At 39.7% G+C, this 1,153,433-nt stretch overlaps 6 protein-coding genes, 1 long non-coding RNA gene, 1 other non-coding gene and 5 pseudogenes across 9 annotated transcripts; 4 read left to right on the top strand and 9 right to left on the bottom strand.

The window, feature by feature from the left end:
- Positions 1–191,137: 191,137 nt before the first annotated feature.
- LOC119506818 lies at positions 191,138–216,118 on the bottom strand (annotated as a pseudogene).
- Positions 192,680–192,786, bottom strand: LOC119507503. Its single transcript, XR_005211261.1, has one exon. It is a non-coding gene; the product is annotated as a U6 spliceosomal RNA (small nuclear RNA).
- Positions 216,119–255,325: 39,207 nt separating the features above from the next.
- Positions 255,326–255,833, top strand: LOC119506817 (annotated as a pseudogene).
- Positions 255,834–297,784: 41,951 nt separating this feature from the next.
- On the bottom strand, positions 297,785–324,641 carry LOC119506816 (annotated as a pseudogene).
- A 752-nt stretch (positions 324,642–325,393) lies between these two features.
- On the top strand, positions 325,394–377,740 carry IPO5 (importin 5). Its single transcript, XM_037800250.1, has 26 exons — positions 325,394–325,519; positions 331,018–331,098; positions 334,564–334,756; positions 336,537–336,639; positions 337,688–337,784; positions 338,000–338,104; positions 339,601–339,723; positions 339,812–339,932; positions 342,452–342,539; positions 344,541–344,647; positions 347,817–347,941; positions 348,033–348,122; positions 348,205–348,378; positions 351,950–352,168; positions 353,182–353,265; positions 364,353–364,485; positions 364,572–364,693; positions 368,678–368,774; positions 369,629–369,801; positions 371,121–371,232; positions 371,323–371,378; positions 372,581–372,703; positions 373,520–373,739; positions 374,744–374,972; positions 376,283–376,424; positions 376,992–377,740. The coding sequence occupies exons 1-26, from the start codon at positions 325,430–325,432 to the stop codon at positions 377,076–377,078; spliced, it is 3,294 nt and encodes a 1,097-aa protein (XP_037656178.1). The 5' UTR covers positions 325,394–325,429; the 3' UTR covers positions 377,079–377,740.
- Positions 377,741–399,012: 21,272 nt separating this feature from the next.
- LOC119507159 lies at positions 399,013–401,919 on the top strand (annotated as a pseudogene).
- A 27,620-nt stretch (positions 401,920–429,539) lies between these two features.
- LOC119506658 (small integral membrane protein 15-like) lies at positions 429,540–429,764 on the bottom strand. Its single transcript, XM_037799653.1, has one exon. It carries the CDS (start codon positions 429,762–429,764, stop codon positions 429,540–429,542), a length of 225 nt encoding a protein of 74 aa, XP_037655581.1.
- A 1,796-nt stretch (positions 429,765–431,560) lies between these two features.
- On the bottom strand, positions 431,561–433,771 carry LOC119507094 (DNA (cytosine-5)-methyltransferase 3A-like). Its single transcript, XM_037800182.1, is given in 3 exon segments — positions 431,561–432,647; positions 432,650–433,471; positions 433,474–433,771. Coding segments are annotated over 3 exon segments (2,064 nt in total). The 5' UTR covers positions 433,748–433,771; the 3' UTR covers positions 431,561–431,679.
- Positions 433,772–487,842: 54,071 nt separating this feature from the next.
- FARP1 (FERM, ARH/RhoGEF and pleckstrin domain protein 1) lies at positions 487,843–843,334 on the top strand. Of its 2 annotated transcripts, XM_037800491.1 has the most exons (28): positions 487,843–487,949; positions 491,995–492,131; positions 582,865–583,058; positions 728,918–729,022; positions 752,162–752,204; positions 754,632–754,710; positions 760,999–761,096; positions 765,504–765,618; positions 766,482–766,629; positions 769,343–769,438; positions 770,722–770,885; positions 771,636–771,704; positions 774,296–774,371; positions 775,494–775,743; positions 789,031–789,218; positions 789,899–789,988; positions 791,075–791,208; positions 811,518–811,599; positions 816,388–816,625; positions 819,977–820,107; positions 824,462–824,530; positions 824,780–824,869; positions 825,706–825,788; positions 825,870–825,982; positions 826,506–826,672; positions 838,950–839,057; positions 839,608–839,759; positions 841,733–843,334. In XM_037800491.1, exons 3-28 carry the CDS (start codon positions 582,888–582,890, stop codon positions 841,812–841,814), a joined length of 3,141 nt encoding a protein of 1,046 aa, XP_037656419.1. In that variant the 5' UTR covers positions 487,843–487,949; positions 491,995–492,131; positions 582,865–582,887; the 3' UTR covers positions 841,815–843,334. The 2 variants fall into 2 exon arrangements, with proteins under 2 accessions (XP_037656419.1, XP_037656418.1); XM_037800490.1 differs by lacking the exons at positions 487,843–487,949; positions 491,995–492,131 and adding an exon at positions 507,019–507,434.
- LOC119507327 lies at positions 621,712–635,371 on the bottom strand. Its single transcript, XR_005211203.1, has 3 exons — positions 635,195–635,371; positions 626,123–626,172; positions 621,712–621,786 (listed from the first exon to the last, which is right to left on the bottom strand). It is a non-coding gene; the product is annotated as an uncharacterized LOC119507327 (long non-coding RNA).
- Positions 843,335–844,296: 962 nt separating the features above from the next.
- Positions 844,297–992,093, bottom strand: STK24 (serine/threonine kinase 24). Its single transcript, XM_037800492.1, is given in 12 exon segments — positions 844,297–847,383; positions 851,186–851,322; positions 854,476–854,544; positions 869,199–869,322; positions 872,161–872,306; positions 875,092–875,277; positions 883,566–883,723; positions 884,005–884,113; positions 891,677–891,733; positions 924,734–924,802; positions 924,804–924,965; positions 991,616–992,093. Coding segments are annotated over 12 exon segments (1,296 nt in total). The 5' UTR covers positions 991,658–992,093; the 3' UTR covers positions 844,297–847,346.
- Positions 992,094–1,027,454: 35,361 nt separating this feature from the next.
- LOC119506815 lies at positions 1,027,455–1,075,862 on the bottom strand (annotated as a pseudogene).
- Positions 1,075,863–1,091,960: 16,098 nt separating this feature from the next.
- Positions 1,091,961–1,138,855, bottom strand: SLC15A1 (solute carrier family 15 member 1). Its single transcript, XM_037800092.1, has 22 exons — positions 1,138,841–1,138,855; positions 1,138,343–1,138,424; positions 1,138,099–1,138,240; positions 1,137,051–1,137,170; positions 1,134,932–1,135,031; positions 1,134,623–1,134,713; positions 1,132,113–1,132,196; positions 1,129,947–1,130,029; positions 1,126,306–1,126,392; positions 1,125,658–1,125,747; positions 1,123,997–1,124,041; positions 1,123,790–1,123,822; positions 1,123,617–1,123,705; positions 1,122,990–1,123,071; positions 1,121,691–1,121,810; positions 1,120,441–1,120,587; positions 1,119,225–1,119,274; positions 1,097,718–1,097,825; positions 1,097,496–1,097,601; positions 1,096,792–1,096,944; positions 1,093,259–1,093,366; positions 1,091,961–1,092,296 (listed from the first exon to the last, which is right to left on the bottom strand). The coding sequence occupies exons 1-22, from the start codon at positions 1,138,853–1,138,855 to the stop codon at positions 1,092,105–1,092,107; spliced, it is 2,127 nt and encodes a 708-aa protein (XP_037656020.1). The 3' UTR covers positions 1,091,961–1,092,104.
- Between the last annotated feature and the right edge of the window lie 14,578 nt (positions 1,138,856–1,153,433).

Here is a 1,153,433-nt window from a genome sequence, read left to right as displayed (position 1 = left end):
GAATGTACAACTATAAAATGCTGCTGTGAACAGTTGATTGTACACCATGGATGACTGTATGGTATGTGAATATATCTTAGTGAAACTGAATTTAAAAAAAATAAAATAAAAATAAATCCAAACACTTATTTTAGAAGAGAGGATTAAAACACTTTACAAAGATAACATGGGAGATGAAGATGGGTGACAAAAGTCAATAAGTTGTAATGTTACTGTATTCCTCATGAAGGTTAAACTGATTAATTTTAGACTTAAGTTATTACTGTTAAAATTTTAAATATAATCACACAAACACAGAAAAGAGAATATTGAACTTCCACACCAGCAAAAAAAGAGAAAAAATAAAATTCAAGAATTAAAGAGAAACAAAAACAAACTTAGAAAATAATAAAAATTAATTTAAACATATCAGTAGCCACTATCATTCTAAACAGGTTAAAGTCAACATTACAAGACGGATTTTCAAACTTAAGATACAAAGCAAAATCCCATACATTTTGAATTAAAGCATGGGTAAATATATTCCAGGGAAATACTAACTAAAAAATAAGGTATAGCAATATTAATAACAGACAAAAAAGAAATTAAGAAAAAATAGCATTAATAAGAAGAAAGAGAATCACTAATGACAAAAGGAAATAGTCACCAAGGCAATTTAACAGTTATGATAATCTTTGGCTCTAATAACAAAAGCAAAATTACTGAAAAATAGAGTGAAAACTGACACACAAGGGAAAATGGGAAAATCCACAGTCGTAGATGAAGAATTTATGATGTCTCTCTTAGAACCCTACAGTTTAAGCAGAACAAAAATTAGAAAGGATATAGAAAAGAGAATTGCACAATTAATAAGCCAGAGGTAATTAACACATACATAAAGCCCTATAGACAATGAAAAGAAAGTATACATTAATTTTCAAGCCCACAAAGGGCATTCACAAAAAATCGCCAGATACTAAGGGAAAAAAAAAAAAAAAGACTTCCAAAATCTATAGTAAATTCGAAAAATCAATAATACAGATCATACTCAGTCAGTGATCAAAATTATAAATTCCAAAACAAATTCCAAAGAAAGACTACAGAATATGTTTTCTGACCCTAGTCAATCAAGTTAGAAAAGATAAATTAAAAAGAAAAATGGTTTGGAAACTAAAACTTAGCTCATTAAATAACCTATGAGTTAAGAGGAAATGACAAGGTGAATTTGGAAACATTTCTGACTAAATGGCAATAAATATGTTAAAATATGCAATGCAAATTAAGTGTTATTTAGGGAACATCGTATACCATATTTGATAAAGCTTTTTTCTGCATAGCCTCACCATCACAGTGTGTTTTTATAATATTTTTATTTTTGCCAGTCTGATAGGTTGTAAATTATATCTCAGTACAATTTTAATTTGCATTTTTTCTTAATATGAATGAAATGGAGACATTTTTTCAGACATGTAAGGGCCATTTTTATATCTCTTTTGCAAATTGTTTATGTCTTTTTCTATTGGGTTTTTTTGGTCTTTTTCTCCTCTACTTTTAAGAGTTCTTTATGTATCAGCAATATTAGCCCCTTATCTCTAATACATGTTTTAAATAATTTCAGTTGAATTTTGACAGTTGAATTTTAACTTTATGGTGCTTTATGCAATACAAACTTTTAAAAAAACATATTTAAATACTCAAATTTAGCAATCATTTCTTTTATTGCATATGGATTTTAAATCATATTTTAAAAGACTTTCCCTACAGCCCTATTGAGAGGAAGTCATTCATGTTTCTTGCATGGTTTTCTTTTTTACCTTTAGATCCCTAATCCATTTAGAGTTTATTCTTGTATGAAGTATGAGGTAGAAGCTATGAAGTCTGGGTCTAATATTATCTTTTCCAACTAGCCAACCTTATGTCCTAGGAGCCAGATTATTTATTATAAACTGTATCTTTGACCCTGAGATTTAAAGACAACCTTTATCATACATATATTACATTTTCCTATGTAGTTGGGTCATTTTCTGTACTTTTTGCTCTTTTTCTAACCTCTAGTCTGTGTGTCCGTTCATGTGCCAGTACCAGCATAAAGAATTAAAGAGGCTTTAGAAGATATTTTTGCTCTGCTAGTGTCCTAGTTTGCTAATTCTGCTGGAATGCAAAACACCAGAGATGGATTGGCTTTTATAAAAGGGGGTTTATCTGGTTACACAGTTACAGTCTTAAGGCCATAAAGTGTCCAAGGTAACACATCAACAATCGGGTACCTTCACTGGAGGATGGCCAATGGTGTCTGGAAAACCTCTGTTAGCTGGGAAGGCACATGGCTGGTGTCTGCTCCAAAGTTCTGCTTTCAAAATGGCTTTCTCCCAGAATGCTCCTCTCTAGGCTGCAGTTCCTCAAAAATGTCACTCTTAGTTGCACTTGGGGTATTTGTCCTCTCTTAGCTTCTCCGGAGCAAGAGTCTGCTTCAACGGCCGTCTTCAAAATGTCTCTCATCTGCAGCTCCTGTGCTTTCTTCAAAGTGTTGCTCTTGGCTGTGGCAGCTTGCTCCTTCCCTCTGATCTTATATAGTGCTCCAGTAATTTAATCCAGACCCACCCTGAATGCGCGGGCCAACACCTCCATGGAAATTATCCAATCAGAGTCATCAACCTACAGTTGGGTGGGGCGCATCTCCACAGAAACACTCAAAGAATTACAATCTAATTAACACTGATAGGTCTGTCCACACAAGATTACATCAAAGATAATGGCATTTGGAGGGACATAATACATTCAAACTGGCACAGCTAGGGTTACTCACACACACCCTCTAATCTCATAGCTTAACTGTTGTAACATTTTTCCGATCAGTCTTGCTTGCTTATTATTTTTCCATATAAACTTGTCCAGCTCAAGAAAAAGCCTTTTTTAAAATTAGCATTGTATTAAATTTATAAAACAGGAAAAAAAAACAACCCCTTTACAGCACTGAATTTTCTACTCAAGAACAGGGATATCTTTCCATTTGTTCAAATATATTTTGTATCTTTCGGGTGCATTTAAACATTTTCTTCGTATGTTTGTCAAATTTATTGTTAAGTAATATTCTTAAGTATTTTATTGCATATTTTATTTTCAGAGAATGCCACTTTACCATGTGAAGAAAAAAGGTGGACATCCATGAAGAAGAATTCACTTATGACATATCTAGTTCCTGGGCTATAAAGTACTACGAAATCAGGAATGTGAAATACATGATGTAAAAAATGAATATTCCAAATGTAAATGTATATTTTCTTCCAGAAAGGGCTTACAAATATATGAGTTCTATTTTTCTGTGAGTTGAATTTTTTAAGATTTAAGTTTTTTTCTTAACAAATAGAATTTTTTTCTTTTCAAGATTGACAGATAAGACACTGAAACCAAAGTCTTAAAGAAGCCCTCAATTTTATAATGCCCTGACTCCTACAGTAATTAAAGGTCTGAGGTCCCAGTGAATGACTGAATCAGGCATGTCACAAATGTTTTAAGTAAAGCTATCTTACCAAGTGACAAAATTATCCTATACTGCAACATAATCTTTCACAAATTTCTACTCATGCAATAATATTTTGCTCCCTGCTGGACTTTAGTGATTATTAGCATTCCTTCTATGGATCCTTAATGATTTTAGAAGATGATATCATATTTTCCAGGGTTTCAAAAAAATCATATATGTTTTCAAGGCAGAAGCAAACTTTTCAGAAATAATGAGCATACAAGAGTAATTTGGATAATTTTTGAATGGTGTCAGTATTGAAGGTAGACAATATTTAATATTATGCGATGTTATGCACCTTTTAAGAGGCATAGTCTATGGAACTGTGTGATTTTTCTTCTAAGTTGTAATGATAGGTGATCTAACTGCAATATTAATATTTGAAGTCAGTCAGGATACATGTAAGAAGAAATAAAGAGCAATAATGTTAATGTCTATCAATAAGTCTCAAACTATGTCTACATTTAAAAGCATATTTTCTATTAGTTAAGTGAAATGTCCGAAGCCTGATAATCATAAGTCATAATGAATATCATAAATTAATATCTAACTATTATTGAAAAGGTAGACACTGGTAGGGTAAATATGATGACATCAATCAAATATCTTTGCATAATTCATTCATAGTACAAACTTGCATGTACAAAAAACATAAGGTATAGCAATGAGAAAATAAAAATAAAAACCCATATCCAGATCTCCATAAATATGATCATCACACCTGCATGGTGCTCAAGTCTAATGGGCAGCAGCTTGTCAAAGACTCTGGATATTTCTCTTGTTAATCATGATCTTAGAGACATTGATTTTTATCTGGGAAGTATTTGGCTAGTAGGAAAGTTAATTTATCCCTATGATATTCTGTAAAAAATAAACTTTCAGGAACTTGAGTGCATTAGAAAATATTTCTAGGGCATTAAGAAGAGAGTGAGCTGTTTCAAAAACTTTTGTTTTTCATATTTAGGTCTTTAATTCAACTGAAATTTATTTTTCATGCAGGGTATGAGATAGGCAACTAACTTGATTTTATTTTCTGTATGGTTAGCCAGTTATCTCAATAGTCAATCCATTCCTCACTTATTGGAAATGCTACTTTGTCATATACGAAGGCATTTTAATGGGATACCTATTCTGGCCCATTGTCCTATCATTTTATCCCTAAACCATTATCTCTCTAATCATTCTGCAGTACATCTTGCTATCTGCTAGGGCAAGTTCCCATACCATCTCTGCTTCAGAATCATCTTGGCTATTCTTAGACTTTTATTTTTCCATATAATGTTAAAAGCAGTTTATCAGGTTTCATGCAAAATTCTGTTGGATATTTGGTTGTAATTGCCTTGAAATTGGGGGAGATCTCATATCTTTATAATAATGAATTCTACCATCCATAAATATAGTATATCTCTTTCTTCAAGTAGTACTTTTATGCTCTTCAATGAAATTTTGTAATGTGCTCCATAAAATTTTGGCCATGATTATTAGAATTCATTACTAGGTTGCTCACACAATTTGTTCGTATTAAGAATGGATTCTTTTTTAATTACATTTCAAAGTGGTTATTATTGATTTTTGCTTGATAGTTTTTAGGCCCACAACTCTGCTGGATCCTTACATTAAGTCTATTATTTTGATGCCAGAATCTATTGGATTTACCATGAAGATGTTAATATTATCCCTCCTCCCCCCAAAAAATCATCTTTTCAATTATTATACCTTGTTTTATTGCTTTGGCTAGAATCTCTAGTAAATGCTGAATAGAAAGTATAATGGTAGGCATCTTTGTCTAGATCCTGATTTTGAGAAATGCTTCTAAATTTTCCAAGTTAAGTGTGATGTCTGCTGTAGGTTTTTGGTGCATACCCATTATTAGGTTAAGAAAAATCCATTTTAGTCCAAGTTTCCAGCTCTCCTGTCTCTAGTATTTGAAACACTATGCATAAGAGAAATTGAAGATTTGGTATAAACTCACCTGCAAAGTCAAAGAGCCAGTGCTTTGAGGGAAGTTGGAATTGTTTTCACTACCAATTAAATTAATGGATTTCCTCTCTTGAAATTTCTACATCTTGTTAGGTCTCTTATTGAAAGGATTTTAGCAGTGGTACAAGGTATAGCATATAGTTTACAGAACAACATTGTGAACATAGTTAATAGCACTGATGTCATAGTTTGGAGCTGTGTAACCCCAAAAAAACATGCTCTTTAACTTAATCCAGTATTGTGGGTGAGGACCCATTGTACAACAAATCTCTTCAAGATGTTACTGCGTTCAAGTGTGGCCCAACTGAATCAGGTTGGGCTTTAATCTGGATCCCTAGAGTCTTTTATAAGCAGAGTGAAAAGGGGACAGAGAGAAGCCAGGGAAAACAGGTGAAAACTGAAAGTCAATGGAACCAGGAAGAGAAAGGAGGAGACTCAGCCATGTGCATTGCCACATGACAGAAAAGTCAAAGACCAAAGATCACCCTGGGAGAAAGCATTACCTTCCCATGGCTTGATTTGGAACTGCTCCTAGCCTCAAAACCATGAGCCAATAAATTCTTGTTAAGCCAACCCATTGTATGGTATTTTAGCAGCTAATAAACTAAAACAGTAGTTTCATATTTTTTTTCCTTAAAGTAGGTTTCCCAAGTTGTATAAGTATTAAGCCCCACAAATCCTGCCTAGATCCTCCCCTGTTATTTCAAGTCACAAAGTACTTAAAGCAGCTCCAGATGTATATAAAAAATAGACCATACACTGGGGCTATTTTATCATCTACAATATTCACTGTGTAATTAGGATATGGAGTGGGGGCTTTTCTGTTATCCTAAAGTTGTAATTAAGGAGGCTCAAAGCTGAGAACATAATGGACTAAGTACCCTCTTTGAAGATACTGGCAGCACGTCTCACTGCAGGAGCCAGCTCCCATGCCAGAGAAGAGCCACTTCAGACCTGGCCTCTTTTCCCACCACCTCACCCCAGGCAGCTGAGGGAGAGAACTGAGGGGAAGAAGTGGGTGACCTTCCAAAATACATCCTTCCCTGGGAGAAGAGGTGTATTTCCCCTTTTTGGAACCAAGGGTCATACATTTTGTTTTCCAGTCAGGCATCTCTTCAGCCAACACAACTGCTGGTCTGCCACTGGGTTACCTGAGCAGGAGAAAAGAGAATTAGAGAAAGATGGAGGGACTGTTATGACGAGCAGTTATGGCGTTGTGGCCTGTATTCCCACCGTGAGGTGCCAGGAATAAGCAATTTCCCTTGGGTCAAGCAAGCATTCTGGAAGACACTTGGGCTTCCACCATCTTGCCAAGCCTCACAGGCCATCCTAAGGACCCAAAGCTGTACCTCAGGAGAGAGCCAGAGAGGAAGGGCCTGGCAAAATTTGCTGGGGAGATAGCAGTAACCAACCAAGAAAACTGCCACTACAGTTAAATAGAGGACAATTGTTCCTTTCCTTCTGCTTCCTGCAGCTTCCCTGGAGGAGCTAAAGAGAAGTTGTGCAGATAAGCACAATACTGTATGCCTCCTCCAGCCCACCCCAGCCACACACCCACCACACCCCAGACAGGCCCCTCAGCCCCTTCTCAAACTTGGTGGACATTAGAATCACCTGGGAAGGCAGAAAATAAAAATTCTTCTGTTCAAGCCCCACTCCATGATAATTAAATCAGAATCTCTCAGGGAGAGACATATTTAAAAGCCCCCAAATTATAGCAGGGCCGAGAACTATCTTGCTGGAGCCACAAACAGACTATCCCCTGCTGACATAAAGGGAATGAAGCAACTTTGAGCTTGGACATTTTAGAATGAACAAGACGGTATCTTAAATCTCAGAAATATACTGTCCCAGTAATCTAAAGTGGATAGAAAGTTGTGGGGAATCTGGTTAAGATGGCATTACAGGATTCATTACCAAATGAAATAGCTTTGGGTTGAAATTAAGGGTAAAAGTTCAACTGAAAAGGGAGGTTTTGCATGTATCCCCTAATGAGTTCAGACTCCTTACTACTCGGGTTCCAGATGCATCATTTAATATACAAGCCCAGGCCTCGGCTGTGCTACTCATTCTACAAATGATCTAAAAATCAAATCCTGTGACAGTTGGTCCTTAAGGGAACAGAACTACAAATGCAAAGTTGTATAAATGTTCCTCAAGCCAGATGTTTACATTTGCTCCAAAGTCAGTACCTGCAGCTGCCCCCTGCTCATCTCTAGACATCTGATGGCTGGTTGCCCAAGAAACAAAGCAACATTTTGGCTCATCCCCATTCTTTCCTTGTCTCTTTCTGTCTTTGTCTCCCCCTCACATCTCCCTACCCTGCAATGAGAGGATTTCACCATACACCTCTTTTTATCTTCTATTACTTACTCACTTGGGGATTTGAAGCAGGGGATGGAGGTCCTATGTTTTGCCATCTTTTCCAGTGAATATCACACCTTCAGATATAGGAATAGGAAAAGTATGAAGGATGGAAAAAGGAATAGTATGGCTTTGCATTGCCTTTTCTAGTTTCACCCTCCTGTTTTATTTATTTTCTAAACATTTTTATCCTTCCCCAGTTCCTTTGTGGTTTTTCCTAACCTTGCTCTACCAACACAGAGTGTTGTGGTGGATGGAGGGGAAGTCAGTAAGCCCCTCCTTAACTGCCAACAGAAACTGGCAATCAAATGGAATGCCACAAAAAAGGCCTTCATGCAGAAGTCTGACAAGGATATGACTCTGTGTGTGTCCCTATGTGTGTCTTCGTGATTGTTTTGTACCACTCCAGCTTTATGAAACAGAAGAGCCCTTCAGGGCTGAGCTGTGTTTATGGGTCTGTATTTGAAATAGAGTAGTAGTTAACATAACATAAATTATAGTGTGACCACTTATAAGCAGATGGAGCACTGTTACTTTGAAAATAATATTTTCTAGTTATAATTATGTAAAGCAAACATTAATATTCAGTAACATTTTATTACTCACAATGTGCTGGTAACTATGAAATGTTTCACACACATTATTAGATTTCTTTTTCATTAAAAATAAATCCCTCAGGGACAAGATGGCAGCATAGGGAGGTGTAGAATTTAGTTAGTCCTCTGGAACAACCAGCATATAGCCAGGAACAATTAGTAAATAATCTGGAACAAGTGTTGGGACACATCTGTGACTGGACAAACATCAAACACCAGTCTGGAATGGGTGGAATGGCTAAGATTGCAGCACAAAAACTGTAAGCAAAGCCCCTCAAACTGCAGAACTGCCTCCTCTCACCCACTGACACAGCAGGCTGAGTTGGAACACTTCCCTGTGGGAAAAAGAAGCAGTCTACTAGGAGGAAGGGAAGGTAGCTAAAACAACTGTGGTTTTAGTTAACAAATTTGGACTACTGAATACAAGCTATGAGAACAGATAAATCGGGAGCAAACAGGAAAGGAACCCGGAGGTTCCTCCCAGCAGAGAGGAGGAGGGGCTGACGGAAAAAAAAAAAAAAAAAAAAAAAACATAAAAAATAAAAACAGAAGCTTTTGGAATTGGCTGAACTCGGAATACTGGAAAAGGGCTGTGTCCAAGAAAAGGGGCACATGGAACTGGGCACCAACTCCGGTTCTTGAATGGTAACTGCGGGGCTGGGGACTGGCTCTGAAAAGGGGTTTTCTTTCTTTTTTCCTTTTTTTTTTTTTCTCTGTCTGAGTACTTCATTAGAGAAAGTCTCAGGCATTTTCAATTGTCAGTGCCGACGCAAGCAAGAGTGGAGTTGAGATAGTCGGAGAATCAAAGGAAGAAATCAAGTGTAGGAAATAAATCCCTAAAGGGGGGAGGTGGGGCCAGTTCAAGTGGCTGCCCTCCCTCAGAGAATTCAGACTCTAGCACCTGGGGAAAAAAAGAAAAAGAAAAAGCTTAAGCTTGGCTTCTGACACTCTCAGGCCCTCGCAGGGACAGGGTCTACTGAGAATTAAAGGCAAATCACCTCTTTACACCAGTGGGGAGCTGCGGGCTGACAAGAACCACCTGCTAGACAGGATAGGAAAAGCACAGAGTCTAGAGGCCTCACAGGAAAGTCTGACAACTTGCCGGGTCTCATCCTCAGGGAAACCTGATACTGATTACACCCTCTTCCTGAGACCTGGGCCCATCTGGTCTGGGAAAATCTGATTGGGGTAATAAAGGAAACCAGATCCCTAGACAACAAAAAATTACAAATCACACTAGAAAAAATGAAGAGATGGCCTAGTCAAAGGAACAGACTTATACCTCAAATGAGATACAGAAGTTGAAGAAACTAATTAAAGATCTTCAAACAAATATGTTAAATCAATTCAAAAATCAAGTTAATGAGTTGAGGGAAGACACAGCAAAATGGATGAAGGATATAAAGAAGACATTGGGCAAACATAAGGAAGAACTTTAAAGTTTGAAAAAACAATTGGCAGAACTTATGGGAATGAAAGGCACAGTAGAAGAGATGAAAAGCACCATGGAGACCTACAACAGCAGATTCAAAGAGGCAGAAGAAATGATTCAGGAACTAAAGGACAGAACATCTGAAATCCTCCCAAAAAAATGAACAGATAGGGAAAACAATGGAAAAATATGAGCAGGGTCTCAGGGAACTGAATGACAACATGAAGTGCATGAATATACATGTCATGGGTGTCCCAGAAGGAGAAGAGAAGGGAAAAGGGACAGAAAGAATAATGGAGGAAATAATGACTTAAAATTTTCCCATCTCTTTTGAAAGACATTAAATTACAGATCCATGAAGCAGAGCATACCCCAAACAGAACAGATCTGAACAGACCTACTTCAAGACACATAATAATCAGATTATCAAATGTCAAAAGACAAAGGAGAATTCTGAAAGTGGCAAGAGAAAAGTGATCTGTCACATACAATGGAAGCTTGATAAGACTATGTGCAAATTTCTCAGTAGAAACCACGGAGGCAAGAAGGCAGTGGCATGATATATTTAAGATACTGAAAGAGAAAAACAACCAGCCAAGAATTCTATATCCAGAAAAGCTGTCCTTCAAAAATGAGGGAGAGTTTAAAATATTTTCAGACAGACACTGAGAGAGTTTGGGAACAAGATACCTATTCTACAAGAAATACTAAAGGGAGCACTACAGGTAGGTAGGAAAAGTCAGGACAGACAGGTTTGGAGAATAGAGTAGAAATGAAGACTATCAGTAAGATTAAAAAGAGGGGGAACCTAAGATGGTGGCTAGGAGAGATAGGGCAAAAAAAACACCTCTGTGAAAAATACTAGATAAAAGCCAGAAAGTGACCCAGAACACCAGTTCCAGCAATGCAACAGCTGGACAAGGTCTGCTAAATCCACAGGGACCATGCACTTGGTGAAACCGGGAGTCTGCATTGTGAAACGAGTGAGTAAGCTTGCTGAATATCTGGCAGCCATGCTGCAGTGTGCAGAAACCATGGGTTGGTGTTTGGAGGTGTACTAGTTCTTTTTTAAAAAACCCCAAAGTGGTTGCAGATATGGCAGTGAGAACCGCACAGTGAAGCACAGCAGGAATGGGCTGTGCAAACACCTCAATATCTGGCGTGGAAGACAGCCTTTCGCACACCCGCTGCTAATTGTCTGGACGCAAGGAAGGCAGAGGTGAGCCAAAAGGGGAAAAAAACCACGCCCTTTGCAGCCATCTTCCTGGTGGGCTGGGAACACTCCTGCCCGGCATCGGCGCCACAGCCCAGAGCCGAGCCAAAAAATCCAGTGTGACAGGAACTGTTTCCAGCAACATGCGCACATGCCACAATATTGGGCATGGACAATAGCCTTTCATGCACCCACAGCTAATTGTCCCGGAGCTGGGAAGCTGGAGCTGTGCGAAAAGGGGGAAATTAACATGCCTCATACAGGCATCCTTACAACAGGCTGGGAACGCACCTACACGGCCCAGTGGCCCAGAACTTCCCTTGAGGGATGGTGCACACTTGTGACATAGCACAACATTCCCTCAGCAGGGCACGGCTTGGAAGAGGGACCCACTCGGAAATCCCAGGGACCAAACACCAATACCAAGGACTTGTGGGTCAGTGACAGAGACGATCTGTGGTGAGACTGAAATGAAGGTTTAGACTCTTGCAACAGCCTTAAATCTCCAGGAACACCTGAGAGGTTTGATTATTAAAGCTGTCCTCCCTCCCTAACAACTCAGATACACGCCCCACATTCAGGGTGGACAGCACCAACAACACACCCAAACTTGGTGCACCAATTGGACTCCACAAGAATCAGACCCCCACACACCACAAAGACAAAGTTGGGGGGAACTAACTTGAGGGGACTAGGTGACTCGCGGATGCTATCTGTGAATTAGTTAGAGAAAGTGTATGCCACCAAGCTGTAGATCTAACAAATCAGAGATTAGTCATTGAATAATCCTGCTACCCTAAAAGAACCCTATCAAGTAAAAGAAATGCCAAGAGGCCAAAAACAACAGAAAATTTTAAAGCACATGAAAAAACAGACCCAAACACCCAAATCAAAAGATCAGAGGAGACACAGTACTTGGAGCAATTAATCAAAGAACTAAAGACAAGCAATAAGAGCATGATGCAGGATATAATGGACATGAAGAAGAGCATGGCACAAGACATAAAGGACAAGAAGAAGACCCTAGAAGAGCATAAAGAAGAAATTGCTAGAGAAAATAAAAAAATAGATGATCTTATGAAAATAAAAGACTAAAAAGAGAGAGACAGAGAAATAAAAATAATATATGACATATAAAACCCAAAAGACAAAATGGTAGACAGTAGACATTTCATTGATTGAAATTAGCCAGAAACAAAAGGACAGATGCTCTATGGACTCACTAATATGACATAACATTGATGAGCAAATTTTGAAAGTTAAACTTGAGAACACAGGTTGTCAGGAAATAGAAAGAAGTTAGAAAAAGGGCATTTGATGCTGAAGGAGTATGTAAGGTTCAACAGAATTGATTATATCGATCCAGAAATGGATAGCATAATATTGAGCAATGGTAGCACAATACTGTAAATTCTGTGAACAAAGATGAGTGTTAAGTATGGTTGAAAGTGGAAGGCTAAGTGTATGCATGACACCAGAAAGAAAGATAGAAGATAAAGACTGGGATTGTATAACTTAGCAAAACCTAGAGTGGTCGATGATGGTGATTAAATGTACAAATATAGGAATGTTTTTAAAAGAGGGAGAACAAATGAATGTCAGCATTGCAAGGTGTTGAAAATTGGATGGTACAGGGGAAGAAAATACAATCAATGCAAACTAGAATCTATAGTTAATGGTAACATTGTAAGATGCACCCACTAATTGTAACAAAGGCAATATACCAAAGTTAAATGTCTACAAGAGGGAGATATAAGGGAATGATACAGGATTCTTGGTGGTGGTGTTCTTGTCTGACTTTTTCATGGGATTTTATTTTAGTTTTATTTTTATTCTATTTTTCATATTTTTATTCATTTTTTTGGTCCTTTTCCTCTTTCTTTGTAGAAGAAATGGAAATGACCTGATATAGATTGTGGTGGTAAATGCATAATTATGTGATTATACCAGGAATCATTCATTGTTTACTTAGAATGGATTGTATGGTGTGTGAATAAAACTTTAAAAAATAAACAAAGGGATACAAGTACTGGAGAAAATGTGGAGAGAAAATATGGAGGGCAGTGTGGTGGTTCCACAGGAAGGTAACTATGGTGTTGCCCTATGGTCCTGCAACCCCATTATTGGGTATATACTTGGAAGAACTGAGAGCAGGGACATGAATGGACACTTTCACACTGGTGTTTATGGTAGCAGTATTTATGATTCACAATGGATGGAGGTGACCTAAGTACATATTGACTCATATACTGAATGGTGAACTGTGGTGTATACATACAATGGAATATTGAGTGGCGGCAAGAAGAAATAAAGTTATGAGGTATGCAACTAGGTGAATGGACCTTGAGGACAGTATGTTGAGTGAAATCAGCCAGAATCAAAAAGAAACACATTATAACGGCTCCCTAAAATTGACTGACTATAATGTGCAAACTCTGAGAATTAAATCTGAGAGCATAGGTTATCAGGGGAAGGCTTATGGTAAAGGTTCCTAGATTGTAAGCTCTTACAGCAGTCACATTTATTCATGAGTTGTAACAGTTACTGCTCAATCCTGAGATGATGAACTATTTGTGTATAACCTGGTTGGTCCCTGGAACTTCGGGTATCTGTGTGACCCCTGAGACTCACAGCCAGAGTTCAGTAGCTATGAATGTCAGCATTACCCCATACAGCAAATGTTAAAGAAGCTGAAAAAGAGATCAGAATTTAGTTGGAGATACAAACAAAATGGACTTGGTTAGTACTAAGGTAAACCAGACTAAAGGGAAAAGGATGATATTGACTGTGTTGTAAAACTTCGACTTCTGTGTGAGACCAAAGGAAGAGATGTTTATTTGGTGGAAAATCTATATTTTCTGTAGCATGCTATATAATGTAACTTGTATGGTCAGTTTACTCAAACACCATAATTACATGGAACCTTGAATAGGGGGTGAGATCTGGTTGTTTTGTACAGGTTAGCATGAAACCTGGATACACCACAGAGTAATTTGGGCAGAGAATAAAAAGTATTTGCAAAGCCCCCTTGAGGGACTGGAGAAAAATTGGAAATATTATATTTCCCCACCTGGGGAATTCCTGATATTCTCTCAAGCATTGGGGACTACCATTGTAGTAGGCCAATCCTGCGATCTTGGGGCTTGCCCTTATGAGCCTGTTACTGCAAAGGAGAGGCTAAGCCTACTTATAATGGTGTCTAAGAGTCACCCCCAGAGAACCTCTTTGTTGCTCAGAAGTGGCCTCTCTCTCTAAGCCAACAATGCAGGTAAACCCACTGCCCTCCTCCCCACTACGTGGGACATGACTCCCAGGGATAAAAATCTCCCTGGCAATGCGGAACATGACTCCTGGGGATGAACCTAGACCAGGCATCATGGGATTGAGAAAGCTTTATTGACCAAAAAGGGGAAGAAAAATGAAACAAATTTTCAGTTGCTGAGAGAATTCAAATGGAGTTGAGAGGTCATTCTGGAGGTTATTCTTATGTATTATATAGATGTCCCTTTTTAGTTTTTAGTGTATTAGAATAGCTAGGAGGAAATATCTGAAACGGTTGAACTGCAACCCAAGAGCCTTGATTCTTGGAGATGATCATATAACTATATAGCTTATATAGAATGACTGTGTGATTTTGAAAACCTTGTGGCTCATACTCCCTTTATCCGATGTATGGACAGGTGAGTTAAAAAAAAGGGGGTATAAAAAATAAATGAATAATGGGGGGGGAGTATGAGATGTTTTGGGTGTTCTTTTATAATTTTATTTTTATTTTTATTTCTTGGAGTAATGAAAATGTTCAAAAAATTGATTGTGGTGATGAATACACAACTATATGATGATACTGTGAACAACTGATTGTACACTTTGGATGATTTTATGGTATGTGACTATATCTCAATAAAATTGCACTAAAAAATAAATACCTCAAGCTAAGAAGTAAACTCTCCATTTTAAAGATAAGAAACCGAGACCTAGGAGGGATGAGTAAGTTACCCTAAGTGACATAGTTAAAAATGGCAAAAGAGGACACAAATGAAAACCTCTCTGGTCCTATGAACTTGGGCTCTAACCAATGCCTTCTAGAAACTAAATACTAAGCAAATGCTACCGATATATCTTCAGATGGATTGTGGAAAAGACAGTTGCAGGGAAATCGAAGAGAGTCTTGCTTAGTGTCAGGTATGCATCTGCCTGGAGCAAACTGTAATCTCAAGTAAACAGTCTCTACCTAGAAATTTAGGAAAATATTTCATAAACCCTTACCTCTAGGCACAGTCACATCCTTGTGCAGTGTAGCAATGCAATCTGCTTTTCTAAAGACCATCAGAAAAGATTCCCTAACTACTTTCACCGATTAATTGCAATATTTAATAGCACTAACTATTGAGCAGTTTTTACATCTAAATCTATTTCATCACATACTCAATGCGCACTAAAGAAAGTTGGTCACCATCCTTCATTATAATTACATTTCATAGATTGAAGGCAGCCAAAATTTTTAGTTTTGCTTTCAAGCTTTAACATTTCCAAGTTCTTATTAACGTTTGTGGCTCTCTTCCCTGAATGCCCTCCAAGCTTTCACATCACTGCAAAAGCTGTTGAAGTCAGAGAATAATGCAGGAAGGGTCTAGGCACCACATATGGGAGTGGGGATGGAGCTCACTGCTCAGGTAGATCATCTCAGATTTCCTGGTTTACCCAGAGCTTTCCACTGCTGACTCATGATGCTCTTGAACACTCTCAAAATGTCACCTCGTGCCACATCAAGGTCCTTTCTTCCCATTATCAGTATCAAATTACAGTCTCAAAATTCCTGCTGTCATAAAATAAAAGGAATACTGATGGCTGGGACTATCATTAAAACCATAGTGTTTTAATAATAATAGTTGAAATAAATATAGCATTTACTGTCTAACGAGAGTGGTCACAGCAAATTGTTCAAAATATGGTTGATGAGCAAATTGACACATTCATTTAACTTTGTGAGAATGACTTCCTTACAGCCTCATTTTCTGCTACCCCCACCAAATAATCCTATTCTGCTGGTTGGGGAGGACCCTGGAAGAATCCTTTAGGAGCCATAGGTTAGTGTGTGGAGAGTCTACACTTTGAGGTTGATACATTAAACAAATTCTGTACAGGGACAGCCTTCCTCCAGAGAAAGCATAAAAGCAAAACCATTTGCCTGGTATTCCTGAAATAATTAAAGAATATGCATTAGAGTTGGTAAGTATACAAGGTTTTCTTGAAAAATTAGCTTAAACTTGACCCATAAAGCTGGAATAAGCAAGCATCCTTCCCTTCAGATCTATAGATGGTCTTCCTAGCAAAATACTTCAGATACAAAATATTCAAGTTCTATCACTTACTGGTTGTGTGACTTTAGAGAAGTTTTGTTGTTGTTGTTGTTTTTTACCACTCTGTGCCTAGTTTCCTCCTCTTAAAATGAAGAGGATACTACTGCCTCCTTCATAGGATTGTTGTGAAGATTAAATAAGTAAAGTACTCAGAGTAGTGCTTGGCACGCAGTGTTACCTATATTGCTATTACTTTTATTACTATTATTATTACCCCCTATCTTAATAAATGGTTATCTATAGTTAAAGGGACCCGAAGTATTGAAGAAAGCCACTGGGAGGGCATGAGTTGCCCTGTTGGTCACTGGGACATCATCACTTTCTCCATTTTGGAGACATTTGGAGGCCCTCCTCAGACAAAATATATTGTAGTAAAAATGTATGAAAGACTTTGAAATGGACCAAACAGGTTTCTCAGTGTCTTTAATGAAAAACTAGGTGTTGTCTAACTACACCCCTCTGGGTTAACTGATTTCTGCAGGGTCTCTGAACTTATTTTGCAAGTTGTAAACTATTTCAGAACTCTTTCTTGTGCATAGACAGACATACAATTGATCTCTTCCCCCTTTCCCCTCCATTACTTTCTGTCTATGTATCTGTGGTTTTCGGAATTCTCCTTTGAACCCAGGTGTAACATCTTACCAGTTTCCTCATTAATTAATGAGTTAAATGAAATCTTTGATGTGTTCATTTACATTTGTATGAAAGTCATGATTTACCCTATTTTCTCTCTCCATTGGTGGCTTTTGAACACCTGCAAAACTATGTGCTTTACGATTCACGTTTCTTCCACTCCAACCCTTCAGCCACTACTGTCCATCATCCTTGTCCAAAGGGCACTATCTCTCACTCCCTGTGCTCCCTGCAAGTCCTGACGTGCAGCAGCTTCTCTGTAAATGCTTTTAAATGACATTGAACTCCCTGCTAAGGTGCATCAGGCAAGTGTTCCTAGTAAATCTATGGAGACGCCACATTCCAGGTCAGCAGAATGCTCTCCTGTGCTGTTAATGCATGACTAACTACTTTAATCAAGAAAATAAGCTCCCTGTCAGTGGCATTTTACAGGTACAGGTGCAGAGATTTCAGCAATGGCACAGTGCACTCAGGCACCATGGCAACCAGTGCGTCAGCCTGGGTACATTCAGTAATGCCGGGGTAGCCGGCTCTCCATTTGTTGTAGCTGATGACGAAAACTAGAGATATTTTGTTCTGCCTTTTCCTCTCAGTTACAGCTTTCCATTACAGAAGAAAATGTACGGCCGACTCCAGGGCAGTAAGAATGCTGATCTTCAGGCTAGGGGAAGAGGGATGCAGGTTGCAGCCCAAATTGGCTCAAATGCTTTTAGTTATCAGCAGAGATTATCTTCAACCAAAGGCCCCAGCAAGGACAGGCTGTGTGTGTGTGTGTGTGTGTGTGTGTGTGTGTGTGTGTGGCCTGTTGTTGTTTTGCATATGCTACTTTAACTTGATTTGAAATCACTTGCTAGAGACCTTCCCACAGGTCTGCCACCCCACCTTTTAATGGGCTTATGACATAATGTGTATTTTGTGGTTATGATCACAGTCCAAGTGTAAGAAATGCCTAAGGTACCAAGATTTTATTTCTTCCAGGGGGAGTCTGCAAGAGACAAAAATGTAACTAAAACTATCTTGAGCAAAATAGCACATGTAAAGGCTTGTATAACTGACAAGTCCAAGGTTAGAGCTGACCTCAGGGACTCAACAATATGGTTCTGTTCTCTCTCTCTCTCTCTTTCTCCAGTATTTGGCTTGGCCTAATTTCCTTTCACTCCTTATGGTCTATACAAATGTGGGCTTGGCTATAGGAAGTTCCAGGCTTACAGCCCCAAATTTGCAATGCAAAAGGAGAGCATCTGTCTGCCAGTGTAGGCACAGAAGATCCCAGGGAAGGACTCTTACTCTCCTGGCTGCAGTTGCATGTCCATCACCAATGGGAACCACGAGAGCCCAAGGTCAGGTGCCTACCACTCTGACCAGAGGAGTGTATACATCTATACTTCCTCTGGTAGTGACCAGACAGAAATCCAAGGTTGCACAACCCCAGGGGCTGAAATCCCATTGTGTTCTTTGTGGAAGGTGGCCCTGGATGTCCTTTACATGGAATACAGTGTGAATGGGGCACTCTGGAGGTGGGCAACCTTGCAATATTACAGCTTGTGTACTTGGAAAATTCTGTGAAGCCTTTAGTGCTATCAAACTGATAGGTTAAAAAAGAACATTTTTTACTCTTTCCACGATATTTGTTGTTGTTTTTACTCTTGCCTTTCTGTGGTAGCTTGGAGCAATGTACCACAGGAAAACATGTTCTTAATCTTAATTCATTCTTGTGGGTATGAACCCATTATAAATAAGACCTTTTCACGAGGTTACTTTAGTTAAGGTGTGACCCAATTAGATCAGGATGAGTCTTAATCCTATTATTAGAGTTCTTCATAGGCAAAAGGAAATTCAGACAGAAAGGGAAGGTGATAGGGAGCATTTAGAAGCTGAACGTCAGTGGAACCTGGAAGAGAAGGAAGAAGCCAGGAGAGGCCGCCATGTGCATGGCCATGAGACAGAAAAGCCAAGGACCCAGGATCGCCAGCAGCCAGCCCCGGAATGCCACAGTCTTATGGAAGAAAGCATTGACTTTATGATGCCTTGATTTGGGATGTCTCCTAGCCTCAAAACCATGAGCCAATAAATTCCTATTGTTTAAGCCAAGCCATTGCATGGTATTTATTTTCACAGGCAGAAAACTAAAACACTGTGCATCTTCTCTTTTGTTGCAGATCTGCTTCTCTGTTCATCTGTTCTGTCTACAGGGTGGTAGTAGAGTATAGAGAGTAAGAGCCCAGAATCCAGAGCCTGACAGCCTATGTTTGAATCCTTCCTCCCATGCTTACTAGCTGTATAACTTTTGGCATGTTTCTTAATATCTCTGTTTCTGCTCGTTCTTCACTTTCTCATCTGAGGAATGACTACAAGAATTAAATGAGTTAAATGTATATAAACCTCCTAGAATAGTTTCTGGCACATAGTAAATTCTACACAGATTATCCACCATTATTGTTACTCTTATTAGTACTACATGATAGAAAAAAAGGCTGCTCAGGTTTTCATCTTCTAATTTTTATGACACAAAAAGACATAGATTGGAATGACACATTCCCAGTTCCAAATCCCTGGGAACCCTTAGCTCAAGTCAGGTATCAACTCCATAACTCTGTAGAGGGGATAGAGTCACATAGTACAAAATAGCATCAGGTGACACACCATTATTGCTATGTGGACCATGGGTAATAGGTATTTATAAGGAAAACAGTGTCTGGGGATATTTCCGATTGGTGTTCACTATAGCAAACTCTGGAGAATGTTTGTGATTATCAGTCAAAGCTTTTTAGTTCTTCCAAAGCTTAAAGAAGAATTTTCTTTAAAGGCTTTAGGTAGAGGTGAGCCATTCCTGGAACTCTGGAGTTACATGCCAGCATTAAGTTTCTGAAAAGTGGACTTTTTATTTGGGGAAAAGTTACACCAATAAAATCCACAAAGGGAAGAGAAAGGTATTAACACTTAAGCAATTATTATTTTCTAAGTGCTTTGCAAATATTAAATCTTTGAACCATTTAAAAATACTTTATTATGCAATAAATAATACCTAAAAGGATTATAAGTAACATAAGTATAAGCTATGAAGCACAATAATAAAATAGACATCCACACACCTGCCACCCACCATAAGAACTGGATTATTACCAATAAATGAAATCTGCCTGTCTGCTCCTCCCTTGTCTCACCCTTCTGCTTTCCTCAGTCCTCAGATAACCACTACCCTGAATTGTGTTTACCTTTTCTTTACTTTTTGTTCCTAGCATTATCACTTATTATACTATCCAGAATATATAAAGAACTCCCAAAGGTCAATAAGGAAGAGCAAATAATCCTAGAAAAGTGAGCAGAAGATATCAATATATATTTCAAAAATGAGGAAACTGAAGTGGTGAATAAACACACCAAAAATCCTCAACTCCATTGGTAATTAGGAAAACACAACACAAAGCCATAATGGAATGCTATTCTATATCCACTATATTGGTAGACATTTAGAAGTCTGACAATGGCAAGTGCGAGTGAATGTATGGAGCAATAGAAATGCATACATTTGCAAAACAATCTGGCATTATCTAGAATGACTTCACACCAATCCATTTTATAAATGAGGAAACAGATTCAAGGAGGTTAAATAATTTTCCCAAGATAACACTGCATTAGCGGTCAGGACACAGTGACAGATCTCGACCCGTTTAAAGCCAGGACTCAGGCTCTTTCCTGCACACACCCTGCCCCTGGAGGCCCACTGCAAGCAATCCAGCTTGAAGTATATCATGACTTTTTTTTCAAATTTTATTTTATTTTTTATTTTTGCCCTCTATCTCTTTAGAAAGTACATGTCTTAGTTTGCTAATGCTGCAGAATGCAAAACACCAGAGATGGATAGGCTTTTATAAAACAGGGGTTTATTTCACTACACAGTTACAGTCTTAAGGCCACAAAGAGTCCAAGGTAACACCTCAGCAATCGAGTACTTTCACCGGAGGATGGCCAATGGCGTCCGGAAAACCTCTGCTAGCTAGGAAGGCAGCTGGCGTCTGCTCCAAACCTCCGGCCTCAAAACGGCTTTCTCCCAGAACATTCCTCTATAGCAAGCTTGCTCCTCTTCAAAACATCACTCCCAGCTGCACTCCATTTCCTCCCCCCCCCCCCCCTCCCCGAGTCAGCTCATTTATATAGCTCCACGGATCATGGCCCACCCTGAATGGGCGGGGCCATGCCTCCATGGGAACATCTCATCAGAATCATTACGCACAGCTGGTGGAGCACATGCCAAGCAAATCCAACCATCACCAAAATGTCTGCCCCACAAAACTACAAAGATAATGGCATTTGTGGGACACAATACATTCAAACCGGCACAGTACATATCTCCACAGACCAATGCCTTGGGGCCTATAGTTAGTTTCAGCAATATATATAACTACTTATTCTCAACTTCATCCTCATTGTCTAGAATATGGTCAGAAACATAAGAGGGACTCAAAAATTATTTGTTGAGTGACTTGCTCATAGCTCTCTACCATTCTGGAGTCATCTGCCACCACCTATCCCAGTCACCCATTCAGAACAGTCTCCTTAGCTCCCTGCTCAACCACTTTGCAGTACAGGAAGTTTTTTCGCCCAGTACTACAGAGTCAAAGGCAAGAGTCTGGCTGGCATGTTGCAAAAATCCTGACAAGGGGGTGGTGGGGATTACCCCTCTCTTTTTTACCCTTCTCTGTAACAACATGAAGCCTCTGGCCTGGGGTGGATGGATTTGGCAGCCAGGAGAGATGGGCTCTATTTGGACATAGATAGGATACAAATCTATCTAAATTTCCTTTTTTTAATATGGCCACACAGATCAATGTTCCATAAACTGTCTAAATCTGGGTATCTTCCTCCATCTCATACTAGCATGGAAGTTCATCTCATTTCCTCAAAACAAAGCAAAACAAACAAAAATCCTACTTCAAAGCAAGGAATCTCAGGGCAATTTTCAAACAGCCCTGTCCTTCGTTTACCTCCAGTCCAGACCGAATGGAGTCGTCTTGCATTTCTACCAACACCCAAATCAAACTGTCTCTCCATTGGCACTCTGGTGTCCATTTGGCTCTGATCTTGCCTGCACTACAGCACTAGGTCCTTGTTGAACACCTTCTCCCCTATAAATAGCTGACACAATCCTTAAAGCTCTCAGGGGGTGAGGGAAGTTGTGATGGTTCAAGCAGGATGCTAACGTATTCTCACATCAGTTCCCAGACACCAGCAAGCATGTGCCTGAGATGATACAAATTGGTTGCCCAACAGGTCTAGATTACCTGAGGCTTTATTTCTAAGAGTCTCTGTTTTCAAGGCCTCTGCCACACCCCCAAAGAATAAATATTTCAGAACAATCAACATCTCACTGGCAAATCTTCAGTTCGAAATGTGAATCAATGTTTATTTTCCCAAAATAAATAATAAATGTTTTAATTTAACTTCTTTGTTAACAAGAGCCAGAAGCAGGAAAAGTGCATTATTATTCCACCACCTACTAGGAAGCAACAACCATGACGAATGTGACAGATTCGATTTCATCCTATGCATTTTACCTACTTGAGATCATTCTGTATGTACAGTTTTATAATTGCCTTAATTTTCTTGGGCTTAATGTTATTTCATTACTATTTTCTAGGTCATTACAAAATGTTTAGTAATACCATTTTAAAGACTATGTAGTACTATAATTTCCTTAAAGTTTCCTAAGATTTAATATTTCCAAATTTTTGACCTTATAATAATTTTTTTAATCCTCTATGAGGCAACTACTTCTTAAGCCTCATTGCTCAATAACATTTGTAAAGACTTTGAAGTGCCAATATCGTCCTTTCAACAGAGCTGAGGAATCTGATTACAGCTTTCCCACGGAGTGATAGTCTCACACATTTTTTTTTTTTTTTTTTTTTTTGCCTTATAGCACATTTTCCTACTTTACATATTTTCCCTTCTTGCAATTTTTCAAAATCAACAGCTTTGAATGATTTTAAATATGTAGCCAGGTATTCTCATGCCATATTCTAATCATCTTATGGACATTTTGGAATTATATCAGATTTTAAACAAGAGCTATTTCTGAGAGTTATGAAGGGTCAGTACTGCTGCATGGACAACTTTGTTTGGTAATGAGAAGAAGAAACTGCAATATTTAAAAATGAAATAAATGTTCCTCCCCACCCAACAGGTAGCTCTGCCTGACAGCTTCACTTCAAAGCTCAATGAAAATATTCTTTCTGGTACAGGATCAATTTGAGTGTGCTGGAGACCATAAATCTGGCATCTGTCAGGTGAAAGGTACAGGCTGAGAATCTGCTTTCTCTCGCACTCTGCGGTGCAGCTCTTATGCTGAATACAGCATATAGAAATTTGCTGAGAGGCACTTTCTGGGCATAGGAAGTCTGCTATAGGCATCTGCAGTGTCTTTCTGAGGCCAGACACTCAGGGACCACTTCACCTGGCTGTGTGCCTGAAATTCAGCTGACCCACAAGGTAGAAACATGGGACCCCAGCACTCACTCTTGTACCCCGGTGACAGGCTGGGAAGGTATTAAGCAGCCATGGAGCTCTAATCCTAACCCAATTGAGAAACACCAAATAAGGATCTGCTGTGTCCCAAGATCTGTGCTAAAGGAGAACTACAGAGATGCATGAGACATGGTCCCTGCCCTCACAGAGCTTCCCATCTCATGACAAAGACAAACACATATGCAAATAACTAAAGGAGTGTCACTGATGACACGAGTGGTGGGTGCTAAGTGGGAGGGGATAAGTGAAGCAATGATCCCTTCTTAGCAGAGTCAAGTAAACACTGAAGAGAGGAGATACTTGATCTGCATCTTAAAGGGTAAGTAGGAATCGGACAGATCACAGAGGAAGGTAAAGAAGTCCAGGAAGAGGGAATAACAATAATACAATTTGTTGGGCATTTTACTATGTGCCAGGCTTTACCCTAAGCAATTTTTGCATATCATCTTATTTAATCTAACAATACTATAAGGCAATGTTATTCTAGTCCCCATGCCTAAATGAGCCAAAACATTGAGATGCCAAGTAACTTGCCCCAAGTCATTCTTGTAGAACCTTAAACAACATGAGATATTCAGATCACTGTCATCATTTCCATATGGCCTGAGCATGGAGTCTGGAAGGCATGGGTGCAGAGAAGAGGATGAAAGCAAGAAAGGCCAGAACTCAAAGAGTCGTGAACATCACGCTGATTGGATTCTAATCCTGCAGGCTGCAAGAGACTAGCAATGCGATGTTCTCAAAAGGCTGATCTGATAGCTATGGTCAAATCTAGAGTCAGGAAGCCCATTAGGAGACAAATGGTCCCAGGCAGAAGGGAGGGGCCCTTGAGCTAAGGCCAAATGGTGAGGAAGAGATGGCAGAACTGAACGAAGTTAAAGAGACGCTGTCCAGTCTCTCCAGCTCCTCCTGTTCTTCAGAGTATGTGGTGTCGGCCCCTCAGTAGGGTCAATAAGCAGCTGGTAAAAAACACGTCTGACCCACCTCCCAAGGAATTGAGGGAGGAAATGGGGAAGAACGAAGTGTGGGGCCTGCGGTGACCTTACTTCCCGACCAGAGTCCTGCGAAAGTGCTACAACCTCTGGAAAGGGTTTCCACTGCTGAGGACGGTGGTCCCATTCTCTAGATACCTACGGACAAAGCAGGCAGAAGATGGAGCTCTCGGGCCCAGGGTCCCCATGCCCACGGTCACTCCAACCCAGCCACACAGACGCTGACCCAGGAAGGACAGGGGTTTGACAACACTCTTCCTCCTTTTTGCTAACCTGCCCTTTTCGACCTGCCAAGAGACAGAAGCATAAAATTGAATAGGACAAGAAAAACAACAAATCAAACTTTTGTGAAGAATTTTATCAATAAGAAGCAATGACGTATGATAAAGCATTATTTGGGTTGGTTTTCTTTCATTTTATTTCAACCACTGCATGTGAACTGTGACCTACATTCCATTGTTCCTTCAATAATAACTAAGATTCAGCTGTGTTAGAAAATTCTAGTCTGTGTATCATTTGTCTTTCTTTTGCTGAAGTGTACATATGGGACCGCTTTATGACTCACTGATTAAAAAGAGGGGAAAGTTTCATAATTAGATTTTATAAAGCTATGGATTTTGCATTAAGTGGTTTACTACAAAAGGTTGGAAACATTGATCTGAGGCATAAGACCACTTTGATTAAATTTATGGCACATTGGGAATATTTGGGCCAATTATAGGATTAAGAGTTCATTGTGGTGATATAATTTTACCTAGAATATGGCCATTCTGGTGATTACTTTAAAACTTTTAACCCAGTCCATGCTTTATTCTCATTTCTTAATTTTTTTTTTTTTTTTTTTTTTTTTTTTTTTTTTTTTTTTTTTGCCTGCTAGTGGGGGCTTTCTGAAACTTAATGAAATTCATCAACATTTAAGCTTCAAATCCATTTGGACAAGTCCGTGGCACAATTTATAGTTTTTAATCTTGTTATTTATAAGATTTAACTGTAAATCTATTCTATTTCTCTAGGGAAATAGAATCAATGAAAGGTGTCTCTGACTATCAAATTGTACAAGTGACTCACGCAACTGTGGGTATGCATGAGTACAAATTCTGTGGAGCAGTCAGCAAACTGTCAACTCCAAGGAAGATGTCCGATGAACTCCTCAGGAAACGAACCGGCAACTTCGACAAACTCCTCAGGAAATGCTTCACTGGGCAGCCGAAGAAGAAGTAAAAGTCCTCTATCTGTCTTGCTTATAAGTCTTCAACTGATTAATTGGATTAAATCCAGCCAATTGCATTCTCTCATTGTGGAAGGCACGCCCTTTGGTGAGTCATCAGTCACAGCTGCAGCCAATTGACTGATGATTTAATAAACCAGCCTGTTGGTTTATTAACCAGCCACAAACATCCTCGCAGCAACAGTTAGGCCAGTGTTTGCTTGACCAGACAGCTGGGTACTATCACCTGGCCAAGGTGACACATGAACCTAACCATCACAATGTCCTATAATAGATAACTTTAAAAAATGACTGACATATTCATGTGATGAGATATTATAAAAACATTTTTAGTCCTGTTTTTGAAGTCTAATTACCTATGAAAAATATATGTATTATAATGTCAACTAGAAATAAGCCAGGATATAAAACACCATATTCAATGTGATCCCAAATAAATGTGCTTGTATTTGTGTATGTGTAAGTATTTAGAGGCTGTGGTTTCTGGAATGGAATATACAATACAAACTTTTAATGGTAGTTATCTCTGGGGATGGTATGAGAGCAAATTTCAATTTTTTATTTAATTTATGTTTTCCTGAAATTTTGGAATTTTTACAATAAATATTAATATCTCTGTTCTTTTATAATTGAGGAAAAATTAATTTTTAAAATAACTATTGTCCTTCAAAGTAATTCTCTGGGAGCTGCACAATTATTGCAATGATACTGCCTTTGTTCACTTTTGTAAATACCTACAAATCCAGTCTATGGCCACAAATCAAAATTAATGTTTTCACTGTATAACTACATTTCATTTTTTCTTTCTTATTTTAGAAAATGGCCTTGTTCTATTCATTCATCCATTTTTTTCAGTAGCCTTGGCTTCCAGTGATACCAAAAATCAAATGTGCCTTTTTAAAGCAAAGATTTGCCATCCTTAGGATTTTTAAAAGAATATATTAAGGGCTTTGAAAGTACTTCTGAAAAAAGAATTTCCAAAAATTTATGCATTGGTTGCTATAAAGTATATTATCTGCCAGTTTAATGCTGTGAAGACAATAACACTTATTTGGATGAACAAGTTTCCAATGCATTTGTTTTATAAACTCATTTATAACCTATTCTGCTACAATGCCTACTTCTTTAATACAAATTAGCTCATATCTGATATTGAGAAATAGGAAAGTGATATTTGTATAAGTCATAAGTTGTGTTGGTTCTTACGTGATTTTTCTGAGTACATTTATTTTTTGAAGCAATCAATGGAAAGCTTTCTCCATATCAAAGAGAAAGCCATTGCAATATGTGAAGGCTTTCAGACAAAAGCTTGAAATCCTATGGAAGTGAAGATATACAAATAGGCAACGATATGAAAAGATGGTCAATATCATTAATCATTAGGGAAATGCAAATCAAATCCACAAGTTACTACTTCATACTCATTATGATGGACATAATAAAAAAAATGAAAGATTAAAAAAAGTGTTTTCAAGAATGTGGAGAAATTGGAATCTTCATACACTGCTTGTGGAAATATAAAATGGTGCAGTGCTATGGAAAACAGTTTGGCAGTTCCTCAACAAGCCAAACATAGAATTACCATATTAGCCAGCAATTCCACTCCTAGGTATACACCCTAAAGAATTGAAAACATATGTTCAAACGAAAACCTGTACATACATATTCATAGCAGCATTATTCACAATAGCCAAAAGGCAGAAACATCCCAAATGTCCATCAACTGAAGAATGGATAAACAAAGTGTGCTATATCCATACAATGGACTATTACTCAACCATAAAAAGGAATATTCATGTATTGATACATCCTAAAGCATAACGAACCTTGAAAACATTGTGCTAAGTGAAAGAAGCCAGGCAAAAAGGCCACATATTGTATGATTATATTTTTATGAAATATCAAGAATAGGGAAATCCACTGAGACAGAAAACAGATCAGTGGTTGCTAGGGGCTGGGTGGGGGTGAGGAGGACTGGGAGCAATTGCTAAAAGGGTATGGGTTTCTACTTGGAGTGATGACAAAAGTTTGACTAAATAGTGGTGATGGTTGTACAACATTATGAATGTTCTTAATACTATTGAAGTGTGCATTTTTAAATGGTTAAAATGGTAACTGCTTTGTATATTTTACTGCAATAAAAAAGAAATCCTATAAAAGTGCCTTTAGTGCAAATAGCGGCTGGTTTGGTGACTTCATAAACCACTATGCTATTTTAAGACTATTTGGGTAAGCTACAATTACAGATGAAGAAGCTGAGAAGACATTTTCCCCATGTTAAGAAATAAATGATGAAGAAAATCACTCTGGATTATATTTTTAGTGTTGATGAAACTGGTCACTACTAGAATTGGATGTCTTCAAGGAGGAACCATGCACCCCAGGGTTTTAGGCTGCAAGGACCAACACTGGGTGCACAATCTGGTGAAGGTTTCATCAGGCCAGTGTTTTATTAGGATTATTGTTTCTTTTGTTAGGTCTCTGGTCACAAAGTTGCATTTATCTTGAGGGTTCTGCCCCAACTCTGTGTTCCCCATAAGCCCTCTTACTTTCAGTCCATAATTTTGCAGAAGACAAGGTTTTCAGAAACACATATATGGAGTTACTGCAAAAATGCCTGTATATAAAATTCTCAATACTAATAAAAAACATTAATTACATCATTTCATAATCACTCTCCCACTCCTTTCAAAACTCAGCTATTCTGAAAAGTCATTCCTAATTACCAGTCCCTTTACTCATATTTCATGGAATTTTCTACAGTTTACTAAAATTTCTTTCCCCTTGAGCTGTGAGTTCCTTGAAATAAGAAAATCTGTTTCATCTTTTCAGCCCCAGCACTTGATGTAGCAGCACAGATTGTACAGAGCTACTGACCTCACATTAAGTGAGAATGACCAGATGGGAGGAGCTCTCTGGGTGCAGGGACCATGGCTGCCTTACTAACCACGTGTCCCTAGTGCTTGGCACATAGTAATGCTGAATAGGCAGGTGCTCAATGAAATGGGTTACATGAGTGAATGAATGAATGAATGAATAGATTTTTCCCTGTTTATACCATCTTCCTACAGACCTGTTCCCCATGTGTTAACTTGCTATTTTTACCACACCCAAGAGCTGGCAAGAGCAGGAAATGTTGTTCCCATTTTAGATACAAGAAAACCAACCTGTAGACAGCAAATGGACTGGCAAAGCCTACAGTCAGAGATGAGGACTGGTCTAAGGTCTGCCAACTTTCAGGCCACTGTTAGATCCCAGAAAGAAAGAAACTAACATGTAGAAGGAGTTTCTAACCCAGAGGCCCCGCAGGTTATCTCACAGAAAACAGGCGCCCCATAAACTAAAGAATGAAGGCTGTTTAAGGCTGTCCCTGCCACAGTGGTGCCCCAACCCCAAAAGGTGGGTAAAAGTAAGATCAGATATTTCTGTAGGACAAACAACTGAAAAGGCCTGCTCTCCCTTGATAGATAATGTAGCTGCTTTTCTGAGAAGAATAATGGGCTAGAATCCTAACAACCTATCAGCCTAGAAGTTGACAGACACCCACCCAATCGAGGCCCAGAACACACTCAGCAGGACCCTTCTCCCCCAACACCCTTCCCTCCCCACTTGGGTTTTTCCTTTAAAAATGCTGCTCTCAGATAGAGGGCCGGAGCCATTTTTCTTTCTTTCTCTCTCGCCGGCTCCCACCCGCTTTCCTCCTCTAAATAAACTCTATGCTTTGACTCGCTGCGTTTGTGTGGATTCCTGAGTGGCTCCGAACCTAACAGCCACGGCTCCTTCCCCTACAGCTGAACTGCCACCTTATCTTTTTTAAACCTTTGTATCAACATCTTGTACATATTGCAGATTTGGTTTCCTGCCACACTGTACAAATAATGTTTGCAATTGGTACACCATGTACATACCATTATCCTACTTTGTTCTTGTACTATCTTTAGACTGGATATCATTTGTATGTGATACCTAAATTTTTGTAAAGTTGCCTAGGGGTTTAAAGAAAATACTTGCGCTACATCCACTACCTAGTTTGTAAGCATCAGCCAGCAGGTCTTCCAACATCCCAGTGAAGTCCATCCTGACTCTTTTGATAGTCACTCGCATACACCCAAGATTCCTGGGCTCCTGGGCTTTTTGCCTCTGCTCAAACTCACCATGTTGCTCCCATACTAGCATCTTTGCACAGACTGTCCTCTCTGCCTAGAAAGCATCCTCACTTGGTTAACATTAACTCAACTTTTCGATCTTATTCAAGCATCTGCTCCCTGGGAAAGCCTTCTGTGAGTTTCACCATGGCACAACGTAACTCTCCCTTCTACCCCTCGTCATAGACACAATTTTACATTGATTTGTGTGATCATTTGATGAATGTCTCCATGATGGCAGAAAACTTTCTAGTGCTTACTCAGCCAGAAACCTGGCTCCTTACTGCTGTGCCCATTCTGGACTGATCTTCTTGTTACCTCCTCTTTTGTGCCACAACAAAATGCCACCCAACAAGGGAAATGGCTTTCTGCGCAGTGCCAGCTGACTTTCCTTGCCCTGCACCTTTACTGAGGGCCAACAATGCTTCATGTTCAGTCCCACATGAGCTCTCTGGAGGATGAATTCCACACTACTCAAAAGAAAAGATTTTTAGTTAATGTATTTCAAAATCTGATTTTTTATATACGCAATCACTCAAAGTTCGTATCTTAATAGGCCTAAATTTCTTATGTGGATTTTTTGCCAGATGCCATTCAAGTAATTTCAGATAATGAAATTATTTATATGGAAATAGTTTCACGTGATAACAAGATGTTAGTAACATTTATAAGAGGGATTTTTGTTAATGAGAAGAAATTTAAGACAGATGGCAAGCGTGCACATGTCAGCATTTCTGTGAGTCAGTCAATGACATTTTTTGGAATATTCACTGCCTGAGAACACAAATAGGCTCTGTAGGTAATTGCTAATGAGTTTTCCATCATATTGAAGAGGCAAAACATACAGGAACAATTGCATACAAGACATTAAGCATACAAAGTATCAGAATATCCACAGAACTAACAAAGCCTAAAGAGTAAGAACACAAGAAAGATGAAGGACCAGTCTGGGTCCTACTTGGATCACTACAGAATAAAACCAAGTGGAGCCCTAGTGAGACCATGCTTCTCAAACATTAGCTCATGTTTCCATTCTCCCTATTGATCTCCTCTTTTCCCTCCCACTCACATCCTAATTAATCTATTTTGTGCTCATTGCCTCAGAGGAAAGGTGTGGAAAGGAGAGAATAAAAAAGAATCCCTTCTTATCTTTTACATTCCAAAAGGAGATACCCTTAGAAAATGGAAAAGCTTGGACACAATGCCTTCCTGGAGTAAAAGAGGACATTTCTCCCTCCCAGGCTAGAAAAAGATTCCCTAGACTTATGGAAAGAAAGAGACAGATGGCAGGTGTATGTGTCAGCATCTCTGTGTTAAATGAGTAAGTCAACAACAAGAACAGAACACTGATGAGTTCCAGATGAAAGGGTCATGTGCCTTGCTTCCTGGTTGTGTCTCAGGGAGGCAGCAAAACTCACGGATGGTGAGCCACAACAGTGGAAGGAACCTGCACTCTTGGCCTTGTTAGAGCCCCCAAAAAGGAGGGAAAGTATTTGTACATGGATCAATAACCAAAAGCCCAGTTGGAATGGTGTCTGTGGAGACATGACATAAAGGACCAGGTAATTCCCTATTCCCATCTTGCCTTGGATGGGAAGCCCACACATACACACACACACACCTGAAAAAGGAATGAGAGACTCAAACTGAGCATTTCCACCCATCCCAGCAGAATGAGGACCAACATGAATTAAGTTGACTTATAAAAAAGTAGGAAATGTGTGTGTGGACTTAGGTCTAGAGTCACAACTTCTCTTGACTAACTGGGAAAGCTTGGTTCATCTAAAATTTATTGAATGTCTATTCTGTGTCAGGCACTAAGCTAAGTGTCTTTTCTTTACTTAATGCTTACCACAAGATATAACATAAACAGACTGAGGTGGAGGGAGTTAGGTACTTGTCACAATTAGTGAGTGGTAGATCAAGAACTCCCACCTTTGCCAGATTATAAAGTCTGCACTCTTGACCTTTGTCCTATCCTGACTCCTGCTGGTGAACAAAATATAATGGCAAAAAAACCCAACCCTGCCCTCACCAATCTTATAATCGAGAATGAATTTAAGCAAGCTGGGCTCTTCCAAGGATGTCAACTTAGTCTCGTAGGGGAAGAAAGTGTAGGAGTAAACAGTCTGGATCATTTTTTTATCTTCATGAGAAGAGAATCTTGGCTAGAGACTGGGAAATGGCCAGGTGTAGATTCTCAACTTTAAAGGAAGTAGTATTGGTTTTAGAGTCAGAAGAGCTTGGTGCAAACCTGGACTGTGTCATGTATCAATTTTGTGGCCTCAGGTAGATAACTCACCTAGCTGAGTTTCATTTTCTCTATCTTTAAACAGGAATAACAATACACATCTCACAGGGCTACTGTGAGAGTGAAATCATATGGATAAAACATCCAGCCTAAGAGCTGGTTGATGTTCAACATATATTAGCTCCTTTCCCTCCCCTCCTGCTTAAACATCCCCAAGAAGGACCAGCCCATCCTGAGTCATTCCCAGTTAAAGAATTTCTGGTTTGAGATGCCAGGTGAACCTTCCATGGTGAAGGCAAATCCAAACACTTCATGTTCTCAATGCCAAACAGGTATAGCATTATTTTGAACCAGAGTTGACTTGGATTGTCAACTTGGATTGGAATCTTTTGAAGCTACTTTTGACCCGATGAGTTATTCCAAGTTAGGCCCACCAAGTCTGGCATAACTGAATAGGCCTTTGGATCCAAGCACTGGGCCATCATCTACCTTTGTCTGACACTGTTTTCAACATACCCCTAGGGGGAAGTGTTTACAATTTCAGTGAGTATAGGTTGATCCCTAATTAAAGAACCACCACTTCATGGCAGGAGGGATAGAAAGATAAATAAGACTCAGTCTTTGCCGTCTAGCAGTTCACAGTCTGGAGTAGGAATGGACATATATAAAAATAACTGAAGCAAAGAAGGCTGATAAATTACACAACAGAAAGTGAAAGTGCAACAAAATATAGATTTATATTGACCGTTGAGAGAATAAGGGCAGGTTTCTTAGAAGAACTGAAATTTAAAATAGGCTTTGAAGGATGGCTATGGCTGCCCCTGAACAATATCAGGAGTCTGATAGAAGAGAGGAAGGTAGAAAGAGACATCAAAGCAGAGACATTAGCTTAAGCAAAGGCAAATGGATTAGAAAGGCCTTAGTGTTCCCAAGGACAAATGTAGCTAAAATTAACATGTAGTTGGAAGTGACCATGGAAGGCCAAGCTATGGAGGGTTTCCAACGTCAGGCCAAGGAGTTTCGAGTGTATGTTATGTGGAATGGAGAATCATCCAGATTGTTTTTTAAAACAGCTAAGACAAGATGGATAAGTAGTGAAAATATAATTATCATTGCATGCTATAAGTAGAAAAATATAAGTACATCTTTAAGAGTAATTGCATGCTAAGGAAGTAGAGTATGCTAGGATAAAACATAGGCTCCTACCTCTAAATTTAATACTTTTCCCTACTAATACAAATCCAGTGGTTGTCAAACTCTGAGTACAAAATAAAACCACTTGAATGTCAAAAATAAATAACCAACCAACCATTTCTGGGTCCCACTCCAAAAATTCTGAGTTATCTGATCTGGGTTGGATCCTGCGCATTGGTAATTTTTTTTTTTTTAATTCCCCTGTTGATGCTAATCAAAATTAAAACTAGGCAAAATTAAAATCCATACTCTAGACACTTGCTAATAAAGTGGTCCCTGGACCAGCAGCACTAGCAGCACTTTGGAGCTTTTATTAGAACTGCAGAATCTCAGACCCTACGACAGACTTAATCAGAATCTGCATTTATAACAAATCCCCAGGTGATTTGTAAGCCTTACAAAGTTTGAGAAGCTCTGTTATACACAATACTGCCTAAAACCCCCACCTCTCCCATGCCATTTCAGCCTGAGAAGGGAAGAAATAAAAGCCCCAGAGATCTGGGTAAGAGATTATTACTGAATCACATAACAGGAATATAAATAAACGTATCTCAGATTTGCTAGTTCAGGGATCTAACACATTGCACCAGATGACTGAAGAGGGAGGGAGAAAAAGGAATTTGTTTAAGTGGAAGGAATTCCTGACAGAAGCACTAAGTCCTAAAATAGTCTGAGGCTGGCAGATGGGGTCAGCAGAGGTCTTTGGTGACTGAGAGCAGCTTCGTGGGAAGCCACCATGCCTTAGCAGCAGCCCTGACAGCAGCCCAGGCTCACAGGACAGAGCCAACTTTGGCCTGGGCCTGCTCCTGCTTCAGCCACATGCTCATCTGAGAAGAGCATCAGGATTTCCTCCTCTACCTCCTTCCACCAAGGAGCTCATCTCTATTGTCATTTTTCACCTGCAATCATGAAGCTGCAAGCAAATGGCTAAAAAATCCCCCCCTCCCTCCCCAACTGTGCTTAAGTTAAAAAAGAATACCCAGAGCCTCTCACAGTTAATGTGGTAGCCTGACGTATAGGCCACTTTGCAGATGCAGAACCAAGCCTTGAACTGTTGGAAGCCATTAATAAGCACCATCTTGGCTTCAGAAAATGATTATGAAATTGCAAAATTGTTCTTTGTTTTTAATGGATAAGCCTGGTAAGAAGCCGAGAATGTTCAAGGGCACCCACAGCCAGTGAAAACTGGAAGAGGAATTTGCAGCAAGAAAAACTCATCTCAGAACAAAATCAAATTGGACTGGCAGAAACATCAACTACTCATTCCCTCAGCAGCTTCCAAGCTCTTTCCCAGCCACTAACTTGAGGAAATTTCAGGTCTCATATGTGGAAAAAAATGTCACTTAGGTCTTCTAAGTTAGCCTACAACCCAGTTTCAGTGACTAAGTAACAATCTAGAAATCTGAAGCTACAACTTTGCAACGAATGTCCTTCTGTATTTTATTGAAAACAGCTAATTCCCAGATTTTGGCAAATACTTCAGCACTATTGCCTGAATCAAAAAGGACAAAATACTAAATCATTATCTCTCTTACTTGGATAGAATGATTCTAAAATGAATGGCTTTCCAACTTCTTTAAAAAAAAGTTACTTTGGAGGCCTAACTCTAAATAATAGCCAAATTTACAAAGGCACTAGAACTGAAGATTGCTTAGAACCAAATGAATTCCCTGTGGAGCTAACTCAAGAAAGTGAAGTACAGCCTCTTTCTACCACTAACTGGGACACACAGCCTCTCACCCATACCCAGCAGGAGATTAAAGGCTCAGTTAATGTTTGCTGGTATTTTAATCTTTATTGTCAATGTTGAACTATCTGAAATTGCTATTTTTGTGTGTCAAAATGGTTAGTTATTGGTAAATTCATATGGTTCAATGTATCAAATTGACCAAAAGATGTTATAATTTTAATAATGGAAAAGATTGCATTGAGGTAAGACTGCTCATATTCTCTTGGAAGTCACATAAATTGGTATAATATTTCTAGAAATAAATTTGGTAATATATGCAAAGAGCCTTAAAATTTTCATTGTCTAACACAAAAATCCCATATGTAGGGATCTCTCACAAAAAAGTATAAACTGCAATTTGAAGTATCATTTAAAATAATTATTTAAACATCCAAATATTGTGAGTGGTTGAAAAGTACCATGTGACATTCAGAGAACAGAATATTATATATCCATTAACATTGTGTTTTAAAGAGTATTTAATGACATAAGAAAATGCTCATCATATAATGCTGGAGAATATAAAAGTGGATAAAGATTTCTGAAATACAAACTCTGGGAGATATAATTCCAAGGATTTTATTTTTCCTTTCCTAAAAATTTTACATTTTTATAATCATAAAAAATATTTTAAATATAGCGTAACTATATACATTTCTAAAAGAGAACCAAAATCATCTATCATACACAAAGCTTGGATACTGAAGTTGGAAACTTTACCTCTCCCCCCACCACCACACAAACATACACACAACTTACTGTATATATTAACAGGACATTACTATTCTAGGACACTTTTGCTCTGGCAAATGCCTTGATTTTTCATGGCAAAAATTTCCCAAAAGGCTCATTAACTGTTCTGTGGAAAGCACTAACAAGTTGCAGATTCGTTGAATCCCTTGCCTCAAAAATCCTCACCTTGATGTTTTCCACTAATTGTGGACTTTCCTATTGTGAACCTTACCCAATCCTAAACAGCAATCCTCCCTTCCTGCGTTGTAAAACCTGCCTTAACCCAAACATCTCATTGTCAGTAAGTTCCCATCTTGTCTTCCCTGCTCTGAAATTCCGCTAAGGCTCTGTTGGGGTGAGGTTCTCACTTACAAGCAGTAAGCAATAAACTCAGATTGAATCTTTCTTATCAACAGGTTATATTTGGGGAGACAGCATTTGACAGAATGATGCTGAGAAAATCATATCTGCCGTCTTTCGTGTGCCAGGCACTGAACAATCCAAGTAGTAAAAGATCCACCAGCATAATAATTAAATAAGATAGTCAATAATGCAAAGAATGCTAAAGAGAAAAGTAGGTTAGGTGGCATCACTCTTCCATTCTCACTACCATTCATGCAGTGAGACAAGACAGATGGGCTTGTGTTTCCCAAATGTGGTAGGCAGAATCCTAGGATGAACCCAGTGACCCTCACCCTTGTATAATCCCTTCCCCATTGAGTGTGGGTGGGACCTGTGATATGATGAGCCATCACCCCTGAGATTACATTAATAATGTTAAATGGCAAAGTGATTTTTCATTTGATTGTGAGTTAATCAGAAGGAAAACTGTTTAAGTGGGCCTAATCATGATCAGTTAAAAGCAGAGACTTTTCTCAGGTTAATGGCAGAAGGGGAAGGCAGAGAGATCCCAAGAATGAAAAGTGTTCAGTGTACTGTAGGTGGCTTTGAAGATGGAGGAGGTAACATGGCAAAGAACGTGGGTGGCCTTAGGAGGAAGGGCAGCCCCCAGCTGGCAGCCAGCAAGGAAGTGGGACCTCCATCCTACAGTCATAAGAAGCTGAATTCTGCCAACAATCTGAATGAACTTGGAAGCACATTCTTCCCCAGAACCTCCATATAAGAACCCAGCCAACTTATCCTGATCAAGATGGTAGAGGAGATGCTTCAGGTTGCCATCTGTGGACAGAGTTTTAAACAACCAGAAAATACTAACAGAAATAACTTTCAAAAGGTTCAAAAAGACAGTTAAAGGACTGCAACAACAGGGTGAGCACCAAATCAAGAAAAAAGTTTATTAAAATTGGTAGGCTCTTGTGGCATTGTGGCTGGCCCCTTCCTACCCCTCATGGGCTCAGCACAGAGCCAGCCCACACTCCCGGTGTGGATCCCTGGTCCTGGTTGCAGAGGGAGCAGGGTGGCCCTCGTGCACATGCTGGTAGCACATATGTCTGGCCCCATCTGTATGGTGGTGATGGCCTGAGGGACTCACCATCCCAGAATTTGCCCTGAATGTAGAAGGCAGCTCAGAGAGCTCTCCTACAGAACGCTATGGGAGAGCAATCAAGTTGTGCTGCCTGGGGCAAGGGATAGCCGGCTGTGGGGCATACAGTGCAGTGCCCAGGACCACAAGGAAATTCTTTCCTAGGAAAGAGGACATTTGTAACCGTGTGAATGAGGAAATGCCTAGGGCCCTCATGCACATGCCCCTGACAAGAGGCATGCACAGAAAGGATCAGGGAGGTCCTAGCAATGGCCTGGAGCTATTCTCCTATGACCCATTGCATGAATAAGCACTGGCTTTAAAGAAAAACTCAGTCCTAACACTACTTGGATACAAGCTTAAGGAACAGACACCACAGAGTCTAAATTTCAGCAATAATACATTAGAATATAAAAATGTCCAGGTTTCAACAAACGATTACAAAATGTATCAAGAAAGAGGAAGCTATAGCCCAGGCAAAGGAGAAGATTAAAGTGTTAGAAACTATCAGGGAGGAGGACCAGACCTGGGAAACACCAGACAAAAACATTTTAAAAAGTGGTCCCAAATATGCTCAAAGAACTAAAGGAAAATATGGACAAAGAACTAAAGGAAATCAGGACAACAACAAATGAACACAAAGAGCAATCAATAGAGAAATTATGAGAAGGAAGCAAGAGAGAAGAAGTCCACAGTAACAGAAATTAATAATTCTCTGGAGGGTTGCAAAATCAGACTGGTACTGGCAGAAGAAAGAATCAAGGAAATTTCAGATAAGGCAGTTGAAATTATTCATTCTGAGAAGAAGGAAAAAGAAAGAAAGAAAGAACAGTGAACAGAGCCTGAGGAACCTGTGGGACACCATCAAGAGTACCAATATACATATCTCAGGAGTCCCAGAAGGAGAAGAAAGAGAGAAAGGGACAGAGAGAATATTCAAGGAAATAATGGACCAAAAACTTCCCACACTTAACAAAAGATATAAATACATCCATCCAAGAGGCTCAACAAACTCCACACAGGGTAAAATCAGATAGACCCACACTGTGGAATATTATAATCAGACTGCAGAATGCTAAAGATAAAGAGAATTCTGAAAGCCACAAGAGAGAGGCAATGTGTCACATAGAAGGAAGCATCAATAAGATTAACTGCCAATTTCTCATCAGAAACCATGAGATCAAGAAGGCAGTGGGATGACATTTTAAAGTGCTGAGAGCAAAAAATTGCCAATGAATAATTCTATATCAAGCAAAACTGTCTTTCAAAAATGAAGGAGAGATTAAGACATTCCCAGATAAATAAAAGCTGGGGTAGTTCTTCACCACTAGACTGTCCCTGCAAGAGATGCTGAAGAGAGCTCTGCAGGTGAAAAGAAAGGACAACAGAAATAAATCAAAGCCACGTAAAAAAATAAAGAGCTCCAGTGGGGTAATCACATGGATAAATGTAAATGCCAGTACTATTGTATTTTTGGTTTGTGGTGCCACTTCTTTACTTCCTATAGGATCTAAAAGGCAAACACATAAAATGAAATGATGGTTCAGTGGTTTTGGACTCATAATGTATAAACATGTAATTTGTGATGAGAACTGCATAAAGGTGGGGGAATGGAGGTGCATAGGAACATAGTTTGTGTATACTGTTGAGGTTAAATTGATATCAAAGCAAACAATATGGATTTAGGATATTACATTTAAGCCCAGTGGAAACTACAAAGAAAATATCAGAGAATATGCAAGCTCATACAGCATAGATTGCCAGGGTCAGGGCCTGGAGGAATGTGGAATTAAGGCATAATGGGAGTAGGGTTTCTGGGGAGATGAGAAAGTTTTAGTAATAGATGGTGGTGAGGGTACTGCAATACTGTGAACGTGATTATGCCCACTGAACGATATGCTTGGGAGTGGTTGAGATGGGTAAGTTTATAGTGTATATGTTTCCACAATTAAAAAAGAAAGAAAAAGCAACTAAAGAGACAATGACAATTAAATACAATACATGATTGTTCTAGTTGGCTAATGCTGCTGGCATGCAAAACACCAGAGATGGATTGGCTTTTATAAAGGGGGTTTATTTGGTTACACAGTTACAGTCTTAAGGCCATAAAGTGTCCAAGGTAACACATCAGCAATCGGTACCTTCACTGGAGGATGGCCAATGGTGTCCGGAAAACCTCTGTTAGCTGGGAGGGCACATGGCTGGTGCCTGCTCCAAAGTTCTGGTTTCAAAATGGCTTTCTTCCAGGACGTTCTTCTCTAGGCTGCAGTTCCTCAAAACTGTCACTCTTAGTTGCACTTGAGGTATCTGTCCTCTCTTAGCTTCTCTGGAGCAAGAGTCTGCTTCAACAGCCATCTTCAAAATGTCTCTCATCTGCAGCTCCTGTGCTGTCTTCAAAGTGTCCCTCTTGGTTGTAGCAGCTTGCTCCTTCTGTCTGCTCTTATATAGTGCTCCAGTAATTTAATTCAGACCCACCCAATGGGCAGGCCAACACCTCCATGGAAATTATCCAATCAGAGTCATCACCCACAGTTGGGTGGGGCACATCTCCATGGAAACACTCAAAGAATTACAGTCTAATTAACACTGATAGGTCTGCCCACACAAGATTACATAAAAGATAATGGTGTTTGGGGGGACATAATACATTCAAACTGGCACAATGATCCTGGATGAGATCTAGCAAGGTAGGAGAAAAGACAAAAGGGCTATTATTAGGACATATGAAAAAATTGGAATAAAGAACATAAGCTTTATAGCAATGTTAATTTTTGAACTTGATAACTGCACTTAAGGTAGTTACATAAGTGAACATATCTTTATTCTTAGGCAATATACATGGCAGTATTAAGAGTTCAGAAAAATGGATAGATAGGTAGGTAGATAGATTGATAGGTAGGTAGAGTGATATAGCAAAGGTGGCAAAACATTAAAGTTAGTAGATCTGGGTATCTGGGAGGGGAAGGATGTGTTGGTGTTCTCTGTATGAGATTTGTATTATTTTTGTAATTGTCCTGTAAGTTTGGATATATTGAAAAATAAAAATTTTAAAAAGAAAGAAAGACAGAAAATAGCACAGCCAAGCTCAGCCAGCACCTTGACTTTGGCTTTTTGAGTTCTTAAGCAGAGAATCCAGCTGAGTCCACTTGCAATTCTGACTTACAGAATTGTAAGCTAATAACTGGGTATTGTTTCAAGTCTCTTAGTTTATGACACTTTGTTATATAACAATAGAAAATTAATACACCAAGGGACAGATACAAATACTTGATAAATCAAACCATCACCACAAAGCTCTCAAGGCTCAAACTGGACCCCAGCTTATGATTCCCAAAGAGACTTATCAAAAAGGGTCTTACAAATCAGAAGTGCAATTACTGAAACTGAGCAGATTCTTTCAGTGAAAGAAGTAATGGGTAAGTGGCAGGGGGGGAGGGGCGATGGACTGAAAATGGATGAGAGGTAATATTAGAATTTTTAGTAGGTATCTAAATTTTATCTATGCATGGCATGGCTGGGAGCAAAAGAAAACTGCCCAAAAGATGAGATGTAGAATTGTCATTGGCATATATAATTCTCCAGCCTGGTGCTGAGTTAGACAGAGGGGATACAGGTGGGCTACTGCAGTCAAGGGCATAGTCTGAAGTCGAGACAAGACAAAGAAGGGGTTAGTAGCAGAATAAATGACCCAGACATGTCTCCTTATTCTCCCTCAGGTTCGATACATGTTGCAGAGACCTGAGTTTTGTCTCTTTCAGGTTCCCTTCTTCAAAGGTCCTTCCCTGCTCTTCATGGCCTTCCTACTCTTCTTTCAAGGACCAGTATAAATCCCTTCTCTGCCAGGAAGTCTTCTCCAAGAACACCTGCATGAAGTTACCTCCCTGCTTCTGAACTTCAATTTTCAGTGAAAAATCCCTGATCAACAGGAGGCAGTTCCTACTTGATTGGTTCCAAAAGCAATGACCTCATTTCTTCAACTAATAGCTACCCCATTTTTAGGTAGTTTGGTTAGAAAGTTCCTCCTCACACTGAGCAAAAATCTACCACTTAATAACTGTGTGACACCAGGTAAGGGACTACCTCTGAGACCCACTTTGCTCATTTGCAAACAGGAATCAAACGAGTACCTTCCTCAAAAGACTGTTAGGAGTATTAAATAAGATAATCCAAGTAAAGTGCTTTGCACTGTGTCTGACACATACTCAGTGCTTAATATGCGGTATTACCGTATTGTTGAAAGAAATAAGGTTGTAAAGTATCTATTACAGTGCCTGGTGCCCAGTAGGCACTTGATGACTGGCAGCTATTATCAGCTGTGGCAAATGTCTGACGTCACAAAGCATCCACTCCCTCTCTTCATCTTTCTTCCAAATATATAAAGACAATTGCATAAGCTGTCTGAGATGGAATATATATCATCTTTATTTCCCTATTTTACTCTTCCCCAAGTAAAAGTCTCACATTCCATGTCATCTTCCTATAGATGCCCTCTACCAGTCTCATAAATGCCTCTCTCCAAATGTGACCCCCTAAAGAGAATAAGGTGCTGCAAATATGACTAAATACACAGAGACATAGCAAGTACAGAAGAGCTATCACCTACCTTGATCTTAAAATGGTAGTTCTATTAATTTGGTGAGATTTTTTTCAAAAATAATAACAGGACTTCACATTGATCACTTAAATTTCTATTCACAGTTCTATAACTTAATCCTTCAAGATTATTTGAAATTTTTGTTCTATCACCTATCATATTTGATATTTTCAGCTTTGTCATCTGCTAATCTGAGAACCTGCTTTCTAAGTCTCCATCATAATTTCACATTAATTGTGCTCATGTATCTCATCTCCTAAAATAGATTTCAAGATGTTTGAGGGTTAAAAAAATCCATGCTTTATAATATTCTCTACAATAGTAGCTTTTAAAATTTTGTGACTGCAACCCATAGTAACAAATACATTTAGCATTGCAATCCAGTTCATTCACACACACATACACACAACCTGATACAAATATTTAATAAAAACAATATTTATCTTCATGATGCCCTCTGATATTGTCTATTCTATTCTTTTTTATGATTATCAAATGTTGGTTAAGATCTACCTGATTAATTTCACATCAGATTGTGACCCATAATTTACAAAATGCTATTCTAGAAAAGGGCTTTATAAATTTTTTGGCTACAGTGGTAGGAAAAAGTTCATCTATACTTTGGGGCAGAGGAGAGGAAGCAATGCTGCCCAAGGAAACTTTGCTTTATCTTTAAAATCTTTAAGAATGCTAGACTTTGCTGCATAATGTATCTCTTTTTGTTTGAACAGAAAGTTAATTGGCCATTTCCCACTCAGGAAAGTGTTCTATTTGTATACCATGGCTCTGTTTGCCCTTTGGCACTCCACCAAGAACCCAGAGACAGAAAAGCACCCAAGATTGTGAAGAAAAGCTCCACAGCATTGGAAATAGGACAACGTGCATAGCCATTCCATATTAAGAATGGATTGAGGAGAACCTAAGATGGCAGCTAGGAGAGACAGGGCAAAAAAACACCTCTGTGAAAAATACTAGATAGAGGCCAGAAAGTGACCCAGAACACCAACTCCAGCAATGCACCAGCTGGACAAGGTCTGCTAAATCCACAGGGACTGTGCACTTGGTGAAACTGGGAGTCTTCATTCTGAAACGAGTGAGTGAACCTGCTGAATGTCTGGCAGCCACACTGTGGTGTGGGGAAACTGTGGGATGGCGTTTGGAGGTGGACTAATTCTTTTTTTAAAAAAACCCAAAAGCGGCTGTAGATACGGCAGCGAGAACCACACAGTGAAGGGCGGCAGGAAAGGGCTGTGCAAACGCCTCAACATCTGGCATGGAAGATAGCTTTCATGCACCTGCTGCTAGTTGTCTCGGAGCAAGAAGGACAGAGGTGAGCCAAAAGGGGGCAAAAACCATGCCCCTTGCAGCCATCTTCCCGGGGGGCTGGGAACGCTCCTGCCCAGCTGGAGCCACAGCCCAGAGCTGCGCCAAGGGACCCAGTGTGACGGAAAGTGTTTCCAGCATCACTGCGCACATGCCACAATATCAGGTATGGACGATAGCTTTTTGCGCACCCACAGCTAATTGTCCCAGAGCTGGGAAGGCAGAGCTGTGCGAAGGGGGAAATTAACATGCCCCATTCAGCCACCTTTACAGCAGGCTGGGAATGCCCCTGCACGGCCCAGCAGCCCAAGGCTTCCCTTAAGGGATGGTGCACACTTGTGACGTAGCACAGCCTTCCCTCAACAGAGGCCCTAGAAGGGCACAGCTGGGAAGAGGAACCCACCTGGAAATCCAGGGACCCCACACCAATACCAAGGACTTGTGGGTCAGCAGCAGAGACAATCTGTGGTGAGACTGAAATGAAGGTTTAGACTCTTGCAACAGCCTAAAATCTCCAGGAACACCTGGGAGGTTTGATTATTAAAGCCGCCCTACCTCCCTAACCACTCAGACACAGGCTCCTCATTCATGGGGGCGGACAGCACCAACAACACACCCAAACTTGGTGCACCAATTGGACCCCACAAGAACCAGACCCCCACGCACCACAAAGACAAAGTTAGGGAGAATGGACTTGAGGGGAATAGGTGATTCACGGATGCCATCTGCTGGTTAGTTAGAGAAAGTGTACGCCACCAAGCTGTAGATCTGACAAATTCGAGACTGGTGTATGAATAATCCTTCATATCCTAAAAGAACCCTATCAAGTAAAGCAAATGTCAAGAGGCCAAAAACAACAGAAAATTTTAAAGCATATGAAAAAAACAGACAATATGGATAACCCAAACACCCAAATCAAAAGATCAGAGGAGACACAGTACTTGGAGCAATTAATCAAAGAACTAAAGACAAACAACAAGAGCATGGCACAGGATATAAAGGACATGAAGAAGAGCATGGCACAGGATACAAAAGACATGAAGAAGACCCTAGAAGAGCATAAAGAAGAAACTGCAAGAGTAAACAAAAAAAAATTGATTGTATGGAAATAAAAGAAACTGTTGACCAAATTAAAAAGATTCTAGATACTCATAGTACAAGACTAGAGGAAGCTGAACAATGACTCAGAGACCTCAAGAACCACAGAACAGGAAATGAAAGAACAAAAGAAAGAATGGGGGAAAAAACGAAAAAATTGAAATGGATCTCAGGGATATGATAGATAAAATAAAATGTCCAAATTTAAGACTCACTGGTGTCCCAGAAGGGGAAGAGAAGGGTAAAGGTCTAGAAAGAGTATACAAAGAAATTGTTGGGGAAAACTACCCAAACCTTCTACACAATATAAATACACAAAGCATAAATGCCCAGTGAACTCCAAATAGAATAAATCCAAATAAACTACTCCAACACATATTCTGATCAGACTGTCAAATACTGAAGAGAAGGAGCAAGTTCTGAAAGCAGCAAGAGAAAAGCAATTCACCACATACAAAGGAAACAACATAAAACTAAGTAGTGACTACTCAGTGGCCACCATGGAGGCGAGAAGGCAGTGGCATGACATATTTAAAACTCTGAGAGAGAAAAATTTCCAACCAAGAATACTTTATCCAGCAAAACTCTCCTTCAGACCTGCCCTACTTCAGATACTAAAGGGAGCCCTACCAACAGAGAAACAAAGAAAGGAGAGAGAGATATAGAGAAATTTAACAGACATATATAAAACATTACATCCCAAATCACCAGGATACACATTTGTCTCTAGTGATCATGGAACTTTCTCCAGAATAGACCATAGGCTGGGACATAAAACAAGCCTCAACAAATTTAAAAAAAAAAATTGAAATTATTCAAAGCACATTCTCTGACCACAATGGAATACAAATAGAAGTCAATAACCATCAGAGACAGAAAATTCACAAACACTTGGAGGTTAAAAATGAGGGGGAGATGAAAACATTCCCGGATAATCAAAAGCTGAGGGACTTCATCACCAGTAGATCAGTCCTATAAGAAATGCTAAAGGGATTTGTGCAGGCTGAAAGGAAGGGACACTAAACAATTGACTAAAACCACATGAAGAAATAAAGATTTCCAGTAAAGATCACATGGTAAATATAAATACCAATACTACTGTATTTTTGATTTGTAACTCCCTTCCTACAGGATCTAAAATACATGAAGTGTAATGACAAATCAGTGGTTTTGGACTCAATGTAAAATATGTAATTGTTGACAAGAACTACATAAAGGTGGGGGAATGGAGGAATATAGGAACATAGTTTATGTATCCTATTGAAGTTAAGTTGGTATCAAAGAAAACGAGATTGTTATAGACTTAAAATGTTAAATTTAAGCCCCATGGTAAACACAAAGAAAGTATCAGAGAATACGACCATAGAGATGAAAAGTAAGAGTATGTGTTACGAGAAGTGGGGGAAGGGGCAATGGGGAGTTAATAAGAAATGAGTGTAGGGTTTCTGTTTGCGTTGAAGGGAAATTTCTAGTAATGGATGGTGGGAAGGTGATGGCATTGCAACATTGTGAATGCAATTAATCCCACTAAATGGAATGCTTGGGGGGGGGTTGCTGTATATATGTTTCCACAATTGAAAAACAAGACAGTCTAAATAGATAATGACAATTAAATGCCATAGATGATCCTGGATGAGATCTAAGAATAGAGGAGAAAAGGCTCAAAAGGACACAATTGGGACATAAGAAAAAAAATGAAATACAGAATGTAGGCTTTATATCAATGTTAAATTTCTTGAAATTCTTAACTATACTTAATGTGATTACATAAATGAATATTCTTGTTAATAGGAAATGTATATGTGAATTATATTATTTGTTCAAGGATGTGTGCAACTTGCTCTAATATGTACAGAAGATAGAGCAACAGATGATGGATGATAGACAGGGAGGGAGGGAAAGAAATGGTAAAGTGACAAAATATTAAAGTTGGTAGATCGGGCTATCAATGGAGGGGGGTTGGGGTATGCTTAGGGGGTTTGTATTATTTTTGCAACTGTTACTGTAAGTTTGAATTTATTTCAAAATAAAAATTAAAAAAAAAAAGAATGGATTGATTTATTGATAGGCTATTTCCCTAAAAATGGAGTGTGTGTGAGGTAGGATGAAGTAAGGGCTCCATTAAACAGACATTACCTGAACTTTTCATAGGATGGCAAGGAAAGATGGGATAAAGGGATTGGTGAACCCTTTGTTAGGATACAGTTTTCGATGGGCTTTCACATTTCTGCACATCTTGTCAGCAGAGGCACTGAATGCCTTTGTTCCAGACTATCTTTTCAAAGATATTTGTATGCAATTAAACATCCTTGAAAAAAAAATCCTTGCTATAGAGATAACATTTCCCTCTGGAACAAAGAGCAGGTTTGTTTATTCACCAGTAAAATAAAGATAACATATCCATCCAGGGCAAAGACCTGGCAGGCTTACTGTCCATTATAAAATATTTATGTTCCTTACACTCAGAGTCCCTCTTCTATAAGGCATGCCACTGTATGTGCCCTTTTTATATTGCCCTATGGAAACTGAGGCTTGGAAAACCACAGCAAATGCTGATAATCTGGGTACTGCTATGGCTGTGAGTAATAAACTGCCCTTCATCTCAAACCTGGGATTCTTATGACTTCTGCCAGTGTGCATAAAACTGCAGGAGGCTGACTTCTTAGCCTGCAAGGAGGGTAAAGTCTCACATCTTTACAAATCATGACAATCTCATGTGACTGATTTCAACAGGGCAACCCATGTGTTGAAATTATTTGATTCCTTTTTCATTTATTCATTCAATAAATAAATACTTATTGAGCACCTAGTCAATGCTGGGCCATTTCCCAGAGGCTGAGGATAAGAGGACCCGGCATTAGTCAATACAGTCTCATACAGCTTGTATTCTAGTGGGGGAAGACAGAAAATAAACAAGTAACCAAATGAGTAAAACAAGATAATTTCAGAGAGTATCAGAAAGAAAATAATCCAGGATGATATAACAGTGATTCGAGTAGACATGAAGGGAGGGGCGACTCCTAGGTTGGGTAATCAAGGAAGGCCTCTCAGAGGCAGTGAAATTGGAGTGAGTCATTAATAAGGCAAGTCAGCTATGAGGATCTCTTGGGGAAGCATATTCCAGGAATAGCTACTGTGGAGGCCGCGAGGCAGGAAAACATCTGTGTTCTGGAAAAGAAAGGCTAAAAAGTCAAAATGAGAAGATGGGAGATGAGGATGGGGAGGTGGGCAGAACCAGACCGTGGAGAGCTTCAGAGGCCACGGCAAGGAGGTTGGCCATCAGTATCTCCTCTCCTAGCGCTCGGCCCTCACTCCCATACCCTCAAGCACCCCTCCCTCAGAAACCACCTGCCTTGGCACATCCTTGCTGGAGCTCCTCGATGCCTTTCTAGACTGGAAGTATGCGGTTACTGCCCTAAGCCTTGACTTATGGGTGTGTTAGCCCTGGGAAAGGTTTTTGTGATATGAATGGATTTTTAAGGACTGAGAGTCTGTCAGAGCCATCTCAAAAGGCAGACTTTCCGATGCCTGGCATCATGGGGAGGGGGGAGTGAGACCTCAAGGCAGATGCCTCCTGGCTCCATCCAGTCACGTCAGCAGGTGGCACGGACTCCTCGAGCCCAGGTTTAATACCCGGATGTAGGCGGCCATCACTGACAGCAAAGAAATGAAGAGTGGCTTCCAGTGGCTTATTTAAAGAGTGTCTGATGTTTCCTAGCGAGTCGTACTTGGCAGTCACCAATTAGTGTTCCTGAGAGGGAAAAAGAGGAAATCAACCCCACATCTTGTGATGAGGAAAGCTATTAGATAATTATATCAATTCCTGACTTATACATGAAGCTCAAAAATAGAGCAAAACTAATTTAGTAAAACTAACCAAATTAGTTAGATCTCCAAATAGAGTAAAATGAATTTAGTTAATTCACTACTTTAAAGAAATCGGGATATTGCAAGTTAAAAGTCTATAATATGTTGTAAACTTCTAAAGAAAGTCTGCCTTATTCTTTCAAGTAAGTAGAGGAGCTCAAGATTACCACTAAACTTGGAATTTCCAGCAAGAGGTCCCACAGAAAGGGATTCAGTGAAGAGAAGTTTCTACGATACTACTGGATCTAGATAATGGTACAATTTATGCAGCTCAAGATCATATATATGATTTTTGGTTCTCTTTAATTCAGGACTTCCATAATTTTGTCTTTAGGAGATGTTTTCTTAGCAAGGAAAGTTTTCATAGAGAATTCACAGGTAAACATAGCCATCCTTATCACAAATTCCAAATTATTGGCTTCTCAATTAATGAGGTCATATTGGAGTCTTATCGTTTAATCACAACTGATGATATCTTAGGGAGAATGAAAACTACTGGAGCCAAACATAGCAGAATCCTGTTACAAGAAAGAAGTAGATGGCTGCTATTCAGGTCAGAAGGAGAGGCCTGAGTTTGGGGATTCAGGGACCTGGTGCAGGCAGGTTGCAGCTGAGATCTGAGAAGGTGTGCAGCAGGCGTGGTATCCATGGACGAGGTAGAACTGACTGCAGCACACCAAGGTTACAGATCTGAATCCCAATAGGATTCTTCCCAATGTTAAATTAAGACAAACCAGGAGTTTCTCGAAATGGCTCAGTCACAATGTTTATGTTTTCAGGTTTGGACAATGCATTGTTTTTAGGTCCAGAAAGATCTGATAAGACTGGTGATGAGAATTTCCATAATATGCAGATTCCTGAATCCCACCTGGTGCCAGGCATACAGCGTGTGCAAAGCCGGACTGCCACCTACCGACATGCAAGCAGGGGTGGCCTGGCTTTGTTCTATTCTTTGGTGTGATAAATTTGCTGTGATAAAATAGAGTCAGCCTACCGGACCCTGCGTGCCACTTTCTTTTAAAAACACAATAGAAATGAAGTAGTCATAGATCTGAGACATGGATTACACATTATTTAACGGTTAGAAAAAAAACAACCTGCCTGAAAATATATCAGATTACTTCTAGCAGAGCAAAAATAGAAGAGGAAGTTTGGCATGTTGAAAAAGATTGAGTGGAACAAATATGGTGTCATTTCAAACAACTCATATTTCTTCTGCATAAAAACAGAAGAACAGGCTTTTGCAATTTGAAAACTCCTTGAAGACAGGAAACATATCTTTTTTTCTCCCAGGACTGACACCTTTCCTAATGCATACTAAAGGCTTAATAAGGATTTGTTAAATGGGTATTTATTTACAAGATATCCCTGGTTTCAAAGCCTGGCTCTAATAGCTGTGTGCCTTGGGCAATTTACTTAACCTCTCTGAGTTTCCATTCATTGTCTGTAAAATGGAGATGACACGACCCTCACCGGGTTGATTTATGAGGATTAAATGATGCGATGTATATGAAGTGCTTAGCACAGTGTCAGGTACACAGTAAGTCCTCAATAAACAGTTTTTTAAAAAAGCAAAGCAGGCCTAATCTTCTGTCAGCTACATGTTGTAACCCTGGGGAGTGATCTTACTGCCCTAGAGCCTGCCTCCTTGGCTTTTCTTGGCAGTTTAAAGTGGTTCTTCAACCAGCCAGCAGCTTTCCCAAGCTTAACACGTGAAACATCCAGAGTCATTGCAAAGCAGGTTGAAGAGGTGGGAGATTAACTAAAGACTTTTACTAATGTTATTTTTAGTCACAAGACTGCAGGAAAATGGTTCCTGTCAGATAGTGCATCTCTCGTGGAAACACAGGTGGAAGAAAGACTGACCACTAATCATAAGGAAACACGAAAGGAAATTAAGACAGGAAATGTCAGCACAAACTGTCCTTACTCTGGGTCAATCTTAAGGTACACCCACAGACCAGGCTTCTAAAACCAGGGGTCCATGTTTGCAAAGAAAGCCAGTAAAAAGGAAATGACAAGCAAAAGAATTTCAAATCAAAATAAATTGAGGACAGTTCCCTTCTAAGGCAGAGACACCAGGCTCCTCTAATACTTGGCTCTTGAATTCTTACAAATGTTCCAAGAATCTGTCTTGAAAGAAAATGCTTTCATACGGATAAAACTTAAAGTAGATACCAAATTAGCAGAGAACAGCCACACAGCTTCACATACATTTTCTGAGCCTCCATTTTCTAATCTGTGGAATGGAGCTAAAATCCCCGCCTGACCCACTTTACAGAGCTGCTATGGAGACCAAAAGTATAAACGTGGTCAGGTAGAATTACTGTGATTGCTGCAGCTATTTTGGCCACTCACTATATCTGATCGAAAAGGAAAACCCAAACCTCAGTACTCACCTCATGCTCCAGTCACCTGCAGCAGAGGAAAGCCAGGCTGGAGAACACCTTCCAGATAATGTTGACAGGGGGAGTCTCCAGTTCCTGGGGCTCCCAGATAGCACATTTGACTAAAGCTTCCAAAGAAAATTGATTTTCCTTTCCATTTGATTTTGTTAATAATTGGCTTTTTCAAACAAATCTTTCTTGAAAGGAATAAAATTTGTTACTATTGCAAATTAAGCCCTCAGGAATAAATTAATAAAATAAATACTCAAATTGTAATTGTTTCTATCTCTAAGAAATTTTTTATTCCCAATGTCCTTTTTAACTTCAGATATTTCACATCATAGCCAGTGTGTGGTGGAGTTATTAATAGCTCAGGCTTTGAAGTCAAACAGATTTGAGTTCAACATTCAGATGATAAGCATTAATTTTGTATTTTGGGGCCAGTTATTTAATTGAGCTGTGCCTTAGTTTGCCCATCTGTAAAACGGGGAAGCTAGTGGTCTTAGGGTTGTTGTGAGGATATGCAGAATAGTGATTTTAGACCACAAAGTTTAACAGACTATTTTTTAATGAATTAGCAGATTCATATTCATGAATTAAGCATGTATTCTAGACTTATAGGCCCTGGACATCATATGAAACAATTAGTTTAACAAAGAGAATAAAGCTAGGCTACTCAATCTAATTGTTGAGAGAAATGTGCAACCAAGTCATTTGAATCTAATGTCCTTCTATCTGAGAAGAAAGTTCTAAATTCATTTGTTCTCCAAAGCAGGAAGTTATCAACTCTGCTTGGGTGGATACGAGGTTTCATGGAAAAGGAAACTCATGCTGGATCTCAAAGGATGAGAAGGAGTTTGCCAGGAGGAGGAAGAGAAGAGCTTTCCAGGAAGTCTATTTTGAAGTAGTCAGCACATAGTATAGTCAATTGATGCAATTTACTAACTCAGCTTCCTGGAGCATAAAATTCATATAAGCAAATTGTAGGAGATGGGACCGAGGGAAGCTGGGGCCAGTCGTTGAAAGTATTGTATTCCATTCTAAGGAGTCTGGATATTATCCTGTAGGGAATGAGTAGATCTTGAAAGGTTTTATGCAAGAGGAAAATATGATCAGATTGTATTTTAGAAAGTACAGCAGCCTGATTGGATTGGAAGGAGTTCTGGTGGCAGAACTATCTGTTAAGAGCCCATTCTGAGAGTTCAGGCAGAGACAAGGAGAGTGCAACCTAAGGAAGATTGCAGGAAGGAGAGGAGGGCACAGGTGAGAAAAATATTAAGAAGGTATAATCAATAAAAATAGTGGCTCTTTGAAATTGTTTGAAGAGAGTGAGAGAGGTGTCATGGAAGAGAAGGAAAGAGGGATAAAAAAGGAAACTTCTAGATAAATAAACCCTTATAAAACAAAGCTTTTCTTTGTTTACCCGGGTCACTCACTGGGTGCTAGGAATGCAGAAGTATAGCTCATAGCCCTGCTTGCAAGGAACACGTACAGTCTAACAGAGAACACGAAATTAAACCTGGGCTTTACAGTGCATGCCAGACATTCACATCAATTATCACATTTATATTCACACTACAGTTACTCTGTAAAGTTTACCCTCCACATTACTCCATGGCAAGAATTTTTATCTCTCTTTTAGAGATGAGAAAATGGACTTGAAGAAATTAAGAAAAGGAAATAAGTAGAAAGGGTTCAGGAAGCTCAGAGAAGGGGCATTTAACTCATTCTGTAGCGGCCGGAACACCTCCGGAAAAGGTGACTCTGGCACTGAGTCTTGCCGGTTGAGTAGGAGTTGATCCAGCAATAAAGGTGGGAAAGGGGGGTTCTGTGAGTGTGCGCTGGCATGGAGGTGGAAGTGTGTGCAGTGTGGAGGGGCTGATACACAATGCAAGCTGGGGAGTGGTGGGGGGGGGGGCTAAAAGTCAGATTGGGGACCTGGACAGACAAAGCCAGGAAAGTAGACTTGACTACACCTCTGTGCTTTGAGAGTGTTTATTTTCCTGAGTATTTATACTGCAGCCAAGTCTTCCCTTCCTCAGTGTACAAGAAGAAATCCTTTTGAGGAATGAAAGCTAACATTTATTGCATACTTGATATGTGCCACCTCCAAGGATGATCTTGTTTAAACTCCCAAACAGCCCTATACAGTAGATATTAGTAACCTGATTTTATTACTGTAGAGTTTAATATAGCCAAGGTTACATAATTAATAACTAACAGAGTCAAGATTCGAACTCACGTCAGTCTGGTTCCAATGTCTGTGTCCTCCTCTTAAACCAGGTTTTCTCAACCTTGGCACTGTTGACATTTTGGCCAAGATCATTCATTGCCATGGAGGATGTTCCGGTTTGCTAATGCTGCCATTTGCAAAACACCAGGGATTGATTTGCTTTTATAAAGGGGGCTTATTTGGTTACACAGTTACAGTCTTAAGGCCATAAAGTGTCCAAGGTAAGGCATCCGCAATAGAGTACCTTCACTGGAGAAAGGCCATTGGCGTCTGGAAAACCTCTGTTAGCTGGGAAGGCACATGGCTGGCATCTGCTTACTCTCAGGTTGCATTTCAAAATGGCGTTCTCCAAAAGGTCTCTGTATCATCCTCTTGGGGCAAACTCTGGGCTAATACCTCCAAAGTGTCAGCAAAACTCTGCTTTCAACTGCTGTCTTCAAAATGTCTCTGTAAGTTGCAGCAGCAAGCTTCTTCTGTCTGAGCTCTTACATAGGACTCTAGTAAACTAATCAAGGCCCACACTGAATGGGTGGGGCCACACCTCCATGGATATCTAATCAGAGTTATCACCTATAGTTGGATGGGTCACAGCTCCATGGAAACAGCCTAATCCAAAGGTTCCAAGTTAATCAAAACTAATACGACTACCCCCACAAGTCTGCATCAAAGAGCATGGATTTTTCTGGGGGACATAATCTACACAAACCAGTACAAAGGCTATCTTGTGCCTTGTGTTTAGCAGCATGCCTGGGCTCTATGCGCTAGAAGACAGGACACGCACACCACCACCACCCTTCCCCCGAGCTGTGACAACCAAAAATGTCTCCAGACATTGCCAAATATCCCCTAGAGGAGGGGGCAAAGTCACTCTCAGTGGAGAAACAGAGCTTTAAACAATGTTCCCATTTAAAATGGAAGGAGGGAGACAAAACAAGTATATACATAGTTGCATTTAAGAGAGCACTACCAAACATCCTTGGTGAAATATGCCAGATACACAATGCATTATGCTATATCGTTTAGGTTTAGGTTTAGCAGAAAGCGAGAAGGACCCAAAATAAACAAGGCTTAATCAAGGAGCAAGGTTATTTCTCTTTCATGTCGAAGCACAGAGCAGGCATGCCAGGTGGTACACCAACACTGTCCCACAAACTCCTCAGGGACCCACGTTCCTTCCAACTTTCTGCTCTGCCATTCCCAGGGTATGGACTTCATCCTCATCATGCAAGATGGGGTGCCAGCCATCACAGCCACATTCTGAGCAACGGGATGGAGGTCAGGTGGGAAGGAAGCAAACCATGTTTTCCAGTTGTCTCTTATGGAAGGTTCCAGAAGCTGTCATGTGACACTTCACTCTCCCCATTGGTCAGAACCTAGTCACATGACCAGACTTAGCTGCAAAGGAGGCTGGGAAATGGAGACTTTATTCTGCTGGCCATGGGCCCAGCTAAAATTGTGACTGTTTTAGAAAAAGGAAGAGTAGAATTTAGGTGATAATCAGCACCATCTGCTCCATAAATCATCTTTAGCTATAAAAGCATTTATAATTTCATCAAACTATACCTTGTGTCTCCAGGCATCAGTTTCCTGTAACATGGGATTCAGCCCAATCTTCACTGGGCATTGGGCACACTTATAAGAAATGAAAGAATATGAAATTCTCAAAGGATTTTCACAATCATTCAGGAAGAAATCTATTGGAAAGAAGGTGTTCCTAATGCCACTTTGTTGTCCCATTCCAAAAAAAAAAAAAAAAGGCTGTCACAGATTACACAGCCTAGCAGCAGGCAACAGGAAGTTCTAGTGCACTCCTGAAAAGGGAGGACTGGAGAACCAGGACGAGAAGAGGCTCTTTCTGTGATCCCAGTGACAATCTCCTTCCTTCCATCCAATCAGAGGAAACCACCTTTATTAACAGCCCCTCTTCTGCTAGCACCCTCAATGAAGTTTTGGCTTATACTCAGTGATGTGACAGTAAATCTTTAACAACTGGAAGTCAGAAAAAAAGTGTGTATATATGTTTATTATAAATTTTAACATGCGTAACACAGAATTTGTAAATAATGTCCTTTGTTGTAAATTCCACATAGCCAATTTACTCTCACAGAATGCTTTCATTGATTTTTGCCGAACCCTTGTATCTGTAGCCAACCTATAATTGCAATTCAATCATGACTTGACAAATGGAGTTGCATTGCAATCCACTAACTCTTTTCCCAGTAATTGTATTGTCATTAACTCTAATATGTGATTTTCTGTTATTCTATTTCTCAACCTTGTTTTAATTATATTCATTAAACTGAAACTTTTTCAGCTTTGGCAGTAAATCAAGCCCTAATTTGTAGCATTTTCTGATTTTCATGGTGTAAATACTTGTACAATGGCCAATTTCAAGCTACCAATGTGTTATCACTGAATGCAAAGTTGGAAAGAAATGTGCAATAGCCACCATCATATAGTATTTTCACCATATAAATGCAATGGTTGTAAATAACTTCAAGAACATAGATAATAGTAAAAGGTAGTAAAATATTTAGGAAGTGACACATTTTGAGTATTATTGTCTTTGTTTTTAATATAATTTATTTAATTGTACATTTATATAATTTAATTTTTATAATGGCTGTGCTTAACAACTGGCTTGCAAAATTCCTGAAAATTTAATTATTGGCCCAGCACACCACTGCCTATGGCTATCATTAACATTTAGATTTTTCTAGTTATCATAATGCAGACATGGTTTTCCAGCTACCACCTAAAAAGAAAATAGTTATACCTAAGGCAATATTGCTATCCTTTTTCTTCTACCACCCTGTTTTAGTTTCCTAGGCTGCTTAAAGCAGATATCACAAAATTGTTAGCCTGAACAATGGGAATTTATTAGCTTACAGTTTGAGACCAAGAAAATGTACAGATCAAGGTATCACCAAGATGTTGCTTTCTTCCCAAAGACTGGCTGCAAGCGATCCTTGGCTCTTCTGCCACATGGCAAGGCACGTGGCAGCATCTGCTGGTCTCTCCCTTCTCATCTGAGTTTTGTTGCTTTCAGCTTCTTGCTTCTGTTGCTTTTTCTCTCTGTGTTTGTGTTTCATTCTTAAAGAACTCTAATAATAACTGGATTAAGACCCACCTTGGGCCACACCTTAACTGAAGCAACCTCATCAAGAGGTCCTACTTAATGGGTTTACACCTACAGAAATGGATTAACTTTAAGAACATGCTTTTCTGAGGTTACAGACAGTACCAAACCACCACACCCCCTTATCCCCAGATTCAATCCATTGAATTCAGCATCATCAGTCATTAATATTTATCATATTGCTATGTGGTACACTGGACTGTGAGCCCATTAAGGTTAAGGACTAAGTTTTCTCAGCACCTAGCAGAGTGTCTGATGCCTAGTAGTTGCTCATTAAATGCCTGCAGAAACAGTGACTTAAAACTAATACATGGTGTTCCAGTTGACCACAAGTCTTCTTAGGGTGCATGATGATTTTTCTTACCTTTATTATAACTTTTCTTCCCATTTTTTGGACAAAATTACATAAAATAAAACAGATAAATTTAAGTAAGCCTACTGTAATCCTTGTCTTCTTGTCCTACTCCTAGTTTTTAAACCATGGTTGTTGGGCACTTTGGTGCAACGAGCAGAATTATCAAAGTGTAATCCTAGGAACTCACTCTGGATGATCTGGACAACAAGTTAACTGGAATCAACAGATGGGGCTGTACCCAAGCTTAGCTTTCTATGAGCCCAGTAACTTCAGCCTCTAGAAAGAGGGTACATAACATCCTGTAGCCCCAAGGTCTCTAGGTGCTGGGCAGCTGACTTTCCCAGACAATTCCTGTCTAAAGTTGATACCTAATTCCAGACTCCGTGGTACCAAGCAATCTGTGTATTCTCCCACTCACGTGGGTATTTTATCTTAATTGCCCTGTAAAAACTAAGTACCATAGAGTGGTGGGGTCCACACTTAGGATCCAGCAGTTTCTTGGCCCAGCACACCAGGATAATGAGAGAACGAGGGGGACTCGGTCTTCTCTTCTTTCACTGTCCCTTGGACTATGTGAGTTTTCCCTTTCCCTAATAAGGTCTATATTACAAACCAAACCATGTGACAGTATAGAATTTGCATCAAATCTAGAGAAGACACACTTGGTAGAAAGAATCCACTTTCAGGACAAGTACACACTATGTCCCACATTAACTGAAACTATAGACACGTGGTTCTGGGGGAAGAGCCTGAGACTAGGAATCAGGCAACCAGGAACAAGGAGATCCTGAAACAGAGTGTGATCTGGGGACAAGTTTTCTAGATACTTATTCCACAAATAGCTTATCTCTGAATTCCAATGAACACGCAAACTGCAAAACAAAAGACTGTCATACAAAACCAAACCCTAAGTTCCCTTGGGCACCATGAAGCCCACTGAACTACTTACTGCCTTTTATGTCATTTGTCTATAGTGGCTATTTCTTGTTGATGCCCAAGAGAGAACTGAGGGCACTCCTGGGAATACATATTTTTCACACATCCAGAAACTAAGAATGGAACTTTGTTTTGAGATTCCCCTTGATTACATCAAAGGAAGACTTAATCCACCAGATATTGTGGCAGGGTTCAGTTGATGGATGGTGAATCTTTATTCACTGAAGACTCTACAGATAATCCAACAAAAAGAAGGGACACCCCTAAAAGATGCTAAATATATACACCAGCATATTTTGCCTAAGACTTCTCTGAGCTGCATTGTGCAGTGAACACTCAGGGTCATCAGAAAGAAGCAGCTGATGGCTACCTTAACAACACAAGCCACGACACGACACAAGGCAAAACTGACAAAACACCTCTTCCTGACATCTAGAAGCATATTTGAAGATAACTCCTGGAGCAACATGTGACCAGAGCACACTAAAAGAATAACAGGTTCTTCATTTGTCTGTTTCAAGAGTTCAAGGGCTACTTGGAAGCAAATTGACCCAATGAAAATCAGAGTCTATTTTATATTATTCTCTGGATGCCTGATAATACTGAAGAAATAATTCCTTCAAAGGAGCAGGAGAAAAAAAAAAAAAGAGCTTTGCTTCTCCTGTAGTACAACTCAATTGATAAGCACAATGGCTCACTAGCCTCCATCCCACAACTACCCCTGTGAGGTCAGGCTGCTAATAGGCACATCAAACATCAATAGTCACTGCTTAGCCAGATTTGACAGCAGGGACACAGCCATTCGAAATGCTGAGGTCAAGGTGTTTCTCCTCTCAAAGGTCATAATGATGCCAACAAGCAAAGAGAACAAAAATCCTTGTTGGTCAGGATACTGTCAAGAGCTGCATGGACTGTGAAAACTCTTTTGCAAACAAACAAACAAACAAAATCCCAAATTGCTCAAGTTATCCCCCAAGTCCCTTAGGAAACACTTAATTTGGAGCAGTGAAGCTGTATCGTGAAACTCTTACAGGGATCATGTATATGTATGTGTGAAGAATTTTAGAGTCATGCATGGGAGACTCATAATTCATACTCAGCATCATTATTTTCATAACCAGTGAAGTGATCCTGTTTGAAATTGCTGAGGGATCTTTAGAGTTGAAAAGTTAGGAATCTGAGATATCAATATCATGATCACTTCTTTCTACAAATGGTGTTTTTCTCTATATTGGAAATTATATTGCTGGTTGAGACAATCCAGTGATTGCCTACAGCATAGATGACAGCACACACACACAACAGCATGTAACTATAGGCTGCTGACACCTACATCTACTAATTCTAGACCTGTTCAGATGATTTATTTTGAATGCGTCCAGGGGGCAGGGAGAGGCAGGGAGAATAGCTGACAGAGCCACAGAAGCTGGCTCCAGTAAATGCTGCCAAGAAAATGAATGCAATATTGATATAACTGTGATTGAAGAGTTTGCCTACAGCTTCTGTCCGCAGACTCCTAGGTATTTTCTGCGTACCACCTGAACTCCAAAGCCCAGTGTGAAAGACTGAAGGTCCCAGCAAACCTCAAATGTTAATAGATTGGTTTTGATAGAAACATCTGACATCAATATATTTGCAATGAACTATTTTTATTCATTACACATCTACTTCATCCTTAGCACTGCCATTTCCATACACAACATTGTAATATAAAGGAATTCTTATGATACAATACTAAGTGAGCAAAGAAAGCAACCTGCACACATACAAAGTTCACCTTTGCAAACTCACCTCTATTCCACAATTCTATCTGTATGCGGCAGCAATTCCTATCGTTATTTGGAGCACTGAAAGTAGGTCATTTTTTTCTTTTAAAAAAATTCCAGTCTATTTTTTCAAGGATGGTGTAATTCTCTATGTCTCTTTCATCTAGCACATAACTGAAAGCTATGCTTAACTTTAGGGATATAAGAGAATTTTTAGAGGGATCTGAAACCCATCAAGTATGAAGTATCCAAGATTTTTAAATGTATTCATGTTGTGGGTTTTTAGTACTCAAACCTAACACAAAAGTAAATAGTTTCAAGCTGGACAATATTACACTGATTACCAAACTCCAAATTAGTTTTCATGTTTCACTTTTAGATGACACACCTGCTTTTACTTCCCAGCAATTTTAATTTCTTTAATAACTACAAATTGGCAGATTATGTCTTGCATAGTCATTGAACTTCAGTGATTTGAAGCCAGCCTACCTGTGTTTCAACAACCTTGTCAGTGTTTCTAGATCTAATCATCGAACCATAGTGGCAAATGCAAAAAAGCGCAAAGCACAGTGATTTAGGAATTTATTATCTAGTTGATGCAATAAAACAGATGTACATAAAAAGTTAAATTACAAGAAATTATTTTTAATTTTATTTAACATTTTCAGAAAATACTAGAAGTACCAATAATTTGTGCATGATGAATTATAATGATTCAAACTCAGGTCTGCTGGCTCCAAACTCTGTTCTCTCTATTACATATAGATATCCAGAAACATCTGCCAAAAGAGCTCTACCCACTAAACTTCTCAGAATTTGTCTTTCAGTAAAATATCTCCAAAAGGCCCAGCTGCCTTTCAAGTAGAAGAGATAAAAGGCAGTTATGAGGCATGGAGACCTTGAAGCAAGTCTTAGGGTTGTTCTGTCTAGAGAATGTTCCTCCCCAGCAGAGTGGCATCTCCCATCATCTGCCCTTGAACATTAAAGGAACTCACTAAGTTAATTGATAATGAAAACGAAAGCAACAGTCAGTTTTCCTAAACGGCCATGAGAAATGGCTCCTTAAAATGTAATCTGTGAAGGAGCCAGAAATAAAAAGACAAACATTATAATATCTCACTAATATGGGCTAACAATAATGTACAAACTCTGGGAATTAAATCTTAGAGCACAGGTTATCAGGGGAAGGCTTATTGTAAAGGTCCCTAGATTGTAAGCGCTTACAACAGTCACATATATTCCTGAGTTGTTTTGGTTATCTCTAAATTCTGAGATGCTGACCTCTTTGTGTATAACCTGGCCAGTCCCTGGAACTTCAGCTATCTGTGTGAAACCTGAGACTCAGAGCTAGAGTTCAGCAACTATGAATGTCAGTATTACCCATACTGCAACTACTAAAAAAGCTGAAAAAGAGTTCAGACTTCGATTAGAGATATGAATGAAGCTGCTCTGGTTAGGACTAAGGCAAATCAGACTAAAGGGTAAAGGACAATATTTATGGTGTTTCAAAACTTCAACTTCTTGTGAAGCCAAAAGAAGAGATGTTTATTTGGTGCAAAATCTACATTTTCTGTAGCATGTTATATAATTTAACTTGTATGGTCAGTTTATTCAAACACCATAATTACATGGAACTTTTAATAGGGGGTGAGATCTGGTTGGTTTGTACAGGTTAGTGTGAAGCCTCAATACATCCCAAAGTAATTTGGGCAGAGGATAAAAATGTATTTGCAAAGCCCCCTTGAGGGACTGGAGGAAAATGTGGAAATATTAAATTTCCTCACCTGGGGAATTCTGGATATTCTCACGAGCATTGGAGATACCAATTTAGAAGGCCGAGCCCTTGATCTTGGGGCTTTCCCTTATGAAGCTTGTTATTGCAAAGGAGAGGCTAAGCCTTTTTACAATTGTGAGTAAGAGTCATCACAGAGAACTTCCTTTGTTGCTCAGATGTGGCCTCTCTCTAAGCCAACTCTTCAGGTAAACTCACTGCCCTCCCCACTATGTGGGACATGACTCCCAAGGGTATAGATCTCCTTGGCAATGTGGGACATAACTAACTCCTAGGGATGAGCCTGGACCTGGCATCAGGGGATTGAGAAAGCCTTCTTGACCAAAGAGGGGAAGAGAAATGAAACAAAATAAAGTTCCAGTTGCTGAGAGATTTCAAATGGAGTCAAGAGGTCATTCTTATGCGTTATATAGATATCCCTTTTTAGTTTATTAGAAGGAAACGTGTGAAACTGTTGAACTGCAACCCAGTAGCCTTGATTCTTGAAGATGATTGTATAACTATATAGCTTACATGGTGTGACTGTGTGATTGTGAAAACCTTGTGGCTCACACTCCCTTTATCCAGTGTATGGATAGATGAGTAGAAAAATGGGACAAAAATTAAATGAATAATAGGGGGGTATGAGGGGGTATGGGATGTTTGGGGATTCTTTTTCATTTTTATTTTTATTCTCATTTTTATTTGTTTTGGAGTAATGAGAATGTTCAAAAATTGATTGTGGTAATGAATGCAAAACTATATGATAGTACTGTGAACAACTGATTGTACACTATGGATGATTGTATGTTATGTGAATATAGCTCAATAAAACTGAATTTTTGAAAAATGTGCAGGGGAAGTAATCTGTCCTGGTTTTGATAGTGTAGCACTGTTATGTAAGATGTTCCCAACTGGGGGAAACTGGGGGAAGGATATATGGGACCTCTCTGTCCTATGTCTACAACTTCCTGTGTATCTATAACCATTTCAAAATAAAAACGTATAAGAAAAAAAAGAAAAGATAGCATGTAGTTCAGCAGGAGGTTGGAAATAGAAGGGGAGTTCCCTCCAGCTCCTAAACACAGAGCTTCTCTCTGTTCAGCGCCAGCAATCAGCACCAGGGCTGGCCCATGCAGGGCTGGAGGCAGCCCGGTGTGGGAGTTGGAATTTGGAGTTAGGGAGCTCAGTTGTAGCCCTAGCTCTGCCACTGACTGACTCTGTGCCTTTGGTCATGTCACTTAACCTCTGATCTGTTTCTTTACCCGTAAAACATTTCTTTATCAGAAAAGGCCATTTACAGATTAAATGAAATAATGATGATTAAATGAGATGATACATATGAAGGTCCAGGGAACCTATAAAGTGACATACAGATATTAGTTGTTCTGACAATCTCCCAGGTAAGGTCCAAGAGAGAGACCAAGACCTCAGCTTGCCAGGGTAGCAGCTCTTGAGACAGCCTGTTGGTTTGCGACAGCCCCATGGCCTCACCACAAGCCCAAAGCCTTTGCTCAAAAAAAGCAACGTCATCCACCTTAATTATACACAGCTGGTTGCAGGTACCCTCCTCACACTCCAACAGCCACTTCAGTATCTTGCTATCTCTCCTAGTCATACTTGTCCCCACCATCAGGGCACACGCATGATCAGCTGTGACTCAGGGCAACTCCCCAGGCTGCCCTTTGCTGGTGGTTGGAGGTTTTGTCCTGCCCTGGCATGGCGTGCAGGGCTAGGCAGGGGCACTGAGCAGAAAGTCAAGAGCACGTGGGTGCAAGAGGCCTAGGTGTCCCCAGTCCATTGGAAGTCGAAGCATGAGCCTTGCCTCTGACCTGGAGCCTGAACCCTCTGGGGTGCTAGCAGCACACTCTGTCCTGCTTGATTCCCTTCGTCAACTGCAGCACTCTGGAAAGCTGACCTTCCGTCCATGCCCGTGTACCAGTCACATTAACTGGGGAAAACAGATGCCATGCTATGAATTCCACATATGATGTGGCTTAATTTGGGAGAACAAAAGCATTGAAGTGGTTGGTTCTCTAAAGCTGTGATTCTCTAAGGGTGGTCTGGGGACCAGCAGCAATGACATCACCTAGGAAACTGCCAGAAATACAAATTTTAGATACTCTGGGCATAGGGTCCAGCTATCTATGCTTTAAAAAGCCCTCCAAGAGCTTCTAAAGCTGGAGTTTGAGAAATACTGCTCCAGAGCTTGTTGGAAAGTTGCTATGGCTCTTCAACCTGCCTACAACTGCCGCCCCAATTTCACACTCTTGTCTCTCTTTGGCAAACTCTAACCCAGAACCACACAAAGGAAGGAGATCCTGAGAAATATATTTCCCAGCTTCTCTGCAGAGGAGATCTCAGACAGGGGTCTAGTGATGCCAGTGAAACAAACCAGCATGCCTGGAAAATGCAAAGGTACAGAAACTCCTCAGGCAACTTTTCACGTTTGCCTAAGTGGTCACCCACCTGGCTGGGGCCTCACCACCACACCACTGCAGACCTCTTTTTGGGGGAATTTGATTACCCTGATTTGCTTTCATAACATATTTATAGCCCAAGCCTTTTAAGGGTTGGAGTATGAGCCCAGGAAACTTATTTCTATACCCCAAAAGGCTACAGCACTTCTTTATGTGAGAGCTTTGTGTCAAGAAGTCCTTGAGGTGTAAGTGGGAAAGACCCAAGTAATACCCAGAGTGGACAGAACTTGGACCAAAATATTTAACAGGGAACTCAAGGGAGTGAAGTGGGGGTTAATAAATTATAGACTGCTGACACTCCAGCTCATGTTTGCCTTTTCTTAATCTTGAAAAAAAAAAAGTTAAATGCAAATGCCCCAGGATTTAGCAGTCACTAACATCTTATGTTAGTGCCTCTTATATAAGCATTAGTGTATTAGGTCAATTTCTTCACTGACACAAAGGCATTTTGACAGCACCAGGCAATTTCAGGGAGGGTGGGGAGGGAGAAGGAATATGGAAGAGAGGCCAGTGAGAGTTGAATGGTGTCAAAAGCACACATCATTGGCTCAGACCATTAAAGAGACTGCATTTATTTAAAATGTTGAGCATTTTGGGGCACCCACCCTGATACTGGCACTCTGTTAAACTCCAAAGACTTAAAGAAGAATAAGACACTATCATTCTTTTCAAGGAGGTTGCATTCTAGTAGAGGAGAGAGACATAGAAATAAAAAATGCAATGGGTAACGTTATCGGAAGAGAGAGGGAGCATTGCTACTTGGAGGATGTGCTGGACACCTTCTGTTTGGCTCTGTGTAACTTCTTTCACCCTTTATCCACCTCCCAGGTAAACTGGCTATGGCAATCAGCCCCCAAGATTCCCACCTCCTGGAATTCATGCTCCTGGCTAAGCCCTTCCCACACTGTATTAGGGTTGGTCTGTGTCAGAACTTCCAACTTCATGGGAGACCTTGACCCAGAACCACCTCATCTAAGTTCCACCTGAATTTCTGCCCCATAGAAACTACAAGATAATGTTTATTTTAAACTACTAAGTTCTGGAGTAACTTGTTATGCAGAAACAGATAACTAATACACCAGCCTATGAGGACTGAATCCACAGGCTCCCTCGTCCTCTGGCTTCCAGTTGGATTCAGTTTATAGGTGTTATGAAGGGAGAGTGGAGGTAGGAAGCAGAGTGAGGTTAGGGTACTTATTCCCCTGGCTTCTTCCCTGTTGAGTCACTGTATGTTGACTTGAAGGTCTCAGTTCCTGCTTTGTGGTTCTCCCCATATAGCGACTCCTACCAGGTCCTGGTGACCTCACCATGCCCTTGCCCTGTCAGGCCCTGACGTTACTAGATCCAGGATCCTGCAGCCTAGCATTTGTACTTTCCATATACCCTGCCCATACCTTTGCAAATAGCCCTTTTATAAACCCTCCTCAAATTATCCAATTTGAGTGTACAATGAAACTACGCTAAAACTATGACTGACCCAGTAAGGATCAGGAAAGGCTCTAGAGAAGTGATATTTGATCTCAGTCTTGAAGGATGAGTAGAATCTTACCCAGTAAAGAAGAAAGGGCAACGCATTATCTCTCAACAGCCACAGACAAATAAAATATCTGCTTCAGAAGAGTAGAGTCTTGCCCCATAAAGAAAGAAAGGCAACACATTTTCTCTTAACAGCCACAGGCCAAGTATAATACCTACTTCCAATAGCTTTACAGTTATTGCTCAATTACAGTGGGGCACCATTCACTCTATGTTCTAAGCAAATGGCACCTATAATTGAGCTTGCAGGATTGGCTTTCAGTTCACATCCAAAGGTGCATATGAAATATTTTCTACAATTAATTTCTATTTTGAACAACTCATTCTACGGGTGACAAACTTCTTATTCTATTTGAGATTTCTGCTTTTCCTCCTTTCCCTAGGATGGAATGGGGCATTGGAAAGTCTTTAAAAGTCAATTAACATATCAAAAATACCCAGCTATGCTCAATAATATTTTATTTATCTGAAGTCCACTAATCTAGCCTTTGTTACAATTCAGTGTAGGTTAGACTGGGTTTCAGTTTGGTCCATGAAAATAGGTTCTGCCAAGCAGCTGATTAGACTGAACAGAATTGCTGGGGCACATTTAATCTCTGTTAAGAGAGCAAATGATTTTTAAGGACTTTAGCACATCAACAGTTTGTATGCAGATAGGACTACTGATTATAAATGAGTTTTATCTACTCACTACAGTAGCTCAGCAGGACTTCCACTGCAACTCCTCTGTCAGAACTTTGTGAGAATTTAGTTTAAGTTGCTATTTGCATTTAAAATACATTTCTCTCAAAAATGACTCTAATATGGCCTGGTAACTAATTTACATTGACCTTCTACCCAATTAGTGCCCATCAGTGAGGCTTAACCACAGCTATGACAGGGGTGATGGCAAAAAACAGAACAAAACAAAAAACAAACCAAAAAAATGGGCCCAAGACATTAGAATATAATCTCTAGGATCTGAGAGGCACAGTGAAAATCTTTTCAAATCCAGGTTATAAAAAACCCCTGAAATAACTAATTAAAATAAGAAACGACCACCCATTCTACCAGCTGAGCTAAAGAATTTGCCTAATAAGGTTATTGGCTATAACATCACAGAAAAGGAAACAGAATGGAAAAGAACCCCATATCACAAAGGCCCAATTGAAGCCAAAATTAAATATGCTGATCCTTGCTTCAGACCTGAGATAAGATGTAGAAACGCTGGCACTTACCATTGATTAAGCATCTGCTTGGAATTTCTTTATTTCTTTTTCTGCTTTCACAGAACACCTGCTAGGGAAGTGCACAAAACTGCAAGATCATTCAAAACCAGCACATGAACTAATTTTACATCCTGATATAGTAAACCCAAGTGTCTATCATAAAGGCCCAACTGAGAGTTGAGCCACAGGAGCAAGGCCATGATTTGCATCCTAGCCACCTATACTCAGAAAACCACATGTGGGATTTTGCATCCAAGGTACAAGGACCTTTGTGATTTAAAATATTTGTTTCTATTATCCTGTCATGGATGGGCTGGGAACTCTGCAGCTCCACTGAGTGGACGGGAAAGGAGGAAGCCATCTCCATTCTCCTTCACCACTCCACAGCACTCAGTTTCTTGACAGACAACAAAAATAACACACTCCAGGTGAACAGACACCCACATGTTTTGCAAACCATATGTCCCATTCTTTTGTTCTGAAAATGGAGTCTTTATACTATGTATCAGTCAGATTAAGCTAGATTATGCTGTGATAATGAGCATCCTCCAAATTTCAGTGCTGCAAACAACAAATATTTATTTTCTCTTGTGTGACATGTTCACTGATTGGGCGTCATCGTCACCCTGGCACCCAAGCTGATGGAGCAGCAAACCATCTGGAATGTTGCCAGACTCTCTGTCAAATAACACATTAAATATTTAAACCTCTAATCATATTTCATTGGCAAAGCATGTGCATGGAACACACCTGGGTTCAATCATGCCATGTGCCTAAAGGAATAAGAATCTGAGAATTTGTAAACAGTCCTATAGCCATCACATTCCTGCAAAAGATTCTACGTATTCCTGCTAGGGGGAAGTAGTCAGAAAGGTAGAAAATTAAAAGGATGCAAAAGCAGAGAAGTGAAGAGTAGATTAGAGGAGCAGATATGAGAAAATGTGCTGGGGAAGGAGGGGATTTGTAGAGATGATTTTTAGTCCCTCATATGACCTATATTTAGATTTTTAACAGTAGCATATGCACCAGCCATCTCTTTTCTCACCTTCTCCCTATTTTGGCTCTTTAACTGATAAAAGAGTGACAGGCAGAGGGAGTGATAAGCCGACAAGATAGCGCCATGCTTGTGTGTGTGTGTGTGTGTGTGTGTACAAGTGTACATGTGTGCATGTGAATGTGTATGTTGGTATGAAAGAGTTGTCACTTGAAGCATGAGACTGGCCAGGGTCGACGTGTATGAGAATTAGTGGCTGCAGCAAACAGCTCCCATTATGGCAGTTGTAGATGTTAACACCCTGTTCCCACCAGGAGCTCCTTGGCTAAGGAAGAGGAAAATGTTGGAGATTCTATAGCACGCCTCTCTTTGAAACGTGTGAGTTAAAAAATATCAGTCCTGAGAATGGACACTCAGATCTAAGAAACAAAGGGATGCTCCAGGCTTAGATCCTCCTGCTAAATATGAACTTAATATATAATAAATTTCTTAAAAATCCAGTGGGTAAGAAATGAAGTATTCAATTAAATGTGCTGGAAAATCAGTAAGTTCTCTGGGAAAAAAATCCATTTAGATACTTCCCGCAGCCCTCCATTCACTGATAAAAGCTTCAGTTGTGACAAGAATTTCCATTAAACTATTGAAAGAAAAATTTAGAAGAAAATTTAGGTACCTATTTATGTAATGACTAGATGGGAGAACATTTTAAACATAAAAGCTACAGGAAAAGAATTACCAAAAAAAAAAAGAGAGAGAGAGAGAGAAAGAGATCAATGGAATGACTGCGTACAAATTTTAACTTTTTGGACAAAAAGGTAAACAAAATTAAAAGGTGTCAATCTGGGGGAAAATTTTGCACCAAATGTGCTAGGCAAGGGGTTAATATCTTTACTATATTAAAAACTCATACAACTTAATAACAAAGAATACAGATAAACATAAAAATTCAGCCTCAAATAGGGAATAAATAAGTGAAAGTTTAAAATAAACTATAGATGCTATTTTTTATCTACCAAATTCAGAAAGTATTTTTATGTTATAATATTCAGGGCTGGTGATGATTCACTGAGAGTGACATCCTCAATTAATGGAAATAAATATATTAGAATATTAATAATGATTACTTCTGTATGATTATGTATCCATTTTTATACTTTTTGGAATTTTCTAGGTTTTCTATAGTTTAATTGTATTACTTTTAAGTCAGAAATGGACTTCCACTTTTAGTCAAAATGGAGTAACAGTGACCAGAACAACCAAAAAACTGAACAAAACAGATAAAAATAATAGTTTTAATATACTAGATATACTAGAGGGGACCCAGAGGGAGCATACTTCCTGCCTTGAGAAAAAAAGTTGGGAGTCTAGGAAGACCAAGCGACTGGAATCTGCAGCACAGAGTAAAGGAGAGAGCTGCACAGAAAGAAAACTCAGGAGATGTGTGGAGGGTGTCCCTGATGTATTTAGCAGAGTATTAAATCAGCACATGCCTGTGAGGAAACTATCTGAGGTTGGGAAAAGACTCAACCTAAAGGATTAGAAGGCACAGTACCCAACTCCCACACAGGGCAGGCATAATGTCTCTTTCTACCAGCTAACCTGAAAAACCTCACAGGCACTGGATAGAGTATTCAGAAGGGTCTTACTTCAGTGACAGGGCAAAATTAACCCCACACCAATGGTTCTCAATTAGGAGCAATTTTCCTATGTCTGGAGATATTTTTGTTTGTCATGACTTAAAGCAGAGTGGCCTCTAGTGAGTACAGGCCAGGGATGCTGCCAAACATCCTACATCCAGCCCAAACTAGCAACAGTTCTGAGGTTGAGAAATCTTGCCATGGTCTAAGTGCTGCTCAGATGCTACCTAAAAGTAAGACCTGAAAGCTCCAAATAATTTGCATGTAACTTAACTATATCCCAGAACAAAGCTCAAGAATATTTATAGGAATACAAAAAGGTAAAATACACAATGTCTGGAATCCTATAAAAATTACCAAGCTTGCAAAAGAGCAGGAAAATGTAACCCATAATGAAGATATACTCAATCTGTCACAACTGACCCAGATTTGACACAGATTTTATATTTAGCAGACAAAGACATTAAACAGTTGTAATAACTATGTTTGGTATATTCAAAAAGTTAAGTAGAAACATGGAAGATATAAAAAAGAAACCCAAATTCAACTTCTAGAGGTGAAAAATACAGTGTCTGAGATGAGGAATACACTGGATGGTATTATCAGCCAATTAGACATTGTAGAAGGAAAGATTAATAGACCTGAAATATAGCAATAGAGATTATCTAAAATGAAATAGAGAGAAAACAAATTTTTTTAACGAGCACAGGATCACTGAGTTGTGGCCCAACTTCAGGTAGCCTAGTTGATACTAATACATGTGTAAATGGAGTCTCCAGTCAGGGTAGGGACAGAATATTTATCCGAAGAAATAATTACCATAAATTTTCCAAATTTGATTTAAAAAACACAACTATAAATCCACAGATCCAAGAAGATCAATCAATCCCCAGCAAAATAGAGATGCAGGAAACTACACCAAAGCTCATGAAATTCAAATTGTTCAAAACCAGTGATAAAGGGAAAAGCTTAAAAGTAACCAATGGGAAAAAGACACATTAAGTACAAAGGAACAAAGGTACAGATGACAGAAGATTTCTTGTCAGAAACAATACAAGCTGGAAGACAATAGAGCAACATCTATAATGTACCAAAAGAAAAAAAAAAAACTGTGAACCTAGAATTCTATACTGTGCTGGTTACTTTTCATGTGTCAACTCTGCTAGGTTATGGTGTCCAGTTGTTTGGTCAAGCAAGCACTGGCCTGCTTGATACTGTGAGGGTATTCCGTGGACTTAAATCATTGGTAAGTTGATTGCATCTATGGCTGATCATGTCCACAATCAACCAAAGAGATTGCCTTCAGCAATTGGAGGAATCTCCTCATCCAATTGGTTGAGACCTTAAAGGGAGAACAGAGGATTTCAGTAGTCACAAAGAAGAATTTCTATCTCTACTTCAGCCAGCCAGCTTCTCCTGGGGAATTCATCATCACTTTCATTGCAACTTGCAGCTTCTTCTGGGGAATTCGACATCACCATTGAGTTTCCAAGTTGAGGCCTGACTATGGAATTTGGACTTGCCAATACCCACAGTCATGTCATGTGAGCCAATTTCTATAACTAACACTCTCTCTCTCTCTCTCTGTTAGTTCTGTTTTTCTGGAAAACCCTAATATACATACCCTGCAAAAATATCTTTCAAAAATGAAGGTTAAGCATAGACATTTTCAAACACAAAAGCTGAAAGAATTTCTCACTGGCAGACCCATCCAAGAAATGTCAAAGGAATTTCTTCAGGCAAAAGGAAGATGATACAGATGGAAATATGGATTTACACAAAGGAACAAAGGGCAATACACCCCCTACATTTCCACAGTAATCGCCAAGTCCTATGCATGGTTAGTACTATTGTATCAGACATTTACTTACCTTTCTCTACGTTTTTGGCTATCCCAAAAAATTGCAAGCCCTTGAGAGTGTGAGCTCTGTTTTCCTTTGTCTTTACGGGAGGCAGCTCTGTGATACGAAAAGAGCAACAACTCAGAGCTCTCCCCCCATTTAAGTGTGTAATTTCCATCCCTATCCGTAAAATGGAAGTAATGATAGTACCTTTCTTACCAGGTTGTTAGGGGAATCCAATGACACGATAAATTTAAAGTGTTTGTAAATCAAAAATCTCCATATAAATTCCTAAGAAGCTTACCATCACATTTTACACAATATAACAATATAATAATATAATATACAATAATTATAACGATAATTAACACTTTTTATATGTGTGTGTGTGTCAGGTACTCTGCCAAATGATGTACACAACAATCCTATAAGGTAGATACTATTATTATCCTTATGTTCAGATGAGACAACTGAGTCTTAGAGAGGTTGAATACCTAGCCCAAGAAAGGTTATACAACTGGTAAATGGTAGAGGAGGGACTCCATTTATTTTTCTTTGTATTTTGTATTGTGCCTAACACAATAATGCATGTAGTAAACATTTATAACATTATTTATAACATTCATTAAGGGAAACAGGACTACTTTACTCCTTATGGGCTCCCCCGTTGCAATGAGATTTGACTGCATGTTTAAACCTAGAGAACAGAACTCGTCCTCAGGCTTGTCAGAAGCCCTGCAATTCTGTGCTCTGTGTAATGAATGGAGTGTGGCCCTACGAAGGCCAGGTGACATTAACTTCCTTCAAGCCTTTCATTCTTTGTCATGAGTAGTAAATAAGCCTTCTCCCTGGTGGGTGGTATGTAAAGCCTCTAATCTGTTTGTCTCTCTCTAACCCTAGAAACCTTTGGGAGCAAGTGGAGTGGGTCCTGGATTTAGAGTGATGCCTGCAGTGACCTCCCACGGCTCACGGACAGTGCTGGCCAGTTCAGGAGAGCCGGGAGTGCTTGCCACTGTGATGCCATCAGCTTGCCTTCTTGAACGTTGCTCCTTTTGGGTTTTGTCTCCCCTTTGTCCTGGAAGTACAGATTTGTGGTTTCTGCAGCCACAGTGTTGACCACAATCCCAGAGATATTTATCATATTTATCTGCAGATGAATGCTGTGGTTCAAAGAAGCCAAATATAAAATGTTCTCCTTTGGAGGCTTTATTGTAAAATGAATACAAACCCAGTTTGTGTCTGTCTCTTTGTCTTCCTGTGACATCCCACAAGGGTTTAAAAAGCAACCTTGCTGAAACTCCTAAAACAGTCTAAAGAAAACAGAATTTCAGAGTTTGCAGTCTATAGATAAGGAAACAGAGGTCTAGAGAGATGACAAGGCTATCCTGGGATCAGACAAATTGTTTGTGACAGAGGTTGGTAAGATTTCAGATCTCCTGAGTTCCCATTGCACCATGCTTTGTTACTGCTTAAAATCTGATTTGGTCCTACTAGTGTAACCAAGATTTGCACGTGTCTGGTGGGCCTATGGTCTTTAGGGATAAGTCTTAAAAGGCTGATAAAATGGAGCTTTACTTTTCCCTAACCCAATGTACCATGGATTGCAGGTGATCCTGAGGGGACAAAAAGGGACTTCTCAAAATTTTGGTTCCATTTCCCATAATATTTTCAATTACCTCTCACAAGGAAAACTTGAAAATTATTCAGATTTCAAAAACTTGAAATCTATTTACAGGTTAATGACACCATTCAAAGTAATGAGAATACTGGAAAAGCAAGTACACAGAATTTTCCATTCATTTCAAACTGGTAATGTTTATCACTCATTATCTGCCAGGAAGGTTTGATCCCATATTGCCTTTCTGATTCTCATTTTGAAAATATCATATGAGATTAAATTAAAGGCAGCTCTTGGTCTTGTGCTTCACCTGGTACTTGGAGCTGTCTGGAAGGGCCCCATCACACTGGACATTTGGGCAATGAGCTCTGCCTGGCATGAATCCCTTAGCTCTGGACTATTGAGGGAAATCGTTTGTTTGTATCAAGCCCCTGAAGAGCCAGCAAGGAGAATTTTAAAGCAGCCACACAGCCAACCCTGTATCTCACCAGCTCTTGTATGTGTGGCAGGAAGTTCGCAGTTACGCCTGAAATTCCCAAGAAGCTCCCCTGTTCTTGGAGCATCTGAAGAGGAGTAAGCAAGCAGAAAACAGAAAACACCAGCAGCCAGTGAGCCAAGAGAAGTGTATGGTTGAGGATGCTGATAAATCTATCTCACTCTGACACCCTCAGCTATCACCTTCATCTATTCCTGCAGACACTGCATCCTGCTGGTGTGTTTGAATTTTTGGAGCAGACAGACTGCACTGGCTCCATTGCAAAGGGTCTGCAGTATCATCATGAGAAGTGGCATGTTTTACTTGGGAAAAGATGATGGATTTAGAAGAGCAAATCCCTTGCAATTATTAAAGCAAATGCTAGGAAACCTAGGCATGAGCAGGGGGAAGGGAGATGAGTAGTTACGGGAAGGAGGAGAAGGACATTATCTGCTTTTCTGGGCTTTTAACTCCTGGCTTTATAGCCATGCCCTCTGTTTTATGCCACAGGTTTCTGTTTTAAATTAGCCACTCAAAGAAACAGAATTAAAATACAATAAAGTAGCCTTGGGATGATTCTGCTTTGCATTTAAATCCTTGAAAAAACATTTCATGTGCAAACTCTGAACACTTTCTGGTTCAATGTATAATTTGAGTTTGAGGGTAAGAGTGATTTTTATAGCTCCTTTTCAGGAAAGAAGAAAGGACTGCTAAATTTAGCAAGAAAGAATGTGAGGGGATGAACAAGAAAGTCTACTACAGTGAAGAGATTAGCCACTGGCCCTTTGCCTCTGGGTCCATATATGAAAAGGGAGGGATTTGGAAGATAGGTATAAATTTTCTTCAGGATCAAAGAAGTTTAGCAAGATAGTTGAAAGGCATGAAAGAAACATTCCCCAGAAACTCCAGAAGGAACCACCTCTGACAACACCTTGATTTTGGATTCTGGCCTCCAGAACTGTGAGGCAATAAATTTCTATTGTTTTAAGTCACCCAGTTTGTGATACTCAGTTATGTATCCCTAGGAAGCTAATAGATCAGTACAATGTTCAAGACGCCAAATTAAAATATCAAAGCCATTAAGAGAAAACCATGAAAACCAAGGAATGGACACTATCTGATCCAACTCAGAAAATGAACGCTTTTAACTCAGCCTGAGAAAGACTCTTTCGATATATTGGTTATAAACTCAGATTTAGGAGCCTTTCTTGTGATAATGAATCTTTTGAGTACACAAATTCCTTTATAAAGGTTGACAGAAGAAACTTCATCCACACACACAGACACATTATTGGTTACAAGCCACATAAAATGGTACTCCTGAAATGTTCTGAGATCATATTCTAGAAGGATGATGCCATGGAAAAATCTTCAAATATTGAAAGCACTTTGAAAGGAAACATAAAGACCACTGCCGTAAGTACTTGATAATTTTAGTTACTGAGTAATTAAAGCCTGCATTTGTCAACAAATAGAGGAGAGTATCTTGTGCTGTGCACCAAGAGAACGGTCAGGGAGAGAAGGGAAATCATTCTTCATTGTTTGCATTCAGAAAACAGGAACTCTTGGAACATTCCATAAAGCAAGAATGTTCAGTGTTACTAATGACAGGGAAAAAGAAGTTAATGATTTGCTACACATTTCTAGTTTAACTAGTGATAGCATAAAAAAAAAAACAAAGCTTACATTCAAAAGAAAATAAATAGGTGAGAATGTAAAACGGTGCAGCCACGGTGGTAAAGCAGTATGGCGGTTCTTCAAAAAGTTAAATATAGAATTACCATATGACCTGGAAATTCTACTCCTAGATATAAACCCAAAGAAACCGAAAACAGGGACTCAGATACTTGTACACCAATGTTCATGGCAGCATTGTTTACAAGAACCAAAAGGTATAAAATCCAAGTATCCATCAATAGACGAATGGATAAAATGTGGGATATACACACAATGAAACAGTTGACCATAAGGGATGAAGTCCTGAGACATGCTACAACATGGGTGAACACTGAAAACATTAAGTTGAGTGAAATAAGCAAAGCACATAATGACAAATACTATACGATTTCACTAATATGAAATATCTGGAAATAGCAAATTCATAGAGACAGAAAGTGGATTCGAGGTTACCAGGTGATGGAGGAAGGAGTGAAAGGGGAGTTGTTACTTGGTGGCTATAGTGTCTGTAAATTTTGGAAATAAAAAAAGAAGAAAACAAAAACAGATGTGGGACATAGTGTAATAAAACAATGAAGAAATATAAACGGTGAAAAATAAAAAATGGTCAAAAAATGCTCAACTTCACATAAAATAATAAAAGATGTATTTTTTGATATGTCAAATAGAAAAAAAAAACAATTTTAAATCATAATTCTGCCTTTCCAAGCTTCAGCCTTCTCATTTCACTCTGGTGGTACTGCATTTTCCAGAGGATAATTTGAAATATCATCTGCCTTAAAATGTTTGTACTCTTTGAAACAGTGATTTGACCATGTATAGGATTTTCACCTAGTAAAATAATGAGTGTGCACAAAGATTAATATATAAGAAAGTTATTGACTCTGGTATTTATACAAGTTCAATGATAGGCAATTTTTAAAGAAATGACAATTGGCTAAATATTTAACAATAGGTCACTGTCTAAGTAAATAATGGCCCATTATACCATGAATATTAGGCAATCATTTAAAAACATTCTAATAAGAGTTACCTTTCACAGTGACCTTACTCTGTGATAGGAACTTGTTCTGCTTATGTGTTGCTGAACAAAGACTGCCCCCAAACAGTGGCTTAAAACAACTACTGTATTATATCTCCCATCATTTTGTGAAATAGATTCAGCCAGGGAAAAGCAGGGAAGACTCATCTCTACTCCAGGATGCCTGGGGTCTCAACTGGGATGACACAAAAGGCCGGGACTGGCATATCTTGGGGTGAAAGGGCATCTGTTTCTCTTCAAGTAGTTGTAGAGTCTCTCCAGATTGTCTTCCCAGCCTGGAAGCCTCAAGGTCATCTGACATTATATATGATAGCTCAAGACTCCAGAAACAAGTGTTCAAGAGACCTAAATGTAAGCTGCAAAGCTTCTTACGCCAGAGCCTTGGGAGTCTCAAAATGTCAATTTTATAGCATTCTTTCAGAAAAACAGGTTGCTGAGGCCACCCAGATTCAAGGAGAAGGGAATTAGACCTTTTCCTGGAGAAAAGGTGAGGGTACATTGATGAAGAGCATATAGGCAGGAGACAATGTTATAGTCATCTTTGGAAATTACCATCTCCCACAGCACAGTTCTAATAATTTTAAATATGTTACCTCATTTTATCCTCTCAACTACCCTGAGAATTAAGTATTACTGTCACTATCTTACAGATAATTGAGCATCAGAGAAGTCAAAAGTCCTACAAATGACCTACAGTTGGATAATTTGGAAAGAGTCACGCTGGAATTAAGTTACAGATAATTATTTTAAGACATAGGAGGAAAAGTCATGATATGTTAGGGGGGAAGAGCAGAAAATAAAAGTCTAGGTACAATATGATCTTTAGTAAATTAAGCATTTATGTAAATTAAGCCTGGAAGGACTAGATCAAAGTACTATCCCTGTCACAGTGATTGATTTTTTTTTTATTTTCTCCATTATATTTTTTATTTTTCACAATGAGTGTACATTAGGTTTACAGTTAAGAAAAACTTGTAAGCAGTTTGCAGAACTGAGAAGAACAAGAATTTAGTAAAGACTGAATTAAACTCAATGAAATTGTATTACCCGTCTTTTAAACTATTCATCAGGAATGTTTCATCAAAAGCTAATCATAGAACTTCCAGTTTTAGCTCAGACATATACAGAACTTAGAAGTCATCACTCCCATCCTTAAAATAAGAAAAAGATGAACAAACTGAAAATCAACACCTTTTATTGGACCCCTCAGAGAACTGAGGTCACAGGGCAAACTGCCACCCTGAAATATTGAGAGACAGGCAAATCCAGAGTCACAGAGGAGATCTACTTATCTAGGCCCAAAGTGGCCAGGGCTACAAACTAGTAGGAATACTTACATGGTAATTGTGATGAATTGTTGAAGGCTGAGTGTGGACTAGCTTGAAAGACACGAACTCCTGGGAGTTGCAGTCTTAAGTGGGTCCCAATACTTTCATGAGTTTTACCTCTAGAAACCCCACCAGGTCACACAATGGAGAGCCAAGATCCCCTCTTGGCTGTGGCAGGGGAAGGGGAAGAGTAACCAACATGAAATACTCCCAGAGCGTCTCCATTACAAAGTCCAGCTCTTCAGGGAAAGCCCATCTACCAGAGCATTACTCCATCTGGAGTTGGGCATTTCTCCAACTCTAGCCCCCTCTAGCCTTCCTGTCTTACCTAAAGGAGTAAGAAAGCTAAGAAACACTTGTGAAGGTCACCACCCAGGGATATAGGGCCAATAAAAGACCCTATGAATAAAAGAGATTAATTCATAATATTATAGAATGTTTTCCCCTCCCACACCTTACTACCATACCAACAGAGCTCCAGTACAATTTCAGTGCATTATAGTTGAAAGAGCTCCGAGGTGCAGACTCTATCCAATAAGAAGTTCTTAGAAGAGCCCAAAGAAAACAGGGAAGACACAAAAAAAAAGACACTAGAGAAGTCTCTACATCTACAGCTGCAGCAAACTTTAAACACATCCCAACTCTTACTCAGATTAACATAAATCCTCAGGTTAAAGGCCTATTTACCTCAGTTCCTGTTATCCAACACATCATGCCTGTCTTTCAAAAAAATTGTAAGGCATCTTAAAATGCAAGAAAAAACAGCCTCAAGAGACAAAACAAGCATCAGACCCAGATTCAAATATGACAGACTTTGGTATTATCAGACTGGGGATTTTAAAAACTTTGTGTTAAGGGCTCTAATGGAAAAAGTAGGCAATATGCAAGAACAGATGGGCAATGTAAGAGAGATGGAAATTCTATGAAAGGATCAAAAGGAAATGCTAGATATCAAAAGACTATAATGACCTACTCTCAAATATTTAAAAAATAGAATGGCTAAAAAACATGGACAGACAGACAGATAGAGAGATAGGTAGATAAAATGATATGGCAAATGTGGCAAAATGTTCAAAGTTGATGGATCTGGGTATCTGGGTCGAGGGTATTTTGGAGTTTTCTATTTGGGTTTTCTATTATTTTTACAACTATCTTGTAAGTTTGAAATCAGTTTAAAATAAAAAATTTTTTAAATGACAGTAAAATAACAGAAAACAAGAATGACTTTTATGGGCCCATCTGCAGACTTTTGTTACAGACATGGAAAGAATCAGTGAGCTTGAAGATAGGTCAAAAAGAACCATCCAAATGGAAATGAAGAGAGAAAAAGGAATTAAACAAACAGAACGTAACATCAAAGAACTATGGAACAATTTCAAAAGGTGTTAACAGGCATGTAATAGGAATACCAAAAGAAGAAGACAGACAGATTGGAGAAGCAGAAATATTTGAAGTAATAATGGCCATGAACTTTCCAAAATTAATGACAGGCACAAAATCATAGATACAGGAATCTCAGAAAACACCAAGCAGGATAAATACCAAAAAATTTACATCTAAGCACATCATATTCATACTGCAGAAAATCAAAGACAAAGAGAAAATTTTTAAAGAAGTAAGAGGAACAAAACCACCTTATCAAGAGAGAAAGGATAAGAATTATAGCAGATTTCTTGTCAGAAACCATGCAAATAAGAAGAGTAGAGTAAAACATTTTAAGTATTAAAAGAAAAAAATTACCTAACTTGAATTCTATATCCAGTAAAATAAAAGTGAAAAAAATTTATACAGACAAAAAAAATATTGAGGTAATTCATCCCTAGCAGAACATCCCTGCAAGAAATATTAAAAGTTCTTGGAAGAGAAGGAAAACAATGTAGGTCAGAAACTCAGATCTATGTAAAGAAAAGAAAAGCACCAGAGAAGGAACAAATGAATGCAAAATAAAATCTTAGTTTGCAAAAATTCTTAACTGATCTAAAAAGAACTGCTTAAGGTAATACTAGTAGCAACGTTTTGGAAGATCATAACATGGGTAAGTGAAGTGAATGACAGCAATGTCATAAGGGATGGGAGGGAGGAAGTGGAAGTTCTCTTATGAGGAACCTGCACTGCACATGAAGTGATACAGTGTTGTTTGAAGGTGGACTTTGAGTAGTTAAAAATATATATTGCAAAGTTTTTGTAATGGATGGCGGTGATGGTAGCACAACATTGTGAATATAATTATATATATTCCTGTGTCCCTTCAACATAACCCTATCAAAGTGGAGAGTTTACTTTTGTTTTATTTTGAGCACTTTTTTTCCTGACACTATGAGATGATCCAGATTCATCTTGTATATTTCTTTCCCCAGTCAGTCCTATAATTAGCAACAGAATTTATCTAAGTGTGGTTAAAAGGGAAAATTTTAGGTGGTATATATATTGCTAGAATAAAAATTAAAAAAAAAAAGAAAAAAAACCATAGGACTAAACAACACAGTGAGCCCTAACGTAAACTATAGACTATAGTTAATTGTACAGTTATAATAACATTCTCTCATCAATTGTAACAATGGTACCCCACTAAGGATATTTTCACAGTGGATTCACCTGACAAACTACTTCAGTCAGGCAAGCACGAACACTCATAAATCAAGTTAGTATGTCCCCTCGATATGATGTGATGAAAATGACACTTTACCTCTATGGTTTTCCACCTCCCAAAAAACGATAATCCCTGTATAAAATAAGAAAAACAGCACGTAAATCCCAATTGAGGGACATTCTACAAATAAACTGACCAGTAATCCTCAAAACTCTCAAGGTCATCAAAAACAAAGAAAGTCTAAGACACTGTCACAATCAAGAGGAGCCTAAAGAGACATGATTACTAATTGCAACATAGTATCCTGGATGGGATCTGGAAGAGAAAAAGGACATTAGGGGAAAAGTGAGGAAATCTGAATAAAGTAAGGATGTTAGTTAATAATAATGTATTAATATAGACTTGTTCATTGAATGTAAGATGTCAATAATATGGGAAACTAGGTGTGAGGTGCAAAGGAACTCTGTTCTGTTTTCACAATAATTCTGTAAGTCTAAAATTGTTCTAAAATTAAAAGTGTATTAACAACAACAACAAAAATCTAACTACCAGTACTAAGTAGTGTCCAGGAAGGAGGTTAATAAGCATTTAGTCAGCTGTCCAGTTTTTATATTTGGTTGAAATTCTTACAGGAGTCACATGTCACAGCTTCACTAGGATTCCTGGAGAGTGGGAAAGTTCATTCTGACCCCTATTCTTCTTTATATCTATATTATAATCATAGCATCTGGCTTGAAAATAAAGCAGCCACTTCAATGGGTCATTTCGTGGTTCCCCCACCCCACACCTCTAGAGTTTGATTTAGTAATATACCTGAACCACCTCATTTCCCTCATCATTTCAGCTTAGCCAAGAGGATATTAATACTGAAACTGCATTAAATTTTAATTGAGTATCTTTTATTAAACAGAAAATGGGAATTACCAGGTACTTACTCCACCTTAATAGAGAATAACTGCAAAACAGCCTTCATGAATTGCAAAACTGACCCTCTCACTCTGCCTTTTCCATGACTGTTTTTTCATCACAGGGTCTGAGCATGAAAGAAATTAATTATAGGACTAACAATATTGAAGATGACAACAATAACACGTAACATTAATTGATTACTTACTATGTGCTAAGTACTAAGTGTTTTATTCGTTGTTTCTTAATAAGAATAAGCTGGACTCAGTAGAATGCGAACAGGTAAAACAACTTTATTTTCCTTCTACCCAGGATTTTCAGTTGTGCTATCCCACCACACTCCTAGACAATCTAACAGTATGATATTTTTCAAGTCACTTTCAGGTATTAACAAATATCCTTATTTTGATATATTAAAAAAGCCCAATATGGTTTTATATCAAAGTTTCAATTTCTCAACCAATTTGAAGCTTCTCTCTCTATGGAAATTCAGGCCAGACTCAGATGAAGAAATCGTCAGTGGGCGGAAAGGGGGTATATGATCCTCTTTTATTCTATTTCACCATCTCTGTCTTCTTCACTCACCAGCCTGCTGCCTCTAACTGTCCATGGTTAGAAGAGGGTGAAGGAGAGAACAGAGAAGAAGCAGACATGGTGTTATCTGACTGCTGATGTTATCCAGAGTTGGAGTCCTCTGAGTGTGACATGTGCCCATATGACTCTCTTCTGCAGCACTTTTGTGAATTTGGGGGACACACCCCTTCATTGGAGACTTCAGCCATCAGGAGCTGTTCCCAGCTCTGTCCTTTTTGTCTAATCCTCCCTCCTCTGTGTTCAACCCTGGGAAACCCAGAAAAAGCAGCTAGAAAGTGGGGGGTAGGGGTGGGCAGGGGAAGTGGAGGGAAGTAGAGAGACGAACGCAAAGAAACCAACGATGTCCTCATAAAAGGTTTCCAGGCATGTTTCAAAACTGAGTGAGGCAGGAAAGAGAGAAGCTGTGCACTTGGTGAGTCCTTGAAGTTTTGACATTGGACTTAATAGATACAATTTTTTAATATATTTTTAAAAACTGCAATTTTAATATGTGAAATTAAACCCTTAAAGTGACCAGGAAAGCAATGGGATAAGCTCAAAGTGTGGCTAAAAGACAAGAGAGGAAGATTCAACACAGCACTGTTGAAAGATGGAAGTATGAGAAAAAAAATTAAGCTTCTTCATGATTTACTTCAGCTAAAGACAGCTTGTTCCATAAACCAATTACATGTACTAATTTATCTTCACAACGGTTTTATGAGGTGATGTGGTATAAGATAAAGTCTCTGAAAAAATCAGCTGTTCTTAATGATCCATTTTGATCTTTCATCAACATAAACCAATTTTCACTCTATTATTTGTATAGCTCTTTTTTGGAACAGGCTTCCCTTCTGTGACATTTGTTGAGGTAAAATTAAAAATGGCATAATTCCAGTACAGAAGATATTTTGGGGGAAGGAAAACTTCTCTAGCTCCTAATAAGTTATCATAAAAGTAATCAATTGGTCTCTAGGTAGGGACTGGGTGAAAGGAATTGGAATTGTGTGATCACCGAACATTAATCACAACCTACTCCCTTCTGGAAGAAAATGGGTTTAAATTTTAGTTGGTCTATAAATCCAGCAAAGCTTCAGGTGTATTTACTTGCCTTAGCTCCTGACAAGGGACAGAACAACCACTAATCTACTGTGCCCGTATGTTGCTATTCAGTTTTCATTTTTCATGTCCATTGCTCCAAGCCTTCAGATTCCCCTTGGCCCTCTTTAACAAGGTATGACTTTTATCTAACAATCAGCCTCAGGTTTTATGATCTACATAGAAAATTGTATATGAGAGATATATGAGCTAGATTGGTTGTTGTTCTTGTTGTTCTCTATTTGCTAGCAGCATTTTGAGGATGTGAAGAACAGAAGTTTCTATTCTAATAACCCATTTTTTTGGAAATCCTTCCAATGCCACTTAGGCTTCTAACATTTCTTATTTAAAGAAGAGATCCACTTAGTTGGCAAAGATATTTAAGCTTTTTCTTCCATTGAATCCGGAAAATTTTGAAGCTCTCACATTTTTCTTTATTATTGGTCATGATTGTTAAGGAGTTGAAGTGGTATTAAGCTCTCTGAAAATACAAGCAAGAAATTGAAGAGAAAGAAAACAAGTGATGAGTATTAAGCTGGTTGCTTTGAACTCTACAGAAGATAGGGACAAGGTTGGTGTTGTTATGTCTTCATAGAGAAAATAAAATCGGTCACTTTAAGTGTTTTAGTTATCTATTGTCATGCAATAAATTAATCCAAAACTTAGCAGCTTGCCATAATAAGCATTTATTCTCTGCAGTCTCTGTGAGCCAGAATACAGGTATGGCTTAGCGAAAAGATTCAGGGTGTTTAATGGGGTTGCAGTCAGGACATTGGCTGGGGCTTTGGTCATCTCAAAGCTCAATTGGGCCTGGAGAATCTTTTCCAAGACGACTGACTCTCAGGGCTGTTAGGAAAACACCTCAGTTCCTCGCCCTTGTCAGGAGGTGTCAGGACCTTGCCACATATACTCTCTTTGGACTGCTTGAGTTTCTTCATATGTCAGTTGGCTTCTCTTCATAGTGAGTGATGCAAAAGAGAGATCAAGGAGAGAGCAACAATGATATTTTACCTAGTTTTGAAATCCACACACCATTGCTTCTACCATAGTCTATTCAATAGAAGCAAGTAACCAGGTCTGGGTCAAATTCAAGAAGAGGGCATTAAGCACCACCCATTGAAGAAAGCAGTTACAAAGAATTTTGGGTACCTATATTTAAACCATCACATTAAAGTTTGGAGAGGGAGGATTTTTTTTTTTTTTTTTTTTTTTGCATTTGATTAACTACTGTCCTTTGCATTAATACAATAGTATCCTCAAGTGAAAGCAAATATGGATGTCAAACAATTAGAGAGTTCTTTTAATGAAACACCAAGATACCCTTTATTTTTAGCCATAAGAAGCAAAGGATTTTTTCCTTTGAAGAGTGAGAAACAGAGGAATTCCTAAAAACCTGTACTCCAAAATTCTAGGTGAGAATCAAGACACTTTATAATACAAATTCTTGAAATATTTTTCTTTTTCTAGTCCAAATGTGGCATTTAAAATAAAATAGCATCAATTTTAGGAACGGCTAATATTTATATAGATTCAAAATGATTCAGGTTGTATCTATTTTCTCCCTAAAAACAATGGTTTAATTAAGGAGGTAGTATCTGATGAAAATCTAATACCCAGGCCTTTATTTTAAAAAACTACCACAACTTCTCGCTTAATCAACTAGCATTCATGGTACAAATTAACATTCATGGTATAAAATTTTTGAGGTTTGTATAGGTTGATTAAACAAGGCAAACCATTAAATTGGCTTCAATGTACTTCAATAGCATGGAAATTCTTCCACATATTATTTATATTATCTTCCTTTCATACAGCGCATTATAAATAACTAGCTAGATGAACATTTGAATCATATGAACATGAAGGACATTAGAAAAACTTCTCAAGATATTCCACGCACAACTTTGAAATTACCTGATATGTTTTTGGAAAACTCACCCAGAAATTTAAGTTTTAATACTCCATTTTTCTAAGTAAGATAGAAATATCGGTTATTGAAAATATGCTGCCCTTGAAATTATCTTTATCAGAACCAGTGTAAATATCTTGCAAAATGGTGTCATAAGAGGTACACTTTACTTTATAATTTATAAGTTGAACTTCCAGTTTAAGGATGGTGGTATAATGACAGAGCATCTTCCTTGATTTCTTGGAAATCATCTGAAAGATACAGGAGAATAAGAAATAAAATATGCAAACTCCATTTGTGATGAAACTAGGCAATACAAAACCACCCACCACAAAAGTAATGGAGATGCTGTCAAAAGCAGAGGAGATTCAGTAAGGGTGTGCATGGTGGAAAGTCAAGAGGAAAATGCTGTGGCCTTGGATCTTGAAAGAGCCAGAAAGTATACTTCTTGAAGGTGGGGAACACCCTGATGTGCAAAATAAAAATTGTTGGTTTGCAGCAGTGCATACACAAACATCAGGGGATTCCCTGGACTTAAAAAGCAGAGAATTTAGACTACATAAGAAATCACACAGACAAGCACATTTATATGAAGAAGTTAATCTCTATAGCAACAGGAGAAAACAGAGATTTTACTTTGTGAAAACTCAATGGCAGTTATTTTCATGGACTGGGGAGAAGTAAAGGCTAAATGAACTGCCACAAAAATCCAGGTCATGGGAAAGATTCAAGTTAGCTTGGAACTTAGCCCTAGTTGCCTCTAACATAAAACTTCTGAAAATTGTTAGTCCATGAAAACTCACCCCCATCAAATATGAGTAATCAGAAAGAATGTGGTCAGTGACTATTCAAAATATATAGGGGGGTGGGGAGAGAATAAAAGAAAAGAAAATTGATGGCTGATAATAAACACTGTCATATAGCAGATGAAAACTGTGATCAAATACTTCGCAGTAAATTTTAAATTTTTATTGGCTAAATTGCCTTTTTGAAGCAAAAGCATATGAAAACCCAGAGAGAAGATGGTGAAAATAGAGAAATAAAGCATGAACTAGCAAAGCTCAGAAAAGTAGAATAAAAATTTAAATTATCACAGAAATAAAAGTAAAAATGAAGGTGCAAGTTAGAATAGATAATGTATAGGATATAGAATATAGAAATGGGGAAGGACAGCAACAAGAAAGGGAAATCAACCCAGAAAGTATTTAAAATATTATGAAGAAAATCATAGGCATCTGAAAGAGATTAAGAGGAAGAGTATGAAAAGAAATGGAACAAAAAAAAAATCACCTCCAAAAATAAAAGATGTGTTGGATTTACATACAGAACAGAGACTATAACCCCGGGGAAAACTGACCCAATGGGGTCAACATCAACCCATATCCTAGTAAACCTACTGTATTCCAAAGATAATGAAATGCATTTTTAGGAAATGAGTTAAATAGTTAAGTCACTTAGGAGAGGAAAGTATTACAGCTATCCTTGGACTTCTGTACAGAAATATTCAATTCTAGGAAACACTGGAAGACTCCCTTCAAAATCCTCAAAGAGAGAAAATATGAACTATAAATTTTAAAGACAAATGGTCAAATGTAAAAATAACAGTCAAAAAGCTATTAGCATGTGCAGAATGTTTAACTAGGTAGAACTTATATGTTTGGAAATGGATAGAGGTGGTGGTAGCATGTTATTGTGAGTATAATTAACAGTGCTGAATTGTAGGTGAAGGTGGTGGAAAGGAGTAGTTTAGAGTCATGAATGCCACCGGAAGGAAAGCTAGAGGTGAAAACATGGGAGTGTATAACACAGTGAATCTTGTGGTGGACAATGACTGTGATTAACAGTACAAATATAAAGAAGTTCTTTCATGACTTAGAACAAATGTATGACACTACTACACAGTATATGGGAGAAAATTTACCTTTTGCAAACTATGGACTATGATTAACAGTAATTTCTTAATATTCTTTTATCAACAGTAACTAATGTATCACACCAATACTAGGGGTAAATTATAGGGGGAGATAAGTGGTATGGGATGTTTTGGGTTTTCTTTTTTATTTTTATTTTTTTTCTGGAGTAATGAAAATGTTCTAAAATTGATTGTGGTGATGAATGAATATCTATATGTGAGCCATTAATTGTACACTTTGGATGGATTGAATGGTGTGTGAATATATCTCAATAAAATTGCATTTAAAAAAAAACAAGACAAAAAACAAAACACAAAAAAAAGCTGTTAGCATCCAATGAACTCAGGGAATATTGTTTCCCTCTTAAGAAGCATATTTGAGGAAAAAACTTACAAGAGATGAATGTGAAAGATGTGAGACAAACTAGTGATATGACTATAATTAAAAAGACAAAAGGCAAAACAAAAAGTAAATGTTATAAATCCTGACAATGTAGGAAATTATACATTTTAAAGAAATTGAAAGTAGAAAGGAAAAAGAGGAGAGGCAGTGAATATTTACAGATATTTTTGAAAACACTGTAACCCAGATGAAGATTGCCTTGGATGGGTTTTTAAGTAAATGTGACACAGCCAAGGAAACAATCAGTGAGTTTGAAGATAAAGCAATAGAAATTAGTCAAACTGAAACACAAGTTAAAAAATAAAGAGAAAAGAGCATACAGGAGCATCTAAGTGGTCTAAACTACATGAAATTGAAATTGTGAAAGAAAAAAAAGAGAAGAAACAAGAAATAAAAATATTTGAAAAAGAAATGGCCAAGAAGTTAACAAAACAATGAAAGGCATCAAAGCACAGATCCAAGAACCTCATAGAAGCCCAATCAGGATAAATACAAGCATGCACACATAGACACATTTTATTCAAATTTCTGAAAGCCAAACATAAAGAGAAAATCTTAAAGACAGACAAAGAAAAAAGACATATTACCTACAGAGGAACAAAGATAAGAACAACAACAGATGTCTTGTCAGAAAATATGCAAGATAGAAGATGAGTAACATCTTTAGAATACTAAGAGAAAATAATGGTCAGCACAGAATTTTATGCCCAGGTTAAATATCTTTCAAACATGACGGCAGGAAGACTTCCAGGAAGATGGTGGAATAAGGACAGGTAGAATTCACTCCTCCACCAAAAATGCCAAGAGAACCGGCAGGAACTATCCAAAGCAGTGGTTCGGTGGCTGAGGAGACCAGGAAAGGGCCATTGCACATACTCAGAAGAACTGGACAAAAAAATGGAGAAACTACAACTGAGAAATTGTGGTGAAAGAACTCAACTGTGGCACCTGGTGCCCCTCCTCCATCCCTGAAGCCAGCAGTTGAGGGACAGCTTGGTTCTCATGGGCTGGTGAGACATAGCACTGTCCTGGTCCAACTGTGGGCCTGGGAAGTTGGCCCTCTTGGTCCTGCAGCCTAGAGCCTTTCTATGTAGGAGCTTAGAAGCTCATGGCTCTATTAATCTCACAAACTGAAAGACTGTGACAAGAGACTAATCTATACCATGGTTCCCATCACCCATTCCCCACCCCTGAGGCTGGCAGATCAGGGTGCACCTGTTTCTCGTCTGACTGGCTGCAGTGGGCTGTGGGAGATAGAGGGGCCTTCCTTTCAGAAAAAGTGGGGTTTGTGGCACAATTCTGTTCCAACTATCAGCCAGAGAGGGTGAACCTCTGGGTCCTGCAGCCTTGAACCCTTCCATGCAGGAGCCCAGCGCAACTTCAGCTCCACTATTTCCACAATGGTTGAAGTAAGTATGCTTTTATAGTAATAACAGTGAATGTTAATGGATTAAACTCCCCAATCAAAAGACACAGATTGGCTGAATAGATAAAAAAAAAAAATCTGATCCAGCTATATGCTTTTTACATGAGACTCATTTTAGACCCAAAGATACAAATTGGTTAAAAGTGAAAAGATGGAAAATGATTTCCATGCAAGCAGTAACCAAAAACAAACAAACAAAGTAACAAACAAACCAAAAATCCCAAAAACCCAAACCAACAAAAACTGGGGTAGCTATACTAATATCAGCCAAAATAGACTTTAAATGCAAAATGTTATGAGACAAAGGACACTATATATTAATAAAATGGGCAATTCACCAAGAAGAAATAACAATCATAATTGTTTATTCACCTAATCAAGATGCCCCAAAATACACGAGGCAAACACTGGCAAAACTGACATCTCCACAAGGGACACTTTAACACACCACTCTCTCCAATAGAAAGAACATCTAAACAGAGGACCAATAATGACACAGAGAGCCTAAATAATACAATAAATGAACTAGATTTATTTTTATTTATTTTGTACCTCAGAACAGCAGGATATAAATTCTTCTCAAGTGCTCATATAACATTCTCTAGGATGGATCACATGCTGGGGCACAAAACATGTCTGAATGAATTTTAAAAGACTGTAATTATACAAAGCACTTTCTCTGATCATAACGGAATGAAGCTGGAAATCAATAACCCCTGGGGAACCAGAAATTTCACAAATATATAGAGATTAAACAACATGCTCTTTAACAATCAGTGGGTCAAAGAAGAAATTGCAAGAGAAATCAGTAAATATTTCAAGACAAATGAAAACAGGAACATAACATATCAAAACGTATGGGATGTAGTAAAGGCAGTGCTGAGAGGAAAACTCATAGCCGTAAATGCCTACATTAAAAAGGAAGAAAGAGCAAAAACCAAAGACCAAACGGAATCTTCCAGTCTGCTAGAGCTGCCATTTGCAAAATACTGGAAATGGACTGGCTTTTATAAAGGGGATTTATTCGGTTACAAATTTACAGTTCTGAGGCCATAAAAGTGTCCAAACTAAGGTATCAACAAGAGGATACTTCACTGAAGGCAGCCTGATGGCATCCGGAACACCTCTGTCAACTGGGAAGGCATGCGATTGTTGTCTCCTGGGTTGTGTTTCAAAAATGGCTTTCTCCAAAATGTCTCTAGGCTTCCGTCTTTGCTCCTCTCTCTCAGCTCCTGTGCGTCCTTGCTTTTTTCTCCCACAGCGTTTCTCTCTAAGCATCTGAGAGTCCTCTATTAGCTTCTCCAGGGCAAATGCTGGGCTTCATCTCTTAGCTTAGCATCTCCAAACATCCTTCTGCCTGCATCTCCAAGCATCAGCATCTGTGTCAGCTCTTGAGTTCTCTTAAGTAGTCCAGTGAACTAATTAAGACCCACCCTGAATGGGCGGGGTCCACACCTCCATGGAAATAGTTCAATCAGAATTATCACCCACAGTTGGGTGAGCCACATCTCCATGGAAACACTCAATCAAAAGGTTCTACCTTAAGATTGGGTTAAAAGATCATGGCACTTCTGGGGTCCATTACAGTTTCAAACTGGCACACTGAACAACTGGAGAAACTAGAGAAAGAACAGCAAACTAATCCCAAAGCAAGCAGAAGAAAATAAATAACAAAGATTAGAGCAGAAATAAAGGAAATGGAGAATAACAACAACAACAACCAAAAAAAAGAAAAAACAATAGAAAGAATCAATAAAACAAAAAAGCTGGCTCTTTGTGAAGATCAATAAAATCAACAAACCCATAACCAGACTGACAAAGACAAAAGGAGAGAAGAGGCAAATAAACAAAATCATAAACGGGGGAGGGGGGGTGTCATTTAATTTTGTGATCGTTTTATTTCACCCTGAAGAAATAAAAAAGATCATAAGGGGATATTATGAACATCTGTATGCCAACAAACTAGACAATTTAGATGAAATGGATAATTTCCTAGAAATACACACACTTCAATGACTGGAGAAGAAATAGATCTCAACAAACCAATCACAAGTAAAGAGATTGAATCTATCACAGATATCTTCTAACAAAGAAAAGCCCAGGAGCAGACGGCTTCACAGGAGACTTTTACCAAGCATTCCAAGAAGAATTAACACCATTCAGGCTCAAACTCTTCCAAAAAATTGAAGAATAGGGAACATGTCCTAACTCATTCTAATACCAAAGCCTGCTAAAGATACTACAGGAAAAGAAAACTACAGACCAATCTCTCTGATGAATATAGATGCAAAAATCCTCAAGAAAATACTCAAAATCAAATTCAAATGCACATTAAAAGAATTATACACCATGACAAAATGGGTTTTATCCCAGGTATGCAAGGGTGAGTCAACACAAGAAAATCAATTAAGTTATATACTGTATTAACAAATCAAAAGGGAAGAAATCAAATCATGATCTTTATTGATGCAGAAAAGACATTTGACAAAATCCAGCTACCTTTCATGATAAAAAACACTTCGAGAGGCAGAAATCAAAGGAAACTTCCTCAACATGATAAAGGGCATATATGAAAAACCCACAGCTAACATCATACTCCACAGTGAGAGACTGAAAGCTTCCCCATTTAGATTAGGAACAAGACAAAGATGTCCACTGTTACCCCTGTTATTCAATACTGTGCTGGAAGTTCTAGCTAGAGCATTAGGCAAGGAAAAGAAATAAAAGGCATCCAAATCAGAAACAAAGAAGTAAAACTTTGACTATTTGTAGGTGATGATTCTATATTTAGAAAATCCTGAGAAAACTATAACAAAGCTACTTGAGCTAATAAATGAGTTCAGCAAAGCAGCGGGATATAAGATTGACATGCAAAAATCAGTAAGGTTTCTACGTAATAGTAATGAGCTATCTGAGAAGGTAATCAAGAAAAAAATTCCATTTACAATAGCAACTAAAAGAATTAAATTTCTAGGAATAAACTAAACAAGGATGTAAAGGACCTGTACACAGAAAACTGCAAAACATTGCTAAAAGAAATCAAAGAAGACCTAAAAAAAAATGGAAAGACATCCCAAGTCCATGGATTAGAACGCTAAATGTCATTAAGATGTCATTTCCACCCAAATTGAAACTGATCTACAGATTCAATGCAATACCAATCAAAATTCCAACAGCCTACTTTGGAGAAATGGAAAAGTTAATTATCAAATTTATTTGGAAGGGAAAGGGGCCTTGAATAGCCAAAAGCATCTTGAAATAGAAGAATGAAGTGGGAGGACTCATGCTTCCTGACTTTTTAAAGCATCTTATAAAGTCACAATGGTCAAAACAGGATGGTACTGGCATAATGATAGACATACTGATCAATGGAATGAAATTGAGAGCTCAGAAGTAGACCCTCAGATCTATGGCCAACTTATTTTCTTTTAAAAGGCTCCCAAATCCATTCAACTGGGACAGAACAGTCTCTTCAATAAATGTTGTTGGGAGAACTGGATATCCATATCCAGAAGAATGAAAGAGAACCCCTATCTCACACCACTGTGGAAGATTGCTTGGCAGTTCCTCAGAAGCTAGGGATAGAGTTGCCCTCTAAACCAGCAATCCTGCTACTCATATTTGCCCAGAAGATCTGAAAGCAGGGATGCAAACAGACACTTGCACACTGAAGTTCACAGTGGCATTTTTCAAATTGTCAAAATATGGAAATAACCCAAGTGTTCATCAATGGATGAATGGATAAACAAAATGTGATACATACATACAATGGAATATGATTTAACAGTAAGAAGGAATGAAGTCCTGAAGCACGCAACAACATGGATGAACCTTGAGGACATTATGTTGAGTGAAATAAGTCAGACACAAAAGGAAAAATACTGTACGATCTCACTAATATGAACTAATTATGATATGTAAACTCATAGTCATAAAATCTACAATAAAGGTTACCAGGGGATAGAATGAGCCTAGAGGATGGGGAGCAGTTGCTTAATATGTACAGAATGTTTATCTAGGTTGAACTTAAATGTTTGGAAACAGATAGAGGTCATGGTAACATGTTATTGTGAGTATAATTACATTGCTGAATCGTGAGTGAATCTGGTTGAAAGGGGAAGTTTAGTGTTATGTATGTCACAGAAGAGGAGCTAGAGGTGAAAACATGGGAATGTATAACAAGTGAATCTTGTGGTGAACGATGACTGTGATTAACAGTACAAATACGAAAAAGTTCTTTCATGAACTAGAACAAATACATAACACTATTACAAGGAGGTAATAATAGAGAGGTATGTAGGAGAAAATGTACCTATTGCAAACTATCAGCTACAATTAATAGTAATATTTAATATTCTTTCGTCAACAGTAACAGATGTACCACACTAATATTAGTGGTCAACAATGTGGGGGGGGGGAATAAGGTGTATGGGATGTTTGGGGTTTTCTTTTATATTTTTATGTTATTTTATTTTGGAGTAATGAAAATGTTGTAAAATTGTGGTGATGAATGCACAACTATGTGATGATACTGTGAGCCATTGATTGTATACTTTGAATGGATTGTATGGTGCGTGAATATATCTCAATAAAATTGCATTTTTTTAAAAAAATGAAGGTGAGATAAGGCCTTTTTCAGATAAACAAAAGTGGAGGAAATTTATTACTAGCAGCCATAGAGATGTTAAAGGAAGATTTTTTTTTTTTTACAACTGAAGAAATATGATACTAGACAGAAACTTGGATCTACACAAAGCTCTTTGTCTTAAATCATGGCATGTTTCTTAGTCTTAATCACTCTAAAAGTAATAGACTGTCTAAAGCAAAAACTGTAGCAATATATTGTTAGCTTATAAGCATATGTAAAAGTAAAATGCATGACATATAGCACAAATGATGTGAAGGAGTTACTGGATTACACTGTTATGAATTTTTTACACTATTCCTCAAGATTTAAAATACTATTTGAAGGTAGATACCAATAAACTAAAGATGAATACTGTAAACCTTAAGGGAACCACTAAATGTTTTTAAAAAGACATAAATAATAATCCAATAGTGGAGAAAAATGGAATTATAAAAATATGCAGTACAAAAACAGAAATGAAAATAAAAAACAAAAAGAGGTAGCAAGAGGATAAATTTAAGTCCAACCACAACAGTAAACACTCAAATTACAAGACAGAAATTTTTAGATTGGATAACAATCTAAGCAGTATTCAGCTCCATGCTGTTTACAAGAAACTCACTTTAAATATGACATAGACAGGATAAAAGTAAAAGATGGGAAAGGGACAATAAAAAAGTTATATTAATATCAGAAAAAAAGTAAACTTCAAAACAAGGAATAGTACTAGATATAGAGAGAGTCATTATCTAAAGTTAAAGAGGTCAGTTCTCCAAAAAGACATAACAATTTTAATATGCATGCACCTAAAAACAGAGTTACAAAGTACATAAAGCAAAAACATGATAGACTGAAAGAATAAACAAATTCACAATTTATTTGGAGACATCAGCACATCTCTCATTAATTGGTGGGACAAGTAGACCGAAAACTAGTAAGGATATAGTAGACCTAAACAAAATTATCAACCAATTTGACCTCACTGGCATTTATAGAACATTCCACCCAAAAAGAACAAATTATACATTCTATTGAAGTAACACTGAACCTTCACTAAGATAGATCATATTTGAGCCATAAACCAAAGTTTTAAAAATTTAACAGAATTGAAATCATACAAAGTATGTTCTCTGACCACAGTGTAACTAGACTAAATATCAAGAACAGAAAAATAGCTGGAAAATCCCCAAATATTTGGAAATTAAACAACATAATTTTAAATAACTCATGGGTCAAAGAGGAAGTCACAAGGGAAAAGAGAAAATATTTTGATTTTAATGAAAATGAAACCACTTCATATCAAGATTGTCAGACGGATGTAGCTAAAATAATAGAACTAAATATATCTGCCATATTGATAAATATAAACAGAAAAAACTCATGTTTTAAAAGAAAAAGAAACCTTCAGGTTGAATTCCAAAGCAAACCTCCTTTATCCTATATACAAATGCACCTAAAACAAAGTGATTCAGAGAGACTGAAAATTAAAGGATAGACAAAGGACTGAGGAAATGCACAAATAGAATAAAAAGGGAGGGGAGAGGCCACAAATTTAGTTTTGTACAAGATTGAAAACAAGATTCAATTTAAGCAAAAAGCATTGGCTGAGATAACATAAGCAATCAGAAATTTGCAATCTGAAAAGAAAATAATTTTATAAATTAATTTTATAAAATAATTTTAATATTCATGCACCCAAAGAACATAGAACAAATATTCATAAAACATAAAACAAATTCAGTTCTTTCAAAAACTTCATGGATTTTCTAAATATTTGATCCCTATCAAATCTATGTGCAAATACTACAGCAATACTTCCTTTAGAGACATGATTCCCTTTCTAGAATTACTTAGAGGTCATGTAGGCAAATCAAGGCACCACGTGCATCAACTTTTTAGGAGCCATTTCATCCATGTGAATGGCTCTATTAGGAACCACCTTAAATTGTTTTAGATGGACTCCATGAGTTCTGATATATATTATTTTTATTATCATCTCCTCTACATATTGTAAAATTTGGGTTTTAACTCAAATCTTTGATCCAAGAGTTCTCTGAGTATTCTGAAATTTCCAATTGATAGAGGCTTTTCATTTTCAGTTTTTATTTGAATTATGTTCTAGTTTTATTGCATTGTGATAAGTGAATGTTTCTGTACTATTGCTACTTTTTAGAATTTATTGAGCTGAATTGTCAAACGTGCTACCAGCCAGGGTATTAAGAGACTATAATTGTCTAATACATAAAAGACCTTTGGTGTCTCCCTATCCCCTCCCAACTTTCTCCAGGCAGGCTGAGAGAATATATTCTTTAATGATTGCTTCAGTAGTGCTAAGGAATACGATGAAAAAGGAAGGAACTCTCAGACAGCAGAATCAAAAGTCATGAGAAAAATAAACTAAGAAGCTTTTCCAAGAAGCAAAGTTTAGATCTAAAAACGAATAATACTCTACTCCCAGAATGAGGGACAAGGCAGTATTTACCCACAGGATTTCAGAATTGTCGTAGACCAGTGACTGCCATGTGCCTCCCCTAAGTCCTCTCATGAATGGGCACACTTGTAGACGTAATCCTGTCCCTGCTCCATCATTGTATATTGGGGGAGGAAGGGAAAAAAATTGTCTTGGAGTTCATAGTTCTCCCACTCAAGAGAAAGCAAATCCAAAACTAATATAAATGAGACCCCAGATATCATTACTGGATGAGACTTTGCCATGTATTATATAAGAATAAGTATATTTTGAATGTGGGAAGGATGTAAGAAAAAGAAAAGAAAAGATGGACTTTGGTAGAATAAATTATTGCCCTCAATTCTTCAAGCCCTCTCTGTATTAGAATTATAGATAGCTTCTTCCTTTGCCATGTGACTTTACAGTAACACCAACTATAGTGGGCATAGTATGTTTCCCCAAATCACTGTGTTGAGTTTAGCCATGTGACTTGCATTGGCCAATGAAATGTAGTCATAAATGGACAGCATGCAAGTTCCAGGCTGAATGACTCAAGAGGCATTGTGTATTTCCATCTGGCTTCTCTGCTCATGCCGTTCATCTTGTCCAACATATACCCAGGTTGCCCCTGGACTAGGGAAGATGAAAGACACAAGAAGCTGACCTGAACCAGAATTGCCATCTGAACCTGGAGTTGTGAGTCCACAGAGCAGGCTAGCCTAGCCAAGTTGCAGTCAACCTGCAGAACCACAGCAAAAAATAAAGACTTGTTTTAAACTACTGAGATTTGTTGTTATATAGCAACAAACCACAGGAAAAAGAGGGAGAAATCAAAATACACAATTTTTTTAAAGAAAGACAAGGAGAAAATAACTATAACTATTTAAAATACAATAATTGTATAGACTTCTTTACACAACTCTGTGCAAATTTGAAAATCTAGATAAATTGCATAATTTTCTAGAAAAATAGTTTACCCATACCCAGCCCCAGACAATGTAGTAATTCTTAACAGACCAAGTACCATAGAAGAAATGAAGAAAACTGTCAAAGAGCTCTCCCTCACCAACTTACCTTTAATAAAGGACTCAGATAGTTTCACAGGGGAATCCTAACAAATATTTAAAGAGCATATACTTCCAACATTATCTGAACAGTTCGAAGTATGAAAAACGAAGGAAAACTTCTAAATCATTTAGTGGAGTAATATTTACAACAAAACCCAACAAATTTTTAACAGGTAAATTCAAATACAGACCATACATTTTTTACTATAAATAGAAAAATATTTAAGAAAATATTAGCAAATAATATCCAACTACATTAGGATAACACATCAGACATAGTGAAGCTTATTGCAGAAATTCAAGGATGTATTAATACTCAGAAAAATTTATTAATGTTTCACCAAACCAATATTTCCAAGGATAAAAATTATATTATGATTTTCCATGACTGATGCCGAACATGCATCGGATAAATGCATCAACAAATCTTAGTCACAATTCTTATTAAATAGAAATAGGTGGAAACTCCCTTAACATGATAAAATAAATCTGTTCAATCCAGATCTAGTATTACGCTTAATGAAGAAACACTCAAAGTCAGGAGTGAGAGTAGGATTTCCACTATCTTTGCCAGTTTATTTTTTTGCTCTTACAGATAGAACATCTATGGACATCCTTACGCATGATGAACCTGAGCATTAGTTGCCCTTGGATACATACTTAGGAGTGGAATTTACGTATCATAGGACATGTGAAGGTTCAATCTTATAATACAATAACAAACAGTTTTCCAAAGGAATTATACTAAACTACTGTCCACCAGTAGTGTATGGGAGTTCTTAGTGACTCACATTCTCTCAAACATTTGATATTGTCAAACTTTTTAATTCCTACTGTAAGCAACAGTTATTTTAGTTCAAAAGAAAGTAACATTAATTAGACATTATGTTCCAGGCAGTGTCACACATACTAGCTCATTTTAACACTGTAAGGTTGTCATCTTCATTTTACAGACAAATTTTGTCCAAAACGGCAAAGTTCCTTCAACAGACAGCCCCTCTTCCCAATTTGGTAGTGAAGTTGAAAGTGTATCAATTTCTACAGAGCCACTCACCAAGCAGTACAAAGGGTAATAAACAGATCCTCCCAGACAGCACATAAAATTTGTTCTTAGCCGTCTACGGAGCACATAGTGCTGAGACAGTCTTTAGGTATCAAGTGAAAAAATCAGACTTAGGAGACCAAAATACCTGAGATGGAATCTATACCCTACTGCTTACTAGTTTAAAGAAAACAAACAGGATAATCACAAAAGATTTATATAAAACACATAAATCACTATTCTAGACAATTTAACACGGCTATTTTCTACCTACAAAGGCCACAATGTTTTTCTCCAAATATCTTCTAAAGTGTAAAGACACAAAGGCATAAAATTCACTGAAAGGTTAAAATATAAGCAAATATTTTAAAACTTTTTTCACTAAAAGGGTCTTCCCACAACTTCCCCTGGAAAATTGTCTGTTTTTCTCAATATCTTTATTTCAACCAATGTGGCAATATCATTCCCAAAATTACGTGAGGTCTCTGCTCTGAGTGACCTTGGGCTCTGCCGCCTTCAGTCCTTCTAGTTGCCATTAGCCTATATATCCTGTAGCTTTTCCTTATGTAACACCTGTCTCATCCATATATTCATTTCTCTCTCTGCTCCTCCTGCTATATTTCAGACACTCTCTTGGGTTTTTCCTATGAATTTTCTTCTAACTCTCACATGTTTAATCCATCCAATGCACATTAACAAGATACTAAAATACTGTTTTATTCATATCATCTTCTCTGTTCAATATTTTAAATAGAAACCCATTGCCTAGGGAAAAAAGCCAAATTATTTAGGCTGGCATTCTAGGCTCTCCACAATCTTACTCTAATTCCCAGTTTATGAGCAAACCTTCTTTCTTCCCTTCCTTTTTCCTTTTTCCCTTTAACACATACATATGGAGTACCTAGTATATACCAAAGAGATTCTAATAAAAATAATGATGCAAATATACAAATACAAATTGTAATAAGTACTATATAGAAAAAGTATTGTGTTCCATATAAGCGTATAACAAGGTTATTGAGCTGGGTAAGAGGATCACCATGACTCGGCACCGCTCCAGGGACACCATTCATACAGGATCCAGTTGACATTACAGGCCTGGTCTGGGCACTTAGACAAGGCCTGGTTAAGGGGCCTTTGAGTTGAAAGCCATAGCACACATTGGAGTTAACTATGGTAAATAGAAAGGCAGACTATTCCAGGCCCAAAGAAAGGTATGGGCAAGGCCTTGAGGCAAAAAGGAGCTTGACAAAAGGAGCTGAGAGAAAGCCATGTGACTGCAGTATAGAGAGCACACAGTCTTTGAGTTCAGCTCACTGTCCCCCTTCCCACACCTTGAAACTTCTAGCCTTGATGTCTTTGCTCTCACATATTTTATTGCCCTTTTCCTTTCTCATTAAGATTTAGCTCATAACTCAAAATGGATCATAGTCCATAACATAAAACCTAAAACTATAAAACTTCTAAAAGAAAACATAGGAGAAAGACTTTGTGACCTTGGGTTAGGCAAAGATTTTTTTAGATATGACAACAAAAGCATGACCTATAAATAAAACTTTATAAATTGGACCTCATCGAAATTAAAAACTTTTCTTCTTCAAAAGACACTGTTGGTAGTAGTGTAAAATGATACAACCACTTTGGAAAACAATTTGGCAGTTTCTTAAAATATAATGACACTTATCATATGACCCAGCCATTCCACTGCTACATATTTACACAGAAATAAAAGCATATACCCATCAAGGATTTGTACATCGCATCTTTATTTGTAAAAGCCAAAAATTGGAAACAACATGAATGCCCATTAACAAGTGTATGGATAAACAAATTTTGGTATATCCATTCAATGGGTTACTCCTTGTGCTGTTTGAAGCTGTTATGTACCCCAGAAAATGCCACATTCTTTTAATCCATCCCTGTGGGGCAGACCTATCGTGGGTGAGACCTTTTAATTAGGTTGTTTCAATTGAGATGTGACTCAGCCCATTTAAAGTGGGTCTTAATCCTTTACCAGAATCCTCTATGAGAAGATAAAAGGCAGAGGCATTTAGAGAGAGCAGAGAGAGAAATGCCCAGAGACATTTTGAGAGAGAGCCATTGAAACAAGAACCCAGGAGAGAAGGACCAGTAGACACCACCATGTGCCTTCCCAGGTGATAAAGGAACCCTAGATGCCAGCAGCCTTTCTTCAGAGAAGGTATCCTCTTGGTTTTTTTGTTTTGTTTTGTCATTTTTTTATTGTATACTGTAACATATATACATAAAAGTGATAATTTTTCAAGTGCAATTTAACAAGTAGTTAGAGAGCAGATTTCAAAGAATATTATAGGTTACAATTTCACAGTTTCAGTTATTCCCTTATTTTGAAATATAACATATTTACAAAAAAGTAATATCTTTCAAAGCGTCATTTAACAAGTAGATACATGTGAAATTTCCAAAGTTATTATGAGTTATAGTACCATAGTTTCAGTTATTTCCTTATTGTGAAATCTAACATACATACAAAAAGGTATAGCTTTCAAATCACAAGTAGCTATAGAACAAATTTCAAAGGAAGCTATGGGTTATAGTGCCACTATTTAAATTCTTTCCTTCCAACTATTCTAATACCCTAGCAACTAAGAAAAAGAAAATTATATAAAGATTCAGTACTCATAATCATTTGTTAAATTCCATCTTGCCTGTTGCTACCCCTTGGTGTCCTCTTGTTGATGCCTTAATTTGGACATTTTCATGGACTTAGAAATGTAACTTGTAACTTTATAAATCCCCACTGTTAAAAGCCAACCCATTTTCTGGTATATTACATTTCAGCAGCTTTAGCAAACTTCACACTGCTCAACAATTAAAAAAGAATAAACTATTGATACACGCAACAATTTGGAGGAATTGCAAAATAATCGTACTGAGAGAAACCTGTCAAAAAAAAGTCTAGAAAATGTAAACAATAGTGACAGAAAACAGACCAGTGGCTCCTGAGCAGTAGAAAGATGCTAGAGAGGCATGAGGAAACATTTGGGGGTGATGGATATGTTCATTATCTTGATTTTGGTGATGGTTTCACACATATATACATATGCCAAAATTTATCATACATAACACTCTAAATATGTGTAGTATATTGTATGCTAATTCTAACTCAATAAAGCCACTAAAAACTAAAAAAAATTTAAATGTTAAATGCAGTTTATAATGCAAATCCCCTAAGAGCTATCTCTGACCACCCCAGCCAACATTTTTCTCATCTCCCCTGAGATCCATGAGTATTTGGTTCTTCTACAATCCAATTCACCCTTAACATTTACTGCCTTGTGTTGTTGATCATCATTTTTTGAGGAGGGCTCTTAATTACACTTCATTAATGGAGTCTCTACCTCTATTCCTTCCTCAGCCCTTAGGACAATCCATTGCACATAGTAGGCCCTCAATAAACATTTTGTTGAGATTCTCTGCAGAGAAAATAATTTTTGTTGTTTTTTTAAAAGGCAAACTATGGGACTTCCTCCAACACTTGATTGAGTTGATAGAAACAAATCCTAATTTATGGTTAAGCAGTCCCTTGCCAAATACAGCAATTTCCAATGTGAAAGATATTTACTAATCTAAAAGCTGTGATAAATCATGTGTGGCAAAATCAGCATTCTTGGCCAAGGACCAAAGGAATTCATATCATAACCCACACAATTAACCAACACTGCCAAAGGAAATTTCTCAAAAGAAGCTAATTTGTAAATGTTCTTATTTGTTTGTTCATTCATTTATACCTCTCCTCATTCCAAAATGTGTATGAGGAGAATAAAGCTGAAAATGGTACCAAAAATTCATGTTTCAGAATAATTTGGTATTTCACCTTCAGAAAATCTAACTTTCATAACAAGACTTCGATTTTATCCTATACCATATCACTAAGTAACTATTATTATACAGGGCACCAGCTTAGAAGAAGTGGTACAATGTGGCAAATTCTATATTTCTAACCAAAACCTCGATATCAGTTGTGGTAACCACCACTCCCATCAATTTCTAGATAAAATTGCTTTGAACCTTTATGCCTGGTTATAGTTTAAAGCTCCTGTCAAGGTTCTGGAAAATTCTAGGGGAACTCATATTCTTAAAACCACTTCTGGTCTGAAGATTCTTCACTTGTCAATTAGTTCAGTTTTGGAATCCCTTGACCTTTTACTAATGCTCTGTCTTCTGTACCAGCCACAATCCAGCTAGCCATGAATTCAGCTCATATGTAGTTTTCAACAAAATTACCACCCATGTAAAGCACTTTTGTGCAAGTGTTGGGTTTACTGAAGCTTTAGGAAGACCTATGTTACACCTAAACAATGCAGGCAACTTCAAATAGAACACTTCACAAACATGTCTTTACACCATTAGGCTGCTCAACTACTAGGGATTCTTTTCTACTGTTCACTCTAATGTGCAGAAAAATTAAATCTCTCCACCTCTACTCCTGAACACTGCTTCAGACCCACCTTAGCATACCAAACTTAGGAAAGTACTCATTCCTTTCACAGTAAAAAGATCAACCTCCTTAAAATGTAGTCATATTAGTACATAGCAATTTCTTTTCCCCCTCCTACTTTCCTGACTTTGAGTTTTAATCCAAAAATCCATTAATTAAATTGGAGGACATTCTAATGAACCATAAAATATTTCAAACTTTCAGAGGTCATGCCTCAAATACGTCTTTCCCTGTGAAAGTTTCCCTTACTAATCAAGTAGTGAGTCTCTCCTTCTATCTTTGCACATGATTTATCTGATCATGGTGCTTATGGGTTTCTTTCTTCCATCCTTCTGAGGATGAGAAGCATCTCTGCAGTTGCACCAGCATCTCTCATATAGTAGATACTCGGTAAATATTTGTTGAATCAATCATTTGATGCCAATTATATGTGGTTAAGAATGGGTGATGTTTAGTTTCTTGGCTGCCAAAGCAAATACCATGCAATGGGTTAGCTTAAACAACAGGAATTTATTGACTCACTGTTTTGAGGTGAGGAGAAGAGCAAAATCAAGTCATCAAGGTGATGCTTTCTCACAGGTGATGCATTCTGGGATTGGCTGCTGGTGATCCTTGGTCCTTGGCTTTTCTATCACATGGCAATGCACATGGCAGCCTCTCCTGGCTTCTCTGGGTTCCACTGACTTCTGACTTGTCCTCACGGCCTTTTTCTCTGACTTTCACCCTGCTTATACAGGACTGTAGTAACTGGATTTAAGCCCAACCTGATTCATTTGGGCTATACCTTAACTGCATTAACATCTTGAAGATATCTTATTTCAATGGGTCCACACTTATAAGAATTAAGTTTAAAAGAACATATTTTTCTAGAGTACACAGCTCCAAACCACCACAGGTGGCAAATCAGACATTTAGTCCTGACAGTGAATGCACAAATTGCTGCAAAAATGAAGCTGTAATGCCAGAAGTTAGAAATGGCCTTTTAAATCCACATATACAACAAAACCAGAGAGCTTTTCAGTATAGAGAAGTACACCATGTACCTTTGATTGTTCAGTTCTTCAGGAGGCAGGCTTCCTCCCAACCTTGACTTTCTACTTTCATAAATTTTGTTCTAGCTGTGCTGCCTCTGGAATTCACAGTGCCCACTCCACTAGACAATGACTCACACCCACCATGTAACAAATTATTTCCATTCTGATATCATTTGGAGGCACTAGACAGAAAGACTATAAACCAATCCTACAGCAAAAGATGGTTTCTCATTAAAGAGTTTTCACCCACCTCCTCTCTCAGCTAATTTTCCAAAGAATAATTATAGAGCAAAATGGTAAGCTCACTGAAAATAATAGCTGCATCTAACTTTCCTTTGTACAACACCTTGTGCCAATTTGAGATGAGTAGGTATTCAATATATACCAACCTACATGGAAACAACTATGAAGTATACCGAACACAGTGACTTTCAATATAGAATATTATATCTTACATAATAGGCAATAGTGGCATTTGATAATTTATTGTCCTATACATACCACACTATGCCGTCTGTTTATGCATTCAATCAATCAACATTATCAAGTTACAACATGCCAGGGAGAACTCCTAAGGCTGGGAAGAAAAGAGGATTCTTCATCCCTTTACAGCTGTCCCCAGCTTTCTCTCTGTTGGAGCAGCAATAGTAGGAGGAGGTAGGGAAGGTTGTAGAACATAGATGATGTTATCAAAGGACAGAAGGAGTAAACCCCATGCATTCCCCAGCATGAAGGAAATGCCAAGTGAGTGCTGAATGACTGAATGAACATCAAATCCATGTCTTTTAGAATGAGCCATAATCTCAGTCTGAGACAAAGTAAGACTGCATCTATAGAATCTGGTTTATAGAAAAATGTGAGCACAGTCTATGCATGGTGTGGGCTAACAGCCACATTCAGTGGACAATGATCAATATATATCTGATATGGAGGCATTTATAAGTCAATACATCTAAACTTATGATATTTTAGAGCTAAACAGATTTTAAAGTCCTCTGACTCACCAATTCCCAGCCTTTTTCTGAGTCATGGTCCACACAGAAAATGACAATATTGGGAAAGCACTCTGGGTAAGTGAAGAGGGTTGCCTATGGCAGGGGTTTCTGGCTCAAGCCAAGTACCTGAGGGCTGAGGGGAATCAGGATCTTGGGCACTACTAGTTGGGAAGTTTGCCTTAAGCCAGTCTCCTCATTTTACAGGTGAAGAAACTGGATCCTTGCTTGAGGCCACCCGAGTCTGAGTAGAGTCAGAGTAGAACTTTAAGTTTCTCTCTTAATTGATGTTTCTACTACTCCTGTATTTCTCCAAGTCTGGTCCTCAGACCAGCAGAGTCAGAATTGCCTGGGAACTTGTTCAAATGTGTATGCTTTGTGGGCCATCCCATCTCTGTCACAACTACTTAACTCAATCATTGCACTGAAAAAGCACTTCTAGACAATTACATAAATGAATGGGTATGGCTGTGTTCCAATAAAACTTTTCTTCCAACCAGGATTTGGCCAATAGGCTATAAGTTTTCAACCTCTGATAATGAATGATTAGAATGGATTATATAACCTCATAATTGAAATTCTTAGCAATTCTGGTTTGTAGCAAAATAACTTGGCCACTTAGTGTTGGTATCGATCTCTGCGTACTTCACTCAATCAACATGTTTAATGTCTTCTTGGTGCTGGACTCAGCATACAGAGATGAAAAGGTTCAATCCATCCCTTCAAGTATTAGAATTTTTGCAGTAGAAAAGCAAGTAACAAACAAAATTTTATTGTTTTTTAATGTGACCCTGTTGAAGAAAATGGCCACTTAAATATATGGATCTTGCTGCTAAATATGTTAAAATATAAATTTTGTATTTATAAATGGACTAAAAAGCATGATCATACATAATCCAATTCTAAGGCAGCAGGAATGGTGACTATTCTGGTTTTCTATTGAGGAAAAACATACTGCCCCAAAATTTAGTGGCATAAAGCAACCACCATTTTATTATTATTATGCTCACAGATTCTTTGAGTCAAGAATTCAGACAGAGCAAAGTGGGAATGGTTTGCATCTGCTCCCCAATGTCCGAAATCTTTACTGCAAAGACTCAAATGGCTGGGGTAACGCAAAATCTAGGGAGAGAATCATTTGGAGGCTGCTTCATTTGCATATCTTGGACCTGGGCTGATGTAATTCAAAGACTGGACTAAACCGGGCCTTTGGCCAGAGTGCCTACATTTGACCTCTCCATGGGCCTTAGGTTCCTTATAGCATGGCAGCCTCTGAGCGTCAGACTTCCTACATGGTAGCTCAGGGCTCCAAAAACACGTGTTCCAACAAGCAAAGCAGAAGCAACATAGTCTTTTGTGATCCAACTTTAGAAGTCATATAACATCATTTTTGCCTACTCTCTTGATTAAGACAAGATAAGCCTATTCACAGTCAAGATGGAGGGCATAGGCCATACCTCTTGATGGTAGGAGACTCCAATAACTTGCAACCAGGTATGAAAACCACCAACCAGAATATTCAACAATGATAAATGGTCTATCTCAGAGTGAGAGAGACTTACGGGATTTTAAAAAATACAGGTAACACACAAAATCAAAATCAACTCTGCTAGAACCCAAAATGGAAGAGTATGTCTGGAATTCATTTGGTTTGGATGTATTCATTAAATAGTGATCCTCCAAAAGAGGAATTTAGGAATTGTTTTCCATCTGTCCATAGAACAAAAAGGACTATAGACGGTGCAAAGAACTAAACTGCATGTAGAGTGTGGGCTTATCCCACCATCAATGCGAGATAACTGACTCTCACAAAAGGACGAGCGTTCACAGCTGCCTTGGTTTCCCAGCTGCTATGACAAACACCAAACAACTGGGTTGGCTTAACAACAGGAATTCATTAGCTCAGTTTCAGAGGCTAGAAGGCTTGCTTCCTCTAGCAGTCAGCAGCACTGGGCTGGCCATCAGTTCATTGGTTCCATGGCTTTTCTGTCACATGGTGATGTCCTCTCCTTTCTCTTCCAGGTTCCCTTGACTTCTAGCTTCTGGATCCCATAGGAATTCTCTCCACAAAGCCCCCATCTTCAAAAGGTCTTTCTTACAATGCGTTCACACCCATAGGAATGGATTAAGATTAAGAACATGCCCACCCCCACCCCGGGTACATAATTCAACCTACCACAATAGCTGTTTACCAAGCTGCCAGAAATCCCACATATCAAAGAATAAGGATGAAACAAAAAATATTTATTTATATATTTTCATGGGTATGTCTTTAATAAAAAGAACTTGAAATTTACCTCTCTAATGTCTGTTGTTCATTTAAAGTTTCTTATTTCTCCAATAAATTAAACATCAGTTTAGAGATGACTTTATAATCATTTAATATAGAAAGTCAAATATTTGTTTCCTACAATGGGAAGTGAGTTGTTTCTACATAATGTACAGTTTTGTACCAACTGTTTAAGAAGTAGTTAGGACAATAATGATTAGAATTTTCTTAAATTCTTCCACCTGAAGCGTTTGTGTTGAATGAAGTTTTATCTATAGAAATATTCTTTTCTAATTTGTCTGATTTTTCTAAAACTAAGAAATCGTTTTTATGGTAAGTAACTTTTCAAACTTAGGACAATAAAATGAGTAAAAATAATGCTAATTTCTTCCTTTGAAAAATAGAACTATGATTAGAGAAGAAGTTTGTATACTTAATCTGGAATCAAAATGGTGTGCTTAGTCATAGTCTCCTAGATGTTTACAACTATAAAGGAGCCCTTAGGAATTATTGAGTTCAACTTGGTCATTTTACAGATGACTAGACTGAAGTTCAAAGATGCCAAGATTGGCAGGGACAGCTGCTGCTCACAAAATATTCCAGATGGTTTTCTACATTTTCCAGCCCCTCCTGCAGTTAGATTGCAGTTCTGACTAGTTCTGACCCATTCATTATGAACAGAGGTGACATGTCACTTCCTGGCTGAAACAGTGAGGAGCTGATGTGCCTTCTCTATCTTTATTTCCTTTTAGTGGTCCCCATGTTAAGATGCTGAAACCTCAGTTATCAAAACTGCCTCAATCACTGAATCCCAGGAAAGTTCCTGGAGAATTTTCCAACCTTCATCAGACAGTATAAGCAAGAAGTTAACCTTTGAGTTTCAAAGCCAGAGCAATTTCCAGATTTATTTATTCCTGCATCATAGTTTAGCCTATCCTAATTAATATATGAAGCAACTTGCTCAAATTCAATCATCAAGTTAATGCCAAAAATCTCCTGACTTAGCATTCCAGGACAGAAGAGTCAGGGCAGGTGCCACCAAATCAAATGATTAAGTAAAACAGACCAATCTGATGAAAATAAAAGCAGAGATCAAATTGTGGACTGGTCTGTTAAAGAGTCAGCATCCATGGACTGAGGTCCATAACCAGAGAGGGCACATTTGAGAAGGAAAAGAAGCCTCATTGTTCAACTTTCGGTATAGGATCAGAGAAGCTGATCACCAGCCAGGTGGACAGAGGCATGGGACTAGGTCTGACAATTCCTTTCTGCCCAAATGGTACATTTTCCTTAAATTGAAGGCAGTTGCTCCCAGGCTCTGCAGCCCACTTAGGAAGTTATATGCCCCAAAGGAAGTGTTTCCATCCTCTTGTTTGTGTACAGCAGCCATTAACCATAAACAGGAACTTTGTGCCTCAGACCCAGATAAATTTAACATGATGTCAAATTTTTTAAAACAACAAATAGAACAAATGAGTATTAGGTAGCTAGGCAACATCAATGCAAAGCACTTTCCTTTCCTTCAAGAGCATTTCTCCATCTTCATGGACAAAAGTCAAATAGTACCTAAGCACAGGCATATATATGTTTGTGACATCAAAAGACACCAAATGAATTTACATAGAAAACAACAATATGGCAATGTGTCAAGCACTTCAGGTTCAGAATTGCTACCTTCTGTGCACAGGATGATGTTTCCTGCTCTGAAACACTCATTTTTTCTCTGTACAAACAGATTAGATGGCTATCTTTTGGCATGATGGAAATAGAAGTGGAGATTTTTGCAAACTCATGCAACTCTGTGCTCCCAAGGACAGGAGAGGGTTAGCTGTGACCCGCCAGTATGAGCCCCTTCTCTGTCTGGATGCAAGGCAGTTTCCCTCTGTCCCTGCACCCCGCTGAGAAACAGATGCTTTACCCGTGCACTGGCCTCTTTAGATGTGCCCATCTTATCATTCAATGTGAAGCAGAACTAAGTAAAAACTGAGCAGTAAGCACGTGGACCACATCCCTGGAATGATGCAGACTGCTGACCCTTCACCCCTTCCTCTTTATTTGGCTTCTTCCTCTGGCACTCATACTCAGATCTGCATCCCTTCCCAACATCTACTTTAGTCCCAATTCCCTGGATCAAATTTAGCAATATCCTTAGGACATTTTTATTTTTTTTGCTACTGCTCCAAATAAAAATGCAATTTTCCCAGTAGGGGAGGAAACGCAAACACACCCTAGGAGTTATCATCTGAAGTGCAGCTGCCCTACAAATGCCACTTTGCCTGAAAGGAATCAGAAAGTAGGATGGGGATAGAATCTGTCAACTTTGAGTTTCTGAGGCACCTACTGTGTGTAAGATACTGTTAGGAACTGTAAAGAACGTGGTTCTTGAGGAAACATAATGGCTTCTGAGGAAACGAAACTAGCACAAAATAATGCACTCCTGGCTATACTTTTAACCCAATTTGCCTTTATGGAAACATTACAAGAGAAAAAGAGGCCAAAGAAAGGAGAGTAGAAAATGATTTTAGAGATGACCATGAACCACTTGTTATGAAACACCAGAATCCAAGTGACACTCCTGTTGGCCAATAAAAGTGAGCCTCAGGACAGGATGCAGAGGCCCTTCCTAAAGGGCCCATCAGAACATTGTCCAAACTAGTTGGCAGAGACTGGGTGTTTTAGGCTGCTTTAACAAATACCATAAAATGGGTTGGCTTAAACAGTGCATATGTATTTGCTTACATTTTTGAAGCTGGGAAAATGTGCAAACGAAGGCATCCTCAAGGCAATGCTTTCTCCCCAAGACTGTGGTGTTCTGGAATTGGCTGCTGGTGATTAGCTTGTCACATGGCAAGGTACATGACAGTGTCTCCTGGTCTCTTTCATCTCTTCTGGGTTCCATTTCAGTTCCTTGCTTCCTGAAGATTTTTTTTTCTTTGTCTGATTTTCATTCTCTTATAAAGGACACCAGGTACAGGATTAAAACTCATCCTGATTGAGGTGGGTCCCACCTAAACTGAAGTAACCTCATCAAAGGTCCTACTTACAAAGGGTTCACACCCACAGGGATGGATTAACTTTTTAATAACATGTTTTCTCAGGTCATATCATTCCAGACCATCACAGTGGGGTATGCTTTACTCTTTGACAGCTCCTTTGTCAATTCCTCCCCATCCTGATCTCAGATTCTATTTGTGGGATTGGATTCTCATTTGCACTCTGGCTGGAACTTGCCTGCTTTATTGCCAACACCTGATTTCCACCGTCTCCGATTTCCTTTCCCTCCACCATCCCTAGCTTTGAGGACTGGTTGGCCTGCATTTGGTTTCTGATCTCAGCACATTCCCTCTCTCCCAAACTTCTGTCCTCCCTCCTAAAACATTTACCGTGTGTGTACTGCTTTTTAGACACCATGCTGCTATGCACTAGGAATGCAAAGACAAAAAAAAAAAAATTGCCCTATCCTAAGGGGCTTACCATCCAGAACAAGGAACAGACATGTAATGTTATGAGTCTAACTGAGGCTAATAGGTCACAGTTAAGCCCCTGGGTAACTTGGGTTCTGTAGAATGGGCATTGACATGGATAGCAATAAGCAACTTTCTTTACTCCATCTTAGCTGAATCTGGTACAAACACAGTGCACTAAAAGGAGTTAAACAAGTTTATTTACTATAAGATCGTTTGGACAGGACAATGTCTTGAACTTCTTTGCTTATTTCAGTGTTCTTAGCCTAGGGTATTGATGGGCACAGAAGCCTTGCTCAGTCAAGATAGAATAATTTAAAAGCAACTCATTCAAGACCTGTGCTGCTTCTGCTCTCCCCACCTCCTCCTAACTACACACACACACACACACACACACATGCACACACACACACACACACACACACGCACATAGCCTTCTACTGCCAGTTTTCATACAATGTGCTTTGTAAACTTCAAGAGCAATGCACAGGCATTATCTGTCACCTTCCCAAACTCTCATGGAAGTGAGGTCAAATCCAAGTCAGAAGTGAAGCCAGAGCCCTGTGAGAGAGCTTTGCCTTCACCTCAGCACTATCCAAATTATGTGCATCCTGAAGCAGCTTATCCTCCATATCTGAATGAGTTCTTGTATTCACCAACCCTAAATTTTTGTAAAGTCAAGGAGGATTACATCGTTGGTTTCCTCTCTGTGATCAGGCTTGCCATCATGTCCCTGAAAAAATTAAATTGGCCTACCAGGACTTATACTCTATGAGGTCTCATATTACTTTGTGGAATCTGTTCTTCACAAGGGGCTTTTAGGTGTGTACAATTTTATTCAACATTCCTCCAGGTACAAAAGTGAGACTTTGAGGATATTTGCATCCAGACGACATCAATTTCATCCGTGTGAAATCTTGCAGAAGTGGGGATTCACATGCTAGAATAAGTTCCTAGCGTGAAGGAACTGCCTACATTGTACAGAATGGTAACTGAGCGAACGGAAGCTGTGAAAAATGCTTCTATTCTGGATATATTGTAAAATGATTTCATTGCCAGATCTGGGGTTTTGATTGTGAAGTATAAAACTAATAAGTAAAAAGTTTATTTCATTAAAACAAGTCCAACTCCAGCAGCAGAAATCTCCTGAGGCAAACAAGCAGATGGCTTGGGCGGTTGTAAGCATCACCCAGTCAAACAATAAAGACTTCTGAAGTAAGTGCCATTAAAGGAACAATGAACAATGTGTCCTTCTGTTTTTGGAATCCTAGAACCAAGCTGCAGTTTCTAATATGATCTAGCTCTAATGAAGTTTTTCCTTAGAATTTCTCAGTTCTAAATATTTTCATGTGAGTACTTTCAGCAGGAGAAAATGACTTTTTAAATGACTTTTTTTGCAATTTCTATCAAATATGAATTAATTCCTTTTTGAAGACTCTCATTTTGTTTTGTGATTGGTCTTTAGACTCACTCTCTCTCTCACACACATACACCAGTTAACTAGCTGCAAATCAAAGTAGAATTAAATAATTTTAACAGTACAAGCAAAGTGCTACTTAGGTGTTTGACAAAAGTGTGTATACACACACATACACACACACACACACACAGTCATGTTCAAAATGTTTTTGAAACAATTGGTAATACCAGAGTCCTAATATTTTCCTTATGTATTGCCTTCCTACTATATTTCAAGTTTTCCTACATTAACATTATTGTCTAAGTAGCAAAAAGTTCTTATATTAATCAATAAGTACTTACTGAGAACCCACCATGTACCAACACTGTGATATTAGTTTGGGGAAAATACAAAAGAATTGTATGACATGGTGCCTATCCATACTAGAAAACAAAATTAACCAATGAACTAATTTAAATGGTGTGATCCCTGTCATATGTATAGGAAAAAGAGCCCAGAGAAGAGAGAATAGTAAGAAGTAAGGATGGGCAGCACATTGAAAGCCAGACAGGACCTGATTGGACAATGCATTTCCCCATTTCAAGGCTTTGCTCATATAGTTCCTTTGACCAGTGTGATAGACTCTGTCCCATACCACAAAAATCCTCCTTTTCCTATAAAAAGTAAGTTCAAATGCCCCCATGTTACCCAGTTACCTCAGCTGGCACTAATCATTCAGTTCTGCCAAACTCCTAAGAAACATTTTACTTGTACTTCTGTTACAGTCATTATTTATTTCTGCTTTGATTTAAGTTGACTGGTAAACACCTAGCTCCTGGAAGGCACACACTGAGATTCTAACTTTGGATTCTTAGGGAGGGAGCATCTTCATTTTTAAATATATTATCAATGTTAATAAACATTTGATGAATTTATTGAATTTTGCCATGATAGAGAGATTATACTTTCATAAAATAATTCATGTGTCATTTTCACATTAATATTATGTTCTCTATAGGAGTCTTCCTGTGAACTAAGATAGGTCAAGTTCTAATATTCTATTTATTATTAAATTATACAATATCCAGCTTCTTGATTATGCATTCCATTTCCCTACACAATATACAACAGACTTTCCTCTATAGACTAAAAGTAATTCAGTCCAAAATATTAAAGTACCACGCCAATAACATGATCATTTTTTTTCTTCTTAAACATTCACATTTGGAAGCAAGAACTTGGTTAAATACAAGAAAGCTCTTAAATCACATCCAGCATATTCAGAATATTTTTGAAAAAAGTTCTTTCTGTTGTTTAAGATAGGTATTATGTTACAGTAATAACATGCTTATTATGCACTTACTGAATACCAGGCACTGTGTTAAACACCTTTTACATTAATTATCTCATTAATTTCTCACAAAAAAACCATATTACCCACCTTTTATAGACAGGGAAATTGAGGTTAAGTAACTTGTCCAAGGTCTCACAGCTAATAATTTTTAAAACAGGAGTTCAAACAGGCTGCTTGACTTCAGAATGTGCTGTATTGACCACTGTACTAAAATGTCTTCAAAAAAATAAATGTCGGATTCTGGCCAGGCTAAAAAGCAGAGTAAACACAAATAACAAATTTCTTCCTTTCAGAAGCCCCACTAAAACTAGGTAAAAAGTTTGAAGAAGAAAAAAAAAGACAAACTCACAAGGATAGGGAGAACAAATAGGTGATAAGAGGAAATATATATATATATATAGCTGGAAAGAAGATGGAAAAGAAGTAACTAACTTCCCTGGCCAAAGAAATCACAGTCTCAAGCTGGCAGTGGGGAGAGCCATTTACACCAACCTATTTACACCACACAATCCTCAAAAGTTACAGAAATTCCCAGAATCAGGTACTTCTGGATGAGGGGTTGGAAGGAGGGCTCTAAAATATGGATGTCTGGGTATAAAGAGTTTAGCAAGTAATAAGATCTCTGGATTTCTTCCCCCACTCACCCAACTAGAAGACGACTCCTCGCCCACTGCAGCAGAAAACCAGAGGATTTTCTCTTGAGATAGTAAAATAAAGAGTCTCTGGACTGAGAAACTGAAGGTACAATTGAATTATTGGAACTGTGGGAAACAGGGCATTAATTAAATTTATTTGTGCTGAATACAATGACACTTCCTCTATCCTCACACCTGTCACTCATCCCCCTTGGCTACTATAATGATCACTGATAGATCTTTCTCCTCCTAACATAAAATCAACATGCTTCTCTGGAGATCCTGATCAACTCAAGAAGAAAGACACAAAGTTACTGTCATGGGAATGGGGGTGAGGGTGGGTATTCTCCAACAAAAGGCCCATGCAGGTATTCATACAGTGAAGTTCAGCATTGGCAAGTGTTATGGATTGAATTATGTCCTCCAAAGAGATATGTTCAAGTGCTAACCCCCAGTCCTGGGAATGCAACCCTGTTTGGAAACAGGATCTTCGAAGATGTGCTTAGTTATGAAAGCCAAAGTGGACTAGAATGGGCCTCTAACCCAATAGGACTATGAAATTTAGATAGAGAGAGAGAGCCATGTGATGGAGACAGAGGCTGAGTTATGCTAGAGAAGGCCATGGATTTCCAGCAAGCCACCTCCAGAACCCTACAGACTTCAGAGGAAGCATGACCCTGCCAACACCTTGATACAAGACTTCTAGCCTCCAGGACTGTGACAGAATAAATGCCTGTTGTTTTAAGCCACCCAGTGTATGGTGCTAGACAATGGCAGCCCCAGCAAACTAGGAAGGACAAGGTCTACCCACACTCAGAGTTTCCAATCACCTTTGTGGTTCCCTGTACTCTTATTATGAGCAGACAACAAGGATATCTAGACATCTGAGGAACATACATGAAGAAACTAACTTGGAAAATGAAGATGAAAACAAAGAAACAAATCAACTTGGAGGAAACTGAAACTGTTTAGAGAGAAAAAATAATAATTTTAAGACAGGTTTACTCTCCTCAGAGTGATAAGAGAAGTTTTGCACCCAAGAAACAAAGACAAGATGACAATTTTATAAAGAAAAAGAATATTCAGGGAACACATAAAAATGTGTCTTAAAAATTGTTCCAGTTTGCTAGAGCTGCCATTAGGCAAAGTAGCAGAAATGGATATTAGCTTTTATAAAGGGGATTTATTAAGTTACAAATTTACAGTTCTAAGGCCATAAAAGTGTCCAAATTAGGGCATCAACAGGAGGATACCTTCACTGAAGGAAGGCCTATGGTGTCCAGAACACCTCTGTCAGCTGGGAAGGCATGTGGCTGGCATCTGCTGGGCCTCTGCTCCTGAGTTCTGGTTTCAAAATGGCTTTCTCCAAAATGTTTCTGGCCTTCTGTTTCTCCTAGCTTCTCTCAGCTCTCTTCTTGGTTCTCCTGTGGTGTTTCTCTCTAAGAATCTGGGAGTCCTCTCTTAGCTTCTCTGGGGCAAATCTGGGCTTCATCTCTTAGCTTAGCATCTCCCTATCTGCCTGCATCTCCAAGCATCAGTGTCTGTGTCAGCTCTTGAGCTCTCTTAAGTAGTCCAGTGAAACAATCAAGACCCACCCTGAATGAGCAGGGTCCATACCTCCATGGAAATAATTTAATCAAAAGTCTCACCCATAGTTGGGTGGTTCACATCTCCATGGAAACAATCAAAAGTCTCCACCCTAATCAAAAGAGTAATAAGTATGCCCCTACAAGACTGCATTAAAGAACATGGCTTTTGTGGGGGGCATAATAGATTCAAACTAGCACGTTTCATTGTCTCACACAACTGTGGGGATGCACGAGTCCAAATTCCGTAGGGCAGGCAGCAAGCTGGCAACTCCAATGAAGGTCTTGATGAACTCCCCAGGAAAAGCTGGATAGCTGAAGAAGAAATGAAAGTTCTCTCTCTTCTCCCTTAAAAGTTTTCAACTGATTGGATTAAATCCAACTGACTGAATTCTTTCATTGTGGAAGACACTCCCATTATTGATGTAAACCACAGGTGCAGCCAAATGACTGATGATTTAATAAACCAGCCTTCTGGTTTACTTATCAGCCACAAATGTCCTTGCAGTAACTGTTAGGCCAGTGCTTACTTGACCAGACACCTGGGCACCAACACCTGGCCATGATGACACATGAACCTAACCATCACAGAAATTAAAACGTGATGACACAATTTAAAACTCAAAGTGTCAGAAGATAAAGTTGAGGAAGTCTCCTGAAAGACAAAGATGTAGAAAACATGAAAGAAAAGCCAGGAAAATTAGAATGTCAGTTTAGAAGAAAAAAAGAAAGACAGGGAGAAGGGAGGGGAGGCAGGGGAGGGGAAGGAGGAGGCAGGAATAAAAAGAAATTTCCAAAAAGAGATAATGGAGAAAATGGATTGGTAGGAAATCACCAATGAAATAATGCAAGAAAAGAACCCAGAACTGAAGGGCATGAATTTCTAGATTGCATGGGCCCACCCACCAAGTACCCAGCAAAAAAGATAAAAATGATTTACCATAAGACACAACTCTGAAAATTTTCAGAACATAAGAGACAAAGAGAAGATTCAAAAAACGTACAGGGAAATAAAAATAGATCACATGCCAAGGATTGGGACCACAATGGTTTCAGAATTCTTGTTAGCAATACTGGAAGCAAAAAAACAATCAAACCATGCCTTCAAAGTTCTAAAGGAAAATTAATTACTATGACTTCCAAGTTAGACATTTTTACCCAGCCAAATTATCAATTAAATATGAGCATGAAACACATTTTCAGAAACGCCAAGCCTCAAAATAGTTACTTCCTATGTATTATTTCTAGGAAGCTACTGGAAGATGTGTTTCAATACAATGATTAAATAAACCAAGAAGGAGGAAAATATGTAGGTGAAGAGAATCCCAAAAAGGTGATAAACAGGAACTCTATTGACAATTGAACACAGTTATAGGGCAATCTAGATTGGAGCAGTGTGACACAAAAACCAAACTCATTGGGCATTGTCATCACCAAGATACCACTGCTTTTTATCCTGAACCCATAATAGCAAAGTGAGCCCAGCACAGATTGATAAAGCATGCACACACACAATGCACACATACAAAAATATGTATGCACACTCATGCACAAATACATGAACACATACAAACATGCATATGCACACTCATGCATATGTTTATGTAGTAGTTCTATGTGCTAGGCGCAGTTCTAAGTTCTTCACAAATATTTTCATTTATTCCTTAAATAGCCATACGAAGTATTATAAGTATCCCCATTTTACAGATAAGGAAAATGAGGCACTGAGAGATTAAGTATCCTCATGGTAAGTAGGGAGGCCAAATGTCAAACCCAGGCAGACTGGCTCCAGAGTCCCAGCTCTTAACCACAGATTCTTACCTGTACTTGGCTAATGAAGTTCCTGAGTCCCCTCCAGGCCCTGCTGCCTGAATCACCTGGGGATACCCCTCTGAGAAGTCCTGCTTTGACATTCCCCTGGTTGGCAGAGATATTCCACTATGAGCTTAGAAGCAAAAACTACAGAGCAGCAAATGGATCTGAACATTTTTCTGCCAGAGATCCAATACCTGCTCCCCACAACAGCCCTGCAGTTTCCCTGACTGTCCAGAGTCCCAAGTTTTCCAGGACTCAGTGCCTTCCACTAACTTCCCCAGACAGAGTCTTATGAACTCTCAGGAGAGCTGGAGCCCAGTGATGATCCAGACACCCTGGTCTCTGCTCCTGGGAACCTTCATATGACAGTGGCAATATCGCCCTTGTCTTACGCAGTTAGGTGTGCGCTTGCTACTCCATTTTTCAAAATCAAACCATATATCACTAGGGTTACATATGCGCATGATTAAACTATAAAGAAACACAAGAGAACAATGAATGCGTAAGTCAGGGTGGCAGTTCCCCTGGGGAACTGTGATTAGACATTGTAATTAAAGAGAGACACAAAGGGATTGGGAATGTTTTAGTTCTTAACCCTTGTGGTAGGTACATGGTTCTTATTTTATCATTATTCTTTAACCTGATATATTTTACACAGCCTTCAATGTGAATAATGTATTTCCCAGTTTTAAAAAATTAAAAATAAAACATGGAAGTCTCCACCCCTAAGTGTCGATATAACTTGAAACAATTCACGTCTCCTTGTGAGACCCTGTTTCCTCATCTGCCGATAAAGATAGTTTCTCTTCCGTCCACCTCACAGCAGCGCTGAGAGAGTAAATGGGACCATATATTGGAAATTGCTTTGTAAACTGCAAAGTGATTTATAGGCAGAGGTAATGATTATTATGACAAGAGACTCTGCTAAGGATATTTCTAAATAGACTAATCCCCAAATAAGGATCAATGTGTCACTTTTCTCATGTGCTTCCCAGATGTGTTATTGGGTGCGTTGCTATTCTTGGATTCCCTTTGATTGGATCACAAATATTTGTTCTCTCTTGAGAATAACTGGAAGAAATGAAATTACTGCCATTGACTGCTCTTTCTAGAAAGGAGGCCCAAAATATACATCCTCGGGTACAACAAATCTTAACAATAACCTTAGTTGCTGCACTTTTCAACATTATGGAAAGAATCTTTCTTGACTGTTTTGTGCCAAGCACCTGAGAACAGGTACAGCCTTGTCCTTAAAGCAATGTACCCGAGTATCCGTTATTTTTAGAACTTAGAGTGTCACAAAGAATAGGTGATACCTATTGAAACTAACATATGAGTCTGATGCCTACTCTGACTCAGAAAAAACTCATTTTTAAACTGCATTACAAGTTCAAAGTAAAAATCCATTTTACTTTGAGAAGGAACTTCAATGTGCACCTAAACTGCAGTTACTTCTGGTGACAGTCCTTACTGAAGCCTCTATTAACGTAGCTTGGACAGAGCAATTTTAATACTTTTTTTCCCCAGACCAATTCACCTGTGCAAATCACTGGTATGTCCCAGACTAAAGCTGTTTGCCATTAAACCATGGAATTTAGCTAGACTCCATCTGTTTTGTGGAAGAACAGCACATAGCACATTTTATCTTTATGGCATTCATTCTCTGAGTCCTTTATGGGCTTCTTAGAATACAAGAGCACAGCAATAACTCCACAAACCCATAAATAAACCAAGATAGCATCAATTCTTTGGACAAAGTGAAAAGGTCAATGTTCAGTAACCCAATCCATCAAATCCACAGTTTGGGTTATTTTGCCCTTACCAGGCTGTTGTTCTCTTCTGATGTACACTGAAAAGAAAGCAAGAAGCAGAACTATTTCTTTATTAAGAGGTAAAGAAAAGATGAAAAGAATTATATCTTTCTTGTCCCTGTGGAGCTGAATCTTCTCCTTGTGTAACTTTTTTTGTGTTTTCCCTTCTGTTTGGCTTTCAATGCTTTTTGAATTTCCGGAGCCCAAAATTTAAATCCAAGCCCTATCAACAGGTAGAGGAAAATGGACAAGTCAAACATCCTAAGTTCCTTTCATCCCTATGATTATGTAATGATAAAACTTGGGACAGGCTGCCAAAATAGTCCTCTCTTGCACCAAGGACTTAGGACATGGAATAAAAATGCAAGCTCCTGGTGCCCATCTCATCATCATTTTAACAGGTTTTGCCTTCTCACCAGCAGCAGGCCTCCAGTGCTCGGCACCCAACCCAGAAAACCAACCTGCTTCTCCAGATCAGCCCTAGTCCCACTCCTTCAAGTCTGCTCTCCTCTTCTGAAGTTCCCAGCCCTGGACAAGCCTCCTCAAAACAGTTCTTACTTCTTTTCTTTCCTTCTTTTCCTTCACCAAAAACAAAACCAAACTAAACAACAACAACATTTAAAGAATGGCTTCTAGTGGTTCTCAGTTCCGCTGCTGAGCGAAGAGTTGTCTGATGGCCCAGCTGCTGCCCCTTTGTATCCCATCCAAAATTTGTACTGAGGCCATGCAGAGTAACCAACTTATCCCAGTTTGCCCAGGACTTTCCCAGTTTTAGGAGTCAAAGTCCCACCTCCTGGTAGCCCTTTGTCCCAGCCAAACTGGGACAGCTGGTCACCCTACAGCTCTCACATGCACACGCACACATGTGCTCCCAGTCAATGACTGAGCCCTGTGGGGTACTAGTTCTGGCCCATTTCTACTGGACATAGGAATCTTCTAATATGCAGCTTTTGCTCAGGGACTTCCCATCAGCCTAGCATAAGCTGTCCCAGAACTGTGCTGCAGACTGAGGCTCTTCCTACACAATTCTTGTCTTCTTCCCACTCTCCTTTAACAGGTACCGTGGTCAGAAGTTTCTCCTGCCTGCTTCTGCTCTTTCCCCCTTCATCTTTCAGAGATATTTTTCCCCAATAAACCTCTTACCTGTCTAACTTTGTTTGGGCATCTGTTTCTCAGGTGATCAGAATCATCATAGGGGCCCATTTATCAGAATGTTTTTAATCTCCCCAAGTGACTGTAATGTGTAGCCAGGTTTGAGAGCCATTGTCCAGGCGCGCTACTACCAATGTCTAATAGGCAGACCAACATGCAAACTCATAATTACAGTACCACATGGAGTGTGAAGCTACAAAGATATGTGCTGAATATGCTGGAAGCACTCAGGAAGGATACACTAAATTAGCATGGTTAAGTAGGGGACGATTTCAGCTTCCAGTGCTGATACACAACAGATGTGTCTCTTGGGCTCTCAGTAGAGAATTCTTACTTTTTCCCATAAAGCACTACTTTTATAAAATAGCTATGTACTGTGGACACAACTTCACAAGACCAAGATTTGCTTTCCATGAGTTCTATTGAAATCAATAGAAAGAAAGCTGACTTCCTCATACACTCTGGAAAGAGAAACGTGATGTGTGTGTGCATGTGAGCACGTATGCAGTAACTGTATCTATAGGGCAAAACCTGTCACACTAGCAACACGCATACTTTAGAAATACAGAGATTTTTACTTCAACCGTCTCCAATAATTTCTGGTTTTCCTTTTTAAAAATGCATCACTAATTATAGGATAGTTATCCCAGCTGGAAGTCTTTTATCTTTGCTGGATATAGCCATTTCCCAGCAAGGCTAAAACCCAGATAAGAGCTATATATGGCATTTAAAAAGTCAAATATTACACACGATCACATATGCATCACTTTTTTTCCTAAATTAATGCATTATTTTGATGTTCCAAGAAAAATGTTCTAATACATATTTTCTTTTAGTGTCAACCATTAAGCAATTCAAAACAGAGGCCTACATCGTATGCCATCACACTGCCAATCTCCAAAACAGACGGATTCATACATGCTTGCCTCAGTAGGTCTCCATAAAGGTGGTGCGTATATAGAAAAAAAAGAAAGCACAAATATTTGCTTTCGCATTTTTCTTCTAACTGTAATCTGAAGTTGGAAGAAAGGTGGCCACAATAATTGTTTTTGTGGAATTTTTTAGCATCAACATCCAATCCTCTTCATATTCTGTAAGCCTCTGGATCCATATTGTATATCCATATCCTGCCCCTAAAACACACACACACACACACACACACTCACAGTCCCTTACACACAGTCACACACACTCATACAGAATCATTCACAAGGACTCATGTGTACACACAGTTACACACACCCATAGTCATCCACACACACTTACATTCATGCACAGTCACTCACACACACCCCTAAGCTCACTTTGGGAATCATGACACCTAATTAATGATGATTGCCAGCTTAGCAGAAATGAACCAATAGATGAAGAGCCTATAGGGAAATTTGCTGCTGTTGGGGCAGAAAACAGACATTTGAAAATCCAAAACAATAGAAGTTAATTTGGATAAAAGAACAGTAAATTTTCTTTAGCTGTCCCTGGTACCTTAGCATTAAAACTGGAATTAAGATGGCATTTCAGAAATGTGGAAGGAGATAAATTTCTCACATTTGCTTCCCCTCAAGCTTCCTCCACATCTCTCTTAGGCTTTTCATCAGGAAGTATCTTAAAATCAGAGTCTGTCCTCATTTTTTCTCAACTCTCAAGTATTTTCATCCCATTGCATCCTGGTTTTACTCCGTATCTCCTAATTACCAAAGCCGGGTTTTATTTTCTAGCCTTTAGCCTACTTGTGCCCTCTACAGCTTGTGACACTATTAACAAATGGCTGTGAAACTTCCTCCCCTCTTAGCTTCTAGAACACCAGCCTCTCCTATGACTCCTTCTCTGGCTGCTTCTGCTGCTTGCCCTTAAATGTCTGGATTCCCCAGCTTCTGTCCTGGACATTCTTCTTTCACTTATTCTACATGCTTTCCTTGAATGATCTTCTCATTCCCCTGGATTCTGCTTCATCTGTATGCTAAGAACGTCCCAAACTATATCCTGACTTGATTTCCCCCCACTGTCCCTACATAGCTGCCTACTGACCATTTCTTCCTGTCTGCCTTATGAGGATCTCACATTTGATATGCCAAAACCAAACTTTAAAAAAGTAAAGGAAGAAACTACAAAAATCCCTCTCCCATGTATTCTTTCTTTATATGAATTAATGTCACCACCACCACCGCAGCCACATCCTGAGTCCCAACCTAGACACCTAGGACTCATCTATGACTCTTTCTTTCCCTTAATCCAACTGGACACCACAGGCAGTGCCTAGCTGCTCCTGAATTACTCTCTAGTTCATTCCTTTCTCTCCACCCCTCCTGCTACACTTCCAGGGCAAGCCTACCTCATTTCTTGCCAGGGCCACTTCCTTTGCTTTTCCTGCCATGCTTCCTCAGCCTTCTTTCCACTATGGTGCTTCAGGTGAGCATCCAAAATAACTGATCTGATCAGGACTCCCATGCTGATGAGATACACCGTTCAGCACGGCACACAAGTTTACCCCCGTCCAACCCTCACCTTCAGCTCCAGTCTCATTTCCAGGCACTGTCCCCATGCATCATACTCTAGTCACTCTGATCTTCTAGCTGTCCCGGCATATGCTGCCCACCTTTACATCTCCTTCCTCCCTTTATCCAGGATTTTCCTCTACTTGGTATGTGTCTCCCTTTCTTCTTCACTTACTGAATTCACACCCATCCTTCAGGTCCCAGGTTAAATAAGACCTCTGACTATTTCTCAACTCCTCTGCTTAGCTTTCCCAGCACCCTATTCATACCTTCTGTGCTAGTTTGGATATATTATGTCCCATCAAAAGCCATATTCTTTAATGTAATCTTGTGGGGACAGACATATTAGTGTTGATTAGATTGGAATCCATTGGTTAGGTTTGGAATCCTTTGGAATCCTTTGACTGAACAATCCTTTTGATTGTTTCCATGGAGATGTCACTCAATCAACTGCAAGTGAAAAGTCTGACTGGATTATTTCCGTGGAGATATGGACCCTGCCCATTCAGGATGAGTCTTGATTTAATCACTGGAGCCCTATAAAGAGCTCACAAACAGAAGGAACTCAGAGCAGCTGAGAGGGACATTTTGAAGAGAAGCTGAGAGTGACATTTTGGAGAGCAGCTGCAGCTGAGACACTTTGGGGATGGCCATTGAAAGCAGACTTTTGCTGATGCTTTGGAGATGGTAGCCCAGAGTTTGCTCTGGAGAAGCTAAGAGAGGACAAAATGCCCCAAGAGCACATTTTGAAGAATGCACAGGAGCTGAGAGGAGCTGGAACACAACCTGGGATCAGCAGATGCCAGCCACGTGCCTTCCCAACTGACAGGTTTTCCGGACACCATTGGCCTTCTTTTGGTGAAGGTATACTTGTGTGTTAATGCCTCAGTTTGGACATTTTCATGGCCTTCAGACTGTAAATTTGTAACCAAATAAACCCCCTTTATAAAAGCCAATCCATTTCTGTTATATTGCATGACAGCAGCATTAGCAAACTGGAATACCTTCCTTACAGCACTTACCATGTATACACATTAATCACCCCATTAGGCTTCCCTACAGCACTTGCCATGTGTACACATCAGTCCCCTCATTAGGCTCATGACTAATGACCAACTTTCCTTTGGTCCTGATGACCCAAGCTGCACAAATAGCTAGTAGCTGATAAATGTAAATGGAAGTGTAGTGTGTTGCAGGAAGGTCAGGTGCAAGTATGCAGTACAATCTTTGTCAATAACTTCACAGTTGCAAATACAAATTTTAAATACACTCAATTATGTATTTATATGGACCATTTAAATGCTCATGAACACAGAGCACTGGAATTTAAATATAGATGCCCTCCCTCATATGTATACAATAAAAATTTTCAGAACAAAAAAATTAGGGAGAAGGACATCCAAAGCATAAGACGATCCTTCCGTTGTTGAAGGAAATGCCTGGTACTCTTGACAACAATACTCAATGCATTATTCAAATATGATTTTTAGATTATACATAGGCAAGGACCATTATATTTTAGTGTCACCCAGTTATAATATTTTATTTTAAGTTTAATTTTAATTTTAAATAAGTAAAAGAGATTACAAATAGTTCCTCAATCCAAAGACCCTCCTGGGGCAAATGGCTTGACCTCTGCTCCAGAAGCAGAATTTTTAAAATTATATAAAAGGTGGGTTGACATTAAAACAAAGATCTTCTTAATTAGCCAGAATAAATCTTTGTTCATTCCTGGCCATATGCTTCCAGAACAGCATCTATTTTCACAAGTCCTTTGAAAGGTCGACCAGAGGAGGAAAATACAGACAAAAGCACAATGAATCTTGTGAGGTGGAAGAGCACAGAACATCAGGCGGCTTGACAGGAGCTGCTTCATACCTCTTAAGCCAGACTTTATAAAACAGAGTGGCTGAGTGAAAGGCCTTTCATTAACAACATTACTACTGTGAAGAAACTCAAAGACACAAAAATGTCCAGGAATCAGGACAGTTCTACAACCTTAGACAATGCTCAAATATTCACTATAATTAGCATCATTGGGAGCTAATGGTTAATGATGAAGGGGAGGAAATCACTTCCCCTTGAAGGAGTGAAATCTCAGAGTAGAGTCAGAATGCTGAGTACCCAGGTAGGGGACCTGAGCCATCCAGAAATGTGCTTATTTCATGGCTGAACAAATGATTTGTCCCATCAAGACACTAATTTTGTAAACTAAGTAACTGGTCTAACCACCTGGGCTTAAGTGTGACTGGGAGCAGGACGGTGTCCCTGATCTAGTCAGCTCCATATGGGTTTTCTAACTTGGGACTTAAGTGTTTGCTTCCTCCACTGAGCAGGAAATAGGTGTTTGTCTTTGCATGCTAGTGTGCATGCCCAAACCCTGGGCATCTCTTCCTACTTCCTGCTTCATGCTTTGCTCTCAAGCCTCACCAAACACCTATGTATCCCCCAGTCACTATTTGTTTTCCATCTCAATACCTTGCCCGTGCTGCCTCCATTGCCTGGAAAGCCACTGCACCCCACCCCTCCACTGGCAACTCTCTACTCAATTTTTAAAATTCAGGTCTGGCATCTCCAGGAAGCCTTCCTCAATCCTCCACCCTGAAGGGAGTTAAGACTCCATAAAGTCCTACATATATCCCTATCTTTGCTTTATAATTGTCTGTTCAAATGACTATTTCCTCAACCTTGTTGCAGAAGGTTCTATGTCATGTAATCTTTATATATCCAATGCCTCGCAGAATGGCTGGAATGTTATAGGAACTGAATGGATGAATGAACTGATTAATGAATGAATAGGGCAGATGAGAAGAGCCAAAACATGATGAATGAACTATGTAATCATTCACTTCAGAGTCGATTTATCATGCCTTTTTGTGTTTGTTTACCTATATGAGTATAAATATACACAAAACATTACACACATGACATCAGGTATGATCAGAATGGTTGTGACTACTATTTACTTCATTATTTGTTAAATTTTTTTGCCAGCTCTAAACCAGATCCTTTTCTCCTCTTTCCTGGTTTTGTCACTCAGAGGGGTCCTCTTCTGAAGGCCTGCTTTGTCCTGCCCCACCAACTTGTTTCCCTCTGAGTCAGGTCCCATTTGGTAACTGCAGAGAACCTCTTGGTGCTCATGGTGTCTAATCCCATTTCCATCGTTATTTTTGTTCTTGCTGCATTTTGCACAATCTGATGCACAGAACTTCTCTTTCAACTGGCACTGGCCTCTGGCACTTCCTGCTTTGATTCTGCCCCTCCTGGTGGAGGTTTCAGCAGCAAGAGAAGGGCTCTCAGGCAGAAGGCTGCCTAGAAGCCCATTCCATCCCCACATCACTTACTAGTTGTTCATTCCTTAATTATTCCCCAAATCTCACTACAAATATTCCCACAGAAAATACAGAGACTTCAGACCAAACCACTCTGGGGAATGGCAGCTTTAATTGGCTCTCAGATGCAGATAATACTCTCGAACTATTTCATTCCCATGACATTTGGGTTACAGATGCTTAGAATATTTTCAAAGCCCTGGGTAATACCCAAATTAGACTTTGCTCTGGCCTGCTCGTAGTTATTTGGAAGGTCCTTACTGTGTTATTTGCCTCTCTAGGAGCTTGTCTTATCTGTTCCTGGGAAGAACCTGCATACTGGCACCTCAACAAGTCAGATGTAAAAAAGGAGATTCCCAACTGTTTGTTTAATAAATACACACACTTACATCAAAATTAAAGGACAAGAATCATGTAATGAGTGCCAATGTTGCTCTGAATTTCCTAGGAGTGTAGGCACTAAAGGAAACATTAGTCCATTTGAAACTTGCTTACATAAAAGTGCTGGCTGAGCTAACCCCTACAGACACTTAGCCCTGAGACTGACTGGAGTTCATGCTTAAAAGATTTCAGTTTCAGTTCTTTCTCGGCCACTTCCTAGCAGTGGGATTTGGGCAAGATACTACGGCTCAATTTCTCTTCTGAAAAATGGCCATATTAATAGTAGCTAACTCATAGATTTGGATGATTAAACAAGATAACCAATCACATTTAGAACATAACTCAGTATCTGACCCATGAAAAGCCTGGAATAAATATTATTTAATATTGTTAATGTGTATAGATCCATCCAGCACAGAACTTGTAGTCTTAAAGATGATGCCCAGAAAATTTAATTTTCCTGTCCTATAGGTTTTTATTTTTTGCATTTTCTGTTTTCCATGATTATAGATGCTCTAAATGATCTAAAATATCTGATATGTAAAATTTATGGCAAAGTACAAAATTTTAAAATATAAGAAAATCCTTTCTCTTTTCTAAATATATCCTATATTCAATACTTTATACTGCCCCCTAATTTAGTCCATCATCTCTCATATGGACTATTAAAATAGCATTCTAAATGGTATCTCTGCTTCTACATTTTATTGCTTTTGGTCTTTACCCCACAAGGCAGACAAGCCAAACAATCTTAAGAGGAAAATCTGAGAAATGAGCTATCCATAGAGGCTTTAGAAAGATCTGATTTATTTCTGGGAATCAACTGGGCAAAGTGCATGGGTAGGATTGTGTGCTGCTCAGGAAAGTCCTGAGCAGGCCTAAGCTCTTACCTCTTATGACTTGAGGCACTGCACAAGCAAAATGAATGCTAATGAGGAGTTGTCAATAGCCTGCTGGAGAATTGAAGACATGCCCCAATGTGCACACAGAGCCCCTGGCAAAGACTGGGAGATTATTTTCTTCCAGAAATTTAAAGACATCTCTGTCCAATCATTAGCTGCCCACTATGCTAACCAAGCAAAGATTTCAGAGCTATTAGAGCTAATAAAAGACTTCAGCAAAGTTGCAGGATACAAGATCAATATACAAAAATCAACTGTATTTCTATACACTAGCAGTGAGCAATCAAAACATAAAATTAAGAAAACAATGCCATTTATAATAGGATCAAAAAGAATAAAATACTTAGGAATAAATTTTTAAAAGAAAGGGTTAGACTTATACACTGAAAACTAAAAAAACTTTTCTGAAAGAAATTAAAGAAGGCCTAAATAATTGGAAAAAAAATCTTGTATTCATGAACTTGTATTCACGAATTGTTACAATGACAATACTCACCAAATTGTTCTACATATTCAATGCAGTTCCCATAAAAATTCCAACTGCCTTTTCTGCAGAAATGGACAAAGTAATCCTAGATTTTATATAGAAATGCAAAGCACCCAGAATGGCCAAAACAAAGTTGAAAAAGAAGAATGAATTCGGAGCCTCGGGCTTTCTAATTTCAAAGCTTACTAAAAAGTTGCAATAATCCAAATGGTGTGGTACTGGCGTAAGGATAGACATATAAATCAAGAATAGAACTGAAGGTCTAAAATAAACCCATACCTGTGGCCAACTGATTTTTTACAGGAGTATGAGGTCATTCAATGGAGAAAGAATAGTCTTTTTGACAAATGGTGCTGGGACAACTAGATATACACATGCAAATGAATACATTTACACCCCTATCTCATATCATACACAAAAATTAACTCAAAATGAATAAAAAATGTAAATGCAAGAGTTAAAATGATAAAATTCTTAGAAGGAAACACGTATATAATTCTTCATGACTGGATTAGACAATAATTTCTTACATAAGCCACCAAAAGCACAAGTGACCAAAGAAAAATACATAAATTGAACTTCATCAAAATGAAAAATATTTGTGCAACAAAGGACACTATGAAGAAAGTTAAAAGACAACACACAATAGAAGAGAAAATATTTGCAATTTATATATCTGATGAGGGCCTAGTACCCAGAATATATAAAGAATGCTTACATCTCAACCATTTAAAAAAAGACAAATAGCCCAATTAAAAAGTATGCAAAGATTTCAATAGATAATTCTCCAAAGAAGATGTACACATGACTAACAAATACAAGGAAAAATGCTCAACACCATTAGTCATTAGAGGAATGCAAGTCAGAACCACAATAAGATACAATTTCATACCGATTAGAATGGCTATAATCAAAAAGAAAAAAAAAAAGGGTTGGCAATGATTTGGAGAACTTGGAATCCTGATAGGAATGCTGATAGGAATGTAAAATGGTGCAGCCACTTTTGAATAGTTTGGCAGTTCCTCAAAAAGTTAAATATTGAGTTACCACATGACTCAGCAGATCCACTCATAGGTATATAACCCAAGAGAATTGAAAGCATGTGTTTATACAAAAACTTGTACCTGAATGTTCATAGCAGCATTATTAATAATAGCCTAAAAGCAGAAACAACTCAAATATCTATCAACTGATGAACGAATAGATACAATGTGGTACAGCCATACAATGCAGTATTTTTGGCAGTGACAAGAAATGAAGTACTGATTCATGGTACAACATGGATGAACCTTGAAAACATTATATTAGATGAAAGAAGCCAGTCACAAAACACCATGAATGTCTGACTCCATTTATGTGAAATGCCCAGAATAGGCAAAGCCATGGAGATTGGAAGTAGATTAGTGCCAGCACCTGGGAGGATGGGGGGATTGACTGTTATTGCTAACCAGCATGGAATTTCTTTTTGAGGAAATGAAAATGTTACAGAATTAGACAGTGATGATTGTTGTACAGCATTGTCAATATACTAAAACCATTGAATTGTATGCTCTAAAATGGTGTGTTTTATGTTATGTAAAATTTTCTATTACCTCAATATTTTTAAAAGTAGCATGAGCTATATAAGAGTGTAAGAAAGGAACACTAATCTGCTGGGGAAATGGTGATGTGAAACATGGTTTTCCTAAGTGTGTCAGTCAGGGTTCTCTAGAGAATATTAGATATATAAGGTAAATATTGAGATTATATATAGAAATTGGCTCATGTGATTGTGTGGATGGACAAGTGCAAATCCACAGGGCAGGCCACAAGCTCAGAACTCTGATGAAGGTTTTCAATGAATTTCCCAGGAGAAGCTAGCTGGCTGAAGTAGAGATGGAAATTCTCCCTTCTATTCTGGGTTCCACTGATGTTCAGCTTCTGGCTGCTCCATCTGTGGCTTTTTCTCTCTTTATCTGAAGTTCATTCTCTCTTGAAGGACTCCAGTAACAGGATTAAGACCCTTCTTGAATGAAGGGGGTCACACCTTAACTGAAGTAACCTCATCAAAAGGCCCTACTTACAACGGGTTTACACCCACAGGAATGGATTAACTTTAAGAACATGTTTTTCTGGGGTACATACAATTCCAAACCACCATACTGAGGTAACGTTTCAGCAGAGACCTGAAAGTTGAGTAGCAGTTAACCTAGTGAAGTGGAGGAAAGAATTCCCAAAATACATGCAAAGGCAATATCCTTGGAACATTCAAGCAATGCTACTGTGACTACAGCACGGGGTGTAAGGAGGGCAGTGGTGAACGAGATGAGTCTGGAGAGATAGGGTCCCTATCAATCAGGACCACCTAGACCAGGGCTTCCCAGCTGTGCACACAGACAACACTTGTGTGCCACAAATTTGAGATAGGTGAACCATCATATGGATTCCATCATCCTTTGAGGCAGTCAGAGCTTTCAGGTTCATTCATTTTCTTCCAAACCTCATACGAATACTTTCATTTTCTATGTGTGCTAAGATGTGAAGAATCTTGGGAAGTCCCACTCTAGACCACCCAAGGGATTCTGATGGATAACCACTGAATGTGACTTCATTTAAGCAGATACGATACTTCCCATGAGCAGACTTGATTTTTTAAAAAGATTATTTCTATTAATGATTGGAAGTTGTGATTGGATAGTGGGCAAATGTGTCTTTCGGGAGGCCAATTAGGCAAAGTATTATGATAGCCTGAAAAATGGAGGTGGAGAGATAGAGGAGTACTTGAGAAACAATTAGGAGAAAAGTCACCTTGACAATGGACTGGTGGCATAGATCACAGTAAGGAAGCTGCATGGATGTCTCACAGGCTCTTAGCAGGAGCACTGAAAATCCAGTGGGTTTTCTAGGACAGTGAAAACAAGGAGGGATAAATTTTAGGGGAAGATTATGAGTTTAGTTTTAGACATTTTGAATTTGAGCTGCATATTAAGATATAAAAGAGGTGATATCTGTAAGCAATTAGATGTATGGGTCTTGATATGAAGATACATATTTGAACTTCATAGGTATGTTAAATCTTTGATCATAGATAATATAACTTAGGAAGGGATTATAGACAAAGAAGACAAGGGCCTTAAGAAACTCTAATATTTACAGTACAGCTAGGAGAGAATAAGCGAGCAAAAGTCACAAAGAAGGAGCAGCTTAGATAAAAACCTGGAGAGTGATGTGATGTGGAAGTTAAGGGAAGAAAGTTTCTAAGAAGGAGGATGTAATCAGCAATGTCAAATGTTGCTGAGAGTGGGATGATGACTGAAAAATCCCCTTCGGATTTCACATGCTGAAGGCCACATTAGTAGAATGAAGTGGGTGAAAGCCAGATCAGAGTGAAAAGAGAAGACAGTGGAAAATGAGTAAAGCATTGCCCCTTTTAAGACGCTTTGCTATGAAGGGGAGGCTAGGAATACCTCGCAGCTGGAGGAAAGGGGAGTAGAGACCTGAGCATGTTTAAGCATGAATGGATAGGATTCAGTAGAGAGGATATGGTTCTCCAAGGGACAGAGCTAGCCTAGAAGTACCAGAGAAATGAACCCAGTTAAGCAGAACTAATCAATCTAGAATGTACTGAGTGTCTGAGGGAATAAGATCCAGGGTCTGGAAGACAAGACAATTAGAACGACACTAACTATCAGAGTTAATGGGCTCTGGTCCAAGGGCAGAAGCCATCCTGTGTTACACTTTACTGTAGGTTCAATCAACAGATGTTAGAGCATCTATTACACACCAGGCCCTACCCAGAGAGAGAGAGTCCTGGTCTCAAAGGTGAATGCAATTCCTAATTTCACAGAGATAGAAATGCTAAGATAACCTCACATCATGGAAGTGCCAACCTCTGCAAAAGAAATGAGACCAAGGATGAAAGGAAGAAGTGATGAAAATTAGTAAGGGAACAATAACCTAATATTTAAATTATTATGTCCAAAGATGAGAGTAAAGAATTTCAAGACAATCAAATTCTGGAAATATTATATTATTGTAAGTAGTTTCCTAATTTTCAATCATGTTGAACAGGTCCTTATCCCACTATGGTAACTAATTTTTTCATTCAAAAAGTTATTGACTCTCAATTCTGTATCAGGCACCAGACTAGGAGCTGGGTATACAGTGATAAACAGACAAACATGATCCCTTCCTTAGTGAAATCTATATTGTAGTAGTAGAAAATAACAAATAAACACAAATAAATATATAATTTTAAATAGACTGAGTGCTCTAAAGAATAAAAGAAAGTATTATGAGACAATATAACATGAGAGATCCTTTAAAATAGGTAGTCAGGGAAGGCTCTTCTGAGGCAGTGACATTTAAACTGAGCCTGAAGGATGAAAATTAGTTAACTTGATAAGAAGAAATAGCATCCTGGAATTAAAGTACAGAGCAATCAAACTGAAAATAAATATTTTGACCCACAGCTCTGGGAACCCACCCACAGACTGTCCCTTTAAATGGCTCACCATGTTAAGTGAGAAAGAAATTTCATTTATTTTTCCTTCTCCATCTTCAATCTCAAATTTTCATCAAATACTCCTTAGCATCCTGTCATTCACTTCTAATGAAAAAAGAAGAACCAAGATGTATCTGACTGCAGAATGCTCGGTCATAATTGCCATCCATAGTCAAAATGATACAGTTCCAATAGAATTTTTTCTTTCTTTTGATCCTAGTTCACCATATTTCAAACTCAAATGGCCTTAGATTTTGAGAACAAAATCTCCCACATTTACTATGTTTGAGCCAAAGAGTTGAACTTTTGGTGTCCCAAATGCTGACAGTGTATAAAAGCAAACCACACACTCTACCTAGGGTGGGAACGAGCTCAGGTGGGGCTGCCCACCACCCACTCTTCTGCAACTCTGACCATGCCCCAGCTCACTCCATATTCTGGCCTTTGAGAGGAGAGGCAATAAAAGTTAGAACTGAAAGTTAGGGAGGAGGTATATAGGAAAAGAGAAGGAAGAAAGTCAAGACAGAGAAGGGAAAGGAAAAGAACAGGAGAGGTAATTGCACCTACTCACAAAGGGAGGAAAGAAAAATTCAAATAACCAAAAAATGAGTTTTTCCTCTTCCTTTGCCCCCTCTCCAAATTACACATTTATTCTGACTCAAAATAACAATTTGCTATTTTGGAATAGACCATAGGAAGAAAGATTCTATACCTTCTGCTGAAGTCCAAAAACACCGAGTCCATGATCCAGGCTAGCCCATGCATCCATGCATATTAATATTTTTATTTAGCTTTTTTCAATAACACAATCTCCTTGACACAATACATGTATACTTCTTCAGAAGTGCACTGGCATATTCTACCTTTGTGATTTGTCTTAGACACTGCCGGAAACTAGATGGACTTGATTTATTTGAGCACCCAATTGCGTAAGCTTCTAAGGGTCTCTGATTGAAACCATCTGACTCTGGGTTTACAGAGACCCTGACAGGTTCAAATCACTCCATTGGCTTGTAAGCCCTAGAAGAGTATTCCCGAACATTTTCCTGATGAGGATCTTCCTTGCAGGGAGAAGGGAAAAGAAACAGAGGGAGAATGGGAGGGGAGAAGGGAGGCCAGTCTTTGACAAGGAGGCTGATCGCACACGTTGGAGATGAGGATGATGCACGGCCTGCTATGGTTTTGTCATCAGTCACTATAATACCACTGGCCTGTTGTTGACAGCTGCTCTATTCTCACGGCACCTGCCCCCCGATCCCACACAGGGCCCAGTGTTCTGAATGGTGGTTCATTAATTGAGCATCCTCCAGGCACTGTGCTCAGTGAGACACGGTTCCAGCTCTCAGAGTTCAACCTCCAAGGGCAAGAGAGACGGACATTGATAACAGCCTTTTAGAAGCCCCCACAGTTCTATTAAACACTCAAATATAAATTCATACATACGCAGGCACTCTCACTTTTCTGCACCAATTTTCACTTCTCATTACCAGACCAGCACTAAGGAATTGAAAAAGGCTACCCCTTCCTCTGGGTGGACAGGCCCCACAGTCCCAGCAGGCTACACAGCTAGCTGTTCATGGTGGCCCTGCCCATTATACACATTCTATCTAGTATCTGAGGGAAGAGAAGGATTTGAGGTTTATTCTGGATTCTGAAGAGCACTGTATCTATAAATTATCATCTCTGGAGGTACTGTCTGTTATTTTACAGGAAAAAAAAATGGGGACAGAAGCTGAATGTCCTCTGTATTTTATTTCATACCACCCCACTGACAGTTCCAAATGTTAAAAGAATTTTTTGTTAATGCTTTAGGTGTCTATGTAGGCAACTGTGCACACTAATGAATATTTCTACATAGTCCAAGTGGTCGAGTTCCACATGCCTCATAAACAAATGTTTGTTTATTGTGGTGCTTCAATTTATGAACTCAGAAACCTGGCGTTTCTGGAGAAATAGAGAAAAGCAATTTCATAATGATAAATTTTATAAGACAAAATACTCAGCTCTATGGCACCCAGGAGTAATTTAAAAGGAAGATAAATAGTGCCAACACTTAATGGATAAACAAATGTGGCAGGATAATTTATTGAGATATTTATTTGTGACTTTTCTTCTTCCGGGCAAGAAGGTGGGGATGTTCTGAAACTGGACTCTTTATTCCTCTATTATTAACAGTGCCTCGTTTTGAGTCCTAAAATCAAAGCTTACAGGCACCCTCAATAAAAAAGCTGCAGCTACAGACAGCTGAAGAACCAGAGTGACCCAGCTGGGTGGGGATGGAGGAGAAGTTCCCAAGACGTGTGAAAAGACGGAGTTGGGAGGGATTCTATAAGTGGCAGAGTCAGTATGCCAAATGCTCACTGCATCCCAAGAGGTAACAGCACTGGTTCAGGCTTCATTCCCCAGGAGTATATTCTACTAAACAACAAATTGTAAATATTGGTCACAAGTTTTTTACATCTCTTCCCATAAAGAGGTGGTGGCTGGGCTTGGTCATGTGACTTGGTTTGGCCAACGGGACACAAGCAGAAACTTGAAAAGGGTTTGCACATTTGGGCTTCTTGTCTCTGGCTGCTTTTAGAACACAGTCTCCAAGAAGTCAAGAACTGCTCACTTGATGCTGGATAAATATGACTCAGTCACCTGCATTACCAGAGCCAGCTGCTAGACATGTGAGTGAGGCCTTCCGGGACCAGCCAGCCCCCAGGTGACCCAGCTGTGCAGCCACAAAGATGAGATCAGGCAAGACCAGTAGAAGAACCACCCAGCTGAGTCCAGGCCAATCTGGCAACCCTCAGAACCATAAGATAACAAACAATTGACATTTTAAGACACTACGTTTTTGAGTGGTTGCTATACAGCAATAGATAACTGATACAGAGTTTTAACGAGAGGACACTCTAGGTACCCTTCTACTCCAAGAGCATCAAGAAACTAATGCTAATTCTCTTCTATGTTAACTGCTACTGCAGGAGCTATGTAAATGCCTATGTGCCACGTTGGCCAGGTTTCTCCTAGAAGGTGACAACTTTTTTAGGTGGCAATATACTATCAGGTACAGGTTTGCCTTCTGCAAATTTGGGTCAGAACATGTGTCAGTGTTTACACCTCCAGACTCAGGACCATTGTCCTCCCTTCTCTCTTCCTCACCCTTGGTGGTCTTCACTCCACTGGCCCTGTCTACTTCCTCACTTGTAATAATTTTATTTCCATGGCCTGTCCCCAAACTGGGCCTTGAACCTCTCTACCCAATAGCTTCCTCTTAACTCTGAGTTTCAAGGAGAAGGTATAGGGGGTCCCATTTCCTTATTACCCATAAGAATCTTGATTTTTTTGTGTGCAAATTGCTATAGACCCCCTCCAATTCCCTGGTTTGCTAAGCATTGTAAAATAAAAGGGCCTGTTAAACACATTCCCCAGGTCAATGGCTGTGGACTAACCACCCAACTTTACTTTCCCTTTAATAAAGTAATTCTGCTCCAAAGTAACTAAAGTCTCAAATGCAGAGAAATAATGTATATTATTTATATTATATATATTACTTTAATCGCTTTTCTTAATTTTGCAGCAATAAATATCTCTTTGCATATATTATCAATGTAGATTATTTGCATGAGAAGTTTAATTACACAGAGTCATTGATCCCGGAAATCCTAGAGAAATGTATCTTACATATACATTTAATTATGCCAAATTTGAACACCACTTTTGACAATTCAGAATTTCTCTGAGAAAATTATTTCTTGTGTCAGCACTTGCCTAAACCATGTGTTTACTGATATCTAAAATAACTCCCTACTAAGAGAAAGAATGAACATGAATTAATTAAGCATTTGACTCAGAAGTTAGGGGAAAAAAAAAAAAAAACAAAGCAAGCCAAGGAAAAGCAGAAAGGAAGAAATAATAAAACTAAAATCATAAGTTAATAAATCATAAAAGAGATTGTAGTCACCCATTAGGATGGCTATATTAAAAAATAGAAAACAACAAATGCAAGCAAGGATGTGAAGAAACTGGAACCTTCATACATTGCTGATAGGAATGTAAAATGGGGCAGAAGCTGTGGAAAAGGGTTTAGTAATTCCTCAAAAAGTTGAATATAGAATTACCATATGGCCCCACACTCCACTGCTAGACATAGATCAAAAAAAATGAAAACAGGTACTCAGACAAGTACATGTGCACACACATTCACAGCAGCACTCTTCACACAAAAGGTGGAAAGAGTCCAAGTGTCCATCAGGGGATAAATGAATAAACACATCGTGGTATATACACAATGAAATAATACTCACCTGTGAAAAGAAACACTGCAACGTGGATGAAACTCCAAAACATTAACCCGAGTGAAAGAAGCCAGACCCAAAAGGTTACATATTCTATAATTCCTTATCTACGAAATGTCTAGAATAGTTAAATCCATGGAGACAGAACTCAGGTTAGTGGGCTGGGGGTAGGGGATCATGTGGAGAAACTACTTAAAGAGTAAAGGGGCTTTACCTTCAAGGGACAGGAATGTTTTGGAACCAAACAGACATGGTGGTTACACAACATTGTAAATGCACTAAATGCCACAAAATTGTTCACTTTAAAATGGTCAATTTATGTTATGTGAATTTCACCTCAATAAATTATGTTTTTTTCGTTAAGAAAAAAAATAAAGCACTAATTAGCACGCGCGCACACACACACACACATGCCAGAAAGGGGGGAAGAGAGAAAGAAAAAAATAGAAATGGAAATGTGTAAAGCATCAAAGATGCAAAAGAAATTGACTTAAGAGTCAATCTCTGTCAATAGCTCTGTAAGGAAATTTGAAAACCTGGGTGAATGGTGCTCTTCTAAGAAAACTAAACTGCCAAAATGTATGTCATAATAGAAAACTTATCCTCACAGATCTGCTTTCTCACTATAGATTGGTTTGCATTTTCTAGGAGTCTATATGAATGAAATCAGAGTATGAACTCTTTTCACTGACCTCTTTCATTCCATATACATATTTTGAGATTTATCAATATTGTTCTCTGTATCACCCACCAGTTCATTCCTTTGTATTGCTGAGTAATATTCCATTGCATGGATCAACAACATCTTGTTAATCCATCAATCTGTTAATGCACATTTGCGTGGTTTCTGGTTTTTGCCTTTTACAAGTAAAGTAGCTATGAACACTTGTGTACATGTTTGTATGCCTTCTTATTTCTTTTTAGAAAATATCTAGTAGTAGAATGACTATCATATAGTAGCTGTACATTTAACTTTTTAAGACACTGCCAAACTATTTTCCAATGTGTACCATTTTACATTTGCATCAGCAGCACATTCCAACTCCAAAGTTCCAATTCCTCCATATCCTCACCAACACTTGTTATAGTCAGCCTTTTTAATTTTAGTCATTCTAATATTTGCATGGTGGTATCTGGTTTTAATTTGTATTTCTCTAATGCCTGATATAGTCAGCATCTTTTTATGTGTTTATTTACCATCTATATATGTGCCTTGTTGAAGTGTTTGCTGAAATCTTTTGCTCACTTTTTAACTGGGTTCTTTTCTTGTTTTGAATGTTCTTTGTATTCTAGGGATGAAAGTCTCTAATCACACATATAACTTGCAAATATTTTTCCCTGTCTGTGGCTTGTCTTTTCATTCTCTTAACATTATCTTTCAAAAATCTTTAATTTTTATGAGGTCAAAGTGATTGTTTTTTTTCTTTTATGAATAATGTTTTCAGTATTGAATCAAAGAAATGTTTGTTTGCTCCAAGGCAACAAAGACTTTCTTGTATGTTTTCTTTTATACACTTTATAGTTTTATAGTTGACATTTAGGCTTATGATCCATTTTGAGTTAATTTTTATATATTGGTTGATGTTTAGAAAGAAATTTATTTTTTTCATGTAGATATCCAATAGTTACAACACCATCGGTTGAAAAGTTGAGACGTGTGCGGGGCATGGGTGGTGGCTGCAGAGGCAGGTTTGGGCTCCAGGAGAGTTTACGCCCCGAATGATAAGCTAATCATTCCCACCGCCTTCGGACTCGCAGTCCTTTCACATTTTCTCCTGTGTTTGCTTTAAACTAACCATTCCTTGACTCCCGCGGGAAACCTACTAACCTCCACCCCTGGACCACGATCCCTCTAGCTCCCGTCGACCCCTCATGGCACCCCTCTCTCCCAGGAACCTGTGAGCAACAAACTATCTTTCCTTATGCATCATGGCCCCCGTTTCCCATTGTGTAGCAACTGACCTCCACCTGGTCCCAAATTTAAAATCCAACCTAACTAAAATGAAACTCTGCTAGTGCTAAGATGGATGAGCCTATATTTGGGGACTTTTTTCTTCTCTCTCCTATACCCTGTCCCTAACCCAACCCAAGAAAATCACTTACCAAATCATCACTTCTCATAACTCTTGGAAGGAAATGGGCATCCTTTCTCACAGGTGTGAGAGAAAATGAATAATACTAGTGAACATTGCAGAGGCAAGTGCCACGCATTCAGTCACTAACCTTGGCCTGCCCAGCATCTGCTGGTAAGGAGTTCTCTAGCCATGAATGGTTATTAAATCTTAATCACAGCCTTCTCCTGCAATCAAGAGGCTTGATTAACTCCATTCACAGCCCTGTAAGGTCAGAAATGAGGAGGCAGGAACCGTAGAGAAATCAGAGGGTAATGATCTTTTAGAGCCCCAGAACTTGTCCAGAGCAACCATTTCTTTTCTTGTTAGCTCCTCAGTGATTACATGCCAGGCTTCTCACTCTCCTGTGATATGCCCTCCCTCTCAGAGATTTTCTGCTGTGAGCCACACTGTCAAACACTGTTCCCAGGGAAGAAGCTGTCACCAATAGAGGAGCCAACACAAAAAAAGCAGAATGAGCTAAGAGTGTACCTGGTAAGGAAGGGAGAATTCCTTCTCTGTAAAACATCTTAGCAATGTGAGAGAGACAAATCAGCAGTTCCAGTGCCCACCGCAAGTGACTTGAAGTTCCTTTGCCACGTTGCACTTTCCCCCTAAAAATAAAAATAAAATAGTTTTCACCTTCCTTAGCAGAATCTTGGTGTCCTCTCAACTGTTCTGGGAAGCAGCTTTCCAATTGCGTCTCGAAGAGACCAAAGCTGGAGTTATCCATTCCCCCTTTTGCCTCTTCTACAAGTCCAACACCCTCTAGGATGATATGTCATTTTTGAACCACACTTAAAACACTAAGGTAGCTCTGGTTAAAGTCATTGCATTGTAAAGTTTTGGTTGTCATTCAGAGTTTTACTTGATCTAACCAGTGCTCATCAAATTCATTTATCCACAAAGCACTCTGAGGTTAGTGTGCCTTGCAAGAAATGTAAAAACCCTAGGGGAAGATGATAAGTAAACCAGTAATTATAACACAAGGTAAAGCAATACTTAAAGCAAGTTCCCAAAAAAGGGGTCAAAGGGCTTAGGGGTGGCTGAAACCTTATATGGTGGGAATCTGGAAAGTCCTCAGGGGAAAAGGTGGATTTGGAGATGAGCCTCAAAGAAGGGAAAACATTTCAACAGGTGGAGATCTAAAATGTTCATCTAAACTTCTCATTCACACCTTTAAATTTTCCACTGAAATGTGTTGGGCTTAATTAATTCAGTTTCAACCCCTCATTCGCCGCTTTTTCTCTCAAGTCACAGTGAGATGGGAACAATGTGTTCCTCCTTCCTCCCACTGGTGTGCAGAAGTGTAATGCCTGTGAGCAGAAGGGGCAGCACTGAGGGGGCAGTCGCCAGCTCCACTCTTGACATATGGCCCTGGTTGTGGAATGCTGCTCTTCAGCTGCAGAAAATAGCACCGCAAGGGTCTGATGTTTCTACACCAAAAATTTGCTAAAGCCAAGTAATTGTCCAGGAGATTGTTCAGGCAGGACACCTGTACATTTAAATCAGTCTGAAAGGCATCATTTGTCAACTGCAGCTCATTGTGCCCAAAAGCACAAGTCACACACAGCTTCTGGTTTTTAGTCAAGTCTCACTGCATATACAGTTTCACAGCTGGGCTGAGTCACCATACCCTCAAAGCCAGTGCCCTGTATCAAACAATAAACCCTGCAACTGAGCTGTCCAGGAGTCCAGACTTCTGCCCTAACCTTGGCAGTTTTGCAATGTGTACCTTTAACCTGGGTGCCCCACGGAAAGGCAAAATAATGACTGTGTTCTTTAAGCATTCATTACTTAGGCTCTTCCGTAAAGACGTTGCCAACGACAATGGAACAGATGTTAATGGCCCTTCTTGTTTCTTTTGAAGTCAAGATACCTCCTATTCAGACAACAGGCATTTGCCTAAGCTGCAACATGCTAGATCAAAAAGCCATGAGCCCCAGCTATTTTTCAAGTCATTCTAACTAAAAGTGAAGAGCTTTAGCATAACGAAAGGAAAAGTGTCAAGGAGCTAGGAGTTCACATCCCAACTATGCCACTTGCAGGCTAAGATGACAAACTGCTTTCACCTCTCTGGGCCTCAATTATCTGTGTAATAAGAAGGTCTTAATAAATGATTTGTTCAGGTCTCTTCCAACTCTGAAATTCTATGATCCTATTAGTCCTTTACTTTAAAGATATTATCTGGCAATCTTTGGCTCGTGGAAGCCTGGCCTCTCCTGGCTATAACCCAGTTCTGCATTCCTGACTTGTGCCAGCTATAAATAAGAAGCCACCAAGACTGACAAGGTGTCTAAGAAAAGTCATGTAGGCCTAGTTTTCTTCTCTTTTACATCCTCTTTTCTTATTTTCTCCCTTTTCACATTTTTCTGTCAGAGTCAATTGAATACTGACGCTGTCCTTAATGGTCGGCGCGTGTTCTTAGAAAACTGTCCTGCTCATGCATCATGGCCTACACAAATTAGGTCTCTACCAGGGGGTCCCACCCCTTGCCCCCGACTTTGCCACAGCTGATGGGTAAATCATGGGCAGCTAATTCTTCGACTATTCAGCAGCCTATGGCACAACCAGGAGTAAACAGAACTGATGGCTTAGAATCCTGCATCTAAATTGATCAAGCCTTAAGCTAAACGTATGGAATCCCACTTCCAAGAAGCCCTCCAGTGACCCCCATGTCCCGGTATTCATGCCTTTGTGTCATCCCCTCCCACACTCAATAGGGCTGTGTAACCAATAGGAAATCGTGGAAGTGACAATGTGTGGCTTCAGCGGCCCAGTCATGGGGAAGAGCAGCTTCTGCCTTGCTTACTCTTAGATCACTCCCCCTGGGGGAAGCCAGCTGCCAAGTTGTGAAGACATTCAGGCAGCCCTGTGGAGAGGTCCACATGGCAAGGAACTGAGGTCTCCTGCCAACAGCCATATAAGTCCGCCACCTTGGAAGCAGATCCTCTAACCCCAGTCACATCCTAAGATGACTGCAGCTCCAGTGATGTCTTGGCTGTAGCCTCACGGGAGACCCTGAGCCAGAAACACCCAGCCAAGCTGCTCTGAATTCCTGAGCAACAGAAAACTATTTGAGATAACAAATGTTTATTGCTTGAAGCCACCAAGTTATAGGGTAGTTACTTACACACCAATAGATACCAAATACAAGAGATGATGCTCTAAAGGCATCTTTCAGGGAAATTGGGGAAGATTTGGGGCCTTCAAGGACTCCTGATATTATGCTGATCTTGAGGTTAGTCCCATGTGTATGTACTAAGAAAGAAGGTCAAGAAATCCTCACAGGATATCACAGATCGGTGTGTATGGAGACAAACATGATTATGAAGTTTATTTTGGTAATGCTCTTACCAATTGGATAGATTAAAATAATGTAGTATCATTACATAAGAAATCACAAAATTTAGATTCATATGTAAAATAACTTGGCAGACTTGGCCCTGAAGCATACTGAGATCAAAATAACATGGGTAGAATTGTGTTTGTGTTCCTGCATACATTCAGAGGGTGTGGGGATGCACATATATATTAGGAGATAAGAGAGGGATGAAGATAGAAACCAGGACTGAGAAAGATGGGACTGAGGAAATTGCCATAACTGGTGGGTCAATCACTGCATAGAATGGCCAAAAAGTCCAATGTACTGAGAATGACAAACTCTGCTTTCTCTGGGCAGACATCAATCTCAGGCGAGGTTATATCTGAATGATGAGATATCACAACAGCCAACAGCTGGTCAGGTAGTAAGCACAGTCTTGGGCAATCAGTCCATGAATAGTCCATCCAGATGGTGCTTGGAGCAACAGAGAACAGGGTAGAGCATACAGAAAATGTTAAATCTCGTTTCCTACAAAGAAGAGGGGTTTAGTTCAAGGCTCCTGACTCAGAAGATAAATTGAGGCAGCGTATGGATTGGATCATCTCAACAGGACTGAAAGGAAGGCTGGAACTGAGTAGGTACAAGCGTGCCCATGGCTTAGCCAAACACAATGGGTATCAAGATTTAACAGTGTATCTAATTCTGGATCTCTGGAAGTCCCTGGCTGTTTCCGGATCTGGGTGGGGCTGGGAGATTAAGAGCTGACAGACAACCTGAATGTTGCTGATGACTATGGTCCCACCCAAGTTCTTGTAAATAAACCAATCAATAAAATATTTATGGATGTTTATAACCTGGTAAACAATAGGGAGGAAGGTTTCATCTGAGAATTTATGGGAACCTTTTTCTTATTTTGGCCACTCTGTACAGCCAGGATAGATCCCCACCGAAAATTTGCTTTGGATGTCTAGACTAATGGCACCACCACACATACACCAAGAGAGTGTGAAAAGGATTATTATTCATATAATGAGATTTTCCGGGGAGAGCAGGGCAGGCCTTTGAAATTGGTCCAAAAATGGATAAGAGAGCAGAGAGGTGACTGGCTTGAGGTTTTCATGTGGTCAGGGAATGAGCTGGGGTGAGGGTTCCATGAGCAATGGTTTAAACCTCCCACTGGCACCAAAGCAGGGAGAATCTAGGCTTGCTTATCAGCCTGCTCAGGTGTGGGGCACAAGGGAAGGGATGGGAGGAGGCTTAAAATCTGTTGGCAGTGAAACATCAAGAAATGGAGTCAGACTCTTTATTTTAATTCTTAACTGACAATACTTTGTGTATTATAAATTACATTTTTTCAAAGAATTTTCATGCTTTTTGCAGTAAGTCAGATTTAAATGAATTCAACTTAAATGACTAACCAGGATAACTCAACTAACATTTCCTATAAAATGCATTTTTTATATTATCCTGCTACAGATTTTTCAGAAACCCAAGTATATGCCATAGAATTCATAGAATTACAGAGGTACACACTATATCATGAATCTGATACTATATGATCAATATTCTAGTCATATTAGAAAACCAAGTGGTAATATGACTATTTTTACCAAAGTCAACTACAACATAGGCTGGTTTAGCCACAGCATGACAAAGCACTGCTCACCTAAGAGTGTAATTAGAAATGTGTGTCGGGGGGGTGAGGTATTGTTTTTGTGCTCTACCAAGGAGACAACAGCCTCCATCAAAGCCATATATCACACATAAAAATTCACATTCAAATGGTGCTTTATGGTTTAAAATCTGAATTGTATTTTGTTCACTGTCTGCCCTCCCTGCATTGGAATGTAAGCTCTATGAGAGCAGAGATGTTTTTCTGCCTTGCTCCACTACTGTATCATCAGGGCAGCAAACAGTGTCTGGCACACAGCAAGCACTCATGAATAAATGAATGAACAAATGGATATATGATAGCCAGAGAGGTTAACAAGAGCTGGAACTTGAACCCAAATCATTTTTGGATGTTAAAATCCAAACTCTTCACCATTACACTCATTAAAACGAGCAGAGCCCTCAGCCAGGAGGGAACCTATTCAAATCATTTCACAACCTAAAAAGATGCCTGGGAACAACATCATGAGGACCATTCTGCTTGAGTGCTCTAGATTATCAAGGGCAAGCAGCCACGATTCGTTACTTCTCACAAGCAGGAGTGATCCCTGTACAAAGTTTCAGCCTTCATATAAAGGCAAATACTAACATCAATAATATCTGCAACATTAATGTCTAGTTGGATATAACACAGATAGCCTCTTTTTTCTTAGCCACTGTTTTTTATTGTGGTAAAATATACATAACATGAAATTTGCCATTTTGACCATTTTTAAGTGTACACTTCAGTAATATTAATACATTCACAATGTTGTGCTACCATCAACCATCCATTACAAAGACTTTTTTATGAACCCAAACAGAAACTCTGTACCTATTAAGCAAAAACTTCCCATTCTTCCCTCCCCTGAGCCCCTGTTGCAGAATCATTCTTTTTACCCCCTTTATTAGAGAAGTTGTGGGTTTACAGAACAATAAAGGCATAAAATATAGGATTCCCATATACCACCCTACCACCAACACCTTGCATTGGTGTGCAACATTTGTTACAATTGATGATAGCACATTTTTATAATTGTACTATTAATTAAAGTCCATGGTTTAACTTAGGGTTCATTGTTTGTGTAGTATAGTTCCATGGATTTCAAAAAAATTTTATTGTTACCATATATACAATCTAACATTTCCCCGTTTTAATCATATTCAGATATATATTTCAGTGCTGTTAATTGCATTCACAATGTTATGCTACCATCACCAAAACATTCCCATCATTCCAAATAGGAATCCTTACAGTTTAAGCTTTAACTTCCCATTCCCTGTCTCCACCCCATTCCTTGTTAGCCTTTATTTTAGATTCTGGCTCTTTGAGTTTCTTCCTTCTAATTGTTTCATATCACTGAGATCATACAATATTTGTCCTTTTGTGTCTGGCTTATTTCACTCAACATGATATCTTCAAGGTTCATTCATGTTGTTGCATGTACCAGAATTCCATTACTTTTTATAGCTGAATAATATTCCATTGTATGTTTATATCATATTTTATTTATCCATTCATCAATTGATGGACACTTGGGTTGCTTCCATCTTTTGGTAATTATGAATATTGCTGCTGTGAACATTGGTGTACAATTATCTGCTTGAGCCCCTGCTTTAACTCTTTGGGGTATATAGTTAGTAGTGGGATTGCTGAGTCATATGGTAATTCTACAGGTAGCTTTCTGAGGAACAGCCAAAGTGTCTTCCACAGTAGCTGCACCATTTTACATTTTCCCCAGTGATGAATGAGTGTTCCTATTTCTCTGCATCCTCTCCAACACTTGTTATTTTCTGTTTTTTTGGTTTTTTTTTAATAGTAGCCATTCTACTGGATACGAAGTGGTATCTCATTGTGGTTTTGATTTTCACTTCCCTGATGACTAATTATGTTGAGCATCTTTTCATGTGCTTTCCGGCCATTTGTACATCTTCTTTGGAGAGATGTCTATTCAAGTCTTTTGCCCATTTTTCGATTGGGTCGTTTGTCTGTTGTTAAGTTGAAGGATTTTTTTTATATATACTGGATTTTAATACGTGGTTTCCAAATGCTTTCTCCTATTGTGTAGGTTTTCTTTTTACTTTCATGATAAAACCCTTTGAGGCACAAGAGTTTTTTATTTTGATGAGGTCCGATTTATCTAATTTTTCTTTGGTTGCTTGTTAAGTTTGGGGTGTAAAGTCTAAGAAACCATTGCCTAACTGAAAGACTTGAACATGCTTCTCTATGTTTTCTCCTAGGAATTTGGTAGCTCTGGCTCTTATATTTAGGTCTTTGATCCATTTTGCATTGATTGTTATACATGGTGTGAGGTAGGGGTCTTCCTTTCTTTTGCAAATGGAGATCCAGTTTTCCCAGCACATTTGTTGAAGAGACTATTCTTTCCCAGTTGAGTGGTCATTGCCCCTTATCAAAAATCATTTGATTGTGAATGTGAGGGTTGATTTCTGGGCTCTCAATTTTATTCCATTGGACTATATGTCTGTCCTTGTGCCAGTACTATGTTATTTTGATTACTGGCCTTTGTGATAAGTTTTAAGATCAGGAAGTGTGAGTCCTCCAACTTCATTCTTCTTTTTCATGATGGCTTTGACTCTTTGGGGTCCCTTACCCTTCCATATAAATTTGATCATTGGCTTTTCCATTCCTGTAAAGCAGGCTGTTGAAATTTTGATTGGGATTGTGTTGTATCTGTAATTCACTTTGGGTAGAATTGACATCTTAACAATATTTCATTTTCCAATCCATGAACACAAATGTTAGTCCATTTATCTAGGTCTTCTTTGATTTATTTTAGCAATGTTTTATAAAAGTTCTTCACATCCTTGGTTTGATTTATTCCTAGATATTTGATTCTTTCAGTTGCTAAAAGAATGGAGTCTTTTTTTTTTTTTTTTATTTCTTGTTCCAATTGCTCATTGCTTATGTAGAAAAACACTACTGATTTTTTGGGTGTTGATCTTGTACCCCACTACTTTGCTGAATTCATTTATTAGCTCCAGGAGCTTTGCAGGATTAGATCCAGGATTTTTCAGGATCTTCTGTATATGGGATCATAATATCTGAAAATAGGGCAAGTTTTACTTCTTTCTTTCCAGTTTGGATGTCCTTTCTTTATTTTTCTTGCCTAATTGCTCTGGCAAGAACTTCCAGTACAATGCTGAACATCAATGGTGACAGTGGGCATCCCTGTCTTGTCCCTGATCTTAGAGGAAAAGCTTTCAATCTTTCACCAGTAAGATGTTAACTGTGTGCTTTTCATATGTGCCCTTTATCATGTTGATGAAGTTTCCTTCTATTCCTAGTATTCTAAGTGTTTTTGTCAAGAAACGGTGCTGCATTTTGTCAAATGCCTTTTCTGCAATGATTGAGATGATCATGTGATTTTTTTTTCCCCTTCATTCTATTAATGTAGTATATTTCATTAATTTATTTGCTTATGCTGAACCACATTTGCTTTTCTTGGATAAATCTCACTTGATCATGGTGTACAATTCTTTAAATATGCTGTTGGATTTGGTTTGCTAGTATTTTGTTGAGGATTTTTGCATCTATATTCATGACAGATACTGGCCTGTAATTTTTTTTTCTTATGGTGTCTTTATCTGCCTTTGCTATGAGGGTGATATTGGCCTCACAGAATGAGTTAAGGAGTGTTGCCTCCTCTTCGTTATTTGGAAGACTTTGAGCAGAACTAGAGTTGTCTTCTTTTTGATTACTGATTAAATATCTTTACTAGGAATTGGTTTGTTGAGATCTTCTATTTCTTCTTGAATCAATGTAGGTAGTTTGTGTGCTTCTGATAATTTGCCCATTTCATCTAAGTTATCTATTTTATTGGCACATTGTTGTTCATCATAATATCCACTTATACTCCTTTCCATTTTGGTGGAGTAGTAATGTCCCCCTTTTCATTTCTGATTTCTGTTATTTGAATCTTATCTTTTTTTCTTTGTCAGTCTAGCTAAAGTCTTGTTGATTTTGTTGATCTTTTCAAAGAACCAACTTTTGGTTTTCTTTATTCTCTCTATTGTTTTTTGTTTTGTTTTGTTTTCTATTTCATATATCTCCACTCTAATATTTGCTATTTCCTTCCTATCTGCTTTGAGTTTAGTTTGCTCCTTTTTCTAGTTCTCTGATTTGAAATCTTTCTTCTTTTTTAAATTAATGTAAGCATTTAGAGCTATAAATTTCCACCTCTCAGAACTGCCTTAGCTGCATCCCATAAATTTTAGTATGTTGTATTTTCATTTCACTTGCCTGGAGATATTTCCTAATTTCACTTCTGATTTCCTCTGTAACCCACTGGTTAAGAGTATACTGTTTAATTTCCATGTATTTGTGAATTTTCCCTTTCACCCTCTGTTATTGATTTCTAGCTTTATTCTATTGCGGTCAGAGAATATTCATTGCATGATTTCAATATTTTTTAATTTATTGACACTTGTTTTGTGACATAACACATGGTCTGTCCTGGAGATTATCCATGTGCACTCGAGAAGAATGTGTATTCTGTTTTAATTGGGTGCAGTGTGTCTGTTAGGTCTAGTTAGTATATAATTCAAGTCCTGTCCTTCCTTGTTGATCTCCTGACTAGATGTTCTATCCATTATTGACAGTGGTATAGCCTCTTCTTACCAAAAAGTCATTTCAATTAGATACATATCCACATTTTGAAATTCTTCATGAGTAAGATGCTTGACTATAATTTAATTAGAAAAAAAGGAATATAATATAGATATGTGAATAGAAGATATCTGAAAAGATACCACAAAGTTTTTTTTTTTTTTAATGGCTACTGGTAGAGCATGAAGAGACAGAGATAAGTGGAGACTCTTACTTTTTATTCTTTGTGATTCTGAATTGGTTTAATTCTTTATACATAAACATGGATTTTTTATCTTTTAAATTTTTTATGACTCCAATATAACATAAGGCTTCACCTGTAACTAGTACTCAATATTTATTAGTTGATGATGTTGAAAATATGCTTCCTAGACCACCCATTACAGATTCAACTTCATCCCATCCTATTATTTATCCACATGTTTATATTTATCTAAATATACTTTTATATTTTATTTGTATAAAGTTGTATATATATGCACTCATTTTAGAATCCTATATCTCACACTAACCCTTATCAGCATGACCTCTAAAACTGATACACAGTGAAAAGGATCTAAATTTACTGAGCAGCTATGTAAGCATTACTTTAATTTGTCTTTCTAACAATCCTTTGAGTTGATTATTAAGGCCATTTCACAGGCCAAAGAAAGGCTCAAAGACAAGGGAATATTTCAACTAAGATGGATCAATCAGGTAGCGTCACAGAAGCCATCTACAAGGGATAACAAAACAACTCTGGAATAAAGCAGAAATGGTGCCAATTAACTTGGGTTTCCCGGTTATATATTAACTGGTAAAATGCAAATTGATTCCACTCCCAATAAATTAAACAGCATTCTAAATGAATAGTAAAACAAACACTTCTTACTAGCACCAACCTATCCCTGTGCAGTGTTTTTGATATATGCATGTGATTGCAACCAACTGAAAATCTAAAACAAAATAATGCATGCCATCATTTGATTTACTTGGGATGAGTCACTTATTTTCTTATCTAAAGTTTAAATGCTTTTTTATATGTTTTTGAAAAAAAACATTGTCTTGTTTAGAAGATTGCAAAAGAAACAGAAGTAAGATCAAGAACTACAGAAGAGTTTTGAAACATTTTACTTCCACTTCAGCCAGTGGAAATGAACTACTTGTATTAGTCTGTTTCTGTATTCAATTCCATTAAGGCAACATCTCTTGTCTCCGGGCCTCTTCTAGATGACTGTTGAACACCTATTTAAAGGATACGTGTGTCGAAGAAAGCCAGCCTCCAGGCCTGCTCGGAGCACTAACCTGCTGCCCTGCCTGGGGCACCCCCTGTGTGGGTGGGCCTTGGTCCAGGGCACCCACTGTTCTTGTGCATGTGCTGTCACTGCACTTACCTTTACCGATTTTTAAAATAACGATCTATTTTTCTATTTCCTCCACTAGACCACGAGCCCTGCAGCGTCTGGGGCAGTGTTTTGGGTCTTTGTATTCCTAGGACTCCGTTCCCAGCACGGTGCCCGGAGCACAGTAGTCACAATAAATATGTGTTGACTGAATGGATAAACGAAACCGTGCAGGTCATTTTTTGAAACCTGGGGATAACCCTGATTCTCACGGAGGGAGTAAGAAGCTCTAGTTCGATACTCTGTATACAACTCAACAGAAATTCAACATTGCCTGTGGCTGAATCTGGCCTTGTGCTCCAGTTGAAATAACTGACCTTTTATATTGTTCCTATACCTTTGGACTGTTCTCATCAGTGGCTGTGTCAGCTCCACTCCAAAGGTGGGTGAGATTGTAGTTTTCTTACCCCTCATAGTCTATTCAGAATCCCTTTCCATTCCCAGCCATGGCACCAGATGTGACAAATACATCTAAGTATTTTAAAATAAGTATGTATATTCTAATACTTTTAATGTTTTATTTACAAATATTAAATATGGGTGACTGGCTCTGCTGGGGCCAACTTAGGTCTGTTTATGTACTTAAAGTTTTCCTGGAATTCGTATCCTGAAAAGACTAGGTGCTAATTTTGCAATTCTAAAGCACTTTCTCTGTTTAGGAATATTGGTATAAATAGGGCATTGCACAACTCCAGGAGGCATCCTTCACATGTCAGTGCCTGTGGAACTAGGTAACTGGGAGGCCCTGAGTACAGTGAAAGAAAGGCTGGGCCCGTCTTCCTGTGCTGGAGGGTTGGCTGCTACACACTTGGCTGCCATCTTTTCTGCAGAATTGTCCTCAAGCAAAGGGAGCCTCAGCCAGGCCAGGAGGTTAAAGTGGGGACTAAATGAGTTAAGGTACAGCAACATTTGGTGAATGTTAACAAGTATCATCATTGTTGTTTCACAACTGGCTAAACCATGGTTCCTGGTGCTAACTCAGTATTCTTCCACTGGAAGACATTATCCATCTATCTAACCCAGCTCCATCTCCAATCTATGATTTAGATCCACCCACGCTCTAAATCGAAATTCAGATCTCTCTTCCGAAGCTAGCATTCTTTCCAGTTTGAACCTCATAAACAGTTATGAGTCATGGAGAAAGGAGTCCAAGAGAGGCTCAGGTTTCCAAATCTAAACCTCAGAAAAATAGAAGCAAAATATTTTCTTTGGAGAATCCACACTCCTGCCCTAAAAAAAAAAAAAAAAAAAAAAAAATCTTAATTTTCAACTCTCAAAGCATACCCTAACAAAATTAGCTAGATTGGGTTGAGCATATTGCAGTAGAAATAAATTTCACAATGATTTAGTATAATTTTACACAATCCATATTTTAAACTGTCAGCAAATCCAAACACATAATAGCACTGCAGCAATATGCACACATTTATGTATAAATTTGTCTTTGTTTCCTTAAAAGAAAGCTTGCCAAAGAATTTAAGTCAGAACTATTTGAACTGATTTAATTCAACTATTTGGATGCCTCAATTTTCAGCAAATTGGCCAATTTGTATATAAATCACCTCATGGTATTAAAGATATTAAACAATGATAATGCTTATTAGAGGTATAATCCTATCTCAGGCAAATTCTCTTGGAGGTTAATATAGGGGAAATATTTTCTTTCTCTAAAGATAACAGTAAATGCTTGGCTTTTCAGTCACTGAACCAAAAGAATATTAGAGCCCCATCTGGTGGATTTGATGCTTATTCAGTAGACAAAATGAAATTTTTTACCAAGCCATTTACTGAGCAGCATATGATTATTGCTTCCAGAATATGGCAGTTAATCTGTCTCTTCATTTTACATCTTGGTGTATATTTCCTTTTGCCTGAGTGGCTGGACTTCTCCCTCCAGCATCTGCCCAGCTCACTCTCTCTTCCTCTAGAGAAATACCTTCCACTAGAGAGGGATTAAGACAGTTATGTTTATTATTTACAGAATAACATTTTCAAATGAACATATATTTTAACAAAGTAGACACCTTGGATAACAATCATAAAATTACATCACAAACAAAATTATAAATTTTAGTATATATAATATTACATATTATAAACTATTATAGTCTATTTTTATACATTATACATTTTATACTTATATATTCTAATATAGTTATATTATATAAAATATTTTTAATATTATATTTACATATTATATATTTATGATTTGTATAATCCTTAAAGTATACATAGGACCGTAAGTCCTAAAAAAGACAAGTTCCCATTAATCTGGAGATAAGTCAGGAAAACTAACTCCAGAGCTTGAAATGTATAAGAATCAACCTAAAATATATGAGATTAGCCATCTACAGACATCTTCCCAGAAAGTAGCTTTCTTCAGAGACCTATTCTAGATGTGTTCCTGATGAAGCCAGGACACATTCTAAAATATTTTTGGGAAAAAATTCTAAAATGGAAGTGATCATTTGTAACTTGTTCTTCATGAAGTAATGTAGAAGTAACAAGTTGGGGGTCCCTACAAAGAAATAATGAAAAAAGGAAAGGTGCTGATTCCTTCCCATCCCCCACACTCCTTCCTAGCAGAACCCCAGGGTCGTTCAGTGTAGCAATCTGCCCTGCCAAAATATTTGAATTCCCACCTTCCTTGAGCTAAAAGTGGCCAAATAAACCAGTTTAGGCCAATGAGGTACAGGCAGAAATCCCTGAGGAGGGTAGAAAGGCAAAACCTCACAATGAGGACGGTTACTTTGCTGACCACTTACTTGTAACTTCCTCTTGCCTGGGAAGAAGACATAACACCTGAAAGCAGGGCAGCCAACGTACCACCAGGAGGATGAAAGCCACATGCTAAGTACGGGTCCTTGCCAAGGTCTTGGAAACTGGTCCTGGCTTTTTGTTAGGAGAGAAAAGTAAATCCCTTCATGTCTGACACTGTTTGTCTTTACTTATAGCTGAAGGTAATCCGAACTGATAATGTGTTTATCTAGCACTGCAACAAGGGTTAATTCAACAGGGCAACTCTGCCAAAAAAAAACAAACAAAATATGAAGATATTGAAAGAAAAAAATTTTACAACACGTATTGGGAATATAAGACGAAAGGACAATTGTTATTGGCAGCCTTGGTGAATATGCCAAGTGGTAAGGTAAAGGGCAGAAGTCATATTGTAATAAGTTTGGGGAGAAGAAGGGAAGTAAATATATGCTCTATAAGTTAGCTGATAGCTAGAGTAGGAAATTTAGGGTCTCCTTGTCATGTTTACAGATCGAGGAGAAAGTTACAGTAAAGAAATAGAAGTTCAAGATATAAGAAAGAGGAGAACCTAGGATGGCAGCTAGGAGAGACAGGGCAAAAAAACACCTCCGTGAAAAATACTAGAAAGTGACCCAGAACACCAGTTCCAGCAATGCACCAGCTGGACAAGGTCTGCTAAATCCACAGGGACCGTGCACTTGGTGAAACCGGGAGTCTGCGTTTTGAAACAAGTGAGTAAGCCACTGAATATCCGGCAGCCATGCTGTGGTATGGGGAAACTGTGGGTTGGCGTTTGGAGGCGGACTAGTTCTTTTCTAAAAAAACCAAAAACAGCTGCAGATACAGCGAGAACTGCACAGCGAAGCATGGCAGGAACAGGCTGTGCAAATGCCTCAATATCTGGCATGGAAGATAGCCTTTTGCGCACCTACTGCTAATTGTCTCGGAGCAAAGCAGGCAGAGGTGAGCCAAAAGGGGAAAATAACCATGCCCAATGCAGCCATCTTCCCGACAGGCTGGGAATGCTCCTGCCTAGTGCCGGAGCCAAAGCCCAGAGCTGCACCAAAAAAACCAGTGCTACGGGAAGTGTTTCCAGCAACACACACACACCACAATAGCAGGCGTGGACAGTAGCCTTTCACGCACCCACAGCTAATTGTCCCAGATCTGGGAAGGCAGAGCTGTGCAAAAAGGGAGAAATTAACACACCCCATACAGCCATCCTTACAGCAGGCTGGGAAAGCATCGACACGGCCCAGTGGCCCAGAACTTCCCTTGAGGGATGGAGCGCACTTGTGATGTAGCACAACCTTCCCCCAGCAGAGGCTCTAGAAGGGCATGGCCTGGAAGAGGGACCCACTAGGAAATCTCAGGGACCATACACCATACCAACGACTTGTGGGTCAGCAGCAGAGACAATCTGTGGCAAGACTGAAATGAAGGTTTAGACTCTTGGAACAGCCTAAATCTCAAGGAACACCTGAGAGGTTTGAATATTAAAGCTGCCCTGACTCCCCAACCACTCAGACACATGCCCCACATTCAGGGAGGACAGCACCAATAACACACACAAGCTTGGTGCACCAGTTGGACACCACAAGAATAAGACCCCTACACACCACAAAGACAAAGTTGGGGAGAACTGACTTGAGGGGCAGAGGTGACTCATGGACGCTATCTGCTGGTTAGTTAGAGAAAGTGTACTCTACCAAGCTGTAGATCTGACAAATCAGAGACTAGGCTTTGAATAGTCCTGTATATCCTAAAAGAACCCTATCAATTAAAGCAAATGCCAAGAAGCCAAAAACAACAGAAAATTTTAAAGCATATGAAAAAACCAGACGATATGGAGAACCCAAACCCAAAAACCCAAATTAAAAGATCAGAGGAGAGACAGTACTTGGAGCAATTAATAAAAGAACTAAAGATGAACAATGAGAGCATGCCACAGGGTATAAAGGACATGAAGAAGAACCCAGGAGAGCATAAAGAAGAAATTGCAAGATTAAATTAAAAAAATAGATGATCTTATGGAAATAAAAGAAACTGCTGACCAAATTGAAAAGATTCTGGATACTCATACCACAAGACTAGAGGAAGCTGAAGAATGAATCAGCGACCTCAAGGGCCACAGAATGGAAAGTGAAAGAACAAAAGAAAGAATGGGGGAAAAATTGAAAAAATCACAATGGACCTCAAGGATATGATAGATAACATAAAAAGTCCAAATATAAGACTCATTTGGTGTCCCAGAAGGGGAAGAGAAGGGTAAAGGTCTAGGAAGAGTATTCAAAGAAATTGTTGGGGAAAACTTCCCAAACCTTCTACACAATATAAATACACAAAGCATAAATGCCCAGCGAACTCCAAATAGAATAAATCCAAATAAAGTCATTCCAAGACATATTCTGATCAGACTTGTCAAATACTGAGGAGAAGGAGCAAGTTCTGAAAGCAGCAAGAGAAAAGCAATTCACCACATACAAAGGAAACAACATAAGACTAAGTAGTGACTACTCAGCAGCCACCATGGAGGAGAGAAGGCAGTGACATGACATATTTAAAATTCTGAGAGAGAAAAATTGCCAACCAAGAATACTTTATCCAGCAGAGCTCTCCTTCAAATTTGAGGGAGAGCTTAAATTTTTCACAGACAAACAAATGTTGAGAGATTTTGCCAATAAAAGACCTGCCCTACTTCAGATACTAAAGAGAGCCCTACCAACAGAGAAACAAAGAAAGGAGAGAGAGACATGAAGAAAGGTTCAGTACTAAAGAGATTCAATATTGGTTCACTAAGGGACAATAAGAGAGAGGGGGAAATATATATCTGACAAACATAAACCAAAGGATGGCTGATTCAAGAAATGCCTTCACAGTAATAACGCTGAATGTAAATGGATTAAACTCCCCAATTAAAAAATATAGATTGGCAAAATGAATCAAAAAATATGAACCATCAATATGTTGCATACAAGAGACTCATCTTAGACACAGGGACACAGAGAAATTGAAAGTGAAAGGATGGAAAAAATATTTCATGCAACCTACAGCCAAAAGAAAGCAGGAGTAGCAATATTAATCTCAGATAAAATACACTCTAAATGCAAGGATGTTATGAGAGACAAACAAGGCCACTACATACTAATAAAAGGGGCAATTAAACAATCATAAATGTATAAACAATCATAAATGTTTATGCACCCAATCAAGGTGCCACAAAATACATGAAACAAACACTGACAAAACTAAAGGAAGCAATGGATGTTTCCACAATAATTGTGGGAGACTTCAACACATCACTCTCTCCTATAGACAGATCAACCAGACAAGAGACCAATAAGGAAATTGAAAACCTAAACAATCAGATAAATGAATTTGAATTAACAGACATATATAGAACATTACATCCCAAATCACCAGAATACACTTTCTTCTCTAGTGATACGGAACTTTCTCCAGAATAGACCACATGCTGGGACATAAAACAAGCCTCAATAAATTTTTAAAAAATTGAAATTATTCAAAGCACATTCTCTGACCACAATGGAATACAATTAGAAGTCAATAACCATCATAGACTTAGAAAATTCACAAACACCTGGAGGTTAAACAACACACTCCTAAAATAAATGGTTTATAATGTAGAATGTAGAGAAACTAGCAATAGAGAACAATTAATGAAGGGGGAACAATAACCCAATAAGAACAGATAAGCTATCGTGGGTAAATTTAACATTCTGGGAATGCCCAGGAATGACTATGATTTGTTAATTTCTGATGGGTATAGTAGGAACAAGTTCACAGAAATGTTCCTATATTAGGTTATTTTCTTGGGGTAGAGAAAGAACATGTTGGACTCCCTTGTTATGGTTTGTTTGAAATGTTTGTTTTTAATTGTATGTTTTTTAATTTTTTTTTTTTGATATAGTTGATTTTAAAAAAAAGAGTTAATTAAAAAAATGAAAAAAATATGCAGAGCCCCCTTGAGGAGCTGGTGGAGAATGCAGGGGTGTTGGGCTTCCCCACCTCGATGGTTGCTGATGTGGTCACAGGCATAGGGGACTGGTGGTTTGATGGGCTGAGCCCTCTACCACAGGACTTGCCCTTGGGAAGACTGTGGCTGCAAAAGAGAGGCTAGGCCTCCCCATAATTGTGCCTAAGAGCCTCTCCCGAATGCCTCTTTGTTGCTCAAATGCGGCCCTCTCTCTCTAGCTAAGCCAACTTGGCAGGTGAAATCACTGCCCTCCCCCCTACGTGGGATCAGACACCCAGGGAAGTGAATCTCCCTGGCAACGTGGAATATGACTCCTGGGGAGGAATGTAGACCCGGCATCGTGGGATGGAGAACATCTTCTTGTCCAAAAGGGGGGTGTGAATGGAAATGAAATAAACTTCAGTAGCAGTGAGATTCCAAAAGGAGCCGAGAGGTCACTCTGGTGGGCACTCTTATGCACAATTTAGACAACCCTTTTTAGGTTCTAATGAACTGGGATAGCTGGTGGTAGATACCTGAAACTATCAAACTACAACCCAGAACCCATGAATCTTGAAGACAATTGCATAAAAATGTAGCTTATGAAGGGTGACAATGTGATTGGGAAAGCCATAAGGACCACACTCTCCTTCTTCTAGTTTATGGATGGATGAGTAGAAAAATAGGGGAAGGAAACAAACAAACAAACAGACAAAGGTACCCAGTGTTCTTTTTTACTTTAATTACTCTTTTTGACTTTAATTATTATTCTTGTTATTTTTGTGTGTGTGGTAATGAAGGTGTCAGGGATTGATTTTGGTGATGAATGTACAACTATGTAATGGTACTGTGAACAATCGAATGTACAATTTGTTTTGTATGACTGCGTGGTATGTGAATATATCTCAATAAAATGAATAGTTAAAAAAAAAATGTAGCTTATGACAGGTGACAATGTGATAGGGAAAGCCATATGGACCACACTCCCTTTGTCTCGTTTATGGATGGATGAGTAGAAAAATGGGGAAGGAAAAAAAAAAAGAAGGCACCCAGTGTTCTTTTTTAATTTAATTGTTCTTTTTTACTTTAATTGTTCTATTTCACTTTAATTTTTATTCTTATTATTTGTGTGTGTGATAATGCAAATGTCAAAAATTAATTTTGGTGATTAATGCACAACTATATAATGGTACTGTAAACAACTGAATGTACGCTTTGTTTTGTATGACTGCATGGTATGTGAATATATCTCAATAAATACAAATTTAAAAAAAAGATATAAGAAATAAAATGACATGTGGAGAAAGGCAGAGAATACCAAAAAAGTATAGGTCCTAAAGCACAAGTGGACGGGTCAGCCTTAAACAGGAAGAGAATATGGCATCTCAGAGACAAAAAGGAAGGAGGTAAGGAGAGAGGCACAGGTGGGGACACACATCAGGAATAGGAGTCCTGATGGCCTTCACTTTCTTAACAAAGAAGATGAGGCTATCTGCTGAGGTAAAAGAGGGACAATTGGTCAAGGAGACTGAAATCATTTCTGAGTACACGATCGAGAGAGCACTACTCCAGGAAAAGTAAAAATAAAAATAATAATAAATTTCTAAAAGTAAGGAGGCCTTAAGTGACCAGCTAGGATTGAAGGGAGAGAGAGGGAGAAGAGAGACACCAAGTTTATCTGGTTACGATAGGTATTCACAATTTACAATGATTTGTGACTAGAGTTGTGCCAGGTACATGTTATTATGGTACTGAGAGCAGATAATGCACAGCTACTTGGTTCCTAATGGCTCTCTACAAATGTACCTCTTTTCCTTCTGCCCACTGGCAGATTCCTTCTATCTGCTCTGTATATCCTTTCTCTACCACACACCTTCCATGGGCTTATTATTCCTACCCCCTCTTAACTTTAGCTTGAACACGTCCCATCATGGTTTCTCCCACCTCTCTTTTCATAATCATTGAGCTTCAGCACATTTTCTTCAAGTTTTTTATTCAAATTTTCAAAAGATAGGAACTGATTAGTCAAGCTGGAGGGTGGAGGAGTGGGGAGAAAAGATTTGGGCCAGTCTACAGAATGGCTGTCCTTAGGTCAGATTCCTATTCTTGGTCCATTAACAGTGAGCAGAGTGGGAAGTGGGGATAGGCTCGTGTCATGCACAGTGGCCTTGCTTTCATCAGACCAAGTCCCTAAGAAGGGTGATGAATACATGGTAGACATTCTGATTCTTGGCCTGTCCAATACTGTCCCCTCTTACAAATTAATATTCTATATTATTCATAAGTTTCTTATGATGCTTGTTAGTGTGAATTAAACCCTACTCCCTATAGAGTATGGTGTAAAATATAAGTTTTGAATCTGAAAAGTAACAGCTATGATCCAGAGTTCACTAAAAAAAAAACTTCCACCAAGTTCCAAAAGTTATGAGGCTCAGGCCAAACACCATCTAACTTTTCTAGACTAACTAGTCTTTAAAAAAACGAACCTATCAAAAATGGAGAACATATGTAATCTATACACTTCAATACACTGGTTGAAGTGTATAGATGGCCATAACATTTAGCTGGGTGACTTTCCAAATGGGAAGATGAAAATTATCTAGGCTCTGCCCTCAAAAATTTACACTTTAGATAGAAATTGAATGGTGCTGCATCTGATTCTGCATTATATCATTTGTTCTTCCTTTCTGTGTATATTATGGACAAAATAGGCTACACTGAATGCAATATGATCAAAAAAGTATGCTGTTTTCCAAAAAGTTAATAGGAACAGACCTTACCAGGGGAGTTTCCATGACTTTTTCTGTCCTTGTAGTACCAAATTCATTCCAGACATCACACTATGAGATATGTATATGTATGAAAAACCCATTCATGAGGGAGAATTTGGGATCGAGAAAGGACTAAAAAAATTATATTAAAAATTTTTTTTCAATGACAAGGGAATCTTAGAAATCTCTAGCTCAAACCCCTCATTTTACAAATGTGGAACTTGTAACTGTGGAACTATTTTGACTGAATCCACACAATCAGTAAATAGCAGAGATAGGGTCCCTGTCTTCTGGATGCACCACTAGCAATAAAGAAAGTTGGGAGATTTGGAGATCTTCACCTAGTTGAAAGGAAGTCAAGGGTAAGAGGAGATGATTTGTTTCCAGTAGCCCCCAACATATAGAATAGAAGCTAGTACTCCAGTTTTTTTCTTCTTTAGTCACATATTGAATCTACTCCCATTTGTTCTCTCTTCCCATTACACAAATAACATAAAGTAGGAAATATGAAAGATGTTTTATATGAGTTGTTTATACAATGAGATGTTTCTAGTTTTCCCAGTGATGCATAAAGTGCCTTGATTCCAATCATCTTGCATTTTTCAGGCTCCAATTCTCCTTTAGTAAAGTTAGCATACTTTTATTTTATTTTCAAAGTCCCCAAAGGTATGTTATATTAAGAATTTCATCTTGGTGTGATATTATCACTTCCTTTCAGTGAAAAGTAGAACATATGAACAAGGAAATATTATTCCTATTCTCTAGTGGATATTTTCCTCGCAAGATTTTATATAATGTAAGTTGTGCCCGTTATAATTTTATTGCTTCTCAGCTCCAAATCCAACTTTCTTTGCCGTGCTTTGTAATACTGGAACTGGGCCCTGTAGACCTTTCTCCTTTGCCAGTTAGTTGGATATGTGCCTTTTGTCAATAGTGGCCACAAGAAGGGCAATGCAAGGCCAGAGCAGGAAGAAAGGACACTTCTTCCTTCTTCTGTAGTGCTATAATCCATGTAGCACTTGCCTCAGCAACCTCCACAGACCAGCTCCCACTTTCTCTGCCATAGACTAATAGGCATCTCCTTCTGGCAAGCTTCTCTTCTACTCAAGCCATTCCTGGGGACCAGCTTCATCTGCACCCTCCTGCAAGTTTCTTTGCAACTGGCAGTATGCATGTCTGTGACTACCATGCCCTCTCCAAAGAGGACTGAATCTAAACTTTGTGGAGGGCAGAGATCTCTTCTAAATTCTAAGTTCTTTTCTTGTTCACATTTCCTCAGTCACAGATGTAGTAGCTTCTTTATGCAGTCACTATTTGGGTACTATCTAGAGTCCTATTTTACCCCTATTTATAGTTAACTACATTTTTACTAAGTAAAAATATTATATTAAAATATTATATTAAAATTTTCTAGAGGAAGCAGGGCAAGATGGCAGCATAGGGAGGTGTGGAATTTAGTTAGTCCTCTGGAACAACTAGCATGTAGCCAGGCACAACTAGTAAATAGTTTAGAACAACTGTTGGGGGACACCTGAGACTGAACAGAAATTGTACATCAGTCTGGGATGGATGGAACAGCTGAGATCACAGCATAAGAACTGTAAGTAAAGCCCTCCAAACTGCAAAGTTGGTGCCCCTTCCCCATGGGCATGACAGGCTGAGTTGCAAAACTTCGTTGTGGGAAAAAGAAGCAGTCTACTAGGAGGAAGGTAAGGTAGCTCAACCAAGCTCCAACTATGGTTTTAGTTAATGAATTTGGACTATTGAATACAAGATATGAGCACAGATAAACCAGGAGCAAGCAGGAAAGGAACCTGAGGTTTCTCCCGGCAAGAGGAGGCAGAGCTGATGGGAAAATACATAAATAAATAAAAACAGAGGCTTTTGGAGTCAGCTGAGCTCAGAATACTGGAAAAGGGCTTTGTCCCAAGAAAAGGGGCATAAAGAACCAGGCAACAACTCCGGTTCTTGACTGGTAACTGGGCGGCTGGGGACTGGCTCTGAAAAGGGGATTTCTTTCTTTTTTCCTTTTCTTCTTTTATTTTAAGTAGCTCATTAGAGAAAGCCTTAGGTATTTTCAATTGTCAGTGCTGACCCAGGCAAGGGTGGAGTTCAAATAGTTAGAGAGACAAAGGAAGAAGTCAAATGCAGGCAATAAATCCCTAAAGGGCTTCTCTTCCATAAGAAAAGAGGGAGGTGTGGCCCATCTCAAGTGGCTGCCCTCCCTCAGAGAACTCAGACCCCAGGGCGTACAGGGAAAAAAATCCTGAAACAGCTTAAGCTTGGCTTCTGACACCCTCAGCCGCTGGCCAGAACAGGGTCTACTGAGAATTAAATGTACTACATCTCTTTACGCTGGTGAGGAGCTGCAGGCTGACAAGCACCACCTGCTGGACAGGATAGGAAAAGTACAGAGTGTACAGGCCTCAAAGGAAAGTCTGACAATCTTCTGGGTCTCATCCTCAGAGAAACTTATACTGATTACATCCTTTCCCTGAGACATGAGCCCAAATGGTCTGGGAAAATCTGATTAGGTAATCAAGGAAGCCAGATGCCTAGACAACAAAAAATTGCAAATCACACTAGAAAAAAACAAAGATATGGCCTATTCAAAGGAACAAATTTACACTTCAAATGACTTACAGGAGTTGAAACAACTAATTAAAGATCTTCAAATAAATATGTTAAATCAATTCAAAAATCAAATAATGAGCTGAGGAAAGACATGGCAAAAGAGATTAAGGACATAAAGAAGACATTGGGTGAACATAAGGAAGAATGTGAAAGTTTGAAAAAACAATTGGCAGAATTTAAGGGAATGAAAGGCACAATAGAAGAGATGAAAAACACTGGAGACATACAATAGCAGATTTGAAGAGGCAGAAGAAAGGATTCAGGAACTAGAGGACAGGACATCCAAAATCCTACACAAAAAAAGAACAGATATAGAAAAGAATGGAAAAATATGAGCAGGGTCTCAGAGAATTGAATGGAAACATGAAGCACATGAATATACATGTTATGGGTGTCCAGAAGAAGAAAAGAAGGGAAAGGGGGCAGGAGCAGTAATGGAGGAAATAATCACTGAAAATTTCCCATCTCTTATGAAAGAAATAAAATTGCAGATCCAAGAAGTGCTGCACACCCCAAACAGAATAGATCTGAATAGACCTACTCCAAGACACTTAATAATCAGATTATCAAATGTCAAAGACAAAGAGAGAATTCTGGAAGCAGCAAGAGAAAAGCAATCCATCACATACAAAGGAAGCTTGATAAGACTATGTGCAGATTTCTCAGTAGAACCATGGAGGCGAGAAGGAAGTGGCATGAAATATTTAAGATATTGAAAGAGAAAAACTGCCAACCAAGAATTCCATAGCCAGAAAAACTGTCCTTCAAAAATGAGGGAGAGACTTCCAGGAAAATGGTGGAGTAGGTGATGCAGAAGGGGCTTCTCCTCCATGAAAGTAACTAGAAAGGGACTGGAGGACACCAAGGACCATGGTTTCAGGGTGTGACCAGCCATGGAGGGTTCCCCACAGTATGTGGAGAGGACACCGACAAAAATGGAGGAGAGACGGTGGCTGGAGGAATGCGGAGAGTGAGTTCCTTTTGGACAGCCTCCTGACCAGCAGAAGCAAAACCACCACCAGGCAAAGGAGTGAGCAGCAGCTCTCCACTCCCATGCACCTACCTTAACAGCTTGCTGGGGGGTGATCCTCCACAGTCAGACAGTAGGCAGCTTTTGCTCTCTCCCGACAGAAGTCAGGGCGGGGGGGTGCAATGGTGAGAAGCAGGGAAGGGAGAGGCACCATACTGGTGATCAGAAGATGCTTCTACACCCCAAAGACTCATGGGGGCAAGGCAGGCAGAGACCCAGCAGGCAGGGCCCATGTTCCATCTGTGGGGTGCCCTTGATTGGACTCCCTGCCTACCTGCTCAGGACCCACATCGCAGCCCCAGGACAGATATTTCCCAGTGCACACGGAGATCCTGTGCACTGATTGGTTCCCCACCCCATCTGGACTCTGTCCACTGTACAGAAGAAGTTCAGGGAAGACCTACTTGAGAGCGCCATCTGCTAGTAGGTTAGGGAAACTGCATCCCAGCAAGCTGTGCCTCAGGAATGCCACCTGCTGGTAAGATTGGGAAACTGCACCCCAGTAAACCAAATTATATATAAATTCTCAAATAATTCTGCTCTTCCCAAAATAACCCTATCGAGACAAGCAAGTGCCCCAAAGCCAACAGAAAATTACAAAGCACTTGAAGGCTCTAGAAGATATGGACAAACCAAATGAACAAATTAAAAAGCCAAAAGAGACACAAAATTTGGAGCAATTAATTGAAGAAGTACAAACAAATCTCCAAAACAACTTCAACAAGATGGCTAAAGACATAAAGGAAATCAAGAAGACTCTACAAGAGCATAAAGAAGAATTTGAAAGAGTAAATGAAAAAATAGCAGACCTTATGAAAATAAAAGACACTGCAGCTCAAATTAAAAATATACTGTATACACAATAGCAGACTTTAAGAGGCAGAAGAAAGGATAAGTGAATTTGAGGACAGATGATTGAATGCAAGCACACAAAAGAACAAATGGGAAAAAATAAAAAAATTTGAAATGGATCTCAGAGAAATGATGTACAACATGAAGTGAATAAATATGAGAACCATTGGTGTCTCAGAAGAAGAGAAGGGTAAAGAGCTAGGAAGAGTCTTTCAAGACATAGTTGAGGAAAACTTCCCAAACCTTCTAAATGACATAAATACACAAATCAAAGATGTCCAATGAACTCCAAATAGAATAAATCCAAATAAACCTACTCTGAGACAAATACTGATTAGATTGTCAAATGCCGAAGAGGAAAAACTTCTGAAAGCAGCAAGAGAGAAGGGATTCACCACATACCAGGAAAATAACACAAGACTAAGTAATGACTACTCAGTGGGCATCATGGAAGTGAGAAGGCAGTGATATGACATATTTCAGATTCTGAAAGAGAAAAATTTCCAGCCAAGAATTCTTTATGCAGCAAAGCTCTCCTTCAAAATTGAGGGAGAGTTTTAAATTTTCACAAACACTGAGGGAATTTGTTAACAAGAGAACTTCCCTACAAGAAATACTAAGGGGCACTCTACCAGCTGAGAAAAAAAGAAAGGAGAAAGAGGTCTACCGAAGAGCACAGAACAGAAAAGTTATTAGTAAGCATAACTTTAAAAAAAGAGAGAGGGAAAAAAATAGATCTAACAACTAAAAACCAAAGGATAAGATGGCTGGTTCAAGAACTCCCTTCACAGTAATAACTTTGAATGTGAACGGACTAAACTGTCCTATTACAAGATACAGACTGATAGAATGGATTAAAAATATGACCCATTGATATGCTGTTTACAAGACTCATCTTAGACCATTCAACACAAAGAGACTGAAAGTGAAAGAATGGAAAAAAATACTCTATTCAAACTGAAATCAAAAGAAAGCTGGGGTAGCTATACTAATATTGGACAAAACAGACTTTAAATGCAAAGATGTCGTAAGAGACAAAGAAAGACACTATATATTAATAAAAGGGACAAATCACCAAGAAGAAATCAAAATTATAAATGTTTATGCACCCAATCAAGGAGCTCCAAAATACATGAAAGAAACATTGGCTAAACTTAAGGGAGCAATAGACCCATCTAGAATAATAGTGGGAGACTTCAACACACTGCTGTTTTCTACAGATAGAACAACTAGACAGAGACCAATAAGGAAACTGATAATGTAAACAGTGTGATAAATGAATTAAACTTAACAGACATATACAGACCATTACATCCCAAAGTACCAGGATATACATTCTTCTCTAGTGCCCATGGAACGTTTCCCATGATAGATCATATGCTGGGGCACAAAACAAGTCTCAATAACTTTAAAAAGATTGAAATTATTCAGATCATATTCTCCAATCACAATGGAATGCAACTTTAAAAAGATTGAAATTATTCAGATCATATTCTCTGACCACAATGGAATGCAACTAGAAATCAATAACCACCAAAGAAGCAGATCTTACACAAATATATGGAGATTAAACAACGTATTCCTGAACAACCAGTGGGTCAAAGAAGAAACTGCAAGAGAAATTGGTAAATATGTAGAGAAAATTAAAATGAGAACACAACACAGCAAAACCTGTGGGATGCAGTGAAGGCAATGCTGAGAGGGAAATTTATAGCTCTAAATACATACATTAAAAAGGAAGGAAGGAGATTTATTGGGAGGCGGGGCAAGATGGCAGACTGGTGAGCTGTATGTTTTAGTTACTCCTCCAGGAAAGTAGGTAAAAAGCCAGGAACTGCGTGGACTGGACACCACAGAGCAATCTGTCTTTGGGCATACTTCATACAACACTCATGAAAACGTGGAACTGCTGAGATCAGCGAAATCTGTAAGTTTTTGCGGCCAGGGGACCCGCGCCCCTCCCTGCCAGGCTCAGTCCCGGGGGAGGAGGGGCTGTCAGCTCCAGGAAGGAGAAGGGAGAATTGCAGTGGCTGCTCTTACCGGAAACTCATTCTACTGATTCAAACTCCAACCATAGATAGACTGAGGCCAGACACCAGAGACTCTGAGAGCAGCCAGCCCAGCAGAGAGGAGACAGGCATAGAAAAAAAAACAACACGAAAAACTCCAAAATAAAAGCAGAGGATTTTTCGAGTTCTGGTGAACACAGAAAGGGGAAGGGCGGAGATCAGGCCTTGAGGCGCATATGCAAATCCCGAAGCAAGGCTGATCTCTCTGCCCTGGGCACTTTTCCTTAATGGCCCTGGTTGCTTTGTCTATTAGCATTTCAATAACCCATTAGATCTCTGAGGAGGGCCGTTTTTTTTTTTTTTTTTTTTTTTTTTTTTTTTAAATCCTTTTTGCTTTTTCTAAAACAATTACTCTAAGAAGTTCAATACAGAAAGCTTCAAAGAATTGAAATTTGGGCACGTCAAGTCAAGAGCAGAACTAAGAGAGCTCTGAGACAAAAGGCAATAATCCAGTGGCTGAGAAAATTCACTAAACAACACAACTTCCCAAGAAAAGGGGGGTGTCCGCTCACAGCCACCATCCTGGTGGACAGGAAACACTCCTGCCCATCGCCAGCCCCATAGCCCAGAGCTGCCCCAGACAACCCAGTGTGACGGAAGTGCTTCAAATAACAGGCACACACCACAAAACTGGGCGTGGACATTAGCCTTCCCTGCAACCTCAGCTGAATGTCCCAGAGCTGGGAAGGGGGAGCAGTGTGAATTAACAGAGCCCCATTCAGCCATCATTTGAGCAGACTGGGAGCCTCCCAACACAGCCCAGCAGCCCAGAACTGCCCTGGGGGGACGGCACTCACCTGCGACATAGCACAGTCATCCCTCAACAGAGGACCCGGGGTGCACAGCCTGGAAGAGGGGCCCACTTGCAAGTCTCAGGAGCCATACGCCAATACCAAAGACTTGTGGGTCAGTGGCAGAGACAAACTGTGGCAGGACTGAACTGAAGGATTAGACTATTGCAGTAGCTTTAAAACTCTAGGATCATCAGGGAGATTTGATTGTTAGGGCCACCCCCCCTCCCCGACTGCCCAGAAACACGCCCCACATACAGGGCAGGCAACACCAACTACACACGCAAGCTTGGGACACCAATTGGGCCCCACAAGACTCACTCCCCCACTCACCAAAAAGGCTAAGCAGGGGAGATCTGGCTTGTGGAGAACAGGTGGCTCGTGGACGCCACCTGCTGGTTAGTTAGAGAAAGTGTACTCCACGAAGCTGTAGATCTGATAAATTAGAGATAAGGACTTCAACTGGTCTACAAACCCTAAAAGAACCCTATCAAGGTCAGCAAATGCCACGAGGCCAAAAACAACAGAAAATTATAAAACATATGAAAAAACCAGACGATATGGATAACCCAAGCCCAAGCACCCAAATCAAAAGACCAGAAGAGACACACCTAGAGCAGCTACTCAAAGAACTAAAGATGAACAATGAGACCCTAGTACGGGATATGAAGGAAATCAAGAAGACCCTAGAAGAGCATAAAGAAGACATTGCAAGACTAAATAAAAAAATGGATGATCTTATGGAAATTAAAGAAACTGTTGACCAAATTAAAAAGATTCTGGACACTCATAGTACAAGACTAGAGGAAGTTGAACAACGAATCAGTGACCTGGAAGATGACAGAATGGAAAATGAAAACATAAAAGAAAGAATGGGGAAAAAAATTGAAAAACTCGAAATGGACCTCAGGGATATGATAGATAATATGAAACGTCCGAATATAAGACTCATTGGTGTCCCAGAAGGGGAAGAAAAGGGTAAAGGTCTAGGAAGAGTATTCAAAGAAATTGTTGGGGAAAACTTCCCAAATCTTCTAAACAACATAAATACACAAATCATAAATGCTCAGCGAACTCCAAATAGAATAAATCCAAAAAAACCCACTCCGAGACATATACTGATCACACTGTCAAACATAGAAGAGAAGGAGCAAGTTCTGAAAGCAGCAAGAGAAAAGCAATTCACCACATACAAAGGAAACAGCATAAGACTAAGTAGTGACTACTCAGCAGCCACCATGGAGGCGAGAAGGCAGTGGCACGATATATTTAAAATTCTGAGTGAGAGGAATTTCCAGCCAAGAATACTTTATCCAGCAAAGCTCTCCTTCAAACTTGAGGGAGAGCTTAAATTTTTCACAGACAAAGAAATGCTGAGAGAATTTGCTAACAAGAGACCTGCCCTACTGGAGATACTAAAGGGAGCCCTACAGACAGAGAAACAAAGACAGGACAGAGAGACTTGGAGAAAGGTTCAGTACTAAAGAGATTCGGTATGGGTACAATAAAGGATATTAATAGAGAGAGGGAAAAATATGGCAAACATAATCCAAAGGATAAGATGGCCGATTCAAGAAATGCCTTCACGGTTTTAACGTTGAATGTAAATGGATTAAACTCCCCAATTAAAAGATATAGATTCGCAGAATGGATCAAAAAAAATGAACCATCAATATGTTGCATACAAGAGACTCATCTTAGACACAGGGACACAAAGAAACTGAAAGTGAAAGGATGGGAAAAAATATTTCATGCAAGCTACAGCCAAAAGAAAGCAGGTGTAGCAATATTAATCTCAGATAAAATAGACTTCAAATGCAGGGATGTTTTGAGAGACAAAGAAGGCCACTACATACTAATAAAAGGGGCAATTCAGCAAGAAGAAATAACAATCGTAAATGTCTATGCACCCAATCAAGGTGCCACAAAATACATGAGAGAAACATTGGCAAAACTAAAGGAAGCAATTGATGTTTCCACAATAATTGTGGGAGACTTCAACACAACACTCTCTCCTATAGATAGATCAACCAGACAGAAGACCAATAAGGAAATTGAAAACCTAAACAATCTGATAAATGAATTAGATTTAACAGACATCTACAGGACATTACATCCCAAATCAACAGGATACACATACTTTTCTAGTGCTCACGGAACTTTCTCCAGAATAGATCATATGCTGGGACATAAAACAAGCCTCAATAAATTTAAAAAGATTGAAATTATTCAAAGCACATTCTCTGACCACAATGGAATACAATTAGAAGTCAATAACCATCAGAGACTTAGAAAATTCACAAATACCTGGAGGTTAAACAACACACTCCTAAACAATCAGTGGGTTAAAGAAGAAATAGCAAGAGAAATTGCTAAATATATAGAGACGAATGAAAATGAGAACACAACATACCAAAACCTATGGGATGCAGCAAAAGCAGTGCTAAGGGGGAAATTTATAGCACTAAACGCATATATTAAAAAGGAAGAAAGAGCCAAAATCAAAGAACTAATGGATCAACTGAAGAAGCTAGAAAATGAACAGCAAACCAATCCTAAACCAAGTAGAAGAAAAGAAATAACAAGGATTAAAGCAGAAATAAATGACATAGAGAACAAAAAAACAATAGAGAGGATAAATATCACCAAAAGTTGGTTCTTTGAGAAGATCAACAAGATTGACAAGCCCCTAGCTAGACTGACAAAATCAAAAAGAGAGAAGACCCATATAAACAAAATAATGAATGAAAAAGGTGACATAACTGCAGATCCTGAAGAAATTAAAAAAATTATAAGAGGATATTATGAACAACTGTATGGCAACAAACTGGATAATGTAGAAGAAATGGACAATTTCCTGGAAACATATGAACAACCTAGACTGACCAGAGAAGAAATAGAAGACCTCAACCAACCCATCACAAGCAAAGAGATCCAATCAGTCATCAAAAATCTTCCCACAAATAAATGCCCAGGGCCAGATGGCTTCACAGGGGAATTCTACCAAACTTTCCAGAAAGAACTGACACCAATCTTACTCAAACTCTTTCAAAACATTGAAAAAAATGGAACACTACCTAATTCATTTTATGAAGCTAACATCAATCTAATACCAAAACCAGGCAAAGATGCTACAAAAAAGGAAAACTACCGGCCAATCTCCCTAATGAATATAGATGCAAAAATCCTCAACAAAATACTTGCAAATCGAATCCAAAGACACATTAAAAAAATCATACACCATGACCAAGTGGGGTTCATTCCAGGCATGCAAGGATGGTTCAACATAAGAAAAACAATCAATGTATTACAACACATTAAAAACTCGAAAGGGAAAAATCAATTGATCATCTCAATAGATGCTGAAAAAGCATTTGACAAAATCCAACATCCGTTTTTGATAAAAACACTTCAAAAGGTAGGAATTGAAGGAAACTTCCTCAACATGATAAAGAGCATATATGAAAAACCCACAGCCAGCATAGTACTCAATGGTGAGAGACTGAAAGCCTTCCCTCTAAGATCAGGAACAAGACAAGGATGCCCGCTGTCACCACTGTTATTCAACATTGTGCTGGAAGTGCTAGCCAGGGCAATCCGGCAAGACAAAGAAATAAAAGGCATCCAAATTGGAAAAGAAGAAGTAAAACTGTCATTGTTTGCAGATGATATGATCTTATATCTAGAAAACCCTGAGAAATCGACGATACACCTACTAGAGCTAATAAACAAATTTAGCAAAGTAGCGGGATACAAGATTAATGCACATAAGTCAGTAATGTTTCTATATGCTAGAAATGAACAAACTGAAGAGACACTCAAGAAAAAGATACCATTTTCAATAGCAACTAAAAAAATCAAGTACCTAGGAATAAACTTAACCAAAGATGTAAAAGACCTATACAAAGAAAACTACATAACTCTACTAAAAGAAATAGAAGGGGACCTTAAAAGATGGAAAAATATTCCATGTTCATGGATAGGAAGGCTAAATGTCATTAAGATGTCAATTCTACCCAAACTCATCTACAGATTCAATGCAATCCCAATCAAAATTCCAACAACCTACTTTGCAGACTTGGAAAAGCTAGTTATCAAATTTATTTGGAAAGGGAAGATGCCTCGAATTGCTAAAGACACTTTAAAAAAGAAAAACGAAGTGGGAGGACTTACACTCCCTGACTTTGAAGCTTATTATAAAGCCACAGTTGCCAAAACAGCATGGTACTGGCACAAAGATAGACATATAGATCAATGGAATCGAATTGAGAATTCGGAGATAGACCCTCAGATCTATGGCCGACTGATCTTTGATAAGGCCCCCAAAGTCACCGAACTGAGCCATAATGGTCTTTTCAACAAATGGGGCTGGGAGAGTTGGATATCCATATCCAAAAGAATGAAAGAGGACCCCTACCTCACCCCCTACACAAAAATTAACTCAAAATGGACCAAAGATCTCAATATAAAAGAAAGTACCATTAAACTCCTAGAAGATAATGTAGGAAAACATCTTCAAGACCTTGTATTAGGAGGCCACTTCCTAGACTTTACACCCAAAGCACAAGCAACAAAAGAGAAAATAGATAAATGGGAACTCCTCAAGCTTAGAAGTTTCTGCACCTCAAAGGAATTTCTCAAAAAGGTAAAGAGGCAGCCAACTCAATGGGAAAAAATTTTTGGAAACCATGTATCTGACAAAGGACTGATATCTTGCATATACAAAGAAATCCTACAACTCAATGACAATAGTACAGACAGCCCAATTATAAAATGGGCAAAAGATATGAAAAGACAGTTCTCTGAAGAGGAGATACAAATGGCCAAGAAACACATGAAAAAATGTTCAGCTTCACTAGCTATTAGAGAGATGCAAATTAAGACCACAATGAGATACCATCTAACACCGGTTAGAATGGCTGCCATTAAACAAACAGGAAACTACAAATGCTGGAGGGGATGTGGAGAAATTGGAACTCTTATTCATTGTTGGTGGGACTGTATAATGGTTCAGCCACTCTGGAAGTCAGTCTGGCAGTTCCTTAGAAAACTAGAGATAGAGCTACCATTCGATCCAGCGATTGCACTTCTCGGGATATACCCGGAAGATCGGAAAGCAGTGACACGAACAGATATCTGCACGCCAATGTTCATAGCAGCATTATTCACAATTGCCAAGAGATGGAAACAACCCAAATGTCCATCAACAGATGAGTGGATAAATAAAATGTGGTATATACACACGATGGAATACTACGCAGCAGTAAGAAGGAATGATCTGGTGAAACATATGACAACATGGATGAACCTTGAAGACATAATGCTGAGCGAAATAAGCCAGGCACAAAAAGAGAAATATTATATGCTACCACTAATGTGAACTTTGAAAAATGTAAAACAAATGGTTTATAATGTAGAATGTAGGGGAACTAGCAGTAGAGAGCAATTAAGGAAGGGGGAACAATAATCCAAGAAGAACAGATAAGCTATTTAACGTTCTGGGGATGCCCAGAAATGACTATGGTCTGTTAATTTCTGATGGATGTAGTAGGAACAAGTTCACTGAAATGTTGCTATAGTATGTAACTTTCTTGGGGTAAAGTAGGAACATGTTGGAAGTTAAGCAGTTATCTTATGTTAGTTGTCTTTTTCTTACTCCCTTGCTATGGTCTCTTTGAAATGTTCTTTTATTGTATGTTTGTTTTCTTTTTAACTTTTTTTTTCATACAGTTGATTTGAAAAAAGAAGGGAAAGTTAAAAAAAAAAAAAAAAAGAAAAAAGACAAACAAGGAAAAAAAAAAAAAAAAAAAACGATGTAGTGCCCCCTTGAGGAGCCTGTGGAGAATGCAGGGGTATTCGCCTACCCCACCTCCATGGTTGCTAACATGACCACAGACATAGGGGACTGGTGGTTTGATGGGTTGAGCCCTCTACCATAAGTTTTACCCTTGGGAAGACGGTTGCTGCAAAGGAGAGGCTAGGCCTCCCTGTATTTGTGCCTAAGAGTCTCCTCCTGAATGCCTCTTTGTTGCTCAGATGTGGCCCTCTCTCTCTGGCTAAGCCAACTTGAAAGGTGAAATCACTGCCCTCCCCCCTACGTGGGATCAGACACCCAGGGAAGTGAATCTCCCTGGCAACGTGGAATATGACTCCCGGGGAGGAATGTAGACCCGGCATCGTGGGATGGAGAACATCTTCTTGACCAAAAGGGGGATGTGAAAGGAAATGAAATAAGCTTCAGTGGCAGAGAGATTCCAAAACGAGCCGAGTGATCACTCTGGTGGGCACTCTTACGCACACTTTAGGCAACCTTTTTTAGGTTCTAAAGAATTGGGGTAGCTGGTGGTGGATACCTGAAACTATTAAACTACAACCCAGAACCCATGAATCTCGAAGACAGTTGTATAAAAATGTAGCTTATGAGGGGTGACAGTGGGATTGGGAATGCCATAAGGACCAAACTCCACTTTGTCTAGTTTATGGATCGATGTGTAGAAAAGTAGGGGAAGCAAACAAACAGACAAAGGTACCTAGTGTTCTTTTTTACTTCAATTGCTCTTTTTCACTCTAATTATTATTCTTGTTATTTTTGTGTGTGTGCTAATGAAGGTGTCAGGGATTGATTTAGGTGATGAATGTACAACTATGTAATGGTACTGTAAACAATCGAAAGTACAATTTGTTTTGTATGACTGCGTGGTATGTGAATATATCTCAATAAAATGATGATAAAAAAAAAAAAAAAAAAAAAAAAAAAAAAAAAAGGAAGGAAGAGCTAAAACTAAAGACCTAACTGAACAACTGAAGAGGCCAGAGAATGATCAACAAACTAAACCTAAAGCAAGTATAAGAAAAGAAATAATAAACGCTAAAGGAGAAATAAATGAGCTGGGGAAAAAAAAAAAAAAATAGAGACAATAAATAAAAAAATGGTTCTTTGAGACGATCAAAGAGATTGACAGACTCTTAGCCCAACTGACAAAGTCAAAAAGAGAGAAGGCACAAATAAACAGAATCAGAAATGAGAAGGGGATAATTACTACAGAACCCCAAGAAATAAAAAAAATGAACAACTCTATGCCAACAAGCTAGACAATTTAGAGGAAAAGGACAATTTCCTGGAAACACATGAACTACCTGGACTGACCCAAGAAGAAATAGAAGACCTCAACAAACCAATCACAAGCAAAGAGATCCAATTAGTCATCAAAAATCTACCCACAAATAAAAGCCCAGGGCCAGATGGCTTCACAGATTATTTTACCAAACTTTCCAAAAAGAATTGACACCATTCCTGCTCAAACTGTTTCAAAAAAGTTGAAGAAAAAGGAACACTATCCAACTCATTTTATGACGCTAATATCACTCTGATACCAAAACCAGATAAAGACACTACAGAAAAGGAAAACTATAAGCCAATTTCCCTAATGAATATAGATGCAGAAATCCTAAACTAAATACTTGTAAATTGAATTCAAAGGCACATTAAAAGAATTATATGCCATGACCAAGAAGGGTTCATTCCTGCCATGCAAGTGTGGTTCAACATAAGAAAATCATTTAATGTAATTCAACACATTAAAAAATCAAAAGGAAAAATCAAATGAACATCTTGATAGATGCTGAAAAAGCATTTGACAAAATTCAACATCCCTTTTTTGATAAAAACATTTCAAAAGGTAGGAATTGAAGTAACTTTCCTCAATATGACAAGGGGCATTTATGAAAAAAATGCCAGCATAGTTCTCAACTGTGAGAGGCTGAAAGCCTTCCCCCTAAGATCAGGAATGAGATAAGGATGCCCACTGTCACCTCTATTATTCAACATTCTGCTACAAATTCTAGTCAGAACAATCACCAAGACATAGATATAAAAGATATCCAAAGTGGAAAGGAAGAAGGAAAGCTGTTATTATTTGCAGATGATATGATCTTACATTTGAAAAATCCTGAGCATTTGACCACAAAGCTATGTGAGCTAATAAATTCAGCAAGTGAAGTGATATAAGATTAATAAACATAAGTTGGTAATGTTCCTATATACCAGCAATGACCTAACTTAAGAGGCAATCAAAAAAGAAAATTCCATTCACAATAACAACTAAAAAACTCAACTACCTAGGAATAAACTTAACCCAGGACATGAAAGACCTCTACACAGAAAATTACAAAATTTTATTAAAGAAATAAAAAAGAATATAAATAGGTGGGAAAATATTCCATGCTCATGGATAGGGAGACTAAACATTGTTAAGATGTCAATTCTACCCAAATTTATCTACAGATTCAATGCAATTCCAATCAAAATTCCAACAATCTACTTTGCATTCTTGGAAAAGCTAGTTATCAAACTTATCTGGAAGGGAATAGGGCCTCGAATTGCCAAAAACATCCTAAAAAAGAAGAATGAAATGGGAGGACTTACACTTTCAGACTTTGAAGCCTACTATAAAGCTACAGTGGTCAAAACAGCACAGTATTGGCATAAAGATAGACATTTATCAATGGAATTGAATTGAGAGTTTGGAAATAGACCCCCAGATATATGGTCGACTGATTTTTTATAAGGCTCCCAAACCCACTGAACTGGGACAGAATAGTCTCTTCAACAAATGGGGCTGGGAGAACTGGATAGCCGTAACAAAAAGAATGAAAGAGGACTCCTACCTCACACCCTTTACAAAAATTAATGCAAAGTGGATCAAAGACCTCAATATAAGAGACAGTACCATAACACTCCTAGAAGATAATGTAGGAAAACATCTTCAAGACCTAGTATAGGAGGTCGCTTGTCGCTTCTTAGACCTCACACCCAAAGCACAAGCAATGAAAAACAAAACAAAAAAATAGATGGGAACTCTTCGAAATCAAAAGCTTCCATACTTCAAAGGAATTTGTCAAAAAGGTCAAGAGGCAGCCAATGCAATGGGAGAAAATATTTGGAAACCAGGTATCTGATAAGAGACTGATGTTCATAGCAGCATTGTTCACAACTGCCAAGAGATGGAAAAAATCCAAGTGTCCTTCAACAGATGAGTAGATAAACAAAATGTGGCATATACATACAATGCAGGAGTACAAAACAAGGTCCTGAAACATATGGCAACATGGATGAACCTTGAAGACATAATGCTGAGTGAAATAAGTCAGACACAAAATAAGAGATATTGTATGTTACCACTTCTATGAACTATCTGAACAATGTAAAATCAATGTCTTATAATACGGTGCGGTTGCAGTTGATTTATCTGGGGGCAGGGCGGCCGGTTGCTGAACCCTCGGCTCTTGGCGTTGCTCGGAGGGTACCGGCGGCGGGGGCTCTTTCCCGGAGGCGAGGGCGAGGCGGGGGACTGGGCCCGGTCCCCGGCGGAGGCGTGCAAGGTGTGGAGGGCGGCGAGAAGGAACAGGCAGGACACGGTTCTTTGAGGGTGAAGAAGCCAAGAGAGTTTATTAGGGGTGAGCACAGGTTATATAGGCTGGCATAGAGGGCGGGGGTTGTTACAAGCCAATGCTGAGGGGATAAAGGCTAGGATTGGTTCTGAGAGGGTGCGGAGGTTAGGATTGGTTCTGAGAGGGCGCGGAGGTTGTTTGAAAAGGGGCGGGAGTTGCTCTGGCAACGGTGTCTGGCAACAATGTATGCACACTGGTGGTGATGGGAGTTGCACTGGCAACGGGGAGTGTCCGGGCAAGATAAGGGGGTGGGGAAAAGGCGGTTCCCTCCGGCAAGCCTCCCCTAACGGTGGTATTTTGGGAGAGGAAATGGGGCCTGCCTCCGGCCTCACTTTCTCAGGCCTGGGGGGCAGTGGAGGGCGCTGTCGCCCGTGCCCACCACCCTCCCCAGGGGCTGATCAGGTCCCCCAGCCCAGGCCCGCCAAGTCGAAGCACGTAATCAGTATCCCGCATTTCCCCCTTTTTTTCTAATTAAAGGAAGAAGCTTACCGGAGAGGTCCGCTAAGAGATGAGGGAAGGGGGAGGCCGGGGAGGGGAAAAGGGTTGACGGTTGCTCAGAGAGGCTGGAGCTCGACGTTGGTGTGGCGCCCGGGCGCTCGACAGGGGCCTTGCTGCTTGCGGGATGGACGAGGGTGGCGACGCTGAGGAGGGTTAGCTTCTTCAGTGGAGGCAAGTTGTTGATACTGGACTTGCACAAATGATGAGAGGACAGCATTGGTATTGGCCTGGCTTGTAGCAAGTTGGCGAAGTCTGCGGATAACCCAGGGTCCTAGGGTGAGAGCTAGAATAATTATTAGTAGGGGGCCTATGAGGGGGAGGAGGTAAGGGAGGAGGGAGGTAAAGATGTGGGACCAATAGTTGGCAGCTTCACGGTCCCTTTTGCGCTGTTCTAGTCCCTCTCGGACTTTCTTTAGGCTGTCTTCGGTGAGACCTGTGGAATTGGCATAGACACAGCATTCTTCTCCTAGAGCGGCGCAAAGGCCTCCTTCTTTGAGGAGAAGAAGATCGAGACCTCGACGGTTTTGGAGCACGACCTCAGAGAGGGAGTTAACAGAATTTTTAAGATGGGAAATAGCGTTTTGTAGGTGAGTAATATCTTCGTCCACGGCTGCCCTGAGGTGAGTTAGGGCAGAGTTTTGTCGGGCTAGCACGGCAATTCCAGTGCCAGTGCCTACAAGACCTAGGAGGGTGGCGATCGTGAGGACGGTGATGGGCTCTCGCTTTTGCAGAGGGGCAGGAGCTGCAGTTTTTTCCAGGCGGAGGAAGAAGTCTTCCTCGCTGTGGTACAGGACCCTAGGGATAAGGACAATTAGGAGGCAAGTTTCTTTAGTTATATTGATGGTTTGCACGTTAAGGCAGGGGGTAAGTCCTGTAGAGGAGCAGAGCCATTGGGAGGAGTTGTGAGGAATAAGAAATTTGGCAGGGCTGCTGGGAGATGAGTAGTTGGCACAAGCTGTGAGGTTGGGAGAGTTACTTGAGCGAGGGCGGATGCACTTTCCTGTAAAGGAGACTGAATGAAAGGTTAGGGGGACGGCAGAGGTATTCCAATTGCATTTCGAGGGGCTGTCCTCTGTGTTTTCTGAAAAGGAGAGGTTGGAGGCAACTGGCTCATACAGGGGGGAGGAAGTGGAGAGGCAAAGCCAACAAGAGGAGGTAAGATTGGGGTTGGAGGAATTCACTGAGGTGAAGGCCGCTTGGATAAGGCCGAGGAGGGGAGAGGAGTAGCGAGAGGAGTAGCGAGAGGGGGGTAGAGGAGGTCGGGGTGGTGGGGTTGGCGATGCATTGTTTGCAGCTGAGGTGCGGCTGGTTGGAGCTGAGGTGCGGCTGGAGGGCTGTGGAAAAAGGGGGTTCACTCGGACTGGGGTCCAGGCCCAGGTGTACTGTTGTCATCTGGTGCACCAGGTTGTGGAGACGACGGCGTTCTCGTCTCGTTAGACGCGTGGTTGCTGGTGGCGGGCCGGATTGCCCTTCCTGGGATCCAGATTGGTTGTGCTGCATCATCTGGGAAAACACAAGCAAACCCGCGCCCCTGGGCGAGGAGTTGGGAGGGACCCTTCCAGGCATTATTCTCTGGGTCCTTCCAGTAAACCATCGGGGCCTGGGTGGGCCTATACGAGGGCCCCCAATGTTTATGTAGGGGCGAAAGCCCTTCTTTATTGAATGTGAGTAGATTAAGGTGAATAAGGGCTGCTATGATAAGGTCCCCTGGAGTTGCCTGGGGGAGCATTGCCCTTTCTTTTTCAATTTGTGTTTTTAAGCGGCGATGGACTGCTTCCACAATGGCTTGCCCCTGTGGATTATAGGGGATGCCAAAATGATGGGTGATGTTATATAACTGAAGAAAGGCCGCAAAGGAGGCACTGCGATAGGCAGGCCCATTGTCCGTTTTTAGGTCCCAGGGGACTCCCATGAAGAGAATTCCTTGTCTTAGGGCCTTGATACAGTGTTTGGCCGTTTCCCCGGCAAGGGGGACTGCATAACACATGGCCGAGAAGGTGTTAATTATTACATGCACATATTTGAGGCGTCTAAAGGACGGAACGTGAGTTACATCCATTTGCCATCTAGAATTGGGTTTTAGGCCTCGTGGGTTGACTCCCTGAGGTTGCAGGGGGCCAAGCGGCGCAAAGGGCGCACAAGTTGCACAATTGCGGACAAGATGTTTACAGGTGTCTAGGGGGAGGCCACATAAATGATGTAACGACGTAGCCGAAAAGTGAAACCTGGAATGCAATAACTTGGCCTGGTTAACAGCATCCCCCGGAGGGGCTGCCGTGTGGGTTAGCATAGCTTGGGTATTCTGAGCTGAGACCGCTTGGTCTACTATACTATTGCCATTAGCCAGGGGCCCCGGAAGGCCTGAGTGACTACGAATGTGGCTAATGAACCAAGGATCCTGTCGATGCTCCAGGATGCTTCTGAGGTCAGAAAGTGCTTTATCAATGGCCGAGTCTCCCGGGAAAAAGGTGGAAAACGCGAGGACTCGGCAGACCTGATACGTGTAGAGGCTGTCTGTGAAAATGTTTACTGGGTGGTTGCAGTGGGTGTTTAGCGCGTATGACACCGCCAGAATTTCCCCCACTTGGACTGAATGAAGGTTGACATAGCTGAATAGGCGGGGTTTTGGGTGGTCCTGAGAATAAGAGAGGAAGGCGAAACGGGTTTTGGAGGCGTCAGTGAAGACGGTAGTGGCACCCGGGATGGGTGCAGAGGAGGGGAAAGGATGGAAGGGGCTGCGGAAGGGAAGCTTGGAGAGCCCCTGTAACAGTCGATGGCTAGGATAGTGGCAGCTGAATTCCCTCTGAAATCCTTCTAAGAGGATTTGCATGTCCGGGTTATCACGTATAAGCAGGCGGGTTTGGCCTGCGTCCAGGGGCCAAACAATTTTTTCCGGCAGCGCTCCAAATACATGAACAGCCAGGGTGACTAGATCTGAAGCTAGGCTGATTCAGAGCCACACTGCGGGGCAAATTTTCCTAAGCCGGCTTTTAGCAGGGTGCACTCAAAGTAGAGGGCCTGGCACGGGAGTGGGGGTAGGGGCAGCGCTGTCCTAAGGGTTGCCTTGAGGTGTAGAAGGCAGCCAGGGGTTGTTAGTCGGCAGGGTGGGAGGAGTAGCGGCAACTGCCGGTAGCGGCTCCGAGGGGGAGCTTGTCGAAGGGGGAGGCGGAAGTGGGAGGCCCCAAGCGTCGCAAGATGGCGGCGCGGTGGGCGTGGCTAAGACACAAGATGGCGGACTAGCTCCGCCCTGTGAAAGGGCGGGGCCGAAGGCATAAGATGGCGGACTAGCTCCGCCCTGTGAAAGGGCGGGGCCGAAGGCATAAGATGGCGGACTAGCTCCGCCCTGTGAAGGGGTGGGGCTTAAAGCATAAGATGGTGGACTAGCTCCGCCCTGTGAAAGGGCGGGGCCTAAGGCATAAGATGGCGGACTAGCTCCGCCCTGTGAAAGGGCGGGGCCTAAGGCATAAGATGGCGGACTAGCTCCGCCCTGTGAAAGGGCGGGGCCTAAGGCATAAGATGGCGGACTAGCTCCGCCCTGTGAAAGGGCGGGGCCTAAGGCATAAGATGGCGGACTAGCTCCGCCCTGTGAAAGGGCGGGGCCTAAGGCATAAGATGGCGGACTAGCTCCGCCCCATGAAAGGGCGGGGTAAAGCGCATGCGGTTTCTGGCCCGGCTTAAGGCTGACGTCATCACTAGAGCACTTCCTCCCCTCAGTAGAAGAAGAAGGAGGAAGTTCGCCATTTTGGAGCAGTCTGGGGGGGGCGGTTGCAAAGAGGCACATGGCGCCAAACAAAGAAACAAAGACACAAAGGACTACAGCAAAGTAATGGAGGGGAAGAGGGAGAGCTACTGGAGGAAGAGTGTCAGGAGGAATGGGGGACATAGGAAGAGAGGACGAAAGGTAGTTGGGGGCAATAGCCGGGTTAATATGGGAAAGGAGGAGCGGCCCGGGCGCGGAGCGGCGAGGGAGAGGCGGCTCCGCGGGGCGGCGAGGGAGAGGCGGCCCTTACCTTGCAGGCGAGGAGAAGGGGAGTTGGAGAGGCGTCCGGGCGAGCGGGTGGTTTACTGGACCGCTGTGTGGAGAGGACCATCCTCACACGGGGCACCAGTTGCGGTCACGTCTACTGCTTCGGGGGGGGGGGCGGCCGGTTGCTGAACCCTCGGCTCTCGGCGTTGCTCGGAGGGTACCGGCGGCTGGGGCTCTTTCCCGGAGGCGAGGGCGAGGCGGGGGACTTGGCCAGGTCCCCGGCGGTGGCGTGCAAGGTGTGGAGGGCGGCGAGAAGGGAAAGACAAGACACTCTTCCTCCAGTAGGGGTAGAACAAAAGGACCTTTATTCAGGGGTGAGCACAGGTTATATAGGCTGGCATAGAGGGCGGGGGTTGTTACAAGCCAATGCTGAGGGGATAAAGGCTAGGATTGGTTCTGAGAGGGGTGCGGAGGTTAGGATTGGTTCTGAGAGGGCGCGGAGGTTGTTTGAAAAGGGGCGGGAGTTGCTCTGGCAACGGTGTCTGGCAACAATGTATGCGCACTGGTGGTGATGGGAGTTGCACTGGCAACGGGGAGTGTCCGGGCAAGATAAGGGGGTGGGGAAAAGGCGGTTCCCTCCGGCAAGCCTCCCCTAACGGTGGTATTTTGGGAGAGGAAATGGGGCCTGCCTCCGGCCTCACTTTCTCAGGCCTGGGGGGCAGTGGAGGGCGCTGTCGCCCGTGCCCACCACCCTCCCCAGGGGCTGATCAGGTCCCCCAGCCCAGGCCCGCCAAGTCGAAGCACGTAATCAGTATCCCGCAATACGGAATATTGGAGACCTAGTGATAGACAGTAGCTAGTTAGGGGGAATGATAATCTAATAGGTTCAGAGATGTTAATGATGGTGAATACAAAGGTACGGTAATAGATAGGGGTGATGACTGTTAATGGGATTATAAGAGCTGTATTGAAGGCAAACAGGATTGAAAGGGGTTGTTAAAGGCATGTTTTCCACAGATCAGAACCACAAATATAGATAGGTAGGTGCTTGCATAATATACTTCTAAGGTATGACACTAGCACAGAGAGTTGACAACAGAAGGGTATATGGGAAAAATCTATATATTGCATACTAGGGACTATAATTGATAGGAATACCATACTAGTATTACACAAATACTAGGGACAAATAATTAAGGGCTGACAAGAGCTACAAGATGTTTTGGGTCATAAGAAATTGTTCAACATGGAGAGTGAGGAGGATTGTACAACTAAGTGATGATAATGTGAGATACAGATGGACTATCATGGACATAACATATGCTGTGTGAACTTAGGAAACCCCTACTTTATAAGTCAAGCCCTCAATACTGGGGCTTGCTCAGGTGAAACTTATGGTTGTAAAGGGGAGGCTAAACCCACCCATAATTATGCCTAGAAATCACCTCCAGAGAACCTCTTTTGTTGCCCAAATGTGGACTCCATCTCTAAGCCTAACTCTGAAAATAAATTCATCATCCTCCCACCAACATGGGACAGGACCCCCCAGATGAATGACCCATCCTAGATGCCAGGAATGAGCCTGACCCTGACATTGAGAGACTGAGAATACCTTTCTGTCCAAAAGGGGTAAAGAAAGGCAACAAAATAAGGTTTTAGTAGCTAAGAGATTTCAAATAGTCAAGAGGCTGTCCCGGAGGTTAATCCTAGGCAAGCTTCACCTAGATATGCCAAATGACCACAATAAGATAAATGTAAGTCCACAATAGTCCCCAAAACTTTATCTGGGTAAAGAATACCCAGGTCCCTCTCTGAGACTCTATAAAGTTTCACTCACTAAGTTTATTCTTCAGAATCTTAAATCCTTCAGAGAATGCCTATGCCAGCTAAGTCTCAAAACCCAGAGGCAATAACCTCTTAAACATCAACCACATATGTCCCCTTTGCTCACAAAGTTGACACCCCTTTTCAACATGAACAGGTTAGGGTAGTAGTCACTGCCTAGACATCCCTGAAGATCGGGAAAATTATTAAATTAGAGGAAGACGTAGAAACAGAAAAGATGGAATTTAACAAAGGATTATGAATACTGAATCTTTATATAATTTTCTTTTTCTTAGTTGCTAGTTATTAGAATAGCTAGAAGGAAAGAATTGAAATGGTGGAACTGTAACCCAAAGCAGCGTTTGGAATCTGTTCTATTCGCTACTTGTTAAATTGTAATTTGAACACTATACCTTTTTGTATATATGTTATATTTCACAATAAGAAAATAACTGAAACTATGGTACTAAAACTCATAACAACTTTGGAAATCTCCTATATAACTACTTGTCAAATCATACTTTGAAAGATATTACCTTTTGGTATATATGTTATATTTCATAATAAGGAAATAACTGAAACTGTGGTACTGTAACCTATAATATTCTTTGAAATTTGCTCTCTACTTGTTAAATTGCACTTGGAAAGTTTTCACTTCTATGTATATATGTTATATTCTACAATAAAATATATGATTAAAAAAACTGAGGGAGAGCTTAAAATTTGCAACAAACAAACACGGAGTTTGTGAAAAAGAGACCTGCACGACAAAAAATAGTAAAGGGAGCACTAAAGGCAGATAGGAAAAGACAGGAGAGAGAGATTTGGAGAAGAGAGTAGAAATGAAGACTTTCAGTGAGAGTTAAAAGAGAGAGAGAGAATAAAATATGATATATAAATTCCAAAAGTCAAAATGGCAGACAGTAGACATTACGTTGAGAGAAATTAGCTAGAAACAAAAAGACAGATTCCCTATGGACTCACTAATATGAACTAACATTGATGAGAATTTAAGAGTTAAAGTTGAGAACATAGGTTATCAGGGGATAGAAAGAGGTTAGAAATTGAGCATTTGATGCTGAAGGAGTACATAAGGGTAAACAAGATTGATTGTATAGATCCAGAAATGGATAGCATACTACTGTGTGATGACAGGATAATATTGTAAGTACTCTAAAGAAAGATGAGTGTGAGTACAGTTGAAAGAGGAAGGCTAGGGGCATGTATAACACCAGAAGGAAAGATAGAAGATAAAGACTGGGATTGTATAACTTAGTGAAACTTAGAGTGGTCAATGATGGTGGTTATTTATACAAATCTAAGAATATTTTTAAAAGAGGGAAAACGAATGTCAACACTGCAAAGTGTTGAAAATTGGATGGTACAAGGGAAAAAAATACAATCAATACAAACTAGAATCTATAGTTAATGGTAACATTGTAAGATGCTTCCATTAATTGTAACAAAGGCAATATACCAAAGCTAAATGTCTATGAGAGGGGGGTTATAGGGGAGTGATAGGGGATTCTTGGTGGTGGTGGTATTCTCTGACCTTTTCATCATATTTTAATTTATTTTTATTTTTCTTCTATCCTTTATATTTTTATTCTTCACTTTTTTCCTCCTTTTCTTCTTTCTTTGCAGAGGAAAGGGAAATGTCCTCATATAGCTTGTGGAGGTGAATGCATAACTACGTGACTACACCAGGAATCACTGATTGTTTACTTAGAGCGGATTGTATGAGTGCAAATAAAACTGTTTAAACAGAGGGATACAAGTGCTGAAGAAAATGTGGAGAGAGGGATGTACCTATTCACTGTTGGTAGGTAAAATGGTACAGCCCATCTGGAGAACAGTTGTGGTAGTTCCACAGGAAGATATGAGGTTGCCACATGGTCCTGCAACCCCATTATTTGGTATATACTTGGAAGAACTGAGAGCAGGGACATGAATGGACACTTTCACACTGGTGTTTATGGTGGCAGTAGTCATGACTTGCAACAGATGGAGGTGACCTAAGGGTATGAACCAATAAGTGGAATGGTGAACTGTGATGTATACATTCAATGGAATATTGAGCAGAGGCAAGAAGAAATGAAGTTGTGAGGTATGCAACTGGGTGAATGGACATTGAGGACATGTGTTGAATGAAATAAGCCAGAATTGAAAAGATAAACAGTATAATGCCTCACTAATATGGACTAACTATAATTTGCAAACTCTGAGAATTGAATCCGAGAGCACAGGTTATCAGGGAAAGGCTTATGGTAAAGGTTCCTGGATTGTAAGCTCCTACAGTAGTCACATATATTCATGAGTTGTAATGGTTATTTCTAAATTCTGAGATGCTGAGCTGTTTGTGTATAACCTAGCCAAGTCCCTAGAACTTCAGGTATCTGTGTGATACCTGAGACTCAGAGCCATAGTTCAGCAGCTATGAATGTCAGCATTACCCCATACAGCAAATGTTAAAGAAGCTGAAAAAGAGGTAAGACTTTTATTAGAGATGTGAACAAAATGAACTTGGCTAGGACTAAGGTAAACCAGACGAAAGGGAAAAGGATGAATTGACTGTGTTGTAAAACCTCAATTTCTGTGTGAGACCAAAGGGAGAAATGTTTATTTGGTGGAAAATCTATATTTTCTGTAGCATACCATATAATCTAACTTGTGTGATCAGTTTATTCAAACACCATAATTGCATGGAGCCTTGAACAGGAGGTGAGATCTGGCTGGTTTGTACAGGTTAGCATGAAGTCCCGATACATCCCAGAGAAATTTTGGCAGAGAATAAAAATGTATCTGCAATGCCTGCTTGAGGGACTGGGGAAAAAAATGGAAATATTAAATTCCCATTTGGGGAATTTCTGATATTCTCTCAAGCACTGGGGACTATCACTTAGGAGGCCAAGCCCTCAGTCTTGGGGTTTGCCCTTATGAAGCTTGTTACTGCAAAGGAGAAGCTAAGCCTATTTATAATTGTGCCTAAGAGTCACCCCCAGAGGACCTCTTTTGTTGCTCAGATATGGCCTCTCTCTCTAAGCCAATTCTGAAGTTAAGCTCACTTACACTCCCCCCTACATGCAACATGACTCCCAGTGGTGTAAATCTCCCTGGCAGTGTGGGATATGACTCCCAGGAGTGAACCTGGATCCGGCACTGTGGGATTAAGAAAGACTTCTGGACCAAAAGGGGGAAGAGAAATGAAACAAAGTTTCAGTGGCTGAGAGATTTCAAATGGAGTCGAGAGGTCATTCTGGAGGTTATTCTTATGCATTTTATAGATATCTCTTTTTAGTTTTTAGTGTTTTAGAATAGCTAGAAGGAAATACCTGAAACTGTTGAACTGTAATCCAGTATCCTTGATTCTTAAAGACGATCGTATAACTATATAGCTTATATGGTATGACTGCATGATTGTGAAAACATTGTGGTTCACGCTCCCTTTATCCAGTGTATGGACAGATGAATAGAAAAAAAGGAGGACAAAAAGTAAATGAATAATGGGGGCAGGGAGTATGAGATGTTTTGGGTGTTCTTTCATACTTTTATTTTTATTCTTATTTTCATTTTTATTTCTTAGAGTAATGAAAATGTCCAAAAAATTGATTCTGGTAATCAGTGCACAACCATATGATGATACTGTGAACAACTGTACACTTTGGATGATTGTATGGTATGTGATTATATCGCAATAAAATTATATTTAAAAAAATTTTCCTAGAGTTTAAATTACTAACGTGATTTCTGTCTCCTGAATGAATACTAACTGATTCTGATTTGGTATTAGACAACCTCTTGAAGATGGGGTTTGGGGATTGCTTTGGTCATTCCTTGGGCTAGAACACAGTGCTGAGCTCCTTGCTAATGCAAATTTGTGATAGTAATCCATGGAATAGTGTGGCATCACATGTAATCAAGTTAAAATCTGTGGTTGATTGTGATGAAGTAACTGAAACAAGTCCTTTGGGAAACCAAGGGTCTGGTGCATTTAACCAAGATGGCAGTAATGATGACTACAAGGAGTGATATGGGCTAGAGTCTTCTGAATGCACAGGAGTTCCTAGAAGATGAAAATTATAAACTCAGGTCCTTACATTCTCAAGACACAGTCTGAAAAATAAGAGAGTATCTATGTCAAAAGAATCTCTTATTTCTTGTAGTCACAGGGCAGATATTGCTAAAACACAAGCACAAAATTTAACTGTTCAGGTTGCAGAATTACAATATTAGTTCAATTTATGGCCTCACCACGCTTCTAATCTGAAAACGAGGGCATTTGTTGGGAAAGAATGGAACTCCGAAATTTTTTTTTTTTTATTAAATTCAGTTTTATTGAAATACATTCACACACCATACAATCATCCATGATATACAATCCACTGTCCACAGTATGATAACATAGCTATGCGTTCATCACCACAATCTATCTCTGAACATTTTCCTTACATCAGAAAGAACCAGAACAAGAATAAAAAATAAAAGTGAAAAAAGAACACCCAAATCATCCCCCCATCCCACCCCATTTGTCCTTTAGTTTTTATCCCCATTCCTCCACTCATTCATATACTAGCTAAAGGGGGTGTGATCCACAAGGTCTTCACAATCACACTGTCACCCCTTGTAATCTACATTATTATATAATTGTCTTCAGGAGTCCAGACTGCTGGGTTGGAGTTTGGTAGCTTCAGGTATTTACTTCTAGCTATTCCAATACATTAAAGCCTAAAAGGTGTTGTCTATATAGTGCATAAGAATGTCCACCAGAGTGACCTCTCGACTCCATTTGGAATCTCTCAGCCACTGAAACTATTTCGTCTCATTTTGCATCCCCCTTTTGGTCAAGAAGATACTCTCAGTCCCACGATGTCGGGTCCACATTCATCCCCAGGGGAACTCCGAAATTTAGAAAAGGGATATCTGTTTGGATTCAGATGAAACTGACGATCTTGAACCCCAGAGTCACATGAGCTTGCCTTGCCAGTGAAAGTAGCTTGCCCTCCTGTTTTTGAGAAACATAGGCTTGCTCTGCTTGAAATACCAGTGATAATCTCCCCTGGGGCAGTTGCCTTGCAAGGGGATACTCATTCTCCTCAAGACCTACCATAATCACCCTATGTTGCTTCCTGAACCACAACCAAGGTCAAATTTCAGCATGTTCAAAGGGTCAAGTAGTATTCAACAAAAGTATTGCAAAATGTTGCAGTTATATTTGGCAGAAATATGGGGAATATGTGTTAGGAGTTTTAGAAGATTACAGGTAGAATATATACTAGGTCAAGTTAAATTCATATGTGTGTACTTCCTAGAGATTATGGAAATAACTTATTAGTTGATTCAACTGGAAGTGGGTTTAACAGGTTAGTTGGTTGATTGACTAAATTGCGTACTCATTGGCGGTCTACATTTAATGAGGTTGAAATGCCAGAGCTTTCTTGGCATGATTTGAAGAAAGGAATCCAAAGGCATATAAACATAGAAATGTTAGATTGAATTTATCCTGGGTGATCTCCCCAACTGTATCTCTTGTATAAGAAGATGCAGAAAACATATACTTCACTAAGATACGGAAAAATGTATTCATGAGGGGAGCACCTATATTTTTGAAAAGCTCTGTATTTTCTCTCTTTGCAGGTCAGATATGACCATGGAAGTTCCTCCCATTAATGTGGGGTCCTTGATTTCAATGGGGATGATGATGTTGAGTTGCAGTACACAACTGCTAAAGACAAAGTGGGTGTATTTGCCATAAAGAGAAGCCATGATACTTGCAATTAGAATGCTTTGCCTTCATGGATCTGTAGTGGTAACTAAATGATCACAGTATCATTAGGAATTAAATACATAGGCAGACTATTAGAATATTTTTTACCTATAAACATAAAAAATCTAGCTCCAAGGCCCAAAAACTTGACTTGAGTTGCCATAATGGCAAGTCATAGTCTCTTACCCAGTTTTCACATCTAAGCCAGTTTGCAGACCCAGTGGCCCTTGATTAAGAGGAAGATGGGGAGGAACCTAAGATGGTGTCTAGGTGAGACAGGGCAAAAAAAACACCTCCATGAAAAATACTAGATAAAAGCCAGAAAGTGACTCAGAACACCAGTTCCAGCGATGCACCAGCCGAACAACGTCTGCTAAATCCACAGGGAGCATGCATTTGGTGAAACCGGGAGTCTGCATTCTGAAATGAGTGAGTAAGCTGGCTGAAAGTCCTGTGGCCATGCTGTCATGTGGAGAAACCGCGGGCTGGCACTTGGAGATGGACTAGTTCTTTTTTTAAAAAAAAACCCGGGAGTGGCTGCAGATATGGCAGTGAGAACCGTGTAGTGAAGCACTGCAGGAGCGGGCTGTACCCAATGCCTTGGTGTCTGGCATAGAGGATAGCCCTCCCCACACCCGCTGCTGATTGTCTCAAGGACAGTGGGACAGAGGGGAGCCAAAAGCAGAAAGAAACTGCGCCCCTTGCAAACATCTCCCCAGCGGCCTGGGGACACTCCCGTCCGGGGCCAGACCCACAGCCCAGAGCCACGTCAAGAAACCCAGTGTGATGGGGATTCTTTCCCACAGCACCGTGCACATGCCACAATATTGGCTGTGGACACCTTTAGTGCACCCACAGCTAATTGTCCCGCAGCTGGGAAGGTGGAGCTGTGCGAAAAGGGGGAAATTAACACGCCACATTCAACCATCTTTAAAGCAGGTTGGGAACACCCCTGCACAGCCCAGTGGCCCAGGGCTTCCCTGGAGGCTGGTGCACACTTGTGACGTGGCACAGCCTTCCCTCAGCAGAGGTCCTGGAAGAGCACAGCAGGGATAGGGGACCTGCTCAGAAAACCCATGGTCCCTACACCAATACCAAGGACTTGTGGGTCAGCGGCAGAGACAATCTGTGGCAAGACTGAAATGAAGGCTTAGACTCTTGTAACAGCCTCAAATCTCTGGGAACACCTGGGAGGTTTGATTATTAAAGCTGCCCTGCCTCCCTAACCACCCAAACACACGCCCCACATTCAGGGCAGACAGCACCAACAACACACCCAAACTTAGTGCACCAATTCAATCCCACAAGAATCAGATCCCCACACATCACAAAGACAAAGTCAGGGAGAACTCACTTGAGGGGAATAGGTGATGCAGATGCTATCTCCTGGCTAGTTAGAGAAAGTTGAGAGATCGGGAATTTTTTTATATCCTAAAAGAACCCTATCAAGTAAAGCAAATGCCTAGAGGCCAAAACAACAGAAAATCTTAAACCATATGATAAAACCAGACGATATGGAGAACCCAAACCCAAACACCCAAACCAAAAGATCAGAGGAGACACAGTACTTGGTGCAATTAATCAAAGACATAAAATCACACAAGAGCATGGCACAGGACATAAAGGACATGAAGAAGAGCATGGCACAGGATATAAAGGACATAAAGAAGACCCTAGAAGAGCATAAAGAAAAAAATTGCAAGAGTAAATAAAAAAATAGAAGATCTTATGGAAATTAAAGAAACTGTAGGCCAAATTAAAAAGACTCTGGATACTCATAATACAAGATTAGAGGAAGTTGAACAATGACTCAGCATACTCGATGACCACAGAAAGGAAAATGAAAGAACAAAAGAAAGAATGGGGAAAAAAAAATCAAAAAAATAGAAATGGATCTCAGGGATACAATAGATAAAATAAAACGTCCAAACTTAAGACTCCTTGGTGTCCCAGAAGGAGAAGAGAATGGTAAAGGTCTAGAAAGAGTATTCAAAGAAATTGTTGGGGAAAACTTCCCAAACCTTCTACACAATATAAATACACAAAGCATAAATGCCCAGCGAACTCCAAATAAAATAAATCCAAATAAACCCACTCCAAGACATATTCTGATCAGACTCTCAAATACTGAAGAGAGGGAGCAAGTTCTGAAAGCAGCAAGAGAAAAGCAATTCACCACCTACAAAGGAAACAACATAAGACTAAGTAGTGACTACTCAGCGGCCAACATGGAGGTGAGAAGGCAGTGGCATGACATATTTAAAATTCTGAGAGAGAAAAATTTCCAACCAAGAATACTTTATCCAGCAAAACTCTCCTTCAAATTTGAGGGAGAGTTTAAATTTTTCACAGACAAACAAATGCTGAGAGATTTTCCTAATAAAAGACCTGCCCTACTTCAGATACTAAAGGGAGCACTACTGACAGAGAAACAAAGAAAGGAGAGAGAGATATAGAGAAATTTAACAAACATGTATAGAACATTACATCCCAAATCACCAGGACACACATTTTTCTCTAGCGATCATGGATCTTTCTCCAGAACAGACCGTATGCTGGGACATAAAACAAGCCTCAATAAATTTAAGAAAAAAAAAAAAAAAAAAAAACTGAATATATTCAAAGCACATTCTCTGACCACAATGGAATACAAATAGAAGTCAATAATTTTTTATTTGTAACTCCACTATTTACTTCCTACAGGATATAAAATACATAAACTCTAATGACAAATCAGTGGTTTTGGACTCAATGTAAAATAAGTAATTTTTGACAAGAACTATATAAAGGTGGGGGAATGGAGGAGTAGAGGAACATAGTTTACATGTCCTATTGAAGTTAAGTTGGTATCGAAGAAAAACAAGATTGTTATGGATTTAAGAGGTTAAATTTAAGCTCCACAGTAAACACAAAGAAATTATCAGAGAATACGACCATAGAGATGAAAAGCAGAGTATGGGTTACGAGAAGTGGGGGAAGGGGCAATGGGAAGTTAAGAAATGAGTGTAGGGCAACTATATGCTAATAAACTAGACAACTTAGAGGAAATGGACAACTTCCTAGAAAAGAAATGAGTGTAGGGTTGCCATTTGGGGTGAAGGGAAATTTCTAGTAATGGATGGTGGGAAGGTGATAGCATTACAACATTCTAAATGTGATTAATCCCACTAATGGAATGCTAGGGAGGAGTTGGAATCAGAAGAATTAGGCCATATATATGTTTCCACAACTGAAAAAGAAAAAAAAAGAAAAAGAAAAAGACAGTCTAAATAGGCAATGACAATTAAATGCCAAGGATGAGCCTGGATGGGATCTGAGGATGAAGGAGGTGAGACTCAAAGGGACACAGTGGGGACATAAGGAAGAAAAAGGAAATATAGAATATAAACTTTGTATCAATGTTGAATTTCTTGAACTTCTTAGCTGCGCTTAATGGGATTCCATAAAAGAATGTTCTTGTTCATGGGAATTGTATATGCGAATTATAGTGTTTGTTCAAGGATGTGTGCAACTTGCTCTCGTATGTTCAGAAGACAGAGCAATAGATAATGGATGATAGATAGGGAGGGAGGGAGGGAGAGAGGGAAAGAAAGAAATGGTGGTGTGACAGCATGTTAAAGTTGGTGGATCAGGGTTTTGGGGGAGGGGGATCGGGGTATGCTGGAGTTCTGTGTATGGGTTTTGTATTGTTTTTGCAACTGTTCCTGTAAGTTTGAATTTATTTCAAAATAAAATTAAAAAAAAAAAAAAAGAGGATGCTGGCTCTCCTTGATGGAGAACTCTGCAACAATGCCATAAACATATACCGTGAATGTTCCTCCAAGCCTTCCATAAAGGGTCCTGTAGAAATTTACTAAAAGAACTGTGTACTGGGGAAAGGAAATATCCAGACCTTTAGGGGATTACTAGACACTGCCTCTGAATTGATGCTAATTCTTGAGGACCCAAAATGTAATTCTTGCACACCATTCAAAGAGGGGGCTTTACAGTACTAATGTGATAGATGGGGCATTAACTTCATGTTCAACTAATGGTGGGCCAAGTCCACATATCTACCCTGTGTGTATCTGCCCAGTTCTTGAATATATAATTGGAAGAGACATATTGTGGAACTGACAGGATCCCCAACTTCACTCTAACCCATAGGGAAGGGCCATTATGGTAGGATGAACTAAGTGGAATCCCTGGAATTTCCCCTCCATGCCAAGACAGTATCAGAAGTCACACCACTTCCTGGGGGAACTGCACAGATTAGTATCACCATCAAAGACTTGAAAGGTGCAGAGGTCATGATGCCTATAAGGTCCCCATTTAGTTTACTTACTGCTTTGTGCAGAAGTTGAATAGATCTTGGGTAATAACTTAATTATTGTACGTTGAACCAGGAAATGACTCTAATTGCTGGTGCTGTCCCAAATGCATTATCTTTTTTTTTCTCAGATGAATCTTTTATTATTTCTAACAGAGACAAATATATTTTTTCAAAGACAGTAGCACAGTCGTGGTCACAAGCACATTAATATGTCTATTTTGCGAGAAAGTATATCATATAACAATAGCATTCTGGCAAAAAAATAAAGACATTTCCAATTGCGTCAAATATTTGATGAATAGTAAATTCTACTTTTTGCCTCTGGATAAATAAGTGGTGTCTTTCAGTGAAGTGAAGGGAAACTGCCCTTTGCTCCAATGACCATCAGCCCCTTTGTTTACAACTGAACTTCTCAGCTATTTTCTGTAGTTCCAAATCCATCGCAGCCAAGTTTTCAAGTTCTTTTTCCTCTTCCTCTGTCAGAACCCTCTGGCCGACCCTGTCCTTTTCATTTTCTGCCCTGCGGCGCATGTTGATCTGCTCCTCGGAGTCACAGAAGTCTGGGAATCAGCTGACTTCTTCCTGTAGTGAAGGAGCTGGTCCAGTTCGCCCACTCTGTCATACTGCCTTTTCAGATCCAGTTTGGGGGCCCTGGCAAGACTTCTCTTCTCATATCCCCAATTCACATCATCTGTGAAGGGTTTTTTATCCCACCAGTCATAATTGTATTCTGGGAAGAAATTCTTCTCATTCAAGGTCAGCCCGTTTTCCTCTTCCCCCTCAAGAAAATTGTCATTCATGTTGTCCTTTCTCTCAAAATGGCTGCTGCCCTTCCACTGGGGCGGGTCATAGTATGGGTTGAACAGCTCCCCTAACCTCCTTCTCTTCTCAGTGGTGTGATGGGGAGCATACTGTCTGTCTTGAAGCTTAGCTTCCTCCCTGTTCTCTTTAGAGTCTTGTAGATCCTCTTGCTGCTGCCATTTTGAGGTGCCTTCCTCAACATTTCTTTGACCATAGTTGAGGTAATTTTTGTCCTGCTCTTTCCACTCATGCTGTGGATGTCTCCTTGCCTTGTCCATCTGGCTTTCTAGAACATGGTGGTGTACTTCACCTAAGAACCTTTTTTATTCTCTAGTGTCAAGACTGGAGTGGGCCCCTGGCTCCCCTCCCTGGCCTCTGTGATAGTGGCCCTTTCCCCCCTCATGGGCCCTCCCTCCCTCGCTTTCTTCACTCTGTCTGTGCACCATGCTGTCAAGCTCAGAGCTGGGGGGATTTCTCTTCTCCTCCTCCTGGCTCTCCTCACTGTGAGGCCTTGGCAACTTGTCCTCCTCACTCCTTCTGCCCCCATATCTTCCCCCCTTGAGGTCTGCAGGAGCCTGGACACCTGGATTATTCCTCACTTCTTCCCCATATTCAGGCTCTTCCTCGGAAGCCCTGTAGTGAGTTGAATGTTGGGATCTCTTTTCCCCTGGATTGGCCTTGCCCATCAACTCCAGATTCCTCAAAGGAGTGTCTTCTCTCCTCAGAAGGAGGCTTCCCTCCTTGGGACGACCTGTCAGGCCTGCTCCTCCCATTGTGGTGTCTTGGCCGCAAGCGCTGTTTGGCCACCTCTGAGGTAGTGTCTTCCTCACTTTCTTCAGACTCTTCCTGGCTCCTGGATTGACTCTTAGACTCCTGGGGCTGTTTCTCCTGGCTCCTTTCCACCTCCTCTCCGCTCTCCTGACTGCTCATCTCCCAGCTGTGTGTCTTCTCCTCAGAGTGCCCCCTGAAGTGTTTATCATATTGGTCTACCAACTCCTCTTTATTCTTCACTGTAGCCTGGTTTCTTTTGTCCAGAAAGGTGTTTTGTGTCTTTCCTGACTCTTCAAGAAAAATATGGAACACTTCACGAATTTGAGTGTCATCCTTGCACAGGGGCCATGCTAATCTTCTCTGTATCGTTTCAATTTTAGTATATGTGCTGCTGAAACAAGCACCCAAATGTAATATCTTTCCTGGAGAAAATAAACACAGTCCTAGTACTTGGTACGGAGCTATTGAATTGGCTCTGCTTTTTTCACCATATTGATTTGCAAGGACCCCCAGAAGCTGTTTGCTTTTATTTGGAAGGACTAAGAGTGCACATTCACAGTAGTGCCCCACAGCTCCCTCTGCTCTCCTGATCTCTGCCACAATTTAGTCCACAGGGACCTTGATCAGTGTAACATTCCAAAAAAAAAAAAAAATTACATAGCTCCACTATATTGGTTGCATTATGTTCGTTGGATTTGATGACCAGGAAGCACTTGAGATTCTTAAGTAAGACATATCCAAACCAGAGGGCAGAAACTAAACCCCACAAAAATTCAGAGGTCTGATACCTCAGTGAAGTTTCTAGGGGTCCAATGTTCTGGAAAATGTCAAGGTATCCACTTGAAGATGAAAGGTATGTTGTTGTGCCTCACACTATCATTAAAAAGAGGCACAACATTTCACACTCCTTCTTGAAGCAAGGAGGCAACATATATCACGTTTAAGTGCTATTTTGACCCATATCTTGAGTCTCCCAAGTTTCAAGTGAAGACCAGAGCAATAGAAACAAGTCCAAACTGAATGTGAGCTGTCTTCCACTTGAGTCTTATGCTCCTGCAAAACCAATAATTTTCAGACAGTCTGAAGCAAATAGGAATACTGTATGAAGCCTCTGACAAATACCAGTAGGGGGATCACAGAGAAGATCTCTAGGACTTAGGGGCAAATTTATATCCTTTTCCACAGATAGCTATTCTGTTTTTAAGAAAAAGTTTCTGCCTTGTTATTGGGTTAGACTGAACGCCAAATTATGGGACATCAAAGAACCATGTGACCATGAGCTTCCCATCATAAATTAGGTGTTATCTGACCCATAAGCCATAAAGTTAGGTGGGATGAGCAGCAGTCTATCATCAAGAGGAAATGGTATCTAAGAAATCAGGCTCAGGCAGGTCTAGAAGGTGCAAGTAAGTTGCATGAGCAGATGACATAGTCTTCTTATTTATTTTCAACTTCTATTGCATTCTCTCTTCCCTCAACCCATATATCTGGCCTCAAAAAGAGTTCCTTTTGACCAGTTGACTAAGTAAGGAATCTTGTTTATAGATGAGTCTGTACAAAATAGGCTGGACCATCCAAATTATGTGGCTACAACATTACAACCTCACTCAAGAGTGACCCTGGAGGACCCTGAAGAAGAAAAATCCTCCTACTAGGTAAAAGTTCAAGTATTACATTTGGGTGCCCATCTTGTCTGGACTGAGAAGTAGCCAGAAGTATGGATCTATATTAGTTTATGAGAAATTTCTAATGGTTGGTTTGACTGCATGCTTAGGGACTTGGAAGGAATAGGATTTAAAGACTGGTACCAAGGAAGTCTATAGAAAAGGTATGCAGATGGACTTTTAAGAAAGGGCACCGTTTTTGAAGATATTTATGTCCCATGTGAGTGCTCACAAGGGAATCCACTGCAGAGGCAGCCCTTAATAATTAGGACAAAATACCACGCTCTGTAGAGGTCAGTCATCCTCTTTCCACAGATACTCCCAAGCTCAATCAATGGGTCCTTGCATAAAGAAGGCATGGTGGCAGATGTGGAGTCTCAAAAACAGGGACTTCCCCTTAGCAAAGTTGACCTGATACTGCTACAGCTGAGTGCCTAATCTGCCAACAGTAGCCACAATATGGAACCATTCTGCAAGGAAACCAGCAGCCACTTCGTGGTAGGTTGATTACATTGTACCTCTTCCATTGTGGAAGGAGGAGAGATTTATCCTAAATGTAACAGATTTGTATCCATAATGCTTCTTGCAGTACCATCATACATGGATTCATGGAATGCCTATCCCCTGCATAATATTCTGCAAAGCATTGCTTCTGATTAAAGGACTCATTTCATAGCAACAGAAGTACAACAATAGGCTCATGCCCATGGAGTTAACCGGTCTTTCACCACACAATCCATCAGCCAGAATCAGCTGACCTAACAGGAATATTAAATAACTTATTGAAGACTCAGTTACAGTATCAGTTGAGATACAACACCCAGAAGGAAGGGGCCATTATTAAAGGATACGACATATGGTTTGAACCAGGGATCATTTTATGGTTCCATGTCCTCCATAGCCAGAATTCCTGGGTCCAGGAATCAAGATGTGGAATTTGGAGTGATTCTTCTCACTGTTTATCTAAAAATAACCTAACAACCTATTAGTACCTAATGTACCTAATATATCTAATAACCTATTTGCAGAATTCTTGTTTCTCAACCTAGCAGCTTTGAAATCTATTGTCTTGGAGATCTTACTTCTCAATGGGGAATGCTTCCACAAAAGGACCTAGTGATGGTTCTATCAAATTGGTAGATGACACTGTCATCTGAACATTTGGAGCTCCTTATGGCAAAGAAAAAGAGTCATAAAAGGGGTTTACTCTGCCATGTGGAGTGATTAATCCCAAATACAAAGGGAAAATTTGGTTGCTCCTACACAATGGGGGCAAACAGGACTATATCTGAAATCTTGAGAATTCTGTCGTCCCTCTTGCTATATCCATACCCATAGCACTTATTTGTATGTTGACAAGTAATCATTGCCTCAGTACATCTTTCCTATTTTTGTCTTGTTTTGTTATTTAACTCGCATAGTTATTTACTTTTTCTAGCAATATATCTTTTCTGCTCAGGAATGTGAAGATTTATATTTTTTTTTTTCAATTTTTATTTTCCAGTAATGGTGAGTTAAGTTATTCAAACTCTCCCACAGAAAACAACTAAATATGCTGGATAAAAAAAATGTTTACGTATATTCTTAAATGCATCTAAAGAACAGCTATAGAAAGGAATTGCTAAGCTATAGAAAGTTGGGAGCCAGGGAGATAAACTAGCATGGAAGCTACTTTTGTTCCAGAAGCATTTGCCAAACACTTTTGTTTGGGGGAGAGTAGGAGAGAAGAAATATTTAAAGAGATAAAAGTGGAGAAATTTATTCAGATTTATTAGTACAAATTTATCAGAACTGACTTAAGACACCTACACATAGATTTTAGAAAACTAAGGCATTCCAAGTTAAATAAATAAAAAGAAAAACCTAAGCATATCATTGTGAAACTGCAGAAAGTCAAACAAAGAGAAAACCTTAAAAACGGCTGTATAAAAAGCAAAGATTCTTTGCAAAGAAATGATTGTGAGACTGCAACTCAGTTCTTTTTTAGCAACAATGCAAGCCAAAAGATGGCTTCAAGGTATTTAACAGATTTCTGCCTCCAGCCTTTATTTTCTGTTCTAGCCCTTATCCATACCCCCCAAAGGGAAGGTGAAAACTTCAGCTCTTCTGTATTTTGGATACACCTTGCCAGAAAGCTACCTTGGGGCACCCTTTTATTTGAATTTACAGCAATTTAGAAAAAAACCCTTTTGGTGACTGTAATGCTGAAAACACATTGTCCTGATTTAACATGAGTCCATTTCCTAGCAAATGTATTTGCCATTTTCCCCTCAGGAATGTGAATGTCATTTATGAAAATAGTTACTATTTATTGATGGCCACTTTAAGTTAGGTATTGTGTTAGGTGCCTGATGTACACACTATTTAATTCAATACTCACAAGAACTGGATGAGAAAAGTGTCTCCATTTGATAGGCAAAAAATTGATTGATTATATACATAAATATACATAAATATATTATATATAAATAAATTTAAAAGATTTTATTTTATATAAATATAAAAATATATGTATATGCTTGTATAAATATAGTAACAGATTTAAAGTGAGATATAGATGGTTCTACACTAAAAGTAGGAGATTTCAATACACCATTTTCATCAATGGACAAAACATCTAGACAGAAGATCAGTAAGGAACTAGAAAACTTGAACAATGCTCTAAACCAACTAGACCTAACAGACATATAGAATACTTCACCCAACAGCAGCATAATGCACATTCTTCTCTAGTATACATGGTTCATTCTCCAGGATAAACCATATGTTAGGTCACAAAACAAGTCTTAATAAGTTAGAAAATATTGAAATCATATAATGTAACTCCTATGACCACAAAAGAATGAAGCTAGAACTCAATAACAGAGGAAGAAGTAGAAAATTCACATATATGTGGAAATTAAACAACAAACTCTTAAACAACCAATGGGCCAAAGAATAAATCATAAAAGAAATTATGAAATATCTTGAGACAAATGAAAATGAAAAACAACATACTAAAACACATGGGATGTAGCAAAGGCAGTACTTAGCAGGAAATTTACAGTTCCAAATGTCTACATTTAAAAAGAAGGAAGATCTCAAATCAGAGACCTAATCTCTAAACTGGAGGATCTAGAAGAAGAAGAAAAAACTAAACCAAACGTGAGCATAAGGAAGGAAATAACAAAGATTAGAGTGGAGACAAATTAAATAGAGAACAAAAAAAAAACAATAAAGAGAATCAACAAAGCCAAAATTTGTTTGTTTAAATAGATCAATAAAATTGACACATCTTAGCAAGACTGACAAAAAAGGAGAGAGGACACAAACAAGTAAAATCGGAAACAAAAAGAGCAACATTACTACCGACCCCACTGAAATAAAAATGACCATAAGAGGATACTATCCAGGGGTGTTGGGCTTCCCCACCTCAATGGTTGCTGATGTGCTCACAGACATTGGGGGCTGGTGGTTTCATGGGCTGAGCCCTCAGTCATGGGACTTGCCCTTGGGAAGACTGTTGCTGCAAAGGAGAGGCTAGACCTGCCTATAATTGTGCAAGAGTCTCCTCCCAAATGCCTCTTTGTTGCTCAGATGTGGCCCTCTCTCTAGCTAAGCCAACTTGGCAGATGAAATAACTGCCCTCCCACCTACATGGGATCTGACACACAGGGGAGCAAATCTCCCTGGCAATGTGGAATATGACTCCTGGAGAGGAATCTAGACCTGGCATTGTGGGATGGAGAACATCTTCTTGACCAAAAGGGGGATGTGAAAGGAAATGAAATAAGTTTCAGTGGCTGAGAGATTCCAAAAGGAGCTAAGAGGTCACTCTGGTGGGCACTCTTACGCACAATTTAGACAACCCTTTTTAGGTTCTAATGAATTGGAATAGCTAGCAGTAAATACCTGAGCCTATCAAACTACAACCCAGAACCCTAAATCTTGAAGACGATTGTATAACAATGTAGCTTATGAGGGGTGACAATGTGATTGGAAAAGCCATACGGACCACGCTCTCCTTTGTCCAGTGTATGGATAGATGAGTAGAAAAACGGGGGGGGGGGGTGTGAAGCACCCAGTGTTCTTTTTTACTTTAATTGTTCTTTTACACTTTAATTTTTATTCTTACTTCTTTTGTGTGTGTGAAAATGTTCAGAAATTAATTTTAGTGACAGATGCACATCTATATGGTTGTACTGTGAACAACTGATTGTATGCTTTGTATGACTGCATGGCATGTGAGTATATCTCAATAAAATTGAATTATTAAAAAAAAAGAGGATACTATCAACAAATGTATGCCAATAAATTAGGTAACCTAGATGAAATGGACAAATTCATAGAAACACAAAACCTGCATACCCTGACTCAAGAGAAAAGAGTTCTCAACAAACCAATAAATAGCTAAAAGAATGAACCGGTCATCAAAAATCTCCCAACAAAGAAAAGCCCAGAACCAGATGGCTTCACAGGGGAATTCTACCAAACATTCCAAGAAGAATTAAATCAATCCTGCTCAAACTCTTCCAAAAAATTGAAAAGGAGGGAACACTCTCTAACTCATTCTATGAGGCCAACATCACCCTTATACGAAAGCCAGTATACCCGAGATAAATCCCACTTGATCATGGTACATAATTCTTTTAATGTGGTGTTCAATTCTGTTTGCTAGTATTTTGTTGAGGATTTTGCATCCATATTTATAAAGGATATTGGTCTGTAATTTTCTTTTCTTGTGGTATCTTTACCTGGAGTTGGTATGAGGGTGATGTTGGCTTCATAGATACACAGAGCAAACCTGAATGTGACCCACAGAGGACCTCCAAACCTATAAGAAAGACATAACTGATTATTTTTGTATGCCACAGAAATGTGGTTGTTTGTTATGAAGCAAAAGCTGACTAATACAGCAAGCACCTCACATAGTAATATGTAAACTTACAGAAACTTACAGAAAGTTAAACACAGAAAGTTACAAATAAACTTCTACAAAGTTTAAAAGTATCTAATGGGGATGCATTTCATCAACTGTTTGCATTTCATATCTGGCACCTGACCTTGTACATTGATGTTCGGTATTTGTTGTTCCTAGCTCTTGACTGCCCACCTGATTTCTACCCCTTTTTGTGCCTAGGAAACTGAAATACCTGGCTTCACAATCCCACCTCACCTTAATTACTGCCTTCCTGGCTCACTACATTGTTCCTAAAGTTTGACCTTGACTAACTCAAGCCTGCCTTCTTCCCATGTCTGAGCTCTACCAGAGCCCACTGCTCAGTCATAGGAGACATCAGAATCATTTAGAGAGGTGAAGAGAAGACAGATTTCAGTAAAAAGGAATGGGGAAAAAACTAAGATGGTGGCTAGATGAGACAGGGCGAGAAAACACCTCCGTGAAAAACACTAGATAAAAACCAGCGGGTGATCCAGAATACTGGTTACAGCGATGAGCCAGCTGGACAAGATCTTCTAGTCCCAAAGGGGCCGTATACTTGGTGAAACTGGGAGTCTGCATTCTGAAACGAGTGAGTGAGCTGGCTGGAAGACCCGCAGCTGCGCGGTGGTCTGGGGAAGCCGGAGTTTGGCATTTGGAGACCGACGGGCTCTTTAAAAAAAAAAAAAAAAAAAAAAGAGGGGGGAAACCCTGGAGCGGCTATAGTAGTGATAGTGGCAACCACACAGTAAAATACAGCAAGAGGGGGCTGGGCTGGCCTCTCGGTGTCTGGCCTGGAGGATAGCCCGCTGCAGATACCCTCAGGGCCGGGGGAATGGAGGCGAGAGCCGGAAGCAGAAAGAAACCCTGCGGCTAGCAGCTCGCTCTGGAAGGGCTGGATAAACTCCTGCCCGGGGCCGTACCCACAGCCCACAGCCCCACCAGTTGTCCCGGAGCTGGGAAGGAGGAACTGTGTGAGGAGGGGGGTGTGGAGACGCCCCGTTCGGCCATCTTTGCATCAGGCTGAAAGCGAGCTGGCTCGGCCTGGCGGCCCGGGGCTTCCCTTGAGGGATGGCATGCACTGGTGACATAGCACGGCATTCAATTAGGCAGAGGTCCTGGAGGATCGCGGCTGGGCGGGGGGACCTGCTCGGAGAATCCAGGGACACTATGCCAAGTCCGGTGGTTTGTGCAACAGTGAGAGAGTGGGGCTGGGACTGAAATGAAATGAAGGCTTAGACTCTTGCAGCAGCCTTGAATCTCTGGGAACCTGGGAGATTTGAATATTAAAACTGTCCTTCCTCCCTGGCCACCCGTACACATGCCCCACATTCAGGGCAGACGGCTCCAGCAGCACACCCAAGCTGAGTTTTCCAACTAAACCCCACACGAATCATTTCTCCACACACTGTGGGGACAAGGTGGAGAACTGACTTGAGGGGTATAGGTGACTCACAGACGCCATCTGCTGGTTAGTTAGAGAAAGTATACGCCACCAAACTGTGTTTCTGAAAAATTAGATAGGTATTTTTTTTTCCAACTTGAAAGAACCCTATCAAGCAAAGCAAATGCCGAGAGGCCAAAAACAACAGAAAATCTTAAAGCATATGATAAAACCAGATGATATGGAGAATCCAACTCCAAACACACAAATCAAGATATCAGAAGAAACACTGTACCTAGCACAATTAATCAAAGAACTACAATTGAGGAATGAAAACATGGCAAAGGATTTAAAGGACATCAAGAAGACCATGGCCCAGGATATAAGCGACATAAAGAAGACCCTAGAAGAGCATAAAGAAGACATTGCAAGAGTAAATAAAAAAAATAGATCTTATGGAAATAAAAGAAACTGTTGGCCAAATTAAAAAGACTCTGGATATTCACAATACAAGACTAGAGGAAGCTGAACAACATCTCAGTGTCCTAGAAGTCCACAGAACAGAAAATGAAAGAACAAAAGAAAGAATGGAGAAAAAAATCAAAAAAATCGAAATGGATCTCAGGGATATGATAGATGATATAAAATGTCCAAACTTAAGACTCATTGGTGTCCCAGAAGGGGAAGAGAAGGGTAAAGGTCTAGAAAGAATATTCAAAGAAATTGTTGGGGAAAACTTCCCAAACCTTCTACACAATATAAATACACAAAGCATAAATGCCCAGCGAACTCCAAATAGAATAAATCCAAATAAACCCACTCCGAGACATATTCTGATCAGACTGTCAAATACTGAAGAGAAGGAGCAAGTTCTGAAAGCAGCAAGAGAAAAGCAATTCACCACATACAAAGGAAACAACATAAGACTAAGTTGTGACTACTCAGCAGCCACCATGGAGGCGAGAAGGTAGTGGCATGACATATTTAAAATTCTGAGAAAGAAAAATTGCCAACCAAGAATACTTTATCCAGCAAAACTCTCTTTCAAATTTGAGGGAGGGTTCAAATTTTTCAAAGACAAACAAATGCTGAGAGAGTGTGCCAATAAAAGAACTGCCCCACTTCAGATACTAGAGGGACCCCTACCAACAGAAAAACAAAGAAAGGAGAAAGAGATATAGAGAATTTTAACTGACATATATAGTACCTTACATCCCAAATCACCAGGAGACTCATTTTTCTCCAGTGATCACGGATCTTTCTCCAGAAGGGAACATAAGCTGGGACATAAAACAAGCCTCAAGAAATTTAAAAAATATTGAGTATACTCAAAGCACATTCTCCAACCACAATGGAATACAAATAGAACTCAATAATTTTTGAACTGTAACTCCACTATTTACTTCCTACATGATATAAAATACACAAACTCTAATGAGAAATCAGAGGTTTTGAACTCAATGTAAAATATGTAATTTTAGACAACTATATAAAGGTGGGGGAATGGAGGAGTATAGGAACATAGTTTATGTGTCCTATTGAAGTGAAGGTGGTATCAAAGAAAAACAAAATTGATATGGATTTAAGAGGTTAATTTTAAGCCCCACAGTAAACACAAAGAAGTTATCAGAGAATATAACCATAGAGATGAAAAGTAGAGTTTGGGTTAAGAGAAATGGGGGAAGGAGCAATGGGGAGTTAAGAAATGAGTGTAGGGTTGCTGTTTGAGGTGAAGGGAAATTTCTAGTAATGGATGGTGGGAAAGAGCATTACAACATTCTAAATGTGATTAATCCCACTAATGGAAGGCTAGGGAGGGGGTGGAATGGGAAGATTTAGGCTGTATATATGTTTCCACAATGGGGAAAAAAAAATGACAGTATAAATAGATGACAATTGAATGCCAAGGATGATCTTGGATGGGATTGGAGGATAGAGGACAGATGGCTCAAAGAGACACAGCTGAGACATAAGGAAAAGGAAATATAGAATGTAAGCTTCGTATCATTGTTGAATCTCTTGTACTTCTTAGCCACGCTTAATGGGATTGCATAAAAAGAATATTCTTGTTCATGGGAAGTGTATATGTGAATTATAGGGTATGTTCAAGGATGTGTGCAGCTAACTCTCATATGTTCAGAAGACAGAGCAATAGATGATGGATGATAGATAGGCAGGGAGGGAGGGAGGGTGGGAGGGAGGGAAAGAAATAGCGATGTGACAGCAGGTTAAAGTTGATGGATTGAGCTATCAGGGGAGGGGGTCAGGGTATGATGGAGTTCTGTGTATGGGGTTAGTATTGTTTTTGCAACTGTTCCTATAACTTTGAATTTATTTCAAAATAAAAAAAAAAAGGGAATAGGATACTGTGCATCAGGATGAAGAGGATATAGAAATAGTTTAGAGACTCTAATAGTTTGGGACTCCAATGAGAGTCCCAAAAGTCCAAGCAGATATGTATAATTATTTATCCAAAAAACCCAGCTACAAATGAATACAAAATTTTAACCCAGTAGGAGATAGAAGTCTTTCCCATGCATTGTTCCCTCAATGTTTCCTTCCCTGAAGCACCCCAAGCAACCCTTGTAAGTTCACCAAACTGCTCCAATGCCCGTCAGACGGAGGAGCTGAGAAACAAATGAGGTTATCCCATGAAATGGAAACTTTGCACACAAAGAAGGTGCCCAACACCCTGCCATTCCCACAGGACTCTCTTTTTTTAAAAAGCCTCACTTTATCTGCAATGTCACTGCCATGTAAAAGATTAGATATTGCTTTGGCATATATAGCTGAAATCTCCATGAGTATGAAGTTTTTATAACTGTCTCTTTTAAATCCATTTTATAAATACCGATCACTTGGCTCAAAAAAGTGCAATGTTTTTAGAGACCATCATCAAGCCATCAGCATCTTCTCCCTTCTCTGGTTGTTCACTCATACCTATCACAGAAGTAAATGCCCTTTATTGGTTTATTGAATTGATTCATGTCAAGGTAAAAGGTCCATCTTCTTGATATGGCAAAACAAATCCAAATTATTGGATATGTTTTATCTTGAGTTCTTTCTTTCTTTTTATAATATTAATATATGGGTATTTTCTTCATGTGCTTGTTGTAACATGAAAAAGGATCATTTTTAAACTTGTTACTGAAGTATAAAATACGTCCAGAAAAACTGCACATCTCAAAAACATACAGCTTGAAGCCTTTTCACAAAGTGAACACACCAACGCATCCAGCACTTAGATCACAAAATTAAAAATTACCAGCATCCTAGAAGCCTCCTGGTGCCTCTTCCCCCTCATACACAAAGGTAAACCACTATCCTGCCTTCTAACATCATAGATGAGTTTTACTGTTTATAATTTTGCCTAAATGAAGTCATACGGAATGTACACTTTTGTATCTGATGTTTTCACTCAAGATTATATCATCTTTATTCATTTTGTTTTATTAAGTTATAGTTCAGTCATTCTCACTGCTATACAATATTCCATTGTATGATGAGCTCACAATTGATTTATCCATTCTACTGTTGATGGACATTAGTCTTACTGTCAATTTTTGGCTATTTCAAAGAGTGCTCTGAGATTACTCTTCTATGTCTTTCGGTGAACATATGTATATATTTTGATTGGGATTGTATTAGCAAGGATCATTTTAATTTAGAAATTCTTCCTATTAAAAACAATTCTGAATATTCTTGAAGAGGCTGGTATTTTGAATTCTGAGTTCCAGACCTAAACCTTTAGGATAGACTCTTTACCACCTTCCCCTAGCTGAAAAATAAACAGATTTCTGGGGAAAAAAGAGTTCCAAATATTGCCCTGTATCTAAGTGCTGACAGCATAGGAAATATAGTAGAAAAAGTTATTAGCACTTAAGTGATTTATACCTTAGCTTCAGCATTGTGAGTTTTACCTTGCATGGGGAGGATGTAGATTTTTTTTTTTTTTTTTTAAATAAACTCTCTTCTCAATAGAAAATGACTTCTGGCAGCCAGGACCCAAAGCCAAGCAGTTTTTGCCTCAGTTCATTCCAACTTCACTCTCCAGAAGCTTAGTTGATTGAAAGTCATAGTATCAGAGCTATTTCGGGTCATGAAAAAGTCCTGGTAATGGATAGTGGTGATGGTAGCACAGCATGTGAATGTAATTAATACCACTGAAGTGTACACTTAAAAATGGTTAAAATGGGAGATTTTGTGTTATAGATGTTAGTGTGATTTTTTTTTTTAAAAAAAAAAAGGCTTTAAAAATTAAAATATGCCAATTGTCAGTAATCTATCTGTAGCTTTTCCTCCCTAGAGCACAACAACCAGAACGCGGACAGTGAAAGGAAACAGGTAACAACAGTAACAGACACAAAAGTAGTTTTTGACTCTGCAGCCTCCCCAGTGGAGCCCTGGAAAGGGGTTCTCCAAAGGTTCTCCCCTCTCTGGGCAGAGTCAGGACAAATGTTCCTTTGTCTTCACCAAAGCCCTTGCTGCCCCTCTGGTACCCTGCTGCTCTGCCCTTGCGACCTTCCTTGCCTCTGACCTCCTATTTCCCCAGCATGGGCTGACAGTGCCTTGGTTTTGTTTGGAGTAGGTCACTGTTAGAGCAGCGACCTCCTCCCATCCCTGCAGATGCTGACGTGGCCAAGGGCAATATGCTCACTATGAGGAGGACACATTATCTTCCCACCAATACTAGGATTATAAAGTGACTGAATGAAGTGGTGCTGATCTCCTGGTTTCCTATAGCAGTTATTCAATGCTCTTTATTAGGTTTTGAGCTCTCCTATAGACCTGGTCCTCGTTGCCACGACCAAGGAATCTAACACAGGCTGCCCTTAGGAGTCACGATTGACCCTAAACAGAATCACACGCAAAATATTCCTTTGTGCGGACAGTAAGTCAATGATCTGGAGTGAGATTATGCCTTCTACCTCTCTGCTCTCCCTGATATCTCCCCAGCAACCACAAACACAACCAAAAACATGGAAGGCTCTAATGTCTTAATTACAGGGTCCTGAGCATCTCATAATGAGCCTCTGCAATGACCTGAAACTGTTTCTCCTGAAGAGATCATTGATTCTTCATGAAGGAGATGCCTAAGGGTTCTGTCCTACTGTTCCAGGACTCCCTAGAGCTCGGGCTCCTAAACTCTAGCCCATCTCAAGGCTCATGCAATTCCACAGGAAAATGAGAAAAAATAAAGACAATGTAGTGAGTTTTTCATAAAGCCAAACAATAAATTTGAAGTATTTTCCTTTCATTGGGGATTATATCTTTCTTTCATTTTGAGGGAATAGGGTGTTTAAAGGTCATTTTTTTAATGAATTGATGGCAATAGAAGGCAAAAGTAATTTTTAAAAAGACTTTAATTTGGAAAAATGGGGAACTGGCAACACTGTTGATCCTCCAAATTTTTTTTAATTTTCCTAATCCATAAAAATCCAATGTCTGGGATTTAATTTTCTAGATGAATATAGAGATAATGTCTCCTCCTCCAAAGATCTGAAATATATATAGGAAAAACTTTGATACTTAAAATTGTCACCTAGCCTAGAGATCATATACAACAAAAGGGTTCCACCACCTCCTTCTTGCATCAAATCTGCTAGAGCTGCCAACCCAGATGGAGGCTCCTGTGCTGCCTCTCCTCTTCCTCTACGTGATGGCTAAAATCAGGCAACAGAAGGGAGGAGGTGGAGACCCAAATGACTGAATCATCCATCTACTAGATAATCAGATCTCTGCACAAAACAGCCCTTCCCACAGTTGGATTCTGTGCCCAAAGACTAACAAGCAAGCCCTAAAACTCTACATTGAACCCTCTAGTTAATAGGGAGCTAATGTTAGAAGTCAAAGCACCAAAGGTTCACAATGTGAATGACCTACCTATCCTAGCACAGCAACCTGCAGGCTTGGTATGGCTTTAAAGATCATGAGCTAGTACAGGATTCATTCATCTCCATGGACCTTAAAGGAGAAGCTCTAGCCCTGACCATTTTCTGGAAAGATAGTCCCACAGGGCTTGAAGGGTTGTCTTCATCATCCCAACCTGGAGGATAAGGGTTCATTTGCTTTAGAAGAATATCCTGTGCATCACAACACTAGCAATTTCTATTTTCCAATCCAAAAAGTGAAATGACTCCACTATTAGTCAATAAGCCAAGATGTCTTGTAAAAATTGGCATCAAGGAAAATATTGGCTTGTCCAAGATGAAAAGAAATTTCTTTACCCACACCTATTTTCAAATTGGGTTCATTATTTCTCTCTGACTTTGCATAATGATTCATCCAGTGAACTGATGTTTCCTGGTATCCTTGAAAACAGAAGGGGGGCTGCTACTAATTAATGTAAGTATTTTAGAGACAGGGTAATGGAAAAAGAGAAGTTGATGACTCAGTGAACCAAAAGACCAGCTGGAAAAAATATCCCTTTTGCCCATCATTATAGCACCTTGCAATCAAACTAGATTGTCTCTCAGAATAAAGCTACTAAATAAGTAAATCTATAATCTTAGCATAAATGCAATCCTTAGACCTCTAAGATTCTGTATCAAATAAATGGGCCATCAAGGTCCTGTAGTTGATCAGATGACATAATGTATATCAGAGGTTTTCAAACTGTTTTCCATAGGGAAAGGAGTGGGTACCAGTGGGGCATTACAAGGGTTGAAGCTCCACCCACCTATTCAATCAGAAAAAAAATCCACTTTCATATTTCATTACATACTGTGTTTCCATGTAATATTTCATTTCAGGAAGAGGTGCATTGCTTTTCAAGCCCCCTTGAGGGACTGGGGGAAAATGTGGTAATATTAAACTTCCCCACCTGGGGAATTCCTGATATTCTCACAAGCATTGGGGACTACCAGTTTATTAGGCTGAACCCTTGATCTTGGGGCTTACCCTTATGAAGCTTGTTAGTGCAAAGAAGTAGCTAAGCCTATTTATAATTATGTCTAAGAGTCTCCCTCAGAGAACCTCTTTTGTTGCTCAGATGTGGCCTCTCTCTCTAAGCCAGCTCTGCAGGTAAACTCACAGCCCACCCCTCTACGTGGGACATGACTCCTAGGGGTATAAATCTCCCTGGTAACATGGGACATGACCCCTGGGAATGAGCCTGGATCTGACAACATAGGATTGAGAAAGCCTTCTGGACCCAAAGGGGGAAGAGAAATGAAACTAAACAAAGTTTCAGTGGCCGAGAGATTTCAATTGGAATTGAGAGGTCATTCTGGAGGCTATTCTTTTGCATTATATAGCTATCCCTTTTTAGTTCTTAGTGTATTAGAATAACTAGAAGGAAATACCTGAAACTGTTAAACTGCAACCCAGTAACCTTGAATCTTGAAGACAATTGTATAACTGTACAGCTTACATGGTGTGACCATGTGATTGTGAAAACCTTGTAGCTCACACTCCCTTTAACCAGTGTATGGATAGATGAGTAGAAAACTGGGGACAAAAAATAAATGAATAATAGGGGGAAGGAGGAGTATGAGATGCTTTGGGTGCTCTTTTTTACTTGTATTTTTTATCCTTATTTTTATTTTGGGGGGTAATGAAAATGTTCAAAAATTGATTGTGGTGATGAATGTACAACTGTATGATGATACTGTGATCAATTGATTGTATAGTTTGGATGACTGTATGGTATGTGAATATATCTCAATAAAATTGCATCTTTAAAAATGCTTTTTAAAAATTGTTTTTTAAAAACTGTTTGCAAATCACTCATATATGTGAAAATGTTTTGTAAACTGTAAGGTATCATGCAAATACAAATGTACACTTTTCTATTAAATACACACAGCACAGTGAAGTTTGCCCATTAGTGGGGATAAAGGAACTCAGATTTTTTGAAAGTCCATTTTACAGATGAGAAAAAAATGAGGTAAATTCAAACATCTAGAGATACTTAAGAAAGACTAACTCCAAACCTGGGCACTTTCTTCTCCATCGGTTTCTCTAACCTGTTAAGCCATGCATATATCTGACCCTCTCAGAAAATTAAGATCTACAATCCTGGGTTTAAAACACCCTCAGGGTCTCAACAGGAGATAAGCTAGGTAATATCAGCTTTCACTGTTATGCATATATTATCACACCAACTGTCAAATAAAAAAAATTTTTTTAAAGCATTTACTGTTTATTTTCTGAAATAATACATGTCCATTTTTTAAAAACATATCCCTGATTCCTTCAGTGGCAACCAACTTTTTAAGCTCCACACAGAGTATATTAGCCTTAATGGAAAGAACAATAGAAAATTCCAACACTCCCTTAGAATGTTTTATTCTGCCAGTACTCAATTTTGCTTTCCTTCATCAGCAAAAGCCCATATGGATAAACATGTTGCTTGAAAAATGATTGTCATCTTTCTCAATAATTCTGATGAGGAGCCCTATTTTTAACTTCAATCTAAAATACATTAGGGGAGCCATCTAGTGTTTTGAAGTTGGCATTTAGGAGTTATATAGAGCATCCCTCCTCCCTAAATTTGATTTACCATCTGTGTTCATTCTTAGTGCTCTGGAGCATCAACACGGGTTATGTACTTCATTTGGAGGAGAAATAAGAACAAAAATAAGCTCTTTGGGCTTCCTCACACCTGGTTCACTGGTACTTGGAGCAATGAGCTTAACTCCACGGTTATTGCCAGTTCCAACTTGGGAAGTGGGTACAGCAAGGTAACAGGGAAACAGTTGGTACATTTGAAATAAATACATCCTATATTCAGAAGCCTGCCAAACAGGAAACCTGGATTAAAATTAGCTATTTTCTCTGACAACAAAATAAAGCAAACCGTGGATACAGACAGTGCACATAACAGTCTACCTGATTAAACTTCAGGAGCATCAGGAAAGGCTCCAAACATCTTCCTCCACCTTCTACTTTATATTTGCTAATTTTATAAAAGTTTTATTGAGGTATAATTGTCATAATAAACTGAATATATTTAATATACTGCAATTTCATAAGTTTTGGCATATGTACATAGGCATGAAATCATCACCACAATCAAGATAATTAACATTTGATCACCCCCTAAAGTTTCAACATTCCCCTTAGTAATCCATCCCTCAGTTTCTCCTCCCCCATCTCCAGGAAACCATTGGTCTGCTTTCTCTCAGAAATCATGCAGTATGAATTCTTGGTTGTCTGGCTTCTTTTACTTAACATAATTATTTTGAAATTCTTCCATGTTGTTACATTTGTTAAACTTTTGTTACTTTTTATTAGTAAGTAATATTCCATTACAAGACTATGTCACAATTTGCTTATCCATTTGATGGGCATTTGGGTCATTTCTAGAATTTGGCTATTACAAATAAAGCTGCCATAAATATACATGTATAAGTCTTTGTATGGCGATTTAGTTTCATATCTTTCAGGTAAATTCCTAGAATTACTGGGTTGTATGGTAGGTATATGCATACCATTTTAAGAAACTGCCTAACTATTTTCAAAAGTGATTGTATCATTTTGTATTCTGTCAACAGTGTATGAGAGTTCTAGTTGCTACAAAACCTCATCAACACTTACATACAGATACCCAGTTTTCTCAGCAACATTTGTCAAAAATCAACTGGTCATAGATGTGAGAGTCTATTTCTCAACTTTCAGTTCAATTCCATTGGTCTATATATCTGTCCTTCTGCAAGTGCCATGCTGCTTTGACAACTGTAGCTTTGTAATAGGTTTTAAAATTGGGACGTGTGAGTCCTCTGACCTTGTACTTTTTCAAGATGGTTTTGTATGTTCAGGGTCCCCTATCCTTCCAAATAAATTTGATGATTGGTTTTTTTCATTTATGCAAATAAGCCTGTTGGAGTTTTGATAGGCGTTTCATCAAAACTCTAAATACCTTTGGGCAGAATTGATATTTTGACAATATTTCATCTTTCAATCCATAAGCATAGAATGTCCTTCCATTAATTTAGATTTTCTTTGATTTCTATTCACAATGCTTTGTAGTTTTCCATGTATAAGTCCTTTAAAACCTTGCTTAAGCTCATTCCTAGATATTTGATTCTTTTAGTTAGTATTGTAAATAGTTTTTCTTAATGTCTTCTTCAGATCGTTCATTACTAGTGTATAGAAACACAACTGATTTTTGTGTATTGATCTTGTACCCACTATTTTGCTGAATTTGTTTATTAGTTCTGGAAGCTTTGCTGTAGATTTTTCAGGACTTTCTATATATCAGATCATGTTGCCTGCAAGTGGTGAAAATCTTAATTTTTCCTTTCCAATTTGGATGTCTTTTATTTCTTTTACTTGCTTTATTGATCTGGATAGAACTTCCAGTACAATGTTGAATAACTGTGGTGACAGTAGACATCCTTGTCATGTTCCTGAACTTGGAAAGTTTTAATTCTTTCACCACTGAGATTAATGCTAACAGTGATTCTTCATAAATAGCTTTTATCCTGTTGAGGAAGTTTCCCTTTATTCCTAGTTTTCTAGGTATGTTTTTTTTAGCAAAAAAAAAAAAGGAGGGTGGTATGTTGGATTTAGTCAAATGCCTTTTTTGCAACAATTGAGATGATCGTTTTCCCCTTTGTTCTGTTAACATGGTGTATTACATTAATCAATTTTCTTATGTTGAACCACCCTTCCATACATGGAATTAATCCCACTCAATCATGCTGTATAATTCTTTCAGTATGTTGTTGGATTCAGTTTGCCAATATTTTATTGAAGATTTTTGCATCTATAGTCATAAGGGATATTAGTCTGTAATTTTCTTTTCTTGTGGTATCTTTACCTGGCTCTGGTATGAGGGTGATGTTGGACTCATAGATTGAGTTAGGAAGTGTCCCCTCCTCTTCATTTTTTTGGAAGAGTTTGAGCAGGTCTGGTGTTAATTCTTCTTGGAATGTCTGGTAAATTCACCAGTGACGTCATCTGGTCACTGGCTCTTCTTTGTTGGGAGGTACTTTTATTTCTGATTCAATCTCTTTATTTGTAATTTGCCTGGAGAGATATTTTATTTATTCTAGAGTCAGTGTCAGTTGTTTGTGTTTCTAGGAACTTCTCCATTTCATCTAGGTTTTCTAATTTGTTGGCATTCGGTTGTGTACAGTATCCTCTCTGATCCTTTTTATTTTTGTCGGGCCACTAGTAATGTTCTCCCTTTCATTTCTGATTTTAATTATTTGCATATTCTTTTTTTATCTTTGTCTAGATAAAGGTTTGTTGATTTTATTGGTCTTTTCAATGAACCAACTTTTGGTTTGGTTAACTCTATCTTTTTAATTCTCTATTTCACTTATTTCTAATCTGTTATTTCCTTCCTTCTGTTCTCTTTGGGTTTAGTTTGAAGTTCTTTTTCTAGTTCCTCTAGGTGTACAGTTAGGTCTCTTCTTCTTCTTTAATATACGCTAAAAGGCCATAAATTCCCCTTTGCCTTCACTGTGTCCCATTAGTTTTGATATGTTGTGTTCTCATTTTCATTAATCTTAATATAATTCCTGTGATTTCTTCTCTATGATTTTCCTTGTGATTTCTTCTTTGACCCATTGATTGTTTAAGACTGTGTTGTTTAGCTTCCATATATTTGCATATTTTCCAGGTCTCTGCCTGTTATTGATTTCTATCTCTATCCATTGTGGCCAGAGAAGATGCTTTGTATAATTTCAATTTTTTTAAATTTATTGAGACTTATTTTTTGACCTAATATGTGCTCTGTCATGGGGAATGGTCCATGTGCCCTTGAGAAGAATGTGTATCCTGCTATTGTGGGGTACAATGTCTGCATATGTGTGTTAGGTCTAGTTCATTTATCATATTGTTCAAGACTTTTTTTCCTTATTGATCTTCCATCTAAATGTTCTATCCATTGATGAAAGTGGTGTATTGAAGTCTCCAGCTATTACTGTAGAGGTGTGTGCCAGTTTGAATGTATTATGTCCCCCAAAACACCATTATCTTTGATGTAATCTTGCGTGGGCAGATGTGTCAGTGTTGATTAAATTGTAATTCTTTGAGTGTTTCAATGGAGATGTGCCCCCCCCCCAACTGTGGGTGATGACTCTGATTAGATAGTTTCCATGGAGTTGTGGCTCTGCCCATTCAGCATGGGCCTTGATGACTTTACTGGAGCAGTATTTAAGCTCATACAGAAGGAGCAAACTTGCTACAGCCAAGAGGGACACTTTGAAGAACGCACAGGAACTGAGAGAGGAGTTGCAGATGAGAGACAGTTCGAAGATGGCTGTTGAAAGCACACTTTTGCTCCAGAGAAGCTAAGAGAGGAAAAATGCCCCAAGTGCAACTAAGAGTGACATTTTTGAGGAACTGCAGCCTAGAGAGGAACATCCTGGGGGAAAGCCATTTTGAAGCCAGAACTTTGGAGCAGACACCAGCCACATGCCTTCCCAGCTAACAGAGGTTTTCTGGACACCATTGGCCACCAGTGAAGGTACTTGATTGTTGATGCACTACCTTGGACACTTTATGGCCTTAAGACTGTAACTGTGTAACCAAATAAACCCCCTTTTATAAAAGTTGATCCATTTCTGGTGTTTTGCATCCCAGAAGCATTAGCAAACTAGAACAAGGTGTTTATTTCTCTCTTCAGTTTTGCAGTGTTTGCCTCATGTACTTTGAGGCACTGTGGTTAGTGCATAAATCTTTATGACTGTTTTTTCTTCTTGATGGATTGCCCCTTTTATTAATATATAGTGTCCTTCTTTGTGTCTTGTAACAGCTTTTGATTTAAAATCTATTTTATCCAATATACAGCTACCCCAGTTCTCTTTTGGTTACTATTTGTGTGGAATACCTTTATCCATCCTTTCATTTTCAACCTACTGTGTCTTTGGGTCTAAGGTGAGTCTCCTGTTAATAACATATAGCTGGATCATGCTTTTTTATCCATTCTACCAATCTGTGTCTTTTGAATGGGGGGCTTAATCCATTAACATTCAGTTTTATTACTGATAAGGCAGGACTTACTGCAGTCATTTTGTTCTTTCTTTTTTATATATCATATCTTTTTGTCTCTCTTTTCCTTTGCTGCAACATCCTTTTGTGCATTATTGATCTTTTGTGATGTAACTGATTTGTCACTTTCTCATTTCTGTTTCTGTAAATTTTAAAAATATTTTCTTTGTTGTTACCCTGGGTTTTGTACTAAACAGCTTATGCCTATTACAAAATAGTTTGAAAAGATATCGATTAACTTCAACAGCATACACATTCTCTGCTCGCATATCTCTCCACCTTCCCTCTTTATGCTGCTTTTATTGCACAGTACCTCTTTATATTTTTCATGTCTTTTATAAGGAAATATGATTGTTTCTTATTCAACTGTGTCCTAACTCTTATAGGAAATAAAGAGAAGAGTCATAGACTCAGGATACAATACTACTGGTTTTTGCATTTACCCATTTAGTTACTTTTACTGAAGATCTTCACTTCTTCATACTGCACCAAACCGCTCTCTAGTATCTTTTCCTTTCAACCTGAAGAACTTCCTTTAGCAATTCTTGAAGGGAAGATCTTTTAGTGATGAACACTCTCCATTTTGTTTTTGTTTTTTAACTCATGAATGTCTTAAACCCTCCCTCATTTTTTTCATTTTTATTCAATTTTATTGAGATATATTCACATACCATACAATCATCAAAAGTGTACAATCAATTGTTCATAGTATCATCATACAGTTGTGCATTAATCACCACAAATTCTGAACATTTTCATTACTCCAAAAAATAAGAATAAAAATGCAAGTAAAAAAGAACACCCAAAACATCCCACCCCCCTGTAACCCCTATTATTCATTTAATTTTTGTCCCCATTTTTCTACTCATCTGTCCATACACTGAATAAAGGGAGCGTGAGCCACAAGGTTTTCACAATCACACAGTCATAATATGTAAGCTACATAGTTATACAATCATCTTCAAAGAATCAAGGATACTGGGTTTCAATTCATTTTAGGCATTTCCATCTAGCTATTCTAATACACTAAAAACTAAAAAGGGATATCTATATAACACATAAGGATAACCTCCAGAATGACCTCTCAACTCCATTTGAAATCTCTCAGCCACTGAAGCTTTATTTTGTTTCATTCCTCTTTCCCTTTTTGGTCCAGTAGGCTTTCTCAATCCCACGCTCTGGGTCCAGACTCATCCCTGGAAGTCATGTCTCTTGTTGCCAGGGAGATTTACACCCCTGGGAGTCATGCCCCATGTAGGGGGAGGGCAGTTAGTTTAACTGCAGAGTTGGCTTAGATAGAGAGGCCACATCTGACCAACAAAAGAGGTTCTCTGGGAGTGACTCTTAGACACAACTGTAATTCGGACTAGCCTCTTCTTTGCAGTAACATGCTTCATTAAGGACAAGCCCCATGATCACGGGCTTGTCCTTCTAAATTGGTAGTCCCCAGTGCTTGTGGGAATATCAGTAATTCCCCAGGTGGGGAAGTTTAATATTTCCACATTTTCCCCAGTCTCTCAAGGGGGCTTTGCAAATACATTTTTATTCTCTGCCTAAATTACTCTCCTCCCTCATTTTTGAGGGACATTTTGCTGGGTAAAGAATTTGGGGCTGGCGGTTTTTCTCTTTCAGTATCTATAACGTAACATACCACTGCCTTTTTGCCTCCATACCTTCTGATAAGAAATGAGCACTTGGGCTTATTGAGGATCCTTTGTATGTAACAAATTGCGTTTCTATTGCTGCTTTCAGAATTCTCTATTTTTAGCATTTGATGTTTTGATTAGTATGTGTCTTGAAGAAGGTCCATTAGGGCTTACCCTGTTAGGAGTACATTCTATTTCTTGGATGTGTATGTCTTTCATAAGAGCTTGGAAATCTTCAGCATTATTTTCTCAGATATTCTTTCTTCCCCTTTTCCCTTCTCTTCCTCTTCCGAGACTCCCATGATTTATATGTTAGCATGCTTCATGCTGTCACACAGGTCCCTTAGACTCTGCTCAGTTTTTTCTATTCTTTTCTCCATCTGTTCTTCTGACTGTATGATTTCAATTGCCCTGTCTTGTAGTTCACTGAATCTTTATTCTGAATATTCAAATTTGCTGTTGTATCCCTCTAGTATATTTTTAATCTCCATTATTATGTTTTTCATCCCCATAAGTACTGTTATGTTTCTTTTAAAACTTTCTATCTCCTTTTTCCTCCCACATTGTCTTCTTAATATCCTTTTAGCTCTATATCCATAGTTAGTTTATTTCTATCCATATTTTCCTTCAACTCCTTAAATTGATTTAGGAGATTTGTTTGAAATTTCTTTGATTAGTTGTTCCAAAGTCTGTGTTTCCTCTGAAGTTTTAATTTGTTCCCTTGAACGGGCCTTATCTTCCTGTTTCTTAGTATGAATTATAATTTTTGCCCATGTCTGGGCATATGATTATTTTGATGTGCAAACTGTGAAATTCAGTTTCTCCTTCTTGCCTAGAGTTTTATTGTAGATAGGCTGTGTGTTAAGGCTCTTCTCCAATGCTTGGTCCAGTCCAGCTTATACTGAACCTTTAGACAGCCCATGTTTAACTGTTCAGATTTTCTCAGGTCTTCTGCACCTGTTTCTTGCCCGGGACATATGGTACAACTTCTAAGATTTCTCTTTTGTGTGCAATTGTTTCACTGCCTGAGGATTTCCTTTTCTCTGTTCTTTCTCTGGGAGTCCTGGGCTTTTCTGTTCATTTAAGTGCTCCAGTAATTAGATACTGGGTGTACATACCACTTGCCAACAGTTCCACCACAGGTCTCTTCTGTTTCCTGGGGGCCTTTTGTGTGCACATGCTCCCCAACCACTTGGGCTCTGCCCAGGGTCTATATGGCCTTGGGTCCCTGTGTTTAAATGTGTGGGGGATTCTAAGTGACTGCTGTGAGTGGCTCTGTGGCCCGCTTCCATTGCAGGAAGTGCCCGGGCCTGGGTGCTGCTGCTGTGTGACTCTTAAGCTGCATGAGACTGAGTGAAGGAGAGGGGTTCAGACTGGCAGATCTCAGTCACAGATCTCCTACCTTCTTTTTTGGTGGGATTTTTTTCTTTGATTCAACATTTGTGGAGTCTTTCCCCAGTCTCCATCAACCTTCAGGGTCCCAAACAAGTGGTATTTGCCCCCTTATTAGTTGTTTCTGAGGGGAAGTGTTCCCTGAGATATCTTACACCCCCATCTTGATGATGTCACTGGCCTATCCTTTTGCTTTTAACCCATCTGCTTTGTAGACAGCATGTATGGATCTTGTTTTGTTTCTTTAACCAACTGACTACCTCTGCCTTTTAATTGGGGCATTTAAATCATTTACATTTAATGTAATTATTGATACTGTTGAGTTTAAGTCTTCATCTTGATACCTGTTTCCTATTTATGACATCTCTTCCTTGCTCCACTTTTCTTTTTCTCTTCTTTTCTGTCTTCTTTTGGATTGAGTTTATTATTTTATTTTATCTTTTCATAGGCTTATTAGTGATGTATCTTAGTTTTGTTTTCTTTGTGATTGTCTTAGGATTGACAGTATGCATCTTTAGTTTATCACAGTCTACCTTCAAGTAATATCAAACCACTTCACCTGAAGTAGGAGGACATTACAACAATATGTTTCCATTTCCCACCTCGTGGCCTTTGTGCTATTTTTGTCACACATTTACTTCTAAATGTGTTCCATCCCTTGAACTTAAGACTATGGTTCTTGTCACTATTCAGATAATCCCATATGTTCATATTCTCCGGAGTAATCATGAAGTATCTGAAGCAGATTTTGAGGAAGCATGGGGACAGGGAGAAAGCTTGACAGTACTATGTGAATAAACAAAAGTACAATGGGAGAAACTGAAGCAAGAGACATTGCCTACTCTAAACTTTCAGGAAGGCAAATCAGCCAAGTGCTAGTGATTTGAGTATTCCCGTCAGTTTTACCACAGACTGTCCAGACTTAAAATGCTGGATAGTAAAATTAGAGCATAAGCTATGGACTTCAAAGCCATGAAGATTAGGCAAGTTGAAGAGAATATCAGATCATAGCTTTATTATGGATATAACTAGTTAATTCAGAAATTGGCTGATTCTAAAAATTATTCAAACCATTGTTACTATGCTGGCAAAATAAATCATTAATTGAATGTTCATCCTTTTTTTTCACTTCTTCAGCTCTTATTTTCATTGTCATACAGGCCTATTATTTTCTCAGAGACCAGACCAAATTTATAAAAGAAATATAATAAAGTTAAAAATAAGTCTTATGATCAGGATTGTTTATTCATCGGGAAATTTTAAAATAAACTTCTTTGGCCATGAAACACAGAAATTTGCAAGGAGCCTCAATAAATACAAAGACTCCCTCTCCCTCTCCATCCGTATATGCTCCCACTCTTCCATCTGCTTGGACTCCAAAACACAGAGCAGAAGATTGGAAGTCTACCAATTCCACAGTCTTGGCAAGATATCCAGTAGCCATAGGTTCTGGGTCCAAGGATTAATGTTTCTAAATCTTTATAATATCATAATACTTTGCTTTTTTTTTTAATTCAGGCATGATTGTTAAGTATAAAGACTTGGAGGTATTTTTTCTATAAAATTTTGTTTCCCAAAATTTTCTCTAAATCACCTCATTTCTGTGAGGAGACGTACATTTCCTGTGTACAGCTCTTTAATAAGCCTCAATCTCCCTTTTCCTCCTTCCCTTTTGCTCCCCTCCCCTTTCCTTTCTCCCTGTTGTCTTTCTCCCTCTCTGTCTTTATCTCCCCCTCTCTGGCTCTCTCAATGTCTCTTTCTTTTCTTATCTCCATCTCTTAAATAAAATAGTGGATTAGGAGAATGGACTTTGGAACCAAAACTTTCTGAGTTCTGACTTTGTCACTTATTAATAGAGTAACTTCACCACTTAATCACCTCTCTGTGCCTCAGTTTCCTCAACTGCAAAAGTTAGGGTAATAATTGTTACTATCTCATAAGAATGTTGAAAGGATTAAATAATTTAATATATGAAAGTTTTTAAAAATAGGTCCTGGCACTTAGTAATAGTTATTGCCTCCAACATCATCATCATCACCATCACCACCACCATCATCATCATCTACTCCCCTGGAAGCACACAAAAAAAAGAAGTCCCTAACCTTCTCTCGATTATTCGTTCATTCAGTTTACACTCTGGAATTCGTGGGTATTAAGTATAAAGTCCAGGTCACCCAGTGGAGATAGTCCCCTAATCCCTTAAGAATCCAGCCAGCAGATCTCCAAGAACAGAGCAGAAGAACAAATTTGACATGACTGTGCAAGGAGAATTGGCCTAGATTTCCTGCTAACATTCTATGTTGCTAATGCAATCATTTTACTTCTCCAATTCTCAAACATTCTCATCCATAAACTGAGGGACTCCTGATTAAAATTATTCCTAAATTCTCTCAGGCTATCTGAAATTCCATAACCTATTCCATGTGCCCTTTGTATTTGCAGAAACCAGAATGCACAGGACATTAAAACTTGATAAATTCTGTTTCTATTGGGGGTTGGCAGGAAAGGGGAGACTATCACTTTCTCGTGGCTACGGTCCCATGGGTAATGGCCAGTTGGGATCTTGACAGCTCATCTTCACCTACAAGAGGGAAATGCAGCTGATAATGTTCTGGACATGTGCTGTGGCTGTGTAACCCTTCCCATGCAAACATCCTCTATCTATGCTAAAAGAAGAAGGCATGCATGTCAGAAATTCTTCAGCACAGTCAAAAAGCAAGGGTGCCCCTTTGTCCCACCACCCTTACTTCTCCTCTTCCACTCTCATTTCCTTTTCCCTTTTTAATCCCTTTCTTCCGCATTACTTCCCTCTGCTGCTGAGATTTGGGACAAAAAATATTGCTGACACCATAGTAAGTGAAACCTTCTACACAGTCTCTCATTTGATGGGGATGTTTCTCATTACCTGTACAATTGCGTGCAGATAAGTTGGGCAATTACGAAGAAAAAAGAGAGAGAGAAGGAAGAGTCAAGGAAGAAAGGGGGGAATCATCTAAGTCCTACCACCAACATTTTGGTGTATCTTTTAAACTGTTTCTATGCATAGATTTTGATTTTCCAAGGAATATTATATATTACCATCATATGATAATACAACATAATTAAAAGTCTGCTTTTTACACCTAAAACTATTTTAAGTATTTTCTGTGATATTATGTATTCATCAGAAATAATTTAGCATGTGCATTTTATATCCTATCAAGTACATGTGACAAAGTTTACTTAACCAGTCCCCATATTGAGCATATAGGTTATTTCCAATTTTCACCATTATCATTGATAGTTCAGTAAACATCTTTGTGCATTAAGCTTCTCACATATTTAGAGGTAATTATTTAGGATCCCATAAATTAGTCACTGGGTCAGAGAGTATGAACATTTCTAAGCTATCCAAAATGCTCTCTAAAGACTGTACTGATTTCAACCACTTATTTGTTTTTCAAGGAAAGAAATAAAATAAAAAACTTTTTATTGAACTTCTACACTGAACAGCTACACTGTTAGCTGTAAATAACAGTGAAAAGGGCAGACTTGAGGCTAACTTTCTTCCAGCGATACACAATAGTGCCATTCCACTGCTATTTAATAAGCATTGATGGCTTCTGTATGTAAATTGTTTATAAAGTTTGTTATATGCAATAAAAGCATTTTACTGCATAATAACCACGAGTAGGCATTTTCCTAGCCCTTATCTACAGATGAGAAAACTGAGGTTTAGAGGGGTGAAGAGGTATGTCCAACATCACATTTATAACACAAAGCAGGGCTTGAGCCAGGTCTGTGTGTCTTCTGAGCTCATTACTTTAACCAACATCCTGTACTGCTTCCCATTTTGCAGCTTTATGACTTCAGAGACTGCCCTTAACTTCTCGCTTTTCAATAAGCTTTATTACTGGTCATTTCTTGAGTTCCTCAGCTCTTGGGATCTTCTCTTCCTTTCCACTTCAACTTCCATTTCATGGTTCCTCACTTTCATCACTTCCTTAGCAACTCCTAAATCCCTTCCTTATTGTCCTGCAGCTACCACTTAGCAAAATCTTAACCATGGGAACTTCTAGCTAACTTTAAACCCTACTCTCCTAACATTCCGAATTTCCTTCAATTCCCTGAACTCGCCATCTTCTTGCTCACCTCTGAATCTTAGAACATGGTATTCGCTCAGCCTGAATCATTCTTTACCTCACACTTTGTCTGGCTAACTCCTGCTTATTCTTCAGCTCTGTGCTCATCCATCACTTCCTCCAGGAAACCTCAGACCAGGTGAAGAATCTCTCCTGTGTGTTCCCTCACCCACCATAACACTTATTAAGCTGACTGGTAATTTCTTCTCAGATGTTCTCCATTGCCATGGTATCAGCTCAGTGGGGACCACACACCTAGCAGGTACCTGGCACGTAGTATGCCTCTATCTCTATCTCTATTTGCAAAATGAATGAATATTATCTCTATTTGTAAAATGAATGAATATTCTAAAATATGTCCCTAGGTGGAGATGTTCTACAAATGATAATGAATAAGTTCTCACACTCTATACTTTAAATGTCTACAGGTGGTTTTCTTCTTAATGGTTTTAATACTGTGGACCTATTCCCATTTTTTCAGTCTGCAGACAGAAATTTAAAATATAGCCAGTAACTATACATGGAACCACATTTTCTTTGGACAAAAGGCATTTGGCTATGAAATGAGAAACATTATCAAATTTGAAAATGTTTCAGTGAGTCTATCTAGTGTCTGTGTTTTCTCATTTTTGTAGTAAGCTTAGTGTACTAAAAATATTTGTATAAGTGTCACTTCCCTAGAACAGGCATTTCCAGACTATTTGAGTATGAAAGCAAGGAGAATCAAAAAAATTCATGGAACCCTACTTGATAATGGCCATTCTGCTAATATCGGTGAAAAAAATAGAATGTGGAAATAAATTACTAATTCAATAAAACTTTTTAATTCGCATTTTATTAATCACAACAAAGTCTTCCTGTAGATAGAGTAGACAGGGTTTATATTTTCTTTCTATTTCACAATGACCTCTTTAATCCCCACAATTCATAGGGGCGGGCTTCTGGCAGCCGTATTATGCACAAATAGCCACAGATCACTAAACCAGGAGTGGTAACCAGTCCCAAACTGAGCTACTGAAATTCCTTCACCAAGAATTTGAAATTGGCAGAAAGACAGTGATAGATTTTGACTGACTGATTTATTGATTGACTAAGTGTTTCTATGTAACTAAAACTAAGATAAATTCAGAAACTGTGAAAGTTCCTATTCCACAGGTTCACTGCACCACCATTCTGTAAGGGAGTTAGTATTCCCGTTTTACAAATGGGAAAACTGAGGCTTGGAGAGGCTGCTGAGACATGAACCCAGACATGATTTCTCCATATGGTCTCCCAATGCAATGCAACACTCTTAAAACTGAACTGCCACTGGAAGTTTACTTGTCAGTCTCTCCTTTAAACTGTGAGCTCCTGGAGACTCCAGACAGTATCCTGTTCAGTGGGTGACTGTACTAGTTTCCTGTGGCTGCTGTAACAACTTACCAAAAACTTTGGCCTAAGACAACAAAAATGCATTCTCTCAGTTCTGAAATCTAAGCGTAGGTAGGGTTGCCTTCCTTCCAGGGACCCTGGGAGAGATACCTTCCTTACCTCTTCCAGCTTCTGGTAACTGACACTCCTTGGCTCATGAACTCATCACTCTAATCTCTGCCTCTACACCACCTTCTCTGGGTATGTCAACTCCCTCTGCCTCTCTACTACAGGGACACTTGTGATTGGATTCAGAGCCCACCCAGATAATGCAGGATGATCGCCCCATGTCAAGATCTTTAACTTAATCTCACCTGCAAAGACACATTTTTCTTTTAAAATAACATTTACAAGTTCCAGGGATCAGGGACTTTGGGTAGCCTTTACTCAGCCTACCACAGTGCCCAACAAGTGTTTATTAAATTAATGAATGAAATTTAAACCTGGTGCTGGATGAGGTTACGGTGAGAAATAGAAACAAGGATGCAGGATATCTACCCAACTTACACAGGAGTTCAAGAAATACTGAAATACATAGAAACTGCCTTGTTGACTTCACATCCCACCCCATTATGTTCTCTGTAAGCCTAAGTCAAGCATGATTAATGTGAGAAAGCTCTCACAAGTCGTCTTTTAAGGCACTCCAAAACAAAGTTTAATTGTCTGGATGTTTTGATACTAACATGGGCATTAACACTACTTAAGATGCTATTTCCCGTTTCATAAACCTTCTGTAGACCTGTCATCATCAAAGTCCTTGAGGGGCTACTAGTGTAACAATATTCCACTCCACAATAATTACATGATATGTTAAAAGTAATGGGTTACTTTTCAGTGGCTGGAAAATATAAAAGGCTGGTGAGGTGATACTTGAGAGACGTCTGTGCCATGATTCAGTGATGCTCTGGTCTTTGAAAAATTTTATACGTAAATTTAATCTCCCTCAAACACATGTTAAAATGATGACACATTCTATTTTTAACACTGTCATAATCCTAAGAGTTCTCAAAAGTTTGCAAATATAGTCATTTCAGGGCCTCAATTCAAACCCTATATGAAATATTGATTTTTAAAAATCTATTCCTCACAGCCTGGAGAAATATATTAGAAAATTTCATTTGATATTGAGGCCAGGGAGAAACTTTTCCCTAGTGTTATTGATAGCTGTCCCAATCTGTCTTCAGATCAAGCAGACAAGTTTAAAATTTATTCATAGAACACATTTCACACCTCCTCTGTGTCATAAGTTTAATATTCTTCTGACACCATATTGTACCAAAATGCATAACTAAAATTGATTTTGATATAATTGTTTTAAAATAACACATTTCTGAAATCAGATTAGTATCTACTTAGACACTGTTCATACTGAAAGACTGATGAAAGCTTTTCATTTATTATTGCAATTCGTTTGCAAGAAATAAATTATCAACCTACTATTTTTCAGTGTTAAAGTTACTGTCTTTCAAAAGATCACCACCCCAGCCCTGTGGTTTGGAGCTGTATGTACCCCAGAAAAACATGTTCTTAAATGTAATCCATTCCTGTGGGTGTGAACCCATTGTAAGTAGGACTTTTTGATGAGATTACTTCAGTTAAGATGTGGCCCACCTCAATCAGGATGAGTCTTAATCATATTACTGGAGTCCTTTATAAGCAAAATGAAATTCAGATACAGAGAGAGAAACGCACAGATGGAGCAGCCAAAAGCTGAACATCAACGCAATCCAGAAGAGAAGGGAGAGCCTAGGAAATGTGGCCATGTGCCTTCCCATGTGACAAGCTAAGGACCAAGGATTACATACAGCCTGCCCAGAATGCCAGTCTTTGGAAAGAAAGCATCACCTTGATGAGCCCTTGATTTGGACTTTCTTTTAGCCTCAAAACCATGAGCAAATAAATTCCCATTGCTTAAGCCGACCCATTGCATGGTATTTGCTTGAGCAGCCAAGGAAACTAAAATTAAATCTAATACTAATACAACTCCCCTTTAAAGCCCGCATGATTTTGCAAAATGTATTTGGTCCATAATCCATTTGGTTTTTTTAAATTGGATCATCCTTACAGTAATCCTAGCAGTTTTATTACACTAAATATTTCAATACAAATCAGGATTCAAGTAGCCTAAAGTGTCACAATATTTTTGATAACTTATTATTTATCTAGAAACTAATAAATTATTATTTTAAATATACCACTTATATTTTCTCCAAAATATTCAATTCTATAGACACAGAAATGGCAGTGCTGATCCATCGTCAATAGGATATTCACTGAATTGTTCTGCAAGCAATGAAGAGGGTCTGCAGTTAGCCATTCTTGCTCTCAATATATTTACTTTTGTTAGAGATGCTCAAGGGTAGCTGCTTTCTCTCAGCAATGTTAAGTGGACCATGTGGTGACCATATTAGTAACTGCAGTCACATTTAAGTACAATACCTTTCACCTGGGTCATCAATCCAAGACACAGATTTCTATCTTTGGCAAGACTCTCTTGGGTGTGAGCCACAGATACTCAATTAAACTGGCTTAGTCAAAAAGAATTGATGGGCTCTTGGAACAGCTACAAAGTCCGGGACCACGACTGGCTTCAGACACAACTGAATTCAGTAGCTCAGCACAAAACATGAGGGTGCAGCCTCACACTCTGGGCTAACTTCATTCACAGACAGGCTTTGTCTACCATACAACCCTAGCAGCTTCAGCAGCCCCAAAAAAGACTGTCCCTTTCCAAAGTCCTGAGCAGGACATTCACACGCTCATCTTTCAATCAACTATATTGGTTCTTACTAGCCAGGGATAGGTGACATGCTCACCCCTTGCTGCAGGGGAAGAGGGCAGTCCCACTGGAACCATATGAATTGAGATTGGAAGAAGGTTATTACCCCAAAGGAAACTCTAATTGCTCACCCAGAAGAAAGAGATATGGTATCAGGCAGACAAAAACCAACAGATATGCAACCCATTTTCCATGAACAGGGAGCCTAGCAAGACTAAGAGGGAGCTGTCCCTACCTCCTCAGAAACCTTCAGTGACCCCCAAGTTGGTACAAAATGCAACATCACAAAGCTCCCCCCGCAATAGAAGGAGATTTTGGCTCTAAGTGTGACAACAAGGATTCTCATTCCAGTTCTGTCATGACTCAAATGAGTGACTTCGGGAAAGATGTTGACTATTCTGATCCCATTTCCTTTCTATTTAATACAACTAACCAGACTAAGCCTTAGTCATGAGACTTCAACAGTGAACCTCTGACTGAAATGCCCCAGCCTAAAGTCTTCCAGACTTAACAGACAGAGTCCACTGATCTGCCTACAAACCCATCTGGATGGTCTTCACACCCCTCAAGTTCAATATATGTTCCCACTCCCCACCACACACAAAAGCACACCTAAATAACAAGAAATCCAAGCCTCCTTCTGTGTTGTAGTGGGTGACACCACACTCTAGCCAAAGCCAGGAATCACAAATTCTCTAAAATAACCATTACATGTCAGGCTTCACGTATGTCCCCTTCTCTCAGAAAGGCTCTCAAGTCTACTTGGATCCAGACATTCTCACCCAAGAGCCAACGGATGAGGTCCAGATGCACCTCCTGAAATTATATGTAAAATTGTATGTATGAGTTTGACACTTTTCTGAGAATAGAGTTCTTAGTTTTCATCAGAATTTAAATGGATGTCCATCCCCATCTTCCTAAAACAAGGTTAAGAATCACTGGGATGTCCCAACTCTCCCAGTGTCCCTAATGACTCCCAAACATGCAGATGTCCTTGTGGTGGTTTTTAAACATGGCCTCAAATCCTTTGACATTCCTCCCATTGAGAGGTGGGGTCTATGACCCTTCTTCTAGAATATGGGTGGGCTTGTGACTGCTAGACCATCCGAGTACAGAAAAAGTGATGCTGTATAAATTAGACAGCCATGCATCTCAAAAGGCCATGCAGCTTCCACCTTGTCTGGGAGCTCTGAGCTACCTGTATGAACACTAACTATCTGAAACTACCATGCTGGAGAGGCAATGAGTAGCTGCTTTTGTCAACAATGCCAACTGAGCCCAGCCTTCCAGTCACCCCTGTCAAGGCACCAGACATGTGAGCAAAGCCTCCTTGAATCCTCAAAACCAACCCATCTGCCTGCTGATTATTACACAGCAACCTCTGTCAATGCCATGTGGAATAGAAGGATTACTCAGATGAACCGTGCCCAAATTCCTGATCCAAAAAATTGTGAGATACAATGAATGGTTGTTGATAAAGCCATTAAGTGAGGCATAGCTTATAATACAGCAAAAGATGACCAGGACATTCCCCAAACACCTTTCTCAATGCAAATACTACTGTGTCTCTGCCTGGAAAAGATAAATGTATCAGAGGAACCTTGTTAAACTAAAGGTTTCAGGGTGAATCATGGCAGCAAGTACAAGACCTAGGGTAGCCTCACCCCTGAGGAACTAGACCCAAACATCCAAGGTTCTGCACAGCACCTAAGGACAGTGGGAGGCTCCTTGGAAGTTAGCTCTCTTCAGGGAATAACCATGCCCAGAGAGAAAAGGGGAAATGGAGGTCCCAATGGCCTAGATTCCTCAGGGTGGATCTGAATCAGCAGAATGTGGAAATGAATGAGGTGTGGCTTAATTTCTGAAAATTTAAAAAGTACTAATAATGATTTCCTCAGTTGAGCACTGCGGTAGGCTGAATGATGGTTCTCCAAACATGTCCACTTCGTAATCCACAGACCTGTCAATATGTTAGATTATATGGCAAAGGGAATTAAGGTTAGAGATGCAATTAAGTTTGCTAATCAGCTGACTTTAAGATAACATGATGGTTAGGTTCGTGTGTCAGCTTGGCCAGGTGGTGGTGCCCAGGTGTCTGGTCAAACAAGCACTGGCCTAACCGTTACTGCAAAGACATTTGTTGCTGGTTAATAAACCAGAAGGCTGGATTATTAAATCATAGGTCAATTGATTGTATCTGTGGTTGATTACATCAAGAAGGGAGTGTTTTCTACAATGAGATAGTTCAATCAGCTAGATTTAACCCAATCAGTTCAAGACTTTTAAGGGAGGAGAGAGAGAACTTTCACTTCTTCTTCAGCCAGCCAGCCTCCCCTGGTGAGTTCATCAAAGATCTTCATCAGAGTTGTCCGTTCACTGCCTGCCCCATGGAATTTGGACTCGTGCATCCCCACAGTTGCGTGAGACACTTTTATAAAATCTCATTTACAGATATCTCCTTTTGGTTCTGTTTCCCTAGAAAACCCCAACTAATACAGCTAGGAAGATTATCCTGGATTATCTGAATCGGTCTCATGTAATTCATTTAGAAGTTGAAGAGGTGGCAGAAAAAGAGAGTCAGAGGGAGATATGACTGGGGAAGAATGGTCAGAGAGAGGCAATGTTGCTTGCTTTGAAGATGGAGGAAGGGGTCTGTGCTGGTTTGGATATATTATGTCCCCCCAAAAAGCAATATTCTTTAATGTAATCTTGTGGGGGCAGAATTATTAAGCTTTTTGATTAGGGTGTGACCTCTTGATTGAATGTTTCCATGGAGATTTGACCCCATCCACTCAGAATAGGTCTTGATTAGTTGTCTGGAGTCCTTTAAAGGGAGCTCACACAAAGAGCAGCTGAGAGGGAAACATTTTGGAAAGAAGCTAATAGCTGACACTGACGCTTTCAGATGCTAGCCCAGAGTTTGCTCTGGAGAAGCTAAGAGAGGACAAAACGCCCCAAGAGCATCTGAGAGAGACTTTTGGAGAGACACTTGGGAGCTGACAGAGATGCTCAGAGATGCTTAGAGTTGTGGACAGAAGGATGTTTGGAGATGCTAAGTTAAGGATGCACAGGAGCTGAGAGAGGAGCTGAAACACAACCCGGGACCATCAGTTGCCAGCCACGTGCCTTCCCAGCTGACAGAGGACGCCATCAGCCATTTTTCAATGAAGGTATCATCTTGTTGATGCCTAAGTTTGGGCACTCTTATGGCCTTAGAACTGTAAACTTGTAACCTAATAAATCTCCTGTATAAAAAAGCAAATCCAATTCTGGTACTTCGCATAACGGCAGCATTAGCAAACCGGAACAGGGACCATGTGCCAAGGAATGTGAGAAATCTCGACAAGCTTTAAAAGGCAAGGATGCAGATCCACCACTAAAGCCCCCAGAAAGAAATGCAGCCCTTCCAACACCTTGATTTGAGCCCTAAGAGACCCACATTGGACTTCTAACTTAACGGAACTGTAAGAAAATAAATGCATGTTATCTTAAGCCACTAAACTTGGGATAATTTGTTACAGCAGCAGTAGAAAATTAATAGAAGCACCTACTGTATTCCGGGTATTATTCTATGTGCAAGAAATTCATTACCTCACTCGATCCTTGCAAAGAAGTATTACCGTCACCATTTTTTAGACACCAGAACTAAGGTTCATAGCAGATAAGCAATGTATCAAAGGGTATAGAGCTGGCATTAAATGGCAGAGACAGGATTTGAACACAGGTCTGTCTGATTACAAATGCAGGAGGCTCACAGAATCTTTTTTTCAAATTAATGCTATAGATTTATATAACATTAGATCTGAATCATTAAGTACACCCCCATATAAAAGACTGCTTCATGCCTGTCTGATTTATTTATATTATTTTTTCCCATCATTAAAACAAAAGATCCTACAATATGCTTTGTTGTCCAAGCAATTTCTCCAAGACAGGGACTCCCACCCTAGAACTAGGTTGACAACCCTTTCCGAGCTGCTCCTGGGCAATCTCCCTTCTGTTTCTCCAGTCTTTTCTCTTCTTTTCCTCACTTCCTGCCATTTCACATGCAATTAATTTCCAAATTCCCAAATAAATCACAAGTTTCCTGGATCTTCTCTCTATTTCTTTTCCCTCATCAGCACAATCCAGGCATTGAAATCAGAAGCCAGAGAAACTATTGAAATAATTTTGTTCACCATCTATCATGTGTGATTTGTTGTAACTAGGCTTCATCAAACAAGGTGCATTAACAGCAGGAGAATGTCATGATGATCCTGGAATCCATTTGCGCAATGTCGATGCTGTACACTTATTTTTCACTAGGTGGCGATAGAGCATAGATTTCAGCCTTTAACTACAGCACTCCGAAAATCAATGAACTCACTAAGCGAAATCATTACCAACTTTTTTTTTCCACATCAGAAGTCACTGACTCTCTATCACATGGCAAAGCAAGCCATGCAACAAGCCCCAAAGGCCATTTTTGAAGTTTTTATTGATTTTGTTTGCTGGTGTTTTCACTTAATCCTTGGTTTGATTTAACCAAGCTTCAATGGCTTAAAAAAACTGACAGTCTTGTTAGAATTTCAAACAAAGAGAAATGAACCTTTGATGTTTACAATAATCTGCCATGGATTGGGTGGTTCTGTAGTTTTTAACATGGGGTATCTGTTTACTTCAGATGGGAAGAAAATGGGCTAATGAGGAAAGCCCAGCAGACCCCAGGCTAGGCCCCTAACTCTCAGCATCTGTTTGCACAAATCTTCTGTCACAAAGGGGCCGGCTGAGCAGCAGCCCATTCCTGCTACCAGAGAAATAAAAGCCAGAGTCAGCACCTGCACTCTCATACGCCAATGACAGCCTGACAGCCAGAGCCCATCCACCACAAAATAAAAAAGACGTATTGAGTTTCCTGAGAAGTCCAGATCCTTGGAAGTTCCTGCTGAAGATTATGAAGCCACTAGTTTATTTCACAATTTGTCTGATTTATAGCATAACTGCAAATGTTTTGTTTTGCTTTGTTTTAAAAAAAAAAAAAAAAAAAAAGAACAGGTTATGGATTGAACTGTGTCCCTCAAAAAGATATGCTCAAATGCTAACTCCTGGTCCCGCGAATGTCAACTTATTGGAAATAGGGTCTTTTACGATGTGAGTATTCAAGATGAGGTCAAAACAGAGTAAGGTGGGCCCTAATCCAACATGACTGGGAGAGGAGACACAGACTCACACAGAGAAGAGGGCCATGTGATGCCCGAGGCAGATTGGAATGACGCATCTACACGCCAAGGAGCCCCAAGGATGGATGGACAACATCAGAGGCTAGAAGAGGCAAGGAAAGATTCTTCCCTGCAGATTTCAGAGGGCGCATGGGCCTGCTGACACTTTGATTTCAGGCTTCTAGACTCCAGAACTGTGACATTAAATTTCTGTTGTTTTAAGCCACCCAGATTGAAATATTTTGTTACAGCAACCACAGATCATAATAAAATAGTATGCTTATATGTATCAGGTGAGGGAAATACAATTTGCCTTGGTTTTTTGGTTTTCCTCAGTCACAGCGTATTATAGAAGTCACTTTTGTCAAGTGTAAGAGGATAAGTCACCACCAAGGGGAGGGCTCTAAAATAAGTGGAAGTGAAAGCCAATCGCTGTAGCCATTCAGGAGACTACCCTTAGGAGGAAGGAGGTTTGCTCTGGAGTTCACAAAAGGGGCAACAATCAGACCCTCTGTATTCTGGGGGTAGATGGCTGTGGCTCTCCGGAGAGGAGGAGGAAGATGTGCTTGCTGCCTCCTGCAATCGCTGCCAGATGAGGTGAAATAGCTGAGCTGGAAGAGCTATGACCCTGAGAGCCCAGGGGTGACAGCGAGATGGTCCTTGCTCAAAGACCTAGAGTGACCGAGACAGGCCTCGATCAGCATCAGACCAGCATCCTCCTGTCAGCCGGTGTGGGACCAGCTGTCCTCACTGACCAGAGCCACCACTTGTGGTGGTGAAGGACCTGAGTGCCAAGGAAGAAGGTGGGGCTGAAATCTAGACCATGTTTCACTTGCCAAACCAAGGGTCCACAGGGCTGTGTCTACCCAGAAGGGGCGTCCTTTTCTAACTGTAGAAAATATTGGAATGGCATAGAGGTGGCTCAGACAGCAGTGGTAGCAAGCAGCAGTGGCAATTGTGAACTGATCAAACTCTGGCTTTGGCGCCCAATCACCAATCCCCACCTCAGGATTGCATAACCCCTGGGTCCTTGAACAATTCTCCAAGGAGATACTGGACTTTCTGCTAATCAGAACATTGTTCTTGGGTCAGTTTTAATTTTTTAAAGAAATGAGACCATGTTTGTACACTGATTTTACAAAGTAACACCCAGAATAATACACAGAGAGGCAAAGCAGGTATTACTAAGCCTTTTTCCTCATGCCATATTGAGGTTTAGAGAGATTACCTGACTATTACACAGACAGTAAATGAAAGAGCTGGGAGTACCCAGGTACTTTTCCCAATACTCTAATCTGATAGATTTTGGAGCAATAGACCTACTCTGATAATCAATTCATATTGCTACATAGATAAGCTATGGGGTGTTACAGCCAATTCAGCCATGATGTGTTCTGGTTTGCTAAAGATGCTGTCATGTAAAATACCAGAAATGGATTGGCTTTTATAAAGGGGATTTATTAGGTTACAAATTTACAGTTCTAAGGCCATAAAAGTGTACAAACTAAGGCATCAGCAAGAGGATACTTCACTGAAGAATGGCCGATGGCATCTGGAACACCTCTGTCAGCCAGGAAGGCACATGGCTGGCATCTACTGGTACTTTGCTCCTGGGTTCTGGTTTCAAAATGGCTTTCTCCAAAATATCTCTGGGTTTCTGTCTCTCTAAGCTTCTCTCTCTCAGCCTCTGTGAATCCTTGCTTGTTTTCCCAGGATGTTTCTCTCTAAGCATCCAGGGGTCCTCTCTTAGCTTCTCTGGAGCAAACTATAGGCTTAGCATCTCCAAATGTCTTTCTGTCTGCATCTCTAAGTGTCTGTGCTTGTGTCAGCTCCTGAGCTCTCTTAAGGACTCTAGTAAACCAATCAAGACCCACCTAGAATGGGCAGGGCCACACCTCCATGGTCACCTTTTACTCAGACAGGGAAGCCCTAGAGTCTACAACACATATTTACATGGGGTCCTTACTTTGAGGTTTTGGATATCTGTGCTGATTGAGTGAAAGTATGTGTCCCCCAGTCTCTCTCTGCTGGCAATATTAGCAAGACAAAAGGCTAAAGAAGTAAGCAGAGGCCACATCGTATTCTAAGGCAACAGTTCTCACACTTAGCATGCACCAGAATCACCTGGAGGGCTTGTTAAACTTCAGCATGCTGGGACCCACCCCCAGAGTTTTTGATTCAGTGGGGCATGAGAATTGTGATTCTAACGAATTCCCAGGTGATGAGGATGATGTTGGTCCAGGGAATTATACTTTGAAAATCACTGCTCTAAGTTGTTTTTATATTATCCTGAATACCTTAAGAATAGAAAGAAGAGGAAGGCTTCAGGAGATAAGAGAGATGCCTTGATCAGGGCTAGGTGTCTTTAGAGGGCAGTGATGACTGAGAGTCAGGAAGGTAAGGAGGAGCTGAGAAGAGTGAAGACATTTTGAAATAACTGCAAGGAAGAAGTGGAAAACCTGATGAGGGATTCATAGAAGGATGGCTGGGTAATTTTGGTAGTCTGGATGAGATTGGAGATAATAAATTTAATCAGCTGTATGACTTACTCCAGCAGGACTAGGAAGTATATGTGTAAATAGGAAAACAGAGAATAGTAGTTTAGATCCAGGATTAGTGTTTTCCTGACGGTTGAACTGAAAGGAAAGGAGACTATGCTGGTTTGGATGTATTATGTCCCCCAAAACGCCATTATCTTTGATGCAATTTTGTGGGGACAGACATATTAGATTTGATTAGGTTGGAGTCTTTGTTTCCATGGAGATGTGACTCAATCAACTGGGTGAAATGTTTGATTGGATAATTTCCATGGAGGTGTTAACCTGTCCATTCAGGGTGGGTGTTAATTGGATCACTGGAGTCATATAAAGGAGTTAACAGACAGAAGAGCTCAGAGCAACAGAGAGTGACATTTTGAAGAGGAGCTGCAGCTAAGAGAGGACAAAATGCCCCAAGAGCAACATTTTGGGGAACACCATTTTGAATGCAACCTGGGAGCAAGCAGATGCCAGCCAGGTGCCTTCTGAGTTAACAGAGGTTTTCTGGATGCCATTGGCCATCCTGCAGTGAAGGTACCCAATTGTTGATGCGTTACCTTGGACATTTTATGGCCTTAAGACTGTAACTTTGTAACCAAATAAACCCCCTTTATAAAAGCCAATCCATTTCTGGTGTTTTGCAAAATGGCAGCATTAGCAAACTGGAATAGAGAAAAAAGAGTTGAAATATTGGACTGTGGTATCTAACATATTTAGGGGAGGAAAGTAAGACAGGAGAGTTCTTATATATTGATTAATAAAGCCAGGAGCAAGAGGCTAGAAATCTTGATGAGATCAAAGCAAAGATGTAGTGGCACTAATAACATGGAAAAGTTGGAAGGATTAGAAGTTGTGACTCAAGAAGTGATAGGTTAGTGAGATTTTAGAGGTAGAAAAGTTCCAGGCTATGGCAAGGGGGAACAGATAGGCTCCAAGGGGGCCTGTGAACCTCTTGCAACCGTATGAAAAATAATGTGCTGTCCATAAGATTATTCTTTTTTCCCTGATAGATGAGGCATAGCTTTCATCTGTGTCTCAAAAGGGTCTCTAACCCACAAATGGTTAAGATACAATGGCGGATATGACCTCAGAAGGGGGTGACAGAGCTGGAGTGAAGATGAGTTCCTGGGGATTTGAGAAGGTTGAAGAACTACAGAACAGGACTCGAGATAGAGAGAAGACTCTAAGCCAGGGAACAACATCTATGAATGTGAGGTGACCTGAAAGTCAACAGAGAGCAGAATGGTTGTTGTCACAATCAGCAGAGATAGAAGTTATAAAAGCATTTTGCAAACAAGTGTTTCAAAATCTGTAAAGATTGTCATTTTAATAATTTACTGTGCCGGTTTGCATATATTATGTCCCCCAAAAAGCCATGTACTTTAATGCAATCTTCTTGGGGCAGAGTTACTAATCTTTTTGATAAGGATGTGACCCCTTGACTGAAGGTTTCCATGGAGATTTGACCCTGCCCATTCAGGGTAACTCTTGATTAGTTTACTGGAGTCCTTTAAAGGGAGCTCACAAAGAGAGCAGAGAGACAAAAACACCCCAAGATATGCTAAGCCAGGAGACCCAGACGCTTGCTGATGCTTTGAGATGCTGGTCCAGAGTTTGCTCTGGAGAAGCTAAGAGAAGACAAAATGTCCCGAGAGCAGCTAAGAGAGACTTTTAGAGAGACCCTTGGGAGCTGACACTTAGAGATGCTCAGAGATGCTTGGAGTTGCAGGCAGAAGGGTGTTTGGAGATGCCAAGCTAAGGACACCCAGGACCAGCAAACGCCAGCCACATGCCTTCCCAGATGACAGAGATGTTCCGGACGCCATCAGCCATTCTTCATTGAGGGTATCTTCTTGTTGATGCCTTAGTTTGGACATTTTTATGGCCTCAGGACTATAAATTTGTAACCAAATAAACCCACTTTATAAAAGCCAATCCACTTCTGGTGTTTTACATAATAGCAGCATTAGCAAACTGTAACAGATTTTGGTACCAGAAAAGTGGGGTGCTGCTGAGTTTTCAAATACCAAACATGTTGGAATGGCTTTTTAAATGGATAAGAGAAGATTCTGGAAAAATTGTGAGGAGCTTGATAGAAAAGGCCTAGATTGCTTTGAAGAGACTCCTTGTGGAAATATGGACCCTAAAGATACTTCTGATGAGGCCTTGAGCAGAAATGATGAATTTGTCATTGCAAACTGGAAGGAAGGTGAGCCTTGTTTTAAAGTGGCAGAGAATTTGGCAAAATTATGTTCTGGTATCAGATGGAAGGCAGAATTTGAAAGCAACGAGCAGTAATACTTAGCTGAGGAGATCTCCAGACTACATGTTTAGGATGTAGCCTGGCTTCTTCTTGCATCTCATAGTAAAATGAGACAGGACAGAGATAAGCTGAGAAATGAACTCTTGGGTATGAAGAAACCAGAAACTGATAGTTTGGAAAATTCTGGGCTTCCAAAAATGAGACCCCAGAAGCTACAGCCCCATGTAAGGATTTAACCAAACATGGAACCCAACTGCCATTTCAGTACAAGCCAAGATTGGAGATGGAGTTATCCAGAAAGGATTTGTGGAAAGTCCTATTGTTCTGGTGGTTTTGACCCCTGTATGCTGCATGCCAAGCCTACAGAATTTTTGCAAGACCTGTATAGACAGAGCCACTGCCGGTCTGGACTGGAGGGACATTGAAGGAACAAACTGAAGGGAAAATTTCTTCAAAGACAGAGCCATGGAGGTTGAGGTCTGGAGTCAAGAGGTCTCAGGCTGGGAGAATAGAGCAGCCCAGGCAAGGGGAAAGGGTGAGTTTGCCCCGGAAGTCGAGGGCGGGCCTTCCGCCTCGATGCTCAGGAAGAGTGCTGCCACCCAAGGCCCCAGAGAGGGTGGAACACATTCCACAGGGACCAGAGAGCCTGGCTGCCACCCCACTGTTCAGAGAGAGAGGCAGAGTCTGGGTGGCCTTTGCCCCGGAGAGGCAGAGTCTGGGTGGCAACCCGATGCTTGAGGAGGGTGGTGCCAAAAAGGTGGTCTCCCCAGTGTGTGGATATGTTGGAGCACTCACCCAGTGTTTGGAGAGAAAAGGACTGCAGCATTGGCTCTTGGAAAGTGTGGAACTCCTGCTCTCTCAAGCCCTGAGGATACCATGTCATTCTGTGAATGACTCTCAGTCTGAAAATCTAATGGAGTTTGCCCTGCGGGCCTTAGGAACTGTTTTGGTCCTGTTAACCTTGTTTTCCTTTCAGTTTCTCCCTATGGCAATGGAAATATTTATCCTACGACTGTCTCTCCTTTGTATATTGGAAGCAGATAACTTGCTGTAAGTTTCACAGGTCCACAGCCAGAGAGGAATTTTGCTTTAGGAAGACCACACCTATAACTGATTTTGATGGGATCTTGTACTTACCTATTATTACTGAAATGATTTAAGTTTTTGTGATATTGTGATGGGATGAATGTATTTTGTATATGGAAAAATCATGTTTTTCTGGGATCCAGAGGGTGGAATGTACCAGTTTGGGTATATTATGTCCCCCAGAAAAAGTCATGATCTTTTGGTCCAATGTTGTGGGGGCAGACGTATTAGTGTTGATCAGGTTGGAACCTTTGGATTAGGTTGTTTCCATGGAGATGTGACCCACCCAACTATAGGTGATAACTCAGATTAGATAATTTCCATGGGAGTATGGCCCCACCCATTCAACATGAGCCTTGATTAGTTTACTAGAGCCCTATATAAGAGCTGAGACAGAAGGAGCTTGCTGCTGCAGCTGAGACAGACATTTTGAAGACAGCCATTGAAAGATGACACTGACATTTTGTAGAATGCCATTTTGAAACACAACCTAAGAGCAAGCAGACACCAGCCACATGCCTTCCCAGCTAACAGAGGTTTTCGGGATGCCAATGGCCTTTCTCCAGTGAAGGTACCCAACTGTTGATGCCTTCCTTACCTTGGACACCTAATGGCCTTAAGAATGTAACTTTGTAACCAAATAAACCCCCTTTATAAAAACCAATCCATTTCTAGTGTTTTGCATAACAGCAGCATTAACAAACCGGAACACCAACATTTTAAATTTTACATTATATTTTTGTTTCCAACCCATTCCCCACTAGGGATAAAAACAAAAAATTCATTTACTATAAAAGTCCCTTTTCCAACACAATGGGGACTGATAGTTGCTTGGTTAGTTGTTAAAATTTAAACAGTAGAAAATAATTTTTAAAGTATACATTCATACTTTAAATTTTAATTAAGTTATCATTTTTGAGAAGGAGGTTGTTAGACAATTTCTCCACACAAATAATGCACAAAACTTTGCTGCCATCTCATTTTTCTCCACTATCTGAGCCATTGATCACTTACGATAAAACTCTTGACATCACAAATCGTGCAGTGCAGGCCAAATCCTTTTCTTTTATTCATTTAAGACCCCTGATTTGATTTTCCATCATCCCTCTTGCTTGTAAATCACACCTCTGGTCATCTACATTTGCTAGTTTGGGTTACTTGAAGAACCACAGGAAGAAATCCGAGTAGAGAATATTACTGGATGTAGATGTCTACAATTTTCTCCCAGTGATTTATAGTTGCCTCACCCACATCTAGTTCAATGGGATTCTTTCAGTCACTTACATGTGTTGTCTTTCCAAAGCATTCAATTTAGTTTTCATTAAAAAACAACTCTTTCATTTTATGCTCATATTTAATTAGTTTATGAAATATTACAATAAATTACATAATTACAATAATAAATACATCTGGCATAAACATATAGAAATAAACAAAACTGACTCCTGGTAGGTATATAACCTCTACAGGTGGGGTCTACCTGCACAGGTGAAACGGAGAGTAGCCAGCAGCATCTCATGAGGGAAGAGCACCAGCTGCGATTTAAAGAAGTGGAGAGCACTGGTTAACCAATGACTCTCTTAAGTGGAAGTCAAGACCATTAAGTGGAAACCAGTTAAGAGAGTATCCATTATACATACATGCACGTGCACATGCACACAAAGACCTAGACATTGTACAATGCACACTTACTAGAACAGCTAAGATACAAAAAACTGATAATACTGAATTCTGGCAACAATGTGTAACAACAGATACTCTCATTCATTGTTGGTGGGAACACAGAATGGTACAGCCCCTTTGGAAAACAGTTTGGCAGTTTCTTATAAGGCTAAATATAGTCTTACCAAACAATACAGCTCATGTTCCTCGGTATTTACCCAAATGAGTTGAAAATGTATGTCCACATAAAAACCACTTGTGAACTGAATGTTTACAACAGTCTTATTCAAAATCTCCAAAAACTCAAGGCAACCAAGATGTCCGTCAAAAAGTGAATGGATAAACAAACTGATAGCTCCATGCAATGGAATACTATTCAGAGATAGAAATGGAATGAGCTGTCAAGTCACGCAAAGATGTGCATGAATCTTAAATGCGTATTACTAAGTGAAAGAAGTCAGCCTGAAAAGGCTATATACTGTCTGATTACACTTACATGAAATTCTGGAACAGCAAAACTATAGAGACAGTAAAAAGAACTACAGTTGCCAGGAGTGTAGGGAAAGAGGAGCACTGACTAGGCGAAGCATGGGAGATTTATTTTTTAGGGCAGTAAACTCTTCTATATGATATTGTAATGGTGGATACAAAACACTATGCATTTGCCAAAACCCATAGAATTTAAGAAGTGGAAATGTGTGCAAATTTTTTAAAAAATCATTTAGGGAATCTCCAGATGGAACGTAAAATGTGACAAGACAAACTTAGATAACAACAGCATGAAACAACTTCACAGAGGAGGTGAAATGGAAAAGGTACTGCCTTCAAGTAACTTCGGATTTGAGTATAGTCTACAAGTCTAAAGATCAAAGAAACTGATTGTATCTGAGAGAATTACTTATAGAAAACCAAACTGTTCTCTATAGAAAATTGTGTAGTGCTCACATTGTGTCATTTAAATTTAAATGATTTTTCCAGTATTACATTTTAATCCTAGATAATTAGGGGAGGTAGTGTTCTAGGCTAAAACAAGATCCCTGAACGACACAGACCTATTAGAATTGTGCACAGCTGAAGATGAATGGTGTCGATCTTACTGACTTTAGAACTGCACAGACCAGAACCTCCTTAAATGAGTCACAGATTAGTGCTGTTTCACTTGAAAAAAAGAAAAAAAAAAAGCAAAAGGAACCTGAGCTACCCTTCGAGAAGAAAAGAGAGGGAATGAAGTTAGTACAGTCCCTTAATTGCCTGGGATACTGAAGTTTCTCAACAGTCCATGAAAGAAAAATGCACAGAGTTTATGTCTACATAACCCAGTCAACCATAACTGAATAAATACCTTTTTTAAAGAGAGGCAGGACATCAATAAACTGAAGGAGGCAACCAACAATACAGGAGGGGTGGCAACCATGGAGAAGGTACGTGTGATTGGCAGACGACAAGAACGCATCCTAAGTAAATCAAGCTGGGAGTTGCCATGTGATGTTTAGCTGTGGTGAGGGGGGCTAGTTTGTGAGTTGATTGTTCTGCCCTAAACCGTCTGTAAGGAAATAGCCTTCACCACACCATAAAGCTTGCTTGTCTGCAGGTTCCAACAAAATCAAAGGAATCATAAGGCCTTCACACCAATCACACATAACATGCGTCAAACTGCAAATGACTTTGAGTTAATGAGTAAAGAGGTCCTCAGCTCTAATTCCCCAAAACCGAAGTGAGAGTATAAGGTAATGGTTGTAATCCTCCACCTTGATGGGAACGTTCTTTAGAAGAGATCCTTTTAGGCCAAACATTCTTAAGTAGTCAGCTAAGGGTCGAATCTTTGGGAAGCATGCTGAATATAGCACAAATGCCACCAGGGATCCAAGAACTCTCTGCAACTGTTGGGCTTTTACAGACATGGATCTTCCTGGATATTTCTGAGCTAGAATTAGTACCCAAGTTCCATGTACTCTTGTGCATGGTTTGGCTGACATTCTTCCTGCCCTTTCTGAGAAAGTGGCTGACCTGACGATGTGGGACAGAAGGCCAAAGATATCCCTGCTGTGCTATGTCCCTAAATAGCTGTGCTTTGTCTTTAGACTTGCAAAGTCATAGTTAGCTAGGAAGCAACAGTGGATCAAAGATGACCCTAATAAAGGAAATTACTGGACTAAGCTAAACCTGTCCCCTTAGCTCCAGATCCAAAATCCAATGGATGACATTAGCATTTCTATATAAAGAGTTGTCTCCAGACTACAGAAATGAAAAAGCATGGTGGAAAGACAACTAAACTGGTATTAGAGCACTTGGCTTCCTATTATGGCTCCTAACTTGTGACCTTGGGCAAGTCATCTTAAACTCTCTGAGCCCTCATTCCTGCTTCTGGTAACTACCCCCTGTCCTTGCCCCTCAGGACAAGTGGTGATAATGGCCCCACTGACACTAGCCCTGGGATACCACACCATCCCTTGTGGTTCCCCTAGAACAGCCTCTACCCCTGTAAATGGTCCACTTTTTAGACCCTCCTTGAATTTACCCTAAGTGGAGAGTGCAAACTGTTTCCTTCTGGGACCATGATTCATTTGATGAGCTAGATTAGAGATATGCTGAGTATCATCAGGGTATTTCTGGGATTTTGCATTTTGATTTGAATTTTGCAGATGCAAAGTCTGATGGAAGATTGAAATCAGCTCCTAAAGCCCCAAAGACTGGTTTTTTGGAATTTTCAAAATAGCTTCACTGTTCTCACTGATTGATGCAAACACAAGTAAAAAGAATACATTTCAACTTAAAAATATGTTATTAGCAAAATACCACTTGTATTTTATTTTCTAAATCAAGATGTCATATAAAATCTTATTCAACACAAAGGGGCTTTACTGCTTTAAAATGTTTGATAACCACTGGTGGATGATTTCTAGGTTCCCTCCAAGACTCGAAGACTCTAAATATTACACTTTGTGGTTGGGGTTGGATGCAGGGGAAGAGGGAGCTGGGCAATGTCTAACCTCTTTCAATTAAGCGTCTCAGCAATGATACAGGGTAACAGCCACTAGAGGCAAAAGTATATGAAAAACCCTGGCCTTATACCTGCAGACCATTTCCACCCCAGCCCATGGGGACAACAACTAGAGGCCCAACACTTAGCAAAGGTAATGGGGTAGAGCAGACTATACTCCCTTCTTCCCTCAGCCTAAATAGTCATGAATTCCTTTCTTCTGCAAGATAATATATTTAATACATAATTATAATAATATAATAATATAATATAATATAATATAATGTAATGTAATATAATTATACTCATAGCTATAGTAGCTATAGCTACTTACCACCCTTGAGAACCTACTATGTGCCAGGCACTGTGCTTAGAACTTTATACATGTAATGAGTAATGACATTACCCAGTATGTGATGCTCTCAGCCCAATTACCCCAACTTGCAGGAAGTCCAGTTCCACACCCCACCCAGCAAAGTGCTACCACTTCACCACCCCTGACCCAACCCTATGTCCAGGAATCTCTGTGTGCTCCCGAGTCAGGGATGGGATTTCCAGTCAGTTACACTTATTTCAGTCTCTTCACACTAAAACTCAGTCAAAAGAACATTACCCCAAACCATATGAGGCACCTTTTTTTAATTTCATTTTTTAGGTTATTCCTCTGACCACTTCCTCCAAGGCCCAAGACTGCCTTTGGTAGGGACAAGTGGAAAGCAAGACTGCCTCCTCAGGGACCAGGAGCCACCTGCACACTCCTCCCTGCACTGACTCAAGGCAGAGGGCAGTGCCCACCTCCACCCCAGGCCCCACTTCTTTCTACCCTGTTGGTAATTTTGCTTTAGGGTCTTTATCACTCTGATCCTGCTTAGGGTCCTCATGGATCTCTCTGAAGAGTATTCTGAACTTTGACTCTTAGGAGCAAGAGGTTGGGTCTTAAGCCCTTCTCTCTTAGAAGGTCCAGAGCTCTTCATGCAAATTGTTGAAATTTTATCCCAGTACTCTGCTTTCTAAAGGATACTGGATGTGGAGTTGAGGACATGATCCCTGCTCCCCAATCGCCCAATAATCCAAGACTTCTCCAAAGTGACATTTGGAGAATGGACTTGAATCATCAAGCTTTATATACATACCCATTTACTCATCTCTATTATCTATTACCCCACATTACAGTTGAGGAAATTGAGGCCCACAAAAGTTCAGTAACTTGCCCAAATTAACCCAGCCTACTTTTTGTAAGCAAATCTACTGGATTCCAAACCCTGAGCCTGTCAGGCTCTGTTCTCAAGGCATGTCTCCATTTTTCCTTTTCACATGGTCACAACAATGAATAATAATGATAAAAGAGCTTCCGAGGCTATAGTGCACAGGCTGACCCTGGGCCTAGACCTACCCATCCTTCTCCCAGGAAAAGGCTTAGCTGCATCTTTTTTTTATTAGGAGAAAATAAAATCCAAACAATTCCTCCTTTTTCTAATTTCTGAGATGAGCAGTAATCTCTCGAATAAATCCCTGCTGCTCTGACTTTAAATTAATCTTGTATTGTCAGGATACCATGATTCTAAAATAGAGCACTTGAGGACCCAGAGGTAATTTTTAGAATCATAATAAATTACAAAGCAAACAGAAGCTCATCATAGTGAGGTAAATGTCTCTGATGAATGAGCTAGCAAAAAATTTTGTTCTGCTACAGTTTAAACCCCCTGAAGTAAGACTATGCAGTTTTTAGAATATGTAAAGGTTTTGCTAAGTTCAGTTCAAGTTCAGCTACAAAAGCGAAGAGGTACTCAGTTGTCACTGCAATACAGGAGGAACAGCTCAGGCTTTGTGGGCAGGAAAGTGGGCTTCAATCCCAGGTTTGCTTGGTGGCAATTGTGTGTCCTTGAGACATTATTTAACTTCTCTGAGGCTCAGAGTTCTCATCCATAAAATGTAGACAATAGTCACCTTGGTTTTCCAGGGCTGCTATGACAAATACTGCACAGTGGGTTGGCTTAAACAGCAGGAATCTATTTTCTCACACTTTTGGAGGCAAGAAGTCCAACATCAAATCTGTAGCATTCTGGTAGTGCCTCCATCATATGACAATCTGTCTCTCTGTCTTCCCCTCTGATTTCTACTAACTGACTGTATCCAAATGTCCTCTGTTTAGAAGGACTTCAGTTCTATTGGATCAAGGCCACCCTGACTTAGTTTACCCTTAACATCTTCACAGATCCTATCTACAAATAAGTTCACAACACTCACAGGTCTGGAAATTGGGACTTGAACATGTCTTTGTAGGGGACGTGTTTAAATCTACCACACAGTACTTGCCTTGATGTGAAGAGTCAAAGAGATAATAAATCCTCAGCCCCAGAACAGTCCTGGCACGTGGTAGACACTAAATAAAAATTTGATATTCAAATGAATAATGGAATAAAGCACCTGTGGTAGTTTGGAGTCATGTATCCCCCCAAAATATGTTCTAAATCTTCATTCCTGTGGTGGTGAACCCACTGTAAATAGGACCTTTCGATGAGGTTACTTCAGTTAAGGAATGGCCCAGCTGAATCAAGAGGGTCTTAATCCTATTACTAGAGCCTTATAGGGAAGGCCACAGAGAGAAGCCACAGGGAGCAGCCAGAAGCTGGAAGTCAGTGAAACCTGGAGGAAAAAGGAGAAGATGCTGCCATGTGCATTGCCATGTGACAAAAAAGCCAAGGACCAAGGGTCACTGGCAGCCAGCCCCAGAACACTATAGACTTCTGGGAGAAAGCATCACCTTGCTGATGCCTCAATTTGGACTTCTCCTAGCCTCAAAACTGTGACCCAATAAATTCCCATTGATTAAACCATCCCCTTACATGGTATTTGTTTTAGCAGCTGGGAAACAAATACAGCACCTGACATTCACTAATAGCAATACTCAATAAGTCTTAATTCCCTTCTTTAAATTAAAGCCATGGGTGTGGCTAAGATCATCCAGGGGTAGAATAAAGAGTGAAAAAAGAAGGGCCAAGAACTGAACAGCATGTATAGAGATGAGCAGGCAGAGCAACGCCCTGAAAAAGACTGAGGAGGAACAGGAAGGAGTGGGCAGCACCAAGGGAGAGCTGGAGCAATGGAAACGAGGGGAGGAAGGAGTTTATCAAAGCAGAGTTGTCCACAGTCACAGGCTGAAGATAAGAGCTGGAATGTGTCCAGGCAGTTAGGGCATTAGGAGGTCACTGGTTACCATGGTCAGAGTTCCCGCAGGAAGCATATGGCAGATCCAAAGAGAGTTTAATAAAGAGACTCTTTACAAGGCTGTGGGCAGAGTTAAGAGAAACTAGCCAAGGTGAAGCACACTGAGGCTAAAAACAGCAGGGAAGCCTTTATCATCCCTCGACCTGAAGGAGTCAGGTGAGAGGTTTCCAGGGCACAGTAGGACCTGGGACTGGAGGTGCCATGGCCTTCAGTAGAGAAGGCAGCCACTGTCGAGGCTCAGCCCTGCAGAGTGGGGTCAGGGAATCAGCACCATCATCTCCCTCCTCCCACCCTCCCATCTCTGCCCCCTCACATCCACTCCCTACCCTCCCATCTCACTTCCTACCGTCCCTCTCACTACTCCCATCTCTCCACTAGAAGCCAGATGTCAAGGCCGGCCAGACCGGGCAGTGTGCAGAGGCTGGCCTCCTGGGGAGCAGGCATGGGGGAGAAGGTGGAGGGTGAGTCTAGCTGCAAATGGCACCATCCAGTGTACTAGATGAGAGAGAGCAGTTTCAGTAACAGGGAGGGTGGTGATGGATATGGAGGAGACACAAAAGGCCTCTACTCACCACAACTCTGTAAACAGCTTGAATCTGTATATATACCTGAAACATAAAATAACTTAATATAAAATACAATGCCACTTCTTAAATAGCCTGTTGTTCAGGATTTCCACAAAGTCTAACTGACTTTTACAGTGTGCCTGAATTAAATTTTACTGCATGTTTTTTTACATAGCAAGCTACGAAACAAGCAAATTTCAGGACAATATAAAACACCTTGATGGCACTATCAGATGGTGACTAGCCACTGCCTTATTATTTTTAGAAATTTTAATTTCCAGTTCTGAAAACAATTTAAGAAAGAACTAAAAAATGGCTATGTCTGTTCTGCTTCTCTCTCTGCACTGTCCTTGTGCAGGGAAGAGAACAATTTGAGCTCCTTTTATGAGGACAAATGGGCCCTGACCTACCTTTCCTCTCTGCCTGCCCAGAGCTATCTTTGAAATTGGGTCTGCACTGGGGCCTGTGTGTCCTCAAAAGCCTGGAGCAAACCAACCTGGCATGTAAGGACTAAGGCTTTTGCTTTTCCAACCCTTCCGCTTAGCCTACCTACCACCTCTGTCCACTCCACACACCCACACAAATACACATACACATGCAGACACTCACATTCTGACATATTTCACTATGCTGTCTGTAACAGCCTCCCGAAGTGGAAAGCATGAGTGCATCACTCCACCTGAGAGCCACAGCCAGACTTCTCAGGGTGAAACTGAAGCTGCAGTTCCTCCTTCCCTCCTGCAAGCCCACGGACCAGGGAGCGCAGACTCACAGAGTCAAAAATTCCAGTGAAGGAAGAGACTTGACAGTGCATGGATCCAAGTCAGAGCATAAACCTTTCTACACCCACTGCCTTTACTTGGTCCACATTTGGAACTTACAGTTTTTGCTGGATGGCTTAAGACTTTTGGGGATGTTGGAATGGGGTGAATACATTTTGCACATGGAAAGGACATGAATGGGGGAGGGGGCAGAGAGCAGGGTGTAATGGATGGAATTGTGTCCCCTTAAAATGATATATTTAAGTCCTAACCCCAGGTCCCATGAATGTGATCCTATCTGGAAATAAGATCTTTGAAGATGTTATTAGTTAAGATGAGGCCAAACTGGATTAGGGTGGGTCCTAATCTAATATTACCCATGTCCTTATAAGAAGAAGTTTGGTCACAGTCAGTAGGAGACAGACAGAGAGAAGACAGCCAAGTGACAGAGACAGAGCTTGAGTTATGCCATGGGTGGTGGTTTGAAGGGGTGCATACTCTAGAAAAACATGTTCTTAAATCTAATCCATTCCTGTGGGTGTTAACCCATTGTAAAGAGGACCTTTTGATGAGGTTACTTCAGCTAAGGTATGGCCCACCTCCATCAGGAGGGATCTTAATCCTCTTACCGGAGTCCTTTATAAGTGGAGTGAAATTCAGACAGAGAAAGAGAAAGCTACAGGAAGCAGGAGACTGGACATCGATGGAACCCAGAAGAGAAGAGAAAAACCAGGAGATGCTGCCGTGTGCCTTCCCATGCCACATGCTAAGAACCAAGGACAGCCAGCAGCCAGCCCCAGAAAGCCACAATCTTTGGGGAGAAAGCATTGCCTTGATGATGCCTTGATGTGGTCTTTCTTTTAGCCTCAAAACCATAAGTTATTGTTTAACCCAACCCATTTCATGGTATTTGCTTGAGCAGCATAGGAAACTGAAATACCATAGATTGCCAGCAAGTCACCATCAGAATATTACAGTCATCAGAGGAAGCACAGCCCTGCCAATATATTGGTTTTGGACTTCTATCCTCCAAAGCTGTGAGCCATTACTAAATTGCTGTTGTTTTAAGCCATATAGTTTGTGGGACTTTGTTCAGTAGCCCTAGCAGACTAAGACAAAGCTACACAGAGAAAGAATACATTGCTGGAACTTGTCATAAACCAGTGTGGACTTTGGTATTTTTAAGAGTTAATATCCTATCTAAAAGGTATTTAGTTTAAGGTACTGGACTGTAATAGACTAAATTATTGGTCTCAATTTTTCACCATTCTCTGTTTCCATGCTGTTTGTCATGTAACTTAGCAGTTACTTCTGTAAAAAAAAAAAAGGTGGTATGGACTTCCCTTCTCCTTGACTCTCTACTTGACCATGCCACTCAATCTGCACAAAGAGACATGAATTGTAGAGAGACATGACATGTGCTGGCACACTGGGGCTTGTTCTCTGGTTCTTCCATCTCGAGGAAATGATCTGACCCTTAGCTGATGCCAGGGGGAGGATGAGAGCTATGAAGCAGAGCCACCCCCGACAAACTGCAACGTGAAGCAAGACTACTTCAGCTGAATCACAAACGCGCGAGGAATGAATGTTTACTGTTGCATGCCACTGAAATGTTCAGTCGTTATGCAGCAAATACACAAAAAAGACAAAACTTACTGTGACATGACGAAATCTGTGGCCTATCAACATGGACCACATACACAATATTAGAAACTAGAGAATATTCGTTATACCACTGACTAGCACAATTGGCACCATTAACAAAGGGAAAATGTACAACTGGATAATGGAAATAGACCATAGATAAAACCTCTCTTCCCCAACCACTATCACAATAAAAATAAATATTAGTGACAATGATCCTTCATTTCACTAGAAAACAAGTTAACAAAGGAAGAACAGAAATCTGAATGTCATATTCTTGTTTCAATTAAAGATGATGCTTGGGGAAAAGCAGTTAGTTCAAAAAAACCTCATTATATAAGTTCAATATGCACACTCTTCCTAAGTAGGCAATTTTAGTCATGATATGTGGTTCTGGTCAAGAAATGAAGGCAAAGAAACAAGTTTTTTGTTGTTTGTTTTTTTACATTTAAAACCCATTTTTTAAAAAAGGCTGAAAAACTGAAATCTCCACAGTTCCAATGTCTGTCTCCATTTAATGGAACTTGAGACGGGAACAACATTTTTATAAGATTAGAGAGACCATATCTATTAAATTTACTCTTATTTTTTAATGATTATGATAGCACCTTGCTTCATCAGGTTCTGGAATATCTCCTACAAATCTTAATAATATATATGATTGTTATACATTCAAATACATGCATGCAAACAAACAACTAGTAGGCTTATATAATAGCCCAATGAGATCAGATGTGAGATTACTTTTCATTTAAACCTGTATCAGAAACAAAAGCAGGGACTATTTTAAATTCCAAAATAACTAGAAATTCAAGTTCAAAAGCACCTTACTTAAACTTGTTTAAAAGCAACTGAATCTCAGCAAGTCACTTATTAAAGGTCACACTTACATTTCTAATTAACAGAAGTAAAATCAGGACTAGCCACCACTATCTAATAACGTTTCTATAATATTTTCCCTCCCCAGTCAGGAAGAATTCTTTCATTCTTTATTCATTCAGCAAATACTTATGGATTGTTTATCTTATGCCATCAGTTCTTCTAAGTCCTAGAAATACAGTGCATGTCCTCAAGGATCTCACAGTTAGTGAGGAAACCATATTAAGTAAATAAGTGAACCAGTAGCCACAACTGAACACGAGTGGATTATAATCTAACAGCGCACAGATGGGGGGAAATAGCAAACCCATCAGACTTGGGAGAGGCCTTCCAGGGGAACTGAAGCCATTTGGCAATATATACTAAGCTAAACAGAGTTTTGCCCTATCATCTGGCATTTTCATTCCTGAGTATAAACCCTAGAGAAATGAATGATTATCTCCACTAAAAGACAAGTACATGAACGTTTGTAGAGCTATTATTCAAAATAGTCCCCAAACCAAAAACAACCCAGATGTCTACAAAAAAAAGATAAATAAGTGTAGTGTATTCATATAATGGAATACTACACAGTATTATAATAGGACAGATTACTGCTTCATGGAAGGAAGAATCTCACAGACATAACTTTGAGCAAAAGAAGCCAGACACAAAAGAGTATATGATGTACAATTCCACATATGTAAAGTTCAAAACAGGCAATACTAATTTATGGGGATAGAAGTCAGAGAGGCAGTTATTTGGGGAGGGATATTTTTATTGGGAGGGGCACAAGAAAGCCTTCTGGTGTCCTGGTAATACGCTAAAGCTTAATCTAGATGGTGGTTTCACAGGTATATAAAATTCATCAAGCTAGTCATTTAAGATTTATGTGCTTTGTTGTAAATTATACCTTGAAAACAAGAAACAGAAAAATATTAATATTAGTATAATTAAGATTTTTAAAAATTAAAATCAAGCAAATATTTAAATAGAATCCTCTTGACTTTCTTTCATATCTGTTTTCCATGGAAGTTTTTAGTTAGGAGAATTGCCCAATATATTCAATGAGAAAACATTTCTGAAACAAAAACAGTTGGATATTTTTAACGTGTTATGCAAAATATAATGCAGTTAAAACTATTTTTAATATATCTTGGGGTGCTTTTTTTTTTTCATTTTATTTTGTAACTTTGGACAATCTTTTCTTCTCCAGATCTTTCTGAGCTGTAGTTTGTCTACTTATAAAATGGCTGAGAATTTTCTGTGCCTCTTTTGGACCGTAAGAGTTTGTAAATGAAATCGTGCTGGCACTCAGAAACGTGAATGTGCATGAACCTTGAAAACAGTATGCCAAGTGAACAAACGCCAGATACAAAAGGTCACATATTGTATGACTCCCTTTATAAGAAATATCCAGAATAGGTAAATCCATACAGTCAGAAAGCAGATTGATAGTTGCCAGGAGCTGGGGGAGTGGGAAATGGGGAGCAACTGCTTAATGAGTATAGAGTTTTTCCTTTGGGGGTGATAAAAATGTTTTAGAACTAAACAGAGGTGGTGGCTATACATTATAGAACATTGTGACTCAATGGTGAGAGACTGAAAGCCTTCCCTCTAAGATCAGGAACAAGACAAGGATGCCTGCTGTCACCACTGTTATTCAACATTGTGCTGGAAGTGCTAGCCAGGGCAATCCGGCAAGACAAAGAAATAAAAGGCATCCAAATTGGAAAAGAAGAAGTAAAACTGTCATTGTTTGCAGATGATATGATCTTATATCTAGAAAACCCTGAGAAATCGACGATACAGCTACTAGAGCTAATAAACAAATTTAGCAAAGTAGCGGGATACAAGGTTAATGCACATCAGTCAGTAATGTTTCTATATGCTAGAAATGAACAAACTGAAGAGACACTCAAGAAAAAGATACCATTTTCAATAGCAACTAAAAAAATCAAGTACCTAGGAATAAACTTAACCAAAGATGTAAAAGACCTATACAAAGAAAACTACATAACTCTACTAAAAGAAATAGAAGGGGACCTTAAAAGATGGAAAAATATTCCATGTTCATGGATAGGAAGGCTAAATGTCATTAAGATGTCAATTCTACCCAAACTCATCTACAGATTCAATGCAATCCCAATCAAAATTCCAACAACCTACTTTGCAGACTTGGAAAAGCTAGTTATCAAATTTATTTGGAAAGGGAAGATGCCTCGAATTGCTAAAGACACTCTAAAAAAGAAAAACGAAGTGGGAGGACTTACACTCCCTGACTTTGAAGCTTATTATAAAGCCACAGTTGCCAAAACAGCATGGTACTGGCACAAAGATAGACATATAGATCAATGGAATCGAATTGAGAATTTGGAGATAGACCCTCAGATCTATGGCCGACTGATCTTTGATAAGGCCCCCCAAAGTCACTGAACTGAGTCATAATGGTCTTTTCAACAAATGGGGCTGGGAGAGTTGGATATCCATATCCAAAAGAATGAAAGAGGACCCCTACCTCACCCCCTACACAAAAATTAACTCAAAATGGACCAAAGATCTCAATATAAAAGAAAGTACCATAAAACTCCTAGAAGATAATGTAGGAAAACATCTTCAAGACCTTGTATTAGGCGGCCACTTCCTAGACTTTACACCCAAAGCACAAGCAACAAAAGAGAAAATAGATAAATGGGAACTCCTCAAGCTTAAAAGTTTCTGCACCTCAAAGGAATTTCTCAAAAAGGTAAAGAGGCAGCCAACTCAATGGGAAAAAATTTTTGGAAACCATGTATCTGACAAAAGACTCATATCTTGCATATATAAAGAAATCCTACAACTCAATGACAATAGTACAGACAGCTCAATTATAAAATGGGCAAAAGATATGAAAAGACAGTTCTCTGAAGAGGAAATACAAATGGCCAAGAAACACATGAAAAAATGTTCAGCTTCACTAGCTATTAGAGAGATGCAAATTAAGACCACAATGAGATACCATCTAACACCGGTTAGAATGGCTGCCATTAAACAAACAGGAAACTACAAATGCTGGAGGGGATGTGGAGAAATTGGAACTCTTATTCATTGTTCGTGGGACTGTATAATGGTTCAGCCACTCTGGAAGTCAGTCTGGCAATTCCTTAGAAAACTAGATATAGAGTTACCATTCGATCCAGCGATTGCACTTCTCGGTATATACCCGGAAGATCGGAAAGCAGTGACACGAACAGATATCTGCACGCCAATGTTCATAGCAGCATTATTCACAATTGCCAAGAGATGGAAACAACCCAAATGTCCTTCAACAGATGAGTGGATAAATAAAATGTGGTATATACACACGATGGAATACTACACGGCAGTAAGAAGGAACGATCTCGTGAAACATATGACAACATGGATGAACCTTGAAGACATAATGCTGAGCGAAATAAGCCAGGCACAAAAAGAGAAATATTATATGCTACCACTAATGTGAACTTTGAAAAATGTAAAACAAATGGTTTATAATGTAGAATGTAGGGGAACTAGCAATAGAGAGCAATTAAGGAAGGGGGAACAATAATCCAGGAAGAACAGATAAGCTATTTAACGTTCTGGGGATGCCCAGGAGTGACTGTGGTCTGTTGATTTCTGATGGATGTAGTAGGAACAAGTTCACAGAAATGTTGCTATATTATGTAACTTTCTTGGGGTAAAGTAGGAACATGTTGGAAGTTAAGCAGTTATCTTAGGTTAGTTGTCTTTTTCTTACTCCCTTGTTATGGTCTCTTTGAAATGTTCTTTTATTGTATGTTTGTTTTCTTTTTAACTTTTTTTTCATACAGTTGATTTAAAAAAGAAGGGAAAGTTAAAAAAAAAAAAAAAAGAAAAGAAAAACAAGGAAAAAAAAAAAAGATGTAGTGCCCCCTTGAGGTACCTGTGGAGAATGCAGGGGTATTCGCCTACCCCACCTCCATGGTTGCTAACATGACCACAGACATAGGGGACCGGTGGTTTGATGGGTTGAGCCCTCTACCACAGGTTTTACCCTTGGGAAGACGGTTGCTGCAAAGGAGAGGCTAGGCCTCCCTATGGTTGTGCCTAAGAGCCTCCTCCCGAATGCCTCTTTGTTGCTCAGATGTGGCCCTGTCTCTCTAGCTAAGCCAACTTGAAAGGTGAAACCACTGCCCTCCCCCCTACGTGGGATCAGACACCCAGGGGAGTGAATCTCCCTGGCAACGTGGAATATGACTCCCAGGGAGGAATGTAGACCTGGCATCGTGGGACGGAGAACATCTTCTTGACCGAAAGGGGGATGTGAAGGGAAATGAAATAAGCTTCAGTGGCAGAGAGATTCCAAAAGGAGCCGAGAGGTCACTCTGGTGGGCACTCTTATGCACACTTTAGACAACCCTTTTTAGGTTCTAAAAAATTGGGGTAGCTGGTGGTGGATACCTGAAACTATCAAACTACAACCCAGAACCCATGAATCTCGAAGACAGTTGTATAAAAATGTAGCTTATGAGGGGTGACAATGGGATTGGGAAAGCCATAAGGACCACACTCCACTTTGTCTAGTTTATGGATGGATGAGTAGAAAAATAGGGGAAGGAAACAAACAGACAAAGGTACCCAGTGTTCTTTTTTACTTCAATTGCTCTTTTTCACTCTAATTATTATTCTTGTTATTTTTGTGTGTGTGCTAATGAAAGTGTCAGGGATTGATTTGGGTGATGAATGTACCACTATGTAATGGTACTGTAAACAATCGAAAGTACGATTTGTTTTGTATGACTGCGTGGTATGTGAATATATCTCAATAAAATGAAGATTAAAAAAAAAAAGAAGAACATTGTGAATGTACTAAGTGCCACTGAATTGTATACTTAAAAATGGTTAATTGTATGTTATGTGAACATCTCTGTTCTTTAAAAAACACATTTGGATGCTCGAGTTGTGTTTAAAATGTTTAATGCAGTATTCCAGCCTAGGCTAAGCTATGCACTAGATATGTCTGTGGCATCCTTTATAGTTAATGAGGTGCCTTTTCTTGCAAACATTTCCATTTATTTAATCTCTAACTTCTGGGTATATACTATATTCTGAAATATAAATTCTTAATATAAAAGTTTCTGACAATTAAGTTCATTTTACTTACACACCTTTACTGATCTCTTGGGCTTTGTCTCTCCTGAAAGGAATTCCATACTGCATGCAGTTCGAAGGAGACACGTCAAACTCCACATTGTAGCTTATCCATGCAGGTTACAGGGCTTCATGGATATGGTAAGAGGTTTGTCTGAGGAAACCCCTTCCCCATTGCCTCTTCAGGATCAATCCTGAATGATCTTGGATCCCGGAATTCCCTTTATTATCCACCACCACAGCCTCCCTAATCCCCTCCATTCCAGGGAGGAGGAAAGTAAGGGGAAGCCTCCCTCCTGCAGATGTCCTGAGCTGATATTCTGGAGGGTGGGGCACCTGCTGACTGCATGACCTCACCCATGGTTGGATTAGCGAAGAGATTACTATTTTTCACTAACTGGAATGGTTCCACAAGCACTTTCATTCACAATGTCTTTAGCAAATACAATTTATATCACCATGGCTACAAGATAAAGACTACAGCTATAACAGATAAATGCATGAGCAAAAGGTACTATATCCACATAATGGAATATTATTCAGCCATAACCCATGTGATAGTTTGAAGCTGTATGAACCCAGAAAAACATGCTCTAAAACGTAATCCATTCCCATGAGTGTGAACCCATTGTTAGGAGGACCTTCTAATGAGGTGGCCCAGGCCAGTCAGGATGGGTCTTAATCCTATTACTGGAGTCTTTAAAAGCAGAATGAAATTCAGGCAGAGTGAGAGAAAGTCTCCGGAAGCAGGAAGCTGAACATCAAAGGAACTCAGAAGAGAAGGGACAGACCAGGAGACACCGCCATGTGCCTTGCCATGTGACAACTGAGGATCTAGGACTGCTGGCCATCAGCTTCAGAACACCAGTCTTCGGGAAGAAAGCATTGCCTTGGTAACACCTTGATTTGGACTTCCTTTGAGCCTCAAAACCATGAGCAAATAAATATTGCTTAACCCGACCCATTTCATGGTATTTGTTTGAGCAGCCCAGGAAACTAAAACAACACAAAGGGAAGTTCTGATACATGCTACAATGTGGATGAATCTTGAAGACATCATGTTGGGTGAAATCAGCCAGACACAAAAAGACAAATAGGTTATGATCTGACTTACACGAAATACCTAGGATAAGCAAATTCATAAAGGAGAGGGGGGGAGGTGGGGGGAAAAGAGAGTTATTGCTTAATGGGTGCAGAGTTTTTGTTTGCGGCGATGACAAAATTTGGGTAAAGAATGTCGGTGATGGTAGCACAATATTATGAATGTTAATTAATATCACTGAATTGTATCTTTGAAAGAGGTTAAAATGGGATATTTTGAACTGCATATATGTTACTACAATTAAAAGTTTAAAAAATTAAATAAATTTTAAAAAGAATATAACTGTACTCAATTCTCTTAATGAAATACGCTTACCACATTGGGGAAAAGAATGTATAGGGAGCTTTTCCTCTACCTCCAAGGGCTCATGCTCCCGGGTCTTCCTCTAGCACTTTCCTCCCTGGCATGAGTCAGGCCTGGAAACCTTCCTGTCCCTCCCTCCAGGCTCACTGCTGCTGCTTCACATATGCAGTGCACTCAGTTCACCACATAAACCAGAGTCAGAATAACGACGTTTACAATTCCAGACTGATTTGCTATAAATAAGGATCCAAGCCAGTGTCCTTTGGGAACAGAATTTGTTGTTATAGGTTAGAGTGAATATATCAACACAGGGCTTAGAATTTCCAAAGTTATAAAACAAAATCTCTGAGTTTTCAATAACTGTGATCACAATTACAAAAAAATCAGAACACCACACTAAGACCTGTAATCAAAGAATAGTATTGATGATTTCCAACCCTGCAGAACCTCTTACAAAGGCTAAAGGTCTGGGCTGAAAAACAGACTTATTTATTACCTATTTCTGTGGGTTTTCCTTTAGATACCACCTGGGCAGCTGACCTATTTCATTGACAAAAGCAGTGACACAGGCACATGTGTGATATTTTCCAGCATCTTTGGGCTTGAAAATAAACAATTTTGATAACATGTGGCTCAGCGCTTGGCATTTCACCAGAACTTTCCCAACTCCCAAAAGCCAAATCTGCTTTTTATTCCACTATGGAATGCCTTGTTTATGTTGCCCAGGAGAAAATGTAACAAAAGCTAGAAAAGTTTGCTCAGAGGATATATAATAGTTAAAAAGATCCTAGAATAACAATTTCTTTTGAAAATTATATCAGACCTAGCTTTTTCTAGAATATTACTTATAATCAAGTGATAACATAGTCTCTAATTTTTATTCTCTTTTATTTTTTATTAGATTATTAAAATGTCATCCAAGAGAGTAATAGCTAAAACAGAGACAAAAGACCACAATGTCTTTGATATAGTTATTTATAGAAGACGAATTTCATAATACTGCTAATATCATACCTGTAATCAAGACAGGAAAAAAGATCTGTTACTCTCTTTATAGTAAATGTTAAATACATTTGTGATTACCAAAAAGAAAAGTGACAAAACTGATTTGATACATTCCTTTTTATAGGTTGAATTCTAGAAGTACAGATTTAGACTGGCCTTCAGTGATCAGGTTTATTTCTGTGAGAATAATCTGAAAAATTCCTGTACAAAGTAAAACATCATGGGATACAGCAACCACCTCTTTCATCTGCTGTATCAAATGGCCCCTCTGTCACAGACAGAGGCAAAAGGCTCTCTTCTTTACGCATCTGAAAGTGCCTCCCTGTAATTGGCCAGTCCACCCAAGGTTTGGGCCTGACAAACAGCTACTTAACCACTTAAGCTGGCCGACTAGTATAACCCAAAGACAAGGCAAGGGAAAACACAGAGGCTATTGGTCCAGGCTGAGAGAAAAGCTGCAGACAAAGAGGAAGTCCCTACTAAAAGTTAACACTGTCACTTGGTGGCAAGCTAGAAGGTTCAGCTGGTGGTGACTGGACATGACATGCATCCCATTGAGCTGGTGATCTTCCTGCCTGCCTGGTTCTGTAAAATGGGAGTGCCCTACTTCAGCATCAAGGGAAAGGCCTGACTGGGATGTCTAGTCTGGAGAAAGACCTGCACCACCGTCACGTTCACACAGTTTAACGCAAAACACAAAAGTGCTCTAAGATGACGGAATATATCAGGACCAATTACGATGACAGATCTGATGCGATCTGCTGTAACTGGAGGGTAACATTCTAGTCCCAAAATCTGTGACTTACATGGACAAGCTGGAAAAGCAAAAGATAAGCAAAAACTCAACTGGCTTAAATGTACAATTTTAACTTTTCTATACATAAAAATTATCCTTCAAAAAAATCCAATCTCATAAAATCTCTTCACTCTCCAAATTCATATAGTACTATATTCTAGGACACATAACTCAAGCATGAATACTATGACTCTGTGTTGTTTTTTAATTGGGCTAATGTGGATGACCTGTCTTCTCCAGCTAGGTTACAACCAGCAACTTGCAATCTCTACAAGCCGATGAAATGTTCTCTGTTCCTCTATCCTATATTTTAGCTACTTGGGGCCTAGCCTATCCCTCCCACTACACTTTACATTTATTGAGGGGAGGATGTCTATGTTACTCATCCTTGAGCTGAAATGATTAGGGGTAAAATGGATTCTGGTTTGTTTTTACCATCACAGTTCTTATCATAGTCCTGTTCACACAGTAACAGCATGGAGGGAAAGGAGCAGGGCCAAAACAGGGTTTCCAGGAACTTCTTGAACCCACATCTACAGCAAATGTCAGTCTTCCTGCTTCTGGGGATTGTCTCAACACCAGCAAGGTAAATTGGTTAGCAGTTCCCAATTCAGCTATGGCTGTTGAGATATAACCACTTGTAAGAGTCAGTATAACACTAGCCTATGCTACAGTAACAAAAAAATCCAAATCTCAATGGCTTATTAAAGCAAAAGTTTCTTTCCCGTTCATAAAATGTCCAATTGAGGTTAAGAGCTCTCCAGAGATGTTCTTCTTGATGTGGTGATCAAAGACAAAGGCTGGTTCCACCTTGTGGCTCCTCCATGTCAAAATGGTCACCATCAAAGGGGAAGAAAGATTATAAAAAAACTTGTATTTGTTTTTAACTGCCTTAGACCCAGTAACAAAAGCCCCTTTATCCTCAAGGACCATTGGCTTGAAATAGACCCAAGCCCCAATTCAATTATGAGAGGCTGAGAACTAGGGAAGGACATGGAATGTTTGGTGAGCTTACAGTCTCCACCATACAAGCAAATAAAAACATGGAACCAGGGGACCAGTTAAAGAATGCCACTTGTATAGGGACACAGCTATACCAAAAAGGCACACGACAATGATCTGATGTTTATTTGTGTAATTGAATCATGAACTCCACCACTTTTATATCAAAACAAGATCCATATTTATGCAACTGACCTTCATCATTTTCAAGGAAATTAAGTCTTATAAAGAAAATATGCTTTCTACTACATGCAAAGCAATGAGGTGTTATGACTTGGCTTTGGAAGAAAGTTCTTAAAATAATATTTCAGGCTCATCTGTTGAGGCCGTTCCTTCTGCTGTAGCTTGCCATTGCCCAGTTTTCTATCTCTTATAATAGTAACCAGCTTTGAAGCCAAAATAAACTCTCTGGTTGTTCTCTAGAACACCCATCTGCCTCATCCTTCAACACTAGGCAGTACTTCCAGAACTCTTAAAGGCTGTGGCAGTGAATACTGTTAATCAATTGTCATGCGGCTTTATTCCATCAAGGCCAAAAAGATATGCCCATTTAATCATCACTGTTTCAAGAATACTCAAGCATTTTAATTTCATACAACAAATTTTCCAGACCACTAGACTTAAAGAATATCTTAGGGATGGTAAATAAAAATAGTCATTCTTCATGAAGAAAATAATCTTATACCCTGAAAGCCTTCCTTTGGGATCAAGACAATATCCAAAGGGAAATATTCACAAAAGTTTTACATCTATTAACAAATGTTTCCATTTCATGCATATCCACACAATAATCATTTCATTATAGCCCTTTTCCTAGTCTACTTTACTACATTAAAAAAATAAGAATCACAAAGTTCTATTTTTTTTAACTTACAAGAATACTAATCAAAATTCTGATAATAAATTTTTTAATCCCATTAATGTTCTCCCAATATTAGAAAAGTTTTGCAATGCTAAGGTAAAAACATAATCAGAAAATAGCATGAAATCAACTCTCTTTACTCCTACTAGTTCTCCCTAGAGATACAAATGGAACGTTTACTCTTCCACAATCATTCCCACGTGTTTTATGCTGGCATCATAGTCAAGTCAAAGAACTAGAGCTGAGAAATGGCAGCAGCAGGCAAGAAATACCAAAATAACTTCTCTTCTTTGAATTTTTGTGATTGCTAACATTGAGAAATGGTTGTCGACACCAGAGTTAAGTGAACACATACACACACATTTACATACTTATTAAACAACAGGTACACCCTACAAAAAGCATCTATATGGTCTTATCTTTTTACTGGATTCACTCACTATACTAGGGTGCTTTGGGCTATGAAATAATGAAAATGGAATTCATATTGTCTTAAACAATAGGAAAATTAATTGACTCACATGATTATGGAATTGTAGAGCAGTGCTTCTCAAACTATCTGTGGTGAAAGTCAGTTGTTGCTGTTTGTTTTGGATTCAATCATGTCCCTCACAAAGACATGTTCAAGTCCTAACCTCTGGACCTATGGATGTGAACCCATTTGTAAATAGGATCTTTGAAGATCGTACTAAGATGAGCCCAAACTGAACTAGGTTGGGCCCTAATCCAATATGACTGGAATCTTTACAGGCTGAGGAAATTTGGACACAGAAGTAGGAATGAGGAGGAGACAGGAGGAGACAGATGCCACATGACGGAGGCAGAAGTTGAGTCATGAATTACCAGCGAGACACCACTGAATGCTACAGACTTCGGAGAAGGCAGGGCCTGCTGTTGGGGATTAAATCATGTGCCCCCAAAAAGGCATGTTCAGGTCCCAACCCCTGGTCCTGTGAGTGTGAACCTCTTTGTAAATGGGAACTTTGAAGATTTATTAGTTCAGGTATGCCCAAACTGAATAAAGGAGGGCCTTAATCCAATGTGACTGAAGTCCTTATAAGCAGAGGAAACTGGACACAGAAGGCGAAGCAAGAAGCTGGAAGTCAATGGAACCCAGAAGAGAAAGAGAAGACACTGCCATGTGCATTGCCATGTGACAGAAAAGCCAAGGAACCCCAAAGATTGCTGGCTAGCCAGAGATCCCAACATCGGGAGCTGATTAATTCCTGTTGTAAAGCCAACCCATTGACAACCCATGAAAGTTGTTTTAGGGCTGGGAAACTAAAACACTTGCCAACACCTGATTTTGGACTTTTAGCCACCAAAACCGTGAGGCAATAAACTCCTGTTGTTTAAGCCAACTAGTCTATGCTATTTATTATAACAGCCTGGCAAACTAAGACACTCTTCTTGTTGATGTTGTTGTATTGTCATTTGTGTTTTTCAATCCACTGCAGATTGCTGCAAGGTCCTAATACACTATTTGTACAGAGTTAGCATCACTTACAACTCACACTTTGTTTGGCAGCACCCAAACTGTTTATAGCATATTCAACTAGACAAGTCCGCTGATTACACTCTTAGATGTCACAGAAATGTCAAATTAATACACAAGTTTGAAACACTCTCAATTCTGTGTTTTTCTCATCACAGACTGGTAGCAAACAGTTCACAGGCAGTTCACGCTTCACCTTTTGAGTAGGGCTGTTCTAGAGATTGGGTAGGCACCTGGCATGACTCTGCTCCATTTCTCTCGCATTCTCTGAGTTGCCCTCCTCTGAGTTCCAGCTTCCTCCTTGGGCCAGCATGGAGATTCCTGCAATGGTTAAAGTCTATATGTGACAACTTCCAGGAGAAGGGAAAGTAGGTCACTGCAAAGCTACACCAGAAAGCAAAGAAGAACTCTTCCAGGAGGCCCTAGCAAAGTTTTCCTCACATCTCATTGTCCTCATTTGGGTCAATGCCCCCTCCTGAACCTATCACAAGCAAGGAGAAAGGATTACTCTTGGAGCACTTAGGCCCACTTTTGGAGCTGGAGGTGGGGTTACACAGTCTGGGGCACATGGCTTGCATAGGAGAAATATTCTATTAGAAACAAAATTGAATTTATGTGATTAAAAAATAAAAAAGAAAGAAAGGAGGAATGTATGCCTGGTAGGCAATCAACAATGTTGGAAACATTTGAGCTGGGCTTTCTGCATAATTATTCAGTCAATAAAAAGATACTATTAAGTAGTTATAAATTTAGTAAATACATATTGAGCTTAGGGCACACAGAGAGCCTGACTTGCCCTAAAATTACAAGCACCTGGGGAAGGAACACTGACCCAACTTTCTCCATTCATCTGTAGCCAAGAGGTCACGATTTCATAGAACAAATGTGGCTGCTTAAGAGAGGAAGTGTATGAAAGAATGGGGCAGGGGAGACCCTTGTGGATTTGAGGGTGGACAGTTCCCAGGAATGAGAAATCATGTGAGCTGGGCAGATGCCCCAGAAAGTGTTTCCTGCAATATTTAAAAAATAACTCCATAACTCCAGACTCCGTAAGTGTAGGCTTCGCATAGTAATCTCCTTCCAAAGTGTATGGTATGGAAATGAGGGGGAAGGGGAATGAGTAATTTTACAAGGGAGAAACCTAACAAACACAACTTGAGCCAGGTGATGAAGGTCAACATCAACAGTGATAAGTCATGTTGATAGTATGTCCCCTTGATATGTTTTTGTAATGAAAATACTACTCTAACTTTGTGATATTACTTCCCAAAACCAATTACCCCAGTCTAATCATGATAAAAACATCAGACAAATTTCAGTAGTGGGACATCCCACAATATACCTGCAATATACCTGACAGGTACTCCACAAACTATCGAGGTCATCAAAGACAAGGGAAGTTTGAGAAAGCTACACAGCTAAAACACTAAGGAAATCTTAATAGTGTAACAATATTGGTTCATTAATTGTAACAAATGTGCCCTATGAAGGTAAAATGTTAATAATAGGGAAACTGTGGTGAGAGATGGGGGTATATGGGAACTGTCTGTATTACCTGCTCAAATTTTCTATAAATCTAAAACATCTAAAAAATAAAGCTGATTAATTTTTTTAAGTATCCACTACTGAATAAATGGTTAAAAAAATTTTAACAGGTGTATCACAAAAGATATCTAAAAGAGATAATAAAGATGTAAAGCAATGTTCAACCTTATTAGTCATCAGTGAATTACAAACTAAAACCACAATGAAATATTGCCTACTGGATGGTTACAATTAAAAAAGGTTGTCAATTACAAGTGTTGATGAGGATATGGAGAAACGGGAATTCTCATTTTCTGCTGGTGAGAGTGTAAAATTGTGAACTACTTTGGAAAACTGTTCATCAGTGTTTATTAATTGAACTTATACATCTCCTAGGTTCCAGAAATTCCACTCATACGCGTATGCATGTGCATGTTTATTTACTGATTTTCATTTGTGTACCCAACCAAAATGGAAACACATGCACCAAAAGGCATGTCGAAAAGTCTTCATAACTGTAATATTCATTCTACCTGAAAACTAGAAACAATCCAAAAGTCCATCAACAGTGTGGCATGGATAAATAAAATTGTATTATATGCATATCATGGAATATAGCAATGAAATACTACACACATTAGAATGAGCAAACTACTGCTTTGTGCAGCAAAATGCCTAGACCTCATAAATGTGACGCTGAGCAAGAGAAGTCAAACAAAAGACTTCATATAGTAGTTCCAGTAATTCAAAAAGAGGCAAAACTAATCTATAGAGATAAAGATCAGAGCAGTGGTTGCCTTTTGGTAGTGACTGAGGGGCTCAAAGAGGGGCTTTTAGGCTGCTGGCAATGTTCTATTTCTTAATCAGAGCTGTGATTCACATACGTGTTTACTTTAGGAGAAGTCGCCAAGTTCCACACTTTATTTTGGGGCACTTTTCCATTTGCTTGTTATACTTGAATAAGGAAGACTGCTTTAAAAATAATCATAATGAAGTATGGTCTGTGTTATAATGGTGCTATTACTTAGTTTAATGACAGGTTTTATTCGTATCAGGTGTGTTTGAAATGACACTAGAGGTTGGGTGTTAACAGCAATGCAGAGGCCAGAGGCAAGTGAGAGGCCAGCGAGCACTGGCTAGTCAAGGACAGGGAAACCTTCCAGAAAAAAAGCGCTACTTAAAGAAAGAGAAGAATTTAGCTAAGAAGAGGTGTGGGTGACATTTGTTCCAATATCACCCTAGGAAGAAGGAGGGTTCTAATTGACTTTGGATTTGAATTTGCTTGAGGTAGTTTCAAGCAGAGAATCTGGTATTTTTTGACTAACTTTCTGGTTCCCTACCACCCTGTCCACACTTTTGAATATGATCCCTTTGTAAATAAATCTTCCTTGAATTGTCCAAATTTGAGTGAGCCATCTGTTTCTCGCTGGGACCCTGACTGATACATGGAATAAAATCATAAGCCTCCTAAATTTTGATTCAGCCTTGGGTAAAATCAAATGGGAAACTATTTGATATTTGTAGAGAAAATTTTGGAGGAAATAATATGTTGACATATCATTCAAGAACTCTAAAAGGTGCTGGTTATTACCCCTTCATTGAGAATAGAAGACAGAGATAGACCATGTACATCAGGCTTTTGGAGCAGAGAGCAGAGAGGAGCAGATTCAAAAGTGGAAATGCAAAGGGAAGCACCCTGTACATTCCACAACTCTCTTCCCTCAAACCCTTCCCACTGAACCAACTCCTCTGCCTACTCACTTTAGGGAGGGGCCTCAGCTCATATGAGGGAAATAATTGAGAAAAACACTACAGAAAAAAAATTTCATGATACATCAATTTTGACAGTTTAAGCTACAGGAAAGAGAAGACCCAACTAACACAAGTTTAAATAATAAGGTATATATTATCTTACAGTCAGTCCAGAAGAAAGATAGGTTCAAATGCTAGTTAAATCCATGACACCACAATGTCCTCCAAAGCCAGGAGATTTCCGTCTCAACAGAATTGGAGCAAGGCCTCCTTTCCATGTCACAAGATAGTTGCAGATGCTCCAGGTGTCACACACCAATCCAATAACATCTCATCAAGAACTGGACATTTTTCCCCCATAGGTTTCTTAGTTTCAGTGAGATAAAGCTTTCCCCAAGTCTCCTAATAAGATACCCTCTGCTTTCATTAGCCAGAATCCAGGACTAAACCATTCCCTAGCAATGTGAATGAGGTGGCCACTTAAATCAATCACTATTCACCCCAGGGACTGTGAGAGGAGCCACAAATTCAGGGCCCTGCCAACAAGGAAAAAGTGTGGGAATTGCTTTTGGGTAGGTAATCATCATGTCTATCTCAAAAGGGGATAATGTAATACTCTTTCCTCAAAGAAGGCACTTTCTCACAGATACTGCTTTCTTCCCCACAAGCTGGAGAGATCCCTAAGGTCTGGGTAAAACCTTAAAGCGGGAGGAAGTTTAGATATTTCTCTTCCTTTCCAAATCTCTGCCTTTAAGGAAGTACATCATGGGGACTTTTACTTAATTTTCACCTTTCATTCATTCATTCAACAAATATTTGTTAAGAACTTAGTATGCGTCTAACTTTGGGGATATAACAATAAATAAGACAAGGCCCCTGAATATTAGGAGCTCAGAAGCCATGTCAAGAAAGTGATAATGTAAAACACTCTGTGCACAGAGGAGAGGCAGGAGGCTGCAGTCAGAGGGAATGAGGAGAGGGTGTCAGGAGCTGCCTGACTCTGGATGGTGCGTGGGGAGCTGGTGGTAAACAAAAGGAAGCCCAGGAAATGGTTACTTAAGACTTATTTCAGACTCTGACTTTAGAAAGCAGAAGCAAACACCTTACTAGGATAGGAAAGTGGCAGGGAAGCAGAGCAAAAGCCTTTGTAGGCAAAGGTTATGTGTTTGACAGAGGCCTCCCTGAGCTGTATCTCAGGAACCTGAGTAAGGTGGTGGTGACTATGACAGGACACCCCCTCAAAACAAGGCAGGGTGCGGGCATGGCAGGACTTCCCGTTCAAGGGACACCACAGGAGCAAAGGCCCAGAGTTGCGAATCCCAAAGCCAAATTCATACCCGTATGGGTTTACCCTGATTTGGAGTAGAAATCTGTGGTTAGAGAGCAGAAGAAGATGAGGTTCAGCACTATGCCACAAGCAACTAGTTCATAAACGAATGATCTGATGAGAATAGTAAAGATAACCACGATGATAATGATGATTATCATAATGATGACAACCACCCTGAATGATGGCTGTGGTCACTTTACAGGTCTGCTAGGTTAGAGTAGGTTTTCCCTAGACTATTCTTACAGTGCCACCTACAGGTAAACTTGGGAAAGACCTGACCCTTTTAATCCTATGATCCATACCTGCTGAAGACCCATTAGATGCTTTTAGAGCAAAATGATATTACATACTTAGCTAAGGATATACACTTGGATTTTCATCCATACCAACATAGCAAAACCATCCTGTTCAGAATGTTCCCAGTTGGTAAAATTGCACCACCCCACAAGTTAATCAGCTTTTCTATACATAGTTTCTTTCAGTGTATAATTACCGGCCTGGCTTCATATTATTTTAGGAGAGTGTCAGCAGCTAATTGTGGTACAGTCTGAATGCCTCAAAATGAGCTGGGCTGAGTTAGAGAAGTCCTCAGCAAATTTAGGGCTGCATGTACATCATTTTTAACGTCTATTGTTTAGCAGGACACTGAACATGACAGATTAATGGTGGAGTTCAATGCAAAGGGTAAACGACTGTGGAATCTGACCTGCCCCACACTTCACTCTGAACTTTCTAAGCTGCTAATTCCTCAGTACCTACTTGGCACACTCAATTCCAAACAGAAGTTTAGGCTGGCTTAAACAAGCAGGGAGGAATCAGGACCTTAACACTCAAAAACTCAAATCATTTGGACTGTACAAGGGGAAAATGTTTATTCCCCTAACTGGTTTCCTTAAGAAAAGGGAATTTCCTTTCTATTCCACAGGAGGCAAAAATATAGGAAAAATACTGCTGGCCTCTTTTGGCCTCCTCATCAAAGTTCCAAGAGAATGGCAGTATGATATCTATAGGAGCATGGCTGTTGAGTTTGGAAAAAGGAATGAACATTACTGACTCAGCCACTTTCACTCACTCTTTCCATATACTCTTATTTTTAAGATACAATTTTTCTCCTTTTCCACATGATAAGCAACTTGCCCCTGCAAGGGAGGCCTGCACTTACACACGTCAAGCAATATAGTCCTGAAAGTGTTGCCAATAATTAAAAATTAATGTAAATTTTGCACGTCAATTAAACCAAAATTGTAATATAACTAAAATGGGAGAATGAGAGGAAGCCACGTAACAAAGCTAAATGCTTATCTACTGTAAGAGATAATTAATAGATAATGTCTAAAATTGATAGCACCATGTATTATTCAAAAATACGGGACAGGATAAATACCAGAAGAAACAGCTAAGACAGTCTGAAAGGATTGCCACTGGGGAGGGAAAGTGAGGGGAGTGGAGAAAGGTGGGGCAGAGAGTATCTATTTTATAACAAAATATTTTTAGAAAGAAAAAGAAAAGTTCCTGAACATCTGGGAGCTGCTCTGACACGTGAAGCCAGGCCTCAGTGCGTCAGGAGCTGGCGTGGACATAAACCATCTCACAGAGAGAAGACTGACCATCAGACAAAGTCACTCTGACTGTGATAAAGTGAGACAAAACAAAGCCACTTCATAATTCTGTCTAAGCAAAAACAGAAACAATGTCACTGTGCAACCCACAACATAACAAACTTTCCTTTTTCCAGTTAATACGAATGAATGCTGCTGCTTTACCAATTGTAGCCTTATCGGCACACTAGTCTGCCCTCCTAATCAGTAAGATTTATTGAGATCTCCCTTAGAATTGACCCTGTTTTCTAATTGCCCACTTGTAATTGCACCTCATCAAAGCCCAACTTCCTTGATTCCTCTCCAAAATCACCCAAACCCCAAATCCTATACAAGGTTCTTGCTAATGCACTCTTACTAAGATGTCCCACAATTCCCCATATGAGTTCTCCCTCACTAAAAAAAATAATTAACCCAACTTGTTCAGCTACAGGTGTATTTCTGGTGGTGTTTGGCTGGAAGGCACTGACTTTTTTTTCCTAGAGTCTCCCATATAATATTTTTTTATTAGAGAAACAGCTTTATAGAAAAATCATGCAGAAAATACAGAGTTCCCATATACTACCCCTCACACACAGTTTTCCCTAATATTAATACTTTGCATTAGTGTGGCACCTTTGTTACAATTGATGAAAAAACATTGTGATTATATTATTAACTATCATTTACATTAGGGTTCATAGTTTGTGTCGCATAGTCCTACTTTTTAAAAAATATATATTTTATTCAAGGAAAATGCAACCTAAATTTTCCCCTTTTAACTACATTCAAATATATAATCCAGTGGGGTTAATTACATTCACAATGCTGTGCTACCAGTACCACCATCCATTATCAAACTTGTTCCATCACTCCAAATAGAAACTCTATACCAATTAAGCATTAACTCCCCATTCCCTACCCCCTCACTAGCCCCTGGTATTCTAGTTTCTGACCTTATGAATTTGCTTATTCTAATAATTTCACATCAGTGAGATCACACAATATTGTCATTTTGTGTCTAGCTTATTTCACTCAACTTGATGTCTTCAAGGTTAATCTGTGCTGTCTCATGTATCAGAACTTCATTACTTATTACAGCTGAGAAATATTCTATTGCATGTATATACCACATTTTGTTGATCCATTCATCTGGTGATGGATATTTGGGTTGCTTCTGTCTTTCCCAGTTTTGAATAATGCCTAGGACCACTGATGTGCAAATGTCTGTTCCAGTCCCTGCTTTCAATTCTTTTGGGAATATACCTAGTAGTGGAATTGCAGGGTCATATGGTAATTCTGTACTTAACTTGCTGAGGTACTGCCAAACTGTCTTCCACAGCAGCTGCACCATTTTACCTTGAGTCTGGACTATATGCATATATTACTTTGACAGAAAATTAAAAATTACGTTGGGGGATTGTGGGAAGCCGGTGGCATAGGAAGCACCAGGATTTAGTCCTTCCAACAGAACGACTATTAAATGGGCAGGAACCAAATGAAACAACTATTTCGAAACTCCGCAGTGTAGTAGAACACCCAAGGAAGAGTGGAAGGCAGAGGCTGGTAAAGTGCAGTAAAGACTAGTAAACCGCTCTCTCTGCGCAGTGGTGACCGGTGCACAGCCCCCTCTCGTGGCGGGCTACCGTGGGGTCTGGCTGTGGGCTAGCTGGCTGGTGACTGAAAGGGACACAAAAATCCACTTACCTAGGACCAGGGGTGCGCAGAGCTGGTCACTATTCACAGCTTTTGATTAGCGACTTCAGAGGGTTGGGGGCCGGCTCTGAGGGCGGCCATTGTTCCAACCCCACCCCCACCCCCACGCCACCCCCAGACAAAGGCGGCTGAGAGGGCAAAACAGACGCTATGCAGAGCAGTGGGGGACAGTTCAAGGGCGGCATTTGCTCCGCGGGTGAAGAAGCTTTGGGGCACCATGGAAGAAACTCCTGGCCCCAGAGAAGTCTGGAGGCAGCCTGCACACCCCAGGCCCCTGACCTCTTTCTGACCGGGAAGATGCAGTCGAGACGCTCCTCTCCAGCGCGCCCCGCCCCCTGCGCCCAGCTAATTTGCCCTCCAGGTGAAAGCAGTTCAAGAAATTATTGAGGAGGAAGCCTGGGGCAAAGGATTATTTGTTTTAAACAACCAAAAGAGGAAAAAGTTCTGTCTCCTAGGAAACAGAGGAGATATTCAAACTCCTGAAACGGGGGAACCCCAAAGCAACTAACAAGCACAAGCCCAGAACAAAGACCCAGAAAAGACAAGGAGAACCCTGCAATTTGCTTTCGCTTTGGATGGACTTGCCTGACAACTCAGGAAACTCAGGAAAATCTGTCATATCATCAACAGGTTTCAAAATCAAGAAAAAGACTTCTAAGGGAATAAATCCCAAAGTTAACATTTAAAAATATTAAATCGCACAGTGTACAACAAAAGAGTACAAGACAAACAAGGAAACAGGAAATGGCCCATTCAAAGGAAGAGGATAAAAATCCAGAAAACACCAGTGAAGAAGACAGGAATGTGGACACACCAAAGACTTTTTAAAAATCTTAAAAATGCTCAAGGACATGAGAGAAAATACAGAAAGAACTAAAGGATACCAGAAAAACAATGAATGAACAATATAAGACTCTTAATAAAGAGATAGAAATTTTAAAAAGGAACCAAACAGAACTACTGGAGTTGAAGATCACAGTAACTGAAATGAAATATTCCCAGAAAGGTTCCAACAGCAGATTGGAGCTCGCAGAAGAAAGAATCAGCGAACTCGAAGGCGAGACACTTGAAATGAGTCAGCCTGAGGAGGAGAAAGAAAAAAGAATTATAGAAAGCAAAAATAGCCTAAGAGACCTCTGGAACCCCATCAAGCATACCAATATATCCATTGTGGGAGTCCCAGAAGGAGAAGAATGGGGCAGAAGGAATATTCAAAGAAATAATAACAGAGAACTTCCCCAACTTAGCAAAAGACATGAATTTGCACATCCAAGAAGCCCAGAGAACACCACACAGGATAAACATGAAGAAAAACATACCCCATCATCTATTGATCAAACTCTCTAAATCGAAGGACAAGGAGATAGTCCTGAAAGCTGCAAGAGAAAAGCAACAGGTTATGTACAAGGGAGTACCAATTAAATTGAGTGCCAATTTCTCATCAGAAACCATGAAGGCAAAAAGGCAGTGGGTAGAAATACTTAACATGCTAAAAGAAAACAATTGCCAACCAAGAGTTTTATATCTGGTGAGACTTTCTTTCAAAAATGAGGGAGAAATCAGGACATTCCCAGATAAGCAAAAGCTGAGGGAGTTTATCACCACTACACGTGCCCTACAAGCAATGCTGAAGGGAATTCTTCAGACTGAAAGGAAAGGAAACTAGACAGTGATTCAAAGAAGCACAAAGAAATAAAGACCTGCAGTAAAGGTAACAATTTGGGCAATTATAAATGCCAGTACTATTGTATTGTAGTTTTTGGTATGTAACTCCACTTCTTACTTCTTACAGGTGCTAAAATGCAATTGCATAAAAGTAACGATAAATCTATGGTTTTCAACATACAATGTACAAAGATATAAATGGTAAGAAGTACAAAAAAAAAAGTGAGGAGACAGAGCGGTATAGGAAAGTGTATATGTATGCTATTGAAGTCAACTTGGTATCAAACTAAATATGATTGTTATATATTTAGGATGTTAAATTTTAACCCCTTGGTAACAACAAGGAAAATATATTAAATACATCCAGATAGAAAAGAGAAGTCATTCAATATGGTACAAATAAAAAAATCAAATGAATATAAAAGTAGGTATTCATATAAGAATTGAAGGACAAAACATGTATAAGATTTACAAAGACTAAATAGCAAAATGGCAGAAGAAAATCCTGCATTGTCAGTAGTGACTTTAAATGCAAATGAATTAAACTCTCCAGTCAAAAGGCAGAAATTGGCAGAATGGATAAAAAAAAAACTGTCTGCAAGAGACTTACCTTAAATTCAAAGAACAAGTAGGTTGAAAGTGAACAAAAGGGGAAAAACTATGCCATGCAAGGTAGCAACCAAAAGAGAGCTGGGGTAGCTATAACTAATATCTGATAAAATAGACTTTAAGTCAAAAACCGGTGCAAGAGACAAAGGCAGTCATAATATACTGATAAAGGGTCAATTCAGCAAGAAGTCATAGCAATTATAAATAAAAATGCACCTAACAGCAGAGCACCAAACTATATGAAGCAAATACTAACAGATTTGGAGGGAGAGATTGACAGTTCTACATTAAAAGTAGGAGACTTTTATACACCACTCTCAATAATGGGTAGAACATCTATAAAGAATATCAATGAGGAAATACAAGACTGGAGCAAAGCTCTAAACCAGACCTAACAGACATATATATATAGAACACTTCACCCAACAATAGAATAAGCATTCTTCTGACTACACATGAATCATTCTCCAGGATAGACAATATCTTAGGTCACAAAATAAGATAATAAATTTTAAAATATTGAAACCATATAATGTATCTTCTCCAATCACAATGGAATGAAGCTAGAACTCTATATCAGAGGGAGAAATGGAAAATTCACAAATATGTGGAAATTAAACAACATACTCTGAACAATCAATGACGTAAAGAGGAAATCACAAGGGAAATTAGGAAATATCTTGACTTGAATGAAAATGAAAATACAACATATCAAAACTATGGAATATAGCAAAGGCAGAGTTGAGAGGGAAATTTATAGCTCTAAATGCTTACATTAAAAAAGAAATAAGAGTTCAACAGAGACCTAAACTCAAAACTGGAAGAACCAGGAAAAGAAGAGCAAACTAAACCCAAAGCAAGAGAAGGAAGGAAATAACAAATATTAGAGAAGAGATAAATGAATAGAAAACAAAAAACAATACAGAAAATCAACAAAACCAGAAGTTGGTTTTTTTAACAGATCAATAAAGTTGACAAACTTTTAGCTAAACTAATAAGGAAAAAAAGAGGACACAAATAACTAAAATCAGAAATGGAAAGGGGGACATTACTACTGATGACACAGAAATAAAAAGGACTATAAGAGGATACTATTCCTCTAAGATCAGGAATAAGAAAAGAATACACACTAGATAACCTAGATGAAACAGTCGAATTCCTAGAAACACACAATCTACCTATCCTGACTCAAGAAGTAATAGAAAATCTCAACAAACTAATAACCAGGAAAGAGGTTGAATCAATAATCAAAAATCTCCCAACAAAAAAAAGCCCAGGACCAGATGGCTTCATAGGAGAATTTTATCTTACATTCCAAGAAGAATTAACAACAATTCTGCTCAAACTCTTCCAGAATATTGAAAAGGAAGGAACATTCCCTAATTCATTCTATGAAGCTAACATCACCCTCATACCAAAGCCAGATAAATATACCAAAGCCAGAAAAGAAAATTACACAACCATATCTCTTATGAATATAGATGCAAAAATCCTCAGCAAAATACTAGCAAACTGAATCCAACAACACATTAAAATAATTACACACCATAATTGAATGGGATTTATCCCTGGTACGCAAGGGTGGTTCAACATAAGAAAATCTATTAACATAATATACTATATTATCAGAATGAAGGGGAAAAAAAACATGATCATCTCGATTGACGCAAAAAAAGGCATTTGACAAAATCCAGCATCCCTTCTTGATAAAATGCTTAGAAAACTAGGAATAGAAGGAAAATTCCTCAACATGATAAAGGCCATATATGAAAAACCCACAGCTAACATCCTACTTAATGGTGAAAGATTGAAAGCTTTCCCTCTAAGATCAGGAATAAGAAAAGAATACCCACTGTCACCACTGTTATTCAACATTGTACTAGAAATTCTTGTCAGAATGATTAGGCAAGAAAAAGAAATAAAATACATCTGAATTGGAAAGGAAGACGTTTGCAGATGACATGATCCTATGTACAGAAAATCCTGAAAAATCCACAACTATTAGCTCCCAGAGCTAATAAATGAATTCAGCAAAGTGGTGGGGTACAAGATCAACACCCAAAACTGAGTAGTTTTTCTATACACAAGCAATGAACAATTAGAACTAGAAATCAAGAAAAAATTCCATTTATAATAGCAACTAAAAATTCAAATATTTAGGAATAAATCTAACCAAGGATGTAAAAGACATATACCCAGAAAACTACAAAACATTGCTAAAATAAATCAAAAAAGATCTAAATAAATGGAAAAACATTCATGTTCATGGATTGGAAGATTAAATATGGTTAAGATGTCAATTCTACTCAAAGTGAATTATAGATTCAACACAGTTCTAATAAAAATTCCAACAACCTGCTTTACAGAAGAGGAAAAGCCAATCATCAAATTTATATGGAAGGGTGAGGGGCCCCAAAGGGTCAAAGCTATCTTGAAAAAGAAGAATAAAGTTGAAGGACTCCCATTTTCCAATCTTAAAACTTATTACAAAAGCACAGTAATCAAAACAACATGATACTGACAAAAGGACAGACATATAATCCAATGGAATCAAATTGAGAACTCAGAAATCAACCCTCATATTTATGGCCAAATGATTTTTGACAAGGGGCAATGACCACTTAACTGGGAAAGAACAGTCCCATCAACAAAGATGCTGGGAAATGGATCTCCATTTGCAAAACAATAGAGAACCCTCACCTCATACTTTATACAAAAGTCAACTCAATATGGATCAAAGACCTAAATATAAGAGCCAGACCTATCAAACTCCTAGAAGAAAACATAGGGAAGCATATTCAGGACCTTATGTTAGGCAATGATTTATTAGATTTTACACCCAAATTACAAGCAACAAAAGAAAAAATAGATAAACGAGACCTCAGGAAAATTTAAAAACTTTTGTGCCTCAAAGGAATTTACAAATAAAGTGAAATGACAACCTACACAATGGGAGAAAATATTCGGAAACCACATTTCCAATAAAGGTTTAATATCCAGAGTATATAAAGAAATCCTTCAACTTAACAAACAGACAAACAACCCAATCAAAAAATAGGCAAAAACTCGCATAGAAATCTCTCCAAAGAAGATAATACAAATGGCCAAAGAGCACATGAAAAGATGCTCAACATAATTAGCCATCAGGGAAATGCAAATCAAAATCACAATAAGTTACCATTTAACAGGCTATTATTAAAAACAGACAATTACAGTTCTTGGAGAGGATACAGAGAAACAGGAACACTCATTCATTGCTGGTAGCAATGTAAAATTGTGCAGCCACTGTGGAAAGCTGGCAGTGTCTCAGAAAGTTTAGTATAGAATTACCATCAGACCTCACAACCCCACTTCTAGGTATATTCCCAAAGAATTGAAAGCAGGGGATTGAACAGATATTTGTGCATCGATGTTCACAGCAGCATTATTCACTATTGCCAAAAGACAGATGCAACCCAAGTGTCCATCAACCGTTGGATGGATAAACAAAATGTGGTATATACATATGATGGAATATTATTCAGCCATAAAAAGAAATAAAGTTCTGATACGTGTGACAACATGGATGAACCTTGAAGGCATCATGTTGAGTGAAATAAGCCAGACACAAAAGGATAAATATTGTATGATCTCACTGATTTGAAAGAATTAGAATAAGCAGACTCATACAGCCAGAATCTAGAATACAGGTTGCCAGGGGACAGTGTGGGGTTAGGAAATAAGGAGTTAAGTTTTCAAATGTACAGAGTTCCTATATGGAATGCTGGAAATATTTTGCTGATGGATGGTGGTGATGGTAGCACAACTTTGTGAATGCAATTAACAGCACTGAAATATATCTCTGAATATGGTTAAAGGAGGAAATGTTAGGTTGTATATATATTACTAGAAGAACATTTTTTTAAAAAAATCCACAGAACTGCAGAACACAAACAGTAGACACTAAATTAAACCATGGATTATAATTAACAGTAAAATTACAAAAATGTGCTTTCTTTAATTGTAACAATTGTACCACACCAATGCAAATAATAATAAGGTGTGTGCCAGTTTGAATGTATTTTGTCCCCCAAACGCCATTATCTTTGATGTAGTCTTGTGGGACAGACTTTTGGTGCTGGTTAGATTTGCTTGGAATGTGCCCCACCCAGCTGTGGGTGGTGACTTTGGTGGGATACTCCCATGGAGGCGTGACCCCACCCATTCAGGGTGGGCCTTGATCAGTGGAGCCATATAAAACATGCTGACTCAAAGAGACTGGACAGAGTGCAGCTGTGAGTGACGTTTTGAAGAAGAGCAAGCTTGCTAGAGAGGAATGTCCTGGGAGAAAGCCATTTTGAAACCAGAACTTTGGAGCAGACGCCAGCCACGTGCCTTCCCAGCTAACAGAGGTTTTCCGGACACCATTTGCCATCTCCAGTGAAGGTACCCGATTACTGATGTGTTGCCTTGGACATTTCGTGGCCTTAAGACTGTAACTGTGTAGCCAAATAAAGCCCCATTTTATAAAAGCCTATCCATCTCTGGTGTTTTGCATTCTGCAGCATTAGCAAACTAGGACAAGGTGGTACATGTGGAAATCTGTATTTTATACATGAACATTCTGTAAACCCACAACTTCTATAATAAAAAAGAAAAGAAAAGAAAAACTAAGTTGAAGGAAGGCAGACAAAGCCAGACTTGGTGTGGAGCAAGCTGAGTTAGTCTACTTGCTCACAAGGTGAAGGTGTTCTTTTTTAAGCAGAGGTATTACCAGGCTGGTCTCTGAGGCAAAGTGGAACATGGGGCAGCAAAATTCACTGAACAGAGGCTTTGCAATATGCAGACTGCAAGAACAAAGACAGAGCCCCTTCCTCAATTCCCCACCATCATATACGGGATTGGCAGCAGCTGCCACGATGCTTTCAGTGTAAAAATCATCTGACTTCCTGTTTGACCGAAGTACTTCAATGCCAGTGAACAGTTTTCAGTATGCAAGAATGAAGATCATTGTACCCTCTCTATGAGATTTGTGTGCGGATTATCAACAGATTGGTGTTTGCCAGTGAGTCAAACGGATTGGGAGTCATATATGTTAACAGAAGACAATATAAAGCACACTTTCAAACTGCCATTAAGTTTCATCCAAATGATAAGAAATAACATCTCGAGCATAAACTAAATTTAAGTAAGACTAACTCTTCTTCTCTCACCAAATAACAAATCCCCCTCCCCAGCCCATTACTGACTATCAGCAGTTATGGTAAGCAGAAAATGGCTCCTGGTGATCCCCTGGTATACACTTCCTCAAATCCCCTCCCCTTATGTGTGGGCTGGAACTAGTGACTTGCTTCTCATGAAAAGAATATAGAAAAATGATGGGATGTTCCCTTCTGAGATTAGATAATAAAAGCTCGTGACTTCTATCTTGCTTGCACTCTCTCTCTCTCCCTTCCTGACCTTTTGTTTTGATGAAGTGATTGCCACACTGGAGAGACCCCTGTGTCAAGTGACTGAGAGCCTCCAGCCAACAGCCACCAAGAACTGATGCCTGCAAGCAACAGCTGACAAGGAACTGAATCGTGCCAGCAACCACATGAGTGAGCTTGGAAGTGGATCCATCCCCATCAAGCCTTTAGAAAACTGGGTTGATCAACACCTCGATTGTAGACTGTGAGAGACCCAGAAGCAGAGGGCTTGGTAAAGCTGTACGCACATAATTCATGAGATAATAAACATTATTTAGCCATTATTCATGTGGCGATTTGTTACACAGCAATTCATAACTAATACTTCTTCCATTGTCTTCTTAACATTGGTCAAAGCCTTTTGTGGATAACTTAAATAAAAACAGGGCTTAGTCTGGCTTACACAAATGTAGGATGGTTTATGGCCAAGTAGTTTATGTAGGATGGTATGACCACACAATGCTGGGCAGTCAGTTTCCTGGGGAGGAAAGCAAAAGGTTTTTGAAATTTCTCTAACACCCACAAATCATCCCCCCATCTCTGATTTTCCAAAATTATGTTTATTCATTCAACATTTAGTAAGCACCTACTATTCCAGCACTGTTCTGGTTTCTGGAGATAACAGCAATGAACAAAAACAGCAAAACCCCGACCCTCACAGAACTCACTTTTTTGAGGAGGAGGGAACAATAAACAAACAAATAAATACATAATATAATGTGGGGGTGGAGGAACTGTTGTTTTAAGTAGGGTGATACAAAGAAGGCACTTCTATTGGGGAATATTTTAGCAGAGACCTGAAAGAAATTATGGAGCAAGCCATGAGAAAATCTGGGCAAACAATGTTCTAGTCTGATGAAAAACCAAGTGCAAAAACTCTGAAGCAGGAACAAAGTTGGGATGCCAATAAACAGCAAGAATACCAGCCTAACTAGAATAGTAAGTGATGAGGTTGGGGTTGGACAAATGGGCAAGGGCCTGATTGTTAGACCTTTGTTGACCATTGTAAAGCATTTAATTTTTATTCTGAGGATGGTGGGAAGCCAGCAGAAAGTTTGGATTTAGATGATACCAGATTACCTAACTTATGCTTATGAGGGAAATGGGTTCCTGACAGATTAAGATACCTCTGGTAGCCAGGTAAATTGGTAGGCTCTAAAAAGAATTGAAAATGCATTCCCTAAAACCTAGCAATTCCATTTCTAGTATCAACATTGAGAAACCACCACACATTTGCACAAGGTGACAAGTCTAAGGATTTTCATTGTAGCATTGTTTATAATAGCAAGACTGTTGAAGTAATAGGGAAATAGATGAATGAAATAAGGTGCATTCACTCTGCTACTGTCAAAAAATTTAATAAACTAGATCTCTCTGTATCAACCTGTATATATTTGAAAAACTGTTGAGTGGAAAAATCAATGTGTAGATTAATATGTGTCATATTGAAATAATAATCAACTCACAAAACAATTTAATGGATTGTTTCTAGATACATAAATATATAAAAAGAAATTTAAAAGAATGGATTGAAAGATACCTACCAAGCTCACGATAGTGGTATTGGGAACAAGAATGGTATCTGAAAGGGTGGTCAAATGTCACTGTAGGTATATCTGTAATATTTCATTTCATTAGGAAAACAAAGACTAAAAACAAATATGACAGAAATAATCACTGTTAATTCCAGGCAGTAAGAAACTGGTGCTTTTTCTATTAAACTTCCTATACATATAAGAAATAGTTCAGTTACTCAACGGCAATTAGTTAGAGCAAAAAGCAAGCTGTTTTATACATTTATGGCCATATAAGATTATTCTGCCTCTAATGAGGTGATAAAATCAGATCTCTGTTTTGGATTCAAGAGATAGATTAGAACATTTTCCTATCTTGTGTGTAAAATTATAATTCATATTAGGCCTCTGTGGCTTCGGGCCTCTGCACTCTGTTCTTGTTAATACTTTTCAACAAAGCAACAAGATTCCTACCTGGGAGCCAGGGCCAATATCACTTTCATCATGTCATGTGAAGAGGTCTGTTCACACAGTCCTGAAACCTACATCCAATCATTAATTTAAAGGAAAAAAAAACTTCTGCATCCTTGGGATGAGGTCCAAGGACTGACATATCATGTGGCCTGGGAAAGAAAAAGTTCAAAACAAAATACAGATCTAAGCTTTTAATCCATTGATTTCATTCACCTAGGAGACCAAGATCAAAAGCAGTCTCATAGGTTGTGAAGCCTAGAAATAAATAAATTCAGTTACATTTTCACCACAAAGCAATATTAGGTATATTCTGCTAATGCCTGAGGGAGAGTTGAGGAGGGGAATCCATTTCTTTCTTCTATTGGGGATTTTTGCAAAATCGATAATTCATTTTGCAGAGCTCTTTGGACACTTACACAACTTTGACTTACATCAGTGTTACAAATCTGGCCTCACCTTACTTTCGCTTACCACAGCCACATTTCCACCAGATATTCAATTTCCTTATGCTAAGATTGCCACATCCCCGACTGCCCTCCACTGGCAAATTTATCTGCATCATTCCCAACCTCAAACCCTTTTCTCCGCTCTTGGAAAAAAGTTTTCCCTCCTCTTCACTGTGGCAAATGAAAATTTCATTCAACACTCAAATATGAGAAACTTCACATTTCTATTTCTAAATCTGGTAAATCCACTCCGAATCCACTCTGAAAAGGACAGAATAAAAAGCACCAGTTTCTTGGCACCCAGAATCAACACACCCCTCCAAGGAGGGTGGCAATCCTGATCAGAAGAGGATCCCTCCCACTTTTCACGGAGTCATACAAGAATGCTGGCTCTGGGCGAGCACCGCGTGTCAGGTAGACGGCGGGGTCTCCGTGCAGACGGCGGGGTCTCTCTCAGCGGTCCACCCCACACAGCACAGACCGGTCCGCGGAACCCCTCGCTGCTGCCAGCCTTGGCCGTCCACGGGCTTCCTGCGGCACAGCAGATACGTTTCTCCAGGAAGGACTCCTGCAATGGGTTTCTAAGGTCTGGGCTGCCATCTAACCACAATCTCCTCCTCTTTCATCCGTCCATCTCCTGTTGAGGGAGAGAGCTTTTGTTTTCCACGCCTTTTGAGATTAAAGAAAAATTAAAGTAAGCATAAATTATCAAATTAATAATTATCAAATATTTGTTCCAATTATCAAATAATAATATCAAATTAATAATGCTCAAATGTTCCTGTCCCCACACAAATTGAACTTTATTTTCTAAATGCCTGGAAACTTCTTTCCAGACCTCCACACCAAAGGTGATAACTTAAACACAGGTAAAAAAACGTTGATGTGTATGCATAAATAAATCTAAATTTTAAATAAAATTACATCTTTTGCAGATTTTAACAGGTTCATCCATCCTTGTCCCCTTCCATTTTAAGAATACAACTCTCAGCTTTGCCTACGATCATTCCACACTTGTTTCTCTACCCCAAACAAATAAGAGGGCCACAATTATGAAGATATCCTCGAATAACCTAGTTTTTTTTTTTTTTTGGGGATTTTTTTATCAAATGTCAATGCTTTATTACTGAACATAAATAACTTGTGACTTGCCTGAAGTTGATTAACACATCGCAGTTGGAAACTCAATTCTGCGTTTCTGGTTCGATATTATTTCAGCTTTTCACTGCTTAAATCCAGCTTCAAACCTGTTTCTCCTTCCGCGTTTCCCACTACCTGACACCCATTTCCTGCTGCACACAGTCCCAGAACTGATTCCTTGACCCAGTTGCACAGGGCCACACCCCCCTCCTTTCTCCAGCTCCCTAATGAGCTCTCTAGAATGCCAATCTCACCAAGTGACCAAGTCACTCTAATGGCTGCTTATTGCCTTTAGAATAACAGACAACACCACCCCATCCAGGGAGTATGCTATTGGGTGCCAGCCTCGTGTCACATTTCTGACCTCTCCCCTCCTCACACCCACCCCCATCCCACCACCCCCACATGCGCACACTCGTCAAGCTCCAGCCACCCTGAACTAGGCAGAGATTCACCTAAATGCTCTCTACTGTGTAACAGCTCCCATCTTTTGAATGCTATTCATTCTGCCTGGAATACCTCTTCCTCTATGCCATCTTCTCCCTCTTCCCTCTTTCCATTTCCCTCTTCTCTCCTCTCCAGCCTCACCCCTGACCAATTAACATAGTGTGTTAATGCAGGTACGCTCCCAAGTCAAACGGCTTGGGTTCAAGCCTACCAACACTTCTGTCGGACTTTGAGCAAGAGATCTAACGTCTCTGTGTCTTAATATCCTTATCTGTAACATGGGGGCAATAATAATAATAATAGCACCTACTCATAGGTGGTGATGGGAATTAAATAAGCTAATACTAATAAGTGCTTGGAACAATGTCTGGCACATGGAAAAAACTGTACTAAGCAATACTGTTTTATCACTGCTGTCCCACAGTTCACCTGGAGCCTTGTCTCCTCTGGGCAGTCTCTCTTCGTTCCTCCAGGCTGCCTCAAGCACCTCCCGGCATCCCCCTTGTCTCGCTGTATTGTAATGGTCTGCTTACCTCAGATCAGTAACTTAATGTGTCACTAACCCAATACCCATAATAGCTCGTATTATGGTAAACACAGCACAGATACTGGAGTACAAGAAAACCAAGATTTACAAACCCAGGTACACATTAGAACTAACTGGGGGGCTTTTAAAAAAATGCCTGGGACCCAAGCCAGACCAATTATATTGAAATCTCAGAGGATAGGGCTCAGACTTCAGTTTTTTCAAAAAAAAACTTTCCCCAGATGATATTAATGTTCAGCCAGAATTAAGCACATTGAACTGAATCCAGGTTTAAATCTCAATTCTTCCACTAACTAGCTCTACGACCTTGGACACATTAAAACAAAACTCTCTGTAAGGTGTGGATAAAAACAGACTGCAATAATCACATTCAGAGTGTGTCCCTATCTCCCCAGACCCCTTCACAAATCAGGGAGAGACAGCTGCCATATTGGCTCCCTGTGAGCTCGGCTCTTGGCCATAGAGATTTGGATCAGAACCTACCTGACCCTTCAGAGTCACCCTTCCCCCTACCCCCCCCCGCCACCCATAATTTGGAACTAGGACACAGAGGCTCTAGTGTCTCCGCTGATGACTTGAACAGAGGATGTGGGAGCTCAGGAGATCTATTAACTCAGAGGAGAAGGGAAATCAATGAACCTGAGAAAGAGAAGCTGAGATGAGAAGTCCTGTAGCCCAAAGGCTGCTGTAAAGAGTGGCCGCCTTGCGTTGTCCCTGTCCCCCCTGAAGTCTGACTGCATTTCCTGACTTTGGGTTTTCTGAGATATTCGAAAGCCCTGTAAGTTCCTCTTTTTTTGTTGTTAGATTTGTGGGGATTTTATCACTTGCAGCTAAAAGCATCACCTAACATACCAGCTCATGTGGTTGTTCCGAAGATTAAAACAAAAAATGTAGATGAACTATTTAAAGCACAGAGGTCTGGCATAGAGTAAGCTACTATTTTAATTATAAAATATACCCCTTAATTAATAAGCATATATTTAGGAGCATTGTTGACATTTATTGATTTAACAATGCCAGTGATACTCTGGTAAGTAAAATAACATAACATAACATAACATAACATACATAAAATAACATAAAATAAAATAATAAAATAAAATAAAATAAAATAAATAAAATAAAATAAAATACCCCCAAAATAAGACAGAAAACAACCAAAGACTAAAACAAAAGCATCCTTCACCTCCTATACCATTGCTACGCGAAGTGTCATTTGTGGGTCACTGCCAGTCCCTAAACTTTTTTTTTACAGTGTGGAACTAGATAAACACAGAAATTGAGAGGAAACAATTATAGCCATTTGTCAGGGTAACTTTATGTCTGTTGAATCTAATAATAAAAAGTTGAGATTTATTTAATATGTGTCTGTTTTTTGTTTTGCTTTTTCATTAGTCTTGGTAATTCATTTTCATTGTATTTTATAAAATGTCAGTCCATGATAAACTGGAAATAACAAAAACTGGTCCTTCACCACTGAAGTTTGAGAAGTTTGAGAAGTACTGTCCTACACTATACTATACTATACTATACAGTATAGCACTTTCCAGGCAGCAGCTATCCAATAGAAATTCGATAAATAAAATATTAACAAGCATCAGAGAAGCACTCTGTAAATATCAATGTTTCATGACCTCTCTGCTCAGTAAATAATAAAATTAATGCATCCATATAACAAATCATAATTTAAAACATTTATTAACTCAAAATTATATTTGCATAATTTATACCAGATGTCTTAAAACTTGTTAAATTCACTGTACATTATTCTAAAAAACTCAAGGAAACTCAAGCAATAAATGTGAAACAGTACACATTTGTAAATAAATGAGAATATAAGAAATATGTGTGGCTACATAATATAAACTCTATACTAACAAATAGGTTTGAACTAAGAACAACAATTAAATAATAAATTAATATATTGGACTCAGGAATGTATTTTGGTAATTCACTTATGTCATTCCTCCTAATAAAAGTTCATACTCTTTAACCAATTAATTTCCATTTTATAAATTTATTCTAAGAGACTAATCATTGATTGACCCAATAATTATTCACAGGAAAATAATCATAGGCTATATCATAAGAACATAATATTGGAAACAACCTTAATATCCAACAATTGAAAAAGAGTTAAATATATAATTTTATAATTACAGAATGGAATTATATACAGCCCTCAATGTATATGTTTCTGAAGTACCATTTAAGACACAATAAGATGATCATGACGATTATGAAATGGCAAAAAGAGAATGCAAAACTGTATGTAGTACAACCCCAAATTGGTATATAAGAATACCTTTACAGAAATACCAGAATTTCAAGTTTTATAAGTGACTGGTATGGGATGTTCTTTATTATGCTTTATAGTGTTTTCTACAATGAGAATGCATTGTTTTTCAGTTTTATTTACTTTTTGCTTTCAACAGGTAATACTGTCGCATGGTTCAACAGTAAAACACGGTACACATTTTTAGGAGTCTCTCTCGGACTCACCAGGCTCCATTCCTGCCCCACCTCCCTCCAGCCACCCCCAGAGCAATCCCTGTCAGTAGCTTTATTTTTCCAGTGCTTCTTCATGAAAGTAGAAATATATATATATATATTCTAATGCCCCCTCTTTCTTATATAAAAACTAGGAAACTATAAATTACCCTGCACCTTGCTTTTTCAACATAACAGTGTATCCTGGAAATACTTCCATATCAGCTCATCAAGCAATTTGTTTTGCTTTCTCTGTTCTCCCTCTTTCATTGCTCCCTACTGTGGCTTGTATTAGTCTCCCAAGCTGTCATTACACATTACCAGAAACTAGATGTCTTGACACACCACAAATTCATTTTTGCACCGTTCTGGGGGCCAGCAGCCCAAAATCAAGGTGAGGACAGGGTCATGTTCCGTCAGCAGGCACTGAGGCAGCCTCTCAGCCTCTGTCTGAGCTCCTCGGGGCCGCTGGCCACCCTCAGCGTTCCTTGGCTTGTAGATGCAATGCTCCTGTCTGTCTCCATCTTCACAAGGCCCTCTGTGCGTCTCTGTGTCCTTACATGTCCTTCTTAAAAGAACCCCAGTCTCTGAATTTAGGGCCCACTTTAATCCAGCGTGACCTCCTCTTAACTAATTACTTCTGCAAAGACCCTCTTTCCAAACAATGTCGTATTCTGAGGTTCCAGGGTCGAGGACTTCAACATATCTTTTTGGGGAACACAATTCAACCCACAATAAGGCTGTGCCATGGTTTATTTAACCAGTCCCCCAATTATCTATTTCTAACATTTTGCTATTACCAACAATGCTACAATGAATTACACTGTCCAATTATGAGTTTATCTCTAGAAGTGGAATTGCTTGGTCAAAGAGGAAATATATTTTTGACTTTGATAAATGTTTTCAAAATGTTCTCCCTAGAGGTCAAACCATTTTGCTCTCCTGCTAGCAATCGCATACGTCTGCTGTCTTCAATCCTTTATTTTCAGGCCAACCTGAGTGAGTGTTCTCACCAGTGTCCATCTTAAAATGTTAATGCCACCAGGAAAAGAAATGTATGTAAAAAAGACCTGCGTCCCACACCTAGTACAGTGCCAAGTGCAGAGGAAATGGTTAACACTTGTTCCATAATAATTGAACCATTTTAAATTTGACCTACTTGTTAGAAGGAAGGATAGTCATTTCCATCATGTATTTATTTTATCCTTGAAAGAACAATCCCTGAGTTCTTCTCACTTCCCTTCCTTCCCCACTCTTTTCTGAGGTCAAAATATCAGGGTGTAAAGCTATTGTCAACAGAGGGAGATATAAGGGAAGGGTATGGGATTCTTGTTGATGTTTCTCCTTTTTTATTTTTATTTTATTTTATTATTCTTTATTCTTATTTTTCTTTTTTTTTTTTCTTCCTCTTCTTCTAGTTTTGCAGGAGAAATGGAATTGTTTTCATAAAGATTGTAGTGGTGAAAGCATATTTATGTGATTATACCAGGAGCTATTGATTGGTCACTCAAGATGAATTGCTTGCTGTGCAAATAAAACTGTTAAAAAAATAAACAAAATAATTTAAAAAAAAAAGCTGAATTGTAAGTACTTACCGTTTTTTATTTTACCAGCTCTTTCTTAGTGCATATATTGGTTGTTGCCAATTTCATGCCTTTAAAAATAATGCCCCAACAAATATTAATGAGCATTTCAAATTTAATAGAAAATGATAAATCATCAGCAAAATCCAGACTATGGGAAATGCTACCAGACAACAACCTGTCATTTTCAATAAATAAATTGCAAGAAAATTAATGATGATAACAATCATATAAATTAAAAGAGACCTAAAGTATCAGTTTCTTGTAAAGTTGAATATATACTTACCATATGACCAGCAATCCCACTCCTTGGTATTTGCATGAGAGGAACAAAAACTTACATTCACATAAAAACTTGTACATGAATGTTTATAGAAATTTTATTTCTAATAGTCAAAAACTGGGAGCAACCAGATGTCCTTTAACAGGCGAATGGTTAAACACACTCTGGTACATCCACATTATGGAACACTGCTCAGCAATAAAATGGAGATAACTCTTGATATATGTAACAACTTGAATGAATATCCAGGGGATGATGCTGAGGAAAAAAAAAAAAAAGCCAGTCTCAAAAAGTTATATTATGTGCAATTCCACTTACATAACATTCTGGAAATGAAAACAACAACAAAAAAAGCAGGTGATAGCATATCAGTGTTGCCAGGAGTTAGAGTTGGTGGGGGGTATATAAAGGGGTAGCCACAGGAGTTTTTGTAGGCAACGGAACTGTCCTGTGTCTTGATTGTAGTGGTAGTAACACAAATCCATACATGTGATAAAATTACATAGAACTAAACTCCAGAGGGTGGGAGGCAGTGAGACCTCAGGATATAGCAACCAATTACAATGCATTCAAACATACAAACTGTAAAAACTATGAAACATTTACAGACAATTTGAACACTGCCTAGATATATGGTGATATTAAAATATTATTTTTTAGGTTTGATAATTGGATTATTGTTATTTTTTTAAAGTCCTCATCTTTTAGAGATACATTCTAAAATATTTATCAAGAAATATAGTCATATATGTCTTGGATTTGTTTCTAAAATAATTAAGGGTACAGGGAACGATAAGGGTTTAAATGAAACAAGATTATCCACAAATTGATATTTGTTGTAGTTGATGTACCAGTTTCCTATTGCTGCATTAAAAATTACCACACATTTAGAGACTTAGTGCAAATTTACCATCTCACATTTTCCATGGGTCAGAAGTCCAGGCAGGAGTTAGCTGAGTCCTTTGGTGAGGGTCTTACCAGGCTGCAGTTAAGTTGTCATCTGGAGATGCAATCTCATCTGAGGCTTGGGGTCCTCTTCCAAGCTCACCAGTTGTTGGAAGAATTCAGCACCCAGAAGCAGCCCTGATTCCCTGCCTGGTGGCCCTTTCCACAATATGCCAGTTTGCCTTCTCAAGGCCAACAGGAGCATGTCCCCACTGCTTCGAATCTCGCTAACATCTTCCTTATCTGACTTCTAGGTCCTCTTTTATAAGGCTCACTTAATTAAGTCAGGACCACCCAGGATATTCACCCCTTTGATTAATTTAAGGTCAATTGATTAAGGACCTTAATTTCATCTGCAAAATCAATTCACCCTTGCCTTCTAAAGTAACCTATTCACAAGGGTAATATCCCATCACATTTATAGGTCCACCCACACTCAAGGGGGATAGGGATCATACGGGGCTTATAGAGGGATATTATTGGGGATGAGACTCTAGGGTGCCATGTTAGAATTCTGCCTATCACATTGGATGAAATGTTCATAAGAATTCATTAAAATATTCTGTTGCTTTATAAATATTTGAAATTTTCTCTAATAAAAAATGAATTAAAGAAAAGAAGGAAAAAAGAAAGAAAAGAAATTCATTGGTAATGGGGAGGAGGGTGCCAACATTCTTCAAAAGCTCTAGGGTGGCTGGTCTCTCTGGTCCAGAGAGGACTAGAGAGAATGATGTAATGAAATTGGGTCCCCTGATCTCAGTGGGATTAATGGGATTCCAAAATGTGACCAGATAGCAGCTTTTAAGGATCATGGACAAGGTGGAGCAACTAGTAAACTAAGCCAAAAATATGCAATAGATATTGGAGTGTTTTAACCCACATGCATCTGCAGGAATGACTAAGAGATCAAGGGGTCTCTAAAAATGAAATAGAAGGTCAGCCTACTATAAGGTTGCTTGACATATATAAGCAGGAAAATTCTAGGTCTAGTGGGTAGAACCCTAACTTGATTCACTATAGTGGATATTTATGGCCTCTCCTGGTTCTTTAACTAGGACAAATTGCTTATTCCCTCTGAAAATGGGATAAGAATTCACTTCTCATTGGGTTGTTGTAAGAAGTTGCATGGTGATAATATAAAAGTTAAAATGTGTGAGCACTGTTATATATCAGACCCTAAATGCTTCATATGTATTATTTCATTTAATTCTCACAAATTCGCTATGAGGTAGGTGCTATTTTTAATGCTTATTTTACATATGAGAAAACTGAGGATCTGAAAGGTTAAGTAATTTGCCTAAGGTCAAATGACTAGTAAATAACAGCGCTAGATCATAATGTACGATACAGAGAGCCTAGAGCACATATTACGCACATATCAATATCATCTTATACTGTGATAACAATTTTCCACTCAAAAAAAATATACAAGGTTAGTTCAGAATTTCATTATAATCTAATGATGTTTCTGAGTTAAGTAATTGAACCGCTTGTTTCTTTCCTTAGTGGTCAACACAGAATGTTCATAGACGTCTTATTCACAGTAGCCAAAAACTAGAAATTACCCAAATGACTGTAAACATGAAAATGAAAAAAAAATTGCCGTATATCCATACGATGGACTATCACTCATCAATAAAAGGATTGAATTACTGATACCACACAACAATTGAATGGTCCTCAAAAACGTTATACTGAGTGAAAGAATCCAACAGGAAGGAGTGCATACTGTGTGATTTTATATAGGTGCTGGTGAATTTCATGTGTCAACTTGGCTAGGGTATGAGGTCCAGTTGCTTGGTCAGGCAAGCACTGGCCTGATTGTTACTGTGAGGGTATTTCATGGATTTAAATCATCAGTAAATTGATTGCATCTATGGCTGATTACATCTACAATCAACAAAGGAGATTGCCTTCAACAATGAGAGGAATCTCCTCATCCAATCATTTGGAGTCCTTAAAGTAGTGGAAAGAGGAATTTCTATCCTTTTCTCATCTGTTCCTCAGCTTCGTCTCAAACCCACTGAACATGTCACACCCATCCAGGCCCCATGGGACCTGGGGGCAAGGGGAACCTATGCAAACATGCCGATGCTCATGCTGCTTGCTCTGCATGAATAATAAAGTCCTTCGTCTCTCACCCAAGAATCTTAGTCTTCTGCCAGCATAAATGAAACAGCAACAGGCTAATTTATTAGCTTATAAGTAGGGAAAATCAAAGGAGGTGGTAAAGGTTGACTGGGTTAAATTATGCAGACTTCTGTCCGTCATGATGAGAAGTTTGGATTTTATGCAGTGGCCAGTGAGAAACCACCAAGAGTTTTGGCAGAGAGGAATGTCTCAATGGAAATCATAGTAACTTTTTGGAAGTTTTGTGCAGAATGAACTGGTGTAAGAGAAATAGGAGACAGGAAGTCCAGGTAAGCTGCTAGGATCATCTAGGCCTGAGACATTGCCTGGGAAATCCATGAAAATGCAGGAACAAGAGTAATCATTTCACTCACAGTTTGAGGATGTTATCTTCGTAAATTCCTAGAAATTGCTTACTTCAGTAAATCTGCTTAAATTTTATTGTATCTTCTTACTCTTTACATGCTATATACTAACATTCCTCTATTTTTTCCTGTATTTTCTTCTAATCAAAGTTACAACAAAGTACAGAAGTGCTTATAATTACGTGTTAACAATTCGCTGCCCCATTGCTCCCCCTATGTCATTCCCATTCTAAAAAGTCTTTTAAACAGCCCTTAAATTTCCATCTCTTCAAAGTTCTTTGCAACTAATGGGAAACAAGGTGCTGGCTTTCACACTTCTACTTAATTTTCTCTGATATGAACACTGCACTTTCCAGTACGAAACTCCTATGCAATGCATATGCATAAGGAAAGTGTTTTTTTTGTTTTCCTTTCCTTAGTGTTCAAAAAATTCCATGTCAGTCTGCTTAGGAGGAGGTCTGCTTTTTAGAAGCCTGTTTTACACAGTGGTGGTGTGGTCAAGTGAAAACAGCACAGGCGTCACACTCAGGTCTTCCTGCCCCTACTCTACCACTAGCCAGGTTATTCAACCTCTTTAAGCTAATTTACCCTGTATTTAAAATGGACATAGGCAATGTGCCAGTGTTGAAGGTATTGTGTCCCCCAAACACATTATCTTTGATGTAGTCTTGTGGGGCAGACGTTTTGGTGCTGATCAGATTTGCTTGGCATGTGCCCCACCCAGCTGTGGGTGATGACTCTGATGAGATATTCCCATGGAGGCATGGCCCCACCCATTCAGGGTGGGTCTTGATGAGTGGAGCCATATAAATGAGCTGACTCAAAGGGAAGGAACTCAGTGCAGCTGTGAGTGATGTTTTGAAGAGCAGCAAGCTTGCTAGAAAGGAACGACCTGGGAGAAAGCCATTTTGAAACCAGAACTTTGGAGCAGATGCCAGCCACGTGCCTTCCCAGCTAACAGAGGTTTTCCAGACACCATTGGCCATCCTCCAGTGAAGATACCCGATTACTGGTGTGTTACCTTGGATACTTTATGGCCTTAAGACTGTAACTGTGTAACCAAATAAACCCCCTTTTTATAAAAGCCAATCCATCTCTGGTGTTTTGCATTCTGCAACATTAGCAAACTGGAACAGTCAATATCTCAAAATATTACTCTCAGAATTTTCCCTTTCTTCTTCTTTTAATTATTATATTGTGAAATATAAAATAACCACAGAGCTGTGCATAAAGCATAAATGCATAGTTTAAAACCCAATTCTAAAGTCATCTAAGTCAGAAGATACAACATTGTCCTTGCTCCAGTGATGTTCACCATCATTAGCCATTAAGGAAATGCAAATTAAGACCTTGATGATATAACACTACACATCTATTAGAATTGCTACAATAAAAAATAGTGAAAATACCAAATGCTGGTGAAGATGTGGAGAAACTGCATCAATTATACATTACTGGTGAAAATGTAAAATGGTACAGGCATTCTGGAAAATAGTTCAACAGGTTTTACAAAAAGCTAAACATACAACTACCATATGATCCAGCGATTACACTACTGGCCATTTATCACAGGGATGTGAAAATTTATTTCCACACAAAAACTTATTCATGAATGTTCATAGAAGCTTTATTTGTTATAGTCCAAACTGGAAACAAACAAAATGTTCTTCAATAGGTGAATAACTATTAAGCTGTGGTACATCCATTCCATGAATACCACTCCACAATAAACAGGAACAAACTATTGATACACAGAACAAATTGGGAAGACCTCAAGGGCGTTATGCTGATTGGGGAAAAAAAAAGCTGATCTCCGAAGGTCACATATTGCATGATTCCGTTTACAGAACATTCTCAAAATGACAAAATTCTAGGCATGGAGAAGAGATTAGTGGCTGCCAGGTGTTAGAGATCGTGCATGAGGATAAGGGGTGACTGTGAAGGGGTAGCACGAGGGATACTTGTACTGCTAGGGTATTCTACACCCTCAAATTGGTGGTATTTACACAAATTCACACGTGATAAAATGACGTAAAGGTATACACATGCATTGTACCAATGTCAATACATATATAATTATATAAAAGTAAATATTGGGGAAACTGGGTGACAGGTACACGTGACTTCTCTGTATTACGTTTGCAATTTTCTGTGACTCTATAATTATTTCAAAATTTAAAATTAAAAAAAAAATTCTAAAGTAACTACCATCTAAGTCAGAAGATAGGACAGTGCTCCAGGCCAGCCGTTCCCTGCCTGTGTCCTTTTCCCCACTCACAACTTTCTCCCTCAATACTATTTGGCATTGTGATAATCAATGCTTTGCTTTTTGTTATATATTTACCACCTATCATGCTTCCCTAAACAATATAGTTTATTTTTATAATTTGAACTTTACACAAAATAGAGTCCATTGTATGAAATCTTTTAGGTCTGGCTTCTTTCACTGAACATTATGTTTATGAGTTTCATCCACCGTGTTGCTGTAGTCCTGTATTCCATCAAATGACTACAAGTGCCACAAATTATTTGTCCATTTTATTGCAGGTGGATTTGGGGGTTGTTTCCAGTGTGGAGCTATTATAAACAGTGCTACTGCAAATATTATTGGAACCTAGTGCACACGTCATGCATTTTTCAAGAGACTATACCCAGGAAAGAAAATGTTGGGTCATGGGGTATGTTTATTTTCAACTGTGTAAGATAATGATAAATTATTTTCCAAAGGATTGCACCACTTTTCATTTCCATCAGTCTTTCAAGACTGATTTTTAGTCATTCTGGTGGATGTATACCATATCTCATTGTAGCTTCAATATGCATTTTCCTGATTACTTTTACGTTGAACATTGTTTCATTAATGGCCATTTGGATTTTCTCTGTTGTGAAGTGTCTGTTCATTTCCTGTTTTGTTCCTATTTTCTATTGGTAGTGTGTCTTTTTCTTATTAATTTGTAAGAATTCTTTATGTTTTCGGGATACTTGTCCCTTGTCTGTGGCTTGTCTTTCTCTCTTTTCCTTTACTCATTTTCCCACTTCAGTGTACATACCCTCCCCCTTCTCAGTCTAAGCATCCATTACCTCATGTGAAAAGATGATCCATAATAGGAATGTAAAGAAAAATAAAGTGTTTAGCTTTTGTCTTCCTGAATAGAATCCTAGAAAAACATATCCGTACAACCATTGTTTAAAAATAACATTATATTATTACAGAAAGAAGCAATACCTGTGCACTGAAAAAATTAGAAAAATCAGACAAGCAAAATTAATAAGTAAAATTCTATATTCCAACCACCCAGAGACCCTTAATGTAACACCTTAATGAATGTAGAGCCTTCTGGATCTGAAAATGAGCTTCTCTTGTACATATGTTTCATAATCTGCTTTTTTGGGTTCATGATCTCTGTTTCCTACATTCGAAATTTTCCAATTGGCCCAAACATGTAACAAATGTTTTAAAAGCCAAAACTTATTTTGTTGTTTTTGTTTGTTTGTTTGTTGAAAGCTTCAAAAAACAAACACATGAGAGGCAGACCATAACGTTTACCCTTAAACAATAGATTAGGAGGAGGTTAGCCCATCCCTGGGAGGAGGAGAGGACTGGGAGGAGCCGAGAAGTGAAGAAGGTGGATCCTACACTCCAGATTCCTGGCTTAGAGGAGCAGAGCTGGCCTCAGGACTCCCTGACCACCACCCAGGTTAACCCTTTGTCCCCGCTGCACTAGTAAGTGGGCTGGGAACTTGGCCAAAGTTAGCAAGCTCCCCAGCCATTAGTAAGCACTGCTGCTGCCATGCTGAGTCTGCAACAGTTGTGCTGTGTCTTGAGACAGCATTCCAGCCAGCGATGTCCCAGGTGCCCTGCAGCAGGTGTGAGGCCTGTCAGCACCTTCAGACTTTGCACAGCCCTTCTGGACTCATCCATGGCCCAGGATATGTGTGTAAGTCCCAGAATGCACCCCTATTCTTGAGAAAAGCACTACCTAAGGGTCGTTATAAGGATTGATTAACACACCTGCAGCATCCAGAAAAATGTCAGTCTCAGCTCTGTGGAGGTTAGTTTCCTGTCCTCTTAGGCAGGGCCTATCTCCAACTCCAGTTATACAGTAATTGGCATAGTGCCATTGTTACCTGTCCAAAACATCCTGTGTGGTGATGATAACAGAGAAATAGACAATAACAAGAGAGGAAAAAGAAACACCCCTAATCACATTGCATGACTGTAAGTAAAGAGATTGAGTTCATGAAGGCTGGCAATCCGATTCTGAACAAAATTCCAAAAAGAATTATTTCCATTCCATTTGAAATAATGGCAATATCACTGGAAAAAGCATACAGCCTCCCTACTTTGAAGATCAGCCTTCATTTTGGTATGGAAAATTCTTGTATTTGTTGTTTGGTTTTCTAATTCTCATTATTACATAATGGACATCACAAATATCATGAGATATTTATAATTGCCTAAGATGCTTTAAATCAGCTTTATAGTTCTCAGAAATCATTAGACCCACAAAAAACACTATCTGGACTGCAACATTTTTACTCTCCTATTTATATTTAGAAGGTTAACCTCTTCTATTACCAGAAAACAAATAACATCAGTATTTACTGAGTAAACACCAGATTACATGACATTCTTACAGGTATTGAGCTGTTATAAAGGGCAGATTAGTCATGGTCCCCTGACCTCTGGTTTCTAAGATCTAACCAGAAAGATAAAACAACTCAACAATGAGAGGAATATAGATGTGAGGGAAGGGTCAACTAGAAATATGCTTAACAATTTTCACAAAAAACATCAGCCTTTACAAAGGCAAAGCTTGAAAGGAAAATATTTTATTAAACTGTTATGTGCTTTTCAGCTCTGTTCACATTTATCATAACTTCATTAACATCCCAGTAAGCTTTCAATTTCATGTTTGCTCTAATTTTACCATGCTATATTCATTGCGTTGTTTTTATTTTCCCCAAACTAAGACTCTGATTTATTTAATCCAATAGAGGGCAATGGTGCATCCCAAATTGTCAATTCCATTTTGTAACTTTGCTTTTTGACTCTCTATAACATTTATCTAGACAGGTTTGGTGACTGTCCTCAGTCATTTTTTTAAATGCAATTTTATTGAGATATATTCACACACCATACAATCATCTAAAGTGTACAATCAATTGCTCACAGTATCATCATATAGTTGTGCATTCACCACCACAATAAAATTTTTGAATATTTTATTACTACAAAAAATAAAACTAAAAATAAGAATAAAAATAAAAATAAAAGTAAAACAAAACACCCAAAATATCTCATACTCATTTCCCCCCGCTATTATTCATTTACTTTTTATCCCCCTTTTTTCTACTCATTTGTCCATACACTGGATAAAGGAAGTCTGAGCTACAAGGTTTTCACAATCACACAGTCACACCATATAAGCTATATAGTTATATGATCATCTTTAAGAATCAAGGATACTAGATTGCAGTTCAACAATTTCAAGTATTTCCTTCTAGTTATTCTAGTACACTAAAAACTAAAAAAGGATATCTATATAATACATAAGAATAACCTCCAGAATGACCTCTCAACTCCATCTGAGATCTCTCAGCCACTAAACTTTATCTTGTTTGATTTCTCTTCCCCGTTTTGGTCAAGCAGGCTTTCTCAATCCCATGATGCCAGGTCTAGTCTCATCCTCAGGAGTCATGTCCCACATTGCAAGGGAGTTTACACCCCTGGGAGTCATGTCCCACATAGGGGAGAGGGCAGCGAGTTCACCTGCTGAGTGGGTTTAGAAAGAGACAGGCCACATCTGAGCAACAAAAGAGGTTCTCTGGGAGTGACCCTTAGGCACAATTATAAGTAAGCTTAGCTTTCCTTCTCAGTAACAAGCTTCATAAGGTCATCCCAAGATCAATGACTTGGCGTTCTCCAATGGTAGTCCCCAATGCTTCGAGAATATCAGGAATTCCCCATGTGGGGAAGTTTAATGTTTCCACATTTTCCCCCAGGTCCTCAAGTGGGCTTTGCAAATACTTTTTATTCTCTGCCCAAATTACTCTGGGATGTATCAGGGTTTCCAATAACCTGTACAAACCAACCAAATCTCACCCTCTATTCAAGGTTCCAGTGCTTGAATGAACTGACCATTCAAGTTAACTTATATAGCATGCTACAGGAAATACAGATTTTGCACCAAATAAACATCTCTTCCATTGGTCTCACACAGAAGTTGAGGTTTTAAAACATGGTCAATATCATCCTTTTCCCTTTAGTCTGGTTTACCTTAGTTCTAATCAAGTCTGTTTCATTCATATCTCTCATTCAATAAGTCTGAATTGTTTTTCAGCTTCTTTAACATATGCTATATGGGGTAATGCTGACATTCATAGCTGCAGAACTCTGGCTCTGAGTCTCAGGTATCACACAGATAACTGAATTTCCAGGACCGAACCAGGTTATACAGAAACAGCTCAGCATCTCAGAATTTACAGACAACCATTACAACTCTTGAATATATGTGATTGCTGTAAGAGTTTACAATCTAGGAACCTTTACCATAAGCCGTCCCCTGATAATCTATGCTGTCAGATTCAATTCTCATTGTTAGCACATTATACTTAGTCCATATTGGGGAAGCGTTATAATGTTTGTCTTTTTGATTCTGGCTTATTTCACTCAGCATACTGTCCTCAAGTTCCATTCACCTAGTTGCACACCTCACAACTTCATTTCTTCTTGCTGTTGCTCCGTATTCCATGGTATGAATACACCACAGTTCACCATTTGGTTTATCAGTTGATGTGCCCCTAGGCCACCTCCATCCATTGCAAATTGTGAATTCTGCTGCCATAAACACCAGTGTGCAATGTCCACTCATGTCCCTGTTCTCAGTTCTTCCAAGTATATACCCAATAACAGAGTTGCAGGACATATGGCAACCCCATAGTTACCTTCCTATGGAACCACCACACTGCCCTCCAGCTGGGTTGTGCCATACTACCTCCTTCCCAACAGGGAATAGGTACATCCCTCTCTCCACATTTTCTACAGCTTGTATTCCTCTGTTTATTTTTAAACAGTTTTATTCACACACCACACAATCCACCCTAAGTAAACAATGATTCTCAATATAATCAAATAATTATGCATTCACCACCACAATTTATATGAGGACATTTCCATTTTTCCCCAAAGAAAGAGGAAAAGGAGAAAAAAATGATGAATGAAAATACCAAAGATAGAAGAAAAATAAAAATAAAATACAATGAAAAGGTCACCACCAAGAATCCCATATCACTCCCTTATATACCCCTCTTATAGACATTTAGCTCTGGTATATTGCCTTTTTTACAATTAGTGGAAGCATTTTACAACATTACTGATAACTATAGACTCTAGTTTACATTGATTGTATTTTTCCCCTATACCATCCAATTTCCAAAACCTTGCAATGTTGACTTTCATTTGTTCTCCCTCATTTAAAAACATTCTTATATTTGTACATTTAGTCATCATCATTAACCACTCTAGGTTTCGCTAAGTTATGCAATCTCAGACTTTATCTTCTGTCCTTCCTTCTAGTGTCATACATGCCTTTAGCCTTCCTCTTACAACCATACTCACACTCGTCTTTGTTTAGAGTACTTACGATATTGTGTTACCATCACTGACTATTATGCTATCCATTCCATTTCTGGATCTATATAATCAATCCTGTGGAAACTTCTGTACTCCTTCAGCATCAAATGCCTGATCTCTAACCTCTTTCTATCTCCTGATAACCTGTGTTCCCAACTCTCAAATTTTGCTCATCAATGTTAGCTCATATTAGTGAGACAATACAGTACCCTTACTGATAGTCTTCATTTCTGTTCTCTTCTCCAAACCTCTTGCTCCTGTCATTTACTATTTGTTTGTAATGTTCACTTGGGTATTACTTATAGATCAGGTATCTTGTTCACAAACTCTCTCAGTGTCTGTTTGTTTGAAAATATTTTAAACTCTCCTTCATTTTTGAAGGACAGTTTTGCCAGATACAGAATTCTTGGTTGGCAGTTTTTCTCTTTCAGTATGTTAAATATATCATACCACTGCCTTCTTGTCTCCATGGTTTCTATTGAGAAATCCACATGTAGTCTTATCAGGCTTCCTTTGTATGTGATGGATTGCTATTCTCTTTCTGCATTCAGAATTCTTTCTTTGCCTTTGGCATTTGATAATCTGATTATTAAGTGTCTCAGAGTCCGTCTACTCAGACCTATTCTGTTTGAGGTGTGTTGCACTTCCTGGATCTGTAATATTATGTCTTGCTAACAGTTGGGATATTTTCAGTGATTATTTCCTCCATTATTCTTTTTGCCCCTTTTTCCTTCTCTTCTCCTTTTGGGACACCCATGGCACATATATTTGTGTGATTCATGTCGTCATTCAATTCCCAGAGACCCAGCTCATATTTTTCCATACTTTACCCTAGCTGTTCTTTTGTGTGTAGGATTTCAGATGTCCTGTCCTCTAGTTTCTGAATCCTTTCTTCTGCCTTTTCAGATCTGCTGTTGTATGTCTCCATCATGATTTTCATCTCTTTTATTGTGCCTTTCATTCCCATAAGTTCTGCCAATTGTTTTTTCAAACTTTCAAGTTCTTCCTTATGCTTGCTCAATGTCTTCTTTATATCCTTCATCTCTTTTGCCATATCTTCCCTCACTAGTTGATTTAATTTTTAATTGATTTAAAATATTTGTTTGCAAATCTTTAATTAGTTGTTTCAACTTCTGCATCTCATTTGATGTATAAGTTTGTTCCTTTGACTGGGCCATATCTTCATTTTTCCTGGTGTGATTCTTAATTTTTTTTGTCTAGGCATCTGGTTTCCTTGATTACCCCAATCAGATTTTCACAGATCAGATGGGCCCTGGTGTCAGGAGGAGACTGAATTCAGTATCAGGTTTCCCTGAGGGTGAGACCCAGCAGATTATCAGACTTTCCTGTGAGGCCTCTAGACTCTGTGCTTTTCCTATCCTGCCCAGCAGGTGGCATTTGGCTGTCTGCAGCTCCCCACTGGCATAAAGAGGTGTGGTGCATTTAATTCTCAGTGGACCCCATCCCAGTGAGAGGGTCAGAAGCCAAGCTTTAACTGTTTCTGTTCCCCTCCCTCCAGGCCCTTGGTCTGAGTTCTCTGAGGGAGCGCTGCCACTTGAGTTGGGCCCCACCCCTCCTTTTCTTAGAGAAGATAAACCCTTTAGGGAATTATCTTCTACACTTGAGTTTTTCCTTTGACTCTCTATCTTAACTCCACCCTTGCCTGGGTCAGTGGTGACTACTGAAAATGCCTGAGGCTTTCTCTAATGAGCTACTTAGAATGAGAGGGAAAAAAAGAAAAAAAAAAAAGGAAAAAAGAAATCCCCTTTGCAGAGCTAGTCTCCAGCCCTCCAGTTCACCAGGCAAGAACTAGAGTTGGTACCCAGTTTTCTGTGCCCCTTTTCTTGGCACACTGCCCCTTTCCAGTATTCTGAGCTCAGAAGACTCCAAAAGCCCCTGTTTTTATTTATTTATGTATTTTTTCTCCATCATCCCCATCTCCTCTCTGCCAGGATAAAGCTCTGGTTTCCTTTCCTGCTTTCTCTGGGTTTATTTGTGCTCATAGCATGTATTCAGTAGTCCAAATTTGTTAATTAAAAGCACAATTGGAGCTTGGCTGAGCTACATTTCCTTATTCCTGGCAGGGACTGCTTCTTTTTCCTACAGTGAAGTTTTCCAACTCAGCCTGCCATGCAGGTGTGGGAGGGGTGCCAGCTCCACAGTTTGCAGAGCTTTACTTACAGTTCTATGCTGTGATTTCAGCCATTCCATCCATTTCAAACTGGTGTATGATGTGTGTTCAGACATGGATAGCCCCCCATCAGTTGTTCCAAGCTATTTTCTAGTTATTCATGGCTATTTACTAGTTGCTCTAGGAAACTAACTAAATTCCACTCATCCCTATTCTGCCATCTTACCTTGCCTCTCTCATTGAGTTTTAAGATCATGAGACAAAGGTACAGTGGCTCAAAAAACATCTAGGTGACATAAATTTTCTTTCAATGAAAAGAACTCTTTCAATGGAAGCACTTTTGTTTTGAATTCTATACAAACTATTGTTATAGTCTTTGCACTACAATATATGTTCATTTAATCATTCAACATGAATCTCTTAGAGGGAGGTATGCAGGTTACATGGTAGTCATTTTACCTAAAAGAAAATATACATTGAGAGGTAATGTGCCTTCTCAAAAGTTTCACATTAGTCATAAATTCAAAGATAAGATCTTCTGACTCTTAGTCCTTTTCTATGCTTTCATCATATTCACTGATTTTAATGCTTGATCACTTTCAGTTTTTCTTTCTTCCTTCCTTCCTTCCTACCTTCCTTCCTTCCTTCCATCCTTCTTTCCTTTTCTCTTTCTTTCTTCCTCTCCTTTTGAAGCTGAATATTGTACTTCTTTCTTATTTTATACATCTCTTATTCATTACAAAAAATAGTTATAGACATGCCCACAGAAGTATAACCCATGGCTTCTGAAAGCAAATGCTCTTTGTAATTATTTAAAATGTCCTTTAAAAATTATAATACAAAGGTCTGTGCTCTATAAGCAATCACCAGTGTGCACTATGACAATAAGGCTAACTTTAAATACAAAGACTAAGTTATGAATCACTGGATTTAACAATCATTTTATAATTGCTTTTTGCCCCTTTTTTGTTTGGAAGATCCTCCACTTCATCAAGGTGTTCACTAGCTTGAAGTTCTTCAGCAGGTTCTTCTTTCTTGGACCCAAATCATTTTCAGAGCCATTTGGACTTTCAGGATCAGGTGTATCATCATCATCATCACCATCTCCAGCCACACCACCCACTCCAACACAACCCTCTACCTCACTGAAATGAAGACTACAATGTCCCCAGTATTTTCCTATTAATTTATTGGCCATGCTTTGCTGATGTTGAGGTTCCAGTTTTTCATTAATTTTCTTGTCTTCTTCCCCTTTTAAGAAGTGAAATGTTGATTTGCAGTCTCCTAAAACAAGACTGCCAGTGTGTTCTTTCTTTCCTGCACCCATAAGTCTGAATAACTTTTGTTTTCTCTCTTCTTTACCTAAGTCTGCTGCTGCCCAATTGCTAGTCCCAAGGTCTTTGTATGTAAAAAGCTGAATGCTTCAACCCATGCAGGTGGGACTCCCTGGCAACAGTCACATTGCAGGGATTCCACTGAGAAATGCAGAATCCACTCTCCCCAGCTGCTGCTCCACCAGCCTGCAATCTGCCACTGGCCCAAGCAGTGCCACTCCAGAATGCCTCGTTTCTTCTTATAGCTGATAATAGTTATGATTTCAATGGCTCAGAAACATATCTTGTTTTAGGTATTGAAATTCTTGTAGGGCTTCAGAGCTAGAAGGGGTCTTTGAGAGCTAGTCCACACTCACATTTTGTAGATGAAGTATCTGAGGCCCAGAATGGTTATGAAACTTCAAGAGAGTTCCAAAGGTGAGCAATAGTTCAAAAATGTGTTCTCTGAGAAAAGGTTAAAGGCATTGTAATTGTTTCTTCCAAACGGCTAATTTAATAAAGGCCTTCAAGTATAAGAAGTATGATTCAAGACAAGGAAGGCTTTTACTTCTCTCTGTCTTTACTAAAAACAAAACAAGAAGAAATGAGCTTTTAATTAGAGTAAGAATCACAAAAATTAACTCAAAATGGATTAAAGACCTCAATATAAGAGACAGTACCATAAAACTCCTAGAAGATAATGTAAGGAAACATCTTCAAGACTTTGTATTAGGAGGTCACTTCTTAGACCTTACACCCAAAGCACAAACAACAAAAGAAAAATTAGATAAATGAGAACTCCTCAAACTTAAAAGCTTCTGTACTTCAAAGAAATTTGTCAAAAAGGTGAAGAGGCAGCCAGCTCAATAGGAAAAAAATATTTGGAAACCATGTATCTGACAAAAAACTGATATCTTGCATATATAAAGAAATCCTACAACTCAATGACAATAGTACAGAAAGCCCAATTAAAAAATGGGCAAAAGACAGGAAAAGACAGTTCTCTGAAGAGAAAATACAAATGGCCAAAAATCACATGAAAAAATGTTCATCTTCACTAAGGGAGATGCAAACTAAGACCACAATGAGGTATCATCTCACATCAGTTAGATTGGCTGCCATTAAACAAACAGGAAACTACAAATGCTGGAGAGAATGTGAAGAAATTGGAACTCATTCATTGTTGGTGGAACCGTATATTGGTACAGCCACTCTGGAAGACAGTCTGGCAATTCCTTAGAAAGCTAGATATAGAGCCTCTCAGTATATACCCCGAAGATCTGAAAACAGTGATATGAACAGATATCTGCACACTAATGTTCATAGCAGCATTATTCACAATTGCCAAGAGGTGGAAACAATCCAAATGTCCTTCAACAGGTAAGTGGATAAACAAAGTGTGGTATATACACACAATGGAATACTATGCAGCAATAAGAAGGAACAAGGTCATGAAACATATGACAACATGGATGAATCTTGAAGACATAATGCTGAGTAAAATAAGCCAGGCACAAGAAGAGAAATATTGTGTGTTACCACTTATGTGAACTCTGTGAAAAATGTAAAATAAATGGTTTATATTGTAGAATGTAGGGGACCTAGCGACAGCAAATAGTGAAGTGGGAGCGATAATCTAATAAGAACAGATAAGTTATGGAGGATAAACTTAATGTTATGGGAATGCTCAGGAATGACTATGGTTTGTTAATTTCTGGGGTATATGGTAGGAACAAGTTGGCAGCAATGTAGTTATCTTAGGTTAATTGTTTTTCTTATTCCTTTGTTTGGTTATAGTTTGTTTACTTTCTTGGGGTAGCGTAGGAACATATTGGAAGCAGTGTAGTTATTTTAGGTAATTTTTTTCTTACTCCTTTGTTCAGTTATGGTTTGTTAATTTTCTTGGGGTATGGTAGGAATATGTTGGAAGCAATGTAGTTATTTTAGGTTGTTTTTTCTTATTCCTTTGTTTTGGTTTTGTTTGAAATGTTTTTTCATTGTTTTTAAATTTTTTGATAAAGCTAAAAAAACAATGAATGAGTGTTTAAAAAAATAAATAAGTAAATGAACAATGGGGGAGGAGGGGAATGGAATGTTTTGGATGTTCTTTTTTATTTTAATTTTAATTTTATTTTCTGGAGTAATGAAAATGTTCAAAGATTGATTGTGGTGATGAATGCACAACTATATGATCATACGATGAACAACTGATTATACACTTTGGAGGATTGTATGTTATATGAATATATCTCAATAAATTGCATTTTAAAAAAATTTAACCAAGGATGTAAAGAACTTATACACCAAAAACTACAAAATATTGCTGAAAGAAATTAAAGAAGACCTAAATAAGTGTTCATGGATTGGAAGACTAAATATTGTTAAGATTTCAATGCTACCCAATCCGATTTACAGATTTAGTGCAATCCTAATCAAACTTCCAACAGCCTCATTTGCAGAAATGGAAAAGCCAATCATCAAATTTATATGGAAAGATGGGGGGGGGCCAAATAGCCAAAACCATTTTGAGAAAAGAAGAACAAATTTGGAGAATGCACACTTCCTGTTTTTAAAACTTATTACAAAGTTACAGTAACCAAAACAGCATGGTACTTTACAGGCCCCCACCCCCACCCTGAGAAGCTGGGGAAAAGTGCGGAAGTGTTGGACTTCCTCACCTGGACTGATGTTGATGTTGTCACAAACATTGGGACTGGAAGTTTGGTGTGCCAAGCCCTCTATCATGGGAGTTACTCTTATGAAGCTCATTGCTCCAAAGGAGAGGCTACACTTGCATATAATTATGCATAAGAGTCTCCCCCTGAGTACCTCTTTGTTGCTCAGATGTGGCCCCCTCTCTCTCTCTAACTGAGCCACCTCAGCAGGTGAACTCACTGCCCTCCCCACTATGTGGGATCCAACTCCCAGGGGTGTAAATCTCCCTGGCAATGCAGGATATGACTCCCAGGGATGAATCTGGACCCAGCATCATGGGATTGAGAATATCTTCTTGACCAAAAGGGGGATGCAAAATGAGATGAAATAATTTCAGTGGCTGAGGGATTTCAAATGGAGTCGACATTCTTATGGACTATATAGATAACAACTCTTAGGTTTTAATGTATTGGAATAGCTAGAAGTCAATACTTGAAGCTATCAAGCTCCAACCCAGTAGTCTGGACTCCTGAAGATGACTGCATAACAATGTAGATTACAAGGGGTGACAGTGCGATTGTGAAAACCTTGTGGATCACACTCCCTTTATCTAGTGTATGGATGGATGAGCAGAAAAATGGAGAAAAAACTAAATGAAAAATAGGATGGGATGGGGGATGGTTTGGGTGTTCTTTTTTACTTTTATTTTTTATTCTTACTCTGATTCTTTCTTATGTAAGGAAAATGTTCAGAAATAGATTGTGGTGATGAATGTATAACTATATGATCGTACTGTGAATAGTTGATTCTACACCATGGATGACTGTATGGTATGTGAATATATTTCAATAAAACTGAATTTAATTTAAAAAAAGAAAAGCAAACAAACAAACAAACAAAAAAACAGCATGGTACTTACACAAGGATAGACATATAGACCAATGGAATTGAATTGAGAATTCAGAATAAGCCCTCACATCTATGAGGGTTTAGCAATTGTGGATAAAGCTACTATGAATACACTTGATTTTTGACAGGGTGAAAACTCAGTAAAGGAAAGAATAGTCTCTTCAACAATTGATGCTGGGAAAAAAAAAGGATATCCAATGGAAAAAATGAAGTTGGACCCCGACCTCACACCATATACAAAAATTAACTCAAAATGGATCTAAGACTTAAATATAAGAACCAAAACTATAAAAGTCCTAGAAGAAAATATAGGGAAATATCTTCAGGACATTGTGCTAGCAAATAATTTTTTAGACTTTACACCAAAAGCCTGAGTAACAAAAAGAACAATAGATAAATGGGATTGCATGAACATTTAAAAACTTCTGTGCATCAAAGGACATCATCATGAAAGCAAAAGACAACATACAGAATGAGAGAAAATATTTGGAAACTACATATCTGATAAGAGATTAATATCCTGAATACCTAAAGAAATCCTACAATTGAACAACAAAAACACAAACAATCCAATTTAAAAATGGGGGAAAAAACTTAAATAGACATTTCTCCAAGGAACATATACAAATGGCCAATAAGCACATGAAAAGATGCTCAACATCATTAGCCACTAGGGAAATACAAATCAAAACCACAATTAGATTCTATTTCACATCCACTAGAATGACTACTACTTAAAAAAAAAAATAGCAAGTGTTGTTGAGGATGTTGATAAACAGGAACACTTATTCATTGTTGGTGGGAATGTAAAATGGTGCAACCTCTATGGAAAACTGTTTGTTGGTTTCTCAGGAAGCTAAGTATGGAATTACCATATGACTCAGAAATCCTACTTCTAGATATATACCCAAAAGAATTGAAAGCAGGAACCTGAGCAGATATTTGAACACCAATATTCATAGCGGCTTTATTCACAATTGTCAAAAGATGGAAGCAATCCAAATGATATCAACCCAAAGAATGGATAAATAAAATGTATATACACACAACGGAATATTATTTAGCCATGAAAGATATGAAGTTCTGATACATGGAACAACATGGATGAACCTTGAAGACATCAACTGAGTGAAATAAGCCAGACTCAAAAGGACAAATAATATGAAAAAATTAGAATAAGCAAATTCGTAGAATCAGAAACTAGAACACACATTACCAGGGTAGGGAATAAGAGTTAATACTTAATTGGTTCAGAGTTTCTATTTGGGCTGATAGAAAAGTTTTGGTAACAAATGGTGGTGAAGCTAGTACAGCATTATGAATATAATTAACGCAACTGAATTGCATGTTTGAAAGTGGCTAAAATGGAACTTTTAGGCTGTATATATGTTACCAGAAAAAAAATTTTTTTAAACATAAAACTGTACAACACAAGGAGTGAACCCTAATGTAAACTATGGACTATAGTTAGTATAATCATAATTAATATTATTTCATCAATTGTAACAAAGGTACCACACTAATGCAAAATGGCAATAATAGGGAGAACTGTGTTTGTGTCCCTGGAGGGGTGACATATGGGAACTCTATATTTTCTGCATGATTTTTCTGTAAGCCTACAACTGCTGTAATAAAAAGAAAAAAGAAAAAATTAGAGTGATAATCAAAGAATAAGGTTAAGTATAAGAAAGAATTTTCTGGTAGTCAGGATGATTAAAAACTGGGCGGGGAGACCAAAGGACTTTTCCTTTTGAGAAGTTCAGGGCAGATTAGATTCATATTTTCTGGGTTGCTTCAGACCTAGTCCTGTATTAAACGAATTGTTTGAGTTCTAACTGTACAAATTAAAATTCTTCAGGTCCTATCCAGTTCAATGAATCTAGGGTTTAAAAGGGGTTTAATATGTTTGGTTTTTATAGAATGGGAGCTGCAGACTAAATGCTACCCTAGATCCCCACTTCCTACAGAGATTAACTCTTTAGAGAGATCTATGAAGAAGAAATTCAGGAAGTTTCTCTGTTCCTGCAGAACAGTTTCTCTGTATTTGTTCAAAAATTAGCACAGAAAGGAGCCACTGGGTAAATGTGCTGCATTTCCCATGGTACTTTTGAATCAACTTCCTGAAAAATGAACCCAGTTTATGTTCGAATGACAGCATTGTAGCATGGTCCATCTTGATCCCTGGCTAAACAATTTAGTGGCTCATGGAGTTGCTTCACCAAATGTATGTTGTAGCACGAAAATATGCATCCCAAGAGAAGCATTTGAGCAGGGGCTCAATATAAGCACATTCATGAAAGATGAAGCCTTGGGTGGTGTGGTGGTTAAGTTTATGTGTCAACTTGGCCAGGTTATAGTGTCCAGTTGCTTGGTGAAGCAAACACTGGCCTGTTTGTTATTATGAGGATATTTCATGGATTTAAAGCATCAGTCACTCGATTGCATTTTTGGTTGATTACATCTACAATCAAGTAAGATTGCCTTCAGCAGTGAGAGAAGTCTCATCCAACCAGTTGAAGGCCTTAAATGGAGAAAGAAGAATTTCTATATCTACATCACTCAGCCAGCTTTTCCTGGGCAATTCATTGTCATCAGAGTTCACAGGTTGTGGCCTGCCCTACAGAATTCGGACTTTCTAAACCCCACAGTCACATGAGCCTATTCCTATAATAAATCTCCTATCAGTTCTGTTTTTCTGGAGAACCTGATTAACAGAAGTGGGAAAAGCCAGCACTTTGCATCCAGGCCTTTCCTTATAATAAGTTATGCTCCTTCATTTAAACATGACACTTAAAAAAATTTTTTTTCAAGTAACATTTTAAAATCTACAGGCTCAATATTTATAAAAGCAAGGTTAATGCTGGTAGGAAGGAAACAAGTACGTCCATGTTTGTGGGTTGGTAGATGCAGTGGTCAGCTTTTAGAGTTAGGTGGAAAGTTATGACTACATCTGGGGCAGCTAAAGGCACCACTACAACAGCTAACTTGAACACAAATGTGAGCTCATTGAAAATTTAAGAATTAAGGACAGGAGTTGCACAACACAATCCCAAATAGGAGTATTCAAGGAAATGTGAAGGCTGTATGAATGTCTCGAAGCATCAGAACCTAATATCACCTGAAGAAGAATAATATATTCAAACAATCATTAAAAGGTCTGCATTTTATAAAAGAGAAGAACAAACCATGGGTTCTCTGATTTTCCAAGATTCCTACGGCTCCCTGGGCTAGGTAAACTGGAATAAAACACAAAATATCCACCACAGTCCTCTCTGCCTGATTTTGTACTCCACCCTTATCAATACTTCCTGATGCTTTCTTCTCAACTACTCTTCCACTTTCTGTGCCTGCTGATATAAAAATAAGTATATATACCCCTGAATCCAGTCTTTAGGATACAGTTGGACTGCCCAAGTGTTGGCCAGATAAACAAAGCAGCCAAAGTCTCCCTGTACCTTCCATAAAATCAAGCAACTGGCCAATATCACAGTGGCTAGAGGAACTTTTGGGATTTGTTCTTTATTTTTTTCCATGTAGTATGTTTATTGACAAACATATCCAGCATGCTATACAACTTCAACAGAGTTTGAACCACTTTTCAGGATTGTGCTTCTTAAAATGAAGTTTCATGGTTGAACTGAAACGTCCTTATTTGTTAAGCAGTTTTTATCTTACTATAAAAAAAAAAGGTGCAGCAGATCCAGACCCAAAGTACAAAGTCATCATAATTAGTAACCACCTCTTGTTTTCCACTGAAAATGGCCATGTCTTCCCTGGTCCCTCCTCACAGTGGCACCTACGGATCCTAGAATTCCTGAACCTCTGGATGCTCTGTCTCTACATGGTGCTGTTGGAGGTACAGAGACTGAAGGCAGAAGAAATGGGATTCATTCTTTTAAAATGCTCTACATACATTTTATATTCACCTTATAAGGTGATTCATTGATTCCTCACCTTCATACATTCTAGTTTTGGATTCTTGGTAGGCTCCTTAAGCAAAATGACATGAGGACACTTCAGTGCCAACACCCCTGCCCACAAGTCAAGCCAAAACAATGACAGGCAATATATGAAGTGAGGATGAAGAAGTCAACAATAGTGCTGAAGAACTTTCAGGATTTGCAGAGAGCCTTTGAAAGTATTTAAACTCCCTCACTTGACCAAGGAAAAAAATGTAACCCATAGAAAGTTTGGTTTTAAATCAATTCAGTACAAGAATTAATCAACTGAATGATGAAACACTAAATGAAGAGAAACTAAGTCATCAAGGACCAGGACAATATAGGCCAAACTTGAAAACTTAGTATGTCATATAAAAACTTAAAGTACAAACCTAAACGCTATAAACTTATTTAATAAGGAATGCCCTTTTGCTTCCATATAAATGTATCTTTGTTTATTTGAGAGGTCAGTTTCTTTTTTCGGTATTGAGTAGTAGAATAGATTCTAAATCCATAGGTAAAGAAACTACTCATATGGTTTCAAAACTTGACAAGAGTTGAAATATTTGTACCCAATTTGAGTAGCCCTCAATAGCATGAGTTCTGACTTCTCAAAAGTCAGTAGCTTCCTTTCCCTTCTGTGTGCCTCGGGTATGCTTGGATTAGCCTGTAATATCTGAATGCCTACACATCTTGGGCCTTTACAGCTTGTAGGGCAGGCAAATTGAAATGTGCCCACAGTGTGACACTGCTCACCTGCAGCAGGTCATAATTGCAGACCTATGTCTCCATGGTGACCTCTCTGACCCATGAGGTCACAACTGTGGGATTAATAACTTCCCATAACTGGAGCAGCCACAGTGCAGAGAACAGCTTTGACTGCTGTAAGTAATCTCAAAACCTGACATTTAGATGAAAAGAAATTTAAGAATTCAATTTGTACTAAGAAACAAATTATGGTGACACTGGAGGGAAAGTCTGTGTGAGATCTAGGAAGCTACTCTCGCTCTCTCACCTCTTTATGGAGTCACCCTAGCAGTATGCAAGAGGAAGGAAAGGCCAGAAAAACTATTCTGAGACCCTACTAGATAGACACCAAAAATAAAAGAACTAATATTCCCTGACTGCTCATGGATCTTTGATATTGTTCTTTAAATTAGTTGGTAATTGCCTCCATGTACTTAAGAAAGCATCACATGATTAGAGTTTTCTGTGAGAAAGCAAACCATCATTCTAGTAATCTGTGAAGCCTTCTTGAATAAGTCAGAAATGAGTTTTTATTTCATTTAGGTGCTTCCGGGGAAAAACCTTTCCAGGACCCATGTATGGACACAGCTGTTTTCCCTGACCAGGATCCTTGCAGCACCCAAGTAAGACTATAATTATCCAGATGTATTTTAGTTCTGTCCCTGGTCACTGCTAATTATGTCCTTTTTTTTTTTTTTTCCCTTTATTACAAAGCATTCTTACTATTTTCTCCTACAATTATATTTGTTTCTTGATTGTTTCACCTTCTATTTGCCAATTAATCAAAATCAAATTAACCAGAATTTTCTACCCACTTTTTCCTAGAGAAAAAGGTACTTAAAAGCAGTCTGACTCTTAGGGACTTGAATTTCTCAAGTGTCTCAAGGCATTGTTTAAAATTTTTAGAGTTCACATTGTAGACCTCTATACATTGCAATCTTGTCCTCTCAGAAGCTCAGGATATATATATTTCCATTTTCAAAGATCACTGGTCAAGTTAATGAGGGAAAACAATTCATTTTCATTGTGGAAAAATTAAATCACTAAATAGCCAAAGACCACTTAAGTTACTGGTGGTTAGAACTGCGTTTTCTATAACTTGATCCCCTAAGTAGGTGTCAAAAAGCCAAAAGGTCATCTTACAAAGAAAATTATTACAGGGAACTTGACAGATGGCAATGGGTTTATTAAATAGTTTAATACACACTTTCCTAAACAGTTTTGTTCTACTATCATTGAAATGTTTATGCTTATAAGTGTTGGAACCTTGGTAACACTGATAGTGAGAGAATGGCATGGGGAATTGTGTGGGGATTCCAGTAGAGTTAAACCTTTGGCATGCAATTATAAAACCCCAGATGAAAAATACCTAAGTGGCCAAATAATTGTCATAAACCTCATGCATTTGACTCTACAGGAAATATACTCAGCTCTCCACTTTGTACCTATTTCATATGCTACCAAATGGGTAATGGACTTGGTTACTTAGTTTCCAAAGCACACCACAGCTCAGCCAACAAACCAGATGAGGAAGGCAGTTGACAAGTAGAGGCAGCTGTTATTTTATGTTGGCAGCTGCAATAAGTGAAAGCTGACTGATATAGAAAATAGAAGGAAAAAAAAAGTTTCTGAAAAAGCAGGTAGAGATATAAAACGTCAAATTCTGGTGATCCAAAGAAATTCATTTTAAAGGACAAGCAACCTTAAATGGCTTCTGAAGTCATCACTGTATTACAACGCAGTCCATAATTGACTTAATGGTCCGCAAATATTGTAGCTGAAAAGATACCCTAGGAATCTGGCCCAACTCTCCCAATTTACAGATAAAGAAATGGAGGTCTAGAGAAGTATTAACGCGAGGTTCAGAATCACGGCTGGTTAATAGTGGAGCTGCAATTGGAGTAAGAATCACCCAAGGTCCAGCTCTTGTCCTATAAAACCCACCAGCTCTACTTGCATTAAAAATTATATCTAAATCTGACCACTTTGGACACTGTTGATTGCCTCCATTCCAGTCCAAGCCACCAACTTCTCCAGCCTGGAGTATTGCAATGGCCTCCTAATGCTCTGCCCCTGCTTCCATGCTTCGCCTCCCAAGGTCTATTTTCTATATAGCAGTCAGAATGACCTTTTTATCCTGATTATCTGGTCATGTTCCCTTACTTCTCTCTCCAACGACTTCCCATTACACTAAGAAAACGTCATACTATTAAACTACAGCAATGCCCTAGGTGATCTGCCCCCTGGTTACCTACCAGCCCTTTCTCATTGCTTACTACCCCCTAGCCATACCTATCTTTCCTTCCTGGAACACATCAGCCTTGCCTTTGCCTTAGGGTTTATGTGCTTTCTGTGTCCTCTGCTTTGAAGAAAGTTTGCCTCATTTCTTCACTTTTCTCCTTTCTCATCTTGCAAGTGTCAACTCACGTGTCACCTCTCCCCAATAGTCCATATCCCTAAAGTGGCACCCCACCTCATCCCCAGTCATTCTTGATCCTATTATTCTCTTTTTTTTTTTTTTCACTTATCCCCAATGAAATTATCCTATCTATTCACTTTACTCATTTATTGTCTGTTTTCCTTTCCAGGATTATAAACTTCACAAAGGTGGGTACCCTGTTTGTTCACCCCTGAATCTCCACAGCCTAATAGTGCCTACCACATAGAAGGGGTCTGGTAAATATTTGTTAAATGAATGAATGAAAAAAAAAGGCTTATAAATAAATATCAATAGAGTAAAATGTGCATAAAGCAGTAGGTAGAACTGATGAACATAACTATTATAAAGTCCCTTTTATTTCTTCTTCGTTAACTTTAGACTTTTAAAAATCCATATTGCTAATAGCTGAAAATTGGAGGTGTGGATTGATGTCACAATTAATACTTTACTTTTTATTTCATCATAATACATGAGGTAAAATATGCATGTCATTGTGTCCCAACAATAAGATAGTTGCTATAAATTGCAAATAGATAAAAAGAAAAATATATAGATTAAACCATATCTGAATCTCATCCTTCCAAATATTGGCTTAGGAATCCTCAAGATTTTTGAAGCTTATTAATGTTATTATCCATGTATTCCGAACTAGGTATAAATTCAGTACTTGAGGAAAAAAAATCAGTACTTGAGGTCTGGATCAATAATTTCCTTCAGATGCCTGAGGAACAAAATTTTTTTTAAATAACAGCTCTATTGAGACGTAATTCACATACCATAATGTGCACCCTTTCAGGTGTACAATTCAGTGGTTTTTAGTTTATTCGCAGTTGTGCAACCATCACCACTATCAAATTCCAGAACATTTTCATCACACCAAATAGATCTTCATGTCCATTAGCAGTTACTCCTCATTCTCCCCTCCCTCCAGCTCATGGCAACCAACCACTAATCTACGTTCTGTCCCTGTGGATTTGCTGTTTCTGGATATTTCATATAGATAGAATCAAACAATGTGTGGCTGATGTGTCTGGCTTCTTTCAGGTAGCACGATGTTTTTCTAAGTTCATCCATGTTGTGACATGTACCAGTATTGCATTTCTTTTTATTACCAAATAATATTCCATTGTATAGATATGCCATGTTTTGTTTATACATTCATCATTTGATGGACATTTGGGTTGTTTCAATTTTTTGCTATTATAAATAATATTTTGATATTAACACTCATGTACAAATTTTTGTGTAGATATGTTTCCATTTCTCTTGAGTACGTACGTAGGATTTCTGGGTCATATGGTAATTCTATGTTTAAATTTTGAGGAACTGACAGTTTTCCAAAGTGGCTTCATCATTTTACACTCTCACTAGAAATGTATGAGGTTCCAATATTTTCACATCCTTGCCAATGCTTGCCAATTGTCTGTCTTTTGTATTATACCCATACTAATGGGTATGAAGTGGTATCTCATTGTGGTTTTCATTTGGATTTTCTAATGATTAACAATATTGAACATCTTTTCATGTGTTTATTGTCCATTTGTATAATTTCTTTGGGGAAATGTCTATTCAAAGGATTTCCCCATTTTAAAATTGGGTTATTTGTCTTTTTATTGTTGAGTGTAAGAGTTCTTTATATATTCTGGATACAAGTCCCTTATCGATAAATGGTTTGCATTTTTTTTCCCCATTCTATGGGTTACCTTTTCACTTTCTTGACAATGTTCTTTAAAGCATAGATGTTTTTAGTTTTAAGTACAATTTATCAATTTTTTTTCTTTTGTGCTTTTAGTGTCATATAAGAAACCATTGCCTAATCCAAAGTCATAAAGATTTAGTCCTATGTTTTCTTCTAAGAATTTTATAGTTTTAGCACTTACATTTACATCTATGGTACATTTTGAGTTTCTGTATATGATGTGAGGTAAGGGTCCAACGTCACTCTTTTGCATGGGGATATCCAGTTTTATCAGCAACATTTGTTCAATAGACTATTTATACATTAATTACTAGACTAATGTTTACACATTATTGCTATGTCTATGAATTATCCTAGCAAAATCATGCCAACTGTGAATAGTTAGAACCTCTAAAACTCAATTGACCCTAAATGTAAGGTTTCTTTCTGGACCCTCCATTCTATTTCATTGATCTTTACGTTTATTCTTTTTTTTCCCCCCTTATCTAAAGCAGTACTTTAATATTATATAGCACATTTATGTATGCTTCAAAACCATATTCTTCCAAAAGAACTGAAAACAGGTACTTGAACAGATAATTTACACATAATGTTCATAGTGCCATTATTCACAATAGCCAAAAGATGGAAATATCCCAAGTGTCCATGAAATGTTTCTATGTATATAAACAAAATGTGGTATATACATGCAATGGAATATTATTACTCAGCCATAAAAAGGAATAAAATTCTGATACATGGTACGACATGGTTGAACATTGAAAACATTGTGCTTAATGAAATAAGTCAGACACAAAAGGGCAAATACCTAGAATAATCAAATTCATAGAGACAGAAAGTAGATTAGAAGTTAACAGGGGCCAGGGGAGAGGAGAATAGGGGAGTTCTTGCTTAACGGGTACAGAGCTTCTGCTTTGGGTGATGAAAAAGTTTTGGTAATGGATGGTGGTGATGGTAGCACAATACTGTAAATGTAATTACCACCACTGACTTATAGACTTAGAATGGCAAATTTTATATTATTTATGACAGTTTTACTTCTTCTTTTCCAATTTGGATGCCTTTTATTTCTTTGTCTTGCTGGATTGCCCTGGCTAGCACTTCCAGCACAATGCTGAATAACAGTGGTGACAGCGGGCATCCTTGTCTCGTTCCTGATCTTAGAGGGAAGGCTTTCAGTCTCTCACCATTGAGTACTCTGCTGGCTGTGGGTTTTTCATATATGCTCTTTATCATATTGAGGAAGTTTCCTTCAATTCCTACATTTTGAAGTCTTTTTATCAAAAAGGGATGTTGGATTTTGTCAAATGCTTCTTCAGCATCTATTGAGATGATCATTTGATTTTTTAATTTAATTTTCTTATTTTTAATGTGTTGTAATACATTGATTGATTTTCTTATGTTGAACCATCCTTGCATGCCTGGAATGAACCCCACTTGGTCATGGTGTATGATTTTTTTAATGTGTCTTTGGATTCGATTTGCAAGTATTTTGTTGAGGATTTTTGCATCTATATTCATTAGGGAGACTGGCCGGTAGTTTTCCTTTTTTGTAGCATCTTTGCCTGGTTTTGGTATTAGATTGATGTTAGCTTCATAAAATGAGTTAGGTAGTGTTCCATTTTCTTCAATGTTTTGAAAGAGTTTGAGTAAGATTGGTGTCAGTTCTTTCTGGAAAGTTTGGTAGAATTCCCCGTGAAGCCATCTGGCCCTGGGCATTTATTTGTGGGAAGATTTTTGATGACTGATTGGATCTCTTTGCTTGTGATGGGTTGGTTGAGGTCTTCTATTTCTTCTCTGGTCAGTCTAGGCTGTTCATAAGTTTCCAGGAAATTGTCCATTTCCTCTACATTATCCAGTTTGTTGCCATACAGTTGTTCATAGTATCCTCTTATAATTTTTTTAATTTCTTCAGGATCTGCAGTTATGTCACCTTTTTCATTCATTATTTTGTTTATATGGGTCTTCTCTCTTTTTGATTTTGTCAGTCTAGCTAGGGGCTTGTAAATCTTGTTGATCTTCTCAAAGAACCAACTTTTGGTGATATTTATCCTCTCTTGTTTTTTTGTTCTCTATGTCATTTATTTCTGCTTTAATCCTTGTTATTTCTTTTCTTGTACTTGGTTTAGGATTGGTTTGCTGTTCATTTTCTAGCTTCTTCAGTTGATCCATTAGTTCTTTGATTTTGGCTCTTTCTTCCTTTTTAATATATGCGTTTAGTGCTATAAATTTCCCCCTTAGCACTGCTTTTGCTGCATCCCATAGGTTTTGGTATGTTGTGTTCTCATTTTCATTCATCTCTATATATTTAGCAATTTCTCTTGCTATTTCTTCTTTAACCCACTGATTGTTTAGGAGTGCGTTGTTTAACCTCCAGGTATTTGTGAATTTTCTAAGTCTCTGATGGTTATTGACTTCTAATTGTATTCCATTGTGGTCAGAGAATGTGCTTTGAATAATTTCAATCTTTTTAAATTTATTGAGGCTTGTTTTATGTCCCAGCATATGATCTATTCTGGAGAAAGTTCCGTGAGCACTAGAAAAGTATGTGTATCCTGGTGATTTGGGATGTAATGTTCTGTATATGTCTGTTAAATCTAATTCATTTATCAGATTGTTTAGGTTTTCAATTTCCTTATTGGTCTTCTGTCTGGTTGATCTATCTATAGGAGAGAGTGATGTGTTGAAGTCTCCCAAAATTATTGTGGAAACATCAATTGCTTCCTTTAGTTTTGCCAGTGTTTCTCTCATATATTTTGTGGCACCTTGACTGGGTGCATAGACATTTATGATTGTTATTTCTTCTTGTTGAATTGCCCCGTTTATTAGTATGTAGTGGCCTTCTTTGTCTCTCAAAACATCCCTGCATTTAAAGTCTATTTTATCTGAGATTAATATTGCTACACCTGCTTTCTTTTGGCTGTAGCTTGCATGAAATATTTTTTTCCATCCTTTCACTTTCAATTTCTTTGTGTCCCTGTGTCTAAGATGAGTCTCTTGTATGCAACATATTGATGGTTCATTTTTTTTGATCCATTCTGCAAATCTATATCTTTTAATTGGAGAGTTTAATCCATTTACATTCAACATTATAACCGTGAAGGCATTTCTTGAATCAGCCATCTTATCCTTTGGTTTATGTTTGTCATATATATTTTTCCCCTCTCTCTATTAATATCCTTTATTGTACCCATACCGAATCTCTTTAGTACTGAACCTTTCTCCAAGTCTCTCTCTCCTTTATTTGTTTCTCTGTCTGTAGGGCTCCCTTTAGTATCTCCAGTAGGGCAGGTCTCTTGTTAGCAAATTCTCTCAGCATTTGTTTGTCTGTGAAAAATTTAAGCTCTCCCTCAAATTTGACGGAGAGCTTTGCTGAATAAAGTATTCTTGGTTGGAAATTTTTCTCACTCAGAATTTTAAATATATCATGCCACTGCCTTCTTGCCTCCATGATGGCTGCTGAGTAGTCACAACTTAGTCTTATGTTGTTTCCTTTGTATGTGGTGAATTGCTTTTCTCTTGCTGATTTCAGAACTTGCTCCTTCTCTTCCGTGTTTGACAGTGTGATCAGAATATGTCTCGGAGTGGGTTTATTTGGATTTATTCTATTTGGAGTTCGCTGAGCATTTATGATTTGTGTATTTATGTTGTTTAGAAGATCTGGGAAGTTTTCCCCAACAATTTCTTTGACTACTCTTCCTAGACCTTTACCCTTTTCTTCCCCTTCTGGAACATCAATCCGTCTTATATTCGGACGTTTTATATTATCTATCATATCCCTGAGGTCCGTTTTTGATTTTTTCAATTTTTTTCCCCATTCTTTCTTTTATGCTTTCATTTTCCATTCTGTCATCTTCGAGGTCACTGATTCGTTGTTCAACTTCCTCTAGTCTTGTACTATGAGTGTCCAGAATCTTTTTAAATTGGTCAACAGTTTCTTTAATTTCCATAAGATCATCTATTTTTTTATTTAGTCTTGCAATGTCTTCTTTATGCTCTTCTAGGGTCTTCTTGATATCCTTTGTATCCCGTACTATGGACTCATTGTTCATCTTTAGTTCTTTGAGTAGCTGCTCTAGGTGCCGTGTCTCTTCTGATCTTTTGATTTGGGTGCTTGGGCTTGGGTTATCCATATCGTCTGGTTTTTCATATGCTTTATAATTTTCTGTTGTTTTTGGCCTCTTGGAATTTGCTGAACTTGATAGGGTTCTTTTAGGATTTGTACACCAATTGAAGTCCTTATCTCTAATTTATCAAATCTACAGCTTCATGGAGTACACTTTCTATAACTAACCAGCAGGTGGCATCCACGAGCCACCTGTTCTCCCCAAGCCAGTTCTCCCCTGATTTGCCTTTGTGGTGAACGGGGGAGTGACTCTTGTGGGGTCCAACTGGTGTACCAAGCTTGTGTGTGTAGTTGGTGTTGCCCACCCCGTATATGGGGCATGTTTCTGGGCAGTCAGGGAGGGGGGGTGGCTCTAACAATCAAATGTCCCTGGTGATCCTGGAGTTTTAAAGCTGCTGCAATAGTCTAATCCTTCAGTTCAGTCCTGCCACAGTTTGTCTCTGCCACTGACCCACAAGTCCTTGGTATTGGCGTATGGCTCCTGAGACTTGCAAGCGGGTCCCTCTTCCAGGCCGTGCACCCCCTGGTTCTCTGTTGAGGGATGACTGTGCTATGTCACAGGTGAGTACCGTTCCCCCAGGGTGGTTCTGGGCTGCTGGGCTGTGTAGGGAGGCTCCCAGTCTGCTGAAATGATGGCTGAATGGGGCTTTGTTAATTCACACTGCTCCACCTTCCCAACTCTGGGACAATCAGCTGAGGTTGCAGGGAAGGCTAATGTCCACACCCAGTTTTGTGGTGTGTGCCTGTTATTTGAAGCACTTCCATCACACTGGGTTGTCTGGGGAAGCTCTGGGCTATGGGGCTGGCAATGGGCAGGAGTGTTTCCTGTCCACCAGGATGATGGCTGTGAGCAGACACCCCCCTTTTCTTGGGAAGTTGTGGTGTTTAGTGAATTTTCTCAGCCACTGGATTATTGCCTTTTGTCTCAGAGCTCTCTTAGTTCTGCTCTTGTCTTGACCTGCCCAAATTGCAAGTCTTTGAAGCTTTCTGTATTGGGCTTCTTAGAGTAATTGTTTTACAAAAAGAAAAAAGGATTAAAAAAAAAAAAAGGGTGGCCCTCCTCACAGATCTAATGGGTTAATGAAATGCTAAGAGACAAAACAATTAGGGCCATTAAGGAAAGGTCCACAGGGCAGAGAGATCAGCTTTTCTTCGGGATTTGCATATGAGCCTCAGGGCCTGAGCTCTGCCCTTCCCCTTTCTATGTTCACCGGAACTCCAAAAATCCTCCGCTTTTATTTTGGAGTTTTTTGTGCTGTTTTTTTCTATGTCTGTCTCCTCTCTGCTGGGCTGGCAGCTCTCAGATTCTCTGGTGTCTGGTCTCAGTCTATCTATGGTTGGAGTTTGGATCAGTAGAATGAGTTTCCAATAAGGGCTGCCACTGCAGTTCTCCCTTCTCCTTCCCGGAGCTGACAGCCCCTCCTCCCATGGGACTGAGCCTGGCAGGGAGGGGTGCAGGTCCCCTGGCCACAAAAACTTACAGATTTCACTGATCTCAGCAGTTCCACGTTTTCATGAGTGTTGTATGAAGTATGCCCAAAGTCAGACTGCTCTGTGGTGTCCAGTCCACGCAGTTCCTGGCTTTCTACCTACTTTCCTGGAGGAGTAACTAAAACATACAGCTCACCAGTCCACCATCTTGCCCCACCTCTCCTTTATGTTTATTCTTATGCCAGAACCACATTGTCTTGATTACTGTAGCCTTATGTAAGCTTTGAAATCAGGAAGTATGAGTCCTCCAACTTTGTTCTTTTCCAAGATTGTTTTGTCTATTTTAAGCCCCTTGCAATTCCATGTGAATTGTATCATTAGCTTGTCCATTTCTGCAAAAAAAAAAAAAAGTTGGAATTTTGGTAAGGATTACATTGAATCTGTATATCAATGTGGGGAGTATTGCTAGCTTAACAATATTAAGTCTTCCAATCCATGCACATGAAATATCTTCCATTTATATAAATCTTTAATTTCTTTCAGTGATGTTTTCTAGTCTTCAGTATACAAATCTTGTGTTCTTTATTAAATTTGCTCCTAACTATTCTATTCATTATGTTATTATAAATGCAATCGCTTTCTTAATTTCATTTTTGTGTTGTTCATTGTTAGTGTATAGACATACAATTGAATTTTTAAAATGTTAATGTGGTAATACATATGTTAATATTTAACACAAAAATTTCAATTTTAATCATTTTCAGGTGTGCAATTCTGTGGCATTAATTACATTCACAAAGTTATGCAACCATCACCATCATTCATTACCAAAACTTTTTCATCACCCAAAACACAAACTCTGTACTCATGAAGCAATAACTCCCCAGTCTCCCTACCTCCAGCCCCTTGTAACCTCTAATCTACTTTCTGTCCCTATAAATTTGCTTATTCTAACTATTTCATATAAGTGGAATTATGCAATATTTGTTGTTTTGTGTCTGGCTTCTTTCATTATAGCATGTTCTCAAGGTTTATCCACGTTATAGTCTGTATCAGAACTTCATTGCTTTTTAGGGCTGAATAATATTACATTGTATGTACAGGTATATATGACATTTTGGCTATCCATTCAGCTGTTGGTGGACACTTGGGTTGTTTTCTATCATTTTGACTATTGTGAATAATGCTGCTATGAACATTGGTGTTCAAGCATCTGTTTGAGTCCCTGCTTTCAATTCTTTAGGGTGCATATGCATAGGAGTGGAATTGCTGGGTCATATGAAAATTCTATGTTTAACTTGTTGAAGCAATTGATTTTTGTGTATTGTTCTTGTATCCTGCAACCTTGCTGAATTTGTTTATTAGCTTTAATAGTCCTTTTGTGGATTGCTTAGGATTTTTTTCTCTATACAAGATCATGCCATCTGTGAATAGTTAGAACCTCCAGCACAATATTTAATGGAAGTGGTAAAAAAGAGTATCCTTGTTTTGTCCCTAATCTCAGGGAGAAAGCATCCAATCTTTCATCATTAAGGATGACAGTGGTTGTGGGTTTTTCATAGATGGCTGTGCTGGTTTGAATGTATTATGTCCCCCAGAAAAAGCCATATTCTTTGATTCAGTCTTGTGGGGCAGACGTTTTGGTGCTGAGTAGATTTGCATGGAAATGTGCCCCACCCAACTGTGGGTGATGACTCTGATGAGATAATTTCCATGGAGGCATGGCCCCACCCATTCAGGTGGGGCCATATAAATGAGCTGATGGGCAGAGGGAACTCAGTGCAGCTGTGAGTGATGTTTTGAAGAGGAGCTACAGCCAAGGGAGACACTTTGAAGAAAGCACAGGAGCTGCAGATGAGAGACAGTTTGAAGATGGCCATTGAAAGCAGACTCTTGCTCCAGAGAAGCTGAGAGAGGACAAATATCCCAAGTGCAACTAAGAGTGACATTTTTGAGGAACTGCAGCCTAGAGAGGAACATCCTGGGAGAAAGCCATTTGAAACCAGAACTTTGGAGCAGATGCCAGCCACGTGCCTTCCCAGCTAACAAAGGTTTTCCGGACACCATTGGCCATCCACCAGTGAAGGTACTCGATTGCTGATGTGTTACCTTGGACAGTTTATGACCTTAAGACTGTAACTGTGTAACCAAATAAACCCCCTTTTATAAAAGCCAGTCCATCTCTGGTGTTTAGCATTCCAGCAGCATCAGCAACTAGAATGATGGCTTTTATCAGGTTGAGGAAGTGCCCTTCTATTCCTAGTTTTTGAGTATTTTTATCATGAAAAGCTGTGGGATTCTGTTAATGGCTTTTCTGCATCAATTAAGATGACCATGTGGCTTTTATACTTTATTCTATCAATATATGGTATATTACATTGATTGATTTTCACATGTTTTACCAATCTTGCATTCCTGGGATAAATCCTACTTGGCCATCATTTTCTTTCCTTTTATGTGCTGGATTTGATTTGATAGCATTCTGTTGAGGATTTTTGTATCTATGTACATAAGGGATATCGGTCTGCAGTTTTCTTTTCTTGTGATTGTCTGGTTTGGGTATCAGAGTAATACTGACCTTCTAGAATGAGTTAGGAAGTATTTACTCCACTTCTATTTTATGAACGAGTTTGAGCATAATTGGTGTTAATTCTTTTTAAAATATTTGTTATAATTCACTAATGAAGCCATCTGGTTCTGGACTTTTGTTTGTGGGAAGATTTGATGACCAACTCAGTCTCTTAAGTTATAGGTCTATTCAGACTTTTTATTCAGTCAGTTTAGTAGTTTGTATCTTTCTAGAATTGTGTCTATTTCATCTAGTGTTTCAGTTTGCTAAAGCTGCTGGAATGCAACATACCAGAAATGGGTTGGCTTTTACAATGGGGATCAACTTAAAATTTACAGCTGTTAGACAATGAAAATGTCCAACCCAAGGTATCCACAAGATGCTACCTGGACTCTGAAGACGGGCTGCCCATATCTGGGACACCTCTGTCACAGGGGAAGGCACATGATGGGGTCTGCTGATCCTTCACTCCTGGGTTTCATTGTTTTCAGCTTCTGGTTCCAGTGGCTTCCTCTCTGAGTTTCTGTGAGTCCTCTCTTAACTTCTCCAAGGGTTTTCTCTATGAACTTCTCTCAGTTTTCATCTCTTAGCTTCTTGTGTTTTATCCTCTTATAAAGGACTCCAGTAAAAGGATTGAAATAACCTAATCAAAAGGTCCCATCCACAATAGATCTGTACCCACAAGAATGGATTAAAGGAACATGTCCTTTTCTGGGGTACATAACAGTTTCAAACTACATCTAGGTATCTAATTTATTAGCATAAAATTGTTCATAGTGAAAATTGTTTTTATTTCTGAAAGCTTGGTAGTAATGTCCCTGTGTTCATTATTTATTTTAGCAACTTGAGTCTTCTCTTTTTCACCTTGGTCATTCTACCTAAAGGTTTATCGATTTTGTAGATCTTTTCAAAGAACCAGTTTTTGGTCTTGTTGATCTCCTCTATTTTTCTTGTATTCCATATAGTTCCATTCTATTCATTATCTCTTTCCTTCTGCTTGTTTTGGGTTTAGTCTTCCCCTCTTTTCCTAGTTTCTAAGAAACTAGGTTAGAGTATCCATTTGAGACCTTTCTTCTTTTTTAATATAGGTGTTCACAGCACTGCTTTAGCTACATCCCATAAGTTTTGGTATGTTCTGTTTTTGTTTTCATTCATTTCAAAGTAGTTTCTAATTTCTCTTGTGATTTCTTCTTTGACTCATTTGTTATTTAGGAGTATATTGTTTAATTTTCACGTATTTGTGAATTTCACAAACTTCCTTTTGTTATTGATTTTTAATTTCATTCTGTTGTGGTCAGGGAATATGTTTTATATTATTTCAATCCTCATACTGAGCCTTGTATGACCTCACATAAGGCCTATCCTGGAGAACGTTCCATATGCACTTAAAAAGAACATGTATCTGCTGTTGGGTAGATTGTTCTATAGAAGTCTATTAGGTCTAGTTGTTTTTTAGTGTTGTTCAAGATTATTAATTATCGGTCTTCTGCATAGTTGTCTCCTCCATATTCAAAGTGGAAATGGAACTCTCTTTTTTTTTTTTTTTTTTTTTCTCACTATTTCTCCCTTCAATTGTGTCAGTTATTGCATCATATAAATTTTGGGGCTGTATTGTTATGTGTGCATGTTTACAACTGTTATATCTTCCTGTTTTATCCCAACAAAATGTCCCTTTGTCTCTAATACAATTTTTGTTTTTAAATCTATTTTGTCTGGTATGAATACAGTTATTCAAGCTGTCCTTTGGATACTGTTTGCATGACATATCTTTTTCCATCCTTTTACTTCTAACCTTTTTATGTTCTAAGGAAAAACATCTAACTTAAAAAATAAATCTTCTGCTAAGTATATTTTTATTTCAGGTTTTAAAATGCAGCAAATGATGTTCTATAAATCCATTTACCACATTGAAATGAAAATAATCAACATGAAAAAGTAGATATTCTTCTTCCTCCCAACTCTTAACCAGTCCCTGTATTAACTTATTAGGATTTATTCTACAGGATGAAATCTAGAGTCTTAATTATCTTCAAAGGTTCATAAATCTGTTTGTCAAACCAGCAGGAAAAGGAAATTCCTTAGCAAGGAACACTGCTCAGAAAGTACCGTACCATGTCTCCAAATTCCTGAGAATCAAGTCAGAAAGCTGGAAGCAACAGAAAACACTATAAGGTAATTGATTTCAGTTGGTGAAAAATCACTTCCTGTGTATAGCTAGTGAGTTATTTTATTCCCTAACAAAGCACTTTCCAATAGAAATATAACGCAAGATGCAAATGCGTTACATATGCAGTTTAAAAATTTCTAGTAGCCATATTTTAAAATGTAAAAAGAGACAGTAAAAGTGATTAAAGTAATTAATACTTGTAGTTTATTAATGTATCTTAACCCAATATATTATCATTTCTACATGTGATCAATATAAAATTATTAGTTATTTCACTTTTTTTGCATGAAGTCTTTGATACCTCGCGTATTTTATACTTAAAGCATATTTCAGTTTGAACTAGCCACAATGGCTAGCAGCTATCATGTTAGACAGTGCAACTGTATTATATAAAGTTGAAAATGGCCTTAAAATGCTCTGTGTTGAGAAATCAAATTAAAAGAAAATTCTTAATTACACTTATTATTCATTGCTATAACATGACTGCTTATAATTTAGGAGTAAAATCATGTAATAATCCAATACGTAAATGTGTAAACAAATTAAATACGCAAATTTTAGAGGTTTCAATCGGCATTAGTAATGATAACTAACAGCTAATGCTTTCTAAGCATTTACTTGGTGCCAGGCACTATGCCAAATTTTTAACCTATGGCATAAAGGACTTCTGTGATCTCCATTTCATTCAAAAGGAGACTGGAGGTAGGAAAGGTTAATTAACTTGGGCAAGATCACACAAGTAAGTTATGAAGTCATTATCTGAACTCATACTGCCTGGCTCTGGAGCCTGTGCTCCCAGCCTCCAAACGCTGCTGCTGTCCTAAAATGAATCCAACCACCTGCCCATATTCAATTGATTTCATATATAAAACTACGAGAGAGACAGGCAGGGAGACAGAAAGAGACAGAGGAAGAAACTAATTCAATAAAAAAATTTCCCCTAAATGTCCAATTCAGCAACTTGCTGAGGGCCTACTGTGTTCAAAGTGCTTCATGAATGTCAGGGGCCTGGCCAGGACATCCTGACAGTAAGTCTGCATCAGAGCAGCTAAAGAAATATGAACCATTCTGTATTTTTATTTTTATTAAACAACTTTTAGACAGTTCTCTTTTTTTTTGCTAGCTCTTAACTAGTCAATGTAAATAATACCACCACCTTACATTTATGTATAGTTACAGATGATAATATTTTCATTCATATTATCTAAATTAACCCTCATAATAAGTTGTGATACAGAGTATGAGTGCTTACAACTATCAGGACTAGTAATTGAGGCTCTTTAGTAGTCCTGGGGTAACAAAAAAATTACAGATTGTTCATTTGGGAGATTGACAGACAAGACCAAATTCTACCCCAGTTGAGAGAAGCTTTCCCAGAGATGTTACAAGCCTCACTTCTCCAGCCTGTCATTTACATAGCACTGCCATCATCACGGAAGCCCAGAAAGCCAAGAGGAGCAGCAGGAGGGGATTCTGATGCTTGTTTAAGAGTCTTGTTTCCTGTAGTAATAAGAATAGACTCTGCCGTACCTTCTGAGAAACATCAAAAATCCTCAATTACCTAGATTTAATGTATTTTCAATTTCAGTTGAGAGAAAATGCCAGTCTTCTTTTTCCCCACTCTCCCCCTTTTCTACATGGGGTTGTAACTGACTAAGCAAATATGCCTCCAGAACTAAAAGAGATAGTATCAGGTATAATAAGCTAGAAGGGAAAGGCATCAGAAACAAACCATTCACAGTTAATTTGCCCAAAGCAATGGCACCTAGTGGGGGAGTAGCAAAATGAGGTTTTCTACTCCTCCATATTAATTTCCAATTATAATTTAATGTTAGAACTTTTGTGGTTATAATATTATACCCTGGGAGCTATTATTATTCCCATTTTATAGATGAGAAATCAAGACCCAGAGACAATAAGTACTCACTCAAGTTCACACAACTAGTAAGAGATTGAGATCCAAATCCATCCAATTCAAGTTCAGGGCTCTTTTCCTTCTACCACATCACCTCCGTGGAAAAAATCTATATTCCTGTGGGTTGTCTTTACACAATTCTGAGCTATTTCCTTATGGGAAAATAATACCCTTATAAAACTCTCTGCACGGGAAATAAGTTTCTAAATACAGCAAATCCCTCAGAAGGCTGAGCATTACAAATTTTCCAAAATGGTAAGCTTACTGAAAATACAGTTCCCACCTAGGAAGTTTTCTGGATACCAGATCTGGTCTCCATTGTCAAAATACCTTCTATCCACCTCAAACTTCTATGAATTTCTCCCATACTTTGGGAATCTCTTCATTCATTCCTCTTAAAAATCCTCTCCTTCCCTTCTGATTGGATATTTACAATGTCAAAATAAAGCTGGCTTGTGATTCCATATTCTAGCAGTTGATGTCACCACTAATACAAAATTGTTTTGTTTCTAGCCTGAAATCATTTTAAATTTATACTTTGCCTGATCAAAAAACAAGCTCCCTGTTTTTACAAATCTAAACCTATGTTGGAACTTCTGTCATTTAATAATTATTAAACAATTACATATAATTTACAGTATCATTGCCAATAAACACATACCACAGCAAGTGGTTAAAAAGGAACTGGAGATCAGGCTATACCCTGAGCTAGCCTTTAGGCAATTTATCTTGTTTCCCTATTAACCTAGTCATTAAAAATGTTTGTTTTAGTATGTACTTCCCGAAATCTTTATAACCTTGAGTGAGAAAAAAGCATACTCAGAACCAGTCACAGTCAACTGACAAAAAAAAAAAAAAAAAATGAAAAACAAAAAATCTGTTCCAAATTAATGCACATAATGGTCTGTCACTGAGGAAATAAAAACGTGCCATACAATGATAAACTGTCACATCTAAAAAAAAAATCTGTTGCACAAAGACAGGGCTGCAGACCTCCAGCAGACAACTATATCACTGTCACAGTTAAAATTTCCTGAGGAAGTTTTCTCTACAAATCAATTAGAATATTTAAAATTTTTTTGGCTGGCATGTAGATCCCAGGGTCTCAGCCCATAGATTCTGGATACAGCGTCCTGGATTATTCTAATGTAGAGCCAAAGTTTAAAAGTCATTCACCTGAGCAAACGTTTTAAATAGACTTTCGAAGAGAGAACTACAGTGTAACAGCCAACAGGAAATGAAATTCCCTAAGCTATACGCTATCGACAGCTTAGACGTGTAATACCCTCCATCTCACCCAACGTGGAACCTCTCTGGGAATGCAGTTGTGTCCTTTTTGAGGGACAAATGAATTATTCTCTTCCTCTGTCACCCTTAGCCCTATACACTGGACACAGTAGGGACTCAAAGTGCCGTTTCATTTGAACACTGCTCTCTCAGCCTTTGGCAGCCCCAGCAGTTAGGCACGTTACCTGTAAAAATGGGGTGTATTGTCTACGCATTAGAGTGCCGGTCTTCAAATTAGGTCTCTGGACCCGTCGGTACCGGTGGGATTCAATACATGCTTACTGACACATCAGCTCTGCTTTAGGGAGGTGGGGGGAGGGTGTCTCTCTTTATTTCCCCCAACCAAACAGAGAACGGGACCCAAAAACAAGAATCCAAGGGAATAGTAACGTAACGGATCCTGGGGGGTTGGGTGGAATCTGTGCAACGTGGACATCTCAGGACGACAGTGGGCTGCGGAGGGGAGGGGAGGTCTGGTGGGACAGCCCAGGGCTGAGTAACCCCTCTTCCCGACAAGCCCAAGCCTGAGTCATGGATGAACGTGGCGAGGCGATAGGGGCGGCCTGAGTCATGCCCCTGGGGAGATGCTGGAGCCTGACAGATTGAAGGGTCAGTGAAGGCTGGGGGTGGCATTTAAATGAGTAGGTTCAAAGGGGCGCCCTTCCCAGGGGTGGAAGGGGACGGAGAGCTGGGCCCGTTCTTGCGGTCGAGAGGAGGGGCTGGAAGGCGGCAGAGGAAAACGGCCAGCCCGCGGCGCCGAAATCTCCCGCGCTCAGGGGCTGGCCCCTCCTCCGTATCCAGGCCTCACGCCCCACACCTAGCCAGAACCGCACGGCGGCTGCTTCTGCCGCTCCGAGAAGCCGCCGCGGCCTCAGCTAGGATGCGAAGTCTTCGGCCACCACACCAGCGCAAAGCCGAGTGGCCGCGCGCTGCTAGTGACGGCACTGTACGGTGCGTGACCAATCGGCGTGGCCCCCGAGGGGGCGACATGGGCCCCGCCCCTTGCGCCTAGGGCCAATGAGAAGCCAGCGCTGGCGGCTGCGGCGGGGTGAGAGGTCTCGAGGCCGCGCCGCGTCCTCCCCTTTCCCCTTTGCCCCGCCCTTTCCCTCCCGTCCCCCCACCCCTTCACCGCCTCTAGAGCGGGTCCCCGCGCTGGGCCCGCCCCCGCCCCTCCCCGTCGGCCCTCCATTGCCCCGCCCTTTCCCTCCCGTCCACCCACCCTTTCGCCGCCGCTAGAGCGGGTCCCGGGGCTGGGCCCGCCCCCGCCCCCGCTCCCGCCCCCGCCCCTCCCCGCCGGCCCTCCCGCGCGCCTCACGGCTCCCGTCTCCCCTCCCTCTTTCTCTCTTTCACGCCTAGCGCAATGGCGGCGGCCGCGGCGGAGCAGCAACAGTTCTACCTGCTCCTAGGAAACCTGCTCAGCCCCGACAATGTGGTCCGGAAACAGGCAGAGGTAACCAAGCTCGCGTCCCCCACCCCTGTCGCGCCGCTGCCCCCGTCTCCTCGCCCTGGGCAGCACTCCGACCCTTCCGCCTGACTGCCGGCCGTGGCGGGCCTCGGTTCCTTGACCGCGGTCGCGCAGGCCCGGCCCGGCGGGCGGTGGCCACGCAGTCCACGTGTGAGCCGGCTCGCCGGCGGCCCGGGGCGCCCGGCGGTGTCCCTGAACCCTTCCGGCCATTGCAACCGCGGCGCCCTCGCTCAGCGCTGGGGCGCCGGTTACCCTCCCTGCCGCGTCTCGCACACACGTGCGGCTGCTCTTGACATGCTGCCCCGGCCCAGATATGGAAGCCGGGCGGCGGGGGAGGGATGTGGGTTTGGGGCGGGCCCTGTGGTCCCAGCTTAGGTTGTTTGAGGCTCCTTCTCGCCCTGTTACTGCTTTCTCCTGGTGTGAGTCTCCCCCGCCCTTCCAGCCGCTGTGTCCACTCAGCCCAGCTCGCCTGGCCTCCCAATTCCTGGCTGCTACCTGACCCGTCACCCCTACTTCTCTCCTACACCATCACTTATGTCTCACACATCTGTCCCTCCCTGCCCCATCGCCTCCTTTTCAAATGTGTCTCTTCTCTTATTTCCACTTATTTCCATTCAATTAATTCTCTTTCTCATTTCTAGTTCTTAACCGAAGCTAGATTTGCAACCCCCAATTTTATGAAGTTGCCTTTAAGGTTTCTTTCTAAGTAGTTTTCACCTTACTCCGTTCTTCCTTCAGACAAATTTTCTTTGATCTCTAGAGATTTGTGGTCTCATTTATAACATAAATGGGATGTACTGGGACTTCCGTTGTTTAACTGGGCCAGTACCTTACGTTTAAGTCTTCAATTTCATTAAATCTAACCTGAATCTCGCTTTTTAACCACCTCTGTCTCCTGGAAAATGTGGAGTTGTGTATAGTTTCAAGAGACAGTATTTCAGCTCTGTTTGCAAGCTCATTTACCAAGTAGCAGAAGCACAACTTGGTTCAATGATTCTTTAATATTTTACTGTCAGTGTTAAGACCGTGATTTATGTAAAATACTTCAAGCGAAGGACAGAAAGTTTTCAGTTTCTTTTAAGTGCATTATCAGACTTTAAACTTGATTGTTTCTTCAAACTTGATTATATATGGAGTTCATTGCAACCGTATGATTGAAGATTTTTATAGGGTTCAGTGAAGGAGGTTCAGCCAGATATATTTATAGAGCAAATCATTATTTCACATACAGCTAATTAAATTGAGGGACAAGTCCTCTTGTGGACTCAAAAGCCTTAAGAGTATTATAGTTGTCTTTAAAACCACAGTAACATTAATACTTTGAATTGGTTTAGAATATACTAGCGTTCTTGATGGGAGGTAAAGTACACTGGAAATTTGGTTCTGTATGAAAGAGTATGTCGAAGAACTATAATTTAATATTCTAATAATTTTTAAATTCAGATATTATTCATGTAATACATATTCAAGGCAAAATTAAGACAGCACAGGTCATTGTTTAAAATTCCATTCCCCAAAGGAATAAAACTTGTGTTTTATGAGTCCTCTTTACAAGTGTATGTGTGTATGTCCATTTTTACATGAATAGGCTTATAATACACATACTATTTTGCAACTTGGATTTTTCACTCAGAATATTTTGCATTGCCACATAGAGTACATGTAGTAATTCCATCCTAATGTATCATTTATTAATCAACTCCCTGTGGGTGGATTTTGAGATTTCCCTTGTCTTGCTATTAAGAATAGTGCTATACATAGGAATACTTGTATACCTATCTTTGCATATTTTCCCAGGGTTATTTGTAGAATACTTAAAAGTAGCGTTTGTCTTTAGAAGTCACATGCATTTATTAGTTGCATCAATTTGCACTCCTACCAGTAGGATAATGATGGTGCCTATAAAAGAATATTATAATACTTTCTGCTCGCTCTTGAGATAGTTTTTCACAAAGTAAATTCTTAATCCCAACTCATAATAGAAATTTCCATGTGTTACAAAGCAGAACAGCATTGTAATTAGTAAGCTAGTTTAATTCTTTTCCCTCCAGTTGCTTAAGTCTCTATTGTTAAGCCTAGTGGGGAATCTCTCTTCTATTGAACTAAATACCAGTGTCTGGGTTAGCTTGAATTCCAATTGGTGCCCGTTGTAAATCTTTTATCACATCACTTTGGGAATGGATAGCAGCATTCAGCACATTCTCCCATAAAGAACAATTGAAATAAGTACTGTTATTCTCTTAGTCTTTTTGTTTCTAGTGAAAACATTCAGATATTACCTTTTTACTTTCTTTGTATATCATGAGAATATATTACTATGTAAAATAACTACTGGGAGATAGGATTTTCTTAATTGACAAAAAGATAAAATAAAATAAAATAAATAAATAAATATTAGGGGGAAAGTTCCCTGGAACCATACAATACAGCACAAAGTTGACCTGTAAATAGTGCTTCCTAGGAAAGGAAAATATTATTTTGAGAAAAGAAATGGCTGGGCATCAAGATAGCTTAACAGTTTTTTGTTTTGTTTTGTTTTTTGCCTTGTGAGATAAGCCTTTTGTAAGTAAACTAAATAAAATTGAGTACTACAGTCTCATACAGCAAATAGAGAAATATTTTAACAAAGAATTGGCAAGGATTCAGTAAATATTTTTGTAATTCACCCAATCAAAATAAAAATATTTAGTTGACACATAAATACCAAACTGCTGACTAAGCTGGCTTGTTTTATAAAAATATGAAATGAAGTTCAGTAGAAGAGTTTCATCTTGAAAACTATTTCAAATATATTGAAATATTTGAAAGACTAAGAACTTTTTTTTAAGTTTTAAAACTTTTCATTGTATAACACATATAATATGCTTTATATTTTGTTTCTATTAAAATAATCTTCAAGAATTTTTCTCTTTAACAATAATTAACATGAATAAGTAATTGATGAGTAGTCCAAAGTTGAATATTCGTGACACTCATGACTAGACATTTTGGTGTGACCTAAGGTTAAATATTTTATTAATCATATGCATGGATTTTACATTCTTAGTTTTCTCCATACAGACTTTCTTCCTCATTGATTCTAATGTAGAACTTCATTAATGAGATTTGAATCGAAGAAGGGTAATGTATTGAAAAATATACCTGATTGTTGAGGAATCAGAGTGTTCAGTAGGTAAAAGTTGTTTGTCCCCTGTTTTACATTTCTGTATACAGAGTAGGCTTACTGTAAATATTTATGGCATTGAGTGAAAAGAGTATGTGCTGACATTTTTCCTTTGTGAACAGACAAGGGGAGAGGTAAAATTTACCACGTACCATTGTATATGGTGGAATCAAATGGGGTTTGACACTGGTGACATTCATTGAACCCAGCTGGGCTAGTGCTAGGAATAGTCTTCTTAGAAATATACTTTATATTTGCTGTACTCCAGTAATCTGCTTCATACCAGTGATAGAAAGATGAAGAGATGCCAACCCTGCCTTTGTGGAACTGAGGCTAAGAAAAGTTGCACCTTTATTTTTAAGGTTGTGTTCTTTTTGCCAAAACATTTTCCTTGACCACTGTTAATATTATAGTATGGATATACTACTATATCTGGATTATCACAGTAGAGCATACCAAATGGGGAGAACCCTCTTTAAGAAGCTGATATTCCTTATGCTAAACTCTTCCTCCATTGACTTTAATTCATCATGCAGTAGAGTTTAATATTTGACCTAATGCTTCTAAGTCTCCCTTATAATGAACATAGTATCACTGTCACATCAGTAGTCCAAGCTGGGGAAGGGCAGAGGCCCTCAAAATGTGTCACATTTTCTGGGAGTGATGACTTAGTAAAGGATTTCTTTTCAAAAATTTTATTGAAATTATTGGAATTTGACTGTTAACTATTTATAACATCTATAGTATACCAAAGACTAGGTCTGGGCTTATGAAGACATTTTTATTGTACTGTGAGAGATTTTTTTTTAAGTAAATGAAAAATCTCAAGGTACATATCCATTTTTGCAGTCAGCTTGTGAATATGTTTAAATGAATTATCTCATTTCTGGATACATTCAGACCATTTTTGCTCAGTTGTGAGTGCGTTTTGTCAGTTTTCAGCATTATTATGATTCTGTATGCTTTTTACTTGAGAGGAACTTGAGGTATCAGAAGATCTTAAATATTCCTTTTTCCCAAAATTTGTTCTTCCTCAGGTTGAGATATGTTAAGAGGAGTTTGAAAACTCACGCTGTGTAAATTGATCTGGTTGTTCAGTGGAATATACTCCCAGGGGTGAAACACAGCATTTAGTGTCAGAGAGATCTTGAGTACAGTTTGCCTCAGAAGACCAGAGTTCTTTCTACCATTTGTCAGTGACCTTGGGCAGGTCATTTAACTGCTGAGTCTTTGTTTCCTTATCTGTCAGTACCTCATGGATGCCATGGAACACTAAATAAAAAGAATAAAATGGATTAGGGTTCAAAGTAGCCTTGTTTTTTCTCCCTTTTTCTTGTTACTTTTGTCCAGAGAAGCTAAGTAGATCACAGGGATGGTGGCATTCAGAGAGCAGGCAAGCTCTTTGAATTTAGACTACTAAGTCAGCAAATTATCTACATGAGACCCTTAAAGAGTATCAATGAAAGTAGACTATCATTTATTTACTAGAAGGCTTCTTTAGGGTAACAATTCCAATTATACTTAAAATATTGATCTCTTCATAAAAGTCTGTCGTTAGAATTCTCATACATGCACATGGCTGTTTTTCAACTGACTTTTTATTGTTGATCAATTTGCTCACAATTCATTTTATTACTGGAGAGGGGAAAAATGTCCTGAGTCACAAAATCTTTTGCTAATAGAGCCACAAATGTTACTAAAGTCCCCTGGCCAAATTTCTCCTGACTGTATGTATGTATATATGTATGTATGTATATATGTATATGTATGTATGTGTGTATACGTGTATCATATGGTTTTAGTATAATCCATGCTCAAAAGAAAATGTAGTATAAGCCATTTGAATACTTTCTTTCCCTTTCTCTTACTTGCTTCATCAGAGGTATGTCTCTGATGTTTCTAAATTGTGATTCTACATTATCTGATCTAAAAATTGTTGAAAAGAAAAGATACCCCTTCATATAAGGTGATGTTAAGTAAACACTTATTTTGCAGCATGGTAGCTCGAGTTGCATTTGACAATTTGGGAGTCCTCTTAGATCTTGAGATTTGTTAACCAGGAGAGTATAAGTTAGGGAAATGGACCCACACATCAGATAAATCCATTGAAGGGATATAGATGGGAAGGAACTTGGGTAAGTAACTTCTTGGACTTTTCTCCTGACCTGTCTTTGGACTTTATTTTATATCTCAGAAGAAAATGTTAACACCAGACTAGATCTCATACATGGATCCTTCCCACTTGTTTCTTTTTGCTGTGGTTTCCTTATTAAGTTTTCTGGTAATATTTTAACCTTTAATGTTTTTCTTTTTCATGTAGGAAACCTATGAGAATATCCCAGGCCAGTCAAAGATCACATTCCTCTTACAAGCCATTAGAAATACAACAGCTGCTGAGGAGGTACTACTTTTTGAGAATATGCCAGTCTTAAAAACTAAAACATTGAATAGAAAGTGAGATATGGTAGGTTTATACAGGTTAGAATGAAACAGTGACACATCCCAAAGTAATCTGGGCAGAGAATAAAAATATATCTACAGGGCCCTGCTGAGGAACTGCAGGAAAATGCGAAAGAGTTGGACTTCCTCACCTGGACTGGTGCTGATGTTGTCACAGACACTGAGGACTGCAGTTTGATGTGCGAAGCCCTCTATCATGGGACTTGCCCTTATGAAGCTCGTTACTGCAAAGGAGAGGCTAAACTTACATATAATTGTGCCTAAGAGTCTTCCCCTGAGTGCCTCTTTGTTGCTCAGATATGGCCCTCTCTCTCTAGCTAAGCCACCTTGACAAGTGATCTCACTGCACTCCCCCCTACATGGGACTTGACTCCCAGGGGTGTAAATCTCCCTGGCAATGCAGGATATGACTCTCAGGGATGAATCTGGACCCAGCATCTTGGGATTGAGAATATCTTCTTGATCAAAAGGGGAAACGAAATGAAACAAAATAAAGTTTCAGTGGCTGAGAGATTCAAGATGGAGTCGAGAGGTCACTCTGGTGGACATTCTTATGCACTATATAGGTAACACCTATTAGGTTTTAATGTATTGGAATAGCTAGAAGTCAATACCTGAAACTATCAAACTGCAACCCAGTAGTCTGGATTCTTAAAGATGATTGTATGAAAGTGTAGCTTAGAAGGGGTGACAGTGTGATTGTGAAAACCTTATGGATTACACTCCCTTTATCTGGTGTATGGATGGATGAGTAGAAAAATGGGGACAAAAAGTGAATGAAGAATAGGGTGGGATGAGGAAGATGATTTGGGTGTTCTTTTTTACTTTTATTTTTTATACTTAATTCTTATTCTTTCTGGTGTAAGGAAAATGTTCAAAAATAGATGGGTGATGAATGCATAACTATATATTGGTACTGTGAACAGTTGATTGTACACTGGATGATTGTATGGTATGTGAATATATTTCAATAAAACTGAATTTAATTGAAAAAAAAACTAAAACAGTTTGGGTGTTGGGTGGGTAGTCATAGTGATTAATGAGAGCTGTTATTTTCTGCATTACCAGAATTTTTAACTTATTATTTGCTAAAATCTACTTTGAAGTTGTAATGTGATTTTTTAAAGTACTCTGTATTAAGAATGAGATTTTTTTCCCACATAAGGTGATGTGTCCAGGGAAGGTTACAGTTAATGATTTTATGAAGAATTAATTTTAAAAATTAAAATTAAATTAAAGATGGTAATATTCTCATTGGTTTATTGATCTGATATAAAATTCCTTAATGGCATTTATTTTTATTTTGAAATAATTTACAACATGCAGGATAGTTGCAAAAATATAATATACAACCAATATAGAAAACTCCAGTTACTGTCTGCTCACATCCCCAGATCACTAACTTTTAACATTTCCCACATTTGCCATGTCATTCTTTCTGTTCATCTGTCTATCCATCTATTTATTTTCTAAACATTTGAGAGTAGATTGTATACATCAAGTCCCTTGAACACTTAATACTTCCATGTACATTTCCATAGAATAAAGATAATCACTTCTGTACCCTTAAGTACAGTTTTCAAGTTCAAGCAATTTAACATTGGCATAAAGCTTGAAATGTATATTCCTGTTGTTTTGTTTTGTTTTTTCTTATGTCTCAGTAGTGTCCTTTTGGTCCATTCTCCTGCATTATTAGTTCTAGTCCAGGATCATGGATCATATTTAATTGTCATTGTCTCTTTAGTTGCTCTTTTTTTTTTTTTAATTGTGGAAACATACAGAAAACATAAACCTTCCCATCCGTCCACTCCCAAGCATACCATTTAGTGGGATCAAGTACTTTCACATGGTGCATTACTCTCACCCCCATCCCTTACGAGAAATTTCCCATCACCCCAAACAGAAAGCATTTACTCATTATGCATTAAGTCCTCATTCCGCTTTCCACCCCGTAACCTGTACTCTTTCTGCATCTATGAATTTAGATTTCATGTAGGGCACTCATACAGTTTATGTCCCTTTGTATCTGACATTACACTCAGTGTGGTGTCTTCAAGGTTCACCCATGTAGTAGCATGTATTAGAACTTCATTCCTTTTTAAGGCTGAGTGATAGTCCTTTTTCTAGTTTGCTAATGCTGCCTGAATGCAAAACAGTAGAAATGGATCAGCTTTTATAAAGGGGGTTTATTTGGTTACAAAGTCATAGTCCCAAGGCCATAAAGTGTCCAAGGTAAGTCATCAACAATCAGGTACCTTCACTGGAGGATGGCCAGTGGTGTCTGGAAAACCTGTTAGCTGGGAAGGCACGTGGCTGGTGTCTGCTCCAAAGTTCTGGTTTCAAAATGGCTTTCTCCCAGGACATTCCTCTCTAGGCTGCAGATCCTCAAAAATGTCACTCTGAGTTGCTCTTGGAGTGTTTATCCTCTCTTAGCTTCTCCAGAGCAAAAGTCTGCTTTCAGAGGCCGTCTCCAAATGTCTCAGTAAGCTGAAGCTCCTCTCTCAGTTCCAGTGCATTCTTCACAGTGTCCCTCTTGGCTGTAGCAAGCTTGCTCCTTCTGTCTGAGCCTATATAGTACTGAATGGGTGGGGCCACACCTCCATGAAAATTATCCAGTTACAGTCATCACCCACAGTTGGGTGGGGCACATCTCCATGGAAATAACTAAATCTAATCAGCACTGAAACTTCTGCCCCACAAGCTTGCATCAAAGAACGTGGCTTTTTCTGGGGGACATAACACATTCGCACTGGCACAGTCCTCAACTTTCCTTTTGATAATCCAAGGAGTATTTATAGGAAATGGAAACTTAAATATATTCCACAAATTTGAAAATGGGAATCCAAGAATATATACATTGAATTTGCTTGGTACATTTTAGTAGTTGGGAATTTGCAATGTTTGTTTGCATGATTGACACATTAAGATGACGGATTTGTGGCTTTTTTACTTAGGAGATTGATGACAAGGCAATACATAGACCAGTCTGGAAAAGTAAGGTTAGGTAGGAAAGGCACATTCATTCACTAGAATGAGAGCCAGATGGAGAAGTAGGAACAGAACATTATAAAGCCTTTGCCATTGATATTAAAATTTCTTTTTCCCCAAAGAATATATTTAAAATACTAAAGTCATGTTTATCATCACTGGGAAACATGTTCCTATTTTTGTTCAGGGGTTTCCCTCAGCTACAAGCATAAATGGCTTTTTAAATGATACTTTTTATGTAATAGACTAATATGATTAGAAATAGTTTTCTATTTTTACCTTTTAAAATCTAACAATGCTTTCAAAATGAATTGTAAAAATGAAACAGTGAAATACATTAGTGGTAGAGTAAATCTAGTTTGTTAGAAATGTTTCTCTGGTAAGACACCAAGTTATTAGCAATGTTATCTATTTATAGGCTAGACAAATGGCTGCCGTTCTCCTAAGACGTCTTTTGTCCTCTGCATTTGATGAAGTCTATCCAACTCTTCCTTCTGATGTTCAGACTGCCATCAAGAGTGAGCTACTAATGATTATTCAGATGGAAACACAATCTAGCATGAGGAAAAAAATTTGTGATATTGCTGCAGAACTGGCCAGGAATTTAATAGGTTTGTATACAAGTACATTTTTTATTATTACATGACAGAAGAAAAGGAGTGTTTCCTTCCTTTATGTTCTTTCATGGAATAGTATACAAGAATCATAAGTACCTGAGTACTATTTTTTCTGTTCAAAATTGAGTGTGATTATAGATTCTGCATTTAGAACCAAAAATGAAAGATGTTTGTGAAATACAGTCGTATACTTACCTGATGATCTTCAAACTTCCATGTGGAAAAATGATTCTGTAGTTTGCTTGAAAGGTGTCAGTCAGTTATATTTCCCCCTTAATCTGTAAAATTTTGGAAACACAGGCTAACCGAAATGTAGATTAAACTTGCCAACAGAAACAGAGATTGGTGCCTTTGCTCACACACCTATCCATGAAATATTTTTTACTGCCTAGGCTCTGTTATGTATATATATGTAATTTATAAGTTATGTACAAATGCTATCATGCTAATACACTATATACATTGTAAGAGATATTTTTAAAGGATAAGATAAAAGGAAAACATTTATAAATTAAAAACCCTTCTTGGTCATACTAAAAATAATAATCATGTAATTGAATATGCTTTGTTATTTTTTGACAGTGATTGAAAGGTGATGTAAACTCAGTTCATTTAGATGTCATTTTTAATGACTAAAAATGAATACTTAATGAAGATAAGGGCTAATTGGAAGACTTGTTGGTTTTGCTTTGTAAATTATGGCACTACTTTTTTAATCTCATCTACCAATAATGCAGAAGTTCTTGTTTAATTCAGCTAGCACGTTGTCATCCTTTCTGATTTCAGCCATTTCTTTTAGAAACTAAAAAGGAATGTATTAAATTTTTACATTTTAAATAAGTGAGTTCAAAATCCACTGAAACTCTTAATTTTGAATATTTTACATAGCTTAGAAAACACTTTTCAATGTTTACATGTACAGATATATAAATTTTTATGGGACGTATCATTTTTAACTCAAAATCACTCAGGAATGGAAACATTTCCAAAATGTTTCAAAGTTCCCTCTCCATACAATTTTTGTAAAGCAGTGATTTTATTTCCCCACAAAATAGCATCTTTATATTGAAGGGACAGATTAAGGTTTGTTTTTTATGTCAGCTGAGGAGCACACATATCACTTCAGAAAAAAAGTTTAGCAAGCTCATTTGTAATTTCTACAATTTTTAAGATCTTTACAACATTATAACTGATGACTCTCTTAAGGTGGTACAAAATATTTTTGGGGTTACTTGTTTTTATTACAAACTATAAAAATTCTCTATTTTAAAATCTTGTTAGAAAGTAAGCAAATTGATGACATTCTGGAGCACTTAAAACTCAAGCTGTGAGCTCCTTCTCTGGGTCCTGGAATTCTACTCCTGAATCATCTCCAGCTTGAAAGTCTTAACTATTTTGGTTTCAGGATTTTGCTCCCAAATATTGGTTTTGCTCACTTTTTAAAACCTGGAAATAACAATATATGTAAAAGGTTGAACCAGTCACATAATTTGTAAAGTTAAAACTGCTAGCTTCTCTCCAAATCCCACTTCCTTCGAAATAACTACTACTACTATCTATGCTTATGTAACCCAAAGGCACAGAATTGTATTTTATAAGATTGTCATTTTTTATGTTAAAATTCCTAAATTACTGGAATTTTTAAAAATATAGAGCAGGTAATATTTTCCAATCATAAATATTTTGAGTGAGGCTTATGAAATGAAAGGAATTGCCCTTAATATTTGAAGTTTTCACTTAACACACTTTAATTCTTAGATTTCTTTTCTTTTAGATGAGGATGGCAACAATCAGTGGCCTGAAGGTTTGAAGTTCCTTTTTGATTCAGTTAGCTCTCAAAATGTAGGACTGCGGGAAGCTGCCCTTCATATTTTCTGGTATATATTCATGAATCTAATTTTCTGAAAAATTTAATGTCATGAATGCCCAAAGAATATGTTGATTGTTTTAGCCTGACTTGACTTTTTAGACATAAAATGATGCCATTAGGTAAGCTTTTGTATTTGTGTTGGAAATAAAATTGAGAAAGGAAAAAAAATCAGCTATTTTCACCTTATGATCCTTTGTGTATAGGGATCTCTGCAATTTTATTTCTTTCCTTTGTCTTTTCTGATTCTGAAAAAAAAAATGGGATTTTTCCTTCTTTATTTGGAGGCTGATACAGCACCAAACATAGCTTTTAGAAGACCACTTCAATGATAGACATATGTGGAAGAAGAGAATGCTGATAAATATATAAAAATATATTTTAACATTCGTGAACAAATGGTCTATGTTTAGAATTGGATGATTATGTTCATTTTTTTTGTCCTGTTTTACTGTAGTCAGTCTACTGCATTTAAAATATAATTAATTAGATTTATAACTTTTCAGTCATATACATTATTTTTCAAAATGATACATACCTTGAGCATCACAAGAGAATAAAGCATAGACATAGTTTTCTACTTATCAAATGTCTTGTTTATATTCATAATTAAGATTGATTTTGTTAAAGCATTTGGTTTGTTTACCAAATTTAAATACAGTAGAAAACTCAGAGTACCTAAGTCACTAAGGCTAGGAACAAATTGTCAGAAAACACGCTTACTACAGTTATCATCTGAAGCCTGGTTGTTACTCTTGACCCCTCCTGTACTCCAGATCAGCTTCCAACTGAGCATGACTAAGATAAAGCATAGGACAGGGAACAGGTTGCTGAGTGTTGTGGCACTTAGCTTACCTCTACTCCCAGCCTCATCCTCTCTGATGTGTTTCCGTTTACCCAACCCCAAAGAGGATTGATTGGAGAATGAGTAGATGATTTTCAGCCTCAAGGAGTAATGCATGCTTTTGAGGCAGGCAAACATTTAATTAGAAGTTCTAATTTGACACATCACTGAGATATAATGTAATTTTTAAAAAGTGCTTTGGATCATTTTTTAGGAATTTTCCTGGAATTTTTGGGAATCAACAGCAGCACTATTTAGACGTCATCAAACGGATGTTAGTTCAGTGTATGCAAGATCAGGAACATCCATCGGTAAATAATTTCAATTCTATTAAGATTAACACCTAATGTAATATAACATGTAACTTGTGGAAGAAGTTTGTGTATTAGGAGATTGGTTTGACTTTCATACTTTAAACTCCAGATACCAATTTTGCCAATTAAAAAATTCATCTTGAGTAGAAAACCTGAACTTGCATCAAACAAAAATATTTCATATTTGACATTTTTAACTCTTTTCATTTTAGATCAGGACATTATCTGCTAGAGCTACAGCTGCATTTATACTTGCAAATGAGCATAATGTTGCTCTGTTCAAACATTTTTCAGACTTATTACCTGGATTCTTACAGGTAAGAAAATACTATAGAAGAGATGTTAATTATATCCTTGCTAGTTTTCTTTTATTAAAATTCATATCAGTTCTGCAGCATATTCGTTCAATAAGTATTTATTGCCTACTATTTGCTGACGCTGTTCTAGGCACTAGGGATACAGGATTGGATGGCACATACAAGTCTGTCACCGTTGAGCTTACATTTATCCCCCTTTGAAAGAGAGAGACTCGATCTCAAAATATTTAGGTTAGACTTTCATAAGGTCTGTGATGCAAATGATACAAGCAGTTATATAATGCTTAAATCAGTCTTATTGAATATTTAGTCTACCAAAAAATCTGTAAGGTTTAATGCCCGTTTTATATAAAGAGGAGAGGATAATGCAAAATGTGGACCAATACAGCTGTATCATTGGCAAATCAAACACCACAATTACCATTGCTCTTGGTGATGTGATTTCCTGAAATGGTTAAGTTCTGGAGAGAATATATCAGTCCTTGATTTATACAGTAGTTACGTTCTTGGGGAAAAACATGGTGCATTAAAACCAGGCAAAAATTAAATTGTGATTTAGGTTCTAGGTTCAGAATATTTTAATTTTTGTAAGTGTGTGACATTTATGTGGAGCAGGACAATTCCTCAAAAGGATTTGCCTCACAGATAAAGGGCATCTAGTAGCCCTGGCCCTTGCCCACCCTTAGTTACTGTGACAACCAAGAAACACCTCCTGGGAGAAATAGCACCCTGTTGAGAATCAGTGGGTTAGAGAGAATGTGGAGAAGCTAAAATGGAAGATTTCTAAGTAATAAGTTATTAGTAGAATTTAGTAAAAACTTTCAATGCTATCAAGTTGAAAAAAATGTGTAGGTCAGTGACATTCTTGCTATTTCTTAGTAGTTTATTTGAAATCTTTTGTTACTCACTGTTTTAATTCTCTAATCTCAGAGATTTTTATACCTATGGACTTAAAGTTAAGAGTAGTAGCCAGAACTTCTAGAAGTTATCACCCTAAAATAGGCAATGCTAGGTACAGAAGTGCACACTTAAATACTGCAGTGACCAAACTTGATTTCAGGGAGGAATAAGTTTGGTAATATTGGACTCATTAAATATAGGATTTAATATTTACTGTGTGTATAAAAAAGACAAGGACTGGATATAGAAAGAACAGAGAAAGAGAAAGGAAGGGATTCCTTGATGGCCTTAAATTTTGTTGTGATTTTAGTCTCATGGTTTTAATTTTGATTTAGATTTAAATCTTTAGTATGTTTTACATTAGCTTTAATCAAAAGGAAGGTGTTCATGTGGCTGTAGATAAAACATTTGCATAATGTGTATTGCTAAATCAATACTTCTGCATAATGTATATTGCTAAATCAATATTTTTGTATAATGTATATTGCTAAATAAATACTTAGCTTAAAATACCAGTTAGTAATATTTCGCTGTTGTCTACCTCTTATGCTAATGAAAAGTATATACATAGGCATTTTCTGTTTCATCTTTTATAGGCTGTAAATGATTCATGCTACCAGAACGACGATTCAGTCCTAAAATCTCTTGTTGAGATTGCAGATACCGTTCCAAAGTATTTGCGTCCTCATTTAGAAGCCACTCTACAGCTAAGTCTAAAGGTAAATTAAATACTTCAGTAAATTTCCTGTTTATTTTCAGTGAATAATCTCAACTATTAAATATATGTAAAATATTTCTTCTCTGTAGTTATGCGGAGACACTAGTCTCAATAATATGCAACGCCAGCTTGCCCTTGAAGTAATCGTGACCCTGTCTGAGACAGCAGCTGCTATGTTAAGAAAACATACCAATATTGTTGCACAGACTAGTAAGTTAAAAGTTCTTTAAAACAGTCTTGTGTGTGGCAAATTTGTTTGAGAAGTTTACTGAGGATTGTGTAATTTACAGAGTTTGAGAATATAATGAATATGCTTTTGAGAATCTGATGAATCTGGGGAAATGCATATCCATATTTCCTTATATGTGGATACCCAGAATTGTGACTATGCTTTCAAGTGCCTATCGTTAAAACTGGTGTTCTAAGTAAAACTTCTATTGTAATATATTGTTATGTCGTTCATTGACATGTTAAATATTGAGCAAAATTAATAGAATCATAATTTCAGAGAATATATAAAGACATCTAGTAGCAAACTGAAAACTGAGAATAACATAGTTGTGTTGTATTTAGTAACAAAGATAGATAAGATGTAACACTCTGGTCAGGGCTCTTTTTGCTAAATTATGTGTTTTCATTTTATAGATCCTTTTTGCAGGAGAAACCTAAATGACTATTGTGCTCTGGAAACTTACTTTAAAGTTTCATTGTGCTGAGCTAGGTGCTGGAGAAGTAAACCTGATAGTTTTCTAGCCCAGCCATTTCTTGATGGACTGATGGGTATTTGAACACTTGGTTATATTGATTTAAAAAGTAAATAAGTACATTACCAGATTTATTTTGTAGTGATATTTACCTTTCGTTTATCCTACAACAAGATCATGGTTGAAATTTTAGAAACATTGCCATTACAGCCAGGAACAAGAAAGCATCCCATTCCCACTGCTTCATTTGTGCTAGTGGTCCTAAGCAGTGCAATAAGAGAAAAATAAAGAAAAGAATTAGAAACAAAAAAATGTCTTATTTGTAGACTATATGATTTCCTTCATAGAAAACATAAAAGAATCAAGTCAACATATAAACTGTTAGAACTGATTAGAGTTTAGCAAGGTTGTCCAGCATAAGAAAAACATAAGAAGTAGTAGGATTTCTATATGCCAATATTAATCATTTAGAAAATTTACTAGGACAGAAAAATCTTGTCATGACTTGTAGTACCTGGGAATACATCAGAAGATATATAAAACCTTGATGGAGAAAACTGAATTACATATTGAAAAGCCTAGTAGAACTAAAAATTAGTTTTTCTTAAGTTGCATATAAATTATAGTACAGTTTCAGTCCAAATCTGGTTAGTTATGACAAGATTGATCCTAATATTTCTAGGGAAGAACAAGGAGCCTGGAGTAGCCAAGGCAATTTTGAAGAACAGGGTGGAGATCTTGCCCTGACTGCTAAAAAGATTTAGGTTTGTTGATGATGCAGGTATAGACACATGGATTAATTGGAATAAAAGAGAGTGTCTAGGAACAGATCCACTCACATGGAAACAAAATTGACTTAAAAAGATAATCATCAAAGGTTGTTGAGATAACTGGTTATTTCCGAGGAAGAAATAACCTAACCTCACATATTCTATAAAAATCAATTTTGGGTTGATTAAAGACTTAAAAGTAAACCACAATAGTAGAAAAGGATTTTCTAAGACATAAAATCACAAACCACAGATGCAAACATTGCTAAATTTGCAAATACTAAAAATTTTTTGACTAACCAAATACACCATAATTTCATTGCACATAATCAACAGAGTATTGGTATCTAGAAAATAGAGAGAGACTAAGAATATGAAATTCACAAGAGGAATCCAAATACCTAATGCACTCTTCTGAGTCTCGGTGAAAACAAATGTAATTGTGAATTAAATTATCGAAAAGTTTGATCATATGAAGTGTCGATAGGGGGTATGGAGCAGAGGGGATTCTCATATGTAGTCCAGGATACTTCACATATTGTTGTGAATAAGACAGGCTTCCTTTTTCAATGGGAATGTAAGTTTGTAAGCCACTTTGGACAGCAGTTTGGTGAATTTTATTAATGTTGAAGATGCTCATAGCAATTTCATGCTCAGAATTCACACTTGTGAAGGAGACATGAAGGATTAGAATAATCATCAAAGCCATTTTGTAGTAGGAAAAAAAATCGAAACAACCAAAGTGTCCATCAGCAGGACAGTGGCTTAAGTTGTGTGCTTGTGTAATAGAATGCTAAAGTAATTAAGGTGAAGTCAAATGTGGTTGAGAAAAAAGCAGATTGCTAAAGGATACCTACAGTATGATACCATTTATTATATAGAAAATAAAGTCTTAAAATAGTGGTGTATTTTGTATATAGATTATAAATCTAATAGTTCAAGTGTAAAAACTGTGGGAATGATAAACATTTCATGCAGGTGCTCCTGGTGAGAGAGGGAGAAAATGCATTAGGATTTGGGAAGTTTTGACTTTTAATATCCTTAATGTTAATTCTTAAAACAAATTTGGGAAAAGGTTAAATTTTAACAAACCAGATTTTGGGGACACAGGCAGATAATTTTTTTTAATCTCCTTTTTAGAGGCAAAGTAAATACTTTGCTATTCGCATCTGAATTTAGAATTTTTGTTTGTAAATGATAATGTTGACAATAATAAAACTACAGTCTTTAGGTATGAAATAATTATTTACTTTAGTTCCTCAGATGTTAGCAATGATGGTTGATCTGGAAGAGGATGAGGATTGGGCAAATGCTGATGAACTAGAAGATGATGATTTTGACAGGTAATTGCACAGAGCAAGTACTGTGCAGAGGTTTTGCTTGATGAAATAGAGAAAACCCAAGTTGACAATGGGAGCTTTCGGGTTACAAGGCCCATCTCTCTTCACCGTGTCCCATAAAACTTTTCAGTATGGAATATGGGAAATATTTAAGCTTCCTGTTGTATACATTTCTACATCAAAATTTTAAAAATAGGATTTTTTTTTCATTTTCCATGTATTAATAAAGTTTACATTTATAATGAACATTAGTAAAATACTCTAACAGTAAATATAATACTGTATTTTGTAATCAGGAAAGGAAAGGGACCCAGGACAATAGCAAAGAAGTTTATTTAAAAAAAAAAAAAAAAAAACCCTGACATGAAATACAGCAAATAAAGTAGCTATCTTTTCTATCCTGTCTTACTCTAAATTTCAAATTTTTTAAAGAATTTCTTTTAAAATATGTATTAAAAATCTTTTTCTTGATAAATACCTTTATATACATAGACCTAACTTAGAATAGTTGTTTCAGCAGAATTCCTTGCAAAGCACCAATACAATGCAATTTAACTTTAGAACAGAAAGGGTGCAATTGGGGCAAGATTGTACACTGTACTGCTAGAATTGTTTGTTTATTTAGGTTTAGAAGGCTCCATAAATGCAGATTCTTATGGGAAAAATAAGCTGAAATCTATATATTTGCTGTACATTAAGAATGATGGCCACTTATATGTTTATGAAACTTAGCACTTCAAAGTTCTGTTACTATATCTGATTTTCTCGGTAGTCCTAGAGGTATATTATTTATGGATATTATAGATTCAGAAGTGGAGAGAGAAGATTAATTTGTCTGGGATTACATTACATGGCCAATTAATAGACTGGGGCTTAACACCATTTCTTTTTATGAATCACACTTTCATAAAACCTGAAATCACTCCACTGAAATACTGTAATCAGTATAAGCTACTACAATAGATAGTAGGTTAACAAAGATAAAAATTAAATATATTTGACTTACAGAATATGTAGTGTGTTTTTAAGGCTTAATCACATTATTTAAAGTGACTGACTTCTGGATAAATGCTCTTTTGAAGTTTATGAAAGTAATCCTTCACTGGAAATAACCTAATAGGGCTGAAGAAAAAAACATATCAGCTCATGTTTCTTTTCTCCATTTCAGTTATGTGATGTACATATCAGTAGTGATGTGCTGCTATCTGTTCTTTAATTTGTCCTGCGAAAACATCTTAAATTTATATAGGCTAAGAAGCTGTTTTTCCTGGACTAGATGAAAATAGCTCATAGATATATTTTCCAGATCAGTTTTTTTAATATTAAGAAACTGCCCTAAAGATTATTTATAGCTGTATCTTTAGTCTTCTTCACAGAATATACTTGAAGATTATGCACATGACAAACAGTACTAATCTTGCTATGCCAAGTCAAAATATTTTATGCCCAAATTTCTTCAGTTTTCGATGAAAACACCACAATTGAGTTTCATCTATGCGTATTTTTTGACAGCACAATTTATATCCCCCAGGTGTTTGAATAAGCTCACAGAGAGAGGGGAAAAAATCATATACATTCTCAATACCTTTTCTGTTTTCTATATTCTGTTCATTGATAAGGTTGAAGGTTATATTTCCAGGAAATAAGATGTGTAAGTTTCCCCTAAATTCTCTGGTTATAATACTTCTGAGTCTTGAAAGTGTCAGAACTATCTCTGAGAATAATTTTTAACCAGTCGGTGTATGTGTGTGTATATGTAGAGAGAAAGGTATTGAAAAATAAAATTCACAGACATGGCTTTAACCATGGTAAATCATGATAAAAAGTTTATTTACCCCTCTTTAACTTGTGGGTTTTTCTGCCACTACTTCACAATCACATTTGAAACGCTTCTTGAGTTATACTTCTTTTTCAATCCTTGTTTAATAACTTGCTTAGTAATAATGTGTACTGTGTAACTTTTTCACATGTTGAATGCAGTATTTTTTTTTTTTGCTCGTTTAGCAATGCAGTTGCTGGTGAGAGTGCTTTAGACCGAATGGCTTGTGGACTTGGTGGAAAACTTGTTCTACCAATGATCAAGGAACACATTATGCAAATGCTTCAAAATCGTAAGTTATATTTCCTTCAAATGCTAGAACAGTGGATTGTTTCTTTTTAAATTTTAAAGTCTTTCTAACAGACACTTGGACTGTGTTTAACAATTAATGTTTGTCTTATATTTGGTGTTCAATTCTTATATTCTACCATGGTAAAACTCGATGTAGTCATCTTTGGAATCATTCAGTCTGATGCTGTTAAAGAATGTTTTTCATCACTGCTGCAAATATTGTTCAGTTCTCCCTCCAGCATATAGAAAAAAGTGACAAATTCTAAAAATTGGCAGATTTACTCCCTTGTCAGAAATATTTAGATTTGAATTTGAATAAGACATCATTATTTGAAAGTTTATGGGATTGTTTGTTTGTTAAGCTGCTGGAATGCAGTATAGCAGAAATGGGTTGACTTTTAACAGTGGGGATTTAAGTCACAAGTTTCAATTCTAAGGCTGTGAAAATGTCCAGATGAATGCATCAACAACAGGGTAGCTTTTGTTGATGACAAATAATGTTGATGCAAACACTCTTACACAGAAATCTCATCTTGTATGAATATTTATATCTATAGGGTAGATTCCTAGAGACAGACTTGAGGGTCAAGCCATTGACACTGGGTCTTAAAAGTAGTAAAATAAAGTAACAGAGAACCAACTTCAAATGATAGTGAATTATTGAGAATTCTTTCCCTTATGCTATTCACTTGTTCTTCTTATCCTTTTAGGTCATTATTTATTCAGAAAAGGCATGATTAAAAACCATGATCCCTTTTAATGATGTGATTTTGTATATGAGTCTTGTATAATAGTTTTTCCTTTTTTTTCCCCTACCCCTTTTGAGGGTCACCTGTTGACACTCAATCAGCATCACAAATTGCTTGACCTGTAAGAGCTGCTACAAAGAATAAACTTAGCTTTTCCATTTTTAAAATGAATAAAGTGAAACTGGGAGACATTAAAAGATTGCACAAGGTCGCCAAACTTTGGAGTGTTCCCCATTGGATCATACTTTACTAAGTGCCTGCTACAGCTTACTATCTGGGTTGCCAGAGGCTTTTCATATATATCGATACACCCTCAATAAAGATTTGTTAATGCTAAATTAAATGTATTCTTTTCAGCAAGTCATCTGCATCTTGGTTTCTTTATCTGTAAAGTAGAAAGATGATAATTGCCCTATACCCAGGATTGGTGGTAGGATCAAAAGATGAATTTAATATATGTGAACAGTGTCTTAATAGTGATAAATGATATATGTTTCTTAGTTTGAAAATTTATAATAATGAATGCCATTGGGGGAGTCATTTGGTTAATACCTTTCTTTTTTTTTTTGTCTTTATGGTTAATACCACTTTGCATAAAACGTTCTCTAGTTTTTGCCCCATTGAATATGTTCTTTGACTAAGAAAATTAATATGTTATCTACGTTTGCCCTCATTTAATTTTTTAAAAATGGTTTTATTGTTTTTGCTTAAAATAATAAACATCCTATTAAAAAATATTTTTTTAAAATTTAAGGGAGAAAAACTACCTTCAAGTTCCCTACCATTACTATTACATTCTATTGACATCTTACTTTGAGGAACTTGGCATTTTGGGAATATACAAGGCATATCTTATTTTCCCCCATTCTAACCAAAGATAGACATCTTTCTACAACAATAAGTATTTTGTTTCTTCTTTAAATTAGTAAGTCCAATATGCAAATAGATATGATTTATTGGTTTCCTAGAGTCATTATTCTTCACTTGAGAAATTTTGACTCCATGGTACACTGAGTAGTTAAAACTGATTAGGTTTATCAAAAACTTAATACTTCACAGCCACATTAAGAATTTTTTCAGAAATTGTTTATAGTAGAATTAGTCATAATAGAGTTTTAGGCTCCCCAAAGTGAAATATTTAGTCTGGTGTAGTTTATGATTTTTCCACAATTTAATTTCCTACAACTGCAATTCTCAAGCTTCCTGGTCTCAGGACCACCACCCTCCCCCCACTCTTAAAAATTACTGAGGATCCCAAAGTATTTTATGTGGGTTATATCTATCACTGTTTACTGTATTAGAAATTAAAACTAAGAGCTATTCTAAATATTTATTTAAGAAAAAACTTTTATTATTTAATGGAAAATGATGATCTCCACCCCTACCCCCACCCCATTACAAGAATGACTTATTTTGCATTTTTGCACATCTTTAACATCTTGTTTAGATAGCTGGGTTCTCTCATCTACTTCTGCATTAAATTTTTTGGGATTTCACACTTGTAATATCTGGAAAATTCCTCTCTCCTCTCAGAGATTGAGAGTGAAAAGAACAAACAATGTCTTAATGTTATCATGAGAAGAATTTTGACCTAGTGGACCCCCTAAAAGCATCTCAGGAAGCATTGCCGTTGTACATAGATCATAGCTTGATATGTTTATTTGTATCTTGCTTTGTTCCACAAGAAATTTGAAGTGGCCTAAAGTAAACAATAATACAGTATTTATAAATATTTAGAAATCAGGTATAAGGAAATATAAATCAGAATAGGATATAAGGTCCAGTAAAGTAAATATTGCTCAGCTAATATTCCATTAACCAGAGATCAAATAGCCATTATTAACACTAGAATATAATAAAGTGCATCAATATTTATTTATTACAGTGTTAAATAGAATTTTGTTAAAAGTAGCATCTTTTCTCCTTTGTTCTTTATTTTTTCTTCTGTATTCGGTAAACAAAGCATTGTGTGATACAGAAAATCCAGATATTTATTTCTTATAGTAAATCTTAGGGTCTCTTTATTTTCTTGATTGTCATCAATGGTATTTTTTATTGTTCCTGTCTTACGTTTGTTGGAACTATCCCTTAAAATACCTATCTGTTGCTAACTCCTTATGTTTTATAAATAAATCTCTTTCTTGGAACAGGAAGGAATGTTTATAATATAATTGCTTGATATAAATACTGATATACCTACTGCTTCCATGTTGCCTTTTAACCTTTGGATTGGAAGTGGTGTGTGGCACAACCACTTTATTGCAATGAAAAAGGCACTTTTTCTCTCCATATTTTTGGTTAATGAATGTGTGAAATATTTTTGTTACTCTTTTCTAAATAACTGTTTCCATTTATAACTACTGGAATAACATATTTTCATTGTCTAATTGCTATTCTTTTATGTTTAATTATTTTCTATAGCCGACTGGAAATACCGGCATGCAGGATTGATGGCTTTGTCTGCCATTGGTGAAGGATGCCACCAGCAAATGGAAGGGATTCTAAATGAGATAGTAAATTTTGTTTTGCTTTTTCTTCAGGATCCTGTAAGTACCAGTAAATATTTGATTCATAATTATTACTGTCATTTCCCTTGAGAATATACTGCCTTTACTAATACAAGGGAACATTTTCCAGCATCCAAGAGTAAGGTATGCAGCCTGTAATGCTGTGGGACAGATGGCTACAGATTTTGCACCTGGATTCCAAAAGAAATTCCATGAGAAGGCAAGTATCAAGTCCTCAAAGAACCCAAATCAAACTTTGAGGAGAGGGGTAGGCATTTCAAAATTTATATTTCATTTTCCAGGTGATTGCAGCTCTGTTGCAGACAATGGAAGACCAAGGCAATCAACGGGTACAGGCCCATGCAGCTGCTGCGCTCATTAATTTTACTGAAGACTGTCCCAAGTCGCTACTGATTCCATATTTAGACAATTTGGTGAAACATTTGCATTCCATTATGGTACTGAAACTTCAAGAGGCAAGTTTTAAGATCTTAATATTTCTAAACCCGGTATTTAGAGATTAATTTCGGCTGGTTTTATGGGTAAGGCCTAAAGAAAGAGGGAATTCAATATGCCATAAAGACAGAAGGAGGATATTCCACACTGTTCTGAGTAGAAGAATTCATGCTTAATGAAAGCGTGGGCCATTAGAGATATAGTCAGAAGCTTAGGTAAAATCCATACAGATTGCCCTGAAAGTAAGGCAGAGGAGTGTGAATTCTAATTGTGTGGATGTGGAAGAACCATTTTATGTTCTTAAGCTGCGGGAGAAATGATAATAAAGTGATTGTCAGAAATGAGCAGCAGAAGTAAAGATGCAATCTGAAAACAACTGAATGATGTTAGTATAGTAGTGTGTGAGAGAGAAATAAAAGCAAGGATTGAACCTCAGTTTGTAACCCAGAACAGTGATTCTCAAGCTGTCCCTGGAGTAGGATCAGTTTTTTTCCCTGATCCATGCACGGTGTACCAATGCCTTTGTCAAATACAATGGAAATGAATTAATACTATTAAAACGAAATGGGGGGAATGGATATAAATGAAAGCCCCCCCTTTTTTTAGCGATTAGAATCAATACATAAAATTATTGGCAAATTGCTATAAAAGTTTCTCACATTCAGATTCTGTGCTTAGCTCTCTATGGACTGGTAACAAATGGTTCACAGACCACACTGCATGCACAGCACTGGTCATAGGGATTGGATTAAAGAATGAGGAGGAAGACTTAAAAAATACAAGGTCTCTTACACTAATGGAAGAGGAGTTTCAAACAAAGGTTGAATTTAATGTCAGATGACAGCAGTGTAGGAATATTATAAAGGAAACGTTAATTTATCTGAAGACAAACATGGAACCAAGTCAAAGGGGATAGGTTAGTTAAATCAGAAATATGTGGATTAAAAAGTGACTTTAAAATTAGGCTTGAGTAGAGGCTGCAGTGTCAAGAGCCTGTTTCCTCCTCTCCTTTCCCCCAAAGGGGCAGTGTGGGTATTTAAAGGCTGAAAGAAGGAGTTGCTGAGGTGGAGTGGGGAGGAGGATAAAGTATGTGATAAGAGCCATATGAAGAGAGAGTAGCCTTTAAAAATCTAGTAGAGGAGGAAGGACATTTCACTGAGCTCTGAAGGAATAAGATAACTTCTTAAAGGGATTGGAGAACTCAGAAGATGAAGGCCTCTTTTGAGACTGTCGTAGTTGATGAAGTGAATAAAGACAATCTGGAGTAGTTACTGTATCAGGTATTTGTATGAAACAATGAGGGATTTATATATATAAAACCAGTTGACCGCATGGGCCCAGCTGCAAATATCCAACAAGTTTTGTTACTACTAAGGTCAGTGAATAGTAGCTAGATCATTGGTGCCAAAGGAAAGGTTGATCCCAATCTGTTTCTCCAAGATGGAGAGATAGGTGCAGGAGGGAGCAACAGGGCTCATTAGTGGTGTCTTTCCGGGAGAGTCAGATTCTGGCTAAGTCAAGAAGATAAAGAGATGGGCTGAAAGGGGAATTTTCTCCAGGTCACAGGAGGGCAGCCATTAGCACAAACTGTGTAGTAAGTAGTGAGAGTAAATTAGAAAATAATGAGTAAGTAGGTTAGACATTGTTCTGGTTTGCTAAAGCTGTCAGAAATGCACTATACCAAAATAGATTGGCTTTTACAATGGGGAGCTTATTCATTCACAAATTCACAATTCTAACCCCATGAAAATGTCCAAATTAAGGTATCAAGAGGTAGATACCTTCTCTGAGAAAAAGGCAGATGGCATCCAGAACACCTCTGTCAGCTGGGAAATCACATGACTGGTGTTTGCTGGTCCTTTGCTCCCAGGTTGCGTTGCTTTCAACTTCTGATTTCAGTGGCTTTCTCCTTACGCGTCTGTGGGTTCTCACTTAGCTTCTCCAGAGCAAAGCCTGGGCTTCATCTCTTAGCATCTCCAAATGGCTGTCTCTATGTGGGCTCTCAGCGTTCTCTCTAAACATCTCTTAAGAACTCCAGTCAGCTAATTAAGATCACCTTGAATGGGTGGGATCACATCTAAATCAAAGGGTTACTTCTACAGTAGGTCTGCCCCACCCACAGTAGGTCTGTCCCCACAAGATTGCATTAAAGAACGTAGCTTTTTATGGGGTACATAACAGATTAAAACCAGCAGACATTAAGCTTGATGTATACAAAAATGTCAGGGATTCAAGAAATGTACTTAAAGAACTAGCTGTGATTTGAGATAAAGCAAAAATGAGTGAGAGGCCACAAGTACATGGAACTTGAATAGGAAGTGAGATACGGTAGGTTAGTATAGGTTAGAGTGAAATAGTGACACATCCCAAAGTAATTTGGGCAGAGAATAAAAATATATTTACAGGGCCCCCCCTGAGGAGTTGGGGAAAAGTGTGGAAGTGTTGAACTTCCTCACCTGTACTGATGCTTATGTCACAAACATTAGGACTGGTGGTTTGATGTGCTAAGCCCTCTATCACGGGACCTCATGAAGCTCGGTACTGCAAAGGAGAGGCTAAACTTGTATATAATTGTGCCTAAGAGTGCCTTTTTGTTGCTCAGATGTGGCCCTCTCTCTGTCTCTAACCAAGCCACCTCGGCAGGTGAACTCACTGTCCTCCCCTGTACGTGGGACCTGACTCCCAGGGGTGTAAATCTCCCTGGCAACGCAGGATATGACTCCCAGGGATAAATCTAGACCCAGCATCGTGGGATTGAGAATATCTTCTTGACCAAAAAGGGGATGCAAAATGAGACGAAATAATTTCAGTGACTGAGAGATTTCAAATGGAGTCGAGAGATCACTCTGGTGGACATTCCTATGCACTATATAGATAACACCTCTTAGGTTTTAATGTATTGGAATAGCTAGAAGTCAATACCTGAAACTATCAAACTCCAACCCAGTAGTCTGGACTCCTGAAGATGATTATACAACAATGTAGATTACAAGGGGTGACAGTGTGATTGTGAAAACCTTCTCGTTCACACTCCCTTTATCTGGTGTATGGGTGGATGAGTAGAAAAATGGGGACAAAAACTAAATGAAAAATAGAGTGGGACTGGGGGGTGATTTGGGTGTTCTTTTTTACTTTTATTTTTTATTCTGATTCTGATTCTGATGTAAGAAAAATATTCAGAAATAAATTGTGGTGATGAATGCATAACTATATGATCGTATTGTGAACAGTTGATTGTACACCATGGATGTGAATATATTTCAATAAAACTGAATTTAATTTAAAAAAATGAGTGAGAGGTGTGATGTTAACAGAAGAGACCAAATCATGCATACAGCTCAACATGTATTCTTTTTGTAGAAATTTGCTCCAGAACCTGCCATCTCTGCTTCTGTGTTCTGCATAGGTGGTCTCAGCTTACAATTTTAAAGAAGCACACAGGAGCTTGAAGGGTGTAGTTTGTTATCCTAAGATCATCATGCTGTTAGTGGCAGATTAAACTGCCCCAGATTTTACCGTTGTTTCAAATTTGAATTTTTTTTTTTTTTTCCAGTTTTTCATCTAACTTACTTTGTGTTTTTGTTCTTCTAGTTGATTCAAAAAGGCACCAAGTTAGTTTTGGAACAAGTTGTGACATCCATTGCATCAGTTGCAGATACCGCAGAAGAAAAATTTGTCCCCTACTATGATTTATTTATGCCATCACTAAAGCATATTGTTGAGAATGCAGTTCAGAAGGAACTCAGACTTCTGAGAGGAAAAACTATTGAATGCATCAGCCTCATTGGTCTGGCTGTTGGGAAAGAAAAAGTGAGTAATTAGCAGAATGCTGAATTTACTGTATGTAATTTGGCTGTGGAGTTACTAAGAGTACTGGAGATTTTTTTCCTTCTAATAAATGGTTTTCTGGACCCCCTTTTTTTTCTTTTAGCATCTTACTTTCATATTCCTTTAGCATCATACTCTTTTATATGTAAATTATTGTCTTCATTTTTTCATTTTTAATATGAAGGTTTCTTCTTAACTCGTTTATGTTCTTGGAAAACACCTATTCCCCTACCACACATACACTGTGTATCTTGGGAGGCATATGGAGTTCAATATCCATATTTATTTTTATCTACTTAAACATATGCTTAGAAACAGGCCACATTTCCTATTAATCCAATCCAAAAAGCCTCAGCTATCCTAAGAGGAAAACCTATATGCATGTATCTCTTCAGAAAGTAATTAGCAAGGACCATTGATCACTGTTTTTTTTTTCTTCCCAGTCAAAATATCTGAGTTGTCAAAGCTAATCCAAAAGAAGTTTCTCTGTCATTTAGCCCTCAGAGCTGTCTCAACTTGAAACCTTTCTGTCTTATCTCCTCCAAAAAGCATCAGTATTAACTTATTTTAAATTATTTTCAAGGGACACTAAGAACTAACCAATGAAACATTTTTTATGTTCTATATTGTATATATCTAGCCTTCAGACTGTCTTTAAAGCATGCCTTGTTTATATAATGTCAATTGCCAGAACAGCACAAAGAGTTAAATAAAAATCATGCAATATAAAATCCTATGCAATGAATTCTATGGAACAATTCAAAATTTTCTTTCTGGATTTCAACTGTCTTTTACTGTTGAAATACGTAACCCATAAACCAGAACCTGATGCCGTTAGAAATACTTTGTACTGCAATTCACTTTGACCTTCAGTGGAAAATACACTTTCTAGGAAGAGCACTAAGTGTTGCAATACAGAATTTTTTTTTTTATATGATTTGATATATACTAGTAATGTTGGTGTGGTGTTGATTTTCCCAAATATTTTATTCTAGTTCATGCAAGATGCTTCAGATGTGATGCAGCTATTACTGAAGACTCAGACAGACTTCAATGATATGGAAGATGATGATCCTCAGGTAAAGCAACCTGAATACATTTGCCCTTAGTTATGCAGATAGCACAGGGTTAAATGTACTAAAAATTGAGTAATATGTTTCTTAAGATAATACCAGCCCTTGGTTTCAGATATCCTTCACTTGTTTTCCTTCTACTTTTCTTGCCACTTTTTTCTCAGTCCGTTGTAGCCTACTCCCCCTTCCTCTGACTTTTTTTTTTAATTCAATTTTATTGAGATATATTCACATACCATGCAGTCATACAAAGCATGCATTCATTTGTTCACAGTACCATTATATAGTTGTGCGTTCATCACCAAAATTAATTTTTTGAACATGTTTGTTACCACACACACAAAAATAATAAAAATAAAAATTACAGTTGAAAAAGAACAATTAAAGTAAAAAGTAACACTTGGGCCCCCCCCCCCCATATTTTTCTACTCATGCATCCATACACTGGACAAAGGGGAAATGGTCCATAAGGCTTTCCTAATCACATTGTCACCCTTCATAAGCTACATTTTTATACAATCGTCTTCAAGATTCAAGGGTTCTGGATTGTAGTTTGATAGTTTCAAGTATTTGCTGCTAGCTATTCCAATTCATTAGAACCTGAAAAGGGTAGTATCTATATTATGTGTCAGAGTGCCCACCAGAGTGACCTCTCGGCTCCTTTTGGAATGTCTCTGCCACTGAAGCTTATTTCATTTCCTTTCACATCCCCCTTTTGGTCAAGAAGATGTTCTCTATCCCACGATGCCAGGTCTAGATTCCTTCCTGGGAGTCATATTCCATGTTGCCAGGGAGATTTACACCCCTGGGTGTCAGATCCCATGTAGGGGAGAGGGCAGTGATTTCACCTGCCAAGTTGGCTCTGTTAGAGAGAGAGAGAGCCACATCTGAGCAACAAAAAAGCATTCAGGAGGAGACTCTTAGGCACAATAGTAGGCAGGTCTAGCCTCTCCTTTGCAGCAACGGTCTTCCCAAGGGCAAGACCCGTGGTAGAGGGCTCAGCCCATCAAACCACCAGTCTGCTACGTCTGTGAGCACATCAGCAACCATCGAGGTGGGGAAGCCCAATACCCCTGCATTCTCCCGCAGCTCCTTAGGGGGACTCAGCATATTTTTTTCATTTTTTTTTTTAATTAACACTTTTTTTAATTAACTATATAAAAAAAATTTTTTTTTAACATACAATAAAAAAACATTTCAAACAAACCATAACAAGGGAGTAAGAAAAAGACAACTAACCTAAAATAACTACTTTACTTCCAACATGTTCCTCCTCTACTCCAAGAAAATAACCTAATATAGCAACATTTCTGTGAACTTGTTCCTGCCATACCCACCAGAAATTAACAAACCATAGTCATTCCTGGGCATTCCCAGAACGTTAAATTTACCCACGATAGCTTATCTGTTCTTCCTGGGTTATCGTTCCCCCTTCATTAATTGCTCTGTATCGCTAGTTCTCCTATATTCTGCATTATAAACCATTTATTTTACATTTTTCAATGTTCACATTAGTGGTAGCATATAGTATTTCTCTTTTTGTGCCTGGCTTATTTTACTCAGCATTATGTCTTCAAGGTGCATCCATGCTGTCATATGTTTCACGACATCTTTCTTACTGCCATGTAGTCTTCCATCATGTGTATATACCACATTTTATTTATCAACTCATTTGTTGAAGGACATTTGGGTTGTTTCCATCTCTTGACAATTGTGAATAATGCTGCTATAAACATTGGCATGCAGATATCTGTTCGTGTCACTGCTTTCAGATCTTCCGGGTATATACCAAGAAGTGCAACTGCTGGATCGAAGGGTAACTCTCTATCTAGTTTTCTAAGAAATTGCCAGACTGTCTTCCAGAGTGGCTAAACCATTATACAGTCCTACCAACAATGAATAAGAGTTCCAGTTTCTCCACATCCTCTCCAGCATTTGTAGTTACCTGTTTGTTTAATGGCAGCCATTCTAATTGGTGTGAGAGGGTATCTCGTTGTGGTCTTAGTTTGCATCTCCCTAATAGCTAGTGAGGCTGAACATTTTTTCAGGTGTTTCTTGGCCATTTGTATTTCCTCTTCAGAGAACTGTCTTTTCATATCTTTTGCCCATTTTATAATTGGGCTGTCTGTACTATCCTCATTGCGTTGTAGGATTTCTTTATATATGCAAAATATCAGTCTTTTGTCAGATACATTGTTTCCAAAAATTTTTTCCCATTGAGTTGGCTGCCTCTTCACCTTTTTGACAAATTTCTTAGAGGTACAGAAACTTCTAAGCTTGAGGAATTCCCGTTTATCTATTTTTCTTTTGTTGCTTGTGCTTTGGTTGTAAGGTCTAGGAAGTGGCCGCCCAGTACAAGGTCTTGAAGATGTCTCCCTACATTATCTTCTAGGAGTTTTATGGTACTGTCTTTTATATTGAGGTCTTTGATCCACTTTGAGTTAATTTTTTTGTGTAGGGTGTGAGGTAGGGGTCCTCTTTCATTCTTTTGGATATGGATATCCAACTCTCCCAGCCCATTTGTTGAAAAGACTATTATGTCCCTGTTCTTTGATAAGGCTTTGGGGGCCTTATCAAAGATCAGTCAGCCATATATCTGGATGTCTATCTCTGAATTGTCAATTCGATTTCACTGATCAGTATGTCTATTTTTGTGCCAGTACCATGCTGTTTTGATTACTGTGGCTTTATAATAAGTTTCGAAGTCGGGGGTGTAAGTCTTCTGACTTCGTTTTTCTTTTTTAGAGTGTTTTTAGCAATTTGCTGATTCTCTCTTAAATGTTGCTGTTCTTGAGGATTCCATCATAGGCCCTCTTGTCTTCTCACTTTTCCTTATACAGTGTGAGCCCCAATCATGGCTTCAGTTTTCTTCTGTATGCTAGTGGCTTGCAGATCTTTCTCCAGAACTAAGGATTCATTTATTCAGCCACTTACTGGACAATTCCATTTGGATGTCTACCTGCCCTTTAAATGCAATATGACTTCCCTCCCCTGTCAAAAGAAAAAGAAATACGGGAACTGTTCTCAGGGAATATGACAGTCCCATTTCCACTTCTGCCCAATCCAGAAATCCAGGCATCATCTTTGAATTCTTCCCATCCGCCTCTTCCATTTCCCTTCAGAAATCCTCTAGTCTTCTGAACATCTCTTAAATCTGTTCAGTTTTTTCTCTCTTCACAGCTGTAGCATTAGGTGTTAACATACTTCACATGTCAACCACTGAAGTAAAAAAAATGAATAAGTTCATCTCATCATATCTTCTGTTCTTTAAAGATTCTTACTGCCTTTGGGATAAATTCCGAATTCCATAATGTGGCACACAAGGACTTTCATGGTCTATGTTCTTTCCTTGGTACACTTAGCTCTCTCTTCAGTCACACTCTTTGGTTTATGGAAAGTGCCATACTCTCCTCTCTGTGTCTGTGAACAAACATTCCTTTACCTTAGAACCCTCTTTCCCTCCTGCCCCCATTCAAACTTGCTAATATCCTATTTGTTTTGTCATTTGCAAGAATTTCCTGATTTGTTCAGTCTTGATGGTGGGTACTTAGTACACTGTGTTGAAATAACATTGTAAATAAAGCAAGACAGATATAGTATAAAGGACACATGGGTTTTTTTTCTTTCTTTCTTTGCAAAATGTATATAAATAAACATATCTTTGTATGTACATAGGTAAAAGGCTACAAGGATACTTACCAACTGCTGACAGTAGGAAGAAGGAGAAAACTATAAGCTCTAAGGACTTAAGTCTGCTTTGTTCAGCTTTGTATCAGCATATAGTAGGTTGGCTGGCACCTAGAGCACATTTAGTACATATTTCTGGGAAGAATGAATATTAACGCTTAAAATTATTGGGTTTTGTTTTTGTTTCATTTTTTAATAAGGAGTGGGGAAAACAGATGTGTGTGTGTGAGAGCGAGAAAGACATTGGGGTTTAAAAATTACTTTCCAGGTTATAGGGATGATGAATTAGGACCAGAATATCTATAGGGAATTTGAGCGTAATTAAGTCTTGTGTAAACACAGTAGTAAGAGAGGAGCTTTCTTAAATATACCCAGCTACTTACACAGAAAAGTGTAAGAGCAAAGAGAAAGGAATGCTTTGTTTCTTGGGTGTTGTGTTTAATGAATGAAGTACTAGGCAATAGGGTTGCAAAGTCAGGTAAGTTCCTGCCTTCAAGAAGATTAGTGCCAGTATTTGACAAGGTTAAGTGGGTTTTATTTAGGTGATCAGTTGGTTAAGAAACTAGATAGTTGCTTCTCAGAAATTGGAAAACATAGGCAAGGTCCTGCATACACAGATCATACTGATTTCATTATTGATTCCAAACATTTAAAGTATATGACTTCAGGAAATGCATATTTTACATAAAATGTGAGGGACACATCAATAAAACATCGTTTCTATGAAACAGGGACATGACTTTTTTATTTACCCCAGATGGTTTTTTTTAATCTTTTTTTTTTTATTGTGGTATGTAACATATATACATAGAAGTGATAACTTTCCAAGTGCAACTGAACAAGTAGATAGCAAATTTCAAAAGAATGTTATGGGTTACAGTTCCACAGTTTCAGTTATTTCCTTATTGTGAAATACAACATAATGCAAAAAGGTAGTAACTTTCAAAGTACGATTTAACAAGTAGTTACATAGGAAGTTTCCCAAAATGTTAATGAGCTATAGTACCTTAGTTTTAGTTACTTCCTTATTGTGAAATATAACATATATACAAAAAGGTGACACATTCAAATTACAATTTAACAAGTAACTATAGAGCAAATTTCAAAGAATGCTGTGGGTTACAGTTTGAACATTTTAGTTCTTTCATTCTAGCTATTCTAACACCCTAGCAACTAAGAAAAAATTATATGAAGATTCAGTATTCATAATCCTTTGTTAAATTCCATGTTGTCTGTTGCTACCCCATCCTGTAGTTTAATCACTTACACTGCCTTCAGGGATGTCTAGGAAGTCACCACCCTAACTTGTTCATATTGAAAAGGGGTGTTGACATTGTGAGAAAAGGGGTCACATCTTGTTGATGTTCTTGAAGAAGCTGTTTCCTCTGGGTTTTAGGACTTAGCTTATAAAATATGGGGTTGCTAAGTTCTCATAGCATATGTTCTGTCCATGATAATCCATCCATCTCATACTCATCACTTGATTGTACAATTCTCATTGCTCCATTTTAAACAATTCTCGTGACCCCAAACACCCCTTAACTCTTTTCAGCCCTTAATTATTTGTCCACAGTATTTGTATGGTACTAGTAAGGTATTCCTATTAATTATGGTCCCTAGTATGCAATAGGTAGATTTTTCCCATAAACCATTCTGTTGTCAACTCTCTATATCAGTATCATGCCTTACAAGTATATCTTGCAAGCACCTATCTATATTTGTAGTGCTGATCTCTAGGACATACACCTTTGAACAACCCCTGTCAATCCTTTTTGCCTTCAATACAGTTCTGATACTTAGAATCCCATTAGCAAAAAAATCACCCCTGTCCATTTCCATACCCTGAATACACACTCATTAACATACTAAACAGGTTATCATTCCCTCTTCACTAGTCTCTATCATTAGGTCCCCAATATTCTGCATTATAAGACATTGATTTTACATTGTTCAGGGAGTTCATAGTAGTGGTAACTTACAATATCTTTCCTTTTGTGAATGATTCATTTCACTCAACATTGTATCTTTAAGGTTCATCCATGTTGGTATATGTTTTGATTTGGAATTATGTTATTCCTTCTTACTGCTGAGTATATATGTATATACCACATTTTATTTATCCACTCATCTGTTGAAGGACACTTGGATTGTTTCCATCTCTTGGCAATTGTGAACAATGCTGCTGTGAACATCAGTGTACAAATGTCTGTTCGTATTGCTGCTTTCAGATTTTCTGGGCATATACTGAGAAGTGGAGTTGCTGGATCATAGAGTAATTCGATATCTAGTTTTCTGAGAAACTGCCAAACTCTCTTCTACAGTGGCTTTGCCATTAAACAGTCCCACTAGCAATGAATAAGAGTTCCAGTTTCTCCACATCCTCTCTAGCATTTGTTGTTTCCAGTTTAATGGTAGCCTTTCTTATTGGTATGAGGTATTATCTCATTGTGGTTTTGATTTGCTTTTCCCTAATAGCTAGTGAAGATGAACATTTTTTCATGTGTTTTTTAGCCATTTGTATTTCCTCTTTAGAAAAATGCCTTTTCATCTCTTTTGCCAATTTTATAATTGGGCTGTTTGTACTGTTGTTGTTGAGTTGTAGGATTTCTTTATATGTGCAGCATATCAGTGCCTTATCAGATGTATGGTTTCCAAATATTTTCTCCCATTGAGTTGGCTGCCTCTTCACCTTTTCGACAAAGTCTTTGAGGCACAGAAGCTTTTGATTTTGAGGAGTTCCCATTTATCTGTTTTTACTTTTGTTGCTTCTGCTTTAGGTGTAAGGTCAAAGAAGCTACATCCTATTACTAGGTCTTGAAGATGTTTGCCTATGTTATCTTCTGAGAGTTTTATGATGCTGTCTCATATTGAGGTCTTTGATCCACTTTTAGTTAATTTTTGTATAGGGTGTTAGGTAGGGTTCCTCTTTCATTCTTTCGGTTATAGGTAACCAATTCTCCTGGCCCCAATTGTTGAAGAGACTGTTCTGTCCCAATTCAGTGGATTTGGGGGCCTTATCAAAAATCAGTCAACCGTAGATCGGGGGTGTATTTCTGAACTCTCAGTTCAATTTCATTGATAGTAGTAGGCTTCGAAGTCTGAAAGTGTAAGTCCTCCCACTTTGTTCTTCCTTTTTAGGATGTTTTTGTCAACTTGAGGCCCCTTTCCCTTCCAAATAAATCTGATAACTAGCATTTCTAAGTCTGCAAAGTAGGTTGTTGGAATTTTGATTGGAATTACATTGAATCTTTAGATCAGTTTGAGTAGAATTGGCATCTTAACGATATTCAGCCTTCCTATCCATGAGCATGGAATATCTTTCCACCTATTTAGGTCCTTTTTTATTTCTTTTAGTAAAGTTTTGTAATTTTCTTTGTAGATGTCTTTTACATCCTTGGTTACATTTATTTCTAGGTACTTGATTTTTTTTAGTTGCTATTGTGAATGAAATATTTTTTTGATGCCTACTCAGTTAGGTGCACATTACTGACTTATTTGCATTAATCTTGTATCCCGCCACTCTGCTAAATTTAACAGTTCAAGTACCTTTGTCATCAATTTCTCAGGATTGTCCAAGTATAAGATCATATCATCTGCAAATAATGACAATTTTACTTCTTCTTCCTTTCCAGTTTGGATGCCTTTTATGTCATTCTCTTGGCAAATTGCTCTGGCTAGAACTTCTAGCACAGTATTGAATAATAGAGATCACAGTGGACAACCTTGTCTCGTTCTCTATCTTAGGGGGAAGGCTTTCAGCCTCTCACCATTGAGTACTATGCTGGCTTTGTGTTTTTCATATATGCCCTTTATCATATTGAGGAAGATTCCTTCAATACCTACTTTGTGAAGTGTTTTATCAAAAAGGATGTTGAATTTTGTCAAATGGTTTTTCAGCGTCTATTGAGATCATTTGATTTTTCTCTTTTGATTTGTTAATGTGTTTTTTATTACATTGATTTTCTTATGTTGAACCACCCTTGCATGCCAGGGATGAACCCCACTTTGTCGTAATGTATAAATTCTTTTAATGTGCCTTTAGATTCAATTTGCAAGTATTTTAAGAATTTTTGCATCTGTATTCGTTAGGGAGATTGGCGTATAGTTCTCCTTTTCTGTAGTTTGTTTATCTGGTTTTGGTATCAGTGTGATATTTGCTTCATAAAAGGAGTTAGGTAGTGTTCCTTTTTCTTCAATTTTTTTAAAGAGTTTGAGCAGGAGTGGTGTCAATTCTTTTTAGAAAGTTTGGCAGAATTCCTCTGTGAAGCCATCTGGCCCTGGGCTTTTATTTGTGGGTATATTTTTGATGACTGGTTGGATTGGTTTGTTGAGGTCTTCTGTTTTTTCTTGGGTCAGTGTAGGTTGTTCATGTGTTTCCAGGAAATTGTCCATTTCATCTAAATTGTCTAGCTTTTTGGCATACAGTTGTTCATAGTGTCCTCTTAGGGTTTTTTTTTTTTTTTCCCTTCAGGATCCATAGTAATTATCCTGCTCTCATTTCTGATTCTGTTTATTTGGGTCTTCTCTTTTTGATTCTCTGAGTCTAACTAAGGGTCTGTCTGTCTTGTTGATCTGGAAGAACCAACATTTTTGGTTTTATTTATTGTCTCTATTGCTTTTTCTTTCTCCGCCTCATTTATTTCCACTTTAATCTTTCTTTTCTTCTACTTGCCTTAGGGTTAGTTTGCTGATCATTCTCTAGCCTCTTCAGTTCAGTTAGTTCTTTGCTTTTAGCTTGCTTTTTGATATCTGCATTTAGAGCTATAAATTTTCCTCTCACTACACCTTCACTGCATCCCATAGGTTTTGATTTGTTATGTTCTTGTTTTCATTCTTCTCTATATATTTACCTATTTTCTCTTGCAATTTCTTCTTTGACCCACTGGCTGTTTAGGAGTGTGTTGAAAGATCTGATTCTTTGGTGTTTATTGACTTCTAGTTGCATTCCATTATGGTCAGAGAATGTGCTTTGAATAATTTCAGTCTTTTAAAATTTAGTAAGGCTTGTTTTGTACCCCAGCATGTGATCTATCCTGGAGAACATTCCATGGGTGCTAAAGAAGAATGTGTATCCTGGTACTTTGGGATGTAACAATCTATATGTGTGTGTTAAGTCTAATTCATGTATCATATTGTTTAGGTTCTCAATTTCCTTATTGGTCCTCTTTCTAGTTGTTCTAAGAGAGTAGTGAATTGGAGTCTCCCACTATTGTAGACATGTCTGTTGCTCCCTTTAGTTTAGCCAGTGTTTGTCTCATGTACTTTGGAACCCCTTGATTGAATATATAAACATTTATGATTGTTATTTCTTCTTGGCCAATTGTCCCTTTTATTATTATGTAGTGTCCTTCTTTGTCTCTTATGACATCTTTGCATTTAAAGTCTATTTTATTCGATATTAGTATAGCTACCCCTGCTTTCTTTTGGCTTCAGCATTCATGGAATGTTTTTCCCATCCTTTCACTTTCAGTCTCTTTGTGTCACAGGGTCTTAGATGAGTCTCTTGTAAACAGCGTATCAATGGGTCATACTTTTTAATCCATTCTACCAGTCTTGATCTTTTAATTGGGAAGTTTAATCCATTCACATTCACAGTTATTACTGGGAAGGGAGTTCTTGAACCAGCCATCTTGTTCTTTCATTTTTAGTTGTCAAATCTATTTTTCCCCCTCTCTCTTTTTTTTTTTCCTTTAAGTTATCCTTACTAATACTCTTCAGTTCTGTGCCCTTCTCCAGACCTCTCTCCTTTCCATTTTTCTCATCCCATAGAGCTCCCCTTAGTATTTCTTACAGGGCAGGTCTCTTGTAAACAAATTCTCTCAGCATTTGTTTGTGAAAATTTTAAACTCTCCCTCAATTTTAAAGGAGATGTTTGCTGTATAAAGAATTCTTTACTGACAATTTTTCTCTTTCAGAATCTTAAATGTGTCATACCACTGCCTTCTTGCCTCCATGGTGTCCTCTGAGTAGTCAGTACTTAGTCTTATGTTGTTTCCCTTATATGTGGTGAATCATTACTCTTTTGCTGCTTTCCGAACTTTCTCCTCTACAGCATTTGACAGTTTGATCAATATGTGTCTCGGAGTGGGTTTATTTGGATTTATTCTATTTGGAGTTTGTTGGGCATCTTTGATTTGCATATTTATGTCATTTAGAAGGATTGGGAAGTTTTCGCCAACTGTGTCTTGGAACACTTTTCCTAGCCCTTTTCTCCTTTGGGGCACCTGTGATTCTTATATTTGTGTACTTCCTGTTGTCCATCATTTCCCTGAGATAGTTTCAAATTTTTGTATTTTTTCACCATTTGTTATTTTATGCCTTCACATTCAGTTGTAGTGTCCTCTAGTTCACCTGTTTCTTCTGCCTCTTCAAATCTGCTCTTGTTTGTCTCTAGTGTAATTTTAATTTGAGCAACAATGTCTTTTTTTCCATGAGGTCTGCTATTTATTTATTTACTCTTTCAGATTCTTCTTTATGCTCTTCTAGAGTCTTTTTTATGTCTTTTATGTATTGAGCCATCTCGTTGAACTTGTTTTAGAGATTTGTGTGTACTTGTTTAATTAATTGCTCCAAATTTTGTGTCTCCTGCGGCATTTTAATTTGTTTATTTGGCTTGTCCATATTTTCTAAATTCTTCAAGTGCTTTGTGATTTTCCGGTGACTCCAGGGCATTTGCTTGTCTTCATAAGGTTGTTTTGGGAAATGCAGTATTACTTGAGCATTTATATATAATTTGGCAGAGCTACAGCTTGCTGGAGTGCAGTTTACCTATCCCACCAGCAGGTGATGCTCATGAGCTGCTTTTTACTCTCAGGCTAGCCTTCCCCAAACTTCTCCTATGTGCTGGGCAGAGTCCAAACCAGGTGGGGATCCAGTCAGTGCACCAGTTCTTCGTGTGCACTGGGGACTGCCTGCCCTGGGGGTGCATTGTGGGCCCTGTGCAGTTCGGCAGGGAGTCTGCTCAAGGGCACGTTCCAGCTCAGACTTCCCCATTCCCTGCCTGCCATGTGCCTGCGAGCCTCTGGGGTGTGGGAAGGGCTCCTGATGCTCTGTATGGCACCTCTCCTATTCCCCCTTCTTGCTAGTGCACCCCCTGGACTTCTGTGTTGGGAGAGTGAATGCCGCCTCCCAAGTTTCCTCACAGGAGCTCCTGGCCATATGGCTGTGGAGGATCAGCACCCCAGCTAACTTGCCTAGCAGTCGTCTCACCACTGCTGATCCCATCCCTCAAGACACAGTCTCTCCGCGATTTTGTCCACATCCCTCTCCCACATACTGTAGGGGTCCCTCTGTGGCCGGTTACACCCTGAAACTGCAGTCCTGGGTATCCTGTGGTCCCTCTCTACTTTCTTTCCTACCCCATATGTTTTCTAATTTAATTTTTTTTTTTTTTTTTTTTTTTACAGATTTCTTACATGATCTCAGCATGGGCCAGAATGTGCAAAATCCTTGGAAAAGAATTTCAGCAATACCTTCCAGTGGTTATGGGGCCTTTAATGAAGACAGCTTCAATTAAACCCGAAGTAGCACTTTTAGATAGTAGGTGTCTTCATGAGGAAATATCATTTATAATTTCTCTCCTTTTAGTATTTTTAACATGAATTTGTCTTTTTCCCTACTAATAGCCCAAGACATGGAGAATATGAGTGATGATGATGGTTGGGAATTTGTGAACCTTGGAGATCAGCAAAGTTTTGGTATTAAAACTGCAGGGCTGGAAGAAAAGTCAACTGCTTGCCAGATGCTGGTAAGTGACAATAATTTTTACTAAACTTTTATTTTGCAACCTTTTATAATATGTGTATGAGGATATCATGGAAATGCTTTGCCTAGAAGCTGAAGAAATTGTTTTAAAGAGCCAAGATTATATTCCTTAAAAAATAAAATGTTGGAACCTTTTGACCCAACATTTCCACTTCTGACTTTCATTCTAAAGAAAATATATGGACAAAACCTTTCATTATCAGTGCTATTTTTTAATAGCAAAAAAATAATAAACAGCCTAAATGCTTGTTAGTAGAAAAAGGATCAATAAGTTATTGTATCCTGGAGTACACTACATGAGGACAAGGATTGTCTGTTTTGTTAACTGCAATATCAGAATGTTAACAGTGCCTGGTGTATAGTAGGCCCCAAGAAGTATATTTTGAATGAATCAACAGAAACATATCTGTGATATTAAAAGTAAGACAAAACTGGTATGATTTCAATCATGTAATAAAAAGTAGATATAGTAGGAAAACCAAAATGTTAGCAGTGATTATGTCTTGTGGAATGGTATGTGAGTGTGTGTGTATTTAAATTTTCTTCCTAGTGTTCTGTTTGTTTTCTTTATGACTGTGTTATAGACAAAGAGTGAGGAGATAAATTTTTTTAAAAGATAGAAGTAAGAATTACGGTATATACAAATTTAGTTAGGTAAATCTAAATGGAAATAAGTTGCTTCAGTTTTATTTTGTGTATGCATTATTGTGTTCTCTAATTCATTTAAAAGTGTATTTCTTCAACTGTTCTTATCTTCAATACCCATGCCTATAATTTATAAACATTTTGGATTTTTGTGCCGTCATCTTGTCTCTCTGAAATGGAAAGAAAATATAAATGCAACACCTTTAAAACAAAATGATCAGACTGGTGGTTTGATGGGTTGAGCCCTCTACCATAAGTTTTACCCTTGGGAAGACGGTTGCTGCAAAGGAGAGGCTAGGCCTCCCTGTATTTGTGCCTAAGAGTCTCCTCCTGAATGCCTCTTTGTTGCTCAGATGTGGCCCTCTCTCTCTGGCTAAGCCAACTTGAAAGGTGAAATCACTGCCCTCCCCCCTACGTGGGATCAGACACCCAGGGAAGTAAATCTCCCTGGCAACGTGGAATATGACTCCCGGGGAGGAATGTAGACCCGGCATCGTGGGATGGAGAACATCTTCTTGACCAAAAGGGGGATGTGAAAGGAAATGAAATAAGCTTCAGTGGCAGAGAGATTCCAAAACGAGCCGAGAGATCACTCTGGTGGGCACTCTTACGCACACTTTAGACAACCTTTTTTAGGTTCTAAAGAATTGGGGTAGCTGGTGGTGGATACCTGAAACTATTAAACTACAACCCAGAACCCATGAATCTCGAAGACAGTTGTATAAAAATGTAGCTTATGAGGGGTGACAGTGGGATTGGGAATGCCATAAGGACCAAACTCCACTTTGTCTAGTTTATGGATGGATGTGTAGAAAAGTAGGGGAAGCAAACAAACAGACAAAGGTACCCAGTGTTCTTTTTTACTTCAATTACTCTTTTTCACTCTAATTATTATTCTTGTTATTTTTGTGTGTGTGCTAATGAAGGTGTCAGGGATTGATTTAGGTGATGAATGTACAACTATGTAATGGTATTGTAAACAATCGAAAGTACAATTTGTTTTGTATGACTGCGTGGTATGTGAATATATCTCAATAAAATGATGATTAAAAAAAAATGATCGGCCCAGGGCCGCGTCGCCCTGGCTCGGAGGCGGGTAGGCGGGTAACGTATCCCCAGGTTCCAGGGACTAAGATGTGGATGTGGGCGTGGGGAGAGAGGCATTCTGCCTACCACAAAAGTGTCCTGAGGTGGACCCAAAATCCCGCATAACAAGGCCCTGGCCATGCCCAGCCTCAGAGCTCAGCCCACGGAAGCAGACATGGAGCTGACAGGACTGGGGCCCTGCCCTGGAACCCCTGCTTCCCAGGCCTGTGTGAGTGACGTGCCTGCTGCCGCCTACCCTGGATCTGCATTCCTTGGTTCCCTCTGCTGCCACGATGCTGTGCCAGGAGCCATCCACCCTCACCGTCAGCATCCAGCTCCTGATATTCAAGGAAATCTTGTCAAAACCCTGGCCGAACACAAGCTAAGCCTTCCACAATCAAGCAAACAGCAAACCCTGTGGAAAGTGAAGAATCTCATTTTCCGAGTCACCCTGTTATATTTCAATGAGATTACAACAGAAATTCACAAAACGTACAAAGGATTAGGAAAGTATGGCCCAATTAAAGGAAAAAATCAAAATTGTCCCTGAGGAAGCCCAGACATTGGACTTACTAGGAAAAGACTATAAATCAACTGTTTTAAATGTGTTCAAAGAGCTAAAGGAAATCATGGACAAAGGACTAAAGGAAACTAGGGAAATGATGCTTGAACAAAATGAGAAAATCAATAAAGGGATATAAATTGTTAAAAGGAAACAAATAGAAATTCTTGACTTGAAAAATACAATATCTGAAGCAAAAAGTTCATTAGAAGAATTGAACAGCAGTTGCAAGTGGACAGAAGAAAGAATCAGCAAACTTGATAGGACAATTGAAATTATCCAGGCTAGAGGAATAGAAGGAAAAAAGAATGAAAAGTGAAGAGAGCCTAAGGGACTGATGGGACACCATCAAGCATGCCAACATACACATTGTGGGAGTCCCAAAAGGAGAAGAGGCAGGGGGGATGGGAGATTGGAGAAGAATATTTGAAGAAACAATGGCTGAAAACTCCATAAATCTACACATCCAAGCAGCTCAATGAACTCAAAACTGCACAAACTGAAAGAGATCTAAACTGAGATACATTATACTTAAATTGTTGAAAGACAAAAGAGAGACTCCTGAAAGCACCAAGCAAGAGGTGACTAATCATGCATAAGAGATCCTCAATAAAACCAATAGCCGATTTCTCATTAGAAACCATGGAGCCCAGAAGGCAGTGGGATGACATATTAAAGTGATAAAAAAAAACTGCCAGTAAGGTAACCATTAAAAAATTAACAAATATACACACAGAAGGAAAGAAGGGAATTAAAATGGCCCACTGCAAATAACAACTAAATATTAAAAAGTAGCTATGGAGTAATTAAGAAACAAACATATAAGACATACAGAAAACAAATAGCTAAATGGCAGAAGTAAATCCTTCCTTATCAGTAATTATTTTAAACAAAAGGGGAGATTAGCAGAATGTATATTTTATTTTATTTTTTTTGGATTTTGTTTTTTTAAAATTCATTTTTATTGGGCTATGTTCACATACCATGCAGTCATACAAAGTGTGCATTGAGTTGTTCATAGTACCATTGTATAGTTGTGCATTCATCACCAAAATTAATTTTTGAATATTTTCATTGCCACACACAAAAATAATAAGAGTGAAAATTGGAGTGAAAAGGAACAATTAAAGTAAAAAAAAAAAAAAAAAAAAAAAAAAGATAAAATTTTTTGATATAATGGAAAAGAATGAAGAAGCAATTTTTTAAAAAATAGCACTGCTTTTTCATTATACTGAAGTGCTTTTTAAAAAATATAAAATAACATAAGCCTGTTTGCTGCAGACTACAAAGTAAGTGATGTGCTACAATTATAACTTCTCAGGTTTTTTGTCTTTTTGATATTATGTTTCCTTTATTACTTGGTAAATACATTTCTTATATTTTGTTTGAAGTATTTATTTTCATAGTGCTGAAACTTAACTAAATTCTCCCACAACCAAGAAATAAAATTGGACTGTAAAGCATTCCAGCCTTTGAATAGCATTCATGGCCCTTTCCCATTTTAGAATTCTTTTTAGAAGATTAATTTATTAGTACTGCATGCAGCCTTAAATGTAGCTCTAGTTAAGAGATAGCATTTTGTGGTTCTTAAAATGTTGCTGTTTGTTAATAAATATTAATATCTAAAACCTAACATAAATCTTGATATGTTTTCCCCCAATACTTCTGTTTCAGGTTTGCTATGCTAAGGAGTTAAAGGAAGGCTTTGTGGAATACACTGAACAAGTTGTAAAACTGATGGTCCCTTTACTGAAATTTTATTTCCATGATGATATCCTACAAATTTTGAACGTAAAACTTGTCTAAATTTAGTAGAATTGTAGCTTTTTCAAGTATTAGTATACATCACCATTACTGTAGCAGTGTTTGCATCAATTATATTTTTGGAATATAAACTTGGTGCTCTGCATGTGCCTTAGTTTTATATTTTTTTGCCTTTACACACACACCACAATTTTATAAATGGGAAAAATGAGAACAGCCCAAAGCAGTGGTAGATCCGGGACTCAAACCCAGATCTCTCTGACTCCAAAGCCATTTTGCGTTTTCCATATAGTATCCCGTAATGGTGTCCTTTACAGGAGATTGCCTTTGCCAAACAGAGACTTCCTCTGATGTCAGAGGACTTTTCTAAGAGGAAGTCATCAGGACCTTATTTTATAAAGAGTATTAGAGGGAGAGGGCAACTTAATCTTTACTGAAAACCTGAAAAGCAATTACCGGAAGACGTCCTTGGTAGTTTTCTCAAAAAAGTCATAGCTTCAATTGTGTTTATTAGACAAGTATTTGCATTTGCCTAAAAATTTGGTATCGGTACATCGTGAGACATTGTAATAGTGGTCACAGGTCCTTGAATAGTCATATTTATGTTTGAGCAGTAGGAGTAGCCCTTCCCTCTTTCTGCCACTGGAATTATTTCTGCTATATCGTGGGTGACAAAAAAGACAGGGAGGTATGTCTTATGGGCAGGGAGACTTTTCCATTTTATTCATATATTTAACATAAGCTCTTGTCTGAAACAAGTTGCCTAGCACTACTCTTCATGCAAGTGAGCACTTAAGTAAGCAAAAGGATAGAACAATCTTTTGAGACTTTTTAGTGATTAAATTTTCTTAACAATAAAACGTGTTCGAGTGGCAGCAGCAGAATCCATGCCTCTTCTCCTGGAATGTGCAAGAGTTCGTGGTCCTGAGTATCTCACACAGATGTGGCATTTTATGTGCGATGCTCTAATCAAGGCCATTGGCACAGAACCAGATTCAGATGTCCTGTCAGAAATAATGCATTCTTTTGCAAAGGTAGATATTTTTCTCTTAAAGAATGTTTATATGGTTGTGTCTTTATTAGCTTCGCTAAATAAATTAGGGAGAAAGTTTGATTATTTTTGTATATGGTATAGTGTATAAATATATATATTTTACTGAAAATGTTCAGTCTGTTAATTTTGATATTTTGGTGTTTTCTTTATTTTTCTTTGGGTTCTGTTTTAATTTTTGACAGTTATTAAGATAAAATTCATGCCATACAATTCACCTATCTAAAGGGTACAAATCAGTGGTTTTATGTTCAACTTTTGCCACAATTTTAGAACATTTTCATCACCTCAGAAAGAGGAACCCTGTACCCTTTGGCTATCACTACTGTTGTCCCTCCCCCCACTCCCCTTTTGTTTATTTTAAGAATAACTACTCTTATATCTAGTCTTTATTAATTACCACCATCACATACCCAGTAATCCAAGTACAGAAGCCTGGATATCATTTCTAACTCGCCTGTCATCTATTTACTAGTTCTTGTCCTATTTTTTCCTCCTAAAGTCTTTCTTTTTTTTTTTTTCCCCATCATCTTATCTCTTATTCCATTTACAAAATAGCCTCAGTCTACTCCCCAAGTCTCTTTTCCTCCTGGTTCATTTTCATTTTCTCAAGCGATAACTTGCTCTTTGAGTCACTTCTCTTACTGTACTTAGTCACAGCTCCATAGCCCTCTCCGCAGTTCGGGTTAAAGGCTCTTCAGCATCTTTTTTGTTCCCATTTACACTTCTGCAATTCAGAATTTCTTGTATTTTTCTAAAGAATGCATCCTTCCATGCCTTTGCCCATATCATTCCTTCTGCGTGTAATGCCCTTCCAGGGCATCCTTAACCTTTCTTCAGTGCTTCCTCTGTACTTTGTATGTTCTTCTTTTACTGCAGTAATTGAGATTCTTAGAAGGTGCTTTACGTCTTTTGTTTTCAAATCCTTAGCACCTAGCATAATGCCTGGTACTTAGTGTTTGTTTAGTACATTTTTAAAATAAAAATGTATTTTTAACTCTTCTCTTTACTATAAACTAAGTATATCTACTCATTTAACCATTAATCTTCCATGGCACAGAATTATATATTCTTGTTTCCATGTGAATTTTTTTTTTTTTCCTTGGTTAGGGGAAGGGATAGTAGTTGTAGGCTTACAGAAAAATTACACAGAAAGTTCAGGGTTCCCATAATTCCCCTCCCCTGCCCCCCACACACACAACCACAATTTTCCTTATTTCCATTTGATTTTTAATGAACTTTAACTTTCAACTGAAAACCCTAAATCTTATTAGTTGCTTTCTTTGCTGTCTACCTCATTAGTGCATTGAAGTAATGGGAGATGGATGCCTTAATAATGAACACTTTGAAGAACTGGGAGGTATATTGAAAGCAAAACTTGAAGAACATTTTAAAAATCAAGAATTGCGACAAGGTAAGTTTCCTGTGCTTTTATTTCTGGATGTAATCCTTAATGACCATTTTGGCAGCCATTTAAAAAAGTATTTATTTGGGTGTGTTTTAGTTAAAAGACAAGATGAAGACTATGATGAACAGGTTGAAGAGTCACTACAAGATGAGGTAAATTATTCCTTTTAGAACTTAATTTACGTGACCCATTTTTGTCTGAAAGCTTTTTAAATGCTTAAGTTTCAAATTCAGCTGAATTGCTATTCTGATATAGTTATTTAGTGGTCATCTTTCATAGAAAAATCTAATGTGTATTACATTTATTGATAAAGAAAATGAGTAATTTGAAATTGACTGATTTATCTTTTAGGTACAATACATGCATTGTTTTGCAATAGCTCGCGCTTATACAATCACTTTGGAGTTCACCTAGAATTTTATCTTGCATTCTCCTCACAGCAACCATTTGTATTTGTTAGTACTTTACACTATTTTAAAGATGAGTGAACTCAAACTCAGATGTTAAATGATTGTCTCAAGTCACACTATTGACACTCTGGGCATAAGCCCAGGCCTTTCTCTAACTTCACCTTTCTTCTGTACCACAAAATAATGCAGATTTCCTTATAAATGGTATAGATGTATTCAGTGGTTGATATAATTTTTTTCCACCTTGATAATAATTTCCCCCTCAAACCGCTTGATGCCATCAGACATATTCTGTGAATATAGGAACCAGAATATATGGTATCAGGCCATCGTGGTGGACCATTGCTAAAATGTGCAGGTCACCCTCTTCAGTTCTTTTCAGGTTGCTCACATGCTGGTATGTTCAAATTGCTATTAGGAACAAGATGATACAAGTAACTGACTTCATGTCTTCCCAGAATTAGAAACATTTTTGCAGAAAACAAAAAATAATAATAAAATAAAACACTTCCATTTCAAAACTTTGAAATTTGGTATCATGTTTTTAACCATATTTTTTATTATGTTCCAAGGAAAGTCATTGCAATAAGTGTAATACTTGCTACAAACCTTTATCTTTTCATATGCATGCAGAAGACATGACACCCAATCATTAAGTTTACCTCAGACCCTGTACTCTTCACATACTCATAATAAAGTAATAATAAATTTGCTTTTCTAATTAAGTAATAATTGGATTTTTTTTTAACCATTTACTACCTTGTTCACCTTCAGCTCATCACTGATACTTAAAATCCCATTAACGAGCCATAGGCTCACCTAATCATTCCCATACCGTTAAGTTTTATAAATACAGATTTTTATAAATACTACTGTTATTACTGGTGGAAATACTTTTTAATACATAATACATATTGGTGTGTGTGTGTGTTTTGTTTTTTTAGGATGATAATGATGTATATATTCTGACCAAAGTGTCAGACATTTTACACTCAATATTCAGTAGCTACAAGGAAAAAGTGTTACCATGGTTTGAACAGCTGCTTCCTTTAATTGTCAACCTAATTGTAAGTGTTACCTCTTTTTTTTAACAGTTAGTTTAGGTACTTGGCCTGAAATTTAGGTACTTGACCTGGAATTTTATTTTATTGCAGCATGTAAAATCTTACACTTTTAGGTTAGAATAGGTCTTAGAAATTACAGAGAATTTCCATAGTACATTGTTAACCTTATTAAGTTTGCTGTGTAGTTCTTGATATTTTCTCACTTGATAAGCTTAAAGATGGCTGATTAGGTTTTCTATAAGCCAATTAATTTAGAACCCATTCCAGAGACATACAAGTGATTTTTCATTATTTAAGATCATCTATGCCCTGCTATATTAATAAATGGAAACAGAATTGTTTTTTAGAAATTAAATTAAAAGCTATCATCAGATGTTTGTCTTTTTTTTTTCTTTCAACTTTGTATTATTGCATTTGTCAGTACAGTACATTGAAAGAAGAGTTAGGCATACATGACTTCTGTGATAGACTTCTGTGATAGCCTGTTAAAACGATAATACAAAGTTAACATCTTTGCAGCTTTTGTTAAAGTAAACTTATATTCATTGCTGCTACATTTGGTCACTTCTTCCTGGTATATGGAGTTACATATTGTGGACTTCTGTAACAAATCACACAGGTCTCTTAAACCTGTACTTCATTAAATCTGTATAGTAGCTTAAAGAGTATTCATAAGAAGTGGTTATTTTCATGGGGTTTTTTTTTTTCATTGCCCGTATCAGGGATTTCAGTAAAGCTGGTGGTCTATATTGAATATTAATTTCTTTATATTCTTTATGTACTCCAATATTAGAAGCGTAAAAGATGTCTCTTTTGCAGTGTCCACATAGACCATGGCCAGACAGACAGTGGGGATTGTGCATCTTTGATGATGTAATAGAACACTGTAGTCCAGCCTCATTTAAATATGCAGAATATTTCTTAAGGCCAATGCTCCAATATGTATGTGACAATAGCCCAGAAGTCAGACAAGCTGCTGCATATGGCCTAGGAGTCATGGCACAGTATGGTGGAGATAACTATCGTCCTTTTTGTACAGGTACTTTTTTTTTTTTTTACTAGATTACATGCATTTCATCCTAGACATCTCTTTTATTCCTACCTCATTCTCTTTACTGTACTCCCAAACATAACATGCCTATTTCTGCTTTGTTCTCTTCCCTTTTTTTAAACACCTCATCTATAGCACTTATGAATTTATCTTTTTTCTCTTCAAAATGGAAATGAGATCAGTGGGGTTTCATTCCCTGCCCTCAACCCCAACCTTCCAGGGTACAATTCTTTTTTCTCTTTCCTTTTTTTTTTTTTTTTTTTTTTTGGCTTTTATAAAGGGAATTTATTAAGTTACAAATTTACAGTCCTAAGGCCATAAAAGTGTCCAAATGAAGGCATCAGCTATAGGGTACCTTCATAGTGAAGAATGGCCGTTGGCATCTGGAAAACCTGTTAGCTGGGAAAGCATGTGGCTGGCATCTGCTGATCCTGGGTTGCGTTCAGGTCCTCTCTCAGCTCCTGTGCGTTCTTGGTTCTTTCTCCCAGGAAAGTGCCTAGGGATCCTGTCTTCACATATCCAGGGGCAAACTCTGAGCTTCATCTCTTAGCTAAATGTCCTTATGTCTCCATCTCTAGTATGTATCTAACCATCAGTGTCAGCCCATTTCATTTTTAATTTAGGGGGTATACCAAAGCCCCTACATAGGACTTTTAAAATGGGGTCCTTACAAGTTTAGCATGGGAATACAGGCTTTTAGCAGCTTTTAAAATTTAAGTACCCTCAGGTGATCACAGTGTAAATCTGGAATCTACTAATGTGTATCATGCAGTATCTAAATAGTGCTATATTTCTGACCCCATGATGCTCTGGCCAGGCTGGGACAATCTCCCATTCATTATTCCATGATGTAGCAGAAAAAGAAAAAACAGTCCATTTACATTAACCTCTCTTCACTGTAGTCTGTACCAAAGATAAAAAAGAATTTATATTTATGTTCATTTGCATGACAATGAGATTTTAACTGACCCTTTTTCAAATGCTTATTTTAGAAGCACTTCCCCTGCTGGTAAGAGTTATTCAGTCTGCAGATTCTAAGACCAAAGAAAATGTCAATGCTACAGAGAACTGCATTTCAGCAGTAGGGAAGATAATGAAATTCAAACCTGACTGTGTAAATGTTGAAGAAGTCCTACCACACTGGTTATCGTGGCTCCCACTGCATGAAGATAAAGAGGAAGCTGTTCAGACTTTCAATTATCTGTGTGACCTAATTGAAAGGTAAGAAAGAGCACAGATATACCCCACATAAAGCAGTACTTTGTTGTTTCTGCCCCCCCTCCAATTTCCTCATCTTTTAAGTGCACCTTCTCTGTGCACAGTCCTCAGTTGCATAGGTTTGTAATAATGTTGCTTTTATAAATCATGTTAAGAAGCCATATCACAGTTAAAATTGCCTTATAACGAGATCTAATTTCACACAATTCTTTATGGAGTTAAGTTCAACAGATGAATGCAGGCACCATAGAAAGTAATGTTTTAAGAAGGTCGTGTCTAGTATTGTTACCCCACCCTATTTATTTTAGTAAGAGATTAAAATTCATTATTTAGTATCATTATTTGACCACCTCAAATTTTGGTATTTTTCTTTGGAGTGAAATCTTCTCCTGGGATCTGGCATTATTAATGCTACTTTATGCCCATCAGTGTATCTAAGAGCTGTACAAACTATAGGTTATAGAGGTTATCAAATTAAAATCATGTTCTTTGGTATCTTTTTTTCCAAGTCCAGATTCCTCTGAATATTAGTCAGATCCTGGGCTCTTAACTATTAATTATTGTTTTGAGTCCATGAATAAGCCAAGGATTGCAACACCTCGTCTCCTGGAGTTTGTAGAAGTAGGCCAGGAAGCATGTTCTTTTCATACCTGTTTAAGTTCAGGTTCACCTAAATATTATATTTAAATCTTTCCACTGAGAAAATTTTCAAGTAATTTAACAGCATCCTTCTCCTCTAGAAGCTACACGCTCCTTATCTGTCTCTGCAGTATTTGATCCTCTCCATTGAAGATAAAATCTTTGAAATTCTCTCACTGACAAAGACTGGAATTCTAGTTAAATTCACTATTAGGTTTTTTTTCCATTAAACTTGCCTTGAGTTTATTATTTCTTTCCCAGATTACTCTCAAAAAATATCCATATATTCTTTTGAACATAAGATTTATTTTAGAAACCATTTTGAAATAGCTTAATGAAATTTGTGTTAAGAAACTTCTTTTTAATATCATCTTTTTTTTTAATAAATCACAGTGTTCCTTATAAAGCACATAAGGTGTTCTATCATTTGGCCCTTACTGCAACCCTGAGACATAAGCTAAGTATTTTCTCTAATTTACATATGGAGAAACTGAGCAGCTATTGTGTAAAATTAGCTTGTTTTCCTCCTACTGAATTTACAAGGCAGTTGATTTTAGTGAATGCATGAAGACCTTGTCCTATAAGTTGTTGAGGAAAAGATCTAGTAAAGTGTGTTTGAGCAGTTTCTCCCTAAAAATTTCGTTTAATAAGGTTTCCTTTTTTTCTTTTGTCAGTAATCACCCAGTTGTTCTTGGCCCAAACAATACCAATCTGCCCAAAATATTCAATATAATTGCAGAAGGAGAAATGCATGAGGCGATTAAACATGAAGATCCTTGTGCCAAACGTCTGGCTAATGTTGTTCGCCAAGTACAGGTAAGCTGTTGGATTAAATTGAAGAAGAGGGAACTAAAATTTATTCTTATGTTTATATTAAAAGAAAACACAAAGCTAATGAGCGGAGAAAATGTCATTCTTTTATTAGTCTCCTCATCTCCAAGCCTTAAATGCATGGCACTTAATATAATCTGTCCGTATGTTCTCATAATTTATTAGAACTAAACCCTTCATCTTAATTTTGAGGCATCTTGAGCCTTCCAGTTGGTGCTTAACACACTCAGAGTGCAGTAGTTTTTCTGCATATCTGAAGAGAAAAAAGGTGAGATTCACTGATAAATAACTTGTCAGCTACCAAAATTTCTGGTTTATAGGTTACTTTAGTGTGTCCCTGCCTAGTAAAACTTAATATAATATCAATATAAAAATTACTGTAAATGAAGTTAACTTTAAAGAAATGAACAGATTTCTTGCTTTTACAATGATATTCATCAAACTAATCTACCTAGAATATATTTTGACATTATTGCAGTCTGCCTGTAATTAAAATATTTCCAAATTACTATGCCACCATATCTAAATCTTTGAAAATGTTTTTTTCCTTAGACTTCTGGAGGATTGTGGACTGAATGCATAGCACAGCTCAGTCCCGAGCAGCAGGCAGCCATACAGGAGCTCCTGAACTCTGCTTGAAGGGCCTTAATATCACCCACCAGAAAACTAACTCCAAATAAACGTTTACCCTTTTGTTTAGGTTTCTTTGTTTTGTTTTTGAGCAAAAGAGAACGATAGTTTGTGCAGGCCATTCTTCTGCAAAGCCACAGCAGCAGGAAAAGAAGCACTGTGTTTCAGAATGGTTTTTAAATGGATTTCTATCATACCACTGAAGAACTTCCCTGTAAACCCTACAGTAGCACTGAAGAGTATTTTTCTATTGGTATAACCCACCCATGTGAAGGTGAAAGGGAAATAAGATTAATTTTCTCATTAGACATAAGGAAATTTAAGAAAAAAACAATTTTAAGATCAGTTGCTCAGCATAAATATGCATTAAATTGCTATACACCTAGTGTTAATTCTATTAATTGGAGTGTGAGTCTTTGTAAGGTAGAAAGAAGCCTTCTACCCAGCAAACCAGTAGATCCAAAAGTTGAAAAACCGAAGACAAAAGCAGGCATGAAGATCTCATTTGGTGTCACTTATGGTTCTTTTACGCAAAAGGCTTGTGACTCAATTTGGAAAGCTTTCAGCTTCCAGCCCTTGAATGTGAAGTGTTGTTGGCATGTCTGACAGTAGTCTCATTCACTCCTCAATAAACAACATTGAAATACAAAAGAAGCTTGTGTAAAAATTCAGTACTGTCTGGCTTTTATTCATTTGTGTTTTTAATATAAGAATAGTCTAATATTTTTTTTAACGTAATAGCTGTGGCTCTGAATGGTCTTTTTTTCCCCTGATATTTTCCTTGTGCGGTTCAAATTTTAAAGCATTTTAGTTTTTACTGTCTTTCTTCCACTTTAATTTAAGCTAAGTTATGGTACACCTACTCCATTCATGATTGGTATCCTTTAAGTTTTGCAAATTTCAAGAAATAGTTTTTTAAACTAGGTTGTTCTGATTAGATTAAAAAAGATTTGGCTTCGTATTCTCATTGCAATTGTAATTGCTGTAGAGCCACATACAGCTTTCAATCTTTTAATTTTATTAGTATTATGACTAAAATTATTTACTGAAAAATTCAGTAAAATGTGGAATTTTTTTTTTAATGTATTAACCTCATAGCCGTAAATGGTTTGCTGTTGTTTCTTTAAATAAATAATGTTTCTAAGGGATCTTAGTAGATTTCTGTTGAAACTTCAGTGTTAACATTTTTATAGTTTGTACTAAGTTTAACCCTGATATAAAAATGAATTTTATGCTTAGATCAGAATTAAAGATTTTTTTCTTTAAATGATTTGCATTACTTTATTAAATGGAATGGACTTGAAAACAATGGACATATGTTAAGATGGTTCATTTGTTAGCAAATACCATTGAATTATATTTTCAGTTTTGAACACACCACCATTAACCTGGAGGTTTCATTCAATCTCTGGCAAAACAACGTATTGAATGATTTCAGCTGCACAGTCATTGCTTTCATTGGTACCTATGTGATTCTTTTGCAGTGTATGTGTGGTAATAATTGATGGTACTTTATAATCCTGTATTCCAGTTGGAGAAAAATGGGAATTGGAGTAAAAACATGTTAAGACAATCTTACTTACATAGAATAGTTTGCTTCTGCTTTCTTACATAGAATAGTTTGAAAATAAATTTAAATACTGATGCCAGTCAAATGGGGATATTTTAGGTTTTATTTTAAATTTAATTATTGCTATGCTTAAAGAAAAGAAAATGTTAAAAATACTGCACACCTGCCTAAATTTCACATGGAAGTATAGTCAAAAGGTGACCACACCTTTTTTTTTTTGAGAATCCTGTATTGGCAAAGCACTGTGTGAAGTGCTTACAGATTCATAAGACCCTCCTATCTTCCAGTTTAAAAACTAGTAAAATCAGAAGATGTAACTATAAGAAAGATCTGGTCTAAGATCCTGGAAGAGAAATAACCCAATGGCTGCAAATCAATAACCACATCCAGGATAGAAAAAGAAACAGGAGCAGTTGGAGTTGAATGAAATTATTCAGGGACATAATCCTGAAATTCAAGGCTAATAATGATTTTAATATGTTCCAAGAACTAATAATTCTTTGGAATTATCTGGAGATACTTTTAATACCTCATTCTGTCTATACAAGATGAAAATTCATGCTTTTCCCCCTTTAGTGCCAAATTTAGTGGTCTTGCATGTCAGCGAGTAATGATATTTCTTTATGAATCTGAGCTATTTCTGGAGAAAAAATATGACTCTTAGATTTCCTGGAGATTTGTAATATAGAGAATTAAGTTGCATGCATATGTTTTAGACACTTTTAGCATAATTGCATTTTTTAATGCTGTAGAAAAATGCAAAAGTAAGATTGTCCTAAAGCTGTAATGAGAGGCAACTTTAACTCGAGTTGCAGCTTCACTAACAGAACCATCAGGAAATACATAAGCAAATAAATAAACATTCTTAATGCATCTGGTCTTATAATAAGAGTGAGGAGTGAGCGGGTGCATATTTAAGCATATGTTATGGTTCTAATCAGGAATCCCAATTCCTTAGTTAAGAGTTATGAATAGGTAATTTCACAAGATAAGCCATCTCAGTGTTTTACTTTAGCAGGATGAAGCATTTTTATGTCAAACAGTTTTCTGGCTCTCATCTTGTTTCCTGGAAGTTACTTTGCTTCTCTTTGACACAAAGAAGTAAAAGCCAAAACCTGCCATGTTTTGTTTCCCTAAACAGATTGTCTCTCGGCCTTAAAAATATATCACTCTTACAAGAAGAAAATGAATTACAAGCATGATACAAACATCAGACATGGGAGCAGACTTAGATATTTATTTCTAGCACTTGAATTCCTGATGGTATATGTGTTAAACTCGACAACCATCCTGAATTGGACTAACCCTTTTTCTTTTTTTAACCTAGCTGACAATCATTTGCTAGACAGTATTTGGGCTTATGGTTTTTATGTTACTGATATTTACAGTATCAGCTATTGGGATAACAAAAACAGACACTTTGAAGATAAACTGTAGCTAAGTTAGTCATTTGTAAAAAATGAACCCAGTATTTTTAGGCAAAACAAAAATAGTCTTAAAATTCCAGTTAAGACAGCAGAGTATAATTCTGAAATGCATTCCTTCATGATTCTGGGTCTTTCATTGTATATTTTTGATTAGTCTATACATTTCTGTCTTCAACTGGTATTCAAATAGTAATGGGAAACCCAAGAGTTGTGCCATTTTCTAGGGATTAGAGATTATTTCCCCCTACTTCCTTTATCAGATAGAAGAAAAAGTATAGGTTATAAATTGCAGCCTAACAACTTATTCTTGTGATCTTAAGGCCCACTAAGATGCTCTCAAAGGATGCATATGTTGAAAAATGATGGTAATGTGTGTTTAAGACAGATTGGCATTCTTTCTGAAAAGGACCAGATAGTATTTGGGATTTTGCAGGCCATAGGGTTTCTATTAACAACCGCTTAAATCTGCCTTTATAACTGAAAAGCAGCCATAGATAATACTAAATAAAAACAGGCGGGCTATTGTTTGCTGACCCATGGTCAAAGCCAGTGCATATATTTCTTTAACTCCATTAATATTTTGAAAATATAATTTATTCTACTTAAATATCTTTCTGCAAATTTATTGATCAGCTTCAGCTTGCGGCCTAGAAAGTTGTTGGAAATTTTGGTATTGGGAAGCTTTGCAAAGTCATTGGAGTCTCACCATAGACACATTTGTCTTATATGGACTCAGTTTTACTTGTTTGGGCATTGAGTGATTCTGGTGTTTGAAGATGCCTGATCTTCATATGACATGGCCCCGAAATGCAAGCCAATTACCACATCTGAAGCTAGGTTTGCTATTATGAGTGCACATGTTTGAAGAGATGGAATTAAGTTTGGATAGCATCAACCCACAGCTAACGTAATGGTGAAAAACTGAAAGCTTTCTCCCTAAGATCAGGAACAAAACACTGATGCCCGCTTTCACCACTGCTATTGAAAATTGTACTGGAAGTTCTACCCAGAACCATTAGGCATGAAGAAGAAAAGGCATCCAAATTAGAAGTAAAACTATGTTCACAGATAGCATGATGCTATATATGGAAAGTCCTAAATAATCCATGGAAAAGCACCTAAAACTAATGAATTCAGCAAAGTTGCAGGATACAAGTTCACACAAAAACCAGTTGTGTTTCTATACACTAGCAATGAACAAGGAAATTGAGCAGTTCCATTTATAATAGCATACAAAATAAAGTAGGAATAAATTTAACAGCAGTTGAAAGACTTGTGGACTGAAAACTAAAAATTCTGAAGAAAAAAGCCTAAATAAATGGAAAGACATCCCATGTTCTTAGAAGACTTGCAGATTCGACAAAGTCCTTATCAGAATTCCAGCAGCCTTTTTTGCAGAAATGAAATGCCAATCTTCAAATTCATAGGAAATTACAAGAGACCCCAATAGTCAAGTCAATCATGAAAAAGAACCAAGTAGGAGGACTCAACAATTAATGACTTCCAAACTTGCTACAAAGTGACAGTAATCAAAACAGTGTGGTACTGGCATAAGGACAGACAGACATATAGACCAATGAAATAGGGTTGCGAGTACAGAAATTGATCCATACATCTATGGCCAACTGACTTCTGATAATAGTGCGAAGACCATTCAACAGGGAATAGTCTCTTCAAAAGAATAGAAAAATGATTTCTACATACCACACCGTATAAAAAAACTTAAAATAGGCCAACAATCTAAATACAAGAGAAAAACCTTAGAAAATGGGAAACTATTCATGACCTTGTATTTGGCAGTGGATTCTTATGACCTGTAAAACCAAAAGCACAAACAGTGAAAAAGAAAAAAATTTGATGAATTTCATCAAAATTAAAAACTGCATCAAAAAGACTTTAAGGAATTGAAAAGACAAGCTATAGAATGGGAGAAGATACTTATAAATTATATGTCTGGTAAAAGTCTACTATTCAGAATATGTAAAGAACTACAGCTCAATAACCAAAAGGCAAACAACCCAATTTTTAAGAATGGATGAAGGGCTTGAATTGACATTTCTCCAACAACATGAGAAGATGCCCAACATTGTGAGTCATTAGGGAAATGCAAATCAAAACCATGATGACCAGGTTACTTCACAGCCACTACAATAACTATTTAAAAATTAAGTGTTGGTGAGGATGCAAAGTGGTTCAGCTGCTGTGGAAAACTGGTTGGCAGTTCCTCAAAAAGTTAAAGTTACCACATGATCTGGTAATTCCCCTCCTAGATATATACTCAAGAGAATTAAAAACAGGAACTCAAGTACATGTACACACATGCATTACAGCACCCCTCACAATAGCCAAAAGGTAGAAACAGTCCAAATACCCATGAGTGGATAAATGGATAAGCAAATCATGGTATAAATACACAGTGTAATACTATTCATCTATAAAAAGAAATGCAACAATGTGGATGAACCCCCAAAACATTATGCTAAGCAAGGGAAGCTTTACGCAAAAGGTCACATGATTTTTTTTTTTTTTTTTTTTTTTTTTTTTTTTTTTTTTGCTTTTATAAAGGGGATTTATTACAAATTTACAGTTCTCAGGTCATGAAAGTGTTCTCAGGCCATAAAACTAAGGCATCAACAAGAGGATGCCTTCACTGAAGAAAGGCTGATGGCTTCTGGAATACCTGTCAGCTGGTAAGGCATGTGGCTGGTATCTGCTGGAACTTTGCTCCCAGGTTGTGTTCCAAAGTGGCTTTCTCCAAACTGTCTTTTGGCCTTCTGTTTTCGCTCCTTTCTCAGTTCCTGTGTGTCCTTGCTCCTTCTCCCAGGGTGTTTTTCTCAAAGCATCTGGGGGTACTCTCTTAGCTTCTCCAGGGCAAACTCTGGGTTTCATCTCAGCATCTCCAAACGTCCTTCTGTCTGCATCTCCAAGCATCAGCATCTGTGTTGGCTCTTGAGCTCTCTTAAGTACTCCAATGAACTAATCAAGACCCACCCTGAATGGGTGGGGTCCACCCCTCAATGGAAATAATTTAATCAAAGGTCTCACCCACAGTTGGGTTAGTCACATCTCCATGTAAACAAAAGGTTCCACCCAAGAGATTGAGTTAAAAGATCATGACTCTTCTGGGGTCCCTAACAATTTCAAACTGGCACATGCACCTAGTACAATATTGACCACCTGGTAGATGCTCAGTAAATATTAATGTAAAAAGACGGTACTTTTTCCGATCTGCTTCCACATCTCCTGTTTTTTTCCAGCACTGTCACTTAAAATTTAATAAGGTTGGCATTTTCAGCAGGTTAATAGCTTTTAATGACTTTCTGGCACAATATAAAAGTACTGTATATTCTTGTCAAACACAATTTTATTATCCACAAATAAGACAACCCAGTTCTGCTTGACTTGATTAGAAATAATACTATAAACTTTCCATTCCAAAACTAAAAGGGCTTTCAAATTAAATTCTTATTTCATAACAACAATTAGTATACATTTTAGAACACATCCCCCAACTTGCAATTTTGTGCCTATAGTATGGTAGGTGTAGGGTATTATACAGTGAGTAAAATAGACACAATTCATCTATCCAGTGGAGTTTACCTGTATGCAAACAATTATCAGACTGTGATATACAAGAAGTCCCAAAACCTATGGAAAAACGTTAAGATGGATTCCCTATCCTAGAATTCAAGGGACAAGGAAGTATTCTAGAAGAGATGATGAATGAGAATGAGGAGGAATTAATCAAGGAAGAGCTCAAAGCCCCAGGAAGAAGAGATCTCAGTTCTCTCTGGAAAGTGAAAATACTAGGGCTGGCATGCAGAGGACAAAGGCAGAATGATGAGACAGGAACCAAAAGGACCAACATGCACCAGATTACAAAGGCTTAGAAAGCCACCTTAAAGAGATTGGACTAACCTGACAGCAATGGGAAGTAGATGAAGTGTTTAAAATTTGAATTTGCTTTTCAAAAATATCACTCTAGCTGCAATACATTGGAAAGGAATAAAATTCTGTGCTCAGAGATCAGTGAGGCTATGGCAGTACTCAAAGTGAGAGATGATGGTGCCCAGATTTATTATAATCTCCCATGACTTATTTCTGGGCTTCTTTGTTTAATTGCTATCTCCCCTAGTGCTCTTTGAGCTCCATAGGTACAGGAACCACAACTATGTATTCACCACCATGTGATACTTAGCACTGTATCTGAATTTGATAAGAATGCAGCATGGATTCTTTTTTATCTTTTTTTTTTTTTTAAGATTTATTCACACACCATATAATCATCCAAAATATACAATTGATCACATTACCATCATATAGTTATTCATTCATCACCCCAACCTATTTTTTTAACATTTTCCTTGTACCAGAAAAAGTGATAATAAGATTTAAAAAAAATAGTGAAAAAAGAACACCCAAATTGTCACCCTGCTCCCACCCTATTTTTCCTTTAGTATTTTGCCCCCATTTTTCTACTCAACCATCCATATACTGGATAAAGGGAATGTGATCCACAAGGTTTTCACAATCACACTGTCACCCCTTGTAAGCTACATTGTCATGCAATCATCTTCAAGAATCAAGGCCACTGGGCTGGAGTTTGATGGTTTCAGGTATTTACTTCTAGCTATTCCAATACACTAAAACCTAAAAAGTGTTATCTATATAGTGTGTAAGAATGTCTACAAGACCAACCTCTCGACTCCATTTGAATTCTGTCAGCCATTGAAACTTGATTTTGTTTTATTTCGCATCCCCCTTTTGGTCAAGAAGATTTTCTCAATCCCATGATGCCAGGTCCAGATTCATCCTCGGAGTTATATCCTGTGTTGCCAGGGAGATTTACATTCCTGGGAGTTAGGTCCCACGTAGCGGGGGATGGCAGTGAGATCACCTGCTGAGGTAGCTTAGTTAGAGACAGAGAGAGAGCCACATTTGAGCAACAAACAGGGATTCAGGGGGAGACTCAGGCACAATTATAAGCAGGCCTAGCTTCTCCTTTGCAGTAACAGGCTTCTTAAAGGCAAGTCCCGTGACAGAGGGTATGGCACATCAACCTGCCACTCCTCAATGTTTGTGAGAACATCAGCAACCATCTAGGTGAGGTAGCCCAACACCTCTGCATTTTTCCCCAGCTCCTCAGGGGGTCTCTGCATATTTTTTTTTTCATTTTTTTTTTTACATTAACTTTGTCAAAAACTTTAAAAAAAAAAAACAATAAAAATTCTTCAAACAAAAACCAAAACAAAGGAATAAGAAAAAACAAATATCCTAGAATAACTACATTACTTCCAAAATATTCTATTCTACCCCAAGAAAATATACAGACTATAACCCAGAAAAGGAATAAGAAAAACAGTCTAAAATAACTACATTTCTGTGAATTTGTTCCTCCCATACCCACCAGAAATTAACAAACCCTAGTCATTCCTGAGCATTCCCAGAACATTAAATTTACCTACAATAACTTATCTGTTCTTATTAGATTATCATTCCCCCTTCACTAATTGCTATCTATTGCTAGGTCCCCTACATTCTACATTGTAAACCATTTATTTTACATTTTTCAGTGTTCACATTAGTGGTAACATATAGTATTTCTCTTCTTGTGCCTGGCTTATTTTGCTCAGCATTATGTCTTCAAGGTTCATCCATGTTGTCATATGTTTCACGACATCATTCCTTCTTACTGCTGCCTTGTATTCCATCATGTGAATATACCACATTTTATTTATCCACTCATCTGTTGAAGAACATTTGTGTTGTTTCCATCTCCTGGCAATTGTGAATATTGCTGCTATGAACATTGGTGTGCAAATATCTGTTCGTGTCACTGCTTTCAGATCTTCCAGGTATACACTGAGAAGTGCAATTGCTGTATCAAAGGGTAACTCTATATCTAGTTTTCTAAGGAACTGCCAAACTGTCTTCTAGAGTGGCTGTACAATTATACAGTCCCACCAACAATGAATAAGAGTTCCAGTTTCTCCACATCCTCTCTAGCATTTGTAGTTACCTGTTTCTTTAATGGTAGCCATTCTAACTGGTATGAAATTCTATCTCATTGTGGTCTTAATTTGCATCTCCCTAATAGCTAGTGAAGCTGAACATTTTTTCATGTGTTTTTTTGCCATGTGTATTTCCTCTTCAGAGAACTGTCTTTTCATATCTTTTGCCCATTTTATAATTGGGCTGTCTGTACTATTGTAATTGTATTGTAGGATTTCTTCATATATGCAAGATATCAGTCTTTTGTCAGATACATGGTTTCCAAATATTTTTTCCCATTGAGTTAGCTGCCTCTTCACCTCTTTGACAAATTCCTTTGAGGCACAGGAGCTTTTAAGTTTGAGGAGATCTCATTTACCTATTTTTTCTTTTGTTGCTTATGCTTTGGGTGTAAGGTCTAGGAAGTGACCTCTTAATACAAGGTCCTGAAGATGTTTCCCTTTGTTATCTTCTAGGAGTTTTATGGTACTGTCTCTTATGTTGAGGTTTTTAATCCATTTTGAGTTAATTTTTGTGTACGGTGTGAGGTAAGGGTCGTCTTTCATTCTTTCGGATATGGATATCCAACTCTCCCAGCCCCATTTGTTGAAAAGACTGTTATGTCCCAGTTCTTTGATAAGGCTTCGGGGGAATTATCAAAGATCAGTTGACCATAGATATGGGGGTTTATCTCTGACTTCTCAATTCAATTCCATTGATCAATATATCTATCTTTGTGCCAATACCATGCTGTTTTGACTACTGTGGCTTTATAATAAGCTTCAAAGTCAGGGAGTATAAGTCCTCCCACTTCATTTTCTTTTTTAGAATGTTTTTAGCAATTCGAGGCATCTTCCCCCTGCAGATAAATTTGACAACTAGCTTTTCCAAGTCTGCAAAGTAGGTTGTTGGAATTTGGTAGGGATTACATTGAATCTGTAGATGAGTTTGGGTAGAATTGATGTCTTAATGACATTTAGCCTTCCTATCCATGAAAGTGGAATATTTTTCCATCTTTTTAGGTCCCTTTCTATTTCTTTTAGTAGAGTTATGCATTTTCTTTGTATAGGTCTTTTACATCTTTGGTTAAGTTTATTCCTAGGTACTTGATTTTTTTAGTAGCTATTGAAAACGGTATCTTTTCCTTGAGTGTATCTTCAGTTCAGTCATTTCTAGTGTATAGGAATATTACTGACTTATGTGCATTAATCTTGTATCCTGCTACCTTGCTAAATTTGTTTATTAGCTCTAGTAGCTGGATCATAGATTTCTCAGGGTTTTCCGGATATAAGATCTTACCATCTGCAAATAATGACAGTTTTGCTTCTTTGTTTCCAATTTGGATGCCTGTTATTTCTTTGGCCGGCTGGATTGCCCTGGCTAGCACTTATAGCACAGTGTTGAAAAACAGTGGTGACAGAGGGCATCCTTGTCTCATTCCTGATCATAGAGGTAAGGCTTTCAATCTCTTGCCATTGAGTACGATGCTGGCTGTAGGTTTTTCATATATGCTCTTTATCATATTGAGGAAGATTCCTTCAATTCCTACCTTTTGAAGTGTTTTTATTAAGAAGGGATGTTGGATTTTGTTGAATGCTTTTTCAGCATCTATTGAGATGATCATTTGATTTTTCCCTTTTGATTTGTTAATGTGTTGTAATACATTGATTTTCTTATGTTGAACCATCCTTGCATGCCTGGAATGAACCCCACTTGGTCATGGTGTATGATTTTTTTAATGTGTCTTTGGATTCAATCTGCAAGTATTTTGTTGAGAATTTTTGCATCTATATTCATTAGGGAGATTGGCCTATAGTTTTCCTTTCTTGTAGCATCTTTACCTGGTTTTGGTACTAGAGTCATGTTAGCTTAATAAAATGTGTTAGGTAGTATTCCATTTTCTTCAATATTTTGAAAGAGTTTAAGTAAGACTGGTGTCAGTTCTTATTGGAAAGTTTGGTAGAATTCCCCTATGAAGCCATCTGGTCCTGGACATTCATTTGTATGAAGCTTTTTGATGACTGATTGGATCTCTTTGCTTGTGGTTAGTTGGTTGAGGTTCTCTATTTCTTCTCTGGTTAGTCTGGGTTGTTCATGTGCTTCCAGGAAATTGTCCATTTCCTCTACATTATCTAGTTTGTCAGCATACAGTTGTTCATAGTATCCTCTTATTTTTTTGAATTTCTTCAGAATTCACAGTAATATCATCTCTCTCATTCATTATTTTATTTATTTGGGTCTTCCTTCTTTTTGATTTTGTCAGTCTAGCTAGGGACTTGTCAATCTGGTTGATCTTCTCAAAGAACCAACTTTTGGTGTTACTTATTCTCTTTATCGTTTTTTTGTTCTCTATGTCATTTATTTCTGCTCTAATCCTTGTTTCTTTTCTTCTACTTGGTTTAGGATTAGTTTTCTAGCTTCTTCAGTTGCTACATTAATTCTTCAAATTTGGCTCTTTCTTCCTTTTTAATGTATGCATTTAGAGCTATCAATTTCCCCCTCAGTACTGCTTTTGCTGCATCCCATAGGTTTTGATATATTGTGTTCTCATTTTCATTCCTCTCTCTATATTTAGCAATTTCTCTTGCTATTTCTTCTTTAACCCACTCATTGTTTAGGAGAATGTTGTTTAACCTCAAGGTATTTTTGAGTTTTCTAAGGCTCTGATGGTTATTGACTTCTAATTGTATTCCATTGTGATCAGAGAATGTGCTTTGAATAGTTTCAATTTTTTTTTTAATTTATTGAGGCTTGTGTTATGGCCCAGAATATAATCTATTCTGGAGAAAGTTCCATGAGCACTAGAGAAAAAATGTATATACTGGTGATTTGAGATGTAATGTTCTATATATGTCTGTTAGTTCAAATTCTTTTATCAGATTGTTTAGGTTTTCAATTTCCTTATTGGTCTTCTGTCTGGTTGATCCATCTATAGGAGAGAGTGATGTATTGAAGTCTCCCACAGTTATTGTGGAAGCATCAATTGCTTCCTTTAGTTTTACCAATGTTTGTCTCATGTATTTTGGAGCACCTTGCTTCGGTGCATGGAGATTTATGATTGTTATTTCTTCTTGTTGAATTGTCCCTTTTATTAGTATTTAGTGGCCTTTTTGTCTCTCATAACATCCTTGCATTTAAAGTCAATTTTATCTGAGATTAATATTGCTACTCCTGCTTTCTTTTGGCTGTAGCTTGCATGAAATATTTTTTCTATCCTTTCACTTTCAATTTCTTTATGTTCCTGTGTCTAAGATGAGTCTCTGGTATGCAACATACTGATGGTTCATATTTTTTAATCAATTCTGCCAATCTGTATCTTTTAATTGGGGAGTTTAATCCATTTACATTCAATGTTATTACTGTGAAGGCATTTCTTGAATCAACCATCCTATCCTTTGGTTTATGTTTGTCAGATATATTTTTTCCCTCTCTCTCTTAATGTCCTTTAATGTATCCATACAGAACCTCTTTAGTTCTGAGCCTTTCTCCATACCTTTCTCTCCTTTCTTTGTTTCTCTGTCAGTAGGGCTCCCTTTAGTATCTCAAGCAGAGCAGGTCTCTTGTTAGCAAATTCTCTTAGCATTTGTTTGTGGGTGAAACATTTAAGCTCTTCCTCAAATTTGAAGGAGATCTTTGCTGGATAAAGAATTCTTGATTGGTAATTTTTCTCTTTCAGAATTTTAAATATGTCATGCCACTGCCTTCTAACCCCCATGGTGCCTGCTGAGTAGTCACTGCTCAGTCTTATGCTGTTTCCCTTGTATGTGGTGAATTGCTTTTCTCTTGCTGCTTTCAGAACTTGCTCCTTCTTTCAGCATTTGACAATCTGATCAGAATATGTCTCGGAGTGGGTTTATTTGGATTTATTCTATTTGGAGTTCGTTGGGCATCAGTGATTTGTGCATTTATGTTGTGTAGAAAGTTTTGGAAGTTTTCTCCAACAATTTCTTTGAATACTCTTCCTAGACCTTTATCCTTCTTTTCCCCTTCTGGCACACCAATGAGTCTTATATTTGTGCATTTTATGTTGTCCATATCCCTGAGATCTGTTTTGATTTTTTCAATTTTTCCCCATTCTTTCTTTTGTTCTTTTACTTTCCATTCTGTCTTCTTCGAGCTTGCTGATTCACTGCTCAGCTTCCTCCAATCTAGTAATGTGAGTTTCCAGAATCTTTTTAATTTGATCGATAATTTCTTTTATTTCCATAAGATCACCTATTTTTTTATTTACTTTTGCAAATTCTTCTTTATGCTCCTCTAGGGTCTTCTTCATGTCCTTTATATCCTGTGCCATGATCTGGTTGTTTGTTACTAGTTCTTTGATTAACTGCTCCAAGTACTGTGTCTCCTCTAATCTTTTGTTTTGGGTGTTTGGGTTTGGGTTATCTATATCTTCTGGTTTCTTCATATGCTTTAAAATTTTCTGTTGTTTTTGTCCTCTTGGCATTTGCTTATCTTGATAGGGTTCTTTTAGGATATATAGGCTTATTGGAAAAATTATCTCTAATTTGTCAGAACTACAGCTTAGTGGAGTACACTTTCTCTGACTAACAAGCAGGTGGCATCCTCAAGCCACCTATTCCCCTCAAGCCAGTTCTCCCCAACTTTGTCTTTGTGGTGAGTGGGGGTCTGAATCTTGTGGGGGTCCAATTGGTGCACCCAATTTCCATGTGTAGTTGGTGCTGCCCACCCTGAATGTGGGGGGTGTATCTGAGCGGTTGGGTAGGGAGGGTGGCTTTAATAATCAAATCTCTCAGATGTTCCTGGAGACTTATAGCTGTTGTAGGAGTCCAAACTTTCAGTTCAGTCTCCCCACATCTCTGTCTCTGCCACAGACCCACAAGTCCCCGGTATTGGTGTATGGTCTCTGGGACTTCCATGTGGGTCCTGCCTCCAAGGGCCTCCCTGGGGGGAAGACAGCTCAACGTCACAGGTGTGCATGGTCTGCAAGGGAAGCTCTGAGCTGCTGCGTCGCTCGGGGGCTTTCCCAGTCTGCTGAAAAAATGACTGTATGGGGCATGGTCATTTCCCACTTTTCATGGACCTCCGCCTTCCTGGCTCCTGGACAATTAGCTGCAGGTGTGCAAAAAGCTATCGCCCACACCATATATTGCAGCGTGTGTGCAGTTTGTGGGAAGCACTTCTTCAGCACTGGGCTTTGCAGTGTAGCTCTGGCCCACAGCACCCTGCAGGGGTGTTCCCAGCCCACCAAGAAGATGGCTGTGTGGGGCATGGTAATTTCCCCCTTTTCACGGACCTCCGCCTTCCTAGCTCTGGGACAATTAGCTGTGGATTTGCAAAAGGCTATCCTCCATGCCAGCTACTGAGACTTGTGCGCGTTTTGTAGAAAGGACATCCTGCTGTGCTGGGTTGTGCGGCTCTTGCTGCTGGATCTGCACCCACTTTTGGGTTTTTAAACTAATCCATCTCCGAATGCCAACACCCAGTTTCTCCTGACTGCGACATGGCTGCGGTTCTCCAGCAGACTTACTCACTCCTTTCAGAACACAGAGTCTCGGTTTCACCAAGTGCATGGTCCCTGTGGATTTAGCAGACCTTGACCAGCCAGTGCATTGCTGGAACTATAAGTATTTGGGGTTGGACTTGAATCATGTTGCAGGGGAACACACCAGTGCAATTCATGTGGATGTGGCCTGAGTATACCCAGAGTCATGGACGCCACCTCCGTGGTTTCCGCGTGTGTGAAGCGCTTTTCCTGCCTCTGTCACAGCTTCATCTCAGACCATGATGTTGGCTGTTGGTCCACCATGGGCATTCCAGCAAAAGGACAAGGCGAGGGCATATGTAAGGAGGATGTGGGGTGGGCAAATCCGAGTGGGAATACCTTTGGGACCGCAACCCCTTCCCGCCACTTGCAAGGTGCCATGGCCATTGCTGCCACCACTATCACTGCTGCAGTAATATGATTTTATTTATATGAAATAAACAGAACAGATAAATCCATGGAGACATGCATATTTGTGTTTGCCAGTGTCTGGGGGAAGCAGAGAACGTGGAGAAACTGCTTAGTGGGCAAGAGGTTTTCCTTTGGTTTCAGAAATGTTTTGAGCTAGATAGAGGTGTTGATTGTACAACATTGTGAAATACTAAATGCCGCAGAACTGTTCATTTTATGTTATGTGGATTTGACCTCAATAATTTTTATAGATTTGCATAGCATCTGCTTTCATAACTAGCTACTAGTTCATAAAATATGTACACCAAGGAAAATTGAAGTAGTATTTACTAATCAACAAGAATCTAGTCAAGAATTTTAATAAGCTCCTACGTAACAAAAACTATGTTAGGCTTGAATGATAAAATGTTGAGCAAAACACATGGTCACTGCCTTCCAGGAGAGGACACATCATATAATTACATAACTAAGAAAAGTAAAGGGCACACTGAGTATGTAAGAAATCAGGGAAATAGTAACAAATCCATGTACTTAACACTGCAGATAGGATGTGCATCCAGTGCCCTCAATTTAGTCATTATAAATATATTTAGACATATTATAGCAAGCAATGCATCGGAGACTGAAAATATGCCCACACTTGGTCACTGAGAAAACCCTCCTGGCATTGCAGCATTCTATCCAGGCTTGCCACTTGGTTGGGATTATCCAGGGCTGTGTCACAGACAGCTCAGAATGTGACATTTGGGACCAGTATGTAACATAGTATGTACCACCTTGGAGGGTGACGGAGCTAGGGAGGCTGAAATCCAGGAAAGTTTGGTCTTCCAAAACTCTCTCCCCACATCCAATGCCAGATCCTTTCTAGAGGGAATATTGCTAAGAGATAGTCCCCTTCTAATTAAATTAGGGCAACAGTGAAGGAAGAAGGTGCCATGTTTCTGTGTAGCCCGTTTAGAAACTTGGCCCTTATCCTCAAATACAGTTTTCCTCTTGTTTCACCCATACCTAAGAATCTCCTAATAGGTCAGGTAGTCTTCATGTTTCTGTTTCTGTCCCTAGCCTGAGGTTAGATGCTGCTGCCACTTAATTTCACACTCCCAAATTTTCTCAAACCCTTCTCCTCTGACATCAACTGTCACATTTTATATAGTTTAAAAATTTTAATCATCAAAATAAAGCCCTCTTTGACAAGGAAATAGTGAAGGAATATTTAAGTAAAGTTATGATTGTATTGCAAGATTATTAATAAAGAGCCAGAAATGATAGTTCTATTTTAAGAAAAATACAGCCCATCAATTTTTTTAGTGCTCTTGAATTGGTTCTCATGGGAAAAGGTTACCACTACTACAAATGATCAATAAGGCAAAAACTATAAAACAAAGGCTCAAATGGGTACTGAAATTTCAAGAAGAGAGTGAAAACATGAAATAGTAACAGGCGTGTGAAGACATTATACTGGATAGATAACGGTAATTGCATCTGTAAAAAGCAATGACTGTTCTGAATAGCAATAGCAAAGGACCCTGAGACATAACGGACATTGTGTTTGATGATATTAAAGCTCCTTTCTGTTTCACAGAAGGGATTGTCCTTTATCCTCTGCAGAGAAAGAAAAACCTCCAGAGACCCCTCAAGGCAGGCTCGGGCTTGCGGGGTCTGCTGGTCTGCAGTAATTCCCAGGAGCGGGTGTGTGAGGAGCCCCTCGCTGGCCTTCAGCTGATGCCTCACTCTGAAACTCTTCTTCCCAAAGCTGAATCTATCCAACTCCAGTGGAGTGTGAACTCCAAGAAATCCCAAAAGACGTACAAAGCTGGAGGGCTGGGGAGAGGAGATATCCTCTGTCATCCAACTCTAGTTGCCATCCCTTAAAGTAACTCCCCCCTCCCAAAGTCCCCAATAACCCCAACTCCCTGCAGACATATAAAGGAGCCCTGGATCCACAGGCTTTCAGCTGCTTTGAAAACTGCTACCCCGGCCTTCAGGCAGATGTTAAGGGACTGTTTCCTTTATCCCAGCATCTGCATCATTGCCCTAGGAGAACATTTGCTTCTTTCTTGGACCTGTTTCCAATGCAAAGTTTCCATGTTAGCAGCAATGCCTTTCTTGGGGCTATCTAGAATAGACTTTGGATGCCCCCAAAGGTTTTCACTGATTTGTGTGTGGTGGAGAGTGGTGATGAGAATTCAAGGAAATAAATATAACTAAATGTCTCAGTGCACTGCCTGCTCAGTCACTGCTAGGGGCTATTGTTTAACAGCTACCCAAAGCCCTGCTGCCCAGCCCCCACCCTTATTCAAACGGTCCAAAAACTAACAAATATTGAGAACCTATTTCTAATATGAGCTTCCTGCTTCAGAACCCAACTGAAAATATTGCTGGAAAAATGTCAATCATTTGTGAAAAGACCCTTGACCTATTGTCTCATATCCTGTGGCAGAGGTAAGTGGATAAGTAAGGAATGTGTTTTCCTTTAGTTTTTGTATGTTACAAAATGTGTGCACATTTTGAGAAGAGGCACAAATTCTAGAGAGAGCTTGAATTGGCTTTTTAAAATTTGTTTCACTTACTTTTCAAAATTCAAGACATAAAATATTATTCAGTGAAAAGTCTTCCCACTCTTGTTTCTCAGCTCCCCTTGTGAAAGAAAAATTTACTAACTTGTGTCAGGACGGGACATTTTTGTTTGATGTAATCTATAACCTCCTTCTGGAAGGAAATTAACATTCCTGATAAAATGCTTACATGTCTTTCTGATGAATATGGAAATGAATCAGATTAAGAACTATTCTGAAAAACTATCCATGTGCCTAATTGGCTATGAATTGACCTCTCACCTGAATTCTTTAACCAGACTTTTGGGTTTTGGGTTTTGGGTTTGTTTTAATAAGTGAGCAATGATTAGTTAAGCCATTTTTCTTCCTACGAATGTTTCTACCTAGAAACTTTTGAAATTGGCCTGTGTAAGCCCTTTCTTTGTCCTTGCAGTAAGCTTATAATTAATTATAACTGAATTGCCTGAAAAGGATTCTGTTTTTGTTTTTTTTAACATCCTCCCCAGAAGGAAAGATTGTTATCAGTTATTATGTATTCTTCCAGAGTTATAAATATCAAATGACTTTTTTTGAATAAAAGTTACATCATTTGGGTTAAGAATTAATTATCAGTATCCAATTCTGTTAAAGAGGAAGTTGTTTTACTTTCCTGGATGCTGAAACAAACACCATGCAATGAGTTGACTTAAACAACAGGAATTTATTGGCTCACAGTTTTGAGGTTAGAAGAAGCCCAAAATTAAGGCTTCATCAAAGGATACTTTTTCTCTAAAGAATGTGGTGTTCTGGGGCTGGCTGCTGGCGATCCTTGGTCCTTGGCTTTTCTATCATATGGCAATGTACATGGCACCCTTTCCTGGCTTCTCCTTTCTCTTCTGGGTTCCATTGACTTTCAATTTCTGGCTGGTCTCCATGGCTTTCCCTTTTTGGCCTTCTCTAACAAGATTAATCTCAATAGGATTAAGACCCACCCTGATTCAGCTGGGCCACATCTTAACTGAAATAATGTCATCAAAAGGTTAAAATGGATTCACACCACAAGAATGGACCAAGATTAAGAACATGTTTTTCTGGGGTACATAGCTCTATGCCACCATAGAGGTTAAATATCTTTTGCCCTTTCCAAATGACAATATATAAGTTAGGATTCTCAGTAGTGATTATCATCAAAAATGTTAAAAATAGTGTCATTATATTGATTTAGAACCTCATTTCATCTTAAACTAAGTAGCATCAAGCTAAATATGCTTTTATTACTAAGTCAGTACAAAAAGTTCCATTCTCAACAGGAAGTGTATTTTCAAATATGCATTTCTATGAATTAATTATCTTTACTATCATATGTATTTCATTTCATTCTTAAAAATTAATAACATTGTTCTGTTTTTAATATATTTACTTTTATGGTTATCTTTTATTTATGGCAAGTGACATCAGTTTTTCATTTATGATAATGATTTAAACTTGTCTTTTACAGCACTTAAAAAATAAAAGACAATGGGTTGAATTTTTTTAATGTATAATAAAACAGAGGTACAGTCGTTTTGAGGATATGGCAAAAATTATGCAGATGATACTTGTGATTGAAATTTAGGAAATATTTTTTCTTAGCAGAAGTCTGTAATGTGATCATATAGGTTTGAGAATATATTGTTGTATTTGTTGTTACAGCAAATACAGCAATGATTCTGTCTAATTAGATGAACAAAGCTCTGTCAGCAAGAAGAGTATGGCTCAGTCAACAAGATACTTGGAGGCACAGATGAGACAAAGACAACAAAACTGTAAAGTTTTACCTCCTAACTTTTATTTTGAAATATTTTCTTCAGATTCACAGAAAAAAATTTAAAATAGAATAAGGAATTCCCATATACCTCCTTCACAGATTTGCTGTCTTTAATATTCTGTGGCATTTTTTTAATCTTCCAAGTTGATAGTAAATTGCAGAATCGTAACCTTCATCCCTTAATATTTCAGCACAAATCTCTTAAGAATAAAGACATTCCCTTACATAACCAAAGTATAATCAATATCAGGAAATTCAACACTAATACACTATTATCTAATCTATACCCACATCAAATTTCACCAATTGTGATTATTTAGTTATTGTCTCTCAGCTCCAAGCTTACCTTTCTGTACTCTGCTCTGTGACACTGGGGTTGGTACTTTGCAAAGTGCTTTTTCAGGACTTCCCTGCCAGCTGGTTTTGCTTGGATTCTACCCATGGGAGGCACTGATGAAAGATGACTGTCCATATTAGAATATGTGTTTTTAAACTCTATTATCAGGTCCCACTTAAAGTAGATGCTCAATGAATTTTCTGAATTGAAGGATGGATGGGGAGAAAAAGACTAAGTGTAAGAATGAATGAATGAATGTGTGTGTGTGTGTGTGTGTGTGTGTGTGTTTCCCATGGAAAGTGCCATGCGGTGTGGTTTTTATATTCTATTTTGGGTGATTTTTTGGTTATTTAAAAATTTGTCCCTCTGGAGAAAGATGTGAGAACCTTGAGGGGGCAGTAGAGGAGCATCTTTTCAAACTTGAAAAGTTGGAGAATGACTTTTTGAGTTTTACCATTTGGGGGAAAAATACTAACCTATGCTGAAACTGTTTCTAAAGAATATACCAACTATTTTAGAAATACCTCAAAGCTGAAGACTTTGCTTCAGTTCTCAGATGTGTAACATGGCTGTCATTTCCTGCTGCTGGTTAAGATGACATCTTCTTCCTCCCAAGGTCAACTTTCAAAGTATAAATAGGTAAGAAATGAAATTTCTCATGAATAATTAGAAACCTTGGGGCAAAAAGATAGCAAATGATTCTCAAATGGAACTCTCCTGGGTTAATTACTAATGGGTTTGTATTAGATTTTCTGATTTTCCACCTTTGTTGGGACAAATATTCTAATTAACAATATAAAATTGGTAAGGTTTGAGGCCTGGACTATTTTTCATATAAAATTATTTTAAAAATAATTTTCAAATTGGAAGTTTTTAAAAACTCTTTCTATACATCCTGTGCCTGACAAATACCAACTAATTGTTTGGTCTTCAGTAAATATAAGAGGAAGAATTAATTGCTATTGGATACTAACTGTATTTTTTAAAGCAATGTTAAAATCCCAGATTTTACACACTCATATAAAAGTATGGCCAGGCACAGCGGTGCGTGCAGGGAAGCGCGAGGGAGCCTCGAGCCATCACCGGCGCGACCAGCCTTCAGCTTACCCCGCTCCCACTCCCGCAATCTAGGCAACTCCGGCCCGCCTCTCGCCTCCGCCCGGGGCCTCCAGCGCAGCGTGGCTCTTAGCCTCGCTTCTATCTCTTTAAATGGTGGGGCTAACGGACCGCCCCTGCAGCTGCTGCCTGGGAGGCCCCGCGCACCGCTACTGAGGGGCGAACCAAGATGGCGGCGGCTTTGGCTTTCTGAAGGCGATGGAAGAGGTGGTGGCAGCAGCGAAGGGAAGGGTCTTCCAACAGCCAGGAGTGCTTGGGTCACTGCGGGCCCTCGGAGTCTAACGAGCAGTGGTAGCTGCAGCAGCAGAAGCTAGGCGCCCATCGGGTTAGGACATTTTAAGCAGGAGGAGCGGAGCGGAGCCAACGACTGCGGTGGCAGAGCCAGGTATGAGGAAGGAAAACACGGCGGCGGTAGCGGCCTGAGGAGGCGTCGGTGACGCGGGAAGTGACTTTGCAGAGTTCATGGCGAAGGCGGGAGCAGGACGGTGACCCGCGCCCCGAGTTCTTAGCGCGTTGGGATAAAGGCCGCTGGCAGCGCTGCCTCCCCTTCTCGCGGCGGCGGGGCTCGCCAGGCCTGGACAATAGTGCCAAGGAGCCGGAGGCGAGGAAAGGCGGCGGCCCAAAGCGCGGTCCCGGGAGCGGGCCATGCGGACGGCGGCGCGGCCCCGCGGCGGCCAGTGGCGACAGTGAGGCCGGGGAGCGGTCGGCTTGCGGGCACCCTCCTGCCTCCCCCGAACCCCGGGCGACTCCGGCGGGGCTCCTGGCCCGGCCGCCCGACACCCGGCAGCGGGTGAAGGTTTACACCCTCAAGGAGGATCCGCAGTGGGACGACCGAGGCACCAGGCATGTGTTGTCGGGCTACATGGAGTGTCTGAAGGGCAAGGGCCGAGAGCGACGAGTTTATGAACTGTTGGAACATGGGGAAAATTAGAAATGAGGAAATGTTCTGTTCAGTGTAGCATTGCTAACTAATGGTAAAACTGGAATCCCATTCTTCAACCTCTTGATAGAATTTTACCTTGGTTGTAGGTTCTCTGCTTTTACAGTCCAAAATCAATCCTAACACTGTATACCAGAAACAACAGGACACTTTGATTGTGTGGTCTGAAGCAGAAAATTATGACTTGGCCCTTAGCTTTCAAGAAAAAGCTGGATGTGATGAAATTTAGGAAAAAATATGTCAGGTTCAAGGAAAGGACCCTTCAGTGGACGCCACTCAGGACCTTGTGGATGAATCTGAAGAGGAGCGTTTTGATGATATGTCATCACCAAGCTTAGAATTGCCATCATGTGAATTAAGTCGCCTGGAAGAAATTGCAGAACTTGTGGCATCATCTTTACCTTCCCCCCTTCATTGTGAAAAACTTGCACTAGCACTGGAAAGTGAGGGTTATATTACAAAGCTCTTAGAGCTTTTTCATGTGTGTGAGGATTTGGAAAATATTGAAGGACTGTGCCACTTGTATGAAATTATCAAAGGTATCTTCCTCTTGAATCATACTGCTCTATTTGAAGTTATGTTCTCTGAGGAATGTGTAATGGATGTCATTGGATGCTTAGAATATGATCCTGTTTTATCGCAACCACGAAAACACAGGGAATTTCTAACAAAAACAGCCAAGTTTAAAGAAGTGATTCCCATATCAGATCCAGAGCTGAAATGAAAAATTCATCAGACATACAGAGTTCAGTACATACAAGATATAGTTCTACCTACCCCTTCAGTCTTTGAAGAAAATATGTTATCAACACTTCACTCCTTCATCTTTTTCAATAAGGTAGAAATTGTTGGTATGTTGCAGGAAGATGAAAAATTTCTGACAGATTTACTTGCACAACTAACAGATGAAGCAACAGATGAGGAAAAATTCAGGAATTGGTTAACTTTTTAAAAGAATTTTGTGCATTTTCCCAAACACTACAACCTCAAAACAGAGATGCTTTTTTCAAGACTTGTCAAACATGGGCATATTACCAGCATTAGAAGTCATCCTTGGCATGGATGATACACAGGTGCGAAGTGCTTCTTCTGATATATTCTCATACTTGGCTGAATATAATCCATCCATGGTATGAGAGTTTGTCATGCAGGAGGCACAACAGAATGATGATGTAAGTAAGAAGTTAACAGAGCAAAAAATAGCCAACAAGGATATTCTGCTCATCAACCTCATTATAGAACATATGATTTGTGATACAGATCCTGAACTTGGAGGAGCAGTCCAGCTTATGGGCCTGCTTTGAACTTCAGTTGACCCAGAGAACATGCTAGCCACTGCCAACAAAACAGAAAAGACTGAATTTCTGGGTTTCTTCTACAAGCACTGTATGCATGTTCTCACAGCTCCATTATTGGCAAATACAATGGAAGAGAAACCTAGTAAAGGTAAGATAAAGCAGATGATTTTCAGACAGCCCAGTTATTGGCACTTGTATTGGAATTGTTAACATTTTGTGTGGAACACCATACCTACCACATAAAGAACTACATTATTATTAAGGATATTCTCCGGAGAGTGTTAGTTCTTATGGCCTCAGAGCATGCTTTCTTGGCATTATAAACTGTGTCAGCATGTGTGCCAGTTTGAATATATTGTGTCCCCCAAAATGCCATTATCTTTGATGTAATCTTGTGTGGGCAGATGTTATCAGTGTTCATTAGATTTCTTTGAGTGTTTCTTTGGAATGTGCCCCACCCAGCTGTGGGCAGTGACTCTGATTGGATAATTTACATGGAACATTGGCCCACCCAATCAGTGGAACCATATAAATGAGCTGACGGGCAGAGGGAACTCAGATGAGAGACATTTTGAAGACGGTTGTTGAAAGCAGACTCTTGCTCCAGAGAAGCTAAGAGAGGACAAATACCCCAAGTGCAACTAAGAGTGACAATTTTGAGGAACTGCAGCCTAGAGAGGAATGTCCTGGGAGAAAGCCATTTTGAAACCAGAACTTGAAAGCAGACACCAGCCACGTGCCTTCCCAGCTAACAGAGGTTTTCTGGACACCATTCGCCATCCTCCAGTGAAGGTACCTGATTGCTGATCTGTTTACCTTGGACACTTTATGACCTTAAGACTATAACTGTGTAACCAAATAAACCCTCTTTTCTAAAAGCCAATCCATCTCTGGTGTTTTGCATTCCAGCAGCATTAGCAAACTAAAACAGCATGGTTCCCTGGCTACCTACTCATGAAGGACTTGATTAATAACAAATTGGCAATTTAACGAGCCACTTCCATGATCTCCAAAGAAATCAAAATACAGACACAATATTTAATCTTGACAACTGAAGACAGTGTGACTGCATGAAGTGCCCTTTGATTTAAGAGAAAGATTATTGGATTAAAAGATAAGTTTTACAGCCGCTACATAATGAAAAGCTTTTTGTTTGAACCAGTGGTCAAAGCATTTCTCAACAATGGATCCCACTAAAATTTGATGAATTCTGCCATAATAGAGATGTTTGAATTTATTAGAGTAGAAGATATAAAATCATTAGCTGCTCATGTAATTGAAAATTACTGGAAAGCACTGGAAGATGTAGATTATGTACAGATATTTAAAGGATTGAAACTGAGGTTTGAACAACAAAGAGAAAGGCAAGATAATCCCAAACTTGATAGTTTGCATTCCATTTTGAGGAATCATAGATATCGAAGAGATGCCAGGACACTAGAAGATGAAGAGGAGATGTGGTTTAACACAGATGATGACATGGAAGATGGAGAGGCTGTTGTGTCTCCATCTGACAAAACTAAAAATGATGATGATATTATGGATCCATTCAGCAAATTCATGGAAAGGAAGAAATTAAAAGAAAGCGAGGAAAAGGAGGTGCTTCTGAAAATGAATCTTTCTGGTCAGCAGAGCCCAAGTTTCAAGCTTTCCCTCTCTAGTGGAACAAAGACTAATCTCACCAGCCAGTCATCTGCAACAAATCTGCCTGGTTCTCCAGGATCACCTGGATTCGTCCCTAAAAATACATCTCAGACGGCAGCTGTTACTACCAAGGGAGGCCTCATGGGTCTGGTAGACTATCCTGATGATGATGAAGATGATGATGAGGATGAAGACAAGGAAGACACTCTACCATTGTCAAAGAAAGCAAAATTTGAATCTTAATAATGGCAACTGTCTATGATCAGTACCTGTTGATGAAACTGGTTACCCCTCCCCCCTACAAAATCCACAACAAAGCAGTGGTCTCTTGTGGATGACAGACACAGATCAGCCTCATACACTTGGCTTCTGCTCATCAAGTGCCAATTCTATGGAGCAGGTGGAGGGGGTATTACACATATAGGGGAAAGATTTAAATCTTTGCACACTCCAGCTTGGACCACACATTGCCCTTTTCTCAGGGAAGGAAATGGAAACAAAAAGCCAACCAGGCAGGGATTTCCTAAGTGGAACTCTGGATTGACTGGTCAGTTGCTACAATCAGGATATGCTTTCTTGGACCATGTTTGAGACTCAGAAGAATGGGCTTTTCTGCCATAATTCTTCACCCATTAAGAATGCCAGCGGTTTCTTTGTATAAAGAGACCTGCCTTTAAAATCATACATTCTGAACATTTTAGTCAAACTACAACAGATTTGGAAAACCTCTGTGGGGGAGGGGGGAATATAAAGTTCCCTCTTTTTTATCTTTTACCTTTGCCCTTCAAACTGCAGATTTTTTTTTAAGTGGGGATTTGTCCCTACTTGATTAAAGATTGAGTGGAATTCTACAAAAAAAAAAAAAAAAAAAAAAAAAATTAGGGCGAAATACAATATGGTTAAGTAAATTTGGAGAAACTATGAGAATTTTATGACCAAAATGGTAACATGGTAGAATTAAGAGAATCATTGAAGATAATATTAGAAAATACAAAAAATTACATATGTTATCCTAAAATACAGGTTAAGCTAGTTCTATGTGCTCAATACATTTCTGAAAAGGAATATATGTACTATATGGTGAATACTTTTTACATTGTTATAAATTTGGCATATGCTGGAGAAAACATTGCATCTTTTGAATCTCCTTACCTCTGACTTTGTCACCCATCAGGGAATCCATTATTATGCAAAAAAACATAATTTTCACATAACAAGGGATTTGCTGAATTGTGTTTTTGTCATTAATGGCCAGTTTGAATGTGTTTAATTCTCCCAAATGAAGATGACAACATAAATACTCAATTTATTGACTTCTGAGCACCAATCAAAGCTTGTACCAAATATTATGCAATTTTTTTTGGAGTCCAAAGGGCCCCATGAGTGAGCATGGAAATTTCCCCTATAGGAGTAGACATTTTCATTTCCATCACCCTGCAAAGAGGCAGATCCTAGATTAGGAACTAGAGACTTGAGGCTTTAGATTGGAAGTTTTGGGACCTTGAAGTTGGGAGTCTGGACTCTGGCTGGGATAAACCAATTCAAGGGCCAGTCTAGAAGACTGTCAGGGAGACTCTTTGCCAGAGTGATGCCAGGTGTTCGCTCAGCTCACATTGTCCAGTAGATTAATGTAGGTGAGCTCTGTGATGTATTTCCCCTCAATTATTTCCAAATTTTAGGTATAGTTGTTGTGCCAGTTTGAATATATTATGTCCCCCAAAACTCCATTATCTTTGATGTAATCTTGTGTGGGCAGACATATCAGTGTTGATTAGATTGTAATTCTTTGAGTGTTTCATGGAGATGTGCCCCACCCAACTGTAGGTGATGACTCTGATTGGATAATTTCCATGGAGGTGTTACCCTACCCATTCAGGGTGGGTTGAAATTAAATCACTGGAGTCATATAAATGAGCTGACAAACAGAAGAAACTCAGTGCAGCTGAGTGTGAAATTTTGAAGAGGAGCTACAGCCAAGAGGGACACTTTGAAGAATGCACAGAAGCTGAGAGAGTAGCTGCAGATGAGAAACAATTTGAAGATGGCCATTGAAAGCAGACTCTTGATTCAGAGAAGCTAAGAGGGGACGAATGCCCCAAGAGTAACTAAGAGTGACATTTTTGAGGAACTGCAGCCTAGAGAGGAACGTCCTGGGAGAAAGCCATTTTGAAACCAGAACTTTGGAGCAGACACCAGCCATGTGCCTTCCCAGCTAACAGAGGTTTTTGGACACCATTGGCCATCCTCCAGTGAAGGTATCCGATTGCTGATATGTTACCTTGGACACTTTATGGCCTTAAGACTGTAACTGTGTAACCAAATAAACCCCTTTTATAAAAGCCAATCCATCTCTGGTGTTTTGCTTTCCAGCAGCATTAGCAAACCAGAACAGATGGTGCTGAGTCCACCAATGCACCATATCTGCTGCACAAGGTAAAACAACCTTCATTCTATAGACAGAGTTGTTGAGGCTGAGAGTAACTTCTCCAAAGTTTGTGCTTCTCAAATTTCAGTGTGCACACAGATCACCTTGGGACCTTGTTAAAATGCAGATTCTGACTCTGTAGGTCCGAGGTGGGCCCTGAGATTCTGAATTTCTAACTCTGAGGTGATGCTGATACTACTGGTCCAGGGACCCCCATTTTGAGTGAGTACCTGACAAAGCTGGAATTCAACCCCCAGCTGTATCACCTTCAACACCCTTACTCATCTCACTAGAATACTTTAAAGCAGAGACAATCATGGCGCCTACCTGATAGGGTTGTTGTGAGGACAGAATGGATTAATCCACATGAAGTATTTCAAACAGTGCCTAGCACAGAGCTAGAAATCAGTAAGCATGAGCTCTCATTAGTCATAGTACTAGTTGTTGCTGGAGGCTGTGGTCAGGTAAAGCTTCTGGAAAGGATGTTCCAGGCAGAAGAAGCAGCACGTGGATAGGCCCGGGGCAATCAGAAAGCATGGTGCATGGTTTAGTGGTTGGAGAGAAAGGTAGAATACAAGGGGATGAGCTTCTGTTTTCTATTCAACTCTCCCTGATGGATGACAAAGAAAAGTCACAGGTAAGGAGATTCAAAAGACACAACGGATTTCCCCCCTCTCATGTTTAACTTGAGATAGACCCAATAGCTGAGTAGAAATGGTAACAAGCTTGGCATTTTAGTACTTATCAGAGTAAGTAAAAAATGACTCCCATTCAGAGAGGAAAGCTAATACCCTGAGAGTTGGATACCTTCTCTCTATCTTCAAGAAGAGGCAAGCCCCTTGAAAGATCGCTGACACAAACAGGAGGTTCTCTGAGATGTCCAACCCCACAGCCACCAGCCACAGGTCGCTATTCAACCCTTTGAAATGTTAGTTGAAGTGAGATATGCTGCAAGTGTAAAATACACACCTGATTTTGGAAGACTTAGTATGAAAGAATCTCTTTAATAATTTATTATATGATAATATTTGGGGTATATTGGATTAAATAAAATATATTATTAAAATTAATTTCAACTGTTTCTTTTTTAATGTGGCTCCTACAAAATTTACAATTCCACGTGTGGCTCACGTTTTCTTTTTATTGGACAAAGCTGCTCTAGAGTAAGTCTTATGCTACCTAAAAAATATATAAAGGAATTTGTTTAAAGTGTTTACCTATGAGACACCAGAGCATCATAAAGTTATTTTTCTCCATGAATTTCAGGTCTGCCAGCTCCCCAGTCTAGTCTTCCTTGAGCCTAGATTTTTATGTTGTAATACATACTGTCAGTAATATGTTTATCTTTGAAGAACTAGTTTTGAAATTCTATAGTCATACTTTGGTAACAAAAATTTAATTTGGAGGGAACTTGCTCATTTTTATGGACTGTTAATATCTTACTGTTTGAATGCTGCCCAATGCTGTCAAAGCACAAAAAGCAGCTGTTCAACACTCACTCTTTGGTCTCTTCCCTGGAGTCCTGAACAGGCACCTGACTGCAGTGTCCTGTGGCACAGGGCCAACAGCAGGGGTCTTCAAGTCCAGCAGGAAAGCACAAACTCGTTGAGTAGCTCGGTGCCCAAGAAAAATGCCTCCAAAGTCCCTGAAACTGATTGCCTTCTTCCACTTGCTTCAGTGCAGTTCCCCGGTGTTTCAGCCTTCTTATTTGTCCATCTTTGTGCCAAAGTCCTTGATTCCCTTCTTGCCCCTTAGGGGCTCATCCTTGTGACCCTCCCCATGTCACTGTTGGCAACTCCAGGGGATTCTCACCCATTCTCCAAGTTCCAACCCTCCTGTTGCTGCAACTCCGTTTTCTTTCCTCATTGTTCTGTCAATCATCTACCAGAGATGGAGAGTTTTCCAATACAGGCATCCTTCACCCAGCTTCTCCCAATGGTGACATCTTATATATCTACAGGGTAATATCAAAACCTGGAAATTGACCTTTGTACATGACTGATAACTAGACCTTACTTAGTTTTCACCATTTTTTTTCACCTACATTCATTTGTATGTGTGTGTGTCTAACAAGGGCTAGGCGGAGACATGACACCCAAAGTGCAAACAATAAAAAAATTTTAATAAATTGAATTTCTTCAAAACTTGTGTGCCCATCTCCTTTTGAGGGATCATACTTTCTCCCTTCCTGTCTAGATAATAAATTGAATTTCATCAAAACTTGTCTGCACATCTCCTTTTGAGGGACGATACTTTCTCCCTTCCTGTGTAGATTTGGGAGCTGCCGTTTTCTTAATTGATCCCATCTCTATCGCTGCAAGGAATGGGTCATCTGAGACAACTGACCTGAGCTGGACCAATTGGAATACCTACCCCCTGGCAATTGTGATTGATTGGGAGCATAAACACATGATCCAAGCCAAGCCAATCAGAATACCCCTGCAGTTTTTCTACCTACAGCTGAGGGAAATAAGGAAGTGAGACCCCCTTTTTCTCTAGCTATGGGCTGTGAAGATAGGAACCCCAAAGTCGTGTGCAATGGAAAAGAAGGAAGCCAGCATACCAAGGAAAACAGATTGATAGGTGTTACCAGTTCGTACGTCTCAGCGCCAAGCTTGACTTGGCTGACCCCCTCATCAGGGCTGAGCAGAAGAATATCCCGGCACGCCTGCAACCCAGGCTCAGAACAGTGGTTGGGAAGCTGTCATAGACAATAAATCCCCCTTTTGCATAGGTTGTTTGAGTTGGATTCCTGTCATTTACAGTCGAAGAACTTCTGACTAATTTGAGGAGCAAAGCCAGATTGAAGACCAATGGCTCTGGTTCCACCACCACGTGCTGTCAACCACACAGGTGCCCTAATTGTGTTGCACGTACATTTCATAGAGATACTTTTTCTTTCTCTTGAAAACTCTCCCTCTGTGGGTGATGATCATCTGTTAGTCATGTTTATCAAGGTTTCATCTTTTCAACTACAATGCACCCTCAGCATTAGTAAAGAATACTGAGATTCAGCTAATAGTTGTTGATTATCTCTGCCATGCCAGCCACTGTGCTTTCTTGTGTTTTTTAATATAGTACTCACCAGAATTATCTGACATTCCAGTTTCTGCATTTCACCAATGAATAAGCTGAGGTCCCATGAGAGTAAGGAATTGGTCAAGGTCATCGGTGATTTTCATCACTCCAATACTCCTCTGTTCCCTTTGAACACTGCCTTTAATGAACTTTAAGAATTTTTGGTCCTCTCCACTGCCTTTTCTTTTATCTGTTAATAAAAAGATCCTTATATACATATAAAGACATATAATTACATTGAAATACATAAATGTAATCATACTACACATATAATTTTTCTTTGTTTTTTGTTTTTGTTTTGTTTTTTTGACTGCAGCATTTCTTTTCTTTCTTGGATTGGCTCCTCCTCTTTGACCCTTGCCATATCCTTACATCAGCTGCCCCACAAAGTATCTCATGTCAACACAACATTCACCAGCTCTCATAATCACATTCAGATATGTATACATATATACACAGACATATACTAGGATTTTTAGTTGTTTTATAAAATGGGATCATACCGTGCTCACTTTCTACATCTTGCTTTTTGCTCTTAGCAATTCCTGCTGAAAATAGATCTAAGTACTGGCATAACTCTAATTTGTTCTTTTTAGTGCCTGCATATTGCCTTTCTAACCAAAACTGAACAAAGATTCTCATTCAATCTACAACCTTTATTATATATCCTGATTTTGTTCTTCCCTCTCAGTTGCTTAAAAGTCCTTTAATTCTGTCCTTCATCTACAAAGAAGGCACAGATAACCCATGATCAATGAGTCATGTATTTCTTGAAATATTTTATTGTAGAAACATTTCTATAATATAAAATTTGCCATTTTAACCATTTTTAAGCTTGTGATTCAGTGACATTAATTAAATTCATAGTGTTATGCAATCATCACCATCTTCCATTACCAAAACTTTCATCACTGAAACAGAAACTCTGTGCCCACCTAGCAATAACTCTCCATTCCACCTACCTCCAGCCCCTGATAATCTCTAATCTATCTTTCTCTATGAATTTACTTATTCTAGATACTTCATATAAATGAATTCATACAATATTGTCCTTTTGTGTCTGTCTTCTTTCACTTCACATAATGTTGTCAAGGTTCGTTCAGGAATGTAGCCTGTATCAGAATTTCATTCCCTTTATGGCCAAATAATATTTCTTTGTATGTACATATCACATTTTGTTTATCCATTCATCTGTCAGTGGAGCTTGGATTATTTCCACCTTTTGGCTTTTGTGAATAATGCTGCAACAAAATAAAAAAAAAAAAAAGATAAAGAAAAAACATAGTAATGCTGCTATGAACATTGGTTTGCAAGTATCTTTTTAAGTCCCTGATTTCAATTGTTCTGAGTATATACCTAGAATTGGAATTGCCAGGTCATATGAAAATTCTATGTTTAACTTTTTGAGAACTTGCCAAACTGAATTTCACATAGCAGCTGGGCCATTTTAAATTCGCACCAGCAATACACAAGAGTTCCAATTTCTCCACATCCCTGCCAACACTTGTAATTTTTCATATTTTAAATAATAGTCAACCTAGTTGATGTGAAGTGGTATTTCATTGTGGTTTTGCTTTTCATTTCCCTAATGGCTAAGGATATTGAGCATCGTTTCATGTGCTTGTTAGCTATTTGAATATCTTCTTTCAAGAACTGTCTGTTCAAGTCCTTTGCCCATTTTTAATTTGGGTTGTTTGTCTTTTTTGTTGTTGAGTTGTAAGAGTTCTGGATATTAAACCCCTATCAGATATATGATTTCCAAACACTGTGTCCCATTCTGTAGGTTGTCTTTTCACTTTCTTCATAATGTCCTTTGATGCACAAAAGTTTTTTAACTTTGACAAAGTCTAATTCATCTATTTTTCTTTTTACTCTTGCTTTTGGTGACAAATCTAAAAATTCATTGCCAAATCTAAGTTCATGAAGATTTTTTCCCCTATGTTTTCTGTTTATTCTAAGAGTATTATGGTTTTCGCTCTTATACTTAGATCATTGATGTATTTTTTTTTAAATTAGAGAAGTTGTAGAAAATGCAGAAAGTACAAAGTTCCCATATATGCTCCTCACACTAACAGTTTTCCCTATTATTGACAATTTACATTAATGAGGTAGCCTTGTTACAATTGATGAAAAAATATTTTATAATTATACTATTAACTATAGTCCATAGTTTATATATGGATTCACTGTGTTGTCTGGTTCTATGGTTTTTTAAAAATTTTTATTCTAATAGGCCATTGATCCATGTTAAGTTAAATTTGTGTATGGTGTGAGGTAGGTATCCAACTTCATTCTTTTGCATATGGAAATCTAGTTTTCCTAGCACTATTTGTTACAAAGACTATTCTTTCCCTTTGCATGTACTTGGCAACTTTATCAAAAATCAGTTGACCCAAAGGGTAAAGGGTGATATTGACTGTGTTTTAAAACCTCAACTTCTAGGTGAGACCAAGGGAAGAGATGTTTATTTAGTGCAGGATCTATATTTTCTGTAGCATACTAAATAAGTTAACTTGTACAATCAGTTTATTCAAACTCCATAATTGTATGGAACTTAGAATAGGAAGTGAGATCTGGTAGGTTTGTACAGGTTAGAGTGAAACCCCATACATCCCAAAATAATTCAGGCAGAGAATAAAAAATGTATTTGCAGGGCCCCCCTGAGGAACTGGGGAAAAATGCAGAAATATTAAACTTCCACACCTGGGGAATTACTGATATTTTCACAAGCATTGAGGAACTACAATTGAGTAGGCCGAGCCCTTGATCTTGGGGCTTGCCCTTATGGAACTTGTTACTGCAAAAGGAGAAGCTAAGCCTATTTATAATTGTGTCTAAGTGTCTCCCCCCGGAGAACCTCTTTTGTTGCTCAGATGTGGCCTGTCTCTCTCTAGAAGCCCACTCGGCAGGTAAACTCACTGCCCTCCCCTCTACATGAGACTGACTCCCAGGAATGTAAATCTCCCTGGCAACATGGGACACAACTCCCGGGGATGAGCCTGGACCCAGCATCATGGAATTGAGAAAGTCTTCTTGACCGAAAGGGGGAAGTGAAATGAAACAAAATAAAGTTTCAGTGGTTAAGAGATTTCAAATGGAGTCAGGAGGTCATTCTGGAGGTTATTCTTATGCATTATATAGATATCCCATTTTAGTTTTTGGTGTATTGGAATAGCTAGAAAGAAATACCTGAACTGGTCAAACTGCAACCCAGTAGCCTTGATTCTTGAAGATGAGTATATACCATGTATCTTACACAATGTGATGATGTGATTGTGAAAACCTTGTGGCTCACACTCCTTTTATCCTTTATGGAAAAATGAATAGAAAACTGGGGACAAAAATTAATTGAAAAATAGGGTGGAATGGGGGAGTTGGGAATGTCTTAGGTGTTCTTTTTACTTTTATTTTATTTGTATTTTTATTTATTTATTTGTTTGGAGTACGAAAATGTTTCAAAAAGTGATTGTGGTGATGAAGCACAACTATACAATGGTAGTTAAACAACCGATTGTACACTGTGGATGATGTATGGTACATGAATATATATCAATAAAACTGAATTAAAAAAAAAATCAATTAGCCAGGGATATATTGGTTTATTTCTGGACTCTTGATTCTATTCCATTGGTCTATAAGTCATCCTTATGCAGTACCACAATATCCTAATTACTGTAGCTTTGTAATAAATTTAGAAATTGGGAAATGTGGCTCTCCAACTTTGCTCTTTTTCAAGATTGTTTTGGGGATTTGGGGTCCCTTGCAATTCCATCTGAATTTGAGGATTGAGTTTTCTATTTCTGCAAAATAGGCTGTTGGAATTTTTATTGGGGTTGCGCTGAAATCTGTAGATTGTTTTGGATAGTATTGACATCTGTTTCAGTTTGTTAAAACTAGCAGGAATGCAGTATACCAGAAAATGGGTTGGCTTTTATAATGGGGATTTATTAGCTTACAAATTTACAGTTCTAAGGCCATGAAAATGTCCATATTAAGGCATCAACAGCCAATACCTTCTCTGAAGAAAGGCTGCCAGCAGCTGGGACACCTCTGTCACATGGGAAGACACATGGCCAGCATCTGCTGGTCCTTCTCTCCTGGGTTTCATTGCTTTCAGCTTCTGGCTTCAGTGGCTCCCTCTCTCAGCTTCTGTGGGTGTGTCCTTGTCTGTCAGCTTCTCTGGGGCTTCTCTGAGCTCTCTGGGCTTTTTCTGTATGTCCTTTATCTTTTTATAAAGGACTCCAGTTTGAGGATTAAGACCCATCCTGGGGCAACTTGTCAATTGAAATAACCTAATCAAAAAGTCCCACCTATAATAGGTCTGCACCCACAGGAATAGATTAAAAGAATATGGCCTTTTCTGGTGTACGTAGCAGCTTCAAACCAACACATCTTAGCAATATTGAGGCTTTCAATCTGTGAACAGAGTTTTGCCTTTTGTTTAGGTCTTTAATTTCTTTAAGTGGTGTTTTATAGCTTCTGGTGTACAGTTCTTTCATCTCCTTGCTTGGATTTTTTATTCTTTAGATGCTATTGCAAATGGAATTGTTGTCTTAATTTCCTTTTTGAATTCTTCATTCTGGTTTAGAGAAACACAACTGATTTTGTCTGTTGATCTTGAAATGAGTCATATCCTTTAAATTGTTTTCCAATTGTGCAGAAGTTCTTACCCATACTATCTTCACCCAGGTCCTCTTGGGATGAGTGCCATGCATTTCTAACAGGGCTGAATCAAACTGTATTTTATAACTGTGTGATAGAGCAAAGCTAACCTACCCACATGGGACTGAGCCCAAGGCCTAGGCCTCATTACTGCCATGCTTGAGCCAAGGAGACAACCAGTTCTGAAAATAATTGGTTGTGTATACAGATGCTCTTTCCCTGTGGGCCCTTAATAATCAAAATAATATTTTGAAGCAAACAGAACAAAGAATCGTTTCAAACATTGAAATGTAATAGTGTTCCTCTGCTTCCACTAAGATAAGCCTCAATAATAAGAGCTGGTAGTTGGTATCATATGTTAGTAACACTGGTGGTAAAAAGGAAGCAATAATCTCTTATTTTGTTCATTCAACTTGGGGGGCACCAGCTCCAGACCAAGAAAGAGGTTTCTCAGAGTAAGGGCCATTAACCTAAAACTTCAAGGATAGGCAAGAGTTAGCCAGGTGAAGAAAGAGAGGAAGGAATTCCAAGTAGAGAGAAGACCAAACAGTCAGGCACCCAGAAAGTGAGGCAGGTATGGCTGGAGCTTATGGTAGAAAGAGAATGTAACTGAACAGGTAAGCAGGAATTTGATTTTAAAAAAGGATCTGGTATTTCATGTGAAGAGTTTAGATCTAGTTCTGAAAGCCTATGGAACACTGAAGGATTTTAAGCAGGAGAGTGATAGGATCAGAGTTGCAGTTTTGGAAAATTACTCTGTCTTTATTGGGAGGAGCAGACGGTAGGCTGGGAGGTGGTGGGACTAGAGAAGAGAAAAAGAGTTGGATTTGAGTTATAGAAGGACAGAGGACCAATAGGACTTGGTTATTGACTAGTTTTGAAAGATGTGGTGGGCAGTGGGAGGCAAGGTCATCTACAAGTTCTCTGACTTGGATGACTGAGGTTCTAAGGAGCAAAGAAGATGGTGAGTTCTATTTGTCAGGTGCTGAATTCACTAAAATTGGAAGTACCAAAATGCTCGATAGACCAGTGGTTCTCAAACTCTTTTGAGCACGAGAATCACCTGGCAATTCATTAAAATGCAGATTCTGATTCTCTAAGTCTGAGGTGGGGCTAGAGATTCTTTCGGCTCCCAGGTGATTCTGCTGGTCCATGAAGCACCCTTGGAGGAGCAAATTGTTAGACGTCAGGTCCAGTAGATCTCACATGAAAGAAGGTAATAAGTAAATATTGTCATGATTGAGTTGTGTCCCTCCGAAAGATCTATTCAAGTCCTAACCCCCGCACCCATGAATGTGATCCCGTTCGGAAATAGGATCTTTGAAGATGTTATTGGTTAAGATGAGGCCAAACTGTATTAGGGTGGAACTTAATCCAATGTGACTGGAGTCCTTATAAGGAGAGGAAACTTGGACACAGAGAGAGAGAGAGAGGAGACAGCTGTTACATCAAGAACATCTCAACAAAGTGAAGCACACGATGATGAAACATAGTCCCCACGTGGCAGTTACGGCGTGGACCAAATTCCCCTCCTAGAAGGAAGAGTCAGAGTGAATTTAAAAACCGAATCCAAGGATACAATAGTTTTGGATTATGTCCAAAGACACATTTAAAGAAAAAAAAAAGCAAAGTAAAATTAATGCTTGTGCAAATGTATGAATGGCAGGAATTTGCATCATAATATCTGACAAAACTGATTTTAAACGAAAGCCAGAGGAAACGTCAACAATGGCACATCAGAATGATAAAAGGCCCAGCGAATAATGAAAACACGGCCATGTTCATTAGGTGCCACACGTTTCATAGCAAAAAAATGGATAAATGAAAAGGTGATAGATGTCCAAGAAGACATAAATGAAACTCTATTAGGATTTCTTAGTACTTTGATTTCAGAATAAAATAAATCAAATAAACACAAGAATGGCAAAAAAAAAAAAAAAAAAAAATCACAGGGCTGAACACTTAATAAGGTAAAATTAACAAATAGTTTCATAGAATTTGATGAACAATTAGAGGATTTACCTTTAAAAATGTATATGAATCTCTCTCACACCCCAAATAATCATATATTGTGTTAAGAAGCTTCAAGTAAATAAAAAGATGGAATATACAGATAAGCCTATTTGTTGATGAAATTAGAAATACAGTAGCAAACACTTATGTGGTGCTTATTGTGAGCCAGGCACTGTTGTATGTTTGTGTGGAGTGGGGGAGATGGTTTTTTTTTTTTTGGATGTGAGTATGTTACACAATGAATGGACTGGGAAGACAGAACAGAAAACAGCTTCTGGGACCCAAGCAGCAGGAACTAAGGACAGCCTTGCTGGGACACACTTCTTCCAGTGGTCCTCATCCTCCAAGTCACATCACTTCTGGCTCAGATTCCTGGGGAGAGCATCTACCAGGCCGGGTTTGGTTTGCAGTCCCATCGTGGCTCTGTGCAGTGAAGAGGGGGAGACCCAAACAAAACAGGGACAGGCAACAAGAGCAGTGGCCCCCTGGGATGTGGTGCAGGTGTCTGCTGCCCATCTAATGTTGGGCTCCTTTTCTCTGGGTGTTTTCAGGGGCCCTGCATCCTCCCTGGATCCTGTGGCCAAAGGGGCTGACCAGGGTTTGAAGGACCAGGGCTCACAGTCGTGTTTCCTTCAGACACTGTTCTGGAGTTTGAAGGAAGGGGTGGGGGGATGGTTCTGCCTGAAGGGTCAATTCGCTGGCAGTGACCTTTCTCAGGTGTTTAACATTTCAAGGGGACTGATGGAATGGATCCCAGTGCCTTCATTTTCAGCCTCCAAAGGACACAGATACCCTAGGGCCCACCCCAGCTTGGACATTTGGAAACGGGTGCAAACAGAATGGGTCTTTCTCAAGGTCATTGCAGTGTAACAAAGCTCTTGGGTCCCTAGCAGATAGCAGCCTTTTCCAGAGCTGAAGGGAGGGTGTATGTGCATTCCTGCCCCCAGCCCACCCGGGGTCTCCCAGGAAGAACCACTGTGCCTGGTTCTGTCAAATCCACACCCTCAGCTGCAGCTGGCTCTCTCCCCCGTCCCACAAATGTGCCTCCCTCACCTGTACCTGTGGGCAGGGCTGCATCTCAGGTGTCCTAATCTAACACCTGGCACACAGGAGCATCAGCATTTGCTGGTCTGAACAGCCCGCATGCCTCTGCTTAGGCTCATTTATTTATTCATGAAACAACTGTGTGTTGAGTGACTAGTATGTGCTGGGCACTGAGCATGGTGGGAAAGAGACAGACAGGGAACCTGCCCAGAGAGAAGTCAGCAGGTACTGTTTGTCTCCCCACCATCTGCGTATTGGCGATGCCCTCTCCCCCACAGGGCCCCCCCTTTGAGACTGCCTCTCTTTCGGCCTCTGCCAAGGTCAGCTTGACCTTGCTGGAAGGTGTGTCCCTGTAGGAGCACCCGTGGTTCCCTGGGGCCAGGAGAGGGTGGAGGAGGACACCAGGCTCTCTTCTCCTTTTTTTTTTTTTTTTTCCTGATATTAACTCATTTACTCTTCACCACAACCTTATGATGTAGCTATTAATATTATCCTCATTTTACAGATGAGGAAACTGAGTCAGAGAGAAGTTAAATAACTGGCCAAAGTTTTCACTAAGAAATAGCAGAGTCACTGCAAAGTACACAGGGGCTGTGTTCATGTCTATGTTGTAAAACTCTTTCTGGGGATTTAGCCCCTAGACCCAGAAGTGGACGTCTGACCCAAGCTGGGCCAATCAGATTTTCCCTCCCAGGAACTCAAACCTGGCTCAGAGAGACACGGAGGCTCGACAGGTGTTGACAGGCTTTCCCAGCTGAGTCCCGTTAGAGCCAGGGAGGCTGGGGCATGTGGGGCCCCGCAACCCGAGTGCTGGCTGCTCAGCTCATCCTTTTGTGTTAGGACTGCGGATTCCAGGATCTTCCTAATACCCCCTGTTTTTGCATAAGTTAGCAAGTAACCAAAAGAGCCTTTACTAATTAATACCTAGCAGTATTTAAAAATACTCTCCACAAGGACAAGGCAGTTACAGAGAAAATCCACATAAAAATAACAGCATACTATTTTAAAAGCACAAACTCCACCCATCAAATTCATGAGTGCAGTTTACTTAGAAAAATATGTTTCTCTAAAAAAAATACTAATAAAAAGGCAAAAGAAAGATATAAAATAGGGCTCATCTAAAGGATTTAGAAAAGGAACAATGTAATTGAAACTTGCTCCAGGAAATAGCATTGAAAAACTAAAAACTATGAAAAAAATGATGTTAACCAATTCTTAAAATAACAATGATCGAACCAACTGAAAAAAAACTGAAAAAAAAAATTTAAACTGAGAAAGTTAAGAAAGCTATTAAGTCCAATGGAGGAAGGAATTGGCAGTAAAAAGAAGACTGCACCTGTGTAATACAAATGACGGGGATTAGCCATGCTTATAGGCTTCAATTACACAGTCATAAATCTGGGTATGGGTTAAGCCACACACTTCCTTCTTACCAATTAATTCCCTTTTTTTTTTTTATAACGTACCAAGTTAAAGAAACGTGCACCCAATTTCGGCTATACCTAGGAGGGTGGAAGCAGCTCGGCCAGGGGTCAGGTCCGGGCCGCCGGGGAGCAGCAGCGTGGCACTGGCCACTGTTAGTTGCAGTCCTCTGAGGTTAGTACCCTTTCCTCAGCCGTGTCACTGTCCACAGCGCCGTCCCCAGGGTCCCTCTCCTTTGGCCGGGTCTGCGCCCATTTTCCATATCCCCTCTCCACCTCCTCCCCGCCCCCAACCCGTGGTGCTGCGGCTACCTGGCTGTCCACCAAACGCAGAAATCCGCAATCCCCTCCGGCCCTGTTTCGGGGGGTGCTCAAAGAACCCCTCTTTCACTCTGGCCGGGCCCTTCAGCCTCTCCCAGACCTTGAAACCCCTCCTATCCTCAATCCGGCTCTCTCACCTCTAAAAGTGTAAGGCTTTCGGAGACAAAAATGCGGGTGGGGATTATCTCTGGAGGCCTGGGGATTTCTACTTTTGGCCCCGCATTCCCAAAGCCATTAATGACCCTTGAGGCAGTGAAATGCAGAATCTTGCTTAATTTAATTTATCTATCTGTCTATCTGACACTGCTCCTGTGGACTGGACAGATGATTCCACGTTGCCTGCCTGAGACTGTTCCACTGGCTTGAGGCTGGCAGTTGTGCTCCTTTGGGCCACAACCGAGGACGTGTATTGGCTCATAAAGGAGGGCAAAGAGCTGCCCCAAAAGAGAGATGTTGGAACCCAGCACAGTTGCCATACTTGCATGTTCTCCTTAAGAAGGAAAATACAACTTTTAAGAGGTATTAGCCATCATCATGCTGGTGTAAAGATAAATCTTATTTTGACTTCCAAAAGAAAATGAGTATATTCAAAAGAATAAGTCTATATAACAGCTAGCTGTAAACTAATTAGAAATCTGTAACTTTATAGATTTTTTTTTTGAGAATATTGTTTTAAAGTGTTAGGGATATATTATTGCAAGTAGAAAATAATTACTAAAGTACAGTCATTTATAAGTCTTATTATTGGAGATATGCCTAATTTTAAAGATCCTGATTAATAATACAAGACACTCAGATTTAGTCTCTTCAAATTGGGAAATATAAAAATACTTTAGGATCTGACATCTAAAACTCTATCCCCAAATTGCACTATTATAAAGCACCATGGGAACTGTGCTACTTTAGATTGAGATTATCTTAAAGGAATAATGTAACAGCTTGCTAAATATGTTAATATATTGATAACAATGATGTTTTCTTCAATTCCTACCCATTATTTTCTAACAGCTAATGGACTATGTGCTGTACAACTTATTAACATATTGATCCTCACAACAAGGGAGTTACTATTACTGTCCTTTATTTTTTTTTAACTTTTTATTTTGAAATACTTTCAAACTTGCAGGACAGTTAGAAAAATAATGCAAATGCCATAGAGAGAACTCCAACCTACCCCCAACCCCCCCAGATACCCAGATCAACTGCTTTAATGTTTTTGCCACATTTCTCCAAATCTATCAGATTGTATGTCCATCTATCTACAATCTATTTCCTGAACATTTGAGTGTTCTTAATGTATACATCATGCCCCTGAACACTTAATACTGCCATGTGCATTTTCTAAGAACAAGATCTTCACTTATGTAGTCACCTTTACTACAGTTATCAAGTTCAAGAAATTTAACATTGCTATAAAGCTTATATTCTACTTTTTTTCATGTGCTCCAGTAGCCTTCCTTGCTAGACCCATGCAGGATCAAGTATTGCATTTAAATGGTGGTGTCTCTTTAGTTGCTCGTTCTTTCTTTTCTTTTTTGCTTAACTGTGGGAACATACATACAGCATAAACTTTCCCATTTCAACCACTCCTAAGCATGCTATTCAATGGGTTTTATCAAATTTGCAATATTTTGGTACCCTCACCACTTTCCATTACTAAAATTTTCCCTTCTCCCCAAACAGAAACCCTATACCCATTGTGAATTAACTCCCTGATTCAATGCACCTGGCAACCTGTACTCTAACTTCTCTCTAAACTTACATATTCTCTGACATTTTCTTCGTAAATACCATGGGGCTTAAATTTAACTTCCTAAATCTATAATGGTCTTGTTTGCTTTGATACGAACTTAACTTCAGTAGTTCCTATTTCTATCAATCTCCCCACCCTTACGTAATTCTTGTCACAAATGACATGTTCATACATTGAGTCCAAAACTACTGAGTTATCATTACACTTTTTCATTTGCCTTTTAAATCCTGTAGGAACTAAAAAGAGAAGTTACAAACCAAAAATACAATAAATAATACTGGCATTTATATTTACCCGTTTTGTTACCTTCACTGGAGATCTTTGTTTCTTTTTAACTCTCAAAGAGGAGAAATTCTTAATTTTTGTTAAGTCCAGTTTTTTTTCCTCTTATGAATTTTGCGTTTTGGAGTTATATAGAAGAAATCATTTTCTAATGCAGGGTCACAAATATTTCCTCGTATGTTTTCTTGGGAGGTTTCATAAGTTTAGGTTTTAGCTCTATGATCAATTTTGAGTTAATTTTTGAATATGGTACGAAGTTTGGATTGAGGTTTATTTTGTGTGTATAGATGTCAGATTGTTCCAGCACTATTTGTTGAAAAAAACAACCCTTTCTCCATTGAATTGCCTTTGTATATTTGTTGAAAATCCTTTGCCTTATTTGTGTGTCTGTTTCTGAACACTCTATTCCATTGATCTATACATGTGTATTTTTGCCAAATGTCTTAATTACTATAGCTTTACATTAAATTTTGAAATAAGGTAGAGTCCTCCAAAGTTGTTCTTTTTCAAAATTGTTTTGATTGTTCTCATTCCTTTGCTTTTCCATATAAATTTTTAAACTGGCTTGTCAATTTCCAAAAAGTCTTGCTAGGATTTTTATTTGAATTGCATTGACTCTACAGATGAATTTAAGAACTGACATCTTGACAACACTGAGTCCTTCAATGAGTAAACATGGCGTATCTCTCCATTTATTTAGGTCTTTGATTTCTTTCATCATTGTTTGTAGTTTGGTACATTTATTGTTAGAATTTTTCATAAGCATTTCATGTTTTTTTGATGCTACTGAAAATGGAACTTTTTATTTCAATTTCCAAATTTTTAATTACTAATTGTAGGCAGGTTTATAAGGTGGCCCCCAAGTTTCCCACCCTATTCAGGTGGGAATAATCCCCTCCTCTTGCGTGCAGGCAGATTCTGTAGATATGATGGGCCACTGCTTCTGTAATTAGGTTGTTATATGACAAAGGTGAAGGAACTATGCAGATGTAATCCAGGTCCTAATCAATTGACTTTAAGTTAATCAAAAAGGATTTTATCCTGGGTAGGCCTGGGTGATTTTATCCTGATCAGGTGAGCACCTTCAAAGAACTTCTACAGGTCATACGGGGGAGAAGTCAGAAAGATGTTCTCCTGATGACCTCAAAGAGAAACGCAAACAGTGATTTTGTGATCTACCTATGGCAAGGGTTGATCTCTAGGAGCTGAGTGCTCTCCGCAAGAAACTGAATTCTGCTGACAATCTGAATGAGCTTGAAAGAGGACCCCAAGCCTTAGATGAGATTGCAACCCCAGCAAAACCCTAGGCAGAAAACCCAGTTACCCATATGTGGTCTCCTGATCCATTGAAACTGTGAAGTAGTAAATTTTTGTTGGTTTAAGTCACTAAGTTTGTGGCAGTTGGTTGCTTAGCAATAGAAAACCAATATACCAATATGTAAAACTATGATTTTTCTGTTTTGACTTTGTACTGCAAACTTGCGATACTCACTTAGTTCTTAGAGATCTTTTATGTTCTTTGAAATTTTCTACAGAGACAACATCTGTGAATGGAAGATGTATCATTTTTTCTTTTTCAAACTGTGTTCCTTTTATTTCTTTTTGTTGCTTTTTTACACTCCAGTACAATGTTGAATAGGAGTGGTGAGAGCAGACATTCTCGCCTTGTCCCCAGTCTTGAGAGGAAAGTATCCAGACTTCCTTTAAGTACAATGCTAGCTGCAGGTTTTGTAAATGCCCTTTATCCGGTTGAGAAAGAGCTCCTTTCTATCCCTAGTTTGCTGAGAGTTTTTATCGGAAATGGTGTTAGATTTTGTCACAAGTTTTTCTGCATCTATTGAGATGATCATGTAATTTTTCTTTTGTAATCTGTTGATATGTTGAAATGTTGAATAAGCATTGAATTCTCAGGGAAAATCCTATCTGGTCATAGTTACATAATACTGGATTCAGGACTGATAGCATTTTATTAAGGATTTTGCCTCTATGTTCATGAGGAAATTAATTTCCCTCCCACCCACTTCTACCCCTCCCTCCATACCCCTCCCACTCCTTCCTCTCTCTCCCTCTCCCTCTTTTGTAAAGTCTATCTAGTTATGGTATTAGAGTAATGTTGGCCTCAGAAAATGAACTGGGAAGTGTTCTCTCCTATTTTCTGGAAGAAATTTTGTAGAATTGTTATTTCTTAAAAGCTTGGTGGAATCTACCAGTGACACCATCTGTGATGGAGTTTTCTTTATTGGAAGGTTTTAAACAATTAATTTAATAAATATTAAAGTTCACAGAAATGTTGCTATATTAGGTAACTTTCTTGGGGTAGAGTAGGAACATGTTGGAAGTAAAGTAGTTATCTTAGGTTAATTGTCTTTTTCTTACCCCCTTGTTATGGTCTCTTTGAAAGATTCTTTTATTGTATGTTTTTTTTTAATTTTTTAATTTTTTTTTTTATTTTTCATACAGTTGATTTAAAAAAAAAAAAGTTAAAAGAAACAAGGAAAAATATGTAGTGTCCCCCTTGAGGAGCCTGTGGAGAATGCAGGGGTATTGGCCTACCCCACCTTGATAGTTGCTAACATGACCACAGACATAGGGGACTGGTGGTTTGATGGGTTGAGCCCTCTGCCACAGGATTTACCCTTGGGAAGACTGTTGCTACAAAGGAGAGGCTAGGCCTCCCTATAATTGTGCCTAAGAGCCTCCTCCCGAATGCCTCTTTGTTGCTCAGATGTGGCCCTCTCTCTCTAGCTAAGCCAACTTGAAAGGTGAAATCACTTCCCTCCCCCCTACCTGGGATCAGACACCCAGGGGAGTGAATCTCCCTGGCAACGTGGAATATGACTCCTGGGGAGGAATGCAGACCTGGCATCGTGGGATGGAGAACATCTTGATCAAAAGGGGGATGTGAAAGGAAATGAAATAAGCTTCAGTGGCAGAGAGATTCCAAAAGGAGCCAAGGGGTCACTCTGGTGGGCACTCGTACGCACAATTTAGACAAGCCTTTTTAGGTTCTAAAGAATTGGGGTAGCTGGTGGTAGATACCTGAAACTATCAAGCTACAACCGAGAACCCATGAATCTCAAAGACAATTGTATAAAAATGTAGTTTATGAGGGGTGACAATGGGATTGGGAAAGCCATAAGGACCACACTCCCCTTTGTCTAGTTTATGGATGGATGAGTAGAAAAATAGGGGAAGGAAACAAACAAACAGACAAAGGCACCCAGTGTTCTTTTTTACTTTAATTGCTCTTTTTTACTTTAATTATTATTCTTGTTATTTTTGTGTGTGTGCTAATGAAGGTGTCAGGGATTGATTTAGGTGATGAATGTACAACTATGTAATGGTACTGTGAACAACTGAATGTATGATTTGTTTTGTATGACTGCGTGGTATGTGAATATATCTCAATAAAATGAAGATTTAAAAAAATAAATATAGGACAATTAATTCATTAAATATTGTCCTATATTTAATAGGTTATTCAGGTTATTTCTTCTTGAGGGAGTTTTGGTAACTGTGTCTTTCAAGGAATATGTCCATTTCATCTAAGTTGTCATATTTATGGTCATAGAGTTGTTTATAATATTCCCTGATTAATGTCTGTGGAGCCTGAGTTTAATTCCCATTTTCCAATCTTGAAATGAGCAATTTGCATTTTCTTTTTTTTTTCCCTTGGTCAATCTGCCTAGAGGTTTATAATTATTAATCTTTTCAAAGTACCAGATACTGGTTTCATTGATAACTACTGTTTTTCTTTCCCAGTTTCATTGTTTTCTGCTTTTATCTTTATTTCCTTCTTTCTGTTTGCTTTTGGTATGTCTTTCTGTTCTTCTTTTAGTTTCTCAGAGTTTTAACTGCTTGCTCTGCTGCTGCTGTACAGCTCTGCAGTTAGCACCTGCCAGGAGAGAAAAAAAGGAAAAGAAAATGGAGATTTCATCCGCTCTTTCCCAACACACAGGAGAGTCCATCCCCCTGCCTCCTACACACATACTCTTCAGATTGCAGAAACCCCTTTTCTTGATTAGTTTGGCCAGAAATACATGGTTTCCATTTGAGTTTTATCAGTGCAACTCTGTGACTGGAAACTGCCTTCAAGGCAAAGCCAAGAGATAAGAAGGGGAAAAAACTGGGAAACTCACCCATATGGATCACTCCTCCAAGTTGTGACTCCTCTCCACTTTTGAGAGTTCTTTGGTAGTTCCTTTGTATGTTGTGCAGTTTTTCATTGTAATCAGTGGAGGGGATCAGGGGTGGGCTTACTCCATCTTGGCCAGAACCAGAAGCCCAGCCTTGGTTTCTTTATATCCGCTAGTAACTCTGTATTTTGTCAATATTCCAGTAACGTTGGGGATCTAATGTGGAAAGAATCTGAGGGGCCACAAATATTCTTTCACCTCAGAGTCAAGGAAGACAGGTCTTTGAATTGAAATATCTTGCACAAAAGTATGATTTGACCAAGTTCTAATCTTCAAGCTTCCAAATGAATTCTGAGATTGCTTGACCTTTTAGTTGCTCTGCTGCATTTCCTACAAGGTTCCCAGGCTTGTAATCCACCCCATCCTTTCCAATCCGCATAGCCTAATGTGAGGGAGGCTTGGTGAGCAGTCTACCTGCCCAACAGAAACTCCTTGCCCCTTTTTCCTCACTGGAAGAGCCCGCCCCACAGCGAAGGAGGCTGAAAATACTGGATACTTACTGTTATCTTCATAATTAACTCAAGTTTTCTTAAAGTCACTTGAGGGGAACTCTGTTTCTTTTTTTTTTTTTTTTTTTTTTTTTTTAATCTTCATTTTATTGAGATATATTCATATACCACACAGTCATACAAAACAAATCGTACTTTTGATTGTTCACAGTACCATTACATAGTTGTACATTCATCACCCAAATCAATCCCTGACACCTTCATTAGCACACACACAAGAATAACAAGAATAATAATTAGAGTGAAAAAGAGCAATTGAAGTAAAAAAGAACACTGGGTACCTTTGTCTGTTTGTTTCCTTCCCCTATTTTTCTACTCATCCATCCATAAACTAGACGAAGTGGAGTGTGGTCCTTATGGCTTTCCCAATCCCCTTGTCACCCCTCATAAGCTACATTTTATACAACTGTCTTCGAGATTCATGGGTTCTGGGTTGTAGTTTGATAGTTTCAGGTATCCACCACCAGCTACCCCAATTCTTTAGAACCTAAAAAGGGTTGTCTAAAGTGTGCGTAAGAGTGCCCACCAGAGTGATCTCTTGGCTCCTTTTGGATTCTCTCTGCCACTGAAGCTTATTTCATTTCCTTTCACATCCCCCTTTTGGTCAAGAAGATGTTCTCCGTCCCACGATGCCAGGTCTACATTCCTCCCCAGGAGTCATATTCCACGTTGCCAGGGAGATTCACTCCCCTGGGTGTCTGATCCCACGTAGGGGGGAGGGCAGTGATTTCACCTTTCAAGTTGGCTTAGCTAGAGAGACAGGGCCACATCTGAGCAACAAAGAGGCATTCGGGAGGAGGCTCTTAGGCACAACCATAGGGAGGCCTAGCCTCTCCTTTGCAGCAACCGTCTTCCCAAGGGTAAAACCTGTGGTAGAGGGCCCAACCCATCAAACCACCAGTCCCCTATGTCTGTGGTCATGTTAGCAACCATGGAGGTGGGGTAGGCGAATACCCCTGCATTCTCCACAGGCTCCTCAAGGGGGCACTACATCTTTTTTTTTTCCTTGTTTTTTTTTTTTTTTTTAACTTTCCCTTCTTTTTTAAATCAACTGTATGAAAAAAAAGTTAAAAAGAAAACAAACATACAATAAAAGAACATTTCAAAGAGACCATAACAAGGGAGTAAGAAAAAGACAACTAACCTAAGATAACTGCTTAACTTCCAACATGTTCCTACTTTACCCCAAGAAAGTTACCTAATATAGCAACATTTCTGTGAACTTGCTCCTACTATATCCATCAGAAATTAACAGACCATAGTCATTCCTGGGCATCCCCAGAACGTTAAATAGCTTATCTGTTCTTCTTGGATTATTGTTCCCCCTTCCTTAATTGCTCTCTATTGCTAGTTCCCCTACATTCTACATTATAAGCCATTTGTTTTACATTTTTCAAAGTTCACATTAGTGGTAACATATAATATTTCTCTTTTTGTGCCTGGCTTATTTCGCTTAGCATTATGTCCTCAAGGTTCATCCATGTTGTCATATGTTTCACGAGATCGTTCCTTCTTACTGCCGCGTAGTATTCCATCGTGTGTATATACCACATTTTATTTATCCACTCATCCGTTGAAGGACATTTGGGTTGTTTCCATCTCTTGGCAATTGTGAATAATGCTGCTATGAACATTGGCATGCAGATATCTGTTCGTGTCACTGCTTTCCGATCTTCCGGGTATATACCGAGAAGTGCAATCGCTGGATCGAATGGTAACTCTATATCTAGTTTTCTAAGGAACTGCCAGACTGACTTCCAGAGTGGCTGAACCATTATACAGTCCCACCAACAGTGAATAAGAGTTCCAATTTCTCCACATCCCCTCCAGCATTTGTAGTTTCCTGTTTGTTTAATGGCAGCCATTCTAACCGGTGTTAGATGGTATCTCATTGTGGTCTTAATTTGCATCTCTCTAATAGCTAGTGAAGCTGAACATTTTTTCATGTGTTTCTTGGCCATTTGTATTTCCTCTTCAGAGAACTGTCTTTTCATATCTTTGGCCCATTTTATAATTGGGCCGACTGTACTATTGTCATTGAGTTGTAGGATTTCTTTATATATGCAAGATATCAGTCTTTTGTCAGATACATGGTTTCCAAAAATTTTTTCCCATTGAGTTGGCTGCCTCTTTACCTTTTTGAGAAATTCCTTTGAGGTGCAGAAACTTCTAAGCTTGAGGAGTTCCCATTTATCTATTTTCTCTTTTGTTGCTTGTGCTTTGGGTGTAAAGTCTAGGAAGTGGCCGCCTAATACAAGGTCTTGAAGATGTTTTCCTACATTATCTTCTAGGAGTTTTATGGTACTTTCTTTTATATTGAGATCTTTGGTCCATTTTGAGTTAATTTTTGTGTAGGGGGTGAGGTAGGGGTCCTCTTTCATTCTTTTGGATATGGATATCCAACTCTCCCAGCCCCATTTGTTGAAAAGACCATTATGACTCAGTTCAGTGACTTTGGGGGCCTTATCAAAGATCAGTCGGCCATAGATCTGAGGGTCTGTCTCCGAATTCTCAATTCGATTCCATTGATCTATATGTCTATCTTTGTGCCAGTACCATGCTGTTTTGGCAACTGTGGCTTTATAATCTTCAAAGTCAGGGAGTGTAAGTCCTCCCACTTCGTTTTTCTTTTTTAGAGTGTCTTTAGCAATTCGAGGCATCTTCCCTTTCCAAATAAATTTGATAACTAGCTTTTCCAAGTCTGCAAAGTAGGTTGTTGGAATTTTGATTGGGATTGCATTGAATCTGTAGATGAGTTTGGGTAGAATGGACATCTTAATGACATTTAGCCTTCCTATCCATGAACATGGAATATTTTTCCATCTTTTAAGGTCCCCTTCTATTTCTTTTAGTAGAGTTATGTAGTTTTCTTTGTATAGATCTTTTACATCTTTGGTTAAGTTTATTCCTAGGTACTTGATTTTTTTAGTTGCTATTGAAAATGGTATCTTTTTCTTGAGTGTCTCTTCAGTTTGTTCATTTCTAGCATATAGAAACATTACTGACTTATGTGCATTAACCTTGTATCCCGCTACTTTGCTAAATTTGTTTATTAGCTCTAGTAGCTGTATCGTCGATTTCTCAGGGTTTTCTAGATATAAGATCATATCATCTGCAAACAATGACAGTTTTACTTCTTCTTTTCCAATTTGGATGCCTTTTATTTCTTTGTCTTGCTGGATTGCCCTAGCTAGCACTTCCAGCTCAATGTTGAATAACAGTGGTGACAGCGGGCATCCTTGTCTTGTTCCTGATCTTAGAGGGAAGGCTTTCAGTCTCTCACCATTGAGTACTATGCTGGCTGTGGGTTTTTCATATATGCTCTTTATCATGTTGAGGAAGTTTCCTTCAATTCCTACCTTTTGAAGTGTTTTTATCAAAAAGGGATGTTGGATTTTGTCAAATGCTTTTTCAGCATCTATTGAGATGATCAATTGATTTTTCCCTTTCGAGTTTTTAATGTGTTGTAATACATTGATTGATTTTCTTATGTTGAACCATCCTTGCATGCCTGGAATGAACCCCACTTGGTCATGGTGTATGATTTTTTTAATGTGTCTTTGGATTCGATTTGCAAGTATTTTGTTGAGGATTTTTGCATCTATATTCATGAGGGAGATTGGCCGGTAGTTTTCCTTTTTTGTAGCATCTTTGCCTGGTTTTGGTATTAGATTGATGTTAGCTTCATAAAATGAGTTAGGTAGTGTTCCATTTTCTTCAATGTTTTGAAAGAGTTTGAGTAAGATTGGTGTCAGTTCTTTCTGGAAAGTTTGGTAGAATTCCCCTGTGAAGCCATCTGGCCCTGGGCATTTATTTGTGGGAAGACTCTGTTTGTTATAACCAAGGGAAGAAAACCCAAACCACAATTCTGAGCAATGTAATATGAAAAGAAACAGGGATAAGAGGTGTGGATAGTGAGAAGGAAGAAACAGAATTATCATGATCAGAAAATAATAGCTGACGTCTGAGCATCTGCTATATGCCAGACACTCACTCCTCGTGTTCTTTACAGGTAGTGTATCACTTACTCCTCAGAGTGCCCTGGGGATTGGCACCACTGTTATCTCTGTTTGCAGCTGGGAATAAACTGAAGCCTGAAGCAGTTAGGGAACTGGCCCAAGGGCAGACAGCTGGGGAGTGTGGGAGCCGGTACTTGAAGCCAAGCAGTCCACGCGATCACTGACGGCCACTCGACCTACTCCGATTATGAGTACATTCCTAGAAAGGCTATGTTTCACTTCCCAGGGCTGCTTAAGCAAATACCATGAAGTGATTTGGCTCAAACAATGGGAATTTATTAGCTTACGGTTTTGAGGCTGGGAAGATGTCCAAATCAAGGCATCATCAAGGCAATGCTTTCTCCCCTAGACTGTGGCATCCTAGAGCTGGCTGCCGGGAATCCTTGGTCCTTAGCTTGTCACATGGCAGCATCTCCTGGTCTCTCCCTTCTCTTCTAGATCCCGTAGGTTTCAGCTTCTGGCTGCTCCTGACTGTGGCTTTCTCTGTGTCTGAATTTCATTCTCTTATAAAGTACTCCAGTGATAGGATTAAGACCCAGCCTGATTGAGGTGGGTCACATCTTAACTGAAGTACGCTTGTCAAAAAGTCCTCCTTACAATGGATTCACACCCCCAGGAATGGAATAACTTTAAGAACATGTTTTTCTGGGGTACATACAGCTTCATAGCGCTACAGGCTATTAGAAACTATTAGCTTCCACTAAAAGATTACAAGTTTCTTTAGAGTTTGTTTTTTTTAAATTCATTTTTATTGAGATATATTCATATACCATGCAGTCATACAAAGTGTACATTCAGTTGTTCACAGTACCATTATATAGTTGTGCCTTCATCCCCCAAATTAATTTTTGAGCATTTTCATTACCACACACAAAAATAATAAGAATAAAAATTAAAGTAAAAAAGAACACTGGGTGCCTTTTTTTTTTTTTTTTTGGCCCCCTTTTTTCTACTCATCCATCCATACACTGGACAAAGGGGATTGTGGTCCATATGGCTTTCCCAATCACATTGTCACCCCTCATAAGCTAATTTTTTTTTTTAATAGTAATTTTTTAATAGTAAAAATTCCAGTTTTACTACTTACTGAGAAATAGTCTTGAGCTCTTTACTTCCAAATGTAACATTCTCATTTTGAAGTAATTTATCTATTTTCACCCCAATTACTATGCCCAACAAAATTTTTCCAAGCTTTCCTTAACACTTATGAAGTATGACTCAACTATTCATCTTAAGTTCCTTAAAAGAACTCTTTTGTTTGATCAAAAGTATAGGACATCACTAACACATGAGTTAAACAAAAAAATGGAGTAAAAAACAAAAGTGGTATATAGTAAGCAAATTACCTGATAAGAATGTTAACTATTTCACATTTCTACTTAGCACAAGCAAAAATAAAGAGGTTCCAAGGTATTACAATGTTTGGCATTTGTACTGCAAGCTTTAAATTATAATTTTATTCTACACAAGTCATGTCTAAGAAAATGGCCTCACTCGTAAATAAAAAAACTGTTATATCCAGCAGGCGGTATTCTATTAGTCAAGAGAACTCTTTATAAAATTAGGTTAAAAAAATACAGAATGTCTGATATTTATATAACCAGTGTAAAGACTAAAAATCACACAAACCATACAGAAAATAAAGGATTAAATGATTAATATTTGCTTTGAGGAAACCAGAAATGATTATATTCCAAGAAATAAGCAATAATGACAAAAGATGTGATTAATACACTGTCTTTTTTAAGCCCAAACATACTTTTCATCTTAAAGAGGACAATTCTGACTTTGACTTTCTTTGTCCAGAACAGGACCTGAATTTAAGCTATTATTTGAATAAAGTTCATAATCTAAAGTCATTTTTTTTCACCATAGGATATTTTTATTTCAGTAGATAGGCTACTAAATGATCAGTTATAAAGATTTTGTAGAATAAATGCCAATTTATCCAATAACTGTCACAGATACCAACATATTTCTATGTCCAAGCCTAAAAGTTACTACAGTACTGAGGTCATAACTAACATGATTCTTCCATATGGTCAGACTTTGTTTACTATATAATATGGTCACAAAATCCAAAGAAGAAACCTTAGTTGAGTCCTTCTCCAAAGCTGCATAATTTTCCAAATAATTTTCCTCTGGTTTCAGAGCCTGTTCTTTTCTTCAATCCCTTTTTAGTCGTTTGGCTTTTGCAATATTTTTTTGACGTTTTTGTTTCTTCTTCTGCTCCTTTTCCCTGGCCTCAGTCATCTTGGCCAATTTCCAGGATAGTACAGCACTTGCTAAGAACAATGGAGTAAGGGCCAAAATCACTGTCATAAGGAAGCCATATGGGTCCTTTACAGCCCATTCCACAACATACTCAGCCCAAGCCTTTATATCAAACATCTTTGTAGTGGTCTTAGGAAAACTAATGCTTGAGTCGTGATCTCTAACTTTGTCCTGGAATTGTTAGAGAGCCAATCACAATTTTCAGATGACCCTTGGTTGTCTCCGTCTGAAATTCTACCATACACTTCTGAAAGAAGGTTTAAATTCTTTCTTTCCCCTAATGGGGACACTGACCCCTGGGGGCCACATTTACCCCAGACCCTCAGCCTCCACAGCCTCGGGCCCGGGCCACTTCACTCAACAGCGGGCCCGGCGGGATTCGCGGAGCGGAGGGTCCCAGGTAACCCGAGCCCCACCAAGCCTCGCGTCCCCGGCGCGGTGGGCGACTCCGCTGGGCATGGAGGTAAATCTACGGCAATGACTGGACTCCAGCTTCCCGTACATCGTGCCCAGAGCCCGAGGCACAGAGCCCCCACTCCCCACAAGCTACATTTTTATATAATCATCTTCAAGATTCATGGGTTCTGGGTCTTCAGAGTTTTTAAAACTATTTTTTAAAAAAATATTAAATATGCTGTACATGCTACTGGTAAAAAAAAAATTGAAACATTACAAAAAGGAAATAAAGCAAAATACTCAAATACCATTACTACCCACCCCACCTTGAAACAGTTTATTTTCTATCTATTCAGTAAGTTTTATGCATACACAAAAGCATAACTATGAATGCAAGTTTAAGTGAGGTTATCTTTTCTAAAAAATTATACAGAAAGAATATCCTACTACTCATACTATTCTACAATAATAGCATATTTGGGCTAGCTTTCCATACAAAAACATACAGGTCTAATTCTTTTCTTTAAAGAGCTGCATAGTCCTCCACTGCATGTACATATCATTATTTGTTTTTACTGGGTCACTCTTAGTGGGCATGTAGATGATTGTTTTCTGGTTTTACCATAATAAATCTGCAGTAAATATACTTTTTCATAGATATTTGTACAAGTGCTAGTTAAGTGTGTACCTGTATTCCAAAGTTAATAGATATTGTCAAATTATTATAAAATCCATAATTCTATTTGGTAAGTTCAGAATGAGCTTTTTTTTTTTTTTTTTTTTTTAAAAGTAGTTAAAGTACCTTTTATATATATATCTCATATCTATCATATATATATAAACTGTAAACAAGAGGTAACAGCGGCTTCTAGAAACTGATTTTTTTCAAGGTTTCCTGTGTGGTAGGCACCTGAAATACTGTAGAAAAGTATCTTGTGTGGCTGATCTTATCTTCCCTGCTGCTAGTTGGGTTCTATTTTGCATGACCAGGAATGGTGCTGGTAGGACAGCTCAGTGGCTGCGAGGGAATTCTGCCGCCTGAGTGTCTTTCTAAATTTTCTGTCCCCTGCTTGTGCTCCTATCTGATCAGGCTGGAGACAACAACAAAAAGATATATTGGAAAGAAAACAAAAAAAAACAAAAAAAAAAAACAATATATCGATTTCTATATAATTTCTTTTCCCCCCCTCTCTCATCTTTCCTCTGCAAGGTATTGTTACTATTTTTCTGTCATTGATTTTTTTTTTTTTTTTTTTTTTTCCTGCAATAAACCCTCTTGTTTCAGTCACAGCAAGAAACAAAAACCCAAACAAACAGAAAACCCCTCTGGAAAGAGTAGAAAACAAAAGGTTTGACCAAAAATAAAAGGGGGTAGGGAGGGAGGGGGCTCGGTTTTGTTTTTAAATAGTTTAAACATTGAAAAAATCAGGAGATGATGTCCAACCCTTTTTTTGCAAGGCAAAGCCTTCCGGTATTTCCGCATTTGTAGTTTTTGTCTTTAAATTCCTTTTTCTTTTCTGGGTGCTGATACTTCTCTCCATCCTCGTGTTCTTGGTGTTTTTGTTTTTTTTGTTTTGTGTTTTTCATGTTTTTTGTTTGAACTTTATGTCACTACCTCCGTCTGCCCTCGTGTCCCTTACACACAAGCAAAATACTCCTTCAGTGGCGCGAAGAGGTGGCGGATGACGGGCACACTCCATGAGCGGCCCAGCAGTCTCTGCCTCGCCAAGTGGCTCATGTTGGAGACGTCCGTATAGTGGACAGGGAAACCGAACACCCTTTCCATTTCAGTGCACCATAAGATGTCCTCTTTCTCGTTCATGAAGACGGGGAAATGCTGGTCTTTACCCTGCTTTATGGAGTTTGACCTAGTAGTGATAGTCCTCACTTTGCTGAACTTGGCTATTCTACCATGCTCCAGACACTCCTGTAGCTCCAGCTTATCATTCACAGTGGATGCCAATGGCCTGTTCATACCGGGAAGGTTACCCCAAAAGTAGCGGGCTCTGTGTGCAGCAGACACTTCTTTGGCATCGATCATCACAGGGTTGGACTCGAGAAATCGCGAGATGTCCCTCTTGTCACTAACGCCCATGGCCACGACATTCTCAAAAAGCCAGAAGAAGGGGCGGTCATCTCCCTCCTTGGGCCGCGCGTCATGCAGGAGGCGGTAGAACTCAAAGAAGAGCCGGCCAGTGCCCTCGTAGAGTCCCTTGCGGGCAGGGTTGACAATGGAGAGGTCGTTGCAGGGACTGCCCCCAATCACCAGATCGAACGGGCCCCACTCCTGGATATGCTTCTGCGTGACGCTGCGGACGTCCCCGACGTGCATGATCTTGCCCTGGTGCCGCACCATGCCCACCGTGATCGAGTCCTCGCACACCTCCGAGGCAATGTAGCGGTCCACTTGGATGCCCAGGTCCTTCGGCACCAGGAGCCCTGTAGCAATTCCATCAAAAAGAGACAGCACCCAGATGGGCTTCCTCTTCTCGGCAGGGACAGGTGGGTGAACCTTTGGAGGGTCAAACTCTTGGTCATGGTTGTTGGCGAAGAACATCTGGAGCCGGGAGGGCCAGTCATCCCGCCGCCGCAGCAGCCCGTACGGCCCTTGTGCCCACACATGTAGCAGTTCCAGGGGTCTTCCTTGATGGCCACCTGGGCAGCTCCCGGCCCCACCAAGAGATCCACACACTCCACACAAAAGCACCTGCAGCAGTTGTTGTTCCCACACATGAGCACCTCACGTCCCCCACAGCAGATGGTGCAGTAGGACTGATAGCCGTCATCATCGTATTGGTACGCACACTCCAGGAAGCAGTTCTTGAAGTTTTGGCACATTCCCCCGATGAAGAGTGGGTACTCCGGGGTGACATTGAGACTCCCACAAGAGATGCAAATGTCCTCGATGTTCCGGCATTTCTGCCACACCTCATACACCAGCTGCTCTCTTGCGTGTTCATCAATAATCTCCTTGACCTTGGGCTTCTCGGTTGTACTCTTCCGGGGCTTTTTGGCTGGTGGGGGTGGTGCATAGGCAGCTGCCTCGGGTTCAACCCACATGTCTGTGTAAACTTCTTTGTAGGGATTCTTCTCCTCTTCTGGGGGCTCCAGACCCTTGGGGCCAGAGGGCTGGAAGCCCCCAAGTGCCCATTCGATCATTTGTTTGTTCTGCACCTCCACAGCCTTGGCAGTGTCACTCTCGTCGCTGTCGTGGCACGCTGGGAACAGCTTCCCCGCACGGCTGCTGGCCACCTGCAGGACTTCGTAGATGGCTTTGCGGTACATGGGCTGCTTGTTGTAGGTGGCCTGGTGGAATGCACTGCAAAAGGAGCTCAGCGGCATCAGCTTCTCAACACACACCACTGAGAACTTGCCGTCTCCGAACCACATGACCCAGCGAGTGCCTTCAGCTGCTCGGCTCCGCCCGTCATCCACCAAGATACAATGCGGCCTGGCCACCAGGAGAAGCCCCGCAGTTTCCCCCACACCAGCTCCCCAATGCCAAAGCCCCGGCTGTCCTCATACTCCGGCTCATCGTCGGCGGCTTTGGTGACGTTCTTGTCCCCGGCGTCGGCCCCCATGGGCTCTGGTGTGGTGGCCACAGTGGGGGATGCAGGGTCGGTGGGCTGCTGCACAGCAGGAGGGCTGGCCTCCTCCACCTTCTGAGACTCCCCAGGCCCCTGATTTTCTTCCACAGCATTCATCACTGCAATTACCTTGGCCTTCTTCTCAGCCCATAAGGCCAGGTGCAGCCCCTCTGAGGTCCGGCTTGAGAATGAGCTTTATAAAACACACATTTGCTCATTTCACTCCCCACTAAAAATCTCTGAAAGCTTTTTGTTGCAAAGAGAGTAGAATCTACACTCCTTGGTGTACACATCAAGCCCTTTACATACTGCTCTGTGCAACATTTTCAGCTCATCTCTTCCTACCAGGCAGCCTGTTCTCTAGCCACACTGAGCATCTTCTAGTTCCTGGATGACATCAGAGTCTTTATGATTTCATACCTGTGCACAGGTTTTCTTCTCTGCCTGGAATGTCCTTACCCTTATTCTCATTTTTTAAGGTCTACCTCAATTGTCTTAATTTCGGGGAAGACTTTTTTACTACTTGTTTTGGTTTGCCAAAGCTACCGGAAGGCAATGTACCAGAAATGGGTTGGCTTTTAAATGGGGATTTATTAGTTTACAAGATCATTCTAAAGCCATGAAAATGTCCCAATTAAAACATCAACAGGATGGTACTTGGACTCTGAAGACAGGCTGCTGGCATCCGGGGTTCCTCTGCCACATGGAAAGGCGCATGGCCACTGTCTGCTGGTCCTTCACTCCCGAGTGCCATTGCTTTCTGCTTCTGGTTCCAGTGGTCTCCTCTCTGAGCTCTCTCTGGGTGTTTCTCTCCAAGCTCTCCAGGTGTTTCTCTCTCTCAGCTCTGTCAGCTTTTCCTGTCTTTTATTCTCATAAAGGACTCCAGTAAAGGATTAAGACCCACATTGAATGGTCTGGGTTACATCTCAATGGAAACAACCTAACCAAAAGGTTGACCCTCAATAGAACTGCACCCACAAGCATGGATTAAAAGAACATGGCCTTTTCTGGGGTACATAACAGCTTCAAACCAGCACAATATTCCCAGGAAAAATTGGTAATTATTGGCTTCATATAGCTACTCCTATTACTAAACAGTAAGTTTCCTGAGGTCATGTTTTATTTCTTTCTGAATCTACAGCATCTAGCCCTGTGCTGGGCATGTGGGAAAAGCCCAATAAGTGTTGGCTAAATGGGTAAGCAAACAAATGGAGGAAGAGGAGAAGATATTATAAATAAAATGCATTCATTATCGTCTTAAAATTGGTTACTCTGAGCAAATGAAAATGAACAGCTGATGAGTAGCAAAAACTATAGATATAATGACCTTATCTATGCTCTAAATTGAGCTAGTAGATTTCACATAATAAAAAGTTGTAAATGTGTTTATTCAGTATACACCTTTTTGCTTAATATCATACCCACATGGAATTTTCCTAGTACATGTGCTACTTGTTCAATACAGGCAAATTTAAAGTCCGCAATTTGGTTAGGTATTGAATAAGTAACCGTATTAACTATTAACACAGAGGTAGTTAAATAAGTTACCAATTAGTGCAAGAAAGAGCATTTTTTATAATTAGTTCCTATAATAGAATTAGATATTTGTAATTTTTACTAAGAATCTAATATGTGCTTGATTCTATATTAGACTCGCTTCATGTCTATTTAGTTATCACAACAAGCAGGAGGTTAAATACCGTACTGATTTTGTAAGTGAGGAAATAAGCTGAGATAGGCTTGATACATGCTAAGATAGGCTTAGCCAAATGACAAGGTTCAGATGAAAAATTTCTGATTCCAGACTCGCTATACCCTCCAGTTGGCTTCAATGCTTCATCTAGTTCTAAGGATTTTCATCTACTTTAGTATGTGGGCCACAGTGTGGAAATGACCCTTTTCTTCTAAGAGACATGGGAATGATCAACACCTACACCTGTATAAATGCACCTACATGGAAGTGTCGCATGCTTGAGGATTGGTGCTAAATGTCAGCATTTTGAAGAGGTGACATTGGTAATTAGATGAATGGTAATGAAATAGCAGCCAGGAAAATAAATCTGTATAACGCAATGTGGAGTCAAATTCTATCTTTTCTGATGAATGGTATTTGTAAGAAAAGTTACTTCTATTTTGAATAACGATAATGGATTCCAAAGTCTGCCAACTCCAGGTTCCTTATTTTATAGAGTCTCCAGGAAAAGAGGTTACATGTAGGAGACAGTACTTTATAAACATAACATCAAAGGTTTTTGTGTTTTTTGTTTTTATTTTTAATAAATATTTTAAATATTTTACTAGTGGCATAAAAGTGAATTTAAAAAAAAAGAATCATAAGCAAACATACAGAAAGTTATTGGAAACAAATACTGGTGGAGTTTTCCAAGAGTCAAATCTGAATAGTCATAATAGCTGTCTATATTACTATATGTTCATATTTGAGAATCTGAAGTGGTTATTTTTTATAAAGTATAAGAATTACAATTGTTTACCCAACATTCTTTTAAAATATAACTATGTGGGTTCCATCATACTACGAGCAATTACAATTAGTGAAATAAAGCAATCCTGACCTAAGTAAAGTTTTAGATACAAATCCAAGGTGGTTTTTCAGGAAGAAAGGTGATAATTTTTCATCATGCTGTCTGTCCCTCACTATTGGTAGACTACAAACGAGTTATGGGACAGTGTTAATGCTCTTGGTGAATGCGCCAGTTATCAGCTTATTGCTTCTTAGCACCAGATCACCTTTCACCGCCCAGTTTTTGATAGTGGAACATTTCTCGCTCACCAGGTAGCACAATATTAAGCTTTGTCGGCTGAGGGGTCAGAGGGCCACTGCAGTGGGAAGGGACTTACCTTCCTTGTTCTGGGGTGCTCTCCTCTGCTTGCTTCTAAGGTGATTCCCAGGGCTGATCACTCTTGCGAGCTACAGTGCCACCACCCCTGTGGGTGGATTCCCAGGGGTTCAGAATTGCAGCATCTCCCATGGACAGCCCTCCCTGGCACCCTGGAGGGCAGATTCCCATTGAGCTTCACCAGTATGACCCTTAGTGAGCCTCTATTGTCCAGCAGGCTTGGCCTTCCCCTCTTCAGCAAGGTCTAGAGCTCAGTCCTGGCAGACAGGGGTGTTCCTTCTTTGAGATTTTGTCCTTCCTTGGGTACTTTGTCTCAGCCAGAGAGTAGTGGCTACTCCCTACACCTCCTCTTCCTGTATTCTTTATGGTTCATGTTACCCTTTAGTAGGTAATCATCCATCATAATTAATAATTATTTATATTAAACTTCCCCTGTTCAAATTACTGTGTAGTTTTGGTCTCCTGATTGGACCCTGACTAATGCAGTGAGCTATTTCCATAATATATAATAAAGGCCACAATTTGCTGAGTGCTTTTTGTATGGGAGACACTATTTTAAGCCTGTTACAAGCATTATCTGATTTAATCCTACAAATGTTGCTATAAGATGGATATTACTATCTCCATTTTTACATGAGGAAATTTATATTCGCTGTTGCCCAGGTAAGAAAATGACAGGTCTGGTCTAATAGGCTCATGGCCCATCCTTTTAACCATCATACCATGGGAATTTCACTGAGGGAAGAAATACCACCCTGGCCTAACGAAGGCACAGGCACCAACGAAAGGGCATGAGTCTCCATTCACAGAGGTGGACATACAACGTTTATTTCACAGCTGAAATCACAAGCTTTCTTGGAAAACACATAAAATTGCCTTCCCTGTTAAATGTATCAATCTGCACCAAGGCAAACTACCTTCTTTGATAGTTTTCAGCCAGTCAGCTTACCCAAAGACAAAAAAGCACAGGGGTGGCAATCTCTATCCACAGATGGTCTGCAATTTTTAATTTTATTAACCTTGCCTTTATTTAGTGACATTTATACATGCTTCATCTCCCTTGTATACCAGAAAGTTTCAGCTGGACTTTTAACTAAAGTCAGTCTCTGAATTATTCTTTGACAGATACTTCTGGAGGATCCCCTGAGATCTGCTCACCTGAATCCATTCAGCCTACAGAAACATGCAGCTTGAGCGTACACCTCATCTGGACCTCTTGAGTTCTGGTTTGCCTTCTCTGGTGAGTGTCATTGTGTGGCAAAAGTAAGCTCCTTGATTCTTGAGCTCCTATTATACTTCCTCACCAAGTCTGGTTCTGCATTGTCAAAGTATATAAGAAAAGAGGGGGAGAAGTTTTCTTAACATGACAATACTTTGGGGTGACTGGTTTTTATGAACTAACCATGGGTCCCTGTCAAATGAAAGCCAAAGGAAATTGAGTTGTTTCTTTATACTTGTATTTTTACTTGTTTGCCTTAGAAATTGATCTATTTCCTAATATTTGAGACACGTGCTTTTCAGCCACTGGTTCAGTTTAGCCAGCTCAATAGCTGGTCCTGTACGACCGCTTTTTTCTTTTCTGATTGCTGATAAAATCCTCCAAGTTATTTGTCTTATACTCTGTATTTGCCTTTGCCAGTTCTTTATGGGTCTATGTATCCATAAGGGGAGAAAGCCTTTTCATTTTCATAACAAGAGAAGATAATTTGTTATGATAATCTGTTTGTAATTGTGGTACTTTTATACAAGTAACCAGCTTTCGAAAATACTTTTAGGGATTAATTGGCTCTAGGAATGTATAATTTTTGTGTAACTAGGGATCTCTGTTCACTTAGCCTAAAGGTCAGTCAAAGATTGGACAGAGATTTCCTTAAATGCTTTGAACCAATAAGTCACCCAGACTTTGCCAACATGTGTCCATGTTGGGGTGCACCTTCAGGCCTCTGGCAGTTTACAACTCTACCTTAGCCTTCACTTCCTGCTTACACTGAGCTTCAAGGTCAGCCAGAGATGAGAGATTAGGGCCTTCTTAGCTCCCTCCTGGGCATGCACACAGCCCTGCATATGCATGTAACCTTCTATATTTCCAGGAATGTCTCAAAGTTTTTACAATCCCCCATGTGCATTTTTTCCTTTTAAGATTTTTGGTTAGCCTCTTGTTTGTGCCAAATGTTATCGGTGCCTCAGGCAGCTTCAATGTTAAACAATCATCATTGATTGTTTTTGACAAGTGCTCTGGGGAAAAGGCTTTTAGCAATAAGCAAGTTCTGTGTCAGGTCAAATAAAGACAAGCCCTGAGAGTGAGGATTTCCAAGGAACTGTCAGATATATCAGTTAGGGGAATGGGGCTCTTGGGGGAGCTCCAAACCCACTCAGCTCCCTCCATTGGCTGATAGGCTGCTTGTTTTCACAGCTACCTTGATTGCAAGGCTGTTGGTTTTCAAGACCACTTCAGAATTGCACAGGGGGAAGGGAAATAGGGAAAATTAAAACATTACACAGCTCACTTCTTACCAAGATTCAGCCATTTTCTCTGAATACACTCCTCAGATTTTTTACTATATTTAACAGTGATCTCCTTGCTTTCATGGAAGAGTGGATTTAAAAATATTACTCTCTGTATTATAGCCCATCATGTGGTTTTATCATAATTAGTCATTATCTAACAAGTGGATATCATTGTTTTGTGATTTCCTATTATGTAATGCTAAAAACATACTTACACATAAATCTTTGACCCCATCTCTGGTTATTTTCTAAGAGTGGAATCTTAGAAGGTGAATTATTGGGACAAAGAGAATAAGTGTTTTAAAACTCTTATGATGTACACAAGATAACTTTACCAAAGGGTTTACCAATTGACAGTTCCATGAGCACCATTTAAAAGTATCTATTTCAACACATTGATATTTTTATAATAGCTTTATCGAAATAAAATTCACATGCCTTAACTTACCCTTTTAAAATGTACAGTTCAGGATTTTTAGTATATTCAAGAAATGTGTGATCATTATCACTATTAAATTTTAGAACATTTTCATTTACCCTAAAAGAAACCCAATACCCGTTAGCAGTCATTAGGCAAGCGCTAATCTACTTTCTGTCTCTATGGATTTGCTGGTTCTGGAAATTTCATATAAATGAAATGACATAATATGTGGCTTTTATATATGTTTTTACTTAGCATAGTGTTTTCAAGGTTTGTCCATGTTGTAGTATATATGGGTACTTAATTCCTTTCTATGAGAAGATAATATTCTATTGTATGTGTATGCCACATTTTATTTATCCATTCATCATTGATAGACATTACATTGATTTTTTTTTTAAATTGGTTTTCATATATATTTTTCAAAGTTAGGTTTATTGAGGTATGCTTTACACACAGTAAATTCACTCTTTTCAATTCTGAGTACTGGCAAAGGTATATGGCCCTGGAACTAGCAACACCCCACCCCCAAAATTTCCCCTCTGCCCCTCTTTAGTCAGAACCTTCCCCGCACGCCCAGTCCTTGGCTACCACTGATCTGCTTTCTGTTCCTCTGATTTCGCTTTTACCAGTATGTCATATAAATGAATTCATGTGGTATGTAGCCTTTTGAGACTGTCTTTCACTTGAGATAATGTTTTTGAGATTCATCTGTATCGTTGACTATAACAGTGGTTTATTCCTGTTTATTGCTGACTAGTCTTCCATTCTGTGTATGTACCTCAGTTTATCCACTTATCAGTTGGTAGACATTTGGGTTGCTTCTGGAGGTTTGGTGATTATGAACAAATCTGCCAAAAACATTCATGTACAGAATTTTGTGTGAAAATCTTTTTCATTTCTATTGGGTAAATATCTGTACATGGTATTACTAGGTTGTATGGAAAGTGTATGTTTAACTCTGTAAGTAACTGCCAAACTGTTTTCCAAAGTGCCGTTTAGAATTCCCATCGGCAGTGTCTGAGACTTCTAGTTGTTCCTTATCCTCATCAATACTTTATATTATCTTCTAAAAGCTTCTTAGATCATTCAGGTTGGTGGGTAGTAGTATCTTATTGTGGTTTTAATTTACATTTCCTTAATGAGTGATACTGAGTATCTTTTCATATGCTTATTAGCCATCCATATACCTTCTTTGGTGACATCTGTTCAAATCTTTTGCCCATTTTTCTTTAAAATTAAACTTTATTTTGATATATTTGAAGATTCACATGCAGTTGTAAGAAATAATCTATAGTATGTATCATAACCAGAATATTGACATTGATGTAGTCAATGTACAGAACATTACCATCCCACTAGGAGTCCTCGTGCTGCCCCTCTATAGCCACACTAGCTTCCCTCCTGCCCTGTCCCTGACTCCTGGGAATCCCTAATCTGTTCTCTATTTCTATAATTTTGTCATTTTGAAAATACTATATAATTGGAATCATACAGTATACAAACTTTGGAATTTGCTGTTTTCACTCGGCATAATTCTGTGGAGATTCATTCAGATTGTTAGACATGCCGGTAGTTTGTTCCTTCTAATTGATGAGTAGTATTCCATAGTATGGATGTACCACAGTTTATCATTCACCTGATTTAAATTGGGTTGTTTGTCTTCTTATTACTGAATTGTAAGAGTCCTTTATATATTCTGGATGTAGCACTTTGTCATAGCATTTTGCAAATATTTTCTCACAGACATGACTTGACTTTTTATTTTCTTAACAGTGTCTTTCAAAGAGCAGAAGTTTTTAATTTTGATGAGGTCTGATTTATCAATTTTTTCTTTAATGGTTCATGCTTTTTGTATCTTATCTGAGATAACTTTGCCTAACCCAAAGTCAGAAAGATTTTCTCCCATGTTTAATTCGAGAAGTTTTATAGTTTTAGATATTGCATGTTAGCCCTATATTCCACTTCAAGTTAATTGTGTAGTTAGCATGAGGTAAGGGTTGAAGTTCATTTTTTAGACATATGGATATTTAATTGTTATGGCACCATTTGTTGAAAAGAGGATCCTTTCCCCAGTGAATCATCTTGACTCCATTATTGACTTTCTATTCTGTCCCACTGATCTATATGTCTTTACTGTACTATCATACTGTCTTGATTGCTGTAGTTTTATAAGTCCTGAAATCAGACAGTGTGAGTCTTCCAAGTTTGCTCTTTTTCAAAATTTTGTTGGCTATTTTAGGATCTTTGCATTTCCATATATATTTTTTAATCAGTTGATCAATTTTTACAAAAACTCCTGAGACTTTCATTGTAATTGCATTGAATCTAGAGATAGATTTGGCTAGAATTATCTTAACAATAAAGTGTCTTCTGATGAGCAATATTTTGTTGTTTTCAACATACAAGTTTTACTTATATATTGTTAGATTTATCCTGAAATATTTCATGAGTTTTCAGCTACTATAAATGATATTTTAAAATTTCAATGTACAATTGTTCTTTGTTCATACATAAAAATACAATCAATTTTTGTATATTTACCTTATATCCTACAACTTGCTAAACTAACTTATTAGTTCCAGAATCTTTTTTTTGATTCTTTGGGGCATTCTATATAGACAAGGACATTGTCTTTGAATAAAGATGACTTTATTTCTTCCTTGAGCTGATATTAAATTTATACAATTAATGAATAATCTTTGGATACCTGGACATTTTCTAAGTATAATTAAATTTATTAGAAAAAAAGAGTGACGCAAAACCCAAGCATCTTTTGCTCCTGATTTTTATGCATTATAGCATGGCCACCAGATAATACTTTGAAAATTTGTGCAAATGCCTTCATCTTTTATATTTAATTTTGGTTTCTCCACTTAAAAAATAAGTGTGTAAATATGTAAAAGAAATGTGAGTGGTGCTTGTAGGTAATAAACAGCCTCCACTGGTACCCTGCATAACTACTAAAGTGCTTATATATGATAGATAGTTCTTGTTTATATATTTTCCAGTTCCTCTGTGTCTGTGGCAGAAACAGAAGGTGGTTACTCTGTATGATAGTTTCAAAAATATGTGAACATGAAAGATGATGAATGTATCTGTTAATTAACAAGATATTTGTAGTTTTAAGATGGAAAATTTGCAGTGTATGCATTCCCTGATGTAATTTGCTCCTAAAAGTAATATATATTTTTGTATGTTTAAACATGTACTTGTATTAATATACAGGAAAGCTTATACTGATTTGACTTATTAGAAACACTGGGCCCAATCTGATCCTATAAGTTCAGAAGGACTTAAGTACAACATTCTGCCTCTCCAAAAAATAAAAAAATATTGACTATTGCAAAACTGTCTCATACAAGTGATGGACTGTGGCAGTCCCGTGAAGGCCTCTTGATTGCGTCTAAGTCAGTTTAGCATTCTTGTAAAATGGAAACACCACCATGGCAGGGACAATTGAGTGCCCTTCACCAGAAATACTGGTGAAGAAAATTTTCATGGCGGCATCCATGGTGATAGAATTTTGCCTTATTTCTAAGTGTCAAAATCCAGGAAAAACTGTAAAGTTAGGACAAGACTCAAAATCTCTATATCAAGTTCTATTTAAATATTTCTAATGGACAGATCGTTCAGTTGTTCCAATCACAAACCTTTAAATATGTTTCAGAAGAACCAACAGATTTTCTTATTGAATTGAACCATTCACTTGCTGAAAGTCTAATGTTCCAATTGTAGCGAAAAAGCTTGTGGTTTTGTTTTCCCCATCTGGGGAATACGTATAATATTCTCTTGTGGTAGAGAAACTCATTTGGCAGGTAAAATACTAAAATCTATGAGAGATTCTCCTATTGAAATAGTAAGTGCATACCATCCACACCACTCTGGAAAGGCAGGCTTGAACTAACGATATTTTGAAATATAAATGATCCAAACTTTCAGAGCATCTTAATCTCCCTTGGTTTGTGGCTCTCACTACCTCTAATAAAAAATGCGAATTGTACCACAAAATTCTCATAAACTCTCACCATATGAAATTGTTACAGAAAGACCCACAAGGTTCTGATTGACTCCTTCTCTGACACACTGTACCTTGTGAAATTCCAGTCTCATCAGGTGTTGTCAAAATGTCACATACATAGTCATAAACCTGTTGGGTGAAAGGTGTGTCCCAAAAGCTACACTATGGGACACAGCCAAGGTAATATACAATCAGGAGACTTGGTGTATAGGAGAAGACACCAATGAGAATCAGCCTTAGAACTGAATGGAAAGGAACAATTCAGTCTTTTTAACCACAGACAGCCCTCTTCAGTCCCAAGGCATAGAGACGTGAGTTCATGTTTCTCAGTATAAATGTTTACCCGAATATTTCAGCTCAATAATATGACATCAGGGGTCTGAGGACTTTGCTGTTAAGTTGAATGAAATGGTGCCATTGGAAAGATGTGAGATCAGATAGATGGTTTGACTTGTACTTAATAAGCTCACTCTGGCTGCTCTGCTGTGAAGAAACTCAAGGGGAACCAGGGTGGAGAAATGAGAACTGTTGTTTATTGCAGACAAAAGATGATGGCAGCTTGGACATGCTGGATACATTTCAAAGGAAAAGCCAATGGTATTTCCTTATGGATTGGATGTTGGGTATGAGAGAATAAGGAATCAAGCAACTGGAAGGGGAAAAATTGTAGATGAAGCAGGCTTAAGGGGGAAGATCAGGATTTTGGTTTTGAACAAGTTAAGTTTAAGATTTCTATTAGACTATAGCAATGGAGTTCTTAAAGTCCATTTTGTATAAGGCCCTGTATAGATATGAAGTCAAAGTAGTATTTGAAGTCCTAACAACACTAGTTCTGTCTCTGCAACTAACTAGCTGAATGACTTTGGGCAAGTCATTTTAACTCTGGCTCAAGTTCCTCTGTTAAATAAGGGGGTTAGATTCAAACAGTTGCTCTAAATCAAAGAGGTTTTCTGACCCACCAAACATCTAATCAAAGCCACTGGGTTTTATCATTTTAGAAACAAGTTTGCATTTTTGGAGTCTAGCTCTGTGTTTAAGGCATCATGTTAATACTTTAGTAATGGTATAAAAACCTGGCTCCTTCTTCCATCACCCCTACTTGGGAATCCCCACGCTTGATGCCCTCTAAGGGCCTTTCCAATATTAGCAAGTTATAAGTCATGACATATGACTCACAAAGTCCACTGCAGTTTACATCTTGGCATGGATGGAAAGATGTTTACTATACCTACAAGCTTAAGTCCAAGTAATATGTGGGAAATAAAAACTGAAATGTGAGAGAGGGCGTGTCCATTTAGATGAGAGATTCTGCTTGCCAATCTATTCTTGAATTCTCTTTTTTTCTATTTAAATAGTGTTATTTTTATTAAAGTGATGTATGAACATAACTTTAACATTCGAATTATGCTATAAACTTATGTAATAGTCTCTCACTCCACCACCAATTTCTTACTCTCCAAGGGTGACTACTTGTAATTCTTTTAATTGATTATTTAACTCTTCTACTTGATTATTTTGATATTTCTCCATCTCTCTATATAACACTTTTATATTTCTATTTCTTGCATTTTCAGATTTAGGCATTACCTATTCACTTCCTGCTATGGAATAAGAAGATTTAATTCTTTCTCAGAAACACTCCTGTGCCTCTCCTGCTCCTAATATAGCAATCTTGTAATTTTATTAGACCAATATCTAGTATTCACATGACTAGGACTATGAAAATACTGATAAGCTACATAAGATACTCTATTTTCTTTGCCTGCACAACTTTTTATTTTCTTCAGAGTTAGTACTCTTAAATACTTTCTCAAAAAGTATTCTTAGTTTTCATATTCTTACCACTGACTGTAAATTTCATCTCAGCATGTTCATACATATTAGGTCTCCTCCTTCTCTCCCCCTCATCTTACTTCTCCTGGTTGATCTCTAGCCTGGCTGCATAGTTGCCATCTTAGGATCTCTCATCATCATCCTGGGAATTCCCTTTATCTTTCTCTTGGGTTGGAATCCCCATGATTTTCTGTTTTTTGTTTTGTTTGTTAACTTACTGTTTGGGTAGAAGGAATATTCTAGTAACTTCCTGATGAGGGTGCATAGGTGTGATGGTTAGGGTTAGGTTCATGTGTCAACTTGGCCAGGCGGTGGTGCCCAGTTTCTGATCAAGCAAGCACTGGCCTAACTGTTACTGCAAGGACATTTCATGGCTGGTTAATAAACCAGAAGGCTGGTTATTAAATCATAAGTCAATGGTTGCATCTGTGGCTGATTACATCTCTGATCAACTAAGGGAGTATTTTCTGCAATGAGAGAATCCAGTCAGTTGGATTTAATCCAATCAGTTGAAGATATTTTAGGAGAGAACTTGCACTTTTTCTCCAGCCAGCCAGTTTCTCCTGGGGAGTTCATCAAAGACCTTCATTGGAGTTGCCAGTTCACAGCCTGCCCTATGGAATTCGGACTCGTGTATCCCCATAGTTGTGTGAGACACTATTATAGAATCTCATATTTACAGATATCTCTGGTTGGTTCTGTTTCCCTAGAGAACCCTAATGCAGAAGGTAAAATTAAATATTCTGATTCCATCCTCCTACTTGATTGATGTTGGGCAAGGTATGAGATTCTAAGTTGGTAACTTTCCTCGGAATTCTGATGGCATTTCTCCAATTATCTTCAACTTCCAATGTTGCTCCTAAGAAGTCTGATAGTCTCATCCTTGATCCTTTATGTAAAACCTATTCTCTCTCCCAGGAGGCTTTTAGGATCTTCTCATTGGCCCTAGTGTTCCATAATTTCATAATGTGTCTTGATGTGAGTCTAGTTTTCTGTACTGTTCTGGGCACTGGGAAGGACCTTTTATTCTAAAGACTTTGCTTCTATAAATCTGGGAAAATTTTTTGGATAATTTATTCAGTGATTCTTCTCATCACTTTTTTTTCCCCCCTTTTCTCTCTTTACAGAACGTTGAGAATCCTCGATTGGTCCTCTATTTTCTTACCTTCATTCTTTTTTTCTCTCTCTTTCCCTCCCTCCTTCCCTCCCTATCATCCATCATCTATTGCTCTGTCTTCTGAACATATGAGAGCAAGCTGCACACATCCTTGAACAAACACTATAATTCACATATACGATTCCCATGAACAAGAACATTCTTTTATGCAATCCTATTAGGTGCAGCTAAGAAGTTCAAGAAATTCAACATTGATACAAAGCTTACATTCTATATTTCCTTTTTGATCTTATCCAGGATCATCCTTGGCATTCAATTATCATCTATTTAGACTGTCTTTTTTTTATTTCCAATTGTGGAAACATATATACAGTCTAAATCTTCCCATTCCACCCCCTCCCTAGCATTCCATTAGTGGGATTAATCATATTTAGAATGTTGTAATGCTCTTTCCCACCATCCATTACTAGAAATTTCCCTTCACCTCAAACAGCAACCCTACACTCATTTCTTAACTCCCCGTTTTCCCTTCCCGCACTTCTCATAACCCATACTCTACTTTTCATCTCTGTGGTCATATTCTCTGATAATTTCTTTGTGTTTACTGTGGGGCTTAAAATTAACCTCTTAAATCCATCACAATCTTGTTTATCTTTGATACCAACTTAACTTCAATAGGACATGTAAACTATGTTCCTATACTCCTCCATTCCCCCACCTTTATATAGTTCTTGTCAAAAATTACATATTTTACACTGAGTCCAAAACCACTGATTTGTCATTAGAGTTTGTGTATTTTATATCATGTAGGAAGTAAATATTGGAGTTACAAATAAAAAATTATTGACTTCTATTTGTATTCTATTGTGGTCAGAGAATGTGCTTTGAATATATTCAATTGTGGGTTTTTTTTGTTTGTTTGTTTGTTTTTATTTATTGAGGCTTGTTTTATGTCCCAGCATATGGTCCATTCTGGAGAAAGATCCATGATCACTAGAGGAAAATGTGTGTCCTGGTGATTTGGAATATAAGGTTCTATATATGTCTGTTAAAATTCTCTATGTCTCTCTCTCTCCTTTCTTTGTTTCTCTGTTGGTAGGGCTCCCTTTATTATCTGAAGTAGGGCAGGTCTTTTATTGGCAAAATCTCTCAGCATTTGTTTGTGAAAAATTTAAGCTCTCCCTCAAATTTGAAGGAGAGTTTTGCTGGATAAAGTATTCTTGGTTGGAAATTTCTCTCTCTCAGGCTTTTAAATATGTCATACCACTGCCTTATCACCTCCATGGTGGCCGTTGAGTAGTCACTACTTAGTCTTATGTTGTTTCCTTTGTATGTGGTGAATTGCTTTTCTCTTGCTGCTTTCAGAATTTGCTCCTTCTCTTCAGTATTTGACAGTCTGATCAGAATATGTCTTGGAGTGCGTTTATTTGGATTTATTCTATTTGGAGTACACTGGGCATTTATGCTTTGTGTATTTATATTGTGTAGAAATTTGGGGAAGTTTTCCCCAACAATTTCTTTGAATACTCTTTCTTGACCTTTACCCTTCTCTTCCCCTTCTGGAACACCAATGAGTCTTAAATTTGGATGTTTTATTTTATCTATCATATCCCTGAGATCCATTTCAATTTTTTTCTCCATTCTTTCTTTTGTTCTTTCATTTTCCATTCTGTAATCCTCTAGGACTCTGAGTTGTTGTTCAACTTCCTCTAATCTTGTATTATGAGTATCAGAGTCTTTTTAATTTGGCCAACAGTTTCTTTTATTTCCATAAGATCTTTTTTTTTTATTTACTCTTGCAATTTCTTCTTTATGCTCTTCTAGGGTCTTCTTTATGTCCTTTATATCCTGTGCCATGTTCTTCTTCATGTCATTCATATCCTGTGCCATGCTCTTGTTCTTTGATTGTAGTCCTTTGATTAACTGCGCCAAGTACTGTGTCTCTTCTGATATTTTGATTTGGGTGTTTGGAATTGGGTTCTCCATACCGTCTGGTTTTATCATATGCTTTAAGATTCTCTGTTGTTTTTGGCCTCTTGGCATTTGCTTTGCTTGATAGGGTTCTTTCAAGTTGTAAAAAATACCAATCTAATTTTTCAGATCTACAACTTGGTGGTGTACACTTTTCTCTAACTAACCAGCAGATGGCGTCTGCGAGTCACCTATTCCCCTCAAGTCAGTTCTCCTCAACTTTGTCTTTGTGGTGTGTGGGGAAATGATTCTTGTGGGGTTCAATTGGTGAACTCAGTTTGGGTGTGTTGTTGGTGCTGTCCGCCCTGAATGTGGGACGTGTGTCTGGGTGGTTAGGGAGGCAGGGCAGCTTTAATAATCAAACCTCCCAGGTGTTCCTGGAGATTAAAGGCTGTTGCAAGAGTCTAAGCCTTCATTTCAGTTTTGCCCCAGATTGTCTCTGCTGCTGACTCACAAGTCCCAGCATTGATGTAGCATCCCTGGGTTTTCTGAGTGGGCCCCCCTTCTCAACTGTGATCTTCCAGAACCTCCGCAGAGGGAAGGCTATGCTACGTCACAAGTGCATGCTGTCCCTCAAGGGAAGCCCTGGGTCACCGGGCCGTGCAGGGGCGCTCCCAGCCTGATGCGAAGATGGCTGAATGGTGTGTCTCAACCCCCTCCCCTTTTTGCACAACTCCGCCTTCCCAGTTCCAGGACAACTAGCTGTGTATGCACCCAAGGCCACTGTCCAAGGCTGATATTGTGGCGTGTACACAGTGCCGTGGGATACACTCCCTGTCACACTGCATTTCCTGGCGTGGCTCTGGGCTGTGGGTACGGCCTCGGGCAGGAGTGTGTCCAGCCCACCGGGGAGCCGGCTGCAAGCAGCATGGTTTATTTCTCCTTTTGGCTCTCCTCTCTGCCCTGAGGGAATCAGCAGCGGTCTATCCTCCATGCCAGACACTGAGAGGTTGGCATAGCCTGCTCCTGCCGTGCTTCACTGCGTGGTTCCCATCATCGTAACTGCAGCTGCTCCTGGGTTTTTTTGTTTTTTTTTTTTAAAAAGAACTAGTCCACCTCCAAATGCCAATTCCCGGTTTCCCCACACCGCAGCACAGCCACGGGACTTTCAGCCAGCTTACTCACTCATTTCAGAATGCAGACTCCCGGTTTCACCAAGTGCACGGTCCCTGTGGTTTTAGCAGACCTTGTCCAGCTGGCGCATCGCTGTAACCGGTATTCTGGGTCACTTTCTGGTTTTTAACTAGTATTTTTCACAGAGGTGTTTTTTTGCCCTGTCTCACCTACCCGCCATCTTAGGTTCTCTTACCTCCATTCTTTATGTCATTGCTCTGCTTTCTGGGAGACTCAAATTTATCTTTCGTATTTTCCACTAAGTTTTCATTTCTGCTCTTCTGTTTTAATTTCTAAAACCTCCTTGTATTCTATAATTAAAAAAAATACCATCCTATCTTTGTTTCATGGATTCAATTGTCTTCTTACAGATTTCTAAGGATAGTAATGTAGGGCTTTTTTCCTATCTTCATAGGCTCTGTTTTCCCAAGGATGGTTTTTTTTTTCTGTTTATTCATTTTGACCACTCTCTCTACATTTGGTGCCTTCCTCCCATATCCAGGGATTTGGCTTTCTGGTCATAGTCAGTCTTGAAAGACTGACTGAAAGTTCTGGGTGAATAAGTGGGGCTTGTCAGTGACAGGCATCCGGGAAGAAGAATTTGACTTACTTTACTTCTGACCCCTTACATTTTTCTCTGGGGTAGGTCAGATTCTTCTGAGAATTTTCTAATCTCTTGAATGGTAGAATGATTCCTGTCGGTATTTAGGAAGCCAGATTCAGGGTTCAGGGAGAAAATGGCTGGAGAGAGTTTTAACATTCAGAATATAAACTTCTACTTCATCCCTCTGATTTTGATCTGGTAACCCTATCTTCAGTGGGGCCTGTTCCACAGAACAGAGGAAAATGGGGGAAGGGAATTGGGATTACTGTGTCTTAAACAGCCCTTCACCCAATCATCCTGTTTTAGCCCCTCATTCACTCCCTCCCACAAGTTATAGTTGAAGCCGGGCATTTTGCAGAAGAGGCTCTGAGGGTAATTTGAGTTGCTTCTCATCTTTATCCATGGCTGGTTTATGATTCAGAATTCTTGGTTCTTACTAAGGCAGTTTGCTTTATCTATGCTTTCCAGTTTCCAAAATTTTGTTTTTCTTTCTCATTCTCTTTCTCCTAATTGTTTATGTCCTTCTTAAAAGCATCCCATTCTTGGAATTCAGGAAGTCTGGGAGATTAATGTGTATATTCAAACTGCCATCTTAATCTGGAAGTATGATATAGTTTATTCTTTGTCCAGAACTGTGAAATAAAAACTCAGAAAAATGATCATTTCACAGTCCTCCTCCATTCTTCCAGACTTAATTATTTGTCTTCATTGCACTGAAGATGTGAACACATGGTATTATTACCCACAAAAGACATCTAAAAGTAAATTGCAATATAAACAGAAATGAATGTTATTCATTGTGTGTCTTCTCTGTGCAATAAAAGGCCTTTGGGTCAATAGATCAGGAATTTTCCACAAGTAATATTTTTATACTAGTTTGGTTCTTATAATTTAGTATTGCATGTATTTTAATGGAAGTAGAAACAAAATGCTCAATAGATGAGGTGTTATAGAATGAACTGGGGACTTCAAGGGAAGGTGGCAGAGTTAGAGATCTGCAGTACTCAGTCTTCTTCCAAAAACAGCTAGTGGACAGGCTGAAACTATGTGAAACAGCAGAGCATTGTACAGCATCCCAGGATGAAGAGGCTGTGAGACACTGTAGTTAAAAAAAATCTGTGAGGAAAGGGCTCAGTGATGACTGCCAGTGCCCAACCCCCACTCTTGAGTCTGTCTGTCTCCGTACGGTTCCTAGTTGGCTGCTGCAGGAAGATAGGGATGTGGAATCCCTTTCCCCAAGAACAGGGAGGGGCATGGCCAAGTACCAATCATGGCCTTTGATCTGCAAACTGCAATTGCTGGGTCTGGGCTTTGAGCCACAGTTTTAGCCTGCACCAGACAGGGACATAGGCAGTGGAAGTTCAAAGATGCAGGGTCTTCTTAGGGCTGTGGGGGAAAGTTTGCTGAAGAGCACCATCAGCTGGGCAGGCCAGGAAAGCATAGCTTTGGGGAGCTGTCAAAAAAGGCTTTGTGGCATCTTTCCTGACCCTCTCCCCAGGGCTCTTTGGTCTGTGCCGCCTTCATGGGTCCCTGTCCCTGTTTTGGCTGGGAAATACTGACTTGGGAAAGTCCTCCCTGGGGTGATCCTCTTCCCAGAATTTGTTCTCCAGGCAAAAGCCGCTAGAGGCAATGAAAGGAGAATAAAATAAAGTAAAATGATTAATAAACTATAGAGGCAAAACAAAAACAAATAGAACAGATCAGGATACCCAAAGAAGGAACAGGGGTAAGGAAGCTTTCTCCTGGGAGTGAAACAATTGCACAAATAGTGCAGTCTGAACAATTGTAGCACATATCCAGGGCAAGAATCAGATGAAGAAGAGCTGAAAAAAATCTGATCAGTTAAACAAAGGCAATTCTAAATGTCTACAGTAAGTTGAACCGAGTGTCAAAGAAGGGCCCTAACACAAAGCCAATCAACAATAAAACCCTAGGCAAAAGAGAGAAACTCACCTTCAGACTAAACTCATCAAGATAATCAGAGGCCTAGACATCAGCAAAAGATCACAAGCCATGCTAAGAAACAGAAAGATATGGCCCAATCAAAGGAACAAATTAAAACTTTGGAGGAGACACAGAATTTGGAACAACTAATCAAAAATGTTCAAACAAATCTACTAAATCAAATCAAGTAGATGAAGGAAAATATGGCAGAAGAGATAAAGGATATTAAAAAGACACTGAGGGAGGCGGGGCAAGATGGCAGACTGGTGAGCTGTATGTTTTAGTTACTCCTCCAGGAAAGTAGGTAGAAAGTCAGGAACTGCGTGGACTGGACACCACAGAGCAATCTGACTTTGGACATACTTCATACAACACTCATGAAAACGTGGAACTGCTGAGATCAGCGAAATCTGTAAGTTTTTGCGGCCAGGGGACCCGCGCCCCTCCCTGCCAGGCTCAGTCCCGGGGGAGGAGGGGCTGTCAGCTCCGGGAAGGAGAAGGGAGAACTGCAGTGGCAGCCCTTATCGGAAACTCATTCTGCTGATCCAAACTCCAACCATACATAGACTGAGACCAGACACCAGAGAATCTGAGAGCAGCCAGCCCAGCAGAGAGGAGACAGGCATAGAAAAAAAACAACACGAAAAACTCCAAAATAAAAGCGGAGGATTTTTGGAGTTCTGGTGAACATAGAAAGGGGAAGGGCAGAGCTCAGGCCCTGAGGTGCATATGCAAATCCCGAAGAAAAGCTGATCTCTCTGCCCTGTGGACCTTTCCTTAATGGCCCTGGTTGCTTTGTCTCTTAGCATTTCAATAACCCATTAGATCTCTGAGGAGGGCCCTTTTATTTATTTATTTTTTTAATCCTTTTTTCTTTTCCTAAAACAATTACTCTAAGAAGCCCAATACAGAAAGCTTCAAAGACTTGCAATTTGGGCAGGTCAAGACAAGAGCAGAACTAAGAGAGCTCTGAGACAAAAGGCAATAATCCAGTGGCTGAGAAAATTCACTAAACACCACAACTTCCCAAGAAAAGGGGGGTGTCCACTCACAGCCATCATCCTGGTGGACAGGAAACACTCCTGCCCATCGCCAGCCCCATAGCCCAGAACTGCCCCAGACAACCCAGTGTGACGAAAGTGCTTCAAATAACAGGCACACACCACAAAACTGGGCGTGGACATTAGCCTTCCCTGCAACCTCAGCTGATTGTCCCAGAGTTGGGAAGGTAGAGCAGTGTGAATTAACAAAGCCCCATTCAGCCATCATTTCAGCAGACTGGGAGCCTCCCTACACAGCCCAGCAGCACAGAACTGCCCTGGGGGGACGGCACTCACCTGTGACACAGCACAGTCATCCCTCAACAGAGGACCCGGGGTGCACAGCCTGGAAGAGGGGCCCAATTGCAAGTCTCAGAAGCCATACGCCAATACCAAGGACTTGTGGGTCAGTGGCAGAGACAAACTGTGGCAAGACTGAACTGAAGGATTAGACTATTGCAGCAGCTTTAAAACTCTAGGATCACCAGGGAGATTTGATTGTTAGAGCCACCCCCCGCTCCATGACTGCCCAGAAACACGCCCCATATACAGGGCAGGCAACACCAACTACACACGCAAGCTTGGTACACCAATTGGACCCCACAAGACTCACTCCCCCACTCACCAAAAAGGCTAAGCAGGGGAGAACTGGCTTGTGGAGAACAGGTGGCTCGTGGACGCCACCTGCTGGTTAGTTAGAGAAAGTGTACTCCACGAAACTGTAGATCTGATAAATCAGAGATAAGGACTTCAATTGGTCTACACATCCTAAAAAAACCCTATCAAGTTCAGCAAATGCCACGAGGCCAAAAACAACAGAAAATTATAAAGCATATGAAAAAACCAGACGACATGGATAACCCAAGCCCAAGCACCCAAATCAAAAGAGCAGAAGAGACACAGCACCTAGAGCAGCTACTCAAAGAACTAAAGATGAACAATGAGACCATAGTACGGGAGACAAAGGAAATCAAGAAGACCCTAGAAGAGCATAAAGAAGACATTGCAAGACTAAATAAAAAAATGGATGATCTTATGGAAATTAAAGAAACTGTTGACCAAATTAAAAAGATTCTGGACACTCATAGTACAAGACTAGAGGAAGTTGAACAATGAATCAGTGACCTCGAAGATGACAGAATGGAAAATGAAAGCATAAAAGAAAGAATGGGGAAAAAAATTGAAAAAATCGAAATGGACCTCAGGGATATGATAGATAATATGAAACGTCCAAATATAAGACTCATTGGTGTCCCAGAAGGGGAAGAAAAGGGTAAAGGTCTAGGAAGAGTATTCAAAGAAATTGTTGGGGAAAACTTCCCAAATCTTCTAAACAACATAAATACACAAATCATAAATGCTCAGCGAACCCCAAATAGAATAAATCCAAATAAACCCACTCCAAGACATATACTGATCACACTGTCAAACACAGAAGAGAAGGAGCAAGTTCTGAAAGCAGCAAGAGAAAAGCAATTCACCACATACAAAGGAAACAGCATAAGACTAAGTAGTGACTACTCAGCAGCCACCATGGAGGCGAGAAGGCAGTGGCACGATATATTTAAAATTCTGAGTGAGAAAAATTTCCAGCCAAGAATACTTTATCCAGCAAAGCTCTCCTTCAGTTTTGAGGGAGAGCTTAAATTTTTCACAGACAAACAAATGCTGAGAGAATTTGCTAACAAGAGACCTGCCCTACTGGAGATACTAAAGAGAGCCCTACAGACAGAGAAACAAAGAAAGGACAGAGAGACTTGGAGAAAGGTTCAGTACTAAAGAGATTCGGTATGGGTACAATAAAGGATATTAACAGAGAGAGGGGAAAAATATGACAAACATAAACCAAAGGATAAGATGGCTGATTCAAGAAATGCCTTCACGGTTCTAACGTTGAATGTAAATGGATTAAATTCCCCAATTAAAAGATATAGATTCGCAGAATGGATCAAAATAAATGAACCATCAATATGTTGCATACAAGAGACTCATCTTAGACACAGGGACACAAAGAAACTGAAAGTGAAAGGATGGAAAAAAATATTTCATGCAAGCTACAGCCAAAAGAAAGCAGGTGAAGCAATATTAATCTCAGATAAAATAGACTTCAAATGCAGGGATGTTTTGAGAGACAAAGAAGGCCACTACATACTAATAAAAGGGGCAATTCAGCAAGAAGAAATAATAATCGTAAATGTCTATGCACCCAATCAAGGTGCCACAAAATACATGAGAGAAACACTGGCAAAACTAAAGGAAGCAATTGATGCTTCCACAATAATTGTGGGAGACTTCAACACATCACTCTCTCCTATAGATAGATCAACCAGACAGAAGACCAATAAGGAAATTGAAAACCTAAACAATCTGATAAATGAATTAGATTTAACAGACATCTACAGGACATTACATCCCAAATCACCAGGATACACATACTTTTCTAGTGCTCATGGAACTTTCTCCAGAATAGATCATATGCTGGGACATAAAACAAGCCTCAATAAATTTAAAAAGATTGAAATTATTCAAAGAACATTCTCTGACCACAATGGAATACAATTAGAAGTCAATAACCATCAGAGACTTAGAAAATTCACAAATACCTGGAGGTTAAACAACACACTCCTAAACAATCAGTGGGTTAACAAAAAAATAGCAAGAGAAATTGCTAAATATACAGATATGAATGAAAATGAGAACACAACATACCAAAACCTATGGGATGCAGCAAAAGCAGTGCTCAGGGGGAAATTTATAGCACTAAACGCATATATTAAAAAGGAAGAAAGAGCCAAAATCAAAGAACTAATGGATCAACTGAAGAAGCTAGAAAATGAACAGCAAACCAATCCTAAACCAAGTAGAAGAAAAGAAATAACAAGGATTAAAGCAGAAATAAATGACATAGAGAACAGAAAAACAATAGAGAGGATAAATATCACCAAAAGTTGGTTCTTTGAGAAGATCAACAAGATTGACAAGCCTCTAGCTAGACTGACAAAATCAAAAAGAGAGAAGACCCATATAAACAAAATAATGAATGAAAAAGGTGACATAACTGCAGATCCTGAAGAAATTAAAAAAATTATAAGAGGATACTATGAACAACTGTATGGCAACAAACTGGATAATGTAGAGGAAATGGACAATTTCCTGGAAACATATGAACAACCTAGACTGACTAGAGAAGAAATAGAAGACCTCAACCAACCCATCACAAGCAAAGAGATCCAATCAGTCATCAAAAATCTTCCCACAAATAAGTGCCCAGGGCCAGATGGCTTCACAGGGGAATTCTACCAAACTTTCCAGAAAGAACTGACACCAATCTTACTCAAACTCTTTCAAAACATTGAAGAAAATGGAACACGACCTAACTCATTTTATGAAGCTAACATCAATCTAATACCAAAACCAGGCAAAGATGTTACAAAAAAGGAAAACTACCGGCCAATCTCCCTAATGAATATAGATGCAAAAATCCTCAACAAAATACTTGCAAATTGAATCCAAAGACACATTAAAAAAATCATACACCATGACCAAGTGGGGTTTATTCCAGGCACGCAAGGATGGTTCAACATAAGAAAATCAATCAATGTATTACAACACATTAACAAGTCAAAAGGGAAAAATCAATTGATCATCTCAATAGATGCTGAAAAAGCATTTGGCAAAATCCAACATCCCTTTTTGATAAAAACACTTCAAAAGGTAGGAATTGAAGGAAACTTCCTCAACATGATAAAGAGCATATATGAAAAACCCACAGCCAGCATAGTACTCAATGGTGAGAGACTGAAAGCCTTCCCTCTAAGATCAGGAACAAGACAAGGATGCCCGCTGTCACCACTGTTATTCAACATTGTGCTGGAAGTGCTAGCCAGGGCAATCCGGCAAGACAAAGAAATAAAAGGCATCCAAATTGGAAAAGAAGAAGTAAAACTGTCATTCTTTGCAGATGATATGATCTTATATCTAGAAAACCCTGAGAAATCGACGATACAGCTACTAGAGCTAACAAACAAATTTAGCAAAGTAGCGGGATACAAGATTAATGCACATAAGTCAGTAATGTTTCTATATGCTAGAAATGAACAAACTGAAGAGACACTCAAGAAAAAGATACCATTTTCAATAGCAACTAAAAAAATCAAGTACCTAGGAATAAACTTAACCAAAGATGTAAAAGACTTATACAAAGAAAACTACTTAACTCTACTAAAAGAAATGGAAGGGGACCTTAAAAGATGGAAAAATATTCCATGTTCATGGATAGGAAGACTAAATGTCATTAAGATGTCAATTCTACCCAAACTCATCTACAGATTCAATGCAATCCCAATCAAAATTCCAACAACCTACTTTGCAGACTTGGAAAAGCTAGTTATCAAATTTATTTGGAAAGGGAAGATGCCTCGAATTGCTAAAGACACTCTAAAAAGAAAAACGAAGTGGGAGGACTTACACTCCCTGACTTTGAAGCTTATTATAAAGCCACAGTTGCCAAAACAGCATGGTACTGGCACAAAGATAGACATATAGATCAATGGAATCGAATTGAGAATTCGGAGATAGACCCTCAGATCTATGGCCGACTGATCTTTGATAAGGCCCCCAAAGTCACTGAACTGAGCCATAATGGTCTTTTCAACAAATGGGGCTGGGAGAGTTAGATATCCATATCCAAAAGAATGAAAGAGGACCCCTACCTCACCCCCTACACAAAAATTAACTCAAAATGGACCAAAGATCTCAATATAAAAGAAAGTACCATAAAACTCCTAGAAGATAATGTAGGAAAACATCTTCAAGACCTTGTATTAGGCGGCCACTTCCTAGACTTTACACCCAAAGCACAAGCAACAAAAGAGAAAATAGATAAATGGGAACTCCTCAAGCTTAGAAGTTTCTGCACCTGAAAGGAATTTCTCAAAAAGGTAAAGAGGCAGCCAACTCAATGGGAAAAAATTTTTGGAAACCATGTATCTGACAAAAGACTGATATCTTGCATATATAAAGAAATCCTACAACTCAATGACAATAGTACAGTCGGCCCAATTATAAAATGGGCCAAAGATATGAAAAGACAGTTCTCTGAAGAGGAAATACAAATGGCCAAGAAACACATGAAAAAATGTTCAGCTTCACTAGCTATTAGAGAGATGCAAATTAAGACCACAATGAGATACCATCTAACACCGGTTAGAATGGCTGCCATTAAACAAACAGGAAACTACAAATGCTGGAGGGGATGTGGAGAAATTGGAACTCTTATTCACTGTTGGTGGGACTGTATAATGGTTCAGCCACTCTGGAAGTCAGTCTGGCAGTTCCTTAGAAAACTAGATATAGAGTTACCATTCGATCCAGCGATTGCACTTCTCGGTATATACCCGGAAGATCGGAAAGCAGTGACACGAACAGATATCTGCACGCCAATGTTCATAGCAGCATTATTCACAATTGCCAAGAGATGGAAACAACCCAAATGTCCTTCAACAGATGAGTGGATAAATAAAATGTGGTATATACACACGATGGAATACTACGCGGCAGTAAGAAGGAATGATCTCGTGAAACATATGACAACATGGATGAACCTTGAAGACATAATGCTGAGCGAAATAAGCCAGGCACAAAAAGAGAAATATTATATGCTACCACTAATGTGAACTTTGAAAAATGTAAAACAAATGGCTTATAATGTAGAATGTAGGGGAACTAGCAATAGAGAGCAATTAAGGAAGGGGGAACAATAATCCAAGAAGAACAGATAAGCTATTTAACGTTCTGGGGATGCCCAGGAATGACTATGGTCTGTGAATTTCTGATGGATATAGTAGGAGCAAGTTCACAGAAATGTTGCTATATTAGGTAACTTTCTTGGAGTAAAGTAGGAACATGTTGGAATTTAAGCAGTTATCTTAGGTTAGTTGTCTTTTTCTTACTCCCTTGTTATGGTCTCTTTGAAATGTTCTTTTATTGTAAGTTTGTTTTCTTTTTAACTTTTTTTTTCATACAGTTGATTTAAAAAAGAAGGGAAAGTTTTTTAAAAAAAAAAAAAAAAAAAAAAAAGGGAAAAAAAAAGATGTACTGCTCCCTTGAGGAGCCTGTGGAGAATGCAGGGGTATTCGCCTACCCCACCTCCATGGTTGCTAACATGACCACAGACATAGGGGACTGGTGGTTTGATGGGTTGAGCCCTCTACCACAGGTTTTACCCTTGGGAAGACGGTTGCTGCAAAGGAGAGGCTAGGCCTCCCTATGGTTGTGCCTAAGAGCCTCCTCCCGAATGCCTCTTTGTTGCTCAGATGTGGCCCTGTCTCTCTAGCTAAGCCAACGTAAAAGGTGAAATCACTGCCCTCCCCCCTACGTGGGATCAGACACCCAGGGGAGTGAATCTCCCTGGCAACGTGGAATATGACTCCCGGGGAGGAATGTAGACCTGGCATCGTGGGACGGAGAACATCTTCTTGACCAAAAGGGGGATGTGAAAGGAAATGAAATAAGCTTCAGTGGCAGAGAGATTCCAAAAGGAGCCGAGAGATCACTCTGGTGGGCACTCTTACGCACACTTTAGACAACCCTTTTTAGGTTCTAAAGAATTGGGGTAGCTGGTGGTGGATACCTGAAACTATCAAACTACAACCCAGAACCCATGAATCTCGAAGACAGTTGTATAAAAATGTAGCTTATGAGGGGTGACAAGGGGATTGGGAAAGCCATAAGGACCACACTCCACTTTGTCTAGTTTATGGATGGATGAGTAGAAAAATAGGGGAAGGAAACAAACAGACAAAGGTTCCCAGTGTTCTTTTTTACTTCAATTGCTCTTTTTCACTCTAATTATTATTCTTGTTATTCTTGTGTATGTGCTAATGAAGGTGTCAGGGATTGATTTGGGTGATGAATGTACAAATATAATGGTACTGTGAACAATTGAAAGTACGATTTGTTTTGTATGACTGTGTGGTATATGAATATATCTCAATAAAATGAAGATTAAAAAAAAAAAAAAAAAAAGACATAATGCTGAGCAAAATAAGCCAGGCACAAAAAGAGAGATATTGTATGTTAACACTAATGTGAATTCTGTGAAAATGTACAATGTTTTATACTGTAGAATGTAGGGAACCTAGAGATACCAATTAGTGGAGGGGGAATGATAATCTATTAAGAACAGATAAACTATGGAGGGTAATCTCAATGTTATGGGAATGCTCAGGAATGATTATGGTTTGTAAACTTTCTTGGATATAGTAAGATCATGTTGGAAGCAATAGAGTTATTTTAGGTTTTTTTTTTCTCTTATTCCTTTGTTTTCTTAGGGGTTGTTAATTTTCTTGGGGTATGGTAGAAACGTTGGAAGCAATGTAGTTATTTTAGATTATTTGTTTTTCTTACTCCTCTGTTTGGACATGGTTTATTAATTTTCTTGGGGTATGGTAGGAACATATTGGAAGCAAAGTAGTTATTTTAGGTTATTTGTTTTCCTTAATCCATTGCTTTGTTTGAAATGTTGTGGGGTTTTATTGGTTGTTGTTTGCCTGTTTGTTTTTAATTTTTTGATAAACAAAGTTAAAAAATTGAAAAAAAAATCAGTAGAAAAATGGGAGTAAAAACTAAATGACAAATAGGGTGGGATGGGGGGATGGTTTGGGTATTCTCTTTTCACTTTTATTTTTTATTCTTATTCTGATTCTTTCTGATGTAAGGAAAATGTTCAGAAATAGATTGTGGTGATGAACGCATAACTATATGATCATACTGTGAACAGTTGATTGTATACCATGGATGACTGTATGGTTTGTGAATATATTTCAATAAAACTGAATTAAAAAAAAAATCAATTGATCATCTCAATAGATGCTGATAAAGCATTTGACAAAATCCAACATCCCTTTTTGATAAAAACACTTCAAAAGGTAGGAATTGAAGGAAACTTCCTCAACATGATAAAGAGCATATATGAAAAACCCACAGCCAGCATAGTACTCAATGGTGAGAGACTGAAAGCCTTCCCTCTAAGATCAGGAACAAGACAAGGATGCCCGCTGTCACCACTGTTATTCAACATTGTGCTGGAAGTGCTAGCCAGGGCAATCCGGCAAGACAAAGAAATAAAAGGCATCCAAATTGGAAAAGAAGAAGTAAAACTGTCATTCTTTGCAGATGATATGATCTTATATCTAGAAAACCCTGAGAAATCGACGATACAGCTACTAGAGCTAATAAACAAATTTAGCAAAGTAGCGGGATACAAGGTTAATGCACGTAAGTCAGTAATGTTTCTATATGCTAGAAATGAACAAACTGAAGAGACACTCAAGAAAAAGATACCATTTTCAATAGCAACTAAAAAAATCAAGTACCTAGGAATAAACTTAACCAAAGATGTAAAAGACCTATACAAAGAAAACTACATAACTCTACTAAAAGAAATAGAAGGGGACCTTAAAAGATGGAAAAATATTCCATGTTCATGGATAGGAAGACTAAATGTCATTAAGATGTCAATTCTACCCAAACTCATCTACAGATTCAATGCAATCCCAATCAAAATTCCAACAACCTACTTTGCAGACTTGGAAAAGCTAGTTATCAAATTTATTTGGAAAGGGAAGATGTCTCGAATTGCTAAAGACACTCTAAAAAAGAAAAACGAAGTGGGAGGACTTACACTCCCTGACTTTGAAGCTTATTATAAAGCCACAGTTGCCAAAACAGCATGGTACTGGCACAAAGATAGACATATAGATCAGTGGAATCGAATTGAGAATTCAGAGATAGAACCTCAGATCTATGGCCGACTGATCTTTGATAAGGCCCCCAAAGTCACTGAACTGAGTCATAATGGTCTTTTCAACAAATGGGGCTGGGAGAGTTGGATATCCATATCCAAAAGAATGAAAGAGGACCCCTACCTCACCCCCTACACAAAAATTAACTCAAAATGGACCAAAGATCTCAATATAAAAGAAAGTACCATAAAACTCCTAGAAGATAATGTAGGAAAACATCTTCAAGACCTTGTATTAGGCGGCCACTTCCTGGACTTTACACCCAAAGCACAAGCAACAAAAGAGAAAATAGATAAATGGGAACTCCTCAAGCTTAGAAGTTTCTGCACCTGAAAGGAATTTCTCAAAAAGGTAAAGAGGCAGCCAACTCAATGGGAAAAAATTTTTGGAAACCATGTATCTGACAAAAGACTGATATCTTGCATATATAAAGAAATCCTACAACTCAATGACAATAGTACAGTCGGCCCAATTATAAAATGGGCAAAAGATATGAAAAGACAGTTCTCTGAAGAGGAAATACAAATGGCCAAGAAACGCATGAAAAAATGTTCAGCTTCACTAGCTATTAGAGAGATGCAAATTAAGACCACAAGGAGATACCATCTAACACCGGTTAGAATGGCTGCCATTAAACAAACAGGAAACTACAAATGCTGGAGGGGATGTGGAGAAATTGGAACTCTTATTCACTGTTGGTGGGACTGTATAATGGTTCAGCCACTCTGGAAGTCAGTCTGGCAGTTCCTTAGAAAACTAGATATAGAGTTACCATTCGATCCAGCGATTGCACTTCTCGGTATATACCCGGAAGATCGGAAAGCAGTGACACGAACAGATATCTGCACGCCAATGTTCATAGCAGCATTATTCACAATTGCCAAGAGATGGAAACAACCCAAATGTCCTTCAACAGATGAGTGGATAAATAAAATGTGGTATATACACACGATGGAATACTACGCGGCAGTAAGAAGGAATGATCTCGTGAAACATATGACAACATGGATGAACCTTGAAGACATAATGCTGAGCGAAATAAGCCAGGCACAAAAAGAGAAATATTATATGCTACCACTAATGTGAACTTTGAAAAATGTAAAACAAATGGTTTATAATGTAGAATGTAGGGGAACTAGCAATAGAGAGCAATTAAGGAAGGGGGAACAATAATCCAAGAAGAACAGATAAGCTATTTAACGTTCTGGGGATGCCCAGGAATGACTATGGTCTGTTAATTTCTGATGGATATAGTAGGAGCAAGTTCACAGAAATGTTGCTATATTAGGTAACTTTCTTGGGGTAAAGTAGGAACATGTTGGAAGTTAAGCAGTTATCTTAGGTTAGTTGTCTTTTTCTTACTCCCTTGTTATGGTCTCTTTAAAATGTTCTTTTATTGTATGTTTGTTTTCTTTTTAACTTTTTTTTCATACAGTTGATTTAAAAAAGAAGGGAAAGTTTAAAAAAAAAAAAAAAAAAGAAAGAAAAAAAAAAGATGTGGTGCCCCCTTGATGAGCCTGTGGAGAATGCAGGGGTGTTCGCCTACCCCGCCTCCATGGTTGCTAACATGACCACAGACATAGGGGACTGGTGGTTTGATGGGTTGAGCCCTCTACCACAGGTTTTACCCTTGGGAAGACGGTTGCTGCAAAGGAGAGGCTAGGCCTCCCTATGGTTGTGCCTAAGAGCCTCCTCCCGAATGCCTCTTTGTTGCTCAGATGTGGCCCTGTCTCTCTAGCTAAGCCAACTTGAAAGGTGAAATCACTGCCCTCCCCCCTACGTGGGATCAGACACCCAGGGGAGTGAATCTCCCTGGCAACGTGGAATATGACTCCCGGGGAGGAATGTAGACCTGGCATCGTGGGACGGAGAACATCTTCTTGACCAAAAGGGGGATGTGAAAGGAAATGAAATAAGCTTCAGTGGCAGAGAGATTCCAAAAGGAGCCTAGAGGTCACTCTGGTGGGCACTCTTATGCACACTTTAGACAACCCTTTTTAGGTTCTAAAGAATTGGGGTAGCTGGTGGTGGATACCTGAAACTATCAAACTACAACCCAGAACCCATGAATCTCGAAGACAGTTGTATAAAAATGTAGCTTATGTGGGGTGACAAGGGGATTGGGAAAGCCATAAGGACCACACTCCACTTTTTCTAGTTTATGGATGGATGAATAGAAAAATAGGGGAAGGAAACAAACAGACAAAGGTACCCAGTGTTCTTTTTTACTTCAATTGCTCTTTTTCACTCTAATTATTATTCTTGTTATTTTTGTGTGTGTGCTAATGAAGGTGTCAGGGATTGATTTGGGTGATGAATGTACAACTATGTAATGGTACTGTGAACAATCGAAAGTACGATTTGTTTTGTATGACTGTGTGGTATGTGAATATATCTCAATAAAATGAAGATAAAAAAAAAAAAAGACACTGAGCACAAAGAAGGTGTGAAAAGAAACATAACAGAAATGATTCTTTATCTGGCAAAACCGTCCCTCAAAAAATGAGAGAAAGTTTAAGATATTCACAGATAAATAGTATGAACTAGACACATGAGAGAGGACAGAAGCCTCTCAAGGTTGGGCTTGAGAATGTTTCAAGAGAGCCCCCATTTGATAGAGATGGAACAAGATTGTTGTTAAGTGTTGATAATTGTTGCAGATTGCTAAGTGAGCATTTACTAAGCAATTTTTCTGTACTTTACATAGCCTTCAGATTTTCATAATTAAAAATTAAAGGAAGAGAAGTAAGAAAGCCTCATTCAGTGTTCTGCTTCACTCTCAGCTATCTGGAATTATTTGGATATTAGTTCCCCAATCCCTCCTAGCATTGGCCAAAATATTAAGAAAATCTAAGGTAATAAGTTTTCTTTGTGGCAAGACTTACTTCCCTTGCCGCATCATACTTTAATACACAGACATACACACACATCTCCCCCAACTGCATACTCCATCCATGGTGTCCTCTGATGCACTTTGGGAGCATTGCAGCATGGTGGAATGATTACCAGACTGTCAGTCTGTGTGGTGGCTTAGATCTGTGTACCCCAGAAAAATATGTTCTTAATCTTAATCCATTCCTGTGTATGTGAACCAATTTTAAGTAGGGCCTTTTAATGAGGTTACTTCAGTTAAGGTGTGACCCAACTGAATCGGGATGGGTTTTAATCCTATTACTGGAGGCCTTATAGAGAAAGTCTCAGAGGAGAATGATACAGGGAGCAGCCAGAAGCTGGAAGTCAGTGGAAACCAGAAGAGAAAGGAGAAGCCAGGAGACGCCACCATGTGCATTGCCATGTGGAGGAAAAGCCAAGAACCAAGGATTGCTGGCAGCCAACCCCAGAATGTCACATCTTCTGGAAGAAGCATCCTCTTGATGACATCTTAGTTTTGAACTTCTAGCCTCAAAACCTTGAGCCAATAAATTCCTGTTGTTTAAGCCAACCCATTGCATGGTATTTGTTTAAGCAGCCAGGAAACCAGAACAGTCAGGAAGTATGTGTTCTAAGACCTATTGCAAATTACATATTCCCTGGGCTTCAGTTTATGCATCTGAAAAATGAGGGGTGGAATTTCCATGATTAATTAACTCTCCCCCAGGAGCAACAGTCCATGATCCTATGGCTAATGTTGGCAATATGACCTTGGACTTATAAATATCTTGCTCTTGACAACTGGCTACAGACTAGAACACATGAAGAACCTGTACCAGTGGCTGGAGGGGCTGTGCCATGATGGAGAGACTGATGCCAAGAGGGCTTTACCAAGGGACACCTCACTTGGTGATTTTGTGATTACTTGTGATAGCGGTCTTCTGAAAAGACCATCACTGGGCATTAAGAAACTCTCCTTGCTGTTCCTGAAGTCCCAATTTCATTACAGGTTGGCTTGTATGATCTACATGTCATTTTTTACTGATTTTCTCTTTCGTAGGAAGAGGGTTATGATTGCAGGTCTCCCAGTCATTTCCTTCTACTCCAGAGAGGGCTTGAAAAATGTATTTTCACTTACTTATAGCCTATTCTATAGTCCCATTTGATATTAATTTGAATGCTGGGTGCCATACACAGCAATTTTTCTGGGAATTTGTTCTCTAGATAAATTAGGACACGTGGCAAAGAACGCATGTGCAGGAAGATTTGATGCAGCATCATTTGCGAAGTCAAAATCCTGGATACAGCATAGATGTTTTTCAATAAAGGAACGGTAAATAATATGGTGCCTGTGCTGCTTTGAATGTATTATATCCCCCAGAAAAAGCCATATTCTTTGATGCAATCTTGTGGGGCAGACATATTAGTGGGGATTAAGTTGGAACATTTGGATTAGGTTGTTTGCATGGAAATGTATCCCACCCAACTGCAGGTGATAACTCTATCTAATGAGATATTTCCATGGAGGTGTGGCCCCATCCATTCAGATGGGGCCATATAAATGAGCTGACAAACAGAAGGAACTCAGTGCAGCTGAGAGTGACATTTTGAAGAGGAGCTACAGCCAAGAGGGACACTTTGAAGAAAGCACAGGAGCTGCAGATGAGAGACAGTTTGAAGATGGCTGTTGAAAGCAGACTCTTGCTCTGGAGAAGCTGAGAGAGGACAAATATCCCAAGTGCAACTAAGAGTGACATTTTTGAGGAACTGCAGCCTAGAGAGGAACGTCCTGGGAGAAAGCCATTTTGAAACCAGAACTTTGCAGCAGACACCAGCCGTGTGCCTTCCCAGCTAAAAGAAGTTTTCCGGACACCATTGGCCATCCTCCAGTGAAGGTACCCAATTGCTGATGTGTTACCTTGGACACTTTATGGCCTTCAGACTGTAACTGTGTGACCAAATAAATCCCCTTTTATAAAAGCCAATCCATCTCTGGTGTTTTGCATTCCGGCACCATTAGCAAACTAGAACAATGCCCATCCATGGCAGGAGGCGCTATGCCTCTGTGAAAAGGAGACAGATCTAATTGTGTTTAATAAGTTATTTGGTTAGGTGATAAGTCATGAAATGCCCTAAAACACATTTAAAGATATATCCTGCTTCATTTATGTGAATTATGGTACATGGAACAATAATTCACGTGTTCAGCACTTTAGAGTTAATAAAAGGTGTTTGCATATGGTGAAACTGATGCCACACAGGGTAGCAGTAAAGGATACAGTTTCCCTACTTGTGCTGCTTAGCTTCAAATCCCATCTCTATAATGGCCTATCTATGTGACCTTGGACTAGGGTTTTGTTTTGTTTTGTTTTTGATTTTTTTTTTTTTAATCTTTTCTGTGCCTTACTTTTTTCATCTGCAAAATGATGGTAATAACAGTCCTATCATAGGTTTGTTGTAGAGATCAAATGAGTTAATATTTTTAAGCTCTTAGATCTGGGACCTGATAGTAATTACTCTGCAGATATTAGCTGTTATTTTACGTGATCATCACAAGGTATTATTACCACAATTTTACGATTGTGGAAATTGAAGTTTGGAGAGTTTAAATTACGTGCCCCAGGTCATATGAAAAAGTAGTGGGACCACAAAACCAGACCTTCAGACTCCAAATCCCAGGCTTTTAAGTATTTATTATTTAAATATTATAGAGTTGTCTATCACTTTGATTCTTGCCAAGAGAGTTTGGGGAAAAGATTTAATAGTGATTGACTAGAGGACTCCAGAAATACAAGAAAAAACTGACAGCTATAAATCAGTAGGGAAGAGAACTCATTTCCAAAACAGCTATTGACCAAGTAGGAGAAGCTTTAAATAATTATGAGTAAATGACATATGTAAGGATAAGCATGAGTATGATATTGAGTTATATTATTAACATAAATAAAAGATGAGGTGTGGTTTGCTACATCTGCTACAAAGGAGGGTAACATCAAAAAGAAGATGAGGGGAAGTGATTCCCATTTTACACTGCTTCTAGGGCACTGTCCACTTCATTTGTGGGCTTTCAGTTTGCTAAAGCTCCCAGAATGCAAAATACCAGAAATGCGTTGACTTTTACAATAGGGATTTATTAGTTTACAAACTTATAGTTCTAAGGCCATGAAAATGTCCCAATTAAGGCATCCGACAGGTTGATACCTTCTCTGAAGAAAGCCAGTGGCATCCAGGGCTCTGTGTCACATGGCAAGGCACATGGCCGGAGTCTGCTAATCCTTCTCTCCTGGGTTTCATTGCTTTCAGGTTCTGGCTCTATAAGTTTCTGTGTGTCCTTGCTTGCTTCTCCCAGGGCTTTCCTCTGTAAGATCTCTGGGTGTTTCTTTCTTAGTTTTTCCAGGGCCTTTTCCTGTAAGCTTCCTTTGCTTTTCTTTTACAGGAATCCTTTAAGAAGCTAAAAGATTAAGACCTACCTTGAGTTGGGTGGGTCACATCTCGATTAAAACAACCTAATCAGAAGGTCCCACCCACAACAGGGCTACCCCTACAGGAATGGATTAAAAGGAAGTGACCTTTTCTGGGGTATACAACAGCTTCAAACCAGCATGCTATTCGTACACTATTAATATTTTTATAAAATACAGCCCCTCAAATCAATACAAGTGATTTTAGTTCAACACTGGGGTGAAATTGAACAGAGATCCAAGTAGTATTATCATAGTGTGCAAACAGAAAAGTGTAAGCTCCATATTCTTAAATTCAATCTTGGAAAAATATTAAACCACAGGTGGTCCTAGTTGACAGTTTAATGGAGATGACAAGTTTTTGGCCAGACATTATGTCTCTCTAAATAGACAGGGAAAAAGTTACCAAATATTTACAAACCTGTTACCATAAAATTTAAGTTAAATTTACATTATCCTGCATTTTATCTTAAAACTGTGTTTCTAAAATTCTTTAAGGGTGAAGAGGTTTCTTATAAATTAAGAGGTTATTTTAAATAGTTCTAAGGAATATTGTAATCTGGAATCTAAATATTTGTCGTATGAAACTCTGATAGAATTTTTTATGGAGAAAACTGTTTATTCTCTTCAAGTTATAAACTAAGATTGGACTGAGGCTCGATTTTATCTACCAACTTTGTAATAATTTACCAAATCCTCCCTAATCTTGCTCCATTTAACTCAAGATTTGTGTGCACTCTCTTAAAATTAGGAACAAAACCAAAGGCACTTACTACTTGTAGAAAGCTTTTTAAAAAAAAAAAAAAATAAAGTGCCTCTAAATGAATAAAAATCTTGACACATTGCATTAGTGGCTAGTCAAATATGACTTGAAAGTCTTGGCCAAAATATAAAGTCCTGTGTTTGAGTACTGAAGTCAACTGCACAAAAGGGAGGAGAGGTAGGTTGGCGGGATATGGTTGACTGCGAGTTTAGTATAAACTAACCAGGTGATGAGGCTGCTAGAAAATTCAGTGTAGTTGTTGAGGATTGAATCATGGCCCCCATGAACTGCATGTTCGGTTTCTGACCCCTGGTGGTGTAGGTGTGAGCCCATTTGTAAATAGGACCTTTGAAGTTGGTATTAATTAAGGTGTGCCCAAACTGGATGAGGTTAGGCCTTAATCCAGTATGATTAGGGTCCTTACAAGCAAAAGAAGTTTGGACACAGATGCAGAAGCCACGGGGAGCAGCTAGAAGCTGGAGGTCAGTGGAACCAGGAAGAGAAAAGAGAAGCTGCCATGGGCATTGCCATGTGATGGACAAGCCAAAGGACTCCAAAGTTCACCAGCCAGCCAGAAGACACCTACCTTAGGAGGAAGCAAGTTCTTGAAACCATGACAAAAAATTCCTGTCAATAAACCAACCCATTGTATGGTATTTGTTTTAGCAGCCAGGAAAAAAATATATATATATATATATATATATAGATAGATAGATAGATAGATATAAATATGTTCTAGTTTGCTAATGCTGCAGAATGCAAAACACCAGAGATGGATAGGCTTTTATAAAATGGGGGTTTATTTCACTACACAGTTACAGTCTTAAGGCTACAAAGCGTCCAAGGTAACACCTCAGCAATTGGGTACCTTCACCGGAGGACGGCCAATGGCGTCCGGAAAACCTCTGTTAACTAGGAAAGCAGCTGGCGTCTGCTCCAAAGCTCCGGCCTCAAAACGGCTTTCTCCCAGGACGTTCCTCTCTAGCAAGCTTGCTCCTCTTCAAAACATCACTCCCAGCTGCACTCCGTTCCCTCTCTTTGAGTCAGCTCATTTATATAGCTACACTGATCAAGGCCCACCCTGAATGGGCAGGGCCATGCCTCCATGGGAGTATCCCACCAGAGTCACCACCCACAGCTGGGTGGGGCACATTCCAAGCAAATCTAATCGGCACCAAAAGTCTGTCCCACAAGACTACATCAAAGATAATGGCGTTTGGGGGACAAAATGCATTCAAACCGGCACAAATAGAACCACCATTTAAAAATACATACACACACATATGTATAACATAAAACTTGCCATTTTAGCTATTTAAGTATACAATTCAGTGGCATTAATTACTTTTATAATCATCACTTTCCATTACTAAAACCTTTTCATCACCCAAAACAGAAACTCTCAACCTGCTAAGCAACACCTCTCCATTCCCTCCTTCCCTTGGCCTCTGGTAACTTCTATTCCACTTTCTTTCTGAATTTGCTTATTCTAGATGTTTCATATAAGTGTAATCATACAAAATCTGTCCTTTTGGTGCCTAGTTTCTTTCATTTAGCATAATGCTCTCACAGTTTGTCCATGTTGTAGCAGTTATCAGAACTTCGTTCTTTTTTATGACAATATTTTATTGTGTGGATAGTCCACATTTTGCTTCTATGCAGTCTTAAACTAGATCAGTAGATGTGTCGGAAATGAAGGAGATAATGGCTTGCTCTAATTTGCGTCACACCTGAGTCACACGTTTGGACCCACGAGGCATATTTTATGAGGAACCGTGAGAGAATAGTGTGTGGCCATATATGACAGCTCTGGGGGCATATTCTTTCCTTCAGAAAAGAACTTGCTGTTGGGCAGCAAGGAATGCAGGTAATTGGCAGCCTCCAGCTGCAGCAGATTTAGGCTCCACCGCAGCTTTTGGGCTTAGGCAGCAATTTCCCCAGGCAGCCTCCGGCCAATGGCTGCCCACAGTGGGAGTACTAGGACCTGGCTATTTCTGCCCAGCGTGGGTCTCCTGAAATGGGCAGTCTTTGCTCCAGAGCTCTCAGTTGAGTTGGGCAAGTCTGTGAGATCTGCACCACTGTCTGGGGCTCTCTCTGCCCAATCCTGCTTCCTTTCCCCTTTCCTTTTACAGGAGTCAGATTAGCGTCGTGATCTGAAGGCTTTCTCTGCCTCCTTCTCATCCCTCCCCTTTCATATTTTACAGGCATTACTCCCCACCACCCCCTACCCCCAATAAATTGCCTGCATTCTTACTTCCATCTCAGCTTCTGCTTCCTGAAGAACCCAGCTGACACTCCAGAGGGGAGTAATTAAGATAGAAAAGAAAAATAGGTGGGTGGGAACCAATGGTGAGTGGTTGAGACAACAGGCGATGTTTATCCTGAAGGGGGAGATTAAAAGAGATAAGCTAACTTTCCTGAGGTAGCAGAAGAGGCTCTAGACCAGAATTCCTAGCTTTGGGTTCTGGTCTGAGCTTTGTCAATAACTGTGTGACCTTATTTAACCTTTCTGGACTTTGCTTTTTTTTTTTTTTTTTTTAATTTGTAAAGTGAAGGACAGTATCAGTTCTTAATACTTTATTCCTTTAATTACTCTGTCAAATAGATTCTGGTGTATAAGAAATCAAAGTTCTATATTTTTTCAAGGAGGTTGTTTATATGTTGGTGGTTTCCCATTTATACTTTAGTAGTTGATATAAAAACTGAAGGGTTTTGCTGCTTTTATGTACCAGCAGTGAGATGTAAACCTCTGTTGAGGACGATGACTTGATCTCTTCAGATAGTTTCCAGCTTTAATGTTCTTTGGTTCTATGACTAATAGAGCATTGTCACATGAAAGATAGAGCTGATTTCTGGGTTGCTCAAACAGGCAGAAATAAAAGAAGTTACAGGGAGGAGGATTTCACCCCGTATGAACAACTTTTTAACAACCAGAAGAGACCAAAAATGAAATGGACTCCCACTGGAAGTTGTAAGCTGTCCTCAGTGGAAACATTCAGAGCCCCGATGCCACTGTCAGAAAGTTATACACAGGTTTCCTCAATGGGTGTGCCTTGGCAAACTTGGGTTCCACTAACCCCTCCTAGGCGTACAGCCCAATTTTGATTGTGTTTGTCTTACACTGGGTTCCCCCAGAAACAGATTTAGACCCAGAGCCACAAGTTACCACTGTGGGCAACTGGGACTCAGCCCTGCTGAGGACCCCCGGGATGGTGGAGAGCACCCACCTCAGAAGATCGCTCCCGAGTGGTGAGGGAGCTGGGGCGGTTACCCACTGAATCCCCTGGCTGAGGATGCTTGTTGGGGATGTTCATTCTCTGACACCACCTTCGTGCCCCTGGGCAGGTAGAGCAGGTTGCTAACACCAGAAAGTGCCTCCAGGCAAAGAGTCACAGGTGCTGACAGTTGGAAGTCTGGCCAGCTTTCACAAACATGGTTCTTGCCACGGAGATATGAGTGAAGCACTGGCAGCTTCTCCCAGTGTAAAATTTGTTTTAGCCACAAGTGAGAGCATACTCTCTTCAAGTGATTCATGTTAGAATGTGTAGCAGATCAGGTCACCATTTGGTCCAGAAGGAACATAGCCTGCCATGTGTAGGAGGTAAGAAGGAGAGCACAAAAGCATAAAAAGATGATTTGTTTCTTGGAACAGGCAAGAACTTTGCTTCATGGCTGCTCAGTCAAGGCTATTCCACTCAAACTATTCTGTTAAAAAAAACCATTACAATATGAAAGAGCAATCAAATAAAGAGTGAAATCACTGGGAATGTAACCTAATCCCTTCAAGAGTGCAGCAAAAAAATTTTAGTGTTCAAAATTATACTTTTATGTTTAAAATGATGTAGAAGTGTATTTTTGATATATGCTGTATTGTTTGAAAAAAGCAACATTGTAGAACAATGTGAATAGTATGCCATCATTTGTATTTAAAAATAAATCTATAATTATGGGTTTTTTTTGCATGAATTATCTCTGGAAAGACGCTCAAGTCATTGGTGACAGTGCCTGTCTCTGGGAAGATGGGTTCACTCAACCCCCATTCCACCTTCATCTCCAGGCGTGATGCTGGAAAGACAAATACCTCACACCAGGCCCTTTGCGGCCCAGATTCTGAATGTGGATTTAGTACCCTCAGGTGATTGCACTGGTGAGATCTGGGAAATAGAAGTGAGGCATCGGGCATTTTCCTGCTGCTGTTTCCAGCTGGTAATCAAGTTCTTGGGATGGGAGTGGTAGAACTCGGTGTTGCAGTGTCAGTTGCCATTTTGTGGAAGTTGAAAGGTAGTTGTGATGATAGCAGTGTTGGCTTCTTTTTATTTATTTTCTATTAGAGAAGTTGTGGGTTTACAAAACAATCATGCATAAAATACAGCGTTCCCATATACCACCCTGTAATAAACACCTTCATTGTTGTGGTATATTTGTTACAATCGATGAAAGCACATTTTATAACTGACTGTTAACTATAGTCCATGGTTTAACTTAGGGTTCACTGTGTAGTGTGGTTCCTTGGATTTTTAAAATTTTTTTTTATTCTATTACCATATTTACAACTCTACTTTTCCCCCTTTTAACCACATTTCAGATATATATTTCAGTGCTGTTATGTTCACAATGTTGTATTACCATTACCAGAACTTTTCCATCATACCAAATAGGAACTCTGCACATTTTAAACCTTAACTTCCTATTCCCTATCCCTACCCAAGCCCCTGGTAATCTATATTTTAGATTCTGATTCTAATTATTTCATATCAGTACCGTATTTGTCCTTTTGTGTCTGGCTTATTTCACTTAACATGATGTCTTCAAGGTTTATCATGTTGTCACATGTTACAGAACTTTATTCCTTTTTACAGTTGAATACTATTTCATTGTATGTATAGACCACGTTTTGTTTATCCATTTGTCAGCTTATGGACACTTGGGTTGCGTCCATCTTTTCGCAATTGTGAATAATGCTGCTATGAATATTGATGTGCAAATATCTGTTCCAGTTCCTGCTTTCAGTTCTTTTGGGTATACACCTAGAAGTGGGATTGCCAGGTCATATGGTAATTCTATACTTAACTTTTCAAGGAACTGCCAAACTATCTTCCACACTGGCTGCAACATTTTACATTCCCACCAGCAATGAATTGAGTGTTCCTATTTCTCCATGTCCTCTCCAGCACTTGTAATTTTCTGGTTTTTTTTTAAATAGTAGCCATTCTAGTGGGTGTGAAATGTTATCTCGTTGATTTTGATTTGCCTTTCTCTGATGGCTAATGATGTTAAGCATCTTTTCAGGTGCTTTTTGGCCATTTATATATCCTCTTTGAAGAGATGTCTTCTTCTGCTCATTTTTAATTGGGTCGTTTGGTTTTTCTGTTGTTAAATTGAAGTATTGGCTTCCTGAAGTCTGGGTCACAGCATTGGTGGTCTGCTCTTGAACTCCATAATGTTATGACACTTTGACTTCCTCTCTTCCAGCAATTCCAGATTTTGTAAGGATCAAATTCCTTACACTGCAGCCCTTGCTGCTTGAACTACCTGCAATGAACACTCACTAATGCGGTGTTGGAACTGGGTGGGAATGAAAGGGAGGGGAACTTACTTTTCATTCTGTTCCTTTTTATATTGTCTGAATTACCATATGTAATCCCTATTTTTAAGAACCATTAGAAGTATTAAGCATGCATAAACACAAAATGATAGAGAACATTTAGATAGAGGATGAATAAAGTGATCTGTAAGTTTTCTTCTGTGATGCCTCCTAGCTATATAGAGGTGACCTAGAGTTTAAGATTTGGGGAGGTATGCAGTGAGTCCTTCACCCCCAGACTTCAGGGATGTTCTCTTAGTCTCTTCATTGCTAATTCTCTCACTTCTGTATTCAAATTCTCCCTGCTCCTGTGTCCACCATTGGTGCTTCCAATAGTGATATCTTCTCCTCTCTCCCCTCTTCTTCTCTAAACTCTTTTTGATCTTGGTCTTAACTTCTCAGACTGCCAATATTCCTCCCAAGCAATTTTCATCTTCTGTGCAAAAAGGCTGGCCTTCTGTAAATATAATCAGCCAATCAGAAGACGCGTTTGCTTTCTTGGGATGAACCGATCAGCTATAGACCATCAATGTAACTTTGGCATTTTAGGATTGTATTTGTTTGACATCTTGGTTGAGACACGTGCTCATTTTTTACTCACCCAGAATAATTTCAGAAAAGTTAAAAAAAAAAAAAAAATAGCTTGACTTTATATTACATAATGTTAAAGCCTTGATTTCTCCAATGTACGTTGGATCTCAAGTAAATATAAATCCATTCTGATCATGAGGTGGGCCATGATAAAAGATGAAAAGGAATTTCAAAACCACTAAATACTTCTTCTGAAAAATAGTAACAATCTGCTCAGGAGACACCCACTATTGGCCTCACTGTAGGGTGAGTGGAGCAGCCCTCACAAACACTCACCACCCTTCGCTCTAACTTCACACCTGTCAAGCCATCTTCTGGTTGGTCATCTGGCTTCCCACAAACTTCAAAACCTGGAAATGAGCACCCTGGTTGAATTAGCTGAGCATTCTGGTCATGAGAAAAAGGGATGTAAATAACTTAGTTTATTATCATAAATTAGTAAATTGTCATTCTGATTTATATATTAATTGCTTCTGAATTTGGCTAGCACTAACTTGATCAACTTTGGGACATAAAATGATAGTGCTTTCAAGTATATGATGGAGGACCATCTGGATTATGATAAATCACTGAGATAATGTTCAATGTACAGCTGAACTTCTCTTGGCAGCAGCTCCCTGTTTCTCCCTGAGCTTATTTCAAACTAAGCAATTATTTCACCTTGTCTGTCCCTTGGAAACATCCCAGTGTTGCCTTACAAAAGGACTGTACCTGTAAATAATATAAAAACTGATGGAGAAACAATTATTTGGACTTTCTTTTATCTTTCAACATTGTGACACTTGATGTAGTAAGTGGCTCTGCCTAACCTTTACCAGAAATGGCTTCTTTTGAAAAAATAGGAACAGTCTATGATCATTGGATTGCATTTCTCTTTCTTCTTTTGTTTCTTTTTTTTTATTCTAGTTTTTAAAACTGTCCCTTTCCAGGATACATTTTAGAAGGCAAAACAGAAGGCAAAATTATACAGGGGCTAAGTTATCTGCTCACTCTGAATTACACTGGGGAAAAAAAAAAAAAAAAAAAAAAGGAAGCTGTCTACCATTAAGCAAACGGGGTTTCGTGGGAAATTTTGAAAGCAGTGACCGAGTTCAGCCAGGGTATAACGTGTAAACCCTGATAGCCAAATAGTAAAAGAAATATTAAACAGGCATCTATGATATCTTCCCAATTTTAAAAGTGATTATTTGGGGTAACTTTCATTATTGTGCATTTCAAAATCATTAGTTTTTTTGTGATATCTAAAGGATGAGAGTGATCTATTAGTTCAAAGTAAAAGGATATATCTGGCTTGCTTCCCTACCCTCTATTTATATGTACAATACCAAACAGGAAATCATTTTAGGAATATTTGTTAAATTCTTCCCAAAACACCAAATGTCTTAAAAGACCCACTAACTACTAAGTGGCCTACACACATTTTCATTTAAATTGGGTAAATGAGCTGGATTATAGCAATAGATAGTCATAAACATTTGAATTCTAGTAAAACTGCTAAAAAATTGAAATGTTAATGAAGAAAGCTAGCTTTAATACATCACCATAATCTAATTTCGAATTGGAGAATCAGACCCAGAGGTATAGTTAAACCATTTTAAAAATGGTCTCATGACCCTTGTTAATGGAAAACTAGAAAGATTTTTCCCTGCCCCTTAATGCAGGGAAAATTGTGCAGTATTTATTTCTATGATGGGAAAAGCAGCAAACTAACAGCAGATTTGGTCTCCTTAGTTCTCAGTATTGCTTGTTCTCCATTGTCTTTGTTTAGGTACTCCAGAGAGAAACAACTAACTCTTAACTAACTAGCTGTACTGATTTGTATGTAGTATGTCCCCCAGAAAAAGCCATGTTCTTTGATGCAGTCTTGTGGGGGCAGATGTATTAGTGTTGATTAAGTTGTTTGGATTAGTTGGATTAGGTTGTTTCCATGGAGATGTGCCCCAACCAACTGTGGGTGGTAACTCTGATTGGACAGTTTCCATGGAGGTGTGGCCCCACCCATTCAGCATGGGCCTTGATAAGTTTACAGAGCACTATATAAGTTCAGATAGAAGGAGAGAGCTTGCTACAGCAAGAGGGACACTTTGAAGGATGCCCAGGAGCTGAGAGAGGAACTGCAGTTTACAGAGACATTTTGGAGATGGCCTTTGAAAACAGATTTTTGCTCCGGAGAAACTAAGAGAGGACAAAGGCCCCAAGGGCAACTGAGAGTGATATTTTGGAGAGAAGCTTCAGCCTAGAGAGGAACAGCCATTCTGAAACCAGAACTCTGGAGCAGACACCAGCCACGTGCCTTCCCAGCTAACAGAGGTTTTCCGGACACCATTGGCCATCCTCCAGTGAAGGTACCCGATTGTTGATGTGTTACCTTGGACACTTTATGGCCTTAAGACTGTAACTGTGTAACCAAATAAACCCCCTTTATAAAAGCCGATCCATTTCTGGTGTTTTGCAAAAAGGCAGCATCAGCAAACTAGAACACAGATGACGCATTTTCATTTTGCACCAGGACCCGCAAATTATGTAGCTAGTCCTGCTCCCCAGATTCAGTAGTTACAAGATTTTGCCAGTTTTGATCAGTTAAAAGTTTTTGAAGCGCTACTATGTGCCAAGTATTGCACTAGGTGGGGGGCAAGGGGGGGGGTGTTCAAAGACAAGGCAGGATCCTAGCTTTTGTGGGGCTACAGTCTAATACAGGCAAGGTTGCCAGATTTAGCCAATAAAAATCACAGGATGCCCAGTTAAATAGTGTTTTAGTTTAAATGCCCCCAAATATAAAATTGACCTCTGAATTTTTCTGAGGACCACCCTATTATTTAAGTTTTGGAGACATGCACCCTAATATATGTTCATTTATTTATTTATACATTGTATATATGTACAGCTATCACTGGCTTGTGTCTTAAGGCAAAGTTGTATTCTAATCTTGGTAGAGGCAATATACATAGGGCTAAAAGCCTGGGTGCTGGAGCCAGACACAGCCCCTAACCAGCTGTGTGACTTAGGCAAGCTGCGTGTCTGCTCTGTGCCTCTGTGAACGATGACAGCAACCTCCTGTGGTTGCTACGTGTTTATACCCTGATGCATTAGAGTGCTCAGCACAGTGTCTGGCACGTAGTGACTGCTCAGAAAGTACCATTGTCCCAGAGCCAGTAGGAAGGTTGATAATAAATAACAGGTACCAGAGAGCAGGGCAAACATTTATGACTCCAATCCCGCTCATTCAGTCCCCCTCCCTCCCCCTCTCTATTGTGAGTATTCATTGTGCACACTATTTTTTTTATTCAATTTTATTGAGATATATTCACACATCATACAGTCATCCATGGCGTACAATCAACTGTTCACACTACCATCATATAGTTGTGCATTCATCACCACAATCTATTTTTCGAACATTTTCCTTGTACCAGAAAAAGTGAAAATGAGATTAAAAAATAAAAGTAAAGAACACCCCAAACAGCCCCCTTCCCACCCTATTTTTCATTTAATTTTTTGTCCCCATTTTTCTACTCATCCATCCATACACTGGATAAAGGGAGTGTGATCCACAAGGCTTTCACAATCACATTTCACCCCTTGTAAGCTACATTGTTATACAATCATCTTTAAGAGTCAAGGATACTGGGTTGCAGTTTGATAGTTTCAGGTATTTACTTCTAGCTATTCCAGTGCATTAAAACCTAAAAAGTGTTATCTATATAGTGCAAAGAATGCCCACCAGAGTGACCTCTTGACTCCATTTGGAATCTCTCAGCCACTGAAACTTCATTTCATTTTGCATCCTCCCTTTGGTCAAGAAAATGTTCTCAATTCCATGATGCCAGGTCCAGATTCATCCCCAGGAGTCATATCCTGCATTGCCAGGGAGATTTACACTGCTGGGAATCAGGTCCCACGTAGGGGGGAGGGCAGTGATTTCACCTGCCGAGTTGGGTTAGCTAGAGAGAGAGAGAGGGCCACATCTGAGCCACAAAGAGGCACTCAGGGGGAGACTCTTAGTGTGCATACTATTTTTTAATCAATTCATATCATAATTAACAACAACCTTAGCCACAATTATTTAATTATTGTCACAGCACCAGCTTGCACAACCGGGAGCTAGAAGGAAAACATCTAAACCCCAGAGCATAGCCATCTGGCATCTGAGTTGTCTGGAATCTGGCCCCTACATAAAATAAATATTTTGTGAACAAATGGGTCTGAAGAAAATGGACTAATTCATACCAACTTTAAGGAGATGGTTTTAGGCTCAAATAAAAATATAGATATTGTAGTTATTTATTATTATGGCCTTTTCTAGTCTATCTTTCCTTCAGTTCATCCATTTTCATTGTCCCTACCTATTACAGGGAAGATAAGGGCACCTCTATAGTTCACTGCTTCTTTCTCCTTTCTCAGATTTTGTTCATTTTGGTACTTTTCTGTTTCTTCTCCTTGGTTTTCTGCCTAGTTTTCTCACACTTCTCACTTGGGCACTTCTTCCTTGTGGGGTCAAACCAGTCAGTCCCACTGAAGCATCTACAATTTCTCTGGCTCTCCCTGAATAACTGCCTGGCCGCGGGCTTGGCACGCCCGTTAAGGAGGCACAAAGCCTGCCTCCCGGGAAGTGGGGCCTTGCTGCCCAGGAATTACTAACACATTCCACTCACTGTGAGGTTTCAGGGCTAATTAATTATCCCTTTAATAAGGGTCTGCTCCTCTTTCTGTAGTGGTCTTAGGGATGGTTCTTAAGGTCCCTAAGTCCCTAAACCGTGAGAGCTGCTTATATGGTGGTAACACCGAAGATTTCCTTTGCTGCGTTCAGTTTCTCCTCTCACGATTGTCTCAAGTAGTGAATCTAATCATTTCTGAGTACCCGGCTGTAAAAGAGAGACTGCCAATTAATTCAAGTGAATTGTATTATTTGTTGAACCACCAGGTGATAGAATCACCAAAGAATGTTTGCGATTGTCTTACTAGTCATGCTTCTTAGGTGTTGGGTGACAGGATATGGATACAACTCACTTCTACTCCGGCACCTACCCCTTGATTTGAACAGGAACGGGAAAATTGTAGGGGCTGTGAGGCTAAATTCTCTCCCTACCCAAATCCATATAACCACTTGAATGAGCCGAAAAAGTAAAAAGAATGGCTATTTTTTGAGAAGACTCAGTTCAGCCCCTCAAACATTTGGAGCCTGGATTAGCCTGGGTCGAAGTTCACATTTTCTGATTCTCCCAGTCAGGCTTCAGCAGTGCACTAACGTCCTTGGGAAACAGTACATTAGATTTGCCTATTTTGGATCTCCTTGCTTGCTTCCCCCTAATGTTCTTCCTTTCTCAATATGTAGCACTTTAAAATCTTTGTTCTTTCTCCTACCACCCCATTATTTTTCACTGTTGGTTCTTTGAAAAATAATAATAATACAAAAGTTACTTTTACAGTTGTGTAGGTCTGTGTGAGGTACTCTAAAGGTTTTGGACAAAAGAGACCATATCACATACCCTATATGTTAAAAATCTGTGAGTTCATATTGCTACTATTTAAAAAAAGAAAACCTACCACCAACCTAGGGAGTCCTGTGGAACTGACTCATTATTTTGAAAACTGGTAAATAAGAAGAATGAGTCACTTGGTCTGCCTTTCTAATGTGAACCATATTCTTCTAGAAGTTCTTCCTTCTCGACGTGTTTCAGCTTCAATAAATGAAGAAGAAATAATAGAGTATCTTTAAATATTTTAGTTTGTATCTCTAAAAGATAAAAACACTTATTTTTACATGTAACCAGGATTCAATTAACATATCTAAAAATATCCAGTAAGTATTCAAATATTTGCAAATGAAATGAATTTAGGCAATGATCATCAATGGGCTCAACTCTCATAAGAAGAGACAACCAGACATGATCTGCCTCCTGTTGGGAGTTTATAGTATCCACTCAGAAAGTGTTCCTGCCAAAAAAATTGAATTGAATCAGAATAAGTCTTTAAATCTAACCACCAGTTACAGGAAATTCTTGGGCCAGGGGACATGTTAACATCCAGCAAAATCTAGAATGTGGGGAAACTATATAAGGCAAATGATGCAAAATTTTCAACAATAAGAAATTGCAAGGAAAAGAAAAAGGGAAGTGGAATCTATTTTAAAAGAAACTTAAAGGACATATCATGAAATGCAATGATAGACGTTGTTAGGACCTTTCCTCATATAAACCAACTGTAAAAAGCATTTATGAGACAAGTAGGAAAATTTGAATATGAATACTTCTAGCTGGAATAGTGTTGTGGATACATGTAAAAATAGTCATTAATGTCAGTATATATATATATGTACTCCAAAATACTTCAGATGAAATAACATGATATCTGGGATTTGCTTCAAAATAATGTAGACTGTGTATATCCCCTGGGGAAGGAAGCTGTGTGGAAATATAGGTAAAACAAGATTGATCAAGAGTTGGTAAATGTTGAAGTCGGCTGATGGGAATATGGCAGTTCATCACATTATTCTATTTTTGTGTATATCTAAAATTTTCCATAAATAAAAAGTAAAATAAACAAGTGCATGAACAAGCAAGCAAACAAGCAAAAATTGTGCTATGGACTTTCCATGATGAGTGAAGGGGTGGGGAAGATTTGCTACCAATTCTATAAATAAATTTTACAATTCAGATCTCAGAAACATCTGCTCGTTTTCTTGTGTTGGGATCAACGGTAGCCAATGCCAATGATCTGTTCTGCACTTGTTCTGTAGCATAAGGTACCAGTGGCTCACTCGGCCACGGAAACATGTGCCAGGTAATTGTGCTGGAGGTGGAGGAATCAAAGGGAAATGGAAATGGACCCTCACCTAAGAAACAGCAGCATCTAATGATGGTTCCACCACTTCCATATTCGGAGTTGTCCTAGCTCTGCTGTTTGCGGCTTCACTGAGTTACCCATCTCCCATCACAACAGACTTGAGGCAGCCAAAGCCTTGACATTTTTTTTTTTTCCAATTCTCCTAAGTCACTTGGAACAAAAACCTGTATTGATTAAAATCATGCCAACCTTTAAAAGCAGTTAAATATACATTTCATGAAGCAGAATCAATCCACACCTAAATATCATCTGGTTTGTAAATATTTAATATTTTTCTCTCCAGGCCTTGAGAACATTTACTGCTTTCATCGTGGCTCAACTGAATATAGATGTCGTTTTCCCTGGGTGTTATACAGCATTTTTACTGTCAACATGCCTCAAAATTAGGTCAGCATTGATATTTTAGGGGCTGATTTTTATTTTTCCTTGTGCTCCTCAAGCCGAGGCTGTTGGCCTAGTTAGTCTTTGTGTGATGCTTTTCTTTAACCCAGTTGCAGTGCTCCTATGAAATTGCTGTTGCTAAACCACACCTACAATTTCCAGTGGCTTCCTTGGCAAGATCCGCAGGGCGTCACCAGGTCTCTGGTTCTCCCACTTTAGAACAGCAAGGAGGAAAACCCATGTCCAGGAGCAGGAAAAAGGTTACTTTCTTTCCACAGTAAAAAGTTAAATCCTGAAAGGCTGTTAATTTTTAGGAGCAACTAAAATTTGAGAGATTTTAATAAACAGAAAGAAAAGGAATTCTTTCTTTGAGACACTTTTTGACATTTCTTTGCGGCACCAAGAAGAAAAAATAGCCCCCAGATGTAATACAAACAACACAAAAACAGTGATAGGGCAGCAAAATAATTTCTTTCTAATCTAAGTAACATAGCTATTTTCTAGCTTTTAAATTATAAAGAAAAATTAACTTCCAAGTCCTGTTAGAGACTAATTTTTATTTTTAAACAGTATTCATTGCTTTAAAAAAAGGCCTTAATTTAACATTCTCCGTATTCTAATTTAAGAAACATTCAAGGAAGATGTTAAAATATTCAACTGTGTTTCAAGTGGGAGAAAATGCCTAAAAATATACAGATAAATTTTAAAAAAGTTTTGTTCCTATTCTTATATTTCTCTGTTTTAAGTTTCTTCCTATCATTTCTCGAAACTATGGGAAATATTCATGGTTTTGATACTAATACGTGCCCAGAATCCATTATCTTTAACATGTTAGGAATATTATGTCATGACTCACCGACGATTACACCTTTACTCTGAGCAAGTGTTATTGCCATGCTACACCCCCAAATTCTCATGCATTTATCAGTATCATTTGAAATTTTATGCAGTAAACAAAGAATCTTAGTTATAGGCAAACTTAGTTATAGGTGTCACAGTTTTTTTAAAGAGGATGAAGTGAGATTCCAGAACCTATGGAATAATAGGTATGGCAAAAATTCCTTGCAAGCATTTTAGGACATCATGTGAGCCTGGACCTGGCATCGTGGGATTGAGAATATCTTCTTGACCAAAAGGGGGAAGTGAAATGAAACAGCAAAGTTTCAGTGGCTGAGAGATTTCAAATGGAGTGGAGAGGTCACTCTGGAGGGCATTCTTATGTACTATATAGATATCCCTTTTTAGTTTTTAGTGTATTGGAATAGCTAGAAGGAAATACCTGAAACTGTCAAACTGCAACTCAGTAGCCTTGATTCTTGAGACAATTGCATAACTACATAGCTTACATGGTGTGACTGTGTGATTGTGAAAACCTCATGGTTCTCACACTGTTTGTCCAGTGTATGGACACATAAATAGAAAAATGGGGACAAAACTAAATGGAAAACAAGGTGGGATAGGGGATGATGGAATGTTTTGGGTGTTCTTTTTTAATTTTAATTTTTTTTTTTTTTTTTTGGAGTAAGAAAAATGTTCAAAAGTTGATTCTGGTGATGAATGGTTGATTATACACTGGATGATTGTAGGGTATGTGAATATATCTCAATAAAACTGCATTAAAAAAATAATATGGGCTACTGGAAGACCTTATGGATAAACTAACTACAGGTCATACAAAATTCAACCTATTGCCTTTTTCTTTTTTTTTTGGAAGTTTATTCTAAATTGATAGAGTAAGGTAATACTATAGTTCAATGCTCTTAATTTTACCAGTCAATTACCTTTATTGTTCATGTAACAAGGTGGAGAAATGGGAGGCGTGTGGTAAGCAGATTTTGGAGAAATTAAAATAAACTGAACCCATGCCTGGGTTATAGAATGTGCCCTAACTTAGGGGCTTCTCTAGAGGAACACCATGAGTCACGGCACTGACTCCTTGTGCTATGATGTAGGTGAACATGAACGTGGAAGGAGCGTGTGTCCACCCTGCAGATGACACAAAGATTGGAAGGAAAATTACTGTGATAGAAGAAAACCCAAGAGCTTCAAATGATGATAATAGCTTAGAATGCTGGTCCAAGACTAGCAAGAAGAAATTTAATGAAGATAAATTTAAAGTCAGTGCCTAAATCTCTTACTAAAGAGAGGATAGGAAAGTCAGGCTTTATAATCTAGGGTTTTTTTTTCTTTTTTGTATGTTTTTTGTTTTTTTGGATTACTGGTTAAAGAATCAACAGTGTGATATATGTGCTTCATGTAGCAACTTGTTATATCTCAGGTCCTTACCAAAAGTCACCTTTTGGGTACCACGCATTTTGAGAAAACTGTTGCCAAACTAGAAAGAACAGAGCTTGGAGAAGGACACCCAGGATGTTCTAAATCTCATCTCAAATGGAAATGAGGGGGAAAGAATGGACCTTTAATTGGCAACTAATACGTGTGACAGACTGTGCTAGGTCTTGAGGGAACCAACTTCCGGTTGCCACATGTGGGTAACTTGCTTCTGAGCAAAAATTGAGATGTTAGCATTGGACAGGAGAATGTCCCCACAGGCCGGTGAGAGTAAAGCCCAGTTCTTCAGTGGGGGGCTGAGGTTCAGCGTAAGCTGGGGTTGTGTTCTGGGAGGGGGCTCTCTTTAGGCAGAAGCCGGATGAGAAGGGGAAACCTTAGGTGAACCACAGTGCATAGAACCCTGGCTCTCTTGATCCCAACCAACTAAAGAAGTCCTGGGCTCCAGGGCCCAGCCTGGAGAGCACTCATGGCTTAACCCCCAACCAGCCTGAACGCACCACGTATACCACAGTCTACTGTGTGTCCTCTCGGATAAACATGGCCGCCAGCCCCTCTGGCTTTTTTGTGACTATGGCCTCATCTTCGGCCTCTCTGCCTTAGCTCTCAGAGGAAGTTCTCCAATATGTTCTTTTTCTTGCTTCCAGACCTTAGAACAAGCTGTCCTTTCCTTCCTGTCTAATTAAGTCCTTCACATTAACTTTGGGTCTCAGCTTAATGGGTGCTGCCTGGGGAGGGTCTCCCCTGACCACCCATGACGAGCCTGGCACCCCTATGGGATGGACAGCCCCATGGCCTTGGGGGAAGGGGACTGTGTCTGCCTTACCCCCCATGGAACACCTAGTTCCTGCCATAGCACCAGCAAATGGTCGGGGCTCAATAAATATTTATTGAGTATGTACCATGGCTGGAAAATTATCACATCCTCCTCAGATGTACATCTGGTCTACTTTCCATGTAATTAAAGGGTTGCACTGGAGAAGGTAGGTGCTTCTAGCTCCCCATGGTCTAGGCATGCCTGTAGGAGACCCCCATGTTTATGGGAGCCTGATGGGACGTGGAGGCTTAGAGAGAGCCCATGGACCAGCAGGGCTTCTTTTCTTTTTCTACAACCGATCTGATCTTCTTACGCGCCTCTCACTCTGCTGAGCGGTAAAAGGGAAAACGTTAAACTCGAATTTGCAATATCATTCTCTTCTGGTTTAAATAGTCTCTTTTGGCAAAAATAATTAACATACCAGAAATAACTGCAAATGTTTCTAGGGATAAGAACTTGATAAAAAGATGTACTCTTTCACTGCAGGTGTTCTGTAGATCTGCAGTTTCTATCGACCTTATGTTTGTCTTTGCTGGACATTAGAAATAATATGCTATTTCTAAAGAAATGCTCAAACAATAACTTAGAAGCAACCTCTAACCTTGTACACTGACTTCAAGAGATACCCTTTAATTTATATGGTTTTTAATTTCCATAAAATTCCTATGGTGAACATGAACAAATTCTGGTTAAATTTTCATGTTACCTTTAAAAATGCAATGAACAAATGTGTGTTGACATTTAATTTATATTTTAAAAGCATTAACAATTGAAGTTATCATGGAGGATTCTTTTTTTTTTTTTTCCTCTAACAGGTTTTACTGACCTGTAATGCTCAGTAAAGATTATTTTTGTTTAAAGAAAAGAAAGGAAAAAGCCTCCTTTGGATAAATGCTCAGACCATCAGGGTCTTAAACCTGTCAATTCAATACTTATCTCCTCCCCCTTCTTCCTGCCCAAAAGGCATCTGGTGCATGGTGGGGTTTACATCACCTAGTGGTAACAGGATGAAAGGGGACCCCAGAACTCACACTGTCCTCTAGATCTGTGTGGCTCTCTGCTGTGGAGCATATGATGTTTTTTAGTCCCTATGCTGGTGACCACTGAATTGTGACTGGCCCAGCCGGCCTTCTGGGATGACACGTGGGGCCCTGGCATTGCATGTGGCTGTCTCCTTTGGTTCTGACCTGGGTCCCTGCTGGTCCGTGGGCTCTCTCCAAGCCTCCACATCCCACCAGGCTCCCATAAACATGGGGGTCTCCTGCAGGCATGCCTAGACCATGGGGAGCTAGGAGCACCTACCTTCTCCAGTGCAACCCTTTCATTATGTGGAAAGTAGACCAGAGCCTAAAGATTTGTAGGGCTCCATGCTCTGCCCACTGCCATTCTCAGGGGTTTCTATTCCCTCTTAATGTTTCTGACTTCTCTGGGGAGAGGAAATGAGGATCCTAGTGTTCTTCTTATTCTATCTCCATCTTCTTTTCCCACACTCCAAAATCTTTACCATGGCCTGCAAGGCCTTTGTGCAGAAGAGAGTTAAGATAGCAGGCTGAACTGCTGCCCTTGGAAAGCCCTGCTTGCAATGTTGACCCTTGGCTGGCATCTGGGAAATTAGATTTCCCATTAACTGATAAGAGTGGTTCACTGTTCCTAAACTATTTGTACAAACAAAATGGTTTATACTGAACACCTGCTTTCCTTCTGGGAGTCTGGAATTTGGGTACATACCAGACAGAGTGTGCTATGTGATCAGCCCATAAGAAACCCTGGACACTGAGTCTCTAATGAGCTTTCCTGATTGGCAATATCTCATGTGTTGTCACAACTCGTTGTTGGGAGAATTAAGCACATACTGTGTGATACCGCTGGGAGAGGACCTTTGGAAGCTTGTACCTGGTTTCCTCCAGACTTTGTCCCATGTACTTTTTCCCTTGGCTGATTTTGCTGAATGTGGAGGTGGTTTTGGGGACTCCAACACAACCTTAAATCATCTGCTCTGCAGCTGCCTCCCTGACCTCATTACCTGTCATGTGCCCCTCACTACTCTCTCCAAATGCAGAGACACATTCTGTTCCTTCTGTCTGGAACACTTTCCTTCATACAGCCACATGGCTTGATTTTTCACCTCGTTTCAGGTCTCTGCTCAAACACCATTGCCTCAGAGAAGCATTCTTTGGCCAATAGCACACCACTCCATCATTCTCTGGTCCCTTACTCTGCTTTATTTATTTTTCCTGTTAGCACTTATCACCACCTGATATAGTTATTAGTTTATTGATTTGTGTCCCCCCCTTCCCCGTTCATTAGAATGAAAACTCCATAAAACAGGGATTTTTTTATTTGGTTCCTAATTCGCATAAAGCATTCTGAAGTACACATGAGTGAAATGACATGATGCCTGGGATATGCTTCAAATACTTTAACGAATAAAAAATACTGCGTCATGCTCAAGAACATCAGGAAGTCACTTGAGAAGCTGCCTAAGGTAAGACATGTGTTTCAGTTTATGTTACTATCACATGATAAAGACAGGTTATCATGTGATGGTAGCTATGGGTATTTTATTCACATAATACATGTGAAAATTATTTAAAATTTACATGTGAAAATTTACATGTGAAAATTATTTAAAATTTACCATGAAAAATTTCAAAATTCAAAAGAATAATAGAATATTCCATAAGCCTTAATCATTAACCAGATTTTGTCACATTTGTTGCCTATTTTCCCTTTGTTGTAAAAATTTAAAGCACATTTTAGATTTCATGTCATTTTACTCCTATATATTTTATAATGTATCTTTAAAAATTATGGATTTTTTTATATAACCATAAAGTCATTCATCACAATGAACAATTATACTTTAGAATCATAATGCCCAGATAATAATAAAAATTACCTACATGTCTCAAAAATTTCTACATTTGTTTTGCTTGAATTAGAATCCAAACAAATTCCATACATGTTATTTTGTGATGTCCCTCAAGTCTTTTTTAACTTAGAGTGGGCTCCCTTAGTTTTTTAAAGCCATTTGTTGCATAATGTGTTTTTTTAAAACTAAAACTTTTATTTCAGAAAACACAGATTAGAACAAATGGGGGAACAAAAATGAAATTTGCATGTACAGTGGAAATATGGTCTTGTTAAAAACACTTAACAGAGAATAAGGATCTGTCTGGCTCCTTACATAGAGCCTTGCTGTGGGATCTGGACTGAATTACAGTCGGCTTTCTATCTTGCTAAAGATAATAATTTTAATTTATGTACTTATAAGGCAGGGATATAATAAAGGTGGTGGTCTCTGCCTCTGGTCACAGTAGACTCTTCACATACAGGTGAAAAATCAGACAATTTCTTACACAGATATTCTAAAATAATATATCAGCATTTTGCCTTAACATTGAATGATCGTCAGAACTAAATAGTGAGTTGTGGTGGATCGGGATTAGGAGAATTTGTTCTCAGTCTTAGGTTTGCTTCTTCTGATTGTGGGTCCTTGAGTGAGTTGGTAATCTCCCTAGGTCTCAGCTTCCTTATCACACTGGAAAAATAAATGTGAAAGTACACCTAATCTCTAGTATGAATTGTTTCAGGAAACACCTACTATTTTGAATAATACAGTTTGGGAAATGCTATCTTAAGGCATTAGGTGCAGAATCAGTACCATAAAACCTGGTACAAACAGACACTAACTGGGTCAGAACCCTGAATTTTGTAGGTTGCATTGTTTTTATACATATCCCCTCCCTGCTTCTTTGGCATTTACCAAAAATAAATAAATAAAATTTTAAGTTGCTGAGTGTCTCAGTTGTGATAAGAGGAAACAAAAACAGGGGTTGGCCCATGTCTGGCCAATTCAGCAACAGCCTCTTGGCAGTAAGTAGGAGAGACCAGCTCTCACTAGTGTCTGTAATACTGGACTTTATGACTGGGCTCTCTCGGGGTCCAAAGGCAGGCGAACAGCTGGGCCTCAGAAGCGGAACCAGGCGGTGTGCAGTGGACAGCCAAGAAACCCTCCCTTTCCATCTCTCGCCTCTGCCTCCCTCTCACTATCTGTGCCTCTTCCTTCACATCGCAACTGAATTTTTTAGTTTCCCACTCATATGGTAGAAAACGGTTGCCATCGACAGTTTGCAATCACTTACATGATACAGCCTCTCAAGAAAGGCTAAGCAGTTTCTCCTCTTCCTCATTGCAAATTCTCAGGGGAGGGACTAATGGTCCCTCTTGGGTTTGGTGCCCATCTCTGGACAATCACATTGCTGTCACAGCCGGGTGGTTTAGGCTTGCTTATTGGGGTGGGGTGGGGGGCAGGAGGCGGGGGCAGAGGGGGACAGTGTTGGTCAGATAATCCGACACATGCCCGCCACACTTGTTCAGAGCCGAAGGAGGCGTGAGGGGCCGACTACCAGTGGAGCCAGAGCAAAAGTGGCTGCAGGCAGCAAAGTGAGAAAATGCCAAGGGTTGGGGAGGTTAGGGAGACGGACCCGCTGACCAGGTCAGCCACACTTCCCGGCAGGATTGTCTGAGATTTTTTTGTTTGTTTTTAAAGAAGGATGTTTCCTTTACATAAATTGCTTATTTGTATGGTTTAATTTAATCTTCCCAGAAGCTGCTTGAGGAAGTGATCTTCATCCCCATGTTACGGATGTAGAAACAAAGGCTATGAGAAATTAAGTTAGATAGTCAAGGTGCCAGTATATAAATATTAGACAGCATATAAATATAAGAGAAGTTCTGTCTAGCGATGAGGAAGTCTGACAGCATTAACTTCTGTGGTCTTTTAGAACCTTAAATGTTCTGAGAATATTGATTCATGGCAATAGTTATAATGCTTTTATGAAATATCTTTTTTTTCTAAAAACCTTGAAGAACTTCTCATATATTTCCAATTGGTTTTATTTATTATTCTAAAGGGATTTGGGGAATGACATAAAAACCTATTTTTAAAAAGACAAAATAATATTCATGTTCTGATCTAATCTTTGAGAACTACTGGTTTTAATGGACTTGCATTTCTTTGGATTATTTCTATTATTCTTTCTCTTATGTATCAAAATTTCAAATTACAATTTATTAGAGAGCACCTATTGTATAGATTCCGCTAATCTGACCATTCATATCAAAGCACTAAATTTTCTTCTCACTTTTCTTCCAGTAAGAATTATTAGATTGAGGTCAGATTCCAGATTTTTTTCCTGCCACTTTATTTGTAATTTCCATATTGTTGCCACATCATTCATTCTTGCTGCTTTCTTGTATTTCTTCAAGAATTATCTCATATTTCTTAAAGGCCTTTTCCTGTGTATCCCAAGTGTAGCTTTTCAGCACAAAGCAGAGTTCCCATTTCATGGGCCCTTATTTTGTGTTTCACTGCCTTGATCCCTAACTCTCTTCCACCTCTGCACTGTATGCCACAAATATTCAGCTTTAGGAAAAAAAAAAGTCAATGTGAAATACATTTAAAAAAATATATATCGTCTTAATTTAGAGACAAAGGAGTGATGAGACAGTGGCCTAAGCAACTTGTTCAAATCAGTTACCAAAACGAACCCACCTTGTCTTAAGTGTCTTCAATGCCAGACGTCTGCAGTGTCTTTCCCTTAAAATCTAACATGACTCTCCCATTCCAAGGCAGCATAAATTTAAACAACAGCAGCCACAAAAGTCACGTGGCAGTGCTTTGCTGCTGCGGGGTTGAGAACAGGCTGGGAAGTGACATCTGCAGATCATCGAATCCTGGGTACTTGTCCAGCCATCACAGCCCCCGGCCTTTCAGCAATATGCCCACGAAACAACAGGCCACGTGGGTGGTCATCCAATTATAACGTGTGATCCTGCAGAGTCCTGAGAAGACAGGATCTCTTTACTAGGCAAGACTGGACCGTGGAGAGCTTAGGATGCCTCAGTCTGATTTTCAGATGGGGTGAGAAGACTAAAGATTAAAGACAAAGCCTAAAGAAAAACTTGACTTTTTCTTGAAGCAGAGGTTGCCCTCATATTTGAAGTCATCTAAAAATAAGATCAAATTGGCAGTAAATGGAACATTGCAATATGGAATTTAGAAAAGTGGCTCTCTGTAGCAATATCGATTCTTCCATACAGTGCAGATACAAGTTACTGTTGATGACTTTTTTAACATGAAAATCAGTAAAACCCTCTCTTCCTCATCTTTCCGACCTCTGACCGTGGGCTCAGTCCTGGGATGTCTTCTCTTTTCTGGCTTCACTCACTGTGTTGGTGAGTTTATCAGGTCCCTTGACTTTAAAGGCCGTCTGTATACTGTTAACTCCCCATTTTTCAACTCCAGTCTGTACCTCTCCTGAGTCCAGTGGCTTCCTGTCTTCTCCCCTTGGACACCATGTTGGCAGCTCACTCCGCATGCTGTCCCTCTCAAACCTGCTCCTCTCTCCAAGTCCTCTCCAATTCCATAAACGGCAACTCACTCTTACTGTTGTTCAGGCCAAAAACTTGAGAGTCCTCCCTGAGTCTTCCTTGCTTCTCACACTCTGCATCTGATCTGTTGGCAGATCCTCTTGGTTCTGACTTCAAAAGAAATGCAAGCTCTGACCACTTCCCACCACCTTCACCATTGACACCTTGGGCCAAGCCACCGTCACCGGTTACCTGGACTCCTGCTTCCAGCCTTGCTCTTGCTGTCAAACAGGTATCTTGTTAAAACAAGTTCTCAGCTTACAACTCTCCAATGGCTTCCAAAGTCCTGTAAGTAAAAGCCAATGCCCTATAAGTGCCTACTTGTTCTGTCCCCCTTCACCTCTGTGTCCTCACCTCCTATGACCCCAGCCCTGGGTCACTCTGCCCAGCCACACTGTTCCTCAGACACACCAAGCATCATCTGACCCCAGGACTTTTCAGTGGCTCTTTTCTCTGCCTAGACCACATTTCCCCAAAATATCCATATAGCTGGCTCTCTTACTTTCTTCTACTCTTTTATGGAATTTCCTCTTCTCATAAATCTTCTCTGGCTAGTTTATCTAAAATCACAGCTGGCCAAATACACCCACTTTCTATCCCTCTGTATTATTGTTTACTCTTCTTAGGATTCCTTATCATCACAATTAGTGTATGCATTGCTTATATATTTGTGTATTCTTTCTTCTCTGATGCCAGAACATAAGCTTCTCCAGGTGAAGTATTTTTGTCTGCTTTGGTCACTGCTCTATCACTTGAAACAATACCTGGGACGTAGTATGTGCTCAATAAATGTTTGGTGAATGACGAAGTGCATGGCAGCCACATATTTTTCTGCCTCTAGCTGAGGAGATGATGGACTTACTTGTCTCTTCAGCCGGGTCTTCGTCAGCTGGTCAGTGAGCCACTCACTGTCCAGCAGTACATGACAGTTGCCCTCTCACTTCTTGGCTCTGAGCATGGAGCAGAGATCACCTAACCTTTATCTACTCCAGATAATGTCATCTGCCTTTCTCCAAAGGGGACTCATTGGATTCCCAAGAAAGCTTAAGTAGTTTTTTATTCAAGGGTTCAAATGATTGGTTCAGAGCTCTGGGGAGTTAGAGGGGGGTGCAGAGGTAGACTTGAGCACTAGTATCTGGTCCTTCTACCTCCTCACAGGAGCTGAGTCTTTTGTCTAGGCTGCTGGCAGGCTACCCCATTTGTATGCTTCCCCTTGGGCCTCCTCCCAATTTTATTTTGTAAAAATTTCCCCTTTGCCTTCACTTCCTTCAGCCCTCCCCTTTTAGTCCTTCTTTCTCTGATATGCTTGCTCCCGCCCAGTCTTTTCCCACAAGACCTGCTAACCCTCTCAGTAGAAATAATTAAATTCCAGGCCCTTTAAGTCTTTCTTATGTCTTACACATTTTGCAGTCCCAGACATTAATCAATGGCCTTTCCCTTTGGCCCACTTACAGAGCCTCCAAAGAGGGGTGGGTCTGATCTAGTGTCTTGGTCTTTCTAGCCAGGGAGAAAGGTAAACTTGTTCCTGGTATGGGGAGTTGGGGAAAAGGTTGGAGCACAGAGCGTCTACTCCAGACTTTAGCTAGTTTGCTCCTAGTCATCTAAAACCAAACCCATCTTCCCACTGCAGGAATCATTTCCCTTGCAGATTCTCCTCCCACCCCCTACCCTCCATCTGGCCTACTTGAGAGATTCACATTCCTCCTATTAACATAACTTTGATTCAAATTTTGCTAAAAATATTTTGGCTTTATTTTACTAAGAGTATTTGTCCTCGACCCCCCAAGCCCCCCCCTCCCCCCCAAAAAAACCCCAAAAGCCAAAAACAAAAACACTCTCCTGGGATGCATCATAAAACTTTTTGGATTGTCAATAAACTGTGTCATTCCCAAATCAACTCTGTAATTATTTGGGGTTTAGGAAAATATAGGAGACAATTTATCCATTATGAAAAAGCATTTTAAAATAGAATCACCTAAAATAACCAAATTAAGTAATCAGATGAACTCTATCAATATTCTAATTTCCATCAATCAATGTACTTTGAATTAGATTTTCCCAGGGTTTAGGTAACAGGCAAATAATCAGATGAGTTTAATTGTATCTCATAATAACTAACCCCTACAAAATATTCTCATTCTAGGTAGATTATCTGTCCATCTTAGAAGAGGTGGCTCTGAGGACTAACTTTGACTGATGTACCGTCAAAGGTGGTTAAAAGGTAATTTAAATAAAGTTAAGTAGGAAATAGTGCATTGTTTTATATTCTAAACTACCTCCAAAGCTTCCCTGGGACAGAGAAAAGGAGTCTCCCAAACTGAGACGTTCTCAGGAACACTTGAGAGCAGGAGTTGAAATACCTCAAAGTGTAATTGACCAATTCAACAAACATTGGAGCAAGGAGTATTAAAAGAGAAACTTCCGAGTAAGCCCTGCTTGGAGCCTGCTGAGTTGGGCTGTTTGTTTCGTCTTCTGTTCCCAGCCTAGTGTTGTTTCTTCCCAAAAGGCTTTCTTTGCCCACTCCGTCTGGGTTGGACTTTCCTTCCAGATCTCGGTTCTCATCTTTGTAACGCTCTTACCTCACATTATGGTAGTTGCTGTTGTTAGCTGCCTTCCGTGATGCACTGCGAGTTCCTGCATGGACAGGTTCTGACAGTGGTATGTTCTCAACTCGTTCCTGAAAAATAAATAAACGGGGGTGGAAAGTTTTTTGAGATATTCACATTTACAAAAGCCTACACCCAATTATATGAAATGTTCTGTGGTAACCGAGTTAAGTAGAGCTTTTGAAGGAACCAAGAAAAGAGAAGGAGTTTCCTCCAAGTTCAAAGGGAAAGAGAGGTGGCTGTCTTGCAGGCAGCGGAGACCGAGCCCTCCCCGTGGCCCCCGGCCTTGCCAGCAGTTGCCCGGCCCTAAGCGAGCTGGAAGCTGGAGAGGGGCTGCGCCGACTAGATGTGCAGCTCAGGAGGTGGTGCTGTCCCTAGAAGGTCTCCCCAGCCCCTTCCACTGCCTGAGATGCTGGGACTCTACTCTCCTGCACGAGGTGCAAGGGAGGGGGTGCGGGGAGCTCCCCCAGTGACTGATTGAGTTTCCTTCTGCCAGGTGGGATGAGGCATGGGATAGAAATGAATTTAAATGATATTTTGTGCACACCTGAGTTTGGAAGCTGATTTAACAAATGTATAGTGTTTTCAACAAGGGGGAAAAAAAGGCAATATCCATTACAAGTTAATTTGTAATATGAACCTATTTTGATGACAAATTTGTGAGAAGGTAAGAAAAATTTAAGAGTAATCAGCATCAAATTTATATTAAGACAGTCAATGAGATAATTTTGAGGTGATGGTGGAAAGTTATTTCAATGACTAGGTCATAAACACTAGAATGGGAGAATTATTGAGAAAACAAAAGATCTTTCCTTAGAAGTGCTTTAAAAGGAGGAAAGAATGGTAGCCTCTAAAGAGCCAGGAGCCTGGTGAATTGACTACATGCTATTAGAAAGTCCTTATTATGTCCTCTGGTTTACACAGAAAGAAACCAAACAAAATTAGAAATAAACACACACAAAGTTTTCAAGTCAGAAAAAGTAAATCAGAAATTTCTGTATTTTAGGTGGTAGAAAAAAATACCAATAGGGTTAAGGTTGCCTCTGTAGATGCATAACTTCGTAGAATATTTTGGATAATTAGCTTAGTTTGGAGTAGGTTAATTCAAGGAAAGTGTAAAATCTGTAGATGCATAACTTCGTAGAATATTTTGGATAATTAGCTTAGTTTGGAGTAGGTTAATTCAAGGAAAGTGTAAAATCTATGAAGTGGTAGTTTAATTATGGCTAATGAAATAATTGTACATCAATACCTATGAAAAGGAGATATCTAGCAATATTGGTAGAAAGACTTCTACAATTATGTAATTTTGAACTGTACATCCGAATTCCTCCATTCTTGCGTTTCTCAGCTATAGGATATGACTTGCTCATAATAGACATTCAGTGCTTAATTACAGAATGAACAGAAATGGTTTATAAGTGACCCTGTGGGGCAGTTAAATAATGTGAATCCCTTTGATCAAGGATGGAGGGCTTCTACCTCTTTCTGTCCATCTGTTTATCCACCTCATTTCTCCCCAAGGGCAGAAGAATTGCTAAATTATTGGATTATGTTTATAGGTGGAGCCATATGTCCTTAGGAGATCTTATCTTTCTTCTATGCTGCTGGTGGACCACAAAGGATATAGTGAACATTTACTGGAGAGGAACTGCAAAAAAGATCCTAAACATAGAAAAAGACACACAAGTTCACAAGTAACAAGAAAGAAAAGCAAACCAAATTATATTGAGATATCATTTTTTAACCTATTAGATTGGCAAAAATCTTAAAATATGATAAATACTTTATGGCAAGGCAGTGGGGAAAGAGGATCCCTCAAACTTTGCTCTAAGTGTGAATTGCAGCAACTTCCAGGGAGGGCAATTTGACAATGCCTCTCAAAAATATAAATGCACAATTCTCTTATTCTAAGAATTTATCTTAGTTATCTCCATGCATGTGCAAAATGACATGGATGTTATTCATGGCAGATTAGGTATAATTATATTAGGTATAATACCAGATATGAAACAGTTTAAATGACCATCAACAAGTAATTTTGACAATAAATTATGGTGCATCCATATAATGGAATTCCGTACAGAAGTAAAAAAAAAAAAAAATGAGGAAAATCTTTAAGTATTGATGTGAAATTATTTTGCCAGAAAAATTAGGGAATTGCTGGGCTATTACCATATTTGTTGTTACAAGTTGAATTGTGTTCTCCAAAGAGGTATGTTGAGGTCCTCAGAAGGTGACCTTATTTAGAAGTAGGGTCTTTGAAGGTGGATAAGGGTAGATCCTAATCCACTGTACGGTGTCCTCACAAGAAGGGGCAAGACATAGACGAGGACGAAGGAGCCCTGGGATTGCTGGATAAACACCAGAAGCTAGGAAGAGGCAAAGAAGGATCCTCTCCCACAGATTTCACACCTGTAGCCTCCAGAACTGAGAGACAATATATTTCTGTTGTTTTAAGCTGTCCAGTTTGTGGTACTTTGTTACAGCAGCCCTAGGAAATTGACAGTAACTGTATGTTTGACTTTAAAGAAACTGCCAGACCTAAAGTACACTTCCCTTTACAACTTCAGCATGCGTGTCGTTAACTAGAGTTCAATATTTGGTTTCTTTTGATTTCGTTTGAGATAGTTTACCATAAAATGCACAAATCTCCATTATCTATACACTGTTTTTTTTTTTCTATCATTTTTATTGAGATTGTTCAGATACCATACAAGTATCCAAAGATCCAAAGTGTACAATCACTTGCCCCTGGGTATCCTCATACAGCTGTGCATCCATCACACTTAATTTTTGTTCAATTTTTAGAAACTTTTCGTTACTCCAGACAAGAAATAAAGTGAAAGATGAAAAATGAAAAAAAGAAAAGGAAACTCTAATCCTCCCCTATCCCTAACCAACCCCCTTCAATTGTTGACTCATAGTATTGATATAGTACATTTGTTACTGTTTATGAAAAAATGTTGAAATACTACTAACTGTAGTATATAGTTTGTAATAGGTATATAGTTCTTCCCTATATGCCCCTCTATTATTAACTTCTAATTGTATTGCCATACATTTGTTCTGGTTCATGGAAGTGATTTCTAGTATTTGTACAGTTGATCATGGACATTGCCCACCATAGGATTCAGTTTTATACATTTCTATCTTTTGACCTCCAACTTTCCTTCTGGTGACATATATGACTCTGAGCTTCCCCTTTCCACCTCATTTACACACCATTCGGTGCTGTTAGTTATTCTCACATCTTGCTACCAACACCCCTGTTCATTTCCAAACATTTACGTTCATCCTAATTGAACATTCTGCTCATACTAAGCAACCACTCCCCATTCTTAAGCCTTGTCCTATATCTTGGTACCTTATATTTCATGTCTATGAGTTTATATATTATAATTAGTTCCTATCAGTGAGACCCTGCAATAATTGTCCTAATGTGTCTGGCTTATTTCACTCAGTATATTGCCCTCGAGGTTTTGTCATCAACCCATTTTTTTTAATATGGTTTTGTTCACTCACCATACATTCCATCCCAAGTAAATAATCGATGGTTTTCTGCATGGTCATACATTTATGTGTTCACCACCTTCACCACTATCTATATAAGAGCATCTACATTTCTTCCACAAGGCAGGAGGGAGAGTCAAAGAAGGTAGAGAGGCAAAAGAAAGAGGAAAAAAAAATGACAGCTAGGAAGCAGCAAAAGGAAAAATAACCTTAAATCAAAGTAGAATAAAGAATCAGACAATACCACCAATGTCAAGTGTCTAACATGCCTCCCCTATCCCCCCCTCTTATCTGCATTCACCTTGGTATATCACCTTTGTTACATTAAAGGAAGCATAATACAATGATTCTATTAGTTACAGTCTCTAGTTTATGCTGATTTCATCCCTCCCCCAATGCCTCCCCATTTTTAACACCTTGCAAGGTTGACATTTGCTTGTTCTCCCTCGTAATAGAACATATTTGTACATTTTATCACAATTGTTGAATACTCTAGATTTCACCAAGTTACACAGTCCCAGTCTTTATCTTTCCTCCTTTCTTGTGGTGTCTCACATGCTCCCCACCTTCCTCTCTCAACCATATTCATAGTTACCTTTGTTCAGTGTACTTACATTGTTGTGCTACCATCTCCCAAAATTGTGTTCCAAACCACGCACTCCTGTCTTCTATCACCCTGTAGTGCTCCCTTTAGTATTTCCTGTAGGACAGGTGTCTTGTTCACAAAGTCTCTCATTGTCTGTTTGTCAGAAAATATTTTGAGCTCTCCCTCATATTTGAAGTACAGCTTTGCTGGATACAGGATGCTTGGTTGGCGATTTTTCTCTGTCAGTATCTTAACGATATCACACCACTTCCTTCTTGCCTCCATCGTTTCTGCTGAGAGATCCGCACATAGTCTTATTAAGCTTCCTTTGTATGTAATGGATTGCTTTTCTCTTGCTGCTTTCAGGATTCTCTTTGTCTTTGACATTTGATAATCTGATTATTAAGTGTCTTGGCGTAGGCCTATTCATATCTCTTCTGTTTGGAGTACGCTGCACTTCTCGGATCTGTAATTTTATGTCTTTCATAAGAGATGGGAAATTTTCATTAATTATTTCCTCTATTATTGCTTCTGCCCCCTTTCCCTTCTCTTCTCCTTCTGGGACACCAGTGATACGTACATTATTGTACTTTGTTTCATCCTTGAGTTCCCGGAGATGTTGCTCATATTTTTTCATTCTTTTCTCCATCTGCTCCTTTGCGTGTAGGCTTTCAGGTGTTTTGTTCTCCAGTTCCTGAGTGTTTTCTTCTGCCTCTTGAGATCTGCTGTTGTATGTTTCCATTGTGTCTTTCATCTCTTGTGTTGTGCCTTTCATTTCCATAGATTCTACTAGTTGTTGTTTTGAACTTTTGATTTCTGCCGTATACATGCCCAGTGCTTCCTTTACAGCCTCTATCTCTTTTGCAGTATCTTCTCTAAACTTTTTGAATTGATTTAGCATTAGTTGTTTAAATTCCTGTATCTCAGTTGAAGTGTACGTTTGTTCCTTTGACTGGGCCATAACTTTGTTTTTCTTAGTGTAGATTGTAATTTTCTGTTGTCTAGGCATGGTTTCCTTGGTCATCCAAATCAGGTTTTCTCAGACCAGAACAGGCTCAGGTCCCAGAGGGAAGAAATATTCAGTATCTGGTTTCCCTGAGGGTGTGTCTTAGAAAATTGCTCCACCCTTTGATGCCTCGGGTCACTGTGCTTTTCTGCCCAGCAGGTGACGCCTGTTAGCCTATAATTCTTGACTGGTGTGAGGAGGTATGGCCGTGTTCCCCCAGGCTCTGGGGTCTGGTTCTGAATGGAAAGGGCCCCACCTCTTTCCTCCTAGAGAAGACAGACCCCCCAGGTGGAGGTCATTAGCATTTCAATGGTCTCGCTCTCTGCTTGTGCTGTCTCCACCCTTCCCAGAATCACAGCCCTGGAAACTGAAAATGACTGGGGCTTTCTCCACTGAGCTGAAAAAGAAACAGATAGTCCCCTTCAGACCCAGTCCAAGGCGACCCTCCAGCTTTCCCAGGTCAGTCGTCACACAAAGCCTCTGTCTGTTTTTTGGGGATGCGCACCTGTAGTGAGCAGTTCACACTCACTACTTAAAACCCCAGTTGGAGCTCAGCTGAGCTGTATTTGCTTGCTGGGAGAGAGCTTCTCTCTGGCACCACGAGGCTTTGCAGCTCAGGCTATGGGGGAGGGGGTCTCACGACTTGGATCCGCAGGTTTTACTTACTGATTTTATGCTGTGTCCAATTCAGGTTGGTGTATGATGAGTTGATGGTCTCGTTTGTCCCCCCCCCACAGTTATTCTGGATTATTTACTAGTTGTTTCTGGTTTTTTGTAGTTGTTCCAGGGGGACTACTTAGCTTCCACTCCTCTCTATGCCGCTATTTTGCCCAAGTCCCTATACACTAAGTTTTGAGAAATGCACCTGTATCACCCAAACCCCTGTCAAGAAAGGGAACATGATCGTCATTCCAGAACATTCTCTCATGCATCCTCTTGGTCAATCCCCACTTCCCAGGATTTCAGACAACCCCTGTTCTGATTTTTACTCCATATATGTGTTTTGCCTGTTAAAGAACTTGATATAAATGAAATCATGTAATATGTACTTTTTTGCTGTAATGGTCCTTTCACTCAGCGTATTTTGACAGTCGATCATATTGTAGCCTTATTTTATTATTGTGGTATGTATCTACCACAGCTTACTTCTCCATCCATTCTCCTGTTGCTGGACAGCTGGGGTTGCCCCCGTTTTTTGTTTGTTTGTTTTTTAGGTTTATGAATAAAGCTCCTATGCACGTTCTTCTATAGGCTTTTTGGTGGACATATATTTTCATTTTGAGGGGTAAATACATAGGAGTGGAACTGCTGGGTAATATGTGTAAGTGTGTTTAACATTGGAAGAAACTACAGATTTTTTCCCAAAGTATTTGTACCATTTTACAATCATATTGGCAATGTATGAGTTTCAGTTGCCCCACATCCTCACCAAGCTTTGGTGTGGGTAGTCTTTTTAGTTTTAGCAGTTCTAGTGGTTGTGTAGTGGTGTTTCATTGTACTTTAACTTTTACCTGACTGGTAATGGGCACTTTAATCACTGGCTATTCATGTGTCTTCTTTTGTGAAGAGTCTGTTTAAATCTTTCCCCCATTTTTTTTTAAATTGCTATTATGTTTTTTAAAAGTTTTACTATCCTGCTTTATTGGACAATCCTGGAAAACCACTGATAATACACAATATCTACTCTATTTTTAAGCATGTTCAGGAAAGGAAAATTTTTTATCTCAGTATTCTTTTTTGGTTTTGCATAACTACTGTAAGCACTTAATTGACTCCAGATTACTATATTTTAAGCCCATTTCTCTTGGTTAATCCTCATTCCAGTCACTGAGTTAAAATAGAAATATTTAGAGACTGTTTTTCATTAGACATGGCACTCTTATTTAGGTTATTTTTAACATATAACAGATTTAAAATCGTTACAAGATATTTCATAAATGATATGCCTTCAATTTCTTCTTTCCCCTAGTATTCTCAATCTGTATGAAAGAAGAAGGGAATAGTTCAACCAAGTACCAGTTTACTACGTTTGTCCACCTTTAATCCCTTTACTAATGAGCTGAAAGACCAGGTGCCCCTCTTGCTGGGAAAAGCAACATCCCACTGCTGAGGAAAAAGGTGTGGTTTTATTTAGGATTCACTTTCCTTTCAAGAATTAAGAGTTGTACTTAAGCATTCTTGAGCTGATACAATAGGAAAAAGAAGTTGCTAAAGTCCCAGTTCATCAAACATTTTCTCCATAGAGTTGGTGGTTATTTGCGGGTTAATAGGACTGACTGCCCTTAGCCAAGAGTAGATGGAAACATGGAAAGCAGGAGTTAAGCTCAGAGATATAGGCCAAGCTGACTAGCTCTCTCTTATCCTACTCAGGAAGGAGCAAGATTGTGGTGCCTTTTTGAACATTTTCTTTGACTATCCTTCAACATGCATTAGACTTGTGTATCCTGTGTTGACGGCAGAACTGTGGTGTGTGTGTGTGTGTGTGTGTGTGTGTGTGTGTGTGTGTGTGTGTTGGGGGGGGCAGGGTGTGGAGAACAGAACATTTTCTTTGTTTTTGCCTTAAAATGTGTTTAGGTCCAATTTAAAGAAGGGGATAATTATGCAAATACATTTGGAACGCTATTCAAAGATTTATCAGTATTAGAGTTACGTTGCATGGCTCATCATACCTGAGATGAGCAGCCCAAGGAGATTTGTTATTTTGATTACAGACCTACACGTACACAAGTATATTTTCCCTCCACTTTCCTACTTCAACTCTTAATGCATTTTTAAACAATGAAAATACTGTAAGTAACCATCAATAAATGATAGATCTTCCCTTTATGTGTCACTTCATTCCCTGGGGATCAAAAGGCAAGGCCACAAGCTCAAAATGTTTATAATCTGTGTCCTTGCTCTGGTTTCCTCCTAAATTTTTCTTTTAAAAGTGGAAGGAAAAAAAGATAACACAAAAGTCCTTACTTTTAATCTTATTCCATTTTCTATCCTAACAGAAGTATATACTCTTATACTTTCCTCTAGCTGTGCTAGATTTAGGAATACAGAGGCACAACATAACATTATGGCTAGGAGCCGGGCCTCTGAAGCCTGACTACCTGAGTTTAAATCCCCCTCTCTGCCATCTACTAGCTCTGTGACCCTGGATAAGCTACTTAACCTCTCTGCTCCTTAGTTTCCTCAGCTGTAAAATGGGGATGATTATATAATTCCTACTTTATAGGATTGATGAGACAGTGAAATCAGTTAATATTCATTAAAGTACTCATCGCTCAATATGTTTTAGCTATGATTATTGTAAGTAGAGAAGAAGAAACACTAGGAGTTGAAGCCAAGGGTTAAAAATGTCAAAGCAATTCTAATACAAATTGTAACATGATCACTTTCAGAACTTGAACTTAGAACTTGCTTGAAGAACAAGGGCATGCAGTGCACAAGCTAGAAGCTGCATGACTTTTTATTACTTAACCATGGATATCACACAGCATCACTTCCACGGTAGCCCACTGACTGAAAGAGTCATAGCTTGCCCAGATTCAAAGGGAAGGGACATAAACTGTACCTCTCAAGAGGATAAGTGTCAAAGAACTTGTGGCCATGTGGAAGGATAAATTACTGCAGTGTCTTTGGAAGGTAATTTTACAATATCCACCAAATTTAATACGCAAGTATCTTTTGTCCCTCATGTCCCTCCTTAAGCTTTTCTCTGTCTGATTTCTGTCACTGCCAGTGCTGCCGCTCTCCCTTCTGAGGTCTAGAACCTTCTCTGCAGAAGCCTTGTGTCCTGGTCTCCACATCCCTTCTAGTATCGCAGAAGTTCTGTATCCTCAGGTGTCTACTTCATGCCATTTGCTGTCCCTGCAGCTCAGTTTCTGCTGGTTCCATTAAAGGAATGGGGGTAACTCTGGTCTCATGGGTAGCAGGGTTCCAGAAAGAATGGGGATCTCCCTTCTGGGCTGCTGTTGCTTTTTTCCCAAAGAACATGAGATTAAACACAGCTCAAGACTCCAAGATTTTATTTCCCACCTACCCTACAGGGAGATTGCTATTTTTCCTAGTGACATGACTTTGAACCTGCTTCTTCTAATACTGTACAACTACCCTACCATTTTATGCTGTTAGTATACTAATCTATTACTGCAGAACAAATTACTCCCAAATCTAGTGGCTTAGAACCACAATATTTATCATCTCACAGTTTCTGCAGGTTAACAGTGTAGGTGCAGCTTAGCTGTGTGCCCCGGCTCTGTCTCTCAGGAAGCTGTCATTTAGAGACTTGCCTGGGAAGGACCCCTTCCCAGTTTACCCACGTGATTGCAGGCAGGATTCTGTGCCTTGAGGGCTGATAGACTGAGTCCTTGGTTCTCCAGGTCCAAGGTACTCCTCTGTGCCTTGCCACACGGGCCTCTCCATAGAACATCTCACATGTGGCAACTTACAAGGGAGCAAGTGAGAATAAGAGCGAGTTCCCAGAAGAGAACCAGTGCTAGCAAGACCAGGTCACAGTCGTTTGTTTACTAATCATGGGCATGACATCCCATCACTTTTGCTGTAGTCTCTTCAAGAGAAGTGGGTCACTAGGTCCAGCCACACTTGAGGCTGGGCGGTTACAGGAGTCAGTACCAGCAGCCCTGTCAGAAGCTGCCACACAGGTACTGTGGGCAAATCCTCTCCCCTCCACCTTGGCTTTTATTATAGGCTTCCTTGTGCTACTGGCAGTGCCATTTCCAGAGAGCAGCATTCCCTAAATCCAGAAATTACCCCCACCACCAAAGGGTGTTGGTGTTGGTGATGTGGTATTGGGGAGAGGGCGGAATAAGAAGTTTCATTTCACTGTGGCAGGTGATCTCTTTAGTATAAAAGATTAAAATACACATTTTTGTATAATCCTAGAAAGTTTCTAAAAGACTATAAAAACTATTGGGAGAGTTATTTCTGAGAAGTGAGATTGGGGATGCGGGAAAGAGTCCCTGGTATGTTTTGCTTAATATCCTTCTATCCTGTTTGTGTTCTTAAATTATGTGCACACATTTATTTTGTAATTTAAAAAACTAGTTAAAATTAATAAAACGAAGGGTTAAGTAGAGTGATTACTTAACTGAGAAAAAGTTTCTAAATAACCCTATTCCATGGCATGGGGGTAAAAAGGGAACCTAGGTAATTATAAATTTTTATCTTCTGAAATTTAGGCACAGACAACACAACACAAAATGACATGATACACAGTTTTTCAGGGGTTGATTATCCAGCCTGTGGATTTTCCAGGCCAGGTACACCGGCTTTTCTGGTAAGGGAATTTAAAAACTACTTTCGATTAGATTAAGAACAAACCACAGAATGCTAATGGGAGCTAGAAAGAAACCCAGGCAGCTGTCTAGTGCCTTCCCATTCCAGCCCTTCCTGACAGGATACTCAGAACTAGCTCTCTTCTCCTGTGATACTAGCTTTCCCCACAGGCTGTTCTGCCTACAAACCCTCTCAGATGGTCTGCATTTAAAACAGTCACCTTCCCTCAAAAATGCTGGCAATTTAAGTTAATAAAACAGCATAAGAAGCTATGTATTTATAAAGATCATGTGTATGTTAAGAGAAAACAAACAAACAACAGTAACAGCAAAAAAACCCTATTCTAGACATAGAAAGGCGATGAAGGAAACACTCCAACATAGAGAAAATGTCTGGGAAGAAGAGTGACTGGGTAAATGCCACTTTTCTGTGATTTCTACTTTTTTGTTTTTTGAAGTTATGATGTGGTTCCTGGACCAGCAAAAACCACGTCACCTGAGAGCTTGTTAGAAATACAGACTTTCAAGCCCCCACCTCAGACTTACTGTTAGTGACAGAACCAAGCCTCAAACCTAGTATTTCTTCTCTTCTACCACAAACTTACCAACCAGCTGCTGCTTCTTAGGTCTTGTCTCTATTTCCTTATGTCCTTCCACCTTCACCAACTATGCAGGTGTTAAAGGAATACGGTTCAGTACCTCATACTCAAAACTAGTCTCCTCTTTGTTTCTTTCCAGAAACAGCTTGCTCTAGCTATGCAAAGAACCCCCAGGATCGCTATTGCAACCTGTTCTTGTCTCAACCCCCTCTCTACACCTGTCCCTGCACCCCACCTCTGTCCCTTTGTCCCCTGCCCAGCTCGTATCCTTTTTAATTCAGTTGTGGCCTCTCCCATGAAACTTGTCATCTGGGCTTGAGGTCTGTGGCCTTCTCTGAGGTGTGAAATGACTGGATTTGGAACCAGAGGACTTCAGAGGCCAGTAATCCGCTAGCCTCTGGATTTGGTAATTTGGCAGAGCATTGCTTTGTTTCTGACCTGCTGCAGCCCAAGACTTTTTTTCCGCCAGGCACTGAGGGGTTTATAGGGACTAGAAGAAAGGGCGACACCAGGGGCTCAGCAAGGAGAAGGTAAAACGGCAGCTCCCTGGGCCTGCTCCCCACTCCCACCGTCCAAGGTCCTTGTCTCCTCAGTCCTGAAGCTTGCTCCCTTTTCCATCAAGTTCTAGAAACCTAGAAGGCTGACAAGAATCTGCAAACCAACCCCTAACCTCTTCCACCACACCTTTCTTCGGGGGGGCATTGCTCGTGTCCCGGGGTGGGGCGTGGGGCCCGGGTGAGGACGCTGGGCTGTGTTGCAGCCGGCACGGAGGTGGCAAATGGCCTCTGGGATTAAGGCCCTCGCACCCCACGGTGGTGCCCGGAATCCTGTGCTCGTGGTCCTGGGGGGACGGGGGAGGGGGTCAGGGTTCGTGGTTTCCTGCAAAGCACCACTCCCCAAACAGCAAGTAGACGAGGTCCCAGGTGGACAAGCACGCGGGGCACCCCCTTGTATGACCTCAAAAGAGTGAACTGCAGAGTCCGTGCCACTGATCACCCTCCAGACCGTCTTGGTTTTATCCCTACACTCGTCTACCGCTGTCCTTATTTAGCTTTTAACCACAGCAGCAGCAGGATTTGCTTCTCCCCGGTGGCGCAGAGCCTCCCCAGCGCTTTCCGCGCTCTGTTCAGTGGCGCAGCGCCGAGACCTGCTTTGACCGTACCACAAAGTAAGGTACAGCTTAGAGGTGAGCTCGCCTGGGTCGGGCAGGGGGTGCTCTGGGAGGGTGAGCTGCAGCCCTCATAAAAACCTGCACCCCCCACGGGCTGCCCCTCCGGGCACCTGACATGCAGCCCTGGGAGGTGGGGTCGGGTGGGGCGCGCGGGCGCGCAGGTCGCGGTCCTGAACGCTGGAGGGGGCTGTGGCTCTCCCGCGGTCCCCGCCGCTCGGATTCCGCTTCCCCCGGACTCCCCCCGACTAGGGGCCGGCCCAGCGCTGGGAGGGGCTGGGCCGCCGCCGCCGCTGCCGCCTGCACTTCCCGCTTGCTGGCCTCGGACGCGGCGGGTCCAGGGTGGGCACAGCCGCTGCAGGCGCTCGGCTTTGGTGCCGGGCGGGAACGCGGCGGCCGCCCGCTTTGCGCGGTTCGTGCGGGTGCAAATGGTGTTCGCCCAGGCGTCGAGCCGGACATGGCGACCCTGAGCCTGATCCCCACCCACCCCGCCTCCCTCGAGCCCGCCGCCTGCTCCGCCCTCCCCTCCTCCCCGCGCCTCCTTTGATGGCTCGAACCTCGGCCGGCCACTGCCAGCTCCCCTTGCGCGCAGAAGACGCGAGCTGCAGCCGCTGCGGTCCGCGGGTATTAATAGCAAAGCGCCCAAGCACCAGCAGCAGCCCCGGCCCCGGCCCGGAGCCGCTGCGGCCCTCAGCAGCCCGGGAGCTCGGGAGCTGCTGATCCGGGAGGCGGGGAGGGGAGCCAGAGCCTCCCGGGAGCCGCCGCCGTGGAGGTAGGAGCTGCGCCGCGAACAATGAACGCGGCGCGGGGCGGGTGGCGGCCGGGCGGCGGGGTCCCGGGCAGCGGGGGTGAGCAGCAACTTGTGCGAGTCAGGGCGCGGGGAGTGGAAGGGAGGTGGGAGCGTGGCCCCGCGGGTGTCCTGCTGAGGGGAGGCGGTGGGTGGGATTGGTAGTTTACTACAGCGGGAGGTTCCCGGGCCGGGCTGGGAGCAGCAGCGGCAACAAAAGCGGAGAGCTCGGAACCGCCCGGACTCCCGCGCAGCCCTTTGCACCCATCTCCTCTCACCTCCAGGGATCTCCCTCTGGGCTCCTTGCCCCGCGCCCCATTCTCTCCCCGCCCCCAGCGCGCTTCCCCACCACCCCGGCGCCCTTCCCCCCCGCTTCCTTCTCTCCCACCCTTCCCGGTGACAGCGCTGGAGGCTGCCTCTGGATGTCGGACTACAATCTCGGCCCCTGAGGCCGGTGGCCTGCCGGGGAGGTGGCTGCTGGCGCGGGTGCCGCTGCCCTGTCAGGTGCCCGCAGCGCGCTCGTGTGGGCACCGGGTCCCCGATCGGCCTCGGATCCGTGTGACAAAGAAGAGAACACCCTCTACCCAAGTTAGATTTTTCTCTGTCTTTACCGCCTTCCTTTATAGAGAAGAAAGTTTTTTTTTTCCTTTTTCTTTCTTTTTTTTTTTTTTTAAAGAAAGAACGCAGATTTTTGTTATGAGCAACAAAACAACTTCTGATTGTGGTTTTACGATCTAAGTTCCGGAAACTTTAGACGTGTGATCCGGCTAAACTGCCGGTGTGTGTGTGTGTGATTTTTTATTATGACTTCCCAATAATGAGCCTGAGTTTCATTTATAACAGTGGGAGCCCAGTGGCTGTCGGAGTTTGTGCAGGGTCCCCAGAAATGAGGAAAGTGAGGCTCACAAAGAAACAGGGATCCCGGTATCAGGTTAGCTTGTTAAGATGTGGGGAGAAAATGCTTCTCATCTGGAACAGTTTAGCAGTCTCAGCCTGTCTGTCTCCGAGCTCTCTGGAGTACAGTAGTGGCCTCGGGCTGTTTCATTTTATTATTATTATTAATGCCCCTCTCCTTGTTAGTTTCCCAAATCTGACTTGCTCGCTGGGGCTGCTGCAGTGAACTCCCAGTTACCTTCTGTTCCTCCCCATCTCCCTGAGCCATGGCCTTTCTGGAGCCCCATCTCCATCTAGCAGGCAGCTGGTTCTGAGAGCTAATCCCAGGCCTAGCATTTGGTTCTATTTAATGTGGTCCGCTCACAGTGACTTGTCAAGCCCATTTCAGAACATCCTTCAGGCATTGTCTTGCTTTTCTTATTTATTCTAACAACAGGGAGGAGAAAGCACCGACTTTTTGGTCCTAAGAGCTTTGGGGGAGTTGCCTTGAAATTTGTCTTCCTTGTTCGGATCTGGCAGGGACCTTCTGAAGTCTCCCATCTTTGGCTTTCTTCCCTAATTCCATGGCATTCTTGCTGGGAGTTTACCTCAGCCTTTCCCACGGGTTGGTTTTCTGGGTAGGATGGTTTCTGATGGTGCACTTGGTGCGTTGGGTACAGCATCCGCGTGGCTCGCTTTATATTCCTGCAGCGTTGATCTGCAGCAAGGCACCAATATTGGAGTTACTCCAAGCAAAACGTTGGTGTTTTTAGAATGTCTGGCTAGTAAATCTGCTTCTGGGTAAAATAAATAGACATGCTATTGGGCTGTGTCAAACTTACTGGGGGAATTGCTGGGGGTAGTGAGTAGATGCCTTGCTAACCCAGAGCCTGCCACCATCTCCAGCTTGGATTTTCTTTCTTTCTTTTTTTTTTTTTTTTTAAGTGGACTGGGAACTTGAAATACTAGGTGATGGTGTAGCTGTGCCTCATAGGGTCACAGACTCTACAGCGCCCCCCCCCCCCCACCTGTGAGTTGGGCTGTGGTGTTTCATTGAGGAGTTCTGTCCTTGAGGGAATCCTTCTTAGTTAAGTGTATAATATCCCTTTTCATATCAATAATCTTCCTCAAATTTATGCAGGGATTTAATTCCTTGGAGCATAATAGAATACGAATGCTACTCTATAGCCCAGTTTAGCAAAAAGAAAGCTTTAAAATTATCCATCCTAGACTACTTTCTTGCTGGGTTGTTGTACCTATCTCATACTTTTCTTGAGATGGAGAAGAATGTGCGTGAATGTTTTTGTTTTGCTTTTCATTAGAAAAAATTGTCCAAGGAAATACGGTTTTTTAAAAATAAGTAAATAAAGCACTGAGAGGGTTAGTTCTATGAAAGTAGAATTCACACTAATATTCATTGTATGGCACATAAGAGTTTAATTCATTTGGAAAATATATATATTTTGAGAAAATGCTTGTGATTGACATAAAAAAAAAAGAAAAAAGAAAAAATGCTTCCAACCTGGAGGAAGTTAAAGAACACTAGAGAAAAGACAAGAGCCTAGTTTTTGCATGGTGAATACTCCAAGGGAAAAATGGAGCTGTAATTCTCCCAGAAGATGAGGGATATTTTATGGATTTGTAAGTACTTGCTTAATGTTTTGATAACATGGTGAACTGGGTATTTTAAACAAACCCTTTGTAACTGGCCTTGCTTACAGAGAACTGCTTAGTATTTTGAGAAACGTACTTTCTCCTCTAATTGAAGACGCTACTGATCAGAGGTACCCAGATAATCCAATTAAGTCACTTAAGTCCTTTCTACCTTTGGTGCACAGGTACTCCATGTGTTACCATATGCCTGGGAGGGGAGAGAATGGGATTTTAGGTTTTTGTGGCTGTCTCTCCCCTATTGTTCCAAGCCTGGCTATTGAATGCTAAATGGTGGATCAGCGACTTTTTCTTGCTGCCTCCTTTTCTTCATTGAAGTGGTTATACCTGATCAGCGTCGCCTTGCCCTGCCTCTGTGACGGCTTCGCAGACATGGCTGCTACCTCATGTCCGGAAGATCAGAGCAAAGGGTTTCCATTCAAATTACAGGAGATATTGGCTTCTCCAGTCCTTTTATGCTACCTGCAGCTTTTGTTTTTAATCAAGATGCCCCCAGAAAATACTTATTTTTAAGTGCAGAAATTGGCTTTTTATAGTTTGATCCTGTCCAGTTTTAAACCAGTTAACAATGTTTTGCCAAGTGGATACTTTCAGCAAAAGTGGGCAGTTGTTACATTATTAAAATAGTGTGTCCTGTGCATTTGATACTTGTGAGGTAAAACTGTGAGCCATCAAGTACAATGTGACGAAGACTGAGTGCAGACTCCTTCTGTCCTTCTGCCCATGTGTTTTCAGGCAGAACTGCAGTTTTCTTATTTTAATGGGGGTTGAGAATTACAAACTGCAAGATTTGCAAATTAAGGTATGAATTCATCAATTACACTGAATTAATTTCATGTGTAAAATTGTCATGTGTGCATAAATTTTCAAAAATGGAGCCACAGGGCAAACTAGATGGCCTTTAACTTATAAGTATTTTTGACCATTATAGTATGATAATATTCTCTCCCACAAGGATCACTTCACTTTATGTGCGGACTTTTGGCAAAATGCTTTCCATGAAAGTGTTTTAGTATAAATACTTTGTGAGTGAATGAATAAACTGGTTTTAAGGTCCTTTGAAATTAGGCTTTAGGGTTTTAAAAATAAACTTAATATTAACGTTGATAGGTTCTGTTCTGAGAATTTGAAAATTTGATATTTAATTTTCTTTCAATTTTATTTTAATTTAGCAAACTAATCCTTAAAGCCACGTAATATTGTAAAAGGATAGAAACTTAAAAAAAAAAAAAAAAAAAAAAAAAAAAACAGACAATAAAGAAAAGCCTGGAGAAGAAAGTAAAATTTACTTGAAATTCTATCTCCCAAGAACAACTACCATTAATATTTAGGTATCTGTTCTTATATATCCTTCTCATTTTTATTCTCCCCTCAATTTGATATAATCGTTGTTTTATACAGTTCTTGTTTGCATAGATTTAATTTGCTCACCATTCCTTCTTGTATATTGAAGCTTGCTTCTGGCTTAACTTTCTTCCTGAGGTATATCTTCTAGAAATTCCATCAGTGATTTTCTGTTGGTGTTAACTTCAGTTTTTGTTTGCCTTTAAATATCCTTTTTCTTGAACAATAGATTACTTGTGTATGCAGTTCTTTGTTGTTCCTCTACTAATCAACTGTATTCTGGTTCCCTGGTTGTTGCTGAGATGTCTGCTATCTGGCTAATTGTTATTGTAGACAGTCTGCCTTTTCTGACTACTTTTAAGATATTTGGGTTCTGCAGTTTAACTATAATGTGTCTAAGTATCATTTAATTTCTCTTTACTTTTATTCCCCACCCCCCACTCCTCCTCCCACCTCCCTCTCTTCTTCTTTCTATCCTCTTATCAGTTTGTTTCTTTCTGTTGCTCACCATTATTTCAATATTTGGATATACTACAATTTATATATCCATTCACCTTTGGCAGTCAGGTAGTTTCCAGTTTGGCTATCATGAATATCTGTGAACCAGTCCTTGTGTAGAGTAGGTTTTCCTTTTTCTGCTGTGTCTGATGTTAAGTGTATCCTTAGCTTGTTAAGAAACTGCCATCTGTTTTCAAAGTGGTTCTACCAGTTTATATTCCCACCAGCAACATATGAGAGATCCAGTTGCTCTAATCATCACCAACAACTGGAATCATCAATCTTTTTAATTTTAGCTATTCTGGTGGTATATAATGGTATCTCATTGTGATCTTATTTTACATTTTGTTGATGACTAATGATCATCTTTTACCTTTTCATGTGCTTATTGGACATTTGTACACCTTTTATGAGGTGTCTTTTGAATTTTGCATTTTTAATTGTTTTTTGTCTTTTTGTATTTTTTGCAGGTTTATTGAGTAAAATTGACATACAACAAATTGCACAGATTGACTTAATGTCATCTTATTTTTCAGTTGTGGGAGTTCTTTATATTTTCTGAATATGAGTCCTTTGTTAAATCTAAGTACTGTGTTTTCACTTGGTATATTTTTTAACCTCTTCATTTTTTATTGGTGTCTTTTGAGAAGCAAAAGTTATGGGAGAAATATTTTACATAGTCTAATTATTGGACCTATTAAAGGTCAGGGAATTTATTCAGCTTTTGAGAAATAACACATTTCTTGTGTAGGGGGCATGCATGAGAATTGCTCTATTCAAGAGTCTAGACTTCATTTACCTAAGAGTGATGGAGCAGTTTTGTTCTTTCCTAAGTAAAACTGAGTTGAAAAGAACTAAAATAATTACCTGTTTATCTTGAAAATTGGGGCAATAAGTGTTTAAAATTATGATCAAATAGTGTTTCTAAAATCCAAAACTGAGTTGTTTATTCTTTAGTGCACAGAAGGATTATGGGAAAGAAGGCCTTTTGAAATCAATAAAAAAATGGTGCCCTGGGTAAAATTGAGATGTACAATCCTAAAAAGAGGTCAATGTGGCACCCGTGGGAAGTTGTGAAAGTACTTTAGTTTCTCTGTATTGGCAATAATTGTATCTTGGTTCTGTAGTCATTTGTGTATTCTCATTATATTCTTATCCAGAATAACAAGCTTTGTCAGGTCAAGACATATGTTTTCCTAAGTCTTATTTCTCTTGCCCATGAAAGGTAAATAATAAATACTGGTTTGTTTGAATTAAAACTTGTGAAATGAGCCCTTTAATATTTTAGAATAAGGAAGTTACAGGATGGTATCAAAGTTTATAAGAGTTGGGAGTATAAGTTGTAAAGCCAGCAGGACCTGCCCTTATACATTTTTAATCTGTTTGTTGTCGGGCATGTTACTGGTGCTCTTTCCCTAAAACCTCAAGGGAACATTTAAGATGTATTTATCTGCAAGAGACAGAATGTCTGACTAATAGCAACTTGAACTATCAAAGCCTTTAGTTGCTTCATGTAACAAGAGGAAGGGGCTTTCAGTTTGGTGTCACAGCTCACAGTGTCATCACAGATCCAAGTTCTTTCTGTCCTACTCTGCCATATTTGACATATTGCGTTTTCTACTTGGGCTTGTTGCCTAATGGTTAATTTATTGCTAGGCTGCTGCAACTCCAAGCTTCGTATTTGCACACTTTTGTTGCTAGATCAATAATGGGACAGGTTTCTTTAGGCTGTTTTTGTCATTGAGCAGAAGCATTCCCAGAAGCCTCCAGCATCTGGGAATTTTTTAAAGGAGGTTCTGGAGCATGCTTCTGTGCCCTTTAAAAGAGACACAAAGATGAGACTGGATGTGATGCCTGGAGCCGTGGCAGCCATGTTGAGATTAGTCTTGGGAAGAAGCAGTCAATAGGATGACAGAGCTGAAAGATGGAACCAGTGTCCTTGAATCATTGATGTTCTTGTTCCTGGAGCTGTCCTGATCTGGACTTAGTATACTAAATAATAGATTTACTTATTGTGTTAGTTCACCAGGCTATTATGACAAATACCACATAATGAGTTGGATTAAACAACAAGCATTTATTATCTCATAGTTTTAGAGATTAGAAGTTAAAAATCAAAACATCATCACGGCTCTGCTTTCTTCTGCAGGTCTGTGTCATTCTGGCATTGGTTTGCCACAACCCTTGGGTTCCTTGGCTTTCATCTCTGCATCCCATCACATGGCAGTCTCTTTTGTGTGTGTGTGTCTGTGTGTCTGTTCTTTTGGTTTCCATTGCATTCCAGCTTCTAACTCTTCCCTGTGGCTTTCTCTGATGTTTGGCTTCTGTTTTCTTCTTTTTAAAAGGCCTCCAGTAATATGGATTAAGGCTCATCCTGATTCAGTTGGCCACACCTTAACCAAAAATAACATCTTCAGAAAAGTCCTAGTTACAAATAGTTCACACCTGTAGGACCGCAGATTAGGATTAAGAAAATGCCTTTGATTGGGGCATGTGATACAATCCACCACACACACTTTCTAATCCTGCTTGAATTGGGGTTTTCTATTACTGCCATTCATAGCATCATGACTGATACATTAATTGGAAGATTTTAATCTCTAATCTGTCATTTAACGTTATCTATGAGAAAATGGGTTTCTACCTAAATTAATTATGTGGAAAGTGATTTGGTGGTCATATCAAATCACTGTGAGAGATGAATTGTTTTCAATGACTTCCAGTATCTGGTAATGTGTACAAATCATAAAACTGAGTCTTCATGAGTTTTTTCCTTTCTTTTTAAGGTGGCCTTATAGGACTTCTGCTTGATATTTACCATTTGACAGTTTGGACTACAGAATATACTTGAGAATACCATTTCATTTCTTTAATGATAAATGATGATAGTGCTTAGCATTTCTCTCAACGTGGAAGGGTGTTTATCTACATATTTGATATTATTTAGGAGATTTATGAAGACTTTATTTTAATTAGGGGCTTAATATCTTCCTTTATAATCTTGCCAGAGCTGTTGGTTCCCTGGCACCAGCTTTTAGTGTGCATCAAGATTATTAGTAAACTGAGCTGCTGGAAATGACAGGATTTAGTGAAACCAGAGGTTTCCTAAATTAGACACATGTATTTGTGACTTTGTGAAGAAAATTTAAATGATTTAATGGTAACCTTAATATTCATTCAAGTGTTCTTGTTCATGGGAATTGTATATGTGAATTATATTGTTTGCTCAAGGATGTGTACAGCTTGCTCTCATATGTTCAGAAGACATAGCAATAGGTGACGGATGATGAGGGAGGGAGGGAGGGAAAGAAAGAAATGGTGGTGTGACAGGATGTTAAAGTTGGTGGATGGGGTATTGGGGGAGGGGGTTCGGGGTATGCAGGAGTTCTGTGTATGGGTTTTGTATTGTTTTTGCAACTGTTCCTGTAACTTTGAATTTATTTCAAAATAAAATTAAAAAAAAAAAACACAAGTATTCATTCAAGCAAATGAATTGAATATAAAATATCCAGCTGAACAAATTGCATAATACAGAGCAACAATAGGTCCTATCTGTTTTCAATTACATGATATAATCTCTAAAAAGAAATGGGTCCTTTTCCCCTCTCACCATAATAATGGCCAACTGATGAGCGTAATTTATGTATTCACTGTTGTTTTAGTTTTACTTCAGTTTATATAAGGGTTTATTAAGTCAACAAATGTTTATTGAACATCTATGTTGAATATGTTAGATACTGTTGGTGCCACAAAATAGGGTTAGTCCATACTCTTAAAGAGTCTAGCATCTAGAATGGATGACAGAAGCATATAGGTAATTATAATACAAGGTGGAATATGTTAAGAGCTTTACAAAATGTACTACTAATAATAGAAGGGTTTGGTATAGTAAGACATTGGATTCTGGTTGGAGGAAGTGACGTTTAAGTTGAGTCTTGAATGATGTAGTGTGTGTGTATCTGTGTGTATTTCATTTATTTTAGTGTTCCCTTTGTAGCATGTTTGTTGTAACAGAATTAGAAAAAATATTCACGTATGAAGCAAAGTAAAACTCCCTTGCAATCCTGACGTTCAAAGATTATGACAATTAAACTTTGGTTTATTTTTGTTTACCTTTTGGAATATTGGGTTTATTTCCAATAGTTTTTTCCTGTGGATACCAACACACATTAAAAAAAATTGGGAGAATGATACATGTACCTTTAGAGGCCCTTTTTTCTCTTTAACATTGCCTGAGTATTTTTCCATATTAAGTTTTCTTTGAAATTAAAATTTTTGATGACCATTGTGTAGTTCTACATAAAGTATTTAACATTGTCCTTTACCGGTCATTTTGTTTCCAATATTTTGTCCTAATGACCATCTGTACATAAATCTAGGGAAGGAGGGTCTCTAGGTCTCTTTTGTTGCAAGGTATGGAAACCCAGCATGAACCAGCATAAGAAATGGGGCTTTCTTATCTCCTTGTACCATACCGAGAAAGGGCAGAGATGGATCCAGTCTCAGGAATAGAGTCCTGGAGTCAAAGTTACAACACCCTGTGGTGTTTCTCTCACACTGTTTAGTCTCTGCTTTTTGCTCGGCATTGGCTTCATTTTTCTGGTTATCTTTCTATTGCCATTTTGAGTGAGGCAGTTTGTTTGGTGGTGGTTGTGATGGGGAGAGTGAGTTCTCCTGCACAGGAAATAAAGCATTTATGGCCCCTGCCTTAAAATTCAGCATCCCAGTCATCTTGGAAATTAGTAACATCTTCATGTATTTTCAGTACCCCTGGGAGAAGAGTGATTCCATACCTGATTGATGCACCTGGTTTGAACCCTGTCCTCTCCATCCCACCCAATCCCACCCCACTGACTCTTGTTCAGCCTAGATCAGGGGTCACTTTTGTGGTGGGTGTGCGTGTAGGGGGTGGGGTGGGAGGTGTGTAAACGGATGTGGGAGAGTGGGGGAGAGGAGATTGTGCTCAGACAACAGTACCTTTTCCAGATGGATAGAATTGATGGGCAAAGATAACAAAACATAACCAAACTTTAAGGGGGAAGGATCAACAAGGAAAGCAAATGCAGAAATGGAAAGAAACATCCTCTGTCTCACTTCCTGGTAGGGTTGTGCTGCAGCTCAACCTTTATGATCACATAAAGGTTGATGTCTGTGCTCAGAGAACAACAGTTCCAGCATAATGATCCCTTGTGAGCAGTGCCACAAGTGATTGGTCACTAGTTATATATTATCCCCAAGACACCTTTCCTCTGGTGTGTTCAGATCTACTTTCTGGAATGGGAGGAAAAGACAGAGTTAGACCTTGCTCAGTGTGAATTTATTGCATAGATGTGCTACCTGTGAAGGTTGAGTAGGGTCCAAAGTTGGGATGTGGAGCCCATTAAGTAGGCCTGGGATGGGGAGGTGCATATACTGTTTTATTTTTCTAATTATGAAGACTTTTTACCTGCCCTCTTTTCTCGGTTACTTGTCAGAGCCACTTAGTAACCGAAGTAGTTTTGTTCCTCTCAGCCCTCATCAATCCCCAGCAAACAAGGGCTTTTTGTGAAAATCCCAGTATGTTGAGAGGGATGATATCCCCTTTGGGACACACCCAACTCTTACCCCTTTTTCGAAGTCCCCCATCGAATCAGTGCCAGTTTCTAAATTCCATTGGCATGTGCTTTGAGATGGTACATAGGAGCACTTTTACATAGGAAGTGTTGAATAGACAGCGCTGATCGGGACGGGTGTAACCCATTTCATATTTACCGTATCTTGCGGAGTTAATTACTCCCTTATGTGTGGATTTGCCTTTTTCACTAGTGTGAGTTCCTGGAGGTCAGGGGCCGTGTCTCAAATCTCTTGTCTCCCAGACACTTAACAAAAAAACCATTCTTTGATTGATTCATGAAAGTCTTTCCAAATGGACCAAAAGCAGCTGTAAAATCACAATTCCTTATTAATTTCTCAGTAGGTCTTTACAAGTTAGAAAAAATAAAAAGGATATTTTTTAACATCTGTAACTTGGGCACCTAAGGCAGTCACTATTCTTGGCATTCACATCAGTGAATAAAACAGACCAGGACAAGGATCCCTCTTAGAGCTTTTGGAGAAGTGTCCCAAGGGGTGTGGGTGGGCTGGATTTTCCCAGAGGCCCTTAGGCAGATGTCCTTGGGGCACTCGAGGGACAAATACAGCCAATGTCCTGTCCCTTCAGAGGTGAGTTCACCACCCAGCAAGTATTTGTTGAGAACTCATGCAGCTATTTCTCTTAACAGATCTTTTGCTCCCAGGGAAGGGTGTATACAGGGACGTAGAGCAAGAGATTTGTCCTCAGCAGTCCAGGGAAATATTGAATGGTAATTATGTGAAAGAAGGTGGAATCCTGAGATATCACGGATTCCAGATAACTTACTTATAAAAAGTCCAGCCACCAGTGTTTTCTAGGATTTGGAAATCAGGAGGGTTCTGGATCCCGAAGGTAATTTAACAAACTGTAAGTTTCTCCTTAGGGGAAAAATGAATTGAAATTGCCTGAAAAGGAAAGTATTTGTATAGTCATCTTATTTTTATTGTTTAAATTTACATGAAGTAAAATAGACATTTTTATACAGTTCTAAGTTTTATTTGTATTTGTGTAACCAGCACTACAATCAGGATACAAAACATTTCCATCACCTCAAAAAATGCCCTGATGTTCCCCCTTTGTAGCACACCCTCTCCCTGCCGCAAGTGCCTGCTAACCGCTGATCTGTTCTCAGTCATTATAGTTTGGGCTTTTCCAGAAAGTCATATTTTAAGACTGGCTTCTTTCACTCAGTGTGTTTTTGAGATTTACCCAAGTTGTTGGGAGAATTGATAATCGTTCACTTTTCTTTTTATTTATTTATTAATTTTTTTTTTTTTTTTGTGAGAGAAGTTGTACGTTCACCAAAAAATCATGTAGAGAATGGAGCGTTCCCATGTGCCCATCCCCCTGTTATTAACACTCTGCATTAGTGTGGTACGTTTGTTACAGTGGATGAAAGAATATTATAATTGTGCTATGAGCTGTATCCATAGTTTACATTAGGGCCCACTGTTTGTATTGTACATTCCTGTGGTTTCTTTTTTGAATTTTCATTCTAGGAACTTATATACTCCCTAAAATTTCCCCTTCTAACCACATTCAGATATATAATTCAGTGGTGTAAATTACATTCACCATGTTATTTACTGCTGAATAGTATCCTATTGTATGAATGTTACCAGTTTGTTTACCCATTCACTTGTTGAAAGACATTTGAGTTGTTTCTAGTCTTGGGCAATTATGAATGGAGATGCTATAAACTTTCACATGTAGGTTTTGATGTGGTTATTTTTGATTTCTCATGAAGTGAATACCTAGAAGTGGAATCTTCACCAGCACTCAGTAGTATCAGTACTTTTAATTGTAGCTGTTCTTAATAGGCGTGTAGAGGTATCTCATCATGGTTATGTTTAATTTTTTTAAACAAGACATAGAAAAAAAAATTACCACCTTTAAAAGGAGTTTAACCAACGAGATGACTAAATAGTTTCTTGGACTATCTAGCATAGGCTTAAAGGCTCTGTCAGCTGCCTGTGTTTTAAAGGTGCAAATCTAAAAGGACAACTCTGTACATAAAATCTGAGGCCCAGAAGGTAATAATGCCAACAGGAAATAAATATAAATGTGACGTCAGTCCTGTTGTTGCTTCTCTCAGAGAGATGATAAGGTACATGTGCTTGATTTCAGTAACTTTTAAAAATTCTCTTTGTTCTGATACAGTGAAAATAATTAAAAGATAAACTTATGGAAGCAACTGAAAGACATTGTAGATGTGGAGAAAACAACACAGGCTTCAGAGCATGTTACCTATTGCTGCATGACAAACCACCCAAAATTTAGTGGCTTAAAAAACTACAAATATTTATTGTCCTTCAGTGGGTTAGGGCTTTTGGAGCGGCTTTGCTGGGCACTTCTGGCTTAGATGTTTGCAATGAACTTTAGGGGCTGTAGGATCTGCTTCCAAGGAACTCCATAGACTCTGTAGGGCTGCTTGAGTGTCCTGACAACATGGCAGCTGGTTCCTTCAGAGTGAGTGACCCATGAGAGACTGAAGAAAGAAACTGCTATGTCTTTTCTGAACTAGCCTCGGAAATCATACACTTTCACTCGTGGCCAACCATGATTCAGAGGGAGGTGACTGCACAAGGGTGTGAAAACCAAGAGGTGAGACTCATTGGGAGCCATCTTGAAGGTTGGCTACCATGGGTTCTGAGGAACATGTGCTCTAACTCAACTCTGTCCCTCAAGTTGTATGGTCTAGAGTGAGCCATTTAATTTTTGAATAATGGTTTTAAAAATGGAAATAACACCTACTGAATAATGTTTTTTAGGGAACTAAAGAGAATATATAAGAAGGGACTATGGCAATTTATAGTTATTGCCAGATAATAACTATAAATGGTAGCTGTTGGTAAACTGTGAAGCTTGGATCTTAACTGTTTGGAACATATAACTCAAGATAAGCACAGTAAGCAATAATAACATTCTTTTTAGCAAAGATCTTGGTCAGAGCTTCTTTTACTTTTAGATTCTAAGTATGTTTTTAAAAGTGTTTTCCTTTCCTGAAAGGGGAAATCCAATCATTCCGAATTAGCAGAGACCAAGTTCCTCATCTATTCTTGTTTTCAGATCTCTATCTTTAATAATACCCGCAAATAAGAAATACATTATTTGAGATCTGTTGTTTCATGCTGGAAAGATTCTGAGGAACATTATTGATGAGGTGTAGCATGTCCAGAGAGCTGCTATGAGGGATCATCCAGCTACACCACCCTCTCTTGATAGAGTTTTTAGAAAACACTCACCTGTAAAAATAATTTAAAAATACATAAATCAGCACACTTTGACTTTATTGGAGGAGTCAAAAAAAAAGCTTTGTTTTCTGAAGTGATCGCGATGTGGAATAATGTAACTCTACCTGTTTTGCTGTAACTGAAAATGAGAGTAACTGAAAGGAATCTGGCATCTCTGCCCTACTTTCTTTCCCAGCCTCCAATATTTGGCCCTTCCTGGTGGCCTGCCCCCAACTCCCATGTTGATCTACCAGAAGTTTCTCAAACAAGCCTCCTTACATCTTCCTGTCTTTACACCTGCTGCTTCCTCTCCTTGGAATGTGAGAGCATTCCTCCAAGTCCTTCTCAGCTCTGACTTCCACCCAGTCTCTGCCCACCTCATTCCAGAAGCTTTATCTTAATACATGGAGGTTGGGTAAGGTCTACTCTTGGGTAACAACCTGGGCCCTCTGTACTTTTACTGGTGTATTTACTCTTTTCCTTAGTTATTTTATTTGAGCACTTCTAAGCCCCAGGCTGAGTTCTAAGTGCTTTACGTGTACAAACCCATTTACTCATCATAATCGTCCATAAGCACGATCATTGTCCTCATTTCGTACTGGAGGAAACTGAGGCACAGAGAGGTTAATTGATCTGCCTGAGGTCTCGCAGCTTATAATGGGCCGAGTGGAAATAGAAGTTCAGGAAGTCTTTCTCTACTTATTGAGAGCAACTTCTTATTTTACACCTCTGCATTCCCAGTGCCTGGCAGTGTCTGGAATATAGTAGATGCTCAGCTATCTTAAGAGGGAAACTTTTTCACAATTCCTTTTTTTTACATTTCTTTGTAAGATGTAGTCTCTCTTAGCTGTCTGTGGGATTCTGAGTTTCTGAGGTTACTTTTAATGTTCTTCCTTGACCCTCCTGGGTTGGGGGTTGGGGTCACTTGCCACTTCCTTTAGTATTATACTCTTTGTTTGCTACTTAACAGATGAACAAACTTGCTAAAAATTCTATGTGAGATATATTTATATACACTGAGAAAAGAATGTTACCCATAGTTTTCTTTAGATAGGACTAAATTGAGCGGTTTTATTTTCTTCTTTGGACCTTTCCACATTTTCTGAATTTCCCATAATAGACTTCTATTGCTTTTATAATCAGCAAACCATGCCATTTAAAATGAGAAAAGTAAACCATCTTTCAGAGATGCAAGAAAAGGAAACTCTTTTAAGATTTTTTTCCTGTAAATCAAGCTACGCCTGATCACATATATAAACAGTTATGTGAAACATACTTTTCGCTATAGAACATGCGCTGCAAGCATTTCTCTGCTGTGCCCTAGAAATGATCTATTCGAAGACCATTTTCTTCTTCCTGGTGTTTCCAAGGTGCATGACAAAAGAATATAGATGTGTGTGACATTTGGGTGAGATCTTCTTGGGACATGGTTGCCCTGAGCAATTTATTTGTGGTTTGGAAGTTCAAGGTTGCCAGAAGACTATTGTCCAGATCAGTGGGATGCTTTTGTTTTGGAGGTAGAATTCATTAGTATGGGCTCAGACTCTGGGTACCACTTGAGAGTAGTAATTCCAGGGTCAGATAAATAGTAATTCCAAGGTCACATAAATAAATTCTAAGGTCTGAATAACAGGTCCAGGGTTCACGGTAAGGTTCAAAGCCCGTGGCAGGGAAGCATGGGTGGAAAACAGTTGCTTTTCTCCGCCTTGCAGGCAAATTAGCAAGGGCTGCAGGGGATAGTTAACTGGGCCCTGGTTTGATTCCTTTTATTTAAAAAATGGCTGTGCTTTACTCTAGGAAGCAAAATTCTGAGAAATGCGGAAGTTGTTTTGTCTTTTAACCATGCCATGCTCTTTTGTGGCAACACCTACCTTTCTATATTGAGGAGCTAAACAGGATGGGTTATTGGCCTCATTCTCCATTCCTCACTTACTCTCCTTATCCCCAGTGTCAGGAATGTCCATCAGTTCTAAAGACTAAGGAGAAAATAAAAGTCTGTTTTCAGGGTGACAGTAGGGAAAACCCGATAACTGGTCAAAAACCATCCCCTGAAAATTGCTCGAACTATACACTGCACAGCTAAAAGAGCAGACAGCACTTGGTAAGCACTTTCTGGCTTATCCTTGGAATTCTGATCCTTGTTGAGGAGGCTGGTTTGATTGCCGATTTTGCACTAGGTTTTATGCTAAGCTTTGTGTTTCATGCTTTGCATATATGTGTTTACTTGATCACTTATTCCTTGAAGAAGGTATTATCTCCATTTTATGGTAGAGGAAACTGAGACTTAGATTGTTGAGTAAAATGCTCAGGCACACAGCAGGTAAGAGAAGGAGCCAGGATGTAAAATCAGGTTTTCCTTAAGTCTCTAAAGTCTACACTCTGCAGCTCACTTTGGGATTTTCTCATAGTACAGCTATAACTGAATGGGGTTGGGACCAGGGTAGGAAAGGTGAGTTGCCCAAGTTCAGGGTCAGACCCTGATTTATTTAAAAATTTTTTTGTTCATTGGGGATTTTTGTTGTTGTTGCATCACTTTTGATTTTTAAAAAATATACATTAAAATGTTATTTTAATTACTGAGCTTTTTGGTGCCCCCTTAAATTTTGCACCCAAGGCCAGTGCCTCATTTGTCTCACCTTAACCCCTAATAGGAAGCAGTTCTGGAGTCAGAAAGAAAATCTAATCAGCCCTCAGATTACTTCATCGTAGTCTTCATTGTCGTAATGATTTTTTTTTCCCTCAAGAATTTTGTTTTTTTGGAGGGGGGTTGGGTGGGCATGGGGATTAATCATAGTCTTAAGGACACTTCTTGGCTTCCCATTTGAAGACGCTGCCCTGTCTCTGCCGTGTAGTTGCTGGGCCCATAGCTGGCGTGTAGCATTTTAGCTTTGGTATACCAAAGCCAGGTCTGATTAAAGCCTTCTAGAGTCCCTGTGACCAGGAAACTGCCTGTCTTGTAGCTTGGTCGCTGTGCTTTGGGGGAGAAACAGAAGTTCTGTTTTTAAATTGAAGTCACATAATAAAGGGGCTGTAAATGAGGCCTGCCGGGGATGCTGACCCCAGCCCCCTATCAGTTGTGCCCTGCAGGCGTGAGGATGGGGGCTGGGCAGGCCCTGCGGGGTAATTGCCTCTTCCCCTGGGCGGAATGGTCTGGGTGGATGGGGTGTCCTAAATAGATCACAAGGACATCTTAACCTATCTCACTTGGGAGTTGGCCATGTTTCACAAAGTCTTTTCTTTTTAAATTAAACATTTAAAAATAATGTTTAAAAAAAACATTTTTTTTGTTGTAGAAAATTTGAAAAGCAAAGACAAGCAGTCAGGTGAAACACACACACACCTGTTTTAACTACCACCACCCTACCACACACAGATTTTCTTTTTCTTATTTGTTTTATATATTTTTCTTTCCTTTCCTTAATTTAGGCGTTTTTTACAATGTTTATTTTTTCCTAATTTATAAATGTACATGTGTTTTGTGGCTTTCTTTCTTCCTGTGATCTTGCTTTCAGGGACCCTTAAGTTGACTTTATTAAAATCAAGTGTCTCATGAGGTCATTTCCTGCTGACCTTTCCTCAGAGCGGTGCAGCTGAGGTCAGTCAGGGAGACCCCGAGGATGATTTGCCCTTTGAATGTTTATCATGTAGAGATTTTCTAGAATGTGCTTAGGAGGGTTTAGGGACCATGAAGACTCCATCCTCCCTGTTTCTTTTACTAGTTGATTTTTTTTTACTCAACTGCATTTGAAAGGGGGTTTGGAATTCACTTTCTATTAAAACTGTTCAGTCTTCCTCATGACTTAGAAAATAGAACTAGAGCAGGAGTGTTTTCAGAGTAGTCTTGGGAGCTAGAGGAACAAACTTAGATGAATGCTTCTGGCAGTTAATAATACTCTGGATCCTGCTGGTTTGCAAGTTTGAGGACTGGAAAATTGGGTATGAATCCAAGGTAGTGGGGAGAAACAAGTCTGCCTTCTCAGTTATGTATGCTGGGAAAAGTCTCTTTCTCCTGTGTACCTACAGCCCAGGTTATTTTTTCACTGCTGTGTAACCACTGGGAGCACAGGGCTTGGCAAGTGGTAGGTGCTCGCTGAACCTTCGTTAAATGAATGAAAATGGAACTCCCTCTTGGGGCTTCTTGTTACAATTACCTTTAACCTCTCAAATCTGAGCTGACCCCCTCACCAACTTTTTGGCGCCCATGCTCTGTAAAGAGCCTGGAATTTATAATCCCAGATTGGTGGCAAATCTGAATTTATTCATCATCCTAGTCCTCAGATACTCTTTACTTAAGAGAACCTTTAGCGTCCAGACTTTGCGTTAGCCTCTCAGGTACAGGCTTGGTTAGCCTCTAGTGAAGTTATCAGGGGTTCTCTTAAAATGTTCTGTGAATGGCTGAGGTGTCTTAACTCACAAGCTAAGGAGATCTTAAAAGCAACTACCCATTTAGAGAAAAAATGTTTATTTGGAGGTCATGATATCATACATTAGTGGCCTATAAATGAAACGAAGCGTGACCTTTTCTGACTACTCTGTGATTACCTTCTTTAGCTTAATTCTGAGGAAATCACTGGATTGCTTGAGTCTGACTTTGTGAGTAATGCTACTGGCACCAAGTCATTTAAGTAGTCTTACTTTTAGTAAACATTGTAACTAATAGCATTTAAGAGTATGGGGGAGAGGAGGGAAAGAAAGAGAGGATCAGGAAATTGGCGTGTGAATATTGGGCCTCCTTAATATTTGTAGATTTGCCGTTTACCTTGGTTCATTTCGAGGGAGGCTGTTTGTTTTGACCATATGGAAGTTGCTTTAACAGCTGGACTCTGTTTTTCCGACATCCACTGGGCTGTATTTCAGGGACACTTGTTTGGAGAATGTGGAAAAGGGCATTTGAACTCTACACGGAAAGAGCCAGAGAGTCTGGGGTGCTCTCAGTGGGTTCATGCTAAAGTAAAAATCCCTTGAGTCTGCCTAATTGAATCTCTTGGCATAAGATTCTTTTGAGTTGTGTTTGATTTCGCAACAGAGCAACATGTCTGTGGCTCTCACTTGTTATGCGTTTTTACCTACTGCTGTGAATCCAGTGGAGGCGTTTGGAGTCTTTTAGAGAGTTTAGATTTTTGTTTAACACGAAACAAGCTTTTATTCTTGATTGTTTTAAGAATTATCTAGCGTTCTTCATTCTGTTGCTTTAGCTTTCTCCTCTATTGTCTAATGTGTAAATTTGCCTGAGAGAAGTAGCTCTGAAATAGAGCCCAGTCTGGCAAGCCAAGACTTGTTGGCAGGTAGGATTGTCCAAAGTTGAGTGGTATGATTATTGCGCCTCAGTTGTATCATGAAAGTACCATGCATTAAGTTTAGTTTAATTTTTTTTACTTTGTTTTATTTATCTTTCAAAAGCTTAGACTGGTACTGTAATTTGCAATTCTGATATTAATAGAAGTGAAACATTTTTAGAGAAACATTGTCAGTGTTTTCACAGGGATTTAACTATTGAAGTGTTAACAGGTATTGTAAGCTCGATTATGTATATGGACCAACGTGCCTTGGTTTTTAAGCCCAGTGCAGAGTTCATAGCACCTTGAACTCTTGTCAGGCTGAAGTTTGTTTTAACACAATGCTATGGGATAAAAAGGTTGTTAAGTAAATAGTGAAAATAAGGTTAAAAGAGGAAAGTTTACTCTATTTGAGAGAAGAGACTTTTCCAGCACTTTAGCGTTATTAATGATTCTTATCAAAACAAATCTGATAGAAGCTTTGTATGATAATCTCCCACCATTTAAAAAAATATCCTACCAGAAATATTCTATGCATAGATAGTTAACACAGATGGTAGCACCCAGTATATGCTATGTTGTATATGAATATGTTCAGTTTATGTAATACACCCTGAAGATTGTTCCATATTAGTATGTACAGATTTGCCTCATTCTTTTTATTGGCCACATAAAATTCCACTTTTATAGGGATACCTTAAACTATCTAATGTTTTCCCTATTGATAGACATTTAAATTTAGAATATTTTGCTGTTATAAACCGTGCTGCAATAGAAATCTTTGATGTTTGTGAATATATCTGAAGTATAAATTTGTAGAAGTGAAACTAGTGGGCAAAGGATATATTTGTTTTAAATTTTGATAGATATTTCCATATTGCTCCCTCTCCACAAGTTTATACTTGTTACTTTGTCTTTTATATAATGCCTACTATATAAAAGTGTGGTAGGAATTATTTTAAGTGCTTTACAAATATTGACTTAAGTATAATACCAGACCTGAATTTTATAAAAACTCTGCAAAATTTTCATTGTCTATGGGTACAGATGGATTAGCCTAAGAGAATTTATATGATTTGCTTAAATCCACTCCTCCCCTCCCCACCTTCTCCCACAATGAGGCATCCTCTGAAATAGTGTGTCAGTGTGAATGATATTTTGGGGTTTGCCATTCAAGCATAATTGTGCCCCTGCATGTATCACACACTCATTTGTGCACATTATTCTATCCCATTTTTCTCCCAATCACAAAGAAAATCAAATTCAGCCTGTCTGAGGGTTAAAAAAAAAAAAACCTCTTGACTACAGATGTTTTCACTCTCTCTGTGGGTGCTTGCCAGCCTCACATCAGTTTAGTAATTCTCTTCTGGATGGAACAAAGAAAAGATGTCACTGACAACTCTGGGATGTGGAAATCCTGCTGTGCTTTTTTTTGCTCTTTGCTCTTCTGTTGGGTGGGGTGGGAAAAAGTTTGAGAATTCTAGTTTTGATTAACAATGAATGAGACATTTCTGATTAGGAATCTAGCAGATACTGGGGTGTGGCTAATGATTTAATATTTGACTGCTTAGGGAGGGCTTGCTGGTGATGGGGAGGAAGTGAGGAGAGGGAAGGAGAAACTGGCAGAATAAACAAGGCTCTGAAAATAGGGTATCACTCAGTTATGTGAACAGCTAGGTTTCTAGTTTCTGTGACCCCCTTGGAATTTCCCCATGACCTCTCTTCCCCAGGGGTTGTAGCCAAAAGGATGGGGATCAAGGGACTGCCTCTAGCAAAGTACCCTTGAAAACTCACCCACAAACCCAACATCTCCTTGAAGTTCAACATAAAAGAACAAGGAAAAATTACGTATTAGCCCTTAGCCTGCCCATTTCCTGGTACCTTTTAGACCTCGGTCAAGTGTGATCATATCCATATTTATTCCTTTGGAAAGTAGAGAAGTTGGAGAGAGAAAGAAGGAAGTGAGCTAATAACCAGCTTTTCAACACAGTGCTGACTTTTGCATTTCTTTGTATAGTATTTGGCCAGGCCCTTGACATTTGTTTAAAGGAAAAAATTCTTTCTCCTGGAACATCTGTGCAAATCAGATGGGGTGGGGGTCTAGAGCCAAAGCGAGTGTATGGGGTAATTTAGCACATTGCTGAAAGCTGGAGTGAGAGAAAACATATCTACGCTATTGCATTGCAGTGGCAGCAACCCAAAATCAAAGGCAGACTGGCAAGTTGTGCCAAAAAGATGCATTCATAGTGCTACATAATCACATTTTGAAAAATGTGCCGTAGATAAGTGGGAAAATACGCACTCTGGATGCTTCTTAAATAAATATAGTCAAGGATGTCTGTCATTCTAACTTTTAGCTCTAATATTGGATATGCACATCAAAAACATGCCTATTCACTAAATCAATTTGGCATACAGCCCCTTTCAAATTCAGCATCATTTCATAGCCTTTTAGCTTTCTGGATAGCTTTAAGCTAGGAAATCTCATGCTTAATTAGGTCATTTGTTCTTGAAAGTTCTGTCCTTGGTGAAACAGGAGAAGACTTTTTATGGGCATTTGGCATAAATGAAAGGTCAAGGGCAGACTGTACCATGGTTTGCTTAAATTTCAGGTGGTACTTAAGAAAATTCCTTAGAAGGAATTTTGTATATTGCAGAATATCCATCAACCGGGATGCAATGTCTTTAGGTTTTGATTTTCATTTACTCCAAGGTTTTTGACTCTCACTCTGGGATCTTTGGAACACTGGAATGGAGGTCTGTGAGATATCTTCCAGTATTAGCCTAGACAGAATGCCATGTTTGCTCAGTAAGTTTCTGCATATTAAGGAAAGCATGGAAGTGCTGTTTCATTTTGCCAGATGTATCTCATGTGAGTGTGATAACACTTGTAATCTCATGCTGATCAGAGGGATTTATTGACCATTCATTGCATGTGCATTTAATGAATAAAAAGTAGGCAAATGAGTTAGTTGTTGCTGACTGCAACCTGGTCTTTGCATTCCTTTCACACAGGGATAGGGTGTGGTGTGGTGTGGTGTGGTATGGGATTAATGAGAGGGATTCCAGATCCTTAGAGGGTGAAAGGTTGGTAACCACTGTTATAACCAAGAGCCAACACACACCCAACCCCCCACCAGTTCACTATTTAGGAAGGTGCTGATGGGGATGTGGTCTCATCCCTGTTCCCAGTTATTTAAGCAAAAGGCTAAGAGATCCGCGACAGCTTTGTGGTCTCGGAGGGGGGTGATGGGAAGGACTCAACTGCCAGTGACTGTGTGGATTCCACTGTGTGAGCTGCTAGCTCTTCCTTACTTCTTTCTTTCCTTTCAACTTCAGAATGTTTATTTCATATATTAAAAATTTACAGAGAAAAGACCAGAAGTAAATTTACTAACAGCGATTGCCTTCCTGCATAATTCTGCAAATTATCAATAACGAGCCTTATTCTGTTATTTAAAAATAGAATAAAATATATCTTTTAGTGTACTTTTGGAATTGATGAAGTTCACGAGATATAACCGAGTCTGGCACATATCTGGAGAGGTGTTGTGACAGAAAGTCTTATGAGAATTGCAAGGAAAACTCTGGAATGGAAGCCTAGGAATTCTGCTTATCACCGCTTGAGAGTTTCATATGTCTTCTTTTGTGCAGATGCCAAATATTTCTGGAAGGCTTGCAAGTGAATAAAATGGTCCTTTGACAGGACTGACAAAAACTGAGGGCTAGAATGGGAGTGCCCAGTAAGTCATTGTACACAAGCATTGTGTTGTTGGCTTTGGCAAAGACAATTAGAGAAAGCTCTCTGTGAGAAGCCAGAGTACATGACACACTTTCTGTGGGGCACTTGAACTGTCTGCCTTGTCTGCCATCAAATTGGCATTTTCCCTACTGAAATAATAATAATAATAACTAGCACTTTTATAGAACATACTACATGCCAGGCACTGGTCTAAGTATTTTACATATATTGTGTTCTCCTCAAAATAACTCAGAAATAGGTACTGTTATATTCGAGGAAATGGAGGCACAGAAAGGTCATGCCACCTGCGCCAAATAACACAGCTGGTAATGAGTAGAGCCAGGATTTGAACCCAGTCTGACTGCTTCCTTTGACTGGAACCCTGGCGGTGGGGTAGGAAAGGGAGATCTATCCAAGGTTAAAATCAGGTTGAAGGGTTTGTTTTAAATTCACCCTGTAGCAGGTACTTGAGTGGCAGACTGCTGGAAAGCTTGGTTTGGTTAACTTTCAATGAATCAACCAGTCTCTATTGAGGCATCTCTTATTGGCCATTCAAAGGAAGTATAAAGCGTTGTTTCTGTCTTCAAGAAGTTTACAGCCAAAGTTGAGATTGTGAGATATGGTCTCCTGAAGAATTGCTTAATAGAAAACATAATTTCTTATAGGGAGTTCAGCCGTAAGGAATTCAATGTGGTTGTGTTTGGTTTGGGTTTGTTGGGAGAGGAATAAGTTGCTCTCTTAAGTGAGAGAATGTTAACATTAACGACAATTAAATCTTAAATATAGATGCTCTGTTGCATATTGAACTCTTCAGCTGTCTGCTCCTAGCTCCTCAACTGGTGCCCGTTATTTGCTCTTTTGCTTACTCCTGAACTCCATCTTCTGCCTCTCAGTTTTGGCTCCATCATTCTTTCTCTGTTCTTCCTCACCTGGCTTCTTCTGCCCAGACTATAAACAGACTTAAATATCTCCCATCTTAAAAAATAAAAGTGAATAAAAAACCTTTTTTTTCCCTAACCTTTCCCTCCATCTTTTGACCATTTCCTCACTCTCAGATGGATTCCTTGAAAGTGTAGTCTTTGCTGCTCTCTTCCCTCTAACATTCACTTTTCAGCACACCCTAAGACTTCCAGTTGAGTTATTCCACTGCATTAGTGCACGGATGGTAGTTATCCTAAAACAGATACACTTTTTAAAGATTTAAAGGTAATACATGCTCAGTGCAGAAAATGAAAACAAATACAAAGGAAAAGTAAGACATCTGTAACCCTACCCCTCAAAAATAACCACCATTGACAGATTAGGGTTTCTTCTTTCTAGAATTCTTTCTATCTAGTTCTTCACTAAAAGACTGCCATCTCACACCACATGCGTAGTTTTGTAGCCTGCTGTTATTTTTTAATACAAGAAACATGTACATGCTTTTAAAAACTTTAAACTTATTTATAATGAAAATCAGTTGTCTCCTGCCCATTCGCATCTACACACTAATTATTAATCCCTGGAGGCAATAATTTTCAGCTGTTTTCACTCTTTTTTAATGTTTATCTTTGTTTTGAAATTATTTATTTGTATAATTTAGGTTGATTGCAATTCTTAATCATTCAGTAGATGTATCTTATAAAATAGTGACTGTAATTTTATAGTTTCAGATTTAGTCTTTATTTTTTACTTGCTATTTACTTTCTACTCTTGACTTACTAACTAGGAAGATGAGATTTAACTGACTTGCAGTGTCCCACCCAAACAACACAACCGCTCCTCCCCCAGCATCTCCCCAGTCCTCGCAATGTTTAGTTATAGCATTGGTTGACATTTGTCTTTTTATGGCTAAGTAAATAGTGCTCACAGCTGAGCTACTTAGTGCACTATAGCTGCAATTCTTTCCTCTTACACTTTTTCTTTCAAGGTAATCTTGTTTGCCTGTTTTTCAAATGGTATCTATCACTAAATTCATTTTTGGAATCTCCGTTGGAAAGGTAAATCTTCTCCCAGTATGTTCACCAGTACATAATATATCAGTTTACCTTTTTCCTGGAGATATTCTTCCTGGTATCCTTTTTCTTCCCGTGTGTGTTGTTTATCGTCCAGCTTTCCTGTGTAGCCTTGGTCCTGGGATTCCCTGTCACCATCAGCCATCATCCTGAGATTCTCTTAGCTTCTTTCTTGGGTGGAATTTTCTCTTATGCTGGATCTCATGTCTTCTTCTTTCATCACTTAATTGTTTAAGAGCCTCTTCTAGTAGCATCCTTGAAAGGATGCTTGGGAGATAAATTTTTTGAGGCCTCTTGCAGCATATCTGCTAATGTTTAATTGTACCCACAGACTTTCTTGGTAGTTTGGGTATAGAATTCTGTATTAGAAACAATTTCCCAAAGAATATTATTCCTCAAGGGGTTTTGAAGGAATCGGTCTATTTTTATCTGGCTTTTAGATTGTTGTTGAGTCTTAAGCCATTCTGATTCTTGATGCTTTGTATGTAACTGTTTTTTCTCTCTCTGGAAGCTTTTCTGACCTTTTATTAAACCCTAGTGTTATATAATTTCAAAATACGTGCCTCAGTATTTTTTTTTTTAATTAATTGAATTGGACACTAAATGAGTCTTTCAGTCTGAGATTTATGTCTTTTTAATTCTGGGACATTTTCCCCCCTTTATTTTATCTGCTCTCTCTTTTCTGATTTTTTTTTTTTTTTTTTTTGATGTTGTACCTTGGTTTTAATTTTTTTCCAATTCCTTTTTTGTTTTATTCTCTGGTTCATTTTTCTCAGTTTTATCATACAAGCCTTTTTACATTAAAAATTTTTAATCTTGTCTCTCTGGAGATGTAGGACACAACTCACAGGAATGAGCCTGGCCCTGGCATCGAGGGTCTGAGAGTGTCTTCTTGACGAAAAGGGGGAAAAGAAAAAAGGTGTAACAAAATAAGGTTTCAGTGGCTAAGAGATTTCAGATAGAGTCAAGAGGCTGTCCTGGAAGTTACTCCTATGCAAGCTTCAGCTGGATATGCCAGATGGCCACAGTATGATAAGCACAAGTCAGCAGTATTCTGAAAATCTTGAAGAATACCCAGTTCCTTCTCTGAGACTCGATAAAGTTTCACTCACTAAGTTTATTTTTCAGAAACTTAAATCCTCTGGAGTGTTTCTATGCGAGATAAGTCCCAAAACCCAGAGGCAAGAGCCTCTTCAAGAACATCAACCAAATGCATTCCCCTTGCCCATAATGTTGACACCCCTTTTCAGTATGAACAAGTTAGGGTGGTAATTGCCTGAAGATAGAGACAGTGATCAAATGAGAGGGAGGGGTAGCAACAGACAGGATAGGATTTAACAAAGGATTATGAACACTGAATCTTTACATAAATATATATATATTTTTTAGTCTCTAGGTATTAGAACAGCCAGAAGGAAATAACTGAAGTAGTGGAACTGTAACTCATAACACTCCTTGAAATTTGCTCTTTAACTTTCAAAGTATGATTTAACAAGTAGTTATCATTTTTCTATATACATGTTATATTTCATAATAAAAAATGTTAAAAAAATCTTAATCTTTTAATTTCGAGGTGCTTTGATACTTGGAATGTTACTTCTTGCTGGTGTCCTGTGTTTTTGTTTTATGGTAATAATGCTTTTATCTCTCTTAGGATACTAATTCTAGATTTTTTAACCTCAGCTTTTCCCTTCAGGTCCCTCTCTCCTCTGTTTCCTTTTAGTTACTCCCGCCTACCCCCCATTTGTTTGACTTATTCTCAGTCTTTCATGTTGGAAGCTTTCCTAAAATATCTGGTTATCTCTGGATGTTTATATTTAAGAGTGAGACACTTAAAAGCTTAGTGGAAATTGTGTGTGTTGATAGAGCTTGTGCACTGGGGGCCGCCTTCTTTCTTGGGACCCGTTTGTTTTCTTGGATGACCACAAATGTTGGTGCCTATAGGTGTTTTCTGTTGGGTTCCCAGGTTTCCATGGAGAAGATTTTCCTAATGCTCTGCTGTGGGGTGTGAGACTTGCAGCCAGGGTTCTGTAGTGGGAACTGTAGGTTTGAGCAGCTGGAGAGGGGAGGTCTCACAAACTGGGGTGCAAACTTTTACTTAAGCCCCCCCCCCTTAGTACAGTGTCTTACTCCTACTTTCAACCTCCTGATCCCTTGAGCTGACATCGTCTCCGACTCAGTCTCCATAGAAAGTGAATGTCCTGCTTCTGCCAGGCAGGGAAAGAGCAGGTGCCTGGCTGCACAGGAGTGAGGGCTTCTCTAGATTCTCATCCCATCCTCCTATGTTCCTTCCCCTCTGTTTTCAGTGGTATCTGATGCTTGCAAGTCCTGAAGTTTCCAGGGACATGTCTTAGGAATTATCTTGTCTTCTTCCTCTGCAAAATTAGGTTTCGGCTTTCTTCTAAGTCAGTTAATGCTCTTCAATTCACTCTCCTTCTCCTAAAATATCATTTACATTTACTGTTTTCTACTTTTCCTTTCTGCTGACTCGTTTTGTTTGACTACGCCTTTTAATTTAATAGTTATCAGTTTACTGGGGTTCTGGGAGGAAATAGAGATTGAATGCCTGCGTGGAATCTGCTGTTTAACTAGAAATCCTAGCGGGCCTTCTTCACTTGGTGGGTATTTTTCCATGGCTCTTAGTATTCTCCTATAATGTGAATTTTAATGCCTTCATAGTTGTCAGTTATGTGGTTCTGCTGTGCTTTATTGTACCAATCCCCTGTTTAGACAATCTGTTTCTAATTTTTTGTAAGTATAAATAATCATCCCCTTAATGTCTTTATTTATCTATCTTTTCCTGACTCTACAATTATTTTCTTAGACTAGATTCCTAGAAATAGAATTACCATGCTAAAGTGTAAAAAGCTTTTAAAGAGTCTTAAATACATTTGTCCAGCTTGCTTTCTGAAAGCATTGTACCAGTTTCTACACCAGACATGACTGAGTGTCCTCATGTCATTGCAGGTAAGACTTCTTCCTGTCAATGTAGGACTGGATGTAACATGCTGAGTTGTTCATTTGGGTGAGCTAATTTAGCATCCTTAATTCCATCAACCTAGATACTGTGAAGTCAGGCTGCCTATGGTCAAATCCTGGCTTAGTGGCCATGGCCAAATTACTTAACTGCTCTGGGTCTTTGTTTCATCGTCTGTAAACTGGGGATAATAGGAATAATGAAAAGTGAATAGACTTCAGTTTAGATTTTTCCCTGACTGGCAGGAATGCAGAAGAAGAAACCAATAAAACTAATTTCTTAGGGTAGTAATGATGAGATTTTCTTTGCTGTTTTTTAAGAAGTGACTTGTTTGGAAGGAAAGGATGCATTCTCATTATACAAGTTAAACAATACAAGAAAATTATGAAGAAGAAATAAACTCACTAAATCTCACCCTTTAGAAATAATGTTAACATTTCATGAACACCACCCACTTAACTGCGTCAGTTAAATGGATGGAGGGGATCTTCCCATATATTTTAATTTACTTAAGGTATAAAGTAAAATTTACTGTAAGCAAAGAAAAAGAAATGGAAGTGAGACAGAAATAACTGCTGACTTTTTCACCATAACAGAGATGAGAGTTATCTTTTAGAAAACTAAATTACGAGAAAAGATGACAAAAATGGTTGGGTTTGGAATAATTTACTTTCAAGCACATTTCAAATTGACTTCATCTGAGGAAAGCTAAGAAATTAACACCAGCCTCGTGCCACTCCTCTTCCCCTTAGCTCCATGTTTTTATGTCGTGAAATTTACAATATAAAGGATTATAACATTTATATTTTGTCCTGGTACCACAACTCCTATTGCTCTTTTACTTTGGTCTATTTTTGGATGGATTTGGTACTGGCTGTTTACTGTGGTTTTGCCATCCCTGAGTTATATTGATTCATTCTTGGTCGGCTGGATTTCATTGTCAAATTGTTTTATTTTAAGAAGTCCTCATGGGTACTGTGGTCCCTGCATTCCTAAGCGCCTGGGAATGTCTGTTTCTTGCCTTTCTATTTGAAGCACAACTTGGCTGAGTATCAAGTTCTTGGGTCACACATTCTTGCCCTCAGAATTTCTTAGACCTTTCTCTCCATTCTTTTTTAGCATTGGATATTTCTGGAGGAGAAACCTGAGGCATGGTTAATGTTTTCCTCTCTCAATGTGTCTACCTATTGCCATCAGAGGTGCACATAAGAATCTTTCAATATTTTCAAAGTTTAGAGCTTTACCAGCATGTCTGGGCATTGGTTGTTTTGTCATTTTACTGGGACTTGCTATACCATTTGGCCTATAGATTAAAGTCTGTCTTTGCATCAGGGATGATTTCTTTTTATTAGATCCTGTTCTAGTTTGCTAATGCTGCAGAATGCAAAACACCAGAGATGGATTGGCTTTTATAAAAAGAGGGTTTATTTGGCTACACAGTTAAAGTCTTAAGGCCATAAAGTGTCCAAGGTAGCACATCAGTAATTGGGTACCTTCACTGGAGGATGGCCAGTGGCATCCGGAAAACCTCTGTTAGCTGGGAAGGCACGTGGCTAGTGTCTGCTCCAAAGTTCTGGTTTCAAAATGGCTTTCTCCCAGGACGTTCCTCTCTAGCAAGCTTGCTCCTCTTCAGAACGTCGCTCATAGCTGCACTGAGTTCCTTCTCTTTAAGTCAGCTCATTTATACGGCTCCACTGATCAAGGCCTGCGCTGAATGGGTGGGGCCATACCTCCATGGGAATATCTCATCAGAGTCATCACCCACAGCTGGGTAGGGCACCTTCCAAGCAAATCTAATCACCAAAACGTCTGCCCCACAAGACTGCATCAAAGATAATGGCATTTGGGGGACACAATACATTCAAACTGGCACAGATCCTTTAATATTTTAGAATATATTTTGGATAATGTTCATTTTTCCAGGAACTATAGTTCTATCCCCTGTCTTCCACATCTAGCGTCTGTTCTTGTAATTATTTTTGTATTTTTGTTCCTTTGCATTTAATTTTTTTTTTCATTTTTATTGAGATTGTTCAGATACCATACAATTATCCAAAGATCCAAAGTATACAATCACTTGCCCCTGGGTACCCTCATACAGCTGTGCATCCATCGCACTTAATTTTTGATCAATTTTTAGAAACTTTTCATTACTCCAGACAAGAAATAAAGTGAAAGATGAAAAAAGAAAAAAAGAAAAGGAAACTCTAATCCTCCCCTATCCCTAACCAGCCCGCCTCAATTGTTGACTCGTAGTATTGATATAGTACATTTGTTACTGTTCATGAAAAAATGTTGAAATACTACTAACTGTAGTATATAGTTTGCAATACGTATATAGTTCTTCCCTATATGCCCCTTTATTATTAACTTCTAATTGTATTGTCATACATTTGTTCTGGTTCATGGAAGTGATTTCTAGTATTTGTACAGTTGATCATGGACATTGCCCACCATAGGATTCAGTTTTATACATTCCCATCTTTTGACCTCCAACTTTCCTTCTGGTGACATATATGACTCTGAGCTTCCCCTTTCCACCTCATTCACACACCATTCGGCGCTGTTAGTTATTCTCACATCTTGCTACCAACACCCCTGTTCATTTCCAAACATTTAAGTTCATCCTAATTGAACATTCTGCTCATACTAAGCAACCACTCCCCATTCTTAAGCCTCGTCCTATATCTTGGTACCTTATATTTAATGTCTATGAGTTTACATATTAAAATTAATTCCTATTAGGGAGACCTGCAATAATTGTCCTTATGTGTCTGGCTTATTTCACTCAGTATATTGCCCTTGAGGTTTTGTCATCAACCCATTTTTTTTTTTTTAATATGGTTTTGTTCACTCACCATACATTCCATCCCAAGTAAATAATCGATGGTTCTCTGCATGGTCATACATTTATGTGTTCACCACCTTCACCATTATCTATATAAGAGCATCTACATTTCTTCCACAAGGCAGGAGGGAGAGTCAAAGAAGGTAGAGAGGCAAAAGAAAGAGGAAAAAAAAATGACAGCTAGGAAGCAGCAAAAGGAAAAATAACCTTAAATCAAAGTAGAATAAAGAACCAGACAATACCACCAATGTCAAGTGTCTAACATGCCTCCCCTATCCCCCCCTCTTATCTGCATTTACCTTGGTATATCACCTTTGTTACATTAAAGGAAGCATAATACAATGATTCTATTAGTTACAGTCTCTAGTTTATGCTGATTGCATCCCTCCCCCAATGCCTCCCCATTTTTAACACCTTACAAGGTTGACGTTTGCTTGTTCTCCCTCGTAAAAGAACATATTTGTACATTTTATCACAATTGTTGAATACTCTAGATTTCACCAAGTTACACAGTCCCAGTCATTATCTTTCCTCCTTTCTTGTGGTGTCTCACATGCTCCCCACCTTCCTCTCTCAACTGTATTCATAGTTACCTTTGTTCAGTGTACTTACATTGTTGTGCTACCATCTCCCAAAATTGTGTTCCAAACCACGCACTCCTGCCTTCTATCACCCTGTAGTGCTCCCTTTAGTATTTCCTGTAGGGCAGGTGTCTTGTTCACAAAGTCTCTCATTGTCTGTTTGTCAGAAAATATTTTGAGCTCTCCCTCATATTTGAAGGACAGCTTTGCTGGATATAGGATTCTTGGTTGGCAGATTTTCTCTTTCAGTATCTTAAATATATCACACCACTTCCTTCTTGCCTCCATGGTTTCTGCTGAGAGATCCGCACATAGTCTTATTAAGCTTCCTTTGTATGTAATGGATTGCTTTTCTCTTGCTGCTTTCAGGATTCTCTCTTTGTCTTTGACATTTGATAATCTGATTATTAAGTGTCTTGGCGTAGGCCTATTCATATCTCTTCTGTTTGGAGTACGCTGAGCTTCTTGGATCTGTAATTTTATGTCTTTCATAAGAGATGGGAAATTTTCATTAATTATTTCCTCTATTATTGCTTCTGCCCCCTTTCCCTTCTCTTCTCCTTCTGGGACACCAATGATACATACATTATGGTACTTTGTTTCATCCTTGAGTTCCCGGAGATGTTGCTCATATTTTTTCATTCTTTTCTCCATCTGCTCCTTTGCATGTAGGCTTTCAGGTATTTTGTTCTCCAGTTCCTGAGTGTTTTCTTCTGCCTTTTGAGATGTGCTGTTGTATGTTTCCACTGTGCCTTTCATCTCTTGTGTTGTGCCTTTCATTTCCATAGATTTTACTAGTTGTTTTTTTGAACTTTCGATTTCTGCCGTATACAGGCCCAGTGTTTCCTTTACAGCCTCTATCTCTTTTGTAATATCTTCTCTAAACTTTTTGATTTGATTTAGCATTAGTTGTTTAAATTCCTCTATCTCAGTTGAAGTATACGTTTGTTCCTTTGACTGGGCCATAACTTTGTTTCTCTTAGTGTAGGTTGTAATTTTCTGTTGTCTAGGCGTGGTTTCCTTGGTTATCCAAATCAGGTTTTCTCAGACCAGAACAGGCTCAGGTCCCAGAGGGAAGAAGTATTCAGTATCTGGTTTCCCTGCTGGTGTGTCTTAGAAAATTGCTCCATCCTTTGATGCCTCAGGTCACTGTGCTTTTCTGCCCAGCAGGTGATGCCTGTTGGCCTATAATTCTTGACTGGTGTGAGGAGGTATGGCCGTGTTCCCCCAGGCTCTGGGGTCTGGTTCTGAATGGAAAGGGCCCCACCCCTTTCCTCCTAGAGAAGACAGACCCCCCAGGTGGAGGTCATTAACATTTCAATGGTCTCTCTCTCTGCTTGTGCTGTCTCCACCCTTCCCTGAGTCACAGCCCTGGAAACTGAATATGACTGGGGCTTTCTCCACTGAGCTGAAAAAGAAACAGATAGTCCCCTTCAGACCCAGTCCAAGGCAACCCTCCAGCTCTCCAAGGTCAGTCGTCACCCAAAGCCTCTGCCTGTTTTTTGGGGATGCGTACCTGTAGTGAGCAGTTCACACTTAAAACCCCAGTTGGAGCTCAGCTGAGCTATATTTGCTTGCTGGGAGAGAGCTTCTCTCTGGCACCACGAGGCTTTGCAGCTCGGGCTATGGGGGAGGGGGTCCCATGACTTGGTTCCGCAGGTTTTACTTACAGATTTTATGCTGTTTTCTCAGGCATTCCTCCCAATTCAGGTTGGTGTATGATGAGTGGATGGTCTCATTTGCTCCCCCGCAGTTATTCTGGATTATTTACTAGTTGTTTCTGGTTTTTTGTAGTTGTTCCAGGGGGACTACTTAGCTTCCATTCCTCTCTATGCCGCCATCTTGCCCCGCCCTCCCTTTCCATTTAATTTTGAGTGATTTCTTCAAGCTTGCTACCAAACTTTCTTTGTTTTCAGATGCTTGCTTTGTATTTTATTGTTGTGGTTGCTGTATTTTTTCTAATCCATTTCTTTCTTGAACTTTAATCTCTTCTTTCTTTCAAGACTTTTAATCTCTTGGAGTAATGATAATCAGTTTTCTGAAATTTCGTATCTAGTCTCTGAGCCCCCATTTTTTAGAGAAACCATTTTATCTTCAATATTTTTAAGACAATGGAAAACTAATTTTTCTGAACTCTGTTGTTACCTTGGGTGATTTTCCAGGGCCAGCTTTCATGGTGCGTAATGTGTGTTTTCACCTAGGGCCCTGTGCTTGGCTTAATGCTCTGCTGTCACTTTCTTGAAATTCTTAATACTTTGAATAAGGGGCTCCACATTTTCATTTTGACTTGGACCCTATGAATTAGGCAACCGGTCCTGGTGATTTTCTTTACAATACATATTGTTATTTGCCTTTTGCCTGTGTTCCTACTCCGTGGTTACTCATCTTGGAATGAGGCTGAGCTATTTGCTAAAAAAAATCCAAAAAACAAAACAAAATGAAAAACTGATGTGGAATACATTGAGGGTTAGAAAGCTGGAGTAGGGAGATTTGTGAAACGTCTATTCATATTCATTGCCTCCAGGATCTTTTTACCAATTCTGTTGTTTAGCCTTGAGAATAACGTGTCTTCAGTTTTTGACTTTTAGGAGGCTATTGCGGCTCACAGAAAATCCCTGTAATGCCTAGGCTCTCTTAAGCCAAAGTTTGGCATATGGTGGATCTGGCGGTTGTCCCACTCCCTTTTTTCACCTTCAGCAATTTTCTTTGGACTGGTTCAGGCTAGGTCTCTGTTAGATATTAAAAACACCATCAGCATGGTTTCTCCTTCAGCTCTAACTTCCCTGCCATTTGGCCATATTTTCACTTTTAAAACACTTGAGGAGGGAAAGTGATGGCCTATCTATCAAGTATTATCATCCGTCATTTTAAAGTTACATGCTATCATAATGGTGCAGGAGGATATTGTACATACTATCTTAAAATTTAAAAGCAGTTTATAAAGCAGTATGTGTGAGTAGTATGGTCCTGTTTTTGACTTTTAAAACAGTATGACTGTGTTAAAAAATATTTGAAGGAAAAAATAGGAAAATGTTATTTCTCAGATTTCTAAGTACATTCTGCTCTCAGCTGTGGTAGTAGCAGACTCTGTGTCCTTTGGGATATCTTGGTTATAAACTCCAAGAATTTGGGAGAAACTCCCCTGTTTTAAAGATAGTTTCAAGTGCCCTGCCTCCTCTACTCTTTTGGATTGAAGTCAACTCTGCTTTCATGTTTGTGGCTAATACTAATAGTTGGTCATTTTTATGCTTGTGACTATTTTTTAAAAGTATATAGTTTAATTGATGTGGTGCTTTGAATAGGGAAGAACCAGTTTTAATAACTAGCTCTGAGTGGAGAGAGGGCTCTGATTTTGTAGCATTTACCAATTTCCATGGAATTTACTACTCCTGCCATGGCTGATTTCAGGCCACCAACCTGATGCCATTGAATGTGAAATTAGAGAGATGCAGTAGTACCCCCTAATATAGTATTTCTCCTAGACCACAGATGTAAATCACCTCAAGAGTATTAATAATGGTAAAATGAAGTAAAATAATTAGGAAGCAATGAGTTTTGAGTAACTGTTACCTTTGTTTTTAATACAATTTAAGCATAGTTTAATTTTTAATAATGTCTATATTTAACTAGCTGGTAAAAATTCCTGAAAATTTAACAAGGGCTCTCATGAGCTGATACAAACTGGGTGCAGCACATGACTGGAAAGAACAGTTTTGAGGTTTCAAGAGGAAACAACAGAAAAAGTAAAGTAAAGAAAGTAAAGCATTCAGGAATTGGGGTTACTCTGGTAGAGCTGCCTATGGTTGGCTCAGGTGCTGTTTAGATCTAGAACTTTATTCTGGGGTGGCTTGCTTTTCTTTTTAAGATTCCATGTGATCAGAATCCCAATAGAAGACTTGGGGAAATAATCAAGTGCTGTGCTCCTCGTTATCTCATTCCTTGGTGTTTGGAGTAGGAGGACACCTTTCTTGGAGGACATCTTTCCTGGAGAGTGGCGCATATTCTTTCAGGAACCTTTTTATGTTCCAGATGATTTTGATTCTCTGACATCATTTTTTTTTTTTTTTACATCACAACTTTTATTATGTGAATCTTTACAGCACAAACAAAAAAATACAGAATGCAATATATGAATATAGCTAAATGCAGATGGTGACTTTTTTTCTTTTTAAGAGGCCATGATTCCCAATTCTAGTAACATAAAGGTGCGTATAGGTAGAAACAGGTTGGTTGTTAGCTTCACAATTTTGCCTAGAAATGATCTATAAATGCATTTCCCCCTTGCTACTTACCATAAAGTGTAAAAAGGGAGTTAAGGGAAGTTTTCTTGTTGGTTCCTACTGTATGAAAGATCTCTGACATCCTTTTTTGACCTGGAAACTAGGTTTCCAAAAGGATGGCATTCTTGTTGGCTGTTCCTTTTACCACACTGGCATGCTTTCCATGAGCTTTGTCTCTTGGGATGGAATTCTTTCAACACATCATATATTTGAATGTCTAATGTGTGACGTGATTGCCTAATTAAAAGAACAGATGCTATCATAAGGCATAAGAAGATAAGTACAGGAAGAGAAATACAATATACTCTGAGTGCTCAAATGAGGACTAACAGGAAGTTTCGTGGGGGAAGTAGTATTTGAGATAATCTTTGAAAGGAGTAAAATGTTGCCAGGTAGAGATTTAGGGAAGAGTGATGTGGCAGAGGCAAGGAAGGGACTCACATGTCTTGCAGTCTGTGTCCTCAGAAGAAAGAGAAAGGACTGGAAAAGGAAGTTTGGTTCCGGTTAAGGGGCCTTTAATTGTCAGGCTAAGGAACTTAGGAGGAGTAACAGAATTGTAGTTGCTTTGAAAACTTTTTAATCTGGGCGGTAGGGAGTATTAACATGTTGAGTTGGAGGCGATAGTTGCAAAGACCTTTATGCTGTTGAAATAATCTAGCCGAGTGGTCTAGCAGGGAAAATATAAAATTTGTTGTCCTATTTCCATTTTCATCTTGTAATTTCTGTGACAAGAATTTTGTTCAAGTTTTGTCTATCACCTTTTTACCTTTAATTTTTATTTTATTTATTTATTTTTTTTTACCTTTAATTTTATAATGTTATTCCATATGACATGCTGTGTGGAAGGGAGCCAGTCAAATAATTAAGACAATTACTTGCGATTTAAGAGAAATAAGAGTCCCAAGGGGAAAAGCATTCAAATATGCTGTTCTATGCAGTCAAAAGAAATATCCTCCAAGCTCTAAAGTACCTTCCCATGAGAGCAGTGTACGCTTTGCTTAACCTGAGTTCACAGTTACCAACTTGAACTTGGCCAGTAGCCATCCTTCTGGGGGTGTAGACTCTTCTGGTGGGGTCAAACTGTCTTTCACCTTTTGCCAATAACCTTGAGGGTAGGGACTGTATTTGTTTTGCTCACAGCTCTATCCTGAACATCTGTAACAGTTCCTGTAAGAAAGAAGGCTCAATAAATATTTGTTGAATGAATGAAGTTTCGAGATACAAAACTGAGAGTGAGATATCTTAACGGCTTAAAGTATGGCTTTGGTGCCTTGACTACTTCCTGAACTGCCTCAGTTTACTTGAGGGCCTGATGCAGATCTCATTCTGACTTTGGAATTGTGGCCATGACAAAAGTGAAGGCTGCTGTCTATACTTACTGCCCCTTGAAGGACCCTACTTCCTAGAAACAGGTCACTCCATAGTCCTATTTCAGAACTGTTTGTGGTGCTAAACAGGAGTGTTTGTCCTGGATATCCAAGATACACTAAGTAGGATCAGACTAGTCCTTTAACTGACGTTTACCTTATGTATGGTGAGAAGAGAGGAAAATCCTTGGCCTCTTGAAGCAGGATGTTTCCAAGGTTGGAACTCCAGGCTGGCTGCAAACTGACACGGCCCCTGGAAGTTTGCCAGCACTGTGGGTGTCAGCGTTCCATGGGCTTCCCTGCATCCTGCACCACTGTGGTAGAGAGGGAGACTGTGCCACAGGAAACAGGGCCACTCACCATGATGTTCCCAGTGAACCTTGAATGACCAAGGCAGGGTAACCTGATGTAATGGCTGATGGAGGGAGGTTGTGCTCATTAGCTAGGAGCAAGATTTGGCAGAGCAGGGTGGCCAAGTGTGTGGAATGATTCCCTCTGCAGGGCTTTTTAGTAGACCTGGGAGCCAAGGCAGGCTTCCTAAGGTGATGATGGCTGAAAATGAGTATTTGTTTCATAACCATGTAACAGTAACAGAAAAGAAGTTAAAGTATATTTAAGGCCTTTAATTTTGAATACACTCTTAAATAAATGTTCTCCTTCTACCTGGATCACCATTGTCTGTTTTAGGCCAAGATTATGGAGAATACCTGTTCAGTTTTTGTGCCACACTTCCATAAGTGCCACATTTTGTTGCTATGAAACTCAAGATTAAGAAACATAATGTTATAATTAACAGTACAGAAAAGGATTTGAGTAGATTTTAAAATAGTAAATGAAGATTATGTAAATTGTGGGAAGAGAAATTCCCTAACTGGCAACATGTAATAGAAAATTAAATAGATATCCCATAGAGAGAATATTTACTTATTATTACCATGCATATTACGAAGACTCCACAAGTCAAGTAGGGTTGAATTTTTTTTTTTTTTTTAATCTAAAACTTAGCCTCAGGAAAGAATTGAAAACAGGGTCTCAAATAAATACTTGCATACCAATGTTCATAGCAGCATTATTCATCATAATCAAAAGATGGACATGTCCATCAACAGATGAAGGGATAAACAAAATGTGGTATACGCATAAAATGAAATATTCAGCTGTAAAAGGATTAAGTTCTGATGCATGCTACAATATGGATGAATATTAATGACATCATGTTGAATGAAATAAGCCAGACACAAAAAGACAAATATTGTATGATCTTACTTATATGAAATACTAGAATAAGCAAATTCATAGAGACAGAGTAGATTACAGGTTACTGGGGCTTGAAGGGTGAGGAGAATGGGGAGTTATTGCTTAATGGGTGCAGCATTCCTGTTTGAGGTGATGAAACTTTGGGTAATAGATGTTTGTGTGGTAGCACAATATTGTGATTGTAGTTAATACCACTGAATTATACATTGGAAAGTGGTTAAGATGGGACATTTTGAGTTGTATATACATTATTACAATAAAACATTTTAAAAAGTTTGTGCCATAATGCAGTAAATATATTTTGCACAATGCAATAAATATAGTTTGCATTAGTTATTTCAAATGTAAATAGTGTATTATCACGATTTTAGGAACAACAGCTAAGATTTGTGATTTCTGTTAAACACCTTTTGGCTGATTATTGTTGAAAAGAATTATTTTTACCTTTTTGATTGAAATTCTCCCTCTTTGTATTATATGGTATTTGCTTTACTTAGAAATGGTATTTTTGTGACAGAAATTTCCCTTCTTTTCTGTCTTTTGCCTGTTATCACCGTGTCATTCTGTCTTTGAGTCCACCGTGTCATTCTGTCTTTGAGTCCATAGCCCTTTGATTCTCTTGACGCTGTTTGTAATTGCCTTTGTATTAACTTTTTTTGATCTGATCTGTTGAGGAACTGTTGCTTAACAACGTCTAAATGTTAGCTATGGGGGTGGGATCAAGTGATCCCTACTCCTTTGTCATTTTCTTTTAAAAATATTTTAGAGTGTTCTCCTTTCTGCAAGGTTATTTTGCATTGATAAATGAACAATTACTGTGCAAGACTTTCAAGATGGATTCTGTTCTTATGTTGGTATCTGTACATCATCCTGAAGAATGGTCAAACTCGGAAAAGTTTCCTTTTTCTTAGGCTATTTTTCCTAGAGAAAGTTTCATTGTCAGTATGCAAAGAAGCTCCAACTCAAAGTCTTTAACTCTGTACACGTTTGTTTTGTACCTTTCTCTCTTTCCTGAACTTATTAGCAGCAAAGTCAAGGTTGACCAATATGGAATTTGCCAAGTCGATTTCCTTCCCAGCCCAGTAATAGACAGGTAACAGACATAATAGATTTCAAGTAGATCTGTGAACTATGGTTTCTGCTTTCTTTTCCTCCATTAAAGACAAACTGATATATAAACAGTCCCTGACTTCAGAACACCAGTTACAAATGCTCCAAATGTACAAACACTGGCTTCCCACCACCTCCTGGAGACTGCTCCTGGGTCTGTCTCCCACCCTTGCCCCAGCCCTTCAAAAGTGTGGAAATTTGACACGCACAAAAGTGCAGGGACCTTTACTTCCCACTGTGCTGCTGGAGACCTGATGGGAATTCCCAGTCCCGTCCCTACTGTCACAGACTGTCACAGTTACCACTGAGGATGCAGCGGCACTGCCAGCTCTTCCTGCTCCCCAGGGCTCTGCCCTGCAGGACCCCTGCCTCTGTTAAAGTGCCAGTGTCCTCAACATCAAAGGCACTTCCTCTGCTGGTGCCCCCTTAACTCTACACTGAGCGGAGCAACCGTAGGAATCTTGAAATGAGGTGTGGGGATGGTGAATTGTGCCACAGAACATACTTCAGCATAGAAATAAAACTATGAGTGGTAGTTTGGTCTTGCTCATACTGTTGTTATTGTTAAGCTTCATTGTGGGTGAAATGGGCTTTAGAGGGCTGTCTTGAGAACTTTCTCACCATGTTAACACTGAAAAATGCTTTTGGGTTTCAAATATTCATTAATACATGAGTAAATGCTTGGAATAAAACCTGTTTGTAATCTGTAGACCACCCATATGAACTTCATCCAAATGATGAAGGCATTTTAAAACTGTGCTGCTTTATTTTATTTTCAATATTTCTTTATTTCTCCCTCATGAAGTGTGGCAATAAAACCAGCCTCTCAGTTAAATAAGTCAAATTCTTTGCATCTGATGTCCAAACTCAGTCTATGCATGCATACTCATTGTGCAGAAGCAGTTTTGCATTCTTTTTTTAAACTTTAACATCATAATGTGGTGATTTTTCTATTTTCCGCAGTCTCTGTGTTTATAACTTTTGAGTGTATAGTAGTCCAGGCACCAGTACCATAGTTTGGTTAACCTTTCTTTGTTGTTTCTAGTTGATACTAATATAAATAACACAACAAAGAACACCTTTGTGCTTATAACCTTTCATTCTTTGGCGTGATTTCCTTAAGATAAATTTTCTTAAGTGGCAAATTACAGAGAGCCTGCAGTATTTACGGTAATGGCCCATTTTGGATTTTAAAAGAGTTGCATCGCCTTTCCATCAATGCCAGTGATGTAACATAGTGTTACTTGTTTTGCTACTTTCAAAAAAAAAAAATCTCCAAAAGCAATTTTTATTTTGGTGGTTTAATAAACACCCTGATTATAGGCAGATGAAGACAACTGAGAAGAAAAATAAGGAAGTCAGACAAATTTGCCTGTGTAAGTACAAGAAAATTCTCTGTCCCTCTAATCTTAAATTGGTATTTTCTCAAGTTAAGATTTTATGAACTGTTGGTGTTTCTCTAGTTCTTTGTGAATGCAATGTGTTGCTTTTTTTTTTTTTAAAAAAAAAACATCAGGGCATAGCAACCTTTCATAAGTAAGAGGCCGTGCTTGCCCATTGCCCAGTTACCATAAAACCAGACTGTTCTTACATATGTTTATTTCCCCTCAAAACCAGCTCAAGTAGAAGCAGCCAGGTGGCTTCCTTGTTTAGAGCGGACTGTCCGAGTGGGTGGGACCATGCCCAGTGAGGGGTAGGATGTACGATGTTTGGTATATTCTTACTAAATTCCCTCCCGACATTTTTCTGTCTTAGGGTTTTGTCATCCAGAAATAAAATTTGCATGCCATTAAAACCTTCCTTGAAACAATTAATTAAAAATACCTGATAAGTTACAAGGATGGGGCCTTGTCCTGGAACTCAGAATTTAGGGAGATAATCGTTAGTGATTGAAAACCCCCTGAGCACATTGTTCAGGTAGCAACCCACATGTCTGTACTCTTCTTGTCCACAGCTGTGTCATGACTGTTTCTTCCAAATGCTTTGCCAAAATCCTGCTATGTTGTGGCTCTAGCAGTCTCCCAATGTACCGACCTAGTAATCAATCCAAGACAGAAAGGAGGTGACAGCGGCCTGATGTGTCCTGAATGAGGCCGTCCTACGTTCTAAGTGCTTCATTGCTTCCTTCCCCTTCTGTAACACTTCACTTTGACAATTATCCCTTAGCAGCACATTTTAAATTCTGGTCCTATGTACAATTCTGGTATTGTGTAAAATTAATATATTCTTTAGTTTCACTGCCAGCTTATTTTCTAGATGAGTTTTCCCTTCATCATGCTCTGTATTTCCTTGGATTTTTGCATTGCATAAAATTTATGGATTAATTTAAAGAAGGCTGTCATTTCTACTGTATTTGTTCCTTCGAGACAGTAACAGGTTATCTTTCAGGTTACTTATGACTTTTAATTGCTAATTAGCCACAACTGATGGTCGGCATTGATGAAGATAATTATTAATCACAATTTAACACTTTACTAGAAAGAACATAGTTAATATTGGAATGGTTGTAATTTTTGATAATTATTATGATGAATACAGAACTGTTAGCCTCATGAACTTTGGGCTGTTCTTTTGTATAAACCCACAATCCAAGTTCTGTGTGGGACACACGAATCAGTCCCTGTGAAGGACCACTCCTGAGCTCTCCATGGTTGCCCTGCAAAGAATGGCCACTAAGCAGCAGCTTGATTACAGGTGCAATGCATGATACACATAATATAGAGAGCCTTTCCTTGAGATTTATGTAGTTCATGGCAAAAGCAGACGTCAGAAGGTGAAACTGTTTGCGAGTCAGGGGTTAGGGAGCAGGGATGTTGTGCACGTCTCTGCACGCTGTTGAAGTGCACTGACACTGAGTTGTAAATGTCTGAATTCCAGATGTGGGGCCATTGGAATGGCATATTGAGGCTCATTTTTCTGTTTTGGGGTTCAACTGTAGTGACAAATTTAAGACATTAAATTGATGTTAGATAACTTAGCACTATGGAGTGGGAGCCAACGTTTGTCATTTATCTTACCCTCCCCCCCCACATTGTCCAGCCTGTGCCAATCAATGGGCACCAACATCACCTGGCCTGACTTGGGTTTCACTTACTCCCGAGAGGCTGGCTCTCTCTCCTGGCAGTGATGGTCCTTTCTGGAACTTGGTGTCACCTGCTGGGGAGGATACCAGGATAGCTATCTCCATGGGCTTCCTCATGGGCACCAGAGAAAGTCTCCCACTCCCTATTGGCCTGGAGGGACCCTGTGTCATTTGTCCTAGATGAGGCCTGACTCTCCTTATTATAGGCTTCAGATGGGTGTCTATTTCAGGTTGACTTTTGGACCTTCTCAAAAGGAGAAAAACAAAAATCACTCATAGTCTCGCCACCCGAAGAAAACTTATTTTGGTGTCTCCCAAGTTGCTATTCAGTGCTCATATAAATAAGAGTATTAATGGAGAATATATGTTCAAGTTTTGAATTGATTAGTTATTGCATGATTCCTATTCCATTGAATTCAGTGTATAGTTTTCTGTGTGTTATTCCATCTTAGAATTCCCAATTTAAGTCCTGTTTATTCACAGGACATATTCTTTTTGTGCTTTGTTCCATTGATTATGTAGGATTTTATTAGAAATTTTTGTGTAGAACTTTCTTTTAAAATGTTCTTGTTTTGCTTAAGTTCAAATAAAATGAGTTTGAGAATATAACGTAATTTTTTTTAAAAAAAGGTTGTTTATCTGCGAAACTTGGGAACTATTTCCCAGGCTTATTTGTTTATTTAGATGTAGGGAAAAGGAGGATTTCATAATTTTGTTTCTAATTTTTCCTTTTTGGTCTATTCATGCTCTGAGTTACAGATTATATTAGTTTTTTTACTCTCTTTTTAGTTTCAAAATTCTGTAGATAAAGATTGTTCATTTTTCTTGGTAATGTTGTGGAGAATGGTACATTTTCCTTTCAGTGGGGTTTTGGTAGAACACCATTTATTTATATTATATTTATATATACAATGTTAAAAATATTTTCTTGGTGTACCAGTTTGTATATATTATGTCCCCCACAAAAAGCCATGTTCTTTGATGCAGTCTTGTGGGGGCAGACGTATTAGTGTTGATTAAGATGGAACCTTTGGATTAGGTTGTTTCCATGGAGATGCAACCACCCAACTGTAGATAATAACTCTGATTAGATAATTTCCATGGAGATGTAGTCCCGCCCATTCAACACGGGCCTTGATTAGTTTACTAGAGTCCTATATAAGAAGCTCAGACAGAAGGAGCTTGCTGCTGCAACTTACAGAAACATTTTGAAGAAGGCGGTTGAAAGCAGAGTTTTGCTGACGCTTTGGAGATACTAGCCCACAGTTTACCCCAAGAGGCTGATACAGAGACCTTTTGGAGAACGCCGTTTTGAAACACAACCTGGGAGCAAGCAGATGCCAGTCAGGTACCTTCCCAGCTAACAGAAGTTTTCCAGACGCCAATGGCCTTTCTCCAGTAAAGGTACCCTATTGCTGATGCCTTACCTTGGACACTTTATGGCCTTAACACTATAACTGTGTAACCAAAGAACCCCCCATTATAAAAGCCAATCCATCTCTGGTGTTTTGCAAACGGCAGCATTAGCAAACTGGAACACTTAGTGACTTTGTGTTTATTTTCCTTCAATTAGTGTCTTATTCTTTTTAGGGTATTTAAGCTTGCAAATGATTGGTTGAGTTTTGTTTTGTTATTTTTATTTTATGTGTTATGATCTGAGAATGTGTCGCATATACATAGAATTACTGTTAGGTGAAATTTTTTTTTTTAGTTCATTTTTATTCGGATATATTCACATATGCAGTCATACAAAGCGTACATTCAGTTGTCCACAGTACCATTATATAGTTGTGTGTTCATCACCAAAATTAATTTTTGAACATTTTCATTACCACACACACACAAATAATAAAAATAAAAATTGAAGTGAAACAGAACAATTAAAGTAAAAAAGAATGCTGGGTGCCTTTTTTTTTGCCCCCATTTTTCTACTCATTCATCCATACACTGGACAAAGGGGACTGTGGACCATATGGTTTTCCCAATCACATTGTCACCCCTCATAAGCTACATTTTTATACAGTCGTCTTTAAGAGTCATGGGTTCTGGGTTGTAGTTTGATAGTTTCAGGTATCCACCACCAGCTACCCCAATTCTTTAGAACCTAAAAAGAGTTGTCTATATTGTGTGTAAGAGTGCCCACCAGAGTGACCTCTCGGCTCCTTTTGGATTCTCTCTGCCACTGAAGCTTATTTCATTTCCTTTCACATCCCCCTTTTGGTCAACAAGATGTTCTCCATCCCATGAAGCCAGGTCTAGATTCCTCCCTGAGAGTCATATTACATGTTGACAGGGAGATTCACTCTCCTGGGTGTCAGATCCGGTGTAGGGGGGAGGGCAGTGATTTCACCTGCCAAGCTGGCTTAGCTAGAGGGAGAGGGCCACATCTGAGCAACAAAGAGGCATTCAGGAGGAGGCTCTTAGGCACAATTATAAGCAGGCCTAGCCTCTCCTTTGCAGCAACAGTCTTGTCAACAGCCAGTCCCATGTTAGAGGGCCCAGCCCATCAAACCACCAGTCCCCTATGTCTGTGAGCACATCAGCAACCATTGAGGTGGGGTAGCCCAACACCCCTGAATTCTTTTTTTTTTTTTTTTTAAATAGGTGAATCTTTGTAGTGCAGCAAGTTATTATTTGAAAAATAATATTTTTGGTATTTAAATAACTATGTTCCTTATCTGTCATTTCTTGCTCTCAGGATATGTTATTTCTGTCCTTATTTATTGTACTGGTTGGGTTTCTATTTCTTAGTACTAAGAGTGGATTATAGATGTTGGTGCCTTCTAGATTTTGGCTGTGTATTAGTCAGGGTTCTCTAGGGAAACAGAACTGATAGGATATATATATATATATATATAATGTAAATATTGTGAGATTTTTATAAGAATTCTCTCATGCAACTGTGGGGATGGGCAAGTCCAAATTCCATAGGGCATGCTGCAGGCTGGGAACTCCGATGAAGGTTTTCGATGAATTCCCCAGAAGAAGCTGGCAGGCTGAAGTAGAGATGGAAATTCTCTCTTCTAACTACTGAAATCACCACTGCTCCTTTTAAAACCTTTAACTGATAGGATGAGATGTCTCTCATTGTTGGAGGCCGTTTCAGTTTGTTAAAGCTGCTGAAATGCAATATACCAGAAATGGGTTGGATTTTTCAATGGGGTTTGATTAGGTTACAGATTTACAGTTCTAAGTCCATGAAAATGTCCCAATTAAGGCATCAACAAGATGATACCTTCTCTGAGGAAAGGCCGATGGCATCCAGGGTTCCTCTATCACATGGGAAGGCTCATAGTAACGTCTCCTGGTCCTTCTCTCCTGGGTTTCAAAACGGCTCTCTCAGTTTCTGTGGGTCCTTCTTGCTTGTCCCAGGGCATTTTCTTTCTAAGCTTTCTTCCCATGAGTTCTCTTAAAGGACTCCAGTAAAGGATTAAGACCAATCTTGAATTGGGTGGGTGACATCTCCATGGAAACAACCTATTCAAAAGTTCCCACCCAACAATATGTCTGCACCCACAAGAATGGAATAAAAGAACATGGTGTGTTTTTGGGTCCATAACAGTTTCAAACTGGCACAGAGCCAATCTCCTCAGTTGATTGTAGAAGTAATCAGCTGTAGATGCAGTCAACATATTGATGATTTAAGTCCACAAAATGTCCTCAGAGTAACAGCCAGTGCTTGTTTGACCAAACAGCTGGACCCCATAACCTGGCCAAGTTGACACATGAACTTTACCATCACAGTCCACCCCTTGTTAACTTGGCAGCCATATCTATCTCCTTAAACTATGCTTAATCTCTAAGTAAAAACAATAATAGTCTTATTTTCGCCTAACATACTCAATTGTCCTGCATACAACCTGAAATACACTAACTCTCCTCAGAATAGGGTACAAGTCTTTGGGTAATATTCACTCTTAAACATGCTATCCTGTAACTTAAAAACTATGACATGGAACTAATACAACTTATGTTATATGAGAAGGGAATAAGATAGGGAAGAAAATGAAGATATTTGCTTTCTATATATACACAAATTCATGCACCCACACCCTCATAAAATAAGGGAAAAATATTCATAACCATTACAGTTCACTGTTCTGTAACTGGTCACGTGATTGTAGCTCATATTTACAACTACATTCTTCCACTCTCCATTCCGTATTTGGTTCCTGGACCTGTGAATCCTGGCTATGTAAGAAATAGCAGCATAGATTGGATTCTGATTTAGAGAATACAAAGCCTCCTGGAGAACATTGCTGCAGCCCCGCAAGGTATTGTCACCCAACTGGTGCTGTAATTGAGTCTTCAAAAGGCCATTTCACCATTCTGTTAATCCAGCTACTTCAGGATGATGGGGAACGTGGTAAGACCTGTGAATTCCATGAGCATGTGTCCATTCCTGTACTTCATTTGATGTGAAGTAGATTCTTTGATCAGAAGCAGTGCTGTGTGGAATACCATGAAGGTGGTTAAGTCATTCTGTAAGTCCAAGGATTGTAGTTTTGGCAGATGCACTGCATGCAGGGAAGGCAAAGTCATATCCAGAGTACGTGTCTATTCCAATTAGAACAAAACCCTGCCCCTTACATGATGGAAGTGGTCCAATGTAATCAATCTGCCACCAGATAGCAGGCTGATCACCTTGGGGAATGGTGCCATATTGGGGACTGAGTATTTATCTCTGCTGCTGGCCTATTGGGCACTCAGTAGTGGCTGAATCCAGTTTGGCCTTGGTGAGTGAAAGTCCATGTTGCTAAGCCCATGCATAACCTTGGTCCCTGCCACCGTGACCACTTTATTCATGAGCTCATTGAGCAATGACCGGAGTGGCTGGGAAAGAGGCCAATTGGTATCCACAGAACAGGACATCCTATCTACTTGATTTTTAAAATCTTCCTCTACTTAGTGGGCCCATATCAATAAATTCAGCCTGATCAAACTTTATATTCATTCCACCATTATCCATGCCCTTAATATCCATTCCCACACAAATTCTCCTGATTTCTTTTTATAAAAATTGGAAAAATCATGCAGTTCTTTGGCATATAGCATACCTCATCGTGGGTCACACTTTGTACCTCAACTTTGGTGTCTGTTGGGACTTCAGTCTTGAAGAAAAGAGAGATGGTGGGGGTGGGTCACAAAAAGATTAGAAGTGTTTTGCAAGACAACTACCTCCAGGAATTCCGCTGCAGTTTCATCTGGTGAAACAGGGTTAATCTCTTCAGACAAAGCTATGAGGGTTCTTTCCCCAGGGGAGGTGGTTACAGGTTTATCAGGCACAGCAGGGTTAAGTCTTCAGGTGGTAGTTGGATGGCAGATTCCTCAGGGCAGATTAGAGGTTGGGTGGCTGGTTTTTCAGGGCAGACCATGACAGGTTTATCTTACAAAGACTCAGAAGAATCTAGGGTTTCAGTGTCCCCACTGCCACCATCCTCAACCCATTTGTTCCCATTCCAATCTTCAGGATCCCATTCCTTTCCAATCAATGTCCTGGCTTTAAGAGTAGATACCCTACATGGTTGGGAATTTAGTTTACGTTGTACTTCAGCCAATTGTGCAACGAGATTCTGGGTCTGGTTCTCAGAAATCTTAAGTCTGCGGCTACGTGAAATAAGTTTTTCTTTTGGAGTATATAGAAACTTCTGCATCCTTCATACAGTGCTTAAGATGGAAATTTGAAGTCTTGACCTCATCCCTTTCTTTTACAGCTGTATCCAGTGTATTTAGGAACAATGAGGCAACATCATTATACCGTTTAACTCCACACACTATGTTAAGATGTCAAAAACACTGTCACCCAGAGCCTTGCCTCAAATAAGCATTTGAGTAGCCATATCCAGTGGTGATATTTTGTGTCTTTTTATTGCTGACTCAAGCCATGGACTCTTGGTGCTGTTTTCATTGTTGGAAATAGAGTCATTAGTGCCTTTAAGTCTAATAAGGTTGGAGAACCAATTCCAAAAACTCAGAACCAATTCAGAAATCTCATCCTTAAGATTTCTGTTTCTCCAGAACTACTCCACTACAGGTACCAAAGCTGTATTAGCCAGGGTTCTCTAGGGAAACAGAAAAGATGGGAAATATACGTACGTATGTAAATATCATGAGATGTTTATAAGAATTGTCTCACATGACTGTGAGGATGGGCAAATCCAAATTCCATAGGGCAGGCTGCAGGTTGGGAACTCTGATGAAGGTTTTTGATGAATTCCCCAAGAGAAGCTGGCTGGCTGAAGTAGAGATGGAAATTGTCTCTTCTCATTGCTGAAATCATCACTTCTCCTTTTAAAGCCTCCAACTGATTGGATGAGACTTCTCTCACTGCTGAAGGCAGTCTCCTCAGTTGATTACGGATGTAATCAGCCATAGATGCAATCAACCTATTGATGATGGAAGTCCACAAAATGTCCCAACGGTAACAGTCTCGCTTGACCAAACAACTGGTCATCATAACCTGGCCAGATTGACACTTGATCTTAACCATCACAAGCTGCTACTGAACTGAGTCTTGAGTGCCCTGTCTGGGAAATAGATACTGGCACCAACTTCAGGCTGTGGGGCCCATTGGGGAGGGCCTGCCATCTAACCAGTGATGTGCTTGTCCTTCCCTTTCCCCTTCTCGGCTCTCTGTTTAATAGATTCTCCCAATAAAACACTCTTATCCAGTTACTTACCCTATATGGTATAAAGTATTGTGAGGATTAAATTAAGAAATGCAAATAAGTGCATAATGAATGACACCTGTCATTGGGTGAAAGTGCTTCCTGAAAAGATGAAACTATTTGAATGGAAAACTTATATTTCTTAACACTTCCAGAAATACAGGTCCTGCTCTTCAATGTCTCTTTTCAGGCTGTGACTTGTTTTCTTAGCCACAAAGTGATCTGGAACTTACTATTCACTCCTCAACCCCACCTGACTGTTAGCCTTTTCTCTCTCCTGGCCTGTGGCCGAGGATAAGTTCTGTATCTGGTTTTGCATCCGTCTATTTTAATCAAGATGCTTTTCCATAGGAACTGCTTTTTGACAGTAAGGGCTATCTTTATTTTCCACTTTGTATTTTATTGTACTTTATCCTGTGGTGTCTACTGTGTGTGTATCTCAGTATTACCTGAAGCTCTGTAGTTTTTAACTGCTTTTCAGGTCACCTCCTTTGCCTTCACTGTGAAGCTCTTAAGTTCCAACCCAAACTTCAGTGAGGGCTGCAGGAGCAGCAGACCTAAACTTGATGCCGCCTTTCTGATAGCACAAACAAAGCGGGGGGGGGGGGCACCGTGGACCCTTCTTTTGAGTGTATGTACCAGTCCACTGCATAAATAGAATGTATGCAATAAATTCTTGGTAATGGAATTGAGGTAAGCCTTAAGACATTTGAAAAATTCATAATTTAGAACCGTAAAGGGGCAGTACACTGGAGTTCTTTAAGGTCTAGTAATAGTTGAGTAAACATTTTGATGACTTGATAGCTTTTCCCCTTTGGCATTCTCAGTGGCTTCCATGGGTGATTAGTTAGCGGCTTGATTGACACCTTTCTGCTAGAAAAGGGGGTAGGTTTGGGGAGCCTTTGTGATTGCGTCTGCAGTGACTGAGTCAGAAGAGCACTGGACATTACAGAGTGTGACAGCTGTAGAGGTGCTCTCATCCTTGGGGTGGTGAGGAGCTGGCACTCAGGTGCCAGCCTGTCTATGTTCTGGTCCCAAGTCTGCTGCTGACAAGTTGGGTGGATGAGTTGATGTAATCTCTCATGCCTCAGTTTCCTTATCTGTAAAAAGGGGTCATTTAATAGTATCTGACTAATAATGGTGATGAGGATTAAAAAAATTAGTATTTCAAAGCTCATAGAACAGTGCCTGGCATGCAATAAGTGCTCCATAAGTGTTTGTTAAATTAAAATAATACTTATTTTTTTTCCATGTCCTGTGGACAAGAAAGCTAAAGTCTGAGAAAGATTAAGCTAATTTTATGATGCATTCAAAATTATGGAAAATTGGGATTGGAACCAAGCCTCCTAGGCCATTGATCATCCCTTTTAGTGGTGTTGGGGAGTGACCACAGTTTAGTGGACAATCTAAGCCTTTTCTCCTCCCTCTCAGCATTCCACAGCAAACATTTGCTGTTTGTAATCATTAATTTTTTTAATGTACAGCATTGTTTAATTAAATACCTTATTTATTAACCAGGCTGATATTTAAATTTCTTTTTTTTTTTTTCTGCAAAGGATTTCACTTTTTTATTATGTGCTTTTTCCCCCTTGACATTTCACTATTTTAATTAACAATTCTAGGGAAAGTGATCCAGGATACACTTCTGTTGTATTTTATTGCTTCATTTGGTTTATGATAATATTGCATAGTTTATTTGTTGAATAATATTGAAACTGTCATAGAATTTAATAGCTTATACCTTTAATGGTTTAATAGAAGAAATTGCTTTCCTTTTTTTCCACCCCGAAAGGAAGCCCTCTTAGTTTATAATTCATGGGGTTTGGTAAGCTTTAGAAAATGTTTTTTGTTTTTTTTTTTCTTTTTTCTGAACATTGTATAAAATTATGCTGTTACTCCAGAACAGATGTCAGTGGAATGTTACACAGAATGCAGGGCATGTTTATATTTTGGTATTTATTTCCTAAGCATCATTTCTAGGTAGTTTGCAATGTGAGCAGAGAATGATAGGAGTATGTGTATAACATATTCAATTGCAGGTGAACTTTTGACTAAAAACTTCCTTATTAAATAACGAGGTTGTTGGAAATATTGTGGCTTGATTAGGAAACCATTAAACCTAAAAATGCTTTTTATGTATTAAAGAAAATACTTAGTGCTTTTTTCCCCTCTCTTAACACTACTTTCCAGGTACATATTTAGCTATTTTTTAAGGTCTGTCATTTTTTCATGATGTAAAGGAGGAAAGTTATTTCATAAGATCTCTGCAATGAGCTAAATTACCTGTCAGAGACCCGAGGTGGGCTTGACTGAGCCAGAAATTGATAGCACAGTTTCCGTCCAATGAGCCCAGGACTTTGCTTCTCATTTCTACCCTCACGTTGATCCTGCTGCCTCTGGAGGTACCTCTGCACCATTTCTCTAATTGAAAAAGCATCTCAAAGAATTTAGTCTAGAATCATGTATTTGCCATCCTGTTACTAATAGTCAGCCCAGCTTCTGCCTCCATTTCTCAGCTGGAACTTTTCCTCTTCACATCAGTGACTGCTGGAACACAAGATCTAATGATTGAACTTTTCTTAATCCCCCTTCTTCTTCTTCTTCTTCTTTTTTTTTTTTTCCTATAACTTTGAATTTATTTCAAAATAAAATGCAAAAAAAAAAGAACATTTCAAACAGACCATAATAAAGGAGTAAGAAAAAGACAACTAACCTAGGGTAACTACTTTACTTCCAACATGTTCCTACTCTACTCCAAGAAAGTAACCTAATATAGCAACATTTCTACGAACTTGTTCCTACTATACCCATCAGAATTTAACAGACCATAGTCATTCCTGGGCATTCCCAGAATGTTAAATTTACCCACGATAGCTTATCTGTTCTTACTGGATTATCTTTCCCCCTTCCTTAATTCCTCTCTATTGCTAGTTCCCATACATTCTACATTACAAACCTTTTGTTTTACATTTTTCAAAGTTCACATTAGTGGTAGCATATATATTTCTCTTTTTGTGCCTGGCTTATTTCGCTCAGCATTATGTCTTCAGGGTTCATCCATGTTGTCATATGTTTCACGACATTGTTCCTTCTTACGGCTGCGTAGTATTCCACCGTGTGTATATACCACATTTTATTTATCCACTCATCTTTTGAAGGACATTTGGGTTGTTTCCATCTCTTGGCAATTGTGAACAATGTTGCTGTGAACATTGGTGTGCAGATATCTGTTCGTGTCACTGCTTTCAGATCTTCTGGGTATATACCGAGAAGTGCAATCGCTGGATCGAACGGTAACTCTGTATCTAGTTTTCCAAGGAACTGCCAGACTGACTTCCAGAGTGGCTGAACCATTATACAGTCCCACCAACAATGAATAAGAGTTCCAATTTCTCCACATCCCCTCCAGCATTTGCAGTTTCCTGTTTGTTTAATGGCAGCCACTCTAATTGGTGTTAGATGGTATCTCATTGTGGTCTTAATTTGCATCTCTCTAATAGCTAGTGAAGCTGAACATTTTTTCATGTGTTTCTTGGCCATTTGTATTTCCTTTTCAGAGAACTGTCTTTTCATATCTTTTGCCCATTTTATAACTGAACTGTCTGTACTATCGTCATTGAGTTGTAGGATTTCTTTATATATGCAAGATATCAGTCTTTTGTCAGACACATGGTTTCCAAAAATTTTTTCCCATTGAGTTGGCTGCCTCTTTACCTTTTTGACAAATTCCTGTGGGGTACAGAAATTTCTAAGCTTGAGGAGTTCCCATTTATCTATTTTTTCTTTTGTTGCTTGTGCTTTGGGTGTAAAGTCTAGGAAGTGGCCGCCTAATACAAGGTCTTGAAGATGTTGCCCTACATTATCTTCTAGGAGTTTTATGGTACTGTCTTTTATATTGAGCTCTTTGATCCATTTTGAGTTAATTTTTGTGTAGGGTGTGAGGTGGGGGTCCTCTTTCATTCTTTTGGATATGGATATCCAACTCTCTCAGCCCCATTTGTTGAAAAGGCCGTTATGACCCAGTTCAGTGACTTTGGGGGCCTTATCAAAGATCAGTCAGCCACAGATCTGGGGGTCTATCTCCGAATTCTTAATTCGATTCCATTGATCAATATGTCTATCTTTGTGCCAGTACCATGCTGTTTTGGCAACTGTGGCTTTATAATAAGCTTCAAAGTCAGGGAGTGTAAGGCCTCCCACTTCGTTTTTCTTTTTTAGAGTGTCTTTAGCAATTCGAGGCATCTTCCCTTTCCAAATAAATTTGATTACTATCTTTTCCAAGTCTGCAAAGTAGGTTGTTGGAATTTTGATTGGGATTGCATTGAATTTATAGATGAGTTTGGGTAGAACTGACATCTTAATGACACTAAAAATCCACTTTTATATTGCATTTTAGGGTAGTTGTTTAATCCTTTTTTAAAAATTCAATTAATTAAATTGAAGTTTTAAGTTCTAAAAATTCAGTTAATTAAATAATTTTTTGATGCTATATTGGTTTAATTAGCGTTTTTTTTTTTTAACAGTGACCACAAAATGGAACTTTAGAACCATCATATAATTAAGAGTTTTGAAATGGTACTGAAATAGTTTTTTTTTTTTTTTTAATTCAGTTTTATTGAAATATATTCACAAACCATACAGTCATCCATGGTATACAATCAACTGTTCACAGTATGATCATATAGTTATGCGTTCATCACCACAATCTATTTCTGAACATTTTCCTTACATCAGAAAGAATCAGAATAAGAATAAAAAATAAAAGTGAAAAGAGAATACCCAAACCATCCCCCCATCCCACCCTATTTGTCATTTAGTTTTTACTCCCATTTTTCTACTGATTTTTTTTTCAATTTTTTAACTTTGTTTATCAAAAAATTAAAAACAAACAGGCAAACAACAACCAAAAAAACCCCACAACATTTCAAACAAAGCAATGGATTAAGGAAAACAAATAACCTAAAATAATTACTTTGCTTCCAATATGTTCCTACCATACCCCAAGAAAATTAATAAACCATGTCCAAACAGAGGAGTAAGAAAAACAAATAATCTAAAATAACTACATTGCTTCCAACATGTTCCTACCATACCCCAAGAAAATTAACAACCCCTAAGAAAACAAAGAAATAAGAGAAAAAAAAACCTAAAATAACTCTATTGCTTCCAACATGATCTTACTATATCCAAGAAAGTTTACAAACCATAATCATTCCTGAGCATTCCCATAACATTGAGATTACCCTCCATAGTTTATCTATTCTTATTAGATTATCATTCCCCCTCCACTAATTGGTATCTCTAGGTCCCCTACATTCTACAGTATAAAACATTGTACATTTTTCACAGAATTCACATTAGTGGTAACATACAATATGTCTCTTTTTGTGCCTGGCTTATTTTGCTCAGCATTATGTCTTTTTTTTTTTTTTTTAATCTTCATTTTACTGAGATATATTCATATACCACGCAGTCATACAAAACAAATCGTACTTTCGATTGTTCACAGTACCATTACATAGTTGTACATTCATCACCCAAATCAATCCCTGACACCTTCATTAGCACACACATAAGAATAACAAGAATAATAATTAGAGTGAAAAAGAGCAATTGAAGTAAAAAAGAACACTGGGTACCTTTGTCTGTTTGTTTCCTTCCCCTATTTTTCTACTCATCCATCCATAAACTAGACAAAGTGGAGTGTGGTCCTTATGGCTTTCCCAATCCCATTGTCACCCCTCATAAGCTACATTTTTATACAACTGTCTTCGAGATTCATGGGTTCTGGGTTGTAGTTTGATAGTTTCAGGTATCCACCACCAGCTACCCCAATTCTTTAGAACCTAAAAAGGGTTGTCTAAAGTGTGCGTAAGAGTGCCCACCAGAGTGATCTCTCGGCTCGTTTTGGAATCTCTCTGCCACTGAAGCTTATTTCATTTCCTTTCACATCCCCCTTTTGGTCAAGAAGATGTTCTCCATCCCACGATGCCGGGTCTACATTCCTCCCCGGGAGTCATATTCCACGTTGCCAGGGAGATTCACTCCCCTGGGTGTCTGATCCCACGTAGGGGGGAGGGCAGTGAATTCACCTTTCAAGTTGGCTTAGCTAGAGAGACAGGGCCACATCTGAGCAACAAAGAGGCATTCGGGAGGAGGCTCTTAGGCACAACCATAGGGAGGCCTAGCCTCTCCTTTGCAGCAACCATCTTCCCAAGGGTAAAACCTGTGGTAGAGGGCTCAACCCATCAAACCACCAGTCCCCTATGTCTGTGGTCATGTTAGCAACCATGGAGGTGGGGTAGGCGAATACCCCTGCATTCTCCACAGGCTCCTCAAGGGGGCACTGCATCTTTTTTTTTTCCTTGTTTTTTTTTTTTAACTTTCCCTTCTTTTTTAAATCAACTGTATGAAAAAAAAGTTAAAAAGAAAACAAACATACAATAAAAGAACATTTTAAAGAGACCATAACAAGGGAGTAAGAAAAAGACAACTAACCTAAGATAACTGCTTAACTTCCAACATGTTCCTACTTTACCCCAAGAAAGGTACCTAATATAGCAACATTTCTGTGAACTTGCTCCTACTATATCCATCAGAAATTAACAGACCATAGTCATTCCTGGGCATCCCCAGAACGTTAAATAGCTTATCTGTTCTTCTTGGATTATTGTTCCCCCTTCCTTAATTGCTCTCTATTGCTAGTTCCCCTACATTCTACATTATAAGCCATTTGTTTTATATTTTTCAAAGTTCACATTAGTGGTAGCATATAATATTTCTCTTTTTGTGCCTGGCTTATTTCGCTTAGCATTATGTCTTCAAGGTTCATCCATGTTGTCATATGTTTGATGAGATCGTTCCTTCTTACTGCCGCGTAGTATTCCATCGTGTGTATATACCACATTTTATTTATCCACTCATCTGTTGAAGGACATTTGGGTTGTTTCCATCTTTTGGCAATTGTGAATAATGCTGCTATGAACATTGGCGTGCAGATATCTGTTCGTGTCACTGCTTTCCAATCTTCCGGGTATATACCGAGAAGTGCAATCGCTGGGTCGAATGGTAACTCTATATCTAGTTTTCTAAGGAACTTCCAGACTGACTTCCAGAGTGGCTGAACCATTATACAGTCCCACCAACAGTGAATAAGAGTTCCAATTTCTCCACATCCCCTCCAGCATTTGTAGTTTCCTGTTTGTTTAATGGCAGCCATTCTAACCGGTGTTAGATGGTATCTCATTGTGGTCTTAATTTGCATCTCTCTAATAGCTAGTGAAGCTGAACATTTTTTCATGTGTTTCTTGGCCATTTGTATTTCCTCTTCAGAGAACTGTCTTTTCATATCTTTTGCCCATTTTATAATTGGGCCGACTGTACTATTGTCATTGAGTTGTAGGATTTCTTTATATATGCAAGATATCAGTCTTTTGTCAGATACATGGTTTCCAAAAATTTTTTCCCATTGAGTTGGCTGCCTCTTTACCTTTTTGAGAAATTCCTTTGAGGTGCAGAAACTTCTAAGCTTGAGGCGTTCCCATTTATCTATTTTCTCTTTTGTTGCTTGTGCTTTGGGTGTAAGTCTAGGAAGTGGCCGCCTAATACAAGGTCTTGAAGATGTTTTCCTACATTATCTTCTAGGAGTTTTATGGTACTTTCTTTTATATTGAGATCTTTGGTCCATTTTGAGTTAATTTTTGTGTAGGGGGTGAGGTAGGGGTCCTCTTTCATTCTTTTGGATATGGATATCCAACTCTCCCAGCCCCATTTGTTGAAAAGACCATTATGACTCAGTTCAGTGACTTTGGGGGCCTTATCAAAGATCAGTCGGCCATAGATCTGAGGGTCTGTCTCCGAATTCTCAATTCGATTCCATTGATCTATATGTCTATCTTTGTGCCAGTACCATGCTGTTTTTGGTAACTGTGGCTTTATAATAAGCTTCAAAGTCAGGGAGTGTAAGTCCTCCCACTTCGTTTTTCTTTTTTAGAGTGTCTTTAGCAATTCGAGGCATCTTCCCTTTCCAAATAAATTTGATAACTAGCTTTTCCAAGTCTGCAAAGTAGGTTGTTGGAATTTTGATTGGGATTGCATTGAATCTGTAGATGAGTTTGGGTAGAATTGACATCTTAATGACATTTAGTCTTCCTATCCATGAACATGGAATATTTTTCCATCTTTTAAGGTCCCCTTCTATTTATTTTAGTAGAGTTATGTAGTTTTCTTTGTATAGGTCTTTTACATCTTTGGTTAAGTTTATTCCTAGTTACTTGATTTTTTTAGTTGCTATTACAAATGGTATCTTTTTCTTGAGTGTCTCTTCAGTTTGTTCATTTCTAGCATATAGAAACATTACTGACTTATGTGCATTAACCTTGTATCCCGCTACTTTGCTAAATTTGTTTATTAGCTCTAGTAGCTGTATCGTCGATTTCTCAGGGTTTTCTAGATATAAGATCATATCATCTGCAAAGAATGACAGTTTTACTTCTTCTTTTCCAATTTGGATGCCTTTTATTTCTTTGTCTTGCCGGATTGCCCTGGCTAGCACTTCCAGCACAATGTTGAATAACAGTGGTGATAGCGGGCATCCTTGTCTTGTTCCTGATCTTAGAGGGAAGGCTTTCAGTCTCTCTCCATCGAGTACTATGCTGGCTGTGGGTTTTTCATATATGCTCTTTATCATGTTGAGGAAGTTTCCTTCAATTCCTACCTTTTGAAGTGTTTTTATCAAAAAGGGATGTTGGATTTTGTCAAATGCTTTTTCAGCATCTATTGAGATGATCAATTGATTTTTCCCTTGTGACTTGTTATTGTGTTGTAATACATTGATTGATTTTCTTATGTTGAACCATCCTTGCATGCCTGGAATAAACCCCACTTGGTCATGGTGTATGATTTTTTTAATGTGTCTTTGGATTCGATTTGCAAGTATTTTGTTGAGGATTTTTGCATCTATATTCATTAGGGAGATTGGCCGGTAGTTTTCCTTTTTTGTAACATCTTTGCCTGGTTTTGGTATTAGATTGATGTTAGCTTCATAAAATGAGTTAGGTAGTGTTCCATTTTCTTCAGTGTTTTGAAAGAGTTTGAGTAAGATTGGTGTCAGTTCTTTCTGGAAAGTTTGGTAGAATTCCCCTGTGAAGCCATCTGGCCCTGGGCATTTATTTGTGGGAAGATTTTTGATGACTGATTGGATCTCTTTGCTTGTGATGGGTTGGTTGAGGTCTTCTATCTCTTCTCTGGTCAGTCTAGGTTGTTCATATGTTTCCAGGAAATTGTCCATTTCCTCTACATTATCCAGTTTGTTGCCATACAGTTGTTCATAGTATCGTCTTATAATTTTTTTAATTTCTTCAGGATCTGCAGTTATGTCACCTTTTTCATTCATTATTTTGTTTATATGTGTCTTCTCTCTTTTTGATTTTGTCAGTCTAGCTAGGGGCTTGTCAATCTTGTTGATCTTCTCAAAGAACCAACTTTTGGTGATATTTATCCTCTCTATTGTTTTTTTGTTCTCTATGTCATTTATTTCTGCTTTAATCCTTGTTATTTCTTTTCTTGTACTTGGTTTAGGATTGGTTTGCTGTTCATTTTCTAGCTTCTTCAGTTGATCCATTAGTTCTTTGATTTTGGCTCTTTCTTCCTTTTTAATATATGCGTTTAGTGCTATAAATTTCCCCCTTAGCACTGCTTTTGCTGCATCCCATAGGTTTTGGTATGTTGTGTTCTCATTTTCATTCGTCTCTATATATTTATCAATTCCTCTTGCTATTTCTTCTTTAACCCATTGATTGTTTAGGAGTGTGTTGTTTAACCTCCAGGTATTTGTGAATTTTCTAAGTCTCTGATGGTTATTGACTTCTAATTGTATTCCATTGTGGTCAGAGAATGTGCTTTGAATAATTTCAATCTTTTTAAATTTATTGAGGCTTGTTTTATGTCCCAGCATATGATCTATTCTGGAGAAAGTTCCATGAGCACTAGAAAAGTATGTGTATCCTGGTGATTTGGGATGTAATGTCCTGTAGATGTCTGTTAAATCTAATTCATTTATCAGATTGTTTAGGTTTTCAATTTCCTTATTGGTCTTCTGTCTGGTTGATCTATCTATAGGAGAGAGTGATGTGTTGAAGTCTCCCACAATTATTGTGGAAACATCAATTGCTTCCTTTAGTTTTGCCAGTGTTTCTCTCATGTATTTTGTGGCACCTTGGTTGGGTGCATAGACATTTACGATTGTTATTTCTTCTTGCTGAATTGCCCCTTTTATTAGTACATAGTGGCCTTCTTTGTCTCTCAAAACATCCCTGCATTTGAAGTCTATTTTATCTGAGATTAATATTGCTACACCTGCTTTCTTTTGGCTGTAGCTTGCATGAAATATTTTTTTCCATCCTTTCACTTTCAGTTTCTTTGTGTCCCTGTGTCTAAGATGAGTCTCTTGTATGCAACATATTGATGGTTCATTTTTTTTGATCCATTCTGCGAATCTATATCTTTTAATTGGGGAGTTTAATCCATTTACATTTTAATTTGGTCAACAGTTTCTTTAATTTCCATAAGATCATCCATTTTTTTATTTAGTCTTGCAATGTCTTCTTTATGCTCTTCTAGGGTCTTCTTGATTTCCTTTATCTCCCGTACTATGGTCTCATTGTTCATCTTTAGTTCTTTGTGTAGCTGCTCTAGGTGCTGTGTCTCTTCTGGTCTTTTGATTTTGGTGCTTGGGCTTGGGTTATCCATATCGTCTGGTTTTTTCATATGCTTTATAATTTTCTGTTGTTTTTGGCCTCGTGGCATTTGCTGAACTTGATAGGGTTCTTTTAGGATTTGTAGACCAATTGAAGTTCTTATCTCTAATTTATCAGATCTACAGCTTCGTGGAGTACACTTTCTCTAACTAACCAGCAGGTGGCGTCCACGAACCACCTGTTCTCCACAAGCCAGTTCTCCCCTGCTTAGCCTTTTTGGTGAGTGGGGGAGTGAGTCTTGTGGGGTCCAATTGGTGTACCAAGGTTGCGTGTGTAGTTGGTGTTGCCTGCCCTGTGTATGGGGCGTGTTTCTGGGCAGTCAGGGAGGGGGGGGGGTTGCTCTAACAATCAAATCTCCCTGGTGATCCTAGAGTTTTAAAGCTGCTGCAATAGTCTAATCCTTCAGTTCAGTCCTGCCACAGTTTGTCTCTGCCACTGACCCACAAGTCCTTGGTATTGGCGTATGGCTCCTGAGACTTGCAAGTGGGCCCCTCTTCCAGGCCCTGCACCCCGGGTCCTCTGTTGAGGGATGGCTGTGCTATGTCACAGGTGAATGCCGTCCCCCCAGGGCAGTTCTGGGCTGCTGGGCTGTGTAGGGAGGCTCCCAGTCTGCTGAAATGATGGCTGAATGGGGCTTTGTTAATTCACACTGCTCTACCTTCCCAACTCTGGGACAATCAGCTGAGGTTGCAGGGAAGGCTAATGTCCATGCCCAGTTTTGTGGTGTGTGCCTGTTATTTGAAGCACTTCCGTCACACTGGGTTGTCTGGGGCAGTTCTGGGCTATGGGGCTGGCGATGGGCAGGAGTGTTTCCTGTCCACCAGGATGATGGCTGTGAGCGGACACCCCCCTTTTCTTGGGAAGTTGTGGTGTTTAGTGAATTTTTTCAGCCACTGGATTATTGCGTTTTGTCTCAGAGCTCTCCTAGTTCTGCTCTTGACTTGACCTGCCCAAATAGCAAGTCTTTGAAGCTTTCTGTATTGGGCTTCTTAGAGTAATTGTTTTAGAAAAAGAAAAAAGGATTAAAAAAAAAAAAAAAACAAAAAACAAACAAACAAAAAAACCGGGCCCTCCTCAGAGATCTAATGGGTTATTGAAATGCTAAGAGACAAAGCAACCAGGGCCATTAAGGAAAGGTCCACAGGGCAGAGAGATCAGCTTTTCTTCGGGATTTGCATATGCGCCTCAGGGCCCTTCCCCTTTCTATGTTCACCAGAACTCCAAAAATCCTCCGCTTTTATTTTGGAGTTTTTCGTGTTGTTTTTTTTCTATGCTTGTCTCCTCTCTGCTGGGCTGGCTGCTCTCAGATTCTCTGGTGTCTGGTCTCAGTCTATCTATGGTTGGAGTTTGAATCAGTAGAATGAGTTTCCGATAAGGGCAGCCACTGCAGTTCTCCCTTCTCCTTCCCGGAGCTGACAGCCCCTCCTGCCCCGGGACTGAGCCTGGCAGGGAGGGGCGCGGGTCCCCTGGCTGCAAAAACTTACAGATTTCGCTGATCTTAGCAGTTCCACGTTTTCATGGGTGTTGTATGAAGTATGCCCAAAGTCAGATTGCTCTGTGGTGTCCAGTCCACGCAGTTCCTGGCTTTCTACCTACTTTCCTGGAGGAGTAACTAAAACATACAGCTCACCAGTCTGCCATCTTGCCCCGCCTCCTCCCCCTTCTTCTTGATGCCCTGGCGGCATTTGGTAGTGTGGTTCAACTCCTGGTTCGTGATGCTCTTTTCCCCCTCGCTTCCTGCTGTGACTTTATAATGGTTTTTCAGGCTCATTCTTTTATTAACATGGGATTCATCCAGCAGGGTTGAGGGAGAGAGTTATCCTAGAGTCCCCTTCACATTCCTTCCAATTCTGAGAATCTGGGATTCCTTCACTGAGTTGCCTTCCTCTTCCCACCCTGTAAATATTGGTTTCAGTCTTGGTTCTTACTTTACAGACTCCCTCTGAGAGCTCATCCAGTGTCACAGTGTCACCTCTGCCTCATGTGCAGTGTAAAGTCCCTTTCCTGAGCCTCAGCTTGCCAGAGGCAAACTTAGCATGTCAGAGGTGGTAATTGGGGCTGAAAAATGGTGAATGTGGAAAGAAATGGAGACAGTGATCTGTAGCTTATTGCTGGACATCCACCTCAATGCCCTGCAGTTACCTTCAACCGGCCACAAATTTGGACCTCTCAGGACTTCCTTGTTCTGCCTGACTTGCTGCTAAGTTTGGACATGCCCATATCTCCTTCTTTTCACCTCATATCTAACTTGTCATCAGTTTCAGGAGCTTCTTAATGGCAGTGTTTTCAATATCTGCTCCTCTATTCCCAAAGTCACCATCATCATTTCTTGCAAGGAGAATTACAGATATTTCTTAACTGACCTCTACCTATCAGTATAACCTGCCTTCTAATCCAGCCAACAAACACTGTCATATTTCTTCTTAAAACCATTATGACCCATCAGATGACGTTCCTACTGCATGGCCTGCTGTTTTAAGCATACCAAAATCTGTCCAGTTCACCTACCTTTCTCATTTTCTCTTTCACTATTTTCTCACATCTTTACTAATCTGTCTCCACCATTGGCACAGTCACTGGCATATCGTGGACACTTAGTAAGTACTTCTTGAGTGAAAGAATGAACTCTGGGGAAAATGTGTGCCTTATCCACCATTCCACCTGTTTTTTTTGTTTGTTTGTTTGTTTTAAGCAGTATTTCTTATAGGAATCTTACAGATCTTACAGTTGTTACAAGAATGTCAGACATGATGACTTAGTCTAAACAAGACAGGCTGATTGAGAATTTACATAATGTGGTAAAAATATACATATGCAAATTTAGCAATGTGGACAGACATATGTGTTGGGAGGAGGGAGGAGGCCGTGGATCCCTTCCAGGCTGGGTGGGAGGTACACGGAAGTAATATTGCTCTCCCCACCACAACGGCAGACAACGTCCACTAAGGGGTAGGTAACAGCCATTCCACACTCATCCAAATTGACATATCTATGATGGTTCTGTGATACTCCCACGAAAATAGTAAATGGTAAACCCTGCAAGTAGCAGGAAGCATCAAGTCACTTATTCTAGGTGGGATTTGGAAGATGTTTAATTCTTGACAATATTTGTAAATACCCATCACTGCTGTTTAAAAACTGTAAGCCCTTTTTCAGGGGCCAGCTGAAATTCCACTTCCTCACTGAGGCGTGCTCTCCATTTCTGCAGCTTTTAAAATTCATGTAATATCTGTTGTAAGAAGTAAATATGTTACCTTGAACAATTATCTCAAGGGTACCTGTTCTCTCTTGCCTGAAAGATTATACATCCCATAAAGACAAAACCATATGGTGCTATATTGCTACTTTGTGTCCCATGCAGTGCTAAGTGTATTGCCTGTAAATGTTTGTTAATGGTGATGATCCCAATTACAGTGACACATGAATGATAGTATACTTTAAACATTATGTTATTTCAAAGATGTTGAGTAAGCAAATCAGATGGTAAACTGTACCCTCATTATGGGGCCAGGCAAGGGTTAGGTGCTTTCCACCAATATTTGGAGAGGCTGACCAGTTGATTAGAGAGAGAGAGAGAGAGGACTTTCATCAGTGAATGAGAATGATGTGTGGTAAGCAGAGTGAGCCTGGCTGCCGCCTAAGAAAGATGAGCCTCTGTTTGCAGAGAAGCTGTTAGTGTGGGAATGGAGAATGGCTGGAAGCTGGTTTGCTGGAGTAGTCCCACCTTTCTCCGTATGTTTTATTTACCCTGGCCATTTGCTTAGAGGTAGAACAGGGGTGGGCTGAAGTTTAATTTTGTAGTCTCAGAATCATCAAGAAATGAACATCAATGAACAGTGAATTCCTGGAGATTTTTTTCTGTGTCCTGATTTTGCTACTCTCTTCTGAATGCCTTGTTCTTCCACCTGCATTCTACATGTTTCCATTCTACATGTTTCCATTCTACATGTTTTTGTCTTGCATAGCTATTTAATGGAAGAAATAGGCTCTACTAAATCAGTTAGTAGAAATTGCAAATGAATGTGTTGTCTTAAATCGTTTTTAAAACAAGGTTGGAATATAAATTAAAATTGATTGAAAAAGGAATGCCAATTTTTTTTTGTTTTGTTAAGAGCTATTGAAAAATTTAGGCACTCACTACATTTGGTACATGAGTGAAATATGGCAGTTTTATTTTTTTGTGGTAAAGTCATCTAGCAAAGAAAGCACTCAATTTGTGTCAGTAGTTCTGTTTCATTATCGTGGCTAATTCTCACTGGGACCCCATGAAGCAGAGCTGTGATTTTCAAAAAGGCTGCTGGAGAAACACCTGGAGGGCTTGTTAAAACCCACGTTTCTGGGCCTCATCCCCCAGTGTTTCTGATTCAGTAGATCTGGGTTGGGTGTAAGAGTTTACAGCTCTAACAGGTTCCCAGGTGATGCTGCTACTGATTTGGGGTCCACACTTTGAGAACCATCTCAGTAGATGGTCGGGTCATCCTGCCCCGCCCCCCCCCACCTCTGCTTTCTAGGTTAGGACAAGTCCAGGAACACTGAGTTGGAGCCATCTCTTGCACTAAGGCCTGTCGGAGTCGAGGGGAGTGACGTCACACTCCCGCTTCCTGGCTCTGGGGACCAGTGTCTAGTGGGAAGTGCAGGGCAAGAGGACAATGGCCGAGAAAGCACGTGGGACTATAAGCTGTATACAAGCAAAACCCAGAGAAGAATAAAGAGAGGTTTTTTCCTGATGAAGTAGATCAGGAAAGGCTTTTTCTGGAGGAGAGGTGACACTGCAATTGTGTAGAGAAGGAAGTATTTTAGGAAGAAGAAACAACTGCAAAAAGCAGAGTGCTAGGAAATTATAGGGTGTGCCGAGCAGCTGGATTAGAGAGTCCAGCTGGATTAGAAAATGGTTTAGTTATGAGGAGAAGAATCATGGGAGACCATTCAAATGCCAGGCTGAGACGTTTTACATGTAACTCGGTATTGACTAGGCTCAAATTTTTGAGTAGAAAAGGGACACACTTAAAACTGGACTTTCAGAATAACCTATGTAAAATGAGAAAACTCAGAAAGAAGAGAAATTTTCTTTTTAAAATATTTTGAAGAGATTAGTTGGGGTATTTAAGATAGCCTTTTTGATTTGTTTCCAGTTGGATGAAAAGACAGTGAAGAAATAAATCTTTTTTTAGTTTCTGCAGTCTCTCATTTCCTTACTTTGGTGGTAAAATGGGGACAACCTCCTTGCAGACAGTTACTATCTTAGGCTCCTTTTCCCAAATGATCAAATAGGCTGAACAATTCCTCGCCTGTTTGAAGTGTCTGGTCCATGTAAAACGGTTGATCTGCAGTTGTTTCTTTTGCTCACATACTTTTTTGAAATAAGCACGTCTATCCGCAGAGATAACTGTTGTTGAACTGTCTCAACTCCCTTATCTATGTCCCTGTGAAAGGCCAAGCTGAGCTGGGTGTGCTCTCGAGGAGCAGCCCGGCCAGGCTGCCTTTTCTGGTTTATCTCCTCCCTGCCCTTCTCCTGGAGCCAGCTCCTGGCCTGTGGCTCCCCAGGGGTCAGAAGCCGGAGGTGGTTTTGTCACAGGCGCCCTTTCTGGCTTCTGAGGGCAGAGCTGTGTGAACGGATTTCATCTGCTTCTTGTACTCTGCTCTCCTGTGTCTCTGACATGATTGATTTTTGTTCCCCCCAAATGGCAAATGCTTTTCCCTTTGTTCTCAACATGTGGTCCTCAGAAGTGGAGGCCCCGGAACCCAGCACACTAGCTGCCTGTAGCTCTACCTCTTGGGCTTCTCCCATGAACAAAATTTTCTATGAATTTATCCGAACCTGAAATTTTTCAGTAGCTTGTATGTAAAACTGCCAAACCTTTTTTTTTTTTTTGCTAAAAGGGGTCCTCTTCTTCAGTCTGTCTGGAGTGATAATTGTCACCCTTCTTTACCTGCATTCTCTCTTTAGATTTCATGTAGATTTCATGCTCTGAATGGGGCTGGAATGTACTTCTGGCAGTAGGTGCTTATGCACTTTAGGTAGATGAAATTTTAACAATTGTTTAATTATTTCTTAATTGGTAATATATGAATAGGATGCAAAATTAAAAAGGTCTGAAAAAGCATACAATAAAAAGCAAATCTCAAGTCTCCCTCACTTCTATCCTTCAAGCAGGCTGGTTATCTCTCCAGAGGCAGCACTCATACCAATTCCTTCCGAATCCTTCCAGAGATGTTCTTTGTGTTTACGAGGATATTCACAATTGGGGTCTGGACATGCTTTCACACACACACACACACACACACACACACACACTCACACACACACACAGAGGCACACATATTTTTGGCAGGTTTATTGAAGTATAATTTGCAGATCATAATTTATCCGTATTTTAAATGTACAATTCAAAGATTTTTAGGAAGTTTACCAAGTTGTGTGACCATCACCACAATCCAGTTTTGGAACATTTTTGTCACCCCATGAAGATCTCAGCTACTCGTGCCCTTTGCGATCAGTTCTTGCTCCCACTCTCGGCTCCAAGCAATCACTTGCTTTCTCTGTAGATACGCTTTTTCTGGATATTTCAGGTAAATGCAGTCATAGAATATGTAGTGTTTTGCATTTGGTTTATGTCATTTAGCAAAATGTTTCTGAGCTTCATTCATGTTGTAGACTACATCAGCATTTCATTCCTTTTTTATTACTGATTAATATTCCATTTGTACTGATACACCGTTTCTTTTTTATTCATTCACTGGTTAATGAACATTTGGATTATTCCCCCTTTTGGCCATTTTTGGCTGTGAATGTCTCATCTGTGTACAGGTCTGGATGTGGACATGTGTTTTCATTTAGATCCCTAGGAGTGGAATTGCCGGGTCACTCGGTGAAGGATTTCCTGGGCTGTGTGCTAAATTTATGTTTAAATTTTTAAAAAACTGCCATACCGTCCTCCAAAGTGACTGTACATATTAACTGTACATCTTTTTATTATCAGTTTTGAAAGATGAGGTAATCAGTTAACTAAAGTGCCTTTCACCACCTCTACTGCTTTCCCTGCAATTTTAAAAGTTACATTATTTCTATGTTGTCAGGGTTTGTAATATTTTTCAGCCATTATAATTACTTTAGGCTTGCTCTTACAGTAGAAATGGATTTAAAGCTTACAGTAATTTTCATTGTTTTGCCACTTACCTCTTGTTTTGCTGAAGTTTATCCTTTATTAATTTCCTCAAAAAAAGCTCAGGGTAACAGTTTTCTGAGTTCTTCCTATTAAAAGTATTTGGCTAGTATATTTGAATGAAAATTTGGCTGAGTTTAAAGTTTTGATTCCAATTTTATTTCTTTGCAGACATTTTTTTCATTCAAGAATTATTGGATGTGGCTATGAACAAGTCTGATATTCTGCCCTGTCATATTTTACTTGAACTTTTTGCCTAGGTTCCCAAATGGTTCTTTCTTAATTTTTTTTTTTTCTCTTTCAAGATGAGTGTTGACATAGAAAATGTCTTGGTGTTGATAGTTTTATTTTAGTTATTCCTGCAATATATGTTCATTTATTCTGGAGAATCGTGGAATTCTGGAATGTTTTCCTGAATATGCCTTTAACTTTTTCCCCTTGGTCCATTATTTAAATTTTATTTTCTTTAGGGATATCGATTGTGGGTATGTTGGACCTCCTCTGTTTGTCTTCTGTAGTTATTATTCTTTTCTCTCTTAACTCTTCTGCTTGCTTTTTCTCAGTCCTTCCCCTCAAGACCCTCATGGTTTCATCAATAAGTATTTTCTTTTCCCTGCTTACCAAATTGGTCTGCATTTTGGTGGTGATGATATTCAGTGTTTCTATTTGCCCCCGAAGTCTGCCCTAATGCTTTATTTCCTTCTGATGTTTTTCCATAGCTTCCCTGAACACTTGTAAATCATCTTGTGTTTTTGTTTATAGAATCAATCATTTCATTACATTGTGTTAATTTATGACAATATGTTTGGGCCAAATTTTAATCTGTTGCAAGTAACATTTCTTTGGTGGGTGTTCTTCATCTGTCATTTATTTTCTTTATTTCTCCCTCCTTCTTCTTGTAGCATCTTTGTAAAGGTTCTTTTTTGTGTTATTAGACAATTTCTTCATGAGCTAGTTATTTGCAGGAGGCTAGTAGGGGTCAGGGGATGGGGTCATCCCCAGGCTTTCTGGAATTTTTATAACCTGACGTTATGTTCATATGGGCTTCTTTTAACCTTTGCTTTTACCTCGCCTGCTGAGGATGGTAGGGCTCTGGTGTGTCTTCTCACCTTGCCTCAGCCTGAGATGCTTCCTAAAATGTGGCTTGACTCTGTGTTTCCTCATTCAACACCACCTTTTATGCTTCTTGGGATTTCATGTCACTGTGTCCAGAGGAGCTCTTTCTGCAAACCTGCACATATGTTCCTATTGTTTCAAGAATACTATTGCTGGTTTTGTTGTTAAAGATGTTCTACTTTTTGGAAAATGTGGCTCTGCTAGTTTTATCTGAGATCTGCAGCCATGGGGCGACTTTGTGGAGCATTTCATTTTCTTCTTTTTGACATTTACGGCAATTTGGCAACTTCCTCATGTTTGTGATTTGGGTATGGATGTCTGTTAGTTTCCTCAAGGATGGAGTTTGAATATATTTTTTGATGTGCTCCTTAATTACTTTTGGATGATTTCCGAGAGGAAATCTTTAAGCCCGGATATTATGACATGACACCTCTGGTTTTCTGTCTTTTCTCTGCTGGGTAGAAATCTCTTTCCTTTTTTTTGTTGCTGTTAGTTCTTTGAAGTAACTCTTCAGATAGATATGAGAAATAAAGTAGTTTTATAAACAGTTTCTCACTTTCAGACAGAAGTGATTGCATTAATAATAATGAACCACAAAGAAAGAATATTAATTTCCTTTATTTTGACTTTCCTTAAGAAATTCAGAGGGCAGAGGAAGTTACTGAGGTAAAGTCAGAGTAAAGCGTGGATTAATTTTTATGCAATTTTATTGAGATGCATTCACATACCATACAATCATCCAAAGTGTACAGTTGTTCACAGAATCATCATATAGTTGTGCATTCATTACCACAATCAGTTTTTGAACATTTTCATTACTCGTGGATTAGTTTTTATAAACACTCAGCTTTTAGGTTTATTTACCTAGAGGACTGCATTCTGTTAGTGGGCTTACCATTTTTGATAGCAAGCATCAATTATGGTTACCCATTTATGACTTGCCAGTTTCCTGAGATAACCCCTTGGCATTCTTAGGTTGCCCAACTCAACACTCTTGGTTGGATTTATGTTTGAATTAAACAATACTTTCTAAGTGCAGCAACAGTCTGCATGCAAGTATGATAACAAAAAGAAAGTGTGACACACTTTGTTAAAACATCAATATCCAGAAGTAGAAATACTATAGGCGTGTGGTCATTCAAGGACTAAAGAAAAGGAAATTTAAGATACCAAGTGACTATTAATCACTAACTCAATTTGATGTTAAATGCCAAGTTACTAAATGCTATGGTGTATATTCATCTGAAGATCTTGGACAAGAAGCAGAGAAAGGGTTTGATTTAGGGGATGAAGGGCCTTGCTCTTGACTTAGGTAAGACAAGGAGGAAATGCATTTCTAGGGAGTTAGCCCGTTTGATGTAAGGTGACTGAGGAGAAGAGGCCACTGCCTCTCTATTTTCAGCTCCCTGGATGGGTGTTTAGAGCCACAAAAGACCCATGCCTCATTGTCTCTTCTCAGAGTGGTAGGAGCAAGAAATGGGAAAGCCAAGCCTACATGATTAAGGGCAGGGCCTGTCTGTCGGTTCGGATGGAGTGCAAGGAAGAGAAGGCAGGGCTGGGAAGTGGGCAGCAGTGGATGCTTTGAGAGGCAGGGAGGAATCAACTCCAAAGTAGGAAAAAGTGCAAAGAGGAGGTTGGGAGTGAGGAAGGCACATTTGACTGATGTCATGGTTTTCTCTCAAGGTTGCATTTATTATTTATTTTTCAACTTAAAAAAAAGTTCAAACTTACAGGACAGTTGCAAAAATAGTACAAACCCCACGCAGAGGACTTCAGCATGCACCCATGACTCCAGACACCCATTTAATATTTCCCCATATTTGCCATTTCTTTTATTTCTTCCTTTCCTTCTTCATTCCCTCCCTCCCTCCTTCCTGAACATTTGAGAGCAGGTTGCACACATTATACTCCTTGAACACATAACACATCCGTGTACATTTCCTGCCAACAAGGATATTCACTCAAGTAAATCACTTTAAGAGCAGTTACCAAGTTCAAGAATTTATCATTGATAAAAAGCTTATATTCTATATTGTAATTTTTCTTATGTCCCAGTAATGTGCTCTTTAGCCTTTTCTCCTCCATTCTTAGATCCCCTTCAGTATCATGTCATTATCTCTTTAGTTTCTCTTTCTTTTTTTTTATTTATGAAAACATATAACACAACATAAATCTTCCCATCCCAACCCTCCCAAACATAGCATTCACTGGGATTTATCATAGTCACAGTGTTGCAGTCCCCTCACCACCATGCATTCCCTTCATCCCAAACAGAAACCCTACACTCATTTTGTGTTAACTCTCCATTGACTCTGTCCCTCACTCCTAGTAAATGTTTTGTCTCTATGTATTTGCATATTCTTTCATAATTTTTTTGTGATTACCATAGGGCTTTAATTTAACATCCTAAATCTATAACGGTCTTGTTTGCTTTGATACTAACTTAACTTCAACGATATACACACACTATGTTTCTATACCCCTCTGTACCCCCACCTTTATGTGGTTCTTGCCACAAATTAAATGTTTATACGTTATGAGTCTAAAACCACTGCTTTATCATTGCATTTGTGCATTTGCCTCTTAGATCCTGAAGGAGGTGAAAAGCAGAGTAACAAACCAAAAATACTTTAGTACTGGCATTTATGTTTACCCATGTCGTTATCTTTACCAGAGATCTTTATTTCTTCATGTGGCTTCAGTCTACTGTCTAGTGTCCTTTCCTTTCAACCTGCAGAACTCTCTTTAGCATCTCTTGTAGAGCCAGACTAGTGGTGGTGAGGTCCCTCAGCTTTTGTATATCTGGAAATGTCTTAATCCTTACCTCATTTTGAAAAATACATTTTTATTGTAATATTCATAACAATGATAATTTTCAAAGTAGTTTTTTACATGTAGTTAGAATATTTCAAATTTCAAAGAATGTTATGGGTTACAGTTCCACCATTTCAGTTATTTCCTTCTAACTATTCTGATACCCTGGCATCTAAAAAAAATTCATATAAAGATTCAGTATTCATAGTCCTCTGTTAAATCCTCTCTTGTCTGTTGCTACCCCTTCCTCTTGTTTAATCTCTTCCTCGATCTTCAGGGGTGTCTTGGCAGTGACCCCCCCCCAGCTTGTTCATATTGAAAAGGGGTGTTGACATTATCCTCCCTCATTTTTGAAAGACAGTTTTGCTGGATGGAAATGTTTGGTTGACAATTTTTTACTTTCAACACTTTAAATATGCCATCCCACTGCCTTCTTGCCTCCATGGATTCTGATGAGAAATTGGCACTTAGTCTTATTGAGACTCCCTTGTATGTGACACGTTACTTCTCTCTTGCAGTTTTCAGAATTCTCTCTTTATCTTTGCCATTTGGCAGTTTGATTATAACATAGCAAGGTGTGGATCTGTTTGGGTTTATCCTGTTTGGAGTTTGCTGAGCATCTTGAATGTATATATTCGTGTCTATCATTAAATTTGGGGAATTGTCAGCCATTATTTTTGAATATTCTCTCTGCTCCTTTCTCTTTCTTCTCCTTCTGGGATTCCCACAATGCGTATAATTGATATTACTGATGGTGTCCCACAGGTTCTTCCGGCTTTGTTCATTTTTATTCATTCTCTCCTATTTCTCCTCCTCAGATTGATGATTTCAGTTGCCTTATCTTCAAGTTCACTGATTCTTTCTTCTGCCAGCTCCAATCTTCTGTTGAACCCTTCTAGAGAATTTTTAATTTCTGTTAGTGTGGTCTTCAGCTCTGTTTGATTCCTTTTCATAATTTCCATCTCTGTGTTGTTATTCTTTTTGTGTTCATCTATTGTTTTCCTGATTTCCTTTAGTTCTCTGTCCATGTTTTTCCTTTAGCTTTTCAAGCATGTTTGAGACCATTTATTAAAAAGTCTTTGTATGGAATGTTCCAGGTCTGGTCCTCCTTATTGATGGGTTCTAATGCTGTAAGCTTCTCCATTACCTGGGCCATTGCTTCCTATTTCTTTTTTGTTTTGTAATGTTTTGTTGCAACCTTGACATTTTGATGTTTTACAGTTTTATCTCTGAGATTTGGACTCCAAGCATCTGTTCTTAAGTTTGTATCCAGCTAATGTTTTGACACAGCTTTCCTTGAATTCTAGGTACTAACAAAAAAAAAGAGGGGTGGGGGAGGAAACATCTTTTCCAGTCTTTGCAAATTGATTGTGGGAGTGCTCTCCTTCAGAGCTTATTCATACAAAGAGTTTAGAGAATAGCTGTAGGCCAATCTCTGATCCTTTCTGTGGATGTTGCCCTGGTAATTCCCCCCTTGTGCAGCTAGTAATGACCCCTCTTCCCTAGGAATTGTTTTCCTCTCGATTCTAAGCATTCACTGTATGTCCGAGATCCAGCAGTCCCCTTCCCCAGGCAACCACCTGACTGTCCTCGTATGGTGTTCTGTAGGAGAGCTCTGTGAGCCTCCTTCTACATGCAGGACAATTTCTGGGATGGTGAATCCCTCAGTACCCCCACAAGACAGACAGGTTAGACTTAGATTCTTCTGGTTTGTGTATGAGTGTTACTCATCTTCCTCCAGAACTGGGACCAGGGAGCCGCACTGGGAGTGCAAGCCTGCTCCATGCCAAGCAGGTGAGGCGGGGAGGGGCCAGCCAGGGTGCCCTGAGATCCTACTGCTTTTACGTAGCCTTTTTCTTGATTCAGCACTTGCCCGGGTACTGCAGTCCTGTAACTGTTTTCTGGGGCTTTGAGAAAGATGTTTCTTCCAGCCGTTACTGGTGGGTCAAAGCTTCTGTGGGGGGAATGGATCCCTGAAGCTTCTTGACTCCACTATATTGACCTTTTCATTTATCTTTAACTGTGAGATGATAAACAGAAACTATGTAGGGAATTCATTGTTCTTGGTTTATGAAGATTATTTTGAACACAATTGATTTCATAATTAATATGTTGCCACCAGTATTTGAGTCATTGGACAAATATTGATCTATTTTCTACTTTGGTATAAAACACAGTGCTGGGCTTTGGAGATTAGCAAGACCTACTTGGGTATCTCAAAAGACTAATAGGTGAATTAATTGGCTGATAGGTCACAGAGCCACATCGATTTGAATTGGGGTCTTAGAAAAAGCTTATTTGGGTTAGAAATTAGGAAGATACTTAACAGGCCTGCAAAATCATAGACAGGCACTCACAAAAGAAGGAGCAGTTCTCAAAAGGGCTGATCCTTAACTAGCATTGACTTGTGGTAGACTCTTAATCTTAAAGGACTCCATAAGGAATGAATAAATATCTTTAACAGGATTTGGTAGAAAATGGATGGAGAAAGTCAATGAGGGAGAATTAAGTAGTAAATGATTTCCTTTAGTTCTCTGTCCATGTTTTTCCTTTAGCTCTTCAAGCATGTTTAAGACCATTTATTAAAAAGTCTCTGTCTGGAATGTCCCAGGTCTTTTCCTCTGTACTGATGGGTTCTAATGCTGTAAGTGCTCCATTACCTGGGCCATTGCTTCCTATTTCTTTTTTGTTATCTTATGTTGCAACCTCAACATTTTTATGTTTTACCGTTTTGAGATGGTGAATCTCCCCTCTCTCCTTCCCTGACTGATCAAAGGATACATCCTTTTATGCCACGATGATTTTGTCAGTGACTTAGGTTGATATGACCGCACTGTTCCAGATCTCTTGATCTCAGGGCCAGCCCTCCACGTCTGCAGGGCAAACTTTAGAGGTTTCACTGAGAGGAAGGTAGGTGTTTCCATATGGAATTAATTGGGAAACTTTTGGGAATCTGACTCTTCAGAAGGAAGAGAGAACAAGCTGAACAATAAAACCTGCAAAATAAGATTTATAAATTTGATGGTTTTTGCTGAAGAGCTGAAGGGAGATTTGTTTTCGAATGCATAAGATAATGCACCTGCTCACTCCAGGTGGCCCCTCGGGAGCCTCTTCCTTGGCTTTCCTTATCAGTAAATGACTCATAAGTTGGTATTACCATCTCTTTCCCATCTTCTCTTTCTCTATTGTCTCTTATGAGTAGACATTCTTGCTTTTTTTGTTCCTGTTTCCCCCCTCATTCCCTCTCGCAGCTTTTACTTGTACAGTGAGATGGACTTGGAACCCACACCCCAATTCCATCCCCGTCTCTAACAGCTGACTGGATGTCCTTTTGTAACCTTAAACGTCCCACACCAGACTCTTGCCTCTTCCTCCCACTTCCTCTCTCCTGTTCTGATTTAAAGCTTCCTGGTCATGTTATACATTTATCTCCTTCTCTCAACAGCTAGCCATTTACAACATTGGTTAATTTTTTTTCCATAAAAGTAGGTTATTATAGCATCACCTTTTAATTTCCATTGCCACTATCCATGTTATCTCCCCGAACAAACTGTTGATATAATTTTTTAACTGGAGGCCCCCAGCCCCTGCTGGCCCATCTCCTTTATTCTAGTCTATATAAATGATCCTGAGATTCTCTTTTCTAAAATTCTGCTTTTATTGAAAATGCCATTATTCTTACCCCAGTGGCTCCCTACCACCTACAGAGTCAAGACCATGTCTCTCAGCTGGGCATTTGAGGCCCTGACTCCAGACTGTTTTTAAAAATGCATCTTTAACTCTTCAGCTGTGATTCTCACTTTTCTTCCCATATACACTCTTCTTTCTGTCCCATGTCTTTGCTTATACTGTTCACTTTCCCTGTAATCCTCTTCCATTTTGTGTTTCCTGTCCCCTTCAGTTCTGAAGTTTTCCATGATGGGTGTCTCTTCCCCCTCCCGTTTCTCTTCTAACCACTTTCCACATTGAGTGCTTGTTCCTCTGTGCTTTTATGATGCTGAATATACTATACCATCATGGTATAAATTTACTTGTCGACTCGTTGGGTCATTAAGCAACCATTATTGAACCCCACTCTGTTCCAGGCATTGCGCCTGGGTGGGTGCTGACACAAGGAGGATCTGAGATTAGGTTCCTGCCTTAGACTGGTCAGAGTGTCCTGGGGGAAGGAAACACGCAAGCACACGTGGACTCGGGCATCCCGATGAGGCTTTAACAGCCATGAGAAAGAGGGGCAGCAGCGAATGAGCTCTGCCCAGGGTGTCAGGATGCGATGCTTGAACTTGAGTTTTAAAGCAAGAATAGCTGTTTCCAGGTGGAGAAGGAGGGAAGGCATTCGGCCGGAGAGAGCTACACGTGTGAAGACTCGGACAAGACAGAGGCAGCACCTTGAGGTCAGAGGAGAGGAGGAAGTGCAGTGTGCCGTGGGAGAGGACGGTGGAGATGAAAGAGGATTATGTTTTGTGTTTAGGAAAGTAACTTGGTCAATACTGTATTATGAAGAATGGCTTCTTGGGATGGGGGGGCAGTTGAAAAAGGGAGGGCAGGAAGGAAATGAATTAGGAGGTCATTGTAGTAGAAACAAACACTAGAAATGGAGAAAGAGGATTCTCTCCTTTCGGCTGTGTTTGTGTGAGTGTATGTTTAGTTGCTTCAAATAGATTATACACTTGAGAGCCACATGTGTGTTTTACATATCTATCTTCATAATACCCATAATACTTGGTATGTTGCTCTGTCCATAAAAGATAATTAATGGATAAGTCAATGATATGGCTTATGTACTGTTTATCATCTTCCCTCTAGACTCTCAACTTGTAAAAAGTAGTGCCTTGCTCATCATCAACACTGAATAATATGTTGAACACAGCTGAATCTGTGGTATGAATATTTAAAAACTGTAAAATGAGGAAAAATCAAAATAGGCAATAATATGCAAAAATATGCAAAAGAATAAAATATGCAAAAATATTCACATGTCTTGAGTGCTTAAAGGTGACATTATGTTCCTGAATGAATGGAGCCTCACCATAAGTGATTTTCTGTGAGGGGGATGGAGAGCTTTTTCTTGGTGTGGTTCCGGAAAAAATTACGTCGGAGTTTCGTTGAGTCTCCTCTTCTGATTTAGTTTTCTTTCTCATTGCTCCCTGCAGATACCACATAAGCCTCTTTAATCATGGGAGAAATAGAGCAGAGGCCGACTCCAGGATCACGACTTGGAGCCCCGGAGAATTCGGGGATCAGTACTTTGGAACATGGACAGAAGCTGCCCCCAACACCTTCAGGAAAACTCATGTCCATCAAAATCCAGATGTTGGATGATACCCAGGAGGCATTTGAAGTTCCAGTAAGTTGGGGATGTATCTGAATGCAAGCAGGTGGGGCAGCCTTTGGCATGGGGAGCTTCATCTCATTCCTGTGGTTCAGGAGCAGGGCACGGTCTACATAGACCACTCCTTCCTCCTCACCCCCAACACACTCCTAACCCATCATCCTTCTGATCTGATTCTTAGATGTGTGCATGAATTGCCTATATAGTGATACCAGTGGCCATGTCACTTGAATTTTGCTACAACTGTCCCTACACAAATAATGTACATGCATATGCATATGTATGTATTATATATATATGTATATGGGTGTGTACTTGTGTGTGTGTTTGTGTGTGTTGGAGAGAAGAGTGCCCTTGTGGATTATCACAGGCAATCCCTCTCTCATGTCAGAGTGGGTGGCGGAGAGTGTGCACAGGCCGCTTTTCTAGGTTACGGACAAGAAACATCCTGAGAACAACCATCAAAGAGCTGTATGCATGTTTTAATGTCATGAGAGCAGGAGAGAAGTTGACTGGCTTCAGTGGCTGGGGGATGGGTATGTAGAAAAGCCCAGATCAAAGCCCGCACTGTGGCTTCCCTAAAAATGAAGAGGACTTGCGTTCCAGGGGCCAGGAAAGAAACTCAGAGGTGGCTGGGGGCTGCTGCAGAGCAAAACCTTTAAGCTTTGGCCAGTGTATCTCTAACTCTTTCACAGTCAGAGCCCTTTTCCTTGGCCCTCACCCCCTGTTACCCTCATCTTTCCCCCAACCTCCTCCATAAATGGAACACCTACTGTCGGTTAGGAATCACCACCATTTAAGTGCAGGTGGAGGATTTCTTGTTCCCAAGGCAAGAGTAAGATAGGTGTGTCTGGCTTTCCAGAACCATGAATGTACTTTCCTCAACAATCATTGTCCCTCACCTTGGTTAGGTTCTATAGGACTCTTAGCACACTATGGATTTAGGTTTTTGTGGTCTGTCTTGGGCCCCAAGCACCATTTCTAACATTGTTTGTGTGGGGAAAAAAAATAACCCCTGAATCCCAAACAACCAACTTATAAACAAATTCTGGGAACATAACCCATTTTTAAAATGGAGACTGTCTGTTCCTGTTGGCTGGTGCGGCTGAAATTTAATAATTGGCATTAATATTTGTAACCCATCATTTAATCATTTATGTGATATGATTCGGTAAATTATATTTATTTCAGAGAACATTGTTCAGAGAGTGTGAATTAACATTAAGTATCTCAGGGAAACATAAACCTCAGAATAGCTATGTTTTGAACTGCCAATTTATTGCACATTGCATACAACCTTTGTATCTCCCTGATTTTCTTGTTGTGGAATTCGTATCTTTCAAGGACATGGGAACGTCTTCGCCTTCTGATGAACAAAGCCGTTGCTAATCTGCTGGAGAGGTAAAATACATTGAGGAGAACACCTGCCATCCGGTTATAATTAGGCCTTTGGGAACATGTGCTTCCCCCTCCCCTTCCCCCCCTTTCTCTGAGTTGTCGGACTGGTTTAGTGAGGTATTTAGTTTCAGTATTTCCTGTTGGGTGCTGTTAAGGACTTAAGGACTGTGAGCTGAAGTCTCTAGCAACTCATTCTCCTAAATGGTATTCCCGTATGTGGTTTGGATTGGGGAACCATCAAATGCTTCTGTTGTGTGCATGAACCCCAGGGAGCACTGTACTGTAGTGTATCATTGGTGGGTCGTCGGTTTCCCTAAGCCAAAGAATGTCAAGACTCTTTTCCTAGCTGCTAGTTAGCTAGGAACTGTACAGGAACTCCCTGCCTAAGAAGTAGTAAAAGAGCTGTGTTTTCATCTTTTAAAATTATTTTACTTGATGATTTCTGATGCCTTTTCTCTGCATTTGTAGCTCTTCTGTCTGGAAGGAACCCTTCTCCTTCCCCAGATAAACTTGCAGGCACCCTTTAAGTTTCCCTGGTTGCTGACTCCCTCTGGCAGTGGCGGGGGCTCTATCTCCCTCCTTGCTGAGCTCTTTGTTCATACACCTGTTAGGGTGGAACCAGATGGCCTGAGTTCAAATCCCAGCCTCTCCTACTGACTGACCTTGGAAAGGTTAACCTCTCTGTACCTCAGTTTTCTCATCTGTAAAATGAAGCCAAAAAGAAATCCTGACTCCTACTATTAGGAGAATAAAAAGAGTTGATACAATTGAAGTGTTTGGAACAATTCTTGGCCCACACTAACAGCATAATCCATGCTTATGATTGATAGTATTGATTGTGGTGCATTCCCTATGCACTGCTGGCTTCTTGGGGCTGGAACTTTGCCTTCTATTATCTGTATATCCCCAGCACCTAGCCCAGTGTTTGACACATAGTAGGGGCTCATTAAGTGCTTACTGAGTGTTAGAATACATTTCTCTTTCAAGTATAGACTTAATGTCATTTTTCACATGCCTCATCTATTCTTTCTTTTTTTTGGTCAGAATGTTCCCTCTCAATCAATGGGCAACAGATGTTCCTTAGCTGGCTGTGGAAAGCCAGATGTCAGCATTTTTACTGATGGAGCGGATTCAAAATTGCTACCTTGTGCTCTTTAAGAACAGAAATGGCCAGGCCGTCACACAGCTGGAAGGCATCAGGGCTGCCCAGGGTGACTCAGTCAGCTCTCAAGGGATGGGAGAAGAGTGACTGCAGTTTTGCAAGAGCCCCGGCTCTTCGTAACAGCTTTAAAATCTTGGTCCAGAACTTTCTGCTGTTAATCCATCAAGGCCAAGTGTCTAACGTTGGCAGTGTCCCCCTCGCCCACGCACACCCCCGCCTTTGGTTGGACACCATCCGTGAATGAACTCTTGTTGCTTACTCGTATTTGCCACGCAGATGAGCGGGGCCGGCGGCCAGCAGTCCCTGCAGTTTTCCTTTGGGAGCATTCTCCTGTGAGCTGTGTCTTGTCGTTGGGGATTGGGTTTCCTGGATCTTTCTTATTGTTTTTGTTTTTGAGTATGGACGCAGGCAAACTAGTCATTTTAAGTCACATTCTCTGAACACTTCTTGGCACAAATAAGGAAACCATACTCTTTGTGGTTGTCTCTCATCCTTGTTTATATTATAGTCTTTTTTTTTTTTTTAAGAATTTAACCTTTCAAAATGCCTTGGCGCAGTGAGTGCCACAGTATTTTCCATTCTGTAACTAGTGCCACAACCACCTTCGCCATTGACTTGTCCCATAAACTTGGACAAAGCTCTTTAGGCTTTTCCTCTGCAGAGTGGAAAGTTCAAAAGCATTATTGATAGTAAATTCTTTTACAATATTTTATCATCTTTATGGGGGAAATTCTGTGTAATAAGCCTCGCCCTGTGGTTTGCAATGTTCTCTTCAAACCGGAGATGAGAAAATGCAGTGACTCCTGAGGAGCTGAAAGAGTTAATGACATGTCCCCTCCAGCCAGGGCCTGGACAGGGAGGTCCCTGAGAAGGTTTTCTGTGTTCCCTCCACAGACCCTGCTGGTAAACACACACGGTTTCTACTGACGTTCATAGGATGAAGCAGATGGTTTTTCTCCGAGTGTTTATTCAGTGTATGTATTTCCATTAGCAGTGCCACTGTAGGAAGAGCCGAGAACAGCAGAGGAAATAAAATGTAGCCTTATTTTGCGTATCTTGAGCAGCAGGTAAAAGCACTTTGGGAAGATGTTCTCAGGTTAGAAGAAAACACCTGGTCTCTGTTGCAGTTAGCAGGAGAGGCCTATTGCAGGCAGAGGGGCGACAACAGAGCCCCAGAAGCCCTCCCTGCAGCAAAGGCACAGAGTTGGCTGTGGCAGGCAGGAAGAATGTGACATCAGTGACAGTTGTCCCCAGAAATCTCATCATAATTTCCTTGTCTTGACATCCTGTCATTGCTTTCCAATTGCCCAAGGATCAAGTAGGGATTTCTTAGGGCTGGCTGGGGGAAAGCACTGAGCGTTCTTGAGGATCTACTGTATCCTGCTAAGGTGCTTGAGCAACTCCCATAGTTAATCTTTACCACAGTCCTCAGTATTTTATCTTCTCTATAACATCTCATGCCAGAAAATTCTCTATTTGTTTACATACTTCTTTGTAGCCATCTGCAGATAGAATGTGAACTCAGTGAGGGCAAGGCCTCGTGTTCTTTTTTATCATCATATTCCAGCACCTGGAAGGGTGCCCCATGTCCAGCAGATACTCCAGACGGGTGACTGGCGGATGACCCACATGTTAGGCCATTTAACTCCAACACGAGCTATGAAATGCAGTTGTCCTCTTGGTACAAATGAGGGAATCCACCGCAAGAGCTTGGAGGTCACTTCCCCACATTTGCACATGTTTAAGGTGGGGTTGGGATTGGAACCTGGCATGCCTGATCCCTAAACTTCTCCACCTTCCCCTGCCCTGAGCTGCCTCCCCTTATAAGTTTTGTGGACTTTCACAGTCTTGCACCATTGGATCTTTTCAAACTTCCCTTCTCCTGCTCCCAAACAGAAGGTCCCTATTTTAGCTTGCTGTCCTGAACACTGCTCACATTACCTCTGGGCTGTTCTTGTTCCTTTCCTGTTTCTAAACATTGCCCCCTACCCCCCCCCCCCACCCTCCTCACTCTACTCCCCGCTGCCCCACCGAGTCCTCTCTGATTTATCAAAATCCAGCTTTCAGGACAGGCTCAATTCCACTCTCCCAGGGTGCTGCTACTGGAGGTGGTCTTTCTGCTGTAGCTCACAGCACTTATCTGTACCCCTAATTAGACTTTTAACCATGGTTTCTAATCTTGCTTCTCTCACTGATTAGTTCCTTCACATCACTGAGATTCAGTTTTTTTAATTGCAAAATGAGGTGTTTGACCCAGATGACATTAAAGGCTTTTTATCCCCCTCTTTCCATTTTGGAAGTTGGAACCCTGTGTCACCATCCTTGTTGATGAATTGTTTCAAGTTTCATGACTGTGTTTGCTAAATCCCCACACATGGTAAACTTTTTGAAGCCAGGGATTTTAAATCTTGAAAAAAACACCAGCACCAACATAAAAGCTCCCGAAACCTGATCAGACATAGTAGTTACTACCTAGTATGTGCTAAAGAACAGTATGCGGTGAGGGTGTAATAAGTAAGCTATGAATTATGCATGCTGTGCTACTCACAGGGCATCAAAAATGCAATGATTTAATTTGTGTGTGTGTATGGGGGGGTCACTTGCATAAATCTTACTGGGTTAAATAGGGCTAAAACTACATGCCACTTGAAAATGGATGAAAGCAGACTGAAAGAAATCAAATATTTTCTAGATGGCACATCATGAGTAGAAAATAGGTATTTTGAAAACAGAAGGACATCTGAAAATTTTTTTTTTAAAAAATGATTGTTTTGCCTGTCATAATAAAAGACATCATGTAAGTTTTTCAGGGGCAGAGTCCAAGTAGGGGTGGGGGAAGGAATTGCTAGTGTTGTCTCTAAGACTGAATTAGGAGTCCAATGCAGCCAGCCCTTAAATGATTAAACATTAATTTTATTTTATTACCCTTTTAAATGAAACAGTCATTTAATTTCTTTAATTATCCCTGAAACCTGGGCTCAACATCAGTTGAGGACTTGTTCTTCCAGATGCCCTGTGTTTCAGTGAAAGGTCTTAAATTGTTGCAGCATTTTAAAGTTGTCTTTATGAAGCTTGATTTCAGAAAAAGGGAAGGAGCCAAAGTTTGTCCTTTTAAAAAAAGCTCTGTATTTACATTTTGTGGACTTCAGATATGTGATAGGAAAAGCTGTGGCCGATGGCTTCAAACTGGGCTTGTGCTCACTCATCTAAACTGTCTTTATAAAAGCACATTTGCCTTCTCTCTCTTTCACACTTACTTATTTTAAATGAATTTTGTTTCCCCTTATTATTTCTATTTCAACCATTTTATTGAATGTGCCCTCTTTGGTAAGCTGCTGAAATCTTTCTTTTTTCTTTTCCCCGTAAGAGATGGCCTACACATTTAAATAAAGGACTTAGGGGAGAATATATTTAATATATCTTCCTTTCTGACAAGCCCTCTGCTTGTGACTCCCCTGGAATTAGCAGTGTCTGGCAGTGGGGTGGTTCCCTCAGGTTGCTTTGATTATAGTGATGATAGAAGGAAACTATGAATTCCAGGGCTACTTGATTCTCTTCCTTTTCATGAAATGCCTGGCACATAGGAGGTGGTGGAGGAGGACAAACCTAAATAAAACTTAATTGGCCATTTAAAACCAGAAGGAGAGAGAGGCATGTGTGCCTGGGGCCCACTTAGCTGCCTCAGCAGCAGCTGCAGTTTGAACCAGAATGAGCGGAGGAAATTTCACATGTTCACTCAGCTTTTTAAAAATAAGTCAACTTTGCTTTCTCCTTATCAGTGTTGCTCTTGGCTCCTTTATTAACAAAGTTTCTGAAATGTCCACTTTGCTTCGTGTAGTCATTTTTGTGTTTTATTTAACTTGAATGATAAATTGGACTGTCTCGGTTTGGCTTTGGGAGGTTAGATCTAAGGATTATTTTAATACATTAAAATAAATATATTTGAAATATTTTTGGTAAGTACTGTTAACCTTTCTTTGTAGTCCCTTAGAAACAAAGAATAGAACTAAAATTTTGTCCCAAAATATTTGCATGTGCCTCTTTCAACTTTAGTTTAGAAGCTTGTGATCAAAGTCAAGTTCTTTGAAATGATTGCAGTGATTCTTTAACAGCTGTTTGCTATTTTCTCCCTGAAAAAATGAGTTACTCAGTAGAACCTAAGAAATAAAAAGAATAAGCTGTAATCGAGACTGTCCTTATCTGACATTAAAACGAGTGAATTCTGAAAAAAATGTAGGAAGTTTGAGAAGCTGCTTTTTTTTCCCTTTCAACTGGAGATAATAACTTTTCTTTATTAGAAGAAGCAGAGTGGTTAAAGTGGAAAACACAGCTCCCTGAAGCCTGGCTTTATCACTTAGTAGTAGTGTGGCTCTGAGTGAGTCAACAAGCATTCTCAGTCTGAAGCTTCATCTGTAGATATGGAGAACACCTACTCCGTGGGGCTGTGGCAAAGTTAAAATGAAATACCTTCTGTACAAACACCTTGCAGAGTGTGGGGCACATATTAGATTCATATGAAAGTTAGCCTTATTCTTTCATTCTAAGATTTAGTTTCATTATTGTGCTTTAACAGAATTCAAACTCACTTCCATTGTAGAGCTGTTGTGTAGGTCAGATGGAAAAAGAGAAGTGTGGGAAAGCACTTTTAAAATAAAAAGTAGCATGCATGTGTAAGGTAGAATAATCCCCTCTCTCCCCTGGCTTTCTGTGTAGTGTCACATTTAGACTTAGGTTCTCTTTGGATGGTAAATCATTACCTAAAATAGCGATGTGTTCCAGATGGCTTTCTGAGGAGCCATAGGAAGGGAAGTGCCACTTGGGCAATTGCAGTGAAATCTCAATTTCTGACAAGCACATTTACTTCTTCTTCTTGTTTTTTTTTAACGTATCTGTAGCTTCTCTGAGCTTCACTTGGATCAACTTAAAATTGTAGGAAATATTCTGTTCAGCTTAAAAGTTTTACCGTTACTGATTTCTTGGTCTCCTCTGTTTACTTAGGCAGCCCAAAGACTCCACCACTTCCATAGAGCCAGGGTTTTCCCGGGAGAAACGTGCTTCCCCCTAGCACAGACAGAGCGTGGGATTTCAGGGCAGTGGCTAGCTACCCTCCCTCTCCAGAGCAGATCTTCCCAGCGCCAACTCACTGGGTATATTTGAAGGGAACTCTCAGCCAACTAGACCCTCCTGTGTTTGAAGGTAAATATGAGAACCATTTGCAAATACAAATCTGATCAAGTTTTTTATTATCTTCCATTTATGGTTGGCTTATTTGTTGTCTTCCATTACTTTCAACATTTGAGATGGATATGATATAATGATTTTAACTCATAAGAGAGAAATGGAATGATCATTGTAGGATTTTTTTTCTTCTATAGGCAAATAAATGATCATGTAAAAGAACAGTTCTTAAAGTCTTTAATATTTTAATAACTTTGAGCAAGCACCTTATAGGTTTCTGTTTCTTCATTTATAAAATCAAGAAATAGATACCCATGATAGAATCCTGTAGCTCTGATTTTATTTTGTGTGATGTGATCTTGGAAATATGGTATGAATTTAACAGATGTTTACAGGCAGTTTCTTACATGCCAAGCAAGGTGCTTCTGGCAATAAGAAAACAAATAGAAATAACTACCCTTTTAAAAATCCCTTGCTGTGTTGCAGACATTGTGCCAAGTCTATACATTGTCTCATTTATTCTTAGTTAGTGTGTCTAGGAGCCAGGTGTGAATAATCCTGGTTTCAGATGCTGAATTGGAGGCTTAGAAAGGCTACATCACTTGATCTAGGTCACACGGCTGGTAAGAAGGAGCCGGAGTCCCAACCCTGATCTGTCTTACATTTAAGCCTGTGCTCTTACCTACGGTGTTAGATGGTCCTGAGCCAGAAGGAGCTGGTAGGATAATAGAGCGTGGCTGTCCTGCTAGAACCTGTGACGGGTGCCAGTGATGGGTGCTCCTCAGTGGAGAGGATGGATTGAACAGGGACGAGCAGTAGAGGAGGAAAGCCAGTGACCAGAGGCCACAGCAGTGTTGTGTACACACAACGGTGACTGATGAAGACCAAAACCAGAGTGCCGCAGGAGTATCAGGAGGCTGACGTATACAAGGCTGTGGAGGAGGCTGTGGTGGGACTTTGCAGCTGATGAAACACGAGCACCCAGGGAGTGCGAGAACACAGACAATCCTGAGGTTTGTGGGCTCGAGGCCTATCACACAGAAATAGGAAATCAACTGGCACGGGCCTTTTTATGACAGCTGCTCTACTAGAAATAATGTCTTTCTTGTTGTCGACATGAAAGTGGCATTGCTCATGTTGCTAATAAAGATACTGTCTTATTTTTAATCACAAGGAAAAATCTGTGCCTCTGTAAATTAACTTCCAGGATTCATAGTGATTATACAAATTGTATGAACTGGATAAAGGAAGTGACAAATGAAGGTTGATTGCTCGATTTCAATTTTTGTTAGGAAAACTTTATTTACTCTTGTAATTTTGGTTTACTCTTCACCCCAAATGTGTCTGTTCAATTTGCCACACATAGATGAAGACAGAACTGGGAAAGCATTTAAATCCTTCATCTTCAAAGGATTCCATGTAAAAGCATTGAAAAGGAATGGGGGCTATCGCTTTTGATTAGCTCGTCATTTAATTTGGATGTAATGTAATGACATGAATTACAAATCACATTTGCTATTATAATCTTTAAGTGGTCACTTGTCAGTAAGTATTTCTGCCAGCAGTCAGAATTCAAGTGGTCAATTACCTTTGCTCTAGACGTAAGACTGAATAGCTAAACTTTTGAAAACAAGACCAGAGAGCATTTGTTGAATTGTTGGGGTATCACAACAATACTTGGTTCATGGTTAAAGGCATATTTAACACTGTAAGAATGGGGGAAAAAAAACAACCCAAGAACACAAATTTCACTCTAAGCCTCAAGAAGGCTTTCTCTTAACACATACCCTTTATTTTAAAAACGTTTCAGTGTTTGTTCTCAGTGAAAATTTTATAGAAAGATTTCCTCTTTATTTTTAGAAAACAAATACAGTTACAACTTATTCTGTACAGTAGTCTATGTGATATATAATTTGAAGCACTCCTCAGTTTCTGATTCTGAATATGTGTCCTTTAACTAGAAACAGCAGAGAGAAGAAGATACAAATGATATATGTAAATGGTTCTCGCATTTAGGGCACTGGAGATACTTTGATGTGAAAGATGTCCCATAATACATATTTGGTAACATTTTTATGAAAGTCCACTCCCTGAGTTTTATAAGTCCCCCCCCCCCCATGTTTTGTGATATTTTTTTTCAGTGCTAGCATTGAGTTGGTTTTTGAATCATTCTGGTCTGACTCTTCATTTTGTTATTCTCATTACATGATTTGTGGACATGCTTTTATTAAATTTGTAGACGATTTTATTAATAGAATCCAAATGAAGAAAAAAAAGATAGGTTTATGTAGACCTTACAGCATATCTTGAATATTCGAGTTAAAATAAAACTTAAATATTAGCTAGCCATCTTAACATCCCTTTGCCTGATCTAATTGTTTTGTAAGTACCAAGATGGCATTTTTTATTAGAGTTGTTAAATGGTATGTTTGGCTTCGTAATACACTGCTGGCAATTACTCTTTTCCTTATGTTAATTCGGTTTCAGTGTGTTTAACAGCTCATTGCATCCAGGTAGATTTTACGGTCATGATCGTAGCTCCTCGTTGTCGACCACATGATTGAACTGCCTGGGTTAGCACCAGCACACTGATTAGAGTACCGGTGATTTAAGAGGCTCTTACCCCATTATTCATATCTAAAGAGGAGAATATTAATTCCAACCAAACTATTAGCATTTGCTAACTGTGAACTTCTGGAACCCCTAATGGAAAAGATAGTTTTTCTTTTTTCCCGTCTCTGTGTTGGAATTTTTCTGTTAGTCTTCTCTGCTGCCTTGCTTCTCTTTGGAAGCTCCTGGAAGGTGCATGGCCATCTTAGAAAATAAAGTTCGAATTTTCTTCATAATCCGTTTTCAGCAGAAACCGAGACACTACCAGAAGCCCTTTGGCATTCTGCCATCTTGGGCCCATTTACAGAGAGATTTTACATAGGTAAGAGTAGAATGGCTTAGCTTCCAAACTTAATTTTTGCCCCTCTGTCTGGCTACCTGATCATGGGGCCAGGGGGTGTTGGTTTTGTTTTTGGTTATTATTTGGTGGTATATAAGGTACTAGACAGAAACAAGTTTTTCTTTTTTTAATCTCTATCCAGAACCCATGTGAACCCTCAGGGCAGTAAATCATGTTTGTAAGTCCCTGTTGGCAACATGTGCTGTGGAATCGAGTTGTATAGTCCATTTTCCTGAGCTATTCTGTCACTTAATGACTTAATTTGACATTGGTTGAAATATAGTGTCTTCCATTGTTTCGTTTCTTTATATAACATCATTGAAAAATGGTTGGGCCATTCGATTGTCAGTCTTCTGCTCTGGCTCCATTGGAGGCACAAGGTAGAATGGACCTTTTTCCCAGTAAGTGGAGGAGACCTCTATCACCCAGAACTCTCTTCAATCACGTGACTGAAGTTAGATCTAAGGTGTGGACAGATATATGGACAGATAGATTAGATGAGGGATCTTGGCTGAATCAATCAAGTGTAGAAGTGGGTTGGTTTTGAGGCATTTTTCCTCTACCAACACCTCTCCCCCAGCATTTTTCACTAATCAGTGATGGGAAAGTGCTAGCTAGGAGGTCATTGTGTAGTCCCATCCCCCCCACCCCCCAGCATCCTGTTGCATTTCTACCATCATTCAGTCTTGTTCTGGCAGATACGAATTTTCCCAGGGTTTTCAAAGTCTTCACAGAGCTATACCAAGGAGAAATATGATTTGAAATTAGTTAACGTAGCCACAGCTGATTTCAACTGTTGAGAAAAAGAGTCTAGGTCGTCATTTCCTTCATTTCCTAGATCTCCAGTTGAACCCTGACAACACCTTAGGCTCTTTGTTAGATGTTGGGGAAAACAGATTCAAGCTGGGGTAAAGAGACAAGGATGAGGGAAAGAATTCATTCAATAAAATAAACTAAAATACTAGGTCATAAGGATTGTGACCCTAGTTCTATCTATAGATGAAGATGCTTTGAAAACAGCAAAGATAAAATTTAAGTTTCACTAGTATTCGTTTGGCTTTTATCTCCTGTTGTATGTTGTTTGTTATCATTTTCTGGATCTTGCCTCCCAGAGAAATGTTAAATTCCTTTAAGGCTAGAACTAGCTTCTTTGTGACCTCTGCAGATGCTAAGTGTGTTTTCTGCACAGACCAGGAGTGAGTAGTTAATAGGCCTTTTTTATTCATTGATCTACTTCCAGGATATTCAGCAAGTCATTTAATTTTAAGGGTCCCTTCACCTCCAGTTGCATTATTTGCTGAGTTTTAGGTTATCTTATGATTGAAAACATTTTGCAAAGACACAATTTCAAAATGTTTTTGAAATTATTAAAGGTGTTATGCGGTTTTTTATTTTCTGGCAATTTCCAGGTCAGTTGACCTATTGAATAAAATTTGTGAAAAGAAACAGTCTTTTAATATTTGCATCAGACTTATTTTTGAGTAAGCAAGTCAAGTGGGATCTCCCTACTGCACTTGGTATGCAGATCCTGCTATTAAATATAGTTTTTGAGTGATGTATGATATTCTAAGCAAAGAGCTGCCAAGACATACCATTTGTACATTGCTCTAATTAATTTTCTGCAAGTAATAAATTTTCTGTTCTATACCCTTCTGCCCACATTTTACCCTTCTTTACAAAGATTCATTTGACAGTGCAGATGAAACAAATACGTATACTACTGTGTTGTAGCATTTGGAAACCTGCAGCCAAGTTTTTCTTGTGAGAAATTTAAAATTTGTGTTCCAAAAGTGTAGCATTTGGATAAATTTACACATTATGGAATCCTTTCTATTTATATTTTATTCACAACATGAGCTCTCTGAATGACATTGTAAAATATTAACTGTAGTGACAGGACATGTAGTATCATGTAGAAAAGCGTGTATCAGGGTCACAGCACAGTGTATGCTACAGAGCAGAAGGGAAATTTCTGCAGTCTGTTACAGGCTAGGGAGCTGAAAGAAAATAAAAGGTAAATTCAATATGTAATTTTAATATATGAGTGTTTTAAGAAGTATTTGGAGAGAAAGCATTGTTTACAATCCAAGTTGTGCTTATAATGATCTTTTAGCAGGCAACATGGTGGTTACTGGTCATGTCCAGGAGTTTTAGGGGCATTATTTAGTTCTGAGGCTGTGGAATAAATGAGTCACTGACTATTATCTGCTTTAGAGAACTGGCCATCCCCCTCACCTGCCCCCCCCCCAAAAAAAAGATACAGGTATAATTGAAGAAAAAAATGGCTTTAAGCATAAAAGATTCTGGCACCTTCGAACAGATTATTGGGTTTAATGAGAATCAGAAACACATTTGGTCTTTGAAAGAAATTAGCTCAAAACCTCTTGATTCCTTTAATATTACCCCTAAGGCAATCTGTGTTCATTGCAGAAAATTGGGAAAAAGCATAAAAACTTAAAAAAAAAAAGCCCCCATCATCCAACCAAACAAGATTATTGATATTTTAGGGTATATCCTTGGTTTTTTTCTCTTATGTATTTTCCTGATTCAGAGTCTTGTGGTTGTAAGCAACAGAAAATGATTCTAGCCGATGTAAGCAAAGAGGGGAATTTGTTGGAAGGTTGATGGGCAGCTCACCTTAGTCAAATAGCATGAACTTGCATATTACTGTGCACAAGGCAGCTATCCCAGTTGCCTCTTAAATATTATTTTATGAAATCAGGACGTATTGTACATATTAGGGGTTCCTCATTCTATCTGCCTTGGGAAATAATACTGGTTTTGTTGGATGATGGGAGTCTTGACAAAGAGGAAGAACCCAGGGGCAGAGGAGGCTCACAGACAAATTGCTGCTAGCTTGTCAGCAAGCCCTGTGATTATTAGGACATGGTTTAACAGTTCAGTGTGAAAGGGCCTTTGACAGGCATGGGGAGCACAGATGACTCCCCAATACTGCTTGAGCCAAGCTGATGTTTGGATGGTAGACACAAAACAAATTCTTAAGATATGGGGCCAGCAAAGGATTAAGAGGCAACAGCAGAAAAGGAAAATCCTGGATGAGCTTATTAGCAGTCAAGGAAGGAAATCAGAAGCAGCCAAGCGTTTTACAGGACAACACATAAGTTTCCCCATTTAGATAATGTTTTATACTCTCTCTCTCCCTTAAGATTGCTAAAGGGACTGTAGTATTCTTTTTTTCTTGTAGTGAATAAAATATTCTCTTAAAAATTATTTTTTCATTTAATTTTTTGCTGAACTGATGAATCCTTAGAGGCCTATTATTTTTCCTTCAATTAGTTTCACTTCCCATTTAACTTATCCCTGTTGAAAACCATAATTTGAGTGAGATGCGCTAACTTCAGATTTCAGTTATTGTATTTTGGAAGAGAACTGCAAGGGTCTGGATGAAAACATTTTTATCAGAAGTGATTTTCAGATTACTTGCTATGAGGGCAGGTTTCATAAATTGGCATTAATGTGCCTAATTAATAAGGCATTTACAAATTATATACCTGTGAATTCTTTTTTATTGAGAATGCAGTGCTTAAAATATATTTAGCACAATGGATGTTTTTAATAGTATTGTCTGAATTTCCAGAAAAAGTCTGTAATAGTTTCCCTGTTCAACAGAAGATCAGGTGGGCCCCGAGTTTCCTTTTTGCAGGGTGACTTCAGATTGGGAGGGTGGACGTCAGGAGGGCCTTTTGTGCTGCTTGTTGCCACTTTGGAGGGTCAGAAGTCCGAGGGCCTCTGGAGGAATCTATGTCCTCCTGGGCTCGGTGCCTACACATTTTGAGGTTCTAAGTGAGCAGTGCTGCCTTGGGTTTAAGGGTCAGGCTCAATGGTTAAGGTGAGGATGTCGACAAAGCAACTCACTCTGAGTTCTCTGTTAAAATAAAGGTGGTATTCAGCTTTAAGAGTGGGTGATGTTAGCAGGTAACATCCTCTTCCTCTCAGAACCAACCGAATGTTGTTGGCCAGGGCTGCTGTCACAAGGTGCCGCAGACTCGCTGGCTTAAACAACAGAAATATATTGTGTCCTGCTTCTGGGGCCAGAAGTCTGCAGTCTGGCCCACAGCAGGCCAGGCTTCCTCTCAGAGGGGAGAACTCATTCTGTGCCTCTCCCCTGGCTTCTGGCGGGTGGCTGGCAAACCCACAGCGCCCTTGGCTTGTGGCAGTTAACCCTTCTCTGCCTCTGTCACATGGCTTTCTGTGTCTCTGTCTATTTCTTGTTTTGTCCAGATTTTCTCTCCTTATAAGGACAGCAGCCATATTGGATCAGGGCTCTTAGGGCTCCCCCGATCCAGTTTGGCCTCATCTTTACTAAATACCTCAAAAAATTCTACTTGCAAGTGAGCTCACATTCGTGGGACCCAGGGTTAGAACTTGAACATATCTTTTTGGGGGACTCGATTAAATCCATCAGTGATAAGCTGTGGGGAAGGGATAAGTGAGGGCTGGGGGGAAAGGCCAGTAGGGTTCTGGAGAAGTCCCTCCACAGGGAACCACGAGAAGGCGATTGCACGGAAATGTTGTTACATTGGAGATAACACAGATTATATCATCTCTCTGTCTCTCATGTGTGTATATATATGTATGTGTTTGTATATATATATTCTTCCATACACACACATATATATAATGTACATTTGATACATTGAAGAAGTTTGAATTCTCAGGGTAGAAACCGGAAACCTCCAGGATTCATTCACTACTCAATTAAATTAGGAAGTTTGGAATTCCTAAGGGATATTTTTATTTCCTGTCACACTTAATAATAGTGGTTGAAAGAATGAAATGGGATTCTGACTTTTCTTGGGTCTGAATTAAGTGATTCAGTGTCTTCCGTGAGAGGATCTCAGAAATCACTGAGAATTTCCTCTCAAGTAGAATGCCCTGCTTGTCTCAGGAAGGTTCAGACTGTTCATTCCATAATGACTTTTCTCTTGTATTTTCTTTTCAAGTCAGATTGAAGAGTTGGAGGAAAATATCATCCCACATCTTCCCTTGATGGGTATAAATATGTCTACACTGACTCTGAGGATTTCTTTCCCAATCAGGAAAGGGTTGACATTTGCAACCAAGTTGATAATTTACTAAACTTTTGTTTCCTTCTATCAAGGGTTATTTCGCTTGCATCACTTCTTGGCTAAGTCCTGCCATTTTACACCCTGCACAGTTTCTTAAAGGATCCAACCCTCTGCTCACTGACGTCTTTAAACAACCTGTGTGTGGTATAGTGATTTCCTTTCACCTCATCTCACCTTCATTCTCACTCCCTGCTTATGGGGAGTTTGTTTTTTGGAGAATTTCAGTTCCACCAAGAAAGCTGGGCTTCTTTGGATATTCTTTGAGGCAAGTGAGGCCTATTGGAGTGGTCTTGAAATCAGACAGGAAGATATAGGAAATTATATTCTCAGAGAGTAGAAACAGCTAGAAACTCTCAGGGAAGGCAGCAGCTGGCTCTCAGCTGGGCCCCTGGCTCTAGTCCAAAGAGCAAGTCACCAGAGGGCAAACCATTGGAAACACAGATGCTTTAGGCTTTCCCTCCCTCACATCTTCAGTGAGACTTATTCTTGGAAAATGACATGTAAAGGCATGATCCCCCAGTTAACTACCCCAAACAGGTTAAAAAAAAAAAAGGTTAATCTCCCACTGCCCACTTTCCTCAATTTTAAACATAATGGTAATGTAAGCAACAATTTCATTATTGAAAAATGGAAAATACAGTATAATAGGAAAAAGAAACCACCCATAGTTCGATCATGCAGGGATGACTGATCTAACAATTTGGTGTATTTTTATACCATACCTTTTTTTTCCCCTATGATCTTTGAAAATGCTTTTTCTTTCAAATATAATTACTTCCCTCCCCGCGGCAGTCCCCTACTCCATTCTACGTGAAGCATTTTAAGAGTTTGGCATTTATCGGCTAACACCTTTCTCTATATTCATACAAATTTACATACTCATATATGTGTATATTTTTTTCCCTGACAATATATTATAAACCAGTCTCCAGGTCAGTAGATAACAATTTAACTCATCCTTTTTAATAGCTACATAATAATTCATTGTTTAGATAAATCATAATTTATTCAATTACTTTTTGTTGATCAGTATTTAAGGCATTTGCAGGTTTTTGTGCCATTGTATTGTTTCTAGTACAAATAGCTTGGCATATAAATTCTTATGAACTGATCCTTTTATTTCTCCTGGATGAACATAACATTATACATCTGTTAAAAGGCATGAGGACTAGATGGTTTTATAGTCAATCTTCTATATTATTAAAAACATAATTTCTGATATTATACTATAACCATATGACCTAACAAAGATAATATGAAAAAAAAAAGTGTAGTTCAGTTTTACTAGTAATGAATATAGGAAGAATTATAATCAAAATATTAATTAAATTTAGGAGTGTATTAAAATAAAAGAAAGCATGACCAAGTGATGTTTATAATGTGAATTTAAGGATGGTTCAACATAATAATAAATAAGCAATTTAAAGAAACACTTCATTACATGTTTTCAAAAATCCTATAGTTGTATTTAAAAACCATTTAAAATACCTGAGTAAAATAGAAATAGATGGAAATTACTTAAATATGATGCAGACTACCATGATTCAGCAACAGACATTAAATTAATGGTGAAATATCAAAGCTATTCCCATTAATTGAGCTCAAGTACATGATTGCCTTCTGTTCTAGTTTGCTAATGCTGCCCTTTTGCAAAACACCAGAAATGGATTGGCTTTTATAAAGGGGGTTTATTTGGTTACAAAGTTACAGTCGTAAGGCCATAAAGTGTCCAAGGTAAGGCCTCAACAAAGGGTACCTTCTCTGGAGAAAGGCCGGTGGCATCTGGAAAACCTCTATTAGCTGGGAAGGCATGTGGCTGGCATCTGTTTGCTCCCAGGTTCCGTTTCAAAATGGTATTCTCCAAAGTGTTGCTCTTGGGGTGTTTTGTCCTCTCTTAGCTGCAGCTGCTCTTCAAAATGTCACTCTCAGTTGCTCTAAGATCCTTCTGTTTGTGAGCTTTTGTAAGACTCCAGTGAACTAATCAAGGCCCATGCTGAATGGGCAAGGCCACACCTCCATAGAAACAACCAATCAGAGGTCACACCCTAACCAAAGGTGTCACTCACAGTTGGATGGGTCACATTTCCATGGAAACAACCTAATCCCAATATCCCACAAAACTGGATTAAAAGATCATGGCTCTTCTTGGGGGCATAATATATCCAAACTGGTACACCCTCCATCACCACTTTTATTCAGTATTATTTTGAAGGTTTTAACATATGCAATAAGAAATGGAAAAGACTGGAGAAAAAAAGAGAAGAAATTATTTCTGTTTTTGGAGGTTATGATCCATACACTAGAAAACCAAAGATAATCTTTTAAATACTTTTAGAATTATGAAAATTGAGAAAGGTGACTAAATTAAATTATGTTGAAATCAATAGCCTTATTTTTCATACTTAAAATAACTAGAGATGGGGGAAAGATGAAAATTGTGACCAAAACTATAAAATATTTAGAAATAAATTTAAGGGGGGGTGCATGTCTGATAACAAGATAAGTGTAAAACATTATGGAAAGACTTGAAATCTGAATGGTGAAGTGATCCACCATACCCTTGCATGAGAAGACAATATCATAAAATATTAGTGCTTCCCAAATTCATTTACCCATTATTGCATTTCTAATCAGAGTACCAGTGGTATTTTTGGGTGGTGGAGATGGGGAACTGGACAAAATGATTTTCAGTTTATTTGGGAATTATAAATGTCTGAGAATTACCAAGACTTTTTTTTTTTTTTTTTTTTATCATCATTTTATTGAGATATATTAACATACCACGCAGTCATACAAAACAAATTGTACTTTCGATTGTTTACAGTACCATTACATAGTTGTACATTCATCACCTAAATCAATCCCTGACACCTTCATTAGCACACACACAAAAATAACAAGAATAATAATTAGAGTGAAAAAGAGCAATTGAAGTAAAAAAGAACACTGGGTACCTTTGTCTGTTTGTTTCCTTCCCCTACTTTTCTACACATCCATCCATAAACTAGACAAAGTGGAGTTTGGTCCTTATGGCATTCCCAATCCCACTGTCACCCCTCATAAGCTACATTTTTATACAACTGTCTTCGAGATTCATGGGTTCTGGGTTGTAGTTTAATAGTTTCAGGTATCCACCACCAGCTACCCCAATTACCAAGACGTTTTTGAAATATGTAAAATGGGGTTGTTCTTTCATATGTTAGAATTTTAGAACCACTGTAATGGAAAAGATACAATATGGAAATAGAGTCCAAGTAAATATGGGAAATTCTATATGGTAAAAGTACATTTAAAGCCAGTGGGAAAAGAATGATTTATTTATTAAATGGTGCTGGCATACTCAGTAAATCCTTTTGGAAGAAAAAATATAGCTTCTCCATCTTGTACCTGATACAAAAAAAAACTTCAGATGAATTAAAGCTTTAGCTCTAAATGTAGCAAATAAAACATCAGGGAAACATTCAGTAAAATACTTAGCCTTTAGGTTACATAGGAAACTCTGAGATCATAAGGAAAAAGATGAATAGTATTTACCTTTTTATTTATTTTTTTTTAATTTGCTTTTCCTGCCAGTGATACACCATCTTCAACTGAATTTGACTGTTTCACACCTATAACCCAGGCTAGCTTTTAGCCAGGACACACTGATATATCTAATCAGTTTATATATATACCATATTTTTATCCCCATGTTATAAATGTTTCATAAACACCATTTTAAATGTCAATAAAACAGTTCACTGAGGATATGTTACGGACCGTTGGGGTAATTGAAGTTGATGCTATCATCCCTATGATTCCTGAAGTCTCATCAGTAACTGGAAATATTATAACTAGAGTTTGGACCCCTCAAGTAGATGATGGATTTGAGGATTAAAGTCTTTTCTGACTTTAGGAAGTAATGCTGTCTTCCTGCCTAATTTCCTGTCCATCCAGGAACTATCCTGGATACCTCACTGAATTTGTCTGTTGTGCTTCCAGGTATAGTAGACCAGAGCTTTTGTTCATCTAACTGACCTACAGCCTTCCCCCCAGACCTTTATTTACATAGTAAAGCTACCAGCTCTCTATAATGGTCTGCGTCTAGCCTGGCTTTAAATTCTGTCTATCCTTGTGACCTACTTTGGCTGTATTCTTGACATCAATAATCTAGTTCCAAATTGGGATTCTAATTAAAGGAAAGGAGAAAAACTGATCTATATATCTATATCTGTATCTAATTTATTTCCATCTGTATGCCCTAAGATGTCTTACTGGACCTTTAATGTTGTCTTGCTTTATGGGGAGCTTTTTGGGGGAGGGGCTGGGGATGGTAAGGGACTAGAGTTAAGATGAACAGACTGTGTATCCAATAATATTAGTCATTTTAACACAGTAATTCTCAAAAAATGAAAATGTTCTTACAAAAGTGACTTTCTGCCGTATTAAAAAATGTAAGCCCTAATTACTTGGCACTGTTTCTCCAAAATAGCAAGCAGTTGTATTTTTAGTTATACATGATTAATGAAACCGTGCAGGCATCTAAAGGAATGCTACTTAAGTGAGGGATGGGGAAGGAACGAAGTCAACATGTACATGTTTCTTGGTTTGAGAGAGAAGGGAGTGGGTGCTCTAATTCTGATTTTATCTCTCTGGTTTTCAGTGTTTACAAAGTCTTTGGCTCCTTTCCTACATAATAGGAAAGCATCATCCTCCACGTGGTCTCAGCAGCTGAGCTGCTGGTGCCCATCTATGATTTCAGGCTCCAGCCACCCACCCCTTATGTCCTGTTCCTTCTTCCTCTACCTTTTCAAGACAGCAGGCCTCCCTGTCTAATAGGTCTGGAGGAGAAGTCCCCAACATAAGGACCAAAGGACATGAAAGAAGCCCTTCCCTGTGTGCTAGCGACTGTTCTTAGGAGTCTCTCTTTACTTACTTTTTCCCTTAAGAGATGTTTTGGCAGGGCATACCCAGCCGTCTCTCCATCTCATTGCCTGTATTATTCTTTTTTATGAGCTGAGCATATTCTTTGCCAGACACCCGAGAAATGTCTTTCTCCTGATTTTATTCTAATGCTGCTTTTCTTTAACTCTTCTTCTTTTTCGCTTCTGCCTGGCACGGGATCCTTTTCTCCCTTCTGTAACCAATGAAGTCATTGGACGAGGCTCACTTCAGTTCATGATTCCCTTATTTGCCTCACCTTCCAGGCTGCAGCCCCTGAAAGCCTGGGTCCAAGAGTAATTGCAAACAGTGTATTTCAAGGCTCAGCATGGGGAAGGGCTTTTGGGAGTGCCAGGTCTCTGAAGGCATCGTGTCCAGTTTTGACGGTCCACATTTTTAGATGACCATGGAGAAAAACAGGCCCCAGACCAGAAGAGTTGTGGCATCTCTTTGCCTGCAGAGCTTCCAGAGTGGCCAGCATGCTCTGAGCTGATGAGCTGAGTGGAGGGGCGCGCGCGCGCGCGCGTGTGTGTGTGTGTGTGTGTGTGTGTGGCATTGTGTGGTGAACAGCTGGAATCTACTAACTCTTCTCTAGTTAGCACTGGGAGGATACAGAAAACTTGAAACTTGGCGTCTTTGGTGCTTTACAGCTATTAATTAATTTGGCCCTATGGCATTTATGACACCCCAGGGTGGTAAGTAGGAAGGATTTAGAGATGTTCTTTTCCACTGTTGAAACGGACATGCTGTGAGGACATGGCGAACATCTCCGAGCTCAGAACAATTTCTGAACCTGACCTTCTTGTCTGAGGGTAATGGCCATGTTTGGACTCTTGCTTCTAGGTTCTCTTTCCTCCCCTCCTTCTCTGTTCTCCAAGTCCCTAGTACCTTTGGGCAGTGATGTGGTCGAGGCCCAGCTGGTCTGAAGACTTTATGTGATTGTCCATCTGTCCATGAGCGCCATCCTGACCCAGTTCTTCCAGGGCTACTCGGTGCTCCGTGTCACTCTCTGGACTCCCTTGTTCACACTGTTTTGGGCTTCTGCACTTCCCTACTTTCTAACCAGCCAGACAAAGCAGTTAAGAAGGTAACTTTAAAATTATATCCAGTATCGTTGTTCTAGTGGCAGGATTTGTTCAGAGTGGCTGGTCTGAAGTATGCTAGAAAATGAGATTCATTTATTTCTTTGGAATAACTTGGAAGAACAGCAGCAAGGAAATAATTAAAAGGTGTGAATTATGATAATATTCACACATGATGTTTTATTCTTACATCTTATATGATTATTGGACTGTTACAGTGAAGAAAACATTCTTTATGTTGCCATACCTAAAAATCTATTTCTTAACAGTGTTAGCATATGTTTTTTTCATAATTTCCAAGTTTGGTTTTTGCAGATACGAAAGTTTTTGGCAGAATGATGTGTCAAAATCTCTTTTGCTGTGATTTCTTACAACTTTGTTTTTTAGGAATGCCAATGTCTATTTTTAGTGTTCCGAGTTTCCGTATTCTTTGGTTCTCTTAGTTTTTTCTGTTTTACTCTAATGAGTATATTTATGACTGAGGTTTTGTTAAAAGATGGCATCTGCTTCTTTATGAGTTTTACACTGGCTCTGACTGGGCGTGCCCAGTGTACCCCTGGATTTGGTGGTGGTAGCAGCAGTAGTGACCACCGAGGCTCCCACTCCCTGGAGCCAGGCAGGCAGTGTGTGAAGTCTCACCCTGCACTCTCTTAAATTCTCACACAACTTCCAAGATGGGTGGATTATCACCATTTCACAGATGGTACAACTGGGTAACTTGCCCAAATCTGTCCAAGTCCAAAACTCATATTCTTCCCACTCTTGTGTGCTCCTATTTTGGAAGGATTCTGGCTTTGGAATCCCCTGTGAGATTGAACTACATATGAACGTATATAATGTAAGGCGATGTGTTCAAACTGTGGTCCATGGACCCAGAACATTGGTGTCGCCTGGGAGCGTGTTAGAAAGAAATGCAAATTCTCAGGTTCCACCCCAGACCCACAAAATCAGAATCTCTGGGGGAGGGTCCCAGAAATCTGTGTTTTCACAAGCTCTTCAAGTGATTTTTATGCAAGCTCAAGTTTCGAGGAAATCTGATGTAAGGGACATAATTATTTTGTATTTTCATTTAAAAAATGTGTATATTAACAAAATTTTCAAATTGGCAACCATTGTTATTGCTTGACAGTTTTGTAATCTATTCAAAGTATTTTTAAAGGATTGGGAGATGTACTGATGTTGTTCTTAGAAATTTCTCCTGCAGTGAAAGCTCATTGTTTTGGGTTTCATTAATTTGCAGATTTTAGTTCTGACAGGGCATCCACTAATGTTTATGTTTGTCTTGTGTAGTAAAGGGTTTTCTAAATGCAAACTAACTGTGTCAACAATATTGCATTGAAAAAACTGGTGTTTAGTGTTCTAAGCAATATTATTTGCCTATAAAAAGCAGATTGTTGGCATTGCCCCTATTTGCCAACGTTTTGTCAGTTGGAAATGGCAAAATCACATATATCCAATAATTCTTTTAACTAATCCAGACAGTCCTGTTCTCTAATTTTTACTCAATGAGATTCACTAGGTAGCTGAATCTTCTAATTCTGCCCCTCCTCCAAAAGAATAATATGGGTAACATTACAGACAGGCCAGAGTGTATTTAAAATCATAGTCCAACTCTTCTTCCTTTTTTTGTTGCCTATAAGTGGAAAAGATGCTGCAGTATTCAAGAGAAGTACAACAGGTAGTATTAGATATATTAGGTTTATTATTAATATTCTGGCTTTTACCTAACTAAACCAATTTAATCTCAAAATTTAAAAAATTTTCAAAGAACATGTTGCTTCAGCTTCATTAAATACTAGTCTAAACATCTGGGCGAATCCCCAAGTATCCTTTTAATAATACTTTGTCTAGTGAAACCTGATGAAGTGATATTGTATTAGTTGTTAATGAAACAATGTGAAAAATTTCAGTAGCAGAATATTATTCCATAACATTATGCCTGAAATATGTTGCTCTTAAGTTAGAAGTATTGACAAGGAGAGAACAAAAACAAAGACATGAATGAGGACAAGCAGCCAAAGATGTAATGTAGAGATTTTGTGATATTGCTTTGAATTTATATCTAAATATAATGAAATATCCTGCATTTGGAGGTAACACATTGAGCAGAGAATTTCCATGAAGCCCATTTTTCCACTATGATCAAAACATCCTGAAATATTTCCAACTTCTCTTAAAAAATTTGTTTTTCCAAAAACATTGCATTTGTAATGCCTTTCCTAAGCTGGTGTTTATCTTTCAATGCTAATGATATCAATCACAAGAAATTTTATTATTCTATTTAGAAGACAAATATAGCTAACTAGATGTCTTCCCATGCCCTCATTTAATAATTAAAGGTGGTTCAAGCATTTTGGGTCTCTTGACCTTGGTGGCAGTAATACGCAGTAGGCTTTATCGTGGTTTTGGAATGGGAAGAGTTGATGGCTTTGGGTGGCTAATGTTTAGAGAGAAGGTGGTATTGATCTGTGGTCGTGGAAGAAGCCATTATCATAAATATAAAAACTAGTTGATTCTGATTGGTTTCTAAAGTGTTCCTTTATTTCCTGGACTCTGAATCATAATATTCTGGATATAATGTAATCATTCTGAATAGTGGTTCTGAGTCGATGTTATAAAGTCAGATATTGTACACTGTACTTTCAGAGAATCTTGGTTTATAGAAACTTAAACGAGCTTATCACTGTTGGAAATCTTCCTGGTAATTAGTTTTTTTAAATTGTTGGTCCCCTGTTGGAAATTTTTTGTTCACTGTTGTCTCCCCAACCCCAGGATCATGCATGGAATATAAATGTCTAAACATTGCTGAATAAATAAAAAATGAGTAAAGTTACACTGCTGTTATTTTCATGTTTGATGGGTCAGTTTAAAAAATAATATTTCTGACAGTTTGTTAGTTCATTTTTATTACTGTTCTATGTTCTTGGCCCTAAGCTTTTCCCAGTGCCCTCTAATTTACTAATTCTATTATTATTTGGGAGATAATGGGTTGATGTAAACAATGGGAATTTATTGACTTACAGTTTTGAGGCTAAGAGAAGTCCAAAGTTGAGTCATCGGCAAGGTGATAATTTCTACCTGAAGACTGTGGCATGCTGGGCTGGTCACTGGGGATCTTTGGTCCTTGGTTTTTCTGTCACATGCTAATGCACATGGTGATGTCTTTTTCTTTGTCCTCTGGTTCCATTGACTTCTGGCTCCTTCCTGTGGCTTTCTCTATGTCTGAGCTTCATCCTGCTTATAAAGAACTCTAGTAATCTGAATTAAAGCCCTACCAGATTCAGCTGGGCACACCTTAAACTGAAGTAACATCTTCAACAGAACTTATTTGCAATGGGTACACACCCACTAGAATGTGGGCCAAAAACGAGAACATCCAGACTAGGTTCACAATTCAATCCTCAGAAAGGATAACTAAAGTTGTTGGACTTCTGTATAAAGTAATAATAAACAAAGTCTGAGTTAGACCATTGTAAGTAAGATACGTAGTGTTTAGCAGATCCTTGTGCCAACGTCTTTAGATTTTCTTGGGGCTTTTGTGTCCTTACCAGGTAGTTGCCTAACAGTATAACCATATTCTAGGCTGTTTTTGTCACTGCCTTATAGCACAAAACCAGTTTGTAGTTTATCATTCTTCATATATGGTATGGTGGTTTGGGATTGTATGTGCCCCCAAAAATCATGTTCTTAAAGCTAGTCCATTCCTGTGGGTGTGAACCCATCATAAGTAGGATTTTTTGATGAGGTTACTTCAGTTAAGATGTGGCCCAAGTGGGTCCTCATCCTCTTACTGGAGTCAAAAGAGAAGGAAATTCAGGCAGAGAGAGAGAGCCACGAAAGCAATGAAACCCAGAAGGGACAGCAGACGCCACTGTGTGCTTAGCCATGAGGCAGAGCCAGGATCGCCGGCAGCTGATCTTCAGGAAGAGAGCATCTTCTTGATGATGCCTAGATTTGGACATTTTCACAGCTTTAAAACTAAAAGCTCATAAGCTAATAAACTACCATGGTTAAAGCCAATGCATCTCATGGTATCTGCTTTGAGCTGCTTAGCAAACTAACACATATGGACAGAATGATATTTTTTAAAAAAGAGCTTAGTGATTAATAACAAAGTAGCAGCAACAACAATAATAATAGCAGCTTAAGCTTACAGAGCCAGGCACTGTTGTAAGTTATGAGAGAAGTGGTGTTATAACTTTCATCTTACAGACATGAAAAATCTGGCTTCCAGAGGTTAAGTACTTGCTGAAGGCCATACTACAGGCAAGTGGTGGAGTCTCCATGGGGTTTGCTTGTTCTTAACCCTTGGGCTTGCTCTACTGATAGAATTTAGCTGCTAGAATTTTGACACGCCCCAATTTCAGAATCAGCTTTACAGAGAACTTTGTGTGGTCCTGCCAGTGCTGTCTCTGTAGAGCCACATTTACAGTCATACTAACATCGTTGCACTACCCAAGGCTGTAGGCCCCATGGAATCGAGCATAATATTCTAATAGAAATTAAAAGTCCTGGAAAAGCCACGAATGACTTGAGAGGCACTATCTAAGGAGGAATTCTAAAGTAATTTGCATAGAAGCTTTTGATTATGCCTGGTATTTCTCATATAAAAGGACTCCTGGGAATGTGGTAAAGGGAACTAAACTGGGGCTAGAGAGAGGGGGAAAAATTCCCTCTGTGCCAAAAATGACAGGAGTTTATGAATGCCCGAAAGTGGGAAGCAGGAGGTGCCTAAGGAAGAAAAACAGAATGATTTGGCAGCAACTTTGAATCAGGTTGTATGTTTTCCCAGGTCCATTTTTAAACTGCTTTTATTGAAATATAATTCATGTACCACACAAGACACCCATTTTAAGTGTACAATTCAGTGGTTTTTAGTATATTCACTATCTAATTTTAGAAACTTTTCATCAACCCAAAAAGAAACCTTGTACCCATCAGCAGTGACTCCCCATTCCTCCTTTTCCCCAGCCCCTGGCAACTGCTAATCTACTCTGTTTCCTTATGAATTTGCCTGTTATGGACATTTCATATAAATGAAATCTTGCAATATGTGGTCTTTTGTAACTGGTTTCTTTTTCAGGGTCCTGTTTTGTTTTGCTTTGTTTTGTTTTGTTTTTCCATCATCATTGGTGAAGTCATCATCTAACTGAAGCACAAAGCATATAAAAGTTTGCTTAACCATAGCCATCAGTCAAAAGGCATTTTTTGTTTTCTTCTGAAATCTTAATTTGTAGCAGGTAAAACCGACTCACTGAGGTGTGACCTCCCGGTAAGTACTACCTGTTTGAAGGCTTAATGAAATGAAATACACTTCCAAAGGAAAAGATTTAATTAAAACTATATAGGGTCATAAATCTAGTAATGTTATAACTGGCCAAAGACTTACTAAACTGGAGTAGAAAATGCATTACCAACATTTCCTAGGTACACTCCTCAAATAATTCTTTGGGTTGCAAACCAGATACCAGAGAAAGCATGTGTTGCCTTTATTTCAGGGGGAAAACCCAACTTGCTCTACTTGAGAAAGAAGTATTAGTGGTATAGGTGGGACCTTATTTTTCAGTACCCATAAATAATTGTATTTCGTTATGAGTTGACAAATCTACGGACTGTTTCCTGCATATTTTAAAGTCTCTTATTACAGCTATAGAAAAAGAACACCAGGATGCAATAAATTGGAATGCTCAAAATATTTACCGTTATCAAGCCTAGGATCCCTAAAGGAGCACATGCCAGCTTTATGCAGACGTCTCCTATTAGACTCCCTACCTTGGACAGGCCCTGGAGGTATTTTCTCTCCCCTACCCCCATTATAAAAACTGGAGCCCAGGGTCCCCTTTAGCAAAGACCCTCAGGACAAAAGTTGGTTCCATTGCCTCATTGCTCATGAAGGAGTTCCATTGCTCGGCTGCTCATGAGTCAGCTTTTTGGCCTTGAATTAATTGTATTCCCTTACGGGTTGATAAATCTAGATTTTTTGCTAGATCACCCCTATGTTTATAAAGACGTTGTTTATGCTTAAGCATTTTTAGTTGTTTTAAATGACTCCCATACCATGGAATAATTGTAAGTGGTGGGGAGAGAGTTGACCTAATCAGAATTAAAAGGTTTATTCTCCGGTAGCCATGTGAAGAGTTGGGCCTGAGTCAGGCAGTGCTGTTGAGAAACTAAGGGCGGGAGCCTGGGTGTGAGAGGAGGTACAGCAGGGTGGGCGCCCAAGGAAGCTGCCGAGGGACTGAGTGGGCCTCGGAGACGGAGGGGAGAGGACGACCCCCAGATTTCTGGCTGGGGCATTGGCTACTGGGGATAGACTCGGCGAGTGGGGGTGGGGGGAGAAAGGCGAGGTTAGTTTTGAGCTGAGGTGAGTTGTGTGGGGCCAGCTGTGTCTTCAGGTCCAAGCTAGAAAAATACATCCGGAGTCCTCAGCCTATGTGTAGTTTTGGATGTCTGTGCTGTGTGAGAGCTTTTCCAGAGAAGGAAGAAGCGAGCAAGGGGCTGCTTTTCAGCTGAAGAAGGAGGGAGTTGGCCCAGACAGCTTGGACGGGTTAACGTTACCAGGAAGAAGGAGACTCTGCTCCTCCAAGAGAGATGATAGAGAGAGGGAGGGTGATGATGTGGCGTGATCATACTATGAGGCGGGAAGTTGGGTGAGCCAGGGAAATTAGTGGGAGATAATAGTAGGCCTTTTTGCTTCTTTCTTCTGTAGCCCCGTGTGGTAGGGAGGGGTCTTGCGTCGTCGTCTCCATGCAGGCAGGTTTGCTGTCTGACTTAGGGCAAGGAGACACTTTGGCTGGTGGCCGGTACATTCTGACAGTGAGTTTAATAACACCACTGATTCAGGGAAGAGTCACATTTTATGGGCCCACCTTTAAAAAAAGAATGCAAAATTATGAACACAAAATTAGGTCTGAGGCCTTGGAAGGAAGGGCCTGCGAGTGACTGACCCTGAAGCTCAAACTGCTTTTGCTTCACAATGAATCTGCCTCTGAAGAGATTGCTTGAGTGGCGTTCTGAAGCACAGCAGGAAAAAATGTGGCTGTTTCCAGTTTGTTGAAGCATGATTTCGTTACCTGTCCTTCAGCTGTTGAGAGAGAAGAATGACGATGTAGGAAATTTGGGGCCAAACAAAAAGGGAACAGATCAGTTTTTTGGTATTTCTGTAACTGACAAGTTAACAAAATTATGAGTAATTTTACCAAACCCTTTAGTAGTGGATAATCTGGGTCTTTTGGTGTGAAATGAAAGTGTTAGAGCTGAGGTAAAAAGGAAGAGAAGTCATTTGCCAGGAAGGATTGGTGGCAATTTTGAATGGTTGGTCAAATGGGGGTGACTTTATGGCTATGCAGTGAAGTTATCTCAATGTTCAATAAAGGATGACAATTTTTATTATTTAAACACAAAATTGTCATGTTGATAAATATTACCCAAGAGGGTGAGGGTTGCTTTTGTGATGTTTTCCGAAACCTCCTTTTGAATAGCAAAGATTAGATGGGAAGGGATAAGGAGGGGCATAGGGGAAGGACAAAATGAAAGAATTTTGTATAACTTGGAAACTTAGTATTCCTTTAGAATCAGGCATTGAGTTTTCTCCTTTGACTTACCGTGAGTTAGAAGACATGACTCTACTGTCCTAAACACTATAGAGGAAGAACTCTAGCGGATGAGTCAGAAGAAAGAAATTAGAAGACGAGATCCCTGCCCTAGTGAACGGTCTAATCTGGTGTACATGTTTATAGTGTAAAACGTGGCAAATATAAATTACTGTAATATTGTATAAGCGAAATTCATAAGCACTGAGGGAATGTACAAGCTGGCATTGGGAAGAGCTGGGTGGAGTTGAAAACTGGGGTGGGAGAAGCCCTCAGTGAAGTTTTAAAGGAGGTGATAGGAGGAGTAGGTAGAGTTCCAGGGCCTCAGCATGTGTGCTGGCAGGATGAAGCCTAGAGCCCTTCCAGATGCAGGGATAAATGTGCTCGAGGGGAGTCAGGAGAGATGACTGGAGCGGAAGTATTCAGCCGTCTTGCTGGGCGAGGCCCTTAAATACAGACATGTTGTATTGATGGAATAGACTACATAGCACATAAATGGGTAGGAGGTACTTGGGGGGGGAGGTGCATCATGTTCAGCTGAATGTAAACCTCTATTCTGCACTTTGTTGGCTATACTGCTTGTTTATTTTTCTATTTTATGGGAGAGTTATAGCATGCATCTTGTATTGACAGGCTCTGTTTGAAGTCATTTTGTATTACACATGGCCCACTTTTGGATGGACCACCCTGAAAGTTACATTTTAGAGCTATTGAAGAAACATATTTCTTTGATATATAAATATTTCTAGTGTTCTCTCTTCTGCTGAGGTAACAAAAAATTGGTATCTACTACTTGCGTCAAAATTTGCTTTCTAAATGCTTTTGACTGGAATAGTATTAAACTGTCACTAGCTGAGTAGGAAACTTATTTGTGGGGGCATCACTTCTCAGATTAAGGATGATTTTGTTCTGAACCTGAATTTTTCTTAGAATGTAAGTTCTGTGTGAGTATATAATTTTATACATACATATGGAAATACATATATTCCTTCATAGATAATCTCAAAAACCATTGTTCAGTTTCATTTAGAACGTAGACTTTATTGCTACTCAAAGTTAGGGGAAATAAATAAGAAGATATATGCTTGCAAATATACTATCATCTTTGTTTCTTTCAAAGATATAAGAATATTAAAAAGCTTAACACTTTTCAAGAATATTTTATAATGCATGAAAGCTTTTGAAAGGCTAATTTTATCTTCGATTACATAATACATTTTTAAAGAGATTAAGATTTTAATGTCTATCTGTATTGTCTATGAATTGCATTCATAAGTTAAATGTCTTCATCTGTCTTCAAAACATATTACCTGTGGGAAGAACTAATGTTCTGAGCATTTAGCTCAGGGAAAGTTAAAAATGAACTTACTTTGCTTATTTTTTACTTTTATGCATCTGTTCTAAGACCTAATTTTCATTCTCCAATGGGAAGAAAAACTCGCTGTGTTACTGTAGCCACGAGGAACTGTATTCACTCATTCACTCCCTTATAGATGGTGATCAGCGATATTCAGCGTTATCTAGGCTGATACTGTAAAACCAAATGCCCAATAAGGGGCCTCAACTCCAAAAAACATTATTAATAACTGACATATGTTGATTCCCAATCTAGATCTGAGCTAGGTTTTGAGATGTTTAATCTATTTATTAGTTTTAATATTTTCTTTAGCCACCTCAGGTAAAGTAAAACTCAGTACATTATGGAATAGCCTGTCATTCTTAATGAATGTGAGAATGCTCTTAGGTTTTTAACCCCTTCTCCCACCCCATCATATACATGTTGGATTTCAGTGTTAATTTTAACTTTTTTCTTCAAAGTGCATGAAAATTATAGTCATATTACTAAATAATTACTTTAAGAAAACACATGTGTCGTTCCCCCCCACCCCACCCCACCCCAAGCACTACAATTAATTTTTTTTCCCCGAACAAAAATCTTTTGAAAAGGATATCAATGATCATTTTCCTCTGGGGTGTTTGGAACTGGATTTAATTGGGGCCTTTTATTGAACTTAAAATATATTCACGTAAGTACTAGAGTGTTTGTATAACTTTAAAGTGGAATAGAATTGGGTATAATTTATGATGGAAATGCATTCAACCCAAATTTCCAGTGAATTATTTATTGGCATTTTTGTTTTCTTAGCAAATGTCCTTTCAAGAGAGAGGTAGCGTTTGCTCTCTTCCACAGATGTTATTGCGCCTTCCATTCTCTGATCCACTCAGATGGTTTTTGTATACTGAGATGCCCTTTGAAGCCCAAGCATTTCGCTATTATCCCTACATAAATGAAAAATTTGGAGAGGACAGAATTTTCATTAATCCAGAAAAGAGCTCTATTTCTTGCATAAATTGGTGCTCAAAGTAGAATCTTAGCAATAGCGTTCACTGGAGACCTTCTTTCTTTTGAGTTAGGATCTAAAATCCTATTTCATTATTTCTCAAAGAAAATTATTGGCAACAGCTAAAGTTACATTAAAATGTGATACTAACACATTTGAGTGCCAAAGAAAAGTTATTTTTCTGCTGGGTGGGCATAGATGGAGATGTACTCTGACACATCTGAAGCCTCATTATATAGGAGTTGGACCCTCCTATAAAGAGATCTGCAATGAGGTTAGCTCTGACTTCCAGATTTGATAGCTCTTAAAGAGGAGCAAGAAGGCTTTTCTGCTGTGGGTTATTTGATACTAGGGCAGGATTCTACTTCCTTTCCAGTCATAAATTGGACATACCAGAGAGATTTGGTTTATTGCTAGTGCTGAAATTAAAAACCATCTCCCTTTCCCAAGTTGCCTCTTAATTAGATTCATCCATTTTATAATGTTAATTGGAATTGCTGGAGTTTAATTTCTGAAAGGTTTTAAATTTGGGAAGGAATACTCCCATGCATCATATTAGTATGGTGTAAGAACTCTATAGTAATCAATTTTTTTTTTTTATTAAATTCAGTTTTATTGAAATACATTCACACACCATACAATCATCCATGATATACAATCCACTGTCCACAGTATGATAACATAGTTATGCGTTCATCACCACAATCTATCTCTGAACATTTTCCTTACATCAGAAAGAACCAGAACAAGAATAAAAAATAAAAGTGAAAAAAACCACCCAAATCATCCCCCCATCCCACCCCATTTGTCCTTTAGTTTTTATCCCCATTCCTCCACTCATCCATACACTAGCTAAAGGGGGTGTGATCCACAAGGTCTTCACAATCACACTGTCACCCCTTGTAATCTACATTATTATATAATTGTCTTCAGGAGTCCAGACTGCTGGGTTGGAGTTTGGTAGTTTCAGGTATTTACCTCTAGCTATTCCAATACATTAAAGCCTAAGAGGTGTTATCTATATAGTGCATAAGAATGTCCACCAGAGTGACCTCTCGACTCCATTTGAAATCTCTCAGCCACTGAAACTATTTCGTCTCATTTTGCATCCCCCTTTTGGTCAAGAAGATACTCTCAGTCCCACGATGCCGGGTCCACATTCATCCCTGGGAGTCATACTCTGCGTTGCCAGGGAGATTTACACCCCTGGGAGTTGGGTCCCACGTAGGGGGGAGGGCAGCGAGTTCACCTGTCGAGATGGCTCAGTTAGAGAGAGAGAGGGCCACATCTGAGCAACAAAGAGGTACTCAGGGGGAGACTCTTAGGCACCATTACATACAACTTTAGACTCTCCTTTGTGGTAATGAGCTTCATAAGGGCAAGTCCCATGCTCGAGGGCTCAGCACATCAAACTGCCAGTCCCAATGTTTGTGACAACATACACTAGGGGATCAGCATCTCAAAGTTTAGAGATAGGCCTTACAATTCAGGGATAGAGTTAACTGCTGTAAGAGCTTACAATCTAGGGACTATTAAAATTATTGTGTCCACGTTAGGCTATGTTCTAAGATTCAATTCTGAGTTTACACATTGTAGTTAGTCCATATTGGTGAGGCATCATCCCTCTCACCATGTTTTCTCCAACACTTTTACTCCTATATATATATTTTCCTACAATTTTATAGAGTTATATTCACATACCATACATTTATCCACAGTGTACAATCAGTTGTTCATGGTATCATCATAAAGTTGTACATTTATCACCACAATCAGCATTTGAACATACTGATTACTACAAGAAAAATTGTTTTTCTTTTTTTAAGCAAAAAGAAAAAATGATAAAAAGAAAAATAACATGTCATACAATACAATATACTACTAAGGACAGCAAATAACACCACTACCAAGAATCCCATATTACTCCCCTATATCCCCTCCTCATATACATTTAGCATTGGCGTATTGCCTTTGTTACATTTAATGGAGGTATATTACAATGTTACTGTTGACCATAGACTCCACTTTGCTTTGATTATGTTTTTTCCTGAATACCATCCCTTTTTCAAATTTCTACATGGTTGACATTCAGTTGCTTTCCCACATGCAAAAACATTTTTATATTTGTATATTTAGTAACAGTCATTGGCCACTCCAGTTTTTGCCACGTTATACAGTCCCAGTCTTTATCATCTGTCTTTACCTCTGATGTCATACATTCTCCTATCCCACCTCTTTCAGCTTTACTCACAGACATCTTTGTTCAGTGTTCTTACAATACCGTGCTACCACCACACAGTATTATGCTATCTATTACTGGATCTATGCAATCAATCCTAAACATTCTGTAGTCCTTCAGCATCAAATGGCTAATCTCTGCCCTCTTTCTATCTCCTGGTCGCCTGTGTTGTCAGCTTTTAACTCCCAAAGTTTGTTCATTAATGTCTGTTCATATTAGTGAGACCATACAAAGAATCTGTCCTTTTGTTTCTGGTTAACTTCACTCAACATAATGTCCTCAAGGTTCATCCACATTATTACATGATCCATGTCTTTGTTCTTTCTTACAGCTGCATAATATTCCATCATGTGTATATACCACAGTTTGTTTATCTACTCGTCCTTTGATGGACATTTGGGCTGTTTCCATCTCTTGGCAATTGTGAATAATGCTGCAATAAACATTGGTTTACAAATGTCTGTTTGTGTCTTAAGTTTCAGTTCCTCTGAGTATATACCCAGCAATGGAATAGCTGGGTCATATGGCAAATCTATATTTAGCTTCCTGAGGAACCTCCATACTGTCTTCCAGAGTGGTTGCACCATTCTACATTCCCACCAACAATGAATAAGTGTGCCTTTTTCTCCACATCCTCTCCAGCACTTGTCATTTTCTGTTTTTTGGATAATGGCCATTCTGGTAGGTGTGAGATGATATCTCATTGTGGTTTTGATTTGCATTTCCCTAATAGCCAGTGAAGTTGAGCATTTTTTTCATATGCTTTTGAGCCATTTGTATTTCCTCTTCAGAAAAATGTCTGTTCATGTCTTTTGCCCATTTTTTAATTGGATTGTTTGTCTTTCTGTTATTGAGATGCAGGATTCCTTTATATATTCGGGATATTAAACCCTTATCTGATATGTGGTTTCCAAATATCATCTCCCATTGTGTAGATTGCCTTTTGACTTTTCTGACAAAGTCCTTTGATGTACGAAAGTGTTTAATTTTGAGGAGATCCCATTTGTCTATTTGTTCTTTGGTTGCTCGTGCCTTGGATGTGAGGTCTAAGAAACCACCTCCTTTCACAAGATCTTTAAGATATTGCCCTACATTTTCTTCTAAGAGTTTTATGGTCTTGGTGCTAATGTTTAGGTCTTTGATCCACTCTGAGTTAATTTTGGTATAAGGTGTGAGATGGACATCCTCTTTCATTCTTTTGGAAATGGATATCCAGTTCTCCAAACACCATTTGTTGAACAGGCTGCTCTTTCCCAGTTGCTTCGGCTTCACTGCCTTATCAAAGATCAGTTGTCCATAGATGTGAGGGTCTACTTCTGAGCACTCAATTCGATTCCATTGATCAGTATATCTGTCCTTATGCCAGTACCATGCTGTATTGAGCACTGTAGCTTTGTAATATGTTTCAAAGTCAGGTAGTGTGAGACCTCCCGCTTCACTCCTCTTCCTCAAGACATTTTTGGCTATTCGGGGCACCTTACCCTTCCAAATAAATTTAGTTATTGGTTTTTCTATTTCTGTAAAGTAAGTTGTTGGGATTTGAATTGGTATTGCATTGAATCTGTAAATCAGTTTAGGTAAAATTGCCATCTTAACTATATTTAGTCTTCCAATCCATGAACATGGTATGTTCTTCCATTTTTTCAGGTCTTGTTCAATTTCTTTTAGCAGTTTCTTATAGTTTTCTATGTAAAGGTCTTTTGTGTCCTTGGTTAAGTTTATTCCTAAATACTTGATTCTTTTGGTTGCTATTGTAAATGGGATTTTGTTCTTGATTTCCTCCTCTTGTTGCACATTAATTGTGTATAGGAACACTACAGATTTTTGCATGTTGATCTTGTAGCCTGATACTTTGCTGTATTCATTGACTAGTTCTAGTAGCTTTGCTGTAGATTTTTCTGGATTTCCTACATAGAATCATGTCATCTGCAAATAGTGAAAGTTTTACTTCTTCCTCTCCAATTTGGATGCCTTTTATTTCTTTTTCTTGCCTAATTGCTCTAGCTAGAACTTCCAGCACAATGTTGAATAGCAATGGTGATAGTGGGCATCCCTGTCTTGTTCCCGATCTTAGAGGAAAAGCTTTCAGTCTCTCCCCATTGAGTGTGATGTTAGCTGTGGGTTTTTCATATATTGCCTTTATCATATTGAAAAAGTTCCCTTCTATTCCTATCCTTTGAAGTGTTTTCATCAGGAAAGGATGTTGAATTTTGTCAAATGCCTTTTCTGCATCAATCGAGATGATCATGTGGTTCTTCTGCTTTGATTTATTGATGTGGTGTATTACATATAGTAATCACTTTTTAATTCAAATAATAGATTATTAATAGTAAAGTTTTTTTGCAAAGACTAATAAAATCAAATAGTCACTTGTTAGTTCATGATTCTCTTTTCAGTTTCTTTATAAGCATTTTGTACGATGTTCATTTGAGTAAAATTAATTTTGATGGGAAAACAAATTTTCAACTCTCATGTTTAATTCAGTTTTTATATGATAAAGTCATGGAGCATCTAAATAATATGAAGAAAACACTTTGACTGAAACACAGGTAGTGTAACACATGGGGCTTTCTTAAAAAAAAAGAAAAGAAAAAAACCCTCTTCCAGTTTTCCTTCCCAGAGTAAGTGGATGATCAAGCCTGAACTGCTGGGATTGGAGATGGTTATTTCGTTATTTTTCATACTTGAGAAATCTTTTGGGGTTAATAGAACAGGTCTTTAAAAGAAAAACTTGCTTTGTAATTACAAATGGATTACACAGCAGTAACAGTTTTAAATAACAGAAAATAGAGATATACTTCATTACTCTTACAATTTTTGAGATAAGTTCTTAATAAGTATGGATAGACCAGGAAAGTAAGCTGTCTTCTCAATCTTATAACTCTTAAAAATTTAGGTCCTATGGTTTTTGTCTAGAAAAGTGACTATTTTTTTTGTTATATAATACTCAAAGTATGGTGTCGTGTGTGTGTGTGTGTGTGTGTGTGTGTGTGTGTGTTTACATACTCTCTTCCTACCCTCTTCTTCCCTAAGGAGAATTTTATAAGCTCAAAGTCCTTAGTCACAGATGCTGAAACAATGCTATAAGGGAGGCATTTAGAACAGTTCAATTTTAACCAGGTACTTGAATTGCAAACAGACAGAATGACATCATGTAAGAACACAGCACTTTAGTGAATAGAAGCTTTGTCAATGCATTTCTAGACCAGGCACTGAAATGGAACATTAATTGTTAATAGGTAAAAAATAATCCAGCAGTTCATTGAGCCCATATATCCTGCCTGGGCAGTTTCTGTAGGGAACTTAGAGCCAGGAGCTCCTTGTGTCCTGTGAACCTACCTCTTCAAGAGGGCACCTGGAAGAGTGCGTCTGCCATCTTGCTGAAAGTGTGTGGCCTGTTGGTGGTGTGCAGCCTTTCAAATAATGACTGACTTGGTTGGACCCACATATGATTTCTTTAATTGCTCCTTAAGAAAGTTGCACTGGGCACTAACTGACCGGGCCATCACCAACATGGACATCTCATTCTTCAGTTTGGCTGGTGTAGGTTTTCCATACCCACAGCCCTGCAGTATGAAGCATACTGGGAGGATGGATGACGATATGAAACCCAGAGGACAATTTGAACTAACGTAGGAAGACTGCAGCGAAAAGGGTGCAACAGAAGATAACTCAGGAATCTGTGTGAAATCAGAAAGAGCAGAGAGGAAGTTAGGAAAGTGGTACAAATGTCACTCCCTTACAAAGGTTTCAAGGTAGTTTACATAGATTCAGAGAGTGTAGGTAATGTTAAGTTAGAAGTAGGTTAAACAAGTCAAGACAAAGGGAGAACAAGGGCAAGATATAAACTGGATCTAGAAATGGGTTCTGTTCACAAAATAAATGCCATCAAGTCCAAAGATGAGTCACAAGTGTGGCCATATACTTCCCGTAGTTGCTGTGAGGAAGGTTGTTCACTGGGAACTTGATTAGCTGTTTGTATGACAAGAACAAAGCAGTTCTCAGAAGTGTCACAGATTTCTCACACCAAGACTGGAAATGAACCTCTCCCAAGGGTCAGTATGAGAGGAACATGTAACGTAGTGAACCACAGCCTCAACCATCTCCCTCGGCACCAGGGAGGAAGGTTCCATAGAAACACTTTTAATGTCACTGTTAAAATTGTGATGTGCTGAGTTCATTAATTGAACTTTTTCAATTAAATGAAGATACAAGTTAAAAATGACTGTTTTTTAGCATCATAATTAGTTCTCCCATAATTAATAATTTGAAAAATAGGAATTTTCAAATATCTTTTAACAAATGAACACAGAGCAGGTGATGCTTTCATTGAATTATTTTCCTTTTACAACTTTGCCTTTGCAAAGTATGCACACATAATAGTTGCTCGTTAATGTTCTTAGTGTCTATTTTGGGAAAATGATATTTTAATGGCATAGTATTTCTGTTACTTGCCATGGTAAGAACCTAAAACTCTTGTAATACAAAACCTTTTAGCAAGGGTTAGTCTAGTCTTTGACCTTTTATTGGGGGAAGAGCTCTGCATTTACCTTTGAGGAAAGTGGCATTAAAAATAACTTTCAGTCTAGTCACTGTTTTACTTTTTCCTTATGGTGACAGAGACATTTTAGTAGAAGTAATCTTGTGGCCCCGCACCCCCACCCCCATCCCCATGCTCTCCATAAAAGTTATGGTCCTTTGATGACACATAAATTGTTTGGCCGTTGCAATGATTGATGCCACAGGGGGCTGCATCTCAGTGGGAGTCAGGAAGGTAACCAGATGAACGTCTACAAAGGAAAGATCACAGAGACCTTGTGTTTACACCTGTCTTTGAGCATTATAGAAGAAAAAAGACAGAAAGAAACTTGAACCAGTATCATTTCTCAGTGATGGTTTCCAGTGGTGGGGTTTAAAAAATGAAATTCCAGCGGGAAATGAACTCTCTGGTTATCTACCCACCTGTGGCCTTTCAGTTATATCTATGATGTTTGGCAGTGCTGTTCCTAAATCTTTTAGAAGTTCTTCAAAATTAAGCTGATTTTAGGTTGTTGACTTCTCCTAAAACATAATTTTTGATGTTTATAAGTTTTCAAGCACTTTAGTCAAAGATACAGATATGTATTTGATAAAGGAAAAAATGTATGATTTTGTATGTATTAAATAATATATTGGTTTAGATTTATTGATGAGACTTATCAGCAATTTCCAAACACCCAACATTGGGGCTGCCCAGTGACTTAATTATATCAAATTTGGCACTCTGAAAAGGAATGTGGGCTTAAAAACAAATGAGAACTGGGCTTATTGTTCTTTAAAATGTCATCTCAAGTCCTGCCAAAACTGTTGTGTTAAAATCTGAAGCCATGTATGTTTTGAATATTTAGATTCTAAAGAATTGAGCAATAATAGTAGTCTTTTCTGGTTTGTACATGGTTTGTATTTTTTTTCTCACTCAGTCTACGTCATAAAACTTTTAATTGTGAAATATAGCATGTTTGCAAAAGAGGCTGTAAGTGTGTGTGTGTGTGTGTGTGAGTGTAGTTTAAAGATTAGTAAAATGAGCACCCAAGTTAAAAAATAACACTTATCAGTGGGGCCCTTCCCCATTTACTTCACCCTCCTTCCCTGCAGAAGTAACCACTACCTGAATTTTGTGTTACTCATTCCCTTACTTCTCTTTATAGCTTACTGTACGTGTCATACTAAACAAGAGCATGATCTGGTTTTTTAGTTACTTGTTTAATGCCTGTCTTCCCACTTAACTGTGAGGGTGAGGTGGGGGGTGGCGGGGAATTCTGATCATCTATTTCTAGCTTCTAGCTGGCTCTTGATAGATGTTTATGGACTGAACAAAGAAATGAAAAGGTTTATTCTTATAAAAATGACAATTTCTGACATATTCAATACGAAAATCACAAGACTGAAAGAAAAATGGTACATCCGATGTCACTCAATGACTTACTTAAGGCTTCAAATGTGGCCCTTAGCAAATTGATACCCATATATTCTAGGTAGGCCCACGATACAGTTCATTCATTTATTTTCCAAAAGATGAAATTTTCGAAAGGTAGGGACTGGGTTTTGGTATCTGAAGATTCTGCTGACCCACTTGCTCTATGCCTATGACCCTGCCTTCTCGTGATGGTTACTTTGTCACATATGTTTTGATAAGTACCCAAAAGACAAGTGAATGATGGCCCTGCCAATAAGCTAGAGAGCTGTGATGGCAGGCAAATGGGCCTGACCTCTCGGGTACTACAGCACGCTGAGGACTCATCCCCAGGTCTGCTTTAGACTGTGCTCTCCAGAAATGCCTGCCAGCTCAGTACTTTCTGCTCTAAACACTGTTGAATATGTCTTTCTTTAACACCAACCTGTTTATGTGCCTGTACCTTCTGAGAGCCTTAACTTGTGTGTATATCAATGTTAAAGGACACATCTGGTGTTGATATTTAAGGAACATTATCTACTGGCCCACTAAGATATTCACGGCAGTGCCTTGATGAGCCCTGGTGATCATTTATACTACAGAGCAAAATGCAACTGCCTGAAATTATCAGGATATTACTTTAAAAATAACACTTCCAAATTGCTTGACACCGATGTTTTAAAATTTGATTTTAGCAAGCATGGGCCCCTGAGATTTTTAAAGTAGCTTTTATCAAAACAAAACACACGCTCCTTGGTTATGAATAAGTAGAATTCCAAAGGCTGGAGAAATTCCTGGTGGCACTGATACCGTAAGTGCGGAGCATGACGAATTAATAGCTGTATGTTGATTTAGGCTGCAACAAAAGGGGTTTTCAAGCCAAGTTTGTTCAGTGAGGAAAAATGTCAAGTTCCTAATCTTTGAAAAAGGGTGTTGAGGGAGATGAAAATAATTTGAAGCATTAAGGAATGCTGTTAAAGACTTATTGGCAGTGACCCTGAGCTTATCCTTTTATGCCTCTGTAACCAAGATGATGGTGATGATGATGGTGATGGTGATGAGTTTATTCTTTTATGCCTCCATAGCCAGATGCTGCTGCTGCTACTGGTGGTGATAATAGTAGCAGCAGCTACTTTGTGTTGAGTGCCTGCTGCTGCAGAGTACTCTCTGGATGCTCTCTCAGGAAGATGCTCACAGTAACCATTTGAGTCAGATATTTCTATCTGGTTTATCGATGGAGACATTGAGACTCAAAGACTTGGATGTTAGACTGAAACTGCATTTGATTCCCACATCTGCCGGTTTTAAACTATGACCTTGCTTCTACCATTCATAAAATGAGGAAAACAGTACCTACCTCAAAAGGTGGTTGTGAGACTCAATGAGATAATGTATGTAGTGATGACACATGGCTTACAAAGTACTCAATGAGTATGAGCTGCTGCTATGTTTGTGGCTGTTTTTGCCAGATGTGCTTTGCTTCAAAGTTCTTACTCTTTGTACTGTACAGTCCTGTATCATTTCCTAGGAACTCTTTCTTGGAAACTGGGTCACATGTTACTTTTTTGGTTCTCTGTAATGAATAGACCCTGGATGGAAGCAGAATTTCTGGATTTGAAGTCAGAATCTATTGTCTTGTGTGTGTGTGTATATGCATGCATGCTTTGTGTTTGGGATTTGTAACAAATTGAGTAGCATATTTGTTTCTTTCTCCGTAACACAAAATGGGGATTAGTGATTGGTTATGAAAGCTCTTTGCAAACCCAAACTTGCTATACTTCTTATCCATATGGTCATTCAGTTATTTGTGTTCCAAGAACATCTCATATTGGAATCTCTGAATTTCCAGGCAAAAGTGATGATCTAAGAAGCATCAGTAATGTGTGGGCATTCCTGAAGAGTACTAAGTACTACACCTCCACCCCATCCCTAAAAGTTCATCTCATAATGATGCCCTGACATGTGCCGTTATTGGCATTTGTGTCATCTTAGCATTCTGAGTTGGGGATCCAGAAAGAGGAGTGTTCAGATTCCAGCTCTACAGCTTAATAATGGTGATTCTGAACAAATTATTTGCTGAGTCTCAGTTACATTATGTGGATGAGAACAAAATCTGTCTACTTTTGAGTTAGCAATAGTGCCTGTAAAATGACTAGATTACACAGGTAAAATGATTAGAACGTTCCTGATACAGACTTGGTGCCCAATAAAAAGTAGCTCTTCTGTTCTGGTGACTATGAACATGAAGATACTGTAAGAATTTTGTCTGCTGTATTTGTAGAGAATCTATTAATGAGAAATGCATTTTTCTGCCTACATTGCTTTAAACGCAAAATCAGATTTAAGCCAAAATTCAAGCAAATTGTATATAGTAGATTAGCCCCGGTCAGTTATTTACACATTCAGATTCAGTCTCAGTATAAATAGCCTTACCATGAATTCACAAGAAATTGCTGAGAACTCAGGATCTTAGCTCACTGCTGGGATTAATTTCTTTTCAACAGACTGTCTAGAGAATATCCATAATACTGTAAGTGAAAACGTATGTTAGTGTAACTGATGGCAGTGGGGAAATGAGAAAAGTAACCATGAGACATTTACGAACCACTTCATGGACAGGAACTGCTGGCTTGGCCCCAGTTGGGGCAAAGAAAAAGATACTCTTAGTGCAAAGTTCCTTTTATGGTGTTCTAATTTTTTTAAAGGTTATTTTGCATCAAAAAGCAAAAGAAGGAATTTTTATTTCTAGAAGCAGTTTATGAAACAATGAATTTCCATCACCAGAGTATTGGGCTTCAATGAGAAATGAAATTTTGGGTGTGCAGGGGGATGCGGGAGTGGGAAGGTCTCTTTTAGCCCCTCTTTGGCCATTCCAAATAAGCTCAGTTTAATGGGCAAGAGATAAAATAAAAATGTAGAAATTGTTAGTTTGGCAGTTTTCTTGAAAATGCAGAAAAGGCTGCTGTGCAATCATAGGATGTACCAATTTGCTGATACCTTAAAATATTATGAAGCATTGCTTTTTTGAATTTACTTTCATGGGTTGGTTTTGAAAAATGTTAGTAACAAGGATAAGATGGAATATATATTTTGTTTATTGCCTCTTTTACAGTCCTTATATGTAGCAGATTTCTCTAAGAGAAATTAATTTCTCAAATTAATGAAAAGTCCCCTTCATAAAATTTCATTCTTACCTCATGTACTGTTTGTCAGACAGACTTCACATGGGAAAGGTCCATCATGACTACAAGAAGAGGAAGTTCAGTGGAAACGTTTAGCTGGAAGTGTAGGTCATTGTTTGAACATCATCTCACCCTCCCCCAGCCCCAAATCCAGAACAATCTATTTTAATACTAGAAAAATCGGTAAAATTAAAGCAACAACCTTTCTGGCAACCATTTTGGCAACTAGTCAAAAATCTTAAAAATGTGCATACCTTTGCCCAAGCTCTTTCTTCCATTTCTAGAAGAATATCCATGCAGAGATGTTCATGAAAGTGTTAATAAAATCATAAATCCTCTTAAATTATGATTTATTTATATGTAGAATTCTGTAAAGCTATTAAAATATTGCTAAATATGTTTATTGCAAATAAAAATTGAATAAGTATTGAATCAGTATTTGTAATCTTTTTTTTTAATGTATTATGATATTAGTCCTGAATCCATGAAAGTAAAAGGGCTCTGTAAAGTCTGTGTGTGGACATCACTTACCAACAGAGAGATTTGCCTTCTCAAGGAAAATTTTGGTTTTCAATTGTAAATATTTCAGAATGTGTCTCTGAAAGGGAAAGCCTTTTTTTTTTTTTTTAGCATAATCACTATACCATTACCACACCTAAAGTAGTTATCAAAAAATCCTTAATATTATCAAATGCAGAGAGATGTTTTGATTAAAAAGTATAATAACTATTGATTTTTCTCAACTTCTTCAGTCTTTTTTTGAAGAGGGACTCATTTGTGTATTTAAAACACTGCTGGCCTTGGCAATGTCAGTAATCAAGATGCAATAAAAATCTGTGCCAAATAGTGTCCTTGATGCTTTTGGACATGGTAGAATTTTATAAAGTGTGATAAGATTTGCTAATCTTTCTTGCTGATACAGTATAATTGTGTCAAATTAAAAATACACATTTTCCTTTTCCTTGTGTGTTTTCCATTACCTTCTGCTCATCCCACATTGTCTTTTTCCTTCTCTTTATAAATATGTTTGACTCCTCTTTAAAAACCAGAACTCTAATTGATGAAGCTACAAGATAGATATCCAAAATGAAACTTTTGTTCTATTAGAAACTGACTTTTTACTTGGTCTGTTGAAAACATAATGGAACAGGACTCAGAAAGGCAGATTTGGGAAACCCTTTTGAGGTTTATTTTTGGATTTCATCAAACTTCTAGCCCCTACTTTTTCCTTTAAAAGCTTCAATAATATTTAGAATTTATGCACTCAATAACCAGTGTGGTTTTTTATCAAGACATATCGGTACATGTTGCTATTACATTAGGTACTTGAATATCATGCTTACTGTTTGTAACCTAAACAGGTATTGTTTAATTTGACAAGGTAAAGTTTCTAGGAGTGTGGATTGAAATGAAAGACCTGAATAGTTGCGGAGCTGGTGGTGGTACAAAATGCACCATAGTCAGTCATCCAGCTGTTCACTGAGTCTCTTCCCCTCTGCCAGATGTCTGATTTCTTGCCCTCATGGTCAAGTGGCAAATTCTAGATGAAGCAGCATAAGCAAGCTGCCATCTGGTAGAATGTTTCATATGTATTTATGTGATGTCAATTGGTAATTAATTCAAGAATTTAAAACGTTCTTGATTTCAGGTTTGCTTATTTTAAAAATCCGCAGTGTGCCCTTTGCTAGTCTGGAGTGAGTCCTCGAAATTTATCTCTGTGGCCGCCACCTTGGTGTCTGGTGTTAGGCGTGGCCTGTCTTCCTGCTCACCTGCCTGTCAGTGCTGGGGCTCTCAGCCTTGGCAAAAGAGGATTCCCCATGAAGGAGGGACTGGTGGTTAGTGGCCCCCAGATTCACTGGCTGCTGGGTTGGCAGCTCGGACCACCATCCCTCACACACTCTCAGTGTTTGATTATAAAAATGGCAGCATTAGATGTTGTGAAAACACATTCCAAAATGGTTCCTTGAGAACTTGACTGCTTGCACGCTTTAGAAGAAAAAGTGGGGAGAGGTCTTTATAGGATGACTAGTGGTGCTTGGCTTAAGCTTCAGGATCAAAGGTTCAGGTTGGATGGAGGGGAGATGGTTTAGGGGATATTCCAGGGAGCGTTGAAATGGGAAATTTAAAAAGACACAAATTCACAAGTGTGTTGTTTCTGAGAAGAGCTGTGTGATGTCAGGACAGTCTACCCTCTGAGTTTCAGTTTCCTTGTCTGTAAATCAAGGGAGTTGGAGTAATTGATCCTTCGGGTTCTTTCCTGTTTTAATCCTTTGGGATTCTGAACTATATTAAGTCCATAAACTCCTGCATCTGCCAAATGGGCTGCTTATTTCGTGGAATATTCTGAAATAACCAGTCCTTAACATGGATAATATGCACTTAAAAAATTTGTTTCATGATACGACTTTTTTCTTTTGTGTTTATTAGACAGAACAATCATGAATACAATATAGTATTCCCATATACCACACCACCACCACCATCTTGCATTGGTGTGGGACATTCGCCACGATTGATGATAGCACATTTTTATAATTGTACTGTAAATTAAAATCCATGGCTTAACTGGACTGTAATGTAGTTCCATGGATTTTTTTTTAAATTTGTATTCTGTCACCATTATACGTACTCCAACAATCCCCTCATCATATTCAGATATATATATTTCAGTGCTGTTTATTGTGTTCACAATGTTGTGCTACCATCACCACCATCCATTACCAAAACATTTCCATGATTCCTAATAGGAGCCCTGTACATTTTACACATTAAATTTCCATTCCCTATCTCCAACCTGTCTTCTGGTAATCCATATTCTAGATTCTTTGAATTTACTTATTCTAATCATAATATGATTTTTACTTCACTATCTACCACATTCCAAGGCTTTCATGACTGGCTGTAGGGAGGGGACAGTTCTTAATTTTAATAAAATTATTGGTCTCTCCTTTCCCTGAAAAGAGTTTTTGTTTTAATGTGAGCTGATAAAATAAGAGGGCTTGTTTTCTTCAGGGAAACACAGAAAAGGCATGATGTATTTTTATTTGGTGTGTATTTAGTTATTCATTGCTCATCTGACTGTTTAAAATATTCAAAACCTGTCTTATATTTTGAGATGCTACTAATCATGTGTTCAGAATTCCCTCTGTTGTCTATTGATGGATGAAACACTGCTTCTCTTAGTTTTTTCCTTTATTCTCCTTTAGTTTATTGCAATGTTTGTAAGAACACGTTTTGGCCAGGGAAGGCACCTTCATCCTCACTGAGCTCAGCCATTGCAAACATCCACTGGGACTCCGCGATAAACAATGCAAGCATCTGAGAGATGGAATTTGTGGTGCTCGGAGGTCTGGAGCTGAACACAGCTCGACCCTGGGTCCTTGAAAGCCAATACCGTGGGTAAACTTCGAGCTAGACCATGAGTGCTTGTTTTATTAAAACAACCCGGACTACTTCCTTCTCCACCTGTTTGTAGGCCCCTGTTCTCAGAATTCCCTGATCTTTTTGCTAAAGATGCTTTTTCACATTCTCTTAAGGCAGTGAATTCTACCACGTAAACTCTGCTCTGGTCTTTGTCTCACTGTTCTGCCAAGAAGCTGACCCATGTGTGAAATTAATTTCTCATCTGCTTCTTGCCAGGTTTACCAGCACCTGGGGAGCAGTGTTGAGTCAGGCACAGAGAGAGCGCGCAGAGGGCCCGGATGTGGTCCCAGACTGCCCCGCCCCCCTTGGCTGGAGAGAGGAAAGCCTTCAATATTAATTTCTTAAACACAGACGCATGAGGAGAAAGATCTGGCGAGAATCACACGCTCCTAGATTCATGTTCACATTTAATTCCTGCTCTGTTTGGGGACATTATTTCAGGCATCTTAGACTTGAGGATGGACAGGTGGGGCCGTTTTCCTAGGAGGAAGGATGTATCCGAGTTATTAGGGCAAGAGGGGGCTTTGGTCTCCCCACCCCGTGGGAATTGGACGTACAGGGGGAGTTGTGGCGATAGAGCGTGTGGCTTGAGTGAACTCTGAACCACTGGTGAGGGCTCATGCCCTCGTTTTATAGGTGAGTCCTGAGGCCAGGAGGGAGGAGGTGACTTGATTGATCCCGTGGAGAGGCACTGGCAGAGCCAGTGGGTGGGCAAGCCCCTGGCCTGGCCCGTGCCCCGCTAAAGCCCAGGGGATCTGTTGTGCACTGGCTCTTTCTTGGGGAAAAACATCCCTGCCTTCCAGAAAGGAATTCCAGTATCTGTCTGCATTCCCCCCTCTTTGAAAGTGGCCTTTTGTTCCAGGTTGTCACAACCACCTCCTGTCAGATAATGTTCATTCATTCTCATTGATGTAAATCAGCTTCTGCAAAACTGCATGGCTGTGGCTGTGTGCATTTTTGCTGAGATTTGCTTTTTGCTTTGAATGGGATAGAGAGGGGGCTGGAAAAATTGCTTGTGGGAAGGAGTTTATGGTGTTAAATGAAGAGCATTTATTAACATTTGTGAAAATATTAGAGTTTGCAATATACACGGTATCTTTTTGATAAATGACATGCTTGTGTAGGAGTGTGGGGGGTGGGGGGAAGTAACACATGGCTTGCATTTCTCCATGCAGATGATTCATTTAACAACCCTCCTTGTGCTAATTTTTCTTCCTACAGGTTGATACCACATTATTCTTAATCGCCAACTATTCCTCTTCCTCCAAACATGTAATGCACAGCATATTTATTTTAGGGAGACTAAAACAGTTGGTGGGAGGCTTATAAATATGATTTTCCTCTGTGTTGGGTTAGGTAATCAAGTGTCTTCTGTTTAAGATCATGTAAAGTTGAGCCTATTGAAGAAACTAGCAAAGGCTTGCAGTTAAAATGGATAGAAATGAACAGATTGAATTATAGTTTTAATGGAAACTGTTCATTCTAGGCATATACTAATGAATTGATGCATTTTATATTCATTAGAGGTCACCTGGTTACAATATTAGCATTGAATTAATGTATTAATGTATTAATGGCATTTTGATAATATTAGTTGAAGGAGATTTTTTAGGTGAAATTTTTTTTTCATTTAAAATTTAAACAATGAGGACTAGAGCCAGTAATCTGTCAGCACTTATCTTCTGTCAAACACAAAGTTAACTTCCCAAATCATTTGGCTACTACTTATTAGCATGTACAGGTAATGGGTTCATTCTGGAGAAGCTAAGTGCTACCATGGTGTAGTGTATCCAAATTGATTTTCTAGAGAAAAATTGGAAACAAATGTAAATAGAACAGATAAATAGAATATGGTGTATTTAAACCAATACTATCATGGAATTAAAGGAAATAAACTCCAGTTACTGAAATCCACATAGACTGATCTCATAAACTTAAAAAAAAGTTGAATGATACAAAATATGATTTAATTTATTTATTTAGAAATGCACACTAATAATTCTCTGTATTTTTATGGATTTGTGTGTGTGGGTGTTATAAATAGATTGCAAGGGCATACACAAAATGCATGATAATGGTTCTTATAGGAAGAAAGGACAGGAATAAATTTATCTGCAATGTTTTATTTCTATTATTTAAAAAAAAGAACTGAAACAAATGTGAAAAATTATCATTTCTGAGTGGTGCATGCGTGGTTATTGTTATATTGTTCTTTGTACTTTATTTTAAAAATTATTCTTAGAAAAGAAAAACATCCATGCCCATTATACAAAATTCAGAAAGTAATAAACATTATAAAGAAAATAAAAATTGCTCATGAGCTCATCAAATAAGTGAGCTTTTTAAATACATATTCTTTTTTGAGTAGCGGTTGCTCTTTGAAGCAATTTATTCTTAGGAAATAGCTAGCATTCTGGTTTGCTAATGCTGGCGTTACACAAAATACCAGAAATGGATTGGCTTTTATAAAGGGGATTTATTATGTTACAGGTTTGCAGTTCTGAGGCCATAAAAGTGTCCAAACAAAGGCATGAACGAGAGGATACTTTCATTGAAGAATGGCTGATGGTGTCCGGAACACTTCTGTCAGCTGGGAAGGCTCGTGGCTGGCTTCTGCTGGTCCTTTGCTTCTGGGTTGTGTTTCAAAATGGCTTTCTCCAAAATGTCTCTGGGCATCTGTCTTAGCTCCTCTCTCTCAGCTCCTCTGAGTCCTTTCTTCTTTCTCCCAGGGCAGTTCTCTCTAAGCATCTGGGGGGTTCTCTCTGAGCTTCTCCCGGGCAAACACTGGGCTTCATCTCTTATCTTAGCATCTCCAGACATCCTTCTGTCTGCATCTCCAAGCACCAGTGTCTGTGTTGGCTCCTGAGCTCTCTTAAGTACTCTAGTAAACCAATCAGGACCCACCTTGAATGAGCAGGGTCTACACCTCCATAGAAATAACCCAATCAATGGTCTCACCCACACCTGGGTGAGTCACATCTCCATGGAAACACTGCATCAAAATGTTCCACTCAACAAGACTGGGTTAAAAGATCATCACTCTTCTGGGGTCCATAACAGTTTCAAACTGGCACAACTAGATTTTTGTGCAAAAATTTAGCTTCATAGATATCCAGCAGTTTGGGATTGAGTAAATCATGGTACATCCATAAAGTAAAATATTTTCTAACCATTAAATGATATCTGTTTGCTCAGAATTGATCTCATGGGTTGCTGATTGTGAATCTTAACCTTGTTTTCCCCCAACTTTTTATGAGTTATTTCTGGCTTGGAAATAAGTGGCTTTTGTGATAACCATTGGTATGTTCTTCATTCTAATTTTGACTTGTCACTAATTCACTCGTGGCCTTGGGCAAATCCCCTGATGTCCTCATGCAGTAAACAACCACTCACTGAGCCCCAAGCGGTGGATGTGGAGACTGTAGCAGGGTACAAGGCAGGCTTAGGCCCGACTCACTTAGAGCTTAGGGTCTGCCTGCCTCTGTCTTGGTTTCCTAATCTACAAAATGAAGCTAATAGTATCTTCTTCGTTTCCTACAAGTGCTTTAGGGATCACCTGGGAACTGTATTTGGCAGTTCACGTCCCTTCCATCTTGCCCTCATATTTTACCCTCTAGTGAGAAAGTCTTGCCTCTGGTTCCCTAATGCATTACCCAGGGTGATAGACTCGGGCCTTTGCATAACTGTTTCTTCCATCTGGAATGCCTTTCTTACATGTTCTGTCCCATTCCCCTACCCCCATCTTGAAAACTGTTCCCCTTCCAAATCTTGCTTAGACATGGTCTCATTTGGGAAATCCATATCTAAACTGATTCGTTATTGTGACTTATAAACTGTATTCCTAGGACTTGCTTACATGGTAAGTACTATACCTTTCCAGAATTTAGGTCAGAATTGAAGGAATTTCCCGATCTCAGTTAACTTTGTAACTCTGCAAGGTAACAAACATAGTCCCTGTCATAGAGTAGAGGCTCAGAAAGTGTGGAGGCACTTTGAAAAACAAATAGTGCTAAGCATCAAAAAGATGATATTATGCATATCTGAGTGTGCGAGATAAACACACACCCTTCCTGTTTGATTTGTATAAATCTAGTGAATTTGCATCCAGCTGTTTTGGCACATAAAAGTAGGTGATTTTAGCTGTGCCTCCCTGGGATCCCCAGCCCTTAATGCTGCCTTGTAAGAAATGTATTTCAATCCTACTTTCAACAACTCATGTATATTGGCTTCTGTTCTGCTCAAGGCTCTGGCTCCTGTGGAGATGGTGAGGAATAAAGTATGGCCTCTGTCATCAGACCTCCCAGTCAGATGGAAGAGGCAGACCATGCAATGCTCGCTCCATGTATGGCAGCATACGTCACATGGCATGCTGGAGACTAGTTGATTGTCCCGATGACATGTAAATCTCTCTGTCCTGCCCAAATAATCCCTCCGTTCCTAAGGGTGATGTGGATGGCTCTATATGATGGTAAAAATTAGCTAAAAAAAAAGCCAAATGACTTCCAAGTGCTTTTTTTTTTTTCCACTTTTTTCCCCTAGCACAACTGACAAATGAAGACAAAATTGGTGTGAGGGACATGAAATTAACAGCTGCCATTTGCACCAAACTCCTTCCTTTATAGATAAGCAGAGGCCTAGTGAGAATGTAACCAAGAGGTTAGAGTTGTATTTAAAATGCTTCTCCAGCTCACTTTAGCACAAGGGATGTTGACATTATTTGACCCCATTCCTGTTTGATCCACTTGAAAGGAAGCAAGACAGAAGGGAAAGAACATTAATTCTGATGTCAAAAGATCTGGGCTCAAATCCCAGTTCAACCACTTATTAGCTGTGTGGTCTTAGGCAAGTTTCTTCTCTGAACCTTGTTGTGTTTTTCTGTGAAAATGGGATTAACAATACCAACTTTGTCCTTTAAAGGAAATAATGTAGGTAAAGCATTTGGAACAGGGCCCAACATGCAGGCCACACTAAATGAACACCAGCTTTTATTATCTGAGTTTGAACATTAACACTGAGCTTACTCATTCACTTGCTTGGTGGAGAAGGGGGAGTTCTAGGTTAGTCTGAGTCACTGTTTGGAACAACCACCTCCGGAAAGTTTTCCAAAGTCCCAAATTTCAAACCAGTTTTCAAAATTTCCAGATATTACGTTTTGACTAAATAGAAAAAAGCAACCGCAAGATGCTCTTTCATCATTAATAAAACACATAATCAAAAAATATAAAATGGAATTGAGACACAGAAAAAAAGGTTATTATTTTACTTAGGGGCTAAATTAATATCGTAGTAAGAAAATATATTTATACTTTAAACAGTGAGTTTCAGCAGTGAGTGACTCCTGAAACAAGGACCACTCTGTTTTCTTAAAGAACCTCTCAAATTCTGACCTAATTTTTGGTTTTGTGGCAGTGTCAGGCAGCCGGAGTGCAGTTGTCTTGGGGATTTTTCTCCTGCATCACAGTCCCTGCTTTGGGTAAACTTGGCCCCTACATCTCCATCTGGTTGTTGGTGTGGGCTTGGAAAGCTTGAGTTTCATAAATGTAGAAGATTTCCCCTTTGTTGATGGTTTAAATGCTTTCCTTCTCCTGTCTCCTCTGCCCCAGGCTTTGTAGGTTAAACACAAACTTGGCTTTACCCAAGCCCCCATCCCCCTTCCCATACCTGGATGGTTTGGCAGATGGTTGCTGAGGACATCAGTGGATCCTTCCCAAATCCGGTGTTTTACTTGTCCTAGAGGATTCCAGCCTAGTTAGGCTTGCGTAGGCTAAAGGGATGTGCCTCACAGTTCAAAACCCCTCAGGCAGGGTCAGCAGAAACATGACAGGAATTCAAGCAATGTCTGCCAGCCTCACCACACGGGCAGAATGACTGAAACTTTGCCTTCAAACAAAGGACTTTAGTACTCTCTGGGTTAAACGTTGCATGTGATAGAAGCCAGTGTCTAATGATTTCTTAGTCTTGTTTTCTAGTTAGTTTTGGTTACCTTGCAGTACATTTCAAGTCCTGTTTCAAAATGAGATCGAGAGGTTAGATTATGTGGAGGCCGGCAAATTAAAACCTGATCTGACCCACCACCTAATTTTGTACAGTCTGTGAGCTGAGAATGGTTTTAATATTTTTAAATGGTTGAAAGAATAAAAAGAAGAATTTGAGACGTGAAAATTATATGAAGGTCAAAATTCCATGTAAATAAAGTTTTATTGGAACGTGGCCCTACATATTGCTTTACAAATCATCTGTGGCTGCTTTCCCACTATGGCTACGGGGTGGGGTGGTTGCCACGGAGACGATATAGCCTGCAGATTCTATTTATCCCTTTTACAGTGGATTTAAGGGGCCCTGGGTATAGCATCACTGTGGATCTATAGTGTTTAATAAATACTATTTTGTTGGGTTTATATTTTAATATTAAAATTACTGTAAGAATTGTCCTGACACTCTGATTAGTGTGGTAACTTTTGCAATTGATAAAACAATATTATTATAATTATATTATTAATTGTAGCCATCATTTACATTGTGTTATACCATCCTGTGGGGTTTTTTTTTTTGAATTTTTATTCTACAAACATATATACAACCTAAAATTTCCCCTTTTAACTACATTCAAATATATAATCCAGTGCTGTTAATTATAGTCACAATGTTGTATAAACATCACCACCATCCATTACCAAAACTTTTCCATCACCCCAAACAGAAACACTTTACCAATTAAGCACTAACTCCGCATTCCCTATCCCCCTCCTACCTCTGCCCCTGGTAACCTGAATTCTAGTTCCTGACTATGAATTTGGTTATTCTAGTTATTACATACCAGTAAAGTCATAAAATATTTGTCCTTTTGTGTTGGGCTTATATCACTCAGCAGGATGTCTTCAAAATCCATCCATGTTGTTGGATATATCAGAGCTTCATTCCCCCTCTGCTCCTGTGAAATAGATTCCACCCCTTCCAACCCCGGCCTCCTGGGTGCTCTATTGTCAGTCTCAAAACAGGTAATCCTTTGCCCCAGGCTTCTTTGACTGACTTCTTACACTGCTTTAGCTACCTGCAGGCTGCTCTGTCTGCAGGGCATGTTCTGGGAGGTTGAGCCAGAGATGAGTTTCCTGCTTCAGTCTTTCAGGCTGCCACCTAATAAACTGGCACCAACTTACAGGCACTACAGTATGCGCATAGGGGTTTTCTGCCCCCTCCAGAACTTGGCCAAGGACCCATACTTGGAGTGCACCTGGCTCTGCATTATGCCAGGGAGGAGATAAGGAAGGGGCCAGCAAGGGCTCCAGGAGCAACTTTTACCATTTTTTGAAGCTGATTTTTCGTGATTTGGCACTCAACCAGTTATTGCAATCCTTTAAGTGTTTCTAGATCTGCCAGTTTTTGCTAGTTCAAAGATTATATGGGGTAACCGTACCCTGAGTGTCCTATGCTGCCATCTTGGTTGACTGGAAGTCTTCTTAACCCTTTTTTCTTTTTTTTAATGGGACATTCATTTGAGGAAGTATGCGGAGATCCTATGGCATACTGCAGAGAGAAATGGCCTTTTGTGTAGAAATCTAGGAAGCTATTCTTTGAGTTTTAATTTCCTCATAGTTTTACTCTGTTGTCCTCTGAATCAGAAATATAAAAGAAGGAAAAGATGGACTGAAAGTGTATAAGCTTTCTTTTCATGAATATTATTCAAATTTTGTTGATGTTAACAATAATTTCCCAATTTTGGATGTTAGAAAATTTAAAAACAAGCTATTTAGATCATTTAAGGAATTGGGGAATCTCTTTCCTTGATCTGTAAATAGTTAACAGACTGCTCTGGTTTAGGTGCTAGTTTATTTGGTAGAGAAACAACTCTCAACGAAACAGGCCTGGAATCTGCTCTCCTGAAACCTGGTGTTTGCAAGAGGTAAGATATTTTGCAAACCAGCTACACAAGTGATTACACTTTTACAAATATGGTAAGGGCATGAAGGAAGGAAACACTTGGTGTCATTTGCCAAATGCCCCACTTAACTTTGCAGTGAAATCTGTTTCATCTTATGTACACAGGTGAACAAATACCACAAAACAGTACTCTTTGCATTCTAGTAAAAAGCCCAACAGTTCTTATAGAGAATAATTATGACTAAAAGGTAAGAGAGGAAATTTTGACTGGAGCAAACTCATGAAATGCAGGCTCTTGCAGTTTTCCTCTCACTTTCTTGGCCTTCCTTGGTGTTTGGGAGCTTAAGGGATCTTTATATTTAAGTCCAAAGAGGCCTGATATTAAAATGCATAAACATGGGAAGAATTTCACATGGCGGGTTTCTGTTTCACCAACTTTGTAATCTATTGGTTTGGAGTTTGAGTTCAGGGTCAGATGTGCTGTAGTAGATTAATGATGTCTGGCACTGGGGTTGGGGTGGTGTGTTTTAATTGCTACAGTCGTGATCTGAGGTCTTATCAGCTCACATTTCATAGATGATTAGTGAAGATAAGAAGGATTGGGCTCAGATGGGGCCAAGGGGACAGGAAGAAGAAGCTGGCTGGGCTAGGAGAGGGCACCAGAAACAAGTATTTTCCATTTTGCCTAGAGCTGGGAAAGCCCTGGCCAGACTTGAGTGTAAGCTATGCAAGGTCTAAAACCTTCTCTCTCTTCTTTGTTCAGTGTAGCTTCTGACACACAGGCTGTCCTTAAGGATTTGCCAAAGGAATGTTGTTGAAAATAATCATAAACCTGTTGTTTACATAGTTCCAGTGAGGTAGCAAATGCTATGCTGCATGCAAGGACATAGAAATTTAGAGCCCACGATAAACTAAGCTTTGGAAGGCTGTTTCTGACTTCCAGGAGTTGAGGTTCATATACTAGAGGGACCAACCAGAGAAGAGATTCAACTATAGGTTAGTCTGATCACAAAGCCCGTCTCCTGTCCTCTGCAAAGTGAAATGTGAGAATGATGAATGTTTATGATTGATGTGAGCCATTTGTAATCAGTCTGTTTAAAAAGTGGCAAAACCTGCACTTTTATGTGTTTAAGGATAACGAAATAGAGTTTGCTGAGTCTCACTGTTAACCTCGATCCTATCCAAGAGGGCAGTTCCTTTTGGGAAGAGCCCCATCTACTCTGACAACACCTGTATATTTGCTTCTTTGTTTAGAATGTTTTTCCTCAGCACACTTTTATCTTTATTTAGATTGCATCCTGTGAGCTTGGTTGTCCTGTCAGGCTGATCTCTATAGGAAAATAGAAAGAGGTTTTAAAAATGTTAAATGAGGACACGAGACACCCCACACAGCTTTTTCCCTTGAGCTTCCTCTGGTGCACATAGCCATGCTTGGTTTAGAAAAAGCAGTGCTAGGGAGATCAAGTTTCTCTTTGTCTGAAAATGTAGAGCTTTACAGGCTCCTTGTTGACCTGTGGTTCGCCTTACTTCTGAGTAGAAGAGACTGAAGTGGGAGGATGAGGGGTTGTTATTTAATCTCATTTATTGCTTCTAGTTTGTCTGAAAATTAATGTTCCCAAACTTTCAATCTCTGATTTTTGCTTTGCCTTAAAAATTATATTGTTAGCATAGAAATAGGTTTATGTTGTTGTCGTCTTCGTTTAAATTCTTCCTCTCTCCCGCTTGGATACTTCCTAAAATCCAAGAGCCTTAATGTTCCATTGAGATTTCGGTCTAAGCATTGAATGCTGGCAAAATGATTACTAATCATTACACATCTGTCTTGACCATCTAAAAATCTTACATATAAATAGAAGGCATCAGTATCATTTAAATAAGTAAAAACTTAAAATTTGGGGGGTTTTATTTTCACATCAGGTATGTTTGGTATTCAGATAATTAATTTCTCTTTTAAGGCTTTAATTTAAGCCTGATAATAGATACTTGGCTATAACACATTTTGTTAGTTCCCAAGTAATCTGATTACATTAAAAAGTAAGCTTTAGCTGCATAATACTATACTGATCTTGCCATTCTTGAGTGAGTCAGTGCATTAGCTAAGGATATGGATGCATTTATCTGGCAAACATCTTTCGAATGTAACACTAGACCTGTGAGAGGTCTGAAGCTATGGTTTTCCTTTAGCTTTCTATATATGATTCTGTAGTAAATCAATGCCTTAACTTGGGCTCTGATGTTACTGAATTTTATAAATAATACGAACAAGTGAATTCAGGTTCTTGTCGTTAAAAAGTATATTTATCACACTAAACTATTTATGCATGAAATAAATAATGTCTGGGATTTGCTTCCAAATAAAATGGGTGTGTGAGTGTAATTAGGGGCATAGTTGAAACAGAATTGGCTATGAATTGATAATTGTTAAGGTTGGGTGATTTGATATATGTTTAAAAAATAGTCCATAGTTTAACAAGTTTTGGTGGATTTAATTATGTTTCTTTAAAGGCAAAATCTGACAAATTTCTAGGGAGAATTTTTTTTTTTTGGCAGAATACAGTAATATCTAACATTTTAGGTTTTAAAAAATACATGTCTACACCTCACCCCCTTTTCTTTTATAGCTCTGAAAGACTGAGCTGGACCATTGTGACAATTAGTTAAATAAAATGTCCCACTTTTCCTGTGAGTGCTTGGCATTGGTGGCAGAACAATTTTGATCAGGAAAAGAGAATAAAGCCTTAGACTGATGAATGGCTGACATCTAACCCACCCCTGGTCACTTTCTGGCCTGGAGGCAGTGCAATTCGTTTAACATATAAAAATAGTTGAGAAACATAAAATACTCTTTCATGCATGGATTTCTTAATGCTTTTAAAAAATGTCTTAATTGGGAAGCTGCAAAAATTATGATTTGCGTGTGAAACTAAAAAAGGGGGGATACGGATACGATGAGTATAATTATCAGCAGTCCTAAGTGACCCTGGAAATCCCTTCTTCCCTTTCCCAAGGCAATTAGGAAGGTGAAGTCCCACTTTATTTCCTGTTGACGGCTCTGTATAACATTCCGAGAGCCTCACAGGATGATAGGTTGTGTGAGTGCCGACGACCCCATGCCTGTCACCAGTGGCGTTGAGCATAACTGAGGACTAGACCTTTATGTTCAGCCTTCCTTTTATTAATGTAATTGACGGAATGAGGACCCAAAATGCCAAGGACACGATTAATTTCTGGATTGCTCAGAGTTTCAGAGTCTGTCAAAAAGGCATTTGGGAGCATCAGAGCCTGCTGATTATGCCTGGGGTGCCCAGGCTTTGTAACCAGTGATGTGGGGCAAGACTCTCTCCCCAGACTGTACATTCTCTTCTGCCCATTTTATAGAGCTGGTGATTCCTAATATTTTAGCATAACATGAATGGAAAAAATCAGGATATAGTCAGGATATAGTCCCAGAATGTATCTGAGATCTTAGATCTTCGCTAGAAAGAAACATAATATTCATTTACAGATTTATATATATATATAAATATATATATAAAAATATATATAAAAATATATATATAAATATATATATAAAAATATATATATATATATATAGTTATCTACATTCACATAAATTGGTTCCATTTATTCAGCAGTTTTTGAGAGTATGGGTAATCCTTGATTACAAAAGCTATATGAGGATATTGCACAAGTAGGCACAATAGAAGATCTAAACAAATTAAAAAAAAAAACAGTTGGGTTAGGTTAAAATAAGTATGGGTAATTTTTTTTTTTCTCGTTTAAAATTGTGTTTAATAATTAATTACATTGTTTTTGCCATTGGGTTTTTATGAAAGAACCAAAATGAGTTGACTGTGGTATTCAAAGAGTTCCCAAAATGGAATTTTCCCATTGGAGTACAATGGTTTAAATAGAGGTTAGGTTCCTAGGAATGAAGCTGTAATGTAATCGAATAAGATTTAGACTTTACCGAAGCCTTCCTGTGACCTGAGTGACACCTCCCAGTCCCTGTGCAATGGGAGAGAGTTCCCCACCACTGCCACCCACCCCTGGGTGTGTTTTACAGCAAGAGAACGGTGGTGGCTGAGAGTGTCAGGGAAATAAAAAGGGGGGGGAAGGTTACAGTGACTGTTCACATGTTCACCTTTTGCTATTCTCTTCTTAATTTTAAAACTGCCTGATACTCTGTTTTGATGGCAAAGGTTGGTTGACATGAAAGTCTTGATATTTTAATACAAATGCTTGTTTTGTTCAAGGTGATTTGCTGAATCAAATCAGGATAGGGTGCCAGAACATATCTGAGATCTTGGATCTCCTCTAGAAAGAAACATTAATTTACTGATCATTTATACAGAAAAAGGTTATTTACATCTGATAAATTGGTTCTATTTATTCAACAGCTTTTGAAACCTGACGACAGACAGCCCAGGCACCCCAGGCACTATGTTTAACACTGAGGGAGGTGGGAGGTGGTGGTACTGGGGAATGAAGTTAAGGCTTCCTGTGAAATCCCCCTCAGTCCAGCTTTGAAGGTAGATTCACGCACTAGTGGCTAAGTGGGACGGATTCAGTGAACCAGGTCTGATTTCCTTGGGCTTGTTTTAGGCATGTGACTATTCTTTCAGCTTCTCAAGCACCATGGCATCTGGTACATCTAGTACAGTGGTTCTCAGTACCAGCTGCCTACTGGGCTTACTTACCTGTAGGTCTTGTAGAATATACAGATTCTCAAGTTCCACCACCAGAATTTCTGATTCGTTTGTTTGGAAGACATCTGGGCATTGGTATTTTTAAAAAAAGCTTTGCAGGTGATACAGCCAGTTAAAATCCTGTGACATGGCATCCCAGAGTAATTTGGGCAGATAATAAAAAATCTATTTACAGCCTCCCCCTCCCCAGCCCCGAGGATCTGGGGGAAGGTGCGAATGTGTTGGACATCCTCACCTAGGCTGGTGTTGATGTTGTCACAAACATTGGGACTGGCGGTTTGATGTGCTGAGCCCTCGAGCATGGGACTTGCCCTTATGAAGCTCATTACCACAAAGGAGAGTCTAAACTTGCATGTAATGGTGCCTAAGAGTCTCCCCCTGAGTACCTCTTTGTTGCTCAGATGTGGCCCTCTCTCTCTCTAACTGAGCCATCTCGACAGGTGAACTCACTGCCCTCCCCGCTACGTGGGACCCGACTCCCAGGGGTGTAAATCTCCCTGGCAATGCAGACTATGACTCCCGGGGATGAATGTGGACCCGGCATCGTGGGACTGAGAGTATCTTCTTGACCAAAAGGGGGATGCAAAATGAGACGAAATAGTTTCAGTGGCTGAGAGATTTCAAATGGAGTCGAGAGGTCACTCTGGTGGACATTCTTATGCACTATATAGATAACACCTCTTAGGCTTTAATGTATTGGAATAGCTAGAAGTAAATACCTGAAACTACCAAACTCCAACGCAGCAGTCTGGACTCCTGAAGACAATTATATAATAATGTAGATTACAAGGGGTGACAGTGTGATTGTGAAGACCTTGTGGATCACACCCCCTTTATCTAGTGTATGGATGAATGGAGGAATGGGGATAAAAACTAAAGGACAAATGGGTGGGATGGTGGGATGATTTGGGTGTTCTTTTTTCACTTTTATTTTTTATTCTTTTTCTGGTTCTTTCTGATGTAAGGAAAATGTTCAGAGATAGATTGTGGTGATGAATGCATAACTATGTTATCATACTGTGGACAGTGGATTGTATACCATGGATGATTGTATGGTGTGTGAATGTATTTCAATAAAACTGAATTTAATAAAAAAAAAAATCCTGTGACATGGTAGATAAGAGGATATCATTTTAAATTGAGCGTAAAGGAAATATTATTGACTATTAAAAAGGGCTGCACTAAAAAAAAAGGGGGCTGTATTTTCTTCCATAAGTCCATTATGAGAGTTTAATATTGACCACAGGGAATATGCAGAAGGTTTATATAATCCATGGATGTAATTTCCAACCCTGTCTGCATATTAGAATCTCCTCAGGGGCTCTTAATAAAATACCATTGCTTGCCTTTACCTTCCACCCCTATCCCATTGTAATAGACTTGGTCTGAGACTGGGCAGTGTGTGTGTGTAACTCTCCAGATGATTCTAATAGGCAGGGAGGGTTGAAATCCATTGTTTCATAGAATGTTGTCCCTGCCTTCACTGGAGTAGCTATTTGATTATTAAGAATATATGTTTATTAACATAATAACTGCTAACCATCAGTAAACCTGTGTAAAAGACCCATAGGACTTGGCAGGTTGGAAAATGCTGGATTTAGCAATTCCTCAATTCTGGTTTTATACCTTTTGTTTCATGGAATATGACAAATTTAATAAGATGAATTATGAACGTTTATGAAGGCTTTTTGAAGCCTTCTGTGACTAGACTGCAATGTTTTCTGTATCTTTTAAATATTATTTATCTACATTGACAGCCAGTAAATAAACATTAAGTTCATATGTACAAGAGAAAACATTTCAAGCTAAATGTGGCAGTATTGAAATTTACTGCTTCAGCTACAGTTCTTTGAGTATTTTAAATATTCCAAAGAATGTTGACATGGTAGTTTTTGTTTTCCACATTGATTTTTTTCAGTGAGTTTGGAAATAATCAGTTATGGTAATGTGAAATTTCTTTTTATTAGTAAAATTAGATTTGTACACCCCTTGTATTATGCTGTTTGAAACAAAGTCCACACAATCTTAGTTTAGAGCAGCAATGTCTGATAGAATTTTCTGGGATGGTGGAAATGTTCTGTATCTGTGGTGTCCACTTTGGTAACCACTAGCCATGTGTGGCTACTGAGCACTTGAAATGGGCTGAGACCGAGGAACTGGATTTTTAGTTTAATTTAAATTAATTGAAATTTAGCCACTTGTGGCTAGTGGTGACTAGGTTTAGAGCCTGGCTGAGCCATGAAGCTTTCCTTGAAGTGTTTAGTACACCTCCCTTCCCAAGGATGGCCTGTCCTTGGCAAGCCCATACTTTGGTCCTGTTTTGCAGAGGCGTGGGTAAGAATGAGGTGACCTCGAGAAAGGAGGTATGCCTGACGATCCCGCGCTGTGGAGTGCAAATGCAGCTCAGACAGAAGGACATGTGGGCTCCTGTGCCAGGCTGCTCTCCCGCCCTCTGCTCTGGGTCCCCACAGACCTCTTGCTCTGACGTTTATGGTGCTTTCCCAGGATTCTCAGCTCTCCCTTTGCCCTGGCTCCTTTCCAGCATGATGTAACCTTTCTTACATCTATGCCCCCTTCCCCAGACTCTGCCTCCCTCTGCCTCCTGCTCACTCCTGTCTTCCCTTCGTCCGTGTTGCCTTCACTTCCTCCCCTCCCGCCTCATCGAGTGCTCTGCACTTCCCCCTCCATGGCTTCAGTTAACGCCACTGTCTCGTGACTAAATCAGCCTTTAACACACAAATCCATTCTAGTCATTTCTGATTAAAAATTTGGCCATGGCTTTCCTAAGAAAACAAGCGCCTTAGTATCCTTAAGAGGTCTTCAGGACTCTTCTCTCCAGCTTCACCCCCTACCCCCACCCCAGTTCCACAGCCACCACGGTAAACCACTCTAGACCGCTGACTGCCTGCCCGCTGCCCAGTCTTGGCACACATTGTTACATATGTGCTGGGTGCCATAGTCCACCCTTCTTCTAGGAAGCCTCCCTGGCCAGGAGGACTGGGCCTGTTTGCCCCCCCAGCTCCCTGTTTTATACCTGGCTGTTTACTTGTACCTGCAAAGGAAAGAGTACCTGGCGGGACACGGGGCACATTGTCTGCATTCAGTTTCTGTGTTTAAAAAATGAGCAGCACGGACAAATCATTAAACCCAAATCTACAGTGGCTTCTTTTAATACACATTTCTTCAAATTCTAAATTTGTTGTATCAGTGAATCTTTACAGAAAATCCACCTGCTTGGACAATATCCCTCAAACTTGTTAACTGATTGCTTTATTCAATTTTATTATCTCCACTTTGTATTTTTACAAAAGCACTATGATATTCTCACTCTTGGTGCTATTAACTTAGTTGTTTAGGGGTGCTTGATATTTTAATCATAGACCATAGATGGCTGGGTTCCTCACTAAGAACAATAAAAATTCTGAGAGGGTTGCTTTTGCGTTACGAGTGATTTTTTAAAAGACTTCATGTAATATTGTTGCATTTTTTTGACAAATATGAATTATAAATAATAGAGAAAACAATATTACATCTATTGATTGTAGTTGATAATACACATCATATCTTTTGGAAAGGCAGTGTTTCAGTTCGCTAAAGCTGCCTGAAATGCAGTATGCCAGAAAGGGATTGGCTTTTACGATGGGGGTTTATTAGTTCATAAATGTACAGCTCTAAGGCCAGAAAAGTGTCCAAACTAAGGCATCAACAAGAGGATATCATCGCTGAAGAAAGGCCAATGGCATCCAGAACACCTCTGTCAGCTGGGAAGGCACATGGCTGGTGTTTGCTGGTCCTTTGCTCCTGGGTTGCACTGCTTTCAGCTTCTGATTCCAGTGCCTTTCTCTTTAAGCATCTCGGAGTTCTCACTTAACTTCTCCTGGGCAAACTCTGGGCTTCATCTCTTTAGCTTAGCATCCCCAAGTATCTGAGCTCTCTCTCTCCCTGAGCTCTTTTAAGGATTCCAGTAAACAATTAAGACCCATCTTGAATGGGCAGGATCACATCTCCATGGAAACAACCTAATCAAAAGATGCCACCCACAACAAGTCTGTTCCCACAAGAGTGGATTAAAAGACTATAGCAGATTCAAACCAGCATAGACAGTTTTTAAAGGAATAACTTTTTAGTGGCATTCATGTATCCATTCATTTTTGTCCTCTGAAATCATACTGTAATTATATCCTCTGGTTCAGATTTCTTTGTTACATTTAGGCTCATTCCATGACTCCTCCTTCCTTATAAAACAAGGACAATTGCTAAAAGGAGATCACCAAAACATTTTAAGTACTAGCTAATTTTATCAATAAAAATTAAGTGGTGCTAAATGCAAACAGAAAATTTGCTACGTGGTCACCATTAAAATCATTGGCATTTGAAAATATATCATAGAGGGATCTATAAGCTGCTAATGAACTGCACGATCTCTCGTTATTGCTAAGAATTGTATAGTAAACTTAATTCTGGTTAACAGTAAATTAACCTATTAATCTTTATATTATTTAGAAAATGGACTTTAGCTGTTATTTGGAGGTCCTGCTTTCTGACCTCCTCTAACTTCTCTTAGCACATGCAAAATTCTAACTGGGGGTGGGGGACAGGGCAAGGACCTCTGAATGCTTCAGTCGGCGGAAATTCTCTTTCCAGCAGCCTTGGGTGCACTCTTAGTTCCTCATTCAAAGCATGATTAACTTGGTTAACCTACACAGGGTTAGGTATCTCTAGAAAATGGGAAGATTTTCAGGAAATTGGGCAAAGCAATGCTGATGTTCTCACTTTGATCCCTAATGTTCTAAATTTGAAGAAGAAACTGGAGTATCTAAAGAAATAGACAAAGACTTAAAATACTATAATCAGAATAGTAATAATGATGTCCAATGAGAAGTTTAAAATTCAGTTCTCTCTGTTTTCAAAATTAAAGAATTATAAACATATTTAGAAATAATTTCTATCAAAAAGGATTAAAAGTGAGAGATTTGATCTCAAAAGAGGATTTCTGGGAAATTCTCTTCTGTTGCATGCTCCATTTTTTGACAGTATAATAAAAATGGGATGTCATTTGTTTTCTTAGAAGAAGTATTTTATTAAAATAGTTATACTTAGTATACACATGCTATTATGCATTTTTCTGTGTAATAAAGGATCTTATGCACACTTGACAGAATTTGTCTCTCTGCATTTTAAAAAGGACCATTTTGGCTTGATTAAATAGGATAACTTTACATAATGCTGTCACCTACTGTGTATGTGCTTTGGTGAAAGAAAATGGCTTTTCTGTAATCTGACAGTTTGAAATTTTTGTAAGGAAAATGAGGAGTTTATCCATTACAAGAGAAAACCAAAGAGAAGTTTGAGAGGAATGTATTTATGCAAAGTAAATGTCAGTAAAGTTAAAGTTATTTGGAATTTAGACTAATCAATCTTCAAGCTTCTCATGACAGTTGAATGTGGCAGGCAAATCTTCTAAAAGTAGAAAATGGCAAGCATTGCAATTAAAACTTTAGTAATTTTTCTAGATGCCTAAGTCACCAACAAAGCTTTCTGAGGAGTTGGTATAATCACCTGGAAGACTTTCTAGAAAGGCAAGATAAAGGAGGGGCCGCAAAACTGAATGGAATCCAAGTTTGGCCTGACAGTAGCCAATATCCTGACATTTGTTAAGGGATTCTAAGAAGTTTTTTTTTTTTAATCTGTGAAAATTTTTTTTATAATAAACCTGATTTTATCAGCCAGTCTAGTAATATTTTTCTAGATATTTTCTTTTACTTTGGGAGAAAAAAACCTAGATTTGCGGTTTTAGGTAATCACCATGCATTGAAGTGAAAATTTTCTCAGTTTATATAATTTGGTTAGTGTGTATCTCTGAAGATGAAGATAAATTAATTAGCGTGTCCAAACCCAATCCGGGTTTTTGCTGACTATACTTAAGGATGTATAGTTTCCTTAATCAAATAAATCTTAAAATTTTCAAGGTTAGAATTTTCCTTTTGGGAGGGCAGCTGACAGGGAAGGTAGGTTGTGGCCTTTGAATTTGCAGTATCTAATATGGTAGCCACCAAACACATGTAGCTATTTAAACTTAATTCAATGTGATTAAAAATTCAGGCATTCAGTCACATTGCATTAGCACCAGTCATGGTTCCCATGCTGAATAGCCCCATGTGGCTAGTAGCTACCGTATGGGACAGAGCAGGTAGGTGCATAGCATTTCCATCCTCACAGAAAGCTCTGTTGGCCCTTACTGCTCTGGATAGACCCTCACTGGGTAATCAGTGCCACCACCTTCCCTCTAGGCATAAATATTTTACTATGTTGGGCATGGTATAGTATGTATACCATAATTTTCCCTACCTACGCCTTGCCCACCTTTGCTCTCACCTCCTAGTACTTAGGTGACAAAACTAAATCCATGAGAAATGTTGACACCAACCCAAGAGCTAGAAATTTGAGCACCAAGGACTAGATGACTGAGCTGGCTTTATGCTGACATACAGATACTCAGAAAAAAAAATGTAGCGAGTCTTGACGGAATTGGCTGAATGAACAGATTGCTCACTAGGGCTTCCTAGACTTTTCAGAATAACTAATTTCATTTATTTGCTTGGCTTGCTGATTCCTTCTCTTCCTCAGTGGCTTTTCCTGGCTATGCTTGAGTGAAGTTTGGTCTCATAATGAATTGAGGAGGTTAATTTTTGATATTCAGAGGATCTCAGTGTGCCTCAGGGTAACTTGGGTGAGCATGGGATTAAAACCAGGCACAAGAATTGGGCTTTCAGTGGCAACTCCACTGGCTATTGACTCTACTTGGGCTAAGGCACGTAATCTCATGAATTATAGAATTCATTCCTTGTTGGACAGGTAGGAACATTTCATTTCTATTAACAGAGACAAGTGCCCCTGGACCTGAAAGTCACATGGGGGTCTAACTTTGTGGTCTAGCTCATGATTTGATTCCTTAAGAAAGATTTTGAAAGCTGTCTCCATGTTGCTACTTTTTAACATGTGCCAATATTATTACTTTAGCATCTAAGAAATATTAATGTTCTCCTTGACATTATTCCATCCAATAAAGTAGTTAATCTAAGTTGTACCGTGTACTTTTCTCACATAGGACTTAATAAAGCTGTTTTCATCTTGAAAGAAAAACAGTGTAACAGGCATACATTTTAAAATTTTTTCTTAAATTTGTTCTAATAGGGGTAAGATTTCCTCCCACCAACCTGAAGATTTTCTAACTTGTAGGGAGTTAACAAAATCAGAATAAAACAGATTGATTTAGGTTTTCTGTTCATAAATCCAGCTTCTTTCTATAGCTCATTTCCTTTTCTACTGGATCAGCTTTTATTTCGTTTTCATTCAGAATTTTTCTAAGTGTTTTCTCTTCATTTCAAAGAGGCTCCGGGAAGATGCATGGCTGCTAAGTGATGCCATTTGCAGTCTGAGAAAGCCAGGTGCGTGCTAGACATTTAAACACACTCATTATTTTTCCTACAATCTGTTCCCTTGTTCTTGCAGAAATTCAGAAACTAAGTGGATGCTAGTTGTAATGAAAAGAATCATCATTAGTCCTTTTTACATCTAACATAGGGGTAATTTCGTTAGGCTTATTTGGTCTCCCTGCTTTTAACCCAATAGGCAGCATTCAAAGCTGTCTTTTATGGAGATAATCTAGCTCCATGCTTCAGTTATTATCATTTTCAAAGTTGAAAATAAAATACCTATAGCACATAGCTTAGTGAGAAGATCAGTTGTTCCTTTTCAAACATCATTTGTGCCTGTGGTAGTGAACTTGACGGGAGTTACTTGGCACAAAACTATCCCACTTTTCACAACTAGATTGAAGTCCTCTGCAGGCTACGGCGTCCTCACCCATGTCCCTTTCATGGCCCCTTCAGTGACCCAGGCCACATCTCCCTCCTGAAGTGCAGGCCCATGTCTGACTTGGTATCTTCCCTTTGCTGTCCCTTAGCTACCCCCAGCTCAGTACGTCCCTCATTTGTTCCTCATACCCCGTTGTTGAGTTTCTTAAAATCATTGGTCTCACTGTCCCAGCTACTCAGAGACCCAAGAGACACCTTTGGTTTTCCTGCTTTGGTTTCTCTATAACTAGTCAGTGGCCAAATCTTGTGATCCTGCCTTCCTGTTAGCTGCTCCTTTCCCGTACTTTCACTTCCTTAGGTCAGAACTCATTATTTCTCTTAGTTATCTTGTGTCCAGCTTGTCTGCTGCCTCTCTGAGCAACCCACTTTTGATCTGTCCCCCTAGAGACTACTGACTGATTGATTAATTGATTGATCCAATGTTTATTAAAGTGCTCTGTTCCAGGCACTTTATTAGATAACAGGAATACACTGGCAAACAAAACCCACATGACTCCTACCCTCATGAAGCTTAATGTTTACTGGGGAGTACTGATGTTACATTAGTAAGTAGCACAACAAAGAACGATGAGCAAGGTTATAGGTATGTTTATGCATATCTGAGCATGTCATCCATCAGTGGTTTTCCTTCATCTTTAGGATAAAATCCAAACTCCTTAGCACACGCATGAGACCCTTCATGGACTGACTGGAGCCTACTGATATACTTGCAGATGCCTCAAGCTCTGTGTGCTTCCTGGGCTGCTTTATGTTTCTTTGGAATGTCTTGGCCCTGTTTCCTTGGCACACTTCAGTGTTGAACTTAAGTGCTATCTCTTCTTGGAAGCCTTTCCTAATTTCTTGTGCGTGATGCTTCTCTTTCATGCTTCCATTGCTTCTCTGTCCCCTATCACATTATAAACAAAATCCCACCAAACCAAAAAACCACCTTCTCCAATAGGTTCCGAGACCCTTAAGGGCAGAAATCTTGTCTCCTAGCATATTATCCTAAGTTCGTAGCATGATGTCTGGCATATCCCAGGCGCTCAGTGAGTCTAATGGTTAGAGACGCCTGATGTGCGTTGTCCTCATGGAGGTGGTAACACTGGTTTCGTAAGCCCCCGTCAGAGAGTCGATGGGTGAGATTTCTGTACTGGTGGGATATTGGCCTCAGGGATTTAAATTTTCTTATTCCAAGCTGTAACTGCTTGTTTTTCATTATATAACTATTTATTTTTACCAAGCTCCCAACTGTTTTAATTGGGCCTGTCATATGTTGTAGATTCTATTTCTGGGTATTGTAAGAACTTCTGTCCTAGTGCTCTTTGGTGTGTATGAACAATTTCACTCCGTGGGATGATATGTTATTTTATAACTCCTTAATGTTTGTGATACTGTGTATTCAAATATTCAGTGTCAGCTGTCAGCTACTGCTGGAACAACTCCTGCAGACCATCAGAATGTCCTTTTGAGCTGTATTAATCCTGTGCCGAGAATCATGAAAATACGTTGAATCCAGCGGCAAATGGGAACTGCATGCTTGGCCTGGTATATGTATGTGTGGGCAAGTAAATCTAATCATTGCTGTCTCCCCTCAAAGAAAAAATTAAATTTAATGTTACTTTAGCTATTACAAAGATGAAGGACAACATAGGAAATTCTGAGCAGTTACCCCTTACGTTGAAAACAGTTTCATTCATGCTGAGTGTAAATCTGGCTGCATATATGGCAGCTAACATCATATTCCTAATGTGGTCTCCTGTTGTACTGTCATGTGATGCTTGAAAAAATACATCTCTTTCCAATGATAGATGAAAAGCATTTATTTGAACCACCCGCATGCAGTAAACAAGCTGTAAACTATTTGGCTAGCTGTTAATTTTCGGTTAGTCAGCGTCTATCACATTGAATTACATGTTCCAAGCATTTACTGAGCTTCTCCTCTGCATAGGTCTCATGCAAGGCACTGAGGTCAGTGATGGATTAGCTGAGATTCCTACTCTCAGTGTGAACCCAGTCTAGATAATCAGATTAGATGCCCAGAGTATAGTGATTTCTATGTGTCCAGTGGCATGGATGGTGTGCTGTATGTTTTTCTTCTGCAAAACCCTACATCAGGATTTGCCGTCCTGGAGGTGAAGTCATTTGGTTTAATCCTGGTGGGGTGAGCAGATACTCTTAGCAGGGACTTGGCATCTGGGAATGTCAGCATCTGTTACCAAAGGGATCAGATGAGAAGGAATTAAAATTAACCTGTGCAGAAAGAAAGAGCACAGGAACCATCAATGAGGTACATGCTTTTGTCCTGGAGATAAATAGGGAAGACCTCGCTATGTGGTCAACTTTCTCAGAAAAGTAAAAGCCATCCTGTCTCCCTTGACTTCTGATGGGTCATAGAACCCGTTTGACCTGAGTGTTACCCTGGGACGCGTCACCAGCCATCAAGGGCCCCCAGCTCTAGACTGGTATTGTTCAGCTGTGGAGCAAAGATTTATTTGATCACCCACAATGTTCCAGGCTCTGTGGGAAGCGCTGGGTATGTAGGTGTGAACCTGAAAGTCAAACCTGTTCCCATTGTGGAGTTCCAGCTTCCTGGAGGAGCTTACAGCCTCTCATTTGTGATAAGAGGATGAGGAGGGAATCTAGTGTCTGTTGAATGTGCTTCCTGACACAAAGGTAGATGACACACACACACGTTTTGTTTTTATTTTTATTTTTTTTTACATTTTTTTATTGTGAAATATAACGTATACAGAAAAGTAATAACTTTCAAAGTACACTTTAACAAGAGGTTAGAGAGCAAATTCAAAGAATGTTATGGGTTACAGCACCACCATTTTAGTTATTTCCTTACTGTGAAGTATAACATATATACGGAAAAGTGATAACTTTCAAAGTATAATTTAACAAGTAGCTGTAGAGCAAATTTCGAAGCATGTTTTGTGTTACTGTTGCTCCTTGTCAGTTATTTCCTTCTACCTATTCAAGTACCCTAGAAACTAAAGAAAAAATTATTAAAAATTAGTATTTTTAATAATTATTAAATAATTATTTAAAATTATTAAGATTCAGTATTCATAGTCCTTTGTTAGATCCTTTCTTGTTTGATCACTGTCTCAGTCTTCAGGGATATCTGGGCAGTGACCACCCTAACTTGTTCATGTTGAAAAGGGGTGTTGACATTATGGGTAAAGGGGATGTACCCGGTTGATGTTCTTGGAGAGGCTATTGCCTCTGGGTTTTGGGACTTACCTGGCATAGGGAACTCTGGGGGATTTAAGTTTCTGAAAAGTAAACATAGTGAATGAAACTTTTATAGCATCTCAAACGGGGGACCTAGGTATTCTTTAGTATTTTCAGGACTGTTGGTTAGGTTTGGCATACTGTGGGCATTCGGAATATCTAGCTGGAGCTCGCATAAGAGTAACCTCCAGGATAGCCTCTCGACTCTATTTGAAATCTCTTAGCCACTGACACCTTATTTCATTACCTTTCTTTTCCCCCTTTTGGTCAAAAAGGCATTTTCAGTCCCTCAATGTCAGGGCATGAGTCATGTTCCACGTCACCAAGGAGGCTTTCTCCCCTGGGAGTCATATCCCACTAAGGGAGAGGGTGATGAATTTACTTCCAGAGTTGGGCCCATCCTTTGAGATGCAGTTTCTCTGCCTTTTTGTCCAAGTCCCCGCCACATATAGTGGAAGTCCCTCTGTGTTCGCTCACACCTGAAACTGCTGTCCTGGGCGTCCTTTGGCCCTTCTTTAGTTTCTTTCACGGAGGAGAAGTTTGTTCCGCCTCACCTATTCCACCAACTTCCTGGAAGTTCACATATGTTTTTAAATTTTGCAGCTTCCAGCACAACCTTTTGGTGTAGGTGTGTATAGAGAACATTTGTCTTTTTTAAGGGAGGAGAGGACAATCTAATATCCTATCACAAAACCTTACTTTCGAGGATTCCCCACTCCCGACTGCAGCAGCCCAGTGGGGCAGCTGTACCCTCACCGTGTACCCGGTGACCAGGACATGGACAAATGAACTAATTGGATGCCCCTCCCTAGGCCTTAGAAGACTGGAGTGAATGCCGCAGAGAGAGTTGAGGAATTAGTGAACGTAACTTTTAGTCTAACGCCTATTATATAGAACTATATTATCTTGCACTCATTTGTTTGATATAAATTAAATTCTAATTTTATGGCCCATAACTTATATTTGGTCCTTTTCATGATGCTCACATTGTCACATGAATTGCATATTGAGAGAACTCGGCTTTGTGAAGGAGCAACCCCAATATTCAAAGACAAAAACCATCCACAGATCTTTAGTAAATGCCTCCTTTGTACTAGGTATTGTTCTAGTCCCTGGGGGTATAGCAGTGAACCAAACAGATGCTATCCCTGCCCCTATGGAACTTCCATTCCAGTATATAAAGGAAAAGAACTCAATACATTGTATGCCAAGTGGTACTAAGTGCTAAGGAAAAAAGAAAGGGAGAAAAGGGAGTAGGATGGGATGTGTATGGATGTGTCTGAATGTGTCTGTATTTCTCATAAACTTGTAGCAGAGACCTACAGAGAGTGAGGGAACAAGTCATGTGTTTTGGGGTGAAGGTCATTTCAGAGTGAGTGAAGAAACTGTACAAAGGTCCCAGGGCAGGAGTGTGCTCAGTGCATTCAAGGACCAGCAAGGTGGCCTCTGTTGCTGGAACAGAATGAATGAGGGATGGAGTGGCAGGGGGTGAGGTGACCAGAGAGAAACAATGGGGCTTGATAGGTGAAGGAGTTGAGATTTTATTCTGAGTGATATGATCTGACTTGACTGTGTACAAGGACCACACTAGAAACAGTGTTGAGGGGACTGCAGAGGGGAGAGGGGAGGTGCAAGATTAGAAGCCAGGAGGCCAGTGAGAAGGCTGCTGGGTCATGCAGGAGAGATGGTGGGGGCATGGACTAAAGTGGTGGAGTGGAGGTGGTGAGATGTGATTGTGCTCTGGATGGCAATATATATATGTATATATGGGTGTGTGTACATATATGTATATTTATGTATATATAGGGGTGTATATGTGTGTGTGTGTGTGTGTGTATTTCCACCCCAAAAGCATTGTTTTTATTTACAGTCCTGATCACTTTAGAGGTAGGAGGAGTGGGAGAAGTTCCTTTTTCAATCCAGGGACCTCCCTAGTATTGATTTGCTTTTACCAAACACGTAGGCATCATAAATTTGGTAAACAGATTACAAGGCTTAGTCTCTCTTGCCCCTCTCTGCTAGAGCAACACGATGAGCATCAATCTCTGCTACTGTAGGAATCCTGAATTTAGGATTTTCAACTGTAACTACTCCAACTTCTGTTTCTGAAGTTTTGAAATCATTTGATAGAACCACATAACAGTAGACAGGCATGTAACTGCAGTTTCCACTGTTCAAATTGCTTCTTCACTGTTTTTTCAAGGAAGCTGGTTGACTCAGTTTAACTCCTGCTGCAGTGGCTTTAAACCCACAGTAGTAATCTGGAGGATAACACTTGTACACCTGAAGATCTTGTTCTTCATCTGTACCAATTAAAATCTTACAACAACCAAGAGGCCTCTTTTCAACATTCTGTGTGTAGACCTGAGAAATACCTGCCATTCGTTTACACAGCATGTCTAGAGGAATCTCATAGCCATACTTGTATTTCCAATTAGCTGCCTCATAGTGAACCCTCTGTACCTGGGATCTGCTGTCAGCTGTCATTCCTGTCATCACACAGCCAGTGTTTTCAGTTATCCAGTTATCTTGAATAAGTGAGTCACTGTGCTGGAATCCAGTAATTTGTCAGGTACTTTCTTCTGTGTGACAATTACTGCACAGTCTTTCCCTCTGACAGCTATTGATGTAAGGCCGCCCTCATTAATAGCCTTAAAAGCATATCCTACTTGGTAGAGGTGGCCCTCAGGTGAAAAAATGGTGATGTGGCTGTCAGAACCAGCACTGGAACCACAGGACAGGTTGGTGCACTCACTACTTCAGATACATCCCCTGGGCCCCAGACTTCCGCCCCAGGCAACAAGCTCCTCCCAGAACTTCCTGGATAGAGTTTGAAGGTAGAGCTGATAGAATTTATCAAGAAATTGGATATTGGGTGTGAGGGAAAGAGATAGCAGGATGACTCCAAGTTTTTTGCCCTGAGCTCTTGGCAAAACGGAGTTTCCAGTTGTGAGAAGGGGAAGACCAAGGGACCAACAAGGAATGTTAGCCCCTGAATCTTTTTTTTTTTTTTTTTTTTTTTTTTTTTTTTTTTTTTTAAATCATCATTTTATTGAGATATATTCACATACCACGCAGTCATACAAAACAAATTGTACTTTCGATTGTTTACAGTACCATTACATAGTTGTACATTCATCACCTAAATCAATCCCTGACACCTTCATTAGCACACACACAAAAATAACAAGAATAATACTTAGAGTGAAAAAGAGCAATTGAAGTAAAAAAGAACACTGGGTACCTTTGTCTGTTTGTTTCCTTCCCCTACTTTTCTACACATCCATCCATAAACTAGACAAAGTGGTGTTTGGTCCTTATGGCTTTCCCAATCCCATTGTCACCCCTCATAAGCTACATTTTTATACAACTGTCTTCGAGATTCATGGGTTCTGGGTTGTAGTTTGATAGTTTCAGGTATCCACCACCAGCTACCCCAATTCTTTAGAACCTAAAAAGGGTTGTCTAAAGTGTGCATAAGAGTGCCCACCAGAGTGACCTCTCGGCTCCTTTTGGAATCTCTCTGCCACTGAAGCTTATTTCATTTCCTTTCACATCCCCCTTTTGGTCAAGAAGATGTTCTCCGTCCCACGGTGCCAGGTCTACATTCCTCCCTGGGAGTCATATTCCACGTTGCCAGGGAGATTCACTTCCCTGGGTGTCTGATCCCACGTAGGGGGGAGGGCAGTGATTTCACCTTTCAAGTTGGCTTAGCCAGAGAGAGAGGGCCACATCTGAGCAACAAAGAGGCATTCAGGAGGAGACTCTTAGGCACAAATACAGGGAGGCCTAGCCTCTCCTTTGCAGCAACCGTCTTCCCAAGGGTAAAACTTATGGTAGAGGGTTCAACCCATCAAACCACCAGTCCCCTATGTCTGTGGTCATGTTAGCAACCATGGAGGTGGGGTAGGCGAATACCCCTGCATTCTCCACAGGCTCCTCAAGGGGGCACTACATCTTTTTTTTTTTTTTTTCCCCTTGTTTGTCTTTTTTCTTTTTTTTTTTTTTTTTTTTTTTTTAACTTTCCCTTCTTTTTCAAATCACCTGTATGAAAAAAAAGTTAAAAAGAAAACAAACATACAATAAAAGAGCATTTCAAAGAGACCATAGCAAGGGAGTAAGAAAAAGACAACTAACCTAAGATAACTGCTTAACTTCCAACATGTTCCTACTTTACCCCAAGAAAGTTACATAATATAGCAACATTTCAGTGAACTTGTTCCTACTACAACCATCAGAAATTAACAGACCATAGTCATTTCTGGGCATCCCCAGAACGTTAAATAGCTTATCTGTTCTTCTTGGATTATTGTTCCCCCTTCCTTAATTGCTCTCTACTGCTAGTTCCCCTACATTCTACATTATAAACCATTTGTTTTACATTTTTCAAAGTTCACATTAGTGGTAGCATATAATATTTCTCTTTTTGTGCCTGGCTTATTTCGCTCAGCATTATGTCTTCAAGGTTCATCCATGTTGTCATATGTTTCACCAGATCGTTCCTTCTTACTGCCGCGTAGTATTCCATCGTGTGTATATACCACATTTTATTTATCCACTCATCTGTTGAAGGACATTTGGGTTGTTTCCATCTCTTGGCAATTGTGAATAATGCTGCTATGAACATTGGCGTGCAGATATCTGTTCGTGTCACTGCTTTCCGATCTTCCGGGTATATACCGAGGAGTGCAATCGCTGGATCGAATGGTAGCTCTATATCTAGTTTTCTAAGGAACTGCCAGACTGACTTCCAGAGTGGCTGAACCATTATACAGTCCCACCAACAATGAATAAGAGTTCCAATTTCTCCACATCCCCTCCAGCATTTGTAGTTTCCTGTTTGTTTAATGGCAGCCATTCTAACCGGTGTTAGATGGTATCTCATTGTGGTCTTAATTTGCATCTCTCTAATAGCTAGTGAAGCTGAACATTTTTTCATGTGTTTCTTGGCCATTTGTATTTCCTCTTCAGAGAACTGTCTTTCATATCTTTTGCCCATTTTATAATTGGGCTGTCTGTACTATTGTCATTGAGTTGTAGGATTTCTTTGTATATGCAAGATATCAGTCTTTTGTCAGATACATGGTTTCCAAAAATTTTTTCCCATTGAGTTGGCTGCCTCTTTACCTTTTTGAGAAATTCCTTTGAGGTGCAGAAACTTCTAAGCTTGAGGAGTTCCCATTTATCTATTTTCTCTTTTGTTGCTTGTGCTTTGGGTGTAAAGTCTAGGAAGTGGCCTCCTAATTCAAGGTCTTGAAGATGTTTTCCTACATTATCTTCTAGGAGTTTTATGGTACTTTCTTTTATATTGAGATCTTTGGTCCATTTTGAGTTAATTTTTGTGTAGGGGGTGAGGTAGGGGTCCTCTTTCATTCTTTTGGATATGGATATCCAACTCTCCCAGCCCCATTTGTTGAAAAGACCATTATGGCTCAGTTCGGTGACTTTGGGGGCCTTATCAAAGATCAGTCGGCCATAGATCTGAGGGTCTATCTCTGAATTCTCAATTCGATTCCATTGATCTATATGTCTATCTTTGTGCCAGTACCATGCTGTCTTGGCAACTGTGGCTTTATAATAAGCTTCAAAGTCAGGGAGTGTAAGTCCTCCCACTTCGTTTTTCTTTTTTAGAGTGTCTTTAGCAATTCGAGGCATCTTCCCTTTCCAAATAAATTTGATAACTAGCTTTTCCAAGTCTGCAAAGTAGGTTGTTGGAATTTTGATTGGGATTGCATTGAATCTGTAGATGAGTTTGGGTAGAATTGACATCTTAATGACATTTAGCCTTCCTATCCATGAACATGGAATATTTTTCCATCTTTTAAGGTCCCCTTCTATTTCTTTTAGTAGAGTTATGTAGTTTTCTTTGTATAGGTCTTTTACATCTTTGGTTAAGTTGATTCCTAGGTACTTGATTTTTTTAGTTGCTATTGAAAATGGTATCTTTTTCTTGAGTGTCTCTTCAGTTTGTTCATTTCTAGCATATAGAAACATTACTGACTTATGTGCATTAATCTTGTATCCCGCTACTTTGCTAAATTTGTTTATTAGCTCTAGTAGGTGTATCGTTGATTTCTCAGGGTTTTCTAGATATAAGATCATATCATCTGCAAACAATGACAGTTTTACTTCTTCTTTTCCAATTTGGATGCCTTTTATTTCTTTGTCTTGCCGGATTGCCCTGGCTAGCACTTCCAGCACAATGTTGAATAACAGTGGTGACAGCGGGCATCCTTGTCTTGTTCCTGATCTTAGAGGGAAGGCTTTCAGTCTCTCACCATTGAGTACTATGCTGGCTGTGGGTTTTTCATATATGCTCTTTATCATGTTGAGGAAGTTTCCTTCAATTCCTACCTTTTGAAGTGTTTTTATCAAAAAGGGATGTTGGATTTTGTCAAATGCTTTTTCAGCATCTATTGAGATGATCAATTGATTTTTCCCTTTCGAGTTTTTAATGTGTTGTAATACATTGATTGTTTTTCTGATGTTGAACCATCCTTGCATGCCTGGAATGAACCCCACTTGGTCATGGTGTATGATTTTTTTAATGTGTCTTTGGATTCGATTTGCAAGTATTTTGTTGAGGATTTTTGCATCTATATTCATTAGGGAGATTGGCCGGTAGTTTTCCTTTTTTGTAGCATCTTTGCCTGGTTTTGGTATTAGATTGATGTTAGCTTCATAAAATGAGTTAGGTAGTGTTCCATTTTTTTCAATGTTTTGAAAGAGTTTGAGTAAGATTGGTGTCAGTTCTTTCTGGAAAGTTTGGTAGAATTCCCCTGTGAAGCCATCTGGCCCTGGGCATTTATTTGTGGGAAGATTTTTGATGACTGATTGGATCTCTTTGCTTGTGATGGGTTGGTTGAGGTCTTCTATTTCTTCTCTGGTCAGTCTAGGTTGTTCATATGTTTCCAGGAAATTGTCCATTTCTTCTACATTATCCAGTTTGTTGCCATACAGTTGTTCATAATATCCTCTTATAATTTTTTTAATTTCTTCAGGATCTGCAGTTATGTCACCTTTTTCATTCATTATTTTGTTTATATGGGTCTTCTCTCTTTTTGATTTTGTCAGTCTAGCTAGGGGCTTGTCAATCTTGTTGATCTTCTCAAAGAACCAACTTTTGGTGATATTTATCCTTTCTATTGTTTTTTTGTTCTCTATGTCATTTATTTCTGCTTTAATCCTTGTTATTTCTTTTCTTGTACTTGGTTTAGGATTGGTTTGCTGTTCATTTTCTAGCTTCTTCAGTTGATCCATTAGTTCTTTGATTTTGGCTCTTTCTTCCTTTTTAATATATGCGTTTAGTGCTATAAATTTCCCCCTTAGCACTGCTTTTGCTGCATCCCATAGGTTTTGGTATGTTGTGTTCTCATTTTCATTCGTCTCTATATATTTAGCAATTTCTCTTGCTATTTCTTCTTTAACCCACTGATTGTTTAGGAGTGTGTTGTTTAACCTCCAGGTATTTGTGAATTTTCTAAGTCTCTGATGGTTATTGACTTCTAATTGTATTCCATTGTGGTCAGAGAATGTGCTTTGAATAATTTCAATCTTTTTAAATTTATTGAGGCTTGTTTTATGTCCCAGCATATGATCTATTCTGGAGAAAGTTCCGTGAGCACTAGAAAAGTATGTGTATCCTGGTGATTTGGGATGTAATGTCCTGTAGATGTCTGTTAAATCTAATTCATTTATCAGATTGTTTATGTTTTCAATTTCCTTATTGGTCTTCTGTCTGGTTGATCTATCTATAGGAGAGAGTGATGTGTTGAAGTCTCCCACAATTATTGTGGAAACATCAATTGCTTCCTTTAGTTTTGCCAATGTTTCTCTCATGTATTTTGTGGCACCTTGATTGGGTGCATAGACATTTACGATTGTTATTTCTTCTTGCTGAATTGCCCCTTTTATTAGTATGTAGTGGCCTTCTTTGTCTCTCAAAACATCCCTGCATTTGAAGTCTATTTTATCTGAGATTAATATTGCTACACCTGCTTTCTTTTGGCTGTAGCTTGCATGGAATATTTTTTTCCATCCTTTCACTTTCAATTTCTTTGTGTCCCTGTGTCTAAGATGAGTCTCTTGTATGCAACATATTGATGGTTCATTTTTTTTGATCCATTCTGCGAATCTATATCTTTTAATTGGGGAGTTTAATCCATTTACATTCAACGTTAAAACCGTGAAGGCATTTCTTGAATCGGCCATCTTATCCTTTGGGTTATGTTTGCCATATTTTTCCCTCTCTCTATTAATATCCTTTATTGTACCCATACCGAATCTCTTTAGTACTGAACCTTTCTCCAAGTCTCTCTGTCCTGTCTTTGTTTCTCTGTCTGTAGGGCTCCCTTTAGTATCTCCAGTAGGGCAGGTCTCTTGTTAGCAAATTCTCTCAGCATTTCTTTGTCTGTGAAAAATTTAAGCTCTCCCTCAAATTTGAAGGAGAGCTTTGCTGGATAAAGTATTCTTGGCTGGAAATTCCTCTCTCTCAGAATTTTAAATATAACGTGCCATTGCCTTCTCGCCTCCATGGTGGCTGCTGAGTAGTCACTACTTAGTCTTATGCTGTTTCCTTTGTATGTGGTGAATTGCTTTTCTCTTGCTGCTTTCAGAACTTGCTCCTTCTCTTCTATGTTTGACAGTGTGATCAGTATATGTCTCGGAGTGGGTTTTTTTGGATTTATTCTATTTGGAGTTCGCTGAGCATTTATGATTTGTGTATTTATGTTGTTTAGAAGATTTGGGAAGTTTTCCCCAACAATTTCTTTGAATACTCTTCCTAGACCTTTACCCTTTTCTTCCCCTTCTGGGACACCAATGAGTCTTATATTCGGACGCTTCATATTATCTATCATATCCCTGAGGTCCATTTCGAGTTTTTCAATTTTTTTCCCCATTCTTTCTTTTATGCTTTCATTTTCCATTCTGTCATCTTCCAGGTCACTGATTCGTTGTTCAACTTCCTCTAGTCTTGTACTATGAGTGTCCAGAATCTTTTTAATTTGGTCAACAGTTTCTTTAATTTCCATAAGATCATCCATTTTTTTATTTAGTCTTGCAATGTCTTCTTTATGCTCTTCTAGGGTCTTCTTGATTTCCTTCATATCCCGTACTAGGGTCTCATTGTTCATCTTTAGTTCTTTGAGTAGCTGCTCTAGGTGTGTCTCTTCTGGTCTTTTGATTTGGGTGCTTGGGCTTGGGTTATCCATATCGTCTGGTTTTTTCATATGCTTTATAATTTTCTGTTGTTTTTGGCCTCGTGGCATTTGCTGTCCTTGATAGGGTTCTTTTAGGGTTTGTAGACCAGTTGAAGTCCTTATCTCTAATTTATCAGATCTACAGCTTCGTGGAGTACACTTTCTCTAACTAACCAGCAGGTGGCGTCCATGAGCCACCTGTTCTCCACAAGCCAGATCTCCCCTGCTTAGCCTTTTTGGTGAGTGGGGGAGTGAGTCTTGTGGGGCCCAATTGGTGTCCCAAGCTTGCATGTGTAGTTGGTGTTGCCTGCCCTGTATGTGGGGCGTGTTTCTGGGCAGTCGGGGAGGGGGGGTGGCCCTAACAATCAAATCTCCCTGATGATCCTAGAGTTTTAAAGCTACTGCAATAGTCTAATCCTTCAGTTCAGTCCTGCCACAGTTTGTCTCTGCCACTGACCCACAAGTCTTTGGTATTGGCGTATGGCTCCTGAGACTTGCAAGTGGGCCCCTCTTCCAGGCTGTGCACCCCGGGTCCTCTGTTGAGGGATGACTGTGCTATGTCACAGGTGAGTGCCGTCCCCCCAGGGCAGTTCTGGGCTGCTGGGCTGTGTTGGGAGGCTCCCAGTCTGCTCAAATGATGGCTGAATGGGGCTCTGTTAATTCACACTGCTCCCCCTTCCCAGCTCTGGGACATTCAGCTGAGGTTGCAGGGAAGGCTAATGTCCACGCCCAGTTTTGTGGTGTGTGCCTGTTATTTGAAGCACTTCCGTCACACTGGGTTGTCTGGGGCAGCTCTGGGCTATGGGGCTGGCGATGGGCAGGAGTGTTTCCTGTCCACCAGGATGGTGGCTGTGAGCGGACACCCCCCTTTTCTTGGGAAGTTGTGTTGTTTAGTGAATTTTCTCAGCCACTGGATTATTGCCTTTTGTCTCAGAGCTCTCTTATTTCTGCTCTTGACTTGACGTGCCCAAATTTCAATTCTTTGAAGCTTTCTGTATTGAGCTTCTTAGAGTAATTGTTTTAGAAAAAGCAAAAAGGATTTAAAAAAAAAAAAAAAAAAAAAAAAAAAACAAAACGGCCCTCCTCAGAGATCTAATGGGTTATTGAAATGCTAATAGACAAAGCAACCAGGGCCATTAAGGAAAGGTGCCCTGGGCAGAGAGATCAGCCTTGCTTCGGGATTTGCATATGCGCCTCAAGGCCTGATCTCCGCCCTTCCCCTTTCTGTGTTCACCAGAACTCCAAAAATCCTCTGCTTTTACTTTGGAGCTTCTCGTGTTGTTTTCCTTCTATGCCCGTCTCCTCTCTGCTGGGCTGGCTGCTCTCAGAGTCTCTGGTGTCTGGCCTCAGTCTATCTATGGTTGGAGTTTGAATCAGTAGAATGAGTTTCCGATGAGAGCAGCCACTGCAATTCTCCCTTCTCCTTCCTGGAGCTGACAGCCCCTCCTCCCCCGGGACTGAGCCTGGCAGGGAGGGGCGCGGGTCCCCTGGCCGCAAAAACTTACAGATTTCGCTGATCTCAGCAGTTCCACGTTTTCATGAGTGTTGTATGAAGTATGTCCAAAGACAGATTGCTCTGTGGTGTCCAGTCCACGCAGTTCCTGGCTTTTTACCTACTTTCCTGGAGGAGTAACTAAAACATACAGCTCACCAGTCTGCCATCTTGCCCCGCCCAGCCCCTGAATCTTATGTGTTGATTTATCTGCTCCATTCAAAAGGACTTCCAATTTGAAAGAGTATACATTCCTGAATTTTAAGTAAATATTACACTTGCCTAATTTTTGATAGTATTTGGGTCTGGGAAATTGGCCTTAGCATTCCACCACGAGCCGGTGTTTCTGATTATAAAATATGTTGTGTTCAGCACAGCTTTTGTCGGGTTGGGTTCCAGTACTGTAGAGCAGTGATCATGAAGGGCGAGTTTCTGCCAGTGGGCACTTTCCCTACCAGCACAGGTGCTCTTAAGGCCTCACCAAGATTCTTATCCTGATACCGAGTGGCTGTTCTGCAGGTATTCTCTTGGACTGCCCCCTGCCTCTAAGTTAACTGGTTACTCCCCTCTCACCTCAAGGTGAGTCTCTACTTACAACCAGGTGCATTCTCCTTTTGGGTGGGATGATCATTATGTCCTCCAGGCTTCTAAGTCCTCATGCCAAGAGACCTTTCCAATTCTCTCTTGGTCATTGAAAGAACAGTCTGTGTAAACACCACCAACTCGACACAATTAGGCCCAATTATTCACGGCACTTTCTTGGAGAGTGATTGTCTTTTAAAACATCAAGACAAAGCCTTATTTGAGGCGAGTTGTGGGAGAGAAACAATAGCTTCTATGTTCTTTAGAACTTCTTTGGCGAGCAAACTAAACTTGGGTGGGTGGATGTTGAAAAGGCTTTTCCAAGAGTAGGAAGCAAAATGTAATTATCCTTCTCTGTAGGACTTTTTCTGTTGACATTTCCTGCTCTTAAACAAAGTACAGTGTATGCCTTTAAGTGTGTTGTTGCAGAAGCATCCACGGTGAGTTAAGCATATTGTACGTGCTGTGGATAATTTAAAAATACACATCTATTACGTAAGTTGGGAAAGTAAGACTTAGTGAAATCTCATGTTCTAGAAATGGGCCATCCAGTATAGAAATCACTAGGCATATATGGTGATTTAATTTATATTAATTAAAACTAAGTAAATTAAAAGTACATTTGCGCTAGCCACATTTGAGAACTCAGTAGCCATGTGTCTAAGTTTCCCCTGTGCTAAAACAAATACCATAGGAAGGGTTGGCTTAACAACAGGAATTTATTGACTCACAGTTTCAGAGGCTAGAAGGCTTGCTTCCCCTCGGTTTGTATCTTCTGGCTGGCCGGCTTTTCTGTCACACGGCAATGCACATGGCAGCATTGTCTTCTTTCTCTTCTGGGTTCCACTGACTTCCAGCTTCTGGCTCTTTCCGATGGCTTCTCCTTCCTTGTCCAATTTCCTTTGCTTATAAAGGACTTCAGCCATATTGGATTAAGACCCACCCTCATTCAGTTTGGACACACCGTAACTAATAACATCTTCAGAGGTCCTATTTACAGATGGCTTCACACCCACAGAACCAGGGGTTGGGCCTGAATATGCCTTTTGTGGGGGACACGATTCAGTCCCCCAAATCACATATGGCTAGTGGCCACTGTGTTGGACAGCTGAGCTATAGAACGTTTCCATCACAGTAGAATGTTGTGTTGGATGGTGCTGGTCTAGAATACGGTGTAAGAAACACCTATGGCAAATTAGCCTACGTATCACTCACTGTTGTCCAGCCCAAGGCCAGTGATGGGATGTGTTCTAGTTTTCTAATGCTGCCAGGATGCAAAACACCAGAAATGGACTAGCTTTTATAAAGGGGGTGTATTTGGTTACACAGTTATAGTTTTAAGGCCATAAAGTATCCAAGGTAATGCGTCAACTATTGGGTACCTTCACTGGAGGATGGCCAGTGGCATCCAGAAAACCTCTGTTAGCTGGGAAGCTACATGGCTGGTGTCTGCTCTGGAGTTCTGGTTTTAAAATCGCTTTATCCCATGATGTTCCTCTCTTAGGCTTCAGCTTCTCTCCAAAATGTCACTCTCAGTTGCTCTTGGGGTATTTGTCCTCTCTTAGCTTCTCTGGAGCAAGAGTCTGCTTTCAGCGGCCATCTTCAAACTGTTTCTCATCTGCAGCTCCTCTCTCAGCTTCTGTGCATTCTTCAAAATGTCCCTCTTGGCTGCAGCAAGCTTGCTCCTTCTGTCTGAGCTTATATAGTGCTCCAGTAATTTAATTCAGACCCACCCTGAATGGGTGGGGCAACACCTCCATGGAAATTATCCAACCAAAGGTCTTGTCCATAATTGATTGAATCACATCTACATGGAAACTCCCAAAGGATTCCAAAATCGAATCAACACTAATATGTCTGCCCACACAAGATTGCATCAAAGATAATGGTGTTTTGGGGGACATAATACGTTGAACTGGCACAAGGCGGAAAGTCGTGAAGTTCCTGAAGAAAATCCCATTCTTCTGAAATGGTGTAATCTCAGTGGTGGGGCGTGGGGGACTCAGTTTGGCTTCCTTCATTTTTGACCTTTATCCAGCCAAGCCACTCTGGTTGAGGAATGTGGTGATGTACCGGATGACCCCAGGCCGGTGATATACTTGCTTCTTTCTGAGACATTCAAGTGCAAAATATAAGCTTCCTTTTGAAAGAACGTTATGACGTAAATTAATCCATGAGGAAAATAAAAAAATAAGACAAAGTAATTAGCAGGGGATGGGGTGTTTTAAAGTCCTATGTGCATCTGACTCAGTAAGGGCTAATGACAAACCAGTAAGATCTTTTCTTAACTCGATTATGGATTATTGACATATTTTTACCCTGTTGATCAGTTACATTTAAATTGAGCCAGTTGTTTCTTTTCTGGTGTGAAGGGCAGGCAAGCTGTGGTAATGCTTTTGCTTAGACCAGGTGCGCTGGATAAATATTTACTAAGCTGGCCAAGGCCTGTGAGAACAGGTCTGGGTTGGGGGTGCCTAGAAGTGGGGAACATTCTCCTCATAGTGGAGCTGTCTCACATGACTGCCGCCAGATAAACCAGGAGACTTGAGGTTACACTGCAGAGGAGGTAAACAAAGGCCACCTGCAAAAGGTGAAGTGATTTCAAAATCTAGAGAGTTAAGGTAATATGGAACGCTTCACCGAGGTGTGCCAGTCTATGTGGACCAGAGTCCACGGAAAACGTCCAAGGTGAAATGCATCCAACAGTGAGATTTGGAAGCAGCCGCCACCTGGCACCAGGAAGCAGCAGTCATTATAATGTAGAGTGTAATCAGTGTAAGGTGACTGCAATTTCCAAGTTTACAGCTTGTTGTGAGCATATGTTGAGATGAAACAGGGGTGGGGGGTATTGTAATGACAAACAGAATAGGAGGAGGTGACCTCCCTGAGACTAGAGGAAGTCTAAGCAGTGGGCATTTATCAGGTTAGCCTGGACCAGGGGAGAAGGTGCCCTGACTGGCCAAAGGGAGGCCCGTGTAGCCTTCTCTCTGCTGGCAGAAGGTTCCATAATGCCTGGTTTCACTAAAACAGCTATAAAATTACCCACATGTTTTTGCGCACTTCACCGTTGAGTCAACAAATCTTTTGATCATGACTGGGTTTCCAGGTGTGTTTTGGGCTGTGAGATAAATGTAATGATGCATCAAGTTAGGCAGATCTAGTTGGCCTTTTTTCTTTGCAAAGTAAGTATATTTATACGTTTAGAAGTCCGTCTTATGAAATTTCTGCAGACTCGAGCCAATTCCACCGGATTTCATCACCTCTTGACAGGGCAATCATTTGTCTTTTCTTGAAATGAGGAAAGAAGGAGCAATGAGTTGTGCTCATCCACATCATTTTGCCCGTTGATCACTTCTCTTGGCTCTCATCTGACTCTTGGTTGTCTTCCTCTCTGAAGGATATGATAAGGCACAGTTCTGTAACACTTAGCATGGTTCTGTTCACTCTGCTTATTATGAGCACCTAGTACAGAGGACCTGTCTAGCCCTTGGTACTGTGGTTGTGCTTCTCTTCTCAACATAGGAAAACAAAATCCCTGAAGTTGATCTTGATTTCCTTGTTGCCTTGGCTGCTAGGAAACTCACAGCCAAATTTTTATCTCAAGTCAGGTGTACAGAACCTCAGACCTTACATTTTATTTTCTAAATGTACTCCTAGCTTCATTTTAATAAAAACTACCCTCGGTGTTCCCTCAATCCTGATTTCCTCACTTACATTTTAATTTTGAGCATATTTGTAAGTAGTCTTTAATCTGTTGGAACGAGGGAAGGATTTTATCAAAAGTTATTTTTCCTTCTTACTTTTAACTTTAAACTTTCTCTTTTAGCAACAGTGAGTTTTACAAACTTCTTTATAAGGCTAGTGAGTACTTAGACATGATTTTGTCTTCTGGGTATTTTTGCAGTATATTTAAATTTGCCAGCTAAATATATTTAGGTTTAGTAAAATTGATTCTGATTCTACTGCTAAGTTCAGTTGATTTATGGTGTATTCTACAATTCAAAAGTATTTAAAAATAATTATAACTCAGCTATTCATTATCCTGATATTTAAAAGTATTCAATGTATGACAAACACATTTTAAAAAGAGAACCTATTGACTATTAAATTTTAATCACGAGGCGGGGCAAGATGGCAGACTGGTGAGCTGTATGTTTTAGTTACTCCTCCAGGAAAGTAGGTAAAAAGCCAGGAACTGCGTGGACTGGACACCACAGAGCAATCTGTCTTTGGGCATACTTCATACAACACTCATGAAAACGTGGAACTGCTGAGATCAGCGAAATCTGTAAGTTTTTGCGGCCAGGGGACCCGCGCCCCTCCCTGCCAGGCTCAGTCCCGGGGGAGGAGGGGCTGTCAGCTCCAGGAAGGAGAAGGGAGAATTGCAGTGGCTGCTCTCATCGGAAACTCATTCTACTGATTCAAACTCCAACCATAGATAGACTGAGGCCAGACACCAGAGACTCTGAGAGCAGCCAGCCCAGCAGAGAGGAGACGGGCATAGAAGGAAAACAACACGAGAAGCTCCAAAGTAAAAGCAGAGGATTTTTGGAGTTCTGGTGAACACAGAAAGGGGAAGGGCGGAGATCAGGCCTTGAGGCGCATATGCAAATCCCGAAGCAAGGCTGATCTCTCTGCCCAGGGCACCTTTCCTTAATGGCCCTGGTTGCTTTGTCTATTAGCATTTCAATAACCCATTAGATCTCTGAGGAGGGCCGTTTTTTTTTTTTTTTTTTTTTTTTTTTTTTTTTTTTAAATCCTTTTTGCTTTTTCTAAAACAATTACTCTAAGAAGCTCAATACAGAAAGCTTCAAAGAATTGAAATTTGGGCACGTCAAGTCAAGAGCAGAACTAAGAGAGCTCTGAGACAAAAGGCAATAATCCAGTGGCTGAGAAAATTCACTAAACAACACAACTTCCCAAGAAAAGGGGGGTGTCCGCTCACAGCCACCATCCTGGTGGACAGGAAACACTCCTGCCCATCGCCAGCCCCATAGCCCAGAGCTGCCCCAGACAACCCAGTGTGACGGAAGTGCTTCAAATAACAGGCACACACCACAAAACTGGGCGTGGACATTAGCCTTCCCTGCAACCTCAGCTGAATGTCCCAGAGCTGGGAAGGGGGAGCAGTGTGAATTAACAGAGCCCCATTCAGCCATCATTTGAGCAGACTGGGAGCCTCCCAACACAGCCCAGCAGCCCAGAACTGCCCTGGGGGGACGGCACTCACCTGTGACATAGCACAGTCATCCCTCAACAGAGGACCCGGGGTGCACAGCCTGGAAGAGGGGCCCACTTGCAAGTCTCAGGAGCCATACGCCAATACCAAAGACTTGTGGGTCAGTGGCAGAGACAAACTGTGGCAGGACTGAACTGAAGGATTAGACTATTGCAGTAGCTTTAAAACTCTAGGATCATCAGGGAGATTTGATTGTTAGGGCCACCCCCCCTCCCCGACTGCCCAGAAACACGCCCCACATACAGGGCAGGCAACACCAACTACACACGCAAGCTTGGGACACCAATTGGGCCCCACAAGACTCACTCCCCCACTCACCAAAAAGGCTAAGCAGGGGAGATCTGGCTGGTGGAGAACAGGTGGCTCGTGGACGCCACCTGCTGGTTAGTTAGAGAAAGTGTACTCCACGAAGCTGTAGATCTGATAAATTAGAGATAAGGACTTCAACTGGTCTACAAACCCTAAAAGAACCCTATCAAGGACAGCAAATGCCACGAGGCCAAAAACAACAGAAAATTATAAAGCATATGAAAAAACCAGACGATATGGATAACCCAAGCCCAAGCACCCAAATCAAAAGACCAGAAGAGACACACCTAGAGCAGCTACTCAAAGAACTAAAGATGAACAATGAGACCCTAGTACGGGATATGAAGGAAATCAAGAAGACCCTAGAAGAGCATAAAGAAGACATTGCAAGACTAAATAAAAAAATGGATGATCTTATGGAAATTAAAGAAACTGTTGACCAAATTAAAAAGATTCTGGACACTCATAGTACAAGACTAGAGGAAGTTGAACAACGAATCAGTGACCTGGAAGATGACAGAATGGAAAATGAAAGCATAAAAGAAAGAATGGGGAAAAAAATTGAAAAACTCGAAATGGACCTCAGGGATATGATAGATAATATGAAACGTCCGAATATAAGACTCATTGGTGTCCCAGAAGGGGAAGAAAAGGGTAAAGGTCTAGGAAGAGTATTCAAAGAAATTGTTGGGGAAAACTTCCCAAATCTTCTAAACAACATAAATACACAAATCATAAATGCTCAGCGAACTCCAAATAGAATAAATCCAAAAAAACCCACTCCGAGACATATACTGATCACACTGTCAAACATAGAAGAGAAGGAGCAAGTTCTGAAAGCAGCAAGAGAAAAGCAATTCACCACATACAAAGGAAACAGCATAAGACTAAGTAGTGACTACTCAGCAGCCACCATGGAGGCGAGAAGGCAATGGCACGATATATTTAAAATTCTGAGAGATAGGAATTTCCAGCCAAGAATACTTTATCCAGCAAAGCTCTCCTTCAAATTTGAGGGAGAGCTTAAATTTTTCACAGACAAAGAAATGCTGAGAGAATTTGCTAACAAGAGACCTGCCCTACTGGAGATACTAAAGGGAGCCCTACAGACAGAGAAACAAAGACAGGACAGAGAGACTTGGAGAAAGGTTCAGTACTAAAGAGATTCGGTATGGGTACAATAAAGGATATTAATAGAGAGAGGGAAAAATATGGCAAACATAACCCAAAGGATAAGATGGCCGATTCAAGAAATGCCTTCACGGTTTTAACGTTGAATGTAAATGGATTAAACTCCCCAATTAAAAGATATAGATTCGCAGAATGGATCAAAAAAATGAACCATCAATATGTTGCATACAAGAGACTCATCTTAGACACAGGGACACAAAGAAATTGAAAGTGAAAGGATGGAAAAAAATATTCCATGCAAGCTACAGCCAAAAGAAAGCAGGTGTAGCAATATTAATCTCAGATAAAATAGACTTCAAATGCAGGGATGTTTTGAGAGACAAAGAAGGCCACTACATACTAATAAAAGGGGCAATTCAGCAAGAAGAAATAACAATCGTAAATGTCTATGCACCCAATCAAGGTGCCACAAAATACATGAGAGAAACATTGGCAAAACTAAAGGAAGCAATTGATGTTTCCACAATAATTGTGGGAGACTTCAACACATCACTCTCTCCTATAGATAGATCAACCAGACAGAAGACCAATAAGGAAATTGAAAACCTAAACAATCTGATAAATGAATTAGATTTAACAGACATCTACAGGACATTACATCCCAAATCACCAGGATACACATACTTTTCTAGTGCTCACGGAACTTTCTCCAGAATAGATCATATGCTGGGACATAAAACAAGCCTCAATAAATTTAAAAAGATTGAAATTATTCAAAGCACATTCTCTGACCACAATGGAATACAATTAGAAGTCAATAACCATCAGAGACTTAGAAAATTCACAAATACCTGGAGGTTAAACAACACACTCCTAAACAATCAGTGGGTTAAAGAAGAAATAGCAAGAGAAATTGCTAAATATATAGAGACGAATGAAAATGAGAACACAACATACCAAAACCTATGGGATGCAGCAAAAGCAGTGCTAAGGGGGAAATTTATAGCACTAAACGCATATATTAAAAAGGAAGAAAGAGCCAAAATCAAAGAACTAATGGATCAACTGAAGAAGCTAGAAAATGAACAGCAAACCAATCCTAAACCAAGTAGAAGAAAAGAAATAACAAGGATTAAAGCAGAAATAAATGACATAGAGAACAAAAAAACAATAGAAAGGATAAATATCACCAAAAGTTGGTTCTTTGAGAAGATCAACAAGATTGACAAGCCCCTAGCTAGACTGACAAAATCAAAAAGAGAGAAGACCCATATAAACAAAATAATGAATGAAAAAGGTGACATAACTGCAGATCCTGAAGAAATTAAAAAAATTATAAGAGGATATTATGAACAACTGTATGGCAACAAACTGGATAATGTAGAAGAAATGGACAATTTCCTGGAAACATATGAACAACCTAGACTGACCAGAGAAGAAATAGAAGACCTCAACCAACCCATCACAAGCAAAGAGATCCAATCAGTCATCAAAAATCTTCCCACAAATAAATGCCCAGGGCCAGATGGCTTCACAGGGGAATTCTACCAAACTTTCCAGAAAGAACTGACACCAATCTTACTCAAACTCTTTCAAAACATTGAAAAAAATGGAACACTACCTAACTCATTTTATGAAGCTAACATCAATCTAATACCAAAACCAGGCAAAGATGCTACAAAAAAGGAAAACTACCGGCCAATCTCCCTAATGAATATAGATGCAAAAATCCTCAACAAAATACTTGCAAATCGAATCCAAAGACACATTAAAAAAATCATACACCATGACCAAGTGGGGTTCATTCCAGGCATGCAAGGATGGTTCAACATCAGAAAAACAATCAATGTATTACAACACATTAAAAACTCGAAAGGGAAAAATCAATTGATCATCTCAATAGATGCTGAAAAGCATTTGACAAAATCCAACATCCCTTTTTGATAAAAACACTTCAAAAGGTAGGAATTGAAGGAAACTTCCTCAACATGATAAAGAGCATATATGAAAAACCCACAACCAGCATAGTACTCAATGGTGAGAGACTGAAAGCCTTCCCTCTAAGATCAGGAACAAGACAAGGATGCCCGCTGTCACCACTGTTATTCAACATTGTGCTGGAAGTGCTAGCCAGGGCAATCCGGCAAGACAAAGAAATAAAAGGCATCCAAATTGGAAAAGAAGAAGTAAAACTGTCATTGTTTGCAGATGATATGATCTTATATCTAGAAAACCCTGAGAAATCAACGATACACCTACTAGAGCTAATAAACAAATTTAGCAAAGTAGCGGGATACAAGATTAATGCACATAAGTCAGTAATGTTTCTATATGCTAGAAATGAACAAACTGAAGAGACACTCAAGAAAAAGATACCATTTTCAATAGCAACTAAAAAAATCAAGTACCTAGGAATCAACTTAACCAAAGATGTAAAAGACCTATACAAAGAAAACTACATAACTCTACTAAAGAAATAGAAGGGGACCTTAAAAGATGGAAAAATATTCCATGTTCATGGATAGGAAGGCTAAATGTCATTAAGATGTCAATTCTACCCAAACTCATCTACAGATTCAATGCAATCCCAATCAAAATTCCAACAACCTACTTTGCAGACTTGGAAAAGCTAGTTATCAAATTTATTTGGAAAGGGAAGATGCCTCGAATTGCTAAAGACACTCTAAAAAAGAAAAACGAAGTGGGAGGACTTACACTCCCTGACTTTGAAGCTTATTATAAAGCCACAGTTGCCAAGACAGCATGGTACTGGCACAAAGATAGACATATAGATCAATGGAATCGAATTGAGAATTCAGAGATAGACCCTCAGATCTATGGCCGACTGATCTTTGATAAGGCCCCCAAAGTCACCGAACTGAGCCATAATGGTCTTTTCAACAAATGGGGCTGGGAGAGTTGGATATCCATATCCAAAAGAATGAAAGAGGACCCCTACCTCACCCCCTACACAAAAATTAACTCAAAATGGACCAAAGATCTCAATATAAAAGAAAGTACCATAAAACTCCTAGAAGATAATGTAGGAAAACATCTTCAAGACCTTGTATTAGGAGGCCACTTCCTAGACTTTACACCCAAAGCACAAGCAACAAAAGAGAAAATAGATAAATGGGAACTCCTCAAGCTTAGAAGTTTCTGCACCTCAAAGGAATTTCTCAAAAAGGTAAAGAGGCAGCCAACTCAATGGGAAAAAATTTTTGGAAACCATGTATCTGACAAAAGACTGATATCTTGCATATACAAAGAAATCCTACAACTCAATGACAATAGTACAGACAGCCCAATTATAAAATGGGCAAAAGATATGAAAAGACAGTTCTCTGAAGAGGAAATACAAATGGCCAAGAAACACATGAAAAAATGTTCAGCTTCACTAGCTATTAGAGAGATGCAAATTAAGACCACAATGAGATACCATCTAACACCGGTTAGAATGGCTGCCATTAAACAAACAGGAAACTACAAATGCTGGAGGGGATGTGGAGAAATTGGAACTCTTATTCATTGTTGGTGGGACTGTATAATGGTTCAGCCACTCTGGAAGTCAGTCTGGCAGTTCCTTAGAAAACTAGATATAGAGCTACCATTCGATCCAGCGATTGCACTCCTCGGTATATACCCGGAAGATCGGAAAGCAGTGACACGAACAGATATCTGCATGCCAATGTTCATAGCAGCATTATTCACAATTGCCAAGAGATGGAAACAACCCAAATGTCCTTCAACAGATGAGTGGATAAATAAAATGTGGTATATACACACGATGGAATACTACGCGGCAGTAAGAAGGAACGATCTGGTGAAACATATGACAACATGGATGAACCTTGAAGACATAATGCTGAGCGAAATAAGCCAGGCACAAAAAGAGAAATATTATATGCTACCACTAATGTGAACTTTGAAAAATGTAAAACAAATGGTTTATAATGTAGAATGTAGGGGAACTAGCAGTAGAGAGCAATTAAGGAAGGGGGAACAATAATCCAGGAAGAACAGATAAGCTATTTAACGTTCTGGGGATGCCCAGAAATGACTATGGTCTGTTAATTTCTGATGGTTGTAGTAGGAACAAGTTCACTGAAATGTTGCTATATTATGTAACTTTCTTGGGGTAAAGTAGGAACATGTTGGAAGTTAAGCAGTTATCTTAGGTTAGTTGTCTTTTTCTTACTCCCTTGCTATGGTCTCTTTGAAATGCTCTTTTATTGTATGTTTGTTTTCTTTTTAACTTTTTTTTCATACAGGTGATTTGAAAAAAAGAAGGGAAAGTTAAAAAAAAAAAGAAAAAAGACAAACAAGGGAAAAAAAAAAAAAAAAAAAAAGATGTAGTGCCCCCTTGAGGAGCCTGTGGAGAATGCAGGGGTATTCGCCTACCCCACCTCCATGGTTGCTAACATGACCACAGACATAGGGGACTGGTGGTTTGATGGGTTGAGCCCTCTACCATAAGTTTTACCCTTGGGAAGACGGTTGCTGCAAAGGAGAGGCTAGGCCTCCCTGTATTTGTGCCTAAGAGTCTCCTCCTGAATGCCTCTTTGTTGCTCAGATGTGGCCCTCTCTCTCTGGCTAAGCCAACTTGAAAGGTGAAATCACTGCCCTCCCCCCTACGTGGGATCAGACACCCAGGGAAGTGAATCTCCCTGGCAACGTGGAATATGACTCCCAGGGAGGAATGTAGACCTGGCACCGTGGGACGGAGAACATCTTCTTGACCAAAAGGGGGATGTGAAAGGAAATGAAATAAGCTTCAGTGGCAGAGAGATTCCAAAAGGAGCCGAGAGGTCACTCTGGTGGGCACTCTTATGCACACTTTAGACAACCCTTTTTAGGTTCTAAAGAATTGGGGTAGCTGGTGGTGGATACCTGAAACTATCAAACTACAACCCAGAACCCATGAATCTCGAAGACAGTTGTATAAAAATGTAGCTTATGAGGGGTGACAATGGGATTGGGAAAGCCATAAGGACCAAACACCACTTTGTCTAGTTTATGGATGGATGTGTAGAAAAGTAGGGGAAGGAAACAAACAGACAAAGGTACCCAGTGTTCTTTTTTACTTCAATTGCTCTTTTTCACTCTAATTATTATTCTTGTTATTTTTGTGTGTGTGCTAATGAAGGTGTCAGGGATTGATTTAGGTGATGAATGTACAACTATGTAATGGTACTGTAAACAATCGAAAGTACAATTTGTTTTGTATGACTGCGTGGTATGTGAATATATCTCAATAAAATGATGATTAAAAAAAAAAAAAAAAAAAACACAGCCTGAAACATAAAAAAAAAAAAAAAAAAAAAAAATTTTAATCACATATTTCCCATTTACTTTAATTTTTCTATATGTACAGACACATACATACACATTGCACTGTGAAACAGTACATCCTATTTTGAGTTCTGTTTTGTTTGCATGACATCATTACGTGACTGCCTTTTAATCAGAGATGCACTCTTAGAGAAAGCGATCAGGACCTATATGATGTCCACGTTCAGCTGGGTTAGGGGTTATTAGGCTGTGGCAGTGGATACAGTAAGGAAAAACACTCTTCAGACTTGAGAAGGAGGCAAAACAAAAATGCTTAAAGCAACCGCACACAGTTAAGATATGTCGTTTTGTTATGTTCCAACTGTATGTGTGCAGTGACTCAGAAATGCGGAACTGAGGACTGTCAGTGCTGCAGTGGCCAGCTGGGCTTAGAGAGGAGGTGGGCTTGGATCTGGAGTCTGGGGATTTAGGCTGCAATCAAGAGAGGGAGGGAGAGAGACGCGACACAGAGATGTGACAGCCTCACTCTGCAGTGTGCTGGAGACTTAAAGGAAAATTAGTTTGTATTTAACCAGGGTGGAACTAAGTGACAGGGGACTAAGAAAAACAGGAAATCAAATTGTGCCCTCCCCCTGTTTTGTGAGTAGCATTTTAATAAACGAAACTATAGGAAAATTGGTCAACATTAGCATGCTGCTGGGAGGAACTTCTAGCAGATGTGGCTCTTCTCTTGACACCTGGACGGTCAGCCTCCCGCGTGCGTCCCACCCTCTGCCAGGTGTACTGCATGGCCCAGAAGGCAGAGCCATGGGTGCCTTGTGTGTCTAAGGACTCACTGCCCCATTAACCTGACCGTCTCTTTCCTGTGTTGCTGACCTTCGTGTCCAAAAGTCTTGTATGAGCATTTGGGCTTTGGTGGCTCTCAATTCTATCTTTTAAGAGCAACTGAGCTAAGGAGGGCAGACATTGGATGTCCCGAAGGGTGCAACAATCTCTTACCAAACATTCAACAAATATTGATAAATATTAAAATATTTGTAAACTGTATTTGCATGCATCATACCATAAAATTATCTAAGTTTTCTGAGATGGTAGATTACTTGTGAGGTCAGGGCCATTTACTTCTCCGTGTGGGTCGTTGTAGAGAAAGATATAATAAAATAGACATAAACGTGGCTTTTGGTGCATAAAGGTGAATTTGTGGTCTTAATACTTTTGGAGAGAGCACTCTCAAAGATTGGTACCAAAGTCTGTTTTGAGATTGTTTCTTCTTTCTCTTCTGGTGGCAATGGAAAGCATTGCATTCTTCCAAATAATTATGACCCCAACCATTTTTTGCATGTCTATATCTCCTTCCCTAAAAGGCAATATCATCGGTTAAAAAGAGAGAAGTGAATGTTCGGGACTTCTTGCTTGGCATACATTGGTATTCTTTGGAAGTAGTCCAAGTGAGTAGCTCTTTTCAAAGTACTAATATCGTATGGGGTAGGAATCAAAATTGATTTTGATTTCACTGCCAAGTCCAGCTGACTCATGGTGGCTGTGCTGGTTTGAATGTATTGTGTCCCCCAGAAAAAGCCATGTTCTTTGATGCGATCTTGTGGGGCAGACGTTTTAGTGCTGATTAGATTGTAATTCTTCGAGTGTTTCTGTGGAGATGTGCCCCACCCAACTGTGGGTGATGACTCTGATTGGATAATTTCCATGGAGGTGTTGGCCCACCCATTCAGGGTGGGTCTGAATTAAATTACTGGAGCACTGTATAAGATCAGACGAAGGAGCAAGCTTGCTACAGCCAAGAGGGACATTTTGAAGAACTCACTGGAACTGAGAGAGGAGCTTCAGCTTACAGAGACAGTTTGAAGACAGCTGTTGAAAGCAGATTCTTGCTCCAGAGAAGCTAAGAGAGGACAAATACCCCCAAGTGCAACTAAGAGTGACATTTTTGAGGAACTGCAGCCTAGAGAGGAACGTCCTGGGAGAAAGCCATTTTGAAACCAGAACTTTGGAGCAGATGCTGGCCACGTGCCTTCCCAGCTAACAGAGGTTTTCTGGACACCGTTGGCCATCCTCCAGTGAAGGTACCCGATTATTGATGTGTTACCTTGGACACTTAATGGCCTTAAGAGTGTAACTGTGTAACCAAATAAACCCCCTTTTATGAAAGCCAATCCATTTCTGGTGTTTTGCATTCCGGCAGCGTTAGCAAACTAGAACAGTGGCTGAGGGGGCACTGTGTTGACAGAGAAGGACAATAGCATTGGCAGTGTCCTTCGTGGGCATGGGAAGGAAAAGGGGCAGGTATGACTAAGTTTGCCATCCTTGCTACTTGGGCAGTGTCAGCAGTTTCAATTTAAGGAATCTTGCCGGGTCACTGCCTCTGATTCACCTGATGTGCTTGTGAACTCCAGATTTGTTGGTAAGATGACCTTTGAAAGCACTGAAGTTCTTCAGATAAAAAGTAATCTCTCAGGTGTCTTCCTCTCTCTTCATACTGTTCTGGTTGGGCGAGACACATTTGAATTATTGATCTTGTTTCAACAAATCATCATGAACTTGATGAATTGTTCAGGTAATAAAGAGATATTCAGAATTTTTCCTATCTGGTCTTAAGACTCAACCCAGAAATAAAAGTGAGTTCACATTTAATATCAGCATTAATTAAGACATTTAGCATTTCAAGTAACAAATCCTAAAATTCTTTATGCAGTAATATAGAGCAATATGAGGAGGATTGGGGTAAGCATGTATCTGTTCTTCTAAGGGCCCTTTCTCTCCCTCCTTTTTTTTGTTCTTTTATACTCTTAAAACTGATATTAAAAATTAGAGGGAAATAATTGCTGCAATTTAAAGTACTGTACAAGAAAGAGCCCTGGACTTGGATGGAGAGTTGTTGACATGTGGCTTCCCACTGGGTCACCACTTACTGGCTTAACTTCTAGTCCAATGCTGTGTTATCCCAACTGGACATTAGACTCACCTGGGGAGCTTTTAAAGGATCACCAAGGCCCAGGTCCCATACTGGGCTGATTGACTCAGGATCCCTGGCAAAGGGACCCCAAGCATTGGTTCATTTTTTAAAGCTCGCTAAGTGGTCCTAATGTGCATCCTGGCTTGAGAACTACTACTCAAGCAGATCTGTGTCTTCGGTTTCCTTATCTATAAACTTCCATTATCTACTGCAGGTAAAACCTTTCTTGATTTGGCCTCTCACCTTCTCTGACCTCATCCCCCATCATTCCTTCTTTCCTTGGGGTTCCCCGGCTGCCAGTCACCTGGACATACTGATTCTTGTCTTTCTATTGCTCACACACAACTTTCTGTCTCAAATGCTCTTTCCCCAGACTCTTCCCATTCCAGTTCTCTGGACAAAATTACTTTCCTCTTAAGAATCATATTCAGTGCTCCTTCTCTCATGAAAACCCCCCTTCCTACCCAAAGCAGCTTTAGCAATTGTCTCCTATTATTTTCATGACCCCTTGAAGGCTGGGTCCAACTCTTTTTGTGTGTCCCTGACACCTAGCACAGCATATGTTCAGAAAGCATGTGCTAGCGAATGGATGGATCAGGACTAATATCTGTTTTGCCCTTTTGAGGTATTGAGCTATGTTAAAAGGCTCATAAACTGTAAAGCATTCTACAAATAAAAAGTTATTTATGATTATTATTGGTTTTGATTTTAAAATGACAGCAAATGAATATTCATTTGTCACCTTTCTCTAAACTCCACTCATCTGCACTGTGGGCTGTTGCGCTTTCCTTGTTATTTAGGGTACAGTCTGGTTGCCCTCCAGGATCATTCCGCAGCAGCCCCCTGTCAGTAAGCGTGGGGTAACCCCCCACACAGTCAGCTGTAAGGGCAAGACAGCTACTCAGTTGGCACTGATTAGATGATGTGTTTGCCTTGGGCAGCATCTCCGTAATTCCAAACCTTGTCCAAGTAACTGAGCCGCCTGTGGAATTTTATTATGTGGACCTATGTCTGTCAGAGCCATCTGTGAGTGTGGTTTCATGAAGCAGTTTTGTTGCAGGTGTACAACAGCAGTGAGGGTAATGGCTTAAATATTTGGTGAAATAGCAGGCATCCTGTACTGTGGACTGGCTTTGCAGACTTCCCTGACTTTGTTCATGCCATTTTGTTCTTTGGAATTTTAGCACAACAGAGAAATATTGGAACTGTACCTAGCCATATATAGAGTCATTTTTAAAGTCAGCTTGCTCTGTATTTCAACCAAATCATAAGAAAGTCAGCCTGATTCTCTTTTGAGGATTACTGCTAATTGGGAGAGATTGGGGATATGTATCTATAAGGCCTGAAAATGTAAAGGAAATTTAGGTATATGTGCATATTTGGAGGAAAGACATTCCTATCTTTCATCAGATTTTTAAAGGGGTCTTGTAAACCGCACCTCCCCCAACCCCCCATAGGAACTAGAGTATTAAATGCTGTTTTCTGCTTCTTTGAAGTGGTCAGTAATATCCACAAGCTAAAGATAGATTTTGAATGAGTTCCTTGTTTTGTTATACAACATAGAACTAGATCTCTATCAAAAGCCAATTCATATCTAAATTACCCATGTCCCTTGCATCTTGTTTGCCATCCTCCCATGTCATTGTATTTTGACTTTGACATTTATGTGGGGAAATAGCGAGGGAGGTGGGAAACAAGGTGAGCCACAAAGCAGGAGTTACAAAAAAAGGCAGCCTGGGATTTCCAGGGAAGACTGTGCAGGAGGAGATGGGAACGGTCCCCAGCCCCAGGGCTGAGCAACGTGGTGGCCCTGATGTACCAATCATTTACCAGGCACTTTGTGTATATTTTCTTTTTTAGCCTTCATAAAAGTGTTTTAGAGGAGGCTTTGTTATCCCCATTTTACAAAGGAAAAGTGAAGAGACTGTGGCTCCTATTTAAACATCTCGTTTAGGGTCCCATACCTGGCACTCCATGCGGCCCCTGGCGTGCAGACACAGCTCTGTAAATATTTGTCAAATTTCTTTAACTCGTATAGAAAACCCAACTCCCAAAGAGGGAGAAAGAACCTCTTACAGATCTGCACTTTATGTTTCTTTTCTTTGTATCATCAGCTCGAATGAAAGACCTGGTTAGGATGAAGCGCTCAGCTTGATTCTTTCAGCTTACCTGTGGTTTTCGATTATTTCATGATTGCTCTGCCGGCTGTTCCCAGGAATACAGTGAACTCCTTGTTTTGCTTTTGTCTGTGATTTTATGCCCTTGACCTTTCGTGCAGAGGCTCTTATTCGTCTGGCATTTATTAATTCTCCAGTTATGGGAATTAAGCACGGTACGGAGGAATTCAGCACCGGCTCTGCCTTCTAGGAGCTTAAACCGTAATAAAGAAGCTTTCATTCTCTTCAACACCTTGATTTATTTAATAACATAGGGCTACAGATGAGGTAAATTACACTTCCTTATGAATGTGTTTCCTGCTGTAATGCTGAAAAATAAGGAAACTAAATAATGAGCAGGCTGTAGGAATTTCTTTGGTCACGTACCAGTGAGGCTGTGTATATATGTAAGGGCTTCCAGACTTTGCGCTATATGAAACTGCAACACAGTAAGTGGTGAGATGGCCCAGTGGGGCAGGATGCTGTTCCGACGCCATCAGGCTGGAGAGAGCCGGGCCTGAAATGGGAAAAGGAAGACTTGATTGGGAGCCCAGTGAGCAGGCCTCGACATTATAGCTACCACAACACACAGCTTTAGAAGATACTGATTTTATTTTATTTTATTTTTTTTAAAAATAAACATCAGTTTGATTTAATTCTAGGTAAGAAATTAGTATATATTCCTGTCCAAAAAAAGAAAAACTCTACCATGCTGAGATGACCACTGTTATAAAAATTTTGGTGTCTATTTCTCTGGCAATAGAATAGTCTATTAATATTGACCTGTGTAAAAGCAGCCTTTTCTCTGCCTCCCTAATTTCACACCATCTCTGTCATGCCCTGAGAATAAGATGGGTACCAGCTGGGAAACATAAAAGCATGCTCAAGATGGATCCCAACAGGTGAAAGGTGTGAACATGTAGGAGCTGCTTTTTGAAGTGATGTCTTTGATATTTATGCATTCAAATTATTTCTTTTCTTGAATACTCTACAGAAGACTCAATGTTGAGCATTGTATCTAGAGTTATGCTCCTGGGTAGCAGTGTCATTGCTAAAGGAGGAAAAATATTAATAAAGATGTGGTCTGAGCCCTAAAGAACTCCATTAAAGCCTTAACTCCAATAATGGACTTGGAAAACTAAATTCATAAATAAGAAGAATTCTGCGCTGGAGTTTCTTTCCCCTTTCTCCCTCCCTCCCTCTTTCTTTCTTCTTTCCTCCCTCTTCCTTCCTTCCTACTGCCCTCCAGCAGCCTCAGGAGAAGTGTAATTCTTTAAATCATTATATTTGAAAGTTTAAAAAATAACCAATAACAAAACTTGTTAGGTGGGACAGTGTGACTGCAAAAGATTACTGCAAGTACAAAAACTTTGGTTGTGTTGAAATCATTGCTATTTTAATAATCTATGTATTTGATGCTCTTTATTATTTTAAAATAGTTCTTTTGCTTGTTTATTTTTACATGTTTTCTGCTGCCCAGATTCTCTGTTGCTAACCAGTTGGACTAAAGTGCTAACCAGTTGGACTAAAGTGCTTCAGGAGCACTGAAAATTCCCTTTTTTATTCTGGCCTCACCATTCAATAGTCTCTAATAGTCCCCCCAAATAATCTTTTTAAAATGTATTAATAGCTCCCTTTACATCCCACTAGTATGCCAAGAACCATTCCAAACTCAGAATTTGACCACACCCTTCCTTGCCTTGAGAATCCTGTATCTAGATTAAGATATTTATGAAGGCAAAAAGCAAATAGGTTTTAGGTTAATAGGTGCTAGAGTAAGAGGGTAGTTGGCTCAGGGGGACTGGCTTGGCCTTGAGGGGTGCTGTTGGTGACATCAGGCTTTCCTGTAAGTCACTTGGGAGCCACTAGGAACATCGTAGGGTCCTGAGCCGCTGTCAGATGTGTGGACTGTTTCTCTCCAGATTTGCTAACTATCCAATCCATGTAACTATCTTATTTTAATAGGCTGTTCTCTGTATATCAGTGAAGGGAGATGGGAAGGAGCTTGGGGTCTTTCTTGGTAAAGCACCCAGGATGTGTGTGTGTGTGTTAAATTCTTTTTGATTGGGTTGATTTCCCGGGGAAGTCTTACATTATGTCAAGTATGTAACTTTATAAATGTATATAAGATGTATTTTATAAGGGTGAAATATTTTCAGGTTTTCACAGTGCCCTCTGGCTGGTTGCCTTAGTGAGATCTGCCCTCTCTGTAGCTGGAGAAGCCACTTCCCCACTTGACCCAGTGGGGCCACTCCTCCTTGCCCCTTGTCACTTAAAAAAAAAAAAAAAAAATACAAAAAACCCATAAGGACAGGGCAGCATTATCAACACTCTTTTCTTCACCAAGTGGTGGTTTGGAATATGTATGATGCTCTTAATAATTCAGTCATTTTTTGGGGGGTGGAGGTGGAGACTTCTCCAAAAATGGTGGCCTGGTCAGGTGCCATGGCTTCTGGTTTCTCTGTGGCCACTAAGCAGGGGCTCGGTGGCTGTGCCAGTTTGAATGTGTTGTGTCCCCCAAACGCCATTATCTTTGATGTAGTCTTGTGGGGCAGATGTTTTGGTGCTGATTAGATTTGCTTGGAATGTGCCCCACCCAGCTGTGGGTGATGACTCTGATGAGATATTCCCATGGAGGCATGGCCCCACCCATTCAGGGTGGGCCTTGATCAGTGGAGCCAAATAAATGAGCTGACTCAAAGAGAAGGAACTCAGTACAGCTGTGAGTGACCTTTTGAAGAGGAGCAAGCTTGCTAGAGAGGAACGTCCTGGGAGAAAGCCATTTTGAAACCAGAACTTTGGAGCAGATGCCAGCCACGTGCCTTCCCAGCTAACAGAGGTTTTCCGGACGCCATTTGCCATCCTCCAGTGAAGGTACCTGATTACTGATGTGTTACCTTGGACACTTCATGGCCTTAAGACTGTAACTGTATAACCAAATAAACCCCCTTTTTATAAAAGCCAATCCGTCTCTGGTGTTTTGCATTCCGCAGCATTAGCAAACTAGAACAGTGGCCTTGGAGAGTTACACTTAAAGGACTCTGTTAGTGGATCCTAACAACAGGGCTTGGCCTGTGTGATCTCCCAGGCCCCACCAGCCCTGAAACCGGCCTAGAGTAATGGTTCTCAACTGGGTGCCTCTTTGCCCTGTGGGGAACATTTGTCAACATCTAGAGACATTTTTCATTGTCCAAATTGGGGTTGGGGGCTGGAGGGCTGCAACTGGCTTCTCATGGGTGGAGGCCAGGGATGCTGCTCACCATCCTACAGTGCACAGGATGGCCCTACAACAGAGAATTATCCACCTCAAATGCCACTCAAATCAAAGTTGAGAAGCCCTCCTCTAATGCCCCCAGGCCTTCTTAACACACTTTCTCTCTTTGGGGCTGGCTTCTGTCTAGTCCATTTTCCACTTTCAACATTCATTTCAGTTTTCTCTGAAAATTCTCTAGGTGAGAAGGTGAAGGTGCCTACTGCTGGGATGAGTCAGTGGACCTGGCTAAGGGAAACAGCTTCTCTCATGTCGTGGGGAGCCTTTAAATAATATTTACATGGTGGTGTTGGTTTTCTAAGCCATGTTAAAAATGTGTGACTTATTTTCCTCTCATTTATGGTTTTCCTGGCAGTGACTTAGAAACTTGGCATTTGTTTACTTTTCCACGTTTTGTTTATGTCTTTCTACATTCCTAGGAGTTGGACATTAAAGGCTTAGTGTTTTCTAGACTAGATTGTATCGTTTAATCTTTCTAGGGCTAATGCCTGAAGAAGAGGCCTTTTGAGAAAACAAAAATTGAGGAGATTATATATACCTTTTGGTAGGCTTTTGGGAGGAAAAAAAATAAGCTAAGAAATGATGGTATACTGAAAACTCACAGAGGAATACTTCAGTTGCCTTAAGGAGCAAATGTCTTCATTGTTTATTTATCTAAGTGCACATGTATTCAGGCGGCATATGGCCCCCAACCTCTTTAAGAAGCAGAAACCAAAAATTGTCCTCTGAGCAAATCCTGGCTGGGAGATTGCCTGGAGCAACCTTGTTAATTAGGGTGACTGGAATTCACAAACAAAACACATCACCCTGGCTGTGGCCATTAAAATTCACAGGCCAATGTTCTTTTCCCTAAGGAAGTCTGATTCATTTTAAGGAATACTTAATTGTAGAGACACTTCAAGTTTGACCCCATACACAGACGTGCTCTGTCCCCCTTTTGAACTCCCCTGCAAAGATGAAGGGAGCAAAAAGGAGCTTTTGGTGATTTAGGTTCGACTGCCGCATTTTAGCACAGGAGCAGGGGCCAGCCAGTTAACTACTGCTCTGATTTTTGATGGAAACCCATAATCAGACCTCCAGAACAAGAGGGCAAGTGGACCTAAAGAAATGCATTTCTACTCCTTCTATTTATTCTACTGTGATTTTATTTTACAACTTACACTGAGGTACAAAATTTATGCTTGCCATTTTGCCGATATCAAGGAATTAATTTGTATCCCCCGTTCATTCATCCATACCCCTAGTTCCTGCATCCTTCCCTCATCCGCCTCACCTTTTCTTTAACCACTGCAGTCACGAATGGCCAAAGATAGTCCCTTTTGATTTCCCTGAGCTGCTTCTCCCCACCAACGGAAGTTCTCATCCTTTAGATGCGTACACAGGCGAGAGCCATGTAAGTCTGTCTTCATGCTAGCTCTAACCAAGGTGTGGGTGTCTGAGGGCCTTCCCTGGAATATGGTTCTCCTGAGAGGCAGAGAAAAGGTAAGATGAAGAGTGAGAGGGAGCTTCTTCAAGACTGTATTGGGGGAAATGGAAGCAATTACTTCTTAGTTATGGGATGCGTCTCTCGTCACTAAGAAAACAAGGGACTGGGATAATCCAGTCAGTAGTGATCCCTCAGGCCTGGAGTGGAGGCAGGAGTAGTTCTTATCTGGAACTGGGGGTGCTTTGAAACTCGAGGGCAATGGAGAGTTAAGTTGAGCTTACTTGGGTGAATTACAGAAGTGGTTGCAGACAGGCCCCAAAGTATAGGGAGTTTCTGCGATGATAAGTGAGCACCTAGCACAGAACTAGGTGGGTTGATAGTCAGTGTGGACAGTTGGCCCTGCTGGAGGTTTTCTTTTCTTTTTTTTTTTTTAAATTCATTTTATTGAGATACATTCACATACCATGCAGTCATACAAAACAAAGTGTACATTTGGTTGTTCACAGTACCATTACATAATTGTGCATTCATCACCAAAATCAATCCCTGACACCTTCATTACCACACACACAAAAATAACAAGAATAATAATTAAAGTGAAAAAGAGCAATTAAAGTAAAAAAGAACCCTGGGTGCCTTTGTTTGTTTGTTTGTTTGTTTTTTTCCTTTCCTCATTTTTCTACTCATCCATCCATAAACTAGACAAAGGGGAGTGTGGACCATATGGCTTTCCCAATCACATTGTCACCCCTCATAAGCTACATTTTTATACAATCATCTTCAAGATTCATGGGTTCTGGGTTGTAGTTTGATAGTTTCAGGTATTTACTGCTAGCTATTCCAATTCACTAGAACCTAAAAAGGGTTGTCTACATTGTGCGTAAGAGTGCCCACCAGAGTGACCTCTCAGCTCCTTTTGGAATCTCTCTGCCACTAAAGCTTGTTTCATTTCCTTTCACATCCCCCTTTTGGTCAAGAAGATGTTCCCTGCTGGAGTTTTTATGATTTCCCTTGGGCATGCTCTGGGACTAGGGAGGCTCTTTTTGATTATAAAGGGAATGTCAAGAAAATTTACTCTGATTGGACACTCAAAATATATGACCCTCAAAAACATTATCCTGAGTAAAGGAAGCCAGATATAAAAGATTACGTGTTGTTTGACTCCATTATAGAGAAGCAGGGAGCAGATAGAGTGGTTGCTTAGGGCTGGAGGGAGAGTGGGAATCGACTGCATCCTGCTTTAAGGGAACATTTAGGGGTGATGGAAATGTTTTAGAACTGAATTGTAGTGATGCTTGCTCAACTATGTAAGTTTACTAAAAATCATCGAATCATACACTTAAAGGGTTTGAATTTTATGGTATGTAAATTATACTTGAGTAAAACTATTAAAATTTTACTTCAAATTGGCTTTTGTTTAGGGGCTTGTGGAAGAGGTTGACTAGCTACAACAGGATTTATAGTTCTGGATTTGGTCCTCATTATGTAAATTCTGATTTGGGAAGCGGTGTGTGTATGTGTGGTTGATGCTATTAAGAGTTGGAGCTTTTAAGCAGAGTCCTATTCTGAACTATTCCCTCAGTTTAAGTAAACTTCATTTTCATTTTCTGAAATGCTTAATGTATAAAGCAGCTCATAGTTTATACATATAAGACATAGATGCATGTATACAGAGAATCTCACTAATTTGGATAGTTGAGTTCAGTTCTGAATTAGTGAAGTTAGATGTGTAAAGGTATGCCATTTTATAGACTCTCAGGGTTGGAAAGGGTTTTAAAGGTTAAGCACTAGAGGACAGATACACTTAAGAATAGCAGATGATTAAGACATTGAAAGACTTCGTACTGTATTTGGCTAGTTGGTTAGACGATCTCAAAGTCAATTGGAGAGTGCCATTCACTAGCATTCACTCGCTGTTTGACCATAGTGGTGGCCTGAATTTAATTGTGAATCTCTTTCCCCTAGTGTTTAGAAAACTCTACCTAATGATCCTCCCATGTTGTTTTGAGAAATGCTGTGATTATTAACCAGGCTGCCAAAAGTCAGTTCAGGCTTGATGAAAAGAAAATGTAAGTTCCCCTTCCCCTACTTGCTGTGAGAAGATGTCATTTGGTGTACTACACTGTGGGGCCTGAACCCCCTTCCAGAAGCCACACTCACTCTGCTGGACCTCATTATGGAAATGTAATAAATCATTTGTTAATAGGGTTGGACTTTGTACCACTTAATTGAAGGCTCTTGTTTTTACCCATATTCACCCTGAGTTTTTCTTTAAATATGATTTTTATCCACCTAAGGAGCAGGTGGGCAAAGTAATAATAATTATTATTTTCAATGGTTTATGGTTTTTTTAAAAGGGTGTTTAAAAGCCCTTTTGTTAATTCAATCAACAAACATGGATTCTGCTAGATAATGAGTACAGAAAGATGAAGTTCTTGCATTGAAATGGCTTGAGTCTAATGGAGAGGAGACTGCAGAGAGTGATAGAAGGACCAGAGCTCAGAGACATAAAACAAAGACATCAACCCTGTGTGATGGGTCCTGAGACAGGGAGGAGAACAAGTTTCTTTCAGGCCAGCAGGGGCCATTTTTAAATGGTGTCACCTTAGCAGACTAAACTGTAACAGATAAATTGTTTATGACTCCAGTGCTCATCTCTCAGGTCAAAAGGCCCACATTTATTTCTCACTGTTCACTCCTCCTGGCTGTTCTTGAAGTTCTGAAATGTTGTAACTTTGTCTAGCATGGCCATAAATTCGTGCATAGCAGATCAGTGTATTTGCTTCTTAGTTGGCCATTTGGAACATACTATTCGTATCTTTCAATTTACTTCCAAAAGTAAAACAACATGTGTAATAAATAAATGTACTCTAATTTTGCTCCAGCTTTTTAAGCCCCTCCTCTCTGTGCCCTATATTCTTTGTTTTTTTTTTTAAATCAAGTTTTATTGAAATATATTCACATGCCATACAACCATCCATGGTATACAATCACCTGTTCACAGTACAATCATATAGTTATGCATTCATCACCACAATCTACTTCTGAACATTTTCCTTACATCAGAAAGAACCAGAATAAGAATAAAAAATAAAAGTAAAAAAGAACACCCAAGCCATTCCCCCATCCCACCCTGTTTTTCATTTAGTTTTTGTCCCCATTTTTCTACTCATCCATCCATAATGCTAGATAAAGGGAGTGTGATCCACAAGGTTTTCACAATCACACTGTCACCCCTTGTAATCTACATTATTATATAATCGTCTTCAGAAGTCCAGACTACTGGGTTGGAGTTTGGTAGTTTCAGGTATTTACTTCTAGCTATTCCTGTACATCAAAACCTAAGAGGTGTTATCTATATAGTGCATAAGAATGTCCACCAGAGTGACTTCTCAACTCCATTTGAAATCTCTCAGCCACTGAAACTATTTCGTCTCATTTCACATCCCCCTCTTGGTCAAGAAGATATTCTCAATCCCACGATGCCAGGTCTAAATTCATCCCCAGGAGTCATATCCTGCATTGCCAGGGAGATTTACACCCCTGGGAGTCAGGTCCCATGTAGGGGGGAGGGCAGTGGGTTCAGCTGCCGAGGTGGCTCAGTTAGAGAGAGAGAGGGCCACATATGAGCAAAAAAGAGGTACTCGGGGGAGACTCTTAGTGTGCCCTATATTCCTTATATTGAATAGAAATATTAGGCATGACTGTAATAGAGAGGAGTAAAAATTTACTGTTCTTTGCAATCAAAAGATGATAGGTACTTTGTAAGAATTTAAAAACTTGTGTCTTTTTGTTTTCCAGGGGTGGAAAAAAAAAAGGCTTTTCATCATCTCATAGGAGAGGCAACTCATATTTACAGGGGGAAATATAATTCTAACTTTGGCCACCATTGGCTGGGAATTTATCACATGCCAGGCAGAGTGCTGGTTGCTTTTGACATATAAACATGTTGTCTTTCATCTTCCCCAAAGCCTGTGAAGAGATAGTGTGTCCCCATTTTATAGAAAAGGAAATTCACACTTTGGTAGGTTAAGTAACTTGATCAGAGTTGCACAGCTAGTGGCAGAGCCATAATTTAAACTAAGGATTGTTTGACTCCATAACCTTGGCCTCTTCTATTACTTTCCCTCTATTCAGGATTTGGGTACAGAGTCTAAGCATGCACAATCTTACTTCAAATGGTGTCTTGTATATCAACCTCTCATTATATAGATGTGGAAACTGAGGCTTTTTAGAGGTTACCTGTCTCTTGTGTCCCCCTTGAATAGTGTCCTGTCCATGTTTGATTACCTGTGAGGTAGATGATATGCAGTTCATTTTAGTCAGGTGAGCCTGATTTGTAACCCATTGCCATTACGCATTCTTATTGTTTGGTCTTCAGGGTCAAGAGGGACTAAGATGAAGCACAGCTCTGTACTTGGTCATGCATCATTGGAAATATTCACAAAATTTAATGTGAATGTTCTACATGTCAATTATTTTGTAATAACTGTACCTTTGGTAACATGAACAATGAGGACTTGACTGTATATTATTCTCGAAGGAGACAAATGGCCAAGTTATTTGTAGAGAGCATTAGTTACAGAAGGGTAATGGCTGAAACAAACCACCCCTAAATTTTAATAGCTTAAGACAATAAAAGTGTATTTCTAGCTCACGTCTGAGTCCAGTAGGTGAGGGCTTTGCTCCATGTAGTCATCCATGCCCAGGCTCCTGCCATCTGGTGGTGACGTCCTCCTTGAGGTTCTTGGTATTTTCTCCTTTCAGCCAGTAGATGAAGAGTGAGAAACATCCTTGGGAGGTTTATATGGGCCAGACCCGGAAGTGATATGCAGCACTTCCTCTCACATTCCGTTGGCTAGAAACCAGTCACATGGTCACAACTAATGGCAAGGAAGGTTGAGAAATGTATTTTCCCAGTGTACCTGGGAAGAGGAGGACATAGATACTTGTGAGCACTAAAAACCTCTATACATGGCTGCTGCTGCTTTTATTTTTTATTTTTGGGGGGAAAAACCTGATGCTGATGGCACATGTATAAGGCATGGGGAGGTGACAGTGACAATGAATGACAGTATTGAATAACTGCTTTCTTTCTTATTTCTTCCTGCTTGTTGATAATCTATTATGGACTCTCTTCAGAGGGACTGAGAAACAAAGGTTTGGTGTTGATACCATGTTCCTGCTTACAGCTCTAAAGGAAATGGGGGAAGGGAGTAGCTGAACTCCTTCAAGAGAAACTTCCCCAGTACTATCTTCTACTTTTTCCCTTGTGCTTTACTTCAAAAATATAAGTGATATTACCATATTCTGTTTCTTAAACAGTACTGGTAAATGATAAACCAGCAGATTTTTTGTGAGGTGATACATGATTATTTGAAACATTTGGAGTCATTTAAATGGGTGAATTCCTCATTCTAGAATGTTTTTTGAAGAAATTAAAGAAATTTAATTTTGTGTTTTTCATGTGGGATAGCTCTGATCAAGCTACCAAGGTTCATTGCTGAACTAAATTTTTATTTAATAGAGGACATGTTTAAATAGTGTAAGCACAATAAATATGTCTAGAATAAATGAAAGAATGAATAGATTAAACCAGTGGTTCTCCAAGTATGGTCCCTTAGCTCACAGCATCAGCATTACCAGGAAATTGTTAGAAATGCACATTTTAGGCCCCACACTGGACATACTTAGTCAGAAACTCTTGGGGTAGGGCTCAGCAATCTGTATTCTCAAGCTCTTTGGTTGATTCTGATGCATGCTCAAGTTTGCAAACCATTGGGTTAGAATATTTTAAATTATCTGTAATGATGAGTGTCATTAAGATTTAGGGCCACCTTCCATCTTTCAAATCAATAGATTTAAGAATACTTATTTAGGCAAAGATCATAGTTTCTTGGGGCTATAAAGGACCATTAAGATGATTGGAAACCTTTCCCAACTCCTTGTGGATGGGTAGAGGTTCATCACCTCACTTCCATCCCCTCACCAAGTGGGCACCTACTGTTCCATTTATCTACATCCATGTTCTTAGGAATTCTTAGCTCTGATTACACCCTCTGAACCAAGGCAAACCTCCACCCCCAAGCATAAATTTCAAGTATTTGAGTTTGTGTGCTCCACATTCCTTGATATCTGAGTACATTCCATTGTTTGAGTTGGTAGATTTGTCTTTGTAAAGGAATTTTAAGTGTTTTCCTTTTTAAAATATTTTGTCCCTTCTGCATATATCCAACTCAGAACTATTTAACATCCTTGGAAATACAGGTAGTCCTCGCTTTGCATGGTAGTGCAGGACTGTAAACATGACTTGCAAGTCGAAACAGTGTGAAGTTATCTGAATAATCAATGGCAGAAATTGATTGTTCTATGACCTTTAACAATTTTTGTCAGGATATTAAAAACTCTTACTGTCAGTGTTAAATGCACATGGACATTAAAAAAAAAAAAGGTAAAACAATTGTACAGTATACTGTAACTTGAAACATTGAAAATTAGAGTATTTTTTTTTTGTAAAAAACTTAATCATGAGTAGCATGAACAGTGCTTACCTTCTTCTTTCTCATCATATACTTTGGTGTGGAGTGATTATCATTGTATGTCTTAGTGAACTGTCTTACTCTTTTCTAAGCTTGGATCTGCTTCCAACATTTTATCCTTTCCACTTTCAATGTCATGAAATATCTCTAGGAATTCCATAAATGTGACTTTTTTTTTTTTTTTTTTTTTTTTTGCCAACATCACTTCCTATGTGATCTTTTTATTGTTTTCATCACAATCACTTTCCTCTACCCTCCTTCCCACCTCTGGAACAGTGTCAGTGTCAGCATTCCCAAGGTCCTTCTATAACTCTATTTACATCCTATTTGAATTTCTCTTCAAGAATTGTTTATTTTCATTTGTTTGCTGCACTTTCATCTTTGGCCAATTCCTTCTTTGGATGATCCATTTTTGTAAAATGTTATGTAGGTGTATCAGTGAGAGGCAAAGAGGTGACATAGCTACACACTTTGCTGTCTGTGTGGGAACTGAGTAATAAATGCACAGTGACCAATCATTAGAGACTTTGCAAGAGGTGAGGTGATTGGTCATTGATCATAATGTGCACCTTTTAGCAAATGGTATTTTTGGACTGAAGAGCTAGCAGTAAAGTTTGTGCTTTATGTAGTTACTTGCAGTTAATATAGTGTGAGAGCTGAAGTTTAAATTGTGTTGTTGGGAGACTAGTGTTATTTAACTAAATTTTGGTAACTGAAATTGGTGCATATCAACCGTGCAAAACAAGGACTGTCTGTATTCTTAAAAAGGCAAAGGGGAAAATTGTCTGATGACTCACTGTAGTTCTCTTATTTAAGAAGAGAAATGGAGCGACTAACAGTTTTGTAGCTTCTGTTATATATCCCATGCTAGATGTTGTACATGTACCAACTCCTTTAATCATTACCACCCCACAAGGGAAATGTTGTGTTTCCATTTTACAGGGAAGAAAACGAAGACCAAGACTTTTAGTCACTTGCTTGAACATAAACAATTAGAAAGTGGAAGACTTAGAATTCAAACCCAGATCTTTCTAGCTCCAATATTCCTGCCCCTTATGCTTGTATTAGTCAAGTTCTCCAGGGAAACAGAACTATAGGATGGATATATATTTGTAAATATTACGAGGTTTATGATACAAATTGATTTATGACTGTAGGGATGGGCAAGTCTGAATTCTGTAGGGCAGGCCACAAGTTGAGAACTCTGATGAAGGTTTTCCATGAATTCCCCAGAAGATAGTGGCTGAAGTAGAGATGAAAATTCTGCCTTTTGACTGCTGAAATCATCAGTTCTCTCTTGAAGGCCTTCAACTGATTAGATTAGACTTATGTCATTGCTGAAGGAAGACTCCTTACTTGATGTAATCAGCCACTGACTGAGGATCTAACTCCAGGAAATATCCTCACAATAACAGTCAGCCCAGTGCTTGCTTGACCACAATAATGACACCATAACCTGGCCCAGTTGACGCATGAACTTAATCATCGCAATACTATACAGTACTCGTTGGGGAAGAAACTAAGTGGTGTGGTGGGAAAGGAGAAGAGAGCCACCATTTATTAAATAATGGTCCTGGGTTATGTACTTCCATGTTCTCGCATCTACTCCTTGCAACAACCCTTCAGGGAACATATCATTATCTCCACTTTACAGATGAAGAAACAGCTGTTCAAGCTCAAAGAAGGTAAATGACTGACTAAATCACATGAATGAGTCATTGTGGAGAGCTGAACCTTGCAAATGAATGGACAGAATTTAGTAATCATATAACTTACCATGCTGTCTCATAGGTTTTATTCTACAGCTTAATTTTTCATCTATAAATTTTGATTCCATAGATAAGGAAGCTGGAAAAAGCAGGGGATTAAGGTTTTACTTATAAAAGCAATTTTTCCCCCCTCGGAAAACAGTTTTGGTTAATATAAAATCATTGATTTTGGAATTAAGGTTAGGAATTTTTCAAAAATTATTAGAACTTGAGTTTTCATGCCTCATATGAATTATGTTATACATTGAATTTATAGAACTAATTCCTAATGAAAAGTAGTCCCTTTTCTGTTGAAACATGTCAGTCTCTCCCAGCTTTCCCTCTGCCTCTAGCTACCTACTCTCCATCTCCGTTGCCTGGCTCCTTCTGTCCTGAATGCCCATCAGTGTGGGTTTTCCCTGAGATTCTGTCCTGTCCCTTGCTCGCTCTTTATATGTCTGAGAGATTTCTAGACCAGAGACACAACATATTCATGTCACTATCTTTTCATCTGCCACCCTCTTTCCTTCAAGGCCATGCCAAGTCACAAGTCTCATTGCTTCTTCTGCTAAATTAATATTTTTCACATCTCTTTCCTCTTGTTCATCTCTGCTGCTGATGCTTTGTTTAAATCTTTACAACAGCTAACTGGAGACAATGACTGTTCTCCCTTCATTTTTGTCTTTTCCCCTTCAATAGTACCTTACCCTCTGCCAGAGTTTCTAAAGCCCAAATTTGATAACATTACTCTCTTGCAAAACACTTATCAGTTGTTTTTCCTTGCTCACAGGATAAAGTTCAGATTACTTAGTGGGACATAGAAGGCCATTTACAGTCTGACACCAGTCTGTCTTTCTGCCTTATTTTTTCTTCTCTGCCACTCTGTGTGTGGTTTTGGGGGAAGCCTCTGCAAGTTCCTACTTCTCTGCCTTTTCACAAGCTGTTCCCTTGCTTGGACTGCCCTCCCCCCTTCCTTTGCAGACTCTTCTTTGAAGCTCTCCTGGACTCTGTAACCTACAGAATGAATCAGAACTTTCCCCCCCACCCTGTGGTTCCATAATACAAACATTCCTTGATTGTGGTGGGTGTCATGTTTTGCTTTTTTTACATGGCTTTTCCCAAAGCATTGTGTAAAAACATCGAGGATTATAGCTGTCATTCCTGTACACATCATATAAAAGGTATTCAGTAAATATTTATTTGATGAATAGATTTCAAGATTGGTGCTCTTCTGCTGCTCATTCAGGGGTATGTTATGCTTAGAGAGCCAAGTTATAAAGGACACCTTCTGTTGAGAAATGTGACTTGAAGGGAGCTTTACAAATCTAGTACTTTCTTAGGTGAATGAATGATGAAGGAATGCTGATAAAGATAGAAGATAGGGTTCAAGTTGCAGCCACACTGCTCGATGCAGTCCCACTAGTCACATGTCTTGTTGAGCTCTTGAAATGAGGCTAGTCCAAATTAAGATGTGCTATAAGTGTAAGATACACACCTGATTTAGTACCCTCCCAAAAGTAAAATAGTTTACTTTTAAAATATTGGTTGCAGTTTAAAATGACTTTGCATACTTCGGATTAAATAAAATATATTAAAGTAAATTTCATCAGTTTCTTTTTGCTTTAAAAATACGGCTACTAAAATTTTAAAATTAAATTTGCAGGCCATAAAATATTTTTCTTGGACAGGGCTAGAGTAGAGAGAAGCTATAGGAAGCAAAATAGGGTCAGGGGCAAGACAAGAAGCAAAGGGCAAATGTTTAAAAAAAAAGAATAAGAAGTGGAAGGAAAGAAGGCAAGGGCAACCACATTTGATAGAGCAAGAAAAAGCAGAAACTGCAAAAAATTAAAAGAAAGATGTAGGTAACACAGGACAGGCACTGTTGATGGGATAAAGAATGTAGAACTTAGCCTGTGGAGTCAGTCCCTTACCTAAAACAGGCAAGCTTAAATTGAAACAGTGGCTAGGGACTTGCACTGTTTTTCCCTTATTATGAAATCTTTTGTATTTACTGTAGTGTAATTAGAGAATAATGTAAGCAAAAAGATATTCATAACCCATTAGTCTTCAGAAATACTCTCCTTAAACCTAGATATATGTATTTCAGAATTCTTTCTATATTTGTTTATATTCATGTGTAGTTTTCCTTCAAATGTGCTTTTTTTCATGTGATAAACATTTTTTGTAAGCTTAAATTTAAGAAAATTATTAATAGAGTACAGAAAAAGAAAACAAATATTATTTCCATAATGCAGCATGCTTGCCACCCCCTTTGTCTGTTTCTGTCTGTTGGAGGGATGACAACTTGCTGTCAAGGTCTGGGGTCCATTCACTCAGAAAAGGCAGGTTGTCAGGCATCAGGTTTTTGATTTCTAATCTCTTGCGCCTCCCCAGGGATTGTCATGCTCACTGCGTTTCTTAAATATCACTGCTAAAACCCTTCCTCCATCTAAGGATGATAGCAATAGATTAGAATAAATCTGAATATCAGTAATTAGGCCTTCATAAAGATGAAGCAGACATCATCCTCTATATACAGCTGTGCATAAGTCTCTGAACCTTTATTATATCAAGGAATTTGAAGTGAAAAAATTGAAAACTTACTACTCCTAATGAACGGTGTAAAATTGCTATTTTACTAATTCTTAAAGGTTCTGATCTTACATCTGAAGGTGGGGTGGATATCAGTTATAAATATGAAAACTTGGTAGATTTTAAGCGATAGCAATAAATGTGACCTGTAAGGGCTGTTTGAGTAGACCCATGGCTTAACTGGTGATGGATGGAATAGGCCATAAAATAGATTTGTATCAAATGGTAACTTTACCTTTCAAGAAATACAGTATTTTTAGGTAAACTCAACTTATATATTGAGGTTTTATTTTCTTAGTTAAGAAATTTCTGCTTTGAGAAGCATATTAGGGTACACGTCTTCCCGCCCCACCCCCATTGCAGGGTGAGTTGAAGTCATCCCTGGGGCACGTGGTCAGCCCAGTTCTCTTCCTGATTACCTGAGAGGTAACCTGTGTGAAAAGGTGAGGCAAGGGCTTTCCCAGAAATTGTCAGGGTTCTTGGAGAGGAAAAGAGGTGAGACATTTGTGGGCGCTTGAGGAAAGGGATGGTGGATTAGTTAGAATATTCAGGGGAGTCCTTTGTAGGACTTAGTACTTAGTAATATTAAGGATAGGTATGATAAGTCAGCAACAGCAACATCATTTATAGGACACCATTTAGATGTGATGTTTTGACAACAAACCTGTAAGGAAGGATGTATTATCCCCATTTTACAGATGAGGAAAGTGAAGTCCATAAAGATAAGCATCTTATCCAAGGTCATAGGATGATTGAATGCCTGGGCAGGATTTAATCCCAGGTTTCTGACACCAAAAGGAATATGACTGCCAGTCCTTAACCCCCACCCCCATCCACTGCTGGCTTCAACCTGGGGAAGGGAGTTTTGACCTATTAAATGGTTAACATTGTTTGTTTTGTGTGTGTGTGTGTGTGTGTGTGTGTGTGTGTGTGTATGTGTATTTTGGGGGTAACGGTAAAGTGAAGGCTTTTAAAATGCAATTTCAGCATTTTGGTAGGTCACCCTTTTTCTATGTTAAAAATCATCTCTAGTTCTAGAGGGATTTAAAAATAAGAGCCTTTAAAACACATCTCTCAACTCCCAGAGAGAACCTGCACTTTGAAAAACAAACTTCGAGCAGAACTGGTCTCCTGTAATGACAGGTTTGTTAGCTTATAAATGAAGCACTGTTCTCGCGATGGTTGTTGCTGAATTGCTAAGGTTCATGTGTGCTTTCCATCTTGTAAAGATTTGAGATGCAGAAAAGATATAATTTTTCTAGCACTTCAGTTTTAATTTTGATGATGTATGAGGAAATTTCAGAATGCTCTTCATCATTCAAAAAAGAGGTTAACCTAACTTGGCGGAATAATTAGTCCAGCCGGTTGTTGTGGTGTTGTTTTTAAGATGTAGTGGACTTTGTAAGAGAGGAGACATTAGCTATAAGAGAAAAATTTTGAAAACCAAAGAAACATCTCTTGCATAAGAACGAGGGTAAACTTTGACGTAAAGCAGAGGCGTGCTGGTTACCGTGGTTCTTGTGTGACTTCAGAGCCTGTCCATCATGGCCACCTTCCCTCTCAGCCAGTGCCACCAGCTGACTGGATTCCTTTACGCTGCAGTGTTTTTCCTCTGTCACAGACACAGTTTGGGTAAGGAGGGCCAGAGGAGCAGTGGATCGGGCTTTCCAAGGGCAGCTCAGGAAGACTGGCCCTCACCTTAGGCTGCTGTGGGCACTGACCTCCTCTGTGGCACTTATCCCTCCCCTCACACCCCAGATGAAAGATTTTTGGCTCTATCTTACTAGCTCTTTAACTTGAATATAGCATTGTACTGGCAAGCAAAGGGGAAAGTATCCTTCAGAAAAAGAAATAGGAAAAAAATAGCATTGCATAACACTGGAAAGGGATAAAAAAGGTAAAGAACCAGTCAGTGTCCCCCTTACCTCTGCTTATACTTTGTCCCGCACCACTTCCCCCCACCAAAGCTTCTATAATATTTCACTTGAGAATAGAACATTCTCGAGAAAAACATGCCTTAAAGGTCCTGATGGTCTGAACAGATACTGGACTTAAGGTCAGGGATCACATCCGGGCTCCTTCACTTCTGTGCCCCGAGGTTTTGGGCAAGTTGTCAAGCCTCCCCGAGCTCCAGCTTCCCCGTGTGTGTAGTGGACTAACCTGGGTCCAAGATACTGTGTGGCGAGAAGGACACGTGAGTACATGGAGCCAGGTAGAACCAGACAGACCTTGGCTTGAATCCTGGCTCTGCCTGCAACGAGAGAGAAGCCTGTTGTGTAACTCACATTCTCCTCCAGGGAAAGCGAAAGGAACAAAGCTTGTCTTGTTCGAGTGTCCACTATATACCTGGTACTCTGCTGGGCACTACAATTTTATTACTTTATTTAATCTGTAAAAGCACTTCAAAGCAGGTGTTTTAATGAAGTGAACTAACAGTAATTAAATATTCCCCTGAATAATTCCTCACTTTCAGGGTTACTGCTACAGGGTTAGAAAAAGTGATACATATAAAGTACCCAGTGCCATTTGCAGCATTCAGGAGGTGCTCAGTAAATGCTGAATTCTTTCATCCTATTCTTCTCATAACAAACTTAAGAACCACATAATACGATGTAAGTGACAGTGCTGTCCTACATGGTATTGTGCTCTCGAAAGTATTGTTAATAATTTTACAGTTTACAGACAGCTTAAAAAGACAGAAAAAATCTGTGCTGGAATCCCATGTCGTTTGATGTGACAGTGGTATTTGCTTTAATGAAATCTCAAAACAAGGGGTTCCGAGGATGCCCTCAGGAGATGCCTGCGCCCAGCCAGGCCTTTAAAATGACTGTCTTCTTTTTGAGGCAATTGGGCTTCACCAAAATACAGCTGCTGCAGCCTTGGCGTCTGCCCAGGAGTGTGACGGCTTCCAGGGTGGCCGGGGCTTCCCTGTGGAAGTCAAAGGATTGGATATAGGAAGGGAGAGGAGCAGACCAGCTTTACGTAGTGTTTTTATGTATTGTTGACAGAAACATTTTGTTTTCCGGTGACTCACGTTGGAGATAGCAGATGGGTTAATGATTTGGAGCAGAGAAGCCTGGAAAAGGACCAGGGCAAAGTGAGGGAGAACAGAGAGGCTCAGGGCCCCAGAGCGAGGCACAGAGAAGCAGATGGCCGAAAGAAGTGCTGCCGGCTCTTTGGACCTTTTCAGGTGGTTGCACAATAACAATTGATTGCAAATTAAGGATGAAATGTTTTGGAAAGATGCTCTATTAATAACAACTAATGTAGGGTCAAGTGCTCATCTGATTAAAACAACTCAAGTCATTTACCTTTGCCTGCCTGTTCCCACTCTAGAATGTTCCAGGGGGATAAATGAGAGAATGTAGTGACTTAAATGAAAATGCTGTGTGCTCTTGGAAAAGAATGCCATGTACGAGAAGACTAAGATGAATGCAGTGGTACAAGTGCTTAGTAATACGAATCTGCTTTGTTTTCCTTCCTTTGTTTCATGATGTTGCAGAGAAAAAGAGATGTAAAGGTTATTGCTAATGTTTGAGTCACTACAATTAGGAGAATTTGCTGATGGTTTTCTGAGTTCCAGTTCAGCAGTACAAATGGTTAGGGAGTAAGAAATGTCAAGCCGATTTAGATTTCAAGTGTGAGTCATAATTATTATCTTCAAGTAAAATAGCTCCTAGAACTTTACATTTTTCAGTCTTTAATGTCATTAATGATCTTAAATAGTTTCTGATATTCAGCAAATGCAGGCCCATTCCTTCTACAGAGTACAGCCAATCCTTTCCACCCATGAAACTGAAACGTAACCTTATGTAATGGGCATGGGGAGTGTGGAGGAGTCTACAAAATTAGGTAATTTCAGTCGGATTTTATGGATTCTCATGGCTGTGATTGAGTCCCCGTTTGTGTCAGTGGTCGACTGGATTCTGCTCTCTCCAGGGTCTGTGTCAACCCCTGATCTCAGGAAGGTGCTGGGCTGCTTGGCATGACTATCTGAATTATAAAAAGGTGCATCTGGGTGGACAAATGTTGGAAAGGTGAGCTCTCTGGGCAGGTGCGGTAGCCCCAGGTCCCCTGCGTGGGGTGCACAGCTTGGCAGGTGAGATGTGGTCTGTAGGCAGTCCCGGCTCACCTGCTCACCCATCGCCTTTGCACTGCACAGCTGCCCACCTCCACTGCCTACTCAGCCCGTTCCCGCAGCTCACCTCTCCTGGGCTGCTGAACTCAAGGCAAGAGGATGAGCCTCTTACTTGTTCCAACCTTGTGTGGTTGACCTGGGATTGTGCCATGTCCTGGGGTGGGCCTGGTGTTCCTGTGTCCAGCAGCCCAAAGGCCACCCCTGGATCTTTCTATTTTGGTCTGGTTTGTACAGCAAGGCCTCCATTGTGGTTTCCTTTCAGCAATCCAGATCCACTCTTGGTAGAGATGCCTGTCCGATTGGCTGGAACTGACCACCCCACACCCCACGCCCCCTTCTACCCTGGTCTCTGGCTGTTGTCCTGTTCCTAAACCAGACAGACTGCCTAAAAGAACACTCGTAACACCATTAATTAACAATAATACCTAACTGTTAGCAATGCTCCTGCTAGGAGGCAGGCACTGTTCTAAGTTCTTCATATGTGACAACTTATTTAACCTCCATGAGAACAAAGTCCCTACTAGGTTATACTGTTATCACCAGTTTTACAGATGAGGAAACAAAGGCACAGAGAGGTAAAGAACTTGCCCAAGGTCACATAGTGAGGACAAGGCAGTTCTGCACTCTAACACCTGTTAGCAGACCCCCTGAAGCCCCTGGTGCTGTGCACCTTCCAGATGCAGGGCCAGAGTCCCCTCCCATTCACATGTGAGATCCAGCACCGTGGAAGGTACAGCCAGCCCTGGGGCCCCACGTTTGTATACTTCTCTCACTTTTGGGGTCCACCAAGGCAGACTCTTCTCATCCTCGCTTCTTCCTATCCCACTAGAGCACCTTAGGGTCACAATTTCTTCACTGCCAGTCCCATCAGGTAACCCAAGTAAAACTTCATTTATAGTAAGGTGATTCCAAAAGACCACATTTCAAGCATGTTTTAACATTACCCAAGAAGTGTATTCCTGGGAGATTTAGCTGAAATGGGCCTTGTTCCCTTAAGTTGTGTTTTGGTGACCACAGATGTGATATGTAACCGGTGTTTAAATTAAGCCTGACATTTGAACATATGTGATCAGTAGGTTCATTGTAAAGAATTCATTCCCAGTTCTGAAGTGTAACCTGCTGGAAAGAAAACAGACGTTCTCTTTCCACCCTATTTTTGTTAAATGTTCTCGCTAGATTAGTAAACCTAGGAAGAAAACCTTTAAGGCTGATTCTAAAAATACCCACAATATTACAATTTTCACAGGAGGAACTCTTTGTGGGTAAGGGTGGGGCTCCCTTTCAGAAAACAAGCAGCCGGTTTTGAGCATGTGGCCCATGGCCACGTTGGGTAGAGTGTCTTCTGCCTGTTTCTATCTCCCACTCCCTGGTCCCACCATCGCCTCAGGGAAGGTATATTATGATTTTGACCAAAGCTAAGCCTAATGTCAATCTGATGCAACCAGAGAGTGAGCCAGAGGAAGAGAGATTTAAAAGATTAAACCCCATTTGGGATGGGCTTTCCATTGCTTTGATCTGTAGACGATGACTCCCTAAATATATTTGGAACTGGAAATTTGTTCTTCAGACAAAATTCTCCGTCCTTGTATTCCAAGACCCCTTTCAGCCGTAGAGGTGATTGGTTTCTATCCACTTGTTTTCCAAAGAAAGTAAAAATGGGATTTGAGTTTTCAGTCGATCCCATCGAAACTGTCATCTCATTTCACCAGGGAGAAAATTAGGAAGGGCAGGAGACTGGCAGGGGTGCCTGGGTATGGGAGGCCAGATCTCTCCAGGGCTCTCCAGCATTGTTACTTTCCTGAGCTCCCTTCCCTGTCGGGTCTTGAGTTCTGAGAGGCTGCGACGGCAGGACTCGGTTACCCCTGGGGCTTCTGCTGCCACCACCACCCTGTCCTCACTTTTCTTTCCTTTCTTTTCCTGTGTGTCCTGTTCCTCTAGCACTGTCTGCCCCTGCCTCCAGCTTTAAGGAGCACTCAATGGACTTGCTATTACCTGCCTTTACACCTTGTTTTTTTTTTTTTTTTTGTATGGAAAGTGTGTGTGTGTGTTTCATTTATGCATCTGTGTAAAATATAAAATATGTATGTCTTCAGATACATGTATTAAATATTTGAAAGGGGAGAATACAATCCATTATGTAAAATCAAGAATGAGTTCACAGTCTCTACTTCTCTACTTTTCCCCACACAAACCCACAGTAAAGCATGTTAAATGACAACAACAAAACCCAACTCCATATAACTTGGCAGGGCCAGTTTATTTTTATTTTCTTCAAATAACTTGCCAGAATCCACTGCTATAGAATATTTTAAATGTAAATCCAAGTCTTGTTTGTCATTGAAATCTGGTTACTCATATTCACTGAAAAAAAAAAAAAGCAACATCCTTTTCTTGGAAATAAGATTGGAGAAAAAAAGTTCTGAATTACTTAGGACCTCCGAGGTTATAAATGAAGAGCCACTTTGAGGTGTCTTAAGCAGAAAATAGAAATTGTTTCTAACACTACAGAAATATCTCAGACTCCAAGGATGGGAATGCGCAGGGATTGTGATGTTATGAGAGCCAGGGCTGGGTAAACACACTATCTCTTTCCCCTTGGGCTAGCTTTTGGGGCATTCCCACTATCTGCAGACCAGCATTCTTGGCTTATCAATTGCAGTTCCAGATTCCTGAAAAGGTTCTCTAATTGGCCCAGGTGTGGTCAGGAGTGTGCCTGGACGACCCTGGATATGTACCTGCCCCTGCCAGACATCTGCATGATTATAGTGTTGCTCAGCCTGTCAGTCACCGCTTGGAAATAAAACCTGGGCCTGTCCCATGTGAGGCTGAAATTTTAAAATCATCTTTAGGAGATTAGAATGAAATGGAAAGGAGAACGTGTATTTGCTTCTCCTTTCACTTCTTTTATACTTGACATCTGATGACACAGCACCTGGTGGAGATGCTAAGTTGGTTTCTTAGGTCAGATAAGAACAAGCAGATTTCACTTGGTTTCCTGGTATCTATCTTAGGTTGCTAGTTAATCCTCAGGATGCATCGCAATTTGAGTTGTAAACTGTCTTAAAGCTGCCAGTTATTCAGAACTTCTCCAACAATTATCTTCCAGGAAACGTGAATTTTTTTTTTTAATTGTATTTTTTTAATGTGGAATATAACCTATATACATAGAAGTGATAACTTTCCAAGTGCAATTTAACAAGTAGATAGAGAGAAAATTTCAAAGAATGTTATAGGGTTGCAGTTCCACAGTTTCAGTTATTTCCTTACTGTGAAATATAGTTTATATGCAAAAAGGTAAAAACGTGATCTTTTTGTCCCCCTTTCTAAAGTCCCCAAAGGATGTGCCCTCTGAGGGGTGATATGAGCTGCCAGAAGGAAGTCCAGGATTAGACAAACCCCAGTGCTGCTGCTGGAGGGGTCAATATTAGCTCTCCATCCCCAAAACCTCATCTGTAGAAGGCCTGCATATTTAAAATGCAAAACTGGAGCTGAGCTTCACTTCCTAAAAGGCACCTCCAATTTGGAAAAGTGCAAGTACCTCCTGCAGGTGCTTCTCAATATCCAAGGGAACTTGTGGTTGCTTAGTTTATGTAACAGGGATGTGATCTTAACCCCTCCCTGGCTCCCTTTACATATTTAAAAAAATAATTTATTTTAGTAATATGTACAACCTAAAACTTCCCCCTTTAACCACATTCAGATATATAATTCAGTGTGTTAATTACATTCATAGTGTTGTGCTACTACCACCATTATCACTGCCACAACTTTTCCATCACTCCCAACAGAGATTCTGTGCCATGTATTTTGAAAGCTACCATATGTGAGTGTGCTAAGATTTAGCCAGCTATTCAGACAAATCCTCCAATACTGCTCGTCAGGAAAGCCACACAGTGCTGAGCTTCTTACAGACCCTCACCACTGACCACTGACCTCACAGAATTGAGGAACGTCTTTCCCTCTTTTGATATTTTACACCTTTTGGTTTGCTTCTCGGGAGCTTGAAACTGGTAACTCCATTTGTTTCTGTGGCATCATCAAGAAACACACCTTTTATCAGCCTGTGGTCACTCAGTTAAAGATTTCTAGCCCACATGACTAAAGCTGGATAGAAACTTAAGGAATAGATGCCTCAGAGTCTAAATCTCAGTGATAAAATACTAAAATATCAAAATGTCCAGGTTTCAACAAAAGATTACAAAACATACAAAGAAATAGGTTCTTTACATATGATTTGTAGTTAACTTCAGTCTTTTGAGGGAAAAACCTCTCCCTTTTTAGAATAGTCAGAGAATATTTACGAAATCCTGTGATTTTGTCTTCTTGTTGAATATTAACAGTTTTTTTTAAAACCTATACCAAGAACTTAAGAGCAATTAAATCTTTAAGAACCAGAAAAGAGTTTAGTCATCTTTATATTTATAACTATGTCTGTGTACCGTCTCAGTTTTATCACAGGTGAACTGTGTCTAAAGACTTGTGTATGAATCAGTTTTATTTGTTGATTAATACATTAAATACACTAGGAAAAATTGCTCTTAAGCTCCATAATTGAAGGGTTGGGTAAAATAATCCTACACTTTATTTCATTTTTATATTTGAAATTTTTATAGTGGCTTTTCTACTTGTTTTGAAAATGTTTTCTCAGTTTCAGGTGGCTTTTGATTTCCTTTATGTTTTAATTTGTGGCTTGGAAAGAAAAAAAAAGTCATATCATTCTCATACTTTATCAGCCACTCTTTCATGAGGGAAATCCCATTTTCATGACGAAATCTTGGCACATCGAATCCAGCTTGTGTGTTTTGGCAATATTCACAAGGAAAGTACAGTTCTTGCTGTAACCATGGCTCCTTATATAAGATTTATTTTGTAATGGGCAAACTTCATACTCAGAAGTTTTCACATTTAATTTATAACTGTCTGCAAGTTTTTAGCAAGCTGCAATTCATGATCTGTCAATTGAATTTGAATAGCTTGATGGAATAATGATTTGACGTTTTCTGGAAATTGTTTACTTTTTGAAATGTTGCCCTGACAGAGTTCAAAGGAAGAAATTGTTAATCAGCATCAGAAAAAAACATGGCGTGCTCACTGGTCTACTTTCTTGGGTCAAAATGTGTTGAGCACACCTTGTATATGTTTCAGAGAATCTTTGACAACCTTTGCCTTTACATCTATTCCCTTTCCAAATTCTTTTCCTTTTCCCCTTTGGGCCAGTAAAGATCCCTGGAAGCCTCAAGGCTGGACAAGCTAGAGCCCCATTCTGGGGGTGGGGGTGGAGGTGGGGGTGTCTTTTGGGTGCTCTGTGTCAGCTGTAAGCCATCTACTCACTGAAGACTTACCCGGTGGCTGCCATCACACGTGGCTGCTTTCTTAACTATTGTTGATTGCATTTGAGAGTTCTGTTTATGTGGCATGTCCTAATGCTTTCTTTTTTTGAGGCACTAAGAAAATAAATTATTTTACCCGAATTGGTTAAAGAATGTGGAGACACTGTTGAAGCAATTCAGGACACTTGGTTGCTAACCATTTGGAAATAATGAAGATTTCCCAGCTTGATTGATAAATAATTTGCAAGGAAGATTTGTGGAACTAAACCATGAATTTGCTTGCTACACAGTGGCTATTTCAGAATAATAGTTAAACAGCACTCACTATCTTGAACTTCAGGATGTATGTTGTAGCAGATATCCAGTTCTCTGTGTTTTCCACTTGAACTAGAAACCCTGGAAGCAAGTGATTTTTATTATTTTTGTTTTCCGAAAAACATATACTTCTGTAGAGGGTCAGAACTTTAGAGGTTCTTCTACCCCTTTTATCTACTTTTTTATACCTCTCTTTCCCAAGTGATGTTAATGGGGAACAGGATTTCCATAACATGGCCTAGGATGAGCAGGTCCTTCGCCATCTATTCTAATTCTTGCCCAGGCTTGGGAATGAACTTTACAGAAACCTCCAGAGTGTTGCCTGCATAGATCTCCTTCCTCCCACTCCTCTTCGCCCCAGACCCTACACTTGAGGGGAGAGAAGGAAGCAGCCAGGAGAGGCTGTCTGCTTTAGGGTAATGTACACAAGAGAATTAGCACTCTTGTGGATATCCAGGATATACTGCACACGCAGGGAGTTTGTGGGGGCATTGTGGTGGGTTGCTGTTCAGAACTACTCCATGTTAATAGTGCAAACGCCTGAATAGAAGTGTCGTAATCCAGGGACTTAGAGGTCTGTGACATTTTAGGAGCATATGGTTGTATCAGTCATGCAGATTTAAGAATTATAACCATAACTTTGAAAACAAAACATATTATGATAGGATAATACTTACAGAAACATATCCAGATGGCAAAATGAACACATTTGTGTATACAACACCCAGATCAAGTGATAGAACTGTTTCTACCTGCCTGAAGTCCCCCAGTGATAATCTCCACCTCCTCACAAGGGTAGCTACTATCCTGATTTGTAACACCATGGACTGGTGTGATAAATGGAATCCTGTAGTATATGTTCTTTTGCGTGGGTCTTTTCATTCAGCATTATCTTTGAGAGATTCAGCCATGCATTACTGTGCCAATAGTTCATCCATTCTCATTGCTGGGTGCATATTCTACAGTTTATTCATTCTATTGATGGTGGAACATTGGGTTGTTTCCAGTTTGGGACTACTGTGTGTCTTTTGGTGAATATCTATACCGATTTATATGAAATTGCTATGTCTATGCATATGTTCAGCTTTAGTGGATACTACCCACTAGTATTCCAAAGTAGTGTTGCCAGCTGACACTCCCAACAGCAACGTTTGCGCCATGTTCTCATAAATATTTGATATCTTTTTTCATGATAATATACTATTAAAGAAAGTTCCTGCCTGCTGGATGCAAAGTTCATGTTACAGTAAATGCAAGGTGGAGAGCTTGTCTTCAGTGTATCATTATGTACTATGGAATTGCAAAATATCTCATTAGAATCAGTATTTGTGAGCATATAAAGCACATGACATAGTGTGAAATGCCCTGAGGAGTTCATTGTGTTAGAAACTTAAGGTGATTCCTTTTAGGGGTTGACTTAAAATGACTGTGAGCAATTACAGTTCACTTTTCTTTAAACTGTAAAAAATGTATAGAATTTCTTCTTTCCACAAAAATAATTCATCTGATAGTCTGTGCAAACATTGGAAAAAAATAGTCAAAGAATAAATCTTCCTTTACTTTTTCTCAGAGGCATAATAAAGGAAAATGGAATTCAGTTTCTGGGAAATCCCAAACTCCATAGGCTGTCCTTTACTCCTTTTATAATCTTTCTATAATTTCAAATGTCCATTTACTACAACAGGTTTTCAATTCTATCACCTGGTTTAGAATTTAAACAAACTTAACTAGCCTTTTATAATGTTCCTTCTTCAAAATGTGGTAGACCTCTCCAAGCATCCTTTAAATAGCTGTGGTGACGCTGTTGTACTGTGGAGGTGTGTGTGGAAGATGATGTGGCGAGACCTGGATCCTGGATGTGTGTAAAGAACCAGCGCAGTGTCTGTGTTGACATGAAAACCTGGAGAGGCTTGAAGTCCTCTACCAGCTGCAATAGAGAAACCTTCTGTCTCCCACCAGATAAATCTTTATTGGAGATAGAGATCTGTAGGATATCTGTAAATTTTGCTGTGGAAATGATTTGCGGGCACATACACGTGAACCCCACACTCACATGTAGGTCCTCATTAATTCATAGATATTTATTCCTTCAGAGTTGTTTGAACCATATCTTTAAAAGTGATTTTCCTGGAGAAACTAAGATGGCGGCTAGGTGAGATGGGGCAAAAAAAACACGTCCTTGAAAAACACTAGATAAAAACCAGAAAGTGACCCAGAATACCGGTTACAGCGATGCGCCAGCTGGACGAGGTCTGCTAGTATCACAGGGGTCGTATACTTGGTGAAACCGGGCGGCTGCATTCTGAAATGAGTGAGTAAGCTGGCTGGAAGACCCACAGCCACGCGGCAGTCTGGGGAAGCCAGGGCTTGGCATTTGGAGACCGATTGGCTCTTTTGAAAAAAAAAAAAAAAAAAAGAAAAACCTAGGAGCGGCTGCAGTTGAGGGAATGGGAACCATGCAGTAAAACACAGCAAGAGGGGGCTGGGCTGGCCTCTCAATGTCTGACCTGGAGGATAGTCCGCTGTAGATACCCTCGGGGCTGGGGGAACAGAGGAATGAGCCAGAAGCAGAAAGAAACCCCGCGGCTCGCAGCTGGCTCCCCGGAGGGCTGGATAAACTCCTGCCCGGGGCCGTGCCCACAGCGCAGAGCCCCATCAGTTGTCCTGGAGCTGGGAAGGAGGAACTGTGTGAGGAGGGGGGTGGTTGAGACGCCCTGTTCGGCCATCTTTGCATCAGGCTGAGAGCAGCGCTGCACAGCCCAGTGGCCCGGGGCTTCCCTTGAGGGATGCCACGCACTTGTGACATAGCATGGCATTCCCTTGGCAGAGCTCCTGGAGGATCGCGGCTGGGAGGGGGGATCCACTCGGAGAACCCAGGGACATTACGCCAAGTCCAGTGGTTTGTGGGACAGCGAGAGAGAGGGTCTGGGGCTGAAATGAAATGAAGCCTTAAACTCTTGTGGCGGCCTTGAATCCCTGGGAAACTGGGGGATTTGAATATTAAAGCTGCCCTTCCTCCCTGGCCACCTGTACGCATGCCCCACATTCAGGGCGGACGGCTCCAGCAACACACCCAAACTGAGTTCTCCAACTGAACCCCACAAGAATCATTTCCCCACACACCACAGGAACAAGGTTGAGAACTGACTTGAGGGGTATAGGTGACTCACAGACGCTATCTGCTGGTTAGTTAGTGTACGTCACCAAACTGTGTTTCTGAAAAATTAGATTGATATCTTTTTTTTTTTTTTAACAACTTGAAAGAACCTTATCAAGCAAAACAAATGCCAAGAGGCCAAAAACAACAGAAAATCTTAATGCATATGATAAAACCAGACGATATGGAGAATCCAACTCCAAACACACAAATCAAGATATCAGAAGAGACTGAGTACTTGGCAGAATTAATCAAAGAACTACAATCAAGGAATGAAAACATGGGAAAGGATTTAAAGGACATCAAGAAGACCATGGCCCAGGATATAAGTGACATAAAGAAGACCCTAGAAGAGCATAAAGAAGACATTGCAAGAGTAAATAAAAAAATAGAAGATCTTATGGAAATAAAAGAAACTGTTGGCCAAATTAAAAAAGACTCTGGATATTCACAATACAAGATTAGAGGAATTTGAACAACGTCTCAGTGTCCTAGAAGTCCACGGAACAGAAAATGAAAGAACAAAAGAAAGAATGGGGAAAAAATTTAAAAAAATCAAAATGGATCTCAGGGATACGATAGATAAAATAAAACGTCCAAACTTAAGACTCATTGGTGTCCCAGAAGGGGAAGAGAAGGGTAAAGGTCTAGAAAGAGTATTCAAAGAAATTGTTGGGGAAAACTTCCACAACCTTATGCATAATGTAAATACACAAAGCATAAATACACAAATATATACACAATATATATATACACACACACAAATATATACACATATATATATACACATATATATATACACACAAATATATACACTATATATATATATATGTATATAAATACACAATATAAATACACAAAGCATAAGTACAGCAAACTCCAAATAGAGTATTCAAAGAAATTGTTGGGGAAAACTTCCCCAACCTTATACACAATATAAATACACAAAGCATAAATACAGCGAACTCCAAATAGAATAAATCCAAATAAACCCACTCCGAGACATATTCTGATCAGACTCTCAAATACTGAAGAGAAGGAGCAAGTTCTGAAAGCAGCAAGAGAAAAGCAATTCACCACATACAAAGAAAACAACATAAGACTAAGTTGTGACTACTCAGCGGCCACCATGGAGGCGAGAAGGCAGTGGCATGACATGTTTAAAATTCTGAGAGAGAAAAATTTCCAACCAAGAATACTTTATCCAGCAAAACTCTCCTTCAGATTTGAGGGAGAGCTTAAATGTTTCACAGACAAACAAATGCTGAGAGACTTTGCCAATAAAAGACCTGCCCTCCTTCAGATTCTAAAGGAAACTCTACCAACAGAAAGACAAAGAAAGGAAAAAGAGATATAGAGAATTTTAACAGACATATATAGTACCTTACATCCCAAATCACCAGGACACTCATTTTTCTCTAGGGATCACGGATCTTTCTCCAGAAGGGACCATAAGCTGGGACATAAAACAAGCCTCAGTAAATTAAAAAAAATAATTAAAAAATTGAATATACTCAAAGCACATTCTCCAACCACAATGGAATACAAATAGATCAATAATTTTTGAACTGTAACTCCACTATTTACTTCCTACATGATATAAAATACACAAACTCTAATGACAAATCAGTGGTTTTGAACTCAACATAAAATATGTAATTTTAGACAACTATATAAAGGTGGGGGGATGGAGGAGTATAGGAACATGGTTTATGTGTCCTATTGAAATTAAGTTGGTATCAAAGAAAAACAAGATTGTTATGGATTTAAGAGGTTAATTTTAAGCCCCACAGTAAACACAAAGAAATTACCAGAGAATATGACCATAGAGATGAAAAGTAGAGTATGGGTTAAGAGAAATGGGGGAAGGAGCAATGGGGAGTTAAGAAATGAGTGTAGGATTGCTGTTTGAAGTGAAGGGAATTTTCTAGTAATGGATGATGGGAAAGAGCATTACAACATTCTAAATGTGATTAATCTCACTAATGGAAGGCTAGGGAGGGGGTGGAATGGGAAGATTTAGGCTGTATATATGTTTCCACAATTGGAAAAAAAAAAAAACAAAAAAACGACAGTCTAAATAGATGACAATTGAATGCCAAGGATGAACCTGGATGGGATTGGAGGATGGAGGACAGGCGGCTCAAAGGGTCACAGTTGAGACATAAGGAAAAGGAAATATAGAATGTAAGCTTTGTATCATTGTTGAATCTCTTGTACTTCTTAGCTGCTCTTAATGGGGTTGCATAAAAGAATGTTCTTATTCATGGGAAGTGTATATGTGAATTATAGTGTATGTTCAAGGGTGTATGCAGCTAGGTCTCATATATTCAGAAAATAGAGCAGTAGATGATGGATGATAGATAGGGAGGGAAAGAAATAGTGATGTGACAGCATGTTAAAGTTGGTGGATTGGGCTATCGGGGGAGGGAGGTCAGGGTATGATGGAATTCTGTGTATGGGGTTAGTATTGTTTTTGCAACTGTTCCTATAACTTTGAATTTATTTCAAAAGAAAAAAAAATAAAAAATAAAAGTGATTTTCCTATTTTCCCACTGGACCTCCGTATTAGATGGCAACTCACCTTGGGGGTTACAGAGTACCCTGCCGTATATTATAGTTTATAACTGTAAACTTTCTAAATAGAAAAGTGTATGTAACTACGGGCCTATCTAGGAATAAGGAGAGAGCTAGAGGGGTAGAGGGAACAAAGAACCAGTGTCTGCTTGGGGAGCAGAAGAAAGAACCAGGAGGCAGGAAGACCAGATTCTTCCAGAAGCCAGCATCTCTTTATAATCTTTCTTTATTTACATGCTGATAGAGCTGTTAGCTCACTACTTTTCAAGACAAACTGTTATGCTGTTGAACATGTTTTGCTTTAGAAATTTAATTTTCTTTGACCTAAAATCTCCTTTCCTATAATTTTTGACTCTACCTTAAACATTTGAGCTCCAGCTCTGTCCTGTTTCTGCTGGTTAAGACAACAGAATCATCCTCAGTTATCAGCCCCAACTTTGGCTCCCTTGAGCTGGGGCTAACTGCATGTGAATTGCCCCAGGCTTACTTTCCTTGTGTCATACTTGGGAGTGAAGAACTGGATGTTTTAACATTTTTTCTATTGAATTTTCATTGTTGGCTCCTATTTCTCCTACTTGCTGAATCTAGGCTTCCTTTAGTTCTCTTTCATGCTTCAGCAATTGCCTCTATACAGGACCCTGTAAATAGCCAACGATGCTTCCTTATACCCCTTTCAGAGCTGAACTCTTCTCCCTCAGCCCACGTCTCACTCTCAGGCTTCCACTTTTTCCCTGATTTCTCTTTGATGACGCTAATCGCTGAGATTCAACCCTGAGGTCGACTTTGCCTCATCCCTCCTTGTTTTCTTCTACACCCAGGTCTTTTTCTCATTTTTTACATTCTTTTCCTAAGTATTAGGTCATTTCAGGGCTTTGGCTCTTTTGACATTATGCTTTTTTTCTCCATTGTAAAGGAAGAAGTGTTTTCCTATAGAAACAAATCTCCAGTGGATGGGTCTACTACACATGCAGGAGGAATAGGTTGACATCAAGTCCAGGCTGTGTTGGACACCATGAAACACAGCTGTTCTCTCCCCTTTTTAAGTGTATGTGGCTCCCGTTTCTTGCTGCGCTTTCCTGGTGTTGCCTTTAAAGTACCCGTCCCATCTCACTTCCAATCCCAAAACATGATTTTTGTTATTTCTCTCATGTCTAAGACAACCCCAGGATCTCACAGTGAGTCCTTGTAACTCTGCTCCCATGCATGTCTGAGAAAGCGTGTGATGTGGACAGGGCATGTTCTCAGGGCTTGAGCAGATCCAGGTCTCAGTCGCAGCTCACTTCCCTTCTCAGGATTGCTGTGAGGATTAGAAATAAGGCATTTAATGTACCTTGGATGATAGTTGCTCTCTAAATTGTAGCTATTAACAAATCCTGAGAAAGCAAGGCAGGAGCAGGTGTTTTCTTTATGAATTACTTCATGAAATTAGTGGTCAGATTCCTAATAAAACTAGTGAAATTTCTCTCCTGCTTTTCTTCTTCCTAATGTAAAGTTTGTTTGGGTAGTCACCAGGGATCTTTTAGTTGCTGAATTTATGCACTTAATGTTGAAATGGAAAGAGACATTATTTCTTTCCTATGTTTCAACAAGTCATCTTACCATGAGTATTGAAAACACTACTTCTAGGAATGCATACTTAACTTTCTCTTACAATACCATGGGATCCATGTTTACTTCAGCTTACTACTGATTTGGTTAATAAAACTGTTCATCTTTGTTACTGGCCCATTCTCTTTTATGTACTTTTCCTGATACTTGGTTATCTGTTATACCTAACAATGAAGGCTCCTGACTCATCAGCTTACTAGTTAAATTTAGGTTAGGCTGGTTGATTTGGGAGTAAACCATCTCTTAAACACTGTTCCAATTTCTTCATTAGTGAGCCGATGGTAGTTTCTGGGTCAAGAATTATAAATTGAAATCTTGGGGGAAATGGTAGTTCTTCCAGTCTTGCTAATCCATCTGGTACCCATGAGGTCAGAATCAGGCTCCTTAATTCCGAATTCCGCGTATGTGTCAGAAGGCGTTAAGCCAGAGAGGCACCTTCTTGAACACATAACTCAGAAGCTTTCTCAAGAATCTTTATCTTAATATTTGTAGCTTTTCTGGTTTAGTCTTCATCGAGCTGTCATACAGAAAGTATTTGTGGTCAAGGATTTGCAAGAAAAAGGAGCAGCATGCTGGTGAGAGTTCTATCTCCTGTTTAAAAAAAAAAAAGAATTCAAACCAGCAGGATCTGAAAGCTGCACTGTGTTGGTAATACCCTGAAACAGCCAAAGGGCATCTCAGCAGAGAAAACAAAGGTTGTTTTATCACCACTCTTTATAGGTTGCCCTCACGGGCTTGGAGGCACCTTGAGTTAAAAAAGAGCTCTTACGTATATTATAAATGCATTTGAAAATTTTCCATTGGCAATCTGTCAGTAGACTACTGCTTTGAAAAATGAATGAAAACTAAACATGAAGACACAAATGCCTCACACCACTTAGAAATGAATAAACAAATGCAAACACACATTCAAGTGCATGTGTTGCCTGTGTATAGTGTTTTGTTTATGCTTTTGTTCCAAGTAACTGAAAAAACAGTCTGGCTTATGCTAGCTTTAAGGAATGATTACTTCTCATGGACTCCAAGTTGGAGATTTAGTCTTCTCTGTTTTCTTTTATAAACATATTCGTTTGCTAATCTTCTTTTCTGTATGAGTGCACAAATTTGGCCTAATCGTTGCCTTTGAAGGAGGAGAGAACAATATGTAGTTTTCCCAGGGATCTTGTAATTAGAGTACCTAGCATACACACACTGGTATGTGTGGTTCTAATTAACTTTTCTTTTGGAATGGTGGCATCATTGTTTAAAATATGTTAAAGTCATATCACATGGTTAACTAAGAAATTAGTGAAAATCTAAACTTTTAAAATAGGATCTTTCTCCTGCTTGTATCAGCAAGAATTAAGCCTCAGCTATCCAATTCCTGGCAAACATGTTAACTTTATTTCTTCCACTGGGGCTTGTTTAATTTTCAACAGATAACAGAGGCTTTATTTCAAATCTGTGTTATTGTCCTTTAGTAGTTTAACCTGAACTAATGATATTGTTTATAAACTTTAACAGAATGCATTTAATGAGTATGCACTATTTATAGAATACTGTCACTCTGAATAACCCAAACTCTTTACCAAGGGTAATGCAGTCAGTTTTAATGAAGTGCATCCCTTGTTGTATGCTGCCACCATAGATTAATGTTTCAAGGCTATTAAATCATAGAAGCCTTAGAGATATTTTCTGTTTTTAAAGATAGCTTTTACTGCTTGGCTTTGGTTTTTCAGAAAAAATTTGTATGATTTCAAATATGGCTTTTGTGTTAATATAGACATTAAGACCCAATGTCAATGCCCCCACTGTAGGCTGCCTATATTACCAAATTTTGTTATAATTGGGCAAGATTATTTAAAATGTGAGATCTGTATCCATATCTTTGATTATATACCACACACTTGATTTCAGTTCTCCCACCGCTAACTTAGAGCAGTGATGAAACCTACATAAAAGTGAGACATCATTAAAATGGTGATTGCTGGGATCCTTTACTTTAAGACAAGGCTCTATAACAAGGGGCTTGAAGTGAACCCAAAACTGAAAACCAGTGTGAATTAACAATGGAATGTGCTCACTCCAGGCATTCTTCTCTTTACCAAAATTTGAAACAAGTACACGAGAGCAAAAAGATGACTACTGAACCAGTTCAAAGGAAACTGAAGTTCTCTGTTCACCAAAAGCAACTGAATCAGAAAGTCAAAACAGTATATTCTCTGAACAAAACATTTTTAAAAAACCGTACTTTTATTTCATTTATTTAAGATTTTCTTATAAAGTATCTGAGGGATAATGACCAATTATCATTTGTGATGTGACATTTATACTGGGTAAGCCTAGCCTTCCTCTAGATGTTCCTTTCCATATGCAACTGTCACTTGAGTAGTTTTGTTGTGCATGTGCCCAGTTTAACATTTGTTTCTTTCCTAATCAATAGAATGTCATCCTTTATTTTCTCATGTCTTTTCAGCATTTTCCGTGTGGCTGACCTTTCATTAGTGGTATGTGTCAGTTGGCTTTTTGATGATGTCAACTCTTTGAGCAACAATTTCTGAAAATGAAAATATATTCTCCAGTTGGCTTTAGAACTAGGCCCCAGCTTATAGTTGTTTTTGTTAAAGAATGTGATATTATATTCTATCTGTGAGAAATTTGGTTTTAAATTATTTCATTGATTCATTCAACAAACTTTTACGAGCATGTACTACGTATCATGGTGTTCTAGTGAACAAAATAGACAAAAGTCCATGTCCTAGCAGAATTTATATCTAGCACAGAAAGACAGCAATGCAAGCTATACATTATAAAGAAGTGCACTTCTTTGAATGTTAGGAAGTGATAAGTGAAAGTGAAAAATAAAAGAAATAAAGCAGAATAAGAGGGATGGGTGTGTGGGCAAATTGCAGTTTTAAATATGGTAGTTAGGTCAGCCCTATTGAGAAACTAAAATGTTAACCGAGATTCTGAAGAGGTGATGGAATTATCTATGTAGATTTCTGGGGAGGGCGCATTCCAGGCAGAGGGAGCAGCTGGTGCAAAGGCCCTAGGATGGGTATTTGTATAATATGCTCAAAGAATGGCCAGGAGGCCAGTGTGGCTCCAGTGGAATTGAGCAAGAGGGAGAGCAGCTGAGTATGAGGCCCCATAGGTTACAAGGGTTGGACAGATTATTGTTTTCCGTGATAAGGGCTTCTACTCCGAGAATTTGAGCAGAGAAGTGATATATCTGATTTAGCAGAAGATTAGAGTTGATTGGAGAAGCTATTTGAAAATTATGGGTGTGATAAGTCAGATGGTGCTCATAAGGGGCAGAGGCCAAAAGCAGGCAGAGAAACACGGGAAAATTAACATGAAAAAAGTTTCATCAAGGTATTCAAAAGGTGACTTTGAGAAGAATGGCATAAAAACTAAACTGCATGGTTTCTCATTTCTTGAGTGCTATGAGTGTGTATGTGCATGCAGAATCAGAATCATTGAGGGATACTTTTCCAAATATGCTTAAGAGACTCTCTAGGTGTAGAGTAAGAGAATATGGATGATTTGAAATTTCTAGGGGACGCTGATTTTCAGAATCCCCTCCAAATCATTGCTATACTTAATGCTTATCTCTTTAATTAAATTCTAATCAGTTTTCTTCTCTATTAAGTTTGTAAGGACTTACAGAATCTGTGATCTAGATCAAACAGAATGAACTGGTTTGTCATAACTGTGGTTTAGTAACACCTAAGGAACATGTTTCCTGGTATTTAAATGTAAAAAAATGTATATACTAATTTAAATTATTTCTGTCTTTCTAGAAGACTGTCAGTATTTTTAGATATGCTTTCTCTACTTTTATTTTATACTTATTTCTGAGTTTCTTTTTCCTAAGTCAATCTCTACGTGTTTATATTTTGTTTTAGTCTGGCAGGTGTTGGCAGGAAGGGCTGTCTTCAATAGTCCATACATGTAATTTTTTTGCTTGTTAGTGGTTTTCCAGCTTGTAGCTCATGTAGACTTTTTTTTTTTTTTTTTTTTACCCCTCCTTCCTCTTATTATCCATATTCTCTATTCTCATTCTCTGACTCCTCATCAAAAGATAGTGGAATATAGGAAAAGTGTAGGTTTCATACTATAGTGATCAAAGTGTGATGAGGTTTAGAAGTCTGGAGGGAGTTTTCATAGCTACCACAGGATGGAAACAACATGTTTCAACTAAAAATGAAACATGACAGTAACTAGGATTTATTGAGTACGTGGGCTAGTGCTTGCCACTGTGTGTGTATTTACCTCACAACCACTCCTTGGGGTCATCATACCATTGTCTAGATGGGAAAATCAGGAAGTCACAGGGCTGGTGGCAAGCCAGGTATCAGAGCCATGGCCTGAGGTCTGCAGAAAGCCCCATCTTCCCCCACTCTGTGCGGCTCCCAAACGTAATCTCTTGTCATTTCTATACCTAGAAGTAATGGCTTCATCTGTTGCAAAGGACTCAAAAACTAGACTTCCCTCTATTTTTCTTTATAATGAAAATATTTTTTATAGCACTTGACTTTCTTTCCCTGCTGCAAATTTACTAGTCCTTCTCAGTTTTTGAATATGTTCCTTTGGGGTTTTGTTACATACACCACTTACTTGTAAGTTTCTTAGTCCTGAATCTGGAGTCTTTGTGTTTATATTAATCTGAGGTTTCCAGTTTTTCAAAGAAGGATAAGTACTGATTTGTTAGAACTGTGACCTTCTTGCAGATATACAAACCTGGAGCTGGAGCCCACCCCCATGCATCCCCTCAGTCATGTCCGTGGTTAACAGAATACTAAATCTGAAAAGTAAATTTAAAAAAAAAATGAAGAATAAATATTTGGGAGCTTTTGTGGAGCTCTAGAACAGAGAATTATTATAGGATCCTGAAAACATTATTTTCACCCTTCGATTTGATTCACGTATTTTTGACTTAAAATCTTTTTGCATAAAAAATAATAAAATTGAGAAGATATTCCCATTCTTCCTATTGACTAACTGAAAAAAAAAGTTAAAAATGCTTTCTGCAGAATGTGTCAGTAAACTTTTAAAATGATTTTTCTTTCATTCAGTGTTTTTTTGAAAAATGTTTCTTGGGAGAAAGCTGTATTTCATGGTCAAGGAGGAACAACTTTGCCTACACCCAAAGAAAGATGAGAGTCGGTGACCGTATATGTTACCTGGTGGCTTTGATTTACAGTCTTCACTTCTCTGTTCAAATGTTAAACTGAATTTGGTAAAATAGCTACTTTCCTCCTTCCTATGGAATAATAAATTTGGAGGCCAAGTGTATATCAGGTGTATTTTCAGAAAGTTTAGTGGCTTGATTAAACCACGAGACCAAAAAGAAAATTGCCAAACTAAATATACATCAGGAAAAAAATGCAAGCTATGTTCTATTACTGGAAGTGGTGTAATGTTTTCCATGAGCAGTAATAATCTGCTTTGATCATTATTTGTGTGACATTTTATTCTCTGCCCAATAGATATTTAAAGTAACAAAATGACAAGCAAGATTTCTTTATTTTCATTCATTTTCAATTTTTAAAATTTATCTACGTGTTGAAGTGATCAAAGGAAAATGAATTGCGTGATGTCAGGAGCGGACAAACCAGGCTCAATGAATAGAAATTTTTCTCATTGCCTAACAGGTTTACAAGAAAGCAATAGAGAAATGTCTTTTTCCCCTAACACGCACATGCACGCGCGCGCGCGCGCGCGCACACACACACACACACACACACACACACACACACACACACAGGGGCTGGTTTTACAAAGTCTACGTGGAGCAAAGGGGAAGACGGGTAGTTCTGTGCTAATGGCACCGTGGTTATAAGGTGGCTCAATTACAGTGAGGGAGCTGAAAGGGCCCATTCTCTTCCTGGCCCAGAGTTGGGGCCTCTGAAATCCAATATGAAGAGTGTTTAATGAGTGTTCTGAGCATCGTGGCTTAACGTGGAAGGGAACAAGGAACACAGTGTGTTGCTCGCAGGCAGCGCGGCCACCTTCAGAGCCTAAGAGGGAGGAAGAATGGCGGCGTTTATGGAACGAGTAGAGGGGCAGGCCTAAACTTCTAGCTACCTTCTCACAGAATGAAAGCCTTGTCCCGGCTCCCTAGAGTTTGGTTTTAAAGTTTTAGTTCCTGTCCGTGCTGTGGCTGGCATTTCACAGCATAGTGATCACACTGTTTCCTGACAAGGGTACTACCCAGTCTATTGTTCAGTCTTTGAGCCATTTTCTTCTTCTCCCTCCCTCATACTCCTTGTAGCCAATATCCGATAGAACTTATTGAGTACGAGATATGTCTTTAAGAGATGGGGCATATATGAGGTCATTTAACCCTCCATAACAACTTTATGAAGTGGTATAATCATTGCTCCCATTTTGCAGAAGAGGAAACTGAGGCACAAAGAGTAAGTGGCCCAAGGTCACACTGCCAGGGAGTGGAGAATGGGATTGACAAGAAGGCAGACCGACTCCAGAATTTGTGTTCTTAACAGATTAAATTATATCTTTAAATCACCCAAAGGATGGAGAAAAAGCATAAGAAACATCTCCCAAATTTCAGTTCTCCCCTTCTCTGTCAACTGAGGTGTTCTTTTGTCTGTAGCAGGTGACCATGATTGACTTATCTGTCACTAGCTCACAGGGGCTGTGTCCCACTGCTGCAGACTTTCCTAACCAATCCCCATTCCTGGAGTCATGGTACTTGCAAAGTGCCCATCTGCCCCTTGGTTTTATCAACAAGTTTTCTGCAGGACCATTTGGGCATCAAAATTATGGGTTTAAGTCTTGAAATGGGTAAAGAGAAATAGAGAGACCCTGTAGTCTAACAGTTAAGAGCAGATTCTTTTTGGGTTCAAATCCCAGCTCTTCTATGAGTGTCACCTTGAGCAAGTTATTTAATCTCCTCTCACCTCCATTTCCTCATCTTTAAAATGTAAATGATTATAGGACCCCTACCTGACAGGGTTATTGTGAGAATGATAAAAGTAATATGTGTTTAGCTCCTAGAACAATGACAGGCACATAGTAAGCATTATGTGTTGGTTCTTATTACTTATTACAAAGTATATTTGTGGATATCCACTTGCCATCCTCATGGGTCGCTTGGGAAAAAGAGCCCTCTGCTCTGGTTCTCTCTCACTCCCAGTTCCCAGTCCATCTTGAGGTGGCTTAATGCTTTCACCCTTCTGTTCCGTGACTGCCAGTGGCTCCCTGGACTTCTCAAAGTGTAGGCAGATTCTACCCAGGACCCAACCAGCCTCCTCCCCTGGCCCCACCTTTCAATTTCTATTCTTTCCAGAGACCCAGCTTCCCTGGGTGCTGGTCTCAGGAATACTCCCAAACTGCCTCTTTCCCTTGACCTCACTGTGATAACCCTAGACCACCCCGTGACTCCAACACTCCCATGAAGGACAATCATGTCACCAGTGGGCTGTGGTCCTTTGGGTGGAATTGGAAGCATCTTTTCCCTAACATGAGCAGAGTTGTTTGTGGCAAGTGCAGGTGGGGCTGAAGTTAGGGTAGGTCATAAATATTAAGTATTTACAATATTATGGTTATAAATATTAAAATATTAACATCCCACCCACTCCTAGGTTTCCAAAATCAGACCTCATTTAGCTCCCTCACTTGATTCAGCGGGAAACTGGATCCATCTATTGATTTGTCCATGATCAGGCCTCATCACTCCCACTCATACCCTCTCCCCTCACGGGAGTTTAAATTCAGATAAAAACACACAAACTAAACTAGATTTTATACTTTTTTTTTTTTAATTTCAGGGAGTTTGAAATAGGATGTAATTCAGTGAATCAACCCTTCTTTGACTGAACTGTCTTTAAAGAGATGTTTTTGTGTCTGTATGTAATATCCAATTACATTGTCTTATTGTCATGTTCCTAAAAAGCTCCCTGGTATAGAACCTGAGGGCCACTAAAACGTTCTCTGGTGTACTTTCTTCTGCACATTTTTTTTCTTTTGAAATGTGAATGCAGGGCAGAATTGTTTTAACAGTTTTATTGAGATGTAATATATATAACATATAGTTCACCCATTTAAAGTTTATAGTTCATTGATTTCTAGTGTATTTACTGAGTTTTGCAATTGTCACTGTAATAAAATTTAAGAATATTTTCATCATCCCTAATAGAGCTTTGTACCCATTAGCAGTCACTTGCCATTTCCCCTACTTCATGTCCCCAGCACTGGTTCAGTTTTTTTTTTTAATAGTAAATTTTCTTTAATCACAATTTTAAGGATACTCAAAGACATTTTGTGATAGAAAGTACTTCTGAATTTAGGATCCATTTTTCCTGTCAGTTTAGAGCCTCCCTAAGAGAAGACCTTACTTTATAATGCAATTTTAGGGGGAGTAAGAGCTCTTCCTACCGAGGATACATGTATCATTTGGTAGCAACTCATGGATTTTTCTGGCTCCTTGCTCCTCAAAACGTGGTCCTTGAGCCAGTGGCAGCACCACCTGGACCTTGTTAGAAATGCAGGTTTCCAGGCCCCACTCCCACCTTCCGGCATCTGCAGCTTTCAAGGTCTGCAGGCAGTCCATGCACACTTTCAGTTGGAGAAGCTGTTGAAAGTGCACTTTCAGCCGAATTCTAAGGCAAATACATACTGTGTATTCTGCATATGGATTCTGCTCCTTGGGGACATTTCGATGCAGCACACTGTTGTCATAGCTGGGTGCCTATCCTGTGACTTTGCAGAGATATGCCTTTGGGGTAGGGAAATGGGACCTCCTTCCCAATGTCACCCATTCTCCTATTATAAGTTCTATAAATTAACATGCCCCCTCAAAGCAGCAGTGGCAATAATAGAGAACTTGTGTTATTTGTCCAGCCCCTTGCAAGACAGTTTGCATACATAGTTTCATTTAATTCTCACCTTGATCCTAAGGGCTAGATGATAACATCCCAAGTCTTTTCATGATTCCACATCTCTGTCTATGTTGACCAGCTAACACCTACTCATCCTTCATGGTCCATTCAGATGGTTTTCTCTTATGCCTTCTTAGATCCTCCTCTCCCAACTTACCCCACCATCAGACAGAGTAGCTATTTGCTCTGTTCTGAGCTTCCACATTTTATTAATAAATTTAACGTTGTGTTTGCTACATGTTCTAATTTAGCTGGTTATTTGACTACTTTCCCAACTCCGAGAAAGACCTTTGTCTTCTTGATTTCCATTCTCAGCTTACCTAGCACAGCACTTGCACAGAGCTACTCACTTTATAAATGTACCCTAGCCTGCTCAAGCCAATGTGGTTTGCAATAATTCTGCTCTGCCAAAGGGCTGTGAGGAAATTGGAGACATTATGATGCACTGAGATTGTCTTCATGATAGACTGGTTGAAGATTAGTGGGCTACAGAACTTCGAACAATATTCTAATAGGTTTTAATTGTAGGAGAAGGGGGCCAAGACCTTCGAGAGAAGCCATTCCCTTCCACTGGCTAAGAGCATGCCCTGGTTGTCATGGTTATATTAATCCCCAAACAGAAGAAAAACAAAATACTTCCAGAAACTTCTCTCTGAAACCTTAGCAGATGCAAATTCTGTAAATGTGGTCAAGCATTATCTTTACAGGTGTCAAAGAGATTGTTTCAGAAAAGCAAAACTTTAGCTTGAGTCAAGTAGGGAGATTTCTTTCTCCAGAGTCTTTGAGGAAGTGGGAAGGGGAAAAGGTTGACAGTAGACCCCCAACCCACAGGAAGAATTGTAGCTTTAATCTTTCACAGGAGAAAAGAAATACTCTTGCATAAAACTTTATGTAATAAAATAAGCCAGAGGCATAAGAATATTTTAAAGGCACAATAAACTAAAGCAACTCTGATTCACAAATTTTAATAGCTTGAAGCTGTATGTGAATGTATACACTGTTTATTATTAAGTGCTTGCTTGCCAGCCCTTCCCCAAGAATGCAAACCCACTCCTAAAATTTAATTTTATAGATTCAATGAAAAGCCAGTTCAAAATGGAAAAAGCAATAGGGACACAGTTTGAAATCAGCCAACTTATTTGTGTAGTAAATTAAAATGCCTTTTGGAGAATAACTAAAAGTAGCCAATAAAAAGGACTGATAAGAAATGGATTATGTAGTTTCACTGATCACTGGGTTGTTCTCCAAAATAAGATATTAGTGATCGCCATTTGATTCTTCTGTAAGCCTTACGCTTCTAGAATGAAAACTTGTAATGTGTGGAGTAGGCCAGACTCACAGTTTCTTAGAAGAGGTGGGAGTTTCAGAGATCAGCCCCATTCTCAATTCAAACACTTAGTGACATTTAAAAAATGCATTGCATATTAAGTCATTACTAACCTATATGTCTTCAAGGTGCCTAGATAACCTTACATATAAAAATATATACATATGTATGAATATATACAGGCACATATAAATATATCAATGTGTGTATGTGTGTGTATGTGTGTCATGAAGTAAGTCACTCTTTGAGAAAATACTTTCACAGTTGAATTTTTCTTTAGGGTCTCTTCTTTGTATTCTGCCAGTTTAATGTATGCACTTGCCCTCCCCACCCCCAGCCCCAATACCTCTTTATTGACTTGTGTATAGATTTGTTTTAGCAATAAAGGGATAGTGGATTTGTAGCTTTTGAATCCCACTATCAGCTTTCAGTGAAAAGCCTGCCCCAAATGCATAATTTGTGGCTGTTTCCAAAGATGTTCATTTTTATGCCCCCTCCCTTTTGCCAGAACATGTAAAAGAGCTCTTTGTGCTGAGAAATATTTGCAAACATTCAGTGCACACAGATGGAAATTCACTCATGCCTTCCATGGGATAAAACTCTTCACTTACCCACTCTGCTTGAACTAGGTCACACCCTTTAATATTTTTCTAGGGTTTAATGTAAAGGAAATATATCATATTTAATTTGTTCATAAAAATAGTTTTAACAGATTCTATTGTGAGTAACACCCTCCAGTTGTTTACAAATGCGAACCTAATTTCTCATTTACATTTAAGCTGACATTCCTATTAGAAATATTTTCTGACAATAATAGAACATTAAGCCCCCAGATAATCCTCATAATCTAGTTTTTCAAGAATCAACTTCTCTATGCATTGCACATCAAGAGTTAATGAGAATTAGGATTACCCTGTTTTCTCTTTTTATTCATTGTTAAGAATAACTTATTCCTTATTTCCATGCCCTTTTCCATTGATTATGTTCTCCAGAATCAACTTTAGCCCTTTATATCCAAAAGCTTTGAGTGAGCACATTTTTGTACCTTCCTTAAAATCCCTTTTCCTTTTAAAATTGAAAGAGCCAAGCAGCTTTTGAATATCAGATTTATTTTGCGTTTAGGCTCCTGTCTTTTTTAACCATTCAGAGTATGGAAGTTGCCCCAAGTTCTGTGAAGTGATTTTGAACAGAATTACTTTGAGTACAACTCAGAAGACTCATTGGAAACAAGCACAGAGAAATGACGGTGCATGCTGATAGAGTTAAAACACGGCAGGAAGAAAGAGAAGAATTTTTCTTAAAGAATGAGGAGGAGCAAAAATCACTGCAGGAATGTATTCGCTGCTTCAGATTGATGGAAACCCTTTCCCTGCGTCCCTTCTTGGAAATGCTTTCTCCGGAGCAGAATTTGCTCTGGGTGCATTGATACACCCTGATAGTTCTACACAAAGTCCTAAAAGAAAGGGAAATGGGGTCTGTGAACTTTTGATATCATGATTTCTATACATGTTTTAAGCTGTAGCTGCCTGTTAACACATTGGATGTTAATGCTCAGTCAGTGGAACCCATTATGGGGCCACTTACCTTTGAAATTGTCATGCAGTGGGTGGGTTTGTATCCATATAAATACTTTCTAATGATGCTACACACTTGCTTTCCTTATATCCCTGATTGTAGCCAATATTCACAGGGGATTCATATAATGCTTTATAGGCATCTATTTTATAGATGACTTTCAGGAGTTATAAAGATATCATTCAAACTCTAAGTTGACTTGTCCTTATATAACATTTCAGTGTTTTGTATAAAGGATTTATAGGACATAATAAACATTAAAGGAGATTTTAGAAAATTGAGACCAGATTTATGTCATTTACTAACAAGATGCCAAACATCTATTAAAACCCATCATTAATCAATCATTTGAAGTGCTGAGGGGACGCTGTGGGTTCTAGGATTCAAGGTAGCCTCATATTATTGCCAAAATAGGCTCGAGATGTTCATAAAAAGATCTCTGCTGACTCAGTAAAAGACCCAGTTTAGATGGTAAGTCTACCTCTTTTCCTTTTGTGTGTTCCATAAGGTGCCGCATTAAACACCATGTCCATAAAGGCATCCGTTGTATATTGATTTTTTACTTGTTTAGACCTCCAGCATTGAATTAAGTCTCATTTCCCAGACACTGTAAATCTAGATGGAGTTATCAAATTCACTTAGGTCCAGGAGTTCTTTGGGAAATGTGAGTCTGTGCCAACTGGTCAGATAATTGGTAGTATGTTTTTGTAAACAAACGGCAAATTTTGAGAATTGTAAGAGAGAAGGTTTGTGAAACTGGAACGTGGTCTTCCCTTAAAAAAATCTTATGTTATAGGGCTTCCTTCTCAACTTTTCATCCCCCCCCCCACCTAATTTTCATAGCATTCTAATTAATGTCTACTGATTTTACCAGAATGAGAGGAGAGCCTAGAACAAGTGTCTGTGCATTAGTTAATCAGGTAGCCCATTGGAGGCTGGTTTGGCAGCTTGGACTGAGGCCCAGGGGCTGGTATGAAATTCATTACCTCCCCCACCCTCCCATGTTAGCATAGCTGGGTGAATTCTAGGTGCATGGAGCATGACAGAAAGAGGGCAGATTGCTATACCAGAGCAGAGTGAAATAAGATCAGTGGCCAGTAATCCATGCAGATGTTAAGTCCATTCTACTGGGTAAGTGTGTATGTGTGTGTTGGGGGGATGGAGGAATATTTGACAGGGAAAAATGGGGGGATGTTTGCCTTACATCGCCGTCACGTTACTCCTGCCATTAGTACCAGTGAAATGATTCTTGGTCTAGACCAGACATTCAAGTTCTCGAGACTGGAGAGCCTGGGTCCTCCAGGGAGAATATCCCACATCTTTAGAGAGCTGTGAGTGTGTCTTCTGGATTTCAGTGATGAGGAATATGGAAGTGTATTAGGGTTCTCTAAGGAAACAGAACCAACAGGAGATGTTTGTAAATAATATGAGATTTTCTAAAGGCGTCTCATGCAACTGTGGGGATGCACAAGTCCAAATTCCGCAGGGCAGGCTGTGAGCTGGCACTCTGATGAAGGTCTTCGATGAATTCCCCAGGAGAAGCTGGCTGGCCGAAGCAGAGATTAGCATTCTCTCTTCTGACTGCTGAAGCTATCCCCTCCCCCTTAAAACCCTTCCATTGATTATATTAAACTTCTCTCACTGCAGAAGACACTCCCCTTGGCCGACTGCAGATGTAATTAGCCACAGATGCAATCAACGTACTGATAATTTAAGTCCACAAAATGTCCTTGCAGCAACAGATAGGCCAGTGCTTGCTTGAACAGACAGCTGGGCACCATCACCTGGCCAGGTTGACACATGAACCTAACCACCACAGGGAGCATAAAGTGGCATCTGAAAAAAAAAAGTTATCGTCTGACACAAAAGCATCTTCACCTCTCCTCAGGTCATGCTGGGCAGGCTGATATATGTGTCCATCATTATATTCATCAGGCTCTGACTCTTGCTGCCAGTTACTGTTGAGCATTACTGATTGGTTCCAGAAATGCTTTGCTCTTATCAGAGGATGGTGAAAGTATAAAACCAGGAACTGTAGATGGAGATATCTTTGAAACATTTTTCTTTCAGTGTTTAAGTAATGGAATTCGGTTTATTATACTAGTGGTCATCAGGAATCCACCGGATAGTGAAGAGACAAATGAGTCTAAGGTCTTTGGGGTAGAAATTGCATTGTTATATATCTTATTTCCTTTCCTTATAAATTGAGTGTATAGGAAATGTATATATAGTATTGATTTCAGCAGATATTGATTGAATGTCATATAGTTGCTAGGCAATAGGAGAATAAGTAGCCCCAAATTTAATTGAGGAGGCAGACTCACACAGTGAGTAACTTTTATTCATTTGTTCATTCAATCATTTCAGCAAAATTGATTGGTCTGTAGACATTGTGGATCAAAAGATTAATCAAATGTAGACTTTGCTCTTGATATGTATAGTCTAGATGAGCATCTGTAATCTTACTCCCTAATGGCTTACAAAAATCAAAGTGCTATAGGAACCTAAAGAAGAAAACAAATTGTGCCATGCTTGTAGAGGAGGAGCAAGGAAAGGCACAGGGACTTCACATGTCACAAAAAACGGGCCTGGGATTGGGGTGGGAGAGATGGCAGAGAAGCATCCTAAGTGTGGGGAAGAGAGTGAGCAGAGACGCAGAGAACTGGAGCTCAGGGGGTTGTGGAGGCAAGTGGTGGGAAGGGACCTGGGGAAGACGGGTCCAAGACCAGCGGTAAAGGATCTGAAGGCTTGGGAACCCAGAGGTTTCCTCTAGCGAGGAGTTTGGTTGCCTTTCTGCACATCTCAGAAGGTGTAACTGACTCTTGTTTCTGTTCACAGCAAAGAGCTCCAGGGAAAGTGCTGCTGGATGCCGTGTGCAACCACCTCAACCTCGTGGAAGGTGACTATTTTGGCCTCGAGTTTCCTGACCACAAGAAGATCACGGTAGGAGATGCCAAATTATTGTTGCAATTTTACTGCCTGTTCACTTTGGAGAAGGGAATAATTGGACCTTTTCTTGGACATTCAGAAACATAAGAGAGGGGGAAAAAAACAGGAAGACCTTGTTAATATTTTTTATACTAAAAGTAATGCATACATATGATTAGCAAGTTCCAAGGGGATGTGCGCTAAGGACTGTCTCCCTTCCACGCTCTCCCCTCTACCCCGCCCTCCAGGAACCGCCGCTACCAAGCTCTTGTGTAATCTTCCAGTAATAGTTTCTGTGAGTGTATACACAAATGCATCTTTTTAAAATACATAAATGTGAAGAAGCAATGTACAATATCCTGTCCTTCCCTCCCTCTACCAAACCTTCTATTTGGTAGAATAGCTGCATACTATTCTACCAAATGGTTATGTTATAATACACAACCTCTATTGTGAATGATGGGATACTTGGGTTGTTTCCGATTTTTTGTTATTACAAATGATGCTACAGTGCACCAAGTAGTGTGTGTGTGTGTGTGTGTGTGTGTGTGTGTGTGTGTGTGTGTGTGTGCGTGCTCACATGGCCAAGTGTTTCCACAGTTCAAATTCAAGGGCATGAAATTGCCCAGTCAATGGGTTAGACCATTTTAAAGTTTACTTGTTATGTCAAATAGTTCTATCACCAGTTTGAGCCTGAAGTATAGGAGAGTAGCATTCTGTTATTTTTATCCTTTTTGGTTGGTGACATGTTTTTAAGGCTGTATCAGAGTCTACCTTTTATTAGTCACATTTTTAGTATGTGTTCTAGTTTGCTAATGCTGCCATTAAGCAAAATACCAGAAATGGATTGCCTTTTATAAAAGGGGTTTATTTGGTTACACAGTTACAGTCTTAAGGCCATAAAGTGTCCAAGGTAGGTCATCTACAATCGGGCACCTTCACTGGAGAATAGCCAATGGTGTCCAGAAAACCTCTGCTAGCTGGGAAGGCACGTAGCTGGCATCTGCTCCAGAGTTCTGGTTTAAAAATAGCTTTCTCCCAGGACATTCCTCTCTAGGCTGCAGTTCCTCAAAAATGTCACTCTTAGTTGCTTTCGGGGCGTTTTTCCTCTTTTAGCTTCTCTGGAGCAGAAGTCTGCTTTCAAAGGCCGTCTCCAACCTGTCTCTCATCTGCAGCTCCTCTCTCAGCTCCTGTGCATTCTTCAAAGTGTCCCCCTTGGCTGTAGCAAGCTTGCTCCTTCTGTCTGAGCTTATATAGTGCTCCAGTGAACTAATCAAGGCCTATGCTGAATTGGCAGGGCTACATCTCCATGGAAATGATCCAATCAGAGTTATCACCTACAGTTGGGTGGGTCACATCTCCATGGAAGCAATGAAAGAATTACAGTCTAATCAGCACTAATACATCTGCCCACACAAGATTGCATTAAAGATAATGGCATTTGGGGGGACATGACATATTCAAACTGGCACAGTATGTAAGCTCATTGACTGTATTTCCATTTATTCTTTCATTCAGTATGTGCTGAGAACCTAGTACTGTTACTGGTCACTGATCCAACAATGAGTAAAATGCAGGCCTTATATCATAAAAGGAATTTATAATCCCCTGGGGAGTCAAACTTGAGTCTGTAGCTAGTACAGGACAGTATAACAGGGTGGGGAGTGTTGTATGGTAAGGGCAGCGAATAAGATTTGTAGGTTCAGGAAATCCTTTCCAGATACTGCTAAACTGAGTCCCAGGATACCAGTAGGCATTGAAAGAATGTTCTGGGGGAAAAAAGGGGTGCACACCACGTACCATTTTCAAAGACCAGAAAGTCACATGGACAATTCAGGATCTGTAAATAAGGCTGGAGTTTAGTGATAAGGGGGAGGAGAGCAATAGTGAAGAAGTGAGAGATAGAAGGTTGAAAGGTAAGCAGGGAGCCAGATCTTGAAGGGCTTTCTTTACCATAGAACTATAGTGTAAGCTATATATATAATTATAAATTTTCTAGCAGTCGTGTTTTATAAAAAAGGTACAGGTGAAATTTAATTTAAAACTATATTTTCTTAAGCCCAGTGTTCTAGTTTGCTAATGCTGCCAGAATGCAAAACACCAGAGATGGACTGATTTTTGTAAAAGGGGGTTTATTTGGTTACACAGTTACAGTCTTAAGGCCATAAGGTGTCCAGGGTAACACATCAGCAATCGGGTACCTTCACTGGAGGACGGCCAATGGTGTCCGGAAAACCTCTGTTAGCTGGGAAGGCACGTGGCTGGCGTCTGCTCCAAAGTTCTGGTTTCAAAACGGCTTTCTCCCAGGACATTCCTCTTTAGGCTGCAGTTCCTCGAGAATGTCACTCTTAGTTGCACTTGGGGTATTTGTCCTCTCTTAGCTTCTCCGGAGCAAGAGTCTGCTTTCAATGGCCGTCTTCCAAATGTCTTTCATCTGCAGCTCTGTGCTTTCTTCAAAATGTCCCTCTTGGCTGTAGCGCCTCTTCAAAACATCACTCACAGCTACACTGAGTTCCCTCTGTCCATCAGCTCATTTATATGGCTCCACTGATCAAGGCCCACCCTGAATGTGTGGGGCCATGCCTCCATGGAAATATCTCATCATTTATTCACCTACAGTTGGGTGGGGCACATTTCCATGCAAGCAACCTAATCCAAATGTTCCAACTTAATCCCCACTAATAGGTCTGCCCCACAAGACTACATCAAAGAATATGGCTTTTTCTGGGGAACATGATACATTGAAACCAGCATGTTCCACCCCCTGGACCCCAGAAAAGCATACTCTTTCCAAATACAAAATACATTCATCCTATCACAATATCACAAAAACTTAAATCATTTCAGTAACAATAGTTAAGTACAAGATCCCATCAAAATCAATTATAGGTATCGTCAGTCCTCAGGCATAATTTTCCTTTAGCTGTGGATCTGTGAACTTAGAACAACTTATGTGCTTCCAATATACAAAGGAGGGACACTCATAGGATAAAAATTCCCATTGCCATAAGGAGAAACAGTAAGGAGAACAGGGTTAACAGGACCAAAACAGTTCCTAAAACCTGCAGGACAAACTCCATTAGATTTCAAAATCTGAGAGTCATTAACAGAACGATGTTGCATCCTTGGGGCTTGAGAGAGCGGGAGTGTAACCCTTCCTAAGGGCCTTTGTGGCAGCCCTCTCCTGTACAAACGCTTGGGTGAGTGCTCCACACGCTGGGGAGACCACCTTCTCGGCCCCACCCTCCTCAAACATCAGGGCAGCACCCAGATTACCTTCCATCTCTGGGGCATACACTCAACCCCTTCAGAACAGTGGAGTGGCAGCCAGTCTCTCCCCAATTCCCTGGGAATGTGCTCCACCCTCTTTGGGACCTGGGGTGGCAAAACTCTTGCTGAGCATCGAGGTGTAATGCCCACCCTCGACCTCCAAGGCAAACTCACCCTTTCCATGCATGTGGGCCACTCCACTCTCCGAGCCCAAGGCCTCTTGACTCCAGACCTCAACTTCCATGGCTCTGTCTTTGAAGAAATTTTTCCTTCAATTTGTTCCTTGTCTGTCTCCTCCAGTCCAGACCAGCAATGGCTCTGTCTATAAAGATCTCGCAAAAATTCTGTTGGCTTTGCATGAAGCACACAGGGGTCAAAGCCATCAGACAATAGGACTTTCCACAAAGCCTTTCTGCTTAACTCCTTTTCCAATCTTGGCTTGTACTGAAATGGCGGCTGGGTTCCATGTTTGGTTACATCCTCATGTTGGGCTGTAGCTTCTGGGATTCCACCCCCTGGAAGCCTGTAATTTTCCAAGCCATCAACTTCTGGTTTCCTTGAACCCAAGAGTTCAGTTCTAAGTTTATCTCTGTCCTCTCGCATTTTACTATAAGCAGCAAGGAGAAGCCAGGGTACATCCTCCACACGTAGTCTGGAGATCTCCTCAGCTAAGTATTCCAGGTTGTCACTTTCAAATTCTTTCTTCCATCTGACACCAGGACTCAATTTTGCCAAATTCTCTGCCACTTTAAAACAAGGATCTCCTTTCCTCCAGTTTGCAAAAACACATTCATCATTTCTGTTCAAGTCCTCATCAGAAGTATCTTTAGAGTCCATATTTCCACAAACAGTCTCTTCAAAGCAGTTTAGGCCTTTTTTATCAAGCTCCTCACAATTCTTCCAGAATCTTCCCCTTATCCATTTAAAAAGCCGTTCCAACATGTTGGTATTTGCAAACTCAGCAGCGAAAGCACCACTTCTCTGGTACGAAAGTCTGTTCTAGTTTGCTAATGCTGCCGGAATGCAAAACACCAGAGATGAATTGGCTTTTATAAAAGGGGGTTTATTTGGTTACACAGTTACAGTCTTAAGGCCATAAAGTGTCCAAGGTAACACATCAGCAATCAGGTACCTCCACTAGAGGATGGCCAATGGTGTCCGGAAAACCTCTGTTAGCTGGGAAGGCACATGTCTGGCATCTGCTCCAAAGTTCTAGTTTCAAAATGGCTTTCTCCCAGGACATTCCTCTCTAGCCTGCAGTTCCTCAAAAATGTCACTCTTAGTTGCGCTTGGGGTATTTGTCCTCTCTTAGCTTCTCCGGAGCAAGAGTCTGCTTTCAACAGCTGTCTTCAAAATGTCTCATCTGCAGCTCCTGTGCTTTCTTCAAAGTGTCCCTCTTGGCTATAGCTTCTCTTCAAAACATCACTCACAGCTGCACTGAGTTCCCTTTGTCCAGCAGCTCATTTATATGGCTCCAGTGCCTCAACTTAGACGCACCCCGAATGGGCGGAGCAACACCTCCATGGAAATTATCCAATCAGAGTCATCACCCACAGCTGGGTGGGGCACATTCCAAAGAAACACTCAAAGAATTACAATCAATCAACACTGATAACGTCTGCCCACACAAGATTACATCAAAGATAATGGTGTTTGGGGGACACAATGTATTCAAACTGACACACCCAGTATATCCCAAACATTATCATTTCAACATGTAATCAGTATAAAAATTATTAATAAGCTATTTTACCTTTTTCCTATGGAGGAGTCTTCAGATCTGGTGTTTATTTTATACTTACAGCACATCTGAATTCAGACTAGCCCTATTTCAAGTGCTCAGTAGTCATATGTGGCTAGTGGCTATTAGGTTGGACAGCACAGTTTTATACTAAGCTAATGCATTTGGGAGCTATTAAATTATATTAAAGGAAGTGTGATAGGATCTGATTTGATGGTTTAGAAAGGTAACTCCAGCTGGATTGGAAAAGGACAAGTCTGCAGTCAGGAAAGCTGTCAGGAGCTTGCAGTAACACAGGCAGGAGACGTTGCTGACCCAAATTAAGGTAGCATCAGAGGTGAGAGGGAGGTGGATGGATTCAAGGGATTCAGGGAGAAAATGTGATTAGATGAGGGCATGAAGGGAAGTGGATTCATAATGACTCTGTCTTCCGGCTTTGCCGTCTGGGTGGATGGTGGTCATTTGAGATGGAAAATCTAAGGGGAGAACATGTCTGGGGTGAGGACAGAGAGTTCACTCCCAACCATGTGGAGCTGGGGGCATTAGCAGATATTCCAGTGGAGACATCCAGCTGGCAGTCCCAGTAGGTGTATTTCCTGAATGCAGGAAAGAGATCTGAGCTGAAGTTTGGATTCAAGAATCATGAGATTATTGAAAACTTAATTGAAGCTATGAAACTGGATGAGAATGTGGGGTGTAAAGACAAGAGGGCTGAGGATGGAGTATTAGCATTTAAGGGATGGACGGAAAAGAAAGAACTCTCGAGGAGAAGCAAGGGAGCAGAAAAACCATTAGAAGAAAAAGTCACCGGGCAAGGGAGGAGAGCATTTCCTGGAAGGAGTGGCCAGGATGAGAGTTCACACCTCCTTCTTCTGCCCGGTGTTCAGAGTGGGTGCGAAGGAGTGAATCTGCCTCGCACTTAAAAATGAGTGCACATCTTGCTTTCTTGACTTATTCCCACTTCCATTTTCTAGTTTGTACGTTAAATAGTAAGCCTCCCTGACTCCCAGGTCTTTGTCTGAAGTGGTTTATGGCTGCTTACCTGCCAAATTTAACATTCATTCATTCTCTAACAATTATTTTACACCTACACTGTGTCAAGTGTCATAAAATGCACTGTAGAAGACTCATGATAAAATGTGGCTGCAAGAAGTAGCCATGATTCCCATTCATTAGGAGGACACAGCTTAAGGAAGAGAGAAAAGGAAACAAACAATTACAGTACAGGGTAGGAAGTTCTATGGAACATTGTTCCACAAACTTATTTAATTTTAAGATGATTATTCTTACGACATGCAAAGATGTGTTGTCTTGTTACCATTTTAAGGACTGTGCTAAGTAGTGGTATTTTCACTTTGCAGTTGAGGGTACTGAGATTCTGAGAACTGTTCCAAATCTGGATCAACCAACTAGTTGATGGCAGAGCCGGTATTCTAACCGTGTTCTTATGACTCCAAGTTAGTGCCTTTTCTGTTACCCATGGGAGCTGCTCTTTTACTAGAATTGATAAACATATTGATTCTTCCTAGGAACTGGGCAGGCTGGGGAGGTGATGGTGCTGTTGCTGACATCTTTCAAGTTTTTGCAGGCTTGATGTTTATGATCTCACTCCTTTCTTATAATATTGTTTAGGACTGCACTTGGCTACAAAATACAGCAAACCCCACTAATGATGACTTAAAGAAATAAGTATTTATTTTTGCACATAATAGAAATAAAAGCCACCACATGAGTGATTACCATGTGCCGGCAGTGTTTTAGCCGAGGATGCATCAGCAAACGTGACCAAGTCCTTTTTCTGATGGTGCTTACACTCTAACACAGGGGTCAGCAAACTTGTTTCTGGAAAGGGCCGGACAGTAAATATTTTAAGTCCTGTGGGCTGTGCAGTTTCTGGTACAACCACACAACTCATCATAGCAGCATAAACGCAGCCATAGATGATGTGTTAATGATTGGGCATGGCTGCGTTCCAATAAAACTTTATTTACAAAAATACTCCTGTGGGCCATCATTTGCTGACCCCTGTTCTAGAGAGTAATATCTCAGTGTTCAGGCACTATTGTAGATTTACGGACAGTATTTCATTTACTCATACACAGGCCTATTCCATACCCTTTTTCTAATGGTAGAGCTGCGATTCAAGTTCAGATCTGTCTAATTACAAGCCAGGGCTCTCGGTCACCATTCTGTGCTGTCCGTGTCTCAATATTTTAGTCCGTGTATTACAAAGTCCCAATCTGAGAGCTAATTTGTTATAATTTTAAAACTAAGTTGTTTTGGCAAAATTGACCTTTTGCTGTTAGAAGAGGGTGGAGTATGAAGGGGTTAGGGGAGCACCTGGAGGGATTCTGGGGTCCTGGTCCTGTTCTGTTTCTTGATCTGGATGCTGGTTACATGGGTGCGTTTAGTTTGCAAAAATTCAGGGAGTTGTGCACTTATAACATGTTGTGCACTTATAATATGTATATCCTCCTTCTATAAAAGTTTACCCAAAATATGCAATGACATAAAAGTGTATAGTAGCAGAATTAATGACCAAAAAGGGGCTGGTCAAAGGAATCTGCTTTGGAAAGGCCAAGGGCAGTTTTGGTCGAATGAACTAAGGAAGACCTACCAACCTGTTGGATTAATAAATACTAGCTGGATTTTCACCTCTGCCCCCAGGAAAGGTTGCTTCAAAATATAAGACATTTTCTGTCTCCTTCCAGAGTTCTGTCTTAAATACTGCCCTTCTGGCCAGGTGGTATGTGGCAGCAGTTAGGTGAAACCACCTCTGCAGTCGGGCTACGGGCTCTCAAATCCCAGCTTTGCCTCTTCTCAGCAGGGTGACCGTGGCAAGATGTGTAGCCTGACTCAGCCTCCATTTGCTTGTGGGTAAAATGGGGATAATAAAAGCTGCCTTACAGAGTTTCAAAAGGATCAAATGCATGTGGTCCAATGGCTAGGACCTATTAAAGTGTTCAGAAAATGTTAGCTACAGAATTATCATTTATTTAAAATCACCACTATTGTTATTATTACTTCTGCCAGACTTCATTTGGGAAGCTGCTTGCACATCTGCAGACTGAGAGGTTGGCCTCAAAATGCCCAGCATGAGGCTGTCGTGACTGGTTTTGTCCAATTATCTGCCTGTGCTAAGTGGAGAAACCAGTGGTCCTCCCAGCACTTGGCATGGAGAGCTGTGGATCTTTTTCCTGGGTGATGAGTTGTTGAATTTAGGCAGTTTGCATTCCTGCTCAGCCTTCTGCTCCTCTTCTCATCAGGTCTGTCACGGAAATAACCCAAGTCGGAGCATTATTTATAGTAAGGGTTTCAACAAGTTTAAGAGGAAAATGATTGTTCTCCATGGTCTGAGATGTGTATCTCAAGGTTGGAAATAAGCTAGTGCTGATTATTAAATAATCAATGATGCCCTACCCTGTATCAGCCTTGCCCTGTGGCTTGTCAGTGGCTGCAGCTGATGGTTGTGTTTACATAGAAGTTTGGCCTGGTCCTGTCCTCGGATACAGGCAGGACAGACAGCCCTGCCCCCAGGATCACACCACAGGAGCAGAGAAGTGTTTTAATCAGCTTTTTTTCTTTATAGATTGGACTCTTGATGGCAGAAACACTATTTGATTGATCCTTGGAATCAAAATCTTGTACTTAATATGCCAGCTAATTGGTAGTTCGATTTTGAAGGCTGGTGAAAGGCTAGAAGCCATTAGTTGGGCATGGGGATGGGATGTGTTAGGGAGCTAACTTGCCTTGAGCATTACTGGGTACCACTGCTCTGCTATAAATGTAAATGCATCTCCTGTGTTCTTCACATGAAGGATAGGTATGCATTTTTTTTGTAAAGAGCCAGATAGTAAATATTTTAAGCTTTGTAGGCCACATAGTCTCTATGGCAAGTACTCACCTCTGCTATCGTAGCATAAAAACAGCCACGGACAATATGAAAATGAGTGAGTGTAAAACTTTATTTATACACTGCCGTTTGAATTTCACAGCTGTTAATATGTCATGAAATACAGTTCCTTTGATTTTTTTCAACCATTTAAACATGTAAAAGCCATTGTTAGCTTGTAGACCAAACAAAATCAAGCAGTGTTTTTTGTCTTGCTTTATACTTGTCCTCCAGGTTAGGTTTTTATCATCCACGTTTTACAGGGAGCAAATTCAGAGAAGTAACTTGCCTGAAACTTGACAATAGACTGTATAACCAGGTACAGACCCAGGATTCCCACCCAGGTCTGCCTTAGCCAAAGCGTGTGCTCGCGCGTGCTCTCCCCACTGCACTCGGCCGCCTTCCCTCAGGTCTCACCTCAAAATTGCTGCCCGGGTTTCCACAGCGGAGATACAGGAAGCAGACTTACCAGGTCGGTCTCACGAGGATGGTGGGAAAAGTGCTGGGTTGTGGCCTATAAATCTCTGTTTAAACATTTGCTTTGTCATTTAGCAGCTGGGTAGATTCTTAACTTCCTTGATTTTGTACTTCACCTGAAAGATGGGAGTAATAAATGATTATTTTATACGGTTTTCATCATGATTAAGTAAGATACTTTACCATAATGTATCACATAGCAAGCGCTTAGATATCCTGGCAGGAGGGAAGCAACAGGGCATCTGACAGACTTGGAAAAATGACAACCCCCAAATAGCCACCTCGTGTCCACTGGAAATCGCAGAGGGGCAGGCGGAGGACAGCAGCTGAAAGCTGGACTGGACAGGGGCTGGGGCCGTCTAGCTCTAAGTGGTCCTCCAGGACAGGGCACCTCTCGGGAGAAACTGCTAGAAATGGATCTGTCATTGAACAGGGCAAGGGCAATGAAGAGGAATGAAAGAGGGGGTGGGAAATAGAGCCAGGAAATCTCAGAAAGCAAGCCACCATATGTTTTTTAACACCACACTAAAACAGTGGGAGAGGGAATTCTGTGAGTTAGAAAAGCTAGTCTGAATCATGCTTTCTTCTAAAAAGTTTAGGGAATGATTTTCACATAAAAATGAGTAACAGAAAGGTATCAAGGTCATAATGATTTTTTTTTAAAAAATCACACACAAACTGTGTTCCTCTGATGAAAGAGTATGATGCTCTATGAGCTTGCCAAAGGAATCAAGTCACACTCGAGACATGTGATGAAGCTTCTGGATTCACCTATCACTCTGCAGAGGAGTGTGTTGAACAGTGCATTGAGTTCACAATCAGCAAAATCCAGACGCTGGGAAACGATAGGCCAACAGACAAATAGTAAGAAAAAGAAAGGGAAGGAGGAAGAAGCTATAAATTAAAAAGGTACTTAGAAGATAGAGAATTTTTTTTTAATAGGGAACACTAAACTATAGGGTTTAAAGATGCACCATTTGGTGAATATTCAACAAAGAAATGTAAGTAGTGGTTACCATAAAAGTCTGTAGAGTGCTTGCTTTTAGAGGGAGGGAAGGGATTGCTTGGGTTTGGGGTAGGCCGCTGGCAGAGTTCTATTTCTTGACCTAGGTGATGGTTACAGGGGTGTTTGCCATTGAGTAATTTACTAAGCTGTACATTTTGTGTGTGTGTAATTTTAAACTTCTTTGTTTTTTCTGTAATAAAATGTTTTAAAAAGGGGAAAAACTTTTAAAGAGAAGCAAACTGTAGTATAAAGGGGAGAAATCCAATTAAGTAACCAGAATCCCCAAGTGAGATCCTTTGAAATGAATTTTTCAAAGCTAATACAGATTAAAGAAATGATTTTTTAAAAGTCAAAATTGAGTACTTGATATTTTACAAGCACCAAGCCTGAGGTTCACTGCTGAGCCATTCATAAAAGGTGAAAGTCTCCAAAGGTTAACGTTTCCCTCCAGACACCAGCTCCCCAAAACCCCAAGCCTTGCATTGTAATGTTAAGTCATGGGTTTATTCCAAAACTTGCCTTCATGTGTATCTGGGCAATCAAACACTATTTAATGAATTCAATACACTAATCCATGGAGATAGCCTGAACTACCTTTGATTTTTCACTGTGGTTTACAGATCTTTTTAGTTTCTTTTTTATTAAAGTTTTCCTTCTAAAGAAATAAAAATATATACTGCTATTTTTCAAATTTTATTCCCATGGTCCTTCAACAGGCCAGTGTCATTTAAAAAAAGGGAGGGGAGGGGGCTCTACTAGATTAATAGAGGCTTCATGGACATAACCAGGTATGGAGCGTGATCCTGGATTGGATATTAGTTTTGTCAGGTCAGCAGGAAGGATGTGTTTTAGTCAGTTGAGGAAATTTGAATATGACCTGAATATTTGATGAGGGGAAAATTTTCCAAAATGGAAAGTAGGAAAAAAAGTAGGGTACAAAACAGTACAGTCTCATCTTGGTTTTAAAAAATGTGTGTTTGTAAACCCACTCACATCAGGCATAGAAAAAGAACTGAAAGGGTATACACAAAGGCTGTGGCTTTTAAAGCATGGTCTCTGGGCCAACAACATCAGTATCACCTGGAAACTGGCTAGAAATGGAAATTATTTTGCCCCACCCAGATCTACTGACTGGTTAGACACTGGGGGTCAGGGGACTGTGTTTTAACAAGTCCGTGATACATGTTCAACCTTGAGAACCACTTCGCTAAGGTGTGAACAGACATATCTTGGTGGTGGCATGTAATTTTTCCTATTTTTTGCATATCTGAATTTTCTAGAATGCACACATATGAATTTTGTACAAATACAATGTTATTTTTAAAACAGTATTTTTAGTGGCATCCCACAAATTTTGTTTTCATTTTCATTCAGTGTAAAATACTGATTTTCCTTTCATTCTTCTTTGAACCATGTGTTATTTAGAAGTATGTTTAATTTCCAAATGTATGAAGACTTTCTGTTAATGATTTTTTATTTAATTCTGTTGTCAAAGATTATAGATTGTATGTCATGAACCTTTTAAACAATTTACTGATCATACACCCAGAGTATGGTCTACTTTGGTTAATGTGAGCTTGAAAAAAAATATATATATTCTTCTGTGTTGAGTGGAGTACTCTATATATGTCTGTTAGGTGACATTTGTTGATAGTGTTGTTCAGATCTTCTCTGTTTTTACTGAATTGGCCTATCATTTATTAAGGAAGAGGTATTGAAATCTCCAACTGTAATTGTAAATTTGTATATTTCTCCTTGGAATTCCATCAGTTTTTGCTTCATATATGTTTTTTAATGCAATTTTATTGAGATATTTTCACATAGCATAGAAGCCATCCAGAAGCTTCATATATTTTGAAGTTCTGTTATTAGGTATATGAATATTGAGGACTGTTAACATTCTCTTGATTAACTGATTCTTTTATCATTAAGAAATTACCTTCTTTATCTCTGACCATACATATATACACACTTTATTCTGGTGTCTGCTTCATCCAATACTGATATAGCCACTTTAGCTTTTTTTTTTTTTTTTTTTTTATGTTAGTGAGGTATACCTTTTTTCATCTTTTTATCTTAAACTTATCTGTGTCTTTATATTTGAATGTGTTTCCTATAGGCAACATGCGTTGGGTCTTGCTTTTTTACCCAATCTGACAATCTCTGCCTTTTAAATTAGGGTGTTTAGAACATTTATATATAATGTGTTTATTGAAATATAGTTTAAATGTCATCTTGCTCTTTTTTTTCTATTTGTCCTATCCATTATCAGGTCTCTTTCACTGCCTTCCTTTTGATTAAATGAATACTTTTGGTCATTTCCTTTTATCTCCTTTGTTGGCTGTTAGCTATAGCTCTTTTCTTAATGCAATTTTATTAAGACATGTTCACATACCATATAATACATCGAAAGTATACAACTGATGTCTCACAGTATCATCATATAGTTGTGCATTCATCGCTGCAATCAATTTTAGAACATTTTCATTACTCCAATATAGAGAAAAGAATAAAAATATCACCAAACCATCCCATATCCCTTACCCCCCCCACTATTTGTATATTTTTTGTCATTATTTTATTATTCATTTGCCCATAAACTGGGTAAAGGGAGTGTCAGTCACAAGATTTTCACAATCACACAGTCACACAATAAAAGCTATATAGTTATTCCGTTATCATCAGGAATCCAGTCTACTGGATTACAGTTCAACAGATTTAGGTATTTCCTTCTAGCCACTCTAATACCCTGGAAACTAAAAAGGATTATCTATATCATGTGTAAGAATAACCTCCAGAATGACCTCTTAACTCTATTTGAAATCTCTCAACTACTGAAACTGTATTTTGTTTCATTTCTTTTCTCCCTTTTGGTCAAGAAGGCTTTCTCAATCCCATGCTGCCAGGGCCAGGCTCATCCCTAGGAGTCATGTCCCACCTAGTGGGGAGGGCAGTGAGTTTATTTGCAGAGTTGACTTAGAGAGAGAGGCCGTATCTGAGCAACAAAAGAGGTTTTCTGGTAGTGACTCTTAGGCATACCTCTAGGTAGGCTTAGCTTCTCCTTCGCAGGAATAAATTTCATTTGGGCAATCCCCAAGATCGAGGGTTTGGCTTATTAAATTGGGAGTCCCTAATGCTTGAGAGAATATCCAGAGTTCCCCAGATGGGAAAGTTGAATACTTCCACATTTTCCCCCAGTCCCTCAAGGGGGCTTTGCAATACTTTATTTTCTGCCCCAAATACTCTGGAATGTATCAGGGTATCACATTAACCTGCATAGAGTAACAGGATCTCATTCCCTAGTGTAGGTTCCATGTAATTGTGATGTTTAAGTAAACTTACCATGCAGGTTTAATTAGATAGCATGCTACAGAAAATTGAAATTTTGTACCAAATAAGCATCTCTTCCTTTGGTCTCACACAGAAGTTGAAGTTCTAAAATACAGTCAGTATCATCCTTTGCCCTGTATTCTGATTTACCTTAGTCCTAATCAAGTCCATTTCATTCATATCTTTAATTGAAGTCTGTTCTCTTTTTCAGCTTCTTCAGCAGTTGCTGTATGGAGCAATCCTGCTTTTCATAGCTTCCGAACTGTATTTTTGGTTCTTGGGTGTCACTCAGATACCCAGAGGTCCAGGGAACTACCAGGCTGTACCCAAATTAGCTCTTTGATTTGTAATTTTAGCAGTTGCTTTACGGTTTAGAGTATACATCTTTAAATTATTACAGCCTGCCTTGGAATGATATTATACCAACTCATGTGTTATATGGTAAACTTAGAATAATTAATTCCATTCCTTCTCTCCTGATCTTTTTGCTATTGTCATGCATTTTACTTTTAAGTAGGTTATAAACCCCGCACTACATTATTGTTTTCCTTGTTTACCAGTCAATTATCTTTTATAGAGGTTTAAATATTTTTAAATGTATATATTTACCCATGCAATTACCATTTCTGATGTTTCTCATTCCTTTATGTAGACTCAGATTTCCATATGGTATCATTTTCCTTCTCCTTGAAGGACTTACTTAAAATTTTCTTGTCATGCATGTCTGCTGGGGATGAATTCTCTTAGCTCTTTGTATATGTGGAGAAGTCTTTATTTTGTCTTTGTTTTTTTGAAAAACGGTTTTGCTGAGTTAGAATACTAAGATGTGTTTCCTCCCCTTCCATACTGTAAAGGTCTTGCTCTACTGCATTCTCACTTGCATTGTTACCAACAAGAAATCTGCTATTTTCCTCATCTCTATTCCACTATATGTAGTTTTTTTTCCCTCTGTTTTTAAGATTTTCTCTTTATCCCTGTTTTCAGAAATTTGATTGTGATGTACCAGCGTATAGTTTTCTTCATGTTCTTAAGCCTGGGTTTCATTGAGTTTCTTGGATCTGGTTTATAATTTTCATCAAATTTGGAAAAAATTTGGTCATTTTCCTCTCATGTTTTTTCTCATCCTCTTCCCCACCTCTCTTCCTGCTGTTTGCTCTCCTTTGGGGACTCCAACTACACATATACTAGGCTGCATAAAGGTGATCTGCAGTTCACTGATGCTTTGTTTTTAGTTCTCTCAATGTTTCATTTTGGGTTATTTCTAATGCTAAATTTTCAAGTTCATTAATATTTTATTTTACAGTATCTAATCTGCTATTAATTCCATCCAGTGCATTTTTTAAAATTTCACACAATCTTAAATTGTTTTTAGCTCTATAAGTTTAATTTTGGTCTTTTTTTTTTAAGTCTTCCATTTTGCTGCTTGACTCTTTAAACATATGTACTATAGCTATAATAACTATTTTAATGTCCTTGTCTGCTAATTCTGTGTCATTTCTAGGTCATTTTCAATTGATTGATTTTTTTGATGTTTTTTTCCACAACCTCAGTTATTTCCATTATTGTAAAATACAACATATATGCAGAAAGATGTTAACTTCGAAGTACAGCTCAACAAGCAGTTATGTCGGTAATTTCAAAAAATGTTATGGGTTACAGTTCCACAGTTTCAGTTCTTTCCTTGTTGTAAATTATAGTTTATATACAGAAAGGTGAAAACTTTCAAAGTACAGTTTAACAAGTAGCTATAGAGAAAATTTCAAAGAATGTTATTGGTTACAGTTCCACCATTTCAGTTATTTCCTTCTAGCTATTCTAATACCCTAGCTTGTGTGTGTGTACATATACATGTATATAAAGTTTTAGTATACGTAATCCTTTGTTAAATCCTATTTTCTCTGTTGGTACCCCCTCTTCTTGTTTAATCACTTTCTCAATCTTCAGGGGTGTCCAGGCAGTGACCACCCCAACCTGTCCATATTGAAAGGGGTTGTCAACAGTATGAGGAAGGGGACTGCATCTGATTGTTGTTTTTAAAGAGACTGTTGGCTCTGGGTTTTAAGACTTGTCTAGCATAGGAACACTCTGGTGGATTTAAGTTTCTGAAAGATAAAACTTAGCGAGTGAATCTTTTATAGAATCTCAGGTAGGGATCTAGGTATTTTGGGACTACTGTTGGTAAGGACATGGCATACTGTAGCCATTTGGGATATTTAGCTGGAGCTTGCATAAGAGAAACCTGCAAGATAGCCTCTCCACTCTATTTGAGATCTCTTAGCCACTGTAACCTTATTTTGTTGCCTTTCTTTCCCCCTTTTCAGTCAAGTAGACATTTTCAATCCCTTGCTGCCAGGGCCAGGCTCATTCCTGGGAGTCACAGCCCACATTGCCAGGGAGATTGATTCTCCTGGGAGTCATGTCTCACGTTGGGAGGTGAGGTGGGGGGAGGGTTAATGAATTTATTTGCTGAGTTGGGCTTAGAGAGGGAAAGGCCACATGATGGATTTTTGTGTCTGTGTGTTCCTATGGGTCCTACTTTTCTGCTCCTTTGCATGCCTGGTGATTTTCTATTGTATGCTAGACATCGTGACTTTTACTTCATTTGGTGCTGGATACTTCTTTATTCCTATAAATTTTATTGAGTTTGTCCTTGGATGCAATTATTTGGAAACAACTTGGTCTTTTCAGTTAAACTTGTTAGGTGGGACCAAAGTATCACACAATCTGGGGTTAATCATTCCCCACTACTAAGGCAAAACTCTTCAGTACTTTACCTAGTGCCCTGTGTCTTAGTTTCCCAACTGCTAAAACAAACACCATACAATGGGTTGGCTTAAACACTGATAATTTATTGGCTCATGGTTTTAGAGGCTAAAAGGATGGCTTCATCCCAGGGTTGCTATGGTTCTGGCTAGCCAGCAATTCTTGGGGTTCCTTGGCTTTTCCGTCACATGGTGATGCCCTCACCTTTATCTTCCAGTTTCCATTGACTTGCAGTTTCTACACCATATGGCTTTCTGTTCATAAAGCTTCCAGTAATAGGATTAAGGCCCAACCTGATTCAGTTGAGCCACATCTTAATTAAAAACAATGTCTTCAGAAGATCATATTTACAATGGGTTCATACCCATAGTAATGGATTAAGATTAAGAACATGTTTTTCTCTGGGGTACATAATTCAACCTACCACACTCCGTGAATCATAAGATTTTTCAGTCTGGTTAGTGGTAAAAAGTAATATTCCTGACCCTATGTGAGCTCTGGGAACTGTTACCTCTAATCCTTTCCCAGGATTCTTTTCCAGCATCAGGTGGTTTCCTAAAACACGTGTGCACTGGTCAGTATTCAGCTGATTACTTAAGGGCAACCTTCTGCGGATTTCCTAAGTTCTCTGTGCACATCTCTCCTCTCTGGTACCCTCTCCTGTGACCACTGGTTGCCTTAGTCTCCATGAACTCTCAGTCCCATCTGCTCAGCTCTGGGGTTTCGCCAGTTTTCACCTGTGTTCCTCTTCTCTGCACCAAGCCTGGAAATGCTTTCAAGGCATCAGCCTTGTGTGCATCACATTTTCACTTTTCTGTTTCTCAGGGATCACTGTTTCTTGTTGCCTGATGCCCAGTGCCTTGAAATTTGTTGTGCCATGTATTTTGTCCATTTTTTGGTTATTTCAGGTGGGAGAGTAAATCCGGTCCCTGTTACTCCATTTTGACTAGAAGTGAAAATCTCTAAAAATAGGTTTTCACAAAGAAAGCCACACTCAAATCTCTCTTAAATTTAGCCAAATGTAAAATTTAATAAAATAATTAAAATTAATGTGACAATTACACTTAATAAAGATTATTACAAACAAAAAAATTCAAGGTAACATTATTTTTTCTAGGAGTCAATAGACAGAAAGATAAATTTGTTGTAATGGATGCTAGACCACTGGATAATTTCCTATAAGAAATATTTCATCTGGTTCCTATAGATGTTACAGTTGATGACATTTTTTCATTGCATGCAGCTTTGATTTTTAAATAAGATGCAGAGAGATTAACTTTTGTTGAGTCCTTTAGGATTTAGAGAGGTACCATATTATATTGCAGAAAAAGCACAGTTTAGGAATGATATGGACTTAATGTCAAATCCCAGCTGTATGACACTGGGCATTTTAAATATGCTTTCTCAGCTTGGTTCCCATCGTGTGTAAAATGACAACACTAGTGTATTAATTGAGCATGTACAGAGCATCTAACTCAGTATCTGGCACACTGTAGGCCCTCAATAAATATTACTCCCTTCTGTGTCCTCTGTCTGATATCTGTAACTGATTCTCTTTTAACACAACCCTTTCTAAAAATACCTCAAGCATTCCATTTGCCTACAAAATCCACCAAAAATGTCATCCTCCAAAATAACGGGAGGGGGAGAGGGGAAGGAATATTTAGGAAAAGAGGAGACTTGTTTTGGAGCATGATTAACCGTGCCTTGCCTTTGATACGTTGGCCTTGAAGCCTTTTTACCTAACAGTATTTCGGTACAGAGAGTACATTCCAAAAGGGGAAAGTAACATTAGCCAACGGTCAGAGGCAAAGGCTCATGCATGCTTGGGAAAGTAGGGAACCTGACTGAAATGCAGAGAAGATGGAGCTGGAAAGCTATATGGAAACCCAATTGTGGAATAGAGGCCTTTGATTCCCAGCAGGGAAAGTCCTTTGAGTCAATAAGCAGGTTCATCTTTGAGTCCTGCTGCTTGGAATGAGATTCCTAAAAGTGTGTTTATTTTAGCCAATTTCCTTTAGAAGCAAACAATGTGGATGTCTGGTTGTTCTCTGGAGACCATCAGGATGGATCTTATGGAGCACAAGGGTGTGTAGTTTGGTTGAAGGGGTGGAGACTAGGGTTAGAGAGAAGTAATTATAAATGTAACCCTCTCGAGAAGGACTGTCAGAAAAAGAAAGATTGTGGTGCCTTTGTTGGCTTTTTACTCATCTGGAACTTGTTCCTTTCTGGTCTGCTTAGGTTGAACGAACAAGTGATTTGTCTGGGATGACCTGGTCCGGCTTAAATTGCTTCCCTGTCGCCCTCCCTGTATATCAAACGTCAATGCTTTAACTCAGGTCAAGCAGCAACTTTGTTTCCTGCTTTTTCTAGCTCATCCATTGACAGTGGTTTCTACATGTGCAAGACTTTCTGTCTCAGCTCTGCAAATATCAATCTGACTGGTAAATGGGTAGGTCCTTGTCAGCCATGAGTTCTCATCCAGGCTAATTTAGTTGTGGTACGATTGATGCCTTGCAGCACGATCACTGGAGAGCTCTACCAAACCAGCTGACTCATTCAGGCCAGTCTTATGTTCCCAGACCTACATGTTAAAAAACCACATGCTCATTTGGCTCAACATGGTACTTGTACGTGATGCTTTCCAAATAAATGCCAAAAACAGTGTAGAAATGTTTTAAAAACAGTTCATAAAATTGGCAAAATAAAATTTTGTGCAACAGAATTGTTTAGTCCTGGTAGTTTGCAGTAGTTTGGGCAGCTTCTGAAGGCCAGAAGAGCCCAGGAAACACACTTTAAAACAAAAAAAAAACTATTTAATATGCAGAATTTTATTTTAATGAAATTATTATTATGGCTGCTGCTGAAACGTAAATTGGGTTGATACACGCTCTTATCACTGATTTATCATGTGCTTCTCAGATCAGGGATCTCCACCATCAACCTTTAACCTTTTAATTCAGGAGCTGAAATTCTTTTTTTTTTAATATGATTTTATTGAGATACATTCACATACCATGCAGTCAGTAGTTCACAGTTGTTGTGTATTCATCACATCACGTAGTTGTGTATTCATCACCATGATTATTTTCAGAGTGTTTGCATTACTCCAGAAAAAGGAATAAAAAGAACCAGGAAAACCCCACACATCCCATACCTATTACCCACCCCACCCCTTTTGGGTAATTAGTATTGCGCTCTACCCAGTTCTATGACTTACAATAGAGGTAGGTTAACTAAGACAGTGTAGTATTGTCAGAGATCGATATATAGATCAATGGAACAGAATGACACATCCAGAAGTAGATCCATACAAACAAAGACAACCAACTTCTTTTTTTCTGAATATTTATACAATCATTATCAAAGATGGGGGCTACTGGGTTACAGTTCAACAACTTCAGGTATTTCCTCTGTCTATTCTAAAACACTAGACATTAAAAGGAAATATCTGTATAAAGAGTCAATAGTCACAGTCTTTTGTTAAATCCTAATTTCTCAATTGCACCTCCTTCCTCTCATTTGATCATTCTCCCGGTCTTCAGAGATATCTGGGTGTTCCGGTTTGCTAATGCTGCCGTTATGCAAAATACCAGAAATGGATTGTCTTTTATAAAGGGGGGTTATTTGGTTACAAAGTTACAGACTTAAGGCCATGAAAATGTCCAAGCTAAGGCGTCAACAATAGGGTACCTTCACAGAAGAATGGCTAATGGCATCTGGAACATCTCTGTTGTCTGGGAAGGTACGTGGCTAGCATCTTCTTCCTTTGCTCCCAGGTTGTGTTTCAAAATGGCTTTCTTCCAGGATGTTTCTCTCTAGATGCCTGGGGGTATTCTCTTAGTTTCTCCCAGGCAAACTCTGAAGTAGCAAAAGTCTCATTTCAACGGCTGTCTTCAAAATCTCTTGGCTGCAGCTGCTCCCAAAATATCACTCACAGCTGCTCTGAGGTCCTTCTGTTTCTGAGCTTTTGTAGGGCACCGGTAATTAAATCAAGACTCAAGCTGAATGGGTGGGGCCACACCTCCATGGAAACAACCCCATCAACATGTCACACCCTAATCAAAGGTGTTACTAGTCACATCTCCATGGAAACAATCAAAAGGTTCCAACCTAATCAGCACTAATACATCTGCCACCACAAAACTGCATCAAAGAACATGGCCTTTTGGGGGACATAATACATACAAACGGGCACACTGGGCAATGATCATTTTAACTTCTTTATGCTGAAAAGGGGTGCTGACCTTATGGTGTAGGGGAATGAAACTGGTTGATATTCTTGGAGAGGCTGTTACCTCTGGGTTTCAGAGCTTATCTGACATGGGTTCAACCTGGAGTCCTTAAGTTTCTGAAAAAATAAACTTACTAATAAAAACTTTTGTAGAGACTTAGATAGAGCCCAGGGCATTCCCTAGGGCTTTCAGGGATACTGTTGGCTGGGGCTCAACATACTGTGGCAATTTTCAATATCTGGCTAAAGCTTTTATAAGAGTAACCTCCAGAATGACCCCTGACTCTGTTTGGAATCTCTTAGCCACTGAAACTTTATTTTGTTCCATTTATTTTCCCCCTTTGATCAAGAAGTCTTTCTCAATCTCATGCTGCCAGGGCCAGGCTCATCCCTGGGAGTTGTATTCCACATTTCACATGGTAGGGGAGAGGAAACATGCTCTTGAGTGGGCTTTCCACAGCCCTGGGGGACCCTGCTAGAATTCTCTGGTTAACTCACTCGCCTATGAGATACAAAGTCTTTTTCAAACCTCCACTCACCTCAATCTCCCAACCCTACAGCTTTGTATGGGAAGCAGAAGGCATCAAATAAAAACTTTATCTTCCTGACACAGAAGTATAAACTTACTTACATCTGTCATTATTCTATCTTTCTCTTTCTTATAAGGGCTATTTTTCTTTCTGTCTCAAACTGTTGCCTCCATCCATGCTTCAGATCTATCTCACATCATATTTTCAACCCCTTATCTTTTTAAAAGCACCCAAGTCTTTCCTATTAAAAACAAGCAAATAAACAGTTTCCTTCCTTGATCCCTCAGCCCATCTCCATTCTGTCTCGTATCTATCCTTCACATCCAAGCTTCCTGCCTCTTCACCAGTCATCAGACTTTCAGACCCATCACTATATCAGCTGACCAGCCGATAGTCTCGTCGTCTGGACCATGCAGCAGATCCCAACATTCTTCCTTCAGGAAACACTGTCTTCTGATGGCTTCCTTGACACAACTCTCTCCTTATTGTTCTATTCTCAGCTGCTTCCGCCTGGCTGTTACACACAGAGGGGACTTATGAATGCTCAGGTTTTTCATTCCCTGTATTCTACTCAAGCCATTGTATTCACCACGGAGTCAGGGTGGTGATGACTTGACAATGCGAGATCTCCAGCCCTTTCTTCTCTTCTGAGCTCCAGATGAGCATGTCCAGCTGTTCCCATATGCTTTCTTCCTGGGTGATCTAAGAGCACCTCAAAATAACATGATTAGAAGCCTCAGTCCCAGTCCTCTCCCAGTGCTCCCTGTCTCAGGGGCTGTGACGAGGGTCTGTCCAGATGCCCATGACAGAAATCGTGGTGTTATTCCGCTCATTGGATCTTGCCTCAGCCTCCAAATTCATACGTGTGTAAATACAGGCATATCTAGATGCAAATTTAATGGGTAGACATGGTATGTCAGTATTTTAAATAGCATCTCTAGTGCAAATTACTCCTGTGCTTGAACATTTTCATGTTAGCTGTTGACATTTTTACCTATGAATTACTTGTCTGTGTTCTGTGCATAATTTTCGACAGGAGGTTTCTCTTTTTCGCATTTACGTATAAAGCCTCTCTGTATATTAAGCATATTAACCTTGTTTTTGTCATTTATGTAATTTAAGTTTCAGTAGAATGATTTCCAAATTATCACAAGTTCAAAATTAGGAAAGTTTAAAGAAAAGTGTGAAGTGGGGATAATACAGTTAACTTGAAATTTATTAATAAGGGCAGCTGGTTTCTCTCAAACTTGAAAATTTTACCACCCAAACTACATGCTAAGAAGCATGCATGTGAAAAGGGTAGGGACTTGCAAGTTGGCCAGATTTGATTTCACTCTTAATGCTGCCATTCTTTTGCCAAGAGGCAAATTGTTCGCCTCTGTGAGTCTCAGGTTCCTCTCCTGGGTAACAGGGATCCTCTGGCCTTCCTTTGAGAGTCAAGTCACTTATGAGTAGTGCCTGGTAGAGAAGAGATGTGGTATTCAATAAAAATTCATTTACTTTCCATGTCCTTTAGAGATGTGCTATTCTGTGTGTTCAGATACATAATTGTATTTTTTAAATAAGGAATATGCATAGTCCCCTCAGCTTGTATCCAGATGTGCCATCATCCATTAGTATTTCCTGAATAGCTAAATATGATAAAAATACAAATGAAAGGTTAACTGTGTTAATTATTTGTCTGAGTCTAGGAGAGACTTTAATTTTCAAGCTCAGAGATAATATTAACAAATTAGGGTCAGTTCTATAAACATGGTAGACAATGTAAGATGTCATTCTATAGAAAAAAGGAGCAAGCAGCCTCAAATATTCAAAAATATTTTGTTTCTAACACATTCAAATAAAGCCTCAAAATATGCTCTTTCATTGAGAACTTATGTCTCAATTGTTGTTTTATTTCGTCCCTTTTAGGTGTGGCTGGATCTCCTAAAACCTATTGTGAAACAGATTAGAAGTAAGTATATATCATATGTTTAACGGTGACGTTAAATATAAAAATAGACATTTTCATTGTTTAGGCATCTTTTGCCCTGAGATATCAAGTACTAATGATACATATTCTCTTTTTTAATCCCTTGATTGCTTTCTGTCATCCACTAATTCTGTTAGAAGATGTATTCTACAATTTTAATGTATAACAATTTTGTAATCAAAACTTCACTTGAAAAATCAAATATCATTTTGATTAACAACTAAAGCATGCTATTAAGCCCCAGAATAATTTAATATGTTTTGTCTGTGCTGATGTTTCTTACTGTCATTTTTAAAGGAGAGAGGGGAGCCATTTCAGTTTTAAGTTTTCTGTACTGTCTCTTGAAAGCCTGTGAAATCAGAATGCAAATGTTGTTTGCAAAAATCAGGTGCCCCCAATTGTGTGTGTGTGTGTGTGCATGTGCGCACGGGTGCAGTGTGCTTGCATGTGCGTGCATTTCTTAATGACAAGCAGAATTTGGAATGTGTTGGAAAGAAAAGATGGTGGAGGGTAAAGGAGAAGAGTAAGAAAAGAGTGGCCTTTCTCCCCCTTCTCATTGCACTTCAGCATCAACTGTCCTCCACGCTCTTTGCTTTGGGAGATCAAGCCCAGATCAAGGCTCTGAGCCCAGCCATCCCAAATGGTCCCTCGCCGCAGCCAGAGACTAGTCAAAAGTCCAAGGCTGCGAGCCTTTAGTTGAACATGAAGCATACAGTAACTTGTGGGATTGTTTTTTATGTCTGATTAAAAAACCGCATGGGGGCCACTTAAGACATTTATGTGGATGTGACAAATATGCAGCACAGGCTCTATATGGCCCTTATGCAATTGAAATTGACGTGATCTTCTATTTAAGTAATGATGAATGCCTAAAATGAAACGGCCGTGTTTGATGTTTGCTGGGTGTCCTCAGGGTGGCTGGCAGGTGAGGAAGTGTGTGAGGACGCAGCGCTGGGAGGAGCTGCGCTTGAGGGCTGGACGTAGTACAGACTACAGAAGGCTTATGTTTGTCCCGGTGTGATTAAGGACAGGAATTGTTAATGGTGGGAAGGTATCTCCTTTGCACGTTACCAAAACACACCCTGAAGACAGTGTATTGTTGGTTAGGTCAGAACTGGAGCGCGGGGGTGTTGGCTTTTTCATTTCTTCCATGTGCTGTGTCTGGCCCTGTGTAACAAAGCTGTCATTTTGCATTTAGTGCCAGCGTCCTCCTAGTTTCAGGTTTTCTAAGGATCTGAGTTGACTCATTTAATTCACTGCCTGTGAGAATTGCTGAAAGGAAATTATGCAGCCCTTCCAGGCTTCCTTGTTTTGCTGCTGTTGATTGTGTGCTCCAGGATTGACATACAAGAGTTTCTGTTCATTAACAGAAATTATTAAAATTATTAGGGCAAAGAAGCTCATCTTCTCTTGGCTTCAGTATTTCCATGCCTTGCTTTTTTTCCCCTTATTTTGTATCTGTCACCAACCTTTTCTCCTTGTGGTGTATCTTTTGTCTTTTTTCTAAATTTCTAAGTGTTGTCACAAAAATTGTAATACAATATCCATCTTTTTGAGATAGTGAAAAGCAGAACAAAATGATGTTTTCTGCTTTTATAATATTTCTCATAAAAATTGGGTTTCATTATAGCCCCTTTTATTTCACGGAATATGAACTCACTGCCATCATTCCTATGGCAGAACCTGTGAGACTGCTCTTATATTGTAGCTTGTACCTCAAAACAAAAAACTCTTGACCCATATTACTAATTATTATTTTCTAATCTATTTGGTGTTCGGTTTTAATTCTGAAATGGAAATTAATCCATCTTGTTCATAGTGTCTCCTCCATCCCCATTCTGTCTTAACTTGTTGATAGGGTAGTTTATAAGATATTTATGAAAAGGCTTTGGCTGACTGTGACGAAGGCAAGGCCACACCTTGGTTGTGTTTTACCTTCAGAGCTTAGGAGGGCTTCTGACACACAGATGTAGATACATGTTGGATGAACATATATGAACATATTAGCAACAGAACCTTGCAGGTAGTTAAAAAGAATAAATTACATTATTGATTCAAATTTTCATCATCTCCTTATTCAGTTATATAAAGCTTATATTTGGATAAAAGCTGTCAGATGAATTTTGGTAGACAAACGTTTTTTTTTAAATCAGGGTAAAATTTAATTCTCCAGAGAAAAAGTTGAATAGCTCAATATAATTCCCTTTCTAGTACTTTTAAAAAACAGGTATCTGTTTCCCCACAGCATGAAAGAGTAAATTAGTAACCAAAGTTAAGTGACTTGGGGGTTGGCAGTCCCCCAACAAGTAATGGATATGAGATCCATTACTTGTTGATTGATACACCTTTAATAACATTTGCAACACATATCAATAAATGCTTTACTGCTTTTTTTTTTTTTTCCTTTAGGGCCAAAGCATGTTGTTATTAAGTTCGTGGTGAAGTTCTTTCCACCTGACCACACACAACTCCAAGAAGAACTTACAAGGTTAGTGGTTGGAAACTGGGTATTTATTGTTATGGGGTGCAGAAGAGAAGAGAACATTAATGTTCTAAATCAGTTAATTATACATTTTCATAATGTTTACCTGAGCAGCATCCTGCTCTCCCACCTATACTTAGAAAACTGGGGTGGGGGGAGGACCACAATTTCCCTGAAGCCTGGTCTTTTTAGGGCTGTGATATGAAGTGAACAGGACTTACAACCTGCTGCCACCATATTTTCCCTTTTATACCACGAGATAGTTTGGGAAATGAATCTTTTCTGTGAAACCAAGATGTTACAATTTTTCTGTGTTGCTACATGGATAATTGGATTGGATGTGCAGTGTAGATTGCTTTTTTTGGAAGTGTGGCCGTGTGGGAGAAGCATGAACATTGGATGGTCAGGTCTGGCAGTGGGTTTCAGTCCTGCCACTTGAAAATCCATTACTTGTTCCCTCTGTGCCTCTGTTAATTTGTCCATAACAATGCAGATTGTAATGCTCTGTTGGCCAAAATCCTTTTGAGGATGAGCAGTGTTGTACATAGAGTACCTGGCACCTAGTAGAGGCTCTGTTTATGATTGCCAACATCATCATCATCATCATCATCATCACCACTACCATTCATTTTATGAGATGGGTGATTTTCCAAGAACAGAGCTGGTGGGAATATGTGACGATAAAATACCTCCTTTTCAATAGCACCCTTACGAGTACACTAGTATGATCAGCCAAATTCCTGTGACATGTGCCTTTCCAGGTATGCTTAGGACCCAAGTTGTAAACATCTTTCTTATCCCTCTCTGTGCAGAGGGCACATCTTGGGGGCTTTCATTTATCAAGGGGATGGGAGTATTCATTCACTCAGTCAACAGGATTTATTAGGCACATACTGTGTGCAAGCATTATTTTAGGAACTGAGAATCTGCTAGTAAAAAGAAGTCCTGACCCTCAGGGGAACTACAGTTTAGTGGGGGAGACAGACAAGAGAAGTGATTAAATAAACAAGAAAAAGACCAGATAATGATAAAAGCTTTTTAGGAAATTAAAGTAGGACGATGTGTTAGAAAGTGACTGGGTGATGACTTTAGATGGGTTGGTCTGGGGTGCCCGCTGAGGAAGTCACGAGCACTGTCACTCATGTTCCCAGGAAGAGCTTTCCACACAGAAGGAGCAGTTAGTGCAGTGCCCGTGGAGGAACAGGCACCATGAGTACAAACACTTAAAAGACGGCCAGGTCGGCAGAGACGTTGAGGGCAATGTATAGTGAGGTGGGAGAGAGCCTAGACGAAGTGTAGTTTTGAAGCCCATGTGGATAGCAGGGAAAAAGGATGGAAGCTGGGAATCCAGTGGGGAAACCATTCCAGAAGTCCAGGCAGATACGATGGTGGCAAAGACAGTGATAGTGGTGGAAATGGAGTGAAGTGCTTACATTTGGGATAGGTGTTAGACCAAGTAGGGTCAACCTGTCTTGGCGATGGATTAGAAACAAAGGCCAAGGAAGGTAGATTTTTGACTTAAGCAACTGGGTGGATGATACGGGCTATAAATAAAATGAGGAGAGAGAGAGGGAGGGTGTAGAGAATCGAGTTTTGTCTTGGCCATGTTACATTTGAGATGCCTGTTTGACATCCATGTGGTTGTGTCAGGAAAGGCATGGACATGATGCAAATGTGGAGTTCCAGGGAGAAGTGAAGGTAGGAGGCTCTTTCCACAGCTTTGTATTTTCTGAATGAGCTGCGACTAATTGTCTCCCTCCCCTTAGGATCCTAAAATCAGCAAAGCAGTTGAAGGCAGCCAGGAATAGACAGAACCCATCACTCTCTGGAAACTACTGCAGTTTGACCCTTCCATGTAGAGGAGGGGCAGCTGGGGCTGCTCAACATAGTTGCACAAGACCCACAGGCAGGTGACAGCAGAGTCTACATGCAGTCTCTCCCGCGGCTTCTGCATCTCAGTTTCTGGAACTGCTTTTCCTTTTGTTAGACCATACATTGCTCTGTGCTGAGCGTGTTGAAATAAATCAGTGGGCAAGTCCATCTGTTGGTCAGCAGTGTGCCACTTCCTTCCACTTCTCACTGAGACCTTAGGAGGTTGGAGACATGAGCCCTTTTTTTTTTTTTTTTTCTTTTTTTTCCCTTTGAAAATTCTGCTTCACAATTATCTTTATACCTCTTCAATTTTTGTGGCTCATTATCTCTAGAGATTTGTCATTTTCCACCATTCTCATCCTTGTTATAAAATTCTGTACAACTTGTTACCATCAAGCCAAATGTGCCTGGTTTTTTGCCAGCTTCTCTGTTGGTGCTGATAAATTCCTAAAGTTACACAAGCTCAGCTGGGCATACTAGGTTTTGTTTTTTTGTTTTTTTGTTTTTTTTTAATTGTGTGTGTGTGTGTGTGTGTTTTGGTTTGGGGCTCTCAATGTAAACTCAGAAAATCTTTTGCAAGAAAAAATTCTTTTGGCTCAGTGTTGAATAAAAACTGATCTGAAATTGATCTGAAATTTCTAATGTATTTAGAAACTCCCCACTGCTGTCCAATTTGACTCTAAGGTATAACATCAGCAAACCTTCTAGGTCTAACATGTTGAGACACCCACATTAACAAATTCCTGTTTAAGCCAAAAATTAATGATGAGGCCATTGAGATTGCAGGCACTTTTCCACAGCAGATGGTGAGTGCAAGAGGGTTTGGGAGAAGCTCTGTGTCAACAGTGCTTTAGGCTAGCAACATGTGGATGAGGGAGAGAGAGAAGCTGGCCTACAGTTTAATGGCCGATAGGTTACTCCAGCTCAGTAGTTAGTTCTTTGGGGCTCCAGAAATAGCTTTCAGCTTTCCATTTACATGATACAAGATTAAATTGCACTCTGCTTTTAAACAGGAAGCTGAATTTCTTTCTATTTATTGAACTGCACATTCACTGGAAATCGGTCCTATTGACACCAGTGCCTAGTCTTCTGGAAGGAGAAAAAGTCTTTACTCTCAGATTCAGCTTTTAAACAGCCAGAGGCCTTTGGAAAAGAAGTTACCTCTTATTGCTGAGCTCTGAATCACTTTTCTTTTGCTGATCAGTTAAGCACCCTTTGCTTTCCTTCTTCTATTTGGACATCCCATTTTCTCTCTGATCCACTTTCTACTTAGCTTTATTCTCCTTTTAAGGGGAGGGGACCCTATAAGAATTTTCTGCTCTGCCCCACCTGCTGGAGTTTTTCCTTAAGCTGGCAGAGAAATTGTAAATTTCCTTACGTTTAATAAGAAAAGAAAGACAATTAAACCTCCCAAATGGGATAAATTTAAATAGACATTTTTAAAGCAAGGGATCAGATTAGTGTGATTTTTCATTCTTACTGTGCCTGGAAGCAAAAGCCCTTCTGATTAGTTCTGATTAGTTCATCTCCATCCCCCCAGGCCCACTGTTCTGCCACGGAGAATTGGTTGGTTCCACTTGGAGCATTTTGTGGGTTTCCGTCGTGTTCACCGATTTAATTTTATTTAGTGCCTGCTGAGTAGAACTTAGCCTTTCCCTCCTGTGAATTTGATTGGAATTGCGTCAGTTCATAGTACTGAAGGTGGTACTGTACCTCAGAGGTTGACACTGCAGCCACCGTGTTCAGTGTGCAGCTCGTCATTGAGAAAAGCTGGCAGAGTTGCTACCTGGTATTACAGTACCTTGTATTACAAGGACCTTGCAACAGGAGGAGCCAGTGTAACTAGAATGTAAAGTTCTTCCTGCAGTCTTCAAAAAGGCATTTGTCCTCTAAAGAAATGTGTTTTCAGACCCCAGTACCATCTCGCATACCATACAGGTGTCACCAAACGGTCACCAAAGCCCGTCAGACGCTGCCTGTGGATCTGTTCCTGAACACTTATTCTCAAAGACAGGACCCCATATCTGACTTGGTAAATGGTAAAAATATTCAGAGTGTAATGTTTTTAAAACATAAAGCCCTCCTAGTTATTTAAAAATTAACCATGTAGGTTAAGAATTAAAGCCTGTAGCTCTAATTGTTGTGGTTCAAAAGACAGTAATAACCACTGTCTAATCAAGAAAGACCATTTGTGCCACCTCTTCCCATCTGTGCCTGTTTGTTTAGGTTGATGTTCAGGTTATTTTGTAGTCTCTGCTTTTCTTCCCTCAGACTTTCCTTATGGTATGTGTGTGAAAAGGGAGACAGACAGACGGATGCAGAGAGAAAACACAAACAAGATTAAACACTAAGTACTGAGGGTTGGAGGAAAGTCAGCTGTTGTCAAGTGTTAAGCCTCTGTATTGTTCTTTTTCTCTGTTTACAGAATTGTCTCTGTAGTTTTTAGTTCTTACTAATGGAATCTCCTAAATGATTTAAAGGAGATGCGTTATTTTTTTATAAAATTAATTACTAACATTTATTGAATGTTTATGTGCTAGACACTGTCCTTTACCTGTACTATCCCATTTAATTCTTAGGCGAACCTCTGGTTGATATTGTTAAGGCCCTTTTTAAAATTAAAAATAACTTTATTATAAAAGTAGTAAATGTTTATCACAGAAAGTTAGAATATAAAGATAGACAGAATTAAGAAAGTAGAACTACCCTACTACTATCACCTAGAAACTACCATTATCAACATTTCCCAATTTTTTTTCTGTGTATACATATGTATATATATGTATACTTCATCTTACTCAATTTTCCCCATTTATCCCTCAAATGCTATTTTATATCTGCTTATTGTAAAATAGAATTTGCTCTAAGACTACATATTACATCTAGTTATGTTCCTTTATTCTAGGGAAACGTCATGGTACCATCTTCTTGAAGAAACTGGATCAGTTGCTCTAAAAACTATGCTACGTCCTGAATTTGTCTGGTGGCTTCTTTGTGGGGTTAACTTATTCCTCCATCCTTTGTGTTGCCTAGTAACTGGAAGTTAGTTCTAAAGGCTTGATGGATACATGTTAAACATTTTTGACTAGAATCTGTGATAAGGGATGTTGTGTGCTTCATATTTCATTCATGACCCTAGCATTGGTCCTTGGATTACGTTGGTGACACTTTGATGTCACCATTGTAAATAAAAGTGGTGTTACTTTGGCCCTGTATGAATGCCCAGTCTCCTGAGTGGTTTTGACTCCAACTGACAATCCTTGCCAGAGTCAATAATTTCTTCAGAGGTTGCAGTATCAGGATTTTCCAATTCTGTTATTCCTTCTGTGTTAGTATATGGCATTCTCTTGTAAAATAAAACCTGTCCACTTGTGCTATTTGGTTATCCTGAAATACTCTTCTTACTGGAGAGGCAGAGTTCCATGCTTAATTATTTGCCTTAGGTTGTCAGTTTTTAAATAAGGAGTTACTTTAATAGCCTCCTCAGAGTTCTCTTTTTTTTTTTGCTTTACTTATTCTTATTGATTTCAAATTGTCACAAGTTTGGCCAGTGGAAGCTTCTTCAGAATGGTTCTTTTGTCCTTTTGATACAATCCCATTTACTTTGGAAAGCTGCCTTGCTTTCTGGTGTAACTCTATATTCCAGGCTTGCCTTGTACCTTTCCCTACCCTAGACCTGGACCCTGCCGTTTCTCCTAGGACAGCTGCTGCTTTCCAGTGGGTAATTGTATGAGACGCAGACTCTGGTTGCTAAGGGTTGCTTCTGAGGTGACACTCGTCTCTGCCACTGCAACGGGGAAAACTAGCAAACACCTTTCTAAAAGTGTATGAATACATACTGATATTTTAAATCAATTTTAATATCACACTCTATTTACTTAAATTCTTTGATTTATAAATACCTCTTTTTTTCTCTTTACACCAAAAATGTCTGGTAACTGAGGCTAATGAAAGCAACCAAGTGAAGATTACCCCGCAAATAAGTTGTCTGTCTGATTCGGTTGACAAAGCTCTTAGCCATAATAAACTGCCATTATTGCCTTAACCGTAAAACAATTTTTGACTGATCTTTGAAAAATTCAAAATGCCTCCTACACCCTAGAAAAATTATATAGGGTGGCAAGACATAGCCTTTTGATTTTAAGGCTGTGTCTCTCCATTTAAAATGAGACTTATTACTCATTAAGTGAAATGAATATAGAGTTTGTCTCCAAGTACTTTTTACTTTTAGAAAGATGAATATTTACATTGCAGTCAAGTCATTAGTAGCAGGAATTCGTTCCAGACTGGGCAGACTTCCTTTTTATTTGGTTTTGTCTGCCTTTCTTTAGTTTCTCCATGTGGAGAGGAGGCCAGGAGTGATCCTGACTTTGCTTCCTTCCCTGCTCTCTGCCTGACGCCCATCTCTGTTTCTATCTGCAGGTACCTGTTTGCTCTGCAGGTGAAGCAGGACTTGGCTCAAGGCAGGCTGACGTGTAATGACACCAGCGCTGCCCTCTTGATCTCACACATCGTGCAATGTAAGTCCTGTTGGATTCCTCTAGAAACCATGTTGGAAATAAAACAGTGATCTGGTTGATGAGAAAAAAAATGGCATCTGTTCTGGTTTGCTAATGCTGCTGGAATGCAAAACACCAGAAATGGACTGGCTTTTATAAAGGGGGTTTATTTGGCTTCACAGTTAACAGTTTTAAGGCCATAAAGTGTCAAAGGTAAGGCATCAACAATTGGGTACCTTCACTGGAGAAAGGCCACTGGCATCCGGAAAATCTCTGTTAGCTGGGAAGGCATGTGGCTGGCGTCTGCTTGCTCCCAGGTTGCGTTCTCCAAAATGTCTGCGTCAGCTTCCAACGGCCATCTTCAAAATGTCTGTCTCAACTCCAGCGTTCTTCAAAGTGTCCCTCTTGGCTGTAGCAAGCTCGCTCCTTCTGTCTGAGCTTCTATAGGGCTCCAGTAAACCAATCAAGTCCCATGCTGAATGGGCAGGGACGCACCTCCATGGAAACCATCCAACCAGAGTTATCACCCACAGTTGGGTGGGGCACATCTCCATGGAAGCAACCCAATCCAAACGTTCCAACCTAATAAACACCAATACATCTGCCCCCACATGACTGCACCAGAGAACATGGCTTTTTCTGGGGGATACAACACATACAAACCAGCACAGCATCCACACAAGAAAATAATAATAATGACTTTGTGTTATTTTTGCTGTTAGTGTGAATGCTTGCAGATGCAAGAGAAAGCAGTACTCCTAATTTCATTTAACATACATATTCCCCAAATAGTAACTCATGAATCCTGTGTTCTGGTTTTGTCTACTTTTTTGAAGGACTTATACACAATTGTGTGTATCCTTGTTGTCTGAAAGGAGAAGCTTAGATGGATAGTGGCCAAGTAGACTAAAGTTGTTTTGTCCTGTTCTTAGATTTAATAATTTAATACTTAATTAGTATTACGACACAGAACTGCCACAGATTTAATGTCTCATTTTCTGATCTCTAGAGTTTAGTTCAGTAAGCCAAGACATATGAAGCTCGACTATATCCTAATGATGCTTGAAATTAGATATTTTAACTTGTCTTACTCTAGGAACAAGATGAATTAGATTGTACTCATTCCAAGACTTAGTGATAACCCACCTGAGTATTTTGTTCCCTTGACCAAGGGAGAAGGTACTTGAAATGGAATCATAGACATTGTGTTTTGAAAATAGAGTTATGTGTATAGACCAAGGCCAATGTATTGTATAAGCCTTGCTATGAGATGAAAAATTGTTGCACTATCACATCATCTTTTTAATTGCCACTATATACAAAGTGGTACCATATAATCAGCCCCATCACATTAACGAATGTCACTCCCAGTGGTCAACAAATTGTTGCAATATGGTGAGGCATTTCTAGAGAAGGTGTTCTCTTCTTTGTATTTAGGCATTATTGAATGTGTATTAGATTTGATCTTTCTGATGAATTTGAAAAAAAATGATATGAGAAAGGAAAACAAAAAATACGTATCTTTCATTAAACCTTACTGTGTGCCATGATTATGTATTTTATCTCATTATTTATTCCTCTTAACAACCCCGTGAAAATCAGTACTATTATTATCCCCATTTTACAAACAAGGCACAGAAATGTTATATAAGTTTTGCCTTTCCTATATTTGTTCTTCCCTCTTCATAAAATGATATGAAAGAGGAATGTTTTAGTCAAATAGCAGATTACTAACCTCCGTTTCTTTTGGAATGTGAGAATAAGAGAAGCTTTTTCATAAGGCTGTGAAAATGAACTGATAGCATAACCACCCAGTACCTGTTAGGTGTCCAATAAATGCTACTCTCCTTCTTTATCTTTACTCACCTGTAGCTCTCCCTTTCCAAGCAATGTAAAAATATAAACTGAGTCTTCCTTATCAGAATAGTAACATCATAAAATGCCTCTGACCCTGGACTTTTAAGCAAAGGAGAAACTCACCTTGCTACAATAATCCTGATGCCCTTTAGTCTTGTGCCTCTTTTCTCCTTTAAAGTCTGTTAACATGATGATTCTCCTTTGCACGTTTGGAAAGTGGGTGGAGAGTCACTGGCACGCAGACAGCCACATGCTCTGTTTGATACACCCCTCTTCTCCCAGACACCAACAAGGGGCTCCAAACACCACCCCGAGGATCTTGAGTTCTCCAGAGAAAATTAAACATGGGGTTCAGAAGTGTTCCTGCTATTTACAGAATACTTGACCACATAGTCACAAGACTCAGAATATTTTTATAATCCTCTTTCAACATCTGTAAAGTACTTTTTCTGTACTTTTTTCATCATGTTCTTAAGTATCCCATGTACACAATTATGAAAGGAATTTCAGGAATCTGCTCCAAATAGTGTGTTGATTTAAATTATTGGTATTTATTTGCACTTTTGATAAGGGATCAGTTCATTTCCCTTTTTGCTGGGGCTGTTCTAATGCTGATTTTCCTCTATGCTGTCATTTGAATTTGTAGAGCCTTTCGGATGTTCTGTTATTTTTTTTCCTTTGGCTCTTCTATCACTGGACTTATGTATCTCCTAAAATATTCCAAACTTAAAATTTGTTCCTGATTAACTAAGTAGGACCAGTTGATGAAGAGACGAATCAAACCTTATGTAGCACAGATCTAAAACTGTCACTTAGGTAGCCTGGAGGGAGGCCTGGCAGCCTATATTTCTGCAGGCTGTGTGTCTCCACCATGAGGATCATACACACAGGGTGGGGTCCAAGCACACCTTCCTGAGTGTGGTTCACATACTGAAATCACAGGATTTAGGTTTTGTCGTTGATCCTATTTTCTGCTGCAGGTAGACTGCTAATGCATATGCATCAGCTAATATAACATCTGTGGCGTGAAACATTGAAAATATTGTCGGATCTTGAATGTATACTGGTTTGCAAACTCACAGAAGATAAGGAGGAGCCTGTTTCCATTATTTCAAAAGAAAGGCAAATTCCTTAGAAGAAAAGAGAATTGGTAGAAGTGTTGACCTGCTGCAGAAGGAAAAACTGGAATTCCTAACTCTTTCTATTGAATTGCTGGGAAATAGTATGTTGTAAAATCCAAATGAGTTTTGAAGCCCAAACTGAAGGTTCACGGAGAATTTAGGATTTAAGTGTTTCCCCACATACCTTCTTGGGGATAGAAAGAATTGTAGCAAATTCAGGGTGGTCATGGCCAAGGCAACCAATGCCCATGGGCAACAAAACCCGGAATGTCCCCCATTCCTGTCCTGTTGTGTGTAATGGAAGGTGGCAGTTTTACTCTTTTTAGGAAAAGAGAAATTAGCCCAAAAGTCAAGGCAATTAGGAAATCGTGTTATTGATCTGTCATAGCAGGAGGAAGCTGGGGAGGGCTTGATTCCTTCAGTGCCCCAGCTGTTTCCCGGTGGATTGACACTGTTTTATGCAGAGGAAATATTTTCCATGAGCATGACTTACGGTACAACAGCAACATATAGGCCACATCCTGGAGGCCCATTGCCCAAAGGATGACAAACTGCTTTGCATGGTGAGAACGAAAGGTAGGTTTCATAGCAACCACTCACCTGCTTTTAATCAAAATGGCTGTGGCATCTGTGCCCCATCAGTAGCGGTACTTCTTAAGATTGTTACATGGAATGTATGATACAAAGAAAAAGGCATGCTGTCCCAGAGGTATTACAATTGGTATAAATTGAACTTGAGCTAGTGTTGTTAAACTAAGGTGCAATTATTGTTTTAAGGCTCTATTATTTAAATTTCCATATGAAAGCACTTTGGAATTATTTACAAGGAAAACAGGCATCATGTTTCTTGTATTTGAAAAATACATAACGATTTGTTATCTGACCAGCTATTTCTGATGACAGAGGAAGAGAAATTTAATAAACTTCTTTAAATCCTTTTTCACTAAATTAGATTTGATATTTTACACCCATTCACATGAGTCTCTTCTCCAACAGTAAAGCATATGGGTTTTGCAGTAATAATTGTTATACATAGAGTTTTAAGTTTAGTTTGTAAAGTCTGGAAATTCCAGGAACTGTTTAGAGGTTGAAAGGTGATAATCTACACATACAGAATTTATTGCCGAGATTGGAGGTGACTTCAAGGTGATCAGAAAGAAGAAACAAACCAGGAACATAGATGGCTAAAGATGGATGATCCTGAAGTTTTCTTTCCAACTGTTAGAGATGAGAAAGAACGGAAACTGCCTTCTTATGTTGACATGATTATTAAATTGTCCTCACCTATGCCTTCTGACACCTGGCCCTTTTGAAGTTTCCCGCACACCAGGATCACCTCATGTTGTCAGCTATTTCCTCCTTTGCAAACAGTAATATTCCACTGGAGAATGTAACAAATTGTGAAGTGCTAACCAAATGTGGTCATGTTTCTTTCTCCATTCCCTATTAGCCGAGATTGGGGATTTTGATGAAGCATTGGACAGAGAGCACTTAGCAAAAAATAAGTACATACCTCAGCAAGATGCCCTGGAAGACAAAATTGTGGAATTTCACCATAACCACATGTAAGTGTTATTCATTGCTCATGTTTCATTTGAGCCGATTTTTTCTGCCCTCCCTATATGCACAAGTACACATACACACACACACTCAAGTGCACATACAGTAACTGTTGTGAAGAAATACATAATAGGTGGGGAAGAAAGGCTCACTGGCATGTCATCACCCATCCTGGGCTCTCAGAAATGCAGACAAGGCTCTAGACCCCCTGCTTGCTTTCCTGTGAGATCAAATTAGGCCTAGAGATTTAGGGCACCCCGTGCTTTGGAATAAAGAGGAAAGCATAAGACCAAAGGACCATCCAGTTATCTTCTTAGGAGGAAATCAACAATGGGGCATGTTAAACTGGGGACAAAGGAAGAATCTTGTAAGAATTTAGAGCCTTAGTAACATCTCCATTGTGGTGGTTTATTTTGTTTTGATCAGTAAAACATTTAAAAAGGATTCTCCATATTTTTGTTGTTGTTTTTTAAGGAAGGCATTTGAGCCCTGGTGATAGTATGAAAGAGTGTTGCTTTGAACTTGGCTTGCACGTTTAGGTCCATTGTAAGTGATTGAAAACTTGTTTTAACACAATGGTATTTTGCTTTTCTATGACCTTAAAGGAAATGCTTTGGGATTCCAAAGAACTGGCCGAGTTTGAGATAGACATTTGGGGTTTTGTGTTACAAGAGCAATAGGGCTTTTGTCCTGGCTGCTAGACTTTGGGTTGCAACAAATGGGAGGTTGGTTGTCATCTGATCGGTTCGCCCCCATGGTTTCTGATGAAACACCTATTTATTTCCCAAGAGAAGCAGCTTAATCTCAGATTCGTAGATACAGGGAATTCAAATGTCTTGGCCTTTCTTTTTAATTTTTGTTTTGTCAGTGGACAAACACCAGCAGAATCAGATTTCCAGCTCCTGGAGATTGCCCGTCGGCTAGAGATGTATGGGATCCGGTTGCACCCAGCCAAGGACAGGGAAGGTACTAAGATCAACCTGGCCGTTGCCAACACAGGCATCCTAGTGTTTCAGGTAAGAGTACCTGGAACACGGCTCAGCTCCCTTGGTGATGGGGAGACAAGGCTTGGCTTGTGACTCTGATTTCATGGTGGGTGGGCCAAGTTAAGACCTCTGGTAGGTATTTTTAGGTGAACAGAGGAAAACTCCTCATCTGAACTTTGTGATTCTTTCAGGCCCTCAACTTCCAGATGCTCCTTCATTTGCCTTTGCTCTGATTGGGGAATCCACAATTTTAGGTTTCTGTGGGCTTATTGATTTAATATGATCACAGAAATATATCTCTCAAGGGATCACATGATTTCAGACCCCCAAATAAACACCTTTTATAGACTTAAACATGATATTCTGCTGTGATGTGATTTTTTTTTTTTTTGACCTTGTTTGGGTTGAACCAGCTTACTTATGACTTCATATACACGTAATATAAAAATAAAAGTATGATGTGCATTTTTAAGATACAGCAGTTTTATAAATTCATAAAAGCTATGTCTTTGCACAGCAGTAATTTCACAGCATAATACACATTGCACTAGAATTCTTACCTGTATGTTACTTAAGGACTTGAAAGCTCAACAATTCTCTGCACTCTGAAGTGTGTGCTCCCTTGATCACACTGCTACTTTATGTTTCATTGACTGGTGCTTCTCTTTTTTTTCTTAATAGCTTTGTTGAAATATTACTGACATACAAGAAATTGCACATATTTAAATTGTATACTGTTGGATAAATTTTGAAATATGTATATACCTATGAAACCATCAATACCATCAAGATGATAAACATATTCATCACCCCCCCCCCCCGAGTTTCCTCAGTGCTTTTCTTTTAAACAAAAGTGGGTAATCTGTGCTTTAGTCTCAAACAAGTGTGGACGAAAGTATCTGCCTTTCTCTTCAGATAGGGTCAAATTTCACCCATTTTTGAAATTGTAAATACGTGTATGACCTGAAACTTTTTTTTTTTTTTTTTTTTTTGAGTTCTGCACAGGTTTGCTTTCTTACATTTTTCTTTTCCTATTTTATCAAAATAGTCCTAGTGACTCTTTTCTCACCCATGAGTTATTTTTGGCATACACCAATTATTACAGAATCATGTCTCCAGAGGAGTTAGTTGGGAAATACCTGAAACTGTGGAACTGCAATCCAGTAGTCCTGATTCTTGAAGACTATTGTGTAACTATATAGCTTATACCGTGTGGCCATGCGATTGTGAAAACCTTGTGGCTCACGCTCCCTTTACCGATGTATGAACGGATGAGTAGAAAACTGGGGACAAAAAGTAAATGAATAATAGGGGGGATGGGAGGTATGGGATATTTTGGGTGTTATTTTTACTTTTATTTTTATTTTTATTCTTATTTTTATTATATTTTGGAGCAATGAAAATGTTCAAAAATTGATTGTGGTGATGAATGCACAATTACATACTGATACTGTGAACAATTGATATATTCACTTTGGAAGATTGTATGGTATGTGAACATATCAATTCAATTGCAAAAAAAACACTAGAAAAAAAGAAAAGAGGAGTTAGGTTTCATATCACACAGAAGGGAGTGGCACTTTGAGAGAGCGTGGTTTTGAGGAGGTGACTGCTCCTAACAGTTTTGATCTGTATCCAGTAAGAAAAGTGGCAATAAACCAAATGTAGTTTTCAGTGTTACTATTAAATTTCAGAAATAAAACCATTAAACACTTCTAAAGATCATGAAAGGGGGAAAGGAGTGCCCTGCAGTTGAGTTAGTTTGCTTTGATTGCATTTGATGCCATCTAAATATTGAGAATTGCTCGGTAATTTAATAATGAACAAATGCCATATCTTGGAATTAATCTCCTTGCCAGTGCCTAATTACTTCATTCTTATCACTTTGAATAAATGGACCTGGTGTTCAAGAGGGCTGAGCAGGAATTCTAATTTCAGTTGAGATGACAGAACAGATGGGAGTTCACATCTGGCAACTCCCTATTGATTCTCCATCATGTCCCACTTGCTACCGAAGACGGTTGGGATGTGTGAGTCCAACGTAGAGACACACACCAGGGAGTGCCCCAGCCCAGCCTCAGGCCCTGGGCTCCCATCCTTGGTCCTGCATGGGCTGTTGAGAGCGCAGGGGCCAGGCCAGTCTGGACAAGTGGGGGCTGATTGCTAATTCACTGTCTAGCTTCTGTGGATATTAACAAAAGCTGGTGGTTAAGGGCACGTGCTTGGGAAGCTCAGTTCTGCAACATTAACTGTGTGATTGTGGACAAATTAATATATCCATGCTGCAGTTTCCGCGTCTGTAAAGTGCAGATAATAAATCCATCTCACAGGATTTTTCATAAGGTTTGCTAAGGTAAGATATTTAAAACATTTAAGACAGTGACTGGCACGCCATACGTGATGACTGCTAATCATCATGGTGGTTGCCATGGGTTTTATTTGTGTTTATCATTATCTTGCCCAGCCTTTTCTTTCCCTGGAGACTGACTTAGTTGGAATGCCAAAACATATAATTAGTATATTAGTATAAATGCCAAAACATACAATAAACAAAACAAATAATGTTTCAGGAACTAATATTGTCTGCTTTCCACAGATCCTATGAATTTTCCAAGGCAAGGCAGACTTGGTGAGCCACAGAACTCTATCCCTTTCCTTTCAGCTCCCTATAAGCAAAGCAAACCAACTCTTGTGCTCTTCACTATGCACCGTTGGGCTCACTAGCTGTTGTCTTTCTTCTTAGGGTTTCACTAAGATCAATGCCTTCAACTGGGCGAAGGTGCGGAAGCTGAGCTTCAAGAGAAAGCGCTTTCTCATCAAGCTCCGCCCGGATGCGAATGTAAGTGGCTCCCAAGAGAGGGAAGGAGCCTCTTCCCCAAGACTGCCCAGAGAGTCTTGGGGGCAAAGCAGTGCCCTGCTGGGGGTTGAAACCTGCTCTTGGCAGGGCTTATACTGAAACTGTGGCCAACAGCTGCCCAAGTGCTTGTGTAACCATGAACTCTTGAGATTCTATAAGTAGCAGTGTATCCAAATGCTCAGTAGCTGTCATTCTCAGTAAACAGAGAGAGAGTGAAGCATATGTACTTCCCACAGAACCCCCGAAGATGTTTTTCACACGGGTCCTGGATCAGGGAAGGGCTGCAGGAAATGGCGATGGAGAGAGAGGTGGATGATGTGTCCCTTGTGGCCCCAACCAGAACTTAGAGGACTTTTCCCATGGAGAAGTGATTATAAATGGCAGTGTAGGCTTATAGTTTAGTTACAGTATGGATTAAATGGGCTTTTATAGCCTGACCTGGGAAACAAACACTCTTCATAAGGTCTTTTCTGTGGGAAAATACATTTTGAGTTCCAGCAAGCTGACTTAGAAACGAAGAATTACAGCACCACTTGTTTATATGTTGGGGCTGCCCAGAGATGTCAGATCCCCCTAAATAGTTGGAACTGCTGGGAATGGTAAGGACTGTGGATCCATTTGTTTATATAACATGGCCCCTTAAATTGGGAGCATTCGATTGTGGGAATGGAAAATTACCATATCCCCTTTCTAGACTCAAAGGACATGAATTTTTCAGCCTTGAATGATAGTTTTATGCTCCAGAAAAAAAATTTCATTTCCTGTATGGTTCCTGGGGCCACCTGGAGACTTGAGCCGTATGCTATTTTATAGAGAAAAGATTTATGACTAATATTCAAAAATTGACAGGAGCCATGAGGAAGAAAACAGAAAGAATAATTGTGTTTCAGTTATTTTAAAGAGGCAAGAAAGGAATTTTGGTACTTGGATTCTGTTTTAGAAGGAAAAGTAAGCCAAGTAAACATAATTTGTTTATTAATTCTGTCAAAAGAAATGTTATCACGTCCACTGTATTTCTACCACTGTTTTCTGTTAGTTCTCTAAGAAATTCCATGGGGCAGAATATGGTTGAATGGTGGTGATATCTTATCATTAGGGACAACCTTATTTTACTAAATATTTGTGTTTATGACCATGCTATAATAAAATACACAATTGAAATTTTCTTGTATAAATTAGTTTCCTATCCCCTTTCTCATGTTTCAACTGAATGTCTGTGAATAAGGGGGAAAAAAAATAACAGGGTTTGTATTTTCTTTTTATAGAGCTCGTACCAAGATACTTTGGAATTCCTAATGGCAAGCCGGGATTTCTGCAAGTCCTTCTGGAAAATCTGTGTTGAACATCATGCCTTTTTTAGACTTTTTGAAGAGCCCAAACCAAAGCCAAAGCCTGTTCTCTTTAGTCGAGGGTCATCATTTCGGTTCAGGTGAGGCTGATGCTTCATACCTGTTGGTTTGCCATGTGAACATTCTTCCTGACACTTCTCTTTCCCTATTCTCTATCACAGCTGCTGTGATATACAGCAAGTAGATAAGGGGACCACTCGTCGGTCCCCAGGATCTGTGGCTGATGGAGGTGTTGGCTTGGGTTATCCCATCAGGCTCCTAGTGCCGCCACCCTTACTGTGCTCTAGTCAACCATTAGCTGGCCACTGGGCAATCTACCCAGCCACAGTAAACTTGTAACTCTAATTCAGAAAGAATTTCTTCTCTCCATAGAACTAGAAGGATCCAACATTTTGTGTAGCTTCATAGAATGGTGTGTAGATTTGCCCATCATTGATTCACTTGTTCATTTATACTTTCAACAAATACTTGAGTGCTGCTGTGTGCCAGCTACTTTCCTAGGCATTGGGGCTACAGCAGTATATAGACATATCCCCACTGTCTTGAAACTTAGACTCTTGAGGTGGTTGCTTAAAAACCAAACACCCAGTTTTTAAGGGGGGTTAGTTAATTGAACATTCTTCCATTATATATAAGGGAAATAACAAGAGGTAGAGACAAAAACACGGGTTTTCTTAGGATTGCTTTTATTTCTGACTGACTGAGTAAGCCCACACATCTTCCAGTTGTGGAAGGAGGGGAAGTAAAGATGATGGACTGTTGATGTTCGTGTGTTTAAAAGAGAATGCCTTGGTGTCTTCTTTCCTTTCCCTCCGTGGTCTTCATTTTAGTGGTCGGACACAGAAGCAGGTTCTCGACTATGTTAAAGAAGGAGGACATAAAAAAGTGCAGTTTGAAAGGTAAGAGAAATTTTGATGCTCTTTCTGATTTGAGAAAAGCCCTGTTTTCCAGTATGGACTCATATTGCCAGTGAACATTTCCTCACTTAGGCTCCGTGTCCAGGGAGTTACAGAATTACTGCGTCACAGTCAACCTTGAAAAGTTTAGCATTTGTCAGGAATGCTTTAAGCCCTAGGGGCCGTCACCCAAGTATAAGATGAGATGGGGAGAATAGACTGAGAGCTCTACTCTCAGGAGAAGAGAAGAGGCAGGGATAGTCAAGGAACAGGAGATTGCTGCAGGGATAAAACAGTAGAAACTTGCTCATCAGTGAATCCTTAAATATTTTGGGATTTTAATTGAATGTATTTCTATACACTTTTTAATTACATGAAGTTTAGGTGTGCAGAAACAGGATTGATTTTATTATTAGCCAAAGTTTATAACTCTTAGTATGTGCCAGGCCATGTTCCAAGTGATTTACATATATTAACTCATTTAGTCTTCATACTAGCTCTATCTTGTCAGTATTATTATATTCCCCTTTTAAGATGGAGACTCTGAAGCTCAAAGAGGTTAAGTAACTAGTGCAGGTCTCCTAGCTGGTTAGTGGCCCCTGGTCAGCTGGCTCCAGAGCCCAAGCCCATAGCCATGGCTGTGCTGCCTGGAGAGGGGAGAAGAGAACCCAGAAGGGACAGAGATAAAAGGTTAGGTTGTAATGTGATGGAAACCCAAGTACCATTCAGTGCATGTGTTTTTTAAAACTTTTTCATTTTGATGTATTTTAAAATTACAATCAAGTACAGAGAATAACACAATAAGTACCCATTTTCTTCTACTTAGATTTAACAGCTATTAACATTTTGACATATTTGTTTCCGTGTTTTTTCTTTTATTTGTAGCTATTATTTTCCAGATAGAGTTAAAACCCCCTTTAACCAAAAATCTCTCATTATTTCCCTTCTCCCCAGAGGCCACAACTGCCAGAATTTTGTTTCTTCTTTTATATATATATATATATATATATATATATATATATATTTGTGTACCAAAAACAATATGTAGAATTGATTTGCATGTGCACTTTCATTTAGATAAGTAGTATCACATTGCTCATAATTCTGCATCTTTCTTTTCTAAACCTAGCCTGTTTTTACATAAATTTTAAGTGTCATGTAATATTATGAAAGTATTACCTTTTATTGGTTTCCCTATTGATAACCATTGAAGTTGTTTCAGTGTTTTGTTTTGATTTTGCTGGAACAAACATGCTATGGCCCTCCTTATGTTTTCTCCTCTTGGAAACCTGGGGTCGTTTCTCCTGGCATGTATCTAGAAACATATGTACAGGAAGTTTTTTGCATGCATCTTTAGATATAACAAACTGAATATTATTTTTGGATGATTAGTAACTGATTAGCCTTTTGAGTATCATGTAAGAAGTGGACCAGTTCTTGTTCTAATTCAGAATGTGGATCCTCCAGAGCCTTTTCTGTCTTAATTTGTACTATTTTAAAGAAAATCCTATGCATATTGGAATTACTACAATTTTTAATTGTAGTAACATATATAATTCAAAATTTCCCATTTTAATCATTTCAAGTGTATAATTCAGTAATGTTAATAATATTTACAATATTGTGATATTATCACTATATCCTTTACCTCAGCTTTTCCACCTCCCCAAACAGAAACTCTGTACCCATTAAGAAATAACTCCCTCTTCCCCTCTTTCCAAACCTACACCGTGGTAACCTGTAATCTACTATCAGTCCACGACATTTGGTACTTCTAGGTATTTCATATAAACAAGATCATACAATATTTGTCTTTTACTGCCTGGCTTATTTCACACAACCTGATAGCTTCCATGTTCATCTGTGTTGTAGCATGCATCAGAACTTCACTCCTATTTTGCCCCTGGATAAATATCCCATTGTGTGTATATGTCACATTTTGTTTATGTACGTTGGAATCTAATTTCTGTTAACAGTTTCATGAGTTTAAGCATCTGAAAAATTTCTAATACCTATTTAATGGGGGTGGAGTGTTAGGTGGACTAAGGAAAGGGAAGAGGTAAAGGAGAGTTGTGCTTGGTGCTACAGTTGGTTCCTTCCACTGTTGAGTCTATAAATTCATTCATAAGGCAGGCCTTCTCCTGTGAACTTCATGCTTTGAAAGAGTTAGCGGATTGGTGGTGATAATCTCCATTGCAGAGCTGATGTAGAAAATAATTACCCAAAATACATGAATTAATTTCATATTATTAGACTATTGTTGCAACTCAGAGCCTGTAAGAGTCCAGCCAACTTCTCCCTCTTCCAGTAACTGGAAAGTTATAGCCAAATGTCTGATGCTCCTTTAACCAGCTGCACCTCTAAAACTGGAACAGGGGAGTGCTGAGGACTTCTTTAAGGTTTCAGTGCCTCCGAACCATGACATGTTATGAAAAGGATGACTGCAGGTCTGTTCCCAAGTAGCATTTAGGAAAACTAATTTGGGTGCCTTCATTATTAAGGAAGGGCTTAACAGTGCTGCTATTTTTCTTAAAAACAAACAAACAAAAAACCCCACTCATATAGCTTTACCTATTTTATATGATTTCTCCTAGGAAACACAGCAAGATTCATTCCATCAGGAGCCTTGCTACACAGCCTTCAGAACCGAATTCAGAAGTGCCAAAACAAGTAAGGGGTATATCTCTGTTTTTCTCACCCCAAACTTGCTCTAGTGAGCACTGTCCTTCAGAGCAGGGCTTCAAGTTCCTTGTACTTTACAAAGCTTCGGGGAGTTTTTACAGATGAGAGCCTGGATATGTGCCCTGGCATTGACCAGACAAAAGTTTTGCGCTCTTAACACCCCAGCCTGGGCTTAGCAGGCTCTGGAGGGTTTTCTGTTCTGCCGACTTCTCATCTTTTGCTCCGTTGAGTGTGCTCTCGGTCACGGAGACGTTTGCTCTTTGGGCCTGAACTCATCTCAGCAATGGAACCATCAAAGGTAACAGTAGAACTGAGCTCACCAAGCAGCCAAATGGGTCCACATGGGTGAGGAGACTGGGACCTGCTTTGCAACTGATGGGTGGAGCGCCAGTTTGATGCCAAGGTCAAGACCCTTCATTGGCACAAAACTGAGCAGTGAGTTCCCAGGGTTTGTGTTACGGAGCAGTGACCACAGTTGGCAACAAGACATATTTTCACTCCTGCATTGGAGTTTTCTGAATGAGTTTTCAGGGTTTTCTCCAAGAGAGAATAAGAACTTTGTTGAGGAGGAACATTATGTAAAAACAATCAAATAAACAAAAAACTTAACCTGTCCCTTCTACCTTTAGAAGTATAAGCAAAGAAGGTTCTTGTCGTTCTTCTAAAATTTGCATTAACTTGCCTTTAGGGACCCATGATGTCTTCTCCCTCTTCTGCCCAAACTTCCTCCTGTGCAGCCCCCATTGGGCTAACAGGATCTCTTGTTCCTTAGGAACTTCTGAGACTCAGTATGAAATTGTGGGTCCTAGAAAGCAGAAATAGAGCATGTCTTGTGCTGCTGGGGCCCCAGCATTATCAGCTTCCACACTGGAAGAACTTTTGGGATAATGACCAACCATGCGTTTTTGAGTGTGGGTTTATTGTCAGCCCACTTTGCTCTAACACTGTTGATGGGCAGCCTTTACTTGGCAATCCTTTTGGCCACTTGAAGCGTAAAGGGATGTTCTTAAATGAGACTCTGACTTCTCTTTCTTTTTTTCAGCTCTGGTGTAACAATCTCCCTTCTCTCTTCACCCGCCTTCATCCTTTTCTTGACCCTGCCCCACCCAGGCTCAGCAGAATGCCAGCCTTACATTTGGAGAAGGTGCCGAATCACCGGGCAGCCGGAGCTGCCAGCAAGGAAAGGAACTGAAAGTTTCAGCTGAAGATTCTGGGCCGCACCAAAGCCCTTCTCTGCAAAAGAGCCCACCGAGTAACAAGAAGGCAGATGGAGCCATCGTAGTTCCGATGGAAGAAGAGGAGGAGGTCGTTAAGGATAGGACCCAGCAGAGTAAACCTCAGCCCCAGCAGCCAAGCACAGGTCCAGCATCCAGGGCTGCTAGAGGCAGCAGCACTTCCATTCCTTTCATTGACTGCAGTGATGTAGATAGTGAATCTGACCTTCTCAGAGAACAAGCATCCCAGTCACGGTCCCAAACAAATGACAATTATGAGGGTGATTTGACCAGTGGTGTTTATCTGCTCTCCAGGGACGAGAGGCAGACAGAGGCTAGGCACAGGGTTTCCCCTCACTCTGCAAAGTCTTCCAGGCCTCCCTCCAGAGAGTTCATTGATGACGATTCAGCAGATATAACCTTTGATATAAGTGGGAGCTGCACACTCCCGAGGCATAGCTCTCTGATAGATGAAATGTTCAGGGGCTCGGGTGGTCACAGCCCCCTGGCCACCCCCTTGTCTCCCAGCAGCAGAAGCTCAAGTCCAAATATGAGTTGGGACAGGACTGGGTCTCAAGGTTATGTCTCTGAAAACGGACATGACAGTAGAGAGAGAAGTATGGGAGAAGACACTCTCCCAAACTGGGGTCCCCATTATGAAAACGGCTCCCCTGCCTTGCAAAGGCCATACTTGCGGAACCTTCCTAGTAGATATAATAAATCAGAGACAGATCCGCTCATCCTAGGCCAGGCAGCATCAACTCCAGAGGCAATAGTTGGGCTTGAGGGTCAGGAGAAAGCAGGACTGGCCAACCTGGCTGCGTCGGATGGTAGGACACTGGCGAATGGGGCGCCTCTTGTGGGTCTGACCACAGAGATGCCCATTATGCCATCAGCAGTGTGTGCCGGTAGCTCAGAGGACCAGCTGGCGCCCTTACACATGACCGAGACCTCTGCCAGCAGTGGGACTGAATCCAGTGATTCGGACTCTGAAATGGGGACCCCTTTGAGCCAGCCCCTCACGTATGGTAATCCAGCAGTGCTGAGCTCCCCTTCCATGTCTAGGAGTAAGAACTCCTTGGGGGGCCTGCAGTTGAGAGAGGAGAGGGAGGAGGAGGAATGAAGAGGCTGGAGGCGACCTGGGGTCATGAGTGCAGGGTTTCAGTAGGGTTTAGCTATTCTGGTGACTCATTCATTTTTAATCAATAATTGTTAGAGGAAATGTTGGGCAGGCACCTGTTTGGATAGGGTATGCCTGACTCCTGAAATCTTTCAGAAAAACAAAACTTCACATGGTGGCTTGCTTTCCAAAAAAAAAGGTGGACAAGACAAACAGGAAGTCATAATGACAAGTTACCGGGAGTTTCTTTTCTTACTGGTTGAAAGCTAGGAAGAAACAATTTATTATGAATCTGGTAATGTGTATAGTGTGTTATATTTATGTGGAAATTTTCTGTGTGTGTTCAATTATATATACAGATCAGCCTCCTATTGGTTGAGAGTTTAGATTGAAGTATCATTGAGACTGCAGAAGAGGTGTTGGTTTTGCTTTCTCCATGCCTACTTTAAAAGGAGGGCTTCTTTTCTGTGCCTCGTGAAGTGAGGAACTGACAAAATTCAAGGCCCAATGTAAATTTATTGCTAGCTGAGATCAAGTGTTGGCAAAATCTTTGTCAAGAATAATGAATATATTATTGGGAAGAATTTAGGGTTATTTCTGCTTTTCAGACTTTATATGGGATGCTATAAAGATCATCAAATCATGGACTGTCATTTTAACTGGGGTTGCTAATTTGGTTCAGGTTTGTAGTTGTGGATGAAATTGTTATGTTTGAAGAAGTCATGACTGTCTCTCAGAATCTCTTGGAGAAACCCAGAGATGCTGCTGAGTGATGCAGGAAGTCGTGCCTTGCAGTCGGACTGTTGTCCCTGGAGGTTAGCACACTAAATGCCTGCCTTTGAATCGTGCACGACATAGGGAAGAATGGTTTCCCAGTCTCATCCCTCTCTGCTGCATTTTACGCACATTCTTAACATTCACACTCTTGTGGACAGCATATATTCTTGGGAACAATGACTTCTGGATGTTTCTCTGAGCAGTAAAAAAGAAAGTGGGAATAGTGAGAGATTTGACTTCTACTTAAATTTTGCCCACCTATGCCAGTGCCTTTCACCCAGCAGTCCTGTATTTTAGATTAAAGAGCCTGGTTTTTACTTGCAGTGTTTCTCAACCTTAGCTGCATGTTGAAACCATCTGAGACATTTAAACAATTGGTGATACTTGGGCCCAGGCTCCTGAGGTTTTGATTTAATTGGCCGGGGGTGTGGCTTGGGCTCCCCAGATGATTCTACTGGATAGCCAGGTCACTTCTCATCCTGATATAATTGCCTTCTAGAATCTAGTGGAATATGTTGAAAGTGTTAGCTAAACTTTTGATTTGCTTGCAGAGTAAGAAAAGCATCATAAATGAAATATCTTTCTTAATGCCTATTGTTTGGTACTTTTCAACCTTTGGTACTTTTCTTTTTAAGATATATTGTAGAATACATTTTGTAGATCCTTAATAACTACAAAATTATTGAGGAGAGTTGTGGTTATATTAATTCCTTGATGTGCTGCTATGCTGATGGCCTTACTAGACTCATCATATGGTTTTGTCATAAGGGAAGAGCTAAGCATGGTCAGGAAACTGAGTAGAATTTGGCAGCAGTACATAACAAATAGAAGTATTGACTGTCCTTGTAATTTGCAAATGATTATCTGTCCACATGAATGTCAGTAAAGGCTGTTTTAAAGATTCTCAAGAATTAATCCATTTTTATTCATACTTTGTTTTCTTTTCCTACTCATTTGATTCAGTGCATGATTGATGAATCAAATTGATTTTTGAATAGTTTGAAAGGTGTTCATTGAAGTAGTGTATTTATAGCTTGCCTTAGATTTATATATTTAACAGAATCACAGAATTTTAAAACTGGCGGGGACCTTCAAGATCATCTAGGGCAAACCTTCGTTTTATGAGTGAGAAGATATGGTCTGACAAAGTTAAGTGATTTTACATGGTCCTACAGCTATTGTATGACAAAGCTGGAACAAGAACCTTGGTGTCCAGACTCCAGCGTTTTACTCTATGTGACATCTTGGAGCAATAGGACGTTTTTGATTCCATGTTTTAGTTTTGGAAAATCTTTCATGGATTAATAATTAAAATCAGATTTGAGACCAGGGAGCATGTAGACTTGACTTAGGCAATTACAGTCTGTCATACGTGGGATGAACCACTGCTTTTTAAACTGTGAATTTTTTGCAGTTATAACAAGTTTTTGCATATTCTCCTTGGGACTTAGAAAAATATGTCAATTTGCTATATAAAAGTTTAGTCAAATGTGAGTTAAGCAGAGTCAGGTTTGGAATCCTGTGTTTTATTTGTGTGGATGGTTTGTTCCAATTAGTTTTCTTTTTACCTCTTGTGATACAACAGTCAGATAATGAAATACGAATGAGCAATAAGTATTAACTTACTCAGCATATAATTCAAGTCCTTAAATGTAACCCCCCCCAAAGCAAAACATGTTCCAATAATTTTGTTTTGCTTTTTCTTAAAGAAGTGATTTTTATCTAAAGTGTTTTAAAAGCCGCTGATAATGGGGGTATACTCATTTCTATATTGACAGGATTTCCCACTTTTAGAGTTGCTCATATGATTTTCCTCTCACTGATTTGGTACCAGCCAAGCCAACTCAGTTTCTTCATCTTGGCCAGTATTTACTAAAGTAACAATCTTGGTGTAATTAATGGTGCTTAAAGTAGAGGGAGTATAGTTTATCCAAAAGCTACATATCCTGACGTGCGGAGAACATTTGCTAATTGCCTAGTGCCTCTGCACTAATAAAGATTCTGGGGCATTGGTCAGAGAGGTAACTTAAGCAATCGTTGGGCCTGGTGGAGCTTTCCCCCCACTGCCATCATGCAGAGCGCGGGAAGAGCCAACAGCCTCCACCATTCCACTTCGCACATGCCCGGACTTTTGCGAGTCTGCAGTCCCCCAGGGCTCACCAAGCCTCCAGAGACTCACTGTGTGGCAGGAGAAGGGCATGCACAGGCAAGAAGTTGTACTAAGAATGGGGGGAGACAAGAGATGGCATTGGGCGTGATGAATGAGTAGCAGAGATTAGAAACTTGCAAATATATTCACATTTCCAAAGGGGTTTTTCAAGACCTGTGAACCATCTCCCCCCTAGGGGAGGACGATAGCTAGTATATGGGTCTGCTGAATCGACAAGGACAACAGACCTTTGTAGGGCTGGTCTATGACGTCATCTTAAGGGCACAGATGTAAGACCAACCATATCTAGAAACAGAAATCTTGAAGCCACTCAGGGTTACTAAAGGGCCTTCCTGCAGTAATATCTTTTGTTGGATATTATTTTAAAATGTGAAATGGTAGACCCTTTTGTTGTTGCTCTCACTGCCGTTGTTAAAGGACAAAATAAAAATGCAAGAAATTCTTTTAGCATGAAGAAATGCTCTTAATGAGTTCCAGAACCCAAAATGAATGGCTTCAGCTCCTTTGACAGTCATCTTTATGCCATTGACAATATTTTATTAGACAGACATTTAATTAAAGGAAGTCAGTGGGCCAGATTCTTCCCTACATATGTTATTCATATTTGAGAATTTCTCACAAATGTATCTCACCAAATTGGGCCACATGGTCTACACTTAAAATGTAAATAATGCTAATTTAATTCTCAAGAACGTCTTTGAAGATTCAAATGAAGCAGTGCTAAAAAAAAAAAAAAAAGCAAAAAACCCCAGGCCTGCAAAGCTAAAATTCAGTACAAGCCTCTCAAAATTTCCACCAGGTATACAGAATCCCAGTCTGCTCTGAATTTGAATCAGAAACTCAATCTGCTCATTAAAAGCCCTGGGATCATCTTGATCATGTTGTCAAACAAGTCCTAAAGGAAGAAAAAAATTACAGCATTAAACCATCACTATAAATTTAGTTGAAACTGTTGTCATTGTCCATAAATCATAGTGTTTACCTACTTTCAATCAACTTTTTCCACTTAAGATATTATTCCCTATTACAGTGCAAAATGGACTTGATGAAGCTTTCTCCATTAGCCAGTAATTGGGTTCCAGGTAGACAAGCCTTAAATTAAGAAATTTGAGGTCTCCTTAATCATCAGGTTTATTTTGAGTTTATTTGCTTCTTTCTCAGTCACTTCTCTGCCTTTTTCAGATTAGCCAGAGTTTTGTTAAGAGCTCTCAGAGTAAAATTCCCAAGAAAGGCTTTTTTTCTAGGGCTTCTCCCTTGTACTCTAAACATTCCTTCTCTGAGAGTCATGGACTTAGTTATTCTCAGGATGGCTTTCCTCCAGTTTCATAGTACACGTCTGTTTTTGTGCTGTTAAATTTTACAAATTGAACTGCACGAAGAGTCTTTCTATGTAGTCTTTGTAATCGAGCTTGTTCCTTTGAACTTTAAAGAGGTGAACATTTCAAAATAATCCGTTGCTGGTAGCTCTCTGAGTTTTGCATCTAGCCATGTCAGCCAAATCTTTAAGACATATGAAAGGAAAGGTACAATTGAATGGATTTTTCTGAGCAGTAAGTGATTAAAGAAATTTTCTCTGGCGACATTGAAGAATTTACTGGCAGTGCTTTTTCCTTGTTAGTTTAATCCCATCTGTTTCTTCTTAACTGAGTGAACCTTAATGCAGGGAAATGGAGTCTCTAGTGAATACTTGTGCACACCTCGAACACCAGTTGCTGGTATTTAAAATGAAGCCATGACGGTTTAGACCAAAATTAGCAGGCTACTTAATGTAGCAATTCTTTTATTTAAAAAAAAAAAAAAAAAAAAAAAAAGTAATAAAAAGCAAAAATTGTTCCATGTGCTGATCTGGCCTACCATTTTAGGCATCAAAGATCTAAATATGGCCTGGTTGCCACCTGTTTGGATGCATACTTTAAAAGGACTGCTTGTGATTTCCTTGAATAACCTAGCAAGAGATTTCCAATCCCCCTCTGAACAAAGGGTATAAATGCTTGTTTGTGTATATATATTTGGGGGGCAGGGGTGGAGTCTTGTTTTGAAAAAAAGTTCTGTTTCATAAAATAGCACATCACTTTAAAACGATCTTAGGTGAAATGTCTGGCATGAGGAACTTGAAAATATTTTTCCTAAGGAAAGCAATTATATACCCTGATGGAAGCAAGGAAAGAATTAGGAAATGTTCTTTTCCTGAAAGCTTAAAAAATTGAATGGAATCTGATTTGTTCAGGACAGTTTCAGCATCAGGAGACTGAATGGCTCAAACATCACAGCTTGGCCCTGGAAACCCAGCCTTCAGCATCAACTTGGCTTCCTCTACCATTTGATTATCACTTTTAAATAGAAGGCAGCTCTTTTGCTTCTTTGTGTGAGTTCTGGATCATGGTATGTCCCGACTCGAGGTAGCTATGTATTTGTAAGTAGGGAGGATTAAGAATCAACTGTTGACACAGGCTGTCTGAACTACTTGTGTAGTTGTGATCCAGTCTAAAAGATTAGCTCTGTAAAGCTGAGGCTGCTAGTGCAATTGTGGAAACTGGTACTGGAAGATTCTTGACTCTTGCTGCTAGTCCAGGCCCAGTGATTTGAGAATGCGGAGGAGTTGGAAGTCGCTGAAAAATGCAAAGAGAACACAAACCAAGGGCATTAAGGAAAGGGAGCGAGGACTGTTTGTGTGTTTTCATGTAAAAACATTTTAACAGTGATTAACTCTCCTGTGAGGAAGAGTTGGGGGTGGAAGTGGTACCTGGAGCTCTTATTTAGTAGTTCTGCTTCACTGTGAATTGGGATTTTGAACTGGCTCAAAGCAGGAGAAGGTAGAAGGGTGCAGTAATGAACCTGTCCCTACTCACAGACGGACTTTTTGGCTCAAGAAACAGGGCTATCAACTCCTTTTTCCTGGGCCTGGGAGTTTCTTTGTAAGAAACAAAGCAGTTGTCATTCTGTTGGCAGTGATTTATAGAAAGACCAAAGACAGGTCTTCCGTATTTATGAACATACACTTACTTTCTCCGTAAGCACCTAAACTGGCTGATGGACTAAATCCCTTACTTCCTCCCCTTTCTGCTTAGAAAGTTGATGTGAAAAAGAAACCTAACTAACCAAACCTCACAGCTTGGCCTGTATTAGTAATCTAACTCCCTCTGTTCTTTCTGTGTGTATATTTAATACTCTATAGATAATATATTTTATTAAAATTTTCTAATACACCAAATTAATTTTAAAATAGAAAAGTCTGGGGACTTCATTCTCATTTTTGTCATTTGTTTAATAAATTTGAGAGAACATTTTTCTGTTGTTCCATTGTATGCACTGTTTTGTCAGCATGTACCTATCTGGGAGAAAAAAGCCTTTTTTTTCCAGTGTTCTGTCTTTATCCTCCAAGCATGGTGTATCTTCTGTTCCCTGCATTGTTGGAGCACTGTCTGATGTCTTTTTTCATTTTGTTTTGTTTTTTTTTACACTGCTGAATACCAGTTTGTACTTGGAATACCTGTTTCCTCTAGAATACAGTGATCCTGTTCACTAAACAAGCCCTGACACGAAGCATGCTGGGTGGTCCGTATGTACCACATTTCACAAAAGGTGGGGAAAGAGAAGATGAACAAAAGGGTTTCCTTTTCTGATTGCATTTTCCAGTAAGACCTGCACCTTGAACTTTGGGCAGGGCAGGGGCAGGGGCATGGGGTCTCTGGAAGTTAGCAGGATCACTGTAGCTGGTGGGGGGGGAGGCTCATGGAGACAGAGAGCATCTGTGGCAGCAGCTTACATAGGTGAGCTCAGACGGCTGACCAAAGGACAGGCCTCCACATTTTGAATGTGAACCCCTGTTTAAATGGAGGCTAGAAAACTTCACATAGATCACATCTATAAGAAAAACTAGTTGTGTGTTTTTTTTTATTTGGGCGGAGCACACAGGGACGACCTCACATAGCTGAGTACCAGTTGACCAATACGCTGTTTTGAGTATTGATGTGTATCCACAATGTAAGCTCTCACAGATTCTGTCTGGTTTCATCTTCTCTCCATTGCCTAGGAGTGCACTATCTCAGTAAAGCATGGATTTAGGCCACCGGGACGATTGTTGGCTTCTCCAATAACAGTGAGCTTGGTGATTCTTTAAGCATGGAAAGCCAAACTGATGTAACTGTATGCACGGTATTAATATCTCTGGTTAATCTAAACTGAAGAGGCTTTTACTTGTCCTAACAGGTATCTTGCTGTAAAAACTGTCAATGGTTTAACTGTTCTGTCCCACTGATGGCTGAAGCTTTGTCCTGAGTACAAGATAATTTTCATTGGTATGAAGCACCATGTTCCCTGCCCCAAATACTGCCACTGCCGCCACAGCCGCCGCCATGTTCAAACAAAGGAGAATTTCCCTTTCTCTTTCTTCCCTGAGTAAGAACAAGCTAGTGCATTTGTTATCATTTCTCCATTAGTAGCATTTCTCCTTTTAGTTTTTCTGCAAGTTGCATTGCTATTGCTTCTTTGAATTGCTTGATGATGAACTGCTAACTTGATGTTTAGCTGCTTGTAAAACTTTTCTTAAAGGAACTGGGTCTAAGAAGCATATACACATTGTCCTCAACAACTTAAGTTAACAAGAAGAGGAGAACATCGCTAATATTGGTAATCCGATAACCTGGTTTTTCTTGTGAAACCTTGTAATTTCATAAAACACTACCAATTATTTTCACGTATTTCATTGAGTGGGGGAGGTCTTAGATATCAGAATAGAGGAAATCCTGAGTGTTAGATGCCTGCCCATTATTAAACATAATACTGATCTTTTTTGAAACTTTTTCAAATGCAGATAATCTTTAGGGAGAGTTCATTGTATTCTCTTGTAGGGAGAGATTATGGATATTAAAAGGGCCTTAAAGAAAAAAGATAAAAACGTACAGCTGTAATGTATTTCCTATGTGTGCCTTTGGAGCATATTTTGGGTACATGGAAATAAAATCTCCCATATTTTAGAATCAAATTATAGGAGACAAATAATGACACATGAGTAGCATCTAGAAACTTGTGTAATAAATAATTACATTTAGGGGAATATTGGAGGAAGAACATAGATATGTTTTAATAATTGCACTTTTGAAATTTTGAAGTAGGAATTGAGAAAGCAATTAGTATTTCATTTTCACCAATACTCTCATTCTTAAGTATTTAAATATTTAACCAACCTATTGTGGATGGCTATTTTAAAAATTGTTGTCAGGTTTTCTAGTTCCATCCTTAACAGAAAAAATAAAACTGATGTGATTTAAAAAAAAAAAAAAGGAATTACCATTTTATTGACCAGTTTAAAATACAGTACAGGTAAAACTAAGTATTAGGAATATCATTTTTTATTACACAAAAAGTAGATTAGAAATGTCTCTTTACTCAGAATTTTGTGAGTTTGTTATTAAGCATTTAATACAATCTGAGGAAACGGCTGGTTAATACGCAGCTCGTGCACAATCAGAAGGAGGCAGGAAGGCCTGAGCTTGGTCTGCTGATTGTGTACGGTCATCCTCATGCATTTCAGTGCCTCTGAAGAGGAGCTGATCAGGAGATACTGTAGTGTGGGGGATGCTGCAAGGACAGCTTCCCCAGAGCAGCCAGGAAAAATTATGAATGTATTTTAAATTAAAAAGATAGAGCACCTAAGCTACTTTCTGGGCTGGCTGATAAATTGAAATCCATAAATACAGCTGTAGTAATTTGAAGTTGCATAATTGTTTGTGCCATGAGAATGTATACATTTAAAAGGATTTTAAAAAGCAATTACCAGAAATGCTTCCCTTGAAAACGGTATTAGTTGAAGCCATTTCCAGTCCGTGGGGGCGACCTAAACTCGGTTCTCCTCCTGCAGGTTAATGGGGGAATTAGAGCCATGAAGTTGGGGGGAAGAGGTGAAGGATTTGAGAGTTATTAATCTGAAACACAACTGAATGCCTCAGAAAACTTCTGGAAATAGGAAAAGTAAATTTTTAAAAAAATTGGCTTCCAGACTTGCAGGGCCTTTTTAAACTTCTTTCTACCCATTGCCTTAATGCCCAGGTGCTTTCTTAAAGGGTCACCCAGAATGCTTTACCTAGAACCCCTTGATGAAAGAAATTACTTGGTGTTAATTTGGAATAAAGTAAAAGATTATTTTAAAAATACCTCAGTGCATGGGGTAAGCTCTGTGTCACAATTTCCTCTGTCACGGTTTCCTCTCCCCATTGCCCGGGGCTGGGCCTTCAAAGGGGATAACAGACGACATGATCTAAACAGGCTTTTTAATGCTGTATAAATCAAGCCAGTTCATTTCATCTAACAATACAACCAAGTTTGCTTGCTTTTTTGTAAAACAGGTGACTTCAGTGAAATCTGGTTCCATTGTAGTTCTAATAACTGTAACCTCAGACACTGGCTTTCTCTACCCACAGCTCTTTGCACTTTCCCTAGGGCAGGTCCAAAGTGGAAACCAGTTTGTACAGACTATGTTGCCACAAGCTCAAAGTCCAGAGAGAATTTTAATTACTCATCAAGCTGCTGAATTGTGCTAATTACCCTTGTCAGCACATTTCACTGATTTTTGAATGGTAAATGAGCTCCCTGTTCCTGTTGGGACCATATCACCAGTTGATAGTTACTTCCAAAGCCTCAACTAGGTAGGTTCTGCAAGGGGAGAAAGGAACCTATTCTCCATGGATACAGCTCAAATTACCAAAAATGAACTTTAGAGCTTCAGACTTTTTCTTAGAATTGCCTATAGATTTCAAGACCAGACTACTTGATATTTATCAGTGTGACTGTTTAAATACACCCATAGCCCTTCCTTTCATAGGCCCTTCGAAGCCAGCTTAAGTAGCCTCTCGGGAAAAGAAAATTGGTTAACTGATTTGGTTGTCCCCCAAATCTGTGCATCGCACATATAAAATAGGTGGTTACTCATTTGTGTTACCTTTTGGCTACAGTAGGCTTTCACCCAACAACCTGTGGGCTGATCTTGAGCTGCCCCATGTTTTTACCTACATCCACAGGTTGGCATGAAATTCACTTTTAGTGCCCCACTTTCTGCATCCTGTCTCTCATTTACTCAAATGGGGATGCTCCCAAATCTAAATTGCTCTCTTTTTTGGAATGTATCATGTCTTCCAACCAGTGAGGCCTCTCTCTTAGAATCATAGTCTGTCCTCAGCCTTTCAGCCTCCTTGGTCTTCCAAATCTAAGTGTTCCGGGTAGAATTCAACCAGGGCCATAGTCTCTGACCTTTCGAGGGTGGTAGTGGCTGGCTGTGTTTGAGTATGTTCACCGTGATTCTTTCCTGTGCAACATGGCAGTGTGTTTTTACCATTGCTGGATGCCGTCCAGTGGCTGATTTGTGCCTGATTGTTTTTGTTCCCCCACGTCCCGCTCCCTGCTTCAAGATAGCCTCTCACTGGGTTTTATTCCTGGCTCCATCTCTTTCACTGCTGAGGTGAATGCCTTTTCTGTTCTACGTCACTACACAGTCAAGGCCCAGCATGTGGTCATTTGTAACCACCTCCCCTGACCTCACGCACCCAGGAGTGCTAAAGGTAAGCCCCACGTGTTGCCAGACTGTGGTGGAGAAGTAAGAAACAGTTACTCGAAAATAGCGACTCACAAATGCACGAAATGTTTTGATCTCCAGACGGACTGCCAGAATTTCTCTTTTCTAATTCCTATTTGTAGTGATAACATTTTTCTTTTTGTGATTTTTTAAAAAAAGAATAGTGTAGTACCTTGAAACAACTGCAGTTCTAATTGTTTTCACTATTTCTATTTGACAAGTTCCAGTTCTTCTGAAATTGTTGTATTCAGTTGTGTACTAGTGTCAATAAAATTGACATTTGTGAAGCAATTTCTGGCCTTTTTCTCCGGGTTTTACTGGGTCTGGTGGTGTGTGGGGTGATTGGGTCTTTGACTAATACTAGGTCTTCATTTCACTGAGGTATTCTGAGAGATTTTAACAGTGCAAACTTCTTGGATCTGCTTTCTCCTCACACTTTCTAATCTTGTTACTCAAGGATCATTGTACTGACTGACAGTCAGTGGGCAGGACATGTGCTTTTGATTGTTTTTCCAGGTGTGGCAGCTTTTCACATCTGTGTTGGTGACACATCTAGCTGACGGACCTGGGACCAGAGTGGGGGGTGGGGAGGTGGAGGTTCTCCATGGGTTGCTCATACTGGAATTAGACTCACTACTCTAACTTCATCAGTTCCATTGTAGACTGTTTGATCTTGTGATTTCAAAGTGGATTTTGATGGACCCAGAGGGAGAGAATAAATGTCAGGAAAATGAGGGCAACTCCCAGAAAATTGCACTTCACATTTTTCTTGGAGATCCTTTACCAGTGGGCTGGGTAGCAATGAGGCCAAAAGCATATTTTGAAAAATGGAAAAAGTGTTTATTTTGTCTTTCCTTAAAATGTCAACAGACAGGACTATCGATTACTTTGGCTTTGTTTACCAGATATTAACACTAGCAAATCTGCATTAGAATTATAAATTTAATTATTAGGCAAAAGCAAATCTCAGAGGTATTTTTTAAGCATCCCATTTAGCTTCAATGGGTAGTGATAGATATTTGCAAAATTATGTTGGCAAAGAGTTTCATGTACATATCCTCTACCTTGGCTGACTTGTAATGGGTAATATATACATTTTTATATTATTTAACATGCTGCCCTTTTCAGAGGAATATTTAATTACCTGTCACTTTTTTTCCTTAAGAAGGAGAATTGTGATAATGTAATGACCTCCACTTTGCATTTTTCGATGATTATCTTTGCATGTAAATGTGATGCTAGTGTTTCTGTCCCGAACAGTGAGACATGGAATGACATCACCAGGTATAACAAGCTTGCTTCTGTTCTCTGTAGACTCGAGAGTTAGTTGCTTTACCTTTCTGTTAGCTGTGACCCAGTGTTACATGACGTAGTGTGTCCTAAGTGTAGCAGTCGTTTAGATTCCTGTTAGTATAGTTTTCTGTTCCAGTCATTCCCCCCATGTCTCCTTGTGATATAGACACTGAGTCTTTCTTGAGTAATTCTTAGAAGCAAAGGCAGTAGCTAGGAGATGAAGAGGCTGTTTTTGGATACACTATACTTTTAGACTATTGTAATTGTTATCTAGGCAGAGTTCTGTACCTTGTCAGGTACAGTTGAATTATTCCTACTATGGTTTCTTGAATATTAAGGCAGCTGCAACTTAGGGGAAAAAGACAGAAAATAATTAAGAGCACTGAGTTTGACTTATGATAGTCAAGGTTCTAAAGATCTGAAAAGGTGAAAGTTGTAAGTAGAAACCAGGCGCCAGAAGGAATTACTTTTTTTTTTTTTCTTTAAAACTTCTCATCCCCAAACAGGCTCCCTGACCGGTAGCCCTCACCTTTCGGAACTGTCCATCAACTCGCAGGGAGGCGCGGCGCCCGTCAGCGTGACCCTGTCGCCCAGCCTGAGCCCCGACGCCAAGCAGGCCTCCCCGCTGGCCAGCCCGCTGCTGAGCGACCAGGCGTGCCCCAGGACGGACGACGACGAGGACGCCCGCAGAAAGGTGCCCGACGGGCTCTGGTGGGAACGGGGCGAGGTGGCAGCAGAGAAGAGGCTTACTTTTCCGTACTGCCTGAAAACAAAAAAGCAAATCCTGGTGGCTGGCCTGCCTGGGCTGCCCGGCGCCCGGCTGACAGAGAGGCCCTCGGGAATCAGGTCACAACGGGAGCAGCAGCTGATGGCCGAGCGGCTGCTCCTGCCCCGTGTCCCCTTCAGGTCCGGCTGCCACTTGCATTCCCAACAACGACATGACTTGCATTTCCTGAACATCATCGCTGACGGCCCAAGGCCGCCGGGACAAAGGGCGCTGTAGTTTCTCTTTTATTTACTTCCTTGAGGCTGTGTCACTCTCTCATTTTACTAATTAATTAGATTTTCCGGTGCCCAATTTTGAATGAATAGTCCTCAGTGGTGGCTGTGTTCGAGGCCTTTTGGGGACGGTTTATTTACATAAGGAAACATTCCTAGACTATAGTCTCATCATAGAAATCTGTTCTCTCCCCTTGTTTCCTCTCACCCACATCCAAAAAGGAAAATAAGAGTTTAGCTGTGTTACCAATGAACAGTAAATCATATATTAGTAATATATTGCTTTATCAAGACTGTCTTATAATCAGGACATTCTCAGAGACTTAAACTCAAAAATGATTAATATGTCTTGATTTCTTTCTATGGATTTTACAGAGATTCCCAACTGACAAAGCATACTTCATTGCGAAAGAAGTCTCCACCACCGAGAGAACCTGTCTGAAGGATCTTGAAGTCATCACTTCGGTATGTTTAGCATTTCCCCTAACGCATTAAATTACATCCTTTATATCAACTACATACTCTGCTTTATGTGAAAAGCTGTTTTTAATTAAATATTGAGTTCTCTGACTCCAATTAGAAGGTTTTTCGTTCTGGGTTATCAAAATGGGACATTTACAGTATATAAATTTGGAATATGTGCTATACACATTTTTATAATCATGATTTTAAAGTACAAACAAAGTAAGTTTCTAAAGTAGAGAAAACTTCTATAAAACAACATTTGCAGTTTGCGTGCCCTGATCCAGAACGTGCTCAGATTTTGCCCGTCATCCAATGTAGCCACTTCTTTTTGTCGGGGGATAACTCAGAGTTGAAGAGAAGCCTCATTTTATCTTTGATAATAAATTGAGCCATGTCAGCAAAATCTGCCCGAAGACTGCCTTTTGTTATTTTAAACAGTCTTGTTCAGTCTTAAAACTAATTCAGGACATTGCAGTGTTTCTCTGAGCCCTGGATTCTGGGAAGGAACTAGCCAATTGGGAGGTAAATTGGAATCCATTGAGTTTTTGATACTTGGATGTTTCTTGTGCTTGGCGTCATTTGTGGACTCGAACGCCAACTCGCCTCAATGAGCCGGGTGACCTTGTGTGAGGGCTTTATCGCCCTGGTTTGGCCATGTCTGTGCTCAGCGTTTTAACAAAGGAACAGAGCTGACAGTTTCTAAAGGAATGAAGCAGAGACTATTTAGTGGCCATAAATAAGTGATTATCCAGCAAGTTGGCCAGAATGGAGGTTTTGATTTGAGTATTTGCTCATTTGAGAGATTTTTCCTGGTTTGAACAATCAACTGGTAGTAAATTTTAGAAAGCAATAATATAAGAGATGGGTGCTTCCCACCCCATCTCATGAAAGAAAGGGAAAGCCCGTATGCTCCTGAAATGCTTGCATGTGCCGGAGTGGACAAGGAAAGTGACTGATCTCCCAGATGTTAAAAATCTAGCCAAGTCCTCTGTCCTCCAAATGCATTTGGTTGAGCATTACGTTGAAGAGCTGCAAACATTCCTCATTACTCTTTACACCTCACAGTGTGTCCTCTTCCATTGCCAGTGGTTTCAGAGCACAGTGAGCAAAGAGGACTGCATGTCCGAAACACTGAAAAGTCTCATATTCCCGAATTTTGAACCTTTGCACAAATTTCATACTAGTTTTCTCAAGGAAGTTGAGCAACGACTTGCCCTGTGGTGAGTATAACAATTATCTCTTTCTCTCTCTCTCTCCCTACTGTTATTTTTGTATTGTTCTGATAAGCAGAGGTCATGAGCAAAGATAAAAGACAAGAAACTAGTTTAAGATAAGCCAACCTTAAAGTGATGTTCAGTTAAATTCTACATATGTTTAGAGTTGATCTTCAATTTTTTTTGTTGTTTCCAGTTCTTCAAAATACATTTTTTTTATGATAATTAAATGATTATCACAAAAATAAAGATAGTTACTTCTGGAGGGAGGACAGAGGTTATAAAGAGTAGAGACATGTGAAGGGTCTTTAGGGCATTGGTAATATTTTATTTTTTGACCTAGGCCGTGATTTCACTGGTGCTTGCTTTACAATCATTTGTTAAGTACATATATGTCTCATGTGTTTTCCTGTATTATATTTCAGTTTTTAAAAGGTTTTTGAAAAATACAAACCCCTAAACAACATACATACCTGCACTCTATCCCTTTCTCACACACATACACACACACATACACTCTTTGACCTTGAATCCTATTTCCAGGAATTTACCTTAAAGATATATTTCAATATGTGAAATGACATAAACAAAAATATTCATTTCAGGATTAAAAGATGGGAATTGAGCTAAATGTCCATCAATAGCAGATTGGTTTAAAATAGTGTTAAATAGATCCATTAAATGCCAAATAAAATATTAAGCATGGAGAAGAAGAGGGAGGTACAAAAAACATGGAAAGACTTTGCACACCATAGAATGCATAATCTAGTGTACCCTTACCTAAAACAGAACCTTTTAAGGAAATTTCTTCTTATTTTTTAAAGACAATTACATGTAGACAACACATGGGGATCAATTGTCTACTAAATAGGCATTGGCTGAATGCCAGGGGAAAAAAAAAATCAAAAAGCTTCTGTGTTTTGGGCAGAAATAGAACCCACTGTATACCGCGTCCTCACTACAGGGGAGAATTTGGTTTCAAGCGGACTCTGGGGCATCTAAGAACTGTAGGGCCAAAAGGATCACTGGGTGAGTTTGTCTTGCCTGTCAGGTGATCTCCAGACCATGAGATTCAAGCATCAGTTGAGTAGGGAAAGCAGAGCTGCCCTGAGTTTTGAAGCCAACACTTCTAGGGCCTGAGTGATCTCTCTGATGCCCCTAAGTGGGCTCCAGCTTTGTACGTTTTTTAAACTTGGAGGCTAGTGTATGGGCAGTTCTCCGTTGCATGAAAGAAGAAAGGAGTGGGCTTTACTATGAAGCCCCAGGAAGGAGAGTCAAGCCAGGATTGAGGAATATCAAGTACACAGTCCATCTCATTGCAAATGCCAACTTAGCAAGTGTCTTGCTTTACATTGGTATAAGTGTAAGAGAAACACCACTTTTCAAATTAAAAAAAAAAAAAAAAATGTAGAAAAAAAATCTGAAAAATCTTAGAGTTGTTGCGACTTCCCAAACTTTCCTGAAAGCTTTTCTTCAAGTGTGACCATGTTGCCTCATCATCACACACACATTAAATGGCACTCTCATAATGGGGTCAAAGACCTTATGACCCTGGAGAAACCACTTAGCAGTTTGTTTTCTGACCAGATGTTTATTAATATGGTCTTAAACAAACTTTCCCATAGATTCAGAGCATCTTGAGCTGGTGTCACTATAGCAGTGTCAGCCCACATGACCAGTGAGTTAAATAATGTTGGGGAGGTCACACATGGGAAGTGTCATCAATTTGCAGATTCAAGATTTGAGGTTCCAAATGATTTGTGTACCCTGGCAGCCCATCATGGTGACTTCAGCTAGCTCCTGCACTTGTGGGGGTTGGGGAGGGCAACACCATGGAGAACTTTGGAGAGCTGTCCAAAGCATTTCATTTTAGTAATAAGTGCTATACTCATGGATTTATCTGTTACCATGAATCTTTAGCATCTGACCCTTCTCTGTGAAAGAATAGCCAATTGCTTAAAAAACCAGCTGATGTCACTTGATTCCCAGAGGGCTTTCAGTATATTATCTTTCAAAGATCCACAGTTTTACCCCTGTTTTAGATGAAGATATCAGAAGCATGAAAGCGACTCAGTGCTAGAGAGATAGCAGTCAGTAGGCAGACTGGGACTTTCAATAGTCTTGCAACAAGGGACCCAGATCAAATAGATGACATTTATCAGAAGTCTGCAATTAAGTTTGACTAATCAGTTCCTCAAGTACCTGATGAGGAAGACCTGGCTTTGGCACGATTCAAGGGGAAAAGGCGAAGTGGGAATGAGTTTAGCGTGAGGCAACAGAATAGCAAGAGAGAGAGAGAAACCCATGCTTCTCTATGCCTGAGGTTCTTTGCACTGGCTGCTCATTAAACTTTACCTGGAATCTTTCAAAAATCCTGCTAATCAGGCAGCACCCTAGACCAGTTATATCAGAATCTCTGAGGGGTAGAACTTTGGGGCATCAGTATTTTCTAAAGCTTCCTGTGTGCAGCCCAGGTTGAGAACCTCTTCCTTAGACTGTTTCATTAGAAGGAGGGAGTCCAGAACATGGAAAATGATCACCCCATCAAACTGCAAGGGTCTGTGTGGCGGTTTGAAAATGTTATGTACCTCAGGAAAGACTAGGTTCTTTATTGCAGTCTTGTGGGGGCAGACTTATTATGGCTGACACCTTTTGATTAGATTATTTCCATAGAGGTGTGACCCTGCCCATTCAAAGTGGGTCTTGATCAGTTTACTGGAGTCCTTAAGAGAGTTCAGGGACCAACACAGACCAAGACACTTGGAGATGCAGACAGACAGATGCTAAACCAAGAGACGAAGCACAGAGTTTGCCCCAGAGAAGCTAAGAGAGGACCCCCAGATGCTTGGAGAGAAATACCTTTGGAGAACAAGCAAGGATGCACAGAAGCTGAGAGAAAGGAGCTAAGAGAGACAGAAGCCCAGAGACATTTTGGAGAGAGCCATTATGAAACCAGAACCCGGGAGCAAAGGACAAGCAGACGCCAGCCACGTGCCTTCCCAGCTGGCAGAGTTATTCAGATGCCATCTGCCTTCCTTCAATGAAGGCAGTGAATTCCTTTCTTCACTACCTGCAGTGAAAGTATCCTCTTGTTGATGCCTTAGTTTGGACACTTATGGCCTTAGAACTGTAAATTTGTAACCTAATAAATCCCCTTTATAAAAGCCAATCCATTTCTGGTATTTTGCGTAATGGCAGCTTTGGCAAACCAGAACACTATGTAAATTCCCCCAAAATTTGGTCCTTTATGTCACCATACTTTTTCCTTTGCCATCTATTTCAATTTGCTAAAGCTGCTGGAATGCAATATACCATACATGAGTTGGCTTTGAACAATGGGAATTTATTAGTTTACAATTTTATGGTTCTAAGGCCATGAAAATGTCCTAATTAAGGCATCAACAGGACAATACCCTCTCTGAAGAAAGGCTGATGGCATCCAGGGTTTCCTCTGTCACATGGGAAGGCACATGGCTGGCATCTGCTGATCCTTCTTTTCTGGGTTTCTTTGCTTTCAGGTTCTGGCTCCTTCAGTTTCTGTGTGTCCTTGCTTACTTCTCCCGGGGCCTTTCTCTCCAAGCCTTCTGAACATTTCTCTCTCTAAGCTCTCTGGCTTTTTTCTGTCCTTTATCCTCTTATAGAGGACTCCAGTAAAGGACTAAGACCCACCTTGAATGAGAGAGGGTCACATCTCAATCGAAACAACCTAATCAAAAGATCCTACCCATAATAGGTCTACACCCACAGGAATGGATCAAAAGAACATGGCCTTTTTGGGATACATGACAGTTTCAAACCAGCACACTATCCCTACATTAGGTTGTAATGTATTTTCACTGACAGTGAGAAATAATAGGACAGAAAATTATCAGGATGGTTAGGCTGAACCCTGGTTCAGTAAGCACACCTGCCCCTAGGTAAGTGTTCTCCTGGGTAAACACACCTGAGAAGAGGATGGAAGCCTAAGCCTGTTTCTTTCTGGCAAAGCCCAGGTTAGCCTGTTTATTTAAAGATAAGGAAACAGGTTTGGTGACTGCCAAAAACTTCAAGAAAGCTTTTCCTTTTGAAATCAAGGATATTTTACTCAGCTGTTCAGATGCATTCAGAGATAGTCATTTACAGCCTTTGGCTCTCAGACTAGAGTCCCAAATTCCAGCTCTGAATGACTGGCAGATGTTGAACACAAAGTGGCTGATTCAATTCCCCAGGGCCTGATTGAAAGCCTGCTTTGCTACAGAGTGTCGTGAGGGATGGTGCCGTGTACCAAACTCAGCTCAGGAGCCTGTGGTGTGCTGGGGTGCAGGGCACAGTGAGAAGGGTGCCTGGATCAGGCTTGGGGAGCACACATGGTTTTCAAAAGGGAGCAATTGCGTATCTTTTCAACTTTTTATTTTGAAATAATTTCAGATTTATAGTATAGTTGCAAAAATAATATAAAACTTGTACAGAGAACTCCATCATACCCTCTACTCAGATATCCAAATCCACCAAGTACCCAGATCCACCAACTGTTTGCATCTTTTAGAAAAAATTTGGGAGCAGGGGTCACTTGGAAAGTAGGGCAGAGGTTGAGTCAGGGAGACTAGAAAGACTGGATGTCAAGATTTCACGGAGGAAACAAGCCAGGGCTCAGTTGGATAAAGGATGAGGAAAAGGGAGGCTAGACCACCTGGTGTTTTCAGCTTGGTAACTGGAAGGATGGTAATGAAATTAAGAGAGAAAAGAAAGAAGAAAGGAAGAAGCGAGTGTAATGGAGGGAAGATGAACTTGCTTTGGGAAAAATAATTTTTTTTGATTAAAGAAGTTGTAGGTTTACAGAAAGATCATGCAGAAAATAGAGAGTTCTGACGTACCCACCCCCATTTTTAACATTTTGCGTTACTGTGGTGTATTTGTTGCAGTTGATGAGAGAATATCATTATAACATTACTATTGACAGTGGTCCATGGTTTACCTTAGGGTTTGCCATTTGTGTTGTACGGTCCCACGTTTGGGAACAACAATTTTGAGGTACCAATAGCGAAGTCCTACAGGCACTTGGAAACGTGGGTCCCAGCCTTGGGAGATTTCAAAATCGGCCACAGAGGTGAGGATGTGGAAGTTACCCACAAGAAGAATTAAATCTTTTCTAAAGTAGAGTGTAGAGAGAAAAAGAGAGCCAAGGACAGAATCTTATAAAATCTACTTTGATGGCTGCTAGAGATTTGAATCAAGAACGAGGGTGCAGAGACAGGACTCTGGAGGAGAGCATGTCTTGGAGAATGACAGTGAAGAGGGCAGCGTTGATTTGAGAAAATAATTTCATCTTGCGAGGGAGCAGACTGAGGACCGAAGGCAGTTCTGCAGAGATGAGAGAGGGCACCTGTCTTTAGTTTCCCCGAGCTGCCGTAACAAAAACGACCAGACGCTTAAAAAAACCAGACGCTTATTCTTTCACAGTTCTGGAGGTTGGAAGTGCCGAATCAAGGCGGAGGCCGGGACATGCTTCCTCTAGGGCTCTAGGTTAGAATCCTGCCTCCCTCCTCCCGGCTCCCGTGGTTGCCGGCGATCCTTGGCGATTCTTGGCTTGTCGCGGCCCCTCCCCAGTCCTTGTCTCCCTCTCACGTGGCCTTTCCCCTGTATCTCTGTCTCCAAATCTCCCTCTCCTTTGTCTTAGAAAGATGCCAGTCATGGAATTTGGGGCTCACCCTCATCTAGGATGACCGCATCTTAACTTGTCATCATCTGTAAGACTCTGTGTCCAAATAAGGTCACGTTTGCAGGAACTGGGGTTAGGATGTGAGCGGATCTTTCCAGGGGACACAGTTAAACCCACATAGTGTCTTTGAAGAGTTGAAGGTGCCTCTCAGGGCAGAGAGGAGGCCCTTTGAGGGGTGTGGCATGCTCATAGGTTGTGATAAAAAATTTCACAGATGGGGCAGTTTTGTCTGAGCGTGATACTTGGGTGGCTGACGTGGAGGAGCTACTCGGCTCAGAAAATTGTTTTTATTTCACTTCCGAAAAAAAGTGGAACATCTTTATAGTTGTACTAGTGAACAACAATAGGATAAAAATGAATACAATATTGTTCTCATCATTGTGCCAGCTCTTTGAAGCTCTAATCTTTGCACTGGGTATCGTTAAAAGAAACTCGTAGGGACTGCAATGAGGTAAAGGACGAGAGGCTTCAAAACAGTGTGCCTTGCACTCCGGCCAACCGCGCCTACCAGGCTCTGCTTCGAGGCTTTGCCTGGGTTGATCCATTGATGATTCACTTGCCCCTGTTAGGATCCGATCGGCATGGGCCAGGCCTTGATGGGTGAAATTGAACTGAGGCCCTCCGATTAAGGCTGAAGTCATACCTAAACTGAGCGGTGATTCCAAACACCGTCTGCAGGAGCAGGTTCCCTTGCCAAGTGCATTTTCAGGTTTGACTGCAAACCTCTCAGAGTGCTTACGTTTCATCACGTTCCTCATTCTTAGAGGTCCTTTTCAGCTTCCATTAATTGTTTGTATTTTTCACTTTATTTCCCAACAGCTCTGTGAAGTAGATGGGACTTTTTTAAACAGATAGGAAACTAAAAACAGATCTTTTTTAAACACCTTTCTTAAGTGACCCAGTAAGGGAGTGTATGAGGCGATCATTCCAATTAGTCAGCTGCTGCAGTTTTTTCCTGTGATTAAATTTTGTGATGTTAAAACTCGTTTCTGGCCTATGTTTGCATTTGGGTCATTTTGGAAAAATGTTAGAAAGGAGCTCCCACTGTTGACCAGCCTGTATTCTTGAGCTTACCGTGTACCTGAAATGCAGGTAAGCAGGTTAGGCAGATACACTATTCTTTTCAAAGGCCTTTGGGGGCTCCCTGCAGTGGCTACCTCTGGGTCTCCCCCTTCTTCTCATAAAGATAGCTCTACCTTAAATCAGTAGCAGCTACAGTTTTTCTTAACATCCTCTCTCAAAAGAGGCAAGAGTCTCCTTGTGGCTGATGCAGGTGCTCAAACCAAACCTGAGCACACACCCGTGTCCCAAACATGTACACACACACACACACACACGCACCCATACATCCATCTCCACCCCTCCCCTCAACTTTGAGAATCAGCACCACCGCTCTTAATATCTGGAGAACCAAGGAGGAGGGATTAGACCCTTGCAACGATATTTTGAAAGGTTGCCAATGGTGATGATTTCTTCAACGCAGTGAAGTGCAGCCTGGCTTTATTTGTGCAGATAGTTTATATGGTACATAAGCTTTGGTTCCCCCAAAAGTTGGTATTTGTGGACTATTTTCTTCATCTACGTAAGGAAAGGACCTGACTTTATTGTTTTGTTGTCCAAGTTCAAGTTAGATCTTGAAAAGATACTAACTGCAGAAAGTTCCTTTAGTTAATTGAGTATTAATTATTACCCCCACCCCCACTATGTGCAAGGTTGAATAATTCTTATGGGGCACAGTAAGTGTGGGCATTTCCATCAGACCACAGTTCATCTATTAGGTGGTCATGAAAACTTATTTGTTTCCTTTGGAGTGAAATTAGCCAGCAGTTCCTTTTCCATGCAACACTCTTGCATTTGGTATCCCAATCCCAACTTTCCAGCCATCATGAGTTGAATCTCGAGCAGGAAGCCAGGGTTCCAGTGCTGCAGCTCAGGGGTCCTGGGCCATGCTTGATCCTTGGCAGAGTCCTCTAACTGCCCTGATTTCTCTACATGCAAAATGGATTTAGCCCCATTCAGAAGCTGTCCACCCAAGAAGGCCTTTCCCGCTTCCTCATTCCCCTCATCCACCTCCAACCCCCACTTCTCCATCTCGGAATTCCAACAACGGTCCTTGGCCTCCTGGTGTCACTAATCACATTTTACCTAGATTTTCCATTACTTAGTGCATGTCTTATTGCACCTCCCAGACTGTAGCCTCCTCAAGGGTGGGAATCATTTCCATGTCACTTTCCCTAGACTGGAACTCAGTATAACGTATGCTTATTTGAGTAAATGTATATTTTTTAAACTACATTGCAACTCTCATTAAAGTTCATGTAAATTGGGAATTTAATCCTTAAATGCCTTGTCTTCCTTTAAAAGATGTTGAAATAGTCTGCAAATGAATCACCATAAGAAAGGGATAAACAGGGGCATCTAAAACGGCACTGTCCAATGTGGTAGTTGCCAGTTACATGTAGCAATTAAAATTGACTAAAATTAACTAGAATAAAAAATTCAGTCTCTCAGCCATACTAGCCACACTTCAAGGGCTAGTTTCAAGGCACATTTGGTTAGTAGCTATTCTATTGGATAGTAGACAGACATAGAACATTTCCATCATCACAGGAAGTTCTCTGGACAGCACTGATCTAAAGAATGAAGAAAGACTAATACTCATTGCCACAACTAATGCAGGGCCTGGCACACAGTAGGTGCTCAAAATACTTACAAAATAAATGAATGAATGGTTTCCTCCAGGGTGAAGCTTGAAGAATAATATGTCCTGTCTATAAAGGCTCAAGAATTGATCTTTTATAAAGGCTGGAGGGACTTGGCAAATAGTAGACATGGTGCTTTTAAACTTGTCAGATCATATTCAAATGTAAAGTTGATGGTGTTTGATAGAAATAATTATCTGTTAATGTATGGTTAATATGTACAAATTCCTCATGTACATTATCCCAGTGTAAGGTTGGTCTTATTGGTCAAACTAAAAATGGCCTCCATGACAATTCTGTGACTATATTTTTCCACTTAAACTTCAGAAACAGGTCGGCAAACTGTGGCCCATGGGCCAAATCTGGTCTGCCACCTGTTTTTCTTAAAGTTTTATTGAAACACGGCCATGCCCATTCTTTTACCTGTTGTCCCTGTTAAACTTTTAGTATGATTTTCTGACACAGCCTTCTGCCCTTTCCCCATGAATCTTTTTCCAGGGCCTTAGTTTACAGCCACATATACTGCATTTTTCTGAAGGAACAACAGAAAGAAATCATGTGGGCTATTTGGCATTATTCTCGTTAAACCATTCAAAATACTAACTTTCTCCCTTCTCCTTTGATTCTTTGGGAAGCTTTTGTAATGTCCTAGGAGTTTTTGAGGGAGCATATCTCATGCCTGAATTCTTTACTTCCCCTTAGCATCAGGGAGATCCTTGAGCAGTGGTGATCAATTTTGCCTCTGGCAGAAGCAGGCGTGAGGTGAGACACACATCTGGGTGACCCAGTGGGGACAGCATGGTCTCCTGACTTCTGTTTGGCTCTGATTCAGCACTACAGAGGAGCCAAGATCATGACAACTTGAGACAGGGCTCTTCCCTTGGTGTTATGGTTGAGGAGAACTTGTATTTTATCCCTTAGATTTTAGGGAGAAGAAATGGTGGCTTTAAAATTTTTGTTGGTGGCAGTTTTTACTAATATGAATTGAATGCTTCCAGTGTTCCAGACACAGTTAAACCCTGTTCGTGTATCATGGCATTTAACTGTTACGAGAACACTGTTGGGTAGGTCGTGGTAAAGTAATAGTAATTATCATCTTCATCATCCTCCTCAGTCACACAGAGTTTAAGTTAATTTGGCAAAGATCACACTGCTAATTAATGGCAGATTTGTTTTTGAACCTGGGCAGTCTGGTTGTCATTATGCCTTCAGTTTAGAAGCTTTATGCCTAAGACTTAGACGAAAAGAACTCCAAGAATCATCTTCACTGCTGTTCAGTTGTTCCTTGAGAACAACTTTGTGACTTCCTGGGATACTTCAGCCCCAAACATGTTCTAAAATAGTCTCTGCCTGCTAAACTCTGCTGTTCATATATTATTTCTGGCAGAACACATTTAGGCACACAAGACTGTGGAGTCAGGGGTGAGGATGTGACACACTCTTGTCGTTTTCCCCCACTATACGCTTCATTATTTGGTGACAGGAGCCATCTCTGAACTCAAGAACCTTGAGATGTGGCCTTTATATCTTTACTATCAGTCTTAAGCCTTATTTGGAACTAAAGAAAAAAAATTGGGCTTTGGAGTTAGACTTTAGCTCAAATCTCAGTTCCACCCCAACTTACCAGCTCTGTGACCTTGGGCAAATTACGGAATGCTTCTTTATTTGTAAAGCGGAAATAATGATCTCTTGCCTATGAAGGATGAAGTAGATGAATTTGTGACTACCCAGCACTGTGGTTGGCTCAATAAATGCCTACCCTCTGCCCTTCTGTCCCCGGCTCTGGAGAGTCTACTCAGAGGAGTATAGTCTTTAAAATGTCCCACAACTTTATTAGGTCTTTGCCCAGAGTGGGTAGAAAAGCACCCTTTGAAAATACTGTGTTGGCTTGGCTTGGAAACAATTGCCATTTCAGCCACAACATTAACTTCAGTGAACATCTGCTGGACACCATGCATCCTTGGGGCCTGGGAAGGAAAGAGAATTTCTTCTTTTCCTTCTCCCTTCTCCTTCATTCTTCTGCCTTCACCCATCTGCAATGGCTTTGAAAACTGAACTGACATTACAACCACAACCCCTCGAAGGCCTGTCAGAACTTGAACCCAATAGGTCAATTGGCTGCTAACACAAAAAACCCAATCAACTGACATTTTCCACAGGATTTAAATAAGACTCAAAATATCATAACATTTAATATTCAAAATTTCCATAATATCCAAAATTATTCTCATACGAAGAACCAGAAAAATCTCAGCTTTCATGGGAAAAGATAATCAACACACACCAGTATCGAGATGACACAGATGTTAGAATTAGCAAAGACTTTACAGCAGCTATTTAAAAGGTCTCCAAGAAGTGTATAAACACTTTTTTTTTTACAGACTAGTCAGGTGAAGCAGTGGGAGTGGAGAATGAACAAAGGAATCGATAACTGACTGTAATCAATTAGTTGTAACTTCCACTGCACCCGGATCAGCCTAAACACTCTTTAAACCAATTGAAAGATAGAAAGTCTCAGTAAAAAAATAGAAGATGTAAAGTAGAACGAAATGGAAATTTTAGAACTAAAAAATACAGTGACCCCCAAAAACCCACTGAATGGCTCAATAGTAGAATGGAGGAGATAGAAGTCCGTGAATTTAAAGATAAATCAATAGAAATTATCCATAAAATATGTTTGATGGTTGAAAGCAAAAATTTTCTGATGAGGTTTTCAATGCATTTATATATAATACGTAAGATAACTGTAACATAAAAGAGGAGTATAAAGAAACCTATGTAGTCATAAGGTTTCCACATTATATTTAAAGTGGTAAATTATTGATTCTCAGTAGACTGAAAAATTAAGTATGTATATTGTAATCCCTAGAACAACAATCAAAAGCTATACAAAACACACACACACAAAAAAAGATATAGTTAAAATCATAACCGATAAATTTAAATGGAATAATAAAAACAGTTCATATAATCCAAAGCAGGAAAGGGGAAACAGGGGGATGAGAAATCAAAACAGCAAACAAATAATAAAATGGTAGACCTATATCCAAATGTATCAATGATTGCATTTTAAAAAGTGGCCTAAGCACACCAATTAAAAGCTAGAATGGATTTTAAAAAATGACAGAACTGTGTGCTATCTACAAGAAACCCACTTCAAGAACAAATACTAGGTAGGTTAAAAGGAAAAGAATATACCATGCAAACATCAATCAAAATAAACAGAAACTTTATTAATATCAAACAAAGTAGACCTTAGCAAAGAAAATTACCAAACAGAAAGCTGGTTCTTTGAAAATATCCATAAAACTGACATCTCTAGCAAGACTGACAAAAAAAAAAAAAAAAGAAGAAGCAACCCAATTAAAAACTGTACAAAAGTCTTGAATAGACACTTCACCAAAGAGGGTATAGTTTTGATAAATAAGCACATGATGACATTCAACATCATTAGACTTCAGGGAAATGCAGATTAAAACCACGATGAGATAGCACTACACACCTGTTAGAATGGCTAAAATATAAAATACTCCAATACCTTGTGCTGGAGAAGATGCAGAGCAACAGGGAGTCCTGTATATTTTTGGTAGAAAGGCAAAATGGTACACCTACTCTGGAAAAACGTTTGGCAGTTCCTTACTGTGATGGCTTCAGTAATGTACCCTAAGTTTAGACATGTTCTTGGTCTTAATCTGTATTCCTGTGGGTGTGAATCCATTGTAAATAGGATCTGTTAAAGATATTATTTTTAGTTAAGGTGTGGCCCAACTGAATGAGGTTGGGTCTTAGTCCAGATTATTGGAGTCCTTTATAAGCAGAAGAAACCCAGTAACATAGAGAGAGAACCACAAGGAGGAGCCAGAAGCTAGATGGCAGTGGAACGTAAAAGAGAAAGAAGATGTCACCATGTGCAAGGCCACGTGATGGACAAACCAAGGACCAGGGATCACTGGTAGCCAGAATGCCACAATTTTCAGGAAGAGAGCATTGCCTTGCTGATGCCTCTATTTTGGAATTCTCCTAGCCTCAAAACTGTGAGGCCGTAAATTCCCATTGTTTATGCCAACCCATTGTCTGGTGTTTGTTTTAGCAGCTGAGAAACTATTGTACTTATAAAGTTAAACATACACTTGCCATATGACCCAGCAGTCAAATGACCCTTCTCCCAGGAATTTTCCCTGTAGAAAAGAAAATTTACGTTTACACAAAAACCTGTGAGTGTGTAAAGCAGATCTATTTATAACCTCCAGAAATGAGAACTATGGGTAAATAGATAAACTAACTGTGGTACATCCACACAATGGAATGCTACGCAACGATAAAGGGATGAACTATTGATATACACAGCAAATTGGATGAATCTCAAATGCATTATACCGAGTAAAACAAGCTAGTCTCAAAAAGTTGCATATTGTATGATTCCATTCATATGACCTTCTGGAAAAGACAAAACCATAAGAAGGGAGTGATTGCCAGGGGTTACAGGTAGTGGAAGGATAGGAAGGTGTTTTGGGGATATTATGGAATTTTGTTTTGTATACCAGTTATGGTACATAAATGTGTCAAAATTCGTAAAACTGTACACAAAACCAAAATTCAATTTACTATATGTTACCTTAGAAAATAAAATAACTTTAAGGGGCTAGCATGCAGGAGTTTTTAGGGGTGATGGAGCTATTCGTAATCTGGTTTTTGGGGTGGTTACATGAATCAATACTTGTGCTAAAATTCATAGTACTCTTCCCCCAAAAGTTAAGTTTATTGAATGATAATTTTAAAAATAAAATAAAACTTTCCTATCTCACTAATAAGACAGATATAGAGGCTAAATGAGACAATACCTGTAAAGCATTTGGCACAGTTACTAGAACATGGTAGCACTCAACACGTAGTAGCTAAAAACCCCCTCCAAAAAAATTTGCAGCTACCCCTCCTGTCCTAAAATCTGGTGCTCTCCTGAGGGATACAACCCTTATCATAGTACCATCAATCAAAGACAGAGCCATGCTCTTTTGCATTCCTTTTTATTCACCAAGAAAGCAGCAAGGTCAGTGCAAAGGTTTATGTCAGTGAGATTGGCCAGAATCTCCTTTCATTTGCTCAACAAATATTTATTGCCCCCCTCCTATGTGTCAGGCACTGTTCTCAGTGTTTGGTGAACAAAACAGTCAACAACTCTTGCCCTCCTAGAGCTTCTGTTCTAGTTACATCCTCCTCTCTGCTCTGTGACAAGGAGGCAGCCAGAAACAGCCTGATAGATTTGAAAAGGGAGTCCATTGAAGAGGAAGAAATGGGGAGCGAGTGGGAGCTGCTGTTCTATTTTCTCCTCTTGCCAAGACGCGATATCAATGGGTATCTGATCCCTTTCTCAGAACAAAAATTGTCAGTCTCTTAGAGGTGTTAAAAAGGATTGTGGCTTTAAGATTGGCAGTATTCTTACTGTATAGCATCTTGCACTCGACAACATTTTTTAAAGCATTTTTCCTTAAATCATCTCATTTGCCAATCAATACAGCCTTGTCAAATTACCCTCGTCTTTCCCTTTATAGGAAAGGAAGCTCTGAAGGGGTAAGTGCCGATAAAGGCTAGGTCAGGCTGCGCCCCGTTTCTGACTTCCCCTAAGCTTCGAATCGGAGGGCAGGACAGGGAGCTGTAGAACTCGCCTGTCCTTTGGTTCCATCTCGAGTAGTGCTGTCCCACAGTGATGATGGAGATGTTCCCCACGGGGCTACTGAGCACTTGAAATATGGCTAGTGTGAAGGAGGAGCTGAGTTTTTACATTTTATTTAATTTTAAGTAAAACTGAAAATTTAATAGCCGTATGTGGATAGATACCATATTGGACAGAGCAGTTCTAGAGCTTGAAGGGAAAGAAACGCTGGAGTGGAAGCGGGATGGATGGATACAGTTTGCCTTTCCCACCATGACCGAAGGCCCCAATGCCCTTCACCACCCACTTTCTCAGGATTCAGAGACTTTGAGGTGGTTGTTCTATTTTTAAAAAGCAAATGTTAAGTGCGGTTCTCTGAGCCCTTTGCTCCTTGCTTCAGCCACATCGGCTCTACTTTTCTCGGGTAAAATCTTTGTGTTTGAAGAGGTTTTTGCTGGTTTTAAAAACAAAACAGTGCAAAAAAGAGTTTAAAATCACCACTTTGAAAGAAAACACAATGAAATACATCATAGGGAAAGCAGTGTGGTGTACCTGGAAAACATCTTGGCAAAATACAAAATGGAGATTGGAAGAAAGATTAGGATATGATATGTTTTGGATATACTCTGAGGGGGAGTTTCTTGTGCAGTAATTTGTTTATTCTGAAGGCAAGAAAATCATTTCAAGGACATTGTGATCTTCCCATTATATTCTGTCCTGATCAGGCTTTCTATTGTCTGGCTGAGGTGATGGGGACAATGGTTGTTGGCAATTGTTTCCTTTTAGAGCAAGAGTAAAAGATAAAACTGCATTGTCTCACGCACAGCCGGAAACTAGCTTTTCTTGGATTCTCTGGCTTATTCCTGACTACAAAGCCCACTGTGCTTTGAGAACAAGCTGTTTTCTTTAGAAAACCGAAAAACATATTTCCAATCGCCTGAATTGCAGGTGGGTTTCTGCTAGAAAATGCTTGAGAGAGAGAGAACTGTCCAGGTTGCTGAAGAGTTTGAAATGAATTTTCTGTTCTGCATTTTATTACGTTCCCCTTTAACAGCGGACCTGAAGCTGGATGACGACATCAGGTATCACCTGGTAACACAAAGCTTAATGTATAACATATAATTTACATAACACATAACAGCTTATATATCATATCAGCTTATATGTAACATATCAGCCAGCCCATGGGTGGGTTGTAACTTTTGCTCCCTCTTACTATACTGGACCTGATATTAAACCTCAGAAGAAAGGAAATAATAGCTTTAAGCAACCTGCTAGTGGAACTGATGGGCACTAGAGTGGCTGAAACATGAGGCTTCTGTCCCCTGGGGGTGACGGATAGGGTGAGCTTGTCCCTGGAAAGCTGCCGAAGGACATGCTGCAAGCCCCAGCCCATCAAGGGTGCCTCTCGCTCAGATGTCTTCTCCGTAAGTGGAGACATGAATTAATGTGAAACATTCATAGGATTTTCCTCTGGGTGGATTTCAAAGGTTATTGACATCCACACATATTACACAGTGCCCTGGCTCATCTGTTTGCTTTTTGAACCCAGCCACCCTCCCCATCCCAAATGTTAAAGATTGTCTTCACCCACGTACTTATTTATACATTATCCTTTTACTTATAAAGACGCATGCAAACATATGTTCATACATTTGTTTTGTTTCATTTAGGATCATAGAAACCACAGGCATAGTAAAGATGAGGATGTTTATTTGTTTTGCAAATGAGGACTCGCAAAAAGTTAGCTGTATGTTCCCAGGGTCAGCGAGCATCTGGACATAGAGCCAGGCCAAAGGTCAGCCCTCTATAGCCAAACTGCAGAGTGTGCATTAGTGTTTTCATCTAATGAAACAATTCTTCATTTTGTTGGGAGGTGAAAAAGAGGGCCGAGTGTTTAATCAACGTGCTTGGACTTACACTGGGTTGCTTATAAAACCCAGTGCGATGGTCGCTGCCTGTTGTCACCTGTAAAGACTCTCCTCAGACACTTCACGGAAGCCAGGCTTGACTCACAGCTGTCCAGAAAATATACCTTCCCAGAGGGAGGCAGTTTCCTGGAGCTCGTAATACTTTACGGGACAGTCGGGGGATTTTACTGCTAAGCGGGTCATCAGCACACAGTAAAGTCTGTTTCCTTTAGGGCTCTATATGGGTTTCTGCTGACCCTGGGGTTGGGGATACGAATGGGAAGTTAAGCGCTGATTGATCCTGGTTGACTGTGCCCCACCTGCAGCCGCAGCCTCTGAGTGTATCCCAGGCACAAACAGACCCACGGGGCAGGGTCTCCTGTCTCCGAGGCCGTGTGGCTCGGCCAAGCCCTCCCAGCCGGACCCTGAGGAGCAGCTGGCTGTGGCCAACGCCCCCTCCCACTGGGGATGGTGGAGGTGACCCTGCCTTTTCCTTCCTCCTCTCCCCAGTCCGCTGCCGAGTTACCCAGCGGCTCACTTCATGGCGATTGAAAGGTTTACAGTGTCAGGAAGACTTGAAAATTCATGTTGTCCGTTGCGTGTGTGTGTGTGTGTGTTTTCAGTTTTTTCCTGAGATGCTGTTTAATTGCTCCTGAGAGTGAATTAATTATGGTGTATGGGTCAAAATTTAGCATCCAGATAGCCTCTTAGTGGACTTTACATGGTTATCCAGAATGAAATTGTCAAAAGAATTTTCATGTTTACTGCCCTGCGGTAATTACGCAGACAACAAATATGTGGCCCTGCCTGGCAAACAAGGACCTTTTCCTTGTGAGATTAACATCCGGAGGATGTTATGGAAGAGTTATAATTTACTTTTTTGTGTTCTTTCTAATCAAATGACCTTTTAACTGTTCTTAATAAAGCAAATGCTTTTGGATTGTAGATTTGAGGGTAGAGAAAGTAAAAGCATGAAAGTTTTTCTCCACGAGGCCGCAGGGGTTGGGATTTGCCCCCAGTCCCATGTTCTGCATGGTTGGAACCAAGCTTGGGGCAGACTTGCTGTGTGAACTGGGGTGGGGAGGGCACAGGAGAAGGCAGGGGAGGCAGAGCTGCTTGTGCTGCTGGCAGAACTGCAGAGGACGGCCGGCCGTCCTCACCGGGCCGCTTAGCACTGACCCCTCCAAATGTATCAGAGTCAGTGTCTGGCCCCAAGCAGTTTCTAAAATGAAAGTAAGGTGCTAAAGGCTTAGACAAACAGATATGGCTCTGATAGCAAGTGGATGAAGGAAAGAATGTCCCCTTGAGTTTGGGCTTTTAATATCAGTTTTCCTTTTAATAAATAGTTGGCAAAAGACTAAAGGACATGAAATAAATGAAGTTTGGCTTCCACCATTGCTGTCCACCGCCACCCCTCCCCAGCATCTTCCTTCCAGCATTCCATTTTGGCTTGGATAGGGGTGTTACCCTGAGATAGAGGAAGTTGCTTGTTAATAAGGAAACAGGAATTGTCCTTATTTCTTCCCTCGCCCACGCAATCCAAAGCACCCTCGTTAAAATATCTAAATTATGCCTTTTGAACTAAAGACTTCTGTTAGGTGCATTATCAAGTAGAATGCCCCCTTTTATTGATGTATGAGATATTAAAATCAGGCCATTCTGGCTTAGCAGCAGAGTCTTTCTATGAGTGAAGCTCTCCCAGGCATGGAAGGACAGGAGGGAGAAGGGAGAACTTTCCAGATCTGAAAAGAGCCTTGTATTGTAATGTTGAATATGCAGCCGGTTGGGTGGTTCTGAAACAGAAAAGGCATGCTTGTCAGATTTGAACTCTCTATCAATTCAGTTCGTTTCCAGTGGGTGAGTAAAAGAGTAACCAGTAAGTTCCCAACTAAACCCAGTCACACGTGAGGCTCAGCAAAATGGCCAACCGATAAACTGGTCAACAGTGACTTGGTTAATACCGTTTGCCAAAAATCCAGATTTGCAGTAGGCTGAGGAATGTCTCCAGAGAAGATCATGGGTATAAGTCAGATGCTTGACCATTCTTCAATGACCACGTTTTGTTGTTATTGATGATCAGATGGGTGGGAAATGAGAGAGAGGGACAAATAGAGGATAAGTGAGGTTTCTAGCTTAGGAGACTGGGGTAGGACGGTTACATCTTTAAAAAAGTAAGTGGAGGAAGAGGATTGGGTTTTTAACACAAGTAATTTAACTGTTTGGAACATCTTGAGTTTGAGATAACTGGAGGGTCATTCACGTAGAGCCCTGTGGAAAGTGTAACAAATGTAGTACCTGGTCAGTGGCTACAAAGAACATTAGGATATAGACTTGACATCATGAATTGAAACCATGGGGGGAAAGAAGGGAATACCTAGGCAGAAGTGCAGAGAGAGAAGGGACGATAACCACCAATGGATTCCCTAAGAACACAGACATCTTACGAGCAGCCTGAAAGGTGGACTTGGCAAAAAGGACTGAAGAATGGAGAGAGAAGTCAGAGAGCCCGGAGACAAAGGCTTCCTGAAGCTAATGAGCGCAGAGTATCGGGAAGTCTGGGGCTGGCTAGCTGTGAGAGGTTCACTAGGATGAGAGATAATAGGTCATTGGTTCAGGTAATGAAGAGGTTAATGGTAGCCTTCCACAGAACTCTTTAAGGGGAGTAATGAGGACAGTGGAATCAATATTTTAATTAGACGATGAGTGAGTGGTAATTAAAGCAATTGGCCAACAAGTTTAATCTGGCAGCAAAGAGGAAGCAGATTGAGAAATTCTATTTTAGGACTGAAGAGAACGGAATAGGTTAAAGAAAGGCAGCAAGGCAGCCACATAGAGGAGCAGTGGAAGACACAAGAAGGAGCTGGGGCGGGGGAGGGATGTATAATTGATACTCTTTCTTCTTTGACAGAAGCTTTAATTCTCTAATGGATTTTGGGGCTCCCAGCCTCCTCCATAATGTAATTTACACTGTATGCCTAGTTGGAGCTGACGGAACAGCATCCTCTTTATTGCCTGGTATATGAAGCCCTGAGCGATGTAAGGAGACGCCCCTCTTGCTTCTAATCCACCTGACTTCTCTAGCCCCTGGGTTTGCTTAATTAAGCCTGTGCATCCTCCTGCCCTCACAGCCCCATCCCAGGATCCTTGATGAACCAGAGATTGAGTTAGCAGTTCCGGAAGGCATGGAAGGCTCAGCACTGGTTGCTGGGGCCGAGATGGAAATCATGTCTCTGTTGCAGGCGGGTTATTAGCTATTCCATCTGCGGGCTGTAAATCCCGGCTCCTCCTGACGGGGTTGCAGGCTGTTCTAGCCACTTAGAGCACCTTTCACTGCTGGTGTGAAACCTAATACACGGTTAAAAAATATTCCTCCCTTTCATTTAAATTTGCTTCTGGCTATCTTGAACAATTAGTTTGGAGATATAATTAGCCCGGTTCATTGTTGAAAATCTTGTCTTAATTGTCTCTAGGAAATCCCTTTCTTGTCGGCTGGTAGATCTGCATATACAAACTGGTGGAGTGGTTGAGAGTAGACTCAGAAAACACACTACCACTGACTGGATGGCTGACATTAAATAAGTCAGTTTCTTTTTTGCCTGCGTTTCCTTAGCTGTAAATGCGGTAGTAATAGTACCTGCCTCAGAAAGGCTGTCTTGAGGGCTGGGTGGGCTGACTTCCAGCACGTGGAAGGTGCTCAGTAAGTAAGCATGCCGCTACTCCAGCTTTCCCACCCACCACCCAGCCTGTCTGGGCAGGCGGCTGGCCCCTCTGTTCAGGGACCGTCCACGTTTCCTGCCCTTCGTCCATTTCCCCCATTCCCACCTCCAATGCCCAGGTCTCCACACTTTCACAATCATATTCTTCTCTTCCCAAGAGATTCCCAGGCAGCTCTTTGCTCCAGGCTAAGGGCTCTTTAAAGCAGAAACCTTGATTTTGGAGCCATGAGTCTCACTCCATGCAATCTATAGAAATTTCAGTTTCATTAGCCAGTTACTGCAAGCAACCTCCCTGCTATTATAATGACTAAAATCACCAAAGTGTGGACAGAAAGATAGAACTGATATAAAAGGGGACCAAATTTAAATTATCAGAAAATGAATCTCCCCTGCTCTTTCAAAGCACTGTTGGAATTCTTTGTCTACAGAATGAGGGGATAATTTCAAAGTCTCCTTCCAGGCCTGATATTCCGTGGCACCAAGAGAATGCAGGGGACTGCGAGGCAGAGGTACAAGTAGGTGATTAGAAAGGAAGAAATAAAGGTTGATTGCTATTTTGCAATCTGAGGTCAACTGCTTTTCCCAGTACATTTTCACTGCTAATGCTTTGCATTTCCAACCGGTTGCCCTTGCTCTCAGGGAAGGCCGCTCAAATGCCCACATCAGAGGAGATTACCAAAGAATCGGCGATGTCATGCTGAAGAACATCCAGAGCCTGAAGGTGAGCTGGTTTAGGACGGGGTGGAGCAGGTTTACTGGGGAAGCTGGCACGGGGCTGCTGGAGTCGCTAGCTGTGGTCATTTTCTGTGTTAGCACGCATTGCCTGAATTGTCTATACCACTGTGACGTGGAAAGGGGGAACTGTTTTGGTAAACGGTGCTCCGAGAGTTTCATTTGAAGTGTAAAAGCAAACTCAGTCCCTTTGGGAGAAGCACTTTTTGTTCTTTTTTGCTTCAAAAGCTTTTGTATTATAACCAAAATGATAGGTATCTTCTGTGAAAACACCATTCAGTACTTTTAAGGAAATGTTAAGTATACTTGGCAAAACATTTGGTTGACTGAACATTTCATTTTTGCCAATTGCTTTGGCTTCTTTTAAGAATGAAAATAATGATGAATTTGGAGATATGTAATAATCCCAGCAAATTCTATAACTTTAAATCATTGTACAAGGCAAAATACATGTTTGGCCATCCAGCAGTATCTGTAATGATATAAAAGAGTAAAAATCTATCTGAAGTCATCAATAAAGACTAAACCAATATTCTACCACAGTTTTGAAATCTGCCCATCTCTTATATCTGAAATTTTCATGTTAGTCCATTTGTAATTCCTTTAGTAATGAATGTTCTAATTTGCATAAGTTATCTTTTGACTATAAAAGATAGCTATATTCATATTTTAATCATCCCGTATCCCAACTGCCCAGAATTCTCTGCAGGCCACTAACCCCTAGAGAAGGCAGGTGCTCACGATGGTCACTATTTTAGTCCAACTGTCCATCTGGCTGTCCCTCTATCCATCCAGTACTAATTGAGCACTTGTACAGTAACTTAATTCCCAGGAATCTATTGTTTTAATGTGTAATTCCCATCCCCACCCCCTTAGAATTATCCATCTCATGAGGCAGGGATAACGTGCCAGTAGTGGGGTGGTAGCAGAGAAAAGATAGGATCAAAAGCTGCTCCCTCAGTTTCTTTTTCTTAACAAAGATCAGGGTATTATTTAACAGATCTTGAGCTATTGCTCACTTCTTCACTCGTTTCAAAAAGCAACACTCGGCTCTCAAGATCAGAGAGAGCCCATAGACATGACTGGGATTGTAGGATCCTATTTCCAAAAAAGAAGAGCAAAAGCCAACTAAGATTTTCCACAACTACAAGATTTTTAATGCTATAAGCTAAGATTGATGCACCTAACTCAGATGTAACAGTAATAAATGTCTTTCCAATTTCTGTGGTATTTTTAAAAAATAGTCTTTTCTGTTTCTTCTATAACATTTTTGTTAGTTTTACTTCCCAATTATTTTCCTCATAAGAGGTTTCTTTTCCCATATTCTTCACTTTTTCTCAGCAACCCCCTCCCCCACCTTTTTTTTTTTTTTTTTTTTTTTTTACTTTTTTCCCTAGCATTTCCTTTACCTGAGATTATAAACCTGCTAGGGGCAGGGCTCCTATCTGCCTTTACTCCCTTCAAAGAGGCTTGGACACCACAGCATAGACCTGTAGAATTCATTCCCCTGGCCCTTGCAGGGACAGATTTGACCTTGTCTCATCCCCAAAATTCTCCTGTTTGTTAACCTGCTCTCCTTTGTGGTCTCTGGCCTCTCTGCTGCCTTCCTGCTGCTGCCTTCCCACCGAGAGCTGGCGTTCGATGTACACCCATCGTCCTCTCCTCTAAGCCAGCACAGACAACCTCCTAAAAATATACCTGATTTCCGCCTATACCAATTCTTTCTCTACATCTAGTGAGTTAGCATTTTTGCATTCAGTAAGCTTCCTCAGCTGTGCTGGCATTTTAGTTATTGTGCTGATGCCAGTGCATTTATAGCATGAAGCTCTGTGCAAGCAAAATAAAAATAAATGGAAAGGCTCTGTGAGAGCCACTGGCAGCATTTTGAGCAATTGGGTTGTTTTATTGTGGTTGTTATTGTTGGTTTTAAGTAAATTTATCCAGTATGGAGGGGAGTGGCAGAAGATTATAGAGATGTAAAATGCCTGGCTAACACTTTTGTCCAAAATGCTTAGGGCAGTCTCCAGCTTACCCCCCTCCACCCTGCACCTGCGTGCTTACCTGCATTTGCAGGAGCTAAGCCCAACTGCTGTTTGTAGACTTCAGCCTTTTAGGCTGTTGTCAGGCTTTCCGCACAGGAGTGAGGTAACATTACTGAGGGAGCTTGGCCAAATGGCTTCAATCCCCACCTGAAAGTCAGAGATAACCAAATCCCAATCTCCAGCCCGCACTGTCAACTTGCAGCTGAAAACATCTGCCCAGATGCCACAAAGGCCCTTCAGAATCAATGCAAAGGAGTTTCTTGTCTTTCATCCCGACCCTTTACCTGCATCCAGGATGAAATGTTGCACTCATTCTTGTATTGTCTCTCTCCCCAAGCTTCCATAGCCTGCCTTCTCTTTTTCTTCAACACCTACCACTTTCTTCCTTCTGATGCTCAGTCCTCTCTCTGCTGGAGGACTGTACCAGCTTCCTTGCCTCCTACCCAAGTTGTCCTCCCTCTTTATGTTATGGCCAGAACTGGGTTATCTTTTACAACACAGAACTGTGTTCAAAATGCTTGTTCACTCTCTGCTGCTTGGAGAATACAGTCCAAACTCTAAACCTGATGGAAGAAGGCTTGTGCACTGTAGCCCCAGAAGATCTTTCTGGACCTCCCCACTTTCCTTCACACTCTATTCTTTGCTCTAGCCACAGTGAACTTGCCTCTCCAGGGATGACAAGGCTATCGAGTAGAACATGACAGATTCCCTCTCTCAGAATCTAATAGGGGCTGCACATGTGATACAATTGCAAAACAGCTACACATATGCACACACACTCACAAATGAGTGCATGTGTAACTGGGGAAAATTGAGAAAGCTCTGTGGTCTGCACAAATGTCAGTTTCCTGGTTGTGATACTGCACTGTTACCATTAGAGGAGGCTGGGGGAACTCCCTGTACATTTCTTTGCAAGTTCCTGTGAATCTATGACTGTTTCAAAATAAATAGTTTAAAAATCAATCTAGTAGAGGAGACTGTGTGGTAAGGGCTTATGTGGATGCTTGTAAGCACCATTGCAGAAGGATAGAGGAGATGAAGGGAGGCCTCCCAGAGCCAATCCTGAGGGACAAGGATGGAGCTAAGAGAGGGGGGGGGGGGGTCCTAAGCAGAGGAAGACCAGGTGCAGAGGCACTAGAAGCGGGAGGGGCTGGGACATTCGGGGAGCCAGAAGTTGTCTGGTGGGTGGCCGGGAGGCGAGTGGCAAGAGCTGCAGTCATGCTGGCGAGGCGGGAGGGCACACATCCCAAGGGGTTCTCTGTGCCCAACTCTGACAGTTCTCTTGAGATGGTGGGAAACTCTTTCATTTATTTGCCTATTTTATTTTTTTAGAGCATTTGGAGGTTTACCAAAAAATCTTGCAGAAAGGAAAGAGTTCCCATATACACCCCCCTCACATACACCGTTTTTTCCTATTACTAATGTTTTGCATTAGTGTGGTACCTTTGTTGTAATTGATAAGCTGATATTATTATAATTATATTAAGTATAGTCCATAGTTTACATTAGGGTTCACTCTTTGTGTTATACAGTTATATGTTTGTTTTTTAATTTTTATTGTGGTGACATGTATAGAAAATAAAATTTCCCATTTTAACCACTTTCAGGTATACAATTCAATAGTGTTAGTTACATACACAGTGCTGTGCTGCCATCACCACCATCCATTACCTAAACTTTTCCACTGCCCCAAACCAAAACTCTGTAGATGGGGAGCTCTTGAAGGATATGAAGCAAGAGGGTGATGTGAGCTGCATTTTAGAAAGTTTGTTTTGGAGCCAAACGCATGATGAAGTGGAGGAGTAAAAGCAGAGGCGGAGACACGGGTGGAGACACGATTACATCGGTGGCCAGAGGCGCTGCGAGGCCAGAAGGAGGGCAGTGGCCATGGGGATGAAGAAGGGAACAGATCTGAGGCTTGTAGGAGGGAGAATTGATAGGACCCGGGGGAGGATTCAGATAAGGATGGAATCTGTCCCGTGTAGCTGGCTGGTGGTAATGCCAGGCCCGGAGTTAGAGGATGGACGAGGCGGACCCCGTTGAGGCAGGAGGGCAGGTTGGTGCACGGATGGCAGCTGCTGTTCTCTGGCACTGGGGTGTCCTGCTCCTCACCCTCCTTTACCCTAATCTGTCTGGAGAAGTCCTCAGGCTTCAGGACCATGCTTGGAAATCTTTCCCACCTGCCGGGGGGAAGTTAAATACTCCTTATTTTTCTCTTATCAAACCTCTTACCCTGTTTGGTCTGCGTCACTACTTCAATAGGGTAGAGACCAGGTCTTACTCTCCCCCATCTCCTTGGAATCTAGCAGAGGATGGAGCTTGTGGTAGAGACTCGTTATTGAAGGCACGAGTCGGGGGACTTAAACAGTAAGTTTGAAAAAAAAAAAAAAACTACATAACATTTATTGAATGGCCCTGGTTAGTTTGTCATATTATGACACTTAGAAGGAAACCAAAGACTTACCCTTAAGGGGCTCCTGTTCATATATTTTCCTAAAATGTGTCTATCTGTGACATTATATATGCATATCACGTATTTAGAATTCATAAGTATTTTTAAATAGCCCAATACTTTATATATAATAGAGTTCTTTTAATTTCTTTCTGAGCACTTAATTTAAATAATGAAACCTAAAGCAGTTTTCATTTCTGTAAAAATGTGGTAGAACAGGTCAATTTTCCATTCAGCTAAATGGCACTTCCCCCTCCCCCGCCTTATGTTTCACCCCCACAAGCAACTGACAGTTCACCTGTGGAAGCACAATGAGGCCTTGGAAGGGCTGGAGAATGGGATCAAGAGCTCCTGGCGGCTGGAGAACTTGTGTCGAGACTTCGAGCTGCAGAAGGTGTGCTACCTGCCGCTCAACACCTTCCTCCTGCGGCCGCTGCACCGGCTCGTGCACTACAAGCAGATCCTGGAGCGGCTGTGCAAGCACCACCCGCCAAGCCACACTGACTTCAGGGACTGCCGAGGTGAGGGCTGCCCTCTGCAGGGGCGCGGAGGCCCGTGGTGCCTGCTTGCGGGACCATTACCAGACTGGTCTGCAGCAGGGAGGGACTTTTTCAGGGAAGCAGGTCCGCTGAAACTACGTGCCTGGTTTTATTCATCATGCAAGGCAGGCAGTGCTTTTTAATATCAAGTTAAATATTTCCTGTTAAATCCTCATCTTTCTACAAAGATGATAATGATCACCATAAAATACCCCATTTTTTCCATTCCCTTTTGCATGCGTTTTCTCCTTTGATTCTGGGTGGTTTAGTACAAAGAAACTGGGGAAGCTCTGCTTAAAGAGGACCCCTCAGGGACGCTTTCCCTCGCCCTCACAGTTGAAATCCACCACTCCTCAGACTTGCCAGAGCAAGTGGCTTCTAATGCTACTTACTGCTCATTGCTGCTGCCCATGGGTAACATGCTAGTTACTGTAGTAAGCACTTTACTTGTATTAACTCTTTTAGTCTTTACAACAAGCATTTGAGGCCTGGGTTATCTCATTTTACACACAGGGAACACTGAGACCAGAGAGGTTAAGTACCTGCCTGTAGATGGGGAGTACATTTGGAGCTAAGCTCAGAACCCATGTTCCTGACTCTTCTACCCCAGTCTCCTGAAAATATTAACTACTCTCACTCACTCAGCACCTGGGCCGGGTATCTTGCTAACATTGACTCTCTACTCCCTTAGGAACCCCATGAGATATGTAGTATCCCCATTTTGTAGTTTGGAAATGGAGGTTCAGGGGGGTTTAAACGTCACTCAGTTAAAGTTCACAGCTGATACTCCAGACCATGCTCTTCCCACTGTCCTATGCATCCTCCTTTTGAACCTGAGTCATTCTGCCTCACGTCCTATGGGATGTGTCGCTGTCTGCCTTCCCTGTAAGTCCCTGGAGGGCAAGGCCCCGAGGCCTGTTGCTGGGTTCCCCTGCACTCTCCAGCCACGGCTGTACACAGAGTAGGCCTTCCATCGGTGTCTCCTGAAATGGTTGGATGAATTTGCACACCCACTAGCCTAAAGTTTTATAAATGCCTCCCATCTCTCAGGCCACCTGAGTTATCTTTACTAAAATGCATCCCCTAATCTTTTGCTTATAACTTGGGTGGCACCTGATTCCCTCAGGATATACTCTAAACTCTTCATGATGTGGCCATCATCCAGTCTTCCATGCAATAAATATGTACTGAGCATCTGTCCTGTGCATGAGAGCAAATAGAATGGATGTAGCCCTGCCTTCTCAGAACCCACAATCTAGTGGGTACCCAGGCAAGTTCCTGGGCCATGACTGAGGCTGTGACGTGGCTGTGAGAGGGAAGGGCACCGTGCAACAGGAGCCCAGTGCGGGGCCAACAGACTCAGCCGTGGGGAAGTTAAGGAAGCCTTTCTCAAGGAAAGGATATCTTAATTTAAGACTAAAGTGTACATAGGAGTTTTCCTAGTTGAGTTCCCAATAGAGTTGGGAACAGCATGCACCCTGGTCCCAAAGGGGAAAGAGACGATGGGACATTTCAGAGAGTAAAAGTTTTACATGGCTAGAGTGTGGAACACAGAGGGATAGCAAAGATAAGACTGGAGAAGTAAGCAGGGACCAGATCCCACAGAATCTTAAACTCTGCAAGATCTTAACCTAACAGCGGAGGGAAATAGGGAAATCAGGTTTGGTCTAGAAAGATCACTCTGTTAGTACCTGGAATATATAAAGGACAAGAAATAAGACAATAGAAGATTTGGCAAAGACATTATAAATGGGCAGTTCATGGAAGTGGCAGAGAAATGGCTAAATGACATGGTTTGCTGGAGACCATCAGTCTTTAAAACAAACCTCACCGCCTCATGCCTCCATGGCCGTGTGTATTCTGTTCCCTCTGTTTTAAATCATGGCTACCACCTCCTATTCCTTTCCTGGCAAAGTCCTCCCCATTGTTTTTGCCCCAGCTTGAGCCTGAGGTCGAGCTGACCTCGCCCACCTTGTCCTGTTGCATTGGCACTGCCTGTTGCAGCCGGCTGGCTGTGCCTGCACGAGATGCTCCAAGGCCCTTCCTAGCTCAGAGGACTCCATGAGGGTGAGGAGTATTTTTTATTTTGCATGTGCTGTTCTTGGCATATTGGCCCAGTTTGCTTTTTGCTATTTTTATAAACAGTTTCCAACAGGAATAGTCTATCCTTGACAAATGGTGGGGAAGAGAGGGTGTTTATTACCTAGCTTAGAAAAAAACATAAGGTGGCATTATTTTAGAAAGGTTGGGGGAGCCCAGGTGTGTCTGAACATCTATTTCCTGACCGTGAAGGATGCAGAGCACCAGCAGCTGGTTCAAGCACACCTTCCCGTGAGCCCCTAGGGGGCCGGGGGCCAGCTTTTCCTTCTTCACCCACCCTGCTAAGCATCTGGTGCCCAGTAAGTGTTTAGTGAACCAAATTGGGTAATGATGCCCGAAGACTGAGCAAGCCCTGAGGTTTCTTTGCTAAGGCTGAGACAAGCATTCTGTGATAAGGCAGGAAGCATTAAATTTGCATCCTCCGGGAGAAAGCAAGAAAAGAAAAGTAAATGCTTTGAAATGCTGGTGCAGGGGGTTAGAAGGATGGTGTTAATTACTGATCTGAAAATTAACATTCAGTTTACAAGTATTTCTTGCTTTTCTTGACAAAAATAAACCAATGCTCAGCTACTGTGGATTTGAGCACTTTGCCTCTCCCCCCAAACTTGTGTTAAGTGGTTATTAGCTCCTTTTATGTACTGGATGCCTACCAGTATAGGGCAGCTCTGCCAATACTTGGAAATAGAGTTTAATTTTGTAGTTATTCCTTATTACCCTCTTGGTAAACGGTATGATGTCAGCAGAAGGAAGAAATGGGTGCTCTGAAATGTTAGTTATCTAATCAAAGTGTTGCAGTATCAGTGAGAGCCCCTCACAAAAGGATCCCTCCTTTGCCCCAGACTCTTCTGTGGCCAATTTGTGCTCACTTTTTGCTCAGTTCTTTCCAGATAACAGGAGGGGGAAGAAAAATCCCTACCCAGGGTACAAAATTCAACATACATTTATTATCTTGCTTCTTTCCCTGCCATGCCAACAAGGTATTCTAATTGAAGGACAGCTGTATGCCAACTTGTTATAAATGGGTTGCTTACATTTGCCAGATGCCTTTGGGAAACTAAAGTAAAGCAAATTTATCATGGAGAAATAGCAATGTTTTCATTAGAAGGACAGCTTCTAAAATAGTGTGGCTACTGGAGGATATTACCCCTGAGAGCTGAGCTTAAAGATGTTGGGGACAAAAGACCCTGTCTACCATTAACGCTGCAGAGTTTTTGCATCTTTTTCCTTTGTTAGCTGCTTTGGCAGAGATTACTGAAATGGTGGCCCAGCTTCATGGCACGATGATCAAGATGGAGAATTTCCAGAAGCTGCACGAACTCAAGAAAGATTTGATTGGCATTGACAATCTTGTGATTCCAGGAAGGGTAAGTAATAGTGATCTCTGCATGTGTTTGAGAAAAAGCCAGAAAAGTGACATTTAAGTGACTTAAACCTGAACCTTTTGAATACAAACAGTTCCAAGTCGAAACATGCTCATTCTGAAAAGTCTTCCTCCCACGGAAGAAACAATTGGGAAAACACCTTGAACATTACAGTGCTGGTGAAAATTATTGTGTTAGAAGAAAAGAAGGCAACCCTTGACCTTGTATTCTGCTTTTCTCCTCTCCAGTTGATTTGCTTCTTTGCTATTTCCCTGCCATATTCCAAAGGGGATTTGAGGTAGCTTTATTTTATTTTTTAAAAATTAGGTAAATGAAAATGTAAGATAAAGTTTAAAAAAAGAATTGGGTAAAATGATTAAATAAAGCCAAAGGAAAAGTTAGTGTATGAAAGCATGCAGTAAATTCCCAGGCAAGAATACAAAGTGTTTTTTTTTAAAGATGCAATTTTCTGTACATAATTTAATTTTAATTAGAAATTAAAATAGCATTTTAGCCAGGAAACAATTCTGGAAGTACAAGCTCCTTTATGCTATTAACCTCCACCTCACCAGCACCTTTCATTAGATGCAGGTCATTCACGATGAAACCAGGGCCTCATTACAAAAACATGCTCCTTTTAGGCCAATGGGAATATAAAAGATACAGCACAGCTTGCCTTTTTCTATTTCCCTTCTTAGGAAGTGGCCATCGCCCAGGGATCAAAAATGGTATTCAGTTGCTGCACCTCATCAAATATCTCTGTAGGATCTTTGCCCCCCAAAGCCATTTCAAACAGTCCATCACTTGGATTCAGAAGATAATTTTAGCCTCTTTGATCTCCTGCAGGCCCACTGTGAACTTCAGACAATTATCCAGTTTGTCCGAGGCCTTAGTCTTATCTGACTGGGAGCTGCTCTGTAAATTTATCTGACTTAGGGAAGATGTGGTAACCTCCCTGTGTATTTGGGTATTTCTGTCAGAACGCGGAAGCCTAATTATAAAACTGACTGGAAAACAAATTGCGAAAGGTTGTCGGAATAGTTAGGTGCCAAGAGCTGGGTGGAAATTAAAGCTGGGATTTGCTTCAGCTCTGCTGGTGAGAATTTCTGCCAGGCCACAGCACATAGGAACCACATTTACCATCCATGTGGACCCCTTAGAGAGGCCCGATGGAATCAGTGCAATTTTCTCTTAATTTTGAACATTATAAAATATTTAGTGTATTTTGCTACATGATGAACAGTCCATTTGTAAACAATTTCATATTTTGAGGGAATGGTTTTCATAGTGTAGTGAAAAGTGCACTGGATTGGAGCAGGTGGCCCTGGGTTCCAGTTCTCTACCAGAGTTGGGGTGTTTTACCTACCAGAGCTTTCCTTTCCTTTTGTAACATGGAGATCATAACGTCTCCCTCATAGGACATAAGAATCAAATGAGATTCAATATGTAAAAAGATCACAATAATTATTACCTTCTTCCCCTACCTATGATTATTTGAACAGATGAAGCTCGTAATTGTTATGCTGTCAGTTGCATAACACAGCATTGTGGAAAGTATTACAGGAGTTAGCCAGGTATCTACTGACTGACTAGGTGTTCCTGAGCAAGTCCCTTAATCATTTGGCTTCTCAGTTTCCTTATCTGAAAATGGGGATAATAATATTGAACTTACATGCTCCTGTATGGAGCTAATGTAAGTACCTAGAACATGTCCGGCACATATTGTGTGCTTGATAAATTGAGGTCATTGTAACTTAAAAAGATGAAATCTGAATTGGGGTGCTCGTTACTAACTGCAGATCCACCTCATGTCCATTCACTGTTTCAAGTCAACCCCTAATGAAATGGGAAGGAGGGAACAGAGGCCTCAGAGGAGGAGAGTCTAAGATAGAGCACCCCACACCCCAAGGCTAATTAATAGATTATCATTATTTTAATTTATCGACTAGCCTAACAGGTAGAAGGAAGCTCTGGTAGATTTGTCTACACACAGAGTTTGAAAACAGAGCTTTAAAGGTGAACAGGTAGGTTTAGCAGCGCCCCTCAGTCTGTCTCCTAACATGCCTTTCAGGCATAATTCAGCACACCCTCTGCTGGGATCAGACTGAGAGGGTGTGGGATCCTGCGGACAGGAGATCCCCCAGAGGCAAAAGGCTCCAGCACACTTTGGCCAGAGCCAGGCTCTCAGAGGATGTTTTTCTGCCATAGGTAAGGGATGCCTGAGAAAGACTTTCCCTGGAATGGCCTTCAAGATTATGAGGAGGGTGTTATTTTTAATTAAACAGAACAGAAACGAAGAGGGGACTGGAAAGCGGGTTCATTTTGGTTAAAATGTGGAGGCCTGGACACCTTTGTATTTCCCTCTATCCTTAAGGATATTAAGGGTATTTCCTTACCTTTCTGTTCCATGATTACAAAAAAATAAAAAAAAATAAAAAAAAAAAAAATCACTCTAGGCAAGAGACATTTTCCGTCTCCAGCCCTCAAGGACATTGGAATCCACAGCCCCCCTGCTGAAGCCCCTGGAAAAGACTGAGTTCCTTCCTGCTTTTTTACTTTTGCAGTGCTTCAGACCATGCTGTCTTCTTTCCACACAGGGAACAGAATTTTTCTGGTCTTCTGTTCCAAATTCTTAGATTCTTCTAACATAAGAGTTGTTAGAAAATGCATCTGTTCTGATGTCAGTAAATGTGGGAGGTGGACACAGGAGCGGTAACAGGACTTTAGGGTGACCCTTTCCTTCCTCATTCTCCTTACCCTTTGGTTATAAAATTGGTTCCACTAATACCCCATTGCCGCTTCTAATATTGCTGATGTCTGATATCCATCCCGTGGGCCTCCAAGAGTTTCTTGAATGTTACTTTATTGACCTTCAAAGTATGCCAGTTAAATTGCTGGTAGATATAAGTCTTTGACCTGCTTTTCATAAAATCTCAAAAGAGGTTAATGAGGATGTGCAGAAGTCTGAAGAATCAAAGTGAGTTGGTTAAGTCCCTATTCCCGGCTTAGAAGCTGCTGTGAGCACAGAAAGAATACAGGACAAGTGTTCCCGGCATCTACTGCTATGTAACAAACTACCCCAATACTTAGTGGCTGAAACTATCTTTTATTATTTCTCATGGTTTCATGGGTCAGGAACTTGAGCAGGACTCGGGGGTGACTTTTCTGCTCCGTGTAACACTGACAGAGGTCCTTGGTGTTTAGCTGCCAGGTAGGCTGGTGTGAAGGGTCCTAGGTGGCTTCCCTCCCACATCTGACCCCTCGGTTGGGATGGTTGGGAGGCTGGGCTCAGCAGGGGCTGTGCACCAGAGCCCGAGTTCAGAGTGGTCATACTTCACACGTGGTGTCTTCAGGGTTCAAAGAGCAAGTGAGCCCGTGGACAAAGCAGAAGCTATGCCTGGGCTTAAGATCTAGCTTTGGGGGGCACACAGTGTCGCTTCCAGACTCCACTGGTCAAATCAGGTACAAGCCCACCCATATCCAAGGGGAGGGGACATAGACCCCTCTATGGGAGGAATGTCAGTGAACTTACAGCCATGTTTTAAAAGTGCTGCTGTACAAAAGAGTCAGGCAATTCTTCAAAAAGTTGAACATGGAGTTACCATATGACCCCAAAATTCCACTGGACACAGGCTTTTCCTTTTGGGGTGATGGAAATATTCTTGAACTAGACAGTGGTGATGGTTGCAGAACACTGTGAATATATTAAATGTCACTAATGGCAAGTTTTATGTTTTTACCACAATTTTTTTAAAGGCTCATAAAAAAAATACGTTATGCCCTGAGAGTTTATAGGGTGCAGGAAAATGTCACTCGGGATACTGGGCTCCTCAGACACAGTTGCCTTTCACACTTTTATCTGAGAACACAGTTACTGGTTTTCAAGAACTAGAGTTCTAAATCACGGAGAAGATCCCTCTACCGAGAATACATAGAGCTCCTGTGTCCTCCAGCCTCACTTGCTGCCGCTTTTTTTTTATAGCTGCTTTGTTCTTTGAATACTGGCTGGGACTCTCTTCATCTCCTTCACTGTGATGGGGCCTGGAGAGCCTGGAGGTTCAGCGTACGGGGGTTGTGCTCCGAGACATCTGAGCATGAGTCCCAGCACACAGTGGCTCCGTCTCTGAGCACCCCTTCCTCTTCTGTTAAATGGGGCCAGTGGTAGTATCTCTCCAGAGGTTCCTGGGGAGAAGCAGCTTCATGCTTAGAAATGGTTTTCACAGTGCCTGCACGTTGCAAGCATAAAGTGAATAGTAACTACAGTTGTTAGGGGTCCTACCATTTTAAGTAAACCAAACCTGGTTTACTCAGGTTTGCACACTCTCGGCAAAATCTTAACGGTTTGTTTTCTCCTCAGGAGTTCATTCGCCTGGGAAGCCTCAGCAAGCTCTCCGGGAAGGGGCTGCAGCAGCGCATGTTTTTCCTGGTAAGTGGTGAGAGCTGTTGGTCCCCACTGTGACCCGGTGAAACATGGAACCACGGGGCATGGGGCCCGGCCTCAGCTTCCCAAGAAGGGGACCCGGAAGGCAGGAGGAGCAGCCAGAGTTGATCAGACTCGAGTTGTTGAGATGAATGAATTGTAATGAAAGATGTTTAAAAACATATATACCAACTGCATATATCGGCTTCAAGCGGAGCCCCCTTCATCTCGGCTGCGCTTCCCTTGCTTCTCTAGTTCAACGACGTCTTGCTGTACACCAGCAGAGGGCTGACAGCCTCCAACCAGTTCAAAGTCCATGGGCAGCTGCCCCTCCACGGAATGACTGTGAGTATGCAGCCAGGGGGTGGAGTTGAGGCCTCTGTGATGCAGGCCAGGCTAAGGGGAGTGGGCGTCCCTGACACTGGGCTGTGAGGAGAGAAAGGAGGAGGGATCACAAGGAAATGATAGAAGCACAGGCATGGTCATTATCTGAGAAGCCTGGGCTTAAGGACTGCCCACCCCCACTCTTCCTGCCCCTCTCACCTCAAAGAAAGGGCCTTGGTAGGGCTCTCTGGAAGGAGCATTGAGGTCATTGCTCCTCCTTCTGCACGAGGGATCCATGTATGCTAGAATCAGGTTGTGAGGCCAAGTCAGTTAATCAAGGTAAGGGACTGGGCCGTGTTGTGTGGTCTTACTTCTCACTGCCCTGGGCCTTGCCCCTGGGGTCCTGGAAGACAGTGTCACTGTACAGATGGAGTAACAGAGCTGGCACCAGACCATGAGCAGCCTCAGTGGTTACCCCAGGATCTTATTGTTGGTCTCTGTGCCATCAGGCCTTGATCAGCGGGTGCAGGAGGCAGGGCTCTGAGTGCACGGGATTGGGTCCCTTGCTTACACCAACACGCTTATCAGTGGGTCTGTGGGTAGAAGGTAGTGTGTGGCTTTGCCAAAAAAAGTTCAGCCTGTGCTGACTTTTCTTTCCCTGTTCCAATTTTGGTTTTTCTGACTTAGAACCCCTCTTTCTCTGCAGGGCTCCTCATTCCTCTGAGCCCTGCTTATTTTTGTGGCCCTCTCTTCAGACTAACCAAGTAGCCAGTTGAGTAAACATTTGAAAAAATTACATTGTGTCCCGCTCACTGCTTGGTGTTAACTAACGCTGTAACCCCTTGTCGATCTGGCAGATAGAGGAGAGCGAAGACGAGTGGGGCGTGCCACACTGCCTCACGCTCCGGGGCCAGCGGCAGTCCATCGTCGTGGCTGCCAGGTAACGCAGGAGCCAGCCTCCCACCTGCTTTCCTTCTTCCTTTGCTGTGGTCTGAAACCTAACACCAACCTCTGTCTTCAGTTCTCGGTCGGAGATGGAAAAGTGGACTGAGGACATACAGATGGCGATTGATTTGGCAGAAAAAAGCAGTGGCCCCACCCCAGAGTTACTGGCTAGCAGCCCCCCTGACAATAGTAAGTGTGGTGATGGGAGGGAAGCTTTGCTCGGTGCCTGTCACAAGCCCATACAAGGTGGCGGAGGCAGGGAGAGAGAAATTTCTGGCTTCACCATGGGAGAGCCTTGCATTGCATTTAAAAGCAAATTATCACTTGGGGCTCATATCCATGGTATATATTTTGTGATAGAGCTAAAAATCAAGGAACTCCCATTTTCTAAAAGTGAAATCCTTAAAACAGTTTGAGGGAGGGAGCTGGGAGCCATCTTGCTCAAGCCAGCACCGGTGCTCATGGACAGGATCAGCGTCTAGGGCAGCAGACGGGAAGTCCGTGTGCCCTGCAGAGCCAGGGGCCCCTCACGGGCAGTCTCAGACCGGCAGGGCACTGTCGTTAGGTTTCCTGCTTAGTGCCGCCTGTGGGGGCCGGCCGCCCTGAGAGGCGCCGCAGTCCCTTCCTCAGTGCCTTAGAGGGCGTCGTGTACCGGATTCTCGTCCCTACTGGGGAAAACAGGCAGTGCTGCCCTTTCGCCCGCACTCTGCAGAGTCCCCGGATGAAGCCGCAGCCGCCGACCAGGAGTCCGAGGACGACCTCAGTGCCTCGCGCACCTCGCTGGAGCGCCAGGCTCCTCACCGCGGCAACACCATGGTGCACGTGTGCTGGCACCGCAACACGAGCGTCTCAATGGTGGACTTCAGCATTGCCGTGGAGGTACCGGGGGTTGGGGTGGGGTGGGGAGGGGGTGTGTGCGCAGTTCTGTCCCCTGCCTCACTACTGCCGGGAGCAGGCATGCCCTGTCACCCCCCAGCTCAAGGGCAGCTGTCATGGCATTCAGTTCTACTCCACTGCTCTATATGCATGTCCTTGTGACAGTGACACAGTATTTTGATTATTGTAGCTTTGAAATAAGTTTTGAAACTGGAGATTGTGAGCCCTTCAATTTTGTTCTTTCTCAAGATGGTTTTGGCTATATGGGATCCCTTTCTCTGCATATGCATTTAATGATTAGCTTTTCCATTTCTGCAAAGAAAGCTTAAGATTGAGATTATATTAAATCTGTAGTTTGTTTTGGGTGGTGTCATCTTAATATTGTCTTTCAATCTATTAGCATGAAATACCTTTCCATTTATTCAGGTCTTTAATTTCTTGCTTGGTTCAATTTATACCTAGATATTTTATTCTCCTAGTTGTTATTCTAAGTGATTCCCTTTTTGGATTGTTCATTCCTGGTCTGATTTTTGTGTATTGATTATACCCTTTGCTACTTTGCTGAATTCATTTATTAGCCCCAGTGGCTTTCTTGTAGATTCTTCTGGATTTTCTCTACATAGGATCATATCATCTGTGATATAGTTTTTGTTTTTCTTTGTTTTTTTTTTTTTTTTCATTTTTATTGAGATTGTTCAGATACCATACAATTATCCAGAGATCCAAAGTGTACAATCACTTGCCCCTGGGTACCCTCATACAGCTGTGCATCCATCACACTTAATTTTTGTTCAATTTTTAGAAATTTTCATTACTCCAGACAAGAAATAAAGTGAAAGATGAAAAAAAGAAAAGGAAACTCTAATCCTACCCTATCCCTAACCAACCCCCCTCAGTTGCTGACTCGTAGTATTGATATAGTACATTTGTTACTGTTTATGAAAAAATGTTGAAATACTAACTGTAGTATATAGTTTGTAATAGGTATATAGTTCTTCCCTATATGCCCCTCTATCATTAACTCCTAATTGTATTGTCATACATTTGTTCTGGTTCATGAAGTGATTTCTAGTATTTGTACAGATGATCATGGACATTGCCCACCATAGGATTCAGTTTTATACATTCCCATCTTTTGACCTCCAACTTCCTCTGCTGACATATATGACTCTGAGCTTCCCCTTTCCACCTCATTCACACACCATTCGGCACTGTTGGTTATTCTCACATCTTGCTACCAACACCCCTGTTCATTTCCAAACATTTAAGTTCATCCTAATTGAACATTCTGCTCATTCTAAGCAACCACACCCCATTCTTAAGCCTCGTCCTATATCTTGGTACCTTATATTTCATGTCTATGAGTTTACATATTATAATTAGTTCCTATCAGTGAGACCCTGCAATAATTGTCCTAATGTGTCTGGCTTATTTCACTCAGTATATTGCCCTCGAGGTTTTGTCATCAACCCATTTTTTTTTAATATGGTTTTGTTCACTCACCATACATTCCATCCCAAGTAAATAATCGATGGTTTTCTGCATGGCCATACATTTATGTGTTCACCACCTTCACCATTATCTATATAAGAGCATCTACATTTCTTCCACAAGGCAGGAGGGAGAGTCAAAGAAGGTAGAGAGACAAAAGAAAGAGGAAAAAAAAATGACAGCTAGGAAGCAGCAAAAGGAAAAATAACCTTAAATCAAAGTAGAATAAAGAATCAGACAATACCACCAATGTCAAGTGTCTAACATGCCTCCCCTATCCCCCCCTCTTATCTGCCTTCACCTTGGTATATCACCTTTGTTACATTAAAGGAAGCATAATACAATGATTCTATTAGTTACAGTCTCTAGTTTATGCTGATTGCATCCCTCCCCCAATGCCTCCCCATTTTTAACACCTTGCAAGGTTGACATTTGCTTGTTCTCCCTCGTAAAAGAACATGCCTGTACATTTTATCACAATTGTTGAATACTCTTAAATTTCACCAAGTTACACAGTCCCAGTCATTATCTTTCCTCCTTTCTTGTGGTGTCTCACATGCTCCCCACCTTCCTCTCTCATCCGTATTCATAGTCCTCTCTCATCCGTATTCATAGTTAACTTTGTTTAGTGTACTTACATTGTTGTGCTACCATCTCCCAAAATTGTGTTCCAAACCACACACTCCTGTCTTCTATTACCCTGTAGTGCTCCCTTTAGTATTTCCTGTAGGGCAGGTGTCTTGTTCACAAAGTCTCTCATTGTTTGTTTGTCAGAAAATATTTTGAGCTCTCCCAATATTTGAAGGACAGCTTTGCTGGATACAGGATTCTTGGTTGGCGGTTTTTCTCTTTCAGTATCTTAAATATATCACACCACTTCCTTCTTGCCTCCATGGTTTCTGCTGAGAGATCTGCACATAGTCTTATTAAGCTTCCTTTGTATGTAATGGATTGCTTTTCTCTTGCTGCTTTCAGGATTCTCTCTTTGTCTTTGACATTTGATAATCTGATTATTAAGTGTCTTGGCGTAGGCCTATTCATATCTCTTCTGTTTGGAGTATGCTGTGCTTCTAGGATCTGTAATTTTATGTCTTTCATAAGAGATGGGAAATTTTCATTAATTATTTCCTCTATTATTGCTTCTGCCCCCTTTCCCTTCTCTTCTCCTTCTGGGACACCAATGATACGTACATTATTGTACTTTGTTTCATCCTTGAGTTCCCGGAGACGTTGCTCATATTTGTTCATTCTTTTTTCCATCTGCTCCTTTGCGTGTAGGCTTTCAGGTGTTTTGTTCTCCAGTTCCTGTGTGTTTTCTTCTGCCTCTTGAGATCTGCTGTTGTATGTTTCCATTGTCTTTCATCTCTTGTGTTGTGCCTTTCATTTCCATAGATTCTACTAGTTTTTTTGAACTTTTGATTTCTGCCATATACATGCCCAGTGCTTCCTTTACAGCCTCTATCTCTTTTTGCAATATCTTCTCTAAACTTTTTGAATTGATTTAGCATTAGTTGTTTAAATTCCTGTATCTCAGTTGAAGTGTACGTTTGTTCCTTTGACTGGGCCATAACTTTGTTTTTCTTAGTGTAGGTTGTAATTTTCTGTTGTCTAGGCATGGTTTCCTTGGTTATCCAAATCAGGTTTTCCCAGACCAGAACAGGCTCAGGTCCCAGAGGGAAGAAATATTCAGTATCTGGTTTCCCTGAGGGTGTATCTTAGAAAATTGCTCCACCCTTTGATGCCTCAGGTCACTGTGCTTTTCTGCCCAGCAGGTGATGCCTGTTAGCCTATATTTCTTGACTGGTGTGAAGAGGTATGGCTGTGTTCCCCCAGGCTCTGGGGTCTGGTTCTGAATGGAAAGGGCCCCACCCCTTTCCTCCTAGAGAAGACAGACCCCTCAGGTGGAGGTCATTAGCATTTCAATGGTCTCGCTGTCTGCTTGTGCTGTCTCCACCCTTCCCAGAGTCACAGACCTGGAAACTGAAAATGATTGGGGCTTTCTCCACTGAGCCGAAAAAGAAACAGATAGTCCCCTTCAGACCCAGTCCAAGGCGACCCTCCGGCTCTCCCAGGTCAGTCGTCACCCAAAGCCTCTGTCTGTTTTTTGGGGATGCGTACCTGTAGTGAGCAGTTCACACTCGCTACTTAAAACCCCAGTTGGAGCTCAGCTGAGCTATATTCGCTTGCTGGGAAAGAGCTTCTCTCTGGCACCACAAGGCTTTGCAGCTCAGGCTATGGGGGAGGAGGTCTCACGACTTGGTTCTGCAGGTTTTGCTTACAGATTTTATGCTGTGTTCTTGGGCATTCCTCCCAATTCAGGTTGGTGTATGATGAGTGGATGGTCTCGTTTGTCCCCCTGCAGTTATTCTGGATTATTTACTAGTTGTTTCTGGTTTTTTGTAGTTGTTCCAGGGGGACTACTTAGCTTCCACTCCTCTCTATGCCGCCATCTTGCCCGAGTCCTGTGATATAGTTTTACATCTTTCTTTTCAATTTGAATGCCTTTTATTTCTTTTTCTTGTCTAGTTGCCCTGGCTAGCATTTCCAGTACAATGTTAAATAGTAATGGTGATAGCAGGCTTCCTTGTCTTGTTCCTGATCTTAGGGAGAAAACCTTCAATCTTTCACTCTTATTAAAGTCAATTTCATTCAGGAAAGGAAAAATAAAATCTTCTTTGGTAATAACTGTTTAATTACCTCATACCAAGGATTACTGATTTCAGGTTTAACTGCAAATTTTGAGATATATTCACATACCATATAATCCATCCAAAGTTTACCATGTTTTACAGTATCATCCCCTAGTCATCATGCTCAATTTTAGACCATTTTCATTACTCCAAAAATAAAAATAAGAAGTAGACATAAAAAAAGAAAACCCAAAACACCCCATACTCCTTATATTGGTGTGATACATTTGTTACTGTTGATAAAAGAATATTAAGATATTACTGTTAACTATAGTTCATAGTTTGCATTGAGTACTTTTTTTCCCATATACCCCTCTATTATTAACTCTTTGTACAAGTGTTATACATTTATACTAGAGTTCATGAAAGAACTTACTTATATTTGTAGTGTTAATCATAAATAACATCCACCCCAAGGTTCACTGTGTTATATAAACCCATATTTTAACCTCTAGCTTTCCTTTTGGTGACATACAGACTCTAAACAAACAACCCCTTTCAATCACATTCACCCACCATTCAGCACTATTACTTATAATCCCAATAACAAGCTACCCTCACCTCTATCCATTTCCAAACATTGAAGTTCAACCTCATTAAAAATTCTGTACAAGTCTTTCACTCTAGTATGTTGTTAGCTGTGGGTTTTTCATATATGTTCTTTATCAGGCTGGAGAAGTTCCTTTCTATTTCTATTTCTCTGAGTTTCCAAAAAAAGGAGCTGGGGTTTGTCAACTGCCTTTTCTGCTTTGAGATGATCATGTGGGTTTTTATCTTTCATTCTGCTGATGTGGTGTATTACATTGGTTTTCTTGTTTTAAAGTACCCTTACATACATAGGACAAATCCCACTTGATCATGGTATATAATTCTTGTAATGTGCTCTTGGGTTCAGTTTGCTAGTATTTTGTTCAGGATTTTTGCATGTGTATTCATAAGGGATATTGGTCTGTAATTTTCTCTTATTGTGATCTCTATCTGGCATTGATGTTAGGATGATGCTGGAGTCATAAAACAAATTAGGAAATTTTCCTTCCTTTTCAGTTTTCCAGAAAAGTATAAAGAGGATTGTTAATTCTTCTATGAGTATTTGGTAAAATTCACCCATGAAGCCATCCTGGCTTTTCCTTGTTGCAAAGTGTTCACTGATTCAATGTCTTATTGGTCTGTTGAGATCTTCTATTTCTTAAGTCAGTTTAAGCAATTTATGTGTTTCTAAGATTTTGTTCATCTAGGTTGTCTAATTTGTTGGCATACAATTGTTCATAATATCCTCATCATCTTTTTTATTTCAGTGAAGTTGGTAGTAATTACCCCTAATTCCATTTCTGATTTTTGTTATTTGCTTCCTGTCTTTTTTCCTTTGTCTAGCTAAAATTTTGTTCATTTTGTTGATCTTTTCAAATAACCAACTTTTTATTTTAATGCAATTAAAATATTTAATTAAATTTAATTAAAATTAATAATTTTAATTATTGAGATATATTCATATACCATACAACCAATCCAAATTATACCATCACCAGCTCACCATAACATCACATAGTTGAGCATACATCCTTATGATCAATTTTAGAACATTTTCATTACTCCAGAAAAAGAAAGAAAACCCAAATCCCCCTTACCCCAACCCCCCACCCCTTATTATTAACCCATGGTATTGGCTTGGTACATTTGTTACTGGTGATGAGAGTATTAAAATATTACTGTTAACTATAGTCCATAGTTTGCAATAGGTACATTTTCCCCATATATTCCTTTATTAACTCTCGTGATGTCATACACTTACTCTAGTTGATGAAAGAACTATTTTCTATTTGTACAGTTAATCACAGACATTGGCCACCACAAGATTCACTGTGTTATACAGTCCCATGTTTTAACTTCCAACTTTCCTTCTGGTGACATACGTAATTCTAAACTTCCCCTTTCCACCAAATAGACATACCATTCAGCACCATTAAACATTCTGTATTTATTAAACAATTGCTCCCCAACAAAGATTCTCTTGATTGTTTCCCTGTTTTTAATTTCATTCATCTATTCTCTAACCCTTATTTGTTTCTTTCTCCTCATTTTGGGTTGGGTTTGCTCTCCTTTTCCTCCAGGTGTGAAGTTAGGTTACTGATTTGAGATCTTTCTTCCTTTTAATGGAAGCATTTAAAGCTATAAATTTCCCTCAGCATTGCTTTTGCTGCATCCTGTTTTAGTATGTTGTGTTCTCATTTACATTCATCTAAAAATACTTCCTAATTTCCCTTTTTCCCTTATTTCTTCTTTGACTCATTGCTTAAGAGTATGTTAATTTCCATGTGTTTGTGAATTTTCCATTTCTCTCCATTATTAATTTCTAGCTTCATTCCATTGTGGTCAGAAAAGACACTTTAATGGTTCCAATCTTTTAATATTTATTGAGACAGCCTCGAGAATGATCCATGAGCATTTGAGAAGAATGTATACCCTGCTGTTGTTAGATGAAGTGTTCTATATATGTCTACTAGATCTAATTAGTTTGTAGCATTGTTCAAGTCCTCTATTTCCTTATTGAGCTACTGTCTAGGTTACTATTCATTGTTGAAAGTGGTGTATTAAAGTCTCCTACTATTAATATAGAACTATTTCTCCCTTCAAATCTGTCAATTTTTGCATCATGTATTTTGGTGCTGTTTGGTGCATACATGTTTGTCATCTTTATCACTTAATAGTTTTTGAGTTGAAGTTCATTTTGTCTGATATTAGTTTAAGCCATCCCTGCTCTCTTTTGATTATTATTTGCATGAAATACTTTTTTCCATCCTTTCACTTCCAGTCTACTTGAGCCTTTGATTTTAAGGTGTGTCTTTTATAAAAAGCATATAGTTGGGTCATGCTTTTTATCCATCTGCCAATCTCTGTCTTTTGATGGGAGAGTTTGACCTATTTACATTTAAAATAATAACTGGTAATGCAGGACTTCTGGTTTTTTTAAGTTTACATCTTTTTTTGCCCCTCAATTCTTCCATTATTGCCAATTTTCTGTTAGTTGATCTTTGGTAATAATGCCTTCTGATTTACTTCTGTGCCTGTTTTTCCAGTATTTTCTTTGTGGTTACCATGGGTTTAAACTTGACATCCTAAATCTATAACAATCTTGTTTGGTTTCATACCTACTTAACTTCAATAGAATATACAAATTATAATCCTACACCTCTCCATCCCTCTCACCTTTATTTATTTCTTGTCACAAATTACATATTCATACATTGAGTCCAGAACCGTTGATTTACTATTACATTTTATGCATTTGCATTTAGATCCTGTAGGAAGTAAAAAGTGGAGTTACAAACCAAAAATACAATAGTACTGGTGTTTATATTTACCAATGTCATTATCTTTACTGGAGATGTTTATTTCTTCATGCAACTGCTATCTAGTGTCCTTTCTTTTCAACCTGCAGAACTCCCTTTAGCATGTCTTATGGGGCTGGTCGAGTGGTGATGAACTCCTTCCCCTTTTGTTTATCTGGGAATGTCTTAATTTCTCCTTTTTTTTTTAATTCATTTTATTGAGATATATTCACTTACCATGCAGTCATATAAAACAAAGCGTACATTCAATTGTTTACAGTGCCATTATATAGTTGTGCATTCATCACCAAGATTAATTTTTGACATTTTTATTACCACACACAAGTAATAAGAATAAAAATTAAGGTGAAAAAGACCAAGTAAAGTAAAAAAGAACACTGGGTGCCTTTTTTTTTTTTTCCTTCCCCCGTTTTTCTACTCATCCATCCATAAACTAGACAAAGGGGAGTGTGGTCCATATGGCTTTCCCAATCACATTGTCACCCTTCATACACTGCATTTTTATACAATCATCTTCAAGATTTCATGGGTTCTCGGTTGTAGTCTGATAGTTTCAGGTATTTACTGCTAGCTATTCCAATCCATTAAAACCTAAAACGGGTTGTCTATATTGTGCTTAAGAGTGCCCACCAGAGTGACCTCTCGGCTCATTTTGGAATGTCTCCGCCACTGAAGCTTATTTCATTTCCTTTCACATCCCCCTTTTGGTCAAGAAGATGTTCTCCATCCCACGATGCCAAGTCTAGATTCCTCCCCAGGAGTCCTAGTCCACGTTGCCAGGGAGATTCACTCCCCTGGGTGTCAGATCCCACGTAGGGGGGAGGGCAGTGATTTCACCTGCCAAGTTGGCTTAGCTAGAGAGAGAAGGCCACATCTGAGCAACAAAGTCTCCCTCATTTTTGAAAAAGAGTTTTACTGGATATAGAATTCTTAGGTTGCAATTTTTTGCTGTCAGCACTTTATTCCATCCTGTTGCTTTCTTTCCTCCATGGTTTCGATGAGAAATTGGCACTCAGTCTTATCAAGACTCCCTTGTATGTGATGCTTTGCTTCTCTCTTGCAGCTTTCTGAGTTTGTTGAGCTTCTTTGATACATTTGTTCATGTCTTTTGTTAAATTTGGGAAGTTTTCAGTCATTATTTCCTTGAATATTCCCTCTGCCCCTTTGTTTCTTTTCCTTCTGGGACTCCTATGATGCAAATATTAGTATGCTTAATAGTGGCCCACAGGCTTCTTTGGCTCCATTCACTTTTCTTCATTCTTTTTTCTTTCTCTTCCACAGACTGAATGATTTGAATTTTCTTATCTTCAAGTTCCCCGAGTCTTTCTTCTGCTATAGAATCCTTCTAGGGAATTTTTTTCTCTGTGTTTCTCCCTGTTTGGTTCCTTTCATAATTTCCTTGTGTTCATGTCATTTCCCTAATGTCCTTTAGTTCTCTGTCCATTTTTCCCTTTAGCTCTTTGAGCATATTTTTAAAAAGTCGTCTGGAATGTCCCAAGTATCCTCCTTGTGGATGGTTTCTAATACTTTAATCTCCTTTGCGTGAGCTAACACTTCCTGTTTCTTTGTATGTTTTGTAATCTTTTGTTGAACCCTGCATATTCTGGTATTTTAATATCCTGCTGCTGGAACAGAGATGCTGAGGTGTCTGTTCCTTAAGCTTGTAGCCAGCTAGTGTTATGACTGAGATTTCTTTGAATGCCAGGAGCAAGAAACCAAAAGTTGTCAGAAACCCAAAAAAAAGAATAATTTTCCGTCTCTGCAAACTGGCCTGTGCAAGTGCTTTCCTTCTAAGCTTAGTCATACAGTAAGTTTAAAGTATAGGGATTTCCCAGTCTCTTCTTTCCATGTATCTTGTCCTGTGTATGGACCTGTAGGCCTAGACATTCCCCTAGGAAACTGTTTCCTCACAAATTGGGTACTATACTGCATGTCCCATAGCTGGCATTCCTTTGCCCCATGTAGCTGCAATGTGACTGCTTTCCTACAGTGTTCCATATGAGGGCTCTGTTAGCCCCCACCAGGTGCAAGGAAAGTTCTGGCATGGCATAACTGCAATACATGCCCTGGTTCAGTCCTTCAGGCTGCCCCCAGACAGATGGCACATACATGCATGCACACTTGGGTGTATACAAATGCACTCTGCAAACTCCAGAACCAAGATCAGGAACCCGCATGGGGGAGGGGCCAACAAGAACACCAAGAGATCCTACCATTTTTAAGTAGAATTAGCATTTTTCTTGTTCAAAGCTTCCTCGGAGAACACTGGTACATCTCATTCCACCATCTTGACCGGAGCCTTTGGCCAGTAATGCAGGTCAAATACTTATGAAACTGGCTAATCTATTGTTCTGCAAATGACCCTTCCTTTAGATTGATCTTCTGGCCCCCAGGTGCACTGCTTCAATCTGGTGTCCATGGTGTACCTTCTGATGCCAGATGCCAACATGCTCCATGACTAGAAAACAGGACTAATTCTCTCTGGGCCTTTGCAGCCCCCCTCTCATCTTGACTCAGCATGCTCCTTTCTTAAAGTCCTATGCACAATTTCTCTCTCTTCCAATTCTATCTCCTATGACTAGGGCAGGTAAAATGATTAACAGGGATGTTTGGGGGTAGTGAGAAGATGCGCTGGCCTCGACAGAAGAGTTGTGGACAAGCCAGTGAGAACTAGAGGCTCACATCAGATATGGATGTCTATGGTTGGATAACCAGTGTGAAGCTTCACCTGCAAGCAGGAGAAGACAGGGAAGTTCTTAAAGTGAAATGATAGTTGAGAGAAAGTAGAACACTATAGATAGGAAGTTATTCAGCAGTTGGAGGACATAAAGGGGCCCTGAATGCCAGTGATGATGAACAGGCTGGAAAGAACAGCTAGGAAAGGGAGAATCAGGGTGGGGAGTGAGCCAGGAAGAACAGAGACTTCAGTCAGGGAGACTGGAAGCCATTAAGGGCCACAAGGAAATGGGGTGTCATCAGGCTTGTTCTGGGTCAAAGCTGTAGCGATCACCTGTAACAGTACCAGGTAGAGTCTAGTGCAGGTTGGAGACAGGCTTAGTCATCCACATAGACAAAAGGTTCAGCCTCTTGAGAGCAGTGGGGCCATGTGACATGCAAAGCCATGGGAGGAGAGTTTCTCTAGGGTTGACAGCTATGGAGGCCACCAGGACAATGGGAAGCAAGAAAAGACCATGGATATGACTATTAAGAAGTGTCTGGTCTATTCAAATGGCAAAGCCAGAAGTATTTATTTAGAGCATTTATACCCCATTTGTTCCAAAATGGATTTAAGGTGGCTGTCCGAAGTCAGTGAGTTCTAATGAACCTGCCATGGAAAAATCTGGCCTGGAGTCTCGTTAATCCATAAAGTACATATACCAGTAGGGCTGGCTTTTGTTTTATAGTTAGTTGCATATAAGAGAAATAGATTCTGGATTCCATCTGAAGGAGGTGATTTGATTCAATATAAAAAAATGCTAATTACAATGTCCTCACATCTACTGAATGACTTCTGTCTAATCACATGTGGTGTTGCAGAAGTTTTTAATCTGGCTGCTGCTGACACCTGCTTGGAATTCAGAGCACTCCATTTACTTGTCCTTTACAGCCTGTGGGTGAGGGTGGCAGCCAGAAGGGGGAATTGATGCTTGTAGCTGTCCCGTCTCCCCACCCCCACCCCCAGGTGCCTGCTGGGCCTGGGATGCCTTCTCTCTGCTCTGTGTTTGGAATGTTCCCCTTGGGTTAGCGAGGCCCCTCCCCAGGGCCTCCTTCCTTCAATAACAGGGTGGGGTTTACTGTTAATTTCTGTCTCCCTCACCAGACACTTTTAAGGCAGAGATACTTTTAAAAAAATGCTTCTTGTCATCTCAACACCTAGCATAGGGGCCTTATGTAAATGGTTGCTTAACAGTGCAATTGGGTTATATATAAGCTATTGAAGAAAAAAAAAATACCAAAGGGATAGAATAAATAGATCTGCATCTTACCTTGTAACTTGACTTTGACAAAGGGACCAAAAGAGCCAAGGTCTTGTCAAAAATGCCAGCGTGCCTTCCTACTGGCCTCTTCTCTGCTGAGAATATTGGAGGGCCTTTGGAGATTCAGTGCAGTCTCTGCCTGGCCCCCAAAACACTTTTCTAACTCAGCAGGCCTCCAGAGATCACAGGAGCTACAGACTTAGGCCCCCCCTCAAACATAGGGGTGTCATTGCTTGTCAAGCCTGATTCTGCTAGTATTTATTCTTTGCTTATCTCCTGGGGAGGGTTCGCTTCTGTGGAGGGCCAAGACGTTCAAGGCCAAGAAGGCGTTCTGCTGAAAGCCAGTGTTAAGGGAGAACGAGGTGCTTCCTGCCCTGCTCTGGGCCGTGTGTTTGGAGCAGGCCCTGGTGAGAGAGCCTGTCCTTGCTCACTAGGTGGCAGTCGAGAGCTGCTTAAGTGTGACTCACGGACTTGGCAGCACAGAAATTGTTCAAGGGTGACAAGAACTAATCAAACCAGCTCACAATCTATCAAGGGTTTCTCCACCAGCCCTGGCCCATTTCCTTAAGCTGCAGATTTGCCTCAATCACAGAAAGCCTGTAACTCACTTGTGGGGTCTAGCGCAGGCAGGGCACATAAGTAACCACACCGCAAAAACCAGTGGAACCCTCAAGACTAACCTGTCCTTCCAGAGGACTCACCTGTACTCCCATTGCCATGTGTTTCAACATGTGTGTGTCTATCTGTGCTTCTTACTGGACTACCTGTATTTCAGAATCAGTTGTCTGGGAACCTGCTGAGGAAGTTCAAAAACAGTAACGGCTGGCAGAAGCTGTGGGTGGTGTTCACCAACTTCTGCCTGTTCTTCTACAAATCACACCAGGTGAGTGCCTCAGCCAGGGCAGGTGGCCCTGAGCCCTGCCCCTGGGAGGGGACGCTAAGTGAGGTGGCCCCACTAGAGGCAGGGTGGGTGTTGAGTGCCCAGGAATCCTTATTTCTAGGGACCCAAGTGTAGCACCGTCCCTTCTCCCAGGCCAGGCAGCCTTCCCCTGGAAGAAGGAAGCGCTTTGCCCTTGAGCTGCTGAGCCACACCTAGCCAGGCGAGAAGCCCTGGTGCCTGCCATAGGCCTGCGGGGGAGGCCGTACTATGAGATCCATGCCTCTCTGAGGAAAGGCTGACGTTCAATTTGCCGAAGGGCTTCTTGTTTGCTAGTTGGCAACGGCTACAGGGAGATGACTTAACTGATGGTCCAGGACACACTGGCTGGACCAGTGAATCGGCAAAGCCTGGGTTCCCCTGCTCTGTGCCCTCCCAGGCCCCACACCTGCAGGGCCAACCTCCTGGGCTCCCAAGAGTTTCTAGTTGACGCCGGCAGCTGCACTCACTGCCTGAGACCACCTCCCCAAAGCCGTCTTCTGTTCACCCTTTGCAGGACAATCATCCCCTCGCCAGCCTGCCTCTGCTAGGATATTCACTCACCATTCCCTCAGAATCCGAGAACATCCACAAAGACTACGTGTTCAAGTTGCATTTCAAGTCCCATGTGTACTACTTCAGGGCTGAAAGTGAATACACATTTGAAAGGTAGACGTTCCCTTCTTTCCTAGGCACACAGCACCTGAAGAAAAAGGATGTGCTTCTTCTAAGAAGTGGCTGATTTAAAAAGGCTTTCCCAGCAGTGGCTACTCACCCCCTGTGGACTTGGGTATTTACGCCAATCCAAGATATGTTTCATAGCTTTTTAAAGCCCTTCCACTGCAGGGAACGTCTTATTTCATGAGATATAGGGTCCCCCTAAGTACACTTCTGTTCTCCACATAGAAGCAAATAAACAATCATGTTCCTGGGTAATGACATCAGTACTTAACCTGTACAATGTTATCTCTAATTTGTGTGTATGGTAGTAGCAAGCAGAGCCTCAGAATGTGTGTATAACACAGGGAGAGCTGAAGTACTGTGCTGGCCTTTACTAGCCTGGTTTACCTGCCTCAGTCCAGAGAAAGCATTTTAATAGCAAAAGCAAAACAAAAACCTTACATTTTTCAGTCTATAGCTTTATCAGTTAGTAACCGTATTCCTGACTGGGCTGTGACCAAAAGGTTAACTTTCAGGTCAGACGACCATAGGAGGAACGAAAAAATTCCTAGTTCTTCTTAGGGTTTCTAAGTGAAACTACCTGCAGTCATCTTAGTTCAACCAAGAAATACAAGCAAATGGAAGGGGCGAGGCCATCAGGTTAGACACTTACTTGGCTTGAGACTGTTTCTGAAATTCATGTTCCAAGGCGAAATTCTGAGCCTCGGGGTGGTGCAGGCTACAAAAGCAGTAGTTATTACTGCTGAGCACCCTGGAGGAACCCTCAAGGCCACAGACCAGACATAACCCTGGTGACGAACATTACTTGGTAGGACAATAACTAGTTGCCTCAGTACGCACTGATACCGAACTCCACAAGGATTTCTAAATTAATGGACCAGCTATGAACTGTGTATAATCCCTGTTATCTCCCAGGGTTTAAAACACCCATGACATCTTTAAAAAAAAAAAAAAGCAGTTCCTAAGCTACACTTCTTGAAAAACAAACCCAGAGAATATTAATTCTCTTGATCCTGGGATTTTATTATTGGATCTTCTTAAAAGAATCATCTAGCCTTGTTGTGGTAAGATCTCAAAATGACCTGTTTAGGAAGTTTCTAGATACAAGCATTCCCCGTCTGTCATACCATAAGCTCCATGGAGGCTTGAAGCTTGGTGTAACCCCGGTTTTCTCGACCTGCGCACTATAGCTATTGAGGACAGATAATGCTTTGTAGAGGGAGAAGGGGGTGCTGTCCCGTGCATCGTGGATGTTTAGTAGCAGCCATGGCCTCTACCCACTAGATGCCAGTAGCACTTCCGCCCCTCGCTGCCATAAAACCAAGTGTCTCCAGACTTTGCCAAATGTGACCAGAGTGAGGTGATGGGTGGTGGTGAAACTAGCCCCCTTAAATCCTGCCCGCCCCAACCCCTCCACTGAGAATCACTGGTATACCCAAAACAGACCTGGCAAATACTGATTTGCACACAGTGGAACACCTACCTGAGGTTCCTCAGTCAGCACACCATTGTTGGTACTGAACAAGAAAAAGACTATGGAGATAGAGGACTCCTAAGTAGCCAGAACTCAACCTCAGCCCTACTTGCTCAAAATGGGGTGCACTAGGGGCACAGGGCCAGCAGAGAGCTGTCGTCTAGGGTGGGCAAGGCATAGCCCTCTCAGGCACTTCACGTTCCCTCCGAAATAAGGTCAGGTCAGTAGTTTTCAAACTATGTTCCTTGGTAGAAGCTAGAGGAACCCTTAGTCTACTTTCATTTGCTTGAGTTCTGAGACCTCAATTAGGAACTCCTGTAGTGCTAAAAGGGCATATTACAAACCAGCAGGTAAGTTCATCATGCTGTGTTTCATAAGTAATGGCAGTGCACCAAGTATCATGAAGCTGTTACAAATGAGAAAAAAATCAGGCACAAGTATACAGAAAAGTAGCCTGAGGCATTCATTTTACTTTCTTCCATTTTAGGTGGATGGAGGTTATCCGAAGTGCTACCAGCTCCGTCTCCCGTACCCACATTTTAAGTCACAAAGAGTCTCACGTGTATTGACAGCTGGACACACCTGGTTTTCTCAGTGGCTGCTTTTCTGGAGGACATTTACTTTCTTCTGTATTAATGAAGCCTAGTAAAATTAACACCTGCCTGAAAAACAAAAACAAGGTTCTACAGCAATTCTCATCTGTCTCTGCAGCACCACTTTTAACCTTGTCTTTCAGCTGTTCCTTTCTCATCCTAATGGAACAGTGTTCCCACCTCTGATCCGGTGAGGCGTGTTTGTCATTCTCTTGGTGGGCTCTTTTTTAGCTTGTGCCAGTATTAATATAGTGCCAAATGACAACTTTTCCTCCACAACTGCACCTTAATAGCAGTACCGACACATCCGTTCAACAAAAAGACAGGGCAATTGCTCTTCTTTTTCTTAAAAAAAAGGTAATTTCATTATTTTGATCTATAGGCTGTTGCATTTTTAAAATGGAATATACATTTCCAGGGTTTGCGATACACATGACTTAGTCTTAAGCAAATGAGATCACTTTCAGATTTCGTTTTTTTTTTTCAACCTTTCTACTTTTATAATAGAAAATTAGTAGGACTTCTTTGATTAATAAGCAATTTGCAGCACACAACGTTCCACTTTGGGGGTTTCACTCTCCAACAAGACACTTCTTATCAGATCTACTTCTTGGCTCAAGTTGACCAAACTGTAAGTGATTACTATTTACAAAATGTAGTGAGTTGTTTTTTGTTAAAGAGAAGCAGAAATCCAGTGCAATATCTGGGCTATCACTGTACTGTGGGTGGTGTATACAACGGGAAGACACTAAGCTGTGATGTTTTGCTATTTTGTTTCAAAGCATGAAAAATCTGTATGTCATTCATCAGGGTCATCTGTGCTATGTTACGTTGTTACGTTATGGAGAGTTTTTGTGAGTGTCTGTGGATGCAAAAATACTATAAAGTAATGGTACGTAGTTCCCCAGGCACCTGTTACCATATCTATATCCTACAGCAACTGTGGTTGGAAACCGCACATTCTATAGTAGTATATATTGTGCCTGTCTTCAGAAGTCAGCATTCTCTCCTCTTTTTATACTCATTCCGCCCCTCCCCCAGGCCCAGGGTGTGGACAGTGTCACATTGCTCACCCCTGACAGTCAGACCACACAGGGAACGCGGTTCCCAGCAACTGCTTGGGCCCACTAGACGCAAAGCTTTTGCCTCTTCTTGATGGTTGGTGATAGGGGTGACTGCTATTCCCCCACTATGAAGGTCCTTCCTAATGCGACACAAACAATCCAGAGGCAGCAGCCAGTTCAACATAGTTCTCTTCCAGCACCCTACACTACAACCGGGAAAGCCTGCCTAAGTTAAGAAACACAAAGGAACACACAACCTTGTGGAACGGACTGGTATACGTGGAAACGGTGATTTATAAATGGATCAGTAGCTTGAGACGTGTTAATCATTTGCCTTACAATATGTACCAGATGGTTTTTAAGTACTAACAAAAGGGAATAAAAATACCTCACGCCACAATCCAGCATATTGAAGGTTCAAGGCAAAACAACCACCCTTGTCTGTCTTTATTTCCATCCACATGCATGGGAGGGTTGGGGGGTGAGCTACCAGCACTGCCTCTGCTGGGGAGGGACAGGTGTCGACTGTTCACTTCAGGGTGGATGTGAAAGGGGAAGGAGCAGAGGCTTACCCACTCACTGAAGGAAAACATCTGATAGTCATCTTCCTCCAACTTGGCACTGGGAAAATAAAACATTTTTAGAAGGAGACTGAGAATCCGCAGCTTTTAAAAAACAAAGGATCCCCAAGTGATAAGAGTGAAGCAGAGAGAGGCAGGGGCTACCTTCCCATCCTCACACTAGGTGGGGTGGAAGGAAGCAGCACAGTTAGTTGTAGAACACCCTGCCACACATACCCACACCGTGTCCCCCAAGGTAGGACTGCCTGGGAATGTGCATTCCACCACAGTCACTGAGCATCTGAGACAGTCATGGTGGTGTCAAGAAAACTCTCTCTGGAAGTCCCCTATCACTAACTTGTAGGAGCAAGCTGGTCCTACACCTCAGTATTTCTGAATGATTCCAGACCATTCGCTCAATACTTGTGCTTCAGACCTGTGTTCACCATCCATCTCCTGCCTGCGTTCCTTGACTACTAGACCCCAACCCAGTGCCAACACTTTTCCAGGAAATGTGGGGTGCGAGGAAAAAACTGTCTGCAGACTTACCCACCACAAGCATGAAAACTGTAAGTGTCTCCTTTATTTTTTAGCTTATTGACAAAGATGGACTTCAACTACAGATGAAAAATACAGGGTGTTTAAGTCTTGACCCATCTTAGTAAACTGGGCACAGGATGGAAGGGAGTATACACATTACCTAAGCCCTTGTGAATGCAAACGATAATTAACTCAAAATAATCTGGATAACTCAGACCACTCCCAAACTGCCAGGAACAGATGACTAGTCAGAGGCATACCTTCTACACATAAGACACAAAACTACAAAAAGCATCGTTTTCTGTGAACTTTATTGACCCTTGCATGAATCATACAGTACCTGTGCTTAGGAACACACCCACAGCACTCTCCCCATTTATTGCCATATTTTGTAGTAGAAATACAGAAACCATATTTTCTTTAAGGAAGGAAATATAAAAATGCTTATAAACTGACCATATGCTTTCCCAAAAGAAAGGTACAAAATGCTTCATTCATAAAGAACTGAACTAGACACTTCACAAGACCAACTTGAGAATGGGTTACAAGAATTGTTGGATTCTGTGGGGGTGTGGCACTTCGTTACATCAAGAAGATTACAACAGTTCTGTTAGGTTGCCAAGGCATCACAAACCACACTGCTGGCCCACTACATTTAGTGCAATCTGCTGGGGAAACAAGACAAGTTCAAAAGGGCACAAACAACCAGGTCAAATACAGTCTGACCACAGCTACCAATTCCAAAAAGCAGTATCTGTTCTGCCACTCAATGTTGTATAAAAACTTCTCTACACAAGCTGCATAAATGCAGTCTCCAGTCTCTAGGCAAGTAACCTATCAACAGGGTTTGGCACTGAGATGCTTCCAAATTTCAGCAGACCCATCGCAAATGCTGAGCTCACAGGTGTGGTTAAACAGCAATAACAGTTTATATAGTCTAAAGCAGGTTCCTTTTTAGTTCCAGCACCTGGTCTACTCTTCTAACGAAGGACTTTTAAGTGAATACACCAATACTAGCCTACTTGGCTAAACAAGAGTCCCTTAAAAACATTTCAGCTGATTTTGTGTGTCTTACAGAAAGTAACAAGTCAAAGAGATTATAAAGTGAGGTGATCCACTTTTAAAATCCAGTCAAATATCATCTTCCTTAGGAAGCTTAATCTACTGAAGATGCCTCTAGTGAACTTTAAAAAAATAATTTGCTGCTTTTCACAGGAGATGAATTGCACATTATAATAGTCGGGTGATTGCAGAGTGTCTACTGACCACACCAATCCAATCTACCAGTCAGCATAACCACGGTTACTCGTACTTAAGATTGACTTAAGCGTCGTCATGACATCATTGTCCAATCATAAATTTGAAGAACTCCCATTCATAAAAACTGCTATCTGAATTGACTCTTAAAATCAGACAAGCAGCATACTTTGGGAAACAATGGATTTGTTTCTTGAATGAAACAAGCTCCTGAAATGAACAAAACTCATCTTTGGTTTATGCCTCAGAGAAGGAAACAAATATTTCCTCCATACAGAATACTCTGTACAAACAAAATGAAAGATTCTCAAATTTTAACATTCTTGCTACAAGATACAATACTGTAAGAATTAGCAAATAAGTTCTATTAAGCCTAATCAAAACGTTTTCCTTACAGAAACTAACAGTTGGACCCAAACCTTAACAAATCAGGATTTAATTTTAGAGTTTTAAAAACTAGATGCCATTAACCTATCCAAGCAATAATCATCCAGACTCCTCTGGCTCAGGTCTCTGTCCTCTCCCTGTAGTGTAAGGCCACAAAGACAGCAGATCCCTTGTCTTACCTCTCACCGTTTACCCAGTAACTTCCTTGTTTCTAAAAATCTTTCATCTCCCCACACAAGACCTGGAACCCCAACGAGAGATGACAATAGTTAACATTCACAACATAAGAAGCTGCCACACGTACTTAAATCAGGCAGTCAAGAATTGCCACAAGAACTGTATTTCCCATCCTAGAATGCAAAGGATTACTTCCACTCTTGGCAAACAAGGTGCTGCTGCACGTCAAGAAAAATACAGCTGACCACTTAACAGACAAGGGCTCCTTTAAAGAACTAAACCCTTGATCAAGGTCCCTGGGAAGAGATATAGCAATATTACAATTCAGCAATATTCAACCACATTTTTTCAAAGACCAATTTTTTTTTTTAGTTGCATAGGAACTGACTTGGACATAGAACATTTTGAATGTGGGGCACATTTTCCTGTATCTTCTGAACCATCCACACACACACACACACACACACCCCACATGCAGCATATCTCTGCAGACATGCTGTCCTCTTGAATACAGTTTCAAGGAGAGTATGCAAAGCAGCTGTGTTATAAAATTTATTTTGTGTAAGCATTCAGACATTTTTAGGTGGGAAAGATGATACGTGGATTTCACTACAAGGTTCAACAGAAAATAATATTGAAAAGGATGGTACATCTGGCGCTGGGGACTGGCAGTGGCACAATTTAAAACAAAATGTTAAACGAGAGCACTTCATTTGGGAGAAACTTAATAATTTAAAGCTTCGTGAGGCAAGATATGTTCCAATTTAAAACACTGAGAAATAGTACCATTGATGAAAAAGGAAATCAACTTCTAAGTGTACCAAAAAGGCTACAGGGCAAACAAGAGGAGAATTTGCATTTGTTGAGGTACAAATAGGAGTTTTCCATAAGAGGGGCATTAATTATTATTAATGGCAAACCCTGCAAATACAAAATAAAACCCAAATCACTGGTCACATAATTCAAAATTTACATGTAATAAAGGCAAGGCAATAGACTCAAGTTATGGCCTGTCAAATATTTACTCCACTGACATTATCTACAGAAGCACTTGGCCAATTTGTACACAGTGATTCCTTATGCACGCCAAAAGGGTCTCCGTAAAAATGACACTATATACAGATCTGTACACCGATCCACCAGAGCGATTCTCCGTCTCCCGGGGGTTATCAACTTAAAGCAGGATACCTGAGGTTTCATTTTTTCAGTTGCCTTATCATAATCCCAAATATACATTTCAGGGTTTGTTTTTGTTTTTAAAGATACTTTCCTTGAATATGTGCACTACAGTTAAAATTTAAAATAAGAATAAAATACAACGACCGCTTAAAGGAGCCGACCCTCCCCACCCCGCCCCGCTGCGACGAGGCGCGTCTATCCCTGCGCAGGCGCACGCGGCCCCGGGAGCTGCCCTCCGCGAGCGCGCGCCTCTTCAGCGGGGTCAGCAAGGGGCTCTCGTTGACTTCTAAAGAGGAGGATAAAGAAGAAAAAAGGAAAACAAAACCCCAAATGCCAAAGAAATTTCAGTGGGATGAAGTTCCTCCACCACTTAGAGAGTATCTGGGAAAAACAAAAGGAGAAAAAGAACACATAAATGTCATTTCTCTGACCCCTGTGCAACAGTTCAAACCACCACCCAAGTAAAAGCAGCAAAATCTTAGTTTTCACAGAAAATCCCAAGTTAAAAACAAAAAGTGGATTAAATATCAATGGACTATTGTATTATATAAAAAAATGCATAAAAAGATAATCATGATTCCAACACAAAACCTTTTCAAATACATCAAATTCATAAAACAGATAGATAAAGTGAGATTGTGGTCAGCTTCTCCAGAGAGCAAAGAAATGTGAATAAAACAGTAATGGAAAACTCTTTTATCTATAATCATTTTTTAAAAAAGGAAAAAGTATTTTAATACCCAAAGGTATAATAAGATTCCAAAGATGCATACATATGGCTGATGTGAGTATGAGAATAGGAAGCCCTTTTTGGCCACAAAAGTATGCTTATCCAAATATTTTACTTCCTAGAACTGTTTCAGAAAAATCTGGTCCAAAAGAAGGAACAATGTATTTGTGCAAAGATGTCTCCTGAGTTCCTCTGTAATTATAAAAACTTGTAAACTACTTAGATGCCCAATACTAGAGAAACAGTTAAGTAAATTACAACAAACTGCGTAAAATATTTAAGGGTAAAAACTGTAATTAACTAGATTTTAAGCAAAATTTAAAACATACAAGTTAGTAAGTGTGCACAAATTATAGTGCACTATAATTCACATGTGAAAAACTGAATAAGCTTATGACTACATAATAATAAAAAGGCCATGCATAAAAGACAATGACAGTAATGATAATTGGGCCAAAGTGGTAGGATCATAGGTAATTTCTTCTGTTTTTCAATAGTCCTGCAATATTGTCTTGCTTTAGAATACAAAGAAGAAGGAGGTGGGAGGTGCCCTCATGGCCAACAGATCCTTCACCCACCTAAAAACTGACCCTGAATTACAAGCCCAGGAGATGGCTGATGAGATAAAGTATTTAATGGGATTCTTCTCAAGCATTCTAAACAAGAACTCCTCTTGTACAGGATTTAAAATACTTGGCACTCTCCACAGAACAAATGATTACATAAGTTCCTCTTGAAAAGCACGCTTTTGCCACAGATCTTAAGACCTGAATTTCAAGAACTATGAATGGCTAAATCATGGGATGACTGAAGTCACACAAAAAGATCCATGGATTAGTTCAAATTAAGATACACAGAAAGATGTGGACATTCTTTGGAAAGGCGGTGCTCACTGTTTCTAACGTGATCCACTAAAGTAATGTGTCTGAGAAGAAAACTGCCAGCAATTGTACGCAATGCCCAATGTGGTTTTAGCATCATATCTGTGGTGGACACACAAGAAAGAGCTTGAGGAGCCTCAAAGGAATAACTGACTGTGACAGCCAAGGAAGGCCACCTATAGGGGCAAGATAAGGCCCCCCACCCAGTCACTGGGTCAGTGGATGACTGAAGAAGAAAGGGTCTGCACACATCACAAAAGGAAAAACAAGAGCGAGAAAAAGAAGAAATACTGTAGACTCACTATCTCTAACTCATGACTTGTAAAATTTTTTAAAATGTAGATGTCAGGAAGGGAAAGCATGTGCTGTCCAACAGGTAAACACCAACCATAATTAGCTGTTGAGCATCTGATGTGGTGACTTTGAATTGAGATGTGCTGTTAAATGTAAAAGTTTCCCAAAGTCTTCGTACAGAAAAAGAACATAAGGTATCTTAAAATTATTTACATGCTGAAATTGAAATGATATTTTGGATATGGTGAGAATTTTTTATTAAAACTAATTTTTTAATGAGACCTGTTTCTTTTTACCTTTTTTAATGTGGCTACATATAATTTAAAATTATATTTGAAGCTCACATTTTATTTCTACTGGACGGCATTGGTATAGATCAGCTTGGATTTGCAAGCAGAATAGGGAGATAAGGCCCCCCGGAAGGAAGTGGAAAATGTGGATGAAGTGAAAATGCACAGGCCTATTATAATCTGCCCTCAAGCTGCTGGGGAAATTGGGTAGCATATTTAAATCATTTCTAACAACTTCAGGCAATTCTGGGCAATGTGGAAAATATCCATCTTAAAAATGACACTACAAAAGCAGGAAACAAAACCTGAAACGAGATAATAACAATATCACTAGTTTCTGGTTTAGTGCTATTTGTTTGGCTTTTTTTTTTTTAATGAGAAATGAGATTAGAATGAGGCATGGAGAAGTGACACCAAATTTCTTTGAGAAATCAGAAAATTCTGGAATCTGAAAAAAACTATTAACTGAGGGGCAAAAAACTTAGGTAGCAATAAGTGATATCACAAGCTAAAAAAGTCAATAAATATTATAACAAAGCTACATTATCAATACAATGACATACACATATGGGGTAGATACACACAAACATGATAATGCTCACTGCTCGGGTGACTTTTTAAATTCTATTCCTTTATTCCCATAATGCTGTACTTTGGGTACCAAAAAACGGGAAGGAAGAAAATTTTCCAAAAGGATAATAATTGATTTCTTCAATTATCTCAAAATTGAAGGCATTTAATTAATTAGTTTTGATGTTCTATTGTAAACTTCAAAGCAAATTAAAGAGTTGAAATTACGGCAGCGAGTTCAGGAGACTCCTGAACTTGCAGGCCTGCGGTTTCTCTTGCTGTCCCCACCTGGAGGGGCTCATCACAGGACAGCGGGCAGCCCCTTCAATCATCACTGCCCCCACTGCAAAGAGGCAAAGCAAATGGCTGAAGTGACCCCTCCCCACCCCAAACCTCTTCATGTGCTGCCAGGGTGCAGTATCAGAAAAGGTGTGGAAAAGGTTCTAATTAGAATCAAGTTTGGGTGATGCCTCTGAAGGGGGTTATTAGCATCATAACTAGAAGACTGAGTTTCTTTGAAGGGGGTTATTAGCATCATAACTAGAAGATTGAGTTTCAAAATAATGACAGCAGTGCCTCAGGGAGTGAGAGAGGCTGGGGCATGGCTGGGAGCCCAGTTTCTGGAAGCAAAGGAGACTCAGCCAACAGTGGCCCACCTCCAGCTTCTCTAACGTCCACAGCAGGGATGGAAGTAGAAGGTGCCTATGCAGTGAGGCCAACCTGGAGAGATTCTACTCCACATGGATACACTTTAAAACATGCTTGTGAGCGTGGGGAGGGAAGGTCCGGACTGCTCCCCCCATTTACTCCTCCGGCCTGCAGCACAAGGGCCACCGGGTGGGCACGGGGAGCTCCTTGCAGGCCAGCACTTACTGAACGCGTGCCATCACAGACACCAGTACCCAGGCCCGAGGCAGTCTTGAGAACTGGAGCAGCCAAAAAGGGGACAGAACCTGTCCCTTGCCCATTCTCACTCAGTTCCTGGAGCCAAACTTGGGGCATTTCTGGACATGTCACTTTTAAACTTTAAAACCAAACTGAAACTTACAAACATTTGGTGAAGCACTATACTCTGAAGACTTATTAGGCTGCATAATTAAGAGCAGGTTGATGTTTTAAAGTCACCCTGTATTTATGGGACAAGAGCTACAAATGCATATGCTCTGTGGTCCTTTCCAACAGTTTCCAGATTCACTTCATTTGATTTCTATAATTCAGAACAAAAGTCTTCTCTAACTTGATTCTGCTGCACCCCAGTGGACTGTAAGATAACGAGAACAGACAAAGAACAAAGCACCAAGCTACAAACTGAGTTCTGGCCCTTGTGAACGAGTTCCCACCCCCAGCGTAAGAAAGCCACAGAGAGCACCTGGGGCATCTTCCCACCAGGGCTCTCCACGGAGGCGGCAGTTACCTACCTCTGGAGCCGCTGCACAAGCTGGGCCACCATGGTGTCAGAGATCCCAGGGCACGCCTCTTCCGCCAGGTAGATGGCCCCTCGCAGTTCCTCTATGGACCCCATGTTCCCTCCGCAAGCCTGGCTCTTCTCCTTCAACTGAAAACACACAAACATGAAGAACCACATGAGGCACATGAGCACGAGAACTGATGAGCACTGATTCTAAGGAGAGCCAGAACCTCTGCATTGCAACACCATCCCAGTCACGTCAAGTATAGGCAACGGCTTCGGCTTGGCTTCTGGATCACTGCTGCTACCTTTCAATGAAAAGGCTCTTTGAATGCTCTGAGAATATTATATATAGAAATGGCAATAGTCAGACCTAAACAATTATGCTCTACAGACAGGAAGAGACACAACTAGTTTTCTTTGCACCTTTTCAAAATGATTGTGATGGTCTGTCCCCTATTGTTTCCCTTTCCCATTTCAACCTTAATATTGTACCAAAAAGCAATTTAAAAGCCTATCAGAAATGATTCAGCTCTGATTTCAATACTGAAAGTCAGCTCTAGGGTAGGTCATCTAAAGCTTAGTAATTTTAATAGGTTGGTTTTTGCTCCAGCAAACTGCCTTTTTGGTCCTCAACACTGTCAAAATATTCTATTTCATAGAAATTAATAAGCAGCAGCCCTAGATTCTGGGAACCTGCCACGTCACTCTTGGTTAAGTAATGGCACCTCTGCTCCCATGAAAAATCACAAGTGTCTTCAGGCACCTCCTTCATTGTAAGGTCAATTCTATGTCTAAAGTCAACCCAAACCAAGAAATACGAAAACAAGAGCAACTCAGGTCAAGACAGAGCACAGCTCAAGACTAAAAGTATCTCAGAAGACACTCCAGTTAATAACAAAGGAGAACTCATTTTCAGAAGCACCCCTTCCCCCAATCCATCTTTAGAGCCAATGATATACTTTACAAAACAATTAGCTTTGACATTTCAAAGCTGTTGTGAAAATGCCTGAAAATGCCCAGAATCAGCCTTACTCTAAAAACAATGGCTTTTCCTTCTCCATCCCTAGAGAGGCAGACAGAGGACCTGGGAAGGTCTGATGGTGGAGGGCCAGTGCGGGCTGAGGACGCCTGCTAAGCATTTCCACACACATTTCCCAGAGCACTTAGGCTCCTTCTTGCCATAAACTGCAACCACAGCTGACCTCGAAGTCACTTGTGTTGGACTAAGACTCCTGATCACTTAACGATGACTAAATGTACAATTGCATTTACGAGCCCTGAGTGCACGAGCTGCAAACTACCCCTCTCCCTCCTGTTTTCTATAACTACTTTCTTCCGTGGCCCCACCCTGCCCTGTGACCCACACTTACGTCTCAAATAAGGAACAAAGCAGAAATAAGGAGAGCTCCTGGGCCCGCAGGCTGCTGCCAATGTGCTCCACCGCTGTTTTTACTAGGGCCAGAAGCCAGGCACACACCGCTCTGTGACAGCAAGGGATGCACTGACTGCCTCAGTCTCAATTTCCTCCTTGGTTAAAGTAGGAATGATCCTTATAATTGACTTTTCTTATGGTTATTATATAAAATAATGCATATTTAACACTCTGAACTCTAGGTTATTAAATATTATCAATAGTAAAACATACAGGAGGAAATAACTGAGTTTACCTTTTGGTTTGTTGAAAAAAATCAAGGATATTACATTTAGGGTTACACTTCAGGGTAGGTGCTGAATAATGACTTTGGAATAGTTTCTTCAAGTGGCCAATAAAAAAATAAATGGCCTCAGGCTAATGAGAAAATCTATGCCATTTTCCCTAATTGCTGGATTGATTCTATTAAACCAGCAATGGTGCAGCCATAAGAAAGCAACCAAGAACCAAGAAAACCCCAAGGGCCAATCTCTCAAACCATAATAAAGAGCAAAATGGCATCTTATTGACATCCCAGGAAGAGCAAAGATGCTCAGAAAATCTGTCAAGGTTGGTGCCAAAGATCAAAGCAGAAGGAGCAGCTTGCCTACCCTGTGATATGTCGTTTTCCATCAGAAACCTGTGTGTTCAGTTTTTTCAACCCTGCACCAAACATGCAAATTGGAAGCAGTGGAAACCTCAGGCTCCAGTCATAGCTCATCTCAACGTGGCCCTAAATTTGCCAGGTTGAAAACCAGGGCCCTTGGACAAACACATGAGGGCAATTACTATGCAGAGAAACGGATGCAAACTTCAAGGGGACGGGGTGGGAAGAGATGTTAACAGGCCTCCACCTAGTCTGGAATAATCCCTGGATGCTGCCAAAGTTAGCAACGCACTGTGGGACTACAGTTCTGGCCAAATGGAAGCAAGCAGAATGAGCATGTGCGGTACTTCAGACCTCAAATATGAGGACACCATTACAACCGCTGTGGAAAGCACCCTAGAGAGATCTGAATCACTATACAAGTGAAAGACCTTGGTGGTATCTCATTTGTCACTATCTTAAAGGTAGTCTGGACCAGTAAGGGGAAGCAAATAGGTGAGATAAAAGGGTATCTCCAACTTACTTTCAAATCAGCTTCCAAAAATAAAGGATGTTCTTTAGACTTATAAAACCTATTCTTGAAAACATATAAAAACACAGTACGTATCTAGGTATCTCCAGAAGGCAGGTAAGGTCTTTGCTAAGAATAGGGAACTAAGACACAAAAGGAGTCAGTCACAGAATGAGGAACTGAAAGTAGGGCTCAGGAAGGCCAGGCCATGGCCCCACTCACCCCTGAAACATGGGTGGCCTTGCTTTGATAACTTGACTCTACATATTGAGAGTAAAGATGCAAGTGAAATCCGGGGGCAAATGGGAAACTTAAGGACTCAGCGCGAATCTGATCTCTTCTTTAAAATTAAAGTCTACTTTTTGCTTTGCAATAAATTTGTTTGAGGCAAAGAGATTAGGCTGCATTCAAACAGACTTTGCAGAAAGAGCCACAACTGAAGTTAAAACTCACCCTGATAATATATGGACTTGGGTTGGGCACTGGCTGCCCCACCCATCTACTCAGGGCTGTGGCATAGCAGGCATTTCCCAGGGGAGACTTGACGAAAGACTATGCCTGGGGAAAGCAGGAGGTATGCACTGGAAGACCATGCCTGGTGACAATCAAAACTGGACCAGGCACAATGCAGTCTTTCCGAACTTGCTTTTGCCAACTTGTTTTAATACCCCCAACTTCTGCTGGTAACATCACAGGACAAATTGTACCCTCCTCCCCACTACCACCTCTTCTTCTTCCTCCCACACCAAAGTCAGTCAGGTAACTTACCTCTGCAAACAAAGGAGAAATAATTGTAGATAAACACTGAGAGAAAGGCCTCTTCGGGATGTCTTTCATCTTGGGGGAAAAAATGATAATCAGAAATATCTAACATTCTCATTCACATTTGCAATAATTCAATAAACTTCAAATCTGGACTATAAAAGCGTAACATCTGTTTTTACAGTCTCACCCCAAGGAAATATTTGATGTTCACTGCAATGTCTGAATACTCTGTCTCACTAGACTACAGTGCTATCATAAGTTTAATTTGCAGTGACATGCAAAACCCATGCAGCTATGCAAACCATACATGGTCTCTGGATTCCATGCGTAAAGGGAATAAGCAAATGGTATGAGAATATTGTGTGGGAACAAGTGCTACACGAATTGTACCTCTGTACTGTCCACAGAGAAGTACATTTTTAATTAAACCCTGTACATGTAAATAAGATCAAAGTCGGCTCTTGCAAGCGGCTGTCATGTCACAGTGACCTGTCTTCTACTACTCTTGCAACCCCTACCTGAACAGGCAATAATTCCCCATCCACTTGTTAAGGCAAGACTTGTAAGATCACTAAGGAACAACTGGTTCTACCCTGACAGAAACTATACCACTGTGCTTTAAAAGTATCCTAAAACCATAACCTTTCATAAACTTAAACACTCATGATATCAATTAATCAAAACTGGGTTCATATAAATGTCAAAACCATTTTTTTTTTACTAGACAAGTTGTGGGTTTTCAAAAAAATCATGCAAAAAATACAGGGTTCCCATAACCACCCTATTATTAATGCCTTGTATTATTGTGGTATACTTGTTATAACTTTGATAAAAGCACATTTTTATAATTATACTACTAACTGTCCTCCATGGTTTACCTTAAGGTTCACCGTTTGTGTTGTACAGTCCCATGAATATTCTTTTTAATTTTTATTATCATATACACAACCTAAAATGTACCCTTTTAACCACATTCAAGTATATAATTCAGTGCTGCTAATTACATTCACAATGTTGTGCTACCATCACACCATCCATTACCAAAACTTTTCCAACATCCCAAACACTATACAATTTAAGCATTAACTCCCTACTCCCTATCCCCAACCCAACCTGATAACCTATATTCCACATTCTATGAGTTTGCTTATGCTAATTATTTCACATCAGTGATATCATACAATATTTGTTCTTTTGTGTCTGACTTATTTCACTCAACATGGTATCTTCAAGATTCATCCATGGTGTCGCAAGTAATGTTACTTCATTCCCTTTCATGACTGAATAACATTCCATTGTGTGTATATACCACATTTTGTTTATCCATTCATCAGTTGTTCACTCAGGTAGCTTTCATCTTCTGATAACTGAGAATAATGCTGCTACAAACCTAAGTGTAGAAATATGGATCCCTGCTTTCAATTCTTTTGGGTATAACCATAGCAGTGAAATTGCCAGGTCACGTGGTAATTCTATACTTTCTGAGAAACTGCCAAACTATCTTCCACCCCAATTGTACCATTTGACATTCCCACCAACAATGAACAAGTGTGCCTATTTCTCCACATCCTCTCCAATACTTGTAATTTTCCATTTTTTTAAATACTGGCCATACTAGTGGGTATGCAACAGTATCTCATTGTGGTTTTGATTTGCATTCCCCTAATGGCTAATGATGTTGAGCATTTTTTCATATGATTATTGGCCATTCGTGTATATTTTTTGGAGAGATATCAACTCAAGTCTTTTGCCCATTTTTAAATTGGATTTTTGCCTTTGTATGCTTGAGTTGAAGAATTTCTTTATATATTCTGGATAGTAAACCGATAAGTGGTTTCCAAATATTTTCTCCCACTGTGTGTAAGTTGTCATTTTATTTTCATGATCAAGTCCCCTAATGCACACAAGTTTTTAACTTTGATGAGTTCCCATTTATCTACTTTTTTTCTTTTGCTGCTTATGCTTTGGATGTAAAGTCTAAGAAACCATTGCTTAACACAAGGTCCTGAAGATGTTTCCCTACATTTTATTCTAGGAGTTTTACAGTTATGGCTCATATTTAGGTCTTTGATCCATCTTGAGTTGATTTTTGTAACTGGTGTGAGGTAGGGGTCCTCCTTCATTCTTTTGCATGTGGAATCCAATTTTCCCAATACCATTTATTGAAGAGACTATTCTTTCCCAGTTGAGTGGAGCTGGCAGCCTTGATAAAAATCAGTTGGCCATAAACATGAAAGTTGACTTCTGTGCTCTCAATTTGACTCCATTGGTCTATCTGTCTATCCTTGTCAAGGAGTGCTGGATTTTGTCAAATGTCTTTTCTGCATCAACTGCAATGATCACAGTTTTTTCCCTTCTTTCTGTTAATGTGGTATATTACCTTAACTGATTTTCTTATCTTGAACCACTTTCCCAGACCTGGGGTAAACCCCACTCAATCACTGTATATAATTCTTTTAGTGTGCTGTTGGGCTTGGTTTGCTAGAATTTTCTTGAGGATTTTTGCACCTATATTCGTAAGAGATATCGTTCTGTAGTTTCCTTGTCATCTCTTTATCTGGCTTTGTTATGAGGGTGATGTTGGCCTCCTAGTATGAATTAGGGAGTGTTCTCTCCTCTTTAATTTTCTGAAAGAATCTGAGCAGGATTGGTGTTAATTCTTCTTGAAATCTTTGGTGAAATTCCTCTACGAAGCCATCTGGTCTGGACTTTACTTTGTTGGGAGGTTTTCGATTACTGATTCAATCTCTTTAGGAATTATTGGTTTGTTGAGATCTTCCATTTTTTCGAGTCAGTGTAGGTAGGTTGTGTGTTTCTAGGAATTTGTCCCTTTCATCTTGGTTTTCTAATTTGTTGGCATTAGTTGTTCATAGTATCCTTTTACAGTCCTTTTTATTTCTATAGGGTCAGTAGTGATGTCCCTCTTCATTTCTGATTTTATTTTTTGTATCCTCACTTTCTGCCAGTCCTTTAGCTAAAGGCTTGTCAATTTTATTGATCTTGTCAAAAACCTAACTTTTGGTTTTCCTGATGCTCTCTGTTGTTTCTTTTTATTCTCTATTTCATTTATTTCTGCTCTAATCTTTATTTCCTTCCTTCTGCACACTTTGGGTTTACTTTGCTCTCTTTGCAGTTTCTCGTTTTGAGGTTAGATCTCTGATTTGACATCTTTCTTCTTTTTTAACATAAGCATTTAGAGCTATAAATTACCCCCTCAGCACTGTCTTTGCTGCATCCCATAAGTTTTGGTATGTTGTGTTTTCATTTCCAATTACCTCAAGACACTTCTTAATTTTCCTTGAGATTTCTTCTTTAACCCATTGCTTACTTAAGAATAACTTGTTTAATTTCCACCAGTTGTGAATTTTCCATTTCTCCCACTGATACCGATTTCTATCTTCATTCCATTTTGGTCAGAAAGGGTACATTATACGATTTAAATATTTTTGAATATGGGATTTGTTTTGGGACCTAAGATATGCCGCTACCCTGGAAAATGAACTACGTGCACTTGAGAAGAATGTGTATTCTGTTGTTGGGTGAAGTGTCCTATACAGGTCTAGTTGGTTTACCATAGAGTTCAAGTCTTGTATTTCCTTACTGATCTTCTGTCTAGATCTTCTATCTATTATTGAAAATGGTGTACTGAAGTCTACTATTAATGTAGAACTGTCAATTTCCCTTCCAATTTTTCAAATTTTGTTTCATATATTTTGAGGCTCTGCTGTTAGGTGCACAGATGTAAATTATAATTGTTATGTCTTCTTGTTGAATTGTCCCCTTTATCAGTAGATAGTGACTTTAACAGTTTTTAACATACAGTCTATTTTATCTGATATTAGTATAGCTACTCAAACTTTGATTTGGTTACTACTTGTATGGTAAATTTTTTCCATCCTTTAACTTTCTTTTTTTTTTTTTTTTTTTTTTTTAATTATCATTTTATTGAGATATATTCACATACCACACAGTCATACAAAACAAATTGTACTTTCGATTGTTCACAGTACCATTACATAGTTGTACATTCATCACCTAAATCAATCCCTGACACCTTCATTAGCACACACACAAAAATAACAAGAATAATAATTAGAGTGAAAAAGAGCAATTGAAGTAAAAAAGAACACTGGGTACCTTTGTCTGTTTGTTTGCTTCCCCTACTTTTCTACACATCCATCCATAAACTAGACAAAGTGGAGTTTGGTCCTTATGGCATTCCCAATCCCACTGTCACCCCTCATAAGCTACATTTTTATACAACTGTCTTCGAGATTCATGGGTTCTGGGTTGTAGTTTAATAGTTTCAGGTATCCACCACCAGCTACCCCAATTCTTTAGAACCTAAAAAAGGTTGTCTAAAGTGTGCGTAAGAGTACCCACCAGAGTGATCTCTCGGCTCGTTTTGGAATCTCTCTGCCACTGAAGCTTATTTCATTTCCTTTCACATCCCCCTTTTGGTCAAGAAGATGTTCTCCATCCCACGATGCCGGGTCTACATTCCTCCCCGGGAGTCATATTCCACGTTGCCAGGGAGATTCACTTCCCTGGGTGTCTGATCCCACGTAGGGGGGAGGGCAGTGATTTCACCTTTCAAGTTGGCTTAGCCAGAGAGAGAGGGCCACATCTGAGCAACAAAGAGGCATTCAGGAGGAGACTCTTAGGCACAAATACAGGGAGGCCTAGCCTCTCCTTTGCAGCAACCGTCTTCCCAAGGGTAAAACTTATGGTAGAGGGCTCAACCCATCAAACCACCAGTCCCCTATGTCTGTGGTCATGTTAGCAACCATGGAGGTGGGGTAGGCGAATACCCCTGCATTCTCCACAGGCTCCTCAAGGGGGCACTACATCTTTTTTTTTTTTTTTCCTTGTTTGTCTTTTTTCTTTTCTTTTTTTTTTTTTTAACTTTCCCTTCTTTTTTAAATCAACTGTATGAAAAAAAAAGTTAAAAAGAAAACAAACATACAATAAAAGAACATTTCAAAGAGACCATAACAAGGGAGTAAGAAAAAGACAACTAACCTAAGATAACTGCTTAACTTCCAACATGTTCCTACTTTACCCCAAGAAAGTTACATAATATAGCAACATTTCAGTGAACTTGTTCCTACTACATCCATCAGAAATTAACAGACCATAGTCATTTCTGGGCATCCCCAGAACGTTAAATAGCTTATCTGTTCTTCTTGGATTATTGTTCCCCCTTCCTTAATTGCTCTCTACTGCTAGTTCCCCTACATTCTACATTATAAACCATTTGTTTTACATTTTTCAAAGTTCACATTAGTGGTAGCATATAATATTTCTCTTTTTGTGCCTGGCTTATTTCGCTCAGCATTATGTCTTCAAGGTTCATCCATGTTGTCATATGTTTCACCAGATCGTTCCTTCTTACTGCCGCGTAGTATTCCATCGTGTGTATATACCACATTTTATTTATCCACTCATCTGTTGAAGGACATTTGGGTTGTTTCCATCTCTTGGCAATTGTGAATAATGCTGCTATGAACATTGGCGTGCAGATATCTGTTCGTGTCACTGCTTTCCGATCTTCCGGGTATATACCGAGAAGTGCAATCGCTGGATCGAATGGTAGCTCTATATCTAGTTTTCTAAGGAACTGCCAGACTGACTTCCAGAGTGGCTGAACCATTATACAGTCCCACCAACAATGAATAAGAGTTCCAATTTCTCCACATCCCCTCCAGCATTTGTAGTTTCCTGTTTGTTTAATGGCAGCCATTCTAACCGGTGTTAGATGGTATCTCATTGTGGTCTTAATTTGCATCTCTCTAATAGCTAGTGAAGCTAAACATTTTTTCATGTGTTTCTTGGCCATTTGTATTTCCTCTTCAGAGAACTGTCTTTTCATATCTTTTGCCCATTTTATAATTGGGCTGTCTGTACTATTGTCATTGAGTTGTAGGATTTCTTTGTATATGCAAGATATCAGTCTTTTGTCAGATACATGGTTTCCAAAAATTTTTTCCCATTGAGTTGGCTGCCTCTTTACCTTTTTGAGAAATTCCTTTGAGGTGCAGAAACTTCTAAGCTTGAGGAGTTCCCATTTATCTATTTTCTCTTTTGTTGCTTGTGCTTTGGGTGTAAAGTCTAGGAAGTGGCCTCCTAATACAAGGTCTTGAAGATGTTTTCCTACATTACCTTCTAGGAGTTTAATGGTACTTTCTTTTATATTGAGATCTTTGGTCCATTTTGAGTTAATTTTTGTGTAGGGGGTGAGGTAGGGGTCCTCTTTCATTCTTTTGGATATGGATATCCAACTCTCCCAGCCCCATTTGTTGAAAAGACCATTATGGCTCAGTTCGGTGACTTTGGGGGCCTTATCAAAGATCAGTCGGCCATAGATCTGAGGGTCTATCTCTGAATTCTCAATTCGATTCCATTGATCTGTATGTCTATCTTTGTGCCAGTACCATGCTGTTTTGGCAACTGTGGCTTTATAATAAGCTTCAAAGTCAGGGAGTGTAAGTCCTCCCACTTCGTTTTTCTTTTTTAGAGTGTCTTTAGCAATTCGAGGCATCTTCCCTTTCCAAATAAATTTGATAACTAGCTTTTCCAAGTCTGCAAAGTAGGTTGTTGGAATTTTGATTGGGATTGCATTGAATCTGTAGATGAGTTTGGGTAGAATTGACATCTTAATGACATTTAGCCTTCCTATCCATGAACATGGAATATTTTTCCATCTTTTAAGGTCCCCTTCTATTTCTTTTAGTAGAGTTATGTAGTTTTCTTTGTATAGGTCTTTTACATCTTTGGTTAAGTTTATTCCTAGGTACTTGATTTTTTTAGTTGCTATTGAAAATGGTATCTTTTTCTTGAGTGTCTTTTCAGTTTGTTCATTTCTAGCATATAGAAACATTACTGACTTATGTGCATTAATCTTGTATCCCGCTACTTTGCTAAATTTGTTTATTAGCTCTAGTAGCTGTATCGTCGATTTCTCAGGGTTTTCTAGATATAAGATCATATCATCTGCAAACAATGACAGTTTTACTTCTTCTTTTCCAATTTGGATGCCTTTTATTTCTTTGTCTTGCCGGATTGCCCTGGCTAGCACTTCCAGCACAATGTTGAATAACAGTGGTGACAGCGGGCATCCTTGTCTTGTTCCTGATCTTAGAGGGAAGGCTTTCAGTCTCTCACCATTGAGTACTATGCTGGCTGTGGGTTTTTCATATATACTCTTTATCATGTTGAGGAAGTTTCCTTCAATTCCTACCTTTTGAAGTGTTTTTATCAAAAAGGGGTGTTGGATTTTGTCAAATGCTTTTTCAGCATCTATTGAGATGATCAATTGATTTTTCCCTTTTGAGTTTTTAATGTGTTGTAATACATTGATTGTTTTTCTTATGTTGAACCATCTTTGCATGCCTGGAATGAACCCCACTTGGTCATGGTGTATGATTTTTTTAATGTGTCTTTGGATTCGATTTGCAAGTATTTTGTTGAGGATTTTTGCATCTATATTCATTAGGGAGATTGGCCGGTAGTTTTCCTTTTTTGTAGCATCTTTGCCTGGTTTTGGTATTAGATTGATGTTAGCTTCATAAAATGAGTTAGGTAGTGTTCCAGTTTTTTCAATGTTTTGAAAGAGTTTGAGTAAGATTGGTGTCAGTTCTTTCTGGAAAGTTTGGTAGAATTCCCCTGTGAAGCCATCTGGCCCTGGGCATTTATTTGTGGGAAGATTTTTGATGACTGATTGGATCTCTTTGCTTGTGATGGGTTGGTTGAGGTCTTCTATTTCTTCTCTGGTCAGTCTAGGTTGTTCATATGTTTCCAGGAAATTGTCCATTTCTTCTACATTATCCAGTTTGTTGCCATACAGTTGTTCATAATATCCTCTTATAATTTTTTTAATTTCTTCAGGATCTGCAGTTATGTCACCTTTTTCATTCATTATTTTGTTTATATGGGTCTTCTCTCTTTTTGATTTTTTCAGTCTAGCTAGGGGCTTGTCAATCTTGTTGATCTTCTCAAAGAACCAACTTTTGGTGATATTTATCCTTTCTATTGTTTTTTTGTTCTCTATGTCATTTATTTCTGCTTTAATCCTTGTTATTTCTTTTCTTGTACTTGGTTTAGGATTGGTTTGCTGTTCATTTTCTAGCTTCTTCAGTTGATCCATTAGTTCTTTGATTTTGGCTCTTTCTTCCTTTTTAATATATGCGTTTAGTGCTATAAATTTCCCCCTTAGCACTGCTTTTGCTGCATCCCATAGGTTTTGGTATGTTGTGTTCTCATTTTCATTCGTCTCTATATATTTAGCAATTTCTCTTGCTATTTCTTCTTTAACCCACTGATTGTTTAGGAGTGTGTTGTTTAACCTCCAGGTATTTGTGAATTTTCTAAGTCTCTGATGGTTATTGACTTCTAATTGTATTCCATTGTGGTCAGAGAATGTGCTTTGAATAATTTCAATCTTTTTAAATTTATTGAGGCTCGTTTTATGTCCCAGCATATGATCTATTCTGGAGAAAGTTCCGTGAGCACTAGAAAAGTATGTGTATCCTGGTGATTTGGGATGTAATGTCCTGTAGATGTCTGTTAAATCTAATTCATTTATCAGATTGTTTAGGTTTTCAATTTCCTTATTGGTCTTCTGTCTGGTTGATCTATCTATAGGAGAGAGTGATGTGTTGAAGTCTCCCACAATTATTGTGGAAACATCAATTGCTTCCTTTAGTTTTGCCAGTGTTTCTCTCATGTATTTTGTGGCACCTTGATTGGGTGCATAGACATTTACGATTGTTATTTCTTCTTGCTGAATTGCCCCTTTTATTAGTATGTAGTGGCCTTCTTTGTCTCTCAAAACATCCCTGCATTTGAAGTCTATTTTATCTGAGATTAATATTGCTACACCTGCTTTCTTTTGGCTGTAGCTTGCATGAAATATTTTTTTCCATCCTTTCACTTTCAGTTTCTTTGTGTCCCTGTGTCTAAGATGAGTCTCTTGTATGCAACATATTGATGGTTCATTTTTTTTGATCCATTCTGCGAATCTATATCTTTTAATTGGGGAGTTTAATCCATTTACATTCAACGTTAAAACCGTGAAGGCATTTCTTGAATCGGCCATCTTATCCTTTGGATTATGTTTGCCATATTTTTCCCTCTCTCTATTAATATCCTTTATTGTACCCATACCGAATCTCTTTAGTACTGAACCTTTCTCCAAGTCTCTCTGTCCTGTCTTTGTTTCTCTGTCTGTAGGGCTCCCTTTAGTATCTCCAGTAGGGCAGGTCTCTTGTTAGCAAATTCTCTCAGCATTTCTTTGTCTGTGAAAAATTTAAGCTCTCCCTCAAATTTGAAGGAGAGCTTTGCTGGATAAAGTATTCTTGGCTGGAAATTCCTCTCACTCAGAATTTTAAATATATCGTGCCACTGCCTTCTTGCCTCCATGGTGGCTGCTGAGTAGTCACTACTTAGTCTTATGCTGTTTCCTTTGTATGTGGTGAATTGCTTTTCTCTTGCTGCTTTCAGAACTTGCTCCTTCTCTTCTATGTTTGACAGTGTGATCAGTATATGTCTCGGAGTGGGTTTTTTTGGATTTATTCTATTTGGAGTTCGCTGAGCATTTATGATTTGTGTATTTATGTTGTTTAGAAGATTTGGGAAGTTTTCCCCAACAATTTCTTTGAATACTCTTCCTAGACCTTTACCCTTTTCTTCCCCTTCTGGGACACCAATGAGTCTTATATTCGGACGTTTCATATTATCTATCATATCCCTGAGGTCCATTTCGAGTTTTTCAATTTTTTTTCCCCATTCTTTCTTTTATGCTTTCATTTTCCATTCTGTCATCTTCCAGGTCACTGATTCGTTGTTCAACTTCCTCTAGTCTTGTACTATGAGTGTCCAGAATCTTTTTAATTTGGTCAACAGTTTCTTTAATTTCCATAAGATCATCCATTTTTTTATTTAGTCTTGCAATGTCTTCTTTATGCTCTTCTAGGGTCTTCTTGATTTCCTTCATATCCCATACTATGGTCTCATTGTTCATCTTTAGTTCTTTGAGTAGCTGCTCTAGGTGCTGTGTCTCTTCTGGTCTTTTGATTTGGGTGCTTGGGCTTGGGTTATCCATATCGTCTGGTTTTTTCATATGCTTTATAATTTTCTGTTGTTTTTGGCCTCGTGGCATTTGCTGAACTTGATAGGGTTCTTTTAGGGTTTGTAGACCAGTTGAAGTCCTTATCTCTAATTTATCAGATCTACAGCTTCGTGGAGTACACTTTCTCTAACTAACCAGCAGGTGGCGTCCACGAGCCACCTGTTCTCCACAAGCCAGATCTCCCCTGCTTAGCCTTTTTGGTGAGTGGGGGAGTGAGTCTTGTGGGGCCCAATTGGTGTACCAAGCTTGCGTGTGTAGTTGGTGTTGCCTGCCCTGTATGTGGGGCGTGATTCTGGGCAGTCGGGGAGGGGGGGTGGCCCTAACAATCAAATCTCCCTGATGATCCTAGAGTTTTAAAGCTGCTGCAATAGTCTAATCCTTCAGTTCAGTCCTGCCACAGTTTGTCTCTGCCACTGACCCACAAGTCTTTGGTATTGGCGTATGGCTCCTGAGACTTGCAAGTGGGCCCCTCTTCCAGGCTGTGCACCCCGGGTCCTCTGTTGAGGGATGACTGTGCTATGTCACAGGTGAGTGCCGTCCCCCCAGGGCAGTTCTGGGCTGCTGGGCTGTGTTGGGAGGCTCCCAGTCTGCTCAAATGATGGCTGAATGGGGCTCTGTTAATTCACACTGCTCCCCCTTCCCAGCTCTGGGACATTCAGCTGAGGTTGCAGGGAAGGCTAATGTCCACACCCAGTTTTGTGGTGTGTGCCTGTTATTTGAAGCACTTCCGTCACACTGGGTTGTCTGGGGCAGCTCTGGGCTATGGGGCTGGCGATGGGCAGGAGTGTTTCCTGTCCACCAGGATGGTGGCTGTGAGCGGACACCCCCCTTTTCTTGGGAAGTTGTGTTGTTTAGTGAATTTTCTCAGCCACTGGATTATTGCCTTTTGTCTCAGAGCTCTCTTAGTTCTGCTCTTGACTTGACGTGCCCAAATTTCAATTCTTTGAAGCTTTCTGTATTGAGCTTCTTAGAGTAATTGTTTTAGAAAAAGCAAAAAGGATTTAAAAAAAAAAAAAAAAAAAAAAAAAAAAACGGCCCTCCTCAGAGATCTAATGGGTTATTGAAATGCTAATAGACAAAGCAACCAGGGCCATTAAGGAAAGGTGCCCAGGGCAGAGAGATCAGCCTTGCTTCGGGATTTGCATATGCACCTCAAGGCCTGATCTCCGCCCTTCCCCTTTCTGTGTTCACCAGAACTCCAAAAATCCTCTGCTTTTATTTTGGAGTTTTTCGTGTTGTTTTTTTTCTATGCCTGTCTCCTCTCTGCTGGGCTGGCTGCTCTCAGAGTCTCTGGTGTCTGGTCTCAGTCTATCTATGGTTGGAGTTTGAATCAGTAGAATGAGTTTCCGATAAGAGCAGCCACTGCAATTCTCCCTTCTCCTTCCCGGAGCTGACAGCCCCTCCTCCCCCGGGACTGAGCCTGGCAGGGAGGGGCGCGGGTCCCCTGGCCGCAAAAACTTACAGATTTCGCTGATCTCAGCAGTTCCACGTTTTCATGAGTGTTGTATGAAGTATGCCCAAAGACAGATTGCTCTGTGGTGTCCAGTCCACGCAGTTCCTGGCTTTTTACCTACTTTCCTGGAGGAGTAACTAAAACATACAGCTCACCAGTCTGCCATCTTGCCCCGCCTTTTTCCATCCTTTAACTTTCTACCTACTTACATCTTTGAATTAAAGTCTCTTGAAAACAGCATATAGTTGGGTCATGCTTTTTATCCATTCTCTCTCTGCCATCTGACTGGTGACTTCATTTATATTCAAAGTAAACAGTGATAATGCAGGATTTTCTTCTGCCATTTTGCTATTTAATCTTTGTACATCATATACCTTTTTGTCCTTCCATTCTTCTGTTAAATTTGGTTTTATCATATTGAGTCCCTTCTCATTCCTTTCTGATATATTTTTTTCATATATTTGCCTTGTGGTTACCATAGGGTAAAAATTTAACATCCTAAATATATAACAATCATATGTGATCAGATACCAACTTGACTTCTTATACCCCTCCATCCCACCTTTTATTGTACTTGCTACAAATTATATCTTTGTACATTTCCTATTTGTCTTGTATTCTTTTGTTGCACACTGAATATGTTAACTCTGGGATTCACTTCCTGAGATGTCTGTTTCTGGCATTTGTATCCAGCTAATGATAGTAAAGAGATTTTTTTTTTTTTTTTTTTTTTTTTTTTTGTGTCAGAAGCTAACAAAACCAAGCAAGTCTATGCAAAAAAGCAAACAAAAACAAAAACTTTTGCAGTCTATGCAAATTGACTTTGCATTGGCTGGTGTTCTCCTTACAGTTCACTCCTCTTATCAAACAGCAAAAGTGAATGCAAAATACTGGGTCCTCCCCATTTTCTCTGGGTCTGTGTCTTTTTCCTGGGCTTGTGCTAGTGGCTTTTGGAGCTCCCCTGATTACAGGCATTCGTCCCCTCTGCTCCCCAAAAACAGACCTTCTCCGTCTCCCAAGCCTTCCACTCAAGAATTAAAGGAGATAAGCCTTTGACCCAGGCCACCCAACTCAATTGCTCCTAATTCTGCTTTTGCTGTGTTAAGCTGCTTTTTCCGGGACAGCAAAATCTGAGAAGTGGTGCATGCCAGAGAGGAGCTTCGTAAGTCAATCTTTCCCAGTCAGAACATTGTCAGGGACCCACAATGGAGCACAAGCTAGCTCCAAATTGCCCTGAGAAGGGATGAGAGAGGGTCCAGGAAGGGCTCCAGGAGCTTCTCCCATGGCTCCCAAAACTATACTTTCTTGACTTGGCACCTGCCCAGCAGGTCCACCTTTGTCTGCAGCAGATTAGAGCTATGGCTGCCCTCAGAGCCAGGCCCCTGGTGACCTGAAGGAGCTAATCAAAAGCAGTGATCAGTAATTGGGCCATATACCCCTGGATCTTGGGGAACTAGGTCTTTATGTCCTACCCTAGCACCAGAATGCTATACCAAGTGAAAACCTTTTTAAAATCCTTAAACAAAATCCAAATAAAATATTATGGTGCCTTATATGAGTTTTCTCAATAAGCAAAACAGACATGGTCCTATACATGAAACTTCAGTCTCTTCCCCATCCCCCCCACCCTGACCCATTACATGTCCAAGTGTTAAGAAATTCCGATTCTCAGCAGGGTTAAAGAGGGCAGAATTTAGCAGTATAAATGGTGACGCTAAGCTTACTTCTAATTATGCCTAAGAGTCACCCCAGAGAACCTCTTTTGTTGCTAGATGTGGCCTCTCTTTCCAAGCCAACTCTGCAAATAAACACTAACCTCCCCCCACATGGGACATGACTCCCAGGGATGAACCTGACCCTGGCATTGTGGGGTTGAAAATGCCTTCTTGACCAAATAGGGAAAAAGAAATGGAAGAAAATAAAGTTTCAGTGGCTAAGAGATTTCAAATAGCATCAAAAGATCATGCTGGAGGTTACTCTTATGCAAGCTTCAGCCAGATGTTGCAAATTGCCCCAGTATGCCAAAACCCAAACAACAGCATTCCTGAAAACCCTAAAGAAAACCCTGGGCTCTATGTAAGACTCTATAAAAGTTTTACTTAGTAAGTTTATATTTTCAGAAACTTATGACCTCCAGATTGTTCCTATGCCAGATAAGCCCTGAAACCCAGAGGTATCTATATCTCCAAAAACATAAACCAGTTTCATTTCCTACCCCATAAGGCCAATACTCCTTTCCAGCATGAAGAAGTTAAAATAGTCAATGCCCAAATATCCCTGAAAATTGAGAGAATGATCAAATGAGAGGGAGGAGGTGTAACTGAGAAATTAGGATTTAACAAACGATTATGACTACTGACTCATTATATAGTTATTTCTTTTTGGTTCCTAGTGTATTAGAATAGCCAGAAGGAAATACCTGAAACTGCTGAACTGTAATCCAGGAGCCTTGATCTCTGATAACGATTGTATAACTATGTAGCTTTTATCTCAAGACCCTGTGATTGTAAAAATTTTGTGACTGACACTCCCTTTAACCACTGTATGGGCAGATGAGTAAAACAATGACATTCATGAAAAAAAAAAAAACATACATATATATATATGTATATATACATATATATAAAAAATAGGTCGGGAATATCAAGAACAAATACCCCTATGTAAACTATGGACAACAGTTATAGTACTACTTTAATAATCTTTCATCAGTTGTAACAAATGGAACTGTTAAAAATAGAATTACAAAAAAAGTGCTATCAATTGTAACAAATTTTCCACACCAATGCAACTGTTGGTGATGGGGTAGTGTAGGGAATCCTGTATTTTATGCGTGATTGTTCTGTAAACCCACAGCTTCTCTAATAAAAAAAAGAAAAAAAAAGAAAAAAGAATTTTAAAAAAATAGAATTTAGCAGTATAGAATTGACCAAAGACCAAACTATCAGGTCTGAATCTTTGGGTAATCAGACAAAACAATCTCTGGATTTGTCAATCCCCTAACAGCAAAATTAAACAAAAGGATGAGGACAACCCAGCACACTCACAAAGCAAGCTTTACAAAAAAGTCATTTTAAAATCTGGTTGACTGATAACAAGTGCTTCCATCTCAGTTTTCAGCTGTTCTAGTAAAAGCAAACGTACCTTATTTCTTTCTAAATCTGATGGCTGAAGAGCTCCATTCTCAAGATTCTTTGGATCTTTTTCTCGGATTGTGAAGATCCAGTCCCCAGAGTCAGTGCCTCCGGATGCTTGGCCATCTGTCTCCCTTTAAACAGAAATCCAGGTGAGTTCCATCAACAGCACACACCAGAGTTGGGGGCCTGAGACTGGGGAAGCAGGCTGATGGCAGCTGTAAATTTAGAGCACCAACCCCAACTGGGCACTCGATGCTACCCATCAGTCCTGACACACTGCTCTCTTCAACACTCACCTCCACTCTCCACAACTACTTCCAATCTTCTCAATTCCCCACAAGCCACACACCATCCCATCCGTCTTCCATTTTGAAAAAAGGACCCTGCCTCCTACCTCACAGAGAAAAGAGAGACCTTCAGGATGTGGTTCCTGTAACTTCCCGCTCCCAGACCCACAAATGTGCCAGGCTGCGTCCACACCCATCCTTCCCTCCTACTGAAATGGACAGAGGCATCTCTTCTGTGGAGCGATCCCTCCATCTCTGCTGACAGTCCCCTGCTCAGCCATACTTCAACTTTTCTCCCCTTTGGCTCCTTGCTATCAACATTTAAACTTGCTTTCCTTTCTCTCATCTCAAGAGGAAAAACAATCCTCCCTCAATCCAGCCTCTCCTGCAGCAACAGCCCTGACCCTCTCAGTCACATTTCTTGGATATGTTGTCTATATTCCCTGCCTCTGTTCTTTACCTTCCACTCACCCCAGAACTTACTCCATCCTGGTTTCTGCCACCCTGTGTCCCTCCAACTGCTATCACTAAGGTCACCAAAACTCAGCACATCACTAGATGAGTCTATTGTTCAGTCTTTATTCTACAAATGATCCTGCTGATTATCCCCCTCCTTCTCTAAAGAGCCTCCCTAACTCCTAAGGCCACACCTGTGCTTGGATGGCCTGGCCACAACTTCTCAGTCTCTCTCACAGATTCTGCTTGATCCCTGATGCTGTGCTCCCTAGTGTTTGGGTCTAAGCCTCGGGCTCTTCTCACTCTTCTTATACACTCTGAATGGCACCATACATTCTCATAGCTCCAATTACTATTTATCTAGTGGTGACTCCTAAATTTATATCATTTGCCTAGATGTATCACCTCAACTCCAAACCTCTGTATGCAGCTCTGGACTGGTCATTGCCTCTTTAAACATCCTGGAAGCAACTCCAAACTCAACTTGCCCAACACTGGAATCATCCTCCTTTACCCCAACCTCCTTTCCAGTACTGTCATCTCAATAAATAGCACCATCACCTACCAAGTTTCTGAAGCCTAAATTTCTTCATCTCCTTATCCAAATGCATCACTATGTCTTAAATATCTCTCAAATTTGTTCAATTTTGTATCATCACTGCTACCATCCTAATTCAAGACCTCATCAATTTTCAACTTCATTACCTCAACAACTTCCCAGATTAGTGCTTCTCAATTCTGACTGCACAAAGGAATCACCCTGCAACCTTTAAAATACACTTTGGGTCCAGTTCCCAGAATTCTGATTTAAATTGGCCTGGCATGTAGACCTGGGTTGTGGTCAGTTTTAACCTCTGTGAAAACAGATGAGGGATTACAGATTTGTAACACTTCAATATACAACACTTCGCTGATTACATCCTTTCTTCTTTCATTCTGGAACTGTAAGTTAAGCCTTCCATACCCATGAGGTATTTAAATTGCTCCTATACCCAATTCACCTCTTTAGCTAATGGAACTCCTTGAAATCAGCTTTTATTAAGTAACTTTCTAGTAAGGAGCTTTTACAACTACAAGCATGTAACAGAACATAGAGTCCCAAAAATATACATTTAAGTTCTTTAAAAAAGTATATTTAAAGTAATTCTATCATCAGTATTTCAGACCAGAAAGTAAAATGGGGAAAAAAAAAAGAGAACCCAGGTCAACATCTGTGTGCATGGTTTTCTATCACACGGTTTTTACTCAGATAGGTTCCATTCACAACATCAAGACAGTGAAAGACTCCCGAATAGCCCCATGTGGTCTCTATCACAAGAATCACATCAACATGGACTATCCACTGCCAAACACTCACAAAATAATTAAAAGCAACATTTCCTGCTCCGTGAACATTCCATTTTCGGATCTCTTAAAGGCTGGACAGTTAGTAGAAGGAACCATTTAAAATTTGTTCATTTGGCACAATTTTAGCTATCAGCCCATGGAAACCCCACAAAAGAGCAAGCCAAATAAGGATGTACATTCACACATGCAGGTATATAAGACCTGCCAATCATATGGAAGAAGTAGACAGAAACTCAAATACCCTGGAAAAAGTACAAAACCCACAAGACGGCATCCTCTATTAATAAATGCTTCTTACTGAACATAGAGGGAATATGTCAGCTATAACCAGCCATACTTTACTCACAGGGTGCCCTCTATTTGAAAAGAAAAGTCACTCAGAATATTTAGAATCAAGCCAGAGCTACTTGTGAGAATGCAAGAAGATTTTTGTAAGTAAGATTTTCTCTACGTCCTTGAACATGGCCAATTATACACTCATGTGGAGATATCACTTTGAATTTTAGAAAACCATATCATACTCCCCTTCCCCTTTAAAAATGCCTAATGCCCAGTCCATCCCTTTCTCAGAGCACTGTGATAGCGTGGAAGCCTTTTCCTCTGCTCCAGCCCTCTTTCAAATCATAATTTAAGGCTTCATGTGGTTAGAACCTCAAAAGTACATCTTATAAATTCAACTCTCTCCCTTAGTGTGGGCTGAAAGAAATGTCTGTATATTGAACAAACCTTTCTTCTACAAGGAAACTAGTACATGCCATAATTAGACCTCCTTCAGAATAGGAAATATTTTCCAAATAGAGGAACTAATTAACACACACACACACACACACACAACACACACACACACCACCCCACTCAAAAGGGGTATGTGAAACTTACGTATCTGAATCTTCAGAGCTGGAGTCATCGTGGCTCTGCTCGGCTTTCCATCTCTTGTACCTATCAATGAGCTCAGTCAAGTAAGATGTTTTCTTTGCATTTCGTATTATAAACTTGTGCTTCAATAACTCCTTAGCAGTGGGTCTCTGGAAAACAAACAAACCAAAAAGACCAAGATGAGATGAAGTTCACCACCATATACTTGATTCTACTCCAAAGGGCAGATTTCTGCCTCAAAATATCGAAAAATCACATTGACACAAAAGAACCGAGTTCTACTTTAAAGTGTTTTTCTTTCCCTATTTACACAGAGTTTGGCACCTGTGATTGGGACTAGGTATACAGTGGTGAACATGACATTTATTATCTAGTGGGGATCCTTAACTTTTGCAAGTAACAATTCAAAGAGAGCTAGAGAACTTCCCCCAGAAAAATTATTTACATGGAGTATTTTGCATAGAATTTCACCAGGACCATTCAAGAGAGCCAGAACTTACCTCCCAGTTTTACAAAACACTTTATTACAAATTCTGGCAAGAGAGGGAATATATGCTCTGTGTTAATTTGTTACCTTTTTACATGTATGTTTGGCCCTTCAAAATTAAAGAAAATAAAATAAATACAATAACTCAAATTCATCTAAAAGAAATAAGGAACAGGTAGAAACCTTTTCTTGGATGCTGAAAGAACGCCTGAACTTCCTTAGGGATCAATTTAGAAATGCTGGTTCCCTGGGTCTGTAGCTTCCCTTGTGGTTAGGAGGTAAGGGTTTCCTTCATGCCATGGACTCCAGACGGCCACAGCCAAACACTGCACTGCTCTGCCCTTGAAGACGGCAAACCCAATTACACCGAGCAGGCTTATCAAGGAAGCAGAAACAGCCCAAATTGGAATAGGCAGCAGGAACGCAAAAACAATGAGTAAGACTGAGTCCCCACTTACTCTAAACTACTAAAAGCTTTGTTAACAAGAATTAGGTATGTTTCTCAGGTTCAGGTAAAAACCCGGGTCTCATCAGGTATTTCTCACTGGCTTTCCACGTGAAACTCAAATATCTCTGACGTGGTCATGGTTTCAGCTTCTTACCCTTCTCTTCATACATTCGGGGTCAGGGTACGGGTGGAGATGTATGTGCTGCACAGGTGAACAGATATGAGAAATGTTTGTAATCGGAAGATGTGCACATCAAACTGTGCACATGCACGTGTGCATCTTCTAGGGTGTTGGTGTGTTGTGGTAGGAACAAACATCGTGATATAGAATTCACAGAATCGTGGACATGTAGAACATTATCCACCCTGCCTCCAACCTGATGTTTGATAAATTAATAAAACACTGAATTGGTGAGCTCGGGCTGCGTCACCTGTAGGTACTTAGAAAACGTTGTGCCCCCCATTTAATTCCTTTATCAGACCTGGCAACCACATTAGAAAACGATGGAGCTCTTATAAAACTATTCATCCATTTTAATATGAGAGTTTGCCTTACAGCTAACTCTGCTGGAAAATGCAGAAACAGAACAGGGATATATGGTGCTATATGTTATACCAACATACATAGAGAACCTTCAAGGAAATGTCTAAATTTGGAGAGAAATTAGGCTAAAGCTATGTAGTCATTACTGGTTTGCCAGAGTCAAACATAAAAAGAAAAAAAAGAGAGAGAAAATAAGACAGGAGAAGGCAAGGTGGGGCAATTTATTACTTTATTTGCTTTTACTTTCCTAAGACATGTCAACTGGAAACCAAAAACATTTACTTTAAAAACATATTTAGCCATTATTTTTCAGGCTAGTATTTGCCATTATAAAAAACAGCTTAAGAGGTGATAGCCTAACCTTCCTTCAAGTTATTAAAAATTTAAGAGTCCACATATATTAAGGAGAATATTCTTCAAACTCAACAAGGTACAATACACAAGAAAATCTAAAAGGAAATAAGTCAATTTTTAATCTTTAAAAGACAAAATAACAAAAACATGTTTGGCTTCAAAGAAATCAGTCATACTGATTTAAAAAAAGAAAACTAATAGGAACCGTATGAAGGCAGCTGTAATAGCAGAACCCTGCCCATTCCTCCAAACTGAACACGTGTATCATTTTTCTGAAAAGATGGGATGTAAGAATTAAGAACATTATTCTTTATAGATTTTTTTAAATGTATATGCCTGAATCCAAGTATATATATTTTTTGCTTGCAATATTAAGGACCCTAGAAAAACAGAAAATACAGGCACTTTCATGCATTCACATGCCTGTTGAATATACTCACCTAAGAAAAGACTAAGTTCCAAGGATTCAGGTTTTGAAGAACAACAAGAATTTAAGAGGTTCCTTGAGAAAATGTACAAGTGTGATTTGTTGCAGTGAACCTGAGCTCCTTTTGACCTTTGGAGCAAGCTGTGCCCTTTCTCTGCCCCCATCCCCTAACAGAAAACACTAGTGCTGGCACTGGAAATGAGATGCCCTCTCTGGGGTACCCATCAACAAAACGAAGAGGTCTGCTGCACGGCCCATGGAAGAGCTGCAGTCGCCCAGAGCTGAGAGAAGACTTCAGCGAAACACTGATGATGGCGTCTTCTTCATTTAAAGCTCAGGCTAAGCTTAGCAAAGGCTAAGCTGCAAACATAGTTTTCTACAGTTGTAGTTTCTTGGGGGCAAGAAGCAGGACTAAACTGTGTGCAGGACTTGATGGGCCACCCATGCCACAATCCCCATCGTCATTTACTGCCTTCCCAGAAACATCTTTACCATGGCCAACAACAGCATCAAGAAAATATCCTCACAGCTAAGCCTAACTCCCTTACTTTCTCAAGTATTTGACTTTTCTTGTCCCAAGTTTCCTGGTGACTAAAGAAAATACAGTAAGATGTTTCTAAACAAAGTCAAACCACACATAAAGAGATGCCCATTTTTATCCTTGTTAAACTTACAAAGCTTGGCTCCTTATTCAAACAGGCCTCCACAAACTCCTTGAGGGGTTTGCTATAGTTTCCTTCCAATGTTGGTGGGTTGTTCTTTGGAATGAGGAATAAAACCTTCATGGGATGCAGCTCAGAGTGAGGTGGCTCCCCTTTTGCAAGTTCTATAGCTGTTATGCCCAGGGACCAGATGTCTGCCTGCAAAAACCAAAACCATCTTTGAGACACCAAGCAGGAATAAATTCAGATAAATATACTTCTTAGAAAAAGAACGGATGATAAGGTCAATGTTTCCAAGGTTTGAAAAAGAACTATTTTTAACTGATAATAAAGAAGATAAACTCTTGCCATGATTTCAAAACAGACAATGCAGAGAAGAAAATTTGAACTGTAAAGCATCTTCTGCCACTATACTGAGAATGGCTTTTATGATTATTCCTACTTTATTCACTGTTGGGTGGGTGAGGTGACCACTGTGAAGTCCCTGAAGTCAATAGGATAACTGAAAATGAGCAAAAAGGACACATCAGGAGTGGGGATCTGCTTGCGAGGGCCCCCATCCAGCACCGTGCACTGGCCCTAGACTGAGAGCAGCGCTGCTCTCAGAGACTTGGGCTGAAACTCTGACTCTAGTCGTGGGACATGAGACAAAACACCTAACCTGAGCCTCAGTTTCCTTCACCTGTAAAATGGGAAAAGTAAGATGCTTGTGGAAGACACTTTTCAGTGCCTAGCACTTTTTAAAAATATGATTATGGAAAGTTTCAAACACAGGAACAAGTAGGAAATAACAATGTAGTGCATCCCCCATATACTCACCACATGAATTAAATTATTAACATTTGCCATAGATGTTTCATTTTATTCTTCGCCCTAGTACTTTCTAAAGTAAATCACAGAAATATATTTCCCCTGAATATTTCAGTATATAAATATAAGGACTTTTTAGTACATCCAACACCTAAAAATAACAGTAATTCCTTAATATCACTGTGCTGGTTTGAATCTATTACATCCCCCACAAAAGCCATGTTCTTTTTATCTGATCTTGTGGTTGTAGACTTATTATGAGCAGGATCTTTTGATTAGATTATTTCCATGGAGGTGTGACCCCACCCATTCAAGGTGGGTCTTGATTAGTTTACTGGAGTCCTTAAGAGAGCTTAAGGGCCGACACAGACCCATACCCTTGGAGATGCAGACAGAAAGACGTTTGGAGATGCTAAGCTATGAGATGAAGCACAGAGTTTGCCCCAGAGAAGCTAAGAGAGGATGCCCAGACACTTAGAGAGAAACGCATTGGGAGAACAAGCAAGGATGCACAGGAGCCAAGACAGAGAAGCTAAGAGAGACAGAAATCCAGAGACATTTTGGAGAAAGCCATTTTGAAACCAGAACCCAGGAGCAAAGGACCAGCAGACACCAGCCACATGCCTTCATAGCTGGCACCACTAGCCTTTCTCCAGTGAAAGTATTTTCTTGTTGATGCCTTAGTTTGGACACATTTATGTCCTTAAAACTGTAAATTTGTAATGTAATAAATTCTCTTTATAAAAGCCAATCCATTTCTGGTATTTTGCGTAACAGCAGCTTTAGCAAACCAGAACAATCACATAATGATTACATTTGCTCAAGTGATCAAAGTTGTCTTTTCATGGTTGGTTGATTTGAATCAGGATCCCGACAGGTCTGTGTGTTGTTAAGGTCACCCAAGGCTCTTTTATCTGGACAGTCTGCTCCCCAGTCCCCCCAGTGCCATCGACTTGACTGATGAAGAAACCAAGCCTCATTTTCTGGATTTGTCTGATGGTTTCTTCCCGGTGTCATTTAATGTGTTTCTCTAGCTCCTGTATTTGCATCAAATGCAAATTAAACAGAGGGGTTTGGTTAGATTCATTTCTGGCAGGAGCACTTAGGTGGGCCATATCCAGGGCTCGGTGTCCAGCCACCTGACCCCCCCCACCTGCCCAGCACGCACTTCTGGCCACCATCATTCACTGGAGTGAATGAATAAATTCCTTGCATGTGTAAGGTAACTGAAACATGCAGGGCAATCTTAAGAGGAATTTAACAGTTAATGAGACTGCGTTAGCAGCTGATACCAATCCCCAGAGAGTCAGGCAGAAGCTGAAAATGAAGCAGGACTAAACATTGGCAAAGAAGAACTGTAATGGGAAGGGGGAGAAAAAAAAAAACCTGCAGTCTAGTCCAATGTTCCTGCTCTTATCATTATGTATTGCAAATCTATCATTATTGCAAGAAACCAAGTTAGAACTTCATAATTCTCACACTCACTCTACAAGAAGAAAATGAAAAGGCTGAAATCTCATTTAGGTCTCTGCAGGACCCAGACAATGTCTACCTTTAATGACATGGAGAGGACTCAGAAGTTCTGTTCACTTGACATGTCTTCGCAACCCTAGAGAGTACCAGAAATCCTCACTAGATTCTCCCACAGCCCAGCTTTCAGTGAGACTGACACAAATGGTATAGTGTGTTTTGTTCTGTTCTCAGTCAAGATAGAGAGTAACTGTCTAAGACTTGCACTGAATTCTTCGTACTAAATTCTTACATTTAAGGTATCAGTCTAGAACACTCAGTATGGAGAGTAATATTCCTATCTTCCTCCCCTCTCCAACTTATACGCCTTTGTTTTACAATGTATATTATTTAAAAAAAAAAAAAAAAATCATTGGAATGTTAATATTCCAGAGTCCCTAAAACCAAGGAGGAAAAAAACAGGGTGCATCAGAGTGTGCTGGCAGGTAAGAATTCATAGCCAGCATGGCAGTGGCAGGAGGACATTAGTAAGAGCAGGGAAAAAGAGGATGAAGTGCAGAAACAGAAGAGGAAATGACAGATGGCCTAACTCTTGAATGGCAGTGGTTCTTTACACAACAGGTTCCTTCTGAAGTTTGTGTAATTCCACATCTATCTACCTACTCTAGCCCCGTGGCATTTCATTAGATCTGCTGTTGTCTGCAAAGCCTACTGCTCAGCACCAATGTGTTTCTCAGCCATACAGATCTCTGACAGATGCACCCCCAAACCACCAAGCATCTCACAAGTAAACACATTCTGGGACTACAGGCCTGACAGTCCTCCAGGTCAGACAGTAAGCAGACACGCTGTAAGACAATGAAAGAGCTGGCACGTGCTTCCAAATAACCAAATACATACCAATTTAAAGAGGCTGAGAAAACCACTTTCTCGGGCCTGTTTTGAGGACAAATCTTAGAACCGACTATAACCCAACTCGAAAGTCTTCAGAGAAAGGGCACAGGCATCACTCAGGTCCCAGCTTCCCCTGGGAGAGTTGCCAGTGAAGTATCATCAAAACCTGCATCATCCTCCCAGTCAGCCAAGCCAGGAGCCCGAGTATGTGGGTCTGGGGTAGGGGGCAGGGGGCGCTCCTGGCTTGGCTCCTCCACTTTTCTCTTCAGATCCTCCTAAATCCAACCAGGTGCCAGGTGTGTGGCTTGTTATCTCCCAACACCCCTTCCCCACCCCTCTCCATTCCTCCTGCCCCGAGTTCAGAGGTATCATCTCTCCCCTGAATTGTGTGGTCTTCAGTGGCCTTCCTGCCCGAGGTCTCCTTCCTGAATAACATGGAAGCCTGAGACCACGTGCCACCCACTGCTCAAGATCCTTCATTTACACTCGAATAAATGGCAAGCAAGTTGGCATACATATCAAAAGTCATAAAATATTAAAACTTGGTAAGATCAATTAATTTCACTTCTAGAAATCTCTCCTAAATAAAAAAATTTTAGATTTGGAAAATGGTATATGCCACCAAAAACATGCAAAGCGGTATTACTTATGTTCAACCTTAAAAGAATGATAAATTACTATGACACATTAACTTAATGAAGTTTCATGTACTCAGTGATGGTAATTAAGTTTGTCTATTACCATATCTAGGAAATATGGCACCAGATACAGAACATGGGTCTAGGTTTTAAAACAAAAGTTACATGGGGGAAGGGCAGTCATCTTCCAAAGCAGTTAGAATTGACATAAAAGAAGATACCCATTTACTGCCACCTGGGAAAGACATAAAATTAGATATTAAGACACTGTCAAAAGAGAAAACAAACAGTGGTTTTCATTATGAGCCCAAGTCAAAAAGTACAAGGGCAGATGCAGACGTTAGTTTATGAACACTTCTTTTTTAAACATTGATAGTTCTAGATGGCATGCTCCTGAGTGACCAGACAGAATTATCGGTTACTGATGGTCAGGCAATCTTAACAATACTGGGGTGAGGGAGATAGTTAATATTAGCTATCTAAATCCTTGCAATATTGTGTTAAATAAAGCAAGCTGGCTACAAATTTGCATATATGACACAATTTAAGTGATTAAAAATATATGCATAAAAATAATACAGAAGGTACTAACTACAACCAAAAGGAAAAAAGAGAGAACTCATGGATAACTTCAAAGTCAAAAACATGGTTCAAAATGGATTTAACGTAAGTGATGTGAACATACTGATTTATTTAATTAGATCCCATATTAGGAGCATATTTATAAGTATCATATAGATCTATAAAAATGGTTTACAAGCACTGAATAACACACAAATTGCTATACCTAAAATGGCCAAAATATTACTACCTGCTAAAATAAAGCCTGCTGCAAGTCTCTTTACTGTGTTCTCCCTTGTCCTGAATGCCAGAATGGAGCGCAGCTGAACAGAGACACACTCAGAGCTAAGGAACACTCGTTTCCGCTCACTTCCTTTCCCTACCCTCAGGGCTCATCACTCAAAGCTGGGCCTGTTCCACTTACAGAGAAGACGTGTTTGGCAGGGAACAGATGAAGGTCACAGCAGTGGGCTTTGGCATGGGAATTGGGGTGCAGTGTGGCGGGGTCACTCACTGCAGTAGACAACGTTAACCACACAGATGCAAGCCATACATCTGCTACCACCACCGGTGTTTTCCCTGTTCTTTGATAATTTTACATTTTTCCATCAATGCATCATCTATGTCCATTTTTTCCCATGGTTAAAGAGCAAACAGTTATTTTAGACATGACTAAACATGAAAATAATTTTGCTTCTGCTTGGATGGTAGAACTACAGATGTTTGTCTTTTCATCTTTTCAGTGCTTTCCAGATTATCATTAAAGAGTGTGTGCTGGTTTTGAGACTCAAAAATGGAAAGGTTATTTAAAAGAGAAAGTTGGCACCAGCCACTAAGTGTTTACACAATATCCTTTCAGTGAACGGGCAAGTCAATTTCTCTGGTCTCATCTCCTACCACATTCTTCCTTACAATCTACAATCCAAACACTAATGTATCCCCTTTCCCAACACCCTGTTCTTTGAACACAGTGGACTCAGTCTAAATGTCCTTCCCCTCACCTTTGAGGGGTTGAAAAGTCTCACATCTGTGAAGCCTTCCCCACTTCCCTCTGACATGCCCTCAGTGGGCTCCCACTGCACTCCCCACCTGCCCATTGGAGCACATAACACCCACCGGTGCAATTACTCATTTAAGATGTACCTAGAAAGTGTCATGAAACAGGAAAATGTCTTTCCTCAATACAATCCATTTGCTAATGTAGCATCATAATCTTACAAAGAACAGAAAAGATTCAAGTTCTTCAGCCCAATACCCTGTGTAGTGTTGAAACTTGTGAGAGAGCAGAGATATCTCCCTTGGCATCTACCTCCAAAGTTTGTGGACTTCTTAAAACAAACCAAGCTTCCCTAAATCACCTCAAAATTAGTAATAATAACGAAGGTTCTTAAGGCAGAAGTACATCATAACTTACTAATGTCAGTTTTAGATTAAGAATTGAGAAAGAAATAAGCCCTGTATATGCAAACCCATTCAGGAACACTTGAGCAGTTCCAACAAATGATAAATGGTCAGAAATATGGTTCAAGAGGTTACATTAAATAAGGTTGTAGACAGATAGACAAAATTGAAGATGCTGTGAGTAGGTGCAAGTCCACTTCTTAACCCAACCAGGCCTGCACTGGAGAATCAACTCATGTAATCTCAGAAAGGAGAGCCACCACTGTAACCAACCGTGGCTCTATTACAACACCCCAGGGTGTCAGCTCTCTACCTCCAACCCAGAGGCTAGTGGAAAAAATGTCTACATGGTACATGCAAGGAAGAGTGGAAAGGAGGAATGGTGAGAAACTGAGTAAGTTTGTCAGCAGGAGACCAGAGTAGCCACGACAGCTACAGTGGACCTCAGAGAGCACTTACCATCCAGTCAGACAGGCCTCTGAGATGTCTGTTTCTGGGGAAAGCTAGTAACAGCAAGGACATCCTCAAAGCAGCCTCTGAAAATGACCCTCTGTCAGGCACTGCTTATGACCAGAGCTGCTAGCCCAGAGCCAGAACTAATGACGGTGGGAGGTACATTATCCTAAGGTCCCAACCTCTGAAACTCCACTTCTGATAAGCCTCAATACAAAGACACAGACATGAGCCTTATCTGCACCCTCCAGACTTCTGAGTCACAGACCTGGCAAGTAAACTTCACATGAACATATTTTTGCACATAATTTCCAGTTGAAAGTCACTGGGTACGATCCAAGAAAATGAAAGAATTAGGCTTTTGACACAAGCCAGAGTAAAAGATAGTAAGAGGTTAACAAAAAAATGAGACATTTTTCTCAAGCTATCTCCTCCCAGCCAAATATGCACTCACTGTAAGTTTGAGACATAGCTTTTAATCTACCTAAAAATAATAATGTAACATCTACTGATAAGAACTTTCTGATCTTAAGAACTCCAGGAAGAAAAGTAGCAAGGCTTTACCATGCAGTAAGATGAAATCTCTACTACTCAAGAAGCCACCTTCAGCAAACATCCACAAAAGCTCTGCACTAGGAAGAAAGTCAAGGAGTGGAACTGCCTAAGGAGCCAGGAAAAATTTTTGAAGAAAAATTTTGCAATGAACAATAATGGGTAAGGCTGAAGAAATGTAAGATCTGAATCCTGAACCACATGTGCCATGGCTGATCAGTTAATTTACCAGAAAGAGAGAGGACAGGGGTGTAAAATGAATAATCAGTGTAGTGTAATTAGATGGGTCAAGAAACTTGGATTCTAGTCTCAGCCCTACTAAAATCTAGACACATGAGCTTCAATAAGAGGGCCTCCACTTCAGACAGATAGAAGAACTGTCAAGTCCTAAAACAGTAAGTCCAGGAAAAGGGCTAACAGCAAAACTGGCTCTAGAGATTAAAAGGAGCTATTGAGGAAACCCAGTACACACAGGGCAGACACTAACAAGCAACAAACACACCGAAGACCAGATAGTTCTACCATCTTGGGGGTTGGGGACCTACTAATCCCTTACTCACCAATGGCTACAAAGGCCCTCAGGGTATCTGCAAATCACAGCAACCACCACAATTCAACAGCAAGAGGGCCAGGCCCCCTTCTCTCCTGCAGTAACCCAGGTACACCTGCAACTACTGCCACAGCCTCCACACTGTGCAACAACCGATGGCTCATGACAGTGACCTCAGGCCCCACGTTACCCTATGCTTCATGTACTGAGCTTAAATATGTTTACCTAGAAATTTCTGGTTCAGAAAAGTCAATCTTCTGGTGGACCCTGTGGACTTTTTACTGTGCAAGGGCTATTGAAAACGAAAAGTCATATGAGTCATTAAATCAGAGATACAGGAGGCAAAGAGACCCTGGGTTTTTATCTATGCTAAGAAGTTTAAGGGCAACAGTGAAAAGAAGAATACAGGGAAAGATTAGGAACATGCAAAATATGACACATTAAACTGGCTGGAAGAAATGAATTATGGTTTTTGCCTCATGTTGGTAAGAAACCTATGGGAAAAGCGATCCTAATCGGGAACAAAAAATAACAATTTGAAGAATCTATAGCTATCGCTAAAGGGACCATCTTTCCAGCTTCTGTTCTTACATTTCTGCACACTCTTGCACTTCCTCATTTTTTTTTTTTGGCACTCTCTCCATTTCTCATGTGCAATCGTCTTTCTCTGCTTGTCCCTTACATATCCTTCACAGAGTTCTGTCCAAGGCCCTCTTCCCCGTCTCCTCCATACCACTTGGACTTCAACCACCTCCTATACAGACAACTTCCCAAGCCCCCTCCCCAGACCTCCACATGCGTCTCCTGGACACCGCTTCCAGGACGTCTTGCAAGGATCTCAAACTCAGACAGGCTGAGCTGAACCCATCCTCTCAACCTTGGTCCTTCACCTCCTCCACATCTACTTACAAACGTGTTCCTCCCTCAGTGTTCCCCACCACCCATCCCTGTTATTTAAGCTAAAAATCTCAGTAACTGTTGGTTGCATAAAGAAATAGTAGTAAATTATACAGCAGGAGATGAACAGGAGAACTTTTAAATCGAGGTCTGAGAATTATTTTTATGACTTACATCAAGGTCCACTCCATCTAGACAGGCTGTAAGGTTAACAAAAAGGAAGAACCCTCTAGACGCAATGAATACAGCATGGCCCTTACCTTTGAGTCGTAGGCTGACTGCTTAATGACCTCGGGCGCCATCCAGAAAGGGGTACCAACAAAGGTATTTCTTTTGATCTGGGTATCTGTCAGCTGGCCTGCCACGCCAAAATCAGCCAGCTTCACCTCTCCATGTTCAGAGAGCAGAACGTTGGCAGCTGCAAAAGAAAACCACTGGCATTATTTACTGTGTTGTTCCCGTTTGTTATTTTGGGATGATCATTTTGGAAATGTGTGTGTTCTCTCCCCAGCTAGAGCACCTGCTCACAACAGGCACCAAGTGCTTCCTGTTAGACCCCTCCTAGCCAACCCAACTCCAGTCACAGGGAAGGCACTCCACAGGGGAACGTCCCCTGAGAAGAAAAGGACAGTTAACTCCACCACAAGTTCCTACCCACCTGAGATATTTTTAAAGAATAAGAACAAAATGCTTTCTTACCTTTAATATCTCTATGAATTTTCTTCTCTGAATGTAAATAATCAAGTCCTTTCAGTATTTCTCTTAATATAGTAGCAATCTGAGTTTCATCCAGAGGGCCAGGTTCTAACTAACAAGAAAAAAAAAATCAACTTATTTAAATGGTTGTTTTATAAGTGGTTCAAGATAAAACAGAGACACTATCCGTGTCAAATGAGCAAGGTAATTAAAATCTAGAACTCTTCACTCCTAAACAGATATTTCTGCCCAAACCACTGAAACCCACAGACACTCCCCTCCCTCCTCCCCCCTCCCCTCCAAAGACCCAGATAAAATGACTTTGCTCACTGCAGCAAAGCCATTGAGGAACACAGCAGTAGGGCCACCCGGCGAGGGAAAACCGGCCTGCTGTGCCTGTGGCCAGAAGGCCCACCTGGGAAGGGCGAGGCACAGGCAGGAGCCGCAGGAAACAAAAAGCCCAGAAACTCACAGTACATGCTTATGACAAGTATTTGGTTATCTTACCAGAAAGCTAATCCTCAGTAACCAAAAATACAAGGGGGGAAGAAAAAAAGAGAGAGAAAGCCTGGAAGCCAACAGCTTTCTGAAGCTACCCCTGCACCATAACTTTAAATATTTGCATTTTAAAGCTCCCCAACTTAACAGAGCTCAATTCCTAATAATTGGAGATTTTTTACATTTTTACCACCATAATGAGGTAACAATTGCTGCTGAAAACTTTTATTCAGAGAAACTCAAAGTAATAATTAATAGTGACTCCTTAACCATATAAAAGATATAAGGGAGAAATGTCACGTAAGCATATCCCCACTTAAAAGATAAGGAAAAAAATTAGGTTGAAAACTCAATTCAAATCAGGTAATAATTCCACCATCGCTTACAGAGCAGCAAATTAAATCAAACCAATAACTACAAATACTCCCTAAAGGATCTAATATTGGAGCCACCGAAGGGCAGAACTGTAATAAGCTAAATTAACTTCTCATCTGATTGACAGTCCTGTGTATTAAGTTTTTCAGACTTGAGAGTGAAAGCCATTATCACCCAAATTCACACACTTAGTCAACTAAAACACATGATCCCACGACCTTTGTGGATTAAGTTTCTTAAAGATATCTGTACTTTAAACCAAAGGGAACTAAAACTAAGATATTCTCCCTAGGATGGAGCTCCCACCTGACGAAGGCTCGTTTTCTTGGACACATGCTGGCAGCTGTATTTGTGTGCCTTAGTGCCCTCACTGAGAAGATGGCAATGGAACAGTTCTGTTTGGCCCCGTGAAGGTGAGTTTTCTTGCAAGGGTTTGTGGGGGCCAAGGTGGGAGCCACTGAAAGATCCCTTCTGTCTACATGACAGATTCATTCATGCCTGGATCTGATTTCTGGGTCATCTCAATCAGCTGTGCTTCCTCCTACCACAGGATCAACCTGTCTACACTGGGACCCACGAGGCTGGGAACGTCTCAGGGGCTACATCCTCAGTTTTACAATTAACAAAGGGAGGGGCTGCTCCTAAAGGACCTTCTTTCCTCATCAGCCCAGATGAAAAGCTCAGGCTGCCTCTCCTAACGCTTTAGCCTCCGTGAGATTACGGCTACCTGGCAGCAAGGCACACACACGATCAAGAAGCTCTTTGATTTCTCACATTTCAGAAACAAGTGGAAGATAATATGCTGACCACTTCTAGTTCTACCTTATACTACATGCTTATTTAAAAAGAAAAAAAAAAATTTAAACCTTGCATCAACTAGCCTACCAGAATTATTCCAAATGTAATTAACATACCACCCACAAATTATCTCAAAGATAACATGTTGCACACTACGCTCCCACAGAATCTAATTTTTCCCAATTATCTGACCAAGAATCTTATTTTCAACACATATCAAAACGAATGTTCCATCAAAACTAATGTTCCAAAGAGCACAACCTGGAAAATCCTGCCTCGTAGTAAAGTCTGCCTTCTCTGTATCTATTTCATAGATGCAGAAACGTTAATACTCAAAATGTTCATAAAATGTAGAAATGTTAATATTCAAAATGAGAAAGCACAGTTCTCTAATAATCTGGGGGAAGGGGATGGGGGCAGAGATACTGGAGTATTTGCTTTTATTTACAATACCAGAATGCAAAGGAGAAACAGGTCGTTCAAAATCATTTTACAGTACAGGTTTAATTTCCTCTTCCATCAAGCCTCTACAAGCAGATAATCAGTAATATGTGGTTAGACCTGGGCTTAAACACCTCCTCTTTTCTATTATCTAGTCACTGAAAGAAACAGCAAAACAGCCTGGTGTCACTACCAAGGGAAGATAAGAAAAAGAGATGAGGAAAACTAACTGAAAAATCTTCCGCTTGATAATTACAAGCTGGCTCTATGATTAATATATGCATGATTATGCCCTTTCAAATCTGGCCTAAATACACAATTCCTCATTGATTTATATGCCTGGGGGAGGGGGGAGCAGTTACTTTTATTTACCTGGAAGGGTGGGGATCCTCAATGGTGTCCGAATTCAGTATAAAAGGTATTTATTTAGTTGCTCTCTACACCACAAAGTTCCTCATTAATAGATACAATCAGGCTGAGCTAAGTTCTCTAAGTCATACACCAGCATTCAATACCAGCATTCTCTATCATTATCTTTTCTACACAGCATAAACATGGTGGTCTCTCTCATTAAGAGGACTGTGAAATCTTCAAATAGCAAGTTTATGAGAAAGACTCCCAGGAAAAAATTTAGACTGCATCTGATCTCCTGTCATCTTCTAACTCCCCTTCCTCCAAGTATGTTCTCCCCTTCCTCCTGTATAATACAGACTCTCAGTTGGGCACAGGGCCACCCAACTAGAGAACACATTTCCCAGCCTCTGCAGCAGCAAGGTTTGACCAGGTAACTAAGAGCTCATCAATGGAACAGGAGCAGAAGGGACACGTGCCTCTTCTTGGTCTTGGCCTTGCAATACTGGAAAGGACAATGAAGATCATGTGGAAGCCACAGACTACAGCTGCTAGGGCCATGCTCCAGCCCGGGTCCTTGATGAGCTTAGGGACAGAGCTCACTGACCCACCTGTGAGAGGAATACATTTTTATCTTGTTTGAGAGACTAATTGGGGGCTGCAGTGACAGCACCTTGGCCTATACCTTGATGAATACACCACCTCAAGATTATTTAATCATGTTGAAGCTTCATTTTTAAGTTTGTCACATATCTCCACCTAACTGAGTAACCAATTTCTGTAGCACAGTTCCTTCTTAATTGGATTCCAAGGTTGTCTGTTAAATCTTCTTGCAGTACTGACTGATATTTTAATCAGCTAAAAACCTTTCCATCACACGCTCCCAACCAGTAATTCTCACCCCTACTCTCCCAATTCACCTCCCCCCAGTTTTTCTCCATAGCACCCCCAACATACTATATAATTGACTGCCCTCCCCCACTGGAATGAAGCCCTGAGAGAGCAGGAATTTTCACCTGCTTTCTTCACATAGTGCTATAATCCCCATGGCCAGAAGAGCTCCTAACATGGTAGGCATGCAGCAAGTATTTCCTCAATGAAAAATGGTTTCACTCACGAGGCCACAAAAATCTATCACATTTTAAGTTACAAAGTCCTGAATTACATAATACTTCTACTCCTTGCACGGTACACCAGAGGCAGAGAGAATTTGAGAAATGCAATGCTCCCTCTCAAGAGTGGCCTCAGGGACCCTGCAAACATTTAATTTCAATTTATTATATAGTTTTCTTTTAACTTAACTTAAAAAAGAGCATACTCAAATGTATATATTCAAAATAAAATGCCTATTTTACTCTAACATTTATGGCTCTTAATAACTAAGCTGTTAGCTAATTCTTTATCCTAGATCCCAAATTTTACTGCTCAAGTAGCAGGAAGAGGTATAAAACTGCATTCTGTAAAATAGGAGGGGTGGGTCAAATTTCTCAGTTCTCTTCAGCTCTGACAATTTTTCTAGCACCTCTGGAGGGCTCAGTGACATGCATATGAAAAAGAAGAAAGGACTGTGTGGCACCCAGACAATTCCCTGCCTACCTCCAAAAATATTACGATTTCTGTTCTTCCAGGGCTCTGCCTCTGAATACACAAGCCCACCATTTCCAATGAATAATCCAGGCAATTCTAGGTCTGTTCCACACCCCAACCTGCAGAGCCGGCCTTCACTTGGAACATCAATTCCAGAATTAAAGCCAAAAACTAGAAATATCAGCAAATTCACTATGAGACATGTTCAAAGGGCAGACCTGGCTGAAGGAAGATGGGCATCTTCCTGTCCCAGGCTAAGGTGTTGCTAAGGTCCAAGGGGAGGAATTAAACTAACATTTGATGGCTTAAGTAAAACGGTATGATAGCCACAGTGTAGAAAGCACACTATAAGTCAAATGAAATAAAACATGTATACTCATGGATAAGAGGTGGGAGCTGTTAAGAAGTCAGAGTACGATAAGTACCTCCAGAATTTTCTTTATTACACTTCTTTTCAATAAAGTAGTATGAGAATATCTGAGTAGACTGAAACCTAGAGAATTTTCACTACTGGGTGCATGAAGAGAAAAGATGAGCCTAGAGAGAAAAAGGCAGGAAAGAAAGGTGGCGAGCTCTTCATGCCCTGGGGAACAGCAGAGCACTTTCCTTCAATGAGGTATCACCAGTCATCATGCTCTTCCATAGGGGTTCTCCTGCAAAGCCACATCTAAACCACAAGCACTACACAGACCCTCGTGCATACTCTCAAGACAAACAAGAATTTTTCAAACAAATGACCCCCAAGTCCATCTATTCGTCTATATGGTATCAAATCTTTATACATGACTATATGGTTTTTAAAAAAATCTTTTATAAACATAATGACCCCCTCGAAATAATCCTAATGGTTTTCAACATTAAAAAAGTTAAATATTGCATCCCATCATTAAAATGTGTCCTATTCTTTGAGGGTTGGAGGCAGGTTGACAAAAAGGGGATAAAAGATGGAGAAAGACAGCAAAATTCGGGTAGGGGAAGGACAGCATGGGGTCAAAGGTGGAAAAACCTTTGCAGTTGGAAAAAATGATGGTCAAAGCCCAGCTCTGCTATTTGCTAGCTGGTGCTCCTAACTTCTGAGAGTCTGTTTCTTTATCCATTAAAATGAGATGATTAGGGATAGCCACAAAGAAATGCCTAGTTCTTGTTACCAGGGCTTTTTAAGTGGAAGGTGAATGGCCATATGTCAAGACTCACACTATATGGGAGATATATATATTTATATATGTATATATTTACATATATATAAATATATTTAAGTGGAGAGTTCTGCACACCTCCTTCCAACTGTAATGTCTCAAATTTCATTGAGAGAGTTCAATTCAAAGCTCCAAAGAAACTTAACACCAAATGAATTAAATTATTGTGGTATTAAGAATGAATAAACTAAAGCATTTAGAAGACTAGAATTGTTGCTCTGAAGGATTCAATGTCAGAGAACAGAGTTCCTGCAAACAACTTCACATATGCCACAAATAAAATTCTTTAAGATAACAGTAAATCTAATTACACAAAACAAGAGGAATTTTCTACACTCCTGTTATATTTCCCAAAAGAATAAAAAAATGAAAAGCTCTTTGCATAATAAGTATATTTATGGAAAGGAACCAAAAGTAAGTCATAAAATTTATCTAGTTTTTCACAGATAGCATAATTGTCTATACCATACTAAATTTTTTTCTGGAGATCGTATACATCATTACGACCAACTGCTCTTATCTTGCAAAATTATGTGCTGGTTTGAATGTATTATGTCCCCCAAAACACCATTATCTTTGATGTAATCTTGTGTGGGCAGAGGTATCAGTGTTGATTAGATTGTAATTCTTTGAGTGTTTCTGTGGGGATGTGGCCCACCCAACTCTGATTGGATAATTTCCATGGAGGTGTTACCCCACCCATTCAGGGTGGGTCTAAATTAAATCACTGGAGCCATATAAATGAGCCGACAAACAGAAGGAACTCAGTGCAGCTGAGAGCGACATTCTGAAGAGGAGCTACAGCCAAGAAGGACACTTTGAGGAATTTATGTAAGATGAGAAAGGAGCTGAAGCTTACAGAGACCTTTTGGAGCCAGCCTTTGAAAGCAGACTTTTGCTCCAGAGAAGCTGAGAGGACAAAAGCCCTAAGAGCAACTGAGAGTGACATTCTGGAGAGAAGCAGAAGCCTAGAAAGCCTACAAAGGAACATCCCAGGAGAAAGCCATTTTGAAACCAGAATTCCAAAGCAGTCGCCTTCCCAGCTAAACAGAGGTTTCCGGACGCCATAGGCCATCCTCCAGTGAAGGTACCCAACTGTTGATAACTTACCTTGGACACTTTATGGCCCTAAGACTGTAACTCTGTAACCAAATAAACCCCCTTTTGTAAAAACCAATCCATTTCTGGTGTTTTGCACCCCGGCAGCATTAGCAAACTAGAACAGGTACCTAACCTGAAGGCATTTGGAACATACACATAGCTTTGTAAGTTTACCTTCCAAAAAACTACCAAGTACTATGTTACTATGAGAAGAGATCCCCTCTCTATCAAAGAATATGTCTTTCCTTAGAGGCTGTACTAAAAAACACAACAGCTGTGAAAACCAAGAACCCATCATCCTGACAACTTTCTATTAAAGAGGACTCATCCACAATCACTAAAATGACACATTAGGTCCATCTTGGAAATCACCACTCACCCAAAACCCCAGTTTTTACAGGAGGGTAGGAAAAGAGTGATTACATTGATTTTACTGCCAGCATACCTCAGTGGGAATGACATGTCAAGTGGTAAACAACTGAGTGAGTTCTTTAAACAATTTTTTTTTGGCAGGCACTGTTTCAAGGATGACTTAAGCAATGTTTATGAGACAGTGGTTAGTTTTGAGTATTCCATCCCAGCCCAAAACATAATCTCAATTTACCAATAAATGCACATCTCAGATTCTAAGTTTAAAGTGATCCTATACCTAGCTTCCACTATGTTGTAAGTGGATGGGCATACTTTAATGGCACTGTAGGCAGAACTCCAGACAAGGAGACCCAATGACTGGTACCTATCCAAGTTACATCATCAATTCACCATGAGCACTGTCAAGGCAATCAACCTCAGCTTATACATTCATGAAATGCTCACTCCTCTCCTTGGTCTGACTATTGTTCCGATATTTTACATCACACTTCAGTAATGAGACCCCGCCTGGCACTCCTGAAATCATCTCCAGGAGTAGTCTCCAACAATTAATTTTAAAAAATTCTAATTAATTTTAAACAAAAATATTACATTCCTATTTTGGAAGCTAAAGTTACCAGCTCAAATATAAATGACGGGTAGGTATTAGCTCTAAAACATTGACATAACCAGTTTTGAAAAATAAGCTAGCTGCTTTTTAAGTAAGATAATTACACGCCAAAGTCTTCACTGCCTCTTTGAATGAATTCACTGGTTTACAGAATTTATTTTCCCATGAAACAAGACAACTGGTTTCAAAGCAGAACGTACTTCTCAGTAAGATCTAAGAAGCAAAAATACATATTATAAGGGAAAGTTTAGTTTCTTTTTCATGCAACTTAAAAGGAAGAGGGAACTAAATGGATATACCCATACAGCTTTACTGAGAAAACACTTGGATTCATCAAAATACTTACTAGATCTAATGCAGAGCCGCCACCAAGATATTCCATTATTATCCATAATTTGGTATCCTACAAAAACAAAAGAGAGAATTCTTTTTAAAACAAAAATCAGAAAAAATGACTTTTAAAATAATCCTAAGAGTATTTTTCACTGTTATTTTGGAACTAGATAAGTTTATAAATATATATCAGCAAGATGTGCATCAAGGTGAGTACTATACAGTAAATCCCAGAGTGCAAGAAAATCTCCACTCTACTGGAAGTGAGCTTTCAAAGCCTGGTCAGGGATCTCTGGTAGGACTCTTAAGGAACTTGTTAAACTGCAGACCCAGGCCCCACTCCAGACCTATGAAGCACAACCAGAGGTAGTCACTCTTTTTAAACCTCCTCAATGGGTGACTCCAGTGCGAGGTTTGAGAACCAGTCCCCAAAGCCAATGTAGGCCAGCAGCAGTCACACCTGTAAGAAAGGAATAAGTTTCGTTTTCACATAGAGACAGCATGGAATAAGGGAAATGGAGGCAAAACCAGTTTAAACAAGCCCCAGACAAAGAGAAGAGAGAATCTGCCTGATGTAAAGAGACATGAGGTAGTATCAGAGGCGGGAACTCATAGCAAAAAAATAAAAATTTGGGGGGGCATTGGCTAATCAGTTCAAAATCTCAATAATGAGCTAGTTGGCTCTCTGGGATTGGCTGTACAAATTAAAATCTCAAAAGATGAATTAGTTAGTGTTCTCGGATAGGCTGTAACCTCTGTAGTACCCAGTCAATGGGGAAACAGGGGAGGGACTTGCGAATTAGGAGTAGGGGATTTAAACATCGCCATTCTCTTCCTCTGGCGCGCCAGCCTCCCGCGTGTTTGGCTGGACGCCCCATCTTGCAAGATTGTAAATAAATTCTTTTCTCCTCCAGAACCGAGAGAGCGTTTATTCCCTTACAGGCACCGCTTTATTTCCGACACACCCACCCTGCCCTGGGAGCAAGAGGGGACCAAGTCTCTCTCCTCCTCCCACCTGCAGTTCTGAGGACCTCAATGATTCAAAGTCCACGTGAGCAAAGTGAAGGCAACGCTCCAGGAGGGGAAGAAAACCACACGGCGTGGCCAGGTTACCCTTTGATTCACTCATTTGTTTTGCAGAAAGGCAATTTCCAACACACCCACAAGTTACCATACTTTCTTCACTCTTGTTTTGGGGAAGACAGATGGACAGAGAGCTTTGCAGGAAACCAGGCTCCCAGCCTAACGTGGTATCCTCTCAGCCCCGCACCTCACACAGGATCAGACATGCACATCCGATTTTTTCCTTTGTCTCCCTTAAAGACTCCCAGCCCTCCTCAATACTTCCATGATTCTCTTTTTAAAACGCAAATCCCAAAGTGCTATTCCCTTAAAAACAACCAAACACCCACTGTGCATGAAGAACGCAGCCCAGAACAGTGGTTGGAAAACCTTGGTGTGGAGCCAGACCCGGTCTGAGTCCTGAGCCCTCCCCTGACTACCGAGGGTCCTGGAAAGGAAGGCTAGTCGGGTAAATGAACACTAATAGTATCACTGGCATTCCGGTCCCTTACTTGGAAGGTAGGTCCATGGGTGTGCCACATCAGCACACTTCACTGCTTGCTCAACACTAATGGCAGCTGTTGTGTGCCACAAGAGAAAACAAACAAAACCTTTCCAAGGCTCTTTGGTACCTTCTGGATAGAACGGAGCCCTGACTTCAGGACACCACCAAGGAAGGCCCTGGACTTCCCACTACATCCACTACATCGAGCTTGCTCTCTTGAATGTGCCAAAATTTCTCTAGCCTTTCTGCCTTCACAGGTTGCTCAGTCAGGAAAATCCTTCACCTGCCTTTCTCCCCTACTCTGCAAACTTTTACTTCAGCACCTGTTAGTGTGAATTTTAGATTTGCTTGTGTTTCCCACTTAACAGTGAACTAAAGTGCTTAGGGACAGTGCCTGGCATGTTCAAGTCAATAAATATTAATTATGGTCCTCTGTAATCAAGGAATGGTAAATTATGCTGATTGTATATTCACTTACAGAGGCACTGAGGCACATATTGCATTGGAAAAAAAATCCTTTTAAATTTTAAAATAAATTCAGACATCTGGGGTTAATACTGTGATATTCTACATAGCCTAAATTTTAATAAATATGGAATACTATCTCAAGTTTTTAAATGCTCTTAATTACTAGTATAATAAAGGCAATTTCATTCTATACTGGAAAAGACACAAAAGAAATAATGGTTTGGATCTACCTTATAGAAAAACCATTTTACTCATTCAATAACCATCCAGTCACTGTGCTAGGCACTCAAGTTACAAAGATCTATCAGGCACGGGTGCCTGTCTTGAAAAGGCCCAATCATCCCCAGTTCTGATTTCAAGAAAAAAAAGCCCATCAGAACAATTACTACCATTTCATTTCACAAATATGCTCAACTGTATCTGCTCACTGGTAAATGTGCCACTCCTTCTAGATATTCCAAAAACATCCTGTCTGCTAACTAGAAATAAACTCTTCCAGGGAAAGAGCTTTCTTACATGGCACCAGAAAGCGCAACTATTTTTCTATAAGGTGACTTAGTACTTCAAATATTTATCACCACTCCCTCTTTTATGGCTGCTGTTTGATTCGGCATCCACCCCTTTTATTTTATGGTCATTAAGGGCGAGTTTGCTCATAGCAAGATGAGCTCTCTGCAGGCAGATAATCTCTCCTCACCTCTACCGCATCTGCAGCTGAGCTGTGCAGTATTACACCCCGGGCGGGGGGGGGGGGGGGACACCTTTTGCTGACTCCAGCGATTCCAGTATCACCACACTGCTTCCTGAAACAGCAGGACCCAGGTGCACCACAGCCATCCAGAGCCCCAGCCTCCTCACACACCTCCGCTACTCTCTTCCCATTATCAGCATTAGCTCGGAAGGTAACTTGGGAGGAAACAAAGTAACCCTTTAAACAAAATAACCCTTTAAACATGCCCCTTTTTTCTTCCAGAAAGCCATAACAAGGGATAAACCAATCCATTTTTCTGTTTTCCTAATGCCTCGCGGGGCATTTAAGCAACTAACTGCTTTACTAGGTGCTCTCCAGCTCCAAGGCTAAATAAAAGCCTACCCTTTTATTATAAAGGTTTTCTCTTTCCTGGAGAGGGAGAGGAAGTAAAAAGAGCAGCCCTGCTTCTGTTTTTATAAAACAGCTCATCCTTTGCACCAGATATGCTGGTGGTGTGAACGCTGCCCAAACAAAGGGCCCACCAGATCACAGGCACTTAGAGAAATGGCTTCTCGGTCATTTAGGCAGGTCACTTCTTTTCAAATACCTTGACTTGGCCCTCTTTTTTTGGGGGGAGGGGGGTCACCAGTTTCACTAGCACCACTAATCAGGGAATAGAAACTGCACCGTGAGAAGTTCCCCTGGTTGCTGCCACTCTCTGCCAAACTTGCTTTTCAACAGTCACTGGGTGTGCCGGTCATTCCAGTCACTCAAAGCCTGCCTGCGGAACTTAGACGTGGGGTTGGCGACTTCACTGCCACCGTGGACTCCCTTGCTCTCTTTCCACCACGTTGGATATAACCAAATCCCAACCTCATGTAACCTGCACTTTCAGCTTTCTCTACTTACGCTTCACAGGCACCAACAACTAAGAAAAAATCACCGAGCTCTGCGGAAGAGGTTTTCCACTCCCCCCTCTCTGACTATACCACATGCTTCTGCATCTCTCTGAGGCCAGCCCCCATTCATTACAGTCTGAGGCACCACCACTGAGCAGCCTCTCCCAGTTGCGTGTCAGGCGCCGGAGGTGAGCACATGCCTTCGTGGGAGCTTGCTTTCTAGAGTGGAAGACAGACCTTCAACAATTGTTCAACGAATTATACGTCTTAATGAGCGCTATAAAGAAGAGCAGGTGCCATGAGAGAATAGGGCAGGGGACATATCAGATGACAGAGTCAGGAGGCGAGTGCCTTCTAAGATGAACCAAATGATGAGCTGCACTGGGGGACAGAAGGAGAAGCGGGGGCAGGGCATGAGGAGAGAAGCACATGGCAGACAGAAGGGCAGCTGCTGTGCATCTGGTAAGGCAGGAAAGAGCCTGGCGTGTTAAGGACCTAATGGTGGAGAGTGCAAGGAGGGCACCAAGGTGGAGAGTAACCTGAAGTTAAGCAAGAGAAAAAGGCAAGACTCTCATGCCTATCTTGTGGCCCAAGTTAAAAAGCAGTGAGAAGTCATGGAAGCGTAAAAGGAGATACGCATTTTGGAGCAACACTTCAATGTATATGGAAGAGTGGGAAGAGAGGCCAGTTGAAATGTTCCTGCAGGGGTCTAGGGCAAGATGAGATGGTGGAGGTGGCTATGGCACTGGTGAGAAGTGGACATAATCAGAGGAAGTGTAGGAGGCAGGTGCACAGTGAGTTCCAGGTTTGGGCTCTCCAGAATACATGACCAGCAATGCCATCCTGACAGGGAACACTGGAGAAAGAGAAGAGCGGGTTGCAATTGAGACGACAAGTTTGGACTGGCTGTCCATGTAGCATTCAAGTGGAGACAGCAAGTCCCTTTTCTATTTTTTTTTTTTTTTAAAGGAAAATCAGTGGTATCAAAATAGCTGAAATTCGACTAAAAAATTCTAACATGAATTCCAAATTCTTTGGCTTGGCATAGTGGACATTCACAAACATGTATCCATCTAGCTTCTCATCTCATCTCCAACTCCTCCTCTCCACGCCTCCAGGAAGGCACCAGGTCTACCACCTGCGTGCTTCTGCACAAGCTGCTCCCTCTGCCAGGGGGTGTGCTGCCCGCCCCTCTACACCTCCTTCAAGAGGGCTCACAGGGACGCGCCTCTGAGGGCATTAATTCAAGTATCCAGCTCCCCTATTCCATTCTCCATATCCGAAGTCTATTCTCACTCTTATCCTGCCTCAAAGGATGAGGTACATCTCATCCCCCCTTCAAAGAACAGCCCTGCCAAGTGTTCTCCAGTCGTCCATTGCTTCCCATTCTTGTGACTCCACTGCTCAAATATTTAGTCATCTTCCCTTCGACACTGTGGCAGCCCAGGGGTCGGAACACCCCCTCCCACAGGGAACAGGGTGGAACCGTAAGCACACAGCAGCTCACTGGACCAGAGCAGAGACACTGAAGGTCTTTAAGCCTAATCACTGTAGGTAATCAACTTTCCTGAGACTCTGGCCCTGGCTCCTTTGTAACCAAATCTCCCAAGGCTCTACTGAGCTATATAAAGAACTCCTCTTCCTCTTGTTTGCCACCATTGGGAAAAATCCTCCTGTAAATCCCTAATTAAAACTCATGGGTAACTTTTTCCTGGTGTGTTCTCTGGTCTTGGGGTTGAGTTGCATTGGAGAAGACATTTTCATTCTTCACAGCTCCTCTCCTCCATACTCCAATAGTCTCTAGATCTCTCAAGACTGACCATTTCCCACTGTCTCAATGAGCCCTAAAACTATGGGTTCTACCTTGCTCCTTCCCTTCCTACCTAGAATTCCCAAACTACACCACCACCCCCACCACCACTGGTTTCTCTTTACTATTAAAAGAGAAGACTAAGAATGAGAGAGAAAAGTGCTAATAAGAGAAGAAAAGTAAAAACAAACTTTGCCTGACTCACAATGAGGATCAGGATAGAGATGCTGAAGACATTATGAAAAAACAGACACAGGGAGGGGGAGATCCTGAAGGACAAGAATCTGTAGAATCCTCTGGTGCAGATACATAACCTGTGCCACATCAGCACTGCATATCTGTAGCACCACACTTCAAATGCAGGAGATACACTCAACAAGGACACCAGAAATATTCTCTTAAATGGGCCATTAGTCATGATCCCAAACGTTAATTTCTACCACTACCCATCCTAAAATAAATGTTCACAAGGGAGTAAATGGATAAGCTTGGGAAAGTGAAAGATGTTCTACATCAACTACATCAGGATTTCTCAACCTAGGCACTACTAACATTTCGGGTTAGCTCTTTGTTGCGGGGGGCTGTCTTGTGCATTACAGGAAGTTTAGCAGCTTCCCAGGTCTCTGCCCACTACAGACAAGTAACACATCCCCAATTCTGATAACTGGAGATGTTTCCAGATATAGTCCAGTGTTCCCTGGGAGGCAAAATTGCCCCAACTGAGCAACACTGAAGTACACAATCATTTCTAAGCCTGAAGGGGTTAATGGGCCAGAACTACTGACCAATAATTCTCTCCTTATTTTTGCCAGAGCCAGTTATGCACACACCCTGCAATCTCCAGCTGGAAGACTATCGCTAATTTACCATAAGACATTAAGCAAGTCATATAAATCCTCTAATCTTTGGATGCCTCATCCATAAAAAGATGGTAATACCACCTGTGCTATTAAACCTCACAGTTCAATTGCCAATAAAATGAGATAATGAATGTGACAGTATTTTGTAATGTTCAAAGTACTGAACAAAAGAAAAGTATTAGTTTTATCAATCTAATCACCACAAATGCCTTAAGATAACCTGGCAAATGTAAAATAGTCCAATTAACAAGAATAAATAGTATTTCTTTACAAGCAGTTTCTGAACAAAATAAAATCTGCAACAATGATTCACAGGCGGTCTACACTAGTATGAAAAATTATTACTGAATTACAAGCCTCGAGGCAAGCAAAAGCCTCTGACAAGGAATGCCTAGTAAAGGCACAAACTTTTGCCTGTTTTCAGGGAAGGACCAAGCACTGTCGCTTGCCCAGATATATAATTATGCCTTCATAAAACCTTCTAAATCATGACTTGTGTTCTAGTTTGCTTATGCTGCTGGGATGTAAAACACCAGAAATGGATTGGCTTTTATAAAGGGGGTTTATTTGGTTACACAGTTACAGTCCTAAGGCCATAAAGTGTCCAAGGTAATGCATCAGCAATCGGGTACCTTCACTGGAGGATGGCCAATGGTGTCTGGAAAACCTCTGTTAGCTGGGAAGGCACGTGGCTGGCGTCTGCTCCAAGTTCTGGTTCCAAAATGGCTTTCTCCCAGGACATTCCTCTCTAGGCTGCAGCTCCTCCTCAAAATGTCACTTTCAGTTGCTCTTGGAGCATTTGTCCTCTCTTAGTTCTCCAGAGCACGAGTCTGCTTTCAATGGCTGTCTTCAAACTCTCTCTTACCTGCAGCTCTTCTCTCAGTTCCTGTGTTCTTCAAAGTGTCCCTCTTGTCTGTAGCAAGCTCATTCTTTTTGTCTGAGCTTATATAGGGCTCCAGTGAACTAAATAAGGACCACACTGAATGGGCGGGGCCATGCCTCCATGGAAATCATCCAATGAGAGTTATCACCTGCAGTTGGGTGGGTCGCATTTCCATGGAAACAAAGAATTACAATCTAATCAACACTAATAGATCTGCCCACATAAGACTGCATCAAAGATAATGGCATTTAGGGGGACATAATACATTCAACCCAGCACAACTTGTGATGCACTAATTCCCTAAGAAAAATTGTTTCATGAAATCTTGCAAAGATGATTTTAATCAGAATAACTTAAGAAAAAAATGACCTCAATGTAAAATATGAATGACCTTAATACAATTTCCTCATAAGAGATAGGAAACGATTTGTCTACTATGCCAGTTTGGATGTATTATGTCCCCCAAAACACCATATTCTTTGATGCAATCTTGTGAGGGCAGATGTATTAATGTTGATTAGGTTGGAACCTACTGGTTCAGTGTTTCCATGGAGATGTGACTCAATCAACTGTGGGCAAGACCTTTCATTGGATTATTTCCATGGAGGTGTTGCCCCACCCATTCAGGGTGGGCCTTTATTGAGTCACTGGAGTACTTTAAAAAGAGCCCCACAGGCCCAGATGCAACTACAGCCAAGCGGGACACTTTGAAGAACTCACAGAGAGAAGCTGGACCATAACCTGGGATCAGCAGACCCCAGCCACATGCCTTCCTAGCTAACAGGCGTTTTCCGGATGCCACTGGCCTTCCTTCAGTGAAGGTATACTTGTTGACACCATAGCGTGGACACTTTTATGGCCATAAGACTAAGTTTTGTAACCAAATAAACCCCCTTTATAAAAGCCAATCCATTTCTAGTATTTAGCATAACAGTCAGCATTAGCAACTGGAACATGTACTTCATAACTAAACTGAGTATTGAACATTTTAAATTTTAAAGTTTATCCAGTGAAAAGCCTCCTCCTATCCTCTGGTCCCCAGCTGCCTCAACACCCCTTCCACAACCAAAATGATCATGTCTCATGTAGCCTTAAAGGAATATTTTACACATACATAAGCAAATACCTATTTGCTTTCCTCCCTTTTACTCAAACAGCAACACCGTTTACACATCCTGCTATGCCTTGCTTTTTTACTTCAAATTTCTTAGAAAGCATCACATATCCGTCCATAAAGGACAGCCTCATTTTTTTCCCCACAACTAAACCATTATTTACTGACATTAGGTTGTTTCTTTCTATTCTTTTGCTATTATGAGACAATCTGCAATGGAGAACTTTACACATGTCATTTTGTTGAGTTCCCAAAGTCCAACTGCTGGGTCAAAAGACTCCATACAAATTTTTACAAATTATTGACAAACTACCCTTTTAAAAGGTTGTCCCAATTTATACAGCCTCCAGCAGTGTATGAAAGTGCTAGTTATCCCTTTCTTTTGCCAACAAAAGATAATCAAAATTTTTGTTGTCAATCCATAGGTGAAATAAAAAGGCTATCTCGGGGAGTTTTTATTTACAGTGCTCTTGTCATAAGGTTGAACATCTTTTCACATATTGAAGAGCCATATATTTTCTTTTCTGTGAACTGTTTGTATCCTTTGTCCACTTTTCTTTGGGGTTACTGGCCTTTTTTAACAGTAGCTTTTAACAAATTAGGATAAAACTTAATATTATGTAATATAAGCTGCAAAAAGTTATTTTCCCCATTTGTCTTTTGACTTTGCTTTTGGTAGTTTCCACTTGTAGAAGTTACTTTAATGCAGAAAAAAATATCAATAATGATACCATTTAAAGGCAAACTCTAAATTAAAGGCAAATTAAATTATTTCGAAGTATTTCCTAAGAACATGTACTGAAAGGTGTGGCTTACCAAAATCAAACACTCCCCACATTACCAGGTATCTGAATACATAAGAGAATGTCTGAAAAGGCTAGGAAAAAGAGGAGGATGGGGAAGGCAGATTCCACTAGCTAGTGAGCAAGATCCTTAAAATATGAATTCTAAAATGAAGTAAGCTTTGCTTCATAGCTATCCACACAGGATCCTGAGGCTTCTCTAATTCTTCAATCATAACAAAAGGCTAAGCCCAAGATGTTTAAACAATGCAGTAGAAGTCCTATTAAAACAATCTGGGGTCACAGACTTAAGAATTTTTTTTTTTTAAGCATAATTTTTTTTTGCTAAGATGATATGCATGAACACAAAACGTTGAGGCCTGGATTTCAATCCTGCCTCTGACCCTTACCAGCTGTATGATCCCTTTAGATGACCCTTAACCTGGTTAACCCTCAATTTCCTGATCTGCAGGTGGGACTAAAGTATACCCATCTCACAGAATTGTTAAGGAGATGAAGTGAGGGAGTGTCTGGCATACAATTAGTGCCCCCCAAAATTTTAGTTCTTATTACTATATTGACTTTAGGGTGTTTGAACCTATTTGAACCCCAGGCCCACTGGGAAACTTGTGAAACTGGGAGGCAAGAAACTGGTACCTAAATCAACCACTACCTCATTTTTTATATTCCAAACAACTTTCTAGAAATTTCCAACCTTTCAACTGTACTCAAAGTACTCAAAGTACAAAACATGGTTCCTGACCTCAAAAGCTTATTTAATTGCTCCTCTGTGTCAAAAATGCTAGAATTTCAAGCCCAACCCAACAAATAAATTCATTACCCTCCCCCTTCATGGGACATGAGTCCCAGGGGAGTGAATCTCCCTGGAAACATGGGACATGACTCCTGGCATCAAGGGATTGAAAATGCCTTCTTGACCAAAAGGGGGAAAAGAAAGGTAACAAAATAAGGTTCCAGTGGCTAAGAGATTTCAAATAGAGTCGACAAGCTATCGTGCCTATACTCTTAGACAAGCTCCAGCTAGACATCCCAAATGGCTGCAATATGTCAAGCCCTAAACAGTAGTCACAAAATACCTAGGTCTCTGTTCTAGTTTGCTAATGCTGCCAGAATGCAAAACACCAGAAATGGATTGGCTTTTATAAAAGGGGTTTATTTGGTTACACAGCTACAGTCTTAAGGCCATAAAGTGTCCAAGGTAACACATCAGCAATCAGGTACCTTCACTGGAGGATGGCCAATGGCGTCCGGAAAACCTCTGTTAGCTGGGAAGGCACGTGGCTGGCATCTGCTCCAAAGTTCTGGTTTCAAAATGGCTTTCTCCCAGGACATTCCTCTCTAGGCTGCAGTTCCTCAAAAATGTCACTCTTAGTTGCACTTGCGGTATTTGTCCTCTCTCAGCTTCTCCGGAGCAAGAGTCTGCTTTCAACAACCATCTTCAAAATGTCTCTCATCTGCAGCTTCTGTGCTTTCTTCAAAGTGTCCCTCTTGGCTGTAAGCTCCTCTTCAAGATGTCACTCTCAGGTGCAGCTGCACCGAGTTCCTTCTGCTTGTCTGCCCATTTATATGGCTCCACTGATCAAGGCCCACCCTGAATGGGTGGGGCCATGCCTCCATGGAAATATCTCATCAGTTATCACTTACAGTTGGGTGGGGTACATTTCCATGCAAACAACCTAATCCAAATGTTCCAACTTAATCCCCACTAATACGTCTGCCCCACAGACCACATCAAAGAATATGGCTTTTTCTGGGGGGCATAATACATTCAAACCAGCACAGTCCCTATATGAGACTCTAGAAGTTTTACTCACTAAGTATATTTGTCATAAACTTAAATCCACCAGTGTTCCTATGCCAGACAAGTCTTAAAACTCAGAGGCAACAGCCTCTTTTAAGAACATCAACCTGATGCAGCCCCCTTCCCCATAATGTCGACACCCCTTTTCAATATGAACAAGTTAGGGTAGACACTGACTAGGTACCCTTGAAGACCGAGAAAGTGATTAAACGAGAGGAAGGGGTAGCAACAGACAAGACAGGATTTAACAAATGATTATGACTACTGAATCTTTATATAAATATTAATTAATTTATTAAGTTAGATGCTAGGGTGTTAGAATAGCTACAAGGAAATAACTGAAATAGTGGCTCTGTAACCCATAACATTTTTTAAAATTTGCTCTATAGCTACTCATTAAATTGTACTTTGAAAGTTATCACCTTTCTGTATATATCTTATATTTCACAATAAAGAAATAACTGAAACTGTGGAAATGTAACCCATAACATTCTTTGAAATTACCTATACAACCACTTGTTAAATCGTACTTTCAAAGTTTTTACCTTTCTGTATATACGTTATATATTACAATAAGGAAACAAATGAAATTGTGGAACTGTAACCCTTAATGTTCTTTGAAACTTGCTCTCTAACTGCTTGTTAAGTCATACTTTGAAAGTTATCACTGTTCTGTATATATGCTAAATTTCACAATAAAAATGTATTAAAAAAAAGTATTAACAAATTTAAATGCTAGAATTTTCTAAATGATGCATCCAGTATACAGTAAACTTGCTACGTGCACAGTGTTGTTGAAGAGGATGTAAAACCTAGACTTTGAGCTTACGGAGCTTTCTGATGACAGAAGAGTAGACAAGTAACCAATATATATAAAGCAGCCTGTGGTGGCTACCACAAGAGACACAAAATGCTGTAGGTGTTCAAGGGAGAGGCCCATGAGATCTGAGTGAGGGGAGCCTTAGCTCCAGGAGAGAAGTGGTATTTGAGCTGCACCTTGAAAGACTGACAGATGAGACTGGATAGGGATGCCAGGGTGTTTGTTTCAGGCAGACACAGATGGGGAAGAAAAGTAGGTGGTCAGGGAAAAACAAGCAATCCTGTTCAATCAGAGCAGTAGAGAATGAGACAAAGTTGTGGGACAGACACTCCTGAATGCCAGTTTGTGGAGTTTAAACTTAATTTAATAAGCAATTAGGAGTCACCAAAACTTTTGGCCAGCTGCTACCTACATGACAGAATGGAGAGGGAAGGAAGGTAGGAAGATATTGACTATCAAATCAAACAGTCAGGGCAAGATCTGGGGTCATTCCAGAAGAGGCACTGATGAGCGAGCATTCACAATAGCTGGATGTGGAAGCGAAGAAGCCAAAACCAGAGACATTCCACTATTCTGAGCCCAGTAAGTCAAGACTCAAAAGAAATAGGAAGTCAGGAAGAGGACGACTGGGTGGGCAGGGGAGGGAAGAAGCAGAGGCAGCCCTCTGCATTCCTGAGATACCGATAGGACGTTTTGGTGGATACACCTGAGCAGCAGTTGGAAATGTGGTTTTGAAGTAGAGGAGAGAAAGTGATAAGTGGTACATTGAAAATGGGTGAACAAGCCAAATTTTTAATCAAAGGGGTGCTCCAAACATATGCAAAGTACCCCAGGTGTATCAAGATCACCCCCTATCACTTAACTTTACCATTTGCTACTCTAGTTTCAAACTGCATTTTGAACTACATTATTAAAAAAAAAAAAAAAAAAAATTAAAGGAGAAAATAAAATGCTTAGTTGGGATAACATCCAGGGTCAAAACTTCCACACACTCACATGTACAACAAAGGTCCTCTGGGCCTTCGTTCTCCCAGGTGGTCATTATCAGAAACTATCCAACTCAGAAGTTCCGACTTCCCATATAAATGTTATGGGGGGAAAATACTAGACAATGCAGTAGGAAGGACTTGGACACTGCCTCCCCCTGTTGCTTCCCCTACATCGTCCTTGGTGTTCTCAAACATATCCACCTCAGGCAAACACACAGCAGCTGTGTACCACTAGTACACTCTGCTAGGAAAGAAGACCTTACATTATCTGAAAAAGACCAGCAATGGAATTTCTGTAGCAAATCATTTCCACCACTATTGTCCGAAGTGACTGTCCCAAATGAAGGTGAGAGGCGGGGACCCAGTACAGGAAGTGCTCTTTGGGGAGAACAAGGCAAGGGCTGTGATGTGTCAAAGGACAGATGCGCAGGGGATATATTACAGCAATGAAAGTCTGTTATTTGCTTGGCTATAACAGAAGATAAGTGTTATTTATCCTTTACCTTTTATATGTTAGGCACTGTGCGAGATGCTTTACATCCACTCCTCCCATTTCCTATTAGGTAGTTGTAGTAGTTGGCCCCATGTTACAGAAAAAGGACTCGGAAGAATTAAGTAATTTGCCTGACCCTGAGCGAGTGTGCAGCGGGTCCTGAAGTCCTTCACTACAGCCTTCTCTGCACACCTTAAAATAATCCCTAAGGCGTCAACAGGTGGGAGGGAAATAATATATTTAGGGCTAAACACAAGAGGAGGGGATCACTGCTGATTAGGAAAGGGTAGGGAAAGGAGGCAGCAGTCTGCCAGTGTTGTTAACAAACATGAAACTGGAGAAGGGCCACTATAATGTAATATCAACTAAAAATAAGATTGTGCAATGAAACTGGAAACCACAAAAAGAAAAATGAAGAAAATCAACTGAAAACTACTGGGTCAAATCCTTAGATCAAAGAAAAAAAAATCAAAACCACAACTGCAAATTAGCCATAAATAACACTGGAAACACTACACATCAAAAGCTGACTAAGTCTTTGATAAAGACCCAGCCCCAAGAGAACACACAAGACCAAGTAGGTGAGTATGACTGGGAAAGAACAAAGAATTTTGCAAAAATTTTAAGTGGTGCCTTTAATATTATAATAAGAATTTATGGAACTGACCGATTCACAGGTAATAAACGCTGTATTTCAATTGCATGGGTGCCAAATTCATACTTACACTTTTATTGACATGCTTGGAATTTAACCTAAAGTTAAACTGCTTCCTGAAGTAAGAGAATCTCTAATAGGTTGTCCAGAGAGAAATTTTTTTGAGTATTTGAACACTTTGGGGCTCTCTTCCTTCCTACCCTTTGGCACTTCACTAATATTTACTGCAAAATCGTATTCTAGAGTGAATGGTCAGTTACATGGACATGTCCCTATTTATAATAAATCTGTTAATGGTGAGCTCCTGAGAAGTCAAGCACACTTGGATCAGACATGTAAATTCAAGGGCACCATCGCTAAGGCAACCCTGAGGCTACGGTGTCGGATGACAGGCTCAAAAGAGGGGCGCGAGCCCTGCAGTGGGGTGAGGAGACACTGGCTTCTTAGGCTGCAGCGATTATCGATCCATGGCATGAACCACCACCAACCCCAGCTGTTTCCTCCTCAGTGAGGAAGACCCTGTCCCAGCCTATAAAACCCCACACAGCATGACTTCAGGCTCCTACAATACAGGAAGTCTAACTGCTCTGTCTAGCACCCAGCAAACCATGTTCAGTTGTAATGATCATGACATTCTTGCTACTACCAGACAGGATTCAATAAAAGGACATGGTTCTGGCAGTCCATTCTTCTTAGTCTAAAGCAGATGTCTCTATTAACCCAAATGCCTGAAAAGTCACGCACGAACTACTGAACAAGAGAGTTTACTTATGTCAGTGAGAATAGGTCTTCTCTTTACTTACATACCAAGCAGCCCCTCCTCACATAAGCTAAGGTTTGTGATCTCTTATGCCATATTTCAAGAATTTACTCAGAAAAAGAAATCTTCAAGAAAGTATATGGCACAATTATTTCACCTGAATATGTCAGCTATGTTTGAATATTCCAGACAAAGGTTTAAATATACAGAACATGTATACTGATACCAAAAAAAACCTCTAAACACAATTCTTATTTTAAATTATAGGTAAAATTAGCCAGAAAACAGAGTTGAAATTTCTTTTTGGCAAAGTAAAATATTTAGCCTAACTGGAATTTTAATTCCATTCAACTTTCTGAACAGAAAAAACATAAAAACGGAGCTGCCAAAAGTCTTCAGGGACTTTCTTCAATTACACTAGGACAGTGTGTTCAGGAGAGAGAAAGGAATCTACGGTTCCATCCTCAGAAACATTTCAAAGCAGATCTTTTATATTATCTTTGGCACTGAGCCTACAATTTTTTTCCCCATAATTGATTGCAAAATGAAATTTATTTCCTTATGGATTTCAAAGCAATATTGACTTGCTGATTTGCTGAGTCCCCCCAAAACAGAAAGCAAATAGTTTTGCCTTTACCCCACTGTCACTCTGGAGGTCTTACCCCACTGGCTGAATGCACCATTTCTATTCTTCCCAGAAGCACAAGGACAGATACTTGCATGCTAAAAACTACTCTCAGAGAAAACAGATGTGCTTCTCCCTTTCCCAGCAGTTGCAGCTGTACCGGCCCAATTGGGGATGCAGCAGATGACTTTCAAAAGGCAAAGGAAGCCTGGAAGAGCGGCTGCTACTATATGGATGTACGTAGAAGGGAAAGGGAGTCGTTTCACTGAGGACCAGAGGCATTTGGCGGAATGATTTAAGCGGATGAGCACCCACTCATCCAGGGAAATGATGGCTGACAGCCAAGAAGCAGCATCAGGCTCTCAAGAACCCAAGACATCTCTGTTCCTAAGTATGGAACAAACAAATATGATTCCAAGCCTTGACGAGGCAACAAAAGTGGAAGAGAGATGTTAAAATCCTAATTTCAGTCACGATAAAGCCTTTGTTTATTGCTCAGAAAAAGGGGATTCTCATGGAAAAAAAGAAGTCAACTCTGGCTGCACTACTGCGTCAAATGGAGGGCGTGAGACATGCAAGGAAAAAAATCTCTCAAGGGCTGCTGGAGCCGTGATGATGGACTGTTGCTGCCAGTTCTCTGTGCAACCAAAAACAGTGACTAAACCTGATGTCCACCAGACTAAAACCCTCCATGACCCTGGGAAGGGCTCAGCCATCATCCAGCATCAGTGGTCTCCTCAGGGTGTGTTCTCAACAGAATCCCCAGTGTGGCCATTCTTGCAGAACACTGTGCCTTCCCCCTTCACCAAATAAAAAACTCAACTTACAAACATCTGGGATTATTACCACTCACAGGAGATTTTAAAGAGCTGTGCATCTGATCGTGTTTATAGAAATCTGCATTAATTTCCTCTCTCTTCAGAGACTCTACTTATTATATTTCGTCACTTAAATGAAATCATAAATCCAAACCCATTTTCTTTAGAGAGTATAGATTAATTGAAGCCAACAAATAGTGAGAATAGAAATAAGCAGCATGGAAATAGGACAGACATTTGGAGGTAATGCTGAAATCAATTACGTTTGAAATAACCAGCCAAAACCTAAGAAAACAACCCAAAGGAATCACAAAACAGATGGTAAAATGGACAAATCGTATCATTTCCTGGCCCACATTCCATGCTCCCTTCCAAGTTTCAATATACTTAAATCAGAGAATAACCATGTCAGGTCCAGCATTTCTAAAGGCAACAAACACATTCCAGATTTCCCCCACCCCACCAAAACAGACACTATAGCACAGGAGAGGGAAATCAAGCGAAGTCCCAGGAAGAAGCCTTCTTTTAATGCCAGGCAGGCCCCTGGCTCAAACCTGTGCAACTGCTGTTTCCGCCGTCCGTGGCACTCTGCCTCCAAATACCCACATGGTTCACTTCCTCGCTTCCTTCTTCTGCTCAAAAGCTGCTTTCCTTCCAAGACCCTCCCTGACCACTCAATTCAAAACTGCAACACCATCTTCCTGTCCTATTTCTCTACATTGCTCTTATGGTCGGATACACCATATATTTTATACATTTGTTTGTGATCTCCCTCCAATAACTCCATGAGGACCATGAACAAAATTCAATAAGCACATTTCTTTATCCCATGCCTTGCAGATTAAAAAAACTGAGATACCAAACTTTTGTCCCCATAATTTACCTTCTATGCCACAAACACAGTGATAACACAGAAATTCAGGATCCCACTAATGAGGCTAAAACCTACTGCTCCAATTTCACACTGTTTGCCTCAAATCAAGAACGTGATCTTTGAGGAATCTTTAAGAGCTCCCATGATACAGACAGTCCTGGAGGGCTACGCACTGCCAACAACGCTCACAAGGGCAGTTCCATCCTCAAAGCTTGCCTGGTCCCTGTTAAACTCTCCCGAAACTGTGTACACCACCCCAACACCAGCCCTTCCCTTGCTTCTTTAGCTTGCCTTCCAAGACTAGAGGCAGTTGGATACCAGGATGTGCAGAAAAATCGGCACTACAATGAAAAGACAACACCGGGAATGAGTGTCATGAAGAGGAAAAATGTTGTTAACTGTATAAATTTTACTTTTCCTAAATTAATCTCTATCCCTCAGTCATACCAACAAGAATGATTAACGGGAGCTAACTGTGCACAGAGATTGAACTACTAACATCACTTCAGTAAATATCTAGCCTCTACTCAATAAATGGTATATAAAAATGTCCAGGGCCAGCAAATCTGGTAATGCAACAACAGGAATTGAACAAGGGTGTATCAAATTAAAGGGATGTGAGAGAAAGCCTCTGTGGTTCCTCCTCCCGTGCTATCTCCCCACAAGACATCCCTAAAAAAAAAAAAAAAAGGACAGGAGGTATTTCCCACTCCTCATCCAACCTGCCAGAGCTCTCCTCTCTTCAGAGCCAGATGAGTTAACAGACAAGCCGATGTGACAGAAATGGGAAGGGAAAGAGGACATGAGGAGCCAGGCTAAGGCACCAGACAGCCATTGGTGAAGATGTTCTGGTAATTCTGTCTCCAGATTTTGTCTCCAAGAAGCCATTTATGATTTCATGAGGGCCTTCAGCATGATTCTCTAAAAACAGCTCCACTAAAGGTGTTACTGTTCTCGACATGTCACCCTTATAAAGCACTGAATGCATTTTTAATATATCTTCAATGTAGAGCCTAATGTGCTCCTCCTCCTCAAGAACTTTAAATGGGGTAGTTCGTAAACACAGCCAGGCCAAAGCCCCAAGATTCCTTAAGATTCCAGGTTGGGGATCTGAAGGAAGGGGCCTCTGCAGTTTTTAAAGCCGGCCCTGTACATTCCTGGTGCATGCCTCTGCATTAACAAGCCGCTTTCTAATCAATCCCTTGGTAATGGGAACCCTCGATTCACTGAGATCTAACACAGCAAAGACAAAAACTCGCTGTTTTGGACGTGTTGAGCGTGAAGTCCCCACTGGACGTTTAGGGGAGCCGTCAAGCAGACGCTGAAACATATGGATCTAAAGCCTTGGGAGAGTCCAAGCCAGATGCAGAGATTTTGCATCTTGGATGGTAGAGGTGAAACCAGGGACTAGATGAACACAAGCAAAATAAGCAGGGAAAGCGAGCCCAACATTAAATGGCAAACAAGGCAAGAAAGGGCCAACCCCAGACACTACAAATTTCGATCAGAGACAGTCTTGCCCCCAGACACGATGCAGGGGTCACCTCTACATCACTCACACTCCTAAGGCAGCACCTGACACGGAGGGCTTACTAACTTTCAAGTATTTATTAAATATTAAAACAGTGAAACGTGAACTATACCCACCTAAGGCAAAGGAATCACAAATATCTTTTCAAAAGATTTCAAGAAAAAGTGAAACAAAAAGACTTCAGATTAACAGTGTTAATCAAAACACCCTCAAATCCAGCACCAACTTCTACTTATTAACATTTTAACCTAATGTGGGTATCACCTATTGGGATTTTTTTGTACTTGCTACCATTACTTTGTGCTTCCTATGGAAGAGAACTAAAACAAAAACCTTAGTTATTTCCTCTCAAATACTACAGTATCACTCAGAAAACAATTTAGTGAAAAATAAAACTATTTATAAAACAACATACTATTTCAGTAATTGCCTTTATTTAATGCTTTATTGTTCTTTGTCATTTCACCCAGTTTTAAGAACACAAACATTTTTAGAAATGTTTTTCAAAAAACAGTACAAGAGCAGGAGACCCAGAGAAAGCTATTCCTTAGAGCCAACTTAAATTTACATCAGGAGATACTAACTTAACAACCATGCTTTTGATGTAATCTAAGGCCTCATTTCCAAGTGCACTGGCTGGAGAAACTCAGAGGGAGCCACCATGCAGTTTTTATGTAGTTGAATTTTACCATTAAAATAGAGAGGGGAGAACAAAGGGTAAGAGGGGGGTTGGGTCCATATAAAACCCCCCTAAAAGAGTCTCAAAATCTCTGTGTGTAAAAGAAATCAGCTGAACCCAGCACATTCAAATCCACTCATCAGGTAGCACCTACTAACATCCTCAAGAAAGGACACCTTCAGAAGCACCACCTTAGCTCAGACCTACCAAGTACTCCATCAGCTAGCCAGTGCTCACCACTCTGAAACCTTTTATGCAACACCCCCCGTCCCCACCCAGCCTCATGCCCTCCCCAATGCCCAACCCCCAATAAATGAACCCAATTATGTGCCTGTGATAACAGTTAGATTCAGTATATAGACAAAAGTGAGGTAGGCCCAACTTAATGAAATACAGTATGAAGGATATTAATGGCCAATTTCACTGTTCAAGAGACACACAAGAATAAGGGGATGCTCATATTTTCTAACTACACATCTAGACAAAGTCACACACCTCAATGTCCTCAGTTGCCCACAACTTTTCTTACCACTTACAGTAAGTAAAGAGTGCATATGCATGCCTGACCAGCTAACACACTGTCTTTCTGGAATCAATTTGGTCATTCAAGTTACTGCTTAAACTTTGAAATGAAAATGCAAAAGGAAAAAAAAGAAAAAGAAAAAGAAACCACAACAGAGGGTTCTAACAATATTTACATCACATCATTCACACTTCTAATGTGTGGTTTGAAACTCTTAAATCTCTAATTAACCAAAGTGACTAAAAACAGCTCGGTTTTCAAGAACCAAAGTAGGGTTCACTTGCAAGGCTTCAGTTTGGAGTCAATGAAACGGTCTGCCAGAAACAGAGCATCCACAAACAGAAAGCAACGCACACCTGCACACTCCCTCATGTTCCCTGCAAACCTCAGAATCTAAAAGGCCTCGCATGGAACAATCTCATCTCTTCTTCCTCAGTCAGCAAGGGTGGTAGGGAGGGGGACAAGTACTGGGAACAGCCACGAGAGGCAGGCAAATAGGGAACAAGGCCTGCCAAAGCTGCAACCCACCTCCCACAAATGTTCAGGAGAGAGATTTTTCAAATGATTTTTTTAAGGAGCTAAGATAGCCATGCTATCTATGATGACTGGGTACATACACAGAACTGATCTAACAATGAACAGCATCCAAAACCCCTACGGCAAGAGAGATACAATAAGCAGTTCACCTAAACCACCACTCAAAGAGATGGCCCCCAAATTCCGGTTCGGCTTCCCCTTGTGACTACTTTAGTGCAGGGTCTTTAACGACAAATTTCCCAGCTCTCCGTTCTTAAATCTCCCCTAACTCCTCGCCCTCTGTCCCAGGGTATCATTGCCTACGCTCCTGCCAGTTCCCTACACCAATCTAAAGGGTCTTTTCTTGGAGCAGCTGCCCCTAACCAACCCCCACTCCCACCCCCACTACCACCACAAGCCAATGTTGGGGAAACTCCAAGAAACCCTGATCCAGGAAGCTACGGACTCCACCTCGCTCTGCCCTAAGCAGCCAGCCCCTCCTGCTCCTGTCCCGGAGAGCTGTCACCTTCTGAGTTCTTCTAGCACAGCTCTGTAGGTCTCCCCCATCTTAACACTTATTCAGGATTGCAACTGCCTAGTTATTTGTCTCTTTTTCTCACTACACCAAAGAAGTTCTGTGCGCAGAGCCCATGCCCGCCAGTTCAGGTGCTGCAAACACATGAATCAATGACTGATGGCACAAGAGGAAAGGCTGGCACCCGAGGCTGGGTCATGGAGCCCAAGAAACTTGGTTTCAGGAACAAAGAAGAGTAAAGGCTACCGCATAACAAACCTTCAGACCCAAACACAACAATGATTTTGATAGTTAACAATAGGCTATTGACGTAGAACCGGTGGCAGTGGAAAACCCAAATACTTTCTTCACATACTTCAAATGTAATTAACAATTTTTTAAAAAGCAAACACCTGAGAGGATTATCTATGGGAAGGAAATTTCAGATCCCAGGTAGTTAAGGACTCACAAACCTTATACTGAATACATTAGAAATATTTTTCACGTGTTTTTTTTTTTTCCAGTATAGTATAACTAAGAACTAGTAAAATGTGCCCTGGGGGCTCCAGTCCTGATCCCAACTGCCAAGCAAATATGGTTTGCAACAAACGTTCCCATTCATCAAAACAGCCTCTTTAAAAAGCAGGTTAAAGATGGACACAATGCTGCACACTTGCAGCACATCCAGTAATGAGGGTGAAGGGACACGGTAATTATTTGCTCAATGAAGAAGGGAGACAAAGGCTAAGAAGATGCTGCTGTTGTTGACAGTGACTCCAGTGGACCAGTGCTCATTTCCAGAATATAAAGTGATACTAAACTAAATATACTAAATTTGGTACACTAAACAAGAAGTGAAGATAGAATAAACTTCCTTTAATAAGCTTGATCTCATAACCTCCCATTATCCCGTGAAAGTTCACTGTATTGCTACCTTGTATTAAAGCCGCTGCTGCTGCGTTCACACAGACCATAAAAGAAAGAGCAAGGGATGAAGGTGGCTTAATGTTCTTCTTAGAAAGTAAACATAATGTGTGTGTGTGTGTGTGTCTGTAAGTGTGTGAAAAGTAAAAGAACAAGTCAGAAGCAGGAGATAATCTTCAACATGTATGCATGGTACACTAATCTGGGTCTTACAGAGACTGCATTTAAGTGTGACTATGAGCTTAAAAGGGGTATCCCTTATAACAGCCACAAAGATAATTTTAATGGATTAGGAGGGAAAAAAAAAAAAACAATAAAAAAAGGTAATTCTGAAGATTTTCATTCCCTTTTTTAAAAAGTATACAATTTGCCATACAGGAAATCTCTACAGCGAGGTGCATGACTGTCCCCCATTAAACTCTGCAATGAATCCCAATAACCAGAGCAAACAGCTAGCAAACCCTGCAGCCACTCTGCACAGCACGTCTTACACTCTAGAAGAACACGCCCGGCAAAACCCACTACAATTACAGCAGACTCACGGTCCTGGTCATTTGTCAAAAAGGGAGATGTGAAGTCTATTAAGAAAGTCTGAAAGACGGTTACTTGAGTTAAAATCAGTTTCTCTTAGCAGCGCACAAACTTCCAAAGATATTTTTTTTAAGTCCAAAAGTTAAAGTGAAACCTCACTCTCGGCATATTTTCCCAAGGATACAAGTAAAAATTTCTCCTCTTTCAACCCTGCAACTTTAAGGTCTTAATTAAAGACAGACAACAACAGCAACAACAACAAAAAGGCACTAGGAACACTGGTGATTTATTCTGATAGCTATTCCTTTAAGAATTAGAGCAGGAGAAAGCAGAATCTCTGTCAACAACAAACAAGCTTTTCCATGGTTTTGATCCATTTTCTATTTTACAACTTTACCAAGGATCTCATACTGTTCTAGGGAAATAGCAGATTTCTGGTCCACTGTGCCTTGCCTGGGTCAACGCTTGGAGCAGTACATTCTAGAAAGCAGAGCTTGGTCTCTGAAATTTGCATATGCCAGCAGCAGACTCAGGCAGGGGTTACCACAACAGCAATTAACAGCAACCCTGTCAACAGTTTCTCTTAATACAAACAAGACTGGACATGGACACTTTGCAACTTGTCCCCAAATGGAAACCATGGCTCAAAGTGGCCAGAATTAAGCCCAATTTGCTGTGGGGCACAGGCACAAAGCCAGAAAGAATCATCCATGAGTTGGGACCAGTATGTCATGAGAACTCCTATCCTCAACTTGAGAAAACTGCCACAGTTTTCTTTCACTCAACTCACTCTGAGCTCAGTGGAAGAAGGGCTACTTGTGACCTGAGCTGGCTGAACCCTACCTAGCCTTGGCTGGAATCTAGAGGGCAGCTTCAAGTTCTCCTGACCCCGTCTGCATGAGGTAGGGATGGAGGCAGGCTCAGGACCAAAGAAGAAGGCTGCACGTCTATCTGGGCAGCACTGCCAGAGGAGCTTACCTCCTTGGAAGTCTGTCGATGCCAGAGTCATGTGCCCACTGTCCAATGGGCTGCCATCCCTTTGAGGAGAGGCAGACACTGATGGGACCAAAGGATCTTCTAAAGGCAAGTTCTTACCGCAAGCTGGCCCAAAGGTCCCTGCAATCAAAGAAATCATTGTGGTTTTGCATTTGGCATATTTCTGCCTCCTTTCTTCTAAGGACAAGTCTATCAGCTTCTGAATGGATCTGAACTCTTAAAAAGAAAACTGTCCAGAAATATAGATCCACTTAGTATAAAGCAAAGGAGAGAAACACAAGAAGTCCCATGCCACACCTCAGCGCGGAATGTGAATATCAATAGCATTTCACTTCCCAAAGAAGAGCCATAAATCAATGGGTGCTTTTAAAGAACACTGCAGCACAAACCACACTCCACTTCATCACATTGTTTAAAATACGTGATCAATAACGACTTGAAAATCCATACACTACTCTATACCAGCCTTGCCTGTGAACAAGAGAAAAGCTTATATACAAATGCAAACTGTAGGTGACTAGCTTCTGTAAGTACTGGTCTACAGTCAACCCTGTCAACTGACCTGTCTCCACTGACTCCATGTGTAATGACAGGGAAAAGTCATTAGACCCAATCGAAGCATATAATCAGAAAGCCAATCTCACATGGAGTCAACCAAAAATAATGAAAATTCAGTAAACTGAGTACCTAATCTGGAGTAACGATGCTTCACCTACTTAACAGGTCATAGAAGTTATTTTTAACCATTCAATCTGTGGTAAACCAACAGTCACCCAAAGCCAAAATGCCAATACTTCCCAAATACTTGCACAGCTAGCGAAACTATTTGTGTATGTTCCATTTTATATCATTTCACAATTTCCTTTTTTTAAAAATCCTCTTTCCCTTCAAAGAAATATCTCAACATATCTGATCCTTGCCACTGCAACAAGGCAAGTAACAGAAATCAGAATACTGTCTTCAGTTACCCATGCACCAAGCTTACAAAGGAAAGAAGTTGTGAGTAGTTTTGTGACAATATTTCTGTGTTTCAGAAGTTTGATTCATACATATATTCTACATATGCAATCAAAGGGGAGGGAGAGAGAAAAAAGTAACCTACAAGTTAATTTAGTCTTCTTAAGATGAATCATCACAACACTGACAGAGAGCCCTCAAGCATACCAATAAAACCTTTAACTTTCCAAAAGGAAGACCTAAACAACTTCACCCCCCTCCTGAAGTGACCAGGAGCCAACTCCGTATCAGTCAATCCTCCAAGACCCAAGGGCTCTCATTGTCAATCAAAAGAGCAATATTACTATGAATGTAGTAAGAGTGAAGAGGAGAACTACAGCTCTGCAGAAAGCAAGGTGACCAGTAAGTAACTGAAATGTCCATAAAGAGAAGGAATGCAATCATTGCCATAGCTGGTGGCGCAGCTGTCTTATAGGCAATGAAACAAACCATCCATAGGGAAGAACAATGCTGCGCTGACAGAGTTCCAGGACTACAAAACGAAAACAAGATTCCTGGCTGCAGAATGGGCCTATGCAATAGGGAAAGAGCACGAAGGACAAGGGAATACTCTGCAGAGCTCCTAGACAGTTAGCTATGGCAACTCCTCCTTACTGTTGAGGGAGCACAATTTCCCAGCCAGACAGGAGGAGGCTCTTTTAGATGTTGACTAGGCTTCTGAATATATGTTAAAATGAGCCATAGCTACTGGAACAAATTGAAATTTATTCATTCAACACATATTGGCTACAGTGAACATAACCTAAGTATTAAAGATTTGCTAAAACCATTTATACATGCTAGGCAACAATTTCTCTTGTTGAACTATCCAAGAAATAAGGTGTCAGTAAATAAAAATTCAACACTAGGACAATCTTTTGAAAATGATATCTAATATCCTCAGATTCAAGGGCAGTGTAAGTGGCAGCCCCGTGCCAGGAACCTGCTGATCCACTGACTGTTCTGCTAACATGCTCAAGCTTCCCGGGGGCTCTCAACTGCCAAATGCAAAGGGAATAGTCACATGTGAGCAGATACCAGCTTCCCCAAGACAGTGCTGAGAGAGGGCAGCTGAGCCACTGAGGTTAAGATCCACAAGAAGAACACTTGTGAGAGGCACTGTTGACTTTCCACTCAATCAACACCTTCCTTCTTCTTTACCCTGGTTTTGTAAATTAACCTTATTTTCCAGTTGCAAGGGTAAATCCTGTTAGGGAGAAGCCCATTAGGAGGGCCCATTCCCCCAGCCAGGGGCTGGTGAGGCAACAGTATGTGACTCAGTGCTAGCCAATGAAACATGAGGGGATCGAGGGCTGAGCGGCTTCTGAGAAAGGTTTCCTGTAATTTAACAAGAAAAACAAAGGTCCTTTATCTGCCCAATGGCAAAGCCAAGACCCTGAGGAATACAAAATGGAAAGAAAGAAGGAACCTGTATCCTCAATGCCACTGGTAACTACCAACTAAGCTATACCCACCCTCACATGGAACTGATGCCATTTAAGGGAATACATGTTCTGTTTATACCTTCTGAGTTGGGATTTTCTCTAGCACTGAAAGCATTGTAAGTGATAACAACCTTCTGAATATCGATCTCTGGCAATGCCTTTCCTCTCAAGGTGACCCTACACATCGGTGGCTTTCAATCTTGACTGCACATCAGAATCACCCAGAGAGCTTTTAGAAATCCCAAGGTCAAGGCTCCAGATCAGACCAACTAAATCAATCTCTGGGTAGAAACCAGGCATCAGTAGTTTTTAAGCTCCCCTGATGATTCCAATGTGCAGCTAAGGCTGAGGTCCCCTTCACACTACTGGCTCACACCCTGCAAGTAACCAAATCATCTACCTAGTAGAAGAGAGGGTTGCCTAAAGAAGCAATGGAAAGGCACTTGTTATGGACAGAATTTTGTCCCCCGCAAAAAACATGTTCAAGTCCTAAATCCCAGTCCCGTGAATGTGACCCCTTTTGTAATTAGGACCTTTGAAGATATTATCAGTTAAGACAAGGCCAAACTGAATTACAGTGGGCCCTAATCCAACACGACTGGTGAGCTTATGATAAGACGAAATGTGAACACAAAGAAGACAGCCATGTGACAGAGGCAGGGTTTGAGTAAAGCCAAAAGCCAAAGAACGCCACGGATTGCCAGCAAGCCACCAGACTTCAGAGGAAGCACGGCCTTGCCTGCACTTTGATTTTGGACTTCTAGCCTCCAGAACGGGGAAACAATAAATGTCTGCTGTTTTAAGCCACCCAATATGTGGTACTTTGCTACTGCATGCCTTCCTCAATAATTAGTGGTTTAACCTGTCAAAATGGGCTAAGCAACAGAATAAACAACTGTAATATCCTCTGCAGAAGAGAGAACAGCCTATCAGAGAGGGGCAGGCAAATAAGGGAAATGGGGAAGAAATGTCTGATAGGACAAGTTGTGGGATAAGGAAACAAATAATAGACCACGAATGGGGAAACTCTTCCGGCCCAGAGTCCCAGCTCATCTACCAACCTGATACGATATTAGGGGAAAAATAAGTCCCACCTTCTCCATGCCATGGTTTTCTAATCTAGAAGAAAAAAAAAAAATGTGGGCTAGGAATCACCAAGGACCTTGTGCAGAAGAAATATTTTATTAAACTCCCAGCTAAACGAAGGCAGAGACTAAAAAATTAAAAGATAAACATAACTAATCTCTCTATTTTGCAGATGAGAAAACAGGTCCCAAGATCAGGTGACCACATTGCTGGTTTAGTTTACAGCTAGGACTAGACAGACCTCCAGATCTCTAGATTATGATGTCAGGGTAACTAGAAAAGACACTAAAATGGTGGATAAAAGTCAAAAATTCATCCCCCCTTTCTCATCTCTAGCTCCTTTATGATATTTCCCAAAACCAAATTTACAGATCTCTTCCAATCCTGAAATCTCTATTCCAAGTCAAGCTGGCGTTCTATTATCCCACAAACCTACCTGGCTTGAAATGTAGCAGGAAAAGATCAAAGTGGTCACCCTTGCAGTCCAAGCCACCCAGGATCCTTCCTTCCTCCCCATAGCCGCTTGCCACTTTCCTCCCCAAGAAAAGGGAGAAACAATTTCATGTTACATACGTAAAATCAATGACCCCCCAAAGCCTCTCCCAGAACTACTCTGACAAAGACAAATGCATAGTCAACTGCACACAAATAACCCCTTCTTGCCAGTTCCAAAATAGAAAACTTTCCACAAACTGGAAATACCTTCTCTAGTTCAACACACAAGCCAATGCTTAACGTGCTTTCAGTTTAGTCACCATGATCAAGGTTAGTCCTCCAAACAGTAACCCCAGAGGTGGTTTCAGAGCCCAGCGCAGAAGAACTGCCAGCACAGGATGTTATATGTGAAGAAGTGACTCAATCATCAATTAAACAACCAACTAAAATTCTCTGCTACAGCATCCTTTCTAACCCACGACCAGGAAGGAAATACTAGGGAGGGAGTCTGTGACTGGAAGCCTTTGCAATGGCCTATCATCCAAGGCAAGCTCAGGTTCTGTGCTTCTGTTTAATCTGTAGTCACTGTGCAAAACCGCAGCCCAATTAGGACACTGCCTTAGAAGAGGATCTTGAAGTCCATAGCTAATAAAGCAGACTCTGGTCTAGAGACACTCTAGTTCTCAGCAACATTAACAAGAAAAGATGTCCCTCACTTGATGAAACCAATCTTCTTTCTCCGAAGTCTTAAAGGGCACACCTTAAATCTGGCCAATTGTCATCTATTTTCACCAAGATTAAAATATGTACTAAAATAGTATCCTAGTTTCTCCAACTCAATGAAAATATTGCTGGGAGTAAAGTAGACAACTGTCTTTGAGAATGGGAAAGAAACGAATGAGAACAAAACTGTATGCTTGGGTAAGAATTTTTGAGGTGTAAGAGAGTTCATACATGCCAGACATATATCTAAACTAAAATGCTTTCAGAAACTAAAAAGCCCATCTAAATTCCTAAATAGGTCTGAAACTAGAGGTCAATACATACAATAGGATTCTTTATCATGGAGTAGTTGGTGGGAAAGGTTTGAATGAAGATAAAACTCAGACGTGTCTTAGTAAGAAATGTTAATTATCATGTAACTAGACTAATATTTCTTCTCTGAGAGATAAAAAGATGATGAAGTTATAATACAATACAGGCAAGGGTGAGAATCAGTTTTGGTATTTTCTTTTTCCTTGGCAATAAAGAATAGTAGGTATACAATTATATTCTATCATCCAAACTACGAGGCATGTAAAAGTAAAGGGAGCTGCTATTAATGGTTATGCTGAGACAAGAAACATAAACCAAGACCATGGATGTGTGGTAACCTACTCACTGAGATGACAGGGATTTATATAAATACTATTTTACTTATTTTTCTAAGTGTGAAATAGTTGGTTTTTCTCTTCTGTCAGAAACTACTCTTTTCCCTTTTGGAAAGGAAGGGGGGGGTGACAAAATGTCCAAAGAATGTAACTTAAATAAAGCCTAAAATGAGATATGTATCTATAGCTACCCAATACAATCAACCCACTACCAGAATAATTTATAAAGCACCTACTTTTCTAAAACTCATCAAGGTACTTTCCATGTTAGTTTTCTGGTGAATCTGATGGATAGAGCTACTGTAAATATTTCCAGGAACTGAAGAAAATCAAATTCTGAAGTCAGGGATCTGAATCCATTATTAAACAATTACTCACTTTACAGGACAGGTTTCCTTGACATGAAACAAACATGTTTCCTACAACAAAAACTACTAAGACAGTAAAGTTTTGATAGGCACAGGTTTCTTTCTTTCTTTCTTTTTGACCTAGCTTTAGTTAAACTGGCTTACAGTTTGAGAGCACTGAATTTATTTTAAAGAAAGTGATAAATTTCATTTTTATAATGGGAACAAGGTGTTTTTAAGACTTGTGAACTCTGAGTCACTTGGCATAGATATATTTTCCCTTATTAAATCATCTTTAAGTTATCATGTACTAAAAACCTACTACATGTCAGGCACTGTACATACATGATTTCAATCTTTATAGTAATCCTGTAAGTTAAGTACACTCGGTTGCCTTTCACCCTTGAGGAAATCCATGGTTTGAAGAGCACCCACACAGTTAAGCATCTGTACTAGGATCTGAGACTAATTCCTGGCTATCACTGTAAGTGAATATCAAACTGGAGAGATTCTGATAGGCTGACAAAACAACAAACACAACCAAAAACCACCCTACAAGATTTATATTCACAAGTGCACTTGTGAATGCTCCATAAAAGAAAAAAGGCTTAAAATCCTATACTACACCATACTGTCTTCTGTTACAATCTAAGACCATACTGCCTTTAAGAAAAAAGATTTTCTCTCTCTCCCCTCCTGACACCACCCCCAAAATACACACACATCCAACATGGTTTCACTTTGACCTCATGGATGGTATTTCTGTGGTTAAAAAAACTCCAGTTATTAGGCTTCTGGTTAATTAAATATTCTAGCTTCTAATTTCCCAAAAATTAAACACTTAAACTATAATGAATGAAGTTCTTTTATGGTATGTGGTAAGCTTCAAGATCTTTCTAGGCCTCAGATTCATCAATATAACACAAATTTTCATTGTTGTATTTCCCTCTATCGCCTAATAGTTGTAGTCGTCTTTGTTTTTAAGCTTTTGGGAAAACACACGTTCAAAGCAACTCTGTGATTTGAGTCACAGCAATACAGTCAAAATTAACTCCACTCTCCTGGTCCTGAGTAACATTAGCTGTATTTAAACCCCTTGGCTATTGTTCTTAATATCCTTTTCTAGACCAGACTAACGAAACCAAAACATAATTATGACACCTGCTGATGCTAGCCCAGAAATAAAGACACCAGTTTCTGATAACCTCCACTTTGCCCCATCCTGCTATGTGCACGTCCCTTAATAGGGAAAATCCTAAGGCCCTCATCCTATCACCAATTAAAGAACTAAGGATATTAGCTCTAAATGTAATGGGAGTGTGGAAAAAGGGAAAGGAAAAGCACAACAGCACAATTATTTTCAACTTAGTGTCAAAAAACCCATTTGTCTTACAAGGCAATTTAACCTGTATCTTATTTGACACTTCAGACTGTACTAATTTGAACTTCATAAGGCTACCAAGATGATGGAAGAGCATCCTGGGTCATCACTAAGGAGCCTCTTACAAGCTAAGAAATTTCATAAAACTGTATTACAAGAGAGCACAGATAAAATCACAGGCCTGGACTCTTACCCTATTTCTAACAGGTATATTGTTTAACAAAAAATCATTACATTTTTTAGCCATGTATTAGAGAATAATCTTTTACATGATTAGAGAAATTGAGGGAAACTTTTTGCAATGGTGACGATACTCCTGGCATCCTTGTGGGCAGCTACATTTCCTAAGAACAATCTGCCTAATAAAATATATAAAGTACTTTAGAAAAAAAAAAATCAAAAAGTTTCATCCTACCTGAAGGCAGTCGGTTGGAGAAAGTGATTCATAAATATTTCATTTCTTTAACATTAAGTGGCTATGGATAAAGACTGCCAAGCTGCCCACCAAACTTATTTCCTCTTCCACTATTAAGCACATAATTAGATGACATTTCCAGCCTCCCCTGAGTTAGGCATGGTCAGTGTGAGCAGAAATAATGTGCTCTAGGTCCTAGCACTGGGCACACACAGACTTTCCACAGGGTCTTCTATTTTCTCCCATGTGCTGACTTGGTACAGACAAGCAAGTTCTCAGAGCCACAGGACAGAAGGTGCTTGGACCCTGAATCACTGTCTGGAGGACAATGGCCCACATTTCAGGGCCACCAGTGAGGAAGAAATAAACTATCATATCAGCAGCCATTACAAATTTGGGGGATTTATTACAGCAGCCGATACGTTCACTAAAATACACTGGGCAGCTCTATGTGAAAGTTGACCTGGAACCTATGTCCCAGCAAGAACAGGACGCTCCAATAGAATGTCGAGATATGTACAATGAGGTAAATACCATGTTTGGCCACAATACAGGAATTCATTCCAGCATGTAAAAATTCTGCTGAGGAGATGAGATTGAAGAACTTCTGAACAACCGACCCTTCATTTCCATAGTTAAATAACAGTGGTATAAATTATCACAAATTTATGATGCTCTCTTCTCCACACTTCCTTTGCCAAGGTATATAATTAATTAAAAAAATGTGAATACAAGTAAGCATATACTACAAGAAATCCAGCTCTGGATTACTGTAACCTACTGTTGATATCAGCTCATAAAGGGTAAGTAATACAGTAGACAGAGTCCAAGATGAAGGTTAATTATTTGTTAATAGAATAGAATTTAACAGAAAGGACACTTTGCATTCTCCATATGAAGCCACATGTGTTCCCTCTTGGCTCCTGAGAATGATAGAATATCTAGCACTTTCCCCTTTTTAATACTTACCTCTTTCAAGATCCAAATTGGATGTATCACCCAACAACTCAATTTTTATACTAACTGTTGCGCCCAATCAACGCTTCCACCCTCCTCTCCTCAGTCCTAATTTTCTTTGTTTGATCTCATTGTTTACATCCTTTATTGCAAGGTAATGTAAGAGATGGGATAGAATTTAATCTAATCTATCAAGGAAAAATTAACCCTTATCGAGTACCTACTATATCCAGGGTTTTTCACATACTTAGTTCCACGTAATCTTTATAACAACAAGATGTGTGTTGTTTTTCCCCCTCCATTTTACAAATGAGGAAGCTAAAATTCAGGGCAGTTTTAAAAAATTTTTGCTCAAAGCCACACACCAAAATAAATGACAGAGGGAAATTCAAATCTACCACATCTGACTCCCAAGCTCTTTCTTTCCATTTGGAAATGTCACCTTTGACCTGTGACATGCTGCAATCCCTTGTCCACTACCCAAATGCTCGGTGGGGGGAATGGATACAACTACCATTCAAAGATGATTTCTTTTAAAGATTCACTTCAGTAATTCAATGGTTCTCAATTTCCATCATTCCACTTAAATTTCATGACATTTCTGCAAAATTAAAACCAATAATATCTTTTTTTTTTTTTTTTTTTTTTTTTTTTTGACAGAGCAGGCTACAAGTACAACAGAGAATTTACGGAATAAATGCAGGAGATAAGAGGCCAAATTTATCACTGCCTCCTTCAGAAAATAGTTGTTTATACTTATGAAGCTTTGATTTCACAAGAATTATTCCAAATTTTTTTCACCACATTCTTAAGATTTCCAAAATCCCATTTTCAAAGATACATTTGTTAAGTGTAAATGGGCATAAGCTGAAGTGCTTGAAACACAAGGAACAGTCTCAATCTCTCATGGAGGTGAAACACGATTATTCTATAATGTCTAAAATGGTAAAATGGTTCCATGCAGGAAAAACCATTTCTAATATTGTTCTTTCTCAAATAAATGGGTGGAGATCAAGGAGAATTTGTAGTATTACATAACTACTATTTACTTAAGTATACCATAATTGCATGCTTAGCATTCTTAAAAGTATAGACAAAACTAGTTAACCAATCAACATTATCAACATTTAGCAGTTTTTAAAAGGTAGCATTAAACCACATGACTGAAAATATCAAGCAATTAATATTCTTAGGTTAACATGACTTATTATTAATCATAAACCATCCTAAAATCAGATGATTAATGGTTGTTATAACTTAGCAAGAAATATGATTTTGATTATCAACTCCTACTCAGAAATTTATTTCCATAAGTGACACTTAAGGATGACAAAACTATCAAAGCTAGGTTCTTTTGAACGCAAAGGTCAAAAACATTCTCCCTTCCCTTGAAAACCTACTGTCCTAGTCAAGTCCTCTACACACACTGCTGGCGTCCTTGGTCAAGTGCTGCATAAAGGAAAACCCGCATCTTTATTTTAAGTTAAGCCGTACCTTCAGATAAGATCCATAATATTTGGTTACGTATGGACTGTCACACTGACTCAGCACTGTGATTTCTTGTTTGAATGTCCTCTATCTCATCTTCAGCTTCTTCCAGATCAATGATTTTTATGGCAACCACTTTCTGAGTCCGATTGTCAATGCCCTTGAATACCTCACCAAAAGAGCCCTTCCCAATCTTCTCTAGTTTTGTAAAAAGCTCTTCTGGATCTGCTTTCAGGTTCTGTAGGAGAGAAGGAAAAGAAGAGAAAATGTCAGTAACCTAGTGCTATGACATCTTTTTCTTTTTACTTTATAACATTACAAACCATAGTCTTTCAAGGACTTACGTGTTTTTTTTCCTCATGTAAGGATCGGGTTGGTTATGAACCAGAGTTCCTCACATTCAGGATGTAATGCTAATTACCTACATGTGTGCATTAGTAAGTGTGCAACAAGAGCAAGTATCTTGCTAGATTCTGCAAAATGGAAAAGGCTCCAGCTTTGTTTAATTACAGTAAATAAAAATCAAAACACTTGTTTGAACATGTTGGACATATGCATTTATTGAAAAACCACTCTTAACTAAGCAAAAATTCCACTTTCCTCCTACCTGAGCCCAGTTTCCTAAATTCAAGTTGCTACTTACAAAATACAGGGTTAAACTGGCTAGATACATATAATAGAAACAAAACTTTTTTTAAACAATAACTATAATTGTTTTCTAACAGGTCATGCTTCAAAGTCCAATAATATAATACCCACTTATCTTTCATTTGTAGCTAACTGCCCTCCACTTAACTAAAAAGATACTTCCCAGATTCCAGAAAAATAACATGCAGTTTTTTTTTTAACTTAAATCTCATGCACTTAAGTAGCTTCTAAAAACCTCTTCATCACTGAATCTTATCAGCTGAATACAACATACAGTGTACATTTCCAAGAGACTAGCTGTAGGAGCTCAAACACCATCCTAATGGTTAGCCTGCACAGAGATGTGGCAACAGCTGGGTCTCAGTGGGGGGCAGCAACATGTCACCCTCCCCCAGGAGCCATCTGGAAATGGAGTGGGGGGTTGTCTGTCACAAAAACTGAGAGCAATACTGACATTTAGTGAGAGCTAGGGATGCTAAGTAATTGCTCAGCACCAAAATACAAATACCAAGACACACTAGCCTGGGCCACTGGACACCACCGGGCAAGAAAGGACACTGGGAGCAACAAAACCTGAACACATTTGTCTCAGAAACATTTCAGCATGAGCAAGAAGATTCCAAGCCAACCCTTAAAAGTCCTGCTAATCCTTCAAAGAAAACTGTAAATATTATGGGAAAAGGAAGAGGGAAAAAGGAGAAAAGACGACTGAAAAGGAGGTAAAGAAGAACAAAGAGAAGAGAAAAAGAATAAAAGGAACAGGAAGACAAGAAATGCACTCAGTGAATACAAGTGGGTCATATACACAGTCACAGGCAATTTCAGCAGTTTGGAGTTTTGAAAACTACCAGACGCTAACCAATTACTTGCTTTCCAAGGAGAAATACAACCGAGTTCCAGGCAACTGATTTACAGGGGACTTTTGAAAAATAGCCCATTTCTGGTGGAGCTAAATGGAAGTCTTATGGTGCTACAGTATAAAACAACGTGAAAACAACCCACCACAATACGTGCCAGCTAAACAGTCACAGGTGATTTCATTAGCACAAAGTAAGGCAGAGACCCAAGACCACTTTGACATGGCCCAATGAATAGCAGCAAAGCTTACGAAGTCCAACGGCCGTATTAGAAACGACAACAAAGCAAGGTCTGTGTGCTGGACGTGCTAGCATGTCCTAGGGCTACCAGGAAAGAAAAGGGCATGACACAGACCATATCATTTACAGCTCTGCCACACTGGAAGGGGGCAGTCTCCATCATGCATGTTTAACAAACTCCTGGAATTATAAATTCTATACTTTTAAACCATGATCCCCTTGGCTCATAAAAAGCTAAACATCCATTGTGTTGAAAATCTATCTATCCACCTTCATTTCCACATGAAGCACTGCAGTAAATAATCAACTGGGTTACTAATAGCGACTTACTTCATTTTTCCAGAGCTAAACTGCTAAATTACTTTTCAGTCATGGAACTATGTTTCAAATGCCTTTTAGCCACCAAAGTTACTCAGAAAGCCTGAATGTATATCCAGGCTTTAAAAAAGAGAGAGAGAAAAACAAACACAGTCCATGATCCCCAGGTTTCAAAAGTCAGAAGCCCCGGATAATTTTTCTAAGTGAGATTGTTTTTGAAGCTACTGGAAAACCTCTAAAATACCCTCTTATTAATAGTATTAAGCTACAAGTTATTTCAAACCTGTAAAGTACTCCAGATTGAACACCCTTCAATGTTATTTTTGTGAACAGCCCCCAAAATCGCAACGATCTCGGGGGGAAGGGGGGTGTCACATCCCACTCAGCCTGCCTGCAAAACTGCCTTGAACCTGCCCCTTCACCCTCATCTCAGACACACACTGCTAAAATGTGGGGGTGGAGAGGTGGGAGTGGTATTGGGACAGGGAAGAAGACAGAAGAAACATTCATTTCAAGTATAGGGAAATGTGGCAGTGAGGAGCTACCACCAATTCTCAGCAGCTACAAACTTTCCTGTTTTCATACCCTTTTCATTCCAACCTTCTCTCCAGGATAAGGCAGTGACCCTCCTCTTCTTCAAAGTCAATCCTAAAACCTAGGCTTTTGAATCCATCCTTCCAGTCTATAGGATATAACTTCATCAATAATTCCTCTTCACCTTACCCCTCTCTACTGGCTTTTACTTTTGTCTTATCAAAGTGCTTAAATTTCTTCCATTAAAAAAAAAAAAATTCCTTGACAGTCACCCTTTTCCTTCACTCTCACCTTCCTTTGAAATTCCTTTCAATTTCCCAGAAAACCATCTAGACTTGTCAAGTCCTGACCCCACTCACTCTTCAACCCACTGCTGTCTGGCTCCTGCCCTCCCCACAGTCCTGGACTGGCTTTTGTTCTGGTCACTAGCAATGCAGTTTCCACATCTCCTCCGTGGTGCATATGATACTCGTTCACCATCGTTAACTTTCCATGCCCTTGACATCTACAACCCAACTCTCCACTTTTTCTAATCTCTCTAGTTCCTTCTAAATCTTCACTGATGGACTCCACCTAAAACCTAAGCCAGGCTCCTACCTGGGCATTCCCCCAGGTTCCACACTCAGCCTCCTATTCTTTTTCTACACCTCTGCGGGGTTGTCACATACAGGTGTTGTCACATACAGCTTCATGTCTCAGGGCAGTGTTTCCCCCAGGACACTTTGGCAGTAGAAACATCTCAACACTCTCACAGAAGAACATGGAGGGAAGAGGGCACATAATCATGTTTTAAAACACCCCAATTGGTTCTGACAAATAGCCACCTTTGAGAAAATGGTTTTAAATCATCACATATAGTAGAGTATAACTTTCAAATTGCTACCTCCAGCCCTGCCTTTTGAGTGTTAACTCCTTAGTTCAATTACTTGCTACATATCTTCTCTACCTGGACATCAAATTCAACACGTACAAACAGTATTTGTCATGTTCCATGAACTGGTCTCAACTTTCGTATTCTCCCTGTTTTACATCTATGACCTTTGCTAGACTATAAACTGAAGGAATTCAGGGACCATGCCTTACTCATCTTTACCCTCATGTGCCTGAGCACAATGTGAGCATCAACAAATGTCCCCTGAGCAGTAAGAAAACTCCAGGCTTACACTGACACAAACAGGATTCAGGTTAGACATTACAAACAATATCCTAATTTAGAGGGACTTGAGAGCCTAGAAAAAGGGGAATGGGATGAAACATCTCTTGCTAGAAAGGATAAGGAAAAGGTAATAGCCTGATTTAAGTCAGAAGAGAGTTGGTTGCCATTTTAATTCTCTAGAATAAGTAATTCTCCAATCTTAGTGTGCATCAGAATCACCTGGAGGCCTTGTTAAACCACAGACTGCCCAGGCCCCAACTCCAAAGTGTCTGATTCAGTAAATCTGGGGTGGGGCTCAATTATTAGAGCGTTCCCAGGTGATGCAGGTGCTGCTGATCTGGAGAGGACACAGAATCACTGCTTCAGGAAAATGGAGTGAGAAGCAAGACAGCTTTCACAAGCTGTCTTGCTAAAAATGACTTGTTTTAGGTCTATTGCCATCCCTGGGCCAAGAGCCCCAAATCCCATATTAAGAAAAACAGTAGCATTTTCTTTTTGAGAGTTATTTTTTTTAAAAAAGATGCCAATAAGAATTTATCCAAACCCCTTCAGTGATGACAAGACTAATGTGATGGATTGTTACAAAAATGAATCCCCATTAATCATGCTTCCCTGTGTCTACACTCCTGTGCAATGTGACTTTGGCACTCCTCTCATCAAGAAATATTGTTTCCCCATCCCCTGAATCTGTACTAGCCTGGCTACATGTTTTGACCAACCAAATGTGGGGCGAGTGATGATGGAGACTTCCAGGCCAAGCCCCAGAGGCCTTGCAGTGCTCCCTTCTTAGGACTCTGAGACCAGCAGGTGGTGAAAAAGCTCAGAAAGAAGACCACACGGTGACAAGACCACGTGGTGAGAGAGGCCCATCCCAGAGGCTGCATCAAGCCCAGAGGAGGTCAGAGACAGGTGAGTGAGGCCCTCAGACCACCCAGCTCAGCTGAGCAGCTGGCTGACCACAGCCACTGAGAGCACCCAGGAAAGGCCACAAGAACTGCCTGGTAAAGCCGCAGAATCGTGAAAAATAGTAAATGTGTTGTCTCAAGCCACAGGTTTTTGGCTGGTTTGTTACTCAACTAGCAATTGGTAACTAATACAGAAACTGATACTGAGAAGTAGAGTACTGCCCTAATGCACCTACGACATGACTGGCTTTGGGACCGGATGGTGGGTGAAGGCCAGAAAATAAGTGAGAGGCCGTTAGTGAGGGCTGGAGCATGGTGAGCACACTGAGCACAAGCTGGAAAGGTGGTGAAGAAAGTATTACTGCAGGCTGGTAAGTGTGATCCATGTTATGCAGTGGCAGAACAACTGGAACTGCAGTAAAGTGAAGATCAAAAAAAATGTACCTAATTCTAAAGAGATTTCCAAGCAGAAAGGCTGGGCCATGGTTGAATGCCAAGAGAGAGGTGAAAAGAAAGAAGGAACCGTTTTCTGGTTACAAGCAGAATTTAGGGACAATATGGAAGGTCCAGGACTTGCTGAGTCATAAAATAAAACTTCATCTAGGAGTTTCTTAGGCCAGTAAAGATGCAAGAAATAAAGACACAGACAGAAGCGGACACAGTCCCAGGATACAGATCAAATCGACGGTATAATTGTAAGACCTTCTCTGAAGACTTCAGGAAGATTCAAGGCAGGAACTAGGAGATGCTCAGCTAAACAAATGGGCTTCTAACAAACTTAAGGATGTTGTCCTTCAGTACCCTCCATGTGTCCCAAAGTAGAAAAAAGTTTCTCAAAAAAAAAAAAAAAAAAAAAAAAAAAAAAAAACTGACGGTGTGGCTTTTATCTAGTGGGTGGACTATAAACTAATACATAGGAAACCCCAAAGTTTTTAATATATAACATCTTGGACTAAAAGGTACTGAGATAGTTTGAAAATCAAAAGATCCTGAGCCCCCAACTTTCTATAAGCAGAAGAAGGCTGCAAAGGCTACTCAACAGAATATGCAAAGTTATACTGCATAACTTCCGAGACTAAAACTAGTAAAAGGAAGGGCCTCTCAGCAACTCAGAGGGCAAAGCCCAAAGTGTGGAGACAAGAGTCACAAAACAAACAAAAAAATCCCTAAAGTCGAAAGCCATATGGACCACACTCCCCTTTGTCTACTTTATGGATTGATGAGTAGAAAAATGGGGGAAGGAAACAAACAAAGGCACCCAGTGTTCTTTTTCACTTTAACTGCTCTTTTTCACTTTAGTTATTATTCTTGTTATTTTTGTGTGTGGTAATGAAGATGTCAGGGATTGATTCTGGTGATGAACGCACAACTATGTAATGGTACTGCGAACAATCAAATGTACACTTGGTTTTGTATGCCTGCATGGTATGTGAATATATCAATAAAATTAATTAAAAAAAAAAAAAACCCTGAAGAACCAAGCCACTCCCAGAAAGCAAAACTGGGCCCTAATTAAGAAACATTCCCTGTTCCCTGTGGAAGGGACCCTGACCCAGCCAGACTTCAGAATCCATGGCCATTCTGCTGTATGCCTCTCATTCCCCACTCCCACCCCCTTGATCAGGAGCATCCATTTTAGTTATCCTGCTCCTGTCCTGCTGCTGTTTGTTGAGTAGGTGGGGAGCAGATGTCTTTTCAGCTCACATCTACCTAAACCAAGAGAAGTTCCCTTGTGCCCACACCCCTATGAGACTATGCCCGCTCCTCCCACAAGAGGCATTCCTTCTTCTCACCCCTTGAATCTGGGCTGGCTTTGTGATTTCCACTGCTGCTGTACTGTAAGAGGCCCTGCAGCTCTTGGAATGCCTCCACTATAATGGAGAGGCCTGGTCCAGCCCACCGTAGAGGCCACATGAAGAAGAATCGAGCAGGAGCTCAGCACCCTGACAGAGAGCGAAGTTCGAGGAGAAAAGCCCAGCCCTCCCAGCTGTCCCAGGTGCCCCAGCCAGTCTTCAATTGACCTCAGCCACAAGAGTGTGTCCAAGCAATACCCAGTCAACTCAAAGAACCACTGTTTTAGCTACAAAGGTCTGGGGTGATATGACACACAAAAGTAGATTACTGAATTCAAGAGAGATCATCGCAGTAGAAAAGTATCTATTCCTCAGGGGGAAAGGCAGATGTTCTACACTTGGAAAGGAGTTTCATTTTAATAAATTCCTGTTTTTCCTTTTGCCTAGTCTAAGATAACTTAGAGAACAGCTGTTTTCACTACTTTTACTATCTTCCATCCGGAAAGACCTTTTCCAGGAATCTGCCACCTGTAAATTTGGTAGTGCAGCTGCTTTGTCTCACATCTGCTCTCAAGTGCTGCGTGTCATTGAGAACTCCTCACCACTATTAGCAGCTGTAAACCTGGCTAAAAACTGTCCTTGGAAAGATGGGAGACATCTGCTAAGACAGCGACGGCAGGGCACTAAGCAAAGCAGGGTCAGCAGTTGCGGGCATTCCTCGTTCTTTGGCAATTTACATAAACTCATTACCATAGTGTTGCCTCATAGCCAGAAGAAAATCAATGCCAAAGATGGCCCATTTCAAAAAGGTACCTCAGGAATTCTGCTGTCAGAATTTGTTCTGAGGAAAGCAGATCTCCTTGGTAGAAAAGGTGCCTTTTTGCCAACTATATTGAGAATTTTCTTTTTAGAAAGTTCAGCATAAACCTAAGTGCTGGTCATAAGCATCAAATTAGAACGGCCTGCCAGCCCTTCACCCCACACACCTAAGGAATCCTAACCCCACTCCCAGGGCAGCGATCAGCAGACCCAGTGGCTCAGCCTTCTCCAAATCAGGAGAAAGTCAGGACACCCACCTGCCATCCCCCAACAACTGTCCCCTCCAAAAAATCTAACCGTCTCCTAGAACGAGGCTTGGGCTGGGGGTGGGAAAGTGGGGAGGGGAGACAGGAGTGATGGTGGGACTGGGCGCTGACTGCACATAAGCACACCACTCCTCAGGACAGAGACTCAGCCCTCAAAAACATCAATTAGGACGCCAATACAACTTTCCCCTTAGGAGACTGAGCTGGGATAGAATTATTCTAAGGAAAAGAAGGATAAATGGCTTCTCTAAAAAATCTGTCTATAGTGAAAGAAAGCAAGATGAAGTAGACCCGGGTGTGAATCTCATTTATGTGCTTGCTTACAAGCTACTTAACATCTGTGAGCCTTTGTTTCCTCCTCTAAAGGAAGGGTTGAGGGGATAAAGAGATAAAAATACCATCTTTCTAGATTAAATGCAACTAAGAGTAAGGATTTAGCACCTACCAATCCAGGTGTCTGAAACAAGGTAATAGAAATATTACCTAGTGCTATGTCTGGAAATAACATTCAAGCAATGATTTCTCTTCCCTAATCATAACTTTACAAGTCCATCAAAACCTTTGCCATCTATTTCGAGAAAGATCCCAATTTCCTATTTCGGGGAGCTTCAGGGTTAAATGAAAAACTTCAGGGAAATGAGACTTGATTTTCCTATTTCTGGTGGCTTTATTTTCTTATATTTTTCATCATGACACCACCAGGCTAACCTGCCAAGTTAACTTCAAACAGCTCAATTCTAGGCCTTCCTACATACACACATCGCATCTTTAATTAAATTTAATTAAAATTACAAGATTTAGGAAAACTAGGGCATTTATTGTACTTAATCATATCAATGTCAGAATCCTTAACAACTCAACAAAATAAATAGCAAATGCATCTGCCCAGATCAAAAGGCCCAGGCACAAGTCTCAGGGCTAAACTGTTCCTACGTCCCTTCCCCAATGTGCCCAGGAAAACTCACCCAGGGCTCAGGAGTCATGGGAAGGGCAGAACGCCAAGGGAAAAGACCCCCAGGTGAATCTGGAATCAACAATTCAACGGCAATTTCTCACTGATTAAGACATGGAAAAGTTCTCTTGGTGCAACGAAATACACAAAAGCTTGGAATATCCTAGACGTACAAGGCTATGGGAAATCAAACATGTGCAAAGTACAAGTACCTGTTACACCACCACAAAGTACAGTGTGGAGGGTCAACAATCCCCCACTTGTAATTCAGAACTAAAGCCAGAACACAGAGCCCTCCAACTCTGGACGGAATGAGCCACGAGATCTCAAAACACATACTCCTAACAACTGAAGACTCCTAAGGAAAATGTACATCTAAGTGTAATTCAGATGCTAAGAAATTAGACCTGAAGAAAAATCTTAATTGGCCAAATTCTGATATAAAGTTTATGCTGCTTATACAAATCCTTTTTAATCCTGAACACACAAATGAACACTCTAATTTCTCAAACTGACAGTTAATCTGAATGGCTGATCATTCCATTCAGCATGGAAGACGGGTTAAATCAACTAATGATTCAATATAACAGAATGATGACTCTTACCCTTTAAAAATGTTTATAATGACATGGACCAAGGGAATTCACAGCATGCAGGAGGGAAGAGGTTGGCAGGCAGGTTTCAATTCTTTCTCTACCCTCTGCCAGCTGTTACCAAGGCAAGTTACTCCATGTCTCTTTTGCTTGGTTTTCTCCTCTGTAAAATGGGGTAGCTAGGAGTACTGTCCTCTTAGCTTTCTCACAAGGATAAACTGAGATAATCCATGTAACTCATGGCCCAGAGCCTGGAACAAGTAAACACTCCATAAATTTCACTACTATTAGGTTGGCTATATAGCATTTGCATTGCAGAAAAAAAAAACGTCTGTGTCATATTACACTCTACTAACACCAAGATATAAAATTATAGGTACACACACAAAAAAATTCTATGTGGTGACTGGCAAATAAGGGACACAGCATATCAGTTCACAGAAACAAGACTGGGCAAAAACAAAATCAAAAAAATTTAAGAGAAAAAACCTGACCTATTTACAACATCTATGTAGCCCCAGCCATACATCTATGTAGGCCAGTTGCTATTCTTTCTCATTACTCCTGCTACCGGTCCCCTAACACCATTAAGCTGTTGACATCATCAACCAAAATCTGGCCCTCTCTCCCCTCCACTTCACCCAAAAAGCCCAGAGGTAGAAGAGATGGGATGATGGCGAGAGAAGATCAAGCCCTCTTCAGGAAAGGAGATGAAGAGGACACAGGCTGCACAGGGAGGGTGCAGTGTGAAAACAGAGAAGCTGAATACATGAGGGTAGCACAGCTTCAGAGACTGGGAAACAGGTACTGCAAGGGAGCCTACATGGCTCCCAAGTCTGAAAGGGGAAGCTTTTTCTGGATAGGGCCAGATGCAGTTCCAGGGCTAGAAAGAGACTCGCCAAACCCAACTACTGGTGAAGAGAGGAAAACAAGGAACTGCTTTCAGCCATCATGGATGTGGAAGTGATTGTGTATTCGTGGAAGTCTGGTGCTCCCTCCCCAGTACCTCTCAGCCACCAGCAGCAGCACCAACTCCAACGGTTCAGTGGGGCAGTGGCAGCTGCGAGACCAGGAGGGATTCAAAGGCCCAGCAATGAGTAAGTATGCTAACCAAAAAGTCCTCTAAGAAATCGAAGGACAGCATCTGGGAAGGTTAGACTCTTTAAAACAAGCATTTCCTACTGCTACTGGAGTGTTAGTGACAGGAGCTGCGCCTCTCTCCTCTCACCTCAAGTTCCACCTGCTCACCGACGCACCTCTAGACTCAATGGCAAAAAGACAAACGGAAAGAGTTCCAAGATGTTTTGGTCCCCAGCCACGTGGAAAAACAACAACTCTTGAATAATAAGGGCTCTGCTAAGCTGGATACAGAGGTTTCTAAAACCAGGCCAGATCCTTCCTGTCCTCCCTGGTCAGTAGGAACTCTCATGTACACACACCAGGTCAGCTCAACATTCTTCCTTTGCTCCACTAAGTCCAGGGTTAGCCCAGAACAGACTAATGTCTTTTACAGATTAATTATGTTCACATGCTGATATTTACTGAAGTAAAATATAAATGATAAATGATTTGTGGATTCTCCCTACCATTTTCATTACTACATCTCTTTTGCAAGTTCACTAAGTATCAATGGACAAGAAAGATAATTTGCATCTATTCTTTGTTCTAAATACTGATTCTATTCTCCTTGATAAAGACAAAGGTGAGCATTTTCATGTTCTCACTCATCTTAAAAAAGAGGCCAAACCTGGTTCCCTAAGCCCAGTGTAGTGAGAGAACAAAACCATCAACTTTACATTGGCCTTCAGGAGTCTGAAGACACAACAGCAATGTCACCTACTCTAGGGTTTAGCAAGAGAACGGAGGAAGCAGGGCAAGATGGTGGCACAGGGAGGTGTGGAATTTAGTTAGTGCTTGGAAACAACTAGCATATAGCCAGGAACAACTAGTAAATAGTCTGGAACAACTGCTGGGAGACATCTGTGACCAGACACATATCATACACCAGTCTGGAATGGGTGGGACAGCTGAGATCGCAGCAAAAGAACTGTAAGTAAAGCTCCCCAAACTACAAATCACACTAGAAAAAATGAAGATATGAACCAAAGGTCCATATCTTCATTAAAATACATTATAATACATTAAAAAACAATGTATTTTAATACCTGGTACTTATCACATCACTATTCCTACAGCAACAGATAAAAGAACCCAGGAAGTGCTGAGTCATGGACGGTAGATTAGCGGCATGTGTTACCCCTTTCCCTTTTTAAAGTGGGCAAGCATCATTAACGAATCTCAGAACTCTCTCCTCCTGGAGCTGAATTCAGAATTCCTCTGACCCCATCTCTCCAGGCAGCTACTACCAACTCTTCCAACTGGACCCAGCCCCCTAGTCAAGCAGACAACTAGCCCCCTGGTCTAGCCCTCCTACCAACATATCTATTTGCTGGTTTTAACCATTCTCTTCCTACCCTTCCATTCCTGCCCAGCTCCCCTACTCCAACGTCTTCCCCTAAATGTACCCTGTACCCTTAGTTCCTCTTTCAACCTGTATATCCAAATCGTGCCCACCGTTCTTCAAAAACGGTGTCTGGAGGGAGGGGCAAGATGGCGGCATAGAGAGGAGTGGAAGCTAAGTAGTCCCCCTGGAACAACTACAAAAAACCAGAAACAACTAGTAAATAATCCAGAATAACTGCGGGGGGACAAACGAGACCATCCACTCATCATACACCAACCTGAACTGGGAGGAATGCCTGAGAACACAGCATAAAATCTGTAAGTAAAACCTGCAGAACCAAGTCGTGAGACCCCCTCCCCCATAGCCTGAGCTGCAAAGCCTCGTGGTGCCAGAGAGAAGTTCTCTCCCAGCAAGCAAATACAGCTCAGCTGAGCTCCAACTGGGGTTTTAAGTAGCAAGTGTGAACTGCTCACTACAGGTACGCATCCCCAAAAACAGACAGAGGCTTTGGGTGACGACTGACCTGGGAGAGCCGGAGGGTCACCTTGGACTGGGTCTTAAAGGGACTGTTTCTTTTTTGGGTCAGTGGAGAAAGCCCCAGTCATTTTCAGTTTCCAGGGCTGTGACGCGGAGAAGGGTGGAGACAGCACAAGCAGAGAGCAAGACCACTGAAATGCTAATGACTTCCACCTGGGGGGTCTGTCTTCTCTAGGAGGAAAGGGGTGGGACCCTTTCCATTCAGAACCAGACCCCAGAGCCTGGGGGAACAGGGCCATACCTCCTCACACCAGTCAAGAATTATAGGCTAACAGGCGTCACCTGCTGGGCAGAAAAGCACAGTGACCCGAGGCATCAAAGGGTGGAGCAATTTTCTAAGACACACCCTCAGGGAAACCAGATACTGAATATTTCTTCCCTCTGGGACCTGAGCCTGTTCTGGTCTGGGAAAACCTGATTTGGATAACCAAGGAAACCATGCCTAGACAACAGAAAATTACAACCTACACTAAGAAAAACAAAGTTATGGCCCAGTCAAAGGAACAAACGTACACTTCAGCTGAGATACAGGAATTTAAACAACTAATGCTAAATCAATTCAAAAAATTTAGAGAAGATATTGCAAAAGAGATAGAGGCTGTAAAGGAAGCACTGGGCCTGTATACGGCAGAAATCAAAAGTTCAAAAAAACAACTAGTAGAATCTATGGAAATGAAAGGCACAACACAAGAGATGAAAGACACAATGGAAACATACAACAGCAGATCTCAAGAGGCAGAAGAAAACACTCAGGAACTGGAGAACAAAACACCTAAAAGCCTACACGCAAAGGAGCAGATGGAGAAAAGAATGAAAAAATATGAGCAACGTCTCTGGAAACTCAAGGATGAAACAAAGTACAATAATGTATGTATCACTGGTGACCCAGAAGGAGAAGAGAAGGGAAAGGGGGCAGAAGCAATAATAGAAAAAATAACTAATGAAAATTTCCCATCTCTTATGAAAGACATAAAATTACAGATCCAAGAAGTGCAGCGTACTCCAAACAGAAGAGATATGAATAGACCTACGCCAAGACACTTAATAATCAGATTATCAAATGTCAAAGACAAAGAGAGAATCCTGAAAGCAGCAAGAGAAAAGCAATCCATTACATATAAAGGAAGCTTAATAAGACTGTGCAGATCTCTCAGCAGAAACCATGGAGGCAAGAAGGAAGTGGTGTGATATATTTAAGATACTGAAAGAGAAAAACCACCAACCAAGAATCCTGTATCCAGCAAAGCTGTCCTTCAAATGTGAGGGAGAGCTCAAAATATTTTATGACAAACAGACAATGAGATACTTCGTGAACAAGACACCTGCCCTACAGGAAATACTAAAGGGAGCACTACAGGGTGATAGAAGACAGGAGTGTTTGGTTTGGAACACAATTTGGGGAGATGGTAGCACAACAATGTAAGTACACTAAACAAAGTTAACTATGAATACGGATGAGAGAGGAAGGTGGGGAGCATGTGAGACACCACAAGAAAGGAGGAAAGATAAAGACTGGGACTGTGTAACTTGGTGAAATCTAGAGTATTCAACAATTATGATAAGATGTACAGGCATGTTGTTTTACGAGGGAGAACAAGCAAATGTCAACCTTGCAAGGTGTTAAAAATGGGGAGGCATTGGGGGAGGGATGCAATCAGCATAAACTAGAGACTAACTAATAGAATCATTGTATTATGCTTCCTTTAATGTAACAAAGGTGATATACCAAGGTGAATGCAGATACAAGGGGGGGATAGGGGAGGCATGTTAGACACTTGAGATTGGTGGTATTGTCTGATTCTTTATTCTACTTTGATTTAAGGTTATTTTTCCTTTTGCTGCTTCCTAGCTGTCTTTTTTTTCCTCTTTCTTTTGCCTCTCTACCTTCTTTGACTCTCCCTCCTGCCTTGTGGAAGAAATGTAGATGCTCTTATATAGATAATGGTGAAGGTGGTGAACACATAAATGTATGATCATGCAGAAAACCATCGATCATTTACTTGGGATGGAATGTATGGTGAGTGAACAAAACCATATTAAAAAAAAAAAATGGGTTGATGACAAAACCTCGAGGGCAATATACTGAGTGAAATAAGCCAGACACATTAGGACAATTATTGCAGGGTCTCACTGATAGGAACTAATTATAATATGTAAACTCATAGACATGAAATATAAGGTACCAAGATACAGGACAAGGCTTAAGAATGGGGAGTGGTTGCTTAGTATGAGCAGAATGTTCAATTAGGATGAACTTAAATGTTTGGAAATGAACAGGGGTGTTGGTAGCAAGATGTGAGAATAACTAACAGCGCCGAATGGTGTGTGAATGAGGAGGAAAGGGGAAGCTCAGAGTCATATATGTCACCAGAAGGAAAGTTGGAGGTCAAAAGATGGGAATGTATAAAACTGAATCCTATGGTGGGCAATGTCCATGATCAACTGTACAAATACTAGAAATCACTTCCATGAACCAGAACAAATGTATGACAATACAATTAGAAGTTAATAATAGAGGGGCATATAGGGAAGAATTATATACCTATTACAAACTATATACTACAGTTAGTAGTATTTCAACATTTTTTCATAAACAGTAACAAATGTACTATCAATACTAGGAGTCAACAATTGAGGGGGGTTGGTTAGGGATAGAGGAGGATTAGAGTTTCCTTTTCTTTTTTTTCTTTTTTCATCTTTCACTTTATTTCTTGTCTGGAGTAATAAAAAGTTTCTAAAAACTGAACAAAAATTAAGTGTGATGGATGCACAGCTGTATGAGGGTACCCAGGGGCAAGTGATTGTACACGTTGGATCTTTGGATAATTGTATGGTATCTGAACAATCTCAATAAAAATGAAAAAAAAAAAAGTGTCTGTCTCTCGATACAATCTCCCCTTTCCCACGCCTCTGCCTTTCTTTGCGCCCTGGCTGTCTCACCCCCAGCAGCCACCTCCTCTCCATGGTTTAACAGCCTCTAATTTACCCACATCGAGACCTTACTATATTCTGCTGGCAGTTTATCTTCCTGAAATCTCCTTCCCTCACTGCTTAAAACAACCGATAATGACGAACTACCCTCAGGACTGAAGTCACAAATACTCAATTTGTGAATCTAAAACCCCAAACCTCCTTTCTGGTTCCACTTTCTGCCACTACTCCTACTTACCCTCTTGTTACCCAACTTCCTAACATTGTCTGAAAACATTCTGTATGATTCCATTTATATAAAATTCTCAAAGTGGCAAATTATAGAGACAAAACAGATCTGGTATTGCCAAAGGTCAGAAAAGGGGAAAGGTCTGCTATTAAGATGAGAAAGGAGTTTCTCTGAGGTGATGGAACAGTTCTGTATCGTGATTGTGGTGATTTTTACTCGAATCCACACACATGATAAAATTTCACAGAAGTATATATCAAAAAAAAAAAAAAAGTACACCCAAAAAACTGTTGACATTCGAATAAGGTCTGTAGCTGAGTTAAAAGTATTACACCAATTCCCTAATTTTAACAATGTACTATGGCTGTGTAAGATACCATCATTGGAGAAAGCATGGTGAAGGGATAAAGGAACTCTGCATTACTTTTGCAACTTCTTATGAATTTTAAACTATTTAAAAATAAAAAGTTTAAAAATTTTTGATTATTTTTAAAGCCCAATCTCAACTTTGTGCCCTTCTACACCTAATTTCTTCTGTCTGAAACAAGCTACTGTATTTCACTGTTAGAGGTGAAAAATTCTATTTACTGTTTAATACCCACCTCAAAACTGACAACTTCCACAACTTTAAGCAAAGTAAACAGCCCTAATCTCTTTCCCAGAGCATGCTTTTCATACCACAGATCTAAAACCTACCAAAACAGCATTAACTTTTTACAGGCTGTTTCTCCCCAAGACTACAATCTCCACTTAAGAACTTGTCTTCAGACGCCAGGGGGAAGGCGGGATGGGACAGGGGAGGTGGAGGAGTGAGCCACGGAGGGCCGACATGGGAGCTGAGGCACTAGGAGGAAAGCAGCACACCACCAGTTCCAGAAAGTAGCCCTGTCGGGAGGAGAAGCCGATCAGGAGAAGATGACTTACTGATGTTGAAGTGAGACTGGGGGGCAGGAGTCAGGTATTAGGAGGAACAGTGTAATGACAACAGCAGAGCCTTGGAGCAGGAAAGATGTGGGTTCCCTTACTTGTTGTGTGGTCCTGGATATCTCTGATGAGTCTTTTAATGTATCTGAGTCCACACCTCCTCGTCTAAAATGTAGCACCACCACCCCACCCCACCCCCACATCTCCTCAGGATCCTTGTGAGAGCTGTGTGATACATGTAAAATATGTCTAGCACAGTTTAGGTTCTCAGTAAATGACAACTACTACTGGGACTACCTACAAGAATACCAAAATTAGTGAGAGGTGGGAGAAGGGAGAAAGCATAGAGAAGAAAAAGCCAGACAGAACCAGGGAAATCCCCTACTTTGGAAAAAGAAAAAAAGAGTAAAATGAAAGGAAGTGGGGGGGGAGAACATATTTTATCTTGCCATCCTAACCTGGGAAAATTCAGAGCATTGAGTGGAGGAGACAAGAAAAATGCAGCCACAGCCTAATTAATTTTGGAGTTCAGTATACAGCAAATAGCCCTCTGCTATGAGTATGCAGAAAAACTCATTTAGAGCAGCAGCTATAAAGACCTGGAAAGAAAAGACACTAGATACATCCCCCAAAATAAGGTACTGTACAGAATTATTCAATCCTGTCCCCTTCTGAATGCTTAAAATTACATGCCAAATATGATGGCTTTTAGGGACCACTGGCACTTGGAGTCTAAACAACACAAGTTCAAGTCTCAGCTCTGCCAAATCACTGCCAAAATTCTATAGGGCCTGAGTGAGCACCTTCAGAAAGAGACAAAGAAACGTCAGCAAAACCCACAAGGCACAAGGGCAGACCATCTAGAGTCCATACCTGGTAAAGAGAAATAAATCAATAACCAGAAGAGCCAGAGGGCCCTGCAAGCCTGGGTGGTGTTCTAACACCCTGCTTGCGGAGAGAGCACCAAGCCACTGCTGCAAAGATCCCAATCCAAATTACAAGGCTCTAATGTCACATCTAAGAAATAATGCTAGAAAGTATAGATTTTGGCCTTGAGAACCCTGCAGAATTCCATTAACTTTTTTAGCTTCCCTAGAACAATAACTACTAAATCCCTTAAAATAGAAAGGGCCTGTCTGCAGGGACAAGGAAGTCTGTACTCCACAGGCAGTTTCAGGAGAAAGGAATCAAATTTAGATAAGCGGTAGCAACTTTAAACGGGAATGGAAAGCAGACCCTAGTCAGGGAGAATTATGGCAAAGAAGAAAAGATGCAAAAAACACTGGCCTAGAGGCCAAGAGGGAGAGGACACACTCAACTAGCCTGTCAGGGGGTCCATGTGGTTCACAAAGAGAAATATACATTTTTAAATAGTTTCTGAAAGAGAAATCCTAACAATCTCTGAGCAAAAACTTACTTGAAACTAAGACATCACCTTATAAAACAATCTGTAGATTACAATACATAGGCCAGCTATATTTTCATACCCCTACCAATGAGTTAGACTCCCAAAACTCTGGCCTTCCCTAGGGCCAAACTAAGTGAAGGTCACTGTGGAGCAAGCTGCTCTATGGTACATCCGGGGACACAGGCTCAGGCACAACAGAAGCTACCAGCAAATGACTGCTTTGTTGCTTGCACAGCACACAAGGGGTCCAAAAGAGTAGGGGAAAAGATCCCACCTTGGCGCATCCTCCAGGGAGGCCAACTGCCCAGGTCAGAGTCCATGGACAGCTGCTCCACACACTTCTCTTTGTCAAAGATGAGCAGCACCTGCCCTGAGTGCTGAGCTTTTAAACACTCTAGGGGAGACGGCTCTGCCAATGAGCAACTTTTGTGCCCTGGCAAGCAGCTGGGGCTGGTTAAGATTTAATGTCTCCTCCAGCTGCCTGTGGTCTCTAGCAAACTAGAAACATACCAAACACCTGCATGCAAACAAGCACAAATATAGAAACAAACATCTTCATGCAAAGGAACAAGAGTGGAAACATTTAAAAAACACTTGCACATAAACAAGCAAGACGGGAAAGAAGAGACAGGTGAGGGCTGGGAGATGGCCACTGAGTGTGTCCTTGACTTCCTCAACAGTCACATCAGAGGCAGTGAAACTCTTTGGTCCTGCAATGTGGCTTGGGCAGAATAAAGCCATAAGAAAAATGACCACCATTTCTGAGTGCCTGCTCTGAAGTTTTATCTTCATTTTACAGCAGTTATGTGATTTGTCCAAAGGCACAGTGCACATGACAGAGCCTGAACTTGAGCCCATCATCATCTGATTTCATGTCAGATTGATCACTGCCTCCCAAGCTCTGGGAGCAACACACAAGGGAAAGACAACAAAATTAAGAATCAAAAGACCTTCATTTTCTTCCTGCTGTGAAATGTGGCTGTGTGACTCCGGGCAAGTTCTTAACTTCTCAGTAAAATGGAATAATGACGCCTGAAGTATATGCCCCAAAGGTCTGTCAGAGGATCCTATTAGACTGTGTAAGAGAAAAAAACTGAGGAATACTGCAAAATCACGTTGCAGGGGTAATGCAGCTAATTATTGCTACCTTTACCGGAACTGGCATGAACTTTCAGCAAGCACACCAAAGAACAAGTAAGATCATCTATCTGTAAGACAGCACTCAGTTTTAGAGACATTTTAAAAATCACAAAAACAGTGGCCAAAATAAACACTTACTGAGAATATACTATATAAACAGAATGCCAAAATTGTCCTTAAGAGATTAAGTATGGCTTAACTTTATACCAATTTTCCTACTGTTTTAATAGAATTATTCTTCCCATAAATAAGAAATTTTAAAGCTAATTACAAGCAAACAAAATACCCTGAATCACAGTCTCATCAGATTAATCTGACCATTAAATTTCAAGATGCCTTTTGTACTTAAAGCAGTATTGGGCTTTAGATTCTCTACATTCCTATCCAAGTGCCAGCTTGTTAACCCATAAAGGTCTTCGCTCATTCTAACAAGTTTAAAGCTCACTCTTCATCATGATCTTCTCCAAGCGCCCACACCCCACCCCATCTGAAAATTCAGCTGCCTTTTTTATAAAATACACCCAGGAATATATACATACAAGGTCAATGGAAAGCTTATAAGCCACAAAAAGATAAGAAAAAGTCAAATGCCCTTTTTACAGGGAAATCGTGAAACCAGAAATCTCTGCAGTGTCTAAAACCCAAGCAACTCTGGGAGTGGAAGCAACAAAGCAACTTCGCAGTACCTATCTGACCTTCCCTGCCCTGGGAAGTCCCTTATGCATTTCAGGGAAGAGTATCCTGTCAAGGAACCAGCATCATCACACATTAGTGTGTCACTCCTAATCTGATCTACACAGCAGCAACCCAATGACATATTTTGACATGAACAGAACAGGGGAAACTTTGAGCTCCTGATTTTGACTTGATAAGAAAGTCTAAGATCTGAACTTTCATTTCTACATCAAATATTGATTCAGGACACCCAGGCTCCTCTTGAACCTAAGAAACAAATCTGCACTACTATTTCCTACACAGTCAGCTCTCAATCTTCAAAGATATAAATGATACTAATGGGTTCTTGGGTGGAAGTAACAGTAACCACCCAATGCTGCCTGACGTCTCCCAGATGGAGTCATCTCCCAGAAGTGAACTAAAACCCACAATGATGCGGGGATACTTGCCCCGCCTCAGGACAAAGAGACTTGTGGAGAAGGACGCAGACAAGGAAGAATGGCAGGACTCTTTGTTCTGCAATTCCATGCAAGAAGAGTCTCACGTTACTAACAGTGACCTTAGAGAGCCCTGCTGAGGGTTATTAGTAATTCTTAACCTTGGCTGCACATGAGAATCACGGGGGGGGGGGGGGGTTAGTTAAACAGCTTGATGCCACAGCCTCACTGGACTCAGCCTGGACCAATTACCTCAGAATCTTTGGGGATGGGACCCCAGCAGCAGATTATTTAAGATTCCAATGTGCAGCCAAGGTTGAAAACCAGTGATCTAGTCAAGAAGAGTGCTCCAAGCTCTGCAGAGGTTACAATACCAGTCCTAGCACCAGTTAAACTTCTTCTACCTTGGGCTTGTGCTCACCTGCTTTTCTCCACCTAAGATGGAACCAGACAAATATGGAATCGCAGCGCAGTGTAGGGGAGAGGAGTATTGCCCTGTAGCTCAGATGTGCAATCTTTTCTTCTCCAGCTTCTTTTCTCCCCATAGCATGAGCAAACCCTAGCTGCCTTGTGCCAACTTTTGGGATCTGGTAACTAAACCTGCATACCCACCCTACTCCTCTAGCTCCAAAGCATGTTTTGTGCATTAATTGAGTAGTTAATTTAAGTCCTCTATTAACACAGACCTGTAATTAGCAAATTAATATCATAAATATCATTAAATCCCAAGTGGCTCCAGGAAGCTCAAAGAATTAAGACTTGTCCAGTCCTCAAATATACTTTCAAGGTTTATCTACCTGAGATCTTTTAAGTGGCTTACAAATGCCCCCAAAATCTTGCTTAGTAAACCTACTTTCCCCATATACTTTATTTCAGCCCTAAAACAATCACATATTCCAGAAGAATAAACTGAATATTCTACAATATTAGACAAAAAAGAAAATTGGAGCCTGTGGCAACCCGTGGCCTGAGCAAAAAAGGCCTGCAGATCTTTGGTGCACAGCAGTCCACGTAACCTAGGCAGCTAAATGTTTAACCTATTGTCTTTCTAGGCCAGTAGAGGAAAAAAAGGGTAAATTGACCTTAAAATGTAACTTTATGCAAGCAGGCAGGAAGTGAGAGGCTCCTAGTCTCACAAAAAAAGCAAAATGTAATTGTTCAAGTGTTATTCTAGTCCTTCCTGCACCACCCCCCAGGTCAAAGTAACCTGTTCCTGCATCTATGCTCCCCCCACCCTTAGGAAGGCCTTTGTCTTAAACCGTTATAGGCTTTCTGCCCTTTCTGCATCGCTCAGTCTTGCCTGCGAATGGGATGCATGCCCGGCCTGAGACAGCCGTCATGATCTCTCCACGGCTTCTCACCCTGGAAGTAAGCCCTGAATAAAAGTTGATGTATCAGAAAATGCTCGTTGTCTTCTTTCGCCTTTGGACTGGCATGGCCCTCATGGGCTGCAACAGGGCCAAGAGAAGTTAAATCCTATGCACTATTATTCCTAATAAGAAAAGCGTAAATACAGTTAAAAACAATAAAAACGAGAAAAAAATTATTGCACTACCTAGGTAAATCTGTTTCTGGACTCCGTATCTAATTGGGATACAGATAGTACCACCACCATCACCTGCTTCTGTTCACTTAGGAAACCACTGTCTTAAGGTCTGTATAGTCCAAGTTAAGGGAAAAGCTACCTCAGATGCTCAGAACCCACTGTGGCAGGTATCATCTGAATGTAAGGCTAATGTGCACAAGAGAGGACGTCCAGGCTGGAAGGACAGGGTGAACAGGTTTCTATGCCCTCTGATTCACTTGGTCTCTCTCCCTTCCTCAGCATGGATTTAACAGCCTGCTCCCATGCTGACTACTGTTCCACAGATAGCCTACCTAGTGCCAAATGCTCCTGCGCACTCTGCTTGAATCATCTCACTTGTATCTCCAGAGCTTCACCCACACATGGCTTTACAGAAGAGAGCTTAGAAACCAAGGGCCGTGGAGTTCTACTCGCCCATGGTCACAAAACTCAAGTGTATCGTGCAACTGAGAAATCTTTCTTGACCAAAGGGGAGAAGAGAAACAAAACAAAATAAAGTTTCAGTGGCTGAGAGATTTCAAATGGAGTCAAGAGGTCACTCTGGGGGGCATTCTTATGCACTATATAGATACCCCTCTTTAGTTTAGTGTATTGGAATAGCTAGGAGGAAATATCCCCAACTGTCAAACTGCAACCCAGTAGCCTTGAAGGTGACTATATAACTATGTAGCTTACAAAGTGTGACTGTGTGAGTGTGAAAACCTTGTGGCTCACACTCCCTTTATCCAGAGTATGGGCAGAAAAATGGGGACAAAAATTAAATGCATATAGGGGGGATGGGGAGATGGGATGTTTTGGGTGTTCTCTACTTGTATTTTTATTCTTATTTTTATTTATTCTTTGGAGTAATGAAAATGTCCAAAAGTTTATTTTGGTGATGAATACACAACTATATGATGATACTGTGAACAAATGATTGTACACTCTGGATGACTGTTGGGTATGTGAATATATCTCAATAAAACTGAATTGGGGGGAGGGGGGGACTCAGTGTAAGCCTCAGCCCAAACTGAGCTCCAGGAACCCCAAGTCCCCAAGAGGGGCAGGGTGGGGCCTAGAACCTCTGACCTCCACCAGCCTTTCCCAGTGTTTGCTCTGTGTACTTTTCTTCAACAAAAGTCCCCTGGACTAAAAGAGGAAGGCTTGTGGCTTCTTTGAGGTGACAAGCAGGCACAGACACCGAGACAAAGACTTAAAATAAGAACGGTTTTGTTGGGCAAGCATCTGATGAAAATTCTGCAATGCATAACAAATAAATTATACAGCTCACTGAGAAATGAGTCCTGGAACCTCCTTTATTAAAACCAAACACAAACAACAAAAGCCATGGAAAATATTCTGACCATAGCCTACATAAAATAAGCACTAACAAACAACAGCAGCTCCCATTTCTGGAGCTCCTGCCATGTGAAGGCACCATGCTAGGCAGTTTTCATAAATATTCCTCTCTAGACCTCATAGTAACCATCTATGGGACGGTAACACCATCCGCATCACATAGCTTGTTCAGAGGACAGTAACTTGGGCAGGTCACACACAGCTAGTAAGTGGGGTTTATGTCCATGTCTGTCTGGTCCTTAGGGATCATTCTCTGAGACTGGCAAATAAATTATGGCCTTGGTTTATCAAACTAGAATGCTATAATCAGCATAAGAAGTAAAATCCTTATGCCATCTCCACTTCCCTACTGGTGACCTTCCTGTATATATTTGATATAGCAACAAGAATGAGTATAAGGGAACTCTATTATAAAACTTAGACCACAAAGCTCTGGCTTATACTTATTTCGATCAATGATCACATTTCCTTTACCTGAAGATCAAGGGGGAAATGACTGGAATGGAAATGCTACGGTCATGGACAAGCTTGATTTATCACAAACAGAAATACCTATATCCTGCTTATGGGGGGAAAAAGTGTCACAGAGTGTTCATTCTTTTTTCCTTAAGAGAGGCTGCAAATGCAGGAGAGTCTGAGCAATTAAGAAGTACTCAGTGCTAGCCAAGTCTTACCTCTCAGAGAAAGCAGTAAGATAACCGACAGCCAAGTCAGCTGTCCTGTATCATTCTTTGGAGGATTAAAGAATTCTGTGGGCAATATGCTAGATCAGGGGTCTGCAAACTTTTTCTGTAAAGGGCCCAAAAGTAAATGTCTTAGGCTTTGTGGACCAAACAGTCTTTGTTGTGCATTCTCTTTTCTCTCTCTCTTTTTTTAACAAAACTTTAAAAATGTAAAAACCATTCTTAGCTCATGAGGTGTACCAAAACAGGCAGCCATAGTTTGCCAACACACGTGCTAGACCGATCAAGATGGCCGATATATAAAACTCTGCCCATCACTAACCATGCTAGTCATGCTGCCTGAGGCAGCTGAGGGAACCAGTACCAGGTTCCCAAGTTCAGGCACGAGAGATGTCCAAGAACCTGCAAATAATTTTCCATGCATCGCTCGACAGAAACAAGAAACCCATCCTTTTCCAGTCCTCACTACCATATTCTTTATCCTGCCCTCCTCCAGCTCCCCAAAGGAAAAGAAAGAAAGAAACCTGAACATGTGGCGCTCTTTTAACAAATATCAGGAGCTTTCTTCACTTGTTAGTATCTTCACCCAATGCTCTGAAGAAGCTACTTTTCCAGATGAGGAAATGAAGGCTCAAAGAGAGTCAGTTACTTACCCAGAGACAAAGGGCTATTAGAAGTGGAGTTTAGCTCTTTTTGTCCTAAAGCCAACATTTTTCTGTTATACTGTGACCCCTAAACATCCATCTGTGGTGGAACTGACTATCTGTTAAGGATATTTTTATGGTAAGTGCCAGTGATGGATAAGCCGGTACTCAAAACAGTAATCTCTGAATTGTGACCCTCAGACAGGTTTCTAGTAAGACAGTCCTCTTAGATAAGGAACCACTTGTCTTTAAACAATCTCTAATGACAAACGCATACAATTCTAATCCAGAGTGAGATTTTTCCATCCCAAAACCAGCTATAACATCTGGTATATTGTATTGTTTGCTTGAATAGTATCCTGTGTTTGCATCAATCTCCCCTACCATATAGAATGAGTTCATTAAACCAGCACAATGCCTGCCACGTAGGAAACTTGACAAACATCCACTGAATAGATAAACACCCACTGAATGAATTAATGAGCAGGCAACACGGGCCCTAGAGGTCTTGAGGCCAAAGCGCCAGTCTTAAAAGAGATGCCAGACAGAGCATGTCCTCCAGGCCTGCCCAGACCATCCCAGATTCAGAAGCACTCCTTGCCCACACCCAGGTGCTGGGTGTCACTCCCTGCAACATTGCCTGCACCCAAGGTGCACACTAACAGCCCAGGAAATGGCACACAGGCAGGAAATTCTGCTCTCCTCAGCAGGGAATGCTCAACAGGAAGAGAAAAGAGGGAGTAACATTTTTAGACTTAATGTGGGTACATTTCTCCTGCCTCTCAGTATAAAACAGTAGTTAGAACAAATCCTAGAGCCTGGATCTGATGCCAGGCTCCGATGAGGTATCTTGGACAAGCTGCTTAATTACTCTGTGCCTCAGTTTCCTCTTCTGCAAATGGGGAGGCGACAGTTTGAAGATGTGTATACTGCAGAAAAGTATGTTCTTAAAGTTAATTCATTCCTGTGTGTGTGGACGCATTGTAAATAGGAGCTCTTGGTGAGGAGGATCTTAACATGTGACGTACCTCATTCAGGGTGGGTCTTAATCCTCTTACTGGACTCTGAATGAAATTCAGACAGAGAGAAAGCCATGGAAGCAAGAAGCTGAAAGCAAGGAAACCTGGAAGAGAAGGGAGAAAAGGTAGAGGCCAGCAGATGCCACCACGTGCCTTGCCATGTGAAAGAGGAATCCAGGATCACCAGCAGCCTGTCTTCAGGAAGAAGGAATCGTGTCTCAATGATGCTTTGATTTGGCTATCTTCATGGCCTCAGAACTATAAGCCTGTGGGCTAATACATTCCCATTACTACAAGCCCACCCATTTCATGCTGTTGGCTTTTGGCAGCCTAGCACACTAGAACCAATTTTGGTACCAGTAGAGTAAAATGCTGCTACTGCAAATACCAAAAATGTGAAAACAGCTTTATAAGTGGGTAGGGGGTAGATTCTGGGAAAATTGTGAGCTGTTTGACAGAAAAGGCCTAAGGTGTTTGATAGAAAAGTTCTAGATTGCTTTGAAGAGACTGTTGGTAGAAATATGGATGCTAAAGGTAATTCCAATGAGGGCTCAGACTGAAATGATGAACACGTCACTGCAAACTGGAAGAAGGGTGATCCTTGTACTAGAGTGGCAGAGAGTTTGGCAAAATTGAGTCCTGATGTCAGGTGGAAGTCAGAATTTGAAAGTGTCAAGCTTGGATATTAGCTGAGGAGACTTCCAAACTAAATGTGGAAAGTGTGGCCTGGCTTCTCCTGTCACTTACAGTAAACTGCGAGAGGAAAGGGATAAGCTGAAAACCGAGCTCTTGGGTACAAAGAAACGAGGAACTGATGGTTTGGAAAATTCTGAGCTTCCGGAAAACAAGTCCCCAGAGAATAGTATTCCATGTGAGGGTTTAACTGAACATGGAACCAGTCAACCATTTCAGTGCAAGTCAGGATTGGAAATGCAGTTACCCAGAAAAGATTCATGGAAAATCCTACTGTCTGAAGGTTGGGATCCCTGTTGTGCCGGTTTGAATCTATTGTGTCCCCCAAATGCCATTGTCTTTGTAGTTTTGTGGGGCAGACATTTTGGTGATGGTTGGATTTGCTTGGAATGTGCCCCACCCAGCTGTGGGTAATGATTCTGATGAGCTGTTCCCATGGAGGTGTGGCCCCGCCCATTCAGGGTGGGCCTTGATCAGTGGAGCTATATAAATGAGCTCACTCAGAAAGAGGGAACGGAGTGCAGCTGGGAGTGATGTTTTGAAGAGGAGCAAGCTTGCTAGAGAGGAACGTCCTGGAAGAAAACCGTTTTGAGGCCGGAGGTTTGGAGCAGACGCCAGCTGCCTTCCTAGCTAGCAGAGGTTTTCCAGACACCATTGGCCATCCTCCGGTGAAGGTACCCAATTGCTGAGGTGTTACCTTGGATGCTTTGTGGCCTTAAGACTGTAACTGTGTAGTGAAATAAAACCCCGTTTTATAAAAGCCTATCCATCTCTGGTGTTTTGCATTCTGCAGCATTACCAAACTAGAACACCTGTGTACTGTTTGCGAAACCAACAAGTCTTTTGCAAGATCTGTATGAAAGGAACCACTGCTAGCCTGGACTAAAAGGGACAGATTTAAGGAAAGATGACTTCAACAGCAGAACCATGGAAGGTAAGATCTGGACAGAAAACACCTTGCGCAGAGAGAACGCAGACCGATCCATGTTTACGGAAAGGGTGAGTATGCATGCTCTGGAGATTGAAGAGGGCAGGCCTTCTGCCCCCTTTTTCAGGAAGAGTGTAGTGTTACCACCCTAGTGTTCTCAGATGCCTGGGGGAATGCAGAGTCTGGCTTCCGCCCCATGCTTGAGGAGGGTGGAGCTGAGAACCTGGCCATCCTCCAAAGCTTGAAGATGTTGGAGCCTTCACCCTAGTGTCTAGGGAAAACATGGCTACCGCTCAAGCACTTGGAAAGAGTGCCACTCCATCAGGCCCCAAGGACAAGGCATAGTTCTATAGATAATGCTCAGACCTTGAAATCTAATGGAGTATGCCCTGCAGGTTTTCGGAACTGTTTGGAAACCATGACCCCTGTTTTCCTTCCGATATCCCCCATGGAAATGGGAATGTTTATCCTATGACTGTCCCTCCTTTGTATAATGAACGCAGATAACTTGTTCTCTAAGTTTCAAAGGTCCATGGACTGAGGGGAGTTTGTGCCCAGGACAGACCACATCTGTAACTGATTTTGATGAGACTTTGAACTTAATGTTGTTAGTGAAATGACTAAAGGCTTTAGGGATATTATAATGGCAATAATGTATTTTGCATATAGAAAGAACATGTCTTTTTAGGGTCCACAGGGTGGAGTAGGATGGTTTCAAGTTGTATGTAGTCTAGACAAGTATGTTCTTAAAGTTAATCCATTCCTGTGGGGGTGGATCCACTATAAATAGGATCTTTTGGTGAGTAAGGTTTTAACTTAAGATGTGAGTCACCTCATTCAGGGTGGGTCTTAATCCTCTTATTGGAATCTGAATGAAATTCAGACAAAGAAGAGAAAGCCATAAAAGCAAGAAGCTGAAAGCAAAGAAAACCTGGAAGATAAGGGAGAAGCAAGCAGACGCCACCATGTGCTTTGCCATGTGACAGAAGAACCCAGGATCGCAGGCAGCCCAGCCTCAGGGAGAAGGAATCATGTCTTGATGATGCTTCGATCTGGCCATTTTCAAGGCCTCCGTACTGTAAGCTTGTAAGCTAATAACAATCCCATTACTACAAGCCAACCCATTTATGGTATCTGCTTTTGGCAGCCTAGCACACTAGAACATGGGATAATAAGAGTGCCTTCCTCACAATGTTGGGGGAAGGATTAAATATGTTAATACAGACAAAGGAATTAGGTATCTGGCTGTACATCACTATTATTCCTTTACTATTCAGTTCAGTGTACAACTCAAGTCAGGTCAGCATGCCCTACCCACCCTACAGATTCTAGTGGTAGCTTACACCCTGGTTTCCTATCAACACAACAGATACTTGCTGTCTGCTGCCCCACCCTACCCCACACCAATAAGTGTCACTAATCCACAAGGACTTCAGCAAATTCTCATCGCTTCCAGAACTCCTTCCTGAGGATCACACTGGACTTCAGGTTCCAGTGAATAAAAAGATATTATCACTTGGATCGATCATTTTGCTTTAGTGCCTACTTTTTTTTAATTCATTTTATTGATATATAGTCACATACCATGCAGTCATACAAAAAAAAGCATACATTCAATTGTTCACAGTACCACCACACAGTTGTGCATTCATCATCAAAATCAATCCCTGACACCTTCATTACCACACACACAAAAATAACAAGAATAAAAATTACAGCGAAAAAGAACAATTAAAGTAAAAAAAGAACACTGGGTGCCGTTTGCTTGTTTCCTTCCCCCATTTTTCTACTCATCCATCCATAAACTAGACAAAGGGGAGTGTGGCCCATATGGCTTTCCCAATTCACACTGTCACCCCTCATAAGCTACATTTTTATACAATCATCTTCAAGATTCATGGGTTCTGGGTTTAGTGCCTACTTTTAATCCCTCCCTCACACGATAGCTTTCCTGCACCTTACATTGATCTTCTGCTGATCTTTTGTCTTCTTCCCATATCCTGTGTCTTACACACACACATGCACCCACCTGCAGTAATATTCCTTGCACTGGAATCACTCCTAAGAAATAATACATGTCAAAACCACTGGCAGGTCCCACCTGCCGTCTTACCTCCTAGGCTCATCATTACCTCTCTCCTATACTCGTTCCCCTGGTATCCCTTCTTTCTTACTACTTATTTAGACCCAAATTCAGGTGAAAGAATTCCATCATTAGTGCGAAGATCATGCAAAACAGACCTTTGTTCCACCCTCCTAAAACTTGTCACGATTTCTGGAAGGAATCAAAAGGAAAATTAAATGAGGAGACACAGGAGTCCAGAGCTGGCGCTGAGGAGAAAGGGAGTGATGGAAAGAGAAGGGTTAGCGACCAACACTTACATAGTTATTCCACAGATCCTGATATCCTCCAAAACCAAATAGAAAGGACAAACTGCTTGTATTAAATGATTCAGTATGCTGCCCATTTTGTATGCTATTTTCAATTTCCTGTCTGTCCACTCCAATTACATTGTCCTCACGTGCACACCACTTTAATGAGGGCTAAGCTGGCTATAACACTAAAGTGCTTCTAAAGAATATAACAACATTTTTGTTATTTGGTGCTTGTCACTATTTTGCCATATTGATTTAATGACTGTGTACTACTCTTACATGGAAACAGCAGTAAATCTAGTAAATCATTAATACACTATCCCTTCCTATATTAAAATGACCCTAACGATGCATCATCAGTGACACACATGGAAGAACATAACCACATGATTCCTCTTCAGGACTCCCACAGTGTTTAGAAAATAACACTACAATTTTTTAAAAATCACAAATTGGTAAAGCAAAGTGCTTAAGAGAGTGGGTTTTAGAATCAGACTGAGCCAAGATTCGCATCTTAAATCAAGCCTGGCTTTGTGATTCTATGAGTTAAGCAAAGTAATCTCAGCAAAGCTCAGTTTTAAAAGGGAGACTAACCTCACAAGGTCATATGTCATAGAGGATATTAATAATGATTAAATAACATAAGTTCTTACTTATGTTACCTCGGTACATACTAAGGACTCAACACAACAGTGTTACTTTTACTACATGTATTAAAATCACACTTATGGCCGAATCCGATGTTGGACCTTGCCCTTGTGAAGCTTGTTACCACAAAGGAGAGGCTAAGCTTACTTATAATCATGCCTTAGAGTCTCCCCCAGAGAACCTCTTTTGTTGCTTATATGTGGCCTCTCTCTCAGCCCACTCGGCAGGTAAACTCACTGCCCTCCCCCACTACGTGGGACATGACTCCCAGGGGTGTAAATCTCCCTGGCAACATGGGACATGACTCACTGGGATGAGCATGGCCCGGATACTGTGGGATTGAGAAAGCCTTCTTGACCAAAAGGGGGAGGAGAAATGAAACAAAATAAAGTTTCAGTGGCTGAGAGATTTCAAATAGAGTCAAGAGATCATTCTAGAGGGTATTCTTATGTGTTATATAGATATCCCTTTTTAGTTTTTAGTGTATTGGAAAAGCTAGAAGGAAATACCTGAAGCCGTTGAACTGCAACCCAGTAGAATTGATTCTTGAAGACAACTGTATAATTATATAGCTTGCACAGTGTGACTATGCGATTGTGAAAACCTTGTGGCTCACACTCCCTTTATCCAGTGTGTGGACAGATGAGTATAAAAATGGGGACAAAAATTAATTGAAAAATAGGGTGGGATGGGGATGGATGGAATGTTTTCGGTATTCTTTTTTACTTTTATTTTTATTCTTGCTTTTGTTTTTTTGGAGTAATGAAATGTCAAGAATTGATTATGGTGATGAAGCACAACTAAATGATGGTACTATGAACAATTGATTGTACACTGTGGATGATTGTATGCTGTGTGAATCTATCTCAATAAAACTGAATTTTAAAAAAATCACATATATGGGGGAAACAAGAACCCTCATGTCCTGGTTTGAATCTACTATATACGCCACAAAAGCCATGTTCTTTAAATCCACTCTTGTGAGGACAGACCTATTGTGGGTGGAATCTTTTGATTATGTTGTTCCCACAGAGATGTGACCCTCCCAATTGTAGGTGAAACCTTTTGATTAGATTATTTCCATGGAGATATGACCCTGCCCATTCAAGATAGGTCTTACTTAATTTACTGGAGTCTTTACGAGAGCTCAGAGAGAGACAGAGCTCAGAGCCAACAAAGACCAAGACATTTAGAGAGAAAATGCCCAGAGACATTTGGAAACAGCCATAGAAACCAGAATCAGGAGAGAAGCTAAGAGATAAAATCCAGAGTTTACCCCAGAGAAGCTAACAGAGGACCCCCAATTGCTTAGAGAGAAATGCCCTGGGAGAAACAAGCAAGGAGCTGAGAGAAGCTAAGACAGAAGCCCAGAGACATTTTGGAGAAAGTAACAAAAACGAGACGCTAACCCCAGGAAAGGCCCAGCAGACTCCGGCCATGTGCCTTTCCATGTGACAGAGGAATCCCAGATGCCACTGACTTTACCTCAGAGACGGTATCTACCTCTTGATACCTTAATTTGGACATTTTCTTGGCCTCAGAACTGTAAATTTGCAACCTAATAAATCCCCATTGTAAAAGCCAATCTATTTCTGGTATTTTGCATTCGGCAGCTTTAGCAAACCAGAACACTTCATAAACTGCTGGAGGAAACGTAGAAAGATGCAGGCACTTCAGAAAACAATACGGCAGTTTCTTGAAAAGTTAAACATAAACCTACCATATGATGCAGCCACTTCTAGGTACCCACCCATCCAAGAGAAATAAAAATGTATGTCCACACAAAGACTTGCATGTGATCATTCGTAATAACATTATTCATAATAACCAAAAACTAAGCAACCTAAATATCCATCAACTGGTGAATGCCTAGACAAAATGTATATCCATTCAATGGAATAGTATACAACCATAAAAAGGTATGAAGTACTGATCCATTCTACAACATGGATGAACTTTGAAAACATTAAACTAAGTGAAAGAAGCCAGACACAAAAGAGAAAATACTGGATGATCTCACTTAGATCAAATATCTAAAATAGGTATTAGAATAGAATAGATCCATAGAGACACAAAATAGTTTAATGGCTGCCTGAGGCAGGGGGCAGAAACAAGAATTAACTGTAAATGAGTACGGGGGAGTAAAAATATTCTAAAATTGACTTACGGTGATGACTGCACCACTCAACAAAGATAATAAAACTCATTGAATTGGACACTTGAAATAAGTGAATTTTATGATATGTAAACTATACCTCAATGAAGTTTTTCTTACAAAAACTATCACACAGACATAACTTCATCCATCTCTGTCTTTTCCAAATGACCCCATGGAGCCTCAAGGGCAAGAACTTCATTCAATTTACCTTGCCCAACATCTAGCAAAATAACTGGCCTGTAGCGAGAGCTCAAATGTCCAGTGAATGAACGACTTTTTGAAAACAAAACATTTTGACTTTTTCCATAGCTTCATGATTTACAGAAACTTCAAATCCCTGTCTCCTCTTCTACCTAACCTAGCCCCTAAAAATGACAGCCAGTTTGGCCACAGAGCTAGTGTGCCCATGAAACTTCAAGCTGAACAAAACCATGACCCCAAGACAAGATGAATTCTGACCAACTACTTACGAAGTGCAGCGTCTCTGTCCTGAGCAAGTTTTAAAAGCAAAATTGTTTTCCTTATGTTTTCATGAAAGCAATATAATAAAAACTTCAGGATTGTGAATAAAAAAAGAGTATACTGTATCAGATCCAGAAAAATTACGATTCAGGAAAATTATAATCTAATTTAAAATAAATTTTAAAACACTTTCAAGAAAAATGTTACTTTTTACTTAGAAGCAGCCAATTTAATAAATGCACAGCTACTGTTCCAAGAGAATCAAATCCTTTAATCCTCAACTCTTCAAAGATAAGGAAACCACAACACAAAAGATAGAGGAATTGCCCTAGATCATAAAACAAGTATATGGTGGAGGCAAGATTTGAACCAGTTTGTCTCAAAAGCCCATGCTCTTAACTGCTATGCTTTACGACAAAGAAGTATATTTTATTTATAGATCTAAACAACAGAAACTGGAACTATGAACACTTCGGATTAAATAGGAAGCATCACAGAAATTCTAGGTGGCATGGAATATAGCAAGCAAATACATTTTTACTCACTCTTAGGTTTACTATAATACAAGTTGAAAAAATAAAAATCTTGGGTTTCAAACCAAGATTAATAGAGCTCTACTTTAATAATTGTGGTCTACTGAAATACATTCTTCCCGGGTACTATTCAGCAGATAGATAAAATAACACTGAACATATGTGAGACAAAGGTTTATCACTCCCATCTCCTCACTGGCTGTTCTCCACACTGACCTTAATCGTATGCCATTTTTAACTTTTTACTTCTTATCCTACTTCAAAGACTAGGGTCATTCAAAATGACTGCATTATTTTCTGGACATGGTAACCAGCTCTCATAATTTAATGTTTTCTTAGCACCACATTCCACCAACTCCCATTGTTGACTGGTACGTGAGCCATTTTAAAGTATTACCAATGGGGACTTAAACAAGCAAACCTTATGGAAGGTGTGCAAACCTAAATACTGAGAAAGAACAGTTCCAGCAAACTCTGTATTCTCTATAAAGCAAAGGGCATGTCCAGATGTTGTAAAAAAAAAAAAAAAAAAAAAAAAAGCTGCACTACAGTACAACTGCTCTTTTCACACTCAACTCCCTAAAACTCCTTGTAACCTTTAACTACTGGATGACGCTCTCTCCAGCTTAGCCCTAAACAAAGCACAGTTTAAAAAAAAAATAAAAATAAAAAAAATAAAGGGCAAAAGGACTGAAAACAAGATTAATCCTTTAACAATGGAAAAAAAGAAAAAAAGGAAAAAAAAAAACACCTTTACCAGTAGGTTGGTTCCAACTTCTTCCCCAGTCCTGCAATTTTCTAACAAAGAGCCAACCTCACAAATTTTGGGTTCCATTCCAGTGATAACACAGAAATACTTCACTTCCCTTTATCACTTTCTGCTTTTCAGAGAACCATCATATAAATGGCTTCTTAGACCCAAGAAACAGTCCATAAGGTAGTTCATTTACTTCAGATTAAGAAACAAGACATCAAAACCACATGGCTGGGCCTAATAAACAATTAGGTCTCCTGGCTCCTAATTTCCACTGCACCTTTCTGTTACAGATCCCCTTTCCATGGAGGTGAAATATGTAGTCAAATTGAGGAGAAGCAAAGCAGGCCTTTGGCCTCTTGGAAAGCTGATGACCTTTATTTTTTATATTTTTTTATCTACACATTAAAGTATTAATATTCATTATGTATGGTGACAACTCAGCTTTAAATTCAGACCCCATAATTTACAAACTCAAAATCAGAATATACAGAGGGACTAGAAGAGGTGTATTTGTGGAGATAATGGGGCAGATGACAAAATCTCAAACTCTAGTCACTATAGTTTAAAAATCCTCTACTCGGACAGTTTGTATGAGAAAACTCACCTAACTTAAGCTACCCTGGGCCTAAAAATGCCAAGTAAAGGGCAGGGAAAATAGGATATGGCTCTGCTCTGCGGTTGAATAAGTAAAAATAGCCAATGATGCTATTTTCCAAAAGTTCATAGCTTCAATAAACTCCCTCCCTACCAAAGCACCCTACAGAGCTGTTTCTTTGCCAAAAAAAAAGAGAACTAAACTCTTGAAGGGCAAAGCAAATGAATAATTCAACAAATTTGCTCCCCCTAGCTGGTCTGCAACTTGAAGCATGCATATATTTAACTGAGGCTTACAAAATTATTCAAGTATAGTAACTCAACTTTGATTCAGAGGTCAGATTTTAGAAACCTCAACTCTCCAGAAGCAGGAAGCAAAAAAGGCCTCCAAGCACATAAATGGCCGTGACAAATCTTAAGCCCTGAGTTTGCATGTACTTCACTTCACAGAAGTCTTCGGTTTCAGAACAATCCAGTTTGTAATAAATGCACACTCTAGGAAGAGCCAAATAATTGGGCTCCTAACCCACAGCAGATTAGAGACAGCAGAGCAGGACAGAGGGTTGACAATAACCCTTAGAAATGGCTCTGGTTGCTGCAGAAGACAGAGAAAATAAAGACAGAACAGACAAAGAACAGGAATTTGAGGCTCTCTGCTGTAGCAGCAAACCCCTCTATTCCTTTCCTTAAGTAGCCCCTCCAGACGTCACTGAATGACAGTATAACACACTTTCTGCTTTTTTTTTTCTGTGGGAGATAAGAAATGTCCCAGCTATGTCCTGTAAAGAGAAATCTGAAAATACCAATGCTGAAATAATTTATGACCAAAAAAGGATTTGTTCCCAATGCAAATGACCCTGGACTCCACCTCACAGTTCTCCTTTTCAGTGTTTCTTCAATTCTCCAAATGGTATCAGGAAGGTAACACCTGTGAGGTCCTTTTTATAAGGGAGTTATGTACAGGCTCATGTCAAGTACTGCTGTAGGAAATATGGTCAGAACCAGAAAGCAGGAGGGCTGGAGGAGCATCAGGTGGCTACTAGTACCAAAACTTTCAGAGTTTCTTGTATCACAACTGACATTTACAATGACACATGGTAATCTTACATCAATGTGTGACCAATGAGCACTGTTAAAGGGAGTTTTAAAGTTATTGGCATATATAAAGATTTCCATCAAAACAGATAACAAAGACATCTGGTAGATTCAGTCATGAACACAAAATTATGCCATACAAATGAAGCACTATACAAAAATAAACTATTTCTGAGTCCTTCTTGGGCCTATGCTCAATAAAAATAGAATAAAATAGTATAAATTTCAGACAAACACTTCTCTCAAAATCTCAAAGCAATTGAAGAAAACCTGTATACTCTTTTTTAGAAAACTCAAAAAAAGGTTAACATAGTTAGAGATGAAGCATGAGATGAGAATGATAAAAATTACCGAGAAAAAATTCACATTAAAAATGGCAAGAAGAGATTACTGGAAACAATGACATAAAGAACCTAGTCATATCATCTAAAAAACAGCAGAGTAAAAAGATATAAAAGTGATCAGAGAACAGGATCAACATGGAAACAAAGGATATCCACATATATACGGTGACTGTTCCTGAAAACAAAAATAAGGAAACAGCAAAAATCCCACTTCTAGGAGTTTATCCTAAGGAAATAGGCAAGTGGAAAGGTTCAGATTCTATTTATTTATTTATTTATTTATTTATTTATCTATTTATTGACGTTTCTATTTTTTTTTTAATCTGTAAACTACCTAAGCAGATATCAATGTAGGATTAATTACAGAAACTATGATGCAGTCATACAATGCAATACCAAGCACGCACTCAAAACAATGTTTATTTACTGACATGGAAAAGTATCCCAGTATGTTCAATAGGAAAAACACATCACAGAACAGTACAGATAGAATGACTCCATTTTTGTTTAAAAATAGAGAGAGATCACTCTCACACATTCACAGAAAAGTTTAGAAGGATGTACTCTAAAATGTTAGTGGTAATCTTGGAATTGGGTGACTTCAACTGTCTTCTCTGTTTTTCTTCGTTGTTCCAACTGTTAACAGTGAGCCTATTTTACAATTTTATACCAAGGTAAAAGAAGAGCTACAACCTTTCCACTTTTAAAGAACACACAAACACACATAATACACTAAAAGACAAAAAAAGGTCAGACTTGACTTTAAGATTTTAAATTTATGGTCCAAGAACACTTGTATCAAATCATGTTGGTTGCTCCGAGTCAAATTATAAGACATCTCTGATCCACTACCCTAAATCAATCTGGATAGTAATAAACTAAAGGAGTGGCCTTGATTCTTGAAGAAGATTATATGACAATGTAGCTTACAAGGGGTGACAGTTGGATTTTGAAAATCTTGTGGTTCACACTCCCTTTATCCAGCGTATGGATGGAAGAATAGAAAAATGGGAGCAAAAAACTAAAGGAAAAATGAGGGGGGGGTGATTTGGGTGTTCCTTTTTCAATATTATTTTTTTATTCTTATTATCACTTTTTCTGGTACAAGGAAAATGTTAAAAAAATAGATCAGGGTGCTGAATGAACAACTGTATGATGGTAATGTTATCAATTGATTGTATATTTTGAATGATTATATGGTGTGTGAATAAATCTTAATGAAAAATAAATTATACATAAATTAATTAATTAACTAAATAAAGGAGCAAGTGTCCTTCTATATTAAACACCGAATTATTTTATAGTAAACACCATGATTGCTGTGTTACTTTTTTAAAAGTCTCTCCATAAGTAGAGCCAATAAACAAAATGAAAGCACTAAAAAAGATAATATACCTGAAAACGTCAATAAAACTTAATTCCTGCTATATATACACTGATTTTTAACCCCATTTAAATTTTTTCCTGAAGATGAAGAGGAAATATGAAACTATAAAGAAGTCAGAGATCATCAGATTTTCTGAAGATATAGGTATAATTCAACATAGTTCTGTTAAAATCTTTGTCACTCATAGGTTTCACCAAAGAATAAATAAGAGAACAGAAATAACCGACAGTACGTAGAATAGTTCAATTTAAAAGAACGCAGCATGTGTTCCTTCCCCTTCAGGCAAAGAACCAGAAATGGCAAGTTAATCACCTAGCAAAAGCTGAGGATCTCGGGCTTCTAATGGTTGAGAACAGAGTGGCGCTCCAGGGTTCCACATTTCAAAACGTACACTGGAGAAAGGGTTGGGCAGCACAGGAGTCTGAGTGCCTTTTCCCAGAGGAGGTGTTCCCCTTACAACATCTGTCATTAACAGTCCAGGGAGATCTCAAAGGCCTGGCCCATACACGAAAACACCTCATAGCCCTTAATTTTCAAAGGCCTATTTTAACCTTCTTTCAACTAAATGATACAAAAACAAACCAAGTAACATTTGAGTTATTCATTTTAAAAGCCTTTTTTATACAGTATTTTTGACTTTGCTTCTTTCTTGTCCCTGTTAATGATGAAATTATCAGATCTGTTTAAAAAAGAAAACTATTTGATGGTATCACCATAAGGCAACCCAATTGTGCCAAGAATACAGTGGACCAGAGCTTTCTTCAGATCCCTGGCCAACCCAAATGCTTATGACAGGCAGCTGGGGCCTCACCCACCAGGAGACTGCCAGCCCTTCCTTCTGACTGGCCTTGCATTCAACCAAACTCAAGATAAGCAGGATAGCTGCCAATCTTCCAAATATCACAGAACAGTCCTCATCTCCAATTCCACAAATGCAGATGGTGCAACCTCCACAACGAAAAGTCAAATTCCCATTACTCATTTTCAAAAAAGTGTCAAAAAACAAGCAACAGGCTCAGAAAAGCCAGGGAGATGGATTTCCTCAAGTAGCAAGTGACATAACACATCAATTTTTCATGTTTGTCATGTGATCCCTTCTGGACTCACTAATGCCTCGAACTCTAAAACACCAGCAATTCCCTTTCCATAGCCAATTGTATTCATGTGTAATTTTTCACATCATAGAATTTAAAAGATGATACAGATTTTTAAAAAGCCAATAGCGTATTTGTTGTGAGCTATTTTTCCAGTATTTATACTAAGATACCTCTCGTCCACTAATTCTTGTAACGGTTTACCATGAAGAGGGTGAGGTTAGAAGGGGTGCAGTCTGTAACTGTGAAACACTATTTGCTCTCTAAGAATCCAGGCATGTGCAGCTATGAACTGTGTAACCCTGGCCATACTAACAACTCTTCCTGACCAGCAGAGCAAACTGAGAAAATGCACAACACATACTAGTCCCTTTCTATACCTCAGTATCACAGTCTCAATCCCCTCAACAAATACCCCTAATAAATAAATCTGAGGCTGCAGTTCTTTTCTACACAGAACTATCTACTGTTAAACCCTCATGGTACATGAAACCATTTAGCTAACTAGGTCACCAATTCTTCCTCTCTCCCTCAAAAACTCAAATGAAAGACATCCTAACCCCACAAAGGAAATCCACTGAAGAACCCAGCATAGTGAACAGAAAAGAACATGGAGCCTACAGCCAGACAAATGTGGACTCAAAACCATTTCCAGCGCTTACTAGTTATTTAGTTACTTATCTTACTGGGCCTTGGTTTACTCAACTGGTGTGGGGGGGGGGGCAGACAGGACACATAATATAATACATAATATAGCTGTCCTGGGAATAAAATATGAAAAAAAATTTTTATCTGGCAGATAACAAATGTTCCCAAATTCTCTTATACTTTTACCACAAGTCTTAGTTGCATTTTCCTTCTCTGGGCCACACTGCCAGTGTTACAAGCAGAAGTAGTCGGACCAGTGATCACTGACACAATGAAAATTTCAGTGAATGACTGAATATGGGAAGATACATCGTGCAAGTTTCAAAGAGCTACACATCTCAAGGGCTTATCTCCAAACCTCATATCTGAAAATGTACCCACTTCACTATTCTCCCTCATGCCACATCATCTTCTATGAAAAATGAATAATCTATTTAACCTCCTATATGACCATCAATATGCGTCTGGATCTCTCAGGTCAATCCTCAAGTAATAACAAATCAGAAGCCATCTGTTCTAGTTTGCTAATGCTGCCGGAATGCAAAACACCAGAAATGGATTGGCTTTTATAAAGGGGATTTATTTGGTTACACAGTTACAGACTTAAGGCCATAAAGTGTACAAGGTAATGCATCAACAATTGGGTACCTTCGCTGGAGGATGGCCAATGGCATCCGGAAAACCTCTGTTAGCTGGGAAGGCATGTGGCTGGTGTCTGCTCCAAGTTCTGATTTCAAAATGGCTTTTTCCCAAGACACTCCTCTCTAGGCCACAGCTCCTCTTCAAAACGTCACTCTCAGTTGCTCTTGGGGCATCCTCTCTTAGCTTCTCGGGAGCAAGTCTGCTTTCAACAGCCATCTTCAAACTGTCTCTCATCTGCAGCTCCTCTCTCAGCTTCTGTGCATTCTTCAAAGTGTCCCTCTTGGCCGTGGCTCCTCTTCAAAATGTCTCCCACAGCTGCACTGAGTTCCTTCTGTTTGTCAGCTCCTTTATACGGCTCCAGTGATTTAATTTAGACTCACCCTGAATGGGTGGGCTAACACCTCCATGAAGATTATCCAATTAGAGTCATCACCCACAGTTGGGTAGGGCGCATTTCCATGCAAACAACCTAATCCAAACGTTGCAACTTAACCCCTACTAATATGTCTGCCTGCCCCACAAGACTTCATCAAAGAATATGGCTTTTTCTGGGGGACATAATACATTCAAACCAGCACACCATCCAAGCATTACCCCAGGTTAGGGCAACTGGTCACCATTCAGGTGTCTCCTATAAATGCGTGATTGCTAATACAAACTGCACAGGTATGTGCAGCTCTGAACTGTGTAACCCTGGCCATACTAACAACTCTTTTTGGCCAACAGAGCAAACTGAGAAAATGCACAACACATACAAGTACCCTTTCTATACCTCAATATTACAGTCTCAATCCCCTAAACAAATACCCCTAGTAAATAAATCTGGGGCTGCAGATTTACCTTCCCCTAAAGAAACTTTAATCAACAAGCAAAAACTGGCAGAACCATCTTTCCCAGAGCATCCCAACAGTTAAAAGGTTATGGTAACTGGGGAGCGCTAAATCAAGAAAAGGGCAATCTAAAAACGGAAGGATCTCATGGTGCCCATGCTCACCCCACCCCTATCCCCTCACCAGCTTGGCACAGAGTCAGCTCACATCCCCAGTACAGATCCCCAGTCGCAGTTCCAGAGAAAAGAGAGTGACCCTGTGCACATACTAAGGTGCATGTACATCTGCGTCAAACTGTCTGGTGGCAACACGTAAGACTGAATTAGGACACTCGTCTTTGGATCACCATCCCAGACTTGCCCTGCACAGAGAGGCAGCCCACATGTGGGCAGCTAGAATGCTGTAAGACAGTTAAATCTGAAGCAAAAGACTGCTGGCTCTGGGACACACAATGTAGCTACCTGGGACCAGGAGGAAACACGAATTTCCTGGGAGAAAGGGGGCATTCAGATCCATGTGAACACGGGACTCCTAGATCTGCACATGCATTGCAGGACAAGCCGCATACTTGGAAAATACTGGGGAGAATTTTAAGCCTTCACATTGAGCTATTCTTTGGCCAGCTAAACTGAAAGACAGCACTCATTCAGGCCAATTTGCAAACACTGTGAAAGGTATTTTTTTTCTTCTAGTTTTAATTTATTGTATAGACACACAGTTTTGTTTTGTTTTTTATACAGTTCCACAACTTCCTTTTCTCACTGAAAGTAGTCTCAACATGTTTTCAAGTCAGAAGACGTGTACCTTTCTGAGGAGACTGACATATTGAGTACTTAGCTTTATTATCCTCTCCAGTAAAGGCAAGTAAGGGAGAAGGGGGTGGGGAGTGGTGGGAATGACCACCAGATCAACAATCAACAGTGTCTGTCAAATTGATATTCTGCCTCTTAGTTGTCTCTCTTCCATCTTCTTTGAATTCCTGTTATATCTTTGTTTTTTCCTCTAACGTTTATGTGACTTACCTAAGCTCGCTCTCAGCATCACACACTGAATTAGCTACAGCATAAATTATGCTCTAGGTTTGCTATTTCTTTCATATGTATTAGTTTTAAAGTGAGATTTTTTTTCCTTTTTTTTTTTTTTTTTTAGCTCTGCCAACTTCCTCATTTCATCTTATTTGGTTGATTTATTTCTACATCTTTTATCTCTTTTTTTCCTCATGGAGGTCATGTGTTCTATCTTTTCTGTGAAAGTGCAAGGCAGGCATTATCTGAAACTCCCTTCTGTCTCCTGGGATGTTTTCTCCAAGTCTTCTATACGCCCCTCAACAGCATGAATGCTTTCTCCTCGACTCCCCTCTTTGTGTCCTTGAGTTCCTTCATATTCTCCTCCCAGTATCTAAAAATGGACACCGATGCCCTGTCTTTGTTCTTTTCGGCGTTTCAGCAGTCTGTAAGGGTATATGCGTAGAGAAGGCCCTTGAGCATTTGATATTTGTGAATTTTGCCTCTATCCTCTCCCCCTGGAGCTCTAATCTTTCCTGTAGGTGTGTCCTCAGCTTTTAAATGGTTCCTATTTCCAGGGGAAGCTCATGCCTATTGCAGGATCCTTAAGGCCCTATCGGTATTGATTTGATGTGGCATCAAATCTACTTTAGTGACTTTAAAAAGAAAAAAATTATAGAGCTATCTATATTCAGATACCATACAATCATCCACAATGTAAAATCAACTGCTCAGAGTATCATCATATCATCAAAATCAGCCTTTGAACTCATTCATTACCCCCCCCAAAAAATTAAAACAAAAAAAAGAAAAAGTTTAAATAAAATACAATAAAAAAGTCAGACAACACTACCATCACCTAGAATCCCAAACCCCTCCCTTATATCCCCCTTATAGACATTTAGCTTTGGTATATTGCCTTTGTTACAATTAATGGAAGCATATTACAATGTTACTGTATAGACTCTAGTTTGCATTGATTATATTTTTCCCCAAACCATCCCATTTTCAACACCTTGCAAAGCTGACATTCATTTGTTCTCCTACATGTAAAAACATTTTTATATTTATACATTTAGTCACTATACAGTCCCAGTCTTTACCTTCTATCTTTCCTTCTGGTGCCACACATGCCCCTAGCCTTCCTCTTTCAACTGTTCTTTACTCACAGTCATCTTTGTTCAGTGCACTTACAATATTGTGGTACTATCATACAGTATTGTGCTACCCATTTCTGGATCCATACAATCAATTCTGTTGAACATTCTATACTCCTTTAGAGCAAATGCCCAATATCCCCTCTTTCTATCTCCTGATTACCTGTATTCTAGCTTTAACTCTCAAGTTTGCTCAACATTTTTCTGGAAGTTCTAGCCAGAACAATTAATCAAGAAAAAAGAAATAAAAGGCATCCAAAATGGAAAGGAAGCAGTAAAATTGTCCCTATTTACGCACATTATGATTCTATATACAGAAAATCCTGAAAAACCCACAATAAAGTTCTTAGAACCAATAAATTAATTCAGCCAAGTGCCAGGGTACAAGATCAACACCCAAACATCAGGAGTATTTCTATACACAAGCAATGAACAACCAAAAGAAAAATCAAGAAAAAAAAATACCATTCACAATCGCAACTAAAAGAATCAAATATCTAGAAATGAATCTAACCAAGGATATAAAGGACCTATACACAGAAAACTAAACAATATTGCTAAAAGAAATCAAAGAAAACCTAAATAAATGGAAAGACATTCCTTGTTCACGGATTGGAAGAATTAAATATTGTTAATATGTCAATACTACCCAGAGCAATTTATAGATTCAATGCTATCCCAGTCAAAATTCCAACCACCTTCTTTGAAGAAATGGAAAAGCCAATCACCAAATTTATATGAAAGGGGAAGAGGCTCAGATAGCCAAAGCCATCTTTAAAAAGAAAAATCAAGTTGGAGAACTTACACTTTCCGATCTTAAAACTTGTTACAAAGCCACAGTAATCAAAACAGCATGGTACTGGCACAAGGACAGACATATAGATCAATGGAATCAAATTGAATGAGCTCAGAAATCAACCTTTACATTTATGGCTAACTGATTTTTGACAAGAGGGCAAAGACCACTAAATTGGGAAAGAACACTCTCTTCAACAAATGGTGCTGGGAAAACTGGATCTCCCCTTGCAGAAAAAAAAAAAGAAGAAAAGAAGAAGAGGAGGAGGAGGAAGAGGAGGAGGAAGTCTTACCTCACACCATATACAAAAATCAACTCAAAATGGATCCAAGACCTAAAAATACAAGCTAGAACTATCAAACTCCTAGAAGAAAACATAGGGAAGCATCTTTAGGACCTTGTGCTAGACAATGGTTTCTTAGATTTTATACCCAAAACATAAGAAACAAAAGAAAAAATAGGTAAGTGAGACCTCATCAAAATTTAAAACTTTTGTGCCTCAAAAGACTTTATCACAAAAAGTAAAGCAACAACCTACACAATGAGAGAAAATATTTGGGAACCACATATCCAATAAACTTTTAATATCCAGAATATATAAAGAAATCCTTGAAGTTAACAAAAAGGCAAACAACCCAACCAAAAAAAAAATAGACAAAACACTTGAATAGACATCTCTCCAAAGAATATATATAAATGGCCAATAAGCTCATGAAAAGATGCTCAACATCATTAGCCATCAGAGAAACACAAAATGAAAACCATGAGATACCATTTCATACTCACTAGAATGGCTGCTATTAAACATATACACACACACAAACATACACACATACATACATACATACAGGTGTTGGGGAAGATACTGAGAAATAGGAAAACTCATTCATTGCTGGTGGGAAAATAATATGATGCAACTGCTATGGAAGACACTTTGGCCGTTCCTCAGAAAACTAAGTATATAACTACCATATGACCCAGCAATCCTATTACTAGTCCTAAAGAAATAAAAGCAGGGACTTGAACAAATACTTATTCACCAAGATTCACAGCAGCATTATTCACAATTGCCAAAAGATGGAAGCAACCAAACTGTCCACTAACAGATGGATAAATAAAATGTGGCATATATACATACAATAGAGTATTATTCAGCCATAAAAAAGAACGAAGCTCTGATATACACAGATGAACCTTGAAGACATCATATTGAGTAAAATAAGTCAGGCACAAAAGGTCCGATTATTGCATGATGTCACATATATGAAATACTGGAATATGCAAATTCATAGATAGAAATTAGAGTACATGTTACCAGGGATGGGGAAAGGAGGGTGAATGGAAAGTTAATGCACAATGAGTGCAGGGTTCTGTTCAGGGTGATGAGAAAGTTCTGGTAATGGATGCTGGTAAGAGTGGTACAACATTCTGAGTGTGATTAATCCCACTGAATACCATGTTTGGGAGAGGATGAGATGGGAAATGTTATGTATGTTCCCATGATTAAAAAAGGAGAGAGACTCAACAGACAATGACAAATTAAATCCAATATATGATCTTAGACTGGACTAATAATGAAGGAGAAAATACTCAAAAGCACATTATTTGTCTTCAAGAGATCCTCCCTGCAATGGATTCATACCCCAGGAATGTGGGTTAAGATTAATAACTTGTCTAAATTGGGGCATATAATTCAATCCACCACACTTTAGAAAGCCAAACTATTAGTAGCAGTAGTATTTTACTCTGTTATATCTTAGAGAATTTGGAGTGCAGTGTTGTAAATATAAAAAACTCAATAAAAAATTTAGTGTTAAGCTAAAAAAAAAAAAAAAAGCACATTATTGCAACAAATGAAAAAACTGGAATACAAGTCACATGCTTTCTATCAATGTTAACTTTTTTGAACTTGTTAACTGTACTTAGTGTGGTTAAGCACTTAAATAAGTGAATATTCTCATTCTTAGGAAATACACAGAAATACTAAGTGTTCAAGTAGCAATATGTATTCAATTTCTCAAATTTTTAGAAAATAGAGACAGACAAGGAAAGGGAGGGAGGGAGGGAACAAATTAGAAGTTGGTAAATCTGGGTAGGGGATATAGTGGAGTTCTCTGTATTGGTTTCATGTTATTTTTCCAAATGTCCTATAAATTTGAAATTATTTCAAAATCAAAAATTTACATATACACACACACACACATATGAACACACACACATACTGTGACCCATCTATAATCAACCTATCTAGGTTTCCAACCTCCTGTTTTCTATCCCTAAAGCAAATGAGAAATAAGCTAAGAGGCCACCAAACCCATTTTTGGGTTGATCTGAATTATTCCTCTTTCTTTTTTAGTACTTTTATCCTATTTCAAACAGTAAATCCCTTTAATACCTTTTCTTTTCCATCATCTCAGACACGAGGAATGAAAGGAAAAACACCAATCCAACTCATCTATGCCAGTCACTCCAAACTACAGTTAATCTATGAATAGACCCCATCTGCATGGAATGCCTTTGACCCACTTGCAACTTAAAGAAATGCTCCAATAGCTGGCTCCAATGTCACCTCATCTGGGAAGGCTTCCTTTCTTAGACATTCCACTTTGTACCTCTCTATGGTTAATTCCATCCCATACTCCATTTGCCTGCTTGAATGTCTGCTGCTGTGACCTTATCCATTTTCCCCAGCCTGCAGCATAGTGCATTAAATACAGCAGACATACACTAAATCTTTGTGGGCTGAAGAATGAGTATCACGTCTCATCAGTAATATCAAAAGCACTTAAGTGCTGGCAGAAATTGGACGGCTGGAGGGGTACTGGTTAGAGGTTAGTGATATTTCTGATGGAACTGCTAAGATAAGGAAGGAAAAAAAGTCAAATGGAATTCTCAAGCTTTCCCTTCTGTTGTAAATGTAAGAAAGTGAACAATCCTTTGCAGTTAAAACAATCCCAGAAGGCTTATTCTCAACATTATTTACCCATTGGGAATAAAATTATGCAATTCTGTAATACATGATTTTTTAAAAATAATTAGCCATAAACTTGCTAATAATTGTGCCTAAGAGTCTCCCCCTGAGTACCTCTTTGTTGCTCAGATGTGGCCCTCTCTCTCTCTAACTGAGCCACCTCGACAGGTGAACTCACTGCCCTCCCCCTCTACGTGGGACCCAACTCCCAGGGGTGTAAATCTCCCTGGCAACGCAGGATATGACTCCCAGGGATGAATGTGGACCCGGCATCGTGAGACTGAGAGTATCTTCTTGACCAAAAGGGGGATGCAAAATGAGACAAAATAGTTTCAGTGGCTGAGAGATTTCAAATGGAGTCGAGAGGTCACTCTGGTGGACATTCTTATATAGATAACACCTCTTACATTTTAATGTATTGGAATAGCTAGAAGTAAATACCTGAAACTACCAAACTCCAACCCAGCAGTCTGGACTCCTGAAGACGATTATATAATAATGTAGATTACAAGGGGTGACAGTGTGATTGTGAAAACCTTGTGGATCACACCCCCTTTTTCTAGTGTATGGATGGATGAGTAGAAAAATGGGGATAAAAACTAAATGACAAATAGGGTGGGATGGGGGGGATGGTTTGGGTGTTCTCTTTTCACTTTTATTTTTTATTCTTATTCTGATTCTTTCTGATGTAAGGAAAATGTTCAGAAATAGATTGTGGTGATGAACGCATAACTATATGATCATACTGTGAACAGTTGATTGTATACGATGGATGACTGTATGGTATGTGAACATATTTCAATAAAATTGAATTAAAAAATTAAAATTAAAAAAAATTAAAAATTAAAAAAAATTAGTCATTTATTACTTCTGTAATATTTTAAATACACTAGAATTTATAAAAGCTGAAATTTTTTAAGGAATCCTTATATTAGCCTGTTTAAAAAAATTAAAAAGCACCACGTGATATGTTGCCTTCTTAATATTCCCAACAACTGCCCACAGAAACTAGAATTACAGAAAGGGACTTAGCCCTTGTGTACCAAAACAAGGTCAGAAATAAGACAGGCCCATGATAGACCAGCAAGGTGAGGTCAGGTACACAGGAGCCTCAGGAGCGGCAAGAGTCAGGTACACAAATGGAGAAGGGAGAGGCAGAGAGGTGCAGGGTGAGTGCCTGGCCGATACCTGGGGTGAGATCTTGTTCTACGTGACCCAGCTAGTAAAGAACAGGATAAGGGAAATTTTAGAGTACAAAAAAAATGGAAGATCTACTTAGAGAAGAAAGTACTTTGATTCTCAGGGCATACACTTACGATTTCTAACTTACCAGCTACAAAATAACTGGAGGGGCAGATGACCAAAAGGAACCATACAGAAATGCCGTTAGAATCAAGGCTAACGCCAATAATTGCTAACTTCTCAAGGCATAATTTGGACACATGTACCTTGAGAACCCCAAGTACACACTGCTTTCATAATAGCAGGCTGTCCACTGGCAAGCCAGGCTCTGCCACGCCATGACAAACTACATTTGGTCTAGTCAGAAACTAAAGAATCCTATGAGGGAAAATGGTATATACAGAAAAATATCTCAGCAGAACCAAAATAACATGTTTTTTAAATATTCTCATTATTCCCATTAACCCCCAAGGGTTCTAAAAGAAGCTTAATGCCCAGCGCTCTTTACAGAACAGAACTTATTGTTAAATGGGCCATTTCACTTTAATTACTAAAATTACCTCTGGCTAAAATACTAATGAAACAGGAGTTCTCATTTAACCTGCCAAGTTATATAAACTGTAATCTCCAGACCCCCAAATTATATCAAACATGAAGCCTCTTATAGATTAAAATAAGTAACTAAAACTAAACCACACAGATGAAACACCAAAGTCTCTTTCCCATTTAAAATGGCATCTTAGGATGTTTACATTGTATAAATCTTAAATAAAATTATTTTAAAATGTAATCACCCAAAATACCCTCCCCCTCACAATGCTTTCATTTTTCCTTACTAATATCCCAATTAGGTCCCCAGGTGTGTACCTGTTGTATAAACTAGCTGCCATCAGTTGACTATAATCATGAAATCTGCTTTTGTCACATGATTAACATTCTGCCATTTCCATCATCCTCCTGTCATTTACAATTTGCACAACAATATGCCACTGACCTCACATAGCAAACAATTCCCTACTGTTGGATACTCAGAATTTAAAGCTAACTTTCAAAAGGAAATGCTTGATGGATACTTTTAAAATAAAAACTTCCTACATGTATTAGCCTCTCATTCTTATATAAATGTTTATCTCCCTCAAGAAGAGGTCCTTTCTGAGCATACACTTGCTTGATGCAGTGCCTGGCTACCACACTCATTTATTAAGGCTCCACTTCAGGAAAAGCTCCTTTCAGGACTGCTCTCTCCTAAGCCTGGCAACTGCTGACCACATGGCTTGGCTTCCCCAGCAGGGTGGACAGGACACTCAGATGGGCCAGAGCCCCACCTTCTTGCCAGGGACCGGGCCAGGATTAGGGACACTTCCTATGCCAGGCCATCAGCACCCTCCTAAGAATTTGTGCGAGAGCTACCGAAAAAGAGGTGCTTTTTCCTCTTCAGGATGACATAAAAAAAAAAAAAAAAAAGCAAAGAGCTTCTGGCGCCCACCTTTTTCACCTGCTGGGGATCGCCAGGCAGGAAGGCGGCGATCTCAGTCCGATGGCACCTGCGAGCCCCTGGATCAGCTGTGCTGGAAGCTGAAAGCCCCCTGGCCCTTTCATTCATGTCAGGAGGTAAATCCCCCCACCCCCCACCCCCGCTTTGTCTTTTTGCTCTATTTGGGGTTGTCACTCTTTTTCCAAAAACTGAAAACCCCCTAACGCAATGAGTATTTAACAGCACTAGGGTCAGGCCATCTCCCTGGCCACGCCAAACTAGGCAGGGTAAGAAGCACCACAGCAACCTAGAATCAGGTTAAAGCAAACGCGTGTTTAGTTTAGTTGACCTACAGACATAACTCCATAAAAACCGAGGTGTCTAAACAACTGCTTGCTAAATTTTGCTGCCCAATATATTGGAAGGTTACTCTGTGACTCACTTTACAGCACTGACAGCCATTGAACTGTGCATTAAGGAGACTTAGGGTCAAAATGAAGTATATACTGAGTACTTGGAGTTCTGGCATTTCACTTATCTAGTAAGACTGTTCAAAAAGAAATTCCTGTCATCTAAGAAACTACAAGCTGTTGTTGTCTTAACAACAACCAGCTCAGAAACTGTCCCCACTGATAGCAGATTAACAACCCTCAGTGCCACCCACCCTCGGGTCACAGAAACTGCAGCTACCACAATGAGATCACGTGTGGAAAAAACTTGACACTGGGGACAGCAGAATTCAGAAGAAAATACTCTGAGAAGCAGGTAAGGCTAGAGTGGAATAAATGCAGGTGTGACTACGAGATCTGAAATGCAGCCCTTCCCTTTTAATCCTCCCTCCACCTCCACACCCAGCAGTTTCCATATTTATTATCTGCCACTGATGTCCTAATTAATAAACGACCACACTCCATCCCTAGCCTGGACTCTTCCCTCAACTCCAGACCCATATATATATAACCACCTGTTTGTTTCCTCCACCTACCACCAAATCATCTGAAAAAGAACTCCTTATCATAATACCTCATTTCTTCATCTTCCTCTTCCAGGCCAGCTGGTGGCCCCACTGTTCACCCATGCACCAAAGCCAGAGTCCTGCAGGCCATCCTAGGCCTCTTCTCCCCCTCCCTGTCATCTTCACTAGACCCTGTCCAAGCCCCCTCTCAAATCATTCTCCCTCCTTCCCATCCAGCCACTGCTGCTTTAGTTCAGTCCGGATCAGCTCTTCCCCTGGCAACAGCAACAGTCTCCTAAGTAATGGACAAACTCCTCCCAATCCAGTCCAACCACCAAACTATTAAAACCCAAAACGGGTCTCACTCTGCCTCTTAAAATCTTCCTGAAATTTCACAACACCCAAGTAACAGGCTAAAGCCCAAACCACTCAGCACAGTCCTTTATGATCTGGTCTCTAACTACCTCTTCAACCGCATGTCACTTGTTCTCCCCTTCCTTTCCCTTGAAGTCCCAGCAAAACTGAATTCCTTGTACATTTCCAATCACTTCATGCTATTTAAAAACTCTATGCTTGTGAATATTCTAATCTGTCTGGAAACCCTCTAGGCCTTTAAAAGATATTTATCTTCTAGAACAGAGCTCAGGCATGATGCCCTTTCATTAATCTTCAAAACTGCCATCTCACCATATTTAATCACTCCTTCCTCTGTGCCTTAGACTTCTATAACTGCATTTATCCCATTGAACTGTATGTTTCCATACGTGCCTCTGCTACTAAACTGTAAGTTCCTTGAAGACAAGGTTTATCATTTCTTTTCCATTCTAATCCCAATGCCAGCTGTGTCTGACACATGGCAGATCCTATTTCTCCAACCCTACACATCATCTCCTATGCAACGTCATAAATTTCTCACTATCTGATATTTTACCAATTAGACAGCTGTTTAGATCAACACACTTTAATTAAGAAGGACTACTTCTTGTACGAACCAGTATGACTGCTTTCCCAGCACCTAGCTAAAATCAATTTCAATACAAGGAATAGGATTTACTTGGGAACTACCGAAACCTACTGTAGGGAATGCAGCAAAGAGGGCGTTACACAGGAGCCTCATGGTATGGTGAAGGCACTAAAGCACCAAGGAGAAGAGCAGTGTAAGTAACAGTGATGTCCAGGACCGTACAAAAGACTGATGTGAACTACTCAGAAAAAGTGCATGGGACCAGTACTGCACCAAGAAAAATAAAGAAAATTCTTCCTTCTCCTCCAACTCGCTTATACCAACTAGCTTCTTGTCTTCAGACCCAGAAATCCAAAAACTCTTTAAGACTATAGCTCAGTTAGTTTTGGGTTAAAAAGCATTTCTAGCCTGCCTAACAGCTTAGTACAATTTATAAATGTATTTCTGAAGAAAGCATGCTAGACTTCTAACCAATAAACTTACAAAATCTGTAATGCATTTGGGAACTCCCCTTATTTTAAACTTTTTTTCATTTTAATTTTGCTTCTTATTGCATCAAATTGTAACAGTGGTGACCATGACAATAAAATTACAATCAAAATACTAATTCATCCCTTACCAATTTTCATTTTTCTGTCTTATAAAATACTATCAAGTAAATTACCACAGTCTACACTTACTTTTTCAGCTTAAAATAGCAAAGATCTTTAAAACACAATCTAACACTTCCTCTTTTTCTTTAATTATATTTTTATCAAACAAGTTTCCATTTCTGTTTATTCTCATTAAGACTTAAACATATCACTGAAGACAACCAGCACACAAGGAAGAAAAAAATTGAAAATTCGAATACAGAAAAAAAGCAAAGAGGTTCTAGCAAAATTCAGTAATGCCTAATTCTCATATTACTGCCTCAACTTTTCCCTACTTTCCCCTTAAGTTTTTCTTTCCATTGAAAAAAGGGGGAATATAAAAATGGTAGAAGGGTAGTAGGAGTACAGGTCCATATCTCTTTTCCAAAATTCCAAAACCCAAAAATCCCTGAAAACCAAAAGTTTTTCACAACTCCTTTGGACGCATAATCTAAATTCATCTGAAACCATTTGGCAGCAAAACCTGAAATGCTATGGGGCTACTCCCAGGCTTACGTGAGAAGACAGGCATCTCCCCGGGAAGGCGGGAGAGACGCCCTGTGACGGGGATGAGCCGCATCCTCATTCTCAGGTATGTATTATTTCCACGACTACCGCCAATCACTCAAAATGTACACACTATGCAATTGTTAAAAAGCAGACGGGGCCTATTTTTGTCAGATGTTCATTCAGGGCAGTAATTTTAAGTTGCAACATCTGCACTTACCAATTCCAATATCATCTAAGCTTTCCATTAAATCAACCCGCACAAGATATAAAAGCTACTTTAAAATAAGAATATCTATTACATATATAAAGTATTCATCTGAAGGACGATTAAGAAAAATACAATTCAGCCAGGCAGAATTCCTGCTGTCCTTCTCAGGCTACTACCCTTGCCAGTCATGGGCCAGGCTGCCGGAAAGGAGTGGTTTGTTGTTTTTGGTTAATGCTGTACCTCCCACACAGAAACCCTGCCCACCCCAATGCACACACAGTGACCCCAACTGGGCAGGGGGGCAAGGAGCCCAGCACGAATTTGTAATATCACTGAGTAGTCTCATGTATCAGTGTAAGAAGAGTAATTAACTACATAAAACTCACTGTATAGCATAGTGCTTCCCAATAACACCGCTGGGGGAGGGGATAATGATAAGTAATTTTTCTTTTTCCAAAGAAAAACAAAAGCACCAAGGTTATTCTAACAAGCAAACCTAAGCAGGAATGCATTTCTGGCTAGAACTCTTTTACCCTAAAGAAGAAACATGGCTTATATTGAAGGAGTTAAATCAGTTATGGTCTAACAACCCAAAGAAGACATTAAAACAACCATATGAAAACTGTATGGAAATGTGGGACGTTTATGATACAATTCTGAATGGAAAATAGAATATAAAAAGGGAACCCACATTACAACTGCAAAGATATGTAAGTGCACAGAGAACTGGAAAATAAGCAAAAATAGAAAAGAGCTATATTCAAATCGAGGGATTATATCTGCTTTAAAAATAAGTTACTAGGGGACAGGGTGAGGGTGTTTTTCCAGAAAAAAAAAAAACTTCCATTTCTTCACCAAACTTCCACCCCCTATTTCACATTATTTTTTAATCAACTATGTGGACAACATGTGCAGAGTGGGAACCTGACTCACAAACTGCAGCAGATAAGCAAGTGCATGTACTTCCACTGGTTTTCAAACGGCTGCATTATCACAAATCCCCAGGCAGAAACTAACAGAATTATCACTACGCTGAAACAAAAAAAAAAAAGAAAGAAGGGAAGAATCATTTTCATGGGATTTCAAAAACAGCAATATTCTAATGCTATAGCTAGCATATTAAGAACAGGCCCAGGCAAGAGGCCATGTATAAAAACAATAATTTTACCTTTCTAAAAATCCTTAAAATGTTTTATAATTTTAAAGTCCTAATCATAAGTAACCTTTCATTCCAACTCTTTTTCAGAAACGTTGAAAGTAAACTTTTTCCTCTTGGAAATACAAAAGGTAAAAGTATTTCTGACCAGGGGGTGCTACAGCACAAGCCTCTCTCTGGCTACCTACTGATAAACTCAATTTACAATTAAGAGAAAATAAAATACAGTAACACCTTATACGCACAAACACACACATATATATAAACATACATATATACTTGAGATTGGAAGGGCTAATAAAGACTGATCTCAAGAAACAATAAATTCCACACCAAAAACAGTACAACCAGAAGAAAGAATCAGGTACATTACTGAGAACACTGCTTTTCAACTCAAAAATTGTCTTAACCATGTAATCACTTTTTAAAATGCCTCTGCCTCATGCTAAGAGGAAATGAAATTCCATCTTACTTTATCTAAGGTCCCACCCTCAGGCTGCCTGCACTCACCATCCCAGGTCAATTCTGTTGCACATGCACTGAGCCCACCTATACTACTAGGTGTTACACACTCAAACAGATCCCTACCCACTTCAGAGAGAAATACAGGCAGCCTCTAACCAGGCCAGGAAAAGCAAGCAGTTTCACTTCATGTAAGCTCTTTATTTTTTCTTAACAATGTAAGGAAGGCATTCTGCATGACACAGTGTTTTTTAAAAAGATTACTGATTTTTCAATCATAAAGGAAAGAGAATAGTACAAATAGCATACCTTTCCTAACAGTCAATCCCCCAACTCTGCTTAATGTATTATTTACCCTTATATTTTCAAAAGCCATATAAAACAATTTTTCCAATTCCTCATGTATTGAACTGCAACGAACTTAAGAAAAAAACCACAATGCATTAAAAAAATCAAGGCAAATGAAGGCCTTCACCTTTCTGTATATACCTTGTATTGTATAATAGGGAAGGGACTGAGACTGTGGAACTGTAATCCATAACAATTTTTGAAATTACCTGTATAACTGCTTGGTGAGCTGTACACATCACGAGTTGACATCTTTCTGTATGTATGTTATGTTTTACAATAACGGAAATGACTGAAGTTGTCGAACTGTGACCCAAGACATTCTTTGAAATTTGTTAACTACTTGTGAAATCGTACTTTGAAAGTTATCATTGTTATGTATATATGTTAAAGTTCACAATAAAGGAAAAAAAACAAGGCAAAAAATTAAAAAAAAGAAGTAAATAAAACTCAATTAAGAAAGTCTAGTAAGATCAAAGCCTAGCCAATCCTAAATATATACCCAAAACCCAACAGTACACCTTAATAAAAGACTGCATTACTTAGAATTTCTTAAAAAGTTAATACAGAAATACAGACCATTTCTAAATTTAAAATAAAATAAATTATACAAAGCATAAAACTTTTTGACATCCCAAATATTTAAAAATCTACCAGTTCAGAATATTTTTCCCAGCTCAAAAATAAATAAATGCACAGTATATCCTCAATCAAGTGTGAAACATGACAACTAAAAGACAAGAAAAACAATTTTGCCAAAGAGCCCATTAATTTCATCACTGGAAAAAAAATCTGACATTAGGCACTCATTATTTATTCACTCCCCCCTAACGCTCATTTGGAGCCTGCGTCCCTAGCACTTCGGAGGAGTGAAGAAAAAAAAAAAAAGCTGGGCAAATGATACAAACCTTCCCTGAAAAAGCTTAAAGTCCAATTAAGACAATAAAAAAATCATATAAATACTAAAAGCACGCAAGGAGTTACTCGGCAAAGGAATATCATGATATTAAGTCTGGAGCCAAGGGCTGGAAGAGAGTTAAGGGTATGGATATGGATCTGCTACAGAAGCCAAGGGAACTCCCACAGCGGAAGAACAGCCGACCTGCTTGCGAGGAATGATGGGGAAGTGAGCTGACAAACCAGAGGTGTGGCTGAATAGCAGCGTGAGAGGAAGCTGGGTATTAACAAAAGGCCCTGAATTTTACGCTGGAATTTACATTTGATCAGGAGAACTGCCACAGGTTCTTAAGCAGGGAGTGACATGATGAAAACAACAGTTAAAGTGAGGACGGTTATCCTGGCAACTTTGTGGCAGATTATCAGGTGTTTGTTCCAGTTCAGGGTTTTCCACAATAATCACAGAATGCTAGTTCTGCCAGATGCATTCCTTAAATAGGTTAAATATATCTAAAATAGTAAAACTTTTGCTAAATTAGCTAAAATAGTAAAAAATTCTATTCAATTAAAAATGTATTCAATTTCCCAAATATCTTAGACCAGTGGTTCCAATGTCAGTCTTCTCAAACACAAGCCTTAAATCACAAGCACTGATTTTCAATTGACTGCCTTCCAAATGGGCAACACCATAGTGTGTTCCACAGAACTGGCAGCTATAGGGATTGAACGGTTATTTACAGAGGCAGCAGCATCACCCGGGAACTTGTTAGAAATGCAAACTCTCAATCCACCCCAGACCTGCAGCATCAGAAACTGAGGGTGGGGCCAACAGTCTGCAGTTTACCAAGCCCTCCAGGTGATGGTGATAAATACTAAAGCTTGAGAACCCTTGTGTTAAGACGATAGGGTACTTATTTCAATGAATATGTTTTAACACCATCTGGGCAATACCTGAAAGATCCTAATCAAAAGTCCGAGGGAGCAACTGAGGGCCCAACACAGACAATGTCAAGAATGGGGAGATGTCTCAAAGTTCAAATAACCTCCCTACCATATCCACAGTCCCTACATTCTCAGAAGCCAATTAAAAATAACACTGGACATAGTACTGTACAAAACAAACCTTAAGCCCCAATGTAAACAACAGACATATACAATACTATAATCACAATAATATTTTCATCAGTTGTAACAAAGGTGCCACACTTACACAAAGTGTTAACAACAGGGAAACTGAGGGGAGAGGGGGCGGTATATGGAACTCTGTACTTTCTGCATGATTTTTTTGTCAACCTCCAACTTCTCTATTAAAAAGAAAATATGGGAAGAAAAAAAAAAGAAAGAAAGCAGCAAACAAGAGTGCCCTCCAAGGGGATAAAAAAAAAATCCTGAAAATAAAAGTACCCCAAATACCGTCAGTTATTATCCCTGATCTGGGCCAGTCTCATGGAAGTTGTCATCTATGCACAATTTCCTCACTAGGGAAGCTGCATGGGGGAGGCGAAGCGGGAGGGCATGCTGGCGGCAGCTGGTGTAAGGATTCTGAAATGCATGGCAGAAGGCAGCACTCTGACAAAAGGAAGGAAAAGAACACAAACTGTGGCACCAGAAGTCAGGGCTCCAATCGCTCGAACCTCCGTGTCCTCTTCGTAAAACTGGGGTAACAGCCCTTCCCTCAGAGGTGGGTGGCCATAAGATTAAACAAGGGTATAAGAAACCTATCAGAGTGCTTAGCCCTCAGAAGAAACTCAATAAAATTAGTGTCCTTCCTACAAGGCTTCCCACTAAGGGCAACAAATTTTAAAGATGTTTATTTTCTAAACCGACATAAATACAGCAACACCATAAGCACACTTTAACTTTTCCACCCAACTATTGAGGGTAATACAGTAAAGCAGAGAAAGAAAAAAAGAAAAAAAAAAAAAAGAAAAGCTGCCTACTGGTGGAAACTGTTGAAGAAATGAGTAATTCTTTTGTGCTTATATATCTCTTTCTTTTAAAATTACCTCCTAAAAATGCTTGATACAGTGAAATTGCATCAAACACATTAAAGGAATGTTCAAACAATACCTTTCCTCATCAGGCATTCAAGCAGCAGTTTAACAACTTTGAATTAACCATACTGAACTATTTTTTTTTAACTGCATAAAATATTTGCTGAGCAAGGATTAGTCCCTGAGGCCTGGATTATTTCTCATTTTCACTCAACTGTTTATCACTGTAAATTTCCACCTAACAAAGGACTTTCTTCTCAAGTAGGAATCACTCTAAGGCAATTCCCAAAGAGCGATGGTTCCCTCTTAGAGATGCACCCTCATTTCATTCATTCACTGAGCAGAGCTACCTTAACTCCTGAGTCACACCCCAGTGGAGTTCACAGTCAGTGTGCGGTCCTCTAGCACTCAGCAAATGTGGACGTGCCACGCCCAACCGCAATCCTGTGCCCACTGCTGCGCAGCACTGGCGTGGCTGGCAGTGCCCATGCCTCCCAAGAGGTATATACTCAATGCTAGAAGTGTGGTGGGCCCCCAAAACATCAATTGACTTAAGCAAATATTTCTCCAACAAGATAGTGTGGGACTCCATGAAATTGTTCTGTGCCCAAAGGACCTTGGGACCAGAAAATAAGAGGCAGACTTGAGAAAAGCAGGTTCTCAGTTCAAGTTATTTGTTAGAGGTCATTGACTAGGAGAGGTATGGAAATATAAGCATACATTTATACTTCTATCTGCAAAGAAAAAAATAAAAGGCAAAATCACATGACGGAAAGAACAGTGGCTCAAAGTCTTCTCCACCTTCGGTCAAGGTACAATCCTATGACCACGGAATTCACTTCCCTAGACCTCTATTCATCAATAAATAGAAGGAAAGGGACTTTGAGGTAGAGGAACACACCGAGCATAAGTATCTACTTTGCTCATTACTGCAATTCCACTAAAACCATAATAAAGGGTTTTTCTTAAAAAGCTGAATCTCTTTGTACTAGAAGGGGAGAGAACAAGAAAATTTCAGAAGCCAGAAAGTAGGTGGTAGTGAAAAAGACGAGGGGAGGGGAACATTAATCCTAACCCAGAAGTGAAGAAAACAGAGAATCAACCCAATTCACAGCACTGAATCCCCAAAACTCAGCAATTGGTAGTACCAGGTATCTCTGGAATGGGAAGGCCTAAAGTTGAGGAAAGACAAAGTCAATTCAAGAGGTGGTTAGATACCCAGATCCACTTCCCCACTCTCCTGACCTCCATGCAACTGCCCCAGACCTCCTCCAGTGGAGGATACAACTGAAAATATATTCTCTAGAAAAGGAAAAACATAGGACTTCTGGACCAGATGACAGCAGACACAGTGGGAGGAAAGAGGCAGCAAATATATTCTCTAGAAAGGAAAAACATAGGACTTCTGGACCAGATGACAGCAGACACAGTGGAGGAAAGAGGCAGCAAATATATTCTCTAGAAAGGAAAAACATTGGACTTCTGGACCAGATGACAGCAGACACAGTGGAGGAAAGAGGCAGCATACTAAAAAAAAAAAAAAAAAAAAAACCGAGAAATAAAGCTATGCTATGCAAGGTACTGCACCACCTCCCAGCCCATTTCTTCCATTTGGCCCTCAGGTGGACATTTTCTCCAAGCAGGGAAGGGAAGAGGCACCTCTGGGGAACCTGACCAGCCCAAGAGGTGTTACCAAGGTGCATGGTGACCAGTCCAGCCTGCAGCAGGTCCAAAGGCTAGGAAAAGGCTTCTCTTAAGGATGATGAAATTGATAAAAAGCTTAAAAGAAACCAACAGCAATGGTTCCCCAGCTACACCATCAAGTAAGATAGATGACAGTGAAAGCGATAGCTAAAAAGGCTCATTTAAGGGCTCAAAATCTTTCCAACCAGCTCTGTAGTTCCCCACTCTAAAAAATGAGCAGACATTCACAGGTGGCCCCCAATATAAAAAACAGAGACTAAAACCAACCAACTAGGGAAAAAAGCAGAGTTGGAAAAAGAGAAATCTATGGGGGGGGGGTGGGTGCTTTTGCAATTAGCATTAACATGTTCAGAAAGACAAGAGCAGACCATTTCAACTGAAACCAGGAAAGGGGATACTATAATAAAGGAACATTCAGAGAACCAAAATGCCTCCTAGAAATTAAGAAATAAGAGCAGAAATGAAATACTAAATGGAAGAGATGGAACAAAAAGGTGAGACAATCTCCCAGAATACCAAGTAAAAAAAACAAAGATGGAGAGCGATGAGGATCGTACAACTAAGTGATGATAATGTGAGATATGGACGCATTCTTGTGGACATAACATATGCTATGTGAACTTAGGAACCTCCTACTTTATGAGACAAGCCCTCGATATTGAGGCTTGCTCTGGTGAAACTTACGGTTGTAAAGGGGAGGCTAAGCCTACCTACAATTATTCCCAGGAGTCACCTCCAAAGAACCTCTTTTGTTGCTCAAATGTGGACTTTCTCTCTCTAAGCTGAACTCTGCAAATAAATCCATCACCCTCCCCACAACGTGGGACAGGGACCCTCCAGAATGAATGAGTCTTCCTGGGCAACTTGAGACAGATTCTGTGAATGAGCCTAACCCTGGCATCAAGGGATTAAGAATGCCTTGTTGACCAAAAGGGGGAAAGAAAGGCAACAAAATAAAGTTTTCAATGGCTGAGAGAATCAAATGCATCAAGAGGCTGTCCTGGAGGTTACTCCTACATAAGCTTCACGTAGATATGCCAAATGACCACAACATGATTAAGCCCAAGTCAACAGTAGTCCTGAAAACCTTAAAGAATACCCAGATCCCATCAGAAACTCTATAAAAGTTTCACTCGTTAAGTTTATTCTTCAGAAACAAATCCTTCAGGGATCTCCTATGCCAACTAAGTCTCAAAACTCAGAGGCAATAGCATCTTCAAGAACATCACCAGATGTGTCCCCTTTTTCTCATAATAAGTTAGGGGGCGGTCACTGCCTAGACATCCCTGAAGATCGTTAAAGTGATTCAACTAGAGGAAGTGGCAACAACAGACAAGAAGGAATTTAACAAAGGATTATGATACTGAATCTTTATATACTTTTTCTTTTTCTTAGTTGCTAGGGTATTAGACTAGCTAGAATGAAAGAAATGAAATGGGGGAACTCAAGCCCATAAAAACCTTTGAAATCTGTTCTATATCTACTTGTTAAATTGTAATTTGAAAGCTATCACCTTTCTGTTAATATATTTCACAATAAGGAATAACTGAAACTGTGGTACTGTAACTCATAACATTGGAATTTCCTACATAACTACTGGGTAAATCATACTTAGAAAGATATTATCTTTTGTATATATGTTATATTTCACAATAGGAAAATAACTGAATCTGTGGAACTGTAACCCATATTATTTGAAATTTGCTAACTACTTGTTAAATTGCAGTTGGAAAGTTATTACTTCTGTGTATATATGTTATATTCTACAATTTAAAAAATGATTAAAAAAAAAAGACAAAGAGATGGAAAATAGCACTAAAAAGATAATAGGTGAAGACAAGTCTGGAAAGTGGAACACCAAATTATAAAGAATTCCAGAAAGAGAGAGCGTAGAAAACAGAGGTGGAAAATCAAAGAAATAGTTGAACAAAAAAGTTTTAAGTTACTAGAATGAAAGGGCCTACCTGAGTACCTATCAAAAAGAATAAAAATAGACCCGCACATCCTTGTGAAATTTCAGACACAGAAAAAGGTTAAGATCCTATCAAATTCCAGGAGAAAAAAAAGAGCGTGCATACACAGAATTAGGTTTGGGTAATGGTATTGCACTCTTCAACAGCAATACTGGAAGCTAGAAGGCAATAAAGAAATGCCTTCAAATTCTGATGGAAAATTCCTTTTTTTTTAAATTCAATTTTATTGAGATATATTCACATACCATGCAGTCGTACAAAGCGTACATTCAGTTGTTCACAGTACCATTTTTGTGTGTTCATCACCAAAATTAATTTCTGAACCTTTTCATTACCATACACACAAAAATAATAATAATAAAAATTAAAGTGAAAAAGAACAATTAAAGTAAAGAACACTGGGTGCCCTTTTTTTTTTTCTTCACCCATTTCCATAAACTAGACAGATGGGAGTGTGGTCCATATGGCTTTCCCAATCCACCCCTCAATTTCATATATGCCAAGGGAGGACAAAACTGAGGTAATTTTCAGATATTCAAGGCCTCAAAAAAATCTATCCTTCATACATCCTCTCATAAGCAGTTATTGCAAGATATGTTCCAGTACCACAATGGTGTAAACCAAGAAGGCCAACTACTGGAAAACAGAAAACAGCATCCAACCCAGGAGGGCAGCAAAGGGAATCCCAAGGATGGTGGTAAAGGAAGGTCAGGACGACAGTGGTGTGCCAAGTGTGGAAGACTGGAGCAGGTCACTAGGCTCAAGGAAAGATGGTGAAATTGACAAAATGTCTGCTATGTCTTCACAATTGGTAAAGAATGTTGGGTTGAACAAGTTATAAGCACATTACCAGAAACAAAAAAAAATAAAAATAAAACTTTCAAAAAATATTTTTAAAATACTCATAGTTTACTAAGGGCTCCACATGAAAACCGTTTACAGTCACATTAACATACACACTAAATACTGGCCTAACTGAAGTTATGACATATTGACATGGGGGAAGGTATGCTGTTGAGTAATGGAGGCAAGGAGAAGAGAACTAAATCATCTTCAGAGTCCAAAGTCTATGGAAAATATCTGAAACTAGAAAAAACAAGTAGCACTTTTTAAATGTTCTTTTAAAAAGGAGCAACAACAACAAAAATCAAGCAGGAAATATCAAAGGGGCTGCCTTTGGGGAGTAGGAAAACGGAGAGAAGCATTGCTGTCTTTCGAAACAAACCTTATAGACCTGACTCTTTAAATGATACACCATACACACATAATCTTTTTAAATAAAAACTATACAAAAATCCTAAATATTAAATTAAATGAAAGATTTGGACCTATAACATGTCCTTCCAATCTCAGGGCCTAAATTCTTCAAAAAAAAAACAGGAAGGACTCCATAGGAAGATAAACACCAGCTACACAGCTACATATTTGGTAAGCTTTGATGTAAAACTTGAAATGTTCCCACAGTTTATTCAGACACCAACAGGGTGCTTTTAACAGAAAATGTATCTTTTGTTGACCAAGAACCCTCATGGAAACATAATCTGAAGGTCTCAAGTGAACAATGTTGTTCACTTGGTATTCACATAAAGCATCTTTGTAATCACAATTTGGAATTGTTTTGTATTTTGTAGCAAGTAAAGGTACACCTCATTTTTTCCCCCTAATCTAAATCTTGGAAACCAGGGAGCAATTTAGGATAAGGAAACTATATTCAACCCCATGAGCCTGGTGTTGTAATAGCCATGTTTTTTCCCCCAAAGCATTTGACACTTAGATTTTTAAATAAATTCCACTGCAACAGCATGAATTATGGGAAATGACTACCACAAACTGGTCCAGTAACAGTGGTTGATTCTAAGCAGCAACAGAGGGTAAGGCTAACATGGCAACTTCTACTTCCTGCACTCCTGCCACAAGATTCCATTAATGATAATAATTCTGAGCTAAAGCATACAAAAAAGCCACAGAAAAGTTGGTTGGGAGTGGTCCATTTCCTGCAGGTACAGGGTTTCCAAATAGGCAACTCTGAATCACTGGGAGAAATCACCCAAAAGAGCCAAGTAGCATGTTTCTCAAAAGATCATCAGACTACTAGACTTTACCTTTAAGCGTGTGACTGTAAAAATATACTATAAAGAAGCGATTATCAACAGGCTCATCTCTTCTGTAACTCTTCACACAACATCTTACACTAAGACCCTTCAAAAATACTATTGAACTAAATACAGTATCAATCTGCGTCAAGTAAATAAGTTCAGCTCCATGCAGAACAGTTGCTCGAATATGAGCAAAAAATTACATAAAGGAGCTAGAAAGCAATGATTATGGCTGCCACATGTCAATACTGCTTTGTACAGAAGACACTGTGCTACATTAGCAACCTAGAAAAATCTAATCTGATCAATTCCTACTTCAAAGGTGACTTGGGGGTATGTGAAATATCAAGATCTGGGATTAGAAACAAGATGTACTAGACTTCTCAAAAAGAAATGTGGCTTGTTTGTTTTTAATTTTTAACTTTAAAAAGATCTTTTAAAAGCCTCCCCCAACCTCCAACACCCCCCCCCAAAAAGCACTTTGAAGCAAACAAATTATTAACTTTGTTGGGTTACAGTGATTAAAAAGTGGAACATGAATTATTGATGTAAGTATATAACAGAAACAAAAAAAAAAAAAAAAAACTGACATAGGCAACTAACAGTAACAGAAGTGTGCCTTTATTTTCCTCATTACTTCAGCACAGACTAGCAAAAAGGGCCCAAAAGCAAGGGGTGTGGAATAGAGTGGGAAAAAGACTATAAAATGTTCATTCAGAGTTCAAATTACCTAAATTTAAGTCAACCCTCCTAAAAAGTTCACCTTGGCAATCTTGCAGACACCTGAACCTCTAACCACTCAAACTATTCATCCCCTCCTTCTGCAAAAGACATTTACAAACCAAAATCTTAATTCTTTTTAAATCACAATTTACGCAAACAAAGTTGGTGCTTCTGCCTCCAACTGAAGCTTACCTTTCTTTTCCTCTGAATTAAAGAGTGAAACAACAAATGCTCAATGAAGAAATGCAGAACAGGGAGTATTTATATTCACAAATCAGCCTAATTTCTTTGTGTCTATTCATAAGTACTACCTTCTGTTCAGGATTTCTACACACACACACACACACACACACACACCGCTAATATAAAACTGGGGGTTGGGAGGAAAAAAGGAAAAACCACCCTAGCACCTTCATTAAACATTTATTTAAAATGACAGCTCATTCAGATTTACAATCATCAACCCTTCACCTAGGACACCAGACACACCGGCATTTCAATACGGTTACTGACTAAATAAATAAAATATCGATCTCTTGTTTCTTATATCTTCAGCAAATCCAATTTGCAATGAAATAAACTTTAACATTTGCAAAAGTAGTAATATAGTAATAATACAACATGGTAAGTAGGAGTATGGTCTTGAAAGCAGGAAAAACCTGATTTTGAATTACCAATCAGCCACGTTGGTGGATTCAGTTCCAGCTCTGTTGACTTCCACATCTATAAAACAGCAAAAATAAAACCCATGCCTCAAGGGATACCAATAAGAATTAAAAAGCATAAAAATGATTTGCAAGATACTGAAAAATGGTGTTTATAATACAATATTTATTTTTCTAAGCATCCTCGCCTAGGCCACCTCAATTCATGATACTGTCTTTTCTGAAAATTTTAAGCAAACATCCTTTTTAAGTCCTGGTCAGGAGAAGACACATTAAAAAAAAAGAATGAGAGACATGGAGGGGCACAGAGGGGTTATGTACCTCTCTCTTCCTTTTTTATTCCACACAATAGTTAAAGCAAATTGTCTCTTTAATTTAACCCTCAGCAACTCTTAGGGAAGACTTTCTGAGCAGTAACAGATGCTAATCTAAAACTGCAAAGAAACCTGCTTGTTGTTTATCTTTTTGGAGGGAAGTGGAAGAAGAGTAATGTTCTTCCCCAAATGGCACATTCAAAAACAGTTACCATTCTGAAGTTTGTAGATGTCCTTAAGAACAGAAATGACTCTGTCATAAGCCATTTTCTACAACTTGGTCATCTTTCTCACGGAGAATTTATCAACTTTTCTACTGAGAAAACAAAGTAAAAACAGTTCCCTTATAACACCACCTAGGAAATACACTTTTTTTCAGAGGCAAAGTTATTAAAGGAAATTTATCCTCTTTTCCCAAGATAATTTTGGCCCACTCTCAAAAAAAAAAAAGTGAAGACAAAAACACACACACACACACACACACACACACACACACACACACACAGACCAGATACCAAACTGTGACCACCTACGGAATACAGACCTCTTAGCACTAGTCACTGGGGCTTTAAATACCTTTTCAAACTGACTCACTTTCCACAAAGGCGAAATACCATCATGGTAAACTCTGAGGCATTTGTGCTAGGTTGCAAACTGATTAACACAATGTAAAAGTCAGCCTAGAGAAAATATTGAGAAAATGTATTTATTTTTTATCATTACAGGAGGTCTTTCTTGTTTTACTAGTAAGAAATATTTTTTTCACCCAGTTCACCCTGTCTCTAAATAAAAACCAAAGCAGAGCTTTATGTTCAAAACCCCCATCTGATTTTTACACAGTGGTGAACAGAGCATTAAGTTTTAAATGCATGTTGCGTTTAAAAACACTGTAAATGAGATTCAAGAACAGACTTTCAAGCATCTTCCTAGTCACACTCTTAAAACATTAACTTTTAACTGTTACTCCTTTAATAAAAAAACAACAACAAAAAACCTCGGGCTAAAATTACAGCCGCCACTAAAATAGTAACTGAGTTCCTATTTTTCTAGAATTGAAACCCAGTCTTTTTTTTTTTTAATGTTTAAAAAAAACCAAATCTCTCAGAAGAGGGAAGCAGATGCCTGGCTCATAAGAGAAGAGATCTGTCTACACTGGGCTTTTCAGCCCTCCAGGCGTAGAGAAGAGAAAATTAGTCCACTGATATCTATATGATAACAAACAATCCGCTTGGATACTTTTGGTTATCCATAAAGCTCTTATGCTCACTTGTCTGGGAGAGCAAAACTCAGACATACCCTAACTGATTTTGTGCGTTTACAAAAATTACAAGTCAGTCAAGGTGGTGGTTTTATTTTCCCAAAGGCTAAAAGCAGTCTTCAAGGATGAACAACTTTCATGAATTAGTAGAAATCCGAAATTCAACTCCACCAATAAAAGTCAGTAGTAGGCCATGATGCCACAAAGCATCAACGGAGAGGTTTACTGAGAAAGAACTACTCTAAACCCAGAAAAGTCTCCAAGTAAAAGTAGTCTCCCGGTATCCGGTAGGTAAACCCAGTGCACGCTGTACGATTTCTTCTTCCTGGAGGTTTAGAAGCTCGCACTTTTCCCTCTGTCAGCACCAGAACAAAACGCTCTGAACAAATCTACTAGAGGTGGAACTAGCAGTTACACCTTCCTCGACACCCCGCCCTCGCCTCTTCCACCCTGGCTGGGCCGCCGCGGGCCCAGGACCAGTCGGGGCGCGCCTGCAGCTCCCCTCCCTCCTCTCAAGTTTACCGCCCGCTCTCCAGAGGGGGTTGAAGACCCGGGGCGGAGGGGTGAGGGGATTAGGTCGGGTGGGGGTCAAGAGCTTGAGGGTCTCCTCCGCCCCGGGCCTGCAAACAGGGCCCAGAGACCAAGCTGGGGCCTCCAAGGGCATTTCTTGACATCAGCTCTCCCCGGGGATGCGGCCGACGCTGGGCCTAGAGCTCAGGAAGGAGTTGGGGGGAGAGGGAAGTCAAGAGGGCGAAGCGGCGGGCAACCCAAGGCCGGTTCCCCCACATTCCTCCCTAGCAACTGCGACTGCTGGCCGGCGAGGGCCGCCTCCACGGTGGACCCCAGGCCGCGGTCACCAAGGCCTTTCCCCGGCGCCAAAAAGCAAGCTGCGGAGAGAAGCAGGGACGCCCGGGATGCCGGGCCCCCGCCTGGCGCCCCGTTCCAGTCGCTGGAGCGGGCAGGGGCGCCTGTGCGCTCCGGGGGCTTCCTTACCAGCCCCCGGCCGCACGCGCGGTGGAGCGGGAAGCACAGCGAGGGAGGCTCCGGCGCGCGACCCCGGAAGGGTGAGCGTGGGGGGGGGCTGTGTTTACACCACCAAGTTCCCCGCTTCCGCCCGAGCTCTCGCATCCCTCCCCTCCTCTGCCGGGGGCTCCTGCTTACCTGCATGCCCGGCAGGCCCGACTGCACTGGGGAGTGAGCCATGGCGGTCAGGACGGCCACTTCCTGGGACGGGACGGCCGAGTAGAAGCGGTTGGTGCGGGCGACGAGGCCCGCTGCCCAAACGCAGACCTCGAGCGACGGAGGCTGCCGGGGAAGCCCGAGTCCAGCTTCCTCGGGGCCGGCCGGATCAAGAGCCCACCCCAGCCCCGGCAGGTCCTGGTCCGAGCGGCCGGGCTCAGCAGCGGGCGGAGGGCCGCGTCTCCATGCACCGTGCCGGGGAGGGGCTGCGCGGAGGCGCAGAGCCTCGCCGCGAGGCTGCAGCTGCTGCTGCTGCTGCTGCTCCTCGGCTGGAGCCGGCGTGGCCTCGGCCCGCTCGCGCTGGCTGCTTGGGAGCGGGAGTCCGAGAGCACAAGCCGCCGAGCCCGCGAGCTCCGAGTGCACCCCGCCTGGCTGCAGCTGCGCGGCCCGGCCCGGCCCGGCCTGGCCCAACCCCCGTGCCCGCCCCCGCGGCCCGGCCTGGGACCCCGCCCCGCGTTTCCGGGAGGGGGAGGAGGCTCGGCGGCCGCCCGGGCGCCTTAGTTCGCAGCCGCGAGAGTCGCCGCCTGCCGGGGTCGGGCGCTGCCCGGTCGGTGCCGATTGGTTGGAGGCGAGCCGGTAGCCCGAGCCTCTCCCACGCCGCCACCCCCTCCAAGTCGGCGGGGAGGGGAAGAGCAAGGAAAGGCGGGTGCTGGCAGCCGAGGGAGCCTCCGCTGGGGGGCGAGCGCCGGGCGTGAGGAGGAGGCGACGGAGTTAGGAACCGGGGATTGGCCACGTGCCCACCGCTACCGGCCGGAGACCCGGTCCCGCGCAAATGCGAGCCTCTGCCGCGAGGGAGGGGTTTGCTACAACTCGTACTCTACCATCTTCTTGCTACCCTCGAAGCCCACCTCCTAATCATCTGCCCCCGGGGAAATGGGTTCCCGCCGACCTCCCTGAGGACAGGGTTTGGGTCGGAGAAAACTTCGAGAGGGAGAGTGTTCCGAGGGGCCTCAGCCTGTGGCCTGTTTAAAATGCTAGGGCGGAGCTTCTTCGGTGTCTGGGTGAAGTTTCCAACCAACCCGAAGAGGAAACCGAGAAGGGAGAGGCCGAAAGAGCTGTTAATTCCTAGTGATTTCACTACTGAAAACAGCCCCGCTTGGGATGCTGGGCGCTGTGAATTTAGCTAAGAAGTGAGGGGGCTGAACCCCACATTCTCTGGCCTTGGACCAGGGCGGTAGCGTCCACCTACGAGAAGGGAAAAATAGGATGGGGAGGGGCGAGGAGGAAGGGAAGACAATCCCTGGAAGGAAATCGTGTCTAGACATTTACACACACACACACACACACACACACACACACACACACACCGCCAGCCCCCCTCTTTGGACTGCCTGCGAAAGTCCCAGGCCCACTGAGCTCCAGTTCTGCCTCCACCTTCTAGCCTCCTCCACTCCAATTACAGAGGAAAAATAAGGATGGAATGAGTCAGTGCTGCCTCCAAAAAGCGTTTCATTTACAATGACACACAGGTAGAGCGGCAGCCACTGAAGTGATGTGCCGGTCATGGTCATTCAGAATCGCTGCACCTCAGGTCGCAGGGACCCTGGCACCTCACTGATGCCCGGGAGTGCCCCTGTTTTGCAACTTCGCTGTGCGAGGTTGGTCATACAAAAATGAGCTCCCAAGAGTTCACAGGCTGTTGGAGTAGACACTAAATATAAAAGTTCTCCACTGCGGTAAGGAGTATTTACTCGCTGAGGTGTCACTGTACTCCAAGAACTTCAGTTCACGCGGATTCTCTGGATCAGACAAGGCATGGGACGCTAAATCGTCATCCCTGCCTTCCCTACGGAAATATACACGTTTTTCTTCCGGGTGCTTTGATATACCTTCAGATACCTTCACTGTGGTCATTGGTACACAGATACTCGCTGAGTTGTGCCTCACACCAGCCCTGCCACTCATAAGTACTGTGAAGAGAATGTGGAGAATACAAGGTTAAGAAAAGCCAGAACCCTAGTACCCAGGAGATTACAATCTTGTGTGAATTTAGTATACCAAAAAAATAGGTAAAGAAAGAGATGAATGGCAAAATGGACCAGAACGTGAATCTTAAATATGTTCTTACTTTTCAACCCAAGAATTCTACCGACAGGAATATATATCCTAAGGAAACATCTGAGAAGTGCACACAAATGTATATAAAAAAAATGTTCAGGGAAATGACATTTATAATAGCAAGATAACTAGGACTAGCTTAAAAGTCCAACAGAGTGTTAAGTAAATGATAGTATATTCATACAGCAGAATATTGTATATTCATTAAAACTTATGTTTGTCAATATTTAGTAACAAGGAAAAATATTTTCATTATATATAAAGAAAATATAGGATATAAAACAATATGTATAGTCTAATCTCAGGCTACTTCATATATATATATCTATATATAGAGAGAGAGATAGATATGTGTATGTGGGATATATAAACACCAAGATTTAACAGTGATTATGCCTGAAATTAAAGATGATTTTTTTCTTTTTTTCTTGTCTTCACCTTCCACAATGAATATTTATATTACACTTTTTGAAGTAAAATAGCAATATGTCAACATATGCCAAAGGCTTTTGAAAAAAAGTTGTTTTTAATTCTTAATATTTTCTTAAACTTTTAGTTTCTTAAACATTTTTTTCATCTTAAATTTTACAATCTCTTAAGAGAAACTTTGGAAGCAGAGGTTTACAACCAAATAATGTATTATTGAAACTCTGCTTCTGCAGACTTCAATATCTTTTTTCTTCATAAATCTAAACTTAATTGACATTATACATAAAAATTATTGTTTGATATTGGGGGAGGTGTGTGTGTGTACCCATCCAAATATTTTCAAATAGAAGATGGAGAGTCAAGACTTGATAACAGGGGCCACCTGCAGGACTTCTCGCCTTATTCTAGCGATGGTTTCCATTTGATTCTTTTTATATCAATTCTAATTCTCTGATGAAATCGTTTATCTTTTCCTTTATTTTCTTGAACACATTAATCATAGCTATTTAAACATTCTAGTCTAACTCCAATATCTTGTGAATCTGTTTCTACCGTTTCTTTCTCTTAATTTTCCATCATTTTGGTCCTGTGTTTTGGCATTCCTAGTAATTTTTAATGGAAGCTGAACCTTGCCTGTTAAAAATTGAAGAGGCTCTGGATGATATGATTTTCCTCCAAAAAGGGATCACCCTTTACTTTGGTAGGCAGATAGAGTGAGGGCTGAACATCTTAATCCAAGTGGGGACTATAGTAATTGAAAGCTGAAATATAATTAGAGCAAGTCTGTATTTACCTCTGTTTTGACACAGTTCATCCCAATGGTTCCAACTAGGAACCTGTTCATAAGGGCCACTCCACTCTGGCAGGTACTGAGTTTTAATCTTTGTCTCTTTTGCATCATACGCCTACTAAAAACTCCACTGTGCTTTTCATAGTCTTTCTGTTTGGCTCCTTAGCTTCCTGTCTTAAGCATCTTCTGAATTCAGCAAAATCGACAGCGTGGGGTTTAATTCTCCATCCCTCTTCATTAGAATCCTGAACCCATAAGTCTCTGATTTTTGTTTATGTTACACTTTTAGACTACCAAAACTTGTGCTAGTTTCTCTGCCTCTTCATGGTGATCCTTTGTTCAGGCCCTTTTCCTAGACCTTTAGCCCCTTGCTCTACACCCAGAACTGGCAAATACCCTAAAGGAAAAAGCCACTTCAGAATGTTGGCTTATCTCTCCTTATGAGCCCCTTTTCTCCAGGATTTTGTCCCCTTGTTCACTGGTTACCCCAGTGGTATCAAGAACTGTGAAGGGGTCTGAGAATTTTATATCCTGACAAGTTATCAAGTTTCACGAATGCAAGCAGAAAACACAAGCCTTCTGGGTCAGAGATAAAGGACAGTTTGTTGCAGCAATAGCAGTAACTAGAATATCACCGTAACTTGAATATCAGCATTTGAATATCAGCTTTTTTTTTTTTTTTTTTTTTTGCACCAGCTCTCTAAACCTCAATTCCCAAAGGGCTATACAAAGGGAGCCAAAAGATACCTGTACACCGAGAAGATTGAACAGAAGAGGATTTAGGTTTGGAAAGTATATTTTACAAGGGAAAGTAAACATGCCTTGCCCTTTGCTCCAGAGGAAGATACTATCTCTATCTTCCAAGTCTGTTTGCTGTATATTCTGGAGCATTGGGCAGTTAGTGCCTCACTTCTCAAGACATACAGAAATGTGAGAGGCCAATAGAAAGTAGTCTCATATCAGGTCTCTTCAAACAAAATTGATTTTAGTCCAGCTTTTCAAGTTCTTGGGAGCATTGGTTTGCCACAAGCTACTTCATCAAGCTCAGAAGCAGAAATCTGGTGAAAAGACTATGAAACAAAACTAAATTGGGCATTTGATAGAGTACTAACTGGATGGGATTTGGGATAGAATCATTCAAAATTGAATAAAATATACTTTCATTTAAGTAATGTTTATTGTTGTAATAGTCTAGGTCCCAGGAGGTCAGACCACATCCTAGTGAGAATGGATATTCCCACTATCAACAATGTTAGTGCAAGAAAGGGGGTAGACCTTGACCTGAAAGAGGAGAGGAACTTCTCCTTTCTCTAGGGTGGCAGGAGGATTTGGTCCTGGACCTCAGGGTGTAGAAACTCATGGAGATGCCTGTTGATGTGGGTAAACTGGAGGCCAGTGAAGGACTAGGCAGGATCTCAGAGCAGGTTTGGGGCCAGTGGATTTCAAAGGTAGCTGCATCAAGCTCTTGTTGTAGGTTACTCTCTGCTGTACTTCTATTACCCTCAAGTTTGCACAGAAGTCTTGCTGGAAGTCCCATCCTAATCTCAATATTTCTGTATGAATTCTCTGTTGGCTTCTCACATTTCTGCATGTCTTGTGAAGTGAGGCACTAACTGCCCAATGATCCAGAATATAGCGTTATTCTCCCCGAGGCTGGCATGAGGAGGAGGAATCAGTAGTCAGAACCAGCGGGGAACATTGTGCTAAGAGGTGCTCTTCTTAGACTCAGCAGAGTCAGGGAAATAACATGGCAGCAAGATAAGGAGAAAGATGTAGGACAAAAGAACAAAAATGGCTGGGCATTGATCTGAGGCATTACCATAGGAAACTACCAGAAATCACTGGAGCTTCCTTTGCAGTGGGCTCATTTCCAGCAAATAAGTCATGGGGGCTTTTGGCCCATTTTAATGGGTATAAAAATAAACACAATCCCCTTTTGTATCCAGAGGAAACTGAGGCTAGAGACATTTAGGTTAAAATGGGTATAACTTATCCAGACGCAGTGACTTGCATTCATTAGCTGGCCTGTTTCCCTGTACCCTGTTTATCTCCTCACCACAACTGAAATTCATTTCCTCCTTTGACCATATTTACCCTATTGAGCATCATTCTCCTCGAAAGAGAAGAAAAGCAAAATAGAAGTTGCAGGCATTACCCAGTATTCCCAGGCAGTGCCCTCTCCCCTCTTTGTTTATGGAAAGCAAAGATGATTGGCAGCACCGAGCCCATGATCAGATCCTGCCCAAATTGCTCATTGCATTCACTCATCCCTTAACACATTTTTTTGATTGTCAACTACGTGTCAGACAGTTCAGTGTTGGGCACACAAGCACCAATCCTCTCAAAGGACCTATTCAAGCATCTCCTAACCCATCCTAGGGACATGGTCTCCTGGAATCCTAACTTTTGAATTTTACAATACTGTAATTGGTTAAATTTAGAGGAACAATAGCTATAATTTCTACCAAGGAAAGAAGAGGGTCATCTTCTCATCACTTTCCCATCACCCCCCATATATAATTACAACAGATCATATACTACCATAATTCCAGGAGAGATTTTGAGGGTATCCATAGAGATTATCTGTTTTCTGGTCTCCATGGAGATACAACCAAGCCATTGAATTATTTTCATCCCCTGGCTCTCTTCATCTTTTGTGTTCTTTTATAGACATGAATTGGGCAATGAATTGTACTCTGACATATATTCAAGACCACAAAAGACATCTCCATACCCCTATATGGAGCCCCTCCAAATATAGAGCCTCTGTGCATTGACTTCCCCTAAGCCAGTGCATAGTCTCAGCAGAGCTCAAAGAGTGTAGCAAAAACAAGAATTCAACAGTCTCCTTATTTCTTTTTCTCAAGTAGAAAAGATAAACACCCCCAAATGCCACTTTGTAAAGAACAGCAAGACAAGTAGCACATTAGCAATTTAAATTCATGGATTAAGGAGAGGGACTTACATGGAGAACTTTAAAGAGATAAATACGAATAGCTTGGATAAGTAAGTCACAGGAGGCTTGACAAATTTCTACATGTGTTTAGAAGAGAAAACATAAAAGAGTAAGGTAAATTATAAAGATCAGTATGAAGAGACATGTCTAATTGTAGTTGGATGACATAATGGCAAAAAAAAAAGGTATGCTAAAACCCTAGAAAAATGTCCTGGCTATATTGAGAAATGGTACCAACGAAGTTTCATCCTGTGGGGTGAAGTTGAAAGGGCAGGCTCTTACAAGGACGTCACTCTAAGCTGGTTTGGGTTGTACCCCTTTCACTATACATGCATTCCCCCTTTTTAACATGTTATTCTAGACTCAGTTGCATGAGGGGAGAGCTTCCTTTCTCTTCCCCCAAGGTCTTGTGGTCCTTTCTACACACTTCACATTTCATATTTCTGCTAACAAGCATTGCTTCATACTTCCGTGGGCGTAGTCCCTAAATCTGATCTCATATAGAAACCAGAGCACTGATCTCCAACCATGGAACAACTGATAGCAGAAGCAGGGGACTTAGAGATGTTTGCTTGATAAAATATTTCTAATTAGAGGAAACCACTTAGAGCACATGGCAGAATCTGCCAGAAGAGTTAAGAATATTTTGCAGGGAATATTTCAAAAGTAATATGTACTCATTTTAGCCAAAATGTTGTGTTTAATAAGATCTGTCTTTCTCTCTAGTGCCTTCTTTGCTCCTGCATTGTAGGTGCAATTTACTTGGAGGATTAGGATCTCAGCCTCCAACTGGCAGGTTGCTCTAAGGGCTCACAATAGGTAGTTAAGGCTGTTTAGAAGGGCTCACTGGAACATGCTCACTAGAAAAATCCTCATGTGCAATTTTGCCTGGTGAAGAGCTAATTAACAAGGTTTGCCACCTTCAGAACTGTTGCCACTTGACCCTGTAAATCTGCTTAGAAAGGCTTTGGTATACAAAGACTGATCGGGCTCTCTGCATGTGGATTTCCCTTACTCCTGAGGCTTGGTTTGTTTTCAGATAGATACAGAAAGGTCATGAATGAAGTCATCCCCAGAAAGGTGATGTCATCCATCCTATAGTCAAGGAACTATAGCGCCAGTTCCTAAAAGCTCTTGGCCCTGTTTTCTGACAAGGACAACGTATCGTAGAAAATGATTTTTATTTTCGCTTCAAGCAGATCCAGGGAATTATGTGCTTGAGAAATATAGAATAACCACAGAAACATAAGATATGCCTATAAGTTGCAGACATTGGTTCCAGTATACACATAACTTAGTATGCTTAGAATCCTGACCCAAGCACTACCCTATCATCAAGGCTTCACCTGCAAAACAGGCAAGTGGGTCATTCTTTACTTTTATTTTACAGCCCATTTTTATTTTGTTTCCTAAAGAAGCTATGTTGGTGATACTATTAGTCAGAGCTCTTTGAATAACAAGTGACAGAAAACTAGCTCAAACCTCCATAAGCACAAAAGGGAAATTTTAGCTCAGTGACAGAAATCCAAGCTTGGATAAATCAGGCTTGAATAAATCCGAGAGATTGAGCTCAGGGATAAAATCAGACCTCTGTCTTTCTCTATCCCTCAGCTCTGCTGGCCTCTGCTTGGCTTCATTGTCATACAGGTTCTCTCTACAGGGTGTCAAGAACTGCTCTATTTGATCCTTGAAATCTTAAAGAGAAAAGAGTGGCTGGCTCTTATCCGGTGTCCATACAACAAATCTAGTGGTGGAACTCACATTTTTATTTTCCCACATTGCATTCCTGGTACCAGTATGTATACTTGTCTGGACTCTTGGTTTCATATCACAGAAACCTAATTAAAGCTAGCTTAAGCAGAAAAAGTAACTTGCTGGCTCCTATAACTGGGAAATACAGTATGTAGAAGTCAGTCACAGTCAAGTTTAAAGATTAAAATTTTAATAGATGGAGCAAGCCTCAGACAATTCCATCTAGGAATTCAAACAATGTAATCAGGACTCTGAGTGTCTCTCAGTATTTTGGCACTCTGGCCTCTGCTTGCATTAACTGTCAGGTGGACTCTTCATATACAGAACAAGATGGCTGCCATTAGCCTTAGGCCTTCATCGTCCTCACAGCTTGAGGACCCAGATTTAAAGGGGTTGCCTTTCGTGATAGCTCTGCCAAAAGTCTTCAGGTAGACTGATTGATCTGAAGCCATGAGAGGGGACACAATCATTCCCATCTGAAACCAGAGCAGAGGACAATTCATTTGGTGGCGGGAAAGAGGCTATACCCTAAAGAAGCTCTTGGACAAACAAGAGCTCTATGCCCACTGGAATGGGGGAATTTGAGGTTTGCTCCATGAAGCTGCTTGATCTAGCAGTGGGGAAATCTTTCTTATTAAAGACCAGGGGTTGGCAAACTTCTTCAGTAAAGGACCAGATAGTAAATGTTTTAGGCTTCATTCATTTATGACAGGGCCTTACAGTCTCTGTCATAGTTACTTAATTCTGCTGTTCTGGCACCAAAGCAACCTTATATAATATATAAACAAATGAGCATAGCTATGTTCCAAAAAAACTTTATTTACAAAAATAGGCAGCAAGCTGACTTTGGCCCACTGGCCATAATTTGCTGACTTCTGCTTTAGATGATCAGATCGGATTTTAGAGTGACCTTGCTAAGTTGTGTGAGTAGACAGCAAACAGTGAATAGAGTTCAAACAGAACAAATTTAGAGGAGTACCTAAGGAAAGAAAAATAAACTACAGCCACACTGTATGGATAGGATGAGGCAAACCTCTATACAGAGAAATAGGGCCCTTTAGGAATATTATCAGTGAAACTTCACAATGAAAAGGGAGTCATAGAAGAATATCTATGAGGAATGATAAGCTCAATAAGGGCAAGATTCAAGTATTTTTTTTTTTTCCTATGACCCTAAGAGTGTTCCTGGTAGGAGATACAACTTAATTAATTAATGAGTACTCATTGATTTATATCTAGCCACAGGCAAGTTTAAAGATTGAAATTCTATTATTTACAAAATGCTTCTAAATATAGGGAAATTGCAACTAACACACTGCTGGTGGGAATGTAAATTGGTATGAATTTCATGGAATGAACTTTGGTAACATTGTGAAAACCTTAAAAATGTTCCTACTTTATGATATTATCATTTTATTTCAAGATATTATCCTTATGGAATAATTTCAACTACTTGGGAGAGTATACATGATGATGTACATCATATCTCTGTTTATAATACAGAAAGAATATAAATAGACTTAATGTCCAATTAAAAGGATTTGGCTAAAAAATTATGATACAGTCATATGATGGAATATATTCTGCATACCAGTTTAAAATTATTGTGTAAATTAATATCAACATTAATAAAGCTGTTTCTGACTCACGTATTAAGTGAGAAAAGCAAGTAATGTGCAAGCATGTGTATTATAACATTATTCATTTGGCTATATGTAAAATTCCAATTTTGGCAATGGTAGACCAGTTTATTTTATAACAATCGTCCTACCAAAAATGACTGGGAAATCTGGACAAACTATTAAGAAAGAAAGAAAGAGAGAGAGAGAAGAGGGGAGCGGAGGGGAGGGAAGGAAACATGCTTCAAGGTATCAGAGAACTAGCAGGGCGATTTGTGGGGCCAAGATCCAGAAGAGGAGGTAAGCCAAGAGAGAGAAACCTGCCATTTGGGGCTGCCTTTCTGCTTGAGGCAATTGCTAATTTGAAAGCTACAACTGAGAGATTAAAATGTAAAACAAGGTTTGGTATTTTCATAGGACCAGGTGGGCAAAGTTTGGATTTCTGGGCTTCTAATGAAGAGAAGCCAAAGTGTTTGACTGGGAACACAACGTACTACATCCTAAGGATAAGGGTGAATCAGAAACAGACCAACTGTCACAAGGACTTAAAGCTAGCTTCCAAACAGCATGATCAATTAGCTCTCTGCCAGAAGTAAACGTGATTCCTCTCTGTAGGAAGATACCATCATCTACAGTCTGAAATCATACTTACATTTTTTCATACATAATATCTGGCAATCACTAAAAAATAACTTAGTGAAATAGAATTTACAAAATAAAACCATGCATACAAAAAGATAAGACTTGTCAGACAACCAAGAGAAAGAAATATACAATAGAAATAGATCCACAATAGATACTGAAGAAATCAGGATGAACATTAAAACAAATATGTTTAATATGTTCAGGGAACTAAATGACAACACAGAGACCTTTGACAGACAAATGGAAACTATAAAAATGAATCAAACAAAAATTCCAGAAATTAAAGTATAATAATTAAAATTTTTAAAAATTGATGGGTTTAAGAGCTGAGTAGCTATAGCTAAAGAGAGATGTAAACAGATGTGTATACATATCTCCCACATTGAATCTCAAAATGTAATGTTGAATAAAATATGCTAAATGTAAAAGAATGCATATAGTATGAGTTCATTTATATAAAGCTCAACAACAGACAAAACTAATCTACAGTGTTAGACATCCAGGGAGCGGTCACAATTGAGGCGGATAAAGGGAATAGTGTTCAGTGTGGGAATGGAGGGGGGTGCTATTCCTTGATAGGCTTGTGAGTAGACTGGACATGGTCAAGGAAAGAATCAGTGAACTTGAAGATAATGTAAATTGAGATGTCCAAAACTGAAATGCAGAGAGAAAGAACAGAAGAAATATTTGAATTAATAATGACTGAGAATTTTCCAAAATTATTGACAGACACCAAACTACCAATTCAGAAAGCTCAGAGAACACCAACCAGGATAAATATTTAAAAATCTACATCTAGGCATATCATATTCAAGATGAAGAAAACCAAAGACAAAGAAAATCTTGAAAGGAGCCAGGGGAAAAAATCTTACCTATAGAGGAACAAGGATAAGAAATTCATCAGACTTCTCTTCAGAAACCATGCAAGCAAGAAGAGAATGCAGTGAAATATTTAAAGTGTTGAAAAAAAAAAACATGTGGGTATAATATCTGAAAGAATATTAATAGAGGATATCTTTGAGCATTACAGAATTTTTTTCTCATTTTCTTTTCTTTGTTTTCTTCTACAGTGATCAGGAATCAACAGTGGATTCCTGTGGAAAAGGAAATACCAGAGGAAAAAAAGAAAAGACATGCTGACTAGTTTTTATATATTAAAATTCTTCTGATCCCAGAATAAAAGGAAACTGGAGTAAGATTTGACTTAAGAATCTCCTGGATTGAAAAGTTGTTGATTAGAGGAAATGACAGATTCCTCTTTCCTGATGACCTAGGTTTAATTGTAGCCTTCTCTGAAATGGCTGTAGACAAAGATACCTCTTAAGAGTCATGTCAGGTCCATGATTCTATATCTTTTGGATATAAGGGGGATATATTCAAGGAACTACTTTTATAGTGGGTTTACCTTCCAGGCAGTGAGCCAGGGGCTGGAAATAATCAGATGTAATCATATCAATAGGATCTCACAGTCTGTGGAGGTCCTATGATTATAGACAAAATATAAGAAAGTGGGACAAATGGCATTCATTCATTCAACGATTAACTGCTGAGTGCCTATCATGGGTCAGACTGATCTGGGGCCCAGGATATGACAGTAAACAAAACTAAATCCATAATACATCAGGTGGTGGTAAGTACAATAAAAAAAGTGGAGTAAGGATAAAGGATGATGATGGGGATGGATATGTAGGATGAGCTATTTTAGATAGGGTACACAGGGAAGGCTTAGTGTAAAAGGACATTTGAGCAGACACCTGATGAAGTGAGGAAGGGGTCCATGCTGTTTTCTAGAGTTGAACAGTCCGAGAAGAGGGAACATCCCTGAAGTAACAAGAAGGTGGGTGTGGCTGGAGCAGAGTAAGCCAGAGAGACTGGTAAGAGATGAGGTAGCTTGAGCAGATCACATAGGCACTTGTCCCTTGTAAGGACTTCAGAGTTTATCTTTGTGAGATGGGAAGCTATTGGAGTGTTTGGAGTAGGGGCATGACATAACCTGACCTAAGTTTTAAATGTGTTACTCTGACTGCTGGGTGGAGAATTGATGGTAAAGAGGCAGCTGTGGGAATAAGAAAGCCAGTTAGAAGACTTGCTCTTTTCTAGGCAGGACATGATAGTGGTTTGGACAATGATAGCAGAACAGGAACTGGTAAAAAGAATATAACTCCAGATATATCTTGAAGGTAAAAATAATAGGATTTGTTGATGGATTAGGTGTGGAGTGAAACAAAAATACAGTCAAGGATGACTTCAAGATTTTGGGCCTGAAGAACTAGTAGATTGGAGATGCAAAATATATTGAAATGGAGGTTGTCTAGAGAAATACAGTTTCAAGGGGTAAGGGGCTCTATTAGCAGAATCATCTTACTCTTCTATTAATAAGAAGCAATAAAAATATGAGGTTAGGCAGTGTATTCTTTTCCCATTACCACTGTAACAAATTACTACAAACTGTAGTGTCTTAAAACAATGCAAATATTTTATAATTCTAGAGGTCAGAAGTCCCAAAATCAAGTTGTCAGCAAGGCTACATTCCTTCTGGAGACTCTCAGGTGGTGGTGGTATTCCATTTTCTTGCCTTTTCCAGATTTTAGAGACCACCTGCATTCCTTGACTTGTGGTCCCTTCCTCTGTCTTCAAAGCCAACACTGCAGCATCTTCAAACCTGTCGCTGACCTCCACTTCCATCATCACATCTCCTTTTATGACTCTGACCCTCCTGCCTCCTTCTTATAAGGACCATTATGATTCCATTGGGCCCACTCAGATAATCTAGAATCATCTTCCCATCTCAAGATACTTAATCACATCTGCAAAGTCCCTGTTGCCATGTAAGGTAAAATATTTGCAGTTTATAGGGATTAAGACACAAACATCTTTGGGAGGCAGAAGAGAGGAACCACTCTCACATTTTGATACTGTCATTGCAAATTATACATCACAGATAATTTAATAATCTTATTAATTTAAAAAAAAACTGTTAGCAATTGATTTTGTTCAAATTGCTTTTTTTTTTTTTTTCAGTTGTTGAGTTTTAATAGGGTCATAATGATGAAACATAATACTCACTCCTGGAAACCATTTTAATTCATACACATCCCTTACCACAATCCTTAGGTATCATCCTTTCTGGAACACTCTCCCTTGCATCTCCAATCAGGGTTAGGTGCCCCTCTTGTAGATTTCCAAGGGTCCCACTAGCATATTTCTTACCAAATACATTGTATTATCAACAACTCTTTATTTTCCTTCCTGGTCAGATAGACAGGTTCAATTATCTTTGACTCCACAGAAGCTGACTCAGAACTTAGCACTCAGCAAATGTGTGTGTAAGGAAGGAAGAAAGGCTGGGAGGGAAGGGAGGAGGAAAGTGGATAGAATGTATTGTTGCTCACTTAACTGGAGACTACTACCTTGCTTCATTTTATGCCTACTTCGTCACGCCAGGTGAGATGCAAGTTTATTCTAGAGACATTGCCCAGTCACGTTAAGTGGAGAATGATCACAGGAATGCCTGCCAGAAGCATCTTAGCATCTTCCCACTGTTGCAAATTTTATTAAAACTAAGATTATAGACCAGAGCTGTTCAATAGAATTCCTGCAATGATAGAAATATTCTGTCTCTACTGTCCAATAGGGAGCCACTAGCCACATGTGGCTATTGAATTCTTGAAATGTGGCTAGCATGACAGAGCAACTGAATTTTTTCATTTAAATTTAAGTAATCACAAATGGCTAGTGGCTACTCTTTGGACAATGCAGTAATAGACTCTCAACATCAGAAGTCATATCATATAATTTCCTCATTTTACAGTTGAAGAAACTCCATCTTGAAGAGGTAATGTTATTTACCCAACTTCCTAATTCCTTATATCGAAACATTTTTCTGATTTTGTCAGTACCTATTCTTGATGTGACCTTTATGTTGAAATCTACTTCTTCCGTTGAAACTGAATTTTCAGATAGCAGACCCAATGTGATCCTTACAGACTGGTATAGTAATAAGCCACTTCTTTGAAAAAGAACCTAAGTACAACTATATTTAGAAAAATGTAATTTTCTCAATAAGGAATCTAAAAATTATTATGATTATAATAAATTGCATACCATATCTCATCTGATGATTACTTTTCTTAATGGGAATCATTTAGCTTAGCTGCACAAAGCATTATTCTAGTGATAAACTGAACATCTGAACAAATAACCTAATTTATGAGACTTTACATTCTCACGTAGATAATAACAAAGTGGGGACACATAAAATAACTGAAAAGTGACTGATTATATAAAGTAAATATCACTTCGTCCCACTGAAAACACCTTCATATTCTGTACAAGCATCTTGTGAAAGAGGAGTTGGAATTTATTTATTTACTCTATTGATTGATTTATGTGATAATTGTTGGGCAGGAGTGGTAGAGGACTGAGGGGAGCCTGGGGGAATTGTCTCTCTTCTGCTGTAATAATAAAAAACAATTTCTTTGTGAGCCTTCTGTGTGCCAGAACCTCTAGCTCACAGAACATTCAATAGCTTAAACTCATTTTCTCCTTGTACTTTAATTGCATTCACCTGACAAACCTCCAATGCTCGATGGACCAAATAGCCACCTTCTCCAGCGTATACCAGAGCAGCTGAGCACCTGGAGTAAATCTCGTTGTGGAACACACAGGCTATGGACTTGTCACCAATCTCAAATGGGCCTTCACTGCTACTTTGCAGACCACCTCTGCAATGCTAGGTGACCATTCTTCCCACTCTCCTCAAATCCCAGCACTCCTACTTCTGCCCTATTACAATTAGGAGATGAGCTTCTTTCCCCTTTTACCAACAGCAGGAGTCATCAGATGAGAATTTGCTCAGCATCTATCACATCTACAAGCATATTGACATTGGTCCCAATCCTCTCTTCCTGTTACAACAGGGACGGGTGCCACCTCTCATTTAAATCCTCTTCCTCCACCTCTTTCCAGGTATCTTACACTATCTCTGGCTCCCTGTCATGGAGGATCTTCAATCTCTCTCCACTTAATCTTTTCCATTAGCATTTAGACATGCTCATGGCTTTTCTCTCTTAAGACAAACAAAAACAACCTTCCTCGACTTCACAACCCCCTCCAGCTACCACCCCCACTATTTCTTTCCCTCTGCAGACAAACTTCTTGGAAGTGTAACCATTTCCTGACTTTATTCTCCCCTTTCAGGTATCTCCACACTGGTTTACACCCCCATTACTCCACAGAAACCATGCTAAATTCATCAGTGACCCAGGCTGATATATCTCATAGGCAGTTTTCAGTCCTTTTCATTTTAGCAGCTCACATGCTCAACTGTGCTGCCTTCTTGAAGCATTCTGTTCTATTGACCTCTGTATCACTGCATTCTCCTGGTTTCCTCTTCCTTTTAGATTTCCCCTTCTTCAACTCCCCAGTGAGCACTGTCTGTTTTAACCAATTGTTAAATACTGGAATTCCAGACCCTCTCATCCTCTCACTCCTCTTTGCTCCTTTGGTCCCCTCTTCCCAGTTAGTTCTCCTGATGACTCCAAACTGGTATCTCTAGCCCTTCCTCTTGAGTTCAAGATTTGTAAATCCAACTCTCTACTTGCCATTTCCATTTGTATGTTTCCCAAGTCAAGATATTCTCCCACAAAATTTGTTTCTCCTCTTGTGTTCTCAATATTGACTAATCAGACCACCAATAATCCACTTGCTCAAAGAGGTACATATCCTCTAAATAGCTCTGAAATCTATCCCTTTCCGCCATCTGTTACTACCCCATTCTAAACCCTTTGCTACTTGAGAGTGACCCATTACTAGAAGAAGCCTCACTTTCACCCAAGAGCTTGTTAGAAATGCAGTGTCTCAGGCCCCACCCCAGACCTACTGAATCAGAATCTGCCTTTAATAAGATTTCCAGGTGATTCAAATGAACATGAAAATTTGAGATGCACCTGTCTAAACCATTAATTTCCCCACCTAGTTTCCCCACTTCTACTCTTGCCCCTTCCAATACTATACTTGATAAACCAAATCATGTTACTCACATACTCAAAACCCTTCAGTGCCTCCCACTTTTCTTAGAATATAGTATATTTTACATAGTTTTCCTTTTATGTGCTAACTTTTCAAGTTACTGTTGCCCTTTGTCTAATTTTCATCTTTATTTTACCTCTTTTAAGACAAGAGATACTTGGCAACTTTATTTTCTTAAGGGTACTTTCAATCAAGAAATGTTTGATTTTGTTCCTTTTTGTACAGATGTTATCTTTGCACTGCAAAAAGACTATCTGTTCATATAGTCAGTTTATTCATATAATAAATGCATATTTAAAAAGCCTTCAATTACTAAAGAAATGGGTTTCTTTGGAAAATCCAATAAACTGTGCTCTGAGAGCTTGAGAGAAACACCATAGAATGACATTAAAATCTGGATGTTGTAAGCATGGAAAATAAAAGTTTCCAAGTTTTTTCTTTTATTGAGGAAGACAGTATCTGGACATAGAGATCACTTCCTTCAAAGAATATCATCTGAAACACCCAAATATGTTAAAAACCAGTTCAATGTTCTATTTCAATTCCTGTGTCAAATGCCAGGGTGGAAAAAGTTTGTTGCCATGGTAACTTATGCACTGATGAAAACAAAAGCATTACTCCTGAATTTGTAAAATTCAATTTAAAAAAATCCCTTTCACGTGTTCAGATGCAAAAGAGGAGTTTGGGAATAGAAATATTTTGTAAAGTTACACAATCCAATCCAAAATACAAAATGCAATGTAGACTATCCTCAAAAACTTTCTACACCTTATAATTTGCAGTGGGGCAAAGGGTACTGCTGATAAATTTTGAATGTTTCTGGAATGTTGGCCAAAATCATCAAGCAACTCTACTTTCATGTACTCTCATGTCCAATATACTTCTAGGAAGACTGAAGAAGGACTCCCCAGGAATGTTACTGATTCATTTAAAGAACTGGGTGTTACAGGGAAGTCTCTTGTCCTGGAGAATCACAAGCAAAGGCAAGAGTTTCTAAGGACAACTTCAGGAGGGATGACGGGAACTTCTGCAAAGCAGCAACGGTGGAACCTGGAACCTGGAGATGGGCTTGAAGGGCGGAATTGGGGTAGAGGAGAGGATCAACAACACTCAAAAAAGCTAAGTGGAAGAAGCCAGTCACAAGGGACCATATATTGTATGTTTCCATCTATATGAAATGTTCAAAATAGGCAAATCCATGGAGACAATAAGTAGATTAGTGGTTGCCTATGGCTGGGAGACAGGGGGAGGGGGGGTGGGATTGAGGAGTGATGCCTAAGAGGTTCAGGGTTTCTTTTTAGTGTAATAAAAATGTTCTAAAATCAATTATAGTGAAGGTTGCACAACGCTGTGAACATGCTAAAAGCTACTGAATTGTACATTTTGGATGAATTTTATGGTATATGAATTATATCTCATTAAAGATGTTAAAAAATAAAAATAAATTTTAAAAATATCCCCTCCAAAGGATGAGGAATAAAGTTTTGAAAGTTATTGGGCAGAAGTAACAGCATACCTATTTCTTATGAGGCATATTTAGCTATTTCTCAATTTTTTCCAAGTTAGATAGAACCATTTGCCTTGACTGCTATATAAGATGAAGATTGAGCTTCTTATACATACCCCCCCCACACACATACACAAGGCATGCACACATCTTCCCATTATAGTTGTATTATAATTTTTAGTACAGTCATTATTCAATGTTAATGACTCAAATTTTTTATCTCCAACAGAGTTCTTCCTGAACTCTGGACCATATCCAAATGCTTCCCAAACACCTACACTTTAATATTTAACAGGCATTTCAAACTTAATTTGTCCAAAACTGAGCTCTTAATCCTCCCTCCAAAATCTGATCCCCCCTTACCTTTCCCATCTCAGTAGATCTCAATGCTATTTTTCTTCTTGCTCGAGTAAAAACCCCAGAGGCATCTTTGACTTCACTCTTTCTGTCCCATCCCATCTCTGATCCATTTTGCTGTACCCTCATGATAGATCCAGAATCTGACAACTTCTCACCACATCCGTGACACCATCTTGGTCCAAAGCCCTGTCATCTCTCTCTTGAATTACTGCAATGACCTTGCTCTTAGTTTCCTGCTTCTGTCCTTGTTCCCCTTCAGTCTACTGTCAACCAAGTGATGAGTTAAACTAAAGGTCAAATCATCTCACTCCTCTGCTCCAAAGCCTCTGAAAGTTTCCCTGTTAAATATTAAAGTGTAGATGTTTGGGAAGCATTTGGATATGGTCCAGAGTTCAGGAAGAACTCTGTTGGAGATAAAAAAAATTTGAGTCATTAACATTGAATAAAAGACCAAGTGAAAGACCAAGTCTCAACAAAGACCTGCAAGGCCCTGCCTGATCTGGACTGTCATCTGCCTGGTGTCTCCCCCCACTGATCTTTCTCTGGCTCACACTCCTCTAGCCACACTGGCCTCCTTGCTGTTCCCCAAACACTCAAGGCACTAAGCATACTGCTGCCTCCAAATCTGGGAAGGGGTCCTTACCTAACATCCTCTCGCAATATCCACAGGTTTTGCCCTCTCACCTCTTTTCATCTTGACTCAAATGTCAAGTGAGGCCTTAGCTAGGTCATTCCTGGCCACCATACCTAAAATTGCAATATCCCCAATTCCTGACATTCCCAATCCCTCTTCCCTGCTTTATCTTCCTTTTTTAGAACACCTCATCATCTCGTATACCACATATATGTATATGTAATTTTTAATTCATTAGAATATGAGCTACATGAGAAATTTGGGTCACTTTTATTCATCACTATACCCTCAGTGCCAGGTGCATAGTAGGTGTTTAATAAATAGTTATTAGTGAATAAATGTATATTTACAGTATTTATGATTATGTAAATGTTATTCACTATGTTTTAGTTTCCAGCTGCTAAAACAAATACCAAACAATGGATTGGCTTAAACAGTGGGAATTTATTGGCTCATGGTTTTGAGGCTAGGAGAAATCCAAAACTAAGGCATCTGCTAGATGATGCTTTCTCCCTGAAGACTGTGGCATTCCAGGGCTGGCTACCAGTAATGCTTGGTCCTTGGCTTTTCTGTCACATGTCAATGCACATGGCAGTGTCTTGTCCTTTCTCTTCCAAGTTCTGTTGATTTCCAGCTTCTGGCTGCTCCCCATGGCTTCTCTCACCATCTGGTTTTTATTCTGCTTATAAAGGACTCCAATAATCTGGATTAAAACCAAACCTGATTTAGTTGGGCCACACCTTAACTGAAGTAACATCTTGAAGAGATCTTATTTACAACAGGTCTACACCCAAGACCAAGAACGTGTCCAAACTGTGGTACATAATTCAGTCCACATCAAGCCATATAGTATACTATGATTTCATTTTTAACTTATATAACTTTTGTTTACTCTGCAGTTAGTAATTGTCTGTTTCTTGTTGTTGCTTTTGCTTAGTATTCTATGTGCCATTGCTAATTCATCCCCTCAATTTTCAAAATGTGTTGATATTCTCTCAACATGTTGAAACATCTGGAGAAGTCCTTCCTGGAGCCCTTAACCCAGTTTGGGCAGGTTAGACCTGCTGTAGTGGCTGTTGGGACCCCTCTTCACCATCATCCTGGGTGCTCCCTTCACATATCTCCTGTGTAGGATTCCTCGTTTTCTGGATCACATACCTTTGTCTTTCTTGGTTTATTCTCTCACTTTGGTGGAGCAACTCCTTCAGTTGCTTCCTGAGAAAGTATACTTCTTGTAAAAGAGTATATAATATCAAGAATTTGCAAATCCAAAAGTATCCTTATTATCCTCTCCCCTAATTTTATTGATAATTTGACCAAATATAGAATTCTGGATTGGAACACATTTTTCTCTCAGAATTCCAAAAGCAGTTAATCAATATCTCCCAGCTTCTCATGTTGCAGTTGAAAAATCCAGTGACATTCTGGTTCCAGATACTTTGTTTTTCCTGGTTCCTCCCCACGCCCTTTTGGAAACTTTTAGAATCTTCTCTTTATTCTCAGTTCTTTGGTACTTCATAATTATAGACCATGGTGTGGATTTTTTTTTGTTTCCATCTGTAACTCAGGACATTCAGAGGGTCCTTTAGGTGTAAAGAATTTTCATTTATACCTTTATAATTTCTCTTCATCCGTTCCTGTTCTCTTTTCCTGGAACTTTCACTCACTGAATTTTGTACTTCCTAGAGTGATCCTCTCTCCTACCTTTACAAATTTTTGTTCTACTTTCTTGGGAGATTTCTTCTGCTTTATCCTCTAACTTTGCTACTGAGTTTTTGAGTTTTGTTACCATATCTTGCTCCCAAGAGTTATTTATCATTCCCCCAATGTTCCTTTTTTCCCTTCCTTTTTATCTTGAAACAATTTCAAACTTACATAAAAATTGCAACAATACACTTAACATTTTCTTTTAGAATCTTCTGAGAATAAGTTGCTGACATGGGGCCCTATCATCCTAAAAGTATTTCAAATCAAATAGATATTTAATATAAGTAATTTAATAAAATATAAATTTAAGAAATTTTCTACAAAGGCATTCTCCTTCATCAGAAAATTAACATTGATATTTTACTACTCTCTAATCCTTAGACTGTTTTCAAGTTCAGTCAGTTATCCCAATAATGCCCTTTGTAACAGTACACCTCGTCCAGTATCATATATTTAGTTGTCATGTCTCTTTAGTTTCCAACAATCTGGAACAGATTACTCAGACTTTTCTTAACTTTCATGACCTTCACCCCTTTGAAGGTTACAGGACAGAAACTTTGTAGATTGCCTCTCAGCAAGGGTTTGTCTCATGATTAGATCCAGGCCTTGCCTCTTTGGCAAGAATACCACAGAAACGCTGCTGTGTTCTTCTCACTGCTTCATGTTGGGTGGAGCATGATTTTGATTTATCCCATTACTGTGGTGTTCACTTTGGTCACTTGATTAAAGTGATATCTTCACTGTAAAGTTGATTTTTCCTTTTGTAATTAATAAATATTCTTTGGGAAGTTACTTTGAGACTGTGTAAATATCCTGTTCCTCCTCAAACATTCAATTTTCTCCCAGTTTGTGGCTGGTCTTTTCATTCTCTTAACAGCATTTTTCAAAGAGCAGAAGTTTTGAATTTTGGTGAAACCCAATTTACATATTTTTTTCTTTTATGGGCTATGCTTTTAATATCGTACCTAAGAAATCTTTGCCTAACCCAAGATCGCAAATATTTTCTTCTAGAAGTTTTATGCTTTGTAGTTAGGTCTATGATTCATTTTGAGTTAAATTTTGTATAATAGTGCAACATATGTATCAAAGTTCATTTTATTTGCATATAGATACCCAATTGTCTTTGCACCTTTGTTGGAAATCAGTTGTCTACCTAAGTGTGGTCTACTTATGGACTCTCTATTATGTTCCATCGATATTTTTACACTAATACCACATTGTCTCAATGATTATGACATTATAATAAATCATGAAATCAGGTAACATTAGTCCCCCAACTTAGTTCTTCATTTTCAAAGTTATTTTGTCTATTCTAAGTCCTTTGCATTCCCAAATGAATTTTAGAATCAGCTTGTGGATTTCTCAGAAAAAGCCTGCTGGAATTTTGATTGAGACTGCACAGAAGGACAAATATTTCTGAGAGATGCTTCTTCAGTTGTAGGACAGGAACCAGCTCCAGTATTTACCCCTCACAGTCCCCAGAAAGCTACCGTAGTGCTCTGTTGAAAGGAATTGTGAGGCCATCTTTTGTACGGCACAGGTCATACCCAAAGCAGGACACGGCCAGGCTTTCCTCCCTGCTTTTGGACCAGGTTCATGTTTATGCTTTCCTAAATCTGTGCATGAGCACAAGGCCTCACTAGCACATGACTTCCTCATTCCCTGGTTAAGTGGCACCTCCCATAGCTCCCACCTTCCCAGCAAGAACATCAGTGAATCAGTAAATACAATTGGCTGTTCTATCACCAAGCACAGAGCCCTAAGGCCTGCTATCTGTTGTATATTGTAAGGGCTAGGAGGGTTAAAACTCCACTTAAACATCAACCACAAAACCAACTCAGCCTTTATCCATTAAGTTTGTAACGCTCTCCAATGAAGACTTTTTTTTCATCTTCAAAGTGTCTTAGTGATCAACAGAAGTCCTTGCCGTGCCCTGTACACAGAACAGGGACTCTAGACCATTTTTCTATCAAGTCTAAACTCCTTTGAAGCAAAACCAGCTCTATTTTCCACAATGAGGAGAAGGAAAAATGACACCTGTTCACTTTCCTAAACTATTTTCTGTATATGCAATCCTTTTCCGATCCTTCACACAAAGCATCTGCAGCCTTTTCAGGGACCTAACTTGGGGAGCAAACAAGACTCCCCAGATAGAGGCTGAGGCACATGTATTGGGAACAGTCTTTGGATGTCTCAGTAACTGTTTCTTTCTGTTTTCAAGTGGCTCTTTTTAATTATCATGAAGTTCTTTATCCTGTTATTGCTCTATGAATCCACAGTAATTGGATTAAGCTGTGAAATCCCAAACATGTTATCCGGGAAACAACGTTACCAGGAGTTGAGAAATAGAATTTCCCCCCATGGATGATAGAGCAGCACTGAAAGGATTAATAGAAAAGTTGCTATAAGTTAATTTATGTAGCATGGTTATTGAAATAATCTTTTCTGAGTCTATTTTTCCCTGAAATACTAGGAGGGAGATAGCGGCAAAAGCATTCCGTTGTGCTAAGGGTGTTAGGCTCTCCCTCCACACCTTCCTGTGACGGTGAGTCTGCTCCCCAGACCTCTTGCTTCATCAGCTACTTCTTGGTCTTGGGCCCATATCTTCTTCATTCTTTCAGGCCCTGGGGGATTCAATTTGATTTCCTTTGCTCTTCACATCTTTCATTAAGTATCTATCGCTTAGAGTTCTTCTTTCAAAACCGACTTCAAAAATGGGAATGAATTTCCTCAGTTTCCCTTTTCCTTGCTGTCCATTATTCTCCTGATCACAAATATGTACTGAACACCTACTATGTTTTCATAATTGTTTAAGTCATATTCCACCTCTGCTCTTGTGAAAATTACAATAGAGAGACGGCCAGGTATTAAACAACCAGATGACTGTGTATACTCAAACCAAAGATGTATGATTGTTTTACATTTGAACACTTCTGAAATTGAAATGCATCTAAAGGTGATGTTGGAAAGAGATGAGGGCCAGGGGATGGAGGAGAGACAGACACAAATTAGAGGAGAACTTTGTAATATAGTTATCCTTTAACACTTTTAGCTTTCACTTCTGCTATTTGCCTCTCTGCTTCTTAATAGTATACTGAAACTAAGGAGAGAGAGCTGATAAAAGGCTCATTATAAATCATTCACACTGTGGGCAACTGGGGTTTGATCCTACTGGCGCCTTCTGAGGAGCTGTGTAGACATACTCAGAGTTGTCTTCCCAAGGGATAGAAAGGGAGCAGTTTTCCACAGACTTCACACTTTCACATGTATGAGTGTGGCACTGAAGCCCGGGAGAAGCCCGGGATCTGTGGTACAGCCAAGGGAAGGTGCTGTCAGATTACAATCGCACAACGCAGGTTGCTGAAGCAATGGCTGGAGAAAAGGAAGATAGAGAGGATAAGGTGGGGCAGAAAAAATGTCCAATACAACTGCTATTTTTTCTCTTTTTTTATAAGAATGTCAATGGCAGCTTGATTCATAATCACCAAACACTGGAAACAATCAAAAAAACATCAACAGGGGACTAGATAAACAAATTATGGGAATACTCATGCAATGACATACTATTTAGTAACAAAAGGAATGGACCACTAAGACATGTAACTATATGGATGACTCTTATAGACATCATGCTAAACAAAAGAAATTGGAAACAAAAGAGTACATACTGTATGATTCTCTTTATATTAAGTTATAGAATAGGCAAAACAAATCCATAGGGAAGAAAAAAATCAGAGCAGTGGTTGTCTTTGGTGAAGGGTGGGGATTAACTGCAAAGGAGCATGAGAGAACTTTCTTGATTAGAAAAAGAGTGTGGATTACATGGGTTTATGCACTTATCAAAACTCATTGAATTACACACTTAAGATGTATACATTGCACTGTGTATAAATTTTACCTGAAGAAAAAGAACTATAAGGAAATATTTAACTCTACTTAGTATAGTGGTACAGGTTGGTAACTTTCAAACTACTTTCTGTGTGCTCAAGGCTTGAGCAAATGAATAGGCTATATTTAGGCTAACCGGAGCTAAGTTTCTCAATGCCAGAAAAGGGAGTTACAAATATGCGCAGACGGGAGACTAGAATGTACCTTGTGGTGTTGGTTTGGACTGGAGGTACAACATGAACTCAAGGTTTCATATGGATAGATTTGGATATAGACAAATAAGTGTGTATGTAAGTGTGTAGGCATATACATGCATATACATGCACACACATGCACAATACACATTTCCTAGCTCAATCTGCTGAGAGGGCTTAGAAGCAATGGCACATCAGGAGTAATGAGAACACTTAGAGTCCAGATCTTGGTTTCTAAATACCACTGTCTTCTAAAAGGAACCAGGACTCTTTGGAGAAATGGTAACTCTAGGGCCAGTGCAGGGAAAGTATAAAATGAACCCCAAACCTCTTGTGTTGTTAAGTAAGAACGCGGCACAAAGACTGATGCAGAGATATCAAAACAACAGAGGAACCAACTTGAAGGAATTCCCAGTGGTCATATCTAAGCATAATTTGAGCATCAAAATATATAATGATGTGAATGGAAGGATTAACCAAACAACCCAGGGCAAGCAAAATTGAAAATGATGTTAGACTAACAGTAATTGATAAAATGAAGCAGGAATAGCAGTAATTGGAGACCCTCTGCTACTCAAGACAGTACTATTAATGCCCTGATAAATGACATTCTTTCCCCACACTGCAGGAATCCCAACTCTCCAGGTATGCACAAGTCTAGCCATGTTGCCATGAACTGCAAGGCAGCCAGACTTCTTCACAGTATCCTGATTTAGAATCCTCATGCGTCAATTCTGATAACTTCTAACCCTAGCAGCAGTAAGTGTAAAGTACTTAGTAAATGCAGCAGATATGAATCTTAGTTCACAAACTCAAATTGTGCAAAAATTAGCCATTTCTTTGTTTTCTTTATATTAAACCAAGTCTTTCAACCCTCCAGTCTGCTAGGCTAGAAGAAAATTAAATTTCAGTTGTTATTGTGGTCTCCTGTCTTCTCAAACTCTCAACAGAGATCAGAACACTAATGTGGTGCTTAGAATAGGCAAGATCACTACCCTGTGTATTGTGGTCTCTTTGCTATCTTCACCTTCTAAATCCACTGTGATCTCTTTAACTCTGGTAGGTCTCTGCTTCCCTGAAGCTGGGAACACTGTGTGGTGGCCTGAAGCTGCTATGTACCCCAGGAAAACATGTTCTTAAATTTATTCCATTCCTGTGGGTATGAACCCATCGTGGGTAGGCCCTTTTGATGAGGTTACTCAGCTAAGGCCTGGCCTAACCTCAGGATGGGTCTTAATTCTATTGCTGGAGTCCTTTACAAGTGGAATGAGATTCAAACAGAGAGAGGGAGAGCCACAGATGGAGCATCCAGAAGCTGAACGTCAATGGAACCAGAAGAGAAGGGAGAGACCAGGAGCCGCTGCCATGTGCCTTGCCGTGTGACAAACTAAGAGCCAAGGATCTGCCAGGAGCCAGCCACAGAACACCACAGTCTTCAAGGAGAAGGCATTAACTTGATGGCTTGATCTGGACTTTTTCCTAACCTCAAAATTTTGAGCAAATAAATTCCTACTGTTTAACCTGACCCATTTTCATGGCATTTGCTTGAGCAACCTAGGCAACTAAATGCTCTGTATTTAGGGCCCAGCCTCTCTAGGCTCATCATGGGCTGCCCCTCTAAAATCTTAACACTTCTCTGTGTGCAGCAGAGAGCAAAGCACAAAGTCCATGAGCTCTATCCCACTTCATATTTCTTTTCTTTTCTTCTTTTTTTTTTAAACTATGGAAGAAATCCCCCCTACTGCCCTTCATTTACTTCAAAGATACTCCTCTCTCCCATGGGTGTCCTCAAAAGAAGAGAGCACAATCTCTCTAAACGGTTCTACTTTTAGGAAAAAAAGGTCAGGAAAAAAAAACACCTTTTGAGTAACTTCATTTTTGGCAGTAACCCCCAACATCCACGGAGGTGAGGGTTAGCGAGGGGAAGCACAATGTCCCGTCTATCTTAACGGAATGAAGGAGAGGGAAACCATAGAGAGAAATCACAGTAAGTTATCCTGTCACCTAGGTTATCAGTAAGTGACTCTTGGTGTTTGAAAACATGAAAACCTATGAATTGTGCATTAATCAGTCAATGCAAAAAGGACTTGCATTTTTACATCAATTTTAGGTCCACTGGGGACTTTTGTGGTTCACTGATAGGCCACAGACATTTCTTGGAGAATCCTTAATCTGGTCCATTTCCTATTTGTGGAAGGGCACCCATTACCATCACAGCATCCCCATGGGGAGGTCCTTCAGCTCCAGCTTCTACATGTTCAGGTACAGGAAACAGCTGCCTTACAAGGCAAATGATGCCTTTTATGAACAGCTCTAACATGAAGCTTCCATGAATATGTCTAGTTTACTAGCAGGGATTCCATGGATATACTTTCAAAGTTTTATGGGACTCTGAGGTGTAATCTGCCTGGACCTGGAGTCTTAAACTCACTGAAAGCATCTAGATGTTCTCTTATTATCTCCTCTACCTAGCACCTTAATCCCTCTTAAGGATGTCTGTTCTCCCCATTCCAGTTGGAAATTTTCTGATTAAAAAAAAAACTAAATTAAAATTACTAGTACTACTGTTTTTTTTCATTGTGTAACTTTATTCTCACTATTTAAGCAATGGAAGTTCATTGTTTAAAAAAAAAAGTAGGGAAAAAAAAGAGGCCAAGAGAAGAAAAACTTATACATTATCCCAACACTCCAGATCACTCTTATTTTTTTAATGGATAAATAAGCATAATTGTATATTCACCAAATAACTCACTGACTATGCTGTTTGTTTCTGGCTTTGTCAAATTAACAATATGTCCTGAACATGCCAAGTTTTTCACACTAATTATTCGTCATTATATCCCAGTCTCAAGCGGTGAGTCTCAAGCACCACTTCATTATTCTTCTTACTCAAATATATCTAGTTTTATAAAATCTTGAATATTTCGTTTTTTAGGCTTCTTGGGATATTAGTTCCATATCTTTGATTTACTCCATTCTTTAAACATCCTTCTGTCTTGTGTGCACAATAGTCTATAATTGGTCTTTGTTGGTGTCACCCATGCATGAGACTACTTTCTTTAGATATCATCCCAGTTCTTCCTCAAAAAAGAGCATCATTTGTAATTGCTAATTCAGAATTTTGCCTTTGTGAAGCCCTCATCCCTCTTGAGCCAACTAAGCTTTTAAAGCTCTTGCCTTGGAATCAGATCTTTTTATTTCCTCTGAAAACTTTTGATTTATGCTTTATGAAAATCCAGGGTACATAGCTGACTAAGCCTAGAGCCAGAGATCCAACTCGGAGTCTGCCAGGTCCAACCCTTTCGAGAACTTGTTGCTTTGTCCACTCTTCTGCCACAACATAACACACACACACACAAACACACACACACACACATCTAAGACTCTACATCCAAAGGTTGACTTATGTACTATCCTTGGCTCCATGACCACAGTCAGTTGAATGGTGGTAGAGACACCTGGTTCAAACCAAGCCTTAGAGTATCTCTCCTGGGATTATGGAACTAGAAGTCAGAGACTATCAGTCTATCTCTCTGTGGCATTTGCATGGGAAGTGGTGTGAAGCAGAGCCTGGAGCAGCCATGTCTGGCCCAGATGCATGTAGATGGCAAAGAGAGCTGGTTCTCAGAAAAGGGAAGGGAGAACAAAGCAGGCACAGAGAAAGAAGCAGAGATACTATAGTGGACACGGTTGCTGCCCTGTCCAGAGCCCTTTGGATTTCCTTTACCAGCTCTGTGCATGCTCATCACCCAGCTTGTGCAAATCTTGTTGCTGATGGCCCTCACCAGCGACTTTCTCAGGATTGCCTTTGAGCCACTCCACCCATGTGGAGAGCTAGAAGCCCCTGAAAGTTTTCTTTCCTCCCACTATTACCCCCCTCCACACACCTATGGCCTACCATCACTGACTGATCGGTGCGGAAGTACAAAAATACAGCTCCTTTGCTTGGGGCAGATTAAACTCTGAGGTCTAATTTACATTCCTGAGACCCCATTCCTCACCTCCTTACTAGTTTCTCCTGGAAGCACCTCCTTCATACCTCAATTATACCCAAATCCTTGGCATCTGGAAGAAGGTAACCCAAGACAGATGGGAAATAAGAAAAGAGAGTAACCTTGGGCCTGAGACATTTTTTAATTTCTGGTGTAGGTCCCTGACGCTCTTACAGCCTGTGAGTTCCATGGCCTATTCCTGACTCTTAAACTCCTTTCCCCATTTTAGTTAAACTTAAACTAGCTAGTTGCCCTTACTTGTAATCCTGAAAACCTTAACTCTGGCAGTCAGCCTTCCCTTACAGCTGCCATAGTCATTGTCATCCAGTCTTCCCAGGCTTTCCACATCAATCAATTACTTATTTCCAATTGGTCAGCATCTGGGAAATGAAATGATTAGAAAGGCAATTTTAGAATTTATCAGATGTTCTGCTTTTAGAGGAAAGTGACTTCCAACAGAATTTCTAGACTTTTAAGACACTCTTCATTGCTATTTTTGACCATACTTCTGCTTTAATATTTATTTCTAGACCTTTAAAGGCTAAATATACATCGTCTTTATGTATATAAAATACATATATATTTAATATAAACATTTTATATATAAATATTTATTATATGTATGTGTGTGTCACATTTGTTCTAGAACAAAATTTTTACTGTAATTAACAGCATTAAAAATATTACTTTAATGGAAAGTTTATGTTCTTTGCCCATTTATCCAAGTCTATTTATAGAAAAAAGCCAAGCACATGCCCCTTATTTGGTATTTTTGTTTTTTCTGTTGTAGATATTTTTGTTGTTTTTGTTTTCAAAGAATCTTTCCTAAAAGCTGGAGACTTCTTTGGATATTAGTTATGTTCCTCCTTGGCTGTGACGAAAAGTAATATTGCTTAACAGATTTTCTATCAATAGATTAGATGTTTCCATTGTAAAGATAATACATTATATAACAATTGATAAGTACAGAAAATCAGAAAGAAGGGGGAGAAATCACCCTTAGGTCTGCCAGAAGTCATTTTTCCAAACCAGTCACCTGAACCCCCAGGCCCCAATTTCCTCATTAATGAAATAATGAAGTTGGCCTAAAGGACAGCAATGATTCCTTATCATGCTCAAAAGTAAGAAAGGAAATTTTGGGCTACATGTTGACTTGGGAGAAGAACAGGACTAGAATTTAGTTCTTCCTCCTAGTCATCTGTAAGGCCTAGTTCTTTTCCGCTTTCTCCACAAGCTGCTCCTTTTCCACTCTGCTCTTTTGACTTCCTGGCTGCCTTCTGCCTTTAAACACACATTAGCAATGCTTTTGGTTCGAGACATTTTTGTCCAGACTCCCATAGATCACTGGACTCTATTTTTTTGCATGCTTTGTTGAATGCTGACCACATGTCTTTAAAGTGCTTTGCGTAGCACCCGCATATAAGATTTCAGTACATTCTCCCTAAATGGCTAGATAAAAGAATGCAGAGAAAGAAAAGGACATAAAAGACCTAAGATCAACTCACTTAAAAATTATACATACCACTTCTTTTGGAACAAGTAATTTGTATAAATGGTTCAAAAATTTAAAATACAGAAAGATACAGTGAAAATTTTGTTTCAGCTATTATCCCTCATCTTTTTGTTCCCATTCTTCTCTTTTACTAATAATCACTTTTATTATTCTCTTGATTGTTTTTCTAGAGTTTATCTATGCAGTACCAATCTATTCTCTTTTTTTTAAGATTTATCAAAAAATTTTAAAAAACATTTCAATCAAAACAAAACAAAGGAATAAGAAAAACAAATATCCTAAAAGAACTACATTGCTTCCAGTATGTTCCTACCATACTCCAAGAAAATTAATGAACCATAGTCATTCCTGAGCATTCCCATATTGTTAAGATTACCCTCAACATCTTTTCTGTTCTTTTTAGGTTATTGTTCTCCCTTCACTAGTTGCTGTCTATCTCTAGGTCCCCTAGATTCTATAATGTAAGACACTTATTTTACATTTTTCACAGAGTTCACATCAGTGGTAACATGCAATCTCTCTCTTTTTGTGTCTGGCCCAAACTATTCTTACACCCTCACCTTTTATACAGAATGCTGCAGACTATAAACATTATTTGGTACCTTGCTTTTTTGACTTCATAATAATACATATTGGAACTCTTCTTGTATCAAAGGCATAGAGAGTTTTCCCTCAGTCTTTTTTTATAGCTACAGAGTAGGACAATGAATGCTTTCCTGATTTATGTCAGTTAGTCCCCTAATGACGGAATTTTGCTAACTTCAGTTTTTTTCTATTACAAAAAATGCTTCAAGGAATAACCTTGAATAGACTTTATTTTGGACGTGTAGGTTAAATATACCTGAATCAAATGAAATAATTGATAGATATTGCCAAATTGTCTAATATACATTCCCTTTAGCAGTGAATAAGAGTACCTGGCCAACAGTGTGTGTTGTCAAACTTTGGGACTTTTGCCTATTCCATAGATAAGTGGTATCTTAATGTAGCTTTAATCTGCTTTCTGCTTATGTGTAAGGTGGGCCATCTATTCATATTTTTAAGACTCACTTGTATTCCCTTTACTGTGAGATGTCTTTTCATACCTTTTGCTCTTTCTGAGGGGTGGGTGTTTTGGCATTGTTATTTACATTTAAGAGCTTTTTATATATTAGGGAGAATGGTCCTTTGTGACATGAATCATATAAATACATTTTCTCACTTTATCATTTGCCTTTTGATTTTCCTTATGATGCTATGTGCCATGCAGAAGGTTTTTTTGTTTTGTTTTGTTTTGTTTTGTTTTTGTAAATTAACATATTTACACATGGATAGATTCACATGGCTGCCACCACCACAGTCAGGTTACAGAACATTCCAACACCTTCCAAAACCTCCCTGATGCTAGCAGCTTGTAGTCACACCCTCTCCCCTGGAAACCACTGGCATGTCCTCCTTCATTCCGTTTTTTTTTTTTTTTTCTTTACAAGAATAGCTTAAAAATGGGATCATACCTTTATGAGTATATAACCTTTAGAGACTGGCTTGTTTCACTCAGCACAATGCCTTTGAGATTCATCCAAGTTGTTGCCATATCAATAACTTGTTCCTTTTTGTTGTTGAATAGTATTCCACCATATAAATGTACCACAGTTTCTTTGAGCATTGGCCCAGTGAAAGAACAATTGGTTTGTTTCCATTTTTGGCAACTGTGAATAGAGCTGCTGTAAACATTTTTGTGCACAGAGTTTTGTGTGAACATAAGTCTTCATTTTTTTAGGGTAAATATCCAGGGGAGAGATTGCTAGGATTGCTGAGTTGTAGATTCAACTTTACAAGAAACTACAAACCATATTCCAGAGTGGCTTTATCATTTTACTTTCCCATCAGCAAAGTATCAAAATTCCAGTTGCTTCACATCCTCACCAGCAATTGGCAATGGCAATATTCTTTACTTTAGCCATTTTAATATATGTGTAGCACTGTGCTAGCTTGTATATATTATGTCCCCCAGAAAAAGCCATGTTCTTTGATGTAATCTTGTGGGGGCAGACATATTAGTGTTGATTAGGTTGGAAACTATTGGTTCAGTGTTTCCATGGAGATGTGACTTAATCAGCTGTGGATGAGACTTTTCATTGGATTATTTCTATGGAGGTGTTGCCCCGCCATTCTGGGTGGGTCTTTATTGGATCACTGGAGTACTTTAAAAAGAGCCACACAGGTCCAGACACAGAGAGCAACTGAAAGTCATATTTTGAAGAGGAGCTGCAGCGAAGAGAGGACAAAACACCCCAAGAGCAACATTTTGGAGAACACCATTTTGAAATGCAACCTGGGAGCAAGTGGATGCCAGCCACGTGCCTTCTGAGCTAACAGAGATTTTCTGGACACCGTTGGTCATTCTTCTGTGAAGGTATCCTATGGTTGATGCCTTAGCTTAGACACTTTTACAGCCTTAAGACGGTAACTTTGTAACCAAAGAAACCCCCTTTATAAAAGCCAATCCATTTCTTGTATTTTGCATTCTGGAAGCATTAGCAAACTGGAACAAGCAGTATTTCATGGTTTTAATTTGCATTTCCCTAATGGTTAATGATGTTGAACATATTTTGAGGTGCTTGTTTGTTTATTTTGGTGAAGTGTTTGTTCATGTCTTTTGCCTATTTTTAATTCGGTTGTTTGTTTTCTTATTGCTGAGTTTTAGAGTTCTTTATGTATTCTGATCGCAAGTCCTTTGGTGGATATGTGATTTGAAAACATTTTGACCCAAAGTAGATTATCTTTTCATTCTCTTAACAATGACTTTTATAGATCAAAAGATTAGAATTTTGATGAAGTCTAACCAATTTTTTCTGTTATGGATCATATTTTTGTCATCCTTCATAAGAACTCTTTTCTTAATCCAAGGACATGAAAATTTTCTCCTAGGTTTTCTTCTGAAATTTGTGTATTTTTATGTTTTAAATATAGATCTAGGATCCATTTTGAGTTAATTTTTGTATAATGTGTGATGTTTAGGTTGAGGTTCATTTTTATGCATATCAATATCCAATAGCTCCAACCCCATTTATTGAAGACTATCCTTTCTTCTCTATTGATCAGTGTGCCTATCTCTTGCCAATGCCACACATTTTGATTACTGGTGTTTTATAGTAAGTATTAAAACCACATAGTATGATTCCTCTAAATTTATTTTTCTTTTTCAAAACTGTTTTGACTATTCTATTTCTTTTGTCATTCCATATATATTTTAGAATCAGCTTGTCTATGTTTACAAAATATTCTGCTGGGATTTTAATTGCAATTGTGTTAAATCTGTAGATCAATTTGGGGAGAATTGACATGTTTGCTATGTTGACTCTTCCAATGTATGAACAAGATATATCTTTTCATTAATTTAGTTCTTCTTTAATAGCTTCCATCAGCATTACATAGTATTCAGCACAGAGATCCTCTCTCTATATATATTTTGTTCAATTTATGCCCAATCATTTCATTTTGGGGGAGTTATTGTAAATGGCATGTATGTATTTTTAAATTTTAGCCCACTTGTTTGTTGCTGGTATATGGAAATATATTTGGTTTTTGTGTGTTGACCTTGCATGCTGCAACCTTGCTAAACTCACTTACTATTTCTAGGAGGTTTTTTGTTGACTCTTTGGGATTTTTCTATTTAGACAATCACTTTTTCTGTGCAAATTACCAATTTGGATGCCTTTCCAATGTGTATGCTTTTTATGTCTATGTCTCACCTTATTATACTGGCCAGGACTTCCGATATGACGTTGAATGGTATGCAAAAGCTTTTGTTTTTGCTTTCTGTTTTTTCTTTCTTTCTTTCTTTCTTTCTTTGGTTACATTTTTCAATCATAATTTATATGAAGTTTGGATTTTGAGTGATAATTAGAAAGGACTTTCCCACTGAAAGTTATTTTATAACTCTTCAAGATTTTTTGAAGAAAGATGCTAGGGCAGCTACATTTGTGAAAACTAGATAAGAGAAAAAGAAATTTAAGGTGGTATTCCTGTGGTCTATGCATTTCTTTTTATTATTTCTGAAAGTTGCAAAAAGGTCTTGAGTTATTTTTAAATTCATATTTTATTGATGGACTCTTTTATTTAATCACACACCACTAGGAGACTGAACTATGTGGCTGAGGGCTTGATAGGTGTTATATCACCTCAAAGATACAAGTTATCCACACCTAATTTTAACAAGTTAGCCTGTTTACTGATGTGAAATGAGACATAAAATGCAATTGAGCTGACAAGTTAAATATGATTTCAAGAATAAACATATGGAAAGATACTCAATCTTATTAGACATTAGGAAAATGCACATTAAAACCTTAATATGATACTATTACATGCTCAACAGGATAGCTAAAATGGAAAAAGACAAAAATTTACTAAGTATTAGGATATAGAACAACAAGAATGTTCATACAGTGCTGTTGGGAGTGTAAATAGATACAGTCATTTTGAAAAATTGATAACCATGTGTATTCCATGGCCCAGCAATTACAGTCTTAGTTAGATGTCCAAGATAAATGCACACATATGTTTAAAAGAAGAATATTCATAGCATCACCATTGGAGTAGTCCCAAACTGGAAGCTATCCAATTCTCTATCGACATTAGAATGGACAAAGCAATTATGGTATAGTCACACTGCTGTAGAGGAAAACTATATATCAAGAATGAACAGCAAGACAATACAATACAATAATATGGATGAATCTCACAAACATAATGTCAAGTGAATAAAGCTAGGTGCAAAAGAATACATACTCTAATGAGTCCATTTTATAAAGTTTCAAAAATAAGCAAAACTGATCTATGGTGTTAGAAAGCAAGATAGCTTTGTGGGGATGAGAGAGAAAAGGGACATGGAAGGGTTTCTGGGGTCCTAGACTGCTCTGATTCTTGATATGGTTGCTAGTACATGGGTATGTTCAATTTGTGAAAATTCATCAACTGTACACTTCTAATTTGTTTATTTTTCTGTACAAATTTTACACAAAGAATTACTGTGTTTTTATTTAGCAAGTGGGGCAGTTAACAGGTAGAGTGAGATACACTGGGCATCAATATCCAACCATGTGCTGCATTTTTTTTAATGTGCTGCTGGATTCTGTTTGCTAATGACTTTTGTAGTGATATTCATAAGTGATATTGGTCTATTGGTTTTCTTTCTTGGTGCAATCTTTACCAGGTGCTGAAATCAATCTGATACTTATTTCATAAAATGGATTTGGAAGATTTCCATTTTTCTATAGTGAGGAATATTTTAAATAACATTGGAATCATCTGATCTTTAAAGGTTTGTTAGAATTCCCTTGTAAAATCGGTACCTGGTGTTGTTTTGGTTTTCTTTTAATCACATTCAATATTTTTATTTAATTTTCTAGCAGGCAATTTACTTTCCTCTCCACACTTTCCTTTAAGTTAGTGTGATAATTTTCCATAATAAACTTCTTAAAGAGAAGCCTTGGCCAAGAATGGAATGAAACAGAAAACAAAAACAAAAACTTCTCCTTTCAGAAAACAACGCTTTGATCAATTATATTCAAACAAAAACATGCAAGTTAAATTTGCACACTGTGTGCTCAGAGTTTCCTTGCAGCTGGCTTTCCTCCCCATTATGCAAATAGCAAAGCTGTGGTCAGTCTGCTTGTCACCCTAGATTCCAGAGGTTCACAGCTTCACATTATCTGAAGGCCCTAGATAGAAGACTCTAACATCTTGAAATCTCAAATTGTCATGGCTTCATCACTGCCAGTAGTGCAAAGTTAGTGTTTTGCTTTTCCTCCTCATAAATAGATGCCCGAATGATGCTATTCTGATTCAGCATCTCCAACGCTGTCCTTGGATGGCAGTCCTCAGTTGTGGCCCTCTTGCCCATTTGTGGAAACATTCCATGACTGACATTTTGCACTGGATGCCCTGTTTTGGAATGTGTAGTTTGGAAACAAAGGTCAAGCAACCATGGTCACTGTCGTTAAAGAGCACTGGGCAGCAGTCACAGCTGGCAGCTACAATGCTATTCTTGGAGACAAATGATACAGTCAGTAGTATCAGGAGCTACACCTTCAGAGTTGAAACCTTGCACACTTTTGAGGCACTGACAATGGACACATGCTGTTGTGGCTGACCCAGGCCAGGTGGCTCCCACTGGCAGAGAAGGTGATCCCCTGGACCATACACTAATGCCACTGCCACCAAACTCTGACATCAGCTGACTAGTTATCTTGCTATTCTGTGGTGTTCTGGCTGGCTTTTCAGCCACTTCTTTAATGTAGCTAAAAAACACTCTGCATTTAAAGTCATGCAATCCTGCTGCCAGCAAAACATTGCTGGGCTGCCAATTCAAGTGGAGGACCACGGAAGGAATAAGACTTTTAATGTACTTGCTCACCCAATTTTCAGATGTGAAGTAACCAACAGAAATGTGTCCATTTCCCACAGCCAAGTTGTTCTTTAGGCAGGGATCCCTTCACAAAAGTGCAGGCTGTATGATTAATTCTTGGGATCACCATGGTTGCTTCCAGACACCATCTTTCTGACTCCAGACATGGGCATTGCTGTTTGCCGCACAAGTGAGCATGCGGTCACTCTTGGAAGCCCAGTCGATACCTGGGATGTATCCATATGCTCCCAGAGTTCATAGGCTTTCAGCCACTGCCTCCCGTTCTTCTTATGAATGTGGATTTCGTGTTGCTGGTCCAAGGTCAACCTGGGTACAATGCCTGATCCAGGGATGAAGGGGATTGGCTCTAGTAAAAAGTCATGCAGAAGGAGAGGCTAAACCTGCTTATAATTGTGCCTAAGAGTCTCCCCCTGAGTGCCTCTTTGTTGCCCAGATGTGGCCCTCTCTCTCTCTCTAAATAAGCCACCTTGGCATGTGATCTCACTGCCCTCCCTGCTATGTGGGACCTGACTCCCAGGGGTGTAAATCTCCCTGGCAACGCAGGATCTGACTCCTGGGGATGAATCTGGACTCGGCATCATGGGATTGAGAACATCTTCTTGACCAAAAGGAGGATGTGAAATGAAATGAAATCAAGCTTCAGTGGCTGAGAGATTTCAATTGGAGTCGAGAGGTCATTCTGGTGGACGTTCTTACGCACTATATAGATAGCACTTTTTAGGTTTTAATATATTGGAATAGCTAGAAGTAAATACCTGAAACTACCAAACTCCAATCCAGTAGCTTTGACTCTTGAAGACGATTGTATAACAATGTAGCTTACAAGGGATGACAGTGTCATTGTGAAAACCTTGTGGATTGCACTCCCTTTATCCAGTGTATGGATGGATGAGTATAAAAATGGGGACAAAACCTAAATGAAAAATAGGGTGGGATGGGGGGGTGATTTGGGTGTTCTTTTTTCATTTTTATTTTTTATTCTTATTCTGATTCTTTCTGGTATAAGGAAAATGTTCAAAAATAGATTGGGGTGATGAATGTACAACTACATGATGGTACTGTGAGCAATTGATGTACACCATGGATGGTTGTATGGTATGTGAATGTATCTCAATAAAACTGAATTTTTTTAAAAAAATGATGCAGAGACATTATTCTTGGTGTTTTCAAAGGGTAGAAGCTGGGGTCGGGCCATCTAAACAGGGTCTGAGCAAAGAATTTGCAGGCTTTGATCAGCAGACGCAAACAGGTTCCGGCCCAGGAGAGCTCTTTAATTATTTTCTGTTTCTTCAATAATTAGTTTGTTTAGGCTTTCTCTTCTTACTAAGGTTAACTATGTTTCTTTAAAATTATATATTTATTTCATCTGGGTTTTCCAATTTATTTGTAAGGAGTTGTGCAAAGTAGTCTCTAGTTTTTTTTATTTCCTCTATTTTATGGGTATTTCTAATTTTGTCATTTCTAATTTTGCATTTCATCCTAGGGGACTGATTTCTTTGTTCATCTTTTCAAAGAACCATTTTTAGATTTATTTGTTTATTCTATTGGGTTTCAACTCATTCATTTCTGCTTTTATATTTACTGAGTTTTTCCTTCTGCTTTGTTTTGGTTTATTTTGTTGCTATTTTCATGAACATTTTAGAAAGATGTAATTCATTTATTTTCATTTTCCCTTAGTTATTGCAATGGAATAAATTTTCCTCTATTAATTTCTTTAGCAATAAGCTCCAGATTCCAAGTGATATTTTCTATCTGTATTATCAAGAAATTCTGCAGTTTAAATAATTTTATTGAAGTGAAATTCATGTAACAAAAAATTAACCAATTTAAAGTGTACCATTCAGTGTCATTTAGTACATTCACAGTATTTTGCAACAACCACCTCTATCAAATTGCAAAATATTTTCATTACTTCAAAATAAAACTCATACTTATTAAACAGTCCCTCCCCATTATCCCTTCCCACCAGGCCCTGGCAACTACTAATCTGCTTTTTGTCTCTATAGATTTATTTATTCTGGATATTTTGTGTAAATGGAATCATACAATATGTAACCTTTTGTATCTGGTGTCTTTCACCTAGCATCGTGTTTTCCAGGTGATCCATCTTGTAGCATCTATCAGTATTCCATTCCTTTTTATGGCTGAATAAAATTCCATAGTATGGACATTCCTCATTTTATCATACATCCATCAATTGATGGATATTTGTGTTGTTTCCACTTTTTGGCTATTGTGAGTAGTACAGCTATGAACATTTGTGTATTTTGTTTAAATACCTGCTTTCAATTCTTTGGGATATATACCCAGGAGTGGAATTATATGGTTATTCTATGTTTAACTTTTTGAGGAAATGTCAAACTGTTTTCCATAGATGCAGCACCATTTTACATTCCCATCGACAATGTACAAGGATTCCAATTTCTTGACATCCTCAAAAATACTTGTTACTTTTTAAATTATTATTATAGCCTTCCTAGTGGTGTGAAGTGCTATCACATTGTGGTTTTGATTTGCATTTCCCTCATGCCTAAAAATATTTAGCCTCTTTTCATGTGCTTTGTTGGCCATTTATGTATCTTCTTTGGAGAACCATCTATTCAAGTTCTTTGCCTATTTTTAAATTGGGTGTTTGTCTCTCTGTTGTTGAATTGTAAGAGTTCCTTATATATTCTGGATAATGGGCCCTTATCAGAAATAATAACTTGTCCTTGCCTCAATAAACTTTTTTTAATTAAATTCAGTTTTATTAAAATATATTCATAAACCATACAATCATCCATGGTATAGAATCAACTGTTCACAGTACCATCATATGGTTATGCATACATCACCCCAATCTATTTTTGAACATCTTCCTTACAGCAGAAAGAATCAGAATAAGAATAAAAAATAAAAGTAAAAAAGAACACCCAAATCATCCCCCCATCCCACTGTATTTTTCACTTAGTTTTTGTCCCCACTTTTTTACACTCATCCATCTATACACTAGATAAAGGGAGTGTGATCCACAAGGTTTTCACAATCACACCGTCACCCCTTGTAATCTACATTGTTATACAATCATCTTCAGGAGTCCAGACTACTGGGTTGGAGTTTGATAGCTTCAGGTATTTACTTCTAGCTATTCCAATATTTTAAAACCTAAGAGGTGTTATCTATATAGTGCGTAAGAATGTCCACCAGAGTGACCTCTCGACTCCATTTGAAATCTCTCAGCCACTGAAACGTTTTTCGTTTCATTTTGCAACCCCCTTTTGGTCAAGAAGATATTCTCAATCCCACAATGCCGGGGTCCAGATTCATCCCCGGGAGTCATATCCCATGTTGCCAGGGAGATTTACACCTCTGGGAGTTGGGTCCTACGTAGGGGGAGGGCAGTGAGTTCACCTGCTGAGGTGGCTTAGTTAGAGAGAGGGAGAGGGCCACATCTGAGCAACAAAGAGGTACTCAGGGGAGACTCTTAGGCACACTTATATGCAAGTTTAGCCTCTCCTTTGCAGTGATGAGCTTCATAAGGGCAAGTCCCATGGTAGAGGGCTCGGCACATCAAACCGCCAGTCCTAATGTTTGTGACAACATCAGCATCAGTCCAGGTGAGGAAGTCCAACACATCTGCACTTTCCCCCAGCTCCTCAGGGGGGTCCTGTAAATATATTTTTATTCCCTGCCCAAATTACTTTGGGATGTGTCACTATTTCACTCTAACCTATACTAACCTACCATATCTCACTTCCTATTCAAAGTTCCATGTAATTGTGTTTGAACAAACTGACTGTAGTGTTATACTGCTTAGAAAATATAGCTCCTGCACCAAATAGACATCTCTTCCCTTGGTCTCACATGGAAGTTGAAGTTTTAAAACATAGTCAGTTTCAACCTTTACCCTTTGGCCTGGTTTGCTCTAGTCTTAACCAGATCTGCTTCATTCGTATCACTAATTGAAGTCTGGGCTCTTCTTCAGCTTTTTTTTTTTTTAACAGTTGTTTTATGCTCTAATACTGACATTCATATCTCCCGAGCTCTAGTTCTGAGTTTCAGGTGTCACAGAGATACCCAATGTTCCAGAGACCAATCAGGTTATACACTAAGGGATTAGCATCTCAGAGTTTGGAGATAGCCATTACAATTCAAGAACAGATTTGACTGCTGTAAGAGCTTACAATCTAGGGAACATTTCAATAATTGTTCCCCTCTTAGACTGTTCTAAGATTCAACTCTGAGTTTACACATTGTAGTTAGTCCATATTGGTGAGGCATTATAGTGTTTGCCTTTATTTCTGGTGTACTTCACTCAAAATGCTGTGTACAGGATCCATTCACCTTGTTGCATGTCTCATAGCTTCACTCCTTCTTGTAGTTTCTCAATATTCTGCTATATGCATATACCACAGTTCACTATCCTGTTCCTAAGTCTATGTACCCTTAGGCCACCTCCACCCATTGCAAATCATGAATACTGCCCCCATGAACACCAGTGTGCAAATGTCCATTCATGTCTCTGTTCTCAGATCTTCCAAAGACATACCCCATAATGAGGTTGCAGGACTCCGTGGCCCCCACATACCAAGCTTTTTGTGGAACCACCACACTGACCTTCAGAAAGGCTACACCATTTTGCCTGCTCATCAACAGTAGATAGGTACATCCCTCTCTCCATGTTTTCTCCAACACTTTTACTCCTATATATGTTTTTCCTACAGTTTCATAGAGTTATATTCACATACCATACATTTATCCACAGTGTACTGTCAGTCATTCATGGTATCATCATAAAGTTGTACATTTATCACCACAATCAGCACTTGAAAATATTGATTACTACAAAAAAAACTTTTTCTTTTTTAGCAAAAAATAAAAAAAGATGATACAAAGAAAAATAACATGTCATACAATACAATATAATAGTTAGGACAGAAAACACCACTACCAAGAATCCCATATCCCTCCCTTATCTCCCCCTCTCATACACATTTAGCATTGGTATAGTGCCTTTGTTACATTTAATGGAAGCATATTACAATGTTACTGCTGACCATAGACTCCAGTTTCTTTGATTATGTTTTTTCCCAAATACCATCCCTTTTTCAACACTCTACATGGTTGACATTCATTTGCTCTCCCACATGCAAAAACATTTTTATATTTGTACATTTAGTAGCAGTCATTGGCCGCTCCAGTTTTTGCCAAGTTATAGAGTCCTAGTCTTTATCATCTATCTTTACCTCTGGTGTCATACATTCTCCTATCCTACCTCTTTCAGCTTTACTCATGGACATCTTTGGTGTACTTACAATACTGTGCTACCATCACACAGTATTATGCTATCTATTTCTGGATCTATACAATCAATCCTGCTAAACATTCTGTAGTCCTTCAGCATCAAATGCCTAATCTCTACCCTCTTTCTGTCTCCTGGTAGCCTGTGTTGTCAGCTTTTAACTCTCAAACTTTGTTCATTAATGTTAGTTCATATTAGTGAGACTATACAGTATCTGTCCTTTTGTTTCTGGCTAACTTCACTCAACATAATGTCCTCAAGGTTCTTCCATGTTGTTATATGTTCCATGTCTTTGTTCTGTCTTACAGCTGCATAATATTCCATCATGTTTATATATCACAGTTTGTTTATCCACTCATCCATTGATGGACATTTGGGCTATTTCCATCTCTTGGCAATTGTGAATAATGCTGCAATAAACATCAGTTTACAAATGTCTGTTTGTATCTTAAGTTTCAGTTCCTTTGAGTATATACCTAGCAATGGAATAGCTGGGTCATATGGCAAATCTATACTTAGCTTCCTGAGGAACCTCCACACTGTCTTCCAGAGTGGTTGCACCATTCTACATTCTCACCCACAATGAATAAGTGTGCCTCTTTCTCCACATCTTCTCCAGCACTTGTAATTTTCTATTTTTTGGATAACGGCCATCCTGGTAGGTATGAAATGATATCTCATTGTGGTTTTAATTTGCATTTCCCTAATAGCCAGTGAAGTTGAGCATTTTCTCATGTTTTTGAGCCATTTGTATTTCCTCTTCAGCTCAATAAACTTTTATGTACATACAGTAAAAGAGGTGATTAGGTAAGAACCCATCAGCTTTTGTGGGGAAACCAAGAGGCCTGGGTTTTCTTCCCAGCCCTGTCATTGACTCTTCATGTTATCTTGGCCAAACAGTCAACCTGTCTGGGACATAGTTTACTTATCTGTAAAGTGAGAAATCTGGATGATTCCTAAGGTCACTTTCTGTTTAAAGTTCCATCATTAAGTAGAGTGATATGGAGCAAATCTAAGTAATCAAGACTGAAACCATCTTTCTAGATGCCCTCTACTAAATATTACATTATTGCTGAATTAAAATGTACAGGTATTCACATTTTCTTTCAAAATATCTTCATATACCAAAAGCACGCCACATGTATACATATGCCATAAAAGCCCACCTCATTAGAAAAATGGGGTTGAGAATTTGAAATTGGGTCTATTCAAGAGTTTTATGTTAAGAAAAGGATACAATTATATGGTTAAGGACTCAAAGGAAAATAAAAACATGAAAGCCACTGGATTTTGGGGGTGGAATGGGGATGAAATAGGAGTGGATATTTTCATTTCTTTTCAATTACCCTCAATGTTTTTAATGCAATAACAATATCATCAACAATAACAATAGTTCTTAAGATGCTGGGTTTGAAAACTTTGAGGACTTTAAAAGAGTAATTTCCTTACTTAAAATTTTTTTTTAAATTCAAAATCCTGTTTAATTTGAGTCAGAGAGAATAAATATAATAGATGTGAGTAGCTTTCAGGGAGTCACTGAACCTGGCTGGAATCTACAGATAGGTAGATATCTGCACATACCATATTTAATAGTTGCTGAACAAATACATTTTTGAGATGTGGCAGGAGACCATCTGGGCCCTCTGTTCCAGAATATACTTGATTGCGCAACACTTCCCTCACTGTAGACTTGCTCTTTCTCTGCACCCACCCGAAATTAAAGGTCCTGTGTCAGCTGCTTTCTCTCTTCCCATCTCTTTGCTATGACCTTAAAGCAGCAGGGTCACCTTTAACCCGGGTTATCTTGGACCCCCAGGGGATATTTGGCAATGTCTGAACACAGTTTTGGTTGTTTCAACTTGGAGAAGTGCTACTGGCATTTAATGAGTAGAGGCCAGGGATGCTGCTAAACATTCTGCAATGCAGGAACAGCTCCCACTGCAGAGAATTACTTTGCCCAAAATGTCACTGGTGCCGAGGCTGAGGAACCGTGTGTTCGATACGAAGACCAGCTGGAGGCTTTGTTCTAGTCCCCTGTGCAAAGGGCACAGAAAGTAAGAGGTGGTGGCCTCTTGCAGTTCTGCCCCAGTGACATCATCAACCCTTGGACATCTGGTGCCCGGAAGCCGCGCCTGGGTGAAGACCTGACCTCGCTGGAATCTGCCCCACCTGTGGACAAAGGGTGCAGGACCTTGCCGGGAAACAGTGCCTGTGACATACATTCCTACATTCACAAGACTTTTCCGTGCCAAGCACCCTTTCCATAAACCCTATTTCTCACTACAGCAAGCTTCCTGCAAAACCAGTTTCTCAAGCTTGCCAGAGACAGAGGTGTTTGCATAGACAGAGGTGTTTGCATAGCCCTGACAACTTTCAAATCTCCTCTTCCTTCACTGATTACATGAACGCAAAGGCACAAGAGGACTTTTTAGGCACAAAGGCAAAGGAGCTAGGTAAAGTGGAAACTGGTAGTAAAGCATAAGAAGAGAAGCTATCAGAAATCATGATAAAACAGTCAAGTCCTAACGAGGAAGTGTAAGTAAAATTGGCACGAACTCCACCAAGGGTTATGATGGAGCAATGCTTCCAGGAGTTTAGTTCTGAGAGTTGGCTTGGAGCATTGAAAAGGGAAAGATGAAAATAAAGGAGTTGGTCAGAAAGCCAGGAATCAGAAAGGAAAAGGATTTACTGGCCAGAAAAAAATAATGTCGATCTCTTAATAGAGGAGAATTACTACCTGACCCTGACTTGGTGAAAAGATTTAAAACATCTAGCTTCTTTTATTTTAATTTTGTATTCACCAGGCAACTCATCTGAATCTGTCTTTTGAGGTCATGTCTTTCTGCTGACCAATGAACATGAAGGGTTGACTACTTAGTTTATTGAAAATGAATAAATCAGTCTTTGGTTTTGTTGAATTCTGTCCACATGTGCTGCAGCAGGTCCCTTTGGCCTTGGGTGAAACTGAGTGGCAGGACCTACATCCTGGAAACAGGGCTAGAGGCCTTGGACCTCCTCCTTGGCCACAAGACGAGAGGCTGTGTTATCTCAGGGGAGTCTTTTGGTTATGAGGTATTCAAATGATTTATAGCATGACTAGGTTTATAAGCACAGAGTTGCACACTGTGGTCATGCTTCCTGAAGCCAAGGTCATTGTCATTTCTTAGTGATTGACAACACTGATGGAGGAAAGATACATTAAAATCTGGTTATTGTTTTCCTCTCCCATGGAAGGGTTTTGTCCCCTCATCTTCCCAGCTGAGAATATAAGGGTATCTGGTTAGAGAGAAGGGATGGCTTTTTAAATTGAAAGGAGTGAGTCAGATGGATGAACCTGGGCAGGTCAGTAGGCATAGAAGTGTTTTCCAGCATAAAAGTCAGTAGAATCTCTTGAGCAGTTTCAAGGTTAACAGGCTGGGGACTAGGTGTTTGCCCAGTGGAATGAGCCGGCTCAGATTCTGGGTCCACTTCACTCTTAATCCACCTCTTGGCTTAATCACAACCCAGACTTGCCTGAACAGCTTAAACAGAATCAATTTAAAGTTTCCACCGGAGAAATTCATGAGTTCATTCCCTTGATGGAATGTTATTTCCTTCCATCTGATCCCATACCTTTATGTGAGATCAAAGTGAACAGAAAGAGTCTGAGCTGACTCGGCTAGGCAAATACCACCTATCACCAAATATCACCATGACAAGTGAATATGATGACTTGTAGAAGCCCAGTAGAGCCCAAGTTATAGTTTTAAAGCCAACCAGGAAAGATGCTTATGATAAAATATTTCCATAAAACAGGATAGGAATGGAGAGATGCCAAGATAACAGCCCTGAATGAGAATATTTATCAAGACTGATTCCAGGATGTTGTTATCAGGAGTATCTAGGTCTCCACTCCTAGTCCAGCTGAATCAGAACATTTGGAGCTAGAGGCCAGGAATGTGAACTTTAAACAAGTTTTCCAGATGGTTCTAATGGCCTCTAATGAACAAGAACCACTGATGTAAAGAACCAGGTGCTCAGGGCATTGATTCTGCAGTAAGGAGTGAGTATCCAATTTGTGGGATTATTGATGGATTTTTCTTACTCCACAATTTTCAGTACTATCATTTTACTTTTAAATTAAAAACAAAATAAGTGCTTTACAATTAAAAATGAAATAAGCCAAAAATTATAAATAAAAAGGAGAAAAGATTAATTGGACGGAGAAGAACTAGAGATAGACTCAATGGTGGGCAGCCACTGCTTAGTCCAGTGGATGACGATGAAGACGTGGCCTGTTCAGCATGGAAGGAGAGGGCCTTTAGACTTGGGAAACTTGGACTCAAGTGCAACTCTGCCATTACTAGCTGGTTACTTTGTGTAAGACAATGAGCCTCGGTTGCTGGAAAGTCTGAATTTAATAATTGCTAACATTATTGCACACTTTCTATGTGGCAGTTCCTATTCTCCAGTGCTTTACACATATTATATCATTAATCATCACAGAAACCCTTTGGGATAGACACTGTTATTATCCCAGTTTCTCAGATGAGGAAATTGAGAGACAGAGAAGTTAAATAACTTACCCAAAGTCACTTAGCTAGGAAGTAGCAGAGCTGGGAAATAAGTATGGAAGTGCTTTGTGAAGTGTACAACTCAGTATAATGAGAAGTAGCAGTTTTTTTAAGTTGTGATGGAGTAATCCCTTGAATCAGAAGGAAACCTTTAGATCATTCTCTGTAACTGCATATGTTGTCTGCAGTATTCCCAAAGGGCCCCTCTATTTGAGATCGGTGCAACCAGAGAAAGAGACACTGAACTGGATCAGCTGGGAAAATACCATCCCTGCTGTGACAAGTAAGTCTTGTCCAGGGAAGCCAGCGGAGGCCAGCAACCCACATTACATATGCTGTGTGACACGCAGGTGTTACCAATGCTTTGAGTCCCACGGATTTGCTCTTTAAGCCAGAGACCAGAGCTTGGGTTTTGTTCTCAGTGGCTCTGGGCTCAAGTCCCAGCCTTGCCACCTGCTGGCTGTGCAATCTCATACAACTCACTTAATCCACTAGTGTTCAACTCTGGCTGCTTTGCTTAGGAATTCTTGGGGCGTTAGGAATTTTTAAAACCCTCCAGGTGATTCTAACATGCAACCAGTATGGAAGACCTCTAAGGATTTTGTTCCTCATAAGTAAGATTGAAGCTGTCATTCACAACCAATAATTATTTATTGAGCACCTGTCAGACATTTTCTCATTTAGTCTTCAGAAAAAGCCCATGATTCCAGGACTATCTAGGCCCTATTTTACAGCCAATTAGAAGTTAGTGGCAGAATTGAGACCCAAACCCAAGTGTTCTGAATCTAAGCCCACTTCTCTCTCCACTGCCTCACTTCTCTCTGTCAACAGATATTTTTCTCACACAGTTGCTCTGAGGACTAACCAAGAAACTCCTAGCGCATTGCCTGCCACATAAGTCAATAAATGGAAAATGCTTTAATTATTAACTTGATATTTGAAGTTATTCTAACCTACATCTTGCCTGGTATCACAGAACTCTTTACACACACACACACACACACACACACACACACACAATGTATATAAATATAAACACAATGTATCTTTTTTGATGATTACTAGACACAAAAAAACCTCAAAATCAAGGCCCTTAGTCCCAGCCTTGGATTTCCTGGATCCACTTGGCTCAGCCACAGTTTATGGCAAGGGATCCTTTGGAGTAACTACAGCGTGGTCTGTTTACCAAAGCAGAAAGTGGCTCTGGCCTTCCAGTCAGGGTGTGGGGGCTTGGAAGTGGTAATGAGGCAATACAGCTTGAGCTATATCCCCTTCATCTTTGTAGATGTCCTCTGTTCTAGTTTGCTAATGCTGCCGGAATGCAAAACACCAGAGATGGATTGGCTCTTATAAAAGGGGGTTTATTTGGTTACACAGTTACAGTCTTAAGGCCATAAAGTGTCCAAGGGAACATAGCAGCAATCGGGTACCTTCACTGGAGGATGGCCAATGGTGTCTGGAAAAACTCTGTTAGTTGGGAAGGCATGTGGCCAGCGTCTGCTCCAAAGTTCTGGTTTCAAAATGGCTTTCTCCCAGGATGTTCCTCTCTAGGCTGCAGTTCCTCAAAAATGTCACTCTTAGTTGCACTTGGGGTATTTGTCCTCTCTTAGCTTCTCTGGAGCAAGAGTGCTTTCAATGGCCGTCTTCAAATTGTCTCTCATCTGCAGCTCCTGTGCTTTCTTCAAAGTGTCCCTCTCGGCTGTAGCTCCTCTACAAAATGTCACTCTCAGCTGCACTGAGTTCCTTCTGTTTGTCAGCTCATTTATATGGCTCCACTGATTAAGGCTCACCCTGAATGGGTGGGGCCACACCTCCATGGAAATTATCCAATTAGAGTCTTCACCCACAGTTGGGTGGGCACATCTCCATGGAAACACTCAAAGAATCACAATCTAATCAAAACTGATACATCTGCCCACACAAGATTACATCAAAGATAACGGCATTTAGGGGGGACATAATACATTCAAACTGGCACATCCTCTTTCAGGAAATCCTTGACTATTGTTTTTGGGTATCTGGATTACTCCCTGATGCAGTCCAGAAATCTTCAGTACTGTGGTCAGGACCTGTCAGCCCAGGGGATCAGCTGAGGGCTGTGCATTCTCAGGGTGACTGTCTGTGTTACAAGGAAGTGTATGGAGGCCACACCATCTCAGCAAAGCCTTCCTTGAAATTCCCACCCACCTCATCCCCTTCCAGCCATCCGTAAGCTCCACTGAGCTCTCAGGTGTGCCCTCTTTCAGGTGCAAATGCCAGTAACCCAGCTAAGACTAACAAACATGAAATTACAAATTCATTGGCTCATACTCCTGAAAGGTGCTAGATTGACCTTCAGGCATCCTCTGATTCAGAATTTCAAATGGAGTTATCAGGGTTCTATCTCAACTTTTTTGGCTTTCTTTTGTGTTGGTGTCATTCTTCCAGAGGTTTATGAGTGGGAAAGATGGCCACCCACATTTTGAGGCTTACATGGTTGTCCCTAAAGATCACAATTCTGTAGAGAGACCCTTTATCTCCCAGATGCTATATGTCAAATCTCATGGAGGGACTCTCATCTTCCTTGGGTCATGTATCAGCCATGACATGGCCAAGAGAATAGAGTGTTCTGATAGGTCAGGCCAGGGTCATGCACACTCTCCTGGAAGTGAGAGGGATGGCCAGGGTCATAGATGGCCTCACCCTCACCTCCAGGGAGGAGAGGTTCTGCTGCCAGAAGAAAGGTATTAAGATAGTGATGAGCAAACAATTCCTCCACACCCCTATAATAGTACTCGTCACTCAGAATTGAAGGGATCGGTTTATATGTCTAAGCTGTGAGCTCACTGAGAGCAGAGATCGTTTCTCATTTTTCTTTGTATTCTGAGTACCTGGCACATAGGGAGTGCTTAATAAATGTTTGCTAAACCCAGGAGAAAGATTGAACTGAAGAGTTAAGGCAAAGCCATGGTCCTTCTAGGCTGTCATTAGAAAAACAGGAGCAAAGCAAGGACCCAAAAGGCTGCATGTAATAGACTCTTAAAAGCAGTCAGACAATGAGGGTAAAGAGTTTATTTAGCAGAGCTCTTTGAAGGCTGGAATAGAAAAAGCACAGGAGACTACTCTCAGAGTCTGGCAGCTTCTGTAGGTTCTTACACAAGTCTGTCTGTTCTCCCTATCCAGACTAGAGGTGCATATTCTTTAAAAGATCCTTGATTGTCTCTGATCATGTCCTTTTGTCAGACACCTGCTCTGGGTAGAGGCTGGTGCAGATTGGGGATTCCACATAGTTTGATGCCTCTGTCTCTACCTCAGTAATGTCATCATCACATGCCATCCTTGGGAGACAGGCCCTACCTACAGGATCCCTGCGCTTCAGCAACTTATTGACGGGTTTGTACCTGACTCTGGCAAAACTGGTTGAATGAAACTGTGCCCCTGAACTTCCCCAAGAAGCCTTTCTTGGTCACTGCTTCAGCCATTGCCTCTTCCCAAAAGGTGAGAGTCAGAGTAGCTAGTACAACCCAAAAGGAGCCAAGGCCAGTAATGTCTCTTGGGTTCCAAGAGGGATCATTAAAGATTTACTACAGGTTTCCCATGGAAGGCCCAATTTGCCCACTGGCTCTCAAGGGCCAGATATCTCTGTCCACTTCCCTTGACTTTGCCTTGATCCTGATGCTCTAGATTGGTGGTTTTCCAATTTTAGTATGCATCAGAATTTCTTGGAGGGCTGGTTAAAGCACAGACTGCTGGACCCCATTTGATTCAGGATATTTGTATGGAGCCTAAGAATTTGCATCTCTAACTAGTTCTCACAAGTTGCTGATGCTATTGATCCAGGAACCACACTTTGAGAAGCCCTGGACTTGAAAGAGCCGTTTTGATCACCTGTGTCTTATATGGCTGCCTTTTGGGGATTCCAACAATGGCTTTGAGGCAACCTCATGCCTGGCCAGGTACATGAACTCTTTGGTAGTATTGGAGGATAGAGGACCACAGAGAGGTATCGGCAGCAGTAAAATTGGGCAGATCAAGGACCAGAAGTCGAGGAACACCAGCTTGTTGGGTCAGGTGATACCCAAGACTGGATGAAGATGGCCTACAGTTAAGGAAATCTAACATGCTGATATTGAATAGCAAAGTTCAGAAAGAGATGCAAGGCTTAAGAATAAAGAAAACCTTAAAGATAATGGCAGACAAGAGCCAAAGCCTGGATAATTTGGGATGGTGATGCTATAAGTGGGGTACCATCACCAAGATGGATCCTCAAGCATAGTGTTTGATATTCTGCATGCTTTACACTTCAGAGTGCAAAGGTAGCAGGGTGGGGGATGTTGTCCTGACCCCACAGTGGGAAAACTACAGCCAAAGTAAGAGTCAGAAGACCATGGATGCACTCTGCTCCTGATTGAGGCTGAGGCAGAGGGTCTCAGATTCCTGGGCAGCTGCCTTGAAAAGGCCTTTTTTAAAAAAACGCAATTTTATTGAAATATATTCACATACCAAACAATCATCCAATGTGTACAATCAGTTCACAGTATCATTATATAGTTGTGCATTCATCACCACAATCAATCTTCGAACATTTTCATTACTCCAAAAAATAAAAATAGAAATAAGAATAAAAATAAAAAAGTAAAAAAAGAACACCCAAAACATCCCATACTGCTTCTCCCCCCTACCATTCATTTACTTTTTCTCCTCATTTTTCTACTCATTTGTCCATACACTGGGTAAAGTGAGTGTGAGCCATAAGGTTGTCACAATCACATGGTCACACCATATAAACTATGTAGTTATACAATCATCTTCAAGAACCAAGGATACTGGATTGCAGTTCAGCAGTTTCAGACATTTCATTCTAGCTATTCTAATAAACTAAAAACTAAAAAGGATATCTATATAATGCATAAGAGTTACTTCCAGAATGACCTCTCGATTCCATTTGAAATCTCTCAGCCACTGAAACTTTATTCTGCTTCATTTCTCTTCTCCCTTTTGGTCCAGAAGTCTGTCTCAATCCTACAAAGCCAGGTTCAGGCTCATCCCCAAGAGTCATGTCCCGCGTTGCCAGGGAGCTTTACACCCCTGGGAGTCATGTCCCACATCGTGGGGAGGGCAGTGAGTTTACCTGCCGAGTTGGCTTAGAGAGAGAGAGGCCACATCTGAGCAACAAAAAAGGTTCTCTGGGGGTGACTCTCAGGAACAATTATAAGGTAGGTTTAGCCTCTCCTTTGCAGTAAGAAGCTTCTTAAGGGCAAGCCCCAGGATTGAGGGCTCAGCCTACTAAACTAGTAGTCCTCAATTCTTGCGAGAGTATCAGAAATTTCTCAGCTGGGAATTTCCATATTTTTCCCCAGTCCCTCAAGGGGGCTTTGCAAAACTTTTTCTTCTCTGCCCAAATTACCCTGGGATGTATCGTGTCTTCATGCTAAACTGTACAAACCAACTAGATCTCACACTCAATTCAAGGTTCCATGTAATTATGGTGTTTGAGTAAACTGACTATACAAGTTAAATTAAATAGTGTGCTACAGAAAATAAAGATTTTGCACCAAATAAATGTCTCTTCCCACACAGAGGACAAAGTTTTAAAACACAGTTAATATCATCCTCTACCCTTTAGTCTGACCTACCCCAGTCTCAACCAAGTCCATTTCATTCATATCTCCAATAGAAGTCTGATCTCCTTTTTAGCCTCTTTAACAATTGCTATATGGGGCAATGCCGACACTCACAGCTGCCAAACTCTGGCTCTGAGTCCCAGGTGCCACCAGATACTCGAAGCTCCAGGAACCGACTAGGTCACACACAAACAGCTCAGTATTTCAGAATTTAAAAATAACCATTACAACTCATGAATAGATGTGACTGCTATAAGAGCTTACAATTGAGGAAACTTTATATAAGCTTTCCCCTGGTAACCCATGCTCCCAGATTTCAATTCTCAGATTTTGCACATTATTGTTAGTCCGTATTTGTGAGGCATTAAACTGTTTGTCTTTTCATTTCTGGCTTATTTCACTCAACCTATTGTCTTCAAGATCCATTCACCTAGTTGCATACCTCACAACTTCATTCCTTCTTGCTGCCGCTCAATATTCTATTTTATGTGTACACCACAGTCCACCATTCCATTTATCATTCGATGTACCTGTGCTGGTTTAGATGTATTATGTCCCCCAAAATGCCATTATCTTTGATGCAATCTTGTGGGGGCCAATGTATTAGTGTTGATTAGGTTGGAACCTATTGGTTCAGTGTTTCCATGGAGATGTGACTCAATCAACTGTGAGTGAAACATTTCATTGGATAATTTCCATGGAGGTGTTACCCCGCCCATTCAGGGTGGGTGTTAATTGGATCACTGGAGTTGTATAAAGGAGTTCACAGACAAGAACCTCAGAGCAGCTAATAGTGACATTTTGGAGAACAAGTGAGAGTGGCATTTTGAAGAGGAGCTAGAGCTAAGAGAGGACAAAATGCCCTAAGAGCAATGTCTTGGAGAACATCATTTTGAAACACAGCCTGGGAGCAAGCAGATGCCAGCCACATGGCTTCCCAGCTAACAGGTTTTCCAGACAACAATGGCCATCCTTCAGTGAAGGTACTCTATTGATACCTTACCTTGGACACTTTATGGCCTTAAGACTGTAATTGTATAACCAAATAAAACCCTTTTTATAAAGCCAATCCATTTCTGGTATTTTGCTTAACAGAAGCTTTAGCAAACCAGAACAGTACTCTTAGGCCACCTCCATCCATTGCAAATTGTGAATACCGCTGCCACAAATACCAGTGTGCAAATGTCCACTTGTGACCCTGCTCTCAGTTCCTCCAAGTTTTCAACCAGTAACAGGGTTGCTGGATCATATGGCAACACCATACTTATCTTCCTGTGGAATGACCACACTGCCCTCCAGATGGGCTGCTCCATTCTACTTCCTACCAACAATGAATAAATCCAACCCTCTCTCCACATTTTCTCCAGAACTTGTATCCCTGTGTTTACTTTTTAAACAGTTTTATTCACCCACCATACAGTCCTTCCTAAGTAAACAATCAATGATTCTAGGTATAATCACATAATTATGTATTCACCACCACAGTTTATTTGAGGATATTTCCATTCCTTCCACAAAGAAAGAGGAAGAGCAGAAAAAAATGAAGAATAAAAATATAAAAGATAGGAGAAAAATAAAAATAAAATAAAATACAATGAAAAGGTCAGACAACAACAACAACACCAAGAATCCCATATCACTCTCTTATATCCCCTTCTTACAGACATTTAGCTTTGGTATATTGCCTCTACCACAATTCATGGAAGCATCTTACAATGTTACTGTTAATTGTAGACTCCAGTTTGCATTGATTGTCTTTTTTCCCCTACACCATCCAGTTTCCAACACCTTGCAATGTTGACATTCATTTGTTCTCCCTCATGTAAAAACATTCTTATATTAGTACACTTAATCACCATCATTGACTACTTTAGGCTTCACTAAGTTATACAGTCCCAGTCTTTATCCTCTGTCCTTCCCTCTGGTATCACTCATGCCCCCAGCCCTCCTCCTTCACCTGTACTCACACTCTTCTTTGTTCAGAGTACTTACAATATTGTGCTACCATCACATAGTATCATGCTATCCATCTCTGATCTACACAATCAATCCTGTTGAACATTCCATACTCCCTCAGCACCAGATGCCTGATCTCTACCCCCCCTCCATCTCTGATAACCTGTGTTCTCAACTTTAACTGTCAAGGTTCACTCATTAATGTTAATTCATATTAGTGAGCCCACACAGCCCTCTTCCTCTTGCTTCTGGCCAACTTCATTCAATGTAATATCTACCGTCTACCATTTTGTCTTTTGGATTTTATATGTCATATCTTATTTTATTTTTATTTTTTTCTCTGTCTCTTTTTACTCTTACTGATAGTCTTCATTTCTACACTCTTCTCCAAACCTCTCTCTCCTGTCTTCCTATCTGCCTGTAGTTCTCCCTTTAGTATTTCTTGTAGAGCAAGTCCCTTGTTCACAAACTCTCTCAGTGTCTGTGCCCATTTAGATATACTATGTCCTCCAGAAAACCATATTCTTTAGTGCAATCTTGTGGGGGAAGAGTTATTAATCTTTTTGATTAGGGTATGACCTCTTGATTGAATGTTTCCATGGAGATTAGACCCTGTCCATTCAGGGTAGACCTTGATTAGTTACTGGAGTCCTTCAAAGAGAGCTCACACAGAGAGCAGAGAGATGAAAATGCCCCAGGATATGCTAAGCCAGGAGACCCAGATGCTAGCTGACATTTTGAGATGCTAGACCAGAATTTTCTCCAGAGAAACTAAGAGAAACAAGCCCAGAGACATTTTGGAGAATGCCATTTTGAAATGCAACCTGGGAGTAAAGGAATAGCAGATGCCAGCCATGCACCTTCCCAGCTGACAGAGCTGCTTTGGATACCAGTGAAGATATCCTCTTGTTGATGCCTTGTTGATGCCACTTTTATGGCTGTAGAACTGTAAATTTGTAGGCAAATAAACCCCTATTATAAAAGTCAATCCATTTTCTGATATTTTGCATAATGGCAGCATTAGCAAATTGGAACAGTTTCTGTCTGAAAATATTTTAAATTCTCCCTCATTGTTGAAGGACAGTTTTGCCAGATATAGAATTCTTTGTTGGCAGTTTTTCTCTTTCAGCATCTTAAATATATCATACCAGTGCCTTCTTGCCTCCATGGTTTATATTGAGAAATCTGCACATAGTTTTATCGAACTTCTGTTTTATGTGATGGATCACTTTTCTCTTGCTGCTTTCAGAATTCTCTTTGTCTCTGACATTTGGTAATACGATTGTTAGGTGTGTTGGAGTAGGTCTATTTGGATCTATTCTGTTTGGGGTATGCTGCACTTCTTGGATCTATAATTTCATGTCTTTCATAAGAGATGGGAAGTTTTCAGTGATTATTTCCTTCATTGTTGCTTCTGCCCCATTTCCCTTCTTTTCTCCTTCTGTGACACCCATGACATGTATATTCAAATGCTTTGTATTGTCATTCAATTCCCTGAGACTGCTCATATTTTTGCATTTTTTTCCTTATCTGTTTTGTGTGAGAGTGTGTGTGTGTGTGTGTGTGTAGGATTTCAGATGTCCTGTCCTCCAGTTCATGAATCCTTTCTTCTGCCTCTTAAAATCTACCATTTTATGTCTCCATTGTGTTTTTCATCTCTTCTATTGTGCCCTTCATTCCCATAAGCTCTGCCATTTGTTTTTTCAAGCTTATGAATTCTTCTTTATGGTGACCCAGTGTCTTCTTTATATCCTTCATCTCTTTCTCCACATTTTCTTTCAGCTCACTGATTTGACTTAGAAGATTTTTTTGAACATCTTTAATTAGTTGTTTCAACACCTGTATCTCATTTGAAGTATAAGTTTGTTCCTTTGACTGGGCTGTATCTTCATTTTTCCTAATGTGACTCATAATTTTTTGTTGTCTAAGCATCTGGTTTCCTTGATTATCCCAATCAGATTTTCCCAGACCAGATGGGCCCAGGTCTCAGGAGAAGGGTGTAATCAGTATTGGGTTTCCCTGAGGATGAGACCCAGAAGTTGTCAAACTTTCCTGTGAGGCCTCTAGACTCTGTGCATTTCCTATCCTACTTAGCATGTGGTGCCTGTCAGCCTATAGTTCCCCACCAGTGTAAAGAGGTGCTGTGTCTTTAATTCTCAGTGGACCTTGTCCTGGCCAGGGGCCAAGGTGTCAGAAGTTAAGCTTAAGCTGTTTCTGTTTGTTTTCTTTTCCCCCAGTCCCTGGGGTCTGAATTCTCTGATGGAAGGCAACCCCTCAAGCTGAGGCCCCACCCCCTTTCTTAGGGAAGATAAGCCCTTCACAAAATTATCTCCTACATTTCCTCCTTTGTCTCTCTGACTCTCTTAACTCCACCCTTGCCTGGGTCAGTGCCGACAACTGAAAATTCCTGAGGCTTTCTCTAATGAGCTACTTAAAATGAGAGGTAAAAAAGAAAAAAGAAAGAAACCCCTTTTCAGAGCCAGTCCCCAGCCCCCAGTTTTTCTGGCCGACTGGAATTGGTACCCATTTCTATGTGCCCCTTTTCTTGGGACACAGCCATATGCCAGTATTCTGAGCTCAACTGTCTCCAAAAGTCTCTGTTTTTATTTATTTATTTTTCCATCAGTCCCTGTCTCCTCTCTGCTGTGACAGACATCAGGTTCCTTCCTTGCTTGTTCCAGGTTTGTCTGTGCTTGTAGCTTGTATTCAGTAGTCCAAATTTTTTAACTAAAACCACAATTGGAGCTTGGTTGAGCTACATTCTCTTAATCCCAGCAGGGACTGCTCCTTTTTCCCACAGGGACGTCTTCCAAGTCAGCCTGCTGTGCCAGTGGGAGAGGGGTGCCAATTCCGCAGTTTGGGGAGCTTTACTTACAGTTCTATGCTGCAGTCTCAGCCATGCCACTCATTCCAGACTGGTGTATGATGTGTGTCCAGTCACAGATGTCCCCCAACAATAGTTCCAGATTATATACTTGTTGTTCCTGGATATTTACTAGTTGCTCTAGAGGACTACCTAAATTCCACACCTCTCTATGCTGTCATCTTGCCCCACCAAAAAGGCCTTTAGAATATCAGAGGGAAAAAAAAAATATATATATCAGCATGATGGACACATGCTTGTTGCCATGGGAAACCTAAACATAAATTTTTTGTACGATGCTTACTGAGGCAAGAAATTGATCTTGAGAAATCATTTTGGTAAATAATGTCTTGCCATTGACTTTTGCACACTGTAGACAATTAACACCCAGGTCTCCCTCTGGTGGGTCTACAGTCAGCCACTGCTTTGTGTCTGCTGGTTTTGTTGCAACCCCAAAAGCATCACCTTCATTCATTCGGAAATTGCCTTGTATTCTTTTGCTATATGATTAAGAGCAAGCAAGAAGGCAAAGCTGAGCTCAGGAATGGTTAACTGTTCTCCCTGTAGTACACAGTGAAGCCCTGGCAGGGCCCTGAGCATCTCCCAAGGTCTTACATTAATCATTTGGGCTCTTTTTGACATTTTGAGACCAAATGAGGGCACCCTGCTTTAAATGAGAGAGTATGACCTAGGAGTTACAATTTTTTAATAAAGGAAAAATAAACAACTATTCTCTGGCTCATTGTCATAAAAACTATTTTCAACTAACTGCTCTGGGTAAATTGTTTTTACTGGAGCATCTTAAAATCATTAGGCCAATTCTTGTTCTGAAATTCACTGGTATCCAGGTCAAAGTGGGCTCATTGCCTTTACTTAGAGATGCTAATGAAAAGAACACAAGGAACTGAATGCTTGGCATTTTCTCTTTTAGTAAGCATATTTTAGTTTTGACTTTCATATGTTTTCTTCTTAGTGGAGTCTTAATTTCACTGAAAACCCTATCAGCTAAAAAAAGTTTTGCTATACGGATAGGAAGTATTAAGATGATCAAGCACAAAACTGGAGCAGAAAGTGAAACAAACAAACAAACAAACAAAAACCTTGAATGTGACTCCTGACAGTTAAAAATGAGTAGGCTGGGAGAGTCTCTGAGCGCTGATAATGTGCTTCTACACGATAATTATACTAAAAGGGGCTTGGAACACAACGGGAGAGATGGGGAGTTCGGTCAGGCTCAGCACTTCTCCCCTGGGGGATTTTTGAAAGCATTCTTCCTAACTCAAAAAGGTCCACAAAGTGAAATTCAGTATGTTTGCCAGGTTTAGCCTCCCCCAGGTTTAGCCTCCAGTAGGGTGTCATTTTGAAAACATTCTCAGACCAAGCCCGTATTCCTGCATGTCACCAGCCACCTGGGATGGCTCTGCTTGCATTTTTGGCTATGTTGTCATGACAAGATCAAATCAAACCACCCCAGTTATTCAGTGGTTTTCAGCCACACAGATGCTTCTTGGCATTTGCTTTGTTGATTCCTTCCTTTTTCATCTCAGTCCCTCTCTTTTATAAGGTCTAGGGGATTTTTGTGGACAGTAACAAACAAAAGAACAACACTGGAGTTAGCAAGGACCTTTTGTCTGTAATTTAATCTCTAAAGATCCTTGCTTACAGACATTTGGGGACTGGTCATTTGTGTTCCCGTATAAGCCCCAGACCATCCAACATGGCTGAATTTACACTCTCTCAAAATAGGGGAAAATCAGGTTTAGTGAATAGGAGTCTTTCCCCTAAGACTGTAGCATAAAAGAAGAAGGCAAGGGACATCTCCTCTGAATATTTTTGTGGCAAGTTACTCCATTTCATGAAGGAAGAGTTGGAGAAGGTAAATGAAACGATGTCCCATGAGATCTGATTCCCCTTTCTGTTGGGAACCTGATTCAATCTTTGCCTAAAGGAGGTGGTTGGGGTGGGGAAAAAAAGGCTGACTGGGTTTTGTATCTCATCGTTACTATCACCAGCCATCTAAACTCCAAGAGGCTGCCAAGGATAGTCTACTGATTCTGTTCGAGTTTTCATAGTGTTCCCCGTCCTGTCTGCAGCCCATATTGCCACTTGCCACACTGGCAAAGCTCTTTCAGGGTGCATTCAGCTGGGAGCTTTTGTTTTCCCAGAGTGGTGGGCAGAGAGCCACTTCCCATGAAACTCTGAGATGATGGCCACAGGAGCCGATGCCTCCATCACTGGAGCGCCCAAGTGGGGTAGATTCTTCTAGAACATATAAAAACCACCTCAGACCCCTGACTGTCTCCTCCCCGCAGGGAGAACAGGCTGGGCTGAGGTGTTATCAGGAGGTAGCCATGCCGTTGGGCAGGGCAATGTGAAGCTTCAGAGAATCTGTGAAGTAAAGAACTTATGCCACCAGCTGGCATTGGCACGGCAGGCTTTCCTAAACCTGTACCTATGGCAGACTGCTAACTTTGTGCCCAGTCCTGCAAAGCATCTCCAGCCCCCTGGCCACTCGCTGACCCTGGAAGGAGCCTTCTTTCCACCTAGCCAAGAGAAACTGGCTCTTACCATCATCTTATTTCCCAGGTGTCCAAAGAAATGATGAGAGAGACTGGGGCTATCAATATCCAGGTGAAGAGTGGGGTAGGATGGAGGAACCCCTCTTCTCCAAGCCCAGAGGTCCTGTTGAAGAGGGCTGGCACTTCCATCTAATCTCTGGTGTGGGAGGGCTCACCAGGCCAGCCCTGGACTCCACAGAAGCACATAAGCTTGTCTTTGGTCCTATCTCACCTCCCTCTATGGGCTGCATGCCTGGGTTTGGTAATATTGCTTCCCTACCCCTGGTTGTCCAACACTGTCATTATGCATTGCCCGTAAATGTCCCCAAATACCTCTCCCCCATGATGCTGCCCCTCTTACATGCCCAGCTCTAACATAATGTCTTCCCTTTTCACCTTTCTTAAATTCTTGCCCCTTGCCAAAGGTGAGCTCAAGGCAGGATTAAGTTTCCCTGCGTAGCCTTCTCAGGTGATCTGCATTTCTAAAGAGGATGCTGGGTTAAACCTAAGGCAGCTCCCATGAATGAACACTCTGGGATATGATTCAGGGAAGGATTCCTGGTAATACAGGAGGGGTGTGTCTTGGGGCAGGTATTTGGTGTCCTGTGCAGCAGGAGGACCTTATTATTTTAATTGGCTAGCTGGAATGACAGGGCAGCCACGCCATACGATGAGTGCCTGAAAGTATTTGATGCAAACCTGGAGTGGCACAATTTCATAGGAATCTAAACCATCCACCTGGCCTCTCAGGTTGGAGAGAGAACCAAAGCACAGCCCTCCTCTGGCCATTTACAAAATTCTGTTCCTGTAGATTTAGGCTCACTCTTTTGATGCTCATAGAGCATGTTCTGCTCACCATGTGAAAAAGCAAAAACCTGTGGCTGGGAATTGGGGAGAGAATCCCCAGCCATAAATTGCTGGCTCTGGAGCCTTCATCAGATGGATGGAGAGGATCTCTGCCTCTCCAGCCTTGTTCCTGACACGAAGGTCATGTCTCTGTACAAAGCCATGCCTGATTTCAGGAATCCGGAGCTAATCCAGAGGGACCAGTCACCAACGTGTCGGTGATCAAGCCTGCCATGGCGATCAGGGAGTGAAAGCAGGTTCCCCCTTTTTAAATAATTTTTTATGGTCTCCTCTGCCCCCTGCAGCCCCAAGTGAGAGTAAAGGGGCCCTCCCTTCAGGGTCAGAGAAGCCCTCTCAGGCAAAGTAGAGGTTTGTGAGGGTTTATGTCACCATTTCCCCCCATGCCCCCCACAATGCCTTAACTCCCTGCCCACCCACCTCCACTCCACGATTCTCACATTTTTGTCTCTGATCCTGACTCATGAGATAAGGTTTCTATAATGGAAAATAAAGAGCAAAAACAAGTGTCAGTTGGTGAGTCAGCACCATTCAACAAGCAATTTAAGCCGCTGTGCTCTGAAGGGTGACTCAGGGGAGCTGAAGCTTCAACCAAAAGAGAACACGGACCTGCCGGAATATCACAATTGTTACACACAGATGTTTTCTCCTCTTCCCTAAAATAGTCTTTTTCCAATCTTGTCCTTCCTGGAAATTCAGCCCCGTCCTCTCTATTGCTTCTAGGATTTCTGGAGTTGGCATCCTGCTATTTCTAAAACAAACCCTAGAAGCCCCAGGCAACTATGATAGGTTTCTAACAAAGCTATCATTTGTCAAAAAGGTCTCTAATCAGTCTTACGATCAAAGTCCATGACTCCACGAAGGTCACTACCCAATGTCATCAAGGAAGATAAATGCTGTTCTTGTTTTAGGTAAAATATCAATACAGCCAGTCTACTGAACATTCATTCATTTGTTCATTCAATCATTCACTCACTCAAAAATTTGTTGATGGCCTCCTCTGATTCTGAACTGCTCTAGATGTTGTGGATGCAGGTCAGATTCTGCCTCTGTTTGTCCCTACAGAGAGAAGAACAAATAAGTCAAGCAGTGGACCCTGCAGTCTCCAGGGGCCCGAGACATCACCTGACATGTGGTCTGAATTTGATTATAGCTCACCTTCCTGAAGACTGTTCAGGGTTTTCACATCGGTAGAAAGTCTGTGAAACCTTTTTTGAAACTATCTGGTAGCAGATGAGGCTGCACTGAGGTTTTGCTTTGGCCTTGATTGGCCCAAATCTGTGATTTGGCTTTAGAATTCCAACTTCTTAGCCTTTTATGGCTTATGCACAGAGGTTACCATGGTCATGAAGCCAGGAATATCCACAAGGTATGCCTTTCAGATTTATTATCATGTCTGAATACTCATTCTCAAATATGAGCAAATATTCTGCACCAACGTGTAATGAAAATACTCAGAAAGCCTGTTCTTTAAGTGATGCACTGGTCTCTGTCTTTGAGATTTCTTCAATTAATGTGCATCATCACCACTGAGAAAATCACTAAGTTAAGGGGTTGAAGAACAGTTATATCTTTACCTGTGTCAGTTATCACTGGAGAGGAAGGGAAACTTAACAATTGGTGACAACATAGTCAACCTAATACTTTACCTTTGCTCCCCCATCAATTTCAGTTGAAGATGAGTCACCATTTAATATCATAAAGTTGTAGTTTGGTGACCACAAGAGAAATTATTTTTTCTCATTGAAGTATCAAATTTTAAAAATTGACTTCTAAAATTTTAATACCATTGCAATAATAATTAAATAAAATTTTTGGTGAAATTTTGGATTTAGTTTTGTAGCCTACAAGTTTATTCTTTGATGATTATATTTGACTTTGACATTAGCTAAATATTGATTTTAACATTCAGTTGTTCCCACCCAGGCAAAATAAATATTCAATACCCCTCTAGCCACCCAGGACCCTTAAGCTGCATCTACTTGGTTCTAAATGACTGGTCTATGGGAAGTGGGGTGGGGTGGGGGATGAGAGGGGGATTATGAAGACAAAGGTCAAAAGGTAACTGAAACAGCTGAAGAGACTGTGGGCTCCAGAGCTTGTGAGAACATTGGCCTCGCGGCTCACCCTACACTGAGTTTCCCTTCCTTGTCCAAGAAGCTCCATTTCTTTGTTGAGACCAACACACTGTTTGGTTCTAGCATTTTAACACCTGGACCCTCATCTTGTCCCGACCCCCTTTGGGTTCTTTTGCCCTGAGGCCTTGGTTCCTCAGCACTGGAATCTTGCCCTGTCCCCTCAGTCTTTTTTTTTTTTCCCTCCACTTTTTCTTTTTGTTATTAAGATATATTCACACACCATACAATCATCCAAAATATGCAATCAATTGATCACATTACCATCATATAGTTGTTCATTCATCACCCCATCTATTTTTTTAACATTATCCTTGTACCAGAAAAAGTAAAAATAAGAATTAAAAAAAAGAGTAAAAAAAGAACACCCAAATTGTACCCCCCCCCCATTTTTCCTTTAGTTTTTGGCCCCATTTTTCTACTCATCCATCCATCCAGTGGGTAAATGGAGTGCGATTCACAAGGTTTTCACAATCACACTGTCACCCCTTGTAAGCCACATTGTTACACAATCGTCTTCAAGAGTCAAGGCTACTGGGTTGAAGTTTGAAAATTTCAGGTATTTACTTCTCACTATTCCAATACATTAAAACCTAAAAAGGGTTATCTATAGAGTGCATAAGAATGCCCACCAGAGTGACTTCTTGACTCCATTTGAAATCTCTCAGCCAGTGAAGCTTTATTTCTTTTCATTTCACATGCCCCTTTGGTCAAGATGATGTTCACAATCCCACGTTGCCAGGTCCAGATTCATCCCTGGGAGTCATATCCTGCATTGCCAGGGAGTTTTACACCCCTGGGATTCAGGTCCCATGTAGGGGGGAGGGCAGTGAGATCACCTGCTGAGGTAGCTTAGAGAGAGAGAGGGCCACATCTCAGCAACAAAGAAGTACTCAGGGGGAGACTCTTAGGCACAATTATAAGCAGGTTAAGCCTCTCCTTTGCAGTAACTAGCTTCATAAGGGTAAGTCCTGTGATAGAGGGCTTGGCACATAAAACTGCCAGTCCTAATGTTTGTGAGAACATCAGCAACAATCCAGGTGAGGAACTCCAACACCTCTGCATTTTCCCTCAGCTCCTCAGGGGGGCTCTGCATATTGTTTTTCCATTGTATTTTTTTTCAATTCACTTTATAAAAAAATTAAAAAAACAGACAATAAGAAACCATTTCAAACAAAACCAAAACAAAGGAATAAGAAAAAAATATCCTAGAATAACTACATTACTTCCAACATGTTCCTATTCTACCCCAAGAAAATATACAGACTATAACCCAGGAAAGGAATAAGAAAAACAGATAACCTAAGATAACTACATTTTTGTGACCTTGTTCCTACCATACCCACCAGAACTTAACAAACCATAATCATTCCTGAACATTCCCAGAATGTAAAATTTGCCCATGATAACTTATCTATTCTTATTAGATTATCATTTCCCCTTCACTAATTGCAATCTATCACTAGGTCCCTTACATTCTACATTATAAACCATTTATTTTATAATTTTCAGTGTTCACATTAGTGGTAACATATAGTACTTCTCTTTTTGTGCCTGGCTTATTTTGCTCAGCATTATGTCTTCAAGGTTCATCCATGTTGTCATATGTTTCACAACATCGTTCCTTCTTACTGCAGCGTAGTATTCCATTGTGTGACATATACCACATTTTATTTATCCACTCATCTGTTGAAGGACATTTGGGTTGTTTCCATCTCTTGGCAATTGTGAATATTGCTTCTATGAACATTGGCATGCAGATATCTGTTCGTGTCACTGCTTTCAGATCTTCTGGGTATATACCAAGAAGTGCGATTGCTGGATCAAAGGGGAATGCTTTATCTCGTTTTCTAAGGAACTGCCAGACTGTCTTCCAGAGTGGTTGTACCATTTACAGTCCCACTAACAATGAATAAGAGTTCCAGTTTTTCCACATCCTCTCCAGCATTTGTAGTTACCTGTTTGTTTAATGGCAGCCATTATAATCGGTGTGAGATGGTGTCTCAATGTGGTCTTAATTTGCATCTCTCTAATAGCTAGTGAAGCTGAACATTTTTTCATGTGTTTTTCGGTCATTTGTATTTCCTCTTCAGAGAACTGTCTTTTCATATCTTTTGCCCATTTTATAATTGGGCTGTCTGTACTATTGTCAGAGTTGTAGGATTTCTTTATTTTTATGCAAGATATCAGTCTTTTGTAAGATATATGGTTTCCAAATATTTTTTCCCATTGAGTTGGCTGCCTCTTCACCTTTTTGACAAATTCCTTTGATATACAGAAGCTTGTAAGTTTGAGGAGTTCCCGTTTATCTATTTTTTCTTTTGTTGCTTGTGCTTTGGGTGTAAGGTCAAGGAAATGACCTCCTAATACAAGGTCCTGAAGATGTTTCCCTACATTATCTTCTAGGAGTTTTATGGTACTGTCTTTTATGTTGAGGTCTTTAATCCATTTTGAGTTAATTTTTGTGTAGGGTGTGAGGTAGGGGTCCTCTTTCATTCTTTTTGGATATGGATATCCAGTTCTCCCAGCCCCATTTGTTGAAAAGACTGTTATATCCCAGTTCAGTGGTTTTGGGTGTCTTACCAAAGATAAGTTGACCATAGATCTGGGGGTTTATCTCTGAATTCTCAATTTGATTCCATTGATCAATATGTCTATCTTTGTAGCAGTACCATGCTGTTTTGACTACTGTGGCTTTATAATAAGTTTCAAAGTCAGGGAGTGTAAATACTCCCACTTTGTTTTTCTTTTTTAGAATATTTTTAGCAATTTGAGGCATCTTCCCTCTCCAGATAAATTTGATAATTAGCTTTTCCAAGTCTGCAAAGTAGGTTGTTAGAATTTTGATTGGGATTGCATTGAATCTGTAGATGAGTTTGAGTAGAATTGACATCTTAATGACATTTAGTCTTCCTATCCATGAACATGGACTATTTTTCCATCTTGTAAGGTCCCTTTCTATTTCTTTTAGTCAAGTTATGTAGTTTTCTTTATATAGGTCTTTTACATCTTTGGTTAAGTTTATTCCTAGGTACTTTATTTTTTATTGCTATTGAAAATGATATCTTTTTTTGAGTGTCTCTTCAGTTTGGTTATTTCTAGTGTATAGGAACATTAGTGACTTATGTGCATTAATCTTGTATTCCACTACTTTGCTAAATTTGTTTTAGCTCTAGTAGCTGTCTCATTGATTTCTCAGGGTTTTCCAGATATAAGATTATAACATCTGCAAATAATGACAGTTTTACTTCTTCCTTTCCAATTTGGATGCCTTTTGTTTCTTTGTCTTGCCAGATTGCCCTGGCTAGAACTTCTAGCACAATGTTGACTAACAGTGGTGACAGTGGGCATCCTTGTCTCATTCCTGATCTTAGAGGGAAGGCTTTCAGTCTCTCTCCATTGAGTACTATGCTGGCTATGGGTTTTCCATATATGCTCTTTAGCATATTGAGGAAGTTTCCTTCAATTCCTACCTTTTGAAGTGTTTTTATCAAGAAGGAATGTTGGATTTTGTCAAATGCTTTTTCAGCATCTATTGAGATGATCATCTGATTTTTCCCTTTTGATTTGTTAAATGTGTTGTAATACATTGATTGATTTTCTTATGTTGAACCATCTTGCATGTCAGGAATGAACCCCACTTGGTCATGGTGTATGATTTTTTTAATGTGTTTTTGGATTTGATTTGCAAGTATTTTGTTGAGAATGTTTGCACCTCTATTCGTTAGGGAGACCGGCCTGTAGTTTTCCTTTCTTGTAGCATCTTTGCCTGGTTTTGGTATTAGAGTGATGCTAGCTTCATAAAATGTGTTAAGTAGTGTTCCATTTCCCTCAATGTTTTGAAAGAGTTTAAGTAAGATTGGTGTCAGTTCTTTCTGGAAAGTTTGGTAGAATTCCCCTGTGAAGCCATCGTGCCCTGGGCTTTTATTTGTGGGAAGATTTTTGATGACTGATTGGATCACTTTGCTTGTGATTGGTTGGCTGAGGTCTTCTATTTCTTCTCTGGTCAGTCTGGGTTGTTCATGTGTTTCCAAGAAATTGTCCATTTCCTCTACATTAACTAGTTTGTTGGCATACAGTTGTTCATAGTATCCTCTTATAATTTTTAAAATTTCTTCAGGATCCACAGTAATGTTGCCTCTGTCATTCATTATTTTGTTTATTTGGGTCTTCTCTCTTTTTTATTTTGTCAGTCTAGCTAGGGGCTTGTCAATCTTGTTGATCTTCTCAAAGAATCAACTTTTGGTTTTATTTATTCTCTCTACTTTTTTTTGGTTCTCTATGTCATTTATTTCTGCTTTAATCCTTGTTATTTCTTTTCTTCTACTTGGTTTAGGATTAGTTTGCTGTTCGTTTTCTAGCTTCTTCAGTTGCTCCATTAGTTCTTCGATTTTAGCTCTTTCTTCCTTTTTAATGTATGCATTTAGAGCTAAAAATTTCCCCCAGTACTGCTTTTGCTGCATCCCATAGGTTTTGATATGTTGTGTTCTCATATTCATTTGTCTCTATATATTTAGCAATTTCTCTTGCTATTTCTTCTTTAACTCACTGATTGTTTAGGAGTGTGCTGCTTAAACTCCAGGTAATTTTGAATTTTCTAAGTCTCTGATGGTTAATGACTTCTAATTTTATTCCATTGTGATCAGAGAATGTGCTTTGAATAATTTCAATTTTTTTTAAGTTTATTGAAGCTTGTTTTATGGCCCAGCATATGATCTATTCTGAAGAAAGCTCTGTGAGCACTAGAGAAGAATGTGTATTCTGTTGATTTGGGATATAATGTTCTATATATGTCTGTTAATTCAAATTCATTTATCAGATTGTTTAGGTTTTCAGTTTCCTTATTGGTCTTCTGTCTGATTGATCTATCTATAGGAGAGAGTGACGTACTGAAGTCTCCCACAATTATTGTGGAAACTTCTATTGCTTCCTTTAGTTTTGCCAATGTTTGTCTCATGTATTTTGGGGAAACTTGATTGGGTGCATAAACATTTATGATTGTTATTTCTTCTTGTTGAATTGTCCCTTTTATTACTATGTAGTGGCCTTCTTTGTCTCTCATAACATCCTTGCATTTAAAGTCTATTTTATCTGAGATTAATATTGCTATTCCTGCTTTCTTTGGCTGTAGGTTGCATGAAATATTTTTTTTCCATCCTTTCGCTTTCAATTTCTTTGTGCCCCTGTGTCTAAGATGAGTCTCTTGAATGCAACATATTGATGGTTCAGATTCTTTAAATCCATTCTGCCAATCTATATGTTTTAATTGGGGAGTTTAATCCATTTACATTCAATATTATTACTGTGAAAGCATTTCTGGAATCAACCATCCTATCCTTTGGCTTATGTTTGTTGGATATATTTTTCCCCCTCTCTCTCTTAATGTCCTTTAACATATCCATACTGAATCTCTTTAGTACTAAACCTTTCTTCATGCCTCTCTCTCCTGTCTTTGTTTCTCTGTCGATAGGGCTCCCTTTAGTATCTCAAGTAGGGCAGGTCTCTTGTTAGGAAATTCTCTCAGCATTTGTTTGTCTGTGAAAAATTTAAACTCTGCCTCAAATTTGAAGGAGAGCTTTGCTGGATAAAGAATTCTTGGTTGGCAGTTTTTCTCTCTCAGAATTTTAAATATGCCATGCCATTGTTCTCGCCTCCATGGTGGCCACTGAGTAGTCACTGCTTAGCCTTATGCTGTTTCCCTTGTAAGTGGTGAATTGCTTCTCTCTTGCTGCTATTAGAACTTGCTCCTTCTCTTAGTGCGGTCGCAGTTGATTCGTCGGGGGGGGGGGGGGTGGCGGCCGGTTGCTAAATCCTAGGCTCTCAGGATTGCTTGGAGGGTACCGGCGGCGGGGGCTCTTTCCCGGAGGCGAGGGCGAGGCGGGGGACTTGGCCAGGTCCCCGGCGGGGTGGCGTGCAAAGTATGGAGGGCGGCGAGAAAGGAACAAGCGGGACACGGTTCTTTTAGGGTGAAGAAGCCAAGAGAGAGAGAGCTTTATTAGGGGAGAGTACAAGCTTATATCGGGCGTTTAGAGGGCGGGGTAGCTGTAGAGGTTAAAGGCTTGGATTGGTTCTGAGAGGGCGCGGAGGTTGATTGAAAAGGGGCGAGAGTTGCTCCGGTAACGGTGTCTGGCAACAATGTATGCGCACTGGTGGTAATGGGAGTTGCACTGGCAACGGGGAGTGTCCGGGCAAGATAAGGGGGTGGGGAAAAGGCGGTTCCCTCCGGCAAGCCTCCCCTAACAGTGTTATTTTGGGTGAGGAAATGGGGCCTGCCTCCGGCCTCACTTTCCCAGGCCCGGGGGGCTGCGGAGGGCGCTGTCGCCTGTGCCCACCACCCTCCCCAGGGGCTGATCAGGTCCCCCAGCCCAGGCCCGCCAAGTTGAAGCACGTAATCAGTGTCCCGCATCTTAGCATTTGACAATATGATCAGAATATGTCTGGGAGTGGGTTTATTTGGATTTCTTCTGTTTGGAGTTCATTGGGCATCTATGATTTGTATATTTATGTTGTTTAGAAGGTTTGGGAAGTTTTCCCCAACAATGTCTTTGAATACTCTTCCTAGACCTTTACCCTTCTCTTCCCCTTCTGGAACACCAATGATTCTTATATTTGTGCATTTTATGTTGTCCATATCCCTGAGATCCATTTAGATTTTTTCAATTTTTTCCCCATTCTTTCTTTTGTTCTTTCACTCTCCATTCTGTCCTCTTCGAGCTCACTGATTCACTGCTCAGCTTCCTCCAGTCTAGTACTGTGAGTATCCAGAATCTTTTTAATTTGATTGACAGTTTCTTTTATTTCCATAAGATTGTCCATTTTTTTATTTGCTCTTGCAAATTCTTCTTCATGCTCCTCTAAGGACTTCTTCATGTCCTTTATACCCTGTGCCATGATCTGGTTGTTTGTCATTAGTTCTCTGATTAATTGCTCCAAGTACTGTGTCTCCTCTGATCTTTTGATTCGGGTGTTTGGTTTTGGGTTATCCATATCTTCTGGTTTCTTCATATACTTTAAAATTTTCTGTTGTTTTTGGCTTCTGGCATTTGCTTATCTTGATAGGGTTCTTTTAGGATACATAGACTTATTTGAACAATTATCTTTAATTTGTCAGATCTACAGCTTGGTGGAGTGCACTTTCTCTAACTAACCAGCAGGTGGCATCCGAGAGCCACCTACTCCCCTCAAGCCAGTTCTCCCCAACTTTGTCTATGTGATGAGTGGAGGTCTGAATCTTGTGGGTGTCCAATTGGTGCACAAAATTTCTGCGTGTAGTTTGTGCTGCCCATCCTGAATGCAGGGTATGTGTTTGAACGGTTTGGAAAGAAGGACAGCTTTAATAATCAAATCTCACAGGTGTTCCTAGAGGCTTATCGCTGTTGTAGGAGTCCAAACTTTCGGTTCAGTCTCCCCACAGTCTGTCTTTGCCACAGACCCACAAGTCCCTGGTATTGGTGTATGGTCCCTGGGACTTCTTTGTGGGTCCTGTCTCCCAGGGCCTCTGCAGGGGGAAGACAGTGCAATGTCACAGGTGAGCGCAGTCCTCAAGGGAAGCACTGGGCCACTGCATCTGTTTGGGGCGTTGCCAGCCCGCTGTAAAAATGGCTTTATGGGGCGTGGTAATTTCCCCCTTTCTGCAGACCTCCACCTTCCTAGCTCTGGGACAGTTAGCTGCGGGTGTGCAAAAGGCTATTGTCCATGCCAGATACTGAGGCGTGTGCACTATTGGTGGGAAGGAATTCCAGCCGCTCTGAGTCATGCGGCTCTCACTGCCGGAGCCAAAGCCGCTTTTGGGTTTTTAAACTAATCTGTCTCTGAACATCAACCCCTGGTTTCTCCCGACCGCGGCATGGCTGCCAGTTCTCCAGTAGGCTCACTCACTCATTTCAGAATGCAAACTCTTGGTTTCACCAAGTGCATGGCCCCTGTGGATTTAGCAGACCATGACCAGCTGGTGCGTCTCTGGAACTGGTATTCTGGAGCACTTTCTCTCTTTTACCTAGTATTTTTCATGGAGACTTTTTTTGCCATCTCTCCTAATCTGCCGTCTTCCTACTCTCCCCTCAGTCTTAAAGGGATGCAAAGTCTGTCCTTGAAACCCTGAGCTCATCACAGCTGGGCCCCCATTGCCCACTCTCAGGTTTTCGTATAAGAATTACCCATCTCCTGCTTCCCCAGAGCCTAACCCTGAGACTCCACTGCATACTCCCTTCCTGTAGCTGTTGGTTAGTTGGTTCTGCTCCTGACTTAGCACAATTGAACACCCTCTAACAGTGGCCTAGTAGCCATATTGATGAGTATAGAAATATACTTCATCAGAGCTTTAAGGCAAAATAAACCGAAGTAGAATAAATCTTTGGAATAAACAGATAAAGGAGGAAAACGTATCACAGATACTGGCATCTCAAAAAATAGCTCTTGCACCGTCAGATAATACCTGGCCTTGCCTTGATAGCTGATTATATCAGTTAATAGGAAGTGAGGACCCCAAGAAGACAGCTACTGGGTCACAGAGCAAGGAGAGTAGACTGTGTACTGCTATAATATCTTACTTCCTCTTGAATATATATCTAGAATAGTGGAGTATGTGCTAAAAAATATTACCGTATAACTAAATGAAATGGAAATCCTTCTATATCTGTCTTTCCAAAGCCCATTTTGTTAATGCTTGTTAAAAAAATTTACAGTGCTTATGATGTTTTCTTTTTTTAATTTAAACTTTATATTCTGAAAAGAATCTTAAACATCAGAAAAGTTTCAATAGTACAATGAACTTCATATACCCTTCACCTGAATTTAACAATTTTTAACCATTTTTACACATTTGCTTTCTCTCCCTCTCTTCTCTCAAGGTCTCTTTCATGATATCCTATAAGAACAAAGACATTCCCTTACATAGCTACAGTACAATTAATCGAAGTCAGGAAATTTAATAATACTATTCTATTATCTAACCATTTGTCCAGTAATATCCCTTATAGCAACTTTTTTTTTTCTGATCCAGGATCCAATCAAGGATCATGCCTTTTATTTTACTTTTATGTCTTTTTACTTTCCTTTAATCAGGACCAGTTCTCCAGCCTTAAGTTTTTTCTTAAATGACACTGGCATTTTTGAAGAGTACAGGCCACTTTACTTTTAGAATTCCTCCATTTTGGCTTTGACTGTTTCCTCATGATTGCAATCAAGTTTCCTCTTGATTAGAATCAGGTTATTTGTTTTTGGCAGGATTTCTATATAAATGATATTGGATCTTTTCCAGTGCATTGCATTAGGACACATGTGATGTCAGCTTGTTCCATCGCTGGTGATGATAACTTGGATCACTCAGTTAAGATAATATCCTCCAGTTTGCTCCTCTGCCAAGTTCTCATGTTCTCCCCTTTGCAAATAAATTATCTGTGAAAAAAATAACTTGAAATATTTAAATGGCCTGTACCCCATCCAAATTTAACCCAAAGGTTTTAGTATCCATTGAAAACTCTAGCCTTAATCAATTATTACTATGATGCTTCAAAATGTCGGTGTTCTAAATCTACCATTCCTTCTACATTTTTAAGCCATCTAAAGAACTAGAAAGTTGCAGATAAAGCTAAATTTCTGAGTATGGTTTGTACAATTATCACTGCTTTCTGAGTATGGCTTGTATAATTATTACTTTGGCGTGTATAATCCAATATAGTTTCATTTAAAATATTGAAATCTTTGCTTCATTTGGAATTTACTCTGAGGACAGTGTGACATAATTTGACATAATTTTCCCTCAGATGATTACCTTATTTTCCTATCACCATTTGTTGAAAAGCCCATATTCTTAAATTCTAAATTCCCATAGAATGTGGTTCTATTTTGATCTTTCTATTCCATTCCATTTGTTTGTCTTTTCATCCACCATATTCCATGTTTTAATTATAGAGATCATATAATATGTTTTATTATCTGTTGGGAGACAATTGTCTTCGGATTGCTCACATTTTTGGACATCTGTGAGCAGAAGCACTGGCTGCCTTTGTTCCAGACTATCTTTTCAAGGATATTTGTATAGCAAATAGCCTTGGAAGATAAAAATAGCATCTTTAGTCAATCTCATAGGGCTGCTGTGAAGATTAAATGAGTTAATGCATGTGGAGTCAGGCATGATAAGTGCTCAGTAAATGGTAGCAATTGTCATTATTTCAATTGTTTCTGTTTTGTAATAGTGATCTTTCATCTTAATTTGGTCATAAAATCTCAGTTCCAACCATCTTAATATGTACAAGTCAGAAGGTGAGGAAGTTCTGAAAAATTCTTACAATATGGAAATATGATTTATTGGACATCTATTGAACACAGATTCATTAATTTGACTAATATGGCTATCACCTATAAATAAAAATTCTCTCCCTCAAATATATCTTTTAATTGAAAAACATTTTACATTTCTCATGGATGCCACTATTTCTTCCTTTTTTTCAATTTAATGAGAATTGAAAGCCCTACTTATTCAAAAAGGGATAGTGATTGATGGTTGTGTTCTGTATCAGAACCATTATGAAAAGTCTGAGTCCTCTGTCCTTGGACATGTTTGATTCATAGATCAAAACTGATGGAAGACACAGCGACCTGCAGAGTTTTTAACTGGCTTTTGTTTTTTTTGTTTATTCTAAGGTATATTTTTAAATTCTCAGTATTTCCTTTGGATATTAAAAGTCCTGCCTTTTAGGCCATAATAAAAGTGTCTGAATAATTTTCATGATAATATCCTAGCCTGTTTTTGTTTATTTGTTTTTAAGCCCACATCTAAAATGCAAGGAGAGTGCTGAGTTGTGAAGAACAAGGCGCTGTGTGTAATAGTCTATTCCAGAGGCAGGAAAAAACTCAGGCAAGGCCCACATGAGCCGTAGAGAGAAGCCAGGTGGAATCTGAGACATGGTTTCCCAGCCCAACACACACTCTCCCCTCAAGCTCCCGCCCTCCCCCAAGGTTTAACATTAACAGCCTTTACTAAAATTCTTATCATGACTCCTTAAGATGCAGTCTACCTGGAGAAACCAACAAGTGAATTAACACCAGCTAGTTAGCAGGGACAAGAAAATCTGATGAACACATTTCTCTGGAAGTAATTGGTCATGGGACAGTACGTTTTGTGAGAAGTTGGGGAGACAAAGCGGAAAACGTAGTAACATCCACTGTTAGCGCTGGTGATATCTATGGCTTTTATCTTCAATTCTCTTCACTATCCCCTCCTTCAAGTCATTTCCACACTGTTTTAGCGGTTTAGAGTATAAGATACTACGGCAATCTGAAGAATCCTGCTCAAATAGACAAACTGAAATGTGGCTAAGATCCAGTATTGCTCACATCACTTGGTTCTTTCTCTCTTAGGTACCTTACCCTGAAGAAAACATGCCCTGCTTATTGACTGGTTCTGTAAGAAGGTTCTAGCTAAAATCACATTCCCTCGTAGTGCCCAGCTGGATATTTTCCATTGGCCCTTCCAGATCCATACTCCAACCATCTCTACTCTGCTCCCTGCCCCAGGAGGCTGGTCTGCATGAATCCTATCAACAGACTCCATCAACAGACTCCTTTGCCCTCTGGCTTCAGGTTGGGTGACAGCCAGTGGAAGGCAGAAGGAGAGCAAAGTCCGGGTGTCTACTCCCTTCCATGTTGCCTTGGGTTAGCCTCATCGTGCTATCAAATACCACAGCTCTCTCCTATGCCAAAGGCCTCTCTCTTTCTGGGTTTCAGTAATTGCCCACTCCTCTTGCCCATCAAGTCTAGCACTGGTTAGGTTGCTACTAGATCCCAGGTGTGTAATCATCACGTGTTGTTTTCCATCAGCCTTGCCCACACTCTTGTTAGGGTTCCTTCAGTAGATTCTGCTCATTTACCCCATTTGTGTGTTCCCTTTTTTGTTGTTGTTTGTTTTCTGCTGTGGACCTGATTGATACACTATCTCTTTTTCCAGGTTCTTATGCCCTTAAATCTCCCTCCACTAGTCCTTCTTCCTACCTTACCTTCTTCAAATTGCTCTCATACTTGATGTGCCAGTTTAGATATATTATGTCCCCCAAGAAAGAGCCATGATCTTCTAATACAGTCTTGTGACATATTGGGATTAGGTTGTTTCCATGGAGCTGAGACCCACCCAACTGTGAGTGACACCGTTGGTTAGGGTGTGACCTCTGACTGAATGTTTCCTTGGAGGTGTGTCCCCACCCATTCAACTTGGGCCTTGATTAGTTCCCTGGAGTCTTATATAAAGGGGCTCACAAACAGAAGGACCTCAGAGCTGCAGCTGAGAGACACATTTTGGAGATGGCCATTGAAAGCAGATTTTTGCTAGTCCGAAGTTTGCCTAGAAGAAACACCTAGAGAGAAACATCCTGGGAGAAAGCCATCTTGAAACCAGAACCCTGGAGCAGATGCCAGCCACATCCTGTGCCTTCCCAACTAACAGAGGTTTTCCAGATGCCAATGGCCCTTCTCCAGTGAAGGTACCCTATTGTTGATGGCTTACCTTGGACACTTTATGGCCTTAAGACTGTAACTTTGTAACCAAGTAAACCTCCTTTATAAAAGTCAATCCATTTCTGGTATTTTGCATTCCGGCAGCATTAGCAAACTGGAACACTTGATTTCCCAATTTCCTCAAACGATGTCCCCCTTAAACACACTAAAATGAGAAGATGAAAGATATTTTAAAATCTGTAAACCCACAAAGAGGAAAAATTGGAGAGAATAGTGATGATTTTGGAAGCTGAAAAGCAGATGGATGAGTGGTAAGTAACTTAGCTGACATTGGAAAGCTGAATCCAAAGCTGGCAGTAAGGAAAGCTGTAAAACAACTCCAATTACACATTACACATTACACACACACATACACACACACTCTCAGGAACTGGCAGCACCGGGTACCTCAGGAAGGATGGGTGTAGGTGAGAAACCAGTGGGAATTAGGTGCTTATATCCCTCCTCCCTCCTGTTCCCCACCCCCTCAGGAGATAGGTGGTTTAGTCTCTGATGAGAGTAAAGCCAAGGGTCATCGCCATGTAGACAGCTGGCACAATTGAGGGGGAGGTACTAGATGACAACAAAAGAGTTAAATGAAAGTGTACCCACTGACTGCTAAGATCCTCCTCCCACACTCAGCTCTCAGGCTCGCTGGCCTTTACCCTCCAGTCGGGAGAGTGGAACCATCCTCTCCAGGGAACTCAATCAGCTGAAGGGAAAAACGATCTAAGAACGCCACTTCTGGGTTTCTGCAACAAAATGTTTTCACCCAATTTCCCCATAATGAAGACCACCGTAATATGCACAGAGTTTCCAGTCAGCTTTTCAGACTCCCTACTCTCAACTATGAGCAGACAGGCAAAAATCAGAAGACTTTTGAGTAAATCCACCATTTGAAAAATGTACTAAAAAGGAAGCTAACTAGAAAAAAGTCAACTTGGAAGAAACAGAGGCTATATAAGGGGAAGAAAACAACAACAAAAAACCCCTATGTTAGTAATCTAAAAGTTACAAAGATGCTGCAGTCATTAAATACAAGCTGGACACTATAAAAAGTAATTCAGAAAATTAAAAAGACCCTTTTGGTTAAAAAAAAAAAGGATGAGAGAAATTAAAAAAAAAATATGTGTCAGACTCAGAAAATAAGTTGAGGAAATCTCCAAAAAAAGAATGAAAAGAAAAAAATAAGTAGAAGAGAAATGATAAGAAAATTAAGATGTCAGTCAAGGAGTTCCAAAACTTAAATCATGTGAATTCTACAGAGAGCAAAGAAAATGGAAGGAGGAAAAAAAATTCATGAAAATGTCCTAGAATCAAAGGATCTGAACTCCCAGATTGAAAGAGTCCACTGAGTGGCCAGCGCAATGATAGAATGAACTCACACCAGGATACATCATCACGTAATTTCAAAATACTAGAGACCAAAAGATGATACTTACAAGCTTCAGAAAGAACATTCTGATACAACAGATTAATAATTAGAATGGCTTGGACTTTTCAATTGCAACATTGAAAGCTGAAAGACAATTAAGTGATGCTTTCAAAAATTCTGAGGTAAATGGCTTCCAACTAGAATTCTATACAGAGCCAAATGTCAAACAAATGGGAGGGTAGAAAAACATTTCAAACATTCAAGATCCAGAAAAGTTTTATTTCCCATGTTCCATTTCTTAGGAAGTTACTATAGGAAAGTGCCCCTCCCCAAAAGAATAAATAAAGATGATGTGGGATAAAAGATACAGGAGGTAGCAAAGTAGGGAGGTGAAGGGGAGCTCCCCCCAAAGAGGATCCCCAAGACGAATTTTAAAGGATTTTTCTAGAAGTCAGTTGTGCAGCCTCTAGATTGGAGTTCTTCAGAAAATTCCAGAAGAAACTTCTGCAAGATGATGACACTGATAGAACACACCATATTTGATTATATTGAAAGGAAATTTATGCAATTGAGGGAGATTTGGGAAAAGTAAGCAAATTGAAAAAAAACAATGATTAACTGCAAGTCAGACAAACTATGGCATTATCCAAGGAGGAAAAATCTTTCACAGTATACTACATGGCTTATGTAAAAATAACATTTACACAATCACAATGATGTAAGAGCGAATAATAATCTAACTAAAATCATTATATAGCTGTATTGGGTGGAAGAGGCCCTGGGTTTTACAGGGGGTGTGGATGACAGAGTGTGTGTAAAAGAGAGTTAAATTTTCACCTTCTATAGTAGGAAGTTAATATAAAAAAATTTCTAATGGAAAACCAACAAGTAGTTATATAAGCATGCTATTGAGTGATAACCAATCTGATGAAACAATTCAAAGTAGTGGCCTCTAGGGAGTGTTAAGTGGGGGTTGGGGGGTGGAGGATGGAGGATTGCTATTTTTCAAAATAAGTCTTGTTAAGATCTTTGACGTTTCCCTTCGTGCATGTATCGATTTGATTACAAAACTAATTTTTAAAAATATGTTATATTAGGACAGAGTATTCAAAATGATTGGGTTTGGATGAACATTTCTGTTCAAATGGGAGTGGAATACTTTTTTCTCTCAAAGCTTTAGTGGGAAAAGATAACTGTATGACTCTATTTTATAAAATAAACTTGAGGTCATAGATGACAAGCTGGTCTGCATACAATCCTGCAAAACTATTGATTAAGGGACCTGTGATCTGAAAACCTAGCACCACCATTTACTGTCAGGCACTGTGGGGAAGAACAAAGGAAGGGCTAAGCACAGAGCTGTTTTCCTATCTCTACTGCCAGTACCACATTGTTTTAGTGTCTGCCACCCTTTGATTGCTCTTTTTTATTGCAAAGAGATAAAATGTCCAGAGGCCAGCCAAAAGGCTTCATATGCACTTTAGTCTCTATTAAATGTCACACCCAAATTTGACTTTTGTCCCCATGGATTTCAACCTTTGGCCAGAAAGTAGGAAACAACTTCAGAAGCTTCCTGGGTCTGGGTCTGATGTAACTTGTTCAGCATTGGGGGGTGGGAGGCACTGGGAAGATGGGAGGGGGAGTAGTCCAGGAAAGTGAGGGGGGCGCTTGCAGGGTTCTGCAGAACTCCTGGAAGGAATTCCAGCAAATGGAGGGAACATTCCTACCTGTTGGTAATCTTTCCAGGGCAGAGAGAGAGGGACCATGGTGAAAATTTACTTTCATCTCAGTCCATGAAAGAATCCCATCACAATTTATTTTGAAACAAAATGGGCTCCAAGCAGCAGATTTATATGTACTATTCATAGTTCCTCTGTATGGATGTGCTGATATATCTCTGAGGAGGCCTTGGCCATCATACCTTTCTTGGGAAAGTGATCTAAATACAATGCATGTCTGTGCCAGGGCTTCCAGGTACTCGTGAGGATATTCCAGAGATCCCCTGTCTTGGTTTGCCTGAACTGCTGTCACAATGACCACAAACTGGCTTTGGCTCAACAATGGGAATTAGTCTTGCAGTTTCGGAGGTGAGAAGGTTTGCATCTTCCCAGGGTTGGTAGATTTCTGGTGCTGGCTTGCTGCAATCCTTGGGGTTCCTTGGCTTGAAGCCCTGCCCCATGTCATGGCAGTGTCCTCTCCTCTCTCTGCTCCTCAGGTTCTGCTGACTTCTGGCTTTTCCCTGTGGCCTTCTCTGACCCTGGCTTCTGGATTCTTCTTTTTATAAGGCCTCCAGTAATCTGGATTAAGGCCCACCCTGCTTCATTTGGCTACATCTTAACTAAAAATAACATCTTCCAAAGGTCTTACTTATATATGGCTCACACTCACAGGGATGCAAAATTAAAACTAAGAACATGAGTTTGCTGGTGTACATAATTCAACCTACTGGACCCACAAACCTTATTTTTTTCCAAAGCAAAGCAGGCACGTGTTGGTTCAAATTAACTAACATTTTTCATTTTCATAGATTCTTCCAGCAGGTCACATAAGAGCAAAAGCTCAGGGGGAAAGGAAAGGATGTGAGAAGCGTTTTGCAGTTTACCGAGATACGGCCACCAGCATCTTATTACACTTTTTTATTAAAAATAGCCCAGAGGAAATCCAAACCTTGCTTTAGAGATGTTTATGCCTAAATACACTTGGAAAATATACAGGAACACGAACATGTCCGTATTTTAGCTATATCACCATATTTATTATGTTAGTTACCATAGCTTCTAAGTGATACGTGATGCTTAGAAATTACATTTTTCCCAGTGAAGTTTCATCCAGGTTGGTGGGAAGCAGAGGTTCCAAGTGAAAATTCAGTTTTAAATAGTTGTCTTCAATGACTTATCCTATGTCTCCATGCACTTACTAGATCTAAAGTAGTCGTTCAAATAAGGCACATATTGAGTATCTTTAATCACAGTGGTTGCACTGTGTTTTTACAGTTTCTATTGTGCTTTCACACACAATCTCAAATGCTGTGGTTTTCAACCATGGCTGCTTATTAGAAAATTCTAAAATTGAATTTTCATAGAATTTAGAAAACAAACAGAGAGTCTGGTTCAAGTTGCCGCAGGTGAGGCCCAGGCATTTGTCTGAGAACTGAAGCTCTAATAGCTTTCCGTCACACATGGAATAAAACCCAAGGTTCTCATCAGGGCCCACAAGACCCTCCATCACCAGCCCGAGTCCCCTCTAGACCTCATCCCTTGCTCACTGCATTCCAGTTACAGGGCCTCTGCTGTTCCTCAAACACACCAACCACATTCCCATCTCAGGGCCTTTGCCCATGTTAGGACCCCTTCCAGAATAGTCTTCCCCCAGGTATTTGCAGGCCTTTGCTCAAATGTCATCTCCTCAGAGAGGCCCTCCCTGGCCATCAAAATTTCCAGCCCCCATCACTCTCTATCCCCTTACTCTATTTTTTCTTCATAGCACTTATCTGACATTATATGGTCATTTATTAGTTTTTCTGACCTAAAACAATGCCTGGAAAATAGTAGGTGCTTAATAAATATTTGTTGAATGAATGAACGAGGATATATGTAAAATAATGCAAACCCTGGCATGTAGAAAGTGCCTTATAAATGTGTGTTTCTTTTCCTTTCTCCCCATTTCTCCCAATGCAGATAAACTGGTTGCTTCCCCTCTCTGCCTTTTGCCAACCTTAGGAACCAGTGACCCCTGCTGGAATTTGTTGTTATCTGAGACCCAGAAAGATTAGAAGTTGGCCCACCATTGCCAGTCCCAAGAGTTCAACTTCTAGAAATATAAATAATCAGTATCTGATGAGACCTTCACATATGTGCTTATGAAAAATTCCTAGTAAGACATTTTCTGACGTTTACAAAAGCCTTTTGTTGTCACTTTCCCAAGAATGAGCTCTTCTGTCATCTAGTGGCCATGCAGGAGCATTTCCAAATGAGCAGATGGCAATGACTCAGTCAAAAGAAAAGTTCAGGGGCAGCTGGGCTTGCTCAGAACCACTTGGCAAAACACCTGCGGTCATTTGACCAGGCCCTGGTGGTATTCAGCTTCTCAGACTCCCACTTTTTAGGAACAGGAAGTGTCTGAGGTTACTGCAGTTGAGCAGCTTCTGCTAGAGGGGCAGCTGAGAGGCGCCTAAGGGTCACCTTCACAGAGCCTGACCCTTCCAGAACTTGCCCTCACTTAGGCACAGCCACCACCATTAACCCGGTGGGCATTCAGCCTGTATGCCTGTAAATTCCATGAGGCCAGGGCTCATCTATTTTGTATCCCCAGTATACAAAACACTAGTTAGCAGATAGTAGTTGCTGAACAAATATTTGTTATTGATGGAATGAAATGCGTGCATCTCTAGAGTACTTATCACAGGCCATGCACTCTTCCAAGCCCAGGACTTTATACGTGTCGTCTCATTAAATTAGGGTTACCAAATTGTCCCGGTCTTGAAATGGAAAGTCTTGTGTCCTGAGAACCCCTTCATTCCTGGACAAACTGTGCAGTTGGCCACCTCATGTTAAATTCATGCCACACCTCTGAGGCTCCAAATTTTAATAATTTGCCCATAATCACTCAGCTCCTAAGAGGTGAAATAGGGACTGAAACCCAAATCTTGGATTCTAAAATCTGCATTTCATCCACTACTCTATACTATTCCCTGAAATGATGTACAGTTCACCGTGGGCTGGGTTAGTTGAAACTCGCTCCCTCAAGTTCAAGGTGAGGGATGCTTCTCTCTCAGCTATAAGGGTAGCGAGGGATAGGAAGCGTCCTCAAGACCTTTGTAGGAAACCCATCAAGCAGTTAGAATGACGAAGGTGAGCTGAGAGAGAATAGAGAGCTCTCGCTCTTTCTCGCAGCTAAATCTTGCCATCTTTTAGGGACTGGAAGTTTATACCTAGACCTGGTAACTGAGAAAGCAGATGGAAATTCAGATTTCCTAGTTCCCAACTGTGGCTCCTCTTTCGAATCAACGACTGCTTCAGTCACTTCTCTCTCTCTCTGTTAGGTGCAAACGCTGGGTGCTTCCTCCCCGGGTGTGGGCACTCTTGTTGTGTGAGGGACAGAGGCGTGATACAGCCAGGTGCTTGTGTTTTTCTCCTTACTCGTTGTTGGATCTTGGGCAAGTTGCTTAACCCCTGTGTGCCTCATCTGTAATATGGGGGTGAGGCTTATCCTTACATCAGAGGGCTCTTGAAGAGTATTAAATGAGATAAGGTAATTTACAGCACTTGGAATAGGGCCTATGCCAGTTTGGATATTTTGTCCCCTAAGAAAAAGCCATGATCTTTTAATCCAATCTCTTGGGACATTGGGATTAGGTTGTTTCCATGGAGATGTGACCCACCCAACTGAGTGACACCTTTGATTAGGGTGTGACCTCTTGATTGACAGTTTCCATGGAAGTGTGGCCCTGCCCATTCAGCCTGGGTCTTGATTAGTTTTACTGGAGTGCTTTAAAAAGAGCCACCCAGACCCAGACGCTTGCTGACACTGATGCTTAGACGTGCTTGGAGTTGCAGACCCCTGATGTTAACGACAGCTTAAAGAGACATTTTGGAGAATGCCGTTTTTGAAACACAACCTGGGAGGTAGCAGACGCCCACCACGTGCCTTCTCGGCTAATAGAGCTTTTCCAGACGCCATCGGTGTTCTTCAGTGAAGGTACCCTCCTGTTGATGCCTCTGTTTGGACATTTGCATGGCCATACGTAAGACTGTAACTTTGTAACCAAATAACCCCCCTTTATAAAAGCCAATCCATTTCTGGTATTTTGCTTAAAGGCAGCATTAGCAAACCGGAACAGGGCCATACCGAAAGTGACACCTTTTTCCTCTTGTCTCCTGCATTCTGCTCATCAGGAAAACCTGCTAGCTCTACTTTCAAAGTGCACCGGGAATCCTGCCCACTTCCCACCACTTCACTGCTCTCCCCCTGATCTGAGCCCCCCTCCTCTCTCACCTGGAAACCTGCTTCCATGTGTGGCCCCTTTCAATTTATTCTCAATACAGCAGCCAGAGGATCCTTCCAAGACAGCAGTATATTGATAGGGACTTTTCTGCTCAGAACTCTGTGATGACCACTTGTCTTAGTATTAAAGCTGAAGTCCTTCCCACAGCCTTCAAAGCCACATGTGAACTACACCTTCCCCTTCCCCTTTCTGCCCTTGGCTCTCACTCCTGTCCCCTCACTCCCTCTGCCCCAGCCAGGCCGACCTCCTTACTGTCCCCTGAGGGTACCACATATGCTCCACCTTGGGCCTCTGCATGGCTGTTCCTCACTCAGCTGGTAAACTCTGTCTCCAGTAGCCCCATGACTTCTTCCCTCACTTCCTTTGTGTTTGCTTAAATGCTACCTTCTCACTGAGGCTTCCCTTGACCATCCTTTTAAACATTGCACCCCCTTTCCCTGCTCTATTGTTTGTATCCACAGCACCTAACACCTTCTAATATAGTATATAACTTAATATAATTTCCTTATTTATCACATTTATTGTTTAGGGTCTGAATGCCTTTGCTAGACTGTAAACATGCATGAAAGCAGGGCATTGGCTCTTTTTCTTCTTTGATGTATCTCAAGTGTCTGGAGCAGTGCCTGGTGCTCAGTCAGCATGTGTTGCACGCATAGCACAGAGTAAGTGCTTACAGTAAGCTACTGATATCTGCACACGTATCACCCAGTCCTGGGAAGGAAGCACTGTCTCTATTTTATGGGGGATAACTTTGGCTCTTGCAGCTACTCGCCCAAGGTCAGTTACAGAATTAAGAGCCAAGCTTACTGTTCTGATTCGGTCCAGCAGTCTTGCCACTGATCCACACCACAGATGAGTTGAGTATGAGATGCACGTGTTTCCATCAGAGTGCGTTTCTTCTCCCCAGGTGCTTTTACTGCATCGCCACCTGTCCTCTCCCATCTGTAGGCGATTTGCCCTTAAATCTCCTTTTCATTTCTCATGAAGCTTCACTTGCCTGAGGTACCCTCCTGGACTTCACTCCAGCCTGCTGTGCTGCACGTGTGTCTTCCTGCCGTGCCCCACACTGGTCACTGCTTTTGGTTTGGGGGCCACTACCCTGAGCTACAGATTCTGTTTCTTATGTTTCTTCTCATTTCATCTGTTTTGTAAGCTCTTTGAGGGAAGGGTGTATATGTATGTGTTGGTACGCACGTGCACACACGCATATATATAAACTGAGAGAAGTTTTTAAGGGATCCCTGTGGCTGCTTGTTGAGAATACATGGAGAGAGGCCAGGTGTGGAGGCAAGTTTTCAGGTGGGAGAGGAGGCCGAGTGGCAGACCAGGTGATGAGACTGTCACATTCCTTGCTTTGCCCACTGTAGGGCCTTCTTAAACACCCACTGGACACACATGGGGTGTGGCTTTTAGGAGCAGATGGTATGTATTAAAAATTCCTTTTTGAAAAAAGAAAGGAGAAAAAAAGAAAAAAGAATTCTCCAGGTTTGCAAACCAAAGCAAAGATCCAAAGTAAAGAAGACTAAAATTCAGGCTGAACAGCAGGGGGCAGCTGGGACTCACTGTCCCTGCTGGGAGGCATGACTTGGGGAAGGACCCCTGGGCCCGTTCCTGGGCAGCCGCAACAGCACAGCTGGGGAAAGCATGTTAAACTGGGTCCGTAACAGACAGCCCGCCCCTCCCTTCTCGCTCTGTCCTGTGCTGACGAGTGCTGCAGAGCTTCTTAGGAGTCACCTATGAAACAGAAACTGTTAAGGGAAACCCTTTCCTTGACTCAGCACTGAGGACAGGACCGTCGCCTGGTACAGAGGCCCCTGCTTGGGGCCCGTCCCTGGGTTCCCACAGAAGTAGGACGCTCTCAGGGCCCCTCACTGTGCTCCAGGACTTCAGCACCTAGAAGACCACGGCTGTTTGTTCCAGGGGCAGCAGAAGAGCAACCCGACAGGTTCCGCTCCTGTGGCTTCTGAATCTTCAAAGCCCTTTGGAGGTCTGGAGGTCTCATTGGAATAAGCCAGATGTGGTATCAAACAAAAGCTCTCGTGACTCAGAGCTGCCAGAAGTTAGGAGGATGCTGAAGAACAAGATCACAAGCTGTTTTCCTCATGCTACAGTGGGTGGAGGGGAGCTGTGTCCTCACTGATAAACGTGGGGTGTCCCTGGAGGTCCAGGCGATCTCCGCTCTGTGCCACTGGTCTGTGTTTGAGCCCGAGGACCCCTGACACACAGAGCCCTGTCTGCAGAGCCTGTCAGCCCTCCCAGTGCCCCGGAGGCCAGCTCCCTGCCTGGGGAGCATGGAGCAGGTCAAAGAATTGCTTTTCCTTCTTCCACTCTGATGGCCCTGCCACCGGGATGCCAGCCCTCTCCACCCTCCTGGAGGAACACTGACCTGAGGCTACGAATAGGGTGGGAACTGCTGGGTTCATGCACCCCACCTCCTCTGGAGGTCACAAATGTTGTGGGCTGATTTCTCTACCAAGCCTCAAAGGAACTTTTTGGTGGTAGCAGGAAGGAAGAGTGGGACAAGGAAAACAGATTGTTTAACTAACTGAAACCAAACTACCAGTATTAAATAAACAGGGCTTCTCAAAGGTCACTGTGCATGGGAATCACCCAGGAATTGTAAAATGCAGGTTTTGATTCCTTAGGTCATGAGTGGGCCTGAGAGCTGCATTTCTAACAGGTTCCCGGGTGCTGCTGCTGGTGATGGTGGGCTAAGAGCATAGTGTGAAAAGCAAGTACTAAAGAACCAGAAAATATGAGAAGTGGTCACTGTTGGGATCTTTTGAGATTACAGTAGAGTAAAACCAAATGTCTTAAGTCTGCAGCTCATAAGAGGAGCAGGTTTCACTCTAAAAGTCTGCAGCTCATAAGAGGAGCAGGTTTCACTCTAACTCATCCTTCAATATAATCAAGGAGATCTGTGATTGGATATTCTCAGTGTGCCCCCTGCCGGCACAGCTATAACAATACAGAGCCTGGTGTAGCTGTAGGAGTTTGGCTGTCACAAAGGCCAGAATTTGAACCCTGACTTGGGCACCTCTTGGCTGAGTGAGCTTGGGCAAGTGACAGAACTGCTCTGAGCCTCAGTCTCTTCATCTATAAAATGGGGCTAATATTGATACCTTGCACATAGATTATTTTGAGAATGAGATAATGCGTGTAAATTACATAATAAAGTGTTAGAATATAGAAAATGCTCAATTATGATAAAAATTGTTATATAAAGCTTGGAGACATGGACCCTGAAGACAATATAAAGTGAAGTTCCAGTGAATGATATTTTTCCAAGTTAATGGTTAATGGTTAATGGGAAGCAGCAGTGGTAAGGTGATTCAAGATATCAGTTAAAATACTGTTGGGTTTTAGCGTGCTTTGATGTGAGAAACTATATTTAGGTAATTATCTTTTCCCTGAACCCATGCTAAGTTTAGTTGAGTGTTCTCTGAACAGGAAAGAATTAGGCAAACCAGCACTGGACCAGGAGGAGGCAGTCAAGGGAGGCCTGGAATGCCCAAAGGAAGTTAGGCGGCTCATTTTAATTTGCCACAGCCAATCTGCCTTTTTGGACCCTTTCTCCTTTGTAAGTAGCTTGAACAATAATGAGACGGTACTGGCATGTCAACATCACTGCAGTATTTTGCTCATTCAGATAATCGTTCATTCTTTTGCTCAGAGTTAGCATGGAGTTTGTGACCACCCGTTAGGAATCATGTGATACCTTTTGTTGTACTAATTAACTTTGCCTTGCTTTTGCTTTGCCTCCACTTTACCTTTTAATCTGTTTTCTTTATGTTTTCATTTTATCTCTTTACAATCAATAGTAATCCTTATTATAGTGAGGAAGTGTCAATGTCCTCCAGTCAGAGAGCACCAGGAACATCCCTGCAGGTGAACAAGTTGGGTTTATTGCTCATCGCAACAATGAAGAACATGCTATAGGAACTGTGGGGACTGTGACTGTGAATCTTCATGAGTTTTATCCAGGAGGACGGAAGGTCATAGCAAGGGTAAAGCTATAATTGCCAAAGAAGCAGAAGTCACTCATAGTAGCCAGCAGAAGAGGATGTTTGGGATTATTGGGATGTGCACAGTGATCTTGTTTTTGTTTGTGCTCGGATAGTATTAACGAGTGATCTTGTTTTTTGTTTTATTTTTTTCATGGTCTCATAGTAATCACGTCTGATGTTGATATTTTGTGAGAATGTTTATGTTCAGCAGGAGGACACCGGGAATGCCAAGCCAGCTCCTAACGACTCTGACGCATAGCGAACGGTACCAGGCCAGCTCCCAGATGCCAGAAGAAAAGAAAGAAGTACCTCTGACTGTACCTGCTTCCAGCCTCCCCACCCTGTCCCTGTTCTTGCACTGCTTTCAGTCTTAAAGCAGGTTTGTTTTAGTGGATCAAAGAGATTATTAAACCATTGCTAGGCAAACACTGTTCAACATTATTATAATTCCTCCTATTAGAGACATGGATTTTTTAAATTCAGTTTTATTGAGATATATTCACATACCATACAGTCATCCACAGTGTACAATCAGTTGTTCATAGTACCATCATATAGTTGTGCATTCATCACCACAATCAATTTCTAAACATTTGCATTGCTCCAGAAAAAGATAAAAATAAGAATAAAAAAAAAGTATAAAGGAACACCCAAAACATTCTATCCCCCCATCCCACACTAATTTTCATTTAATTTTTGTCCCCATTTTTCTACTCATCTGTCCACACACTGGATAAAGGAAGTGTGAGCCACAAGGTTTTCACAATCACACAGTCACACCATGTAAGCTACATAGTTAAACAATCATCTTCAAGAATCAATGATACTGGATTGCAGTTCAACAGTTTCAGGTATTTCCTTCTAGGTATTCTAATACACTAAAGACTAAAAAGGGATATCCACATAGTGCATAAGAATAACCTCCAAAGTGACCTCTCAGCTCCATTTGAAATCTGTCGGCCACTGAAACTTTATTTTGTTTCATCTTTCTTCCCCTTTTGGTCGAGAAGATTTTCTCAATCCTATAATGCTGGGTCCAGGCTCATCCCTGGGAGTCATGTCCTGTGTTGCCAGGGAGATTTACACTCCTGAGAGTTGTGTCCCATGTAGCAGGGAGAGCAGTGGGTTTACCTGCCAAATGGGCTTAGAGAGGGGGAGGCCACATCTGAGCAACAAAAGAGGTTCTCTGGGATTGACTTTCAGGCACAGTTATAAGTAGGCTTAGCCTCTGCTTTGCAGAAACAAGCTGCATAGGGAAAGCCCCAACATTGAGGACTCAGTCTACCAAATTGGTAGTCCTCAATGCTTGCAAGAACATCAGTAATAACCCAGGTGGGGAAGTTTAATATTTCCACATTTCCCCCCTGTTCCTCAGGGAGGCCCTGCAAATACATTTTTATTCTCTGCCCAATTACTTTGGGATGTATTGAGATTTCACACTAACCTGTACAAACCAACCAGATCTCACTTCCTAGTCAAAGTTCCATGTAATTATGGTGTTTGAATAACCTGACTGTACAAGTTAAATTATTTAGTGTGCTACAGAAAATATAGATCCTGCACCAAATAAATATCTCTTTCCTTGGTCTTACATAGAAGTTGAAGTTTTATAACACAGTCATATCATCCTTTACTCTTTGGCCTGAATTGCCTTAGTCCTAAACAGATCCACTTCATTCATATCTCTAAATGAAGCCTGAACTCTTTTTCAGCTTTTTAAACATTTGCTGTATGAGGTAATACTGACATTTCTATCTCCTGAGCTCTAGCTCTGAGTCTCAGGTGTCACACAGAACCCAAAGTTCCAGAAACCAACCAGGTTATACACAAAGAGCTCATCATCTCAGAATTTATAGATACCATTACAACTCAGGCATAGATGTGACTGCTATAAGAACTTACAATCTAGAGACCTTTACAATAAGACTTCCCCTGATAACTTATGCTCTAAGATTCAATTCTCAGAGTTTACACATTATAGTTAGTCCATATTAGTAAGGCATTATAATGTTTGTCTTTTTGTTTTTGGCTTGTTTCATTCAAAATGTTGTCCTCAAGATCCATTCACCTAGTTCCATGCCTCACAGATTCATTCCTTGTAGTTGCTCAATATTCTATTGTATGCATACGCCACAGTTCACCATTTTGTTCATCAGTCAATGTACCCTTAGGCCACCTCCATCAATTGTAAATCGTGAATACTGACACCATAAACCCCAGTGTACCAATGTGCATTTGTGTCCCTGCTCTTAGAAATTCCAAGTATATACCCAATAATGAAGTTGGAGGACCTTATGGCATCCACATACTTAGCTTCTTGTGAAACCATGCTGTCTTCTGGGTAGGCTATACCATTCTACTTTCCTGGATTTTTTTTTTTTAAGATTTAAAATATGGACTTGTTAATGGAGCTGAACTAACACCATTGTCCACCTTCTCCTAATTGGGTTGAAAAGACCTTCTTGAGTATATTTTCCAAAACTCACCTAAGCCACAAGCTAAGAGAATACCATCCTATCCTCTGTTGCTTTGGTGGGTTTCTTATTAGTTCAGACAGATGATGTCCAAATTTCCCATAATTTTAATTTTACATTTTTAGAAGGGAAACTTCTGCATAAGAGGATAATACATAGATTATTACCAAATAAACTCTAGTTTATATTCTAGTATATTATTAGGGAGACTGAGAAAGCAAGGAAGTAGGTGGGCATGGAGGTAACAGTTTCTATAAAGGAAAATAATATCTTACACATTTGAATCTTTTGAGGAGACAAGATGTGGAGATGATTTATTTTTGACTTTTAATATGCCTGATTTAAGTCTGAGCAGTCAAATCACTCTAAGGAATATGCCTAGCTGCTAGGAGATTACAGTAAGAATAGTGCAATTAGAACCTCTTGCCATACAAATACAAACACGCAATGGGACTAGTGGTCATGCTTCTCAGCCTCATTCAAGTAAGTCCGGCAAGTGCCACTGGAAGATGCTGTGCTGGGCACTGGAGGTGCTTACACAATCCCTGAGAATGCTTTACCAAGGCAAGCATAGGTTTTCAATTCCAGGATTTCAACTTGAGTAAGTTCTGTGGGTAAATGTGGGGTAAAGCACAGATAATAATAGTCCCTGTGCCTTGAAGCTATTAGCCAGTGCTAAACCCCAAAGGGTAAGGTGGTGGACAAGATTAGTAATATGAGAAACAAGAAATATCTTATCTTATTCTTGGGTGTGATTCTAAGCCAAGATTATAAATATTCAGGAAAAGGATAACATAGAATCAGTAATCAAAGTGAGTAAATGTTCACAGTGAATTCTGTTAGTCAAGACTACAGTCAGCTGTGATCATATTAATCTGAGAATCCTCATTAAAAGGGACTAGAAAAGTGGCCTTCCAGAGTTTTCCAAACACCTTGGGAAGCCCTGCCATCAAGCCACTCCTGGAACTAGCGGATAAGCTTTTCCCTTGGTTTAAGAGGCAGTGCTAAGAGGGCCTGGATCTGGCAATGTTGTTGGGATCAGCTGACTTTCCACAGAGGGAAGCTGCTTAAGAGTAAGTTTAAGTCCTGTTTTTCTGAAACGTAACACACAACCTTGTTAGAAGAATTACCCATTGGGATGTTTACACTGCACTAGCACTCCTCACTCCCAAGCCAAGTGAGCCCCAACATTTAAAAAAAAATATGACCGTGCTCATTTTTTGTTTTTAATGATGTCCCTCAATGAACCCCACATTCCAGTCCTAACCTCTGTGTGATCCTCTCACTGGAGTGTGGGCTGTCCTTAATGGATGCCTTCTTACAAATAGAATTTGGCAGGAGTAATGGCAAGTCACTTTTTTTTTCCTTTTTAATTTTTATTGGGATTTTTCAGATACCATACAATTATCCAGAGATCCAAAGTGTACAATCAGTTGCCCCGGTACCCTTATACAGCCATTCATCCATCACCACACTTAATTTTTGTTCAATTTTTAGAAACTTTTCATTACTCCAGACAAGAAATAAAGTGAAAGATGAAAAAAAAAAAAGAAAGAAAAGAAAAGGAAACTCTATTCCTCTCCTATCCCTAACCAACCCCCCTCAATTGTTGACTCCTAGTATTGATATAGTACATTTGTTACTGTTTATGAAAAAATGTTGAAATACTACTAACTGTAGTATACAATTTGCAATAGGTATATATTTCTTCCCTATATTCTCCTCTATTATTAACTTCTAATTGTCTTGTCATACATTTGTTCTGGTTCATGGAAGAGATTTCTAATATTTGTACAGTTTATCATGGACATTGCCCACCATAGGATTCAGTTTTATACATTCCCATCTTTTGATCTCCAACTTTCCTTCTGGTGACATATATGACTCTGAGCTTCCCCTTTCCACCTCATTCATACACCATTCGGCACTGTTAGTTTTTCTCACATCTTGCTACCGACACCTCTGTTCGTTTCCAAACATTTAAGTTCATCCTAGTTGAACATTCTGCTCATACTAAGCAACCGCTCCCGATTCTTAAGCCTCGTCCTATATCTTGGTACCTTATATTTCCTGTTTATGAGTTTACATATTATAATTATTTCCTATCAGTGAGACCCTGCAATATTTGTCCTTATGTGTCTGGCTTATTTCACTCAGTATATTGCCCTCCAGGTTTTGTCATCAACCCATTTTTTTTTAATATGGTTTTGTTCACACACCATACATTCCATCCTAAGTAAATAATTGATGGTTCCCTGTATGGTCATATATTTATGTGTTTACCATCTTCACCACTATCTATATAAGGACATCTACATTTCTTCCACAAGGCAGGAGGGAGAGTCAAAGAAGGTGGAGAGGCAAAAGAAAGAGGAAAAAAAAATGACAGCTAGGAATCAGCAAAAGGAAAAATAACCTTAAATCAAAGTAGGGTCAAGAGTCAGATAACACCACCGATGTCAAGTGTCTAACGTGCCTCCCCTATCCCCCCTTCTTATCTGCATTTACCTTGGTATATCACCTTTGTTACATTAAAGGAAGCATAATACAATGATTCTATTAGTTATAGTCTCTAGTTTACGTTGATTGCATCCCTCCCCCAATGCCTCCCCATTTTTAACATCTTGCAATGTTGACATTTGCTTGTTCTCCCTCGTAAAAGAACATGTTTGTACATTTTATCACACTTGTTGAACACTCTAGATTTCACCAAGTTACGCAGTCCCAGTCTTTATCTTTCCTCCTTTCTTCTGGTGTCGCACATGCTCCCAAGCTTCCTCTCTCAACCGTATTCACAGTTATCTTTGTTCAGTGTACTTACATTGCTGTGCTACCATCTCCCAAAATTGTGTTCCAAACCACGCACTCCTGTCTTCTCCTATCACTCTATAGTGCTCCCTTTAGTATTTCCTGTAGGGCGGTGTCTTGTTCACAAAGTCTCTCATTGTCTGTTTGTCAGAAAATATTTTGAGCTCTCCCTCATATTTGAAGGACAGCTTTGCTTGATATAGGATTTTTATTGGTGGTTTTCCTCTTTCAGTATCTTAAATATATCTCACCACTTCCTTCTTGCCTCCATGGTTTCTGCTGAGAGATCCGCACATAGTCTTATTAAGCTTCCTTTGTACGTGATGGATTGCTTTTCTCTTGCTGCTTTCAGGATTCTCTTTGTCTTTGACATTTGATAATCTGATTATTAAGTGTCTTGGTGTAGGCCTATTCAGATCTATTCTGTTTGGAGTACGCTGAGCTTCTTGGATCTGTAATTTTATGTCTTTCATAAGAGATGGGAAATTTTCATTAATTATTTCCTCTATTATTGCTTCTGCCCCCTTTCCCTTCTCTTCTCCTTCTGGGACACCAATGATACGTACATTCTTGTACTTTGTTTCATCCTTAAGTTCCCGGAGATGTTGCTCATATTTTTTCATTCTTTTCTCCATCTGCTACTTTGCATGTAGACTTTCAGGTGTTTTGTTCTCCAGTTCCTGAGTGTTTTCTTCTGCCTCTTGAGATCTGCTGTTGTATGTTTCCATTGTGTCTTTTGTCTCTTGTGGCTTTCATTTCCATAGATTCTACTAGTTGTTTTTTTGAACTTTCGATTTCTCCCTCATGTATGCCCAGTATTTTCTTTACAGCCTCTATCTCTTTTGTGAAATAGTCTCTAAACTTTTTGAATTGATTCAGCATTAGTTGTTTAAATTCTTGTATCTCAGTTGAAGTGTACGTTTGTTCCTTTGACTGGGCCAGAACTTTGTTTTTCTTAGTGTAGGTTGTCTAGGCATGGTTTCCAAGAACAGAATAGGCTCAGGTCCCAGAGGGAAGAAATATTCAGTATCTGGTTTCCCTGAGTGTATGTCTTAGAAAATGGGTACACCCTGTGATGCCTCAGGTCACTGTGCTTTTCTGCCCAGCAGGTGGTGCCTGTTAGTCTATAATTCTTGACTGGTGTGAGGAGGTATGGCCGTGTTCCCCCAGGCTCTGGGGTCTGGTTCTGAATGGAAAGGGCCCTACCCTTTTCCTCTTAGAGAAGATAGACCCCCTACAGGGAGGTCATTAGCATTTCAATGGTCTCTCTCTCTGCTTGTGCTATCTCCACCCTTCTCTGAGTCACAGCACTGGGAACTGAAAATGGCTGGGGCTTTCTCCACTGCGCTGAAAAAGAAACAGATAGTCCCCTTCAGACCTAGTCCAAGGCAACCCTCTGGCTCTCCTAGGTCAGTCATCACCCAAAGCCTCTGTCTGTTTTTTGGGGATTCGTACCGGTAGTGAGCAGTTCACACTCGCTACTTAAAACCCCAGTTGGAGCTCAGCTGAGCTATATTCACTTGCTGGGAGAGAGCTTCTCTCTGGCACCACAAGGCTTTGCAGCTCGGGCTATGGGATCTCCCGATTTGGATCCGCAGTTTTTACTTACAGATTTTATGCTGTGATCTCGGGCATTCCTCCCAATTCAGGTTGGTGTATGATGAGTGGACGGTCTTGTTTGTCCCCCTGCAGTTATTCTGGATTATTTCCTAGTTGTTTCTGTTTTTTTTTTTTTAGTTGTTCCAAGGGGACTACTTAGCTTCCACTCCTCTCTATGCCGCCATCTTCCCTCTACAGCAAGTCACTTTTGAGACCATATTATGAAAAGACTGTGGCCTGTCTTGGGGCTCTGTTTTGTTTTCTCTCACATCACTTGTCCTGGGGGGCCCTGGCTGCCTTGTCCTGACCACCTGTGGAGAGGCCACATGGTTGACCCTGCTCATTTTTGGTGGGGGGAGGGCATCTAAGCCACACCAGCCCAATCAGATTCTCCTACGTGTTTGGATTTGGAATTTAGCTCCTTAATCTGAACTACACTGTGGGATAGCCACTCTCAACCATGGGAATGGTTTAGCAGAGAAAGTTGGTTTGTGAAGAAAGAAAAGTGAAGCCTAAGCATAGAGGGAAGCAGATCAAGAGAGAAAGAAATGAGTTCTGGTGGAATCTTAGTATTTTCCAGAGGCATTTCTGTCCTTGAGTTCAAGGAGTCACCCCTTTTGCATTGTAAAAACTCTCCCCTTTTTGCTCAAGCTAGCTGGAGTTGGGACTCATTGCACAGTGGAATTGCCTGGGAGCTTAAAAACAGCTGGATTCCTAGGCTGCACCTTAGATCAATTAAATGAGGATCTCTGAGCATTGGACACAGGCATTGGTATCTTTTAAAGCTTCCCAAGAGATTCCATTATGCAGTCAAGTTTGAGAATCTCTGGCTTATGAGAAGGTATGGGACTGGGAAGGTTGGGGGTGGGACACAGACCCAGGCAGTCAGAATCTGACTAAGACTGCTGTGCTAGTAATTTGCTAATCCTGTGAGATCTGGGGTTGGGGTTCAGGGGCCAGGATGAGACACCCACCGTGCAACATTTCTGTATAGGAAGGTGTTCTAGTTTGCTAATGCTGCCAGGATGCAAAACACCAGAAATGGATTGGCTTTTATAAAGGGGGTTTATTTGGTTACACAGTTACAGTCGTTAGGCCATAAAGTATCCAAGGTAATGCATCAACAATCAGGTACCTTCACTGGAGGATGGCCAATGGCATCTGGAAAACCTCTGTTAGCTGGGAAGGCAAGTGGCTGGCATTTGCTCCAAAGTTCTGGGTTCAAAATGACTTTCTCCCAGGACTTTCCTCTCTAGGTTGCTGTTCCTCAAAAACATCACTCTCAGTTGCTCTTGGGGCATTTGTCCTTTCTTAGCTTCTCTGGAGCAAAAGTCTGCTTTCAAAGGCTGACTCCAAAATGTCTCTTATCTGCAGCTACTCTCTCAGCATCTGTGCATTCTTCAAAGTGTCTGTCTTAGCTGTAGCTCCTCTTCAAAATGTCACTCTCAGCTGCACTGAGTTCCTTCTGTTTGTCAACTCATTTATATGACTCCAGTGATTTAATATAGACCCACCCTGAATGGGTGGGGTAACACCTCCATGGAAATTATCCAATCAGAGTCATCAGCCACAGTTGGGTGGGGCACACTTCCATGCAAACAACCTAATCCAGACATTCCAACTTAATCCCCACTAATATGTCTGCCCCCCACAAGATTGCATCAAAGAACATGGCTTTTTCTGGAGGACATAATATATACAAACTGGTACAGAAGGGTATGCACAGGAGAGGGAAGACACCTCACAATGAAAAATGAGCCTGCACATTCTCTGCCTGCCTGTGCTGCCAGCCCAGGGGCATGGCTGCCTTCCTCACCATTTCAGCTCTACTGATCATTAAACACTGGCAATGAGAGGCTGGTTTGTGTGTTGACTGGGAGCCTGGGCTCTGAAGACTGTGGTGTTCAGAATCCAGCTTCTGCCAGTTGCTGACTGTGTGGCCTTGAGCAGGTTACTTGGTCACTCTGTGCCTGTTTTCTTCTCTGTAGAATGGGATAATAATAGTAATGTACACTGTAGGGCTACTGCAAGGATTGCATACTTGGACACTTAATGCAGTAGAATGTTTTGCACTATCAAGTGTTCAATAAATGTTAACTGCTATTTTTTTTATTATTAAAAAAAATGAGGCCGCAAAACAATTCCAGAATGCATGACAAAAATCTGTGGCTAGAGGAGGTGGGGCAAGATGGCAGCATAGGGAGGTGTGGAATTTAGTTAGTCCCCTAGAACAACTAAATAGCCAGGAACAACTAGTAAATAATGTGGAATAAATGTTAGGAAGACTTCTGTGACTGGACAACATCATACGCCAGTCTGGAATGGGTGGAATGGCTGAGATTGCAGCATAGAACTGTAAGCAAAGCTCCCAAAGTGTGAAGCTGGCACCTCTCCCCAGCCATCCTGGCAGGCTGATTTGGAACATGTGGGAAGAAGAAGCAGTCCCTTCCATGAGCACAGGAATGTAGCTTACCTAAGCTCCAATTGCAGTTTTAATTAACAAATTTGGACAATTGAATACAAGCTACTAGCACAGACAAAGCTGGAGTAAGCAGGAAAGGAACCCAGAGGTTTCTCCTGGCAGAGAGGAGGTGGAGCTGATGGGAAAAATACATAAATAAATAAAAACAGGGGCTTTTGAAGTCAGCTGAGCTCAGAACACTACAAAAAGGCTGTGTCCCAAGAAAAGGAGCATACAGAACTGGGTAACTCTGGTTCTTACCTGGTGAACTGGAGGGCTGGGGACTGGTTCTGAAAAGGGGACTTCCTCCTCCCCTCTTTTCTAAGTAGCTCATTAGAGAAAGCCTCAGGCATTTTCAATTGTCATCACTGAACCAGGCAAGGCTGGAGTTAAGATAGAGAGTCAAAGGAAAAACTCAAGTGTAGAAGATAATTCCCTAAAGGGATTATTTTCCCTAAGAAAAGGGGGGGCCCATCTCAAGTGGTGGCCCTCCCTCAGAGAACTCAGACTCCAGGGCATGGGAAAAAAACAAAAAACAAAAAAACAGAAAGAGTTTACGCTTGTCTTCTGACACCCTCATCCCCTGGTTGGGACAGGGTCCACTGAGAATTAAAGGCCACAGTGCTTCTTTACCCCAGTGGGGAGCTGTGGGCTGACAAGCACCACCTGCTGGGCAGGATAGGAAAACAGTCTAGAGGCCTCACAGGAAAGTCTGACAACCTTCTGGGTCTCATCTTCAGGGAAACCTGATACAGATTACATCCTCCTGAGACCAGGGCCTGTCTGGTCTTGTAAAATCTTATTGGGGTAATCAAGGAAAACAGATGCCTAGACAACAAAAAACTATGAATCACACCAGGAAAAACAAAGATATGGCCCAAAGGAACAAATTTACACTTCAGATGATATACAGGAGTTGAAAAAACTAATTAAAGATCTTCAAACAAATATGCTAAATCAATTCAAAAATCAAATCAATGAGTTAAGGGATGATATTGCAAAAAAGATGAAGGATAAAAAGAAGACATTGGGTGAACATAAGGAAGAACTTGCAAGTTTGAAAAAACACTTGGCAGAACTTAAGGGAATGAAAGTCACAATAGAAGAGATGAAAAACACAATGAAGACATAAAATAGCAGATTTGAAGAGGCAGAAGAAAGGATTCATGAACAAGAGGATAGGGCATCTGAAATCCTACACACAAAAGAAAAGCTAGGGAAAAGAATGGAAAAATATGAACAGGGTCTCAGGGAATCGAAGCACAACATGAAGTGCACAAATATATGTGTCATGGGTGTCCCAGAAGGAGAAGGGAAGGGAAAAGGGGCGGAAAGAATAATGGAGGAATGGATTACTGAAATTTTTCCATCTCTTTTGAAAGACGTAAAATTACAGAGCCAAGAAGCAAGTGTACCCCAAACAGAATAGATCTGAGTAGACCGACTCCAAGATACTTAATAATCAGATTACTTTATTTGGACTTCTACCTTCCAAACTGTGAGCCAGTAAATGTCTGCTGTTTAAGCTATCTGGGGTATTTGTCACAGCAGCCCTGGCAAACTAAGACATGCATACATTGAAAGGCTCCTCAAAATATTTCAACTTTTAGATGTAAGCTATGAAGCCCTGATATTTCCAGTGTCCTCTCCAGATACTACCCCAGCTGTCCCCAACCCATGTTGGATTGCACTTTAACACTCATTCAATGTTCAAGTCTTGTGTATTATTTTGTTTATATACTTCTATTTTAGCCTGGAATTTAGAGAAAGGCATAAAGAAAGTCAAGGAAATGAAGTCAAGGAAAGGGCAGATGATCAGAAGTTATTGATCTGGTCCTACAACCCCCACTCCAAAACCATGACAAATATCATTTTCAGAAGTCCTGCATCTAGAAGACTTGTGCTATCAACTGCCAGTCTTTCTTGTGCTTGGAAGAAGTGGTCAAATAAATAGCTGGGGGGAGAATTCTCTGAAAACTCAGCCCTGATTAGCAAAGCCCTTTAAAGGCCAAAGAAGGTCATGTATGTGTCATTTCCATCCATATACAAAGCAAACTACAGGGTTAGAGTCAGAGTAGGTTGAGGGGGCAGGGAAATGTTTCCTCATTCAAATATTTGGAAGCCTGTCGTATACCAAGCACCCTCAAACAAAGGACTTTTGAGAACTTAGATTGTCCAGTATTCTCTTTACTTAATAGGAGAGGAAAATGAGATCTAAATGTCAAAAGTGGCCCAAACTCACACAGTCGCTATGTGCTGGTTTGAATCTATTATGTCCCCTACAACAGCCATGTTCTTTAATGCTATCTTGTGGGGGCAGACTTACTAGTCTTTTGATTAGGGTGGAACCTTTTGATTGAATGTTGAGATGCGACCCACTCAGCCGTAGGTGAGAACTTTGATTAAATTATTTCCATGGAAGTGTGGACCCCACCCATGCAGGGTGGGTCTTGATTAGTTCACTGGAGTATTCAAGAGAGCTCAAGAGCCGATGCTTATGCTTGGAGATGCTTGGAGAAGGATGTTTGGAAATGCTACGTTAAGAGATAAAGCCCAGAGTTTGCCTCGGAGAAGCTAAGAGAGGACTGCCAGACGCTTAGAGAGAAATGCCCTGGGAGAAAGAAGCAAGGACACAAAGGAGTTGAGAGAGAGGAGCAAAGAGAGAAGCCCAGAGACATTCTGGAGAAAGCTATTTTGAAACACAACCAGGAGCAAAGGACCAGCAGACGCCAGCCACGTGCCCTGACAGAGGTGTTCCAGACATCATTGGCGTTCTTCAGTGAAGGTATTCTCTTGTTGATACCTTAGTATGGACAGTTTTATGGCCTTAGAACTGTAAATTTGTAACCTAATAAATTCCCTTTATAAAAGCCAATCCACTTTTGGTATTCTGCATAATGGCAACTCTAGCAAACTGGAACAGGTTATTAAAAGAGTTAGGATTAGAATCAGATTATTTCTCTTTTGATTATTGACAAGAGTGAGGCAATGAACATTGAATGCACATCATTGTAACTATTGGTTTCCCCATCTAAGGAAAAACACGTAAATTACAGGGTAGACATGCCACCGAGCAGAGTGGCCAAATTAGTAACCGCTTATATCCAGTCTTTCACACCATTTGTTAATTAGACAATCATACCCTGATTAAACTTCAATAGTGTTCAGTTCTCTGCCTCTTGAATCTTACAGCAGCATAACTCAAGAGATTTAAAGTGGTTAACAAATAGAGGCTTACCATATTTCTGAGATTGAATGGCAAAAATGGTGTACACAGGGAAATTTCTGTCTAGAGAAAGCTAGACAATTACAACTATGCTAAGGTATGCACGATGCCTGAGTGCTATGGTGTTATGGGAGCTCAGAGAAAGGCCCCTACCTAATGTGGGGGGATTTTGGAGGGCAGGAAAACTCTTGCAGGTAGTGGCCCTGAGTCTTGAAAATGAAGAGCAGTCGGGCAAAGGGTGATAGAGGAGGGGATGGGTAGAATATAAATGTCTCAGGACCTGACTTTTTTGTCTTTGGCCTAGGGATGGAATCTGATGCATTCTAGGAATGGGAAGAAGTTCTGTGACGGTCACATCAGAGGGAATGGAGAGAAGAAAGAAGTGTCCAGAGGAAAAAGAGCCTTGTGGGCTGCCAGTTAAGGAATCCGGACTTGACCCTAAGAGCAGAAGCTGTTTTAAGCAAGGTTTGATGAGTGCATTACACATTTCTCGCTCTGGACTTTGACTCTCTCCCTTCAATTCTGTCTCCATAGTGCAAAGTTCAGTTTGTATCATCTCTAATCCAGGAATCAGTTTCATTCTTCAGAGCTGTGGACAAGTTTATCAAAGAGCAGCCTTTTGTTTTTATGGGAATACAAAAGAAGAATCATTCTGTGTCAGATACCTGGGAACGGTTAAATGAGATCTATACAATAAATTAGACATCAACTGTTGACAAGGTCTTAGAAGAATTTTTATTCAAGTAGAAGAATGCTCATGAATACAGAGAAAAACACTACAAGATGCTGTGGTATGTATATACAAAAATACATACATACATACATAGAAATAGAAAGTCTCTAATAATAAAAGGAAAGTGTAGGTGTGTATAACACTGGGAAAAATAGAACCAGGAAGAAACAAACCTCAATGTTTCTCTCATGTCCCTGGGATTTATCATATGGCGGTTGCTTTTGTTGAAGCTTCTATCAGCTTCTAAAGAAATTTTAATGAACATGTATTGCTTTTATAATCAGATAAAAGATTTGTTATCCTACTCAAAAACACATGGACACTTATTTTTAAGAAAAGGAATTTATTCATACCATTGAAACTCCAAAATTCATTACTGGCCTTAACCTGAGTGGTCCTTTGAATTATATGTAATTTTAAAAGTGGTAGGATTTAACACAAAAACAAAAGGTAAAGTTATCTTTTATACAAGCTGGTAGTGTAATACTAGTTGGTACTTGTATACCATTCCAAAACCTGTAAAGTCAGTTTGGGCACTGGTCCCTGCCTTAGTCAACATTGTTTTCATAGGAGTACTATAGTGCAAACAACATGGATCATTGTTACTCTTTCAAAAAGTTAGGTTAACCCCAAATAACTTTATTCTTTGTGGTAGGGAAAGAGTTAAATTCAGGGTATGTACTCAGTAAAAGTGTGTGTGTGTGTGTGTGTGTGTGTGTGTGTGTGTATCTTAAATAAGACTTAAAAAAAAAAAATAAAGACTTCTTCCAGACTTTTAGGTTCAGTGCTGGCTCCTTAGAAAATACCTTTCTTGGTTTGGTTCACAATTCTAAAGTCTCCCCCATCAGGGGCCATCCAACAGAGTGTCCTGCCAGTTGGAGATACAAGCCAGGGAGTTTGCTGGACCCAGTCCATCATTCACTTACTTCTTGACATTCACATCTGTGTCTGTGAGACAGGACCCAACAAAGTAGGTTGATTATTCTTTTCAATGCTCCTTTTATTTTCATCTTCATCAAACTGAGCTTCAATCTCTGCTGGATTGACGTAAGTATAGAATCGAGCCATGGTGGCAAATATTATACAGACAACCAGAAGCAATGCAGCAAATAGAGTGTACTCAGCCCACTTGAAGGAATTGGAGTTGAACAAGAAAAAAACAAAACAGTACAGGTTATGTTAATATATATATATATATCCCATGGACATTTTCTTGCTAATTCCAGATGAAAAGTACTTTGAAATTAAATTGCTATGGAAAATTGGTAGGCTGTTGCCATAAATGCAAATTAGTTGATTATTGCTACAAATACTTAATTGTCACCTCTTCTTGAACGCCCAAGCAGATACATACCATTTTCATAATAGCACCAGGGTCCCAAAACACAAGACTTTGGAAAGATGATGGAAAAGTTATGAAGACCCCAAGCCTTAAGACACATATGGGTGGTCTTGGGAAGGATGAGGACCAGGACAACATGAAGCAGTATCCTTCAGGGGAAAAGAATGTGCTGAACTGTACCAAGCAGAGACCCCCATGTGATCTCTGCCCTTGTGAACAACCCCTAGAACTCACGAGATCCCTGCATTAGCAACATTCTGATGGGAGCCACTGGAAAGGGACCACTCCCTTATGAAGTAGACCCACTGAAGTGCTGAGGACAGAATTTAAGAATCTGAAAAGACCTCTTTTTAATTTTAGTGGAAAAATTACAACTTCTAGAATGGTTTAACTTGGGTATTATGAAAGTTTCTAGATCAAATATCTCGTTTAGGGCGATCAAGCTGCATTCATCAAAGCTAGGAAAGATCTTGCGTTTGTTAGTAAACCACATTAGGTTGTTTGCACGTTGATGCAATCCAGTTATTTTGGTTTTCAAAATCCAACTGTTAACACTAAGTGGAAATAAGAAGAATCAACATGCACGTTGCCATAAAGACTATTTGGTAATATCCCCATCTGGCTGGTCAGGCGGTTTCATCTGTCATTAGCCCAGATGACCATGTACATATATAGAAGGCTACGGAGAGTTGTCATGATGACCATGCACAGATAAACAGAGGTAGGTATGATGTTTTCTGCCCAGTACCTGCTCACTGAACTGGCCTGCCCCGGCCACGATGAGCACAATGATGTTGCCAACAGCCACTGTCAATAGCCATCCAGCTTGAAGCACCGACTTCATGTTGGAAGGAGCCTGTGGAAGAAAAATAACGTGCATTCCAATCCAGAGCATAACTTCAAGGTAGGAGAACATAGCTCACTGATTCATTTAATTAAGCAGTCAACCTCCCAAAATGCATACAAAAGTCAGGTTAGTTTAAATGTAAAAAGGATCATCACTTGGGTATCCAGACTCCCAATACTAATGCTGTATGAAAGAAGCATACAAAATCCATTGTTACTCTCCCTCCATGTATCTGCAAAGTTGTCATCTTAGTTAAATAGAAAATTCTACATGGGGACTGAATGTATTTCCACAGAAGAATTTCAAACAAAGCCATCCAGTAGATTTTCTTCCCTCCAAAAAGAGGCTGATCTCTGAGCTATAAGCTTGCTCTTCTGTGACCTTCTCTGTCACTTCACCAAAATAACTCTTTGAATTCTTACCACCTACATTATGGTCATCTCCTTTATCAGACTGTAAGATCATTGCAGAATGATATTATCCAACTCGCCTTAAAAATTGAAGGTATTAGGCATTGTGGATACAATGACTATATCTGTAGTTTTGATAAAATAGTTCAGAAATTAAGTTCTAATTCAGGTATTAGAAAAATTTGCTTCATTAACCTAATATACTTAAAAGCAATAGTATTTTTTAAAATTTCTTTTTAAAGCTAGGCCTTATTTAGTATGTTTACTGGGAGCTATAAAGCAACCTCAACTGACCTTAAAGATAATGAGGACACTTGTAAAGGACACTGTTATGAATAGTTGATAACCTTTGGTTGCTTCAGAATGTAGGATTGATTATCATAACCCTGGTCGAGTCATTGATATGATGTTTTTTTCTAATTAAGACTCTAAATTTCTAGTGAATGACTGTGTAAATACATGCAAATATGTGTATATATATATGTACCAATGAAGCTAAATAGAATAACCTTTCTGTTCAGCAAAGACAAGACTTCATGATTGTTTTCGTTTCCTGGCTACTAAAACAAGTACCATACAGTGGGCTGGCTTAATTTATTGGCTCATGGTTTCAGAGGCTAAAAGGCTTTCTTCCTCCCAGGATCAGTATCTTCTGACTGACCAGCGATCTTTGGGATTCCTTGGCTTTCCTGTCACATGGCAATGCACATGTAGTTGTCTTCTCCTTTCTCTTCTAGATTCCATTGATTTCCAGCTTCTTGCTGCTTCCCATGGCTTCTCCTTTGATGTCCAATTTCCTTTGCTTATAAGGACTTCAGCCATATTGTATTAAGCCCCACCCTCATTCAGTTTGAGCACACATTAGCTAACAACACCTTCAAAGGTCCTATTTACAAATGGTCCACTCCTATAGGACAAGTGGTTGGAACCTAAATATGCCCTTTGTGGGGGACATGATTCAATCCCCAACAGTCTACTCTGGGGACTCCAAAAAGACACGTTCTTCCCAGATGCAAAATGCATTCATGCTATCACAACATCCCCCAAACCTTAAGTCATTTCAGTAACCATGCTAAGTAAGTCTCATCAAAATCAGATATGGCTGTGGTCCATCCTGGGGCCAAATTCCTCTGTCTGATGGACCTGTGAAACCTAGAAAACAAACTACCTGCTTCCATTGTACAATGGTGGGCTATGCACAGGATAAATATTTCCACTCCAGTATGGAGAAATTGGGAGGAAAACAGGGGTCATGGGTTCCAAATAAGGGAAACCAAGCAGGGCAAACTCCATTAGATTTCAAGGTCTGAGAGTCATCTATGGATCAATGTTTTGTCCACCAGGCCTAATGAAGTGGCATCCTACCACTTTCAAGTGCTTGCACAGCAGCCATGCTCTCCCAGAACTGGGGTGAAGACCCCACAATCTCTGAGCACTGGGGTGATAGCATTCTTTTTGAACAATAGGTCACAAGGCTTTCCCACTTCAAGCACTGGGGCAGATGCCTGCCCCCTCCAAGAGCAGGGATGGACACACTGTTTCCAAGCAAGTGGGTGGGCCTGTTCTCCTGGCCCAAGGAGATCTCTTCCATCCAGACCTCAGCTTCCACACTTCTGCTCTTGAAGTCGTTCTTCTTTCAATTCATCCCTTCTGTGTCCCTTGCAGGCATTGCATCTGTTCATATAAATTTGGCAAAAACCTTGTCAGCTTTGTATGCAGTAGCAGGGGGTTCAAACCATCAGACAATAGAACTTTCCACAGATCCTTCCTGGATAACTGCATTTCCAATCTTGGCTTTCTCTGAAATGGCTGAATGGATGAGTGTTCAGCCACAGCCTCTTTAGCAAAGGTTCATTCAGCAGAACCCAGACATGGAGCCCTGTCCTCTGGGGACTCACTTCCTGAAAGCTCAGGGAGGTTCCTGACAGAGCTGCTGCTTCTGGCCCTTGTCTCAGAGCACACTATCTGGACAGGCTCAGAATTTTCCAAATCATCAATTTCTGGTTTCTTTGTGCTTAACAGTTCCTACCCTTAGTTTATCCTTTTCCACTCCTCATTTCACTGTAAGCTGAAAGGAGAAAGCAGGTTGCACCTTCCACACTTAGCTTGGAAATCTCCTCAGCTAAATGTAAGTTCATTGCCTGCAAGTTCTGCCTTCCATCCAACATAAGACAGTTTCACCAAGTTCTCTGCCACTTTATAACAAGCATTGCCTTTCTTCCAATTTCCAACAACATATTCATCATTTCCTTCTCAGGCCTCACTGATGTACCTTTAATGTCCCTATTCTACCAACAGTCTCTTTAAAGCCATCTAGGCTTTCTCCATCGAGCTCCTCACAATTCTTCCAGCCTCCACCATGACCAAATCCAAAACTGTTTCTTTATTTTAGGTGCTAGTCATAGTAGCACTCTACTTTCTGGTACCAAAACTGTTTTAGATTCCTAACTGATGAAACAAATTATCTGTTGACTTCACGACAGAAATTTATTGGCTCATGGTTTCAGGGATAGAAGGCTGGTTTCTTCCTGGGGTTGGTATTTCTGGCTAGCCAGCAATCTTTGGGATTCCTTGGCTTTTCCGTCACATGGCAAAGTACACGGGCAGCTGTCTTCTCCTTTCTCTTCCAGGTTCCATTGACTTCCAGCTTCTGGTTGCTCCCTGTGGTTTTTCTTTCTGTGTCCAATTTCTTTTGCTTATAAGGACATCAGCCATATTGGATTAAGGCCTACCCTCATTCAGTTGGGGCACGCCTCATCTAATAACATCTTCAGCAGCCCTATTTGCAATGGGTTCACGCCCACAGGACCAGGGGTTGGGACCTGAACGTGCTTTTTATGGGAGATGTGATTCAACCCCAACAATAATCTCAAAGAACTTGTTCTGTGGAAGATACCACAATGCTTTCTAGAAATTTTCAAAACTATAAACATATGGCTATGCTAGATTTTAAATGAACTCCAAGCAGTACTTCCTGAAGGCAGGGGTGTGGGAAAAGAGTAGTAAAAAATTTTAACGAAAGACCTGAGAATATGAGAACTCCAGTCCCGTGATAGAGAAGACCACCTCGCCACAGGTGAGGAGGAAGTACTGTGGGATTTGCAGCGCCATGTTAATCGTGTTGGGTGAAATGTCTGTAAATGCTTCCCAATCAGGGCAGTCCATTTGACTTTCATTCTAAAACAAAAAGGCAAAGTGGGGGAGAAGAAATTAAAATCCATATTGCTTTTAGAGTAAAAATTGCTCTAACAGGCAAACTGAGTTTGGCCTTCTTAGGTTAAGTCATATAATTTAAGCATGTATTTTAAATGTAAATATCAAACACTACATTTTATACTTATGATGGAATGCCCTTGGTGGGATTTGGAAATACATTCACTTTTATTTTCCTCTTACATGAGAGAATAAATTAGAAGTCAGGTTTGTTTAAAACATCGGCATCTCTTTGAACTAAAAGTTTCTAAAAGTCATGCTAATAGTCTGTAAGGAAGCATCAGATATCAGTCAACATGAACTTTCAGAGTAAAGTAATCTGTTGAATTTTATTCTAATGGTTAACTTAAGTCAATGATAAGTTAAGGAATTAGTGGTAAATTAATCATAACCAATTTAAAATACATATCCTAATATTACACTTGTTAAATCATTACCATATCCTAAGTGCTTGTGAGGGTTCATACCACTAAAGTTTGAGTAGAACTTCCAATACCATGCAATAAATTACAAACCTTCTTTATTACATAGGTGTATGCACTACCAAATTCAAGGCGCGGAGATTCGAAATCAGTTTTACATTGTGGTGGAAACACTGCTGAGCTTATACTGAAGGTTTTTCTATTAAAAGAAAGAGTAACATAAGTTAACCTTCTTGCTATTAAAAATTTGAATGTATTATTTAAAGAAAAAAAACATAAAATTCTTGTACTTTGGAGCAAATTATTGGTACTTACGTGCCAGAAGGAAAAAATTGATATTTGCTGGCATTGTGACTGGTGACATTTTCATAAACTTTGCCCTCCATTGTAATGTTGACGCTCTCATCAAACGTATTTACAAATCTGAAATAGATAACCATCAATCTTGTAACTGAACTATGCAATTATTTACTCTAGGCCACAGTACATGAAACTGAAATTGGGTTATATTCTGCTTTTAAACGGATTTAAGATCTTTACAGAAGATTTCTGGATTTTAAGGCAGCGAGTTAGCAATCCTAGATTTGCCATGGCTCATCTACTCATGAGAACACACCTAACAGAATTTATTTAACACAGCATTTGTGCATTCCAGGTACTGTAATAAGTACTTTGCAGCTATTAACCCGTTCAATGATATTTTGAGATATTAAGGAGAGATTGAAATAAGTATTGATCTCTTCCCCTTCAAGAAGGCAGCCACATCTTTGTGTTCCTTGCTTCAGAAACTTTAGAGCTAAAGTCGTGAAGGACCAAAAGCAGAAGTTGTCCAGTGTCTAAAAGACAACCACCAACAGGGCTTTTTGGGGGGGAGTTGGGGAGAAGACCAACTATTTCCTTTACCTCTAGGATCCTGGCAGGGAGGGGCTCCAAAGATGGGAGGTATAGAAGTGGGCCAACCCAGCAGTAAGAGACAGAATTGAGAAACTTCCCTCAGATGGTGCAGACATGTACATATGGCAGTTCCTACGGTAACCGTACTAGCACACCTTTCTTCTGGAAGGCAGCTTAGAATGGAATACGCGACAAGACTCAGTACTATGTCCCAAGGCTTTCAGTCTCAGCAAAGTCCCCTGTGCTTCAGCTTTCCATGGAACCAGTGGAGTTGTTTGTCTTCAAAGGACCATTTAGGTGGTGAATAGTGTAGACAGATGATTAGAGATGTTTTCTTTAAATGTTCCAGGTTATAGAAAACCCTGAGACTCCTGTATTACCATAGGGAGATGGAGGGGCTAAGACCTACTGATTTCTTCATCACACAGGAGAGTGAGGGCTTAAGGCAGATTATCCAATTTAGAAAACAAGAAGTAGTAATTTTGTACAACTAAGTACTGTAAAGTACAATTTAACCTCGACATCCCTAAAAAATGTAGTAAAGTTTCACCAGTTTTATGGCAACAATAATACTGGTTAAATTCTAGGCACTGGGGGAAAATGTCAATGAATTAAGCTCAGATCCTGAAATCTTGAGGCATTCTACTTGGTGTAGTTTGACAGGTGATTAACATGGAAGACTGAAGCTGACAGTGGGTCAATAAGATGCCAAGTATATAGAATTAGTACTGCTCTAAACTGTAAAAGCTACTTTTATCAAAGATTAAGATCAAACATTCAAAAGAGAGAGAGAGAGAGAGTAGACAGAGTGTAGGATTAGGAAGTAGACCTTTGGGTCTGGGTCCTGCTTTATGATTTATAAGCCATAAAACTCTGGATAAATTCCACCTCAGACTACAATACTACCACCTGCTGACAAATGTCTCAGGGCTGGTCAAGACTCATAAGAATGATAGAATTCTGGGGGAAAAAAAGCAATGTGACACATATATGATGTATTTTCATGTACAAACATAGAAAATAGTAGAGTATAAGTTGCAGACATACCCTGAGTGCTTTGAAGGGTGAAAGCAGAGATACAAGGTCTGTTGTGCTCTAATAGTTTTGACCAGGCACAGTCCTATGGGCCCATTAAGGATTCAGGTTAGTTTAGGACTCATCAGAAGCAGAAGGATCCAAGGCTATAAAATGACCATGGACGTGAGGAATAGAAAAGGGGAACAAGCTGAGAAAATGACAGGATGGGACCAGTTCCTTACAGACTAACCAAAGGGTGGAGAGAGTCAATCCTTCCCAATTTTTTAACAGCTTTAATGGGATATAATTCACAAACTGCAAAAATCCACTCATTTAAAGTATACAATTCAGTAGTTTTAGTATATCCACAGGATTGTACAGCCATCACAACAATATAATTCTCAAAAAGAAACCCCATAGCCATTAGCAGTCACTCCTCATTTCCCCTCCCTCCGGTCCCTGGCAACTACTACTCCAGTTTCTATCTCAGTGGATTTTCCTATTCTGGGCATTTCATGTAAATGGAATCATAAAATAAGTGGTTTTTTTGTGACTGGTTTCTTTCACTTAGTAAAACATTTTAAAGATTCATTCATGTTGCAGCATGTTATACTTCGTTTCTTTTTATGGCTGAATAATATTCCTGTATGGACATACCACATATTATTTATCAGTTGATGGGCATTTGGGTTGTTTCCACTTTTTGGCAATTATGGATAATGCTGCTATGAAGATTTATGTACAAAATTTTTGTGTAGACAAAATGTTTTCATTTCTCTTGGGTATAGACCTCAGAATGAAATTGCTTATATTTAACTCTGTCTTTAACTTTTTTTTAAAATTGAGATTGTTCACATACCATACAACTATCCAAAGATCCAAAGTGTACAATCAATTGCCCATGGTACCATCATACAGCTGTGCATCCACTACCACAATTTTTTTTTCAATTTTTAGAACATTTTCATTGCTCCAGAAAAGAAATAAAGACACACAAAAAAGGAAACTCAAATCTTCCCATACCCCTAGCCACCCCTCCTCCATTATTGACTTACAGTATTGGTATAGTCCTTTTGTTACTGTTGATGAAGAAAGTTAAAATACTACTAACTGTAGTATATAGTTTGCAATAGGTTTATTTTTTTCTTATATGCCCCTCTGTTATTAACTTCTAGTTATAGTGTCATACATTTGTTCTAGTTCATGAGAGAGATTTCTAGTATTTGTACAGTTAATCATGGACACTGTCCACCACAAGATTCACTGTTTTATACATTCCCATCTTTTAACCTCCAACTTTCCTTCCGGTGACATACGTGATTCTGAGCTTCCACTTTCCACCACCTTCACACACCATTCAGCACTGTCAGTTATTCTCACAACATGCTACCATCACCTCTGTCCATTTACAAATGTTTAAGTTCACCTTAGTTGAACATTCTGCTCATAATAAGCAACTGCTCTCCATTCTTTAGTCTCGTTCTATATCCTGATAACTTACATGTCTGTGAGTTTACATATTATAATTAGTTCATATCAGCGAGACCCTGCAATATTTATCCTTATGTGTCTGTCTTATTTCACTCAATATAGTGCCCTTAAGATTTCTTCATCAACCCATTTTTTTTAAGACAGTTTTGTTCACACACCATACATTCCATCCTAAGTAAACAATTGATGTATTCATGTATTCACCACCATCTGCCACTATCTATATAAGGACATCTCCATTTCTTACACAAAGGAGGATGAGTCAAAGAAGATAGGAAGACGAGAAAAACAAAACAAGAAAGAAACAAAACTAAACAAAACATGACAGCTAGGAAGCAACAAAAGGAAAGATAGCATTAAACTAAAGTAGAATAAAGAGTCAGACAACATCACCAATGCCAGAAGTCCCATACCCTTCCCCTGATGTCCTGCCCCCCATATGCATTTAGCTTTAGCATATTGCCTATGTTATATAAAGGAAGCATAATACATTGTTTCTGTTAACTATAAGTCTATAGCTTGCATTGATTGTATTTTCCCCCCAATCCCACCCCATTTTTAACACCTTGCAATGCTGACATTCATTTGTTCTCCCTCATGTAAAAACATATTTGTACCTTTTATCACAATTGTTGAGCACCCTAGGTTTCACTGAGTTATACAGTCCCAGTTTTCATCTTGCATCTTTCCTTCTGGTGTCCCACATGCTCCTAACCTTCCTCTTTCAACCATACTCACAGTCATCTTTGTTCAGTGTATTTACATTGCTGTGCTGCTGTGTCCCAAAACTGTGTTCCAAAACTCTCACTCCTGTCTTTTCTTTTCTGTCTGCAGTGCTTCCTTTAGTGTTTTCTGTAGAGCTGGTGTCTTGTTCATAAACTCTGTCATTGTCTGTTTGTCTGAGAATAGTTTAAGTTCTCCCTAGTATTTGAAGGACAGTTTTGCCAGACGTAGGATTCTTGGTTGATGGTTTTTCTCTTTCAGTATCTTAAATATATCACTCCACTTCCTTCTTGCCTCCATGATTTCTGTTGAGAAATCTGCACATAGTCTTATCAAGCTTCCTTTGTATGTGATAGATAGCTTTTCTCTTGCTGCTTTCAGGATTCTCTTTTTATCTTTGATGTTCAATAATCTGATTATTAAGTGTCTTGGCATAGGCCTATTCAGATCTATTCTGTTTGGGGTACACTGCGTTTCTTGAATTTGTAATTCTATGTCTTTCGTAAGAGACAGGAAATTCTCATTGATTATTTCCTCCATTATTGCTTCTGCCCCTTTTCCTTTCTCTTCTCCTTCTGGGACACCAATGACATGTACATTCCTGCATTGCATTTTGTCCTTAAGTTCCTGGAGACATTGTTCATATTTTTCCATTCTTTTCTCTATCTGTTCTTTTGTGTGTAGGCTTTCAGGTATCTTGTTCTCCAGTTCCTGAGTGTTTTCTTCTGCCTCTTGATATCTGCTGTTTTATGTTTCCATTGTGTGTTTTATCTCTTGTGTTGTACCCTTCATTTCCATAGATTTTGTCAGTTGTTTTTTCAAACTTTTGATTTCTACCTTATGTACGCCCAGTGTTTTCATTATATGCTTCATCTATTTTGCCATATCTTCCCTAAACTTTTTGAATTGACTTAGTATTAGTTGTTTAAATTCCTGTATCTCAGTTGAAGTGTAAGTTTGTCCCTTTTACTGGGCCATAACTTCATTTTTCTTAGTGTAGGCTGTAGTTTTCTGTTGTCTAGGCATCTGGTTTCCTTGGTTACCCCAATCAGGTTTTCCCAGACCAGAATGGGCTCAGGTCTAGAAGGAGGCAATGGTATCATGTCTCCCTGAGGGTATCTTAGATTGATACAACCTGTGAGGCCTCAAATCACAGTGCTTTGCTGCCCAGCAGGTGGCACCTGTCAGCCTGTAGCTGCAGACTGGTGTAAGGAGGTGTGGCCTGTGGCTGTTTTCCCCGAGGCTCTGGGGTCTGATTCTGAATAGAAGGCAGATAGTAGAGCTTGGCACCACCTCTTTCCTCTTAGGGAAGATACAGCCCCTAGGGAGAGGTCATTAGCATTTGAATAGACAGTAGTGCTTTCTCCACCCTTGTCTGGGTCTGAGCACTGGGAATTGAAAATGGTTGAGGCTTTCTCCACCGAGCCAAAAAAGGGACAGAAAGCTCCTCTTCAGGGTCAGTCTGTGGACCCCCTCACTTTCACCTGTCAGCCAGACATGGCACCCAGTCCTCTGGGCTTCCCCTCCCTCCCAAAGAGGTCCTCCAGCTCTCCAAGGTCAGTCATCACCAAAAGCCTCTGTCTGCTTGTTGGGGATTTGTAGCTTGTAGTGGGCAGTCCATGCTTGTTAATTAAAACCCCAGTTGGAGCTATATTTGCTTGCTGGGAGAGAGCTGCTCTCTAGCACTGCAAGGCTTTGCTGTTCAGGCCATGGTGGTGGTGGAGGACTCCCGGCTTGTATCTGCAGTTTTTATTTATAGATTTTATGCTGTGATCTTGGGCATTCCTCCCAATTCTGGTTGGTGTATCATGAGTGGACAGTCACATTTGTCCCCCTGCAGTTATTCCAGATTATTTACTAGTTGTTCCTGGTGGTTTATTAGTTGTTCCAGGGGGACTGATTAGCTTCCACTCCTCTCTATGCTGCCATCTTCTTCTGCCTCTATCTAACTTTTGAGGAACTGTTTTCTAAAGTTGCCACACCATTTTATATTTCCATCAGTGTGTTTATTTGGATATATTATGTCCCCCAAGAAAAAGCCCTGATCTTTTAATCCAATCTCTTGGGATATTTGGATTAGAATGTTTCCATGGGGATGTGACTCACCCAAATGTAGATGATAACTCTGATTAGATTATTTCCATGGAGGTGTGGCTCCACCTATTCAGCATGGGTCTTGATTAGTTTACTGGAGTCCTTTAAAATGAGCCACACAGGCCCAGACACTTGCTGACACTGATGCTTAGACATGCTGGGAGATGCAGACAGAAGAATGTTTAGCTAAGAGATGAAGCCCATAGTTTGCCCCAGGATATGCTAAGACAGGACTCCCCAGGCATTTAGAGAGAAATGTCCTGGGAGAAAGAACCAAGAATGCACAGAAGCTGAGAGAGGAGCTGGAACACAACCTGGGATCAGCAGACACCAACCACATGCCTTCCCAGCTAACAGAGGTTTTCCAAATGCCATTGGCCTTCCTTCAGTGAAGGTATACTAATGTTGATGCCTTAGTTTGGACATTTTTATGGCCTTAGTACTATAAATTTGTAAGTTAATAAACCCCCTTTATGAAAGCCAATCCATTTCTGGTATTTTGTATAATGGCAGCATTAGCAAACTGGAACAATCAGTAATGTGTATGAATGCCACTTTCTCCACATTCTCATTACTGTCTATATTTTGATCATAGCCCACTGTATGCGAAGTGGTGTTTTAGTTTGCTAAAGTTGATGAAATGCAATATACAGAAATGGATTGGCTTTTACAATGGGGACTTATTAACTTACAAGCTTACAATTCTGAGGCTGTGTAAATGTTCAAATCAAGGCATCAACAGGTAAAGCTTTCTCCCTGAAGAACGGCCACCAGCGATCCTCAAGGCACATGGTGACGTCTGCTGGTCTCTCCCTTCTTCCTGGTTCCATTGCTTCCAGCTTCTGGCTTCATGGCTTCCTCTCTGTTTCCGTGGTTTCTCTCTGTTTTCTGTGTGTCCTTCTCTCAGCTTCTCTGGCTTTTCTCTCTCTGAGCTTCTGTGTTTTTTCTCTCTCAGCTTCTCTGGGGCTTTTTTCTGTGCTTCTGTTTGTCTTTTGTTCTCTTATAAAGGACTCTAGTAAGAGGATTAAGACCTACCTAAATAAGGTGGGTCACATCTCAAGTTAAGATCCTACTCACCAAAAGATCTCACTTACAATGGGTCGTCATGCACAGGAATGGATTAGCTTTAAGAACATGACCTTTTCTGGGGTCCACACAGCGTCAAACCATCACAAGAAGTATCTCATTGTGGTTTTGATTTGCATTTCCCTAATGACTAATGGCCATATATATATATATATATTTTGAGAAATATCTATTCATATTCTTTGCCCATTTTCTAAATTGGGTTATTTTTCTTTTTATTCTTGAGTTGTAAGAGTTCTTTATATATTCTAGATACAGGTCCCTTTTGTGACATATGGTTTGCAAATATTTTCTTCCATTTTGTGACTTTTCACTTTCTTCATGGTGCCTTTTGAAGCACAAAAGTTTTCAATTTCAACAAAGTCTGAAAGTTATTTTTCCTTATGCTGTTTATACTTTTGGCTTCATATCTAAGAAATCATTGCCTAATCCAAGCTTACAAAGATTTACTGCTATTTTTCTTCTAAGAGTTTTATTTTTCAGTTACAATTAGGTCTATGATCCACTGAGTTCATTTTTGGGTATGTTACGAGGTAGGGATCCAACTTGTCTTTTGCATGTGAATATCCAGCTGTCCCAGCACCACTTATTGAAATCTCCCCATTTTAAAAATGAAGCTTTAAAAAAATCTACTTATGGCTAATTATACTCTACACATTCCCTCCCAGAAGTATCTTTTTCAGTTATGACAGTCATGAAAACCAAGGATTGAAATAAACTGAACTTAAAATATCTCTGCACAGCTGTTTTCAAATCTTAAATTGAGATGTTAAGAAAATAATGAAGCATATTCAATCACATTATCTTCACTTATGGTTTTTGTACCACTAATGACTAAAAATATTTTTTTAAAAACTTTTTTTACTTTTCTCATCCTTTTAATATTTCTTTTTCATATGTTTTATGACATATATACTACTTTGGAACAGTAGTTGATATACAATTTAAAAAGGATTCCTCATGTGTATGTACATTGGGGGTACATACTCAAAATACTTTTATTAAGTGTGATAAAGTTTAAAGAGCACTGCTCTCAATAAGCTTCCCACCTGTGGACAAAAAAGCATCTAAGAACGTGGGTGGTGGCACTGTTTATAAAAATGGCAATAACGTCAATGTCCATGAAGAAGGAACAGATAAATAAATTGTGGTATATCTATGCAGTGGAATACTACACCATGGTTTAAATGAATGGATTAGAAGTATATATGTCAATATGGGTAATTACAATAATACTCCATAATAATCTTAAATGAAAACAGTAAGTTGCAGAATAACAGGATGAAAAATTTATATTAAGTTTAAAAACATGCCAAATATATTCAAATACATTATTTATGGTTATATACTTACATAGCAAAATGTAATTTGTTTTAAAAATGCATGAAAAAGACAAGTATTGAACTCCCAACTGATTTTTGACTGAAGTATTGCCACTTTATTTAAAAGGCTCTATTTAAGGCAATCAATTTAAACTCTCCTGACTGACTGAAACCATATAATTAAAGGGATTTCATTGTGCTTAAAATTTTGTGTACTCTTCCTTTCTTTCATACAGTACTCAGAAGTCTGATTTCCTGAAATTCTTGAAGTTATTCTATTCATCAGTTATTGTCTGACACTAGTTTTCTAGAACCTTCCTTTTTTTTTTTAATGTGCTGTTTCCAAGGCATTACTGAAATAAAACCTTTGATCCATGAAGGATTTGATGTTGGCCATTAGAGGAGAAGTTGTTTCCCATTTATCTTTTACCACATGGGTGGGTGGGGTGAGGCGTTGCTGATCTCAAACATCTCTCATCCTTCCCAAGATCTCATTAAAGACAATTTTTTAAGACAACTGAAGCTTTAACAGCACCAGAACAATAAAGGATACCATAATCTAAATTTCTCAAAGTTTCCATAGCTAGGGAACATTTCTGAAGAAACAAATGCAATGGAAACCACATGCTGAGGCATAAAGAGGAACTTCCAGCTCAGAATAAATACAAAGAGCAGGAAGGGTCTGGGCAACCATCACTGAGGTGTCCCCTTCCAAAATCCTGGGGTGTTGTGTGTATGTGCACGTGTGTGGGACAGAGGAACAATCCAGAAGACCCAACAGAAGGGCACAAAGAAAATGAGGGAGGAGCAAATAATTGAAAGGGCTTAGCAATGGCAAGATGATATCCACATGTAGTGACACTGCAGAGATGTTTGAGAACATCAAGGAGAAAGAAGATACCAAAAGCTTTGTGAGAAGAAAATGAAATTAACTACAAAGAGTGACAGATGATTCCTCCCTCCCTCCCTCCCCCCTTCCCTCCCTACCTCACTCCTTCCCTTCCTTCCCTCCTTCCTGTCAGCACAACTAGGAGTTAGAAGCCAGTGAAGAGAAGCCTCCAAAATTCTGAAGGAAAATGGCATCCAGCCTATGAACCAAGTGTGAAAAATGAAAAAGACATTTTCTGGTATGCAAGAACTTGCAGTTTACCTTAAAGTTTTCTTGTTAAGATATCTAAACATCAGCTGTAGCAAAACAAGAAAGGTATCCTAGAAAGATGACATGGGATCGAAGATAGAAAGTCCTTCGTGTACAATGAAAAGTTCTGAGTTCAATGGTATAGCTATGGCAGAACTACAGAGTGTGAGAATAAAATTAAGTTTAGCTTTCACACAAGGTGATATGGAATAGGGGAAATGGAGACTAAGGTATAGAAACTCCTGAAATAGCCTCGTAACTTGTTACCAAACTAGCTCAAACTGGCTCTGCTGTTAAAGAGCAAAGGAAAGAGGCCACATAAGCATAGGAGTAGTGCCAATGCCTTATGTGGGCATAACAGTTACAGTCAGGGGTGGAGACTTGCTTCAAATGTTTCAAATTTGCACGGGTTAGTTGGGCCTGTCGAATAGGCTGTAACCTCTGGAGTATCCAGCCATTGGAGAAACAGGGGAGGGACTTGCGTATTAGGTTTAGGGAATAAACAGTGCTGTGTTCTATTGTTCGGCGTGCCAACCACCATATTTCAGTTGTGCGCCCATTCTTGCAAGATCGTGAACAAATTCTTTTCTTCTCCTCAATCGGGTGAGCATTTAGTCTCTTTCAGGTACAGCTTGCTTTCCAACATGGAGCAAGTGGTCTAGTTACAGCAAAGAGCCTGCTGAAAAGTTGGCTTTCAGAGAAGAAAGTGGAGTTTTTGGATCATAGTGTAATTAGGAAGCTGGTGATCTTGGTGATCAGGTAAAGGCTTGTGCCTTTGTCAAGAAAAAGCTTGGTTAAAATAAAGCAATCATGATATAGCACCACTGAGCAATTACTGGAATGTAATAGAATGTTCCAATTAATCTCGAGATTCAGAATATTTTCATTTGGGGGATAAATTTTCAAGGACATAAAGTTATATTTCTTTCTCCTTCAAACTGATCACACTTATTACATTGTGTACAGTATTTTTATGGTGATACCATAAATCCTGTTTATTGATTTATTTTTCAGAATCAACCAAGCATGTGGAAAACATAGAAATATAAATATTTAAGTATTAACCACATCAAACAAATTGAAGAGTAAAGGTTAATTTTTTTCCCATTTATATAAGCAAGTTAATAGACATCATCCTAATAATATACTTATATCTCTATTATTCACGTTTTAGGGGTCACTAGTAAAACCAAGCTCAGAAGTTGTTAAATTTGTGGCCATTGGGGAGTGGGACTGGGATGAGGGTGGAGGGGAATAAGAGACTTACTCTAATCTTTACCCCAATTTATTCTTATTTTTAAAATTTAGGGAAATTGACTCTTTTGGTGTACAGTTCTATGAGTTTCAACATATGTATAGATTCATGTAAACACTACTGCAATCAGGATGTAGACTAGTTCCATCATGCCAAAAATATCCCTTCTGTTGCCCCACAGCGAAACTCTTCTCTCATGTCTAACCCATGGCAACCACTGATCTGTTCCCCATCACTATAGGATTTTGCCTTTTCCAGAATGTCCTATAAATGGAATGATACGGTGGATAACATTTTGAGACTTTCTTCTTTCATTCAGCATAATGCATTCGAAATTCATCCATATTGTTGTGTGTGCCAATACTCTGCTCCTTTTTATTGCTGAGTAGTATTCTATTTTCAGAATGTAGTACAGTCTGTTTATCCATTCAACCATCAAAGGACATCTGGGTAACTTCTGGGTTTGGTGATTATGAATAGATCTTCTACAAATGTTTGTATACAGATTTTTTATGTGACCGTAAGTTTGCACTTCTCTACGAAAATTGCTAGGAGTGGGATTGCTGGGTCCTATGGTACATGTATGTTAACTTTTTAAGATACTACCAAACTATTTTCCAGAGTAGCTGTTCCATTTTGCACTCCTATGAGCAATGCATGAGAGCTCTGGTTGCTCTGCATTCCCACCGGCACTTGATATTGTCAGTTTTTAAAAATATATTACACACCTCGGTGCTTGTGTTGGCTCCCTCGGCTGCGGGCCGGCTCAGCGACACACCCTCCTCAGATCTGGCTCCCTGAATGGTGGAGCCTGGTGCCACCACCGCTGCCCTGCAACAACCGACACCCTCTGCCCTGCAGCCACTGCTGCTGCCCCCACCTTTGTCACCACCACCTCCGGACTGGCTGTGTGATTAGGCCACAAGCTTCAATGGATAAACATATTCCTCAGTTCTGTGGTGTTCCTGGTCCCACATTTATGGAGTTTCTGAAGGGCAGTGGAGATTCCTGCCGTGCACAGCACGACCTCTATGCAGACAGGTGAACCATAGAAACTCATTATTATTCCACCAAGTAACCCCCATAAGAGTGGTTAACCTGGACACGGAAGTGTTGAATTGAAATCCACAGAACATTTCACCAGAGTTCTGACCTCCTGATTCCTTTGGTTAGAACTTCTAGTACAAAGTGGTGACAGTGGGCATCCTTGTCTTGTTCCTGATCTTAGAAGGAAAACTTTCAGGTTTCACAATTGAATATGATGTTAGCTGTAAGTTTTTGTGTAGATGCCCTTTACCATGTTGAAGAAATTCCCTTCTATTCCTAGTTTTCTGAGTGTTTTTATCAAGAAAGTGTACTGGATTTTGCCAAATGAATTCCTGAGTCAACTGACATGTGGATTTTTCTCTTCATTCCATAATGTAATGTATTACATTAATTGATTTTCTTATGTTGACATACCCTTGCAAACCTGGGAGAAATCCCACTTGGTCATGGTGCATAATTTTTTAAATGTGATATTGGATTTGGTTTGCTGGTATTTTATTGAGGGATTTTGCATCTATATTCATAAGGAGTATTGGTCGTTAATTTTCTTTTCATGTGATATCTTTATCTGGTTTTGGTATTAGGGTGATGCTGACCTTAAAGAGTGAGTTAAGGAGTCTTCCCTCCTTCAATTTTTTGAGAGAGTTTGAACAGGATTGGTGTTAATTCCTCTTGAATTTTTGGTAAAATTCCCCTATAAAGCCGTCTGGTCCTGGGCTTTCCTTTGTTGGGAGGTTTTTGATAACTGATTCAATCTCTTTACTAGTTATTGGTTTGTTGAGATCTTCTATTTTTTCTTGAGTCATTGTAGGTAGTTTGTGTGTTTCTAGAAATTTGTCCATTTCATTTAGGTTATCTAATCTGTTGGCATACAGGTGTTTGAAGCATCCTCTTATAATCTTTTTTATTTCTCTAAGGTCAGTAGTAATGTCCTCCTACTGTTAACGTAGAACTATTTCTTCCTTCAAACCTTTCAATATTTGCTTCATATATTTTTGGCCTCTGCCACTAGGTCCATATATATTTATAATTATTATGCCATCCCTTTATCAGTAAATAATGACTTTCTTTGTCCCTTGTAAGAGTTTTCTTTGTTTGTTTATTTTTTTTACTTAAAGTCTATACAGCATATAGATAGGTAATGTTTTTGTTTGTTTTTTTTAATCCATTCTGCTAATTTCTACTTCTTGACTAGAGAATTAAATCCATTTATATTTAAACTATCTATTAACAATGAAGGACTTTCTTCTGCCATTTTGCTATTTTGTCTTTGAATGTCTTATACCATCCCCCCCAATTCTTCTGTTAATGCCTACTATCATATTTATTTGATTTTTTATTGTACCATTTGAGTCCTTCTCATTTCTTTGTGTATAGGTTTTTCATACATTTTCTTTTTTCTTTGTGTGTACATTTTTCATATATTTTCTTTGTGTTTACCATGGAGCTTAAATTTAACATCCTTAATCTATAAAATCACATTTGATTTGATATACAACTTCAATAGCATACACATACAATATTCTTATATCTCTCCTTCTCCCACCATTTTGTTGTACTTGTTGCAAATGATATCTTTATATATTGTAGGTCCAAAACCATAGATATATAATTACTTCTTATGCATTTTATATTTTAGAACCTGTAAGAAGTAAAAAGTGGAGTTATATGCCAAAAAAGACAATATAATAGCACTGGCATTTATAATTACCCAGATGCTTACCTTACTGGAGGTGTTTATTTCTTTATGCTGTTTAGATCCTCTGTCTAGTGTCCTTTCCTTTCAGTTTGAAGAACTCTTTTTAGCTCTGCCTAGGGAAGGTCTAGTAGCAAGGCGTAACTTCAGATTTGTTTATCTGGGAATGTCTTAATCTCGCTCTCATTGTTGAAAGACAGTCTCACCAGATTTCAGATTCCTGTTTGGCAATTGTTTTCTTTTAGCTCTTTAAATATTTTATCCCACTGCATTCTTGCCTCCGTGGTTTCTGATGAGGATTCTCTTATACAAAACACTGCTCTTCTCATGCAAGCTTCAGAACGCTTTCCTGTCTCTGGCATTCTACGGTTAGGCTACTATATGTCTGGGCATATTTCTCTTCAAGTTCATCCTTTTTAGGGCTTGTTGGGCTTCCTGAATGTGCATATTAATATCTTATCTGGCATTATTTCTTTAACTATTCCTTTTGCCCCTTTCTCTCTTTTTTCTCTTTCTGGGACTTTCATGATGCAAAGATTGGTACTCTTGATGGTGTCCCACAGCTCTCTTAGGTTCTGCTCATTTTTTAAATTCTTTTTTTCTTTCTGTTCCTCAGCCTGAATCATTCCAATGGTCTTGTCTTTTAGTTCATTGCTTCTTTCTTCTGCCAGCTCCGATCTAATGTTGAAACCCTTTAGGGAATTTTTCATTTCAGTTTTTGTGGTCTACAACAATAGCATTTCTGTCTAGTTACTTTTTAAAATTTCTTTCTCTTTATTGAGATTCTCATCATGTTCATTTATTGTTTTCCTGATATCCTTTAGTTCTTTCTCTGTGTTTTCCTTTATCTTCTTGAGCATATTCAAGATCATTTTTCAAAGTCTTTGTCTAGTATGTCCAAGTCTGGTCTTCAATGATGGTTTCTGGATTTTTATCTTGTTCTTCTCAATGGCCACCATTTCCTGTTTATTTGTTGTCTTGTAATCTTTTCTGCACACTGTACATTTTAGTATTTTAAAGAGTTAACTCTGGGATTTAGTCCCAAAGCTGACTGTTTCTTAGGTTTGTACCCAACCAGTGATATGACATTTCCTTGAGTACTAGGAGCTAACAAAAACAAACACAAAAAACACCTCTCTGCACAGTCTTTGCAAATTGGCTGTGCTTTGGCTGGTGCTTTCCTTCAGAGTTTAGCCCTCATATCAAGAAGATCAGCCTGAAGTGGATGTGAAGTACAGGGTCCCATCAATCTTTTGAGGCTGCATCTTATCCCGTGCTTGTGCTTGCTCATGGTCTTAAGAATTCCTCTGTTTACAGGAATTTGAATGCTCCCTCTACTTCCTATGAAATAGACTTTCTCCCCCTACTGAATGCTCTACTGTATGACTTAAAGCAGGGTAATCCCTTGTCCCAGTCTTCTTTGACTTATTTTTTTCTTATACCATTTTAGGTGTCTGCAAGCTGCTTCTGCCTGCAGGGCAAGGTCTGGGAGAGCAAGCCCTAGATGAGTTTCCTGGTTTAGACTTTCAGGCTGCCACTCAATAGATTGGTATCAACATACAGACACCCTAGTATGCAGATAGGTGCTACCATCTCCCTCCAGAACAGGATCAGGGACTCCCAGACAATGGGAGTGCAGGCTGGCTCCACAGCACACCATGGAGAAGGTGGGAGAGGGGCTGGCAAGGGCACTATGAGCTATTCCTACCATTTTTAAATCTTTAATTCTTGATTCAGCTCTTGTCCAGCTACTGCAACCCTTTAACTATTTTCCAGAGTTTTGAGGAAGGTGGCTCTGCCAGTTTTGTTTTTTTTTTTAAATTTAAAAATTCTGATAGTATTTTACAATAATAAACACAAAAATCTTTTAGCCAAACCTCTTAAGTAGTTGGATTCTTTATGGCAAAACTGCATTGTGTTGGGTCATTCATCTACTTGTCTTTGAATTCTATGTTGGCAAAGAATTCAAAGATTCTGTGGGGGAACAGCACCCTGGAGTGTCTCTTGTTGCCATCTTTTTTCTTTTTTTTTTTTTTTTTTTTACTGGAAACCACATATGTTCTTATTAGTGAGTTTTGAAAGCACTTTATATTCTGGATACAAGTTATTTGTCAGTTATCTAATTTTTAAATATTTTCTCTCAGTTTTTATCTTATCTTTTCATTCTCTTAACAGTGATTTTTGCAGAACAAATAATGTTTTTAATTTTGATGAAATCTAATTCATCAGTTTTTTTTTTTTTTTACAGATCAGGCTTTTTGTGTCATATCTAAAAACCCAAGTTCACAAAGATTTTATGTTTTATTTTAAAAGTTTTATAGTTTTACATCTTACATGTAGATCTATACTCAACTTTAAGTTAATATTTGTATAAGATGTGAGGTTTAGGTCAAGGTTCCTTTTTTACATATGACCACCCAAATGTTTCCATACCATGTTTTGAAAATACTACCCTTAGTTCATTGAATTTCCTTTACATGTTTGTCAAAAATCATTCCCCCTCCTCCAAGACGGTGGAGTAGGGAGTTCTAGGATTCAGTTTGTACTTCTGGCAGCTAGTAAATAGCCAGGAGCTGTCTAAAACAACTGTTTGGGGGGTCCTGGAGACAAGAAGAACACTGTACACCATCTGGGGAAGAGCGGAAAGAAGAGACTGATAAATTTTGGTGAAGAGCTGGGAGTGGACCTCTCCATATGTGGAGGCTGGTGCCCATTCCCCATTGGCACAGCAGGCTGCCTCCCTGGCTGGAAATAGAAGCCTCCCTTCCAGGACTGGGTGGCGGGTGGAGACTCAGCTGGGCACCAACTGCAGCTTCTGATAGCAAATTCAGACAGCTAAGCTCTGAGCATGGCTACATTTACAACCCACCCAGGACAGAAAGCTCCTGGCAGGTTCTGTTTCAACCCTGCTCCTGGCAGGGGAGGAAGCAGGGTCAATTGAGAAGCCAAATAACTTCTCAAGGTGGCAGACATCAGTTTGCTGCGGAATGGCTCTTCCCCAAGAAAAGGGGAAGAGAGGGTCATGCACTGACTCCAGCTTTTGATCAATGAATTTGAAGTGCTGGATTCTTGAAGTGCTTCAAGAAAACAGCTACAATTTCAACCAGCCCAGGATAGAAAACACTTGGCAGCCCCTGTTTCAGCCCCATCCCCAACAAGAGCAGAAGTGGAGCTGATTGAGAGACACAGTAATTTCTCAGGGCAGAGGGAACAGGTTGCTGAAGGGTCGCTCTTCCCCCAAGAAAAGAGGGTGGGGGGCAGGCATGGCCCAGCCCAGTTTGTGGTTGTTGTTTAGAGAATTCAGATCCCAGACCCCCAATAGTTTCAACCTGCCTAGGCCAAAAATGGCTGGCAACAACTGTCTCGACCATGCACTGGGCAGGGACAGAGTCAGCTGAGAATTAAAGGCACAGTACCACCTTAGGACTGTGGGGGAACAGTTGGCTGAAGAGCACCATCTGCTGGGCATGACAGGAAAGCACAGAATCAGGGAAATGTCATAAAGAAGATAAGTATCTTTCTGGTCTCCTCCCCAGGGCACTTTGGAACTGATCTACACCCCTTTCGTGGGTCCTGGGCCTGTTTTGACTGGGAAAAAACTGACTTGTGTAGATCTTCTCCAGGGAACACTTGTCCAAGTATTAGCCCTCCAGGCACAAGCAGCTAGAGATAATGAAAGGATGTCAAAAACACATAGAAGCAAATAGAAAACAAACAGAACAGATCAACAATCCCAGAAGAGGAAGAGGGAAAAGGATGTTTTCTTCTGGGGGTGAAACAATTGCAAAAATAGTGCAATCTCAAAATCATACCATATATTCAGGGCAAGAATCAGATGAATAAGAGCTGGAAAAATTCTGATCAGCTAAACATGAGCTATTCTAAAGGTCTAGAATAAGTTGAGCCAAGTGTCAAAGAAGAGCTATGCACAAAGCCAGTCAACAATAACACCCCATGCAAGAGAAAGAAATTGACCTCCAGCATAAACTCATCAAAAAAATCAGACGCTAGACACCAGCAAAAAATTACAGTCATACAGCATGAAGTGCACAAATATATGCATCATGGGTGTCCCAGAAAGAGAAGAGAGAAGAAAGGGGAAAGAAAGAATATCTGAGGAAATAATGGTAAAAAATTTCCCAACTCTAAGAAAGACACCAAAATACATTTCCAAAAAGCATAGCATACTCCAAACAGAATAAATCCAAATAGATCTACTTCAAGACACTTACTAATCAGAATGTCAAATGCCAAAGACAAAGAGAGAATTTTGAAAGCGGCAAGAGGAAAGCAATTCATCATACAAGGGAAGCTCCGTAAGACAAAGTTCCAATTTCTCATCAGAAACCATGGAGGTGAGAAGGCAGTGGTATAATATATCTAAAATACTGGGAGAGAAAAATTGTCAGCCAAGAATTCTTTATCAGGCAAAACTGTCCTACAAAAATGAGGGAGAGTTGAAAGTATTCACAGATTAACAGAAACTGAGAGTTCAATAACAAGAGACCTGCCCTACAAGAAAAACTAAAGGCTAAAAGGAAAAGAGAGGAGAGAGAGGTTTGGAGAAGAGTGTAGAAATGAAGAACATCGGTAACTAAAAAGGTAAAAAGATAGACAAAAATAAGATATGACATATAAAAGTCAAAGGATAAAATGGCTGAAGAAAATACTGCCTTTTATAGAATGGTCATTGACCAAATATCCATGAGAATGAGAGAATGATCAAATGAGAGGGAGGAGTTTGTAACAAGAAGTTAGGATTTAACAAATGGTTACGACAACTGAATCATTACATAGACATTTCTTTTTACTTTCCAGTGTATTAGAATAGCCAGAAGAAAATACCTGAAATTGTGGAACTGTGACGCATACTATACTTTGAAATTTGCTCTATAACTACTTGTTAAACTGTATTTTGAAATCTATCACTTTTCTACATATATGTTATATTTCATAATAAAAATGTTAAAAATACTGCCTTTACAGTTATAACATTGAATGTTAATGAATTAAACTCCTCAATCAAAAGACATAGACGGGTGGAATGGAAGAAAATAAGCTCCATCTATATGCTATTTACAAGAGACTCATTTTAGACCCAAGAACACAAATAAGTTTAAAGTAAAAGGCTGGAAAAAGATATTCCATGAAAACAGTAACCAGAAAAGAGTGGTGGTAGCTATACTAGTGTCGGACAAAATAGACTTTAAATGCAAACTGTTAAAAGAGACAAAGAAGGACACTATATATTAATAAAAGGGGTAATCCACCAAGAAGAAACAACAATTGTAAATATTTATGCATCTACCCATGGTGCCCCAAAAATACATGAAGCAAACACTGGCAGTACTGAAGGGAGAAATAGACACCTCTACAATAATAGTTGGAGATCTCAATACAGCACTCTCACCAATAGATAGAACATCTAGAGAGAAAGAATTAATAAGGAAACAAAGAACTTGAATAATATGATAAATAAACTAGACCTAACAGACATATACAGAACATTGCACCTAAAACACCAGGATATACATCCAAGTATCCTTGGATCCAAGTGAATCCAAGTGCACATGGATCATTCTCCAGCATAGACCACATGTTGGGTCACAAAACAAGTCTCAGTGCATTTAAAAAGACTGAAATTATGCAAAGCATCTTCTTTGAGCATAATGAAACGAAGCTGGAAATCAATAACAGGTGGAGAACTGGAAAATCCACAAATATATGGCTAAAAAGCACATGAAAAGATGCTCAACAACACTAGCCATCAGGGAAATGCAAATCAAAACCACAATGAGATATCATTCCACACCTAGTAGAATGGCCATTAACAAACGAAACAAAACAAAACAGAAAATCACAAGTGCTGGAGAGGATGTGGAGAAATAGGAACACTTTTTTGTTGCTGGTGGGAATGTAGAATGGTGCAGCTGCTTTGGAAGGCAGTTCCACAGTTCCTCAGAGAGCTAAGTGTAGCACTGCCATATAAACGGCAATCCCATTACTAGGTATATGCTCAGAAGAACTTAAAGCGGGGACATGAAAAGACATTTGCACACCGATGTTCAAAGCAGCATTTACAATTGCGAAAAGATGGAAACAACCCAAGTGTCCATCAGCTGAAGAGGGGATAAACAAACTGTGGTATCTACATACAATGGAATATTATCAGCTGTGAGAAGGAATGATGTCCTGAGGCATGCAACAACATGGATGAACCTTGAGGATATTATGTTGAGTGAAATAAGCCAGATGCAAAAGTATAAATATTGCATGGTCTTATTAATATGAACTAATTATAATGAGCAAACTCTGAAAGTTTAAATCTAGAGTATAGATTACCAATCAGGAGATAGAAAAGGGTAGAGAATGGGCAGGTGATGCTTAAGGTATACAGAATTTTTAATAAGGTTGATTGTAAATGTTTGGAAATGGATACAGGTGATGGTAGCACAATACTGGAAATGTAATTGACAGTGCTGAGTGTGAGTATGGTTGAAAAGGGAAGTTCAGGATTGTGTATGTCACTAGAAGGAAAGCTAGAGGATAAAACATGGGATTGTATAACATAGTAAAACTTGTGGATGATGACTGGTTAATTGTTCAAATATAAGAAAGTTCTTACACGAACTAGAACAAATGTACATCACTATTACAAGGTGTTAATAATAGGGTGGTATATGGGAAAACACAATTAATGTAAACTCTGGACCACAGTTAACAGCAATATTTAATATTCTTTCATCATTTCTAACAAAGGCATTATACCAAATATAGGCATCAATAATAGAGGGGTATAGGGGGTACGGGATTTTTTTTTCTTCAGCAATGAGAATGTTCTCAAATTGATTATGGTGGTGAATGCACAAGTCTGTGATTATACCAAGAGCCATTGATTATACGCTTTGGATGGATTGTATGGTGTGTGAATAAAACTGTTAAAAAAATCAGTTGGCTTTACTTGTGTAGGTCTATTTCTGGACTCTTTAGTCTGTTCCACTGCTTTTCTGCTTTGTCTTAATTACTCTGGCTGTATAGTAAGTCTTAAAATTGGTAGTAGTATGAGTCTTCCAAATTTGTTATTCTGTTTAAAAATCATTCTGACTATTCTAGTTCCTTTGTTTTTTTATATAAATTTCAGAATCAGCTTGTCTGATAGCTAGGATTTTGATAGGACTTGCATTAAAACAGATCATTTGGGGAGAATTGACATCTTTATTATATGTCTTCTAATCAATGAACACAGTATGTCTCTCCATTTATTTAGCTCTTCTTTGATTTCTTTCATAAGCATTATGCAGTTTTCAGTACTCATATACTGCACATGTTTTGTTTTGTACCTACATATTTCATCTGCTTTTGGAGCTATTATAAATCGTGTGGTTTTTAAATTTTGATTTCCAATTTTTCATTGCTAGTATTTAGAAATACAGTGGGTTTTTTTAAATGTTGATCTTGCATCCTGTAACCTCTCTAAACTCATTTATTGATTCTATGAGCTTTTTTGTTACATTTCTTGGGATTTTCTATGTAGACAATCATGTCGTCTGCATATATGGATAGTTTTATTTCTTACATTCCAAAATGGATGCTGTTTCTTTTTCTTGTTTCATTGCACTTTCTAGGTTTTTCAGAAGGATGTTAAATACTGGGGACAGTGGACAACTTAATTTTTTCCTGATCTTAGGGGGAAAGCATTCACAATTTACCGTTAAGTAAAATGTTAGCTTGGGGTTTTTGCAGATGTCTTTTATCAGGGTACAAAAGCTTCCTTCTATTCTTAGTTTGCTCATAGTTTTTTATCATGAATGGATGCTTAATTTTATCAAATGCTTTTGTGGTATTGATATGATGATGTGGATTTTCTTCTTTGGTTTATTAAGATGGTGAATTATATTGATTGATATCTTAAAAATATTACACCATCCTTACAATCTTGGGAGAAATCCCACACTCTCATTTGATACCTTTGTTATAGTTGGACTTTGGTCTTTACTATGGATATACACCACTTTCATAAGAAGCTAATGTAACTTAAGTTTTAAAGAAATATACATACCTGATTCCATTTTCTCCTTTTTCTGGCTTCTGGGTAAGGCCATCCTCCACCTAAGAGAGAAGACAGTAACATACAAACATTTTCAAAATCTAATTAGTTAGAATAAATTCAAATTAACATTGCAGCCTATGAGATAAAGACTGATGTTGACATTTATGCTAGGAGCTAACGACACAATCATTATATTTGAAGGGCTCCATTTCTTTAACCCTGTGGTGTGGATTGAATTGTGGACCCCAGTTTGGACATGTTCCTGTTATTGGTCACAATCTGGTGGGTGCGGACCCCTTGTAAATAAGGTCTCTTCGAATGTTAACTTCAGTTTAGGTGTGGTACAAGTGAAAGAGGGTGGGCTTTCACCTGGATTAATGGAGTCCTTTATAAGGAGAATGAAAGTCAGATGGAGAAAAGCCACAGGAAACAGCCAGAAGCTGGAGGTCAACAGAACCCACAAGAGAGAGGAAAAGACGCCCCCATGTGCATTGCCCTGTGATGGAAAAACCAAGGAATCCCAAGGATTGTTGGCCAGCCAGAAGATACCAGTCCCAGGAGGAAGCAGACCTTCTAGGCTCTGACACCATGAGGCTAAATAATCCTGTTGTTAAGCCAACCTTTTTATTGTATGGTATTTGTTTTAGCAGCCAAGAAACTAGAACACCTGGGTTTCCTTCAGTTTATCACGAGCCTCTATGATTTTTGAGGCTTGCTTGTCAGTTGTCTTCACAGAATTCTGCTCTCAAATAATTTAGATCATGCCATTCAACAGCTACCTAATTAAACACGTGACCTAAGAAGTCCTAATTCCATATTGCACTTCTGTAGAAGCTCAACTTTTCAGAATACCCACAACTTCTTCATTTAGTTCAATTACACCTTCATGATCCTTTTATGTTGAAAGCCTCAGTAAATGGCATACCCGACATGAAACCTTGTTTTATATGTATTTTAATTGCTTTTATCTGATATATTCACTATAATGTTTTTCAGAGACTGTGATTTTATAATCACTCAGTGCAAATTTTAATTAATATTAACCCTTTCCATTCAGCATTCAAACTTTAATTGAGAAGTCAAATGTCTTGTATTCTTAAAGAAGGAAGAAATTGAGGATTTTCTAAAATAATATTTCATAGGGGTAAAATAAAGTCAAACCACTAAGAAGTTGTCTCCAATATCACAAAAGTAAAGAGTCAGCTATAGATGCCCAACTACTTACCACTCGGTACTGGTTGGGATCCCAGATAAGAAGGGTGTGGCGTTTGCCCTGCTCAAAGTTATGAGTTACTGATGTGTTTTGTAATCCAGTAGAAGAAATGGTTATATTTGGCAGTTTGTTTATATTAAAAGTCATAAATTCATTCGTCTATGGAAGGGAGGAAAGGAGTCACAGTTAGCACCATAAAAGTCTCTCTGAAGTCTTGTCCTGAACTGCAGATTGAACTTGATGGCACATTAGTTGACATTCCAAGCTTATCTTCATATACATCAAAAATGCTTTTGGAGGAGGTTGCATTTGTTTGCCTGAACTCCCCTCCTCACCCTTATGGACTCTGTCAGGTATTTTGGGGGTTTTGTTTTGTTTTGTTTTGTTTTAGGATTACCACAGGAATTATGCTCTTTGTCATATGTTTTAATCTTGTCTTCTGAAGATAAGTGCTAAGGAAATTATTTCTACTATTGGATTAAAAAAAAAAAAAAACAGCATCAGGACAAAAACAACAGTCCTGGTGAAAATAATTCCAGGCTGTCCAAGCATCAGGAGTCAATTTTGTTTTTCTTCATGGTTATTAGTTTGGTAAAATCTGAGGTAGTGGTTCTTAACCTTGGCTGAATGGGAATGAGACTAGTTAAATCAAAATCTCTGAGGCCAGAATTTTTAAAGTTCTCCCGGTACTTCCAGGTAGGTTGAGAACCACTGATCCAGACCAATGACCATCTAGAGTTGGGTTTTCCACCTTGCCACTGCTGACATTTTGTGCCAGAGAATTCTTTATTGTTGGAGGCTGTGCTGTGCATTGTAGAATGTTTAGTAGCATCCCTGGCTTCTACACATCAAATGCCAAGAGCACACTCCCAGTTGTGGCAACCAAAAATCTTTCCAGAGGCTGTCAAATGTCTCCTGGGGGCAGAGTTGCCCCATGTTGAGACCACTGACCTAGATCCTTGCTATTTAAGGCTCCATGGTCCAGCAGCAGCAACATCTCTGGGGACTTGTTTAAAATGCAGAATTTCAGGCCCACTGATTAAGAATCCACATTTTAACAAGCTCCCTTGGTGATTCTTATATGCATTAAAGTTTAAGGCACACTGGTCTAGAGTGAAGCCAAAATAAGATCAAGATACTACAATATTTCACTTCTGGACTGACCTTGGAATTTATACAAGAAGCAAGAAGAGCAGTTTCTCCCAATCCCATTATGATCAGGTCAGAAGACATACAAGAAAATTGCATTTCATTTTACTTACTGAAGACATTGGGCCAAGTGTCACCATAGTTTCAGGAAAAGACACATTCATGGCATTATTTCCTATATTCAATACCTTAATTTGGATTTCATTTCCTTTGGGGAAGACTGGAAGAGTTTTCTGAGCAAAATAAAAGAATATTGACAATGAGATCTCCAGTGCAACATTGATGATAATCTTAACCCTGGCACTGAAGTTACTTTAAACCTAGTCATGAAAGTATGTTATCTGAAGCATGCAAACACCTACGCTAAGCTTACCAATCACTCCCCTCCTGGCACCTATCAAAAGTGCTATTTGCATAGAACATTGAAGTCAACAGAAAGAGGCTATTCTTGAACCTACCTAGCTACCTCCAGGTCATGAAGCCTAAAATCTGAGGGGGCCATTTTAACCATGGCCTAAATTAATGTCTACCTTGTCATGGCACCTGAGCTCTACTCTCACTCAATGCCAACCTCCTCCTCCGTAATTCTGGAAGCCTAGTCCTCAGCCCTGGCCACAGTGCTCTAAACATCCTCTCACAAATGCTATATGTCCTCCTGCTCTACATTGCTTCTCAGGGTTTTTGCCTTTTTCCTGCATTGGCCTCTCTCAAGTCCCAGTGTCACTGAAGCATTCCATGCCTACTTTAGCCCATGATACATTTTCCACAAAGCCAGCTAAGTTCAAAAAAGACAGAAAGGGGAAAAAATACAAACCAAAATAAACCTCTTATCTGTCAACTTACAGACTACATAACACTCTGTTTATAAGACCTGAGCTCAGACTAACAGCAGTGAAGTCTGGTTCAGCCCCATTGTGGGTTCAATAGACTTGTGGATCAGCTTGGGAACTAACCATTATTAGAAGCATCTAAAGTAAAAATGTGTTTTCTCATCAAAAAGACAACTTACAAAGTTTTGAAGTACTGCTTGTTTGTATGTGAACTTCCTTTAACCAGATCTACTAGAATTTCAGATTGCAAAAGAACAAGTTCTATAAACATCCCTCCCATTAAAAAAACTGTATTATAAATTGAAGCTACTTTGTAAGTGTTATCTACTTTTCCTCCCAATTAAACCTGCTCATTTAACTGTTTTCCCAGCTGCATCCTTTTCGGTGATAAGAATCCATAATACATGCTGACCGAAAGAGACTCTTTCATGCCTTGCTTTGAGTCTTCCATGGCTACAGGGCTTGGTTTGTAGAGAAAACCCTTGCCTCCCCTACTCCTTTCAGTCCTGGAGGAAGAAGACTTGTGAATGCTCTACCGAAACCCACCAGAGGAGAACACTCAAGAATCAGAGGACAACTCACATCAATTTCCACTTGCACAATTGCAGCCACCACAAAGGCCATGGAAGCCAAAAACATTCCAACTGTCATCTTCTTCAAGGATCTGATTCAGGAAAAACAGAGACTGAATTTCAACTGGTCTCATACAGAAGATCTAAAAGTAGGCCCCAAAAGAAACATTCCTCACCTACCATTACCCAAATCCCATTACCCCCAAGATAAACTAAATTTCCTGTCAAACATGTGGGGTTGAGAGTGTGTTTTCCTCTATTACTCATGACCAAGACTAAAGAGGATAAATGGAAAACAGCTTCCCCTTTGCATTTTTATGTTTATTTTCTAGAAACTATAATTCACGCAAAACTCAAGATTACAGTTGGCATTTATGCCATCTACATATATAAGGAAACCTTAACTAGAGGCTGTCATCAGTAGCACTGTTTTAAAAGTCAAGTTTTCAGAACCAGTGGCACACACACATTGTTTAAGTCAAATACTCTTCTGGAATTCATGTATAAAACTCCATCATAAAGGGTGGTTTTTAGGGAGGGGATACCAAAGTTCTTTCCAGTGAGTGTTGGAAGCTGAGGCACTGCAAAGCTGTAAGACTTGGGGCCTCATCCCAGCCCAAACCAACCAGTCACTTACGTGAAATTGAGACCACATTTTGCAATCAGAGGATACACCACAGCATCTACAATGGGGACCATGATAACGATCAAGATGGCATTCACAGTCTGTGGAAGAAGCAGAGATAAAATATTAATGCTGTCACAAAGATGACTCTGACCTATGAAAGCAATTTAAATATTTTCTCCTACCTGCATCTGATCAGGCTGAATTTCAATAGTTCCCTACAAGAGAAAAAAAATTTCATTGATAATCTCCACAGATGACCATTAGGTGAGGTGGGGGTGGGGTGGGGCATGTCTGAGAATGACATGAAAGGGAAGGAGAAAAGGGCAAAGAGACTGAAACAAAGGAGTAGTGACCCGGGAAGGTAAAATATCTTGATAACCAAAACTTACGATTTTTCCACTCATAGTTGTTGCTTGCAGTGTCCACCTTGAGCCCTTAAAAACAAATAAATTTACGGAATCATTTGGGACAATGGAATTTTAAATTTTTGCAAGTTGATGGTGAGTCACTTCCAAATCAGAAATGAGGTCTGAAATGTTTCTGGTATTATTATTTTTTTTTAAACTTCAAGTTAGTCTCCTGGCTCCATTGTAACACTAGGTAAAAAGAAACAACTCACATTTATGTTGTACAAATTAATACAATATGAGGTACTCCAACCTGAGAATGTACAAAGTACTACTCTGGGATAAAGAGATACTTAGGAAGTACAACTCATTTCTGAGGCTTGATGGAAAGCATGACATCACCTGCAAAGTGAGAGCAGCTACCTACCCTGAGGATATTCTATATTTCCTGGCATCAACATTATTTCAAGTACATTATTATTGTTAAGGGTCATTTTTGACAGTCTAGGCTGTTCTAGTATGGATCTCTATCAAGAGAATAATGGGTTTAAAACTGAGCAGCCTAGTTGGAATTAACCTATTTTATAATAAAAGATGACCCAGGACTGTACAAGTATCTACAATTAATTCCATGGAGGACTAGACTTGTGTTTTGACATGAATCTACCCACTCCGCTAGGAAGACATCGTAGAGTCAGGAGAAGGGCCACTCGTTGGGTTGTTACTATATGCCAGTGACTGAGTACTTTATATATATTCTCTAATTGATCCTCACCATCTTGTGGTGGGTTATTAGATAACCCTATCAGAAGGGTTATAGCTACTAGGTGACATCACACAGCTACTAGGTGATGAAGTGTGTTCCTAATGCAGGTCTGAGTACAATAACCAGATCCTAACCACTGTGAAGTTCTGCTCCCTGGTCCTTAACATGCCGGTCTAAATCCCCTGCATACAAATAAGGAGATTAATGTGTAAGCTCAGCTTTCTTCAAAAGAGATGGTTTATTTTTATAATAATCCTTCCTGCACCAAGAAAGACATGTGCATATATATACAGACACACACATATATATATATTTAATTCTAGTTTCTAAAAGAAACGATATTTTATTACTTTGGTTACTAAGCATCACGAATTGAGTTGTCTACTACTATTTTGAAAAAGTCTTTGCTTCATGACTTAAAGCTGTAGTAGAAGGAGCTCGGCACTGTCAGGCCATCAGAATTACAGCTCCTGCTTGATATGAATGACTTTCGGTGAGTCATTTCCTATCCCTGGATGGTACCTTGAGCCCACACATTGCATGTTTCAGTGGAAGATATCAAGCTCCTCTCAGTTTAAATATTCTCTGGGTCACCTAAAAGGCAATATGTCTTTTTACCATTTGATTTCAATAGAAAACCAATTCTTTACTCTTAATTTTGATTGGCAACAGTTCCTGGATGCTTCCCTCAAATCCTTCCCAAATCTCCTTGTCCACATCTAATTTTCTTCCTTGTTTTGCAACAGAAATGCAGGTAACAGAACCACCTGCAATTGACGTTTTAAAAAGAAATTCAATATAATCTAACAATTGCCAAACAAATGAAACACATGAAGGAAACTTGAAGATAACATTTTTAGAAGTTAAATAGGAAGACTGGTACTGCCCAAAGGATGTTTGCTAAATAAAGAAGTAGAGAAATGTAGTTTTGCATTACCTGCTGATCAAACAATGCCCAGAACATTGGGAGAGGAATATACAGGAACAATACCCTTGTAACCATCTTAATCTGATAGATGAGCGGCTCCTGTAAATGAAGTGGGGAAGGGGCAAATCAACCATATGTCACCCACAACTATTTATCTATCTACAATGTTTAGTTTTCAGGGTAGAGATATTTGCATCTGGAGGCAAACTGGGAGGTGATCAATTGTTCCAAAGAATCCTACCACAGCCTTCTTTAGAAAACTGAAATTTTGTAAGCTATTTAAAATAAGAATTTAACATCTGTTTAGGAGGTAAATTACTAGAATTTGCTAAATGCCTCCTCCTCAACCACTTAATTCTTCTATATTTGAACTAAAGTACATGATCCCAATTACATATAATTAATGACAGGCTATACCAAATGAAAAAGTACAAAAAGGTAATATCTTTTCCAGATAAATTACATCCATTATTTATCAAGTCCTTCTCAATATAAAAAAGCACTCTCACATTGTCTTTTTTAAAATGCTAAAAAAAGGTTATGAGGATATAACGGATAGTTTCATCCATGTAGCCTTAATAATATGAATTGAGACTTTGGATTTTTACTTTCTTGAAAGAGATAATTGGGGCCATTTTAGCAATAATTATTACTTACATCATATTTCTCTTTAGCCCAGTCCAGCCAGTGCTCCCTCTTTGGAAATTCATTACTCCGATGCTTAAACCTATTTCTGACAGCAAACTGAAGGAAGGAAGAAAATCAAATTTCAAAACAGAACCCACTTCTTTATCAGGGAAGCACATTTCAATTAAATACTTTTTAATGAAAAAATATGTTTGTGAGAAAAGCAAGCTATAAAATTATAATACAAGAATATCAACCATGTTAAAAGGCATAACTGATGCATTTATTTCTAGTCTCTTTCTAACTAAGAGTATTTGAAGTGGGGTAAACAACATCACAAGTGCCACTACTTCATTCTCCAAATTTTCTAGATAGTACGTTCAATAGAAATATAATGTGAGGCGGTTGCAATTGAAGTTTTCTAGTTGCCATATTGAAAAGTAAAAATGAAATAAGTGAAATTATATCAATCCAACATATTATGTCAACATGTTATCAACATTAAAAATTAATGATAATTCATACAATCTTTTTTATACTAAGTCTTCAAAATCTGGGGTGTATTTTATGCTTAAGGCACATCTCAATTTGGATGCCAATTTTTTTTATCAGAAATATTTTATCTGCATTTAGATTTCATAAAATTTATGTTTGACCTCTTTTGTTTCTCAGATGTACCCTCTCTCTCTAAGCCAACTCTGCAAATAAACTCACTACCCTCCCCCCAATGTGGGACATGACTCCCAGTGATGGGCCCGGCCCTGGCATTGTGGGATTGAAAAAGCCTTCTTGACCAAAAGGGGGAAAAGAAGTGAAACAAAATAAAGTTTCAGTGACTGAGAAATTTCCAACTGAGTGGAGAGGTCATTCTGGAGGTTATTCTTATGCATTATATAGATATTCCTTTTTTAGTTTCTAGTATATTAGAATAGCTAGAAGGAAATCCTGAATCTGTTGATTCTTGATGATAATTGTTTAAATAGCTTTTATCTTGTGACTGTATGATTGTGAAAACCTTGTGACTGACACTCCCTTTACCCAGTGTACAGGCAGATGAGTAATAACATAATGACAAAATATAAATATAAACAATAGGGGGAGGGTAGAAGGGGTATGGGATGTTTTGTATGTTCTTTTATATTTTTTTCCTTAATTTTGAGTAATGAAAATGTTCTAAGATTGATTGTGGTGATGAATGCACAACTATATAATGATACTGTGAGCCACTGATTGTATACTTTGGATGGATTATATGGTGTGTGACTATATCTCAATAAAATTGCATTAAAATTTACAGTTGAAAAACTAGATTTACATACCTAAGTTGTTCCAAACATACTTAAAAGTTTTCCAATAGCTGAATTGAATATCTGCAAAATTAATTTAAATTCAATACAATTTAAAAGTCAGTTCCTTAATTGCACTTGCCCATTTCAAGCATTCAATAGCCACACGTGGCTACCATACTGGACAGCATAGGTCTATAATAAGTATATTATAACCCCATGAAAAAAAATTGGAAACCACTACATGGAAATACTTTTATAAAATAATAAAGATTATAGTTAAATATGTTTTTAAAATATGGGAGTACTGATCAGGAAAGTATGCTGGCCCACCCATGATAAAATTTAGGGCTAATAAGATTCCTTGTTAGTGCTTAGCAAGAGGCCTTCAGGGAAAGCACAGTGTCTTTGCACATGGCAGCAAGAGGATGTGATGGAGGGGGGCATGTGTGTGACTAAAAGGCAACAATGAAAGCTACTGACTGATTTTAGGATACTGGGCAACGTAGTACTCTACTAAATAGCTTGAAGTTGTTCTTTTGGAATTTGAACTAACTTGTCAATTGCTTGCAAAGGAAAGAATTGGATAGATGATTGGTAAGGTTCCCTCTTAGTTTGGGGAAACTTTTTGGTGGGAATAGATTTAGTGTTAGTGTGGATCGGCGGAGGAAAAGGGGACAGTTGCAAGTGAAGGGAATTTTGTGGATGAGGGAGAGGACACAAATGCTTAGCACATTTACATTTCACAAAGTGAGGTATACTTGTATAGTTTAACACAACAAAGTCAGGTAAAGAGAAAGTGATCTGAAATTATCTTAAGGCTGCCTTTTCATTCAAAAGGTTATCCATACATTTATTTTTTTTTTATAAATAAGTAACAAATTTTCCCCCAATTATGAAATGTATAGGGAAAAGAGTTGATTCCGTTATTCAAAGTTTCCCACTCTCAACATTTACTTCTAACCTATAGATGGACCTAGCTGTACCTAAACCATGTAGATGCATACAGAAGAAACTGTATTCTGCATATTTCCATCATCAAATATTCTTTGGAAACATGACTTCCGATGGCTGCACAGTATGACATAGATTCCTGTAACTTAAGCATCATTCTCGGATTTTCAGGAACTCAGTGTAAACATTTTGCTGTTATAAATACCACAATGATAATCTTCATTATGTGATGCTGTTTGTTTTGTATGTTCATGTTTCTTTATTGTTTTCTTAGCCTTAATTCCTAAAAGAGGATCACTGACCTTAAATGTTTCAACACTTTAAAGTCTTGATTCACATTGCTAAACTGCATTTCCCCATTTTTGTTTCAAACATCAGTCATTTTTTGCCTATTTCATAGGTGACGAGTCACTTTGATTTGCTTTTCTTTGACCCTAGATCCTATTTTATAAACTAATTTTACTCCTTACTCTTTGAGTTCCATTTGCATCCTTTATTTATATTTTCCATTTGGTGAGGTTTTTAAAAAAATTTTAAAGCAGTTTTATTGAGAGATATTCACATATCACATATACAGAATCCATGCAAAGTGCATAATCAGTGGCTTTTGTATAATCACAGAGTTGTGCATTCTTCACCAAAATCAATTTTAGAACATTTTTATTACTACAAAAAGAAAAGTCCTATGTCTCTATAGACTTATTTATATTTACATTTTATATAAATGGAATCACATAATATGTAGCAATTTGTGTCTAGTTTTTCATTTAGCATAATGTTTTTAAAATTATTATTTTTTAATTAGAGAAGTTGTGTAAAAACTTCATGTAAAAAACACAACATTCCCATATACCCCCCTATTGTTGACACTTTGCATTAGTGTGATACCTTTGTTACAATTGATGAAGGAATATTGAAATAGTGTTATTAACTATAGTCCATAAATTACATTAAGTGTATTTTTATTCATATACCACCCTATTATTAACACCTTGTAATAGTGTCATACATTTGTTATAATTCATGAAAGAACATTCTTATATTTGTTCTATTAACCCCAGTCCATCATTAGCAACAGAGTTTACTGTATTACACAGTCACACGTCTTATCCTCTAGCTTTCCTTCTAGTAACATACAGGACCCAAAATTTCTCTTTACAGTCATATTCACATACAAAGTTCAGCACTACTAATTACATTCACAATAAAGTGCTTCCATCACCACCGTCCATTTCCAAACCTTTACAATCAACCTAAATAGAAATACTGCAAAAATTAAGCATCAGCCCTTTTGGTGAGTTTTAGAGGTAACTTCAATCTATCAAAATAGTTAAGATCACTAATAAAGAGTTTGAAGGAAAGTCAAAGCTAAACTGAATTTTCATTTAAAGGAAGTAGAAGGTTTGGAGGGGCAGCTCCTTAAATACTCACCCCAATGCACTTGACCACTTTAGCCAAGATGTTCCCCTGTGGCTTGAACTTCTTGTACATTCCACTGCCAATGACAAATACAACTAGGTAGGGCAAAAGAAGATGTGTTATGTGATGCTTGACAAAAATATCCTGTGATCTTTTCTGTAGGTAGATGTGCTTGTATTTGAGTTAAAAACTTGTAATGGAAATACTGGGATTACTTGTGTAATGGGTTTACCTACCTACCTCACAAGCTCATGACGATTCAGAGAAGTTTCTAAAGTCCTTTTATGCTAACATTCATTAGAACCTCTGAATAATGTTATGTTTATATTCTAATATATAAACATTTAAGTCTAATATATCTACTAGTCAGAACTTGAGGCAGCTCATAGACACTTGGTACAGCTATTTGAGCTTAAGTTCTATCCCTACATAAAGGAAGACAAAAAGTATACATTCTTTCATAAGACAGACTAACATATTACACCACAAAAACAATAAAATAGCTCTAATTTTCTGGCTGCAATGGTAAAAGAAAGTTTCTTCTTTTCTTTTATCTTCAGAATAAAATAGAAATTATTCTGTTGAAACTTTTTCTTAATCATATGTGGCAGTATTTTTTTCTGTGGATGTTGTACAGAAACACAGTTACAATTCCTCCCATCTCCAGCTATTTTATAACAGTTTTACAAAAGTTAACATGCTTTTCAAGTAGGTCATTCCTCCATGGACCTTCTTAGCAAAAGGCATACTGTGAAAATAACTTAGAAAAAAAAAAAGCACTTCTGTAAGGGATTGTGAAAAAGTTGCCCCTGAATTTGTATTTCTGATTATCCAATACCATAATTCAGTAATTTAAACACACTCATGGATAGTTTGAATTCCACTCGCTGTCCTCAATTAAGAAGACTTTAAAATGACATTTTGATAGGCACTAATTTCCAAGGACATCTATAATATGTGCCTGTATCACCGATGGTTTTTATAGTTGAAGAAAGGAAGCTTACTTGTATTCTTTGCCCAAGGCCAACCTCCCTCAATCCAAACGTGAATGTTAAGATCCCACTAGATGGAGTAATTTAATATTTTAATCTTTAACTTCTATTAAAGTCTAAATCAAACATAAGGTTGCTGCACATCGAAATTTCTAGAGGTAGTACTGACACATAGGATTTGGCCTGTTCTCCATTCCTCCAAAAGAAAAAGCATGGTCTTTGATGTACACATGACTTGGACAGACTAAATGAGAATTTATGTAAAGTGCATGCAGGTCTAGTCCAAAACAGTATTTTTGAAATGCTCTCTATTCCCTGCCCAGAATTAGAGAGGACAAGGCAGATATGAGCCTGCTATGGAGAGTGTAATTTAAAGAATTATGGAAGAAAATGGACATATAAAAAGTTCAGAGTACTGAGCTCTAGCATAAATGTAAGGATAAAGCTAAGTTGCTAAAACCTCAGCAAAAGAGGTTAAAAGAAGGCCTACCCTCGATACTAGTAAGAACTGAAAACAAAAATTGGAAAAAGTGATGGAGGCTGCCTGCTACCTAATTTGAGTGGGAGAAAAGGCAAGGAAGACTTGGGTGTTACTGGGCTCTATTTTCTTCTAGTACTAACCATCTTTCAAGGGAGAATCCCATGTGGAAAACTTCACATTTCTTAAAGAGCCAATGCCAAGAACAAATGTACAAATTAACACATCGAGTATACACATATATTCCTTCTAGAGGGGAGGTAGGCTGATAGAAACATTTGGGGAAGATATATTACGGAAATTTAGATGTTCATCGGAAGTATTTAAATGATAATTGAACCAGGTTGGTTTCCTCATGCAAGTTTTAGATGAACACATATTGACAAGAGCAAAAACTTTCAGCCATGGGTTAGAGTTGCAGATTCTATCACCTTCACTTTCATCTACCTAGGTAATATCACACCTCTAAATGTCTAACTCAGTTGATTCCTTTCTCTGTAAACCTTTTCTTGGTCCCATTCCCTGTGCAATGGCATGCCAACTCCACTTTATTTGAATATTCATAGCATGTTGAACATCTGATGGTAGTTCTTTAAACTACTTTTTGTTACAATTTAATTACGTGGACTTAAAAAAATTAGTCACAATAGTTCATGTAGGGTCTGCACTGATCTTGGGCTCATGGAAATTCAACTGATCTCTACTTACTCAGAGACACAGCCATCAGAGCTGCAGGAACCCCAAATGCCAGTGGGTAACAAGCTTGTTTAGTGTGAATTCCACATTGTTGAACTGGGGAGAGATTATAAAGTTAAAACTCATTATGACATTGGTCATGCTCAGATAGCGCTATTTCTTAGAAATCCCTAACTGGTTATTGCATATTGTTTTCACTTAATGTTCCAGACTTATCCATTTGTCTTATGGATATCATTGCCAGCTGAAAAAAGCATCATAGTAGAAAGAACAGGAGATGGAGACAGGTTCTAATCTTAGCCCCCAAATGGATGCATAACTGTGGTTAAGCCAAACTCAGTGAGGCCCCCTTCTGTTCCTTCTGTTCTGTGGATTTTCTTAGTTGGGGGAGAGAATATGACCTGGATGCAGTAACTCGAAGATAGTGGGACTCAATAGGTAAAATCAAAACTGCACAGAAAAAAAATCAAGATTACATGTTCCTGCATTCATGCCAATTTAGAAACAGTTAGATGACCGAGGGTAGGAGACAGCAAACTGTTATGTAAAGGGCCAGATAATAAATATTTTAGGCTTTGTGGGCCATTTGACACTGTCACAACTACTCATCTCCGCCTTCGTAGGGTGAAAGCAGTCATAGACAGTAGGTAAACAAAAGGTGGTATCCAGATTTCTGGATATGGCCCATGGGCCGCAGTTTGCTGACCCCTTACCAAGTTTCACTTTAGCTCTGAAATCCTAGCATTTGGAAGGAAAAAAATTAAGACCTTGGAAGGGGCTAATGCAATTACTGGAAATCCTTTTGGTGGAATGCTGGAGCCTCTGGGATTATCTGATCCTATGGGAAATTTGACTTTGACTACGCTAATTCACAATTCTGTAGAGAAAGACGTTAACTAGTAGAAAACTGATAGTCATGCAAATCATTCCTGTTCATGGCAATGCATAAGAACTTTTTCTCCTCTGGTGGAGAATATAATATCTCTGTTAGTCAAATCCTCATTTGAACCAATTGCAATAGTTTTCAATTTTCCTCCTTAATTAATGAGTTAAATAAAATCTTTGACACCTTCATTTTATATATATAGGAGAGTCATGATTTCACCTTTTAAAAAAATTTCCTTTAGCAAATTCTATAATTGAAACATGCATACTACATACTGTAGTAGAACTTGGAAGTGGGGGAGGTGAGGCAATGTTATACAAGAATAAAAGTTATTGAATTTTTATATAAAAGAAGTTGGAAGGGGCTTTAGGTGTCATCTCTAAACTACTACTCTATGCATAAATTCATAAATCCCCACAAAATATTTTATTTCATAATTTCATCTGATTCTCACCATGGGCATCACAGTCTTGCTCATTTGTCCCCAAGTGCACATGATGGTATCAAGCTCTTAGTGGAACGCAACCACCCAGGTGCTGTTGACAGCTATTGTCACATTCTCCTATTGGCATTTCATTTGGAAATACTTGACAGGATAGGAAAACAAAGAATACAGCCTTGCTCACTAAATTCCTTCTAACTCACTGAAACATCCTTGGAGAGCAAAGCTTGAAGGCTAAAATGTCATCTACAACCTCCCTTCCCATCCTCAGGGCCACCCAGAGTTTGGAAATAGCCTCTGTGCCAGTTTGAATGTATTATGTCCCCCAGAAAAAGCTATATTCTTTGGTGCAATCTTGTGGGGCAGACAGAATAGTGGGGATTAAGTTGGAATGTTTGGATTAGGTTGTTTGCATGGAAATGTGCCCCACCCAGCTCTGGGAGGTGACTCTGGTGGGATACTCCCATGGGGGTGTGGCCCCACCCATTCGGGGTGGGCCTTGATCAGTGGAGCCATATAAAACATGCTGACTCAAAGAGACTGGATACAGTGCAGCTGTGAGTGACGTTTTGAAGAAGAGCAAGCTTGCTAGAGAGGAACGTCCTGGGAGAAAGCCATTTTGAAACCAGAACTTTGGAGCAGACGCCAGCCACGTGCCTTCCCAGCAAACAGAGGTTTTCCGGACGCCATTTGCCATCCTCCAGTGAAGGTACCCGATTACTGATGTGTTACCTTGGACACTTTATGGCCTTAAGACTGTAACTGTGTAGCCAAATAAACCCCCTTTTTATAAAAGCCTATCCATCTCTGGTGTTTTGCATTCTGCAGCATTAGCAAACTAGAACAGCCTCTCTTGACTCTTACCTCCTACCAAGAATAGGAACTTCGAATTATTTTTCATAACAATTTTTTTAAATGGATTGCTATGCTAAGGATGTGTTAGACTCTGCATTGGTCACTGGGATAAGGAATTCAGCTAAGATTAGAAAAGGAGGTAGAACTTGAAAGTAAAGAAGCTCATATTCTGGATTTCAATTAATACCCCAGCATGTGTCTGATAGTCAGAATATAAGGGAAGAGTGCTCAGACGGGGCAAAACAGCACAAACAAAACAAGGACCTCACCTTTTCACCTGACTTTCTTTCCCACAATTAAACATGAAAGACAGAAGTCCCTTTCTGATATTATTTTTACCTCTGAGCATGGGAGTGATGATAGTGGAAAGCAAACTTCCAGCATTGATGGATAAATAAAAGATGGAAAAAAATCTGTTTCTTTGTTTTTCCTGTAATGAAAAGGATACATTTAGAGCAAGATGACCTTGGTCAAATATCAACTGATCAAATATAACTGATGATCTGACTTCACCTCCAACTCAATTTTGGCTTGTATCTTACTTTCAAGTGTACTTGATAAGAATCACATGATTTGATGTCAATGGCATCTGATTCCTGGACGTTTATAATTCCTTTATGTGGTTTTCAGGAATGCATATGCTCTTACCTGGCCCTCTTCAAACTGATCTCCCCCAAATGCAGACACACAGGGCTTTATTCCTCCTGTCCCTAGAGCTATCAGGGCCAGACCACACATGGACAATACCCTGGGGAAAGAAAGGATATTGTTGAAACATCAGTTCCTTACAAGGAAGAGCCTTCTCTTTCCACTAATTTCCCCCAGAAGACCAGGATAAAAAAAAAAACAACACAGGGAAGGGACTCAAAATTTATGAGAAAGATAATTTCAAGGCAATGCAGTCTTGATAGTTGAATGAAAGCTTGAATTAACAAGTCTTCAAGTTGATACCTTTGTCTAATAGTTTAGAAAATGTAAAGTGATAGCTTGAAGTCTGATCAAAGGTTTATGTGTGGAGTTCTTGTAGCCTTATAATTGTCTAGTAAGAGAGCAGATAAATGAATTGTTAATTAAACAAATGTAAACCTTGTTTTTTGGCATAATCATAATAGACTACTGTACAGCCATTAAACAACATTGGGAAACATGGCTTAATGGAAAAGTGGGATATCAGAATACACAGTATGATCGAAATTTGTTTACAAAGTACACAACTGGAAAGAAGTATAGTAAAAAGTTTATAGTTATATCTAGGTGGTGGCATTAAGGGCTATTTATTTTCATTTACTTTTGTATTTTTTGAGTTTTCTGTAAGCATTTTACTTACTGAATTGAAAACAAGTCATTCATAGAATTTATCAACCTTCATTTTGTAGTTTTGTTAATTTTACTGTTTGGTGCTACAAATTTCAGGTTTTACAAGTGCTTATTCCATATCTTCTTGGTTTGCCAATGTTGCTTAAAAATAAAAATAAATGTTTACAAAGCTGATAAAAGCAAGAAAGATACTGGACAAAGAAAGAAATTCCTTAAAAATCCCACTTGTCTTCCTGGATTGACTGGCTGAAACTCCTCATTAAATTTGTTTGCCTCTTAATACAACTCATGTTTAATGTTGTTACTTCATGCATTTTAAAAGACAACAAAAACATGGCCATTTAATAATATGTAGCATGTGCTCTTGTGAGAATTTTAGCCATGTTCTAAAACTAACTCCACAAAATAGAATAAGTAGCTAAGATTTCCTGAGCACTTATTACTTGCCAGGTGGTGTTCTAGATGCTTCACCTGGATTAAGCCACAACAGCTTTATATGATGTAGGTGCTATTACAAACGAGGAAACTGGGCACAGAGTTTAAGAAACTTGCACAAGACCACACAACTAGTGAGGAGCACAGTCAGGATTTGAACCCACACAGCCTGGCTCCAAAGCCCATGCTCTTCCTGCACATTCTGGGTTAGAAAGCTGAAGCACATAAAGGAGAATTTGCCCGAGGTCTTACAGCTACTCTGTGGGAGAGCTGGGAATCTAATACTGGAAGCCATTGCTCTTAACACTCCCACAGTTCCCTGTGTGAAACAAGGATATTGTATCAGGAGATCCAGACCAGACAGCAGTCTGATGTACTATCGAGCTAGAAACGTGGGGATTGCAGATAATAATTTAAATTTCAAGTACATGTGCCCAACCCATAAGCAAGTTTACTCTTACAGATCAGGGACTTGAAGCCCAAGAACAGGTAACAAAATAATCATTACAACTAATCTATGAAGACAGATTTTAACCAAGGGAAATTAATCTAGCAGAGGAGCATTTGCCAATAACACTTTCCATCAAGAACCTAGCACATCTGGCTGGAACAAGTATTTATGAAAATGAATTACTGAAAAATAAGCAGAAGTATGATAAAGAGAGAAAACCACTGGTGCTGGAGTCTTGAGGAAACGTGGCGGCAGGGAGGGTCAAGGTCTATGGGGGTATGTCCCTCTAGGGAAGATCAAGCCAACACAAATACTGCGCGCACTGGCCATACATCCCACGACAGGTACCCAGGACAGCCACACCTCAAAGGGAACAATGACTTCAAACCTTAGGATGGTGACATACGAAATACTCAGCTGTTAGTCAAGAAAACACCCCTCTCTGCACTGCTCTGACAAGGGAAGAAAAGCTCCTCACATTCATAGAGAAGTTCAAGGAAAGAGATAAAAAAAATTATAGCAGCAATCAAGCAACCAGTGGTAGGTTAGTTAACATCAACTTACACATGTGCAGAAATGCTATTGGGGATTCCATCGTGGTTGAAGTCTGTGAGGTCAGTAATTGAGCTTACTGCAGTGACTGCTTGTCCAATTGTGTAGACAATGGAGAGAGACACAATTGTCCTGTGTGTCAAAGGGTCAAGAGACTCTAAGTTAATTGCACCAATGCAGTACACTTCCTATTCCACCATAAAAAGCACCTTCCTTCAAAAATTTCAAGAGCCTAGCCTTGAATACTCTTGTTTCTCGAACTTAAGTAAAACAGGTAAAGAAATTCGATGCATGGCATGCAAGTGTAGAGCAACGATTTGACTGGAGGAGCCAGAGGAAGGGGCAAGATCCACTTTATCTTTGAACAATTTGAAGGATACAATGTTTTATATTGCTTCACTATGGAAATTAGTATTTATACCTGTAAATGGTGAGAGATATTATTTACCAGTGAGACTCGAAACAATATTTGGCCAGGAATGGACTGCTGGTTATTTTTGTAGAATTATCTTTGAGACAGTCAGCAAATATTCGTGCTTCTGCCCATGGCATTCCTTTGGCCTGGAAAAGCCTCTACTTTCTTCTTCATCAAGTCCTAGGGAGCCTCTCCTGATAACCCCACACTGAGTCTGCTCTTGGAGCTTTTCCTACAGGTCCGGCGAGTGCTCTCTTAGCTGCCGTATACCACCTGTTCTCCCTGCCGTTGAGCAGCTCCAGCCCCTCAGCAGTCAGGGTATATATTACCGAGCTCCTTTGTCTTCACAGCCTTTAGCCTAGTGCCCCACACATCATTAGTGACAGAGAGTATCCCTGTTGCTATTTCAAAATGAAACAAAGACTTTGTAACTGTTTGGAGGAGGGAAAAAAATCTACAAAGGCTACTTGTATTCACTCCGCTAAAAAAATAGGCACTGTGCTAGGCTCTGGGAAATAATGATGTGCAGAAACGGGTCCCAGAATATTCTCCTGAGAGTTTATGCTCCTTGATTCTTTGTTCCCAGATTCCACCATCCCAAACCACAAAGCTTGTTTGTTAACAAGGAAAGTTCCAACGACTCACTTGAACTTTCCCAGCCACGAGTCGGCAATAAGAGCTCCGAGGATTGGCGTCAGGTAGCACAGAGCAACAAATGTGTGGTAGATGGCAGTGGACAGATTGTCATCCCATCCAAGGAAATTTGTAAAGTACAGAATCAGGAGTGCTTTTCGCAGAGGGGATGGGAAGGGGGAGGGAGAAACAAAGTTAGGACTGGCTCTGGTAACTCGGGCTTTTCATCAAGGGCAAGGAGTGTTTAAATGATTACCTCTCATTCCATAGTAGGAAAATCTTTCACAGAACTCATTGACCACGATGAAGAAGATGCTCAAGGGATAACCAAAGCAACTCTGAAGAGAAGAAAACCCATATAGGATTGAAATATGCTCCTCACTGCCCCATATTCACAAACGAGTGCTAGTGGCATGAAAGGAGACGATGCATGTTTAGTAAATTATCAGTGGCTACCCCACTGTGGAATCCAGAATTTAAAAAGTTTCATTCCCTTTTATTGGTGTTTCCACATAGAGACCACAATGAAATAAAGCATTTAGTTTTGTTTTTATTCTAAGAAAGACTATACACAGCATTTCCTAAATAGAGGACATTTGACATTTCACATAGAAACTCAGGATTAGTCCCTCATTGATGTTAGATGCACAGTACATATTTGTTAAGTGAATGGAGCACAGTTGTGAACATTTATGAGCAAAACGAATTATAAAATTTACAAAATGAAGATACTTGGAGAAAAAAGGATACTCACCCTTGATTTGGACATTCCTAAAAGAAAAACAGAATGCCACCATTAAAGTCAATCCATTACAATAGTTTTATCTGCCTCTAAACTCAGACCCTTGACTCTTTCAGCCAGTCAGATGTGCTGCTTATCAAATATCCCCAGCCCTCTCTGAGATCTCAGCTCTGACATCCATCTAAGTCTCTGGAATGAGGCCCAGGTATCTGTATTTTATTTTTTCAAACCATTTTATTCATATACCATACAACCCAACTGTGCTGGTTTGAATGTATTATGTCCCTCAAAACACCATTATCTTTGATGTAATCTTGTGTGGGCAGACGTATCAGTGTTGATTAGATTGTAATTCTTTGAGTGTTTCCGTGGAGATGCGCCCCACCCAACTGTGGGTGATGACTCTGATTGGATAATTTCCATGGCGTTCTTACCCCACCCACTTAGGGTGGGTCTAAATTAAATCACTGGAATCGTATAAATGAGCTGACAAACAGAAGGAACTCAGTGCAGCTGAGAGTGACATTTTGAAGAGGAGCCACAGCCAAGAGGGACACTTTGAGGAATGCACAGAAGATGAGAGAGTAGCTGCAGATGAGAGACAGTTTGAAGATGGCCGTTGAAAGCAGACTTTTGCTCTGGAGAAGCTAAGAGGACAAATGCTCCAAGAGCAACTAAGAGTGACATTTTTGAGGAGCTGAAGCCTAGAGAGGAACATCCTGGGAGAAAGCCATTTTGAAACCAGAACTTGGAGCAGAAGCCGGCCATGTGCCTTCCCAGCTGACAGAGGTTCTCTGGATGCCATTGGCCATCCTCCAGTGAAGGTACCCAATTGTTGATGCATTACCTTGGACACTTTATGGCCTTAAGTCTGTAACTGTGTAAACAAATAAACCCCCTTTTATAAAAGCCAATCCATTTCTGGTGTTTTGCATTCCGGCAGCATTAGCAAACTAGAATACCATCCTAAGTGTACAATCAATGGCTTCTGGTATGATCACATAGTTATGCATTTACCACCACAATCTCTATGAGAACATTCCCATTTCTTCCAAAAAGAAAAAAAAAAAGATCCCATGCCCCTCCCTTATATCCCCCCCATTGACATTTATCTTTGGTATAGTGCCTTTGTTACAATTAATGAAAGAATATTACAATGTTTCTCTTAACTATAGACCTTAATTTGCATTAATTGTATTTTTCCCATTTGCCATCCCATTTTTAATACCTTGTAACAGTGACAAACATTTGTTCTAGTTCTTGTAAAAACTTTCTTATATTTGTACAATTAGCCACCATGATTGTCCACTCTCTTTTCTTTTAATAAACTCTTCTGGCAATTTCTCATGTGCCATCAGCATGGAGAACAAGAAGCTGAGAGTCATACCAAAACCATTTCCTCCTTAAAACAGTTCAAAGGGCTGTCCTTCACCACAGGGTAAAATCCAAACATTTTAGCACGTCATTCATTATCTCATGAGGTTGTCAAGCTATTATGAGATTAATAATTAGTTAATAAAATGCCTATGGGTGCCCAGTTTAACACATGAGGATTCAATCATCACTTCCGTTACCTGAGCCCGGCCTTCCTCCCAGCCCCCTCCCCGTGCTTAGACACTCCCAGGTTACTCAACTATTTTTTCACTGAACATGTCACACACTCCACACAAGACAGCAACGCCTTTGCCAAATGTCCCTGCTGCTTTTAATGCACCTCTTTTCTACTCCTGCTTTTAGTCTTGCCATCAAGATTACCTTGAAGAAGACTTCTCTGCCCTTCCAGGTACTTAGTCCTGTGCTGTCAAACCACTGTTCCACATGGTTGGCCACAATGCAGTCACAAACAGTTTAAATTTTAGCCTTCCCTCTAGACTGAGTTCTCACGCAGAAGAATCCTGTGCTATCCCAGATAGCTGGAGGATGAAAAATGATACTTAAATCCCTATAGCTACCTGCTTGTAGCACAAAGTTGGGGCTTATTTTTAGAAGAATGAATTACAAAGGCAAGAAGAAAAAGGTGAGAATACAAACAGTGGGTGCTAACCAAGCCCAGCTGACTTTTTTTTTTTAAACTCAGTTTTATTGAGATACAGTCACATACCATGCAATCATCCATGGTGTACAGTCAGCTGTTTACCATCATATAGTTGTGCATTCATAACCCCAATCTATTTTTTTTAATTAGTTTTATGGAGATATATTCACATACCATGCAGTCATCCATGGTGTACAATCAACTGTTCACAGTACCATCATATAGTTGTGCATACATCACCCCAATCTGTTTTTGAACATTTTTCTTATATCAGAAAGAATCAGAATCAGAATAAAAAATAAAAATAAAAAAGAACACCCAAATCATCCCCCCATCCCACCCTATTTTTCATTTAGTTTTTGTCCCCATTTTTCTACCTATCCATCCATACACTGGATAAAGGGAGTGCGATCCACAAGGTTTTCACAATGACACTGTCACTCCTTGTAATATACATTGTTATACAATCATCTTCAAGAGTCAAGGCTACTGGGTTGGAGTTTGGTAGTTTCAGGTATTTACTTCTAGCTGTTCCAATACATTAAAACCTAAAAAGTGTTATCTATATAGTGCATAAGAATGTTCACCAGAGTGACCGCTGGACTCCATTTGAAATCTCTCAGCCACAGAAGCTTTATTTTGTTTCATTTTGCATCCCCTTTTGGTCAAGAAGATTTTCTCAATCCCACGATGCCAGGTCCAGATTCATCCCAGGGAGTCATATCCTGCGTTGGCAGGTGACTGTACCTTTTAAATCATAGGTGGACTCCTCATTACCTTTGTCTCAGTCCCTGCCCTCTGTGGTCCCTGGCTTTTGACAAGAGCCCACCTGTACCCTTGTCTCTAGCTTTAACACCTCCTCACCTTCATCCTACACCAACATGCTGTCCTAGATTTATCAAGGTTCTAGCACATGCTAAGCCCTATTCCATGGAGACTCATCCCCTTTCCTTCCCCAGCCCTTACTGATGCCACAACTCCACCCTTATTTTAGGTTTCTTTGTTGCCAGGGCTCCCTGAACATGCCCTGTCTCTATTAAGAATAAGTGCCCCTGCAGCAGTGGTTTGCAAACTTCAGGGACCTCAGGATCACCTGGAGGGTTTATTAGAACAGATAGCTGGGCCCTTTCCCCAGAGCTGCTGATTCTGTAGGACTAGGGTGGGCCCGAGAGTTTGCATTAAAAATTTTTTTGTTGTTGTTAGAGCATTTGTAGGTTTAAAGAAAAATCATGCAAAGGTGACGCTGTTACCGCTGGTCCAGGGATCACACTTTGAGAATCACTGCACTGGAGAATTTAAAAAGTCCTTAAATCCTGACAGCTAGCTGTGTGCTACATACTCAGTTGAAAAATCAGTGTTTCCCACTGAGGCTTGTATTTGAGGAGGTTGACTTTCTGTCCCGGAGAGTTTGCATTTCAATTCCAAGGTGATACTGAAGCTGCTGACCTGGGTCCCACACCTTAATGCTATGATGTCATTTTGCCCAATTTGCCTACATGCTTTTCCTGTGTGTAACAAATATATAACATAAAAGTTGCCATTTTAACCATTTTTAATTGCGCAATTCAGTGGCATTAATTTTACAATGTTGTGCTACCATTGCCATCTTCCATTACCATAACTTTTTCATCACCCAAAGCAGAAGCTCTGTATACTTTAAGCAATAACTCCCCATTTTCCACCCTCTCAACCCCTCGTAACCTCTAATCTACTCTCTGTCTCTGTGAGTTTGCTTATTCTAGATATTTCATATAAGTGAAGTCACGTGATATTCGTTCTTCTGTGTCTGGCTTATTTCACTCAACATGATGTCTTCAAGGTTCATCCATGTTGTCGCATGTATCAGAACTTCACTCCTTTTTATGGCTGAATAATATTTCATTGTATTGTATACCACATTTTGTTTATCTGTTCATCGGTTGATATACACTAGGGTTGTTTCCACCTTTTGGCTCTTGTGAATAATGAACATTGGTGAACATATATCTGTCTGAGCCCCTGCTTTCAATTCTTTGGGATATATACCTAGAGGTGGGATTGCTGGGTCATATGGTGGTTCTATGTTCAACTTTTTGAGGAGCCACCAAACTGATCTCCTATGTAAGGAAGCTGTATCATTTCCTGGCTTCGAGTGCCAGAAAGACCCATCTGTGCCAGTTGCCCAGAGCAGAAACTGAATACAGAACTGAATACGGATGCTGTAGTCTCCACCAGAGTTCCCCCGCCTCAGTCTCTTATACTGTTCCCCATGCTGGGCCATTCCTCTCAGATTTGCTACCTGAATTTTCCTTACGTGCAAATACAAGGCCTTATCACAATAAGAAAAACCCATTTCTGCCTGAGGGTCTCCCTTCAGGATCCTTGACCCTCCGGCCCGCCCACCTCCTTTGTGGAGCCTTACTTCCTGATTATGGTCCTGCTATGCCTATCAGCACTTTTCCAGATCACCATCGCCCCTGCAGCCTCGCATCAGGCAGCCTCGCATTGTCCCCACTCAATAGCGGTGATGCAATTTAGTCCTCATCCTAAGGTGGGAAACAAACTGTCCTGGTTTCACAGGGCACTGGGGTTCCTGCCCATTAAACTTCTAGATGAAGATTCTGTGATACTGATAAACTGGTTTGCTGCCCAGTTGGATTTCTTTGTGGGCAGGGGACAGTTTCATGAAGAATGTGAGCCTTGGAGTCAGATTCTTGACTAAATCTCGGCTCTGTTACCTACCAGATGTAACTCTGGGCAAGTCAGACTTCCTTGGGACAGCCCATCTGTAAAATTAGAATAAGGCTACCTGCCTTATAGGACTGCTGTAGGAGTTAAATGTGTGAAGCCCCAGTGCAGGGCTGCATGTGTCAGTGCCCATCGCAGGGGAGATGGTGCTATCCCAGAATCCTCAGCACTAGCACGTGCCTTTCACAGACTGGAATTGAAATGTTTGTGGGGTGAATAAGAATTCCAAAGAATCAGCCATATTAGTCCTTGCCTTAGTTTCCTCAGGGCCGATGTAACAAAGTGTCACAAAATGGGTGGCTTAAAACAACAGAAATTATTGTCTCACGGTTCTGGAAGCTAGAAGTCCAAAAGCAAGGTTTTGGCTGGGCCAAGCTCTCTCTGAAAGCTTAGGGGAGAGTCCTTCCCCACCTCCTCTAGCTTCTGCGGTGTGCTAGCAGTCCCTGGTGCTCCTTGGCTTGGGGATGCCTCCCGCCAATCTCTGCTTCCACCATCTACACATGACACTCTCCGCTTTGTCTTTGTTTCTTCTCCCCTTCTTATAATGACACTAGCCATCTTGGATAAGGGCTCACCCTAACCCAGTTTAGCTTATCTTAATTAATCACATTTTCAAAAGCCTGTTTCCAAATAAGGCCACATTCTGGGGCACTGGGGATGCAGATTTCACCATATCTCTGGTGGTGGTGGTGGTGGTAGGAACACAGAGTAACCCACAATAGTCTTCAAGTACAATATTCAGTCTGGCCCCACCATTTGCTAGTTCCATTTGCTCCTCCTGCTGCCCCACGAGGCTGACGTGTATGGATCTCATCAATGTCCCCATGCCCTCTGGCTTCCATTGAATTTGGCCAATGGGGAACCCTGGCGGGAGATCTAAGAGAAGGAGGAAAGGCAGGGGAACACACTTCCCTGGCTCCCCGCTGCAAGGTCTTCTCAGACTTACTGTGTCTGCTAGTGACAGCCACTGCTCCTCTGACGCCGGCGCTCTCCGTCCAAGGGTTGGTAACTCTTCCCTGCCTCATCCTGAAAGCCTGGGTACTAATCACAAGCCCTCTACTGGCCCTCAGCACCTGCACTATATCATTTGTGGTTCTACATCACCCACACACTTCTAAACAGTCTTTTTGCAAATGCACTCTCCTATTTTGAGTATGCCATGGGTTTCCTGTTGGGACCAAGACTGATAGCACAATTATAGATATTACACATTGCCATGGCTCACCAATAGCCTGGGGAGAGGACCACTCTCCAGAGAAATGAAAAGAACCAGTCAGGCAAGCATGTTTTCTAAGCTCTACACAAAGTTGTTGGTATTTGTCAAAACCCCGTTTCACTGCAGTAGTGCTTTGTCTTCCTGAGGACATGACAGTACTGCCACTGCTTTGGCTAATTAGACTTCAGGTGATGTGGCTTTACCACCATCTCCCAGAGACGAAACAAACAAGGAGCGAGACTCACACAAAGACTCCTATCGATTCTTGCAATGAAAAGCAGGAAGTATGAAAACCCAAACTCAACAAAGATAATCTGGAGCTTCAATACAATGATTCCTTTTGCACACTTCTCAGAATTTTGGTTTACGGGGAAATACTTCCTCTTACCCATGTAACACCTACTTCAGTTAAATAACAATGGCAGTGTTTCATTGACTTCCAATATAAATAGGATTGCAGAAAATAGACCAAAATATTCAGAGACCTTGAAACTAAATTATGGAAAATGAAATTCCTGAATACACTCAAGTTGAAATCTAAGATTCAGTACCCAGTCATCACTCAGAAAGCATTCTGGGAGGTGTGTATTTCTAAGAACTACATTTATTATTGCAGGGCAGAGATTGCTAAATGCTTCTTTTACAGAATTCAGCACTATCTACTGAATGTAATATTGCAGTCAGCATTTCTTATCTTAATATACCTATGTCAACAGGATCGCTATCTTACAAAACTCAACTACAGAAGTGGTGTTTTCATTAAGACTTAAGTCTGGACTCAAATTTCAACTCTCACAGGATTCTCTGTACTTTGGTACACTTGTGTTGTAGTTGATATCGTGGCAGTAAATCTAATCAGCATATTTGAGAGGTCCTCTGTTTCTAGTATCACTCATGGATCACTTAGATTTAACTACTGCTCAGAGTCAAACTGAGGTTGGAATCAGATTCTCTGTGCAGCTAGTTTAGCCAGTATCTGGGACACAGTAATCACTCAACAAATGCTGGCTCTTATCCTAAGCCTAACAGTGTTTTGCCTTTCCATGGGCTAAAGAACTTAAACAAATAAGTGTACATTATAAATTTCTATAATTACTGACTGGGGGTGGGGATGGGGTGGAGAAAGCAGGGAAAACCAAGAAAGAGACTAACACTACTTCCTAGTACTTAATGAAATCTCATTAATAGGAATATTTCTGACATTTATTTAAAAACATGTTAGAAATTCTAATTTCATGTTTTCCTACCTAGAAATTAATAACTCCTGTAACAACATGGAGGAGGTAGAGAGTGCACTTCCAGGACTTGAACTGGAGAGGTTGGAAGGAATGAGGCGTTTTGTGGAAGTAGAAGAGAGACGCTTCAGGCTCAGAGAAAAACTGCTCCTTATCATTGCAAAGAGTAAAACTGAAGGATCAGTCTAAGCATTGCATGATGTTTGGGGGATATTTCTGAAGTCAGATGATGTGGTAGACAGAATAAGGGTCCATGGAGTCAGACTTATATGGTGAAAGGAACTTTGCAGATGCAATGAAATTAAGGGCCTTGAGCAGGGAGATTATTTTAGCTTATCAAGGTTGGTTATTAAAAGTCAGAGAAGGAGATGTGAAGCAGAAGCAGAAGCAGGAGTCATTTGCTGGCTGGAAGGAGGCCATGAGCCGAGGAATTTCAGGCATCCTATAGACGCTGGAAAAAGCAAAGAAAAAATCTCCTCCCCCCGCCAGAACCTCCAGAAGGAGCACACCTTGTTTTTAGCCCAGTGAAGCCCATTTCAGACTTTGGACTTTCAGAACTGTAAGATAATTTGTGCTTTTTTGGGCAAATAAGTTTGTGGCAACTTGTTACAGCAGCAGTAGGAAACTAATACATATGGTTTGCCTCAAGCTCAGTAAATGTAGGTCTTTAATCACTATTTACATAGTACTAAGACTCAAACTTTCTACCAAATTTTTATATGTTGGCAAAATATCATTATTATTATTATTATTATTATTTGCTATTTTCTATCTCAGGGCCTAGAAGTTGCTATGGATTGAATCATGCCCCTCACAAGGACATGAGCAAGTTCTAACCCAAGGCCTGTGGATGTGAACTGATTTATAAACAGGGTCTTTATAAGTTAAGGTGAGGTCACACTGAATCAGGGTAGGTCTTAATCCAATATGATTGGAGTCCTTATAAGCAGAGGAAATTTGGAGACTGTGGGAGACAGATGGGGAGAAAGACAGCCACGAGATGGGGCAGAGCTTGAGCTACGGACAGCCAGGAAGCCATCACCAGAACACTCTGGACTTTGAGAAAGTGTGGCTTTGCTGACACCTTGATGTTGGACTTCCAGCCTCCAAAACTGTGAGACAACAAATTCCTGTCTGTTATTAGCCCTGGTCAACTGAGACAGAAGGCCACACCGGCATCTGCTTTTTGATAGGATTCTGCAGTCTCCAAGTGCTACCCTTAGCAGGTCACTGGCTCTTCCTTTCCATCCCTGAAGTGGGTATACTGCCTCAGAGGGTTATTGCAAGGAATAAAGTGGTCTGAAAATGGTTCCATAAATTAGGAGCAAAGCAAATTAAGTTGGTCATGGTTATTTGGGTCTGCGCATGTACCATCCAAAGGTCTCAAGAGACCCCACAGGGCGTGCAATGACCCCTGCTAGAGTCCAGCTTAGATGCACTAATGGCAAAGTGTTTTTTGAGTCAAAGAAAGAACTCCTTTCCAGTACTGACCCCTGTATCTAATAGTTAGGTGGAAAGACATGGGCCTCTGGAGTCACAAGGTCAAATCCCAGCTTAGAGACCTTCTTCCTACCCATGTAGATTTGCTCAAAGTACTTAACCTCCAGGTCTCCATTCCTTCCTCTGCAGTCTAGAGTTGCTACCTCTGTCTTTGAAAGTTGGTCAACAAGATGAAAATACCCATGAATAAAATGAAGTTTGTTATTTACTGCATCCTATGGTATTAGCTGGATAGATTTCTCACCAAGCGTGGATGGATGTTTAGACAGGACTGACTTAAAAACAGAGAAGGAAGCTCTGCGGGGAGCCCCGGCTGAAATGAGGAGGTGGACCTCAAAAAAAAAAAGTCCCTGCAGGGTCACTCACATTGACCAAAGAGAGAAGGTCCTTAGGCTGTCACCCTGGAAAGTCGGGCCACACAGAGCATGTTGTGGACAGAGAAGTCAGTCTTCCTACATACATGCTACAAGTGACAAGCACTGCTTTTCGATTGAGCTGCTTTCCTAATGGGCAACTCTGTAATGTGCAGCACACAGGGCACTGTAGAGATTTCAGGGCTATTTCTAAATCTCCAAGGTGGTGGTTCTCGAAGTGTGGTCCCCAGACCAACAGCAGTAGAAACATCTGGGAACTTGTTAGAAATGCAGAACTCTTGGTCCATCCCAGACCTACCGGATCAGAAACCCTGAGGGTGGGGTGAAGTAGTCAGCATTTTATCAAGCCCCCCAGGTGATGCTGATGCACTAAAGTTTGAGAATCACCACTCCAGAGCACTGCTAGTGAGCTAATAAAGAAAAAGGCCTTTGTGCAAAGCTTGCAACTATTATCCAAGTGAGCAAATCCTATGATATGATTTGGCTACTGCTTTTCATTCCTATTTTCTAAGCTCAGTCTCATCATTCACTAGGATGATAGGAACAAGGAGACACCCTTGTCTCCCCTGCTCTGCCCACCTTTCACGCCATGAGTTTGAACTTCCCCAAATGGAGCTCCTCAAGTCTCTTCTCTCATGCTTTGCTGACTCTCTGCTCCTGTAAGGTAAAAACCTCCCTCTTAGCCTGGCATTCAAAGCTCTTCTGGATCTAACTTTAGTTCCATTCTATTGCTACCCTCAACAGTGCAGCCTCACGAAACCTCCTAATTTTCTCTTTACACCAGACCCTTCCATGACTCCATGTACTGCTGTATTACCTGTTCCTCTGCCAAGTGCCTTCTCTCCCTGCTCAGCTCATAAATACCTTCTCCTCCTTTAATCTCTTTAATTCTTTACAACTACCCAGACAGAGCTAGCTATTCTGATTTTTGAAAAATCTTCTGGTGGCACACGTTATCATATGCTCCCATTTTTATTTTGAGCAAATAAAGTTTGTGGCCCATCTAAAAGAGCCCAGCAGGGTAAATACCAGACTGAACAGTGGTTAATCTGAGGAGTGGGAATAGGTAGGGGCGTGGGGGTAGGAAGGTGCTCGAAGGCCTTATGTTATACACACAGTTTTATCTTTTCCCCCAAATTGATAAACTTTGAAGAGGAAATGAAATGTGCTTCTCCTTCCTTAAATGGGCCATTCTACCACATAGGTTGGTTTTAGAACAAGTTCTGTACCTGTAACTCAAGTCCTTGGCTCTGGAATGACTTTTGTCAAGGCTATTATTTTGCCTGTCAAGGATTTTTTTCTTATGTTAATGTTTTGCCACATTTCCCACCCTCAGGGTCTCTGCTAGTGCATATGGCACTTTCACACACAGAAAAATGTGCTCTTTTAGGCCGGATGCTGCCTGGGGTGGCAAGGCTTGACAAGTGGACACTGGCTTTGTTCCAAGTAAAATGTGTCCCTGGTGGATGCATCGCTTGGCAAATGGATCATGGGCTGCTTTCCAGCCCCAGGGTCCCTCCTGCTGGTTCCTTCATGCAGTGAGCAAACTGCACATCTATGGATGTGCCCAACTTTCAACTTTACTTCAAGGGAACAATCTTCTTTTCTACAATTCCCTTTCCCCCACTAAGACAGGATCTATTATTCCCTCTATACATCTACAAATAGATACATAGGACACACTAATGTATGGTTTTCAGCATGCCAATTTTGTCAAACTATTGTGTCTTTTCTGGAGCATGGCTTAAAGCAAATGAGTTATTGGTCCGTTGTGATCTACGAAAGTCAACGAAACCCGAATAATCTGACGCTACTTTAGAAATACAAGGAAAGAGAAACCGGTGCTAACGGCAGAGTACAGGTTTTATTAAGTGACCTTGGCACAGTGCCATTGTAGGAATGGCCCTGCCCCGGTGACCTTGCATGTGTCCACACAGGCCGTGCAGGCAGAGGCTTGGGCTGTAGCTGATCTGAGTCTTGACAGAACACCTTGTGATCTTGCTAGAATTTTCTGGTTTGCATAATAGCATAGTCCTTCCCTGTCTATGCAAGTAATAAACTGCCTGACTCTACAAGGGGTCCATCATATATTTACTGGTCAAATCAGTCAGATGTTGGCTTTGGCCTTCTCTTGTCTTCCGTGTGTGTTCGACAGCCATGCTTTCATCTTTCTTTAAAGCATCGCCTCCCTCAACCTGGGTGTCCACTTATCAGTCTTGAGGGGACAGCTCGTGGTTAGAGACCATTTGAAGTGTACAACCTGTGGCTTTAGGTTACAGATACCCTCCTACCTTTCTATAAGAACACATGACTGTCTACAATCACAGGCTTAAGAGCCTGTAATGGCCTCCTTCTGACAGTTTTATGAATTACCTATCACTCTGAGCATTTCATTTCCATAACTAGATATGGGAATCTCTGGATGCCACTCTCGTTCTTCTGCGGAAAGAACAAACTCCATGGTCCCCAGCATCCAACTACCTTTGGATATAATCAGAGATTGTTTATTCCTAACTTGTTCTGAATTACAGGGAAAGTTCATCCAGGCCAGAGAGTGTTACAGAGTTAATAAGTACTATGCTATGCTATTATGCAAAACAGAAAGTTCCAGGTGACAGCCCCAAGTTCTGCCTCACGTATAGGTAGGGACACTTACTCAGGTGAGATAGTTTAACGGGGTGTTAGGAAGGCAACCCTGGCTCTCCAACTTATTTCCTTCATCTACACTGGGAAATTATTTTCTTTGAGAACACTCTTTATCCAGAACTTAGTTAGGCTTACTTTAAAGCCCATGATTGTCAAGAGTTAATAAACAGATACATTCTCAAGTTAAGGAGAAAACAGCCCTTTCCTCAGAACAGGCTTTACAAGGAGGGAAGAAGAAAGAATGCAAAAGAAGTGGCTATGAGCTTCCGGAACTACACGCTCCCACCACACGCAAGTACCACGCACCTAACTGGCAACAGAAACCAATATATTAGAGCCAGTCCTGATAATATTGCATATTGTCATAGAAGAAAACAAATGAAAAAGACATATAAGGGTCACTGAATTAAAAGACCAATCTCCTGGTCTTTGGTGAGGGTAGCAGTCATTTTGGAGGCAATTAAATTAGGGACTCTAACTTTTAGACACAAAGATTTTATATTGTTAGATATTAAATCATGACTAGAGAAAATGCTTATGATCCTGTTAAGTGTGTTATGTGTGAAGTCAGGTTACAAATTTATGTAGGGAATGCCATTCTCCCCCCCATCCCCTCAGTTGATAATTAGGTTGTATATGTTTCTTTCCTATCATGGGGATAGCTATAAGAAATACCTAAGAGTAGAATGCTGGTAAAATGTTATATGAATTTTTCAATTTTATTCACTATCACCTAACAAATCTCCATAGAAGTGTTAGGTGACTTACTTTTTTTCAGTATTTGTTTGAATTTTAGAATAAGCATGTTATATAGAAGAAATAGCTATTTAAAAAAAAGAAAGAAAAGAACATTTAAACACTGTATAGTTAAAGGTTGCCTGGAGACTTCATCTATAGATTCATGATACAGTATCAACAGAGTGTGAACATATTATTTAGAATTAATTTGAGGTAAATTATCTGAAATACACCACCTTGATTACTTCTGATTTCACCTAATATTATATGAAGGATGTTTTCTATATACCCATTCTATTATTAAATGGATCATTTAGAATTGATTTGTGCTACAACCAGAAAATCCATCCATCTAGCTGGGGGAAGACAGCCACCACCACATATAAAAGCTAAGCTGAGGTCACAGGCCACAGTGGAATCATCTTTACATCTTCACAAATGTAACAAGATTTTCCACCTAAAGCTATACTTACGTGATTCATATATTTCAGAGGGAACATTTTCTATGACCATGTATTTTTTCTTTTATTATGTGCTTCAACTGAATGAGAAAAAGTTTTGTTGCCCCAAGAACACCTCAAATTTGCCTCCTGATATATCTTAATAGAGCTAGCTTATAATGAAATCTTGCCACGTGAGGTAGACTGTAGAAGCTTTAGATGCTTAGTTTGAGGACTTTTAGTGGGTTTCTTCTGAAGGTACATTTTGTGAATTTTCTCGACTTAAGTCTGATCTTTGAACTGCATTTTCCTCCAGGGTGTGTGCTTGGTTTCACAAATCCCCATATAACTGGATGACTCTAAAACATCTCTGCAGTGAGAGACTCCTTTCAGCAGCCCATTTTGGGGCCTTGGTCAGTTTCCAATCTAGTTTCTTCAGTCAGATATTTCAAGCTTCTGAAACCAAAGACGAGTTACAAAACAGTGATTCCCTAGTTCTTTATGTTGCAACTCCAGTATTATGAGCCAACAATTCTCATTCACTCCTTGTTATATGCTCTTACTCTTCCTCCATCATCAAGGAAGAATGTGGAGATGCTCCTCAGACTCCACCCTTGTTTGTATTTCCTTATCGGTTCACCTGGGACACCTACCCACATGTTCTCTTGCAAGGGATAGAATCAAGAGGTCATTGTGTCCAATGGCCAAGGCTAACCCGAGTGGTGGTGACACAGCTTGCCATTCCCCCTGTTATTAAAAGCCCTACCTAGAGAACCAAACAGCTGGCCTATCCCTTTTGCTAGGGAAGTTTCTGAGTAGCTCAATTGGCCAATTCCATAATCCCTGCATCTCTTGGCTGGTCTTTATGGGATGGTTCAGTAACCCAAAGGACCAGCAGAAAAATGACCAACCAAAACATTAGAGTGAACCAAAAATTGAATACTGCCACTCAGGATATTTTGTAAAGGTGTGAAGGACTATGAAAAAATTGATGGTTAAGATGGCAAACCCTCCAAATTTGACAAGACTATATTAACAGATTTCATTGGTCTCCTAGTATTTTATTCACCTCAACTACATCCCAGCAGGGAAAAATGCTGTTATGGGCTTATGTTTCTGCCTCTGAGGACATCAATTTCTTAAAAGCAGGACTATTTTATAGCCTCAGGTGATAAATAAATTTCTGCATAAATAAGTGATTTAGGTCCACCTCCTGCCAGCCCTCACTGGACCACATTGATTCATCACTCCCATTCTCTTAGACTCTTCATTCCTAAGACAGCTTTGCACGCTAATTTTCCAAATTCTACGAATTTACCCAAACCTTGATAATCTAGTTCCAAACCAGGGGCCAGACTGAACTAGACCTTCTTCTCACCATCTCATTTTGGGGGCACAGTAGCAACATTTGGACACAGACAAGGAAGAAGCAAGAAAATGAGCTCCCTGTCATTTAGAGTCACTGAGAGCTGTCATTCTTAACATGTGGTCCTCAGTATCACCTGGGAACTTGTTTAAATCTATATTTAGTCTCCTCCAGACCTACTGAATCAAAAACTGTAAGGGTGGGGCCCAGCAACCTGTTACAATAAGCCCTCACTCAGGTGATTCTGATGCAAGCTAAAGTTTGAAAAGTACCGATTTAGAGCCCTATCAGCCTGGAAGAACCCAATGTTACAAGTTCTCTCCTCTTG

Source organism: Choloepus didactylus, chromosome 12, assembly GCF_015220235.1.
Source record: "Choloepus didactylus isolate mChoDid1 chromosome 12, mChoDid1.pri, whole genome shotgun sequence".
Taxonomy (NCBI): Eukaryota; Metazoa; Chordata; class Mammalia; order Pilosa; family Megalonychidae; genus Choloepus; species Choloepus didactylus.
Note: the sequence above shows the minus strand (reverse complement) of the source record. Positions and strands in the feature narration are given on the sequence as shown.

Excerpts from the sequence above, each read along its gene's own strand:
- LOC119506658 (XM_037799653.1), bottom strand. The coding sequence starts at position 429,764 with ATGTTTGATATAAAGGCTTGGGCTGAGTATGTTGTGGAATGGGCTGTA.
- SLC15A1 (XM_037800092.1), bottom strand. Across the intron at positions 1,130,030-1,132,112 it reads TCTGATGGCTGTGTCTCTGA|TTGTATTTGTCATTGGCAGT; the intron begins GTAAGTAGAGAT and ends TGCCCTACCTAG. Across the intron at positions 1,096,945-1,097,495 it reads ACACCTATGTAATAAAGAAG|AATGAAAGTCAAATGGACTG; the intron begins GTTTGTAATTTA and ends TTTTTGTTTTAG.
- IPO5 (XM_037800250.1), top strand. The coding sequence starts at position 325,430 with ATGGCGGCGGCCGCGGCGGAGCAGCAACAGTTCTACCTGCTCCTAGGA. Across the intron at positions 347,942-348,032 it reads TGCTTTTTCTTCAGGATCCT|CATCCAAGAGTAAGGTATGC; the intron begins GTAAGTACCAGT and ends AACATTTTCCAG. Across the intron at positions 372,704-373,519 it reads CTTTAATTGTCAACCTAATT|TGTCCACATAGACCATGGCC; the intron begins GTAAGTGTTACC and ends TCTCTTTTGCAG.
- FARP1 (XM_037800491.1), top strand. The coding sequence starts at position 582,888 with ATGGGAGAAATAGAGCAGAGGCCGACTCCAGGATCACGACTTGGAGCC. Across the intron at positions 775,744-789,030 it reads GCCCCAGCAGCCAAGCACAG|GCTCCCTGACCGGTAGCCCT; the intron begins GTCCAGCATCCA and ends ATCCCCAAACAG. Across the intron at positions 825,983-826,505 it reads TAGCAGCCCCCCTGACAATA|AGTCCCCGGATGAAGCCGCA; the intron begins GTAAGTGTGGTG and ends CGCACTCTGCAG.